Genomic DNA, 1,151,163 nt, shown 5'->3' on the forward strand with positions numbered 1-1,151,163 from the left:
TGGAGGAAATGGCCGAAATGTTTGTATTTTTTTTGAAAAAGATAAAACCCCGATGGGAAAAAGAAATGAATAGTTAAGAATCAAGATGGCTGACACTCACCTCAGTTCAGAATGATTAGGCCCGCCCACACACGCACCGATTGGTCAACCATCAGGTCACTGAAGTGTAGGATTGGTCAATCGTCACGTCACTCAACTCTAGGATGGCCCGCCCGCACTCGCAATGAACCCGCCCCCGTGACGCAGCGATTGGTCGACCGTCGGGTCGCTCGACTGTACGATTGGTCAACCTTCACGTCACTCGATGCTAATGAGCGGATAATGAGCGGAATTTTGAACGTTTTTTGTATACCGTCAGCACAATTTTTGTCCGACCAAAAAGTAAATATGCCTATGAGAGTCCCCTAATGATAAGTTTTCTTTTGATATAACATATGTGTAGGTACGCTCTATAACTTTTGATTGTATAGCCGGACAGACAGACAGACAGAGAGACAAACAGAGAGACAGACAGAGAGACATACCGGTTTATATACATAGATACCAGGTATTATTTATTTGTATTTATTACTAAAACTTGTTTGAATTCCTTAATAGTAGGGCTTTTTTTTAAAATTTAGGCATAGAAACTGGATAAGGCCCAAAAATGGGCGGGGGCACTGCCCAGCACTATTTGCCTGTGCCCGTTCTAACTGATGCAGGCAGCACACAAAATCCGTGCTACCTGCTCATTATAATGATTGCAACGCTGATCTCAGCACTAAACGTGCTGCTGATTGGCTAAGCACTCAACAGGGGGTCCAATATAGGGTGCAGTCTACTGGCCAATAAAGTTTGGCTTAGGCGCTCTCCACTACTTAAAGGGTAGGTGCTTTTTAGCAGCAGCACCTCATTGTCAGATGAAAACAAGGCATGGCATAACACCCTAGTAAAAGGGAAAAACATTTTTCAGATGCGGCTCTGGAGGCCGTGGTCCTGGGGGTCCAACGACGACGAGATATCCGATACCCACATGGGGGCAAGAGGACTTCTAGGTTAAACAGCAGAAGGATCTGGGAGGAGATAGCTCAATTTGTCACTGTTCTCCCCGGGACCGAGATCCAGTGCCACAAAACGTTTAATGACCTCACATGGCTGGTCAGGGTGAGTGAAGGCTTCGTCAAAAGCCATATCCCACCATCTGCACCACAAGCCTTGATGTGCCTCAATAATTCCGAGACTCGAAGGTAGCAGAACAAAACAAGGTTTTTATTAACTTAGAGCGAAACACGTAAGCGAGAGAGATGTCGTCCTTCTGGAGATTGGGGCTAGACTGAAGCTAGCTTACAAATGGGGCCAGGTATGGGCGGAGCCCTACACACAGCACATTCCAGCACATTCCAGTATACAATACAGCACATTCCAGTACACAATACAATGAGGTCTGGGGGAAGGGAAATGACACTGAAACCGATCTCAGTCACAGGCAGTGATGAATGGAAATATTTCATCACATTCACCCCTTCTATAGATTTAGTCTGTTCGGGGGTTTGATAGTCCTCTGCGACCGACGTGGCTGTTGCGGTGCCGCGGGTGTCGGCTGGGTGTCCCCGGTAGCCTCCTGGGTCTCTGCCGGGGGTGCCGCCAGGGTTGTTGAAGGGGTAGTTGGTGGGGGTGCCGTTGGTCGGTGTTCTTCCGGGGGTGATGAAAGAGTAGTGGGTGGGTAAGAGTTGCTGTGATCGTCGTTGCCGCTATTGCCATGGTTGTTGTCGATGCCGGCTGGGGCGACGTCTTTTATGGACACGGTGTCCTCCCTTCCGTCGGCGTGCCGGACATATGCGTATTGGGGGTTGGCGTGGAGTAGGTGTACTGGCTCCACGAGAGGGTCCGTCTTGTGGCCCCTCACATGCCTTCGCACGAGTACCGGACCTGGGGTGGAGAGCCATGACGGCATGGATACGCCTGAGGTGGATTTCCGGGGAAAGACAAACATTCGTTCATGAGGCGTGGTATTAGTGGCCGTACACAATAGCGACCGTATCGAATGGAGCACATCCGAGAGGACTTCCTGCCAGCGGGAGATAGGGAGGCCCTTGGTCCTTAGAGCTAGAGTGACTGCTTTCCATACTGTCCCGTTCTCCCGCTCCACTTGGCCGTTACCCCGGGGGTTGTAGCTGGTGGTATGGCTCGTGGCGATCCCACCGGACAGCATGTACTGGCGTAGCTCTTCACTCATGAAGGACGCCCCCCTATCCGTATGGATGTAGTTCGGCATACCGAACAGGCAGAACAGGCTGTTGAGGCATTTAATGACCGTGGCGCTGGTCATGTCTGGGCAGGGGAAGGCGAATGGGAACCGGGAGTATTCGTCCACAATGTTCAGGAAGTAAACATTGCGGTCGACGGACGGGAGGGGGCCCTTGAAATCTAAGCTGAGCCGCTCAAAGGGCCGTGTAGCTTTGATTAAGTGGGCTCTATCTGGGCGGTAGAACCGAGGCTTGCACTCAGCGCAAGTGCGGCAGTTCCTGGTCAGGGACCGAACTTCCTCAATCGAGTAGGGTAAGTTATGGGACTTTATGAAGTGGAACAGCCGCGTGACCCCTGGGTGGCAGAGGTCGTTGTGGAGGGTCTGTAGCCGATCCCCGGTGGCGCTGGCACACATCCCTCGTGAGAGGGCGTCAGGGGATTCATTAAGGGCCCCTGGCCGGTAAATGATGTCGTACTCGAAGGTGGAGAGCTCGATCCGCCACCTAAGAATCTTATCATTTTTAATCTTCCCCCTCTGTTTATTATTGAACATAAACGCTACCGACCGCTGGTCGGTAAGTAGGGTGAAGCATTTGCTGGCTAGGTAGTGGCGCCAGTGGCGCACTGCCTCCATGATGGCTTGGGCCTCCTTTTCCACGGAGGAGTGTCTGATCTCGGGCCCTTGGAGGGTCCTCGAGAAGAAAGCTACGGGCCGCCTCGCCTGGTTGAGGGTGGCCGCCAAGGCGAAGTCAGACGCATCACTTTCCACTTGAAATGGAGTGTTCTCGTCCACTGCCTGTAGCGTGGCCCGCTCAATATCCTGCTTAATGCTTTTGAAGGCGGCGTGGGCCTCAGCAGAGAGCGGGAAAGAGGATGCTTTCAAGAGGGGGCGGGCTTTGTCGGAGTAGTTGGGGACCCATTGGGAATAATAAGAAAATAACCCCAGGCATCTTTTCAGGGCTTTGGGAGTGTTGGGCAGGGGCAGCTCCCGTAGGGGGCGCAATCGGTCGGGGTCTGGTCCGATTTCCCCATTCTCCACCACGCTGCCTAGTATGCAGAGGCGCGTGGTGTTGTAAACGCACTTGTCCTCGTTGTAGGTGAGGTTGAGTTTTTGTGCGGTTTTCAGGAACCTCTCGAGGTTCGAGTCGTGATCCTGCTGGTTGTGACCGCAGATGGTGACGTTGTCGAGGTAGGGGAAGGTTGCCTGCAAGTGGTGGTCATCGACCATGCGGTCCATCTCCCTCTGGAAGACCGAGACCCCATTCGTCACCCCAAAGGGGACTCTGAGGAATTGGTAGAGGCGTCCGTTCGCCTCGAAGGCGGTGTACGGGCGGTCCTCTGGTCTGATAGGGAGCTGGTGGTACGCTGACTTGAGGTCGATGGTGGAGAACACCCGGTATTGGGCGATTTGGTTCACCATTTCTGATATGCGGGGTAGCGGGTAGGCGTCTAGTAGGGTGTACCTGTTGATCGTTTGACTATAGTCGATCACCATCCGTTTCTTCTCGCTACCCCTTACCACTACCACTTGGGCGCGCCACGGGCTGTTGCTGCGTTCAATAATGCGCTCTTTCAGGAGCCTGTCTACCTTGGTCGCGATAAACCGCCTGTCCTCCCAGCTGTACCTCCTGCTTTTGGTCGCTATTGGCCGGCAGTTAGGGGTAAGGTTCGCGAATAGCGAAGGCGGCTTTACCTTCAGGGTAGCCAGACCGCACACTGTGAGGGGCGGCTGGGACCCACCGTACTTGAGCGTGATGCTTTGGTGGTTGCACTGGAAATCCAGGCCCAAGATCACGCTCGCACATAGGTTCTTCATGATTAATACTTTAAAATTATCATATACAGTTCCGTTAACGCACAATTGTACCATGCAGTAACCCAGAATGGTCGATGTCTGGGTTTTGTCAGCCATAGAGATGGTACCCTGAGTAGGGACCACCTTTAGGGAGAGTTGTTGTGCCAGTTCTGGGTGGATAAAGCTCTCCGTGCTTCCACTGTCAATTAAGCATTTAACCCGGCACCCGTTTACCTCGATGTCCACCATTGATCTGGATAGCGGGTGCGGCCTGGTCTGGTCCACTGTGACCGATGCCACTGTAGGGCCCTGATCGATACAAGATGGCGTCCACGCTGTCTGATCACAAGATGGCGGACCCCACGAGGTCGGGCAAGATGGCGTCCAAGATGGCCGCTCCCACGGCGCACACGCGGCGGTGGCAGGTTTTCCGGCGTTTGGTTTTCCGGCGGGGTTCCCTCTGCACACCTTCCCGAAGTGCCCCTTTTACCGCACTTAAAGCAGGTGGTGCCTTTCGCCGGGCACAGGTTTCTGGTGTGCTTTGGCTGCCCGCAGAAGTAGCAGTTGGGTCCCTGACGCGTCGCGGCTGTCGTAGGGCTTCTGGGGGGAGAGCGGGGCCCAGCCGGTGTCGGGCTGTCGGGCGGGGAAGATGCCTTCCAAGATGGCGGCGCCCTCGGTGCACACGTGGCGGCGTGGACGGCGCGGGCTGAAGAGTAGGCGTCCGAGTTTCTCTGGGCCACATCCAGGGATCGCGCAGTGTCCGCAGCCTGTTTCAGGTCCAACCCCGTTTTTTCCAGCAGTCTTTGCCGGATGTAAGTGGAGCTGAGGCCTGTGATGAAGGCATCGCGAACAAGCTCGTCAGTGTACACCGCGGCTTTTACATCTCGGCACTTGCAGTCTTTGCCAAGCATTTTCAGGGTGCTTAGGAACTCCTCCACCGATTCCCCAGGTCGCTGTGCGCGGGTGGCGAGCAGGTGCCTAGCATACACCTCATTCGTAGGCTGCTGGTAATGCGCCTTTAAGATGTCGCAGGCGGCCAGGTACATCTCGGCGTCTTGGATGAGGGGGTAAACCCGGTGGCTTACCCAATTCCGCAGAATTCCGAGTCTCATCCTTGCAGCGTCCGTAGCGTCTTTGACGGCTGCGGAATTGTCCAGGAAGAATTCCATACACTCAAACCAGTGTCCGAAGCATGCTGATGCGTCCGGAGCATGTTGATCCAAATCCAAACGTTCGGGTTTCAGGAGTTGATCCATAGTGTTGAAAAAATAAGTTAATAAAATTGATGTGCCTCAATAATTCCGAGACTCGAAGGTAGCAGAACAAAACAAGGTTTTTATTAACTTAGAACGAAACACGTAAGCGAGAGAGATGTCGTCCTTCTGGAGATTGGGGCTAGACTGAAGCTAGCTTACAAACGGGGCCAGGTATGGGCGGAGCCCTACACACAGCACATTCCAGCACATTCCAGTATACAATACAGCACATTCCAGTACACAATACAATGAGGTCTGGGGGAAGGGAAATGACACTGAAACCGATCTCAGTCACAGGCAGTGATGAATGGAAATATTTCATCACAAGCCTCACACACTGCTCAATGCACCACACCCCCATCACTCACCTACCAACAATCTGTAGCTATCACCTTGTGCCCTTCTGCTTTCAGATACGCAACAATTGCAACCTGGCCAGCCTATCCCTCAAAATGAGAAAGAGACTGATTGAGGAGAAGAAGAAGACACATCGACACTGCATCTGAAACATGCAGACAGCAGCTCAGAAAATGGCACTGCGTGAACTTTAGAGGGTAGTATAGAGGCGGGATCTGCACGTGGTGAGTCATCGGACACGAGTGGGCTGTAGCCAGGCCAGAGGGAAAGGGAAGCACTGGTGCCAGCTCCCCGGAGGGTGAGTTTGCACACATGTTCTGCTCCACAGGACTTAGATAATGACCTCAATGGGGGCAGCCTTCAGAAGAAGGGTGATGGGCATGCACACAAAATTGCTAAGTGCAATGGCAAGCCTGTCAGAGAGCCTCTTGTCAGTGTCAAGGAGCATGAAGGAGTCCAGCTCCAACATTACACGGGGTTTTGCGCAGAACTTGGAGCCCATGATTTCCGGGATGGAAATGATGGGCAACTCCATGAGAGATCTTGTGGACCCAAACATGATGCTGGGTGTGATGGGCAATCTCGCAGCTTCCATTGCAGCACAGGCAGAAACAACCCAACATCTCACTGCTGCAGTGGAAGCTCACACTGCTGCCATCGTCGCTGGGTTTACGAGTGTCAAAAGGGGCTTGCAGGGTGTCGCAGCAGGCCAGTAATCTGTCCTCCAACACCTCCCCGGGAGAGTGACAGTAGCTCTGTGGAACAAGAACCTGCTGTCCTCTCTCAGGATGACAGCATTCCTACTCCCACCACTGTCACTCTACCAATGCCCTTGCTGCTGCCTGTCAGCCAGCCAGCCCAGACTGCTGTTACACATGCAGAGGTGGTACAGCCTACAGCCAGGCCTTCTAAGACCTGAGCTACTTGAGGTCATCTTGCAAGGCCATCTGTAGTCTCCCACTGAAAGTCAGCAGCCTTCCACCAGCCATGCTGCAGACACTGGGGGTGCACTAGAGTAGGAAAAGGCACACGAAAGACAGACACTAAGGGAATGTACAAAGGTGATTAGTTGACTTTGTTCTTTTCATTTGAATTTGATAACTTATGAATTTTGTTTGGAATGTGTGTTTTGTGGTGGCTCTCATTTCATCTTTGTGCTCAGGAGGATGCTGTGATGTTCTGTGTCAGAGGGATGGTATGATGGGGAAGTGGTGAGCAACGGGGAATCTAAGGTTTCATTCACTGGAATCAGAGTCTGATGAGGCGCTCATGACAGCCTGTCCAGAATAGGGATTTTCTGCCTGCCTCCTCCCTTCCTCCTCCTCCTCCTCCTCTTCCTCTTCCTCCTCCTGAGGTGGTCCCATAACTCGTGGTGGAAAGGGTTGCACCCTCATTGTGGAGCATGCAGCAGACCACCACCAAATGGAACACCCGTTCCGGCGAGTACTGGAGGGCTTCTCCAGAACGGTCAAGGCAGTGGAACCATTGCTTGAGCACCCTGATGGTCTGCTCGATGACATTCCTCATGGCAGCATGGCTCATATTATATGAGTGCTGGCCATGAGTGGTGGTGTTGCGGAGGGGAGTCATCAGCCAGGTGCAGAGCGGATAGGCCTTGGTTCCGAGCAGCCACCCTTGGGTTTGACGTGGTGGTTGGAAGCTTGCTGGCGCAGAATGAAGGCATCATGACTGCTGCCAGGATAGCGGGCATTCACCATCATGATGCGCTGGTCATGGTCATACAACAACTGCACAAATTAACTGAGTGGTAGCCTTTGTGGTTACGGTACATCTCAGGATTAGTATACGGTGCCTACAAAGCCACATGTGTGCAGTCGATGGCACCCTGCACCATGGGGAAGCCCACGATCCTGACAAAGCTACATGCGCGATCGTCCTGCTTCTTTCTGTTCAGAGAGAAGGCAATGAAGTCCTTTCTCCTGGAGTAGAGAGTTCCCGGATGCAGTGATGGATGGCAAACTGGGAGATGTTAGCTATGCCACCTGCTGCAGATGGGAAGGATCCGGTGGTGAAAAAATTCAGGGCCATGGTGACCTTGACAGCCACTGGCAGTGCCGTCGTCACCCTACTCGGAGGCTACAGGTCTGATTCCAAGAGGTGGCAGTGTTTTATGACCACCTCCTTGGTGAAGTGAAACCTCCGAATAGACTGCTGCTGGCTTAAGTTCAGGTAGGAGAAATGCTCTCAGAAGACCCTAGGTGGGTAAGGCCTCCTGCTGAGAGCCCTCCACCTCCTCCCTCTGCGAGCATCTTGTCCTCTTCTTCGCTGCCTCCACTCCATCTCCCTATCATACTCGAGCGCAAGGGGTTCTGCAAGTAGAACCCCCATGACTGTGAGAAAGTGATATGAGCAGAACCCTTTAAATGAGAACCAAGGCGCTCTCCACTTGCAGCAACACTCCCTGTCACCTCGGCAACTTTAAACTCTAGAAAGCTCCAAACAGTTGCACAAACTTAGACAGAGCCAGTAGAACTGAAAAAGCAAGTCAGCTGCAAGTTGTTGATGATCCCTTTAAATAGCGGAGCTGGGGACTCCTTCCTGTTGCTGAATGCGTGGTCAGCTGGTTACGATTAGGAGAGGTCGTTAAGTGGAGTGGCACTGTCCAAAATGGCAGATCGTGTGTCAAATCAGCGCTGCACACTCATTGATGTAACGACCTGTTTCATCTAAATATCTGGAGTGAGCGCTGGCAACAGCAGCGCTGCCGACCTCACCAAAATGGCGGCCATCTAGGGACATGCAGGGAGTGAGTCAGCCATTGTTTTTCAGTCACGGGAAAATGAAATATACAAATGATGTACGAAGGTAATACTGGTAAGAGTTACATCAGACCTGAATGTATAGAAAATTGGGTAACTGTGCTACCAGTACGTGTGCATTGGCAGAATACAGGAAATTGCCAGAGTATATACAGGCTGTTTTCAAAGGCTGCTTTCCCACACGATAGCAGTGAAAGACGATTTTTATTAAACTGGAGGGTGAGTCACCTTGGGTTGGCCTTGCACATTTTACATTTAATAGTTTCTAGCAGATGCCTGGCACTAGGATTCCTACCCTTTTAATAAGGAAATGAAAACAAGCATGAAGTAAAACAATTTAGGATATTGCATTTGGTCAATGCAGGAAGTTGCTACCTGTGGGATTTGGATTAGCAGTTGGACTTTTCAATTTCCTACACAATCGAGTCTTTATCAACACCTAGAAACGGTGTGTTGCATTTCCACTGTGAGCATGTGAAAGCAATAGAAAATATTTTGGAGCACAATCCTTTGTGTTTTTCAAATAGTGAGAGTGAGCAAGAAAATATTAAGTACGCACACAAAATAAGCCACCATAATGACACGAAACAAGCCACCTTTGTGAGAGAATCAACAAACAAATGAAAATGTTTCCAGCCTAAAAGAATTAGCTTAAACACAGAAGAAAACTAAAATGAAACATTTATTCACTCCGTTGCTGTTCTCGGGAAATCAAGGGAATGCCTCCCTGCATCCAATTTTTATAATGTTCTTAATACACCCTCCATTACCAAATTATTTTGGTTAATAACCTGTTCATTTGGATCCAGCCAGTGTGGTTTAAATGCAGATTCCTGCTTCCATTCGACTAAAAAAAGTGAATAAAGTACCCACACTGGCTACCACCACTACCACTTGATGTGAGCCTAAGCATTATTATGTCTTAAGGAAAAAAAAACATTATTTTTAAACCACATACAAATTAAGTAAAATATGCTAGGAAATTACTTAGCCTAGAAATTCATCTCGGGCTTTGATGCAAAACGGGTGGTACCGGATCGGCCTCCCGTTATACACAGCGACTGATAGTCAGTTGCATTGACTGCAATAGAATGGAGTATCAGGCGCTGCGTATAACAGGTGGCCGATCTGATACTGCCCGCTTTGCGCCACCGCCCGAGAGACATTTCTAGACCTTAGTGTTTTGGGACCCTCACAATGGCCCAGAAATTCAGGTCGGGGGCTTTTCGCGGGTGCAAGCCCCCGACCTGCACTTACCTAGCGCGCCGATCGTTGAGCTGTCGGCCTGCGTGGGATTCTGATCCTGGGACTCCTCCAACTGCCGGCGCGCAGTGCTTGCGTATCCCAGGGGCGCAGTTAATTCGAAGCGTCCCCTGGGCCATGGAGAGCCAATGGTAGCAGGGAATGCCCATTCATAAGTTTGACAGGAAGAGCTGTCAAACCTATAAATACTATAAGCCCCAAAACATCACTAAAACTTCAAATAATTTTTTTTTTTAATTACATTTTTAAAATAACTATGAATTACATGAAATAACTATTTTAAACAATAATTTAAATTTTTGAAAAAATTAATTACATTTTCTAACGGGGCTAAAAATAAACTTACCTTTCTTTAAAGTATTTAAAAATAATAAACCTGTGGAAAAAATGTTTTAATTTTAATTAATTCACCACTTACCTTGTTAAAAGCAGGCCTTGTGCCTGCTTTTTAAAAGTGTAACTGCTGGAGGCTTACCCTCCCGGAAAAACCTGGAAAAAAAACCGTAAGTTCGATGTGCACGCGCTGCCTCTCCAGCACACGCGTTGCACCTGTCAACCCCTTCTTTCAGGGGAAGGGAAGTGCCGGTTTCCCGCGCATGCGCAGTGCATGCACGAAACCGGCACTTTCGTTGGGCCTACGCGTGAGTACCCAGTGTGTACTCATGTGTTGGGACCCGAATTTCTGGGCCATGATGTTAAACCTGTAATCTGACTTCAGTCTGAAAACACAGCACAGTGCTGTAAACTATTATTCTCAACTGAAACATAATTTTGAATTTAGTCCAGAATTGGAAATGATGGGCTTAATGGGAAGGATTGAAACTGTTGCTTTGAAAAGTCACTATGGAACTCTGGAATCAAACATTCTATTAAACTATATTAGTAACTCAATTAGCATGATTATCAGAATTGTAACACAGAAAATTAATGGATACCTTGGAGTGAGTTTTAAAAGGCTGTTGTCTAATTGAGAAATTCAAACAGCCTCACACTGTGACAATTAAGCTGCAGCTAAGGGGTGAAATCTTCCCTATTAAGATTACTTGTTCAGTAGAATTATCAAGAGATGTTTTGTAGTCATGCCAAGTCTTTTGACAAAATTATTGATTGGAGGAAATCCACTCCCTCAGTAACTTGTAACTCATTTGAACTCTAAGATTAGATTACAACATATAAATGGGCTCTCACTCCCTTTATCAAAAAGTGTTTGTAAGGAATCTACAAAGGTTTGACAAATGCACAAAGTCATAACAGAAACCCCATTGACATGCATCATCCTGTAATGGGCATCATATTTCTTTCACGTCTCTCTTTCCCTCAGACAAAAATGATTTGCCTTATACTTTTTCTGGAAGACGTTATGAGGATGAAATTCAACTTCAATCGAAAGGAAAATTGCCCGGGGTGTATAATGGGTGGCCGTTCCGCTGCAGCCCATTTTGCGTCCCAGCCTCAGTTGAATTTCACCCCCTACAGGCCGAATTTTAACCCGGATTGGAAACCTTGTGTGGGGGGCAAGGCGAGTACCAACCCCCCCGTGACTTTGGGAGCATGAGACCTGGGTGATTTTAACTTCTGCATGACCCAGGTCAGTTACCCAACCAGAATGGGTAGGAAACGACAGCTGGCCAGCGGGTGGGAGTGAAATATCTCGCGGCGGGAGGCCGAAGGATCGGTCACTGGCACTCAGGTACATCACAGAGAGGGTATTTTTGGGCCTAAACTTTCCTTGTGAAGCCTGGAGGAGCTTCCCCGGGCCCCACAATGAAGGTTTAAAAAAGGTTTTTAGAAACTTGGCTGTATGGGCCTCTTCTGGCCCCAATTCTCTCTCTGCTGCCTTCACCTGTTGGGATATCCAGAGTGACTTCCCCATGCTGACCTCCAGTTAAAATTACAGTTGGGGCCTGATGACGTTGCCGGACTCCAATCTTCATATTTAAAGAAGGACCCCATGGCTTCAGGTGGGCACCCCTTGCCACCCACTCAGAAGAGCAGATTAAAGTAGAAGACAATATGAGACGTCAGCAGATTAGTCTCCTGGCCGATTATTTTTCCATCGAGCAGGCAGGGTTAAAATCATCTTTAACTCACTCCCGGGCAGCAGTTTAGTTCAAGTATATGGCATTTCACTTCATTTGTTTATAGCACAATTTGTGCCAACTGTCAACATGTTCGATGAGATCTTCAGTGTGTAATGACATTAATAAAAATGTTTGAGATTTATTACATCAGAGTGCATTGGGATTGAAATGTTAATATAGCTATTATAAATCTGTAACTGGCCGGTTATCTTTGTAAATAAGTTTATTCACAACGTGCTTATTAGGATTTTGGCATAAAATTAATTTTGCTTTCAAATAAATAAATCACAGATTCCAGTTTGCAGCTGGAGATAGCAATCAATTTAGATTTTATTATAACCTTTAAAGATCACGTAGAACACTGGTCCCAGAGCTATCTACAGATGACCAATCTCAGTATTATCCAGCCATTCCTCTAGAATACTGTGTTTGGAAGCCATGTTCCTATTGTTCCCAATGGGAAAGTGAACACTGAAATCTTAATCCTGTCTCATGCCTCTGGAATTCAGCAGAAAACTTAACTCGAGAGTTTCTCACATGTACGATTATTGCTACTTTCATCTTGCATTCAGTATTTAAAAGTTCACAATAGCACAAACATTCTGTACAAGGGTCTAACCAATTAAATTTGAGTTAATCCTTCATATTCCATAATTCTACTAGGCAACAGATGCCAGACAATGTACTTGTTTTCTTTTTCACCGGAGTCAAATGTTTTGTTGAAGGTAAATGAAACAGAAGGCAGGCAAGAATCAAGCTTAGACTAAGGTATTGTAAACTGAAGTGGAATGTAACCACGTCCTGTAATTTTCAATATATCTCACTTTTGAAAAGCCGACAAGTTTAGAAACCCCCAGTTAGAAAAGCTTATGCATTGATTTCTTTTACTCATCAAAGCATTGGGAAGGGGGTCATTTTAAGAGCGATACTGTCAACATGTTTCTTACCACACAAGCTGGTATACATACATGCCAACCTAGCGAACTAGAAAAGTTGACCAACAGCTTCAAAAAATACTCGCACAGCCTCAAAAAAGCTGACACCTTAAGAATGACCCTGATTTATTAGCCTATGATGTGTGCAAACACATAGTTACATGGGCTTTGTAACTTTAGTTGTAAGTATACACTGTCCTTTACTTGCATTGGAGGTAAAAAAAAACATGAAACCTTAACAGGAGAAATCCAGATGTTGAACAAAGTTATTGTTGTTTTCCTAGGGGACTCTGCAGGCATGTTCCTATGAGATTTTGAATTTTTACATTAAAAATAATGCATTCTGCTTAATTTTTAATATTTTTGCACTTCACAATTAATAGATTTATTATCTTAAAAAAGAATAACAAAAGTGACATTGGATTTTTAACAGATGAATGGAACCATTACATTCCCAAAAGTTACTTCAGTAACCACACTTCCACACTCAACCTCCTCTCTTACTCTAGTTCACAGAAGCAGTCGACCCCTTCACGACCCAGTTCACAGAGACACTGCACCCTATCCAACTCCCCATCCTTTCATTTAGACAATAGGGTAGATTTTCAACTTAGCGTGCGCGCATAAAATTGTCATTGCGGCTCAGCCGTTTGGTATAGAAACCGCCCGATTTTAATTTCCTTTGAAATAAAAATTGGATGGTTGATCCACAATGCCAATTTTACACCCAGGTAGCAAGTTGACGATCAACCCCACTGTCTTCTCCTTGAAATCCCCCAATTCATACTAGCACTGTTCTCCCTCTCCCCATTCAACTTAACCTGGCACTCTTCTCACCCACCAACATACTTCAAGCGGGCACTGCTCTCATCCTTTCCTCTGTTCAAGCTGGCATTCTTCTTCCCCCAGTTTAAGGTGGCACTCTTTTCCCCTCTTTAATTTCCCTCTTCAATCCTCCTCTGCTATTCAATCCCCTCTCCCTCTTCAATCCCCCTCCCTCTCCCTCTTCAACCCCCCGCCCTCTCCCCTTCAATCTCCCTCCTCCTCCCTTTCCCCCTTCTTTCCTTCCCTCCCCTCCATTGCCTCTCCCCCGTTGCTTTCCATGATGACTCATTTGCTGCTCCCCCTCCTCTCTGCTGCCGCCCATTCCCCTCTTGCATCAGTTTCAATCCTGGGTCCAGCTGCTACTGTACTGGACCCCAGCCCCTCTTTGCTTAATGCTGCCCCTACGGTTAATGACAGCGATTTCAGCTTCTGTATACTGTAGGTGGGAACTTCAGTTCTCGGTGAGAATGCCCGCTTACAATATACAGAGGCCAACATCTCTTTCAGTTAAGCACTAGATGTGGCTTTGAAGAGTGAGGGGTCTGGGACTGATCCAGATCCATTAACAGCTGGGCTCGGGTAAGCATGGGAGCGGCAGCGGGACTGCTCCACTCTGATTTTTGTGAGCAAATGTTAACATGATGCCCGGGCCCCAAAATGCTTACTGAGAGCAGTAAACACTAATGGTTAGCAGGTACAGGGAGAAGTAGGGTGATTATTAGTTTGCAAAATCTTCACATACTCGTGTACCGTTTAATCTCCACTAATACTGCAGATCTTTATTTGTAACTGTGGAGGTGATCACATGGGTATCACAGGCATTATAAATGATAAACACTGCAACTTTTCATCCCCCGCTGCCCATAATCAAGATCGAATTACACAGTGCTGTCTTAGAAGGCGTAGGAAACTGTGCGAAGTTATGCAAGTTCCGGTTATCCTTAAAAAAAATCTGAATTTACAAGTTTGAAATCACTTTGCACCATTTGCCATAGCAAAAAAAAGTCCAGAGATTCCACGTCCCCCTTTGCATCCAACACCATAAATTGAGACATCTAGCGTTTGGAAATTGTAACTGATCACACAACACAAACCAAAGCAAATGTTTTAATTGATCGATCGACCACCGAAGGTAAGTATTGTGTGCAAATTTAGTGGCTCAAGTACCCTTTTGCAACAGTTGCATTGTTTTGGGTGGAGGGGAAGCGAGGCGTTTGCTCGCAGTCTGCCCCAGTTGTATAATGAATACGGTAGGCGGTCCTAAGGCACCCTTTTCAAGGAAGTCTCAGAGGATGAGGCTCGCCAGTGAAGAGCCAGCAGTCGGGCTTCTCGCGGGCTGCCAATGAGTGACGATAAGGAGTGCTGAAGGTTGTGCGCTGCGCCTCTGGCAAACTTTTTAACTCATTAGTGTTGGCGGGGGAGGGTGGGGGGCGGTTTTAAAACAATGGGATTCGACCTGGAGCGCTTCAGCGAGGACGTGGACCCCGACTTCAAATGCAGCTTGTGCAATAAAGTGCTGGAAGACCCTCTCGCAACCCCTTGCGGACACGTTTTCTGCGCCGGCTGCCTCTTGCCCTGGATCGTCCAGCGAGGCAACTGCCCGCTCCAGTGCCGGAGGATCGCTACCAAGGAGCTGAACCACGTTCTCCCGCTCAAGAACCTGATCCTGAAGCTGGAGATCCGATGTGACAACCATGAGCGAGGGTGCGAGAGGGTGGTGAAGCTGCAGCACTTGGCCGAGCACAAGGAGATGTGCGATTTCTCGCCGGCCAAGTGCAGGAATAAGGGATGCAGCGAGGCGCTCAACCTGAGGGACATGGATGCGCACATGAGGGAAAGTTGCGAGCACCGGCCGGTCGGCATCTGCCAGAAGGGCTGCGGGCTGATGCTGGTCCACCGCGAGCAGAAACTCGGCGGCCACTGCTGCCTGAAGGCTCTCAAGTCGCACGGCAACGCGTTGCAGAGCAAGATCGCCAGCCTCGACCGCGACTTGAAGAAGCAGGGTGCGCGGTCCGGCAAACGCGAGAAGTCGCTGCTCTCTCAGCTGTCAGCCCTGCAGAGCGAGGTACAAATGACAGCTCTTAAATACCAGAAGAAATTCACCGAGTACAGCGCCAGGATCGATTCTCTGACCAAAAGCCTTCCTGCTCAGTGCACGGTGAGTTATTTTTTTCTCTTTTAAATTCTTTGCTCCCTCTCCTGTTTTAGTCAGGATTTCAGCGGGAGCGCGCGCTCTGGGCTGGAGCCGGCTCGTGCCCCGGGAGGCTGTCTGGCCGCGGGGGGCGGGAGAATTGGGCAGCTGGGAGAGGGGCAACATGGAGGGTCAGTCAACAGAGAGAGAAACACAGTGACAGAGACACACACACAGTGACAGAGAGACACACAGATACACAGTGACACACAGAGAGAGAGACACACACAGTGACAGAGAGAGACACACAGTGACACAGAGAGACACACAGTGACAGAGAGACACACAGTGACACAGAGAGAGAGACACACAGACAGACACACACAGTGACAGAGAGAGACACACAGACAGTGACAGAGAGAGAGAGATGCACACAGTGACACAGTGACACACACAGACACAGATACACACACATACACAGGGAGAGAGAGACACAGACAGACACACACACAGTGACAGAGAGATGCACACAGTGACACAGAGACACACAGTGTCACACACACAGACACACACATACACAGGGAGAGAGAGAGACACACACACATATACATACAGTAACACAGAGAGAGACACAGACACACAGATACATACACATACAGAAACACACACACACATAGCCAGGGAGAGAGACACACACAAATTGACACAGAGAGCAAGACACAGAGAGATTGAGACACACACAGACACAGAGAGTGAGACACACACAGATACAGAGAGCAAGACACAGAGAGAGTGACACACACAGACACAGAGAGAGTGTGACACACACAGACACAGAGAGCGAGACACACACAGACACAGAGTGAGACACACAGACAGTGACACAGAGAGAGAGAGACGCACACTGACACAGAGAGACACAGTGACACACACACACACACAGGGAGAGAGAGACACAGACAGACACACACACAGTGACAGAGAGATGCACACAGTGACACAGAGACACACAGTGACACAGACACAGACACACACACATAAACAGGGAGAGAGAGAGACACACACATACACACACAGTGACACAGAGAGAGACACAGATACACACACATACAGAAACACACACACACATAGCCAGGGAGAGAGACACACACAAATTGACACAGAGAGCAAGACACAGAGAGAGTGAGACACACACAGACACAGAGAGCAAGACACAGAGAGAGTGACACACACAGACACAGATAGCAAGACACAGAGAGAGTGAGACACACACAGACACAGTGAGCAAGACACAGAGTGACACACACAGACACAGAGAGTGAGACACACACAGACACAGAGAGTGAGACACACACAGACACAGAGCAAGATACAGAGAGAGTGAGACACATAGACACATGCACACAGACACAGAGAGACACACACAGAGCCACATAGACACACACATTTACACACGTACACATGCACACACATACACATGCACACACATACACACACACTGACATACATACACACACACTGACACACTGACATACACACACTGACATACACACACACACACTGACATACACACACACACACTGACATACACACACATACAAACACACTGACATACATACACACACACACACTGACATACACTGACATACACACACATACACTGACACACACACACACACACACTGACATACACACACATACAAACACACTGACATACATACACACACACACACTGACACACACACACTGACATACACACACACTGACATACACACACACTGATATACACACACACTGACATACACACACTGACACATATGTGCTCACGCACACATACACATACATAGATAGACAATCTCCTGCATTCCAAGGCGCCCACCTAATGAGCAACTATATTTACATATAAACATCTTTCCAAAGGGGGAACTGTTAATCTCATTCTGCCAAAACGGTCAATGACACAACTTTCCCTCCGACATTCTTCATTGCAGATTTGTATGTTTTGGGCTGGGATGTTGGGTCGGGGTGAGGTTGGAGGAGGACTGCATGTTAAAGTGGTGTCACTACCCGTGCCATCAGACACTGCAAGATCAGTCCAGCTAATCCACTTCCATCAAGTGTTTTCAACCTTAAGCAGATGCCGCAGTTTGCTTCCGTATCTTGTGCAAGGCTCCAGTGATTTTTTTGTTCTTGTTGTTAAACTGGTTTAAACATTTTTAAAAATCCAAACGGCATTTTCTATTTCTGACCCGTCGCGTGCAGTTGCCAGCTGGTCTTTAACAGTTGTTTATAGCCCTGCCATCCAACACCTGTCATTTTATCTGTTTTTAGGGTGGAGAGGCACTGACCATCGTTATGCAGCGGGACTCGGGTTCCCTGGGATTTAATATTATCGGCGGCAGACCTTGTGCGGTATGTTTATTGCAACAGCCCCATTATAACCAGGACGATTTACCAGCGTATTCAAAATGTGTTTCCCTCGAGGAATGTGTAATGTTGGCTGTGCTCGGGGTCTGCGATAAGATTTACAGCATCCGACCTCTTTAATGCCCTTTTATAGAAGAACTGAGCATGTTCCGTTAGCAACTCCAAAGTACTTTCCACAGCATGGGTTTTTCCTTAATATCCTTACCTAAAAGAAAAAGCTATCTACTGTATCTCAGTTTTGCATTTTTCAATTGACCTAGCCTCAGCAGCTTCATGTGGCAAAAAATTCCAGTTACCCTCATTGTGTTCCAACGGTATATACACTGTGCAAAGTGACTGCATTCATGATACGAATGAAAGTACCTCTGGAACCTCCTTCTCATTTCACGTTGGGGCGGTAGGTTAGAATATTTGTAATGTGCTGGCTCCCAGCAGCGAGGTGACTGTCTGTCAGCTGTGGCCACCACTTCTCCAGTCTAGCTATTGCTTACTGCCACCACAGACAGTTACCTTCAGGTTGTTGTGTGTCACATTGGATCTCATTAGTCATTTGAAGTTAGCACCTCCCCCTCTTCAGATTTATTTGATTCCGTTTTCTGTTGTGCATTTCAAATACTAAATTAGCCTTTTTTTTGTTTTTGGCACCTTTTTTAAAGGAAAATCAAGAGGGCGCAGCATGTGAGGGGATTTTTGTGTCAAAAATAGTGGAGACTGGGCCAGCAGACAAAGAAGGGGGATTACAGATCCACGACAGGATTCTAGAGGTATGTGGAACACTTACCCTCTCAAGTGTTGCTTAAAGAGTTGATTCATTTATAAGGTAAAGTAGCTTGGAGAAGATTCAACGTAATATAATCCCTCCCCTTAATATATTGCTTGTTAAGGGGCAGGATGGTGGTACTGTTAGTTTTATTTTCTCTCCAGCTGTTATGTGGCAGTAAGCTGGGTTAAGGTGTTTTCAGGATACAGTTCCCCTTGCACTCCCCTAACTATATGCTTTAACCCAAACCTCAGGCTAAGGTTCTTTACCACAACATTTGCATTTCCTAAAGTGTCATTGTTGTGGTCTTTCCACGTGCACCTGCCTTCTATTGCTGTATGTCAATTTTTTTGTCTTAAAATACTCCTGTGCAGCGCCTTGGGATGTTTTACTACGTTAAAGGCGCTATATAAATACAAGTTGTTGTTCTATGCACTTCTGATGTGCTGTGGTCTTGCATTTGGGTTGAAGCTGAACAAATTAATTTCATTTTAAGCCCTTGCAGCCGGCAGAGAGGCAGATCAGAAAAAAGCAACAGGATTTCATTGCAGATCCGAGAGGTGAAAAGGCAGTGCTCTAAATCATTGCCTAACACATGCCACTGGACTTGGTACACTTGATTTCATGCTTGTGGAAGTTTGCTCATTAATGTTTTCTGCTGTGAATTACAGTTGCAGAGTTGCCATGTTTAAGTGTGTTATAATTCATGCAAGACGGCTTCAGTTCATCACAGTAGGATGTAATTGAATCCCTGCTGGCCTTATAAATGGAGTAATCGTGGGTGCTTTGCAGCAGACTTGTCTGTCACTGATTCCAGATTTAAAGTTTTTAAGCTTTTTGTGAAGGAGCTGGTTGTTCATAATTCCTAAATTGTAGATATAATTTCTTCTTTTTTCAATCTCCTTCTGCACTTCCCTTCCCCAGCCCATAAGCACCTGTTCTATCTGCCATTATTGCTTTTATTATTCTCTCCAGAATGAAAATGTCTTTGAATTGATTTTGGTCCGTTTTTCACTATTAAGGAACAAGGTCGCACAATATTTTGCTCGTAAAATTAAGTATTTGTCATAGAAATTATACTTCGTTGTGTTTTGTTCCGATTCACAGATTTTCACCCATTTGCAATTGTTTATGTCGGACTGTTATAACCTTTGATTAATGCTTAAAATGTGAAAACAGAAGGTGGTGGTAGCAGCCAAAAGTAATAAGTGCAACTAAATGGTACCAGTGTGTTTTGTAAAGGGCGACACCACAAGCTACTCAGCAGATCTAGCAAAGTTTCCATTCAATTTTATTGCTTATTGTGTGTGTATATAGAGGATACATGTCAGTTTACCAGTGGTTTACTGAAAATAAACCACAGTGTTAGCAGCCGTGTAACATGAGTGAGTCAGCTGCAGCTCAGTTTGGCTCACATTCCCTAAACCACCAATTCCCAAATGTGTTTCGATCACTCTCAACTTATTTTTCATTTCTGGCCATGTTTTGAGCAGTTTCACTTTTCACGTATGAAGTGAAATGTGTGTGATTTGACATCGGGGTTGAGGTGGTTGGCTCTTTTCAATTATCCCCCTTACCACCACCACCTTATTATCCATATGGCAAATCATGCTGCGGTCCAGTTCCACGGGTGGTATCTCCCTAAAGTGGGCAATTTCACCAATTTCAGCCTTTGCAGCTGAGTTTCATTAACTGATGTATTATCCAGTCGCGGTTGCTAGATAGCAGTTTGGAGCAGGAACTCTGCCCATGTTTCCTTTCCATGCCTGAGGACAGTCATAATGGCTCACTGCTGCCCGATCAATGTAGTGTGAGAAGGTCCAGCAGTTTGTACGATGTAGAAAACATTGAGTGTAAGCCACTGGGTTACAGGTCACGTGCATTGTAGACTTGCTTGTTCAATCCTTACAACAGGCTAGAAAATAATACTACTTGTATGTTAAACTGCTATGATCTATATAGGAAATGGCCAAAGAACTGAGCACCTTTTTACATAGGCCGTAAGAATTTATTTTTGACTATTGGAATAAGATATCCCAAACATAACTTAGAACCTTTGCAGCTGAGGCAAGGGGGAGAAAGACATAAAGGAAAAAAGAACAGAAAACATTGGAGAGCTTTTCATTCCACCACTCCAGCAGGAATTATATGCAGATGCCAGTAACCGTACTAATCATGCAGCTTTTGAAATATTTTAATGCCAATTAAGAAAAGATGTTTTGCCCTGGACACACACAGCCTACTTATGCAATCAGCTTATCACAGTGTGTTGCAACAGCAAGTTGGTTAACAGGAGATAAGTTAAAATGTTTTCTTGCATTGTTCTACTTAATTCACACCTAGACTACAAGTTCAGGCAACAGCCTTGCTCTTTACAATCACCTGAATGTCAGTTTTATCTGTTTTATATTTCTCTTCAGATACAGCTTTCTGATATCTTAAGTGTGATTTTAGGATCTTCAACTTTTTATAGATTTTACTTTCCAGTAGCATTTTAAACAGAAATGAATAATCCATGAATTCAACTAAAAATACAAATGATCAGGTTTAAAAATAAGTTTTCATTAAATTGATAGTGTGCTTTTTCCTTAAAGGAGTGCTTTGTAACAATATTTAACTTTTTAAAAATTAACCATCCAATTGACTTGCACCAAAAGCTCCACACCTTGGCTCTCGACTCAATCCCCTTCCTGGCTGCTTTTGTAGGCTGAATCTAGTGGTGCGCAACCTCAGTGTCCTTTTTGACGCTGAGTTTCAAATCCCACTTCCCACCCACGACTAAAACAGTGTATTTCAACTTCAATTCCACTGCCACTGAAACTCTCATCCCTGCCTTTGCCACCTCCATTCTTGACTACCGCCACGCTCTCCTTGTCAGCCTCTATGTTCTGTTGTTTAAAATTGCAGCTTGTCCAAATTGGATGACTTAAGGCTGGTCTCCTAGTTGGAATCACCATTGTCCACCAATTTCTTGTTCCTAGAGAGATTCAGGCAGAACATCTGAGTGACACCTACAAGTGTTTTTTTAATAACTGTCTTTTTACTGATCTAAGTACTGTATCATGACAGTTGTCAATGTACAATTCTAAACAGAGCTGTCAAATAGTCCAGATGTGTAGCTTTTAATTGCTATTGCTTTACTGTTTGTGTGTGTGTGTTTGTGGGTGGGGGCGGTGAAGGACAAATAGTTGCTGAGAATCACTTCTCCAGGTGACCATTTTGAATAGTGATCTAAACCGATCACCAAGAACATTGATTTACAGTTTTCATGGGGGTGGGTGGGGTGAGGGGAAATGGATGAAACTGAATCCTCCAAAATACTGGCTAAAAATCCAGCAACTCGTGCAATATAAGCATAATTTGATTCATCATCGTAACGCAGATAATCAATCTACATAAAACCAAACATCCTGGCATATATTTAAAAAGCTGGGTTGATTTTTGAGGCTGTGACCTTATTTCAGGGTGCAGTTGTTTTATTGGTTGATGTAATTGTTTGAGCCTCTTAATGAGATAACTGCCCTTCAATCAGTCCCAGGTGACTGTTCTGAGTCTTCACTTTAAACATGGGCGATTACAGAAATTGTTTGCTGAGTTTTCTCAATACTTTAAGATAATGGACTTCTGCAGATAACTGACTTAGTCGTAATTTGCAAGTGAGAGTGAAGTGCCTCGTCAAAGATAATGTTGACCAAAGTCCTATTCATGTTCAAGGCTGTAGCTGCAGTTGTAGCATAAACGGTGCAGCATTAATTACTTAACTCTTATTTTGAGCAAAGTTCCCACATCTACCTAATTAGATTTCAGTAGATATTGAGCTAGTGTTAATACCCTAATGTGAATCTTCATTCTTTTCAGCCATATCAAAATATAAAATGTAGCTACTACTTTAGGTGGGTCATTTATTCCTCCAGGAAAGGGCTTTGAGAACATAAGAAACAGGATCAGGAATAGGCCACTTGGCCCCTCGAGCCTGCTCCGCAGAGGACAGGGCTCATTCAGTGCACCAGCTTGCAGTTAATTTGGATTGTAGCACTGATGTGTAGTAGTGGAAAACATTTTGAAATGTTTTAAAAATGCTTTGTGTATCAGCAGTGGTATAAGCCAGATACACCTTTTTGGAAGTCTTCTTTCCATCTAGTTTGCCCTGTCCTCACCACACTTCAATTGATGGTCACTAATACTGGCGATGTGGTCTCACAGGCAATGGTAGCTGTCTGATATTTCACTAAAATGACCATTCTTCATGCATAGCCAGGCTAACGAGTGTCAGGTATTTGGAGACCATCACAGCTGCACCCTCGTGTTCACACCTGAAGCCACTTGCGCATTGTTTTAACAGGAGTCACTGGACAGTGATGAGCAGCAGGGATCTATTTGACCATACCGACTCCCTCTCCCCCACCCCTTATTACCTGGGCTTTGGAGTTCAATTGAGCACCCCTTTGTAAACTTGCTGAGATTGGATAGCTTAGCACAGATATGTAATTGAATGATTGCAGTAAACAGGGGGATGGATGCTGAATTCATTCAACTTCTTCACACTAATGTAATATTAGTTGTCACTTGTTTAAATTTTTTTTTAATGTTCTTTACCTCCTTCAAATCAAATTTTAAGTTTGTTTAGTTTCAAAAACACTCTTTCAGCTCTTACATGTGAATTATAAATCTAATGTACACGAAACTTTGTGATATCCGGCACCGACGGGACCGAGCTGTTGCCGTCCCATCAAAACTGCCGGACAAACCAGCGCTAATGTTGAAACATACGGAGATTTTGAGCTCTGTATCTGGCAACAAACCCTGTTGCTTGCTTCTAAACAGTCGGCCGTACCTTGCAAGCGTCTCTGTAACATCTCTGTAGCTTAGCAACAGCTTCAGCGAGACCTTGCAGAGCTTGACTGTTGAGAAAAAAGCAACGAAAAGAAAAAAAACCTAACGAAACGGCTCCTGATTTTTGCCGGTGGCTCGAGCATTCTGGACAGTTAACCTCCGGATAACACACAGTTTCCTGTAGATGTGGTGAAGACTTAAATTGAATAGTATATTATGGATACAACAGGTATTGAAATACTTTCTCTCAATAGTAATGACATTAGCAGATTCTGGCAGTATTGACCTTTTTCGGAGTATTTTTGTTTTTGGAGGTTTATAGTGTGGTTCATGTTGCATTTTATAAGTAGCTTCAGCTGTTGCCGGGCACAAGGACACATGCAGCATGTCACAGAAATCACAGAAACCCCACAGTGCAGATAGAGGCCACTTCGGCCCATCGAGCCTGCACCGACACATATCCCACCCGATCCCCGTAACCCCTACACCAACACATATCCCACCCTATCCCCGTAACCCCACGTATTTAATCCCCCTAACACTAAGGGTCAATTTATCATAGCCAATCAACCTAACCCGCACATCTTTGGACTGTGGGAGGAAACCGGAGCACCCGGAGGAAACCCACGCAAACACGGGGAGAATGTGCAAACTCCACACAGACAGTCACCCGAGGCCGGATTCGAACCCGGGTCCCTGGCGCTGTGAGGCAACAGTGCTAACCACTATGCCACCGTGCTTGGAATGCTTGGTAAAATAGGAGTTTTGACATATAAGCAGACCTTACAAACTGACTTAAAATTTCATATAAGGTTTTGCATGCTTGTATTAGAAAATAATTGTTTGAACGCTACTTCTAATTCAGTTTTTCTGGTGTCCTGTTTAGTTGAATTATTAAAGGTATATGTATGGAAAGGCTACAATGACAAAGAGCTCTCAATACCCTATTCATGTGCTGTGAGTTTCAGAGGAACTCGTGTGCGGGCGGGCGGTGGAATAGTTCAGGATAAGGGCCTGTATTTATTTAAAAGATACAGTGTGAATATTTTTGGTTTAGGAGCTATTGCAATTTTTTATGTGTTTGTCTAAAATATTTCTGGTGGCTGACCTCCAGATTGAGGGGGAGTCAAGAGACTGCCACAGACATGCTCCTTTTTTATATGTTTTAAAACATTACCAGAAGTAAACAAATACTTCAAGTTCTATAGAGAAGCACCTTGAAGAACCAAATCCATGACCAATACTGATCTGAATTGAAAGAAGAAAGTTGCATTTATATAACACTTTCACATACTTGGGATGTTCCAAACCTTTTCAAGGCAATGAATTGCTTTTGAAATGCATTCTCTGTTCTGTTGATCAACACAATAGCCAAGTTGCATACAAGGTCCCGCAAATGAGAGAAATGATTAGTTAATCTGTTTTGGGTGATGCTGGTTGTGGGATGAAAACTCGCTGCTCTTTTTCGAATAGCACCATGGGATTCTTTCCATTGAAACAGTTTAATGTTTCATCTCTCTTACAATGTAGCAGTCTCTATATTGCACTGAAGTAAAAGCATAGATTATGTGCTCAAATCCTTGAACCTGGGGCCTTCTGACTCGAGAGGTGAGAGTGCTACCAGTTTGAGTTAAATTTACACTCAAATTGACAGATGATGATGTTTTGCTATCTTTACTACTGTGTTTTTTCTTGTAAAACATTGGATTTACCAAATCAAAGCACATATAATTAAAAATAATGCTGGATTAATAGGAATATATATCTTTTTTAAAAATAAAGGAATTATTGGCCATTTTGTCAGTGATGATTACAAACACACAAAATTGGTAGAACTGACTTTTTTTGAAAATAAGGGTAGTAGAGAGAATGAGTTTGATCTCCAGAGGTGCTAAGAGATACGCACAGCTCTTTGGTCTCTACCTAACATTGGAGCTGGGGGGAAGGAGTAAGAAGACAGCCATTTGAAGATTGTATATTGCACGTTATCCACCGCCCAAAGACAAACTAGCTTAAACCTCCTGCCTGCCTGCACATTTGATAAGGCTACGGTATGGGTTGGAGAAAAGAAACGTTTTTCTTTCCATTCAAATTAAAACAGTGGTTTCTATAACAGGCAGCCAATCTGCAATGTCACTTTTGTGCCTGGGCAGCAAGTTGAAAATATACCCCATTGCCTTATCTGTTCCATTTCTAAGGTTGATTTATTCCACGGAGGGGCAGGTAGAATGCACAAGTGCAGTACTTTACTGCCCTGTTCATGACACCCTGAATATATACAAACTGATGGTCTCATTTCTCTCAGTGAAATTTTCCATTGTGGTGGCTCCTTGCGATACATTTCTGCCGTCACAGGCACTGCTCTTATTTCAATGCCAATTAAGAAGATTAAGTGGACCTAATATCTGCTGAAATTCAGCTTACAGCTCATCATGGATACAGTACAAGTTCTAATTATGAGTTCGTTTTTTTTAAATGGCATTAGCTGTAGGGAGTAGGTTTCATTCTAGAATGACTTAACAAAGTCACATCTGAATTTACTGCCAAAGTAACACCTCAGTCTCTGCGTTTTAATGGATTAATAGCAAAGCATACACCATTATTTGGGGCACCTTTTGAATGCAATTTTGTGAGTTTCTGTGCTGATTTAAGCCAGGGGAGTATGTTTTTGGACTGGTGGACAATAGTTTAAACTGGAACACCACCACACAAAGATTGAAGACCATCCAGCTACAAAAGGCCATCAAGAAATTTGCTGATGGAGAAAATAGTTTCACAAATACCTCCAAACTGAGCTGCAGCATGAGACAACTTTTCTCTTTTGAGACTGCTGTTGAATCTGGTAAGTGATTAGAATAATTTCAGATGTAAACTACAATGAGTGTGTATTTACAATATGAGTCGACAAAGTCTCCTGTTTTGTGCATGCCAGCAATATGCAGAAAACTGTTTTTAGTCCGCCTATCTCTTGTGTTTGTGCTCCCAAGTAAATCATTTAAATAGGTGTTCTCTGGTTTGTGGAATAGTATGTAGATTAGAAGTCCAAATAAGGTTTGAAATCTGATGTAATGTGTTTCTTCTGTCTTTCCAGATGAGTCCACTGAGTTAAATGGACACCATCAGAGTTTCAGAAGGCTAACATTGCATTTATAGATGTCCTGTCTCCCGCCAGGAAGAAGGACAGCAAAAGTATCTGTTGTCTAGACACATCATTGCACTGCCAAGTGCTGGGAGGGCATTATACTGGTGACTGGATCCTTCACGGTGCCTTTTTAAGGCTCCACAATGCAAACAGGAGGATCCCATGTAATACCAGGCAGCAAATCAATGTGAATGGCCAAGTGCTGGCCTTTTTATACTCACACCTCTAATCATTTATGGATGTCATTCACCTGTTGATTGAAGCAGTGCGATATGTGCAATTTGCACACAATTAGCCCAACTCCAGTGAGGTGGAGCTGGTTAGTGTTGTCCTCAATGTGCCTGCTGCACTGTTGAGAATAAACAAGATCTTCCATCGAGCTCTTGTATGTTCCCAGTGAGACCTTTTTGAGTCCGGTTGGGAATAGTGAATTTCAGTGTCTGGTTCTCAGGCTTGTTGTCCTGGATCCAGATTGCTAGCCTGTGGAAGATTCAACAAGAGATGGGTCTTGCCAACGTTTGGCAGTCAATCTGTTGAAATAGCTTCATGTGGTTTTAATATAATAATGCAAAAACAATTTGCTTTTGCACTATTTTGTTTGTTTCATATTGAGAATGATTTCACATTTTTGTAATCCAAGGAAAGTACATATTGAATGAAACTTTGTTTACATAAACCATGTGTAGTGAAGTCAACAGCATATTATTTGCTAAATATCTATTTGTAACAAATGTCTAGTTGTAACATACAGATTTAAACACCTCATTGTGTGTAAATGTTTGGCTATTCCACTTAAATAAATAGAAGTTTACAATGTCATGTGCGAGTCGTGTACCCATGTACTCTGGGCTGTTTAAATTTGGACTGAATGCTTTGGATCTTTTAGCATGGAGCCACAATCATGAACCCAAATGAATGGAGCCAAATACAGATAAAATCCCAGCCATTGTACTGCAAGTACAGTTGATACATGCATTGCTCCACCTACATGCAGTGACCAGCGACCAACCGCAGCACAACTCCCAGGTGCAACACTCTCCAAGTATAGTACTCAACCTGGAGTAAGTGGCAGTGTATTTGACCATTTGAATTTTGTTATTAATACAATGACCTCATCAAACAGAAATAATAAAAAAAGGTAGATTTAAAGAAGTAATATCCTGTGCATTTCTTGTACCTGCATGATAAATACTATATCTGTTCAGCTTAGCTCAGCTCTACAAAGTCAACACAGCACTGGACATGTGCCTGTTTACAACTATATTTTTTAGTGTAGCAAATAGACATTTGTTATAGATGAGTTTGAGCATGCACTGTAAAGCACTTTGGAATGTCCTGGGGTTGTGAAATGTGCTATATAAATGCAAGTTCTTTTTTTTTCTTTTATCATTCAATTGGGCAAAGCAGCTTAGCTATGTCACACTGTCCAGTGTCCCATTTTCTTCTTGCTGGTTCTTGCAAACTCCATGAACAAATTCACACTGTGGTGGTTTATTGTTTTTAACATGGAAGTTACAAGATTAAGGAATGTAAATAAAACCTGAGCTGGTCATACAAAGCCAGGGACTGACTACCTTTTGCAAGAGGGTTACCAATAGCTTGCAAGATAAATTGAGGGAGAGGTGAGTTGATAATTGCCATTCTCTACTGGGTCCTTGCCTTTTTAGAGAATGACTGTAATAAAGGTCAGTCTGGGAGAGTTTCCAAGTTCTGTGTCTGAACTTTGTATACAAATTGAGACTTTGATTTTAAAATCAAAAAGTGACTTTTAAATTTATATAAAGCATATGTGAATAAAAATACAATAGATGCAAATGCATCAAAAAAGCAAATACAACATGAGTACTGAAGCCCATCTTAAAAATATATAGACTTGACAGTAAAGGCTGTGGGCCCCGACAACATTCTGGCTGTCGTGTTGAAGACTTGTGCTCCAGAACTAGCCGCGCCTCTAGCCAAGCTGTTCCAGTACAACTATAACACTGGCATTTATCCGACAATGTGGAAAACTGCCCAGGTATGTCCTGTCCACAAAAAGCAGGACAAATCCAATCCGGCCAACTACCGCCCCATCAGTCTACTCTCAATCATCAGCAAAGTGATGGAAGGTGTTGTCAACAGTGCTATCAAGTGGCACTTATTCACCAATAACCTGCTCACTAATGTCCAATTTGGGTTCCGCCAGGACCACTCGGCTCCAGACCCCATTACAGCCTTGGTCCAAACATGGACAAAGGAGCTGAATTCCAGAGGTGCGGTGAGAGTGACTGCCCTTGACATCAAGGCAGCATTTGACCGAGTGTGGCATCAAGGAGCCCTAGTAAAACTGAAGTCAATGGGAATCCAGGGGAAAACTCTCCACTGGCTGGAGTCATACCTAGCACAAAGAAAGATGGTTGTGGTGGTTGGAGGTCAATCATCACAACCCCAGGATATCGCTGCAGGAGTTCCTCAGAGCAGTGTCCTAGGCCCAACCATTTTCAGCTGCTTCATCAATGATCTTCCCTCCATCATAAGGTCAGAAGTGGGGATGTTTGCTGATGACTGCACATTGTTCAGTACCATTCGCAACTCCTCAGATAATGAAGCAGTCCATGCCTGCATGCAGCAAGACCTGGACAACATTCAGGTTTGGGATGAAAAGTGGCAGGTAACAATCGCGCCACACAAGTGACAGGCAATGACTATCTCCAACAAACGAGCATCTAACCACTGCCCCGTGACATTCAATGGCATTACCTGGGGGCCACTATTGACCAGAAACTTAGCTGGACCAGCCACATAAATACTGTGGCAACAAGAGCAGGTCAGAGGCTAGGTATTCTGTGGCGAGTGTCTCACCTCCTGACTCCCCAAAGCCTTTCCACCATCTACAAGGCACAAGTAAGGAGTGTGATAGAATACTCTCCACTTGCCTGGATGAATGCAGCTCCAACAACACTCAAGAAGCTCGACCATCCAAGACAAAGCAGCCCGCTTGATTGGCACCCCATCCACCACCTTAAACATTCACTCCCTCCACCACCGGCGTACCATGGCTGCAGTGTGTACCATTTACAAGATGCACTGCAGCAACTCGCCAAGGCTTCTTCATCCGCAACCTCCCAAACCCGTGACCTCTACCACCTAGAAGGACAAGGGTAGCAGGTGCATAGGAACACCACCACCTCCAAGTTCCCCTCCAAGTCACACACCATCCTGACTTGGAAGTATATCACGCTCCTTCATCGTCACTGGGTCAAAATCCTGCAACTAACAGCACTGTAGAAATACCTTCACCACACGGACTGCAGCAGTTCAAGAAGGCGGCTCAGCACCACATTCTCAAGGGCGACTAGGGATGGGCAATAACTGCTGGCCTTGCCAGCGACGCCCAGATCCCATGAACAAATAAAAAAAAACAGTGGTATGTTGTAAATAAACAGAGGCAAAAGGAGGATGGGACGAGATATACTTAATGAATTAGCCTGGAAAAATAGGCAACTCTGATTTCTGAAGTCTGCTTCGAGACAACACAGTCTGCATGAACTGCAAACTCTGTTGTACAGAATGAATGTCTTCTTCCTTTGTGTGTGGCTGTGCTATCCCAAAGGTATTAATGGGTGACTTTTGCTTCCCTGTTTAGTACTGAAATTGCAAGCACAGACCTCAAAGTTGCACAACCATATGAAAAAGAGATGAACTGCAGCGCCTCAACCACTAGTCCCACTGGAAGCAAAGCATTGTTGATAGTATTCCATTAATGGACAGCGCAATCAAAGCTGAAGATGTGGAAGAAATGGCTATTTTCTTCACAGCCTCTCTAGCACTGATTTGAGGTAGACTGGTTCCATCAATGAAATTATTACATATGATGTATTTGGTGCAAGATCTTGAATTGGCCTGAATTCAGGTAGTTGTTGTTGCTGTTGGTGGCATTAGATAGGGCGTAACAGTGTTGTACTGTTCCTGTGTTGTCTGTGCTCCATGCTTTTATCACTGGGTGTGCTCCGAGTTCATGGATATAAACATGCAATAATAGAGTTCTTCATAAAGTAAATCCTCCAGTGTCATCAAAGGTTGTATGGTCCTCATCACAATTACTTAGAAAGTGATGTATTTAGAGGTGCTGAAAAAATATTTTAAAGGATTTTTAAAATTCCAGCAGCGAACACATCCTTCCCTGGAGTTTCTCAAATGGGAGTGCACTTATAGCATTTTTGATCTCTTTGAATTTTGTTCACCAAAGGAGAAGTACTGTACTGTGTTTTATAATCTGGGTAAACTGGCCTCTGAGAGGAGCTCCTCCATTTGACACATAGAATGTAATATCCTAAACTAACCTGAAGTTAGAATAGAGACCAGCAATTCAAATCAAATTAATTTGGTTTAGTTGGTAGATCACCCCAGGGTTGGCAGTTGTGGCAATCACTGATCTCCTCTTCTTTGCCTCAGTTGAAAGCTTGCTCATGGCTTGCAGCCAGAAGTTTGAACAGAAAGAAGTCTAAATGATCAACAAATTGAGGGTCTGCCACTTAAAATTCAAAGCAGAATATCTGGCAAGATAATTTTGAGTTACTTTAACTCGCATTCCAGTTTGGAGATTTACAGCTGTACCTGATTATATTTGATACATGCTGTACAAATCATATACCTGCTTAAGTGAACTCATACAGATTAAATGACCACTGATTCATTAAAATTTCATATTTTGAAGGCATCTGTATAATTTTGATGAATTGCTGCTTGTGAAGCAAAGATTGACAACATCCATTTGGAAGGTCAAAGTGCTGGATAATAAGCATCCATACTACATAAAGCCACATGTATTCTATCAATTTTACCTGCAGAGAGACCTTTTGAGACCATTACTATCTGTTTCTGTGTTGATGCAAATACTGATGGAGAATAAAATGGTTACTTCTAGCAGGAAACTGGCCATGCATCAAGGGTCAGTGAAGCCCACCCCCATCACTGTTGCTAATGCAGAAAAATGCCTGTGTCTCGAGAGATCCAGATGTGAGCAGTCTGCATATCTACCTAGATTGTTTGTTTCTATCAAATGAGAAATATGTCCTCTACTTGTGCCAAATGCAAAGCTAGCCTTCTCCCAAAAAACACAGAAGAGTTAGGTGTGTATACATGCACTGGCAGTAATAAAGAGTTAAGGTCAATTTTCTGCCTTGGGCTAGTGGGAGGTGTTTCTAATTACATAGATTTATGATCTTGTCACTGTTACAACTATAGGAAACTGACTATATCCATAAATACTGTGAATGGAGTAAATATAAACAAAAATGGGGTCTGCAGAATTTGAAAGGGGATTAAAGTCAAATTCCTACAGTGCCTGCACCACAAAATCCCAGGTCAGCAGTGTCGTGAAAAAAACCCAATGTTATATTCCTCATTTTGTTTTGCATCTTAATTTAAAAAAAATAAAGCACCTGCTTGCTTATCTAAAATAGGACGACATTTGTGACACTTTCTGCAAATTCTAAATGTTTCGTCCTTTGCTTTAAGCTGAATAGAAAACATTTCCAAAAGTAAGTTTGGTAAAAAAGAGAAGCTAACCCATAGAGGTTAGCCTCCATTAGGCACACACTGGTCTGTTTTGAGTACAGTGCTGATTTTTATTCTATTGCTGCTGAACAACCGTGAGTGCTTGAAGATGTATACTGCAAGAGTGTGGCACGCAATGTCTCCTGCTTTCTTCCCATCTCCTAATAAATAACACTCATCTTATTTGCTTTGGAAGGTTGAGAGACTGAATGCACTTTGCTGGGTCTAGCACTCAACTGACTAAGCTAAGCAACTGAAGATGTCTTCAATTCCATTGCCAGAAAAGGTGATAAGGTGAATGGACACAGGCAGTTTATTGCAAACTAGTCCAGCTGTTAGTCCAAGATATATTGAAATATGAGTCTTGTTTGTCACCTTGTAAATATACAGAGTCCAACTTTCTAAGCTTGGCGATAGTACACTCATAAGCAGCAAACCCAACAGATGAAGACCAAGCACACAATCATTTAATTAGTCTGTTACTTATTAGGTCAAGGATCTCTGAAGATACACAAGATAGTTGCTGGTATTAGAAAAAATATTACTTCAAAGTAAGAAATTGCAATTGTAATATCACTTCATAGAAGGATTTTTGAGAAAGTGTCCTGTTTCTGGAGTCTTTGCAAACTTGCAACATGGCATTTATTAAGTTTTTTGCTTATTTTTATTAAGTTTTTTGCTTATTTTTGTGTCAATTCACCAGCCATATTTAATGCTAAATAGCAGCTTCCTCAAATCTAAAGGTGTCAATTAGTTTTGATAGAAATGTGCAGTGAATTATAGAAAAGGGGTCTTGTGTGCACATTAGATGAGTGTTAATTCCTTTGAACTTTCAATATTAAAATTCCTGTTTGGCAGGAAAGGGTAAAGAGGTGTTGGATGGAAAAATCTTAGTAAGCATTTGTCAGTCATCATATAAAAATGTGAATTTATGTTCTATTGTGAAAAATGTAATCTAGGAACACTTTAAAAGCTGGTATTGTGAGACCTTATTCTTAATCACATGACCTTCCCCACTCTACACAGGATTACACAGGATCACAGGATATACGGCACAGAAACAGGCCATTCGGCCCAACCAGTCCATGCCGGCGTTTATGCTCCACTCGAGCCTCCTCCCGTCTTTCCTCATCTAACTCTATCAGCATAACCCTCTATTCCCTTCTCCCTCAGATGCTTATCTAGCCTCCCCTAAAATGCATCTCTGCTATTCGCTTCAACCACTCCCTGTGGTAGCAAGTTCCACATTCTCACCACTCTCTGGGGAAAGAAGTTTCTTCTGAATTCCCTATTGGATTTCTTGGTGACTATCTTATATTGATGGCTTCTAGTTATGCTCTTCCCCACAAGTGGAAAGAGGGATAAATATTGGCCAGGACAATTATTGAGGGTGGAGGAGTTTAAGGAGACGGTTGGTAGTGGAGAATTGATGCCTGGGCTTATCAGCATGATCCTGGATTAGTGGCAGTTTTGGTACAGGAGAGTGAGGTTGGGGAGCTCGATATGACCCAGCCAGATTTGGTGATGGATGGCTAAACCAATTGTGAGGCAAATCCATTTGTTTGCACCCCATTAGAGAGGAAAGAAGAGAACCATCCCAGGGAGAAAGACTGGGATGGGAGACAGTGACAGTTCTGCTGGGGACAAGCACATCAAGAGTGGAGGTGAGGGAGGGGCTGTCAACAGCTGCAGAGGTGTTTGGAGAATAGAGGACCACACGCTAGGCTGTTGCAGTTTGAAAGTGCAGTTCTGAGTGACTTGGAGGAGAGACTTTTCCAGGAGTGGATGCAGAAAGAATTGGGGTTGGAAGGATGTAGGTGGGTGTGGATGGTGACGGATACAAGGAAGTGGATGGAGATTGACTTGGGAGATATGGCTGGGTTGGAGTTCCTGGGCACCAGGCGGTTGAGTTGGAGGCACACTTGCCTTTCTTGCTTTGGTCTGAAATCCTCTTCCTCCTCCAAACCCAAGAGAGTCATTGTCAGGCCCAGCGGAACACCCAGACTGAGCCGTGCGATTAGAGCTGGAGCCGGCAACAGTGCTGTATCTGACATCTCTGTAAACTGTGTACCAGGATAAGAGCGATAAGGCAGTGAGTGGGAAAAATTCTGGAAAGGGAGGGAAAGCAACCAGAAAATCTGAGTTGTCCTGGGCTCCTCATGGAATGCTGCTCTCTCTTGTATAACGTTTCAGTCATGACTCTGTTTTCAGTTCTTTCTCTCCAATCATTGCAAATAGTTCAGTCTGCTGTATCCCACATTCTCCAACCTCAAGTCAGATGTGGAATTAAGCATTTCAAGAAGGAATGCATTGGGTTAGTAGTGTTCTGTGGCAGCTTGTAATCCTGGGGAGAAGATATTGGGTCTCAAACTCTCCTTGCACCAGTCACAAATCTGTTTTCCAATTCATACTTGGCAACGGATCTAGTTCTACCCAATGCCGGACCTGATGACTGACCAGAGTCTCTGACGGATTCTCAGCTGATTTTATTGGTTCAGTCTTTTGTATCACCTGAAGCAATGGGCTAAAACTCAGTTGTGGTATCAATTCAAGTCAATGTGGATAGGAAGACCCATTGGAGGAAACATCACTAACTGTTAAGTCATTCTATTAATACCAATGCTCACCTCACATAGATACATACATAGATACATAGAAGATAGGAGCAGGAGTAGGCCATTCGGCCCTTCGTGCCTGCTCCGCCATTTAATGAGATCATGGCTGATCCTTTAATTCAGTATCCCGTCCCCGCCTTCTCTCCGTAACCCTTAACCCCTTTTGCCCGTAGAAATATATCTAATTCCCTCTTAAATATATTCAATGAGCTGGCGTACACTGCCCTCTGTGGCAATGAGTTCCACAGGTTCACCACTCTCTGAGTGAAGAAATTCCCCCTCATCTCTGTCCTAAATGGTTTAGCCCTTATCCTTAAATTATGTCCTCTAGTTCTGTTCTCACCCGCCAAGGGAAACATTCCTTCTGCATCCAGTCTGTCTAGACCTGTCAGAATTTTATACACTTCTATGAGGTCCCCTCTCAATCTTCTAAACTCCAGTGTGTACATCCCTAAACTACATAGTCTCTCCTCATAGGTCATTCCCGCCATTCCTGGTATCAGCCTGGTGAATCGCCGCTGCACCCCCTCCATGGCAAGAACATCCTTCCTCAGATGAGGCGACCAAAACTGTACACAGTACTCGAGGTGTGGTCTCACCAGTGCCCTGTACAGCTGCAGCAAGGTATCCCTGTTCCTGTATTCTAACCCTTTTGCTATGAAGGCCAGCATACCGTTTGCCTTCTTGACCGCCTGTTGCACCTGCATGCTCGCCTTCAGTGACTGGTGTACAAGAACACCCAGGTCTCTCTGTACTTCCCCCTCTCCCAATCTATTGCCATTTAAATAATAATTTGCCCTCCCGTTCCTGCACCCAAGGTGGATAACTTCGCACTTGTCCACATTATAGTGCATCTGCCATTTATCCGCCCAATCGCCCAGTCTGTCCAAATCGCTCTGGAGCTTCCTGGTCTCTTCCTCTGAGCCCACCCCACCTCCTAGTTTAGTGTCGTCTGCAAATTTGGAAATGCTGCATCCGACTCCCTGATCCAGGTCATTAATGTAAATTGTGAACAGCTGGGGGCCCAGGACAGATCCCTGTGGTACCCCACTTGTTACTGCCTGCCATTCAGAAAATGAGCCGTTTATTCCAACTCTCTGTTTTCTATCTGACAGCCAGTTCCCTATCCACGCCAAAACTTTCCCCTTTATCCCATGAGCCTCAATTTTCCATGCTAATCTTTTATGTGGGACCTTATCGAAGGCCTTTTGGAAGTCCAGGTACACCACATCCACCGGCTCTCCCCCATCTATTCTACCAGTTACTCCCTCAAAAAATTCCAATAGATTAGTCAAGCACGATTTACCCTTTGTAAATCCATGTTGACTCTGTCCTATCCTGTCCCCATTTGCTAAGTGCTCCGCTATTTCATCCTTAATGATGGACTCCAGCATTTTGCCCACAACTGATGTAAGGCTTACAGGTCTGTAATTACCTGCTTTTTCCCTACCCCCCTTTTTGAATAGTGGGGTAACGTTAGCTACCCTCCAATCCATCGGCACTGTTCCCGAGTCTAATGAATTCTGAAAAATCATCCTTAGTGCATCCGCTATCTCTAGGGCCACCTCCTTCAGTACCCTAGGATGCATGTTATCAGGCCCTGGGGATTTGTCCACCTTCAATCCCTTTAGCTTCCTTAACACCATATCCTTAGAGATATTGATTTGCGTCAGTTCCTCCTTTGCCAATGTCCCTATTTTTCCCGATATCCCAGGGAGGTTTTTTGTGTCTTCCTTCGTAAAGACTGACCCAAAGTATGCATTTAGTTGATCTGCCATTTCCTTATTTCCCATTATATATTCCCCCGTATCTGACTGCAATGGACCAACTTTGGTTTTCACCAGTCTTTTCCTTTTGATATATTTATAAAAGCTTTTGGAGTTAGTTTTTATATTTTCCGCCAGCTTGTTTTCGTAAGCTATTTTGCCCCTCTTGATCATGCCCTTTGCCCTCCTTTGCTCTATCTTAAACTGTTCCCAATCTTCCGCTCTGGCGCTTTTTTTGGCTATTTTATACGCCCTATCTTTGGATTTTATGCTGTCTCTAATTTCCCCTGTTATCCACGGTTGAGTCACCTTTTTAGATTTCCTTTTATGCCAGATTGGTATAAACAATTTTTGCAATTTTGTCATTCTATCTTTAAATGTTTGCCATTGTTTATCTACCTCCAGTCCTCTCAGGAACGTTGTCCAATCAGACCTACTCAGTTCCCGTCTCATGGCATCATAATTCCCCTTGTTTAAATTCAGGACCTTAGTCTCTGAGTCAATTTCTTCGCTCTCCATTTCGAGTGAGAAATCGATCATGTTATGATCGCTCTGACCCAAGGGTCCCCGTACAACAAGATTACTGATTAGTCCCTTCTCATTGCACAGTACCCAGTCCAATATAGCCTGTTCCCGAGTTGGTTCCTCGACATATTGATCCAGATAACCATCCCTTAAACACTCAAGGAATTCCTCCTCCTCATTATTTTTACTGATTAGGCTAGTCCAATCTATATGTAAGTTAAAGTCACCTATGATGACAGCTGTGCTCTTATTGCACGCTTCTCTAATTTCCCTCGTGATGCCCTCCCTAACCTCTATTTTACTATTTGGAGGCCTATATACCACTCCTATTAATGTTTTTCGCCCCTCGCTATTTCTTAGCTCCACCCATATAGATTCTGTATTAACTGAGTTAATATCCTTCCTTTCAATTGCATTTATCCCCTCTTTTACTAGCAATGCTACCCCTCCTCCCTTTCTTTTTTGTCGATCCTTCCTAAATACTGAATACCCCTGTATGTTAAGCTCCCAGCCCTGCTCACCCTGCAACCATGTTTCCGTAATCCCAATTAGATCATAATTATTAACCTCTATTTCCACAGCTAATTCATCTACCTTGTTCCTGATGCTTCTCGCATTAAGGTATAAAACCCTCAGGCTTTTTTTATGCTCACATTTTTTATGAGCAAAGGTGAAAAATATTTTTTATGAGCAAAGGTGAAAAATATTTTTTTTTGACCCAGATTTCCTTAAGGACTTCTTCACTGCTATGTTTTGTTTATTGAGAGCCTATCTCAGCATTAGTTGTTCAGGTTTGATGTTTTGCATGCTCGCATGGTATCAATTCACAAAATGCTGTTCCCAGCTTTCGCAAAAGTTCAGTGGTTTTGACATTGTTTGGCCATTAAACTCTTAACTGAGTTGCTCAAGGCCAGTAGCTATTGTCCTGATTTCCAAGAGGACTTCACAGAAAAAGAGGAGCAGGAGGAAGGTGATAAGGAAAGGGTTTTCCTCTTAACTACTTCCTCAGGCAAATGCCACTAAGCCAAAGCATTCCTTTGCTGTTAACTCAGCACATATTTCTTTTGATGAATACAGTGCTCAAAATGATTCCCAGTTGAGAGTTGAGTAAGAATCCTGTTATAGACCTAAATAGATGTGTCTGTAGGCCAAGTTATTGCAGGTTTCAATTGCCTCCATCAAAGTGGACTGTTCATTTCGTACAATCTCTGTCACACTGGCCATATTTTATTGTATGTGGTTTTAGCACCTCTGTTAAAATATAAGAGAGATGAATTTGATATGATCGAGTTACACATTTGTAAGATAACATCGCAGGACCAATTTCTACCCTTATGCCCTTTCCAGAATATAGGAGATCTCATTTACCTAGGCAACAGCTTCTTCACCTGAGTTCCAAGAGCAAACAAGATCTTGGAACTCTCCTATTTAGGGAAAGGCTTCTGTTCTACCAGAGAAAGAATAAAAGCAGCTGATGGAGTTAACCATTTACTATTCTGAAGAGCTTTAAAAAGCATCAGCATTTATGAGCCAGCCCCTATTTGACCCTTAAGAATCTAGTTAACAGGTGCAATGCTGGAAGGTTCCAGAGCAAAATTTTAAACAATGTTTCCAAAGCAGCTGCATATGCTCAGGTCATTGCTGATTGCGCACATGCAGTTGATTTCACATTTTTTCTTGAACTATTTTTGTTCACTATAATATTCCCCAGTTTTTTTCAAACACAGGGTGGGTCTATCAATATTTTGAGTCAGTGTGGCTACAGTTTGCAAAATGTTTGATTGTCAGGTCACTGATCCTTTTTTCAATTAAGGATAAGCAGTTAATCTATTGCCAAGTCTCTGCTGAGACTGGCATGTCCCATTTGCTTAAGGGTGACAGAAGAAGACTTGATCGGCCATTTATTTTTCCCTTTCCCCTAATTAACAAAGAGCTCATCTTCCAGAGGGCACAAACTACTCTTCTTGTATTCCATGCTTCTTACTAATCTTCTTTGACTTTATTACTATAACAATATACAGTTGTCTTCAGGGAAACTCTAAAAACAATATGGAATAATGTTATACACTTAGTATAGCGTGCACTTCCTGCCTTTTAATGCACTATAGGTTATTGACCAAAGCATACACACATGAAAAAATTAGTGGCTACATCATTGTAATCTTTTGAGTACTTCTTTTGCAGCTACAAAATGAGCCTGTTTTCTTGCAGAAAAATGAATTTCTCAGTTTTATAATGATGCGTATTATAGCAAAATTATAAATTAAATGAATACTTTTTTCTTGAGTGTATTTAAAATGAATCCTTTTAGCACAGAAACTAAGCAACAGTTTTCAAAGTTAAGTAACTGTGATATTTGAAATACTGTAGTTATGTAGTTTCATCTAGTGATACAGATGATTTTGTTGTTGACTCTCAAGAAAACTTATTTTGTTATTAATTGTCATATCTGACTAGATAGGAAATGTTCTGTGTAATGAAGGACGTGCAATTTTAAAACAAAAACTAAAATGATTAAACAGTCAACAACTACATTAGTCTAACATATATAGTGGTGCTTAGTCTCATTGTGTAAGCTTGATTGAATTCTGGAGAAATGATAATCAGCATGTGAGTTAATTATGAAAATTTCTTCTTACCCATTTACTGAACTATTTTTTACCACTTTCACCTTTTGTAATTCTTTCTAATCCATCCTTCGTATGCATTGATACATTATTTAGTTTATTACGTAATATTGTCACAGTAGATGAATTGCTGAGAGATGATATTGTTCATCTTCTTTGACTTGGTCTTTGCCATTGTCATCATAATTCAGATTGAAGGGTAACTTTCATCTAACAGTTCTTATGGAGCATAACAACGGAGTGGAGGTTTTCTTTTATTTCTTAGGCTATAGCTATACCAATGTAGTTTCTGAGAATGTGACATAGTGCTGCGGAAAGCACTTCCAACAAATGTGAAGCAGAAAATACATTTCCATATTTTGACTATGCATTGTGTATTCTGAAACTCATGCCTTCACATGTTCCCACTTGGGAACTCTGTAACTCTGCAACATTTTGCACTTCAAACTTAGCTGAAATAATTGAGTTCTGTTTTAAACTAGTAAGTGATGGTTACATTAAGAAACCTATCTCTGTAGCAGAATAGAAGGCACGCCACTTCATTTCTCAGAGTTCCCTTTGGAGCAGTTAGATTTAACTTCTTAACTCTTGTACAAATTTAAGACTACGGATGCAGAAGTATGATTATTTAGAAGTTTGGAAAATTAAACTTAAAGTAGTGTTGTCTACAGTGTCTGAGTTTGCCAGGATTGGAAGTCATAATTCCTGGGCTGTTCAATAATAAAATATCCACTGGCAACAGGAAGTGATAACCTGCCTATGTTTGCTTGATTAAACTAAGCTTTCAATGAAGCGATAAAGCATTGTAGCATTTGCTTAAGCTGCCATCTGGGCAATATGCAAAGGACTTCTTGGAAATTAAATCTGTAGTGAAGGTCTTGGGAAAGGTCTTGACTGGTTTGTATATTTGGGCCAATAATCAAACCTGGTCATTAGAATTTAGCGAGAATGTTTTCTGAATTTAATCATTGGTCAAACTTTCTAAAAGATCGTTGTGCTTGATACCCATTCATATGGTCGGACAAAGCTCTGACGTTTAAAAGGAAAACCAGGTGGCATTCTCATTGGTAAATATTTACTGCATTTTTTGATGAACTTTACAAAAAATTGATGCAGTATACATGTATACTTTCCTACATTTGCTTTAAGAAACTATTAAGATTACTATAATTTTGTTTCAACAAAAATCTCAGTAAAATCCTTGTAAACATTTGATACCTGGTAGTAGTTTTCAAGTGTCCTGAGGATTCTCATCAGGTTTTAACAAATCATTTTAACATGCAAAGTAAATGAACAATAGTTTTTTTTTACACTACTGTATTTTTTTTACTAAATCTAGTTGGATTTGATTTCAACAGCTTTTGAATCCACATTGCCTCATAACTTATGTTTTTCAATAAAGTAAGTTATTTATTACAAACTAGCAGGGGGGGCATAGAGGGCCGCGCGGTTGACGGCCGGCCACTGCTGCTCCCCCGCTCTGTGTCTGGGGCCGCGCGGTTGACGGCCGCCCGCTGCTGCTCTCCCGCTCTGTGTCTCAGGCCGAGCGGTTGTGAGGCCCGGCCCGAGTGACCCCAACTCACCTCCCGCTCCGGCGGGCTGACGCAGCTGCCCCGCTTGCTGTTGAGGAAAAGCAGGGGAAAAAATGGCGGCGAGGTTTCGGGATGCACCGATTGGTCAACCATCAGGTCACTGAACTGTAGGATTGGTCAACCATCACGTCACTCAACGCTAATGAGCGGTAGGATTGGTCAACCGCTAATGAGCAGATTTTTGAATGTTTTTTGTATACTGTCCGAACAATCTTTGTCTGACCAAAAAGTAAATATGCCTATGGCACTCCCCTGATCATAAGCTTTCTTTTGATATAACATATGTGTAGGTATGCTCTATAACTTTTGAGTGTATAGCGGACACACAGACAGACAGACAGACAGACAGACAAACCAACTGCTTTATTATATAAGCTGGGGGGGCCCGGCATTTAGAGGGCCGCGCGGTTGACAGACTGGGGGGAGAAGAGAGAGAGAGAGACTGAGGGGAGAAGAGAAAGAGAGAGAGATTGGGGGGGAGAAGAGAAAGAGATGGGGCAGAGAGAGACTGGGGGGGCAGAGAGAGACTGGGGGGCAGAGAGAGACTTTGGGAGAGAGAGAGACTGGGGGAGAGAGAGACTGGGGGAGAGAGAGAGACTGGGAGGGGGAGAGAGAGAGACTGGGAGTGAGGGAGAGAGAGAGACTGGGGGAGAGAGAGAGAGAGAGACTGGGGGAGAGAGAGAGAGAGGGAAGTAGAGAGGGAAGGAGAGAGAGACAGAGAGAGAGGGAAGGAGAGAGTGACAGAGAGAGAGAGGGAAGGAGAGAGAAGGGAAGGAGAGAGAAGGAGAGAGAGGGAAGGAGAGAGAGGGAAGGAGAGAGAAGGAGAGAGAGAGAGAGGGAAGGAGAGAGAGAGAGGGAAGGAGAGAGTGAGGGAAGGAGAGAGAGACTGGGGGGAGAAGAGAGAGACTAGGGGGAGAGAGCGACTGGGGGAAGAGAGAGAAAGAGAGAGAGAGAGACTGGGGGAGAGAGAGAGAGACTGGGAGTGTGAGAGAGAGAGAGGGAAGGAGAGCGGGAAGGAGAGAGAGACAGAGAGAGAGGGAAGGAGTGAGAGAGGGAAGGAGAGAGAAGGAGAGAGAGAGGGAAGGAGAGAGAGAGGGAAGGAGAGAGAGAGAGCGAAAGAGAGAGAGGGAAAGAGAGAGGGGAAGGAGAGAGAGAGAGAGGGGGAAGGAGAGAGAGAGGGGGAAGGAGAGAGAGAGGTGGAAGGAGGAGAGAGAGGTGGAAGGAGAGAGAGGGGGAAGGAGAGAGAGAGAGAGACTGGGAGAGAGAGAGAGAGACTGGGGGAGAGAGAGAGCGAGACTGGGGGAGAGAGAGAGAGAGACTGGGGGAGAGAGAGAGAGACTGGGGGAGAGAGAGAGAGAGACTGGGGGAGAGAGAGACTGGGGAGGGAGAGAGAGAGACTGGGGGAGAGAGAGAGAGACTGGGGGGGAGAGAGAGGCTGGGGGGAGAGAAAGAGAGACTGGGGGAGAGAGAGAGAGACTGCGGGGGGAGAGAGAGAGACGGGGGAGTGAGAGAGAGAGAGACTGGGGGGAGAGAGAGACGGGGGAGCGAGAGAGTGAGAGACGGGGGAGCGAGAGAGAGAGAGACTGGGAGGAGAGAGAGAGAGACTGGGGGAGAAGAGAGAGAGACTGGGGGAGAAGAGAGAGAGAGAGACTGGGGGGGAGAGAGAGAGACTGGGGGGAGAGAGAGAGACGGGGGAGCGAGAGAGAGAGAGACTGGGGGGAGAGAGAGAGACTGGGGGGAGAAGAGAGAGAGAGACTGGGGGAGAAGAGAGAGAGAGACTGGGGGAGAAGAGAGAGAGAGAGACTGGGGGGGAGAGAGAGAGAGACTGGGGGGAGAAGAGAGAGACAGGGGCAGAGAGAGACTGGGGGGAGAAGAGAGAGAGACTGGGGGGAGAAGAGAGAAAGAGACTGGGGGGAGAAGAGAGAGAGAGACCGGGGGAGAAGAGAGAGAGAGACTGGGGGGAGAAGAGAGAGAGAGAGAGAGAGACGGGGGGGAGACGGCATACTAAGCGAGATGATTAAACACACAGACGATAAAATGAAACTGGCTATCCTAAAACTCTTCAAGTTGGTTCTGAGTGTCGGTTACTTCCCTGATATCTGGAACAAAGGACTCATAACACCCATATACAAAAGTGGGGACAAAGTCGACCCAAATAACTATCGAGGCATCTGTGTAAACAGTAACCTGGGGAAGGTATTCTGTAGTATCATAAACAAAAGACTTATAAACTTCCTTGAGGAGCACAATGTCTTGAGTAAAAGCCAAATTGGATTCCTGCTAAACTATAGAACATCAGATCATATCTTCACCCTACAGACCCTAATTGACAAACACGTTCATCAAAACAAAAGCAAAATCTACGCATGCTTTATAGAGTTCCAGAAGGCTTTCGATTCCATCTGGCACGACGGTTTATTCCTGAAACTTAGCGAAAGCGGGGTAGGGGGAAAAACATATGATGTAATTAAATCAATGTATACAAACAACAAATGTGCAGTTAAAATTGGAGACAAACAAACAAAATACTTCCCACAGGGGCGGGGGGTGACGCAGGGCTCACCCATCTCACCGGCACTCTTTAATATTTACATAAATGAATTGGCAAAACTACTTGAACAATCTACAGCACCCGGCCTCACCCTATATGAATCCAAGGTTAAATTCCTCCTCTATGCAGATGACCTGGTTCTGCTGTCACCAACTAAGGAGGGTCTACAGCAGAACCTGGATCTGCTGGAGTCGTTCTGCCAGACCTGGGCCCTGACAATAAATCCCCAAAAAACCAAAGTCCTTGTGTTCCAGCAAAGATCCAGACATCAGGGACCCAAAATAAATTTCACACTAGGAACAACCAAAATTGAACAAACCACTAACTACACATACTTGGGCTTAAAAATCAGTTCTACGGGAATTTTTCATCTGGCTGTGAATGAACTGAAAGAGAAAGCAAGAAGGGCTTTCTATGCCATTAAAAAATCAATCCGAATAGAAATCCCAATTAGCATTTGGCTCAAAATTTTCAAATCAGTAATTAAACCAATTGCACTCTATGGCAGTGAGGTGTGGGGACCACTAACACAACAAGAATTTGCAAAATGGGACAAACATCCAATTGAGATCCTACATGCAGAATTCTGTAAAAGTATCCTCCGGACTCAAAGGAAAACCGTAAACAATGCATGCAGGGCAGAACTAGGCCAATATCCATTAATAATCACTATCCAAAAAAGAGCCACCAAATTTTGGAAACAGCTAGAAATGAGCAACCCCCAATGCTATCATTACGAAGCCCTGAAATGCCAAGAGAGGACCATAAAGAAGAATACCCTCAGTCAACTAGCCCTGGGACTCAGTGAAGTAACTACTAACACTACTAACAATAACCAGCCCCAGGACAGTGACAGCGTAACACAAAGGATTCGACCTAACACAATCGTCGCTAAGCAAAAGGAAAAATATCTGTCATATTGGGCAGAAACAACAAAAACCCAAAGCAAACTCAATTGCTACTTGGCCCTAAACAGACAATACAACATGGCTGATTACCTGACCAGGGTAAAGGATAGCAAAATGAGAAAAACCTTGACAATGTACAGACTTAGTGAACATAGCCTGGCGATCGAAAAAGGTAGACACAGGCAGACCCGGCTACCAAGAGAGGACAGGATATGCTCTCACTGCAGTCAGGGAGTGGTGGAGACAGAGATGCACTTCCTCACAACGTGTAGAAAATATCAGGGCATAAGGGAGAATTTCTACCCAAAATTCACAAAAATATGCCCGGAATTCAGAAATTTGAATGACGACCAAAAACTCCCATACCTACTAGGGGAAGAGAGAAATTGTGTAACCTTAGCGGCACACTATGTTACAGCTTGCCATAAACAGAGGGACAACCACTAAATATAAGAAAAGAGTATATACAAATTATATGAATGTATATTTATACACTCAGGGATATATCTGTTTATACACTGTATGGATAGATCTGTATTTTTGTGTACAACCATGAATGTTTTTCGATGCTTTGGCAACATAAGATGTACCTTGTCATGCCAATAAAGTGATTTGAATTGAATTGAATTGAATTGAGAGAGAGAGAGACTGGGGGGGAGAAGAGAGAGAGAGAGACTGGGGGGGAGAGAGAGAGAGACTGGGGGAGAGAGAGAGAGAGAGAGCGACTGCGGGGGGAGAGAGAGAGACGGGGGAGCGAGAGAGAGAGACCGGGGGGGAGAGAGAGAGAGAGACGGGGGAGCGAGAGAGAGAGAGACTGGGAGGAGAGAGAGAGAGAGACTGGGGGGAGAAGAGAGAGAGAGACTGGGGGGAGAAGAGAGAGAGAGAGACTGGGGGGAGAAGAGAGAGACGGGGCAGAGAGAGACTGGGGGGAAGAGAGAGAGACTGGGGGGAGAAGAGAGAGAGAGACTGGGGTGAGAAGAGAGAGAGAGACTGGGGGGGAGAGAGAGAGAGACTGGGGGGGAGAAGAGAGAGAGAGAGACTGGGGGGAGAGAGAGAGAGACTGGGGGGAAGAGAGAGAGAGAGACTGGGGGGGAGAAGAGAGAGAGAGAGACTGGGGGGAGAGAGAGAGAGACTGGGGGAGAAGAGGGAGAGAGAGACTGGGGGGGGGAGAGAGAGGCTGGGGGGAGAGAGAGAGAGAGAGACTGGGGGGGGAGAGAGAGAGAGACTGGGGGGAGAAGAGAGCGAGAGACCGGGGGGAGAAGAGAGAGAGAGACTGGGGGGAGAAGAGGGAGAGAGACTGGGGGGAGAAGAGAGAGACGGGGCAGAGAGAGACTGGGGGGAAGAGAGAGAGACTGGGGGGAGAAGAGAGAGACTGGGGGAGAGAGAGAGAGAGAGACTGGGGGGAGAAGAGAGAGAGAGACCGGGGGGAGAAGAGAGAGAGAGACTGGGGGGAGAAGAGGGAGAGAGACTGGGGGGAGAAGAGAGAGACGGGGCAGAGAGAGACTGGGGGGAAGAGAGAGAGACTGGGGGGAGAAGAGAGAGACTGGGGGGGAGAGAGAGAGAGAGACTGGGGGAGAGAGAGAGAGAGAGACTGGGGGGAGAAGAGAGAGAGAGACCAGGGGGAGAAGAGAGAGAGAGACTGGGGGGAGAAGAGGGAGAGATACTGGGGGGAGAAGAGAGAGAGAGACTGGGGGGAGAAGAGAGAGAGAGACTGGGGGGAGAAGAGAGAGAGAGACTGGGGGAGAAGAGAGAGAGAGACTGGGGGGAGAAGAGAGAGAGAGACTGGGGGGAGAAGAGAGAGAGAGACTGGGGGGAGAAGAGGGAGAGAGACTGGGGGGAGAAGAGAGAGAGAGACTGGGGGGGAGAGAGAGAGAGAGACTGGGGGGAGAAGAGAGAGAGAGACCGGGGGGAGAAGAGAGAGAGAGAGACTGGGGGGGAGAAGAGAGAGAGAGAGACTGGGGGGGAGAAGAGAGAGAGAGAGACTGGGGGGGAGAAGAGAGAGAGAGACTGGGGGGAGAAGAGAGAGAGAGAGACTGGGGGGGAGAGAGAGAGAGAGACTGGGGGGAGAAGAGCGAGAGAGACTGGGGGGGAGAAGAGAGAGAGAGACTGGGGGGGAAGAGAGAGAGAGACTGGGGGGAGAAGAGAGAGAGAGAGACTGGGGGGAGAGAGAGACGCCGCCGCTCACCTGCTCGCTTCCCTCTTCCCCCGGGCTTTCGGGCTGCACGGGGAAGAGAGAGAGAGAGACTGGGGGGGAAGAGTGAAGCGCCGCCGCTCACCTGCTCGCTTCCCTCTCCCCCGGGCTTTCGGGCCGCGCGGGGAAGAGAGAGAGAGAGATTGGGGGAGAGAGTGAGATGCCGTCGCTCACCTGAGCGCTTCCCTCTCCCCCGGGCTTTCGGGCCGCGCGGGGAAGAGAGAGCTTGGAGGCGGGCAGCAGGCGCCGCAGAATGTGAGAGAGGCCCGGGCCCGGTTGCCGGGGTAACCCTCCTCCCCCGCCCTCCTGAGCGGCTACAGAATGTGAGAGAGGCCCGAGCCCGATTGCCGGGGTAAGCCTCCTCCCCGCCCGCGCCTTCCTGAGCGGCTACAGGCTGTGAGAGAGGCCTGGGCCCGGTTGCCGGGGTAACCCTCATCCCCCCCTCTCTGCCCTCCTGAGCGGCCACAGGCTGTGAGAGAGGCCCGTGCCCAGTTGCCGGGGAAAACCTTCTTCCCCCCCACCCCCGCCCTCCTGAGGGGCTACAGGCTGTGAGAGAGGCCCGGTTGCCGGGGAAACCCTTCCCCACCTCAACTCGCTCCCAAAATCCCCTCCACACACACACAAAGTGGGAAAAATAAATCAATAGTTAGGAATCAAGATGGCCACCACTCACCTCAGCTCAGAAGGATTAGGCCCACCCACACACGCAATGAAACGCCCCCGTGACGCACCGATTGGTCAACCATCAGGTCACTCAACTGTAGGATTGGTCAACCATCACGTCACTCAATGCTAATGAGCGGAGTTGTCCGTTTTTTGAACGTTTTTTGTATACTTTCCGAACAATTTTTGTCTGACCAAAAAGTAAATACGCCTATGACACTCCCATAATCATAAGCTTTCTTTTGATATAACATATGTGTAGGGACGCTCTATAACTTTTGAGTGTATAGAGGACATACAGACAGACAGACAGACAGATCGATCCTTTTATCTATATATAGATAGATAGATAGTATGTGTAATCCATTCAATTAAGAATTTTATATATTTTTTAGTGGGAATTGGGCTACAACAAATCCACATTCTGAAGAGGATCTTAATTGAGCTCTAGATTTTTAAGTACCTTGCATGCTAACTCTTTGAACAGTACTTTCCAGTAATGGGGATATGTCTGACACCCAAGGATTGGCTGAAATCATTTTAATTATAGTTGGAGCTAGGGGATGCCCTTGGTGTGAAAATTAACTTGACGAGGACTAGTATTGGATCTATACTAAATTAAAACACTGGTATCTCTGCAGGCTATTTTCAGATCTGTAAAACAAAACCATTTACAAAAGTCAGATTGATGAATACAACAACTTGCATTTATATAGCACCTTTAACATAGTAAAATGCCCCCAGGAACTTCAAAAATTCACACCAAGCCAAAGGAAGAGACATTAGAGGTAGGTTTAAGCAGTCTCTTAAAGGAGGAGGGAGAGATGAGGAGGCAGAGAGGTGTGGGGAGGGAATTCCAAAGCTTAGCATCTAGCCGGCTAAAGGCACGGCTGTCAATGGCGGGGCAAAGGAAGTGGGGGATACACAAGAGGCCAGAGTTGGAGGAACGCAGAGTTCTTGGAGAGTTGTAGGGCTGGAGGATGTTACAGAGACAGGGAGGGGATAGACCATGAAGGGATTTGAACACAAGGATGAGAATTTTAAAATTGAGGCATTGGTGGACCGGGGGCGAATGTAGGTCAGCGAGCACAGAGATGAATGGCAGAAGAGTTTTAGATGAGCTCAAGTTCATGGAGTGTTTATCATAATAGTGTTTAATCTGGGGATCTTGAAAGTCTCTTGAAGTTGTTGGGTTTTTGGAGCAGGACGTAAAATTAGCCTTCTTGAGATTGAAAAAGTAAGGCCAATGAAATCCATTGTGCTCCATTATCTCTTGAGTCAGTGGCCCGGAATTTGTGGTTAGCAGTGAAGCAAAGGCATTTGCCACTGGCCCCAAAGAAAGCTGCCCACAGAGATTTCGCAATCTCTCTGGCAAGAAGTTTGCATTTTTCGACGTGTAAGTGATTTCAGTGTAATGTAATGGGGATTCCCTACTGTAACGTCAACAAACTGTCTAAGCAGCCAATCAAATTGCAGAATTCTCACAGACAGGGAAGCAGGAAATGAGAAGTTGTTTTTATCTTGACTTTTTAAAATGTTACAGAGGGCAAAACAAAAATTGGGGCTCTCACATGGAGATAAGGTAGAACCTGAAATATCATGAACTCTTTATTTAAAAAAAATTCTTAAAAATTATGGCCTAGAAATTCAGTTTGGGCCCGCCAGCTGGTTTGCGCCCAAAAGTTAGCGCTGGGCGGGGAGCCATTAGCGACCGTCAGATATTCGGCTTCTGCGCCCCAAGTCGGAACCGGGCGCTATTCCAGGGTGTGGCCACCCCCGCTTGGGGCGCTGAAACTGAATTTCAGCGCTGTAGGCGCCGCTGCGCCACCCGATGCGGTGCGGCAGGCTGCGGTACTGCAGGCCTCCTCCTTCTCTTAAGGTGGAGGTGCCTGCAACGGGGAGATCGCCGCTGGATTGTGCCGGCAAATGAGCCCGGCACCATGGAGAAGTGCCGGGCTCGCGGAAAGCAGCCGGCAATGCTGCGGGGGGGGGGTGGTGGAGGAGGCCGGGGAAGGAGGTGCGGGCAGGCGGCCGCCGAAAAAGCGGCCGGCCTCACCTCCACCTTTATGCGCCCCACTAAGGCTGCAGTAAGGCCCTGGTCTCCGGATGTAAGTAGCGGCCGCCACGGAGGAGGCGGCGGCAACTGAATATGGGATTCGGGCCGACATCGGGGCGGAACCGGGGCACTGCGCACACCGATGACGTCATCGGTGCCGGCGCAGCGCTACCGGCTACCGCCGCCATTACCGCAGCGCTGAATATCAGCGCGAACTCCTCTATTGGCGCAAAAGCCCTCTTTGGGCGAAAACTGGGCGCAAAGCCAACCGAATTTCTAGGCCTATAATTTTTATCATAATTGCAAAATTTGACACTCCACAAAATTAAAATGAGTTATTCAGGGCCATAACTTTTGTTTAGCAATCAATATGCTGTTAAAACCCAAGTTACACCAAATCCAACAAGGTCTAACATTTAATGGGGTATTTAACAGCGATATCACCACGGAAAAGTCCAAGTTTGTCAGTTTCACTGATTGCCGGCTATGGACGGGGGCCGGGGGCCGGCACTACGCAGCCAGTGTCAGAGCAGTGAATGACTGACCTCAACTTCAGGATTTCCACGTTTAGATGCGCATGTGCTATATCCTGTGGTCAGTTTCAAAGGGGTAATCATGGCGAACACTGTTAGTTCGCCGTTATTACCCATTGCAAATTCCGGCCTAATTGCCCAATAGTAATGCATCTTAAGGATGAACAAAAATTGACCAGGGGGTTTGTGCGTTTATACATCTGTCTTCTATTTTATGACAAGGTTTTGAATTGCTTTCTGCATGAATTCCCCCCAAAAATTGCTCACAGGAGATTTGTGCACTCTGCTGTCTACTAATTTTGATTTAATGATTAATACTTGTCAAATGCCATGTGAAAGTTTTGTAGGAATAAAATTCAAAACTGAATATGATCTGGTTATTGCTTTTTTCCATAAACCGACACAGTACTTGAAAGGGTTCCAAGCTTTCTTAGGTGGCTCATTAATAATTAAACGGGATTTCATTGGTGGAATACAGTATTAGCTCCTGGGTGTTAATAGCGCAAAAAAATTGGGTTATCCATTTTCACTTTGAAAATCTGTTATTGAACTTGAAAAATACTAACATTTTATGTACTTGAGTTGTCAGTTCTCATCTCTGCTGGTGATTGGTATAACATGTGTTCTGGGCCAACGCCACAATGATTAGCGCAGGAGTTCTGTTTTCCTGAATTTTCACGCTGCACAAACGATATGAATCTCCCAAGTCAAACTTCCAGATGTCAGTTATTTTCATTCACACCTGCCAGTGTGCACCTTGTTTGTGCTGGGATCTCGGGGCTTTGTTTCTTCACCCTTGCTCCTGGGGAATGCCCAGTTCTCTTCACACGCCAAGGTCAGGGAAAACCACCTCTTGTATTTCTGGGGCTTTCTTGCTGTGTGGTGGGGAGGGAGGTGGGTGCACACAGCTTGGCATGGGCTTGTCGTAGAATCGAGCCTGTTAGAAGCTTCCAATTGAGGGAGTAGGGCTGTTCCTGGCCTCCGATTTTCCGCTGTGAATGCCTGCTGGGATCCCCAGCAAAGGGGTGTTCAGGAAATGGTGCTGTGGCCTACCCCTCCCCTTGATCGACCACCAATCAGAGTGTCTCTGTGGGTTGCAGGGACAGGCTGACGGGAAGGTGGGACAATTAAAAAAAATAAAACCCTCTCCAGAGACCCCAGATGTCCCGATCTAATTGGGCTCTCCATTAGCAGCTAGGAAGTCCCAGTCTCCAGGGTCCAACCCGTGGCTGCAGTCCTGAGATGGTGGGCCTGTGCCAGGGATGTGCCTGTGTCAGGGATGTCCCTGTGCCATTTAAATGATCTGGGAAAGGTGGTTTTGGCACTCCTGGACCGAGACAGGAGCAGCCCACTTGGGGCGCACTAATCCTGTCTAACTGGCCAGCAAAGTATGCCCTTTTACGATATAATCTTGGCTGAGTAATTAATACCACGTAATGATTCCATCAAAAAACAAAGGTTGAATCAGAAATAAAATGGCTCAGCCTGATGCTTTGTTAAGCACAGGAGTTATCCTATCGCAACTTTGATTTGTCAGCTTTCTCTCAGTTGGCGAAAATCCATTGATTCTGGACCCTCAACTGAACTATTAAATTAGTCATATTCTGTATAGGCAAAAATAAATTCCAGTCTGTTATTACAGTCTGTCTAATGATAACATAATCCTTGTGTAACTGCAGCAAATTATATTTCACTATACAGTAATATATATAGTTCTGTGAGATTTCACTAATGTGCATGTCTGAAAAATATCCAGGATTGTTGGCTGTGCTTCAATTTCTGTTACAATGTATATTTTGTAAGGTGTCCAGACAGTAAAACTGCTAGTGTTGTTCATTTTGAATAGCTAGAAATCTGTACATTACATCTCTAAAAGTGTGCCATCCATTACTACTCAAAATTAATTTAGTGATGTGTTGCAGATTTTGAAAAAGTGGTTTACAGGTTATGAGGAGAGAGCAAGAGGGAGATACAGGCCCCAAATTTAAGAGGAGACGGGATGGTGGTGAGACAGCTGGTTTCTGGGCTCCCAGCTGCAGCCGCTCTGTAAACGGGATTTTCCCTTGATTGGCCTTGTTAAGCCCGCCCTGCGGTCTTCCCGCCCAATTGAAGGACGCGGGTCTGATGACGCGTCATCAGCCAGTTTCCTTAAAGGGACCACGTCCACATGGAGTTTGATAGTTGTGTCATCAGTGTTCTGCAGCATTGAGGTGCTGCAAACACTGACAAGCACTGCACAAAGGTGGATGCTTGCACCCAGGCTCTCCAAAGACTCCCTCCATATGTTTATGGAGGGAGTTACAGCATGCAGGGAGGTTCTCTTCCCTTCCAAGGGTGGAACAGACCTCCCCAGGACACCAACGCAGCCTGGTTGCACATTGCACAGGAGGGCAAAAGCAGGGATGTCGTCAGGAGGACCAGGCTGCAGTGGCGCCAACCTTTCAGTGATCTCGGTGGATCACGAAACTTTACTGCAAAGCCACACTCAAACTCACCCTGCCACTCATCACATCTCCATCACTCTGCCTTCCCTACCCTTCTCCTGCACATCCTTACTCACGCCAACTTACCTTGAACCTCCACCCAACCCTCTCTATCTACTTTATCACTTCCCCATCTCACTAGCCACCCCTCACACTCACCCTCATCCTACTGCAAGCATACCAACTAACAACACACAAGGGTAGGCACTTGAGAGGTTTAGCCAATTATCACGTGAAATTTCTGGTAATGTGTTGTCATACAGTGAAATCTATATTTTCAACACTGCCCCTCATTGGACAGATCTGTGCGTACCTTGAGAAGTGTCTTACTGAGTTCCAGTGAATGTTGAGACATAACTTTCCCCCCGCCCCCCCGGTATAGTGATGAGTGTGCATGGAATGGCTTGGACATTAAAGGGATGCTTCACGGTGCTGGTGTGGGATGGTGTTAACCTGGCGCATCATGTGGCAGCCAGGGTTTACAGCGTGAAGTGAAGTAAATCTGACCATGGTGATGCCATCGCTGGCCTCCCGGGCAGCAATGTTGTCAGGGGTTGATACCCTGTGTCCAGTGTAGCATCGGGTGATGGCGAAGAAGGTTGGTGATGTTGTTGGTGATGTTGGTGTGCCTGGTGATGTTGGTGTTGGGGCTGATCGTGGAAGGATTCGGAGGACCAAGGTCTGACTTTTTCAAGGGCACCGATGTTGCTGCAATAGATGTCAGCTGGGGGTGCGATGACAGAAGTGATCTGTCAATGGTGAGAGTGGCTCTCCCAATGAGGTGGCACTGGACATACAGTTGGATCTAAAAACATGTAAGCTACAGAAAAATCTATATATGTATAAAAAAATGCAGTAACCAACATTTTCTGTGCTCTGAAACATACCACCTGTTAACAAGCTGAATTGTCTCACCCGCCGCTTGGTGTCGGGTCAGTTCTCCGCTGACAGACCCGACTCGCGTTGAGGTGGGTTGACAGCGGGTTTCCTACCCACTGTCAATCTTTGCTATTTTGACAGTGGACCCGCCTCCAAACCCGCCCTCTGAGTGCTATTAAATTCGTGGCCTGAGGGTAAATAAGCTATTTACTTTAGACTGAAGCGCTCACCAAGAAATAAAATCTGGGTCAAAAGATCCTGGCAGAAATGTGGATAAAAAGAAAAGGTTTAGATTTGGCGGAACATTCCTTTACAGAAGCAAATGGAGTTTAGGGAATTAAAAGAAAGGGCTCAACCCAGGATCAAAATGACCAAAAGCAAAGTTTCAGTTTTCGCACTCCTCTTGACTTGACTGAAGTGGGTAGCTATTTCTGATACAGTTCACACAATGAAGTAAATGTTAGGTAAAATAATGCTGTACTTGCAGAGTACTACTTGTGCAACTGGAATGTAAGCTGCGTGTAACAGACTGCTTTGTGCTAAGTATTTTGTCTGTCATAAGGACCTGTCTGATTTATCCCTCGAGGCATAATTTAGAAACTTAAACTTAAGCACTGGGATCAGTTGGTGCTGTTGTATGGCTGCTTGGCACATTACAGCTTCAGCTGACACTGGCTTCTGTGTTAATTTTCTTCTGATGCTCCTAATTACTGTGTCTGCTGTAACATACTGGATCAGTTAGACACTCCATTGTTGCTGTGTGGGATGCAACTAGCAGAGTTCAGTGTGGTTGTATCAAGTAATTCCACTACCATGTCTGAACTGCTCTATATCTTTCAAAGTTAATGGCATCATTAAAAATGGTACAGACAGTGGTAATGATCCCGACTGGATTTCTGCTTGTTCTGATGACTGTTCATTACATGATTTGGCATCACCGTATTTTTATGCACAAACTATCAACATGTTAGCACCGTTATTTGTGACAGTTATCCGTACTCACAAGACTTTGTGATGAATACAGCCATCTAACAATACTTTAACCAATTCTAGATATTACACTAGACTTCTCAATTTCTCTGTCTCCATTTCTGGGGATAGGCTATCGACAAACATCCACTATAAGCCCAATGACTCCCACAGGTACCTGGACTACACTTCCTCCCACCCCACTTCCTCCAAGGACCCTCTTCCATTCTCCCAGTTTCACCGTTACATCTGTTCTGATGATGCCACCATCCATACTAGTGCTACCGCTATGTCTTCCTATTTCCTCAACCGAGGATTCCCCTCTACCATGGTTGACAGGGCCCTTGACTGTGTCCATTCTATTTCCCGCACTTCTACTCTCACCCCTTCCCCTCCCTCCCAGAACCACGATATGGTTCCCTTTGTCCTCACCTTTCAGCCCACCGGTCTCCACATTCAACGGATCATCCTCCACCATTTCCACCACCTCCAGTGTGATCCCACCATCAAACACATCTTCCCCTCCCCTTTCAGCATTCCGAAGGGACCACTCCCTCCGCGACACCCTGGCCCACTCCCCAACACCTCTTCCCCTTCCCACGACACATTCCCGTGCATGCGCAGGAGATGCAACACCTGCCCTTTTAACTCCTCCCTTCCCACCGTCCAAGGTCCCAAACATTCCTTCCAGGTGAAACAGTGATTTATTTGTACTTCTTGCAATTGAGTATACTGTATTCGCTGCTCACGATGCGGTCTCCTCTATATTGGGAGACCAAACGCAGATTGGGTGACACCGACGTACAGTCTGCAAGCGTGACCCCAAGCTTCCGGTCACCTGTCACTTTAATTCTCCGCTTCACTCCCACTCTAACATCTTGGTCCTCGGCCTCTTACACTGTTCCAACAAAACTCAACATAAGCTCGAGGAACAGCACCTCATCCTTCTATTAGGCACTTTACAGCCTTCTGGACTCAACATAGAGTTCAACAATTTCATACCATAACCTCTGCCCCTATTTTTTCAACAAAGTGATTATCTGCACGAACATTTTTGTGTCCTGCACATTTGCACAGTTGGCCCTGCCCCTTTTTGCGCATGCGCACCCGATCCCCTTCTGTGCATGCGCAGTGCCCCCACAGTTGCGGCTGCAGTGCAGCGTGGGCCACGCTTTGTTCAGCTCCGTGGGACAAGGCCCGTCACTGGATCCGTGCTGGCCGGGGGGTGAAGTGAGGATCGGAGGGAGAGAGAGAGAGAGGAAATCGGGGTGGGGGGCTGGGGGGAACAGAGGGAATCGGAGGGAGAGAGAGAGAGGTAATCGGGGGGAGGTGGGGGACAGAGGGAATCCGAGGGGGAGAGAGGAATTCTGAGGGGGGGGGGTGGAGATGACAGGGAATCGGAGGGAGAGAGAGAGAGAGAGAGAGAGGAAATCGGGGGGGACAGAGGGAATCGGAGGGAGAGAGGGAATCGGAGGGAGGAAGAGAGGGAATTGGATGGAGGGGGAGAGAGAGGGAATCGGAGGGAGGGAGAGAGGGAATCGGAGGGAGGGAGAGAGGGAATCGGAGGGAGGGAATCGGTGGGAGGGGGAGAGAGGGAATTGGAGGGAGGGGGATGAGAGACTGGGAATCGGAGGGAGGGGGAGAGGGAAAGAGTGGGAATCGGAGGGAGGGTGAGAGGGAAAGAGTGGGAATCGGAGGGAGGGTGAGAGGGAAAGAGTGGGAATCGGAGGGAGGGTGAGAGGGAAAGAGTGGGAATCGGAGGGAGGGGAGAGGGAAAGAGTGGGAATCGAAGGGAGGGGAGAGGGAAAGAGTGGGAATTGGAGGGGGGAGAGGGAAAGAGTGGGAATCGGAGGGAGGGGAGAGGGAAAGAGTGGGAATCGGAGGGAGGGTGAGAGGGAAAGAGTGGGAATCGGAGGGAGGGGAGAGGGAAAGAGTGGGAATCGGAGGGAGGGGGAGAGGGCAAGAGTGGGAATCGGAGGGAGGGGAGAGGGAAAGAGTGGGAATCGGAGGGAGGGGGAGAGGGAAAGAGTGGGAATCGGAGGGAGGGGAGAGGGAAAGAGTGGGAATCGGAAGGAGGGTGAGAGGGAAAGAGTGGGAATCAGGGAGGGGAGAGGGAAAGAGTGGGAATCGGAGGGAGGGGGAGAGGGAAAGAGTGGGAATTGGAGGGAGGGGGAAAGGGAAAGAGTGGGAATCGGAAGGAGGGTGAGAGGGAAAGAGTGGGAATCAGGGAGGGGGAGAGGGAAAGAGTGGGAATCGGAGGGAGGGGAGAGGGAAAGAGTGGGAATCGGAAGGAGGGTGAGAGGGAAAGAGTGGGAATCAGGGAGGGGAGAGGGAAAGAGTGGGAATCGGAGGGAGGGGGAGAGGGAAAGAGTGGGAATTGGAGGGAGGGGGAAAGGGAAAGAGTGGGAATCGGAGGGAGGGGGATGGGGTGAAGAGTATGGCGAGCACAATGGGGATTGGGGCAGAACGTGACATGACACTGTTACTGTAATAGCAAAATACTGCGGATGCTGGAAATCTGAAATAACAACAGAAAATGCTGCAAATACTCAGCAGGCCAGGCAGCATCCGTGGAGAGAGAAACAGAGTTAACGTTAATCAGAACTGGAAAAAGCTGGAGATGTAACAGATATTAAGCAGGTGCAGAGACGGGGGTGGGGGGGGGCGGTTAGGAGGGGAGGAAGGAATTGAAAGAACACCCTGTGCTTTTGTAAGAGGCAGGAAAGATAAAATGTTGCAAATGGGAATGGCAAAAATCATCTGCATGAAAAATGGGGGCAGGGATAATTATCTGAAATTGTTAAACTCAATGTTGAGTCCGGCAGGCTGCAAAGTGCCCAATCGAAAGATGAGGTGCTGTTCCTTGAGCTTACGTTGAGCTTCATTGCAGCAATGCAATAGCCCGAGGACAGAGAGATCAGAGTGGGAGTGAAGCGGTGAATTAAAGTGACAGGCGACCGGAAGCTCAGGGTCACCCTTACGGACTGAACGGAGGTGTTCCGCAAAGCGGTCACCCAATCTGCGTTTGGTCTTCCCAATGTAGAGGAGACCGCATCGTGAGCAGCGAATACAGTATATTAAATTGCAAGAAGTACACGTAATTCGCTGTTTCACCTGGAAGGGGTGTTTGGGGCCCTGGACAGTGGGAAGGGAGGAGGTAAAAGGGCATGTGTTGCATCTCCTGCGCTTGCACAGGAAGGTGCCAGGTGAAGGAGAAGGGCTGTTGGGGGTGATTGAGGAGTGGACCAGGGTGTCGCGGAGGGAGCGGTCCCTTCGGAATGCTGAAAGGGGAGGCGAGGGGAAGATGTGTTTGGTGTGGGATCACGTTGGAGGTGGCGGAAATGGCGGAGGATGATCCGTTGAATGTGGAGGCTGGTGGGGTGAAAGGTGAGGACAAGGGGAACTCTATCGTGGTTCTGGGAGGGAGGGGCAGGGGTGAGGGCTGAAGTGCGGGAAATAGAACGGACACGGTCAAGGGCCGTGTCAACCACGGTAGAGGGGAATCCTCGGTTGAGGAAAAAGGAAGACATGTCGGAAGCACTAGTATGGAAGGTGGCATCGTCAGAACAGAAACGGCGGAGACGGAGAAACTGGGAGAATGGAATAGAGTCCTTACAGGAAGCGGGGTGGGAGGAAGTGTAGTCCAGGTAGCTGTGGGAGTCGGTGGGCTTGTAGTGGATGTTTGTTGAAAGCCGATCGCCAGAAATGGAGACGGAGAAGTCAAGGAAGGGAAGGGAAGAGTCGGAGATGGACCATGTGAAGGTGAGGGAAGGGTGGAAATTGGAAGTAAAGTGAATGAACTTATCTAGTTCAGGGCGAGAGCAGGAAACGGCACCAATACAGTCATCGATGTACCGGAAAAAGAGGTGAGGGAGGGGACCTGAGTAGGACTGGAACAAAGAATGTTCCACATATCCCATGAACAGGCAGGCATAGCTAGTGCCCATGCGGGTTCCCATAGCAACACCTTTAATTTGGAGGAAGTGAGTGGAGTCAAAGGAGAAGTTGTTCAATGTGAGAACAAGTTCAGCCAGGCGGAGGAGGGCGGTGGTGGATGGGGACTGGTTGGGCCTCTGTTCAAGGAAGAAACGGAGCGCCCGAAGGCCGTCCTGGTGGGGGATGGAGGTGTAGAGGGACTGGATGTCCATGGTGAAAACGAGACGGTTGGGGCCAGGAAACTGGAAACTGTTAAAGTGACGGAGGGCATCGGAAGAGTCGCGAATGTAGGTGGGAAGAGACTGGACAAGGGGAGAAAAAATAGAGTCGAGATAGGAAGAGATAAGTTGCATGGGGCAAGAACAGGCTGAAACAATGGGTCTACCAGGGCAGTCCTGTTTGTGGATCTTGGGAAGGAGGTAGAAGCGGGCTGTGCGGGGTTGGGGGACTATGAGGTTGACGGCCATGGAAGGAAGATCTCCAGAGGAGATGAGGTCAGTGACACACTTGGAAACAATGGCTTGATGTTTGCTAGTGGGGTCATGGTCCAGGCGGAGGTAGGAGGAGGTGTTGAAGAGTTGGCGTTCAGCTTCCGCACGGTAGAGATTGGTTCGCCAAACAACAACAGCACCGCCCTTATCAGCAGGTTTAATGATAATGTTAGGGTTGGATCGGAGAAAACGGAGTGCTGCAAGTTCAGAGGGAGGTAGGTTGGAGTGAGTGAGGGGAGCAGAGAAATGGAGACGGCCGATGTCACGTCGGCAGTTGGCAATGAAAAGATCTAGCGAGGGTAAGAGGCCAGAGGGAGGGGTCCAAGTAGAACGAGAATTTAGAAAGCGGGAGAAAGGATCAGCTGTGCGGGGGGAAGACTCCTGGCCAGAGAAGTGGGCACGGAGACGAAGGCGACGGAAGAAGAGCTCAGCATCGTGCCGAGCTCGAAATTCATTAAGATGGGGGCGTAAGGGGATGAAGCTCAGGCCTTTGCTGAGGACTGATCGTTCGGGGTCAGAGAGGGGAAGATCAGAGGGGATAGTGAAAACATGGCAGGGGATGAGATTGGAAGAAGGGATGGGATCAGAGGAATGTAACAGGGAAGAAGGTTCTGGGGGGGCGTTGGTGTCCACGAGTTGATGAAGCTTGCGATCCTTGACATCAGAAAGGAAGAAAAAAAGTTTTTTGTTGAAGCGTCAGATGAGCCGAAGGATGAAATGGAACTGTGGACCCGGACAGCATTGAAATAGAGTGCATCGGTGCTGCTGAAGAGAGAGGTCGAGGTTGTTCATGTGGCGGCGCATGGCGTTGAGCATGGACCTCAAGATGCGGCGAGAGCAGTAGTTCGAAGAACGATGAATATCGAGGAGATATTTGTAATCCTGGGTGGTACCGAAACATGAATGGTGGAAGTTTAGTTGGAATCCACGTGGAATAACTCTGAACCGGAGACACTTACTGAGGAAAGAGATGTGGCTGTGAAACCGAGTCTTGGCAGATACCTGATCAAACAGGAGAAGGGAAACTGAAAGCAATGAAGATGAACAAGGTTCATTTCATACTCAATAAACCTGTTAACAATCCGTGACCCACACACAATGCCCCATCTATGGACGGGGTGGGGGTAGGTTAGGAACTTGTTGGGGGAGAAGGCCATGAAACCGCGGGGGAGGAACTTGGGCAGGGAGAGTAGTTCAAGAATCCAGCGGGGTGGGGAGTGCGGAGAAGGTCAGGAACTTGGGTGTTACGTCCGTGTATAATGAGACACAGACTGTGGAGAACGGTACAATAGGTGTTTACTCAACGTGGCTCAGACTGCAACTGATCTGTACAGATTACTACTCAGCGTTATATACAGGTGTGGTCACTGCCGGTACTACAGTATACATGAGCTGTAAAAAGTAGTTCCCCCCCTTAAAGGTACATACATTACAATTCTTCCCCTTTTAGATTAACAGTACCATAACACTCATTTAACAATTAAATATCAAACTAATTACAATTAACTCTTTTAACATGCAACATTAGCTGAAAATAGTCTATTTATAAATTCAGTCTTTGGGGAGGCTTCCTGATCCTTTCTGGATAGCGCCTTTCCCGAGCGTCTTGCTCTTGGTGCGGAGGCGATTCTGGCCCCCTGTCGTCGGTTGGTTCATCAGCTTCCGATGCTACTGTTTCTGGGGTAGATGCTACCTGTACGTCGGGTTCATCACCAGGTACGTATGGGCGAGGCATGGGGTTGACTTGTTCCTGTGACTCTAGGATCTGGTCAGCATGGCGTCTCACGATGCTCTCCCCAACGTCCACTGTGTACATTAGTGGGCCCTGCCGTGTGCATATCGTTCCTGGCTGCCATTTTTCTGTTCGGTAGTCGCGGGCCAAGACTGGTTGCCCTACATTGAAGCTCCTTGTTGGCTTCTCATGGATGTGCTGGAATTGCTTACTCTCAACATCTCTTCGTACGTTTGGTCTGAGCAAATCTAGGCGAGATCTTAACCTTCGGTTAAAGAACATCATGGCTGGGGCCTGGTTGGTGACTGCATGTGTCGCATTCCGGTAGGCGAACAGGAAATTGTCCACCTTGTGCTGCAGCGGAATGTTGTCATTGTACATAGCCTTTATTGCCTTCTTAAAGGTTTGTACGAACCTCTCAGCCAATCCATTTGTGGCTGGATGATACGGGGTGGATGTGTAATGCCTTACCCCATTCTTTTTCAAGAACCTCCGGAACTCTTCGGACACAAACTGTGGTCCGTTGTCGGAGCAAATCTGTTCTGGCAAGCCATTCCTGGCAAAAATGGTCCGTAGGACTGCAATAGTTTTCTCCGTGGTGGTGGAGGACATTTTGATGACCTCAGGCCATTTCGAGTGCGCATCCACGGCTATTAAAAACATTGAGTCCATGAACGGACCAGCAAAATCAATATGCACCCGTTGCCATGGAGATGAGGGCCACTCCCATGGGTGTAGAGGGGCCTGTGGTGGTGCATTTTGGACTTTCTGGCATCCTGAGCAGCTCCTGGTCAGGTCCTCGATTTGTTTATCGATTCCCGGCCACCACACATAAGCCCTGGCTAGGCTTTTCATTTTTACCCCTCCCAGATGACCCTCATGAAGCTCATTGAGCACTCTATCCCTTAACTTGGGTGGAATTACCACTCGGGATCCACACATCAAGGTCCCCCGGCACACTGACAGCTGTTCTCTCCTTGTCGAGAATGCTGGCAACAGTGAGTCGCCATGTGCTGGCCATCCCTTCACCATCAAATCATATACCCGAGACAGTGTCGGGTCATTTCGGGTTTCCTTTTCGGTACAAGCGTTAGTTACCGGTAGGCATTCAACTATAGTCGAATGGAATATTTCGACAGGATCCACTGCTGGTGCTTCCTCCGCAGTAGGCAGTGGCAGGCGTGATAGCCCATCAGCATTTCCATGTTGTTTCGTGCCCTTATATTCAATCTCATAGTGGTGCGCCCCTAGAAAAAGTGACCATCTTTGTAGTCGTTGCGCAGTCATCACCGGAACGCCCTTCTTCGGATTAAAAATGGAGACAAGAGGCTGGTGATCAGTCAGCAAGGTGAATTTCTGCCCGTGCAGATAGTGATTGAACTTTTTCACTCCCCACACTAGGCTGAGGGCCTCCCTGTCTATCTGGGCGTAGTTACGCTCGGCTGAGGTTAGTGATTGTGACGCAAAGGCTATTGGCCTCTCTGAGCCGTCCGAGAATTTGTGCGACAGCACCGCTCCAATGCTGTAGGGTGACGCATCACATGCCAACCGCATTGGTAATGCCGGGTTGTAATGGGCCAATACCTCTTTTGATGTGATTAGTGTTTTGCTCTTCTGGAAAGCTCGTCTACATTCGTCACTCCACTTCCATGGCACCCCAGTTTGCAGTAGGGTGTTCAGTGGGTGTAGTATTGTAGACAAATTTGGCAAGAACTTATGGTAGTAGTTTACCAGCCTGAGGAACGACCTCAGTTGTGACACATTTTCCAGTGCTGGAGCCTTGACTACTGCCTCAATCTTCTCTGGGGACTTATGTAACCCCTCTTTATGGATAACGTGGCCACAATACGAGATTTGTTTTCTAAAAAACTCGCATTTGGGGCGGTTAGCTCGGAGCCCATATTCCTGCAATCTGGTGAGCACCTGCTCCAGGTTGGCAAGGTGATCACTGTCATTTTCGCCCACGACCAGGATGTTGTCCAAATAACACTGGGTCCCTGGGATCCCTTGCAGGACTTGTTCCATTGCCCTCTGCCAAATAGCCGGAGCTGATGCTACCCCGAATACCAGCTGGTTGTATTGGTAGAGACCTTTATGGGTGTTGATTGTGAGGTATTTTTTTGATGCTTCTTCTACCTCCATTTGCAGATACGCCTGGGCCAGATCAATCTTAGTGAAGCGTTTCCCTCCAGATAGCGAGGCGAAAATATCTTCATTTCGCGGAAGTGGATATTGTACGGTGTGAAGGACCGGGTTCACTGTTACCTTAAAGTCCCCACAGATGCGAACCTTCTTTGGTTCCCCAGGCATGCTGCTCAATGACTTTTTCATCACAGGGACGATGGGTGTAGCCCACTCGCTCCAGTCTACCTTGGACAGTACACCTGAACGTTCCAGACTCTCCAGCTCTGCTTCGACGGCTGGGCGGATCGCATAAGGTACCGGCCTGGCCTTAAACAATTTTGGGCTTGCGTTTTCTTCAATTTTAATCGTCGCTGTCATGACTTTTAGTGTTCCGAGTCCTTGCTGGAACACTTCTTTTGCGTCAGTTAGGATCTTTGTCAGTCGCCCAGGTGTGACGTCGTCATCCTTTTTGTCAGCCACAGTCAGTGCCTGTGTGGAATGCCAATCCAGTTGTATTTTCCGGATCCATTCACGTCCCAGTAATGGTGGTCCTCCATCTTGCAATACATACAGGTCTAGTTTTGGTGTTTCCTTACCGTTATATATAACGGTCACCCTTATTTTTCCTTTGGGGTAGACTTTTTGCCCCGTGTACGTCTTCAAAATAATTTTTGTTTCTCTCAAGGGTATGTGTGAGAATAGCCGCTCGTAGTCCCGTCGGTTTATGACTGTTAGGGCTGATCCTGTGTCCAATTCCATCTTCACCTGGACTCCTGCTATCTTGAGAATGACCCAAATGGTTCGGTGATCCTCTGTTGTGATCACATTATGTAGTTTCAGACAACTCAGTTCCCTGCTTTCGGAGTCGTTATCACTCTTTTGTTCATCTGAACTATTCTCCGTCATCTTATGTACCTTCTGGTACTTTCCTTTGGTAGGTTTCTTATTGCTGGTTTTCTTTCCCGACCTGCAGACTCGTGCTATGTGTCCTACTTTTCCACACTGTCTGCACACTTTGCCTTTGAACCAGCAATCATTCTGGTCGTGTGTTGTTCTGCCGCAGCGATAGCACTTCTCTGTTCCATATGACATTTCATTTGTGCCATATTCTTGCAGTCTCTGTTGTATCTCTGCAGCGCCCCGTGCTGCTGCTTCATATGATACCGCAATGCTGAAAGCCTTTTCCAGCGTAAGGTCCTTTTCAGATAAAAGCCGTTTCTGGGTTCCTTCACTTTGAAGCCCACACACAAACTTGTCCCTTAAGGTATCTGCCAGTCCCGCTCCAAACTGGCAGTGTTTCGATAGTTTGCGCAGTTCTGTTAAATAATCAGCATTGCTTTCATCCTTATGCTGGTTCCGTTTGTGAAACTTGAATCTTTCTGCTATCAGCAGCGGTGTGGGGTTTAAATGTTCCTTTAGTATCGTTACTATGTCTTCAAAACTCTTTTCCATTGGCTTCGTTGGGGTTACTAGATTTCGCAATAAACCATACGTCTTTGCACCCATTAAATTCAACAATACCGACGCTTTCTTGTCATCTGACACCTCATTTGCCTTGCAGTACACCTCTATTCGTTCGACATATGTAGTCCAATCTTCGACTTCATTGTCAAATGCGGTGATACTGCCACTCTTCGGCATTTTGGGTGTGGTTTAAAATGGCGTCTCCCGCGCTTTCCTTCCTCCCCCGCTGCTGCCGACGCCGCTCCCGGCAATGGCGGCGCCCTGTAGGTTTTGCGCGCTTCTCCTGCGCTGCTGCCAACGCCGCTCTCGGCGGTCCTCGTGGCAATGGCGGCGCCTCGCGGGTTTCTGTGCGTCTCTCTCCCCCGTCGACGCTGCTCGGCCCTTTGCTGTGCCGCTCGTTCGGGCTCTAGCCCGCCGCTGTCCGGGAAGTGTCTGTGCACTACCTGTTGCCAGCCCATTTCGCTGGACCACCTCGACTGGAAAGCCAAGCCTGGCTCTCGACAACCTCCCCCACAATTCTCGAGTCTCTGCTGGATGACTGGGCGGTTGCCCGTGGTCGACGCCCGAGTCTCTGGCCTTGACCTCCAATCCACTGATCTCCAGGAACGAATCCCCGGGAGGTGATGCAGTGTTGCAGGTAGGTTCGAACCTGCCTCGTCGCCAATGTTACGTCCGTGTATAATGAGACACAGACTGCGGAGAACGGTACAATAGGTGTTTACTCAACGTGGCTCAGACTGCAACTGATCTGTACAGATTATTACTCAGCGTTATATACAGGTGTGGTCACTGCCGGTACTACAGTATACATGAGCTGTTAAAAGTAGTTCCCCCCCTTAAAGGTACATACATTACATTGGGCAGGGGGAGAAGGCCAGGAAATCGGGGCGGGAGGGAGTAGGTCAGGAACTTGGGCGGGTGGCGGGGGTGGAGGGAGGTGGGAGGAGGTCAGGAACTTGGGCAGCGGGGGGAGGAACTTGTTTGGGGGATGGGAGAAGGTCTTAACACTTAACATTAGCCATGCAAATTTTTTTCCTTCAGGTACTTATCCAACTCCCTTTTGAAAGCCGTGATTGAATCTGCCTCAACCTTCTTCTTAGGCAGTCCCTCGAAACCAAGGATGACTTGCTTCCACGTTAAAAATGAGTTCTCAGGTGACTGATGAGTCCAATGCAGGACCTACAGTCTCTGTCACAGGTGGGGCAGACGGTGGTTGAAGGGGTGGGTGGGTGGAGTGCTTGGGTTGACATGCGCTGCTTGCACTTGGCTTCCGCTTGCTCCCGGTGAAGAGACTCGAGGTGTTCGGCGCCTTCCCGGATGCTTCTCCTCCACTTTGTGCAGCCTTGGGCCAGGGATTCCCAGGTGTCGGTGGGGATGTTACACTTTTTCAAGGAGGCTTTGAGGGTGTCCTTGAAGCGTTTCCTCCACCCACCTGGGGCTCTCTTGCCGTGCTGGAGCTCTGAGTAGAGCACTTGTTTTGGGAGTCTCGTATCGGGCATGCGGACAATGTGACCCGTCCATCGGAGCTGATTGAGCGTAGTCAAAGCTTCGATGCTGGGGATGTTGGCCTGAGCAAGAACACTGACGTTGGTGCGCCTATCCTGCCAATGGATTTGCAGAATCTTGCAGAGGCAGCGTTGGTGGTACCTCTCCAGTGCTTTGAGTTGCCTGCTGTACATGTTCCATGTCTCTCAGGCATACAGCAGGGCGGGTATCACTGCTGCTCTGTAGACTATGAGCTTAGTGCCGGGTTTGAGGTCCTGGCCTTCAAACACTCCCTTCCTCAAGCGACCGAAGGCTGCACTGGCACACTGAAGGCGGTGTTGGACTTCGTCGTCGACATCTGCCCTTGTTGACAGTAGGCTCCCGAGGTATGGAAAGTGGTCCACGTTGTCCAAGGCCTTGTCGTGGATTTTGATAATCGGGGGCAGTACTGTGTGGCGGGGGCAGGTTGGTAGAGGACCTTTGTCTTACGGATGTTTTGTGTAAGGCCCATGCTCTCATACGCTTCGGTGAAGGTGTTGATGATGGTTTGGAGTTCGACCTCCGAGTGAGAGCAGACGCAAGCGTCATCTGCATACTGTAATTCGACGACAGAGGATGGGACGACCTTGGATCTGGACTGGAGGCGACTGAGGTTGAACAGTTTCCCGTTTGTTCTGTAAATTAGCTCCACTCCAGTGGGGAGCTTACTGAGGGTGAGATGGAGCATTGCAGCAAGGAAGATCGAGAAGAGCGTTGGTGCGATGACACAGCCTTGCTTGACCCCGGTTCGTACGTGAATTGGGTCTGTGGTGGAACCATTGGTCAGGATCATGGCTTGCATGTCGTCGTGCCGGCGGGGATTCCATCTGCTCCTGAGGCCTTGTTGTTCTTCAGTTGTCGGATACCCTTTCAGTATACCCTTTCAGGCAGTGCATTCCAGATATTAACCACTCGCTGCGTAAAAAAGTTATTTCTTACGTCGCCTTTGGTTCTTCTGCCAATCACCTTAAATCTGTGTCCTCTGGTTCGCAACCCTTCCGCCAATCAGAACAGTTTCTCTCAATCTACTCTGTCTAGGCCCCTCATGATTTTGAATACCTCTATCAAATCTCCTCTCAACCTTTTCTGCTCTAAGGAGAGCAAGCCCAGCTTCTCCAGAATATCCATGTAACTGAAGTCCCTCATCCCTGGAACCATTCTTGTAAATCTTTTCTGCACCCTCTCTAAGGCCTTCACATCCTTCCTAAAGTGTGGTGCCCAGAATTGGACACAATACTCCAGTTGTGGCCGAACCAGTGTTTTATAAAGATTCATCATAACTTCCTTGCTTTTGTACTCTATGCCTCTATTTATAAAGCCCAGGATCCCATTTTGTTTCTTCACTTGTCCCATTACCATCTCCTTTTGCTTTGTTTGTACAATCATACCTTTTGTCATGTCTCCTGCCTTCCATCCTATCGCAGACCTTCCCTTATGTTCTTTCCTCCCCTCCCATTTCCCTGCCCCTAAACTTGCTTAAAACCTGTTACATCTCTAGCTTTTTCCAGTTCTGATGAAAGGTCATCGATCTGAACATTTCTCTCTCCACCGATGCTGCCTGACCTGCTGAGTATTTCTAGCATTATCTGTTTTAATTCCAAATTTCCAGCATCTGCAGTACTGTATTTTGCTTTTGTACTAGATATTATACCATCGTGTTCATTTTTGTAAACACTGATGTAAAAATATATATATTTTCAGGAAATAGTTTCAGATTTTTGCAAGTTATGTGAAGCCAGCATAGTCCTCCTTGACCCAGAAACTCCCAGTCCTCCCTCTGGAGGAGTACATCGCCTCTTCCTTTAAGGAGGACTGGCAGTATATCAGATTTCCCAAGACAAGTACCTAAGCTTTCTAAAACATAACACACAAACTTTGAAAGAAAATAGTGCATCAGGTATGAATGGAGATTCTTGTGCCTGAAACAGAGATCATGAGCAGGTGATCCCAGATCTTGATTGCTGCATCGCCCTGTTCACAACCTCTAAAATCAACAGTGTTTGATTTGCATCATGCGTGTAGTTTCCAGCAATGCTATTACTTTCTTGAAGAAAGACACATTTCTGGTTCTGTGTAGAAACTTCTTTGAGCACTTCTCATGATACCAAGCGGGAGAAATTCGGTAAAGCCCGGTGCAAATTATCGCCACCTACTGCGAAATTGGCCTGTTTCGCCCCTGGAGCTGATTGCAGCACTAAATCAGGCGCTGCACTACTCTCTTAAGGCGCTAAGCCGGAGGAGCGAGGCGCTAACTCAGAGGGCGGGCGCAGCGCAGGTGCTGACAGTTAGCGATTGCACACAGACACACTGGCGCCGGTCAGCTCTTAAAGGGGAGGGTCGATCTTGATTTGCAGCCGCACCCTGCGCATCGGAGCCCTGAACCTCAACCTGGACAGACCTGTTGCCAAATCCTGCAGCCAAGGACCATGGAGGGGGCCAGGGAGCGAGCGCAGCATTTCAGCGAGGGGGCCTTGGAGGCTCTGATTAGCGCGGTGGAGCGCAGGCGATCTCTCCTGTACCCGGAGAGTGGCAGGAGGCCTCTGCCCAGCAAGTACCGAAAAGCTTGGAGGGAGGTGGCTCACAGAGTGACCTCCAGCAGCATGGTGCCTAGGACCCCTGTGCAATGCAGGAAGAAGTTCAACGACCTCACTCGGGCCGTCAGGGTGAGTGCCTTTTCCAGAAACCTCTTCATCCCTCCATCTTGACTTCGCTTTATGGCCAAAGGGTCTTGAAAGCCCCAATGCCCAGCACTCCTCCAACACCTTTGGCCCTTTCAGGAAACTCACATGCACATTCAGCACTTTGCACACAGTAAGGGCTATTCCAACATGGGAGGCATTTCAGCCAAGATCATGGTTGCACACAGTAAGGGCTATTCGACCATGGGAGGCATTTCAGCCAAGATCATGGCTGCATCTTTACTCAGACCCCGTCCTTTTTCTTGCAGGGCAAGCTGGCGCATAATAGGAGACAGAGCAACGGACCGGGGGAGGCCGGCCTCACCTTCAAGCCCTGACCGATCTGGAGCAGCGAGTCCACTGGATTGTGGCAAGCCGGATGCTTGGCCCCGTTGCCACTGGAGACGCCGACCCCGTTCTGGACAGCAATGGTAAGGTCATCACCTTTTTGACCTCTCTTCTTCCACTTGTTCCTCACAACAGCATCCTTTGACACTCTCGATCCAAATCAGTACATCGCTGCACTCATGCCTCCCTTGCTGCCACCCTGTCCTCACGCTAAAGCCACTCTTGTACCTTCCTGCTTTCAGATGGTGATTCACCAGGTGAGGAGATGGGCCCTCAAGCTGCCACTGGGAGTGAATCTGAAGGCGAGGAAGAAGAGGAAGCCGGACTATCAGTGCAACCCTCTGCCGAGGCAGCCCATGGCCATACTGGGGACACGCCTTCCCTGGAGGGGAGCGGGGGGGAATGGTCTGATGAGGGTGAAGCTCCAGGACCCAGCGGGCTGCAGCAACGCGAGGGGGGTAGGGAAGCTCGGGGGGCCTTCTCCCTGGAGGGAGAGTATGGCCTCGAGTCCTGCTACAGTGAGCGCAGAAGAGGTGTGGCTCCTCGCTGAAATGAGCGCCCAGGCAGAGCAAAGGCACACTGAGCTCATGGCTGCAGTGGCAAGGATGCCCGAATCCATTGAGTCACTGGCAAGGAGTGTCCAGGACTTCGGTGCAGCACAGGCGTCTGCCACGTAAATGCTAAGTGCTGCAATGCAGTCAGTGGCTGGTCTCATGCAGACGCAGATTGAGGCCATGCGAGCACTAACTGATGCCACCCTCGCTGGATCGGGCAGGTTTCCCCGGGGCCCTCCCCGCGCCGCAGCAGGCCAGCAATCTGTGCTCCCGCAGATTGCTCCGCATGCTGACGTGCTACCCCGTGGGTCTGCCAGTGTGTCGGTCGAGCGGGGAGTTGCTGTCCTCTCTCAGGATGACGGCATTCCTGCTGCCAGCACTGTCACTTCTCCACCACAGTTGCCACCACCTGTAGGACAGACTGCTGCTGCCCATGCAGAGTTGGAGCAGTCAGCAGCTGGTCCAGGCCGTCCCTCAAGGGCATCTGCAGTCTCAGTTTCTGACACTCAGCAGCCTTCCCCCAGCCTTGCTGCAGCCACTTGGGTCCCAGTGTGGAGGAGCTGCAGGGTGGGAAGGGGGCAATTTCGCAAGGGAAGCAGATCACCCTCGAAGGGCAAAAGTAGAAGGTGTGGCAAAACGTGGTTCATTGTTTTTTTGAAGGCCGAGGATCGTGGTCATATTTTTGTTACTGTTTTGGACATTGTCTCCAGTTTGTGAGAGCCAGTTATGTGATTGACTGTTTCTTTGTGTGTTTCTTTCTATTACTTTGTCATGCGGGAAGGATACACAGTTCTGTTAATAAAGAAGTGTCTTTATTCAAAATGTGCATGTTTGCTCTTTGCACTCATTGTTGCCTTGACCGGCTTAGGGGTTGCGGCATGGTTCCATTCAGGTTCTTTGAATGGCAGAAGCCATTCCCTCAGAGGGGGCCTAGAAGCGACTTGCTATAAGCCTTTGACGGACAGCCCTTGCACTTTGTGCCTCCCTCCCGTCTTGGTGCTGCTGATCCTCCTCCTCCTCCTCCTCTTCCTCCTCCTCTGCTGGCGCTCCAAGGCCCACTGTCATTGGCTGTGTCCTGAGGATTGCCAGGTTATGCAGCATGCAGCAGACAACAACGAAGTGGGAGACTCGCTCAGGCGAGTACTGCAGGGCTCCTCCAGCGTGGTCCAGACAGCGGAACCGTTGCTTGAGCACGCCGATTGTGTGCTCAACAATGTTCCTGGTGGCTTGATGGCTCTCGCTTATCGTTCTTCTGCAGGGGTACTGGGCGAACGGAGCGGGGTCATCAGCCAGGTGCACAGAGGATAGCCCTTGTCCCCGAGAAGCCAGCCTCCTGGGTGAAGCGGGGCCTCAAAAAGGTCTGCCACAGAAGTCTGGCGCAGGATGAAGGCATCGTGGCTGCTGCCTGGAAAGTGGGCATTGACAGCGAGTATCAGCTGTCTGTGGTCACAGACCAACTGGACGTTCAAGGAATGGAAGCCCTTTTGGTTGCGGAAATCCTCGGCATTCTCTTGCGGCGCCCGCAAAGCCACATGGGTGCAGTCAATGGCGCCCTGCACCATGGGGAAGCCCACTATTCTTGCAAAGCCCGCTGCGCCCTCTTGCTGCTTGTCCGGGGTCATCGGGAAAGAGATGTACTCTCATCTCCTTTTAAAGAGGGCATTTGTGAATTGACAGATGCAGCAATGCACCGCGAACTGGGAGATATTGGCAATGTTCCCAGTAGCAGATTGAAAGGAGCCGGTGGCATAAAAGTTGAGAGCCACTGTTACCTTCACTGCCACCGACAGAGACGTCCTGCTCCTCAGTTGAGGTTGCAGATCTGGCTGGAGGAGGTGGCAGAGCTCAGTAACCACCTCCTTGCTGAATCGCAGCCTTCGCAAACACTGCTCATCAGACATATTGATGTATGAGAACTGTTGTCGAAAAACCCTGGGACGGTAAGGTCTCCTGTACCAACGCCTGTTGGCCCTCTGGCCATGATTGCCACTCTCTCTCTGCGTCTCTGTGCCCTCTCAATGTGATGGAGAAGCACGGCGTTCCCATCCATTGCAGCCCCCATAATATGTGGGCAATCAAAGTTAGGCCGGTGAAAAAGGAAAGCAACTACAAAGTTATGGGCAGAAGCCAAAACTACCTCAGACAGCGTTGACTCAATGCAGAAGTCTCTCTTTCTCCCTTTGTCTCTCTGCAAATCTCTCTCTCTCAGAACGAGTGGTCCAAAAATGGCTACCACAGAGAAGACAGGAAGAGGCCCCTTTAAATAGCACCCCCCCAGCCCCACAGCGACTGGGAAGCGTTCCAGTCAACCTGTCGTTGGTAGCGACAGGCGGAAAGGAGGAGGGCGCCACTGAATTTCTGGTCCGGGGCGCCCCATGTGCGTTGCACTCTGGAATGACGTCAAGATCTTCGTGCGCAGGAGAACGGGCGGTATGGTTTAGCGCCGCCGCTAAATGTCCGCTCAATTTCGCGAGAGGCGCAGGTATCGCCGCGCCCGGGCGCTAGTTGGTTAGCGCGCCACTTATCGCCCTCTTAAGGCGCTAACGGGTGGCGCTCACAACTGAATTTCTCCCCCCAAGTCTGTGAATCACAATGTACACTAGAGTATTTCTTTTATTAGTGACATGTGGGTGCTGCTGGCAAGGCCACACTTATTGCCCATTCCTACTTGTCTGCAGGAGGTGGTGGTGGACCACCTTGCACTGCTGCAGTCCTTGTGGTGATGGTGCTCTTACGATGGTTCTAGGAAGCCAATTCCAGGATTTGTACCCAGTGATAGAAACATAGAAACATAGAAGATAGGAGCAGGAGTAGGCCATTCGGCCCTTCGAGCCTGCTCCGCCATTCAATGAGATCATGGCTGATCATCACCCTGCCTTCTCCCCATATCCCTTGATCCCTTTAGCCTCAAGAAATATATCCAACTCTTTCTTGAATATATTTAATGAACTGGCCTCCACCGCCCTCTGTGGCAGAGAATTCCACAGGTTCACCACTCTCTGGGTGAAGAAATTCCTCCTCATTTCAGTCCTAAATGGCTTACCCCTTATCCTTAGACTATGACCCCTGGTTCTGGACTCCCCGGCCATCAGAAACATCCTTCCTGCATCTAGTCTGTCCAGACCTGACAGAATTTGATAGGTTTCGATGAGATCCCCTCTCAATCTTCTAAACTCCAGTAAGTATAAGCCCAATCGACCCAATCTCCCCTCGTACGTTATTCCTGCCATCCCAGGTATCAGCCTGGTGAATCTTCGCTGTACTTCCTCCATGGCAAGAACGTCCTTCCTCAGGTAAGGTGACCAAAACTGCACACAATACTCAAGGTGCGGTCTCACCAAGGCCCTGTACAACTGCAGCAAGACATCCTTGTTCCTGTACTCGAACCCTCTCGCTACGAAGGCCAACATACCATTTGCCTTCTTAACCGCCTGCTGCACCTGCATGCCTACCTTCAGCGACTGGCGCACAAGAACACCCAGGTCTCTTTGCACTTCCCCTTCTCCCAATCTATTGCCATTCAAATAATAATCTGCCTTCCTGTTTTTGCCATCAAAGTGGATAACCTCACATTTATCCACATTATAGTGCATTTGCCATGTTTCTGCCCAATCACCCAACCTGTCCAAATCGTACTGGAGTTTCATGACATCCTCCTCACAGCATACCCTCCCACCCAGCTTTGTGTCATCTGCAAATTTGGAGATATTACATCCAATTCCCTCGTCCAGATCATTAATATATATTGTGAACAGCTGGGGTCCAAGAACCGATCCTTGCGGTACCCCACTAGTCACTGCCTGCCACTCGGAAAACGACCCGTTTATTCCAACTCTTTGCTTTCTGTCCGCCAACCAGTTCTCTATCCAAGTCAATACCTTGCCCCCAATCCCATGTGCCTTAATTTTGCACGCTAACCTCTTATGCGGGACCTTATCGAAAGCCTTCTGAAAGTCCAAATAATGTAGGAATGGCGACAATGAAAGATCAGCAGTACATGCCAGTCAGGATGGCGTGTTACTTGGAGGGTAACTTGAAGATGCTGGTGTTCCCATGATATTGCTGCTCTTGTCCTTCTCGGCTATGGAGATCGTGGGGCTTGGAGGCGCTGTTAAAGCAGGCTTGGTGAGTTGCTGCAGTACATCTTGTGCTTAGTACGTAGTGCAGCCATAGTGCGCCAGTGATGGAGAGGGCTACCGACAGTGTTCCCAATAAGGTGCGTGGCCACGCACTGCTCCAGGGAACCCACACAGCCGGCACGGTATTTTGAATGGCCCACGCATCCCCTTAAAGAGGCTGTGCAGGGCCCCAAAAAAATTACAAGGAACATAGGTTACCGAGTGTGGTGGGAGGGCTGCGAATTAGGCCAGGACATGGATATGCTGGCTCTCCACCTTCCTTGGCAATTTCCATGGGGTCTTATTGGGGTGGGGTCAACACCAGCGGTTAATCACAGATGGATCCTGGCATGTACACTGGGACCAAAGGCTTAAAGATTTTCAGGATTGTGATTATTGAGCTAAATGTTAAATTAGATTCCTTCCGGTTTTAGACTCAGTTAATGAACTAGTTTCCCTGAGATCCGGCTTTCAATGGGCTGGAATTTGCTGAAAAAATAACGGTGTTTGAATGACGCATGCTCTTATCCTCCCCCGTGAGTTTCATGAAGTTGTTGCATTTGCACACTAATTGCCCATTAAACGCATCAAAGAAAGTTATGTCTAGCTCAGCTGTACAGCGGGGGAGGAAGAGTGGGAAAGCAATAGTGGTAGGGGATTCGATAGTTAGGGGAGTAGGCAGGTGTTTCTGCGGCTGCAGACGTGACTCCAGGATGGTATGTTGCCTCCCTGGTGCCAGGGTTAAGGATGTCACCGAGTGGCTTTAGAATATTCTGAGGCGGGAGGGTGAACAGCCAGAGGTCGTGGTCCATACCGGTACCAACGACATAGGTAGAAAGAGGGATGAGGTCCTGCAGGCAGATTTCAGGGAGCTAGGAAAGAGATTAAAAGGCAGGACTTCAAAGGTAGTAATCTCCAGATTACTCCCGGTGCCACGTGCTAATGAGTATAGAAATAGGAGGATAGCGCAGATAAATGCGTGGCTGGAGAAATGGTGCAGAAGGGAGGGTTTTAGATTCCTGGGGTATTGGGACTGGTTCTGGGGGAGGTGAGACCTGTACAGGCCGGACGGGTTGCACCTCAACAGGGCCAGAACCAATGTCCTCGCGGGGAGGTTTGCTAGTGCTGTTGGGGAGGGTTTAAACTAATTTGGCAGGGGGATGGACACCAGGATGTAACATTAGAAAGGGGAAATAAAGTGCTCAAAGGATTGGGAGAGGCAGAGAGCGCTAAAGTAAGAAATAGTAAGGTATTAGGGGGATCAAACTAAGAGAGAATACAGGATGGTCTAAGATGGGTTTACAGTGTAGGTTTGTGAATGCAGGAAGTGTAAGTGAGCTGCAGGCACAAAGTAGCCAGATGGGAATATGATGTTGTGGCAATAACTGAGACCTGGCTCAAAAAAGGACAGGATTGGGTATTAAATATTCCTGGTTATAAAGTGTTCAGACAAGATAGGAGGTGGTGTGGCAGTATTGGTCGAGAAGAATGTTACAGTGCTGGAGAGGGAGGATGTCCTGGAGGGGTCAAGGACAGAATCTATATGGCTAGAGTTAAGAATTAATAGAGCTGCCATTACAGTACTAGGTGTATTCTACAGACCACCAAAGAGTGGGAAAGATATGGAGGAGCAAATTTGCAGAGAAATTACAGAGCGGGACAAGAACTAGAGTAGTAATAATGGGGGACTTCAACTATCCTAATATAGACTGGGATCATAATAGTGTTAAGGGCAGAGAAGGGGAAGAATTTCTGAAGTGTGTTCAGGAGAACGTTCTTGATCAGTATGCTTCCGGCCCAACGAGGGAGGAGGCATTGCTGGATCTGGTTCTGGGGAATGAGGTAGGTCAAGTAGAGCAAGTGTCAGTAGGTGAACATTTAGGGAACAGTGATCATAGTATCATAAGGTTTAGATTAGCTCTGGAAAAGGACAGGGAGCAATCTAGAGTAAAAATGTTTAACTGGAAGAAGGCCAATTTCAGTGGGAAGAGAACGGATCTGGCCCGGGTAAACTGGAACAATGGGCTGCCTTTAAAGATGAAATTGTTCAGGTACAATTGAGGTACGTTCCCAATAGGGGGAAAGGCAGGACAACTAAAGTCAGGGCTCCCTGGATGACGAAAGAGCATGTATGACAGATGTCAGGTTGCAAATACATCTGAGAATCAGGCTATAAATAGAAAGGTCAGAGGAGAAGTGAAAAGGAAAATAAGAGGGGCAAAGAGAAGGTATGAGAATAGAATGGCAGCCAACATAGAAGGTAATCCAAAAGTTTTCTATAGGCATATAAATAGTAAAAGGGTAGTAAGAGGAGGGGTGGGACCGATTAGGGACCAAAAAGGAGACCTATGCATGGAGGCAGAGGGTATGGCTGAGGTACTAAATGAGTACTTTGCATCTGTCTTCACCAAGGAAGCGGAAGCTGCCATAGGCATAGTAATGGAGGAGGTAGTGGAGATACTTGATCGGATAAAATTTGATAAAGAGGAGGTATTAGAAAGGCTGGCTGTACTTAAAGTAGATAAGCTACCAGGAGCGGATGGGATGCATCCTAGGATGCTGAGGGAATTGAGGGAGGAAATCGCGGAGTTACTGGCCATACTATTCCAATCCTCCCTAGAGACGGGGGCGCTGCCAGAGTACTGGAGAATTGCAAATGTTACACCATTGTTCAAAAAAAGGTGTAAAGATAAACCCAGCAACTACAGGCCAGTCAGTTTGACCTCAATAGTGGGGAAGCTTTTAGAAACAGTAATCAGGGACAAAATTAACAGTCACTTTAGACAAGTGTGGATTAATTAAGGAAAGCCAGCAGGGATTTTTTAAAGGAAAATCATGTTTAACTAATTTGATTTAGTTCTTTGATGAACTAACGGATAGGGTTGATGAGGGTAATGCGGTTGACGTAGTGAACATGGATTTACAAAAGATGTTCGACAAAGTGCCACATAATAGGCTTGTCAGCAAAGTTGAAGCTCATGGAATAAAAGGGACAGTGGCAGCGTGGATACGGAATTGGCCAAGTGACAGGAAACAGAGAGTAATGGTGAATGTTTGTTTTTCGGACTGGAGGAAGGTATATACAGTGGTGTTCCCCAGGGGTCGGTTCTAGGACCACTGCTTTTCTTGATATATATTAATGACTTGGACGTGGGTGTACAGGGCACAATTTCAAAATGTGTAGATGACACAAGATTTGGAAGTACAGTATAGTGAACAGTGAGGAGGAGAGCGATAGACTTCAGGAAGACATGGACAGACTGGTGAAATGGGCAGACATGTGACAGATGAAATTTAATGCCGAAAAGTGTGAAGTGATACATTTTGGTAGAAAGAATGAGGAGAGGACATATAAACTAAATGGTACAATCCTAAAGGTGGTATATGAACAGAGAGACCTGGGGGTATGTGTGCACAAATTGTTGAAGGTGGCAGGGCAGGTTGAGAAAGCAGTTAAAAAGGCTTACGGGATCCTGGGCTTCATGAATAGAGGTATAAAGTACAAAAGTGTGGAAATTATGATGAACCTGTATAAAATACTGGTTCGGCCCCAACTGGAGTACTCTGTCCAGTTCTGGGCACCACACTTTAGGAAGGATGTGAAGGCCTTAGAGAGGGTGCAGAAAAGATTTACAAGAATGATTCCAGGAATGAGGGACTTCAGTTACATTGATAGACTGGAGAAGCTGTAACATTTGCATATTGAATTATCATTGGCCCGCAGATAGGAATACCTATTATATTCACATGTGATCACATGCTGAGTTGTCATTGGCCTGCAGGCATCTGTAAGGACTTCTATTGTTTTGAAGACCCAGGCTAGGGGTCCTAATGCCAGGCTTCCCCCAATGGTGCTGCTATGAGTAAGATCACAGACCTAATGCTTAAAAAAAGAGTTAAACTGTAATACTCCGTTGTCCTGCAATTTATTAGTTTTATACAAAGTGTGTAAAACAAGACATGGTGTCAGAAGTGGGATTGTAAATGGACATCGCTGGAGCTCCCTTGCCTCGAATGAATTGGGAATCTTTGAACTTACCTGGAGAATGTCGCAAGTTCAAGCAACATGTGGAGTTGATGTTCTTATGTTCTTATGTTCTCGGGTCCACTGAAAAGCAAAGGGGAGGAAGAAAGATGCAGCTACCTACTCCTGTGGATCGGAGAAAAAGTTAGAGACATTTTTAACACATGGTCTCTCACCGCGGATGAAGCAAAGGTACTGAAAAGTTATTTTGACCGTTTTGAATCATATGTGATGCCCAAGACAAATACGATATTCGCTAGGTACAAGTTTCAGGAGAAAGTACAAGGAGCTAGTGAGTCGTTTGAACAGTTCATGACTGAGTTAAAACTGCTGGTAAAAGACTGTGAATATGCAGATAAAGATGAGATGGTCAGAGACCGCATCGTGTTTGGAATACATTCAGCTAAAGTGAGAGAGAAACTTTTGAATGTTGGGTCCGGGCTAACGCTGGACAAAGCTATGGATATAGCTAGATCACACGAGATAGCCCAAGCACAGTTGAAAACCATAACCAGCGCCACGAGCAGCTCGCGTGAACAGACAGTGCACGCAGTTAACAGACACACACCAAAGAACACCACCCAGAGAGCATGTTTCAGAACAGAAAGAACAGAGAGAGTTCTAAAATTGAGTGACACAGACATAAAACGCTTCAAAAACTGTGGATATTGTGGAAACAAGATGCATGGAGAAAAGGAGCACTGCCCTGCCAAAGGAAGGCAATGTGCTAAATGTGGTAAACGGAACCACTTTGCTAAAGTTTGCAGGACTGTTTTTGTAAGAGCAGTACACACAGTGAGTGACAGCCAAATGCCAGATAGCGAGCCAAATGCAGAGGAACTGTTTATTGATTCTGTGTCACAGAAAAAACAGATTTCAGAGACTGAGCAAGCCTTTGCAGATATTGAGATAGGAAAACAGGGCACAGAGCTTAGGTTTAAACTAGACACTGGAGATCAGGTTAATGTTATTCCACTGAGTGAGTATCACAGCTTGAAGGATGAGTGTGAGCTACAGCCCACCTCACGCAGACTGACCAGCTATGGGGGTGAGCAGCTCATTGTAAAAGGCACATGCGTGATGAAATGCAAGTACAAAGAAAGCGACATGATGTTGGACTTTTACATTGTTGACACTCGAGCACCTCCAGTGCTAGGTCTAAAGGCATGTTTAGACATGGACCTCGTCAAGCTTGCTATCATTGACAGCACCAGTTGAGAAGCAGACAGTCATGGAGGAGTTTGCTGACGTTTTCAAAGGAATCGGACTATTCCCAGGTGAATGCACTATTCACCTTGACCCAGCAGCAACCCCTGTGGTTTGCCCACCGAGAAGGATACCCCTTGCTCTACATAGTCGTCTGAAGGAGGAGCTGCAGAGCATGGAGAATACAGAAATCATCGTCCGGGAAACAGAACTGACAGAGTGGGTCAACACGTTAGTAATGGTTGAGAAACCACGTACAGGCAAGCTCAGAGTCTGTCTCGACCCCAGAGATTTGAACAAGGCTATCAAACGCCTTCACTACCCTCTACCAACGCTAGATGACATCACACCCAAGCTAGTGGGAGCACGTTACTTCAGTGTAATGGACGCACGATCAGGATACTGGACTATCAAGCTCACGGAAGAGTCATCTAAGCTAACAACGTTCAACACACCATTTGGACGCTACCGACTTCTGTGTTTACCATTTGGTCTTATCTCAGCTCAGGATGAATTCCAGCAGAAGATCAACGAAACCTATGAAGGCCTCGACGGAGTAGTCGCAATCGTAGACGACATCCTCATCTATGGCAGGAATAGAGAGGAACATGACAGGAACGTCCGTGCGATGCTACAAAGATCACGGGAGAAAGGTAACTGGCTCAACCCCGAGAAAAGCATAATCGGATCCACCGAGATCAGTTATTTTGGGCATCGCCTCTCAACTGATGGCATTAAGCCGGATCCAGAGAAAATCTCCGCCATCAAGAAGATGGAGCCGCCGAAGAACCGCGCAGAGCTAGAGACAGTACTTGGCATGGTTAACTACTTAGCCAAGTTTGCCCCGAGCCTCTCCGAAATCAACGCACCCATGCGTCAGTTGCTTAAACAATCCAATGAGTTCCTGCGGGACAAACAACATGACACAGCATTTCAGAAAATGAAAGACCTAATCACCAGAGAACCAGGACCAGTTCTTACCTACTTTGACCCCAACAAAGAGCTCCGACATCAAGTGGACGCGTCAAAGTACGGACTAGGCGTAGTATTACTGCAAGAAGGAAAGCCCATCGGCTACGCTTCCAGATCTCTCACAGACAGTGAAATCAACTATGCTCAAATCGAGAAAGAGCTATATGCAATTCTGTTTGGATGTAAGCGTTTCCACCAGTACTCCTATGGCCGACAAGTCATTGTGGAATCCGACCACAAGCCCCTCGAGTCAATCATGAGGAAACCACTAGCCGCAGCCCCACCAAGGCTACAGAGAATGATCCTTCAGCTACAGAAGTACGACTTCACAATCATTCACCGTCCAGGCAAAGACATTCCTGTCACAGACACGCTCTCCAGAAAGTCTCTTAGCTACCAGGACAGCAGCCTCAGTGAAGGCATGGATGTGCTGGTGCACATGGTGTACAACAGCTTACCTGTGAGTGACTCAAAACTGAAGGAGATCCGAGCAGGAACAGAGAAAGATGCACAACTCACACTGCTGAGCAAAGTCATAAATGAAGGATGGCCTGAGGAAAGGAGGAAATGCCCTCAGAGCATATCTGAATTCTGGAACCACAGAGACGAACTGTCACAAATCAACAGAATTGTCTTCAAAGGGGAGAAAATTATCATTCCTACCAGTCTCAGAGAAGAGATGTTGACAAAAATTCATGCTGGACATATGGGCATGGAAAAATGCAAACAAAGAGCACGTGACATTATGTTTTGGCCCGGAATGTGCAAACACATTGAGGACATTGTCGGAAAATGTTCCATTTGCCTAGAACGCTGCCCATCAAATGTCAAAGAGCCCATAATACCTCACCGTATCCCAGACAGGCCCTGGCAGGTTGCGGCAACGGATCTGTTTACATGGAACAACGAGGACTATATAGTGACTGTTGATTACTACAGCAGATTTTTTGAACTGGACAAGCTTCACAGCACCACATCTGCAGCTGTGATCCACAAGCTAAAGGCAGCCTTTGCCAGGCATGGCATGGTAGAGACTTTAGTCTCAGACAATGGCCCCCAATACAAATCAAAAGAGTTCGAGTCGTTTGCCAAGGCATGGGATTGCACACATGTCACATCAAGCCCACATTACCCTCAAGTAATGGCCTTGCTGAAAAAACTGTCCAGATTGCAAAAACACTCATGGACAAAGCCAAAGCGGACAAAAGAGACCCCTACATCAGTCTCCTTGCGTACCGCAACACTCCGGTTGACAACTTCAAGTCACCAGCACAGCTGTTGATGAGCCGCAGACTTCGCTCAATCCTTCCAAGCACCAACCAGCAGCTGCAGCCAGAGGTTGTCAGCTGCAAGCAAGTGCATGCAAAACGTGTACAGAGACAGCAACACCAAAAGAGATACTATGACAGTTCAGCTAGACTACTGCTGCCGCTGCACAATGGAGAATCCGTCAGAATCCAGGAGCATGACTACTGGAAGCCAGTAGTCATCATCCAGCCAGCTGACACTGAGTGATCGTATCACGTCCGCACCCCAGAAGGACAGGTGTACCGCCGCAATCGCAGGCACCTCCTGAACACCAAGGAACAACACTGCCATTCCGACGAGAGGATCAGTTCAACAGAGTGTGATGAACAGAGCAATACACAAAACACATCATACTTACCTGAACCTAAACCTGAACCTGAATTGTTGACCGATTCAGGAGCATGCTCAGTTTCATACCACACAAGGTTGGGATGAGAGATCAAGCCTAGAGTTATCCTTGACTTGTGAACTGTCAAAGGGTGTAAGCGGATCACTGCCCTAAAAAAAACCTGTACATTGTTATTGAAACGTTGAGATGTTTTCAGTGCTAGTTAAATGCTGAGTTTACTTATATGTTTATGCTACCGAGAACATTATGTAGAAGAAAGGTTTAAAAGTAATGCATAACATTTTTCTTTTAAAAGAAAGGGGATGTAACATTTGCATATTGAATTATCATTGGCCCGCAGGCATCTGTAAGGAATACCTATTATATTCACATGTGATCACATGCTGAGTTGTCATTGGCCTGCAGGCATCTGTAAGGACTTCTATTGTTTTGAAGACCCAGGCTAGGGGTCCTAATGCCAGGCTTCCCCCAATGGTGCTGCTATGAGTAAGATCACAGACCTAATGCTTAATAAAAGAGTTAAACTGTAATACTCCGTTGTCCTGCAATTTATTAGTTTTATACAAAGTGTGTAAAACAAGACAGAAGCTGGGGTTGTTCTCCTTGTAGCAGAGAAGATTGAGAGGAGATTTGATAGAGGTGCTCAAAATCATGAGGGTTCTGGACAGAGTAGATAGAGAGAAACTCTTCTCATTGGCAGAAGGGTCAAGAACCAGAGGACACAGATTTAAGGTGTTTGGCAAAAGAACCAAAGGCGACATAAGAAAAAGCTTTTTTACACAGCGAGTGGTTAAGATCTTAAATGCACTGCCTAAAAGGGTGGTGGAGGCAGATTCAATCACGGCTTTCAAAAGGGGGTTGGATAACTATCTGAAGGAAAGAAATTTGCAGGGCTACGGGAAAAGGGCGGTGAAGTGGGACTAGCTGAAGTGTGCTTGCTGATGGGCCGAATGGCCTTCTTCCTTGCTGTAACCATTCTATGATTCTAGTAATTAATAGTCTAAGTACAGGAAACTTTCTGGTATCCGGCACGGACGGGACCGACGTGTTGCCGGTTCATCAACAATTCCGGATAACCGAACGCTATAGTAAAAGATACGGAGCTCAGAGCTCCGTATAAAGCAACAAACCCTGTTACTTAGCAACAGCTTCAAAACAATCGGCACAAGTTGCAAGCGTCTCTGTAGCTTAGCAACAGCTTCAGCTACATCCTTGCACAGCAACAAACGGAGTAAAAAAAGTAATAAAAGTTACCTGAACCGACTCCTGAATTTTGCCGGTGGATAGAGCGTTCCGGTTATTTAGGGGCCGGTTAATCGAAAGTTTCCTGTACCCTTTTAACAATGTGATAATTGTAAATGACTGCCAATCAACCTCTCTGGCCCAGAAAGTGAACAGTCAAAAGTTTGGAGTCTCATTTCCTTCAGCAAGTGAATTGTTGGAGCTTTTAAAAATGTCACATTTAAAAATTTTAAATGTATTTCTTTTCATTTCTGTCTCTCTTTTTTCTCTCTCGTAATCCAATCTTTCTTTCCCTCTCTTTATTTCTCTTTCTATACCTGATTTGACATTGCATTCACCGACTCAAATTCACCCTCGTTCTCAGTCTTTCCTCTGTTTATTTCTCAAACCTAAATCTCATTGGTTACGGAGGTACACTGTTGGCCTCAGCATTCACCAAGGTCCCAGATGCCCTCTTGCGCGCGCCATGCTGTTATCAGCTTGCACTTCCAGCAACTTACAGGGCAAAACATTTTTGAGTTAAGGATGCAGGAAAAAGTCTAACTAACCAGGCACGCCACGAGACGTCTCGCTCCAGCAAATTCTAGACCAGTATTCTGAAGGGTATAGATGATATGGAGGTTAGCAATCAATTTGACTGTAGATTAGAAGATAATATTTCTCCCTAAGGAGTGAATCAAGTATGGAATAAAATGAGAAAATACTGGAAATACACAGCAGGTTCGTCAGCATCTGTGAAGAGAAAAGTTAATGTTTGGGCAGAGATCCTGAATCCGAGTTTTCTGTTTATAATTCACATTTGCAGTATTTGAAATGTTTCCTTTTTATCTCTGCTACATGGTATCTTAAAATATCATACATCCAGCACTCCCAAACAGATTAATTTATTCTATTAAGCTATGCCTTACACCCCGCAGAGTCAAACTAAGGTTAACCTATTGCAGACTGTGATAATCCTGGCTTTTGACATTAAGCTTGAAGAACAGAGTCAGGCTAAGACCAAGCAAGCATTTTTTTGTTTACAAATGGTGCAAGTTTTTCTTTTTCACTGCTAGGCTGAAGCTAATGTGAAGAAAATTTAGCATACCTATACATTAATTTGTCTGAAAGAGTACTATTGTATAAAAATATTTTCTTCTTCCTCCCCTCCATTCCAAAAATAAATTCCTTTTACTTTCCCTCAGGTACTGTGCCAATATGAAATGAAATGGATGGCCCTTTGTTGACATGTATTGAAATCCAATTCCAATTTTTTTTTTCCAATTAAAATGCTTTATTGGCATGAAAGTTTACAGAGAACCATATTGCCAAAGCTTACATAGCAAAAAGGTACAGTTTTCCAACATTCTGTAGGTGTCAATCGATTTGACATTTGTTGGGTATATACAATATTACTTTTAAACAATATTAATTTTAAACAGTCTTTGTACTTCATTTGGTACGTTCAATATTAATTTTAAACAGTCTTAATTTTAAACAGTCCTCAGGTTGTGACATGTTCTCTCACAATAGCAAGTGCAGAGAACAGCAGATACAATGCTTTGTGTCAGGGCATAATTTCAACAAACAAATCGCCCAAGCACACACGCGATGCCACATATCAGCAAATTGAATTTCAAATTGAATTGAAATATTGCAACTATTTCAGCAAAATACATTATACCAATTTACACTCACAATAAGGGACTGGTTTTAGCCAAACCAAAATGTTTTCAAACCAATTATATGGTTTCAGACTTGACAAAAGTGAATCTGTGTGCCGTCCTATGCTTAAATATATTCTCCTGTATTCAGTCCCTGTTAACAGGGTTCTGCTACTGTCAGATACATGCAATGGTAAAGCTATATAGTAGGTATAAAACTATATAGTAGCATGGGATATATGTATAGTGCTTTTTAGAACCTTTCTAAAGCTAATGGGATGAGTGAAGTTAATGTAAACTGTACTGGTCTGTTCCCACAATGCTGCTCCACGCACTATGTTGTAATCTGTTGAAGGCTCAGTGATGATTAGCACTTAAAAACGGTACAATTAGTGAAATGGCAGTTGGAGGATCGCCGTGCTGTGATGTAGTGTGGTGAGAAGCAGGTTTATGACCCTGATTCTCCATGTGCTGAGTTTTGGAACTTGGCCAAACTATCAGGAGTAAGTGCAGAGACAGTAGTTCACCTATTGGGACTGTAAAATTGGAGAATGGCTCAGTCCAGGCCACTATTGTGCACTAATGCTTTGCAGAACTATATTCAAAGGCTTGGATTTCTGCCTGATATTCGGCAGAACAGCAGAGGAAAAGGTTGGAAAATTGAGCAGTGAGGAGAATCCAGGCCAACATGTGTAAGGATTAATACACATGGGTTGGAGTTTCTCTTGATGGAGATGTCCTTTATTGAAGTACAGGTGCACTATCCCTTATCCGAAACCCTTGGGACCAGATGTTTTTCGGAATTTTTCGGATTTCAGAATGGTATTCAGAATCAGTATGTAACACCCTAGCGGGGGTCTGGGCAGCACCCCGTAAGCAAACACATTAATATTTCTGCAGCGAACCTTATGAATATTCACACTGAGTGGGATAAATAAAGACTATAAATAGTATTACAGTTTATTTGTACAGTAATAATTTGGTAAATTAAATAGTGGGATAAATATAGACCATAAATACTCTAGTACAGTTTATTTGTAAGGAAAACATTCAGTAAAACTTCAAACATATACAGGTACAAACTAAGCTAAATACCTGTACATATACATGCAGTAAAGGTACATTAGATCTGGCTTGAGGATCTTGGAGAAGAGGGTACATCAGTGTTGTCATCGTCGTCATCAGGTTGGAGTCGGACATCTCAAGATGGGCCAGGAACAGGATTCTCAAGTGATGAAGCAGCACGACGACAGACGGCCTTTTTAAAGACTTCTTCCAGTGTCATCTGTCTCATTAACATTGGTTTATGTCTAAGCAGTCTCTCTTTAATTGAGTAAACTTCCATAATCTCTTGCTCACTGATAAATGCACGTTGTTCAGGGCCAGCAATTAACTGATCACACATTTTCACCATATCGTCTATGGGGATTTTTTCACCTGTGCTCATGCTTGTCTTTATTTAACACCATTTCAGCAATTTCCCTATCATTCAACGAATGCACAACAGGTGCATCATTGTCAATGTTCAGCACTTCTTCGATGTCAGCTTCCTCTAACTTATTTACACTTTCGGATGATAAACCTTTAGAGTAAGTTCATCTTCGCCTTAGTGACAGGAAATCCTTCAAAATCTTCATCTGCAGGTCCATCTTCATCAAACATCTTTGTAGGCCAAAGTCTGTGCCAAGCATTTGTTAATGTTGGTTTATCAACATCGTTCCAAGCATTAGCAACTGCGTAAGTGGCATCCTTAACATTGAACTCTTTCAGGAAGCTTTGGATTCCTATGCCTCTGTTGACTGCATCAAGCATACAGTTCAAAAAAACGTCTTTATACTTGCTCTTCATGGAGCATAAAATCCTTGGTCACAAGGCTGTATTAAAGATGTCATATTAGGGGGAAAGTTAATGCCGAAAACATTGGCCCAGAACTTGGTGTTGGGGGCTTGCCGCGCGTGCAAGCCCCCGATGTGCACTTACCCAGCGCGCCGACATCTGAAACCTGGCCCGCAGTGGATTTCCTGTCAGTGGCCCGGTTCTGATGTCGGCGCGCTGTGCTAACCTGACCCAGCGGCGTAGTTAGTGCGATGTGCCGGCTGGGATCAGGTGAGCACTGTTCAGCCAATCAGGGGAGGGGAAACTTCATTCATAAGTTTGAGAGTAAGGACTGTCAAACTCATGAAAAGTACTGCACCCCAAAACACTACTTAAACTTTAAATAAAATTTTAAAAAACATCCCAATCATTAAATTAAGTATAATTAAGTTAAAAAAAACTAATTTAAACAATAATTTTCTTTTTTGAATAAAATAATTTTTTAATAAAAAGGGTCTAAAACTAAATTTACCTTATTGTAGATTCTTTAAAATAATAAACCTGTGGAAAAAAAATTCTAAATTGCACTAAAACACCACTTACCTGTAAAAATAAATACTTACGTGTGCTTTTTACAAGCGTAAAGACCGGAGGCCTTTACACATGCGCAAATCCCCCAAAACAGAGGAAATCCAAGACGCACGCGCTGCCCCCTACAGCGCACGCGCTAGCCTCTTCACCTCTTGGGTTAGAGGAGAGGAAATGCCGGTTTTCAGCGAATGCGCTGTGCATGCTGAAAACCGGCATTTCCTCCGGCCAGACGCGTGAGTACCCCTTCTGTACTCACGCGTTTGGGGAGGAATTACTGCCCCATTACTTTTCACAAGAAGTTCAGGAGGGGGATGTGCAGAGCAGTTGCCCAGGAACAATAAAATTTTGCAGTTTTCTTCCAGTCCAACTTGCCTGCAATGAGTGGTACGAAATGGTTATTGAACCAGTCAGAAAATATTCCTCTGGTTACCCATGCTTTCTTGCTCGCATAATAATGCACAGGTAAATTGCATACACCTTTCAAACATCTCGGATGTTGGCTTTTTCCAATCACTACCAACTTTAACTTGTGTGTGCCTGCAGCATTGGCACACCCAAGAACAGTCAACCTGTCCTTAGCATCCTTAAAACCTGCTGGTGCACTCTCATCAGCCGTTGTTAATGTTTTTCTAGGAACGTAGCGCCAGTACAGAGCTGTTTCATCGGCATTGTAAATTTGTTCAGGACCGAGGTTTTCATCAGATATTATTTTGGCAAATTCGTCAATGTAATTTTCAGCTGCTTCATGATCAGCAGAAGCTTTTTCACCACAGATTTTCAGATATTTTATACCATGACGCTTCTTAAATTTATGCAGCCAACCTTCTGAATATTCACACTCAACTTCAATGTTCAGTTCTTCATGGTATATTCTAGCTTGTTTCATGACCATCAAACCAGTCAGTGGCACACGTTCACTTCTTCGTTGTCGAATCCACTCAATCAGCACACGGTCAAGATCTTCATTTTTTGCCCTATGCAATGCTTTCCTACTTTTCATTAGTTTATGGTCATCACTGTCAGTGTAAAACTTCAACAGCTTGTCTTTCTGTTTCTTTAAGTCATATACGGTGGTAGTTCCCACACCATATTCTTCAGTAAGACGCCGCACAGACACACCACGATCAAGCTTCTGCAATAACTCCACCTTCTGCGATATCGATAATGAGAGATGCTTCCTTTTCTGCTTCTCACTGTTACCCATAGGAGTATCTGCAGCTCTTTTTAACATTTTCACAAATCACAAAAAAACAACAAATATCAAAGAGAGCAGGAGACGCACGTGTGACGGCGCTGAGACACAACTGACGCCTCACACCTGCGTGGGTCAAGCATCGGCCGCGTCGGGTCATGTTTGGTGCCACTCGGGTCATGTCGTGCGCACGACTTACGCTCCACGAAAAAACTTTTGGTTTTCAGAGGTTTTCGAATTTCGGAATTGCGGATAAGGGATAGTCTACTTGTATATTTCTATAATGAAGATAAGAGAGTTTCATTACACTTTAGCCAAATAGATTGTGGAACTGCAAACATTGAAATATCGGTATTGACAGAGTTTGGGAATATAATAATGTTTGTTTCTTAAGATAATACTGGCTTGTATATGTTTCCACTTTTGCCACAAGATGCAACTTGATACTTGATTGTATAAGAATCTGTTAGCTGAGCAGGATTTTGCTTTTCAGTTTTGTTTGGCTAGATCTGAAGATGTATGACAAGCCAGCTGCATTTCAGAAGGCCTGATGTTTGCTTATGCAAAAGATCACTAGTTTTAGTCACAGGACATGAAAAGAATTAGTTCTCAAAGGAGATCTCTTTTTCAACTATGAAAACGGATGTAAACTTGATGTTAAATAGCTGGAAAAGGTTTATTGGGATGTATTTGCTCTGTGTGTAAAATTTCTAAATAAACTTTCATAAAACTCAGGAGATTTATTATAGTTTAGAAAGGATTTTTTAAACAGAGAGGAAAACATACCCACTGAGTTTTCAAATGGGCAAGCAAGACCTCTGCTCTGTAAAGCTTATAACAGACTCATAGTACTGTAGTTCTTCAAAGTGAAGTTATCTTGAAATTATATTTCAAAGTCTGAAAAAGTTATTCTGGGTTGGATTTAAGCAAGTATTCTTGTTGTTGGTATATAAACTGAAATAAAGAAGTCCAAATTTAGTATTTCTGGTAGACATAGCATTTTGAGGTAGTGGAAATGTTTGTCAGGATGCCACATGGTATACCAACTAAACCACTATTAAAAGAGAACTTTCAATAATTTCTGTTGATTCACTGGAATTCAGAACTATTTTTGCTGCTCAGGGGTGGGACAGTTAGTATACTGTACTTTGTTTTGTACAGAGTGGCAGCATGCCACAAAATTCCATTACTGTTATTAAAAAGAAATGATTGGAAACATGCTCCAGTCTGGTTAACAAAAAATATTCTCTTCATATAGAAGGATGTCCATTTCAATACTTTTGCTTAATAGCTGACAGAAAATTGCCTAATAGTGCACCTGGGGTGGAGGTGATGTATGTTACAAGCTTTTTTCTGCTGAAGACATGAAGGCCTAAAAATTCGGTTTCTTTGTGCCTCCCGTTAGCGCCCTAAGAGGGTGTTAACGGGGCGCAAAGCAGCTAGCGCCCAGGCGTGGCACTGCCAACGGCTCCCGTGAAATTCAGCGGGAGGTTAGCTGCGGCGGTAACGGTTAGCGCCCCGCGGTGCTGCGCCACCGGCGATGACGTCATCGCCATGTGCAGCGCCTTGCTCGCGCCCCGGTCACGATCTTCAGTAGCACCCCCTGACGTACCGCCGGACGCTATGTCCGACGGGGTCAGGGGGGCCTACCTGCGGCCGGGGCGGCGCTAATTAAAGGGAAGGTATCGGGCGGCCATTTTTGTTGCTGGCCGTCTGCTAGCACCTGCTCCCTCTGCCGTCCCCGGCCTCAACTGAAGCCCCCCCACGGAGTGTCAGCTGTGTTCTGTGAGCCCAGCACTTCTCTTGAATGCCGAGCTCTTTTGCCAGCACGCCGATCCCTGGTGGCCCAGTTGGGCCCTGAATCGTGCTGCGCTACGCCCCTCCCTTTTAAGAAGGGGAGGAAGGCCTGCAGTACTGCGGCACATAGCACCGCGATATTCCCTCGCAGCACCCCAAGAGGAAGTCGGGGTGCTTCTAGTAGCACCCCGCTCCCGTCTTGGGGCGCTACCGATGAATTTCGGCCACGGGGGTGCTAATTTTTTTGGGACACAAGATAATGGCCCCAATTTTATAGGGCCTACACTGTCGTAAGTGCCCCACAAGATCCGGGTTTCTGCATGTGCGAAAACCCGATCGCAAGTTTCTCCTTGACAGATCGTACCCATCCGCTACAAATTCACTTTTGCTGGTGGAGAGTTGCACTATTTGCCCAGTGAATACCCACCAAACCCTTACGCCTGGTAAAAACTCTATTTTGATTTTCCTGGGAGTGCTTGTGTTTGGCCAATAGCGCCCACCAAAATAACAGCTGCTGCATGCAAACTATTTTTCAGATAGTGCTGTTTTTCAGACTGGAGGATGGTAGACAGTGGTGTTCCCCAAGGGTCAGTGCTGGGGCCACTGCTTTTCTTGATATATATAAATGACCTGGATATTGGAATACAAAGTAGAATTTCTAAATTTGCCGATGACACCAAACCTGGGGGTGTGGCAAACAGTGAGGATGATACCAATCGCCTGCAACAGGATATAGAAAGGCTAGCAGAATGGGCAGACAAGTGGCAGATGCAATTTAATACAGAGAAGTGTGAGGTGATGCATTTTGGCAGAAGGAACAGAGAGAGGCAATATACACTTAATGGCACAGTTTTAAAGAGTGTGCAGTGATAGAGGGACCTGGGAGATAATGTGCATAGGCTCCTGAAGATGGCAGGACATATCGAGAGGATGGTTAGCAAAGCATATGGGATCTTGGGTTTCATAAACAGAGGTATTGGGGGGAAAATTCAATTGGTTGCGCCTCCCGTTGGTGCCTTAAGAGGGTGCTAATGGGGCGCAAAGCAACTAGCGCCCGGGCGCGGCGATTTTTGCGCCGCTTGCGAAATTAACCAGACATTTTGCGGCAGCGCTAAACAATACCGGCCGATCTCCTGCGCACGCAGATCTTGATGTCATTCGAGAGTGCAACGCCCTTGTGACGCCCCGCAACGGAAATTGAGTGGCGCCCCCCTTCTTGCCGCCTGGCGCAAGCAAGGACAGGTAGACTGGAACGCTTCCCAGTCGCTGTGGGGCTGGGGGGGCGTTATTTAAAGGGGGCCTCTTCCTGGCTTTTGTGTGGTAGCCATTTTTGCACCACTCGTTCTGAGAGAGAGAGAAAGAGATTTTGAGAGAGACAAAGAGAGAAAGAGACTTCTGCATTGAGTCAACGCTGTCTGAGGTAGTTTTGGCTTCTGACCGTAACTTTGCAGGTACTTTGCTTTTTGACCTTCATAACTTTGATTGCCTAGATACTATGGGGGCTGCAATGGATGGGGGCGTCGTCCTTCTCCATCACATTCGGAGGGCACAGAGACGCAGAGAGAGAGTGGCAATCATGGCCAGATGGAGGAGGGCCAACAGGCCTCTTTACAGGAGACCTTACCCTCCCGGGGTATTTCGCCAACAGTTCTCCTACATTAATATGTCTGAGGAGCAGTGCTTGCGAAGGCTGTGATTCAGCAAGGAGGTGGTCACTGAGCTCTGCCACCTGCTTCAGCCAGATCTGCAGCCTCAACTGAGGATCAGGACGTCTCTGTCGGTGGCAGTGAAGATAACAGTGGCTCTCAACTTTTATGCCACCGGCTCATTTCAATCAGCTACTGGGGACATCGCCAATATCTCCCAGTTGGCGGTGCATTGCTGCATCCGTCAGGTCACAAATGCCCTCTTTAAAAGGAGACGAGAGTACATCTCTTTCCCCATGACCCTGGACAAGCAGCAAGAACGCACAATGGGCTTTGTGATGACAGCGGGCTTCCCCATGGTGCAGGGTGCCATTGACTGCACGCATGTGGCTTTGCGTGCGCCGCATGAGAATGCCGAGGATTTCCGCATCCGAAAGGGCTTCCATTCCTTAAACGTTCAGTTGGTCTGTGACCACAGACAGCTGATACTCGCTGTCAATGCCCACTTTCCTGGCAGCAGCCACGATGCCTTCATCCTGCGTCAAGACTTCTGTGGCAGACCTTTTCCAGTCACTGCATCACCCAGGTGGTTGGCTTCTCGGGGACAAGGGATATCCTCTGTGCACCTGGCTGATGACACCGCTCCGTACGCCCAACACCCCTGCTGAGCTGTGATAGAGCAAGAGCCATCAAGCTACCAGGGACATCGTTGAGCACACAATCGGCATGCTCAAGCAACGGTTCCGCTGTCTGGACCATTCTGGTGGAGTCTTCAGTACTTGCCTGAGCGAGTCTCCCACTTCGTTGTTGTGTGCTGCATGCTGCATAACCTTGCAATCCTCAGGACCCAGCCAATGCCACCAGGCATTGGAGCACCACCAGAAGAGGAGGAGGAAGATGAGGAGGATGATCATCAGTAGCACCAAGGTGGGAGGGAGGCACACAATGTACAAAGTGAAAGGGCCATCCGTCAAAAGCTCATAGCAAGTCGCTTCTAGGCCCCTTCTGAGGAAATGGCTTCTGCCATTCAAACAATGAATGAAACCATCCCACAACCCCTAAGCCGGTCAAGGCAACAATGATTGCAAAGACCAAACATGCACATTTTGAATACAGAAACTTATTTATTTTACAAACTCTGTGTGTCTCATTTCCGCATGACAAACTAATAGAAAGAAACACAAAAAAAAACAGTCATTAACATAACAGGCTCTCACAATCTGGAGACAATGTCCAAAACAGTTTTTAAAAATTTGACGACGAACCTCGATCTTTAATAAAACAGTGAACAACATTTTGTCACACCTCCTACTTTTTGCTCTTCGAGGGTGATCTCCTTCCCTTGTGAAGTTCCCCCCTTCCCACCCTGTAGCTCCTCTGCAATGGGACCCCAGTGGCTGCAGCAAGGCTGGGGGAAGGCTGCTGATTGTCACAACCTGAGACTGCAGATGCCCTTGAAGGACGGCCTTGACCAGCTCTGGGCCTGGAGGGCCCGGCTGCAGACTACACCAACTCTGCATGGGTGGCAGCAGTCTGTCCTACAGGCGGTGGCAAGTGCAGTGGAGAAGTGACAGTGGTGGCAGCAGGAATGCCGTCATCTTGAGAGAGGACAGCAACTCCCTGCTCAACCGACACACTGGCGCTCCCACGGGGCAGCACTTCAGCATCCGGAGCAATCTGCTGGAGCACAGATTGCTGGCCTGCTGCGGCGCGGTGAGAGCCCCGGGGAAATGTGTCCGAACCAGCGAGGATGGCAGCAGTCAGTGCTCGCGTGGCCTCAATCTGAGTCTGCATGACAGCAGCCAGTGACTGCATTGCAGCACTAAGCATTTGCGTGGCAGCCGCCTGTGCTAGAGCGAAGTGCTCCACACTCCTTGCCAGTGATTCAATGCATTCGGGCACCCTTGCCACTGCAGCCATGAGCTCAGTGTGCCTGTGCTCCGCCTGGGCGCTCATTTCAGCGAGGACCCGCTCCTCCTCTGCATCCAGTGCAATAGGACTCAATGGCATCCTCTCCCTCCGGGGAGAAGGCCCCCGAGCTTCCCTACCCCTATTGCGTTGCTGCAGCCTGCTGGGTCCTGGAGCTTCACCCTCATCAGACCATTCCCCCTGCATCCCTCCAGGGAAGGCGTGTTCCCAGTGTGGGCATGGGCTTCCTCGGGAGAGGGTGGCGCTGATGCTCCGGCTTCCTCTTCCTCCTCGCCTTCAGCTTCGCTCCCACTGGCAGCTTGAGGGCCCGTCTCCTCACCTGGTGAATCACCATCTGAAAGCAGGGAGGTACAAGAGTGGCTTTAGTGTGAGGACAGGGTGGCAGCAAGGGAGGAATGAGTGCAGGGATTTAGTAATTTGGATTGAAAGTGTCAAAGGCTGGTGTTGTGAGGAACAAGTGGAAGGAGAGAGGACAAAAAGGTGATGACCTTACCATTGCTGTCCAGAACGGGGTCGGCGTCTCCAGTGGCGATGGGACCAATCACCCGGCTTGCCACAATCCTCTGGACGCGCACCTCAAGATCGCTGAGGGGTTGCAGCTGAGGCCGCCCTCCACCCGTCCGTTGCTGGTGTCTCCTATTATGAGATAGCTTGGCCTGCAAGATAAAGGACGGTGTCTGAGTAAATATGCAGCCATGGTCTTGCCTGAAATGCCTCCCATAGTTGAATAGCCCTTACTGTATGCAAAGTGTGGAATGTGCGTGTGTGTTTGATGAAAGGGCCATAGGTGTTGGATGAGTGTTGGGCTTTGGGGCTTTTAAGACCCTCTGGCCATAAAGTGAGGTTGAGATGGAGGGATGGAGAGATTTTGAATAAAAGGCACTCACCCTGACGACCCGAGTGAGGTCGTTGAACTTTTTCCTACATTGGATATGGGTCCTAGGCACCATGCTGCTTGAGGAGACTCTCTGAGCCACCTCCCTCCACACTCTTCTGTACTCGCGTGGCAAAGGCCTCCTGCCACTCTCTGGGTACAGTATAGATCTTCTGCGCTCCACTGCGCCAACCAGAGCCTCCAAGGCCCGCTCGCTGAAGCGCTGTGCTCGCTCCCTGGCCCTCTCCATAGTCCTTGGCTGTAAGATTTAGCCACAGGTCTGCCCAGGCCGAGATTCAAGGCTCCAATGAGCAGGGTGTGGCTGCAGAGCAAGATCGACCCTCCCCTTTAAGAACTGACCAGTGCCAGTGTGTCTGTGTTCGGTCGCTAACTGACAGCACCTGTGCTGCGCCCACCCTCTGAGGTAGCGCCTGGCTCCTCGGCCATAGCGCCTTAAGACAGGTGTGTAGCGCCTGATTTAGTGCTTCAATCACCTCCAGGGGCGATAAAAGCCAAGTTTGCAGTCGAAGGTGATAATTAGCGGCAGGTGCTAAATTTTGCGCACGGCTGAAAGCGGCGCCCCAAACAGGGCTATACCGAATTTCTCCCCCATTGAGTACAAAAGTAGAGAAGTTCTGCTGAATCTTTATAAAGCGCTGGTTAGGCCACAACTGGAGTATTGCGTCCAGTTCTGGTCACCACACTTTAAGAAGGATGTGAAGGCACTTGAGAGGGTGCAGAGGAGATTTACGAGAATGGTTCTGGGGATGGGGGATCTTAGCTATAAGGACAGGTTAGAGAAGGTGGATTTGTTTTCATTAGAGCAAAGGAGGTTGAGGGGTGATTTCATAGAGGTGTACAAGATTATGATGGGTTTGGATAGGCTAGATGGGGAAAGGCTGTTCCCACTAGTTGATGGTACAAGGACAAACAATTAATGTTTTGGGCAAAAGATTCAGGGGGGATGTGAGGGGAAACTTTTTTACGCATTGGGTGGTGATGACCTGGAATTTGCTGCCGATGGAAGTGGTGGAAGCGGACACACTCAATATTTTCAAGGGGAGACTGGATAGGCCCTTGAGGGAAATAAACTTGCAGGGCTACGGGGCTAGAGCGGGGGTATGGGACTGACTGGATTGCTCTGCAGAGAGCCGGCACGGACTTGATGGGCCGAATGGCCTCCTTCTGTGCCGTTATGACTCTATGGGGGAAAAATTCGGTATCGTCCCATCTGGGGCGCCGTTGTCGGCCGTGCGCAAAGTTCAGCGCCTGGCGCTAATTGTCGCCTCCGACAGCAAACTTGGCTTTTATCACCCCTGGAGGTGACTGGAGTGCTAAATCAGGCGCTTCACACATGTCTTAAGGCGCAAACGCTGAGGAGTGAGGTGCTACCTCAGAGTGCTGGCGAAGCAAGGAAGGGCAAATCAAAATAAACCTGCAAAGTGCTGCTCAGTACTCAAAACTCCTTCACACAGCGTTGAATCTCTCCAGAAGTCTCTCTCTCACTCTCTCAGAATGTGTGGTGCAAAAATGTCACCGACAAAAAAAGGCAGGAAGCGGTCACCTTTAAATAGCGCTGCCCCAGTCCCTTTCTGACAGCATAACGCTCCCGTCAACCTGTCGTTGCTAGCGGCAGGCGGTAAGGCAGGGGGCGCCACTCAATGTCCGGGACGCTAACGGGGCGTTGCGCACTCGAATGACGTCACAATCTGCCGGCGCAGGAGATCGTGGTGGAAGTGTTTAGCGCCGCCGCAAAATGTCTAGTTAATTTCGCGAGCGGCACAAACATCGCCATGCCCGGCCTCTAGTTGCTTTGCGCCCCAATTGGCGCCCTCTTAAGGCGCTAACGGGAGGCGCAAACAACTGAATTTTTCCCCCTATGACTTTATATTTAAGCAGAGTTCCAAGGTGCGACATTCTGTTTTCCTCAGTGCTGCCTATGGCCTGCAACCCACAATTAATGTTGTTTGTCAGCCGTGATTCGCTCTCGCCTCTGAGTCAGAAGGTTGTGGGTTCAAGTCCCACTCCAGTGACTTGAGCACAAAAATCTAGGCTGACACTCCAGTGCAGTACTGTCAGATGTGTCGTCTTTCGGATGAGATGTTAAACCAAGGCCCCGTGTGCTCTCTCAGCTGGATGTTAAAGATCCCATGGCACTATTTCAAAGAAAGGCAGGGAAGTTATCCCCAGTGTCCTGGCCAATATTTACCCCTCAATCAACATCACAAAAACAGATTGGCCCAGAAATTCGGGTCGGGGGCTTCCCGCGGGTGCAAGCCCCCGACCTACACTTACCTAGCGCGCCGGCAGTTGACCTCTTGGCCTGCGTGGAATTCCTCTCCGAGGCCTGTCCCAGAGGCCGGCGCGCTATGCTGGCGTGTCCCAGGGGCGTAGTTAGTGCGAAGCCTCCCCTGGGATCACGTGAGCAACAGGCAGCCAATCGGAGCAGGGAATGCTCCATTCATAAATCTTGACAGATAGACCTGTCAAAACGTATAAATGCTGAGGCTGTAAAACTGTACTTTACCTTCAAATACATTTTTAAAAACATCACACTTTGTAAATAAACTATAAATGACATTAAATAACTATTTTAAACAAAAATTTAAATTTTTGAAAAAAATAATTTTATAAAAAAACGGGGCTAAAAATAAACTTACCTTGCTTTAAAGTACTTAAAAGTAAAAAACCTGTGGAAAAAATGTTTTAATTTTAAATAATTGACCACTTACCTTTGAAAATGAAGTCCTTACGGCTGCTTTTTACATTTCTAAAATGTACAGACTTACCCGCACGTTAAAACCTGAAAAAAAAGGAAGTTCAACGCGCACGCGCAGACTCCCGCGCGCACGCGTTCGACCTCTGAACCCCTTGGTTCAGAGGATCAGAAGTGCCGGTTTCCCATGCATGCGTAGTGCATGCAAGATTCCGGCACTTCCATCGGGTTCACGCGTGAGTACTCCGTCCGTACTCACGCGTTGGGACCCGAATTTCTGGGCCAGTATCTGATCATTATCACATTGCTGTTTGTGGGATCTTGCTGTGTGCAAATTGGCTCCTGCGTTTCCTACATTACCACAGTGACTACACTTCAAAAGTACTTCATTGGCTGTAAAGTCTTTCTTTTTCTTTTTAAAAGTGCTTTTCGATCCCGCAATGAACACTGTATAAAAGTGCTTTTTGAGGTTGCAAAATGGCTGCTGACAGGTGGAAGTGGAGTTAAAGACCACCTTCTGAAGTTACTTCCTTGTTTGCTGCTGAAGACTTTATTTTATTTTCCTGTTTCTGATAGGTTCAGCTTTGCTCTTGTTGCCTTTTCTTCCCTAATGACTTTTTGATCTTGGGAAACAAAGGTTTCCTGTTAGCCTGTTCCTCTCCTTTCCTATGGACTTTACACATCAATGGGAGAGGCTGTCAATTTTTACAGAACGGCTAAACTTCCCCAGGTGCAAGGTCCAATCAACTGTATTCGCATTGCCATATGTACCTCTTTTGAGAATGCTATATACGTTTTCAATATGCAACTGGGCTGCAATCAGATTCATCTCATTATGGAAGTGAATGATTGATGTCCAAAAATCTGCCATAGTTCTTTTATTTGACGGTAGTCCACAATCCCATAACCTTTCACAGTTGAAAGGCAGATATCTGGATGGCCTATCAGTGATCATGGCTACCCTCTACAGCAGTGGCTGGTGACACTGGTTTGAATTTCATGGACTCCCAAGGTGCACTAATACAATAAGGCTTATGGTGCCACCTGGATTGTCATTGAGAACATTGTCACTACGATTCTGAAGGTATGTTTTAGATGTTTGGATAGATCTGGAGGAGTAGTCCAATACAATCCAACCAGAATCTCTTCTATCATTGGGGTTTGCTATATGCTATACAATTTTGCCATCTGGTTCACAAATGTCCTTTAGGGAAGGAAACCTTCTGTCTTTACTGGGTCTGCCCTATATGTGATTCTAGCCCTCACCAACTTGGTTGACTTTTAACTTCCCTCTAAATTGGTCTAGCAAGCCACTCAGTTGTAGCAATCTTGAGGGCAACTTGAGATGGGCACTAAATCCTGGCCTTGCCAGCAGTGCCAACATCCCAAGAATGAGTAAATAAAATGGACCTCCTGTAGCCTGTGGTCTGCACCGCTGCTGCAAGGGCAGCCTGGCCCCACTTACCTTCTGCCACATGTGAGGAGGCTGATGGAAGGACACATGCAGGATACTGTCCTGAGAGACAGCATCGTCATTCGATGTATATACTTAACAGGCCACGAGTATATGCTCTGGCACGGCTTGGGCACTAGCCTGCTGAAAATCGGAACAAATGGTACTATTCAGATCATCAAGGAACCCTCTCCACCCTGACACAAAAGGTGTCTATGGCAGCAGTCACAGCTTCTATGCCAGAAGTTATGACTATTCATAGGTCTTCTGCTGCAGATTGTGCTGGAGCATCTATGTGCGGCAAGAAATTATTACACGGCTGTAAACATCCATCATGGCGATACCAATACCAACACAGTTAGTGGACTCCTGAAACTGAGCGGCCATTTACAACCTATTCTGTGACACCTTTCCAAAGTAACTGAATATAAGTTTGATGCTGTGCAAGCATTCTTTTAAATGCCAGACCCCTGAAATCTAGGTTCTGAGGACTCTCTGTTTAGGGTTTATGTTTCCTAGCAGTGACACCTTCCTCCTCTTCTACCTCCTTCCACCCAGACACTCGTGCTCAGTGTGTCACCTTGTGCACGTCCCTCAGTCTCGCTAACCATTCCCTCAGGGTGGCTTTTTCTGGGCTGGAGCTTGGTAAGTAATTTGTGAATGGCAGCATTCACCGAGAGGGGCTGAGTGGCTTAAAATCTGAGAGGCAGGATTCCTTGGCCTGGTGCTGCGCCATATGTGGGAGGGCAAGCAAAAAAAGAGGGGTTAGGATAGATGGATGAGCTGCACAATGGTCGTAGCACATCCAGAACAAAGTATGAGCTTAAGCATTCACAATGTATTGTTCTGTCATGCATTTGTGCAGCAGGAATTGAGGAAATGTGGTAAGAGGCATTTCAGATCAACCTGCAGCTGGCACCTCACCTCCGTTTTCCCCGTCTACCACTGCTTCTCCCCATATACCTACTCAAGAGTTTCAGGGCTTCCTTCTAGCAACTGCAAAAGGCTGGAGGCTTTGCGTTCCACCACCTGTGACAGATCGCTGCCTTTGATTATGGGCCACTTTGTACTTTAAGAAAAATGTTAGGTGTGTGAAGGCCCTCTGCTTCCCATCATATGGGATGCAATCCAGGTGTGAGTCAGGATCCTTTAAATGAGGGTGATAATTAGTGCAAGAAATGAGCAAATACGTATGCAAGGCTTTCACTGCTTCCCTTCATATTGGGTGATGGAATATCTGCAGAGGAAGGATGGGAGCGTGAAGACTCTCGTGGTACCTCATGGATATTTCAGATGATTAGTACCTGTACATGGTTTTTATAAAATGGAGAGGACACCATTCCTTTGATTGGCCTCCTTCCCTTGGAGTCAAAAATTACCTGCGTCTTTTGCCTTATTTTGGCCAACAAAGCCTCAACGAAGAAGGGGACATGTGCCCTGATATTGCATCCTCACACAACTCCAATTTCTGTCACCCATGTAAGAGCTAACCTGCTGTTTGAAGCTGCTGCGGCCATTTAAAATTACAGAAGGAGGAGTGAGGGAGAATGTAAAGGAAACAAGTTAGAGGGCATGTGATTTGGGGCACACACTGTAAGAGAGTTTGAAGATGGGATCGGGCTGCATTTGCAGGGCTGGTGGTGAGCCGCCTTGCTTAATATCTTACTAGCCAGTGGAAACAGCCTGTCACTATTTACCCTTTTAGAACCTTTCAAAATCTTGAAAGCCATATTAGGTCACCCTTAACCTTTACAGCTCTAGAAAGTTTTTACAAGTCATGTTTCATAACTGTAACCCCTCATCCCTGGTAACATTCTAGTAAATCTATAACAACTTGCATTTATATAACGCCTTTAGCATAGGAAAACATCCCAAGGCACTTCACAAGAATGAAATCAGACAAAAATAGACACCGAGTCAAAGAAGGAACTATTAGGAGGGTTGGCTAAAAGCTTGACCAAACAGATAGGTTTTAAGGAGTGTCTTAATGGAAGAGAGAGAGGTTTAGGGAGGGATTTCCAGAGCTTAAGGCCCAGATGTCTGAAGGCATGGCTGCCAATGCTGGGGCGAAGGGAGTCGGGGATGCACAAGAGGTCAGAGTTGGAGGAATGCAGAGTTCTCAGAGGGTTGTGAGCCTGGTGGAGGTTACAGAGATAGGGTGAGTTTGTGGAGGGATTTAAACACAAGGATGAGAATTTTTAATTTGAATCTACGTTGTATCTTTTCCATTCCTTTTATATCACTCTTGCAACGAGATACCCAAAACTGCACAATACTCCCAACTGCAGCTGAACTAAGTGACACAGAAAGAGGGAGAGTAAGTTAAAACAGTTGGAGGCAAATACAGAGATGAAATTGTGAGAAAATGTGTGAGGGTGCAAAGCGATAGTGGAAGTCAGAAAGAACACAGAAAGGAAGAAAAACAGAAAATGTACAGGATGAGGCAGGATGAGTTTTGCTGATAACAGAGTAACCAGTAGATTTAAATGAATATATTGGTCACTATTGATTTAAGAAAACAACCTCAGACTTCTCCAAATAGAATATAGAAATGAGCTTTATGCTGAATTCATTTGTTCGCTGCAGACTCCCTGTTGGAACCCAACCACAGCAAAAACTATCCAGATTCACTTAATGCTAGTCTGCCTATGGCTACAGACTAGCCATTCTGCATAAGATTATTCTTTATGGTCAGCAGCTGGTTTAAGTAAACTGAGGCTATGGGAGATCTAAGTGGGTGGCATAAGTACATAGTCATCTTACTTTGTTTTCCTCTCTTCTTTTCCGCCCTCCCCCATAGTGAAGTTTCCCTTTAATGAACAGCTGTCAAAATCTCATTCACACAGGTAATTGGTAAGAAGCTCATACACTATCCCATTACGACCACTAAATGAAGAATGCAAATTGGAGACTATTGGATACAATATTTATCTAACAGCAGACCTCAGTAAATGATGTGTGCGCGGCACAGTCACAAGTGTGTTATGTCATTGGATCTAGTCAGTGAATAAGTATCATGCCCTTTAGGATCCCAGCGTGTCTTTCAGAAGATTAGTTTCTTGATGGTACATGTATAAAATAAATAATTGTGCAACACTTCACAATTTAGTATTGAAATTACTGACCTGAATATTAGAAATTTGAAGAGATTGAACAGGTGACCGTTTTTGAAGTTGGATGTTGTTGTGTATGTACCTTTAAGAGAGAACTGTTTTACAGCTCCTGTGTACTGTAGTACCGGCAGTGACCACACCTGTATATAAAGCTGGAGCAGGCTTCTGTACTTCAGTCTTGAGACTACTCTACTCTAGTAAACACCTGTTGATTGTTAAGTTACAGCCTCCGTGTAGTTCTTGGGGAAACATCCTATTTAAAGAATCACGGATCTAACAGTGGCGACGAGGTTGATTCGAATCTGCCTGCAACTCTGCATTTCCCGTCAAGGAGTCGCTCCGGGAGGACGGTGGAAGAAAGTCGAGGCCAGAAGCACGGGCGTCAACCACGAGCAACCACCCAGTCATCCGGCAGCAAGTGAACATCGCAGGAGTGGCTGTTGAGAGCTACGACGACCCAGCAACAGACTGGCAACAGGTGCAGCACACACCCTTTCTGGACAGCGGCGGTGGGAGCCGACCGACGGCGTAGAAAAGGCGAGCAGCGTCGACGGGGTAAGAGAGACGGTGAAGCGCACAGGGCGCGGCCGGGGGTTAAAGAACCGAGCGGCGTCGAGGAAAAACAAGCAGAGAGAGAGAGAGAGGGTAAAGCAGCAGCCGGGTTCAGGACCGAGCGACGGTAGCAGGAAAGGCGCACAGGAGAACGCGCAGAGCACAGCCAGGGCTCAAGAGCTGAACCGCGTCAGCGGGGAGAAGAAGGGAGAGCGCGGGAGACGCCATTGAGCCGTGGAGAAGAAGGGAGAGCGCGGGAGACACCATTTTTTTTGAAGTCGTAGCGGAGAAGAAGGGCGAGCGCGGGAAGGAAGGAAAGCGCGGGAGACACCATTTTGTTCCAGTGGAGAAGAAGGGAGAGCGCGGGAGACACCATTTAGACAGTTAAATTACACCCAGGGATGGCGAAGAATGGCAGTATCACGGCGTTCGACAATAAAGTCGAAGATTGGGTGACATATGTGGAACGCATTGAGGTGTACTGCAGGGCGAATGAAGTGCCAGATGCTAGGAAAGCACTGGTTTTGTTAAATTCCATGGGTGCAAAAACTTATGGCTTACTGCGAAACCTAATAACCCCAGAGAAGCCCGTGGAGAAGAATTTCGAAAGCATAGTAGAAATCCTACAGGACCACTTAAGCCCCACACCGCTGCTGATAGCAGAAAGATTTAAGTTCCACAAAAGGAACCAGCATAAAGACGAAAGTAATGCTGAGTACTTAACGGAACTGCGCAAGTTATCGAAACACTGCCAGTTTGGAGCGGGACTATCAGATACGTTAAGGGACAAGTTTGTGTGTGGGCTTCAAAGTGAAGGAACCCAGAAACGGCTTTTATCAGAAAAGGATCTTACGCTGGACAAGGCTTTCAGCATGGCAGTATCACACGAAGCAGCTGCACGGGGCGCTGCAGAGATACAACGGAGACCGCAAGAATACGGCACCAATGAAATGTCATATGGAGCAGGGAAGTGTTATCGCTGCGGCAGAACAACACACGATCAGAAGGATTGTTGGTTCAAGGACCAAGTGTGCAGACAGTGTGGAAAAACAGAACACATAGCAAGAGTCTGCAGGTCAGGGAAGAAAACCAACAGCAAGAAATCTCCACAGGAGAAATACAAAAAGGTACATAAGGTGATGGACAGTAGTTCAGACGAACAGGGAAATGATACAGACTCTGGAAGCAAGGGGCTGGGTTGTCTGAAACTACATAAGATAACCAAAATGGAGGATCACCAGACTATCTGAGTCACACTCAAGATAGACGGAGTTCAAGTGAAAATGGAATTGGACACTGGATCGGTCCTAACAGTCATAAACCAAAGGAACTACAAGCGGCTATTTCCACATATACCCTTGAAAGCTACAGAGATTGTCTTGAAGACATACACGGGGCAAAAAGTCTACCCCAAAGGAAAAATAAGGGTAAAAGTGATATACAAAGGCCAGGAAATACCTAAAATGGACCTATATGTATTGCCAGATGGAGGACCACCACTACTAGGACGTGAATGGATCCGGAAGATACAATTAGATTGGCATTCCATACAGGCACTGAAGGTTGTGGCCAAAAAGGATGACGACGCCACACCTGGACGACTGTCAAAAATGCTAACTGACGCACAAGAAGTGTTCCAGGACGGACTCGGAACACTAAAAGGCATAACAGCAACGATTAAAATAGAGGAAAATGCAAGTCCAAAGTTTTTAAGGCCAGACCGGTGCCTTAGGCGATCCGACCAGCCGTTGAAGCAGAGCTGGAAGGGTTGGAACGTTCAGGAGTACTGTCCAAAGTAGACTGGAGCGAGTGGGCTACACTCATCGTCCCTGTAATGAAGAGGTCGTTGAGTAATACGCCTGGGGAACCAAAGAAGGTCCGCATCTGTGGGGATTTTAAGGTGACAGTGAACCCAGTCCTTCACATGGTACAATATCCGCTTCCACGGATTGAGGATATTTTCGCCTCGCTATCTGGAGGTAAATGCTTCACCAAAATTGATCTGGCCCAGGTGTACTTGCAAATGGAGGTAGAAGAAGCCTCGAAACAATACCTCACGATCAACACTCATAAAGGTCTCTATCAATACAACCGACTGGTGTTCGGGGTAGCATCGGCTCCGGCTATTTGGCAAAGGGCGATGGATCAAGTCCTGCAAGGGATTCCAGGGACCCAGTGTTATTTGGACAACATCCTGGTCACGGGCGAAAATGACAGTGATCACCTCGCCAACCTGGAGAAGGTGCTCACTAGATTAAAGGAATATGGGCTACGAGCTAATCGCCACAAGTGCGAGTTTTTCCAGAAGCAGATCTCGTATTGTGGCCACATTATTGATGAAGAAGTGTTACATAAGTCTCCTGAAAAGATTGAGGCAGTAGTCAAGGCTCCAGCACCGGAAAATGTGTCACAACTGAGGTCGTTCCTCGGGCTGGTAAACTACTACCATAAGTTCTTACCAAATTTGTCTACAGTAGTACACCCACTGAATACCCTACTGCAAACGGGGGTACCATGGAAGTGGAATGACGAATGTAAACGAGCTTTCCAGAAGTGCAAAGAATTGATCACATCAAAAGAGGTGTTGCCCATTTCAACCCAGCACTACCAATTCGGTTGGCATGTGATGCATCACCCTATGGTATTGGAGCGCTGCTGTCGCACAAATTCCCAGACGGGTTGGAGAGGCCAGTAGCCTTTGCGTCTCGGTCACTAACCTCAGACGAGCGCAACTACGCCCAGATTGACAGGGAGGCCCTCAGCCTAGTATGGGGAGTAAAAAAATTCAACCACTATCTGCATGGGCAGAAGTTCACCTTGCTGACTGACCACCAACCACTTGTCTCCATCTTTAATCCAAAGAAGGGCGTTCCGGTGATGACTGCACAACGGTTACAAAGATGGTCCCTTTTTCTAGGGGCGAACCAATATGAAATAGAATATAAAGGCACGAAACAGCATGGAAACGCTGATGGGCTATCACGCTTGCCACTGCCTACTGTGGAGGAAGCACCAGCAGTGGACCCTATCGAGATATTTTATTCGTCAATAATTGAACGATTGCCAGTAACTAACGCGGATATAGAGAAGGAGACCCGCAATGATCCGACACTGCCTCGGGTATATGATTTGACGGTGAGGGGATGGCGAACACATGGCGACTCACTGTTGCCAGCATTCTCATCCAGAAGAGAACAGCTGTCAATATGCCAGGAGACAGTGATGTGTGGATCCTGAGTGGTAATTCCACCCAAGTTAAGGGAGAGAGTGCTCAATGAGCTTCACGAAGGTCATCTGGGAGGGGTAAAAATGAAATGCCTTGCTAGGGCTTATGTGTGGTGGCTGGGGATTGATCAACAAATCGAGGACCTAACCAAGAGCTGCTCAGGATGCGAGAAGGTCCAAAATGCAGCACCACATGCCCCTCTACACCCATGGGAGTGGCCCTCCTCTCCATGGCAACGGGTGCATATTGATTTTGCTGGTCCATTCATGGACTCAATGTTCTTAATAGCAGTGGATGCACACTCGAAATGGCCTGAGGTGATAAAAATGTCCTCAACCACTACAGAGAAAACAATTGCAGTCCTACGGACCATATTTGCCAGGAACGGCTTGCCAGAGCAGATTTGCTCTGATAATGGACCACAGTTTGTGTCCGAAGAGTTTCGGAAATTTATGAGAAGGAATGGGGTAAGGCATTGCACATCCGCCCCGTATTATCCAGCCACAAATGGATTGGCTGAGAGGTTCGTACAAACCTTTAAAAAGGCGATAAAGGCCATGTACGATGATGAAATTCCACTACAGCATCAGGTGGACAATTTCCTGTTAGCCTACAGAAATGCGACACATGCAGTTACCAACCAGACCCCGGCCATGATGTTCTTTAACCGAAGGTTGAGATCTCGTCTGGATTTGCTCAGACCAAATGTGCGAAGAAATGTTGAGGATAAACAATTCCAGCACATCAATGAGAAGCCGACAAGGAGCTTCAATGTAGGACAACCAGTCTTGGCATGTGACTACCGAACAGAGAAATGGCAACCCGGAACGATATGCACACGGCAGGGGCCATTAATGTACACAGTGGATGTCGGGGAGAACATTGTGAGACGCCACGTCGACCAGATCTTAGCGTCACAGGAACGAGTCAACCCCATGTCTCGCGTACCTGGGGATGAACCCGACATACCGGTAACATCTACCTCAGAAACAGTAGCAGTGGAAACCGATGAACTAACCGACGAAAGGGGGCCAGAATCGCCTCCGCACCAAGAACAAGAACCTCAGGGAAGGCGCTATCCAGAAAGGATCAGGAAGCCGTCCCAAAGACTGAATTTATAAATGGACTATTTTCAGTTAATGTTGCATGTTAAAAATGTTAATTGTTAAATGAATGTTATGGTACTGTTAATCTAAAAGGGGAGGAATTGTTGTGTATGTACCTTTAAGAGAGAACTGTTTTACAGCTCCTGTATACTATAGTACCGGCAGTGACCACACCTGTATATAAAGCCGGAGCAGGCTTCTGTACTTCAGTCTTGAGACTACTCTACTCTAGTAAACATCTGTTGATTGTTAAGTTACAGCCTCCGTGTAGTTCTTGGGGAAACATCCTATTTAAAGAATCACGGATGTAACAGATGTCACAGCTGCTTGGCTGTTAAAACAATAAGTTGCAGTGACAGTCAACTTCTGCAACTCGCAGAACGGTGCTTTCAATTTGAAAATAATGGGAAAAAGAACCCAGAGCTAAGTCTATCGGAAAAAAATGATTGATATGATGACTGTGCCCACAATTGTTCAGACAGTGTGTTGAGTAGTCGTCTTTTGTACTGTAGGTTTCCTGAGTACATTCCTCTTAATAACTTTTTGAGAAAGCTACATAATGTTTTGGAGAGGAGACAGAGGAGATCGGGGATGAGGGGCTTCAGTTATGTGGAAAGACTAGAGAAACTGGGATTGTTCTTTTTAGAGCAGAGAAGGTTAAGGGGAGGTTTAATAGAGGTGTTCAAAATTACGAAGGGTTTTGACAGAGTAGATAAGGAGAAACTGTTTCCATTGGCAGGAGGGCTGGTAACCAGAGGATACTGATTTAAGATAATTGGCAAAAGGACCAGGAGGGAGATGAGGAAACATTTTTTTACACAGCGTGCCATGATGATCTGAAATGCACTGCCTGAAAGAGTGATGGAAGCAGATTCAATAGTAACTTTAAAAAAGGATTTTAATTATATCTTGAAAAGGAAAAATTTACAGAGCTATGGGGAAAGAGCAGCGAAGTGGAACTAATTGGATTGTTCTTTCCAAGAGCTGGCACAGGCACCATGGGCCAAAGGACCTCCTTCTGTGCTGTATGTTTCTATGATGTTCCCCAGATCTGGGTAACATGTGTCCATCTCTAGTGTAAAGATCTCTGTTGGAAGCGCCACCTTATGATCGGCATCTCTAATCCTACAAGTATTGGATTGATCCTTGAGCGAAGGTCTTTAAGCTATACAGACATGTTTCAGACCAGTAAGTGCCTCGTATAACAAGAAACAAAAGGTGAGTTTTATCCCCCTGCCCCCAAATTCTCGATCCTGTTATGAAGGTGCTGCTGTTTGGATATGGTTCCATGGGCATGAGCAACCCTTACAGACCTCACCCATGTAACTATTCTTCATGAATGAACAAATGATTAAATATGTACATTCACTTTTAATATCATTAAACATACTTTACCAAGCTTATTGATAGAACCTCCCAGCCCCTTGACCTTTACCGCCAAGGACAACAGCAACAATGTCCCCAGAACATGATTACCTTCAAGTTCTCCTCCTCCAAGTCACACACTATCCTGACTTGAGGATATATTGCCATTCCTTCATCATTGCTGGGTTAGGAATTGCTACCAAGCACCATCAGGGGAGGGCCTTCTCCATAAAGACTACAGTGGTTCAAGAATGAAGCCCATCGCCATCTTCTTGGGGCAACTAGTGATGGGCAATAAATGCGACCTTGCCAGCCAGCTTCTCCTACATCCCGTGAATAACTTTTAAAGACATTTAGAAAAATATGGCACATGTATATAAGTTCTACAGAGTTATTGCTATTAGGTACCTAATGGCTCACTGAGTGATTATTTCTCCATCTCATTGATAGACAGGTGCCTGCAGGGATTGTGATTTGGTCATCATTCAGAAAAACCTATCTGAAAGGAGCAGCTACTGTTGGTTTGATCCATACATGCTGTAATTTAAACTGATTTCAGTGGTATTAAGAGAAAAATATACTTGGAGGATATAATAAACTTATTTTAAAGAATGTTCTAATTTATAAGCAGTCTTGAGCATTATTTAAAGATGGCGGCGTGTGAAATATAGTTTAGTCTTCGACACATTTTGCTAATGGAAGTTATATTTTTTCATATGTTGCATGGGTTTTAAACATAAATTTCTGGGGGTTTCTCCTCTGGCTGATCAATCATACATGGAGATTAATTAATGTCACTGCAATGTCCTGGGAATTGAATTTTATGCCTGGAAAATGTAGATTTAAGTGGATAAAAAGAAGAGAATATTGTGCTTAAAGTAGGAATTCTGATATGTTTGGATTATAGCACTTTCTAACAGACGGACTGAGAATTGTAACGTGCAGTATAAATCATATATGCCAGTTGAAATGTGGACAATATGTTTTTTTCAGCTTATTATACAAAGGATAAAGCAGCAAATAACCTTTTAAAAATATTATTACAAGAGCTATAAAGATGGATTGAAAAATAATGCAACACAAAGGCTTCTTGTATTTAAGTTTTTTTTATGTTCTTGTTCTCTTTTGCTCTCCCTGTGCGATGCACCATTTGCTAAGCAGGAGGGTAGGTAGCAACCTGCTAACTGGCCTGTAGCAGTGCCACTGTTGAGTTGGCCAAATGGGTGACTTTACCTTCCTGTTGCACCACTCCTGTTTGAGGGAGGCAGTTAAATAATTTTACCCTGTTCTCTGGTCGGCTAGTTTATGCGACAGCACAGCTGAGATAGGGAAATGACCAACACAATTCTTCTGTGAGTAGAGACTTTCTAGAATTATTTCATGAATATCAGTAGGTTTACCATCTTCTAATCGTCCAGGTATTTCTTGTACAGTACTGTATATAGAAATTATTAAACTGTTCTGCAGTGCTCAGAAAGTAGCACACAGCAAGGAGGACTGTGAAAGACTTCAGGAAGACATACAGAAAGTGGTTAGGAAATGGAATGCCTTGTCAGACTGACCTCCAACAAGCACGACTATCTTCCTTTGCATCAGGTATGACTCCAGACATTGGAGGGTTTTTTCTTTCACCCCTTTTGACTTCAGTTTGGTGCCATACTCAGTTGAATGCTGCCTTGATGTCGAGAGAAGCTATTCTCACCTCTCCTCTGGCATTTAGCTTTTGCGTCCATGTCTGGATCAAGGCTCTGATGAGGTCTGGAGCTAAATGGTTCTGGCAGAACCCAAACTGAGCATCGGTGAGCAGGTTTTTGATGTACAGGTATTGCTTGATGGTACTATTGATCACCCTTTCCATAACTTTACTGATGATTGAGGGGAGGCTGATAGGACAGTAATTGGCTGGGTTAAATTCATGTGGAGAAGACATACCTGGGCAATCTTCCACATTGTCGGTAGATGCCAGTGCCATAGCTGTACTGAAACAGTTCAGCTAGGGAAGTAACTGGCTCTGATATACAGGTCTTCAGCACTACTGCCAGGGCTGTGGTTGTGATGAAAAACTAATCTTGTATAGGCATGTATTTTAAAGATTTAAGAATTGAGCTGGTGGGCTTTTAACACTATTTTCCCCTCTGTCTGCTTGGCTGGAGGCTTAGATAAACAACATGATCAGGCTGTGCCTGGCTAAGGTAACTATATATGATAATATATGACAGAACTAACTAGGGCAGTCTAGCTATTGACCTTTATAACAGAGTGTGTCTGGTTGTTGCAGTTTTCACTTAAATTGATTAATTTTTAAGGCAGCCCAGTGGATTGGAATCTGGAGTTAAGCATGAATTTTATAGAAAGCTCATAGACGTGGATCGAGCTCTTTCAGTGACTTTAAACGAAGAAGCCGTCAGTCATAAATAACTGTGTATAGTACAGTAGCTATAGGGGGCCAGACTTTAGTCTCCAATCAGTAAACACTGTCATCTGAAAAAAGCTTATGGTTTCCAGACTAGTTACTCTGCAATTAAGTTACTATTACTAGGAGCCAACCATTCTACATCTTGCTTATCAGCTACTTGGCTGGAATCTCCATAGAGTGCGCAAATGTGAATTAATGTGGCACTTGAGTGTGAATAAATGGTGTTCACTCAACATGCTGATAATTGGAGACATGATTTTGGCTCCGGCAAATTACATTACTTTTTTATTACTGTACTGGCAAATTATCATTTCCAGCCGCTTCAAAATAAGTACGCTTAAATAAGAAAAACCTTGTGAATAAAAAGCCTTTTACTCATAGGGCAGGACAGGGTGGGTAAATTTGAATAACACCTTTTTTAAATGATCGAATATTATTATATATTCCGATTGGTGTTGCCGGAGAATTCTGTTATCTTGTACCATCTGGATTTTCAGCCCTGGGGCTTAATGAAGGTCAGCTGTTACCTCATTCTGAAGCTTTAAGTGGCTAACCTGCTAAACAATGTAATCATTAAATCTTATTTCTTAATTTGTACTATAATTTGCTAACTTTATGGGTCATCACAGTGCCAGACAATTCTAACAGGGCAGTTTGACCATCTTATTGACACAGATCTGTGCTTTGCTACCTAAGCATCAACGTCAAACAGCAATGCCTTGGAATGACCTTTGCCTCAGAGTACAGTAATGGCTGAAAAACAGACTTTAGATTAAGATAGTGTTATATCAGCAGCATTGCATAAAACGATGTGTGCAGCTTACATTAACAGCAGCAAAATGTTTTTTTAGCCCACATTGTATCAAAGTGTTTGATTTATTCTTTTTTGTAACATTCTTGCACATTGTTAAGAAAGGCTGTAAAATACAAATATGCCAGCATCTTATAACATCTGTATTTTGAAGCTGGGCCAGATCCTTCTAGGGCTGTTTTGGATAGGAATGTCACTGTAATTAGTCCCTGATGTTAGCTTAGGTTTACTGAACAGAATGGTGTGAATTTCTGCTGCAAACACATGTAATAAGTTACCAGTTGTGTGTGTATAGTGGGGTGGGAGGAGTAGGTGGAGAGTTGCGAGAATAGCAACATGAAATAACCCATTTTGTACCAAAGAATGGGAGATTAATGCATGACAGTTGGGATTTTGATGTGTACAGAACTAATGTAATTTACATTTGTTAAAAACATTTGTTTTAAAAAGACGTCAAAAGCCACTCCTGCTTTAAAGCTTTATAAATTGGAATTTCGGGGGTTTAATTTCCAGATGCTGTATGGAACAGACATGCCTTTTTGACGCTGTGAAACCGTGATATCGTTTAAGGACAAATATGTTTTTAATTATTTCATGTTCCCAAAATTTATCCCATTGACATTTTTATTTTCATTTTAATTAGATTTGAATGTTTGATATAAATTGATTTATGATCACAAAATCTTATTACATAGGTTGAAATAGCCTGAAAGTAAATTTTCAAAACTGAAATAATTGTGGAGAACAATATTATTTCTAAACTAGAGGTTTGGCGTGGACGTACAAAGTGACTCGTTATAAGAGAGCAGTGTTAACCCATTACTTGAAGGGATAATTACAAGTCCTAGCCCTTTCGGGCTACCCCAGATCAGGCGTATTTGTCAGACATTCACCTTCAACTAAAGTTAGAGATAGCCGAATTCTACAAGACGCTTAAATGGGTCTAAAGGTTCAGGCTCTCTCTCCCTAAAGAAAAGGAATGACTGAAGATGTTACCGTCCTCCAGATAGCATTTTTAATAAGTTTAACTAGATTGTAACCTTCCGGATATTATAAGGGTCCGGAATAACCCCCAGAACTCTGCAACTCTTCACCAAAGAATGTACAAAGATTTGAGTTTGCGAGTTTTATACAGAAATATTAATTTGAGACAATTCTAAAAATATATACATTTTTTAAAGAACCGACATGTAGTTAACAGCTGGTGAGTCCATTGCAACATTCCAGTCCAAAAACAAATAGCTTACATTTCTTCTTTCTCAGAGACCCTTATTTTCAAGTCTTAACTTTGTTCCATTTCTACTTTTCTTACTTATTTCTAAATCCAGAACATCCACCAAAATCAAATAATAGTACCTCTTTGATCACCCGAGACTCAAAGTTAAAGACTTACAGAGATGTCTCTGAAGAGTTGAGAAATGCTTGGCCCGTTCAGCGACTTCTGCCTTTCTGTTGAAAAGGTCTATGTTTTATACTCTGTTTGCAGTGGTTTATTCTTTGAAGTTTCTGCTGATGTAAGCTAACTGTCTTTATTGATATCTCTGTTGAATGCTTTCTATCTTACTGTCAATTCAACTATTGCATGCATAATTATGTCTCTACCTTTAGGTGTTTCAAAAACCATCATAAAAACAATGACTGCAATGATTTCTGTTTGATGCCATTCTTATCGAAGATTTTCCATTTAATTCTTAATATTGGCTTTACTGGTTTTAGCAGACGTTGTGACTCTGGTGATCCAAGTTTAATACAAACACAATGTAATTGCTTGGTGTCATCTATTGAAGTCATATCTTCAAAGTCTTCTTGTTATGGTTTTTACTATATATAAATCAAAATCACTTTAACTGAATGTTTCATGCATTTCTAGCTATCTCAATTGGTTGCATATTTAATCTTATGTTTCCTGTCATCCAAGTTTAACATAAAAACTATTTGATGAGCAGGTGTTTCTTTTACTTGATGTCATCTTTTCAAAGGCACATGGTTCTTTTAATGTTTGTGTTTCTGTTCCAACGTGCTAGTTTATAACACCTCACTTGGGTCTTTTCATTGTGTTGGTTGCAAACCGTAGACCTTTCGGAAGCACCAATGGTTTGCTTCAATCTTTCATTGTTTTAGTATTTTTAACTAATTCCCATTTCAAAGCTTTTGGTTTTTTACAACTTTGTTTCACAACTGATCTTATCTCAGAAGCCTGTATTTCTGTTTACAGCTTAGGGGGGAAAAATTCAGTTGGTTGCGCCTCCCGTTAGCGCCTTAAGAGGATGCTAATGGGGCGCCAAGCAACTAGCACCCGGGCGCGGTGATTTTTGCGCCGCTTGCGAAATTAACCAGACATTTTGCGGCGGCACTAAACAATACCGGCCGATCTCCTGCGCACGCAGATCTTGACGTCATTCGAGAGTGCAACGCCCTTGTGATGCCCCGGAACGGAAATTGAGTGGCGCCCCCCCTCCTTTCTGCCTCGCGCAATCAAGGACAGGTAGACTGGAATGCTTCCCAGTGGCTGTGGGGCTGGGGGGGCGCTATTTAAAGGGGGCCTCTTCCTGGCTTTTGTGATAGCCATTTTTGCACCACTCATTCAGAGAGAGAGGGAGATTTTGAGAGAGACAAAGAGAGAAAGAGAGACTTCTGTATTGAGTCAACGCTGTCTGAGGTAGTTTTGGCTTCTGAGCATAACTTTGTAGGTACTTTGCTCTTTTTGACCTTCATAACTTTGATTGCCTAGATACTATGGGGGCTGCAATGGATGGGGACGTCGGCCTTCTCCATCACATTCGGAGGGCACAGAGACGCAGAGAGAGAGTGGCAATCATGGCCAGATGGAGGAGGGCCAACAGGCCTCTGTACAGGTGACCTTACCCTCCCAGGGTATTTCGCCAACAGTTCTCCTACATAAATATGTCTGAGGAGCAGTGTTTGTGAAGGCTGCGCTTCAGCAAGGAGGTGGTCACTGAGCTCTGCCACCTGCATCAGCCAGATCTGCAGCCTCAACTGAGGAGCAGGGCGTCTCTGTCGGTGACAGTGAAGATAACAGTGGCTCTCAACTTTTATGCCACCGGCTCATTTCAATCAGCTACTGGGGACATCGCCAATAGCTCCCTGTTGGCGGTGCATTGCTGCATCTGTCAGGTCACAAATGCCCTCTTTAAAAGGAGACGAGAGTACATCTCTTTCCCCATGACCCCGGACAAGCAGCAAGAACGCGCAATGGGCTTTGCGATGATAGCGGGCTTCCCCATGGTGCAGGGTGCCATTGACTGCACGCATGTGGCTTTGCGTGCGCCGCATGAGAATGCCGAGGATTTCTGCAACCGAAAGGGCTTCCATTCCTTAAACGTTCAGTTGGCCTGTGACCACAGACAGCTGATACTCGCTGTCAATGTCCACTTCCCTGGCAGCAGCCACGATGCCTTTATCCTGCGCCAGACTTCTGTGGCAGACCTTTTCCAGGCACCGCATCACCCAGGTGGTTGGCTTCTCGGGGACAAGGGATATCCTCTGTGCACCTGGCTGATGACACCGCTCCGTATGCCCAACACCCCTGCTGAGCTGCGATACAACGAGAGCCATCAAGCTACCAGGAACATCGCTGAGCACACAATCGGCGTGCTCAAGCAACGGTTCTGCTGTCTGGACCATTCTGGCGGAGCCCTTCAGTACTCGCCTGAGCGAGTCTCCCACTTCGTTGTTGTGTGCTGCATAACCTTGCAATCCTCAGGACCCAGCCAATGCCACCAGGCATTGGAGCACCACCAGAGGAGGAGGAGGAAGATGAGGAGGATGATCATCAGCAGCACCAAGATGGAAGGGAGGCACACAATGTACAAAGTGGAAGGGCCGTCCGTCAATGGCTCATAGCAAGCCACTTCTAGGCCCCTTCTGAGGAAATGGCTTCTGCCATTCAAACAACCTGAATGAAACCATCCCGCAACCCCTAAGCCGGTCAAGGCAACAATGATTGCAAAGACCAAACATTTACATTTTGAATACAGAAACTTATTTATTTTACAAACTCTGTGTGTATTATTTCTGCATGACAAATTAATAGAAAGAAACACCAAAAGAAACAGTCATTAACATAACAGGCTCTCACAACCTGGAGACAATGTCCAAAACAGTTAAAAAAATTTGACCACGAACCTCGGCCTTTAATAAAACAGTGAACAACATTTTGTCACACCTCCTACTTTTTGCCCTTTGAGGGTGATCTCCTTCCATTGCGAAATTCCCCCCTTCCCACCCTGCAGCTCCTCCGTAATGGGACCCCAGTGGCTGGAGCAAGGCTGGTGGAAGGCTGCTGATTGTCACAACCTGAGACTGCAGATGCCCTTGAAGGACGGCCTCGACCAGCTCTGGGCCTGGAGGGCCCAGCTGCAGACTGCACCAACTCTGCATGGGCGGCAGCAGTCTGTCCTACAGGCGGTGGCAAGTGCAGTGGAGAAGTGACAGTGGTGGCAGCAGGAATGCTGTAATCTTGAGAGAGGACAGCAACTCCCTGCTCGACCGACACACTGGCACTCCCACGGGGCAGCACTTCAGCATCCGGAGCAATCTGCTGGAGCACAGATTGCTGGCCTGCTGCGGCACGGTGAGAGCCCCGGGGAAATGTGTCCGAACCAGCGAGGATGGCAGCAGTCAGTGCTCGCATGGCCTCAATCTGAGTCTGCGTGAGAGCAGCCAGTGACTGCATTGCAGCACTAAGCATTTGCGTGGCATCCGCCTGTGCTACAGCGACGTGCTCCACACTCCTTGCCAGTGATTCAATGGATTCGGGCACCCTTGCCACTGCAGCCATGAGCTCAGTGTGTCTGTGCTCCGCCTGGGCGCTCATTTCAGCGAGGACCCGCTCCTCCTCTGCATCCAGTGCAGTAGGACTCGATGGCATACTCTCCCTCTGGGGAGAAGGCCCCCGAGCTTCCCTACCCCCATCGCATTGCTGCAGCCCACTGGGTCCTGGAGCTTCACCCTCATCAGACCATTCCCCCTGCATCCCTCCAGGGAAGGCGTGTTCCCAGTGTGGGCACGGGCTTCCTCGAGAGAGGGTGGTGCTGATGCTCCAGCTTCCTCTTCCTCTTCGCCTTCAGCTCACTCCCACTGGCAGCTTGAGGGCCCGTCTCCTCACCTGGTGAATCACCATCTGAAAGCAGGGAGGTACAAGAGTGACTTTAGTGTGAGGACAGGGTGGCAGCAAGGGAGGAATGAGTGCAGCGATTTAGTAATTTGGATTGAAAGTGTCAAAGGCTGGTGTTGTGAGGAACAAGTGGAAGGAGAGTGGACAAAAAGGTGATGACCTTACCATTCCTGTCCAGAATGGGGTCGGCGTCTCCAGTGGCGATGGGACCAATCACCCGGCTTGCCACAATCCTCTGGACACGCACCTCAAGATCGCTGAGGGGTTGCAGCTGAGGCTGCCTTCCACCCGTCCGTTGCTGCTGTCTCCTATTATGAGATAGCTTGGCCTGCAAGAAAAAGGACTGCGTCTGAATAAATATACAGCCATGGTCTTGCCTGAAATGCCTCCCATAGTTGAATAGCCCTTACTGTATGCAGCCATGGTCTTGCCTGAAATGCCTCCCATGGTTGAATAGCCCTTACTGTATGCAAAGTGTGGAATGTACGTGTGTGTTTGATGAAAGGGCCATAGGTGTTGGATGAGTGTTGGGCATTGGGGCTTTTAAGACCCTCTGGCCATAAAGTGAGGTTGAGATGGAGGGATGGAGAGGTTTTGAAAAAAAGGTACTCACCCTGACGACCCGAGTGAGGTCGTTTAACTTTTTCCTACATTGGATCTGGGTCCTAGGCACCATGCTGCTTGAGGAGACTCTCTGAGCCACCTCCCTCCACACTCTTCTGTACTCGCGTGGCAAAGGCCTCCTGCCACTCGCTGGGTACAGTATAGATCTTCTGCGCTCCACCGCGCCAACCAGAGCCTCCAAGGCCCACTCACTGAAGCGCTGTGCTCGCTCCCTGGCCCTCTCCATTGTCCTTGGCTGCAAGATTTAGCCACAGGTCTGCCCAGGCCGAGATTCAAGGCTCCAATGAGCAGGGTGTGGCTGCAGAGCAAGATCGACCCTCCCCTTTAAGAACTGACCGGCGCCAGTGTGTCTGTGTTCAATCGCTAACTGACAGCACCTGCGCTGCGCCCGCCCTCTGAGGTAGCGCCTCGCTCCTCGGCCTTACCGCCTTAAGAGAGCTGTGTAGCACCTGATTTAGCGCTCCAATCACCTCCAGGGGCGATAAAAGCCAAGTTTGCTGTCGGAGGGGATAATTAGTGCTAGGCGCTAAATTTTGCGCATGGCCGATATTGGCGCCCCAAACAGGGCTATACTGAATTTTTTCCCCTATGTCTCTGAGGTTTTTTAGATTTTTAAACCCAGTTTCTCATGTATTAATATCTTAATATTGGCTTATTCCTTCACATACTATCTTACTGTTTCTGTCCTTTGGAGCCAGCTATTCAGTTCTTGTAGCACTTAGTATTTGTTTTGCATGTAGAGTAGCCTTTTGATGAAGTTTTGTCCTTTTCTGTCATAAACTGTTTAAGTAACCCTGGAGTACTTTAGTGCTGTTTAAGTATAAGCAATTCATCGAGGCTAAAGACTAAAGTTCTTCTCTCTGCCATTTTTTAACAGGTGCTACCAGCTGTGGGTTTCTTGGATTTAAAAAGTGTGTATTGATATTATGAAGCTGATTTATTCTGTTAAAGGTGTTACATTAGTGGATGTTTTTGATTTGAAGCCGTGCAACCCAACAACATAATTCTATGAGGCATTGGGTTTTCTTTAAGGTGACTTTAAGGTGAGACTCCATTTTGATAGAAATTGCGGCCGGAAGCGTACCTCCGGAGTACACCTCCGACCCACAAAACAATTAGGCAAGCACCTGTTGGCAGCCAGGGTGCGAAAACTTGTGGTCTCCAGCCTTGAGGTGGAGGGCAGCGTAATGACCCACGGGATCCCAGGGACGCAGGCGGTGCGGAAGCATAGCTGAGAGCATGTGGGCCTGGTCTTCCAATCAATAAACAGAATTCCATTTCAATCATTTACGAAGGGAATCCCATAATGGAATGCAATGGAATCCCGAAATGCAATAATTATACAATTAACAGAATTGGAATTTTATTCATAATTACCTTCATTCCACCAACCTCACTAAATGTTTAATTTTTTGATAATTTTATACATCATTAAAACTGTAATCTGGGCCAATATTTGCATAAACTCATTTAATACAGTATATGTGCATAATTTAGGATATGAAAATGTTTAATTAAAGCCTTGGATACCCCCTTACACTGATGCAAACAGGCCCTGCGTCTGCTTGCATCAACCGTAAGACTTCCATGCTCAATTGCTGGCCAGTCGCTGGGCAAATAGCCCAACTCTGTGCCAGTGATTGCTTTTTTGTGACCCCCGTGGATGGTCTGTCAACTTGTACGTTGACAGGCTGCAAGTTCCAGCAGAAATCCAGAATTTGCAGGGCATTTCAAAGGCGTACCGTCATACACACCACAATTTCAGGGCCATTATATTTTCCCCCTCCCTATGGGTGACTCTGCGCTACACACCACCTGCGCTGACCGTCTATTCCTCCACCAATGCTTCCTGTTGGAAGGTGGATGAGAGCGAAGTGATGCAACACATCACTCTTTTTGTTATTTTTCTCCTTTTCCTGTTGATAATTGCCTGTTGTCCACTCAATGACTCTCCTCGGGTATGATTAAGATTAACTTGGGATGGTGGTTGCAAAATTGTTTGTTGACGGAGATTACAAAAGTGAATTTAGTCATAACTCTCATCCCTTATTACCCTGATAGTACTGATCCAGTTTTTGAAGATAATTATTGGAATACATCTGCTCGGCTCACTTGGTCATATTAAAAATATTGACTTCTTAAACAAGATAATATGTAAAAGTTTAGCAGTAAAGGGATTGCTGGAGTTTTTGATAGAAGCTACTTTCTGACTCCATTCTCGTTTAAAATAATCCAGTGTCCTGTTTGGGAGAGACCGTTGCAGTCCTTTGTGCTGTCCATTTATCTGTAATAAAAATTAACAACTTGATCTCTTCCCCGCTTTATGCAAATACAAGTCTTTGCTTTTAATGCCACTGTATGTATTGGGAGCAACAAGCAAATCAGTTACCTGAGCAATGCAGGAACTATATTATCCAATAGTGAATCTTTCTAAAAAGCTGGAGATCTATAGCTATTATCTCTCAAATTGCTCAGTGACGTAGATTGAATTCCCTCCACATTGATGAGTTGTTGAAAATGAACACATTGCGGTGAGGGAACACTGTGCAGAGGACAGGCAGATTCCCACAGAGAGCAGGAGAAAATCACAGCTCTTAGTTTGCTCCAGAGTGATGAAGACAGAGTCCAGGGAGTGGGTCACTTGCCTCCTGTGTGAGCTGTGGCTCAGTTGGTAGCACCCTCGCCTCTGAGTGAGAAGGTTGTGGGTTCAAGTCCCACCCCAGCGACTTGAACACAAAATCTAGGCTGACACTCCAGTGCAGTGCTGAGGGAGTGCTGTACTGTCGGAGGTGCCGCCTTTCAGATGAGACATTAAACCGAGGCCCCGTCTACCCACTCAGGTGGACATAAAAGATCCCATGGCACTATTTCTAAGAAGAGCAGGGAAGTTATCCCCGGTGTCCTGGCCAATATTTATCTCTCAACCAACATCATTAAAAATAGAGATTATCTGGTTATTATCACATTGCTGTTTGTGAGAGCTTGCTGTGCGCAAATTGGCTGTCGCCTTTCCTACATTACAATATAGTGACTACACTTCAAAAGTACTTCATTGGCTGTAAAGCACTTTGGGACAGCCGGTGGTCGTGAAAGGCACTATATAAAGTAGCAAAAGTAAGCGTTGGTCCCTTAGAGGCTGAGACAGGAGAAATTATACTGGGGAACAAGGAAATGGCAGAGGCTTTAAATGAATATTTTGTATACCGAGGGGCTAATGAGAGCAAGGTACTTAAAGTAATTAATATCAGTGGAGAAAAAGCACTGGAGAAACTAATGGGACTAAAAGCTGACAAATCCCCTGGACCTGATGGCCTACGTCCTAAGGTTCTAAAAGAGGTGGCTGAAGAGATAGTGGATGCAAGGGTTGTGATCTTCCAAAATTCCCTAGATTCAGGAAAGGTAGCAAATGTAACCCCACTATTCAAGAAAAGAGGGAGAGAGAAAACCGAGAACTACAAGCCAGTTAGCCTGACATCAGTCGTCGGGAAAATGTTGGAATCCATTATTAAGAAAGTGATAACAGGGTACTTAGAAAATCATAATATGATTAGGCAGAGTCAATATGGTTTTATGAAAGGTAAATTGTGTTTGACAAATTTATCAGTGTTTTTTTTGAGGATGTAGCTAACAGGGTAGATAAAGGGGAACCAGTGGATGTAGTATATCTGGATTTCCAAAAGGCTTTTGATAAGGTGCCACATAAAAGGTTGTTAAGCATGATAAGGGAACAGGGGGTTGGGGGTAAGGTATTAGCATGGATAACGGATTGGTTAACAGACAGAAAACAGGGTAGGGATAAACAGGTCATTTTCAGATTGGCAGGCTGTAACTAGTGGGGTGCCGCAAGGATCAATGCTTGGGCCTCAGCTATTTACAATCTATCATGACTTAGATGAAGGGACCGAGTGCAATGTATCCAAGTTTGCTGACGATACAAAGTTAGGTAGGAAAGTAAACTGTGAGGAGGACGCAAAGAGCCTGCAAAGGGATATAAACAGGTTAGGTGAGTGGCAATAAGGTGGCAGATGGTGTATAATGTGGGGAAATGTGAGGTTATTCACTTTGGTAGGAAGAATAGAAAAACAGAATATTTTTTAAATGGGGAGAAACTATTAAATGTTGGTATTTAGAGTGATTTAGGTGTCCTAGTACAAGAAACGCAGAGTTAGCATGCAGGGACAGCAAGCAATTAGGAAGGCAAATGGCATGTTGGCCTTTATTGCTAGAGGGTTGGAGTACAAGAGTAAGGAGGTCTTGCTACAATTGTACAGGGCTCTGGTGAGACCACACCTCGAGTACTGTGCACAGTTTTGGTCTCCTTTTTTAAGGAAGGATATACTTGGCTTAGAGGCGGTGCGACGAAGGTTCACTAGATTGATTCTAGGGATGAGAGGGTTGACCTTTGAGGCGAGATTAAGTAGATTGGGCCTATGCTCTCTGGAGTTTAGAAGAATAAGAGGTGATCTCATTGAAACATATAAGATTCTAAAGGGGATTGACAGGGTAGATGCTGAGAGATTGTTTCCCCTGGCTGGAGAGTCTAGAACTAGGAGCATAGTCTCAGGATAAGGGGTCGGCCATTTAAGGCTGAGATGAAGAGGAATTTCTTCACTCAGAGGGTTGTGAATACTTGGAATTCTCTGTCCCAGAGGGCTGTGGATGCTCAGTCATTGAGTATATTCAAGGCTGAGATAGATAGATTTTTGGACTCAAAGGGCAGCACGGTGGCATAGTGGTTAGCACTGTTGCCTCACAGCGCCAGGGACCCGGGTTCGAATCTGGCCTCGGGCGACTGTCTGTGTGGAGTTTGCACATTCTCCCCGTGTTTGCGTGGGTTTCCTCCGGGTGCTCCGGTTTCCTCCCACAGTCCAAAGATGTGCGAGTTAGGTTGATTGGCTATGATAAATTGACCCTTAGTGTTAGGGGGATTAAATACGTGGGGTTACGGGGATAGGGTGGGATATGTGTTGGTGTAGGGGTTACGGGGATCGGGTGGGATATGTGTCGGTGCAGGCTCGATGGGCCGAAATGGCCTTTATCTGCACTGTGGGGTTTCTGTGATTTCTGTGATCTGTGAAGGGGAATTAAGGGATATAGGGATAGGCCAGGAAAATGGAGTTGATGTCAAAGATCAGCCATGATCTTATTGAATGGTGCAGCAGGCTCGAGGGGCCATATGGCCTACTACTGCACCTAATTTTTATGTTCTTATATATGCAAGTCTTTCTTTTCTTTTTCCTCATCCGCAGTTGGCACATTGGGATGAAAGATAGAAATGAACCATCAAATCATTTATTAAACTCCTCGTCTCCCCACTCTTCTCCAGCCAAGATCATGTAACCCATCCACAAGCAAGGGCAAAAGAACAAGTTAGAGCAATTCACTTATTTATTTATTTTTTTAAACAAAAATTCCTCTTCCCGGTCTCTCCATGTCAATATAGTGTAAACTTTAATAATTTCTAGTTTTGTGAAAAGGTCAGTCTGAAACAAACTAAACAGGAGAGTAGATGGTAACTGATTAATATTTATGCAGTGGTTGTGCCACTTTCGTACACCACAGCATTTAGAGTAGGTTCATGTCCCGAGCAAAGCGAAACCGTCAAGGTATGCAAAAGTTTCCGTTGCTAAATCTAACTATGTTTTTCTAGAGTACAGCTTTTGTGGATTTATAAGGAATGTATTTCATGCATTAGAAAGGGTGACATTCATGAAAATACACTAGGTTTTGTAACACTTTATTCTGAAGATATGGTAGACGATCTTGTGGGGAGGGAAAAATGTGCCTTCTCTTCCGTGATAATGAAAACATTCCAACAGAAACCATTTTGAATGCTTTTTCATTATTTCTGGTGCCTAATTACGACAGTCTGGAACTGATGCAAATTGTCAAAGATTAAGGGCTAGATTTTCAGTATAGACAGTTTTGGGGCGCTAAGCTTAGCGCCCGCCCGAAGTTATCGCCCGCCCCAAAGTAGCGCCCCGTTGCCGGAAATTCAGTGGCTTCGCCCTAAGAGGTTGGTGGAGCGCTAAAACAGGCGTTCCACTAGTATCTTTAGGCGCTAAGCCGGCGGTGGAGAGCGCAACACCCGAGCTCGGGCGCAGCGCACGGCAGACACTCTGGTGCCAGTGAGCTCTTAAAGGGGAAGGGTGCATGTGTTTTTTTCAAATGCAAAGTCTGGGATGATGATGATGATGATGGAGGAGGAGGAGGAGGAGGAGGAGGAGGAGGAGGAGGAGGAGGAGGAGGAGGAGGAGGAGGAGGAAGAGGAAGAAGAAGAAGAAGAAGAAGAAGAAGAAGAAGAAGAAGAAGAATAATAATAATAATAATAATAATAATAATGTATGTATGTATGTATGGCCGGAAACATAAATACACCGTTCACAACAACACACTGGTTACTTCCACACAACGGGAGGAGGAATAGGAATGTATGTATGTATGGCCGGAAACATAAATACACCGTTCACAACAACACACTGGTTACTTCCACACAACACATGCAGAGTGCCTTTTATACGAGTGCCCTTTAATTTGCGCTCCCCAGGGTGTGTTGCGTTCCATTTTACAAACGCTCTGGACGCCAGCCGCACAATGGGGCGGTCCGACTGAAGTTTGGATTCGGGGCGGCCAAAGGGCGTTGCACGAGGATGTGACGTCATTTTCTGCGCGCGCATCCGGGCGGGCGCTAAACTTTGCGCCGGCGCTAACGGGCAACTTAATTTGGGGCGGGGCGCAAACTGCGCTGCGCCCAGGCGCTACACGCATAGCGCCCGAAAATCACTTCTCTTAAGGCGCTAACTGCTGGCGCAAGCAACTGAAAATCTAGCCCAAAGTGTCAGAAATACAAAAAGTAATTTGCAGGAGAGGCAGCTGGTTGAGTAAGATTAGTAAACCCCTGTTGGGTTCTCAAACCTGTTGACAGATGATACAAAGCAAGCATTAAGACCACTGATTTGTACAATACTCTGAATTGTTGATGAAGCTGCTCGAACTTGATTTGTTGGTGAAAAGTCCTTTTCAATACTGACTGTGACATTTTGCAGTTGTGAAAGTACATATGTCAATGGATTGTGTCTGTGTGGGGAAACCAAACCATTTTGCCCCCCCAAAAAATTGGAATTGAGATTATAACCCTTTGTTAAATTTAATTGAAAATCCAATTAAAAGTCAATTAGGCACAAATATTAAATAAGTTGAAAGCTCCTGTGCCACTGCAGGAAAATGCATTAAAAAAATGTCTATATGAACCTGCAGTCTCTGTAACATCTGTAGGTGTTGCCCTGAACTGTTAAATCCCAAAGCATTGGATCTTCCCGGCTGTGTGAGGCAGCGTGACGTTTCACGCTGAAGGCACTAGGCTGTTTTGCAGCATTGTCTGAGATGTAATAATGAGATGTAATAATGGCCTGGAATTTCCACCAAAATAAAGTGTAAAAAAATTTGCATAATGCCAATTTCCAGCGCAAAAGATCAAGGAAATTCAGGTGTAAGTCTTATACCTGTATTTACACTACTCCTGAACGAAAGTGGGCACCAACATTCTTTGCAGAGCCAGGAGCAGCAACAACAACATGGAGTGGGAGCAGCATAGAGAGTAAACCACAAGCCACTAAAATTGAAGAAGCAAGGTGGAAGGGCAGAGGAAGATTCCTAAACAGAGGGCTATAAGACCATGGGATCCTTCACCACATGTGGCTATTGAGGTAGTGACTAATATTCAGTATGAAAGGGAAGGGGATAAATATCTGAAAAGGAGAAATATAAAAGGATCTAGGGTTTACAGGAGAGAGCGCCAGCACCAGGCCTCCTTCTGTGCTGTAATTTCTCAGATTCTCCTCTTCGCCTGCTCACGAGAGGCCTGCTGGTTCCTGGAACTTCTCAGACAACAGCTTCTGATGCGAAACCACAAGCAAAAATAGCCAAGTACAGGGGACCAATGTTCCCTCTAAGCTGCGCTGCTACTCAGCTTTATGCTGGCCACGCGCAGCCCAGGACTGGCTTTTCCAATGTTAAATTTTGCACATGCGTGAAACTGTGAATGGGCCGGGCACCCAAAAAAAATAAGGGGGAACATTGCAAGGGGGTGGGGAAGACCCAACCTTTATAAGGTAACTGCAATAACATTTGTAATAATCATGCGATCAGATGTCACATGATCAGGGATCACCTGGTCAGATGTTATGTGGTCAGAACATAAAGGGCCAACATTTGCAATTGGAGGCTTCCTGCGGGCGGACACTGCCGACCTGCAAAAATTCTATGAATGTACCTGGTGGCCCGGGAGGTATGGAGGCTTGCAATCCTGGGCCTCTCCGGGTCTGCACAGGCAGAGGTCCCCATATCCCAGGGATGCAGGCAGTTCATAGGTGCCCCTAGGATCATGTGGGCTGGCCCAACCAATAAAAGAAGGGAATCCCCATCCATACTTATTGGCGTTCCATATGTATGGAACGCCAATAAGTATGAATGGGGATCACTTTAAAAAATACACCAACACATGAAATAATTTTTTTAAATTACATATTTAAAATGAATTAAAATGCCATTTAATTAAATATTTTAAACAAAAATATGTTTTTACAGGGCTAAAAATAAACCTTATAGAAAAGTATTTTTTAATTTATAAATGAGTGATAAAATTTTATTTTTCTATTTTTTACAACTCTTATGCTGGTAAAAGCAGGACTTGCGCCGGCAATTACCAGGTGTAAGAATTTGACAGGCATTCAGCAGGCGGAAGTTGTGCAAATAGTGCAACCCTCCACCTGCAGGGGCCCATCTCCCGGGGATGCAGAGGATCTGTCATTGGCAGATCGCAAGTGCTGGGTTTTAGCCCATGCGCTTTGCATGCCTAAACCCGGAACTTGCGCGGTCCCTACAGGCACATACACACCTCATACGCACCCGTAGGAGTCGCAAAATACGGCCCAATGTGATCAAACCTTCAGGAATGCCTCCAGCCAGACATGGCAACCCTAACCAGGCAGTCCTTCAAACTTCAGTCTGTCGAGCACTGCGCTATCAGACTTCAGGTGGTGGAATCCATTTTTTTTTCATTCCTGTCAAATATCAGGTATTTCTAATTTAAAAGGGTATTAAGTGCAGAGCAGAGGATCATGGGTGCAGAGTGTGAAAGCAGCCGTGCAGGAGGAAAGCTCCAGTCAGACTGCGAGCAATGGGTGCGACGCATGAGTCGCGCAGTCAAAACCCAACCCCCACCGCAAAACGCACGAGTGGCTGGAGCGAGCAGTAAAAAGTAAAGCTGCGATTGGAGGATCACATCTCACTCCACCAGTACGCCAAGTACTGATGAGCTGCTAACAGCCCCCTCCCCGCCCCCAGCACCTCAAACATTAGCAGGTGGAGCACACAGTGGAGTGGGTCCTGAACAGAGGTCTGCAGGACATTAATTCCCCCCCCCCAATTTGGCTGGGATCTCCCAGTCACTCCGGCCCTACAGCAGCTACTTTGCCCTGTGGAAGCTGCCAGATCATGACGTCCATCCCTCGATGGAAAAGGACCCCAGGACGGCAATGAACTGGGAAACCCAACAAACGAAAAATAGAACTGAAATCGCATCCCGCTGGCAGGGCTTCAGAACTAGGCACAATCCCAGGTGAGAGCAAGAAAAAAAGAAGGAACGCTGCAGGAGATGCAGCCAATCCCAAGATTTTTGGCTGATCTGGTTTACTGTACATACAATGACCATTTTGAAAATAAGGACACCTGCAAATAAAGGACGCCTGATGCAAGTCGCTTAGGTGTGTTTTCCTCTGATTGTTGTTTGAAAACAAAAGCATAAAATAGCGGTGACTGTGGCGGGGAATGGGGTTTGTGACAGGATACGATGTTTGTGGTGGGGGCCAAAATGTCAGCTGTAGTTTTCCCAAAAGAATCAAAATTTGAAATATAAAGTGAAGTTATTGAATGATTTTTTTTTGACAGATTAGGCTTTCTGTTTAGAATTTAAGCACACATTAGGAGCTGGACAACAACTTTTGGTTAATAAATTAACTAACCTGTAATCTAAAGTTAATGCCGACAATGCCATTTCAGACACTACTCACTTTGAATTCAGTCAAAAGTTGGCCAGTGTTAAACATCTATCCAAACAATACAACAAATCCTGCAAAGTTCCAAAGGATGTGGTTATAAAAGAAAATGAATACTTGTAAAGTCATACTGAGATACTAGCACTGAATTTGTATAAATGGATAAAATACAGGGCAAAGGAACATACAAACACATTGACGTTTTAGTTCTGCTATTGACTGACTTGAAAAAAAATTCTTTGCAGTTATTTTTATTGCATTCTCAAAAAAGTACATTCACAATTTATGAAGCTATTATACTTGTAGGTGCCTACTTATGTATATTTTATGCAGACAAATTTGCTTATGTTTGAGGCTGGTAATTGATCTGTTTTAGTGCATTGATACGCTGTGGAATGCTAAGAGATAGGTTATTCCAATGCAGTCCGCTACGTGGTATGTTTTGATCCCAGCTAGACCATTTGGAAAGTTGTTTTCCTGGAAAGGGAAGAAAAGCAAATCATAGAGAAAGTAGTCAATCTGCACTGCCCCCTCCCTGTATATGTCTTTGGAACAGGTTCAGAAGTGGCTTTGTTAGAAGCCAAGTCATTTGTCTTCCCTGTTAGTTGAGGAATGAGGCACATCATTAAAGTGAGAGTGGGAAGAATAAAGTAAGTCACAGATCAATGAAGATAGTTTAAATAAACACTTCTTCTCGTCTGACCTGCACTTTGCTGCTGAACCATATGATCTTCCCTGCCTTTACACCAGGGACGTTGTTTTAAAATTTATAAAGTAAAATATCGCCAGAAAAATATTTTTAAGTAAGTAAAATGAGAGCTGACTAGTATTCAAAAATACCTCTCGTGGTTACTGTAACTTCCCTTACCTCTACCTATAACCTCTACTATCTTGCCTCATCTATCATGTGTACAATAGGGAACTCATTTGAATTATTCCTTAAATGTGTTCTGAGTCTATAGTAAGAGTAATGGTAAACCACACAAAAAGCAATACCAAGTACTGATGGCTTCAGTGGCAGTTTTGAGACAGCTGAGTCAAAGATGTGTAGTCCAATCAACCTTAAGTGCTTGCAAATTGTCACCACATGCCTGCTGTTGATGCAAGAGTTAGACACAGGAAATTTGCTTCAGGAAACGAAATCCAACAGAGTTTCATAGAAATATTTTTCAGCTCTTAAAGTTGATGCGAGACCATGCAAAATTATTGGATTTATTTTATTATCCCAAAGATAGCGATTTCATTTTGAAGAAATCTTAATTACTTCTTTGGCTGGTGAGAAACGATGGAGAAACAAAGTTCTAATATTTAGAAGATTGTGATGTTCCTTTCTGACCATCTCGTACAGATCAATTATTGCTAATTTTACAATGTTTCTTTTCCAAGAAGCCTGATAATAAAGCTGTAAAAATGTTTCTAATGTTACAATCCACAGATGTTATATTTTTCTTTTGCAAACTAATTCATTTTTTTAATTTAAAATTTACAATTAAAAGTTGCAATGTTCCAAAGTTTGATTCCTTTCCAGTTTGTAGGTATAAGCTGAAGAATCTGTTAGTTTAAGGCTGAATGTATACTGTGCTCTTTGGGAACTTGTACGAGTGTGAAATGGCATCCTGGAGGGAGTCTTGTACCTTTGGGCTGAAGTGTACTCAGACTATTCATTGGTGTAAAGTTGGCAGTATAAATACAAGGGGGAAAATTCAGTATCGCCCCGTTTGGGGCGCCATTATCGGCTGTGCGCAAAGCTTAGCGCCCGGCGCTAATTATCGCCTCCAACTGCAAACTTGGCTTTTATCGCCCCTGGAGGTGATTGGAGTGCTAAATCAGGCGCTACACACTTCTCTTAAGGTGCAAAGGCCGAGGAGCGAGGCGCTACCTCAGAGCGCTGGCGAAGCTCATGTGATGTCAGTCAGCAATGGAACACAGACACAATGGCGCCGGCCAGTTCTTAAAGGGGAGGGTTGATCTTGCTCTCCATCCACATCCTGCTCATTGTAACCTTGAATCTCGGCCTGGATAGACCTGTACATCAAATCTGCTGGAAAGAACAACGGTGAGGCCCAGGGAAAGAGCTCAGAGTGCAGCCCCCACAGTCTCTTCTAAATCGATACAAGGAAGGGCAAATCAAATGAACCTGCAAAGTGCTGCTCAGTATCCAAAACTCCTTCACACAGCATTGAATCTCTCCAGAAGTCTCTCTCTCTCTGAATGCGTGGTGCAAAAATGTCACCAACAAAAAAAGGCAGGAAGCGGTCGCCTTTAAATAGCGCTCCCCCAGTCCCTTCCTGACTGCAAAACGCTCCCCTCAACCTGTCGTTGCTAGCGGCAGGCGGTAAGGCAGGGGGCGCCACTCAATATCCGGTCCGGGGCGTTGCACACTCGACTGACGTAACGATCTGCCGGCGCAGGAGATCGTGGCGGTAGTGTTTAGTGCCGCTGCAAAATGTCTAGTTAATTTCGTGAGCGGTGCAAACATCGCTACGCACGGGCGCTAGTTGCTTTGCGCCCCATTAGTGCCCTCTTAAGGCGCTAACGGGAGGCGCAAACCAACTGAAATTTTTCCCCCATAGTCTTTAAAAAAATGACAGTACCATCAGTTATCAAGGTATTCAAGTTTTCACCAAGCACATCTATTTAAGGAAAGCATGGTTTGTTCACTTGCACATCTCTGAGCTCGACTCTTCCTCACTGAGATTTTGGTTTTGTGATTTAGTAGAATCCAGTCAATACAAACAGCATGTTTTGGAAATTGTCCTTCTCACTGCAAAAATACAGATAAATCTTTCTTAAAAATGGTGCTGGAAAGATTTTTTTCCAGCAACATTTAAAGAGATTAATTTAATTCACACCTGTACCTCAGAAAGGTGTGATTGATTATAGAGCAGTTGTTACATGTTAAATAAAATATCTGATGGTCACAAATGTGTGTGAAGTCTTTCAGAGGAAACAGGTTTATCAAAGAGTGGCAACTTGACTTTTTGCAAATAATCAGTCTCTGACCTTGAGTGTTAAAGTGACAAATATAACCGTACACATGCTATTTTAAACATGATTAAGCACATGGCTTGAAGTTTAGATGCTCTGTTCTTGACCAAAGAATAAATCAAAACCATGCAGGAAATACGGGTCAGAGTTGATTTGACTTGGCACATAATGGCAAAGTTAAAGTTGAAGGCTCTATTTTTTCATCATAAATAATCACCTAGTTTTCCTTGAAAGCTCCTTTGAAGTGATTTTCTGTTTCAAATTACAGTTGAAATTCACAATGGGAAAGTCTGATAGGTTTATATTTAAAATAGACATGATGTGTGTACATTAAAATCAGACACATTTAATCCTTGTGTACTGTACATTGTGCTTTACAGTTATTTAAAATAGAAGGTAGAAGTTGACAACTAGTGGTTTACACTGAACAAGCCACCAGGTGGTGATACCTCATGATTGTGGTTTTTTTAATTTAAGTAGTGGTTCCAAGATGTATTCTGTTTGTGTAGTACATAGGGTGAGATTTTTGTGTATCATGCATTAAATTTTAGCCTTAGATGCTTTTGGTAGGATATGCTGGTACAACTCTAGCTCGGGTGCAGTGTGGCATCAATTGCAATGCCACTTGGCACAGTCTTGTAATTTTGATGCTGGGGCATTCACTGAATGAGTTTGAAAGGAAAATCTCAAAACTTTTTGTAAGTAATTTTTTTTGTTAAGTATAAATCCAATACTGTAACAAAATAAATAATTGAATATTTGTGCATGCAATATTTTCTATGTAGGGAGAATACCATACACATGATGGTATTGACTTAAACAATGTCCCACCAGTCATTCAGTGGCAGCATGAGCCCTACTATAAATTCAGTGTGTTGTATAAATACAGGATTAACTAGTCTTCGCTAGAGGTAATGGTTGTAGTGGGGAAATGTATTGCAACATCTGGCTCGGCTTTACCTGGTGTAAGAGTCATGAAAGTTTAAGAAAGTGTAAAGAAGAAAGAAAATACCTTAAAATATTGGTTAAATATTATGGTACAGTATGTATGTACATTTGTTTATTATTGATGCATATTCTAGTATAATATAGTTAATTTACCTGACTGACTTATTGTATTGAGAAACCCCCTCTTTTCTTGTTCCAATAGTATAGTCTGAGAGACCCCCTTTATGATATATCCAGCCATTTTTACAGTTCAAGCACCACGAGGCTAGGAAAGGTAGAAGCTTTGATGGCTGTGGAGCAATACAGTTTTTGACCGTGTTTAAACGTGTTTTACTTTGAAATCCTGTTTGAAATGTATTACAGTAAACAGTTAAAAGACAAAGTTACGTTTTGGAACGTTTTATTTCGACACGCGTCTACTCGTTGCTAAAAGCCTCAAAGCTAAAGCTCAGTGGCTGCATATTGAAAACTACGGAGCGCCACTACATTAGTCAAAAACTAGCTCCCTATGAAGGAAAGGACGGAATTGTCGGCGAACGTATATACAGGAATGGTCACGGAGCCAGATGGCAATATAAGAAAGTGAAGGTACAGTGACTGTTACTTGCCTTGTTCATTCTATTCAGAAGCTAGATAAGAGCTGCGGGTAAAATGGCCGCCGCCTCATGGAGCTGTGAGGGGCTTCCCCCGGCTGTACAAAGGATTGTTGACCAAAAGAGGGAAGTAAAGCTCACCCCAAAGGCAATGGAAGAGAAGTTACATAGAAACATAGGTGCAAGGAGGGCTAAATTAGCTCAGATAACTGGAAAAATGAAGGTAATTGATTGTCTTATGGAAGATAATGCTAATATTGAGAAAGTTGAAGACATAATGCATTATGATTTCTCCAAGTTGTATGAAGAATTTACTGTACTCAATGAAGATGTATTAGCACTTTTGTCTGAAGATGAGGGAAACGCTGATCAGCACAACTGGTTTGATCTTAAATCATCTAACATTAAGGACTATGTCAAGGCCACAGAACAGTGGATGTTGAAGATTCGTCAAGATGCTGATACAGCAGAGAAAGATAAAGATGACGATGAAGTCGGACCAGATGACAGCATTACAGGGATTTCAGCCAGACTGAGCAAAAATCGAAAAGAAGGTAGCTCTGTTACTGGACACAGGTCAGTCGCTTCTACCACATGCTCATCGCAGCGCATGAGAGAAGAGGTTGAACGGGCAGCGTTGATGGCGCGCGCAGCATCTTTAGTGGAGAAGCAAGCTCTTGAACAGGTAGAGGCCAAACTGCAGGCCCAACAGGCCCAACTGCAGGCCCAACTGAAGGCTAAGAAAGAACAGCTGGAGCTAAAAACAGCTATTGTGGTCTCAAATGCCAAGTTGAGAGTGTTTGAAGATTATGAAGGCTCACAGGATGGCATGAACGACTACTGCCAGTCAATGGTGTCACACAGAGTTGGATCCAGGGCACCTTCAAGAGTTAAAAGAGAGTCTGAAGACCATCTCCTGGCATTACAGCGTGGAAGAGAGGCCTCTCCACTAACAGGAGCACGTGCTGCTGCCCCAGACATCAGACGGTCTAGACTAGACCCTGCTGATGACCACCAGAGGCCTGAAGACACAGAGAAAAGCCTATACCGAGTGATGCAGCATCAGAACGAAATTACAGAGATGCTTGTAAAACAACAAAATCTGTTTTGACTCCCTCAAAGAGACATACCAGTGTTCCAAGGCGACCCACTCAAGTATAAACCCTTCATCAGATCCTTCGAACAAGCCATTGACTCCAAAACAGAGAGCAGCAGTGATAAGTTGTACTACCTGGAACAGTACACCAGTGGTAAACCACAAGACCTGGTCAGAAGCTGTGAACACATGAGACCGGACCGGGGATACATAGAAGCCAGAAGTTGCTTCAGGAGCACTATGGTAACGAGCTGAAGATAGCCACTGCATATATTGAAAAGGCTATTAAGTGGCCACAGATCAGATCGGAGGATGGGGAGGCATTGAACACATATGTTCTTTTTCTCATAGGATGTCACAGCACCATGGAGGACGTTGAATTCATGGAAGAGATGGACAATCCTACGACTATGAGAATCATCATCTCTAAGTCTAAGCTTCCTTACAGGATGAGAGAACAATGGAGAGGAACAGCCTTTGAGATAATGGAGAGATGGAAAGGTAGAGCCAGGTTTGCAGACTTAGTGAATTTCATAGACAAACAGGCTAAAGTTGCTATGGACCCATTGTTCGGAAACATCCAGGATGTCAGCCCAACTACTGATGGAAGAGTGAAAGCCAAGCCTGCTGAATCAAAGACTCTCAGGAAAGGTGGTTCCAAGGGAAGCAGCTTTGTAACTATCGTCACTCAAGCTGGAGAAGAAAAGTCTCAGAACTCATCTCCTAAAAAGAGCAGCACAGTGACGCCTGCTAATGCCTTTCAGAAGCCATGTTTATTCTGCCAGAAGAATCACACATTGGATTTCTGCAGTGACATCAAAGCACAGCCACATAAAGACAGAATTGAATTTCTGAAGTACAATGGCCTATGTTTTGGATGTCTTTCTCAGGGGCACCTGAGTAGAAACTGCAAGCAAAGAACAACATGCAGAGAGTGCACTCGGAAACATCCCAGTCTGCTGCATATCCATAAAGAAGAACAAGTCTCTAAGAAGAGTGAAGAAAACAACAAAGACGAGAAGGTTGTTTCAAGTGCTCTGGTGTCGCTAGAACCAGAGACTTGTGGATTCACTGGGGCCGGTGACAGTGATTGTATTCTTGCCATCGTACCTGTAAAGATCAAGTCTAAGAGGAGTGAGAAGTTTGTGGAGACTTACGCCTTCATGGATCCAGGTAGTTCAGCAATGTTCTGCACAGAAACACTCATGCGACAGCTGAACGTTAGAGGCAGAAGAACAGAAATCCTATTACGCACCATGGGTCATGAGAAGTCAGTGCAAAGTTACATCCTGTCAGACTTAGAAGTGTGTGGACTTGAAGAGAAGGACTTCATAGACCTGCCTAATGTTTTCACACAGAGGGAGATTCCTGTTAAAATAGGGAACTTAGCCCTGCAGAAGGATGTGGAGAGATGGCCTTACCTGGGAAAGGTGCGTCTCCCATACATTGAAGCAGAAATTGGCCTATTAATTAGAACCAATGCCTACAAAACTATGGAGCCATGGCAGGTGATAAACAGCAAGGATGACAGGCCCTACGCCGTCAGGACAGCCCTTGGATGGGTAGTCAATGGACCGGTAAGGAGAGATGATGGCAACAAGTCGAACAAGGAGGAACGACAAAATGTCACAGTTAATCGCATCTCTATCGCAAGCATTGAAGAGCTGTTGATACAGCAGTTCAACGCAGACTTCTCAGAACGCAGCTGTGAGGAAAAGACAGAGATGTCACAAGAAGACAATCAGTTCATGGATTTGATGACAAGGTCTACACAGTTCATTGATGGCCACTATCACATTGGTTTGCCGCTGAGAAGACAGACTGCGAAGATGCCGAACAATCGCTGCATAGCAGAGCAGCGCGCCATCAGTCTAAAGGGAAAGCTGAACAAGAACCCCGACTTTCACGAAGACTACAAAGGCTTCATGAGAAACATCATAGTGAAAGGATATGCTGTAAAAGTGCCCAAGGAACAGCTGAACAGAGAAGATGGAAGGGCCTGGTACATTCCTCATCACGGCGTGTATCACCCAAAGAAGAAAAAGATCCGTGTAGTGTTTGACTGCACCGCTTCATTCAGAGGAACTTCACTGAACGACCAGCTGCTTCAAGGTCCTGATCTTACTAATACCCTCATTGGCGTCTTGACGAGGTTTAGACAAGAGCTCGTTGCCATGATGTCAGATATAGAATCAATGTTCTACCAAGTCAGAGTCCCTGATGAAGATGCTGATCTTCTGCATTTCCTTTGGTGGCCAGATGGCGACGTTAGTCAAGCTATGGTGGAATGTAGAATGGCCGTACACTTGTTCGGAGCCACATCCTCTCCCAGCTGTGCAAGCTACGCTCTCAGAAAGACTGCAGAAGATGGCAAAGGCAAGGCACCATCAGAGGCTGTGGAGACAATTTTCAGAAAATTTTACGTCGATGACTGTCTGAAGTCCGTGTCAACAGAAGACGATGCCATTGCACTGTCAAGAGACCTTAGAACTCTGTGTTCGAATGGAGGATTCCATCTGACTAAGTGGATAAGCAACAGCAGAGCAGTTCTAGCTTCTATCCCAGAAAAGGAAAGAGCCACTGAAGTCAAAGATCTGGAGCTGAGCCACGATGTCCTTCCTATGGAGAGAGCTCTTGGTGTACAATGGTGCATCGAGTCAGACACGTTCAACGTCAGAATAACGGTGAACGAAAGACCATCCACAAGACGAGGGATTCTCTCCGTGGTCAGTTCCATCTACGACCCTCTTGGATTCCTGGCACCACTCATTCTGCCGGTGAAGCTGATCCTACGAGAGCTGTGTAGAGACAAGAGAGGCTGGGATGAAGATATCCCAGAAGGTCAAGCTCAGAGATGGCTCAGATGGTTGACAGATTTGCAACAACTTTCTAGCTTCAACGTCAGCAGATGCATCAAGCCTGTGAGTTTTGGAGTTACAAAGACGGCTCAACTACATAATTTCTCGGACGCCAGCGAGGACGGCTATGGCACGGCTACTTACCTCTTGTTGACAAATCAACAGAGCCAGAAGCATTGTTCCTTCCTCATGGGGAAATCCAGGGTGGCTCCGCTGAAGCAGGTCACCATCCCGAGACTAGAGTTGACGGCAGCAGTTGTTGCAGTTAAAGTTGACAAGGTGATGCGGAAAGAGTTAGAGTTCCCACTAGAAGAATCTGTCTTCTGGACGGATAGCACGACGGTGCTGAAGTATATAGAGAATGAGAAGATACGCTTCAAGACCTTCGTAGCAAACAGAATCTCATCCATTAGAGAAGCTACACAACCACCTCAGTGGAGGTATGTAAACACCTCATTAAACCCAGCAGATCAAGCCTCACGGGGATTGAAGGCTGAAAACTTCGTGAGGAGCGAAACTTGGATACAAGGCCCAAGTTATCTGCTGGAAACAAAGAGATCATGGCCAGAAAGACCAGATATGCCAAGTCAGATTGCTGAAGACGACGTCGAAGTCAAGAGATCAGTCACAGCAAATCTCATAACTATGAAAGAGAACTTTGACACAGTGAACAAGCTTGTTAACCATTTCTCAGGATGGCACCAGTTGAGGGAAGCAGTTGCATGGTTTCTAAAGCTGAAAGAGTTGCTGCTACACCTGAGCGGTAAGAGAAAAAGTTTCGAGCCACTATCAGTCAGTCTGAAAGTAACCCTGATAAGCAGAGAATGCTTCTACAGCAGTATATGCACCAGCACAAGACCACATTGGGTAAGAATTCACTGACCGTGGAGGATTTGGCCAAGGCTGAGATGGAGATAGCTTGCTTCAGTCAGAGACAAAGATATCCAGAAGAAATCGAAGCTTTACAGCAAAATACTCCAATCAAGAAAGGTAGTCATATCTACAAGCTGGACCCTACACTCCAAGATGGAGTACTGAGGGTGGGAGGGCGACTAAACAAATCTGCTATGCCAGAGGAGGCCAAGCATCCTGCTATCCTTTCTAAGGACCTCCGGGTTGCTCATTCTTCAGCATATACACCAGAGTATTGGACACAGTGGGAGGAACCACGTGCTTGCGAAGCTAAGACAAAGATACTGGATTCCAGGAGCTAATTCTGTAATAAGAAAAATACTCTCTGAATGCATTGTTTGCAGACGGTTACACGCTAAAGCTGGGGAGCAGAAAATGGCAGACCTGCCTGAAGACCGTTTGTTACCAGACAAGCCCCCATTTACAAACGTAGGGGTGGACTATTTCGGGCCTTTCGAGGTAAAGCGAGGACGGAGCCTTGTCAAGAGATATGGGCCTAGAAATTCAGTAGCGTGCGCCAGCCGTTAGCGCCTTAGGAGGAGTAGATCTCAAGCGCTAGGCGCTTAGCGCCCGGGTGCAGCGCGATCTGCGCCTCGCCCCAACTTCAGTAGACATTTAGCGCCGGCGCAAAGTCTTTGCGCGTGCCCTGCTGCGCGCGCAGATTATGACGTCATTTCCTCGTGCAACGCCCTTTGTGCGCCCCAAACCGGAACTTCAGTCGCGCCGGCCCATTGTGCGCCGGGCGGCCCGAACGACTGTGGAGTGGAACGGTACACAGCCGAAGCGGGCCGCGGGGTGCGCAAATTAAAGGGCACTTACCCTGCACTATAAAGGGCTGCCATTTTGCAGCAATCACTCCTGTGCAACGGATTTTTTGAAAAAAACCAAGGAAGGGAGCTTACTGCTTTGGGCCAACACTAGGACAGGTATTTTTGGCTTCAGGCCAGAGCTTGGCAATTCGTCTTCACTGATATCTCATTGTTTGCCAGCATATTATGGGGGCTGCATGGGGTGCCAATGCTGAGTTTCAGGATTATGTCGGAAGGGCTCGCAGACGCTGGGTTAGAGGGGCAGCCCTGGCTAGACGCAGAGGGGGCAACAGGCGTCGGCAACGTGGGCCTTACCCACTCAGGCAATACCGCCAGCAGGTCTCATATCTCAACATGACTGGCGCGCGATGTGTTAGGAGGCTGCGATTCAGAAGGGAGGTGGTTGCAGAGATCTGCCATCTGCTTCACAGAGATCTGCGTCCACAGCTGAGTTGCAGGACGTCTCTGTCGGTGGAAGTGAAGGTGACGGTGGCTCTGAACTTCTATGCCACCGGCTCCTTCCAATCAGCTGCTGGGGACATTGCTAACATATCCCAGTTCGCCGTCCATTGCTGCATCCACCAGGTCACCAATGCCCTTTTCAGAGGGAGACGCCAATTCATCTCCTTCCCCATGACCCTGGAGAGGCAGCAGCAGCGTGCAGTGGGATTTGCAAGAATCGCGGACTTCCCCATGGTGCAGGGCGCCATTGACTGCACGCATGTGGCTTTGCGGGCACCTCTGGACCATCCCGAGGATTACCGCAACCGGAAGGGCTACCATTCCCTCAACGTACAGCTGGTGTGTGACCACAGGCAGCGAATCCTAGCTGTCAATGCCCGCTTTCCAGGCAGCAGCCACGATGCCTTTATCCTGCGACAGACTACTGTGGCTGACATCTTCCAGGCACAGCCTCACCCAAGAGGATGGCTTATCGGGGACAAAGGCTATCCTTTGTGTACCTGGCTCATGACCCCGCTCCGCGCGCCCAAGACCCCTGCTGAAGAGGCATACAACGAGAGCCATCAAGCGACTAGGAACATCATAGAACAAACAATTGGCGTCCTCAAGCAACGGTTCCGCTGCCTGGATCGTTCCGGCGGATCTCTGCAGTATTCGCCGGAGCGAGTCTCCCAGTTCGTGGTCGTTTGCTGCATGCTGCACAACCTGGTTATCCGCAGGACTCAGGCACTGCCACCTCACGCTGGAGCACCACCTCAGGAGGAGGAGCAGGAGGAGCATGAGGAGGAGGAGGAGGAGTACCAGGCCAGGAGGGAGGCACAAGGTCCAAGGGCCGCCCGTCGGCGGCTTATTGAATGTCACTTCTAGGCCCCCTGTCAGGGCATGGCTTGTGCCAATGAAAGAACATGAATGCAGCCGCTCCGCAAGCCCTCAGCCGCTTAAGGCAACAAACACTTCAAAGATCAGACATGGACAATATGAATAAATAAAATGCTTTATTGAACAAACTCAGGGCCCTTCCCACATGAAACCCAAAAACAGACAAGAGACAAGACCCCCCAAAAAACAGTCACACACATGACTCACTCCCACAACCTGGGGAGGAATAACAAAACATTTGAACAAAAATGGCCTTCATCCTCGGCCTTAACAGAACAACCATCCCCAGAAACAAAACAACCATCCCCAGAAACAAGACAACCATCCCCAGAAACAAAACAACCATCCCAATATAAACAAACATTTGTCCACACCCTCTACTTTGTGGCCCGCGAGGGCGATTCCTTGTCCAGCCTTTGGCGGCCCCTGGCCGCCCTGCTGCTCCTCCTCAAACCGTGGCCAGTGGCTGCAGGAAGGCTGGGGGAAGGCTCCTGAGGGGCACATGTCGTCACGGCAGATGCCCTTGGGGGTTGGCCTAGACGAGGTCTGGGCCTCGAGGGGCCGGCTAGTGAATGCTGCAGCTGTGGCTGGCCAGCATCAGTCGGACCAGCATCTCGTGGCAGCTCCACTGGGGGAGTGACAGTGGCGGATGGAGGAATGGGGGCAAGCTGGCGTATGGCAGGCCGCCGCTGGTCAAGTGACACACTGGCACTCGCCCGGGCCTGCACTGCAGCATGCGCTGCCATGTGCCGAACGACAGACCGCTGTGCTGCTACAGCGCGGCGGGTGTCCTGGCGATGCCTGGCTGACGCAGCGAGTGTGGCAGCAGTGAGTGCCCGTGCTGCCCTGGTCTGTGACCGCATCAGACCAGCCAGTGACTGCACGGCACCACTGATCAGCTGCCCACTCGCTGCCTGTGCTGCCACGAATTCGGCACGACTCGCGTCCTGTGCTGCCCCGAATAGCTCCAAACTCCTGGCCTGTGAGGCCCCGAACTCGGCCACACTATGAGCCAGGGACTCGATGGCCTCAGGCATCCGTGCCACAACCCCCATGAGCTCGGTGTGCCGGCGCTCCGAGTCCACGGACATTTGATCGAGGAGGCGCAGCTCCTCGGAGTTGACCGTCGGCGGACCGGAGGCCGGACTCTCCCTCTGGGGAGAAGGCCGCCGAGCTGGCCGACCCTTCCCGCGTTGCTGGGTGCCACTGGGCCCAGCAACTACACCCCTCTGGGAAGAAGGCCGCTGAGCAACCGCACACCCCCTGCGTTGCTGCACGCCACTGGTCCCAGGAGCGACACTCCCCTCCGACACTTCCCCCACGCTCTCCTCCAGGGAAGACGTGTCCCCTACATTGGCATCCCCTGGCGCGGGTGAGGGTTCCCCTGATGGGCCGCCTTCCTCTTCCTCCTCCTCCTCCTCCTCCTCTTCCGAGGGGCTGTCAGTGGCAGCTTCAGGGACCTCCTCCTCACCATCTGAAAGCAGGAAGGGACAAGAGTAGCTTTAGATTGAGGAGAGGGCGTCAGCGAGGGAGGCATGAGTGGTGGCATTCAGCGCATTGGTCGGACAGTGGCAAAGGATGTAGATCTGATGCGCAAGTGGGACGAGAGAGGTCCAAAAGGTGATGTCCTTACCATTGGTTCCCAAAACAGGGTCAGCATCTCCACTGGCAATGGGGCCAATCACCTGGGCTCCCATGAGGCGACCCACGCGCTCTTCCAGGTCAGTGAGCTGCTGGACCTGGGGACCGCCTCCCCCGGTCTCAGTCCGGCTCTTCTGATTGTGGGCCAGCTTGGCCTGCAAGAGAAAGGATGGCCTCTAAGTACAGTGTGTAGCCCTCATCTGGTGTGCACTGCCTCCCATGGTCGAATAGCTTGGCCAGTGTGGAGCCCTGATCTGGTGTGCACTGCCTCCCATGGTCGAATAGCTTGGCCAGTGTGTCAAGTGCAGAATGTGCAATTGATGTTCATGCCAGTCCCATAGCTGCTGGATGAGGGCTGGCCATTAGGGCTTTCAGGTCCCTTTGCCCATAATGTGAGGTGCACATGCAAGGATGAGGAGGACACTGGAAAGGCTACTCACCCTGACAATCCTCGTGAGGTCATTGAACTTTTTTCTGCATTGGATAGAGTTCCTGGGGACCTCGCTGTTGGCTGTCACCCTGATGGCGACCTCCCTCCAGGCTTTCCTGTAGACGCTGGTCGCAGACTTCTTCCCACTGTCCGGGAACAGGTGTTTGTGTCTCCTCTCCAAAGCCCTAACCAGCACCCTCAAATCATGGCCAGTGAAGCGCTGCGCTCGTTCACGGGCCTTCTGCATCTTTCCCGGCGCTATTTCTGTTCACCAGCAGTGTTTGGGCCTAGCTGGAGGGCTGCAGTGTCCAGGGCGTGGCAGCAGACGAACTCGACCCTTCCCCCTTTAAGAGCTGGCCGGTGCCAGGGTGTCTGCTCTCAATCAAGAAATGACCGCACCTGCGCTGCGCCCGGCCTCGGCGGTTTAGCTCAGCACCGCCGGCTTTGCGCCTAAAGATAGTTGTGGAACGCCAGTTTTAGCGCTCGAGCAAACTCTTAGGGCGAAGCTACTGAATATCGGCGAAGTGGCCTCGACTTTGCGCCGGGCGCAAACTTTAGCGGCCGCCCGACTTTTCCGCCCCAAAAGTGGCTATACTGAATTTCTAGGCCATGGTGTGCTTTTCACTTGTTTGACCATCAGAGCAGTTCATATTGAGGTGGCACACACGCTTGACACTGATTCCTGTGTTAACGCCCTGCGGCGCTTTGTCTGTAGAAGAGGACAGGTGTCCATTATGCGTTCTGATAATGGCACTAATTTTGTCGGAGCAGAGAGAGAACTATGGGAAGCTATTGAAGGTTGGAATCAGCTCAAAATACAGGAAACCATGATGCAAACAGGAATTAAGTGGATCTTCAATCCACCGGCTGCGTCCCACCACGGAGGTGTCTGGGAAAGACAGATACGCACCGTAAGAAAACTACTCAGTTCTGTACTGAAGCTGCAAATGCTTGACGACGAGGGACTTCAAACCGTTCTGTGTGAGGTTGAAGCCATCATTAATGACCGACCGATAACTAAGACATTTGATGATCCCAATGACCTTGAAGCCCTGACCCCGAGCCACCTGTTGTTGTTGAAAACACAGCCAGTCATGCCCCCGGGAGTCTTCAAAAAGGAAGATCTGTATGCACGTCGGAAGTGGAGGCAAGTTCAGTATATGTCAGATCTTTTCTGGACCAGATGGACAAGAGAATACTTACCTCTGCTACAGGAGCGTCAAAAATGGTCCAAAGTAAAGAGGAACTTCATTGTCGGAGACATCGTCTTAATCGTGGATGATTCAGCCCCCAGAAATTCTTGGTTGATGGGAAAAATAATTAAGACCATGCCACACTCCAGAGGCGTTGTTCGTCGCGTTTGTCTGCAAACCAAGACCAGTACCCTGGAAAGACCGATCACAAAGCTCTGCCTGCTACAAGAAGCAGCGTGAAAGGTTCCCGAACAAAAAAAAAGGGGACATTTATATTGTAAATATGTTGAACTCATTAGTTTATGACTCTTAAGAATGTTTGAGTAATTGCTATGCTTCATGTGCCTAGTCAATTAGGGGCCGGAATTTAAGAGTCATGAAAGTTTAAGAAAGTGTAAAGAAGAAAGAAAATACCTTAAAATATTGGTTAAATATTATGGTACAGTATGTATGTACATTTGTTTATTATTGATGCATATTCTAGTATAATATAGTTAATTTACCTGACTGACTTATTGTATTGAGAAACCCCCTCTTTTCTTGTTCCAATAGTATAGTCTGAGAGACCCCCTTTATGATATATCCAGCCATTTTTACAGTTCAAGCACCACGAGGCTAGGAAAGGTAGAAGCTTTGATGGCTGTGGAGCAATACAGTTTTTGACCGTGTTTAAACGTGTTTTACTTTGAAATCCTGTTTGAAATGTATTACAGTAAACAGTTAAAAGACAAAGTTACGTTTTGGAACATTTTATTTCGACACGCGTCTACTCGTTGCTAAAAGCCTCAAAGCTAAAGCTCAGTGGCTGCATATTGAAAACTACGGAGCGCCACTACACCTGGTGTTAACCAAAACGTGCATGCAGCTGGCTTCACATCTGTAGCAGCTGCACAGAATAATGATACGAGACCTCTAGATGTAATGAAACAAAAACACATTTGCATATTGTTTGATTACAAAAAAAATCAATTCTATTCAGTACGTAGGAATTTACTGAAGAAATCCATACCCAGACTAATACTGGGCTCCAGCCACTGAGAAGTAACATCGAACTTTGGGGGAAAAAAATCTGTATTTCACTTGGTCTGGTTTCATTCCCATGGTTTCTCTCCACCCTCACATTGTTGCGTATGTCTTTCTTAGGTGTTTCCTGACATGTCAATGCATTGACACAAGACTCCAGGATTGTTCTAGCCCTTGTTTAACTTGGTAGTGGAGACACTCAGACCCTCAAAGAAAGGTGCAACTCTGCTGACGTATATATTTTAAAGTATTCTGGGAGCTTTCCAATATTTTTACTTTTTGTGTGATTAAAAAAAATGTGTGACTTCGATTCTACTTTAAAAAATATTTGTAGATTTTGATTTTCTTTTGTGTAATGCGTGGATGCTCCCTTAGCATGTAATAAAATCATTTGGAGAAAAACTCCATAGCCAGCACAATGGCATCTGGTGCAATGGCTATTTTTGGCAAAAACATGAGACCCAGCAGATAATAAAAGCATATTTTAATAACATTTAAACATTTCCAGATGTAATTAAAACTAACATAGAGCGCTGCCAAAGCCCTCGGTGGTAAAAAAACCTGATTAAATTAAATTATAAATATCAGTAGTGGGGTCATGGTAATTTATAGAGCAATTGTTGCTGTTGTCTTTCACCCTTGTACTCTAAAAACCACATTTCATTTTAACTTAAAAACTGAATTCTGTTGTTTTAATTCTAAAAGTGAATGCTTTGAAGAAGATCCAGAATGACTTTCCATTTTCAGTTAGTCTTTTCACAATAAATCTTTGAGAAAAATTGCTACTTCACCAGGTCCAACATTTTTGTTGCAGGAATAAAAGAGTTCTTTACTTTTTCTGTTACTTTTCCTTCTTCCTTCTCTTGAAGCTATTGCTGGGTTACGATTCCACAGCAGCCAGGATCCCACGCTTTGCCCAAGTGCCCTTTCTTCCTATATGAGCCTCGATAGCATCACAGCTGAAACCAATCTGGTCCACACCCACAATGCACTTTCCAACAGGAGTCATTGGATAGTCATCATTTAGGGAGAATCCTGGCTGATTTTCTGTTTCCATACCTAGGATGCCATGATCAACTGTTAATTCTACTGTCATCCTATTTCAGATCAGCAAACTCAGCACAGACAGAGGTTGGGCTAGGGATTGAATTTACAACCTTGCTGGTCTGTATCAGCTGAGCCTTCAGGGGAGCTGATTATGCAATTCTTAAAATAAAACTGTTATTTTTCTTTGTTCCTCGCACCATCCCTTCCTGGGAGGACAGTGGGAGTTGTGCTCTCTGTTAGCCAGCCACGAGGTGGTATGTGGCTAGCTGTTCCTCTGATTTCCTTATCCCTGTCTTTCCTGTCGAAAGGTACCATAGCTTCTGTCTTGTGCCTCTCCACAGTGGCACATTTGAGATCCCGAATTCACCAGGAGGGGAATCACAAGGAAGATTCGGCCCTGTGATGTCATTGTGCCACCTTATTTTTAAAAAAATGGAAATTAGTAGCATCCAATTACAGATTGCTTCAAGACTGGAATCATGAGCTCATGAATATTGACGGATTTGAGGTGTATTGTGCTAAATGCAATTTTATTTTAAAATTCTTAAAAAACATAACGCCAGCTCTATGCACCATGGTCTCGCCCCCTCCATATCTTTGTAGCTTCCTCAAGCCCTACAACCCTCCGAGTATCTGCAATTCTCCAATTCTGGCCTCCTGCGCATCCCTGATTTTCATCACTCCACCATTGGCAGCCATGCCTTCAGGTGCCGAGGCCCTAAGCTCTGGAATTTCCCCCCTAAACCTCTTCATCTCTCTCTCTCCTTTAAGACGCTCCTAAAAACCTACCTCTTTGACCAAGCTGTCCTAATAGCTCCTTAGGTGGCGTAGTGTCACATTTTGTTTGATAACACTCCTGTGAAGCACCTTGGGACGTTTTACTATGGTAAAGGTGCTGTATAAATGCATGTTGTTGCTGCTGTTTTGATCAGGTAAAATATTCCTTTTTTGTGTGTGTGAGAAATAGAAACAATTGTATTGAAGATTATATATTTTCCTCTCCTTTCAATAACAGTTTCTGTCTCTTCCAACTATCGGAACACTGTTTTAACAATAAATGGGTGAGCACTCCTAAAATAACAAAGAGAAACTTTAGACAAACACATCAGCATTTATATGATGTCCCATAATGCAATTTCATGCCTAAATAAATAAGAACACTCAGATACAAATGCATAACATTTAATTTGCTGAATTTAGTTATTATGTCCAGATATAACAACCAGTTTTAATAAGACAACTCTCTCAATCCCCATGGGGCATTTAGGGCACTGAAATGATCCATTTCACCCTAAATGAATCTTTTATTATTGCTTTGTCTCCTATCGATATGCGAATCAGAAATACATGTATAAGGAGCATATACTTCCCTTCTCCTTTTGTGCTGTGCATCAGATTTCATGTAGAATATTAATCTAAAAAATATTTTGTGGCATTAAGTGGATTTGTTTTTTTAATGGTTTTGTTTGATATGATAACTGGTGTCCAGTATGAGAATGGGAATATTGAGAAGTTTTGAATCCTGCTGACCAACAATTGTCCCGTGTTCTTTGCTGCAGTGATATTAATATCTGGCAATAAAAGAACCGGTAAATCTTTGAGCGGGATTAGGATACTGGAATAATTTAGACCTGGAATTTTACATATCTTAAAATGCTGGACTAGATGTTGAGTTAGTGCTTCTGGCACACAACTTCATGGAATGGAAGTACAGTTTGGGAATTCAGGTGTATAAGTTTTAATGGACAGAAAATGTGTGCAGCATGCTGACCTCCAGCCCGACTTCCCAATATGTGTTCTCATTGCAGGAAGCTCTGTGCTGGGCGTGCTATTTTGTAAAATCCCCCCACCACAGAGTTTCTAGTGCATCATGATGATCTCACTGTTTTTCTTAATTTTCGTTTGTTCCCTTTTTTCCCCCTTTCCAAGTTTCCTATATTCCTTGATCTTTTCTTTGTGTGTTTTCTCCCATTGTCATTCTTACACATTACTTTTCCCTTTTTCTACGCATTTGCCTTTTTGTATTTTTTTTGCTTTTGTATATGTATGATAAGATATTTTCATCAGTTTACTCAGTCACCACTCTCTCTCATGCGTTCCTGCAGTTCCACTCATTCCTTTCTCTCAGTGTTACATGTGAAAGATGGAACTATTCTGCTTGACTCAAAAATATCAGCAATACAGCAGGACTCTGCCAGGTCCTGGTTACCTATTTGAGGTGCGTTGTACCAGTATAACATTACAGCATGGCATTTATCTAGTATTTGAGGCAGGAGTATCATTTAGCTTCTGAGAGGATCTGTAAAAAGTAGTTAAGGAGCAGATGAGAGCACATATTTCTCAATAAGGATTTGTTGCAAGCTCTATAATAGCTGCATTATGTAACAGATACAATCCCTTTTGCTGGGGCTGCTAATGTCTAAAGTGCAGGCAGACAATGTGCTGTGTGATAATAGCAAATAGTCAGTAGGCCCCGCTTGTGATCTGTGAAGTAATTTAGAGTTACCATGGAAAGGCCCTGCTCAGTCTATTTGGGCACATTAAAGTCAATGTTGTGAGTCGTCTGACTTCTTATTGTCATCTAAAAAGCAAATCGATCATGTAAGTTTAACTGTCTTTCAGTCACCATCATTTGGTGTTATAATGAGGTGCTGACTAACTCCCAAAAATAGCACCTCAGAACATTCACAAAATTAATAAAGATAGTAATTGCAGTTTCATATACTTTCACCAAAATTGGGAAGTGGATTCAAACTAACCCAGTATTGGGGTTCAAGCAGCATCTGAGTTGTTCAAGCTTTACTGGCATAATGTTTGACAATCTTAACTCCTCAGTCAATTTAGAGCCTTGTAATTAACATCTGTTCAGTATATAAAAAAACTAGCTGGAGTGCCCGGCGGTGCCAAGGCTTTTTTGAGGGCATGTTGTTGTTGGAAGAGAGAGAGAGAGCGGCTGGGGGGAAGAGAGAGAGCGGCTAGGGGGAAGAGAGAGAGTGGCTGGGGGGAAGAGAGAGAGCAACTGGGGGGAAGAGAGCGAGCGACTGGGGGGAAGAGAGAGAGCGACTGGGGGAAGAGAGAGAGCGACTGGGGGGAAGAGAGAGAGCGACTGGGGGGAAGAGAGAGAGCGACTGGGGGGAAGAGAGAGAGCGACTGGGGGAAGAGAGAGAGCGACTGGGGGGAAGAGAGAGAGCAACTGGGGGGAAGAGAGAGCGACTGGGGGGAAGAGAGAGAGCGACTGGGGGGAAGAGAGAGAGCAACTGGGGGGAAGAGAGAGCGACTGGGGGGAAGAGAGAGAGCGACTGGGGGGAAGAGAGAGAGCGACTGGGGGGAAGAGAGAGAGCGACTGGGGGGAAGGGGGTAGGGGAGGGGGGAGGGGGAGGGGGGAAGGGAGGGAGAGGAAGGGGGAGGGGGGGTGGAGGGGAAGGGGAGGGGGGTGGAGGGGGAGGGGGAGAAGGGGGGAGGGGGTGGAGTGGGAGGGGAGGGAGGGGGTGTGTGGGGGTGGGAAGGGTGTGGGTGGGAAGGGTGTGGGTGGGGGAATGAGGGAAGGGAGAAAGGGAGGGGGGGAGAAAGGGAGGGGGGGAGCCAGCAGACCCTCTCCCCTCTGCCGGCGATGGCTCCGCGGAGCTCCGTGCCACCCCACGCACTGACATGGCCCAGCCGAGCGCAGCGCCACGGTCAGCCCGAGCCCCGCACCCCGCCCTCCCGAGCCCCACCCCCCCGCCCTCCCGAGCCCCGGCTTCAAGACCGCCGATTGCGGCTGTGCCTGCGCTGGAGCCAAACCCCGGGAACGGGCGTGAGCCGGCTTGAGGCTGTGAGAGAGGGCCGGGCCTGGTTGCCGGGGTAACCCTTCCCCCCCGTCCGCTCTCCCGAGCACCGGCCTCCCGAGCCCCGCCCTCCCGAGCACCGGCCCCCCGCCCGTGCCGCGGGGGGGGGAGGAAAGAGAGAGCCTCCGGTCCATGTGTTGCGGGCCGACCCCTGATGAGCACCCGATCAGCTGAGCCTGAGCCCCGCGGTGACTGCAACTCACCTCCCGCTAGGCTCCCTCCCGCCCCGCCAGCCTTTACCAAAATGGCGGCGATGGCTACGCTCGGCCCAGTCCCGCGCCGCCAGCCTTTACAAAGATGGCGGCGATCGTGGGGCGGGCCCAGCGGGAGGGGTGGTGCCTAGCTCGGGCATGGCTGGGCAACAGAGGCCCAGGCTTCCAGGCCTGCAAAAACGGTGAAAGGTAGGAAAATTATAGAGGTTAGAGAAAAGATTTACAAATTAATTAACTTTTTTTAAAAACAATTTGTGTTTTAAAAGCAACTTTATTTTTGCTGGAAACCTAGATTTGAAAAGAAACACGCAGAAAGTGGGAAAAAAAAATAAACTTACGAATCAAGATGGCTGATACTCACCTCAGTTCAGAATGATAAGGCCCGCCCACACACGCACCGATTGGTCAACCGTCAGGTCACTGAACTGTAGGATTGGTCAATTGTCACGTCACTCAACTCTAGGATGGCCCGCCCGCACACGCAATGAACCCGCCCCCACTCGATGCTAATGAGCGGATAATGAGCAGAATTTTGAAAGTTTTTTGGATACCATCGGCACAATTTTTGTCCGACCAAAAAGTAAATATGCCTATGAGAATCCCCTAATGATAAGCTTTCGTTTGATATAACATATGTGTAGTTACGCTCTATAACTTTTGATTGTATAGCCGGACAGACAGACAGAAAGACAGACAGACAGAGAGACAGACAGACAGAGAGACAGACAGACAGACATACTGTTTTATATATATAGATATGCTACATTATTCTGTTCATTCTTATTTAAAATTTCTTATTTGATTTCCAAATTGCCTAGATTCTTTATTGTGTTGTATCTTTGAATGATAATATTGGAATGAAGTTTAAGATTTTAATCCACTATCACTTTGAAGGCAGATTTAGACAGGAGGGTTTGAAATGGCAGTTTTGTGTAAAATTCTGGTGTGACCTCTCTGGCAGGAAACTTCAATTTCTCTTCAGCTTGGGAAAAGAAGAGTCGAAGTGACCTAACTGAAGCTTTCTAGATGCTGTAAAGTGAGTGACAAAGCTGAGCCAAGCAAGTTCTTCACTGGTGAAGGGTTTAAATGGAGGGAAACATATGGAAAATTAGCAGCTTGGAATAAGAGAAGTCAGACTTAATTATTTCAGCCAAAGGGGATTATCTAATGAGGGAAGGTTACTGAAGCAGACAAGATAAATGTGCTTGAGGAAATAAGATCCATTTCTGGAGCTAGAAAAGATTATGGGATGTGGTGAGAAGATGGGTAGTTGTGGTTGATCTACAAAAAAAATGTACTGGGTGTAGTGTATGTGCTTTAAGTCAGAACTACTTTTTACAGCTCCTGTATACTGTAGTACCGGCAGTAACCACACCGGTATATAAGCTGTGCGCATGCCTCTGTACTCCAGTCTAGAGATGACCCTCCTCCAGTAAAGACCTGTTGTTTGTTAAGTACAGCATCCGTGTAATTCTTTATCCACTGAACCACAGATCTAACAGTGGCGACGAGTGTTGATGCGAATCTACCTGCAACATTAAACAAAAAAAAACAAAAAAATAGTCGAGTCCAGGAACACGGGCGTCGACCGCGAGCAACCGCCCAGCAGTCAGGCAGAGATCCAACTTTGCTGGGGAGGCTGTGGAGAGCCGGGCTTGGTTCCCCATCCACAACGAGCAGTAAGAGACCGACGACAGGTCCTGAGAAGACCCTTCCCGAGCAGCGGTGGCTGGAGCCGACCGACGGCAGAGAGAGAGAGCCGGGCAGCGTCGACGGGGTAAGAAAAAGGGTGAAGAGAGCAGGGCGCAGCCGGGGGTTGATCACCGAGCGGCGTCGTGGAAAAATACAGCAAAACCGGAGAGAGAGAGGGTAAGAAACAGCCGGGTTCTAGACCAAGCGGCGTCGACAAATATCAAGAGAAGAACGCGCAGAGCACAGCCAGGGATCACGGGCTGATCAGGGTCCGCGGGGCGAAGCAAGGGGAGACGCTATTGAGCCGCGGAGAAGCAGGGAGAGCACGGGAGACGCCATTCAGCCGCGGAGAAGCAGGGAGAGCGCGGGAGGCGCCATTGAGCCGCGGAGAAGAAGGAAGAGCGCGGGAGACGCCATTTTGCGAAGCCGCAGCGGAGAAGACGGGCGAGCGCGGGAAGGAAGGAAAGCGCGGGAGACGCCATTTTGTGCCAGCGGAGAAGAAGGGGAAGCGCGGGAGGCGCCATTGGTGATAGTTAACGCACAACCAAGGATGCCGAAGAGTGGCAGTATCTCTACGTTCGACAATGAAGTCGAAGATTGGGCGACATATGTGGAACGTATTGAGGTGTACTGCTGGGCGAATGAAGTGCCAGATGCTAATAAAGCACTGGTTCTGTTAAATTCCATGGGTGCAAAAACTTATGGGTTACTGTGAAATCTAATAACCCCAGAGAAGCCGGTAAACAAGAATTTTGAAAGCATAGTAGAAATCCTACAGGACCACTTAAACCCCACACCGCTGCTGATAGCAGAACGATTTAAGTTCCATAAAAGGAACCAACACAAAGATGAAAGCAATGCTGAGTACCTAACGGAACTGCGCAAGCTATCGAAATACTGCCAGTTTGGAGCGGGACTAGCAGACACGTTAAGGGACAAGTTTGTGTGTGGGCTACAAAGTGAAGGAACCCAGAAACCTATGGAACAGGGAAGTGCTATCGCTGCGGCAGAACAACACATGACCAGAAAGATTGTTGGTTCAAGGACCAAGTGTGCAGACAGTGTGGGAAAGCAGGACACATAGCAAGGGTCTGCAGATGTGGGAAGATAACCAACAGTAAGAAATCTCCACAGGAGAAGTACAAAAAGGTACACCAGGTGATGGACAGTGGTTCAGACGAACAGAAAAGTGACACAGACTCCGGAAGCAAGGAGCTGGGTTGCCTGAAACTACATAATGTAACCGAAATAGAGGATCACCAGACTATCTGGATTACACTCAAGATACACGGAGTCCAAGTGGAAATGGAATTGGACACAGGGTCAGCTCTAACAGTCATAAATCAAAGAGACTACAAGCGGCTATTTTCACACATACCCTTGAAAGCTACAGAGATTGTCTTGAAGACGTATACAGGGCAAAAAGTCTACCCCAAAGGAAAAATAAGGGTGAAAGTGACATATAAAGGTCAGGAAATACCTAAAATGGATATATATGTATTGCCAAATGGAGGACCACCACTGCTAGGACGTGAATGGATCCGGAAGATACAATTAGATTGGCATTCCATACAGGCACTGAAGGTGGAGGCCAAAAAGGATGACGACGTCACACCTGGACGACTGTCAAAAATGCTAACTGACGCAAAAGAAGTGTTCCAGGAGGGACTAGGAACACTAAAAGGAATAACAGCAACAATTAAAATAGAGGATAATGCAAGCCCAAAGTTTCTGAAGGCCAGACCAGTGCCTTATGCGATCAGACCAGCGGTTGAAGCAGAGCTGGAAGGGTTGGAACGTTCAGGAGTACTGTCCAAAGTGGACTGGAGCGAGCGGGCTACACCCATCGTCCCTGTAATGAAGAGGTCGTTGAGTAATATGCCTGGGGAACCAAAGAAGATCCGCATCTGTGGGGATTTTAAGGTGACAGTGAACCCAGTCCTTCACACGGTGCAATATCCGCTTCCACGAATTGAGGATATTTTCGCCTCGCTATCTGGTGGTAAACGCTTCACCAAAATTGATCTAGCCCAGGCGTACTTGCAGATGGAGGTAGAAGAAGCTTCGAAACATTACCTTACGATCAACACCCATAAATGTCTCTATCAATACAACCGGCTGGTGTTTGGAGTAGCCTCGGCTCCGGCTATCTGGCAAAGGGCGATGGATCAGGTCCTGCAAGGGATTCCAGGGACCCAGTGTTATTTGGACGACACCTTGGTCACGGGCGAAAATGATGGTGATCACCTCACTAACTTGGAGAAGGTGCTCGCCAGATTAAAGGAATATGGGCTACGAGCTAATCGCCACAAGTGCGAGTTTTTCCAAAAACAGATCTCGTATTGCGGCCACGTCATCAATGAAGAGGGGTTACATAAGTCCCCTGACAAGATAGAGGCAGTAGTCAAGGCTCCAGCACCGGAAAATGTGTCACAACTGAGGTCGTTCCTCGGGCTGGTAAACTATTACCACAAGTTCTTACCAAATTTGTCTACGGTATTACACCCGCTGAACACCCTACTGCAAACAGGGGTACCATAGAAGTGGGATGACGAACGTAGACGAGCTTTCCAGAAGTGTAAAGAATTGATCACATCAAAAGAGGTGTTGGCCCATTTCAACCCAGCACTACCAATTCGTTTGGCATGTGATGCATCACCCTACAGCATTGGAGCGGTGCTGTCGCACAAATTCCCGGACGGTTTGGAGAGGCCAGTAGCCTTTGCGTCTTGGTCACTAACCTCAGCCGAGCGCAACTACGCCCAGATTGACAGGGAGGCCCTCAGCCTAGTATGGGGAGTAAAAAAATTCAACCACTATCTGCATGGACAGAAGTTCACCTTGCTGACTGACCACCAACCACTTGTCTCCATCTTTAATCCTAAGAAGGGCGTGCCAGTAATGACTGCACAGCAGTTACAAAGATGGTCCCTGTTTCTACGGCCAAATCAATATGAAATAGAATATAAAGGCACGAAACAGCATGGGAACGCTGATGGGCTATCGCGCCTGCCACTGCCTATGGTGGAGGAAGCACCAGCAGTGGACCCTATCGAGATATTTTATTCATCGATAATTGAACGATTGCCAGTAACAAACGCGGATATAGAGAAGGAGATCCGCAATGATCCGACGCTGTCATGGGTATATGAATTGACGGTGAGGGGATGGCCAACACACGGCGACTCACTGTTGCCAGCATTCTCATCCAGAAGAGAACAGCTGTCAGTATGCCAGGGGACAGTGATGTGTGGATCCAGAGTGGTGATTCCACCCAAGTTAAGGGAGAGAGTGCTAAATGAACTACATGAAGGTCATCTGGGGGGAGTGAAAATGAAAAGCCTTGCTAGGGCTTATGTGTGGTGGCCGGGAATCGATCAACAAATCGAAGACCTAACTAAGAGCTGCTTAGGATGCCAGAAGGTCCAAAATGCACCACCACATGCCCCTCTACACCCATGGGAGTGGCCCTCCTCTCCATGGCAACGGGTGCACATTGATTTCGCTGGTCCATTCATGGACTCAATGTTCTTAATAGCCGTGGATGCTCATTCAAAGTGGCCTGAGGTGATAAAGATGTCTTCAACCACTAAAGAGAAAACGATTGCAGTCCTACGGACCATATTTGCCAGAAACGGTTTGCCAGAGCAGATCTGCTCTGATAATGGACCACAGTTTGTGTCCGACGAGTTCCAAAAATTCATGAAAAGGAATGGGGTAAGGCATTACACATCTGCCCCGTATCATCCAGCCACCAATGGATTGGTTGAGAGGTTCGTACAAACCTTTAAGAAGGCGATAAAGGCCATGTGCGACGAGGAAATTCCACTACAGCATAAGATGGACAATTTCTTATTAGCCTACCGAAACGCGACACATGCAGTTACCAACCAGACCCCGGCCATGATGTTCTTTAACAGAAGGTTGAGATCTCGTCTGGATTTGCTCAGACCAAATGTGCGAAGAAATGTTGAGGACAAACAATTCCAGCACATCAACGAGAAGCCGACAAGGAGCTTCAATGTAGGGCAACCAGTCTTGGCCCGTGACTATCAAACAGAGAAGTGGCAACCCGGAACGATATGTACAAGACAGGGGCCATTAATGTACACAGTGGATGTCGGGGAGAACATTGTGAGACGCCACGTCGATCAGATCTTAGCGTCACAGGAAGGCGTCAACCCCATGTCTCGAGTACCTGGGGATGAACCCGACATACCGGTAGCATCTACTTCAGACCCAGTAGCAGTGGAACCTGATGAACTACCCGATGAAAAGGGGTCAGAATCGCCTCTGCACCAAGAACAAGAACCTCCAGAAAGGCGCTATCCCAAAAGGGTCAGGAAGCCGTCCCAAAGATTGAATCTATAAATGGACTTTTTGTTATTGAATGTAAATGTAAAAATGTAATTGTTATTTGACTATTAAGGGGGTATTATTAATCTAAAAAGGGAGGAATTGTAGTGTATATGCTTTAAGTCAGAACTACTTTTTACAGCTCCTGTATACTGTAGTACCGGCAGTAACCACAGCGGTATATAAGCTGTGCGCATGCCTCTGTACTCCAGTCTAGAGATGACCCTCCTCCAGTAAAGACCTGTTGTTTGTTAAGTACAGCATCCGTGTAATTCTTTATCCACTGAACCACGGATCTAACACTGGGCTTGTGGAGAAAAATATCTTTTCTTGTTCTTAAACGTTCAGGCCTGGGAGCAGGTCTGAAATGAAAAATTGCACCAGCATTGGGAAGCCAGTGAGCAGAGTTGCTTGTGTGCATTTAAGTTCAGGTTTAATAGCATGCATAGAGCTCTGCTTTCCCCAGCGTGAAAACAGCGAGTTGGCACAACAACCTGTGACTGCCCCCTCACATAGCGTTCTCAACCCTCTTGATATCGACGATTCGTATCCCGAGTACTGCCACTGGCAAATCAGGAGAAATGCTTCTTTGGAGATGACCTACCTTTCGCTGCGCGTTATTTTATTTAGATGGAGAATGGGGCTGACATTTTAAAATGGCGCAGCATCCAATCGGCTGTTCACCACTGCCGTGCTGCTTGCCACACTTCCGGAATTCCGGAAGCTTGTATTTTGGGTTAAGTCGGAGCTGCTGCCTGGGTGGGCCGAAGAATCCATATTGAGAGCGGATTTTTGCAAGGACCTGAGCCAGGAGTGTCTGCAACTTCTTGAAGGTAAAGAAAACACCTCTCTGCGATGACAATACAGTGCAGAGCAATTACTCTCTGCTTTTATCTGGTTGCATTCATTTTTTGCATGTTGGTAACCCACAAAGTTAAGATTGATCTCCTGGACACTGCTGCGAGCAAAAACCCAGGAGAAAAATCATCGAGGCATGAACGCTGTCTATAATCATACTATGCTTGGTATGCGTTTGATTCACATTTACCTGAATTTAATTAACTTTTTTTTATCTACGGTGTTCATATTTGAAGATGGTAGTTGTGGAGAATTTCACGAGCAACCTCTGTAAATTTAGAGTAATCCATTACACATTTATGTTCAGGAATTTGTATCCAGTAACCTTTTTTTGCAGGAGAGAATGTACGTAAAAAATGTTATGGTCATGTAAACACAGAATGATGCATTGCATCTCAATAGAGTTAAAAGATGGTTGTCTTTCATTCAGATTTGTCTAAACTGATATCACACCTGTTTGAAATGTTGCATTTATACCAGTTTCCTACATCTTGAGTTGATTACACTGTCAAATCCTGAATGTTTAGTTTTTTCAAGCTTGTGGATTGCATACTGGCCTTTCACCTCTGGGACCTGACTTCAAATGTAGCCCAGACTGATGGGATGCAAGTCTCCTCTGCCTACTAGCTGTAAAGGTCCTATATGAAATGAGTAGGACAGTCTCAATCTAATTCTAAGTGATTGTGGGCCGACAGCACAAAACTGTCCCTAACCCGGCACTTACTGGCAATCTCATTCAGTGAAGTTATAAGATGGTTGGTGTGGAAAATGGAAGAAGTGTCACATAGGAGCAGTAAGGGGTGCTCTTTTGACATTGGAGCAGAGGCACAAAGTTTCGTTTTGGGTCTTGAACAGTAAGAGATTAGTGAAGTTAAGTTTCTGTGGGAATGATTGGGGCAAAAGTACTTATTTAATTTATTATATTCGGCGTTCATTATTAGGAACTTGTGTATTTTGTACGTTACTTCTGGGCCATTTTTGAGCTGCTAATAGGTTAATTGCTTTGTTGTTCTCTGTTTTTTCTTGCAACATTTGAACTATTGTGTAAATTATTAAGACAGTATGGGGGAGAAATTCAGTTGTTAGCGCCACCCGTTAGCGCCTTAAGAGGGCGATAAGTGGAGCACGATGCGGCTAGCGCCCGGGCGCGGCGAGAGCTGCGCCTCTGGCGAAATTGAGCGGACATTTAGCGGCAGCGCAAAACCGCAACGCACGCTCAGCTGCGCGCGCAGATCCTGACATCATTTCATGGTGCAACGCCCTTGGGGCGCCCCGAACCGGAACTTCAGTGGCGCCCCCCTCCTTTCCGCCTGGCGCTCCCAGCGACTGGTTGACTGGAACGGTTCCCAGTCGCTGTGGGGCTGGGGGGGGCGCTATTTAAAGGGGGCTCTTCCTGGCTTCTTTGTGGTAGCCATTTTTGGACCACTCCTTCTGTGAGAGAGAGAGAGATTTGCAGAGAGACAAAGGGAGAGAGCTTTCTGCATTGAGTCAGTGCTCGCACAGGTACTTCTGGCTTTGGCCCAGAACTTTTTAGTTGGTTTGATTTTTCACTGGCATAACCTTGAATGGCCACATACTATGGGGGCTGCAATGGGTGGAAACGTTGGGTTCTCCATTGCATTGAGAGGGCTCAGAGATGCCAAGAGAGAGAGTGCCAATCATGGCCAGACAGAGGAGGGCCAACAGGCGTCGGACAAGGAGGCCTTACCCTCCCACGGTATTCCGCCAACAGTTCGCATACCTCAACATGTCTGAGGAGCAGTGTTTTCGGAGGCTTCGATTCAGCAGGGAGGTGGTCACTGAGCTCTGCCACCTGCTTCAGACAGATCTGCAGCCTCAGCTGAGGAGCAGGACGTCTCTGTCGGTGGCAGTGAAGTTGACAGTGGCTCTCAACTTCTATGCCACCGGCTCCTTCCAATCCGCTACTGGGGACATTGCCAATGTCTCCCAGTTCGCGGTGCATTGCTGCATCCGCCAAGTCACGAATTTAAAAGGAGACGTCAGTACATTTCCTTCCCCATGACCCTGGACAAGCAGCAAGAGCACGCAATGGGATTTGCAAGAATAGCGGCCTTCCCCATGGTCCAGGGCGCCATTGACTGCACGCATGTGGCTTTGCGGGCGCCGCAAGAAAATGCAGAGGATTACTGCAACCGGAAAGGGTTCCATTTGTTGAACGTCCAGTTGGTGTGTGACCACAGACAGCTGATACTAGCTGTCAATGCCCGCTTTCCAGGCAGCAGCCATGACGCCTTCATCCTGCGCCAGACTTCTGTGGCAGACCTTTTCGAAGCCCCGGCTCACCCAGGAGGCTGGCTTCTTGGGGACAAGGGCTATCCTCTGTGCACCTGGCTGATGACCCCGCTCCGTGCGCCCAGCACCCCTGCTGAAGAACGATACAATGAGAGCCATCAAGCGACCAGGAACATCATTGAGCACACAATCGGCGTGCTCAAGCAACGGTTCCGCTGTCTGGACCATTCCGGGGGAGCCCTTCAGTACTCACCTGAGCGAGTCTCCCATTTCGTTGTAGTGTGCTGCATGCTGCATAACCTGGCAATCCTTAGGACTCAGCCACTGCCACCAGACATTGGAGCACCAGCAGAGGAGGAGGAGGAGGAGGAGGAGGAGGAGCACCAAGACGGGAGGGAGGCACAAAGTGCAAGGGCCGTCCGTCAGCAGCTTATTGCAAGTCGGTTCTAGGCCCCCTCTGAGGGAGTGGCTTGTGCCATTGAAAGAACATGAATGGAACCGTTCCGCAACCCCTGAGCCGGTCAAGGCAACAAATAGTTCAAAGAGCAAATATGCACAATCTGAATAAAGACACTTCTTTATTTAACAAACTGTGTGCCCTTCCCGCATGACAAAGTAATAGAGAGAAACCCCCAAAAAAGCAGTCAGACACATAACTGGCTCTCACAACCTGGAGACAATGAACAAAAGAGTAAACAAAAAATGACCACGATTCTCGGCCTTCAGTAAAACATTTAACAGCATTTTGCCACACCTCCTACTTTTTGCCCTTCGAGGGTGATCTGCTTTGCTTGCGAGATTGGCCCCTTCCCACCCTACAGCTCCTCCGCAATGAGACCCCAGTGGCTGCAGCAAGGCTGGGGGAAGGCTGCTGAGTGCCAGAAATTAAGTCGGCAGATGCCCTTGAGGGACGGCCTGGACCAGCTCTGGGCCTGGAGGGCCCGGCTGCTGACTGCTCCAACTCTGCATGGGTGGCAGCAGTCTGTCCATCGGGTGGTGGCAGCTGCAGTGGAGAAGTGACAGTGTTGACAGCAGGAATGCTGCCATCCTGACAGAGGACAGCCACTCCCTGGTCGGACGACACACTGGCACTCCCATGGGGCAGCACTGCAGCATGCGGAGCAATCTGCTGAAGCACAGACTGCTGGCCTGCTGCGGCACGGCGCGGGCCCCGGCGATTCGTGCCCGATCCAGTGAGGGTGGCAGCAGTCAGTGCTCATGTGGCCCTAATCTGTGTCTGCATCAGACCAGCCACTGACTGCATTGCACCACTATGCAGTTACGTGGAAGCCGCCTGTGCTGCCTGTGCTGCACCGAAGTCCTGCAGACTCCTTGCCAGTGCTGCACCGAAGTCTTGCAGACTCCTTGCCTGTGCTGCACCGAAGTCCTGCAGACTCCTTGCCTGTGCTGCACCGAAGTCCTGGATACTCCTTGCCAGTGACTCAATGGATTCGGGCATCCTTGCCACTGCAGCCATGAGCTCAGTGTGCCTCTGCTCCGCCTGGGCGCCCATTTCAGCGAGGAGCCGCACCTCTTCTGCGCTCACTGTAGCAGGACTGGAGGCCAGACTCTCCCTCCGGGGAGAAGGCTGCCAAGCATCCCTACCCCCCCTGCGTTGCTGCAGCCCGCTGGGCCCCGGAGCTTCACCCTCCTCAGACCCTTCCCCCCTGCTCCCCTGCAGGGAAGACGTGTCCCGATTATGGCCATGGGCTGCCTCGGCTGAGGGTGGCACTGATGGTCCGGCTTCCTCTTCATCCTCGCCTTCAGAATCACTCACGGTGGCAGCTTGAGGGCCTGCCTCCTCACCTGGTGAATCAGCATCTGAAAGCAGGGAGGTACAAGAGTTGCTTTAGCGTGAGGACAGGGCGGCAGCGAGGGAGGCATGAGTGCTGCAATGCACTGTATTGGTTCGATAGTGGCAAAGGATGCTGGTGTGAGGCACAAGTGGAAGGAGAGAGGTCAAAAAGGTGATGACCTTACCACTGCTGTCCAGAACGGGGTCGGCATCTCCAGTGGCGACGTGGCCAATCATCCGGCCTGCCATAATGCGCTGGACTCGCTGCTCCAGATCGCTGAGGTCTTGAAGGTGAGGCCGGCCTCCCCCGGTCCGTTGCTGCTGCCTGCTGTTATGGGCCAGCTTGCCCTGCAAGAGAAAGGACGGGCTCTGAGTACAGTGTGAAGCCATGATCTTGGCTGCACTGCCTCCCATGGTGGAATAGCCCTTACAGTGTGAAGCCCTGATCTTGGCTGCACTGCCTCCCATGGTGGAATAGCCCTTACAGTGTGAAGCCCTGATCTTGGCTGCACTGCCTCCCATGGTTGAATAGCCCTTACAGTGTAAAGCCCTTATCTTGGCTGCACTGCTTCCCATGGTCGAATAGCCCTTACAGTGTGTAAAGTGCTGAATTTGCATGTGAGTTTCATGAAAGGCCCATAGGTGTTGGATGAGGGCGGGGCATTGGGGCTTTCAGGACCCTTTGGCCATAAAGTGAGGTGCACATGCAGGGATGAAGAGGATTCTGAAAAGGGTACTCACCCTGACGACCTGAGTGAGGTTGTTGAACTTCTTCCTGCATTGCACAGGGGTCCTAGGCACCATGCTGCTGGAGGTCATTCTGTGAGCCACCTCCCTCCAAGCTTTGCGATAGTCGTTGGGCAGCGGCCTCCTGCCACTGTCCGGAAACAGGATAGATCACCTGCGCTCCACTGCGCCAACCAGAACTTGCAGGGCCCCCTCACTGAACCGCTGCACTCGCTCTCTGGCCCTCTCCATGGTCCTAGGCGTTAGAATGTGGCAGCAGGTCTGTCCAGGCCGAGAATCAGTGCTCCGATGTGCAGGATGTGGCTGCAATCCACGATCGAACCTCCCCTTTAAGAGCTTACCGGCGCCAGCGTGTCTGCGTGCAATCGCTAACTGGCCGCACCTGTGCTGCGCCCGCCCTCGGTGGTAGCGCCTCGCTTCTCCGGCTTAACGCCTTAGGACAGTCGTGCAGCGCCTGTTTTAGCGCTCCAAGCACCTCCTGGGGCGAAGCAGGTCAATTTAGCTGTAGGTGGCGATAATTTGCGCCGGGCGCTAAGTTTCACGCCCGCTCGAGTATAAAGCCCCAAATGTGGCGATACTGAATTTCTCCCCCTATGAATTTAAGTTTGAGTGAGAGATTAGCCTTGAGCAGTGAGAGACCAGTAGAGTGCAAAAGGCCAAGAGAATGTGGAGTTAACCTCATTGGGAGCTTGACCTTGAGGCATATTTGGCCTACAGTTTATATTTGAGGGGTAAAAGCACTGAGTAATTGTATTTGAGTTTCTTAAACATTTAAGAGAAAACAGTTTGGTTTATAATGGAGGGACAGCTGAACTCTTTGATATGCAGTACCTAAGTGACTTGAGAGATGACAGATGCAGTAATGCCAACCCCACCATCTCATAAATCAAGAGACACACACTTAAAAATCAAGAGATTTGGTACAGAAATCAGGAGTTGCTTTTTTGTCAAACATAAACCAATAGATAAAACAATTAATACCATGTTTTAAGATTTGATCCACTTCTTCTTTCATGTTTTCCTCTTCAGCCATTCAACCTCTGCAACTTTTGCTGTAGAATCTACTCTCACATGAGAACCAAATATATTGACAGTTATTAAATCCTCATTAGTGGCTTATTTAATCTCTTAACGAGTCAGAGCACTTTACAAAAACGATATTACTGCCTCTGAAAATGATTTACAAGAGCAGGCAGGTCATTCCAATGTTCCAATGACTCGGGAGTTTACAAAGCGCCAGTCCTCAAGCGCTGCCAGGTTTGCAGCTCAGCTAAGACCCCTCAGCTCATTCCCACCAGCCCATCGCCCCCCCCCCCACCCAATCTCTCCATGAGCACGTGATCTGCACCCACACAGCCTTGGGCTGTACCTCCAGCTCCATCGCACCAGCCCGAACCCCTGCCCATGGAAGCAAATCTTACTCCAATTTCACTAGTAAGAATATTATTGTGAAATGGAACTGCACATTGTGCAGTGGATAAATCCCCTCCCACAAAGGGGCAAAGCCCCTCTCCCGTATTGGAGACCCATGGGGGCAAATCCCCTTCCCAGTGCTGCGCTCCTAGACCCCTGGCGGCCCCACCCCGAGCTCCGCCGACATCTGTTGCTGCTGCCGCCAACAGCTCTGGCCGTCGGTGCTGGGTGGGAAGGGCCTACCTCTGGCTCTGCTCGTTGCCTGGCCCCAGCTCCAGCTGTAAACTCCAGGTCCAGCTCCTCACTCTCGGGCTATTCTCACACCGAGCGGATAGGCCCGGGTACCAAATATGACTCTGAGATTGCCAGGCAAACTGGCACAGTGCATTGCGGGTAGCAGCCGTGAGCCAATCAGGACACGGGACACTGCAGTAAATCATCTGCATCAGAACAGCAACGAATCAGTGATGGGGAAATAGCAACCAACCAGTGACGGGGAAATAGCAACCAATCAGCATCGGCTAAATAGGTCCTCAGACTCCCACATAGGACTGATATGCCTTGCTAGCAATCACTCCCAAAAAAATCCCGAGATTTCGGAGTTCCATCGCTATAGCAACATCACTGTAACAGATTATTTGGTCATTATCACATTGCCATTTGTGGGACCTTGGTGTTCGCAAATTGGCTGCTGCGTTTCCTACATTACAACAGTGACTACACTTCAAAAGTACTTGGCTGTAAAATGCTTTGGGATGTCCTGAAATGTCTGTGAAAGGCGCTACGAAAAATTCAAGAATGGTTTTAGAATGCATGTACGTAAACGCACAAAGTGTGGTGAATAAGGTTGGTGTGCTACAAGCATAATTAGCCGTGTGGCAATATGATGTTGTGGCAATAACGGAAATGTGGCTTAAAAACGGTGAGGACTGGGCACTTATTATTCAAGGGTACAAGGTGTTCAGAAAAGATAGGGAAGGAAAAAGGGGGTTGGGGTGACAGTGCTGATTAAGGAAGCCATTGTAGTGTTGGAAAGGGAGGATGTTCTTGAGGGGACAAAGACAGAATCCATTTGGTTAGAGTTGAGGAGCAAAAAGGGTATGATCACGCTATAGGGGGTATTCTACAGGCCTTCAAATAGTAAGAGGGACTTGAGAGGGTGCAGAGGAGATTTAACAGAATGGTTCCAGGGATGGGAATCTTAGCTACAAGGACAGGTTGGAGAAGCTGGATTTGTTTTCATTAGAGCAAAGGAGGTGAAGGGGTGATTTGATAGAGGTGTACAAGATTATGACGGGTTTGGATAGGCTAGACAGGGAAAGGCTGTTCCCACTAGTTGATGGTACAAGGACTAGGGGTCACAGATTTAAGGTTTTGGGCAAGAGATACAGGGGGGGATGTGAGGAAAAACTTTTTCATGCAGCGAGTGGTGAGGACCTGGAACTCGCTGCTGATGGAAGTGGTGGAAGCAGAGATGCTCAATGTTTTTAAGGGGAGACTGGATAGGCACTTGAGGGAAATAAACTTGCAGGGCTACGGGGATAGAGCGGGAAATGGGACTGACTGGATTGCTCTTTTGAAAGCCTTCACAGACTCAACGGGCCGAATGGCGGCCTCCTGTGCCATTATGACTCTATGACTATGTGATGAAATAAGTCTTATAAGTATATACCTTATTCTACCTGTGTATAGTTTCCTATTGTAATCTATTGTAACCCTGCTGTTTTCTTGGTTGGCCAGGAATGCTGATGTTGTTGAGATACCGCGGCAAACGTGGGAGTTGAGACCAGAGTTGATGTAACACAACTGCTTTAATTTACATCATGGCAAAAAGAGAGCTTGAAAAGCCCGCGCAACCACTTAAATACTCCCAGGACAGGAAGTGCTCCCGGCAGCCTGTCCCTGTGGGAAACAAGTTGCCGGAGGAAAGGGCTCCCGGCTGGAGGCGGCTGCTGCCGGCAGTGCGCCTGCGTAAACTGTCCGTGCCGCCGTGAGCGGATTATGTCCAATGGTGGCGTGTCGCCACAGAGCTCCCCCCAGAATCCGCTTAGGAGGAGTGGACGAGTCGTGACGGTGATCTAATGGTTCTGCCGGAGCGGCTCTGAGTGGCCGCCGGTCTAGTTGGTGGAGCCGGGCGGTTCGCCGCCGGCTGTGCTGGCTTGCTGGCGGGACGGCCTCTAGTTGGAGGTCGGGCCACGGGGACCTGTTCCCCTGGTTCTGTGTGTGCTTGTTTGAGTCGGTCGATGGAGACTGTTTCGACCCTGTCGCCGAGTCGCAGCTTGAAGACCTTGTCCCCGGTTTGTAGTACCTCGTACGGTCCGTCGTACGGGGGTCGCAGGGGTCCGTGGTGCGCGTCGTGTCGCACGAAGACGAAGCGTGCCTGCTGTAAGTTTGGCGGGATGTAAGGTGCGAGTTCGCCGTGTCGGTTGACCGGAAGTGGGGCGAACTGTTGAGCGGAAGAGAAAGAGTTGAGCCGCTGCTGTTCGGCCGACCAAGGCGTGGTAGCCTCCGGGAGGAATTCGCCTGGTACGCGCAGCGGTTGTCCGTAGACTAACTCCACTGCTGAGGACTGGAGGTCTTCCTTGACCGCGGTGCGTAGGCCTAGTAGCACCCACGGTAGGCGGTCAGTCCAGGTACTGTCCTGCAGGCTGGCGCGGAGTGAGGCCTTGAGTGACCTGTGGAAGCGTTCACACAGCCCGTTGGCCTGCGGGTGGTACGCCGTGGTTCGGTGGAGCGTCACCCCGAGGTTGCGTGCTGTGGCCGTCCAGAGTTCGGAGGTGAACTGGGTGCCTCTGTCGGAGGTTATGTCGGCCGGTACGCCGGACCTCGCGACCCAGGTGTTAACGAACGCCCTGGCAATGTCGGCTGTGGTGGTGGAGGTCAGCGGCACTGCCTCAGGCCAGCGTGTGTAGTGGTCGACCATCGTGAGGAGATAAGTTTGGCCTTGCGATGGCGGCAGAGGACCGACGATGTCGACGTGTACGTGGTCGAAGCGGCGGCTGGGTACCTCGAAGTCTCCCAGGGGTGCTTTTGTGTGCAGGTGTACCTTAGCCCGTTGGCAGGAGGTGGCCCAAGTCCGAACATCTTTGCTGAGGCCGCGCCAGACGAAGCGTTGGGAGAGGAGTTTGACGGATGCGCGGGAACCCGGATGGGAGAGCCCGTGGAGCGCGTCGAAGATGCGGCGGCGCCAGGTTGCAGGGACGACCGGCCTGGGTTGGCCGAGTGAGACGTCGCAAGTGACTGCCGTGGCTTCGGGCCCGTGCGCGACCTTGGCTAGGCGTAGCCCTGGCAGGCTGGTAGCCGCCGAGAGGAGGTCTGGGTCTGTGAGCTGGGCCGCTGCTAGTTGCGCGTAGTCGACCGCGAGGTGATTCACGCAGATGGCGGGACGGGAAAGGCAGTCGGCGACAAACTTGTCTCTACCGGAGATGTGCTGGATGTCCGTGGTGAACTCGGACACGGCCGCGAGCTGGCGTTGCTGCCTAGCGGACCAGGGTTCGGTGTTCTTGGCCATCGCGTATGTGAGCGGCTTGTGGTCCACGTACGCGGTAAAGGGGCAGCCCTCCAGGAGGAACCTGAAATGGCGGACCGACAGGTGGAGCGCGAGGAGCTCGCGGTCGAAAGTAGAGTATTTGACCTCCGGGGGGCGCAGTTGGCGGCTGTAGAAGGCAAGTGGCTGCCACGCGCCACTGACCCACTGCTCGAACACGGCTCCGACCGCATGGCCGGAGGCGTCGGTGGTGAGTGCGACCCGGGCATCGGCCCTCGGGTGCGCGAGCAGGGTGGCGTCGGCGAGCGTGTTTTTGGTGGCGTCGAAGGCGGCTGACGTGTCAGCGGTCCAGGCTACGGCCATCTTGCCGGATTTACCTCGGAGGGAGTCATATAGGGGCTTCATGAGGGCTGCAGCTCTGGGGATGAACCTGTTGTAGAAGTTCACCATCCCGAGGAACTCCTGGAGGCCCTTGATGGTTTTGGGGCGGGGGGATTGCTGGACGGCCTGCACCTTGTTGGGCAGGGGGACGGCCCCAGCAGGGGTGATGTGGTGGCCGAGAAAATCGATCTCGGCTAGGCCGAATTGGCACTTCGCCGGGCTGAGGATGAGCCCGTGTTGGGCTAGGTGCCCGAACAGGATGCGAAGGTGTTCGAGGTGTTCCTGTTTGGAGGAGCTGGCCACGAGAATGTCGTCTAGATAGACGAATAGGAAGTTCAGGTCCCGGAGGACTGAGTCCATAAGGCGCTGGAAAGCCTGGGCTGCATTCTTGAGGCCGAAGGGCATCCTCAGGAACTCGAACAGGCCGAATGGGGTGATGACGGCCGTTTTGGGGATGTCCGCGGGGTGTACGGGGACTTGGTGGTAACCGCGCACCAGGTCGACCTTGGAGAAGACGGTTCGTCCGGCCAGTCGGGCCGAGAAGTCCTGGATGTGCGGCACCGGGTATCGGTCGGGGGTGGTGGCATCGTTGAGGCGGCGGTAGTCCCCGCAGGGGCGCCAGCCTCCGCCGGGCTTGGGGGCGATGTGGAGGGGCGAGGCCCAAGGGCTGCTTGAGCGGCAGATGATGCCGAGTTGCTCCATGGTGGTGAACTCGGTCCGCGCGATTTCCAGCTTGGCCGGGTTGAGTCTGCAGGCGTGGGCAGAGACCGGGGGGCCGGTGGTGGGGGTATAGTGCTCCACACCGTGTTTGGCGGCTTTGGCCGAAAAGGTCGGGTTAGTGAGGGCGGGAAACTCGGCTAGTAGTGCCGAGTAGTCGTCCGTGGCTCTGGCGAGGCAGTAGGTCGTCAGGCCGGCCGAACGGGCCGGGGTGAATGCGCCAGGGATGGGGGCCATAGTGTTGATGTCGACGAGGCGGTGCCTCGGAATGTCGACAAGGAGGCCATGGGCGCGTAGGAAGTCGGCGCCGATGAGTGGGCAGAGGACCTTGGCTGTGAGGAACTCCCAGCGGTAGCGGCGGCCTGCGAGGTCGAGCGTGACCATGTGGGTGCCGTATGTGCGGATGTCAGAGCCATTGGCTGCGGCCAGCGTGATAACCCGTGCGCCGCGTTGGATTTCGAGGGCGGAGGCGGGGGTGATGCTGTGCAGGGCTCCTGTGTCACACAGGAATCGGCGGTTGGTGCTGTCGTCAGTGACGTACAGTATGGGCCCCTTTTGCCCCGCGGCCATCGTGGGGGCCGGTGCGGGGGGGGGGGTTTGAAAGTGCACGGTGGCGTGCAGCGTTGGGCCCTAGTGCCAAAACGGGTGTGGTAGTAGCAGTGACCCGGAGTGGAAGGGCGGTCGGGCCTAGTGGGCCGGGGGACCGCGTGGTCGTTGCCGTGAGGTCGGGCGCGACGTCGCGGGCGGTCTGCGCGGAGAGCAGCCGGTCGGCCTTTTCGGCTATCTCATTCAGGTCCATGGAGCCAGACTCCACCATGAGCGGGCGGATGCTGGCGGGGAGCTGCCGAATGAAAAGCGTGCGAAAGAGGGCGCCGGGGTTTTTGTCGTCCGAGAGGGACAGCATGTGGGAAAGCAGGTCTGATGGTGAAGCGTCACCAAGGCCTGGGAGGTCGAGGAGTTGGCAGTTGCGCTGGTAAGAGGACGCCTGAAATTTTTTAAGAAGCGCAGCCTTCAGATGTTCGTACTTGCCTTCCTCTGGTGGATCCTGCAGCGCTGCCCAAACCTTGGGGACTGTGGCGCAGGTGAGAGAGGCGACGAGGTAGTCGTACTTCGTGGCGTTGACTGTAATGCTTCTCAGCCGGAATCTGGACTCGGCTTGAACGAACCAGGCCTCGGCCAGATTCTCCCAAAAGTCCGGTAGTTTAACCGTGACTGCGTTTGTATCCGCCATGCTAGCTTAGGATTCGTCCTGAGCGTCGGGGTCACCAGTGTTGAGATACCGCGGCAAACGTGGGAGTCGAGACCAGAGTTGATGTAACACAACTGCTTTAATTTACATCATGGCAAAAAGAGAGCTTGAAAAGCCCGCACAACCACTTAAATACTCCCAGGACAGGAAGTGCTCCTGGCAGCCTGTCCCTGCGGGAAACAAGTTGCCGGAGGAAAGGGCCCCCGGCTGGGGGCGGCTGCTGCCGGCAGTGCACCTGCGTAAACTGTCCGTGCCGCCGTGAGCGGATTATGTCCAATGGTGGCGTGTCGCCACAATGTACTGTATACCACTCTGCTGTGCCATTGATTGTCCTGATCTGTTACTTCGCCCCTGGCTCCGCCTCCTAGTTCACTTCTGAGAAGCTGATCAGAAGGCTAACATGTGTGTTCTGTTCTGTCCAGTTCTAAGCAATTAAAAGCCAACTGAGTTATAACTACCAGTCTCTGTAGCTATTTAAGGTATATCAATTTTAATAGCTTATTACTTCCAGGGATGGACAGACTCCTGAAGCCGGAGCGTCTAGACAGTGATCCACATTCGGCGGACGCATCGAAGAAATTCGCACATTGGCTCCGGTGTTTCGAACATTTCATTGCATCGCTCGATGATGGGGCCAACAAACTGGGCCTACTGACTAACCTAGTAAATCATCGGACTTACTCGCTAATCGAGGACACTTCTACATACGAGGATGCACTCGCGACTCTCAAGGCCCAATACCTGAAGCCTGTTAACGAGGTGTATGCCAGGCATCTCTTGGCTACCCGCAGGCAACTACCGGAAGAATCGCTGGATGATTTTCTACAGAATCTAAAGGCCCTGGCGAAGGACTGCAACTACAAGGCCGTGACGGCCATTTGGTACCAGGAAGAAGCGGTTCGCGATTTGTTTATATCGGGCCTTCGATCGAATTACATTAGGCAGAGGTTGCTTGAAAGGGACACTCTGGATCTAAAGACGGCCGTGGCTACAGCTCGATCGCTGGATGTGGCGCAGAAGAACTCCGAGACCTATGCGTCAGGCCATGCGGCCCTCTCAGCCTCGTGCGCGCCGAGCGAGGAGGCGCCATCCTCTCCGCCTGGGCCTCGGACCAGCCCTACACCACGGGAGTCTCCACCCAGCCCCACCACTGCAGCGATGTCCCGCGGACAAAGATGCTTCTTCTGCGGCCAGCTCAAGCACCCCAGACACCGATGTCCTGTGAGAGACGCCACATGTTTCAAGTGCAAGAAACGGGGACATTTCAGCAAGGTATGTAAGGGGAATCCCGTACCTGACACAGTCTCCGCGGCCCTACACGTGGTCCCAGAATTTGATACCGTCTCAGCGGCCGCCTACGGATCTACGATAGCCTCAGTCACGGTTGACCAGTCCAGACTGCATCCACTATCAAAGTCTATGATGGACGTTAAGGTAAACGGACACCCGACGAAGTGTTTAATCGATTGCGGGAGTACTGAGAGTTTTATTCACCCTAGCCTCATCAAACCGTACTCACTAAAGGTGTACCCTACCCGGAGCAAAATCGCGATGGCATCTAAGTCCCTCACTTTGGAGGTAATCGGTGATGTGCCTCAATAATTCCGAGACTCGAAGTTAGCAGAACAAAAACAAGGCTTTTATTAACTTAGAAAGTAACACGTAAGAGAGAGAGATGTCTTCCTTCTGGAGACTGAGGCCAGACTGAAGCTAGCTTACAAACGGGGCCAGGTATGGGCGGAGCCCTACACACAGCACATTCCAGTATACAATACAGCACATTCCAGTACACAATACAATGAGGTCTGGGGGAAGGGAAATGACACTGAAACCGATCTCAGTCACAGGCAGTGGTGAATGGAATATTTCATCACAATCGGTTTCTGCAAAGTAACACTGACTGTTAAGGGCACAGAGTATAAAGATTTTAAACTCCTTGTGTTGCCGCAGCTCTGCGTGAAACTAATTCTAGGCCTAGATTTCCAGTGCCACCACGAGAGCGTCACACTTGCATATGGTGGATCCCAGCCCCCGCTCACAGTTTGCGGCCTCTCCACTTTAAAGATAAGCCTGCCATCCCTGTTTGCGAACCTCGCCCCAAACTGTAGACCTATCGCGACCAAAAGTCGACGGTACAGTTTGGAAGATAAAAAATTTATAAAAGAAGAAGTAGGAAGGCTACAGCGGGAGGGTATCATCGAAAATAGTAATAGCCCGTGGCGTGCTCAGGTAGTGGTGGTTAAACTAACGAAAAGAAACGGCTCGTGGTCGACTACAGCCAGACCATCAACATATATACGCAACTAGACGCTTATCCCTTGCCTCGCATCTCCGAGATGGTGAACCAGATTGCCCAGTATCGTGTGTTTTCCACTATTGACTTAAAGTCTGCCTATCACCAGCTCCCCATAAAAGTAGATGACCGTCCTTATACGGCTTTTGAAGCAAATGGGCGCCTGTACCAGTTCCTTAGGGTATCCTTCGGGTTCACGAATGGAGTTTCCGTTTTCCAACGGGAAATGGACCGTATGGTAGATGAGAATGCGTTGGAGGCAACATTTCCGTACCTGGACAATGTTACTATCTGTGGACGCGACCAACAGGAGCATGACCGGAATCTCGCTAAATTTCTAGAGACTGCCCAAAAGCTAAACCTGACCTATAACGAGCACAAATGTACTTTCAACACTACTCGTCTGTGTATTCTCGGCTGTGTGGTAGAGAATGGGGTAATCAGGCCAGACCCTGAACGATTACGCCCGCTTAAAGAACTACCACTGCCACATAACCCTAAGGCCTTAAGAAGGTGTCTGGGATTCTTCTCTTATTATGCTCAGTGGGTGGCCAACTATTCGGACAAAGCCCGAACCCTTATCAAGTCGACGTCCTTCCCTCTATCAGTAGAAGCGCAGGAGGCATTCACCAACATCAAACGGGACATTGAAAAGGCCGTGGTATGTGCTGTAGATGAGAGGATACCCTTCCAGGTAGAGAGCGATGCTTCTGATTTCGCGTTGGCTCCAACCCTCAACCAGGCCGGGAGACCGGTAGCCTTCTTTTCCCGTACACTACAGGGTCCTGAAGTCAGGCATTCTTCCGTTGAGAAGGAAGCACAAGCAATTATCGAGGCGGTCAGACATTGGAGACATTATCTCGCCGGCAAACGTTTCACACTCCTCACTGACCAGCGGTCTGTGGCCTTCATGTTTAACACGAAGCAGAGAGGCAAGATAAAAAATGACAAGATCCTAAGATGGCGGATAGAACTGTCCACTTACGACTACGATATTATGTACAGGCCAGGAGCACTCAACGAGCCACCCGATGCCCTATCTCGAGGGGTATGTGCCAGCCTTAGTACTGACAAGCTCCAAAGTCTTCACGACGCACTCTGCCACCCAGGAATCACCCGATTGAATCACTTCATCAAGTCTCGCAACTTACCCTACTCCATTGAGGAGGTCCGAACGATGACCAGAGCCTGCTGCGTTTGTGCGGAATGCAAACCCCGCTTCTACAGGCCCGAACAAGCTCACCTCATCAAGGCAACTCGGCCATTCGAGCGTCTAAGCCTTGATTTCAAAGGTCCTCTCCCATCGGTTGATCGTAATGTCTATTTCCTCAACGTTATAGACGAATACTCTCATTTCCCCTTTGCCATTCCCTGCCCGGACATGACCAGTGCTGCGGTAATCAAAAGCCTCTGCAACTTATTCTGTCTGTTCGGTATGCCCAACTATATCCATAGCGACAGAGGGACGTCGTTTATGAGTGATGAGTTACGCCGGTTCTTACTATCAAAAGGGATTGCTACTAGTAGAACCACTAGCTACAACCCCCGGGGCAATGGGCAGGTTGAGAGGGAGAATGCGACAGTGTGGAAGGCAGTCGTTCTGTCTTTAAAATCGAAAGGCCTACCGACCTCTCGCTGGCAGGAAGTTCTTCCCGATGTACTGCATTCCATAAGGCCTCTGCTGTGCACCGCAACAAATGCTACTCCTCATGAGAGGATGTTCGGTTTCCCCAGGAAATCTTCCTCAGGTATTTCACTACCCGGGTGGTTGATGTCCCCGGGCACTGTACTGCTATGAAAACATGTGAGAGGTCATAAGACTGATCCCCTAGTGGAGGAAGTACAGCTCCTCCACGCCAATCCTCAGTACGCATATATCCAATACCCTGATGGACGTGAGGATACTGTTTCAATAAAGGACCTGGCTCCGGCAGGAGAAGAGAGAGAGAGCGATGCTGCTAGCGAAGATGCGGGTGTGGAGCACCGTGATGCGCCGCCTGTGGGGGTGGGATGCCCGGAGGTACAAGACGTACAAAACGTCATTTTGGAAAACCCAGCAGACGCCGGGATGGCGGCGGAACCTGAGCAAGTCCCCCAAGAGGTTCCTCGGCCGACGCTACGTCGCTCACTACGAACTGTAAAACCCCCGGTCAGACTTAACTTATAGGAGGGGTGAATGTGGTGAAATAAGCCTTATAAGTATATACCTTATTCTACCTGTGTATAGTTTCCTATTGTAATCTATTGTAACCCTGCTGTTTTTTTGATTGGCCAGGAATGCTGATGTACTGTATACCACTCTGCTGTGCCATTGATTGTCCTGATACTGTTACTTCGCCCCTGGCTCCGCCTCCTAGTTCACTTCTGAGAAGCTGATCAGAAGGCTAACATGTGTGTTCTGTTCTGTCCAGTTCTAAGCAATTAAAAGCCAACTGTTTGAGTTATAACTACCAGTCTCTGTAGCTATTTAAGGTATATCAATCTATATAAATGCAAGTCTTTCTTTCTGTTCTTTATAACGGAGGCTTGGATTTTGAGTATATGAGAATTTAATATTCGTGACTACAAGATTTTTAGGAGCGATAGAGAGGAATAAAAGGGATTGGGTGGCAGCAAACAGTGGCGCTAAGTTCGAGAGGAGAAATTTTGTAGACAGTTCAGAGAGATGTGCAAGAACAATGAGGCATTAATATTGAGTGATTTTATCTATCCCAAAGTAGATAGGAATAAAGGTAATAAATGTGGTCAGAGTGGGGAATGCTTTTTCAAATTAATCCAGGACAACTTCCTAGATCAGTATGTTTCTTGTCCTTTAACGATTTAGTTTTGGGAATTGAAGTGGGACAAGTAACTGTTCCAAGACTAGGAAAACAACTAAGATCTAGCGACTGCAACACAGGTTTAATATAAAAATAGAAAAGGATATAGAAGACTCAAATATAATGGTGCTGGAATGCAAAAAGGAAAAGTTCAGTGAGATAAGGGATCTGGTTCAAATTAGCAGCAGAAAGCTGAGCAAATCAGGAGTAGGGAATCTTCAAATATAAGATGGAAAGAGGGTGTATCTAAGTATAGAGTTCTGTGGATAAATAGAGAGATCAAAACTAAACATGAACTAGGTTAAAGAAAATTTTAGGAATATGAAAATGTTAAAGGGAATATGATGGGCTATAAGAGAATATGAAAAAGACTGGCTGATAATAAAGAATGAAATAGTAAGGCCTTTTATAAGCATATTAAAAGTATTTGAAGTGAGGGCAAGACTGCTGAGGAATGCAGAGGGAATCTAGTTGTGGAGATAAAGGTATAACTGTATAGCGACTTTCAGAGCAATTGATAGAGTGTCTTGCAGGACACTTGTTCCAGAAATTCCTGCTTATGGCATAGGAGGAAATGTAGCATGAATAAAAAGTTGGTTAATGATCTGGAGGCAGTGTTAGGGTAAATGGGTGTTGCTTGGACTTGAGAGAAGGATTGGAAGTGCTGTACCCTGGGTCAATGCTGGGTCCACATTTGTTCTAAATATCTGCAGATGATTTGGGCACAGTCAGCATTAAAATATAAAAGTAAATTGTTTGGCAAGCAGCAAAAAAAGACTACAATACTTAATCAGCAGACAAGTGGCAGATGCAGTTTAATGCAGAGAAGTGTGGGGTAATGCATATTGGAGATGACATGGAGTGGGAGTAGAAACACAACGTGAAAATGCTGCAAGTGGTAGAGGAAAGGAGAGACATGAGGTGCAAATATATAGGCCTAGAAATTCCAATATGCCGAAAACCTGCTGGTGCCACTGCGGGCTGCAGTTAATGGCTGCCCGAATTCATAGCACCGTTATTTTGGTGCTGCCTGCTAATTTAAGTTAGCGCAGCGCTGAACTTGCCTCTTTTTCCGGCAGTACTCTCAGCAGGTGGCCCAATGTAGCATAGCCGGAGCATCCCTGGAGCAAGAACAGCATTATCTTAAAGCAAGGCTGTCATTTTAGAAAGCAGTGTCAGTCTCTTAAAGGGGAACTGCCTTCTAAAATATAAATTAAAAACATGTAGTTTTTAGCCATTAGAGCTTGTGGTAAACCACTGTTGTTAGTATTGTTGTTCACTGTTAGTACTGTTGTTCACTCTTGCATATTGTTGTACTTGTCTGTGCATGCCTCAGCTGACTCCGCCCCTGGCTCCACCCTCATGGCTGGGTATAAAGGTCGCTGCTCAGAAGCCTCCAGCCCTTTTGGATACCAGGCAACCACAAGAGGCATGCTCTGTTCTTTGGTAATAAAAGCCTGTTTATTACTTTCTCAATCTCCAGTCTTTTGTAGCAATTGATAGTGCATCAATTTTATTACCAAAGTTAAATGTTGGCTGCGGATGCTGATCAACCGATGGCGCAAAACGCTGAGCAGCAGGCGCTGCTGCGAGCCCTCAGACCAACATGCCTGGACCTAGACCCCCAAGAAGCGGGTTCGTCGACTAAATTCGCACAATGGCTGCGTTGCTTTGAGGCGTATCTGGAAGCCTCGACCGTGACTCTTGATGAAAATAAACTGAAAATCCTGGCCTCGAAGGTGAGCCACCAAGTCTATACTTTAATCCAAGATGCGACGACCTACGCGGCAGCTATCGACCTACTGAAAGGGCAGTATGCACGCCCGGTTAACACGGGTCTATGCCAGGCACCTTTTAAGATCTCGCAGACAGCAGCCCGGGGAATCGGTGGAAGCCTTCCTACGGGCACTGCGGGTACTCGGACGCGGCTGCGACTGCAAGGAAGTATCGGCCGCGGCACATGCGGAGGGATTGATACGAGACGCTTTCGTTGCGGGTCTAAGGTCCGACTACTCCCGGCAGAGGCTGCTGGAGAAGGGTGAAATAGACCTGACAAAGGCAGTGTCCCTCGCGCTCTCGCTCGACGCGGCCCACAGAAATATGGACGCTTTCTCCCCTCATCGCCCCGCGCCGTGGACGCCGCAATCTTGGGCCATGGGACCGCCACCTCCGACTGCTGCAGCGATGTCCAAGGCACAAAAATGCTATTTTTGTGGCCAAGCTAAACACCCTAGAGCACGCTGCCCCGCGAAGAATGCTACCTGCTCCGGCTGCGGGAAGAAAGGTCACTACGTTAGCGCCTGCAAAGGGAAGACCGCTAACGCCAGCAGCGCTGCGTGCGAACCGTGGGCGCAGCCATCTTGTCCGCCATCTTGGGCTCCCCCAGCCGCGTGGGGATCGGGACCGTGGGCGCCGCCATTTTGTCCGCCATCTTGGACGCCTCCGACTTCAACCACGGGGGAGCCGGACTCAACCACCGCCTCATCTGACGACCACATCGACTCGCTCGACCATACGCTGGCCTCCGTGACGCTGGACCAATCTCTCCCTCATCAACTGTCCAGGTCCATGATGGATATTACGGTAAACGGCCGCGCCACTACCTGCCTTTTTGACAGCGGGAGCACGGAGAGCTTTATCCACCCCGACACGGTGCGCAGTTACTCTCTCCCGGTCCTGCCGACGTGCCATCGGATCTCTTTGGCTTCCAAAGCCCAGTCAGCGGACGTCGGTGGCTACTGTGTAGTGACCCTTTCAGTAAGGGGCACAGAATACAAAAATTTTAAACTTCTGGTCCTGCCCCATCTCTGCGCTGCCGTTCTACTGGGGTTGGATTTTCAGTGCCACCTTAAGAGTGTCACATTAGCGTATGACGGACCCCTCCCCCCACTCACAGTCTGCAGCCAGCAGCTTTTAAATCGCCCGCCGTGCACCATTTGCAGCCTCTCCACCCTTAAAGTTCCCCCCCCCTCCTTGTTCGCTAACCTCACCCGCGACTGTAAGCCCATCGCTACCAAAAGCAGGCGTTACAGTGTTGGGGATAGGAGCTTCATTAAATCCGAGGTAGCGAGACTCCTGAAGGAAGGGATTATTGAAAGTAGCACCAGCCCATGGCGAGCACAAGTGGTGGTAGTGAAGACTGGCGAAAAACAGCGCCTAGTTATTGACTACAGCCAGACGATCAATCGCTACACCCAACTAGATGCATACCCACTCCCCCGCATATCTGACATGGTCAATCAGATAGCACAATACCGGGTGTTCTCGACGATTGATCTGAAGTCGGCATACCACCAGCTCCCCATCAGGGCTGAGGACCGCCAGTACACAGCTTTTGAAGCTGACGGTCGGCTCTATCACTTTCTCAGAGTTCCCTTCGGCGTCACCAACGGAGTTTCTGTCTTCCAACGGGAGATGGACCGGATGGTTGACCTGAACGCGCTCCAGGCCACTTTCCCATATCTAGACAACGTCACCATCTGCGGCCACGACCAGCAGGACCACGACGTTAATCTAGAGAAATTCCTCCGGACGGCCCAGCGGCTGAATCTCACATACAACAAAGACAAATGTATGTTTCGTACTACGCGCCTCGCTATTCTTGGCTGCGTAGTGGAGAACGGAGTCATCGGCCCAGACCCCGATAGAATGCGCCCCCTTATGGAGCTCCCCCTCCCCCACTGCCAGAAAGCACTGAAGAGATGCCTGGGGTTTTTCTCTTACTATGCTCAGTGGGTGCCCAACTATGCGGATAAAGCCCGACCCCTCATCAAGTCCGCCTCCTTCCCCCTGACAGCAGAGGCCTGTGCAGCCTTCACTCTCATAAAAGGAGACATTGCGAAGGCCACAATGCACGCTGTGGATGAGTCCCTTCCTTTTCAAGTGGAGAGCGACGCATCCGACTTTGCCCTAGCTGCAACCCTTAACCAGGCGGGGAGACCCGTGGCCTTTTTCTCAAGGACCCTCCAGGGCCCCGAGATTCGACACTCCTCTGTCGAAAAGGAGGCCCAGGCCATTGTGGAAGCCGTGCGACATTGGCGGCATTACCTGGCCGGAAAACGATTTACCCTGCTCACTGACCAGCGTTCAGTGGCTTTTATGTTTCATAATAAGCAGCGGGGCAAAATCAAGAATGACAAGATCTTAAGGTGGAGAATCGAACTCTCCACCTACAATTACGATATCTTGTACCGGCCCGGGAAACTCAATGAGCCCCCAGATGCCCTATCACGTGGTACGTGCGCCAACGCGCAGGTTGATAGGCTACAGACCCTCCACAATGACCTCTGCCACCCGGGGGTCACCAGGTTCTTCCATTTTATCAAATCCCGTAACCTGCCCTACTCCATCGAGGAGGTCAGGACCATGACCAGGAACTGCCAGATCTGTGCCGAGTGCAAGCCGCATTTTTATAGGCCAGACAGAGCGAGCCTGATCAAAGCCACGCGCCCCTTCGAGCGGCTGAGCATCGATTTTAAAGGGCCCCTCCCCTCCTCTGACCGCAATGTGTACTTCCTCAATATAATTGATGAGTACTCCCGTTTCCCGTTTGCCATCCCTTGCTCGGACATGACCAGTACCACGGTCATTAAATGTCTGAATGACCTCTTCGCCTTGTTCGGTTTCCCTAGCTATATCCATAGCGACAGGGGCTCATCTTTTATGAGCGACGAACTTCGGCAGTACCTGCTCGCGAGAGGCATTGCTACAAGCAGGACCACCAGCTACAACCCCCGGGGTAACGGCCAGGTGGAAAGGGAGAATGCGACAGTCTGGAAGGCAGTCCTTTTAAACTTAAAATCTAAGGGCCTTCCGACCTCCCGCTGGCAGGAGGTCCTCCCTGCGGCGCTCCATTCCATTCGGTCGCTGCTCTGTACACCCACCAATGCCACTCCTCACGAGAGAATGTTCTCCTTCCCCAGGAAGTCCACGTCGGGGATTTCGCTACCAACATGGCTGACTTCTCCAGGTCCCGTCCTACTGCGGAAGCACGTGAGGACCCATAAGGCGGACCCCCTGGTCGAGAGGGTGAGCCTCCTCCACGCCAACCCGCAGTATGCTTACGTGGTGTACCCGGACGGGCGGGAGGACACAGTCTCCATTCGAGACCTCGCACCTGCAGGTGCTCCTGAAACACCCTCTTCGCCACCCACCGCTACTCCTGCCTACCCCCAGGACACAGTCCCCGCACGAGACCTCGCACCTTCGGGTGCCTCTGAGAGACCACCATTGCTACCTCCCATTACCCATGCTCTGACCCCTGTAGACGGCATGCAGCAGCCCCAGGGTCCGCCACCTGCTACACCTCCTCTGAACGAGACACCGGGTTCACCATTGGATGCTGCACCATCACCGCCGCTGCTGCGACGCTCAGGACGGCTTACAAGGCCTCCTGATAGACTTCAGTACACGAATTTTTAGTGCACTTCACCCCGCCGGACTCAATTCTAAACAAGGGGTGAATGTGGTAAACCACTGTTGTTAGTATTGTTGTTCACTGTTAGTACTGTTGTTCACTCTTGCATATTGTTGTACTTGTCTGTGCATGCCTCAGCTGACTCCGCCCCTGGCTCCACCCTCATGGCTGGGTATAAAGGTCGCTGCTCAGAAGCCTCCAGCCCTTTTGGATACCAGGCAACCACAAGAGGCATGCTCTGTTCTTTGGTAATAAAAGCCTGTTTATTACTTTCTCAATCTCCAGTCTTTTGTAGCAATTGATAGTGCATCAGAGCTCAACTGCCTTCTGAAAAAAATAAACATTAAAAATAATTTCCAAATAGCAGTCTTCAGCTCTTAAAGCCAAATTGCCTTCCGCACCTAAGAAAATGGTAAAAGTGCTTCAGCACTAACACAAATGGCTCAACAAGCCAGGAAAGAAGCACCCACGGTCTCGCACTCTGCATTCCAGCTTTGTGCAGGGGGTCAACACTGCAAGAGAATTCCTCTACCCACAAGCGCCAGGAGGCCCTCCAGAAAGAAGGATGTGGGAACAGATCACCGAGGCTGTCACTGCCAGCAGTGTCACCCCCACCACTTGGCTCCAGTGCCCAAAGAAGCTTCATGACCTCAGACCAGTGGTAAACTCACCATTAACAGCCAGACACCCTCAGCACATTTTTCACGTGCAAGGAGCTTATTCAAATGGGGAGAGGCATTCTTTGCAGAATTCAGTGAGACTCGCCCTGTTTGTTACTAGTGTGGGTATAAACCTAATTTTGCAAAACTTGCACATATTTGGGGCTTTATTGTTTGCTTAAAGAATTTTACTTATTCCTTCAAAAACTGATTTGCTGAAAACATATTTTATATTGGTTCCCTCAAGTTTTAAATCTGTTTTTCTTGATTGCAAGCATTTTGGTTAATTTTTGATCCTAAGAAGCAAGTATTAGCAATTTCATCTATCTTTTGATCCAAATTCAGGAAATCGTAAAATCTTAAAGTCAGAAGGCTTATGCCGGAATTTTCTGGGGGGTCAACAGGTGGGATTGGTGGCAGGTTGGATGGGAAATTTGATATTTTTGACAGTGGGTCGGGAATCTGCTGTCAAACAGCCGCCACGCGCATTTCAGATGTCGGGTCTGTCAGCGCTGAGCAGACCCGACACGCAGCGGCAGGCGACCCAATTCAGGTAATTATTGGCCTGTTTAGAGCCACTTAAGAATGAATTTCAGCTCACCTTTTGCATTTGACAGTTTGGCCACAGGGTCCACGCTGGTTGTGGACCACGTCTGTCAAGCTGAGGCGGGAGTTCAGTGGCCATTGAATTAGCTGATGAGTTAACAGCTTCAAATGTACAGTAAAAGCTCCCACCTTACAGAGATATCTTCCCTCAGCCACAAGCTCTTCCTCACTGCATTTCCACAACAGATTTACCATGCTGCAAGTCTTTACACAAGTCTCTATCCAGTCTGACCTCATTACCTCTCTCACCATTGACAGATTGCTTCTGTCATCTGTACTTCACCTGCCATCTATTTCATCAACATGGGTGCCCTTTATACTCTCTTGCCTTGGTCCTCAGAATCCTACCACGATCAGCACCAACAACACCAACCTTCTCCGCAATCAACTGATGCTGCACAGGACACAGGGCATCAGCACCAGAGCACATTGCTGCCCAGGAGGCCTCACCATGGCCAGATTTGCTTTACTTGATGCTGTACACCCTGGCTGCCACATGATGTGCCAGGTTGGCACCACCCCACACCAACACCATAAAGCATCCCAATATCCAACAATGTCCAAGCCATTCCTTTCACACTCATCACCATTGAAGGGGGTACCGTTATGTCTCACCGTTCACTGCAACTCACTAAGCCACTTCCAAAGGTGCACACAAATCTGTCCAAGAACGTAAAGTGTTGAAAATAAAGGTTTCAATGTTTGACACCACATTAACAGAAACTTTACATGGACATTGCATAAAACATCAAAGTGCCTACCCTTGTGTGTTGTTAGTTGGTATGATTGCACTAGGATGAGGGTGAGTGTGAGGGGTGGCTAGTGAGATGGGGATGTGATAATAAAGATAGAGAAGGATAGGTGGAGGTGCAAGGTAAGTTGGTGTGAGTAAGGATGTGCAGGAGTAGGGTTGGGAAGGCAGAGTGATGGGGATGTGATGAGAGGTTGAGTGTGGCTTTGTACTAACGTTTCGTGATCTACTGAGATCATTGAAAGGTTTGTGCCACTGCAGCCAGGTCCTCTTGACCACATCCCTGTGCAATGTGCAACCAGGCTGCCTTGGTCTCCTGGGAAGGTCTTTTCCACCTATGAGAAGGGACGAGGATCTCCCTGCGTGCTGTGACTCCCTCCATAAGCATATGGAGGGAGTCATGGGAGAGCCTGGGTGCAGCCCTGTGCATTTGTGCTGTCATTGTCAGTGTTTGCAGCACCTCAATGCTCTCGAACACTGACAGCACAAATGTCAAAATAAAGTTGGCCATGGTCCCTTTAAGGAAACCGTGATGCACTATCAAATGATGTCACCAGACCTGCTTCTTCTAATTGGCCGGGAAATGAGCTGGGCAGGCTTAACGAGCCCAATCAAGGAAAATTCATTTCACAGAATGTGATGGAGCCAGCAGTGGGATCGGGACCCGCCAAGGCCAGCAGAATCGCGGCCTTAGTTTTAGAGTGGGATAAAAAAGTATTGAAGCTAGCATTTTTTTGCTTTCAAATAATTTTGGAAGCCTAACTTCGAATTAATAGCACATATTCATTCTAGCCAATGTAACTCAGTGCATGATCACAAATTAACTGGGAAATTCAAGTACCTTTGTTTACAAAACAGTTTATTCCCAAGGTTATTATAAAGTCAATTCTTAGTAGCTGTGAACAGAAATAACTTTGTAAACCTCTTGACTGTTATGTTTATTTTATTTTGCAGGTGAGAATCTAAACCTTTGCTTTGGTCAATCACCCTTTGTAAGTATTTTGTCTCTCATTCCACAGTATAGGCAAGAAAAAGATGGCTGGATATGTTGTTGCATTAATGAGACTCGTAAAGGTTCAGTTTTCCATAGCAATTTCATGTGTGAAAGAGCGCAATATTAATTCATGGTTATTAGCCCTCAGTTTTCTTGATTTTGTTCACTTGACCCTGTTAATTTACATAAGTTGAAGCTGTAGAGAACAAAGTCATTTCAACCTATTTGTTTTTCTGTACAAGGTATTAATCCATTTGTAATGGAGTTTCAAGGAAAATTGACCTATTTTTTGGTATAATCCTGTCCTAAGGATAAGGGGTAAGCCATTTAGGACTGAAATGAGGAGGAATTTCTTCACCCAGAGAGTGGTGAACCTGTGGAATTCTCTGCCACAGAGGGCGGTGGAGGCCAATTCATTAAATATATTCAAGAGAAAGAATTGGATATATTTCTTGAGGCTAAAGGGATCAAGGGATATGGGGAGAAGGCAGGGACAGGGTACTGAATTTGGATGATCAGCCATGATCTCATTGAATGGCGGAGCAGGCTCGAAGGGCCGAATGGCCTACTCCTGCTCCTATCTTCTATGTTTCTATGTTTAAACATTTGGAGCTTGTCTTGAAACAATGTAACTAGTATCTGAAATATAAAATACCTTTAGCACACATTTTAATCTTGTGTCAGTCTTAAGGGCTTCAGTTCTGCTGCAGGTCTGTTCAAGACATGAAAGAGAATGTCAGATAGAATCAGTTGATCTTCCTTGTGTTTTGGGTGAAAGCAGTAGCTGAACTGTTCAAAAGGTAAACTGACCAGAAGATTGGAGGGAAGCAGAGTCAACTACTTATGTGAGCTGGTTTTCAGAATGATGTTCAATTCAAGCACAGACTAAACGTGTTTCAGAAGTACTCCTGCTTCCATTATATTGAAGAGCTGAGATTATGATCTTGACTTCAAAAACCTGATTGTCAGGGCTAGGATCATTTGTAAATGACAGCACTTAAGGTTCTTGTGCACCTAATTATTTTGACTGCAGTTCTAAGGATTGTCCAATATTAAGTGTTAAATCTGTATTTTAATTTGCTGTCACACTACTGCTGAATTCCATGTAATGCAGGAATATGTCCATCATCATTGTAGTTTTATGCAAGCCAGATATTGTTTTCGCAAAGTAATCAGCAAGAGTTGAGCCAAAAATTGTTTGCATTTTTAATATCAAAGATGTGTATCTTTCTTTGATATGTACTCCATCTAATAAAATAAAAACTTGAGCTCTTGATAGCAAAGGTTTATTATAGTTTATGATGCTCCTTACAGACTAGTAATAAGAGGAAAAGAGAACAATTCTCAGAGCAGCAGTTGCTTTTTGTCCGACCAAGAACAAGTAGTTTAGTTTGGGACCGTTTCACTGAATTAAGTAACATTAGAGCAAAGGAATCCAATCCTTTTATTCAAGTCTCCATATTTCTCTTCAATACTAATTATTTCCCATTGCAATTTCCACTTTCACCTTGGACAACAAATATGAGGAACTCGTGGACGCCTGCATGTGTAAAATTGAGGGCATCTGCTCACCTGCATTTAGGCCTGCATGCTCCTCAGTACAATCCTTGCCCAACTTCACTGATGTATGTGTCCAGGAGAATAGCTTTAAGATCCTCAGCCTTGCTTTTAAATCCATCTGTGATTTTGCCCCTCCATGATTTTCTCCAACTATATATCTCTCCACTCTTCCAACACTGGCCTACTGGTGTTGCTCCTTCAATTACTACCCTATGAAACTCCCTCCCTTTGTACCTCTGCCTGGTCACCTCTCTCTCCCTGCTTTCAAAAGCCTACCGAAAATCCTTCTTTTCTCACCTGACTCTTGTCTCCGCTTTCTTCCTTCTGCTTGGTATCCACTACCCTGTAAAGTGCATTGAGACATCTCTCTATGCAAAGAATGCTATAGAAATGTAAATAGCTGCTGTTTAAGTCACCTTCATCCTATCTTTAGACTTTACTGTTTACTGATCATGACTCCTTTCTTCCTTTGTAAAATAAAGTGTCATCACTTGGCTTGTTTTTATCGAAGTAATGAAGCCCTTTCAGTCAATGCATTCCTTTCTCCCCCCCACCACCCCCCCCCCGACAATTTGGTGAGTTTCAATTAGTAAAATTGTACTTTTTGAGTTGATTGTGCTAGATAAAGGCGTGTGATGTATGCAGATGTGCGAATACAGATTCATATGCTGACGTTGGATGAACGCCACTGTATGTACAGCATGGCATTTTATTTTGAGTGTGTTTTACTGTACCACAGATAATTTTACAGTCAGCCTTGACTCAGTAGTAGCTCTCTGAGCCCCACTCAAGAGACTTGAGCATATAATCCAGGATGACACTTCAGTGCAGTACCGAGGGAGTGCTGTATTATCAAGAGACGCCATCTTCTAGATCCGAGACCACATCTGCCCTCTCGGGTGGATATTAAAGATCCCATTACACTATTCGAAGAAGAGCAGAGGAGTTCTTCCAGTGTCCTGGCCAATACTTATCCCTCAGCCATCATCATAAAAACAGATTAGTTATCTCATTGTTGTTTGTGGGACCTTGCTGTGTGCAAATTGATTGTTTCCTTCCTTTCTCTTTCTTTCTTTGCTTCTCGCATTCTTTCTCTCCTCACTTTCTCTCTCCCTCTTTCTGTCACACTTTAAGTGACATCGTAAATGTCAGTAAATAAATAAATAAGATTATGCAGTAATCAGACAGTTCAGATATATATTTTATAGATTATGACAATAAGGTCAGTTAGATTCTAAATGTTGGCCACCAATTTGAAGAAATGTTGGTTAGTGAAAATAGTGACGTCCACCTTTTTTTTTAAAAGCACATCATAGATGGTAAGGTTAAAAGAATCACAACTTCAAATTGTGATTCAATCTGAGTAATTAAAAAGATGCTAACTATTCCAGATTAAAGAAGCAGAAGTATAACCCATCTTATTGTTTATGAACTACAAAAAATAAACTTCTGCTTCAGAAGGTTTTTAACAGGTCTGTGTAACTGTTTACCGTGCCCAAGTCTGTTCAGTCTTTGAAATCTTATACAATGCATTCAGTGGTAAATAGAGGTAAACGATTATGATTTGATTGGGATTGCGGAAACGTGGCTCCAGGGTGGCCAAGGCTGGGAACTCAACATCCAGGGTCCTTGTGCACCAGTCGCTGAAGGTAAGCATGCAGGTGCAGCAGGCGGTTAAGAGGCAAATGGTATGTTGGCCTTCGTAGCAAGAGGGTTTGAGTACAGGAACAAGGATGTCTTGCCACAGTTGTACAGGGCCTTGGTGAGACCGCACCTTGAGTATTGTGTGCAGTTTTGGTCACCTTACCTGAGGAAGGACGTTCTTGCCATGGAAGGAGTGCAGCGAAGATTCACCAGGCTGATACCTGGGATGGCAGGAATGACGTATGAGGAGAGATTGTGTCGATTGGGCTTATACTCACTGGAGTTTAGAAGATTGAGAGGGGATCTCATCGAAACCTATAAAATTCTGTCAGGCCTGGACAGACTAGATGCAGGAAGGATGTTTATGATGGCCGGGGAGTCCAGAACCAGGGGTCATAGTCTAAGGATAAGGGGTAAGCCATTTAGGACTGAAATGAGGAGGAATTTCTTCACCTAGAGAGTGGTGACCCTATGGAATTCTCTGCCACAGAGGGCGGTGGAGGCCAGTTCATTAAATATATTCAAAAAAGAGTTGGATATATTTCTTGAGGCTAAAGGGATCAAGGGATATGGAGAGAAGGCAGGGACAGGGTACTGAATTTGGATGATCAGCCATGATCGCATTGAATGGCGGAGCAGGCTCGAAGGGCCGAATGGCCTACTCCTGCTCCTATCTTCTATGTTTCTATGAAACCTACATGTCCTGTGGGATTTGTTAAGGCTACACAGACACTGATGTGCTTAAAAAAAAATGATTGCGATTTTTTTTTTTTAACCATTCTGTATAGATGGGTACAATGCTTGATAATGAACACTACCTTTGTATGTGAGCCTGTTTTTAATTTCTGCTGAGTATTTGTTCTAAAGTTCTGAAACGTGCATGTCAACACTCTGGCAGATCTCAGTATACACTGCAGTTAAGTGTGTACTTTCACTTAGTCACTTTTCTTTCATTGGGTGCTCAAAATTTATAATTGAATAAAAGTTATGATCTTAATCTATTGAACTGTTGTACTTTCAGAACCTTGATTTATGCAGATTTTCATAAACCAACCCCAGTATAGGTCTTGTCAACGTGAGTTTTGTATATTTGCTGTGATTGATATGGGCTGCCTGCAATAGGACATCTTAGAATCTCAATTCAAATTGACTTTGCACACACGCAGTTTAACAGTGCCATGTCATTGGAATGTGGTGCATTGTAGCAAAATCCAGTTTTGGGCTAATGTATCAATGATGGGTTGTTAAATTTAATTAAGTGGCAGCGAAAGTGGGCGATAACGAATCGGCAGCAAATTTTACGCCCCGCCCATTTTGCACTATCACCGAAGTTTAATTTCGCCCACATGGAGTCGTATGTACTCTGCCTTCAATCCCATTTAAGTTGATGCTAGTCTCCAACAGTTCCCCCTCACCCAACACACACTTCCTGGTTCAAGGTAATACTCTTTCTCTCCCCACCGCCTGTTCATGTTGGCACTCTTGCTCTGCACTTCCTCTCAGTAAATGCTAGCACTCTCCTTCCCACACAATAAAGTGCTGCTCTTAACCTCTCCACTCTTCCCCTCAAAAGCACTGCTTAGTGTCTACCCTCTTCTCCTTTATTTCCCCCTTCCCTCTTCCTTCAAGACTACTTGTACATGAGTGCTGTTGCTAATGCAAGGCATTTCAGCTGCTGCATAGTGTAGATGGGAATTCCTGTTCTTGGGAAAATTCTTGCCCACAGTATGTAGCAGCAAGAATGCCTTGCAGTAGTAACAGGATTTGAGAATAGCAGCAGTGAGGGAGCAGGGCTGATTTTTTTTTAGCAAGCACTGACACATGGACCAGTCCTTTAACTAAGTAAAATGTCCCAGGGCACTTCACAGGAGTGTTATAAAACAAAATTTAACACCGAGCCACATAAGGAGAAATTAGGACAGATGACCAAAGGTTTGGTCAAAGAGGGTGGAACATAGAAGGTTTTAAGGAGCGTCTTAAAGGAAGAAAGACTTGCATTTATATAGCGTCTTTCACGACCATCGGACGTCCTAAAGCGCTTTACAGCCAATGAAGTACTTTTGAAGTGTAGTCACTGTTGTAAAGGAGGAAAGAGAGGCAGAGAAGTTTAGGGAGGGAATTCCAGAGCTTAGGGCCTCTGCAGCTGAGTTACGGCCACCAATGGTGGAGTGATGAAAATTGGGGATGCGCAAGAGGCTAGAATTGGAGGAGCGCAGATATCTCGGAGCATTGTAGGGCTGGAGGAGGTTACAGAGATTGGGAGGGGCGAGGCCATGGAGGGATTTGAAAACAAGGATGAAATTTTTTAAATCGAGGCATTGCTCAACCGGGAGCCAGTGTAGGTCAGCGAGCACAGGGGTGATGGGTGAAAGGGACTTGGTATGAGTTAGGATATGGGTAGCAGAGTTTATGGAGGGTGCAACATAGGAACAGGAGCAGGCCATTAAGCCCCTCGAGCCTGTTCCACCATTCAATGAGATCATGGCTGATCTGCGACCTAATTCCATATACCCTCCTTTGGCCCTTAATACATTTGGTTAACAAAAAGCTATCAATCAATGATTTAAAATTAACAATTGATCTAGCATCAGTTGCCATTTGGAGAAGAGAGTTCCAAACTTCTACCACCCTTTGTGTGTAGAAGTGTTTCCTAATTTCACTCCTGAAAGCTCTGGCTTTAATTTTTAGACTATTCCCCTTAGTTCTAGAATCCCCAACCAGCGGAAATAGTTTCTCTCTATCTACCCTATCAGTTCCCCTTAATATCTTGAAAACTTCGATCCGATCACCTCTTAACCTTCTAAATTCTAGGTAATACAACCCTAATTTGTGTAATCTCTCCTCGTAACTTAACCATTGAAGTCCGGGTATCATTCAGGCAAACCTACGCTGCACTTCCTCTGAGGCCAATATATCCTTCCTAAGGTGTGGTGCCCAGAACTGCTCACAGTACTCCAGGTGTGGTCTAACCAGGGTTTTGTATAGCTGCAGCATAACTTCTACCCCCTTGTATTCTAGTTCTCTAGATATAAAGGCCAGCATTCCATTAACCTTTTTAATTATTTTCTGTATCTGTTCATTACCTTTTAATGATCTATGTACCTGGACCCCCAAGTCTCTTTGGACATCCACTGTTTTTAGCATTTCACCATTTAGAATGTACCCTGTTCTATCCTTTTTAGGTCCAAAGTGGATGACCTCACATTTGCCAACATTGAAATCCATTTGCCACAGTTTTGCCCATTCACTTAATCTGTCAATATCCCTTTAAATGTTATGCTGTCATCCACACTGCCTACAATGCTGCCTATCTTTGTGTTATCAGCAAATTTGGATATATGACTTTCTGTGCCATCATCTAAGTCATTAATAAATACTGTTGAGGCCCTAACACCAATCCCTGCGGGACACCACTGGTCACATCCTGCCAATTTGAGCACCTGCCCATTATTCCTGCTATCTATCTCCTGCCACTCAGCCAATTTCCTAACCAGGTCAATAATTTGCCCTCAATTCCATGGGATTCTACCTTAGTTAACAATCTCTTACGTGGGACTTTATCAAATGCCTTCTGGAAGTCCATATGAATAACATCCATAGACATTCCCCTGTCCACTACTTTAGTCACTGCCTCAAAAAATTCAATCAGGTTTGTCAGGCATGACCTACCTTTCACAAATCCATGCTAGCTCTCTCTGATCAACTGAAAATTTTCGAGGTGTTCGCTCACTTTATCCTTAGTTATAGACTCTAGCAGTTTCCCGACAACAGATGTTAGGCTATAATTCCCTGGTTTCCCTCTCTCGCCATGCTTAAGTAGCAGTGTGACATGCGCAATTTTCCAAGCTAAAGGAACGGTTTCTGAATCGAGAGAACTTTGGAAGATTGTAGTTTGGGCATCTGCAATGTGCTCACCTACTTCCTTTAAAATCCTGGGATGGAAACCATCTGGTCCTGGGGATTTGTCACTCTTTAGTGTCATTATTTTCTTCATTGCTGCTATTTTACTTACGTTAATTTGATTGAGTCCCTGTCCCTGATTTAATAGTAGTTTCCTTGGGATTTCTGACATGCTATCCTCTTCCTCTACTGTAAGTACTGACACAAAGTAATTATTCACTTGATAGTGCACGGTGGCATAGTGGTTAGCACTGTTGCCTCACAGTGCCAGGGACCCGGGTTCGAATCCGGCCTCGGGTGACTGTGTGGAGTTTGCACATTCTCCCCGTGTTTGCGTGGGTTTCCTCCGGGTGCTCCGGTTTCCTCCCACAGTCCAAAAATGTGCGGGTTAGGTTGATTGGCTATGATAAATTGACCCTTAGTGTTAGGGGGATTAAATACGTGGGGTTACGAGGATAGGGTGGGATATGTGTTGGTGTTGGTGTAGGGGTTACGGGGATCGGGTGGGATATGTGTCGGTGCAGGCTCGATGGGCCGAAATGGCCTCTGTCTGCACTGTGGAGGTTTCTGTGATTCTGTGATCTGTGAAATGCAGGAGGCTGGCCAGGATTGCATTGGAATAGTCAAGTCTAGAGGTAACAAAGGCATGGATGAGGGTTTTAGCAGCGGATGAGCTGTGGCGAGGGTGGATTTGGGCAATGATATGGGGGTGGAAGTAGGCGCTATTAATGACGGTGCGGATATGTGGTCGGAAGCTCATCTCGGGGTCAAATACAACACCAAGGTTGCGAACAGTCTGGTTCAGCCGCAGACAGTTGCCTGGGTGAGCAATGGAGTCGGTGGCTAGGGAACAGAGTTAGTGGCGGGACCCGAAGACACTGGCTTCAGTCGCCCCAATATTTAGTTAGAGGAAATTTCAGCTCATCCAGTACTGGATGGCGGACAAGCAGTCTGACAATTTAGGGAGCGCGGAGGGGTCAAGAGAGGTGATGGTGGGGTAGAGCTGTGTGTCTTCAGCGTACATGTGGAAGCTGAACATTAAGTGGCGATGTTTGGTGTGCATGCTTCTACTACAATGTCATTCAATGTATATGGAAGGACACTGTGGCACTCTGGGCACAAGTGCTCAGTGGCTTGTTTGCTTTTTATTGTAAAGTGGGCAGTGCATCAAATTGAGCTTTCTTTACAACCTCGTCAATTTTGGCTAAACAGGAATGCAAATATAACAGCTGTTGCTTGCTGCCGACTTCATTTCAAATTGTGAATCATCTGAAAAGCTCGGTGTAACTGACATTGCACGAGAATGCTCGGCACTTTACAATGAGGGTGAACTGTATTTCCCTGCAGGCTGCGCTGTTATTCAGAATGGGGGAAAGGCCATGTTCTGTCAAAACTACTTGAATTTATTCAAAGAAATGAATGAAGCAAAGCCTCTGAGTCTGCATTCTCAAGCTTTAACACTCAGTGGGCCAGAATTTGTTATAAAATTGTAGTCCATTAAATCAGAAAATCATCTTAAGAAAACTACTTTAACTGGTCAGAGCTGAGAAGCTGCTATTCCCTCCCGCTGCCATGCTTTTGGGTTCCTCCTTGGAAGTCTCTCTTAGAGCGACTGATCCTACATCAAAGAGCGCAATGAAGATGAAGTCTTTCAATTTTTACAAGTAGATTTTCTAATTTATTAACCTGACATTATTTTATCCAGAGCAAGTGCTGTGAAATAATGGTGGATAGAGCTTTCATCCTCTCAGGGGTCAGTGGCTACTGACTGCTCCTGATCTACTTAGAATCAGCGAATTTGTTAATCAGAGAAATGTCTTAATGCTGGTACTGATAGCCCCAGGGCTACTGTGTGCACATTCAAACAGGCCTTGAATGAGTTTTGTATGTACATAGCCCACTGTAATTCTATGTTTACATCTATGTTTTTGCACTATTACTAAAGATACTGGGTGAAAAATTCGGCTGCTTTGCGCCTTCCGTTAGCGCTAACGGGGTGCAAAGCAACTGGCGCCTGGGCGTGGGGCTGCCAACGCCTCCCGTGAAATTCACCGGGAGGTTAGCGGCGCGCTAACCGTTAACGCCCCGCGGCGCTGCGCCGCCGGCAATTACGTCATCGCCGTGCGCAGTGCTCTGCTCGCACCCTGGCCACGATCTTTGGTAGCGCCCCCTGACTTACCACCGGACGCTATGTCCGACGGGGTCAGGGGGGTTTAGATGCGGCCGGGGAGGCGCTATTTAAAGGCGAGGTGCCGGGTGGCCATTTTTGTTGCTGGCCGCCTGCCAGCACCTGCCTCCGCTGCCGTCTCCAGCCTCCTGACCACCCCCCCCCCCCCCCACGGAGTGCCGTCTGTGCTCTATGAGCACGTCACTTCTCTGGAGTGCTGGGCTCTTTTGCCGGCACTCCCGATCCCCGGGGGCCCAGCTGGGCAGCGCGGCCCCTCCCCTTTAAGAAGGGGCGGAAGGCCTGCAATACCGCGGCGCTACGTGCCGCAGCACGTGGTGCTGCAGCACATAGCGCCGCGATATTCCCTCGCAGCGCCCCAAGAGGGAGGCGGGGTGCTTCCAGTAGTGCCCCGCCTCCCTCTTGGGGCGCTACCACTCAATTTCGGTCGCGGGGGTGCTATAAGTAGCGCCCCAGTGAAGTTTGTGCCCCAAAGGGGGTGCGACTCAATTTTTCACCCAATATATATTAACTAATTTTCAGTATATTGTAGTGAATTATTAAGCATTGATTTAAAATGACCCTAAATAAAGAGAGAAGCTGAATTTCCTTCTAAGAAAATAGGACACAATAGAAGATGAGTTTCCACGATTCTATATGGAGATTTATTTTTAATGCTTTCACGAAGTGGAATCTGGGCCTATCATTTCAAAATACAATTATTAGTCCAGATTTGCTGGAGCGGGGCATCTCATGGCATGCTTGGTTAGTTACACTTTTTCCCTCACCCTTCAGCTTGAAATTTTTTTACTATTTATTTGTAAGTTGCTGCAAGAGCGAACTGATAACGGTGCGTCGAGGACAACAGGGCATCTCAGACCTTGGTAAATGACGGGACCAACAGTTTATTTCCTTACTCCAATGAGATTTAAGGATTGAGAAAGAAACAGAGGAAAGGCGGAGAAGGAGGGTGAATTTGGAATGCCTGCCCAGATTCTCACCAACTTCTACCAGTGCACCATCGAGAGTATCCTGTCCGGCTGCATCACTACCTGGTATGGCAACTGCACCGCCACAGACCGCAAGGCTCTACAGATGGTGGTGAAAGCTGCACAACATACTATAGGAATTAAACTACCTGCTGTCCAGGATATCTACCCCGAGAGGTGCCGGGGGAAGGCCCTGAGAATCATTAAAGACGAGAGCCACCCCAGCCACAACCTCTTCGCCCTGCTCCCGCCCGGTAAGAGATACCGAAGCATCCGACTCGTACCAGCAGGTTTCGAAACAGCTTCTACCCCCAGGCCATAAGACTCATGAACGTATAATTTATTATTATTTATTACTGTTGTTTTATTTATTATTACTGTATTTCTATTAGTATTTTATCATTGTTATTCCATATTTATTCCAATGTTGGGAGAACTTGTAAAAATCAACATTTCATTGTGCAGTACACACGTCTGCTGCATATATGACAAATAAAAAAAAAATTTAATTGAATTGAATTAGAATCAAATACTAGCCCTGAGTTTAATGGGCAGTTAATGTGAAAATGCAGCAAATTCATGAAACTCACTGGGAGGTTGAGGGCGAGATGCTAATTTTGCGAGGCTAATGGCAGAGCCATTAGTCCAGCAACTTGTGACGATTCACAATTCATGGAGTATATCTTCCTTGTCACAAGTTACTGGGCGATTAACACATTAACAACGGTGAGCACCATTAAACTTGCTGCTATTTTGGCAAAACATTCTGGACCATTATTCGGAACTTTAGTTACTTTGGACCAGGTCAACATGGAATAGGCAACACTTACTATGATTGTTTCATGGTATCTCTGCTGTAGAAAATGACAAGATTATGAGCATGATTTGAGGAACTACTTGAAAGCATTTTCACTGTCTTGTGCCCCCTCCCATCCCAGACACAAGCCATTTGATCCATTTCATCCTATTAGTATTTAAATGTTGCAAAATCTCATTTATGGCTCCATTTTGGCCTCTGCGGCACTGCAATTGCAATTCCTCTGGTCTTGACTCTAGATTTATATAAAATAATATTTTCTACTCCAATTTTTAATCCAGTTTACGAAGCTGCCAAGTAGTTATTTGCACGATCAGCAAACTGGGATTTTTCATGCACAGAAAACAGTGGAATGTTATTGTTCCTTTCCTGTGGCTGTTGGCTGCATCTCAGATCGATTAACTTTTTGATGGCTGTGCACTAAAACCAAGATTTCAATTTTCTTTATTTAAATACATCAGTTAATCAATATTATTCGATTCTGTCTGTTTATCTAATTCTGCTTTTACTATCATTAGAAAGGCTCCAAAATGATTGGTGGTTGAAAAAAGGACTTTGCATTTCAAAGCTGAAAATATCTTTCCAAGCTCAAAAGAAAATAAATCCCCAGTGCATATCCTAGAAATGTATCCTCTTCCAACTACAGTATTCATATGCTATTACCAGTACCTGCAGGGAAAATTTACTTGTGCTCACTCATTGGTAGACTTGTAAGCAGGATTTCAGAATAGTTATTTTTACATGCGTTAAGACATTGTTTTTGAAACTATCCTAAAAACCCAACTGGTTAAGTTAGAGAGCAGCTGATCTGTTCATGCTTGGTCCCCGATCTTTGCTGAGTTAGCTGACCTCAGCTCAGGAATTTGTAGGAAAACTACATTTGATCTCCGCACCCTTGCGTTAGGGGAAGAAAATTCAGGTAGAGTTCCTACCCCTGATGCAGTGACCTCCTACTGAATGTGCCTATGTGTAGGCATGATTGGATATGGCTCTGATGTACCTCTCCTGTGGTGAAATAGCCTGCTTGACACTTCCTGCCTAGGCTCATGCATAAAGTGCGGTCCCTTGCAGAAAGTACTGGAGGGTGTCCAGTGTCTGTGGAATTGTACCTAACAAGAGTCAGAACCTTCAGGACGGTTGGGGAGAAAATCAGAGGGGAAGAAAAAAATTCAAGCACTACTCGCACACTGTTCACTGCAACCTTGTTGTGCTTATGCTTGATCCTGGCCATACTTGAATATTAGTTTGTATACAGAGTAATTTACACATACAGCTTTCACCTGTGATAGTCATGCCTCAGAAGCACCTATAAACTTGACTTTTCCTTAATAAACTAGGGATCAAGTGCAACAAGCTGAAGCTTACTCCGGAAGCCATAAATGTTTTGTATTACCAAAGTAAGTAATTAGTAGTTTGTGAAAGGCAAGATCAGAAACTTGGGCTATGGCTAACATTCCAATAACTACTTTGGGGCAATAGGTTTCAGATCAAGTAATTGGCTGCTTAGTAGTATATGCTGAAAATTATATGTTATCCAGTTTAAAAATAATAGTTGCTTTTGTATGACTTATCACAAAGACAATTTGTGCTAAAATTACTAAATTTTTAAAAGAACCTACTGTGTGTATTGAGGATGCTATGCTTTTTAACAGTTGAGAGAACTTTTTAATTCTCATCACTTGCATTGAGTGGATTTGTCTTACATTTTTGAGCTTGTTAGATAGCCTCTGATTCTTATGTTCTTAATTCCTGACTGAGCATATTCAATTTGTGTAAGAAAAGTACCTATTATCTCCTTCTGAAGCATTTGCTTGCTCTCTCAGTAATTATAATAGATACTCAGTGGGCTAGAAATTCAGGGCGCTAACTTTTGAAAAGTAGCACCAGGCGCTAATGATTCTCTCCTGCCGGGAAATTCAGCTTTAGCGCTCCAAGAGGGAAGTGGAGCGATAAATCAAGCGCGAACCACTTCTCTTAGGGCACTAAAGTCCGAGAGCGGGGCGATAGCGGCAGAGCGCTGAACAATTTGGAGCACATTGCTAACGGCATCAGAGGCTGCTTCCCTCGCTTAAAGGAATGGGTCAATGATGGTGCACAACCTAGTTGTCGGCATTTCTGCGTTGCAAGGCGACCTGCGCGACTGCCATTACAGCCCCAAACACTCTCACAAAGTGGAGGGCTTGGACATCTTGCAGCAATGAAACATCAAAAACTTTAAGCAGGCACCAGACTGCTGCAAATAATAAAGGTTGGCCTACCCGAAAACCATTCCTTTTAATTAGCGCTTCCCAAGTGGCCAGCTGAGTTGACAACACCTCCTCTTCCTGCTGTTGTTCACCCCCAGCGATGCAGCAGGGGGCGATAATGGGGCACTGCACACTTTATGACGTCACGATCTGCGAGGCGCTAGAGGCCCAGGCGGTAAGAGTTAGCGTCAGCGATAAAGGTTAGCGCCACCGGCTCTGAAGTTTGCGGGCGTCGCTGCATTCGCCGTGCCCGGTCGCTAACCCCTTAGCGCCTCCCAGGCGCTAACAGGAGGCGCTAACCAGACAAATTTCCCCCCCACTGAATATGCTGAGGAAAGCTTTTCTGTTTTTGATAATGAGAAGGATAATGTCTTTCATTTTCACTGTACTGTGTTTTCTTGTTTATATGGTATAAATTGGATTGTGTTCACAATTAGAATCCTTATGCACAATAGGTATTCCTTCACTAGATGTTCACTGTAGATTCCAAGCCTCCTATTTCATTTTTGTCATGTTTGAAGGACTAGCCCATTACTGACTTACTGCAGCTAGTCAAATATTTATTAGCTGTAAAAATGATATTTTCTGCTGTAAGCATTGGTAGCACTCCATTTACATCTCCGGTGCCCCAGGTGTTTCCTGTCTAAATCTGGGAATTGCAGAATTAGCATATGATGTGTTTATAGAAGAAAAGCATTTCATGTCATCAAAAAAGGCACCAAGGAACCTGTGTAAACATTTTTCGGAGTTGAAGTTGGGACTGCAAGAGAAACCAAGCAAATTGTACTCTGCTGCTCGTATCCTAACTCACACCCAATCCCGTTCACCCATCACTCCTGTTCTCACTGACCTACATTGGTTCCTGCTCCAGCAATGCCTAGATCCTTGTTTTCAAATCCCTCCATGGCCTTGCCCCTCTCAATCTCTGTAACCTCCTCCAGCCCTACAACCCTCTGAGATCTCTGCATGCTTCCAATTCAAATAAACTTGACAGACACAAAAAATGTTGTTACAAAGATTTTCATCGCTTCACCATTGGCTTCAGCTGCCTAGGCCCAAAGCTCTGGAATTCCCTTCCTAAACCTCTCTACCTCTCTGTCCTTTAAGGCGCGCCTTAAAACCTACCTCTTTGACCAAACTTTTGGTCATCTGTCCTAATTTCTCCTTGTATGGCTCGGTGTCAAATTTTGTTTGCTAACAGTATTGTGACACACCATGGGGCATTTCAGTGTGTTAAAGGTGCTATATAAATGTAAGTTGTTGTACGTACTGCTGATGATATTACAGTATATCTTAATGTGAGCACCTGTTCTTGTTGCATTCTATCTGCAGGATGGTTAGAATTAAAATTAATGTGTTTATTTAAAAAAGTGAGTTTCAATGTAACTGTGATAGAATTCCAATTAATTACTTTATAGATTTACAAAATTGAAAATGAAACTGAAATTATTATGTGTAGTTTTACAAATGTATTGCTTTCAATTATGTGTGCATTCCATTTTGTTAAAGTAATAATCTAAAACTTTGCATTTAAATTATTTCATATTTTACTGCAATACAAGGTGTAATGGAGTTATAGTATTTAAAATGAAGCAGTAGTTCAGCAGTGAATTGCTGTGATTAGGGAGGGAAGATGAAGACACCTAGTGGCAGCCTTTATGTATGTATTTAAAGGTCATCTAAATTAGGCTTCTGTACAGTAATGAAATAGCAATGGTGTATTGAAATAGGTGGCGATGCTAATTTTAAACATTATCCTGAGTATTTTTAGAATAATGTTGCAAAAATTGGTACCAGAATCATCATCACAGTCTAAACTACAATAATCGGGAGCACCTGCAAGAAAGGAAGTGACATCTGTTCCGTCTCACTTTTGATATGAACAGGAAACAACCTCAGCTTTTGTATGCATAAGAGCTGTGTTAAGCGAATGATTTGTTTTCTAATTACTCTGTGGGAAATTGTTATAAATTGATGTTTCTTCCTCTTGGTATAGTCTTATCTCAAAAGGGAACTTCGTATTCGGCATTTTCTGATTGTTCTAGCTAGCTAAGCACTGAATTTCCTTTTAGTTTAAAAATATATTGTTATTGGCATCTAAGCGTGATCTAAATGATTTCATCTTAGGAACATCAGGATCATCAAGAATGTTTTCACGAACATATTTTTCCAAATTCCAATTTTTGAAAAATCATTCTCTCTGCCCTCTTCATTTCTTTGAAAAACCTTTGTTCCTAAGCAGTCGTATTTAGCTAAAAATGTGGGCCATTCTGAGCTGCAGATGTATGCATGCTTGTGGGTTCAAGTCCCACTCCAGCGACTTGAACACAAAATCTAGGCTGACACTCCAGTGCAGTGCTGAGGGAGTGCTGCACTGTCAGAGGTGCTGCCTTTCGGGTGAGATGTTAAACCGAGGCCCCGTCTGCTCTCTCAGGTGGACGTAAAAGACCCCATGGCACTATTTCGAAGAACAGCAGGGGAGTTATCCCCGGTGTCCTGGCCAATATTTATCCCTAACAAAACAGACTCATTATCACATTGCTGTTTGTTGGAGCTTGCTGTGTGCAAATTGGCTGCCGTGTTTCCCACATTACAACAGTGACTACACTCCAAAAAGTACTTCATTGGCTGTAAAGCACTTTGAGATGTCCGGTGGTCGTGAAAGGCGCTATATAAATGCAAGTCTTTCTTTCTTTCTTTATGTCACATGGTACATCAGTGTCACTCTGATTAGTTAGTCTGAAAGTCCATTCAAATTGAATGGATTGCTTGCACTCCTCATAAATAAATGAGATAATTTGGTCTGGTACAGTGTTGTATCTGTTGACCTGGATGACAAAAGAGTAAATGTGCCCCAGTAAGGCAAGCAAGTTTGAGTGCCATGTATCTCAGAGTAAAAGTTGAATGCCATTTCAACTAATTACTCTTGTTACATTTTTGATTTGTGCAAAATGCAGCTTTAATTCTTCGTGGTTTCATTTTGCTCAGAATAAGATCTGTTATTGAAGTCTGTTGAAGTGCTCTATTCTTGTCTTTATATGCTAGTGTGCCGTTCGTGTCGCTAAACATAATTCTGCTTTGTTTGACTTCCAGGTTTTATAACCAGTGATCTTTTGTTCAAGTAACGAAATAAAAGATTTCAGTTGCTTATTTGATCTATTTTTAACAGTGGCAAATATCACGCAAGAAAAGAAAAGCCTTTACTTTAAATGGAATTAAATCTCCATTGCAATTCCTTAAACATTTTTGTTCTTACAAGTTTTGTTAAAATAAGTGGGCCAGCATCTCCATTAAATTAGCAAACAAAGGAGCGCTATATGCGTTGTTTTTGTACACTAATATTGTAAAAAGTAATTTCTAGGCTCAAGTGATGCCTATCTGGTCCCTATTTGTCTAAGCCACATAATTGCAAACGCAGTTGGTGTTTTCTTTAAAGATGGAAAGAGAATGGGGGAGAAATTCAGTATCGCCCCGTTTGGGGCGTAAGTATCGAGCGGGCGCGAAAATTTGCGCCCGACGCAAATTATCGCCACCTACTGCTAAATTGACCTGCTTCGCCCCAGGAGGTGCTTGGAGCGCTAAAACAGGCGCTGCACGACTGTCTTAAGGCGCTAAGCCTGAGAAGCGAGGCGCTACCACCAAGGTCAGACGCAGCGCAGGTGCGGCCAGTTAGTGATTGCACGCAGACACGCTGGTGCTGGTCAGCTCTTAAAGGAGAGGCTCGATCTTGGATTGCAGCCACACCCTGCGCATCGGAGCCCTGATTCTCGGCCTGGACAGACCTGCTGCCACATTCTTACGCCTAGGACCATGGATTGGGCCAGGGAGCGAGCGCAGCGGTTCAGCGAGGGGGCCTTGCAGGTTCTGGTTGGCGCAGTGGAGCGCAGGTGATCTATCCTGTTCCCGGACAGTGGCAGGAGGCCGCTGCCCAACGACTATCGCAAAGCTTGGAGGGAGGTGGCTCACAGAGTGACTTCCAGCAGCATGGTGCCTAGGACCCCTGTGCAATGCAGGAAGAAGTTCAATGACCTCACTCAGGTCGTCAGGGTGAGTACCCTTTTCAGAATCCTCTTCATCCCTGCATGTCCACCTCACTTTATGGCCAAAGGGTCCTGAAAGCCCCAATGCCCAGCCCTCATCCAACACCTATGGGCCTTTCATGAAACTCACACACACATTCAGCACTTTACACACTGTAAGGGCTAATCGACCATGGGAGGCAGTGCAGCCCAGATCAGGGCTTCACACTGTACTCAGAGCCCATCCTTTCTCTTGCAGGGCAAGCTGGCCCATAACAGGAGGCAGCAGCAACGGACCAGGGGAGGCCGGCCTCACCTTCAAGCCCTCACCGATCTGGAGCAGCGAGTCCAGCGGATTATGGCAGGCCGGATGATTGGCCCCGTCGCCACTGGAGATGCCAACCCCGTTCTGGACAGCAATGGTAAGGTCATCACCTTTTTGACCTCTCTCCTTCCACTTGTGCCTCACACCAGCATCCTTTGCCACTATCGAACCAATACAGTGCATTGCAGCACTCATGCCTCCCTCGCTGCCACCCTGTCCTCACGCTAAAGCCACTCTTGTACCTCCCTGCTTTCAGATGCTGATTCGCCAGGTGAGGAGGCGGGCCCTCAAGCTGCCACTGTGAGTAACTCTGAAGGCGACGACGAGGAGGAAGCCGGACCATCAGTGCCACCCTCAGCCGAGGCAGCCCATGGCCATAATGGGGACACGTCTTCCCTGGAGGGGAGCAGGGGGGAATGGTCTGAGGAGGGTGAAGCTCTGGGGCCCAGCAGGCTGCAGCAACGCGGGTGGGGTAGGGAAGCTCGGCGGCCTTCTCCCCGGAGGGAGAGTCTGGCCTCCAGTCCTGCTACAGTGAGCGCAGAAGAGGTGCGGCTCCTCGCTGAAATAGGCACCCAGGCAGAGCACAGGCACACTGAGCTCATGGCTGCAGTGGCAAGGATGCCCGAATCCATTGAGTCACTGGCCAGGAGTGTCCAGGACTTCGGCGCAGCACAAGCAAGGAGTCTCCAGGATTTCGGCGCAGCACAGGCGGCTGCCACGCAAGTGCTTAGTAGTGCAATGCAGTCAGTGGCTGGTCTGATGCAGACGCAGATTGAGGCCACACGAGCACTGACTGCTGCCACCCTCGCTGAATTGGGCACGAATCGCCGGGCCCTCGCCGCGCCGCAGCAGGCCAGCAGTCTGTGCTTCAGCAGATTGCTGCGCATGCTGCAGTGCTGCCCCCTGGGAGTGCCAGTGTGTCGTCCGACCAGGGAGTTGCTGTCCTCTGTCAGGATGGCAGCATTCCTGTTGCCAACACTGTCACTTCTCCACTGCAGCTGCCGCCACCTGTAGGACAGACTGCTGCCGCCATGCAGAGTTGGAACAGTTAGCAACCGGGCCCTCCAGGCCCAGAGCTGGTCCAGGCCGTCCCTCAAGGGCATCTGCAGTCTCAGTTTCTGACACTCAGCAGCCTTCCCCCAAATTTGCTGCAGCCACTGGGGTCCCATTGCGGAGGAGCTGCAGGGTGGGAAGGGGCGAATCTCGCAAGCGAAGCAGATCACCCTCGAAGGGCAAAAAGTAGGAGGTGTGGCAAAATGCTGTTAAATGTTTTATTGAATGCCGAGAATCGTGGTCATTTTTTGGTTACTGTTTTGTTCATTGTCTCCAGGTTGTGAGAGCCAGTTATGTGTCTGACTGCTTTTTTGGGGGTTTCTCTCTATTACTTTGTCATGCGGGAAGGGCACACAGTTTGTTAAATAAAGAAGTGTCTTTATTCAGAATGTGCATGTCTGCTCTTTGAACTATTTGTTGCCTTGACCGGCTCAGGGGTTGCGGAACGGTTCCATTCATGTTCTTTCAATGGCACAAGCCATTCCCTCAGAGGGGGCCTAGAACCGACTTGCTATAAGCCGCTAACGGACAGCCCTTGCACTTTGTGCCTCCCTCCCGTCTTGGTGCTCCTCCTCCTCCTCCTCTGCTGGTGCTCCAATGTCTGGTGGCAGTGACTGAGTCCTGAGGATTGCCAGGTTATGCAGCATGCAGCACACAACAACGAAATGGGAGACTCGCTCAAGTGAGTACTGAAGGGCTCCCCCGGAATGGTCCAGACAGCGGAACCATTGCCTGAGCACGCCGATTGTGTGCTCAGTGATGTTCCTGGTCGCTTGATGGCTCTCATTGTATCGTTCTTCAGTAGAGGTGCTGGGCGTACGGAGCGGGGTCATCAGCCAGGTGCACAGAGGATAGCCATTATCCTCCAGAAGCCAGCCTCCTGGGTGAGCCGAGGCCTCGAAAAGATCTGCCACAGAAGTCTGGCGCAGGATGAAGGCGTCGTGGCTGCTGCCTGGAAAGCGGGCATTGACAGCGCCTATCAGCTGTCTGTGGTCACAGACCAACTGGACATTCAACGAATGGAACCCCTTCCAGTTGCGGTAATCCTTGGCATTCTCTTGCGGCACCTGCAAAGCCACATGCGTGCAGTCAGTGGCACCCTGGACCATGGGGAAGCTCGCTATTCTTGCAAATCCCATTGCACGCTCTTGCTGCTTGTCCGGGGTCATGGGGAAGGAAATGTACTGACGTCTCCTTTTAAAGAGGGCTTTCGTGACTTGACGGATGCAGCAATGCACCGCGAACTGGGAGATATTGGCAATGTCCCCAGTAGCGGATTGGAAGGAGCCGGTGGCATAGAAGTTGAGAGCCACTGTGACCTTCACTGCCACTGACAGAGACGTCCTGCTCCTCAGTTGAGGCTGCAGATCTGGCTGAAGCAGGTGGCAGAGCTCAGTGACCACCTCCCTGCTGAATCGCAGCCTCCGAAAACACTGCTCCTCAGACATGTTGAGGTATGGGAACTGTTGGCGGAAAACCCTGGGACGGTAAGGCCTCCTTGTCCAACACCTGTTGGCCCTCCTCCATCTGGCCATGATTGGCACTTTCTCTCGGCGTCTCTGAGCCCTCTCAATGTAATGAGAAGCCCAACATTCCCACCCATTGCAGCCCCCATGGTATGTGGCCACTCAAGGTTATGCCAGTGAAAAAGCAAACCAACTGCAAAGCTCTGGTCAGAAGCCAGAAGTACCACTGCGAGCGCTGACTCAATGCAGAAAGTGCTCTCCCTTTGTCTCTCTGCAAATCTCTCTCTCTCTCTCTCTCTCTCTCTCACAGAAGGAGTGGTCCAAAAATGGCTACCACAAAGAAGCCAGGAAGAGCCCCCTTTAAATAGCGCCCCCCCAGCCCCACAGCGACTGGGAACTGTTCCAGTCAACCAGTCGCTGGGAGCGACAGGCGGAAAGGAGGGGGGCGCCACTGAATTTCCGGTTCGGGGTGCCCCAAGCGCGTTGCACCATGAAATGACGTCAGGATCTGCGCGCGCAGCTGAGCGGGCATTGCGGTTTAGCGCAGCCGCTAAATGTCCGCTCAATTTCACGAGAGGCGCAGGTTTCGCCGTGCCCGGGCGCTAGCCGCATCGTGCCCCACTTATCGCCCTCTTAAGGCGCTAACGGGTGGCGCTACCAACTGAATTTCTCCCCCAATGTCTTTTAAGATGAGATTGAAATAATAAAACAAAGTTATAAAGAGATCAGCGAGCGCAGGAACCTGCTGCTTTTTTGTGTGATACCACTTTAATAAGGCTTTAATATCCTAACACCAATTTATAATTCAAAGAATGGTCATTTTATATGTATATCTGAAAAGAGACTATAGTGCAACTCCTCATGTTGAAATCATAAAATAGGGCCCTTTGGAAAACAAGGTAAATGTTTTAAAGTTAACATAACCTGGCCGCACAAAAATAAAATTAAAAACATTTTTGGTCCATATTTGGAGCACCTGCAGTGGCCCCTTCAAGAACTGTTGGCGATACTGCTGCATGCCCTGCCCACTGGGACACGAAGGGTGTCGGACCCTGATTTAAATGTTAAAATCAGCCACCAGCTGACCAGCCTGTCCCTCAGCCTCCTAGTGGCAGCGATGCGGGAGAGGAGGAGGAACAACAAGCCAGAGCCTCACTGCCTGTGTCTCACGAGGGCGAGAAGGCCAATAATGGGGCCACATGGTCGCTGGAGGGGAGCCTAGGAAATGGGTCCGATGTGGGTGAAGCTCCGGGACCCAGCGGGCTGCAGCAGCGCCACAGGGAGAGGGAAGCTCTGGGGCCATCTCCCCGGAGTGCGAGTTCGCGCACGCAAGTTCTGCTGCACAGGACTCAGATGAGGACCTCGATGTGGAGGCGTTGACCACACAGGCGATGAGCATGCATACTGAGCTCATGGGTGCAATGACAATGGTGCTCGAGAGCATGGATGCACTGGCTAGGAGTGTGGAGGAGTCCGCCTCCAGCATTGCACTCATCTCTGTGCAAACCATCAAGCCCATCCTTGGCAGTTTGCAAAGGATGGTTGCCTCGCAGAGAGACCGTGGGGACCCAGACCTCATGCCGCGTGTCATGGGTGAGGTGACAGCAGCTATTGCAGCACAGGCCGAGGCAACGCAGCGGCTTAGTGCTGTAATGGAGTCAGTGGTTGGTGGCATCCAATCTCAGACTGCTCTCATACAGTCTCAGGTTGATGCCATGCAAGCGCTGACTGCTGCCATCGTCGCTGGGTCACCTCCAGTCCACTGGGGATCTCACAGTGCCACAGCAGGCCAACAATCTGTGCTCAAGCAGATTGCTCCGGATGCTGAGGTTCTGCCCCAGGGGAGTGCCAGTGTGTCGGTCGAGCAGGGAGGTGCTGTCCTCTCTCAAGATGACAGCATTCCTGCTCCCAGCACGGCCACTCCACCATTGCACTTGCCACAGCCTGTAACCCAGCCAGCCCAGACTGCTGCCACCCATACAGAGTTGGTGCAGTCTGCAGCCGGGCCTTCCAGCCCCAGAGCTGGTCGAGGATGTCCTGCAAGGCCATCTGCAGTCTCTGGCTCCCAGACTCAGCAGCTTTCCGCCAGCCTTGCTGCAGCCACTGGGGCCACATTATGGAGGAGCAGTAGGGTTGGGAGGGGAGAATTGCAAAGGGGAGGGAAATCATTGAGGAAGGGTGAGTAAATAATACGTTGTCAGCAAATGGGGGGAGTGTGTGTATATAATTTGATGTGTTTGTAAATATATTGTTGAGTTTGGTAACAAATAGTTCCATTTGATAAGAAAGCGTTGTGTTTGTTGATGAATTGTTGTGTTTGTTTATTATTGGTTGCGTTTGATAAGAGAGAGTTGTGCACAATAAATTTTTAATTCGACGTAGCACATTTTGTGATGTTTCTCATTTGACCTTTGCCTGGTGATAGGGGCTGCGAGCTGGATGTAATTATATGGTTGTTCTGCGCAAAGGCCATGTGTCATCTCATTTATTGGAAGCGCTGTCTAATGAGACGATCATGAACGGCTCTTGCAGAAGCTAGATTGCTGCTCCTCCTCCTCTTCATCCTCCTCCGCCTTCTCCACCTCCTGTCCCCCCTCCTCCTCCCTGCAATCCCTGGTGGCAATGGCTGGGCCCTCAGAATGGCCAGGTTGTGCAGCATGCAGCACACAACAGTGAAAAGGGAGACTCGATCAGGGGAGTACTGCAGGGCCCCTCCACAGCGGTCAAGGCAGCAGAACTGTTGCTTTAGCACCTCGATCATCTGTTCGATCAGGATCCTGGTGGTGCTATGGCTCTCATTGTATGTGTGCTGAGCAGGAGTGTTGTGGTTGCGGAGAGGTGTCATCAGCCAGGTGGTGAGTGGATATCCCCTGTCTTCGAGCAGCCATCTGCGAGCTTCATGTGGTGGGTGGAACAGTGCAGGGACATCGGTCTGTCGCAGGATGAATGCATTGTGGCTGCTGCCAGGATAGCGGGCATTGACGGCGAGGATGCGCTGTTTGTTGTCGCACACCAACTGAACGTTTAGAGAGTGGGAACACCTCTGCATTGTGATGAGGTGCCCGCAGTGCCACGTAGGTGCAGTCAATGGCGCCCTGAACCATGGGAAAGCCCGCTATCCTTGCAAAGCCACATCAGCGTCATCCTGTTTCTCCCTGGTCATGAGGAATGAGATGTACTCCCTTCTCCTTCTGTACAGTGTGTCTGTCACCTCCCAGATGCAGCAGTGGATGGCGAACTGCGAAATGTTTGCAATATCCCCTGTTGAAGCCTGGAAGGAGCCGCTGGCGTAGCAATTGAGAGCAACTGTGACCTTCACTGCCACTGAGAGAGACGTCCTGATCTGAGGCTGGAGGTCTGGCTGCAGGAGGTGGCAAAGCTCTGTGACCACTTCCTTGCTGCTCCTCTGAGAGATGAATGTAGGAGAACTGCTCCCAGAATACCCTGAGAGGGTAAGGTCTCCTGTTGAGAGCCCTGCTAGCCCTCCTCCCTCTGGCCACTTTTTCCAATCTTTCTCTCTGCCTCCGACGGTGCTGCTGGACTGCGAGGTCCAGTGCCAGTATAGCCCCCATTAAGTGTTGGAAATGTTGCACTATCAAATGTAACCCAAATGAAAGTGATAAATTTTTCTCAGGAGCAAAACTCCTTCAAGCAGAAAAATCTCAAATGGGTCAAAACGCCTGTCTGCTTCTGTCAAACTGACAAGGCAGCATTGTTTGCCAACTAAAAAAACCCGTAAGTTCACACCTTTAAATAGCACTCCTCCAGCTCTCAGCTGACTGCAAACCGCCTCCTCTACCTGTCGTTCCTAATGGCAGGCGCTGAGGCGGGGGCGAGAATGAATTTCTGGTCTGGGGCGATGCGTGGCCAAATGACGTCACGATCTCTGGCCGCAGGCTGGCGTGGCGATGGTGGTTATTGCCACCACAGACTGCCAGGTGAATTTCGCCGGCAGCGCTAACATCGCCATGCCTGGGCGGTAAGTCGTTAGTGTCCAAGTGGGAGGTCAGGCCCAGGGCTCCGCTCTACCCGCCGCCCTCCTCCTTACCTGACCTCGAAGCGCCGCGCCATCAGACGGCCGGCTGCAAACGTGCTGCGAGTAGTTGGCGGCGGTGGTGAGTCTCCCCCCAGTCTCTCTCTCTCTTCTCCCCTAGTCTCTCTCTCTCTCTCTCTCTCTCTCTCTCCCCCAGTCTCTCTCTCTCTCTCCCCCCCAGTCGCTCTCTCTCTCTCTCTCTCTCTCTCTCTCTCTCTCCCCAGTCTCTCACTCTCTCTCTCTCTCTCTCCCCCAGTCTCTCTCTCTCTCCCCCAGTCTCTCTCTTTCTCTCCCCCAGTCTCTCTCGCTCTCTCTCCCCCTCCCCCAGTCTCTTGCTCTCTCTCTCCCCCAGTCTCTCGCGCTCTCTCTCCCCCAGTCTCTCTCGCTCTCTCTCCCCCAGTCTCTCTCTCTCTCTCTCTCTCTCTCTCTCTCTCTCCCCCAGTCTCTCTCTCTCTCTCTCTCTCTCTCCCCCCCAGTCTCTCTCTCCCCCCCAGTCTCTCTCTCTCCCCCCGTCTCTCTCTCTCTCTCCCCAGTCTCTCTCTCTCTCTCTCTCTCTCTCTCTCTCTCTCTCTCTCCCGCAGTCTCTCTCTCTCTCTCTCTCCCCCAGTCTCTTGCTCTCTCCCCCAGTCTCTCTCTTTCTCTCCCCCAGTCTCTCGCTCTCTCTCCCCCTCCCCCAGTCTCTTGCTCTCTCTCTCCCCCAGTCTCTCGCTCTCTCTCCCCCGGTCTCTCGCTCTCTCTCCCCCGGTCTCTCGCTCTCGCTCCTCCGGTCTCTCGCTCTCGCTCCCCCGGTCTCTCGCTCTCGCTCCCCCGGTCTCTCGCTCTCGCTCCCCCGGTCTCTCGCTCTCGCTCCCCCGGTCTCTCGCTCCCCCGGTCTCTCGCTCTCGCTCCCCCGGTCTCTCGCTCTCTCTCCCCCGGTCTCTCGCTCTCTCTCCCCCGGTCTCTCGCTCTCTCTCCCCCCAGTCTCTCTCTCTCTCCCCCCCCAGTCTCTCTCTCTTTCTCTCCCCCAGTCTCTCGCCCTCTCTCTCTCTCTCTCCCCCAGTCTCTCTCTCTTTCTCTCCCCCAGTCTCTCTCTCTCTCTCTCTCTCTCTCTCCCCAGTCTCTCTCTCTCTCTCTCTCTCCCCCAGTCTCTTGCTCTCTCCCCCAGTCTCTCTCTCTCTCTCCCCCCAGTCTCTCTCTCTCTCCCCCAGTCTCTTGCTCTCTCCCCCAGTCTCTCTCTCTCTCTCCCCCCAGTCTCTCTCTCTCTCCCCCCCCAGTCTCTCTCTCTTTCTCTCCCCCAGTCTCTCTCTCTCTCTCTCTCTCTCTCCCCCAGTCTCTCTCTCTCTCTCTCTCTCCCCCAGTCTCTTGCTCTCTCCCCCAGTCTCTCTCTTTCTCTCCCCCGGTCTCTCGCTCTCGCTCCCCCGGTCTCTCGCTCTCTCTCCCCCGGTCTCTCGCTCTCTCTCCCCCGGTCTCTCGCGCTCTCTCTCCCCCGGTCTCTCGCGCTCTCTCTCCCCCGGTCTCTCGCGCTCTCTCTCCCCCGGTCGCTCTCTCTCTTCCCCCCCGGTCGCTCTCTCTCTTCCCCCCCGGTCGCTCTCTCTCTTCCCCCCCGGTTGCTCTCTCTCTTTCCCCCCGGTCGCTCTCTCTCTTTCCCCCCGGTCGCTCTCTCTCTTTCCCCCCGGTCGCTCTCTTTCCCCCCGGTCGCTCTCTTTCCCCCCGGTCGCTCTCTCTCTTCCCCCCCGGTCGCTCTCTCTCTTCCCCCCCGGTCGCTCTCTCTCTTCCCCCCGGTCGCTCTCTCTCTTCCCCCCGGTCGCTCTCTCTCTTCCCCCCGGTCTCTCTCTCTCTCTCTCTCTCCCCCAGTCTCTTGCTCTCTCCCCCAGTCTCTCTCTTTCTCTCCCCCGGTCTCTCGCTCTCGCTCCCCCGGTCTCTCGCTCTCGCTCCCCCGGTCTCTCGCTCTCTCTCCCCCGGTCTCTCGCTCTCTCTCCCCCGGTCTCTCGCTCTCTCTCCCCCGGTCTCTCGCGCTCTCTCTCTCTCTCCCCCAGTCTCTCTCTCTTTCTCTCCCCCAGTCTCTCGCTCTCTCTCCCCCAGTCTCTCTCTCTCTCCCCCCCAGTCTCTCTCTCTCTCTCCCCCCAGTCTCTCTCTCTCCCCCCCGTCTCTCTCTCTCTCTCCCCCCCAGTCTCTCTCTCTCTCTCTCTCTCTCTCTCTCCAGTCTCTCTCTCTCTCTCTCTCTCTCTCTCTCTCTCCCCCAGTCTCTCTCTCTCTCTCTCTCTCCCCCAGTCTCTTGCTCTCTCCCCCAGTCTCTCTCTCTCGCTCCCCCGGTCTCTCTCTCTCTCTCTCCCCCAGTCTCTCTCTCTCTCTCTCTCTCTCCCCCAGTCTCTTGCTCTCTCCCCCAGTCTCTCTCTTTCTCTCCCCCGGTCTCTCGCTCTCGCTCCCCCGGTCTCTCGCTCTCTCTCCCCCGGTCTCTCGCGCTCTCTCTCCCCCGGTCTCTCGCGCTCTCTCTCCCCCGGTCGCTCTCTCTCTTCCCCCCCGGTCGCTCTCTCTCTTCCCCCCCGGTCGCTCTCTCTCTTTCCCCCCGGTCGCTCTCTCTCTTCCCCCCGGTCGCTCTCTCTCTTCCCCCCGGTCGCTCTCTCTCTTCCCCCCGGTCGCTCTCTCTCTTCCCCCCGGTCGCTCTCTCTTCCCCCCAGTCTCTCTCTCTCTCTCTCTCTCTCCCCCAGTCTCTTGCTCTCTCCCCCAGTCTCTCTCTTTCTCTCCCCCGGTCTCTCGCTCTCGCTCCCCCGGTCTCTCGCTCTCTCTCCCCCGGTCTCTCGTGCTCTCTCTCCCCCGGTCTCTCGCGCTCTCTCTCCCCCGGTCGCTCTCTCTCTTCCCCCCCGGTCGCTCTCTCTCTTTCCCCCCGGTCGCTCTCTCTCTTCCCCCCGGTCGCTCTCTCTCTTCCCCCCGGTCGCTCTCTCTCTTCCCCCCGGTCGCTCTCTCTCTTCCCCCCGGTCGCTCTCTCTCTTCCCCCCGGTCGCTCTCTCTTCCCCCCGGTCGCTCTCTCTTCCCCCCGGTCGCGCTCTCTTCCCCCCAAGTCGCTCTCTTCCCCCCGGTCTCTCTCTCTCTCTCTTCCAACAACAACATGCTTTCAAAAAACCCTCGGCACCGCCGGGCACTCCAGCTTTATTATATATATAAAAGAGCTCTTCTGTCTCTGTCTGTCCTTCCGTCTGTCTGTCTGTCTGTATGTCCTCTATACACTCAAAAGTTATAGAGCGTACCTACACGTGTTATATCAAAAGAAAGCTTATGATTCTGGAATGGTCATAAGCGTATTTACTTTTTGGTCAGACAAATATTGTTCAGACGGTATCCAAAAAACGTTCAAAATTCCGCTCATTATCCACTCATTAGCATTGAGTGACGTGAAGGTTGACCAATCGTACAGTCGAGCGACGTGACGGTTGACCAATCGCTGCATCACCGGGGCGGCTTCATTGCGTGTGCGGGCGGGCCATCCTAGAGTTGAGTGACGTGATGATTGACCAATCCTGCAGTTCAGTGACCTGATGGTTGACCAATCGGTGCGTGTGTGGGCGGGCCTAATCCTGCTGAGCTGAGGTGAGTGGCCGCCATCTTGATTCCGAACACTTCATTTCTTTTTCCCACTTTCTGCGTGTTTATTTTCAAATCTACATTTCCAGCAAAAAAAAAGTTGCTTTTAAAACACAATTAAATTGTTTTTAAAAAAAGTTAATTAATTTGTAAATATTTCCTCTAACCTCATTAATTTTCCTACCTTTCACCGTTTTTGCAGGCCTCGAAGCCTCGGCCTCTGTTCCCCAGCCACGCCCGAGCTAGGCACCGCCCGTCCCGCTCAAAAAGTGGACCGCGATCGCCGCCATCTTTCTAAAGGCTGGCCGGGCGGGTCTGAGCCGAGCGTAGCCACCGCCGCCATCTTTCTAAAGGCTGGTGGGGCGGCACGGAGCTCCGCGGAGCCATCGTTGGCACTGGGTTCGGGTGCTTTGTGGGCCGGGTGGGTCTGAGCCGAGCATAGCCATTGCCGCCATCTTTCTAAAGGCTGGTGGGGCGGCACGGAGCTCCACGGAGCCATCGCCAGCGCTGGGCTCGGGTGCTTTGTGGCCTGTGGCCGAATGGCGGCTGCGGAGCTCGGGCTGACCGGGGCGCTGCGCTCGGCTGGGCCATGTCAGTGCGGGTGCCCGAGGCCCCGGGGCCTAGCCTTCTCCAACCGCCGCCGGCAGCGCAACTCTCAACACTGGCAGAGGGGAGAGGGTCTGCTGGCTCCCCCCCTCCCTTTCTCCCCCCACTTCCCCCACCCTTCCCCCTTCCCACCCCCCCCTTTCCCCCCTCCCACACACACCCTTTCCCTCCCCCTTGCCCCCTCCCCTCCCCCCCTTTCCCCCCCACCCCTTTCCCCTTTCTCTCCTTCCCTTTCTCTCTCCTTCCCTCTGTCTGTCTCTCTCTCCCTCTCTCTGTCTCCCTCTCTCTCTCTTCCCCCCAGTCCCTCTCTCTCTCTCTCTCTCTCCCCCCAGCCCTCTCTCTCTCTCTCTCTCTCTCTCTCTCTCTCTCTGCCACCCAGTCTCTCTCTCTCTCTCTCTCTCTTCCCCCCAGTCGCTCTCTCTCTTCCCCCCAGTCGCTCTCTCTCTTCCCCCCCAGTCGCTCTCTCTCTTCCCCCCCAGTCGCTCTCTCTCTTCCCCCCGTCGCTCTCTCTCTTCCCCCCCAGTCGCTCTCTCTCTTCCCCCCCAGTCGCTCTCTCTCTTCTCCCCCAGTCGCTCTCTCTCTTCTCCCCCAGTCGCTCGCTCTCTTCCCCCCAGTCGCTCTCTCTCTTCCCCCCAGTCGCTCTCTCTCTTCCCCCCCAGTCGCTCTCTCTCTTCCCCCCAGTCGCTCTCTCTCTTCCCCCCCAGTCGCTCTCTCTCTTCCCCCCCAGTCGCTCTCTCTCTTCCCCCCCAGTCCTCTCTCTCTTCCCCCCCAGTCGCTCTCTCTCTCTCTTCCAACAACAACATGCCCTCAAAAAACCCTCGGCACCGCCGGGCACTTCAGCTAGTCTATATATATAAATAAAAGAGTTGGTTTGTCTGTTTGTCTGTATCTCCGCTATACACTCAAAAGTTATAGAGCGTACCTACACACTTGTTACATCAAAAGAAAGCTGATGATCAGGGGAGTGTCATAGGCATATTTGCTTTTTGGTCAGACAAAAATTGTTCTGACAGTAGACAAAAAACTTTCAAAAAAGTTCAAAAATCCGCTCATTAGCGGTTGACCAATCCTACCGCTCATTAGTGTTGAGTGACGTGATGGTTGACCAATCCTACGGGGCGGGCGGGGCCTAATCATTCAAACTGCCGTTAGTGCGGGAGCGGGAGCTGAGCGGCGGCCATTAAACACCTGCCGGGCCTCAAGCTAAAAAAATGGTAATGGGGATTAAATGATATGAAATATAGATTTCCAGCAAAAAAAAAAGTTGGTTTTAAAAGAAAAAAAAAATCCATTTGCAAAGGGGACTCGGGCTTTCCCCCCCTCGGCGGTGGATGAGCTGCCTGCAGGCCTCAGGCCTCGAAGTCTCGGCCTCTCCTCGCCAGCCATGCCCGAGCTAGGCACCGCTCGTCCCGCTGGGCCCGATTCCAAAGCAGCGGCCCGCGATCGTCGCCATCTTGGTAAAGGCTGGCGGGGCGGAGCTGAGCGTAGCCATCACCGCCATCTTGGTAAAGGCTGGCGGGGCAGGAGATAGCGAGCGCGCGAACGTTGGCAGCGGCCCGGAGTGGGACCTGAGCTAAGGCGAGTCGGGCCGGGCCTCACGCACTAGGCCGTGCACAGGCCGGCCCTGAGGCGTTGATCCGCACATGGGGGCTTCGGGTCACCGCGTCCGGGCTCTGAGGAAAGGGAGAGAGAGAGGGGGAGGGAGAGAGAGGAAATCAGGGAGACACAGGGGGAGGGAGAGGAGAGATGGGGAGAGGGAGAGGAGAGGGGGGCAGAGAGGAGGGGGGAGGGAGAGGAGAGGGGGGAGAACATAAGAACATAAGAAATAGGAGCAGGAGTAGGCCAATCGGCCCCTTGAGCCTGCTCCACCATTCAATAAGATCATGGCTGATCTGATCCTAACCTCAAATCTTCTATCACTCTGCATCCACCCGTACCCATGTGATCTCCCGGGAGAGGCGCAAAACCAGATAAAGACCCAATGGCCAATTTGGGAGAAAAAAATCTTGGAAATTCCTCTCCGACCCATCTAGGCGATCGAAATTCTTCCAGGAGATCACTCTGTCCCTATATTTTCTACAGTACTTACCTTCTGTAAAGGCGATCTCCACCCCAGCCAGGAACAGGAATAAAACCATCTCCTGAAATCTAACACAGAATTAGAACACAGTCGGAGCAGAACCAGGCTGCACGGCCCCTGGGCCCACTCCACTACCCACAGGGCCATGCCCATTCCGAACCTAGACTCATGTCCAATTTCCTGCCCGCTCCCCGTAACCCTTAATTCCCTTTACTTCTAGGAAACTATCTATTTCTGTTTTAAATTTATTTAATGATGCAGCTTCCACAGCTTTCTGGGGCAGCAAATTCCACAAACCTACCACCCTCTGAGTGAAGAAGTTTTTCCTCATCTCAGTTTTGAAAGAGCAGCCCCTTATTTTAAGATTATGCCCCCTAGTTCTAGTTTCACCCATCATTGGGAACATCCTCACCGCATCCACCCGATCAAGCCCCTTCACAATCTTATATGTTTCAATAAGATCGCCTCTCATTCTTCTGAACTCCAATGAGTAGAGTCCCAATCTACTCAACCTCTCCTCATATGACCACCCCCTCATCCCCGGGATTAACCGAGTGAACCTTCTTTGTACTGACTCGAGAGCAAGTATGTCTTTTCTAAGTATGGACACCAAAACTGTATGCAGTATTCCAGGTGCGGTCTCACCAATACCTTGTACAACTGCAGCAATACCTCCCTGTTTTTATATTCCATCCCCCTAGCAATAAAAGCCAACATTCCATTGGCCTTCTTGATCACTTGCTGCACCTGCATACTAAGTTTTTGAGTTTCGTGCACCAGGACCCCCAGATCCCTTTCTACTACAGTACTTTCCAGTTTCTTGCCATTAAGATAATAACTTGCTCTATGATTTTTCCTGCCAAAGTGCATAACCTCACACTTTCCAGTATTGTATTCCATCTGCCAAATCTCTGCCCACTTACTTAGCCTGTCTATGTCCCTTTGCAGGTTTTTTATGTCCTCCTCACTCACTACTTTCCGTCCCATCTTTGTATCATCTGCAAACTTTGATATGTTACACTCGGTCCCCTCCTCCAAATCGTTAATATAGATTGTAAAGAGTTGGGGACCCAGCACTGACCCCTGCGGAACACCACTAGTTACTGGTTGTCAATCTGAGAACGAACCATTTATCCCAACTCTCTGCTTTCTGTTAGAGAGCCAATCCTCCACCCACGCCAGAATATTACCCCCAATCCCATGATTTTTTATCTTGAGCAATAATCTTTTGTGTGGCACCTTGTCAAATGCCTTTTGGAAGTCTAAATACACTACGTCCACTGGTTCCCCTTTATCCACCCTGTATGTTACATCCTCAAAAAACTCAAGCAAATTTGTCAAACATGACTTCCCCTTCATGAAACCATGCTGAGTTTGTCCTATTAAATTATGTTTATCCAATTGTCCCATTACTGTCTCCTTAATAATGGACTCTAACATTTTACCAACCACAGATGTTAGGCTAACAGGTCTATAGTTTCCAGCCTTCTGCCTACTACCCTTTTTAAATAAGGGTGTTACATTAGCAGTTTTCCAATCTGCCGGGACCTTTGCTGAGTCCAGTGAGTTTTGGAAAATTATTACCAATGCATCCACAATCCCGACCGCCACTTCCCTCAAGACCCTAGGATGCAAGCCATCAGGTCCAGGGGATTTATCCGCCTTGAGTCCCATTATTTTACCAAGTACCACTTCCTTAGTGATTTTAATCGTATTTAGTTCCTCCCCCCCTAGAGCCCCCTGTTTGTCCAGTGTTGGGATATTCTTAGTGTCCTCTACTATAAAGACTGATACAAAATAATTGTTCAGTGTTTTTGCCATTTCCATGTTTCCCACCATTAATTTCCCGGTCTCATCCTCTAAGGGACCAACATTTACTTTAGCCACCCTTTTTCTTTTTATATAACTATAGAAACTTTTGCTGTCTGTTTTTATATTTTTTGCTAATTTACTTTCATAATCTATCTTCCCTTTCTTAATCAATCTTTTAGTTATTTTTTGCTGTCTTTTAAAGACTTCCCAATCTTCCATCCTCCCACTAGATTTGGCTACCTTATATGCCCTTGTTTTTAGTCGGATACTATCCTTAATTACTTTACTTAGCCACGGATGGCTATCTTTTCTTTTACACCCTTTTTTCCTCAGTGGAATATTTTTTTTTTGGAAGTTGTAAAATAACTCCTTAAATGTACACCACTGATCATGTACCGTCTTACCCTTTAATCTTTTTTCCCAGTCCACTCTAATCAATTCCGCTCTCATACCTTCATAGTCACCTTTATTCAAGCTCAGCACGCTTGTTTGAGATCCAACCTTCTCACCCTCTAATTGAATATGGAATTCAACCATGTTATGGTCACTCATTCCAAAGGGATCCTTTACTAGGACATTTTTAATTAATCCTGTCTCATTACACAGGACCAAATCTAAGGTTGCTTGCCCCCTGGTCGGTTCAGTTACATACTGTTCAAGAAACCCATCCCTAATACACTCAATGAACTCATCCTCAAGGCTGCTCTGCCCAATTTGATTTGTCCAGTTAATATGATAATTAAAATCCCCCATAATTATAGATGTTCCCTTATTACAAGCCTCAACTATGTCCTGATTAATACTCCGTCCAACAGAGTTGCAACTGTTCGGAGGCCTATAGACTACACCCACTAGTGTTTTTTCCCCCTTATTATTCCTTATCTCCACCCAAACTGTTTCACTATCCTGCTCCTTTGACCCAATATCATTTCTCTGTATTATAGTGATTCGTTCCTTTATTAACGTAGCCACCCCAGCTCCTCTCCCTTCCTGCCTGTCCTTCCTGATTGTTAAATAACCTGGTATGTTTAATTCCCAGTCATGGTCACCCTGCAGCCATGTTTCTGTAATGGCCACAAGATCATACCCATATGTCGTTATTTGTGCCGTTAACTCATTCATTTTGTTACGAATGCTACGTGCATTCAGATAAAGAACTTTCAAATATGTTTTGTAACACTTAGTTCCTGTTTTTTCCCTTTTTAGTACTTTACTTTTTACTCCATACCTTCTGTCCCTTCCTGACACGTTCTGTTTTTTAATTCCCCCACTGCTACCTAAGTCTATGACCTTCTCTGTTGTCATTTCTATTATTTGCTCTCTGGAAACCTCCCCCCCACTAATTAGTTTAAAGCCCTCTCTACAGCCCTAGTTATATGATTCGCCAGGACTCTAGTCCCAGCACTGGCCAAGTGGAGTCCGTCCCAACGGAACAGCTCCCTCCTGTCCCAGTACTGGTGCCAGTGTCCCAAGAAGCAAAACCCATTTCTCCCACACCAGCCTTTGAGCCACGCATTTAACTCTTTAATTTTATTTATCCTAGCCAAATTCGCTCGTGGCTCAGGTAATAACCCAGAGATTGTTACCCTTGAGGTTCAGTTTTTTAATTTGATCCCTAGCTGCTCATACTCCTTTAACAGAACCGTCTTCCTTGTCCTATCTACGTCGTTTGTACCAACATGGACCACGACAACTGGATCCTCCCCCTCCCACTCTAAGTTTCTTTCCAGCCCAGAAGAGATGTCCTTAACCCTGGCACCGGGCAGGCAACACAGCCTTCGGGACTCCCACTCTTGACTGCAGAGAACTCTATCTATCCCCCTAATGATACTATCCCCTACCACGACAACATTTCTTTTTACTCCCTCCACTTGAATGGCCCCCTGTACCACGGTGCTGTGGCCAGGTTGCTCATCCTCCCTGCAGTCCCCGCTCCCGCCCTCACAGGGAGTAAGAACCTCGATCCTGCTGGACAAGAGCAAGGGCTGCGTCTCCTTCAACACTACACCCTGGATCCCTGCACCTTCCTCACTCGTAGTCACACCGTCCTGTCCCTGACCACGGACTACATCTGCAGTAATTAACTTCATAGGTGTGACCATCTCCTGAAACATAGAGTCCAGGAACTTCTCCCCCTCCCTGATGTGTCGCAGTGTCTGAAGCTCGGTCTCAAGCTCCATAACATGGAACTTGAGTTCCTCTAGCAGCAAACACTTGTCGCAGATGTAATCACCGTGAGCCTCAGTGGGGTCCACCGGCTCCCACATCTCGCAACAGTAGCACATCACCTGCTCCATTCTATATAATTAATTAAATTTCTTATTATTAGTTATGAAGACCCTGCCTGGATATAGATGATAATATCACACCACTATTCAATAGGACTTACCAACTTAAAGGTATAAAAGAGAAGAGAAGAAAGAAAACCAACCAACCAGCTGATCACCAACCTCCTCCTTGAAAACTGTCTGTGGGGCCTGTTTGGTTGACTCGTCTCGCTGCTCCGCCTCCGCAGTGCTGTCTAAGCCTGGGAGTGGGGGGAAAAACAGAGCAAAAAACACACCCTCACCTCCCACTTGCCCGAACTCTCCCACTTACCAAAACTCCAGCAGCACTCAATGCACAAAGTACTCCGTGCACAGCACTAGCCCCTCCCCTTTTATACCCGGATTCTACTTCTAGTTTAAACTGCCCAATAGTTTAATATACCCTTAAAAAATTAAACTTACTTCAAATAATTGACTTCTTAACACACTAAAATTCACAAAATACACTTAAATGATTTTTCTCCCACTTACCAAAACTCCAGCAGCACTCACTGCACAAAGCACTCCGAGGGAGGGAGAGGAGAGGGGGGGGAGGGAGAGGAGAGGGGGGAGGGAGATGGGAGGGAGGGTGAGGAGAGGGGGAGGGAGGGAGAGGAGGGAGGGAGGGAGAGGAGAGGGGGAGAGGGGAGGGTGGGAGAGAGAGTAAAGCAGGGACAGGGGGAGGGAGAGAGTGGGGAGGGAGAGAGGGGGAGGGAGGGAGAGGAGAGGGGGAGGGAGAGAGGGGGAGGGAGAGGAGAGGGGGAGGGAGAGAGAGTAAAGCAGGGAGAGACAGGCGGAGGGAGAGACAGAGGGTGAGGGAGGAAAAGAGTGAGGGGGTGGGAGAGGAAGGGAGAGCTCGCCTTCTTCCTTCTTTCCTTCGCAGGGGTCCATCGGGCCAGGCCTGAGGCGCTCCTTCCCCCCCTCTCTCTCCAGGCTAATCCCGAACTAAATCCAGCAGTCTCTCTCTCTCTCTCTCTTCTCCCCCGTCTCTCTCTTCTCCCCCCAGTCTCTCTCTCTCTCTCTCTCTCTCTCTCCCCCTCAGTCTCTCTCTCTCTCTCTTTCCCTCTCTCTCTCCCCCCCAGTCTCTCTCTCTCTCTCTTTCCCTCTCTCTCTCTCTCCTTCCCACACAGACAGACAAACTCTTTTATATATATAAAAATTATTTCTACTTTTTTCATAACAACGTGCCCTCAAAAAACCCTCGGCACCGCCGGGCACTCCAGCTAGTAAGTAATATAAGTAGTGTATTACTGCACCAGTAGCTTGTAGCATGGACATACATGGCATTGATGATTCTTTACGGTTCCTTGCATGACAAGTTCCCAATCAACCGAAGCTGTTGAGTGGATGTGAAGCATCTCCATTGAAAGATGAAAAAGTTTTAAAGGGAAAAAGGTAACCACACAACTTCTAGTAACTTGTTTCAAGTAACTAAGCAGAAGATAAGCAACAGTTCATCTACCCATAATTTTAGTTGCATGGCCTTTGTAGCATGGAGTGAGGCCTATGAAGGAGTGTAGGGAGGAAAGGACAGGAATGGGTTAATTGATGAGTTTGGTGGGGGGTGGGGTAAATTGAGCTTGTTTATGTAATTGTAACTGTAGACCTCTATCCTACCTCCACTCCACATGTAAACATAATGCATGTTAGTTTGTTTCATTCAACTTATTAACCAACCAAAGGGACAAACAGTTATATATCCTAACAAAAATTAATAGTAATTCAAACTATAAAGGAACGCATGATACACAGTTTCCCTTTTGGATTTCCTGACTGAGTTCTGGAATAGTTGAAAGGATTATATTACTTATTGCTAAGAAGAAATGGAAAGACAGATAGCTATGAAAAGTCCAGCCAGTTTTTCAAAGCACTAAGATGAAAATTTTCTTTAAAAATTAAGAATATCAAAAGAAAAGAATAAATAGTGCTGGCACATTTTATATTTTGATGGATAGGGTAGAATGAAAATAGAGCTTAGCCTTTCATTCTAGTAATTCAACATAGGAAGGAAGTAAAACTCCAAATCTGGTAAGTTGCCATGGAAATGCCAATTAGGAACAGGAAGATATACATTCTGTCGGACTTGAAGTATTTATTTGCACAGGTGGTGCATGTAACAGATGACTGCCTAACATAGCAAAAGCATTTGGATTGGAGAAAGACGTTTATTGCCTGTTAGCATGACAATATGTTTCACTTGATTTTCAATTTATGTCCTACTATTGGATTATTAATATCCTGTTCTACTTAACACAGGACAAGCACCTACTAATCCTTGTTTTGTAATAAGGTACTACTTCGTTTTTAAAATGTTTTTTTCTCTCCAGTTTTGAAGGCATTGGTTCTTTCTCTGAATCACAAGTTCTATAGATGTTGCTGGCAAAGCGCCTTACATGTTTATGTAAATGTTTATTAATGAAAGTATTCTAATTTAATAACGAGCGAGGTCTTTCTAGATGAACAAATGTAGTGTAGTTACTTACAGTCAAAAGTAATTACGTTGTTAATCCAGAGTTTGTGGGCTAGAAATGCGACTCAGGCGGTGGTGCAAAATGGGAGGTATGGGATCGGCTTCCTGTTATACGCAGCACCTGATACAGGAAACTTTGTGCTATCCGGCACCGACGGGACTGAGCTGCTGCCGTTCCCTCAAAACTGCCGGACACTCCAGAGTTAATGTTGAAACGGAGATGAAAATCTCCGTATGAATCAACAAACCCTGTTGCTTAGCCTCTAAACAGTCGGCAAGCGTCTCTGTAGCGTCTCTAGCTGAAGCTGTTGCTTAGCTACAGACCTTGCAAAGCTTGACTGTTCAAAAAAAGCAAAGAAAAGAAACGAGAAGAATTTTGCCGGTGGCTCGAGCTTGCCGGAGGGTTTGCCTCCGGATAACTCAAAGTTTCCTGTACTCAGTTCCAATGCAGTCAATAGAACGGAATATCAGGCGCTGCTAGGGTTGCAAAATTCTGGGAATTTCTAAAAGAGGAAACTTTCCATGGGAATTTTGGGAATTTATGGGAATTTAGAGTTTTTTTGCACACTGACGGTTTTTGTCTCTGACCCTTATATTATCTTTGTCATCAACATAGACATACTGTTCAAAACTTTATTTAGGTTATAATTTTGAACTTTATTGAACCCCCACAAAAAAGACCCATCTAAAATAAAATAAGCCAAGTAAGAAGATAAACATATATTGATTAAGAAATTCCTTAATAATTAAGATTCCATGGCCTAGAAATTCAGTTGTTTGCGCCAGCCGCTAGCGCCTTAGGAGGAGGAGATGTGGGGCGCTAGGCGGCTAGCGGCCGGGCGCAGCGTGATCTGCGCCTCTCCCCAACTTCAGTAAAGATTTAGCGGCGGCGCAAAGCCTTTGCGCGCGCTCAGCTGCGCGCGCAGATCCTGACGTCATTTCATCGTGCAACGCCCTTTGTGCGCCCCAAACCGGAAATTCAGTGGCGCCGGCCTATTGTGCGCCTGGCGCCCCTAGCGACTGGTAGAGGGGAACGGTTCCCAGTCGCTGCGGGGCGCGGGGGGCGCAAATTAAAGGGCACTCCTCCTGCAGTACAAATGGCAGCCATTTTGCAACACTCCTTCTTTGTGAGAGACGGATCTTTGCAGAGAGACAAAGGTAGAGAGCTTTCTGGTTTGGCTCAACACTCGCACAGGTACTTGTGGCTTCAGGCCACAGCTTTGCACTTGCCTTTAACTTCAGTGTCATAGCATTGATTGGAAACATATAATGGGGGCTGCAATGGGTGCAAACGTTGGCCTTCTCCATTGCATTCAAAGTGCTCAGAGACGCCATGAGAGAGTGGCAGTCATGGCCAGACGGAGAAGGGGCAACAGCGTCGGCTAAGGAGGCCTTACCCACCCAGGGTATACCGCCAGCAGTTCTCATATCTGAACATGTCTGACGAGCAGTGTGTTCGGAGGCTGCGATTCCGAAGGGCAGTGGTCACTGAGATCTGCCACCTGCTTCGCGGAGATCTGCAGCCACAGCTGAGGAGCAGGACGTCTCTGTCGGTGGCAGTGAAGGTGACTGTGTCTCTCAACTTCTATGCCACCGGCTCCTTCCAATCCGCTGCTGGGGACATTTCCAACATCTCCCAGTTTGCCGTACATTGCTGCATCCGCCAGGTGACCAATGCCCTTTTCAGAAGGAGACGTCAGTTCATCTCCTTCTCCATGGCCGTTGTCAAGCAGCAACAGCGTGCAATGGGCTTTGCAGCATTAGCGGGCTTCCCCATGGTGCAGGGCGCCATTGACTGCACGCATGTGGCTTTGCGGGCACCTCTAGAGAATGCCGAGGATTACCGCAACCGGAAGGGCTACCATTCGCTCAACGTGCAGTTGGTGTGTGACCACAGGCAGATCATCCTAGCTGTCAAAGCCCGCTTTCCAGGCAGCAGCCACGATGCCTTCATCCTGTGCCAGACTTCTGTGGCAGACATGTTCCAGGCCCAGCCTCACCCACGAGGATGGCTTCTCGGGGACAAAGGCTATCCTTTGTGCACCTGGCTGATGACCCCGCTCCGTGCGCCCAGCACCCCTGCTGAAGAGGGACACAATGACAGCCATCAAGCAACCAGGAACATCATTGAGCAAACAATCGGCATCCTGAAGCAACGGTTCCGCTGTCTGGATCATTCCGGAGGAGCCCTACAGTACTCGCCTGAGCGAGTCTCCCATTTCGTGGTCATGTGCTGCATGCTGCACAACCTGGCTATCCGCAGGACTCAGCCACTGCCACCAGACATTGGAGGACCACCAGAGGAGCAGGAGGAGGAGGAGGAGGACCAGCACAGGAGGGAGGCAGAAAGTGCAAGGGCCGCCCGTCGGCGGCTTATTGCACGTCGGTTTTAGGCCCCCTCTCAGGGAATGGCTGGCACAAGATGAATGTAGCCGCTCCACAAGCCCTCAGCCGAGCAGGGCAACCAGGACTTCCAAAAGAAAGCATGGACAGTGCGATTTAAGAACATTTATTACTTTGATACCTCTGTGCCCTTCCCACATAACAAACTAATGGAGAGAAGCCCCCCCCAAAAACACAAGTCGAACAGTCTCGGCCTTTCAAAAAACACAAATCGAACAGTCTCGGCCTTTCAAAAAAAACAAATACACCAGTCTCGGCCTTTACAAGTGAAACAAAACATTTGGCCACACCTTATACTTTTTGCCCTGCGAGGGTGATGCCTTTCGCATCCGTGACTGGCCCCTGCCCGCCCTGCAGCTCCTCCTCAATGGGACCCCAGTGGCTGCAGCAAGGCTGGGGGAAGGCTGCTGAGGGTCAGATGGCGAGACGGCAGATGCCCTTGGGGGTCGGCCTGGACCAGCTCTGGCCCTGGAGGGGCCGGCTGCTGACTGCTCCAACTCTGCTTGGGCGGCAGCAGTCTGTCCAGCGGCTGGTGGCAGCTGCAATGGAGGAGTGGCAGTGTCGGCTGCAGGAATGCTGCCAACCTGACAGATCACAGGTACTCCCTGGTCGCCTGAGACATTGGCACTCGCACGGGCCAGCACTGCAGCATGCGCAGCAAACTGCTGAAGCACAGACTGCTGGGCTGCTGCGGCGCGGTGAGTGCCCTGGCGATGCCTGGCCGATCCAGCGAAGGTGGCAGCAGTTAGTGCCCTTGTGGCCCTGGTCTGTGTCCGCATGACACCAGCCAGTGAATGGATGGCACGACTGAGCACTTGGCTAGAAGCCGCCTGTGCTGCCGCGAAGTCCTGCAGACTCCTGGCCTGTGCTGCCCCGAATTCCTGCACACTCCTTGACAGTGACTCTATGGAGTCAGGCATCCTTGCCACTGCAGCCATGAGCTCAGTGTGCCTGCGCTCAGCCTGGGCGGCCATTTCCTCGAGGAACCGCACCTCCTCTGCGCTCACCATAGCAGGACTGGAGGCCGCACTCACCCTCCGGGGAGAAGGCCGCCGAGCTTCCCCACCCCTCCCGCGTTGCTGCAGGCTGCTGGGCCCCGGAGCTTCACTCTCCTCCGACCCTTCCCCCCGGCTCCCCTCCAGGGAAGACATGTCCCCATCATCGCCATGGGCTGCCTCGGCTGAGGGTGGCACTGATGGTCCGGCTTCCTCTTCCTCTTCCTCCTCCTCGCCCTCCGATTCACTCACAGTGCCAGGTTGAGGGCCCGCCTCCTCACCTGGCGATTCACCATCTGAAAGCAGGGAGGCACAAGAGTTGCTTTAGAGTGAGGACAGGGCGGCAGCGAGGGAGGCATGAGTGCTGCTATGCACTGCATTGGGCCGACAGTGGCAAAGGATGCTGTTCTGAGGCGCAAGTGGAAAGAGCGAGGTCAAAAAGGTGATGCCCTTACCATTGGGGCCCACAACAGGGTCGGCATCTCCACTGGCGACGGGGCCAATCAGCCGGCCTGACATAATGCGCTCCACACGCTGGTCCAGGTCGGAGAGCTCTTTGAGGTCAGGATGGCCTCCCCCGGTCTCACGCTGCTGCATTCGGTTGTGCGCCACCTTGCCCTGCAAGAGAAAGGACGGCCTCTAAGTACAGTGTGAAGCCCTGATCTTGTCTGCACTGCCTCCCATGGTGGACTAGCCCTGACAGTGTGAAGCCCTGATCTGGGCTGTACTGCCTCCCATGGTAGAATAGCTTTTACAGTGTGTAAAGTGCTGAATGTGCAAGTGATTTTCATGACAGTCCCATAGCTGCTGGATGAGGGCTGGGCATTAGGGCTTTTAGGTCCCTTAGCCCATAAACTGAGGTGCACATGCAGGGATGAGGAGGACACTGGAAAGGGTACTCACCCTGACAACCCGAGTGAGGTCGTTGAACTTTTTTCGGCATGCACAGGGGTCCTGGCAACCACGCTGTTGGAGGTCACCCTGTTTGACACCTCCCTCCAGGCTTTCCGATAGGCGCTGGGCAGCGGCCTCCTGCCACCTTCAGGGAACAGAACATCGCGCCTGCGCTCCACTGCGCCAACCAGCACCCTCAGGTCACCGTCGCTGAAGCGCTGCGCTCTCTCCCTGGCCTTCTCCATAGTCCTGGGCGTTGTACAGATCAAGCAGCAGTGGTCAGGCCTTGCTTCAGGGCTGCAGTGTGCAGGGCGTGGCAGGCAAACAAATCCACCCTCCCCCTTTAAGAGCTCACCGGCGCCAGAGTGTCTGCCGTCAATCAGCAACTCGCCGCACCTGCGCTGCGCCCGCCCTCGGGGGTTTCGCCCCGGGCCGCCGGCTTAGCGCCTAATGATAGTCGTGCATCGCCTGTTTTAGCGCAGCAGCAACCTCTTGGGGCGATGCCACTGAATATCGGCGAAGGTGGCGCGAAGTTGCGCCGGGCGCAAACTTTAGCGGCCGCCTGGCTGTAGCGCCCCAAACGTGGCTATACTGAATTTCTAGGCCCATCTCTGTTAGTAATTTTAAGAGAGGAGCTGTGGGGAAAAAAATGAAAGAAATACAAAAAAAAACAATATTATGCTAGCATGTGCTTTTTTGGGCAAAATTCCCCAAATTCTCAAGCTAAACTTCCTGTGGAAAATTTCCGGAAACTTTCCACCCCTTCGCAACCCTAGGCACTGCGTATAACTGGTGGCCGATCCCATACCGCCCGCTTTGTGCCACCGCCCAAGATGAATTTCTAGGCCTGTGAGTGTTGTGTCAGAACCAAAGCCCCCAAGGGTTATGAAAAAGAACAAGCTTTGTGTTTTAATGCTAATAGTAATTTATTTAACTTCTGTGACTTAAGAGGCTATGCTTTCTTTATAGGCCCAAGATATTCTTATGATCACAGATAGTCACTGACTAACAGCTGCTGTATGCTTGTGTTAATTAGTACACAATAGTATTGTCTGTTTTCTTGCATGTGACTGCCCTTTCGTTCGAATGCAACACTTTGCTGGTGGTCATGTGATCTGCTGCCCTATAAGGGCTTTTTTTTCTCTCTTTTGCAAAATAAAGATGGGAATAAACAAATGAGCAAGACTGTTTCTATCACTACTTTGTATTCCCTCATGATAAAATGTGCTAAAGAACTACGTAGTGAAAACAAATGTTGCTTGCTAAGATCTGCTGAAGGCCAAGCAAGAGAGAAACTCAAGCAGATTTTCCAAAGAAAGGTGGGGAGATTGAGAGAACAAAAACAAAAAGCCTTGAGCTTCAGGTCAAACCCTGGAATTAATCTAGTTGACAAATGGCAAGATTTCCAAGTTTCACTTGAGGTGGTTATAGCAGAATTTTCATCCCCATAGCGCAGATTAGTGACCATTGTTGGTTATCTCTGACAGCTGTGATATCCAAGAAGGTAACTGAGGACCCGTTTACTACGAACCTACCAACCTAAATATACTTTAGCTACAGTTTTGCCGTCGGTTTAACATCTCATCCGAAAGACGGCACCTCTGACAGTGCAGCATTCCCTCAGCACTGCACTGGAGTGTCAGCCTAGCTTTATGTGCACAGGTCCCTGGAGTGAGACTTGAACCCACAACCTTCTGACTCAGAGGCGAGAGTGTTACCAACTGAGCCACAGCTGACACCATGCGGTAGATTTTCATAAAGCTGTCGGGAAGGAGGCGGGACTACAACTTTCGGGTTTTAGTCCCACCTACATTGACGTTCGGTCAATCCACGCGGTTTTCTCTTGATTGACCTTGTTAAGCCCACCCAGCGGGCTCAGCAGGCCAATTAAGGGCCACCTGGCAACAGGTGACATCACAGGCTGAAATTTCATATGTCAAGAGGTCTTGGCAGATGAAATATCAGTGTTTCACAGCTGTTTGAAGCTGTCAAACATACTGACAGTCTTACTTCTAACATGAGTCTTTCTCCACAGACTCAGTTAGAAATCTCTCCTGCACAGAAAGCTGCAGGCTATCACTTTTGACAGTTTGCAGCCATTCTGCTTTCTGTGCCGGTGAGATGAGGGACTCCCGAGACCTAAAGGAAGGAAGGCTGAAAAGGTAAGAAAATGTATGTAAAACTTATTTAATCACTTTAGACACACCAAACACACTTACCTTTGCACTCATGCACACATCACTCACCTGAACACCGACATCTCGACCCCTCCAAGCCCTTCAACCCGACAGCCCGACTCCTCTAACTTGGCGTGGTTTGGAGCCGTCGGGAATCCCACAGTTCAAGAATAAAAATAGGGATTAGGCTAAAAACTGCCTGTTAACTACCTGTTAACAGGCAGTTAATTGGCACTAATCCCCTTCCCGCCTCGGGTAGGCGGATCCCAGTGCGGGGCGGGTACCCGCCTCCTTTGAAACTGGCATGGAGGCGGGTTGGGGGCGGAATGGGGTTGGGACCCCTGATTTCGGGATTTTAACCCCCTGCACGCCTCCAATCCCGACTCCATGGCCCAATGAAAATCCTGCCCCTTGTGTCTGGGCTGGTACTTGATGCAAATATGTGTGATGGTACTTGGTGCTGTGGTGGCACTTGTTGCCGTGGTTACTTTGAAGCTGTGCTCATGACACTCCATGCTTTATGAAGAGAGCAGATGGCCAATATCAGTACCTGAGTAGACTTATTCACTTGTGCATTGTACTTTTATTGCATGCAGTTGTGTGCATGGACGTGTTAATGTAATGTGGAGATCTGGAATTCTCGAGGTTTTTCCATCGGAAGATTAGCGGAATCCTTGAAAAAATTTCATTAATGGCTAAAAACGGTAGGGGTTCTGCTGATCTTCGGATGAAGTTACGGCAGAAGATCAAGAAATCACAATGGAACTTCAGGGCCATAGTGATATGAACCATGTAAATTCCTTCCAACAGTCAATGCTCTTTTCCACCATGGTATGTGCAATGTAATTTGCATCAGCCTGCAATTTTAAGCTGTCCTACATTTCTTGCTACATCTTTCTTAACACTTTTCTATGTGAGTACAGTGTTTCTTCCATACGTGTACGAGAACTCCCAGTTTGTCTTCTAAAGCCCATAGATGTACTTCAACACTATATTAACAGAGGGTGATATTCTTGCCTTTCCTTGGTTTGCTTTTACAAGTTGTGATGTTTCTTCCAGACATCCTCCCAGGACTTTGTAAAGGTTGACCCCAGCCTGCAATTCTGCAATGTAATGCCATACTCTATGCAACTTAGTGACCTCCTACCAACCTAAAATGGTAACCTACCTCCTGTCCCAATCAATGAATTAGACTTTTTTAACATTTCACCCAGGCATATCTCTGCCCCACGATAATGTTTCATAGCTGGTTGAATAAAATATTGGTCATTTATACCTGTTAAACGGCCCATTAGTTGTTTGAGAATAGGAACAGTTCATCATACAGGTGTGTCCTTATTGGCTAACTTTTGTTTCTGCTGTCAAATTTCTATTGGAGAACATCATCTGCAGCACAATCGTCCACATCTGCCATTTTGATCAGGTGTGATTTAAATAAAGATATTGCACCCATTCTTCAAAAAAGGAAAATATGGCCCTCGCTGACCTCCTAGAAGATGTTTTGAAGACCTTCAATTGTTTGTTCTTTCCTTTTAAGGAATCTTCGCAGATATTTGAAGTGGGAAATTTGCTCTGAGGAATCTATGTCCAAACACATAGTCAGTTGGAGAAGTGCAAAATCTGTTTCTGCCCATACAGAGTAACCCAATATAAATAACTTTGATGCTTGAGTGGAAAAACTTCTTGGAAAATTCTTAGTGTATATAAAAGAAGTCAATTACTTTTATCTCTTCAGACATCAGATTGGCAGTTAGCTTAAATATGTGGGAAAGTTGCATACTTAATTTCAGAAAATTGTCCAAACAGAAGAACCTGGAAACTACTTTTACTTTTGCAAATAACAGGACTGACATTATTTTTCGCATTACTGTATTTCTACCTACTGTGTTTTACAGATTTTAAACAGCAGGCTGACAATATACACCAGCTATTTAAATTCATTTCTGCCAAGGCTTAAAAACTAGTGACTCAAGGAACTGCCAAATTAACGTTTGCTGTCCCAGTTGGTCATGCTATTTGTAATCATGAGAGGTCTTGTCAGATTTGTGACTATTCGAGAATTTGACGAGCAAATAGCAGACTCACGCATTTGTTTAAAGATGTGGCACCCGAAACACATCACTTGTTTGAACTGATTAGTGATAGTCTCAATTTAGCTAAAAACTCTGCAACCAAGTACAATATGTGAAAGAGAATCTCTGTATTACATGTGCTTTTTGTTGAAGAATGTTTACAGTTTAGCTTTGCACATAATGAAACCACTCCATTGAAAGTACAACAACAACTTGTATTTATATAGTGCTTTTTAATGTAGTAAAACGTCCCAAGGTGCTTCACAGGGGCGTTATAAAATAAAATCTGACACCAAGCCACATAAGGAGATATTAGGGCAGGTGACCGAAAGCTTGGTCAAAGAGATAGGTTTTAAGGAGCATCTTAAAGGAGGAAAGAGAAAAGAGGTTTCGTGAAGGAATTCCAGAGCTTAGGGCCTTGGCAGCTGAAGGCATGGCCGCCAATGGTGAAGCGATTAAAATCAGGGATGTTCAAGAGGCCAGAATTATAGGGGTGCAGATGTATTTGGTTTAAAAAGATGAAGCTTGCTTCTCTAAATGCAACACTAGCCCACTCAATATTAAAAAAAGGATCCTGACCCTATCCCATGTTTCAATGCAGTGTAAAATTTATTTTAAATGGAAAATATGCAAGGACATAACTAAAAGAAGTACTCGGATGAATCTTGAAGGAATTTAACTAAAGTTGAAACAAGTTATTCCAGCCTTGTATAGACTATTAGGCTAGAACTTATTGTCCATGGTGTTATTATGGTCGGGATGGACATTCAGTCTGCAGTTTTGCTTGCTCATTTGGAGGTCAAAACATATTTATGTGGTGGTTTCCCTTGGGAGATGTAGGCCGAGATTTTCCGGGAGGTCAGCGGGCATGATCGGTGGGAAAGTGTTTTTTTCCCCAGCGCGTTGGGACCCTGCTGTGAACCCGCCGCCACGAGCCTTTACCAAATGTCGGGCCTGTCAGCGCTGAGCAGACTCGACATGCAGCAGCGGGGGATCCAATTTAAATGATTAGTGGCTTGTTTACAGCCACTTAACACTGGTTTTAAACTGACCTTTTGAATTGGACAGCTCGCCCACGGGTTTCACGCTGCTGTTAGACCATGTGCTGGATTTTTCCTGCTGAGGCGTGATGGCAGCGGGAGAGCTGGTTGGTGGGTTCCGGTCCCGCTCTCGTCTGCAGCCGCTCTCTGAAAATGATTTTCCATAGATTGCCCTGCAGGATTCCCGGCCAATTAACAGGAAGCGGGTCTGGTGACGTCATTTGATCAGCCGGTTTCCTTAAAGGGATCACGGCCGCATTGATTTTGTCAGTTGTGCTGTCAATGTTCTACAGCATTGAGGTTCTGTAAACACTAACAAGCTCTGCACAAAGGTGCACTTCTGCACCCAGACTCACGCATGACTCCCTCCATATGCTTATGGAGGGAGTCACAGCAGGCAGGGAGATTCTCTTCCCTTCCCATGGGCGGATGAGGCCTCCCCAGGATATCAACGCAGCCTAGTTGCACATTGCACAGGAGGGCAAAAGCAGGGATGCCATCAGGGTCCCTGGCTGCAGTGGCGCCAACCTTTCAATGATCTCAGTAGATCACGAAACGTTACTGCAAAGCCACACTCAAACTCACCCTGCTGTGCCACTCATCACATCCCCATCACTTTGCCTTCCATGCCCTAATCCTGCACATCCTTACTCACACCAACTTACCTTGCACCTCCGCCCATCCCTCTCTATCTACATTATCACATCCCCATCTCACTAGTCACCTCTCACACTCACCCTCATCCTACTGCAAGCATACCAACTAACAACACACAAGGGTAGGCACTTGAGAGGTTTAGCCAATGTTCATGTGAAGTTTCTGTTGATGTGTTGCCATACATTGAAATCTATAATTTCAACACCACCCCCCCCCCCCCCCTGCTATAGTGATGAGTGTGCACGGAATGGTGTGGACATTATAGGGATGCTTTATGGTGCTGGTGTGGAATGGTGTCAACCTGGCGCATCATGTGGCAGCCAGGGTGTACACCGTCAAGTGAAGTAAATCTGGCCATGGTGATGCCATCGCTGGCCTCCCAGGCAGCAATGTTGTCAGGAGCTGATGCCTTGTGTCCAGTGCAGCTTGAGGTGATGGCGCAGAAGGTTGGTGATGTTGTTGGTGCTGCTGGTGTGCCTGGTGATGTTGGTGTTAGGGCTGAGTGTGGAAGGAATCAGAGGAGCAAGGTGAGATAGTTTCTAGGGCACTGATGTTGCTGGAATAAATGGCAGCTGCAGTTGAGATGACAGAAGCGATCTGTCAATGGTGAGAGAGGTTGTTCCAATGAGGTGCCACTGGATATACAGTTGGCTCTAAACACTTGCAAGCTAAAGAAATCTCGATATGTCTTACAAATGCAGTAACCAACAGTTTCTGAGCTCTGAACCCAAACAGCTGCAACATGGTATCCTTTATACCACTTCTGCAGCTGTCAGGTTATCAGATAAATCAGAGCAGACTCAACTCACGCCAGGGTGAGCTGGCGTGTTCCCCGAGCAGCAGGTAACCCATGGGGAAGCACGTAAAATTACAAGGTAGGCTCAAAATAGCATTACATTGGCTGTTAACAAGCCATGTAATGATCTAAATTGTCTCCCCCACCGCTTGGTGTCGGGTCAGTTCTGCGCAGACAGACCCGACACCTGGGAGACTCGAGTGGAGGTGGGTTGACAGTGGGTTTCCGACTTGCTGTCAATCTTTGTTATTTTAACAGCGGACCCGCCTCCAAACCTGCACTCTGGTCGCCAGAAAAATTCAGCCCCACATCTGTCAAGCTGGGAGGGTAGTGGCCATTGAATCAGCTGATGAGTTGGGACAGCTTCAAATATAAAGTAATAGCTTCCACCTTACAGAGATATCTTCCCTCGGCCACAAGCTCTTCCTCACTGCATTTCCACAACAGATTCACCACGCTGCAAGTCTTTACACAAGTTTCCATCCAGTCTGACCTCATTACCTCTCTCACCATTGACAGATCGCTTCTGTCATCTGTACTTCACCTGCCATCTATTCCATCAGCATGGGTGCCCTTTATACTCTCTCACCTTGGTCCACAGAATCTGCCACGATCAGCCCCAACACCAGCAGCACCAGGCACACCAGCAGCACCAACAACAACACCAACCTTCTCCGCAATCAACTGATGTTGCACAGGACATCAACAACCGACCACATTGCTGCCCAGGAGGCCAGGGGTGGCCTCAGCATGGCCAGATTTACTTTACTTCACTTGATGCTGTAGACCCTGGCTAACACATGATGCACCAGAATGGCACCACCCCACACCAACACCATAAAGCATTCCTACAATGCTCAAACCATTCCTTTCACACTCATCACCATTGCGGGGGGTACCATTATGTCTCACTATTCACTGCAACTCACTAAGCCACTTCCAAAGGTGCACACAAATCTGTCCAGGAACACAAAGTGTTGAAAATAAAGGTTTCAATGTTTGACACCACATTAACAGAAACTTTACATGGACATTGCATAAAACACCCAAGTGCCTACCCTTGTGTGTTGTTAGTTGGTATGATTGCACTAGGATGAGAGTGCGTGTGAGAGGTGGCTAGTGAGATGGGGAAGTGATATTATAGACCGAGAAAGGGATGGGTTGGGTGGAGGTCCAAGGTAAGTTGGTGTGAGTAAGGATGTGCAGGAGTAGGGTAGGGAAGGCAGAGTGATGGGGATGTGATGAGAGGCACAGCAGGATGAGGTTGAGTGTGGCTTGTACTAACGTTTCCTGATCTACTGAGATCATTGAAACGTTTGTGGCACTGCACCCAGGTCCTCCTGACCACATCCCTGCTTGTGCCCTCCTGTGCAATGTGCAACCAGGCTGTATTAATCTCTTGGAGAGGTCTCTTCCGCTCATGGGAAGGAAAAAGGACCTACCTGCATGCTGTGACTTTCTCCATAAGCATATTGGGGGAGTCATGGGAGAGCCTGGGTACAGCCCTGTGCCTTTGTGCAGTGCTGTCTGTGTTTGCAGTACCTCAATGCTGTAGAACACTGGCAGCACAAATGTCAAAATAAATTTGGACATGGTCCCTTTAAGGAAACCGGCTGATGACGCGTCATCAAATTATGTCACCAGACCCGCTTCCTTCAATTGGCCGGCAAACGCCCTGGGCGGGCTTAACAAGCCCAATGAACATAAAATCATTTTGGACAGCGGGCTGGAGCCAGCAGCGGGGTCGGGACCCGCCGCCGATGTTGCCCGCCACGGACCCGCCGAGGTCAGCAAAATCGCGACCGTAATTGTTGCAGTATAATCTACATGTGACAAAAATGTTCTTTGTATCTGTATCTATATTACATTTCTGATTTGGATTCTGTATAGCTAGAATCAACATGTTACAGATTAAAATCCCACAAAAATGCAGAATATTTATCAACAGGAAAGCTATTAGCTCAAAGCCCGACAGGATAGATATAAAAGGAGTGGGGGGGGGTGGGGGTGCAGCAGGAATTCACAAGATGCTAGTTTATAAAGCAAGCACAATGGGATGTCTAAGTTGTTAATGGATTTAATTGGCCAGAGCCATCAACATTCAATCACAGAATTCTTTGCTATTGTCAAAGATTGGCTATACATTCAATATTGATGGGTAGCTGTTGATCTAATGTAATTATGAGAGGTGTGGTAATCTATTACCTTTTGGTTTCTGCATAATTTCAAAGAGGTTTACATCATATTTCCCAGGGTAAGGTGCCTGAGAAAGTAGTCTACAGTGAGTATCAGTTTCTCAACCAGCAGCCAAAGTGCTGTGCGTTTTGTGCCAGCCAGATTGAAGCTACAGCGAGTAAACTTCGATTAAAATATATGTTTAGAGAGAAAATGAGTGGCCTTCTCTTCACGATTTGAGGTAAGTAGAGAGATATGTGATTTATTGTTTATGCGGTTCACTTTTCTTTCACCTGTCTTGTGTAAGTAAAACCAGTTGTTGATTCAGAGCCCGAGTCTTGGTCTAGAAAGGTGTATATTCAGTCCACTCTCCCAAGAGTAGAGAGTCAGATGGAAGCACATGATGCATTGCATGTGAATCCTGGATGTCTCTATCACTGGGCTAAAAATGTGCACTGTAGGGGACATGAAATCTACTTAAGGGAGTGGTCGATGATTCTGAAGCCGAGAAAGTATGTAGAATAAAAGCCCAAAGATGTGACGCCATGACGGGGTAAATTTCACTTGGTGGTAACGGTGAGTTTGATGGACTGAATGATTACTTAGAATTCCACGTTTTCATATATTTTAATGGTACCATGCAAAGCATGCTGCCTGTCAAATAATAAGGAGTGGCACATAGAGAAAAATGTGTGTCCCACTCTGTCCTGTCTTTCTGAATGCAGGGAGTGGCAAGGAGGAATGAAAACACAGAATGGGGCTTGTACATGGGACATTTACCAAAGTCTAACAACAAAAAAGTTATTCAAATCCGCCATATGTTTGGCAATGCTTTTTGGAACAGGCGTAACTTATTTATGGTTTTCTTAATACAATAATTGCTTTTTAGGGTCTTAAGTTTTTTGAAACTGAAGCTTTTATTCTTTCAAGCTGCAGTATTTGGTTTGGTCAGCTTCCATGTGATTATGCCAGAAGGGAAACTTCTATAGTCAACCCCATTTTTATATACTTTAAATGTGAAGTGTGTTTTCTTTGAATGGTTGAAGTCTTAACAGAGGGATTTGTTTCTGATAATAATATCATCAGGCTGTTAAGTCTATTTAATGACAAAAAATAATTTCAAAATTAACCCTTTAACTACTTTACAGCAATTTTCCCCTAGTAACTAATTGAAAGAAAAATTTTAAAATGGTAGAATAAATGCTACTTTTTGAATGATATAACCGGTCTTGTACTCGTCAGTTGTAGCCCTGAATTGGTTAAATTAGACAGCACAGCGCACCAGAGATTAGGTTAGTACCTACTGCTAGTTTCTGATAATGAGTTCACTTTACAATAAAATGGAACCACATGTTGAAATGGAGCTCCAAATGTTAACTGGTCTGTGCTGCCTGTCAGTTGGCATGTTTATCTTTTGATTCATTACATGGTCCAGAAAGGTTTAAGAATGTGAAGCTGACCTGTATTTAGAAAAGCTGTGGTTCAAGAAGCAGTCATTATATGAATATCAATTAAGTTGTGTTGTGTTCATATGTTAAGTGACAGAAACGTGGAACGACTGTTCAAACCTATTTTTAACCGTTTATCTAATGCCTTCAATCCCTCTATGGGGCAAGTAAGGTTTAGGACAAAATGCTCTCAAGTTAAGTTGTGGTTAGTAGTGGTTATTGTTTGTGCTGATGAATCCTGGAATTACTTTTTTCCTCACTTCTATCTACCCATCAAAATTTGACTCGTAAATTGTGCTAAGTAATGATCTATATAGATTTGTGTACTACCTAAGTAATAACCTATTGCCAACTTCACATACATGAATTTTAAAAATAAACTTAAATTGATAAATTATGCTGCTTAAAATCCTACATGGCAACCTGGGACGCATCACTGAAAATAAAAGGGCACAGAGGAAGCATACAATAGACCAATGGAATCCTACTTAAACCCACTTGGGAATCTTAGGTGCCAATTTAGATACATTACAAAATGTGTTTGACTAAAACTGGATTTACGAGGTCAACTGGGCACGAGACTGCTTAATGAATTGAAAAGCCAGGTCTTCATATTTCCACTGTGACTCAAGATTTAAAAATTAACACAAGGAGATAAATTTTGGCTACCGTTTGAGTACTAAAATTTTTGAGTCTTCCCAGAAATTCAATGAACCGAGCTCTGAAGCCTTTATTTTAATACATTTGTTCAGCTATTTTTCAAATCAGCTGTAATTTGATCCATTGAAATGAATGCTAACATAAAAATGATAGCAATCAAGTTTTACTGGGATTTAAATATAGACTGAGATGATGATTACTAGAATTTCTGAGGCCTGGGGGCTGCATGTGGTCCTCGGGCTCCAAATTGGACATCCTTATACTAGCAGAGTGGTAGAAGTAGATTGGTGTCCATAGACCTTTATGATGACTGCTTCTGTATTTTCATCAGTGTCTTGGCAAAATTTTATCCCTCAACCAACATCACTAAAACAGATTGTTTGGTTATTATCACATTGCTGTTTGTGGGACCTTGCTGTGTGCATATTGGCTGCCTCGTTTCCTACACTACAACAGTGATTGCACTTCAAAAGTACTTCATTAGCTGTAAAGTGCTTTGGGATATCCTGAAGTCGTGAAAGGCGCTATATAAATGCAAGTTCTTTCTTCTATCAGAGAGTGATGAGATTCCTAAAGATAATAGTGAACTGTGAGCCCTGTCAATATTCCCCTTTCAGACTGAGAATGGCACTTCAAACCTTTTAAATAATGCCTGTGTGTTTTCACCTACCACCTGTTCATGTCTATTCTTATCTGTGAGCCCCATTTCCAGACCTGCTAAATCTGTCTTTGGAAAAGTCTTTGAGCCTCTGATAGAAGATAATGTTGCCTTTCTCAAATCTCATTTATCTCCCATCTATAGAGATTATTTCTATTTGAAGCTGGAAATTGCCCCCATACCTTTGGAAAGCTATCAGGTCATCATTACTAGCATTAGTCTTTTCAGAAGGAGCAATAGTTCCAAGTACATCCTTTCTCCACATGCTATGTCTGTAAATAACCTTGACTTCTGTAATTCAAAATGCCTATTTCAGCTTACAATTTCTCTCGTCATGTTGGTGTTCATATTGGCATCTGAACAACAGGAGGATTCCGAGAGTACTGTGTACAGTTCTGGTCACCACATTACAGGAAAGATGTGATTGCACTAGAGAGAGTACAGAGGCGATTGATGAGGAGGTTGCCAGGACTGGAGAATTTTAGCTATGAGGAAAGATTGGATAGGCTGGGGTTGTTTTCTTTGGAACAGAGGAGGCTGAGGGGAGACTTGAGGTGTATAAAATGATGAGGGGCCTAGATAGAGTGGATAGGAAGGACCTATTTTCCTTAGCAGTGAGGTCAATAACCAGGGGACATAGATTTAAAGTAATTGGTAGAAAGATTAGAGGGGAGTTGAGGAGAACATTTTTCACCCAGAGGGTGGTGGGGTCGGGAACTCACTGCTTGAAAGGGTGGCAGAGGCAGAAACCCTCGACGCATTTAAAAAGTACTTGGATATGCCGTAACCTGCAAGGCTACGGACCAAGAGCTGGAAAGTGGGATTAGGCTGGATAGCTCTTTTTCGGCCGGCACAGACACGATGGACCGAATGGCCTCCTTCTGTGCTGTAAATTTCTATGATTCTAGCAAATCAAATGGAATGTTTCTCCATTGTCTATGAATTGTAGAAAATTCCATCTTTAGTTTTTGTAGGAGCAGTTGGAATAGCAATCAGTTCCACAGATGTGTTTCTTAAGATCCCACTTTGCTATGTGGCCCCTGTAAATAACATAAATGAAAAAGAGAAATGCATCTGGGATCAAGTGTTTGTTCAGAATTGCAGGAAAAAAGGTAACACTTTATTGTTTGCAATGTCACACTGTCATAAGATGCTCATGACCGTCAAACAGCATTCTACAAGAACAAACATGAAGAAAAATAATCTTTGCAATTGACAAATTTGGAAGTCAGGTTGGCCCATCACAAGCAATAACTCTCTAAATGGATTTTAAAATGTAATTCCCAGCACAGTAAATCTTGTTCTTTGGAAATTAAAAATGACTATCAGAATATGGTGTCAACTTTTTTGATTATAAGTTCCTATGTCTATATTTATAGTAGAAACTGCCTATGTAAACTTGTCATGCTGTAATTACATCCTCCCATCAGTGGTGCCACTATAACACCTCAGTTTTGCACCTCACAGCTCGTGCTGCAAAGAAATTCCTATACTCTAACCAACTCTACTTCTCTGCTTTCTGAATCACCATCAGTTCTGTTATTTAACTATAAGTAATAAATCCAAGTAAAAATAAGGATACAGTAGAATGATTGACTTTAAAATAGGAACTGAATTATGTCTGCACGTCCTGGTCCAATTATCTCCCATCCTCCAACTCTGCTTCATCTGAAAACCACAGTCGTGACTCTCCACGTGCAATGCCACAGGGGGTCAACTGTGTGTCAAAAAAATCTATTGGTTTAAGAAAAATATGATCACAATCAAAATACACAGCAATCCAAATTTACTTTGTAACAAATTTAATTAGTTTTAGCACAGTATAATTTTTTTGTGTTCCTGTTCACTATTTTTCATCTTTCTCTGGTTTTCTTAATATATGTATATGGACATCCACAAAGGACCATTTTGTCCTGACGTGATTTAGATCTCTCGTCTGTGTAAAAAAAAACACTTCTCAAAACTAGCACAATTTTGGGCGCAGTTTACACCCTGATTGGCAATTGCGCAGAAAGCGGAAACTCTACCCCTAGGACTCTTAACAATGAGCCAAACCTCACATTCCACTCCACAGTTAAGCCAAACCACAGCTTTCACCTCCATGGTGATGCCAGACCAAAGGATTCCCTTGTGCTGCTAAACCCCAGCAATCTCACTGCAGCACCTCTTACCCCTAGTTCTGTCAAAGTACAATGCCATTATCTGGTGCTCTCAATGACCATCCCCAATGTTACCGAAGCCCAGGACTGTCCCAGTACTTCCAAACTGGTGCAGCTAAACCACCAGCTCTCCCTATTCAGTAGTCTTTAATATCAAATATCTTAACTCCATCTGGTACATCTTGCATACCATTTTGCTAAGTATTCTCAGCTTTAAAACTGACGAGGGATTAAAAAAATACATAGGTAAAGTAATAAATGTATAAAATAAAAGGCTACTTATTTACAATTTTCACAGAATAATGGACAGTCATGGAATTGAATCACCAAACCCCCAATAAAAATCCCAGAATACCATTTAATAAAAATAGAATTTGGCTTATTCAGCCACTCTAAACCAGTTGCTCTGATGTTACCCATCCCAAAGGCATAAGCAGCCCTATTGTTATAAAACATTATATACTCTGACTCACTGAGAGTAATGCTATGGGCGATCTTGTTTTGACATGGTTGAAAATCCTCCATACGAAAATTCACTAATATCTTGTATATACTGGAAATTGGCTTTGAACTGTTCTAGATTCCATTTAGAACTACTCAGTGTTTTTTGACCATTGAGGGTCAGTCTTAATCTGCTGGAATTTAGTGTCTATGCTATGGCATTTTCACTATGATTAAGGGTCAATACAGTATTTATTCCCCCCATAATGGATTTGTTCACTTCCATGGCACCCTCTATTTGGCAGCCCATCTTCCCAAATATGATGAGAAAGTTTTAATTCAGGATACATGGTACTCAAATATATAAGCATATATATGTTTGTGGTACTCTTCCAAAGTTAACCATTTTCTACTTGGCACTCCTAATATAAATGTCAAGCACTCCTGTGAGAGAGACACAGCACACCCAGGTGCAGAATAATGTTGTCTCTTCTCCACTAATGTGTCTTAACTCCAAACTTTGAGGAGCACGTTGCACTGGTGTTTTTTTTAAATGTTTTTGCTTTCCAAACTAGCCATCCTTCTGAGTGAAATTGCCAATTAATATGGAGGCCTGAGCAGTTTTCTGCTGTCCAAAACAGGGTGGCCATGCGTTCCTGTTTTCCGAGGGGTTATAGGGATAGGGTGGGATATGTGTTGGTGTAGGCGTTACGGGGATCGGGTGGGATATGTGTCGGTGCAGGCTCGATGGGCTGAAATGGCCTCTATCTGCACTGTGGGGTTTCTGTGATTCTATGATTCTGTGACAGATCCCAGATGAGGTACTGGAAGAGTTGCCGGTTCACAAAACTCGTCCCCGAAGTGTACACCACCCCCCCATTGCTGTCAGTTTGCAGCTCTAAGGCTAAATTAAACAACAACTTGTACAATGGCCAAAGTAACTCGCCGCGCAGGTGCAACCGGGCGATCTTTCTGCACATGTGCCAGTTGTTGTTTCTGAGTTTCTGGCTGATCTGGATCGTCGGCGCTGGAAGTGCCTGTGAGCACGGCAGTCGGAGTGGGCGTGGGGGAGGGCCCGGGGTGGGGGGGTGTGGGGGGGGGGGGGGGTTGGTCGAACGTGACCTCAGTCATGGGGAGTGGGGTCAGGGTCAGGTGTCATCTCAAACACTGCGGGGGGTGGGTGGGGCGGAGGGGGAGGAGGTTGGTCGGGGTCAGGTGTGACCTCAGTCACTGGGCGGGGGGTCAGGTGTCTGAATGTGCTTCAATAGTGTGACGTCACATCTGCGGTAATTCTATGCACCTTTGCTTTGCATTTGTAGTGTATATGTGCAACTGTTTAAATATAGGCTGCAAAAAAATGTTGCCTCGCTACGCTGCGCAACCTAATTTTCCGTCCTGGCTACTGTAGATCCCCAGATTCGGTTTAGAAAATATGGTCACCTTAGTCCAAAAACCATTAGAAACTCAGTTGAGACATAGAACTTACCGTTGACAGAGAAGATTTTCATACTACCAGTCTTGGCGGAGTGCAAAGCCCAGCTTGTCACCTCATTTCCAGGCTGTTTTTTGGAACTAGTCCAGAGTTTCTATATGTGCAGTAAAACCATTAAATTGTGTCCTATGAGATGAACATAATACAGTTGCAGGACCTTTGTACTACCATTTGTCACAAATGTGTGATTACTAATTTATTTGTGTGGTGGTCCACTTGAAGCTTTTTCTAATTTTGTATAGCTCTTTTATAGAGTGGGCACAGGTGTGAATGACCATCTTTTGTGTTCACAAGTCTACAAACCAGAAAATTCCTGGAGTCCTATTCCCCCTGGGTGATGTGCGCAGAGCAGAACCTCCACCCGCCCCTGCCCAAGGTTTGAGAGCTCCATCCAAGTCCTGGGGATGGAGTCATTTGCATAACTGTGACAGGCTGCCGGTGCCTGTAAGGGGTCCACCGCAGCCCAATCTGATGCACTCTTCAAGGTGGAGCAGTGTCTTGCTGCTCTGCCTGAGGACCCAGAGGTCCAAATGAGCCGAACAAGAATAATTTTGAAACTCTACAAGTACTATGGAATCACTGTGCTGGTGCTTCTGGGATCGATTAGCTTAGTATTTTTTTAATTCATTATCGGGATGTGGATGTCACTGGCGGTTATTGCCCATCCCTAGTTGCCCTTGAGGATGGTGGTAGGTCACCTGCTTGAACCACTGCAGTCTGTGTGGTGAAGATGCTTCCACAATGCTGTTAGGGAGTTCCAGGATTTTGACCGCTTGACAATGAAAGAACGGTGGTATATGTCCAAGTTTGGATGGTGTATAACTTGGAGGGAAGCTTGGCGGTGATGGTGTTCTGATGCACCTACTGTCCTTGTCCTTCTAAGTGGTGCAGGTCGCGGGTTTGGGAGGTGTTGCTGAAGAAGCCTTGGCGCGTTGCTGCAGTGCATCCTGTAGATAGTACATACCATGCCAATGGTAGATATCTAGTAAAGGTTTGTGGCCTTCAGAAAGTTTAATAGGGACTCCTGTCAGGCCCCAACTGGCGTGAGTTCCTTGGCCATTCAAGTGCTTAAAGGGAGGAATTTTGACATGGGTTGGGTTGGTGGGGCAGACAGCAGATCCACTTATGGTTCCTCAACTGGAATTTAATGGTTAGGTCTAAATGGAGTAGAATCCCAACAGAGCTGAATCCTGGCTGATATTCTAGGCTTCCCCAGGTGAAAGTGGGACTGCTGCCCTCTCCCAGCCCAAGACTTTTCAGGGCCTATAATTCTATGAAAACAACAATGCAATGCATATATGGACACAATAGATATTAAACTGGGAAGATTAATGAACTTAAGAAAATTTTATACATAATATCTCGACAGTGCAAATACTAGAATTCTGAGAGTACCTTATAGTGTACAGCTAATAACTTGCAGCAGTTGGTCGTATTGATGTTCACTTTTTACTTAAAACCAGTAGGTGGCAATAATGTACCACTAACAACAGTCAAGGCAGCTCTTCAGAATGGGTTTACAAAATTATTTGTTGGGAAATGAAAATGCTTTGTTTTCTTTTTGTTACATTGTACAATGAATTTCATAATAGTATAATAGTTTCATATATTATCAATTTATTAGAAACACAAGATTTAACCTGAAAGCTGTAATAACTTTTTCATAAACATACTTTTGTAGCGGTACCACCGAGTGTCCCTTACTCACCGGGCATAATTCTCTTTAACGCGATGATGCGGGCGAACGCGATGACGCGGGTAAACGCGATGACATCATCACGCAAGTCACGTGACTACCCAAACGCGGGAAGAACGCGATGACGTCATCACGCAATCCCCGGGACTGCCTACTCAGTCCTCGTGGCGTCCCCACTGGGGAAAGACCTGTTCCACGGCTCTCCTGCATCGATCTACGTTGTTTGCTGTATTTCATCTAATCCAACATTAAAGTCCTGTTTGTTGTTCTTCCGAGTCAAGCTCCGTTATTTGTTAGGAATACGCTTCTTCCTACACTTTGACTATTGCACTGAAATTGTAGTCCTTTTTTCTGGCACCAACATGGCAGTTACATCAGTAAGAACTTACAGATATCGTTTATATCCAGTAAGCATGTATTATGAATATTGTAGTTTAGCTGCCTATTATAATATATTAGATACACTAAATCCTATCAAAGCTGCAGTATCTTCATATACATTACACATACACATAATAAATCAGGCAAGAGTCATATTGTTAGCAGACTGGTGACTTCAATATTGGAGTGGTGACGATGACAGCAGAGTTTTAACATCGACTTGTGATTAATGTTGTTCGGTTGCCACTCCAGAGGACACAATTTCTCTTCTTGATATGGGCATCTGTAGAACGAACAGAAGCGCCGGGTGGGTCCCTCTTGCACTGTTCAAGTGATCCTTTTCAAATTTTTATCCACCTCAGCTTATCTACCTTTCTAGGAAATTGTGTGTTCTTCCAAATGGACAAAATATTTCCAACTATCTGTAAAGCAGCAGAAGAGCCATTCTGGCTTTGAGGGCAGAGCCACATATCATGGGCTGCTGCATCATAATACAGTTGACAGGATTGATGTGTCTCTTCAAAAATTTAACCAGAAAAGAAATAACTACTATCCAGAAATATTGTACCTTGGGTCATTTCCTGAAGAGATACAGTAGTTGCCTTTGGATTCTCCACATTACCACAAATCATTACACAGCCCTCCCATATTACCTTATCTGTTGAGGGCAGGGGATATTGCAACCTACTTAGTATCTTGAGCTCTTTTAACTATGTTCTAGTATTACCTGCAACAGTGAGTCCTTTATTTGCATTTTCTAAGATCTATTTCACTGTTTTAGTTCAGCACCCATATTTCAGTGCTTTTGGAAAAGCCTTTCTACAGCTTTTCAAATAATTGTAGAGAAGGGAGATTGCACTCTACATGTTTACAGCATCTAGGAGCTGTTCTCAGTGGGGCCTGATAAATCAGTCAGTGGGCTTAACCATCGCAGCATGAAACTGCAAAATTCATGAAAGATTAATGAAAACCAAAGTTTTCCATATTTAAACCTTTTATTGGCCAGTCATGATACTGCAGAAGCTTTAAATGTGTGAGAGAAGCTGGGAAGTGTCATCTGTTGCTGTTACTTGTTCATTTGAAGAATTTTTAAATTGTGCTAAAGTTGGTATTGAGCTGCCTGTAATTGGCATTTTTTTAATTCACTGAATGTGAAGCCGATATCAAATGTTATTGCAAACTGGTGAGCTAGATTTATTTGGACATTTCTTTAGTCGGAGCATAGTATTCAGCTTATTTTCTGAATGTCTTGTGTGAGTAATGCCATTTTGCCATAGATCTAAATCATTTTATGTTTTGCTTTGGTAAATGGTTTTGGGCTACAAAATTCATTTTAACATCTATATATATAAAGCGGCTCTTCTGTCTGTCCCGATGTCTGTCTGTCCGTTCTCTATACGTTTGAAAGTTACAGAGCGTACCGACGCGCGCGTCGCCTCAAAAGAAAGCTTGCGATTCTGGACCAGTCATAGGCATATTTACGTTTCGGCCGGACAAAAATCCCGCCCGCGGTATCCCAAAAACGTTCAGCGTTCCGCTCATTAGCATCTCATTAGCGACCGTGTGACGTCGAGGTCCACCAATCGGACGGCGGGTTCCTTCCTACAGTTGAGTGTCGAGTGACTCGACGATTGACCAATCCAACGCTTCGGTGACCTGACCGGTCGACCAATCGGTGCGTGTGTGGGCGGGCCTTCTCCTTCTGAACCGAGGTGAGTGGCCGCCATCTTGATTTTTCACAATTTTTTTCCCCCCACACTTTCTGTGTGTTAGGGAACTAAGGTAAATATTTTAATGATGTGTTAGGGAATTAAATAACAATTTAATAGTGGGGGGGAGAGCCTCGGGAAATCACGGGGGGGGGAGAACCTCGGGAAATCGCGGGGGGGGGGAGAGCCTCGGGAAATCGCGGGGGGGGGGGGGAGAGCCTCGGGAAATCGCGGGGGGGGGGGGAGAGCCTCAGGAAATCGCGGGGGGGAGAGCCTTGGGAAATCGCAGGGGGAGAGCCTCGGGAAATCGCGGGGGGGGGGGGCGAGCCTCGGGAAATCGCGGGGGGCTCGCGCTGACCGCGCATGCGCCGCCCGCACTGACCGCGCATGCGCCGCCCGCCCGCCCACAGCGGCCGTCCATCAGCCGCGCGATACGCGGGGGACCTTGGCTCCGGACCTCAGGCACTAGGCAGGGGGAGGGGCCGGAGAGAGGGACAGAGGGGAGTGGGGGGGTGGGTAGGGGGAGAGGGGGAGGGAGGGAGGGAGACAGGGGGAGGGAGACAGGGGGGAGGGAGGGAGGGAGGGAGACAGGGGGGAGGGAGGGAGGGAGACGGGGGAGGGAGGGAGACAGGGGAAGGGAGGGAGGGAGACAGGGGAGGGAGAGGAGGGGAGGGGGAGGGGAGGGAGAGGAGGGGAGGGGAGGGAGAGGAGGGGAGGGGAGGGAGGGATAGGACAGGGAGAGGACATGACAGGGAGAGGGGGGACACACAGGGGCAGGGAAACCAAGCGCCCCAAAATTGCCCTCGCAACGCGGGGCTCCCCAGCTAGTATAGAATAATTCATTAGTTTTAATTGATATCAATCAGAAATATATTGAAGATTTTGATATAAATGCTGCTATTAAATTTTGGGAAAATTCTGATTCATTAATGGGTTGGTTGGTAGCCTTGTATGACTTCCGTACAAAAAGCTGGTATCAGTAAAAGTGACCATGAAGCTGTCGGATTATTGTAAAAGCACAACTGCTTCACCAATGCCCATTTAGGGAAGGAAACTTGTTGTCCTTACCTGGTCTGGCCTATATATGACTCAAGTCCTACACCAACGTAGTTGATCCCTAAGTGCCCTCTGAAATGGCTTAACAAGTTACTGTATCACCACCTTCTCAGGGCAACTAGGGATGGGCAATAAATGCCAGCCTTGCCAGCAATGCCCACATCCTGAGATTGAATATTTTTTTTTAATCTCCTAATGGTAAATTTGAACTGTATAATATGTGTATAGGTTTGGTTTTGACAAAGTTGGACTTCCCAGTGACAGTGCATGATAAGATGCAATCAAATAAATTTGAACTAAACAAATTTGAAAACATCACAACAAATTTAAAATTGCTCACTTTGAATTTGGAGTTAGATTATCTTTCTCTCGTTCCCTTGAGATTACAGATGCTTTTGAACTTGCATTTATTCAATGATCTTTCATTTGCCTGATTATGCAGTTGTGAAAATCAGGACTACTTTTCTATTCTATTCTCCACCCAGTCCTCAGCTTTAAACTCAAGAGAGCTAGAAATTCACCTCCTTTGTGCCTCCCGTTAGCACCTCCGGGGGGGCGATAACAGGGCGCTACCGGCTTTGCGACCGGGCGCGGCGAGAGTACCGATGTCTGCGAAATTCCCATCGAGGTTTGCAGCGGCGGTAACACCTAGTGCCACGATCTCCTGCGCCCGGAGATCGTGACGTCATTGTGCTGGTAGCGTCCCAGACCCGAAATTCGGTTCCGCCCCTGCAGCATCGCTGGGTAACAACACCGACAGCTGCAGGAGGCGTTTTCAGGGAGACCGGCCGCTGGGGGAATGGTACTTAAAGGTGATGATGGTTGTGTGAAAAAAAAAATTCTTAATGCCGTGCATCCGTTTTTCAGCATTTTCTTTGGCCGTGATCGATCAGCCCTACACTCTGCTAGAGTGCTTGGGGCTGATGGTCTCAGATCGCAGCTGCCATCGGCGATGAGGGACCTCCTTTCAATGCAGAGCCTGAAGTGATGGCCCTTTCCTTTAAGTGGGGGGAGGAGCCTCCGTTCCCGGCAGTGCTGCCCTCGACATTAGGCAGCGCTGCACCGCTATCACCCCTCCTGCCGTCTTTAGCTCCCCAAGGGAAGTGGTAGCACTTGATTTATGGCTAACAGCCAATTTACTGGAAGCTCACAATCATTAGCGTCTGCTGCTAATTTTTCAAAATTTCAAAAGCCAAATTGCTCTCCCAATGTATTTTAACTTGGGATGGGCCTCATTGAGACTTGATGTACTAGAACTCATTGGTAATCTAAATACCACACTACTATGAACCCATCTGGTTCACTAATGTCCTTTTAGGGAAGGAAATCTGCTGTCTTTACCCAGTCTGGCCTATATGTGACTCCAGACCCACAGCAATGTGGTTGACTCTTAACTGCCCTCTGAAATGGCCTAGTAAGCCACTCAGTTGTATAAGGTGGCTTACAACCACCTTCTCAAGGGCAATTAGGGATGGGCAATAAATGCTGGCCTTGTCTGTGATGCCCACATCCTGTGAATGAATAAAAAAAAACATTCTAACTTCCAGTAGGAGAAGAAATTTACTTAGGAACATGGGTAAGGTTGCTGTCACATTTCAGAATTTTTTGGCCATTCTTCTACTGAAACAATTTGGATATGATTCTTGTTAAAATTGTTGCTTTTAAATTATATTGAGGTCACAAAAGCTTCAAACCCACCTTCCAGCCACATGCTGAAGCTGCTGGGATAAAGTGGGGTTTTAATGAGCTCATCTGAGAATCAATGAGCAACCAATGAAACTGTTAGCTGTGCCAACCAATCATCATCTTGTCTCGCGTGCTCCCAGAAAACACTTGCACCTTAGGTGGGGTTGAATGTCCCTTCCTGTCGAGTTTTATCTGAAGCTAGTTTGAAAGGGGGTTGTGTGCCTGATTAGCAGCTCTAGTGGTCAATCCCCAGACAGGGTGAAGGATGTGGAATCAAGCCTCTACCTCCTGTGGGACAGGGAACAAGAGAAAGAAGATCCTTCCACTGGAGGTCAGTTGGTGAGGTCTGCCGAGAGAGAGGCAAGTAAGGCTCAGGCAGATTACCAAATAAAGCCAAGCAGGCCCAGCATATAAGCCTTGCTCTTGATTTAATCCTAAAATTGAACAAGAGCAAGTATATTTAGCTCAATAACCAGGGCAGTGTGGTATGGTTTACATTTTCATATGTTCATATTGTTCTTATTTATAAGGAGGGATTGAGGTTAAATTGAAGTAAGTGAGATTTGCTGTAACTTTCACTGAGTACATTCACTTATTAACTGGAAAATAAAGCATCTTAATGATTTGTACTTCGCCACATCTCATAAAAATATAATCATTCTGCCTTTCGCAAGATTGGTGAAGCACACATGAGAGCAGCTGCAAGGATCATGAGATCCAGTTAATACATTTAAGAAAGAGCATTAGAGTAAGGCAACAATATAACTAAAATAAAAACAGAAAATGCTGGAAATACTCAGCAGGTCAGGCAGCATCTGTAGAGAGAGAAACAGAGTTAATGTTTCAGGTCGATGACCCTTCATCAGAACTGTATAACCCTATAGTAGAATATAACTCTAAAATAGCCGTGCCGAATAGATCAGGTGCTGAAGGGAAGTTCTAGTTGTTACAGATGTGTGTATAAAATAGCATAGTCTCACAGGGAGATAGTAAGAGGGATGTGCCAATGCCAGACTTAGTCACCAGAAAACCAACTATCATCACACACATTTGCGTTAAACAGGATACAGGGACTTGGTAATAATCTGGGTGAGGGTGAAGCACAGGAAACCGTAATTAAGAGGTAAAAGATGTGCGGCTAGCAGGTACAGAGGAGAGATCTGGTGTGCTGCCTCCCATCCTGAGTTATCTGATAATACAGACACGTTACCATGCATGGTCTGTATTGAGCAATACCTTGCCTTTATGCATTTGGCAGTGGAAGTTAGTATGGCTAATTTGGACAAATGGTTGTCTGTATTATCGCCTGCCAGTGAGCAGAGAGCTATTGCAGTGATATCAGCAACATAGGCCAAGGACACAGTAGCAGGAGAATCTCTTGAGATTGCTCCTGTTAAGTCTGTGAATTATTTAGTTAATTAAAACAGACTAATGAGTAACAATAAAAACAGGTCTTTACTGGTTGGAGGTAGGGACTATACTGAATACAAGATTACTGCACAGTGCTTATATACCGGTGTGTTCACCCCCGGTATTACGTCTACAGCAGCCTGAGAAAGTAGTACATCTCTTAAGGTGGAACAGGCTTAAGCTCTCTTAAGGTGGAACAGGTTACATACACAACACTCCTCCCTTCTTAGCTTTATAGTCATCCCCCCCATTTAACATAACGTAATAACATATATACATATATAACTTCATGTTTAACGTAACATATCACAGATTCAGTCTCTGCGGAAAACAGTTCACAGATTCAATCTCTGTGGTGTAGTCGGTTCACGTTACTCATTCAATAGTCCTTTCATGGATTTAACAGCTTGAACTTCCGAACTGATTTGGCCCCGTTCGGAGGGACCACGTGTGTGATCTGGTAGAGGTGATAATGGTTCAGATGGGTCATCTTCTGTTTTTACTTTTCCTTTTCTGCTTCTTGGAGACTCTCTGGGCTCCATTGTCAGCTGCCACAGCTGCCAGCTGCATGCGCAGTTCCTCCTTCTCTTCCTCCTGTTTCCGTCGTAGAGCCAGCTTCTCCCGATGTTCCGTAGACTTTTGGTGCTCCTCCATGATTTCTGCACTTTGGGAGTCGAAGTTACAAGCTGGGCAGGACAGGACATCGTAATATTCGGTGTCGTCCACCAGGTCATAGTAATATTCGGTGTCGTCCTGAGCTAGACCAGTGAGAGGGTCGTCTATTTCCTCCATACCCAGCTGGACGTTAGCCAGCTCTTGTTCCAAATCCAGACATCTTTCCTGAAGAGACTTCTTCATGTGTACCTCTGCATCCAGCTTTTTCTGGGCTTTCAGCAAGTCGTTTACTAGTGACCTCATTTGTGATTTTAATACTTCAACTTCCTTTGGAGATTGATTGATCGGACTATGCAATCCCTCTACCGGAGCAGCTGTTTCAGCGGTCTGTTGTTCTACGTTGACGTGAGTCAGCGTACTTTTGGCATCCAAGGGCTGCTCTGTTGCAGTCATCTCAGTCTGTGTTGCCACCTCAGCTCTTCCAATAACCTTTGAGAGCTCCGAACCCCTTTCGTTTGAATATTGAAGTTCATGTTCAAGTTTTTCCCATTTCAGAGTCCTGTCCTTCAGCATATGCAGGAGTTGGCTGACCGTTAACTCCTCTGACATCAGACGTTTTGTGTGCTCCTGCTCCATTTTCTCCATCAGCTGCTTCTGTTGCCTTTCCAGATTCTCCAACTCTATATCAAAGAACTCTTTCGTTGCATTCAACTCTTGCTCAAAACGGCGAAGCATTTGTTCTAATTGCTGTTGTAGTTTGAAATGGAGTTGAGTTCGAGCCCGGTGTCCCTCAGAAATGGGCACATCAGTAGACTTGCCAGACTCAGAATCCACAGTTAAACTATGTTGTTGTTGCTCAGTGGAATTCTGTGCTGAAACTTTGTCTTTTGCACCTGAGTTGGGCTTACCATCATCCGTTCCAGAGTCTGGGCCGACTATCTTCACCGAGTTCTCACTCGTTATTGTTTGTAGGAAATGCCAGTCCATATTCATTTTCCTAATCCACTCCCGTCCTAGTAGTGGAGGACCTCCTTCAGATATCACATATAAGTCCATTATTTGACTGTCTTCGCCCTTGTGGACCACTGCAACCTCTATTTTCCCGATGGGGTACACTCTTTGCCCCGTGTATGTTTCCAATATAATCCCCGTATCCTGTAGGGGAATATGTTGGAATAACTTTCCGTAATCTTTCTTATTTATGACCGTCAATGCCGATCCAGTGTCCAATTCCAGTTTTACTTGGACTCCTTCTATCTGAAGAGTGACCCAAATTGTCTGGAGGTCTGCACCCTTACCAGCGTTGAGTACTCTTAAGCTAGCCAGTTCATTACTGCTAGCGTCTGAATCGGACTCCTGTTCGGTCACCTTGTGTACCTTTGCGTATTTTCCTTGCGGTGACTTCTTGTTGCTGGTCTTCTTCGCTGACCTGCATACTCTAGCTATATGTCCAAGCCTACCACAAGTTCTACATTCTTGGTTTTTAAACCAACACTGGTTCTGATCATGCGTTGTCTTTCCACAACGATAACATTTGCCAGAACTCACACCCAATTTGTGTGCACTGAGCTCCGGTGACCGTAGCTGCATTACTGCCGTGCCTCTCGCTGCGGCTTCGTGTGCTGCTGCCATAGTGACCGCCTTCTCAAGCGTCAGCTCATTCTCCTCGAGCAGTCGCTTTTGTGTATCCTGTTTAAATAAACCACACACAAATTTGTCTCGAAGTGCCTCTGTCAGTCCCGTTCCAAACTGGCAATATTTCGCTAATTTACGCAATTCCAGCAAATATTCAGCATTGCTTTCATGCTGTAGCTGCCTTCTGTCGTAAAATTTAAATCGTTCCGCTAGCATCAGCGGCGTGGGGTTTAGATGATCTTTCAGGACAGTAACAATCTCATCGAACGTCTTATCCGCCGGTTCATCTGGTGATAACAGGTGTTTCAATTGCCCGTATGTCTTCGCACCCATTAAATTTAATAATGTTAGAGCTTTATCTTGGTCACGAATTTTATTGGCCTTACAATAATTTTTTACTCTTTCAACATATATGGCCCAATCTTCGAGGTCACTATCAAAGGTGCTAATATTCCCGTGTTTAGGCATTGTAGATTTGCAATTTCTCAGATTTTATTTTCTTTACTTGTTATCAAAGATGGCGGCTTCCTGCTCTTGCCGTCGTCCTCCGCCCACAAAATGGCGGTTTTCCCGCGCTTGGCGGTCTTCACCCGTCCCCCGACGCCGTCTCCCTTCAGCCCCCGAGTGCGGCCCTTATCAGTGGATGCGATCGATGGCCCGGCTGCGCCTCGCACTTGAAAGCGGCCCGGCCCTTATCTGCCGATCGCTATCGCCCTATACCTCTCTCTTCCCCAGTCCTGTCTTCTACTCCGGTTCACAAGCTGATGGAGGCTTCAGGGTCCTAATGCCTGTCACTTCCAGTGGGGTGGTGAGTGGTGAGGTTTGAAACCTCTCTTAAACCGCCGTGGAATAACTGCCGCAGGGTAAGAACCTGACTCGTCGCCAGTGTTAAGTCTGTGAATTATTTAGTTAATTAAAACAGACTAATGAGTAACAATAAAAACAGGTCTTTACTGGTTGGAGGTAGGGACTATACTGAATACAAGATTACTGCACAGTGCTTATATACCGGTGTGTTCACCCCCGGTATTACGTCTACAGCAGCCTGAGAAAGTAGTACATCTCTTAAGGTGGAACAGGCTTAAGCTCTCTTAAGGTGGAACAGGTTACATACACAACAGCTCCCACTTCTGACAGGGATGGTTTGGGTGCAAACCCCGAGGAATAGCCATGTCTGTCTTCAACTTGCTTAGAAAATGGTTACAGACAAATGTGAGGGAGAGATTCAGAGAATGCACAGATGCACTGTGCTTAAGCAAAGCAGTGGGAATTGTGAGAAGGTAGGCTCCATCAGTGCTACGTGAGGTGAAGCACAGGAGCAGCGGTTGCCACCTCTGACAACAGCAGTTCTGTACCATCACCAGTCCTGCACAGGTAACTGCAGGTGCTGTCTCTGAAAGCAGCGAGCCCATATGGTTGGGCTAGCAAATGGGACCACTAGTTCTGATACAAGTAATTAGGGTTAGTTGCAAATACAGGTAGTAGGTTTCTGTATCCCATGCAGCTTGTCAGTTTGCTGAGCAGCACCTACACTGCTACGCTCTAAACACTTACAAGTTAGATGTGTACGCAAGGCTTACACAGAGGTTCATAACTCTCAAAGGGTAACCACAACACAGAGATACATTGAGCACATCTACCATATGCACACAAAAAGCATTTGAACTGAAACACCATATGCACTCAAACAATGAATAATTATTATTATTTTACTTTTAATAGTCTGTCGTCCTTTTATTGTTAGAAGAAAGTGGCAGTTGTCCAGAAGTAAAGTCAATAAAACATACACAAAAGCTGAACAGGTAAAATCATTAGCAGATCAATGATTGGAATGATATCAAATAGAAAATAATAGTGGCCAATTGCAGAGCTAACTGTGTACTCCCAGGAAGCATGCATTGATGCACCTTATTTTCATGTGGCAGTAACATACCATTTGACTATTGAGTGAATCATAGCACCTCCTATTAGGTACAGCATAGGGTTGTTGGTGGGCAAACAGTGGTGGTGTGTGTACAGTCAGTGATGTCCTATACCTTAGGGAAGTCACCAGTTTGAGCTTCCTCTGCTGCTGGTACTGTTTTTTGCTGCAGTGCATGTGGGTGGGCAGGTGGGTGCATGATGAAATGGGACTTGGGTTGCATTCTTAAACAAGTAATGCACAGAAAGGCATCTGACTCCTTATGTCCCCTGTGAATGACTGGAATAATTTTGTCTCATAAAGTTGTGGGCATTTGTGACCTTCACTGCTGCCGAGTAATGAAGTGTGGCTGGTTGACGAATCCTGAAAGTCTTCGTGGGCCAGGTGGCACATCTCAGTCATGGACTCCTTGTTACATGTGAGATGGATGTATTAGCCCCGGGTAGCTGATTCTATTCTGTTATATCTACTCTCTGAGCTGATTTCTTCCTATGCCCTGTGCAGTCCTGGGCTACCTGCTCCTCCTGCTCTTGCACCAGGAAATAGGCAACGGTTGCAATGACACCCATGCTGTGCGGGGGAAAGCGCCTTTGACGAGACATATGCCAGGCTTTTGTTGAATTCCCCTCTCCCTGCCGCATAACCTGCACAAGTTCTTCATGGCTGCTGCTTAATGAGACCTTAATTAGAAAAGTGTTTTATTTTTGTTTTTGCTAATTTTTGTGGACACATTTTAGGTTGGGAGTGCTATTTGGAGTACAGTTGTAAATGATGAACAGTCTATTATTGCGTTAAACCAAGTTTACACTCCACTTAATGCATCTCTTTTATTTTAAAAAAATGTGCGAGGGGAAATATGGTACAGGTAGTGAGTTGTGGTATGGATTTATTTTTTCAATTTCAACTGTTGATTATTCTATAATAAACTTGCAGAGATTATGCCACGATCATTAATCCATCAATATAGACGTTACACATCAATGACAATTGGTGTAGAGGTCATTACCTTTTGTGTTGACAGCAGCTGTCAGCAAAAAGAGAATTAAATTACCTAATACAGATCACAGTATATATTATACAAAAAAGATAAATAGGAGAGATTCCAAGTGTTAGAAACAAGAGAAGGTAATCATTTTCTAAGTTACCTTCTTTTCTACCTTTACACAGTATTTAGATTCTGCAAACCCATTTCAGAATCACAGCATTTTCACTTTTCAGTGGTATTTATGATGAAAAAGGATTATTTTACGTCTATTCTTTATTTTCTATAATCTGAAATTTATTTCAGACATTTTGTTTAATTGTGCACAAGTTATTGATTATAGGCAAAAAAATTGTGGATAATGAGCCAATCATAATTCACTGATACATTTAGTATTGCGAACTCTTTAGGAATCAAAATTGTGTTTGATGGGCTAGAATAATCCTGTTATGTACCCTTCATTGGATGGGCTTTATTATAATTTAATTCATTTAATCGGTCATTTTCGCAAGCATCCTTCTGGCCTTGCTTATCAAAGAAAATTGCTTCCTGTCTAATCTACAAACTAGCTGGCATTATCTCCTGGTTCACAGTTCTAGCCATTATTGTTCATGCAGATTTGATGCAAAATGTTTTTTGCGATGCGATGTTGAATCGAGGCCCTGTCTACCTGTTCAGCTGGACATAACAGGTTCTATGGCGTTCAGAAAAGAGCAGGGCAGTTCTCCCATGTTATGGCCATCGTATGTCCCACAACCAATACTGCCATAAACAAATTAACTGGTCATTTGTCTCATTGCTGTTTGTGGGACCTTGCTGTATGCAGGTTGGCTGCCACGTTTACCTACTTAACAATGATTACACTTCACAAATAATTCATTGGATGTGAAGCATTTGGGGATTAGTGAACTAATTTCAAAATTCTTGTCCTTGATGTCAAATGATTTCTATAGTCTTATCCTACTCTACCTTGGTGATCTCCATAATTACATCCTCCACTAACATTGGGCTTCTCCTTGTCCCCCACTCTACTCTTGATGGCCACTCACTCAGCTCTGGAACTGCCTGCCTGGTTCCTTGCACCTTACCACCTTGCCACCTCTTTCCCTGCTTCCAGAAAACCTTCAACACCCACCCAGTCCCTTTTAATTACTCTCCTTCCCCCTTGTGCTCAACATCCACATTTTAATCTTCAAGGTTAAGCACTTTGATACATCTATCCGCATGTGAGGAGTGGTATAAAATGCAAGATTTGAATTTCCTGGGGTTACCGAGTCCGCCAGCACAAATAAGGTGGAGCAAACCCCCACCCCCCCCCCCGCCCCATCTTCTCTAACCCCCAGGCAAAGACCCCGTCTCAAATTCCAGGGTCATTTCTGTGACCAGGGCAGTGTGCATTGGACCTGCATGGGTGCTTCACTGGCACCTGCCCCGATCGGTCCCATTGTCGGGTGGAGTGGCCCAAATCTGTTCCACTTAGGGGCCTTGATCCTTCAAGAGGCCAAAAGGAAAATATGATAAAATGGTTTGAAATGAACTATGCACCACTTAAAAAAACAAGTAATCAATTGCTTTTGGTATGGATCACCTTTCTCTTTTGGGCTTCTGTGGCATTCTTTGGGCGGAGTATCTCAGGGAAGACCTGGGAACTTCCCCAGATACGCTCCCTTGACATAGCAGGGGCCGCGGGCGGAAGATCCACCCACCGCCACTGGAATTTAAAGGGCTACCGCAAATGGTGCAGAGTCCCAGTGCAACCTGGCCCTCCCCAAGCAATGTCAACCCCAGGAATTTCATTGCCACAGGTTTTGTTATTATCTGCTCCTAATAATTGAAAGTTGTTTTTTGCACTAAACAAAAATGTTAGTTATCCAGTAATTCAAATTAAACAATGTAAATAACACAGTAAAGTGAAAATTTAATGCTCAACAATAAATTTGCTCATGTAATTCTCATTAAGTGACTTTGAATTAAAAATTGTCAGTATTGTTATGTATTCAAGTACTTGCACTAGTCGCCGACTCTGACTGTCAGAGAAATTTTGAATGATGGAAAAGAGCTGTTGGAAATTAAGCTATTTTCACTCACTGGACTTGTAAAGGCAGTAGAAGGAGCACTTAAACTTGAGGTTGGGAGAACAAAAAGGGAGAGCACTGATCTTCTCTCTGCCATGTCTGTTGGATTGTAACTGGACCAGCAGAGGGAACCAGAGTTGTGCATTCTCCTGCTCACAGCACAATATTGCTTCTCTCATTGCAAGTAGTGTTGGAAATGCACATTTGGCCTGGAAAGATTTGACGTAACTAGGGTATAAAAACATCATTGTGCATTTCATTACCCACAGAAAATTTGTTCATAACTGATTTATGCCTGTTTTACACAGAAACATCACTACACGTGAATTGCCCCGCCCGTTTGCGCCACTTGCAAGATACATCCACCAAAACCCGCTGCTACTCATTTACATTGCTCTGCTCCCACGCAAAAGACCTCGTGCGGGTTTCGTGGATTTATGTGACTGAGGCGCTGGCATAGATTTACGCTCATAGTCACCTGATATCGGCATAACTGAGATTTCTGGAGTTTGATTGTGATTATCCACGATTTTAAAAATAATTGACCAAAGTGCTGTCAGTCTCAGAGCACCCAAAATTTTCCACACCCCCACACTCCCCCGACTCATTCAGAAGAAGTAAGCAGCTGGAATGGCCTTTCCAATGAGCATCCCCATGTTTTGCATAATATAATCTGTAAATCAAGGAGATCAGATAACTGTCTTTCTCAGTAATGAAATAAATTCTGTATTCTGAGTTGGGCCTTGAATATACTGTTTGTCTCATTAAACACGAAAGTGAAATATTGAATAAATTATGATGCAAATACTCGAATGTGTGAAACTTTTGCAAGTGATTTCCTCTCTTCACACATTTACTTATTTAAAAATCAGCATGGCGGGAACTTTCTTCTTGTAAGCTGACAGAATATTTAGCACCACTGGGAAATTATATGAATGTTTTCAAAAATAAGGAGCAACTTCCAGATGTTTTTTTCTGTTCTGCGGTTTAAAAAATGAGAACATTTTAATTTAACTGGCACAGGTATGTACCCGCTACTCATGAGACTTTGACTCCTTGAAAGCTCGCCATCGTCACGCCATCAAAACTTTTTGCAAAGATAGGGTAGTGATCATTGCGCATATTTCTAGTCATATGGACGTAAAACTGAATACAGTACATTGGAATTGGAGGAAGATGGTGTGTGTTGTACCCGTGTGTTAATGGAGACACGGAATGCAGGAGTTGGTTTAACAGGTGTTTACTGGACAAAGTCTGGAGGTGCACTAAAAGATACAAGACACTATACAGGCTTATATAGCCCGAGTGGCCACTACCGGCATTACAGTACACAGGGGCTCTTAAAGGCACATACACCACAATTCCTCCCCTTTTAGACAACCAGTACATAACATTTTAAGTAATTGTTATTAACATGTGTACAAGAACAATAATCTACACATTTGCTGCAGTTAATCAATTATAAGTCAGTCTCTCTGGAGGCTTCCTGACTCGGTCCGGATAACGCCTCGGTGGTGTAGTAGTTTGTGGTGGTGTAGTAGGTTCTTTTGGCAAGGTCGATTCGGCTTGAATGCCAGTGTCGGGTTCATCTGGTTCTAGTATCACCGGATCGGAGGTAGATACTATGGGTATCTCTGCTTCATCATTAGGCGTATAGAGTGGTGGTGTAGGTTGTCCCTTTTCGGATGACTCTATGATCTGGTCAGCATGGCGCCTTATTATGCTTTCTCCAATGTCCACGGTATACATCAGCGGTCCTAGTCGTGTGCAAATAGTTCCAGGCTGCCATTTCTCGGTACGGTAGTCCCGGGCCAAAACTTGTTGACCTATCTGGAAGGTTCTAGTTGGCCTTGCATTCATGCCTTGAAATTGCTGGTTCTCTATGTCCCTTCTGATGTTTGGCTTGATCAAATCCAGCCGGCATCTTAGTCTTCTATTGAAAAACATCATGGCGGGAGTTTGGTTTGTAACCACATGTGTTGCATTCCTGTAGGCAAACAAGAAGTTATCTACCTTATGCTGTAGATTAATGTCTTCATTACCCATAGCCTTTATGGCCTTCTTGAAGGTCTGGACAAACCTTTCAGCCAATCCATTGGTGGCGGGATGGTATGGGGCGGACGTGTAGTGCTGAACCCCATTGTTTTTTAAGAACTTCCTGAATTCTTCGGACACAAATTGTGGTCCATTATCAGAACAGATCTGTTCAGGCAGCCCATTCCTGGCAAATATGGTCCTTAATACTGTGATGGTTTTTTCCGTGGTGGTGGAGGACATCTTTATTACCTCCGGCCACTTGGAGTGTGCATCAACCGCGATTAAGAACATTGAGTCCATAAATGGACCAGCAAAGTCGATGTGTACCCTTTGCCATGGAGATGAGGGCCACTCCCATGGATGTAGAGGGGCTTGTGGTGGGGCGTTTTGGACCTTCTGGCATCCTAGACAGCCCTTGGTCATTTCTTCGATGTCTCCATCGATACCTGGCCACCACACAAACGCTCTGGCTAGGTTCTTCATTTTCACTCCACCCAGATGCCCCTCGTGAAGCTCCTTTAGCACTTTATCCTGGAGTTTGGGTGGAATCACCACTCTGGATCCACACATCAAGGTTCCTCGGCACACTGACAGCTGTTCTCTTCTTTGCGAGAATGCTGGCAACAGTGGTTCGCCATGTGCTGGCCATCCCTTCACCGTTAAATCGTAGACTCGTGAGAGAGTCTGGTCATTTCTCGTTTCTTTTTCAATGGTAGAATTTGTTACTGGTAGACATTCCACTATGGTTGAGTGGAACATTTCCACTGGGTCTACTGTAGGTGCCTCTTCTACCGTTGGCAACGGTAGACGCGATAAACCGTCAGCATTTCCATGCTGTTTTGATCCTTTGTATTCTATGTCATATTGATGTGCCCCTAGGAAAAGGGACCATCTCTGTAGCCTTTGCGCTGTCATAATGGGAACGCCCTTTTTAGGGTTGAATATGGAGACGAGGGGTTGATGGTCAGTCAACAAGGTAAATTTTTGTCCGTGTAGGTAATGGTTGAATTTCTTCACTCCCCATACCAGGCTGAGTGCTTCCCTGTCGATCTGGGCATAGTTACGCTCAGCTGAGTTCAATGAGCGTGACGCAAAAGCTATCGGCCGCTCTGAGCCATCAGGGAATCTATGCGATAATACCGATCCTACGCCGCAAGGGGATGCATCGCACGCCAGTCTGATTGGCAGTGATGGGTTGTAATGAGCCAAAACTTCCTTGGACGTGATCAAGCCTTTACATTTATGGAAGGCACGTTTACAGTCTTCGCTCCATTTCCAAATTACTCCCATTTGTAGCAGTTCGTTAAGAGGGTGCAGAACAGTTGACAAGTTCGGTAAAAATTTATGATAGTAATTTATCAATCCCAGGAACGACCTTAATTGTGAGACATTTTCAGGTGCTGGGGCTTTTATGACCGCTTCAATTTTTTCAGGTGACTTATGCAACCCTTCTTCGTTAATTATGTGGCCACAATATGATATTTGTGTCTGAAAAAATTCGCACTTGGGGTGATTTGCTCGTAGGCCCCGTTCTCTCAGCCTAGTGAGCACCTGTTCCAAATTGGCAAGGTGCTCGTTGTCGTTTTCTCCTGTTAAAAGGATGTCGTCTAGGTAGCATTGAGTCCTCGGAATCCCTTGCAGGACTTGCTCCATAGCTTTTTGCCAGATAGCTGGAGCTGATGCTACTCCGAAAACCAGTCGATTGTACTGGTACAGGCCTTTGTGTGTGTTTATCGTGAGATACTTTTTAGAGGCCTCCTCAACCTCCATTTGTAGATATGCCTGTGCCAAGTCAATTTTGGTGAAACGTTTCCCTCCGGATAGTGAGGCGAAAATATCTTCTATCCTCAGAAGAGGATACTGTACTGTGTGAAGGACCGGGTTTACAGTCACCTTGAAGTCCCCACAGATGCGAATTTTTCTCTGTTCTTCAGATTTATCATTGTGCAACGTTTTCTTCATGACCGGGACGATGGGTGTTGCCCACTCGCTCCAATCTATCTTGGATAACATGCCTGTCTTTTCTAAATTCTCCAGCTCTGCCTCGACTGCTGGACGAATTGCGTATGGCAGCGGCCTTGCCTTAAAAAACTTGGGAATTGCCGCATCTTCCACTTTTATTGAGGCGGTGATGCCTTTCAAGGTTCCTAGTTCCTGTTGGAACACTTCTTTGGCGTTGGCCAAGATGTCTCTTAATCGTTCAGGTATGACGTCATCATCATTTTTTTTCTTACTGGTCACCGTCAGTGCCTGAATGGAGTGCCAGTCTAAACGTATCTTCCTGATCCATTCACGTCCCAACAGCGGTGGACCACCATCTTGCAGAATGTATAAATACAACTTCTGTATTTCCTTGCCGTTGTATACAACAGGCACCCTTATTTTCCCTCTGGGGTATACTTTCTGCCCCGTATATGTCTTCAAGATAATGGATGTGTCTTTCAAAGGTATATGCGGAAATAGCCGCTCGTAATCCCGTCGACTTATGACGGTCAGAGCTGATCCTGTATCTAGCTCCATTTTAACTGGGGACCCCGCAATCGTGAGGGTAACCCAAATGGTCTGGTAATCTTCTTTGGCAATTACATTATGTAATTTGAGACAGCTTAGTCTCTTGTTTCCGGAGTCGCTATCGCTCTTCTGGTCTTCGGAGCTACTGTCCGTCATCATTTGTACCTTTCTGTACTTTTCCTTATTGATTTTTTTTCTGTCAGTGGATTTTTTGTTTCCAGATCGGCATACACGTGCAATGTGTCCCATCTTTCCGCATTGCCTGCATGCTTTGTCCTTGAACCAGCAGTTCCTCTGGTCATGGGTGGATCTGCCACAGCGATAGCATCTCTCAAAACCCTGTGTCATTTCATGGGTGCCGAAGTCCTGTGGCTTTTGCTGTATTTCTGCAGCTCCTCTTGCTGCTGTTTCATATGATACAGCCACACTGAAAGCCTTGTCCAGTGTTAAATCTTTCTCAGAAAGTAGCCTTTTCTGTGTTCCTTCACTTAGGAGACTGCAGACGAATTTGTCTCGAAGAGAATCTGCCAGTCCTGCTCCGAATTGGCAGTGCTTTGAAAGCTTCCTTAATTTGGTGAGGTAATCAGCGTTACTTTCATTCTTGTGCTGATTCCTCCTGAAGAATTTGAATCGTTCCGCTATCAGCAGCGGTGTTGGGTTTAAGTGCTCCTGTAGGGCATCAACAATCTCCTTAAAAGTCTTGTCCATCGGTTTGGCTGGAGTGATTAAGTTTCGTAACAGCCCGTATGTCTTTGCGCCCATTAGATTTAGAAGTATCGATGCCTTTTTATCATCCTCTATTTCATTCGCTGTGCAATATACCTCCACTCTTTCCACATATGTGGTCCAATCCTCTACATCATTATCGAAAGCAGTACAGGTAGACTATCTTTTATCCGAACTTCCAAAAACCGAAACCCTCTAAAAACCGAAGGTTTTTTCGTTCAGCGTAAGTCGTGCGCACGACATGACCAGAGTGGCGCACGACCCCGACCCCCCCGCCGACCCCGACCCCCGCCGACCCCCACCCCCGACCCCCCGCCGACCCACCCCCGACAAATTTCCCAGTCTTATAAAATACCTTCCGAAATCCGAAATTTTCCGAAAACCGAAACACGGCTGGTCCCGAGGTTTTCGGATAAAGGATAGTCTACTTGTAATATTGCCAGTCTTAGGCATCCTGAAAAAAAAATGGCGCCTCCCGCGCTTTCCTTTCTTCCCTGCCGAGAAAAAAAAATGCCTGGGTGCGGCAGCATGTAGGCTCAGCTGATTTTTAACAGCCGGGCCTTGTTGACATGGCACTTGCCAGCAGAGTGGTCCCCAGCACAAGGTAACTCTCCGGGAGGAAAATTCCACTGGTGGGAGTGGGAGGGGCGGGTGTGGTGGTGCAAGGTTTCCTTGCGGAGCCTGGAGGTTTACTCCTGCTCCTCCTGGCCCAAAAAGAAATCTGTAATTAAATAAAACTCACCTTACTGGGCCTTTTCTATCCCTGGCTGTTGTTCACGGCAGGTTTTGCCTGACGGGGAAACCACCACTGCTCCCCTACTCAGATCGATCTGCAAATTTTAACAGGACCCTGCTGGTTTGGGGTGGGTGTCCTTGCCATCTGCTATTTAAAATTGCACTTGGTGAGATCGGGACAGGAAAGAATGAGCAATAGATGGTCACATCGAGCATCTCACAACGATTGATGGTCACATCGAGCATCTCGCAGCGATAGATGGTCACATCGAGCATCTCACAACGATAGATGGTCACATTGAGCATCTCACAACGATTGATGGTCACATCGAGCATCTCGCAGCGATAGATGGTCACATCGAGCATCTCACAGCAATAGATGGTCACATCGAGCATCTCGCAGCGATAGATGGTCACATCGAGCATCTCGCAGCGATAGATGGTCACATCGAGCATCTCGCAGCGATAGATGGTCACATCGAGCATCTCGCAGCGATAGATGGTCACATCGAGCATCTCGCAGCGATAGATGGTCACATCGAGCATCTCGCAGCGATAGATGGTCACATCGAGCATCTCGCAGCGATAGATGGTCACATCGAGCATCTCGCAGCGATAGATGGTCACATCTCGCAGCGATAGATGGTCACATCGAGCATCTCGCAGCGATAGATGGTCACATCGAGCATCTCGCAGCGATAGATGGTCACATCGAGCATCTCGCAGCGATAGATGGTCACATCGAGCATCTCGCAGCGATAGATGGTCACATCTCGCAGCGATAGATGGTCACATCTCGCAGCGATAGATGGTCGCATCTCGCAGCGATAGATGGTCGCATCTCGCAGCGATAGATGGTCACATCTCGCAGCGATAGATGGTCACATCGAGCATCTCGCAGCGATAGATGGTCACATCGAGCATCTTACAGCGATAGATGGTCACATCGAGCATCTCACAGCGATAGATGGTCACATCGAGCATCTCACAGCGATAGATGGTCTCATCGAGCATGTCGCAGTGATAGAAACATAGAAACATAGAAGATAGGAGCAGGAGTACGCCATTCAGCCCTTCGAGCCTGCTCCGCCATTCAATGAGATCATAGCTGATCATCCAAATTCAGTACCCTGTCCCTGCCTTCTCCCCATATCCCTTGATCCCTTTAGCCTTAAGAAATATATCCAACTCTTTCTTGAATGTATTTAATGAACTGGCCTCCGCCGCCCTCTGTGGCAGAGAATTCCACAGTTTCACCACTCTCTGGGTGAAGAAATTCCTCCTCATTTCAGTCCTAAATGGCTTACCCCTTATCCTTAGACTATGACCCCTGGTTCTGGACTCCCCGGCCATCATAAACATCCTTCCTGCATCTAGTCTGTCCAGGCCTGACAGAATTTTATAGGTTTCGATGAGATCCCCTCTCAATCTTCTAAACTCCAGTGAGTATAAGCCCAATCGACACAATCTCTCCTCCTACGTCATTCCTGCCATCCCAGGTATCAGCCTGGTGAATCTTCGTTGCACTCCTTCCATGGCAAGAACGTCCTTCCTCAGGTAAGGCGACCAAAACTGCACACAATACTCAAGGTGCGGTCTCACCAAGGCCCTGTACAACTGTAGCAATACATCCTTGTTCCTGTACTTGAACCCTCTTGCTACGAAGGCCAACATACCATTTGCCTTCTTAACCGCCTGCTGCACCTGCATGCTTACCTTCAGCGACTGGTGCACAAGAACACCCAGGTCTCTTTGCACTTCCCCTTCTCCCAATCTATTGCCATTCAAATAATAATCTGCTCTCCTGTTTTTGCCACCAAAGTGGATAACCTCACATTTATCCACATTATAGTGCATTTGCCATGTTTCTGCCTAATCACCCAACCTGTCCAAATCGTACTGGAGTTTCACGACATCCTCCTCACAACTTACCCTCCCACCCAGCTTTGTGTCGTCTGTAAATTTGGAGATATTACATCCAATTCCCTCGTCCAGATCATTAATATATATTGTGAACAGCTGGGGTCCTAGGACCGATCCTTGCGGTACCCCACTAGTCACTGCCTGCCACTCGGAAAACGACCCGTTTATTCCAACTCTTTGCTTTCTGTCCGCCAACCAGTTCTCTATCCAAGTCAATACCTTGCCCCCAATCCCATGTGCCTTAATTTTGCACGCTAATCTCTTATGTGGGACCTATCGAAAGCCTTCTGAAAGTCCAAATACACCACATCCACTGATCCTCCCTTATCTATTTTACCAGTTACATCCTCAAAAAATTCCAGTAGATTAGTCAAGCATGATTTACCTTTTGTAAATCCATGTTGACTTTGTCCGATCCTGTCACTGCTTTCCAAGTGCTCTGCTATTACATCTTTTATAATAGACTCTAGCATTTTCCCCACTACCGATGTCAGGCTTACCGGTCTATAATTCCCTGCTTTTTCTCTACCACCTTTTTTGAATAGTGGGGTAACATTAGCTACCCTCCAATCCATGGGTACTGTTCCAGAGTCTATTGAGTTCTGGAAGATGACCAGCAATGCATCTACTATTTCTAGGGCCACTTCCTTAAGTACCCTGGGATGTAGATTATCAGGCCCTGGGGATTTATCGGCCTTCAGTCCCATCAATTTTCCTAACACCATTTCCCTACAAATACTGATTTCTTTCAGTTCCACCCTTTCATCAGACCCTATGTTCCCCAGCATCTCTGGGAGGTTATTTATGTCCTCCTTTGTGAAGACAGAACCAAAGTATGAATTTAGTTGGTCTGCCATTTCTTTGTTTCCCATTATAAATTCCCTTGATTCCGACTGCAAGGGACCTACGCTTGACTTCACCAATCTTTTTCTCTTCACATATCTATAAAAGCTTTTACAGTCAGTTTTTATGTTCCCTACTAGCTTACTCTCATATTCTATTTTCCCTTTCTTAATTAATCCCTTTGTCCTCCTTTCTTGAATCCTAAACTGCTCCCAATCCTCAGGATTATTGCTTTTTCTGGCCAATTTATATGTCGTCACATCGAGCATCTCACAGTGATAGATGGTCACATCGAGCATCTCACAGTGATAGATGGTCACGTCGAGCATCTCACAGCGATAGATGGTCACATCGAGCATCTCACAGCAATAGATGGTCACATCGAGCATCTCACAGCGATAGATGGTCACATCAAGCATCTCACAGCGATAGATGGTCACATCGAGCATCTCACAGCGATAGATGGTCACATCGAGCATCTCACAGCGATAGACGGTCACCGAGCATCTCACAGCGATAGATGGTCACATCGAGCATCTCGCAGCGATAGATGGTCACATCGAGCATCTCACAACGATAGATGGTCACATCGAGCATCTCGCAGCGATAGATGGTCACAGAAGTGTACCTCAACAGTGGTGATCTCAAGGTATACACCCACCCCAAAGTGTAGCTTTCGCAGTGATAAGCTGTTTGGCTTGATTCCGAGAATGGATGATAGCACAGATTTGAAGTTGCAGGGTTGCAGTCTTTTTTTTTCAGAAATTATCAATGGATTTAGCAATATTGTGAGTATATTTTGGCTAAAGAAAATTATGAACACAGACTTCTTGGTGAAACTGATGCATCAAAAAATCATTGTTCATTGCAGACAACATGCAAACTTAAAAGAGAAGGCACATTTTGTTTTAATAGTATTTATGTTGAAAGGAATGATTTTAACTGATTTTCCGTGGGTAAAGAATGGGGCAGGAAATTTTGTGCAAATCTTTTTAATAAGAAAATATGTTTACTAGAAATATATTTTCCAGCATTTGTTTGGATAGGTTTTTCATTATCGAATATCATTTTTTTTCAAGGTGTACGTAGACAGAATGAAGCCTTTGCAAATAATTGATACTGATCTCAAAACTGTTCCACTCTGAAGCAACACTAAACATGTTCAGAATGAAACACCATAGTAACAGACAATAACAAATCTATAGTTTCTATGGCAACAACAATTGACCATATTCTGAGGAATTGAAGCTACCTGTTTTCCATTGCACACCTCATTAAAGAGATGTTCACTCAGTACCTCCACTGCAGTGATAGCAGCCTTCCAGCCATGTGGCTGTAGTAATGAGCAGCAATCATTTCTGCTTCTCACAATTATAGAAAATTCAAAGACAGCTGCAGATGGGGCTCTTAATAGTGCCCTGTAGTGATGCACCAGTCATACCTATCCATGTTTAACTTTCCTCTAGTAGATCACAAGTCACTTTGACAGGTCTCTTGTTCTTTCACTGTGAAGGGAGCACAGATGTCTCCCAACATGTTAGGCTTCAGCTTGAGTACCTTCAAATATTCATTACATATCTTGCTTTTTTCCAGTATTGTTCCATTTGAAAATTACCAGCATATACAAGCGGTATTTTTGTGCACAAGTCAAGATTTTTATTCTCAAATTTACAGGCACATTGTATTGTATTGCTATTTTGTTGAGTCTTTTTTTGTAATTTAAAATTTTTTATAGGTGCCTCACTGCCGCCAATTGCTAAAGAATAATTCACCAAAGACTGTTGACTAAAGTAGGTCGTTGATGATTATGAAAGTCACAGATGTCGAGTCGTATGAGATCTGTAGACAACCAAGTCAAATTAAATAACTGCTGTATTGGTGAACATGGTTGACTTCTGTTTGAGTTTTATGTTTTTAATTTCATTAATGATTGCTAATTGTTAAATATAGAGGGACATTTTACAATGTGACTGCAGTAATGGTTTTCAAGCACTGTAACTAAGTTTTTTTTAAACTTATTTTCTATCCTCCTATACTACAACAACTTAAATTTATATCGCGCCTTTAAATTAGAAAAATGTCCCAAGGCACTTTACAGATCAAAAACAAAACGAGTTTGAGAGACGACATTACGTTCAAGGACCTTGGAGAGGAAAGGTAAGTTGGAGAGTGGCAGTAGTTTGCAAGGACAGAAGAGCTGGGGGTGTTTTTTTTGAGGAGGAAGGTGATGACAGCAGTTTTGAAAGGGAGGGGGACAACACCTTAGGAGCAGGAACCATTTATAATGGCCCAGAATTTGCAGTCCTGATGATGGCAAACTGGCAGCGATCACCGTCATTTCGCCTTTGAAACGGACCGCAACTTCAGGATTTAGTGCGTGAGCAGCCTAACGCGGAAATCCTGAAGTTGCGGTCTGTCATTCACTGCTCCTGCACATGCCGTGCTGTGCACAGACCCAGCAATCAGTGAAATCACTCAAATCATGGAAACTGACCAAAACTTTGGCTCTTCCACAGTGATTACCTTGTTAAATACCTCATTAAAAGTTAGACTCTTTTGGATTAGGTATAACCGGGGTTTTAACAGCGCATTGACTGCTAAACAAAGGTTATAGCCCTGAAAAACTAATTTAAATTTTGTGGAGTGTCAAATTTATCCATTTTAATAAAAATGTAAAATTTTTAAGGAACTTTTAAATTTCTTCATCTTTATTTCAGGTTTGCCTTTTCCACATTTGAGAGCCCCAATCTTTGTTTTGCTCTCTCTAACATTTAAAAAAAGTTAAAATCAAAGGAGTTCACCCACTTCCTGGTTCACTGTGAGAATTCTGCATTTTGATTGGCTGCTTAGACAACTTGTTGATGTCACAGCACCTCTTCTCTGGGAATCCCCATTAACTTCCGTTAATTTCAATTACGCTTCAGAAAACCTGAAATTCTCGACACAGAGAATGCAAAATCTTTGTGTGAAGCTTACTTCAGGGCCAGCGGCGAACGCCTTTGCTTCGCCACTGACCGCAAATTCCGGGTCATTGTTCGTATTATGAATGCCAGGAAGGGATGTTGGGTGGTGAGCAGTATAGTGGGAATGGGGTTAAGAGAGCCGGAAGTGGGTCTCGTGGACAAGATGAGATTGGAGAAGAGCAATGGGAGATAAACGAGAGGAGTGTGGCTTCAGGGCAAGAGGAGGGGGGAGCCTGGGGAGAGGTTTCGACATGGTGAGCAAGGTGAAGTGAGACATACAGCAGGGACAGCCAAACGGATGCTCTCATAGTGACAAAGAAGTCCATGCTCTCCTCACACTTGATGTTGGTGAGGGTGGAGAAAGCAAAGGAAAGGGGTTGAAGTAGACAGTAGTGGAGAAAAGAAACCAGGGGTTATCTTCGATTTCCAGGAGGACCTTGGAACTGTGGGCAGTTTTTCTTGACAGTTATTCCTATTTACAATGTAGTTCCACAGGATCTCGACCACCTATAGTATCTCACCCAAATTGCCATTTTGGGGGTGGGGCTAGATAGTAATTGGGAGTAGTCTGTACAACCATAGAACGCATGTGAGCCATGCCCAATCCTCATTGTTCTCTGCCACTTTTCCTTTAGTTATGGTGTTTATCTGCATTTCCACATTTTTACTGTTCAATAACTCTAATTTGTTGGAAGATTAATGAATAGTTCACTGGGAATCTTTAATTTCTTTTCCCAGTCTCATCCCTGTGGAAAACACTTGCACCAGGAATTTCTTCACAGGATCTCCTGATCAGCCACTAACTTTGACGGAAGAAAGTTGGAAACCCCATTTAAGCGATACAGCCGGCGTTTCTGCCGCTCTTCCGCCAAATTTATGGCAGATGATCAGGAGATCCCGTGAGGAAGTTCCTGACACTGCTGTAGATCACAGTTCCTGCATTTGTGCATTTACTGTTGCTAGCGATGGTACAAAAAATAATCAGCACGCAAAAGCTTTGACATTTACTTCAGTAATACGCAGATCAATGTTCCTGCTAAGCTGCACGGCCGCGCAGCGGACTGGAGGTACCGCACAGGCCGCTCATCGGCTTTTAAATGGGGGAAACTGCGCATGCACGAAAATTTGAATGGGCCGGGCAACCATTTAAAGGGACCGCGCACAAAAATAATTAGGGGGAACATTGGTGCAGACACATGATCAGGAATAGAACATTTATGTTAGAAAAGCATGCTTTCAATGTGCCAAAGTAGATGTTGATTTTTTTTTAAAGTGACCACTCTTTTTAGCTCTCTAAAACCTGCCAATCCATGAAATTGTTTATTACCTTAACACTATTGGAGACAGCCAGAGAAGATTTTTAGATATACATCTGCATTTTTAAAAATTGGTCCATTCAGAAAGCCAAAATCTTATTTCCCTCCGCATGTGACTTGAACTTTTCTCGTGGATTCTGTATGTAGAAGTGAAGATAAATATATTCTTTATCGACGTGGAATGTAACTCGATGAGACGATGGATGTTTCTGTAGTGGCTGACCTATATCAAGCTGATGACGTGTTCTGTGGAATTCCTTATGGACAAAATTGCTAATGAAGATCCATTTAAGCCGCTTGAGCAATCAGTAACTAAAATTAACCTTAAAATGTCTGCTGAACCAATGTCTACTTATTAGCAAAGTTTTAAATTTTGCACCCTGCCTAATTATACAGCGGGACAATTTTGCAGAAGTAAGAATTTGAGTCTTTCTGAATTGAGTGGAATCTTCATTCTGTACCATTTTGAAATATCTATATATAATCGAAAGCAATCATTTATACTGGATGTAGTTATCTTGTAATCAACTGATAATTTATTGTTCAACTTCAAGTGTCATCGAGACAGTGTGCTGCAGTGCATTGCTGCTACAGTGAGGCTGGCAGTGTGGTACATTGTAGCTTAGGGCCTTTGATTTTATACATCGTGAATCTCTAATTACAACCATGCCATTAGGTGCTTTCCCATAGGAAGGGAAAATGGATGGGCTAGTCATTGTGGCACCTCCCTTGCCCCTGCTAATAGCCAGGAGTGATGTGGCACTGGCAGAGGGGAGGAACAATCAAGACGGAGACTTCTGAGTTGTGCATCTCCTCCTGGCTGAAGAGGGGAATTGGCAGAGGTATGGGTTGCCTACCTGCTATGGTGACTGTGGGAGGCACATGGATTGGTGAGACCTAGAGAAAGAAAAACAAGGGAAAGGTGAGGTTTTTCATACCTTGAAGAGAAAAAAAATATATAAAATAATATAAAGGAACAATTGAAGGCTGCAAACCTACTTGACCTCGTCCTCAACAATCTACCTGATGCAGATACATCTGTCCATGACAGTATTGGTAGCAGTGACCACCGCACAGTCATTGTGCAGACGAAGTCCCGTCTTCACACTGAGGACACCCTCCATCATAACAACAGAAAATGCTGGAAAAACTCAGCAGGGCAGGCAACATCCGTGGAGAGAAATTAGTGTTGACGTTTCAAAACTGGAAAGGAAATAAAATAGATCGAAGGCAGGGCTGCGATCGAACAAAAGAAGTAAAAGAGACATTAAGAGGTATTCAAAACCAGACGAGATGGTAATAGGACAGTGGAGACAAAAGACGGCTCAGATTAGGTGTGAAGTGTACTGGCAGGATGAGAGACAGCTGCCATGTGGGAGAGAGAAAAAAAAGGAAAGGGGGGAAAAGGGAATACCCAAAACAAAGGGGTGGAAAAAAATATAAGTAAAAATGTAATAGGGGCCGAGGTAATGATCTGAAATTGTTGAAATTGTTGCGTGACCGCTTTGCGGAACACCTCCGTTCAGTCCATAAGGGTGACACCACCACCTCCAAGTTCCCCTCTAAGTCATACACCATCCTGACTTAGAAGTATATCGCCGATCCTTCATCGTCACTGCGTCAAAATCCTGCAACTCCCTACCTAACAACACTGTGGGAGTACCTTCACCACACGGACTGCAGCAGTTCAAGAAGGCGGCTCACCACCACCTTCTCAAGGGCAGTTAGGGATGGGCAATAAATGTTGGCTTTGCCAGCGATGCCCACATCCCATAAACAAATAAAAAATAAAGTTTAATTTTGATTACAAACTGCTAAATATTCATTCTCGTGACTTATGAAATGATCTGGGCTTCTTGATGACATTATTGTCATGTAGTATCTATTCTCTAAACTGTATTTTTACTGTCACACAAGCTCTCTACATAGAACCTCCATATACTTGTACCGCACAAATGTGTGGAATGCTTCTCTTGACCAATAAATAATGGACGCTGCTTTGTTGGAGTTAGTCTTGAAATAATAAATCCTCTTAGATCTAAAATGGTGTCGCAGCATCTATTCTACATCTGTGATCTCCAAGTAGCGCAATGCTGGTTAGGACTAGAATCTCTGCAGTGCAAATAATTTGGTTCAATCTCCCTGAATATAATGCTCTTGACATGCTGAATGGTACACTTTCAAACTCAGTTCAGTACAATTGTTGCTGATTTGAGTGTACCTTAACAGGATGCTGCTGCTTGTGATGTGATACTAGCCAGCCAGCTCCATCAATGTTTCATCAGTGCTGATGAAGTGGTTCATGCTGGCCAGGCAACTTCCTGAAAGCCTTCTCAGCACAGCCTTGGTGCAGTACACAGATGCTTTCTGAATCACTTAATACCAGCACAGTCAGTTATGTACTAAGTCATTGGCACGACTATCACTTCCTGTTAATTATGATAGCTGGCTATAGTGTTTAAAACTGGTGCCGTAAAAGTCCAGTTATGTCACATTACTCATATTAGAACTTCACATTTGTTGGTATATTATTGTATGGCTTGACAGCTGGACAGCCTATTTTATCTTGGCGGGCAGGCGGGACGGTAGATGTTCCCTTTAGAATTGCTTAATAATGTGGAGACTGATATCGTACTCTTGTCTTCATGTCTTTCTTTTGCTAGGTTATTAAGCAACATGAACAGACCTCAGACGACTGACTTATTGGGCTTTGCTGTTAATATGCTTTCTGATACTGAAGTGGAGCACAAGTTTCACAACCTCAGCATGTCACAAAGCACTTCACAGCCAATAAATTATTTTTTGAAATGTGGTTAGTGTTGTAATGCAGGGAAATTTAGCAGCCAATTTACACACAGCAAGATCTCACAAACAGCAATGAAATAAATGACCAATTAAACCGTTTTTAGTGGTATTGGTTGAGGGATAAACGTTGGCCTGGACACTGGGAAAACTCTCCTTCTGTTCTTTGAATAGTGGAAACTTTTATGGAATCTTGATTTAATGTCTCATTCGAAAGCCGTCACCTCTGACGTGCAGCATTCCCCTCAGTACGGCACTTGGTGTCAGCCAAGATTATTTGCTGAAGTCCTGTAGTGAAGCTTGAATCCACGGCTTTCTGACTCTGTGCTACGACCTAACATTGTTCTGATAAAGCTAGTCAAAGTAGAAGGCAGCATTCATGCTGCTACATATGGACCTGTTCAGTAACTGCCTGTAATTTGCAGATTGCTTTTGTAAAGATTAATTTTATTACCATCAGTTTAAAGGGCTGAGAAGGAAAGAGTATCTGATCAGATTTTCTACAGCTCGCGTGATAACACTAATTTAGAAGAACACACAGCAGTGGTTAAGGATTTAACCAAAATACAATCCTGTGGGATTAGGCTATATTCTTTAATTAGAAAATCAGTTTTATATTGCTTTTCTTGTGTGTCTTTTCTTCTTGGACCTCATTTTGTAGAGATGATACAAATGTCTCATTATAAACATCAAATTGTTTCATTACTGCCCTACCCCAGGGCCAATTATTCCAGCACTGTCCACTTGACTGATGTGCATCATATTAATGACAATCCTTTGTCCTAGATAACCTTTTACACATGCACTAAATCTTATTACGGATGTATAGTTTAGCGTCTTTTACTGATCAAATACACCAAGTACAGTATTTATTATGAAAGCTTCACTTACGGAAAATATTTGATACATAAAGAGAATTGCTGAAGTTTTGTGATTTTAAGATTGCAGTCTTTTTCTTCCCATAGCTGTGTCTTTGGAATGACCAGTGTAGATGAAAAGATACTCTTTTACATCTTGGAGTTGGCACTGTGGAACACGTTAAAGGTTACGTGTACATTAATTGGCATTAAGAAAAGAAAAAAAAATCTTATACGCTGAGGAAAAAAATGAAGCCTCAGTCTTTGTGTGGAACTCCAGTATCACTCTTTTTGATTGCTCAATCTCAAATCAAAAAACCTTATCTTTCTTAAGTTGTGCTAAATTGCTCTTGAGTGTGGCTTCCCATAAATTTCACTGATACCAACACAAAGGCCCTATGTATTCTGAGCTTCTACGGCTGCTTTTGTGATCCATTCAGACCTGTGGATACTTTATTTTAATTAGCGGGATGCGTGTAGAGACGGTGCACTGCGCTGGTCTAATGCGGAGTTCATATCACAGCATGGTTCCTTTATTGCACCTGAAGCTTCATCTATTTTGTCAGCTGGCAAAAGTTGCTTCCATTTTTATTTTTTGATTTTTTTTTTAGGGGGCTGAGGATAAATGGGCCGCATGCTGTTCTCTTTTTGTTCTAGCTCCTGTCCTCTTTTCTCAGAAGAGCATTGTGTCACCATAATAACAGTATTTTCTGAATACACTTGCAATAAATGAAGTTTGGAGTGGAAGAAAATGATATGCCTAGGTTTTTATGTCGGAAGGTGTACTTTTTTACAAGGTTCAATTTTAAAATGATGATGGAAGTTGTTGGCTCTGTCAACATCAAACAAATTCTGTCGTTATGTCTGCCTGTTTGGGTTGAGTCAAAACAATTTATATTGCATCTTTTTAACAATTAAAAAGATGTTTCTGCTATTTCAAGCAAGCACAAATTCTAGAAATATTATGACATAATTTTCAGCTTTAGTTACTAATTTGAAATCACACTCTATATATTAAATTATTCTTGTTTTTATTTACAAAACAATTGTATAAGATTTGAATTTTATTCACATGGCAGTAAGGAATAGTAAACATTAAAAGCTTCAGTTTGAACACAGACAGTATTAAAGGATGCTTCTGAGCCAATACAAGAGAAACTACAACTTAAAACAAACCTTTTAAATGTATTTTTTACACAGTCTCCTCAATCTCTCTTCAATAGATTTGTAGAATTCATTTAAATGACAGAATAACTTTTGGATTGCTGAATAAAGATTGAGTACTCAATAATGCCAAGTGTTACAGATTCTTTTTTAATCATTGTTAATTTGATTATGCACTCACCTAAAAGCCTTTGGTATTTAAATATGTAAAGAGAACAGATACACTGTAGTGCTGAAAGCATGATAAATTTTTCTTTGATGCAGTGTAATTGGATTATTGAATTTTCTCATCTTCTAAATGTGGTTTGTATTGTTTTACCCATGTGTTTGAGATAGGGAGAAGGTCATTAGTGGCCATTGTAGCTTATATGCAAAGGGCACATTTGGGCTAAAGTGATTTTGAATGACCATTGAGGTATGAGTCAATTAAAAGAAACAGCAAGTAAGATGCTATACACAGGACGTGTGTGCTGACTGGTCAGTGTTAAGGTCCCAGTGGCCCACTTGGTACATCTATAGCTCATGCTTTAGTAAATGTCTGCATCTGCCTGGGGCATCTTGGCTAATGACAAATTGCTCTTGTAATATGTAGTTTCTCAGTGTGAGAATGACCAGTAACAGATCGTAAGCATGTAGTAAAGAATAAATGTGAGAAAGCATTAACTTGTGACCTTGGACAGAGGTTCAGCTAAACATGGCTGTGTTCAATTCACAAGATTCCCTGAACTGCCTTGTGTATTGAAAGCATTCATTATCTGTCCTAATCTGAGTCAAGCAAAGAATAAAATGAAGGAATCTAAGATTTTTTTTTAACTTTTCTGTTAGAAATTGAGGAAATCAAACCATAAAGTTTTAAGTTGCAATCAACTCCAAAAAACATAAAAATTGATTGATCAAGCCTACAGCAATTTACCAGATAAATGTCTACAAGATTTTTGACCATTTGGTTGCTGCACCCCTTTTTGACTGACTGTCAATTATTGGGCCTCCATTTGGCTGTACAGTGATTATCTGTTCTATATATTGTTTCAATAGTACGTGCTTGGGGCAAATGGATAGATGACAGCGGGTAGCTCATGCACCCACTCTTCGTTTAGGTTACTATTTTAAGATCCTCAGTCCTTGTCTTAGTCTTGTTGTGAATTTACGGCAGAAGCATAGTAAACCTACAAATGTGAATAGTTAAGTTAGTTTTACTACACATTTTGCGTAGATAAAAAGTGGTTTTAGTTTTGCATGGAAGGAAAATTGCTGTATAATTTGGAAGTGAAGTTCCTAAACTGACGGTGCTTTGTACTTTAGCAAGTAGAGTGAGACCACTTTGAGGAAGTAGTCTCAGAGCCAACCGTAGGTGTAGTGTATGTGCCTTTAAGACAGAACTACTTTTACAGCTCCTGTATACTGTAGTACCGGCAGTGACCACACCTGTATATAAGCTTTGCGCATGCCTCTGTACACCCAGTCTTGAGACTACCCTCCTCCAGTAAATACCTGTTTATCGTTAAGTTACAGCATCCGTGTGGTTATTGAAAAACAGCATACCCTCAGAATCACGGATCTAACAGTGGCAACGAGTGTCGATTCGAATCTACCTGCAACAAAAAAAAGTCGAGGCCAGGAACACGGGCGTCGACCACGAGCAACCGCCCAGTCGTCAGGCAGAGAGTGAACATCGCAGGGGAGGCTGTGGAGAGCCGGGCTCGGTTTCCCAGCCACGACGATCAGCAAGAGACCGACGACAGGTCCAGCGCAGACCCTTCCCGGGCAGCGGCGGCTGGAGCCGACCGACGGCGGAGAGAAAGCCGAGCAGCGTCGACGGGGTAAGACAGAGGGTGAAGCGCACAGGGCGCAGCCGGGGGTTGAAAACCGAGCGGCGTCGAGAAAAAAAAAAATACCGGAGAGAGAGAGAGAGAGAGAGAGAGAGAGAGAGTAAAGAAACAGCCGGGTTCAAGACCGAGCGGCGTCGAGAAAAAAAATAAAAAAATAAAAAGAAGAATGCGCAGAGCACAGCCAGGGCTCACGGGCTGAACAGAGTCCGCGGGGAGAAGAAGGGAGAGCGCGGGAGACGCCATTGAGCCGCGGAGAAGAAGGAAGAGCACAGGAGATGCCATTTTTAGAAGCTGCAGCGGAGAAGAAGGGCGAGCGCGGGAAGGTAGGAAAGCGCGGGAGACGCCATTTTGTGCCAGCGGAGAAGAAGGGGAAGGGTGGGAGACGCCATTTTTGACAGTTAAATCACACCCAGGGATGCCGAAGAGTGGCAGTATCTCTACGTTCGACAATGAAGTCGAAGATTGGGCGACATATGTGGAACGTATTGAGGTGTACTGCAGGGCGAATGAAGTGCCAGATGCTAATAAAGCACTGCTTTTGTTAAATTCCATGGGGGCAAAAACTTATGGGTTACTGCGAAATCTAATAACCCCAGAGAAGCCGGTGAACAAGAATTTCGCAAGCATAGTAGAAATCCTACAGGACCACTTAAATCCCACACCGTTGCTGATAGCAGAACGATTTAAGTTCCATAAAAGGAACCAACACAAAGACGAAAGCAACGCTGAGTACCTGACGGAACTGCGCAAGCTATCGAAACACTGCCAGTTTGGAGCGGGACTAGCAGATACGTTAAGGGACAAGTTTGTGTGTGGGCTACAAAGTGAAGGAACCCAGAAACGGCTTCAATCAGAAAAGGATCTTACGCTGGACAAGGCTTTCAGTATGGCAGTATCACACGAAGCAGCCGCAAGGGGCGCTGCAGAGATACAACGGAGACCGCAAGAATATGGCACCAATGAAATGTCCTATGGAACAGGGAAGTGCTATCGCTACGGCAGAACAACACATGACCAGAAGGATTGTTGGTTCAAGGACCAAGTGTGCAGACAGTGTGGGAAAGCAGGACACATAGCAAGAGCCTGCAGGCCTGGGAAGAAAACCAACAGTAAGAAATCTCCACAGGAGAAGTACAAAAAGGTACACCAGGTGATGGACAGTGGTTCAGATGAACAGAAAAGTGACACAGACTCCGGAAGCAAGGAGCTGGGCTGTCTGAAACTACATAAGGTAACCGAAATGGAGGATCACCAGACTATCTGGGTTACACTCAAGATAGATGGAGTCCAAGTGAAAATGGAATTGGACACAGGATCAGCCCTAACACTCATCAACCAAAGGGACTACAAGCGGCTATTTTCACATATACCCTTGAAAAGGAAAAATAAGGGTGAAAGTGATATATAAAGGCCAGGAAATACCTAAAATGGATATATGTGTATTGCCAGATGGAGGACCACCACTGCTAGGACGTGAATGGATCCGGAAGATACAATTAGATTGGCATTCCATACAGGCAGTGAAGGTTGAGGCCAAAAAGGATGACGACATCACACCTGGACGACTGTCAAAAATGCTAACTGACGCAAAAGAAGTGTTCCAGGAGGGACTAGGAACACTAAAAGGCATAACAGCAATGATTAAAATAGAGGAAAATGCAAGCCCAAAGTTTCTGAAGGCCAGACCAGTGCCTTATGCGATCAGACCAGCTGTTGAAGCAGAGCTGGAAGGGTTGGAACGTTCAGGAGTACTGTCCAAAGTGGACTGGAGCGAGTGGGCTACACCCATCGTTCCTGTAATGAAGAGGTCGTTGAGTAATACGCCTGGGGAACCAAAGAAGGTCCGCATCTGTGGGGATTTTAAGGTGACAGTGAACCCAGTCCTTCACACGGTACAATATCCGCTTCCACGAATTGAGGATATTTTCGCCTCGCTATCTGGAGGTAAACACTTCACCAAAATTGATCTAGCCCAGGCGTACTTGCAAATGGAGGTAGAAGAAGCTTCGAAACAATACCTCACGATTAACACTCATAAAGGTCTCTATCAATACAACCGGCTAGTGTTCGGAGTAGCCTCGGCTCCGGCTATCTGGCAAAGGGCAATGGATCAGGTCCTGCAAGGGATTCCAGGGACCCAGTGTTATTTGGACGACATCTTGGTCACGGGCGAAAGTGACAGTGATCACCTCGCCAACTTGGAGAAGGTGCTCACCAGATTAAAGGAGTATGGGCTATGAGCTAATCGCCACAAGTGCGAGTTTTTCCAGAAACAGATCTCGTATTGTGGCCACGTCATCGATGAAGAGGGGTTACATAAGTCCCCTGAAAAGATTGAGGCAGTAGTCAAGGCTCCAGCACTGGAAAATGTGTCACAACTGAGGTCGTTCCTCGGGCTGGTAAACTACTACCACAAGTTCTTACCAAATTTGTCCACGGTATTACACCCACTGAACACCCTACTGCAAACAGGGGTAGCATGGAAGTGGGATGACGAACGTAGACGAGCTTTCCAGAAGTGTAAAGAATTGATCACATCGAAAGAGGTGTTGGCCCATTTCAACCCAGCACTACCAATTCGGTTGGCGTGTGATGCATCACCCTATGGTATTGGAGCGGTGCTGTCGCACAAATTCCCAGACGGGTTGGAGAGGCCAGTAGCCTTTGCGTCTCGGTCACTAACCTCAGCCGAGCGCAACGACGCCCAGATTGACAGGGAGGCCCTCAGCCTAGTATGGGGAGTAAAAAAATTCAACCACTATCTGCATGGGCAGAAGTTCACCTTGCTGACTGACCACCAACCACTTGTCTCCATCTTTAATCCTAAGAAGGGCGTTCCAGTGATGGCTGCACAACGGTTACAAAGATGGTCCCTGTTTCTAGGGGCGAATCAATATGAAATAGAATATAAAAGCACAAAACAGCATGGGAACGCTGATGGGCTATTGCGCCTGCCACTGCCTACTGTGGAGGAAGCACCAGCAGTGGACCCTATCGAGATATTTTATTCGTCAATAATTGAACGATTGCCAGTAACGAACGCGGATATAGAGAAGGAGACCCGAAATGATCCGACGCTGTCTCAGGTATATGATTTGACGGTGAGGAGATGGCCAACACATGGCGACTCACTGTTGCCAGCATTCTCATCCAGAAGAGAACAGCTGTCAGTATGCCAGGGGACAGTGATGTGTGGATCCAGAGGGGTGATTCCACCCAAGTTAAGGGAGAGAGTGCTAAATGAGCTACATGAATGTCATCTGGCAGGGAGTGAAAATGAAAAGCCTTGCTAGGGCTTATGTGTGGTGGCCAGGAATCGATCAACAAATCGAAGACCTAACTAAGAGCTGCTTAGGATGCCAGAAGGTCCAAAATGCACCACCACATGCCCCTCTACACCCATGGGAGTGGCCCTCCTCTCCATGGCAACGGGTGCATATTGATTTCGCTGGTCCATTCATGGACTCAATGTTCTTAATAGCAGTGGATGCTCATTCAAAGTGGCCTGAGGTGATAAAAATGTCTTCAACCACTACAGAGAAAACGATTGCAGTCCTACGGACCATATTTGCCAGAAACGGTTTGCCAGAGCAGATTTGCTCTGATAATGGACCACAGTTTGTGTCCGAAGAGTTTCAAAAATTTATGAGAAGGAATGGGGTAAGGCATTACACATCCGCCCCGTATCATCCAGCCACAAATGGATTGGCTGAAAGGTTCGTACAAACCTTTAAGAAGGCGATAAAAGCCATGTGATACGATGAAATTCCACTACAGCATAAGATGGACAATTTCTTATTAGCCTACCGAAACGCGACACATGCAGTTGCCAACCAGACCCCGGCCATGATGTTCTTTAACCGAAGGTTGAGATCTCGTCTGGACTTGCTCAGACCAAATGTGCGAAGAAATGTTGAGGACAAACAATTTCAGCACATCAATGAGTAGCCGACAAGGAGCTTCAATGTAGGACAACCAGTCTTGGCCCGTGACTATCGAACAGAGAAATGGCAACCCGGAACGATATGCACAAGGCAGGGGCCATTAATGTTCACAGTGGATGTCGGGGAGAACATTGTGAGATGCCACGTCGATCAGATCTTAGCGTCACAGGAACGCGTCAACCCCATGTCTCGAGTACCTGGGGATGAACCCGACATACCGGTAGCATCTACCTCAGAACCAGTAGCAGTGGAACCCGATGAACTACCCGATGAAAAGGGGTCAGAATCGCCTCTGCACCAAGAACAAGAACCTCAGGAAAGGCGCTATCCCGAAAGGGTCAGGAAGCCGCCCCAAAGACTGAATCTATAAATGGACTATTGTTGTTTAATGTACATGTTAAAGTGTTAATTGTTATTTGAATATTAGGGGTACCACTAATCTAAAAGGGGAGGAATCGTAGTGTATGTGCCTTTAAGACAGAACTACTTTTACAGCTCCTGTATACTGTAGTACCGGAAGTGACCACACCTGTATATAAGCTTTGCGCATGCCTCTGTACCCCCAGTCTTGAGACTACCCTCCTCCAGTAAATACCTGTTTATCGTTAAGTTGCAGCATCCGTGTGGTTGTTGAAAAACAGCATACCCTCAGAATCACGGATCTAACAGTAGGATTTTAGGCTTACCTGCCCCTTTCCACTCAATTATTTGGGTTTTCTACCTTAGCCAACTCGAGTCATAAACAATGGCCTAGAAATTCAGTTGCCTTTGCCAGCCGTTAGCGCCATAAGAGGGGTAGATTTCGAGCGCTAGGCACTTAGCGCCCGGGCGCAGACCGATCTCCGCCTACGCCCAACTTCAGTTGACAGTTAGCGCCGGCGCAAAGTGTTTGCGCGCGCTCAGCTGCGCGTGCAGCTTATGACGTCATTTCGTCGTGCAACGCTGTTTGTGCGCCCCAAACCGGAACTTCAGTGGTGCCCGCCCAATGTGGGCGTGGCGCTGTTAAGAACTGTGAAGTGGAACGCAGCAGAGGCCCTGCGGGCCTCGGGGAGCGCTAATTAAAGGGCACTTACACTGAACTATAAAGGCCAGCCATTTTGCTGCAATGACTTTAGTGCTTTGGATTTCTGGACAGAGACCAAGGAACAGACCTTACTGATTTGGGACAACATAGGAGAGGTATTTTTGGCTTCTGGCCAGAGCTTGGAAATTTGACTCATTGTGATTTCACTGTTTGCAAGTATATTATGGGGGCTGCATGGGGTTGCAACCCTCAGTTCTAGCATTATGTGCGAAGAGCTCGCAGACGCTGTGTGAGAGGGGCAGCCATGCCTAGACGCAGAGGGGCCATCAGGCGTCGGCAACGTAGGCCTTACCCACTCAGGGAATACCGGCAGCAGGTGTCCTATCTCACCATGACTGCCGCGCATTGTGTTAAGAGGCTGCGCTTCAGAAGGGAGGTGGTTGCAGAGATCTGCCAGCTGCTTCACAGAGATCTGCGTCCACAGCTGATGTGCAGGACGTCTCTGTCGGTGGAAGTGAAGGTCACGGTGGCTCTGAACTTTTATGCAAGCTGCTCCTTCCAAGCCGCTGCTGGGGACATAGCGAACATCTCCCAGTTCGCCGTGCATCGCTGCATCTGGCAGGTCACCGATGCCCTTTTCGCAAGGAGACACCAATTCATCTCCTTCCCCATGACCCTAGAGAGGCAGGAGCAGCGTGCAGTCGGATTTGCGAGGATCGCCGACTTCCCCATGGTGCAGGGCGCCATTGACTGCACGCATGTGGCTATGCGGGCAGCTATCGACAATGCCGAGGATTACCGCAACCGGGTGGGCTACCATTCCCTCAATGTACAGCTGGTGTGTGACCACAGGCAGCGCATCCTAGCTGTCAATGCCCGCTTTCCAGGCAGCAGCCACGATGCATTTATCCTGCGCCAGACTACTGTGGCTGACATGTTCCAGGCACAGCCTCCCCCAAGAGGATGGCTTATCGGGGACAAAGGCTATCCTTTGTGTACATGGCTCATGACCCCGCTCCGCGCGCCCAGGACCCCTGCTGAGGAGGCATACAACGAAAGCCATCAAGCCACAAGGAACATCATAGAGCAAACGATTGGCGTCCTCAAGCAACGGTTCCGCTGCCTGGATCATTCCGGCGGCTCTCTACAGTATTCGCCGCATAGAGTCTCCCAGTTCGTCGTCGTTTGCTGCATGCTGCACAACCTGGCTATCCGCAGGACTCAGGCACTGCCACCTCACGTTGGACCACCACCTCAGGAGGACGAGCAGGAGGACCATGAGGAGGAGGAGTACCAGCCCGGGAGGGAGCCACAAGATCCAAGGGCCGTCCGTCGGCGGCTTATTGAACGACACTTCTAGGCCCCCTGTCAGGGAATGGCTTGTGGCAATGAACGCACCTGAATGCAGCCGCTCCGCAAGCCCTCATCCGGTTAACGCATCAACCACTTGAAACATCACATATGGACAAGCTGAATAAATAAAAAGCTTTATTTAACAAACTCAGGGCCCTTCCCACATGAAACACAAAAACAGACAAGACCCCCAAAAAACAGTCAAAAACATATCTCACTCCCACAACCTGGGGAGGAATAACAAAACTTGTCCATCCAATTGGCCTTCATCTTCGGCCTTACCAAAATAAACCCCCCCCATAGAGAACACAAACACCCCCATATAAAAAAACATTTGGCAACACACTCTACTTTGTGTGCCGAGAGGGCGAGTCCTTGTGCAGGCTTCTCCGGCCCCTGGCCGACCTGCTGCTCCGCCTCAACCTGGGCCCTGTGGGTGTTGCAAGGCTGGGGGAAGGCTCCTGAGGGGCACAATGCGTGACGGCAGATGCCCTTGGGGGTCGGCCTAGACGAGGTCCGGCCCTGGAGGGGCCGGCTGCTGACTGCTGCAGCTGTGGCTGGCCAGCATCAGCCTTTCCAGCAGCTCGTCGCAGCTTTGCTGGTGGAGTGGCAGTGGCGGCTGGAGCAATGGGGGCAAGCTGGCTGATGCCAGGCGCTCGCTGGTCGCCGGAGACACTGGCAGTCGGCCGGGCTGGCACTGCAGCAAGCGCAGCAATCTGGTGAAGGCCAGACCGCTGTGCTGCAGCAGCGCGGCGGGTGCCCTGGCGATGCGTCCGTGACACAGCGAGTGTGGCAGAAGTGAGTGCCCGTACTGCCCTGGTCTGTGCCCGTATCAGACCAGCCAGTGTCTGCACGGCACCACTCATGAACTCTCGACTCGCGTCCTGTGATGCCTTGAATTCTGCCCGACTCGCGTCCTGTGATGCCCCGAATTGTTCAACACCCCTGGCCTGTGCTGCCGCGAGTTGTTCGAAACCCCTGGCCTGTGAGTCCCCGAAATTGGCCACACTATGAGCCAGGGACTCAGTGGCCTGAGGCAACTGTGCCACAACCCCCATGAACTCGGTGTGGCGACGCTCCGAGTCCGCGGACATTTGATCAAGGAGGCGCACCTCCTGGGCGAGGACCGTCTCCGGACTGGAGGCCGGACTCTCCCTCTGGGGAGAAGGCCGCCGAGCTGGCCGACCCTTCCCGCGTGGCTGGACGCCACTGGGCCCAGCAACTGCCCTCCTCTGCAACACTTCCCCCCTCTGGGGAGAAGGCAGCCGTGCTGGCTGACCCTTCCCGCGTGGCTGGACGCCACTGGGCACAGGAGCTACACCCCCCTGCAACACTTCCCCCTGGCTCTCCTCCAGGCAAGACGTGTCCCCTCCATTGCCATCCCCTGGCGCGGATGAGGGTTCCCCCGATGTGCCGCCTTCCTCTTGCTCCTCATCGTCCTCCTCTTCCGAGGGACTGACACTCGCCGCTTCAGGGACCTCCTCCTCACCAGCTGAAAGCAGGAAGGCATAAGAGTAGCTTTAGAGTGAGGACAGGGCGTCAGCGAGGGAGGCATGAGTGGTGGCATTATGCGCATTGGTGGGACAGTGGCAAAGGATGTAGATCTGAAGCGCAAGGGGACCGAGAGAGGTCCAAACGGTCATGTCCTTACCATTGGGGCCCAGCACAGGGTCGGCATCTCCAATAGCAACGGGGCCAATCACCCGGGCACGCATGAGTCGAGCCACGCGCTCCTCCAGGTCACTGAGCTCCTGGAACTGGGAACGGCCTCCCCCGGTGACAGTCCGGCTCTTCAGATTCTGCGCCAGCTTGGCCTGCAAGAGAAAGGACGGCCTCTAAGTACAGTGTGGTGCCCTGTTGGTGTGTGCACTGCCTCCCATGGTGGAATAGCTTGGCCAGTGTGTTGCCCTGTTGGTGTGTGCACTGCCTCCCATGGTCGAATAGCTTGGCCAGTGTGTAAAGTGCAGAAAGTGCTATTGATGAGCATGCCAGTGCCATAGCTGCTGGAGGAGGGCTGGCCATTAGGCCTTTGAGGTCCCTTTGCCCATAATGTGAGGTGCACATGCAAGGATGAGGAGGACACTGGAAAGGGTACTCACCCTGACAATCCGAGTGAGGTCGTTAAACTTCTTCCGGCATTGGTCAGCAGTCCTGGGGACATCGCTGTTGGCTGTGACCCTCTGGGCGATTTCCCTCCAGGCTCTCCTGTACAGCCTCTTGGGAGCCTTCTTGCCACTGTCCGGGCACAAGATATCTCTTCTCTTCTCCAAACCCCTAAGCATCACCCTCAAATCATGGGCAGAGAAGCGCTGCGCTCGCTCACGGGCCTTCTGCATCGTTGCTGGCGCTATTTCTCTCCAGCAGCAGTGTTTAGGCCTAGCTGGAGGGCTGCAGTATCCAGGGCGTGGCAGCAGACCAAGTCGACCCTTCCCCCTTTAAGAGCTGGCCGGCGTCAGGGTGTCTGCTGTCAATCAAAACATGACCGCACCTGCGCTGCGCCCGGCCTCGGCGGTATCACTCTGCACTGCCGGCTTAGCGCCTAAAGAGAGGGGTGCAACGCCAGTTTTAGCGCTCGCCCAAACTCCTTGGCCAAAGCTACTGAATATTGGCGAAGTGGCCTCCACTTTCTGGCGGGCGCAAACTTTAGCGCCCGCCCGACTTTACCGCCCCAGAAGTGGCTATACTGAATTTCTAGGCCAATATGTTTAAAAATGCATTACCTTTATTTCAGTTTAAAAATAAATTTATTTCATATCAGTTTGATAAGTAATTCAGTGATATCTTTTGGACATTTCCTAATGCGCCCTTCAGTGATCCTGGTGTGCTGAAGCTTGTTCATGTTCAAAGGAAACCAGAGCTAGCCTTTTCCTGGCTCAATGTAGACCTTAAAATAGGTTTTGGTTTTTAAAAGAAGTATTTTTGTGATGACTACAGTTGCCACCACAGTAACAAAAATGCTGTAGGTATTGAACAGTCTTTAACCAGTGTTCAATTGAAGATGTTCTACTTGGATCATTTCAGCAAGATGGCTCAGTTCACGTTCCATCTTAAAGGAATCAGAGAGCTGCTTGCCTTGTCTGTTACCTTTTCTTTCAATGTTCCCTGTTGTCCTCACAGTTCATCTAATGAAGCTTTAGCAAGAGCTTTGATGTTTTTCCTCCATTGTCATTAGCTGAAGGAAACATGTAACCATTACTAACATCGGTGCAGTCACATGCACAGAAGCCGATCATTTTGCTTCTAACATGGGCAATGTGATCTGCAGTAAAGAAACTTGAGATTAGAAAGTCAACCGTTTCACATTAGATTTTACATTTACCAGCAGGCTGGGAAATACTGAGACCCATGGATTTTGTGAGTGTATAACTGCCTGCTCTGAGTAGTCTGATATCAGTCACTTTGCAGTATAATTGCAACTGGTGTAAAGCAAAGTTTTTAAAAATAGTTTTTGACCGTCTGAGAGTGCTTTAAATTTGAGTTTTCACCTTTTTAATGTTAGTGGAGAATTTACTGTCCTGTCGCTCCCTCCCTATCTTCAAATATAATCATCGTTTTTGGACACCGATCAGCTCTATTTTCCTTGAGCAGAGACCATAATTCAGCTGACAGTATATTTGAATTCAGCAAGTAACTGCCTCAAATTGGTTTAATCAGGAAACCGTCTCAAACCAGCAGTATACCTGTGCCTTTAATTTATTTAGTTTGGGGTAAGATCTTCTACATAGGAAGTCAAATATAGGATCTGCAGTGCCACAGGAGATTCACTTCATGGACTTGTCATTTAATGTTTTCCACTGTATAAAATACATGCACGGTGGACCATGGAAATACTACAGGAGTGTATTCCCAAGTGTCTGTAGATTTGAACTGAACTCAGTCTTAATAATGTAAAAATAGCATTTCATCCAATATTATTGGTTGTGGAATGGATTGTGGTCGACACAAAGACCCTCATTTATCAGAACTGCTGTAGTCTGTTAATGCAAATTTCTGCAGCTATTGGTTGTTGAGTTTCTATCGACAATTTCATTATATTTACATCAATTTGTTGCGTGTTTTAACAGATACACTAAGGCTTTGTGACTCAGATCTTAAAACTATGTTACTTGTTGAATTTCTTTTATGGAAAGCATTTGCTTTTAGTTAAATTGGTAAGGTGTTTGGGCTGAGCCAGCGCCTGGTAACTTTAAATCTCCAGATATAAATCCAGATCCTGATAATATCTACTCTTTTTCCCTGCTCAATATGTGTGTCCTGACTAATGTTGCAGATAACAGTACACCATTAATTTTCAGTGCAGAGTTTTTATTATAATATTTGTGTTGTCATCTGCTCTGTTTTAAGAACATAAGAAATAAGAGCAGGAGTAGGCCAAACGGCCCCTCGAGCCTGCTCCGCCATTCAATAAGATCATGGCTGATCATCGTCCTCAACTCCACTTTCCCGCCTGATCTCCATATCCCTTGATCTATCTCAGGATTTTACCAGCCCTGAGGAGGCGGGTTTGGAGGCGGGACTGCTGGGAAAGTGAAAAAGAATGGGAGCAGGTCCCGAACCCACTCCCAACCAATCTTCCCGGGAGTCGGGTCCCCAATTTGCTCAGGGACCCGACTCCTAGCGGCTTGAAGAGGATTATAGCCACTTAACTGCTTGTTAATAGGTAGTTAACAGGCAATTAAGAGGCTTTTTTGCATTTTTAGACTTCTGCTGCAGGCTTCCCGATGTCAGGGAACCTCGCCAGGGTAAGTGAGGCGGCTGTGTGTCTGTTGTTATGTTGATGTATAGATGACAGCTGCAGAAGTGGTGCGAAGGATGCAATGGGACACTGGTTAGTATCAGAGGTAAGGAAATGTTAGGAAAGTCATTTTTAATGTATTTAGATTTTTCTGTAGGTGACAAGCTTTGAAGTGCTTGTGTGGCCTCACCTCAATGGGAGAAGTGACAGTTCGCTTCTGTACCCTACCCGGCAGCTGCCATCTGTTTCATCCTAAGGAGAGAGTCACTGGAGAGCCTGGGTACAAGGGCTCATCTGTGTACAGTGATTGTCAGTGTTTGACAGCACCTCAATGCTGTCAAACACTGTCAAATCATTTGTCAAAAATTTATGGTTCATGTGCCTTTAACAAAACTGGCAGATGAAGCGTCATCAACTGACGTCATCTGACACTGGCTTTCTCTTAATTGGCCAGCAAGTCCGCAATGAGGGCTTAACAAAGGCTAATCTGGGGAAAATAGCGTCTGTGCGTCGGACGTTGCTGGAGGCGGGACTCTAACCCGGGAGGCAGCAGTCCCGCCCCCAACGCATCTTGGTGAGTAAAATCCAGTCCAAAGACTCAGCATTCACAGCCCTCTGGGGCAGAGAATTCCAAAAATTCACAACCCTCTGAGTGAAGAAATTCCTCCTCACCTTAGTCTTAAATGGCCTACCCGTTATCCTGAGACTATGCCCCCTAGTTCTAGACACTCTGCCAGGAGAAACAACCTCTCCGCATCTACCCTGTCAATCCCCTTCAGAATCTTGTATGTTTCAATGAGATCACCTCTCATTCTTCTAAACTCCAGAGAGTATCGGCCCATTCTACACAATCTCTCATCATAGGACAGCCCTCTCATCCCAGGAATCAATCTAGTGAACCTTCGTTGCACCGCCTCCAAGGCAAGTATATCCTTCCTTAAATAAGGAGACCAAAACTGTGCTCAGTACTCCAGGTGTGGTCTCACCAAAGCCCTGTACAGTTGTAGCAAGACTTCCTTACTCTTATACTCCAACCCCCTTGCAATAAAGGCCAACATGCCATTTGCCTTCCTTATTGCTTGCTGTACCTGCATGCTAGCTTTGTGTTTCTTGCACAAGGACACCCAAATCTCTCTGAACACCAACATTCAAAAGTTTCTCACCATTTAAAAAATATTCTGTTTTTCTATTCTTCCTACCAAAGTGAATAATCTCACATTTCCCTACATTATACTCCAACTGCCACCTTACCTTTGGCTGCATGATTCTATATTCAAATTATTAGAGATGAATCCAATGTAATTGGAGTAATTGTGACTTTCTGCCCTATCTACTGACTTGAGTCACGTATAGAATTTAGACGAATCAAAGCGAGTACAAAAGCTGCATTGAATGTCTGCATTCGAAGATACCAAGATGTCTGATTCAGAAGAGCTATTTATCCGTGTGGGATGAATTCCAGTAAAAGGATGCCTTGGTCCATTTGAAAAGTAGTGCATGCAAAAGTTCAGTTGAGCAGCCAGGTTGTCAAAGCAGTCTGTTAATTGATTCCTCCAGATTTGGACACAGTCAATTCTCGCTAATCTGCCTGTGATGGTGAAAAGTGAAAGTTGCGTGACTTTTTTTTGATTTAGCCACAGGATCTTTCCAAGTTGCGGGGGGGAGATTGATATTGTACAATGTCCAGTTGGAATGCAATTCAGTTTTAGTGATCATCACTTTTCATGATCATTCAGCTGGACTGATCAGTCTGGCCTTTCCAGAAACATCACTCAGTTGCCACTATGTAGTCACATTTGTTTCTAATAATTAGTGGAGTTTGGTTGTATTGATCAGATTAGTGATACTGTACCTCCAGTCATTGTATATTGTTAACAAAAAGAATTTCACTGACTGTTCTGTTTGTGACATAAAGGCTGATCTGCTTGTGCTGTGATCTCTGTGGCTAAGTAATTGTTACAGAAACTTTACTCCAAAACTGAAACACTGTTTGAAACGAAGGGCTGGATTTTACTCACCGAGATGTGTTGGGGGTGGGACTGCTGCCTTCCAGGCTCTAGTCCCGCCCCCAGCGACATCCGACGCACAGATGCTATTTTCCCCTGATTGGCCTTGTTAGGCCCGCCCTGCGTGCTTGATGGCCAATTAAGGGAAAGCAAGTGTCAGATGGCGCCAGTTGATGACGCTTCATCTGCCGGTTTTCTTAAAGGCACATGAACCATAAATATTTTGACAGATGATTTGACAGTGCTTGACAGCATTGCGGTGCTGTCAAACACTGACAATCACTGTACACAGATGAGCCCTTGTACCCAGGCTCTCCAGTGACTCTTAGGATCCTTAGGATGAAACAGATGGCAGCTGCCGGTGAGGGTACAGAAGCGATCTGTCACTTCTCCCATTGAGGTGAGGCCACACAAACACTTCAAAGCTTGTCTCTTACAGAAAAATCTAAACACATTAAAAATGACTTTCCCAACATTTCCTTACCTCTGATACTCACCAGTGTCCCATTGCATCCTTCACACCACTTCTGCAGCTGTCATCTATACACCAACAGTACAACAGACCCACAGCTGCCTCACTTACCCTGGCGGAGATCCCCGACATCGGGAAGCCCGCAGCAGAAGTCTAAAAATTGGAAAAAGCCTCTAACTGCCAAGTGGCTATAATCACTTCACGCCGCTAGGAGTCGGGTCCCTGCGCAAATTAGGGACTCGACTCCGGGAAGTTTGGTTGGAGGCGGGTTGGGAGCGAGCTCGGGACCCACTCCCATTCTTTTTGACTTTCCCAGCAGTCCCGCCTCCTCAGGGCTGGTAAAATCCAGCCCAAGGGTTTTTAGATTTTAAAAGGGTGTGTGTTTGACGTGCTGGTGAGTGGAGTGTGCAGTTTAATTAATACCAAAGGATTGCAACACATTCAAAAATACGCACTCCACTCATTAACACTCCTGTGCAAAATAAAATTCTAATGTTTGATCTGTTGGACACAAAGAATTTTCATACTCTTAAATAGATTTGCATAAATGCATGCTGCTAGTTATGTACCAGTATTGAAATACCTTTGTTCGATCTTTAATGAAATCAGAGGAACTTTGATATGACATCCTCAAATATAGTGATCAGTCAGTTATAATGAACAAGGTGAACTTGCTCAAACCAGTCATTATAACTGAAGTCTACTGTTTATCCATGGGTGATTGAGGCATTTATTTGTTCTTCATGCTTCTGTCATTTTTCAGAAAAAATAAGTTATTAAGGCAACAAAAATTCCTGCTATTGCAGGATTTCCAAAAGTTGTGTGTGCTTAAAAGCACGTACATTAATAATTGGATATCCTTTGAAAATTCCATGCTCTTTAGCAATAGTTCAACTTACTCAAATTCACTGTATATTAAATACACGAGTTCTCAGCTCAATAGATTACTTTGTTAATAATTTGGACTTAATCTTGTGAGATTTTTATTTCCTAAAATGAAAGAATTAACCTGATTGTTGATCTTGTTAAACTCTAAGCTTCATCTCAGAAATGGTTAGCTATATTTGGTACTTCGCAAAGTAGAATTCTTATGGTTGCTAGCTATAAGTATTGCAAGTTTCTAATCTTGTTAAAAACTTCAGAGCGAACTCTCTGAGACTTGCTGCTAAATTGTCTATTTTGGCTCTATATAATTTGATTGTGAAGGCAAGTAAGCTAGCTAGCAAATCTCTGCTCGACTGAGTTTTGGGGATGCAGGCAATTATATGAAAAACACTACTGACATCATTTAATGAGATAATATCAAGTAAGATTTAGTCCCTTGCAGCAATTTTCATGATCATAGAATGATAAAGCACAGAAGGAGGCCATTCAGCCCATCATGCCTTTGTTGTCTCTTTGGTAGAGCTATCCAATTAATCCCACTCCCTTGCCATTCCCTGTATAACCCTGTCATTTTTTTTTCCCTTCAAGTGTTTATCCGATTCTCTTTTGAATGTTTCTATTGAACATTCTTCCACCACCTTTCCAGGCAGCGCATTCCAGATCACAACAACTCGCTGTGTGAAAAAATGTTTCCTCATGTCGCCTCTGGTTCTTTTGCCAATCACCTTAAATCTTGTGTCATCTGGTTACCGACCCTTCTGCCACTGGAAACAGTTTCTCTTTATTTACTGTATCAAAACCCTTCATGATTTTGAATACCTCCTATTAAATCTTCCACTTTGAGGACTGCCAACCTTTTATGTACATCCTCTTTATTTTTATCCTATCCAATATCGCTGCTGCCTCCTGCTTTACTGCTACATTGACAGCATCCTCTTCTCTAGCAAAGACTGATGCAAAGAAAGAAAGACTTGCATTTATATAGTGCCTTTCACGACCACCTGACATCTCAAAGCGCTTTACAGCCAATGAAGTACTTTTGAAGTGGCGTCACTGTTGTAATGTGGGAAAAGTACTTATTTACCATGCCCTCTGCCTCCACAAGAAGATCTCCTTTTTGGTCCATAATTGGCCCCAACCCTTCCTTTGACTACCCTTTTACTATTTATGTGTTTTTAGAAAGAACTTTTGGGTTCCCTTTTATGCTAGCTGGTATTCTATTCTCATACTCTCTCTCTTTACCCCTCTTATTCCCTTTTTTAGATCTCCTCTGTACTTTCTACATTCAGTTTGGTTCTCCACTACTATTAACTTAAAATTGTCATAAGCCTCCTTTTTCTCTCATTTTAATCTCTATATCTTTAGTCATCCAGGGAACTCTAGCTTTGGATGCCTTCCTTTCCCCCTCATGGGAATGTGTCTACTCTGTACCCAAACCATCTCCTAAAGAAAAAAGACTTGCATTTATATAGCGCCTTTCACTACCACCAGATGTTTCAAAGCACTTTACAGCCAATGAAGTGCCTTTGGAGTGTAGTCACTGTTGTAATGTGGGAAACATCCTCTTTGAAGGCCTCCCATTGTTCATTTACTGTTTTGCCTACCAGTTTTTGATTCCAATCCACCTGAGCCAGATCCCTTTTCAACTCACTGAAGTACTTTGTGATGTTCTATAAGAAACCAAAAATGTTGGTTCTGGCAAAGGCAGACTGAGCCAATGACATTTGGGTGAAATTGATTTAGACTGGTTTTCATATCATGTGTAATACAGACACCAGGGTGTCTGGCCCACTGGTAACACTCTTGCCTCTGAGTCAGAAAGGCATGCATTCAAATCCCACTCCTGAGATTTGAGTGCATAATCCAAGCTGTTCTGCACTTTCAGGGGCGCTGTCCTTTGGGTAAGAAGTTAAACTGATGCCTCGCCTCGCCTCCCCTCGCAGGTGGACATAAAAGATCCCAAGTCACTATTTGAAAAAGACATGGGGACTTCTCTTGGTTTCCTGACCAACTCTTATGCCTCAACTAAAATCACTAAAACAGATTATCTGATCATTTACCTCACTGCAGTTTGTGGGACCTTGTTGTGCGCAAATTGGTTGTTGCATTACCCTACATTACAACAGTGACTGCACTTCAATAATAATTAATAGGTTGTGAAGCACTTTGGGACATCTTGATTTCGTTTCAAAGGCAAACGCTAGCAGTTCGCATCCAGACCACAAATTCCGGGCCTATAAATCTCCTGACAAAGTTCTATTAGGAGTAACTGAAACCTACACCCTCACACATATACCTATGCATGGTCACTGGCTAACATGAATAATTATTTTTTTAACCTGTTTAAACTGAATCTCTACCCTAGCATCCAAATGCAGCCTTTGAGACTCCAGTAAGACATCCTTAAAAATAGCCAAAATATACAACTAATTTGTCATGTGGGTGGGGGGCGGGGGCGGAATGCAATCTAATTTCAGCTTTTATGACAGTTCCCTATTCCCCTTCCATTAATACTCCCTCTTAGCATTTTACTGACTCCTATACTCCTGAGAATAGGCCTTGGCATTGTTTCTGTTCTGTTTCCAGGACCACATGCTATTTTCGGCATTCCCTCTTGGTCATTCTCTGAACATCCCAAACATACATGTATCACCTCCAGAATATTCCCTTTTGGTCCACAATTTGAATCTGGATTCTACCTTTCTGTTTCCTCCTGACCCCAGATGCTGCTGCCCTTGCACTCTGATTTACAGATCCTCTAATAGCACTGGTTGCTGCTTGATGCTTTAGTGAAGCTTCCTAACCCTTGACCAAATTCTGATAATGAGCAAGAAGCCAGGGCCAGGCCTACACTGGAGTCAGAATGAGGGAGTTAAGCAGACGCGATTAGAATGGGCACCAAGAAAAAGCAGTATTACAGGAGCTGTAAATTGGAACCAGAAGATAAATAGGAATGAAGCAGCTCAAACTAACACAACTTTGTAAAAATAATTATTTAACGTACAAAAAAACCATGTTTATTAACAAATCAATGTCATCTAGTGTTGAGAAAGTGCATGTACTGGTCAAATTACTATTATTTGAATATTTCTAATACATTTCATAAGCTCCAAATTTAAATTAATCAATAGAAAATCAATTTAGTATCCATCTTACAGCTGTCCTCATTATTGCTACATGAAGCCACCGTGATTTTATCAATTCCTCATAAATTTGGTTGAAGTGTTGAAATAACTAAAATTCCATCAGGCATCTCCCTATCTCCTCACAAATATATTTAATCATCCCAACATAATCATTGTGTTTCACATCAGAAGGCTGGGAAGCATAATGAAGATGCTCCAACTGTTTCAAATATTCCACATTTCTAATTTAATTATATCTGCCTTTTAGATGATTGTAGATTTGTAATAAGTAGCACATTTCCATAAAAAATGCCTTCTCTTCAGAACTAGCATGCATGTTAAAAGTTATTTTTTTATATAAGTAACTGTGGGTATAATATAGAACTGAATTCCCTCCCTCCTATCCATGGCCTCAGTCCTTGCTTTCCTCTTGCTCCCAAAACTAGGCCTTGGCCTCTCACTCCAGGCCCTGGCTCTCCTGGTCCCTTTCCACGATGGTGGTTGGAAAAATCTCCTGGTCAGTAATTTGATGAAAATGTTTTTGGGGTGGTTGGATTTTTATAAAGTAAGTTTCAGGATCAGCCAAAAATCCGAGAGGAGAGATGAAATGATTACTGTCATTAGCTAAGGTTAGGGGCCCAAGTTTGGCTTCAGGTCTGTATGGGTGGTGAAATGAAAAGGAAGCAGTGAGAGACATACAGAAAGAAAGACATAGACACAGAAACAGTGGCAGACATAGAGGAAAAAGTATGTGAGTGGCATATGGAGTGGCAGGTTTGCAGAATAAAAGAGACATACAAAATAGAGAAAGAGTAAAAAAAAGTTGCGAGACAAAGATACAGAGCTGACAGTGAAAGAGTATGAGAGGCATAGAGAGAGGGATATATAAAGAGTATGAGAGACATAGAGAGAGGGATATATATAGAGTATGAGAGGCATAGAGAGAGGGATATATAAAGAGTATGAGAGACGTAGAGAGAGGGATATATAAAGAGTATGAGAGACATAGAGAGAGGGATATATAAAGAGTATGAGAGGCATAGAGAGAGGGATATATAAAGAGTATGAGAGACATAGAGAGAGGGATATATAAAGAGTATGAGAGACATAGAGAGAGGGATATATAAAGAGTATGAGAGACATAGAGAGAGGGATATATAAAGAGTATGAGAGACATAGAGAGAGGGATATATAAAGAGTGGAAGACAGAGAGTAGGCAGCAAGCAGAGAAACAGTTAAAGGAAGAAAGATGCACATTTTTTATTTTTTTACCTGTGAACAATATCATGGCACAAGTAGTTTGTTCCCTGGATATTTGAAATATATTCTAACTTACAACATAGTTTGTTAATTAAAAATCAATATTAAATTAATTTGTTCTCCCCGACTTCCCAATCAATTTCAGCTGATCTTAACATTGAGGATATATTGAAGCAGGCTGAAAACAGCAACAAAATGCCATGTAATTAAAACATGTGAATAGCTGAGCTGCTGGTGGGAAACGTCAGGTCAGGTCTGGAATTGTAACAGGAGAAGCTGGAGGGTTCCAGCAGCCAAAGAGGAAGAAAAAGCAGGCCGATGCTGAGGGCACAGACTCCACCACCAGCAGTGTGTTCCCACAGTGAGTTCCCATCCACACCCACATATCTCATGTCACCAAGCCTTCTCTGCTGTAAGTGGCAACTATAGTTTTTGGCAGAACTTATTAAAATCACTGTTAAGGCCAGAGGTCTGTAGAGCGCTTAAGAGAAAGGTAAGGTGATGTTCCTCAAGATTGTGTCAAGCTTCACTGGAACAGTATAGAAGGTGGAGAGATCAAATGGGAACAAGGATGGGACCGGGAATTGAAGTGGCAGGTGACAGGAGGTTGGGGCTGCACATGCAGACAGAAGGGAGCTGTTTGATAAAGCGGTCACCTAATCTTTGTTTGGTGTCCCCAGCGTAGCAGATTATTCAGTAATGTTTGGCCACTGTGGTGAGACAAAACTTTGTGAATGTAAAGTTATCCATTCACATTAAAAAAAAAACTCAACTTAAAAGACTGCGAAGGTTTTTAAGGATCAGGCGGGCTTTGTAAAGGACATGCAGTCCTCTTTGTCCAACTTTCCTCTTTGTCCTCCGCCCAGACGATGCTTAATACCCAGGTGGTAAAGATGAAAATCTGCCGCATGTCGTCTCAGCATGGTAGTTTTCTGCCTATTGAGGTGATCAAGAGTATGCTGTGAGTGGAGATCCCAAACTGTTTGGGTATAACTAAGTAATTACTAGCCCTGTGGTATGTTACATCCCATTCACTGCACACATAAAGTTAAGTTTTGGTTCATAAGAGGCATGGGCAGGTTTATGCTACGTCTACAGCATTGGAAGGTAGTCCAAACTGCAACACTCCCGATGTTGTCATCAGTGCTCAGCGTTTAAACAAAAATATTGAAAAATATAAACAGAAAGGCAGAAATAGACAAAAAAATGTTACTGACGGTTCTTTGTAACATTTTAATTTCTAAGTGGTGCTGATGGTGACAACAGCACTTTTAGACAGTTGATAAATGATTGGAGGAAGCATCTGCTGGTTTGACAGTTGATGAGCAAAAAAAAATAACAGTAGCTATGGACTTTGAGCCTGCGTTATAGTTTTTTTTTCTGTATGGTGAAGCATCATCTGCTGCTTTCCATCTGCAGTTTTAATGAATAAAAAGTAAATACAGTAAATGGATGAGAGCATTTCAAGCCCTCCATAGACACTTAATGTTCTGGCTATCTATCTTTTTTTATTCTGTTACTCTGCATTACTTTCACCGCATTGTCAACCAAGAGTGCCTTAGAGACAACAATCAGGCAATTAAAGCCAAATGTGTCAGGGTTGTGCCCCTGCCAAACTGAATCACACATTTTCAGTTGGCAGCTGCTTGAATAAGGTCTTCTCTTGAGGGATTTCAGCACAGTGGTTTACCTGCTGGTTGACATGAAGTGCACTGCAATTTGAAAGAATGGTAGTAACACATGATGAGAAAATGATTTGAAATACTTGCCATGAGACTGAAATCTGGCGCTTGCTGAGTATACATTGTTCATAATGCAGTTAAAGCTTTTACAGTTATATGAAATGTCAGTGTCACAAAGCAAATGTCGCCCAGGTTTCCTGATACCATGCACCATAACTGAGTCTGATTCCATAGTTGGAAGGTTGTTAATAAAAATATTTAATGTCTGTAAAAAGTAGGATTAATTCCTTTAATCACCTCGGAGAAAACTGACTGAGTTGTGAATAGAGGGTATAGTTCATGTAAACTTCACTTGCACTGTTATGTATCATATAAATTTATATCATAAGTTAATCACAAAATGACTTATTTAATGTAAAATAAAACATTAATAGAAGGATGATATCATGCAGAGACCTCTGAGCATGTGGCACACTTTAGCATCTAAGACGCTTTATGCCTCCAGTCGTTTCCCTCCTGTGCATCGCTGTCCCTTTTTACTGCTGGATGTCGATGTGGAATGTGGAGACCCAGTGAAAATATGGATGGGTTCTGTGCGATTCCTTCACTGTTCATGGTTTTATGATACTGCCAAGTTCCCCGAGTGTAGGGTGTTTATGGCATGGAGTGCCACTGATGGAGGGAAATCATACGCCTTCGTTTGGCTGCATTCCAATAATGTGAAAGCATCTTTATGGAGTTAAGAGTGCTTCAAATCAGCTGGTTTTGGTTTGTGGCCACACTTCTCAATAGATGTTATCACTTAGAAATGTACAAGAAAAACCTACAGAAAATGTAGACACAAACCATAGGTAAAGCCCATTGTTATATAGTGTACAATTTACTGATTGTAGTAGAAATTGTGTTTACTGATACTCACTTACCTGGTGTTTTCACTGAAATACAAATCTATTAGCAGAAAGACAGTCTGTTAATGCAGGGAAACTGTGATTTTATAGATTCTGATAATCTGCCAGTAATCCTATGGGACTCATAATGAATGCTTTTAGTCAACTGAGTGACTTAAAACCAGAATGTGTTTTTTTTAATTTTTTGTTACAGAATTACTGTATCAACATTGTGATTCTACTAACACCAAAGTGGAAATGAAAATGTTTTTAAAGTATAATGGTCTACTAGTAGCTGTTCCTATTACACTACCAAGGATGTGATTTATCAGATAGGTGGGTATAGCAGACCACAGTTGTGTATTCCCATTCCTCTGGCTTCATTCCCCAGATAGTGAATAATACAGTGACAGAGATCTTGTCACTACAACTAACCTGGAGAGAGATGGAATGGCTGTGTTAGGAAATTGATTACCTATTTGCCATTTTAATGAAATTCCTTGCAAGGAAGGAAGACTCAAAAATTACTTTGCAATTTTTGGTTAGGAAAGTTGGTGCTTTGGAATGGAATGCTGAGCATCCAGTGTTAACATCAAACACATCTTGGTAGGTACAGTAAAGATCAGATGCAGAGCAAAGCGCCCTCTACAGACTACCCCAACAATGTGCTTTCATCTCATTCTCAGAAGTGCGTTTAATACTTGAATCAGTGTTCCATTTCTATTACTTACATCAACCATCCATGTATCTTGAGTGGAAGGAAAGAAAAACAGAGATATTTTGAAATACATTTTGATAGTGTAACTTTATTTGAATATATATCTATTTAAGATGAGCAGCCTTGAAATTGGTGGTATTGATGGACAGATGCTTAAATATGTTTGTATAACGTTCCTCCAACCATTATTTTGAAGCAGGCATTAATCCATTTAAAATAAGCGGGTTACTACCTCAGCTAAAATAATAGAGGAAAGTCTTACTGATCCATGAAGGGCTTCAGCAGCCATCAGTCATTTCTAGGCTCAGAAGATTACCTCATAATTCCTAATTATACTGGTTGGAAGTGTTAGCCCACTGACTTTTACTGTTTCTTGAATTATCTGTGAAACTCCCTGATAAACATATCCCGTGTTGTATGTTGTGCTATCTGTTACTACATGCCTGGAACTGGGAGAACTAGTCAGCCGGTAATTAATTTCATCAATGTATGCATGAAACAAAGACCTTTTGTGATGTAGAATCAGAAACCTCCAAATGGGGATTTGTCACTATTGTAACCTCTGGGAAGCTATTTGCTCGCTGTGCTACTTGTCAGTCCACAGGCGCCCTGACCCAAGGCTCTGCCTGTGCCACTTGGTAAATAGCTACCAGTAGTAGTGGTTAAGTCATTGTTTAACTACTACTGATAGTCTCTGGAGTCTTGCAAAATAGTGAAAATAATGTTACAGAAGAGCTTTCCTGTGTACCTATCAATGCTGCAACTTGCATTTGTACAGCACAATTTATGTAATAAAACATCCCAAGGTGCTTCATATCGGAGATAGAGACCAAGAGGTAGAGGATTTAGGAGAGATGCCTGAAGTTGCCGTCAATAAGGCAGGTTTTTAATGGTGGGAGGGAAGTAGCTAAGTGTCTTAAGGGGATATTTCTAGAGGGTGAGGCCAAGGTGACTGAAAGCTCCTTCACCAAGTGAGAAACCCTAGGATAGGGATATGCACAGGACTCCAGAGTTTATGGACCATAGGGATTGGGCTGCAGGAGGTTGCAGAGGTAAATTGGGATGAAGCCATGGAGGCATATATAAAGTAGAACAACGATTTTGAATTCAGTGCATAGGGAGTCAAGGAATCGGTGGGCAAGACAGGATACAGATTTTTTTATTATTCGTTCATGGGTTCTGGTCATTGCTGGCAAGGCCAGCATTTATTGCCCATCATTAATTACTCTTGAGAAGGTGGTGGTGAGCAGCCTTCTTGAACCGCTGCAGTCCGTGTGGTGAAGGTACTCCCAAAGTGCTGTTAGGGAGGGAGTTCTAGGATTTTGACCCAGCGACAATGACAGAATGGCAATATCCTTCCAAGTCAGGATGGTGTGTGACTTGGAGGGGAACTTGGAGGTGGTGGTGTTCCCATGCGCCTGCTGCCTTTGTCCTTCTAGGTGGTAGAGGTTGCGGGTTTGGAAGGTGCTGCCAAAGAAGCCTTGGTGAGGCTGCAGTGCATCTTGTAGGTGGTATACACTGCAGCCACGGTGCGCTGGTGGTGGAGGGAGTGAATGTTTAAGGTGGTGGATGGGGTGCCAATCAAGCGTGCTGCTTTGTCCTGGATGGTGTCGAGCTTCTTGAGTGCTTTTGGAGCTGCACTCATCCAGGCAAGTGGAGAGTATTCCATCACACTCCTTACTTGTGCCTTGTAGATGGTGGAAAGGCTTTGGGGAGTCGGAAGGTGAGACACTTGCCACAGAATACCCAGCCGCTGACCTGCTCTTGTTGCCACAGTATTTATTGGCTGGTCCAGTTAAGTTTCTGGTCAATGGTGACCCCCAGGATGTTGATGGTGGGGGATTCGGCGATGGTAATGCCATTGAATGTCAAGGGGTGGTGGTTAGACTCTCACTTGTTGGAGCTGGTCATTGCCTGGCACTTGTGTGACACAAATGTTACTTGCCACTTATTAGCCCAAACCTGAATGTCATCCAGGTTTGTATGCGGGCATGGACTGCTTTATTATCTGAGGAGTTACGAATGGCACTGAACACTGTGCAGTCATCAGCAAACATCCCCACTTCTGACCTTATGATGGAGGGAAGGTCATTGATGAAGCAGCTGAAGATGGTTGGGCCTAGAACACTGCCCTGAGGAACTCCTGCAGCGATGTCCTGGGGCTGTGATGATTGACCTCCAACAACCACAACCATCTTCCTTTGTGCTCGGTATGACTCGAGCCAGTGGAGAGTTTCCCCCCCGATTTCCATTGACTTCAATTTTACTCGGTCTCATGGATGCCACACTTGGTCACATGCTGCCTTGATGTCAAGGGCAGTCACTCTCACCTGACCTCTGGAATTCAGCTCTTTTGTCCATGTTTGGACCAAGGCTATAATGAGGTCTGGAGCCGAGTGGCCCTAGCGGACCCCAAACTGAGCATCGTTGAGCAGGTTATTGGTGAGTAAGTGCTGCTTGATAGCACTGTTGACTACACCATCCATCACTTCGCTGATGATTGAGAGTAGACTGATGGGGCGGTAATTGGCTGGATTGGATTTGTCCTGCTTTTTGTGGACAGGACATACCTGGGCAGTTTTCCACATTGTCGGATAGATGCCAGTGTCGTAGCTGTACTGGAACAGCTTGGCTAGAGACGCGGCTAGTTCTGGAGCACAAGTCTTCTGCGCGATAGCCGGGATGGTGTCGGGGCCCATAGCCTTTGCTGTATCCAGTACGCTCAGCTGTTTCTTGATATCACGTGGAGTGAATCGAATTGGCTGAAAACTGGTTCTGTGATGGTGGGGACCTCAGGAGTAGGCTGATATGGATCATTCACTCAGCACTTCTGGCTGAAGATGGTTGCAAACGCTTCAGCCTTGTCTTTTGCTCTCATGGGCTCTGCCATCATTAAGGATGAGGATATTCATGGAGCCTCCTCCTTCTCTTAGTTGTTTAATGGTCCACTACCATTCAAGACTGGATGTGGCAGGACTGCAGAGCTTTGATCTGATGCATTGATTGTGGAATCGCTTAGCTCTGTCTATAGCATGCTGCGTCCGCTTTTTAGCATGCATGTAGTCCTGTGTTGTAGCTTCCCTAGGTAAGCCTGGTGCTGCTCCTGGCAGTCTTTCGCACTCCTTATTGAACCAGGGTTGGTCCCATGGCTTGATGGTAATGGTAGAGTGAGGGATATATGCCGGGCCATGAGGCTACAGATTGTGGTGGAATACAATTCTGCTGCAACTGATAGCCCACAGCACCTCATGGATGCCCAGTTTTCAGCTGCTAGATCTGTTCTGAATCAATCCCATTTAGCACAGTGATAGTGCCACACAAGGGCAGCACGGTGGCATAGTGGTTAGCACTGTTGCCTCACAGCGCCAGGGACCCGGGTTCGAATCCGGCCTCGGGTGACTGTCTGCGTGGAGTTTGCACATTCTCCCCGTGTTTGCGTGGGTTTCCTCCGGGTGCTCCGGTTTCCTCCCACAGTCCAAAGATGTGCAGGTTAGGTTGATTGGCTATGATAAATTGACCCTTAGTGTTAGGGGGATTAAATACGTGGGGTTACGGGGATAGGGTGGGATATGTGTTGGTGTAGGGGTTATGGGGATCGGGTGGGATATGTGTCGGTGCAGGCTCGATGGGCTGAAATGGCCTCTATCTGCACTGTGGGGTTTCTGTGATTTCTGTGTGAACATGATGGAAGGTGTCCTCAGTGTGAAGACGGGACTTCGTCTCCACAATGACTGTGCGGTGGTCACTGCAACCAATGCTGTCATGGACAGATGCGACAGGTAGATTGGTGAAGACAGTGTGAAGTAGGTTCTTCCCTCATGTTGGTTCCCTCGCCACCTGTCACAGGCCCAGACTGGCAGCTATGTCCTTCAGGACGTGGCCAGCTCGGTCAGTAGTGGTGCTACCGAGCCACTCTTGGTGATGGACATTGAAGTCCCCCACCCAGAATACATTCTAGGCTCACTCAGTACTTCTTCCAAGTGCAGTTCAACATGGAGTACTGCTTCATCAGCTGAGGGAGGGCTGTAAGTGGTAATCCACAGGAGGTTTCCTTGCCCGTGCTTGACCTGAAGCCATGAGACTTCGTGGGGTCCGGAGTCAATGTTGAGGACTCCCAGGGCCACTCCTTCCCGACTGTATGCTACTGTGCCACTACCTCTGGTGGGTCTGTCCTGCCAGTGGGACAGGACATACCCAGGGATGGTGATGGAGGAGTCTGGGACATTGGCTGAAAGGTATGATTCTGTGAGTAGGACTATGTCAGGCTGTTGCTTTACTAGTCTGTTTGTGAGGAGGACTTTGCAAGGTCGATGGGCTGGGAGTGCTGTTGTCGTGTCCGTAGCCGGTGCCGCGGTCGATGCCGGGTGGTCCATCTGGTTTTATCCTTATTATTGTTTTTCGTTGAGGTTTGTTACAACTGAGTAGCTTGCTAAGCCATTTCAGAGGGCAGTTAAGAGTCAACCACATTGCTGTGGGCCTGGAGTCACACATAGGCCAGACCAGGTAAGGATGGCAGATTTCTTCCCTAAAGGACATTAGTGAACCAGATTAGTTTTTACTACAATCCGATAGTTTCATGGTCACCATTACTGATACTAGCTTTTTATTCCAGATTTATTTAATAAACTAAATTCCCCAGCTGCTGTGGCAAAAGCAAAATACTGCGGATGTTGGAAATCTGAAATAAAAACAGAAAATGCTGGAAATACTCAGCAGGTCAGGCAGCATCTGTAGAGAGAGAAACAGAGTTAACGTTTCAGGTCGATGGCGTTTCAGGTTCTGACGAAGGGTCATCGACCTGAAACATTGGGCTCGATTTTCCGTGTGCCGTGGAGTCGGGTTTGGAGGTGTGCGGGGGGTTAAATTCCCGAAATCGGGGGTCCCGCCCCAACCCGCCTCCATGCCAGTTTCAAAGGAGGCGGGTACCCGCCCCGCACTGGGACCCGCCTCCCTGAGGCGGGAAGGGATTAGTGCCAATTAACTGCCTGTTAACAGGCAGTTTTTAGCCTAATTCCTATTTTTAAGCTTGAACTGTGGGATTCCCGATGGCTCCAAACCACGCCAAGTTGGAGGAGTCGGCAGTCAGGTTGAAGAGCTTGGAGGGGTCGAGATGTCAGTATTCGGGTGACTGATGGGTGCATGAGTGCAAAGGTAAGCGTGTTTGGTGTGTCTAATGTGATTAAATAAGTTTTTCATACATTTTCTTACCTTTTCAGCCTTCCTTCCTTTAGGTTCGGGGAGTCCCTCATCTCACCAGCACAGAAAGCAGAATGGCTGCGAACTGTCAAAAGCGACAGCCTTCAGCTTTCTGTGCAGGAGAGATTTCTAACTGAGTCTGTGGAGAAGGACTCATGTTAGAAGTAAGACTGTCGGTGTTTGACAGCTTCAAACAGCTGTGAAACACTGATATTTCATCTGTCAAAACGTCTTGACAGATGAAATTTCAGTCTGTGACGTCACCTGTTGCTGGGTGACCCTTAATTGGCCTGCTGAGCCTGCTGGGCGGGCTCAACAAGGTCAATCAAGTTAAAATCGCGCGGATTGGCCGCATCTCGATGGAGGCGGGACTGCAACCCCAAAAGTTGTAGTCCCGCCTCCAACCCGACTCCTGAATGAAAATCCAGCCCGTTATTTCTGTTTCTCTCTCTACAGATGCTGCCTGACCTGCTGAGTATTTCCAGCATTTTCTGTTTTAATGTCTGGATTACTAGTCCAGTGACATAACCACTATGCTATTGTTCCCAGCATAACTTTGAACAAGGTGGAGCTATTAAGGTAGGAACCAAGGGAGATGGCAAAGAGGATATTGGAGAAGTCAATCTTGAGATTGCAAAAGCTTGGATAAGGGTTTCAGTGGCAGATGTGAGAGATTTGGGCAGAGTAGGCAATCTTGCATTTTGGATGAGGCACTGCCTGCCCTCTCAGGTGGACATACAAGATCCCATGGTACTATTTAAAGAAGATTATGGGAGTTCACCTGGCCAACATTTGTCCCTCGACCAACTCCTAAAAACAAATGATCTGTTCATTTATTTCATTGCTGTTTGTGGTACCTTGAGTGTGCAAATTGGTTGTCATGTTTCCTACATTACAACAGTAAATACACTTTAGAAATACTTAATTGGTTGTAAAGCGCTTTGGAATATCCTCAGGCCGTGAAAAGCGCTACGTAAATGCTCTTTCTTTCGTTCTTTTTTTTCTTTTTCTCTTTTTCTTTTTCTTTTTCTCTCTTTCATTTTCTTTCTCTGTTTCCTTCTTTCTTTCTCAAAAGGAAAATTATGTGAAACTTTATCTTGGATCAATGTAAAACATGCTTTTCAGAAGCTCTGGAAAAAATTCTGAAATGTTTGAGATTCTTTCATAGAATGGTCGAACGGAATTTTTGCAAACTCGATGGCCGCGATTTTATCGATCGATGCGGCTTGGGAGCAGGTCAGCTGCCTTCCGGGTTCCAGTCCCGCCCCCAACTACATCCAGCCCACAGATGTAATTTTATGTCAATTGGCCTTGTTAAGCCTGCCCTGCGGGCTTGCCGGCCAATTAAGAGGAAGCCAGTGTTAGATGACATCATTTGATGACGTGTCATCTGCCGGTTTTCTTAAAGGGACCATGCACAATTTTTTTTGACAGGTGATTTTTCAGTGTTTGCTAGCATTGAGGTGCTGCAAACACTGACAATCACTGTACAAAAGTGAGCTCTTGCACCCAGGCTCTCCAGTGACCCCTTCCTTAAGCTAGAACAGATGTCAGCTGCAGGTGAGGTTACAGAAGCGATCTGTCACTGGTGACAGAGGTTCTCTCAATGAGGTGGGACTACACATACAATTCAAAACTTGTTACCTACAGAAAAGTCTAAATGCATTCAAAATGAATTTCCCAACATTTTATTACCTCTGAAACTCACCAGTGCACCGTTGGATCCTTCACACCACTTCTGCAGCTGTCATCAATGCATAAACATTACAGCAGACTCACAACACCCCACACTTACCTGGCGTGGTGTCCGGACATCGGGAAACCCGCAGTAGAAGTGTCAAAATTGGAAAAAGCCTATTAAGTACCGGTTAACAAGCAGTTAAGTGGTTATAATACTCTTCCCGCCGCTAGGTGTCGGGTCCATGCGCAAATCGGGGACTGGACACTTGGGAATATTGATTGGAGGTAGATTGACAGCAGGTGTCTGACCCGCTGTTAATCTTTGCAATTTTGCCGGCTGTCCCGCCTCCAACCCCACCCCCTGAGCGCCGGCAAAATTCCGGCCAATGTGACTGCAGAAATGAACCTTTTTAAGTTCTTGTATTTATTGAAATTAATATTTGATGGTTGACTTCAGATTAGCTTCTGGCAAAGGCAGAAGAGGCAACCTGAGCTAGTTGTATTAAAATTTGACTGCAGAACCCTCACCGAATTCAAAGATGGGCATTTATGAAAAAGATAAAATGAGATGTTTTTTCAGCTTTCAATCAGAGCAGTTGCATACCAGTACTGTTAAATCACTGAAGCTACAGCGTGTAGTATTAAAACTTCCTCATGCACTCTAAAACTGAGGCATTAGGAACTATGCACTCGAGAGAGTGAATTCCTACTATAATAATTAAGAAGCTTTAGAATCCTTGTAGCACCCAGTCTTTTTCCCTACACCTCCCATTGCAGGACAGTTTTTAAAATGTCCTTTTGTTAATTGTAGCTGAATATACGCTTCTTGTCAAGGAGCCTCATTGCAATGTTTTTCCTTTTTTAATTGCGTTTTTAACACAGCTTTCAGCTACTTAAGATCCATATTTTGCTCTGACCAGTATTGTTTCTGATCTGTCAGGATTAAAAATAATTTACAACATAAAATAATATGTTAGTGCTTGACAGAGATGTTCCCTAGCTGGCTAAAAAAAGTATAATGGCCCAGATTTTGCAGTAAGAATAACGATGAGGCTATCAGTCCTCACTGTTGTTAAGGAGTAAATCGGACAGCAACTTCTAACGTCCGCACATGCACAGTTAAGCGCGGAAATTAGGAAGTTGCTGTCCAAGTTGCCTTGCTCCTCCAGAAACTGCACAATAACGGTATCTCGCCGAGAGACTCGCCATTGAAATACGTGCAACGGCGTGAAGTTGAGGTACTTAACCACTAACCACGGCAGAAAAAGTTAGGGCTTATCCATTCCAGTGTAAGTGAATTTTTAACGGTGTGATTACTGCCAAAGAGCCTCCCTGGTACTGAAAATTTTCTTTTAAAAGTGTGGAGTCTCATTCCTTCAGATTTTAATTATTGTTGGAGATTTTAAAAATTAGCTTTCTGTACATGATTTGGCATTGAATTAAATGTTCTAACCTACACTTCCTAGTTTAGACTTTGTGGGGGGAAGTTTTCGGGGGGACAGTGGGCGCATTTGGTGGCGGGTCGGGGGAAAAAAATGTTTTGACGACGAGCAGGGAACTCGCTGTCAACCCGTTGCCACGCTAGTTTCCGAGATGTCGGGTCTGTCATCGCTGAACAGGCCTGACACCAAGCGGTGGGGGAGGCAATTTAGATGATTATGAGCTTGTTAACAGGCTCACCTATTTTGAACTCACCTTTAAATTTTACGAGGTCTCCCACAGGTTCCCCGCTGCTCGGGGATCACGTCAAGTAAGCAAGATAGGAGTTGTGTCACCATGATATAATTTCTTTACTTGACAGCTGCACATGTGCTGTAAAAGCTTCCATCTCATAGCTGTTCACTTTCCAAGGTCAGAAGCTGTTGCTTACTGCATTTGGAAGACAGATTGAGCTTTATGCAGGTTGCAAGTGTTTGGAGTAAACTCTCTATCCAGTGCCACCTCATTGGAACAACCCCTCTCACCATTGACAGATTGCTTCTGTCATCTCAACTTCACCTGCCATCTACTATATCAGCATCGGTATCCTTGAAATTATCTCAGCTTAGTACTCAGAATCCCAGCACGATCAGCCCCAACACCAGCAACACCAACAACCTTCTCCGCAATCAACTGATGCTGCACAGGACATAGGGCATTCGGGTCGCCAGGGATGGCCTCGCCATGGCCAGATTTACTTCACTTGAAGCTGTACACCCTGGCTGCCACATGATGCACCAGGTTGGCACCACCCTACAACAATACCATAAAGCATTTCTACTATGCCCAAGCCATCCCTTCTACACTCATCGCCATTGCGGGGGGGGGAGGGGGGGTGGTAGCGTTATGTCTCACCATTCACTGCAACTCACTAAGCCACTTCCAAAGGTGCACACAAACCTGTCCAAGAACGCAAGTGCTGAAAATGAAGATTTCAATGTTTGACAGCACATTAACAAAAACTTCACATGAACATTGGCTAAAACACCCAAGTGCCGACCCTTGTTTGTTGTTACTTGGTATGATTGGACTAGGATGAGGGTGAGTGTGAGGGGTGGCTAGTGAGCTGGGGAAGTGATAATGTAGATAGAGAGGGATGGGTGGAGGCGCAAGGTAAGTTGATGTGAGTAAGGATGCGCAGGAGAAGGTTAGGGAAGGCAGAGTGATAGGGATGTGATGAGTGGCACAGCAGGATGAGGTTGAGTGTGGCTTTGCAGTAACATTTCGTGATCTACTGACATCATTGAAACGTTTGCGCCACTGCAGCCTGGTCCTCCTAACGACATCCCTGCTTGTGTCCTCCTGTGCAATGTGCAACCAGGCTGTGTTGATCTCCTGGGGAGGTCTCTTCAGCCCATGGGAAGGGAAGAGAACCACCCTTTTTGCTGTGACTCCCTCCATAAGCATATGGAGGGAGTCATGGGAGAGCCTGGGTACAGCTGTGCATCTCTGTGCAGTGCTTGTCAGTGTTTGCAGCACCTCAATGCTGTAGAACACCAACAGCACGACTGTCAAAGTAAATTTGTGCATGGTCCCTTTAAGGAAACCGGCAAGTGACGTCATCAGACCCGCTTCCTTCAATTGGCCAGGAAACGCGCTGGGCAGGCTTAACAAGCCCAATCAAGGTAATATCACTTTGGACAGCAGGCTGGAGCCAGCAGCAGGGTTGCAAACCACCACCGACCCCGGTCGCCCCGGATCCACCAAGGCAGGGGAAATGTGTGTCTCAGTAAGGATTCTTCAATCTGATTGGTTAAGGAGGCACACCATTGCTTGAGCTGCTCACATGGGTCCCAGATCCCATGTTTTGACTCGTTAATTACCGTAAATCGCAGTGCAAAAGCCCATAAGCAAGTGTAAGTGTCATGAATGGCTGGTGTCATTCATTCGCCAATGACCGCAGAATCCAGGCCAATAATTATTTATTTGAGTCAAAAATACAATAGGCACATTCAAAACAATCTCTTACTTGTGTTGAAAGGGAGTGTTTCAAAGCCATATTTCTAAGATGGTTCTTAGATTTTTTTCCTTTTGCAGAAGTTGTTACTCTGGAAAACACTTCAAGATTCTCACCTTTCTCCACACAGGATTTTCTTCTTTCTCTTTCTTAGGCAGTTCCTCAGAACCAAGAATGACTTGCTTCTACACTAAAAATGAGTTCTCAGGTGACTGATGAGTCCAATGCGGAACTTACAGGGCTTGATTTTCATTGAGCCGTAGAGTCGAGCTTGGAGGCGTGCGGGGTGTTAAAATCACAAAAACTGACGGGCTGGACCTGTTATGTATTATGTGTTCTATTGTGTGTTCTCCTCCCACCTGTGGTGGCGCTATCACAGGAGTTAAATGGTTGGGTGTTCTCTGTTAAGTTTAGCTCTCTTTGTTCAGAACTTTCCAGAACTTCCTTTCCTTCCAATAAAGCACTTCATGTTTGAATCTCTGAGTTCTGAGTCCTAAATTGTGTCTAGGTAGAAAGGTACCGACACAACAAGCGGCAACGAGGAGCAGATGAATCTGCGTACGTTACGGGTGCAGTGAGTAAACAGAAATTTTAATTTGAAACGTGAGATGGCTACTATATTAGGAAACATCGGTGATTTTGATGAAAATGTGGAGCAATGGAGCGCATATACGGAACGTTTTGACTATTTTGTATTGGCGAATGTGGTGGCAAATGAAAAGGTTGTGCCTACCTTTTTGAGTGTAATCGGGCCGAAGACATTCAATTTACTTCGCAGCCTCGTGCAACCAGATAAGCCAGGAACTAAAACATATAAGCAACTAGTGGAAATTCTTGGAGCACATTTTTCACCAAAACCTCTGGTTATTGCTGAGAGATTTAGATTTCACAAACGGAATCAAGAGGAGGGGGAATCAGTGACCATGTTTATTGCTGCTTTAAAAAGGTTGTCGGAACACTGCCAGTTCAAGGAGGTGCTGAATGACACCATTAGAGACAGACTTGTGTGTGGTCTGCAAAATGCAGCCACACAGAAGCGCCTTCTTACTGAGGACTCTTGAAAAGGCCATTGAAGTTAGTGTCTCCATGGAGATGGCGGAAAAGGAGGCTCACCAGTTCAGTTCAACAGGGAGAGTTCACAAGGTGTCGTCTGAGCCTAAAGGTGTGCGGAACGGCACATGTTACCGTTGTGGGAAAACAGGCCATCACGCTAATGACTGCTGGTGTACGGAGCTGGAATGCCGAAATTGTGGCAAAAGGGGTCACATTGAACGCGCCTGTAGAGGTAAAAAAAGAACAGACAGAGCTGGGAAGCATGGAAGCAAAATGTCTGTATTTGGACAAGGGAGGAAAAAGAGTTCATTCAGTGCAGTATGATGGAACAAGCAAAACAGAGGGGAGCGACACCTCTGAGGAGGAAGAGGTGCACATACTGACGGTTGCAGGTGATTCAAATGGCTACTGGGTGTCACCACTGGTGGAGGGACAATCAGTGCGGATGGAGGTGGACACAGGCGCGGCTGTGTCCCTTGTTTCAGACACTGTCTACAACAAAATGATAAAGCATCTTACCCTTCAGCCAACAAACATTGTGCTAAAGACGTATACCGGCGAACCTGTGGCCATGAGAGGCGTCATTGAGGTGACAGTTAAATTGAACGGACAGACTGCAAAACTGCCACTATATGTGGTAAAGGGAAATTACCCATCGCTACTGGAACGTGCGTGGCTGGAGAAAATCACGCTGGACTGGCCTGCAGTCCGCATGATGTCAAAAGGGGAGTCAGGTCTGACTGCAGTGTTAAACAAACATGCAGAACTCTTCAATGGGGAACTTGGGAGCATGAAAAAGATCAGCGTGAGACTGGACATTGTGATGAAATATTCCATTCATCACTGCCTGTGACTGTGGTTGGTTTCAGTTTTATTTCCCTTACCTCTGTTCCGTTTCCTCACCATTGTATTGTACTATGTGTAGGGCTCCGCCCATACCTGGCCCATTGTATTGTACTATGTGTAGGGCTCCGCCCATACCTGGCCCCTATGTAAGCTGGCCCAGCCTGCAGCACATCCAGTACGGCAGAGCTCTGGATGGAAGATACCTCTCTCCTGTGTGTTACCTTCTAAGTCAATAAAAGCCTTGTTTTGTTTCGCTAACATCGAGTCTCGGATTTATTGAGGCACATCAATTTTATTGACTTAATTTTCAACACAATGGATCAACTCTTGAAACCCGAACGTTTGGATTTGGACCAGCATGCTTCGGACGCATCGGCACGCTTCGGACACTGGTTTATGTGTATGGAATTCTTCCTGGACAATTCCGCAGCCGTCAAAGGCGCTACGGACGCTGCGAGTATGAAACTCGGAATTCTGCGGAATTGGGTAAGCCACCGGGTTTACCCCCTCATCCAAGACGCCGACACGTACCCGGCCGCCTGCGACATCTTAAAGGCGCATTACCAGCAGCCTACGAATGAGGTGTATGCTAAGCATCTGCTCGCTACTCGCGCACAGCGACCTGGGGAATCGGTGGAGGAGTTCCTAGGCACCCTGAAAACGCTTGGCAAAGACTGCAAGTGCCAAGATGTAAAAGCCGCAGTGTACACTGACGAGCTTGTTCGCGATGCCTTTTATCACAGGCCTCAGCTCCACTTACATCCGGCAGAGACTGCTGGAAAAAACGGGATTGGACCTGAAACAGGCTGCGGACACAGCGCGATCCCTGGATGTGGCCCAGAGAAACTCAAGACGCCTACTCTTCAGTCCACGCCGCCACGTGCGCACCAAGGGCGCCGCCATCTTGGAAGGCATCTTCCCCGCCCGGCAGCCCGACACTGTCGGGGCCCCGCTCTCCCCCCAGAAGCCCTACGACAGCCGCGACGCGTCGGGGACCCAACTGCTACTTCTGCGGGCAGCCGAAGCACACCAGAAACCTGTGCCCGGCGAAAGGCACCACCTGCTTTAAGTGCGGTAAGAAGGGGCACTTCGGGAAGGTGTGCAGAGGGAACCCCGCCGGAAAACCCGCCACCGCCGCGTGTGCGCCGTGGGAGCGGCCATCTTGGACGCCATCTTGCCCGACCTCGTGGGGTCCGCCATCTTATGAGCAGACAGCGTGGACGCCATCTTGTCTCGATCAGGGCCCTACAGTGGCATCGGTCACAGTGGACCAGACCAGGCCGCACCCGCTATCCAAATCAATGGTGCACATCGAGGTAAACGGGTGCGGGGTTAAATGTTTAATTGACAGTGGAAGCACGGAGAGTTTTATCCACCCTGAACTGGCACAACAACTCTCCCTAAAGGTGGTCCCTACTCGGGGTACCATCTCTATGGCTGATAAAACCCAGACATCGACCATTCTGGGTTACTGCACGGTACAATTGTCCGTTAACGGGACTGTATACGATAATTTTAAAGTATTAATCATGAAGAATCTATGCGCGAGCGTGATCTTGGGCCTAGATTTCCAGTGCAACCACCAAAGCATCACGCTCAAGTACGGTGGGTCCCAGCCGCCCCTCACAGTGTGCGGTCTGGCTACCCTGAAGGTAAAGCCGCCTTCGCTATTCGCGAACCTTACCCCTAACTGCCGGCCAATAGTGACCAAAAGCAGGAGGTACAGCTGGGAGGACAGGCGGTTTATCGCGACCGAGGTAGACAGGCTCCTGAGAGCGCATTATTGAACGCAGCAACAGCCCGTGGCGCGCCCAAGTGGTAGTGGTAAGGGGTAGCGAGAAGAAACGGATGGTGATCGACTATAGCCAAACGATCAACAGGTACACCCAACTAGACGCCTACCCGCTACCCCGCATATCAGAAATGGTGAACCAAATCGCCCAATACCGGGTGTTCTCCACCATCGACCTCAAGTCAGCGTACCACCAGCTCCCTATCAGACCAGAGGACCGCCCGTACACCGCCTTCGAGGTGAACGGACGCCTCTACCAATTCCTCAGAGTCCCCTTTGGGGTGACGAATGGGGTCTCGGTCTTCCAGAGGGAGATGGCCCGCATGGTCGATGACCACCACTTGCAGGCAACCTTCCCCTACCTCGACAATGTCACCATCTGCGGCCACAACCAGCAGGATCACGACTCGAACCTCGAGAGGTTCCTGAAAACCGCACAAAAACTCAACCTCACCTACAATGAGGACAAGTGCGTTTTCAACACCACGCGCCTCTGCATACTAGGCAGCGTGGTGGAGAATGGGGAAATCGGACCAGACCCCGACCGATTGCGCCCCCTATGGGAGCTGCCCCTGCCCAACACTCCCAAAGCCCTGAAAAGGTGCCTGGGGTTATTTTCTTATTATTCCCAATGGGTCCCCAACTACTCCGACAAAGCCCGCCCCCTCTTGAAAGCATCCTCTTTTCCGCTCTCTGCTGAGGCCCACGCCGCCTTCAAAAGCATTAAGCAGGATATTGAGCGGGCCACGCTACAGGCAGTGGACGAGAACACTCCATTTCAAGTGGAAAGTGATGCGTCTGACTTTGCCTTGGCGGCCACCCTCAACCAGGCGGGGCGGCCCGTAGCTTTCTTCTCGAGGACCCTCCAAGGGCCCGAGATCAGACACTCCTCCGTGGAAAAGGAGGCCCAAGCCATCGTGGAGGCAGTGCGCCACTGGCGCCACTACCTAGCCGGCAAACGCTTCACCCTACTTACCGACCAGCGGTCGGTAGCGTTTATGTTCAATAATAAACAGAGGGGGAAGATCAAAAATGATAAGATTCTTAGGTGGCGGATCGAGCTCTCCACCTTCGAGTATGACATCATTTACCGGCCAGGGGCCCTTAACGAATCCCCTGACGCCCTCTCACGAGGGATGTGTGCCAGCGCCACCGGGGATCGGCTACAGACCCTCCACAATGACCTCTGCCACCCAGGGGTCACGCGGCTGTTCCACTTCATAAAGTCCCGCAACTTACCCTACTTGATTGAGGAAGTTCGGTCTCTGACCAGGAACTGCCGCACTTGCGCTGAGTGCAAGCCTCGGTTCTACCGCCCAGATAGAGCCCACTTAATCAAAGCTACACGGCCCTTTGAGCGGCTCAGCTTAGATTTCAAGGGCCCCCTCCCGTCCGTCGACCGCAATGTTTACTTCCTGAACATTGTGGACGAATACTCCCGGTTCCCATTCGCCTTCCCCTGCCCAGACATGACCAGCGCCACGGTCATTAAATGCCTCAACAGCCTGTTCTGCCTGTTCGGTATGCCGAGCTACATCCATACGGATAGGGGGGCGTCCTTCATGAGTGAAGAGCTACGCCAGTACATGCTGTCCAGGGGGATCGCCACGAGCCGTACCACCAGCTACAACCCCCGGGGTAACGGTCAAGTGGAGCGAGAGAACGGGACAGTATGGAAAGCAGTCACTCTAGCTCTAAGGACCAAGGGCCTCCCTATCTCCCGCTGGCAGAAAGTCCTCCCAGATGTGCTCCATTCGATACGGTCGCTATTGTGTACTGCCACTAATGCCACGCCTCATGAACGAATGTTTGTCTTTCCCCGGAAATCCACCTCAGGCGTATCCATGCCGTCATGGCTCTCCACCCCAGGTCCGGTATTCGTGCGAAGGCATGTGAGGGGCCACAAGACGGACCCTCTCGTGGAGCAGCCAGTGCACCTACTCCATGCCAACCTCCAATACGCGTATGTCCGGCACGCCGACGGAAGGGAGGACACCGTGTCCATAAAAGACGTCGCCCCAGCCGGTAACGACAACAACCACGACAATAGCAGCAACAACGATCACAGCAACTCTTACCCACCCACTACTCTTTCATCACCCCCGGAAGAACATCGACCAATGGCACCCCCACCAACTACCCCTTCAACAACCCTGGCGGCACCCCCGGCAGAGACCCAGGAGGCCACCGGGGACACCCAGCCGACACCCGCGGCACCACAACAGCCACGTCGGTCGCAGAGGACTATCAAACCCCCGAACAGACTAAATTTATAGAAGGGGTGAATGTGATGAAATATTCCATTCATCACTGCCTGTGACTGTGGTTGGTTTCAGTTTCATTTCCCTTACCTCTGTTCCGTTTCCTCACCATTGTATTGTACTATGTGTAGGGCTCCGCCCATACCTGGCCCATTGTATTGTACTATGTGTAGGGCTCCGCCCATACCTGGCCCCTATGTAAGCTGGCCCAGCCTGCAGCACATCCAGTACGGCAGAGCTCTGGATGGAAGATACCTCTCTCCTGTGTGTTACCTTCTAAGTCAATAAAAGCCTTGTTTTGTTTCGCTAACATCGAGTCTCGGATTTATTGAGGCACATCAGACATTATACCTGACAGCAAGCCGAAGTTTCACAAAGCCCGACCTGTACCCTATGCAATTAGGCCTAAAGTTGAGGCTAACTTGGAGGCCTTAGTCGAGAATGGAGTCCTGGAGCCTGTGAGCGTGAGCAAATGGGCCACACCCATTGTTTCTGTCCTGAAAAAGGATGGATCTGTTCGAATCTGCGAGGATTTTAAAGTGACTATTAAGCCGGTGCTGTCTGCGGAACAGTACCCTCTTCCCCTCATTGATGATCTTTTTACGGGCCTGGCCGGAGGGCAAAAGTTCAGCAAAATAGACTTATGCCAGGCTTATCTACAAATGCATGTCGATGACAAATCAAAGGAGCTGCTGACAATTGTGACGCACAAGGGGCTATACAGGTACTGCTGCCTTCCGTTTGGAATTACGTCGGCCCCTGCTCTATTCCAAAGGGCAATGGATCAGATTTTGAGTGGACTGCCAGGAGTCCAGTGCTACCTGGACGACATCCTTGTCACTGGGACAAATGAGGAGGATCAACTTCTGAACTTGGATGCGACACTACAACGACTGAAAGAGTACGGACTCAGAGTTCGTAAAGACAAATGTGAATTCTCTCAGTCTTCAGTTGAGCACCTGGGGCATGTGATTGACGCTACTGGCCTGCATAAGGCGCCGTCAAAGGTCAAGGCGATCGTGGAGGCCCCAGCACCCTAGAATGTGAGCCAGTTACGTTCATTTCTGGGGCTACTTAACTACTATGGGAAGTTTATTCCAGACTTAGCAACATTGCTGAAGCCATTACATCAGTTGCTATGTCAAGGCAAAACATGGAAATGGACTGAACTGTGCAACGAAGCTTTCGCCCAAGCAAAGAAAGCATTGCTGAAATCGGAGGTCCTGACACACTTCGACCCAAAGCTACCCATGCAGCTCGCATGTGATGCATCACCATATGGTGTAGGAGCAGTCATATCCCACATCATGCCTTCGGGTGAAGAGAAACCTATCGCCTTCACATCACGCACCTTGAACAAGGCCGAGAGTAACTATGCGCAGATCGAGCGCGAGGCCTTGGGAACCGTTTTTGGAATTCGAAAATTTCATCAGTACCTGTTTGGGAGAATGTTCACACTCCTGATGGACCACCGTCCATTGACTTCAATCTTCAGGCCCCACACCAGAATTCCGTCTCTCGCTGCAAGCAGGATGCAAAGGTGGGCTTTACTGTTGTCAGGACACACATACGACATCAAATATCGCAAATCACACTTGCACGGCAATGCAGACGGTCTCTCGAGGCTACCCTTGCCTGTTACTCCCCCAGAGCCTCGTCAGATAGACATCTTCTACTTTAGACAAGTGGAGGGAGCACCTGTCACTGCAGTTCAGGTGCGAAGGTACACCCGCAACGATCCAGTCCTGTCTGAGGTAATGGACGATGTCATTCGAGGGAGAGCTATACGAGATTCTCCTAGTTTGAAACCTTACGTTTCAAAAAGAAATGAGCTCTCCGTCCAGGCAGGTTGTCTTCTTTGGGGATGCCGTGTCATCATTCCGCCACCTCTGAGGGAACCTATACTGCAACAACTTCATACAGGCCACAGTGGGATGGTTCGGATGAAGGAAATGGCAAGAAGCTACTTCTGGTGGCCAGGTCTCGATGGGAATATTGAGGAGAAAGCCAAAACATGATCCCCATGTCAAAGGGTCCGGAATGTTCCACAGCTGGCAACCCTACACCCCTGGGATTGGCCTGCAGAAGTGTGGCAGCGAGTACATGTGGACTTCGCCGGTCCTTTCGAAGAGAAGATGTCTATGGTGGTTGTGGACGCTCATAGCAAGTGGCCGGAGGTCGCTGTGATGAGGTCTACCACGGCAGAGAAAACAATTGAGAAACTTGGTGAGATGTTCAGCCGTTATGGCTCACCGGAACAACTCGTAAGTGACAATGGTCCACAATTTGTATCACAGGAGTTTGCAACCTTCCTGCATGTGAATGGTGTCCAACACATCAGGTCTGCGCCCTATGATCCCTCTACTAACGGCCAGGCAGAAAGGTTTGTGCAAACTTTGAAGCACGCCTTGAAGGCATCGCAAGATCAGGGCTCAATCCACCAACGTCTGAACAGCTTCCTGTTGTCCTACAGGAACGAGCCGCATGCCACAACCAAAACTTCCCCCGCTTCGCTCATGATGAAGAGGCAGTTGCGGACAAGTTTTGACTTACTCAAACCTCCAAGGGCAGAACAGGTTGTCCATTGTCAACAACAAGCTCAAGTTGAAAAGAGAGAGAAAAGAGCCAAGGAGAGACGGTTTCACCCTGGAGAGCACGTCCTAGCTCGAAACTACAACACTGGACCGAAATGGGTTCCTGCTACGGTGATCGCGCAGACGGGCCTTACATGGTTGAGACTGCTGAGGACGTCGTCTGGAGAAGACACACAGATCAACTGTTGCTAGGAGCAGAGACAGCCACAGAGGCTCCAACGGCTGGTTGGCCTGAACTGTTTCCGGATGATACCGCAAAGCAGCATCCTTTGCCACAGTGCTCTTCTGCCAACTCAGAAAGTCAAAGAGACTGTTCCACCTGTGCAAACTCCTGACTTTCGACTGACACAGGCACCTTCTCCATCCAGGCCTGTGTCAATGCCTACTGCTGTGGAAGCCAGCGATGACCGCCGGTATCCTGTCAGAGAGCGGTGGCCTCCAAGACGCTTGGATCTGTAGGCTTAGTGACTTACCCACAAGACTGAGGCAGAATAAACCCCAGGGTAAAGTCAGGGTTTGAGGCAGTCTACCTCTACCCTAGGTTCGTTGAGTGCATTGAAAGTAACTTACCTGTTGAGGAATAATGTGGACCTTCCATTTAAGAGGGGAGGAAATGTTATGTATTGTGTGTTCTATTGTGTGTTCTCCTCCCACCTGTGGTGGCGCTGTCACAGGAGATAAATGGTTGGGTATTCTCGCGGTTAAGTTTAGCTCTCTTTGTTCGGAACTTTCCAGAACTTCCTTTCCTTCCAATAAAGCACTTCATGTTTGAATCTCTGAGTTCTGAGTCCTAAATTGTGTCTAGGTAGAAAGGTACCGACACAACAGGACCCCCCCCCACCCTCGGTGCCTGGTTCCCGACTCTGAGCAATTTTAACTCAGGCGTATCTGATGGTCCCGACTCTGTCCCGCATCCAACAGGCGGGACTGGTCTTTAAGGCCCTTAATAACCACTAAATGGCCTCTATAATCCTATTTTAAAAGGCCCTTGCAAATTTAACCCTTTTCCCACATAAAACACACCTGGTGGGAAACACGAATGTGAAACCTGGCGGGAGCACTATTGGATTGCTGACTATCAACTGCAGGTCAACCATTAAAGAGGAGATTTGATCAGCCACCATTTGCAGGTGGCAGGACTTAGTGGTCTCAGGTCTGGGGCAACTTTTAGAAGGCTTAACCACACCTCTGGAAGGTTGGAGCCTCACACCCATCTCCAGTGTGGCCTCCTGGGAAACCCCTCTCGCCACCTTCACTCAGCACTTCCTCAACGGAGGCATATACCAGAAGCATGGGAGCCATTTATTTCCTTCCCATCTGGGCATTAAAGGAGCTCGAGCACCAGCTGCGACAGCAGCAGAACCAGGAACAACAGCAGCACCAGCGACAGCAGCAGCAGCAGGAGCGCCAGGCTGCTGCTTACCCACCTGAGGCTGCACAGGCCAGAAGGGGCAGGAGATACCCCCCAAACAGGGTCACCTATCTCAACATGTCTCAGCAGCAGTGCCAAAGGCGGCTCTGACTTTCGCGAGAGGTAGTGACTGACATCTGCGCAATGCTACAGCAAGACTTGCTGCCCAGAGGACCAGGTGGACAAGCATTACCAGTGGCCATCAAAGTCAACACCACACTCAACTTTTTTGCCTCAGGCTCATTCCAGGGATCAGCAGCAGACATCAGCGGCATCTCACAGGCGGCCGCACACACTTGCATCACGCAGGTAACCAATGCCCTCTTTGCCCTCGCACACAAGCTCGATCCTTGGTGAAATGGATGTGAAAGTGTCACGGCGCGAGTGGTTGGATTAGCTCATCTGGCAGGCTTTGCAAGGGTGCAGGGCATCGTTGACTGCACACATGTGGCCCTTACGGCACCCCATCACAATCCAGGTATATTTGTCAACCGCAAGGGCTTCCACTCCCTTAACGTTCAGCTGGTGTGTAACCACAAGAAGGAAATTTTGCATGTTTGTGCCATGTACCCTGGCAGTTGCCATGACTCCTTCATACTGCGCCAGTCTAGTGTGCCTCCGCTATTCAGTCCGCCAGACCAACCGTTGAGGAGACCATCCAACAAAGCTGAGGAGAGCTACAACTCCAGCCACATGTCCACCAGAGCCATAATCGAGCAAACCATTGGTTTGCTGAGGATGCTCTTCAGGTGCCTGGATAGATCAGGTGGAGCCCTGCAGTACTCAGCAGCCAGGGTCTCCAGAATCATTGTGGTTTGCTGTGCACTTCACAACATGGCACAGCGTCGTGGCTTGCAGATTCCTGAGGACCAAGTGGCTCCTCACATGAAAACGAACATCCTGCAGAGGCCCATCAACCAGCGGCAGCATTACGCGAGAACATTGCTGCCCGGGATGCAAGGAACGCACTCATCCTGGCCAGATTTGCTTAGCCTAGTCAATCAAACACTTTTGCCTCACAGCTTCTTACCAGAGCATTGACAATGGCCAAGAACCAGAGGATTCCTAGCACTCTGACCACCATACTGACAGTTGCAAGTATTCCTAAGGCCTCAATGTGGAAGGCCCAATAGCGAAATGACAAATGCCACAACTGCAACATTTGCCATCAGAATTTTTATGTGCAATTACGACGTGATGGCATTTTTACACTAAACACAAAATTCCACCCAAGTGACTACCCTTGTGACTACTAGTGCTTTATCTTCCTCTTACGCGTGCTCCTACGTAGTGCTTCCCTTGTGGCTTCAGCAGATGTGGAGGCCCCTTGCTCACTTTCCTGCTGCTCCTGTCTCGACACCTTCGGCAGGCGTCCTCTGGGGTTGCGAGCCTGTGAGGGCTCGTCAACAGTCTGCTGCTCCTGCGGCTGTGCAGGGGTTGAGACGTCTATCTCACTTGGGTGTGGACTCTGGTGGGGCTCTGACCGAGGGCTCTGCAGTGGCATGGAAGTGTGAGCGCTTGGAAAGGAACCCCCACTTCCTTGAGGTATGCCACCAACCTCCCTCTCATGGGTCAAGTCCCCCTCAGCGCCTGCAAGTGGCTGGAGAGCACCTTGCTGCACATCAGGGGGGCCATGGGGACCCGTATCTGCAATGGCAGTCCTACTCAGAAGGACTTCCATGAAGGTCTGGTTTCTCTGTTCAATAGATGCCCATCGCTCCTCAAGAGATGTCATTCTATTCTGAACAATGACCATGTTTTCCATACCCTGGTGACTAAGCTCCTCCATGCCCACCTCTCCTCTACCGTAGCCATCCTCTCTTGTACGGTAGCCAACCTTACCATGGAGGTAGCAATCATTTCCACGGAGATAGCCATCCTTTCCGTGGTGATGCGTTCATGTGCCAATGACTCCACAAAGGCTCTGTTCATGTTCGCTATGGACTCCTCCATTCACTCCACACTCAGGAGTGGGCCTTTGGCGTAGCGGTAAGCATCCCCGCCGCTGGGCCAGAAGGTGTAGGGTTTCGAACCCCGCTGCAGACAGTCCCGGCAAGTGGAGTCGGAGCTCCGGCTCTAAATTTTGGGTTGACATCCAGCGGGATACTTGCGTTCGTGGGTGCGGGTGGCCCCCCCCCCCTCGTATGGGTTGTGGGAGCCCGTAAAACCCTCCCGCCATAGGACTAACCACCCTAATGGCTGGTATGAAGATGGTTACGGTCACGGAAGGAGCGTTAACGTGGCCAGAAATCCTTCCACCACTTCATACAGTTCCCCAAAGGGAACAGTGTGAAGACACGTAAGACGACGACTGCACACTCGCAGCGACCCTAGAGACAAAACCTGCCAGAGACTGCTGCATCTGTGCCTGGAGTTCCATCACCTCTGATCTTATGGATGGACCCAGAGGCAGAGGGTCGACATGCTGCTGAGTTGAGCTGGCAGAGTCCTGCGCCCTCCGACTAGGACTCTCCACTGCTGTCCCTGTCTCCACAATCTGCTGATGCTCACTTGTGAGCTGTGATACACCAGGTGACAACACTACTCTGTCCTGAAGGTCCCACCGAGGTGTGAGTGTCTGCGCTGGTGCTGGGTGCGCTGAATTCTGGTGACGCTGCGCCCTCAGAGGTTGCAGTTTCCTCTGAGGAGTCTGGCTGCTCAGCCTCTTCTTCCTGGCTAGCGGGGACGGATGCTTGTGATGGTCCTGTGGGGGAGTAAAGGAAAGAGTCAGAGATGTGATGCAAAGGCTACATGCACATAGCTTTTTGCAGATGCTCATAAGTCCATCTGTTACAGCTTCACAATGATTATCAGTGACTCATGCAATGTCAAAGAGAGAGATGGGAAACTTTTCTGTCACCAGCTTGCTGTGTTGCACCCGTCTGTCCGCCCCCCACGTGCGAATCATCCTCAATGCCCATGATTTCCAGGACGGCCTCCTCCCAGGGGTCAGGTGGGCTAATGAGGCTGTCCCTCTTCCTGTCCTGGCTCGCTCTCTTTTGTTGTGAGCTCTCTTTTCCTACAATGAGGGAGACAAGTGGCGGTTGAGTGAGAATGAAGGAGTGAGTGTAGAGATTGCATAGCATAGATATTTAGAAGGAGACAAAGATGGAGTGAGGTTGCAAGACCAAGGGCCCTCCCTGTGTGTTGTCAGTTGTGTTCAAAGTATCAGCATGATAGGGAGTGTGAGGGCTGCATGGTGGAATAGTTATGTGAATGTGAGCATAGAGAGAGAGGGAATGGGTAACGGTGCATGGATGTCAGTGTCAAGTGGGATGTGGAGGAAGAGATTGCTAAAGCTGAGTGCTGGTGAGGAAAGGCAATGGGGATCAGATTGAGGGTGATGGGAAATTCATACTCACTTTTCCAGTACGCTGAAGGTCATGAAATCTTTTCCTGCACTGTATCCAGGTTCTGCGGGTGACTCCCAAGGAGTTGACCTCCTCAGCCACCTGCATCCACACTGCCTGGGTCTGAGTGGGTGGCCTCTTCCTCCCTGATGAAGGGAACAGCAGCTCCCTGTTGGCCCTAGCCCCATCGACTAATGCCTGCAGTGCCACCTCGTCAAAGCGAGGAGCTGATCTTGCCCTCCCGCTTGTCATTTTTGCTGCAGCTCCCTCACACTGCACAGTCAAAAAGCTTGGCAGTCTGCAGAAGAAGCAAGGCTTGCTGTGGACCTTAAATGCAGCAACAATGATGATGTCATCGGAGGGGACTTTGTCATGAAAAACCCATTTGCAAAGGCTTCCCACACATTGGAAATCAATTGGCCAATTGAGTTAAAATTGCATCAATCTCCCACATCCATTTCGATTTGTTTGGGAAACACGAAATTCGGATAACACGACAACAGCCCGCACCTGAGTTAAAATCCAGCCCACAGTCTCTGTCATAGGTGGGGCAGACGGTGGTTGAAGGAGCGGGTGGGTGGGGTGCTTGGGTTGATGTGCGCTCCTTGCGCTGCCTGCGTTTGGCTTCCGCTTGCTCCCGGCGAAGAGACTCGAGGTGTTCGGCGCTTTCCCGGATGCGTGTCCTCCACTTTGTGCGGTCCTGGGCCAGGGATTCCCAGGTGTTGGTGGGGATGTTGCACTTTTTCAAGGAGACTTTGAGGGTGTCCTTGAAGCGTTTCCTCTGCCCACCTGAGGCTCTCTTGCCGTGTCGGAGCTCAGAGTAGAGCGCTTGTTTTGGGAGTCTCGTATCGGGCATGCAGACGATGTGGCCCGTCCATCGGAGCTGATCGAGTGTGGTCAAAGCTTCGATGCTGGGGATTTTGGCCTGAGCGAGAACACTTGTGTTGGTGCGCCTATCCTGCCAATGGATTTGCAGGATCTTGCGGAGGCAGCGTTGGTGGTACCTCTCCAGTGCTTTGAGGTGCCTGCTGTATGTAGTCCATGTCTCTGAAGCATACAGGAGAGCGGGTATCACTACTGCTCTGTAAACCATGAGCTTGGTGCTGGGTTTGAGGTCCTGGTTTTCAAACACTCTCTTCTTCAGGCGACCGAAAGCTGCACTGGCACACTGAAGGCGGTGTTGGACTTCGTCATCGACGTCTGCCCTTGTTGACAGTAGGCTCCTGAGGTATGGAAAGTGGTCCACGTTGTCTAAGGCCTCCTCGTGGATTTCCCATGCTCTCGTACGCTTTGGTGAAGGTGTTGACGATGGTTTGGAGTTCGGCCTCAGAGTGTGCGCAGACGCAAACGTCATCTGCATACTGTAATTCGATGACAGAGGATGGGACGACCTTGGATCTGGATTGGAGGCGATGGAGGTTGAACAGTTTCCCGTTTGTTCTGTAGATTAGCTCCACTCCAGCGGGGAGCTTACTGAGGGTGAGATGGAGAATTGCAGCCAGGAAGAACGAGAAGAGCGTTGGTGCGATGACACAGCCTTGCTTGACCCCGGTCCGTACGTGATTTGGGTCTGTGGTGGATCCGTTGGTCAGGATCACGGCTTGCATATTGTCGTGAAGCAGGCGGAGGATGGTGACAAACTTTTGAGGGCAGCCGAATTTGAGGAGGACAGTCCATAATCCCTCACGGTTGACGGTGTCGAAGGCCTTTTTGCGGTCAAAAAAGGCCATGTTCCCTGCATTTCTCTTGTAGTTGACGCGCGGTGAAGATAATGTCCATTGTGCCCCTTAGTAGGCGGAATCCGCATTGCGACTCTGGGAGGAGCTCTTCAGCTGATGGGAGGTGGTGATTGAGGAGGATTCTTGCGTTGACTTTCCCTGTGGCAGACAGCAGGGAGACTCCTCTGTAATTATCGCAATCGGACTTGTCACCTTTCTTGAAGATGGTCACGTTTACGGCATCTCTGAGATCCCCTGGCATGCTCTCCTCCTCCCAAATAAGAGAAATGAGTTCAAGTATTCGCACCAATAGTGCTTCTCCGCCATGTTTTAGCACCTCGGCAGGGATTTCATCTGCTCCTGAGGCCTTGTTGTTATTCAGTTGTCGGATGGCCTTTTCACCCTCATGCCGGGCTGGGGTTGTGCTGAGGTGGTGGCGGGTAGCATGCTGCGGGATGGAGTTGAGGACACTCGCGTCAAAGACAGAGTCTCGGTTTAGGAGATCTTTGAAGTGCTCCTTCCAGTGGGCACTGACTGCCTCTCTGTCCTTGATGAGTACCTCTCCGTTCTTGGCTGATAGTGGGATCAGCGACCCTTGCCGAGCTTTCGAAATAACCACTTCCAACGTTCTGTGCATCTGTGCCCTTTTGGGATAATGTGTTCTTACCACTGATGAAATCATAATTAGACATAGCTTAGAATTCAACAAACTGACAGAACTTTGGCCCAATAGATTCAGTAAAGTGTTTTGGAGTCTGCTTATGTGATTTGCTTCTCAACTGTCTTGTGGCATTCTATTTGCAGTATTTGGTTTTATTAACTATAAACTTACAGATTTTGTTTTTGCTGAATCTTCTGTGTTAATGGATTTCAGCATTACATCACTGGCGCTGCGTCTGATAACAACAACATGGAAGGCAAGGAAAGATAAAAATGGTATTAACATGTCAGTGTTTGATTAATAACAGGCACATTTTCACTTGGACATACCTCAGCAGTTTGGCAGTAGGTGCAAGTATACAAACTGAAATAGGATGAAATAAATGTGACTTGAGGAGTTTCATTTAGAAGTAGTAGGGCTGAAATTCCTGACTTTGTTCATTTTCACAAAGAAAGCTATGAATAACATTGGAACAGGAGTAGGCCATCCAGTCCCTCGAGCCTGTTCTGCCATTCAATGAGATCAAGGCTGCTCTGTGACCTAACTCCATATATCCACCTTTGTCCCATTTCGCTTAATAACTTTGGTTAACAAAAATCTATCAATCTCAGATTTAAAATTAACAATTGACCTAGCATCAACTCCCATTTGCAGAAGAGAGTTCCAAGCTTCTACCACCCTTTGCATGTAGAAGTGTTTCCTAACTTCACTCCTGAAAGACCTGGCTCTGACCTTTAGGCCAAGTCCCCTACTCCTAGACTCCCCAACCAACAGAAATAGATTCTCTCTATCTACTCTATCAGTTCCCCTTAATATCTTGAAAACTTCGATCAAATCACCTCTTAACCTTCTAAATTCTAGGGAATACAATGCTAGTTTGTGTAATCTCTCCTCGTAATTTAACCCTTAGAGTCCAGGTATCATTCTGGTAAATCTACGCTGTATTTCATCCACGGCTAATATATCTTTCCTAAGGTGTGGTGTCCAGAACTGCTCACACTACTCCAGGTGTGGTCTAACTAGGACTTTGTATAGCTGCAGCATAACTCCTATCCCCTTGTATTCTCGTCCTCTAGATATAAAGGCCAGCATTCCATTAGCCTTTTTGATTATTTTCTGTATCTGTCTGTGACATTTTAATGATCTGTGTACATGGACCCCTTAGTCTCTTTGGACCTCCACTGTTTCTAGCTTATCGCCATTCTGTAAGCATTCTGTTCTATCCTTTTTAGGTCCAAAGTGGATGACCTCACACTTGGCTATATTGAAATCCATTTGTCACAGTTTAGCCCATTCACTTAATCTATTAACATCTCTTTGTATTTTGCGCTTCCATTTACACTGTTTACAATGCCACCTATCATTGTGTCATCAGCAAAACTTGGATATGTGGCTCTCTATCCCATGTCAAGTGTTGAAATGTAGATCAAAAGTGGTATTATACATCCAAATTCAGTGCTGCCTTGTCCCGTGCGTCAATCTAAAAATGGATCAACAATTACGAGAGGTTAATAAAATGGCTGATTCTTGATTGTTAAAGCCTTATTAAGGTCATTCATGGGGAAAGTCCTACACTGATGTGCAACAATCCAGTCAAATCACAATTAATAGCTGTTCTACTATAAAAGCAACTGGGCAGCATTGGTGGATTCCAATAGTTCTGAACAGCAATATGATTACTGAAGGTGTGTGGTATATTTTATGGGGGAGTGGGAAGTGTCTGGAGCATTCTCCCTATTACACGAAACTTTCGATTTACCAGCACCTAAATAACCGGAAATCTCGGTTAACCGGCAAAATTCAGGAGTAGGTTCAGGTAAGTTTTATTTCATATTGTACTTGCCTTCCTCGATCTGTTGCTGTGCAAGGGTGTGGCTGCAGCTGTTGCTAAGCTACAGAGACGCTTGGAACTTGTGGCCATTGTTCTGCACCTGTTGCTAAGCAACAGGGTTTGTTGCTTTATACGGAGCTCTCAGCTCTCCGTATCTTTTACTATAGCTTTCGGTTATCCGGAATTTTTGATGAACCGGCACCATGTTGGTCCTGTCGGTGCCGGATAAAAAAAAGTTTCCTGTACCAGAAAATGTTGATTTTTGAAACTTGAGTTAGTACAATTTCCAGCCTTTTGAAAAGCAAAGCAAGTACATGTTCCCATGTGCCATTCTGAGCGGTTCCCTTCCAACTGCACAGGAACTCCTATTATTGCTCCCTATTGGACATATTTATAATCAGTGAACTTCTGTTTGCTTTACCTGTTTATTTTTTGCAAAGAACTGGTTATGTTCTGTCTGTAATGGAGCCCTCGGTTCTACGGATCTTAGGCACACAATAGGAATATCTCTCACGAATGCTCCCGAAGCAGCTGTAAAAGACTTGGGGGTAAAAATTGGGTAGCGCCCCCTTTGGGGTGCTACCTTCGCCGGGGCACTAATTTTAGCGCCCCCCAAAAAGTAGTGCCCCCGCGGCCGATTTTCCCAGGTAGCACCCAAGAGGGAGGAGGGGCGCTACTGGAAGCGCCCCGTGTCCCTCTTGGGCGCTGCAAGCCAATATCGCGGCACTATTAAAGGGGAGGGGCCTGGCAGAGAGCCTCCCAGCGCACAGCTGGTCCACCAGGGATCGGGAGTGCCGGCAAACGAGCCCGAGGAGTGCCGGGCTTATGGAGAGTAGCCGGCACCCCGCGGGGGGGCTTCACGGGGGCCAGGGACTGCAATGAGGGCAGGTGCTGGCAGGCGGCCAGCAACAAAAATGGCCGCCTGCCCCCTCCCCTTTAACTAGCGCTGCCCCAGCCACAGGTTGGCCCCCCCTGACCCCGGCGGACATAGCGCCCGGCAGTAAGTCAGGGGGCACCACCCAATATTATAGCTGGGGCGTTGCGCACGGCGATGACGTCATCGCCAGCGGCGCTAACAGTTGGCGCCGCCGCTAACCTCCCGCTGAATTTTGCAGGAGGCATTAGCCGCGCCCAGGCACTAGTTCATTTGTGCCCCGTTAGCGCCCATCAACTGAATTCAGCCCCCTTGGTTTCCAAATCCCAAAAACAGTTTTAACCAGCTTCAACGTTCATGGAGAATTGTTACAATCATGCAGCTATCACTAGCACTGCAATGCAGTTAACTGTTGTTCCATCCATACCATTGCATATCCAGCTGTTTGACTTCTCTACACAGATCACCATCCACTGCATCTAAGAAGACGAGTGGTTTTCAGTCAGATTGTTTTACTATTGATGGAAAAAAGTCGATCTGAACTTTTGTATCATTGGCCAGAATTTTCCTTACCTTGGTGGGTCTGGTGCGGCCGCTGCTGTCTCCATCCCGCTGCAGAAAATGAACTTACCTTAATCGGGCCTATTACGCCCACCCAGCGCATTACACAGCCTAGTTAGATAGAGTGGGTCTGGTGATGTCACTCATGACGTGTTTTAAGCTGGGATCTTTAAAGGGACCATGGCCACATTAAATTTTAAGTTTAATCTAACATAGTGGCTGTTGAATCTTTACTGTACAATAATATAATAAAAGTTATGTATGATTGAGAAAGAAATAATGATATTTAAATAAGTAACATGACTCCATCTACAAATACGATCAAGAACATAATTAAAAAACTACATTAATTGGGAATGTATTGATGCTTTAGTCACAAATTTATAGACTTTTGTACCAGTAACTGGTACAAATAAAAGATGTGTGTGTATAGGTAGTATATAAAATTAAGCAGATTTTAAATGTAATTGTAAAGGGGCAGATTTACAATCTTATGCAAGTTCAGCGGAAGAGCTGCAGAATCCCTGACAAATAGTGTAAGTGGTGCTTACAATGTGTTTCTGAGATTTCTGCAGCTCTTCTGTTGACCCTAACAATGGACAAGTGAGAGAACGTCTGCAGAAATTCACCCTAAAGTCTCAGACTGAAAATTTTAATTAGTTATATTCAGGGACTGAAAGCAAATTGAACCAGTGATGAGAATGAAATTGTTATGGTTGATGACTTGATTTAATGTGTAACTGGACAATCACAGTATACTGTGAGAAAAACCTGACCAGAAACAACACAAACATGCATTTAAAAGGTATATGTCATTTTTTATAGTGCAGATCAATTCACTGCAATTACTGTTGAGTTGGAAGGCAACAGCCGAGAATGGCCAGTTGAAAATGTATTTCCCTCACCATCCAGGGTAGCACTTACTTACCCTTCAGGAATTTCTGAATTAACATTTACGAGTAGCTTTTCAAGTAGTACAGAATCTCCATCAATCTGTTAGCTGATGTAATCAACATGGTTTTATTTTGGTTTGTTTTCCATGCTGTCAAGTCATCAGCTGGAGCAATGGCCACGGAACTCACGCCTCAGGTTGACAAACGTGGTTTCTGAGCTGCGTGAATCCTGTGGCCATGCAGTGAAATTAAAAAAGTAGGGGGGAGGGGGGAAGGCTCTTGGAAGTGCCTGTAAAGTACCTCATAATAATTTCAATTGGGTCCACCACCACTGCAGGCCGGGTCGGCTCCACGATGACAGACGCCCCTTGGGAAAGGTGAAAGGTGCGTGGGAGCGAGACGACAGCGGGTTCCAATTTCCCCACCAGACCCGCCATCGATCGAGCCCGCTACCACCAGCGAAAATCCAGCCCATTGTCTTAACTTACAAAGCTTTCAGTAAGATTTGCAATGACAGCTGAAAAGTCCTATTATAAATCCTGGAAAACAACAATGGATAAGACTAGATTTCAATTTTGGAGCTTAGATACCATGCAGACTTTTCTCAAACTTTAATTTTGTGGTTTAGAATGAGGTGAGGGTCACCCCACTCTGCTGACTAAGCGACCTATGCGAAAATAAATTGGGCAGTTTCATTCCATTTCCAAATGGATTGGCAGTTCACGTTATTAAAAGGCTTTTAATTCCATGCTAATTCTTGTCCTCAACTATAAATAAATAACTCCCATGGCATTTCCCACTTCTCTCTCTGCAATTTCCTTCAGTGCTATATCTCCTTGCAAACATTGTGTTCTTCTGACTTCAACCTTTTGTCCATCACCCCTCCCCTTTCTTCCCACCATTGGTGGCAGAGCCTTCAACCGCTTCAGTCACACTCTTTGGAACTCCTTCCCTGAACCTCTCCAGCTCTCTATCTTTAAAAACCTCCCCAAAACCCTCAACCTTCCAATAACCCCTCATCTATTTGTAAAGCACCTTGGGACATTCTTTTACATTAAAGGTGCTATACAAATGCAAACTATTGTAATTTTCATCAAGTGAGCAATCTTAGACTGGCCACCTCCCAAGTGGTGTGTCCTTTGGATGATCAGAAATCTAACTGCAACACTAAATTCTACGTTTAGTAATTCTGTTTGGTGTATAGCATTTGCAAATTATGACACAATGGTACATTACTTGCAAAAATGCTTTGTATCATGTTTTATTAATTGAAATTCCAGATAGCAATTTTGATTGATATTCTTTATTAGTGGAGGAAGTAAACAATGTCCATTCTATTAAAAAAATATTATTTCTTTAAATAGTTCTAAATCAGTTGTTCGTGGTGCAGAGTTTAGAAAAGAGAAAGTGCCAGCTCACGTTTGACAGCTGTCTGATAAATTATGCAGAAGAACACATAATCGACAAGTGTAACAGACTGCAAGGAATGGTAACATTATGCTAAAGCTCATTAAGTTATTTGCCAATTATACATGCTGTGGCACCTCTCTTAAACCCCCATTACAACATAAAATGAAAATTAGCTCAGTGGGTCATGCTACAGCAAACAAGAACTGTCAATTTTCCATCCCTAATTCTTCATATCCTACGTAAATTAGCATGAAGTAGTCACAGTCTGTTAACATTTTAGTCAGTGCAAGATAACATTAATTATTTAAGAAAACAAAGATACTGTAGTTGCAGTGAAAACAGGTAACAAAATGTTCTAAAGGCCATCAACCTTTGGACTCGGAGTTTAACAGAATACAAGCAAGCATTGGAAAGTTTTAACACATTGTTAATGATGTAGACAAAATTATTCATATTATTCCCAGTAGGGTCAACAGTTTGTTCAAGTGACATATCAGTGGAACCCATATTGATGATATAGCTAATGAATATTGGTTGCTACAATTTGAAGACCTTTATTGCCAAAATAGAAAACAAATAAATGGTGGATATGCTTTGTATTGAATTGCGCATGTTGATTTAATTAGTGTACATGTTTACATCTTCATGTTGTGTGGCCATTTCAGACACTAACTTTTGTTATTTTCAATTTATTTTATCTGATATGTCTACTTGTTTCGGTATTGGAATGGCTACATTTTCTAGTTAATTTTTTTCCTGTTTTTACTGAAGTTTGACTCGAGAATGATGGCAGCAGTGTGAAACTTGTGTGACAAAAGTGAAGCACTTTTGTCTAAGATTTAACATGGTGTTAGCCTCTTTCATGGTACAGAAGAGGATAAAAACTAGCTTCATTCACATAATTCATATCCCAGTAAAATGTGATACAATGGTTGAAGTTTTTAGCTGGTTTGCCTCTGCCTGATGTTGGCCCCTCTCTTTCCAAGCCTCAATTTAAATTCAAACGTTTTGTGGGATTTGTTCAAGCATGTGTTTGATTGCAAGCTATTTTGAATATTAACAGACTGTTATTTAAATCTGCTGGATCACAGTCGTTTTTATGAAGGTATTTGTCAGCCGGCCTTTCAAAGTAAGGACACCATCTGTATCTGTTGTACAGAGATGGCGAGAAAAGTAGAAGAACTGTTATGTAAGAGTATTACTGTATTTATATCATAGCTTAGCACAACAGTTGCAAACTATTCCCCACTACACAAGTTGCCAGCTAAATTTACCTACTGTAAAAATGTTGCATTACAGCTAATATTAGCTTGTATTTTTACTATCTAATACATTTGTATAGCAGGTGAAGTCTAAGCCACGGTTCAGTGTGCTGCTACTCTGCTGCCTTTCGCTGATGAGCAGGATCACATGAAAGCTCAGGAAAAGACCAATAGCTGAAATAAACTGAAGAGTTCTCTGTTCACTCCATAGGCACACTACTTTATTTACTTAGATATATGGGCAAGTTAAAATAATTGCTCTGAGACACCGAAAGTTAGAGCTCACCTGCAAGAGCAGTCTGAAACATGGAAGCCAATAGATAGAGTGAAGAAGTGTAGCAACCTGGTCGCAGGATGCAGCTCGTGATATCACACTGGTGTTACTGGACTTCTCTAGAAGCTACAACCAATTTAGAAACGTTTTGCATCATTCTTGATACAGCAAAGGCTATGGGCCCCGACAACATCCCAGCTATCGTGCTGAAGACTTGTATTCCAGAACTAGCCGCGCCACTAGCCAAGCTGTTCCAGTACAGCTACAACACTGGCATCTATCCGACAATGTGGAAAACTGCCCAGGTATGTCCTGTCCACAAAATGCAGGACAAATCCAATCCGGCCAATTACCGCCCCATCAGTCTACTCTCAATCATCAGCAAAGTGATGGAAGGTGTCATTGACAGTGCTATCAAGCAGCACTTACTCACCAATAATCTGCTGACTGATGCCCAGTTTGGGTTCCGCCAACACCACTCGGCTCCCGACCACATTACAGCCTTGGTCCAAACATGGACAAAGGAGCTGAATTCCAGAGGTGAGGTGAGAGTGACTGCCCTTGACATCAAGGCAGCATTTGACTGAGACTGGCATCAAGGAGCCCTAGTAAAATTGAAGTCAATGGGAATCGGGGGGGAACACACTCTACTGGCTGGAGTCATACCTAGCACAAAGGAAGATGGTTGTGGTGATTGAAGGTCAATCATCACAGCCCCAGGACATCACTGCAGGAGTTCCTCAGGGCAGTGTCCTAAGGCCCAACCATCTTCAGCTGCTTCATCAATGACCTCTCCAACATAAGGTCAGAAATGGGGATGTTTGCTGATGACTGCACAATGTTCAGCGCCATTCGCAACTCCTCAGATAATGAAGCAGTCCATGCCCGCATGCAACAAGACCTGGACAACGTTCAGGCTTGGGCTGATAAGTGGCAGGTAACATTCGCGCCACAGAAGTGCCAGGCAATGACTCTCTCTAACAAGTGAGAGTCTAACCATCTCCCCATGACAATCAACGTCATTACCATCGCCAAATCCCCCACCATCAACATCCTGGGGGTCACCATTGACCAGAAACTTAACTGGACCAGCCACACAAATACTGTGGCAACAAGAGCAGGTCAGAGGCTAGGTATTCTGTGGCGAGTGTCTCACCTTCTGACTCCCCAAAGCCTTTCCACCATCTACAAGGCACAAGTAAGGAGTGTGATGGAATACTCTCCATTTGCCTGGATGAGTGCAGCGCCAACAACGCTCAAGAAGCTCGACACCATCCAGGTCAAAGCAGCCCACTTGATTGGCACCCCATCCACCACCTTAAAGATTAACTCCCTCCACCACCGGCATACCGTGGCTGCAGTGTGTACCATCTACAAGATGCAGCAACTCGCCAAGGCTTCTTCGGCAGCACCTCCCAAACCCGCGACCTCTTCCATCTAGAAGGACAAGGGCAGCAAGAGCATGGGAACACCACCGCCTCCAAGTTCCCCTCCAAGTCACACACCATCCTGACTTAGAAGTTTATTGTCGATCCTTCATCGTCACTGGGTCAAAGTCCTGGAACTCTCTACCAAACAGCATTGTGGGAGTACCCTCACCACACGGACTGCAGTGGTTCAAGAAGGCGGCTCGCCACGACCTTCTCAAGGGCAGTTAAGGATGGGCAATAAATGTTGGCCTTGCCAGCGACACCCAGATCCCATGAACGAATAATTTATAAAAAGTTCCTGGTTCCAATGAGATGCAAGATGGAATTCCTACAGTTGTAAAGAGTAGATACATATAACAGTCCATATAACTGTTACCTTCTTCTTAGATTGAAGATTGAAGAGTTTGCTTTGCTAGACCAAAGCCAGACTGATTACCTCACTAGAAACTTGAATACAAAATGCATACGTATACAATCTTCCCCCACTGTTACCTGTATACACAGAAGTTTAACATGTCCAAATATGTTTAAACTATATATCCATAAAAATATTCCAGTCTTACATTGATAGAATAACATTGTAATAACTGCACAAGTAAGTATATAGAATTTACATTTATTGCACCAAACATGTGGTTATTTCAGATGGAAAAACAAGCCATGGCAGTAACTGTTGTGGCCTTGCTGGGAAATTGCTTAGGGGAGAGGTGATGGGATTGTTTTGTAAATATCAAAGGAGATGACCTATTTTAGTTAGTTGTAAGAGGCCTAATGGGAAACTGACTGTGCTGTAGGCAACAACAGTGATGTCAGCAAAGGAGTTGTAAAGGATGTTAGTAACAGACTATTGTTCCACTGGGAATTAAATTGAAGTGTTAATTCAATAAATGAAATTATGCAATCCAAGTACTGCTGCAGAACACTTAAGGTGGTATATTTGTTTTAGTTGTATTCAGGTTATTGGCAATTAAGTTTTTTTTCCTGCAGAATACTGATATGTGTTTCTGTTCATGTACCTTGATATTGTTCATTTCTAATTCGGTACAGATAAAACCTATTCTATTGCAGTTCTACAGCTGTTCACATATTGTACTCCTTTTGCAAAGCAAAGCAATGAGGATCTATTGACTTCCTGAGGAAATTAATTCACAGAAACATTCAACGAGTAATTTTGCTCCAGGAGTAAGGGTGATGGCAGCTTACCTACAGATCATGCATACGTACCAAACAAAACCCGACCCACCTGGCGGAAACGGGACGGGTGGGCAGTTAAAAACAGTGGGGGTGGGGGGCAGCGGGTGGTTGCTGAACCTGCATGTAATGCGATCCTTTCCTGATGCTGCTGATTTTAACCCACAGGAATCTGAAGACGGATGAGGTGCCCGCCTAAAGCAGGCAGGGGCCTTAGGAATTTTGCAAATCAGGGTCCTATTAAGTCAAGAACATCCTGATTTCATTTTAATTGGGGCCTAAGTGAGAAAGCCAGGCTAAAACTGGTCTGCAGACAGAAGAGGCACTTCAAAGTAAGCGTGAAACTTTCCTCCAGGCCCACAAGGAAAGTCACAGCCCTCCCTCTCCCTCTCCCCCCCCTCCCCTCCCCTCTCCCTCTCGCCCCCTCCCTCCCTCTCCCCCCCTCTCCCGACGGCTCCAACTGCCCGAGCTTCCTCTCCTACCCGCCAGCCAGTTGTCGCTTTCCGCCCATCTCGGGCGGGCAGCAGACCAATGGCTGTGTGACCTAAGAGTTAAAATACCCAGCGTTTCAAACCTAGGCCAGCGAGGTCATTTCCCAGTCACCTCGCCTCCCGCCTGAAACCCGCTCGGGGTTAAATCGTACCTCGTTGTGGAAACTTACCTCATAAAACTATTTGCTCTAGATTTGATTAGTATCAAATTACAATACTGATAATTTAGTTACGAACATAGCATCTCTTTTATGGTAAATATAATGAATTTCCAAATTTTATTACATATTAAACATATTTTGTATGATAATCACAACAAAATAAACTAGTTAGTTGTTTATAACGTTGAATGTTTGCAGCAGTAAAATACTTAAATGGTATATTTTTCTCCAGTAATGTTTTCAAAAAAATTGGTGTGAATATAAGGCAGATTTCCCTTCTTTATACTGACTTTTTTTGTGAACATTGGTAAACAGAGAAAAATCTGCCTTTAAAAGCTTAAATTGCTTAAATTTTGTAATTCGGATTTGTATGGATAGAGATTTTGATTTAAAAAAATGAATATTTATTTCTATTTCTTTATCCTTGTCTGATCAATGTCAGTTTGCTAACGCTTCAGTAGACAACCCCCAACCTGACAGACTTCTGTCACAGTTGTGTCATTTGATGCAGAACATATGCTCCCTATGGACAATACACACAAAACCATTATTTTAAACAGTATTAGACCCTAGATCTTCCACCAAGGATCAAACGATGGCACACAACGTCGGCTCAGACATCCACGGGGATGTCACAATATGTTAATATTTGTACTGTAATTATCATGACTTCATACATCATAGCATCTATTTTATTTCTGTTGTGATACTTGTATGAGAACTGAATCTATAATCAAAAAAGAGAGAGCAAATGTTATCAGAGGAAATTAATGCTATTGTTACATTTTGAGATGGTTAATTAGTACAATTTAAATCACAGTATTAGACAAAAATAGCTCATCATCTCATTATCAAGGCAAATAGTCAGGTGGTATTGGAAGGTTAATGCAGATTCACCGCTACCCATTCTTTATTTACTGTTCTACAGAGGATTGAAAACAGGAACACAAATAATATTAAAATATATTTTCAGCCTCTGGATTATTAGTTAGAAAGCTGACATCTATTAGCTGAAGAATGTATGGTTTAAGAAATGACTTAGTGTGACATCAAGCTGTTATAATGGCAGATGCTGAAGCTACATTTAACTCCGTATTGGTTAAAAGATACTTCTTGCAACAGCACTAAACTTAGCAATATTAAAAGCGACATTGGAATAGCCCAGTTGGGAAATTTGTGTCTGAAGAACAACAGCTTGAAAGCATTTGTAGTCACACCTTCACACTGCAGGATTTTGGTGACATTAAAACAGTTTATCAAACAACGCTGCATCTTGGTTACTGTCTCTACTTTGTAGATACTTATAGTGCAGTTGAAGGCTCATGACAAAAAAGTTGCAAGTAATCTTTTTTCAATACGTCCTTGTAAGTAATTAATGCAAAATCAATTGATGTCCCTGAAGACTTTTCTACAACAGTGGATTATCAAAAACAGAGGTGGGTCTGACTTAATTTCCCTATGAATACTAATCCTGCTGAGGACCCAGGGTAAGCCCCGTTGAAACAACAAAATGTTTTACCAGAACCAATGGTGCTAAAAGCGCAGAGCATCATATGTTAAGAAATAAATATTCATAAGAGACCACACCATGTAGTTTTCACTCGGATCCATGTGGATTGTGACAGTTGAAAAATTCAGTTAGTTAATTAGGAGAAGATGGGTCCCAGAATGTCCCATGGTACTGCCTTACCACAATTTCCATTTTTAAGTCCCTGCTTTGACAGCTAGATTATATCATTACATTGAGTTTCACTTGTCAGTAACTGCATGAAAAATCGAGTTTAAAAAACTCTGGATCTGTGTCCCTATCTGAGTTGTAATTTGAGCACCAATAGATGTGCATCTGAATTGTAAAAGAATATACCCATGAAATCACAAATGACTAATATTTAAATCAATACATTTTAGTTCTCCTGTGGATGGAGGACTATAAAATCCCTTAGTAAAGAGGGTTCAGCCTTATTTGTCTAAAATTTTGAAGTACTAACGGGTCTGTTTTTCTACCTAGTTGTCACAGTATACTCAGGATATTGTAGCTCCACAGGAGCAGAGTGAAAACTATAACTCCCATAACTCCCATACTACCTCCCTTTCCTCTCCAAAATCCTTGAACGTGTGTCGCCTCCCAAATCCGTGCCCATCTTTCCTGCAAACCATTCTTTGAACCCCTCAATCAGGTTTCCGCACCTGCCACAGCACTGAAATGGCCCTTTTCAAAGTCACAAATGACATCCTATGTGACTGTGTCCATGGTAAACTATCCCTCCTCACCCTTCTCGACCTGTCTGCAGCTTTTGCCATGGTTGACCACACAATGCTCCTCCAACACCTCTCCTCCGTCATCCAGCTGGGAGGGACTGCATTCGCCTAATTCCATTCTTATCTATCCAGTCGTAGCCAGAGAATCACTTACAATGGCTTCTCTTCCCGTTCCCGCAAAATTACTTCTGGAGTCTCCAAAGGATCTCTCCTTGGTGCCCCCTCCTATTTCTCATCTACATGCTACCCTTTGGCAACATCATCCCAAAACACAAAGTCAGGTTCCATGTGTACGCTAACAACACCCAGCCCTACCTCACCACCACCTCTCTCAACCCCTCTACTGTCTCCAGTTTGCCACGCTACTTGTCTGACATACAGTCCTCCAACTAAATATTGGGAAGACCGAAGCCACAAACACCATTCCCTAACCACTGACTCCATCCCTCTCCCTGGTCACTGTCTGAGGCTGAATCAGACTGTTCGCAACCCTGGCGTCCTATTTGACCGAGATTAGCTTCCGACCACATATCCATCACCAAGACAACCGACTTCCACCTCCGTATCATCGCCTTTCTCCGCCCCTGCCTCAGCTCATCTGCTGTTGAAACCCTCATCGATGCCTTTGTTGCCTTTAGACTTGACTATTCTAATGCTCTCCTGGCCAGCCTCCCATCTTTCATCCTCCAAAACTCTGCTGCCTTATCTCACACCAAGCCCTGTTCACTCATCACCACTGTGCTCGCTGATCTACATTGATTCCCGGTCCGGCAACGCCTCAGTTTTAAAATTTCCGCCCTTGTTTTCAAACCCCTCCCTGGCCTTCCCCCTCCCCTATCTCTATAACCTCCTCCAGCGCTACAACCCTCTGAGATCTCTGCACTCCTCCAATTCTGGCCTCTTGCAAAACCCCGATTTTAGTCGCTCTACCATTGGCAGCTGTGCCTTCAGCTGCCTGGGTCCTAAGCTCTGGAATTCCCTCCCTAAACCTCTCCGCCTTAATACCTCTATTTCATTCTTTAAGACGCTCTTTAAAACCTACCTCTTCTGTCCTAATATCTCCTTCGTGGTTCGGTGTCAAATTTTGTTTGATAACACTCCTGTGAAGCACCATGGGATGTTTTACTACGTTAAAGGTGCTATATAAATACACGTTGTTGTAATACATCTCCAATGCACATGTAAAGTTTGTCATCCGCAGCTAGAAATCCCAAGGCCCAGCTGAGCTTTCAGACAGAAGGGCAAACAGAGGTGCGGGAAACTTCTTGCTGGCATTTCTAACATTCAAATGCACTTTCATCAAATTTAGTTAATTATTCCTAAGCCTATAACTTTTTGTGTTTATCCTAAATATTGGGGCAGGTTTGACCCAGGTTCTGCTGACTCCTTGGTGTAATTTCAGTGGGCGGGAGAAGAATATCAGACTCCCCACTACCTGCTGCCACTTCCAGGATTTTCCATTGGAATTGATATTGGGTATACAATACGCCTACCCAAAAAGGATGGGTATATTGAAATTAATTACAAATGATGGGAATATTGTCATAAGACATATTTCCTGTCATTTGTGCCATAACGATGATAAAAATACTCTCTAAACGAACTGCATAACCAACAAGCAGCAACGTCATGAGGACAACTCAATCCTAACATTCCAGAAAATTTTCTCTGCTCACCACGTTACAAAAATCTTCAAAAGACTATGACATTCAATATATATATATAAATATATATTAGACTAGTGCAAGGTATAAAAACATTACTAACCTTAATGGTCATTTCCATACATTGAGATGGTACATTGCTTCTCCTGTGCTCTCATAGAATCTTAAAGGAATATGTGCAATGGGAAATCTCTCATTCTAATGTTAAACCCACAAAAAGATGGAAAATAATTTTAAATATTTTTATTTTTGGTGAGATTTGTGTTCAATCATCTACTGTGCAAAATTGTGTTTTTTAAAACATTGTAGATGTTCTTTTTATGCAGGTTTTCCTGCTGCTCCCGATAGTTGTTGCTTGCACAGCAGGTGAAGGATCAAAGCCCAGAACTTACTTAGGATCTATTATGGATGTATGTGGTAGATGAGGCACAGTGCTGCTAGCTGCAATGTTGGCAATCCATTCAGTTCAGTTGTCTAACATTTTGGAGGAAGTCTGACTGACAGCAATCATGAACTTGGGTAGATAAAGATGTTGGTTTTGACAGACACTTAGTTGAGGAGGCTGGCCACTAAGCCAACCTCCGTGATGTTTCCCAGACTATGCTGCCCAGTTGTATACAGCATCTCTGTTTCTGACAAGCTGATCCACATAGCATCCCGAGTTTGAACATGCTGGTAAAATTATATTCCTGACACTCACCCATGCGAGTCCAGAAAGTATCATGCAAGCTAGTGCAGCCTGTATTGTGCTTATTGCGTCTATATTGCAACGCACCGCTCCGTAACTTCATGGGAGCCTATTTAAGCCTGTCTATTTGTGTTTTACTTTTCTGCTATAGCACAATGAATGTCAGCTAAGTACAAAATCATGCAGCTTTAACACTCTGGTCAAGTATATTAAAGAAAACAGCTCTTGTATCATGTGATTATTTCATCCACATGCAGCTGGGGTCACTTCTGTTTAATGCTCCGATGCTCCTCGGCCTGGTATCTCCTTTGGCTGTGCAATACCTGATGCTGTAAATGTTGTGGCCTGAGAACTTTCCTTGTATAGTGTTGGGAGTCTGAGATCCAACTTTATCCTTAGTGGTAGCATCCAAAATTATACATCCTCCAGCTGTCTTTCATACACCTGGTTACCCAACAACATCTGTATGAAAAAAGATATGAAGCAGTTTACAAGATAGAGCTGTTGTTCTTCATATCCTTTGAAAGAATGAATGACAATTACAGCATGGAAGTGGTAGGAATGTGAAGACACACGATACATAAGAGACCGGTTTACACAAGAAACAATAACATGATATACGGTTCAAAAGTTGGCTTTGCAGTGCATCGAAATGTAATAGTCCAGATTTTCATTTGAAACTTGCGCCGTTATATTGGTCCTGAATTTGCAGTCGATGGCGTAGCTAAGGAGTACGCCGCCGAGCTCAGAACGGAATCCACACTTGCCTGCTGTGAACCCCCCTCGAGAAGTTGCTTTCCAACGCTGTAGAGTTGTGCGCAGCGTAGTGGCCCACGATCCAAGGGACGCACCGTTGTGCGTATACGAACCTGGGATCACGTGGGGCGGTGCTCCTTTCACTTCCTGACTCTTAGCTGATCAGGAAACAGAGGAGATTGCTCTTGTAAATATATGTCAATAGGAGGCAGAAGTCTTCTACTGGCATATATTTACAATCTACATAGCGTTTAATAGTCACTCTTAATTGGAAATGTTGGTTGAAGGGATTTAAAAAGGTAGGTATATATATATTTTAGTTATGCCAGATATACATTTGATCAAACATCTTTCATAACGATGTGTAAATAATAATACTGCTTTTGTTAGATATACGGCTTGTCTGCTTGATATCTTTTTTTCAGACAGATGTTGTTGGGTAACCAGGTGTATGAAAGACAGCTGGAGGATGTATAATTTGGATGCTACCACTGAGGACAAAGTTGGGTCTCAGGCTGCGATTTTGTAAATAGATGTGGGTTGGGAGCAGGTCAGGTGGTTTCCGGCTTCCAGTCCCGCCCCCAACTACATTGGGGCCCATGGACGTAATTTTACACTGATTGACCTTGTTAAGCCTGCCCTGCGGGCTTGCCGGCCAATTACGAGGAAGCCAGTCAGATGACGTCATTTGATGACGCGTCATCTGCTGGTTTTCTTAAAGGGACCAAGCACAATTTTTCTTTGACAGCTTATTTCTCAGTATTTGACAGCATTGAGGTGCTGTAAACACTGACAATCACTGTACAAAGGTGAGCTCTTGCACCTAGGCTCTCCAGTGACTCCTTCCATAGGCTAGAACAGATGGCAGCTGCAGGTGAGGTTACAGAAGTGATCTGTCACTGGTGAGAGAGAGTCTCCCAATGAGGTGGCACTAGACATCGATTTCAAAACTTGTAACCTACAGAAAAGTATAAATACATTAAAAATGATTTTCCCAACATTTTCTTATCTCTGCAACTCACCAGTGCACCATTGGATCCTTCACACCACTTCTGCAGCTGTCATCAATGCAGAAACACTACAACAGACTCACAACATGCCACACTTACCTGGCGTGGTGTCCAGACGTCGGGAACCCCGAGACAGAAGCGGCAAAAGAGCCTATTAACAACTATCAAGTACCTGTTAACAGGCAGGTAAGTGGCTTTAATCCTCTTCCCGCCGCTAGGTGTCGGGTCCATGCACAAATCGGGGACCCGACACTTGGGAAAATTGTTTGGAGGTGGGTTGGCGGCAGGATCGGAACCCGCCATCAATCAAAATGATTTTAACCCTTGACCCGCCTCCAAACCCACCCTCTCAGTGCTGATAAAATTGCGGCCTCAGACCCCAACACTATACAAGGAAAGTTCTCAGGCCACAACATTTACAGCATCAGTTATTGCACAGCCAAAGGAGATACCCGGCCAAGGAGCATCTGAACATTAAACAAAAGTGACCCCTACTCTTACCTACTCAGTGTTAGATTAGATGCTCCATTATTTGAATTGCGCCCATAAAGTAGCAAACTCCAATACAAAATATTTCTATAAATCAGTAGGTTTTTTCTATCGTAATATGTTGAGAAATAATCGGCACACAAACACTTTGCCCTTAAACCAATATATCCAATCTATAGAGTGCCTATTGCTGGTGTTTACTGTGCTTAATTTCTAGGTTCAAAAGCTCATCGTGAAAGATTACATGAAAAGAGCTTTGTGTCTGGCCAGTAGATTTTTTATCAGAAAATGTTCAATAGGTCAGTCAGCAGCCACCAACTAATAACATTTTCTCATCCGCGCCCGCCCCCGCCTTATACTGTGCAACAGGCTCCTGCACCTGTTTGCACCAGCCATAAAAAATTTCAGTGTAATTAATGCACAGTAGGTGGACTATTAGCCCAGCTTTTCGCCAGCACATTGATTTCAATGGGTAGGTGAAACTAAGCACAGTCGAAACTTGACAGATCGCAGGTTCGGGATTTAGCGCATGCAGAAATCCCAAACTTGTGGTCAATTTCAAAGGTGGTATGACGGGGCACTCTGAGAGTACGCCATCATACCGACCACGAATTCAGGGCCAATATTGCATTTACATTATCAGGACCCTGGAATGGCACAAAAGAAAGAGAAAACTATGGAGTAAGTGACTTAGCCATCACTTACGACGCTCTATGTTTTCATGTGACTTTTACACGGCTCTGCCATTAGCCTGCATCAGTAACAGTTGGAAACTAATTTTCATAGCTCCATCCCCCGCCAATGAAAACAATGGTGATGGCGATTTTCCTGGATTCTCACCATTTTGCACGCCGCTGCCACTTAAGACTTAAAAATAATGGTCCTGGCAACAGCATGTTTTATAGCTAATAGATCTTTTTTATTAAATCACTAACGATTAAACATGGGTCGGATTGAGGCTAGATGAACGGGCTCAGCACACCTCCGTTCTCAAATTCATGACATGCTTTAAACGGAAACTAGCCAACTGATTCCACCGAGAAGAGATTGCCTTCCCGCTCTTTCTGTAGGTGACTATTGAGTCTGGAAATCACTGTTGGCTATATTAGCAGGCAAATGCTTAATGCATTCCTGTGACATTTTTTTGAACATTATTTTAGAAGATGCATTAACCTATCTATATATATAAATCGGTCGATCTGTCATTCTGTCTATCTTTCATTCTGTCTTTCTGTCTGTCATCGCCTGTGCGTCTGGCAGGCTATGCGCTCAAAAGTTACAGGGCGTACCTACGCGCGCGTTACCTCCAAAGAAAGCTTACGCTTCCGAGACGGTTTTAAGCGTATTTACATTTCGGCCGGGCTAAAATCGCGCCCGCGGTATCCCAAAAACCTTCAACATTCCGCTCATTAGCATCTCATTATCCGCTCATTAGCGACAGAGTGACCTCGAGGTCGACCAATCGTACGGCGGCTTGCTGCCGTGGGCGGCCGGGCCCTCCTACGGTCGAGTGACGGGACGATTGACCAATCCTACGCTTTGGTGACCTGACGGTCGACCAATCGGTGCGTGTGTGGGCGGGCCTTATCGTTCTGAACCGAGGTGAGTAGCCGCCATCTTGCTTCCATTCTTTTTCCTGCTTTCTGCGTCTTTCTTTTCAAATATACATTTCCAGCAAAATAAAATTCAATTTATTAAATTCTTTTAAAATAAATCACTCATTTGTAAATATTTTATCTAACCTGAACATTCTTTTTCCTACCTTTGACCGTTTTTTTCTTAGGCCTGAAAGCCTGGGCCTTTCTTGCCCAGCCAGGCCCGAGCTAGGTAACTGGGCTGCTGCTAAGCTCCTCACCCCCCCACCCCCCCCCAGCCGTGTCACGTTACCCAGGGCAACGGTGTCAGCCACGAGGGTCAGGGTGCGCGCGCAGCAGGAGCAGGTGAGACGCGGCGTCTCTGTTCCGCGCTCGGCGGGGGGGGCGGGGCTCGGCCACCGGCCGTCTCTCAGAGCCGCAATCGGGCTCGGCGGGGGGGGGGGGGGCGGGGCTCGGCCGCCGGCCGTCTCTCAGAGCCGCAATCGGCCTCGGCCGGGGGGGGCGTGGCTCGGCCGCCGGCCGCGTCTCAGAGCCGCAATCGGGCTCGGCCGGGGCTCGGCCGCCGGCCGTCTCTCAGAGCCGCAATCGGGCACGGCCGGGGGGGGGGCGGGGCTCGGAGAGCGGGGCTCTCAGCCGGCGGGGGCGGGGCTCGGAGAGCGGGGCTCTCGGCCTGGGCCCCCGCCCCCCCTTCCCCTTCCCGCCGCCCCCCCTTCTCCCCCCCGCCCCTTCCCCCCTCCCTTCCCCCCGCCCCTTTCCCCCCTCCCTTCCCCCCCGCCCTGCCTTCCCCCCCGCTCTCTTCCCCCCCGCTCTCTTCCCCCCACCCGCTCTCTCTCTTCCCCCCCAGTCGCTCTCTCTCTTCCCCCCAGTCGCTCTCTCTCTACCCCCCAGTCGCTCTCTCTCTTCCCCCCCCAGTCGCGCTCTCTCTCTCTCTTCTTCCCCCCCCCCCCCCAGTCGCTCTCTCTCTCTCTCTCTCTCTCTCTTCCAACAACAACATGCCCTCGAAAAAGCCTCGGCACCGCCGGGCATTTCAACTAGTCTATCTATCTATATATATAAATCGGTCGAGCCTTCTGTCTGTCATTCTGTCTGTCATCGCCTGTGCGTCTGGCGGGCTATGCGCTCGAAAGTTACAGGGCGTACCTACGCGCGCGTTCCCTCCAAAGAAAGCTTACGCTTCCGAGACGGTTTTAAGCGTATTTACGTTTCAGCCGGGCTAAAATCGCGCCCGCGGTATCCCAAAAACCTTCAACATTCCGCTCATTAGCATCTCATTATCCGCTCATTAGCGACAGAGTGACCTCGAGGTCGACCAATCGTACGGCGGCTTGCTGCCGCGTGCGGCCGGGCCAATCGGTGCGTGTGTGGGCGGGCCTTATCGTTCTGAACCGAGGTGAGTCGCCGCCATCTTGATTCCAAACTTTTCCTTTCTTTTTCCCGCTTTCTGCGTCTTTAAAAAAAACGTTGCTTTTGAAACACATATTGTTTAAAAAAAAAAATGATTTAGAAACGAATTAACTTATCTAATCTCATTAATTTTCCTACCTTTCCCCGTTTTTCCAGGTAGGCCTTGAAGCCTCGGCTTCTCCTCCGCACCGACGCCCGAGCTAGGCACCTCCCGGCCCCATTCGAAGGCTGCAGGGGCTGGCCTCAGCCCAGCGCCGCTACCTTACTAAAGGGTGCGCGCGCAGCAGGAGCTGAGACGCGGCGTCTCTCTCTGGCTCGGCCGTGGGGCGGGGCTTGCTGAGCGTCAACGGTTACCCTGGCAACCGGGCCCGCCGGCCGTCTCGCACAGCCGCGATCGGCGGTCTTCAACTCGGGGGGGGGGGGGCGCGACCCTCGGGGGGGGCCGCGACCCTCGGGGGGGGCCGCGACCCTCGGGGGGGGGCCCCCGCCCTCCCCTCCCCCTCCCCGCCCCCCCTTCCCCCTGCCCTCCCCCCCTCCCTTCCCCCCGCCCTCCCTCCCCCCCTTCCGCCCCTCCCTTCCCCTCCCCCCCGCCCTCCCCTCCCCTCCGCCCTCCCCTCCCCCTCCCCCCTCTCTTCCCCCCAGTCGCTCTCTCTCTTCCCCCCCAGTCGCTCTCTCTCTCTCTTCCAACAACAACATGCCCTCGAAAAAGCCTCGGCACCGCCGGGCACTTCAGCTAGTCTATATATATATAAATCGGTCGATCTGCCATTCTTTCATTCTGTCATTCTGTCTGTCATCGCGTGTGCGTCTGCCGGGCTATGCGCTCAAAAGTTACAGGGCGTACCTACGCGCGCGTTACCTCCAAAGAAAGCTTACGCTTCCGAGACGGTTTTAAGCGTATTTACGTTTCGGCCGGGCTAAAATCGCGCCCGCGGTATCCCAAAAACCTTCAACATTCCGCTCATTAGCATCTCATTATCCGCTCATTAGCGACAGAGTGACCTCGAGGTCGACCAATCGTACGGCGGCTTGCTGCCGCGTGCGGCCGGGCCCTCCTACGGTCGAGTGATGGGACGATTGACCAATCCTACGCTTTGGTGACCTGACGGTCGACCAATCGGTGCGTGTGTGGGCGGGCCTTATCGTTCTGAACCGAGGTGAGTCGCCGCCATCTTGCTTCCATTCTTTTTCCTGCTTTCTGCGTCTTTCTTTTCAAATATACATTTCCACCAAAATAAAATTGAATTTATTAAATTGTTTTTAAAAAAATCACTCATTTGTAAACCTAACCTGAACATTCTTTTTCCTACCTTTCCCCGTTTTTTTCTTAGGCCTCAAAGCCTGCGCCTTTCTTGCCCAGCCAGGCCCGAGCTAGGTGATTGCGCTTCTGCTAAGCTCCTCACCACCCCCCCCGCCCCCCCGCCATGTCACGTTACCCAGGGCAACGGCGTCAGCCACGAGGGTCAGGGTGCGCGCGCAGCAGGAGCAGGTGAGACGCGGCGTCTCTGTTCCGCGCTCGGCGGGGGGGTGGCGGGGCTCGGCCGCCGGCCGTCTCTCAGAGCCGCAGTCAGGCTCGGCGGGGGGGGACGGGGCTCGGCCGCCAGCCGTCTCTCGGAGCCGCAATCGGCCTCGGCCGGGGGGGGCGTGGCTCGGCCGCCGGCCGTCTCTCAGAGCCGCAATCGGGCTCGGCGGGGGAGGGCGGGGCTCGGCCGCCAGCCGTCTCTCAGAGCCGCAATCGGCCTCGGCCGGGGGGGGGGGCGTGGCTCGGCCGCCAGCCGTCTCTCAGAGCCGCAATCGGGCTCGGCCGGGGGGGGCGGGGCTCGGCCGCCGGCCGTCTCTCAGAGCCGCAATCGGGCTCGGCCGGGGGGGGGCGGGGCTCGGAGAGCGGGGCTCTCGGCCTGGGCCCCCCCCCGCCCCCCCCCTTCCGCCCCCCCTTCCCCTTCCCGCCCCCCTTCTCCCCCCGCCCCTTCCCCCCGCCCCCCTTCCCCCCTCCCTTCCCCCCTCCCTTCCCCCCCGCCCCTTTCCCCCCTCCCTTCCCCCCCACCCTCCCTTCCCCCCCCGCTCTCTTCCCCCCACCCGCTCTCTCTCTTCCCCCCAGTTGCTCTCTCTCTTCCCCCCAGTTGCTCTCTCTCTACCCCCCAGTCGCTCTCTCTCTTCCCCCCCCAGTCGCGCTCTCTCTCTCTCTTCTCCCCCCCACCCCAGTCGCTCTCTCTCTCTCTCTCTTCCAACAACAACATGCCTTCGAAAAAGCCTCGGCACCGCCGGGCACTTCAGCTAGTTTCAAATAAATGGGTTCGCGGACAAAAAAGTAACATAAAAGTGTGTTTATGTAGTGTTAAGTATCTCGAGGAACAGCACCTCATCTTTCGATTAGGCACTTTACAGCCTTCTGGACTCAACATCGAGTTCAACAATTTCAGACCATAACCTCTGCCCCTATCATATTTTTTTTCTCTCTCACATGGCAGCTTTTGATCATCCTGCCATTGCCATTTACATTTCATCTAGAGTCATCTTTTGTTTCTTAACTTGTCCCATTACCATCTCCTTTTGCCTTGCACCATCATCCCTTTTGTCTCTTAATCTCTCCTGCCTTCCATCCTATCACAGACCTTCCCTTTTGTTCTTTCCTCCCCTCCCCCCTCTCCCTACCCCTACATATGCTTAAAAACCTGTTCTGATGAAGGGTCATCAACCTGAAACGTTAACTCTGTTTCTCTCTCTACAGATGATGCCTGACCTGCTGAGCATTTCCAGCATTTTCTGTTTTAATTTTATATAAAAGTGTGTTTATTGTTCATCCATTTATAGCACCAACTGTAATTTCTAAACTGGTCTTCAGCATTAGTCAAAATTAAGTGTGAGCTAATGAAAGAGCTAAAGAAAAGCTACAGCCACTTGACACTTCATGGTTTGGTCCAATAGCAAGTTGAACTGGTTTGAACTAGGAATTACAAGTTGAAGTAAGACCGAGAAAATAGTAATGCGAGAGGATTTTCAGCAATGCAAGTAATGGGGAGTAGTGCAGTCCATTGTAACTATAGGTTCATGCCAATGCTTGCTGTGTCACAGAGCAGTAGGTCTGGGTGCACATCCACAATTGTCCACTTGTTTAGTTCTTGATGTCAACCATACTGTAATGAGAATGCAAGCACAGTCCAGGCACTTAATAATAGGCCTGATATTGGAGGGGGGAGTTGGGAGGTGATAGAACAAGTCATCCCAGATTTGAACCTCTAGCTCAAGAACAAGATTGCCACAGGCCTTTGAAGCATGTCATTCACCTCTTGGGCAAGCAATAGCAGTTGGTATAAAAACTGAAAAAGAGGTCATGGGCTCGGTATTAACACTTCAGTATTTTAACATTCCCCTTCATTTTCTCCTTTCCCATGCTGAATATTGTGTTTTATGGTTCATCTAATATGAATACTCCCCTGTTACCTTGCCAAAGAGGCATTTCTTAGTGTGTGAGCCCAACAGCTAGTGTCAGCAGACTATTCAACTGTGGAGGCAGCACAGTGGAGCTCAAAAGGTTAAATATAATAACTGTGTCAAGTATAAAGCACAGAAAACTTCTGCCTCCGGTGCTAAATGACAAGAAATGTACACTTGCAAATTAAAAGCATTGTACAATCAGAAACAGTAGATTTTTTTTTTGGAGGGGGGGAAGTAAGCTGTACAGCAGAGTACATGTTAAAATACACACGACTTAGGCAAGTGAGAGGCTATGATTAATATTAGCAGTAGACTGGTCACAAATGTAGTGATTAGACAGCCTGAAGTAAAAGGCTTAAAAGAAAATGGGAACTAACAAAATTGGTCTATATTTATCATTACAAATAACCTACAAAAGGTTGTGAACTTTGCTTTTTTAACACTACAATCAGCATGGGTTCAGGCACCGTTTAGCACACAGACATTTTTGTAATTTGATTCCTCCCTCATTTGGTCTTGGACTGCTTGCTGATCTCCAATCAAGAACACAGACATGTGACCTGCTTCCAGGTCTTTGCGAGTGCTGCTCTTGAGCTAGCTTCAAGTATGTGTGCGCTTGCACTGCACACATTGACTCACCTCTTTCACTGTGAGGGCTGCATCTTACCTCTAATGTCCTGTGTGGACAGGCACAAACCCATATCCTGCTGCAAAGTGTGTAGCACATCCCTTCCTCTACAAGCTGTGCCACTTGATTTCCCAGCTGCAGGTTTAAAATGTAAGAAATAACAACAGAAAATGCTGGAAAAACTCCGCAGGTCAGGCAACATCCGTGGAGAGAAATTTGAGTTGACGTTTCGGGTCGAACCCTCCTTCAAAACTGGAAAGAAAAGAAATTAGATCGAAGGCAGGGCTGCGATCGGACAAAAGAAGTGAAAGAAACAAAAGAGCTAGACGAGATGGTAATTGTAGTAACCTGGGAGGTTATGAGTAACCTGATCCACCAGGTGGTGCTGTGGCAATTGCTCTCCTGAGTTAAGTCTGATCTGTACTGTTGTACTCTTTGTTTTTGCTGCCTCATGGCAGAAGCTTTTATGTGCAAGGGTTGATTAAACCATGTTAAGGAGTTAACCGGTGTCCGTCTCCATCTATGGCCACCTCAAGATACCACATATGGCGACGAGAATAAAGGACGGAAAAGTTTTGGTGGATCAGTCATAGTTAGGGAGTATTCGGAAGAGGTGCTCGGGTTGGTTAGCAAACTAGTCGGAAAAGCACGAGGCTAGGCCGCGGGAGTCGAAACGGAGTTTGATTTTTTGGCTGAAGTGACCGGACTCCAAGGATGGCAGGAACGGTAGGCTCCGTGGCACCTTTTGACAGCAAGTCGCAGTCTTGGGAGGAGTATATTGAAATACTGAGCCATTTCTTTATGGCAAACGAGGTGGACAGTGCTGGAAAGAAAAGGGCCATTTTACTGAGTTGTGTGGGAGCGCAAACCTATACACGGATGAGGAATCTGCTGAGCCCGGAGCGGCCAGGAGAAAAATCTTTTGACGAGTTGGTGAGTCTACTAAAGAATCATTTCAATCCGAAACCTAGTGAAATAGTACAGAGATGGAAATTCAATTCGAGGATTAGGAGGCCGGAAGAAAGCGTTACCGAGTATGTGGAGGAGCTTCGGAAGCTCACACAGGACTGTAATTTTGGAAATGCGCTCACAGTCATGTTAAGGGACAGACTAGTATGCGGAGTTAACGACGACAGTATACAGCAAAGGTTGCTGTCAGAAGAAGGATTAACGTTTGAGACGGCACTTAAAAAAGCACAAGCCATGGAGACGGCTAACAAGGACATTAAGGACTTAAATAGTATGAGCAAGGAGAAATGGAGTAAACCAGGGGGAGGAGCTGTTTTCAAGATGGAAGCTGGCGCGAAAAGTCCACCAGTCGGGGTTGGGGATTGCTACCGATGTGGCGGGACGAGCCATTATGCAAAGGACTGCAGGTTTGCAAAGGCAAAGTGCCACAATTGTGGAATAATAGGGCACTTAAATAAAGTCTGTAAAAAGGCAGTGAGTGAGAGAAGCAGTGCTAAAGGGGCAAAGCATGCAAAAGGGGGGAGGGAGAAGTACACAAAACGGGCAAATTACATACAAGAGGAGGAAGAGTCTAGTGAGTCGGTTTTCACGGTATACAGTGTAGACACTTCAAGGCCCAACGTACCCCCTCTCACTCAGTATTTGATAGTGAACGGAGGTCAAGTAAAGTTTGAGATTGACACCGGATGTAGTGTAACCATAATGTCGCAGACTGAGTACGCCAAGCTATGGGGGGAAGCAAAAGTACCAGAGCTAGGTACATGCCCCATTAGTCTCAAAACCTACACAGGACAGAAGGTGGACATTTTGGGGGCGGCCGAAGTACAAGTGGAACACAAAGGAGTCACCAAAGAGCTTACGGTGGTAGTGGTAGCAGGGTCAGGGCCAAACCTGTTAGGGCGAGGGTGGATCAGTGAGTTGAGTGTGTGCTGGCAGGCAATGAATAAAATGGAGGACAGTACAGAGGCACTGCAAGAAGTGCTGATGAAGCATGAGTTAGTGTTCAAGGACAAACTGGGCACCTTAAGGGGAGCCACAGCCAAGATTCATGTAGCCAGTGATGCCACGCCTCGTTTCTTTAAACCAAGGTCGGTACCTTTTGCAACGAAAACCAAGGTTGAGGCGGAACTAGATCGCCTGCTAAGGGACAAAGTAATAGAACCAGTGAAATTTTCAGACTGGGCGGCACCAATAGTCCCGGTATTGAAGCCCGACGGTAACGTAAGGGTGTGTGGTGACTATAAGTTAACAGTGAACAGAGTATCATCACTGGAACAGTACCCCATTCCGAGAATGGAGGACATGTTAACATCGCTTGCTGGGGGAGAAAGATTCAGCAAACTGGACATGAGTCATGCGTATCAGCAGATATTGCTAGATGAAGAATCAAAAAAGTTTGTCACAGTGAACACGCACAAGGGGCTGTTCACGTATGCCAGGTTACCATTTGGTGTCAGTTCTAGCCCAGCAATATTCCAACGGACTATGGAGGGCATTCTGCAGGGCATTCCAAAGGTGGCCGTGTACTTAGATGATATTCTGCTAACAGGAAGTGACGATCAGGATCACTTAAAAACACTGGACAAAGTGCTACAGCGGCTGGAAGAGGCGGGGCTACGCCTGAAACGGAGTAAATGTAGTTTCATGGAGAAGGAAGTTACATTCCTGGGACATCGGGTGGATGCCACAGGCCTCCATCCATTACCAGGGAAAGTGCGGGCAGTGCAGGATGCACCTGCACCCACCTCAGTGACTGAACTGAAAGCCTATCTAGGGCTCCTGAATTAGTATAACCGGTTTCTTCCAAACTTATCGATGCTGCTGGCACCCCTGCACAAACTGCTGAGAAAGGAGGAGCCATGGCGTTGGGGGCCAGAGCAAGCGAAAGCGTTTCAGCAGTCAAAGGAGCTACTTCAGTCCAGCAGGGTGTTGGTGCATTATGACGAGAAGAAGGAGCTGATAATGTCCTGCGACGCATCACCCTATGGAGTGGGGGCAGCGTTGGCCCACCGCATGCCAGATGGAGCAGAAAGGCCCATCGGGTTTGTTTCACGCACGCACACAGCTGCGGAAAAGAACTATTCACAGCTTGATAAAGAGGGGTTGGCCATTATATTTGGAGTAAAGAAATTCCATAAGTACATATATGGGAGGAAGTTTATAATCAGTACTGACCACAAGCCTCTTATTAGCTTACTGAATGAGATGAAAGCGGTGCCTCAAATGGCATCACAGAGAATAATGAGATGGGCAGTAATACTAAGAGCCTATGAATATGTGATCACGTACAGAGCCGGCAAGGAAAACGGGAACGCGGATGCTCTCAGCCGCCTGCCCCTCTCAAAATCTCCTCGCAGTACTTCCCCTGAGGAGCACGTCCTGATGCTGGATCAGGAGATCAGTCCCCTGATGACTTCAGCACAAATCCAGGGCTGGACAGCCAAGGACCCCGTTCTGTCAAGGGTCCGTGAGTATGTGTTGAAAGGCTGGCCAGATCACCGTGAGGGACTGGAGTTCACACCGTACAGACAGAGACAGCACGAGCTCAGTGTCCAAGATGGATGTGTGCTATGGGGAGCACGCATCATAGTCCCAGAGCGGGGACGCTCTACTTTGATGGAACAGTTGCATCAATCGCACCCAGGAATGACTAGAATGAAAGGACTGGCTAGGAGCTACCTGTGGTGGCCTAACTTGGATGCTGAAATTGAGTCAAAGGTAAAGTCATGCACTATATGTCAGGAACAGAGGAAAGCACCTGCCGGGGCACCACTCCATCCCTGGGAGTGGCCCAGCAAACCCTGGAGGAGAATTCACATAGACTATGCGGGACCTTTTATGGTCAAAATGTTTTTGGTGCTGGTGGACGCACACTCAAAATGGATCGACGTTTATCCAGTGAGCTCTGCAACGACTGATGCCACACTGAATTGTCTCAGGAACAGCTTCAGCACGCATGGTATTCCAGAAATGATTGTATCCGACAATGCACAGTGTTTTGTTAGTGAAGGGAGCAAATAATTCATGGTAAGGAATGGAATCACACATGTCACCTCGGCTCCATATCACCCAGCCTCAAATGGGTTAGCCGAGCGAGCCGTGCAGACTTTTAAGGAGCTCATGAGGAAGAGCTCAGGTGACACCCTGGAGACCAAGCTCAATAGAGCCTTGTTTAGTTATCGTATAACACCCCAAGCTACCACGGGGCTTTCTCCAGCTGAGTTGATGATGGGGAGAAAGTTGCGGTGCACGTTAGACCTGATACACCCAGATCTCAAAAGCAAGGTTGAGACAAAACAAACAAACCAAAAAGCGTACCATGACAAACATACTAAAGCTCGCCATTTCACCATAGGGGACTCTGTGTACACCCGGAACTTCGGCTATGGACCTAAATGGGTACCAGGACTAATCCAGGACATTATAGGACCTGTGTCATACTCCGTGTTACTAGGGGATGGTCGAGGGGTTTGTCGGCATGTGGATCAGCTTTTCAGCCGGCAGCAGAGGGAACTGCCTCAGATGGAACAAAGGGCAGTGGAGGAGGCTGTTCCAGGACCCAGCACAGCTTATAAGCTGCCAGTGGACACTGGTACTGCCAGGCCACAGCGGGACAGAGTAAAACCAACATCAGAGACTACTCCAATCTCAAGTGCGAATGAATCTGAGAATCCACCACAAGTGGAATTAAGACGTTCACAAAGGATTCGCAAGCAACCAGAAAGACTTATACAAACCTGTTAAATTAGTCAGGGGTTAACCATGGTTAGAGCATACTGGTTAATTAAAACGTAGTACCTAGTAAGGGTTATTGTTTAAGAATTGCATATGGCAATCTTAAGGGGGGAGGAGTGTAGTAACCTGGGAGGTTATGAGTAACCTGATCCACCAGGTGGTGCTGTGGCAATTGCTCTCCTGAGTTAAGTCTGATCTGTACTGTTGTACTCTTTGTTTTTGCTGCCTCATGGCAGAAGCTTTTATGTGCAAGGGTTGATTAAACCATGTTAAGGAGTTAACCGGTGTCCGTCTCCATCTATGGCACCTCAAGATACCACAGTAATAGGCTGAGATTAGGTGTAAAGTGTACTGGCAGGGCAAGAGATAGCTGCCAGGTGTGAGAGAGAAACAAAAGGAAAGGGGGGGGAGGGAAAGGAGTGGAAAAATTAGAAGAAAAAATGTGTAATGGGGGCCGAGGTTATGATCTGAAATTGTTGAACTCGATATTGAGTCCGGAAGGCTGCAGAGTGCCTAATCGGAAGATGAGGTGCTGTTCCTCGAATTTACGTTGAGCTTCCGTGGAACAATGCAAGAGCCCGAGTACGGTGAGGTCTGAGTGGGAATGGAACGGTGAATTGAAATGACAGGCGACCGGAAGCTCGGGGTCACCCTTACGGACTGAATGGAGGTGTTCCGCAAAACAGTCACCCAATCTGCGTTTGGTCTCCCCAATGTAGAGGAGACTGCATCGTGAGCAGCGAATACAGTATACTAGATTGCAAGAAGGACAAGTAAATCGCTGTTTCACCTGGAAGGGGTGTTTGGGGCCCTGGACAGTGGGAAGGGGGAGGTATAGGGGCAGGTGTTACATCTCCTCCGCTTGCACGGGAAGGTGCCAGGTGAAGGGGAAGGGCTATTTGGGGTGATAGAGGAGTGGACTAGGGTGTCTCGGAGGGAGCGGTCCCTATGGAATGCTGAAAGGGGAGGGGAGGGGTAAAATGTAAGAGTTGTGTTTTTAGTGTTTGATCATAGTAATGCAGTAGGCACATGGCACAAACAAAGAAAGGGTTGCAGAATATTTTGACCTTGTTTGAAGTACTGCTCAGTTGAACCCTATGGGCAGTTTTAGGTTCTGCAAATACTGTATTTACCTCAAAGAAATAAAGAATGGACAGTGGCTGATAAGGATTTAAAGTGCTTTTTTGTCTCTCTAATTCCTGTTTTTGCTTCGGTAGGTCTGCTATGTATATCCAAGCGCTGTCCATTCTAAATCACTTCAATTTAGCCTGTCCCAAGGCTATGGTCATAAGGCTAGGTTGTAATCTTTGTATGGCTACATTTGATTAACCTCATGGCAGAATTACAAGACCTAACCACCTCTACTATAGAAATGAATTTTATTAGGCTGTTAGCCAGAGAAAGAAAAGTTAATACTGGAAGCATCAAAGCCCATAGCTGCTAAATTCTGAAAATCATTGTGTTCCCATGGGGAAGAACTACCAGGTGCGGCATTCATTCTCCAGACCTGTCTGTATTTATTTAGAAGTAATGATAATAAATAAACCAAAGAAAATTGGCTTCTCAGCACCGTTTTATTACAGAGAACAGGTATAGTGCCACAAGCTATTGTTTATCATCATTTACATTTTGCTTGCAATGGTGATTTGTTTCTCTTAAATGGAAATAGAAAATTGCGAGTGTTTATATTTACTGGTCCCAGTGTTGGTACAATTTCATACCAGCAAACTACAGGGTGTCTCCAACAACATTTAGCAAATAAAACCACAGATAACTGGACATGTTTAATCACTGCTGATCTGCTTCAATAAAAATTTCAGAAAATAAACATTTTCTGTTGCCTCACAGCGCCAGGGACCCGGGTTCGAATCCAGCCTCGGGTGACTGTCTGTGTGGAGTTTGCACATTCTCCCCGTGTTTGCGTGGGTTTCCTCCGGGTGCTCCGGTTTCCTCCCACAGTCCAAAGATGTGCGGGTTAGGTTGATTGGCTATGACAAATTGACCCTTAGTGTTAGGGGGATTAAATACGTGGGGTTACGGGGATAGGGTGGGAAATGTGTTGGTGTAGGGGTTACGGGGATCGGGTGGGATATGTGTTGGTGTAGGGGTTACCGGGATCGGGTGGGATATGTGTCGGTGCAGGCTCGATGGGCCGAAATGGCCTCTATCTGCACTGTGGGGTTTCTGTGATTTCTGTGATTCTGTGAAAAGATTTCATTGTTTAAAATTTAAAGGAAAGGTTTTATTTCGGCACCAGCAACCACCTTTATACAGTTAATCACTACTGGATACCCTTTGTAATAATCATAGTTTGTTAGTGACCAGCATCTTTTACCCGAGATATATTTTAATTTTAGAAACCATTTTATAAGAACATAAGAAACAGGAGCAGGAGTAGGCCAATCGGCCCCTCGAGCCTGCCCCACCATTCAATAAGCTCATGGCTGATCCAATCTTGGCCTTAACACCACTTTCCCGCTCTCTCCCCATACCCCTTGACTCACTTGTAGTTCAAATGTCTGTCAATCTCCACCTTGAATATATTCAATGACTCCGCCTCCACAGCTCTCCGGGGTAGAGAATTCCAAAAATTCACGACCTTCTGAGAGAAGAAATCCCTCCTCATCTCCGTCTTAAATGGGCGACTCCTTATTCTGAAACTATGCCCCCTAGTTCTAGATACCCCCACGAGGGGAAACATCCTCTCAGCATCCACCCTGTCAAGCCCTCTCTGAATCTTATATGTTTCATTAAGATCACCTCCCATTCTTCTAAATTCCAATGAGTATAGGCCCAACCTGCTCAACCTTTCGTCATACGCCAACCCCTTCAGCGGGGCCTCAGGATGGAACATGATGGCAGAGTGTTACATCTTGAGGAGGGGAGGAGGAACAGAAGAGTTCAGTACCATACAGTGTGATCCATTTGGGTGCAAATGAAGCAGTATTAATGATAACTTTTTTTTTCCTGCTTTTTTCCAGTTCTGACGAAAGGTCATCGACCTGAAACGTTAACTCTGTTTCTCTCTTCACAGATGCTGCCTGACCTGCTGAGTTTCTCCAGCATTTTCTGTTTTTATTTATTATTAATTAATGATAACTGTGATGGGCTTCTGTTCAAAATGCTCTATCACTTCAATTACAGCACAGCATAGTCACAAATGAGATAAAAACGGAAATGTAACGGTGAGAAGAAGAGAGATATCTAAACTTTGGGTATGTCAACTATTAGATTTTTTCTGGCTACCAGACGAATATTATTAGAAGAAAAATAGGTGATGCAACTGTGTGCTAACTCAAAGCTGAGTCATAGTTATAAAGGAATTTGTAGTTCTATTTGTTTGATCTTCTAGTTAGAAGTCTTTGATTGAAGTTAGTAGGACTTAATGGGGGAAAAATTGGTGATCGGCAGCAAAGCAGTCAGTCTCACCGTTAACGGCCGCCCGAAATGGCCGCAGCGCTAACTGACCTAAATTGTTGTGGGGGGGCATGGAGGTAGGTGGCACAGCGCTAACCTTAGGTGCAACGCCATCCTGGTGGCGTTGCACGAGGGATCCGAGACCAATTTGTAGTCCTGGTGCGGCATTGCTGCTTCCCCGAGCGTCTGTGTGCGAGGCTGTGAAGCTCGCAATGCATTGTGGGCAGTGAGAAGCTCTGAAATTTAAAGGGGCCATGCACATTGAAGCAAGGGAAAATAAAATGCACTGATTCAATACATTTTTCAGCCCTTTCTGTCTTTTTACAAATATTCAAAATTTAAAAGTTGTTCCAAATGTGACTATTCAGCTCTTAAAGCTGAATTACCTTCCTAAACTGAACAAATGGGAAAAAAGCCTCAGCACTAACACAAATGGCTAGGCAAGCCAGGGAAGGATCACCCAGGGTCTCGCACGCAACACTCCAACTTTGTGCAGGGGTCAACACTGCAAGAGTGGCCCTCTAACCACAGGGGCCAGGAGGCCCTCCAGAAAGAACAATGTGGGAGTAAATTACCAAGGCCGTCACTGCCAGCATGTCGCCCCCACCACCTGGCTCCAGTGCCCAAAGAAGTTTCTTGACCTCAGACCAGTGGTCAAGGTCAGTGAATGCATCTTCAAAAGCTGTCACCTACCAACTGCACCACTAGCCTCACACACTGCTCAAAGCACAACCCCCAATCACTCACCTACCAACAATCTGCACCAATGACGAGGCACATTTCCCATTCCTAGCATCACCTCACAACCTTGGAGGAGACGGTGCTGGCCATTCTTGACAGGGGCATGGCTGAGCCCTTGACCAGCAGCGGGGCTGAAAGGATACAAGATGCGGGTATCATCGTACATTATCCTCCTTCTGGCATGCAACTCCAGATTTCCCGCCCTCCTGTCAGCACAACTCCACCCTTGTGTCTTTCTCATTTCACACACCAAAGAAATGCAGCCTGCCCAGCCAGTGGGTCAGCAAGAGGTCGCCTGCCCAGCCAGTGGGTCAGCAAGAGGTCACCTGCCCAGCCAGTGGGTCAACAAGAGGTCGCCTGCCCAGCCAGTGGGTCAACAAGAGGTCGCCTGCCCAGCCAGTGGGTCAACAAGAGGTCGCCTGCCCAGCCAGTGGGTCAGCAAGAGGTCGCCTGCCCAGCCAGTGGGTCAACAAGAGGTCGCCTGCCCAGCCAGTGGGTCAACAAGAGGTTGCCTGCCCAGCCAGTGGGTCAGCAAGAGGTCGCCTGCCCAGCCAGTGGGTCAACAAGAGGTCGCCTGCCCAGCCAGTGGGACCGCAGGCGGATGATTCCATCCCGGATATCGCGGCCACAAAGGGGCTGTCTGGGATGCATCCTTCTGTCTTTATTCCTCCTCTTCGGCTTCCTCCTCTTCTGCATCTTGCTCTTCTGCATCTTCCTCTTCCCTCTGCAGGCAGATGCTGTAAATATGAAATGACAGCATAAGATGCTGCAAATACTCAGTTGGTCAGGCAGCATGTCGACCTGAGACGTGATGTAGCGTGACCTGTTGAGTATTTGCAGCATGTTCTGTTTTGTCAAAGGTGTTCACTTACCATACGAGCCCTTGCAAGCGTCCAGCAGCACTCCCAAAACACTTAAAAGACTTTTCACATATATTGCAGCAAGCCACCACTTCAATAAAATCCAAAAAACCAAGGCCAAACCCTTCCATTCAAACTTACCTGATTGTTATGTGTGTCCCTTTAACCGCTGCAGATATCGACCCTGTCAGCATCTGTCAGCCTGCTTGCACGCCGGGTTAACCTGGCGTGCTTAGGACCCAGCGCTGAATTGAGCGCTGTGGTTGAAGTTCGTGTAGGTAATGTTAAGTCGCCGTTGCACGCCGACTGATGCCAACATGCCTCCTTTTTCTTTACAGGGTGCTGCCGGTAACCAGCAGCGCAAAGGTGCCCACGAATATGGCGGCCACTGCTGGGACCCCTCCAGCTGGCGCAAGAGCGGTGGCCGCCATTTTTTCGAGACTCGCTGGCACGAACAGGTGGCAGTAAGCATATGAATTTCTCGCCCATAAAACTCTAAAATGCCAGAGTGTCACCCTATGACCATTTAAGATTATATTCATAGTAAAATCAAACCCATAAAATATCTAATAAAACTGCTAATGAAACCTCCTGACACGGTAATGTTATAGGAAATGCTCTGCATGCAATGTGTAGTGAAATCATTTCACTGACTGGATTTCACTTGTTGTATTTGATTGTGACAAATAAAATTGAAATTGAATTGAAACTGAAATCATAATTGCATAAATGCGTTTATGATTTTGCAGTATATAGTACACAGGGAATCCGCCCCAACAACTCAAGAGTTTGGTTTGATTAAACGTATTCAGTTTATGGATGTATTCTAATCTGTTGCATTTTACTGTATATCAGGATTCCTCTATACATTGATCATGGAAAGGATGACAGGAATGTTTTCCTGAGGTTGTAAAGTAATCATTTTTTAATACCTAAAAGTTTAATTATTGTGTTGGGTTTCTCCTCCTCTGCAGACGTGATGTTGTTTGATAATCTGGTGCTTAGAATTGTTAATGACATTGAAATGTTAAGAAATTAGATTTATGATAAGTAAGAGTGAGACAGATCAAAAACCCTTTGGGCCACATGGAGTTCTGTTTATTTTTAAAGTACACCAGAATGGGTAACATTTTCAAGCTAAAATAAGTGAGACCTAACAGTTCTGAGTGATTGAAATTAAGCAATTTGCTTAGCAAATGCAGCTTTGCATGGAATACATTTAATTAGCCTTGCTCTTTGAGATAGGTTGCCTTACAAAACTAATTATATTTATATAAACTGTCGTGTCAATTTTATAAAATTGCTGCGCGATGTCTTCCAAAACAGAAGAGTTTTTTTTTACAAAGCTATCTGAAATCAAACAGATAAATAACCAATATCCTTAAAATAGAGAATCACCACATTAACATTCTGTAAATTACATTTCGGTATGTTAACTTGCAACAAATAAAATGAAGGACTAGCAGAAATGCTTTAACATTAGCAGTGCTGTGAGACACCTGCCTTCCTGGGTCACCGATCGTATGTTGTGCTAGGCTGATTTGTGTGGCCAGGATTCAAGTAGCTCAGCAGCGGGTAGTATTTGATATGCAACCATAAAGATAGCAGTATTGTTATCACTTTTGTCAGTAGGGCAACCATTGATAAATATAAACAGTGGCTGTAGGTTCATGATCTTCAATATCATTATATAATTTTGTAAATCTATGTATATAATGCCTGTCAGTGTAAAATTTGGAAAACTATAAAATAATAGTACAGAGCTTTTTACCATACATGAAAAAAAATCAATTGCTCTGTTTGTCAGATTCACATCTTTTTGTTACAGTATTTCATAGACATGACCTATTTATTTGTGATTAGCATTTGATACTGTACTTTTGATGTGAGGAGGCTTAAAACATCTAAAAACAATACCAACTGACCTAATACAACTATCTTCAGCAATAGAGATCACAGTAATAGAATATTAAAAATAACACTTTGCTTGTTTTTGTCTTTTTTTGAGAAATGGCAAGTTTAACAAGCATGCCCATAAGTAAGGTTCCTGAGTGACAACTGTAGGGTAAATTCAGCACTTCCAGTGCAGTCCTATCTCTGAATTGTACTCCATGCAAACGCGGCTTCTGCCACTGGGGGCATGGGATTGCTCAATTTACCCTTGTAATCCATATTGCCATTACCCTGTTTCTGTAGACCTTTGTCCCATCTCTCTCTAGGTCTGTCTTGCATGTGTGCTGGCTCTCTCGTTGTGTTTGTATGTCTCTCTTGTACATGCACACCTTGTTTCTGTGGAATATATTTTGCTTTTTTCTAGAATTAAAGACTGATTGATTGCCCTTTTCTTTTGTAGAAAACAATGAAAATCAAGGTAGTGGTTGCAGACCATTTGCTTCAGTTTCTTTTGTGCCATTGTTAATGTTTGGCCAATTGGGGCACACCTGTAATTACACCTTCTCCGGCACCTCAATTGCTAGTTAAATAGTAGAAGTTCTGATTTACTTGTGCATCCAGCTGTGAAGTGCGCAAATCTTAGTGAAAATAGAAGCAAAAGAACGCTTGAAGTGTATTTTATGATTCATGATGTAGAGATTCTCATCAATAGCCTTTTGGTTCAGGGCAGTCGCCTAGGAACTTTCTGCAAACTCTTAAAGCCTGGTTACCAACCAGGTCAACTTGGGATAGACTACCAACTGGACATAGGAAGAGGTGTGAAATACATTTTATGAATTGAGGAAAAGCACAAGGGAAGACAAGAATGTCACCGTGTCTCAATACGGATATGAGGCACTAAAGGTGATGCTTTTAGTTGTGGAAAAAAAATGCTCACACAGTAACATTGATGAATATAAAGCTGTCTGATTATGCATATGAGGGACATAATATGTGTGATGCTTTTACCATTAATTTTTTTAAAGCCAAGAATGAAAAATCTAAATGCTCACACAGCCACATAAATGAATTTAATGACTGGTGGGACATGAGACACCTTAGTGATTCACATTGCTTCCATGTGTAATGGCCAAAGTTTTAATGAACTAAAGGGCAAGGACTGGGACGGATGGGCCATCCAAGCAATAGGTTTTGACAATGCATGAACAGCACATCTGGCAATTCATAGAGAGAAGTCTTGCAAGGGGTTAGTCTTACGGAGATCGGAACACTGTATGGACCAGAGGTGTGTGCCATATGCATCATGTATTGTACCATCAGTGTTTTCAACACGCTGCACACTGCTTCACGCTTCATGTAATGAAAACACAATAGTCAAAATGGAGAAGTGTACTTATTTGCTAATTCTCTGCTGACTTCGCAGAGCATGGAGAAGGCAGAGGTCCTGCTAGAGCAGGCAAACAGGAGTATTCACCACGGCACCAAGCAGTGTCACTTTCACTTAAATCCATGAGAAGCCGAGATACATAGCTTTGTAACCATTTAGTGATGAAAAGAAAGCAGCAAAAAAGTACAGGTAATGAAGTAACCGCAGGGAAGGTGGCGATTGAGAGGACAGGAGATGCAGGGCTGAAGCCACATGTGTTGAATGCCCCTCTTTTGTCATCTGATGATGTACACCTTAGGAGGCCTGCTTGTCAACAGAGATTGTTACAATACATGCACCATGTTGAGCAAGCACTTGACACTGTACCCACAGCAGTGGAACAGATGGAAAAACAGTTGTCTGCGCTGCTGTCTGCAAAACCAGTGACAACTGTATTGGCAATTGCAGTTATGTAGGCCACAGACGCAGCAGTAGGAAAATCTCGCAAATCCTCATATTTCTGCTACGAGTGCTTTGGGTTCAAAGAAAGAAGAACAAATTTGCATTTATATAGCACCTAATCATGTCCACAGACTTTACAATGAATCAATTACTTTTGAAGTAGAGTCACTGATTTTATTTTGGCAAACACAGCAGCCTATTTGTGCATAGCAAGGTCCCACTCAGGCAAATGTGTGAATGATCAGGGAACTGTTTTTCGTGGTGTTGGTTGAGGGGAGAATGCTGCCCAGGACACCATGAGAACTCACTGCTCTTCTTTGTATAGTGTCATGCAACTTCTTTACTTCCACTTGAGCAGGCAGATGGGGCCTCAGTTTAATGTCTCAGCTGAAAGATAGCACCCCTGAGAATGCAGCACTCCCTCAACACTGAGGTGTCAGTCTAGATTATGTGCTGTTTTAGTCTCATTACCAAGCTCACGCATTTAGCACAAGATCAAGTTCCAAGAAGTAGTTATGGCTGGCTTTAACTCACTTAGATAATGCTAGAGAGACTCTTAGATCTCATAGTAGTCCACTGCTCAGATAGATCATTGAGCTTTGTGAGAAGATGGCCTCCAGCGGTGGTATGCATGCAGAAGCACTGGCATTGTTGAGTAGTTAGCAGCTCTATGCCAAGACATAGCCTTGCACAAGTGGCTGCAGGAACTGTCTCACCAAGCAATGAGCCCCACCAGCTACATTATGAAGCACATCTGGTACTGTTGCACATGTTAAGTCCGTGAATGATTTAGACACGGACTAGCAGGAGTGAAACAAACAGATGTTTACTGGTGGAAGTCCATAACGAATCTAAACAACAGAGGCTCTCTAGCGCCTTTTATACAGGGGTGGTCACTGCCGGTACTGCAGTCTGAGACCAGTTATTCTCTTAAAGGTACATACACAACAATTCCTCCCCTTTTAGATAAACAGTACATAACATTCATTTAACAACTAATGATAACGAATTACAATCACAATTACTGTTGCTAGATACATTGGTTAAGTTTAAGCAATTATAAGTTCAGTCTTTGAGGAGGCTTCCTAATTCTGTCTGGATAACGCCTCTTTGGAGTATCAGGTTCTTCTGGCAATGTTGAGTCAGAATCAATGTCGTTGTTTGGTTCATCTGCTTCCAATATTACCGGTTCTGCGGTAGCTACAATTGGAACGTCGATTTCATTACCAGCTGTATCAGATCGTGGTGTGGAGTTGACGTTTTCCAGTGACTCTAGAATCTGGTCAGCATGGCGTCTTACAATGCTCTCCCCAATGTCCACGGTATACATGAGAGGTCCTTGTCATGTACAAATCGTTCCTGGCTACCATTTCTCAGTGCGGTAGTCCCGGGCCAAAACTGGTTGACCTATCTTAAAACTCCTGGTCGGCCTTTCATATTCTGAAACTGCCTGTTCTCCACATCTCTTCGGACGTTTGGCTTAACCAAATCCAAGCGGCATCGTAGTCTTTGATTGAAGAACATCATGGCTGGAGTTTGGTTGGTAACCGCATGTGTCGCATTCCGGTAGGCAAACAAGAAGTTGTCCACCTTGTGTTGTAGGGGTATATCTTCATTACACATTGCCTTGATAGCCTTCTTGAATGTTTGGACAAACCTCTCGGCCAATCCATTAGTGGCTGGATGATATGGGGCAGATGTGTAATGCTTAACACCATTGTTCTTTAAGAACCTCCAGAACTCTTCAGACACAAACTGTGGTCCATTATCAGAGCAAATCTGTTCAGGCAGCCCATTCCTGGCGAATATGGTTCGTAAAACTGCGATAGTTTTTTCCGTGGTGGTTGAGGACATTTTTATTACCTCTGGCCACTTTGTGCATCCACTGCAATTAAAAACATCGAGTCCATGAAGGGACCAGCAAAATCAATGTGCACCCTTTGCCATGGAGATGAGGGCCACTCCCATGGATGCAGAGGAGCTTGTGGTGGGGCGTTTTGGACCTTCTGGCATCCTGCACAGCTCTTGGTCATCTCTTCGATTTCTCTATCGATCCCCGGCCACCACACAAACGCTCTGGCTAAGCTCTTCATTTTTACCCCACCCAGATGACCCTCATGCAGCTCATTGAGCACTCTATCCGTCAACTTAGGTGGAATTACTACTCTGGATCCACACATCAAGGTTCCTCTGCACACTGACAGCTGTTCTCTTCTTGACGAAAATGCTGGCAGCAGTGGTTCGCCATGTGCTGGCCATCCCTTCACCGTTAAATCATAGACCCGTGATAGTGTCGGGTCATTCCGTGTTTCCTTTTCTATGTTTGCATTCGTCACAGGGAAACATTCGACTATGGTCGAGTGGAATAACTCCATTGGATCCACTGCAAGGTCTTCTTCTTCCACCGTCGGCAACGGTAGACATGACAATCCATCAGCATTTCCATGCTGTTTAGTTCCCCTGTACTCGATGTCATATTGGTGTGCCCCTAGGAAAAGGGACCATCTCTGCAGCCGTTGTGCTGTCATTATCGGTACGCCCTTCTGAGGGTTGAAAATGGAGACAAGAGGTTGATGATCGGTTAGTAGAGTAAATTTTTGACCGTGCAGATAGTGATTAAACTTCTTCACCCCCCACACTAGGCTGAGGGCCTCTCTGTCAATCTGGGCATAGTTACGCTCGGCAGAAGTTAACGAGCGTGACGCAAAAGCTATCGGCCTCTCCAAACCATCAAGGAGTTTATGTGACAGTACCGCCCCAATGCCGTAGGGAGATGCATCACACGCCAGCCTGATTGGCAGTGCTGGGTTGTAGTGAGCCAATACTTCCTTCGAAGTGATTAAGTCCTTACTCTTCTGAAAAGCACGTTTACAATCATCGCTCCATTTCCATGCTACCCCCGTTCGTAGCAGGGCATTCAGTGGATGCAGAATTGTCGACAAATTCGGCAAAAACTTATGATAGTAATTCACCAACCCGAGGAATGGCTTCAGTTGCGACACATTTTCAGGCGCTGGGGCCTTAACAACCGCTTCAATTTTGTCAGGGGACTTATGTAACCCCTCTTCATCAATCACGTGGCCACAATACGATATCTGTTTCTTTAAAAATTCGCACTTGAGGCGGTTGGCTCGCAGCCCATGTTCCCGTAGTCTAGTGAGCACCTGTTCTAGGTTGTTAAGGTGTTCACTGTCATCTTCACCTGTCACAAGGATGTCGTCCAAGTAACACTGAGTCCCCGGAATCCCTTGCAGGACTTGTTCCATCGCTCTTTGCCATATCGCCGGAGCCGATGCTACTCCGAATACCAATCGATGATACTGGTAAAGACCTTTGTGAGTGTTTATCGTGAGATACTTCCTAGAGGACTCTTCAACCTCCTTCTGCAAATATGCTTGTGCTAGGTCAATTTTTGTAAAACGCTTCCCTCCAGACAGTGAGGCGAAGATGTCTTCTATCCTTGGAAGAGGATATTGTACTGTGTGAAGGACAGGGTTCACCGTCACCTTGAAATCCCCACAGATGCGAATCTTCCTTGGCTCTCCGGACTTATTGCTTAACGTTTTCTTCATGACAGGAACGATGGGTGTCGCCCACTCGCTCCAGTCGACCTTAGACAACACGCCTGCCTTCTCCAGATTCTCCAGCTCTGCCTCGACAGCTGGACGAATTGCATATGGTACCGGTCTCGCTTTGAAAAACTTGGGAACTGCATTCTCTTCTATTTTTAACGAGGCAGTTACGCCTTTAAGCGTGCCCAGTTCTTGTTGAAATACCTCTTTGGCGTTAGCTAAGATTGTTGACAATCGTCCAGGAGTGACGTCTTCATCTTTTTTACCGTCCACCATCATTGCATGAATGGAATGCCAATCTAAGTTTATCTTCCTGATCCATTCCCGTCCCAATAACGGTGGTCCACCATTTGGCAGTATGTAGAGATACAATTTCCATATTTTCTTACCATTGTATTCGACAGGCACCCTTATTTTTCCTCTGGGGTATACTTTTTGCCCCGTATACGTCGTCAAGACGATGGATGTCTCTCTCAAGGGTATGTGTGAAAATAGCCGCTCATAGTCTCGTCGATTCATGACGGTTAGCGCTGATCCTGTATCCAGTTCCATTTTAACTTGGGACCCTGCTATCATGAGGGTGACCCAAATGGTTCAGTGATCCTCTTTTGCGATTACATTGTGAAGTTTGAGACAGCTTAATCTCCTGTTCTCAGATTCACTATCGCTCATCTGGTCTTCGGAACTACTGTCCGTCATCTTTTGTACTTTCTTGTACGGTTCCTTAGTAGCCTTTTTGTTGTCGCTGGCCTTCTTCCCAGACCTACAAACTCGTGCAATGTGTCCAATCTTCCCGCATTGTCTGCATATTTTGTCTTTGGACCAGCAGTCCTTCTGGTCATGGTTAGTTCTGCCGCAGCGATAACATTTTGCAAATCCCCGTATCATTTCGTGGGTGCCGTATTCCTGTGGTTTTTGTTGAATTTCTGCAGCTCCCCTGGCTGCTGCTTCATACGATACTGCCACGCTGAAAGCCTTATCTAGCGTCAGCTCTTTTTCTGCGAGTAACTTCTTCTGTGTTCCTTCACTCAGGAGTCCACAGACAAATTTGTCCCGTAGGGTATCTGCCAGTCCTGCTCCGAACTGGCAGTGCTTTGATAGCTTGCGTAGTTCCGTAAGATACTCAGCATTGCTCTCATCTTTGTGCTGAGTTCTCCTGTGGAATTTAAATCTTTCTGCTATCAACAGCGGTGCAGGGTTTAAGTGCTCCTGTGGAACAGCAACAATTTCATTAAAACTCTTCGCCTTCGGTTTGGCTGGAGTAATCAGATCCCGCAATAGGCCGTACGTTCTAGCGCCCATTACGTTTAGCAATATTGATGCCTTTTTCCCCTCCGCTATTTCATTTGCCTCGAAATATACCTCGACTCTTTCCACATACGTGGTCCAGTCCTCTAATGTATTATCAAAAGCAGTGATACAGCCAGTCTTCGGCATCTTGCAAATCTAAAATGGCGTCTCCCGCGCTTTGCCTTCTTCCCCGATTTTAACAAAATGGCGCCTCCCGCGCTTTGTCTTCTTCCCCACTGTTGCTAGCACTGCTTTCCACGGTTTCCTGCACATTAAATATTAATTTGTTTTCTTTTATTATCTTCCCGTCGTGGAGCGGACCCTCTGGGACACTTCCCTCCCTCTTCTGAGGTCCGAACGCTGCCCAGCTTCAAAACACCGGCCGCGCCCTGTGTGCTCCACCCTCTCTCTCTCTCCTTGCTTCCCGACTCGCTGCCCGGCCCCGTTGAAAGGCCACCCGATCGAGCTTCAGTCCGCCGCAGCCCAGGAAGGATCAGAGCACTCCCTGCCACCAGCCCGATTAGCTGGGAAACCACGGACCGAGGAACCCAGCCTGGCTCTGGAAAGTCGCTCCTGCAAAGCCTTGAACCCGATGATTGACGGTCGACGCCCGTTTCTCGAGTTTCAATGGCCTCTATTATTTTTTTTCTGGCTCCGACCTTCAACAACGTCGTCGGAGCTGCTGCTGAGTTGCAGGTAAGTTCGTTTCTTTACTCGTCGCCAGTGTTAAGTCCGTGAATGATTTAGACACGGACTAGCAGGAGTGAAACAAACAGATGTTTACTGGTGGAAGTCCATAACGAATCTAAACAACAGAGGCTCTCTAGCGCCTTTTATACAGGGGTGGTCACTGCCGGTACTGCAGTCTGAGACCAGTTATTCTCTTAAAGGTACATACACAACAGCACACATGCCAGACAATGTTCCCCCTCATTTTCTTTTAGGTGCGTGGCCCCCTTCAGGGGCAGCGTGGCCCATTCACAGGTTCGAACATGTCGCGAAACTTAATATTGGAAAAGCTGGTCCTGGGCTGCGCAGCTTCGAGCGAACGTTGGTGTCAGAGTTGTTCACACATCTACATCGGTGGACTTCTGAATCCATATCACCTTGCCAGCTGGCTGAGCAGTCAATCACCACTGCTATTTCCTCAGCTGGCAAAGTACGACTGAATAGAGGACCTGAGTATGTAGCAAAGGAAGAACTTGCATTTATGCAGTGCCTTTCATGACCTCCGGATGCTCCAAAGTGTTTCACAGCCAATTAGGTATTTTGAAATGAAGTTACTGTTGTAATGTAGGGAAAGGCAGTGGCCAATTTGTGCACAGCAAGGTCCCATGAACACCCATGAGATAAATGACCAAATAATTTGTTTTGCTGGTGTTGGTTGAGGGATCGTTGTTGGCCAGGACACCAGGATAAAATCCCCAGCTCCTCTTCAGATCTTCAGGATATGGGATCTTTTACAGTCTACCCGAGAGGGCAGACGGGACCTCGGTTTAACGTCTCATCCGAGTGATGGCACCTCTTGACAGTTCAGCCTTCCTCAGTACTGCAGTGGAATGTCAGCCTCTGCTCAAGTCTCTGGACTGGGGCGTAAACCATTACCTTCTGATTCAGAGGCAAGAGTGTTATTACCGAGCCAAGACTGACACCTAGGAACCTCGTATCCCGTAACTAGAAATTCATGACTCATAAAGGGTCATTTAGAATGCCATGAAGGTTCACACCACATGCACTTGTTCACTAAATAATGTAATCATTTGATAAACATCTTGTTATTCTTTTGTTGTGCAGAAGAGGAGACATCATATTTTAAAAACTAAGTCTAAGTAAACATTATGCCATTCTGGTGCATAACTCTAAAGGCAAAACAAATAGCAGGTTCTTAATTGTAAATATGTCCAGTAGAACGTTATTATGGATAAATATATACCTCACTTGAAGCTCTGGTCAATAATTCCCTTGGCGACCTGTCTCCCTGGTTGCATTATCTCATCTCCTTTTGCTGGCACCTGCACATTATTGTACCTAATAACAGAATTGACTGTACAGAAGGAGGCCATTCAGCACATCAAGGCCCTGATTTTCCCGGAGCCGTCGGGCAGGGTTTCAGGCGGACGGGGGCTGAAAAAAATCGCAGAAATAGGGGGTCGCGACCCCCCCCCCACCCGATTCCCCGCCCCGCCCGACTTTCGCCCCCGTCTTTCAGCGCGACCCGAATCAGTCCCGCCCGCCGCAGGCAGGAATGGTCGGCGGGAGCCTAATGACCAATAATTGGCATGTTTAATCCTATTTTCAGGGGCCCTTGGAATTTTCAGCATTTCCCCACGTAAAACACGCCAGGTGGGAACACCGCTGATGAAACCTGGCGTGAACAATGTCGGCTTGCTTGCTTTCAGCTGCAGGTCAATCAGGACCGAAGAGATCTAATCAGCCAGCATTTGTAGGCTGCAGGACCTTGTTGCTGAAGGCTTGGGGCAACTTGTTGAAGGCTTAGGCACAGCTGTGGAAGGTTGGAGCCTCACACACTTCTCCAGTGTGAGCTCCTGGGAAGCCCCTCTCAGCACCCTGACTAAGCGCCTCCTCAATGGAGGCATCTGCCAGAAGCATGGGAGGCCTTTTGTTCCTTCCCTTCTTGGCATTAGAGGATCTCCAACAGCACAGGAGGCTGCAGCAGATCCAGCAGCAACAGCAGATCCAGCAGCAACAGCAGATCCAGCAACAACAGCAGCACCAGCAACAACAGCAGCAGCAGCAGGAGCGACAGGCTGCGGCTCACCCACCTGAGGAAGCACAGGCCAGAAGGGGCCAGCGCATGGAAGGCCGTCGGTGCAGGAGATACCCCCCAAACAGGGTCATAGAGTCATAGGGGGGAGAAATTGGGTGAGTAGCGCCACCTGTTAGTGCCTAAAGAGGCAGTCAGTGGCTGTAGCGCCACTGGCTGCGCCTCCCGCGATATTCAGCAGGGGCGCTAATGGTGGCGTTAGCCTGTTGCGCTGTGCCGCCACCGATGACGTCATCGGTGTGCGCAGCACCCCAATCGCGCCCCGATCGCGATATTTGGTAGCGAACGCCGCTGTTGCGCCGTTCGCTACCCGTGCCCAGTTCATGGGGCCTTACTGCGCCGGCAGAGGCGCAAGTTAAGGTGGAGGTGCGGGGCGGCCGTTTTTTTTGGCGGCCGCCTGCCAGCACCTCCGTCCCTGGCCTCCAGATCCCGCCCGCACCCCCCCCCCCCCCCGCGGCTTTGCCGGCTGTTTCCCGAGAGTTCGGCACTTCTCCACGGTGCTGGGCTCTTTTGCCGGCACTCGCGATCGGGGTTCGCGCTGCTGCAGACCCCTCCCCCTTAACAATGGGAGGAAGGCCTGCAGTACCGCAGCGTGCCGTGCCGCAGCGTGTGGCGCTGCGGCACGTTGCGCTGCGAAATTCACTTTCAGCGCCCTAAGAGGGACACGGAGGGCCTCGAGCCGCGCCCTGTCTCTCTCTAGGGGCACTGAGGCTGAATATCTGATGATCGCTACTGCTCCGAACGCTGCGCAAAAATCTGCGCCCAGTCGAACTTGGCGCCAGTTTGGCGCCTCACCCCAATTTCTAGGCCATAGAGTTATACAGCACAGAAAGAGGCCCTTCGGCCCATCGCGTCTGCGCCGGCCATCAGGCCCTATCTAATCTAATCCCATTTTCCAGCATTTGGTCCATAGCCTTGTATGCTATGGCATGTGAAGTGCTCATCCAAATGCTTCTTGAATGTTGTGAGGGTTCCTGCCTCTACCACCCTTTCAGGCAGTGAGTTCCAGATTCCAACCACCCTCTGGGTGAAAAAGTTTTTCCTCAAATCCCCTCTAAACCCCCTGCCCCTTACCTTGAATCTATGCCCCCTTGTTATTGACCCCTCTACTAAGGGAAAAAGTTCCTTTCTATCTACCCTATCTATGCCCCTCATAATTTTGTACACCTCAATCAGGTCCCCCCTCAGCCTTCTCTGCTCCAAGGAAAACAACCCCAGCCTGTCCAGTCTTCCTTCATAGCTGAAGCGCTCCAGCCCAGGTAACATCCTGGTGAATCTCCTCTGCACCCTCTCCAAAGCAATCACATCCTTCCTATAGTGTGGCGACCAGAACTGCACACAGTATTCCAGCTGTGGCCTAACCAGCGTTTTGTACAGCTCCATCATTACCTCCTTGCTCTTATATTCTATGCCTCAGCTAATGAAGGCAAGTATCCCATATGTCTTTTTAACCACCTTATCCACCTGTTCTGCTGCCTTCAGGGATCTATGTACATGCACACCAAGGCCCCTCTGATCCTCGTACGATAGCAAAATACTGCAGATGTTGGAAATCCGAAATAACAACAGAAAATGCTGGAAAAACTCAGCAGGTCAGGGAACATCCGTGGAGAGAAATTTGAGTTACGTTTCGGGTCGAACCCTTCTTCAAAACTGGAAAGAAAAGAAAATAGATCGAAGGCAGGGCTGCGATCGGACAAAAGAAGTAAAAGAAACAAAAGCAGTAAAAGAGACAATAAAAGGTATACGAAGCTAGACGAGATGGTAATAGGCTGAGATTAGGTGTGAAGTGTACTGGCAGGGCAAGAGATAGCTGCCAGGTGTGAGAGAGAAACAAAAGGAAAGGGGCGGGGGGGGGAAAAGGAGTGGAAAAATTACAAGTGAAAATGTAATAGGGGCCGAGGTTATGATCTGAAATTGTTGAACTCAATATTGAGTCCGGAATTGTGTATTCCCTTGCCTTGTTAGTCCCTCCAAAATGCATCACCTCACACTTTTCAGGGTTAAATTCCATTTGCCACTGTTCCGCCCATCTAACCAACCCATCTATATCGTCCTGCAGACTGAGGCTACCCTCCTCGCTATTTACTACCCCACCAATTTTTGTGTCATCTGCGAACTTACTGATCATACCTTTTACATTCACATCCAAATAATTAATGTAGACCACAAACAGCAAGGGACCCAGCACCGATCCCTGCGGTACCCCACTCGACACAGGCGTCCAGTCACAAAAACAACCTTCGACCATCACCCTCTGCCTTCTGCCACTAAGCCAGTTTTGGATCCAATGTGCCAAGGCACCCTGGATCCCATGGGCTCTTACCTTCTTGACCAGTCTCCTATGCGGGACTTTATCGAAAGCTTTACTGAAATCCATGTATACCACATCCACTGCACTACCCTCATCCACACACCTAGTCACCCCCTCTCAAAGTTCAATCAAATTAGTCAGACATGATCTTCCCTTGACAAAGCCATGCTGACTATCCCTGATTAATCCTTGCCTCTCCAAGTGGAGACTAATTCTGTCCCTCAGAAATTTTTCCAATAATTTCCCTACCACTGATGTTAGGCTAACTGGCCTGTAATTCCCTGGTTTATCCCTACTACCCTTCTTGAATAATGGTACTACGTTAGCTGTTCTCCAGTTCTCTGGCACATCCCCTGTGGCCAGAGAGGTTCTGAAAATTTGTGTCAGAGCCCCTGCAATCTCCTCCTTTGCCTCACACAGCAGCCTGGGATACATCTTGTCCGGGCCTGGGGATTTATCCACTTTTAAGCCTGCTAAAACCGCTAGTACCGCCTCCCTCTCGATGCTAATATGTTCAAGTATATCACAGTCCCCCTGCCCAATTTCTATGTCTACATCGTCCTTCTCCATAGTGAACACAGATGCAAAAAATTCATTTAAAACCCCACCTACATCTTCTGGCTCCACACACAGATTGCCACTTTGGTCCCTAATGGGCCCTACTCTTTCCCTAATTATCCTCTTGCCCTTAATATACTTATAAAACACCTTAGGATTTTCCTTTATTTTGCTCGCCAGTGTTATTTCATGTCCCCTCCTCGCTCTCCTAATTTCTTTTTTAAGTATCCCCCTGCACTTTTTATACTCCTCTAGGGCTTCCTCTGTCTTTAGTCCTTTGTATCTGCCAAAAGCCCCCCTTTTTTTCCTAATCCATTCTCGTATATTCCTTGACATCCAAGGTTCCCTGGGCTTGTTGGTCCACCCTTGACCTTTACGGTAACATGTTGCCATTGTACTCTCTCAATTTCCTTTCTGAAAGACTCCCATTGCTCCGATGTGGATTTTCCTACAAGTAGCTGATCCCAGTCCACTTTGGCCAGATCCTGCCTTATCATATTAAAATCGGCCTTCCCCCAATTTAGAACCTTTATTTCCGGTCCATCTCTGTCCTTTTTCATGACTACCTTAAACCTCACCGAATTATGGTCACTGTCACCAAAGTGCTCACCTACTAACACTTCTACCACTTGCCTGGCCACATTCCCTAGAATTAGGTCCCGTACTGCCCCCTCTCTTGTAGGATTTTCTACATGCTGGCTCAAAAAGCTCTCCTGGATGCACTTTAAGAATTCTGCACCCTCTAAGCCTTTCACACTCTGACTATCCCAGTTAATATTGGGGACATTGAAATCCCCCACTATTACCCTATTATTTGCACATTTCTCTGAGAATTGCCTATATATCTGTTCCTCTATCTCCCCCCTGACTGTTTGGGGGCCTATAATACACTCCCAGCAAAGTGCTTGCCCCCTTTTTGTTTTTAAGTTCTACCCATATGGCCTCATTAGAGGAGCCTGTTAATATATCATCCCTCCTTACAGCAGTAATTGACTCCTTAATTAATATTGCGACACCCCCTCCTCTTTTACCCCCCACCTCTGTCTTGCCTGAAGATTCTATACCCCGGAATATTGAGCTGCCAGTCTTGCCCCTCCCTCAACCATGTCTCTGTGATGGCAACAATATCATACTCCCATGTGTTCATCAACACCTTCAGTTCATCCACCTTATTCGCAAGACTCCTTGCATTAAAATAAATGCCATCCAGCCTTGCCCTACTCCCTTGTGCCGTTACATATTTGCTCTGCCTTCCAAGCTGACTTGTTTTTTCCTCTATATTTGGCTGTACATCACCCCCTATTACAGCTCCACTCTGTATCCCATCCCCCTGCCAAGTTAGTTTAAACCCCCCCCCAACAGGGCTAGCAAACCTCCCCGCAAGGATATTTGTCCCGTTCTGGTTCAGGTGCAACCCGTCCGACTTGTACAAGTCCCACCTTCTCCAGAAGCAGACCCAGTGATCCAGGAAACTAAAGCCCTCCCTCCTGCACCAACTCTTTAGCCACGCATTCATCTGCTCTATCCTCCTATTCCTATACTCACTAGCACGTGGCACCGGGAATAATCCAGAGATTACAACCTTTGAGGTCCTGCTCTTTAATCTGCTACCTAGCTCCCTAAATTCTTGCTGCAGGACCTCATCCCTCTTCCTACCCATGTTGTTGGTCCCAATGTGAACCACGACCTCTGACTGTTCACCCTCCCCCTTCAGAATGCCCTGCAGCCGTTCAGTGACATCCTTGACCCTGGCACCAGGGAGGCAACAAACCATCCTGGAGTCACGTCTACGGCCACAGAAACGCCTATCTGTTCCCCTTACGATAGAATCCCCTACCACTATTGCTCTCCCACTCTTTTTCCTCTCTTCCTGAGCAGCAGAAGCACCCCTGGTGCCAGGAAGTTGGCTGCTGCTGCCTTCCCCTGGTAAGTCATCCCCCTCAACAGTATCCAAATCGGTATACCTGTTTGAGAGGGGGATGGCCACAGGGGTCCCCTGCACTACCTGCCTGCTTCTACTGCTCCGCCTGATGGTCACCCATTTCCCTTCTGCCTGTGCAGCCCTTACCTGCGGTGTGACCAACTCACTAAACGTGGTATCCATGACCCTCTCAGCATCGTGAATGCTCCAAAACTCATCCATCCGCAGCTCCAGCGCCTCAATGCACTCTACTAGTAGCTGCAGCTGGATACATTTCCGGCACACATGGTCGTCAGGGACACCGGCAGCATCCCTGATTTCCCACATAGCGCAGGTGGAGCATAACACGGGGCTGGGCTGTCCTGACATGACTTACCCTTTAATTAATTAAAATTAATTCAATACCACCAATTAAAGATATACTCTAGGGCGCTTGTATGGCAGAAGTCCCCGCGACACCAGAGAGACCCTAGTAAATATAAACCGCAGAATTGAAGTTACCTTACAGCTAAATGATATATTTAAGGGCTCTGGTTTACAAACAAACTATAAACCACCGAGTTTAATTTTAAAAAGAGAGAAATACTTACCACCCAATCACTTACCTGCTATTCTGGTGACGTCACACTGTAAGAAAGCCCGCGAAAGTGAGGTTTTATACTCTCCCGGGCCTCGGCTCACTGGTCCCTCCGCTCCCGACTCCAAGCACTGTAAGAAAGCCCGCGAGAGTGAGGTTTTATACTCGCCCAGGCCTCGGCTCACTGGTCCCTCCGCTCCCGACTCCAAGCACTGTAAGACAGACACAGGGTGAGCTACCTCAACATGACTGAGCAGCAGTGCCAGAGGCGACTGCGACTTTCGCGAGAGGTAGTGACTGACATCTGTGCAATGCTGCAACAAGACCTGGAGCCCAGAGCACCAGGTCGACACACCTTACCAATGGCCATCAAAGTCACCACCGCACTCAACTTTTATTCCTCAGGCTCCTTCCAGGGATCAGCAGCAGACATGAGCGGCATCTCCCAGGCAGCCGCACACACTTGCATCAAACAGGTCACTGATGCCCTCTTTGCCCTCGCGCACAATCACATCCATTTCACCAGGGATCGTGCAAGTGTGAGGGCGCGAGCGATTGGATTAGCTCAGCTGGCAGACTTTCCAAGGGTGCAGGGCGTCATTGACTGCACACATGTGGCCCTTAGGGCACCCCACCGCAATCCAGGAGTTTTTGTCAACCGCAAGGGCTTCCTCTCCCTTAACGTTCAGTTGGTGTGTGACCACAAGAAGGTGATTTTGCATGTTTGTGCCAAGTACCCTGGCAGCTGCCATGACTCCTTCATACTGCGCCAGTCTACTGTGCCTCCGCTATTCAGTCTGCCAAATGAACTTCAGGGATGGCTACTTGGAGACAAGGGCTATCCCCTGAGGACTTGGCTAATGATGCCGTTGAGGAGACCAGCCAGCGAAGCTGAGGAGCACTACAACTCCAGCCACATTTCCACCAGATGCATTATCGAGCAAGCCATCAGATTGCTGAAGATGCGCTTCAGATGTCTCGATAGATCAGGGGGAGCCCTGCAGTACTCATCAGCCAGGGTCTCCAAAATCGTTGTGGTATGCTGTGTGCTTCACAACATGGCACAGCGTCGTGGCTTGCCGATTCCGCAGGACCGAGAGGCTCCTCACAGAGCCTTCTCGTATGAGGATGATCCTGAGGATGATGCTGAGGAGGAGGAGGAGGGGAACGAGCATCCTGCAGTGGGCCGCCAACCAGCGGCACCAGTGCGCGAGAACATTGCTGGGCGAAATGCAAGGCAGATTTGCCTAGCCTGGTACATCAAACACTGCAGCCTCACTGCTTCTTAACTGACCATGGACAGTGGCCCATGCCTGCGCATTTCTACCTATTTGACCAGCTTGCTTACATCTGTAAGTTATCCTAAGGCCTCAATGTGATATCCCCATTCGCCAAATGACAGACGCCATAACTGCTGCAGCTGCCACCAGATTTTTTATGTCCAAGAAAGTGACGGCATTAAAAATATTTACAAGACTTTTCACCCAAGTGACGACCCTTGTGATTAGTGGTGCTTCATTTTTCTCTTACGTGTGCTCCTACGTAGTGCTACCCCTGTGGCTTCAGCAGATGTGGAGGCCCCTTGCTCACTTTCCTGCTGCGCCTGTCTCGACGCCTTTGGCGGGTGTCCTCTGGGGTGGCGAGCCTGTGAGGGCTCGCCAGCAGTCTGCTGCTCCTGCGGCTGTGCAGGGCTTGAGACTCCTATCTCACTGGGGTGTGGACTCCGGCGGGGCTCTGACTGAGGGCTCTGAAGTGGCATGGATGTGCGAGCGTGTGGAGGGGAGCCCCCACTTCCTTGAGGTGTGCCAACAACCTCCCTCTCATGGGTCAGCTCCCCCTCAGCCCCTGCAAGTGGCTGGAGAGCACCTTGCTGCACATCAGGGGGGCCATGGGGACCCGTCTCTGTACTGGAAGTCCTAATCAGAGGGACTTTCATGAAGATCTGGACTCGGTGCTCAATAAATGCCCATCGCTCCTCAAGAGATGTCATTCTATTCAGAGCACTCACCATGTTTCCGATACCCCGGCGACTAAACTCCTCCATGGCTGCAGCCGTCCTCCCCTCGGCTGCAGCCCTCCTCTCCTCGGCTGCAGCCAGCATTGCCACGGAGGTAGCCATCCTTTCTGTGGTGATGCTTTGACGCGCCAATGACTCCAATAAGGCTCTGCTCATGCTCGCCATGGACTCCTCCATTCGCTCCACACTCGCAGCGACCCTGGAGACAAAACCTGCTAGAGACTCCTGCATCTGTGCATGGAGATCCATCACCTCCTCTCTTGCGGATGGACCCAGAGGCATAGGGTCGACATGCAGCTGAGCTGAGCTGGCAGAGCCCTGCGCCCTCCGACGAGGACTCTCCACTGCTGTCCCTGTCTCCACAATCTGCTGATGCTCACTTGTGAGCTATGATACACCAGGTGACAACTCTACTCTATGTCCCGAAGGTCCCCCCGAGGTGTGAGTGTCTGCGCTGGTGCTGGGTGCGCTTACTTCTGCTGATAATGCGCCCTCAGAGGCTGGAGCTTCCTCTGAGGAGTCTGGCTGCAAAGCCTCTTCCTCCTGGGCAGTGGCGGCGGGCGCTCTGGATGGTCCTGTGGGGGAGTAAAGGAAAGAGTTAGAGATGTCATGCCAAGGCTACTTGCACATTGGATTTGGCAGATGCTCATAAGTCCAAATGATGTGGCTTCAGAATTATATCAGCAACTCATGCTATGTCAATGAGAGAGATGGGAAACTTTTCTGTCACCAGCTTGCGGGCTTGCTCCTGTCTCTCCTGCCCCAGCTTCCGCAGGCACATCAGCCCCAGCAATCTCCATCACTGCTTCCTCCCAGGGGGTCAGGTGGGCGAGTGAAGGTGGTCCTCCTCCAGTCTTCGCTCGTTCTCTCCTATTTTGAGCTCTCTTTTCCTGCAATGAGGGAGACAAGTGGAGTTTGAGTGAGAATGAAGGAGTGAGTGTGGAGATTGCATAGCAAAGATACTTAGAAGGAGACAAAGATGGTGTGCGGCTGCAAGACCAAGGGCCCTCCCTGTGTGCTGGCAGTTGCGTTACAAGCATCAGAGTGAGAGGCAGTGTGAGGGCTGCATGGTGGAAGAGTTATGTGAATGTGAGCATAGATAGAGAGAGAATGGGTAAGGGTGCATGGATATGACTGTGAAGTTGGATGTGGAGGAGGTGATAGCTGAAGCTGAGTGCTGTTGGGGAAAGGCAATGGGGAGCAGACTGAGGGTGATGGGAACTTCATACTTACTTTTCCTATGCGGTGTAGGTCATGGACGCACTTCCTGCACTGCATCCTCATACGATGGGTCACTCCCACAGAGTTCACCTCTTTAGCCACCTGCATCCAGGCAGCCCTGGTCTCTTTGGGAGGCCTCTTCCTCCCTGAGATAGGGAAGAGGACCTCCCTACGGGCCCTAACCCCATCTACCAATGTCTGCAATGATGTTTCGTCGAATTTTGCGGCAGCGCGGCCTCTGCCGCTGGCAGCAGCTGGTGCAGGCTTCTCTGCCATTCTGATAGACTGGATGGGAAACCGGCAGAGGTTGAAAAGCTTGCTGGACACTTTAAAAGCACCACGAATGATGACATCATACTGTGAGGCTTTCTGACTGGAAATGGACAGTTAGCAAGGGTGCCCACATGCTGGAACTTAATTGGCCACTTGAGGGAAAATTGCGTGCAGCAGGCTGACCCATTTATATTCGGGTCGGAACCTGACATTCGGGGAACCCAAAAATTTCCCGCGCGATCGGGAAATTCGGGGCCCAAGTCTTTGCCAGTGTTAGCTCTATTTTTCCTTTTCAGTTCCTTTTGTACTTCCATGCCTTACTGCTACACCTCATTCAGGTTCATGATGAGGCCCATTGTCATGCAGTATTCTGCAGCATGCATTATACCGTTACAATTTCCTGTACCCTCATTGGGGAATATTGTAAGATCCCCACGTCACACCCCCACCCCCGCCCCCATGACCAGTCCAAGCATCTGAAATATTGCTGTAGCACCCCAAATGTTTTGCTTCCCTGAACTAGACAATTTCATTCACTTTGCCTCCAATTTCCACCCTTCCCTCACCTTCACATGGTCAATCTCTGACTCTTCCCTTCCCTTCCTCGACTTCTCTGTCTCCATCTCTGGGGATAGGTTGTTGACCAATATTCACTACAAGCCCACTGACTCCCACAGCTACCTGGACTACACTTCCTCCCACCCCGCCTCCTGTAAGGACTCTATTCCATTCTCCCAGTTTCTCCGTCTCCGCCGCATCTGCTCCGACGATGCCACCTTCCACACCAGTGCTTCCGACATGTCTTCCTTTTTCCTCAACCGAGGATTCCCCTCTACCGTGGTTGACACGGCCCTCGACCATGTCCGTTCTATCTGCCCCTCCCTCCCGGAACCACGATAGGGTTCCCCTTGTCCTCACCTTTCACCCCACCAGCCTCCACATTCAACAGATCATCCTCCGCCATTTCCGCCACCTCCAAAGTGATCCCACCACCAAACGCATCTTCCCCTCCCCTTTCAGCATTCCGTAGGGACCGCTCCCTCCAAGTCACCCTAGTCCACTCCTCCATCACCCCCAGCACCCCTTCCCCTTCGCCTGGCACCTTCCTGTGCAAGCGCAGGAGATGTAACACCTGCCCTTATACCTCCCCCTTCCCACTGTCCAAGGCCCCAAACACCCCTTCCAGGTGAAACAGCGATTTACTTGTACTTCTTGCAATCTGGTATACTGTATTCGCTGCTCACGATGCGGTCTCCTCTACATTGGGGAGACCAAACGCAGATTGGGTGACCGCTTTGCGGAACACCTCCGTTCAGTCCGTAAGGGTGACCCCGAGCTTCCGGTCGCCTGTCATTTTAATTCACCGCTCCATTCCCACTCGGGCCTCACCGTCCTTGGCCTCTTGCATTGTTCCACAGAAGCTCAACGTAAACTCGAGAAACAGCACCTCATCTTCCGATTAGGCACTTTACAGCCTTCTGGACTCAATATCGAGTTCAACAATTTCAGATCATAACCTCGGCCCCTATTATTTTTACTTATATTTTTTATCCACACCTTTGTTTTGGCCTTTCCCCCCCCTTTCCTTTTTCTCTCTCTCCCACATGTTAGCTGTCTCCCATTCTGCCAGTACACTTCACACCTAATCTCGAGCCGTCTTTTGTCTCCACTAGTCCTATCACCATCTCGTCTCGTTTTGAATACCTCTTAATGTCTCTTCTCTTTTGTTCTCTCCCAGCCTGGCCTCTTAATCTATTTCATTCCCTGTGCCTCTTTAGTCTTGATAAAGGGTTTTGACCTGAAACGTTGACTCTAATTTCTCTCCACGGATGTTGCCTGGCCTGCTGAGTTTTTCCAGCATTTTCTGTTGTTATTTGCTATATGAGGAGCCTGGTTCAAGAATGCGCACTTTTGTATCTGATCCTCGCTGGGCTATGGGTGTTGTGCAGGGTTGTCAACGGCCATGGCTGCACCGTGTAGCCTGTATTTGAGATGCTGGCTTTCCACCTTTTCTTTCAAGTGCTGTGTAAAATGTGATTACTTCAGAATTAAAGCATTGTACATACTCCCTGGCAAGTGGGAATTGACTGGTGTAATTTCCTGGCAGTGGGTGCATACAATTTGCATGCTGATGGAATAATGTCCTTGCCTATTTACAGATGCCAAAGGATTTTTGGTAGGCTCACAAATGGCTGCGAGTATACAGTCAATAATGCCTAGTGCCTTGGTGAAAAAAAGCAATGTGGTTAAACTATAACTGCTTCTCTTGCCGCTGCTTGTAATCCTTACTGAGGAGTATGTAAATGGTTGCAGGACAACACAAGCCTTCAATTGTGTCCTTTCTGCAGCAGTGGTTGGCAAAGTGGCTGATTCCTGTGACATCCACTGCGGGTGTCTGGAAGGACGTTATGGCATGAAAGTTTAGGGGATTGGCAGCCTTCACTGCCACTGGTTGTGCAGTGCAAATGATTGACTCTCCTTTGCAGAATATCATAAACAAAATGGCACACAAAAGGGCCAGCTTCCTGCTGAACCTGAGCCTCGCAATACACTGCAGCTCTGTGAGGTCTGGACAGCTGCTGCTGTTTTGGGTGATCTGTTCCCTGGAGGAGTTTGTTCTGTGAGTGATGCACTTCCACAGTCTCAGTGTTCCAAGGACTCCCTCTCCTCAAGCGCCTGCTATACTTTGTGGTAACCAACGCCTGTGTCTGCGATGTGGGGATGAAAACTGCGCAGCATTAATCACTTCTGACAGTGTTCTGGTGAACCTTTTGAAATTGTTCCCTTCATTCATAAAATGAACTCACAAGTATGACTGAGAGTAATGAACCATATTGTTGTATTTAACTCACCATGAGCAAAACTACACAAATTTGTCCTGATTGACCTTTAACTAGAATGTAACAGTACAGTACATAAGAAACAATTTTATATAGGCTAACTTTCGTAAATACAAGTTAACATGAGAGCAGAGAAAGAAATGGAAGAAAAATACAGGAATGTTAACTGTCAGTCTTGCTCATTTGTTTACTTGTGTCTACTTTTTTGTTCAACTTTACTTTTCAGAATAAAATATAAGGTATGGAATTCTGGGGTGGCGGGAGAACAGCATAATCCCAAATGAAGCGGAAGGCTGCAATTTGGGGCAGTGCCATGAACCGCTAGGTTGCCACCCTTACAACTTCCGCACTACATTGAGATAGTCGGGGGCGGGTGGCGCGTGGTGGGGAGGTTGGGGCGATCTTCTCAGCCCTGCTCCCATTATGTCAGCAGCCAGCTTTGGTTACATGATTGGGGCATTTCCAGGCCATCCTGGTAACTGCACCCAGATTGCTCCTAAAAGGCCCAGTGGATCCTATGCATTATGAGAGATGGCATGGGTTCCGATCTGGGTTTCCTGAAGACTGAAGAAGAGCGCAATAGTCAATCCCTGTGGTACTAGGGGAAAATTTTGTAGGATTTTATATCTTGCCTTCCCTTTGGAGTGATTCAAACCTTGGGTGCCCCTTTTCAGAGCGGCATCTTGCTGCTCCAAACTCTGCCTCTATCAGGATAGGTATCTGTTCCAGAACTGGCACAAGCCCCTGCTCTGAGTATTGAAATATCTCTATCCCTGGGATTTGAGACAGGTTCAATGGCAGAAGATGGTGGCAACCAGATATCCTGCCTCACTTTATTTATGCCCCATCAAGGCTTTTTGCTTGTAAGACCACTTAGGAGAGTCATTTTCAACTTTCACTGCCTGGGCAGTAACCTGGAAGAATGGTTTGCCTACCCAAATATCATCCCATTGAAACCAATGGGTACTACAACGGGCAGGCAATCCGCTCCCCAGGTTACTGCCCAGGTGGCAAAGTTGAAAATTACCCGTAATGTTCCTTAATTGGCACAAACAGGCTTAGATGCAATGTCCACACTTTTATTTGATGATGACAATAAATGAATAACTACTTTGGAGGATGTTACATAAGGCAAGCCTAATCTTGACAGTCAATGATTCAGTACCTCTTAATTAAATTTGAAATGTCAATATTTAAATTATGCTATATTAATGAAAAATGAACAAGCACGTTTTCATGCAGTATATAACCTATCAATTTTACTAATGGATCTTAATGACAAGATACTTGCAAAAATATTCTTTGCTTCATTATTTTAAACTTATAAATTCATGATGAAAATGTGCCTGCCATTAAAAGCCCTTGAATGATTTGCAATGACGCTTAATGCATAATTTTAAACTAATCTGAGAAATACTTAGGAAGTATATTGTCTTTTGCTACATTACGTCAAATGGTGGCAAATAGTTGGTTCACACGTATTTTTGTTGTCACTGACTAGAAAGCATTGGTATCTGATGCGAAAATAACATGCAAATTCCAGTGACTGTGAGTACAATACAGATATTTCTGAAAGAGTCGCCAGTAATTGTGTTAGATGGTTGACCAAACATTCTGGCTGGTCCAAAGGAAATTACAGCGGGTGTTTTCCATAGATGGTGTTTCTATTATGTGACGTAAAAGGCTGAAAAATCTGTGCAAGTGCTGTACTAATTAGTTGTGGTTGTTAATTGGTATTTCTGTTGGTTACATTTATTAGTAGCAAGTGCTTCCGTCAGCAGTGACGTGGGTTTACAGGATGGAAACTCGAAACTTTCGTGACTCCCTGTAACTCAAGGATTATGAGTATATTATGACACCCTAATCTTGAGCAGTCTTCCTACGTTTCTACTGTGTGGCGTTTTGCTAAATAAATATCTTTGTTCGACAATCAATGAGGAATGCTGACGGGGAAACGACATTCTTTTCTCTGTATCCTTTTGGTTTGGCTTAAGTCCAGGTAATTACGTAAAATTAAAGGGAAGAAATCAGATTATTAGGTCCCCTGAGTGAGTACTAATGAGCATCCTCAACACCCGCCTCCTTTTATGCAAAGCAATAGTCTGTTATAGGATTTACAATGCAGACCTGACAATAGAACAGCATGTATGTTGCTGCTCATCAACTGACACACTTCCACTTTGACATACAGACATAGTACATCATGAAGCCCAGATAATGGTATCATTGTGTTTTAACAAAAAAAGGCAGAGGCAGACTACGCAAAGCATGTTTGTTATGCTCGCAGAGAGGAGGAATATATTTTTAAGCAGTGCTACAATAATTTTAGAGAGTTTCTTTTAGCGAAACAATTTAGAAGATACTGGTTTCTGAAAGTTTAGTGAGAATGAATGACACCTTCAATTCTTGAACAAGTATTGTCTTCATGACTATGTGATCAGGAAACATTTTTATTTATCTTTACAAACACGTGGCATGAATCAAATTAAAGTATTTAATATCACAACAATTGCATGGTTTTCTGGCTACTTCCTTCCTCAGGCAATAAAATGTTTGGAAGCATGTTATCTGCCCTACACCCCCCCCCCCCCAAAAAAAAAACCTCTGTGGTCCTCTGTCTCCGACTTTATGCATCCCCTCTGCCCCCCTCCCTTCACCGACAGTTGACAGCTGTGCCTTCAGTTGCCTATGTCCCACTCTCTGGATATTCCCTTCCTAAGTCCCACTTTCCCTCCTTTCTAGACCCTCCTTAAAACCTACCTCTTTGACCAAGCTTTTGGTCACTCTTCCTAATCTTTTCTTTGGCTTGACATCTGATTTACACCTTATACCTTGGCACGTTTTCCTACATGAAATGCGCTATATATGTATGCAAGTTGTTAATGTAAGCAGTGACCCTTTATTTAATCTGACTTAAGTGGGTATGTAAAGTTTGTCGCTATTCATTGCAATTAAACTGCTCAGATTGTGTCTGTTGCATTCAAGTGGTAGGAATACACAGTTATGAACCAAAGTGTTTGGGGTGCAACATAATTGAAAACACAAATTATGAAAAGGTTAACTGGTCTCAGCCACAGTGGTAGTAGAGGTGCTAGCACTGGCCTCAACATCCTTAGGCTAAGGAGGGGAAAGTCCGCCAGCATTCCTGCCCTGATCACTGTCTAATATCCCTGCAGGAAAGTGTATGTGCATGAATGTGAAGTGAGGACAGATTGTCCTTGGATGTGATGCTTCCCAAGATGGAATAGCCTACTGACTGTCTTGGCTCGCTCATGAAGAATGGTACTGGAGGGTGCCTTTGGAACTGACTCCCACATGAGTCAGTGCCTTAATGAAAGGAGGGATAAAACAGGAGGTGGGGGACGACTGTATTTTCTAATTCCATGCTGAATCTTTTGGGGACCTCATGAGATGATAGTGGCACTGATGAAAAGGACTGCAATATCACTTCTGTAGGGAAATCATTTTCTACATTCCATTCCTGTTTGCCATTATGTTGTGTAAAAGCAGCATTCCTCCCCAGTTGAAAAGTAACAGGAATTTCTTCTTCCTTCCAAAAATTATTTTTTAATTTTTGGTGATGACTGTCCTGGAGCCCCACCACCTCTGCATGGTACAGCACCATGTCCCTACCCCTAGCAACCTGGCACAGTTTCCCCTAAGGTGGCACAGAAGCTGATGGGACTGGATGTGCTCCACTTAAAAAAAATAAAACACCATCAGAATGAATTGGATAAGTAATGGTTTGTTTATATTTAATCCTTTTTCTAGTGTTGATGTGTATACGTCATGGAGAAATCCATTGAGCTTTGAACAAAAGAGTTAAATAGGACTGCTGCGTTAAGTAGCATAATTCTGCTGAGTTAGTCGGTGCATAGACAAATGTAATGGTATTTCCTAGCATGCACATGTCCAGTGAAGGTCTCCTCGTTGTGATGAATCAACAACAGATTCACTTGGTGTGGGGACCCTGCCGTACCCCAGGATGGTGAGTCTGAGTGAGCAGACATTAACTTGTAAGCAGGAATTGCTGTGGTAAAAAAAGTACGTGTAATATTTCATAAATAGAAATTATTTATAGTAAACTGAAATTGCATAATAATGTGCCTAATAAATTGAAATATATCATTTTTATAATGTAGTATTCAAGTCAGCCTTGTAATTAACCTCTGACCACAAATCTGCTTTTAGATAAATTGCTTTACTTAATTTTACACAGTTAAAGCATAATGAAGCCAGCAAAGAACGCAAGTGAGGAAACTGCCATTTCTTTCTAACAGTCAGGCGAAGCTAGACTTTAGAAATAAAAGGTGTTAATATTTGTCACAATGTTTTGCCATAATAGAGCAGTTGATTCTTAATTAGGGAAATTTCATCTATCATAGTCAACAATTATGACCTCCTGTATCATGGCTTGTCATGAATAATCAATGAGGGCTGATTAATATGCATGAGCAGCAGTCTATATAGTGTGCGCTGAAGCACGATACAGCAGCTTGACTAAAGCAGAGCAGGAAGCGTGTTTCAGAGTGAGCAACTGAGAGAGAGAGGGGAAGGGCCAGTTGCTGTCTGTGACCTGGGCTGTCGCTGCTACCAGTGTGATTTGTCTCAGCTGAAGTGATTCACCTAGGTTACTTCAAGTGACATCCACATGAATGACAGTTAACTGAGGCGTTTTAAGAAAAAGAACTGGACAAGGAAGGCTTTCTATCCATACTTTTCCAACATGGGGTGCAACTTGTGTTCTCTGCAGAAAAAGGAAGAGCAGTACAAACTGCTGTATGAAGTTTGCCAGGTAATCATGGATTATCAGATTTTTCTTTGCATATGTAGTAGGACATTAAACTAGAAAAGTCTATTCATTGCCTGTTCATGCACACTTTAAACTGGTAAGTAGATGGACAGTTGTTGATGCAAGCAAGATTTTCAGACAGTCATAACCTTATTTTTATAGTCTTTATTATTCAGTAGTAGCTATTGTCTTCCTTTTTTTCATTTTTATCTGTGAGCATTTAGAGCAATGCTAGCATTTGCTAATCTTAAAATTATGTAATAAGGTACCATTTAATTGGGATTTTATTGATGTGTAGCTATGTTGACAATCATTGTAGGGGATGATGTATAGGTAGAGTGCAAGTATATATGTCTGCCTGTGTATTTTGTAGATTTAACATATTGCGGAAGTCAGTGATTCAGTTTTTTGTTTTGGTGGAGTCCATGAAGTTTGGCATATACAAGTGCATTAAGCAATTGAGCAGCATGTCCTATAATAGTTATTAATGTACCGGGGATAAAAATGGCAATGCCAGGTGAATAGTAAAATCTGGATTATTTCTCTCACTGTGCTGTTCAGTTTTCGAGTTTGTGTCTTAATTTTCTTTAGCAGATTAACTCTATAACAGTTCCTGGGTCTAATATGGAGAGAAAAATGGTTGGTGTACAGTTACAGCTCTTAAGATACTTGTACATCAGTTCAGACCAAGTTTATTCTGCCCCTTATCTACTGCAGTGTCTATATAGCAACAGTGGGGGGCACTGTAGCTCAGGCTGGCAAATAAGACTGACACTTGTGTTTAAAGTCTGCTTTACATTGTCTGAGTAAAAGCTTCCCACCTATTGAAAATGTTACAATGCTGATGCATTAATAATGGAAATTTACATGTGTTCTCTTCTGAATGTCCCAGTCATTCAGAAATCAGATTTTATGTTTTGGCTGCAAGTTTAGTTAATGATGAACATATTTGAATTAATCTTTTACTCAGACTAAAAGTTGCCATATACACCTATAGTATAGAAGGCACAGGAGGCAGCACAGTCTCTTCCACTCCATCCTGTTTTTGGTTAGCTGCTGCACCTCTTCACAGCTGATACCAGCTTCTTGGAGATCCCTTTCTGCATTGCCTTGCTAGAATATCCCTGAGCCCAAGATTAAGTCAATTGAGGAACTTTTGCTTCAAAAGTTGACTTACTGGCAGGCCAGTTCCTTTGTTCTTTCTTTGACCAAACTCAGATAATCGCAAGTGACTATCTTGCTCATATTTGATGTAAAAATATGAAGCTTCTCCCTGGAGCTTTGTCATTGGCCAGGTTTCAGTGACAAACAGTAAGGTGGATAAGATTTTGCCATTGTCTGATATAGTATGATCTTTATTTTGAAGGATAATTTAGTATTTGTGCTGATGTTATCCAGTTTGTTTACAGCACTAACTGTTTTGCCAGCCTGAGCTGATAGTCCCAACTCATTGCCCAATGTTATTGGTTTGTCAATAATACTTTATCATCCATATAATCTCAGTGTTTACTGTCCCTACCTGAGCGCACTATGCTCTTTGCTTCTGTACATTAACACATCTGACACATCCCAAGTTTTATTCCAAATCACCATCTTCTATTTTTAACACAACATTCCATTCCATCATATAGCTCCTCTGTGATGTGTATAATCTAAGGAAACACATAATAATGTCAAATTTTGCCAAAGTATAAGTCTGTCTAGGGAATCAAAAGCTTTTTCAAAATCAACAAAATTAATGATGAAGCTGACATTTGTTCAAGGCTTCTCCACGATACTGTGGAGTACAAAAAGTTAATCATGACTTAATCTTCTGTTTCTAAATTAATCCTGTTCTTCGTACGGTCTCTTATCTGCACTCTTGCTAATCCTATTCAGCAGCATGATGTTAAATACCTTTCTTGAGACTAATAGTAAAGTTGCCCCCACCATGCAGTATGATATGTCTCCCTTTTTGGTAGCTTTGTTATGAGACCGTTCCTCCAGTCCATGAGATTCCTTTGTTGTAATCGTGTTTGATTGGTTAATTGTTCCTTTTACAATTATAACTACCAAGTTGACAATTTCTGCTGATTTTTTTTGCCAGCTGCCACTATTTTTCCAGTCTGCTGCTTGTTTATCATTTCCTTGACTTTTTCAAGTTCAAATGGCCCTAATTTTAGCTCGGGTTCTATCATTGTTATATCTAGAATCTTCACTTTGCTTATGGGTCAGATTATTCAGAACTTCCTGAAAGTATTCCTCCACCAGTAATCGTATAATTCTTCTGTATTCAAAGTCAAATCTGCTGATGTCTTTTATCGAGAGCAACCTTTGTCCTTCTCTGCCTGATAGAATCTTTGTTATCTTGTATAGTCTCAACACTGTGTTAGGGCTAGAAAACGTCCCCCTTGCCTGCTGCTTGCTGTGCTTCTGTAGTTTGACTATCCATCCAGTTCCTCTTGTCATTTCTTGCATTTTCTTTTGAAATCCTTATCCTCATACACTTTCCCCATTTCCTTTCTTTCTGGGTTCTGGCAACTTTCAGCTTCCATCTTCAGTCTTCTCTTCTGTGTTCTGTCAGTAATCAATTTTTGTCTTTTGCGACTTTCTTGGTCTGTATGTCGAAGGTTACCCAGAGGTCTTCAATATTCTAAAGTTCTGTATTTCTGCTACAAAACTACTGCTCAATTTCGAGTCCTTTATTCTCTCCCAGGTGAATTATCTGTTTGTTCATTTTGTTTGCATGCACTGACTTTGAAAGTACTAGTTAGTGGTTACTTCTTAAGTATGAACCTCTGTACATCCATAAGTTCATCATGAATTAATGCCTGGCATAGATGAGAAGTACATATGTACAAATGTTCACAAATATGACTCCAGGTAACGTCTCCCTTTATTTCCCAGTATTTTATATAGACTGTGTTACTGTGTAAAACTGTTGCACTGTGTTAAATAACCCTTCAAGTAAACCTTAAACCTGAGTTAGCAATGACAACAATTTAAAATTCTGAAATGTATATATTTTTGTTTTCCTTTTTATTCCTACCTGTAGCGATTGTGATTGCAACAATGCTAATGCTGGTGAAAAAACCTGTGCTATCCTGCTTATTATCTCCCTGTGGAATTGCTATTGTTATAATTTAAATACTCAAAATGTCTAACTATTGGCCATGAATACAGTGTGTTTGTGGAGTTATCAGACATGTACCTGAAAGATACCTATCCCATCTTCTACTTTCTAAGTAATTATTTTATTAGGTGCAACTTGCATGTAGTGTGTCTTGCATCTGTCAGCCTGCATGACTTGTTTTTTTCTTGCTGAGGACTCCACTATAATGGAGACTACATGAGGTACCTATGTTACTCAAAGAAAGGTCTATGGTTAGATTAATACCACTTTGGAACTAGCACTAAAAACCTATTGGGGAAAATCAGAAAGACGCTCATTAGAACAACTGACCTGACTTTTCAAATGAGCTCCCTGCTGATTCTGGTTGTCAGACAATGTGGAAAATTAAATAGCTGGCATTGGTGCCATTTCACATTATGGGCAGATAGCAAATTGGGCTACTGCCAGCAGGAACATCACTCCGGATGACCACAAGTGGGGGAAAAAACTCAATGGGCAGGATTTTCATTGGGCCGGGAGATGGGATTGGAGGCGTGTGGGGGGTTAAAATCCTGAAATCGGGGGGCACGAACCCATCCCGCCCCCAACCCGCCTCCATGCCAGTTTCAAAGGAGGCGGGTACCCGACCCGCCTCTCTGAGGCGGGAAGGGGATTAGTGCCAATTAACTGCCTGTTAACAGGTAGTTAACAGGCAGTTTTTAGCCAAATCCCCATTTTCATTGTTGAAATGTGGGATTCCCAATGGCTGCAAACCACGCCAAGTTAGCGAGGCGGGCTGTCGGGATGAAGGGCTTGGAGGGGTCGAGATGTCCATTGTTCAGGTGAGTGATGGGTGCATGAGTGCAGAGGTAAGTGTGTTTGGTCTGTGTAAAGTGTTTAAAGAAGTTCTACTAACCTTTACTTACCTTTACAGCCTTCCTTCCTTCAGGTCTCGGGGGTCCCTCATCTCACCGGCACAGAAAGCAGAATAGCCGCGATCTGTCAAAATCTGCAGCATTCAGCTTTCTGTTCCGGGGAGATCTCTAAATCATCCTGAGAGGAAGGAATTAACCTGGAGTACAGATTGTCAGTGTTTGACAGCTTCAAACAACTGTGAAACGCTGATATTTCATCTGTCAAAAGGTCTTGACAGATGAAATGTCAATCTGTGATGTCATCTGTTGCCGGCTGGCCCTTAGTTGGCCTGCTGAGCCCACTGGGTGGGCTCAAGAAGATCAATCAAGTCAAAATCACGTGGGTTGGCTAGAACTCAATGGAGGCGGGACTGCAACCCCGAAAGTTGTGGTCCCGCCTCCTCAATGAAAATCCAGCCCAATATGTTCAAAGATTTGAATGTGGAATAGTTGACTTCACTGTTCAGTTGACATAGTTTTCAATTCCTTTGGTAATGTCATTGATTGAATCTCAGCCTTGCATTCAGTCCATGACATCAAATGTTTATGCAAAAAGAGAACATGATTTTGACAAAGTTTGAAGATGTGTATTCAGGATTTTGTACATCAGGTTTCAATAACAGAATGATAAGCTGTCATTGTTTTAAATGGATATGCTGTTTGGGTATCTGGATGGAGCAGTGCATTAGAATTTCTGAAGCCTGACTTCAAATCCAGCATAGCCTGATGGTTGCAAGGATCCTACATCAAATGAGTTTGAACAGTCTCAGCCTAGTTCCTTAAGAATGTAGGGCCACAGCACAAAGCAGCCCCTAATGTGGTATTAGTTTGAGTAAATGTCACACTGGTGCAGTAGGGGTAGTCTGAGTTTGGAATTAAGGCATGTTGTTGGGGCAGAGCAGAAAAAGCTTTACTCATCACCGTGGCTAAAGGAAACAGCTGTGCTAATACAGGGCTAAGGAGCAAAAGAAGCATGAAACATCTTATTTAGCAAAGCCAAATAGCTGCTTTGCAATTATTAAAGTTTCCAAATGAAGCAAGCATTAATCAATCCTATTTCTTACCCTTTTTTAATTATATTTCTCAGATGCAGTTATTATAAGCTTCACCAAATGTATTCATCTATCAACTGCCCAAACTTCACTTTGAAACAGATGCCTACAATTGCTGGCAGTTACTTTCAGTCAAAATACACTTTCTGGACCACATAAAGAAAAATACATTTTACTCACTGGTAGAACTAAGTGTTTTCAATTCACTTAATCAACACTTACAATTCCCCAAGTGGAAATTCTTTGAAAATGATAACACTGATGGTCTGCATGCAGAATGAGTTTATTTTCAATAACTTAAGAGATACCTTCCTGTTTTTATGAACCTGGGTTATAAGAGTGATATCTATTTAACTGGAAAAATATGACTCTTTCTGGAATGTGCAGCAGCACTTGGAGCTTCCTCTGTCTGATCGAGATACCACACACAGGCTCACAATATTGATTGATCTTGTAATGAAAGGAAAATTACTTTTGCGTGGAAATTAGTGAACCCAGCTTTTAGGTGCAATTTGAAATGTGAAGCCCTCAAAAGTAAAACGTGCTGAACTGCACTTAATCTGAAGCATGTTTGTAATAATCCATTAATTACATCAATCACCACAAATGATGTACTGAATGTAAAGTAAAATTCTGAATAGTGGAATGCTGAATAAGTTGTTACTCTATAGACTTGGACACCTTAATGGCCCTCATTTGCTAGAGTGGTATGCCAATCCACACTCCACATCACTGAACCAGACTGAACAGGTTTGGTTGTACGATATACAGAATATAATGTTTAGTCCCAACTCATTATTTTTTCAACAATTTGAATTGTTATAGCCCAAAAGTGTTGCAAACAGAAAGATTAGCTAAGATAACAATACTTAATAAAGTTTGAGATACATTTCCTAAATAGGAAGCTTGGTTATTTTCAGTGAAGTCAACTTGTATAAATCAATATTGCAGCATCTTGTATATTTATTTTAAATAACTGAACCACCCTTTTTTTTTAAACCACACATATGGGCTCTCCTGATGGTCCATTACCATGGTTACTGATCCATACAAACCACAAAGATTCCACGTTTGAAGCTTGATCGAGTGAATGGCCTGATTTCTGTCAGGCAGCAGTGATAGCGCTAGAGTGTGCCTTGGTGTCCCTCAGCAAGGGAGTGGAACAAAATCAGCCAGGGTTCCCACTTCTGATGCTATCCTTTGATCCCTGCCGGAATGTGAGTACGTGTGGACATTGGGCGAGGGCAGAGTCTGGATTGGCTCTAGTGCTCCACATGGCCGATACTCATCGCCTAGGCTCACAAAGGAAGAGCGGTCAGTTTGATGATGTACTGTTGGGTGGCAGGCACCTGTGGAACCATATATCAGCGTGGGTCATCAGAGGAGGGAGAAAAGATGGGGGAAATGACTAACAGACCTGATTGAAAATAACATTACAGTTCTGTTTGCCATGTGCTAAAGTTCTTTTGCTGCTCGTTAATTTTTGTGTCATATATTTCACTCAATTATACCACAAATAATTTGTAGTACAGAGAATGTGGGCACTTCTTGGACATCATTCATGGCACAGAAATTGGTCTGTAATGACACTCAAGACTGTAGACTTGGTATTCATGTTAATTGTGATGGTTCTTTTGTTAGTTTCAATCAGTGTAATAGCTCAAAGTTTTCATCAATAACATAAAGTTACAAAACACAAATTATACGTTTTTGTATGGATTTAGACAGCTATTTTAAATGGAGTGTTATTGTATGGTTAAAAGTATAACATATAATATACACAAGAGAGAAAAACCATAGTTCTGCACCATTAACTTCACATAGCCCTGAAAATAAATTAGAGGCAACTTGCCAAACGCCTTAATGAAGAGAATCTCTGCAGTATCTGTGGATGAGGCAGGGATAAAGCCTGATGATCTGTATATTTGATCCTCTTTGTGTAGCCTATTCTAAAGACTTACGGATTTAGACTCACTGGACCTGCTGGAATTGTAATTTATCGAGGCGTTCGTTTCACAGGAAAATAAAAGCTTAGTGTTTTGTCGTAAGTGCTGTCATGGCCAGTTCATTTTGCCCCAGTTGATATTGATCAGCAAGATCTTTAATAAATTCTGAACTATTTCAGTTTGTAGCTATGCATTTCAGAGTGGTTTTGGAACCTTGTAGTTTGAAATAACTTAAATGTACAATGTTGAAATGAATGTTAACCTTCAGCCATGGTTGATCCCAGTGTCAGCTATTTGGATTGAATGCTTCTGCTGCATAGCGTAATCTCCTACATGTAAACAGAATCAGAACTCTGATCATATTCATTTTTCTTTTAACATGACATGTTGTTAAGGGTTGTTAACCATCTTGTAGAAATGTTTACATTCAGTGATACAGTTGATTTAGAGAAATAATTGCTCAGTGCTTTCCCAATGCATTGTACACCTTAACATATTCAAAGAACCTTTTGTACTTTGAAACTCCAGTGGTTGCTTTAGTCCATTGTTCTGAGCTTTCATGCTGAATTATGTACTAAGTTCGCTTGTTCATTGATTTTGTGAGGTCCATTAACCCAATTCTGTAAAGCAGCAGAATGTAATGTACAATAATTGTTTTTATATCAATAGTTTGTTAGCACAAAAAAGCACGTGCACATACATTCAGGATTTGATGTACAAGATATGGCAATGTCAATCATATACTTAATGTAACAATGGATATGTTTGAATGTAAAACAGTTTACAGTATTAGGATTCTCGTTTTTATGCCTGATGGGCTCACACAACGTTTGATGTGTGAAATTGTGAATCTTTCTTAGAGTGCACACATCAACAAGCAGGTCGTCTGGCTTATGCTATTACCACCTGTCCCTAATTGGTGGGCACATGGCCAGGTGCACTTCTGCTTCAGTAGGTTCTTAACTTTACAGATGGTTATTGTAACAGATTTGTCAGATCATCTTTGTTTTTCTTCTGTTTTCTGGAGCTGGCTTTGTCAACTCCACCTGGCACTAGTCGGCTCCAATCCTTGCGATAAATCGAAGGAATTTTACTGGTTGTCCCTATTCAGCGGCTTTTGTGAGCTAATACATTGAGCACAGTCAATTAAGTGAAAATTTTCAACTCCTCCCATTACCACCACTACTACTTTGAACACAGCACAATTACCTGAAAGTAGGCAGGTATTTGTTGAAACAAGGTGATGGTTCACAAGGGCTTTCTTTCTACACAGGGTATTTAATTTCAGCTTTACAGCCACTGATTTACTTTAGCTACAGAAAAGACTCTGTTTGACAGGCAGGAGACCTGTAATCTTCAGAAACTGCCCTTTAATGATGGTGGCGCCTGTCTGTAGCTCAGAAGTCCCTTTCTTAATTGGACATTTGCGAGAAACTGGCAATTGAAATTTTCCACCTGAGTTGACCATGAATAATTTATGTGATCCAGTGACACATAAAAAATAAAATGCTTAGTTTTGATTATTAACTTAATTTAGGGATTCTAAATGTATTCCAACTTCCTGTTCAGTGTTTTTATTTGCTGAGTTGAGTTTTATTATTTTTAGTAGCTATAAAGATAGATTAGCGACACCCAGGGGATTGAAATTCATATGTTTGCTAAAATTGTCAAATAAAGTAATTTTCTCTACCCCCTCTCTACGTTCTTGCAATCCAATATAGTTCTATGTGGAAAAAGTTTAAATGGTACATTTGAAGTATAATAACTAGCAATTGACAGATTCAATCACAGAATTATTTTTTATTTATGTTGAAACATAATAGCTCTGTAGAAAATCAGATGGTAGAAGCAGTTGCATTAAAAGTTGTTTGATTTTGTGTCGTAACATTTTGCATAATATGTAGAAAGAGTCCTCCGTTTTCTGCACATTTCATTGACACTTAAAAGAGCTAATTGTTTTCATCATTAGCAAAAAAACAAGCTGAAGGATGTTTTGAAACAACACTCTAATATCGTCACAGGAGGAGGATAAAGTTCTATGTTTCTTAACATTGCATGTACACTAATATTATTGTACACTTTAATGGTACAACTTAAAATATCTTAAATTTCCTGAGGATATAATGATTTTGTGAACAGTGTGAAAGGTTAAACAAAGAGATACAAGATGCCAAGGCCTCATCGCCCCAGTAACACCGTCTGTCTGAATTTAAACCTTCGAAAGTAAAAATGTAGGCTGACTGAAATAGTGCCCGAGATAGACATTAAATTGCCTCATGATTTTTTAAAATATAGTAATTATGATCATTGATAGAGTTTTTATTAATTCCACCTTTAATCAATCTTCATTTTTTTTTCATAGGCAGGCTCATATTTCAGTTGCTTGTAAATGGCACTGGTACATCTACACATCTGTCCAATGTGCTGAAGCAGGTGGTAGAGGTCACAGGGGAGGGAAAATTGGAGTCTGTCACTCACCGCCACTCAGATATTAGACATCGCCAGAAAAAGAAATCAACTGAGAACAGAAGAAAACTACGTCTCTGAAATTTCTTGGGGGCTCCACCAATCTCCTGCCATAACTCCAGCTGTTCATGTCATTTCCCTGGAGGGTCTGTCAATCTCCCACCAGAGTTACAGCTGGTGACCAGCAGAACCCTCATAAAATTTCAGGACCAAGTTGTGTCTCACTTTACTAATAGTGTACAGCTAGGTCAGTTTTAGCACACAGGAAATCGCTGAGGTTAAGGCAATTATTGCAATTTGTTTCAGCAGAAATCTTCATATATTCAATTGATTATTTTCCCCTCCCAAACTTGACATGTTACAGTGCTTTAAGAAATACACCAGGGTTCACAAAATACACCTTTGTGATCCTTACCCAGGTACTTGTTAGTTTTTTGTAAGAAAAAATAAATTTAATCTGCACCAGATATTGAGTTTGAGCACTCCATATATGGGTGGGGAGTCAGTGGTTGCCAGTCATCCCGATACTGTGGACAGTTGTTGTAGGTTGCAGATATCTAATGAAGGTAAGATTTTTTCCCCCCCTTAAGGAACCATGGAGTAAATTTCCAGGGCATTCTTTCACTCATCCGACATAACTTTGGTGGAAGAACAGCAGAAATCCCGGGGAAACGGCATAAATACCATTTAGGCCCTTTTTCCAGCGTTTCCGCGACTCGTCTGCCAAAGTTACAGCGAATAAGCAGGACAACCTCCGTGGAAATTCCCCCTCATGTTTTCCACTTTTTTGTGACATTCCTTTGGAATCTTCATTATAATGCAGAGATTCCAAACACCTTTTTAGACTCTTTATTTGAACTTTAAAGTCAGTGGGGGTAATTTTGACTTTGACTTCAATGGAAAAGAAAATCGAGAGAGATGTATAATGGAGGGCTGAATCGAGATCACCCGTTTTACACTTTCACCCAAAGTGAAAATTACCCCGAATGAGTCGAGCTCCCATGATATGGTTCACTCATTGCTGTAATACAACAACATTTACTGATACTGAAAGAATCTGGACTAATGGGCTATCAGATCATTTAATAATTTGAAGATACATTCACAGGATAACCTTTCTTTAAGAAAGAAGTAACTGAAACTTCATTGCAGTTACTGAGAATTAATATTTATATTATTTTCTACCATTTTACAAAACTTGCCTAAGATACAAGTAACTTTGTGGTTTCCTCCCCAAAACCTCTTGTTTCCAGTTATTTACATTTTAAAATAATTTTTGCTATGCTAAGGTTGGACAGGCTAGGCTTGTATCCGCTGGAGCTTAGACGAGTAAGAGGTGACTTGATTGAAACATATAGGGGGAAAAATTCAGTTGGTTGCGCCTCCCGTTAGCGCCTTAAGAGGGCGCTAACGGGACGCAAACCAACTAGCGCCCGGGCGCGGCACTGCCCACGCCTCCCACAAAATTCAGCGGGAGGTTAGTGGTGGCGTTAACCGGTAGTGCCCTGCGCTGCTGGCGATGACGTCATTGGTGTGCGCAGCGCTCCGCTCACGCCCTGGCCACGATCTTTGGGAGCGCCCCCTGACTTACCGCCGGACGCTATGTCCAACGGGGTCAGGGGGGCGTACCTGCGGCCGGGGAGGCGCAATTTAAGTGCGAGGTGCGGGGCGGCCATTTTTGTTGCTGGCCGCCTGCCAGCACCTGCCTGCGCTCCCATCCCAGACCTCCTGAAACGCACCGCCCCCCCGTGGACTGCTGGCTACACTCCAAGAGCCTGGCACTTCTCTTGAGTGCCGGGCTCTTTTGCCTGCACTCCCGATCCCCGGGGGCCCAGCTGGGCCCCAGGTCACGCTGCACAAGGCCACTCCCCTTTAAGAAGGGGAGGAAGGCCTGCAATACCGCGGCGCGACGTGCCGCAGCGTGTGGCGCTGCGGCACATAACGCCACAATATTGACTCACAGCGCCCCAAGAGGGATGCGGGGCGCCTCCAGCAGCGCCCCGCTTCCCTCTTGGGGCGCAACCACTCAATTTCTGGCGCGGGGACGCTAATTTTTCCAGGGTGCTACTTTTAGCGCCCCGGCGAAGTCGGGCGCTACTCAATTTTTAGCCCATAAGATCCTGAGCAGTCTTGACAGGGTGGATGTGGAGAGGATGTTTCCTCTTGTGGGAGAATCTAGAACTAGGGGTCACTGTTTAAAAATAAGGGGTCGCCCATTTAGGACAGAGATGAGGAGAAATCTTTTCTCACAGAGGGTCGTGAGTCTTTGGAACTCTCTTCCTCAGAGGGCGGTGGAAGCAGTCTTTGAATATTTTTAAGGCAGAGGTAGATAGATTCTTGATAAGCAAGGGGGTGAAAGGTTATCAGGGGTAGGCAGGAATGTGGAGTAATCAGGTCAGCCATGATCTTATTGAATGGCGGAGCAGGCTCGAGGGGCCGAGTGGCCTACTTCTGCTCCTAATTCATATGTTTGTATGTTCCCACAATAGATGTTCAGTATTTTCTTAAGCTGCAACTACTTTAGTTTTATCAACTTTTCATTCATTCCTCCTTCTCCCCAAACCTTTTTTCATTGTCGTTTACACAATTTAAAAATTCCTCCTTACTTCACGTGGGGGATTTGTAGTTCTTGATGAAGCTATCAGCAAAGTTACTTTACTTAGTTGAGTCTTGAATAACCAGCAGCTGAACAGGTGGTTGGTCACTAAGGTAAAGGGAAATAAATCACCATTCATGAGCCAGTTTCCATCAAGACCAGATTCTGAGTAGGGCCTTGTTTACATGAAGCGAATGTCTTGAAAGGCAACACAGATGGAGCCAAACGTTAAGGCCTACTGTGGGAGCTGGACGTGGAGCAAGTAGAGCATGGTGAGAAGGTTAGAGAGATTGATACCTGATAGATAAGTTCCGTGAGATGTTAACCAGGAAAGGGAGGAAGAAGAGGATGAAGTTAATGTTGAAGTAGAGATAGGAAGATAGGGGGGAGTAGAGATATTGGATAGGATTAAAATAGATAGAAAGGAGATGCTAAATGGTTGGCATCATGCAAAGTTAACAAGTCACCCGGTCCAGATAGGATGCATCCTAGGTTGCTGAGAGAAGCTAGGGTGGAGATAGAAGAAGCTCTGACCACAATCTTTCAATCCTCCTTGGATATGGGAATGGTGCCAGAGGACTGGAGCACTGCAAATGTTACACCCCTGTTCAAAAAAGGGGAGAGGGATAAACCTGGTAACTACAGGCCAATCAGTCTAACGTCAGTGGTGGGAAAACTACTGGAGAACCATTGTCAAGGACAAAATTAATTCTCACTTGGAGAAGCATGGGTTAATAAGGGACAGCCAGCACAGATTTGTTAAAGGCAAATCATGTCTGTCTAACCTGATTGAATTCTTTGTTGAAGTAACAGAAAGGGTTGGTGCAGGTAGTGCAGCAGATGTTGTATATATGGACTTTCAAAAGGCACTTGATAAAGTACCACATAACAGACTTAATCAAAAAATCAAAGCACATGATATTAAAGGTACGGTGGTAACTTTGGAACATAATTGCCTAAGGAATAGGAGGCAGGGTCTAATGGTGAACGGATGTTTTTCTGACTGGAGCGAAGAATGCAGTGGGGTCCTCCAGGGGTCAGTATTAGGACCACAGTTTTTCTTGTTCTATATAAATAACCTGGTATAGAGAGTACAATTTCAAAGTTTGCGGCCGATATAAAACTTGGCAACATAGTAAATAGTAAGCAGGATAGTAGCAGACTTCAGGAGGACATAGACAGACTGGTGAAATGAGCAGACACATGGCAGATGCAATTTAATGTGGTTAAGTGTGAAGTGATGCACTTTGAGAGAAACAACAAGGAGAGGCAGTAAATTCTAAATGGTACTACTTTTAGGGACTGCAAGAACAGAGGGGCCTGCGGGTGCGTATTCACAAATCTTTGATGGTGGCAGAGCAAGTTGAGAAGGGGATTAAGAAAGTGTATTGGATAATTGCCTTTGTTAATAGGGGCATTGAATACAAAAACAAGAAAGTCCTGCTAAACCTTCACAAATCACTGGTTAGGCCTCAGCTGGAGTATTGTGCACAGTTCTGGGCACCACACTTTAGGAAGGATGTGAAGGCCTTGGAGAGAGTAGAGAGGAGGTTTACCAGGATGGTGCCAGTGATGAAGGACTTCAGTTATGTGGAGAGTTTGGAGAAACTGGGATTGCTCTCCTTAGAGCAGAGAAGGTTAAGGTGGAACCAAATAGAGGTATTCAGAATTATGGCAGAAACTGTTTCCTCTGGCAAGTGGGTCAATAACCAGAGGTCATAGAGTTAAAATAACTGGCAAAAGAACTAAAGGGGAAATGAGGAGAAATTATTTCACACAAAGGGTTGTTGTAATCTGGTACGCACTACCTGAAAGGTTGGTGGAATGAGATTCAATAGGAACTTTCAAAACACAATTGGACATGTATTTGAAAATAACTAATTTGTAGGGTTATTGGGAGAGAGCATGGGTGTGGGATTAAATTGGACAGCTCTTTCAAAGAGCCGGCACAGGCACTGCAGGCCGAATGCCATCCTTCTGTGCTATAAGATACTATGGCCATGATTTCGCCTACCGAGACAGGTCCAGTGTGGTCGGTGACGGGTCCTGACCCCGCTGCTGGCTTCAGCCCGTTCTGTAGAATGATGTTACATTGATTGGACATTTGCCGGCCAATTGAAGGAAGCAGGTCTGATGACGTAATTTGATGACACGTCATCAGCTGGTTTCCTTAAAGAGACCATGTGCAAATTGATTTTGACAGTTCTGCTGTCAGTGTTCTACAGCATTGAGGTGCTGCAAATACTCACAAGCACTGCACCGAGGTGCACGGCTGCACCCAGGCTCTCCCATGACTCCCTCCATATGCTTATGGAGGGAGTTACAGCACATAGGGAGGTACTCTTCCCTTCCCATGGTCGGAAGAGACCTCCCCAGGAGATCAACGCAGCCTGGTTGCACATTGCACAGGAGGACACAAGCAGGGATGTCGTCAGGAGGACCAGGCTGCAGTGGCGCAAACCTTTCAATGATCCCATTAGATCACGAAATGTTACTGCAAAACCACACACTCTGTCTTTCCAATCCTACTCCTGCACATCCTTACACCAATTTACCTTGCACTTCCACCCATTGCTCTCTATCAACATTATCACTTCCCCATCTCACTAGCCACCCCTCACATTCACCCTGATCCTAATCCAATCATACCAACTAGCAATACACCAGTGTAGGCACTTGAGTGTTTTAGCCAATGTTCATGTGAAGTTTTTGTTAATGTGCTGTCAAATATTGAAATCTTTATTTTCAACTCTTTGCGTTCTTGGACAGATTTGTGTGCAACTTTGGAAGTGGCTTAATGAGTTGCAGTGAATGGTGAGACATAACGGTACCCCCCGCAATGGCGATGTGTGTGAAAGGAATGGCTTGGGCATTGTAGGGAAGCTTTATGGCACTGGTGTGGGTTGGTGCCAACCTGGCGCATCATGTGGCAGCCAAGGTAAAGAGCATCAAGTCAAGTAAAGCTGGCTATGGTGAGGCCATCCCCAGTGTCCCAGGCAGCAATGTGGTTGGGTACTGCTGCCCTGTGTCCCATGCAGCATCAGTTGATTGCAGAGAAGGTTGGTGTTGTTGGTACTGCTGGTGTGCCCGGTGATGCTGGTGTTGGGGCTGATTATGGTGGGATTCTGAGCACCAAGGTGAGAGAGTGTAAACCGTAGGTGAAGTTGAGATGACAGAAGCAAATCTGTCAATGCTGAGAGAGGTTGTTCCAATGAGGTGACACTGGATAGAGATTTGGCTCCAAACATTTGCAAGCTGCACAAAGCTAGGATTGTCTTCCAAATGCAGTAAGCAACAGTTTATGAGCTTGGAAAGTGAACAGCTGTGAGATGGTAACTTTTATACAACTTTTGCAGCTGTCAAGTAATCAAATAATTCAGTGCTGAATCCACTCACGACATGCTGAGCTGACCTGATCCTGAGCAGCGTGTAACCCGTTGGGGAACATGTAAAATTGAAAGGTAAGCTTAAAATACTATTTAAGTGCCTTTTAACAATCTGTCTAATGATCTAAATTGCCTCCCCCGCCGGTTGGTGTCGGGTCTGTTCAGGGATGACAGGCCCGACATCTGGGCGACTAGCGTGGTTCCTTACCCGCTGTCAATAAAAAAATTTCCCACACTACCCGCCACCAAACGCACCTGCTAACCCCCCAAAAAATTTCTCCCCTATGTTTCTATAAAGCAATTACTGTTCTGGAAGAGGCAGTGATAGGTGTCATGGTAACATTGTTAGCTCAGAGCTTTTAATGACAAACTGTAAGAAATTAGAAACTTTTTTTCCATCTCTCACATTTGTTCTTGTAAATGTTCTGCCTGTTTTAGCAGTGCTTGTTTTAGCAGTTCCAAGTGTTATAGTTCCGCTGATGGAAGGTGAAATCTACAACTTCCGTGATGCATCCGTCGCACAGAATTCCTCTAAAATATTTTGAGCACCAAAACCCAGGTAAAATATCCAACTCCAAAACCAGGCAGAAAGCAAATCCTGCACAGCAGAAATATTTTGCAGGCATTTCTAACATTAAATACTCATTTTATAGAGAGTGATTTTTTTAGAATTGTATAATTTTTATGTTATGTTGCAGGAATTGACGAATTCCTAACTAATAACTAAGGTCGACTCAGGAGATCCATCAAACAGGTCTTTAATGTAAGACTAAACGAGTTCAAACAGTTTGTTGAGATCGATACAGGAGAACCACGAAAACAGGTCTTAACAAGATGGAGATTCCACGAGGACTGCTAGGGCAGTCACGTGGTTTGCGACGTGACGTCATTGCGTTTACCCGCGTTTTCCCGCGCTCTTAAAGGGGCCACACCCCGTACTTACAAAACACTATATACAAAACAAAGTAGGCCTAGAAATTGAGTGGGCTTAGCGCCCAATTAGTGGCGCTAGAGGGCCTTGCGCCGGACTTATAGCCGTTTTGCAAATTGACTTGGGCCTTACCATCGGCGTTAGCCGGTAGCGCTGCGCCGGCACCGATGACGTCATCGGTGTGCACAGCGTCCCGGTTGCCGTGGTAACCCGGCCCCAAGCCCAAATTCAGTTGCGCCCGCCTCGCCCGTGGCAGGCGCAACTAACGAATGTGAAAAGTGTTCTTACACGCCTTTGCGCCGGCGCATAAAGGTGGAGCGGCGGCCGGCCGCGTTCCCGGCGGCCGCCTGCCCGCACCTCCCTTCCCGGACTCCTGCATCACCCCCCCCCGCGGCCCTGATGAGTGTGTGCTGCGAGCCCGGCACTTCCCCGAGGTGCCGGGCTCAGATGTCAGGGGAATCCGCCGGACAGTTGTCGGCTGCAGGCAGCTCCTCCTTAACAGAAGGAGGAGGCCTGCAGTTCCCCAGCCTGCCGCACCGCATCGGGTGCCGCAGCGGGGGATTAGCGCCGGGAAACCCAATTCAACGCCCGTTTTCAGGTGCTAAAACCCTCCTTTAGCGGCCGCCGCCGTCTGGGGCCGGCGCAACCGAATTTTCGGCGGGCGCTGCCGCATTAACGCTGGCGCAAAATTTCTGGCGCTACAGCCCTGGCGAGCCTACAACCCAATTTCTAGGCCGTAATGTCTAACACCATGGTACAGGCTTAGGTTGGTGTTAGAACATCGTTAAAGGGAATTATATACAGTTGCCCAGAGTCATTCAGTGGCTCCGCCACATGCGCCCCCCCAGAATTCGCTTTAACGGACAAAGTCAAACGGTGAGGGGGTCTGAGGAGCCTGTCAGAACGACTCCTGTACTCCTGAGGTGGAGGCTGTTGGGCGGCTGGCAGTCTGGTGGGCGGTTGCGCTTGGTCTGCCGTAACTGCGATGGGTGGCCGACCTCGTCTCGACGGGGCGGTCGAGGTCCAGATGTGCTGGCTTTAAGCGATCGACTGAAATGTGGTCTGGTTTACCACCGACATCTACCGTGAAGGTTTTGTCCCCTGCCTCCAACACGCGGAAGGGACCAGTGTATGGGGCCTTGAGTGGATCCCTATGTGCATCGTGGCGAATAAAGACGTATTCCGCCTTGTGAAGCTCCGTGGGAACGTGCGAACTCTGCAGCCGGTGGTGCGAAGTGGGCACTGGCGCGAAACATCTGGCCACCTCCTGGTGACTAGTAAGCTGGTCAGACGTGGACCAAGGCTTCGTTGATGCTGGTAGGAAATCCCCTAGGACTCGCAGCGGTTGACCGTACACCAGCTCCGCTGATGAAGAGTGAAGGTCTTCTTTGGGGGCTGTGCGAAGGCCCAATAGAACCCACGGTAGCTTGTCTGCCCATCCAGCGTCCTGGAGGCTGGCCCTCAGGGCGGCTTTCAGTGACTGGTGGAAACGTTCACAGAGACCATTCACCTGTGGGTGGTAGGCTGTGGTGCGGTGTAATTTGACACCGAGTCCTTGGGCCACTGCATTCCAGAGTTCGGAGGAAAACTGCGGTCCCCTGTCTGAAGAAATATCTGCGGGCACTCCGAAACGGCGACCCAGGTGGAAATGAACGCCCTGGCCACGTCCGCCGAAGTAGTGGATGATAGGGGAACCACCTCCGGCCATCTGGTGGTGCGGTCAACCATGGTCAGGATGTGTGAAAAACCATGGGAGGGTGGGAGTGGACCCATCAGGTCCACATTGACATGGTCAAAACGTCACTCCGGAACTGTGAAGGTGGCCAACGGAGCTTTGATGTGTCGCTGTACTTTGGCCTTTTGGCAGACCACGCAGGTGTTGGTCCAGTCGCGGACATCCTTGTGCATGCCGTGCCATACGAATTTCGCTGACATCAGCTTCTGAGAGGCCTTCATTCCTGGGTGTGACAACCCATGTATGGCGTCGAACACTTTGCGGCGCCAGATGACCGGTACGACAGGGCGAGGGTCCCGCACGGAGACGTCACACAAGAGCGTGGTACCTGCCGAATGGAACTTGACGTCGGCCAACTGGAGGCCAGTGACGGTCGTTCTGTAGGCTTGGACTTCTGGGTCTGAGGCTTGATCCGCTGCCATGAGGGCGTAATCGATGCCTAAATGAACCATATTGACGGTCGCGCGGGAGAGGCAGTCGGCCACCAGGTTGTCCTTACCGGCCATGTGCTGGATATCCGTGGTGAATTCGGATATGTAGGTCAGTTGACGTTGCTGTCGGGATGACCACGATTTGGCGGTCTTGGCCATGGCGAAGGTGAGTGGCTTATGGTCCACAAAAGCGGTGAAGGGACGTCCTTCCAGGAGGAAGCGTAAATGGCGGATGGCCAGAAAAAGGGCGAGCAACTCCCGGTCGAACATGTTATATGCTCTCTTGTTCCGCCGTAGTTGACGGCTGAAGAATGCCAACGGCTGCCACGTCCCATTCACCCACTGCTCTTGCACGGCGCCGATTGCGTAGTCTGACGCGTCGGTGGTGAGGGCGATGATGGCTCCTGGCAGCGGGTGCGCCAGCATAGTCGCGTTGGCCAAGACGCTTTTGGTGTCGGCAAACACCCGGGCCATGTCATCCGTCCAGTCTACCGTATTCTTGCCAGTCTTGCCCTTGAGGGCCTCGTACATGGGCTGCATGAGTAGTGCTGCCTTAGGCACGAAACGGTGGTAAAAGTTTACCATGCCTAGGAATTCCTGCAGGGCCTTAATGTTTTGCGGGCGTGGAAAGGATGTCACCGCCTCTACCTTCGCTTGTAAAGGAACCGCTCCCTCTGAAGTGATGCGGTGCCCCAGGAAATCAATTTGGTGCAGACCAAACTGACACTTGGCCGGGTTGATAATCAGGCCGTGTTGGCTGAGACGTCGAAAAAGGGTGCGTAGGTGACAGATATGTTCTTCTTTAGTGGGACTGGCAATGAGAATATCGTCCAGGTAGACGAAGAGGAACTTGAGGTCCCGCAGCACAGAGTCCATCAGGCGTTTAAAAGCCTGGGCGGCGTTCTTTAACCCAAACGGCATTCGTAAAAACTCGAAAAGGCTGAATGGGGTGATGACAGCGGTCTTCTGGACGTCTTGGGGATGAACTGGGACCTGGTGGTAGCCCCGGACGAGGTCGACTTTCGAGAAGACAGTGTTCCCTGCCAAATGGGCGGAGAAATCCTGGATGTGGGGGATCGGGTACCGATCAGGAGTGGTGGCGTCGTTTAGGCGTCGATAGTCGCCGCATGGCCGCCATCCGCCGCCAGGCTTCGGGACGATCTGGAGGGGTGAAGACCAGGGTCTATTCGACCAGCGAATAATCCCTAACCGTTCCATGGTCGCGAACTCCGCTTTTGCGACCGCCAGCTTGCCAGGTTCCAGGCGCCGGGCCCGCGCGTAGACAGGGGGGCCGTTGGTGGTGATGTGGTGTCCCACACCATGTTTCGTGGCCATGGAGGAGAACGTGGGCCTTGTCAGGTCGGGGAATTCACCGAGCAGGCGAGCGAACTCATCCGGAGTCGGAAAAGCACAGGCGACGGTGCGCGACGCAGTGTTACTGCGGTAACAAGGGATAGAATGAAAAGTTGCCGCGTTGATCAACTGCCGGTTCCGCACGTCGACCAGGAGGCTGTTGGCGCACAGGAAATCCGCGCCGAGAATGGTTTGCGAAACCTTAGCCGTAACAAACTCCCAGTGAAAACTTTGGCCCCCGAAACACACCTGCACTCGCCGTCTGCCGAAGGTCCGAATTGCTCCGCCATTGGCCGCTTCAAGGGCGAGGCCGTGAATCCCGGTCTGCACATCGAGGGCGGGCGTGGGTAAAATGCTGCACTACGCTCCAGTGTCGCACAGAAAACGACGACCAGAGAGAGTATCGGTGATAAACAGCAACTTGCCCGCGTAGCCGATCGCCATCGTGGCCACGGGGCGCCCGTTAGACCCGTTCCTCGGTGGTCGTAGTTGTTTTTCTTTTTGGGGAAAGCTGCAGGGAGGGCGGCAACGTCTCGCTTTCACGCCGAACTGCACGTGGTAGAAACACAGCCCAGCAGGCTGACGAGCTGGGGCGGCATCTGTGGGGGATGGGCGCCTCATGGCGGCGCAGTACTGCTGAGTAACCGCGAAAATTTTTCCGCCTCTGCCGCGAGTGCTGCGCAGTCCTCAACTTCGGATCTGACCAGGGCAGCTTGCACCTGTTCCGGCAGCTGGCTGAGGAAAAGTTCACAGAATAGGAAGTATTCCGGTTCTGAGCCAAGGAGTGTGAGCATTTGGCTCATTAACTCCGAAGGCTTGGAGTCCCCAAGCCCAGGCATAGCGAGTAATCGACGGGCGCGCTCCGATTTTGTGAGCCCGAAAACTTGCAGCAACCGCGCCTTGAGGGTTTCATACTTGCGCTCCGTCGGAGGGTTCTTGAGGAGGCTGATGATCCACGAGGCGGTAGAGCTGTCAAGTGCGAAGACCACAGAGATATTTGGTCTGATCCACAACGATGTCCCTCAGGGCAAACTGGGCCTCGACCTGAATGAACCACGAGGTCGCTTGCTGCTCCCAGAACTGCGGTAGCTTCAGCGAAACGGCGTTGGCCTCCATGTTGTGTCCTTTTTGCGAAAAACGTTCACAAAAAAAATGGGGTCACCAATGTAAGAATTGACGAATTCCTAACTAATAACTGAGGTCGACTCAGGAGATCTATCAAACAGGTCTTTAATGTAAGACTAAACGAGCTCAAACAGTTTGTTGAGCTCGATACAGGAGAACCACGAAAACAGGTCTTAACAAGATGGAGATTCCACGAGGACTGCTAGGGCAGTCACGTGGTTTGCGACGTGACATCATCGCGTTTACCCGCGTTTTCCCGCGCTCTTAAAGGGCCACGCCCCGTACATACAAAACACTATATACAAAACAAAGTAATGTCTAACACCATGGTACAGGCTGAGGCTGGTGTTAGAACATCGTTAAAAGGAATTATATACAGTTGCCCAGAGTTATTCAGTGGCTCCGCCACAATGTTATAAATGTTACTTTTAGTACAGAGTAGCACCTGAGAAGGGAAATGATGGATGAAAGTAGAGTGAAGAAATTATTTGATCCATTTAGTTGGTCAGTTTTATGGTAATTGCTAGATCATGAATGGTAGCTTGGAAAAAATGATGGCTTTGATTTGCTCTTTTTCTGCTTGTTACTCATTCCTCATTGGTACTTTATGAAATTTTCGCATTTAGTTGATGAGTTAATTGAATCAATTACAAATTTTTGTCCTACAGATGGTTGGATGATGTTAGCCCCCTAATTTTCCATTTAGTTTTCTGGTTCACTATCAGCTCTGTATTCTATGTCCTTCCCTGTTGTGTGACATCAAGTAATTCCCACAATAAATTGCTCTACACAGTTTTGAAAGTGAATAGATTTTTAACTGTGGAATTATACTTCAGTTTGGAAATCTAACTGCACTTCTGTCAAAACTCTATACACTGTAGGATCAATTTTCCGAATGTGTTTCTCACACAGAACGTCGGCGAGCAGGCAACTCCCAATAATTTTCCATATAGGCGTGCATATTTGGAAAATTATCCTTTTAGTAAATAAATGTGCCCCAATATCTAGTTCTGAGCTTTACAGTCCAGGCAAGTCCCAGATTTGACCCTGAACTATTAGTTGATCTCAGCCAGCAGCAGCGCTGTTCATGGGTTAGGGAGAGAAAAAATAGCCAGAGTTCTTGTTCTTCGTTGCTATCCAATGGCCCAGAATAGAAAAGGTACATGTGTGGATATTGAATGAGAATAGGATTGGATATCACGTTTAATCAGTTGATCACACCGCAGGTAAAGGCTGCACAGACAGGAAGGGAATGGGTGACCGCCAGGCAGAGTAGTAGGCGCAGGCAGGTAGTGCAGGGGTCCCCTGTGGCCATCCCCCTCTCAAACAGATATACCGCTTTGGATATTGTTGAGGGGGATGGCTTATCGGAGGAAGGCAGCAACAGCCAATTTCCTGGCACCATGGGTGGTTCTGCTGCACATGACGGGAGGAAAATGAGTGGGAGAGCTATAGTGATAGGGGATTCTACTATAAGGGGAATAGATGGGCGTTGCTGCGGCTGCAAATGAGACTCCAGGATGGTATGTTGCCTCCCTGGTGCAAGGGTCAAGGATGTCTCGGAGCGGCTGCAGGGCATTCACAGGGGGGGAGGGTGAACAGCCAGTTGTCGTGGTGCATATAGGTACCAACGATATAGGTAAAAACCGGGATGAGGTCCTAAAAGCTGAATTTAGGGAGTTAGGAGGTAAATTTAAAAAATTGGACCTCAAAGATAGTAATCTCAGGATTGCTACCAGTGCCACGTGCTAGTCAGAGTAGAAATAGAAGGATATTTCAGATGAATACGTGGCTAGAGGAATGGTGCAAGGGGGAGGGATTCATATTCCTGGGACATTGGAACCGGTCCTGGGGGAGGTGGGACCAGTACAAACTGGACGGTTTGCACCTGGGCAGGACCGGGACTGATGTCCTTGGGGGACTAGTGCTGTTGGGGAGGGTTTAAACTAAAATGGCAGGGGGTTGGGAACCTGTGCAGGGAGACAGAGGAAAGGGAAACAAGGATAGAAGCAAAAGACAGGAAGGAGAAAAGCAGAAGTAGCAGTCAGAGAAATCAAGGGTTTAAATCAAACATGGCCACAGTAAATAATAATTCTAAAAGGTCTAAGCTTGTTAAAAAAACAAGCCTGAAGGCTTTGTGTCTTAATGCGAGGAGCATTCGTAATAAGGTGGATGAATTAGCTGCGCAAATAGATGTAAACGGATATGATATGATTGGGATTACGGAAACATGGCTCCAGGGTGACCAAGGCTGGGAACTCAACATCCAGGGGTATTCAATATTCAGGAAAGACAGGCAAAAAGGAAAAGGAGGTGGGGTAGCATTGCTGGTTAAAGAGGAGATTAACACAATAGTAAGGAAGGATATTAGCTCTGATGATGTGGAATCTGTATGGGTAGAGCTGAGAAATACCAAGGGGCAGAAAACGTTAGTGGGAGTTGTATACAGACCCACAAACAGTAATGCTCAAGTTCGGGATGGCATTAAATGGGAAATTAGAGACGCATGTAATAAGGGCACAGGAGTTATCATGGGTGACTTTAATCTATATATAGATTGGGCTAACCAAATTAGTAATAATAATATGGAGGAGGAATTCCTGGAGTGTATACAGGATGGTTTCCTAGACCAATATGTCGAGGAACCAACTAGAGATCAGGCCATCTTAGACTGGGGTATTATGTAATGAGAAAGGATTAATTAGCAATCTTGTTGTGCGAGGCCCCTTGGGGGCGGAGCAATCATAATATGATAGCATTCTTCATTAATATGAAGAGTGAAGTATTTGACTCAGAGACTAGGGTCCTGAATTTAAATAAAGGAAACTACGATGGTATGAGGCGCGAGTTGGGTAGGATGGATTGGGGAACGTTACTTAAAGGGTTGATGGTGGATAGGCAATGGTAAACATTTAAAGATCGCATGGATCAACTACAGAATTTGTTCATCCCTGCTTGGCATAAAAATAAAACAAAAAAGGTGACTCAACAATGGCTAACAAGGGAAATTAGGGATAGCATAAGATCCAAGGAGAAGACATATAAATTGGCCAGAAAAAGCAGCAAACCTGAGGATTGGGAGCAGTTTAGGATTCAGCAAAGGAGGATAAAGGGATTAATTAAGAGGGGGGAAATAGAGTATGAGAGTAAGCTTTCAGGGAACATAAAAACTGACTGTAAAAGCTTCTATAGATATGTGACGAGAAAAAGATTGAAGTCAAGCGTAGGTCCCTTGCAGTCAGAATCAGGGGAATTTATAATGGGGAACAAAGAAATGGCAGACCAATTAAATACATACTTTGGTTCTGTCTTCATAAAGGAGGACATAAATAACCTCCCAGAGATGTCGGGGAACATAGGCCTAGAAATTCACTAGCCTTAGCGCCGCTTTTGAGGCGCTAGAGGGACTAGCGCCAGAGTTATGGCCAGTTGAAAAATTCCCTGGGGCCCTAAAGCAGCGTTGCACCGGTAGCGCTGCGCCGGCACCGATGACGTCATCGGTGTGCGCAGCGTCCCGGTTGCCATGCCGACGGGCCCCAGCGCCGAAATTCAGTTGCGGCCGCCTCGCCCGTGGCAGCCGCAACTAAGACTCTGGCAACAGAGTCCAACATGTGTTTGCGCCGGCGCATTAAAGGCCCCGCGGCGGCCGGCCGCTTTCCCGCCGGCCGCCTGCCCGCAGCTCCCTCCCCGGACTTCCTCCCCCCCCCCCCCCCCCGGAACAGATGCAAGCCCGGCACTTGTCCGAGGTGCCGGGCTCATTTTTAAACAGATTTGCGCGGGCCGCGGCCGGGTGCAGGCAGCTCCTCCTTAACGGAAGGAGGAGGCCTGCACTTCCCCAGCCTGCCGCACCGCATCGGGTGCCGCAGCGCCGGAATTGCAGCGCTAAACGGCAGTTAGCGCCCTTTTCCAGGCGCTAAGACCCTTCAGTAGCGCCGGCAGCCATTTGGGCGCGGCGCTACTGAATTTTTGGCGCGCGCAGGGGGACTTAGCGCCGGCACTAACTTCCGGCGCTAAAGCCCTGGCTAAGCCAAAACCCAATTTCTAGGCCATAGGGTCTAATGACTGAGGAACTGAATGAAATCAGTATTTGTAGGGAAATGGTGTTAGGGAAATTGACAGGATTGAAGGCCGATAAATCCCCAGGGCCTGATAATCTACATCCTAGGGTACTTAAGGAAGTGGCCCTAGAAATAGTAGATGCATTGCTGGTCATTTTCCAAAATTCTATAGACTCTGGAACAGTTCCCATGGATTGGAGGGTAGCTAATGTTACCCCACTATTCAGAAAAGGTGGTAGAGAGAAAACGGGGAATTATAGACCGGTAAGCGTGACATCGGTAGTGGGGAAAATGCTAGAGTCCATTATAAAAGATGTAATAGCAGAGCACTTGGAAAACAGTGACAGGATTGGACAAAGTCAACATGGATTTACAAAAGGTAAATCGTGCTTGACTAATCTACTGGAATTTTTTGAGGATATAACTGGTAGAATAGATAAGGGAGAACCAGTGGATGTGGTGTATTTGGACTTTCAGAAGGCTTTCGATAAGTTCCCGCATAAGAGATTAGCGTGTAAAGTTAAACAGAAGGGTTTGGGGGCAAGGTACTGACTTGGATAGAGAACTGGTTGGCAGACAGGAAGCAAAGAGTTGGAATAAATGGGTCTTTTTCCGAGTGGCAGGCAGTGACTAGTGGGGTACCGCAGGGATCGGTGCTAGGACCCCAGCTATTCACAATATATATTAATGATCTAGACGAGGGAACTAGATGTGATATCTCCAAGTTTACAGACGACTCAAAGCTGGGTGGGCGTGTGTGCTGTCAGGAGGCTGCCAAGAAACTCCAGTATGATTTGGACAGGTTGGGCAATTGGGCAGATGCATGGCAGATGCAGTATAATGTGGATAAATGCGATGTTATCCACTTTGGTGGCAAAAACAGGAAGGCAGATTATTTTCTGAACAGCAATAGATTGGGAGAAGGGGAAGTGCAATGAGACCTGGGTGTCCTTGTGCACCAGTCGCTGAAGGTAACCATGCAGGTGCAGCAGGCTGTTAAGAAGGCAAATGGTATGTTGGCCTTCGTAGTGAGAGGATTCGAGTGCAGGAACAAAGATGTCTTGCTGCAATTGTACAGGGCCTTGGTGAGACCACACCTTGAGTATTGTGTGCAGTTTTGGTCGCCTTTTCTGAGGAAGGATGTTCTTGCCATGGAGGGAGTGCAGCGAAGATTCACCAGACTAATACCTGGGATGGCAGGAATGACGTATGAGGAGAGATCGGGTCGATTGGGCTTATACTCGCTGGAGTTTAGAAGAATGAGAGGGGATCTCATTGAAACATAAAATTCTAACAGGACTGGACAGACTAGATGCAGGAAGGATGTTCCCAATGGCGGGGGAGTCCTGAACCAGGGGTCACAGTCTAAAGATAAGGGGTAAGCTATTTAGGACAGAGATGAGGAGGAATTTCTTCACCCAGAGAGTGGTGCACCTGTGGAATTCCCTACCACAGAAGGCAGTTGAGGCCAATTCATTAAATATATTCAAGAAGGAGTTAGATATGTTTCTTAACGCTAAAGGCATCAAGGGATATGGGGAGAAGGCAGGGACAGGGTACTGAGTTTGGATGACCAGCCATGATCCCATTGAATGGCGGAGCAGGCTCGAGGGGCCAAATGGCCTACTCCTGCTCCTATCTTCTATGTTTCTATGGGTTCAGCTGTGATGCCCTCCTGATAGAATAGCCCCCAGGCACTCATTGGCTAGGTTTACCCACGAAGAACAGCTACTTAGGTCATTGATAGTGAGCTGCTAGTGCCCTGGATCTGTCAACTAGCATAAGTCACCACTTTCAAGAGAGAAAATAGATTGGCAAGAGGTTAGCTCCAGTAATAACCACGTTGATTACAGCTCTGATGGATGTTTATCACATTAGAGGTGCAATTGGGATCTGGAAGTTTATTCTTGGAGTTTTTTGCTCTATGAAGAGGTTTATGAAGCATGATCATGCTGTATAAGTCAAGTGACTGCAGCATTTGTCAGCTTTATTTTTTTAAGTGTCCTTTTTCCGTTCCATTGCTTTCCAATTCACATACATCGGTTTAAAATCACTCCAGTTTACAAGATTCTGGATGCAATTGCCAAATTCTCTCCACCCGCTATGTCAAAAATTGAAAATAAATTATCTGGAAAAAACATGTTTGCAGGGTAGAAACAAATATTTGTTCCTTGGATGACATTGCATAATTGTCTGTTTTAAATGTCTTCCTTAAGATCTTTATTAAGACTTGATTTTTTTTTTACCTTTTATGATGGGGATGATCATTAATGAGTTTGTCATGTCTTCCCTATAACACATCCAGGCTAGTGTTGATAGGAACAGGAGGCAACACAACATTCTCTTACAAAGCCCTGACTGTCATAAATCGCAACTTCAACAAGAAGTAACTCAGGAAGTACTACTGAACGGCCAGCTGAGGGCGCCATCTGAGGAGTATAAATACTCGGGCGTGGGCCCACCTTGGCCAGAGACAATCTGGAAACAGGAAGCTAGTGACTACTAACTAGACCTCCATGTTTTGTTACAAGTCGATTAAAACCTTGCTTTATGTACAACCAAGTGCGTAGTGAGTCTTTATTACATCACTGACCATTTACCCTGAATTCAGCAACCTTTGTTCCATTTTCATTCCATTTAAAAATGTTCAGGAGTTGGGACTTCTGAATCAGATGCAAAATTTAACAAGCTTTTACTTTACCTTGAGGGGTTATGCATGTAAACACTTGACAGACCACTTACCTTAATACACTCTTAGTTACACTTTTGCAGTGTAGAAAGTATTCATAATCCAGATAATACCAGATAGCTAAGACTATATTGCATAGCTGGGACATACTTTATCACATTGTTCTACCATGATTTTCTGCCAAGCTGCTTTGTCTTATGTGATACAAAAGCAGGGGTCAATATAAACAATTTCCACACTCTGCCTGGGTACTGTTTGACTAAACAATTACTGGACTAATAATGGTTCTGGACAGAGAGTAATGTTAAATGGAGGAAATTTTTTTAAATGTTGCCTTAAAGAGTTCATATTGTTTGTTACATACTTAAATGTTGCAACATTGTTCTTTGTCAGGATCCTATTAATGCTATTTTGCTATAGTGTAATCGTATTGTTGCTAAATGCTTGTTTAAGTCCCCTGTATCAATAGGAATGGTACGGTTATTATCCAGGAATTGCTAGATACATAATGGAATTGTGTAATGATGCTGCTGACAAAATAATCAGTTCAGTGAGCCACACAGAAGTGCAAATAATACATTGAGCATATTATGAATAATTGAAAGGAGTGTCTGGAAGAATTAACATTTTTTAGTGGTGATACTGGTACTTCAGATATCTTTGACCACAACAGTTGAAAAGTCACCTGTGCAGTCATTCAGCAAAGTTCAATTTGGAACCCTTCTCAAACTGTTTCATAAATCTGCAGTACACCCTTCATCTCTGGGTCACCTTCATCTCTGAGTATTGATCCCACCTGGTTTTTAATAGCTGTAGGAAAATGGGCCTTCAGATTTATTTTGAGCCCTTTTATTTTAAAATAATTTTATTTACAAGTTTATATTCACGTTCGTTCTTTCAACAGTCTCCAATCTGAACTGAACAATTACCCGCATATCACAAAGATGCCAATGGCTAAATTAAAATCTCTAGCTCGTCTTGGTATTAGACTTTCTCACTGAATTTATTCAGTGGTGTCATCTCTGGGACATCAGCTCTCCAGTACACTAACCGTATAATATTCCTAAATACACTGCAGATTCTCATTTAAAGCTCCCAGGAAGTTTGGCAAGATTCACAATCATTTTTTTCTCTTAAAGATTGCTGTTCAAATTGTCACCGTCACTAAATATTACATTTGAAGTATTTGGTTTGATTGAATTTCTTATATATTGCTAAAACTCACTTTTTTGGGGGGGGGGGGCGTACATCTTTACCCTACTTGCCTGACGGGAACCACACGGATGGGCAGTTCAAAATGGAGCAGATGAATTATCCGATCAGCTTCCAACTATTTCCCATATTAATCTGCAGGGTTTGGAGACAGAAAAGCATCGCCCAAAGCAGGAGGAAGCTTCATAAATTTATGGAAATCAGAGCCCTATTACATCAAGAGGACCCAGACGCAGTTTTAACTGGGGGCTGAGCGAGAAAGCCACTGCAATAAAAATACTCCAGCTAGGCCCCACAACGAAAGTGATGAGCAAATCACATTGTGCCAATACAGGCAATCACATTCTACAAAAAAAAGCAGCCAATACCTACCCAGCTAACTCTCAGGTCCAGCCTCACATGTGGAAAATAGATGCAGTTGCAATGGCACCAGCTCAGTTCCAGCAATGCATTTGCTCACGTAGCTACAGTAAGATCCCAATCCATACAACTTTCTTGAGCAATGGTAAGGGAGGATCCCTGGCTATATGATTCCATGACTTGTGTCAATGCATGTCTTTCAAAGGTATCACACATGAAAGTGTGGCTTCAGAGGCATCACAGCTCAAAAATGTCACTCCTGCACTTCGCTGGCAGCTTATGGCAGTACTGGTTGGTTGAGGACAACTGGCTAAAAAATTTTAACTGGTAAAACAGAAGTCATTGCACTAATGTTGTAAAGTTTCAAGATGTGCTCAGCCGCTTTCAACAACAGACTGATCCAACTATTGTTTTACCCTATATTAAGATGTGATAGAATTAATCATTCATTTTCCTGCATTGCCAGTTTCGCCAGATGGAGTAAACTGAGTAGGGAAGTAAGACACTACCAAACAAACCTTATCCCATCATGTAATATGCAACTTAAGGGCACATTTTTTAAAGATAGAATTACTCAAGGTATTAATCGACTTCACTCTTCTAAGTAAAGATTTGCATATAATAGGAATGACTATAATAGTACATTCTGAGATGGATTGAAAATTGCTTCCACAGTTAAATCAGTTAAATCAGTTCATTAGAATGTCCTGGTAGAACATAAATTGTCCCATTTATCAGATTGCTCCCCATTAAGGAAACTTATCAGTGCAATTCCAAATAGATTGTGCTTATCAAGGAGAGAGTTGCTGCCGATCCCTAGTGTCTCAGTAAAGACTCTTCTAAGTCAGGCATATTTCAATGAATTGGAACTCAAGTCCCTGTAAACTGTCAACCCTAGCGAGCCTCAGAAGATTGTTCCCTGCTGGATTGTCCCATTAACCACACCAACAATCATTATGGCATTGATGAATGAGGTTGTCAGTATTGTGCCAAATTGTAAGCCCTGGCACACAGTGAACTGGGTTGAATCTGGCTATGCTATTTTTTATAAGAAGCCTCATTGCTAGAAGAAATTCATTGCAGAAGTCCAGTTTGAGCCCTGATCCCAGAAATGAATGAATTGTTTTAACTGTGGCACTCACTTGTTTCCAAAATTTCGGTCTCTTAATCCAAAATACTTACTGGGCAGTAATTTGCAGCCCCTACAGGTGCATAAGAGGTGCGACAGATCCTCTGCATCGCCGGGAAAAGGGCATCCGCGGGCTCTGCCCAGCGAATGCCCATGATATTCTTACGCCTGATAAAAGCAGGCGTGAGGCCTGCTTTTACCAGCTGAAGTGTTTTAAACAACAGAAAAATAAAATGTTACCAGTAATTTATACATTTAAAAACTTGTTAAATAAGGTAAGTTTATTTTATCCCCTTTAAAACATGTAAATTTATTTTTCAAAAAATTAAATTTTTGTTTTAAATATTTAATTAAATGCCATTTTAATTAATTTTAAATATGTGATTTAAAAAAAAAATTATTTGATGTATTTGAAACAATCCGCGTTCATACTTATGGGGTTTCTGTACGTAAGAAATCCCGATAAAAATGAATGGGGATCCCCTTCTGCCTGTTGGGCCAGCCCACGTGATCCCAGGGGCACTTGCGAACTGCATGCGCCCCTGGGATACGTGGGCCTCTGCCCGTGGGTAACCGGAGAGGACCAGGACCACGAGTGTCTGTACCTCCCAGACCACCAGGTAGGCACGGATTTTATTTGCGGATCAGAGGCATTTCCCCGCGGGAAGCCTCCGACCGCAAATTCAGGGCCCATATCTTGTAAAGCATCATCCTCACTTTCTGCTTTGTTTGCTCATTTGTATGGTGTAGTTCTTTAAATTATTATTTTATTTGCTTCCGGTAGTGTGTTTTTTGTTCTTTTTCCTCTTTAGTACATAAATGTGAGTGGGAAAGTGGTCGGGTGAGTCAACATGTTGGAACGACATCCTGCAGTGCCACTAGCTGGTGGAACATGCATGCCATCATATAATCCCCCATAGAGTCATATTACCAATTAACACCACAACACAGGGATGAGGCGACAGGGAAATCACCGAACAGAGATCAGGAAAAGCAAGAGGGTAATACAGTTCCAGTCAGCAACCTAGCACCTCCTAGCAGGCATTCAGAGCAGCGTTGGCTGAGGCCTTCACCTAGGTTGTGTGCATGTTAGGAGTCTTGCTGTCAAGTTAAAAGGTTAGTTCTAATATGTTTATGCAGTCTGTGTTGTTTTTTTTTAAAGTGGAGTTCTGTTTTGCTACTGTACAGTTACATAAGTTGCACTGTAGTTGAAATAATACCAAAAGATTCACGTTGGAGAAAGTTGAAAAAAATTCTAGTTACACCTTAAAGACCAGAACTCGAATAATTTTTGTGGTTTCTGTTGATAGTAATTTTAATCTTGCGTTCATATAATTTCAACACGCATGATGTCCTTCCAGAGCCTTTGGGGTTGATTTTCCTGGAGCCGTCAGGCGGGGTTTCAGGCATGTGGGGGGGGAAAATCCCGAAATCGGGGGTCCCGACACCATCCCACCCAAAACCCGCCTCCACGTAAGTTTCAGAGGAGGCGGGTATCCGCCCCGCACTGGGACCCGCCGACCCGAGGCGGGAAGGGATTAGTACCAATTAACTGCCTGTTAACAGGTAGTTAACAGGCAGTTTTTAGCCTAATTCCTATTTTGAGGGGTGTCGTGTGGGATTCCCGACGGCTCCAAACCACGCCAGGTTAGAGGAGTCGGGCCGTTGGGTTGAAGGACTTGGAGGGGTTGCGATGTCGGTGTTCAGGTGAGTGATGGGTGCATAAGTGCAACGGTAAGTGTGTTTGGTGTGTCTAAAGTGTGTAAAGAAGTTTAAATTACCTGTACTTACCTTAACAGCCTTTCTTCCTCTAGGTTTCGGGAGTCCATCACTCAGCCGGCAATGAAAGCAAAATGGCTGCGATCTGTCAAAAGTGATAGCCTTCAGCTTTCATTGCCGGTGACAGTTCTAACTGAGTCTGTGTAGAAGGACTCAGGTTAGAAGTCAGACTGTCAGTGTTTGACAGCTTCAAACAGCTGTGAAACGCTGATATTTCATCTGTCAAGACCTCTTGACAGATGAAATTTCAGTCTGTGACGTCACCTGTTGCCGGGTGGCCCTTAATTGGCCTGCTGAGCCCGCTGGGCGAGCTGAACAAGGTCAATCAAGGGAAAATCGCATGGATTGGCCGGACGTCGATGTAGGCGGGACTAAAACCCGAAAGTTGTAGTCCCGCCTCCTTCCCGACAGCTTCAGGAAAATCTACCCCTTTGTGTGGAATCATATATATTCAGAAGCTGTGGTACATTATCTCTACATTAATGTCATAACATTAAATTTAGCATCAGTCGATGTTTGATTTCTTTAAACAGCTATTTCTGCAATAACTGCATGGAGGTGCTTGAAAATAAAATGTTATAATATGGAGGATAAATTGTTTCAAACTGCTGGCTCGTCCAGTGCAGCAATCCAACTTCAACCCGTCAAATGCACTGAATTATTGGGAATGAACTTCCAACAAGTCATATATGGCGACAATATTTCACACAACCTCACACAATTTGTATGCTCCACAAAATAGTCTTGTCTTTTTGAAATATATTTCTATGGTATGCAAATGAACTCCTAACAATAGATTTGCATATAATAGGAATGACTATAGTATTGTCTGAGGCAGGTTGAATATTGTTTCTACAGTTGAATCAGTTAATTAGAATGTCCGATTAGAAAATAAATTGTCCTATTTATCAGATTGATCCCCATTAAGGGAAACTTATTAGTGCAGTTCTAAATACATTGGAAATCAGTTGGTACCTCAGAAACTCCATCCTGTGTAAAGGATCACCACATTAAAGGTATAAAGGTCCCGCATAAGAGATTAGAGTGTAAAGTTAAGGTACATGGGATTGGGGGCAAGGTATTGACTTGGATAGAGAACTGGTCGGCAGACAGAAAGCAAAGAGTTGGAATAAACGGGTCTTTTTCCGAGTGGCAGGCAGTGACTAGTGGGGTACCGCAGGGATCGGTCCTTGGATCCCAGCTATTCACAATATATATTAATGATCTAGGCAAGGGAACTAGATGTAATATCTCCAAATTTGCAGACGACACAAAGCTGGGTGGGCGTGTGTGCTGTGAGGAGAATGCTGAGAAACTCCAGGATGATTTGGATAGGTTGGGTGATTGGGCAAAAGCATGGCAGATGCAATATAACGTGGATAAATGTGAGGTTATCCACTTTGGTGGCAAAAACAGGAAGGCAGATTATTATCTGAATGGCAATAGATTGGGAGAAGGGGAAGTGCAACGAGACCTGGGTGTCCTTGTGCACCAGTCGCTGAAGGTAAGCATGCAGGTGCCGCAGGCGGTTAAGAAGGCAAATGGTATGTTGGCCTTCATAGCGAGAGGGTTTGAGTACAGGAACAAGGATGTCTTGCTGCAGTTGTACAGGGCCTTGGTGAGACCACATCTTGAGTATTGTATGCAGTTTTGGTCGCCTTATCTGAGGAAGGATGTTCTTGCCATGGAAGGAGTTCAGCGAAGATTCACCAGGCTGATACCTGGGATGGCAGGAATGACGTATGAGGAGAGATTGGGACGATTGGGCTTGTACTCGCCGGAGTTTAGAAGAATGAGAGGGGATCTTATTGAAACTTATAAAATTCTGACAGGACTGGACAGACTAGATGCAGGAAGGATGTTCCCAATGGCGGCGGAGTCCAGACCCAGGGGTCACAGTCTAAGGATAAGGGGTAGGCCATTTAGGACAGAAATGAGGAGGAATTTATTCACCCAGAGAGTGGTGAACCTGTGGAATTCTCCACCACAGAAGGCAGTAGAGGCCAATTCATTAAATATATTCAAGAAGGAGTTGGATACATTTCTTAAGGCTAAAGGGATCAAGGGGTATGGGGAGAAAGCAGGGACAGGGTACTGAAATTGGATGATCAGCCATGATCGCGTTGAATGGCGGAGCAGGCTCAAGGGGCCGAATGGCCTACTCCTGCTCCTATCTTCTGTGTTTCTATGTTTCTATTAACCATATTACAGTATATGGTACCAAATGTAGCAGGCATTTCCTAATAATCCATTTGTGGGCCTGAATGTAGCTGTTACATTTTTTTAGAAGGTGGGCATTATCATTCAATTCAATTCAACACACTGATTGTTTCACTACTGTTTAAATTGAGCTCTTGAAATTGGCAAAAATGTACTCCATAAGCCAGTGGTGTCCAGCCATTTGAACAGTGAGCCGGACCCATGTGTCACATGATTGAATTGCTTCTGTGACAGACACAATCATGATTAAATGCCCAAGGTGTTTTGTGTTTCTTGGAATTCTTGGACTACATAATTTCACTTCACTTCTCCCTCTTCTGCATTCTCTTTCTTTTTCACTTCTGCTCACTCTCTCCATTTCCCTCTCTCCCTCGCTTGCTCCCCTTTCATCATCAGTTCTGTCTCACTCTCTCCTTAATTTCTGTATTTTTCTGTCTCTTACTGCTCATTTTCTCTCTTCACTTCTACTTTTCTCTTGCCGCATTTGCATTCTTCTGATTTTACCTTTTCCTTCTGTTTGTCTCAGCAATTACAGGCAATTAAAAAATATATAATTTTTGGGATGTAGTCTTGCATTTATTGTTCATTCCTAGTTGCCCCTGAGAACGTGGTGGTGAGCCACCTTCTTGAACCACTGCAGTCCATGTGGTGAAGGTACTCCCATGATGCTGTTAGGGAGGCAGTTCCAGGAGTTTGACCCAGCGACGATGAAGGAGGATATATGTCCAAGTCAGGATGGTGAGTGACTTGGAGGAGACGTTAAACCGAGGCCCCGGTTTAACGTCTCCTCCAAAAGACGGCACCTCCAACAGTGCAGCGCTACCTCAGAACTGCAATGGAGTGTCAGCCTAGCTTTTTGTGCTCAAGTCTCTGGACCCACAACCTTCTGACTCAGGGGTGAGGGTGCTACCCACTGAACCACTGGCTGACACTGAAGCAGCACTGATTTAGAAGCAGACGCGCTGGTGGGAGTAGATTTTCATCTTTACTGCCTGTGCGTCCAGGATCATCTGGACAGAGTGCAGAGGAACATCATGCAGGGAGGATTGATATTAGGAACAGAGCCTGCTGGATTCTCCTATTCATTTAAATGGACAGAAAATCAGGCAGGTTTTGTTACCTGCATACAATCCTCTCAGCCATATTTTCCATTCTGCACTCCGCCCAGGCAACACTTAACACACATTCTCACCACTCTCTGGGTAAAGAAGTTCCTTCTGAATTCCCTATTGGATTTCTTGGTGATTATCTTATATTGATGGCCTCTAGTTATGCTCTTCCCCACAAGTGGAAACATTCTCTCTGTATCCACTCTATCAAAACCTTTCATAATTTTAAGACCTCTATTAGGTCCCCCCTCAGCCTTCTCTTTTCAAGAGAAAAGAGACCCAGCCTGTTCATCCTTTCCTGATGGGTATAACCTCGCAGTTCTGGTATCATTCTTGTAAATCTTTTTTGCACCCTCTCCAGTGCCTCTGTATCCTTTTTATTATATGGCGACCAGAATTGTACACAGTACTTCCAAGTGTGATCTAACCAAGGTTCGATACAAGTTTAGCATAACTTCCCTACTTTTCAATTCTATCCCTCCAGCAATAAACCCCAGTGCTTGGTTTGCTTTTTTATGGCCTTATTAACCTGTGTCGCTACTTTAATGATTTGTGTATTTGTACTCCCAGATCCCTTCGCTCCTCTACCTCATTTATTTTCCAAAGTAATATGTGACCTCCTTATTTTTCTTACCAAAATGTAATACCTCACTTTATGTTGAAATTCATTTGCCAATTAAATTAAAAATAAAAGAGCAATGGGTAAACTTAAAAGTACAGCTATGCTAATTAGAAACAACATATAACTTTGATGAGCCTGTGTGCAGACAATAAAAAAGTACTGGAAAGAGTTGGCAAGTGCTAGATGATGCACTATTCAATCGGGCCCCCTGAAAAGGTGTTAGACAAAAATTGGTCAGAAAAGCTCCAGAGTGCAAGTGACTGGAGCGTAATGTGAATAGAGGAATCTGGAAGGCGAAATCAGAGAGACAGTTCAGTTTTGAAATTGGTAAAGGTGCTGAAGCTGCAGAATGCCTAGGAGGAACGTTCGAGACTTGTGTAATGCTGGGGTTTTGTTCAGAAATACGTCTTGAAATGTATCACACAACATAAACTGGTTAGTGATATCTAAAATTTAGAAAATCTACCTCATTTCATCTTCATTGCAATTATCTATTAAATCTCAGTAAAAAAATTAATTTAACCGGGTAGAATTTCTACAGGGTTTCTCCTGATCCCCCTTCAGCGGAAGAATGGCAGTAATTGCCTGAATGGAGATGTGATACTGATGAAGCTGCTACTTTTATCATCCCTATCCTGCCATCACTAGCGGCCCACTTATGAAGGGTTTTGCTGCCACATAGTGCTCTATCTGGTGACCCCAGAAAAAAACGTATCCAATCGGGCAATTCACTGGGCCAAATTTCCTCAGATATATTCTCGTTTAACCTCAAGTGCCAATCAGCTCAGCCATACAACATCCTGAAGAACACATTAAAAAGTTTTAAGAAGCTTATTTAACTTGCTACTTCTGCATGACCTTTGATGTAATTTGCATATGTCCTTCTTCAATACTTACAATTTGGATTATATATATAATAAGGTACATTAAATCTTTTTTTGTAATTAAAGCAGGTTTCATGAATAAGTAGGTTTAATTAAACAGATTGGCATCAGGAGAACACCATTCAGCGAATCCATTTCATTGCCATAAAAAATATATTCCGTACAAGATACATTTAAAACTGCTAGCTATCAATTGCTAATGAACTAGAGAAAGCAGAAAGTTCAATTACATTTACAGTAAATATTCCATTAAAGGATCATTTTTTGATGAACTGTTCAGTTTCACATGAGGATTCTAACATGAAACAATTATGTAATGTTTCATCAAAAGATGATATGTTCCTGAGACATTATTTCCTGTGGTAGAAATAGGCTGAATATTTTTTTAAGTATAATTAGAAGATACAAACTGAGATGATTGTTTTTCTGAGTGTTACAATTTCATTGTTCTTTAAGGCCTTTAATAATGAAAGACTAGTTCTCATGTACTTTGCTGTCATAGTTTGACATCTGAAATCGTCAGTATGGGTTATCCCATGTAACTTATTAAATGTACAATGCTGGTTATTATAATTTTGTATTTTTTTTTAAAGAAGCTGAAATGTCACTTGTTCCTTTGTGGTGAAGCTAGTTTTGTTCAGCACATAATATGATTTATGTTTAGATCTGTATTTTTGTGGTTTCCAGAAACAGTGGCAAATTTACAGCTGTTTAGTGTCCGCACACTTTGATAATGCTAGCCTATTGCACTTTCCCCTGAGTAATCAGATTAACATACCATTAAATCCCCATTAACGTGTCCTTTTCAGCACTTTGCTAAGTTTGTACTACCGTGGTTTGGTATTGTCCCTTCAGTGTTGATTTTTATTGAATATGAAAATTTAAGAAAACTTTCCCCCAAACAAGAAGTTGCCAATATCGTCTGGTTCAGAAAAGGCAGCAACTGCTTGCATTTAAATAGTACATTAACATAGTAAATGTCCCAAGGCACTTCACGGAAGAGTTAGGGAACATGATGATGGCTGAAGAGAGAGATTTTGAGGAGGTTTTTGGAGGTGGGGACAGAAAGAAAAATAAGTTCCATTTATGTAGCACCTGATCACAACCTCAGAACATTCCTAGGCACTTCAAAACCAATGAGTTACTTTTGGAGTGTTGTTATGTATGCAAATGCGGCAGTTAATTTGCACACAATTAGTTCCCAAAAGAGCAAGAGATGAATAATCATCTGTTTTTGATGGTGTTGGTTGCAAATATTGACAACAATATTGGTAGAACTAACACAAATGGCCTTGCTTTAAAGTCCCATCTGAAAGACAGCACCTCTAACAATACAGTACTCCATAAGTACTGTCCTGAAGCGTCAGCGTAAATTATGTGTTCAATCCTGGAGTAGGACTTGAACTCATAACCTTCTGACTCGGGCAAAAATGCTACCAATGAGCCACACTGAAACCTGAGGAATGAGATAGTCAGGTGAAGGGGTTTATGGAAAGAGTTCCAGAAAGTAGGACCAAGATGGATCACGGTTGTACTACCAATGGCGGAATGGAGAGATCGGGGAGACAAACAGGCGGCTGAAGTTGGAAGAGTGAAGGGTATAAGCAGATGTAAGGCTGCAAGAGATTACAGACATAAGCTGGGGTAAGACAGTGTAGTGATCTATCAGTGAAGACTTGGATTTTGCATTCAATTAGGGAACGGCAGGTCAATGGGATTGGCAAAGACAATGATGATGGACAAGCAAAACCTAGTGCAGAAAAGGACATGAGTGGCAGTGTTTTGGATGATGCTCAGGAGGCCAGTGAGGAGGGCATTAGATAAGTTAAAGGTAACAATAGCGTGGATAAAGATTTCAGAAAGAATGGGGCTGAGGTATGTGCAAAGGTGGAAGTAAGCAGTCTTAGTGATGAATAGCATATGTCATGTGAAGTGCAACTCAGGTTAGAACAGAGCACTGATCTGATTTATCCATGACTTGATATCAGTAAAGTCATCTAACAGATATTTACAAGGTGACTGGTGGTTGGAGGAGAAACTAACGGTAGAGATGTGCTGGCTATGTTGGGACAAGTATGATGGAACCAAGAGATGGTGATCCCATAGATGAGAGGCAGTAAAGGGGATAGCATGGTGGACAATGCGGATTGTAGATGAACAAGAAGAATTGCTTGCAACAATCCCAATCATAAAATAGAGTTTTATAGCCATTTGGTCCATCATGCGTCTGCTGCCTTTCTGAAAGAGCTAACCACTTCGCCCCATTCCTCTGCCCATTCCCCCAGGCCTTTTTCAATGTTTTCTGTTTCAAATATATACATTTCCCTTTTAAAATGCATTATGGTTTCTGATATGGCATCCCAAGTCCTAATGAACTCTTTTTCATAAATGATTCTAACTTCTCCCTTTGTTCTTTTGGCAATCACAGAGGATGTCATTGGTGCCTAAACATATTTAAAAACTTAAAAGGAACAATTAGTTGTACACAGACAAAGGGAAAACTGTATCTGTAGGGAAGCATCATTTGACCTTTGTCAGTATGTTATTCTTTCAAAGAATGCCATGCCTTTTATTAAAGAACTGGGTAAAGTTAAAAGAGAATAAATGAGAATTGTAATGGCAAAGAGGATTTTTCATCTGACGTACAGAAAATGTAATTGCTGTTCATTGTGTGGTTTTCTTTTGAAGTCGTTTCCATTTAAATTCTGTCTAATGCTCATATTCTAGAAGAGATTGCTTTTGGACAGTTATTATCACTGTTCAAATACAATTAATTGCATTTTTGATTTAAAGGCAGTCAAGGGATCAGTTAAAATTCTCAATCCTAATCTTTGTTAAAATTAGATTAAGTATGACTGGCAAATTAGCATACATTTTTAAAAAGCAAAAGTCCAACCATAATGAATCAAAATTAAAAAGGACCTCATATGGTGGTAGGAACACATTTTTGATCAAGTATGACTTCTGACCAGTTCTTAGATTCTCACAGTCTAACCCAGAACAGGTTTTATCTCTCTAGCTTTAGTAGAAACCAGCAGTAATTTATTTCATTACAAACATTTCCGATTGTGTTTTGTCTTAACTTTTTATGTTCCATCCTAATTACATAGAAATATAGAAGATAGGATCAGGAGTAGGCCATTTGGCCCCTCGAATCTGTTCTGTCGTTTAATGAGATCATTGCTGATCATCCAAATTCAGTACCCTGTCCCTGGTTTCTCCCCATATCCCTTGATCCCTTTAGCCTTAAGAAATATATCTAACTCCTTCTTGAATATATTTAATGAATTGGCCTCAACTGCCTTCTGTGGTAGAGAATTCTACAGGTTCACCACTCTCTGGGTGAAGAAATTCCTCCTCACCTCAGTCCTAAATATCTTAGCCCTTATCCTTAGACTGTGACCCCTGGGTCTGGACTCCGTCGCCATTGGGAACATCCTTCCTGCATCTAGTCTGTCTAGTCCTGTTAGAATTTTATAAGTTTCAATGAGATCCCCTCTCATTCTTCTAAACTCTAGCAAATATAAGCCTAATCGACCCAATCTCTCCTCATACATCATTCCTGCCATCCCAGGTATCAGTCTGGTGAATCTTCGCTGCACTCTCTCCATGGCAAGAACATCCTTCCTCAGATAAGGCGACCAAAAATGCACACAATACTCAAGGTGTGGTCTTACCAAGGCCCTGTACAACTGCAGCAAAACATCCTTGCTCCTGTACTCAAATCCTCTCACTATGAAGGCCAACATACCATTTGCCTTCTTAACCGCCTGCTGCACCTGCATGCTTACCTTTAGCGACTGGTGCACAAGGACACCCAGGTCTCGTTGCACTTCCCCTTTTTCCAATCTATTGCGATTCAGATAATAATCTGTCTTCCTGTTTTTGCCACTGAAGTGGATAACCTTGCATTTATCCACATTATACTGCATTTGCCATGCATCTGCCCAATCACCCAACCTGTCCAAATCATACTGGAGTTTCTCTGCATCCTCCTCACAGCACACACGCCCACCCAGCTTTGTGTTGTCTGCAAACTTGGAGATATTACATCTAGTTCCCTCGTCTAGATCATTTATACATATTGTGAATAGCTGGGATCCTAGCACCGATCCCTGCGGTACCCCACTAGTCACTGCCTGCCACTCGGAAAAAGACCCGTTTATTCCAACTCTTTGCTTCCTGTCTGCCAACCAGTTCTCTATCCAAGACAGTACCTTACCCCCAGTCCCGTGTGCTTTAACTTTGCATGCTAATCTCTTATGCGGGACCTTCTGGAAAGCCTTCTGAAAGTCCAAATACACCACATCCACTGGTTCTCCCTTATCTATTCTACCAGTTACATCCTCAAAAATTTCCAGTAGATTAGTCAAGCATGATTTACCTTTTGTAAATCCATGTTAACTTTGTCCGATCCTGTCACTGTTTTCAAAGTGCTCTGCTATTACATCTTTTATAATGGACTCTAGCATTTTCCCCACTGCCGATGTCAGACTTACTGGTCTATAATTCCCCGTTTTCTCTCTACCACCTTTTTTAAATAGTAGGTTTACATTATCCTCCAATCCATGGGAACTGTTCGAGAGTCTATAGAATTTTGGAAGATGACCAGCAATGCATCTACTATTTCTAGGGCCACTTCCTTAAGTACCCTAGGATGTAGATTATCAGGCCCTGGGGATTTATCGGCCTTCAATCCCGTCAATTTCCCTAGCACCATTTCCCTACAAATACTGATTTCATTCAATTCCTCCCTCTCATTAGACCCTATGGCCTAGAAATTCAGTATAGCCATGTTTGGGGCGCTACAGCCGGGCGGCCGCTAAAGTTTGCGCCCGGCGCAACTTCGCGCCACCTTCGCCGATATTCAGTGGCATCGCCCCAAGAGGTTGCTGCTGCGCTAAAACAGGCGATGCACGACTATCATTAGGCGCTAAGCCGGCGGCCCGGGGTGATACCCCCGAGGGCGGGCGCAGCACAGGTGCGGCGAGTTGCTGATTGACGGCAGACACTCTGGCGCCAGTGAGCTCTTAAAGGGGGAGGGTGGATTTGTTTGCCTGCCACGCCCTGCACACTGCAGCCCTGAAGCAAGGCCTGACCACTGCTGCTTGATCTGTACAACGCCCAGGACTATGGAGAAGGCCAGGGAGACCACCCATTGCAGCCCCCATTATATGTTTCCAATCAATGCTATGGCTCTGAAGTTAAAGACAAGTGCAAAGCTGTGGCCTGAAGCCACAAGTACCTGTGCGAGTGTTGAGCCAAACCAGAAAGCTCTCTACCTTTGTCTCTCTGCAAAGATCCGTCTCTCACAAAGAAGGAGTGTTGCAAAATGGCTGCCATTTCTACTGCAGGAGGAGTGCCCTTTAATTTGCGCCCCCCGCACCCCGCAGCGACTGGGAACCGTCCCCCTCTACCAGTCGCTAGGGGCGCCAGGCGCACAATAGGCCGGCGCCACTGAATTTCCGGTTTGGGGCGCACAAAGGGCGTTGCACGATGAAATGATGTCAGGATCTGCGCGCGCAGCTGAGCGCGCGCAAAGGCTTTGCGCCGCCGCTAAATCTTTACTGAAGTTGGGGAGAGGCGCAGATCGTGCTGCGCCCGGCCGCTAGCCGCCTAGTGCCCCACATCTCCTCCTCCTAAGGCGCTAGCGGCTGGCGCAAACAACTGAATTTCTAGGCCTATGTTCCCCGACATCTCTGGGAGGTTATTTGTGTCCTCCTTTGTGAAGACAGAACTAAAGTATGTATTTAATTGCTCTGCCATTTCTTTGTTCCTAATTATAAATTCCCCTGATTCTGACTGCAAGGGACCTACGCTTGACTTCACCAATCTTTTTCCCTTCACATATCTATAGAAGCTTTTACAGTCAGTTTTTATGTTCCCTGAAAGCTTACTCTCATAATCTATTTCCCCCCTCTTAATTAATCCCTTTGTCCTCCTTTGCTGAATCCTAATCTGCTCCCCCTCCTCAGGTTTGCTGCTTTTTCTGGCCAAATTATATGTCCTCTCCTTGGATCTTATGCTATCCCTAATTTCCCTTGTTAGCCACGGTTGAGTCACCTTTTTTGTTTTATTTTTATGCCAAACAGGGATGAACAAATTCTGTAGTTCATCCGTGCGATCTTTAAATGTTTGCCATTGCCTATCCACCGTCAACCCTTTAAGTAACGTTCCCCAATCCATCCTAGCCAACTCGTGCCTCATACCATCGTAGTTTCCTTTATTTAAATTCAGGACCCTAGTCTCTGAGTCAACTACTTCACTCTCCATTTTAATGAAGAATTCTATCATATTATGGTCGCTCCTTCCCAAGGGGCCTCGCACAACAAGATTGCTAATTAATCCTTTCTCATTGCCTAATACCCAGTCTAAGATGGCCTGATCTCTAGTTGGTTCCTCAACATATTGGTCCAGGAAACTATCCCATATACACTCTAGAAATTCCTCCTCCACAGTATTGTTACTAATTTGGTTAGCCCAATCTATATGTAGATTAAAGTCACCCATGATAACTGCTGTGCCCTTATTGCATGCATCTCTAACTTCCCGTTTAATGCCATCCCCAAACTCAGCATTACTGTTTGGGGGTCTGTATGCAACTCCCACTAACGTTTTCTGCCCCTTGGTATTTCTCAGCTCTGCCCATAGAGATTCCACATCATCAGAGCTAATATCCTTCCGTACTATTGTGTTGATCTCCTCTTTAACCAGCAATGCTATCCCACCTCCTTTTCCTTTTTTCCTGTCCTCCCTGAATATCGAATACCCCTGGATGTTGAATTCCCAATCTTGTTCACCCTGGAGCCATGTCTCTGTAATCCCAATTACATCATATCCATTTACATCTATCTGTACAGCTAATTCATCCACCTTATTACGAATGCTCCTTGCATTAAGACACAAAGCATCCAGCCTTGATTTTTTAACACTCTTAGTCCTTTTAGAATTATTATTTACTGTGGCCCTGTTTGATTTACACCCTTGATTTCTCTGCCTTCCACTTTTGCTTTTCTCCCTCTTGTCTTTTGTTTCTATCCTTGCTTCCCTTTCCTCTGTCTCCCTGCATTGGAAATTGTTATAAGTATGAAGTTTTACTTCAAGCAGGATTACAGAATAATGCAGAGAAGGGAAGAAAGATTATGATTGCGTTCTGGTTTAGTACATATTTAGATTTTCCATAGATATCTTTTGATCAAACTGATTTAAACATTTTCAAAGCTATGCCCATTGAATTAAAGGTTAATGCTTAGACACAAAATTAGGTTTATATGATGAAAAACAGATAGCTGTTCTGGTTGATAGATCTGTTTCAGTTATTCTTTCCTGTGGAAATTAAACTACATTCCCACGCGCTGAATGCCATCACAAAACTGTGCTTCAAAACTTCAGAATTTGTTTTGTGTCTGGTCACTTGTTAGCCTCTTTCCTTGATATTGCTTATCAATCTCTGATAATAGCACATTCATGAACTAGAAAGGATTCTATGTTCTTCTCTCGGCTAAAGAAATTAGTTCTAACTGGATAACTTGTGTATATGAATAGCTAAGACACAGAAAAGAAGAAATGTATGTACATTGACAGCTTATTACTAAGCATGCAGAAAGTCTTATTGCTTTTTGAGCAAGTGGGTCAGACAGATAAAATAAAAGGGGGATTAGCTAGTGTAGCAGCCAGAATTAACCCATATTCTGAGAGTTCTTCACTGGAATTGCTTGCAGTGAAGTTGGAAGATAAGCTTTATGCATTTGCATCTTCTGTGCAGTCTTTGAACAGTTTTCTGGCTCCTTTTTTGCTTTAAATGCCGATGTAATAGGAAGTTGCTAAAGTAGTTAATCAGACCATAAGAAGTGACTTAAAAAATGATGAGACAGTGTGACCTATTGGTACTAACATTTTATACTTTGTTTCCCAAGGATTTGCATAGCTTTCCAAAGACATAAAGGCTTTTGATGCTCGTCCATACAGTTTTATTTGGTTGATAAAACTGTCAATGCAAAATGGTTTATCGTTATATTTACTGTTGCAGGAATGCTGTCTGCACTCATTACATTTTACACTTACCCGTATTTCTATGCTAAACACTTGAAAGTTAAAACAAAACCGTGTAAAGGGTACAAAACATTTAGCTGAATCAAGAAAACCTCTCAAAAGTTTTTTTAACTCAAGTATTTGAAATGCATTGATACCAATTTTGCTGCTGTGGACTTTAACTCTGTAATTGAGACATAAATGTGAATACAATCTAAGCATGCCTTATTTCACCTCCATTCATTAAAATGAATTTACCCAAATTGGTTTATCTCAACATACTTCGGGGGAGAAATTGGGTATGTAGCGCCACCTATTAGCGCCTAAAGAGGGCAGTTAGTGGCTGTAGCACCACTGGCCGCGCCTCCCGCAATATTCAGCGGGGGCGCTAATGGTGGCGTTAGCCTGTTGCACTGCGTCGCCACCGATGACATCATCGGTGTGCGCAGCGCCCCGATCGCGATATTTGGTAACGAACGCCGCTGTAGCGCCGTTCGCTACCCGCGCCCGGTTCACGGGGCCTTGCTGTGCTGGCAGTGGCGCAAGTTAAGGTGGAGGTGCGGGGCGGCCGCCTTTTTCGGCGGCCGCCTGCCAGCACCTCCGTCCCCGGCCTCCTGAGCCCCCCCCCACCCCGCGGTATTGCCGGCTGTTTCCCGAGAGCCCGGCACTTCTCGGTGCCGGGCTTTTTTGCCGGCTCTCGCGATCGGGGATCGCGCTGTTGCAGGCCCCTCCCCCTTAACAATGGGAGGAAGGCCTGCAGTACCGCAGCGTGCCGTGCCGCAGCGTGTGGCGCTGCGGCACGTTGCGCTGCGATATTCAGTTTCAGCACCCTAAGAGGGACGCGGAGTGCCTCGAGCCTCGCCCCGTCTCCCTCTTGGGGCGCTGAAACTGAATTTCTGACGTTCGTTACTGCTCCGAACGCTGCGCAAAAATCAGCGCCCAGGCGAACTTGGCGCCACTTTGGTGCCTCAACCCAATTTCTCCCCCTTCATATTTAGCGGGGAGAATGTGGAACTCGCTACCACGTGGAGTGGTTGAGACGAATATCATAGATGCATTTAAGGGGAAGCTAGCTAAGTGCATGAGGGAGAAGAGAATAGAAGGATATGTTGATATTGTGAGCTGAAGTAAATGGAGTGAGAGGAGGCTCCTGTGGAGCATAAACACGGCATAGCCTGTTTCTGTGCTGTAAATTCTGTGCAATATCTTTCTCTATACTTACAATTTTGTTTTTACTTAATTTAAAGAAAATATGGAACAGTGACAAATTGTTGCAAATATTTTTTCATCAAATTTCCAGAATATGCTTAGCTAACTTAGCATGTAGCTAACAGTTAGACTGTCACTGTAATAAGTGTATTTGTCATATAGCTAAACTATACAGCCACAACATTTAATTTTGCTCGTGTGACTTCAGAGAGTTTTCTACTGTTTGCCTGCACTGATTTTACAAAGGTTGTGGTTAATGGTTTGACATTTCACAGAATCACAGAATCACAGAAACCCCACAGTGCAGATAGAGGCCATTTCGGCCCATCGAGCCTGCACCGACACATATCCCACCCGATCCCTGTAACCCCCACATATCCCACCCTATCCCCGTAACCCCACGTATTTAATCCCCCTAACACTAAGAAACATACCTATTTTATATGTTGCTATATTCATCATTCACTTTCAATGTCAAGTACTCCTGCATGTGGCTCAAAGCAAATTAAATAAAATTAGCTTACATAAAATACGCAACACAAATGAATGTGACTCATGAAGAATTTTACAGTTTGAACCTTTTGACACTTGACACAAGCTGATAGACAACCAAAATCTAAGGCTAGAAATTATTGTTGGTAATATTAGCGGACAAACACTGGTGTGATATTCCTGTCTGTCATTTTAATGGTGGCATGCACCTGTGTATTTTAAACAATTTAGCAACTTTGTTAAAATATCAAATAGAAGAATGTCATTTGTCTACTAATATTGCCAGCAGTAATTTCTAGCCTATAACTGTAACTCAACGATGATGAACAAACTTGTAACATAAAACTATTGATTGGCAACCAAGATACTGGTGCCTGATTTCTTGCTAAAAAAAAGTGTTGATCACAAGCTGCTTAGAACAACGATTAGTGCAAAATTTAGTCCAAGAAAAAGTCAATTCTGTCATTATTATCAGAGTCTCTTGCAGCAACAATTTTACTGATGGAATAAGAAATTTATTTTCAAATATTAGATAAATCAAAAAATTTGTCGTCTTCTATTTCATAAAGAGTAGTATTTTTCCAGATGAATGTTTTCAAATTCATACAGAACTTGTTTAAGACCAGTTCACTTCTTCCTTGAAGTGTTGCTAGTGCTGGTTTCTTAAAAGCCTAATACACTCTTTTATCTTCTAATCTGCCACATTAAGATCCATTAACAATGTATAGTTGCATATCAAAAGCTTGGAATTGTAAAGGGGTGTATCAAAAGGTTCTACCTCTAAGCATACAGAGAATTGGTTAGATTAGGTTGTGGCTGGTGCAATGCTCATTCATTTGAGGATTGTATATGATAAGGGTCTCTAAGTATGCACAGTAGCTCTAAGTATGCACAGTGGCTCTTATTATGCATAGTAGAGTTTTGGAAGAAACTGAAGAGCCGAATGTGTGTGCCCATTTCAGCTGGTGGAAAACACGTGAAACTATTTACTGGCGCAAATCTAACAGCCCTGGGGTCAGACTTGTATCATTACTAAAGTCAGTTAAGTAGATTGACTTCCATGCAAAAGCAAACTACTGCGGATGCTGGGAATCTGAAATAAAAACAAAATGCTGGAAATAGTCAGGAGGTCAGGCAGCATCTGTGGAGAGAGAAACAGAGTTAATGGCCCCAATTTCCCCCCAGCCATCAGGCGGGGTTTCAGGCGTGTCGAGGGGGGGGGGGGGCGGGGGGCGGAATCCCGAATTTGGGGGTCCCGCCACCATCCCGCCCAAAACCCTGCCCCACGTAAGTTTCAGGGGCGGCGGGTACCCACCCCGCACTGGGACCCGCCGAAACCAGGCGGGAAGGAATTAGTGCCAATTAACTGCCTGTTAACAGGTAGTTAACAGGCAGTATTTAGCCTAATCCCTATTTTGAGGGGTTTCGTATGGGTTTCCCGACGGCTCCAAACCACGCCAGGTAGAGCAGGCAGGCCGTCGGGAAACCCATATGAAACCCCTCAAAATAGGGATTAGGCTAAATACTGCCTGTTAACTACCTGTTAACAGGCAGTTATTTGGCACTAATTCCTTCCCGCCTGGTTTCGGCGGGTCCCAGTGCGGGGTGGGTACCCGCCGCCCCTGAAACTTACGTGGGGCAGGGTTTTGGGCGGGATGGTGGCGGGACCCCCAAATTCGGGATTCCGCCCCCCGCCCCCCCCCCCCCTCGACACGCCTGAAACCCCGCCTGATGGCTGGGGGGAAATTGGGGCCATTAACTCTGTTTCTCTCTCCACAGATGCTGCCTGACCTCCTGACTATTTCCAGCATTTTGTTTTTATTTCAGATTCCCAGCATCCGCAGTAGTTTGCTTTTGCATGGAAGTCAATCTACTTAACTGACTTTAGTAATGATACAAGTCTGACCCCAGGGCTGTTAGATTTGCGCCAGTAAATAGTTTCACGTGTTTTCCACCAGCTGAAATGGGCACACACATTCGGCTCTTCAGTTTCTTCCAAAACTCTACTATGCATAATAAGAGCCACTGTGCATACTTAGAGCTACTGTGCATACTTAGAGACCCTTATCATATACAATCCTCAAATGAATGAGCATTGCACCAGCCACAACCTAATCTAACCAATTCTCTGTATGCTTAGAGGTAGAACCTTTTGATACACCCCTTTACAATTCCAAGCTTTTGATATGCAACTATACATCGTTAATGGATCTTAATGTGGCAGATTAGAGGATAAAAGAGTGTATTAGGCTTTTAAGAAACCAGCACTAGCAACACTTCAAGGAAGAAGTGAACTGGTCTTAAACAAGTTCTGTATGAATTTGAAAACATTCATCTGGAAAAATACTACTCTTTATGAAATAGAAGACGACAAATTTTTTGATTTATCTAATATTTGAAAATAAATTTCTTATTCCATCAGTAAAATTGTTGCTGCAAGAGACTCTGATAATAATGACAGAATTGACTTTTTCTTGGACTAAATTTTGCACTAATCGTTGTTCTAAGCAGCTTGTGACGACTCCAAACCACGCCAGGTAGAGCAGGCAGGCCGTCGGGTTGAAGGAGTTGGAGGGGTCGCGATGTCGGCGCTCAGGTGAGTGGTGGGTGCATGAGTGCAAAGGTAAGTGTGTTTGGTGTGTCTAAAGTGTGTAAAGAACTTTTACTTACCTGTACTTAGCAGCCTTTCTTCCTGTAGCCGTCGGAAGTGCATCACTCAGCCGGAACTGAAAGCTGAACGGCTGCGATCTGTCAAAAGTGACAGCCTTCAGCTTTGAGTGCCGGTGAGAGTTCTAACTGAGTCTGTGCAGAATGACTCAGCTTAGAACTCAGAGTGTCAGTGTTTCACAGCTTCAAACAGCTGTGAGACACTGATATTTCATCTGTCAAGAACTCTTGACAGATGAAATTTCAGTCTGTGACGTCACCTGTTGCCGGGCGGCCCTTAATTGGCCTGCTGAGCCCGCTGGGCGGGCTCAACAAGGTCAATCAAGGGAAAATCGCGCGGATTGGCCGGACGTCGAAGTAGGCGGGTCAATAACCCGAAAGGGGAAGTCCCGCCTTCTTCCCGACAGGTTCGGCAAAATCTACCCCAATGTTTCAGGTCGATGACCTTTGATGAACCGTCATCGACCTGAAACGTTAAAACTGTTTCTCTCTCCACAGATGCTGCCTGAGCTGCTGAGTATTTCCAGCATTGTCTGTTTTGGCTTCCGTGCAGTCATTTATGTTGTTGCATCAGCACATGCATCAGTTCCTGTGGCATTGAATCAGAATCTGACCACTTTTTCAGGACTTGACTAGAAGTTATCAAAAAGAGCATTATAGAAACATAGAAGATAGGAGCAGGAATAGGCCATTCGGCCCCTCAAGCCTGCTCCACCATTCAATTCGATCATGGCTGATCATCCAAATTCAGTACCCGGTCCCTGCTTTCTCCCCATATCCCTTGATCCCTTTACACATTAAACATATTCAAGAAGGAGTTGGATATATTTTTTATGAACTGGCCTCCACCGCCTTCTATGGTAGCGAGTTCCACAGGTTCACCACTCTCTGGGTGAAGAAATTCCTCCTCATTTCTGTCTTAAATGGCCTACCCTTTATCCTTAGACTGTGTCCCCTGGTTCTGGACTCCCCGACCATCGGGAACATCCTTCCTGCATCTAGTCTGTCCAGTCCTGTCAGAATTTTATAAGTTTCAATGAGATCCCCGCTCATTCTTCTAAATTCCAGCGAGTACAAGCCCAATCAACCCAATCTCTCCTCATACGTCATTCCTGCCCTCCCAGGTATCAGCCTGGTGAATCTTCGCTGAACTCCTTCCATGGCAAGAACATCCTTCCTCAGATAAGGCGATCAAAACTGCACACAATACTCAAGATGTGGTCTCACCAAGGCCCTGTACAACTGCAGCAAGATATCCTTGTTCCTGTACTCAAACCCTCTCGCTACAAAGGCCAACATACCATTTGCCTTCTTAACTGCCTGCTGCACCTGCATGCTTACCTTCAGCGACTGGTGCACAAGGACACCCAGGTCTCGTTGCACTTCCCCTTCTCCCAATCTATTGCCATTTCGATAATAATCTGCCTTCCTGTTTTTGCCACCAAAGTGGACAACCTCACATTTATCCACGTTATATTGCATCTGCCATGTTTCTGCCCAATCACCCAACATGTCCAAATCATCCTGGAGTTTCTTGACATCCTCCTCACAGCACACATGCCCACCCAGCTTTGTGTCGTCTGCAAATTTGGAGATATTACATCTAGTTCCCTTGTCTAGATCATTAATATATATTGTGAATAGTTGGGGTCCAAGGACCGATCCCTGCGGCACCCCACTAGTCACTGCCTGCCACTCGGAAAAAGACCCGTTTATTCCAACTCTTTGCTTTCTGTCTGCCAACCAGTTCTCTATCCAAGTCAATACCTTGCCCCCAATCCCGTCTTAACTTTACACGCTAATCTCTTATGCGGGACCTTATCGAAGGCCTTCTCAAAGTCCAAATACACCACATCCACTGGTTCTCCCTTATCTATTTTACCAGTTACATCCTCAAAAAATTCCAGTAGATTAGTCAAGCACGATTTACCTTTTGTGAATCCATGTTGACTTTGTCCGATCCTGTCACTGTTTTCCAAGTGCTCTGCTATTACATCTTTTATAATGGACTCTAGCATTTTCCCCACTACCGATGTCAGGCTTACCGGTCTGAAATTCCCCGTTTTCTCTCTACCACCTTTTTTGATTAGTGGGGTAACATTAGCTACCCTCCAATCCATGGGTACTCTTCCAGATTCCATCGAATGTTGGAAGATGATCAGCAATGCATCTACTATTTCTAGGGCCACTTCCTTAAGTACCCTAGGATGTAGATTATCAGGCCCAGGGGATTTATCGGCCTTCAATCCCATCAATTTCCCTAACACCACTTCCCTACAAATACTGATTTCTTTCAGTTCCTCCCTTTTCTCAGACCCTATGTTCCCCGGCATCTCTGGGAGGTTATTTGTGTCCTCCTTTGTGAAGATAGAACCAAAATATGTATTTAGTTGGTCTGCCATTTCTTTTTTCCCCATTATAAATTCCCCTGATTCTGACTGCAAGGGACCTACGTTTGACTTCACCAATCTTTTTCTCTTCACATATCTATAAAAGCTTTTACAGTCAGTTTTTATGTTCACTGCAAGCTTACTCTCATAGTCTATTTTCCCCATCTTAATTAATCCCTTTGTCCTCCTTTGTAAAAGGTGACAGTGAGATTTTTAGTTTCTTTTTAGCGCTCATCAAAAACCATGGTTAGGTGTAGAGTGAAGTCCTTCTAAAAGAAAGACTTGCATGTCTATAGCGCCTTTCACGACTACCGGACGTGCCAAAGTGCATTACAGCCAATTAAGTACTTTTGAAGTGTAGTCACTGTTGTAATGTAGGAAACGCGGCAGCCAATTTGCACACAGTAAGCTCCCACAAACAACAATGTGGTAATGACCAGTTAATCTGTTTTAGTGATGTTGATTGAGGGATAAATATTGGCCAGGACACCGGGGAGAACTCACCTGTTCTTCGAAATAATGCCACAGGATCTTTTACATCCACCTGAGTGAGCAGACAGGGCCTCGCTTTAACGTCTCAGCACTCCCTTAACACTACACTGGAGTGTCAGCCTAGATTTTTGTGCTCAAGCCTCTGGAGTGGGACTTGAACCCACAACCTTCTGACTCAGAGGCGCGGGTCACTACCGACTGAGCTACGGCTAACACAATTCAATTCAACAATGTCCAGCATCAGAAGAGCACCCCCTACTGCGCCAAAGTAATATTTTTCTATTTTCCACATGAATCATCCTGCAGGTCTCTGAGTAAGTTTGCCAAATTTAGTGGCAATTCGTGCAAAATTATGGGGAGTTTGTGCTCTGGAATTATGCCCACTAGCAGCTGGTTAGAGGCTGCCCAAATTTATTTAACATAGGACTCTTGCATCTGGCAGATAAATAAATCTTATCAGTTTGGGCTGGGGCCCAAATATAAAATGTACTGCAACCCTCAGTACTCTAAAAGATGACTATTTTGTTTCAGATTTTGTGATCAGCAGTGAAGGAACTGCGCTTGCCGTTCACCTCGCTGACAACTGCCCACAAAGTTTTTGCGGGTTTCTGAGCGGCTCTAACCCGGCGTCTGATCCAGTGTAGCTCCCTCTACAAGGCATCTGTGGTATCTGTGAGCAGGACAAGGAACAGCGTGACTCTTCAACCAATCAGATTGAAGAATCCTCACTGAGCGATGCAGGGCTGGATTTTGATACTGGAGGCGTGTAGGAGGCGGGACTACAACTTTTGGGGTTGTTGTCCCGCCTCCATCGAGTTGTGGCCAACCCACTCGATTTTGACTTGATTGACCTTGTTGAGCCCGCCCAGCGTTTCTGGATTTCGGACATCAGAAACACGTTCCGAAGTCCGGAAAACCTGAAAACTGGCTCGGCCTCTTTCCTGAGCTTGCCGGATTCGGGACGTTCTACCTGTATTATAATTTACTGGTTACTGGAATTAAAAGCAAGGGACTTAATAGTCAATTATCTCTGACCAATTTTGCTTTAACTTATGAGTTAAAACAGAATTTGTGGAAAAACAAGTTTTTTATAAAAACAATTCCAATGCTATGATTACAAAATGTTGTCTTGCTGACTAGCAGAGGGAACTCTCAGTGAGTCAACAGAATTGTAGTGAAAGATGATGGTAAAACAATGCTCATCTATATCATTCCATAATGGTAGAAAAAGGCTTTGATGTTGGATGAAAGAATATTAAGTTAATTGTTGAAACCATTACCCAGATTTAAGTGTACAAATGTTTACCAATTTCAGGGCTGAACTGAATCCTATTTTACAAAAATAGCACAATGGGATGTTGGAAAAATATTGGTATCAGATGTGCTAGCCCTGCGTACATATCTAGTTGAGGAACTCCGCCTGTAGCATTGCCTCCAGCTGAGTGTAACTGGCTGTCTCTCTCAAAATAACAAGGGGATTACTTGAGGAAATATTGTTTTCCACCACTATGGTACAAGTGAGATCTTTAATTAAATGTGGTTATGTTAGGAGGTGAGCAGAACAATAGGCACCATCTGAAAAGTGTCCCTTGATACATCACCTAAAATTGTAAAATTTCATGAGTGCATAAATGAACTATTGTTGGCTTATTCCAGACCTCATTATTATTCTTTTAAGCAGGAGAATACACAGGCACAAAGTCCATCAAAGCCAAATGTCAGCAGTTTAATAAAACAATGTTTACTCACAGGTGTAATTTCTATGTGCAGCCTGTCAGTCAAAATGTTTACATGATGAGCTGCTTTGATTGCTGGGTCACATATTTATTGTTGTATTTGAGAAGTATTTCAGTTTACCTATAATTTTTTTTAAATGACTAACAAAATACAGGGGTTCTAAATAAATTCAAGCATTTCATTGCTCACCTTCAAACATTAATCGGTTTTTGATCTAGATCGATTCATGATACAACAATGTTGTGATTTACTTAAGTCCAGTATTTTGAAAAGCTTGTGATACTTACAAGAAAGTAAATGATCTGTCTGAAATACACAGAAATATCTCAGTTCACCCCATTGATTAATTCTTCAAATAAATCTTTGGCTATGCAAGGAATCATTTTGTTGGAAAGGCAGTTCTGCAGAAGAAACCTCCACATTGTGGTAGAAGGATTTCTGAAATATGCTATGTAGTAATTTATCAGAGGTAAATATTTTCACAGCAGAGTGAGATTAGTCCTCCCATATGATGCTGAGAGAGGGAAATTAAAGTGGATTTCCCTGAGGGGAATATCTTGCTTCAATATCCAGAGGGTCAGAAAAGCACCAAAGAAGTTTTGTACTCCTATCTGGAGACCCCATAGCGCTCATAATTTAGATACAAATTATTGATTGTCCTAATTTTGATTTTAACTGCTAGTGACCTCATTCTAAATTGGGATATTCTCTCAAAAATATTCAATTTTTCTACTCCCAGTTCTGTAGTAATAACATATTCTTGCTATAAAGATTATTCATGCCCCAGCATACCAGATTTATACAAGGTGTGGATTTCTGTCCCAAGACTGTGAGTCAAATTAAATTTAACATCATATTATTATATATATAAAAGGATACTTCGGTCTGTCTGTCATTCCGTCTGTCTGTCTGTATTGAATAAACTCGAAAGTTATAGAGCGTACCTACACGTGTGTTACATCGAAAGAAAGCTGACGATTCCAGAACCATCCTAAGCGTATTTACATTTCGGCCGGACAAAAATTGCGCCCGCGGTACCCAAAAAACGTTCAACATTCCGCTCATTATCCGCTCATTAGCATCGAGTGACGTCGAGGTCGACCAATCGTACGGCGGGTTCCTGGCGCGTGCAGGCGGGCCCTCCTACAGTCGAGTGACGGACGATTGACCAATCCTACGCTTTGGTGACCTGACGGTCCACCAATCGGTGCGTGTGTGGGCGGGCCTTATCGTTCTGAACCGAGGTGAGTCGCCGCCATCTTGATTCCAAACTTTTCATTTCTTTTTCCCGCTTTCTGCGTCTTTAAAAAAAAGTTCCTTTTAAAACAGAAATTCTTTTTAAAAAAAAGTTAATTACTTTCAGAAATTGTTTTTAAAAAAAGTTAATTACTTTCTAAATCTTTTATCTAATCTCATTAATTTTCCTACCTTTCCCCGTTTTTGCAGGTAGGCCTCTAAGCCTGGGCGTCTGTTGCCAGCCATGCTGGACCCTAGGCAATTGTTTTGTGGCAAGCTCCTCCCACCCCTCACCCCCCCCCCCTTTGGTCTGCCCCATCACGTGATGGTTGACCAATCCTATGGCGTGTGTGGGCGGGGCCTGATGCTTAATAAGACAGAATAAATAAAAGTTACTTTAGTCTTCGCGAGCACTGGAGTGACTGCAGCAACTATTGCAATGTAAGTGAAGAGATAGAGAATAAATAATTCAGTTTTTATATCTTCTAACTTTATATCTTCTTTCCTTAAAAAACTTTCGGTTTTCAAAAGGCAAAAGTTTTTTAAGGAAAGAAGATATAAAGTTAGAAGATTTCCGATTTTGTACTTTGCAGCTACTTTTTTTAAAAGTAAAGAAATTTTGCAGTTTTTATTAAGAAATTTTTTTTTTCCGTGCTTCCAACCGACATGAGAAAATGGCCGCCGGCTTCTTCACGCACCTTCAAGGCTGGCCGCACCCGCCCTGAAGGCTGGCAGACAGCTTTTTTTTCTTTCTGCCCCCGCCCCCTATCCCCTCTCCTCGGTCCCCCCCCCCTCTCAAGGGTTAACCCGGCTCTGGAGATCGGGAGGGGAGGAGGGTTACCCCGGCAACTGGGCCCGGCCATCTTTCATCCTGGCAGCAGTTCAATGCAGCGACACCACAGCGCCATATTTGATCCTGGCGGCACAATTTCCTCGTGACGCCATCTTTGATCATGGCGGAACTTCAATGTGGGCCCGAACAGTGCCATCTTTAGTCTGGGCTGCCCGGTTTCTTCCTCCTTCCCTCTCTCCTTCCCCCTCGCTCCCTCTCTCCCCTCCCTCTCTCTCCCCTCCCTCTCTCTCTCCCCTCCCTCTCTCTCCCCTCCCTCTCTCTCCCCTCCCTCTCCCTCCCCCCTCTCCCTCCCCTCCTCTCTCTCTCTCCCCCCTCTCTCCCTCCCCCCCTTCCTTCCCCCCCTTTCCCCCCTCCCCTTCCTCCCCCCCTCCCCTCCCCTTTCCCCCCTCCCCTTTCCCCCCTTCCCTTTCCCCCCTTCCCTGTCCCCCCTCCCCTGTCCCCCCTCTCCTTTCCCCCCGTTCCCCCCAGTCGCTCTCTCTCTTCCCCCCAGTCGCGCTCTCTCTTCCCCCCAGTCGCGCTCTCTCTCTCTCTTCCAACAACAACATGCCCTCGAAAAAGCCTCGGCACCACCGGGCACTCCAGCTAGTATAAGAATAAATGAGTTTACTAATTGTGTGTCCATAGATGACTATTTCCCAAGTCTCCACAGTCTTAATGGTGAGATACCAGGAGCTGTGGAGGAGCAAAGGGATTTAGGTATCCAGGTACACAAATCACCAAAAGCTAGTGCACTGGATTGCTGTTCGAAAGAGCCGGCACAGACTCAGTGGGCCGAATGGCCTCCTTCTGTGCTGTACTATTCTCTGATTCTAAAATACAAGGCTTGAAGGAAATGATGTGAGAGAGCTGAGAGGAAATGCATCTGGAGTTGGATCAGTGTTGCAAAGTTAGGAAATGATGGCAACTCTTTGGAGAAACCTCCCCGGAGTCTTACAACAGAGTTTTTGCGCCAAATATTCTTTATAATAATAATAATAATAATCAACTTTATTGTCATTGTTAGTGCACAAGTGCAGTACAACGAAATGTAAGCTTGCGGCTCCCGAGAGTGTACATTATGATTAAGACATTTAACATACATTTGGTCAGTGGAAGGGCACCTTATTAGTATCGGTGCATGCCTGGCACTTACACACCCATGGGGTAGGGGGTTGCACAGGTCTCCCAACCCTAGAAATCAGGATTAAGGGGGCAAAGAAAAGAGTGGAAGCATGTGGCTATATGCTGCTTCACAGAGATGCCATGGTAACAGTGTTAGTGTACATTTACTAACCAAGCACTGGCAATAAGCTTTCTCTCACAGCTAGATCAATGTGTCTCCCCGTGAGCTCTATGGTCTTGTCCTCATACAGTGTGAGATATTTAAAGTTCGGGTTGCCAGCCTCTGCAAGAAGATGAAGTAAATGAGGGGAAGGCTAGTGGTTGAGGAGTGTGTGCCAAATGATTTTGAGAGGTGAATTAAGAGATGCACTGGTATTAGTCTGTTAAAGGGGAGGAAGGAGCTTTAGGGTTGTGCAGGTATGTAATTGCTGTTAGGAGAAGTGGGTATTCATATTGTAAGATGTCGAGTCAGTGCCCCCCCTTAATCAAAGTACAATGTGAAGGGTAGTTGTACAGCTGTTATTTTTAGAAGACGAAGTGTGTGCTAATGCCCAGGGTACATAAGAATATACGAAATAAGAGCAGGAGTAGGCCATTTGGCCCCTCGAGCTTGCTCAGCCATTCAATAAGATCATGGCTGATCCTCTACCTCAGCTCCACTTTCCTGCACTATCCCCATATCCCTTGATTCCCTTAATATTCAAAAATCAATCGATCTCTGTCTTGAATATACTCAACAACTGAGCCTCCACAGCCCTCTGGGGTAGAGAATTTCAAAGATTCACCACCCTCTGAGTGAAGAAATTTCTCCTCATCTCAGTCCTAAATGGCCGACCCCTTATTCTAAGACTGTGACCCCTGGTCCTAGACTCCCCAGTCAGGGGAAACATCCTCCCAGCATCTACCCTGTCAAGCCCTGTAAGAAATTTGTATGTTTCAATGAGCTCACCTCTCATTCTTCTAAACTCCAGAGAATAAAGGCCTAGTCTACTCAATCTCTCCTCATAGGACAAACCCCCCATTCCAGGAATCAGACTGGTGAACCTTCGTTGCACTCCCTCTATGGCAAGTATATCCTTCCTTAGGCAAGGAGACCAAAACTGTATACAATACTCCAGGTGTGGTCTCACCAGGGCCCTATAGAATTGCAGTAAGACATCTTGGGGTGAAAATTCGGTTGCTTTGCGCCTCCCGTTAGCACCCTAAGAGAGCGCTAATGGGGCGCAAAGCAACTAGAGCCCGGGCGCGACGATGTGTGCGCCACTCGCGAAATTGACCAGACATTTTGTGGTGGCGCTAAACACTACTGCCATGATCTCCTGCGCCCGCAGATCGTGCCGTCAGTCGAGCGTGCAACGCCCCGGTAATGCCCCGGTCCGGATATTGAGTGGCGCCCCCGCCTTACTGCCTGCTGCTAGCAACGACAGGTTGAGGGGAGCGTTTTGCAGTCAGGAAGGGACTGGGGGAGCGCTATTTAAAGGCCACCGCTTCCTGCCTTTTTTTGTCAGCGACATTTTTGCACCACGCATTCTGAGAGAGAGAGAGAGACTTCTGGAGAGATTCAACGCTGTGTGAAGGAGTTTTGGGTACTGAGCAGCACTTTGCAGATTCATTTTGATTTGATCTTCCTTGCATCGATTTAGAAGAGACTATGTGGGCTGCACTCTGAGCTCTTTCCCTGGGCCTCTCCATTGTTCTTTCCAGCAGATTTGATGTACAGGTCTCTCCAGGCCGAGATTCAAAGCTGCAATGAGCAGGGTGTGGATGGAGAGCAAGATCGATTCTCCCCTTTAAGAACTGGCCGGTGCCAGTGTGTCTGTGTTCCATTGCTGACTGACATCACATGAGCTTCGCCAGCGCTCTGAGGTAGCGCCTTGCTCCTCGGCGTTAGCGCCTTAAGAGAGGTTTGTAGCGCCTGATTTAGTGCTCCAATCACCTCCAGGGGCGATAGAAGCCAAGTTTGCAGTCGGAGGCGATAATTAGCACCAGGCGCTAAACTTTGCGCCCGGCTGATAATTGCGCCCCAAACGGGGCGATACCGAATTTCTCCCCCCTTTACTCTTATACTCAAATCCTCTTGTAATAAAGGCCAACATACCATTTGCTTTCTTAATTGCTTGCTGTACCTATATTTTAACTTTCAGTGATTCATGTACAAGAACACCCAGGTCCTCTGAACACCCAACATTTTCCCAATCTCTCACCATTTAAAAAATACTCTGCTTTTCTATTTTTCCTACCAAAGTGGATAACTTCACATTTCTCCACATTATATTCCATTTGCCATGTTCTTGCCCACTCATTTAGCCTGTCTATATCCCTTTGAGGCCTCTTTGCATCCTCCTCACAACTTACATTCCCAGCTAGCTTTGTATTATCAGCAAACTTGGATATATTACATTTGGTCCCCTCATCCAAATTATTGATATAGATTGTAAATAGCTGAGGCCCAAGCACTGATTCTTGCGATACCCCACTAGTTACAGCCTGCCAAACCGAAAATGACCTATTTATTCCTACACTCTGTTTTCTGTCTGTTAACCAATCCTCAATCAATGCTGGCATTTTACCCCCAATCCCATGAGCCCTAATTTTGTTTAATAACCTCTTGTGTGGCACCTTATCGCATGCCTTCTGAAAATCCAAATACGCCACATCCACTGGTTTCCCCTTATCTATTCTGCTAGTTACATACAACCTCAAAAAACTTGAACAGATTTGTCAAACATGATTTCCCTTCCATAAGTCCGTGTTGACTCTGCCCAATCCTATTATTATTTTCTAAGTGCCCTGTTACCACGTCCTTAATAATAGGTTCTAGCATTTTCCCTACTACTGATATCAGGCTAACTGGTCTGTAATTTTCCGTTTTCTCTCTCCCTCCTTAAGGAAGAAAAAGAAGAGTGGCCAGTATATGATCTTGCCTGTTCTGATTAGGTCCTTGAACCTCTTGCAGCCATGGTTTGTAGTCTTAGAGGTGAGAATTGACTCTCAGTGCCAGTGTCATCTCTCCATGGCATGTGACATTTCTGGCAGGTTTTTGCCACATACATCCAGCAATCTGTGTTTCCTGACCTCCGTTTCCTTGAGGAGGGCTTGCAAGTCATCTGTGGCATCTTCTCCAAATGTATGCCATGCCTTCATGCCTTCCTTAGCTGCATATACCAGCTGCCCCTCTAGTTGGCATTCTAGGCTCCCGCAGTCATCAGCCAGAACTAGGGTTTTAAAGGGTGCCTTATAATTTCCATACACTCATTTTATATGGAATTTATGACAATCACTACTCCAATTAATATTGCAAATGAGCAGCATCAGGAAACTCTCATGTAAATACCTATCCAGACCATTGGCAGGCGCAAATGTATTTCCATTAGTGTATAAGCGGTGTGCTAAGTCAGGATTTCGCAAATGTTCTCTGCGTTATGACTTAATAAATTTACTGAATACCTCAGTAAATCACAATTTATTGATTAGAAAAATGTATGTCTTGTACCTTTTTTAGATTTGCCCTGCCATTTAAGGAAAATAAATGGAATGGACAATTTGTTTAAAACAGTTCTTCACTGTGTCCTGCTGTATCTCTGCTATCATGCAACTCCAACTTGGCTTTGGTTCAGTCTGCTCTTGTTCAAGCGGTGACCTTACTGGGAGTGGCTATGCTTTGTTTGGGTTGCTGTCTTTGTGTTACAAAGGAAAGCTTGAGCAATGATGATAGCTATCTGGAGATGCAGAAACCAGGCTAGTGAATGGTCGAAAAATTTCACTACACAAGACATTTGTCTTTCACAGCTGATAGGTACTGCAGTAACTGCTCCCCTGAGGACTGCGGAGTGACTACAATTGGCACATTCATCGAGTAAGGGAACAAACAGTGAAGTATTTGTGCCATATTTCCCAATAGGACTGAGCAATTACACCATATAAAACCAATTGATATCTTTGCTGTGAGGAACGTACACAGCATTTAAAACGATGGTAAACTGATTGTTATACTAGTTTATTATATGTCAGAATGATCAAGCCTGCAAAGCGCAATAGTTAAATCACTAAATATGGAAAATCCTATGGAACTTTAAAATATATTTGACGAGTAGCAAATAAGTTTCCAACGCTAAGCATCACAAAGCAGAATTGGAGAAAAATGCAGGAACCATATCCTAATTCATACGATCTGCAAAATGGATTTCAAGAACTTTTTAATGCACAGAACATTAATCGCAGCCATTGCTTTTGACAGATTCCGAATTCAAAAGTTAACCACCGTTGAAAATACATTACTGTATATACACTTGGGTATGAAGGCTAAGTTTCTCAATTCCTACACTGTTTATATATAAGTCATTTCCCAATAGCCCATGATGAATTATTACTTTAAACTTTCAATATACACAAACCACATAAATCACATTTAAACAGCCATAATTGTGCACCATAACCCCCACTAATAATTTAAAAGGATTCAAAATAAAATAATTTCAGGAGTCATAACAGCACAGAAGGAGGTCATTCGGCCCATCGAGTCCATGCCAGCTCTCCTTCCTAAAGTATGGTGACCAGGACTGGACGCAATACTCCAGTTGTGGCCTAACCAGTGCTTTATAAAGGTTCAGCATAACTTCTCTACTTTTATACTCAATACCTCTATTTATGAAGCTCAAGATCCCATATGCTTTGCTAACCACTCTCTCAATATGTCCTGCTACCTTCAGGGACCTGTACACATTAACTCCCAGGTCCCTCTGCCCCTGCACACTCTTTAAAACTGTGCCATTAAGTGCAAAACTTAAACTTAACTCACATTTTATATTAACTTCTGAATGCCTCAATGAGATTGCTTTCTTGGAATTATTCATGACTATCTCATATCATCTTTGTACATTAGTACTGTGAAACTGTGGGCCATTAGTGCCCAATCTCATTGTATAGATCTGGTCCCTTCTTTTGGTGTAACATGCATTGAATGGCATTTTCTATAAAAACATAATGGGCCGGATTTTACTCTCAGCGGCGAATGAACGGCGCCAGTCATTCATTACACTTGCACTTGCCCACAGACTATCTCTGGGATTCTGCACTGGAACTTACTGTAATTAGAGCGCCATTTCAGCACAATGCTCTCTGGGACCTGCGAACAGGGCAAGTAACTGTGTATCTGTTTAACCAATCAGATTGAAGGATCGTTAATGAGGAGCACAGAGTCTGAACAGGAAGTGTAAATTAGAATATTTAATTCAATGTCAAATCAGGTACAGAAAGCAAAATAAAGAGTGGGAAAGATAGATAGTATTAAGAAAGAGAGAGATAAAAAGAGGCAGAAAGAAGAAGTAAAAAATGTTTTTTAATGCTTTCTTTTTAAATCAGTAATTAAAATCTGAAGGAATGAGATTCCACACTTGTTAAAGTTAATTTTCAGTGCCAGAGTGGTTGTTTGGCAGTAATTAAGACTTATCATGCCGTTATAAAAATTGGTGACACTGGAATGGACACACCCTAACTTTTTCTGGCGTGTTTAGTGGGTATCTATCGCATAAGTACAGCAACTTCACACCATTCCATGTATTTCAATGCCGGGTCTCTCGGTGAGATACTGTTATAGCGAAGCTTCTGGAGGAGCAGGGAAACTCAGAGAACCTTTTGATTTCTGCGTTTAACTGCGCATGTGCAGACGCTTTCCAATTTACTCTTTAATAATGGTGAGCGCTGTTACAAAATTGTCACGGGGGAGGGGGGGGATGGTCGGGGGGAGATTTGAACTGGGAGTGGGTTTTTGGTGGGTAGAGAATGGGGAGCGCATCAAACCCACCCACTATCATCTGTTTGAGGCCTGGGCTAGTTTAACTCTCGAGCCTCAATTACATGCCTCCGGCCAGCTGTCCGCCTAAATCAGTCAAAAAGAGGCAGCTGGCTGCCTTTATGCAGGTCAAAATCATGTGGGCCGAGGGCTGCTTGCCGGCACCAAGGTAAGTCGTGGGGCAGGGAAATTGAGGCCGTTTTGCAGGTGGTATGCTAATTTAACTGCACGCCCACCCTGTTCTCAAAAACCTGGTGGGCATGTGGGTTAAAATTACACCCATTGTCTTATGGTTAGGACTGCTTGATTATCCTTTTATTTTATTCAATAGTGGACAAGCATTAAGTTGCATGCCAGCTATTTGGTAAGTTATTAAGCTCCAAGGAAACTCATTCATCAACTGTAGCAAAAATAGGCCTTTTGTATCAGCATTTTTTGTGATCTCAGTACAGTCGTAAACCGACAAGGGTAAAAATCCCATCCTATTATGCCATCCCCATTCTTTGTTGAGCGAGCGAAAGGTACTTCTATTGCCTTTCAGATAACGGTTTACAATAACTACAACTAACACCTTTCTCTCTTTGTTGCACTTCTACAACTTTGAAGTTTACTAAACACGTTTTTCCTGTTGAACTTTGTCTATCTAGTAAGACTCTCAGTTATTTGTCAGAATTTACAAATGTGTAGATGCTGCTGTGCTCCAATTCAGTCAGAATTCTTAAAAGACCCACCATTGGTGTCAATGGGGGAATGTTTTCTGCTTTTGGTTAATGGTCGGGTCTGCAAATATGAACATTACAAATTGGTGGAAAAACAGAGGAGGTAAACTGAAACCTCCCTTTTCTGTGCTACTCCATGTTTTCTGCCCAGAAAAAAGAGGGAGTGAAATTTGTAGCAATTTTCTTTTGGAATAATTTACAGTTGCCTGTTGAAGCCTTGTTAACATTCTTTCACAAAGATGCAACAATTTTCTGTTGAGAAAATTCAAACAACCAGGTAGGAATGAGCTCACCCACTGAACTAGAGCTGATTTAACATTGGAACAGCTAAACCCTTCGGCAGAGCATCTGTTCGACATGGATTGAGCTGAAACTATTACATTAATTGGTTTAGTACTTCTGTGGTGGGAGAAAGCTGCTGTGGAGCACAGACTACACCAGAGACTAAGTACACACCCTGCAATCCACCATCAGACTTAAGTCACCTTAAATAGATGAGCAGTAAACTATTTCAAAGCTGTATATTTCATTCTTGCTCCTGGGAAATTGAAAATCTTATGGTTTCGTTGTTTAAATTAAATATTAAAATTACAAGGAAGGCCAGAATTAACAAAGGAATTAAATACGCTTTTCACTACCAACTACTCAAGCAGACAAAGCACACAATTTGTAAAATATGAATTGTATTTTACTCTTTATTTCTGATTTCAAAACTCAGACATTGATTAAACACACGGGCAATTACTTCACTTCTAATATTATGAATCTAAAAACTAGTCTTTTTAAATGTGGAAATGGCCAAGTCAGTGAATTACAATGTACAAATTCACTAATCTACTTAATTTGCTGAGGTAGCCCTCTCTCCGGAGCAAATTAACTAGTTAAAAAATAAGAGTTGTGAAAGAGCATTATCGCAGGCAAGTTGCTATTGGCCAGGTTTCATATGGGAAGGCCAGCAAAATCCTATGCAAGTAACTCACCCAGCAGAGGACCTGCTGAAGTAATTAGCATTTATATTTGTTGAAATAAGCAAATAAAGTGAGATTAACACTGCAGTTTCTAATGCTGCTTTTAAATATTGCTAAGACCCACTTTAGTGGTGGCAGCTCCCAGTGTCTAGGTCTCATGCAGTTGGCTGCAATCCAACAGTAAACTTGCTGGGATTCGCTGAGGTGTGCAGCTGGGAAGACAAGTTTTTCCTGTTAGTAGCCTTAAACTAAAAGCAGAAAACACCTCCCAGTAATGTCAGTCACTGAACCTCACTTTGGATGACTTCTGAATGCAGAGGGAATTGCAAGATGGAAACTGGTTGTTTAGTGATAGGTATTAAATACTGCTTTAAATAAAGTAAAACAAAGATTGGTTTGGGAATTACAGCTCTTTTGAAGGTCAGCAAGCTTTTTAAAATAAGTGCGTGTGTTTTTAAAAAAATGTGTATTTTGTTACTGATCAAGATAATGGATGCCAGGTTTCAGTCATTCAGCCTTCACATACATTTAGGATTTTTGTCATGTACTGTGAAGGAATCACAGAAGGGCAGTGTCCTTTAAGAACTTTACAGTCACATATATAGGGCCTGATTTTGGATTGTACCATAGCTCTTTACTTTGATAACAACAGCAGGTTTGACTATTTATGCTGGAGCGTTTTAATTTTATAATTTTTGGCAGTATCCAATTCTTATAATTGTGTAAAGTTTTTTGAAATTTTCAATTTATTTGAAAGTTGCCTTCTTGCAAGCCATCATTTTGGCCACACATGCTTTATTTTTGTGGTTCAGAATCAGCCTACCAATGTCTATTGCTCTAATGGGAGCAGTTCCGAGGCAGGTGTAGTAGTGGTTATGTTACTGGAATAGTAATCCAGAGGGTTAGACTAATAATCTAATAGACTGAGAGTTTAAATGCTACCATGACCTCTTGAGAATTCAAATTCAGTCAAAATAATCTGGTCAATAAAAAGCTGGCACCAGTAAAACTGGCCATGAAGCTGTTGGATTTGTCATAAAAACCCAACTGGTTCATTATGCATTTCAAAAGGGAAAGTCTTGCTTGACCAACCTCATTAAATTTTTTGAAGAGGTAACAGAGAGAGTAGACAAAGGCAATGCAGTAGATGTAATTTATCTAGATTTTCAAAAGACCTTCGATAAAGTACCACATAATAGATTAATGAATAAGGTCAAAGAATACAGAATCAGGGGACAAGTAGCAGAATGGATAGATAGCTGACTTCAAGACAGAAAGCAGAGAGTAGGGGTAAAGGGTAGTTCATCAGAGTGGCAGAAGATGGGAAGTGGTGTTTCACAAGGATCAGTGCTGGGACCACTGTTGTTCACAATTTAGACTTTGGAATCAAAAACACAATTTCTAAATTTGCGGATGACACAGAATTGTTGGGGCGATAGTCAATACTGAGAAGGACTGCAACAAATTACAGGAAGACATTACTAAACTTGCAGAATGGGCATATAATTGGCAAATGAATTTCAACACATAAATGTTAGGTATTACATTTGGTAGGAAGAATAGGGAGGTCACCTACTGCTTGGCGGGTGCGAGTCTAGGTGGGGTAGATGAGCAAAGGGACCTCGGAGTACAAATACACAAATCACTAAAAGTAGCGACACAGGTTAACAAGGCCATTAAAAAAAGCAAACCAAGCATTAAGGTTTATTTCTAGAGGGATAGAATAGAAAAGTAGAGAAGTTATGCTAAACTTGTATCGAACCTGCACACAATTCTGGTTGCTATGTTATAAAAAGGATACAGAGGTGCTGGAGAGGGTGTAGAGAATATTTACATGGATAATACCAGAAATGCGAGCGTATACCTATCAGGAAAGGATGAACAGGCTGGGTCTCTTTTCTCTTAAAAAGAGAAGGCTGAGGGGTGACCTAATAGAGGTCTTTAAAATTATGAAAGGTTTTAATACAGTAGATACAGAGAGAGTGTTTCCACTTGTGGGTAAGAGCATAACTAGAGGCCATCAATATAAGATAATCACCAAGAAATCCAATAGGGAATTCAGAAGAATCTTCTTTACCCAAAGAGTGGTGAGAATGTGGAACTCGATACCACAGGGAGTGGTTGAAGCGAATAGTATGGATACATTTAAGAGGAGATTAGATAAGCATATGAGGGAGAAGGGAATAGAGGGTTATGCTGATAGAGTTAGATGAAGGAAAGACGGGAGGAGGCTCAAGTGGAGCATAAACACCAGCATGGGCTGGTTGTTTCTCTGCTGTATATCCTAATGTAGTTGATCTTTAGCTTCTGATTGACGCCAGCTCCAAGCCTCTAGATTTACATCACATATTACAATATCTGTGAAATCAACTCTAGATTCAACAATGGAGCAGTTAATGGACTATCCCTATCATTTTTGCCAAAGGCTTTTTCTTTGGATGAAAAATTGGTCCCCATCGCACCTGTTATTTGGGCACAAAATTCACATTGGGTGGACCAATTTTTGGGTATGGAAGTAGGGAGAGTACCCACTTTAAACAAACAGTAGGCTCCTTAAATATGCTAATCAGGGGCTGGATTCCTGTTTTAGGACCCTGCTGCAAATTCAGAAACTGGGCAGAGCATGAGCCACACATTTGTCCAGGTCTACAGCCTAACCAGCGGTCCTTAAAGGGACCACTGGAGGCTGTCGAAGAACAGGTAAGTTCCTTTGTTTTTTAATGACCTCAATGTGTTGCCAAGAGGAGCATGAAGGCTCACTGAACACTCACCCCTCCTGTTTACCTCCCAGGACTTGCGAGCTGATCGAATTTGCGAAGGCCCCGACCAGTTAGCTGCACCAGAATGCCAGATTGCCATCTGCAGCTTGCCGGTTTTATGGAAATGAGGCCCAAGACCTGTTTGGAGTGGGCCTCAGACCTCCATCTTCGGGTGCTGCTCACTGCTGCAAAACCAATTTCTCAGCCTTTTTCTCACAGTGCTGAAACTGATTAACTATTCACTTTCTTTTTGCTGTCACCTGGATTGATCTCCTTTTTCTATGGCTCTATTATTTTGTTTCTCAAATGAGTAACAAAGGGTCAAAGAATAAAAGAAGTCAAACTCTTCCTTATGGGGTATGGACCCCCTGCAAATATAATGACTTTCAAAGACTGTCCTAATTTCCAAAGATAGCTTTCATTGACCAATGTATTTGTAGAAAATGCTTTTACTGCTATACAGCACAGAATGTGCTAATAAGTTAGCAAGTACAGAAAAAAATACACTGCACTTGCACTGTGACAAATACCCAGCCCCAGACAGACAGAAATCTGATATCCTTGTAGTCATAGAAACATAGAAAAATAGGAGTAGGAGTAGGCCATTCGGCTCTTCGAGCCTGCTCCGCCATTCAATATGATCATGGCTGATTATCTCAATACCATATTCCCGCTCTCTCCCCATACCCCTTGATGCCTTTTGTGGTAGAGAATTCCACAGGTTCACCGCCCTCTGAGTGAAGAAATTTCTCCTCATCTCAGTCCTAAATGTCCTACCTCGTATCCTGAGACTGTGATCCCTCGTTCTAGACCCCCCAGCCAGGTAAAACATCCTCCCTGCATCCAGTCTGACTAACCCTGTCAGAATTTTATACGTTTCAATGAGATCCCCTTCTCATTCTTCTAAACTCTAGTGAATACAAGCCTAGTCAACCCAATCTCTCCTCATAGACCATCCTGCCATCCCAGGAATCAGTCTGGTGAACCTTTGTTGCACTCCTTCTATGGCAAGTATATCGTTTCTTAGGTAAGGAGACCAAAACTGCACACAGTACTCCCTCCAGGTGTGGCCTCACCAAGGCCCTGTATAACTGTAGTAAAGACATCCTTGCTCCTGTACTCAAATCCTCTTGCAATGAAGGCCAGCATACCATTTGACTTCCTAACTGCTTGCTGCACCTGCATGTTTGCTTTCAGTGACTGGTATACAAGGACACCCAGGTCCCTTTGTACATCAACATTTCCCAATCTATCAACATTTAAATGATCATAATCATAATCATAATCAACTTTATTGTCATTGTTAGTGCACAAGTGCAGTACAACGAAATGTAGGCTTGCGGCTCCCGAGAGTGTACATTTAGATTAAGACATTTAAACATTCAACATACATTTGGCTTGTAATACATTAACATAAACATAACCATAATAAAGTGCATTGGCAGATGTGCAGGCTTTAGAGTTTATTTGTGGAGTTCAGTAGGATGACAGCCCTGGGAAAGAAGCTGTTCCTAAATCTGGTCGTTCGGGTGCGAATGCATCTGTAGCGTCTCCCAGATGGCAGGAGGGCGAACAGACTGTGGCTGGGGTGGGTAGGGTCTTTGATGATGGTCCGTGACCTCCGTAAACGGCGTTTCTGGTATATGTGTTCTATGGTCGGTAGCCGGGTGCCGGTAATGCGTTGGGCAGTTTTGACTACCCGCTGCAGGGCTTTCCGGTCATAGTAGCTACAGCTGCCATACCATACTGTGATACAGTTCGTCAGGATGCTCTCGACTTTCAAATAATACTCTACTTTCTGTTTTTCCTACTGAAGTGGATAACTTCACATTTATCCACGTTATACTGCATCTGCCATGTATTTGCCCACTCACTCAACTTGTCTAAATTGTCTTGAAGTCTTTGCATCCTCCTCACAACTCACAATCCCACCTAGTTTTGTGTCATCAGCAAACTTGAAAATATTACATTCGGTTCCCTCATCCAAATCATTGACATATATTGTGAATAGCTGGGGCCCAAGCACTGATCCCTAGGTACCCAACCAGTCGCCGCCTGCCACCCCGAAAAAGGCATAGAAACATAGAAGATAGGAGCAGGAGTAGGCCATTCGGCCCCTCGAGCCTGCTCCGCCATTCAATGCGATCATGCCTGATCATCTAAATTCAGTACCCTGTCCCTGCTTTATCCACCTATCCCTAGATCCCCTTAGCCTTAAGAAATATATCTAACTCCTTCTTGAATATATTTAATGAATTGGCCTCAACTGTCTTCTGTGGTAGAGAATTCCACAGGTTCACCACTCGCTGGGTGAAGAAATTCCTCCTCATCTCAGTCCTAAATGGCTTACCCCTTATCCTTAGACTCTGACCCCTGGTTCTGGACTCCCCCGCCATCGGGAACAGCCTTCCTGCATCTAGTCTGTCTACTCCTGTTAGAATTTTATAAGTTTCAATGCGATCCCCTCTCATTCTTCTAAACTCTGGCGACTATAAGCCTAATCGACCCAATCTCTCTTCATACGTCATTCCTGCCATCACAGGTATCAGTCTGGTGAACCTTCGCTGCACTCCCTCCATGGCAAGAACATCCTTCCTCAGATAAGGCAAACAAAACTCCACTCAATACTCAAGGTGTGATCTCACCAAGGCCCTGTACAACTGCAGCAAGACATCCTTGCTCCTGTACTCGAATCCTCTCACTATGAAAGCCAGCATACCATTTGCCTTCTTAACTGCCTGCTGCACCTGCATGCTTACCTTCAGCGACTGGTGCACAAGGACACCCAGGTCTCGTTGCACTTCCCCTTTTCCCAATCTATTGCCATTCAGATAATAATCTGCCTTCCTGTTTTTACCACCAAAGTGGATAACCTCACATTTATCCACATTATACTGCATCTGCCCAATTGCCCAACCTGTCCAAATTGTACTGGAGTTTCTCGGCATCCTCCTCACAGCACACACGCCTACCCAGCTTTGTGTTGTCTGCAAACTTGGAGATATTACATCTAGTTCCCTCGTCTACATCATTAATATATACTGTGAATAACTGGGGTCCTAGCACCGATCCCTGCGGTACCCCACTAGTCACTGCCTTCCGCTCGGAAAAAGACCCGTTTATTCCAACTCTTTGCTTCCTGTCTGCCAACCAGTTTTCTATCCAAGTCAGTACCTTACCCCCAATCCCATGTGCTTTAACTTTGCATGCTAGTCTCTTATGCGGGACCTTATCGAAAGCCTTCTGAAAATCCAAATACACCACATCCACTGGTTCTCCCTTATCTATTCTACCAGTTACATCCTCAAAAAATTCCAGTAGATTAGTCAAGCATGATTTACCTTTTGTAAATCCATATTAACTTTGTCCGATCCTGTCACTGTTTTCCAAGTGCTCTGCTATTACATCTTTTATAATGGACTCTAGCATTTTCCCCAGTACCTATGTCAGGCTTACCAGTCTATAATTGCCTGTTTTTTCTCTACCACCTTTTTTAAATAGTGGGGTTACATTAGCTACCCTCCAATCCATGGGAACTGTTCCAGAGTCTATAGAATTTTGGAAGATGACCAGCAATGCATCTACTATTTTTAGGGCCACTTCCTTAAGTACCCGAGGATGTAGATTATCAGGCCCTGGGGATTTATCGGCCTTCAATCCTGTCAATTTCCCTAACACCATTTCCCCACAAATACTGATTTCACTCAGTTCCTCCCTCTCATTAGAACCTATGTTCCCTGACATCTCTGGGAGTTTATTTGTGTCCTCCTTTGTGAAGACAGAACCAAACTATCTATTTAATTGGATGGCCATGTCTTTGTTCCCCATTATAAATTCCCCTGATTCTGACTGCAAAGGACCTACGCTTGACTTAACCAATCTTTTTCTCTTCACATATCTATAGAAGATTTTACAGTCAGTTTTTATGTTCCCTGCAAGCTTGCTCTCATACTCTATGTTCCCCCTCTTAATTAATCCTTTTGTCCTCCTTTGCTGAATCCTAAACTGCTCCCAATCCTCAGGTTTGCTGCTTTTTCTGGCCAATTTATATGTCCTCTCCTTGGATCTTATGCTATCCCTAATTTCCCTTGTTAGCCAAGGGTGAGTCACCGTTTTTGTTTTATTTTTATGCCAAACGGATGAACAAATTCTGTAGATCATCCATGCGATCTTTAAATGTTTGCCATTGACTATTCACCTTCAACCCTTTAAGTAACATTCCCCAATCCATCCTAGCTAACTTGCACCTCATACTATCACAGTTTTCTTTATTTAAATTCAGTACCCATGTCTCTGAATCAACTACTTCACTCTCCATCTTAATGAAGAATTCTATCATATTATGATCGCTCCTCCCCAAGGGGCCTCGCACAACAAGATTGCTAATTAATCCTTTCTCATTACATAATACCCAGTCTAAGATGGCCTGATCTTTAGTTGGTTCCTCGACATATTGGTCCAGGAAACCATTCCGTATACACTCTAGGAATTCCTCTTCCACAGTATTGTTCCTAATTTGGTTAGACCAATCTATATGTAGATTAAAGTCACCCATGGTAACTGCTGTGCCCTTATTGCACGCATCTCTAATTTCTAATTTCCCATTTAATGCCATCCCCAACCTCAGCATTACTGTTTGGGGGTCTGTATACAACTCCCACAAATGTTTTCTGCCCTTTGGTATTTCTCAGCTCTACCCATACAGATTCCACATCATCAGCGCTAATATCCTTCCTTACTATTGTGTTAATCTCCTCTTTAACCAGCAATGCTGCCCCACCACCTTTTCCTTTTTGCCTGTCCTTCCTGAATATTGAACACCACTGGATGTTGAATTCCCAGCCTTGGTCACCCTGGAGCCATGTCTCCGTAATCCCAATTATATCATATCCGTTTATGTCTATTTGCGCAGCTAATTCATCCACCTTATTACGAATGCTCCTCGCATTAAGACACAAAGCCTTCAGGCTTGTTTTTTTAACACTCTTAGACCTTTTAGAATTATTGTTTTCTGTGGCCATGTTTGATTTACACCCTTGATTTCTCTGACTGCCTCTTTTGCTTTTCTCCTTCCTGTCTTTTGTTTCTATCCTTGCTTCCCTTTCCTCTGTCTCCCTGCACAGGTTCCCAACCCCTGTCATTTTAGTTTAAACCCTCCCCAACAGCACTAGCAAACACTCCCCATAGGACATCGGTCCCGGTCCTGCCCAGGTGCAAACTGTCCAGTTTGTACTGGTCCCACCTCCCCCAGAACCGGTTCCAATGTCCCAGGAATTTGAATCCCTCCCCCTTGCACCATTCTTCTAGCCACGTATTCATCTGAAATATCCTTCTATTTCTACTCTGACTAGCACGTGGCACTGGTAGACCCATTTATTCCTGTTTAAATTGTGCATATTTGCCTGAACCCAAATCCCAATATCTCTAAATTACCTTGATAGTGTCAGAGCTGCACAAAACATTACAGTATTTAGAACATAAACATTCAGCTAGGCCTTAATGAGATCTTTTTTCCTAATAGAGACATAGGCCCCGATTTTCTGCCAGCCGTTGGCCGGGTTTTCAGGCGGGCGGTGGCCAAAAATCGCAGAAATAGGGGGTCGCGACCCCCCCCCCCCCACCTGATTCCCCGCCCCGTCTGACTTTCGGACCGCCGTTTCTCTGCGACCCGAATCAGTCCCGCCCGCTGCTGGCGGGACTGGCCGTTAGGACCCTAATCACCAATTATTCGCATGTTTAATGCCATTTTAAGGGGCCCTTGCGATTTTCAAGGGTTCCCCATGCTAAACACGCCTGCGGAGAACCCCGCTGATGAAACCTGGCGTGAAGCTTGCCGGCTTGCTTGCTCTCAGCTGCAGGTCATTCGGGAAAGCTGCGATTTAATCGGATTTGTATGTTGAAGGACCTTGTTGTTGCAGGCTTGGGGCTACTTCTTCAAGGCTTAGGCACAGCTGTGGAAGGTTGGAGCCTCACACACTTCTGTAATGTGATCTCCTGTGAAGCCCCTCTCACCACCCTCACTCAGCACTTCCTCAGCGGAAGCATCTACCAGAAGCATGGGACGCCTTTTTTTCCTTCCCTTCTTGCCATTAGAGGATCTCCAGCAGCAGAGGCGGCAGCAGCAGAACCAGGAACAGCAGGATGAGTACCAGGAGCACCAGGCTGCTGCTCACTCACCTGAAGCATGCACAGGCCAGAAGGGGCCAGCGCTTGGAAGTGGCTTGAGAGCATCTTGCTGCGCTTTAGGGGGCCATGGGGACCCGTATCTGCACTGGCAGTCCTACTCAGCAGGACTTCCATGAAGGTCTGGTTTCTCTGTTCAATAGATGGCCAACGCTCCTCAAGAGATGTCATTCTCTTATGAGCACTCACCATGTTTTCCGTACCCTGGTGAGTTATCTCTTCCATGGAGGTTGCCAACCTTTCCATGGTGATGCGTTCATGCGCCAGTGACTCCACAAAGGCTCTGCTCATGGTCGCTATGGACTCCTCCATTCGCTCCACACTCGCAGCGACCCTGGAGACAAAACCTGCCAGAGACTCCTGCATCTGTGCATGGAGATCCATCACCTCTTCTCTTGTGGATGGACCCAGAGGCAGAGGGTCGACATGCAGCGCAGCTGAGCTGAGCTGGCAGAGTCCTGCGCCCTCCAACGAGGACTCTCCACTGCTGTCCCTGTCTCCAGAATCTGCTGAGGCTCACTTGTGAGCTGTGAAACACCAGGTGACAACACTACTCTATGTCCCGAAGGTCCCCCTGAGGTGTGAGTGTCTGCGCTGGTGCTGGGTGCGCTTACTTCTGCTGACGCTGCGCCCTCAGAGGTTGGAGCTTCCTCTGAGGAGTCTGGCTGCACAGCCTCTTCCTCCTTCACAGTGGGGACGGGGGCTCTGGATGGTCCTGTGGGGGAGTAGAGGAAGGAGTTAGAGGTGTGATGCCAAGGTTATATGCACATTCGAGTTGACATCTGCTGACACCTGCATCCATGCAGCCTTGGTCTCAGTGGGAGGCCTCTTCCTGCCTGACCTAGGGAAGAGGACCTCCCTGTGGGCCCTAACCCCATCCAATAATGCCTGCAGTGAAGATTCGTCAAATTTGGAGGCAGCTCGGGGTCTGGCACTGGCCACAGCTGCTGCAGGCTCCTCTGCCATCCTGTATGGTTCGTTTGGAAGCCAACAGAGGAAGCAATGTTTGCTGTGGCCCTTGAAAGTACCACGAATGATGACATCATATTGTGGGGCTTTCTGACTAGAAATGGACAATTAGCAAGGCTGTCCACACGCTGGAAATTAATTGGCCACTTGAGGGAAAATTGCGTGCAGCTGGCTGACCCATTTTTTTGTGTCAGAACCCCACATTCGGGGAATCCAACCATTTCCCACACAATCCACAAAATCGAGCCCATAGTTTAATTCAGATTCAGAAGCTGGTGTTTTGTTTTTGGTGTGATTTGGAAAGTTCCCACCCACTCAATGCTTAATACAAGAAATACAACCATGATATTATTGCAGTACTGTGCTCTTCTAAGATTATAAATGCATATTGTTTGGGCAGTGTAAAAGGATCTTTCGTCAGTATCTTAATCTAACCAGCTGACTGTTGGTGTTTGGTACTAATACTTGCCATCACTGGCCCATACTATGACAAAACTGCCACCCAATTTCAAGAAAATGCTTTTTAAAACAAAGCTTAAAAAAGAGATGCTTTTCAATTTACAGGAAACTTTGGTTTACCCGGAGGTTATATGTCCGGAATACTCGATCTAACGGCAAAAGTCAGGAGCCGTTTTCTATAAGTTTTTTTAGTTCTCATTGCTTTTTTTTCCCAGTCAGGCACTGCAAGGTCTGTAGTTATAGCAACAGCTTCAGCTAGAGACGCTTGCAGCTGCAGCCGACTGTTTTGAAGCTGTTGCTAAGCAACAGGGTTTGTTGATTCACACGGAGCTTTTCAGTTCCGTATGTTTCAACATTAACGCTGGTGTGTCCGGCACTTTTGATGGTACGGCACCAGCTCGGTCCCGTCAGTGCCGGATATCAGAAAGTTTCCTGTAGTAAGTAACATGTGCATTTGCTCATTGTTAAATTATCTATGATGAAGAATGCACAAATATACAAGCATGTAACAATGAATCAGGAATACAAGTCCAAGGGTACTTCTGTGCTACTGTTGCCTGTGTAGCAAATTAAGAACCGCTGTTATCCAACGATTTTCTAAAGTAAGAATTAAGCAGAGGCCAAGGATAGGAAAAGGTGAAGCATCACTAAAACCGATTATCTGGTCATTATTGCATTGCCATTTGTGGGACCTTGCGGTGTGCAAATTGGCTGCCACATTTTCTACATGATAACCGTGACTACACTTCAAAACTACTTAATAGGCTGTAAAGTGTTTTGGGATGTCCCGAGGTCGTGAAAAAGCACTATATAAATGCAAGTTCATTCTTTCTTTCATTATCATATACAAAAATATACATTGCAATGTTTCTGAAGCCAAATTCAATAAAAATGTTTGAATTAAATTGGCAAAGTGGCACTTTGGGATCTCAATGGATGGTGCGACAGAACGTTAGTTTGTCACTTTGATTCTTCTCCTCACCCCCATTCAGTTGGACTGTGTATCAGACGCCAAGCAAACAATAGGTGCTTTCTCTTTTTTTAGAACAAAATGAGAATCAGAGGAAGCATTGCTGCTGTATCAGTCTCACACACCCCTATCAGTAAGCCTCAGAGTGGCAAAGCATGGGACCAGGTTACCTGCTTGCCTTCTTTGGGTGCAAGAGTTGTGTAGCTGAGGGATACAACAATAGAGAAAAATTGGTGAACATGGGGAATTGAAAGCTAACATCCCCGCAGAAATTGCAAATAATAGTCTTTTTCAATCACAATCTCAAATTAATTTCTGGCGCAACATAATGTTATTGATATAATTAATTACTAATGCTTTAGGCAACATAATTTATTTAAATTATTTAATTTAAAGTCTTGGTGTCTTTAATCAGACATTTCCAGAAAAGGTGATCATTATATTAATACATGTACAAATTCCTATCAGATTATGAAGTTAAAAGAAATAATTATTATACTGGACTTATAATAGGTAGTGTAGATTAAAATGCATCAGACTAACTGGAAATTTTAATTAAAAACAAAATTAATGTGATTAAATCTTTCTGCACACTGTCTGTAAAATAGGAAATGTAACTATCTGTAAGACTAAAACCTTGTTTATCGATGACAACTTCTGAATTACAAGTTTTCAATTTTACTGTTAAAATATTTTTAACTAAGTTTACTTTAATAATAAAGATTTCCAATCAATTACTCCTTGCTTTCTAAACCTAAGTTACTCAGTACTTGATTTAAATACATTTGCTACTTTAAAAATATCAGTTTAAGTATAGTGATTTGTTCTTTTGTGAGTGTGCTTTGACAGTATTTTAATACAGAAAGGTTGGGTTTATTGGAGAAGTATTCAGACATACTTGAAAAGGCAGATTTTTTCCCTCTCTTTCAGCTGTTCCATTTGGAATTCTGACAGTTACATCTGTGAAGAACAACATAATTGGCCCCTTCAATAATTACTACGTACTGTCACAATTAGTGAAGGCATCTATTCACAGTGATCACAAGAAAGTAACTTTTGCTTTCAACTCAGGTGATAAGTACATAATTTGAATGTAAAATTCAACAAGCAACCTACCAAATTTGAATCAAGTGCTCTTGACATCTGAAAACAAAGCTGTTTTATCTTACATAGTAGCTACATATTATATGTATTGCAAACAATGTTATTACCATCATGAAAATAATCCATAACATACTCCACTTATTTAAATCCAATTTTTTGCAATATCCAGCTTACCATTTTAGTTTTGCCTCTCATAAGTGTAGTGCTGCATTCATGCAAGTATATTATGTGTCTATTTGATGTGCATAGTGTAGTTTCTCATTCCTTTATCATTTAAAGGATGTGTATTGGTAGGGTTGGGGGGAATTGTTCCACAGAAGGGGATTGAAACTGATTATTAAATTTAAAAATTGTCACTAGACTATTCAATAATTCTAAAATTGATTATTATTTTTAATGCATGCAGAATAATTTGTGCTTAATATATATGTTCACCAGTATGAAGGAGCGACCATAAAAATTGAGAGCACAAGAAAGCATGAAGCAATAGCATTTGGCCTATTATGCCCATGCTTTTGATGATATACTCTATTGTGGACTCTATCCCACCTATTTAACCTCAAGAGAAAGTTCTGCATAAATATTCCCTTGATGCTATAACAGCAGTGAAGCAAAATTAGAGCATATTTATCTATGCACATATCTCTATTAAACCATATGTGACTGCTCTCCACAGAGAAAAACCCAACCTTTGTCCACATCCCCAACGCCAGCTGCATATGAGCCATGGTGTCCCAGGAAGTGCTAATCAGTTTGGTCTCCACCTTGAGTATTGTGTACATTGCTGGGAACCATACCACTGGGAGAGGGGTGGCATCTTTGCCTTGGAGGGGGTACAAAGAAGGTCAACCAAAGTTGGTAGTACAGGTGAACAATCCTATTTATGAGAAAAGCATATGAATAATTGGCATGTTTGCACTGCAAAAGAGACAGCTTAGAGATGATCTTATTTAAAGTTTTAAGATCTTTAAAGAAATAGATTCGTTAAATTCCAGAACAATGTTTAATATTAACACAAGCAAGGGAACATGCATTTACGCTTAGATGACAGAGATGAATATTAAGATACAGGGAGTAAAGTTTAACAACAGTTGGACCGCAAAATGAAGGGGAGTAAATTGGCCGCCTGTTATGCACCTCACCCGATTTTTCCTTTCAATTGTCTTTCAATTGAGCACCGATGGGCTCAATGATATTTTATGAATATGTTTGTGAATACTCTTCCCTTTCCTGAACCAATACTCTTAATTGATCAGATTTTTTGAATGTTTATCTCCCTTTCCTTCACCTAAGAACAAAACATGGTAACAACAAATTGTATACTACAGGAAGTATTCTCCTCCAAATTGTTTTATTAAGAGTGAATAACAGGAACCCCTCCCACCTGAGGCCTTAACTAGTCCCAGACACAAACAGGAACTTGTTTCATTTATCATCACTTCTTTCTCATTTTCAATTCAATTAGCTAGTTGCATTCATTCCAGCAACATGTGGAACTTTATCAAATGTCTTCTGAAAATCTAGGCACATTGTAACCACAGGGTAACCCACATCCACTAGTTAAATTATGACCTCAAAGAATTGCAGCAGATGAAAAGCAGAGTGTGCGCATGTCTTTTGGTCGTTGTGAGTGCTTTACTTCCTTGGTTACTAAATGGCAGTAGACTTTGTTAAGTATAAATATATAGTTTTGTGGTTATTGAAGGCCCATCAATTTTAATCACTAAGATCAGAGCTAACATCTCAACACGCCGACTGGTTCACAGGAATGAGTCATACAGATCCTGGGATCTTTATGTAAGAGAAGTCAGGGGCGGAGCCAAGAGCCAAGACCTGGAACCTCCCAGGTTAGTCGGGAAAGAGGAAGTGAAACTATACACAGTGGGGGAGGGTAATATACATGAGTGCAAAACGAATACAGGATCAAGACAAACAGATTTCATTACACATGTGAAGTGCATTTGCCTGTATTGGGCCAGTAATTCCTGTCCCAACGCATGAGTACGGACGGGGTACTCACGCGTGGGCCCGGAGGAATTGCCGGTTTTCAGCATGCACAGCGCATGCGGGGAAAACCGGCATTTCCTCTCCTCTGACCCAAGGGGTTAAGAGGCGGAACGCGTGCAAGGTTTCAGGTAGCGCGTGCGCGCTGAACTTCCCTTTTTTTTGAAGAGTTGCCCGTGGGGAAAAGACTCCGGTTTTTACGCGTGAAAAAAGCAGCCGTAAGTACTTACTTTTAACAGATAAGTGGTCTATTAAGTAAAATTAGAAAAAATTTCCACAGATTCATTATTTTTGAAGACTTTACAGTAAGGTAAGTGTATTTTTAGCCCCGATTTTTTATATAATAATTTTTTTCAAAATTTAAAATTATTGTTTAAAATCGTTTTTTACAGTTATTTATAGTTCATTTAAGTAGTGCGATTTTTTTTTAAATTTTCTTTCAAGTTTAAGCAGTGTTTTGGGGCCAGGAGTTTTCATGAGTTTGACAGTTCTTACTATCAAACTCATGAATGAACTTATGCAACCTCCCATTGGTTGCCCAGTGCTCACGTGATCCCAGCCGGCTCATCGCACTAAGTATGCCGCTGGGTCACACACGCACAGCGCGGCAGGACCTGAAGCGGGCCAGTGACAGGAAATGCAATGCGGGCCAGGATTGAAATGTCAGCGCGCCGGGTAAGTGCACATCGGGGGCTTGCACGCGCGGCAAGCCCCCGAACCTAATTTCTGGGCCATTGTGTGTGTGTGTGCGCAAGTTACTTTCTACTAAAACAGGTGCACGTGGCTAAAACCATGTCATTGTAGCCACACCTTTGGCTAGTCAGTAATTTTTATTGGAAAACACTGACGCGTGGCCTCTTTGTTCTTTAGCTAAACATCAGTAGCATCCAATATAATGCTGCTCAGCATTTTATCCACGACAGATATTGGACTAACTTGGCTAGAATTTCCAGCTCATGTCTTTTTGAATATCGGATAACATTTGTTGCCCTCCAGCTCAGATATGGCTCTTGTGTTTATTGAGCTCTTAAAAATGTAAATCAGTGTCTCACCTAATTCACTCCTCTTCTGTAAGGAATTCTAAAGTCTATCCCGTCTGATCCAGGTACCTTGTAAGCATTTAATTCTTTGAATTTCTTCAGGACACAAGTTGGCGTGAAAGCAGGAAACTTGTGTGAGCTGGACTTCTACATGGAAGTGGGGCTATGTACTATGTAAATGAGCTGCAGAGGATTTCAGCGGATGTATCTCAGAAGTGGTGCCAACAATCGAAGAAATCTGTGCTAGCGAGTTTTCAGCATAAATCAGTTACGCGTGAATTTCCTCGAAAGTAAACGGTGCAATGCCACTCACGCATGGTAGCTGCACCAAAAGGTTCCAGGAAATCCCGAGTTCCAGTATCCTACTGCAATGTGGTGTTAAGAAGCAGCCACTGGTTACCTCTAGGAAATTGCTTCTCTCTTTATCACTTATCAGACCACTTTACCTCTGGGATATTGAAATCCCCTGTGATTATCACATTATGATTTCCTGCAGCCTGTCTTACTTGCCTGAACAGCTGGCTATCTACCCGCTCAGCTTGAGCTGGTGGCTGATAGCAGTTCCCAATTGCTATTTGTTCCCCTTATCATTACCAATTTCTATTCGGATTGCTTCTGCCATCTCCCGATTCTGTGATATCCACCTTCTTGACAACTTGTAACGTCTCGAACCAATATAACCTAGCTTCACGGGTCTATCTTGATCAAACATTCTGTCCTCTATAACTTCTTCACATGCGATATTCCACTCACAGCCTTTGATATGTGATGTCAATAATGGTAATTCCTAATGGAAATTAAGGTGAAATATGTAGGAACACTAGGGCCTAGAAATTCAGTTGGCTGCGCCAGCCGTTAGCGCCTTAGGAGGAGTAGATCTCGAGCGCTAGGCGCTTAGCGCCCGGGCACAGCGCGATCTGCGCCTCGCCCCAACTTCAGTAGACATTTTGCGCCGGCGCAAAGTCATTGCGCGCGCTCATCTGCGCGCGCAGATCATGACGTCATTTCGTCGTGCAACGCCCTTTGTGCGCCCGGGACCGGAACTTCACTCGCGCCGCCCCATTGTGCGCCTGGCGGCCCGAACGACTGTGAAGTGGAATGGTTCACAGCCGAAGCGGGCCGCGGGGAGCGCAAATTAAAGGGCACTTACCCTGCACTATAAAGGGCAGCCATTTTGCAGCACTCACTCTTGTGCAACGGATTTTTGGAGAGAGACCAAGGAAGAGAGCTTACTGCTTTGGCCCAACACTAGGACAGGTATTTTTAGCTTAAGGCCAGAGCTTTGCAATTCTCTTTGCCTTCATTGAGATCTCAGTGTTTGCCAGCATATTATGGGGGCTGCATTGGGTGCCAACGCTGAGTTTCAGCATTATGTCCGAAGGGCTCACAGACGCCGTGAGAGAGTGGCAGCCCTGGCTAGACGCAGAGGGGGCAACAGGCGTCGGCAACGGAGGCCTTACCCACTCAGGGAATACCGCCAGCAGTTCTCCTATCTCAACATGTCTGCCGCGCAGTGTGTTAGGAGGCTGCGATTCAGAAGGTTGCAGAGATCTGCCAGCTGCTTCACAGAGATCTGCGTCCACAGCTGAGGCGCAGGACGTCTCTGTCGGTGGCAGTGAAGGTGACGGTGGCTCTGAACTTCTATGCCACCGGCTCCTTCCAATCCGCTGCTGGGGACATCGCTAACATCTCCCAGTTCGCCGTGCATTGCTGCATCCGCCAGGTGACCAATGCCCTTTTCAGAAGGAGACGTCAATTCATCTCCTTCCCCATGACCCTGGACAAGCAGCAGCAGCGTGCAGTGGGATTTGCAAGAATAGCGGGCTTCCCCATGGTGCAGGGCGCCATTGACTGCACGCATGTGGCTTTGCGGGCACCTCTGGAGCATGCCGAGGATTACCGCAACCGGAAGGGCTACCATTCCCTCAACGTACAGCTGGTGTGTGACCACAGGCAGCGCATCCTAGCTGTCAATGCCCGCTTTCCAGGCAGCAGCCACGATGCCTTTATCCTGCGACAGACAACTGTGGCTGACATGTTCCAGGCACAGCCTCACCCAAGAGGATGGCTTATCGGGGACAAAGGCTATCCTTTGTGTACCTGGCTCATGACCCCGCTCCGCGCGCCCAGGACCCCTGCTGAAGAGGCATACAACGAGAGCCATCAAGCGACCAGGAACATCATCGAACAAACAATCGGCGTCCTGAAGCAACGGTTCCGCTGTCTGGATCGCTCAGGTGGAGCCCTCCAGTATTCGCAGGAGCGAGTCTCCCAATTCGTCGTCGTTTGCTGCATGCTGCACAACCTGGCTATCCGCAGGACTCCGGCACTGCCACCTCACGTTGGACCACCACCTCAGGAGGAGGAGCCTGAGGAGGAGGAGGAGGAGTACCAGCCCAGGAGGGAGGCAGAAGGTCCAAGGGCCGCCCGTCGGCGGCTTATTGAACGTCACTTCTAGGCCCCCTGTCAGGGAATGGCTTGTGGCAATGAAAGAACATGATTGCAGCCGCTCCGCAAGCCCTCAGCCGGTTAAGGCAACAAACACTTCAAAGATCAAACATGGACAATCTGAATAAAGAAAATGGTTTATTGTACAAACTCAGGGCCCTTCCCACATGAAAACCAAATACAGATGAAACCCCCAAAAAACACACACACACATGACTCACTCCCACAACCTGGGGAGGATTAACAAAAGATGTAAACAAAAATGGCCTTCATCCTCGGCCTTCACAAAACACCCATTCCAAAAAACAAAACATTTGGGCACACCCTCTACTTTGTGGCCCGCGAGGGCGATGCCTTCTGCAAACTTTTGCGGCCCCTGCACGCCCTGCTGCTCCTCAAAGTGAGCCCAGTGGCTGCTGCAAGGCTGGGCGAAGGCTCCTGAGGGGCACATGTCGTGACGGCAGATGCCCTTGGGGGTCGGCCTAGACGAGGTCTGGCCCTCGAGGGGCCGGCTGGTGAATGCTGCAGCTGTGGCTGGGCAGCATCAGTCGCTGCAGCAGCTCGTGGCAGCTCCACTGGGGGAGTGGCAGTGGCGGCTGGAGGAATGGGGGCAAGCTGGCGGATGGCAGGCGCTCGCTGGTCGCCTGAGACACTGGCACTCGCCCGGGCCAGCACTGCAGCATGCGCAGCAATCTGCCGAGGGACAGACCGCTGTGCTGCTGCAGCACGGCGGGTGCCCTGGCGATGCCTGGCTGACGCAGCGAGTGTGGCAGCAGTGAGTGCCCGTGTTGCCCTGTTCTGTGACCGCATCAGAGCAGCCAGTGACTGCACGGCACCACTGATCACCTGGCCACTCGCTGCCTGAGCTGCCCCGAATTCCGCCCGACTCGCTGCCTAATCTGCCCCGAATTCCGCCAAACTCGTGGCCTGTGAGGCCCCGAATTCGGTCACACTCCGAGACAGGGACTCGATGGCCTCAGGCATCCGTGCCACTACCCCCATGAGCTCCGTGTGCCGGCGCTCCGAGTCCGCGGACATGTCCTCGAGGAGGGGCAGCTCCTCGGCGGTGACCGTCTCCGGACTGGAGGCCGGACTCTCCCTCTGGGGAGAAGGCCGCCGAGCTGCCCGACCCTTCCTGCGTTGCTGGACGCCGCTGGGCCCAGCAATTGGACTCCCCTCCGACCCTTCCCCCCTCTGGGGAGAAGGCCGCTGAGCTTCCACCCCCCTCCCGCGTTGCTGCAGGCCGCTGGTCCCAGGAGCTACACTCCCCTCCGACACTTCCCCCAGGCTCCCCTCCAGGGAAGACGTGTCCCCTACATTGGCATGGCTTGCCGCGGCTGAGGGTTCCCCTGATGGGCCGCCTTCCTCTTCCTCCTCCTCCTCCTCCTCTTCTGAGGGGCTGTCACTGGCAGCTTCAGGGACCTCCTCCTCACCATCTGAAAGCAGGAAGGCACAAGAGTAGCTTTAGAGTGAGGAGAGGGCGTCAGCGAGGGATGCATGAGTGGTGGCATTCAGCGCATTGGTCGGACAGTGGCAAAGGATGTAGATCTGATGCGCAAGTGGGACGAGAGAGGTCCAAAAGGTGATGTCCTTACCATTGGTGCCCAGAACAGGGTCGGCATCTCCAGATGCAACGGGGCCAATCACCCGGGCACCCATGATGCGCTCCACGCGCTGTTGCAGCTCGGTGAGCTGCTGGATCTGGGGTCCGCCTCCCCCGGTCTCAGTCCGGCTCCTCTTATTATTGGCCAGCTTGGCCTGCAAGAGAAAGGACGGCCTCTAAGTACAGTGTGTAGCCCTGATCTTGTGTGCACTGCCTCCCATGGTGGAATAGCCTGGCCAGTGTGTAGCCCTGATCTTGTGTGCACTGCCTCCCATGGTGGAATAGCCTGGCCAGTGTGTAGCCCTGATCTTGTGTGCAATGCCTCCCATGGTCGAATAGCCTGGCCAGTGTGTTAAGTGCAGAATGTGCAATTGATGTTCATGACTGTCCCATAGCTGCTGCATGAGGGCTGGCCATTAGGGCTTTCAGGTCCCTTTGCCCATAATGTGAGGTGCACATGCAAGGATGAGGAGGACACTGGAAAGGGTACTCACCCTGACAATCCTGGTGAGGTCATTTAGCTTGTTGCGGCATTGTACAGAGCTCCTGGGGACCTCACTGTTGGATGTCACCCTGGTGGCGACATCCCTCCAGGCTTTCCGGTAGACGCGGGCCGCCGGCTTCTTCCCATTGTCCGGAAACAAGATATGGCGTCTCTTCTCCACAGCGCCAACCAGCACCCTCAGATCATGCTCTGAGAAGCGTTGCGCTCGTTCACGGGCCTTCTCCATCCTTTCAGGCACTATTTGGGTCCAGCAGCAGTGTTCAGGCCTAGCTGGAGGGCTGCAGTGTCCAGGGTGTGGCAGCAGACCAACTCGACCCTTCCCCCTTAAGAGCTGGCCGGCGCCAGGGTGTCTGCTGTCAATCAAGAAATGACCGCACCTGCGCTGCGCCCGGCCTCGGCGGTATCGCTCAGCGCCGCCGGCTTAGCGCCTAAAGATAGTCGTGCATCGCCAGTTTTAGCGCTCGAGCAAACTCTTAGGGCGAAGCTACTGAATATCGGCGAAGTGGCCTCAACTTTGCGCCGGGCGCAAACTTTAGCGGCCGCCCGACTTTACCGCCCCAAAAGTGGCTATACTGAATTTCTAGGCCTAGTTTTCTCCAAATACTACGAGAAAATTGAAAATGCTAGGGTATGGTAATCTTCACCATAAAAGATACATTTGTGTTCATTTCCGTTACCCCATTCTCCATGTTGTATAATGTGCAACTGGAGTAGATCAAGAAATCCAAAAAGGCAGTTGTGCTGTTAAGTTGATTCTGAGCTCCATCCTATGATGATGTCTTGGTGTAACATCTCAAAACCGATTAATGAATCAGCCCTGATAGTGGCATTCTCACATGTGAACAATCACAACTTCAGTTACTCTCACTTCAAATACCAAATTGTTTTTATTTTAAAATCTGGACAGTAGTGAAATTAACAACTTGTCTTATTACGAGCAGTTTAGATTGCGAAGTAACACAAAAATCTTCTGAATATAGACTTGCTAAGCAATAGATGAAATAGCATTGTGCATTCGTCATTGTGACCCTCCATAAAACACTACAGCTCAAGATAACATTGATTTTGTCATCCTTATGTATTTTGAAATTCTTGATAGTTGTCTTTTAAGAGGTTTCAACTAAATTTCCCAAAACACATGGAAGGTATTTGGGAATTTGTAGTGGAACCCAGTGAGTTAGAACCATTTTTACAAGTATCTTTCAAAAAGGTAAGATTGACTTTTGAAAATTGCACTGAGTGTTCATTTCATGTATTTCAAATTATCTTTAAAGAGCAACTGCACTCTAATTAATTAACTGTGGATTAGTTGAAAGGTCATGCACTATGGTAATGTTGTACACATTCAACTAAACAAAGCTACTGGTATCAAAACCTCCATAAAGATCATTCTGGTTCATTAAGAATGATTATATTTTCTCTCTTTTTTTTCTATTGAATGACCTATCATGGTGCAGAGGACTAATGTCTCATGAATTTGTCTCTGAGAATTGTTACAAGCACAGAAGCACTTGTAAAAGTCGTACTGAGATTCTCAATGGGAAGCCGGAGGTTTACCATAGCCTACTGTGTGTTTTAATGACCATGTTCAAGGCTGCACTTAAACATTATATAATGGACAGAGTATCAGATTACAACTGAAAGGCAAATTGAATGGTTGTTAATGACAAATTCAGGACAGATGTCAGGTTCTATTTCATTACACGGAGGATAATCAACAGCTGGAACGGTGATGCGCTATCATTTACTCATAAAAGACTGAGAGTTAAGAGAGTAACTAAAGGCTTTTATTAACAAAAGAATGAAGGTCTGCCTCGAGTGGTCGACCGGTCCAGAATACAAAGGGGCTGGGGAGCAGTCACCTTTATACTAGGACTTGTGGGAGGAGTCAGCCGAGGCATGTCCAGGCATGTACACAGTGGAATACAAACAGTGGTTTACCACATTCACCCCTTGTTTAAAATTGAGTCCGGTGGGGTGAAGTGTATTAAAAGTTAGTGTATTGGAGTCTCTCCGGAGGTCTTGTCTGCCGCTGTGATCGGCGTGGCGACGGCAGGGGTAGTGGAGCTTCCGGCGTCGAGTCCCGCGTAGGCTGTGGCACAGGCGTGTCGTCCTCGTAGGTGTCGAGCGGGTCGCTGGGCCCAGGCCTGCCGTCTGCTGGGGCTGGATATCGGATCATGGGGGGGGGTGGTAGTGAGTAGTGGGTTACTGCGGCCCCCGAGGGTGCAAGGTCTCTTATGGAGACTGTGTCCTCCCGCCCGTCCAGGTATGCAATGTAAGCATACTGCGGGTTGGCGTGGAGGAGGTCGACCCTCTCGACCAGGGGGTCCGTTTTATGGGTCCTCACGTGCCTTCTCAGTAGGACCGGCCCTGGGGACGTCAGCCATGGCGGTAGCGATGTCCCCGATGTGGACTTCCTTGGGAAGACAAACATTTTCTCATGAGGGGTGGCGTTAGTGGCAGTGCAGAGCAGTGACCGAATAGAGTGGAGCGCATCGGGGAGCACATCCTGCCAGTGGGAGGTTGGAAGGCCCCTGAACTTTAAGGCTAGCAGGGCGGCCTTCCAAACTGTCGCATTTTCTTTTTCCACCTGTCCGTTCCCCCGGGGGTTGTAACTGGTGGTCCTGCTTGTGGCAATACCCCTAGTTAGCAGGTACTGACGGAGTTCGTCGCTCATAAACGATGAGCCCCGGTCGCTATGGATATAGCTGGGGAAACCGAACAGGGTGAAGAGGTCGTTCAGACATTTAATGACCGTGGCACTGGTCATGTCCGGGCAGGGGATGGCGAACGGGAAACGGGAGTACTCATCAATAATATTGAGGAAGTACACATTGCGGTCGGAGGAGGGGAGAGGCCCTTTAAAATCAACGCTCAGGCGCTCGAAGGGGCGAGTGGCTTTTATCAGGTGGGCCCTGTCTGGTCTATAAAAGTGCGGTTTGCACTCAGCGCAGACTTGGAAGTTCCTGGTCATGGTCCTGACCTCCTCAATAGAGTAAGGCAGGTTGCGGGCCTTGATGAAGTGGAAGAACCTGGTGACCCCCGGGTGGCAGAGGTCATTGTGGAGGGCCCGCAGTCTATCGATTTGCGCGCTGGCGCAGGTGCCACGCGATAGCGCATCCGGGGGTTCATTGAGCTTCCCGGGCCGGTACAAGATCTCGTAATTGTAGGTGGAAAGTTCGATTCTCCACCTCAAGATCTTGTCATTTTTGATTTTGCCCCTCTGCTTGTTGTTAAACATGAAAGCAACTGAACGTTGGTCAGTGAGCAGGGTAAATCGTTTTCCGGCCAGGTAGTGCCTCCAATGACGCACAGCCTCCACAATCGCCTGGGCCTCCTTCTCAACAGCGGAGTGTCTGGTCTCCGGGCCTTGGAGGGTTCGTGAAAAGAAGGCCACGGGTCTCCCCGCCTAATTGAGGGTAGCGGCCAGGGCAAAGTCGGACGCGTCGCTTTCCACCTGGAAGGGGATGGATTCGTCCACTGCGTGCCTGGTGGCTTTGGCAATGTCTTCCTTGATACGGTGGAAGGCTAAGTGGGCCTCTGCCGTCAAGGGAAAAGAGGTGGACTTGATCAGCGGATGGGCCTTGTCCGCATAGTAGGGGACCCACTGGGCATAATAGGAGAAAAACCCTAGGCACCTCTTCAGGGCCTTGAGGCAGTGGGGCAGTGGGAGTTCCATAAGGGGACGCATCCGGTCGGGGTCAGGGCCGATGACTCCGTGTTCCACAACACAGCCAAGGATGGCGAGGCGGTTTGTGCGGAATATGCACTTCTCCTTGTTATATGTCAGGTTCAGGAGTTGGGCGGTGCGGAGGAATTTTTCGAGGTTTGCTTCATGGTCCTGCAAGTCACGGCCGCAGATGGTCACATTGTCCAGATATGGGAAAGTGGCCTGCAACGCATTTTGATCTACCATCCGGTCCATCTCCCTTTGGAAGACGGAGACCCCGTTGGTGACGCCAAAGGGAACCCTAAGGAAGTGATAGAGGCGGCCGTTTGCCTCAAAGGCAGTATACTGGCGGTCCTCAGGGCAGATAGGGAGCTGGTGGTACGCTGATTTCAGGTCAATGGTCGAGAAGACGCGGTACTGCGCGATCTGGTTGACCATATCAGCTATGCGGGGGAGTGGGTAGGCGTCCAGCAGGGTGTAGCGATTTATTGTCTGGCTGTAGTCGATGACCAGGCGCTGCTTCTCGCCGGTCTTAACGACCACAACCTGGGCTCGCCAGGGGCTGGTGCTGCCCTCAATAATCCCTTCCTTCAGGAGCCGCTCCACTTCGGTTTTAATGAAAACCCTGTCCCCGGCACTGTATCGCCTGCTCTTTGTGGCGATGGGCTTACAGTCGGGGGTGAGGTTAGCAAACAGTTGGGGGGGGGTGACTCTGAGTGTGGAGAGGTTGCACCTGGTGCGCGGCGGGCAATTTGGGAGCTGCTGGCTGCGGACTGTGAGTGGGGGTAGGGGTCCACCGTACGCCATCGTAACACTTTTAAGGTGGCACTGAAAATCTAACCCCAGCAGGACGGCAGCGCAGAGGTCGGGCAGGACCAGAAGTTTAAAGTGATCGTACACGGTCCCGTCTACTACGAGTGTCACTACGCAGTAGCCACCGATGTCCGCCGACTGGGACTCGGAGGCCATAGAAATCCGCTGGTGCGCAGGCAGGACTGGGAGAGAGCAACGCCGCACCGTGTCGGGGTGGATGAAGCTCTCCGTGCTCCCAGAGTCAAAAAGGCAGATTGTATCGTGGCCATTTACCTTAATGTCCATTGTGGAGCTGGCCAGCTGGTGCGGTCTCGCTTGGTCCAGTGTAACGGATGCCAGCGTAGGGGTCGGTGTGTCGCTGCGGGTATCAGATGAGGCGGTGTTGGGGGCCTGCTGCGTTCCGGCTGTCGTCCAAGATGGCGGCGTCCATGATCCCCATGTGGCTGGAGGCGTCCAAAATGGCTGCTGTACCGGTGGTTCGCACATGGCCGGGGAGGCCCAAGATGGCGGCCCGCATGGCCCACACGCGGTGCTGCTGGGGTTCGGGGTGGCTTTGGCCCTGCAGACGTTAGCGTAGTGTCCCTTCTTCCCGCAGCCCGAGCAGATCGCGTTTTTCGCCGGGCAGCGCGCTCTGGGGTGTTTTGCCTGGCCACAGAAGTAGCATTTCTGGCCTTGGGGCACTGCTGTCTGGCCTTGGGACACTGCTGCGGTAGTTGGGCCGTTGCTGGGGTGTGGCTGGGGTGGCACGGCGCTATGAGGCGGTCCTACCGTGTCCCAGGCTGTCATTCCCCGCGGCGTCCACGGTGCAGAGGAGTAGGCATCCATGCCCCGGTAGGCTGCATCCAGTGATAGTGCGAGTTCAGAGGCCTTGTTGAGGTCGAGGTCACTCTGCTCCAACAGTCGCTGTCGGGTGTAATTGGATCTGTGGCCCGCAACAAAAGCGTCCCGGATAAGTTCCTCTGTGTACACGGCGGCCTTTACATCCTTACAACCACAGGCCCGGCCAAGCACAGACAGTGCCTGAAGGTATTCCATGGTCGATTCCCCAGGTTGTTGTTTACGACTCCCCAGAAGGTGCCTGGCGTACACTTCGTTCACTGGGCGCGTGTACTGGTCCTTGAGGAGCTTGATAGCGTCCGCGTACGAGGTCGCGTCTTGGATGACCGAGTACACTCGGTGGTTCACTTTGGAGGTCAGGACATCCAGTTTGTCCTCGTCCGATTTGATTGCTGCGGAGGTGGTCAGGAATTTTTCGAAACACTTAAGCCAGTGAGTAAACTTGGTGGATGAGTCCGCCTCCCGATGATCTAAGTCCAGGCATGCTGGTGTGAGGATCTTCTCCATTATAAAAATTTTGTTAATAAAATTGATGCGCTATCAATTACTCATAAAAGACTGAGAGTTAAGAGAGTAACTAAAGGCTTTTATTAACAAAAGAATGAAGGTCTGCCTCGAGTGGTCGACCGGTCCAGAATACAAAGGGGCTGGGGAGCAGTCACCTTTATACTAGGACTTGTGGGAGGAGTCAGCCGAGGCATGTCCAGGCATGTACACAGTGGAATACAAACAGTGGTTTACCACATTAATTGAATGGTTGTTAATGACAAATTCAGGACCGATGTCAGGTTCTATTTCATTACACGGAGGATAATCAACAGCTGGAACGGGTTATCAGAAAAGTTTGTTCAGGCCAAGAAACTGAACTTTTTTTTTAAACACACACCTGGTAAACACACACCTGGAACAGGTTATCATGAAAGTTGGTTAAGGCCAAGAATCTAGACTCATTGAAAGAAACAGCTAGATGCTGTAATGGAGTTATATTCTGGAAGGATGAGGTAAATGGGATGAAGGGCCTTCATTCAACCCTATCTTGTGGCAACACTGACTTAGAGTGGCTGAGATGCAATACAGACTTTATGGATGGAAAGGGGATCTTGGGAGAGAAATGTGTTTAGGAGAGAGTTTATGATTTCATTAACGGATTTGTTAAAGGCAAATTGTGTTTGACTAACTTGATCGAGTTCTTTGATGAAGTAACGGAGAGGGTTGATGAGGGTAGTGTGGTTGATGTGTATATGGACTTTCAAAAGGCATTTGACAAAGTACCACATAGACTTGTTAGCAAAATTAAAGCCCATAGGATTAAAGGGACAGTGGCTAATGGACAGAGAGCAGACAGTAGTGGTGAGCAGTTGTTTTTCAGTTGGGAGGAGTTGGTATTAGGACCACTGCTCTTTTTGATAATGACCTGGACTTGGGTACACAGGGCATAATTTCAAAGGTTGCAGATGACACGAAACTCAGAAATGTAGTAAACAGTGAGGATGATAATAACATACTTCAGAAGGACATAGACAGACTGGTGAATTGGGCAGACACGTAGCAGATGAAATTTTACGCTGAGAAGTGTGAAGTGATGCATTTTGGTAGGAAGAACAAAGGGGAGGCAATATTAACTAAATGGTACAATATTAAAGGGTGTGCAGGAACAGAGAGACCGAGGGGTGTATGTACACAAATCTGTGAAGGTGGCAGGACAAGTTGAGAAGGCTATTAAAAATGTATATGGGATCCTTGGCTTTAGTAATAGAGGCATAGGGAAGGATTTTCATTGGGCCGTGGAGGCGGGATTGGAGGCATGTGGGGGGGTTAAAATCCCGAAATCGGGGGGTCCCGAACCCATCCCGCACCCAACCCGTCTCCATGCCAGTTTCAAAGGAGGCGGGTACCCAACCCGCACTGGGACCCGCCTCCCCGAGGCAGGAAGGGGATTAGTGCCAATTAACTGCCTGTTAACAGGTAGTTACCAGGCAGTTTTTAGCCTAATCCCAATTTTTAATGTAGAAGTGTGGGATTCCTGACGGCTCCAAACCACGCCAAGTTAGAGGAGGCGGACCGTCAGGATGAAGGGCTTGGAGGGGTCGAGATGTCCGGTGTTCAGGTGAGTGATGGGTGCATGAGTGCAAAGGTAAGTGTGTTTGGTGTGTGTAAAGTGTTTAAACAAGTTTTACATACCTTTACAGCCTTCCTTCCTTCAGGTCTCGGGAGTCCCTCATCTCACCGCCACAGAAAGCAGAATGGCCGCCGATGTCAAAAATTGCAGCATTCAGCTTTCTGTTCCGGGGAGATCTCTAAATCATCCTGAGAGGAAGGAATTAACTTGGAGTACAGATTGTCAGTGTTTGACAGCTTCAAACAGCTGTGAAACGCTGATATTTCATCTGTCAAAAGGTCTTGACAGATGAAATATCAATCTGTGATGTCATCTGTTGCCGGGTGGCCGTTAATTGGCCTGCTGAGCCCGCTGGGCGGGCTCAACAAGGTCAATCTAGTCAAAATCGCATGGGTTGGCTCGAACCCGATGGAGGCGGGACTACAACCCCGAAAGTTGTGGTCCCGACTCCTCAATGAAAATCCAGCCCATAGAGTACAAAAGCAAGGAAGTTATGTTAAACCTTTATAAAACACTGGTTAGACCTCAGCTGGAGTATTGTATCCAATTCTGGGTACCATACTTTAGGAAGGATGTCAAGGCCTTGGAGAAGGTGTAGAAGAGATTTACTAGAATGCTACCTGGGATGAGGGACTTCAGTTATGTGGAGAGACTGGAGAAGTTGGGGTTGTTCTCCTTAAAGCAGAGAAGGTTAAGGTGAGATTTGATAGAGGTGTTCAAAATCATGAATGGATTTGATAGAGTAAATAAGAAAAAACTGTTTCCAGTTTCAGAAGGGTTGATAACCAGAGGACACAGATTTACGGTAATTGGCAAAAGAACCAGAGGCGACATGAGGAAACATTTTTTCGCACAGCGAGTTGTTGTGATCTGGAATGCGCTGCCTGACAGGGTGATGGAAGCAGATTCAATAGTAACATTCAAAAGTGAATTGGATAAATACTTGAAGGGAAAAAATACAGGGCTATGGAGAAAGAGTAGGGGAGCAGGATTAATTGGATAGCTCTCCCAAAAAGCCAGCAGAGGCACAATGGGCTGAATGACCTCCTTCTGTGCCTTATCATTCTACGATTATATTATTACGCTGAAGCTTCCTCAACACAGCTTTGAAAAAATAAATAAACCGAGTACGCTCACATTACTTCAGTTGCTTTGATGCATTGGATTTAAAAAATCTCAATTTACAATCTGAAATGACCCTTTAGGTCCATCGTTATAATTGTTAATTTGTAAGTCCACTGTTATTATGGTTCATTTGCCTTCTAAATATAAAGTGCAGCTTGCCCTGATTTACCACATGCATTGAATGTTCTACATAAAGTTATTGATTATTCTTGTGTTCAATTTCTTGGCATGGTTAGAAGGCACTTCGCTGCAATGTGTAAAATCAAAATATTGACGACAATTTGTTTTTGCCAGTAACATGTTGCATTATTGTACTTGCCCAAGTATAGTACAGATGCTTGCCACTTATGCATTGTGAAAATATATAATTTATATGAAAAGAATACACAATGTGAATGCCCCTATTTGTAATAGTATTTGTCTGGCTAGTATCATGCATGTGTGTTCTTATTACAGACAGGATTTTATTGCAACTTCATGATTTTCAAATTGTATTTGACAGGTTAATGGTAAGGACTTATCCAGAGCCACCCATGAGCAGGCAGTAGAAGCATTTAGAACAGCCAAAGAACCCATTGTAGTACAAGTGTTGCGAAGAACTCCACGCACAAAAATTCTTAACCCATCTCAGGAGTGTCAACTGGTAGATATGGGCACGCAGACAGACATCACCTTTGAACACATCATGGCACTGGCTAAAATAAGACCACCTACTCCACCTGTTGTGGTACTGGAACAATACCTTTTGCCTGAAGAGTAAGTGTATGTTTATTATTATAATCATATATGAATAAGTAGCAACAGAATAATTTTTATTTTTCAATGATGTGCAAAATTAAGTCTAATTGTAAAGAAAGTGCCCATTTAGTTTATGTATAATTATGGACAAAAGAGCACAAATCAGACAGTCAGTTTGCTGGTCTGGAGGCAGTACTGTTTTAATTGCTATCTCTTTAACTCATTTAAATCAGGTAAAAACCACCATCAGTATGAGTTAGTTGGAAAACTGTCAATTACTTTTGAATCCCCTGAAGGTATTCCACAGTATTAAATGTTATTACACTTGGTCAGCAATTTATGGTGTAATCTTCTCAGCTTTATTTTTACAGCTATTGCTTGAAACCCCAGTACATATGTCCTTCGAAAAATTAGTTTCACTTTTTCGGGCTTTTTACTAATCATACTGTTTAATTTACATTAAAAGACCACAAGTTGATGATTGTAATGGAGAACAAAACTTCAACAACAACAAAATCGTAAAACATTTAAAATAATGCAGATCTTCGAAACAAACAGGATTTTGTTGTAATGTTTTGGTGTCGCACAAGATCAGTTTTCATTCATTCCCATTTCTTTTCATGGGAGCGCTAATTCGAAACAAAAAATCAAAGCAGTATTCCAAAAGTTACATGCCGAGAAATTCCACTTGTGCCCAAAACAAGTGCAACCAGGGTGGTGCAAGCAGATTCAACAGTAACTTTCAAAAGAGAAATAAATAAATTTTTGAAGAGAAAAAAATTACAGGCCTATGGGGAAAGAGCAGGAGAGTGGGATTAATTGGAGAGCTCTACCAAAGAGCCAGCACAGGCACGATGCGCCAAATCACCTCCTTCTGTGTTGTATGATTGTATAAAATCAGCGGAGCGATAGCTCCATGCACCAATCCGTGCCAGCCTGAGACCCAAGCCAAAATCAGCTTTGGGCCTCATTTAAATGCCAGTAGCACCAAATAGGCGCACCACCCCCCCCGCCTGCTGCAGTTTACTGGTCGTTGAGCCGGTCAGTAGGTTGGGTCTGGGGGAGGAGGAGATCCCAGGAGTAGAGGGTTGGAATATTTTGGGAGGCCCAGGAAGAGCACACCTGCTTCTAGAGTCCACAAAAATATAAACTGAAAATTTGAAACTCCCTCACCAGTAACAAATACCCAATCACAAAAGTCATTATTCTGTCTTTTATATATAATCTCAGCATGTACATTGTTGGCTGTGAAATGCTTTGGAACATCCTGAGGTCCTGAAAGGTGCTATGTAAATGGAAGTTCTTTAGAAAGAAAGCTATACATATATCAAGATCCTAACTTGAAGGCTGAAGAGCAATTAAACTTTAATTTATCACATCCTGCACAGTTCCCTTATCAAACAATTAAACTCTGCCTTAGAATTTGTTTATTTAACAAATACACCTTCTAACCTTAAAGAGACACAGCTTGGCCTTAGTAGTGGAATAATATATTGTGTATTCCTAAAGAACAGTGGCCTAGAAATTCATTGGCCTGCGCCACCCGTTAGCACCCTAAGAGGGCACTTAGTGGGTTTTGCGCCACTGGCCTCGCCTCCCGCTAAATTTAGCGGGGTGCTAATGGCAGCGCTAGCCATTAGTGCTGCGCCGCTACCGATGACGTCATCGGTGTGCGCAGCACCCCACTACCACCCTGATCGCGAAATTTAGTAGCGCCCCCTGCTTTAACCGACCGGTTCAGGGGGGCCTACCTGCGGCGGTAGAGGCACTGAGGTGCGGGGCGGCCATTTTTTTTGCTGGCCGCTTGCCAGCACCTCTCCGCGCCGCCGTCCCCGGCCCCCTGAGCACCCCCCCCATGCAAATGTAAAAGAAGACAACTCTTCTGAGCTGGAAATTTTACAATCACGTATAGACCAGGTACACTAGATTGGACACTCCGTACTCCTTATCTATTTCCCTGGTGTTGATTATCACTTTTAGTAGCAGTCTGGGACTCAAAGGGGCTTGAAGCCAGGTCTGTGCAAGCATGCATACACACCCCTGCATGGCTGATGGCAATCAGAAGTGAAGGCCCAATTCTGCACATCTACAGGTGGAAATTAAAACGAGGCCAAATAATTGGTGATAAAGCCTCTGAGGGGAATTTTAATTCTCCTCATTGGGCGGGAATGGAACAGGTAAACAGTTAAAATGGAGTAGCTCTATTTTCAGCTTTGTTCCCACCGATCTCCGATTATAGCGATGTTGGCTTTGGTAGTGGATGAGGTGCCCACCAGACTCGGGCAGGAGCCTCATGAATAAATGCTAACCGTGGTCCTATGAAGTCAGTCGGACCCCAGTGGCAGTTTAACGGGGGCCTTTGTAGGGATTCCCACCACGCTGAAACAGGTCGGCAATACTGGGAAGGAAGAAGGGGCCCTGCAGGTAAGAGGAAAAAGTTTCCTTTGTAGGGCCAGGAGGAGCAGAAGTGCTCCTGCAGAATTCACCACAATGATGTTGGACACCGCCACCTCAGGCTCTCACCCCGGACCTACCTTTGCCCAGCCGGGTTGGCATCTCATATTGCATTGGCCTGGAGCCGCCCAACTGCATTATGATGCACATTTGGCACCCGCAGCCCACCACATATATGTTAATGTGAACCGGCCCTCGAAATGGATCGGGTCACATTAACATATGTCGGCTAACCAGGTGCACTATGCTAGTCAGCTGTCCAACAGTTATAATCTACCCTAATCTCTTTCAGCCAGAATGGCAGGGCTATCTTTTCCCATGACTTCTTTGTGTATCACCTGGATTTTATCTTGAAGGGTGCAGAATGAAGGCATCCCAAGGATAAGTGGTTTACTTTCACCCAGTCTTTCAACTTAGCCAGGCTGGGGAACTGACTCAATTCGTAAAACTGAAGGGTCAGCTTTTACTGTTTTGTTGCATTACAGAAGTATTATGAGTTTATGAGATGAAGATTGAAATCAAGTTTTCGCTAGTTATCAGCTGGGTTGGAATTGTTCTATGGAAATGAGGGGTTTTATCTTGGAGTTTGGGCAAAATTGTTATTATCTCCATTCCTGCTTCCTGATGACACCATCATTCGTGATTGTGGACATCTGGGGCCCAGACTGTGCTGTTTCAGCTGGAAAAGGAGGTCTATAGCAGCACATAACCTGCAAAGGAGCATTAAAAATGAAGATTAGTTATTACACTTCAAAGAAACATTTTAGTGTTTTGATTAGTTATTTTGTACAACTGCATATCAGTTGGCAAAATGGTCCCACTTGGTGTTTTGCACCAGGTTGATGCATATGCTCAATACAGTTACCAGCATTTACTATTATACTCATCATTATTAAACTAAATGCAGTATGAAAATATCAAACTGGCTGAAGATATGTGGATATTCTAACAATTTAAGACCATTCTAATGAATACTTCAAGTTTACAATCTTTATTATAGTTATATTAACAGTAAACTATTCCAAAGAAGTGCTGTCCAATCTCATGTGCAGTGCACAGAGAATCTCTTCTTCTCCAGATTAAACCTTACGCCAGACTGCTAAACAGCTTTTGTGTAATACCTACATTATTATTACAAAAAAACACATAAAATAGAATTTCCAATTATTAGTTGCATGATTCATGCGAGAGTCCCACAGATTACTTGACATACTGCCACACTGGAAATTTTTATAAGTCCAAACGAGTAGTCTTCAAGAAAAAAAAATGTGTTGATTAATGGCAGGGCATTCTGTAGAAGCTTAGAAGCATCTTTTACAATGGCCTGTGACTTAAATTAATTTAGCTTTTGTTATTTTTTTGTAAAATGCATTACACCATGGAGCTGGAAATCTAAACTGCACAACAAATAATCAAATATATTGTTTGAGGTGCTGAGCATGTCCTCTGATTTTGAATTTTGTAGGCTGTCAATTATTAAGGGTGAGATGATTGCCTCCTGACATTAAGTCCTGAGGAGTATTGTACTGGCTTTTGGAATCAGTAAGATTAAAAAATAAACCTTAACATTTATTTTTCACAGACAAAATTTTGAGTACTAAATGGAGAAAGGGGAGTGGAATATGCTAACATTTCCACTTTTGCTACTAATAACTCAATCAATATATTAGCTTAGCAACCACCAGCTCGTGAAAGCATTTACTATATTGCACTACATCCCCAATTACAATCCCTAATTGTGTGTTACAAAGGTTCAGTATGAAAACTGCTCAAGTCTGTTATTTGTTGGTAATGGGTAGTTCTTTTTCTCTGGTGTAGTTTTGACAATGAGAATTTCAACCAATTGTGTGGGCAAGAAACCAACTGTTAAGAAAATCCTTAGGTGGGTGTGAATGGTTTGCCAGTGTACCATGTATGAACAAATATTTATTGGTGACAAGATATATGGTTACTTCAATTGTTAAGCTCTACTATAAGACCCAGTCACAGATGACTACATAGAATATCAATATTTCATTAATTTCAAAGCAGCTTTAGAGAGAAACTTAACAGTATATTTATGTTTCATCGTTTATCTTTTCAACATTTCAATAATACAAAGATTATGTGAATGGCATAAAAAATATCTCATAGGACTTTATACAGTGAAGTGCAGCAACTTCTCGTGTAGCCATAGGCTGTATAATAAACTTTGAATATAGTTGTGCAAAGAATACTTATTTATTTACCCAGTATCCATTCTTACAAACTTTGAAAATTGGATAGAAAAGCATGAATCACCATAACTGTTTTATAGGTTTATATTGCAGCATTACATCATTTGTGTTATATTCCCTCCCAAATGTATACTGAAAAATGATAAAAATTGATCATTTAGCTTTCAGTGTTAATAGTATAAATGTTCAAAAATATATGATGGGCATATGTGCTCATCATTTCTGAACTGATTTTACTGAGGAAATTGCAAAATTTATAAGTGTCATTGATCATCTCAACACCAAAATATGTTGAGTCCTCAAAATGTTACATTTTTATGTGTTAAATACTTACAGCATTTTCAATTTCTTTTCATGTAACTGGAGACCCATAATGTGAGAAAAGGCTGGATGAGATTACTAAAAGTTGTATTCACTGGAACTGGCATGGAGAGAGGATTTTAAAAAAATCTATGCTTTTCTTATTTGCAAATTTGGAAATACTCCCAATTAATGAATGGAATTTATTTCAAGTGTGTATTTTTGTTTTCTTTAATTAACAATTTCTCATCAAACTGTTTAATGATACAATTAAACAGTCTTTTGTGGTTGAGAGTGGCTTGTTCATTTAATGTTACTTCAGTTTTTAACAAAAAATGAGTTAAATTTTGACACCAACTAATTATCTCCATCAGTGTCAATGACAATCACTTACAATCTGTGAGACAATTATTCTAACTTTTAACACCTATGATACAGACAGGGGAGAGGCAGAGCAAAAGACATAGAGAGGAAAAGCAGCAGTTTCTTTCCTCATTCTAATCTGATTTTATTTACAAAAGAACAAGTTGAATTTTGAAAGATAACAAAGCCTCTTTGGGGAAGGGAGAAACAGTTGCCCAAACAAACCTATTCACCCATGTATTGATTTGATTAACAATTTACTGTGTAATGGGAAGATGCAAAGTCATTTATGCTAAATGGCCATTCACTAAAATTGAAAGTTTAGTTTGAAGCAAGATCTGATGTTGAAGAATGAAATTGGTGAGTAATATGTCTTAAAATTCAGTTACAAAAATTTCCTTCTTTATATATTTTTGTTCACTCAGAGCTGATGAGCAGGGGGTGGAGAAAGCAAGTTGACTGAAAGGAGTTAGTTAGTGGAACAGTGAGGGGGATTGAAATAATTGAAGTAGATCCATTTATTAATGAGGAATTCTTCAGTGTTCCTGTCATGATAATTGTGTATGTTCATTCAAAGTCTTCACACTGATGGGATCAGCAATCCTACCAAGCCAGGACCAGCAATGTAATTAGCATTCAGAGTTTAAAATACACACAAACAAATGTACAAGATTGGAATAAATAAGGGACATTCACGTTGACCACAATTTTTTATCATTTATAAATGATTTCTGATGGGAACTCTCAAAGGAATGGATATTATTAAGTGATTGTACCCATTTAGAACACTTTTAAAAATTAAACTGTTGAAAAGAATGTGGATCAACATCCTTTTGTTTGATAAATATTTTTGTTTAAACAATTGCTGAAGTCATTACTGGGCCACTGATTTGGAAAAGCTACTGAGCCTGGCAGTGTACAGGAGCTAAATTAACACCACATTTGATGGCAGCAACACTCTGACGTTAAGTCTATTGACGTGAATTCAGCTCTCTCACACTAACAGTCCCAGTATGTTATCAGCATTTGTTTAAGCCGAAAAATCAACAAAATTGCACCAAATAAAAAAAGCTGTTTTTATGAATCATAATTCTTTGTCACTATTTAATGTCTCTCTTAGATTTCCTAATCATACTAACTTATAACTATTTTAAAAGTCTTTCAAGGCAAGCGTGAGCAAATGTTTTTACAAAAATAAACCTGAGAGGTATTTTCATATATGTGGCGAAGGTTTCCATTTTTTGCTATAAAGAACAGAAAACTTGACCATTAATATGCACTGATATTGTGGTATCTCTGCAGGATATACCAAGTCCTTCAGTGTAATGCACTGTGAGGAAAGGTAGAGACCTGTGAAGAGGACCTCGCAACAGCTCGCACAGTGCAGGTCACAGAGCTGGAAGCATTGTACTTCATATTTGATTTAAATTACATTGACGCAAAGCAGAAGCTTTAAGGTAATACTAAAAGGGTAAAGGGGAACGGAGCAGCAGGATCGGAGTTCCACACATACAAATCCAGCAAGATGTGGTTAAAGAGGACAAAGACCTCAAATGCTATTTCACAGCCTGTGTGGTGCAAATGGAAATTAAACTGAATTAGAAACGCAGCTACAGCATGGGTTTTCATGACAAAAATTGTGGGAAAAATGGGAGTGCATGCTGCATACTAAGGTGCTATAGGCAGTATGTTTTACAGAGGACAGTGGTGTGCTTTATATGCATGTGTCCTAATGCAATATGCATTGTATCAAAAAAAAGTGATTGATTACTGCAACTCCTGCTAGGCCATTTAATCCTGGAAGTACGCAGACTTCAACTGTGACTAATTCAATCCCCCTTTATTAGGAGCTATCTCAATAAAATAAATGCATACGGTTCTTTTGTGTGTTGAAATCCACATTAGTGTTATTTGTACCTTTTGCAAATTATTTTGTTTGGATATCAAATTATAATTGAATTTAAAATGTGAATCAACTTATGAACTTTTGTTTTTTTTACGTTAGACACCCATCAGGACAGGATTATTATGATCCAAATGACTACTTAGGAGGAATGCAAACTGAAATGGACAGAGAAGAATTAGAATATGAGGTGAGCTCATTTTGTGGAGGTCAGTTAGACTGAAAATCTATTAAATACTGTATATTTTAAAACTTTGAAGATTTTCTTCATTATCTGTTTTGCTGTGAAGTATTTATATGGCATACTTGACCTTTCACACTTAGTCCTGCACTTGATAGATTAAGAACATTCTTCTTGTATATACATAATAATTGTTAAGTACAAATCTTGAATTATCGTTGATGGTGCAATTGGCAGCAAAATCTCTCATTTATTTCACAAAGCACAAAGACTGCTGTGAGATAGAAATACTTCAAACGACCTACCTCCAATTTATTCTGTTTTTCTTAGTCTGTTTTGACATAGATCTTTATTGTGCGGTCCATAATGTTTAATCAATACTATCTTTAATTATGTCATCACAGAGAATATATTTGGAGACTAGATGGGAGTTGATCTAATGCTGAAGTACATAGCTTCTGCAGAGGACCAATGCGAATACATTCAGGAATTGATACCTGTTAATAACTCTCCACCTTCTTCTCTGAGGCTTTTGGTGGTAACATACTCTCTTCCATAAGATTCGGCTTTGGCTCCTGACTCTTTGTTACATTTTATACTACTGTATGTTGTGAAGCATTCACTGTAGTGTACACCTCATAATAAATTGCTAAATTTTTGGCTGCTATTAACTTTACAACAAGTTGGAATGTATCTATTTTCAGGTCAATTAATTTTTTTAATGAATGTTTTGTTATTATAAATCAGCAATAAATCAAAGCACCAGTTGAAATTAGCACAGAAATTGTGATAATTAATAATTAAATATATGAAAAGATATATCAAAAGAAAAAGATCAGGCTTGACATGGTGAAGCTTCTTGCTGTTCATTCCTTTGTGATGATGTGAGCCAAACCATTAATAATGGTGACTTTGATATACTGTGTGGTGGCAAAAGGTGAGCAGTGCAATGACACAGGCAGCTGAGCATTGGGAAACCCTTAATGGCCTGATGGTATGTCTTGAGCCACTAAAGAAGCTTGTTCAAATCTTGAAGACTAAGATCAATGGAGAGGTCAAAGTACTAACAAAGCAGAGCTTCAGTATCTTTCTCAGTTACTTTTTGTTGTCCGTTGATAAATGCTTTTGAACAGACCACAGAGACACTTGTTCCATTTACTGTAATGGAAATGTCGAACTGTGCAAGAAAAATATCAAGTCAGCCTTATGGGGCTTCTCTCCAATGGACGTGCCTGGAATTTAATTGTGTTAGCAATGTAAAGATCAGCTATTGTTTTCTGTGCAATGACTGTATCAAGTCAACAGTTTAGTGCAAGGCAGCAGGATAGGCAAAAGATCTTAGTTGTAATTTGAGGACTTTTAAAAAAAATGTAGTTCTAAAGAGCAAATATGTATCTCCTTAATGCATCAATGATGTCAATTTTGTTGCCAAAGGCAACAGTTCTTTATATCTCTCTTATATTGTGTCATTATAAGTTCTGTATCTTCTGGTTAGCGTTTAGGACAGAAAATGTTCATTTATGTCACCTCAAGCCCTCCTGGCCTAAGCCTTTAAAAACACAGTGAAATGTTAATGTGAAGTTTTTTGTTTTCTATATTAAACCAATTCCCACGTCCGCTTAAAAAAAAAACCATGCAACTGTTAAAATACTGAAATCTATATATTTTCAAAATTCTCTTTAATTTATTTAAGATGTGCAGACACACATAATTATTGTACGTAATAAATTAGTACATGGATAATTGATAGGTCATAAAACATACACAGTTAAATGTGATTCCAGCAAAAGACTAAGGGACACTGCATGCAAGTGTTGGTAGACATGTAGGATAACAAAGAATTGAATTAGAAAATGTCACCACCAACCTTTAGTTAATTCCACCTGAACTGCATTCTCCAAGGAAAATGCTGTGAAATGAAACTTTGTTTAAAAGTGTAATGTACACTTTGCCTGAAGCATAGCAAGTGCAATAAAAAAGATAGCCACGAATGAAATTCCAAATAGGGGTACTAACATTTGTTTATTGGCTTTATAGTTATTGTGCAAAATATTGATTGTGTGGCAGAACCACCAAGAGACACTGAACAACCTGTAATAATTCCTTTAAACACTCTGGCCTAGAAATTCGGTTTTGACGCAGCGAGGGCTTTAGCGCCGGAAGTTAGTGCCGGCGCTAAGTCCCCCTGCGCGCGCCAAAAATTCAGTAGCGCCGCGCCCAAACGGCTGCCGGCGCTACTGAGGGGTCTCAGCGCCTCAAAACTCGCGCCGCATTGCGGCGCTATTCCGGCGCTGCAGCGCCCGCTGCGGTGCGGCAGGCTCGGGAAGTGCAGGCCTCCTCCTTCCGTTAAGGAGGAGCTGCCTGCACCCGGCCGCGGCCCGCGATAATCTTTTTAAAAATGAGCCCGGCACCTCGGACAAGTGCCGGACTTGCTTCTGTTCCGGGGGGGGGGGGGAAGTCCGGGAGGGAGCTGCGGCCAGGCAGCCGGCGGGAAAGCGGCCGGCCGCCGCGGGGCCTTTAATGCGCCGGCGCAAAGTTCTGTAAGGCACCTCTGCCAGAACGTTGCTTGCGGCTGCCACGGGCGAGGCGGCCGCAACTCAATTTCCGAGTTCGGGCGGGTTACCATGGCAACCGGGACGCTGCGCACACCGATGACGTCATCGGTGCCGGCGCAGCGCTACCGGCCTAACGCCGATTTAGGGCCCCTGTCAATTTCTAAACTGGCCATAACTTCGGCACTAGGCCCTCTAGCGCCTCAAAAGCGGCGCTAAGGCCAGTGAATTTCTAGGCCTCTGTAGTGCAGTTGTGGACTGCACCTTTAAGCTGTATGCAGCTTCTTGTATTTTCACGTGATGACGTCATGACGCCGATCACGTGACCCCCAGTTGGCGCGGAAAATGTGATGACGTCATGACGTCAGGTTCCAGTATTTAAAGGCAGTCTGAGAAAGGCTGGAGACCTGAACAGACCTGCTGACCTTTGCTCCTGTAGTTTAAAAGTTAAAGTTTTGAGTTTATTAAAAGTTGATTACTTCGTTTATCTGCGTTGGAATTCGTTATTTGGATAGGAACTTCCGTTCCTACATTGGTGACCCCGAGCTCGTTGGACAACTTTCTTCGAGATATTCATGATGAATACGAATGCCGTTGCCCTTAAATTGCCGCAGTTCTGGGAACAGCAACCAGAAGCATGGTTTTTTCAAGCAGAAGCCCAGTTTGCTATCCGGGACATTACAGCGGATTCAACCCGCTATTATTACGTGGTTTCCGCTCTGGACAGCGCCACGGCTTCACGCGTCGTCAGCATCCTGGGGAATCCACCGGCAGAGGGCAAGTACTCAGCTTTAAAAGAGCGTTTACTACAAGTGTATGCTTTAACTAAATCGGAACGTGCACGCAAGCTTATTGCAATGCCGGGTCTTGGGGACTCAAAACCATCAGAATTGATGAGCCAAATGCTCACGCTTTTGGGTTCAGAGCCCCAATGTTTTTTATTTCGAGAGCTCTTCCTCTGCCAGCTACCCGAGCCAGTTCAGGCAGTCTTGGCCAGTTCTACGATTATGGACTGTGCCAAGCTGGCTGCAGAGGCAGATAAGTCTTTTATGGTCATACAGCAGAGTTGTGCAGCTACGAGGCGTCTTTCTCCTACGCGAGCAAAATCCAGCCCTCCTTCGTCAGGCTTGTGTATGTACCACGCCCGTTTTGGCGTCAGGGCTCGACGCTGCCGTCCACCCTGCAGTTGGGTAGAGAAAAAGTCTCCAGCAGACTCACAAGCTTCGAAGAAGACAGAAACTGACAAACACATCCAGTTCACCATGGCAATCGGTTCAGCAGGAAAACTCCTCTATGTTACTGATTCTGGAACAGGGCGACGATTTTTATGTGATACTGGTTCTCAGTGTAGTATATTGCCAGTTTCAAAGCTGGACCTACAATCCGGCAGTCACGGCCCTTCCCTTGAGGCAGCCAATGGTGCGGCTATTCGCACATTCGGTAAACGGACAGTTAATTTAACTCTTGGAGGTCAACGTTTTGTATGGGAATTTATAACGGCTAAAGTATCACAGGCCATTCTGGGGGCTGATTTTTTTTGTGCCTATGGTTTACTGGTCGACGTCCAACATTGTCGACTTATTAATGCGTCTACCTTCCATGCAGTGCCTTGTCACCGCAGTACTGCTGTCTCCTGGTCGGTTGCCTGTGCGGTTCCATCGCAAGACGGGTTTAAGCGCCTACTTGGCGAATTCCCAGAGCTCACCAGGCCTACATTCTCAGCAGCAGTTGCGAAGCACGGGGTGGTGCATTATATTACCACAACGGGATCGCCCGTGTACGCTCGTGCACGAAGGTTGGAACCCGGAAAGTTTATAGCCGCAAAGGCAGAGTTTCGTATTATGGAGCGCCTTGGGATTGTCCGATGCTCCAACAGTCCTTGGTCTTCCCCATTACACATTGTACCCAAACCAGGTGGCGGATGGAGGCCTTGTGGGGATTACAGACACCTTAACGAAGCCACTAGGCCAGATAGGTATCCAATACCACATATACAGGATTTTTCTGCTCATTTGGCCGGCAAATCGATATTTTCTAAAGTGGATCTCGTTCGTGGATACCATCAAGTTCCTGTACACCCTCAAGACATCCCCAAAACGGCGGTCATCACACCGTTTGGCCTGTTTGAGTTCCTTCGTATGCCGTTTGGATTAAAAAATGCAGCTCAGGCTTTTCAGCGGCTTATGGACTCTGTGTTACGGGACCTTTCTTTCATTTTCATTTACTTGGATGATATACTCATTGCTAGTAAAGATAAGGAAGAGCACATGGCTCATTTACGTACACTCTTTGCCCGTCTCAGCCAACATGGCCTCATTATAAATCTAGCCAAATGCCAGTTTGGGTTAACCAGCATTGACTTTCTAGGGCACAGGATCACCTCAGAAGGCGCTGTCCCACTGGCCACTAAGGTAGAAGCAGTTATGGCATTCCCGCAGCCTCAAACGATTAAATCTCTTCAGGAGTTCCTGGGAATGGTGAATTTTTATCACCGTTTTGTCCCCAAGGCAGCTCAATTAATGCAGCCGCTGTATGAAGCACTTAAAGGGAAGTCGGGTAAAGCTGTTATCATTTGGACACCACAGATGGACCAAGCATTCTTGGACACCAAGGCGGCATTGGCAGATGCAACTATGCTTGCACACCCACTTCCGGGCGCAACCATCGCCCTCACTACCGACGCCTCCGATTACGCCATCGGGGCAGTGCAGGAACAATGGGTGGATGGTACGTGGCAGCCATTGGCCTTTTTTAGCCGCCAATTACGTAAAAATGAATGAAAATATAGTACTTTTGATAGAGAGTTGCTGGCCTTGTTTTTGGCCATCCGGCATTTTCGTTTTCTGTTAGAAGGACGTCCTTTTACAGCATTTGTGGACCATAAACCACTTACTTTTGCAATGGCCAAAACGGCGGAGCCGTGGTCAGCCCGACAACAGCGTCATCTCACATTCATATCTGAATTTACAACGGATTTGCGACACGTGTCTGGCAAAGATAATCTTGTGGCTGATTGCCTGTCACGTGCCCCAGTCCAGACAATTCACCTGGGAATTGATTACGTCGGGTTGGCGAAAGAACAACAGACGGACCCTGAAGTTCAGGCGTATCGGACCATGCCTTCTAACTTGCAGGTAGCCGATGTTATGTTCCAATCAGCAGGAACCACGCTGTTGTGTGACATATCCATGGGAGTGCCCCGACCAATTGTGCCAGGCGAATGGCGTAAGAAGATATTTAATATTATACATGGCTTATCACACCCGGGGATGCGAGCTTCACAACGACTTATGTCCCGTAAGTTTGTTTGGAAGGGGGTACATTTAGATGTTCGTGACTGGACAAACAATTGCGTGGACTGTCAAAAGTCAAAGGTTCATCGTCATGTGAAGGCTCCAAGGGCCATCTTTCCAGTGCCTGAACGCCGTTTCGACCATGTACATGTGGACTTGGTGGGCCCCCTCCCCATTTCGCGGGGTTTTATGCATCTCCTGACAATAGTAGACCGTACTACCAGGTGGCCAGAGGCGATTCCCTTAGTTGCTACTACCACAGCAGACGTATCCAGGGCATTTATTTCAGCGTGGGTGGCCCGGTTTGGTGTGCCATCTGGTATCTCCTCTGACCGTGGTCCTCAATTTACGTCAGAATTATGGAATGCAGTTGCACAGGGCTTGGGTACCAAGCTGCATCGTACCACCGCTTACCATCCGCAAGCAAATGGCTTATGTGAAAGATTTCATCGTTCTTTAAAGGCGTCCCTCCGTGCCAGTTTGCGTTGTTCCAACTGGGTGGATAGACTCCCTTGGGTGATGCTAGGCCTCCGTACAGCCCCTAAAGAAGACCTCCAGGTTTCATCGGCTGAATTAGTATACGGTCAGGTGCTTCGAGTACCCGGGGATTTCCTCCCTCCACATACAGAATCATGGTCGCCTGCGCAGCAGCTTCTTCTGCATCAAGAGGCGGCAAAGAATTTTCTGCCTATTCCAACTTCACATCACGATCTACATCAGCCTCATGCACCGGCAGAACTTATGAGTTCCGATTATGTTTTTATTCGGCGGGATGCTCATGGAGATACACTCAGACCACCTTATGAGGGACCGTTTCGGGTTATTGCAACGGGAGAGAAATATTTTACGATCGAAATAGGAGGTAAATCGGATACCATCTCCATCGACCGACTTAAACCAGCCCATCTGGATCGGAGTGAACCGGTGGTTGTTGCTCAGCCGCCTCGCCGTGGACGACCGCCATTGGCTACTAGACCAATCCTGAAGCGGCCTACTATTAAATTGCCTGCTTCGGCTTCATCCTCATCTACACCTTCTGCTACGGTTTCCTCCACCCCAGATGTACCTCTTCAGACACAGCCAAATGTTGGCCCATCTGCTATCGATCCAGCGTCTGAAGTTCGCAGTCGTTCGGGCAGAATAATTAAACCTCCTGCACGTTTGATGCTGTCTGTTAAAGAGAATTCTCGGGGGGCGCCTGTGGCAGAACAACCAAGAGACACTGAACAACCTGTAATAATTCCTTTAAACACTCTGTAGTGCAGTTGTGGACTGCACCTTTAAGCTGTATGCAGCTTCTTGTACTTTCACGTGATGATGTCATGACGCCGATCACGCGACCCCCAGTTGGCGCGGAAAACGTGATGACGTCAGGTTCCAGTATTTAAAGGCAGTCTGAGAAAGGCTGGAGACCTGAACAGACCTGTTGACCTTTGCTCCTGTAGTTTAAAAGTTAAAGTTTTGAGTTTATTAAAAGTTGATTACTTCGTTTATCTGCGTTGGAATTCGTTATTTGGATAGGAACTTCCGTTCCTACAATTGGTTACTTTTTTTAAATATCTCAAAATGGAGCTCAAAGCTGCTAGTATAATAGAAACCTGCGTTTTTGTAAACCATTTCCAGTGCATTGTAGAGAGTTGGATGGCACTATGACCCTGCCTAACATTGATTAATGACTAAATCACAACTCGACAGCCCCGAGCAGTGGGTAATATTTACCATTTTATTACCAGAAATGGAATAACTTCTATCCCATCTAATAGGCTTGTAACTGTCTTTCCTTTCTACAGTTGATATCATAGCTAATTATCTGGATTTTGAATTTCATGTTGTATTTCTTTGCCATTTTTCAAATGATTTATGTAAAAAAATGAACACTTATCAAATTGATTGAGGTTACATAAAAGGCAGCAGAAATGTCAGTGAAATGTGCTAACATGTTGTTGAGCAAATTACAAATGTTGGCAAATCTAGAACAAAGATTGCTGGTTTGTCTGCCTCTGCCTGACAGCTGTCCTGCATAGCTGTCAATAAATAATGTATTTTTCAATTTCCTTAATAGCTCTCCAACATTTTGATATACATACCTCTCAGTCAACTGCAATTAGAATATACAGCAATACTGATGTCTGATGCTATGTGCTTCAGACTGCTGAAATGGTTTTGATGCATCATACAACCAGTGGCATTAACTACAAATCCTTGCATTGCCTCTCAGTTATGATATTGTATTGTTGTAGAATGCAGTTCCAGTAATGCATATTGTATTCTAAAGCCCAATTTGTGATTTCATCTAAAGTCAAATACCCCAGACCTCGCACCATTTTTGTAGAGGCAATTTTTTTTCTCTCTGCTGGGAAACTGACACTGTAGGAAAAGATTGGTGATAAATGGTAGTCCATCTATATTGATTCAGGGATTTATGTGCAAAATTGACCCAGAATTGAAATGACATACAGTTATTAGTGAAAAGATATCCCCATTGTGATCTGCAATAATGGGCAGTAAAATAAGACTGTATAATATCACAGGGCATTTTTGATCTCTCACTGAACTTTAAGTTTTTAGATGTAAAAGAATTACAAAGGTTCACCTTTCATAAAGATTCAGTATTTTAAACACAAAATAGAATGTTGATTTAAAGAAAAGTCCTCAATAGGAATGAAATTCGCCTTCAACGTAGTACAAATTGGGGGCTAGCGAATCAGCAGCCTGTTTACACCTGCCCGTTTTGTGTCCTGCTAAAGTCAAATTTCACTCCAATTGAACATTGAAAAAAACCCACAATTTTTTCATGAAAAAGGGTAGAATTCTAATAGATTGCCTAAAGTTAAATTCCATTTTAAGGTTAATGTGTTTGGAAGCCTGAGGTGTATTGTATGATAAACTGGTTAAGCAAATGAAATCCATTCCATTTCAAAGAGACTTATTCCACACTCCAACCACTTTTTAAAAATGTGAAGTCGCAACAACATTTACGATATACTTATCTTTTAATAGAGACTGAAAAGCCACTGAAGAAAAATTAATGCATTATGATGCTACAAAATATTAGATTTCTCCTCTTCTTCTTAGGCAGTCCCTCGGAACCGAGGATGACTTGCTTCCACATTAAAAATGAGTTCGCAGGTGACTGATGAGTCCAGTGCGGGACCTACAGTCTCTGTCACAGGTGGGGCAGACGGTGGTTGAAGGGGCGGGTGGGTGGGGTGCTTGACGTGCGCTCCTTGCGCTGCCTGCGCTTGGCTTCTGCGTGCTCCCGGCGAAGAGACTCGAGGTGTTTGGCGCCTTCCTGAATGCTTCTCCTCCACTTTGTGCGGTCTTGGGCCAGGGATTCCCAGGTGTCGATGGGGATGTTACACTTTTTCAAGGAAGCTTTGAGGGTGTCCTTGAAGCATTTCCTCTTCCCACCTGGGGCTCTCTTGCCGTGCCAGAGCTCCGAGTAGAGCGCTTGTTTTGGGAGTCTCGTATCGGGCATGTGGACAATGTGACCCGTCCATCGGAGCTGATTGAGCGTGTTCAAAACTTCGATGCTGGGGATGTTGGCCTGAGCAAGAACACTGACGTTGGTGCGCCTATCCTGCCAATGGATTTGCAGGATCTTGCGGAGGCAGCGTTGGTGGTACCTCTCCAGTGCTTTGAGGTGCCTGCTGTACATGGTCGATGTCTCTGAGGCATACAGCAGGGCGAGTATCAGTGCTGCTCTGTAGACCATGAGCTTAGTGCCAGGTTTGAGGTCCTGGTCTTCAAACACTCTCTTCCTCAGGCGACCGACGGCTGCACTGGCACACTGAAGGCGGTGTTGGACTTTGTCGTCAACGTCTGCCCTTGTTGACAGTAGGCTCCCGAGGTATGGAAAGTGGTCCACGTTGTCCAAAGCCTTGTCGTGGATTTTGATAATCGGGGGGCAGTACTGTGTGGCGGGGGCAGGTTGGTAGAGGACCTTTGTGTTGTGGATGTTTAGTGTAAGGCCCATGCTCTCGTACGCTTCGGTGAAGGTGTTAACGCTCACTTCGATTTCTAGTCAAGTAATGGTAGGCAACTAGAACTGATAAAAAATATAGATTTTCTTCCGTGGACTTTTGACAGCTCTGTTATGGAATACCATCCCAAAAAATGGGCCTGTGCGTTATCTTCTTATTAATTCAGTGGAAGATGTTTTTTCTGTATGAATCTGTCATACTAGAATGAAATGATTGAAACTCTACTATCAAGGTCTTTGGTGCAGGGTGCATAGTGTTCCTGCTGAGTGCTTGCCATGTCACTATAGTGAGAAACTCAACTTAAAGAAAATGTAATCTGAAGCATTTTAACCGAAACTGATCATCTGATCATAATGTGAGTGTCAAGTCTCACTGAAAATAACTACATTTTAGAAAAAATATATTTTTTAAAAACACTGCTGAATTCTTTCTATCAATGTGTCTTCTGTCTGATTAGGAAGTAGACTTGTACAGATTGCACAGCCAGGACAAGCTTGGTCTCACAGTATGCTACAGGACAGATGATGAAGATGACATGGGAATATATGTAAGCGAGGTAAGAAGCACATATTCTACTACTTTTGAAAGAGAAACATACTTTTCTTGGCTACAGTAAAAGTGTACAACTGGAATGACAAGGTCCTAATTACTCAGTATAGGAGCGTAAATTGCCATCACTGTCGTGTCTAAGGCTTTGTCCTTTTTCAGCATGTCCAGAAAATGGTTTCTACCAAAGAAAACAATATCATGTAGCTCTCTTACACACTCATCCATCTAATTTAATGTTGTCTCCTTGGCAACAGATAATAAAAATATTTTTACACTACTTCGTACATGTAATTGCCTGTCAGATTTTCAGACTTTGGAAAGGGGGACTTGAAGTGAGCTGTCAAAGAGTAGTCAAAATCAACAGTGCAGGTTTTCGAGTAGTTGCATAACTAGAGGGGTGTCACAATTGCTGTTACTTAGCATATTGTTGGTGCTGCTGATTTTCATGAGTACGTTTGTGTGTATTTTCAATAAATACCATGTACGTAGAGTTTAACCAATGCAATAAAACCTCACTAAATGCAAAATTTTGAAGTAGGTGCTCAATTTGGGAAAAATAAAATTATATAAAAATTAACATCATATTAACATAGTAAATTAATATTGTCACCAGTCACTCTCCAGAAGCCCATGAATCAGATTTTTAAAATGCCACCCACATGATAGAGCCAGGATAATCGTGACTGAGATATTTATCATGTTCACATTCCCATTTCTAACTTTTTAAACCTGATTTTGTGCAGATTTCAACTTTTTTGACAGAAAAAGTGAAAAAAAGTACAAAGTTAGATGAAACTGGAAAATCAATACATAGAAACATAGAAGATAGGAGCAGGAATAGGCCATTCGGCCCCTCGAGCCTGCTCCGCCAGTCAATGTGATCATGGCTGATCATCCAAATTCAGTACCCGGTCCCTGCTTTCTCCCATACCCCTTGATCCCTTTAGCCTTCAGAAATATATCCAACTCCTTCTTGAATATATTTAATGAATTGGCCTCTACTGCCCTCTGGTAGAGAATTCCATAGGTTCACCACTCTCTGGGTGAAGAAATTCCTCCTCACCTCTGTCCCAAATGGCATACCCTTTATTCTTAGACTGTGACCCCTGGTTCTGGACTCCCCGACCATCGGGAACATCCTTCCTGCATCTAGTCTGTCCAGTTCTGTCAGAATTTTATAAGTTTCAATGAGATCCCCTCTCATTCTTCTAAACTCCAGCGAGTACAAGCCCAATCGACCCAATCTCTCCTCATACGTCATACCTGCCATCCCAGGTATCAGCCTGGTGAATCTTCGCTGAACTCCTTCCATGGCAAGAACATCCTTCCTCAGATAAGGCGACCAAAACTGCACACAATATTCAAGATGTGGTCTCACCAAGGCCCTGTACAACTGCAGCAAGACATCTTTGTTCCTGTACTCAAAGCCTCTCGCTACGAAGGCCAACATACCATTTGCCTTCTTAACCGCCTGCTGCACCTGCATGCTTACCTTCAGCAACTGGTGCACAAGGACACCCAGGTCTTGTTGCACTTCCCCTTCACCCAATCTATTGCCATTCAGATAATAATCTGCCTTCCTGTTTTTGCCACCAAAGTGGAAAACCTCACATTTATCCACGGTATATATTGCATCTGCCATGCTTCTGCCCAATCACCCAACCTGTCCAAATCATCCTGGAGTTTCTCGGCATCCTCCTCACAGCACACACGCCCACCCAGCTTTGTGTCGTCTGCAAATTTGGAGATATTACATCTAGTTCCCTCGTCTAGATCATTAATAAATATTGTGAATAGCTGGGGTCCAAGGACCGATCCCTGCGGCACCCCACTAGTCACTGCCTGCCACTCGGAAAAAGACCCGTTTATTCCAACTCTTTGCTTTCTGTCTGCCAACCAGTTTTCTATCCAAGTCAATACCTTGCCCCCAATCCCATGTGCCTTAACTTTACACGCTAACCTCTTATGCGGGACCTTATCGAAAGCCTTCTGAAAGTCCAAATATACCACATCCACTGGTTCTCCCTTATCTATTTTACCAGTTACATCCTCAAAAAATTCCAGTAGATTAGTCAAGCACGATTTACCTTTTGTAAATCCATGTTGACTTTGTCCAATCCTGTCACTGTTTTCCAAGTGCTCAGCTATTACATCCTTTATAATGGACTCTAGCATTTTCCCCACTACCGATGTCAGGCTTACCGGTCTGTAATTCCTCGTTTTCTCCCTACCACCTTTTTTGAATAGTGGGGTAACATTAGCTACCCTCCAATCTATGGGTACTGTTCCAGATTCCATCGAATGTTGGAAGATGATCAGCAATGCATCTACTATTTCTAGGGCCACTTCCTTAAGGACCCTAGGATTTAGATTATCAGGCCCTGGGGATTTATCGGCCTTCGGTCCCATCAATTTCCTTAACACCATTTCCTTACAAATACTGATTTCTTTCAGTTCCTCCCCTTCATCAGACCCTATGTTCCCCGACATCTCTGGGAGGTTATTTGTGTCCTCCTTTGTGAAGACAGAACCAAAATATGTATTTAATTGGTCTGCCATTTCTTTGTTACCCATTATAAATTCCCCTGATTCTGACTGCAAGGGACCTACGTTTGACTTCACCAATCTTTTTCTCTTCACATATCTATAAAAGCTTTTACAGTCAGTTTTTATGTTCCCTGAAAGCTTACTCTCCTATTCTATTTTCCCCTTCTTAATTAATCCCTTTGTCCTCCTTTGTTGAATCCTAAACTGCTCCCAATCCTCAGGTTTACTGCTTTTTCTGGCCAATTTATATGTCCTCTCCTTGGATCTTATGCTATCCCTAATTTCCCTTGTTAGCCACGGTTGAGTCACCTTTTTTGTTTTATTTTTATGCCAAACTGGGATGAACAATTTCTGTAGTTCATCCATGCAGTCTTTGAATGCTTGCCATTGTCTATCCACCGTCAACCCTTTGAGTGACATTCCCCAATCAATCCTACCCAACTCGCACCTCAGACCATCATAGTTTCCTTTATTTAAATTCAGGACCCTAGTCTCTGAGTCAACTACTTCATTCTCCATCTTAATGAAGAATTCGATCATATTATGATCGCTCTGACCCAAGGGGCCTCGTACAACAAGATTGCTATACAAATATATACTGAACTACAAAAAAGCAATAATTGAAAAGTCACAAGAGTAAACATACAAGGATGCCTTAAATAGATAAACAAATCAATTGGAAATGAATTAAAAAGGAAATATGAATTGTACAAATCCTGCACAGAGTAAGGAGAGACAAATAAAGGAACATGTTAAAAGGGGAATTGGGGGGCAAAGGGAATCTGGAAATGAGAATACCTCCAAAGATAAAACATTACACATAACCTAGTAAGTAACAATCATCAAGGATTCAAAAGAGCAGTTCCTGTCTGCCAAACCTCCTGGACTTTTTTGAGGAAGCGCACTGCGGCAAGCCATTTGAGATACTGGGCCGCAATTTCCTCGATCTAACTTAACGTAGAAATTTAAGCCAGCACACATGCATATTCAGTAGAACCCTGAAAAATAATTTCTCGCCTCCACCTCCCATCTTTCCCCTCAGGATCCTTGGATGTGTCATGTCAGGCCCTGGCACTTTGTTTGAAAAAACAGTGGCAGGTGTAATTTAAGACACATAGTGGGTGACTGGGCAGGACACTTACCTGATTGGGCCTCTTCTGGCCCTGGCTCCACTTCCTGCTGTCTTTACCTGGAGTGAAAGCCATAGCGACTGCCTTGTTCAGGCCACCATTTGAAGTTGCAGTTGGGTCTCGATAATGCATATGTAAAGAAGGTCCCCGCTGTCTTTGGGTGGGTGTCCTTGTGGTCTGTTCCAGAGCAGGTTAAAATTGGGAGTGGTGGATTCCTAACAACTTTCCAGCAGATAAATAACTTGGCGGACTTTAACTGTCCAAACACCCGGTTTCTGCCAGTGAGATAGAGTTAAAATTGCCCATGTGGAATACCTCCAGGTATGGTAGTGGAGGCAACACACCTGGAATTATATAAGAAACATTTAGATGTTGTGAGGGAGAGATAATAGGTTGTTTCTGGATAGATGCAGCAAATGATTTTTCTCATCTGTATCTGACTTCTGATGTACAAAATAAACAAAAACTGGCTTTATTTTAAGAGGCATCAGAAACTTGTAGGGTGTGGATTTGCATCCATAATTACCTCTATATTGACTTCCCAATCTCAATTGTGAGGAGATACAGAGCAGATGCATTTTTTTCCTCTCAAAAAATGAGAAAATCTGAATAATAACTGGTAAACTGTCGCCAGTCACAGAGCAGCATGGCAGAGACTTGTGAACAATACACCTACCCTCTAGAAAAAAATACTGTTTATTTTCAGATCGATCCCAACAGTATTGCAGCAAAAGACGGCCGCATAAGGGAAGGGGACCGAATAATTCAGGTAAAGCTATGCTCGCTCTACTAACGTGGGTATGTGAATGTATTTTTATGTGGGTGTGTATATTTATGTATATTTTATATTTTCCGGAAATTTATCTTAACATGGTTCGAGCATCTCACCTTGTTCCATCCCTCACATTTCTCTTTTAAAATCCTTATTCTGTATCGCCCACACTAATTTTCTCAATGAGATATCTTCTCTGCTTTCCTCCCTCCGCCTCTGCACCGAGCAACTTCTCAACGAAGGGTCATCAACGTGAAACGTTAATTCTGTTTCTCTCTCCACAGATGCTGCCTGACTTGCTGAGTATTTCCAGCATTTCCTGTTTTTATTTCAGATTTCCAGCAACTGCAGTATTTTGCTTTTGACTTCTCAACCTCCATCTCAACTCTTCTTGCTCCCTCTCCTCTGAGTTCACTGCCCTCCTTTCCTCCCTTAATCTCTCCCTTCATGTCAACTCCCCCACCCATATACACGGACACTCCCTCAATCTTATCATCTCACATGGCCTCGCTATCCCCTCCGTAACCATCACCAATAAGGCAATCTCCAACCATTTCCTTACATCAATCTCTACCCATATTCCCCTTCCCCCTCCTAAATCCACTTTTTTCATATCCGCCCCTGGAAAAAACTCTCCCTCAAGTCCCTTACCACTGCACTTTTTAATTCAAACTACCTAGCCTTTGGCCGACAATTCTTCATGACATCTCTGCAGCTACTGACTTACTAAATCAGACCCTCTGCACCACCTTTGATGCCCTTGCCCCAACTAAAATCATTACACTCTCACCCTAGTTGTTCCCCCTGGTACACCCCTCATCTCTGCTCCCTTAAGTCCAAGGCACACAGACTTGAACGTCTTTGGCAGACAACTGGCCTAATCATCCATCACCAGATTTGGCTAGATCATATAAAGCACTACCGGGTTCTGCTCAATCAGTAAAACTGCCCACTATTCTAAGATCACCCAGGACTTGAAAAGTAGCACCAGGCTTCTCTGCACCACTAATCGTCTTCTCAAACCACCCTCCCCTGCCTCCTCGTCCATCACCTCCAGCAATACATGCGAGGAGCTCATGGACTTCTTTGTTAAAAAGATCGACAATATCCGTTCAACTGCTTCTGCTTTCAATTCCCTCCCTTCCCCTAGCCCACCGGACCTTACTTCCACTCCATTTTCCCCCCTGCCCTAACCCTAAATTTGCATATTTCTATAATTTCTCTCCTCTTGCCCTTTCAAAGCACATCTTGGCAATAAGACCGACCTCCTGCTATCTCAACACTATTCCTGCTACTGGAAACTCTTTTTTATCCAACACCGACGGGACCGGCCTGTTGCCGGTTTATCAAAATTTCCGGATGACGGAGAGGGTTATCTACCGAGGCTATTTTTAAACAAAGAAAAATAAAAAAATCAAGAAATGTGCAGTATACAGTAATTGGGTACTCACCTACAGAATGTTGTGTTAAATGGATGGTGGAAGATGCTTGATTAAGTACAGTACTGCCAGTTGAGGATAATGCAATGCCAAGACTACCAGCAACGTGGGAGACACACAGTACCCCTGTAAAATGGCGGATCAGAAGAGACTACTGGCAGCACGGGAGAGTCAGACTCCTGTTACAGGAGTTTTGAGGTGTTCCGACTCCCGACAGCGCCAAGAAGCCGAGTAGTGGCAGTTTGGAGAACTACTCCCACTGACTAACTCGGCCACCGCGGGAGACTCGGACTCGGCAACGTTGCCGTTATTGAGGTGTTGTTTTCGGAACGAGAATTTTGCCGGTTAATAGAGAATTCCGGATATTTAGGTGCCGTTTAAACGAGAGTTTCCTGTAAATTACTGACAACCCGACTTTCATTCCTGGCTCCCATGTTGGCTGACATTGTTAGCGGTTCTCTCTCCTCCGGTATTGTCCCCCTTTCCTTCAAATCTGCCGTCATCACCCTTCTCATCAAAAAACCAACACTTGACCCCTCCATCCTTGCAAACTATCACCCCATCTCCAACCTCCCTTTCCTCGCCAAAGCTCTTGAACGTGTTGTCGCCTCCCAAATCCGTGCCTGTCTTTCCCAGAACTCCTTGTTTGAATCACTCCAAACAGACTTTTGCCCCGCCACCATACTGAAACTGCTCTTATCAAGGTTACAAATTACATCCTAATTGACTGTGACAAAGATAATCTATTCCTTCTCATCCTTCAGGACCTATCTGCAGCCTTTGACATGGTTGACCACAAAATTCTGCTCCAACGCCGCTCCACTGTCGTCCAGCTGGATGGGACTGCACACGCCTGATTTCATTCTGATCTATCCAGCCGTAACCATAGACTCACCTGTAATGGCTTCTCTTCCCGATCCCGCACTGTCACCTCTGGTGTTCTCCAAGGATCTATCCTTGGACTCCTCCTATTTCTCATCTACATGTTGCCCCTCGGTGACATAATTCGGCCACACAACATGAGTTTTCACATGTATGCTGATGATACCCAGCTCTACCTCTCCTCCACCTCTCTCAATCCCTCCACTGTCTATGCTGTCAGACTGCTTGTCCGACATCCAGCACTGGATGAGTAGAAATTTTCTCCAATTAAATATCGGGAAGACCGAAGCCATTGTCTTCGGTTCACGCCACATACTCTGTTTCCTTTCTACTGATTCGATCTCTCTCCCCGGCAACTGTCTAAGGCTGACCAACTCTGTTTGCCACCTTGGTGTCATATTTGATCACGAATTGAGCTTCCTACCTCGTATCCATTTTATCACTAAAACTGCCCATTTCCACCTTTGTAGTATCGCCCGTCTCCGCCCTTACCTCAACTTATGAAACCCTCAACCATGCCTTTTTCACCTCTAGACTTGACAATTCCAATACACTCCTTGCCAGCCTCCCTAGTTCTACTCTCCAAAAACTTGAGGTCATCCAAAACTCTGCCGCCCGTGTGCTAACTCCCACCCAGTCCAGCTCACCCACCTCCCCTGTGCTTGCTGACCTACATTGGCTCCCAGTTAGGCAATGCCTTGATTTTAAAATTCTCATCCGTGTTTACAAATCACTCCATGGCTCACCTCTCCTTATCTCTGTAATCACCTCCAGCCCTATAATCCCCCCAGACCTCTGCCCTATGCCTATTCTGGCCTTTTCAACATCCCCGATTTTAAATGCTGCACCATTGGTGGCCGTGCCTTCAGCTGCATAGGTCCTAAGCTCTGGAATCCCCTCCCTAAATCTCTCTGCCTCTCCACTTGTCTCTCCTCCTTTAAGACGCTCCTTAAAACCTACCTCTTCGACCAAGCTTTTGGTCATCTGCCCTAACATCATCTTATATGGCTTGGTGTCAAAAACATGTTTTTTGATAACACTCCTGTGAAGCACCTGGGAACGTTTTTATTATGTTAAAGGTGCTGTATAAATATAAGTTGTTGTATAGTTTAATAGTAACACATTTAGAGATAATGAAGACTGTTCTAATGTTGACCAGATGTATGCTACATTCAGTTAAAGTTGTAGAAATGCAGTTAGGCAGTTTCACAAGTATGATGACCAAATTATTGTGATCTTTTTAACACAATTACTGCTGTCTTTAAAATGTAATTTCCTGCTATTTTAATACCACACTAAACTCCACTGCAATGCTAGCACCTATGCTTTTCTTTCTGAGGGAAAATCAGAGTGTGAATCACCGGGGGCTGACTCGTCCATCCTAGTAGCTCGTTATAGAGTAGTACTGAGGAGGGGCCTGATATCAGATCCCATATACTTTGTGTGCTATCATTTTGGTTTTTAATTTTTGTGTACATCAACTGCTGCTAAGGATTTACTGCTGAATTTCTGAGGCTGAGCTCTTGAATGAATGTTTGTTTTAAATCTGAAAAGACGAGCTTGTGTTCCTTTTTATTTAATTAAGCCATTATGTAATTGCTCCATTTGAAATAAACTAATTAATGGTATTTGCCAAGGAAGCATGCAGTTTGATGGCTAATCACTACCTTTCACCACTTTAATCAGCAAGGTCCATTATATTTTAGTAAATTACATTGCGTTTACGTATCTTCTGTAGATAAATGGTATTGAGATCCAAAACCGAGAGGAAGCTGTGGCCCTGCTTACCAGTGAAGAAAGCAAAAACATTTCCCTGCTTTTGGCACGGCCTGAGATGCAGGTAAGAGAATTTCATGGATCATTCACTATTAAATTACAAAGTCCTCACGTGAGCCCCGGCTTCCCCCATGTGTGCGTTCACACACTTGCTCGCACGGCCATATGATGACTGCAGTATGTTCAGCATTTTGGTTTTTAATTTTTGTGTACATCAACTGCTGCTAAGAATTTGTTGCTGAATTTCTGAGGTTGAGCTCTAGAATGAATAAATTAATTCATTTATTAATGAATATTTGATAACTCAAGAATTAAGGAGGAAATTATGTATTTTATCTTTTATATATATATTTTTAAGTGCTTTCAAGGAATGCATTCAAAAGAAATCTACTTTTTATTTATTAGTATAGTTAAGGGTTTTCATCATTCCTGAATTAAAAAGTAACATACTCTTGAACAAAGTGAAAATTGTTGAAGGTAAAATTGTCCTGTGTTGAAGTCCCCTTTCAAAAATAAATGTAATAAACACAGGCACTCCAGGAATTTCCTTCGGGCTTCTCTCACTCCGTCACCATAACTTTGCCAAAGGTATCGCAGCAGGAGAAACCCCAAGGAAATTCCTGGTGGTAATTTTGAAATTATGCATTTTGCAGTAAAATAAAAATCACTGTCTCTTTCATTAATAATATGAAGAGCCCATCATTTCCGTCTTGTTGCCTCGCTTTCCTTTCACCTCATACGTATCTGTAGCACTTTAGCACGTTTTTGAGAAATGTTTCAACCCACTTTAGACAAATTATTTTTGAAGTGTAGTCCCTGATAAATGACCACATCACAAATGCAAAATCTGAAATAAAAACACAAACTGCTGGAAATACTCAGCAGATCAGGTAGCATCTGTGGAGAGAGTAACAGAGTTAATCGACCTGAAACGTTAACTCTGTTTCTCTCGACACAGATGTTGCCTGACCTGCTGAGTATTTCCAGCATTTTCTGAGCTAAATCACCAGTTAACCTGATTTTTTTTTTTTGGTGATCATGTTGTTGAGGGAGGAATGTTTGCCAGGACTGAAGGAGAACTCCTTGCTCTTCCTCCAATAGTGCCATGAGATCTTTAACCTGAACTGGCAGATGGGGTCTCAGTTTAAAACTTCATTTGAAGGATGGCACATTCTGAGAGTGCAGCACTCCCTCAGTACTGTACTGAAGTGTCAGCTTAAATTATATCCTTAAATTCTAGAATGGGATGTAACTATGAAAGTCGGATTCTCATTACAGAGATAAGATTTTAACAATTCATAACTGAGTTAACGGAGTTAAATCATTCTCTAATTCAAAACAGGAAGTGGTAGTTCATAGAATCATAGACTGATGCAGCACAGAAGGAGGCCATTTGGCCCACCTATGCCGGTTCTTTGGGAGAGCTATCCAATTAGTCCCACTCCCCCGCTCTTTCCCCACATCCCTGCACATTTTTCCTCTTCAAGTATTTATCCAATTCCCTTTTGAAAGTTATTATTGAATCTGCTTCCACCACCCTGTCAGGCAGTGCATTCCAGATCACAACAACTCGCTGTGTTAAAAAAAATTGTTTCCTCATGTCGTCTCTGGTTCTTTTGCCAATCACCTTAAATTTGTGTCCTCTGGTTACCGACCCCTCTGCCACTAGAAACTGTTTCTCCTTATTTACTCTAAAACCATTCATAATTTTGAACACCTCTATCAAATCTCCCCTTAACCTTCTCTGCTCTAAGGAGAACAACTCCAGCTTCTCCAGCCACTCCATGAAGTCCACCATTCCTGGTACCATTCTAGTAAATCTCCTCTGCACCCTCTCCAAGCACTTGACATCCTTCCAAAGTGTGGTGCCCAGAATTGCACACAATACTCTAGTTGGGACCTAACCAGTGATTTATCAAAGTTTTGCATAATTTCCTTGCTTTTGTACTCTATGCCTCTGTTTATAAAGCCAAGGATCCTATATGCTTTTTTAACAGCCTTCTCAACCTGTCCTGCCACCATCAAAGATTTGTGTAAGTACACCCCCACGTGTCTCTGTTCCTGCACCCCTTTAAAATTGTACCATTTCATTTATATTGCCTCTCCTCATTCTTCCTACCAAAATGCATCACTTCACATTTCTCTGCGTAAAATTTCATCTGCCATCTGTCTGTCCATTTCACCAGTCTATGTGCTCCTGAAGTCTGTTACTATGATCCTTACTGTTAACTACATTTCTGAGTTTTGTGTCATCTGCAAACTTTGAAATTATACCCTGTATACCTAAGTCCAAATCATTAATATTATCAAAAAGTGCAGTGATCCTAATACCAACTCTTCCCGTCTGAAAAACAACCGCTCACCACTACTCTCTGCCTTCTGTCCCTTAGCCAATTTTGTATCCACACTGCCACTGCCCCTTTAATCCCATAGGCTTCAATGTTGCTAACAAGTCTTACGTGGTATTTTGTCAAACGCCTTTTGAAAGTCCATATACTCAACATCAACCGCACTACCCTCATCAAAGAACTCAATCAAGTTAGTCAAACACGATTTGCCTTTAACAAATCTGTGCTGGCTATCATTTATTAACCCATATTTTTCCAAGTGACATTTAATTTAATCCCTCCCCTATTTTGAACAGGGGTAAACAATAGCAATCCTCAAGTCATCTTACACAGTTCCCATATCTAAGGATAATTGAAAGATTGTGGCCAGAGCCTTCGCTATCTCCACCCTTATTTCCCTCGGCAACGTAGGATGCATCCCATCCAGATCGGGTGACTTTTCTACTTTGAGCGCTGCCAACCTTTTAAGTACCTCTTTATCTATTTTTTTCCTAACCAATTTCTCTACTACCTCCTCCTTTACTGTGACATGAGCAGCATCCTCTTCTTTAGTGAAGACAAATGCAAAGCGACGTAAGAAAACTACTAGGCACTTGGTCTGAGTATTAAACAAGGCTTTAATCAACTGTTTTTCAACATGGAGATCTAGTTGTGTCCTTCACTAGTTCCTGTTAAAGAATGTCCTGAGCAAGCTGGGCCCATGCCCGAGTATTTATACTCTCCCTGGACAGCACCACCAGCAGGCCGCCCAGTATTAATTCATAAGTCATTTCCACATGAATGACAAGATTCATGTCACAAAGTACTCGTAAGAATTATCTACCCTGCTAGTTACATCCTCAAAAAATTCTAATACATTTGTTAAACATGATTTCCCTTTCATAAAACCATGTTGACTCTGCCTAAATATATTGGCCCAGAAATTCGGGTCGGAGGCTTCCCGCGGGTGCAAGCCCCCGACCTGCACTTACCTAGCGCGCCGGCCGTTGAGCTGTGGGCCCGCGTGGGATTCCGATCATAAGAACATAAGAAGTAGGAGCAGGAGTAGGCCATACGGCCCCTCGGGCCTGCTCCGCCATTCAATAGGATCATGGCTGATCCGAACCTAGACTCACGTCCACTTCCCTGCCCGCTCCCCATAACCCTTAATTCCCTTATCAGCTAGAAAACTGTCTATCTCCGTTTTAAATTTATTTAATGTCGCAGCTTCCACAGCTCTCTGAGGTAGCAAATTCCATAGATTACTACCCTCTGAGTGAAGAAGTTTCTCCTCATCTCAGTTTTGAAATGGCAGCCCCTTATTATAAGATTATGCCCCCTAGTTCTAGTCTCACCCATCAGTGGAAACATCCTCATCGCATCCACCCGATCAAGCCCCCTCACAATCTTATATGTTTCGATAAGATCGCCTCTCATTCTTCTGAATTCCAATGAGTAGAGGCCCAACCTACTCAACCTTTCCTCATAAGTCAACCCCCTCATCTCCGGAATCAACCAAGTGAACCTTCTCTGAACTGCCTCGAGAACAAGTATGTCTTTTCTTAAATATGGAAACCAAAACTGTACGCAGTATTCCAGGTGTGGCCTGTATAACTGAAGCAAGACTTCCCTGCTTTTATACTCCATCCCCCTTGCAATAAAAGCCAAGATTCCATTGGCCTTCCTGATCACCTGCTGTACCTGCATACTAACCTTCTGTGTTTCATGCATCAGGACCCCCAGATCCCTTTGTACTGTAGCACTTTGCAGTTTCTTTCCATTTAGATAATAACTTGCTCTTTGATTTTTTCTGCCAAAGTGCATAACCTCACACTTTCCAACATTATATTCCACCTGCCAAATTTCTGCCCACTCACTTAGCTTGTCTATGTCTTTGTGCAGGTTTTTTATGTCCTCCTCACTCACTGCTTTCCCTCCCATCTTTGTATCGTCGGCAAACTTGGACACGTTGCACTTGGTCCCCTCCTCCAAATCGTTCATATAGATTGTAAAGAGTTGGGGTCCCAGCACTTACCCCTGCGGTACACCACTAGTTACTGATTGCCAACCCGAGAATGAACCATTTATCCCAACTCTCTGTTTTCTGTTAGATAGCCAATCTTCCACCCATGCCAGTATATTACCCCCAATCCCGTGATTTTTTATCTTGTGCAGTAATCTTTTGTGTGGCACCTTGTCAAATGCCTTTTGGATCCTGGGCCTCCTCCAACTGCCGGCGTGCAGTGCTTGCGTATCCCGGGGCGCAGTTAGTTCGATGCACCCCCTGGGATCACGTGGGCAGTGGTAGCAGGGAAATGCCCATTCATAAAATTCACAGGAAGAGCTGTCAAACCTATAAATACTATAAGCCCCAAAACATCACTAAAACTTCAAATAAATTTTTTTTTTAAATCACATTTTTAAAATAACTATAAATTACATGAAATATCTATTTTAAACAATAATTTAAATTTTTGAAAAAATGAATTACATTTTCTAACGGGGCTAAAAATAAACTTACCTTTCTTTAAAGTATTTAAAATAATAAACCTGTGGAAAAAATGTTTTAATTTTAATTAATTCACCACTTACCTTGTTAAAAGCAGGCCTTGTTCCTGCTTTTTAAAAGTGTAACTGCTGGAGACTTACCCTCTCGGAAAAACCTGGGAAAAAAACGTAAGTTTGATGTGCACGCGCTGCCTCTCCGGCACACGTATTCCACTTGTCAACCCCTTCTTTCAGGTGAATGGAAGTGCCGGTTTCCCGCGCATGCGCAGTGCATGCACGAAACCGGCACTTTCATTGGGCCTACGTGTGAGTACCCAGTGTGTACTCATGCGTTGGGACCCAAATTTCTGGGCCATAATATGATTTTTTAAGTGCCCTGTTACCACTTCCTTGATAATGGATTCCAGCATTTTTCCAATGACTGATGTCAGGCTAACTGGCCTGTAGTTCCCTGTTTTCTCTCTCCCTCCTTTAATAGCGGGGTTACATTTGCTATCTTCCAATCCTTTGCTGGTTTCTAAATGTCTCCCAATCCTCAGGCTTACTACTATTCTTCGCAACATATTAAGCCTCTTCATTTAATCTAATACTATCCTTAACTTCATTAGCCAGCCACGGATGGATCACTTTTCCCATGGAGTTTTTATTTCTCAATGGAATGTATATTCATTGAGAATTTTGGAATATTTCTTTAAATGTCTGCCACTGCTTATCTACTGTCATACCTTTTAATCTAATGTCCCAATCCACCTTAGCCAACTCGCCCATCATACCTATGTAATTAACTTTATTTAAGTTTAAGACTCTCGTTTTGGATTTAAGTATTTCACTCTCAAACTCAATGTGAAATTCATCATATTATGATATCACTTCCCCAGAGGATCCTTTACTATGAGATTGCTAATTAACCCTCTTTCATTACACAATAGAAGATCTAACATAGCCTGTTCCTTGGTTGGTTCCATGATGTATTGTTCTAGGAAACTGTCTCGAATGCATTCCATGAATTCATCCTCCAGACTACCTTTGCCAATTTGATTTGCCCAGTCTATATGAAGATTAAAGTCCCCCATGATTATTGTATTACCTTTGTTACAAACTCCTATTATTTGTTGATTAATACCCTGTCTAACGGTATAGCTACCATTTGGGGGCCTATAAATTACTCCCACCAGTGGTTTCTGCCCCTTGTTATTTCTTATCTCCACCCACACTGATTCTACTTCCTGATCTTCCGAGCCAAGATCCTTTCTCACTACTGTCCTTATGTCATCCTTAATTATCAGGGCTACCCTGCACTCCTTTTCCATTCTGCTTGTCTTTTCAAAACATCAAGTACCCTGGAATATTTAGTTCCCAACCTTGGTCACCTTGCAACCATGTCCCTGTAATGGCTATTAAATCAAAGCCATTTACCTCTATTTATGCCACTAATTCGTCTATCTTGTTACGAATGCTTCATGCATTCAAATAAAGAGCTGTTAATTTAAATTTTTTACCATTATTCCCTGCTTTCACCTTATTCGTTGATGCACTATTACCGTTAATCTGTCCTTTTCAGACTCTGCTTATTTTTACCCAAATCGCTACACTGCTCCATTGCCTTGACTTTTTTCTCTTTAGATTTTTAAATTTTCCCTCAGCTGACCCCCCCCCCCCACTTTTTAGTTTAAAGCCCTATCTACAGCCCTAGTTACTCAATTCGCCAGGACACCAGTCCCAGCCCGGTTTAAGTGGAGCCCATCCCAACGGAACAGCTACCTCTTTCCCCAGTACTGGTGCCAGTGCCCCATGAATCGAAACCCCTTCCTCCCACACCACTCTTTGAACCACACATTTAACTCGCTGATCTGTTGTCCCTATGCCAATTTGCACGTAGCTCAGGTAACAATCCAGATATTATTACCTTTTGAGGTTCTGCGTTTTAATTTGGGCCCTAGTTCCTCAAACTCTCTCTGCAAAACCTCATTCCTAGTTCTACCTATGTCATTGTTTCCTACGTGGACACGACAACTGGATCCTCCCACTCCCACTCCAAGTTCTTCTCCACACTGGCAGGCAATACAACCTTCGGAACTCCTGGTCGCAGCTGCAGAGAACAATATCTATCCCCTTGACTATACTGTACTCTACCACTACAACAGTCCTTTTCACTCCTTCCACTTGAATGGCCTCCCGTACCACGGTGCCGTGGTCAGTTTGCTCATCCACCCTGCAGACTTTTCCCTCATCCACACAGGCAGCAAGAACCTCATACCTGTAGTACCTCAGCCATGTCCTCTGCCACAAGAAGATCTCCTTTTTTGTCCCTAATTGGCCCCACCCTTCCTTTGACTACCCTTTTACTATTTATGGCCCAGAAATTCGGGTCGGGGGCTTCCCGCGGGTGCAAGCCCCCGACCTGCACTTACCTTGTGCGCCGGCCGTTGAGCTGTAGGGCACCGTGGAATTCCGATCCGGGGCCTGGTCCAGCTGCCGGCGCGCAGTGCTTGCGTATCCCAGGGGCGCAGTTAGTTCGATGCGTCCCCTGGGATCACGTGGGCCATGGGCAGCCAATCGGAGCAGGGAATGCTCCATTCATAAGTCTGACAGGAAGTGCTGTCAAGACTTATAAATACTACGGCCCAAAAATAGCACTAAACCTTCAAATAAATTTTCTTAAATCACATTTTAAAATAAACTATAAATTACATGAAATAACTATTTTAAACAATAATTTAAATTTTTGAAAAAATAATTTTATATTCTAACGGAGCTAAAAATAAACTTACCTTGCTTTAAAATATTTAAAAATAATAAACCTGTGGAAAAGATGTTTTAATTTTAATTAATTCACCACTTACCTTGTAAAAAGCAGGCCTTACGCCTGTTTTTTATATTTCTAAATTCTGCAGACTTACCCTCACGGAAAAACCTGTAAAAAAAAACTAAGTTTGATGCGCACGCGCAGCCTCTCCCGCGCACGTGTTCGACCTCTGAACCTCTTGGTTCAGAGGAACGGAAGTGCCAGTTTCCCACGCATGCGCAGTGCATGCAGGAAACCAGCACTTCCATCGGGCCTACGGGTGAGTACCCCGTGCGTACTCACCCGTGGAGACCCGAAGTTCTGGGGAATATGTTTATAAAAGACTTTTGGGTTCCCTTTTATGTTACCCGCTAATCTATTCTCATAGTCCTCTTACTTCCTTTATCAATTCTCCTTTGTACTTTCTGTATTCAGCTTGATTCTCTACTGTATTATGAGCCTGACCTGTATCATAAGCCTCCTTTTTCTCTTTCATTTTAATCTCGATATCTTTAGCCATGTCGGAGTACTAACTCTGGATGCCCTGCCTTTCCCCCTCGTGAGAATGTGTCTAGTCTGTCTCTGAACTATCTCCTCTTTGAAGGCCTCCCATTGCTCATTTACTGTTTTACCTGCCAATCTTTAATTCCATTCCACCTGGGCCAGATCCCCTTTCAACTCACTGATATTAGCCGCCCTCCAGTTGAATATTTTTAAGTTTGATTGTTCCTTGTCCTTTCCATAACTGTTCTGCTTCTACCATACTTTTTTCTTTTCCGATTTCCCACGCCTCCTTTTCTGCTCTCTTCTCCTGAAGATTGTGACTGATGCTATGTGCCCTGACAGCCCTCTGAAGCCACTCCCAAATGCTCATGCTTCATACGTGAGCATAGAATGTAATTCCCAACCTATAATAGTTGGAAAGTCATACGCAATACACTTCCGAATTTCTGATTTGTGCTGTTGGCAGGCAAGGCTTCCCCAACAGCACAGACATGTAAGATTACCCATTAAGTCTCTTCAGGCTGTTGGACCATTGGGGCAATAGCACCAAGCCCAGACTTGTCCCTACCAAATGTCCACACATGCAGCTTACCTGGAGGGAAGTCACCAATACCAGGTCTGGAATAATCACTTTTCTATTTGCCTCTGAGGCAACCTACATGAATTCCTCATTAATTACCATACCAAGCAAAAATCAACAATTTTTGCCACTTTTCACAAATGTTCAGTAACTGATTTTTGAAGAAGTGTGGAACCTCGGATCAGGGTTCCTGCTTTCTACCGGCATGCCATAGATCACCTGGGTACTTTTAAACTACAGCATCACATTGAGTTGGAGTTATACTAACTCCAACAAGTAGTGTGAGACTATTTACTGGAGCATGTCTCACTGCTCGTGCTGTAGTGCATTCAGGAGGCAGACTGAAATCTGACTCCTAAGTTATAGTGCTACTTTTGTGTTGATGCGCTTTCAAAACCACTTCACATGAACGCAAAATGGTATAACTACAACCTAAGCTATTTCAATTGATAAGCTAAAATGAAAAGAAAAATCTAAATTAGAGGGTAATAACAAGGACATATTTTAGAGACGGTTGTATCTTAATTACAGTTATTGTCATAGTAAAACTGATCCTGACCCATTGCTATTCATTCTGAAAGTTATCCCAGCTCTGTTAATCTGATAATGATGTCAGACATCATTCCATTAGAGATATTTCCTAAAAAGATAAAGTTCAGCAGGTAAAATTTCTAATGAATTGCTGCTGCCTGAGAGAAAAAGATGTTGATGACTTTTTAACACCAAAAAATCCATTTAATACCAGAAAATTCCTGCTTAAAAATTCCTCTAGGCACATGACATTTGTAAGAAATACCTAGGAGTGTGCTTGATCCTCAGTTGCGCAGGTTTGTTAAGCTGTCCATTTTTATGTTTCTTTTGTGGACGATCATGTCTATATCTGTGCACCATCAGCTCTGTTGCGTGGGCTTGGAAGAAGGTTAATCGGCTTCCTTTAATGTTAAATCACCCTCTTCGAGTGCACCTTTGATATAAGTCTTGTTGAATCAGATCATTTATAACAACACTGCTCTGAACTGTTCCCCATGCCAGGTTTTTAGAGGAAAGGTTTGTTGTCCCTTTTCTGGCCCATAAGAGGACAATGCCTGTGGAAGTCCGTGAATTTTGGAAAAAATGGCCTGGATTTTGCAGTAAAGATAATGGTGAGGCTAACGGCGCTCACTGTTACTAACGTATAAATCAGACAACAACTTCCGGTGACCACACATGTGCAGTTAAACGCGTAAATCCAGAAGTTGCTGACCGATATGTCCTGTTCCTCCAAAAGCTGCACGATAACGGTATCTCGCCGCGAGACTCACCATTAAAATACATGGAACAGGGTGAAGTTACTGTACTCACCTGATAAGTACGAACTATACTTGCCAGAAAAGGTTAGGGCTTGTTCATTCCAGTGTACGTACCCTTTTAACAGCGTAATACGTCTTAATTACTGCCAAACAACCTCTCTGGCACTGACAATTAACTTTTACAAGTGTGGAGTCTCGTTTCTTCAGATTTTAATTATTGTTAAAGATTTATAAAAACAAAAACATTTAAATATTTTTCTTAACTTTTTCTTTCCATCCCTTTTATCTCTCTCTCTTAATACCATCTTCCTTTCCCTCTCTATTTTGCTTTCTGTACCTGATTTGACATAGTATTAAATATTGTAACTGACACTTTCTGGTTCAGACTCTGTACTGCTCATCAACAATTCTTCAGTCTGATTGGTTAAGCAGATACAGAGTTGCTTGCCCTGTTCACACAGGTGCCAGATGCCCTGTAGCTGCACTTTTTCAGTAGTGGCTGGCAGGAACTTCCATTGCAAAAGCCCATAAAAAGTCTATGGGCAAGTTCATTCGCCGCTGACTGCAAAATCCCACCCAATATTTTGCAAGAAGACTTAATAACAACAAAGGATGCTCAAGTGAAAATTAGGAATGTTAAATCTCTCCCCAAAATAGTGATCATGAATTTGTTTACTTAATTTTTTTGAAGTGAGGATCCACAGGTAATTATCACGTTACACATAGCGGCAGCTATTAAAGTAAAATTGCATTAACTCATGATCTCATCTGGTAGGACTGCTCTGTGGACCTTCAGTTCTCACCAAGATTCTGGTAATTCAGGGGGTTTTCTCTCCACTTAGCGCAGGTCTTTACTCTTACGTTTGCTTCAACCTTGTGACTTCTGTCAGTTCCTACATCTGCTTTTCTTCTGTTGTGAGCCTCTTCAGCTCAACTTTTTAATTTATGTATTTGCTACAGAATTTCCTCAATCCCGCTTTTTACAGTATATCTTCCTTGGTAGTTGGGTGGGGGGTGGTGGGGGGGGGGGCGCGGTCTCAGTATTGGTTAATGGCTCCAAGTTCATGGAGTAGAGGTCCAGTAAGTTATCATGTTGCAGTTGGTTTTCAATGAAGCAGAATGATGAAAGAATATCTGCTTATTTTAATTTTGTTGCTTCATTACCATATTTTTCCTGATTTTTGAGGTTAGAGCCTCAGTACATAGGTAATCCTTCCACCTAATAATCAGTTATTTTGGACGAGTTGAGGTTGAGAAAAGACACTTAGATGGTAATGAAAAAAGATAACCCATGAAGAAGCTCAGCCCTCACTCCAGCATGTCATGGCAATTTGTCATTCTGCAAAATCACAACATCATTGGTCACAAAAAGAGAAATTGCTCAAGCTCCTCAGTTTTACAACCAAGCCCCGCTTCTACCAAAAATATAGAAGCAGAGTGTCCAATCAACAAAGACTTAAAGAACAGCAACAAATGAAAGCTGGGAACTTTAATTCCATCCCCAAAATAAGGCTAGATGTGATGATGGTGAGTTTGTGTTGTTTTATTTTTTTAAAGTGAAGATCCAGAGGTCTTTGCTCAGTAATTGCTGTGTTACACATCGCACAGCCATAAAAGTAAAATTGCAATAACTCATGATGTCATCTGATAGGACTGAATTTTTTCAATCTTCAGAGGTTATGATACCAATAACATTCCTGTCACAATTGGCATCAATTGTTTTATTGCAGCACCACGCAATGGGACTGTTGGGACATAGAGGGAAAATCAAAATATTGAGTTCTACATTTCCTTTTTACAACTTTCATCCATGATATTGATAACGTAATTTCAAAATTTTTGAGAGCTTCTGCTTTTGTCATGTTTTTTGGAGGGTAGGGGAGAAGAGGAAGAACAACAGACTTGAAATTGGCCACCACTGAGTGCTAAAATTCCCAGGTTTTAACTTTACAGTTTTTGTTTTCTATTTCCAAGATCTGTAAAGCAGTTTGTGTTGTAAGTCTATCGGCTGTAAAATAGACCAATCTCTGTTTAGACCAAACAAAACTTTGTTATTGTATTTAAACTTGACATTGCAAAAGGAAACAGTTGTTCACTCAAAGTAATTTCAGATAGTTAATTGCAAGGTTACTTTTCCAACACATCAATGCTTTTAGACTCTGATTACTTACACTGTGTTTGAATTAGCTGCAAAACATGGTAGCATATCCCAATAGCTCATCTGGCTAAGACACAGAGGGCGCAAAATTTGGTTACGCCCCGTTTAACCGAGTTAAGGCGGACATTTAACGGCAGGCACGGAAGTACCGCCCTGCACAGGAAGTGGCGGAGCGCAATCATGGGCACGCCACTTTCTGGTGGGGCAGTAACCGAGGTGATGCCGCATTTCAACACCCCACCCCTTCAGTTAAAGGGGAGGGCCGCTGCGCACTCTGCAGGGCCTCCAATGGCCCACACTAGTCGCGGTGAAGGCTGTGCGATGGCGGCCAGGACCACGCCATGGCCTGCCACGGAGGGCCGACCTGGAGGTCGTCCAAAAAAATTAAATGGTGGCGCGGGTCGCGGCCGCACCTCCCCTTTAAATATTGCCTCGCGTGCGGAGGTCGCCAGGTTCGCGACCTGCAAGACTGGCACTAACATCGCCCGCAGGGTGCAGCTGAATTTCTGCCACGGGCCGCTAAGGGGTTGCAGCATACAGCAATGACATCATCGCCGGTGGCGCATCGGCCAGGGCACTACCAGTGGAGGCACGCCGCTATCGGGTAGCGTCTCAGCAGCGCCCCGCCGAATTTCTCGGGATCCCCCCAACCTGGGCGATAAGTCCTTTGCGCCCCATTAGCGATCCCCATAGGCGCTAATGGCAGGTGCAAAGGAGACGAATTTTGCAGCCAGAGTGTCTCTGCGTAGCCCTGTTCTATGCCAAGTTACCAGATCTCAGGAGCACAGCAGTAGAGGAGCTACTGTTAGTACCCCTTGGCTAGTGAGCGCAAAATGGCAAAAATTTCCACCACTTATTGATATCCAGTGAGCCTTGCAGGAAATGTGAATAGTGAGGACAGAAGTGGCCTTGACACTCGCTAACCAGGATCATGCATCAAGATTGGGAAGGAAGGAAGCAACTGTCAACCCATACCATGGCAAGAAACCAGTGCCTTCATGAGGGAAGAATATTGGCAAAAAGGAGTGGAATTTTTTTTTTAACTTACAGAAACACAAAGATAGCCAAGTGTTTCCAAAATATCCTAAAGCAGCAACACCATGTTCCAAGAAAGGTTTATCAGGTGGTTTTCAAGACTCCATACCCTTGCTACCCATTACATCCCACTCGCTGACTACTGTCTCAGGCTGAACCAGACTGTTCACAACCTCGGAATCCTGTTCAACCACGAGATGAGTTTCTGACACCATATCATCTCTGTCCCAAAGACCGCCTACTTCTGTCTCTGTAACATGGCTCGCCTCCACCCCTGCCTAAGCCCATCTGCTGCAGAAACATTCATCCATGCCTTTGTAAACCTCCAGATTCAACTATTCCATTGCTCTCCTGGACGACCTTCCACCCTCGGTAAACTTCAGCTCATTTAAACTCTGCTGCCCATATCCTATCCCTGCTCACCCGTCAGCTCTCACCTCGCTGTCCTACATTGGCTCCTGGTAGTGCATCAAATTGAAAATTCTAATCCCTGTATTAAAATCCCTGCACGGCCTCGACACCCTGCCCCCCTACCCTGCTTATCTCCAACCTGCTCCAGCCCTACAAGCCCCCAACTCTCCGTTTCTCTGACTTAGAACATAAGAAATAGGAGCAGGAGTAGGCCAATCGGCCCCTCGAGCCTGCTCCGCCATTCAATAAGATCATGGCTGATCTGATCCTAACCGCCAATCTACTACAGGTAGACTACCCTTTATCCGGACTTCCGAAAACCGAAACCCTCTAAAAACCGAAGGTTTTTTCGTTCAGCGTAAGTCATGCGTACGACTTACGCTGAACGAAAAAACCTTCGGTTTTTAGAGGGTTCCGGTTGCGGAAGTTCGGATAAAGGGTAAGTCGTGCGCACGACCCCCCGCCGACCCACCTTCCGAAATCCGAAATTCTCCTTTATCCGAAACTCGGCTGGTCCCGAGGTTTTCGGATAAAGGATAGTCTACCTGTATCACAGAACCATCTCCTGAATCTAACAGAATTAGACACACGAAATAGGAGCAGGATCAGGCTACACGGCCACTGGGCCCGCTCCGCTACCCACAGGGCCATGTCCGATCCGAACCTAGACTCATGTCCAAATTCCTGCCCGCTCCCCGTAACTCTTAATTCCCTTTACTTCTAGGAAACTGTCTATTTCTGTTTTAAATTTATGTAATGATGTAGCTTCTACAGCTTTTTGGGGCAGCATATTCCATGGACCTACCACCCTCTGAGTGCAGTAGTTCCTCCTCATCTCAGTTTTGAAAGAGCAGCCCCTTATTCTAAGACTATGCCCCCTAGTTCTAGTTTCACCCATCATCGGGAACATCTTCCCCGCATCCACCCGACCCAACCCCTTCACAATCTTATATGTTTCAATAAGATCGCCTCTCATTCTTCTGAACTCCAATGAGTAGAGTCCCAATCTACTCAACCTCTCCTCATATGTCCATCCCCTCATCCCCGGGATTAACCGAGTGAACCTTCTTTGTACTGACTCGAGAGCAAGTATGTCTTTTCTTAAGTATGGACACCAAAACTGTATGCAGTATTCCAGGTGCGGTTTCACCAATACCTTGTACAACTGAAGCAATACCTCCCTATTTTTATATTCTATTCCCCTAGCAATGAAAGTCAACATTCCATTGGCCTTCTTAATCACTTGCTGCACCTGCATACTAACCTTTTGAGTTTCGTGCACCAGGACCCCCAGATCCCTTTGTACTTCAGTACTTTCCAGTTTCTTGCCATTAAGATAATAACTTGCTCTGCGATTTTTCCTGCCAAAGTGCATAACCTCACACTTTCCAGTATTGTATTCCATCTGCCAAATCTCTGCCCACTTACTTAGCCTGTCTATGTCCCCTTGCAGGTTTTTTATGTCCTCCTCACTCACTACTTTCCCTCCCATCTTAGTATCATCTGCAAACTTTGATATGTTACACTCGGTCCCCTCCTCCAAATCGTTAATATAGATTGTAAAGAGTTGGGGACCCAGCACTGACCCCTGCGGAACACCACTAGTTACTGATTGCCAGTCTGAGAATGAACCATTTATCCCAACTCTCTGCCTTCTGTTAGATAGCCAATCCTCTATCCATGCCAGAATATTACCCCCAATCCCGTGATTTTTTATCTTAAGCAATAATCTTTTGTGTGGCACCTTGTCAAATGCCTTTTGGAAGTCTAAATACACTACGTCCACTGGTTCCCCTTTATCCACCCTATATGTTACTTCCTCAAAGAACTCCAGCAAATTTGTCAAACATGACTTCCCCTTCATAAAACCATGCTGACTTTGTCCTATTAAATGATGATTATCCAAATGTCCTGTTACTGTCTCCTTAATAATGGACTCCAAAATTTTACCTACCACAGATGTTAGGCTAACCGGTTTATAGTTTCCAGCCTTCTGTCTACTACCCTTTTTAAATAAGGGTGTTACATTAGCAGTTTTCCAGTCTGCCGGGACCTTTGCTAGTCCAGGGAGTTTTGGAAAATTATTACCAATGCACCCACAATCCCTACCACCACTTCCCTCAAGACCCTAGGATGTAAGCCACCAGGTCCAGGTGATTTATCCGCCTTGAGTCCCATTATTTTACCGAGTACCACTTCCTTCGTGATTTTGATCGTGTTTAGCTCCTCCCCCCCCCCATAGCCCCCTGTTTGTCCAGTGTTGGGATATTCTTAGTGTCCTCTACTGTAAAGACTGATACAAAATATTCATTCAGTGTTTTTGCCATCTCCATATTTCCCACCATTAATTTCCCGGTCTCATCATCTAAGGGACCAACATTTACTTTAGCCACCCTTTTTCTTTTTATATAACTATAAAAACTCTTACTATCTGTTTTTATATTTTTTGCTAATTTACTTTCATAATCTATCTTCCCTTTCTTAATCTTTTTGTTATTTTTTGTTGTCTTTTAAAGTTTTCCCAAACCTCTATCCTCCCCCTAGATTTGGCTACCTTATATGCCCTTGTTTTTAGTCGAATACTATCCTTAATTTCTTTACTTAGCCACGGATGGCTGTCTTCTTTTACACCATTTTTTTCTCAGTGGAATATATATTTTTTGGAAGTTGTAAAATAACTCCTTAAATGTACACCACTGATCATGTATCGTCTTACCCTTTAATCTATTTTCCCAATCCACTCTACTCAATTCCGCTCTCATACCTTCATAGTCTCCTTTATTCAAGCTTAGCACGCTTGTTTGAGATCCAACCTTCTCACCTTCTTAGGCAAACCCCCACCCCCGCCCCCAGCTGTGCCTTCAGCTGCGTCAGCCCCACGTTCTGGAATTCCCTTCCTGAACCTCTCAGTTTCCCGGTTCACCTTTAAGAGCCCTCCTGAAAAACCCACCTCTTTGGTCAAGCCTTTTGCCCAATATCGCCTCCTTTGGCTCAGCATTCATTTTGCTGATTATACTCCTGAGAAGCGTTTTGGGAAAATTTCCCTCCATTAAAGGCTCTACGTAAATGCAAGTTGTTATTGTTTCACATGATACTATTAATTGCTGCTGGAATCCAGATATGTTATATGTTATGTTGCTTTTTCTGATGAAATGCAGTTGGACGAAGGCTGGATGGATGACGACCGAAATGATTTCCTGGATGATTTGCATATGGACATGCTGGAAGAACAGCATCATCAGGCGATGCAGTTTACAGCCAACATGCTTCAACAGGTAATGAGACTATAACTTGAGTAACTTTTTCTAAAGCAACAATGTGGGATAGAAATGAGTCAGACGCAACGCTGCTTGCTGGCCACGCCGCCATAGGCAGCTTGCCTGAGGGAAGACTTCAATTTTGGGCCATCTGCCTCGCCTAAGCCCTGGGAGGTGGGTTGGAGTGAGCTACAGGGGCGATCGCGATGCCTGCGGAGTCGGGGGCACATTCTTGCTCTTCCTGGTGCAACAGGAAGGCATTTTCATCACTGAAGAATGCTGAGTGGGGCAGACCCAACTCCTGTCCTGCTCTTCGCTGACTAATCTCACCAAGAGGTTCTTCAACAGACGTTAGGCCCCTAATTAACATATTCTAGGAGTCTAACACCTGATTTTGGCACCCGGGCCACACAAAAAATGGGCCCAACAAATTTAGTTATGGGACCAACTTCTATGCTCATTGGGCACAGGGCGTTCCGCTGCTAAATTAGTATGGATACACATTTCTACTCCTGTGTTTTTAACAGTAGATGTCATACTTTTGCTCAATTAGTTTAAGCTAGCTCCCTGTAGTTTTTAATAAATACTCATTCTTAGGTCAGAGCATAAAGATTTATTTTCAAGGAGGTTTTAAACATTCAAGCTGATTGCTGAGTTGCACTTCTGACATTATGCGGCCAATCTTTCTCATTATCAGTGCCTTGTGTCCTGGGAAAATGTGATATTCTTTATCTAGAATTGCCATGAATGAGTAATGAGAACAGAATGCATGTGATTTTCATGTTTTTAACAAACTATGTAAAAATCCTCTTTGCTCTTTGCAGTTACTATACCTGAGTGGCTTCACACATTAGCTGAAGTAAACTCCAGGCATTACCTGTATGTAATTCACCCAGCTCATCCATTATCCTGTTGTTGCATCCCACAAGTCATCTGAAATCATTTGGAACTACTTTCAAGACTCACACTGCAAAAATACACTTGCGCTTTTATCTCACACTTTTAACACCATTTTCCATGTCCCTCTTTTCCATCCAACAATCGCCTTCATTTTGTCTTCCAGCATTCATCATTGTTTCTCCTGTCATTTTCCATTTCCTTACTGGACTCCACAGATTTCCAGTCTCTCACTGTTTCTCTTTGTCTTTTATTACCTCTTCTCAATAGTGAAATTAAAACTATGGAGTGATGATGGTATAGAAAGTCATATATCCAGATTTGCCGATGACATAAAGATAGGTGACATTGTGGGCAGTGTAGATGGAAGCATAACATTACAAAGGGATATTGACAGATTAAGTGATGGGCAAAATTGTGGCAAATGGATTTCAATGTAGGCAAATGTGAGGTCATCCACTTTGGACCAAAAAAGGATAGAACGGGATACTTTCTAAATGGTAAAAAGCTAAGAACAGTGGATGTCCAAAGAGACTTGGGGGTCCAGGTACATAGATCATTAAAATATCATTGACAGGTACAGAAAATAATCAAAAAGGCTAATGGAATGCCGGCCTTTATATCTAGAGGACTAGAATACAAGGCGGCAGAAGTTATGCTGCAGCTATACAAAGCCCTGGTTAGACCACACCTGGAGTACTGTGAGCAGTTCTGGGCACCACACCTTAGGAAGGATATATTGGCCTTGGAGGGAGTGCAGCGTAGGTTTACCAGAATGATACCTGGGCTCCAAGGGTTAAATTACGAGGAGAGATTACACAAACTGGGCTTATATTCCCTAGAATTTAGAAGGTTAAGGAGTGATTTGATCGAAGTTTTCAGGATATTAAGGGGAACAGATAGGGTAGATAGAGAGAAACTATTTTCGCTGGTTGGGGATTCTAGAACTAGGGGGCATAGTCTAAAAATTAGAGCCAGACCTTTCAGGAGTGAAATTAGGAAACACTTCTACACACAAAGGGTGGTAGAAGTTTGGAAAACTCTTCCACAAACTGCAATTGATGCTGGGTCAATTGTTAATTTTAAATCGAGAGATTGATAGCTTTCTGTTAACCAAAGGTATTAGGGGATATGGAGCTAGATCGCAGATCAGCCATGATCTCATTGAATGGCGGAACAGGCTCGAGGGGCTTAATGGCCTACTCCTGTTCCTATGTTCCTGAGTGAGTCATGCCTACTCTATTCATCTTCTCAAACTGTTTCTACCCTATAAAACTTGAAATTACCTGTACAAATATGTGTATTCTTCTTGAGTATTGACCTTTAAAACATACAGCATATGCTATAAATCACTGAGTGAATTACTGAGTGGTGATACAGAAAATTAAACTATATCGTCAGTCTCTGGCTCGTCTCCCTGGACAGAACTAGCTTCTTATGCTTTTTGACTAAACGTGCTACATTAAATTTAATGACCAACTAGTGAGGTTGGGGTTGTTAATGCGTCTAACGGTTGTATAACTGTTGGTACATTTACATGAAAGTTTCGTACAATACATTGCCAGTGGAGGAAAGACTGCAGCCAGAAAATATTGCAAATTGTGACTTAACAACAGCTGAACCTGCTGACCCATTACTTCTGTGAAGTTCCTGCCATGTTAACCATCAGAAATGTCTTTTTTCCTGCTGTACCAGCCAGTTTCCTGATGTTGCGTTAGTTTGAAAGTAATAGTTTGCTTTGGTGCATGACTCTACACTAAGCTAATTTCCTCCCATTACAATTTTTAAAAATAACTAGTGCATCTGACATAGTGTAGTTGGAATTATAACATACTGTGTTTATTGCACATTCACAGCAAATCTGCATTTGGAACATCTCACTTTCATAGGTTTGTTGCCAGTGTAACAGAAGCTATTAAACAATGACAGAGTACATCTCATTAACTCAATTAATTAATATCAATATACGTATCACGCTTCAGAAAACAAATGCTGTTTTGTGATTTTTCCAGGGAGTAGATTGCTCCTCACAAAAATATTTATTGTAATCCACTATGTCCACAATTATGGCTGAAGTAATATTTTACATTTCTGAAACAATAACAATTATTACAGCTTGATCAGTTGATGGCACAAGACAAGAAACAGCTGATAGGCACCTCCGTTACTTTTCATGTTCAGTTGATGCTGTCCTTATTTCATAGTTTGGTGTGCACAATTAGGCTGTGTTTATTATTTCCCACACAATGAATCGCTGAACTAGGCTGGGTTGTCTGGGGGAGATGCCAAGTAGAAACAAGGGAAGTTAGAAAGCATGTCAACCCACAGGTGCTCCTGTACATCTTCTAGAGAATTGGCAGAAGCATGAACATAGGTTATCTGCCTGCCCTGCCAAAGGGATAACAGTGGAGCGATGAGAGAAGTAACTGGTGAAATTGCAGACTATTTTATTGTTATTGCACCAGTTACATGCTCAGTAACAATAAGACCGCACAGTTCTTTCTGCAACATGAACCTACTTTCTTATTCCATAAATAATTAGCGCCATGAAGCATACTGTTCTAATATGAAAGACTATTGTCAGGTTTGGATCAACAGGTCCTGATTTTAACACTCCCCACCTGGCAGAAACTAGGTGGGTGGACAGTTAAAATGAGGGCAGTGAATTACCCCCTCTCATCCCGCTGCCTTTCCAATGTATCCTGATGTTAACCTGCTCTTTTAAACAGGCGAGTAGAACACCTGTCCCAAGCTGGCGAGATCTTGTTTAAATATGCAGATCGGAGTCCGATGACTTCATTGGGACCCGATCTGCTATTTTAGTTGGAGGCTTGAGTGGGGCAGCAGTGATGGCTTGCCTGTCGGGTCAAACCTGTCGGGAGCTGGATCGTGGGCCAGAAGAGGCCCAGGCAGGTAAGTTTTTAATTAAATTATATTTGGGATGTCATTGTGGCCCAGGCTCCCCTGGGCCCCACAAGGTAGCCTTGGGCATCCCTTGCCCCAGGCCCTCCCCAATCGCATCCAGAGCCCAACCACTTACCTGATAGCCGGGGATCGATCCCGCAGGTCCTTGGCTGCATCCTCCTATTGTCTGAATTCCTGCTTCTGCCCGCCAGCCAGGTACTGGATCTGGCTGGTTTGAGTGGGAGTCAGAGAAAATTAATGGAAATGATTAACATTAAAATTATTCAGGTTGGCTGGGTCTCCACATCCCCAGACCCGACCACATGTGCCACCCACTTTGGGGCTCGCACTCTCTGTGCCCGCCCGTCCCCCCTCCCCCTTTAAAATCAAGACTGCAATGTTTAATGACTTTTTTTAAACACTGAAAATACACAGCAATTCATTCAGTTTCTGACAGGTTAACGGTCCAAGTTTAATCCTTCATTAGGATTCTGAAATAACAAACTGCTTCCATCATCTGCCTTTGTTTCGCGTTTCTATTATTTGTAATGGGGGAGAAATTCGGTATTGACCATTTTGGGGCGCCAACTTTAGCACCGGCGACTGCGAAATTGAGTTTTAGTGCCCCAAGAGGGAAGTGGATCAAGCGCTCCACTTCCTTTTTAGGGCGCTAACGTCGGAGAGCGGGGCGGAGACTTCAGCAGCGCTGCACACTGGGCCGTGTAGTGTTGCCGTGTTCAAAGGCCCCTTCCTTCCCATCAAGGGAAGGGCCATCGCTGCAGGCTCTGCAATATAAAAATTACCTACCTGGAGCACCAAAGCAGCTGTGATCCCGCACAATCAGCCCGGCACTCGAGCAGAGCGCCGGGCTGATCGATCGCGGGCAGGAACCTGCGAAAAAAACTAGAACAGGAAAGGTAAGGTTTTTTCCACCTACCTCGGCCACCTCACCTTTAATCATTTCGACCGGCGCTGCTGCAGGGGGCGGCAGCCAATTTCAGGTCCGGGGCGATGCGCACGGCGATGACATCATGACCTCCGGGCAAAGGAGAACGGGGCGCAATGCCGTAGTGCCGCTGCAAAACTCCCACCCAATATGGCGGGAGTCGATGTCAGCGCCGCGCCCAGTCGCAAATCAATTTGCGCCCTGTTAACGCCAAGGGATCCAATGTCACCCCGAATGTGTAGTAACAATAAACCAGTAGCATAGAGTACATGATGTAGAGGGCTTATTAGAAACTGTACACGTGAAAATAGTTAGTTTTTTAATTTTCCTGCACAATAATCCTAGCTTTTCATCCTGCAATGTTCTGTTGATACGACAAACTTCGAATCATCTATGTTTCAGGCTGTGTGAAACTTTTTTGACATTTTTGCCTGGTCGATTCCATTCTTTTGTGTTACAGAAAAAGCAAGAAGATGATGAGGGAACAACAGATACGGCCACTATTTTGTCTAATCAGCACGAGAAAGATAGTGGCGTTGGACGTACGGATGAGAGCACTCGAAATGATGAAAGCTCTGAGCAAGAGAACCTCGGAGATGAACACACCACCTCTAACACCTTGAGTAGTCACATGAAGCTCGTGTACAGCCATGACACTCTTGGAAGTGGTGACATGCAGTTCAGTAATGAATCATTCATTTCTGGAGACTACACAGATGCAGATTTTCTTGGCATTCCAGCTGATGAGTGCGAGAGGTTCCGTGAACTGCTGGAGCTCAAATGTCAGATGCAGAGTGCCAATCAGTATAGTCTGTACTACCACAGCAGCACCATGGATATGAGCAAAACTGACCAGGAAATCGTTGACCGAGAACTTGAAATGTTGAATGAAGAATTGCGCAACATTGAGCTCGAGTGTCTGAACATTGTGCGAGCCCATAAGATGCAACAACTGAAAGAGCAATACAGGGAGTCGTGGATGTTACACAACAGCGGTTTCCACAATTACAACACCAGCATCGATAGTCGCAGGCACGAGCTCTCTGACATTACAGAGCTGCCTGAAAAGTCAGATAAGGATAGCTCCAGTGCGTACAATACTGGTGAGAGTTGTCGAAGCACACCGCTGACATTAGAACTGTCTCCCGACAACTCCTTGCGCAGAACAGCTGAGAATATCAACAGTCAAAGTAATGAGGGGGCAGCCAGCAATTCTGTCTCCAACAACTCACCCCAAAAGCCACTACTGTCCCACACAAGGAGCCGAGAGTATAGCCCCGCAAAATCTAACTCTGCTACTAAGGAATCTGACCATAGCCAGCAGTCTGATGAGAAGGAGGAGAAAAAACTTGCAGAGAGCAACAAAGGCAATACTTTCTCACAGAACTCAGACTCCCAGCACATCCCCTGCCCAACCTCATACCACCATTCCCCATATAAACATGCTCATATCCCAGCACATGCTCAGCACTATCAAAGTTACATGCAGTTGATACAACAAAAATCTGCTGTGGAATATGCACAGAGCCAAATGAGTCTTGTAAGTATGTGCAAAGAGCCTTCTTCTCATGAATCCTCAAGTCAGATAGAACCCAAAATGGAGTGGAAGGTAAAAATCAGAAGTGATGGAACCAGATACATTACTAAGCGTCCTATCAGAGATAGACTTCTTAAGGAACGTGCATTGAAGATTAAAGAAGAACGTTGCGGTATGACAACTGATGATGATGCAATAAGTGAGATGAAAATGGGCCGTTATTGGAGCAAGGAAGAACGTAAGCAGCATCTGGTACGTGCGAAAGAGCAGAGAAGGCGACGTGAATTCATGATGCAGAGTAGATTGGAATGTTTAAAAGAACAGCAGACTACTGACGAGAAGAAGGAAGTGAACATAATTGAACTGAGCCACAAAAAAATGATGAAGAAAAGGAGCAAGAAAATTTTTGATAACTGGATGACAATCCAGGAACTGTTGACTCATGGCACTAAATCACCTGATGGAACAAGAATATATAATTCCCTGTTGTCAGTAACTACTGTATAAGTAAGCTTTTCCATGATGTAAATTAAATACTACCAATTGAGGTAGAAAAGATCTTGCCTCGTTAAAAGTGGCATATTTTGTAAATATATAAAATACGTCAGTAGTCCATATGTGAATGGAATTGCTACATATACATCAGTGGGTGACAAAATGAATTCAAAAACAGACAAATTGATCCAATTGTGCCTTTTTAAAGGCAGAAATAAAAACCAATATACTTTTTTAAGCAACCATCTAGAGCCTGATATCTTGCTTTTCACATTGCTTAGAATCTACAAGTTACTAACTTTGGAAATTCACATATGCCAATAGACTTTAGTCATTGTTAATATTTTGTATGAAATGAAGACTCCTGCTGTTTTAGATATAAAATGCTATTTGCGTAGATCATACAGAAATCTGCAGTCCTGTATCTATTTATACTGACAAAGATCTTGTATTTTATAATTTCTTGCTGTTCTACTTGTAACTTGCTTAAATTTTAATCAGTTTTCAGCTGGAAGATCGTATAAAAACTGCAGGAATGTGCTTACATTTAAGCAGTTCTGCTGACAAACAAGTTGCAGGAAAGTAGAACTGTTTCCTTTGCATGTATATAAATATCATTTGTTTATATGAAACAGATTGTGTAATTGTGAAAACTCATTGTAGTTAATTGTGTGCTTTGTAGGCTTGGATGTATTGAACTAATACAGTTTAATGAACATCTAGTTAGTTACACACTTTTGATGTCTTGTAAAAGATGAAAATAAATTATTGTTTTATATTTGATGAGCTTTTCAGTTGGGTGTTGTTGTATTACTTCAAATAAATAAGATCGACAACTCCATCAATGTCAACACTGTCCCTTTACAACAGTTAGGTCTGAAATTTTGCACTAAATTAACAGTTCATATTTACATCACAGGAAATGTCTCACAGGTTACTTGACAAGGAAGTTAACATGCCTGAATTTGTCCTTTTCCAATCACACTCCAATAGCTATTTTAGAAAATCAAATCTAGGTCTAAATTTCATTCTTACTGGTAACCAGTGAAAATTATTTTGTCAACTTCACTACATCCTCAAAGGCTGATTTATAATACCAGCTAATTTTTGAAGGCAGCTGGCCCTTGGTCCCATCACTTTCATGCATCCATTTAATGCTACATTATGGAACATTCACTACAGCACGCACCTCATTATAATGTAAAAAGCACTTAAACTCCTGAGAGGTGCTATAATGAAAGTAGAGTGCACTCTGAACTATTGTGATCATCCACTTACTTAGGCCTAGTCCATCATTAGAGTGTTTCTACATTTCTACAGCCTCCTCTGTACCAGCATTGGTATCCACAATCTTTTGCCGATCAGCAGTTTAGGTTTGTACAGTCCAGTAGCTGTCTTCTTTTGTTTCCTTTAAACTGCACACAAGTACAGAAAAGCTTTGTGTATTGGTGCCAGCACAATTCCTTCTGCTTATTATACACTCAATAAGCTTTCTTAAATTACTAATCCGCGAGGATCAGTGCTTGGGGCCTCAGCTATTTACAATCTATATCAAAGAATTAGATGAGGGGACCGAGTATAATGATTCCAAGTTAGCTGATGATACAAAGCTAGGTGCGAAAGTAAGCTGTGAGGAGGACGCAAAGAGGCTGCAAAGAGGTATAGACCGGTTAAGTGACTGGGCAAGAAGGTAGCAGATGGAGTATAATGTGGGGAAATGTGAAACTATCCACTTTGGTTGGAAGAGAGGAAAAGCAGAATATTTTTTAGTTGAGAGACCAGTAAATGTTGGTATTCAGAGGGATTTGGGTGTTCTTGTACATGAACCACAAAGTTAACATGCATGTACAACAAGCAATTACAAAAGCAAATAGTATGTTAGCCTTTATTGCAAGGGGGTTGGAGTAAGGAAGTCTTGCAGCAATTATATAGAGCTTTGGTGAGACCACACCTGGAGTGCTGTGCACAGATTTGATCTCCTTACCTAAGGAAGGATATACTTGTCTTAGAGGGGGTGCAACAAAGGTTCACTAGATTGATTCCTGGGATGAGAGGGTTGTCCTATGAGGAGAGATCGAGTAGAATGGGCCTATACTCTGGAGTTCAGAAGAATGAGAGGTGATCTCATTGAAACATGTAACATTCTTAGAGGGCTTGACAGGGTAGATGCTAAGAGGCTGTTTCCCATGATTGGAGAGTCTAGAACCAGGGTTCATAGTCTCAGGATAAGGGGTCGACCATTTAGAACTGAGTTTCAAGGTAAGGAGCAGGAGGTTTAGAGGGGATTTGAGGAAAATCTTTTTCACCCAGAGGGTGGTTGGAACCTGGAACTCACTGCCTGAAAGGGTGGTAGAGGCATGAACCCTCACAACATTCAAGAAGCATTTAGATGAGCACTTGAAATGCCATAGCGTACAAGGCTACGGACCAAGTGCTGGAAAATGGGATTAGAATAGATAGGGCTTGATGGCCGGCGCCGACACGATGGGCCGAAGGACCTCTTTCTGTGCTGTATAAATCTATGAGGAGAAACTTCTTCACTCAGGGTGGTGAATCTTTGGAATTCTCCATCCCAGAGAGCTGTGGCTGCTCAGTCGTTGAGTATATTCAAGACTGAGATTGATTTTTCGGCACACAAATCTTGGAATCAAGATATGGGGATAGGACGGGAAAGTGGAGTTGATGTAGATGTTCAGCCATGATCTGATTGAGTGACAGAGCAGGCTCGATGGGCTGTTTGGCCTACTCCTGCTCCTATTAGGTTCTTGAGGCAAAAATGTTGAAATTATGAACTTGCTAGTTTAATCTTTGCAGCGTCAAAAGGCAACGAGGAATACTGATCACTTGGTGCAAAAGTTATCTCAGAACACAGCTCCTAACTATATGTCCTTTTTTTTTGTTATTAAGCTATACGTGCCAGTACCTAATATGTTTCCAGCATATTAATGAATCAGGTGATAAGTCCTCCAAAGTAGCATATGGAAATGCACACAACATTCAGGAGAATTTCCTAAAGAAATAATTGTTCCATTATCTTTCCCGCTGCCAGGGTGATTAATGTCTGTATTTTAGTTATTTGAATATTTGTAAAGTAGCTTGATGCTCCATTTTCACCCACACACTTAGCCTAGAATCAGCTGTTGGTGATATCAGCGGACAAATGCTCAACATATTCACATGGCATTCCTCTGTTTGCAACTTAGTGGAGTGTTATTTTAAATGATCTAACAGGCCAGATTTTGCTGCTGAAATAAGTGAGGCGACTGCACATGTGCAGTTAAACGGGATGCCGAGCTCCACCCGAGGATGCTCTGTACGGGTATCTTACTGACACACTCGGCATTGAAACACATGGAACGGCATGAGGTTACTGCCCTTGTGTGATACCTAAACTCACCAGAAACAGTTAGGACTTGGTCATTCCAGTGTAAGTAAATGTTTAATACTGTGATAAGTCTTAATTACAACAAACGTCCTCTCTGGCACTGAAAATTAACTTTCACAAGTGTAGAGTCTCATTTGTTCAGCTTTTAATTACTGTTGTAGAATTTTAAAAATTAAAAAAAATATATAATTTTTGTAACTTTCTTTCATTTATCTCTAATCTCATCTTTCGCACTTTATTTCACTTTCTGTACATAATTTGGCATTGAATTAAATATTCTAACTGACACTCCCTGGTTCAGACTGCGCTGCTCAATAACAATTCTTCAATTTGATTGGTTAAGGAGACACACAGTTGCTTGTCCTATTTTTTTTTAATTCATTTTATGGGATTGGGCGTTGCTGACAAGGCCAGCATTTATTGCCCATCCCTAATTGCCCTTGAGAAGGTGGTGTTGAGCCGCCTTCTTAAACTGCTGCAGTCCGTGTGGTGAAGGTAGTCCCACAGTGCTGTTAGGTAGGTAGTTCAAGGATTTTAACCCAGCGACGATGAAGGATCGGCGATATACTTCTAAGTCAGGAGGGTGTGTGACTTGGAGGGGAACTTGGAGGTGGTGGTGTTCCCATGCGCCTGCTGCCCTTGACCTTCTAGGTGAAAGAGGTTGCGGGTTTGGGAGGTGCTGCCGAAGAAGCCTTGGCGAGTTGCTGCAGTGCATCTTGTAGATGGTACACACTGCTGCCACAGTACGCCTGTGGTGGAGGGAGTGAATGTTTAAGGTGGTGGATGGGGTGCCAATCAAGCAGGTTGCTTTGTCCTGGATGGTGTTGAGCTTCTTGAGTGTTGTTGGAGCTGCACTCATCCAGGCAAGTGGAGAGTATTCCATCACAATCCTTACTTGTGCCTTGTAGATGGTGAAAAGGCTTTGGGGAGTCAGGAGGTGAGACACTCGCTGCAGAATACCTGGCCTCTGACCTGCTCTTGTTGCCACAGTGTTTATGTGGCTGGTCCAGTTAAGTTTCTGGTCAATGGTGACCCCCAGGATGTTGATGGCGGGGGATTCAGCGATGGAATGTCAAGGGTTTTTAGGCTCTTGTTGGAGATAGTCATTGCCTGGAACTTGCGTGGTGCAAATGTTACCTGCCACTTATCAGTCCAAGCCTGAACGTCATCCAGGTCTTGTTGCATGTGGGCATGGACTGCTTCATTATCTGAGGAGTTGCGAATGACACTGAACACTGTGCAGTCATCAGCGAACATCCCCATTTCTGACCTTATGTTGGAGGGAAGGTCATTGATGAAGCAGCTGAAGGTGGTTGGGCTCAGGACACTGCCCTGTGGAACTCCTGCAGCGATGTCCTCGGGCTGTGATGATTGACCATCAACCACCACAACCATCTTCCTTTGTGCTAGATATGACTCCAGCCTGTGGAGAGTTTCCCCCCCGCCCGATTCCCACTGACTTCAGTTTTATTCGGGCTCCTTGATGCCACACTCGATCAAATGCTGCCTTGAAGTCAAGGACAGTCACTCTCACCTCACCTCTGGAATTCAGCTCCTTTGCTCATGTTTGGACCAAGGCGGTAATGAGGTCGGGAGCCGAGTGGTCTTAGCGGAACCCAAGCTGGGCATCAGTAAGTAGGTTATTGGTGAGTAAGTGCCGCTTGATAGCACTGTTGATGACACCTTCCATCACTTTGCTGATGATTGAGAGTAGACTGATGGGGTGGTAATTGGCCGGATTTGATTTGTCCTGCTTTTTGTGGACAGGACATACCTGAGCAGTTTTTCACATTGTTGGATAGATGCCAGTGTTGTAGTTGTACTGGAACAGTGTATTAGAGGCGCAAATCTTCAGCACGACAGCCGGGATGTTGTCAGGACCTGCCTGTAGTTTTTGCTGTATCCAGTGCCCTCAGACGTTTTTTGATATCACGTGTAGTGAATCGAATTGGCTGAAGACTGGCTTCTGTGATGGCGGGGCCCTAAGGAGTAGGCTGATATGGATCATCCACTCGGCACTTCTGACTGAAGATGGTTGCAAACGCTTCAGCCTTGTCTATTGCACCCACGTGCTGGGCTTCACCATCATTGAGGATGGGGATATTCATGGAGCCTCCTGCTCCCGTTAGTTGTTCAATGGTCCACCACCATTCACGACTGGATGTGGCAGGACTGCAGAGCTTTGATCTGATCCGTTGATTGTGGGATCGCTTAGCCCTGTCTATAGCATGCTGCTTCCGCTTTTTAGCATGCATCTAGTCCTGTGTTGCAGCTTCCCCAGGTTGGCACCTCATTTTTAGGTACGCCTGGTGCTGCTCCTGGCATGCTCTTCTACACTCCTTATTGAACCAGGGTTGGTTCCCTGGCCTGATGGTAATGGTAGAGTGAGGGATCTGCCAGGCCATGAGGTTACATATTGTAGTGTAATACAATTCTGCTGCTGCTGATGGCCCACAGCACCTCATGGATGCCCTGTTTTGAGCTGCTAGATCTGTTCTGAATCTATCCCATTTAGCACGGTGGTAGTGCCACACAACACGATGGAGTGTGTCCTCAGAGTGAAGACGGGACTTCATCTCCACAATGACTGTGCGGTGGTCACTGCTACCAATGCTGTCATGCGACAGGTAGATTGATGAGGATGAGGTTAAGTAGGTTTTTCCCTCATGTAGGTTCTCTCACCACCTGTCGCAGGCCCAGACAGGCAGTTATGTCCTTCAGAACTCAGCCAGCTCGGTTAGTAGTGGTGCTACCGAGCCAGTTGGTGATGGACAATGAAGTCCCCCACCCAGAGTACATTCTGTGCCCTTGCTACTCTCAGTGCCTCTCCCAAGTGGTGTTCAACATGGCGGAGCACTGATTCATCAGCTGAGGGAAGGTGGTAGGTGGTAATCAGCAGGAGGTTTCCTTGCCCATGCTTAACCTGAAGCCATGAGATTTCATTGGGTCTGGAGTCAATGTTGAGGACTCCCAGGGCCACTCCTTCCTGACAGTATACCACTGTGCCACCAGCCCTGGTGGATCTGTCCTGCTGGTGGGACAGGACATACCCAGGGATGGTGATGGAGGAGTTTGGGACATTGGCTGAAAGGTATGACTCTGTGAGTATGACTGTGTCAGGCTGTTGCTTGATTAGTCTGTGTGACAGCTCTCCCAATTTTGGCACAAGCCCCAAATGTTGGTGAGGAGGACTTTGCAGGGTCGACTGGGCTGGGTGTGCCGTCCAGTTTTATTCTTATTATTATTGAGTTTCGTAGTGGTTTCTTAAAACTGAGTGGCTTGCTAGGCCATTTCAGAGGGCAGTTAAGAGTCAACCACATTGCTGAGGGTCTGAAGTCACATATAGGCCAGACCAGGTAAGGACGGCAGATTTCCTTTACAGGTCCCAGATCCCCTGTAGAGGGTGCCGCGCTGAAATGGTTCTCCAATTACAGTAAGTTCCAGTGCAGAATCCCATAGTCTGTGGGCAAGTATAAGTGTAGTGAATGGCTGGCGCTGTTCGTTCGCCGCCAGGACCAAAATCCGTCCCAATATCTCCACTAAAATACTGCAGGAAGAAATGTCACAGAGGCATTCAACACCCATTCGCTGATATCGCCAACAGTAATTTCCAGTCTACGTCATTAAATCATGCATACATTGTAGGTTTGTTATGTTACATCATTTTAAATGAGAAATGATGTTTCAATAGGGCGCAACAACAGCAAGCTATCTAGAATAGTGAAGGTCATTTCCTAGTTCAAAGCACAATCATGTTTCAGCATCTATTTTTTTCCTTACACCTCTGTGAACTGCCTCGGGACTATTTTCTACATTAAATACACTATAAATATAAGTTCTTGTATTCTACATTCTAAAAGGGTACCTCTATGACTCAAGGGGGGAGAAATTGAGTATAGCCCCGTTTGGGGCGCCAGCTAAAAGTAGCACCCTGGAAACATTTGCACCCCCGCACCGGAAATTGAGTTGTTGCGCCCCAAAGGGAAGCACGGCGCTACTGGAGGCGCCCCGCATCCCTCTTGAGGTGCTGCGAGTGAATATCGTGGCGCTACGTGCCGCAGCGCCACACGCTGCGGCACGTCATGCTGCAGTATTGCAGGCCTTCCTCCCCTTCTTAAAGGGGAGGGGGCCTTGTGCAGCGCGATCTGGGGCCCAGCTGGGCCCCCGAGGATTGAGAGTGCAGGCAAAAGAGCCCAGCACCGAGGAGAAGTGCCGGGCTCTTGGAGCGCAGCCGGCACGCCGCGGGAGAGTTGGGGTTCAGGAGGCTGGGGACGGGAGCGCAGGCAAGTGCTGGCAGGCGGCCAACAACAAAAATGGCCGCCCCGCACCTCGCCTTTAATTTGTGCCTCCCCGGCCGCAGGTAGACCCCCCTGAACTGGTCGGACATAGCGTCCGGCGGTAAATCGGGGGCGCTGCCAAATATCGCGGCCGGGGTGTCAGCGGGGCGCTGCGCACACCGATGACATCATCGGCAGCGGCACAGCGCTAACGGTTAGCGCCACCACTAACGTCCTGTGGAATTTAGCGGGAGGCGTGGGCAGAGCCGTGCCCGGGCGCCAGTTGGTTTGCGACCCACTTAGCACCCTCTTAAGGCGCTAATGGGTGGCGCAACCTACTGACTTTCTCCCCCAAGGTCTTCTGCTGCTTTTTCCACCCTTTCTGGGTTCAGATAATGCTGAGAGGTTAAAGCTGCTGTCCTTAAGAAAGAATTGATCCTCCTTCTGAAATACCTCTCAAAAAATAAAGCTTTTGTAATAGCCTATTTGCCTATTTACTGGTGACACTAACAATGAAATTTCTCCCAAAGCATCCCCAGATGGAACTGAGTCTCAGATCCCTGCACCCATTCATTACAAACTCATGCATTCCCACATTCACTACATCCCCCATTCCCAACGCCCTATCCTCTGAATACATTAGGTTCTGAGTTAGCGGGTGAGAAATTCAACTGTGTCTTGTCCATGTTTTGGGTGTTAAATGAACATTAGGGGGATGGATTTCAGGTAGAGATCGCCGGCGACCCAATCTCCCCCAGCAGTGCACCTGCTGTCACATTGGATCAGGATACTTTCAGTCATCCCAGGCAGCAGTCTGAAAGCAGCGGGGGCCTCATTAAAATACCAAAATAAAGGTCCTTCACCTGTTGAAAGATCCCGAGCACAGCTGCTGAGGAGCGCTACAATGACAGCCATGTCTCACACAGAGATCCGATTGAGCAAACAATTGTCCTTCTAAAGCAGAGTTTCCACTGCCTGGATAGGTCTGGTGGCATCCTTCAGTACAGCCACGAGAAAGTCTCCAAATTCATGGCAGAATGCTGCATGCTCCATAACTTTGCGCTGCAAAGAAGCAACCCTTGGAGCCACCTCATGAGCAAGAGGATGCCAGGAGGCTGTTGAAGAGCAAGAGCCAGCAATGATGTCACCGATCAGAGCTCTATAGCAGCAAATAATAAGCAAATGGCTGTGTTGAATTATCCCTTCAACCAATGCACCATCAGAGCCACTCCTTACACACACCAGGATAATGCCCTTATATTGTACACCAAAAGCAATGCATAGAAAGTGCTACGCAGCAAGAAAGTGGTGCGTAACCATTCATTTCATGATTTATTACAGTGAAGTTTGAAAACCAAAAATCACCCAAGTGCAAATTCCTAGTGTCTGTCTTCAGCTCGTTCGTCTAATCTGGTGCTCCTACGAGGTGCTTTCCCAGTGGCCACAGCATGGGAGGTGGAAGGCTGCTGAACTTCCACTGAGGGCACTCGAGGAGCTCTGGCCTTAGAGGGCCCGGCTGAAGACTGCAGCATCTTGATTATGGCCGGGGCAGTCTGGCACCAACACGGGCACTGGTTGAAGGGCTGGCAGGGAAGCAGGCATGCGGTCTTCATGAGTGAGGACAGCATGAACCTCTCACATGGCAGCACTGCCACTCACATGGGGCTGCGCCTCAGCACTCTCACTGCGCTGTGCGGGAACAGCATGCAGGTGAGCTGCGAGGCTCTCTAACCCCTATCCACACTCTCCTTACTTTGAAAGTCAGAGAAGATGCTGGAACACAGAGCCAAGATGGCAGTAATGATTCCTACAGTAACAGTTCATCCAAAGAATATGATTTTGGTTACCAGGTATATACCAAAGTCCAGGGCACATTCATATGTGTTAGATATGAAAAATGCATTGCACCATATCATGCATTTCAGAAGAATCTGTAGAAAATTCACGAGAGTTTTCTCTTATAAACCATTGGTCTCAGATGACCCAGATTCTTATTGCTTCAGTGTACTTGTAAGGTCTTGACTACAATTCTCATTGCTAGCTCTGAAACTAATTCAAAGACACAATGAAGGTGCTTCTGTGGTAGAAGGGATGAAATTAAACATTTCTACCTCCAGCGTGAATATAAATGTAATGGGATGCAATGTTTCTGTACAAAACATCCCTAAAAGTTCTGCATCTAACACACATCACTGACACTCCAGATACCACACTTTGTTCAAATGCGAGATAACTTTTTTAAATGAACCAATCATAAACACACACCTTCTGATTTGCAATTAAACTCTGAAGCATTTTCGGGTCCTACTCTTGTTGCCAAAACTGCTCAATACAGGAAACTTTCGATTTACCGGCACCTAAATAACCGGAAATCTCTGTTAAACGGCAAAATTCAGGAGTAGATTCAGGTAAGTTTTAATTCATATTAGTGGCCATTCCTGGATCTTGTGGCCGGGTTCCTGCACCTGTTGCTAAGCAACAGGGACGCTTGGATCTTGTGGTTGGGTTCCTGCACCTGTTGCTAAGCAACAGCGACGCTTGGATCTTGTGGCCGGTTCCTGCACCTGTTGCTAAGCAACAGAGACGCTTGGATCTTGTGGCCAGAGTTCCTGCACCTGTTGCTAAGCAACAGGGAAGCCTGGATTTGTTGCTGTGTACGGAGCTCTCGTGCCTTTTACTATACCTCTCTGTAATTCAGACTTTTTGATAAACTGGCACCACGTCGGTCCCGTTGGTGCCGGATAAAAAAGAGTTTCCTGTATTCCAGGATCATTCTGTAATGCAAAGATAACCCCAGGCTACTATTTTCTACTGCTAACCGTCTTCTTAAACCCCTCTCCCCTGTCACCTCCACCCTCACCTCCAACAACAAGTGTGAGGAGCTCATGGACTTCTATGACTCTAAGATTCCTTCCCCTAGCTCATCGGGTCACACTTCCTCTAAGGTTCCTCCCTGCCCTAGCCCTGAACTCACATATTTCTCCAGTTTCTCTGATCTCCCCTCATGACCTCTCCATGCTCATCTTGTCCATGAGACCCACTTCCTGCTCCCTCAACCCTACTCCCACTAAACTGCTGACCACCAAACATCCTTTTCTGGCTCCCATGTTAGCTGACAGTGTTAACGGTTCTCTCTCCTCAAGTACTGTCCCCCTCTCCTTCAAATTGGCCATCATCACCCCTCTCCTCAAAAAAACAACCCTTGACCTGTCCTTGCAAACTACTACCCCATCTCCAACCTCTCTTTCCTTTCCAAAGTCCTTGAACATGTTGCTGCCTCCCAAATCCGTGCCCATCATTCCCAGAATGCCATGTTTGAATCCCTCCAATCCGGTTTCTGCCCCTGCCACAGAAACGGCTCTCATCAAAGTCACAAAAGACATCCTTTGTGACTGTGACAAAAGTAAACTATCCCTCCTTGTTGTTCTTGACCTGTCTGCAGCCTTTGACACAGTTGACCACTCCATCCTCCTCCAGTGCCTCTCCACTGTCGTCCAGCTGGGTGGGACTGCACTCGCCTGGTTCCATTCTTATCCATCTAATCATAGCCAGAAAATCACCTGCAATGGCTTATCTTTCCACTCCCACATTGTTACCTCTGGGGTCCCCCAAGGATCTATCCTTGGGCCCCCTCCTATTTCTCATCTATATGCTGCCCCTTGGCGACATCATCCGAAAACACAGCATCAGTTTCTACATGTATGCTGACGACACCCAGCTCTACCTCACCACCACTTCTCTCGACCCCTCCACGGTCTCTAAATTGTCAGACTGCTTGTCCGACATCCAGCACTAGATGAGCAGAAATTTTCTCCAATTAAATATTGGGAAGACCGAAGCCATTGATTTCGGTCCCCGCCACAAACTCTGTGCCCTAGCCACTGACTCCATCCCTCTCCCTAACATCTGTCTGAGGCTGAACCAGACTGTTCGCAACCTTGGTGTCATATTTGACCTTGAAATCAGCTTCAGACCACATATCCATGGCATAACTGAGACCACCTATTTCCACTTCCGTAACATTGCCCACCTGCTCCCCTGCCTCAGCTCATCTACTGCTGAAACCCTCATCCATAACTTTGTTACCTCTAGGCTTGACTATTCCACCACACTCCTGGCTAGCCTGCCACATTCTACCCTACGTAAACTTGAGGTCATCCAAAACTCGGCTGCCTGTGTCTTAACTCGCACCAAGTCCCGTTCACCCATCACTCCTGTGCTCGCTGACCTACGTTGGCTCCCGGTTAAGCAATGCCTCAATTTCAAAATCCTCATCCTTGTTTTCAAATCGCTCCCTCACCCCTGCCTTCTCTGTAATCTCCTTCAGTCCCACAACCCCCTGAGGTATGTGCTCCTCTAATTCTGCCCTCTTGAGCATCCTTGATTATAATCGCTCAACCATTGGCGGCTGTGCCTTCAGCTGCCTATGCCCTAAGCTCTGGAACTCCCTCCCTGAACCTCTCCACCTCTCTACCTCGCTTTCCTCCTTTAAGACAATCCTTAAAACCTACCTCTTTGACCAAGCTTTTGGTCATCTGCCCTAATTTCTCCTTATGTGGCTCGATGTCAGAAAATGTTGTCTTATAATACTCCTGTGAAGCGTCTTGGGATGTTTTACTATGTTAAAGGTGCTATATAAATACAAGTTGTTGTTGTTATAGTCCCAGGATAAGGTGTTGGCCATTTAGGACTGAGATGAGGAGAAATTTATTCACTCAAATTGTGGTGAATCTTTAGAATTCTCTTGGCCAGAGGGCTCTTGATGCTCAGTCGATGACTATATTCAAGACTGAGATCGATAGATTTTTGGGCACTAAGGGAATCAAGGGATATGGGGATATGGGCAGAAAATTGGAATTTATGCAGAAGATCAGCCATGGTCTTACTGAATGATGGAGCAGGCTCAAGGGGCCAAATGTCCTACTCCTGCTCCTATTTCATAGTTACATAGTTACATAGAGATAGGAACAGGAGTAGGCCATTCGGCCCTTCGAGCCTGCTCCGCCATTTAATGAGATCATAGCTGATCTTACCAGTTCAGTACCCCGTCCCCGCCTTTTCTCCGTAACCCTTAATCCCCTTAGCCTTCAGAAATATATCCAATTCTCTCTTGAAAATATTTATTGAATTAGCCTTCACAGCCCTCTGTGGCAGGGAATTCCACAGGCTCACCACTCTTTGAGTGAAGAAATTCTTCCTCATCTCTGTTTTAAATGATTTGCCCGCTATTTTTAGACTGTGGCCCCTGGTTCTGTGCTCCCCGGCCATTGGAAACATTCTCTCTGAATTCAGCCTGTCCAGGCCTGCCATAATTTTATATGTTTCGATGAGATCCCCTCTCAATCTTCTAAACTCCAGTGAGTACAAGCCCAAACTATTTAATCTCTCTTCGTAGGTCATTCCCGCCATTCCAGGTATCAGCCTGGTGAATCGCCGTTGCACTCTTTCCATGGCAAGAACATCCTTCCGCAGATGGGGCGACCAAAACTGTACACAATACTCCAGATGCGGTCTCACCAGCACCTTGTACAGCTGTAGTAAGGTATCCCTATTCCTATACTCGAACCCCCTTGATATGAAGGCCAACATACCATTTGCCTTCTTAATCGCCTGTTGCACCTGCATGCTCTCCTTCAGTGACTGGTGCACAAGAACACCCAGGTCCCTCTGCACTTCCCCATCTCCCAATCTATTGCCATTTAGATAATAATCTACCCTCCTGTTTTTACCCCCAAAGTGGATAACCTCGCATTTATCCACATTATAGTGCATCTGCCACGTATCCGCCCATTCCCCCAACCTGTCCAAATCGCACTGTAGCCTCCTGACATCCTCATCAGAGCCCACCCCTCCTCCTAGTTTAGTGTCGTCAGCGAATTTGGAAATATTGCATCCAATTCCCTGATCCAGATCATTTATATATATTGTGAACAGCTGGGGTCCCAGGACAGATCCTATGTTCTTATGTTACAGTTGGATTGATTTCCAATATGACTATTCATAAAAGTGGTTTAATTTGATGCAAAGAGGTATGTTGCACATGGGCCAGAATTTCGGGTCTCCACGGGTGAGTACGCGCTGTGTACTCACGCGTAGGGCCAACGACAGTGCCGGTTTCGTGCATGCACTGCGCATGCGCTGGAAACTGGAACTTCCGTTCCCTTGAAGGAAGGGATTCACAGGTCAAACGCGTGCACCAGAGAGGCAGTGCATACGCCTGGAACTTCTGATTTTTTTTACAGATTTCTCCGTGCAGGTAAGTCCCTAGCAGCTGCGAATGAAAAAAGCAGTCGCGAGGCCTGCTTTTAACAAGGTAAGAGGTTAATTAAGTAAAATTTAAAACATTTTTCCACAGGTTTATCATTTTAAAATACTTTAAAGAAACATAAGTTTATTTTTAGCCCTGTTAAAAACTTTAATTAATTTTTTCAAAAATTTAAATTTTTGTTTAAAATAGTTAATTTATGTAATTTATAGTTACTTTAAAAATGTGATTTAAAAAAAAAATGTATTTGAAGTTTTACTTAGGTTTTGGGGCCGATCTCTATTCATAGATTTGACAGGTCTTGTGGCTCCCCATGGCCCACGTGATCCCAGGGGACGCTGCGAACTAACTTCGCCGCTGGGAGACACAAGCACTGTACAGCGGCAGCTGGAGGAGGCCCAGGATCAGAATCCCACGCAGCCCCACAGCACAACGGCAGGTGCGCTATGTAAGTGCAGGTCAGGGGCTTGCGCCCGCGGGAAGCCTCCAACCCGAATGTCTGGCCCATTATATCCTTTACCTCGATGCTGTTTGTGGGACCTTACTGTGCACAAATTGGCTGCTGCTTTTGTCAACAAAAGTACTTCATTGGCTGCGAAGTGCTTTGGGGCATCCTGAGGGTATGAAAGGCCCTATATAAGTTCTTTCTTTCTTTCTATCTTTCTTTCCATCTATCTTGTATCTATTGAGTGTCACAATCTACGTACTAAGCTATTCTTTTGTAGCTAACTTTTATATAAAGGGTGTTTCTTTTCTCCTTGTATTCTTATCACTGCAGGAGCAAGCCTAAACTTTATAATTTGGAAATTACAAACTTATTCTCAGATTCGAATGGCTGTTCTCTTTAAATAGTCCCCAAAGTCACTTACCGAGACTTCCAGGATTTGAAGAGCTGTTGACCATATTGGAAAATAACTGGCTGTCATAACTGTACAAATCACAGTTTGTGTTTGTTTGAAAATAGCTTGGATTTTCCTTTGAGCTTTGCAGACAATTTGATGAAACTTGTAGCATTTGTGTTGAGTTAAGCTTGAGACAAGATTTTGACTAACTAGTGGAGTGGGCCTTTGGCGTAGCGATAAGCATCCCCGCCGCTGGGCCAGAAGGTGTAGGGTTTCAAACCCCGCTCCAGACAGTCCCAGCAAGTAGAGTCGGAGCTCCGGCTCTAAATTCTGGGTTGACATCCAGCGGGATACTTGCGTCCGTGGGTGTGGGTGGCCCCCCCCCCCTTCGTATGGGTTGTGGGAGCCCGTAAAACCCTCCCGCCGTAGGACTAACCACCCTAATGGCTGGTATGAAGATGGTTACAGTCACAGAAGGAGCGTTTAACGCGGCCAGAAATCCTTCCACTACTTCATACTGTTCCCCAAAGGGAACAGTGTGTAGACACGATAAGAAGAAGACTAACTAGTTTTTTTTAAACTCCTGATTGAATTAAAGGAACTTCTGCAATCTAAAACAAGACAGAAGTGCTTCATTTTCATCATAGTGGGTTCTTCCTTACAATTACTTCTTTGAATTCATGATCTCTTTCAGGTGGCTTATTGGGTAGCACTCTCGCCTCTGAGTCAGAAGGTTTGTGGGTTCAAGTCCCTCTCTCAGAGAATTGAGCACAAAAATCTAGGCTGACACTCCAGTGCAGTGCTGAGGGAGTGTTGCACTGTCGGAGGTGCCGTCTTTTGGATGAGATGTCCATCTGGGGGACGTAAAAGATCCCAGGGCACTATTTCGAAGAAGAGCAGGGGAGTTATCCCCAGTGTCCTGGACAATAATTATCTCTCAACCAACATTAATATAACAGATTATCTGGTCATTATCATATTACTGTTTATGGGAGCTTGCTGTGTGCAAAGTGACTCCACTTCAAAATATTACTTCACTGGCTGTGAAGCACTTTGGGATGTCCTAAGGTTGTGAAAGATGCTATAGAAATGCAAGTTTTTCTTTCTTCCTTCTTCAGTGGCGTCAAGTCAAAATGAACCCCTTACTCTGAGAATAGGAAGGGCAGGAGTATTGTAAAATGAATCTTGTTTAGTTGATTGAAGAGTGACTTTGGCAGAGACCAGGGTACATATCCTTTCCGTGCACTCTCTGGTCACAGATTACTGCATAGCACTGGAGGAACCTATAGGGAAGATGGGACAGGGAAATGTTTTAGAAAAATAGTTGCCTCCGATATCTTTTCCCTTTTATCTCTGCTGATTTAATATAATTTATGCAAATAACTATTTTTCACAAGAACAGAATTTCCTCCTCCCCCTTCTGATTTGTGATCTCATCAGAGGAACCTGCTGGGAGTCAGCATCAGTTTGTGGGAAATAGACTAGATAAAACAGAGAATATTTAAATATTATTAAAATAATCTCCAGCATTTCAGCTACTTAAAATTCAGTACTAAAACAGAAGTCAGCAGTGGTCTTAAATTGTTCAATCCAATCTAAGACCTGTCATTTTCCACATAAATTCTTTATTTACGAAGCAGTAAAGTTCCATAGCAGGGTTTTATCTTATCAGCAATACCATTCCCTTATCGGCAGCAGCGATCGAAGTGCAGTGTTGAGAGTAGTTTTTTTCATTTCTTTGTACTTAAATTAGATGATTACAAAAGTTACCTCTTGAGAAGGAAATAAAAGGCACATTCCAGATTTTGAGGCTTTCTTCGATTAGTGCTGAAGCAGTACAAACTGAGAAAAAGACTAGGGCCTAGAAATTCATTGTAGCCACTTTTGGGGCGGTAAAGTCGGGCGGCCGCTAAAGTTTGCGCCCGGCGCAAAATCGAGGCCACTTCTCCGATATTCATTAGCTTTGCCCTAAGAGTTTGCTCGAGCGCTAAAACTGGCGCTGCACGCCTCTCTTTAGGCGCTAAGCCGGAGGTGCTGAGCGAGAGCGTCGAGGCCGGGCGCAGCGCAGGTGCGGCCATCTCGTGATTGACAGCAGACACCCTGGCGCCGGCCAGCTCTTAAGGGGGAAGGGTCGACTTGGTCTGCTGCCACGCCCTGGATAGTGGAGCCCTCCAGCTAGGCCTGAACACTGCTGCTGGACCCAAATAGCGCCTGAAGCCATGCAGAAGGCCCGTGAACGAGCGCAGCGCTTCTCAGAGCATGATCTGAGTGTGCTGGTTGGTGGTGTGGAGAAGAGGCGCCATATTTTGTACCCGGACAATGGCAGGAAGGCGCCGGTCCGCGTCTACCGGAGAGCCTGGAGGCATGTCGCCAGCAAGGTGTCAGCCAACAGCGAGGTCCCCAGGACCGGTGTCCAATGCCACAAAAAGTTTAATGACCTCACTCGGATTGTCAGGGTGAGTACCCTTTCCAGTGACCTCCTCATCCTTGCATGTGCACCTCACATTATGGGCAAAGGGACCTGAAAGCCCTAATGGCCAGCCCTCATCCAGCAGCTATGGGACAGGCATGAACATCAATTGCACATTCTGCACTTAACACACTGGCCAAGCTATTCCACCATGGGAGGCAGTGCACACAAGATCAGGGCGACACACTGGCCAGGCTATTCCACCATGGGAGGCAGTGCACACAAGATCAGGGCGACACACTGGCCAGGCTATTCCACCATGGGAGGCAGTGCACACAAGATCAGGGCGACACACTGGCCAGGCTATTCCACCATGGGAGGCAGTGCACACAAGATCAGGGCGACACACTGGCCAGGCTATCCCACCATGGGAGGCAGTGCACACAAGATCAGGGCTACACACTGTACTTAGAGGCCGTCCTTTCTCTTGCAGGCCAAGCTGGCCAATAATAAGAAGAGCCGGACTGTGACCGGGGGAGGTCGACCCCAGATCCAGCCGCTGACCGAGCTGCAACATCGCGTGGAGCGCATCATGGGTGGCCGGGTGATTGGCCCCGTTGCATGTGGAGATGCCGACCCTGTTCTGGGCACCAATGGTAAGGACATCACCTTTTGGACCTCTCTCGTCCCACTTGCGCATCAGATCTACATCCTTTGCCACTGTCCGACCAATGCGCTGAATGCCACCACTCATGCATCCCTCGCTGACGCCCTCTCCTCACTCTAAAGCTACTCTTGTGCCTCCTGCTTTCAGATGGTGAGGAGGAGGTCCCTGAATTTGCCAGTGACAGCCCCTCAGAAGAGGAGCAGGAGGAGGAGCAAGAGGAAGGCGGCCCATCAGGGGAACCCTCAGCCGCGGCAACCCATGCGAATGTAGGGGACACGTCTTCCCTGGAGGGGAGCGTGGCGGAAGTGTCGGAGGGGAGGGGAGCTCATGGGACCTGCGGCCTGCAGAAACGCGGGAGGGGGGTGGAAGCTCAGCGGCCTTCTCCCCAGAGGGGGGAAGGGTCGGAGGGGAGTCCAATTGCTGGGCCCAGCGGTGTTCAGCAACGCAGGAAGGGTCGGCGGAAGGGTCGGCCAGCTCGGCAGCCTTCTCCCCAGAGGGACAGTCCGGCCTCCAGTCCGGAGATGGTCTTCGCCGAGGAGATGGAACGCCTCGAGGACTTGTCCGCGGACTCGGAGCGCCGGCACACGGAGCTCATGGGGGTAGTGGCACGGTTGCCTGAGGCCATCGAGTCCCTCTCTCGGAGTGTGACCGACGTCGGGGCCTCACAGGCCATCAGTTTGGCGGAATTCGGGGCAGAGCAGGCAGCGAGTCGGGCGGCATTCGGGGCAGCTCAGGCAGCGAGTGGGCAGCTGATCAGTGGTGCCGTGCAGTCACTGGGTGCTCTGATGAGGTCACTGAACAGGTCAACACGGGCACTCACTGCTGCCACACTCGCTGTGTCAGCCAGGCATCGCCAGGGCACCCGGCGCGCTGCAGCAGCACAGCGGTCTGTCCCTCGGCAGATTGGTGCGCATGCTGCAGTGCTGGCCCGGGAGAGTGCCAGTGTCTCAGGCGACCAGCGAGCGCCTGCCATCCGCCAGCTTGCCCCCATTCCTCCAGCCGCCACTGCCACTCCCCCAGTGGAGCTGCCAGGAGCTGCTGCAGCGACTGATGCTGGCCAGCCACAGCTGCAGCATTCAACAGCCGCCCGCTCGACGGCCAGACCTCGACTAGGCCGACCCCCAAGGGCATCTGCCATCACAACATGTGCCCCTCTGGAGCCTGCCCCCAGCCTTGCAGCAGCCAATGGCCTTACTTTGAGGAGGAGCAGCAGGGCGGGCAGAGGCCACACAAAGATGGCCAAGGCATCGCCCTCGCGGGCCAAAAAGTCGAATGTGTGGCCAGTTGTGTTTGTTTTTTGAGACCGAGAATTGGATGTTTGTTTTTTGAGGCCGAGAATTGGATGTTTGTTTTTTGAAGGCCGAGAATTGGATGTTTGTTTTTTGAAGGCCGAGAATTGGATGTTTGTTTTTTGAAGGCCGACAATTGGATGTTTGTTTTTTGAAGGCCGAGGATGTGATGTTTGTTTTTTACGAAGGCCGAGGATGACGGCCATTTTAGTTGCACTGTTTTGTTAATCCTCTCCAGGTTGTGGGAGCGAGTAATGTGTTTGAGTGTTTTTTGGGGGTTTCGTCTGTTTTTGGTTTTCATGTGGGAAGGGCCCTGAGTTTGTACAATAAAGCATTTTATTTATTAACATTGTCCATGTTTGATCTTTGAAGTGTTTGTTGCCTTAACCGGCTGAGGGCTTGCGGAGCGGCTGCAATCATGTTCTTTCATTGGCACAAGCCATTCCCTGACAGGGGGCCTAGAAGTGACGTTCAATAAGCCGCCGACGGGCGGCCCTTGGACCTTGTGCCTCCCTCCTGGGCTGGTACTCCTCATCCTCCTCCTCATCATGCTCCTCCTGCTCCTCCTCCTGAGGTGGTGGTCCAACGTGAGGTGGCAGTGCCTGAGTCCTGCGGATAGCCAGGTTGTGCAGCATGCAGCAAACGATGACGAATTGGGAGACTCGCTCCTGCGAATACTGGAGGGCTCCCCCAGAGCGATCGAGACAGCGGAACCGTTGCTTGAGGACGCCGATTGTTTGTTCTATGATGTTCCTAGTCGCTTGATGGCTCTCGTTGTATGCCTCTTCAGCAGGGGTCATGGGCGCGCGGAGCGGGGTCATGAGCCAGGTACACAAAGGATAGCCTTTGTCTCCGATAAGCCATCCTCTTGGGTGAGGCTGTGCCTGGAACATGTCAGCCACAGTTGTCTGTCGCAGGATAAAGGCATCGTGGCTGCTGCCTGGAAAGCGGGCATTGACAGCTAGGATGCGCTGCCTGTGGTCACACACCAGCTGTACGTTGAGGGAATGGTAGCCCTTCCGGTTGCGGTAATCCTCGGCATGCTCCAGAGGTGACCGCAAAGCCACATGCGTGCAGTCAATGGCGCCCTGCACCATGGGGAAGCCCGCTATTCTTGCAAATCCCACTGCACGCTGCTGCTGCTTGTCCAGGGTCATGGGGAAGGAGATGAATTGATGTCTCCTTCTGAAAAGGGCTTCGGTCACCTGGTGGATGCAGCAATGCACGGCGAACTGGGAGATGTTAGCGATGTCCCCAGCAGCGGATTGGAAGGAGCCGGTGGCATAGAAGTTGAGAGCCACCGTCACCTTCACTGCCACCGACAGAGACGTCCTGTGCATCAGCTGTGGCTGCAGATCTCTGTGAAGCAGCTGGCAGATGTCTGCAACCACCTCCCTTCTGAATCGCAGCCTCCTAACACACATCGCGGCAGACATGGTCAGATAGGAGGACTGCTGGCGGTATACCCTTTGTGGGTAAGGCCTCAGTTGGCGACGCCTGTTGCCCCCTCTGCGTCTAGCCAGGGCTGCCACTCTCTCACGGCGTCTGTAAGCCCTTCTGGCATAAGGCTGAAAGTCAGCGTTGGCACCCAATGCAGCCCCCATTATATGCTGGCAAACACTGAGCTCTCAATGAAGGCAAAGATAATTGCTAAGCTCTGGCCTGAGCCAAAAATACCTGTCCTAGTGTTGGTCCAAACCAGTAAGCTCTCCTCCTTGGTCTCGCTCCAAAAAACCGTTGCACAAGAGTGAATGCTGCAAAATGGCTGGCCTTTATAGTGCAGGGTAAGTGCCCTTTAATTAGCACTCCCCGCGGCCCGCCTCGGCTGTGTACCGTTCCACTTCACAGTCGTTAGGGCCGCCCGGCGCACAATGGCCCGGCGCGAGTGAAGTTCCGGTTCGGGGCGCACAAAGGGCGTTGCACGACGAAATGACGTCATGATCTGCGCGTGCAGCAGGGCGCGCGCTAAGGCTTTGCGCCGGCGCTAAATGTGTACTGAAGTTGGGGCGAGGCGCAGATCGCGCTGCGCCCGGGCGCTAAGCGCCTAGCGCTCGAGATCTACTCCTCCTAAGGCGCTAACGGCTGGCGCGCCCAACTGAATTTCTAGGCCTAGATCTGGAGCTAGCACAGGCACAGTGGACTGAATGGTCACCTTTTTTGCTGAAACTCTATGATAAAGCGTCTTACTTACAAATAATTTGTACTGCAAATAAAAGGGGACATTTTCCAATCTTTAATTGCATGTTAAGTTGCTTGGACTAAGTCCCTGCAGTGGTACTTTAAGACAGACATTGGATTGACGCTTGCCTTAAAATAACACTTGCAGGAATTTGGTGCCTTATGTACTCACACCAATTGATCCCATCAGAAGGTTCTGCTTATAATTTCCAGATTATCAACTTAAGTTTACTTCTTGATAGACTCAGGCCTTCAGAGAGCATTTAGTTTTGAATGGAATGCAGAACGTACAAGGCCAAGTATGCGATCTTTGGTGTGTTGGGTCCCCATATTTAGGGGGATTGATGCCTTCTCAGTGTCTGAAACACAGTTAAAGAAGTAGAATAGCAACCATTTTCAGAGGATGACCCCCAGTAAGAGCCAGAAGTCTGCCCATGCAAGTGGCTAATCAGCCTTATCAGTCTATCATAGAGGACACCTTCAGTTAAATGTTTGAATACCAAATCACAACAGTCATTTCTACATGTGCCCAATAACCAAAGCAAATGATGCCTCACTCTTATTACCCTGAGCCTATTTTAGAACCTCTGACTAAAACAGTATTTCTCACTAGCTACTGCTCACTGGGATCATCCTGAAGAACAAAGATAATCCCTGGCTTATTTTCTCCACTAGCAGCCATCTCTTTAAATTACTCTTGCCTGTCCTCTCTACCCACATCTCCAGCAAAAAGTGTGAAGAGTTCATGGACTGCTTTGTCATTAAGATTGAGATCATCTATTCAGGGATGCCTTCATTGCTTCCCACCTTCTTGTAGTGTATGTAACCTGTACCACCTTAAGAGGATACCTTAAGGTGATGGACTACTTTTTGATGGCTCCTGTACATTGTAGTACCGGTGGTGACCACACCGGTATATAAACCCTGCGGAGCAAAGTGTATCCCAGTTCAGCCCTGACCCTCAATCACTAAAGACCTGTTTACTTACTTCTGTAGTCTGTGTCCTGTTATTCAGTATAACTGCAATTGAAACCACAGACTCAACAGTGGCGACGAGTCTGATCTTACCTTGCGGCAGTTTTGCATCAAAGGAAGCTTCGTCCTCAGGAACGGGCGTCGAAAAAGGGCATCCACCCTCAACATCCTGCATCGCACGGGAGGCCATCGGAAACCCGGGTTGGTTTGCTGACCACGAAGTCAAGCATCAGTGAGCATCCCTTCTACGACAGCGGCGGGTAAGCCCGATCGAGCGGCACGGGGGGGGAAGTCGGCCGAGTTGTCAGTGGGAGAAGGGGAGGGAAAACGACGAAAAGGGCGGAGAACACGACCGCAGCCGGTGTCAGGGGCCGGACTGCAATCGGGCAGAGACGCGCAGCAGCCAGAAAAGCGTTTATGGCCACAAGGACCGCGGGAGCGGCGGGGGAACAAGAGCAGCAACGCAGGGGAAAATAAAGGACCGCTGGGAGGCGTGGACGGCAACAGCGCGGGAATCGCCATTTTGAGTCGGCGGGGGAAGAAGACAAGCGCGGGAAAAGCCGCCAAGCGCGGGAAAAGCCGCCATTTTGAAAAAAAAAAATAATAATAATAATATCCAAAGGGGAAGGAGAAACTCAGCAAGGATGCCAAAAACAGGTAACATCACTGCTTTTGATAATGATGTGGAAGATTGGGCCACTTATGTGGAACGCATCGAAGTTTACTGTACAACGAATGAGGTACCGGAGGATAAGAAAGCACTAACCCTATTAAACTCAATGGGTGTGAAGACGTACGGGTTATTAAGGAACCTTGTAACACCAGACAAACCGGTAGGGAAGAGTTTCGCGGATATTGTTACTATCCTGCAGGAGCATTTAAACCCCACGCTGCTGCTGATAGCGGAACGATTTAAATTCTACAAAAGAATTCAACTTAAAGAAGAAAGCAACGCTGAATTCCTAACAGAACTGCGCAAGTTATCAAAGTACTGCCAGTTCGGAACAGGACTAGCAGACGCACTGAGAGATAAGTTTGTGTGTGGGCTCCTAAGGGAAGGAACCCAGAAGCGACTGCTAGAGGAAAAGGACCTTACGCTGGACAAAGCTTTCAGCATTGCAGCATCCCACGAGGCAGCAGCACGGGGTGCTGCAGAGATACAGCAAAGGCCATTGGAATTCAGCACCAATGAAATGGCATTGGGCACAGTAAAGTGCTATCGTTGTGGAAGGACAACGCATGACCAGAACCAGTGCTGGTTCAAAGAAAAAGAATGGGGTGAAACACTATACATCTGCCCCATATCATCCGGCTACAAATGGGTTGGCCGAGAGATTTGAACAAACGTTCAAAAAGGCGATAAAGGCCATGAGTGAAGACCATATTCCACTACAACACAAGGTGGACAATTTCCTGATGACGTAGTTCTGAATTCTTCGGACACAAATTGCAGTCCATTATCAGAACATATCTGTTCCGGCAGCCCATTCCTGGCAAATATGGTCCTTAATACTGTGATGGTTTTTTCCGTGGTGGTGGAGGACATCTTTATTACCTCCGGCCACTTGGAGTGTGCATCAACCGTGATTAAGAACATTGAGTCCATAAATGGACCAGCAAAGTCGATGTGCACCCTTTGCCAGGGAGATGAGGGCCACTCCCATGGATGTAGAGGGGCTTGTGGTGGAGCGTTTTGGACCTTCTGGCATCCTAGGCAGCTCTTGGTCATTTCTTCGATGTCTCCATCGATACCTGGCCACCATACAAATGCCCTAGCTAGGTTCTTCATTTTCACTCCACCCAGATGCCCCTCGTGAAGCTCCTTTAGCACTTTATCCTGGAGTTTGGGTGGAATCACCACTCTGGATCCACACATCAAGGTTCCTCGGCACACTGACAGCTGTTCTCTTCTTTGCAAGAATGCTGGCAACAGTGGTTCGCCATGTGCTGGCCATCCCTTCACTGTTAAATCGTAGACCCGTGAGAGAGTCGGGTCATTTCTCGTCTCCCTTTCAATGGCAGAATTTGTTACTGGTAGACATTCCACTATGGTAGAGTGGAACATCTCTACTGGGTCTACTGTAGGTGCCTCTTCTACCGTTGGCAACGGTAGGCGCGATAAACCGTCAGCATTCCCATGCTGTTTTGATCCTTTGTATTCTATGTTGTATTGGTGTGCCCCTAGAAAAAGGGACCACCTCTGTAGCCTTTGCGCTGTCATAATGGGAACACCCTTTTTAGGGTTGAATATGGAGATGAGGGGTTGATGGTCAGTCAACAAGGTAAATTTTTGTCCATGTAGGTAATGGTTGAATTTCTTCACTCCCCATACCAGGCTGAGTGCTTCCCTGTCGATTTGGGCATAGTTACGCTCAGCTGAGTTTAATGAGCGTGACGCAAAAGGTATCGGCCGTTCTGAGCCATCAGGGAATTTATGGGATAATACTGCTCCTATGCCGTAAGGGGATGCATTGCACGCCAGTCTGATTGGCAGTGATGGGTTGTAATGAGCCAAAACTTCTTCGGATGTGATTAAGTCTTTGCATTTATGGAAGGCACGTTTACAGTCTTCGTTCCATTTCCAAATCACTCCTGTTTGTAGAAGTTCATTAAGAGGGTGTAGAAGAGTTGATAAGTTCGGTAAAAATTTATGATAGTAATTTATTAATCCCAGGAACGACCTTAATTGTGAAACATTTTCAGGTGCTGGGGCTTTTATGACCGCTTCAATTTTTTCAGGTGACTTATGCAACCCTTCCTTATTAATTATGTGGCCACAATATGATATCTGATTTTGGAAAAATTCGCACTTGGGGCGATTTGCTCATAGGCCCCGTTCTCTCAGCCTAGTGAGCACCTGCTCCAAATTGGCAAGGTGCTCGTTGTCATTTTCTCCTGTTACAAGGATGTCGTCTAGGTAGCATTGAGTCCCCGGAATCCCTTGCAGGACTTGCTCCATAGCTCTTTGCCAGATAGCTGGAGCTGATGCTACTCCAAAAACCAGTTGATTGTACTGGTACAGGCCTTTGTGTGTGTTTATCGTGAGATACTTTTTAGAGTCCTCCTCAACCTCCATCTGTAGATATGCCTGTGCCAAGTCAATTTTGGTGAAACGTTTCCCTCCGGATAGTGAGGCGAAAATATCTTCTATCCTCGGAAGAGGATACTGTACCGTGTGAAGGACCGGGTTTACAGTCACCTTGAAGTCTCCACAGATGCGAATTTTTCTCTGTTCTTCGGATTTATCATTCTTCAATGCTTTCTTCATGACTGGGACGATGGGTGTTGCCCACTCGCTCCAATCTATTTTAGATAATACGCCTGCCTTTTCCAAATTCTCCAGCTCTGCCTCGACTGCTGGACGAATTGCGTATGGCACCGGTCTTGCCTTAAAAAACTTGGGAATTGCTGCATCTTCCACTTTTATTGAGGCGGTGATGCCTTTCAAGGTTCCTAGTTTCTCTTGAAACACTTCCTTGGCGTTGGCCAAGATGTCTTTTAATCGTTCAGGTATGACGTCATCATCATTTTTTTTCCTTACTGGTCACCGTCAGTGCCTGAATGGAGTGCCAGTCTAAACATATTTTCCTGATCCATTCACGTCCCAACAGCGGTGGACCACCATCTTGTAGAACATATAAATACAACTTCTGTATTTCCTTGCCGTTGTATACAACAGGCACCCTTATTTTTCCTTTGGGGTATACTTTCTGCCCCGTATATGTTTTCAAGATAATGGATGTGTCTTTTAAAGGTATATGCGGAAATAGCCGCTCGTAATCCCTTCGATTTATGACGGTCAGAGCTGATCCTGTATCTAGCTCCATTTTAACTGGGGACCCTGCTATTGTGAGGCTAACCCAAATGGTCTGGTAATCTTCTTTGGCAATTACATTATGTAATTTGAGAGAGCTTAGTCTCTTGTTCCCGGAGTCGCTATCGCTCTTCTGGTCTTCGGAGCTACTGCCCGTCATCATTTGTACCTTTCTGTGCTTTTCCTTATTGATTTTTTTTCTGTTAGTGGATTTTTTGTTTCCAGATCGGCATACACGTGCAATGTGTCCCATCTTTCCGCATTGCCTGCATGCTTTGTCCTTGAACCAGCAGTCCCTCTGGTCATGGGTGGATCTGCCGCAGCGATAACATCTCTCGAAACCCCGTGTCATTTCATGGGTGCCGAAGTCCTGTGGCTTTTGCTGTATCTCTGCAGCTCCTCTTGCACTGAAAGCCTTGTCCAGTGTTAAATCTTTCTCAGAAAGTAGAGAATCTGCAAGTCCTTTTCATCTTCTATTCCATTTGCAGTGCAATATACCTCTACTCTTTCCACGTATGTGGTCCAATCCTCTATTTCGCTATCAAAAGCATCAATATTGCCAGACTTAGGCATTTCAGAAAAGATATGGCGCTTCCCGCGCTTTTCTTTCTTTTCTGCAGCAAAGATATGGCACTTCCCGCGCTTTCCCGCCGCTGCTGCCGATGACAACGCTGTTTCCCGCGGTTTCCGTTTTTTTTTATTTTAATTTTTTATTTATTTACAGTTGGAGACTCGTTCCCGGCGGACTTTCTCTCCAGGTCTGAACGCTGACCTGCTTGCCGCGCTGGCCGTCTCCCGAGTGCTCCCTCCCAGTCCGTTATTGCTAGCCTCCGATTTCGCTGCCTGTTTCAGCTGTAGAGCCAGCCGCTGGAGCCCCAGCCTGATGCCCAGGAAGGATTAGCGCAGTACCTGCCACCAGCTTGGCCAGCTGGTGAAACCACAGCTTCTCTCACTTTCTTGAGTCTTCTGGACGCCCGAGGAATCGATGTCCTTGAGGTGCTGCCGAATTGCAGGTAAGTCCGTTTCCACTTCGTCGCCACTGTTGTGTCCGTGTGTTGATAAAGACACTGAAGACAGGAGTTGGTTCATAGGTGTTTACTAAGCAAAGTCTGGCGGGGGTTCTAACGGATATACACAATATACAGGCTTATATAGCCCGAGTGGCCATTACCGGCATTACAGCACACCTGGGGCTCTTAAAGGCACATACACTACAAAATCCACCAAGCCAAAACTCCCTCAAGGCTCCCCCTTGTTTTATACTGACCCTACATCATTCGCTAGTTTCTTTTCTATCTCCCCTTATGCTGTTTCTGATCTCATCTTGTTGATGAGATCTATCTTTTCTCCCTCCGCACTACCCCACTAAACTGCTGACCATTCTGCTTCCCTTTCTGGCCCCCGTGCTAATTGACCTTGTAAATGGTACTGTTCCTCCTCTTTCAAAACCACAGTCTTCACCCCTTCCTCAAAAAACCCACCCTCAACCCCTTGCAAACTATTGTCCCATCTCCAACAGCATTTCCTCTCCAAAGTCCTTGAATGTGTTATCACCACCCAAATAACATAAGAATTAAGAGCAGGAGTAGGCCATTCAGCCCTTCAAGCCTGCTCCGCCATTCAATAAGATCATGGTTAATCTTCGACCTCAACTCCACTTTCCCGCCCGATCCCCATATTCCTTGATTCCCCAAGAGTCCAAAAATCTATCTATCTCAGCCTTGAATATACTCAAATCTGTGCCCATCTTTCCTGAAACTCCATGTCTGAACCTCTCCAATCCCTACCATGGGACCTGTGGATCTGTAACCGCCCTAACCAAAGACACAAATGGCATCCGCTGTTACTGTGACCATGGTGAACTTTCCGTCCTTGTCTTCCTTGAACTCTCCGCAGACTTTAACACAGTCAATTATATCATCCCTATTCCCATCCCAACCTTCCCTTTTTTTATTGAAGTGCCTGTAAAATATTTTACTATTTTGTTTTATGATCCTTTATAATTTAATTGCATAGTTCCTCTTTGCCTTCCTAATTGTTTTTTTTGACTTCTCTCCTAATCTCTTCATATTCTCCCTTATCGTGCACTCCCCTACTGTCTATGTACTTAATGTATGCCTCTTTCCTTACCCTCAGTTGTTCCCTTATGGCTTTATTCATCCATGGAGTCTCGTTGGTGTTTAGTTTGTTCTTTATATGTTGTTCCTGCACTCTGTTGAACACCATTTTAAATGTTTCCCATTGCTGTTCTACATCGTGTTTGCCAATATTGTTGCCCATTTTATTTTCTTCAAGTTCTATTCTCAGCTCCTCAAAATCAGTTTACACTGCACTGATCTCAATTGCATGTCGAGAAAGGCAAACTTCTCGCCATAGAGATCATGCGATCCTTGTGGGAAGCTTTCTTCAGGGCCAAAGGCAAACACCTTTGCTTGTTAGAAATACTTAAAGCAAACACATGAAATCTATACTTAAGCTATTCCTTAAGATTAAAAATAATCTAATCTGTACATGTGGCATTGACCTTATCCAGAATGACTTCCAAGAATTGAAAGAAATTGTGATTTTATGGAGAATAACCTGTGGAGTACATTATGATATCTTCTATGTTCATAACTGAATAATCACACATTTTCACCACACAAGTGAAAATTACATTTTATTCTTGAAGGCAGATTAGTTATGGTGCATGATTTACAATTTTAGTTCAATAAAACCTTGCATATATATATATTCATTTTAGTAAGCTACCATTAACAGTATAATTTTTAGAACGTAATTCAATGTGCTATGAAAAGGCACATTGGAATTCAAGGTAAAATTATACCAATCATTTTGGGTACATTTAAGTTGTAACTTAAACACTGCTGTGAAGCATACCACTTCACAACAACACTATCATTGCAGTATAACTTCACACTCCTGCCCCCACTCTTAAAACATGTCATGGCTGGGAGGAGAACCCCATTCATTCCTGTAAGCACACATACATAGAATTAGTTCTCCCCTAGCTGGGAGAATTGCAACAAAGACAGAAATTAGAAAAAAAAGTTACATTTAAGGGTCAGAAACAGCCAACTGGTTCACTAATATCAGGGAGGGTCCAACCACCACTACCCTGTCTGGCTTATATTTGACTCCAGTCCCACACTACGGCTGAGATTTTCCTTACCTCGGCGGGTCTGGTGTGGCCGGGGTCGGTGGCGGTTCGCGGCCCTGCTGCTGACTCCATCCCGCTCTGGAAAATGAATTTCCATTGATGGGGCTTGTTAAACCCACCCAGCGAATTTCCCGTTCCAATTAGAAGAAGTGGGTCCATCAGCCAGTTTCTTTAAAAGGACCATGGCCAATTTTTTTTTGACATTTGTGCTGTCAGTGTTCTACAGCAGTGAAGTGCTGCAAACACTGAAAATCACTGCACAGAGGTGCACGGCTGCACCCAGGTTCTCCCATGATGCCCTCCATATGCTTTTGGAGGGAGTCAGAGCATGCAGGGAGGTTCTTTTCCCTTCCGATGGGCAGAAGAGACCTCCCCAGGAGACCAACACGCCTGGTTGCACATTGCAGAGGAAGTCACAAGCAGGGGTGTCATCAGGAGGACTTGGGTGCAGTGGTGCAAACCTTTCAATGATCTCATTAGATCACAAAATGTTAGTACAAAGCCACACTCACCTTCATCCTGCTGTGCCTCTCATCACATCCCCTCACTCTGCCTTCCCTACCCGACTTCTGCACATCCTTACTCACACTAACTTACCTTGGACCTCCACCCATCCCTCTCACTCTATCTACATTATCACATCCCCATCTCACTAGCCACCCTCACACCTACCCTCATCCTAGTGCAATCATACCAACTAACAACACACAAGGGTGGCCACTTGGGTGTTTTATCCATTGTTCATGTAAAGTTTCTGTTAATGTGCATTGAAACATTGAAGCCTTTATTTTCAACACTTTCCGTTCTTGGACAGGTTTGTGTGCACCTTTGGAAATGGCAATGGAAAAGTGAGTTACAGTGAATGGTGAGACATAACGGTATTCCCTGTAATGGTGGTGCATGTGAAAGGAATGGCTTGGGCATTGTAGGGATGCTTTATGGTGTTGGTGTGGGGTGGTGCCAACCTGGTGCATCATGTGGCAGTTATGGGTGTATTGTGTCAAGTGCAGTAAATCTGGCCATAGTGAGGCCATCCCTGGCCTCCTGGGCAGCAATGTGCTCGGGTGCTGAGGCCCTCTGTCCTGTGCAGCATCAGTTGATTGCGGAGACGGTTGGTGTTGTTGTTGGTGATGCTGGTGTGCCTGGTGCTGCTGGTGTTGGGGCTGATCGTGGTTGGATTCTGAGGACCAAGGTGAGAGAGTATAAAGGGCACCCATGTTGATGGAATAGAGGTAGGACTTTCTCCTACTACTGTTCGAACCTCGAGAATTACAAATAAGCGTAACAATGACAGATACGTTTGTGATCAATAAAAGTGGTCTTTATTCACACTAGTTTAAAAATTCAAGCTTACATAGAAGCACCCTAAGCAATGCATACACCCACAGTTTATTAATTCACCCCGGCAATTCATATATGTCGTACAGTTTAATAAGTCAGTACATAGAAGTACTCCCAGCAATTCATATGCTTAAATAAAAACAGAAAATGCTGGAGAAACTCAACAGGTCAGGCAGCATCTGTGAAGAGAGAAACAGAGTTAACATTTCAGGTCGATGGCCTTTCATCAGAACTGGAAAAAAGCAGGAATTGGAACAGACTTTTAAGCAAGTGAAGATGCTGGGAAAGGGGGGAGGGAATGAAAGAACAAAAGGGAAGGTCTGTGATAGGATGGAAAGCGGGAGAGATTAAGGGTCATTAAGAGATATTCAAGGCAAAAGGAGATGGTAATGGAACAGGTTAGGATCGTATATAAAAGTATCCCCACAATATCTATGCCTACAGTTTACTGTACATAAAAGTATCACCGCAATATCTATGCTAATCCCAGGAAATATATATATTCCATGTCTGACTTTCATACATACATACATACATACATACATACATACATACATACATACATACATACACTCCTCCACGGGTGATCAGTCCAGAAGAAATGGTAGGCTGCAAACATCGACTGCCATTTCAAAAAGCCCCCTTTGTCCTTCTGACTTTCCTGCTTCTGTGTCTCTCCTTTATAGTGCCTTCCTGCCTGGGCCCCCTCATATATCTTCATCTGCCTCCCTCTGATAGGTCAGTTTCACTCCCAACCATCCCAGATTGGAGGTCCTTCTACATGACACATTTGTGTTCCTGTGATGTGTGTGGAGGGCGGTACTTCCTCTTCATCTGGTGTTTCTCTTTCCTGTTCATGTGGTCTCACAAACAAAGGACTATATGCTGACCACAACCATTTTGAATCCTTACAGACAAAGGACCCCATGCTGAATTCCTCCATTTTGAATCCATCCGTTATCTTTTCACAGTTTATTCGCAATCTCGATCTCCACACGGTAGCAGCGGTTTTATTACGTGTATAGCAACGTGTATAGAATCTTACATAGATGGCAGGTGCAGTAGAGATGACAGAAGCATTCTGTCAATGGTGAGAGAGTTCTTCCAATGAGGTAAGAGTGAATGGAGAGTGGAAAGTAGAAAGCCTGCAGAATCTGTGCTGGAAATGGACTGAGAAACAGCTTGTGGCTGAGGAAAGTGATGATCTGTGAGGTGGGAGCTTTTACTGTACATTTGAAGCTGTCCAGTAATCAGCTGGAGCAATGGCCATTCAACACCCGCCTCAGGTTATGTGGACCCCGTGGGCAAGCAGTTAAAGTTTAATTGGGTCACCTGCCTCTGCGGGTCAGATCGGAGATCACACACGTGCCATTGGGAAAGGTGCATTGAGGCGGCTTAACAGCAGGGTCCTGACCCGCTGTCAAAAAAAATCCAATTTCCCACCTGACCCGCCACCGATCCCACTGACCCCCCGCACCCCCCCCCGGAAAATTCCGGCCTATGTAGTTCACTCTTGTTGCCCTTAGGATAAGCAATAATGCTTATCTTTGGGGCTTATGACTTAATGCCTGACTTGCACAGGCAAAACTTTAAGAATCTAAGGAAGAACCTAATTCAAACAAGATTGTCCAGAAACAGCCAACATTTAGAGAAACAGTAAATCCATGGATTTCTTCTGCTATTGATACAGGTTCACTGGTAATCTGCTGACGAGTTGGATTTAAAAGACTGGACTTTGGTAGCTTGAGCATGTTAAATTAGGCTGCATATCATTCAAATGCTAATGCTAGAGGCTTTAAGTTGTAAAAGACTAATTAATATTTGTGATATTGGAAAATCTTCTGGGCTTATTTTTGCAGAATATAGCTTTTTTTCAAGGTCACTTTCTTGTGGTGTAGATTTATATTTGTTGTCATTCTGGGGTCAGATGTCATTCAGCAACAGTCTGTGAGGGATTTACAATACTGACAAAACCCAGCACCAGATTTGGCAAGGAAATGATATTGTATTTACTAAAATGGGAAAAAAAATAAAAAAATGTTGCAGATACAAAGTAATTATAGAATTCATGTGCAAGTGAGTTGTGCTGTATTTCATCAGCCAGTGTCGAATCATTTGCTTCCTGAAGCTGTTATTTAATAAATTGTGCAGCACAATATCTGTTTCAGACCATTTGTCTCTGGAATTAAAGATCAAAAGTTGTAGTAACATAGAAGGCTGCATTATTCATAGATGATGTCTAATGTTGCCTCAGTTATCAAAGTTATGAAACTGGGATCTATCACTACCTCTGCTGTAATACACAGTAAAGAATTGACCTTCTTTAACCTCTATTATGACTACTACCACTAATTGGACAGAGGGGCTTATTCCAAGTTGCATTCAGAAAGAGTCAGTGGCATTGTAAAGTGTTTTGTCTTTCCTGATGATTGTTGGCTTCTGCTGAGCGTCTCTCCAGAGTATAGTCGACTATGCAAACTAGGAGATTGGGCAGAAAGCCAGTTTGTGTTGAACAGATGGCTGTTGAACCTTGTTGAAGGCAGCATTTACAAACTGCTTTGCAGAATTTTCACTATGCAGGTTTACATTTATGTTGCATGATATGTTATCAAGGCAATTGAGGCCTTCATTGATACTGGACCAAAATTATACTGAATGGAATAAAGTTGCCATTAAATACCTTTAAGGTACTTTTTTCATATTCAATATAGTTTAATGCTTTTATACAGCTTTATTTTTCATACAAACAAAATCCTGACTATTATAGATGTACTTCTTAATCTTGTCAGTTATCTATCATAAATATTAAATAGAGAATAATGGATGGGTTGAGTGATTACAAGACAATATCTTATTGAGGGGTTCAGATGATGATGTAAACACAAGCAATATATTGTCACATGAATCCAGATATTAGATTATTTCCATTGTAATTACTTCCTTACGTTGTCATTGCATATAGAGCGATGTGATTTTGAACAATATTCAGGTTGTTTTGGTGAGTGCTATAGCCAACTTTGCTCCCAGGACAATCCATTCAGTTGATTTACTGTGGGGTAAAATTGTAATTTAGTCACTGCTTCATTATAGAATTTTATTTGAAATGGATGTCTGGGAAATAACATTGATATTCAATGATGTTATGTTTTTCATACATTGGCAAGCTGCTCATCTACAAGCTGCTCACCTGTAATTCAATCAAATCAGAATGTGCTGGTACACATAACTTTGACACATTGATATTCTCAGTTTTATTATGGGAATTATTTGAAGAAATCATTGCGGGGTCATTTTAAAATGAGGGTTAAGTTCCATTTTTACATGCAAAGTCCAGACAGAAGGAAACCACTCACACACCCAACTAAATTAAACTTCACATTGTAGGAGTCTACGTACTCCGAGCAAAAAATACTGAACTTGGAGAGGTTCAACAGAAAAGGTTTAATTGTTGAGGGTGCATGCTGAACACAAAATGGAGTCAGAGACTACACAAAGTACGACTGCCTTTCATCAGTGCACAGCTTTGACTGCCCCTCCCCCGCTCTGGGCTTAACTATGTTGCAGATCGAGTTTCTTAAAGGTGTGATCCTTCTTAAAGGCATGACGCCTGATTTATAGTCTACGGGCCGGAAAGCGGATTGTGTCCTTTCTGTGATCGATACGCCACAACATCTTTGGAATATGAATGAGAACTTGAGTGACTTGTTTAACACACTTCAATTTAGTTTAATTGCTCAACTGGTATGAGGTTGGTTCATACTGCATCTAAACAGTACCATAAAATTCCTCCTGTAAAAATAAACCTTGTATTGTCTGAAGTGCTATTTCAAATAAGGATGTAGCAATGTTTCTCAAACCATCACTTGCCATTTATCAGTCATTGTGGAAGTTCTGGTTCACTTTTGCTGCTTATTTAAAGGGGAACTCGACCTCAGCTACTGAATTATTCTTATAAATTACAAATGCTCTCATCGTTTAGAGTTAGCTTGGCTCAGGACTTTTATTCAGTTTAATCAGCATTTTTGCCTTTGAGTCAGACGGTTGTATATTGAAGCCCCACTGCAGGAATTGAGCATGTAATCTAGGCTGTCGCTCCAGTGCAGTACTGAGTGCTGCATTGTTGCAGATGCTGCCCTTCAGAGGAGATGCAAACTGAAGCCAATTCTGCCTGTTCAGGTGGATGTATTATTTGAAGCGGGGGCAGGGGGCGGGTAGCGGGGCAGGGGAAGTTCTCCTGGTACCTTGGTCCGCATTTATCCCTCAAACGGCATCAAAACATGACTTTGATTGAACTTTTATCTCAATGCTGTTTGTGGGATTTTGCTGTGCACAGACTAGCTTCCATGTTTGACTGCACAACAACCCTTGAAAAGGAATTAATTGGCTGTGAAGCATCTTGGGATGTCCTGAGGAGATGAAGGGCACTATATAAATGGAACTTTATTCATTGTTTTCCTTTCTGTTATTTTAATTTTGTAACCATTTCTCACCTGATTCTTTTAACATTGGTGTAAACAATTCATTAGGCCACCTGGGTAATTGTCACAAACTCCTGTTATTAATATCTACTTGCACCCTTTATTGTAGCAGTTGATGGTCCAAATATTTGCCTGAAAACCTGATCTCTTGTCTCTAGGAGATAATATTAATAGCAATGTTTGGAGAACTATTGAAGTAAGTTCAGATACTGTATTTCATTCAGATACTTAAGATTTATGCTGTACACTCAGTCTATCACTATGAAAACAGGATGGGGCCAATTTTCATCCCCAATTTTGGATGGGAATGGCAGTAGCATGAGGAAAATTGGAACACAGAACTTAATGCTCCATTGCTGCTGATGCTTGGGCTGCTGCCATGTTGGTGGGGTCCTTGGAATGTGTAGGATTCGCAAAATTGAACATTGTCCTATAAGGGTCTATTGGCAGAAAAGGCCTTAATTTTAAAGACTGTTTTAAAAGAAGCCCAGAAAAAGGGGCACACAAAATGGCTGCCAGACCCCGTGACCAGCTTTTGGGACATTTTAAAATGGTTCCTGCAGTCCACAGACAGCTTTTGTGGATTCAGCCCACAGTAAGTTCTGGAACACAGTTTCGGAGAAAACGAAACCAGACAGTACCCCATACATATGGATTGGATGCAGATCCAATCAGATCGGCCTGTAGATAAAGGCCATCTAAATGTTTACCCAGACAAAGGGGAAACAGTTTCAAATTCAAAGGGAGACAATACAAGGTCATTCCAGACCAGAGATGGCAGTTACCGGCCATCCCGAAGGTACTTTAAACACAAAGACTACCCCGCTGTGCTACAAACCCGCCAAAAGTTAAACAAAGACTAACCTTGATATGGCGGGAGATAAGGGCCTCCATGAAAAGTATAACTGGGGTCCTGGGGTAGGGTTGAGGGGGGAAGAATTCGGATCGGAGATCATCGGGTTTCGGTAGCCATTGAGGAGCATCAGCATCGGGAGAGACCAGTGCAGATCATTTTCGAGAGATTGCTCGGGGGTCTGAAGAAGGCCTTTTCGGACTCGCAAGAAGAAGACGAGGCCCGGGGTAGTTATCGGGAGATCATCGACAAAAACCCCGGGCCGTTGACAAGACGAGAAGACAGTTGATGGAGAGGAAGAAAACGAAACGCCTTACAGAACGGGTAGCCACCAGCGTCGTGTACAGGAGCACAGAGAAATCGAGACTGTGACCACCATCATTGTATGCAGGGGCACCGAGAAGACAGCCGGTGGGTGAAACGATGGACGGCGAATCCTGCTGAATTAAGGTGGCCAAGACGCCATTAGCTTGGGCAGCCCGCTGCGCCAACAGCCCAACGACCACGTGACGATGGCAGGCCCGAGAGAGAGCACCAAGTAAAGAACCCCAACCCAACCGCAGTTTTGGATTGGTGAGCATGTTTCTGGCCCTTCATAATCTAATCTAGCTAGGTTTAGGGGGTGGGCATTTTAGGGAATAATTAACAATGAGTTGTTGTCCCTCGATGTTCTGTGTGTTTCCTTATTTCATGGTGACCATTGTAAAGTATAATATGCCTGTATATATATTGGTTAGTACTGTATTATGATTTGTTTTTCCCTCCCATGTACCTTGTTGGCTTACATTCAATCTTTCCTTTATGCAATAAAATTTCATTTTGTTTCATTAAACTTGGTCTATAGAGTATTCTCTGCATTGTAGTTCCTGCCTCAAAGTCCAGTGTATAGAACCTAAGGGGTGAGTGGGTCGAACCACTCAGTAAAATACTGTGCAAGAGAGAGAGACCTCGGTGATCGAAACCCCTTACAAATGGGCGGCACAAGCATCCATGGAAAACATGCAGGCACCTCAGTAGCCCAGGCAATATGGGGTCCTATGACATCAACAGGAGGTCAATGCAATTTTCAGGTACCAATGGATCAAGAATGTGCTGGACATACTCCATCAATTGGTACTTGTGTTGAGCAGCCTAATCAGCGGTCCTTAAAGGGACCGCTGCAGGCTGCTTTTAAACAGGTGTTAAAATGTAAAAATTATCACCGGCCACCCCTTCAGCTAACCTGCATTGGCTGGGCTCCTCGCAGGATGTGCAAACAGCTCACTGCTGGTATGAAAATGAGGCCTGACAATAAAAATTGGTAAGGTGAACCGGCATGAAAATTCCATTCCATTCAATACACCACTATAAAATAATGAACCAATTACATTTAATGTAATAAAACCAACAAAACTTTTTATATGATCATTTATTATGATGTTTGTGGCCTCTATGGAAAATTAAAACATTACTTAGCTATTAGTGATGGAATAATAATCATATTCTCTACATTTTTTGAGTAATAACATAATTTACAGCTTTTAAATGGATAATAAAGTCAATGCTCTTTATTGTCAATAAAGCTGTCAGTAATTCAGAAGGCATAGATTATAGAGGATGCTTAACATTTTACTGTTGCTATGATCTATTGAAATGTGGGGACAAATAAATCAAGTTATGCAGATCCTCTTCAAGTAGCATAGTAGTAATCATGGCTAAATATTGAGCTTCAGATTAAGTGTATGCTTAATTTCAGTATCATGGAGACTGAATTTGCAATGTTGTACTTTGATTATGCATGTACAAATAATGGAATACCATGTATATTTGATATTACTAGTTGATCACCCATGGTGTTGCTCATGATAGTGGGACAAGAATATTATACCATGTAATGCATAATGTATTATTCTGCTACTATCCCTATAAGCTTATGTAATCTAATTGCTATTATATAAACACAGGGTGAAACAACAACAACAACACTGTGTACTTATATAGCACCTTTAACATAGTAAAACGTCCCAAGGCGCTTCACAGGAGTATTATAAGATAAAAAATTGACATCGTGTCGCAGAAGCAATTAAGGCAAATGACCAAAAGCTTGGTCAAAGAGGTAGGTTTTAAAGAGCGTCTTAAAGGAGGAAAGAGAGGTAGCGAGGCAGAGAGACTCAGGGAGGGAGTTCGAGAGCTTGGGGCCTTGGCAGCTGAAGGCACGGCCACCAATGGTTGAGCGATTATAATCAGGGATGCTCAAGAGGGCAGAATTAGAGGAGCGCAGATTATCTCGGGAGGTTGTGGGGCTGAAGGAGATTACAGAGAGAGGGAGGGGCAAGGACATGGAGGGATTTGAAAACAAGGATCAGAATTTTGAAATTGAGGCATTGCTTAACCGGGAGCCAATGTAGGTCAGTGAGCACAGGGGTGATGGGTGAACGGAACTTGGTGCGAGTTAGGACACAGGCAGCCGAGTTTTGGATGACCTCATGTTTACCTAGGGTAGAATGTGGGAGGGCAGCCAGGAGTGTGCTGCAATGCTCCATCTCACCCTCAGTAAGCTCCCCACTGGAGTGGAGCTTATTTACAGAAGAAACGGGAAACTGTTCAACCTCCGTCGCCTCCAGTCCAGATCCAAGGTCGTCCCATTCTCTCGTCGAATTACATTATGCAGACGACGCGTGCGTCTGCGCTCACCCGGAGGTCGAACGCCAAACCATCGTCAACACTTTCACCGAAGCGTACGAGAGCATAGCCTTACACTAAACATCCGTAAGACAAAGGTCCTCTACCAACCTGCCCCCGCCACACAGTACTGCCCCCCAATTATCAAAATCCACGATAAGGCCTTGGACAACGTGGACCACTTTCCATACCTCGGGAGCCTACTGTCAACAAGGGCAGACGTCGACGACGAAGTCCAATACTGCCTTCAGTGTGCCAGTGCAGCCTTCAGTTGCCTGAGGAAGAGAGTGTTTGAAGACCAGGACCTCAAACCCGGCACTAAGCTCATGCTGTATGCCTCAGAGACATGGACCATGTACAGCAGGCACCTCAAAGCACTGGAGAGGCACCACCAACGCTGCCTCCGCAAGATCCTGCAAATCCACTGGCAGGATAGGTGCACCAATGTCAGTGTTCTTGCTCAGGCCAACATCCCCAGCATCGAAGCTTTGACCACGCTCATCAGCACTGAGCGCGAGTCATCAAAGAGTGCTGTGAGTTTGGGTAAGTGTGAGAATTCTTTAATTGTTATTTCTCTTTAAATCATTCTTGATAAGATTACTTAAGCAGTTTAAGTAAAGGGGAAAAGTTAAATATTTGGGATTCTGTTGGTTTAAGAAGAGTAAAACAATGTTACACTGCAGTAGGAGTAAATTGGCACAGCAGGCAGTGGAAACCAGTTTTCTAACCAATCAGCAGGGGTGACTCATTTGGCTGTAAACAAATAAACAGTATAAAAAGACCAGTCCTAGTGTGAGTCATCGCAGAGTGCTGTGAGTTTGGATAAGTGTGAGTTAGGGTAAGTGGGGTGTTAGGTGCTCTTTTCAAACTTTAACTCTGTGGGTTGTAGTTAATAAGGCCTATCTGGTGCAGAGTGACTGTTGGTAAACCATTTAACTGGTGTAACTAGAGGGATTGATTTAATTTAAATCCAATTAATTAAAGGGGATACTAGCATCTAAAATCGGGCAGAGGGTGTCCATAACTAACAATAAAAAATTTAATTAATTACATAGAATGGAGCAGGTGATGTGTTACTGTTGCGAGATGTGGGAGCCGGTGAACCCCATTGAGGCTCACGGTGATTACATCTGTGACAAGTGTCTGCTGCTACAGGAACTCCAGCTCCGTGTTGATGAGCTGGAGTCTGAGCTTCAGACACTGCGACACATCAGGGAGGGGGAGAAGTACCTGGACTCTGTGTATCAGGAGGTGGTCACACCTATGAAGTTAATTAATTCAGATGTAGCCCATGGTCAGGGACAGGATGGTGTGACTACGAGTGAGGCAGGTATGGGGATCCAGGACGTAGAGCTGGAGGAGCCGCAGCCCTTGCTCTTGTCCAACAGGTTCGAGGTTCTTACTCCCTGTGGGGACAGGAGCAGGGACTGCAGGGAGGATGAGCAACCTGGCCACAGCACCGTGGAACAGGGGGCCATTCAAGAGGGGGGAGTAAATAGAAATGTTGTAGTGGTAGGGGATAGTATTATTAGGGGGATAGATAGAGTTCTCTGCAGCCAAGAGCGAGAGTCCCGAAGGCTGTGTTGCCTACCCGGTGCCAGGGTTAAGGACATCTCCTCTGGGCTGGAAAGAAACTTGCAGTGGGAGGGGGTGGATCCAGTTGTCGTGGTCCATGTTGGTGTAAACGACGTAGATAGGACTAGGAAGCCGGTTCTGTTAAAGGAGTATGAGCAGCTAGGGGTCAAATTAAAAAACAGAACCTCAAGGGTAATAATCTCTGGATTATTACCTGAGCCACGAGCGAATTTGGCTAGGACAAATAAAATTAGAGAGTTAAATGCGTGGCTCAAAGACTGGTGTGGGAGAAATGGGTTTTGCTTCCTGGGACACTGGCACCAGTACTGGGGCAGGAGGGAGCTGTTCTGTTGGGACAGGCTTCACTTGGCCAGTGCTGGGACTAGAGTCCTGGTGGATCATATACCTAGGGCTGTAGAGAGGGCTTTAAACTAACTAGTGGGGGGAGGTTCCTAGAGAGCAAATAATAGAAATGACAACAGAGAAGGTCATAGACTTAGGTAGCAGTGGGGAAATTAAAAACCAGAGCGTGTCAGGAAGGGGCAGAAGGTATGGAGTAAAAGGTAAAGTAATAAAAAGGGCAAAAGCAGGAACTAAGTGTCACAAAACATATTTGAAAGTTCTCTATCTGAATGCACGTAGCATTCGTAACAAAATAGACGAGTTAATGGCACAAATAACTACATATGGGTATGATCTTGTGGCCATTACAGAAACATAGCTGCAGGGTGACAATGCCTGGGAATTAAACATACCAGGTTATTTAACGATCAGGAAGGACAGGCAGGAAGGAAGGGGAGGTGGGGTGGCTATATTAATAAAGGAAGGAATCACTGTAATACAGAGAAATGATATTGGGTCAAAAGATCAGGATAATGAAACAGTTTGGGTGGAGGTAAGGAATAATAAGGGGGAAAAAACACTAGTGGGCGTAGTCTATAGGCCTCCGAACAGTTGCAACTCTGTTGGACGGAGTATCAATCAGGAAATAGTTGAGGCTTGTAATAAGGGAACATCTATAATTATGGGGGATTTTAACTATCATATTAATTGGACAAATCAAATTGGGCAGGGCTGCCTTGATGATGAGTTCATTGAGTGTATTAGGGATGGGTTTCTTGAGCAGTACCAGGGGGCAAGCAACCTTAGATCTGGTCCTGTGTAACGAGACAGGATTAATTAAAAATGTCCTAGTAAAGGATCCCCTTGGAATGAGTGACCATAACATGGTTGAGTTCCATATTCAATTAGAGGGTGACAAGGTTGGATCTCAAACAAGCGTGCTAAGCTTGAATAAAGGGGACTATGAATGTCTGAGAGCGGAATTGAGTAGAGTGGATTGGGAAAATAGATTAAAGGGTAAGACGATACATGATCAGTGGTGTACATTTAAGGAGTTATTTTACAACATCCAAAAAAATATATTCCACTGAGAAGAAAAGGGTGTAAAAGAAAAGACAGCCATCCGTGGCTAAGTAAAGAAATTAAGGATAGTATTCGACTAAAAACAAGGGCATATTAGGTAGCCAAATCTAATGGGAGGATAGAGGATTGGGAAAACTTTAAAAGACAGCAAAAAATAACAAAAAGATTGATTAAGAAAGGGAAGATAGATTATGAAAGTAAATTAGCAAAAAATATAAAAACAGATAGTAAGAGTTTTTATAGTTATATAAAAAGAAAAAGGGTGGCTAAAGTAAATGTTGGCCCCGTAGAGGATGAGACCGGGAAATTAATGGTGGGAACTATGGAGATGGCAAAAACACTGAATGAATATTTTGTATCAGTCTTTACAGTAGAGGACACTAAGAATATCCCAACACTGGACAAACAGGGGGCTATAGGGGGGGAGGAGCTAAACACGATCAAAATCACTAAGGAAGTGGTACTCGGTAAAATAATGGGACTCAAGGCGGATAAATCACCTGGACCTGATGGTTTACATCCTAGGGTCTTGAGGGGAGTGGCGGTCGGGATTGTGGATGCATTGGTAATAATTTTCCAAAACTCCCTGGACTCAGCAAAGGTCCCGGCAGACTGGAAAACTGCTAATGTAACACCCTTATTTAAAAAGGGCAGTGGACAGAAGGCTGGAAACTATAGACCGGTTAGCCTAACATCTGTGGTAGGTAAAATTTTGGAGTCCATTATTAAGGAGACAGTAACAGGACATTTGGATAATCATAATTTAATAGGACAAAGTCAGCATGGTTTTATGAAGGGGAAGTCATGTTTGACAAATTTGCTGGAGTTCTTTGAGGAAGTAACATATAGGGTGGATAAAGGGGAACCAGTGGACGTAGTGTATTTAGACTTCCAAAAGGCATTTGACAAGGTGCCACACAAAAGATTATTGCTTAAGATAAAAAATCACGGGATTGGGGGTAATATTCTGGCATGGATAGAGGATTGGCTATCTAACAGAAGGCAGAGAGTTGGGATAAATGGTTCATTCTCAGACTGGCAATCATTAACTAGTGGTGTTCATCAGGGGTCAGTGCTGGGTCCCCAACTCTTTACAATCTATATTAACGATTTGGAGGAGGGGACCGAGTGTAACATATCAAAGTTTGCAGATGATACTAAGGTGGGAGGGAAAGTACTGAGTGAGGAGGACATAAAAAACCTGCAAGGGGACATAGACAGGCTAGTAAGTGGGCAGAGATTTGGCAGATGGAATACAATACTGGAAAGTGTGAGGTTATGCACTTTGGCAGGAAAAATCGTAGAGCAAGTTATTATCTTAATGGCAAGAAACTGGAAAGTACTGAAGTACAAAGGGATCTGGGGGTCCTGGTGCACGAAACTCAAAAGGTTAGTATGCAGGTGCAGCAAGTGATTAAGAAAGCCAATGGACTGTTGGCTTTCATTGCTAGGGGGATAGAATATAAAAATAGGGAGGTATTGCTGCAGTTGTACAAGGTATTGGTGAGACCGCACCTGGAATACTGCATACAGTTTTGGTGTCCATACTTAAGAAAAGACATACTTGCTCTCGAGTCAGCACAAAGAAGGTTCACTTAGTTAATCCCGGGGAGGAGGGGATGGACATATGAGGAGAGGTTGAGTAGATTGGGACACTACTCATTGGAGTTCAGAAGAATGAGAGGCGATCTTATTGAAACATATAAGATTGTGAAGGGGTTGGATCGGGTGGATGCGGGGAGGATGTTCCCGATGATGGGTGAAACTAGAACTAGGGGGCATAGTCTTAGAATAAGGGGCTGCTCTTTCAAAACTGAGATGAGGAGGAACTACTTCACTCAGAGGGTGGTAGGTCCATGGAATATGCTGCCCCAAAAAGCTGTAGAAGCTACATCATTACATAAATTTAAAACAGAAATAGACAGTTTCCTAGAAGTAAAGGGAATTAAGGGTTACGGGGAGCGGGCAGGAATTTGGACCTGAGTTTAGGTTCGGATCGGACATGGCCCTGTGGGTAGCAAAGCGGGCCCAGGGGCCGTGTAGCCTGATCCTGCTCCTATTTTGTGTGTCTAATTCTGTTAGATTCAGGAGATGGTTCTGTGATAGTAGATTGGCGGTTAGGATCAGATCAGCCATGATCTTATTGAATGGCAGAGCAGGCTCGAGGGGCCGATTGGCCTACTCCTGCTCCTATTTCTTATGTTCTTATGATGGACGGTTCACATTGTCTGCATGCCCGATACGAGACTCCCAAAACAAGCGCTCTACTCGGAGCTCTGGCACGACAAGAGAGCCCCAGGTGGGCAAAGGAAACGCTTCAAGGACACCCTCAAAGCCTCCTTGAAAAAGTGTAACATCCCCACCGACACCTGGGAATCCCTGGCCCAAGTCCGCAAAAATGGAGGAGAAGCATCCGGGAAGGCGCTGAACACCTCGAGTCTCTTCGCCGGGAGCAAGCAGAAGCCAAGCGCAGGCAGCGCAAGGAGCACACGTCAACCCAAGCACCCCACCCACCTGCCCCTTCAACCACCATCTGCCCCATTGGACTCATCAGTCACCTGAGAACTCATTTTTAATGGGGAAGCAAGTCATCCTCGGTTCCGAGGGACTGCCTAAGAGAAGAAGGAATTGTCAAGCCTAGAGGTAACAAAGGCATGGATGAGGGTTTCAGCAGCGGCTGAGCTGAGGCAAAGGTGGAGACAGGCGATGTTATGGAGGTGGACAAGGCGGTCTTAGTTATGCCACGGATATGTGGTTGGAAGCTGATTTCTGGGTCAAATATAACACCAAGGTTATGAACAGTGTGGTTTAGCCTCAGACAGATGTTAGGGAGAGAGATGGAGTTGGTGGCTAGGGAATGGAGTTTGTGGCAGGGCCCGAAGACAATGGGATAAAACTTGAGTAGCGCCCCCTTTGGTACCCTTGCGATGGAAATTGAGTGGTAGCGCCCTAAGAGGGAATTCTTGAAGAGGAGGGGCCTTGTGCAGTGCGACCCGGGGCCCAGCTGAGCCCCTGGGGATTGTGAGTGCCGGCAAAAGAGCCCGGCACTCAAGAGAAGTGCCGGGCTCATGGAGCACAGCCGGCACTCCACGGAGAGGGCGGGGGGTTGGGGGGTGGGTAAGGAGGCTGGGGAGGGGAGCAGAGGCAGGTGCTGGTAGGCAGCCAGCAACAAAAATGGCCACCCCGCACCTCGCGTTTAAATAGCGCCTCCCCGGCTGCAGGTAGACCCCCCTGACCCCGTCAGACATAGCGTTCGGTGGTAAGTCAGGGGGCGCTCCCAAAGATCACGGCCGGGGCGCGAGTGGGACACTGCGCACGGCGATGACGTCATCGCCGGTGGCACAGCGCCGCAGGGTGCTACAGTTTACCGCCGCCGCTAACCTCCTGCTGAATTTCGCAGGAGGCGTTGGTGGCATCGCGCCTGGGCGCTAGTTGCTTTGCGCCCCATTAGCGCCCTCAACAGGAGGCACAAAGCAACCAAATTTTTCCCCCAATGGCTTCGGGTTTCCCAATATTTAATTGAAGAAAATTTCTGCTCATCCAGTACTGGATGTCGGACGAGCAGTGTGTCAATTTAGAGACCATGGAGGGGTCGAGAGAAGTGGTGGTGAGGTAGAGCTGGGTGTCGTCAGCATACATGTGGAAACTGACGCTGTGTTTTCGGATGATGTCGCCACGGGGCAGCATGTAGATGAGAAATACGAGGGAGTCAAGGATAGACCCTTGGGGGACCCCAGAGGTAACGATATGGGAGTGGGAAGAGAAGCCATTGCAGGTGATTTTCTGGCTACAATTAGATAGATAAGAATGGAGCCAGGCGAGTGCAGTCCCACCCAGCTGGATGATGGTGGAGAGGCGTTGGAGGAGGATGGAGTGGTCAACTGTGTCAAAGGCTGCAGACAGGTTGAGAAGGATAAGGAGGATGTCATTTGTGACTTTGATGAGAGCCGTTTCGGTACTGTGGCAAGGGCGGAAACCTAATTGGAGGGATTCAAACATGGCGTTCTGGGAAAGATGGGCATGGATTTGGGAGGTGACAACATGTTCAAGGACTTTGGAAAGGAAAGGGAGGTTAGAGGTGAGGTGGTAGTTTGCAAGGACGGAGAGGTCAAGGGTTGTTTTTTTGAGGAGAGGGGTGATGACAGCAGATTTGAAGGAGAGGGGGACAGTACCTGAGGAGAGAGAACCATTAACAATGTCAGCTAACGTGGTAGCCAGAAAAGGATGTTTGGTGGTCAGCAGTTTTGTGGGAGTAGGTTCGAGGGAACAGGAAGTGGGTCTCCTGGGCAAGATGAGCATGGCAAGGTCATGAGGGGAGATCAGAGAGAAACTGGAGAAAGATATGAGTTAAGGGCTAGGGCGGGGGTAACCTTAGAGGAAGTTTGGCCCGATGGGCTAGGAGAAGGAATCTTAGAGACAATGAAGTCCATGAGCTCCTCGCACTTGTTGTCGGAGGTGAGGGTGGAGGTGACGGAAGAGGGGTTTAAGAAGACGGTTAGAAGTAGAGAATAGTAGCCGGGGGTTATCTTTGCATTCCAGAATGATCCTGGTGTGGCAGAGCCACCAAGGGACTCTTATATCGATGTGCATAATTATCTGTAACAGAATGAATCTGTACCTGTATTCGTTTTACTACATGTAAATAGCGCGGTCCCTAGAGGGTTAAGACCAAACGCGATGACGTCACCACGTGGGTCACGTGACGTTTCCAACGGCGGGAAACGTGATGACGTCGTGACGTCAGAGGGAGGAGCTCTCTCTCTCAGTCCTCGTGGAGCCAGCATTGAGCATAGACCTGTTTGTTAGTTCTCCTGCGTTTGATTGTTACTTCTGCAAAACAGTATTAAACTTCGTTTGGTTAACAGACTGACTTGATCTCAGTCTTTTGATTAGGAATCTGACAATTCCTACAGTGGTGACCCCGAACTTTCGCGAACGATCTTCGCGGAGGAAGCGACGTGCAACGAGATGATGGAAGCGAACGTGGTGGCTTTGAAGCTCCCTCAGTTCTGGGAACAACAGGCAGCCTCCTGGTTCGTGCAAGCGGAAGCTCAGTTTGAACTGCGAAACATCGTGGCGGATCAGACCCGTTGCCTTTACGTGGTCTCCGCACTCGACGGCTCCACAGCTTCAAGCATCATCAACCTGCTTGAAAACCCCCCGGTCGACGGCAAGTACGAAATGCTAAAAGCGCTGTTAATTCAGGTTTTCGGCCTCACGAAGGCGGAACGCGCACGCCGTTTACTTACGCTGCCCGGGTTAGGCGACTCCAAGCCATCGGAGTTAATGTGCCAGATGCTCACACTCCTTGGCTCCGAACTGCGATGCTTCCTCTTTCGAGAGTTGTTTTTGAGCCAATTGTCCGAGCAGGTACAGGCAGCCCGCGCAAGATCGGATGCTACGGATTGCGTTGCACTTGCCGCTGAGGCAGACACCATTTATGCGGTCACGCAGCAACACTGCGCCGCTACGAGGCGACCCCCCCTTCGCGGATTCCGCCCTGACGCCTCCATCGCCCGGCTTGTGCTTTTACCACGCCCGTTTTGGCGCGAGAGCCAGATGCTGCCGGCCTCCCTGCAGTTTCACGCCTCAACCAAAGAAAAAACACCAGCGCCAAGTCCGGGAAAGGAAGCCCGAGCCTGAGGGATGTCCCACGGCCGCGATGGCGATCGGCGATTCCGGGAAGCTCCTTTATATTACTGATTCCATCTCCGGCCGACGGTTTTTATGCGACACAGGAGCGCAGTGTAGCATCCTGCCCGCCTCCGTCCTCGACATCCGGCCTGGGAGGTGTGGTTTTCCCCTCCAGGCCGCCAACGGCGGTGCTATCCGTACTTTCGGTAAACGGCGAGCCCAGGTGTGTTTCGGCAGACAGCGTTTTCAATGGGACTTCATCACCGCCAAAATCTCGCAATCCATCCTCGGCGCAGATTTTCTATGCGCCAACAGCCTTTTGGTGGACGTGAGAAATCACTGTCTGATTAACGCGGCCACTTTCAACTCCATCCCTTGTTTCCGGAGCACAGTTGTGTCGCACACGGTTTCCTGTGCTATGCCCGCGCCTAATGAATTCACTCGCCTGCTCGGGGAATTTCCGGAGCTAACCAAGCCTACTTTCTCCTCATCCATCGCCAAACACGGCATGGAGCACCACATCACAACGACCGGCTCTCCGGTTTACGCACGAGCTCGGCGCCTGGAACCCACCAAACTCGCGGCCACTAAGGCAGAATTCGCCGCAATGGAGCGGTTGGGGATTATTCACCGGTCGAATAGTCCCTGGTCCTCGCCACTCCATATCATCCCGAAACCCGGTGGTGGATGGCGGCCATGCGGTGACTACCTACGCCTTAATGATGTTACAACTCCCGATCGGTATTCAATACTGCATATACAGGATTTCTCCACGCATTTGGCGGGAAAGTCAATATTCTCGAAGGTCGACCTCGTACGGGGATACCATCAAGTGCCTGTACACCCCCAAGACATCCAAAAGACGGCAGTCATTACTCCTTTTGGCCTCTTCGAGTTCCTCCGGATGCCGTTTGTGTTAGATCCGTGTGTTAATGGAGACACGGAATGCAGGAGTTGATTTAACAAGTGTTTACTGAACAAAGTCTGGAGGTGAACTAACTACACAAGACGCTATACAGGCTTATATACCCGAGTGGTCACTACTGGTACTACAGTATACAGGGGCTTCAAAAACATAGTTCCTCTTAAAGGTACATACACTACAATTCCTCCCCTTTTAGATAAATAGTACATAACATTTTAAGTAATCATTAAATAACATTTTTACAAGAACAATAATATACACATTTGCTGAAGTTAATCAATTACAAATTCAGTCTCTCTGGAGGCTTCCTGACTCAGTCCGGATAATGCCTTGGTGGTGCAGTAGGTTCTTTTGGCAAGGTCGATTCGGCTTCAATGCCAGTGTCGGGTTCATCTGGTTCCAGTATCACCGGATCGGAGGTAGATACTATGGGTATCTCTGCTTCATCACTAGGCATATAGAGTTGTGGTGTAGGTTGTCCTTTTTCGGATGACTCTATGATCTGGTCAGCATGGCGCCTTATTATGCTTTCTCCAATGTCCACGGTATACATCAGCGGTCCTAGTCGTGTGCAAATAGTTCCAGGCTGCCATTTCTCGGTACGGTAGTCCCGGGCCAAAACTGGTTGACCTATCTGGAAGGTTCTAGTTGGCCTTTCATTCATGTTTTGAAATTGCCGGTTCTCTACGTCCCTTCTGATGTTTGGCTTGACCAAATCCAGCCGGCATCTTAGGCTTCTGTTGGAAAACATCATGGCGGGGGTTTGGTTTGTAACCACATGTGTTGCATTCCTGTACGCAAACAAGAAGTTATCAACCTTATGCTGTAGATTTATGTCTTCATTACCCATGGCCTTTATGGCCTTCTTGAAGGTCTGGACAAACCTTTCAGCCAATCCATTGGTGGCGGGATGGTATGGGGTGGACGTGTAGTGCTTAACCCCATTGTTTTTTAAGAACTTCCTGAATTCTTCGGATACAAATTGCGGTCCATTATCAGAACAGATCTGTTCAGGCAGCCCATTCCTGGCGAATATGGTCCTTAATACTGTGATGGTTTTTTCCGTGGTGGTGGAGGACATCTTTATTACCTCTGGCCACTTGGAGTGTGCATCTACCGCGATTAAGAACATTGAGTCCATAAATGGACCAGCAAAGTCGATATGTACCCTTTGCCATGGAGATGAGGGCCACTCCCATGGATGTAGAGGGGCTTGTGGTGGGGCGTTTTGGACCTTCTGGCATCCTAGACAGCTCTTGGTCATTTCTTCGATGTCTCCATTGATACCTGGCCACCACACAAAAGCTCTGGCTAAGTTCTTCATTTTCACTCCACCCAGATGCCCCTCGTGAAGCTCCTTTAGCACTCTATCCTTGAGTTTGGGTGGAATCACCACTCTGGATCCACACATCAAGGTTCCTCGGCACACTGACAGCTGTTCTCTTCTTTGCGAGAATGCTGGCAACAGTGGTTCGCCATGTGCTGGCCATCCCTTCACCGTTAAATCGTAGACTCGTGAGAGAGTCGGGTCATTTCGCGTTTCCTTTTCAATGGTAGAATTTGTCACCGGTAGACATTCCACTATGGTCGAGTGGAACATCTCCACTGGGTCCACTGTAGGCGCCTCTTCCACCGTTGGCAACGGTAGGCGCGATAACCCGTCAGCATTCCCATGCTGTTTTGTTCCTTTGTATTCTATGTCATATTGGTGTGCCCCTAGGAAAAGGGACCACCTCTGTAGCCTTTGCGCTGTCATAATGGGAACGCCCTTTTTAGGGTTGAATATGGAGACGAGGGGTTGATGGTCAGTCAACAAGGTAAATTTTTGTCCGTGTAGGTAATGGTTGAATTTCTTCACCCCCCACACCAGGCTGAGTGCCTCCCTGTCGATCTGGGCATAGTTATGCTCAGCTGAGTTCAATGAGCGTGACGCAAAAGCTATCGGCCTCTCCGAGCCATCAGGGAATCTGTGCGATAATACCGCTCCCATGCCGTAAAGGGATGCATCGCACGCCAGTCTGATTGGCAGTGATGGGTTGTAATGAGCCAACACTTCCCTGGACGTGATCAAGCCTTTGCATTTATGGAAGGCATGTTTACAGTCTTCGCTCCATTTCCAAACTACTCCCGTTTGTAGCAGTGCGTTAAGAGGGTGCAGAACCGTCGAAAAGTTTGGTAAAAATTTATGATAGTAATTTGCTAATCCCAGGAACGACCTTAATTGTGAGACATTTTCAGGCGCTGGGGCCTTTACGACCGCTTCAATTTTTTCAGGTGACTTATGCAACCCTTCTTCGTTAATGACATGGCCACAATATGATATTTGTTTCTGGAAAAATTCGCACTTGGGACGATTTGCTCGTAGGCCCCGTTCTCTCAGCCTCGTGAGCACCTGCTCCAAGTTGGCAAGGTGCTCGTTGTCGTTTTCTCCTGTTACAAGGATGTTGTCTAGGTAGCATTGAGTCCCCGGAATCCCTTGCAGGACTTGCTCCATAGCTCTTTGCCAGATAGCCGGAGCTGATGCCATTCCGAAAACCAGTCGATTGTACTGGTACAGGCCTTTGTGTGTGTTTATCGTGAGATACTTTTTAGAGGCCTCCTCAACCTCCATCTGTAGCTATGCCTGTGCTAAGTCAATTTTGGTGAAACGTTTCCCTCTGGATAGTGAGGCGAAAATATCTTCTATCCTCAGAAGAGGATACTGTACCGTGTGAAGAACCGGGTTTACAGTCACCTTGAAGTCCCCACAGATGCAAACTTTTCTCTGTTCTTCAGATTTATCATTATTCAACGTTTTTTTCATGACCGGGACGATGGGTGTTGCCCACTCGCTCCAATCTACCTTGGATAACACGCCTGCTTTTTCCAAATTCTCCAGCTCTGCCTCGACGGCTGGACGAATTGCGTATGGCACCGGCCTTGCCTTAAATAACTTGGGAATTGCCGCATCTTCCACTTTTATTGAGGCGGTGGCGCCTTTCAGGGTTCCTAGCTCCTGTTGAAACACTTCTTTGGCGTTAGCCAAGATTTCTTTTAATCGTCCAGATATGACGTCATCATCGTTTTTTTTCTTACTGGTCACCGTCAGTGCCTGAATGGAGTGTCAGTCTAAACGTATCTTTCTGATCCATTCACGTCCCAACAACGGTGGACCACCATCTTGCAGAACGTATAAATACAACTTCTGTATTTCCTTGCCGTTGTATACAACAGGCACCCTTATTTTCCCTCTGGGGTATACTTTCTGCCCCGTATATGTCTTCAAGATAATGGATGTGTCTTTCAAAGGTATATGCGGAAATAGCCGCTTGTAATCCCGTCGACTCATGACGGTCAGAGCTGATCCTGTATCTAGCTCCATTTTGACTGGGGACCCCGCTATCGTGAGGGTAACCCAAATGGTCTGGTAATCTTCTTTGGCAATTACATTATGTAATTTGAGACAGCTTAGTCTCTTGTTTCCGGAGTTGCTATCGCTCTTCTGGTCTTCGGAGCTACTGTCCGTCATCATTTGTACCTTTCTGTACTTTTCCTTATTGACCTTTTTACTGTCAGCGGATTTCTTTCCAGATCTGCATACACGTGCAATGTGTCCCATCTTTCCGCATTGCCTGCATGCTTTGTCCTTGAACCGCAGCGATAACATCTCTCAAAACCCCGTGTCATTTCATGGGTGCCGAAGTCCTGTGGCTTTTGCTGTATCTCTGCAGCTCCTCTTGCTGCTGCTTCGTATGATACAGCCACACTGAAAGCCTTGTCCAGTGTCAAATCTTTCTCAGAAAGTAGTCTTTTCTGTGTTCCTTCACTTAGGAGACCACAGACGAATTTGTCTTGTAGAGAATCTGCCAGTCCTGCCCCGAATTGGCAGTGCTTTGACAGCTTTCGTAATTCGGTGAGGTAATCAGCGTTACTTTCATTCTTGTGCTGATTCCTCCTGAAGAATTTGAATCGTTCTGCTATCAGCAGCGGTGTTGGGTTTAAGTGCTCCTGTAAGGTATCAACAATCTCCTTAAAATTCTTGTCCATCGGTTTGGCTGGAGGGATCAAGTTTCGTAACAGCCCGTATGTCCTTGCGCCCATCAGATTTAGAAGTACCGATGCCTTTTTATCATCCGCTACTTCATTCGCCTTGCAATAAACCTCCACTCTTTCCCCATATGTGGTCCAATCTTCTATATCCCTATCAAAAGCAGTAATATTACCAGTCTTCAGCATCTTGAAAATCTAAAATGGCGCTTCCCGCGCTTTTCCTCCGTCCCCGATGGATCAAAATGGCGCCTCCCGTGCTTTTCTTTCTTCCCCGCCGAGTTAAGATGGCACCTCCCGCGCTTTCCCGCCGTTGCCGTTGCCGCTGCTGCCAACGCTGTTCTCCGCAGTTCCCGTTGCGACCTGCAGCTTTTCGCGGTATTTCTATTAAAAAAATTTTTTTTTAATATATCGCTTCAATAGTTTCTCTGTTACTTGGAGAACCGTTCCCATCGTGGAGCGGACCCTCTGGGACTTTCCCCTCCCTCTGCTCGGTCCGAACGCCGACCTGCTTTGCAGCACCGGCCGCGCCCTGAGTGCTCCACCCTCTCTCTTTGCTTCTGCTTCCCGACTCGCTGCCCGGCCCTGTTGCAGAGCCACCCGATCGAGCTCTAGCCCACCGTAGCCCAGGAAGGATCAGTGCACTACCTGCCACCAGCCCGTTTAGCTGGTGAAACCACAGTTTTTTTTTCTTGCTTCTGGCTTCGACCTTCGTTTGAGGAATCGATCTCCTTGAGGTGCTGCCGAATTGCAGGTAAGTTCATTTCTAACTCGTCGCCACTGTTAGATCCGTGTGATAATGGAGACACGGAATGCAGGAGTTGATTTAACAAGTGTTTACTGAACAAAGTCTGGAGGTGAACTAACTACACAAGACGCTATACAGGCTTATATACCCGAGTGGTCACTACTGGTACTACAGTATACAGGGGCTTCAAAAACATAGTTCCTCTTAAAGGTACATACACTACAGTTTGGGCTTAAGAATGCGGTGCAGGCGTTTCAGCTTCTGATGGATTCGGTGCTGCAGGACCTTCCCTTTTTATTCGTCTACCTTGACAATATTCTGATCGCCAGCTCCACCAAAGAGGAACATATCTGCCAGTTGCGCACCCTCTTTCACCGCCTCCATCAACATGGTTTGATAATCAACCCGGCCAAATGTCAGTTTGGCCTACCACATATCGACTTCTTGGGCCACCGCATCACTTCGGAGGTTGCTATGCCGCTTCAGTCGAAGGTAGAGGCGATTACAGCGTTCCCACGGCCACAGTCCATCAAGGCCCTCCAGGAGTTCCTGGATATGGTAAATTTTTAACACCGTTTCGTTCCCAGGGCTGCTCAACTTATGCAACCACTCTACGAGGCTCTCAGGGGAATGCCGGGTAAAGGGCCCGTGGTTTGGACGCCCGAGATGGACTGTACCTTCAGCGACATGAAGACCGCACTTGCAAACGCAACTATGTTGGCACACCCACTGCCGGGTGCCACTATCGCTCTCTCGACCGACGCTTCAGACTATGCCATAGGCGCCGTGCAAGAACAGTGGGTCGGCGGCACGTGGCAGCCACTGGCGTTTTTTAGTCGCCAACTACGACTTAATGAGCGCAAATACAGCATGTTTGACAGGGAGTTGTTGGCGCTGTTTCTGGCTATCCGCCATTTTCGATTTTTATTAGAGGGACGCCACTTCACCGCGTTCGTGGATCACAAGCCACTGACGTTTGCTATGGCCAAGACTGCCGAACCATGGTCGGCTCGACAGCAGCGACAACTTACCTTTATTTCGGAAAGGACAACGTGGTGGCTGATTGTCTTTCGCGTGCGACCGTCCAAGCCGTTCAGCTGGGGATCGACTATTCCCAACTGGCTGCCGACCAAGCCACCGATCCGGAAGCACAGGCATTCCGTTCCGACTCCTCCTGCCTCCAGCCAGCAGATGTGCAGTTCCACTCAGCAGGCACCTCCGTGCTCTGCGACGTCCCCTTGGGGGAACCCCATACACTGACTTTTGCATCCTGGCGTGAAGGCATCTCAAAGATTACTGGCATCTAAATTCGTCTGGAGAGGGATGCGTAAAGATGTTCGCGACTGGGCTAACACCTGCGTTGTGTGTCAAAAATCTAAGGTTCAACGACATGTAAAAGCCCCCTTGGCCACTTTCGAAGTGCCAGAACGCCGTTTCGACCATGTCCACGTAGACCTCGTTGGGCCGCTTCCACCGTCACAAGGGTTCACACACCTCCTGACCATGGTCGACCGCACTACAAGATGGCCAGAGGCGGTTCCTTTGGCGTCTACTACCTCCGCTGATGTCGCCAGCGCTTTTATCTCCTCGTGGGTCACACGTTTTGGTGTCCCGTCAGATATTTCGTCCGACCGCGGTCCACAGTTTTCGTCTGAACTTTGGAACGCTGTAGCCTCAGGTTTGGGTACCAAGCTCCATCGCACCACGGCCTACCACCCGCAGGCGAACGGGTTGTGTGAGCGTTTCCATCGGTCGCTAAAAGCGTCGCTAAGGGCCACCCTTCAGGGCACTGCATGGGTAGATCGACTCCTGTGGGTTCTGCTTGGTTTGCGCACGGCGCCTAAAGAAGACCTGCAGTCATCTTCTGCGGAACTGGTGTACAGCCAGCCACTCCGGGTGCCGGGCGATTTCTTGCCATCGCCAACTAAGCCATGGTCCGCGGCTGATCAACTCAGCACCCACCGAGAAACGACCGAGTCCTTTAAGCCGATTCCGACGTCGCACCACGGCCTTCCTTCCTCTCATATTCCAACGGTGTTAAGGCAGGCCGAGTTTGTCTTCGTTCGCCATGATGCCCATCGCGGTCCACTCCAGCCTCCTTATACGAGCCCCTTCCAGGTGCGGGAGGCAGGCGACAAGAGTTTTTTGGTTGACAGCGGGGGCAAACCCGACTACATTTCGATTGACCGCCTCAAGCCCGCGCACCTGGACCTCGACCGGCTGGTCGAAACTGCACAGCCACCACGCCGTGGTCGACCGCCCGCTGCTACCACGTCCGAACGGATCGTTCCACCTGTCAGCCCATCTACCGCTCAACAAATTCCTCTCCAGGAATATAGGAGTCGTTCGAACAGACTTGTCCGACTTCCTCTTCGATTGACTTTCACTGTTAAAGACAATTCTGGGGGGGCGCATGTGGCAGAGCCACCAAGGGCCTTTTATATCGATGTACATAATTATCTGTAACAGAATGAATCTGTACCTGTATTCGTTTTACTGCATGTAAATAGCGCTCCCTCGAGGGTTAAGACCAAACGCGATGACATCACCACGTGGGTCACGTGACATTCCCAACGGCAGGAAACGTGATGACGTCATGATGTCAGAGGGAGGAGTTCTCTCTCTCAGTCCTCGTGGAGCCAGCATTGAGCATAGACCTGTTTGTTAGTTCTCCTGCGTTTGATTGTTACTTCTGCAAAACATTATTAAACTTCGTTTGGTTAACAGGCTGACTCGATCTCAGTCTTTTGACTAGGAATCTGACAATTCCTACACTGGAATATTGAGCAGTTTTGGCGACAAAAGTAGGACCCAATAATGCTTCAGAGTTTAATTACAAATCAGAAGGTGTGTGTTTATGATTGGTTCATTTAAAAAACAGTTATCTCGCATTTGAACAAAGTGTGGTATCTGGAGTGTCAGTGATGTTTGTTAGATGCAGAACTTTTAGGAATGTTTTTTACAGAAACATTGCATCCCATTACATTTATATTCACGCTGGAGGTAGAAATGTTTAATTTTTTCCCTACTACCACAGAAGCACCTTCATTGGGTCTTTGAATTAGAATCAGAGCTAGCAATGAGAATTGTAGTCAAGACTTTAAAAGTACACTGAAGCAGTAAGAATCTGGGTCATCTGAGACCAGTGGTTTATAAGAGAAAACTCTCGTGAATTTTCTACAGATTCTTCTGAAATGCATGATATGGTGCAATGCAATTCTCATATCTAACACATAAGAATGTGTCCTGGACTTTGGTATATACCTGGTAACCAAAATCATATTCTTTGGATGAACTGTTACTGTAGGAATCATTACTGCCATTTTGGCTCTGTGTTCCAGCATCTTCTCTGACTTTCAAAGTATGAAGGAGAGTGTGGATAGGGGTTAGAGAGCCTCGCAGCTCGCCTGCATGCTGTTCCCGCACAGCGCAGTGAGAGTGCTGAGGTGCAGCCCCATGCAAGTGGCAGTGCTGCCATGTGAGAGGCCCATGCTGTCCTCACTCATGAAGACCACATGCCTGCTTCCCTGCCAGCCCTTCAACCAGTGCCCGTGTTGGTGCCAGACTGCCCTGGCCATAATCAAGATGCTGCAGTCTTCAGCCGGGCCCTCTAAGGCCAGAGCTCCTCGAGATCGCCCACCACGGTCCCCTCAAGTGCCCTCAGTGGAAGTTCAGCAGCCTTCCACCTCCCATGCTGTGACCACTGGGAAAGCACCTCGTAGGAGCACCAGATTAGACGAACAAGCCGAAGACAGACACTCAGAGGGCGGGTTTGGAGGCGGGTCAGAGGTTAAAATCTTTTTGCTTGATGGCGGGTTGCGATCCCACCATCAACCTGCCTCCACGCTACTTTACCAAGTGCTGGCTCTGGGCGTTCCGATCGATCCTGCCACCAAGCGGCCAGAGAGGCGTTTAAGGCAGTTAACAGCTTGTTATCAGCTTGTTAACTGCCTGGATAAGCCGATTTTAACAGGGTATTTCAATTTTATAACATTTTCTGCATGTTACACGCCATTCCCAAACCACGCCAGCTGATTGTGCTGGGTTCACCAAGTGCCTGACTTCTTGACAGCTGCAGCTCCAGCAGAAAAACTGAGCTCGAACATGGCTCACTTACAGATGACAGAACTTTGTTTTTTCAGGTTTTGGAAAACTTTTTGCAGGTTTACTGTGCTTGTATGTGGTGAAGCTGAGAGCCATCTCCACTGTGACCTCCTGGGAAAACCCTCTCCCCACATTGACTGAGCGCTTATAACTTCTAGTCCTCAACTAAGATATCTACCAGCAGCATGGGAACCATTTATACCCTCTCATCCTGGTCCTCCGAGTTGGAGGAAGAGCAGCCGCGGCAGCAGCAGAATGAGGCACACCAGCAGCACCAACAACAGGAGCGCCAACCTCCTCCTCACCCACCTGATGCTTCACAGGGCAGAGGGCATCAGCACAGGCCTGCACGACACCGCAGGAGATAGCCCCAACACAGGGTTTACAGGCCGATGATGAGCTTCCTCAACATGACTGAGCAGCAGTGCCAAAGGAGGCTGAGACTTTTGCGAGAGGTAGACGCTCACATCTGCGCAATGCTGCACCAAGACCTGGAAACCAGAGGAACGGGTGGACACCCCTTACCAGTAGCTGTCAAGGGATTTGTCCATCCAGGGATTATCAGCAGACATCAGCGGAATCTCCCAGTCGGCTGCACACACTTGCAAAACGCAGGTTACCGATGGCTTCTTTGCAAAGGTGCACAATTACATTCACTTCCCCACGGATGAGGCAAGTGTAACCGCGCGTGTGGTTGGCTTTGCAAAGATGGCAGGCTTGCCAAGGGTGCAGGGCATCATAGACTGCACACATGTGGCATTAGGGCACCCCATCACAATCCAGCTGTATTTGTCAACCGCAAGGGCTTCCACTCCCTTATCGTCCAGCTGGTGCGCATGTTTGCGTAAAGTACCCTGGCAGTTGCCAGGACTCGTTCATTCTGTGGCAGTCGACTGTGCCTCAGCTCTTCAATCCATCAACCCAACTTTCCGATGGCTACTTGGAGACATGGGCTATCCCCTGAAGACAGTGCTAATGACGTCATTGAGGAGGCCATCAAATGAAGCTGAGGAGCGCTACAATGCCAGCCACATTTCCACCACAGCCATCATCGAGCAAACCATCGGCTTGCTCAAAATGGGATTTAGATGCCTAGACAGATCAGGTGGAGCCCTACAGTACTCACCATCCAGGGTCTCCAGAATCATCGTGGTCTGCTGTGCCCTGCACAACGTCGCACTGCAGCGTGGCTTACCGCTGCCTGAGGAACAAATGGCTCAGCGTACAGCCTCCTCGGAAGAGGAGGAGGAGAAGGAAGACCTTGTGGAGGCGAGCACATTGCTGCCCGTGATGCAAGGGATGCATTAATCTATGCCAGATTCGCTTAAGTTTACGAAGCAAACACATATGGCTGCCACCTTCTTAACACACCATACATAATGTACAATAAAGTGTGGGTTCCTATCACTCTCACCACCATCAATACAGATGAAAGGCGCCCTGGCACCTCACTGTGACACTTCCATTTCTGGGCACACATGGCCAACTCTTTGAAAGTTTGCCATCGTATTTCTTTATTAAAATTGAAATGGCGATAATTATATTAAACATGTATTACATCAAAACACTCAAGTGACTATCCTTGTGACTATAGGTGCTTCATCTTTCTCTTACGCGTGCTTCTACATGGTGCTTCCCCTGTGGCTTCAGCAGATGTGGAGGCACCTTGCTCACTTTCATGCTACTCCTGCTTCGACACCTTTGGTGGGCGTCCTCTGGGTTTCCGAGCCTGGGAGAGCTCGGCAACAGTCTGCTCCTCCTGTGGCTGTGCAGGGGCTGAGACAGCCATCTCAGTTGGGTGAGGACTCTGGTGGGGCTCTGACCGAGGGCTCTGCAGTGGCATGGTCATGTGAGCACTTGGAAAGGAGCCCACACTTCCTTGCTGCCTGCCACCAACAACCCTCTCATGGGTCAGCCACACTTCAGTGCTAGCAAGTGGCTGGACAGCACCTTGCTGCACATCAGGGGAGCCATGAGGACCCGTATCTGCACTGGCAGTCCTCCTCAAAAGGACGTCCATGAAGCTTTGGTCTCTCTGCTCAATAGCTGCCCATCGCTCCTCCATAGATGTCATTCTATTCTGAACATTCACCATGTTTTCCTGACTCTGGCGACTTATTTCCTCCATGACCGTAGCCATCCTTTCCTCTACCATAGCCATCCTTTCCATGGAGGCAGCCATACTTTCCACGGAGGTTGCCATCCTATCCATGGTGGTGCATTCATGTGCCATTGCCTCCACAAAGGCAGTGCTCATGTTAGAGATGGACTCCTCCATTCTCTCCACACTCGTAGTCACCCTGGATGCAAAACCTGCCAGAGACTCCTGCACTTGTTCCTGGAGTTCCAGCACCGCTCTCTTTCTGGATAGCCCCAGAGGCACAGGGTCGACATGCAGCTGAGCAGAGCTGGAAGCGCCCTGCAGCCTAGATGAGGACTCTCCACTGCTGTCCTTGTCTCCACCATATGCTGATGCTCACTTGTGAGCTCTGATACACCAGGTGACAACACGACTCTATCTCGCGAAGGACCCACCGCAGTGTGCGTATCTGCGTTGATGCTGGGTGCACTTAATTCTGCTGACGCTGTGCCCTCAGAGGTTGCAGCTTCCTCTGAGGAGTCTTCCAGCTCTTCCTCCTGGACAGTGGGGAGGGGGCTATCGATGGTTCTGTGGGGGAGTAAAGGCATGAGTTAGACATGTGATATTAACGTATCATGCACATCGAATTGTGCAGATGATGATAACACAATCTGCATGAGCATCAGACGCCATATCAGTCACTCATGCAATGTAACTGAGAGGGCTGCAAATCTATTCTGTCACCAGCTTGCTCTACTACGCCCATCTGACTGTCCCCCACGTCCAGATCCTCAGCACCTCCTATGATCGCCAAAGCAGCCTCCTCAGCGGTGGTCAGCTGGGCAATGGAAGAAGGCCCTCCTCCTGTCCTGGCCCTCTCCCTCTTATTGTGGACAGCAACAACAAAAGAGATACTATGACAGGTCAGCTAGACTACTGCCGCTGCTGCACAATGGAGAATCCATCAGAATCCAGGAGCATGACTACTGGAAGCCAGCAGTCGTCATCCAGCCAGCTGACACTGAGCGATCATATCACGTCCGCACCCCAGAAGGACAGGTGTACCGCCACAATCGCAGGCACCTCCTGAACACCAAGGAACAACACCATCATTCCGACGAGAGGATCAGTTCAACAGAGTGTGATGAACAGAGCAATACACAAAACACATCACACTTACCTGAACCTAAACCTGAACCTGAATTTTTGACCGATTCAGGAGCATGCTCAGTTTCATACCACACAAGGTTGGGACGAGAGGTCAAGCCTAGAGTTATCCTTGACTTGTGAACTGTCAAAAGGTGTAGGCGGATCACTGCCCTAAAAAAACTGTACATCGTTATTGAAACGTTGAGATGTTTTCAGTGCTAGTTAAATGCTGAGTTTACTTATATGTTTATGCTACCGAGAACATTATGTAGAAGAAAAGTTTAAAAGTAATGCCTAACATTTTTCTTTTAAAAGAAAGGGGATGTAACATTTGCATATTGAATTATCATTGGCCCACAGGCATCTGTAAGGAATACCTATTATATTCACATGTGATCACATGCTGAGTTGTCATTGGCCTGCAGGCATCTGCAAGGACTACTATTGTTTTGAAGACCCAGGCTAGGGGTCCTAATGCCAGGCTTTTCTCCACTGGTACTGCTATGAGTAAGACCACAGACCTAATCTATCTATCTATCTATATCTATAAAAGACCTCTTCTGTCTGTCTGTCTGTTCTCTATACGCGCAAAAGATTTAAGGTGGTCATGGAAAAAGACAAAGACAGCCCGGAAATAAGGGTTCTAAATTGGGGGAAGGCCGATTTTAATATGATAAGGCAGGATCTGGCCAAAGTGGACTGGGAGCAGCTGCTTATAGGAAAATCCACATCAAAACAGTGGGAGACTTTCAGAAGGGAAATAGAGAGAGTACAACGCCAACATGTTCCTGTAAAGGTCAAGGGTGGGACCAACAAGCAAAGGGAACCTTGGATGACAAGGGATATACAAAAATGCATTAGAAATAAAAGGGGGGCTTTTGGCAGTTACAAAAGACTAAAGACAGAAGAAGCCCTAGAGGAGTATAAAAAGTGCAGGGGCATACTTAAAAAAGAAATTAGGAGGGCGAGGAGGGGCCATGAAATAACACTGGCGAGCAAAATAAAGGAAAATCCTAAGATGTTTTATAAGTATATTAAGGGCAAGAGGATAACCAGGGAAAGGGTAGGGCCCATTAGGGACCAAAGTGGCAATCTGTGTGTAGAGCCAGAGGATGTAGGCGGGGTTTTAAATGAATTTTTTGCATCTGTGTTCACTATGGAGAAAGACGATGCAGACATAGAAATCGGGCAAGGGGACTGTGACATACTTGAACATATTAGCATCGAGAGGGAGGAGGTGCTAGCGGTTTTAGCGGGCCAAAAAGTGGATAAATCCCCAGGCCCGGACGAGATGTATCCCAGGCTGCTGTGGGAGGCAAGGGAGGAGATTGCAGGGGCTCTGACACTAATTTTCAGAACCTCTCTGGCCACAGGGGATGTACCAGAGGACTGGAGAACAGCTAACGTAGTACCATTATTCAAGAAGGGTAGCAGGGATAAACCAGGGAATTACAGGCCAGTGAGTCTAACATCTATGGTGGGGAAATTATTGGAAAAAATTCTGAGGGACAAAATTAATCTCCACTTGGAGAGGCAAGGATTAATCGGGGATAGTCAGCATGGCTTTGTCAAGGGTAAATCATGTCTAACAAATCTGATCGAATTTTTCGAGGGGGTGACTAGTGGGGTGGATGAGGGAAATGCTGTGGATGTGGTTTACATGGACTTCAGTAAAGCTTTTGACAAAGTCCCGCATAGGAGACTGGTCAAGAAGGTAAGAGCCCATGGGATCCAGGGTGCCTTGGCGCATTGGATCCTAAACTGGCTGAGTGGCAGGAGGCAGAGGGTGATGGTCGAAGGTTGCTTTTGTGACTGGAAGCCTGTGTCCAGTGGGGTACCTCAGGGATCGGTGCTGGGTCCCTTATTGTTTGTGATCTACATAAATGATTTGGATGAGAATGTAAAAGGTATGATCAGTAAGTTCGCAGATGACACGAAAATTGGTGGGGTGGTAAATTGCGAGGAGGAAAGCCTCCGGCTACAGGACGATATAAACGGGTTGGTCAGATGGGCGGAAAAGTAGCAAATGGAATTTAACCCTGAAAAGTGCGAGGTGATGCATTTTGGACGGACAAATAAGGCAAGGGAATACACAATGAGTGGTAGGACCCTAGGAAGTACAAAGGGTCAGAGGGACCTTGGTGTACATGTACATAGATCCCTGAAGGCAGCGGAGCAGGTAGATAAGGTGGTTAAAAAGACATATGGGATACTTGCCTTCATTAGCCGAGGCATAGAATATAAGAGCAGGGAGGTTATGATGGAGCTGTACAAAACGCTGGTGAGGCCACAGCTGGAGTACTGTGTGCAGTTCTGGTCGCCTCACTATAGGAAGGATGTGATTGCTTTGGAGAGGGTGCAGAGAAGATTCACCAGGATGTTACCTGGGATGGAGCGCCTCAGCTATGAAGAGAGGCTGGACAGGCTGGAGTTGTTTTCCTTGGAGCAGAGAAGGCTGAGGGGGGACCTGATTGAGGTGTACAAAATATTGAGGGGCATAGATAGGGTAGATAAAGAGGAACTTTTCCCCTTAGTGGGGGGGTCAATAACAAGGGGGCATAGATTCAGGGTAAGGGGTAGGAGATTTAGAGGGGATTTGAGGAGGAACTTTTTCACCCAGAGGGTGGTTGGAATGTGGAACTCAATGCCTGAAAGGGTGGTGGAGGCAGGAACCCTCACAACATTCAAGAAGCATTTGGATGAGCACTTGCAATGCCATTGCATACAAGGCTATGGACCAAATGCTGGAAAATGGGATTAGACTGGACAGGGATGGATGGGCGGCGCAGACACGATGGGCCGAAGGGCCTCTTTCTGTGCTGTAAAACTCTATGACTCTATGACTCTAAAAGTTATAGAGCGTACCTACACGTGTGTTACATCAAAAGAAAGCTTACGATTCCGGACCGGTCATAGGCGTATTTACGTTTCGGTGAGACAAAATTTGTGCCCACGGTATCCCAAAAACGTTCAAAATTCCGCTCATTATCCCCTCATTAGCATTGAGTGACTGTGATGTCGAAGAGCTGCTATGATGTCAGAGCAGTTTTTGTGCTGTCATAAAGAAATCAATGCTTTCACTGTGCCCAGCCTACTCAGCTGGGGTGACTCGGGCCGGGCATCTTCCTCTCTTCTCTCTCTCTCCCCGTCTCTCTCTCTCGCCCCCCTCAGTCTCTCTCTCTCCCTCTCTCCCTCTCTCTATCTCCCAGTCTCTCTCTCTCCCCCAGTCTCCCAGTCTCTCTCTCTCCTCCAGACTCTCCCTCCTCCAGTCTCGCTCTCTCTCCCCATCTCCCCAGTCCCTCTCTCTCTCTCTCTCTCCCCATCTCTCTCTTCCCCCTTAGTCGCTCTCTCTCTCTCCCAGTCTCTCTCTCTCTCTCTCCCAGTCTCTCTCTCTCGCTCTCCCAGTCTCTCTCTCTCTCTCCCAGTCTCTCTCTCTCTCCCCCAGTCTCTCTCTCTCTCCCCCAGTCTCTCTCTCTCTCCCCCCAGTCTCTCTCTCTCTCCTCCAGTCTCTCTCTCCCCCAGACTCTCTCTCCCCCCAGTCTCTCTCTCTCCCCTCCAGTCTCTCTCTCCCCCAGTCTCTCCCCCAGTCTCTCTCTCTCTCTCCCCCACTCTCTCCCTCTCTCCCCCACTCTCTCCCTCTCCCCCCAGTCTGTCTCTCTACCCCACTCTCTCCCTCTCCCTCCACTCTCTCCCTCTCCCCCCAAGTCTCTCTCTCTCTTTCTCTCCCCATCTCTCTCTCCCCTCAGTCTCTCTCTCTCTCTCTCTCTATCTCCCCAGTCTCTCTCTCTCTCCCTTCCCCCGTCTCTCTCTCTCTCTCTCTCTCTCTCTCCCCCTCAGTCTCTCTCTCTCTATCTATCTCCCCATTCTCTCTCTCTCCCCAGTCTCCTCTCTCTCCCCTCAGTCTCTCTACTCTCTCTCTCCCCCGTCTCTCTCTCTCCCCCAGTCTCTCTCTCTCTCTCCCCCTCAGTCGCGCTCTCTCTCCCCCCTCAGTCTCTCTCTCTCTCTATCTCCCCAGTCTCTCTCTCTCCCCCAGTCTCTCCCTCTCTCTCTCTCCCCGTCTCTCTCTCTCTCCCCCCTCAGTCGCTCTCTCTCTCCATCTCCCCATTCTCTCTCTCTCCCCAGTCTCTCTCTTCTCTCTCCCCGTCTCTCTACTCTCTCTCTCTCTCTCTTGCCCATGTCTCTCTCTCTCTACCCCAGTCTCTCTCTCTCTCCCCATCAGTCGCTCTCTCTCTCCCCCCCTCAGTCTCTCTCTCTGTCTCCCCAGTCTCTCTCTCTCTCCCCAGTCTCTCTCTCTCTCTATCTTCCCGTCTCTCTCTATCTCTCCCTCTCTCCCCCCAGTCTCTCTACTCTTTCTCTCTCCCCGTCTCTCTCTCTCTCCCCCCAGTCTCTCTCTCTCCTTCCCTCTCTGTCTCTGTCTGTCTCTCTCTCCTTCCCTCTCTCTCTCTCTGTCTCTCTCTCCTTTCCTCTCTCTGTCTCTCTCTCCTTCCCTCTCTCTCTCTCCTTCCCTCTCTCTCTCTCTCTCTCCTTCCCTTTCTCTCCTTCCCTCTCTCTCTCATCTCCCCCCAGTCTTTCTCTCTCTCTTGCATCACGGGGGGCGTTTCATTCCATGTGTGGGCGGGCCTAATACTGCAGCCTCCCGAAACGTCGCGGCCATTTTTTTAATACCGACAGCGACAGCACCAGCACAACAAACCCCCACAGTGCGGCTCCTGCACAATATCCCGATCCCGGCCCGCCAGAGCGGGAGGTGAGTTGGGGTCACTCGGGCCGGGCCTCACAACCGCTCGGCCCGAGACACAGAGCGGGGGAGCGGCAGCGGCCGGCCGTAAACCGCGCGGCCCTGTAAACTGCCGTGTTACAAAAAAGCCTTGGCAACACCGGGCCCCCCCCCCCAGCTAGTATCTATATATATATTTTTTATTATATATATAAAAGAGCTCTTCTGTCTGTCTGTCTGTCCTTCCGTCTGTCTGTATGTCCTCTATACACTCAAAGGTTATAGAGCGTACCTACACATGTGTTCTCTCTCTATCTCCCCATTCTCTCTCTCTCTCCCCAGTCTCTCTCCTCTCTCTCCCCTCAGTCTCTCTACTCTCTCTCTCTCCCCCGTCTCTCTCTCTCTCTCTCCCTCAGTCTCTCTCTCCCGCTCAGTCGCTCTCTCTCCCCCCTCAGTCGCTTTCTCCCCCTCAGTCTCTCTCTCTCTCTCACTCTATCTCCCCATTCTATCTCTCTCTCCCCCCGTCTCTCTCTTCTCTATCTCCTTCCCTCACTCTCTCCTTCTCTCTCTCTCTCTCTCCATCCCTCTCTCTCTCTCTCTCCTTCCCTCTCTCTCTCTCCTTCCCTCTCTCTCTCTCTGTCTCTCTCCTTCCCTCTCTGTCTCTCTCTCCTTCCCTCTCTGTCTCTCTCTCCTTCCCTCTCTCTCTCCTTCCCTCTCTGTCTCTCCTTCCCTCCCTCTCTCTCTCTCTCCTTCCCTCCCTCTCTCTCTCTCTCTCCTTCCCTCCCTCTCTCTCGCTCCTTCGTTCTCTCTCTTCCCCCCAGTCTCTCACTCTCTCTCTTCCCCCCGTCGCTCTCTCTCTTCCCCCCAGTCTCTCGCGCTCTCTCTCTACCCCCAGTCTCGCGCTCTCTTTCTTCCCCCAGTCTCTCGCTCTCTCTCTTCCCCCCAGTCGCTCGCTCTCTTCCCCCAGTCGCTCTCTCTCTTCCCCCCAGTCGCTCTCTCTTCCCCCCAGTCGCTCTCTCTCTTCCCCCCGTCGCTCTCTCTCTTCCCCCCCAGTCGCTCTCTCTCTTCCCCCCCAGTCGCTCTCTCTCTCTCTTCCAACAACAGGTCCTCAAAAAAGCCTCGGCACCGCCGGGCACCCCCAGCTAGTCTATATATATAAAAGAGCTCTTCTGTCTGTCTGTCTGTTCTCTATACGTTCGAAAGTTATAGAGCGTACCTACATGCACGTCACGTCAAAAGAAAGCTTACGATTACGGACCGGTCATAGGCGTATTTACGTTTCGGCCGGACAAAAATTGCGCCTGCGGTATCCAAAAAACGTTCAAAATTCCGCTCATTAAATGGGAAAAGTTCCGCTCATTTGCTCATTAGCATTGAGTGACGTGAAGGTTGACCAATCATGCGGTCGAGCGACCTGACAGTTGACGGACGGTTGACCAATCGCTGCGTCGCGGGGGTGGGTTCATTGCGCGTGCGGGCGGGCCATCCTACAGTTGAGTGTTGAGTGACTTGACGATTGACCAATCCTACGCTTAGGTGACCTGACAGTCGACCAATCGGTGCGTGTGTGGGCGGGCCTTATCATTCTGAACCGAGGTGAGTGGCCGCCATCTTGATTCTTCATGATTTTTTTTCCATACTTTCTGTGTGTTAAATATTTATTTGAATTATGTGTTAGGGAATTAAATAACAATTTATTTGAGTTTTAAATTGTATTTAGCAACAGTAGGAAATGAAGTGATCCCCTGCCCTTCGCCCAGAGGCTCGCCTACTTTGACGGCCATTTCGAGCGGCTGTGCCGGCGCCGGGCGCGGCCTAGCAGTCCGGGAAGCCTGGGCCTTGAGTTGCGGGCCGTGCCAGGAGCCGCCGCGCACAAAACCTCCCCGCAGCGACAACAGCCCCGCCCCAGAGCCCGACCCAAAGCCACCAGGTCACCGGCCGCGGCGGGCCGTGCCGGGAGCTGCCTCACACAAAACCTCCCCGCGGCGTCAACAGCCCAGCCCCAGAGCCCGACCCAAAGCCACCAGGTCACCGGCCGCGGCGGGCCGTGTTGGGAGCTGCCGCGCAAAAAACCTCCCCGCGGCGTCAACAGCCCCGCCCCAGAGCCGGACCCATAGCCACCAGGTCACCGGCCGCGGCAGGCCGTGCGGGAGCTGCCGTGCACAAAACCTCCCCGCGGCGTCAACAGCACCGCCCCAGAGCCCGACCCAAAGCCATCAGGTGGGCGGCCGCGGCGGCCCAGTCTCTCTCTCTCACACTCCCAATCTCTCTCTCTCTCACACTCCCAATCTCTCTCTCTCACACTCCCAATCTCTCTCTCTCACACTCCCAATCCCTCACACTCCCAATCTCTCTCTCACACTCCCAATCTCTCTCTCTCACACTCCCAATCGCTCTCTCTCTCACACTCCCAATCTCTCTCTCTCACACTCCCAATCTCTCTCTCTCTCACACTCCCAATCTCTCTCTCACACTCCCAATCTCTCTCTCTCACACTCCCAATCTCTCTCTCTCTCACACTCCCAATCTCTCTCTCTCTCACACTCCCAATCTCTCTCTCTCTCACACTCACAATCTCTCTCTCTCTCTCTCACATTCCCAATCTCTCTCTCTCTCACACTCCCAATCTCTCTCTCTCTCTCTCACACTCCCAATCTCTCTCTCTCTCACACTCCCAATCTCTCTCTCTCTCACACTCCCAATCTCTCTCTCTCACACTCCCAATCTCTCTCTCTCACACTCCCAATCTCTCTCTCTCTCACACTCCCAATCTCTCTCTCTCACACTCCCAATCTCTCTCTCTCTCACACTCCCAATCTCTCTCTCTCTCACACTCCCAATCTCTCTCTCTCTCTCACACTACCAATCTCTCTCTCTCACACTCCCAATCTCTCTCTCTCACACTCCCAATCTCTCTCTCTCACACTCCCAATCTCTCTCTCTCACACACTCCCAATCTCTCTCTCTCTCTCACACTCCCAATCTCTCTCTCTCTCACACTCCCAATCTCTCTCTCACACTCCCAGTCTCTCTCTCTCTCTCTCACTCACAATCTCTCTCTCTCTCACACTCCCAATCTCTCTCTCTCTCACACTCCCAATCTCTCTCTCTCTCTCTCCTTCCCTCTCTCTCTCTCTCCTTCCCTCTCTCTCTCTCTGTCTCTCTCTCCTTCCCTCTCTCACTCTCTCTCTCCTTCCCTCTGCCTCCCCTCTCTCCCTCCCCTCTCTCCCCCTCTCCTCCCTCCCCCACTTTCTCCCCCCCTCCCTTCCCTACCCTTTCTTCCCTCCCCCCTCCCCTCTCCCCCCTCCTGCTCCCTCTCCCCCTCCCCCTTCCCTTCCTCCCCCTTCCCTTCCTCCCCCTTCCCCCCGTCGCTCTCTCTCTTCCCCCCCAGTCTCTCGCTCTCCCTCTCTTCCCCCCAGTCTCTCGCTCTCTCTCTTCCCCCAGTCTCTCGCTCTCTCTTCCCCCAGTCTCTCGCTCTCTCTCTTCCCCCCCGTCTCTTGCTCTCTCTCTTCCCCCCAGTCTCTCGCTCTCTTCCCCCCTGTCGCTCTCTCTCTTCCCCCCCAGTCGCGCTCACTCCCCCGTCTCTCGCTCTCTCTCTTCCCCCAGTCGCTCTCTCGCTTCCCCCCAGTCGCTCTCTCTCTTCACCCCAGTCGCTCTCTCTCTTCCCCCCAGTCGCTCTCTCTCTTCCTCCCAGTCGCGCACTCTCTTCCCCCCAGTCGCTCTCTCTCTTCCCCCCAACTCGCTCTCTCTCTTCCCGCCAACTCGCTCTCTCTCTCTTCCAACAACAACATGCCCTCAAAAAAGCCTCAGCACAGCCGGGCACCCCCAGCTAGTGCTTAATAAAAGAGTTAAACTGTAATACTCCATTGTCCTGCAATTTATTATTTTTATACAAAGTGTGTAAAACAAGACATGGTGTCAGAAGTGGGATTGTAAATGGACATCGTTGGAGCTCCCTTGCCTCGAATGGATTGGGAATCTTTGAACTTACCTAGAGAATGGCGCAAGTTCAAGCAACACGTGGAGTTGATGTTCTCAGGTCCGCTGAAAAGCAAAGGGGAGGAAGAAATATGCAGCTACCTACTCCTGTGGATCGGAGAAAAAGGGAGAGACATTTTTAACACATGGTCCTGCAATTTATTATTTTTATACAAAGTGTAAAACAAGACAAGGGACACAAGTGGAGTTGGAGTGAGAGTGAGTGTAGAGAATTCATAGCATAGATGCTTAGAGGGAGACAAAGATGGAGTGAGATGCCAGTACCAAGGGCCCTCCCTGTGCATTGTTAGTTGTTGGCATTGCATAACAGTGATAGCGAGTGTGTGGGGTGCATAGTAGAATAGTGAAGTGATTCTGTACATAGAGAAGGATGGTTAAAGGTGAAAGGGATGTAATGGTAAAGTGGGATGTGTAGGAGTAGGTTGATAATGCAGAGTGCTGGTGATGAGAGGAGATGGGAAGCAGATTGAGGGTAAGTGTGATGTTATACTCACTTTTGCTGAGCGTACCAGGTCATTAAACCTTTTCCTGCACTGGACCCAGGTGCGAGCACACAAAGTCCTGGTGCTCACCTCCTCAGCAATTTGCAGCCAGGCTGCTTTGCTTTGCTGAGGAGGCTTCCTCCGTCCAGATCAGGGGAACAGTACCTCCTGGCGCTCTCTCACTCCCTCCACAAGAGCATGGAGGGAGACATCATCAAAGTGGGGAGAGGCCTTAGCTCTTGCAGCAGTCATGGGAACAAGATCAAAAGGAGAAGCAGCAGGAAAGAATGGATTTGTAACAATTCTGCATGGGCCCCTTAAATACAGCTGGCTGACAGACGTCAGCAGAGGTGAGCAGCAGACCTGAACCCACTAATTGGGCTGGGCAGCACGCACGGACACATTAAGTAGGCCACTTAAGGCAAAATCGCATTTTCTGGATGGCTGAAAGCCGAGGCGGGACTGGAACCCACCAAACCTCAAACCCGCACCCAACCCGCCTCCATTGATAAAATCACGGCCTAGGAATTTGCACTTGGGTGATTTTTAGTTTTCAAACTTCACTGTAATAAATCATGAAATGAATGGTTACGCATCACTTTGTTGCTGTGTAGCAATTTCTATGCATTGCTTTTGGTGTACAATATAAGGGCATTATCCTGGTGGGTGTAAGGAGTGGGTCAGATGGTGGGACGGACTTTTGGTGCATTGGTTGAAGGGATAATTCAACACAACCATTTGTTTATTATTTGCTGCTATAGAGCTCTGGTCGGTGACATCATTGCTGGCTCTTGCTCTTCAACAGCATCCTGGCATCCTCTTGCTCATGAGGTGGCTCCAAGGGTTGCATCTTTGCAGCGCAAAGTTATGGAGCATGCAGCATTCTGCCATGAATTGGGAGACTCTCTCGTGGCTGTACTGAAGGATGCCACCAGATCTATCCAGGCAGTGGAAACTCTGCTTTAGAAGGCCAATTCTTTGCTCAGTCAGAGCTTTGGGTGAGACATGGCTTTCATTGCAGCGCTCCTCGGCATCTGGGCTCAGGTTCAGGGCTAGGGCAGGGGGGAACCTTAGGGAAAGTTTGGTCTGGTGGGTTAGGGGAAGTGTTGTGTATGTACCTTTAAGGGAATAACTGGTCTTAGACTGCAGTACCGGCAGTGACCACCCCTGTATAAATGGCCCTAGCAGGTTTCTGTAGTTTCAGTTTCAAGCTGCCTCTTGTTCAGTAAAGTACCTGTTAAACTGTTCTCCCAAAGTCCGTGTATTATTGAGGCACGGACTTTACAGTGGCGACGAGTAAGTTCGAACTCACCTGCAGTGTGGCATCATCTCACGGGGATCTCGCCTGATAGGAAGGTCCTGGAAGGTCGTAGTCTGAGCAACGGGCGTCGACCGAGGGCAACCACCCAAAGAATCCATCGGTGTTTGGAGAATTGCGGGAGAGACTGTGGTTCCAGCGAATCGTGCTGGTAGCAGGTAGCGCGCTGACCCTTCCGGACTGCGGCGGGCTCAAGCTCGATCGAGCGGCTCTACAAATCGGGCCGCACAGCGTTGCCGGGAAAAGAAAACAAGAGAGAGAGGGTGGAGCACACAGGGCGCGGTCGGTGCTCGAGAACAGGACAGCGGAGAGAAACTAAACGGGGGGGAAGGAAAGCGAGATGCGCCGAAGCTGCGGGTCACCGCCATTACCCCGTAGAACGCTAGGAGCAGCGTGGCAGTAAGGGGAAGAAGCAAAAGCGCGGGAGGCGCCATTTTATCCCGTTGGGGAATAAGCAAAAGCGCGGGAGACGCCATTTTATTCCATTGGGGAAGAAGCAGAAGCGCGGGAGGCGCCATTTTAAATCGCCCAAGATGCCGAAAAGTGGCAGTATCACTGCTTTCGACAACGAGGTAGAGGACTGGACCACGTATGTGGAAAGAATTGAAGTGTACTGCAAGGCAAATGAGGTGGCTGATGGAAAGAGGGCGTCGGTATTATAAAATCTGATGGGTGTGAGTACGTACGGCCTATTGCAGAATTTAATTACCCCAGCTAAACCAATGGAGAAAAGTTTTGAGGAGATTGTTCATATCTTACAGGAACACCTAAGCCCTACACCACTGCTGATAGCAGAAAGATTCAAGTTCCATAAAAGAAACCAGCACAAAGATGAGAGCAATGCTGACTATCTTACGGAACTACGCAAGTTATCGAAGCACTGCCAGTTCGGAGCAGGACTGGCAGATACCTTACGGGATAAGTTTGTCTGCGGGCTCCAGAGTGAAGGAACCCAGAAATGACTACTTTCAAAAAAGGACCTGACGCTAGAACAGGCTTTCAGCGTGGCAGTATCCTACGAAGCAGCAGCATGGGGAGCTGTGGAAATACAACAGAAACCACAAGAATACAGCACTAACGAAATGGCGTATGGAGCCGAAAAGTGCTATCGCTGCGGCAGAACAACCCATGAACAGAAGGACTGCTGGTTTAAAGACAAAATATGCAGGCAATGCGGGAAAATGGGACATATAGCAAGAGTCTGCAGGTCGGGAAAGAAGGCCAACATGACAAGAACTACTAAGGAACAGTACAGGAAAGTAAAGAAACTGACAGATAGTAGTTCAGAAGATCAGGAGAGAGATAAGGACTCTGGGAGCAGGCGACTAAGTTGTTTAAAGTTACACAACATGATCGCAAAAGAAGATCACCGAACCATTTGGGTCACCCTCATGATAGCAGGGTCCCCAGTGAAGATGGAATTGGACACAGGATCAGCCCTAACTGTCATGAATCGGCGAGACTATGAGCGGCTATTCTTACACATACCCTTAAAGGACACGTCCATTGTATTGAAGACATACACGGGGCAAAAGGTCTATCCCAGAGGAAAAATAAGGGTGCCAGTTGAATATAACGGAAAGGAAACACAGAAACTATACATGTAAATACTACGAGATGGAGGACCACCATTATTGGGATGTGAATGGATCCAAAGACTACAATTGGATTGGCATTCCATTCTGGCACTAACTGTGACTGACAAAAAAGATGATGACGTCGCACCTGAACGTCTGTCACAAATTCTATCTGACGCGGAACAGGTGTTCCAACAAGGACTTGGGACTCTAAAAGGAGTAAAGGCAACCATAAAGATTGAGGATAATGCAACCCCAAAATTTTTCAAGGCCAGACCGCTGCCATACGCGATACGCCCAGCTGTGGAAGCTGAACTGGAGAGTCTGGAGCGTTCAGGGGTGCTGTCTAAGGTGGACTGGAGTGAGTGGGCCACACCCATCGTTCCTGTAATGAAGAAAGCATTGAGCAACACGCCTGGGGAGCCAAGGAAGGTTTGCATCTGTGGGGACTTCAAGGCGACTATGAACCCAGTCCTGCACACAGTAGATATTTTCGCTTCACTATCTGGAGGGAAACGTTTTACAAAGATTGACCTGGCTCAAGCGTATCTACAAATGGAGGTGGAAGAAGCATCTAGGAAATACCTCACGATAAACACTCACAAAGGCCTTTACCAGTACAATCGACTGGTATTTGGGGTAGCATCGGCCCCGGCTATGTGGCAGAGGGCAATGGAACAAGTCCTGCAAGGGATCCCGGGGACCCAGTGTTATTTGGACAACATCCTGGTTACGGGCGAAAATGACAATGAACACCTTGCCAACCTGGAACAGGTGCTCACGAGATTGCAGGAATATGGGCTACGAGCCAACCGTCCCAAATGCGAGTTCTTCAGGAGACAAATCTCGTATTGTGGCCACATGATTGATGAGGAAGGGTTGCATAAGTCGCCGGACAAGATTGAGGCTGTAGTCAAGGCTCCAGCACCAGAAAATGTGTCGCAACTGAGGTCGTTCCTCGGGTTGGTGAACTACTACCGTAAGTTCTTGCCGAATTTATCTACAATTCTGCACCCACTGAACGCCCTCCTTCAAACTGGTGTAACATGGAAATGGAGTGATGAGTGTAAGCGTGCCTTTCAGGAATGTAAATGCCAAATCACTTCAAAGAAGTATTGGCCCACTACAACCCAACACTACCGATTCGGTTGGCATGTGATGCGTCACCTTAAGGCATTGGAGCGGTGCTGTCACACAAATTCCGTGACGGTTCAGAGAGGCCAAAAGCCTTTGCATCGCGCTCGCTAACCTCAGCCGAGCGTAACTACGCCCAGATTGACAGGGAGGTCCTCAGCCTGGTGTGGGGGGTAAAGAAGTTCAATCGCTATCTGCACGGGCAGAAATTCACCCTACTGACTGATCATCAACCCCTGGTCTCAATTTTTAACCCAAAGAAGGGCGTTCCGGTGATGATGGCGCAACGGCTGCAAAGATGGTCACTTTTTCTAGGGGCACATCAGTATGACATAGAGTACAAAGGTACGAAACAACATGGAAACGCTGATGGGCTGTCGCGCCTACCGTTGCCTACGGTGGAAGAAGCACCTGCAGTGGACCCGGTGGAGACATTCCATGCGACCATAGTCGAATGTTTGCCTGTTACAAACGCAAGTATTGAGAAGGAAACCCGAAATGACCCGACACTCTCTCGGGTCTATGATTTGACGGTGAAGGGATGGCCAGCATATGGCGACTCACTGTTGCCAGCATTCTCGCCAAGGAGGGAACAGCTGTCAGTGTGCCGGGGAACCTTGATGTGTGGATCCCGAGTGGTAATTCCACCCAAGTTGAGAGATAGAGTACTCAATGAGCTTCATGAGGGTCATCTGGGAGGGGTACAAATGAAGAGCCTAGCCAGGGCGTTTGTGTGGTGGCCGGGAATCGATAAAGAAATCGAGGATATGGTGGTGGAGGGAGTGAATGTTGAAGGTGGTGGATGGAGTGCCAATCAAGCGGGCTGCTTTATCCTGAATGGTGCCGAGCTTCTTGAGTGTTGTTGGAGCTGCACTCATCCAGGCAAGTGGAAAGTATTCCATCACACTCCTGACTTGTGCCTTGTAGATGGTGGAAAGGCTTTGGGGAGTCAGGAGGTGAGACACTTGCCACAGAATTCCCAGCCTCTGGCCTGCTCTTGTAGCCACAGTATTTATATGGCTGGTCCAGTTCAGTTTCTGATCAATGGTAACCCCCAGGATGTTGATAGTGGGGGATTCAGCGATGGTAATGCCATTGAATGTCAAGGGGAGATGGTTAGAATCTTGCTTGTTGGCGATGGTTATTGCCTGGCACTTGTGTGGTGCGAATGTTACTTGCCACTTGTCAGCCCAAGTCTGAATGTTGTCCCTGTCTTGCTGCATATGGACACGGACTGCGTCAGTATCTGATGAGTCTCGAATGGTGCTAAACAGTGTGCAATCATCAGCGAACATCCCCACTTCTGACCTTATGATGGAGGGAAGGTCATTGATGAAACAGCTGAAGATGGTTGGGCCTAGGACACTGCCCTGAGGAACTCCTGCAGTGATGTCATGTGATTGAGATGAATGACCTCCAACAACCACAGCCAACTTCCTTTGTGCTAGGTATGATTCAAACCAATGCAGAGTTTTCCCCTTGATTCCCATTGACTTCAGTTTTGCTAGGGCTCCTTGATGCCACACTCGATCAAATGCTGCCTTGATGTCAAGGGCAGTCACTCTCACCTCACCTCTTGAGTTCAGCTCTTTTGTCCATGTTTTGACCAAGGCTGTAATGAGGTCAGGAGCTGAGTGGCCCTGGCGGAACCCAAACTGGGCATCAGTTAGCAGGTTATTGGTGAGTAAGTGCCGCTTGATAGCACTGTCGATGACATCTTCCATTACTTTGCTGATGATTGAGAGTAGACTGATGGGACGGTAATTGGCCATGTCGGATTTGTCCTGCTTTTTGTAGACAGGACATACTTGGGCAATTTTCCACATTGCCAGGTAGATGCCAGTGTTGTAGCTGTACTGGAACAGCTTGGCTAGGGGCGCAGCTAGGTCTGGAGCACAAGTCTTCAGTACTATTGCCGGAATGTTGTCAGGGCCCATCGCCTTTGCAGTATCCAGTGTCTGTAATGATCAATAACATGTATAGTGGACACTAGGTGGAGCCGTAGAGCTGTGTAGAGCTGTATATAGCTGTATGTATAAGACTACACTACCCAGCTGTATGTGTATTAAGACTACATTACCCATGAGGCACTAGGCTACCCAGAAGGCAACAGTCAAGATGGAAGCCTCTACAGATACTGTACCTAGTCCACATGTGCTCAATAAAAGTGTCTAGCAAAAGCTAGCTGTGTTCATAATAAGAATGTCTATTTATTAATGAACATAAGATGGTACCAGGATGGTGAAGATCTGCTGAAAATTGTGAAAAGCGAAATGGAGAATTTGAAGCCACCAGAGCATTTGAAACTCACAGAAAAAATCGACTACAATTGGCAGACTTTTAAACAGCAATTCGAACTCTACATTGCAGCCATCGGATTCGGTATGAAGCCAGACGCAAGGAAGATAGCGTTGCTGCTTATGGTTGCAGGCCCACAGGTGATAGAGGTATTTAATACATTTGTATTTAATCCAGTGGAGAACAGAGAAAAATTAGAAGATGTGCTAAAAAAATTTGATGCACATTGCTCTCCCAAAAAGAATGAGACCTATGAAAGATACATCTTCCGTTCTCGGACACAGCAACAAAATGAGACTTTTGATAGCTTTATTACTGATCTGAAACTGAAAGCACAGACATGTAATTTCTCTGAGCTCAAAGCATCCATGATTCGTGACCAGATTGTGTTTGGTATTCATGATAAAAAAGTCAGGGAACGTCTGTTGAGAGAAACCGAACTAAATTTGGAAAATGCGGTGAAAATATGCCAAGCCAGCGAGCTAGCTCGAAAGCACACGAAGACTTTCAGTGAAATCAATAATGATGCGATTGTAATGAGTGATAATGCTGCTGTCGGTGCTGTGTCCTATAAGGGGAAGAAACGTGGGCAGAACAGAAATGAAAAGCAATCGGAGGATGACATTTTTAATTGTAAACGCTGTGGTTACAAACACCAGTTTAGACAATGCCCAGCATTTGGAAAAATGTGCACAAAGTGTAATGGAAAGAATCACTTTGCCAAACAATGCTTTTCAAAAGTAAAAACTAAGAAAGGGCAACGAGTTAATGTAATTGAGGACACTGATTTAAGTGAGACATTTTTTGTAGGAATGGTGTCATGTGACAATATCAAAAAGGATACAGAAAATGTGCAGCCCTCAGAAATGGACAATGCTGAACATAAAGTTACTGCAGTAAAAGAGGACAAATGGATGATCCCACTGCCGGTAAATGGAGCATTAGTTACCTTGAAACTAGACACTGGGGCAAAAGCAAACATAATCAGTATGAGTGACATTAGCAATATGAATGAAAAGCCCAAAATACAGAAAAAGTCAGTACTACTGAAGGACTATAATGGACAGAAAATAGATAGCTTAGGTGTATGCAGACTTAAAGTGACAGTCAAAGACAAAGTGCATCATCTCATGTTTTCTGTTGTGGCTGAAAGACTTGATTCGATACTAGGTGACAAAGCTTGTGAAGACTTAGAACTGGTCAAGAGAGTCTACCGTATAAACTGTGCCATAAGCAGACCAGATGACTCAGGTGATGAAGCAGAGAGCCCATCAAGGATGAAAAGGCCAAAGGGTATCCATGTCTTCAAAAAGCCTAGTTTCTCCAAGAAGAAAGAAAAAGACTTTAAGGTCAAAGAGAAGCCAAAGGAAGAAAAGCACAAAGAGGAAAAACACAAGGAGAAAAAGTCCAAAGATATAACCGCAGCAGATGTTGTTAAGCAGTGGAAAGAGAAAAAGAAAAAGAAGAAGCCTGCACCAGAGCAGGAAGCAGTTCCGGTGGATACTCCTTCTTTCCTCAGGCCAATCTTTGTTGTTCCATTAGCCGAGGCTGCTGAGAGGACTATGCTGTATGATGGGATCCAGCTGCCAGCAGTTTTTTGAGAGTGCATTGACTACATTGAGAGTTATGGCATGAAGAGTGAAGGAAACACTGAAACCCTCTCCAAGCAAACATCGCAAGGAGACCTCGATCTATACAAGAGCAGATCGATGACAATGCCGCAACTGCATCTTGTCATTCACCGTCAGAACAATCTCATGAAGACACATCAGACTTACCCGTGTTGAGAAGATCCACACGTGAAGTAAAAAAGCCTGATAGACTTAATCTTTGAGTACAATGTAAAGCTTTGAAAATGTGTTGACAGTTTTGAAAATGTTTATGTTTATTAAGCAGTAACAAAAGTGTTACTGATATTATCTTTATTGTTTACTTGAAAGTTGATTGATATTGATTTTGTTAAACCTCAAAGAAAGGGGGATGTAATGATCAACAACATGTCATTCTATAGTGGACACTAGGTGGAGCCTTAGAGCTGTGTAGAGCTGTATATAGCTGTATGTATAAGACTACACTACCCAGCTGTATGTGTATTAAGACTAGATTACCCATGAGGCACTAGGCTACCCAGAAGGCAACAGTCAAGATGGAAGCCTCTACAGATACTGTACCTAGTCCACATGTGCTCAATAAAAGTGTCTAGCAAAAGCTAGCTGTGTTCATAATAAGAATGTCTATTTATTAATGAACATAAGAGTGTCCTCAGCCATTTCTTGACATCACGTGGAGTGAATTGAATATGCTGAAGACTGGCATCTGTGATGCTGGGGACCTCAGGAGGAGGCTGAGATGGATCATCCACTCGGCACTTCTGGCTGAAGATAGTTGCAAATGCTTCAGCCTTGTCTTTTGCACTCACATGCTGGGCTCCACCATCATTGAGGTTGGGGATATTTTTGGAGCCTCCTCCTCCTGTTAACTGTTTAATTGTCCACCACCACTCACGACTGGATGTGGCAGGACTGCAGAGCTTTGATTTGATCCGATGGTTGTGAGATCGCTTAGCTCTGTCTATCGCATGTTGCTTCCGTTGTTTGACATGCAAGTAGTCCTGTGTTGTAGCCTCACCAGGTTGACACCTCATTTTTCGGTATGCTCTCCTGCACTCTTCGTTAAACCAGGATTGATCTCCTGGCTTGATGGTTGTAGTGTATGTACTTTGCAGAAGGAACTATATTCTGCAGCCCCTGTAGTGACCACCCCTGTATATAAGCCTGTGTAATAACTTTGCATAGTAGTTCCAGTTTTGTCTCCACTCAGTAAACACCTGTTGTAACCAACTCCTGCAGTCCATGTCTCAATTACACATGGACATAATACTGGCGACTTACCTACAGTTCTGCACCACCTCATGGGGATCCATCCCTGAAGCGAAGTTGTTAGAGGTCGAGGCCAGAAGGAAGAAAGAAAAAAAAACAAACGGAAGAAACGGGCATCGACCGTGGGCAACCGCCTCTGATTCATCGGAGTTGAAGATTTGCAGGAGAGGCTGTCGAGAGCGGGGCTTGGTTATCCTGTCTATGGTGTTCTAGCTAATCGGGCTGGTGGCAGGTAGTACACTGATCCTTCCTGGGCTGCGGCGGGCTAGAGCTCAATCGGGTGGCTTTTCAACGGGGCCGAGCAGCGTTGTCGGGAAGAGGAGAGAGAGAGAGAGGGTGGAGCACACAGGGCGCGGCCGGTGCTATGAAGCCGGGCAGCGTACAGACCCGAGAAGAGGGAGGAAAGTGTCCAGTAGGGTTTGCTCTGACAACGGGAAAATAAAAGAAATTAGAAGCACAGAAAGTCGCGAGGAGCTGCAGTTTGCCACGGGGACCACGGAGAGCGACGTTAGCAGCAGTGCGGGGGGGAAGTGCGCGAAGACCACAGGGCGTCGCCATCAAGGCATAAAAACGGCAGCAACAGCGCTAGCAGCAGCGGAGAAGACAGAAAGCGTGGGAGGCGCCATCTTAATCCAGCGGGGAAGAAGGCAACGCGCGGGAGGCGCCATTTTGTTCAATCGGGGAAGAAGGCAAAGCGCGGGAGGCGCCATCTTAGATTTCCAAGATGCCGAAGACTGGCAATATCACTGCCTTCGATAATGCAATAGAAGACTGGACCACGTATGTGGAAAGAGTCGAAGTATATTGCAAGGCAAACGAAGTAGCCGATGAGAAAAAGGCATCGGTGCTACTAAACTTAATGGGCGCAAGAACGTACGGCCTATTGCGGAACCTGATCACTCCAGCCAAACCGATGGTGAAGAGTTTTAACGAAATTGTTGATATCCTACAGGAACACCTAAATCCTACACCGCTGCTGATAGCAGAAAGATTTAAATTCCACAAGAGAAATCAGCATAAAGATGAGAGCAATGCTGATTACCTTACGGAACTACGCAAGCTATCAAAGCACTGCCAGTTCGGAGCAGGACTGGCAGATACCCTACGGGACAAATTTGTCTGTGGACTCCTGAGTGAAGGAACCCAGAAGAGGTTACTCTCAGAGAATGAGCTGATGCTAGATAAGGCTTTCAGCGTGGCAGTATCGTACGAAGCAGCAGCAAAGGGAGCTGCGTAAATACAGCAAAAGCCAAAGGAATACGGCACCCATGAAATGACACGGGGATTTGAAAAATGTTATCGCTGTGGCAGAATAACCCATGACCAGAAGGACTGCTGGTCCAAGGACAAAATATGCAGGCAATGCGGAAAGATGGGACACATTGCACGAGTTTGCAGGTCTGGGAAGAAGACTAACGACAACAAAAAGGCTACTAAGGAGCAGTACAGGAAAGTACAAAAGATGACGGACAGTAGTTCCGAAGACCAGAAGAGCAAGAGTGAATCCGGGATCAAGAGACTAAGCTGTCTCAAACTTCACAACGTAATCGCAAAAGAGGATCACCGAACCATTTGGGTCACCCTCATGATAGCAGGGTCCCAAGTCAAAATGGAATTGGATACAGGATCAGCCCTGACCGTCATGAATCGATGAGACTATGAGCGGCTATTCTCACACATACCCTTGAAAGAGACATCGATTGTCTTGAAGACGTATACGGGGCAGAAAGTGTACCCCAGAGGGAAAATAAGGGTGCCTGTCGAATACAACGGCAAGGAAATACAGAAATTGTATCTGTACATACTGCAAGATGGTGGACCACCGTTATTGGGACGTGAATGGATCAGAAAGATAAGTTTAGACTGGCACTCCATTCAGGCACTGACTGTGGCTGGTAAAAAGGATGGCGACGTCACACCTGGAAGATTGTCAAAAATCTTAGCTAACGCTAAAGAGGTATTTCAACAAGAACTGGGAATTCTTAAAGGCGTAACCGTCTCGATAAAAATAGAAGAGAATGCAATTCACAAGTTTTTCAAAGGAAGACCGGTACCGTATGCAATTCGCCCAGCCGCCGAGGCAGAGCTGGTGGATCTGGAGAATGCAAGCGTGTTATCTAAGGTAGACTGGAGCGAGTGGGCGACACCCATCGTTCCTGTCATGAAAAAAACGTTAAACAATAAGTCTGAGGAGCCAAGGAAGGTTCGCATCTGTGGGGACTTCAAGGTGACGGTGAACCCAATCCTTCACACAGTACAGTATCCCCTCCCGAGGACAGAAGATATTTTCACCTCACTATCTGGAGGGAAGCGTTTTACAAAAATTGACCTAGCACAAGCATATTTGCAGATGGAGGTTGAAGAATCCTCTAGGAAGTATCTCACAATAAACACTCACAAAGGTCTTTACCAGTATAATCGACTGGTATTCGGAGTAGCATCAGCTCTGGCGATATGGCAAAGAGCGATGGAACAAGTCCTGCAAGGGATTCCGGGACTCAGTGTTACTTGGACGACATCCTAGTGACAGGTGAAAATGACAGTGAACACCTTGCCAACCTAGAGCAGGTGCTCACTAGACTAAGAGAACATGGGCTACGAGCCAATCGCCCCAAGTGCGAGTTTTTTAAGAAACAGATATCGTATTGTGGCCACGTGATTGATGAAGAGGGGTTACATAAGTCCCCTGACAAAATTGAAGCGGTAGTTAAGGCTCCAGCGCCTGAAAATGTGTCGCAACTGAGGTCATTCCTCGGATTGGTGAATTACTACCATAAGTTTTTGCCGAATTTGTCCACAATTCTGCACCCACTGAACGCCCTACTACAAACGGGAGTAGCATGGAAATGGAGCGATGAATGTAAGTGGGCCTTTCAGAAGGGTAAAGACCTAATCACTTCAAGAGAAGTATTGGCTCACTACAACCCATCACTACTGGCGTGTGATGCGTCTCCCTATGGCATTGGAGCGGTACTGTCACATAAATTCCTTGATGGTTCAGAGAGGCCGATAGCTTTTGCGTCACGCTCGTTAACTTCAGTCGAGCGTAACTACGCCCAGATTGACAGAGAGGCCCTCGGCCTGGTGTGGGGGGGGGTGAAGAAGTTCAATCACTGCCTGCACTTTCAGAAATTTACTCCACTAACAGATCATCAACCTCTTGTCTCCATTTTCAACCCTCAAAAGGGCGTCCCGATAATGACAGCACAATGGCTACAGAGGTGGTCCCTTTTCCTAGGGGCACACCAATATGACATCGAGTACAAAGGAACTAAACAGCATGGGAATGCTGATGGATTGTCGCGCCTACCGTTGCCGACGGTGGAAGAAGCACCTGCAGTGGATCCTGTGGAGATATTCCACTTGACCATAGTCAAATGTCTACCTGTGACGAATGCAAACATAGAAAAGGAAACACGAAATGGCCCGACACTCTCCAGGGTCTATGATTTAACGGTGAAGGGATGGCCAGCACATGGCGAACCACTGTTGCCAGCATTCTCGCCGAGAAGAGAACAGCTGTCAGTGTGCAGAGGAACCTTGATGTGTGGATCCAGAGTAGTAATTCCACCCAAATTGAAGGATAGAGTGCTCAATGAGCTTCATGAGGGTCATCTGGGAGGGGTTTGTGTGGTGGCTGGGAATCAATAGAGAAATCGAAGAGATGACCAAGAGCTGTACAGGATGCCAGAAGGTCCAAAACGCCCCACCACAAGCCCCTCTACATCCATGGGAGTAGCCCTCATCTCCATGGCAAAGGTTACACATTGATTTTGCTGGTCCATTTATGGACTCGATGTTTTTAATTGCGGTGGATGCACATTCAAAGTGGCCAGAGGTAATAAAAATGTCCTCAACCACCACAGAAAAAACTATCACAGTCTTACGAACCATATTCGCCAGAAATGGGCTGCCTGAACAGATTTGCTCCGACAATGGACCACAGTTTGTGTCTGAAGAGTTCCGGAGGTTCTTAAAGAACAATGGTGTTAAGCATTACACATCCGCACCATATCATCCAGCCACCAATGGATTGGCTGAGAGGTTCATTCAAACATTCAAGAAGGCTATCAAGGCAATGTGTAATGAAGACATACCCCTACAACACAAGGTGGATAACTTCTTGTTTGCCTACCGGAATGCGACACATGTGGTTACCAACCAAACTCCAGCCATGATGTTCTTCAATCGAAGACTACGATGCCACTTGGATTTGGTTAAGCCAAATATCAGAAGAGATGTGGAGAACAGGCAGTTTCAGAATATGAATGAAAGGCCGACCAGGAGTTTTAAGATAGGTCAACCAGTTTTGGCCCGGGACTACCGCACAGAGAAATGGCAGCCAGGAACGATCTGCACACGGCAAGGACCTCTAATGTATACCGTGGACGTTGGAGAGAGCATTGTAAGACGCCATGCTGACCAGATTCTAGAGTCACTGGAAAACGTCAAATCTACACCACGATCCGATACACCTGGTGATGAAACTGAAGTGCCAATTGCATCTACCTCAGAATCGGTGATATTGGAAGCGGACGAACCAAACAACGACGTTGATCCCGAATCAACTTTGCCAGAAGAATTTGATACCCCAAAGAGGCGTTATCCAGACAGAATCAGGAAGCCTCCTCAAAGACTGAACTTATAATTGCTTAACTTCAGCTAATGTATATAGCAACTGTAATTGTAAATATGTTATTTAATTATTAATCGAATGTCATGTACTGTTTAGCTAAAAGGGGAGGAATTGTAGTGTATGTACTTTGCAGAAGGAACTATATTCTGCAGCCCCTGTATACTGCAATACCAGTAGTGACCACCCCTGTATATAAGCCTGTGTAGTAACTTTGCATAGTAGTTCCAGTTTTGTCTCCACTCAGTAAACACCTGTTGTAACCAACTCCTGCAGTCCGTGTCTCAATTACACACGGACATAATAATGGTAATGGTAGAGTGAGGGATATGCCGGGCCATGAGGTTACAGATTGTGGTTGAATACAATTCTGCTGCTGCTGATGGCCCACAGCGCCTCATGGATGCCCAGTTTTGAGTTGCCAGATCTGTTCGAAATCTGTCCCATTTAGCACGGTGGTAGTGCCACACAACACGGTGGAGGGTATCCTCAACATGAAGACGGGACTTCGTCTCCACAAGGACTGTGCGGTGGTCACTTCCACCAATGCTGTCATGGACAGATGCATCTGCAACAGGTAGATTGGTGAGGACGAGATCAAGTAGGTTTTTCCCTCTTGTTGGTTCCCTCACCACCTGTCGCAGACCCAGTCTGGCAGCTATGTGCTTTAGGACTCGGCCAGCTCGGTCAGTTGTGGTGCTACCGAGCCACTCTTGGTGATGGACATTGAAGTCCCCCACCCAGAGGACATTTTGTGCCCTTGCTACTCTCAGTGCTTCTTCCAATTGGTGTTCAACATGAAGGAGTATTGATTCATCAGCTGAGGGAGGGCGGTAGGTCGTAATCAGCAGGAGGTTTCCTTGCCCATGTTTGACTTGATACCATGAGACCTCATGGGGTCCTGAGTCAATGTTGAGGACTCCCAGGGCTACTCCCTCCCGACTGTATACCACGGTGCCACCACCTCTGGTGGGTCTGTCCTGCCGGTGGGACAGGACATACCCAGGGATGGTGATGGTGGTGTCTGGGACATTGGTTGCAAGGTATGATTCGGTAATTATGACTATGTCAGGCTGTTGCTTGACTAGTCTGTGGGACAGCTCTTCCAATTTTGGCACAAGCCCCCAGATGTTGGTAAGGAGGACTTTGCAGGGTCGACAGGGCTGGGTTTGCCGTTGTCGTTGCCGAGTGGTCCGTCTGGTTTTATTCTTATTGTTTTTCGTAGCGGTTGTTTACAACTGAGTGGCTTGCTAGGCCATTAAGAGTCAACCACATTGCTGTGGGTCTGGAGTCACATGTAGGCCAGACCAGGTAAGGACGGCAGATTTCCTTCCTTAAAGGACATTAGTGAACCAGATGGGTTTTTGCAACAATCGAATCATGGTCGCCATTACTAAGACTAACATTTAATTCCACCAGCTGCCGTGGTGGGATTTGAATCCATATCCTCAGAGCATTTGACTAAGCCTCTGGCTTACTAGTCTAGTGACATAACCACTACGCCACCGTCGGAGGTGAGGTGGAGGAGACAGAGGGAAGTGTTTAAGAAGACGGTTAGCAGTAGAGAAAAGAAGCTGGGTATATCTGTGCATTCCAGAATGATTCTGGAATAGTGAGCAATTTTGGCAGACGAGAGCAGGACCCGATAATGCTTTATGTGGTCCAGCCAGATCTGGCGGTGAATGGCTAAACCAGTTGTCCGCCATATCCGTTCAAGTCTGTGTCCCTTGGACTTGAGGGAGTGAAGATGTGGGCCGTACCGGGGGCTGTACTATGACCCCTCATTCTAAACTCTCCAGCCAGGGGAAACAGCCTCTTAGCAACTACCCTTTCAAGCCCTCTAAGAATTTTATACATTTCAATGAGATCACCTCTCATTCTTCTAAACTCCAGAGAATATAGGCCCATTCTACTCAATCTCAGAGTCATAGATTCATAGAGTCATAATGGCACAGAAGAAAGCCATTTGGCCCATCGAGTCTGTGCCGGCTCTCTGTAGAGCAGTCCAGTTAGTCCCATTCCCCCGCTCTATCCCTGTAGCCCTGCAAGTTTATTTCCCTCAAGTGCCTATCCAGCCTCCTCTTGAAATCATTGAGTGTCTCCGCTTCCACCACTTCCGTTAGCAGCGAGTTCCAGGTCCTCATCACTTGTTACGTTAAAAAGTTTTTCCTTACATCCCCCCTGTATCTCTTGCCCAATACCTTAAATCTGTGTCCCCTAGTCCTTGTACCATCAACTAGTGGTAACAGCCTTTCCCCGTTTAGCCTATCCAAACCCGCCATAATCTTGTATACCTCTGTCAAATCACCCCACAATCTTCTTTGTTCTAATGAAAACAAATCCAGCTTCTCCAAGCTGTCCTTGTACCTAAGGTCCCCCATCCCCGGAACCATTCTGGTAAATCTCCTCTGCACCCTCTCAAGGGCCTTCACATCCTTCCTAAAGTGTGGTGACCAGAACTGGATGCAATACTCCAGTTGTGGCCTAACCAGCGCTCTATAAAGGTTCAGCATAACTTCTCTACTTTTGTACTCAATACCTCTATTTATGAAGCCCAAGATCCCATATGCTTTGCTAACCATTCTCTCAATATGTCCTGCCACCTTCAGGGAACTATGCACATTAACTCCCAGGTCCCTCTGGCCCTGCACACTCTTTAAAACTGTGCCATTAAGTGTATATTGCCTCTCCCTGTTCCTTCTGCCAAAATGCATCACCTCACACTTCTCTGTATTAAATTTCATCTGCCACTTGTCTGCCCATTCTGCTAGCCTTTCTATGTCCTGTTGCAGTCCATTGGTGTCATACTCACTGTTTGCCACACCCCCAAGTTTGGTGTCATCGGCAAATTTTGAAATTCTACTCTGTATTCCAATATCCAGGTCATATATATAAAAAAAAGCAGTGGCCCCAGCACTGAACCTTGGGGAACATCACTGTCTACCATCCTCCAGTCTGAAAAACAGCCATTTACCACAACTCACTGTTTTCTGTCCTTAAGCCAATTCTTTATCCAAGCTGCCACTGACCCACCTATTCCATGAGCCTCAATTTTGTTAACCAACCTTCTATGTGATACTTTGTCAAACGCCTTCCTAAAATCCATGCAGACAACATCCATTGCATTCCCTTCATCAATCCTCTCTGTTACTTCATCAAAAAATTCAATTAGATTAGTCAAACACGATCTACCTTTTACAAATCCATGTTGGCTCTCCTTAATTGGCTTAACCCTCTCCAAATGCCTGTTAATTTTTTCCTTGATTTTTGTTTCTAAAACTTTACCCACCACTGATGTTAAACTGATCAGCCTGTAGTTACTAGGATTGTCCTTACACCCTTTCTTGAACAATGGGGTCACATTTGCCACTTTCCAATCCTCAGGCACCTCCCCCGCATCTAGGGAAGATTGGAAAATTATGGCAAGGCCTTCTGCTATCTCCTCCCCCAATTCCCTTAGCAACCTGGGATGCAAGCCATCTGGACCAGGCAACTTATCCACTCGAAGCATACCCAGCCTTTCTAGTACATCGGTCAATCAATTTTCACCCCTTCCATTGCTTCTACCTTTTCCACTTCTACCGATATTTTGTCAGCATCCACCTCCTTAGTAAATACCGATACAAAGTACTCACTGAGTATTCTAGCCTTGCCCTGTGCCTCTAAGCATATATCACCTTCTTTGTCCCTAATAGGCCCCACCCCACCTCTTACTACCCGCTTAATGTTTACATGCCGGTAGAAGATTTTTGGGTTCCCTTTTATGTTAACCACCATTCTACTCTCATATTCTCTCTTTGCCAATCTTATTTTCATCTTCACTTCCCCTCTCAACTTATTGTATTTGGTCTGGTTCTCCCTTGAAGAATTCACCTGACATACATCATACACCCTCTTTTTTTGTTTTATCATCTTCTCTATCTCCCTCGTCATCCAAGGAGCCCTTGCTTTGGTTCCCTTACCCTTCTCTTTTGTTGGAATGTACCTAGCCTGTAATTGGAGATCACCCATTGTTCCGTTACAGTTTTTCCTGTCAGTCTTTGGTTCCATTTTATCCTGGCTAGATCCTTTCGCATCCCATTGAGGTTAGCCCTATTCCAGTTTAGAAGTTCCACTTTAGATTGTTCCTTGCACCTCTCCATTGCTAATCTCTCCTCATAGGACAGCCTTCTCATCCCAGGAATCAATTCAGTGAACCTTTGTTGCACACTCCCTAAGGCAAGTATATCCTTCCTTAGGTAGAGACCAAACCTGTGCACAGTACTCCAGGTGTGGTCTCACCAAAGCCCTATATAATTGCAGCAAGACTTGCTTACTCTTATACTCCAACCCTCTTGCAATAATGGCTGACATACTGATGTAAGAAAAAGGAGTCTCACACATCAAGTAACTTTAAAGTAAGCTTTAAGCAATTTATAATCACGCTATATACAAGAGAGGTCTTCACCATGCCTCTGGTAGAAGCCCTTTACAATACTGAGCAGTTCAGTATTTATACCAGTCCAACAGGAAGTGACGTATGACAGGAAGTGATGTATGTACAAAGTTCACAGTTCACAGGAAGTGATGTGTGCATAACTTCCCGGAAGTTATTATTATTATCACACATACCATTTGCCTTCTTAATTGCTTGCTGTACCTGCATGTTAACTTTCTGTGATTCATGTACAAGACACCCAAATCCCTCTAAACACCAACATTTACTAGTCTCTCAACTAAAAAATATTCTGCTTTTCTATTTTTCCTACTAAAGAGGATTATTTCACATTTCCCCACATTATACTCCATCTACCACCTTCTTGCCGAATCACTTAGGTGGTCTATATCCCTTTGCAAATTCTTTGCATCCTCCTCACAGCTTACTTTCCCACCTAGCTTTGTACCGTCAGCAAACTTGGACCGATATTACACTCGGTTCACTCATCTAAGTCATTTCTGAATGGGAAACTTTTGGAGGCGGGACTCCCACTTGTTGGGTTTCAGTCCCACCTCCATCAGCTTCTGGCCAACCAGTGGGATTTTCCCCTGATTGACCTTGTTAAGCCCACCCGGCGGGCTTAGCAGGCCAATTAGGGTAAAGGCAGTTGCAGAGTACGTCAACGTATGACGTGTCATCTGTCAAGAATTTTTGAAAGAAGAAATGTTGCGAATGGAACTGAACACTGTGCAATCATCAGTGAACACCCCCCTCTTCTAATCTTATGATGAAGGAAAGGTCATTGATGAAGCAGCTGAAGATGGTTGGACCTAGGACACTGCTCTGAGGAACTCCTGCAGCGATGTCCTGGTGCTGAGATGATTGACCTCCAACAACCACAACCATCTTCCTTTGTGCTAGGTATGACTCCAGCCAGTGAAGAGTTTTCCCCCCGATTCCCATTGACTTCAGTTTTACTAGGGCTCCTTGAAGCCACACTCGGTCAAATGCTGCCTTGATGTCAAGGGCAGTCACTCTCACCTCACCTCTGGAATTCAGCTCTTTTGTCCATGTTTGGACCAAGGCTGTAATGAGGTCTGGAGCCAAGTGGTCCTGGCGGAACCCAAACTGAGCATCAATGAGTAGGTTATTGGTGAGTAAGTGTCACTTGATAGCACTGTCGACGACACCTTCTATCACTTTGCTGATGATTGAGAGTAGACTGATGGGGCGGTAATTGGCTGGATTGGATTTGTCCTGCTTTTTGCGGACAGGACATACCTGGGCAGTTTTCCACATTGTCGGATAGATGCCAGTTTTGTAGCTGTACTGGAACAGCTTGGCTAGAGTCTTCAGCACGACTGCCAGAATGTTGTCAGGGCCCATAACCTTTGCTGTATCCAGTGTGTTCAGCCGTTTATTGATATCACATGGAGTGAATCGAATTGGCTGAAGACTGGCTTCTGTGATGGTGGGGACCTCAGGAGGAGGCCGATATGGATCATCCACTCGGCACTTCTGGCTGAAGATGGCTGCAAACGCTTCAGCCTTGTCTATTGCACTCGCATGCTGGGCTCCGCCATCATTGAGGATGGGGATATTCATGGAGCCTCCTCCTCCAGTTAGTTGTTTAATGGTCCACCACCATTCACGACTGGATGTAGCAGGACTGCAGAGCTTTGATCTGATCTGTTGGTTATGGGATCGCTTAGCTCTGTCTATAGCATGCTGTTTATGCTGTTTAGCATGCAGGTAGTCCTGTGTTGCAGCTTCACCAGGTTGGCACCTCATTTTTAGATACACCTGGTGCTGCTCCTGGCATGCTCTTCTGCGCTCCTCATTACACCAGGGTTGGTCCCCCTGGTTTGATGTTAATGGTAGAGTGAGAGATATGCCAGGCCATGAGGTTGCAGATTGTGGTGGAATACATTTCTGCTGCTGCTGATGGCCCACAGCGCCTCATGGATGCCCAATTTTGAGCTGCCAGATCTGTTCTGAATCTATCCCATTTCACACGGTGGTAGTGCCACACAACATGATGAAGGGTGTCCTCAGTGTGAAGACGGGACTTCGTCTCCACAATGACTGTGTGATGGTCACTGCTACCAATACTGTCATGGACAGATGTATCTGCGACAGGTAGACTGGTGAGGGCGAGGTCAAGTAGGTTTTTCCCTCGTGTTGGTTCTCTCACCACCTGTCGCAGGTCCTGACTGGCAGTTATGTCCTTCAGAACTCGGCCAGCTCGGTCAGTAGTGTTGCTACCGAGCCACTCTTGGTGTTCAATTCCTGAGGAAGCCCTACCTGCCACCCCCATGTCTGGAAGCAATTTTTTTCAGTACCTTATTTTAACTGACACGAAAAGTACTGCAAGACCAGCCAGACCATTCCCTGTAGAGTACTTATTTAAAGTTTAGCCAAGTGTAGGAAACCTCCAAAAATACATATAATTGCAACAGCCGCCAGAAGAAATAATCCAGTACCTAACCTGTAAGTACTTCATGATCTCTTTAAATAGCGCTGGTCGGGGGTCCTTCATTCTGTTTAATATCGTGTTCAGCTGTGTGAGGTTAAGACAGGGTGTTGGCTAGAGTGTGGAGTTGCAAAACTGCAGCGGTGGCTTCAAATCACTGTTGCACAGTGATTGGCATCACAATCTCCCTGCTCTGCTTGCTGCCAGCGGTCGTTAGTCATGCGCGCAAACCCCTTTACCAAGATGGTGTCCTGCGCGTTTCCAGCATTTCGGACCCCATTTTCAAGTCTTAGTTGGCTGCATAGCACCTAAACACAGTTGCTAAATGGTCCAATTTAACCCCCATGAAGTTTTAAAATAAATAAGGAGTTATATAAAATACAAATATTGTGATTTTACTTCATAAGAATATCTGAAACTCTCTTCAGCTATAGCACAAATAGCTGCTACAAGAAACTGAAAGTGAAGACACATGCAAAGTGGAGAGATGGCATCCCTAGTCTTGCTGGGCTATTTTTTGTATATGGAGCCTAATAGACACAAAATTCATGCGATCACTCACAGCATTTCTATATCTAAAACCAGCTCCAACTGCAGAATCATCGAACCTCATTTTTTTAGGTCTATATTCCGTTAAATGGGCCAGACTAGTTTACATTTTGGAGTGTAGCTGATTGTGCACATACAGGTACTGTATATCGTGCAAAGGTACGTTAAGTTAACACACAAACATTGAGTAAAGATTGCAAACCAGCAAATATCTGGACTCTGTGGTGTTTCTTTATTACTATTTTACAATAAAAATGATACCCCAATGTTACCATTTTGCTACAGCATGCAGGCAGGCAAGTTCTTTGTGAATGATGAGCATACTATTGTGGATGATTTTCAAATAGGCAAAATGTGTTATGCAGACCAGAGCACTGTCTAGAAGAACACTAGTGATTTAAAGTCAGGTGACAGCACTGAGCAAACCGCCGCTGATGCAATCCCATTTGCGAGGTTATCAAACACATGGTGATAAAAATGTATCAAACGCATTATTCGATAACAATATGTTATGTGGACACTTGCTGTATTTTCTACAAAATAGGTGTCAAATAGCCATAAAAATGCTGGTCATCAATAACACTTTCATGTACTATTTCTACATGGATGAAACTATATTCTTACATTCTGTTTTACTGTATGAACCTCTTAAGTTTGTAGTATACATTTCTGCCAACAAATACATTTCCAAAAAGCACAGGCTTAAAGCCTTCACTTGATGATTCAAACTGGGTTCACAAATAGGGATTACCACACACCTACTAATACAGTTATAAATTAGTTTATTACAGAGCTGGAGTCTGCACCAATGCCTCTAGGTTAGATGAGAAAGATGAAAGCTGTATATCTTGTGCTTCCAGATTGATTAACACATGTTAATACAAATAATGTAGAAGAAAATGTCATTCTTGATCTCTTCATGTGTTGACAGAGTAATTGAGCCAGATGTAAGAAGCTTTATCAAATAATCATTAATCTCCCTGCTGCAGTTGTGAGCACAATATTGATTTCAGGTCCTATACTGAATTATCCAAACAAATTCTCCACATTTGCCACAGCTGGCTAGTCATTAATTCTGACAATTATTCAGGGCAAGTTCAGAAACAAGCAAAACCACTCTTTTATTCCCCTCTTGAAAATAAATCCTAATTTCTTGTGGCAATGACACATGTCCCTTAAGGGAAGAAAAATGTATTGCAGTACTCTGGGAGAAGTAATGAGATGTATTAACATATACTGTGAAAGTGATATGCAAACATACAGTTAGCACTTATTGCTGAGGTCCATTTTGACTTCAGACAGCATTGATACTTTTACCAATTAATGAGCCGTGAACATGCTATTGCTAACCCCCAACTGATGGTGTGTCTTCCTTTGAGAATTATTTAAACAGCAAAAATAGCAAATACATTTATGAGAAGTTATTATTAATTATGAAATTATCATTTAGTTGTCTGAATTTTCCAAGCATTACACTAAACTCCATTTGGAGAGAAGTCCTCATTTTAGAATCAATTAGAGTTTAGCGTAAAACTTGAAGGATTCAGGCAAATGGCGGACAGTTTTACAACGAAGGCACAGCAAATAAGTCTCAGCCATCGGTTAATGAAAAAATACCTTGCATGCCAGCAATATGGTTTATGAAACAGCAATCATAACATGAATATGTTAAAATGGAATAAACATCCACAAAGAAGTATAATTTAGTGTGTCGACACGAAAAGGACGATGAGGCCTTGGATCCTCTAGTATGCAGCTGCTGCTGCTGTAAATGTAGAATATAGTTAGAGTACTCATCTGAGTCACGGCAGGCTAGAAATTCATGTACTTACCGCCACTCCATAACGCCATGAAATGGTGCTAAAATGGTGGCCGCCGCTCTTTCACTAGCTGGTGGTGGATCCCGTGACGGCTGCCATATTCCTCTTTCCCTTTGTGCTGCCGGTAACTGGCAGCACCCTGGAAAAAAAATGGAGGTATGGTGACGTCAATCGCCGTGCAACGCCAACTTAACGTAACCAACACGAACTTCGATCCTAGTGCTAAATTCAGCGCGGGGTCCTAAGCACGCCAGGTTAACCTGGCATGCAAGGAGCCGGACAGTGGTGATGTCTGCAGCTCTTAAAGGGACACACACATCATTCAGGTGTTTGGACTGGTTGTTTTTGATTTTATTGAAGTGGTGGCTTGCTGCAATAGATGTGAAAAGTTTTTTAAGTGTGTAGGGAGTGCTGCTGGATGCTTGCAAGGGCTCAGATGCTAAATGAAGGCCTTTGAGAAGACAGAACTTGATGCGAATACTCAGCAGGTCAGGTAACATTCATGGAGAGTGTTGAGTCTGTGGTTTCAATTGCAGTTATACTGAATAACAGGACACAGACTACAGAAGTAAGTAAACAGGTCTTTAGTGATTGAGGGTCAGGGCTGAACTGGGATACACTTTGCTCTGCAGGGTTTATATACCGGTGTGGTCACCACCGGTACTACAATGTACAGGAGCCATCAAAAAGTAGTCCATCACCTTAAGGTATCCTCTTAAGGTGGTACAGGTTACATACACTACAATTCCTCCCCTTTTAGCTTAACAGTGTACACCCCAAATTAAACATTACATGGATAACATATATACAATTTACACACAACTGTTCAAAGATTCAGTCTCTGAGGAGGCCTCCTGATCCGGCCCGGATAACGCCTTTCAGGGGTCTCTGGTTCTCGTTGCTGGGGTGACTCATCCACTTGATCTCCTATGGATTGAACATCATCAGGTACGTTCGAGTCTGAGGTAGATGCTACAGGCTCAATAAGTTCTTCAACTGGTGTCTCTGCCGTAGACCTGGGGTCAACCCTTGTTCTCGATTCCACAAGTTGGTCAGCATGATGTCGTATTACGTTCTCTCCAACATCTACCGTGTACATCAAGGGTCCTTGTCGTGCACGAATTGTTCCAGGTTGCCATTTATCATCCCTATAGTCCCTGGCCAACACTGGTTGTCCTATTTCGAAACTACGAGTGGCCTTGTTATTTACATGCTGGAATTGCTTGTTTTCGACTTCCCTTTGCACATTGGGTTTTAACAAATCCAACCGGGACCGCAACCTTCTGTTATAGAACATTATGGCAGGGCTTTGATTTGTCACTGAATGCGTGGCATTTCGATACGCCATCAGGAAATTGTCCACCTTGTGTTGTAGTGGAATATGGTCTTCACTCATGGCCTTTATCGCCTTTTTGAATGTTTGAACAAATCTCTCAGCCAACCCATTTGTAGCCGGATGATATGGGGCAGATGTATAGTGTTTCACCCCATTCTTTTTCATGAATTTCTGGAATTCTTCTGACACGAACTGTGGTCCGTTGTCTGAACATATTTGCTCTGGCAACCCATTCCTTGCAAATATGGTTCTTAGAACTGCGATCGTCTTCTCAGAGGTAGTGGTCGACATCTTAATCACTTCTGGCCATTTAGAATGTGCGTCTACTGCTATCAAAAACATGGAATCCATGAATGGACCTGCAAAGTCGATATGCACACATTGCCATGGGGCTGAAGGCCATTCCCACGGATGCAGCGGTGCAATTGGAGGTGCATTTTGAACTTTTTGACACCCTGAGCAGCTTTTAGTCAGATCCTCTATTTGTTTGTCGATACTTGGCCACCACACATAAGCCCAAGCAAGGCTTTTCATCTTGACTCCCCCCAGATGACCTTCGTGCAATTCTTTCAGAACTCTCTCTCTTAATTTTGGAGGAATAATCACCCTTGTTCCATACATCAATGTTCATTGACATACGGACAGCTGTTCTCGTCTGGCTGAGAATGCTGGTAACAGTGGTTCGCCATGTGCTGGCCATCCCTTCACTGTCAAGTTGTAGACCTGAGACAGTGTCGGGTCATTTCGGGTCTCTCTCTCAATACCCGCATTGGTGACTGGTAAGCATTCGATGATGGTCGAGTGAAATATCTCTACAGGGTCAACTGCCGGTGCCTCTTCCGCTGTAGGTAGTGGCAGGCGCAACAGCCCATCAGCATTACCATGTTGTTTTGTACCTTTGAATTCAATATCATATTGATGTGCCCCTAGGAAAAGGGACCATCTCTGAAGCCTCTGCGCCGTCATTACCGGAACACCCTTCTTAGGGTTGAAAATGGAAACCAACGGCTGGTGATCTGTCAGCAGCGTAAACTTTTGGCCTTGCAGGTAATGGTTAAATTTCTTAACTCCTCACATGAGGCTGAGAGCCTCCCTATCTATCTGAGCATAGTTGCGCTCAGCGGAGGTCAATGATCTGGATGCGAAAGCGACTGGCCTTTCCGAGCCACCTGGAAACTTATGTGAGAGCACTGCCCCAATACCATATGGAGAAGCATCACAAGCTAAGCGAATAGGCAGCGTTGGGTTAAAGTGAGCCAACACTTCCTTAGAGGTGATCAGTGCTTTGCTCTTTTGAAAAGCCCGCTTACAATCATCACTCCACTTCCATGGTATTCCCATTTGCAAAAGAGTGTTTAGCGGGTGTAACACCGTGGATAAATTTGGAAGAACTTATGGTAATAGTTAACCAACCCGGGGAACGACCTCAACTGGGATACATTCTCCGGTGCAGGAGCTTTTACAACAGCGTCGATCTTGTCAGGTGACTTATGGAGCCCCTCCCGGTCAATGACGTGGCCGCAGTACGAGATTCGCTTTTGAAAGAACTCGCATTTCTGGCGATTAACTCTGAGCCCATATTCTTTCAATCTGATGACCACCTGCTCCAAATTCGCGAGGTGATCGTTATCGTTATCTCCTGTAATCAGGATGTCATCCAGGTAGCATTGTGTGCCTGGAATTCCCTGCAATACCTGCTCCATGGCCCTTTGCCAAATCGCTGGAGCCGATGCCACTCCAAAAACCAGTCTATTATACCGATATAAGCCCTTATGCGTGTTGATCATGAGATACTGACGTGACGCTTCATCAACTTCCATCTGTAGGTACGCCTGCGCCAGGTCTATCTTAGTGAAGTGTTTCCCGCCAGACAGCGAAGCGAAGATATCTTCAATCCGCGGAAGCGGATATTGCACCATGTGAAGAACTGGATTAACAGTGATCTTGAAATCGCCACAGATGCGAACCTTCCCAGGTTCCCCCGGCTTGTTGCTCAACAAACGCTTCATGACAGGAACAATGGGTGTAGCCCATTCGCTCCAGTCCACCTTGGACAGTACCCCTGAACGTTCTAACCCTTCCAGCTCTGCTTCCACAGCAGGTCGTATCGCATAAGGCACCGGTCTGGATATGAAAAATTTTGGGTTTGCATGTTCTTCAACCTTGATAGTTGCCGTAATTCCTTTCAGTGTTCCAAGTCCTTGTTGGAACACCTCCTTAGCATCGTCTAAGATTTTGGACAGTCGTTTAGGTTTGACGTCGTCCTCCTTACAGGCATCTACAGTCAGTGCTTGTATGGAATGCCAGTCCACATTTATTCTCCGGATCCATTCCCGTCCCAGTAGTGGCAGACCTCCATCAGGTAACACATACAAGTCCATTTTCTGAAATTCTTTACCATTGTAGACCACGTTTACTTTTATCTTTCGTTTGGGGTATACTATTTTCCCCGTGTATGTTTTCAATACAATCTCCGTATCCCTCAGGGGAATGTGCGATAATAACCTTTTGTAATCTTGCTTATTCATGACCGTTAATGCCGACCCAGTGTCCAATTCCATCTTCACTTGGACTCCTGCTATCCGAAGCGTGACCCAGATAGTTTGGTGGTCTGCTGTGTTACCCACATTATGTATTTTCAGACAACCCAGTTGCTTACTGCTGGAGTCTGAATCCGTCTTCTGTTCATCCGAACTGTTCTCTGTCACCTTGTGTACTTTTTTGTACTTCTCCTGCGGTGACTTTTTGCTGCTGGTCTTCTTTCCTGACCGGCATACTCTCGCTATGTGACCAAGTTTGCCACATTGCCTGCATTCTTTATCTTTGAACCAGCACTGGTTCTGGTCATGCGTTGTCCTTCCACAACAATAGCACTTTACTGTGCCCAATGCCATTTCATTGGTGCTGAATTCCAATGGCCTTTGCTGTATCTCTGCAGCACCTCGTGCTGCTGCCTCGTGGGATGCTGCAATGCTGAAAGCTTTGTCCAGCGTAAGATCCTTTTCCTCCAGCAGTCGCTTCTGGGTTCCTTCCCTTAGGAGCCCACACACAAACTTATCTCTCAATGCGTCTGCTGGTCCTGTTCCGAACTGGCAGTACTTTGATAACTTGTGCAGTTCTGTTAGGAATTCAGCGTTGCTTTCTTCTTTAAGTTGAATTCTTTTGTAGAATTTAAATCGTTCCGCTATCAGCAGTGGCGTGGGGTTTAAATGCTCCTGCAGGATAGTAACAATATCCGCGAAACTCTTCCCTACCAGTTTGTCTGGTGTTACAAGGTTCCTTAATAACCCGTACATCTTCGCACCCATTGAGTTTAATAGGGTTAGTGCTTTCTTATCCTCCGGTACCTCATTCATTGTACAGTACACATAAGTGGCCCAATCGTCCACATCGTTATCAAAAGCAGTGATGTTACCCGTTTTTGGCATCCTTGCTGAGTTTCTCCTTCCCCTTTGAATATTATTATTATTATTATTTATTTATTTATTTTCAAAATGGCGGCTTTTCCCGCGCTTGGCGGCTTTTCCCGCGCTTGTATTCTTCCCCCGCCGACTCAAAATGGCGATTCCCGCGCTGTTGCCATCCACGCCTCCCAGCGGTCCTTTATTTTCCCCTGTGTTGCTGCTCTTGTTCCCCCGCCGCTCCCGCGGTCCCTGTGGCCATAAACGCTTTTCTGGCTGCTGCGCGTCTCTGCCCGATTGCAGTCCGGCCCCTGACACCGGCTGCGGTCGTGTTCTCCGCCCTTTTCGTTGTTTTCCCTCCCCTTCTCCCACTGACAACTCGGCCGACTTCCCCCCATGCTGCTCGATCGGGCTTACCCGCCGCTGTCGTAGAAGGGATGCTCACTGATGCTTGACTTCGTGGTCAGCAAACCAACCCGGGTTTCCGATGGCCTCCCGTGCGATGCAGGATCTGGAGGGCGGATGCCCTTTTTCGACGCCCGTTCCTGAGGACGAAGCTTCCTTTGATGCAAAACTGCCGCAAGGTAAGATCAGACTCGTCGCCACTGTTGAGTCTGTGGTTTCAATTGCAGTTATACTGAATAACAGGACACAGACTACAGAAGTAAGTAAACAGGTCTTTAGTGATTGAGGGTCAGGGCTGAACTGGGATACACTTTGCTCTGCAGGGTTTATATACCGGTGTGGTCACCACCGGTACTACAATGTACAGGAGCCATCAAAAAGTAGTCCATCACCTTAAGGTATCCTCTTAAGGTGGTACAGGTTACATACACTACAGAGAGAAAAACAGGGTTCATATCTCAGGTCGACATGCTGCCTGACCAACTGAGTATTTCCAGCATTTTATGCTGTAATTTCACATTTACAGCATCCGCTTGTGGAGGGAAGAGGAGGAAGCCGAAGAGGAGGGAATTAGATGGAAGGATGCATCCCTGACAGCCCCCTTGTGGCTGGGATATCTGGGATGGACACAGCTGCCTGCGGTCCCAATGGTTGGGCAGGCTGCCTCTTCTTGTTGACCCACTGGCTGGGCAGGCTGCATTTCTTGGGTGTGTGAAATGAGGAAGGCGCAAGGGTGGAGTTGTGCTGATGTAAGGGCGGGAAAACAAGAGGCGCATGCCAGAAGGAGGATAACATACGAGGATACCCGCATCTTGTATCCTTTCAGCCCCACCGCTGGCCTAGGGCTCAACCATGTCCCTGCCAAGAATGGCCTGCACTGTCTCCTCCAAGGGGGTGAGGTGAGGCCAGGAATGGGAGATGTGCCTCATTGGTGCAGATTGTTGGTAGGTGAGTGATTGGGGGTTGTGCATTGAGAGTGTGAGGCTAGTGGTGCAGTTGGTAGGAGACAGCTTTTAAAGATGCATTCACTGACCTTGACCAGTGGTCTGAGGTCATGAAGCTTCTTTGGGCACTGGAGCCAGGTGCTGGTGGCTACACTGCTGGCAGTGATGGCCTTAGTGATGAACGCCCACATCATTCTTTCTGGAGGGCCTCCTGGCCCCTGTGGGGAGAGGGCCACTCTTGCAGTGTTGGCTACCTGCACAAATCTGGAGTGCTGCGTGTAAGACCCTTGGTGCCCCTTCCCTGGCTTGCTGAGCCATTTGTGTTAGTGCTGAGGCAGTTTTCCCATTTGTTTAGTCAGGAACGTAATTCAGCTTTAACAGCTGAATAATCACATTTGGAACTTCTTTTAAATATTGAATATTTCTGAAAAAGGCAGAAAGGGCTGAAAAATGTATTGATTCACTGCATTTTATTTTGTATTGCTTCAATGTGCATGGCCCCTTTAAATCTCAGACCTCTTCATTGCCCACAATTCCTTGCGAGCTCCACAGCTTCGCTCAGAGGCTGTGGAAGCTGCAATGCCGGACCTGGACAGAAACTTTGTCCCGGATCCCTCCAGCAACGCCACCAGGACGGCGTTGCACGGAAGGTGAGCGCTGCGCCACCAATCTCCATTCCCCCAGGCCAATTTCACTCAGTTAGCGTTGCGGCCATTTCCAGCAGCCGTTAACTACAGTTGCCAGTGACACCATCAACTTTGCTGGCGAACACGAATTTCGCCCCCCCCATGTTTTAAATTGAGGCATCCTCTATATAGCAGTGGTAGGTCACCTGTCTACATAGGAAAAGCATTAAAAAACTGACTATTCTGTTTATAGACTATTCCCGCATCATTAAGGGGCATTGCTTGGACAATTACTTCTTCTAACTCATCATAAATACTAGGATGAATCAGCAAGCGGTCCAAAAAAATGCTTTCATAATCAACGGTTGGGGGAAAAGGATGGGAACCTTTGAGAAATTAGGGCCTAGAAATTCACTAGCCTTAGCGCCGCTTTTGAGGCGCTAGAGGGACTAGCGCCAGAGTTATGGCCAGTTCAAAAATTCCCTGGGGCCCTAAAGCGGCGTTGCACCGGTAGCGCTGCGCCGGCACCGATGACGTCATCGGTGTGCGCAGCCTCCCGGTTGCCATGCCGACGGGCCCCAGCGCCGAAATTCAGTTGCGGCCGCCTCGCCCGTGGCAGCCGCAACTAAGACTCTGGCAACAGAGTCCAACATGTGTTTGCACCGGCGCATTAAAGGCCCCGCGGCGGCCGGCCGCTTTCCCGCCGGCCGCCTGCCCGCAGCTCCCTCCCCGGACTTCTCCCCCCCCCCCCCCGGAACAGATGCAAGCCCGGCACTTGTCCGAGGTGCCGGGCTCATTTTTGAAGAGATTTGCGCGGGCCGCGGCCGGGTGCAGGCAGCTCCTCCTTAACGGAAGGAGGAGGCCTGCACTTCCCGAGCCTGCCGCACCGCAGCGGGCGCCGCAGCGCCGGAATAGCGCCGCAATGCGGCGCGTTGCGCCAGTTTTCAGGCGCTAAAACCCTTCAGTAGCGCCGGCAGCCGTTTGGGCGCGGCGCTACTGAATTTTTGGCGCGCGCAAAGGGACTTAGCGCCGGCGCTAACTTCCGGCACTAAAGCCCTGGCGCAGCGCAAACTCAATTTCTAGGCCTAGGTGTTTAAAATAGAAACCAACAAGAGGCCAGAATTGGAGGAGCACAGAGACTATGGAGGGTTGTGGGGCTGGAGGAGGTTACAGCGATAGGGAGGGACGAGACCATGGACGTATTTGAAAACAAGGATGCAAATTTTAAAATCGAGGTGTTGCTGAACTGGGAGCCAATGTAGGTCAGCGAATACAGGGGTGATGGGTGAACAGGACTTGGTGCGAGTTAGGATATGAGCAGCAGAGTTTTGGATGAGTTCACGTTTATGGAGGTTTATGCAGATATAAAGCATGCAAGGTAGATAACTTCTCTACAACCTTCAGCAAGATAGTTATATCACTGTAATGTTTGACTTACAGAATTGCAATATGGTACAATTTCAATGCAGGCTGAATCAGGTAATACATTCAAAGATACATACTGTTGTGAAAAGGACTGCTCATCTTTACTAAAGATTTTTATAAACCAATAATTACTTTGGTATATGTTAAATATTACACCACATACATGTGTTTTCATCACCTGAACCCCAAAATGAGTCGAGTACAGGCTGAGATTCTGGGGACATCCAACTCAGAGATGAGTTTTTTCATCTCTCAGATGAATGCCCACATGTTGGACATCACCACTTCTGTTGATGTAAACAGAAAAGAGCTTGGTGAGAATAAACATCCAGAAAGTATGGACCAATGATGGCTGCAGTGGTAACTTCATTGGCCCTGGGACTGAGTAACATTGGGGCACTACTCCAGCATCTCTGACTGCTGCTAAGTGTGACGTGGTATCCAAAGAGGCTGCACTTAGGACTAGGGAGTCTCAATAGAAAGAATACATCATAATGGAGGATTGCATCTGCCTTTCAGATGTACGTTGTTTTATCTTCAGAAATATTGATAGTGGCCATGAAGTGCCAAAATGGATCACTTCAGAAGTACGGCATTGGAACTTACAACAGCATTCTGACTCTGATGTCACATTTCGTCTACTGCAAGACAAGAAATCCTCCATGGTAACTGTTTGAGGCAATCCTTGCTCCACAATCAGAGAGTTCCCATGATCCTTCCACCATTCCCTATGAACAGTCACTTCCCACCAGTTGCACCTCCACCAGAAGGGCAACACAGAGGGCAGCACTACAGATACATAGGTGAGAGGCACATACTTTGCACAGGAGGAAGCCGTGCAATACACACAGTAGGCATATATTTCACTCATGCCAAATATGCAGTGGATTTGCTAAAATCACAATTTTTGCTTGTATCTTTGCTGTGACATGTATTTCTGAACAGTCACAAGGAAATAGTAAGTTTAAGGTTTTTTTTATTCATTTACGGGATGTGGGCATCGCTGGCAAGGCCAGCATTTAATGCCCATCTCTAAAATGTAATAATGGTTGATGCTGGCTCAAAAGGATAATGTCTAGCTTAGCTATGTCTGGTGATTTCGTGTATCCTGTAACTATATTTTCCTGTGGGTGCAAGGTTGTGTATTTGTGGCCAGGTATTACAGAGACATTTTTAACCAGGATACAGGAGATTCTCTTCACAGAAATGCAGTCTTACCAAATCTTCCATCTATCTTATTCCTCGTCTAAAGATCATGGAGACAATTTGCACCTTCACTGTTTGGGCGGTAAACGGACAGTATTTTGCTTTTGTAAGAGTGGATTGCCCACCTGTTATAGAACTCACACTATTTTCATTCCCATTGAAATCAAACACATCTGCTCCGCCAGTTTACTGCCCAAGCAGTGAAGGTGAAAATTACCTGCCATAGGACAAACCTCAACACTGCTGTTTCTTTGCTGGGTTTAGCAAAGACTTTGTTCCCTTAACACCAGCTCTACGCTGGACTCATGGGGTACAATCCACAGGTCTCCTAAGCATGCAGGAACTGTAAGAAGGTTACCTCTGAATTAATTCAATCAACACCCCTCCCAAATTGGTAGATTATCAACAGTTTCAGCAATCACCTTCCAACCTCAGAAACAGTTGTTGGAAATTTGTAACTTCCATCTTCAATCGATAAACAGGTCAACCAATTGCATGACAGCTATTTTAAGGAACCATATTTATGATGGCCACAACTGACCACATTGATAGGAGCTAACAGGCTTATCTTGTTTGTTCTTGTTTTCCATTTTTTGTTTACATCAATAATTTATTTTTTTATTTTAATACACTTGAAAAAGTCAAGTGTGATTTTCCTGGGAAGATTTACTAGCAACAGTCGATTAATTTTGCATTTAGTGGAAATGGTAAAATCCAACAGAAATGGAGTTTAATGTTTTTCTAGTAGCAACGGTATCAGATGTGGAGCTATTGCTACAGTTTTGCAGAAGAGAAGGATAGTCCACAAGGATCAATAAGTCAATAAGTCATTATTTGATTTTTCCCTCTCAGGACCCATGCTGCACTATCAATTTGATATTCTCAGATCAGCTGAGACAGGCAGTAGTGAAGAGTTTTTGAGTCTGAAGATGGCTCAAAGTCTGAGTGATGATTACAGAGGTTGGAAATTGCAAATCAAATGCAAGGGTGCTACAGTTAAAAGCAAGAAAACCTTCATATGTTTTGGAAAGAAGTCATGGAAAGCATAGATGGATTAAGTTAATAACTGAGTGCTACAATTTTACTGCGGAAGCAGCCAGTGTAATAGACCCCAACATTTCATGCCAGTTTCAGCATTCCTGGGACCTAAAATCAGGGCACCTCACTTTACTGGCCAACAAATTAGGACTATTTCCACCAGTTTCCACCCCAAACACAACACATCTGAATTTCCAAATGCGCTTTGGCCATCCTGTGAATTGTCTCCCTGCAGCTGATTTAAATATATTTAAATGAAGGCCAATGGCACTACAGCCCCAAATTTCCTGTATTTACACTCACAGTAGAGTAGGGGTAAGTTAGAATGACAAATATAAGATGCAGATGTTGCAAATCCGCTGAGACAAGGGGGAAGTAAGGAATGTTTGAGCCTGAAGACTAGAGATTACAGAGGTCGGAACAACTTTTGGGAGCGTCTCTTTCTGCTTTGAGCCTGGGCAGCTTTAGCCTGCTGGTGAGACTGCGAGACCACGGGGAGATTTTGACCCCACCCCCACAAGATTGATAATATCAAAATTCATTCTAATTTCAATTTATAATGTAAATATTAGGCTAAATACAGACATGAACTTTGGCAGAAATAATTCAAAATTAACATGAACTTTGATTGTGCAAGTAGTATTGCTGTATTTAAATTGATACATTCGCCTTATTTTGCTCAGATTAGGAGGACATGAATTAATTTACCAATCATGCACTTCATGTGAGCCACATGTGTGAAAGCAATTGAGGTAGAGTAGTGGTGTTTGTGATTACTGTGGACTGCCTGGAAAATGTAAACAATGTTATAAAAAAGGATGGCGGAAGAGGTGGTCCTGCTTGTGAAGGAGGTTCTCAGACTCTTCCTCTGTCTACGCTGCTCTTTTGTACCATTGTTTACATTGTCTAATCAGCTGCGTTAGCATAACTCCTATTTGTTGACTTTATTGGGTCAAGTGCCTGGTTTCCTGCCTATTTAGTTGCTTAATTCTGATTATTGTAACAGTGTAATGGCTGGGCATCTTAATACCAGTAGTAAGTGTAGATGCTGTTGATCAATAATTGTTTGGGTGGTATTTGTAGGGGGTGGTGTCTGGGGTCAGCGTCACCTCTGACTTATGAATGGTTTGAATCGCTCCCACTCCCTTGGTTCTAGACCTTGGACTTATTTAGGGGTTGTGATAAAAGTGCAGCAGACAACTGGTTTTGGTGCAAGAACTTTGAATTTTATTTGAGAAAAGAAAATACAACACAATAATAACACTCTAATAAAATGGGGAAACACTTTGACATACACGAGGGAAAATTACAGTAGACAAATATCTCACCCCTCCCAATCCCACCTTACTAGCTAAGTTAGGCTCTAAAAGGACCAGGGATAATGCTCACCAAACGACTCCTTGATGGTTGAGCTGGTTCACGATTTCGGGGTTCGCTAGATGTGTTGGTTGGGGCCTGCCATACCCCGGACGCGGTAGAGGACATCACCTGCACATCTGGTCAGTCTTCGCGAGTCCACAGATGTGGTAGGATGCGTATTGGATCTATCAGGTGAGTACCCAATTTTCTTTGGTTAGAATTAGGGCTCAAGAGTCTTTTCGAATGAAAACTTACCCAGGGGTAAGTCAGAATAGTTTGTAGAGTGGAAAAAAACTTGTGGATCTTCGGTTTCTTCCGAGTTGGTTTTCCGTTGGTCGCGGTGGCCCAATATTACCCGGTTGGCTGAGGGTAATATTTGGTTGGTTGTTTTGTGGGGCCCTTGGTGCCACGAGGTGTCCGATGGTGTGTTACTTCTTCTTCTTCGAGAGAGAACTGTTTCGAGATGTTTGCTTCTTGATCTTGATGTTATTCGATGATGGCTCTTCTTGAACTCCTTTTTTCAACTTGTACTTGGAACTGTTTTTCACTTCTTGAACTGGCCTCCAATTATACTAATCGAGGCCTGCTAATCTGCGTGCCAAATCAGTCTCGGTTCATCGTTAGATTTTGGTGGGCTCGATTTAACATTGAGTTGTGTAATTTGTTTAAGCGGTTTCGGGATGGTTTCCTGAGCTGTTGAGCTCTTATTTAATTGTAGTGAAATGTCCTCAGTGTTTGAGTTTCCTGTGGGGTCTGAGATTCTTTGTAGGTTTCGAAGCGATTTGTTTTATGCATGTTTTTGGATGGGTCCTGCAATTTGGATGGCGACTGCTCGTCCGTGGGTCTATTGTTATAATGTAAATTGTCTGATAGGGGCTGAGTGACGTTTACAGTTCCCCCAGACAGTTTGATTAACTGATTAACTCCAATACTCAAACTGTCTATTACAGAGGTTGATCCCAAATCTTTGTTGCAGCCTTTTTCTTCCATTGCAGGCTCAAACATGCCCCCTTTTAAAATGCCAAGTCTGTTTTTGACCTTGAATCTCCCTGTTAGGCCCAACATGCTTTTTATCCTCCTGAAGTTTTTAGCAAGGGTCCAAAGTCATTTTTAATAGGGTTTTCTTCCCGTTTTGGGGATCTGTTAATTTTGAGAATCTTACAGTCCCCCCTGTGATACTTTACTTGCTAGAGTATCATACTGGGTGAGCAAAATTCTTGATCCTCGAGAGCCAACCTTCCCCTGTAGTTTGCCTATCTAAAACCCCAAAACATACATTCACTTTTAGGTGTAGTGTTCAGATGCATACACAGGTAAAAAAAATTGGTTACATTCATATCCAAGCGCGGAGGGGGTCCAACACCCTGCACCACTTGGAAAAAAAATATGCTACATACATACAAAAGAAAAATACATGCACACAATCTTTATTTTTAATAACGATTAAGGCTAGTCTCATACCTGGTCATAGACTTTATTGTAATGCTCATCCCATGCTCTCTCATGTTGGGATCGGAGCATTGTGTCCCTCCCCTTGCACTTTGTGCATAGTAAATAGAAAACTATACCGAGCTGGCAGACCACTAAAATGTGGGAAGCCATTCTGATCCAAGAAGGGATTTCTATATTTTCAAAAATATCCCACCAGGGTGGAACTACGATATCCAAGATCTTGGCTCCTATCTCGACTGTCTTCTGTTCTAGTGTGTAGAAATGTTTTTGTGATATAACAACTGCTTTTAGTAGGGCGGTAAGATGTTCGGGTAGAGGGGGTATTTCATAGCCGAAATGTGTGACATAGTTTTGCAGGTTGGTGATGTTTTCAGTTACAATGAGGTGAACAGTGGAGGGTTCAGGAATGGGGACAATCCATTCCTGGGCCACTTGAACTTCTGCCTCGGGTTTAAAGCAGAAACTGCTGTCACTTACCGAACACCAGATGTGCTGTCCATGCTGGTAGTGGGCCGCACTTGTGGTGACACAATATGTCCCACCTCCTATGAATGCTACCTGTGGGGGAACATGGTCTTGTGCCATTACCTCCATGGTACAGTTGATAGGTCGTGCACCAGCAGTTTTAAACCCGCACTGTGGTCTAGAATAGGCATTCAAGTGCTGGGGACACAGTATTATGTGTGCACCCCGGCTCCGGCACCCAGAGAGGTCTAGGTCTGTACCTGTCATAGCGTGCTCCCACTTTATGACATAAGGTGGGATCTGTAGGGGGGCATCTTTTTCCTGGTTTACGGTAATTTACCTGGTCAAGCAGCTTTTTGCTGCTGCACTCTAACCAATCCCAAACAGCGGTTTCGAATCGCTAAACCCACCCTTCCAGTTCTGGCTGGAGGAACTTATAATTAATGATATATTAAAACGTACAAAATGGTCTGGATGCGAGAAAATCAACTTTATTAACTAAAGAAAACGACACCACATGATCAAAGCAATAAAGAGACTACACCACACGATCAATGTAAAATTGCTTTAACAGGGGGAGGCAGATGGCAAAAATGAGGGATAAATGGCTACAATGTAGGTCTTACAATCTTAGCAATTTCCCTTAAATTACCACCCCTCTAACTCCTTACTAGATTGCCTTGCTGAGGAGTCAGAAACCTGCTCACCTGTGGTCCAAACAGAGAGAAGAGCTCACCTGCAGTCCAAGGAAAATAAGAGAGAGATATGCTTCTGAGAAGCTATCTTTATATCCTGGGAGCTCCTGCTGTTTTGGCGCTGAAAAGGTCTGTGTGCAAATTCGCGCCAAAAAGTTCGAATACACAAGAGAAAGGCCATGAACTTCCTCCATTCATACATGAGACATCATGTAGTAGAGTCAATTTCAGTGAATGGATGTGTGTAATCAACCCAATTGTGCTTGCTGTCCGATGATTGGCTGATTCAAACGGGCTAGTTCCCAGTGGCCAAACTGCTCCCATTGTCTGGCATGGGTTTGGATGGATTACCCATTCTTTTAAACTGTTCCCCCCTTGTCTGTGCATGGCTTTGAATGGAGTTGAATTACTGTGTAAACAGCTTGGGAGGCTATAGTAAACAAAGCCATTTCCTGTGGACAGCTTTAAGTGGTTTGATCAGTTTCTGTAAACACATCGATTGTATTGGCAGGGCGGGGGAACTCCCCCCCCCCGACCGGACCCGCCCATGCTACGGGGTGACTGACAGCCCGGCTCCATTCAAATGCTAACAGAAACCCCCCTTTGATTGGCAGGTCTTTCTCACAGACACACTTACAAGCTGCTATTGTCTCCTGCCATGCGGTCCGACAGCCATTTTAAGCCCTGGAATATTAAAACAGTCCAAAACTCCATCTTTTAATAAAATGATTTTCCTCTCAAAGTGTGCGATTTTCACACAGTTCTTTGATTCCACTGTCCAAGTGCCGCTCTGCCTACGAGCTTTTCAATGCAGCCTTTTTGCAGTTCTGGGTATGTTTTAAAGCATTGTCCAACCCAGAGACAATTTAAATCACACAATTCTTCGTATTAATTTTTCCCGATCTTCGGGGCTGAGGGGATTTTTGCGAACACCTACAGATCGCGGCGAAACTGACGTGTGCACCCCCTTGAATGATTCCAATGTTCTCCACCCTGTATACCAGTGCGGGTCGGGCTGTCCCACTCATGACCAGCATCCTCACTACTATCCCCATGATAGTGTGATTGGAATGACGACAATCTACTGGGACAGGGTAGGCTTCAGAGGCTAGACAGAGCTGACACGGGCTCAGCGAATTACTAAATGGGTGGAGGTCTGCAAGGTGCTTGTTGCTGACCCAGGAGGGGATTAAACCTTTCTTTAAATTCTCCAGGTTGCTATGGCCCTCGCCCAGCAACCATGCCCCGTATAGCACACACACCTCATTCTGTGCAGCCTGATCTGAAGCATTCCTGTCCTCCCGTATGAGTGCATTTTTTGTTTTAGCATGTCTCTCCAGCTCAGCAATGATTTCTTTTAAATGGACCATCATAGCTTGGTCCTTGTGTAGCTCTGAGCCTAGCACAGTGTTCTCCTCTGTTAGGATCTTTCGTAATTGGGTTTTTAGACCATCTATCTGTGTTTGCAGTTCTATATCATCCAGGCTATTTATGACAGAGGATCCTGTGTTATGTGGTGAAAATATCGTTCCAGGTTCCCCTTCTTTGTCTCCCTGCGCCCATAGTGTACTCAGCGTGTAATGTGTACAGCTCTGCTTTGTCTATGTTGGCAAAGTCAAATTCGTAAAATTTCCTAAACATTTCCTTTAGTAGGGCCTGGTATAACCGTTCTGTCTCCTTAGGGCACCATTCAGTTAAGTGTACTTCAGTAAGGTTTAGGATCACTGAAGCTACTGCATAGTGTACCCCCTGGTTTAGTACTTTTTCAGTCGGCACTAGCACTAACCCATTCCCTGTTCCCTTGGTGGTGGTAGGACCCCTCTCTATTACTGTCCATGATGTCGGGGTCGTGGGCAGGGGCTTTCGGGTGCGTGCTATGAGTTCAGTGGCGTTGACTGGGATCGGGGAGTGTGGGAGCACGTACGCATGCAGGCTAGAATCCCACCCCATCCCCTTCCCGGTATCTTGCCATTGTCTGGAGAAGATGATGGATATGCCTGTGGGGCAGGCTCTCTCTGATCCCCACATGCAAATGTAGATTCCCTGTTCTGACTCCCACCACTTATCCCAACACACACTCACTCCCCCTTGGGTCCCTGTGATCGTCCGATGGGTGTTGTTCCCCAGTCGTTCCCAGTCGGCTGTACGGTCCCCATGTCCCTGCTCAGTTTCCTGAGCCACCACCACCTATCCAGGGGAACCCGTCCCCTGCATGTAAGACACACACATTTCCCCTCAGTAACACTGACCCTTGTAGCAATGACCTGTACCCTGGGCCACGGGATGGAGTCCTCCCCGTAGGTAAACCTGGTCTGGCGGGAGTATTGTGTCAAGTTAGACCCCAGCCACCCTGGCCACCTTCCATCATGGAAGTAAATGGCGAGATCCTCCACACTCGGTTCACCACCCCCAGTGGTAACGATCAGTGCTCTCTCTCCCGAGCACCCATAAATGTGGGAGTCCTCCACGTCACCTCGGTCACCGATGCTCATCCCTACCAGGGCGAGCAGGAGCAGAACCCTCCTCATGCCGATTTCCTCTCTGTAGGGACACATAAAACAGATAGCCATGTCCTGAGAAGGTTCTCTGGCTTGACAAGTGATCAAGTCTCGAAATTTAAACTTACTTATTGTAAAATAATTAAATAATAATAAACCTAAAACTACCAAAACTGTAAAAAAAAAACAACTAACATTCATCAGAAAGCTATGTACATCCGCCGCCCGTCTCCGGACGGCCAGACTAATTCCTGTTTGCCCTCTGTCTTTTGTGGCCTCTGGGCAGCTTGTACGCCTGGGCTTAAGGTGACCTGTGCCACCGGACCCCGAGAGTCCTTCTTAAAACAACTGGGAGTTTTCCTGAATCCCAGATGATCGGGGGAGTATCCCCTCTTATACTGCAGCACACTACCCCCTTCTGTGTAGCTGCCGAGTCCCTGTCCTGTCCTGTGGGTTCCCCGCAGCCTGAGGCTGCAGGCTGGGGATTCCTCTTGCTTTCCTTGCCCAACGCTACCTCTCCTGTGAGCCCCTCACCGTTGGAGGCTGCAGGCAGGGGATCCCTGTCCTTAGATTGATCTCTGACCTTGGGCATTCCTTTTCGGGTTGCGACCCCTCCAGGGCTGAACCGTTTAAACTGGTACACTGGTGACCATGGTGGCTTAGGCTGTGGTATGCGAGGAGACCTTCTTAGGGCTCCGGTTACTGGGGGTGTGTCCCAAATAATTGGTGGGATGGCCCCTCCAGTGACACAAGCCACTGCCCCACCGGTGCGGTCTGTGAGTCTGCCACAGCTGCTGGCTGAGGATCTCTATCTTTAGTGCGGTTCACCCTTGCTGGCCGTTCCCCTTTCTTGGGTTTAAACAGTTTACATTGATTAATGTGGAACAACTTTGTGCGGCGGGGCATCTTTATGGCATAGACCATGGGGCTGGCCTTGTCTACAATGCTGTATGGCCCCATGTACAATGGTTCAGAACTCCCTAACCGGGCAAAGTTCCTCACCATGACCTGATCCCCTATTTCCCACTCGTGGTGCCTGCGGGGTTCTAGCAGCAGTCGGTTACTCTGGTGCTGTTTTCCCATGTTGCTAGCAGCCTGCCAGTGAATCTGTTTAAGGTGTACAAACAGATTCCTGATGAAGCTGTCCCGGTTCACCTCTCTGAGCTGACCTTCCGTGAGCACTGGGGCTAGCACATGGGTGGGGGTCCACATAACCCTACCAGTCATGAGCTCGTGTGGGGAATACCCCGTGCTTTTTGACTGGCTGGCTCGGATCCCCATTAGGACCAACGGTAAGACTTCTACCCACTTCTTGGGTGAGTCTCCCGTCTCCTTATGCAGCCTTTCTTTGATGGTACGGTTTAAACACTCCACAGGACCCGATGACTGCGGGTTGTAGGTGACGTGCCATTTCCCCTCGATGCCGAGTACCATGAGGGTCTCTTGCATGACCTGCCCGGTAAAATGACTCCCTTGGTCGGGCTCCACATACTGCGATAGTCCCCATCGTGAGAACACTTCCCTGACCAGGATCTTAGCTGTACCCAATGCGGTAGCTGTTCGGCAGGGAAAAGTTTCCACCCACTTTGAAAACACATCCACCAGGACTAGGCAGAATTTGTAGCCTCCTTTGGCGGTGGGTAGGGGCCCGATGTAATCGATCTGGATCGACTGCCATGGTCCCTCTACCCTCCTGATGTGTCCCAAAGATACCTTCCTTTTCTGGGGGTCAGGGTTATTGGCAGCACACACCAGACAGCCGGCACAAAACTTGCGGACGTGTTCCCTCAGTCCTGGCCACCATCCTGCCTGTTCCACCCGTTGCCAGGTGGTCTCAGGCCCGGGATGCCCCGCTCCTGGACCCTCATGGGCCAGTTGGAGGAATTCCCTTTGGTGCTGCTGCGGCACTACCCACTGCTCCCCCCTGCCGCGCTAGCATCCAGAACAGCATGCCTTCCTTAACGGTGATGGCTGCTGTGCCGTACGGTCCCTCTAACTTTTCCCCTTTTGTGCGCGCGTTCAGGATGGTTCTGAGGATGGGATCCTGGGCTTAGGCCTGCTTTAAGTCCGGGACCAAAGCTACCCACTGTGTGCCTCCCTTGTCCCAGATTGCAGCTACCGAACCTGTTTGGTAGGGATCCCAGAACTCTCCTTCCCTGCTTGGCCAATTTGTCTGCCTTTTGGTTGCCCTCCCGCATGGGCTCTGTCTTTGAATGGGCTTTAACTTTATGGATATAGACCTTTCCTTCCTCCCCCATGGCTGCCATGATTTTCTCCAGCAGAGGCTTGATTGCCAGGGGTCTCCCGTCAGCGGAGGTATATCTGCGACGGGACCAGATGGCCAGGTATTCCGTACACGAATTGCATGTGAACATGCTGTCCGAGCAAATCGTGAACGGGGTAGGGAATTTCTCGGGGTGTGTAACCATGTACACTACCGCAGACAGTTCAGCTTGCTGGGCGCTCATGGTGCTGGGGAGTTTAATTGCCAGGGCAATGTCCGCCCCGGGTCATAAACTCCACACTCTGTAAGTCACTCACCAGCAGATACTGTGCTCGAACCGTCCACATAGATTTCGCAGCCTGTGGGGTGTATCCCGGCCCGAAAACCTATGTTGACTTCCCATACCCCTTCAATGGAACACCGGTGGGCCGTCCCTGGATAAATCATGTTGGCCGCGAGCTTCGGCTCGCAGAGACATTTCACCTTTAGTTCCATCTGGGAGAGAAGGAGGGTCCAGTGAGCAATGCGGGCACTGCTTACTGTCCCATCTTTAATTCTCCCATCTAGGAGCCTCCGGGTGGGCGTGTGATGGGTGAGGAGGGTGATGGGCGAAGTACCTGTGAAGATCAATGATCTTTTCACAGCCCAGTGAGTGGCAAGGAGGTGCCACTCACAGTTGGAATAGCCCTTCTCCACATCTGTGAGTATCCTGGAGGAGTAAACCACCAGTCTCAGCTGGCCGTGCTGCTCTTGGAGCAGCACTGCACTCAGGCTGTCCCCGCTGGCTGCTACCTCCAGGAAAAACTCTTTTCCCCCATCAATAGCCCCTAGAGCTGGCGCGGTCTGCAGATCTTGTTTGAGTTTTACGAATGCTGCCTCGCAACCCTCATCCCAAACCCACTCCACTCCCTTGTGTAGGAGTCGGAGCAGAGGGGCTACTGTGGCTGCGTAATCCTCAATAAAACCTCTGCAGTACCCAGTTAGCCCCAGAAAAGATCTCACTCCTGTGACTGTGTTGGGGGCTGGTAACTCCTGCACTGCTTCCCTTCTAGCTTTGTCGATGGCCCTTTCCCCTGCGCACAGCCAGCCCTAGGAATTTTACTTCCTGTTGGCCAATCTGTACCTTCTTCGGGTTTATTTAAAACCTTCTTGCCTGAGCAGCTCCAGCAGTTCAGCCAGTAGTGGACCATGTTCCTCTCCCTCATCGGTGAATAGGAGCAGGTCACCCACTGTGGTAAACCACTTTATCGTTACACTATAGTTATCACTGTTGTATTGTTATCACCGTTGTATCACGATACGAGGTCGCCTCTTGTCGCGCTGTTATACCTGGGCTGACCACCTCCGACTCCGCCCATGGCTCCACCTACCTGCCCAGGTATAAAGGTAGTCGACTGGCTGGTATTCCTCCTTGTTGGACCCGATCACCCACGAGGGTGGGCTCTGTTATTTAGTCAATAAAAACCTTTAGTTACGTTCCTAACTCGTCGCCTTTTATTGGACGAATTGATAGGTATATCAATTTTATTGACTAAATTTTAAAGATGTCTACTACTGGCCAGCCAGAAGCCCTCCCAGAAGCACAGCCACACCAGCCGGCTTGGCTGCAAGCCCTCAAACCACCGTACCTGGATCTAAACCCACAGGCAGCAAACGCAGCCCTCAACTTCAAACACTGGCTGGACTGCTTCGAATCCTACCTGGAAGAATCCGGCGCCCCGCAGAGATCCAAACTAAGACTTCTGAACGCCCAAGCGAGCCCGAGAGTATACGCACTCATACAGGACACGACTACGTACGAGGCCGCTATCAACCTACTGAAACAGCAGTACCGCAGCCCGGTAAATTACATGTACACCAGGCACCTCCTAAGATCCCGCCCGCAACAGCCAGGAGAGTCTGTAGCTGAATTTTTACGGGCGCTAAGAGCACTCGGCAGGAACTGTGACTTTAAAGCGGTGACGGCTGTTGAAAATACGGAAGATAATATCCGCGATGCCTTTGTGAAAGGCCTACGGTCCGACTACTCACGGCAAAGACTGCTTGAAGCTAAAGACCTCGACCTGGACAAAGCTGAAGCCCTCGCTCTCTCCCTGGAGGTGGCCCATCAGGACCAGGAGGCGTTTTCCAGGTACTGCTCACGACCCTGGGACTCGGGCCCGACCCCTACCGCAATACCCTTCGCAGCGCCGCCCCCGGGACCTACCTCAGCGTCGGCGTCCCGGACCCGACCGGGCCCGCCACCCCCGGTACCGGCTCCGACATCGGGCACCCGCGATCGGGCCGCCGGCTGCTTCTTTTGCGGCCAGGAGAAGCACCCGAGGTCGCGCTGCCCAGCCAGGAACTCTACCTGCACAACCTGCAGGAAGAAAGGCCATTTCTCTAAGGCCTGCAGGAGCGGATCTTCAGAGGCCAGCAGTGCCTCATGCGAACTGTGGGGGCGGCCATCTTCTTTCACGGCAACTGAGGCCAGTATCCCCACACGTGAGTCATGGGGGCGGCCATCTTTGATCAAGGCAACCGACCCCAATAGTGCCTCATGTGAGTTATGGGGGCAGCCATCTTCTCCGCCATTTTGTCCTACCTCGTGGGAGACGCCATTTTACCCACCACGCCCGACTGCCACCGGGCCCCCGGACCCGACGACCGCCTCGCCCGCAGACGACAACGACTCGCTTACCTACACGCTAGCCTCCGTCACTCTGGATCAAGCCCGCCCACACCACCTGTCCAAGTCGATGATGGACATCAAAGTAAACGGCCACGCCACGACCTGCCTGTTCGACAGCGGAAGCACGGAGAGCTTCATCCACCCAGACACGGTGAGCCACTACTCCCTCCCTGTCCTGCCAACGCGCAACCGAATCTCGATGGCATCGAGGTCCCACGCCACGGACATTAGCGGCTACTGTGCTGTGACCTTGTCGGTTAAGGGTACAGAGTATAAAAACTTTAAACTCCTCGTCCTCCCCCAGCTCTGCGCTGCCGTCCTACTAGGGCTGGACTTCCAATCCCACCTCCAAAGTGTAACCCTAGCATACGGTGGACCCCTCCCCCCACTCACAGTCGACAACCAGCGAAGGTTAAACCGCCCACCGCGTAACACCTGCAGCCTATCCACCCTCAAGGTGCCGCCACCTTCCCTGTTCGCTAACCTCACCCCCGACTGCAAACCCGTCGCTACCAAGAGCAGGCGGTACAGCGCTGGGGACAGAGCTTTCATTTGCTCTGAGGTGCAGCGTCTCCTGAAGGAGGGCATCATCGAGGGGAGCAACAGCCCCTGGCGTGCCCAGGTCGTGGTCGTTAAGACCGGCGATAAAAATCGCCTGGTCATCGACTACAGCCAGACCATAAACAGATACACCCAGCTGGACGCATACCCCCTTCCCCGCATATCTGACATGGTCAATCAGATTGCACAATACCGCATATTCTCGACCATCGACCTTAAGTCGGCCTACCACCAACTCCCTATCCACCCCGAGGACCGCCAGTACACCGCCTTCGAGGCGAATGGGCGCCTATACCACTTCCTTAGGGTCCCCTTCGGTGTCACCAACGGGGTCTCGGTCTTCCAAAGGGAGATGGACCGGATGGTTGACCAGAACGGACTGCAGGCCACATTCCCCTACCTAGATAACGTCACCATCTGCGGCCGCGACCGGCAGGACCACGACGTGAATCTGGAGAAATTCCTCCGTACAGCCCAACGGCTGAACCTCACCTACAATAAGGAGAAATGTGTGTTTAACACCTCGCGCCTTGCCATCCTTGGCTGTGTAGTAGAGAACGGACTCATCGGCCCCGACCCCGAAAGAATGCGCCCCCTCATGGAGCTACCCCTCCCCCACTGCCCTAAGGCACTTAAGAGAACCCTGGGGCTCTTCGCCTACTATGCCCAATGGGTGCCCAATTATGCGGACAAAGTCAGACCCCTCATGAAGTCCACATCCTTCCCCCTTACGGAGGAAGCGTGCGCAGCCTTCTCCCTCATTAAGGGAGACATTGCCAAGGCCACTATGCACGCAGTGGATGAGTCCATCCCCTTCCAAGTCGAGAGCGATGCATCCGACTTCGCCCTAGCCGCCACCCTTAACCAGGAGGGGAGACCGGTGGCCTTCTTCTCAAGGACCCTACAGGGCCCTGAGATCCGACACTCGTCGGTCGAGAAGGAGGCCCAGGCGATTGTGGAGGCGGTACGACGCTGGAGGCACTACCTGGCAGGCAAACGATTTACCCTCCTTACCGACCAACGTTCGGTCGCTTTTATGTTTAATAACAAGCTGAGGGGCAAAATCAAGAATGACAAGATCTTGAGGTGGAGAATCGAGCTCTCCACCTACGATTATGATATCTTGTACCGGCCAGGTAAGCTGAACGAACCCCCCGATGCTCTGTCACGAATTACATGCGCCAGCGCGCAAAGTGATAGACTTCAGACCCTCCACAACGACCTCTGCCACCCCGGGGTCACCAGACTTTACCACTTCATTAAGGCCCGCAACCTGCCCTACTCCATCGAGGAGGTCAGGACCATAACCAGGAACTGCCAGACCTGCGCCGAGTGCAAACCGCACTTCTTTAGGCCGGACAGAGCAAGCCTGATCAAGGCCACCCGCCCCTTCGAGCGCCTGAGCATCGACTTTAAGGGGCCCCTCCCGTCCTCTGACCGTAATGTGTACTTCCTCAACATTGTTGATGAGTACTCCCGTTTCCCCTTTGCCTTCCCCTGCCCAGACATGACCAGTACCACGGTCATTAAATGCCTGAACGACCTCTTCGCCTTGTTCGGGTTCCCAAACTATATACATAGTGACCGGGGCTCCTCTTTCATGAGCGAGGAACTCCGTCAGTTCCTACTAGCGAGAGGTATTGCAGCAAGTAGGACCACCAGCTACAACCCCCAAGGGAACGGCCAGGTGGAAAGAGAGAACGCGACGGTATGGAAGGCCGTCCTCTTAGCCTTAAAGTCTAAGGGCCTCCCAACCTCCCGCTGGCAGGAAGTCCTCCCGACAGCGCTGCACTCCATCCGGTCACTACTTTGCACTGCCGTTAACGCCACCCCCCATGAACGAATGTTTGTTTTCCCCAGGAAGTCGACTACGGGAACCACTCTACCAACCTGGCTGACCTCTCCGGGGCCCGTCTTGCTGCGAAAGCACGTGAGGGCCCATAAAACAGACCCCCTGGTCGAAAGGGTGAACCTCCTGCACGCCAACCCCCAGTACGCCTACGTGGCTTACCCAGACGGGCGGGAGGACACTGTCTCCTTACGAGACCTCGCACCCTCGGGCACTCCGGAGACACCACCTTTACCCCCCCCCACCACCCCCCCAATTCCAGCCCAGGTAGACGGCATGCCGGAACCCCACGAGCCTTCGCCGACCACGCAGACACCAGCACTAACACCGGATAATGCAGCACCGCCGCTGCGACGATCGGAGAGGCTTACGAGGCCTCCGGACAGACTGACATACCAGAACTGGTAGTACACTTCACCCCGCCGGACTCAAATCTAAACAAGGGGTGAATGTGGTAAACCACTTTATCGTTACACTATAGTTATCACTGTTGTATTGTTATCACCGTTGTATCACGATACGAGGTCGCCTCTTGTCGCGCTGTTATACCTGGGCTGACCACCTCCGACTCCGCCCATGGCTCCACCTACCTGCCCAGGTATAAAGGTAGTCGACTGGCTGGTATTCCTCCTTGTTGGACCCGATCACCCACGAGGGTGGGCTCTGTTATTTAGTCAATAAAAACCTTTAGTTACGTTCCTAACTCGTCGCCTTTTATTGGACGAATTGATAGGTATATCACCCACATACTGTACTAACTGCCGGGGCCGGCTGAAGCCCTTCAAACAATTAGCCATGCATTGGTGAAAAATGCTAGGGCTGTTGTGGAAGCCCTGAGGTAGACAGTTCCAGGTGTATTGTTGGCCTTTAAAAGTGAAGGCGAACTTGTACTGGTCCTCTCTCTGTAAAGGGATGGACCAAAACCCCTTGGAAAGATCCAGCACTGTGAAGGTGGTCGCAGATGCTAGGATACTTCCAATGAGGTCGGCGACGGCTGTGACTGTGGGTGCACAGGCGGGGATGTTACGGCTGAGTACCCGATAGTCCACTGTGGCCCTCCAGGAGTTGTCTGGTTTTCTAACTGGCCACAGTGGAGAGTTTACGTGGGTGGCTATCGGTCTCAATACCCCTTGTTTTACTAAAGAAGCCATGGCCATTTCCATGTCTGCCTCCGCCTCCTTGGGGAAACTGTATTGCTTTTGTGGTCGGGTCATGGGGTCCCCGCTCACACTAAGCTCAACCCCGTTTACCCTCCCACAATCATGTTTATGAGTGACAAATGCGGCGAGGTGTGCTCGCACAAATGCCTGGTACTCCATCGGAGTGTTACTGACCATTAGTTCGAGGTCATAACCCTCCTTTGGTTTTACGGTGCACAAGGTCCCCTTGCCCTGTTTCTCTGGGATGACTGCCACTTCATTTTCCTTGCTGGTGCATGCTCCCCATAGACAGTGGTTCCTAAGAGCCACTAGAATCCTGTGGCCTATGATAAAATCAGCCCCCAGGATCCCCTTCCCTTCCTGCTCCCATTTCATTAAAACACAGGTCCACTTGGTGTGGAGTGCTCCTAAATGAATGGACAGCGGGATGGAGAATAAGCCAGCCTGCTCGTTACCTGTAAACCCCACTAAGCTGTACAGGACCCCGTTAGACAGAGGTGAGGCGGCGGGGTCATCTGAATAGACTATGGTGCTCGATGCTCCCGTGTCTAACAGATAGGTCCCTTTCACCTTTTCCACCTCAATCTTAACATGCGGCTTCTTCCCTGCATCATACTCAAGGGGACACAGGTAGACAAGCTGCGCTGGTTCCAGTCATACGTCTGGGTTGGTGGGGCAGATGGGGTTAAAGCACCAGTGACGGTGGCTAGCTTCCCTTGGCCAGTTAATATAACTCGGAGTGCAGCTACTATTGAATCAAGCGTGGGGGGAGAGGTCGGTATTTCTGTTTTTGGGACAGGAGCTGGGGAGTTCTTTCCTACGTTATTCTTCCACGGATTTCTACAGTCCCTTCTCCAATGCCCATTCTTCCCGCACCCGAAGCAGTTATGCTTCGTATCGGAAGGGTTACCCCCTTCCTGGTGCCATTCTTTCTTATTCTGGCTAGGTTTCATTTCATCTACCTTTCCTTTTGGTGGGTGTTCTTCTATCCCTCTGTCTGACCACTGTCTCCTCGGTGACCTGGGGACCTTTCGGGTCAAACCAAAGCTCAGCCTTGGCTCTGATCCGTGGCAAGCTGTTTGCCACCAGGCTTCGGAGCCAGTGGGCCAGCTCGTCCTGGTTCAGGTGAGCCCGGTTGAGATCCCCATTACAGGCACTCCTGTACACAGGCCACAGTCAGTCTGCGAAAGCCTGTGGGGTTGCCCCTGCTAGCTGTGTTGTCCTCTCCACCCGGGAGAAAGGACTACCATCATTCATACCCATGGCCTCCAGAACTTCCTCCCGGATAGCAGCGTACCTGCCCTGCCCTTTCTTGCTCTCCGCAGAGAGGGACTGGCACAATTTGCCATCCAGGGAGAAGAGGAGTATTTTTGCCATCTCGGAGTCATCGCACTCGTTGATGCCTGCTGCCTGTTCCACTTCCATGAAGTGGACCGAGGGGTCCCCCTTTTGGGTGAGTTTATTCAGGTGGCTTATCATAGCCCTAAGCTGTTGGGTACCATGGGGAACCACGAATTGGCTTTCAAGGGGTCCCTGACCCCCACCACCACCGGGCGGGCCAAAGTTTTGCTGCCGGGCCGGGCACATCGGCCCCGGCCTTGACCTTTCCTGCTTTGGCTCGCCCACCTCTCCCTGCTGCCAAACCGAGTTAAAACCCGGCGCCACAGGTGGTGGTGGTGTGCTCTCCCTGCCAGCCTCACAAATCGCACATCCCTCCTGCTGCCCAACCGGGTTGGTCCCCGGCGCCACAGGTGATGTCTGAACAGTTTCCCCTTCTACTTCCAGGTCCACCCAGGCCACACCCGGGCTCACTAGGCATACCATGCCTTTTGCTCTGGACAGAGCAAGGTTTAAACTATCGATCTGCTTCTGCCAGGGGCCGTGATCTCTCGCTTCAAACCCCCTAGTGCTTGCTATCTTATAAGCTGCCTGTACATAGATACATAGATACATAGAAGATAGGAGCAGGAGTAGGCCATTCGGCCCTTCGTGCCTGCTCCGCCATTCGATGAGATCATGGCTGATCCTTTAATTCAGTATCCCGTCCCCGCCTTCTCTCCGTAACCCTTAACCCCTTTTGCCCGTAGAAATATATCTAATTCCCTCTTAAATATATTTAATGAGCTGGCGTACACTGCCCTCTGTGGCAATGAGTTCCACAGGTTCACCACTCTCTGAGTGAAGAAATTCCCCCTCATCTCTGTCCTAAATGGTTTAGCCCTTATCCTTAAATTATGTCCTCTAGTTCTGTTCTCACCCGCCAAGGGAAACATTCCTTCTGCATCCAGTCTGTCTAGACCTGTCAGAATTTTATACACTTCTATGAGGTCCCCTCTCAATCTTCTAAACTCCAGTGTGTACATCCCTAAACTACATAGTCTCTCCTCATAGGTCATTCCCGCCATTCCTGGTATCAGCCTGGTGAATCGCCGCTGCACCCCCTCCATGGCAAGAACATCCTTCCTCAGATGAGGCGACCAAAACTGTACACAGTACTCGAGGTGTGGTCTCACCAGTGCCCTGTACAGCTGCAGCAAGGTATCCCTGTTCCTGTATTCTAACCCTTTTGCTATGAAGGCCAGCATACCGTTTGCCTTCTTGACCGCCTGTTGCACCTGCATGCTCGCCTTCAGTGACTGGTGTACAAGAACACCCAGGTCTCTCTGTACTTCCCCCTCTCCCAATCTATTGCCATTTAAATAATAATTTGCCCTCCCGTTCCTGCACCCAAGGTGGATAACTTCGCACTTGTCCACATTATAGTGCATCTGCCATTTATCCGCCCAATCGCCCAGTCTGTCCAAATCGCTCTGGAGCTTCCTGGTCTCTTCCTCTGAGCCCACCCCCCCTCCTAGTTTAGTGTCGTCTGCAAATTTGGAAATGCTGCATCCGACTCCCTGATCCAGGTCATTAATGTAAATTGTGAACAGCTGGGGGCCCAGGACAGATCCCTGTGGTACCCCACTTGTTACTGCCTGCCATTCAGAAAATGAGCCGTTTATTCCAACTCTCTGTTTTCTATCTGACAGCCAGTTCCCTATCCACGCCAAAACTTTCCCCTTTATCCCATGAGCCTCAATTTTCCATGCTAATCTTTTATGTGGGACCTTATCGAAGGCCTTTTGGAAGTCCAGGTACACCACATCTACTGGCTCTCCCCCATCTATTCTACCAGTTACTCCCTCAAAAAATTCCAATAGATTAGTCAAGCACGATTTACCCTTTGTAAATCCATGTTGACTCTGTCCTATCCTGTCCCCATTTGCTAAGTGCTCCGCTATTTCATCCTTAATGATGGACTCCAGCATTTTGCCCACAACTGATGTAAGGCTTACAGGTCTGTAATTACCTGCTTTTTCCCTACCCCCCTTTTTGAATAGTGGGGTAACGTTAGCTACCCTCCAATCCATCGGCACTGTTCCCGAGTCTAATGAATTCTGAAAAATCATCCTTAGTGCATCCGCTATCTCTAGGGCCACCTCCTTCAGTACCCTAGGATGCATGTTATCAGGCCCTGGGGATTTGTCCACCTTCAATCCCTTTAGCTTCCTTAACACCATATCCTTAGAGATATTGATTTGCGTCAGTTCCTCCTTTGCCAATGTCCCTATTTTTCCCGATATCCCAGGGAGGTTTTTTGTGTCTTCCTTCGTAAAGACTGACCCAAAGTATGCATTTAGTTGATCTGCCATTTCCTTATTTCCCATTATATATTCCCCCGTATCTGACTGCAATGGACCAACTTTGGTTTTCACCAGTCTTTTCCTTTTGATATATTTATAAAAGCTTTTGGAGTTAGTTTTTATATTTTCCGCCAGCTTGTTTTCGTAAGCTATTTTGCCCCTCTTGATCATGCCCTTTGCCCTCCTCTCTCAACCTCTCCTCCTGTTCTTTTATTTGCCTGGCAAGGCAGGCGTTCTCTTCTCGTAACATTAGTGTTGTGTCTCCTTGTGTTCTTTATACTATAAATAATACAGACACTTTTAGCTCATTTTAGTTACTGCTTTTACTAGCTGTATTCTTGCCTTGTTTCTGTGCTGCCGCATGGTGCGGAGTGATACAAGATGTCCGACCTGCACTGTGCACTGCCCGTGCACAGTGTGCCACATAGCAATATAACTACACCATACCAAAGTAGTTCCATTTAACGATGTGATACTATAACAATGTAACATCCCTCTTTCTCAAAAAACTAAAACATGAAATTTAACAATTTAAATTAACAAATATTATATCTAAACTATTATTATCAACTACAAAGAATCGTGAGTTATTTATTTTATTCACGATATCGCTCAGGTGGTTGGATGTTGTCCCTCCATCTTGTGGATTTGGTTGTGACCATTCCTCTCTGCGGTGTTTTGGTGTGTTCCACTCTTGTTGTTGTTGTTGCTGTCGCCTTTGGAGTTGGAGTGTGCATGCTTGTGGTTGTTTGATTTGTAGCGCTTGTTTCTGGTGTTGTACTGCTTGTGGTAGCTGGTGTTGTCAATGTTGCTGATGTTGTCTGCTGCTTATCCAGTTCAGGTGAAGGTCTGATGTGGAGTCTGTTCCATCTGTACTGGTTACCAGGTTCAGTCTCTACGAAGTAGGATCTTGGAGTATCAGCTTTTCCAATGACCTTGGCTGGATTCCAGGCTTTCAACACCGGGTCTTGCACATGCACTGATTGTCCATTCAGCAATTCTGGTAGTGTCTTTGCATGTTTATCGTAATGTTTGCTTCCTACGATTTGTGCTTCTGCCAGCTTTTGTCTGAAGTCCGCCTGGTCCTGGGGAGGATGTATTTTTGCTGGTAGTGTAGTCTTAAACTTCCTCCCATTCAGCAATTCCGCAGGTGATTTCATGTCTGCTTTCAGTGGTGTTGATCTGAGTGATAGGAGGGCAAGGTCTTGGTCTTCCCCCATCTCACTACTTTTGATGAGAGTTCTCTTGACAGTCTGGATCTGTCTTTCGATGAACCCATGTCCCCTTGGGAAATGTGGGGATGAGGTTACTATTTTGAACCCATACTTTTCTGCCAGAGCTCTGAATTCACTCGATGTGAACTGGGTTCCATTGTCACAGATTACCTTTTCCGGGATTCCTTGTTCAGCAAACAAGCTCTTTGCAATTCTGGTGGTAGTTGTGGCTCTCAAGTCTTTCATCCTTTTCACAAAAGGAAACTTGGAATAGTAATCTGCCACTATGAGATACCATTCTTGATTGCACATGAAGAGGTCTGCCCCAACAGTGTGCCATGGTCTTGACGGTATTTCACTAGGTATCATCTCCTCTTTCTGTTGTGTATTTCTGTATTTCTGGCATATACACATGCAGAGACCATCTGTTCGATATTTTTGAACATGCCTATCCAGTATACAGCTGATCTGGCTCTCAGCTTGCATTTCTCCATTCCCATGTGGCCTTCATGTATGAGATGGAGAAGTTGTGTCTGCATCGTCTTTGGCACGATGATCCTCGATCCAGCAAGGAGAATACCGTCTTCCACTGCAATATCGTCTTTAATTGTCCAGTATTGACGAATTGCCGCCTGTACCTGCTGGATTCTCTCCGGCCACCCCTGTATTACTTGTTGTGTGAGTAGTTGCAACTCCTCATCTTTGCTAGTCTCATCTCTGATTTGACTGAGCTTTGTAGGGGTAACATTCACTAGGTGGTGGATTTTTACTGTTCGGCCCTCCACCTCGTGTTTCTCATATGGTGACAATCGAGACAACGCATCTGCTAGCACCATTTCCCTTCCTGGCTTATATTTAAGCGTGAAGTCATAGCTTTGGATCCTTAGAAGTAGTCTTTGCAGTCTTGCGGGCGCTTTGCACAGATTCTTCTTATAGATCTGTTCTCGTGGACGATGGTCACTCTCTATTGTAAATCGCCTGCCATATAGGTATGTATGGAATTTCTCGCATCCGTACACTACTGCTAGTAGTTCTCTTTCTATGTTGGCGTATCTCGTCTCGGCTGACATCAAGGCCTTTGATGCGAAAGCTATCGGCTTTCCTTCCTGCACCAGAGCTGCCCCTAGTCCTCTGGTAGAAGCGTCTACTTGCAAAATGACTGGTTTTTTTCTGTCATAATATGACAGACTTGTTTCTTTGCACAACAGTTGTTTAAGTTGTTTGCAATTCCTTTCGTGTGATTCAGACCACTGGTATTCGGCGTCTTCTTTCAATAGCTGTCTGAGATTTGTTGTATGTTCCGACATGTGTGGGATGAAAGAACTCATGTATCGGACCAAGCCGACGTAACTCCTTAGCTCTTTCTTGTCTTTGGGTGGTTTCATTTCAGCAATCACTGCAACCTTCTCTGGATTTGGCTTGACTCCCTCTGGTGTATAAATCATACTGAAGAATTGGCATTCCTTGACTTTGACTATGCACTTATCTGCATTTAACTTGATGCCAGCCTTCCTGGTACTCTCCATGGCCTCATGTAGGTGCATGTCATGGTCTCTTTCATCTGCTCCATAGATCTGAATATCATCAGCTATTCCTATAGCTCCTTCACAGCCTCTGTATGTCTCGTCTATTTTCTGTTGAAAGATATCTTGACTGATCTTTAGCCCGAATGGTAGCCACAGGAATTTGTAACACCCAAATGGTGTGTTGAATGTTGTCAGTGTTGTTGATTCCTCATCCAACTTCACGTTCCAATATCCATTTCTGGCATCTAGTTTTGAGAAAACCTTGGCTCCTGCCAGTGATGACGTAATCTCCACTAGCGTTGGGGTGGGATAGTGGTCCCTCTTTATCGCCTGGTTTAGATCTTTGGGGTCCAAACATATTCTGAGACGCCCGTTTGGCTTTTCTCGTACCACAATTGAGTTTACCCAGCCTTTACGATCACTCCCTTTTCTTCCATCTCCTTTAGCTCTCTTTCAAGCTTTGTCTTCAGCTCGATGGGTACTTTTCATGGAGCATGGATAACGGGCTTTACCTCTGGATCGATGGTGATGTGGTATTGGAAATCTCGAAACATCCCACTCTATCATCGAAACATCCCACTCTATCATCGAAACATTCCGGATACATGTCTATCAAGTCTTTTTTACTCTTGATTTGTGGACGGTTCTCCAGTGGAGTGTTGCTGTCTATCTTCAGTGGCGTTTCTGTCAGCTCGTGATGCACTGAGATCAATCTCAACTTCTCGCAGCTGTTTAATCCCAGGATCGCTGGCCCCTCAGTGTCGGTGACATAGAACATGCAGTTGATGTTCTTTCTTTTATGTGTCCCTTTGATAAAGGTTATTCCGAGTTGTTTAATCTCACTCCCCCCCCGTATGCTGTCAGCGTGACATTACTTGCCTTTAAACAACCATTTTTCGGGTAGCCATCTTCTCTCAGGTTTTCGGGAAAGATCTGCTGGCACAGTCTCAATGGGAGAATGTTGCTCTGAGCCCCTGTGTCCAGCTTCAACTTTAAGTTGATGGTTTTGGGCCGACCTTTGACCTTTTTTTTGATTTGGATGATGGTGTGCAATTCTCTCCTCGGAGTATTTTCCGCTCTGGACATCTCGTGAAGCTGTATCTTTATGGTTTCGATGTTTAGTGCATTGTCGTGATCATGATCATCATCCTGCTCATCCATGGCATGGATATTGTGTTTCTTTCTCTGGTTCTGCTGTCTGCCTTTGTTTTTGATGTATGTTCCTTCTTTCCTCGTTCTGCACCTCTTTTCCCAATGGTTTAGTTTGCCACATGCATTGCAGCTTGTTCCATATGCTGGACATTTCCTCTTGTCTGTGTAATTGTGCGGTCTTCCACAATTTCTGCACATGTTTCCCCTGTTGTCATGTGCATGTCTTTGTGTGTTGTACTTTTCTCTCACTGCATCCATTCTGTTGTCCGTCTCAGAAGCCGTCCGCATGTCAGCCGTTTGAGAAATCAGCATTTTCATTTGCTGCTTCATGGCTTCATGAGCTCTCACAGTATCTACAGCCTCTGTTATTCTGAGCTTTTCTTTTCCTATCAGGGCTTTTTGTACCTCTACATGCGCTGACCCCCATATTAGCTGGTCAACAAGCCTTTCTTCCATTTCCTTAAATTTACACTTGCTGGCTTCATTTCTCAGCCTTGTCAGGAAATTGTCAGCTGTTTCACCGTGTTCCTGTCTTAGACTTTGGAATTTGTATCTGTGTATACGGTGATTGGATTTAGGCTCTAGATGGTTGCTGAATTTATCAAAAATTGTCGCAGGGTTTTCCTTTTCCTCTTCAGTCAAACTCCAGCTATTATACTAATCTAGACCTTTTTCTCCTGTCCACAACAGAATGTAACTAACCTTTTCCTCATTGGTAGCGCCCTTCAGGAAGTTTTTGAATGTAAGCTCACATTTCTGTTTGAACTTGCGGAATGCTTCTACTATATCGTTGGCTTCCCAGTTCATGAGGGGTTGCATTTGCACGGTCGTCATTTTAGTTTCCCATATGATTCACTCTCAAATCACCGCAGACATCGGCACTCACAATCAGCTCATAAAATCACTTTTCGTCTTATTCGTAGTTCGTATAGCACAATTTTGTACTCACTTATACCGCTGCCACCATGTTGTGTCTCCTTGTGTTCTTATACTATAAATAATACAGACACTTTTAGCTCATTTTAGTTACTGCTTTTACTAGCTGTATTCTTGCCTTGTTTCTGTGCTGCCGCATGGTGCGGAGTGATACAAGATGTCCGACCTGCACTGTGCACTGCCCGTGCACAGTGTGCCACATAGCAATATAACTACACCATACCAAAGTAGTTACATATCAAAGTAGTTCCATTTAACGATGTGATACTATAACAATGTAACAATTAGTTCATTACTTTTTGCCTCGGTGACCTGACACCGAAAGTATTCCTGTCTGTTCCTATGCTTTTCCACTATCTGCATCTTTTCCTGGTTTTGGGCATTTAATTCTTCCAATAATCCTTCCCCTGCTAGAGCCCTTGCTTGAGACAGCTGAGCTGATTCCCGCAGCTCTTCTGTTAGTGCCTCAATGCGCTTATCTAAAAGCTGGATCTGTCGCTGGGAGCAGACCAACCAGATGGCTTTCTCCGCAGACTTTTTATGATCCTTGCTCTCAGTCCATTTGGCTGCAGCGTCCATGGGACGCTCAGTGCGCAACAGACTGAGCACCCATTTCTTGGTGATATTTACCTTCTCAAATACATAAGAGGAAATCCTCTCTTCCATCTTCGTTCTCTCCTCAAAAACAGTGTTTACTGCATCACATCCCCTTTGCCAAGGTCCTGCCGTGGTCGTCATTATGTAGGGGGTGGTGTCTGGGGTCAGCTTCACCTCTGACTTATGAACAGTTCAAATCGCTCCCACTCCCTTGGTTCTAGACCTTGGACTTATTTGGGGGTTGTGATAAAAGTGCAGCAGACAACTGGTTTTGGTGCAAGAACTTAGAATTTTATTTGAGAGAAGAAAATACAACACAATAATAACACTCTAATAAAATGGGGAAACACTTCGACATACACGAGGGAAAATTACAGTAGACAAATATCTCACCCCTCCCAATCCCACCTTACTAGCTAAGTTAGGCTCTAAAAGGACCAGGGATAATGCTCACCAAACGACTCCTTGACGGTTGAGCTGGTTCGCGATTTCGGGGTTCACTAGATGTGTCGGTTGGGGTCTGCCATACCCCGGACGCAGTAGAGCACTTTACCTGCGTATCTGGTCAGTCTTCGTGAGTCCACAGATGTGGTAGGATACGTATTGGATCTATCAGGTGAGTACCCAATTTTCTTTGGTTAGAAATAGGGCTTAGAGTCTTTTCAAATGAAAACTTACCCAGGGGTAAGTCAGAATAGTTTGTAGAGTGGAAAAAAACTTGTGGATCTTCGGTTTCTTCCGAGTTGGTTTTCCGTTGGTCGCGGTGGCCCAATATTACCTGGTTGGCTGAGGGTAATATTTGGTTGGTTGTTTCGTGGGGCCCTTGGTGCCGCGAGGTGTCCGATGTTGTGTTACTTCTTCTTCTTCGAGAGAGAACTGTTTCGAGATGTTTGCTTCTTGATCTTGATGTTATTCGATGATGGCTCTTCTTGAACTCCTTTTTTCAACTTGTACTTGGAACTGTTTTTCACTTCTTGAACAGGCCTCCAATTATACTAATCGAGGCCTGCTAATCTGCGTGCCAAATCAGTCTCAGTTCATCGTTAGATTTTGGCGGGCTCGATTTAACATTGAGTTGTGTATTTGTTTAAGCGGTTTCGGGATGGCTCCCTGAGCTGTTGAAGTTGTTTAAGAATGTGAGAAGTGGTTTTGGGATGGTTTCCTGAACTGTTGAGCTCTTATTTAATTGTAGTGAAATGTCCTCAGTGTTTGAGTTTCCTGTGGGGCCTGAGATTCTTTGTAGGTTTCGAAGCGATTTGTTTTATGCATGTTTTTGGATGGGTCCTGCAATTTGGATGGCGACTGCTCGTCCGTGGGTCTATTGTTATAATGTAAATTGTCTGATAGGGGCTGAGTAACGTTTACAGTTCCCCCAGACAGTTTGATTAACTGATTAACTCCAATACTCAAACTGTCTATTACAGAGGTTGATCCCAAATCTTTGTTGCAGCCTTTTTCTTCAATTGCAGGCTCAAACATGCCCCCTTTTAAAATGCCAAGTCTGTTTTTGACCTTGAATCTCCCTGTTAGGCCCAACATGCTTTTTATCCTCCTGACGTTTTTAGCAAGGGTCCAAAGTCATTTTTAATAGGGCTTTCTTCCCATTTTGGGGGATCTGTTAATTTTGAGAATCTTACAGTAATATATTACACTGTAGGAGTCTAAATGTAGGAGTCTACGTACTCCTTGCAAAAAATACTGAACTCGGAGAGGTTCAACAGAAAAGGTTTAATTGTTGAGGCTGCATGCTGAACACAAAATGGAGTCAGAGACTACACCAAGTACAACTCTCTTTCGTCAGTGCACAGCTTTGACTGCTCCTCCCCCGCTCTGGGCTTAACTATGTTGCAGATCGAGTTTCTTAAAGGTGTGATCCTTCTTAAAGGCATGACGCCTGATTTATAGTCTACGGACCGGAAAGCATATTGTGTCAATTCTGTGATCGGTACGCCACACAGCTCCCCCCAGAATCCGCTAGTAGGGAGTGTACGAACTGGCGTGGTGGCTTGATGGCACGGCCGGAACGACTCTTGGCGGTTGGTGTTGGGAGCGGGGCGGTCGGACGCGTCGGGCTCCTAGGCGGTCTGCCCCGCGTTGGGGGTTGGCCCACTTGAACGGGTTCATCGGGCTCTAGGTGCGCCAGCTTGAGCCGGTCAACCGACACCTTGTCAGTTCTGCCGCCCACTTCGAGGAGGAAGAACTTGTTCCCCATCTGGAGTACCTTGTAGGGTCCGTCGTATGGGGGCCGTAGAGGTCCTCGGTGGCTGTCATGGTGCACGAAAACAAATTTGCCCATGTGCAGGCTAGGTGGTACGCGGGTTGCTGGTTCGCCGTGCCGGCCGGTGGGTACCGGAGCGAACTGTTGTGCTCGGTTGGCGAAAGCACGGCGTTGCTGGTCAGCTGACCAGGGGGTCGTGGCGGTGGGCAGGAACTCTCCGGGTACGCGCAGTGGCTGGCCGTACACGATTTCCGCCGTCGAGGCTTGCAGGTCTCCCTTGACCGCGGAGCGTAGGCCGAGTAGCACCCACGGGAGGCGGTCGATCCAAGCCTCATCCTCGAGGCTGGCGTGGAGGGACGCCTTCATGGACCTGTAGAATCGCTCGCACAGTCCGTTGGCTCTGGGGTGGTAAGCCGTGGTGCAGTGAACGGCCACCCCGAGGTTTTGGGTGATGGCGGCCCACAGATCAGAGGTGAACTGCGGGCCTCTATCCGACGTCATGTCGGAGGGGACGCCGAACCGAGCGACCCAGGTACCGATGAATGCCCTCGCGATGTCGGCGGTGGTGGTGGACGTCAGTGGAATGGCCTTGGGCCAGCGGGTGGTATGGTCCACGATTGTCAGCAGGTGCGTGTGACCTTGTGATGGCGGCAGGGGGCCGACGAGGTCGATGTGGACGTGGTCGAACCTTCTTTCTGGCACGGTGAACTCCTCGAGTGGGGCTTTGACGTGTTGGTGGATTTTGGCACGCTGGCAAGCTATGCAGGATCTGGCCCAGACGCGCACATCTTTGCGCAGGCCGCGCCAGACAAATCGGTTGGCCACCAGTCTAATGGACGCGCGGGTGCCGTGGACGATGTCGAACACCCGTTTTCACCAGGACGCCGGGGCTACGGGGCGGGGTTGCGCCAAGGAGGTGTTGCATTTGACTGTGACGGCGGACGGGCCGCAGGCGACGTCGGTCAGTCGCAGCCCTGGGAGGGTTGTGGGCACGGAGAGCAGATCGGGGTCGGTGCGTTGCTCCGCTGCCAGTTGAGCATAGTCCACTGCCAGGTGGGCACCGTGGACGGCGGGGCGGGATAGGCAGTCGGCCACCACGTTGTCTCGACCGGAGACGTGCCGGATGTCCGTGGTGAATTCGGACACCGCGGCGAGCTGGCGTTGTTGCCTGGCTGACCACGGGTCCGCAGATTTCGCCATTGCGAATGTCAGGGGTTTGTGGTCGACAAACGCGGTGAAGGGGCCGCCCTCCAGAAGAAATCTGAAATGGCGGACTGCCAGGTACAGTGCGAGGAGCTCACGGCCAAAGGTGCTGTATTTGGCCTCCGGGGGGCACAGTTGGCGGCTGAAAAAAGCCAGCGGTTGCCAGGCCCCATCGACCCACTATTCGTACACGGCGCCGACCACGTGGTCGGAGGCGTCCGTGGTGAGGGCCACCCTGGCGTTGGGCTGTGGGTGAGTGAGCATGGTGGCGTCGGCGAGCGCCTTTTTGGTCGAGTCGAAAGCGGTCAACATGTCCGCCGACCACTCGATCGCCATCCTGTCTTTCTTACCTCGGAGGGCTTCGTATAGGGGCCGCATGAGGGAGGCCGCTCCGGGAATGAAGCGGTTGTAAAAGTTGATCATCCCCAAGAACTCCTGGAGGCCTTTGATGGTGGTAGGCCGGGGGAACTGCTGGACGGCTTGCACCTTGGCGGGCAGGGGAATGGCTCTGTCCTGCGTGATGTGGTGGCCGAGGAATTCGATCCTGCTGAGACCGAATTGGCACTTGGCTGGGCTGATGATGAGCCCGTGCTCACTGAGCCGCTGGAACAGGGTGCGGAGGTGCTCGATGTGTTCCTGCTTGGAGGAACTAGCTACCAGGATGTCATCCAGGTAGACAAAGAGGAACTTCAGGTCCCGGAGGACCGAGTCCATGAGCCGCTGGAAGGCCTGGGCAGCGTTTTTGAGGCCGAAGGGCATTCGGAGGAACTCGAATAGCCCAAAAGGGGTGACTATGGCCGTCTTGGGAACGTCCGTGGGGTGGACTGGCACCTGATGGTAACCGCGCACCAGGTCGACTTTGGAGAAGACTGAGTGGCCGGCCAGTCTAGCCGAGAAGTCTTGAATGTGCGGTATGGGGTACCGATCCGGCATGGTGGCGTTGTTTAGGTGCCGGTAGTCCCCGCAGGGGCGCCATCCCCCGTTGGGTTTGGTGACGATGTGGAGTCCCAGGGGCTGCTGGAGCGGCGGCTAATGCCGAGCTGTTCCATTGTGGCGAACTCGGCCCGCACGATCTCCAGCTTGGCCGGGTCCAGCCTGCGGGCGTGGGCATACACCGGTGGGCCAGTGGTGGGGATGAAGTGTTCTACCCCATGCTTAGCAACCTTCGCGGAGAAGGTCGGGTTGGTGAGGGCTGGGAACTCTGCCAGGAGTGCTGAGTCGTCGTCCGTTGAGCGGGCGCGGCACTGCCACGCCATTTTGGCGGGTTGGGGGGGGCCATGGCGCCCGGGACAGGTGACATGGTGTTCATGTCCACGAGGCGGCGCCGAGGCATGTCGACCAACAGGCCATGGGCGCACAGGAAATCCGCACCGAGGTGCGGGGAGAGCACCTTGGCGGTGATAAACTCCCAGTGGTAGCGGCGGCCTGCGAGGTCGATGGTGACGGTGCGGGTGCCGTACGTCCGGATGTCGGTGCCATTGGCAGCAGCCAGCGCAGGGCCGCGGCCGCCTCGCTAGATCTCGAGGGCAGACGCGGGGATGATGCTGCGCTGCGCGCCCGTGTCGCATAGGGAACGGCGTCCGGAGGCGCTGTCCGTAACGTACAGCAGCGTGCCTGCTTGCCCCACGGCCATCGTGTAGGCTGGTGTGGGGGCGTTTGGAAACATGCAGGGATGGCTGCAGCGGCGTGCCTGTGCGCCGAACCAGGTATGGAAGTAGCAGTAGCCCTGGGTCGGAGGGCTTGGGGGATGTAGGGGCCTGGGGGGCCTCGTGGCCGAGCTGTGTGGCCGCGCAATAGAGGGTGGAGCGCGCGCCGACGCTGCGGAGGCCAGGTCGGGGGTGACAGTGTGGTTGGAGCTGGCGGACAGGAGCTTATCGGCTTCGTCGGCCAGGGCCTCGAGGTCCGTGAGGCTGGACGCCACGATCGCCGGGCGGATGCTGGGAGGTAGTTGGCGGATAAAGAGCATGCGGAAGAGGAAGCCGGGTGGTTTCTCGTCGGTCAGAGCAAGCATGTGTGAGAGTAAGTCTGATGGCGTGGAGTCACCGAGGCCCGGGAGGCCAAGAAGGTGGCAGTTGCGCAAGAATTGGGAGGCTGTGAATTTTTTAATGAGCGCGGCCTTGAGATGTGCGTACTTGCCTTCCTCCGGAGGGTTTTGTAGTGTTGTCCAGACTTTCGTGATTGTGGAGCTGCCCAGGGAGGCGAGGAGGTAGTCGTACATCGTTACGTCGGCGGTGATGCCGCGGAATCGGAATTGCGATTCGGCTTGAAGGAACCAGGCGGTGGCCAGGTTCTCCCAGAACTCCGGCAGCTTCACAGAAACTGCGTTTGTGTCAGCCATGGTTACGCTTAGGAGTCGTCCTGAGCGTCGGGGTCACCAATGTAGGAGTCTACGTACTCCTAGCAAAAAATACTGAACTCGGAGAGGTTCAACAGAAAAGGTTAATTGTTGAGGCTGCATGCTGAACACAAAATGGAGTCAGAGACTACACCAAGTACAACTCTCTTTCATCAGTGCACAGCTTCGACTGCTCTTCCCCCGCTCTGGGCTTAACTATGTTGCAGATCGAGTTTCTTAAAGGTGTGATCCTTCTTAAAGGCATGACGCCTGATTTATAGTCTACGGACCGGAAAGCGGATTGTGTCCGTTCTGTGATCGGTACGCCACAACACTTTCCATTGAATAATTGTCTGAGTGCCTTAATGTTGGAAAATTATAACATTGTTCCCAATCTTTTATCATATCAGTCAGTGGAAACAAATTCAATCAATTACCTTGGTATATATATTTATACACCTAATACTACTTTTTCCCACTATAGTTATATAAGATTATTACGGCAAATTAACACTCAAAGAAACATGAATATTAAGCAACCAGAAGGTCTTGCTCACTAAAGTTTGGGATAATTGTTGCTGTTCCTAAAATTTCTTATATTCTTATTACAGCCTTTGGTTCTTAACCAGTACAAGAAGGAACTAAAGCAGAAGTTTGCAGTCATTATTTGGCACAAAGACGTAAAATGTAATAATAAAGATCAATATAAGTTAAAAAAATTAATACATTAGGGCAGTTTGTGAGTTTAGGTAACAACAAGAAGAACCTGTATTTATATAGTGCCTGTAACATAGGAAAATGTTCAACAGCGCTTCTTTGACACTGAGCCAACGGAGGAGATATTAGGACTATAAGCTTGATCAGACAGGTAGGTTTTAAGGAGGGTCTTAGAGCAGGAGAGAGGTGGAGATGCAGAGAGGTTTAGGGAGGGAATTCCAGAGCTTGGGGCCTATATGGCAGAAGGCGCGGATGTCAATAGAGGGGGCAAAGGGAGTGGAGGATGCACAGCAGGCCAGAGTTGGAGGAATGCAGTTCTTGGAGGCTTGTAGGGGTCAACAGTGAGAGGGATGGGAAGGAGTTTGGAAAAATTGCCCCCAGCAGGTATGCTGGGTGGAAATGTCAGTGAGAGAGGAGGATGCGGCAGTTGGGGTTTCTGTTCATAAGGAGGCAGTGACGAGTGCCTTGATGGGCTTTTCAGAGAATGTCGATAGAAGCACAGAGGGAAGATATGGACTTATCCAAAAGGGATTCAAGCCTGGGATGGCGGCAGAAAAGTAGGAAGGTAGATGAATATTGAAGGGCTGGGGTAGGAATTTGGAGGTAATGAAAGTAAGCATGACTGGGTAACAGAAAGAGGAAGAGAAAGGAGAGAAGGGCCCAAGAGGGAAAAAGAGACAAAGAAAAAGGAAGATAGTAGTAGTGGGCATGGGTCTGGAGTGACAGAGGAAATACAGGTTACATAGGCATGGCAAAGATTAGGAGAGATAAGTTCTGGTTGCAAACGGAAGAGAAAGTGGAGACAATTAGAGAGTTCAAAGTCAGAGGTCTTACGGTGGGATGAAGTTGGCTTGTAGATAGGGTGGAGTCAGCTTGGAGCACCAACAAACTAATGTCCAGGTTCAGAGACAGGTGTGAAGGGTGAGTGAATCCAGGAACTATTTGTGGGCAGAGTGTCAGTGGGAACATTGCAAAAGGTTTTTGGAAAGCCAAAGAAACATGGAGAATTGGCCATGAGCCAGTATAGGTTGATCCAGGGGTCCAGCGGAGGTGACTGGCAGTCTCGGTGATTAATCGTGCACACCAGCGGATCCAGTATAGAAACATAGAAGATAGGAGCAGGAGTAGGCCATTCGGCCCCTCGAGCCTGCTCCGCCATTTAATGAGATCATGGCTGATCATCCAAATTCAGTACCCTGTCCCTGCTTTCTCCCCATAGCCCTTGTTCCCTTTAGCCTTAAGAAATATATCCAGCTCTTTCTTGAATATATTTAATGAATTGGCCTCAACTGCCTTTTGTGGTAGAGAATTCCATAGGCTCACCACTCTCTGGGTGAAGAAATTCCTCCTCATCTCTGTCCTAAATGGCTTACCCCTTATCTTTAGACCGTGGCCCCTGGTTCTGGACTCCCCCGCCACTGGGAACATTCTTCCTGCATCTAGTCTGTCCAGTCCTGTAGGAATTTTATAAGTTTCAATGAGATTCCTTCTCATTCTTCTAAACTCTAGCGAATATAAGCCCAATTGACCCAACCTCTCCTCATACGTCATTCCTGCTATCCCAGGTATCAGTCTGGTGAATCTTCGCTGCAATCCCTCCATGGCAAGAACATCCTTCCTCAGATAAGGTGACCAAAACTGCACACAATACTCAAGGTGTGGTCTTACCAAGGCCGTGTACAACTGCAGCAAGACATCCTTGCTCCTGTAATCAAATCCTCTCGCTATGAAGGCCAACATACCATTTGCCTTCTTAACCGCCTGCTGCACCTGCATGCTTACCTTCAGCAACTGGTGCATAAGGACACTCAGGTCTCGATGCACTTCCCCTTCTCCCAATCTATTGCCGTTCAGATAATAATCTGCCTTCCTGTTTTTGACACCAAAGTGGATAACCTCACATTTATCCACATTATACTGCATCTGCCATGCATCTGCCCAATCACCCAACCTGTCCAAATCATACTGAAGTTTCTCCGCATTCTCCTCACAGCACACACGCCCACCTAGCTTTGTGTCGTCTGCAAACTTGGAGATATTACATCTAGTTCCCTGGTCTAGATCATTAATATATATTGTGAATAGCTGGGGTCCTAGCACCGATCCCTGCGGTACCCCACTCATCACTGCCTGCCACTCGGAAAAAGACCAGTTTATTCCAACTCTTTGCTTCCTGTCTGCCACCAGTTCTCTCTCCAAGTCAGTACCTTACCCCCAAGTTTACACGCTAATCTCTTATGCGGGACCTTATCGAAAGCCTCCTGAAAGTCCAAATACACCACATCCACTGGTTCTCCCTGATGCGCTATCAATGGTGGATGAGTCCGCCTCCCGATGATCTAAGTCCAGGCATGCTGGTGTGAGGATCTTCTCCATTATAAAAATGTTGTTAATAAAATTGATGCGCTATCAATTACTCATAAAAGACTGAGAGTTAAGAGAGTAACTAAAGGCTTTTATTAACAAAAGAATGAAGGTCTGCCTCGAGTGGTCGACCGGTCCAGAAATACAAAGGGCTGGGGAGCAGTCACCTTTATACTAGGACTTGTGGGAGGAGTCAGCCAAGGCATGTCCAGGCATGTACACAGTGGAATACAAACAGTGGTTTACCACACTCCCTTATCTATTCTACCAGTTACATCCTCAAAAAATTCCAGTAGATTAGTCAAGCATGATTTACCTTTTGTAAATCCATGTTGATTTTGTCCAATCCTGTCACTGTTTTCCAAGTGCTCTGCTATTACATCTTTTATAATGGACTGTAGCATTTTTCCCACTACCGATGTCAGGTTTACCGGCCTATAATTCCCCATTTTCTCTCTACCACCTTTTTTAAATAGTGGGGTTACATTAGCTACCCTCCAATCCATGGGAACTGTGCCAGAATCTATAGAATTTTGGAAGATGATCAGCAATACATCTACTATTTCTAGGGCCACTTCCTTAAGTACCCTAGGATGTAGATTATCAGGCCCTGGGGATTTATCAGCCTTCAATCCCATCAATTTCCCTAACACCATTTCCCTACAAATACTGATTTCATTCAGTTCTTCTCTCTCATTAGACCCTATGTTCCCCGACATCTCGGGGAGGTTATTTTTGTCCTCCTTTGTGAAGACAGAACCAAAGTATGTATTTAATTGGTCTTCCATTTCTTTGTTCCTCATTATAAATTCCCCTGATTCAAACTGCAAGGGACCTACACTTGACTTCACCAATCTTTTTCTCTTCACATATCTATAGAAGCTTTTACAGTCAGTTTTTATTTTCCCTGAAAGCTTACTCTCATACTCTATTTTCCCCCTCTTAATTAATCCTTTTGTCCTCCTTTGCTGAATCCTAAACTGCTCCCAATCCTCAGGTTTGCTGCTTTTTCTGGCCAATTTATATGTCCTCTCCTTGGATCTTATGCTATCCCTAATTTCCCTTGTTAGCCACGGTTGCGCCTCCTTTTTTGTTTTATTTTTATGCCAGACAGGGATGAACAAATTCTGTAGTTCATCCATGCGATCTTTAAATGTTTGCCATTGCCTATCCACCGTCAACCCTTTGAGTAACGTTCCCCAATCCATCCTAGCCATCTCGCGCCTTATACCATCATAATTTCCTTTAATTAAATTCAGGACCCTAGTCTCTGAGTCAACTACTTCACTCTACATCTTAATGAAGAATTCTATCATATTATGATTCCTCCTCCCCAAGGGGCCTCGCACAAGATTGCTAATCAATCCTTTCTCATTACCGAATACCCAGTCTAAGATGGCCTGATTTCTAGTTGGTTCCTCGACATATTGGTCCAGGAAACCATCCCGTATACACTCTAGGAATTCCTCCTCCACAGTATTATTACTAATTTGGTTAGCCCAATCTATATGTAGATTAAAGTCACCCATGATAACTGCCAGTGGAGGGATGAATGGCAGCGACAAAGAAAAGCAGGCAGAAAGCGGCACAGAAAATTTCATTCAGCAGCAGTGGAGCAGAATTCCGAGCAGGAAGGGAACCAGCAGGGACGGATCAGAGCTAGCTCAGTGAAAAGTTCCCAGCCAAAAAATCAATACAAGCATATTCTGAGAGTAAAAACAGAAAATGCTAGAAAATAAAGCAGGTCTGGTAACATCTGTGGGGAAAGAAACATAGGGTTAGCATTTCAGGTTGATGACCTCAAATCAAATCAAATCAAATCAACTTTTATTGTCATTGTTAGTGCACAAGTGCAGTACAACGAAATGTAGGCTTGCGGCTCCCGAGAGTGTACAATTTGGATTAGGACACTTAAACATTTCAACATACATTTGTACATATATATTAGCATAAATATGACCATAATAAAGTGAATAAAGTGCATCGGCAGATGTGCAGGCTTTAGTGTTTATTTGTGGAGTTCAGTAGGATGACAGCCCTGGGAAAGAAGCTGTTCCTAAATCTGGTCGTACGGGTGCGAATGCATCTGTAGCGTCTTCCAGATGGTAGGAGGGCGAACAGACTGTGGCTGGGGTGGGTAGGGTCTTTGATGATGGTCCGTGCCCTCCGTAGGCAGCGTTTCTGATATATATGTTCTATGGTCGGTAGCCGGGTGCCGGTAATGCGTTGGGCAGTTTTGACTACCCGCTGCAGGGCTTTCCGGTCATGGGAGCTACAGCCGCCGTACCATACCGTGATACAGTTTGTCAGGATGCTCTCTATAGTGCAGCGGTAGAAGTTGCATCACAATTGACAAAAGGTCATCAAGCTGAAACGTTAACCCTATGTTTTTTCTACACAAATGCTGCTTGGCCTGTGGAATGATTGCAACATTTTCTGTTTTTATTTCATATTTCTAGCAGCTGCAGTAATTTGCTTTTTATTTTAATGTTCTAAGAGTACTTGGATTAAAAACATAAAAGACATAGCTACAATTATAACCAATACTTGGGTTTTATTTTGATTAGCGATATTGATACTAGTGAAGGTCTAGAGGCCTAATTTTCAAGTTTTGATCTTCAAACTCTAACATTAATTAGGATCTGGGTTATTGATGATGCCGGGTATTACAAACAGTTTCAGACATTTATCTTCCTTTGAACAGCTCAATAGTAATTCCAGTCGACAGATATGTTAGTCTGGATTGCAATGCCCTATGTGTAAAAGGGATGTTAATGCCAAATGGCAGGTAGTTAACAGAATACAGTAGTGTAGTGGTTTATGTTACTACACTCATAATCTAGATGCCTACCCTAATAATGCAGAGAAAGTGAGTTCAATTCTCACCATGTCAGTATCAGAAGTTGAATTCAGTTTTTTTAAGAAAAAGCTGGTAACAGTAGTGAAGCAGTTTGGTGGTCACTTTTAATGTCCTTTAGGGAAGGAAAGCTGCTGTCCTTACCCTGGCCTATAGTTGACTCCAGTTCCACACCAACATAGTTGACTCTGAACTGTACTCTGAAGTGGCCTGGCAAGTCACTCAGTTGTAATAAACCTCTACAAATGGCCCACCATCAGCAGCTCAGGACAACTAGGGTTGAGCAATAAATGCCAGCCTTGCACGAACAGCCCACATTCCAAGAATGAATACAAATAAGTACAGGAATTTAGAAATTAATTTTACACTGAGAAACACAAAGAATGGTACAGTTAATACATGTAGGATTAGAGTAACATGATGGATATTATATATAGATAGTATATGTACATGTAAGAGTTTAGGAACACTGATATAAGGAATTACATGGGAGTTTTGAACGTGCTTGTATTGCCACTGTTTCATTCAGAGTCCACGTGAGCACATTGTAAATAATAGTTTTATTTGTAGAAATGTATTTTTATTTGACTAATAGTTATAAAACCTGGACTATTTCCATGAATGACTATTATGAGGGCCGCTAAAGGAAGACTTGGATCAACAGAGCTAAATAACAAAGACCCCAACAATTCACAGGACACAACTCCAGCAGTTATGTTGGCATTGCACCCACCAGTACTGAACCCACGTGAGCATGCACGGCACCTAATCTGTATAGGGCAGGCAGGTTGCCTCATGCAGCGAGAAAATCTGGCACCTGCCTGCTATTGGGGGTGTGTTGCCCAGGCCCCTTCACCCTTGTTCCTGGCCACCTTCCCCCCTGGCTCCTTTTCACAGCAGGCTGATCAAGAATTTTTTTTCAAATAGTTCACCAGTCCTGGGGTCCAGGCCATTTATGGACCAGCCTGCTGGTGTGGCCCACTTCCACAAATCTGGAGACCAGGACACCTCATCTCACTGAACACATGAGCCTTTGTACTCCACCAGATCCCGCATGAGCCAGCAAAGTGAAAGCTCCCAAAAGAAAAGAAAGACTTGCATTTATATAGCACCTTTCACAATCTCAGGACGTCCCAAAGCACTTTACAGCCAATGAAGTACTTTTGAAGTGTAGTCATTGTTAGTGTAAGGAGAGCCCACCACCTACTCTACCGTCTGCTGACACCCGTCTTCTAAGGGGCGGGCAGAGGTTCCATTACTTACAAGGCAGGCCAGAAAATCCTAGTAACAGCAGAGACCTGGCACAACCAGATCCTTGCCATTTTCTGCTGGGTTCTGTTTGTTTCCCGCCAGAGTTATGTTGGGAGAGCAATGGAAGCTCCAGATTTTCAGGGCTGCAGATCCAAAAACATGGAGGGAAACAAGTGAAAATGAGAAACAGCAATAAATCAGAAAAGTAACAGCTGAAAATATAAATAAAGTAAGAAAACCAGAGGAAATATTTTTAAAAAAAAATCAAATAAATAAGGAATGAGCACAATTCAAACGCAAAACCTTTACGTTGATACAAAGAAAGAGCAATGAAAAGAAAGGCAGGACAAATTTTGGAAAGCTTATTATGATACAAAAAAAGATTGGTAAATGAACTTTATGCAAGATACATACAGTATTTGATTTGGGTATTGGTAATACTGACAAAATTGTGGTTATTTGGTCTCACAGTTCTTTAGAAGAAAATGCTTTTTAAGGAACTGCTGCTACATCATATCTTTTCCTAGGTCATGAATTCTCTTATTTCTTGTTTCAACCAACACTACCAAAACAGATTCACTTGTCCTTCATCTCATTGCCTTTTGTAGAAGCTTGCTTTGTGCAATTCACATTGACCTACATAGCAACACTTCACTTCAAGGAGTCATTCATTGCATGTGAAGCACTTTAAGACATGTGTGCGAGAGATGATAAGGTGCTATATGAAACGAAGTCTTTATTTTTCTTTATTTCTACAATACAAATATTTTCCATTTCTGGTGGACTTTAAGTAATGAGGCATTTTACTTTGTGCAGCTGGAGGTATAAAAGGAATATTTGTCCAAATCATCAGGATTTTCCTCAGTTTTAATCTCTTCAATCATTTATCTACGTCTGGTGAAGATGGATAGTTGAATATAAGTAAATCTACTAAATCACACAGACATAATATGAAGTAACCACAGTATAGGACCACTTATAATTTACTTTGTGCGAGAGACTCCTCCAGTAGCAGACACAAACGAGTCCCATGTGTGTTATATAATAATATCAGCTTAAACATATGAATTTCATCATTTAACATTTTCCAGATCAAAAGACTTGTAACATTGCTGTAAAAGTAGTAAATCCGAACAGTTTGGCACATGCACAGATCCGAAAAATAATTAGCCATCAGGGAAATTACATAAAGCACTTTAAAGCAGAACTTGCAGAAGCAACATGCCATCATTATGACTCGATACATTATACATTTGTATTGCACCTTCCATTATTTGGTGGCTGACTTGTACACATTTAAATCTCTTCAACTCCCAAAAGAGATGAAGACATTTTTTTTTAAACCATCGGCCAGGAAATTCCTCGGAGTTGCTCCCGCTCCGCCTCCGTAACTTCGCCAGAAGTGTGGCGTAAAGCCCGTTTACACTCCGAGTTTGTCGCCATTGTTCAATGTAAATTAATAACTTAATTAATAATTTCTTGCAATAAACTAATAACAAGGAAATGCTGGATGGTTTGAAGTTTTATCATTTGGGAAGAACATTGCTATACCGATCTTTGTGTACTGGTACAAGTCAGTTCTAAATAGTTAAGAACTGGTGTAAATCTTGCCAGAATGGTAATGTGCTAATAGCACTCAATTTTCATGGGTCAGATTTTGAAAAGGTTCAAAAGAAAGACTTGCATTTATATAGCACCTTTCATGACCACAGGATGTCTCAAAGTGCTTTACAGCCAATGAAGTACTTTTGAAGTGTAGTCACTGTTGTAATGTGGGAAGCGAGGCCGCCAATCTGTGCACAGCAAGCTCCCACAAACAGCAATGTGATAATGACCAGATAATCAGTTTTTGTTATGTGGATTGAGGGATAAGTATTGGCCAGGACACCGGGGATAACTCCCCTGCTCTTCTTCGAAATAGTGCCATGGGATCTTTTAAGTCCACCTGAGAAAGCAGACAGGGTCTCGGTTTAACGTCACTTCAAAAGGCACTTCAAGCCATTTCCCCAAGACTGAAAGGAGAGAGGTTGAAGAGACAACAAGCAAAAATGAAATGAAAGAAAACCAAATGTGCAGGCAGATTCTGCAGACAAGTGATGGAGTAGCCCAGCACCCTGTTTGATGGCTGCTGAAATGGAGGTGCTCCCGTGAGGAGGAAGGGCTGGGTTGATACTCCATGGGATGGCATCATTCACACAAGTCAGCAGTGCAGCATGCCTGAAAGGAGATGGAACCAGACTAGAGAGTGTCACTGTCTGTGCCAGCCCTATGTGCATTTTAGCAGAATATTCCCTGACAGCAGATGGTACAGATCTGAATCTGGCTCTTGGCTGACATGGAGCCTGTGAAGACAGCTCCCTACAGTCATTGCCAGGCAGATGTGACAGTGCCTGCAAATATGGTTGGCGGCATCTTGGTGGGTGCAGCCAATCTGGCTTTGCCTGCTAATGATCATGTCTTCTTTCATGCAGCAGCACTGAAGGCCTGACATATTGTGATTGTGGTGCTTCTGAAGAACCATCCAGCAAAATGGTTAGTTTGGTTTATAGCATCATAGAATCATAGAAATTTACAGCACAGAAGGAGGCCATTTCGGCCCATCATGTCCATGCTGGCCAACAAAGAGCTATCTAGCCTAATCCCACTTCCCAGCTCTTGGTCCGTAGCCCATGTATGTTATCAGACCTGCTGTTGCAGCCTATCTGGAGCTTCCATGTGCAATAACGCTCTGCCAAAGTGAGATATGTGCCCCTCTATCCACAGATGTTGATGTGAGGGTATCGGCTGGACATCGCTGGCACAGCCTGACCTGTCCGGCATCTCTCTGCTCCTCGTCCTCTTCCAAAAAGTTCAGATATATTGGCATTCCCACCGGGAAATCCATTGGTGGCACTAACAGAACTGGAAGAAAAAATAATAAGCGGCAAAGAAAATACTGCAAAATCTCATGGGAGAACTCTTTGTGGCAGCAGTAAAAAGAAACAAACAAAAAAAAAACCAAGAAAATCAGTGCAGAAACAGCCTTAAAGTTGTTCATTTTGTCTTCTTGCATAGCTTAACCTGCAGCAGATCCCCTAGAAACCCTGGATGCCCATTATGCCTGGGCATGATTTGGAAGTGGTGTCCCAGTGTAAAGGCAGGAAAAAGACATTACTTCTAAATCATTTGACGATTATGATGAAACCCCTGTCCTAACACCGAGCAGAATTGCATGTTGTATGATAGAGACGAAGGGGGCGATTTTGCCAATGGGGGAGCGTTGGAGGCGGGACTGCTGCTTGTCGGGTTTCAGTCCCGCCCCCAACTACGTCCGGCCAACCCACGCTATTTTCCCTTGATTGACCTTGTTAAGCCCGCCCAGCTTAAGGGGAAGCCAGTTACAGAGAACGTCAGCGTATGACGTTTCATCTGTCAAATTGTCATCGTTTGACAGCTCTGTGAAGCTGTCAAACACTGACATTCTCTGTTGTGTGGTGAGTTCTTGTACTCAAGGCTCACCAAACCACTTTTGTGAGCAGAAAGCAGATGACTGTTGCATCGGAGAATGCAGCAGCCATTCTGTCATCTCTGCCATTGAGATACTGGAGCCTCCACATCCCCAAGGATTGAAGCCAGCAAGGTAAGGAAACTTTTTCTATCATTTTTAACTCACCTCACATACTTACCTCTCCACACTTGCACCCATCACTCACCTCCACAGCACACTTTTGGACCCCTCTGACCCCCGCAGACCCACTGCTCGCCTCGGTGACCCTGGCAGGGTTTCCCGACGTCAGGAAGCCCGCACCTCTGCTGGAAAATGGGGATAATCCTCTTAACTGCCTGTTAACTACCTGTCGTGTAGCCACCTCCTGGGAAGATGACACGGAGGCAGGTTCAGGGCGGGATGGGTACCCGCCCCCAGATTCTGCCATTTTCCTGGCAGTCCCGCCTCCAAACCCGCCTCCCCAGGGCTGGCAAAATCATCCCCTTAGTGTTACGAGTCCACACCCTCTTTGCTAGTTTGTTACATCCTGTGAACTGACGTGAATGGGGCATAACTAACATAACAATTGGCCCCATAATATCCACGTTTGAATAAAATGCAATGGGAGGCTTTTTGAAGTTAATAAAATGTTTTATTTTGCTTTTATTAATGAGTGTTAACATTTATTAACAAATGTATTTATTTACATTACATTTTTTCTTCTGTGCTTTCTATTTTTATACATGCACAGGAACGGTTTCTAATGTGGGATTTCTGCATGCAACAGTTCTCTGTTATGATGAAATCTGAATTGCTAATGAAGGCAGAAAATGAAATATGAATATGACAAGTCCAGCATTCTCACGCCACAAATACAGTACTGTACAGGTATGTCACCATCTGGCTGCATTGCTGCTCTTACTGCACTACAGTATTAAACCACTAACGTTTCTCATCTTCTATTGACAAAGGTCATAAATAGAGTTATGCAGATTCAACATCAAATCAGTTTGAATTGAATAGAATACCTAGCACAAAAGAAGATGGTTGTGGTGGTTGAAGGTTAATCATCACAGCTCCAGGACATCGCTGCAGGAGTTCCCCACGGCAGTGTCCTAGGCCCAACCTACTTCAGCTGCTTCATCAGTGACCTTCCCTCCAACATAAGGTCAGAAATGGGGATGTTCGCTGATGACTGCACAGTGTTCAGCGCCATTCGCAACTCCTCAGATAATGAAGCAGTCCATGCCCGCATGCAACAAGACCTGGAAGACGTTCAGGCTTGGGCTGATAAGTGGCAAGTAACATTTGCGCCACACAAGTGCCAGGCAATGACTGTCTCCAACAAGCGATAGTCTAACCACCTCCCCTTGACATTCAACGGCATTACCATCGCTGAATCCCCCACCATCAACGTCCTGGGGGTCACCATTGACCAGAAACTTAACTGAACCAGCCACATAAATACTGTGGCAACAAGAGCAGGTCAGAGTCTAGGTATTCTGCAGCGAGTGTCTCACCTCCTGACTCGCCAAAGCCTTTCCACCATCTACAAGGCACAAGTAAGGAGTGTGATGGAATACTCTCCACTTGCCTGGACGAGTGCAGCTCCAACAACACTCAAGAAGCTTGACATCATCCAAGTCAAAGCAGCCCGCTTGATTGGCACCCCATCCACCACCTGAAACATTCACTCCCTCCACCACCGGCGTACCGTGGTTGCAGTGTGTACCATCTACAAGATGCACTGCAGCAACTCACCAAGGCTTCTTCGGCAGCACCTCCCAAACACGCGACCTCTTCCACCTAGAAGGCCAAGGGCAGCAGGCACATGGGAACACCAAGTTCCCCTCCAAGTCACACGCCATCCTGACTTGGAAATATATCGCCGATCCTTCATCGTTGCTGGGTCAAAATCCTGGAACTCCCTCCCCAACAACACTGTGGGAGTACCTGTACCACACGGACTGCAGCGGTTCAAGGAGGCGGCTCACCACCACCTTCTCAAAGGCAATTAGGGATGGGCAATAAATGCTGGCCTTGCCAGCGATGCCCACATCCCATAAATGAATTTAAAAAAAAGTTTACATGGTTGTAGTGTTATAGTCATGGGCTAGTACTAATCATAGTTGTATATTAATCCACAGAGAATTTGAAACACGTGAAAATAAATAATGATTAAGAAGTATGGTATGCAATAGAATCAAAGGGAACATAAACCAGAAGTACAGTGAGATTTAAACAATATTTCTATATGTCGATGTACTGTCCTGGAATTGAGGGTTGGACAGCCAAACAAACAAAGGGCAAGTCTTTAATAAACTGAATTATCATCAATTTCTCGCCACAGTACACAAACAAGTGCACCACCATTATTCAATCCAAATGGGTCCTTTAAAAATTTAAATGAGTGATTTTTTGGGCATTTAGGCTTGAAACAGCCTGAAATGGAATACAGCCGGTTATGTGAAAATACCCTTAATGGCGTTAAATTATCCTCAAATGCGTTTCAAAGGATGGTCATCAGCGGCCAATCAAAACAGAGGACAAGGATAACTGAATAGGTTAGATATCGTATAATTAAATGCAATAAGGCCCTTTCATTTAAAAAAATCAAGAACTAATATATCTTGAAAAATCATATGCAACAGTAGCTGCTAAGCTAAAAAAAACAGTTCACTTCCATTTTTTAGAAGTCATTCAACATCAGCAGAAAATAAACTTCTCTATAACAGATGGAAGCATTATCCTCATTATTCAGCTGTACAAGTGCTTGCCTACCTCTGCCAAACATTGACTGCAGCCATAAAAAGAACAAATTCTTCTTTAGTCTCTCTTGACACACACACTGATACCTCATATGCTCCCACCACCATCTGGCACCTTAATATGTAAATCATTATCCCTGAGAAACACAACTCAACTTTGGCTTAATTGTTTATCTCCTGCCTATTCAATAGCAATGTACCATCACCAAGATAAACTCAGAACAATTTCTATCTTTGTGCAACAAGGGTGCATTTCAAAATATTTGTTCTGTATTACAACAGTTTATTAAAAAATATCAACAACACTAAATAGTCCCATAGCAGAGCACCATATAATAATTCCAATTATCACGCGACGTGCACAGCCTAGAACAATTGACTCAGATTTAAGTGAACAGAAATTGTGTAAATCAATTTGTTTGTATAGTTTAAATGGTGCTGCTTAGGTGGGAACAAAGCTCTCCCTATAGGGGAAGATTTCCCCTGTGTCCTGTGTGTATCAAAATTATAAAAGCATATATAAAAAACACATCTGCAATATTGCTACACCTGGTGCCCTGAGGAAATATTTCCCTTACATGCACTGAACATTTGTTTTCTAATAGTTGGCAACATTCCAGTCAACACTCAGATGCACCCAATGGCCAGAATTTTCCCATTGGAGAGCGTGTGGATTTGGGGGCGGGGCTTAAAAGTGCAGAAATTGACAGCGCATCGGGAACCAGCGCCATCCCGCTGACTTCCACATTTAACTCGGATGCGTTTTGAGGCTCACCATGGACCCGCTCAGGAGAGGCGGGTGACCTCATTGAAGTACTTAACTGCTCACTTACAGACCCTTACCTGCCTTTTAACCTCAGGTTTGGGCTTTAACTTGTTGCACACGGGGTTCATGCACCTCGGGAACCTTGCCTGTGAAGGGGAGGCAGAAGCTCCGTGGCCATTGTGTGAGTTCATAAAGTGACAGCTGGAAGAAAAAAATACTCACCCCTCATACCTGCTTCCTTGCCTAATCGAGAGGCTCTTGCTGACACCATTTTGTGCAGAGATTTAGCTTTTAGGAGTTTGCAGGTCATTTCTGCAACCTCGGAGTTCACTCTCACCACATTGCTAGTCACTCTCACTACATTGTAGGATTGTGCCTCTGATCGCTACTTTACCTGGCATCTGTCAGATCAGCATGGGATGCTGTCTCACCTTGGACCTCAGAATCGGACCAAGATGAGCCCCCGCACCAACAACACCAGCAGCAGTAGCAACAGCCACAACAGCAGCCTTCTCCTCAATAACCTGATGCTCCACAGGGGAGAGGGGATCAGCACAGGGATGCACCTCGCCGGAGGCGATACCCCCAACACAGAGTATACAGGCAGAGGATGAGCTTCCTGGACATGACTGAGTAGCAGTGCTTCAGGAGGCTGAGACTATTGCGCCAGGTCATCGCAGACATTTGTAGCTTGCTGGAACAAGGCCTGCTGCCCAGAGGACCTGGTGGACATGCCTTACCAGTGGCTGTCAAAGTCACCACCGCCCTCAACTTCTTCGCCTCAGGCTCCTTCCAGGGATCTGCAGCAGACATTTGCAGGATCTTGCAGTCGGCCACCCACAGATGCATCACCCAGGTGACTGATGCCATGTTTCACAAGTCAGCCAATTACATATGCTTTGTCACTGATGAAGCCAGCATTACTGAGCGAACACTCTGCTTTGCAGCTCAGGCTGGCTTCCCACATGTGCAGGGCATTATCGACTGCACACATGTGGCTATCAAGGCACCAGGCACCAGGGGTGGCTCTGCTGCACAGGACGGGAGGAAAAAGAGGGGTAGAGCTATAGTAATAGGGGATTCTATTGCAAGGGGAATAGATAGGCATTTCTGCAGCCACAAACGAGACTCCAGGCTGGTGTGTTGCCTCCCTGGTGCAAGGGTCAAGGGTGTCTCAGAGCGGCTGCAGAACATCTTGGAAGGGGAGGGTGAACAGTCAGTTGTCGTGGTGCATATAGGTACCAACGATATAGGTAAAAAATGGGATGAGGTCCTAAAAGCTGAATATAGGGAGTTAGGAGGTAAATTAAAAAATAGGACCTCAAAGGTAGTAATCTCAGGATTGCTACCAGTGCTACATGCTAGTCAGAGTAGAAATAGAAGAATATTTCAGATGAATACGTGGCTAGAGGAATGGTGCCAGGGGGAGGGATTCAAATTCCTGGGACATTGGAACCGGTTCTGGGGGAGGTGGGACCAGTTCAAACCGGACGGTTTGCACCTGGGCAGGGCCGGGACCGATGTCCTAGGCGGAGTGTTTGCCAGTGCTGTGGGGGAGGGTTTAAACTAAAATGGCAGCGGGTTGGGAACCTGAACAGGGGGACAGAGGAAAGGGAAACAAGGATAAAAGCAAAAGATAGGAAGAAGAAAAACAAAAGTGGCAGTCAGAGAAATCAACGGTTCAAATCAAACATGGCCACAGTAAATAATAATTCTAATAGGTCTAAAAGCGTTAAAAAAACAAGCCTGAAGGCTTTGTGTCTTAATGCGAGGAGCATTCGTAAAAAGGTGGATGAATTAGCTGCGCAAATAGAGGTAAACGAATATGATTTGATTGGGATTACGGAAACATGGCTCCAGGGTGGCCAAGGCTGGGAACTCAACATCCAGGGGTATTCAATATTCAGGAAAGATAGACAAAAAGGAAAGGGAGGTGGGGTAGCATTACTGGCTAAAGAAGGGACTAACACAATTGTAAGGAAGAATATTAGCTCTGATGATGTGGAATCTGTATGGGTAGAACTGAGAAATACCAAGGGGCAGAAAATGTTAGTGGGAGTGGTATATAGACCTCCAAACAGTAACGTGGAGGGTGGGGATGGCATTAAAAGGGAAATTAGAGAAGCATGCAAAAAGGGCACAGCAGTCATCATGGGTGACTTTAATCTACATATAGATTGGGCTAACCAAATTAGTAACAATACTGTGGAGGGGGAATTCCTGGAGTGTTTACGGGATGGTTTCCTAGACCAATATGTCGAGGAACTAACCAGAGATCAGGCCATCTTAGACTGGGTATTATGTAACAAAAAAGGATTAATGATCAATCTTGTTGTACGAGGCCCCTTGGGTCGGAGCGATCATAATATGATCGAATTCTTAATTAAGATAGAGAATGAAGTAGTTGACTCAGAGACTAGGGTCCTGAATTTAAATAAAGGAAACTATGATGGTCTGAGGCGTGAATTGGGTAGGATTGATTGGGGAATTTCACTCAAAGGGTTAACGGTGGATAGGCAATGGTAAACATTCAAAGACTGTATGGACGAACTACAGAATTTGTTCATCCCAGTTTGGCATAAAAATAAAACAAAAAAGGTGACTCAACCGTAGCTAACGAGGGAAATTAGGGATAGCATAAGATAGATCCAAGGAGAGACGTATAAATTGGCCAAAAAAAGCAGTAATCCAGAGGATTGGGAGCAGTTTAAGATTCAACAAAGGAGGACAAAGGGATTAATTAAGAAAGGAAAAATAGAATATGAGAGTAAGCTTTCAGGGAACATAAAAACTGACTGTAAAAGCTTTTATAGATATGTGAAGAGAAAAAGATTGGTGAAGTCCCTTGCAGTCAGAATCAGGGGAATTTATAATGGGGAACAAAGAAATGGCAGCCCAACTAAATACATATTTTGGTTTTGTCTTCACAAAGGAGGACACAAATAACCTCCCAGAAATGTCGGGGAACATAGGGTCTGATGAAAGGGAGGAACTGAAAGAAATCAGTATTTGTAGGGAAATGGTGTTAGGGAAATTGATGGGATTGAAGGCTGATAAATCCCCAGGGCCTGATAATCTACATCCTAGGGTACTTAAGGAAGTGGCCCTAGAAATAGTAGATGCATTGCTGATCATCTTCCAACATTCGATGGAATCTGGAACAGTACCCATGGATTGGAGGGTAGCTAATGTTACCCCACTCTTCGAAAAAGGTGGTAGAGAGAAAACGGGGAATTACAGACCAGTAAGCCTGACATCGGTCTGGGGAAAATGCTAGAGTCCATTATAAAAGATGTAATAGCAGAGCACTTGGTAAACAGTGACAGGATCGGACAAAGTCAACATGGATTTACAAAAGGTAAATCGTGCTTGACTAATCTACTGGAATTTTTTGAGGATGTAACTAGTAAAATAGATAAGGGAGAACCAGTGGATGTGGTGTACTTGGACTTTCAGAAGGCTTTCGATAAAGTCCCACATAAGAGATTAGCGTGTGAAGTTAAGGCACATGGGATTGGGGGCAAGGTATTGACTTGGATAGAGAACTGGTTGGCAGATAGAAAACAAAGAGTTGGAATAAACGGGTCTTTTTCCGAGCGGCAGGCAGTGACTAGTGGGGTACCGCAGGGATCGGTCCTTGGACCCCAGCTATTCATAATATATATTAATGATCTAGACAAGGTTAACTAGATGTAATATCTCCAAATTTGCAGACGACACAAAGCTGGGTGGGCGTGTGTGCTGTGAGGAGGATTCCAAGAAACTGCAGGATGATTTGGACAGGTTGGGTGATTGGGCAGAAGCATGGCAGATGCAATATAACGTGGATAAATGTGAGGTTATCCACTTTGGTGGCAAAAACAGGAAGGCAGATTATTATCTGAATGGCAATAGATTGGGAGAAGGGGAAGTGCAACGAGACCTGGGTGTCCTTGTGCACCAGTCACTGAAGGTAAGCATGCAGGTGCAGCAGGCGGTTAAGAAGGCAAATGGTATGTTGGCCTTCATAGCGAGAGGGTTTGAGTACAAGAACAAGGATGTCTTGCTGCAGTTGTACAGGGCCTTGGTGAGACCACATCTTGAGTATTTTGTGCAGTTTTGGTCGCCTTATCTGAGGAAGGATAATCTTGCCATGGAAGGAGTTCAGCGAAGATTCACCAGGCTGATACCTGGGATGGCAGGAATGACGTATGAGGAGAGATTGGGTCGATTGGGCTTGTACTCACTGGAGTTTAGAAGAATGAGAGGGGATCTCATTGAAACTTTTAAAATTCTGGCAGGACTGGACAGACTAGATGCAGGGAGGATGTTCCCGATGATTGGGGAATCCAGAATCACGGGCCACAGTCTAAGGATAAGGGGTAGGCCTTTTAGGACAGAAATAAGGATGAATTTCTTCACCCAGAGAGTGGCGAACCTGTGGAATTCTCTACCACAGAAGGCAGTAGAGGCCAATTCATTAAATATATTCAAGAAGGAGTTGGATATATTTCTTATGGCTAAAGGGATATGGGGAGAAAGCAGGGACCGGGTACTGAATTTGGATGATCAGCCATGATCGCATTGAATGGCAGAGCAGGCTAGTGGGGCCGGATGGCCAATCCTGCTCCTACCTTCTATGTTTCTATACACTGTTAAATCCGGGTATCTTTAGGTAGAGTGTCCTTCAATAAATCGACAGAGACTGCAGAGGAACAATCAACAGGTGTTTACTGGATGAGGGTTGCTCTAAAACTAACAGTACAGATCCCTACTCAGGGTTTATAGACAGGTGTGGTCACTGCCGGTACTACAGTATACAGGAGCTGCAAAAAGTAGTTCTCCCCTTAAAGGTACATACACTACAATTCCTCCCCTTTTAGATTAACAGTACCATAACATTCATTTAACAATGAACACTTTTAACATGCAACATTAACTGAAAATAGTCCATTTATAAATTCAGTCTTTGGGGCGGCTTCCTGATCCTTTCTGAATAGCGCCTTTCCTGAGTGTCTTGCTCTTGGTGCGGAGGCGATTCTGTCCCCCTGTCGTCGGTTGGTTCATCAGCTTCTGATGCTACTGTTTCTGGGGTAGATGCTACCTGTATGTCGGGTTCATCACCAGGTACGCGAGACATGGGGTTGACTCGTTCCTGTGACGCTAGGATCTGGTCGACATGGCGTCTCACAATGTTCTCCCCAACATCCACTGTGTACATTAGTGGCCCCTGCCGTGTGCATATCGTTCCTGGTTGCCATTTCTCTGTTCGGTAGTCGCGGGCCAAGACTGGTTGCCCTACATTGAAGCTCCTTGTCGGCTTCTCATTGATGTGCTGGAATTGCTTATTCTCAACATTTCTTCGTACATTTGGTCTGAGCAAATCCAGACGAGATCTCAACCTTCGGTTAAAGAACATCATGGCCGGGTTCAGGTTGGTAACTGCATGTGTCGCATTTCTGTAGGCTAACAGGAAATTGTCCACCTTATGCTGCAGTGGAATGTCGTCATCGCACATGGCCCTTACTGCCTTTTTAAAGGTTTGTATGAACCTCTCAGCCAATCCATTTGTGGCTGGATGATACGGGGCGGATGTGTAATGCCTTACCCCATTCCTTCTCATAAATTTCCGAAACTCTTCGGACACAAACTGTGGTCCGTTATCAGAGCAAATCTGCTCTGGCAAGCCGTTCCTGGCAAATATGGTCCGTAGGACTGCAATCGTTTTCTCCATGGTGGTGGAGGACATTTTGATCACCTCAGGCCATTTCGAGTGCGCATCCACGGCTATTAAGAACATTGAGTCCATGAATGGACCAGCAAAATCAATATGCACCCATTGCCATGGAGAGGAGGGCCACTCCCATGGGTGTAGAGGGGCATGTGGTGGTGCATTTTGGACCTTCTGGCATCCTGAGCAGCTCTTTGTCAGGTCCTCGATTTGCTGATCGATCCCCGGCCACCACACATAAGCCCTAGCAAGGCTTTTCATTTTCACCCCTCCCAGATGGCCTTCGTGAAACTCATTGAGCACTCTCTCCCTTAACTTGGGTGGAATTACCACTCGGGATCCACACATCAAAGTCCCCTGGCATACTGACAGCTGTTCTCTTCTGGATGAGAATGCTGGCAACAGCGAGTCGCCATGTGTTGGCCATCCCTTCACCGTCAAATCATATACCCGAGACAGTGTCGGGTCATTTCGGGTCTCCTTCTCTATATCCGCGTTAGTTACTGGCAAGCGTTCAATTATAGTCGAATAAAATATTTCGACAGGGTCCACTGCTGGTGCTTCCTCCACAGTAGGCAGTGGCAGGCGTGATAGCCCATCAGCGTTTCCATGCTGTGTCGTGCCCTTATACTCTATTTCATATTGGTTCACCCCTAGAAAAAGGGACCATCTTTGTAGCCGTTGCGCAGTCATCACCGGAACGCCCTTCTTTGGATTAAAGATGGAGACAAGTGGTTGGTGGTCAGTCAGCAAGGTGAACTTCTGCCCGTGCAGATAGTGGTTGAACTTTTTCACTCCCCACACTAGGCTGAGGGCCTCCCTGTCAATCTGGGCGTAGTTACGCTCGGCTGAGGTTAGTGACCGAGACGCAAAGGCTACTGGCCTCTCCAAGCCGTCCGGGAATTTGTGCGACAGCACCGCTCAATACCATAGGGTGATGCATCACACGCCAACCGAATTGGTAGTGCTGGGTTGAAATGAGCCAACACCTCTTTTGATGTGGTCAATTCTTTGCACTTCTGGAAAGCTCGTTTACATTCGTCATTCCACTTCCATGGCACCCCCGTTTGCAGTAGGGTGTTCAGTGGGTGTAGTACTGTAGACAAATTTGGCAAGAACTTATGGTAGTAGTTCACCAGCCCGAGGAACGACCTCAGTTGTGACACATTTTCCGGTGCTGGAGCCTTGACTACTGCCTCAATCTTTTCAGGGGACTTATGTAACCCCTCTTCATCAATAACGTGGCCACAATACGAGATCTGCTTCTGGAAAAACTCGCATTTGTGGCGATTAGCTCGGAGCCCATATTCCTTCAATCTAGTGAGCACCTGCTCCAGGTTGGCGAGGTGCTCACTGTCATTTTCGCCCGTGACCAGGATGTCGTCCAAATAACACTGGGTCCCTGGAATCCCTTGCAGGACTTGATCCATTGCCCTTTGCCAAATAGCTGGAGCTGATGCTACCCCGAACACCAGCCGGTTGTATTGGTAGAGCCCTTTGTGAGTGTTGATCGTGAGGTACTGTTTCGAGGCTTCTTCTACCTCCATTTGCAGGTACGCCTGGGCCAGATCAATCTTAGTGAAGCGTTTTCCTCCAGGTAGCGAGGCAAAAATATCTTCAACCCGCGGAAGCGGATATTGTACCGTGTGAAGGACTGGTTTCACTGTCACCTTAAAGTCCCCACAGATGCGAACCTTCTTTGGTTCCCCAGGCGTATTACTCAACGACCTCTTCATTACAGGAACGATGGGTGTAGCCCACTCGCTCCAGTCCACTTTGGACAGTACTCCAGAACGTTCCAAACCTTCCAGCTCTGCTTCGACGGCTGGTCGGATCGCATAAGGCATCGGTCTGTCCTTAAAAAACTTTGGGCTTGCATTTTCCTCTATTTTGATCATCGCTGTTATGCCTTTTAGTGTTCCGAGTCCCTCCTGGAACACTTCTTGTGCGTCAGTTAGCATTTTTGACAGTCGTCCAGGTGTGACGTCGTCATCCTTTTTGGCATCTACCGTCAGTGCTTGTATGGCATGCCAATCTAACTGTATCTTCCGGATCCATTCACGTCCTAGTAGTGGTGGTCCTCCATCTGGCAATACATATAGGTCCATTTTTGGTGTTTCCTTGCCGTTGTATATCACGTTTGCCCTTATTTTTCCTTTGGGGTAGACTTTTTGCCCCATGTACGTCTTCAAGACAATCTCTGTATCTCTCAAGGGTATATGTGAGAATAGCCGCTTGTCATCCCTTCGGTTTATGACTGCTAGGGCTGATCCTGTGTCCAATTCCATTTTCACTTGGACTCTGTCTATCTTGAGCGTGACCCAGATAGTTTGGTGATCCTCCATTTTGATTACATTATGTAGTTTCAGACAACCCAGCTCCTTGCTTCCGGAGTCTGTATCACTTTTCTGTTCGTCTGAACTACTCTCCGTCGCCTTATGTACCTTTTTGTACTTCTCCTGTGGAGATTTCTTGCTGCTGGTTTTCTTTCCCGACCTGCAGACTCTTGCTATGTGTCCTACTTTTCCACACTGTCTGCACACTTGGTCCTTGAACCAACAATCCTTATGGTCGTGTGTTGTTCTGCCGCAGCAATAACACTTCACTGCTCCATATGACATTTCATTTGTGCCATAATCTTGCGGTCTCCATTGTATCTCTGCAGCGCCCCGTGCAGCTGCTTCGTGTGATACTGCCATGCTGAAAGCCTTGTCCAGCGTAAGATCCTTTTCTGATAGAAGCCGTTTCTGGGTTCCTTCACTTTGAAGCCCACACACAAACTTGTCCCTTAAAGTATCTGCTAGTCCCGTTCCAAACTGGCAGTGTTTCGATAGCTTGCGCAGTTCCGTTAAATACTCAGCATTACTTTCGTCTTTATGCTGGTTCCTTTTGTGAAACTTAAATCTTTCTGCTATCAGCAGCGGTGTGGGGTTTAAGTGGTCCTGTAGGATTGCCACTATGCTTTCAAAATCCTTTTCCACTGGCTTCTCTGGGGTTACTAGGTTTCGCAGTAAGCCATACGTTTTTGCACCCATGGAATTCAACAATACCAGTGCTTTCCTGGCATCTGGCACTTCATTCGCCTTGCAGTACACTTCTATGCGTTCTACATATGTCGCCCAATCTTCGACTTCATTGTCGAACGCTGTGACACTGCCACTCTTCGGCATCCCTGGGTGTGGTTAACTGGCTAAAAATGGTGTCTCCCGCGCTCTCCCTTCTTCTCCGCTGGCTCAAAATGGCGTCTCCCGCGCTTTCCTTTGTTCCCGCGCTCTCCCTTCTTCTCCACTGTGGCTAAAAATGGCGTCTCCCGCGCTCTCCCTTCTTCTCTGCTGCGGCCCAAATGGCGTCTCCCGCGCTTTCCTTTTTTCCCCCGCAGACGCTGCTCAGCCCTTGAACACCGGCCGCGCTCTGCGCATTTTCCTGCGCGCCTCTCTCATTGACGCTGCTCGGTCCAGAACGCCGGCTGCGCCCTGTGTGCTTTACCCTCTCCCTCTTTTTTTTTTTTCCGTCGACACCGCTTGGTCTTCAACCCCGGCTGCGCCCTGTGCGCTTTACCCTCTCTCGTTGACGCCGCTCGGTCTTCAACCCCAGCTGCACCCTGTGCACTTTACCCTCTCTCTTACCCATCGACGCTGCTCGGCCTTTTTCTGTGCTGTCGGTCAGCTCCCGCCACCGCTGTCCGGGAAGGGTCTGCGCTGTACCTGCTGCCAGCCCGCTGCGCTGGATCATCGCGACTGGAGAACCAAGCCCAGCTCTCCACAGCCTCCTCTGCGATGAGTTGCAGGTAGGTTTGAATCCACTCATCGCCACTGTTAAATCCGGGTATCTTTAGGTAGAGTGTCCTTCAATAAATCGACAGAGACTGCAGAGGAACAATCAACAGGTGTTTACTGGATGAGGGTTGCTCTAAAACTAACAGTACAGATCCCTACTCAGGGTTTATATACAGGTGTGGTCACTGCCGGTACTACAGTATACAGGAGCTGTAAAAAGTCGTTCTCCCCTTAAAGGTACATACACTACATACACCCACATCACCCAGGAGTGTTTGTGAATCGCAAGGGCTTCCACTCCCTCAATGTGCAGCTCGTCTGCAACCATAAAAAGGTCATCTTGCATGTGTGCGGCAGATTCCCCAGCAGCTGTCATGATTCTTTCGTGCTGCATCAGTCTATCCCTCTCAGCTCTTCGCACCTCCAAACAGACTTACCAGCTGGCTGCTTGAGACGAGGGATATCCACTGAACATGTGGCTGATGACACCATTGAGACGGCCTAGCAATGAGGTCAAGGAGCGTTATAATGACAGTCACATGTCCACCACAAGTATCATAGAGCAAGCAATCAGCATGATGAAGATGCACTTCTGGTGCCTTGACAGATCTGGAGGAGTCCTTCAGTACGCACCAGGCAGGGTCTCCAGAATCATTATTGTATGCTGTGCACTGCACAACATAGCGCAGCAGTGAGGATTGGAGCTGCAGGAGGAGCAAGGTGCAGAGTGCACAGCCTCTTTGGAGGAGGAGGAGAAACCTGAGGTGGAGATAGCACCAGCAGCAGTGCATATTGCTGCCTGGGAGGGGCTCATAATGGCCCGATTTACTTAACTTGCACCAGTGCACCCATATGGCTCCCAGAGGTTGGCTGTATCAACTCCCTCCCCACACCCCCACCCCACAACACCACAAAGCAGTCCTACAATGACCAAGCCATTCCTGTCACCCAAACCCCCATTGCTCGAGGTTAAGTAATGTCTCACCATTCACTCCAAGTGACAAAGCCATTTCCCAGGTAGCAGGCAAAAATGGACAAGACGGGAAAGTAGTGCAAAGAAATACATTTATGTACGTTATAAATATAACTGAAACTATACATTAACATTTTGTCATACACCCGTGTGCATAACCTTGTGCATCAAGGATTGTGTCTTTTTTCGTTTCCATGTGCAACTCCTATGGCTTCAGCAGAGGTAGAGGCAGGCTGCTCACTTCCCTGCTGCAACTGCTTTGACACTTTTGGTGGATGTCCTCTGGGTTTTGGAGTCAGTGAGGGCCCCACCAAAGACTGCTCCTCCTGCAACTGTGCAGGGGCAGACTCGGCCATCAGGATCCGAGGCAGCATGTGGGGCTCTGACTGAGGGGGAGGCAATGAGGGAGAAGTGGGAGCGCTTTGAGCCGAGCCCCCACTTCCATGTCCCTTCTCACCATCATCCCTCTCATGGGCCACCCGCGCCTCCCTGCTAGCAAGGTGCTGGAGAGCACTTTGCTGCACATCAGTGGGGCGATGAAGGCCCAAGTCTATGTTAATATCCCTCCCCGAGATGAGGTCAATGAGTGTCTGCAATCTGTTGTTCACAGCAAACATGTTCTTGTGTGACTGGCGCATTTGTTGCTCCATGCAGGTGGCTATCCTTTCCATGGAACAGCACATCATCGCCATCACCTGCGAGATGGTGGTGTTCGTGTTGGAGATGGACTCTTCCATTCTCTGTGCAGTCGCAGCTGCAAAAACTGCCAGAGCCTCGCGCAATTGCTGCTGCTCCTCCAAGATCACCATCTTTCTCAATGGCCCCCAAGGTTCAGCATCTGCATTCAGCTTAGCAGAGCTTGAAGTGTCCTGCACCCTCCAGTGAGGACTCTCCACTGCTATCCCTGTCTCCACCATCTGCTCTTGCTCACTTGTGATCGGTGAGACAACAGGTGACAACACTACGCTCTCTCACAGGACCCACCGAGGTGCACTTATCTGCGCTGGTGCTGGGTGCACTAGGGTCTGCTGACGGTGCACCCTCAGAAGTTGGTGCTTCCTCTGAGAAGTCATCTTCCTCCTCCGGCTGGACAGTGGGTTGGAGCGGGGGCACTTGATAGACCTGTAGGAGAGTAAAGAGATGAATTAGAAGTCTGATGATAAGAATGTGTAACGTTGCCATTAAGCACATGATGACATTTCACTGGCTGCTGACATCAAGTCACCATGAGTGCCATGTGGCTGTATGAGATTTATGTCTGTCACCAGGTTGCTGGGAGGTCCCCCTTGCTCCATCTCCCACCACCAGCAGCTCTGCAAGATTTCAAGCGCCTCCTCCTCTGCTGGAGTCAAATTGGTGAATATTGGAGGGCCACCTCTGGTTCCCTGCCTCTCCCTATTGTTTTGGGCTCTCTCGTCCTGCAAGGAGGGAAAGAAGAGAACTTTGAGTGAGAGTGATGGAATGAGTGTAAGGAATGGATAGGCTACATCTGTAAAGGGTAATTATGAGGGCGAGGCATGACATTGCCAAATGGCCTCCTTCAGTGGCGTTACTTCCTATGATTGCATTAGGATGAGTGAGAGTGTCAGTGGTGGTTAGTCATCAGACCCACTCCATTTAATTGGACCGGGAAACCCACATGACTGTTTCAATTGATGCAATTGAGTTAAGCGCGCAGTGCAGAACGTGCTGTTGAAAAGTTCGGGATGGTGACCCGCTATGCGGCCCACACCCACCCAACTGCCCCGATGTTCAGGTAAGGATTCCAGTCAATAAGTCTGCTTTAAGAAACAGCAGTTATGATGGATTATCTTTTTCAAATTAGTGCGCAATTTATTTAGTTTTAAGTCAGTATTTTTTCTTGTCAATTTATCTCGGACTTCTAAACAGAGTGGGTAGAAATTGGTCATTGTTGCACCTATTTTCTGGGCAGAAAACAGGGCCAAAAATACCCAATCTCGCAGAGTTATGCCCTGCACCCCAAGGATGCCTGGAATACATCTGATGCCATAGTGGCTTTGGACGATTTTCCAGTGTCCTGAACAGGTGCCTTAAACAGGCGTTATACCCCTTGCATATACAAATGAGGGGCCTAACGCCTATTTAAGAACCTCTCGCAGAATTTGTCAGCATAGAGCAGAGCAGGAGCCAGGCCTGCTTTGCACGGGTTTTGGTGGGGTTGCTGCAGCCTAACAAAAATCCACCACTGAGTACTTAAAAAAAAAATTACCTTCATGTGAAGCCGGGAAAAGCAGGCACACTCCTTCCGGCTCCATCAGCATTCCTGAGGGCCATTGTTGACCTGTGACCGATCCCCACCCCCCCTCCCCCCCCCCGCCACCCTCCTGGTCTTCTATCCCCTCCCCCCCTTCTTCTATCCCCTTCCCCCACCCACTTCCAGGACTTTCCTTAGGGCTGCTACCAGCAAAGGGAACACCCCAAATTGGATCAGGCCACAGGGGTAAGCTGCCTCTCGAGGCACAACAGGCACCGACAGCTCAACCCCTATTATTTAAAATGAGGCCCAAGGCCCAGTTTCAGGTAGTCTCTGGCCTCCTGGTTCAGGCGCGCACTGGAAGCGCGTCATCATTTATGCACTCGAAAACGGGTCACGACGAATTTCTACCCCAGCGGTTGTCTTTCTTTAATAAATCACAAAAATAATCTAGAGAGGAAAACACTTTTGATTGTCACCCTGGAACATAATTCTTAAAGCTAGATTGAATGAATAAAATGTAACATTTTTATTTTGCTGTTTCATTTGGAGATTTGCATTTTATAAACCATTGCAAATGCAACAGATTTCTCATCAATGTTTGACATGTGAGGTTACAGCACATATCAACAGCCTGCCTAAAGAGCGTGGCTAACTTTAATATGGAATGCAGTGAAAAGCAATTTCATTAAATTTGAAGACAAGCCAGCCATTTCAAGCCTAATTAAGTCCATCACATTGCATAACTTCAGTAAGACAGTATCATAAGGTGTCAAGCCACAGCATATGCTGGCAATGCATCACATACTATTGTGATATCAACTTAAGACACATACCTAGTGGGAGTGTATTTATCACAGTGCCTTTAAGGGCTTCAGATAGGAATTTGTTGAATCTGATAGAAAAAAGGGTAATTAAATAACAACATAAAAAATTAAAAAAACCTCAAACTAACAAACTGTAATTTATTAATTGCCATTAAAGCTCCAAGTGTAAATCTGACAATAAGTTTCCTGTGTATAATATACAGAAGAGCTTTCCATCAGTTACTTAGGTGAGTAAACAAAGCTATCCGTTGGAAGTGGGGGAAGAAACGAGAGATAGCACGAGGTTAGCTGTTCCTCTGAAGGAAAGACCTTGGAACACATGTCATCATGATCCAGCTGGGATGCTGGCTCACCAAACCGGGGAACTTATAGTAAAATTATTTTTAAAGAGGGTAGAATTTCCTCTATGTAAAACACTAAGGCCAGAATTTTGCCGGCACTCAGGGGACGGGTTTGGAGGTGGGACATCCGGCAAAATCGCAAAGATTGACAGCGGGTCGAAAACCCGCTGTCAACCCACCTCCAATCAATCTTCCCAAGTGTTGGGTCCCGATTTGCGCATGGACCTAGCGGCGGGAAGAGGATTATAGCATCTTAACTGCTTGTTAAAGGTTGTTAACAGGCAGTTAACAAGCTTTTTCCAATTTTGACACTTCTACTGTGGGTTCCCCGATGTCCGGACACCACGCCAGGCATGTTGTGAATCTGCTGTAGTGTTTTTGCATTGATGACAGCTGCAGAAGTGGGGTGAAGGATCCAATAGTGCACTGGTGAGTTTCAGAGGTAAGAAAATGTTGGGAAGTTCATTTTTAATGCAGTTAGACTTTTCTGTAGGTAACAAATTTTGAATTATATGTATAGTCCCAACTCATTGGGAGAACCTCTCTCACCGGTGACAGATCGCTTCTGTAACCTCATCTACAGCTGCCATCTGTTCTAGCCTAAGGAGGGAGTCACTGGAGAGCCTGGGTGCAAAAGCTCACCTGTGAACAGTGATTGTCAGTGCTTGCAGCACCTCAATGCTGTCAAACACTGAAAAATCAACTGTCAAAAAAAATTGTGCGTGGTCCCTTTAAGAAAACCGGCAGATGACGTGTCATCAAATGACGTCATCTGACACCGGCTTCCTCTTAATTGGCCGGCAAGCCTGCAGGGTGGGCTCAACAAGGCCAATTGACGTAAAATTACGTCTGTGGGCCGGATGTAGTTGGGTGCGGGACTGGAACCTGGAAGGCAGCTGACCCATTCCCAAGCCGCCTCGAAGCATAAAATCGCGGCCTAAGAATTTTTGTTAAATGGTGTCCAACAGAGGATGGAATATCCCATTCATTTACTCCATGTTATCTCTGTTTTGTTGATGCCTATGTGTATGCTGTTGAGTCCTTTAATGCAAGACTGCCCAAAATGTGACCCATGAGCTCTGGCAATCTAACCTTCGAATCTCAGGCAACTCAATCTTATTTCATACTTAGATTTCCAATTCACTGTTTTCATGAACCTGGAGGTTTGGAAAGAGTTACTCTTAGTGCTATTGGTGGATAAGTCCTAAAACAGAACAGCAAGATCTATTAGCACCACTAATTTGAGATATATGTGAATTAATGGGTATGTAAACTTTATCCATGACCCCCTTGCCCCACGCAGCCACAAGGATTAAAAGCTTGGACAATTCTACCTTAATGGATGCACAGCTTCCCCCCTTGCATAGCAAGACTCATTGGGCGTAACTTTATCTTTTATTGTGAGGGAATAAGCCATATTTCAGAAAGATACACCATAATATGAATAGAATTCTGATATTTATTAATACATGACATACTGGGTTTAAAAATCTAAAGCCTCAGAGACACAAGCTGTAAACAGAAAAACAGGCTTCTGAGATAAAGATCAGTTGTTACACAAAAGTTGTAAAACACCACAAGCTTTGAAATGGGAATTAGTTAAATATGCTAAAACAATGCCCCTATTGAAGCAAACCATTGATGCTTCCGAAAGGTCTATGGTTTGCAACCAACACAATGAAAATGCCCAGTTTAAGGTGTTATAAGGTAACACGTTGAACAAAAACACAAACATTAAGAGGCACGTGCCTTTGAAAAGGTGATATCAAGTAAAAGAAACACCTGCTGGTCAAATAGTTTTTATGTTAAACTTGGAAGACAGGAAACACGATTAAATATGCAACCAATTGAGATAGCTAGAAATGCATGAAACATTCAGTTAAAGTGGTTTTGATTTATATATAGTAAAAACCATACCAACAAGAAGACTTTGAAGATATGACTTCAATAGCTGACACCAAGCAATTACATTGTGTTTGTATTAAACTTGGAACACCACGGAGTCACAATGTCTGCTAAAAACCAGTTAAGCCAATATTAAGAATTGAATGAAAGATTTGTAAGAATGGCATCAAACAGAAACTATAGCTGTCATATTATTTTTATGATGGTTTTTGGAACACCTAAAGGTAGAGACATAATTATGCATGCAATAGTTGAATTGACAGTAAGATAGAAAGCATTCAAAAGAGAGAATCAATAAAGACAATTAGCTGACATCAGCAGAGAACTTCAAAGAATCCAACCACTGCAAAAAGAGTATAAAAAGACCTTTTCAACAGAAAGGCAGAAGTCGCTGAATGGACAAAGTGTTTCTCAACTCTTCAGAGGCATCTCTGTAAGTCTTCAACTTTGAGTCTTGGGTGATCAAAGAGGTACTATTATTTGATTTTGGTGGATGTTCTGGATTTAGAGATAAGTAAGAAAAGTAGAAATGTAACGAAGTTAAGACTTGAAAATAAGGATCTCTGAGAAAGAAGGAATGTAAGTTATTTGTTTTTGGACTGTAATGTTGCGATGGACTGTTAACAGCTGTTAACTACATGTCGGTTCTTTAATAAATTTATATATTTTTAGAATTGCCTCAAATGAATATTTCTGTATAAAACTCGCAAACTCAAATCTCTACATTCTTTGGGTTATTCTGGACCCTTATAATATCCAGAAGGCTACAATCTAGTTAAACTTATTAAAAAATGCTATCTGGAGGACGGTAACATCTTCAGTCGTTCCTTTCCTTTAGGGAGAGATAGCCTGAACCTTTAGACTCATTTAAGCATCTTGTAGAATTCAGCTATCTCTAACTTTAGTTGAAGGTGAACGTCTGGGGAATACGCCTGATCTGGGGTAGTCCGAAAGGGCTAGGACTTGTAATTATCCCTTCATTATCACCAGGTGATAACGAATCGGTAGCCTGCTTTACAACTCACCTGATGGAAACGAAAACTGTGTGACGTGTAAAATGGGCTACTGATTTGCTAGCACCAGTTTTTTGTGCAGTGATAAAAATTAAAATTACCTCCCCGTTGAGAGAGATCCCAGGGTCTGTTGCCTACTAAATGTTCAAATCATCTGAGCCTGATCCAAACTCATAAATGTATGTTTCCGTTCAGAGTCTACCACATTATCATTATCAGTTATGATGTTGAATTTGAAAAAATCTAAAAATTAATTTTCTTTTTAAAAAGGTGTAGTTTACAATGCACAACATTTTTTTACTGGCTTTAGAGCAGCAAAGTTTTCATTTCCAGCTTCTCAAGCTAGCCCTGCCCCCCACGCCAGCAAGTTATTGCCAGTGTAAAATGAGAAGGACAATAGTCACTGAATAATTTGTCAACTAAAATAAAGTTTCAACTCAATTTCTTACAAGGACAAAACTAAAATAAGATTGAAGTTCAAGATAAAATGATGGCACTAAAATTAAAACTAAAAATTGATCTCCAGGGTCAAAACAATATGGGGCCATTTTCATCTCTCTACCGCCCCATTTCTCACTGTGAACAGGGCAGAGTGAGAGGAATATTGTAAAAATAAACGCACCACCCACTTCCTGCCCTATGCAATTTGAGCAGGCTTCAATTTAGGCTGGGAACAGGCAGGAGTCTTATTAATCCATGCAAATTGGGGTCCTATGACACCTTTAGGACCTTAATGTCATTTTCGTTGTCACCAGTGATGGTAAATGCATCCATTATTCATGGGCAGTACAGGGTGGGAAACGGCCAGGGATCACTGGAAGCAGGTCATGGAATATTATTAACTTATTAACTCGCCGGTTTTGAACCTCCAGAATTATAGGTTACTAGTGGTGTCCCCCAGGGATCGGTCCTAGGCCACTACTCTTCACGGTCTTTATTAATGACTTGGACTGTGGTGTTGGAAGTATGATAACTAAGGTTGTAGATGACACCAAAATCTGTGCAAGGATTAAGATGGTAGAGGAGTGCAATCAAGTCCAAAAAGATTTATATGTGCTAGGGGAGTGAGCCACACAATGGCAAATGGCATTTAATTTAGATAAATGTAGTGTCATGTATGTTGGTAGGACAAACACAGAATACATGTATCATTTGCAGGGAACAATACTAAAAGAGTTCGAGAGAAAAAACAGATCTTGATGTTATTGTGCACAGATCACTAAAGGTTCATGATCAATGTAGAGAAACTGTAGCTAAAGTTAACAGGGTGCTGGGTTGTATTAATAGAACCATTCAGTATAAATCAAAGGACACCATTTTGTCACTACACTGGTCACTGGTCAGACTGCATCTAGAGTACTGTGCCCAGTTTTGGTCCCCCCACACGGTGGGTAATATAATGGCCTTGGAGAAGGTCCAGAGGAGAGCTACAAGAATGATTCCTAGCTTAATGAACCTCAGCTATTCAGATAGGCTTAAGGACCTTGGTCTATTTACTTTAGTAAGAAGTCACACAACACCAGGTTATAGTCCAACAGTTTTATTTGAAATCACAAGCTTTTGGAGCGCTGCTCCTTCATCAGGTGAAGTGGAGAGATGCATAAAGACACAGCTTATCTAGTCAGAGAATAATGCCAGATGATTACAGGTAATCTTTCTAACTGCCATTTATCACACCTCGGCAGAGAGATAATCACAGCAATCAAAGGTGTGAATGGTATCCAAACAGGTTAGTCAGGAAAACATTACATCAAAGAACAATGAGGTGGGGTCACAAGGGGTCAAATGTTGCAGATGCTGGGGTCTGTATGAAAAACAAAAAACAGACAAAAAAACATTTAGAGCAGCGAAGACTTAGAGGTGACCTGACAGAGGTCTAGAAAATAATGAAAAGGCTGGATAGTGTCTGTATTGATAGAGTATTCCAGTTTAACAGTTTCGGGTGGACCAGGGGGCACAATTTTAAACTATGTAGAAGTAGGAATAGACTGGATGTTAGGCGGTTCTTCTTTTCCCAGAGAATTGAGAGCCTCTGGAATACATTGCTGCCGGGTGTGGTGGGTGCTGACTCTCTATATGCCTTTAAGAGGGAGCTGGACTAGTTCCTGACTGAGGCAGAGATTGCATCATATAGAAGGTAAGTGTCTTTCTAGATGACATTTGGTCCATGTGATCTCCTGGGCTGGTTTTGATCACCTGAGGGAGTCGGAGAGGAGTTTTCCAGAGTATATTTCCCTGTTTTCATTTGCTCTCCCAAGAGATTACATGACTGCGGGGGGTAGGTGGGTGGTGGTGGGGAGAGTATGTGTGTGTGGTGGGGTGAGGTGTGGGGTGGTGAGGGACAAATGAAGGGCTCGATTTTGATTCCCAAGGCGGGTTGGAATTGGGTTGCATGGTGGGCAGGTTCCGGAGCCGCTTCCGGCGGGATCAGCTGCTGATGTCCAATTTTAATGAAATCAGCTTGTTGAGTTCATTGGGGCGCGCTGGCCGGTCCAATGAGTGCGATCGGATCGGCTGGCCACCTCTGATGGTTTTAAATCTCCCAGTCAGCCTAAGCCTTTCTCTTCTGCATTCTGAAACTCAGTGATATTGCTCCAACCACAATGACTTCTTCCAGAGGCAAGGCATCTCCTCGATTTAATGATGAGTTCCTCCAAGTTCTTATCGAAGCTGTAAGAGAGCGCAGGGAGATTCTCTTCCTTCCGGATGGCCGGAGGAAGCCTCTTCAGCAGACCAAGGCAGCCTGGCTGTGTATTGCTGAGGAGGTCAGCGCAAGGTCTGTTTGTTCACGCTCCTGGATCCAGTACAGGAAATGCTTTAATGATCTTGTGCAAACATCAAAAGTGAGTATCCCATCACACTTACCTTCAACCTGCTTCCCTTCTCTTCTCATCACAAGCACTCTGCGTTGTAAGCCTCCTCCTTCACATACCACCTTACCCTTACTTCCCTTGCACCCTTACCTATCCATCCCTGTCTCTGTACTGAATCACTTCACCATCCTTCCTATGCACCCTTTAGACACGCTCTCACTGTTATGCATTGACAACAACTAACAACGCACAGAGAGCTAGCTTCCTCTTGGCACCTTACCCCATCTTCGTCTCCCTCAAAGCTTATATGGTAGGGATTCTTCACACTCACTCCATCACTGTGGTTGAAACTCTGCTTGTGTCCCTCCTTGCAGGAAAAGACAGCCCACAATAAGAGGGAGAGAGCATTGACTGGAGGAGGTACACCTACCCTAGCACATTGACAAGTGCTGAGGAGGCTGCACACATAATTGTTGGAGGTGGTGAGGATCTAGAAGTGGGTGATGGAGAGACAGGCACACGAGAGGAAGCTAGTGACATAATAAAGTTTCATCCCTCTCATTGACATTTAGTGATTGACTGCAATGACATATGATGTTCAGAGAGAATCGCATTGTATCATCTGCTCGAAAGGATGTGTTTACTACATCAATATCAGATGTCTAAATTATGCCTTTACTCTCCCACAGGACTATCAAGCGCCCCCTCCCCACGATCCAGGATGAAGATCCAGACGACTCCTCAGAGGAACCTGAAGCCTCTGAGAGAGCAGCATCACCAGGACTCAGCGCACCCAGCACCAGCGCAGCAACGCATACCTCGGAGGGGCCCTCGTGAGTTAGAGTAGTGTTACCACCTGGTCTATCACAGCTCACAAGTGAGCATCAGCAGATGGTGGAGACAGCGACAGCAGTGGAGAGTCCTAGTCGGAGGTCGCAGCAATCTCCTAGCTCTGCTGAGCTGCATGCAGATGCTGTGCCTCTGGGGCCATCCAGAAAAAGAGTGTCTCGGGAAATACAGGAACCAGTGCAGGAGTCTCTGGAAGGATTTGCCTCCAGGGTTGGTGTGAGTGTGGATAGAATGGAGGACTCCATCTCTAACATCAGTACTGTCGTGGTGGAGGCAATGGCGCATGAACGCACCTCCATGGATAGGATGGCAACCTCCATGGATAGGATGCCAATCTCCATGGAAAGGCTGGCTACCTCCGTGGATAGGATGGCTGCCGCCATGGAGGAAATAAGTCACCAGAGTCAGGAAAACATGGTGACTGTTCAAAATAGAATGTCATCTCTGGAGGAGAGGTGGGCAGCTATTGAGCAGAGAGACCAGAGCTTCATGTATGTCCTTTTGAGGAGGACTGCCAGTGCAGATACGGGTCCTCATGGTCCCCGATGTGCAGCAAGGTGGTCTCCAGCCACTTGCCAGCACTGAGTTGCGGCTGACCCATGAGAGGGATGTTGTTGGCAGGACACAAGGAAGCGTGGGCTCCTCTCAAAGTGCTCACACGACCATGCCACTGCGGAGCCCTCGGTCAGAGACCCGCTTTGCGGACACAACTGAGATGGCTGTCTCAGCCCCTGAATAGCCGCAGGAAGCGCAGACTGTTGAAGAGCCCTCCCAGGCTACCAAACCCAGAGAACACCTGCCAAAGGTATCTAAACAGGCGCAGCATTCTAGTCAGCAAGGTGCCTCCACATCTGCTGAAGCCACAGGGGAAGCCCCACGTAGAAGCACGCGTAAGAGAAAGATTAAGCACATATAGTCACAAGGGGATTCATGTGGGTGTTTTGTCTTTTTTTTCTGACTGTTCTTGGTTTATGATCCTTTTGTCATGTGTAAAAGAAAAATGATGGCAAACAGTTGATTGTGTGGCCTATGTGTTCTGGGAAATGGCAAAAGCACATTGAGGCCTCAGGGCGACTTGCTTTTGTAATGCTGATGGTGAAAGTGATAGGAAATAACCGGGTATAGCAGAGATGATGTATGACCTTGGACAAATGTCACCTGCAATTACAGAGCCATATGGTAGCCACCTATGGTTGAAGAGTAAGCTTATGCAAATGTGGCATGGCAGTGTGCATACCCTGCTTGACGGGTAGCAGTGTACTGGAGGGATGCTACATTGGTCACAACAGGGCATGTAAGGCACCCTTCATCCTCCTCCTACTCCTCATCCTAGGAAGGTCTGCGCTGAGCCACGTGGCTGCTGCTCCTCTGATTTTGAGGACCAGGATGAGAGGACATAATTTTTCCCATCCCGTTGCTATAGATTTCATTTGAGGCAACAAGCTTGCAAGCACACAGTTAAGGTGGCCTGAAATTATTCCATTCCGGTCACACTGCAAATGGATGTCAGTTTGAACAGTCACAAGGTCAGGAGATGTGCAAAATCTTATCCCATACCTACAACAGCAAAGTTGTTGCATTTGAATGTCAGCCATGTTTCAGGGGTGCTTTTAAAGCGCTCCACCAATGCATACAAATCATGTCCTCCAGCAACTCGTCTCCTTGAAGCTGGCTTGTTTCTGACAAGACAGGAAACAGGAGCCAGAAGCACGAAAATGGGAAACCACTATCAAAATAGGATTAGCAAGGCAGTTAACAGGCTCTTAACTACCTTAACTACCTGTCCCACCGGTTCCCGTCGGGTCAGTTTGGGAGCAGCTGACCCGGCACTCACGAAAATCACGTGGGGGCGGGTTGGGTGTCTAAAGCCATTTCTTCCGATTTTTGCTACAGACCTGCCTCCAAACCCGCCTACTCGGGGCTATTAAAATCGAGGCCCAAATGTTTAGCCATCACGGTGTGGGGCAGGCTTGATGGGCCAGCTGGTCTTTTCTTGCCCGTCAATTTGGTATGCTCGTATGACAATTTTTCAAATTCCTGAAAGATTGAAACAAAAATATGGAAAGCAAAACACACATTTTTGCCTAACTTGCCCCCCCCCCCCCCCACTACCCACCTGACTAAAATATGACTGAAACTGTGACTAAGTGTATTCTGAAGACTATAAATAAGATTAAAACTTGAGGTTAAGGGGCAAGACTGAAATTAAGGAAAAATTGACACTGATTACAATTCTATTGTTAAACCAAAGGTGCAGACTTCACAGAAGCCCTCTATATACTAGAGTTAAAAACTAATGTATAAATAATATATATTCTCATATTTGGAGCTACTATGAATGCAGTTCAGAAACAGGGTGTCTAGAGGAAATCATTGTGATTTCAAAGCATAGCAAAGCTTCTCACTTCCTCCACTATCCTTTGATCGTTTAATCCCCAGCAGCTCAAACAGGTTTGGTGCACAGGGATTAAAGTAGATGAGGGTTGGTTTTCCACAGATCTCAAAAACCTGAATTTGCTACTCAAGCATAAATAGGCGATAGATTCTTAAGAACAAAAGATGAAAAGTAAGTTACAGAGGTTGTGGCAGGAAGCAATCCAAGTTCTGAAAAACTCAAGACTCCATAGACTTGAGGGGGAATTTTATCCCCCTCCGCCCGGGGGAACGGGGCGAGTGCACTGTTGGAATTGTGGAAAGAATTACCGCACCATTCACGCTCGATATCCGCCAGCCGCAATATTAACTGCTCACCTGAAGTAGGCTGGAGCCTCATGAATGCTATCCCTTTCAGATTACAAAATCACCATAAATATATGCAAATTGGGTTCCTCTGATGCCATAATGAATCCCATGTTAACACATCAGATCATAAGTCCCGCCCAGCGATTATCCCCCCCACTCAATAAAACCTAGTGGGATTTGTTTCACAGGACCATTGGAAGCAGCATTTAAAGGGGCACTCACCTGCAAGCACTCAGATTACGTGACTTCTCCGAATGTTATCCTATGTACCTTATAAAGGTTGGATCCCTGTAGATGAGTACAGCCACCCACCCCATTTCCCAGTCCCCCTTTCACCCCCGTCTGCCTCCCATTCTCCCAACTCCCAGTCCTACTCTTACTCCCTCTCCACCCAAAACCATCCTCCAGTCATCCTCTCCTCTCCCCAAGCCTTGCTTCCCTCTCTCCTCAATGAGCCCCGATCTCACTCTCACGCCAAGCCCATACCCCCATTCCCTCAACCCACCAACCTCCCACCCCGAGTCTCCCTTTTTCTTCTATTCCCTCTCTCCTGAGCCTCTTCTATCACTGATCATAAAGACCATATTTCCAATCCCTTCCCCCTCCGAGCCCCCTTTCCCGTCTCCCCCTCTCACACCACTCCTATCCCCTGATCCCCATCCCCCCAGTTGGCCTCCCTCCCCAAGTCCCCTTCCCAGTTTCTCTCTCTCCCAGACTCCCTCTCCCTGAGCCCCCATCCCCCAGTCTCCCTGTCTCCCCGAGCCCCCATCCCCCAGTCTCCCTGAGCCCCCATTCCCCAGTCTCCCTCTCTCCCCGAGCACCCATCTCCCAGTCTCCCCGAGCCCCCATCCCCAAGGCTCCCTGTCTCCCCGAGCCCCCATCCCCCAGTCTCCCTCTCTCCCCGAGCCCTCATCCCCATCAATCCCTCTCCCCGAGCCCCCATCCCCCAGTCTCCCACTCTCCCTGAGCTCCCAGCCCCCAGTCTCCCTCTCTCCCCAAGCCCCATTCCCCAGTCTCCCACTCTCCCCAAGCCCCCATCCCCGGGTCTCCCTCTCTCTCCCCGAGCCCTCATCCCCCAGTCACCCTCTCTCCCTGAGCCTCCATCCCCCAGTCTCTCTCCTGGAGCCCCCATCCCCCAGCTTCCCTCTCCCGAGCTCCCATCCCCCAGTCTCCCTCTCTCCCCGAGCCCTCATCCCCATCAATCCCTCTCCCCGAGCCCCCATCCCCCAGTCTCCCACTCTCCCTGAGCTCCCAGCCCCCAGTCTCCCTCTCTCCCCCAGCCCCATCCCCCAGTCTCCCTCTCTCCCCAACCCCCCCATTCCCTAGTCTCTCTCCCTGCCTGAGCCCCATCCCCCAGTCTCCCTCTCCCCAATCCCCCATCCCTCAGTCTCTCTCTCTCCCCGAGCCCCCATCCCCCAGTCACCCTCTCTCCCTGAGCCTCCATCCCCCAGTCTCTCTCCTGGAGCCCCCATCCCCCAGCTTCCCTCTCCCGAGCTCCCATCCCCCAGTCTCCCTCTCTCCCCGAGCCCCCATCCCCCCTGTCTCCCCAAGCCCCAGCCTCTCTCTCTGCCTGAGCCCCTATTCTCCAGTCTCCCTCTTCCCCAGCCCCCATCTCCGTCACCCTCTCTCCCCCAGCCCCATCTCCCAGTCTCCCTCTCTCCCCCATCCCCCAGTCTCCATCTTCCCGAGCCCCCCATACCCCAGTCTCCCTCTCTCCCCATCCCCCAGTCTCCCTCTCTCCCCCAGCCCCATCCCCCAGTCTCCCTCTCTCCCCAACCCCCCCATTCCCTAGTCTCTCTCCCTGCCTGAGCCCCATCCCCCAGTCTCCCTCTCCCCAATCCCCCATCCCTCAGTCTCTCTCTCTCCCCGAGCCCCCACCCCCCAGTCTCCCTCTCTCACCAAGCCTCCATCCCCACAGTCTCCCTCTCTCCCCAAGCCCCCATCCCCCAGTCGCCCTCTCTCCCCATCCCCCCAGTCGCCCTCTCTCCACATCCTCCAGTCTCCCTCTCCCCGAGCCCCCATCCCCCGGTCTCACTCACGCCCCCATGTCCCTCATCCCCCTTCTCCCACTCTCACTATTCATTCTCCCTCTTCCCCAGTCCACTGCCACTCTCTCGTTTCCCCCAGAGCTCCATTCCCAGAGTCCCAGTCCCTGCTCACTATAGCACCAGACCTCTCTCTCCCCTTGCCCCCTCTCTCTCCCTCCCTTTCCCTTCTCTCTCTCCCCTCCCCGTCTCCCCCCTCCTCTCTTTCCCTTCGCTCTCTCGCCCCCTCTCGCTTTCTCCTTCACAAGCTCTCTCCCCCTCTCTCTCCCCTTCCCTTCGCTCTCTCTATCCCTCCTTCCCTTCACAATCTCTCTCTTTGCCCTCTCTCCCCTTCGCAATCTCTCTCTTTGCCCTCTCTCCCCTTCCCCCTCTCTCCCTTTTCCCCTCTCTCTCCCTTTTCCCCTCTCCCTCTCCCCCTTCCCCCTCTCTCTCCTTCCCATCTCTTTTCTCTCTCCTCCTCACTTTCACCCCTTCCCTCTCTCTCCCGCCCCCTCCCGCTCTCTCTCCCCCTCCCTCCTCTCTTTTTCCCCCCTCTCCCTCTCTTCCCCCTCCTCCCCTCTCTCTCCTCTCTCTCCCCTTCCCCTCCCACTCCCCTCTCTCTCTCTTTTGTCTTCTCGCTCTCTCTTGCCCCCCTCCTCCCCTTCCCTCTCCCCTCCCTCTCCCCCCTCCCCTTTCCCCCTCTTTCACATCCTCCCTCCCTCTCCCTCGCTCTCGCTCCATCCCTCCCTCCCCTCCTCCTGTCTCAGCCCCTCCCCCTCCTCTTCCCTCTCTCTCTCTCTCCTTCCCCCTCTCTCTCTTCCCCCTCTCTCTCTCTTCCCCCTACCCTTCCCCCTCTTGCCCCCTCCCTCCCTCCCTCGCTCTCTCTCACTCTTTCTCTCTCTCTCTCTTTCCCTCTCTTTCTCTCACCCTCCCTCCCTCCCCCCTCTCTCTCTCTCTCCCCCTCCCTTCCCCTCTCTCTTTCAGATGTCACATAGCAAGCTCTACCTTTAAGTCCACATGTATTGAGCTCTGCTTTCCCCTGGTACCAGTACCGGATAGAATCTGCTGTATAATGTTTCTCCGCTCCAAAATCGAAGAAATGTTTTATGCTTTTGGAAATGACAGTGTTAATCCCGTCAATTTTATTTTATCTTAATAGCAATGAATAAAAATGCTAAATACTTCAGGGAGACTGTGTTTGTTGTACTGGATTTCATTAACATTACTTAGCTGGTCAGGTAATTTCCAATGCCGCTCTGGAGAGTGGGAAACTATAGGAAATTAAGCAGAACACTAAATTCCCAAGGCCCAATTCGCCAACACCGATTTTGAGAGACTGTTTTACACATCTATGGCATTAGAAAGTTAGAACAGATTTGCGCAAGTTTGTGTGAGTGTGTGCATGTGTGTGTACATGTATGTGTACGTAAGAAAATTATAATTAAATTAATTTCTTGGTTACCTCTGGCCTTCTCTGTACTTGTAATAATTTTTTTAAGCAACCAAATTTTGAGATTTTTGATATCCCATAAGAGAGAATAAACAGTACAGCAAGGCAGTTCATAGGACTTTTCAACACTTTACTTTTAAGAAGCCCAGTAGACTGAAAAAGTGTGATGGTAAGTGGAGGACAGATGTCCTCCACTTACCATCAGTGAAGTCAATAGAAATAAAAATCAGGAGAGATGTAAAACAGGCTGGCGATTCACTATCATCTGTTTTACACTATCACACAAAGTCAAAATGACCCCCATTATCTCACCAAAATATTTTCATGGTTTTTCACTCAGTGTATGTGTGTACATGTGTCTGTGTATATACATGTGTTTGGTTGTTCTCCTCACCAAAATTGGGAAAATGGATTTCACAATGTCATTCAGGATGGAACACAAAATATGAACAATTTCAAACTTCTGTGATTTGCTATCACAAAAACAAATAACTATTGAAAAACATTCTCATCAATATATTTCAAAGAAATGTGCCTTGTATTGATAAAACTACAAATAGTTTACCTGAATATTTGCTGACCCCGTATGTAAATACTGAAGGCAGATTTCCTCCAGATATACAAAGCAAGTATTTCCCTTTCCCTACCTCTGTACTTGCTTAAAACCTGTTACATCCCTAACTTTTTCCAGTTCTGATGAAAAGTCATCGACCTGAAATTGTTTTTCTCCCCACAAATGCTGCCTGACCTGCTGAGTATTTCCAGCATTTTCTGTTTTTATTTAAGTATGTAGGACCTTTTATTGAACCAACATAGGCATAATAATACATAATCTTTCAGTATTATATAGATTCCTTCTTTCCTTTTCCCGGTAAAAGCACCTATTGTACATATGTTTGAATGTTGTGTATTTTGCCTCTGTTGAACCAACGAAGGGTATCAGATTAATGTTTTCTGATCTGATTTCTGTGGAGTAATGCATTTGTACTACTTCTTTCATACATCTGAAGGGATGAAATTACCATAAACAGAAACACCTACATAATTGCATCGAAGCAGCACAGATTCTTAAGAAATTTTTGTTAAAGACAAACTCCTTTTGTTCAAATTAAAACCCGTTACTACCAGTGCAAATGGTGATGTTAATAAAAGTAGTTTCTAATTTTTTAAAAATTAATCTTGAAGGATTCAAAGTACCATTGTGGGAGTACTATCACCATAAGGACCGCAGAAGTTTAAGAAGACAACCCACCATGACCTTCTCAGGGAAACTAGGAATGGGCAATAAACACAGCCTTGCCAACTTCATCCACATCCTGAGAGCAAATAATAAAAGAGGAATTACAGCACAGTGACTTACATATTAAAACAGCTCAAGTAATTATTGCAGTCATGATAAAAAAAAAAGGAAAACATGGACAATGTTCCAACCAATGCTAAAAGCATGTCAACATAAAGGAATCCTTTAATTAACTGGTACAATGGGTGGAGAAAGAATGAGGGGAGGGGAAAGGGGAGAATGGGAAGAATACTTATCCTTTTATAAAAAAAAAAGAACCTCTCCATTTCATTTTCAAAGAATCAGGATTTTCAAGTTTGTGAAACAAAGTCTCATATCATCCTTTATAATCTTTGTTACTTCAACTCTGGGCATAAAGGACGACTCTCTCTAGAGAGGTAATGTCTAGTAACTTTCTTCCACTCTTTCAAAATAATATTGATTAAGTACTTCCACTATTTCAGTCAGCATCAAGGGGAAGAGGAGTGGAAGGGATAAAACCAAGATCTTCTACTATAACTAGGACAGGAATCTAGGATTTCATAGGAAACAAAATGCTATCAAGACACAGCTTATCTTACTGTACTTCCCCCCCCCCCCAATAATGCACACAATGGGTTAAATTTTCACTTCTATCGCCTGGTGTTAATGGGCCAGTACTGGCTTCAAAATGGAGTCAGCAGCCTTACCGCCCCAGTAACACAGATGAAAAGGACGGCAACATTTTGAAAGGGGCCTAACTCTGGGTGCCTGAATCACCAGCTTATCTTAGGTGGTGGGACAAAGAGAAATGCATGCTAAAATGGCTGCAAAACACCCCTTGGCAAATTGTGACAAGTTTAGGGTCTGCCTTACATATTCCCTTAGCTACTGTGGTGCTGGTCACGCCCATAAGGAATCCAAACATATTACATTTGGTTGTGTGGTCATACTGCCTAATATTTAATTATACAATAGCGTTAAACCAGGGTTTAACAATAGGACCCCTCATGACTTGAACTAGCTATTACATCTTTTGCACATGCATTTATGTGCAATTCCCGGGGGTGAAAAACAGCCAACAGTGAAACAGCAGCCCATTTTACATGCTGACTGATTTTTTTTTCAATTGAAGTTAATGTGAAAGAAAATTGGGTGGTATCTAAAACAGACCACCATTCATTATCGCCCTTTTTGTGCTACCGCTCAAGACTAATTTCACCCCCTCCCTGTCTTTTTGAAGTCGGACTTAGTAACACTTGGTAAGAAAAGTCCAAATACGAATCATTAGGCTGCTTCATTACTTAGACAGCAAGTAAACATACAGAGTAATAATCAAATTAAAATCCACTTACTTAGCTCAATCTCACTTCTATCCTGAAAAACAGGAAACAAAATAATACAACAACAACAACTTGTATTTATATAGCGCCTTTAACATACTAAAACATCCCAAGGCGCTGCACAGGAGTATTTTAAGACAAAAAATTTGACGTCAAGCCACATAAGGATAAATTAGGGCAGGTAACCAAAAGCTTGGTCAAAGAGATAGGTTTTAAGGAGCGTCTTAAAGGAGGAAAGAGAGGTAGTGAGGCGGAGAGGTTTAGGCAGGGAATTTCAGAGCTTAGGGCCTAGGCAACAGAAGGCACAGTCACCAAAGATTGAGCGATTATAATCATGAGGGCAGAATTAGAGGAGTGCAGCTATCTCGGGGGTTTGTGGGGTTGAAGATTACAGAGCTAGGAAGGGGCGAGGCCATGGAGGGATTTGAAAACAAGGATGAGAATTTTGAAGGCTGCAGACAAGTCAAGAAGGATGAGGAGGGATAGTTTACCTTTGTCACAGTCACAAAGGATGTCATTTGTGACTTTGATGAGAGCCGTTTCGGTACTATGGTAAGGGCGGAAATCTGATTGGAGGGATTCAAACATAGAATTGCGGGAAAGATGGGCACGGATTTGGGAGGCAACAACACGTTCAAGGGCTTTGGAGAGGAAAGGGAGGTTGGAGATGGGGGGGGTGATTTTCTGAATGGGAAGCTAATGGAGGCGGGACTCCCACTTGTTGGGTTTCAGTCCCGCCTCCATCAACTTCTGGCCAACCAGCGGGATTTTCCCCTGATTAACGTTGTTAAGCTCGCCCGGCGGGCTCAGCAGGCCAATTAGGGGGAAGTCAGTGACAGAGCACGTCAACGTATGAAGCTGTCAAACACTGACATTCTGTTTAGTTTGATGAGTTCTTGTGTTCAGGACTCATCAAACCTTTCTACTTTGCAGAAATCAGCTGGCTGTTGTATCGGTGGATGCAACAGCCTGTCTGTGATCTCTACAATGGAGATGTCGGGGACTTTGGCTCCACAGCGACTGAAGGGGGAAACAAAGGTAAGTTAACATTTTCTAACACTTTACACTCACCTCACAAACTTACCACTCTACACTTGCACCCATCACTCACCTCTACATCGTACTTTCAGACCCCTCCGACCCCCGCAGGCCTCCTACTCCCCGGTAGGGTTCCCCCAGGTCAGAAAGCCCGCACTTCAGGACGTAAAATGAAGATACAGGAAACTTTGGTTTATACGGAGGTTGTATGGCCGGAAACCTTGCTCTAACGGCAGAAATCAGCAGCCGTTTTGGTTGGTTTTTTTTTCTTCTCCTAGCATTCTTTTAACAGGCAGGCTCTGGAAAGCATCTTTGTAGCTTAGCAACAGCTTCAGAGATGCTTTGAAGGTACGGGCCGAGTGTTTACAAGCTGTTGCTGAGCAACAGTGTTTGTTGTCAAATACGGAGATTTTCATCTCCGTATGCTTCAACATTAACTTTGCATGTCCGGCAGTTTTGATATATCGGCAACACGCCGGTCCCGTCGGTGCCGGATATCAGAACTTTTCCTGTAATCCTATTTTCTGCCTGTTAACTATCTGTTAACAGGCAGTTAATAGGCTTTAATCCCGTCCCGCCTCCAAGGAGACGGGACCCGGGGCGGGACGGCTTCCCACCTCCTGGCAAGAGGGCACGGAGGTGGGTTGGGGGCAGGTTTGCCACTTTCCCGGCAGTCCCGCCTTCATACCCGCCTCCTCGGGGCTGAGAAAATCACCCCGGGGTGGTAGTTTCCAAGGATGGAGGGATCAAAGACTTGGGACCATCTAATGGGCCTGAGGTGAGATGATTGACCCTTGTTGCATCAGTTTGAAGTAGAATGTGAGCGTTTCGCAAACTGGTTTCAATACAGAGCTTCAATGCCTGCAGTCTGCGGCCTCCACCCCTCTAAACCTGTGTAAATTCACAACAAAACAATTAAACACAATTCATGTGTAAGATCCTTTACGCAGAAAAGAATAATCAGAAATCCTAAAATATGACAGATGTCAATGTGTGTTATGCTGTTGGGTGTGAAAAAGAGAGAGAGAGAGAGAGAATGAATAAGTAGGGGGGAATAAATATCGGGGAAAAGATGGTGCTAGCTCTAAACTTGGGGGAAAACCCCAGCTTCACTCTCCCCCACTGTCTCTATACTCTTATTTGCCAAGATTTCGACAGTGGTTTCTTCAAATGGTCTTAAGGGCAGAAAGTTTCTGGGCCTTCCTCCCACATGAGCTTGCTCCCTCCAATTGTGTGCTACATTGTCCTCTATGCAGAGTAGTATTGAGATATTCATAGTTTAAAGTGGGCGTACAAGGATACCAAGTGGGCGTACAAAGATACAACCCAATGTGCAAGTAAATGAACTTGCATCATGCAATTAGATTTTGTTGGAAGCTTTCTTTATGGGCACACCTTTACAGCTGTAAATATGACAGTAGTCCCAGTTTTAAGTTGAAGCTAGAATGCTTGACCTGTTGTAGTAAGAACATAAGAAATAGGAGCAGGAATAGGCCCCTTGGCCCCTCGAGCCTGCTCCACCATTCAATAAGATCACGGCTGATCTTGGGCTCAAAGCCCCTTCCCCGCCCGCTCCCCATAACCCTTCATTTCCTTATCTTGCAAATATCTGTCAATCTCCACCTTAAATGTATTTAATGACCCAGCCTCCACGGCTCTCTGCGGCAAAGAATTCCACAGATTTACGACCCTCTGAGAGAAGAAATTCCTCCTCATCTCAGTTCTAAAAGGCCGACCCTTTATTCTGAAACTGTGCCCCCGCGTTCTAGATTTCCCCACAAGCATACATGTGAAGCTCAGACAGAGACGTAAGGTTATCTGGGTGCTTTGCATGCAGCCTCAGTGAAACTGTAACATTCAGAGGATATTCTTTGTGCAATGCATACTTTGCCATCTACTTTGCATGGGAAAATGCTGTGCAGTATTATCACGGCAGATTTTCCAAGGCTGGCAATTGTCTCTCTCATCTGCTCCTGGATCCTCCATATGTTGAACCTTTCTGCCACCTTCTCCTACATAGTCCATACAGCATCACTGTTGGCGCCCATCAGTTCCAAACAGGAGAACCTTCCGTTTGCCCACTTCATGAAGGGACAGCTTCACAGCTGAAAAAAATCGGCGGCAGCAGAGGATAAAGAGCACGGGGCCGCCGAATTCCAAAAGAACAGCAAAAGCAAGGAGTGACGTCACAGGACTGCAGGTAGATGGTTGGTGGGTGAGCATTGGGGGGGGGGGGGGGGGGGAAATTCGGTTGGTTAGCACCTTCCATTAGCGCCTCTGGGGGGGGGCGCTAACAAAGTGCTAGGAACTTAGCGCCGCTCGCGAAATTGACCAGTCGTTTTGCAGCGACGCTAAAAACTACCGCCACGATCTCCTGCGCCCGCAGATCATGACATCAGTCGAGCGTGCAATGCCCCGGTAGCGCCCCAGACTGGATATTGAGTCGCGCCCCTGCCTTAGCGCCTGCCACTAGGAACGACGGGTAGAGGGGAACATTTTCAAGTCGGGAAGGGCCTGTGAAGCGCTATTTAAAGGCAGGTGCTTCCTGCCTTTTCTTGTCAGCAAAATTTTTGGTACACACAGATTGAGAGGGAGAGAAATGTCTGGAGAGACTTAACGCTGTCCTAAGGAGTTTCGGCCCTCAGCACCACTTTTAAGGTTCCTAAGCGCCGAGCTCTTTCCCTGGGCCTATCCATTAGTGCTTCCAACACAATTGCTTTTGAGGTCTCTCCAGGCCGAGATTCAAGGCTGCAATGAGCAGGGAGTGGCTGGCCAGCAAAATGGCCCCTCCCCTTTAAGAACTGGACGGCGCCAGTCTGCCTGGCTTCCATGGTAACTGACCGCCTGAGTTTCGGTAGCACTCTGAGGTGCTGCCTCGCTCCCTGATGTTTGCACCTTCAGAGAGGTGTATAGCACTTGATTTAGCACTCAAATCACCTCCAGGGACGATAGAGGCAAATTTTGCAGTCAGAGGCGATAATTAGCGCCCCAGAATAGGCGATACCCAATTTTTCCCCTTTAGTCTTCAGTTTATTTCTGTAAGTTAGTTAATAGTCTATTAAATAGAGGCATGGCAGGACAGCTCAGTCACACGGAATGCACATCCTGTGCCATGTGGGAAATCCAGGACGCTTCCCATGTCCTGGACAACCACATGTGCAGGAAGTGTCGGAGCTTGAGCAGCAGCTGGCATCACAGCAGTGCATCCATGAGGTTGAGTGTTATGTGGATAGCACGTTTCAGGAGGTGGTCATCCCATAGATAAGGAGTGTGCAGGCAGAGAGGGAATGGGTGACAACCAGATAGAAGAGGAGGACCAGGCAGCTAATGCAGGAGTCCCCTGAGTGCATCTTGCTCTCCAACCAGTATTGGGTTCTGAGTACTGGTGAGGGCAATAGTTCCTCTGGGGCGTACAGCCAGAGCCAAGTCCGTGGCACCAGGGGTGGCTCAGCTGTACAGAGGTGGAGAAAGAAGAGTGGGAGAGCAATAGTGGTGGGGGATTCAACAGTTAGGGGAACAGACAGGCGTTCCTGCGGCCGCGGACGTGACTCCACAATCGTATGTTTTCTCCCTGGTGCCAGGGTTAAGGATGTCTCTGAGCAGCTGCAGAACGTTATGAGGGGGGACTGTGAACAGCCAGGGGTCGTGGTCCATATTGGTACCAACAACATAGGTAGAAAGAGGGATGAGGTCCTGCAGGCAGATTTTTGGGAGCTAGGAAAGACATTAATAAACAGGACCTCAAAGGTAGTATTCTCCGGTTTACTCCCGGTGCCACACACAAGTGAGTATAGAAATAGGAGGATAGAGCAGATGAATGCGTGGCTGATGTAGGAGGGAGGGCTTCAGATTCCTGGGGCATTGGGACCGGTTCTGGGGGAGGTGGGACCTGTACAGGCCAGATGGGTTGCACCTCAACAGGGCCGGAACCAATATTCTCGCAGAGAGGTTTGCTAGTGCTGTTGGGGAGGGTTTAAACTAATTTGGCAGGGGGCTAGGCACCAGGATGCAACATTAGAAAGGGGAAATAAAGTGCTCAAAGGATTGAGAGAGGCAGAGAGCACTAAAGTAAGAAATGGTAAGTTATTAGGTGGGGTCAAACTAAGAGAGAATACAGGATGGTCTAAGATGGGTTTACAGTGTATGTATGTGAACGCATGAAGCGTAGTAAACAAGGTAAGTGAGCTGCAGGTACAAATAGCCACATAGGAATATGATGTTGTGGCAATAACGGAGACCTGGCTCAAAAAAGGGCAGGATTGGGTATTAAATATTCCTGGTTATAAGGTGTTCAGGAAAGATAGGAGGTGGTGTGGCAGTATTGGTTAAGAAGAATGTTACAGTGATGGAGAGGGAGGATATCCTGGAGGGGTCAAGGACAGAATCTATATGGCTAGAGTTAAGAAATAATAGAGGTGCCATTAAACTACTAGGTGTATTCTGTAGACCACCAAATAGTGGGAAAGATATGGAGGAGCAAATTTGCAGAGAAATTACAGAGAGGTGCAAGAACTATAGAGTAGTAATAGTGGGCAACTTCAACTATCCTAATATAGACTGGGATCATAATAGTGCAAAGGGCAGAAAAGGGGAAGAATTTCTGAAGTGTGTTCAGGAGAACTTTCTTGATCAGTATGTTTCCGGCCCGACGAGGGAGGAGGCATTGCTGGATCTGGTTCTGGGGAATGAGGTAGGTCAAGTGGAGCAAGTGTCAGTAGGTGAACATTTAGGGAACAGTGATCATACTACCATAAGGTTTAGATTAGCTATGGTAAAGGACAGGGAGCAATCTAGAGTAAATATGTTTAACTGGGGGAAGGCCAATTTCAATGGGATGAGAATGGATCTGGCCCAGGTAAATTGGAATCAAAGATTGGCAGGCAAAACTGTAATGGCTGCCTTTAAAGAGGAAATAGTTCAGATACAGTTGAGGTACATTCCCACTAGGGGGAAAGGCGGGACAACTAAAGTCAGGGCTCCCTTGATGATGAAAGAGATAGAGAATATGATGAAGTAGAAAAAGAGCGCGTATGACAAATGTCAGGTTATATATAGAAAGGTCAGAGGAGAAGTGTAAAATAAAATAAGAGGGGCAAAGAGAGGGTATGAGAATAGAATGGCAGCCAACATAAAAGGTAATCCAAAAGTCTTCTAAAGGCATATAAATAGTAAAAGGGTCGTAAGAGGCGGGGTGGGGCCGAATAGGGACCAAAAAGGAGACAGAGGGTATGACGGAGGTACTAAATGAGTACTTTGCTTCTGTCTTCACCAAGGAAGAGGATGCTGCCATAGACATAGTAATGGAGGAGGTAGTGGGATAAAAATTGATAGTATAAAAATTGATTAAGAAGTGGTATTAGAAAGGCTGGCTGTACTTAAAGTAGATAGATCACCAAGAGCAGATGGGGTGCATCCTAGGATGCTGAGGGAATTGAGGGTGGAAATCGCGGAGGTACTGGCCATAATATTCCAATCCTCCATAGATACGGGGGTGGTGCCGGAGGACTGAGATTTGCAAATGTTACACCCTTGTTCAAAAAAGGGTGTAAAGATAAACCCAGCAACTACAGGACAGTCAGTTTAACCTCGATAATGGGGAAGCTTTTAGAAACAGTAATCAGGGACAAAATTAACAGTCACTTGGATAGGTGTGGATTAATTAAGGAAAGCCAGCACAGATTTGTTAAAGGCAAATCGTGTTTAACCAACTTGATTGAGTTTTTTGATGAGGTAACAGAGAGGGTTGATTAGGGTAATGCGGTTGACGTAGTGTACATGGATTTCCAAAAGGCATTCGACAAAGTGCCACATAATAGGCTTAGCAGCAAAGTTGAAGCCTATGGAATAAAAGGGACAGTGGCAGCATGGATATGAAATTGGCTAAGTGACAGGAAACAGAATGTAGTGGTGAACGGTTGTTTTTCGGACTGGAGGAAGGTATAGAGTGGTGTTACCCAGTGGTCGGTTCTAGGACCACTGCTTTTCTTGATATATATTAATGACTTGGGTGTGGGTGTACAGGCCACAATTTCAAAATTTGCAGATGACACAAAACTTGGAAGTATAGTGAACAGTGAGGAGGAGAGTGATAGTCTTCAGGAAGACATAGACAGGCTGGTAAAATGGGCAGACACATGGCAGATGAAATGTAACGTAGAAAAGTGTGAAGTGATACATTTTGGTAGAAAGAATGGGGAGAGGACATATAAACTAAATGGTACAATCCTGAAGGGGGTGCACGAACAGAGAGACCTGGGGGTATGTGTGCACAAATTGTTGACAGTGGCAGGGTAGGTTGAGAAAGCAGTTAAAAGGCTTACAGGATCCTGGGCTTCATAAATAGAGGTATAGAGTACAAAAGTGTGGACATTATGATGAACCTGTATAAAACACTGGTCGGGCCCCAACTGGACCACTGTATCCAATTCTGGACACCACACTTTAGGAAGGATGTGAAGGCTGAGAATGATTCCAGGAATGAGGGACTTCAGTTACGTCGACAGACTGGAGAAGCTGGGGTTGTTCTCCTTGGAGTGGAGAAGATTGAGAGGAGATTTGATAGAGGTGTTCAAAATCATGAGGGGCCTGGACAGAGTAGGTAGAGAGAAGCTGTTCGCATTGGCAGAAGGGTCAAAAACCAGAGGACACAGATTTAAGGTGATTGGCAAAAGAACCAAAGGCAACGTAAGAAAAAACTTTTTTACGCAGTGTGTGGTTAAGATCTGGAATGCACTTCCTGAAAGGGTGGTGGAAACAAACTCAATCTTATCTTTCAAAAGGGAGTTGGATAAGCATTTCAAGGAATTTGCAGGGCTACGGGAAAGGGCGGGGGAGTGGGACTAGCTGAGAATTGGCATGGGCTCGACGGGCCAAATGGCCTTCTTCATTGCTGTAACTATTCTATGATTCTATGATTGAATAGGGTTTTTTTGTTGGCATGGTGCCATTTGTAATGATTGCTGCTTTATATCTTGTTGCACAAAAAAATCTCCCCTTTAAATGACAGCGGCAGTCCTTTCAGAATTGCAATAGTTATTCTGCCCCATTCCCTATGATGAGCTCCTGTGAGGAGGCACAATCCAAGTTGGCAGCTAACTCTGCATATTTATTTACGACCCACCCTGGAAGATTCCGCAAGTTCAGCCTTTTCTACTTTGGGTGAGTGGAAAGCTCTCAGTGTACTGGTCCCATAACTTGAATGCTGAGAAAATCTACCCCTATATACCTTGAAAATGATGCCTCTATCCCTTCCATTGCAACCTCAATGGGATTGTAGAAGCAATAAACTTTTAAACTTATTCTTGGAAGCTGCCAAACACATCAACCAATTTTAGTAGACAGGTATCTCTAGCAGAGCATTCCACAAGGAGTACTTATCCATGTGCCATCTTTAGCTGCTTCATCAATGACCTTCCCTCCAACATAAGGTCAGAAATGGGGATGTTCGCTGATGACTGCACAGTGTTCAGTGCCATTCACAACTCCTCAGATAATGAAGCAATCCATGCCCGCATGCAACAAGAAACAACATCTGGACAACGTTCAGGCTTGGGCTGATAAGTGGCAGGTAACATTCACGCCACAGAAGTGCCAGGCAATGACTATCTCCAACAAGCGAAGAGTCTAACCACCGCCCCTTGACATTCAATGACATTACCATCACCAAATCCCCTACCATCAACATCCTGGGGTTCACCATTGACCAGAAACTTAACAGGACCAGCCACATAAATACTGTGGCAACAAGAGCAGGTCAGAGCTAGGTATTCTGCGACGAGTGTCTCACCTCCTGACTCCCCAAAGCCATTCCTACCATCTACAAGGCATCATGGGTGACTTTAATCTACATATAGATTGGGCTAACCAAATTAGTAACAATACTGTGGAGGAGGAATTCCTGGAGTGTTTATGGGATGGTTTCCTGGACCAATGTCGAGGAACCAACCAGAGATCAGGCCATCTTAGACTGGGTATTATGTAACGAGAAAGGATTAATTAGCAATCTTGTTGTACGAGGCCCCTTGGGTCGGAGCGATCATAATATGATCATATTCTTCATTAAGGTGGAGAATGAAGTAGTTGACTCAGAGACTAGGGTCCTAAATTTAAATAAAGGAAACTACGATAGTCTGAGGCGCGAGTTGGGTAGGATTGATTGGGGAATGTCACTCAAAGGGTTGACGGTGGATAGGCAATGGCAAACATTCAAAGACCGCATGGATGAACTACAGAATTTGTTCATCCCAGTTTGGCATAAAAATAAAACAAAAAAGGTGACTCAACCGTGGCTAACAAGGGAAATTAGGGATAGCATAAGATGCAAGGAGAGGACATATAAATTGGCCAGAAAAAGCAATAATGCTGAGGATTGGGAGCAGTTTAGGATTCAACAAAGGAGGACAAAGGGATTAATTAAGAAGGGGAAAACAGAATATGAGAGTGAGCTTGCAGGGAACATAAAAACTGACTGTAAAAGCTTTTATAGATATGTGAAGAGAAAAAGATTGGTGAAGTCAAGCGTAGGTCCCTTGCAGTCAGAATCAGGGGAATTTATAATGGGGAACAAAGAAATGGCAGACCAACTAAATACATATTTTGGTTCTGTCTTCATAAGGGAGGACACAAATAACCTCCCAGAGATGCCGGGGAACATAGGATCTGATGAAAGGGAGGAATTGAAAGAAATCAGTATTTGTAGGGAAATGGTGTTAGGGAAATTGATGGGATTGAAGGCCGATAAATCCCCAGGGCCTGATAATCTACATCCTAGGGTACTTAAGGAAGTGGCCCGAGAAATAGTAGATACATTGCTGATCATCTTCCAGCATTTATTGCCCATTCCTAATTGCCCTTGAGAAGGTGGCGGTGAGCCACCTTGAACCGCTGCAGTCCGTGTAGTGAAGGTACTCCCACAGTGCTGTTGGGTAGGGAGCTCCAGGATTTTGACTCAGCGACGATGAAGGATCGGCGATATACTTCTAAGTCAGGATGGTGTGTGACTTGGAGGGGAATTTGGAGGTGGTGGTGTTCCCATGCACCTGCTGCCCTTGTCCTTCTAGATGGAAGAGGTTGCGGGTTTGGGAGATACTGCTGAAGAAGCCTTGGCGAGTTGCTGCAGTGCATCTTGTAGATGGTACACACTGCAGCCACGGTGCGCCAATGGTGAAGGGAATGAATGTTTAAGGTGGCAGATGGGGTGCCAATCAATCAGGCTGCTTTGTCCTGGATGGTGTCGAGCTTCTTGAATATTGTTGGAGCTGCACTCATCCAGGCAAGTGGAGAGTATTCCATCACACTCCTTACTTACATAGAAATATCAAAGATAGGAGCAGGAGTAGGCCATTCGGCCCCTCGAGCCTGCTCCGCCATTCAATGCGATCATGGCTGATCATCCAAATTCAGTACCCGGTCCCTGCTTTCTCCCCATACCGCTTGATCCCTTTAGCCTTAAGAAATATATCCAACTACTTTTTGAATATATTTAATGAACTGGCCTCCACCGCCTTCTGTGGTAGAGAGTTCCACAGGTTCACCACTCTCTGGGTGAAGAAATTCCTCCTTATTTCTGTCCTAAATGGCCTACCCTTTATCCTTAGACTGTGTCTCCTGGTTCTGGACTCCCCGACCATCGGGAACATCCTCCCTGCATCTAGTCTGTCCAGTCCTGTTAGAATTTTATAAGTTTCAATGAGATAATCTCTCATTCTTCTAAACTCCAGCGAGTACAAGCCCAATCGACCCAATCTCTCCTCATACATCATTCCTGCCATCCCAGGTATCACCCTGGTGAATCTTCGCTGAACTCCTTCCATGGCAAGAACATCCTTCCTCAGATAAGGCGACCGAAACTGCACACAATACTCAAGATGTGGTCTCACCAAGGCCCTGTACAACTGCAGCAAGACATCCTTGTTCCTGTACTCAAACCCTCTCGCTACTTCTTAACCGCCTGCTTCACCTGCATGCTTACCTTCAGCGACTGGTGCACAAGGACACCCAGGTCTCATTGCACTTCCCCTACTCCCAATCTATTGCCATTCAAATAATAATCTGCCTTCCTGTTTTTGCCACAAAGTGGATAACCTCACATTTATCCACATTATAGTGCATTTGCCATGTTTCTGCCCAATCACCCAACCTGTCCAAATCGTACTGGAGTTTCACAACATCCACCTCACAGCATACCCTCCCACCCAGCTTTGTGTCATCTGCAAATTTGGAGATACTACATCCAATTCCCTCGTCCAGATCATTAATATATATTGTGAACAGCTGGGGTCCTAGGACCGATCCTTGCGGTACCCTACTAGTCACTGCCTGCCACTCGGAAAACGACCCGTTTATTCCAACTCTTTGCTTTCTATCTGCCAACCAGTTCTCTATCCAAGTCAATACCTTGCCCCAATCCCATGTGCCTCAATTTTACAAGCTAATCTCTTATGTGGGACCTTATCGAAAGCCTTCTGAAAGTCCAAATACACCACATCCACCGGTTCTCCCTTATCCACTCCACCAGTCACATCCTCAAAAAATTCCAGTAGATTTGTCAAGCACGATTTACCTTTCGTAAATCCATGTTGACTTTGTCCGATCCTGTCACTGATTTCCAAGTGCTCTGCTATTACATCTTTTATAATGGACTCTAGCATTTTCCCCACTACCGATGTCAGGCTTACCGGTCTATAATTCCCCGCTTTTTCTCTACCACCTTTTTTGAATAGTGGGGTAACATTAGCTACCCTCCAATCCATGGGTACTGTCCCAGAGTCTATCGAGTTCTGGAAGATGACCAGCAATGCATCTGCTATCTCCAGGGCCACTTCCTTAAGTATCCTAGGATGTAGATTATCAGGCCCTGGGGATTTATCAGCCTTCAATCCCGTCAACTTCCCAACACCATTTCCCTACAAACACTGATTTCTTTCAGTTCCTCCCCCTCATTAGTCAAATGGATTCTGTGCCATAAATTTCTATGATTCTATGGTGCAAATTAATAATTTTCTGTGAGTTAATAAGAAAAGGAACTTTATAATAACATTTTTGAATACCCTTGGTGTACTACAAAGCTTTTCTTTTCCACCTGGACCTGTGTAGGGGCAGATGCAGCCATCGGAAGAGGAGGCAGCATGTCGGATACTAACTAAGGGGGGAGCAATGGGTGGGAAGTGGGAGCGCTTTGAGTGGACTTCCCATTCTATGTCCCCTTTCGCAATCATCCCTCTCCTGCACCAGTGGGACATCACTCCTACTTCTCAAATTGAAATTCAAGCTCCTGCCCCTCCCAAGCTGATAATTACCTTTTATGTATCTTGGTATTATAATTTTTTGCCTTTGATCTTGCAATTCAGTAATATAACGAGGGCCTCTACACTGTATCCCATTCCCACAGGAACATTTTTTTTCAGCTGCAAGAACACTTTGCATATGATACTTAACTAGTTTAACAGTTGTCACAACTTCCAGATATTTATTCCATACACATTATTCAGAATTCGACCAGAGCAATATGAAAGCATAGAACAAGGCCTATTTGGCCCACTAAACCCATTCTTTTTACAGACCTTATACAATATGCTTTATCAAAGACTCTACCCAACCAACTTTGGAAAAGTTCTATTTACGATGCCAAAGGTAAATCAAGCAAAATTCTAAAATACACTCGTAACATTACATCCTATATTTACCATGGAAAGGATTGTGTCAGCTTCCCTCAGCTGGTATCACTCTCGCCTCTGAGTCAGAAGGTTGTGAGTTTAAGTTCCTCTACAGCCTTAAGCACATAATCTATGCTGGCACTTCAATGTGAGGGAGAACTGGATATGGTTTCACTTGCGTTTTTGAAAAAAAAATGCAAAGTAGTTTTCTTTCATAGGCTAAGCACCCTTGACTCCAGCTGAACAACCTTGGAATCTCTGTTGCTTCTGCCAATGCCCTTAGTGAGCCAATCGAAGGTACTGAAGTGTAACCAAATGGAAACCTGCCAAGATTGCCTCGCTCCTATTGGTAGGAACCTTCCCTTGTGTTGATACTGTATCTGATGACCTAGCCAAGTGCAGCAACTTGCCATCCGGGGGAAGCTTGAGTATGAATTTCAGCCAAGATACCTATTCAACCTGTGACATTTCCCCCTTAAGTGCCTACCTCATTTCACTTTGGCATGTTATCCTATAAGCAGATAAAAGGCAGTCTCAGCATAAAAGTAAACATATGTTGACCACTCCATCCTTCTCCAACACCTCTCCACCGTTGTCCAGCTGGGTGGTTCTGCACTCGCCTGGTTCCATTTTTATCTATTTAATCGTAACCAGAGAATAAACTGCAATGGCTTCTCTTCCTGCTCCCGTATTTACCTCTGGTGTCCCCCAAGGATTTATCCTTGACCCCCCTCCTATTTCTCATCTACATGTTACCCCTTGGCAACATCATCCGAAAACACAGCGTCAGTTTCCACATGTACGCTGACGACACCCAGCTCTACCTCACTACTTCTTCTTCTTCTCTCGACTCCTCCATGGTATCTAAACTGTCAGACTGCTTGTCCGACATACAGTTCTGGATGAGCAAGAATTTTCTCCAATTAAATATTGGGAAAACCAAAGCCATTGTTTTCGGTCCCCGCCACAAACTCCATTCCCTAGCCACTGACTCCATCCCTCTCCCTAACATCTGTCTGAGGCTGAACCACACTGTCCGCAACCTTGGTGTCATAATTGACCCTGAAGTGAGCTTCCGACCACATATCCGCAGCATAACAAAGACCGCCTACTTCCACCTCCGTAACATCGCCCGTCTCCGTCCTTGCCTCAGCTCATCCACTGCTGAAACCCTCATCCATGCCTTTGTTACCTCTAGACTTGACTATTCCAATGCACTCCTGGCTGGCCTCCCACATTCCACCCTACGTAAACTTGAGATGATCCAAAACTCGGCTGCTTGTGTCCTAACTCGCACCAAGTCCCGTTCGCCCATCAGCCCTGTGCTCACTGACCTACATTGGCTCCCGGTTAAGCAATGCCTCAATTTCAAAATTCTCATCCTTGTTTTCAAATCCCTCTATGGCCTCGCCCCTCCCTATCTCAAATCTCCTTCAGCCCCACAACCTCCTCCAAGATATCTGCGCTCCTCTAATTCTGCCCTCTTGAGGATCCCTGATTATAATCGCTCAACCTTTGATGGCCGTGCCTTTTGTTGCCTAGGCCCTAAGCTCTAGAATTCCCTGCCTAAACCTGTCCACCTCGCTACCTCTCTTTCCTCCTTTAAGATGCTCCTTAAAACCTACCTCTTTGACCAAGCCTTTGGTCATCTGCCCTAATTTCACATTATGTGGATTGGTGTCAATTTTTTTGTCTTTTAATACTCCTGTGCAGTGCCTTGGGATGTTTTACTACGTTAAAGGCGCTTTATAAATACAAGTTGTTGTTGTTGTAACTCTACATTGTGGCTTCAGGATTACTGACACTGAATCTGCTACAGAAGATATTCAGGAAGAGAATGGAGATCTAAACTGCAGGATGAATTAATTGCCTCAAGGTGAGAGTTCTTCAACTTACTAAGGTACGAGTTTTACGTCCTTATCATCCATGAAAACACTTAATTGGAGGATCGAGAGAGCTACATAGCCAACAGTTGTGGTTATCCTGCAGACATCAAGATCACTATATTCTGGCCTTCAGACATCAAGACCTTCAAAGCATCCTACATGCTCTCATCCCACGTACTCCCCGCGTGGGAGACTTCTACTGCCTCCCAAAGATACACAAAGCCAACACACCTGGACGTCCTATCGCACTGAAAGACGCCCTTGTAAGAACGGGATATGACGCTCGACTCGTCGATCGACAGTTCCGACGGGCCACAGCGAAAAATCGCATAGACCTCCTCAGAAGACAAACACGGGACACAACCAACAGAGTACCCTTCGTCGTCCAGTACTTCCCCGGAGCGGAGAAACTACGCCATGTTCTTCGCAGCCTTCAACATGTCATCGATGACGACGAACACCTCGCTAAGGCCATCCCCACGCCTCCACTACTCGCTTTCAAACAGCCGCCTAACCTCAAACAGACCATCGTTCGCAGCAAATTACCCAGCTTTCAGGAGAACAGCGACCACGACACCACACAACCCTGCCACAGCAACCTCTGCAAGACATGCCAGATCATCAACACAGATACCATCATCACACGTGAGGACACCACCCACCAGGTACACGGTACATACTCATGTGACTCGGCCAACGTTGTCTACCTCATACGTTGCAGGAAAGGATGCCCCGGAGCATGGTACATCGGCGAGACCATGCAGACACTGCGACAACGGATGAACGGACACCGCGCAACAATCACCAGGCAGGAGTGTTCCCTCCCAGTCGGGGAACACTTCAGCAGTCAAGGACATTCAGCCTCCGATCTTCGGGTAAGCATTCTCCAAGGTGGCCTTCGAGACACACAACGTAAAATCGTCGAGCAGAAACTGATAGCCAAGTTCCGCACTCATGAGGACGGCCTCAACCGAGATCTTGGGTTCATGTCACGCTACATGTAACCCCACCTGATGCAGGGTCATCCAGACTCGAGTCGACATTGGCTTGTTCTCTCTACACAGATGCGGCCGGACCTGCTGTGATTTCCAGCCAAAAAAATGTTTTTTGTCTGTTTTTTTGTTTTTCATACAGACCCCAGCATCTGCAATATTTGACCCCTTGTGACCCCACCTCATTGTTCTTTGATGTAATGTTTCCCTGACTGACCTGTTTGGACACCATTCACACCTTTGACTGCTGTGATTATCTCTCTGCCGAGGTGTGATAAATGGCAGTTGGAAAGGTTACCTGTAAACATCTGACATGATTCTCTGACTATATAAGCTGTGTCTTTATGCATTTCTCCACTTCACCTGAAGAAGGAGCAGCGCTCCGAAAGCTTGTGATTTCAAATAAAGCTGTTGGACTATAACCTGGTGTTGTGTGACTTCTTACATTTGTCCACCCCAGTCCAACTCCGGCATCTCCACACCACCACTATATTCTGTGCCACTGAAACTTTTCAAGCCCCGATGACATCACGAACATTAATCAGGCTGTTATTTCGGAGTTGGTTAATCAGCCAGCATCTCCTTGGGAATGGACAATAGTTCAGTTACTCTTTTCATATCATCTCATAGAACAGTACAGCACAGAAGGAGGCCATTCAGCACATCGGGTCAGTGCCGGCTCTTTGAAGAGCAATCCAGTTAGTCCCACTCCCCTGCTCTTTCCCCATATCCCTGCAATTTTTTTCTCCTTCAAGTATTTATCCAATTCCCTTTTGAAGGCTACTGTTGAATCTGTATCCACCGCCCTATCAGGTATTGCATTCCAAATCCTAACCACTTGTTGCGTAAAAGTTTTTCCTTATGTCGCCTCTGGTTCTTTTGCCAATCACCTTAAATCTGTGCCCTCTGGTTATTGACCCTTCAGCCAATGGAAACAGTTTCTCTTTATTTACTCTATCTAAACCCTTCATGATTTTAAACACTTCTATCAAATCCCCTCTTAATCTTCTCTGCTCTAAGGAGACCAAACCCAGCTTCTCCAGTCTATCCACATAATTGTAATCCCTCATCCCAGGAACCATTCTAGTAAATCTTTTCTATACCCTCTCAAAAGCCTTCACATCCTTTCTAAAGTGTGGTGCCCAGAATTGGATACAATACTCCAACTGGGGCTGAACTAGTATTTTATATAGCTTCAGCATAACTTCCTGGCTTTTGTACTCTATGCCTCTATTTATAAAGCCCAGGGTCCCATATGCTTTATTAACTGCTTTGTTAACCTGTTCTGCCACCTTCAAAGATTTATGCAGAAGCACCCCCAGGTCTCTCTCGTCTTGCTCTCCCTTTAAAATTGCACCATTTAGCTTGTATTGTATCTCCTCATTCTTCCTCCTAAAATGTATTGCCTCACACTTTTCTGTGTTGAATTTCATCTGCCATATGTCCATAAGAACATAATAAATAGGAGCAGGAGTAGGCAATTCGTCCCTTCGAGCCTGCTAACTCGGCCCCCGAACCCCTGATTCCCAGGCCGAGTTAAGATGGGCCCTGTGATTTCAAGTGTTCTAAACCTTTTCTGTCCAGTGTGCAGGAAATATGCAGAAGAAAGAACTCCCTCTGAGGAAGTTATTCAGCACATTATGGGGAGTAATTTTAAGCTAACCACCCATGTTTTGGGATAATGAAATGAGCCCATTTTGCCTGACTTATACACTTGAAAATATGGACACATTTCAAAAGTAGACATCAAAATGTTTTTATATACACACCACTTGTTAGAGAATTAATTAAGAAAGGGAAATAAAAAGCAAAAAATACTTGACAGATTGTTTGTTAGCTGTAAAAATCAGAAAATACTATACAGTACATAAAAACATATGAACCATAAGAAACCATAATTTCTCAGAAAAAGAAAATGAAATATCAGTAAAAAGCACAATCATCCTAAAGCAGAGAAAAATATTGAATAATTATTATTCCCATCAGCTAATAATGAAAAAGAAAGGCAGCTAATTATCAACCTCCATCCCACCCTAGAGAAATCACAAAGACAAACTATGCATTCATGTGGTCTCCTCCGCCAGTCATAGGGATCCTCATCTTCTCCATTTCTCTTAACGCCAAACAAAAAATGTCCTTGGACATTTTTAACAGGTTAATTAATTACCACAGTTTCTGTAAGAAATAGTATTTGTAAAACATGATTATTACTGTAGTGGCGCTTCTTAGTTTCCAAACAGGCAGCCACTGAGCTGTGGGGCTTTTAACAACGAGTAGACGCGTGTCGAAATAAAACGTTCCCAAACGTAGCTTTGTCTTTTAAACTGTTTACTATAACACTTAACAAACGGAATTACAAAGCAAACACGTATAAACGAACACGGTCAAAAACTGTATTGCTCCAAACCTCACAACTTCTGCCTCCTTCAGCCACGTGCAGTTTAAACTGTAAAATGGCTGCACACCATGTGTGGCTTAGGGACTGTACCATTGTGGCAAGAATGAAGGGGGTGTCTCGGACTATACTACTGGAGCAAGAAAATAGGGGGTTTCTTAGTACAATAAGTCGGTCAGGTAAATTAACTATTATGCCATTTAACCACTATTTTAAAGTATTTTCTTAAGCTTTCATGGCTCTTACAATTACAGTTGACCATAAGGCTTCTTTAAGGGCAGTGATTAGTAATGCTTGCATAATATCTCCAAATGCACATCCATTAAGCGACCCACATAATATGTCACATTCTAATATTCGTCAAGAGTCCATAACTTATGGAGATAAGGAGACATTCTCTACCGAACTCTTTGTGGAATAAGCAACTCCCAAAATGTGTTCCTTTCCCTACCCCATGCTTGAACAGCCTGGCATGGGTATAAGACGTTGCTTGTAAAGAAAAAAAAATGTACTGAAGAATTAGCATCATTCAATCTCCTTCTATGTCCCATCAAGTATTTGAAGGATAAAGATGGTAGATGGCAGAAGTAAAGAACTATCAGTGTCAGATTCTCATGAAATTATCATGATTCATAATATTTAACTAATTCCCCATCAGTCAAGAGATTTAATAATGAAGAAATCACTAGGTGACACGAGTTTGGAATACCAAGACACAGCACTGTATTGGAAGATGCAGGTCTGAAAACTCATCTTGTGTCTTTTGTGCCTCCAAGTGACTATCCCAGAGCAGCACTGGCACAGACTGAGAAGCAATTCACTCACCCACCCACTAAAGGAGGTGCACGGCTTAGAAAGGAAATAACAAGTGATTGCATGCCCTCAGAAAAACAAAAGGGAGAAATCATCAAATGATGGCCAAGTGAAATACAGATTGCTTCTTTGTAAATAATTCTGCAATGGGAACATAAGCTGTCCTTACTTCTCTAAAAGCGCATGTGATTTTTCCCCCACAGAGCACCAGACACAGACTGAAGACTTGGATGAATGATCGGTCCAAAGCTATTGAATATGAATATGATATAATGAACATCATTATACTCAATCTGCGACTAAGAAGTCATTTGGCTTTTGGAAGATGAATTAAAGATGCTTTAACCAAAGAGTATATTAGAATGCAACTCAGACAAAGTTAACTGGATGTTTGCAGTGTCTAGTATTTTTCATAACACTGAGAATAATCCTTGCAGAAAATAACCAATGAAGACAATTTTTAGTAAATCAACTATGCATCACCTCTACAATTAAATAATTCCTGATTTACCAGTAATAGTTTTGATGAAACTGTTTTATAGTGCATTTTTGTGGCCCTTCTTTCCCAAAATTTACAAAACACTTTGGGAGAGAAATTGGCCTGTTTTTTGGGTGAAAATTAAGGTTGGAGAGATTAATTTCAAGTTGCAACCTCTCACACCCAAGCTCCCCTGGAAGTGTGCCGGCTGCCAAACTGGAAGCTGCCGACTTCCAAGTGTACAGGGTGCCCGCCTGAAAGCGGGCACGCACGTCCATCCCGTTGTCCTGGGTCTTTGGTGGCCTAACAAACGGTCCCTAAAGGGACCACAGGAGGCCGCCGACAAAATCACAAGTAAATATTTCAATTTCATTTCTGTGAAGCCAGATGGAGCCTGGGCCGGCCCGCTCTGGTTCATCTCCCTCCCACCAAGGACCTACCTGCGGGTCAGGTCATTGTCTGAGCTGGCCGAAAAAAGAGCCCATCTATTACTTTTAAATAAAAGATTATACATTTAAAATTAAAACCTAACTGCATAGAACAGTGTTGCAGGGTAAATAAAACTTGCATTATCACCTATGGCAGAGTGAATTCTTTCAATAATATATTGCCATATTTGTAATCTTCTTTGACTATTGGGGGGGTGGGGGAAAGAGTGTCTCTCCCTGGAAAATGCCCTTTATGTGGTTCATTCCGAAGCACGTCAGCACTCACAGCTCTTTGTTTTTAAACTTTTTTTTTGCAGTTTCCATACAGCCATTTTCACTACAAATTGCACACTCTGCAACTGGACTAACGAACTTTGACATTTATTCTGTTTGAGTGGTTCATTAACTGCTTGAGCAGTGTTAAAAGCATCATTATTGTAGGTGCACTATGATTGGCTTCTATTTTTCATTGCATTACAAAATCACATTTTCAGAAAGTGCACGTTTCAAAACTGCGCATTCCTGTAATTGCATCAACGGTTCACTCATTCAGGCAATAACCATCATTTCCCCCCCCACTTTTAGGACTGTTGGGCTCATTTAGTTTAAGGTCACACCCAAAATTTAATGAGGCAACCTCAGGCAAACAGATGGTTCCAAATAGGGATAAGCATCAAAGTAGCCCAGAGAACCAAATGCATCTGAATTTGCCCAATTCAATCAATTCAGTTCTAATTTGACACTAAGCTGAATGCAAAACAAGGCAACAAATTAGACAATTGGGAATTAATCACTCAACAGATGCTAGAGTTTTTTCCTTCAAGTTAAGACGATGTAACTGCTCATTGACCAATCTCAGTGCATGTGGGGTTGAGATGTTTTGCTTACCAGATCTTCAGCTCAGGCTGGGGTAAATCCCAAATGGTTTTTTTTCAATTATCTCTATTCCCAAATTGTAAACACAGTCTAAGAATGTGGAATGCTTTTTTAAAAAAAAGTCAGATCTTTTCTATTCAAGCAGAATGAATTTAAAATATATGGTAGCATTTTGTAATAACCACAAATAAGTTACAAATTATAAAGTTAAAACACGTTTCAAACTTTAATAGATATTAAAATAAATAGTCTAATTAATAGTCACATGCTTTTTACATTCTAATAAGTGACAGATGTTTTGTTAAAATCATAATGTTCAAAATCCTGAACATATACCTTCATTTATATTCTCCCCAGGCAAACTTATATTTCACCCTTCGCATTATTCACATTACTGAACAGTCAAGGCTATTGCGTTGTTTAATCAAATCATTACATCATACAATAGAACAAGCCATTAAAAAGGGGCCAACATAATTTTAACAACACAACTGAAGTTATATATCAAACAGTAATATATATTATTTTGTGATTTGAATGCAATTAATTTCCCTAATCCAAAATTATATGCAAGTAGCATTCTTACGATCCCACTAGGACTGCCATTTTTTATTAGGAGTTAGGTGCATTTTCTGCCTAGCAGGGGATAGCACCATTTCCAAAGCAACGTATAACACAGCAGCAGGTGAGTCAGGCTTTCTATTTTGTTTCTTACTACTGCTGACATGCATAAGGGAAGCAGAGGGCAAATTCAATTTGGGATCAATTCCCCCAATTATTTATGCATAATAATGTTAAATAAAAATATACCTTGTTTTAAAGCTTTATTCAAACTCATGTTTGATTTTAATAGGGCTGTACACTATTGGGGACACTCAGATTTTTAAACTTTGTGTACTATAGATTATATATGTTAAGACTGTAAGAATTAAAGCATTTAAAATAGCAATGAAGCATTTAGGGTATAATTTTTGAAAAAAGGTGCCAATTAGTCTAATTATCAATGGAAATGAGCCAGGTATTCGGTAGGCCATTAAGTAGGGTGTAGAGACAAATCTGAAATCTTGCATTCCATAATGGTGATGGAGAAGCCAATTGTGATCAATTGTTGGTGACCTTTTAATGACCAAAAACTGTTAATTGATTTACTTCTCTCTGCTCCATAACTATAGTGATGGAAGTAGAGTGAACTATTGTAATGGGTGTCCTGGTAGAGTTTGATTGATAATCTATGGCACAAGTTGCTGGAAGATACCAGAATATAACTGCAAATGGAATTTCAAGCTTATCCCAACTTTCCATATCTGTGACTACAGCCAGAACATTGTGAGCTTGGCGGTGAGGAAGAGGACGACAGGACATGATCTGAGCTGACAACTACAGGAAATAGTAGCGAGGAGGCGAGGGGGAAAAAAAGTGTACAATTTTTCAGTTCAGTTGTAAAGCGACCTAAAGCCACTTGCAATGTACTTTAGACTTTTGTTTTCACTTCTGATAGTTCGACTATAGCGTTACTGAAGTGTGTAAACTGTACAAATCATTTAGTGAATTTGACCATTCATGTGGAGAACAGACCATTTAATTTCTGTTTCCCAAAGCAATTAGTTATTAATTTGGACCAAAGCTTTGTTCAGCAGTTTACGAGGAGACAGCACACATTACACAATGCCACAGGAAACTTTACTCATCAATTATAGTTTTTTTTAAATATTCGTTCATGGGATGTGGGCGTCACTGCAAGGCCAGCATTTATTGCCCATCCCCAGTTGCCCTTGAGAAGGTGGTGGTGAGCTGCCTTCTTGAACTGTTGCAGTCCGTGTGGTGAATGTACTCCCACAGTGCTGTTAGGTAGGGAGTTCCAGGATTTTCACCCAGCAATGATGAAGGATCGGCGATCTACTTCCAAGTCAGGATGGTGTGTGACTTGGAGGGGAACTTGGAGTTGGTGGTGTTCCCATGCGCCTGCTGCCCTTGTCCTTTTAGGTGGAAGAGGTCGCGGGTTTGGGAGGTGCTGCCAAAGAAGCCTTGGTGAGTTGCTGCAGTGCATCTTGTAGATGGTACACACTGCAGCCACGGTACGCCGGTGGTGGTGGGAGTGAATGTTTCAGGTGGTGGATGGGGTGCCAATCAAGCGGGCTGCTTTGTCTTGGATGGTGTCGAGCTTCTTGAGTGTTGTTGGAGCTGCACTCATCCAGGCAAGTGGAGAGTATTCCATCACACTCCTGACTTGTGCCTTGTAGATGGTGGAAAGCCACAGAATACATAGCCTCTGACCTGCTCTTGTTGCTACAGTATTTATGTGGCTGGTCCAGTTAAGTTTCTGGTCAATGGTGACCCCCAGGATGTTGATGGCAGAAGATTTGGCGATGGTAATGCCGTTGAATGTCAAGGGGCGGTGGTTAGACGCTGGCCTGTTGGAGATAGTCATTGCCTGGCACTTGTGTGGCACAAATGTTACCTGCTACTTATCAGCCCAAGCCTGAATGTCGTCCAGGTCTTGCTGCATGCGGGCATGGATTGCTTCATTATCTGAGGAGTTGCGACTGGCACTGAACACTGTGCAGTCAACAGCAAACAACCCCACTTCTAACCTTATGATGGAGGGACGGTCATTGATGAAGCAGCTGAAGATGGTTGAGCCTAGGACATTGCCCTGAGGAACTCCTACAGCGATGTCCTGGGGCTGTGATGATTGACCTCCAACAACCACAACCATCTTCCTTTGTGCTAAGTATGACTCCAGCCAGTGGAGAGTTTTCCCCCCAATTCCCATTGACTTCAGTTTTACTAGGGCTCCTTCACCATCTGTCGCAGGGCCAGACTGGCCGCTATATCCTTCAGGACTTGGCCAGCTGGGTCAGTAGTGGTGCTACCGAGCCACTCTTGGTGATGGACATTGAAGTCCCCCACTCAGAGTACATTCTGTGCCCTTGCTACTCTCAGTGCTTCTTCCAAGTGGTGTTCAACATGGAGGAGTACTGATTTATCAGCTGAGGGAGGGTGGTAGGTGGTAATCAGCAGGAGATTTCCTTGCCCATGCTTGATCTGAAACCATGAGACTTCATGGGGTCTGGAGTCTATGTTGAGGACTCCCAGGGCCACTCCTTCCTGACTGTATACAACTGTGCCACCACCCCTGGTGGGTCTGTCCTGCCAGTGGGACAGGACATACCCAGGGATGGTGATGGAGGAGTTTGGGACATTGGCTGAAAGGTATGATTCTGTGAGAATGTCAGGCTGTTGCTTGACTAGTCTGTGGGACAGCTCCCCAATTTTGGCACAATTCCCCAGATGTTGGTAAGAAGGACTTTGCAGGGTCGACTGTGCTGGGCGTGCCATTGCCATATCCGTAGCCGGTGCCAGGTGGTCCACCTGGTTTTATTCTTATTGTTTTTTTTCACAGCGGCTTTTTACAACTGAGTGGCTTGCTAGGCCATTTCAGTGGGCAGTTAAGAGTCAACCACATTGCTGTGGGGGTCTGGAGTCACATATAGGCCAGACCAGGTAAGGATGGCAGATTGCCTTCCCTAAAGGACATTAGTGATGGGTTTTTACAACAATCCAATAGTTTCATGGTCACCATTACTGATAGTAGCTTTTTATTCCAGATTTATCTAATTAACTGAATTTAAATTCCCCAGCTGCCAATGCTGGTGGAATTTGAACTCTTGGGGGTGCTTTTGCCAATGGGGGCACGTTGGAGGCAGGACTGCTGCTTGTTGGGTTTTAGTCCTGCCTCCATCGACTTGTGGCCAACCCACGCTATTTTCCCATGATTGACCTTGTTAAACCCACCCAGCGGGCTTAGCAGGTCAATTAAGGGGAAGCCGGTTACAGAGAATGTCGGCGTATGACGTTTCATCTGTCAAAAATTTTTGACGGATGAATTGTCATTGTTTGACAGCTTTGAGAAGCTGTCAAACACTGACATTCTCTGTTGTTTGGTGAGTTCTTGTACTCAAGGCTCATCAAATCTATTTTGTGAGCAGAATGCAGATGACTGTTGCATCGGAAAATGCAGCAGCCATTCTGTCATCTCTGCCATTGAGATGCCAGAGCCTCCAGATCGCCAACGATTGAAGCTTGCAGGAAGAAACAAAGGTAAGGAAACTTTTTCTATCACTTTTCACTCATCTTACATACTTACCTCTCCACACTTGCACCCGTCACTCACCTCCACAGCGCACTTTTGGACCCCTCCGACCCCCGCAGGCCCGCTGCTCACCTCGCTGACCCTGGCGAGGTTTCCCCGATGGTCGGGAAGCCCGCACCTCTGCTGGAAAAATGGGGATAATCCTCTTAACTGCCTGTTAACTGCCTGTAATCCCCTTCCCGCCTCCAGGAGACGGGACCTGGCGCGGGTCAGGTACCCGCCTCCTGGAAAGATGGCACGGAGGCGGGTTGGGGCGGGATGGGTACCCACCCGCAGATTCTGCCATTTTCCCGGCAGTCCCGCCTCCAAACCCGCCTTCCCAGGGCTGGCAAAATCGCCACCCACGTCTCCGGATCATTAGTTCAGGCCTCTGGATTACTAGTCCAGTAACATAACCACTATGCTACTGTTATAGTGAGAAATTTAAATTAGCAGCACAGGATGAGTCACTCATTTTATAAACCTGAACACTGGGTAAACCCAAGATTCATGATGACATTAAATTCATGGCAATTTGGTTAATTTATTTTATCATATTTAGCCTATGTATATTCTCAAGGAAATAAAGAAATGATTCAATATGAAAATATAGGTAAACAGGAGATTCAAACCCATCAGCAGCAAATACATAGAAAGATAATTTTAAAACTAGTACATTGGCTTAATACAGTTGCATAAAAATCATTAATTTAGATGGCCTTACAATTGGTGACAGGATTGACTCTAGGTTACAATGACAACTGAGGGACTATTCAGTCTGTGGGTGATTTTCTGACTGTTACTTGAATGCCTTATTGAATATAGTCCGTATATAAACCTCGCTCCCTTACATATATTCCTAAATCTAAAACTGAAGTCTGATTTAGTTGGAGAGTAAACATATTTTTAAAGTAGGCTTTAAAACACAAAGTTGAAAAATGGCATATTGTCTTTAAAAATTGTTGTACTGGAAAGCGAATACTGCTACCCGAACCTTATTCAGAACATGTTGTTAAACTACACAATTACTTTAACTTAGAATTTGTACTATAGCTGAAAAATGTTGTTAACTCAAATATTCTCATCTTACCTTTAATCAAAAGCACCATCGAATACTAATAAAATCTATGCAAAATTATTTAAGTGGATTTTAGTGCTCAGCTCAGCAGCTTGTTGTACCATCATACTGTGCACATGGAGACAAACCAATATTTTATCATTTATTTCTCTAAACAGAATCAAGATAGGTTTAAAAATGCACCAATATATTAATTTTTAATGCTTTGTTCAACTTTTCAAAGAAATCCATTACTGACATCTGACGGCTACACTTTAAATGAAGAAATCAGGAATTTGATTTTTTTTTAAATAATGCAAGAAATGCAGAGAAGGATTTGGAAAGAATGAGGTTATTTCTGTCATAAAATATCACCTTGGTCCAGTTTATATCTGAATCCATTAAGAGCATATATTGGACTGTTATTAAAGCTAATAGTGCCATTTTGAGGGGAGGTCTGCCATTATAGGTATTTCAATGGCTGAGCTTTTAAGCAGCCTTTCATTATTTTCGAAGTACTCTCTCTGAGGTGGTTTTAGGAAAGGGCTGTGTACTAGTACAGTTAAAGCAATTTCTTAGAAATAATACCTCAATGGATTAGTCGTTTCACTGTGAGTGAACATCCACTGAGTAAGGTATGATTTGTTGCATTTTCTTTTTGTTGCAAAGAAGGATTATACAATATTTTTATTCAGTATAATTCTTTCAGATATAGTCTGAATTTAATGTATCTGCAAATGTTGTATTTTATTGAAATAATCTATATTTCTAATGAAAAAGAATGGATACATTTATTACACTGTTGTACAAGGACATCTTTCTTAATAGCTTTCACAACATTCTATTATTCTTGTCTTAAGATGGAATGCTTTAACCTTTTTAATAGTTGTTTATTAACTCACACACCTGTGACTCAACCTAATTTCATTATCTCAACCGTAATCAAATAAAGAAGGGAGAAGTAAACAAACATAAAAACCTAATACAGAAAAAAATGACTCTCTTCAGATAGAAAACATAGTGTAAGAAAATTTATTAGCAGTAAGGAAATTACCTGATTATGGTTAATGAAACTATCATTAGGAATATTACAAAAGTGTCAGTATTGAAGCACTGGGATAGAAATGTCACATTCGTGTCATTTCCCTGGGATTGATGGATGGTATACTTGATTTTTTTTTAAATGATTCAAAACAAAATCTGCTCACTATGAAGCAGGTGCAATAACGAAAGAGTTGGCAATTAAGGACAGAGATCACTAAAAGCTATGACCTTTTCAGTAATTTTCCTCCAGACAATTACAATTCTGTCAACACATGTTCCCGTTAAGTTTGCCAACAGTTTTAAACTTGAAGAGGTTAAAAAAGAGCCTTCATAGCTGGGAGAGTTTGTATTGCAGCAGATTCTGGCCTAGAGATTGCATCACACTCGAATTGGGGTGTGAAGCTGGTGCAGCGCAAGCTACACACACCTAACAAGGCCAGCAGTGGGACCACAATAAATTGGAGCGCCAGCCTCATTAGTATAGTATCTGTGGGTGCCAGTCGCAGCCCTATAGGCAGCTCGCTGGTCACAGGCGGGGGGTGGGGAGCAAGATCGGCCACATCAGATGCCAGCCAAGGGCCTCAGGATATGCTGGTGGCGGGGGAAGCAATGGGCGATGGGGAAAGAGAGCGGTGGCGGCAGTGGCCCGCAGTTTTATCATTGTGGTGGAAGAAGCATTCCTGGCTCCACAATAAAGTAAGTAAAAAACATTGAACTTACCTTTTGGGTGGCAACTTCAGTCGGTCCATTTAAGGACCACCGGCTCGGCTGCTGAGTGCCTGAAGAAACTGACCGTAGCATGCACCGGGGCCATTGTTCAGACATTCCAGGCTTATGTGAGCAGGCGGTTTCAATGTTGGTAGCAAAATACACAATAAACAGTGGCATGAATTACATATACAACAACATTTGCATTTATATAGCATCATTAAATGTGGAAAAATGTTCCATGGCACTAAACAGGGCCAAAGAAGGAGTTATCAGGAGGGGTGACTAAAGATTTGGTAAAAGAGGTGGATTTTAATGAGGATCTTAAGTGAGGTGGAGAGGCAGAGAGGTTTAGCAAGTGAATTCCAGAGCATGGTGCCTAGGCAGCTAAAGACATGGCCGCCAGTGGTGGAATGAAGGGAGAGGGCGATGCACAAGAGGTCAGAGTCAGAGAAAATGAGCGTTCGGGTGGCAGTGGGAGGGGGGCGCGATTGCAGGGCTGAAAGAGGTTACAGAGATTGGGAGGGCCAATGCCTTGAAGGTATTTAAACCCAAGGTTTAACATTTTAAATTTGATGCATTGGGAGAGTAAACGCCAATATAAGTCAGCGAGGACAGGGGTGAGGAGGGAGTGGGACTTGGTTTGGGACGTAGAATACAGGCAGCAGAATTGCTGAGGATATGAGGCCGGCCAAGAGGCATTGGAGTAACCGAGGCTGGAAATGACAAAGATATGGAAGAGCGTTTCAGCTGAAGATGGGTTGAGGTAAGGGCAAAGGCGGGCGATGTTACAGAGGTGGAAGTAGTTAATCTATGTGACGGAGAAGATATGTTGGGGGGGGGGGGGGGGGAGGGGGGCGGGTGTGGAATATTAACCTGGAGCAACGTGTGCGTTTAGGTGTGGCTGGGAGGTTAAAGTGGCCGAAAAATTTTGCGTCCAGAAGCCCGCTCCAATGCACCGACCTCACAACCCCCTCTGGAGACATAGGTTAACAATGTAAATATGCTAAACGATCAATTCCAGCAATATTTTAACCCTACATTCAAATTTAATGGCGCATCCGCGGGTTTCCTGGGCTATCTGAAACTCGCCATTGAAACCAAGGTGAGAACAGAATGGTAATTCATGGGGCCCATTAAAAGTCAGGCAAATACAGCAATAAATACTCAGTGCTCACAGCTACTTTCTTACCTACCACTGGGAAAGGTTTTGTTTAGAGTACTTGTGGTGAGAGGCTCATCTCCCTTAGATTGGACCTCGGACAAAGAGCAAGGTGACCATCAACTGAAACAACAGCCTGCAGCAGAGAGCTGCAGGTATTGAGCAGCAGAGAGGTTGAGGTTATAGGAGGCACTGCCCACGTAACAGGGTGTACAGGCAGAGGTTCAGCTTCCTAGACCTCTCGGAAGAGCAGTGCTTCCAGAGGCTGAGTTGGTCACGTCAGGTGGTGGCAGACATCTGCAGCCTCCTAGAAGAAGCATTACCAGTGGCTGTGAAATTGACCACTGTCCTCAACTTTTTTGCCTCCGAATCTTTCCAGGGTGCTATCAGAGACCTTTCCCGAATCTCCCAATTAGCTGCACACAAATGCATAAGGCAGGTGACTGATGGGTTGTTTGCCAGTTCTGGCAATTATGTCAACTTCACCTGTGATGATGCAAGCCAGAAAGAGCGGGTGCTCAGATTTGTGTCTCTGGCTGGCTTCACACTGATGCAGGGCATCATTGACTGCACACGTGTACCAATCCACACACCCCTAGATCAACTAGGAGTATTTCTGAACTGCAAGGGGCTCCACTCCATCGTTCTGCAGCTTGTGTGCAACCACAAAAAAAGGTTTATGCTGGTGTGCGCCAGATTCCCCAGGAAGCTGCCATGATGTTTTCATCCTGCAGCAGTCCAAGCTCCCCAACCTCTTTGGACATGCAAGGATGGCTGCTAGGAGACAAAGGATACCCCTTCAAACTTGGCTAGGAGACAAAGGAAATCCTTTCAAACCCATGAGAAACCCAACCAATGACGCCCAAGAGCGGTACAACGAAAGGCAAATGAAAACCAGATGTGTCATTGAACAAGTGATTGGCATGCTCAAGATGTGCTTCAGGTGCCTGGAAGGTTCTGAAGGTGTCTTTCAGTACTTGCCAGCTAGGGTCACCAAAATGATCGTGGTGTGCTGCATCCTGTCATGTATTGATTGCGAGTTTGACACCAGTCAATACGGTAATGAAATGTGCGAGTTTAACACCAGTTAATACGGTAATGTAATGTGCATTGCATTATGGGAATTACCTGGGAAAGCTGCAGTCAGCCATTTTACCAATAAAGTAAAGATCACAGTTAGAAGCCTGTCTGCCTGACTCTGATTTAATTCGATGTATCTACATGCTTGATTGAACGCATTAAAGCATAGATACAACATTGGCGATGAGGATAACGAAAGGAATCATTTTAAATAGGTAGTTGCCCAGGTTTTAGTTAGCTAGGATGGAGAAGACCGGCATTCAAAATTTTGCATGTTTCGCCAAGCCAGCCACGTTGGGTCCAAGATGGACGAGGTGGTTAACGTCTTTTGAGCTTTATGCCGACGGCAAAGGACTCATTATCGATGATAACTCTACAGCTGCCACAAAGCAGAGGAGAAGAGCTCTACTTCAACACCTAGCAGGACCAGATGTCCAGGATATCTTTTCGACTCTACCGGACACAGGAGAGCCAGCAGACTACACAGCAGCGGTTAGTGCTTTGAATCACTACTTCGTGCCCCAGGTCAATGCAGCATTTGCTAGACAGTCTTTTCATAAGTTGTCCCAGAAGGCAGGTGAGACTGTGCAACAATTTGCTACTCGCTTGCGGCAGGCTGCTAAAGACTGTGCTTTTGGGGGGGATGCGGATAATCAAATAAGAGACGCTATCCTGAGTAGGTGCACGTCAGCCTATGTGCGGGGGAAATTGCTAGAGGAAGGGCAAGGTCTAACGCTCGCCCGCATGTTACAATTGGCCTCACTATGTGAAAACGTCAAGGAGCAGATGTCAGCCATGTCATGTACAGAGAAGGTGGAGACAGATACTGTTCGTCATGTTACACGGAAAAGAGGGTATTATACGAAAAGCTCGACAGAGAGACCAAAAGGAAATGGCGATAGGAATCAAAGGAAATGTTACAGATGTGGACACACAGACCACATGGGCAGAGATCCGAAATGCCCAGCATGCGGACAAACGTGTCATAAGTGCAAGGGAAAGGATCATTTCTCCAAAGTATGCCGCACAAAGGGTACAAAGAAACACAGTGTGAACAATGTAGAGGAACAAAATAACTGTGCATTTGCTGTTACTGGAAATAACGTGACAGAGAGACTTACCTTTTGTGTGGGGGGAGTAAACCTGAGAATGTTAATCGATTCGGGTGCAACTAATAATGTGATAGATGAGAATACATGGGAAGCATTAAAGTCAGAACACATTACGTGTCAGTCACATGTCCCTAAGACAGAGAGAAAGTTATTCTCTTATGCTTCTAGCCGACCACTGTCAGTTAAAGGTGTATTCACATGTGGGATTACAATAGGTAAGAGAACTGAGCAGGCGGAGTTCATTGTGGTTAAAGGCCATGGAGAGCTGTTGCTAGCAAGGGAGACAGCCATGAAACTGGGAGTTTTAAAAATCGGCGCAGATGTCTCAGCTGGTAGATGTAAGACAGCTACTAGAACAGCGGTATTCAAAGGTGTTCCAGTGAGTAGGAAGGCTGAACACAAAACAGATCAGTTTATATATCGACCCACAAGTGAAGCCTGTGGCCCAGCCACTCAGGCGTATACCATTCAACTTAAGGGGGGCAGTAGAGGCCAAAATAAAACAATTGAGGGACATGGACATTATCGAACCTGTAACTGGTCCCACCCCATGGGTAAATCCTGTGGTTATTGTACCAAAAGCGGATAAGGATGTAAAGTTATGCCTAGACATGAGATGAGCAAACCAGGCAATAGTGAGGGAACGATATCCAATCCCCACCGTTGATGAGATACTCCAAGGTATGAATGGCTCGACAGTGTTTAGTAAGCTAGACCTGAAATGGGGTTATCACCAGCTAGAACTGACCCCTGAGTCACGAGAAATCACAACGTTTGCAGTACATAACGGAGTATACAGGTACAAGAGGCTGATATTCGGTGTATCTTCAGCTAGTGAGCAATATCAGCACGAGATAGCTAATGCCTTAGCTGGAATAGAGGGTGTTGAAAACATCTCAGACGACATTATTGTGCATGCACACGACCAGGAAACGCACGACAGACGCCTGCACGCTGTCATGACCAGACTAATGGAAAGTGGACTGACACTAAACTCAGAGAAGTGCCAATTCAACATGGACCGATTGATTTTCATGGGAATCCTGTTGTCTGAAAAGGGCATCGGACCAACAGCAGAGAGAGTGCAAGCGGTGGCAGAAGCTCGGGAACCAGAGAATGCTACAGAGGTGAGGAGTTTCTTGGGACTCGTTGGGTACAGTAGCAGATTCATCCCGCAGTTTGCAACGCTATCAGAGCCACTGCGACGCCTGACAAGAAAAGACACACCATTTAAATTTGGATCACAACAGAGACAGTCATTCAGTGCACTCAAGGAAGAGTTGGCCAGAGCCGGCACTTTAGCATATTTTGATAAGGACGCACCAACCAAGGTGATAGCAGATGCCAGTCCTGTAGGTTTAGGCGCAGTACTAGTTCAGGACCAACAGGGACAAGAGGTGCCAATATGCTATGTAAGTCGTAGTTAAACAGACTGTGAGAGGAAATACTCTCAAACAGAAAGAGAGGCCTTAGCTCTTGTATGGGCTTGTGAGAGGCTGCATCCATATGTGTATGACCGAAAATTTAACTTGGTAACTGATCATAAGCCATTACAAGTGATATACGGCCCACACTCTAAACCCTGTGCCCGTATAGAGAGATGGGTACTTAGATTACAGCCGTACGATTTTAAGGTGATACACATTCCAGGCAAGCAAAACATTGCAGACCCACTGTCACGATTGCTGGGGGAGACAGCAAAACAGGAGAGACATTCTCATGGCTCAGATGAATATGTGAGATTTGTAGCTGTGAGTGCGACACCAAAAGCACTCACTACTAGAGGTGGAGGAAGCCTCTGCTACTGACCCAGAGCTGATTGAGGTACGGAAGGCAATCACAAACAGACGTTTTGAGAACTGTAAAGCTTATGCAGCAATTGCAAACGAGCTGTGCGTAGTGGGGTACCTAGTTCTTCGGGGAACACGCATCGTGCTACCCACAGTGTTACACGCACGAGCCCTGGTGCTAGCACATGAAGGACACTTGGGAATAGTTGGAACAAAGCAACATCTCGGAACCAAGGTTTGGTGGCCTGGCATGGACAAGGCAGCTGAAAAACACTGTAAAGCGTGCCACGGCTGTCAGATAGTAGCCAGACCCGACCCACCTGAACCGTTGAGACCAACACCATTACCGGAGCACCCCTGGCAGGATGTAGCTATAGACTTACTGGGACCCTTGCCATCCAACCACTCCATTCTTGAGGTAGTTGATTATTATAGTCGCTACTATGAATACGACATCATGACCGCCACAATAACAGAGAAGGTTATTGATAGTTTAGAGTCAATCTTCAGCCGTCATGGTTTGCCAATCACCTGCAAATCTGATAATGGTCCCCAATTCAGATCTGAATTATTCAAAGAATATTGTGAAAACAACGGGATCAAACACCTGAAAACGACAGCAAAATGGGCTCAGGCTAACGGAAAAGTCAAGCGCGGTGGCATAGTGGTTAGCACTGTTGCCTCACAGCGCCAGGGACCCGGGTTCGAATCCGGCCTCGGGTGACTGTCTGTGTGGAGTTTGCACATTCTCCCTGTGTTTGCGTGGGTTTCCTCCGGGTGCTCCGGTTTCCTCCCACAGTCCAAAGATGTGCAGGTTAGGTTGATTGGCTATGATAAAAAAAAAATGACCCTTAGTGCTAGGGGGATTAAATACGTGGGGTTACTGAGATATGTGTTGGGGTAGGGATTACGGGGATCGGGTGGGATATGTGTTGGTGCAGGCTCGATGGGCCGAAATGGCCTCTATCTGCACTGTGGGGTTTCTGTGAATTCTGTGAAAATGCATCGCTGATGAAGAGAATCAGAATTGCTCAGTCAGAAGGACTAGATTGGAAACGTGAACTTAGAAAATATGTGACTGTGTACAGGAGCATTGACCATGCCACGACAGGAAAGAGCCCGGCAGAGCTGCTCTTTAAATGGAAAATGAGGGGAAAGCTGCCAGACATCACAGAGTCGCGCGCAGACACGGAAGTACGTGACCGGGACGCAGAACAAAAAGGCAAGTCCAAACTGTACGCAGATGAACAGCGGAGAACACAATACTTAGAGGTGGAAGTTGCCGACACGGTGCTGGTACGGCAGGACAAAGTGGACAAGTTCACCACTCCTTTTAATGCCACACCGCACAAAGTTTTGAGTAAAACAGGGAGTCACGTAGTAGTGGAATCTCCAGAAGGAGCACGCTACTCAAGAAACACAACATTTGTGAAGAAATACAGAACCAATGGACCAAAGGAGAGACTCCATGAGCAGGAGGAAACACAAGGGACTGAGGACAGTATAGTAGACCCTGAGACACATACCACTGTGGCACAGGCAATACCCACTGACACCAACATGTCAGACATACCCAATACAGCCAGACCTCAAAGGGTTAAAAGAAAACCCCAAAGATTGTCTGATTATGTCACAACATAAACTGTGCGAGAACTGCATGGGTGATGTTAAATGTTTAAACCTGGGAATTATTTAGTTGTGTGGTAAGACACAAGTTTGTAAAAAGTTTATAAACCAAATAAGTTATGCAGTGTTATTGTAAGCAACTGTTTGTAAACTGCAAGTTTGTTTCCAAGGAAAAGGGGGATGTCGTGTATTGATTGCGAGTTTGACACCAGTCAATACGGTAATGTAATGTGCGAGTTTAACACCAGTTAATACGGTAATGTAATGTGCATTGCATTATGGGAATTACCCGGGAAAGCTGCAGTCAGCCATTTTACCAATGAAGTAAAGATCACAGTTAGAAGCCTGTCTGCCTGACTCTGATTTAATTTGACGTATCTACATGCTTGATTGAACGCATTAAAGCATAGATACAACACATCCTGCACAATATTGGGGAACAGGGAGGATTGGAGTTGCAGGAAGAACAAGGTGCTGTGCATACGTCTTCTGCAGACGAATCCAAGGAGGAGCAGGAAGAAGTGATAGGGGAGCATTGGCAACCCCACGCAGCACCAACCACTCACATTGCTGCCCGGAATGCCAGGGATTCCCTTATAGCTGTAAGGTTCAGAGGTTCAGTTAGTTCCCACCATTGGGCCCCTGTAACAACCACATCCAACGGCCACTCTCCCTGTGCCCACCAACCCCCAATTTCACTGGCACAAAATAGTCCTGCAACCAACCAACTACCCATTGCACATCCCCCATTGGTCGCTGTCAATTCATGTCTTCACATTCATCAACAAGTAACTTAAAAGGCGAGTTGCCACCCAACATCCAAGAATGAGCAACACAAGGAAGTGGCGCAAAGCAATATATTTTATACGATTGTACTGAACAACGGAAACTTAACAATATAACGTTTTGTCAAACACCCATGTGCATACTCTTGCGCAACTACAAAGCTTTATTCTTCCTTTTTCTGCCACTCTTAGGAGGTGCAACCCCTGTGGCTTCCGCAGAGGTAGAGGCAGGCTGCTCCGATGCCTACTCTGATAGCTGAGATGCTCTTGGTCGACGACCTCTAAATGTTGGAGCCCATGAGAACCCGGCAATGACTGCTCCACCTGCATCGGGAGAGGAGGCAGCATGTCGGGTACTGGCTGAGGGTGGAAAGGCAACTGGTGAGGTGGGAGCACTTTGAGTGGAGTCCCCATTTCCATGTCCCCTTTCACCATCATCCCTCTCATGGGCCAGCCACACTTCACTCCTACCATTCTGCGAGGGAGCAGCTTAGTGCTGATCAGTGACGCACTGTAAGGCCAAGGCTAGCGTGTCTGTCATCCTATTTAAGGTGCGAGACCTTTTGGCATCCAGTCTGCACGGCCGTGGTCAAGGCGTGCACATACTCATTTGATTGCTGCAATTGATGGACCACGGAGGAGGCCAATCTATCCAAGGAAGAAGGCATCCTCGCAATGCCCTGCAACATCAACCCACTCATGCTTGAACTGGTCTCCTCTATTCTCTCTGCAATCATGGTCAGTGTGCATGCAAGGCCTGCTGCTTTATCGCAGATTTTCTGCTGCCCTCAATGATTATCCTTTTCATCAACGGCCCTCGGGGTGTAGCATCTTTGCACCACTGAGCAGAGCTTGGAGAGGGCAGCGCCCTCTGACACAGACTCTCCACAGCTGTCCCTGCCACCACTGTCTCTCTTGCTCACTTATGAATTGTGAGTCACCAGGTGAAAACCCAATTACAGTATCTGTCGAACTGGACCCACCGAAGTGTGAATATCTGAGCTGGTGCATGGTAAGGATGAGTCCTGTGATGGTGCACCCTCAGAAGGAATCAGCTCCTCTGGGGATTCGTCGTCCGGGAGGTCCACCGACTGCTGCTGGACACGTGAAGGCCCTGGCAGAGAGAAAAGATATGAACCAGTACTGGCAAAGTAAGAATGTTGCAACTTAGCATTATGAAGATGATCATATTTCACTCGCTGCTGAAATTAAGTCAACATGACTGAGTGTTGTATAACACGTGCGTCAATGATATATAATTCTGTCACTAGGTAACTGTGAGGTTTCCGTCTCCCCATCTCCAATGGCCAGGGACACCGAGATGCCACTGATCACCAGCGCTTCCTCCTCTGCAGTTGTCAGCTGTGAGATCTGTAGAAAACCAACTCCAGTTCTCTCCCTCTGCTTAGTGTTCTGTGCTCCCTTCTCCTGCAACAGGGGAAAGGACAGACCTATGAGTGACTGTAATGGCATGTGTTCACCCGATCGATACAGTGCATTTGGTGAGGGTGACTGTCAAGGAGAGGCATCAATTTGCCTAAGGATCAGGGTAAGTGGCAGTGGTCGATGGATAGATGGGGATGTGAGGAAGTGTATAGAAAGAGAATGAAGGGTGCGCTTGCAAGGTAAATGGGTGTGAGGAGTGATAAAATGGAATAGGCTTGACAAGGCAGAGTGAGGGGGTGGTGATGCACACAACAGGATGTAGGTGAATGTGCAATTGTACTCACCTTTCCTGACCTGGTTAGGTCATTAAAGCACTTCCTGCACTGAAGCCAGGAGCATGGCACAATGTTGCTGCTGCTGACTTCCTTGGCCACATCTTCTTTGTGGCAGCAGCTGGGGAAGAGTATCTCTCTCAGGCTCCTCACAGCCTCCAGCAGTACATCAAGCGAGACATCATTAAAGTGGGGTGCAGCCTTTGAGCATCGCAAGTCCATCTTCTGCAATTGCTGTCTCTGTGCAAGTCCTCCCAACTTCTCCAAATTTCAACTTGGGATTGGCCCTTTAAATACTTAAGTTAAGATCGCGCCATGCAGGTCCGCACCATGTCTGCTGCCGCGCATTCGATGCCAAACCCAGAAGTAAATTTATAATGATTTGGCTGCATTAAAATGCCACAGACAGACGCACTAAAAGTTCTTCCGATTTCCCACCTGATATTGGACTCCCCCTGCTCCGAACGTGCCTCGGAGTTAATATCAGGGCCATGATGTCACGTGCTCAACCCAGGGTCAAACAGCCTGGTTCAGTCCAAGACAGTAAGCAAGTTAAATAAGCATGGAAATAAGTGAAGGCAGCCTCACCATCCTAGACAATGTAAGAAAGGTGTTGGAGGATAATTATATGATCAAATGTGCTGAAGACTGCAGATAGGTAAGGAGGACGAAGAGGGAGAATGGATCATGGTCACAGTCACAAAGCATGTCATTCGTGACTTTGATCAGGTCCAGTTCAGTGTTGTAGGAGAGGCAGAAACCTGATTGTAGGGATTTAAATGGGGAGTTGCGTGAGAGATGTGCATCGACAACGCATTCAAGAAATTTGGAGAGGAAAGGAAGGTTGGAGATGGGGCAGTGGCTGGTGTGGACAGAGGGTTGAGCAGGGTTTTTTTGAGGAGCGGGTTGATGGCTGTCTTGAAAAGGAGGAGTCAATGCCTGAAGAGGAGGAGTCAGGAAGGAAAGTTGGATAGTAAAGAGTTTACTGGGAAGGGGGTCGAGGAAGCAGAAGGTAGCTCTCATGGACAATGAGCTTGGAAAGGTCATGGGAGAGATGGAAGAGAAAGTAGATGAACAGGGTTTCAGGGATAAAGCAGAGAGGACTCACAGACACATAGATCTGCATTAATTCTGGTTGCTATTTTGGAAGGGGTATGAAAAGTAGACTCAGAAAAAAAGGAAAAGCTCTGCAAGTATGTATAAGATTATTGCTATTAATTTCCGCAGGGATTCCCTGATTGTCCACCATAACTTCAGCGGAATCCTCAGAGGAATGGTATAAACTGCTATTTATGCCGATTCTCCAGGGTTTCTGCCGCAGGGACGACAGGGGATCAGAGAGCCCCTGTGGAAATTCTACCCCGATGATGTTATTCTTGCAAATTACCATACAATGTATGTAACTGTCCAACTTCTGGTTTCCCACCCGATATCGGACACACCCCACCCCCCCTCCCCTTGGTCGAGGAAGCAGGCTCGAGGGGCTGAATGACCTATTCCTGTTTCTATGTTCCTATATCTACCATAGTCATACTATACCTTTCACATTCAGCTGACCTCAATGATTAAAAATAAGGAGGAATATTAATGTATTATAAAAAAGCTTTAAACCTAACATTGCTTCATTGTACTATAATTATAACACAGAAACATAGAAACATAGTAGATAGGAGCAGGAGTAGGCCATTCGGCCCTTCGAGCCTGCTCCGCCATTCAATGAGATCATGGCTGATCATCCAAATTCAGTACCCTGTCCCTGCCTTCTCCCCATATCCCTTGATCACTTTAGCCTTAAGAAATATATCCAACTCTTTCTTGAATATATTTAATGAACTGGCCTCCACTGCCCTCTGTGGCAGAGAATTCCACAGGTTCACCAATCTCTGGGTGAAGAAATTCCTCCTCATTTCAGTCCTAAACGGCTTACCCCTTATCCTTAGACTATGACCCCTGGTTCTGGACTCCCCAGCCATCAGAAACATCCTTCCTGCATCTAGTCTGTCCAGGCCTGACAGAATTTTATAGGTTTCGATGAGATCCCCTCTCAATCTTCGATGAGATGAGATCCCCTCTCAATCTTCTAAACTCCAGTGTAAGCCCAATCGACACAATCTCTCCTCATATGTCATTCCTGCCATCCCAGGTATCAGCCTGGTGAATCTTCGCTGCACTCCTTCCATGGCAAAAACGTCCTTCCTCAGGTAAGGCGACCAAAACTGCACACAATACTCAAGGTGCGGTCTCACCAAGGCCCTGTACAACTGTAGCAAGACATCCTTGTTCCTGTACTCGAACCCTCTCGCTACAAAGGCCAACATACCATTTGCCTTCTTAACCGCCTGCTGCACCTGCATGCTTACCTTCAGCGACTGGTGCACAAGAACACCCAGGTCTCTTTGCACTTCCCCTTCTCCCAATCTATTGCCATTCAAATAATAATCTGCCTTCCTGTTTTTGCCACCAAAGTGGATAACCTCACATTTATCCACATTATAGTGCATTTGCCATGTTTCTGCCCAATCACCCAACCTGTCCAAATCGTATTGGAGTTTCACGACATCCTCCTCACAGCATACCCTCCCACCCAGCTTTGTGTCGTCTGCAAATTTGGAGATATTACATCCAATTCCCTCGTCCAGATCATTAATATATATTGTGAACAGCTGGGGTCCTAGGACCGATCCTTGCGGTACCCCACTAGTCACTGCCTGCCACTCGGAAAACGACCCATTTATTCCAACTCTTTGCTTTCTGTCCGCCAACCAGTTCTCTTTCCAAGTCAATAGCTTGCCCCCAATCCCATGTGCCTTAATTTTGCACGCTAATCTCTTATGCGGGACCTTATCGAAAGCCTTCTGAAAGTCCAAATACACCACATCCACTGATTCTCCCTTATCTATTTTACCAGTTACATCCTCAAAAAATTCCAGTAGATTAGTCGAGCATGATTTACCTTTTGTAAATCCATGTTGACTTTGTCCGATCCTGTCACTGCTTTCCAAGTGCTCTGCTATTACATCTTTTATAATGGACTCTAGCATTTTCCCCACTACCGATGTCAGGCTTACATAAGAACATAAGAAGTAGGAGCAGGAGTAGGCCATACGGCCCCTCGGGCCTGCTCCGCCATTCAATAGGATCATGGCTGATCCGAATCTAGACTCACGTCCACTTCCCTGCCCTCTCCCCGTAACCCCTAATTCCCTTATCTGCTAGGAAACTGTCTATCTCCATTTTAAATTTATTTAATGTTGCAGCTTCCACAGCTCTCTGGGGTAGCAAATTCCATAGATTTACTACCTTCTGAGTGAAGAAGTTTCTCCTCATCTCAGTTTTGAAAATGCAGCCCCTTATTCTTAGATTATGCCCCCTAGTTCTAGTCACACCCATCAGTGGAAACATCCTCCCCGCATCCACCCGATCAAGCCCTCTCACAATCTTATATGTTTCGATAAGATCGCCTCTCATTCTTCTGAACTCCAATGAGTAGAGTCCCAACCTACTCAACCTTTCCTCATACGTTAACCCCCTCATCTCCGGAATCAACCGAGTGAACATTCTCTGAACCGCCTCGAGAGCAAGTATATCTTTTCTTAAATATGGAAACCAAAACTGCACGCAGTATTCCAGCCTCACCAATACCCTGTATAACTGCAGCAAGACTTCCCTGTTTTTATACTCCATCCCCCTTGCAATAAAAGCCAAGATTCCATTGGCCTTCCTGATCACCTGCACACTAACTTTTTGTGTTTCATGCACCAGGACCCCCAGATCCCTTTGTACTGTAGCACTTTGCAGTTTCTCTCCATTTAAATAATAACTTGCTCTTTGATTTTTTCTGCCAAAGTGCATAACCTCACACTTTCCAACATTATATTGCATCTGCCAAATCTCTGCCCACTCACTTAGCCTGTCTATGTCCTTTTGCAGGTTTTTTATGTCCTCCTCACTCACTGCTTTCCCTCCCATCTTTGTATCGTCGGCAAACTTGGATATGTTGCACTCGGTCCCTTCCTCCAAATCGTTAATATAGATTGTAAAGAGTTGGGGTCCCAGCACTGACCCCTGCGGAACACCACTAGTTACTGATTGCCAGCCCAAGAATGAACCATTTATCCCAACTCTTTGTTTTCTGTTAGATAGCCAATCTTCCACCCATGCCAGTATATTACCCCCAATCCCGTGATTTCTTATCTTGATCAGTAATCTTTTGTGTGGAACCTTGTCAAATGCCTTTTGGAAGTCCAAATACACTACATCCACTGGTTCCCCTTTATCCACCCTGTATGTTACATCCTCAAAGAATTCGAGCAAATTTGTCAAACATGACTTCCCCTTCATAAAACCATGCTGACTCTGTCCTATTAAATTATGTTTATCCAAATGCTCTGTTACTGTTTCCTTAATAATGGACTCCAACATTTTGCCAACCACAGATATTAGGCTAACTGGTCTATAGTTTCCAGCTTTTTGTCTACTTCCCTTCTTAAATAAGGGTGTTACATTAGCAGTTTTCCAATCTGCCGGGACCTTTCCTGAGTCCAGGGAGTTCTGGAAAATAATCACCAATGCATCCACAATCCCTACCGCCACTTCTCTCAAGACCCTAGGATGTAGGCCATCAGGTCCGGGGGATTTATCCGCTTTAAGTCCCATTATTTTACTGAGTACCATCTCCTTAGTGATTTTAATCGTCTTTAGCTCCTCCCCCCCCATTGCCCCCTGTTTGTCCAGTGTTGGGATATTTTTAGTGTCCTCTACTGTAAAGACTGATACAAAATATTTGTTCAGCGTCTTTGCCATCTCCATGTTCCCCACCACTAGTTTCCCGGTCCCATCCTCTAAGGGACCAACGTTCACTTTAGCCACCCTTTTTCTTTTTATATAGCTGTAGAAACTCTTGCTATCTGTTTTTATATTTTTTGCTAGTTTACTTTCATAATCTATCTTCCCTTTCTTAATTAATCTTTTAGTTATTGTTTGCTGGCTTTTAAATGCTTCCCAATCTTCTATCCTCCCACTAGATTTGGCTACTTTATATGCCCTTGTTACCGGTCTATAATTCCCAGCTTTTTCTCTACCACCTTTTTTGAATAGTGGGGTAACATTAGCTACCCTCCAATCCATGGGTACTGTTCCAGAGTCGATCGAGTTCTGGAAGATGACCAGCAATGCATCTATTATTTCTAGGGCCACTTCCTTAAGTACCCTGGGATGTAGATTATCAGGCCCTGGGGATTTATCGGCTTTCAGTCCCATCAATTTTCCTAACACCATTTCCCTACAAATACGGATTTCTTTCAGTTCCACCCTTTCATCAGACCCTATGTTCCCCGGCATCTCTGGGAGGTTATTTGTGTCCTCCTTTGTGAAGACAGAACCAAAATATGTATTTAGTTGGTTCACCATTTCTTTGTTCCCCTGATTCTGACTGCAAGGGACCTATACTTGACTTCACCAATCTTTTTCTCATCACATATCTATAAAAGCTTTTACAGTCAGTTTTTATGTTCCCTGAAAGCTTACTCTCATATTCTATTTTCCCTTTCTTAATTAATCCCTTTGTCCTCCTTTGTTGAATCCTAAACTGCTCCCAATTCTCAGGATTATTGCTTTTTCTGGCCAATTTATATGTCCTCTCCTTGGATCTTATGCTATCCCTAATTTCCCTTGTTAGCCACGGTTGAGTCACCTTTTTTGTTTTATTTTTATGCCAAACTGGGATGAACAAATTCTGTAGTTCATCCATTTGGTCTTTGAATGTTTGCCATTGCCTATCCACCGTCAACCCTTTGAGTGCCATTCCCCAATTAATCCTACCCAGCTCGCTCCTCAGACCATCGTAGTTTCCTTTATTTAAATTGAGGACCCTAGTCTCTGAGTCAACTACTTCATTCTCCATCTTAATGAAGAATTCGATCATATTATGATCGCTCCGATCCAAGGGGCCTCGTACAACAAGATTGCTAATTAATCCTTTCTCGTTACATAATACCCAGTCTAAGATGGCCTGATCTCTGGTTGGTTCCTCGACATATTGGTCCAGGAAACCATCCCGTAAACACTCCAGGAATTCCTCCTCCACAGTATTGTTACTAATTTGGTTGGCCCAATCTATATGTAGATTAAAGTCACCCATGATGACTGATGTGCCCTTATTGCACGCTTCTTTAATTTCCCTTTTAATGCCATCCCCAACTTCCGCCTTACTGTTTGGTGGTCTATATACCACTCCCACTAACGTTTTTTTCCCCTTAGTATTTCTCAATTCTACCCATACAGATTCCACATCATCAGAGCTAATATCCTTCATTACAATTGTGTTCATCCCTTCTTTAACCAGTAATGCTACCCCACCTCCCTTTCCTTTTTGCCTATCATTTGTCAATGAAGGATGCACGATTTTACCACCACAATAAGCTTGCTGCTTTGAAGGAAGAGTACTAAGAGATTTAAAATATCAGATTTTTTTTGTCAATCATTTAATTCACATGCTTTTTGAATAAAAAAAAAATGTTGTGAAATAAATCTGAAAATTATATGCCCCCAAAATTTTCTATTACTATGAACTGAAATCTCGTTTCACCAAAGGTGAACAGCATAGTTATATTCTCTGAAATAAATAATTTTTAGCTGTCATTGAACACCAGACTGAATAGAAATCATGGCCTGTAAACATGAACATTATGTTGTGTAGCCGTTCAGTGTCATTATTTGTTGAAAAGGCTGACAGGCAGACTATTTTAAAGAGCCACCCAGCCTTTACTTTACAAGCAGTACTGGAATCAAACCTCATTAACCTTTCTGATGCAATTTAATGTACAGCGCAACACTGATCAATATCTGTCAAATTTTTGATCAAAGACAACCATGATTTTTAAATTAGACAAATAGTAACACTGTAAAATCCTGGTAAAATTAGTACAATGGAAGAAGGGCACACAGTCAGGCTATTAACTCTTCCGGTATCTATTTCAAAGAATATTAAAGTGATCTTTTGTGGGAAGGTCGTCCTATTTCTGTATTGTTAAAGCAGCCGTGTCTACAAGGGACTGAACAATTGTGATGTGAATGACATTATCATATCAGCAGCCCTGCTACTCACAGACTCAGTACTTCCAATTTGATATTGTCAAAGATGATAGTGAAAAATGGAGCATCGCCATTGTTTAGGGTTTTTGCAGCAATATTTTCAAAAGTGCAAGTTTCACAGAAATATTTTTTATAAGAAGATTGTATTTTTGAAAATGGTGAAGAAAGCTATACTATTACAAAAATGGCAGAGTCTCACCTCCATTCTTGATTTTAATGAGCAGTTTGCGTTTAGCTCAGGATGATGCTGTGGAGCTGCTGTCTACAGTAATTACTTAGTATTTCCAAAGCTTTTACCATAGTGCTGCTGTCTTCCTTCTCCTGTGGAACAACACAGTAAAAGCAAGTTTCTCAGTATTTCCCATTAGAGCTCTCAGTGACATAATGTATTATACGAGCCAGATCATTTGTGAACAAGTGGGAATACAGCTTTTTCCAGTCAGTAACAGCATGATATCTGTCTGGCAGGAAATTAAGAACAGCCAATCAGAACTCTGCTGTGATTATCACAGTTTTGCACTTTAACACCTCTCTCCCCTGTCCCTCCCCCTCCTCATTCCCCACTCAGTGAATGGCAATGTTTAAATATCCAAAGCCAGATTGGTGAGCCAGTGGGTGGCTTCAGAACTGGCTAGGTATAATTCTGAGATTAGCAATTGAAGTGGGCGCTGATTTGCAATGTGGTCCATAGTTTGCAACTGGCCCCCGCAATCACATTGTGCACTGTGGCAGGAATTAAGACATAGTACCTGACAAAGGCTTTCCTTCAACTATCAGGGCAAGAACACCACTGATAGGGGTTCAGTTAAAGTTCTAGTGGATCTAAAAAGAGCTGTGGCAGCACTCTTTGACCTTCAGAATCCAGCGGACATGGCAGGCTGAAATGAGCTTATCTTCCAGTGAATCCAGGAAGTGTCTTACTTCCCTTCTATATATTGGTCAGAGCCACCAACCAGATATCCAGTGTCATGGCCATTGTTTGCTTAATGATGAAAAGGATGAGAGATTCACCTAACACCATTGTGAGACCATCAACACAAGAACTGCAGCAGTTGAAAAGAAGACCCGCCATTACCTTCTCCATTAGCCGCACTATGAAGTAAAGGAGTTGGTGCTGCTTCCTCCAAAGGTGCTGTGAAGCATTTCTGATGGTTTTCCCAGGTACCTCCTGGAGGCAGTACGCATTTGGTAGCAAATTTAAGCACTTCTGCCATGCTTTCTGTCAACAGGGGGCTGAGTGTTCAGAGAGGGTCTGGCAAGGAAAGTCAAACAACTATTAGTGACAAATCTTGCATGTGCATGGTTCTTTGTTATCGTCGCTGGTACCTTGGAGGCCTGTAATGTAAATGATATGTATTCTACATCAGCAAGAGCTCCAAGATATTACAGAAACATTTTTACTTAAAGGACTCTGCAATACAAAGAGGGCATGAGACTGCCCAAGCTGATTTCATTTAGGACATTAGAGCTACCCACAGTCACTGGACTGGATTTAAACCCAGCTCCCAGAGGTGAAGCATAGGGCTCTCCCCTGTTAAATCCTTTTCTTTAATTGTTCTAATCCATGAACTAATTATTCATCCATCAATAGTTTAGCTTCTTTAAGGTTATTTGGCAAATATGAGCTGCCCTTAAGAGTTCAATGTACCTCATTTAATCTGGAAAATGCCCTTAAATCACATGGATCAAAGGGCAAATTACTGAAGTACACGCTGATGAATTACAACAAAAGATGTATTTGGAATGTGCATAAGTAAATTGCATCGGGTCATCCACTTTCAATACATAAAGTGTCATTCTGAAATGTTGGCAATCCTGTAAAATTGCTTTTTTTCCACAAGTATTATTACTAATTTCATTTGTGAGATTGCTTGTGCTAGTGGGGTATTCTATAACAGTGATTTACGGCAAAACTGAAGACCTGTAAAACCCCTTACAATATTGTGTGTCATTTGGGGGAGTGGGTTTTCTGGTTCACTCAGCCTTTGGGTTGTATAATTGGTAATATTTAAGAGTCTAGAGGATTAAAACACAACGAATAGTTATATGTGACTTTCCACTGCCCCAATGCCTGCCAAACACTCCTTCATGAATAAATCACCCATTTTTTTACGTCTTTTTTATTTTCTCAAAAAGAAACCACAGAAATCTTTCAGTTTAAAAAAAAATAAAATTCAGGAAAAATTTAGGCAAAAAGAATGAGTTACATTTTCTGAGTAAAAACCCGAGGGAAAGTCAATGCTACACACATTTAACTGCTTTTGTTGTGTCAGTGCACTGTTTTTAACATACAGTTTTGACAAATAGGCCTAGAAATTGCTTCGCATGGCAAACTGTGCACAGGGAATGACCCCTGCACTTGAACAGGTAGGCCCGAGGCGCACCCGATATTGGGCCTCAGTCCTCATTAAATGAGACCGGCGAGCTGTGGACACCTGCTGGATGTCTCCAGCCAGCTTGCTGACAAAGAGGCATCAAATTTTCGGCCACTGCATCGCTGGCAGCGGCCCTCAGGTAAGTAGGGGCCAACCAGGAGAAGGAAGGTGACCTAGACATTGGGACAGGGTGCAATCAAAACATCGGGACTCGGGGGGGGGGGGGGGGGGGGGGTGGCGGTCCAAGCCGGCTGTAAGGATGTTGGGTTTGGGGGGGGGGGGGGGGGGGTGTGATCAGTGACTGGCAGTGGCCTATGGTTTTAATATTGGGTCGTAAGAGGTACTATTGGACCTGATGGCTCCACATTCAGGTAAGCATTTCTTATGCCTGGTTTTCCATCACTGGCTACATTCAGGACAAGCCAAATTTGCACAGGGGGCCTCAAACGGGCGATCAGCACCTTATTTGCATATGTAAAGGTGACAATGAAGGAACGGCGATATATCTCCAATTCAGGATGTTGTGTGACTTGGAGGGGAACTTGGAGGTGATGGTGTTCCCATGCCCCTGCTGTCTCTTTGCAAAGCAAGAAGTCAGTGGTCCAACAGGCATTCCCACTGAGCACCAGCTTCCACCACTCCCAGAGCACAGATACACTCACCATGGGAAAAATGCATTGTGATATTGAGGAGGAAGCACTGGTGAGGCACCAAGCATGGATGAGGAAGGGATAGCAGCGGTTGATGAGGGGGCCAGCTGGTACAGTGAAACCTGCATGCTGAGGTTCAGTATGCTGAGTGCCCCTCCTCAGTTGGATGTGGATACAGACCTTACTGGGCTTGCTTTCAAATGGAGGCTGTTGGAGCAGTAGCATCATATTGCAGTTGCTTGTCCCCGTGTATATTATAATGGAGGTGGTCCGAATAGTTTGGGGAAGTCCAACACCAGGTATTCACTTTACTCTCCTACATGAGTGATGTCACAGAGCATAGGCTATCTGTACTGCAGTCTGCCATTGAATACATGACACCAGTGGCATCTGCAGTGGAGATCTTAATTATGCTGGCCATTGTAAGACAGTTCTGCAGACGTTCCTCCTGCGAACATTTCCAATGTTCAATCTAGGCAGTTGCTTTCCACAGATAACATTTCACTAGTCCCAAGAGCACAGAAACCATTGTCTTCAATGGAGTATTTGATCATGTCTAAACTTATCTTTATAACCTTCAATCCAATCCCACCGGAAATCCATTTATCTTTTTTTAAAGGAGTCACTGAATGCAGCATCAACTGCTTTCTCTGGGAGTTTGTTTTCGCTCTGTGGCAAAAACAAAATTCACTCTAATCTCATTTGCGGTTTGTTTAATTTTGTACTTTATTCTCCAGTTCCATAGCCACATTTGAAGGGCCATGGATATCTAGTGTTCTGTCCTCACCCAGATTACTGGAACATGCAAGCAGATGCACACCATGAAAGACTCAAGATTAAGGCACCATAGGAAGGAAGGTAGATTTAAAATCAGCAACCAGTGATTGTAGTTTTAGCATCAAGGTCAACAATCTGCAACAGACTCACTTGATAAAGGTGAAGCCTTCCGGAACAAGTGACGCCAAACTAAGGGTTAGATTTGGGGGCATGATACAGATGCGTTAGTTGAACCGCTGATCATTGATGGGCGATTTTTTTTTCCATGAAAATTTGCGGAAAATATTCCTTATAGCATTCTGACAAGGGATGGAACATTGGACATCCACAAGCTATGGCTGTAAAAAAAATGGCTTGCAAAATATATATAGGGGGGAGAACTTGGATAAGACCTGAAAACAGGCACAAGAATCGCCCTGCACGATTAACCCGTGCCCGTTCAGTGCTGCAGGCAGTAAGTTAAATTCGTGCTGCCTGATCTTTTAAATGATTTCTGCATGTAGCCAGCAATACCCGCACTGTTTATTGTTTGCACGCATCAGCAGGGGGCCCGATATTGCGAGTGTCTAGTGCTACTTAAAGGCAGCCTGCACCTCTTAAAGAGGAGGGGCATTGTGGCTGCAACAAGTCATAGAGTCATAGAGTTTTACAGCACAGAAAGAGGCCCTTCGGCCCATCGTGTCTGCGCCGCCCATCCATCCCTGTCCAGTCTAATCCCATTTTCCAGCATTTGGTCCATAGCCTTGTATGCAATGGCATTTCAAGTGCTCATCCAAATGCTTCTTGAATGTTGTGAGGGTTCCTGCCTCCACCACCCTTTCAGGCATTGAGTTCCACATTCCAACCACCCTCTGGGTGAAAAAGTTCCTCCTCAAATCCCCTCTAAATCTCCTGCCCCTTACCCTGAATCTATGCCCCCTTGTTATTGACCCCCCCACTAAGGGGAAAAGTTCCTCTTTATCTACCCTATCTATGCCCCTCATTATTTTGTACACCTCAATCAGGTCCCCCCTCAGCCTTCTCTGCTCCAAGGAAAACAACTCCAGCCTGTCCAGCCTCTCTTCATAGCTGAGGCGCTCCATCCCAGGTAACATCCTGGTGAATCTTCTCTGCACCCTCTCCAAAGCAATCACATCCTTCCTATAGTGAGGCGACCAGAACTGCACACAGTACTCCAGCTGTGGCCTCACCAGCGTTTTGTACAGCTCCATCATAACCTCCCTGCTCTTATATTCTATGCCTCGGCTAATGAAGGCAAGTATCCCATATGCCTTTTTAACCACCTTATCTACCTGCTCCGCTGCCTTCAGGGATCTATGTACATGTACACCAAGGTCCCTCTGACCCTCTGTACTTCCTAGGGTCCTACCACTCATTGTGTATTCCCTTGCCTTATTTGTCCGTCCAAAATGCATCACCTCGCACTTTTCAGGGTTAAATTCCATTTGCCACTTTTCCGCCCATCTGACCAACCCGTTTATATCGTCCTGTAGCCGGAGGCTTTCCTCCTCGCAATTTACCACCCCACCAATTTTCGTGTCATCTGCGAACTTACTGATCATACCTTTTACATTTTCATCCAAATCATTTATGTAGATCACAAACAATAAGGGACCCAGCACCGATCCCTGAGGTACCCCACTGGACACAGGCTTCCAGTCGCAAAAGCAACCTTCGACCATCACCCTCTGCCTCCTGCCACTCAGCCAGTTTAGGATCCAACGCGCCAAGGCACCCTGGATCCCATGGGCTCTTACCTTCTTGACCAGTCTCCTATGCGGGACTTTGTCAAAAGCTTTACTGAAGTCCATGTACACCACATCCACAGCATTTCCCTCATCCACCCCACTAGTCACCCCCTCGAAAAATTCGATCAGATTTGTTAGACATGATTTACCCTTGACAAAGCCATGCTGACTATCCCCGATTAATCCTTGCCTCTCCAAGTGGAGATTAATTTTGTCCCTCAGAATTTTTTCCAATAATTTCCCCACCACAGATGTTAGACTCACTGGCCTGTAATTCCCTGGTTTATCCCTGCTACCCTTCTTGAATAATGGTACTACGTTAGCTGTTCTCCAGTCCTCTGGTACATCCCCTGTGGCCAGAGAGGTTCTGAAAATTAGTGTCAGAGCCCCTGCAATCTCCTCCCTTGCCTCCCACAGCAGCCTGGGATACATCTCGTCCGGGCCTGGGGATTTATCCACTTTTTGGCCCGCTAAAACCGCTAGCACCTCCTCCCTCTCGATGCTAATATGTTCAAGTATGTCACAGTCCCCTTGCCCGATTTCTATGTCTGCATCATCTTTCTCCATAGTGAACACAGATGCAAAAAATTCATTTAAAACCCCGCCTACATCCTCTGGCTCTACACACAGATTGCCACTTTGGTCCCTAATGGGCCCTACCCTTTCCCTGGTTATCCTCTTGCCCTTAATATACTTATAAAACATCTTAGGATTTTCCTTTATTTTGCTCGCCAGTGTTATTTCATGGCCCCTCCTCGCCCTCCTAATTTCTTTTTTAAGTATGCCCCTGCACGTTTTATACTCCTCTAGGGCTTCTTCTGTCTTTAGTCTTCTGTAACTGCCAAAAGCCCCCCTCTTATTTCTAATGCATTTTTGTATATCCCTTGTCATCCAAGGTTCCCTTTGCTTGTTGGTCCCACCCTTGACCTTTACAGGAACATGTTGGCGTTGTACTCTCTCTATTTCCCTTCTGAAAGTCTCCCACTGTTTTGATGTGGATTTTCCTATAAGCAGCTGCTCCCAGTCCACTTTGGCCAGATCCTGCCTTATCATATTAAAATCAGCCTTCCCCCAATTTAGAACCCTTATTTCCGGGCCGTCTTTGTCTTTTTCCATGACCACCTTAAATCTCACCGAATTATGGTCACTGTCGCCAAAATGCTCTCCTACTGACACTTCCACCACTTGCCCGGCTACATTCCCCAGAATTAGGTCCAGTACCGCCCCCTCTCTTGTAGGACTTTCTACATGTTGGCTCAAAAAGCTCTCCTGGATGCACTTTAAGAATTCTGCACCCTCTAAGCCTTTCACACTCTGACTGTCCCAATTTATATTGGGGAAGTTGAAATCCCCCACTATTATTACCCTATTATTTTCGCACTTCTCGGAGATTTGCCTACATATCTGTTCCCCTATCTCCCCCTGACTGTTTGGGGGCCTATAGTACACTCCCAGCAAAGTGCTTGCCCCCTTTTTGTTTTTAAGTTCTACCCATATGGCCTCATTAGAGGAACCCGCTAATATATCATCCCTCCTTACAGCAGTAATTGACTCCTTAATTAATATTGCAACACCCCCTCCCCTTTTACACCCCCCTCTGTCTCTCCTGAAGATTCTATACCCCGGAATATTGAGCTGCCAGTCCTGACCCTCCCTCAACCATGTCTCCGTGATAGCAACAATATCGTACTCCCATGTGTTCAACAACAACTTCAGTTCATCCACCTTATTTGCAAGACTCCTTGCATTAAAATAAATGCCTTCCAGCCCTGCCATATTCTCTTTTGCCTTCACATATTTGCTCTGCCTTCCCAGCTGACTTGTTTTTCCCTCTGTATTTGGCCGTAAATCACCCCCTACTATAGCTCCACTCTGTACCCCAACCCCCTGCCAAGTTAGTTTAAACCCTCCCCAGCAGTGCTAGCAAACCTCCCCGCAAGGATATTGGTTCCCCCCTGGTTCAGGTGTAAACCGTCCGACTTGTACAAGTCCCACCTTTCCCAGAAGCAGACCCAGTGATCCAGGAAACTAAAGCCCTCCCCCTTGCACCATCCCTTTAGCCACGCATTCATCTGTTCTATCTTCCTATTCCTATACTTACTAGCACGTGGCACCGGGAGTAATCCAGAGATTACAACCTTTGAGGTCCTGCTCCTTAATCCTTCACCTAGCTCCCTAAATTCTTGCTGCAGGACCTCATCCCTCTTTTTACCTATGTCGTTGGTACCAATGTGGACCACGACCACTGGCTGTTCTCCCTCCCCCTCCAGAATGCCCTGCAGCCGCTCAGTGACATCCTTGACCCTGGCACCAGGGAGGCAACAAACCATCCTGGATTCACGTCTACGGCCACAGAAACGCCTATCTGTTCCCCTTACTATAGAATCCCCTACCACTATTGCTCTCCCACTCTTTTTTCCCCCTTCCTGGGCAGCAGGAGCACCCCCAGTGCCAGGAAGTTGGCCGCTGCTGCCTTCCCCTGGTGAGTCATCCCCCTCAACAGTATCCAAAGCGGTATACTTATTTGAAAGGGGGATGTCCGCAGGGGTTCCCTGCACTACCTGCCTGCCTTTGTTGCTCCGCCTGATGGTCACCCCCTGTGCTGCCCTACCCTGAGGCGTGCACAACTCGCTAAACGTGTTATCCACGAGCCTTTCAGCATCGCGCATGCTCCAAAATTCATCCACCCGCAGCTCGAGCGCCGCAATGCGGTCTACAAGTAGCTGCAGCTGGATGCATTTCCTGCACACATGGTCATCAGGGACACTGGCAGCATCCCTGACTTCCCACATAGAGCAGGAGGAGCAGAGCACGGGTCTGAACTCTCCTGCCATGACTTACCCCTTTAATTTCTTTAAAAATGTATTCAATACCCCAGTTACAGGTATGCTCTAGGGCGCTTTATTTACCAACTATCCCCACTACACCACAGAAATTTAACACCACAGAATTCAAGCTTGTATTGAAAAAAGAGAAATACTCACCAACCAATCACCTACCTGCTCCCTGGTGACGTCACACACTGATTACTTTTTACCTCTCTCCCCGCTGCTGAGTTGGTAAGCCTCGCCTCTCTCCGGTTTTTATACCGGTCTCACCACACTGCTCCCGACTGGTCTCGGGCCTCGCTGGTCGCCGGGTTTTCTCCCGAGCTCCTCCTCGCTGGTGGGAGTTTTTTCAAAACTGAATCAGTGCTGTGATATTTTGAGCAATGGCTGAGCATGCAAGAGAGCGATCACCAATGAATTCAGACAATGCACTGGAAGTCTTGATGGAAGAGGTGGAAAGGAGGAGAGATGTCCTATATCCGCATGGGAAGGCAGGAGGCCTTCCAGACACATGCTCAGGAGGAAGTGGAATGTCAACGCCAGGAGTGTTGCTCATTGAGCATGGATGCAGTGCAGAAAGAAGTTTAATGATCTCACCAAGTCAGACCACTCCCTGTGGACTATTGAAACTTTAGACAAATATAGGAAAGCTCCAAAAATACATTGAATTGCAACAGCAACCAGAAAAATAATCCCACAACTAACCTGTAAGTATTTATGATCCCTTTAAATAGCACTGGTGGGGGTCTTTCATGCCATTGAAAGCGTGTTCAGCTATAGGAGGCTAAGAGAGGGCATTGACTGGAGCCTGCCATTCGAAAATGGCAGCACTGGCGTCAAATCAGCATTACAGGCTGACTGATGTCATAATCTACTTGCTCTGCATGCTGCTGGCGGTCGTTAGCTGTTCACGCGCAAACTACCGTACCAAGATGGCATCTGGCGCAATTCCCATTGGAAGTGTGTGCCCGCATCTAGTACCCCATTTTCAACCTTTTAGGAGGCCGATATGCACCTAAAAAAAGGCGCTACAGAGCCAAATTTCCCCCCATAGTTCTTCTTGGCTGCATTCACTTTCAGAAATTCCAGCTGCACACATGTAATATTCACATATTTCAGACAGTCTCAAATTCTCACCCAAAAGTGCTTGTTCACTAATGCAGACATTCATGGCTGTCTATGATTTTATAAATGAAGTACTCATGGGCATTATAGCAATGGTAAGCAGCTATTTCAAGTTACTTACCTTGCCTCCCAACAATTCAAAGGGGTTATGTAACCTTGGAGATTAGTTTTACAGACTCACTTCCTGGAAAAGTCTTTACCTTAAAACCATACTATTTCCTACTTCAGAAATGTTCATGCTACAGCAGAGGAAAAAAAAGAAATTTACTATGACATTGTGTACGGAAGATATGAAGCCAGCCCTGTTGGTGGTGGGTCAGACATGACACACAAGAGACATCGGCCCCGATATTTATGGGGAGGCGGGGAGGCCGCAAACAGCCGAGGAACCCAGCAGGACTATATTATTATTATTTTCTTCTGTTTTCCAGCCAGCCAAATGAACGGCCTGACCAGCTGCCTGGCGGGAAAACCAACGGCAGGAGGCCACAATCGGAGACCCTTGGACACAGTGGCCAGAAATCGGGGAGGGGGAGATCGGCCATTGTTGCAGCATGGAGAGAGGGGCTATCCGGGCTTAAGCGGAAGGAAAGCGCGGGGGGAGGCTGAGATTGGCAGAGGGGAGGTCAAAGGCTTCCTTGAGATGCCTGGAGAGGAAAGGGCGGGTTAGAGGATTGCTGAAAAAGGCACTTCGTTTGTGGAGCCGGCAACTCCCGCCTGGCTTTCACTGCCGGGTTGGGAAACTCATGCTGTATCTGTAAAATTGAAATCGGGCTGCCAATTACACTGTGTGAGCCCAAGCCCAATTTAAATATGTTAATGAAGTGTCCCGCCTCGCCACGGACACCACGAAACCCATCACCATAAAAATGGCAGTGGGCACGTGCGTGGCGGGTTGGTGTCCCGTTCCCCGTTTTTTTCATTTTTGACCCATCCTTCCCTGCCCATCGTGGGGAGGTTAATATGGAGGCCATCGTTTCCAGGAGAATCGGTGTAAGCTGGTATGGTACCAGACACATAAGGCCAGATTTCAGCCATTAAATCTAGCACAAAATCATAGCAGTATAACAGCATCAAATTCAAACTTTTTTCTCAAAAAGAAATTGCTGCATTTTTTTTAAATTATTACCTGCTTTTTTAATTATAAAGAATCTCTTCCTGCAGTAATATAAAGAGACAAAATCCAATGTTAATTAGAATGATATTCAATAAAAAAAAATGAACTGTCAAATACAAAAACATTAATCTCTGCAGAGAGAGAAAGTAATTGCAAAAGGAAAGCGATTGACATTAAAAAAAAATCATTTCATCCATTTCCCCCACATCTCATTTCTGCAGTCTTTCAGCTGGCATCTCCACCAATGTTGCTCCATAGAAGCTGACAGAAGCAATACTTTGCTTGGTGGATGCTGAGGTTTTCTGTTACCAAGTGTTGCCCCATTGAGTGGTCAAAGAGAGAACCAAATTCAAATGACAGAGGTTACATTTCAAAGTCCAGGTCGCCTGCACAGCAGTCCAAAGTACCATTGCTAGATCTACTAATCATTCCATGATCAGTTTTAAAACATAATTTAGCGATGCTTGCTATCAATTTGAAATGTACCTTTTACTAGTTTGAAACAATGTCCCTTTGATCTACCCTTGAAATTTAATATGAAGTAATATTCTGGATTTACCTTCCACACCCTTAACTAATTTGTACACCTCTATCAGATCACATCCCAGGGATTAATTAAGAGGGGGAAAATAGAGTATGAGAGTAAGCTTGCAAGGAACATAAAACTGACTGTAAAAGCTTCTATAGATATGTGAAGAGAAAAAGATTGGTAAAGTCAAGCATAGCTCCCTTGCAGTCAGAATCAGGGGAATTTATAATGCGGAAAAAAGAAATGGCAGACCAATTAAATACATACTTTGGTTCTGTCTTCACAAAGGAGGACACAAATAAACTCCCAGAGATGTCAGGGAACATAGGGTCTAATGAGAGGGAGGAATTGAATGAAATCAGTATTTGTAGGGAAATGGTGTTAGGGAAATTGACGGGATTGAAGGCCGATAAATCCCCAGGGCCTGATAATCTACATCCTAGGTGTAAAGTCTGTGGGTTGTGCAGTTAATAAATACACAGACTTCAGAAATAACAACAAACAGGTCTTTACTATTCGAAGGTCCGGGCGAATCTGCCCCAGTTATCCTGTCACAACACTTATATACTGGTGTGGTCACTGTCGGTATTACAGTATACAGAAGCCAAACAAGTAGTGCCACACTTAAAGTAGTTCCCTTAAAGGTGAACGGTTACATACAATAATTTCCTTAAGGGTAGACGGGTACATACACTACAATCCTCCCTTTTTAGCTTTCAACATACTGAGTCCATAGTGGACATACATTATCACATATATATATACAGATTTATTTAAGACAGTTCATAGATTCAGTCTTTCGGGAGGTTTCCGGATTCTGTCCGGGTAACGCCGCAGTGGTGTCGTCATTCCAAGCGGGCTAGTAGGTGTTTCTGGTAAAGTTGAATCGGCTCGAAGCACAGTGTCAGGTTCCTCTGACTCCAGAACTACCAGATAGGACGTAGGTGTTCTGGGTAACTCAGTCTCAACCTTATCCGGGTAAGGTGGTGAAGTCGGGGGCCCATTTGTGGCGGACCCTATGATCTGGTCAACATGGCGCCTTATTATATTGTCTCCAATGTCCACAGTGTACATCAACGGGCCTAGCCTTTTTCCAATCGTTCCAGGCTGCCATTTCTCAGTACGATAGTCCCGGGCCAAAACTCGTTGACCGGTCTGGAAGGACCTAGTGGCCCTTTCATTCATGCCCTGGAATTGCCGGTTCTCTACGTCCCTTCTGACGTTTGGTTTGAGTAAATCCAGCCGACATCGTAGGCGTCTATTACAAAACATCATCGCGGGAGTTTGATTTGTGACCGCATGGGTTGCATTTCGGTATGCCAACAAAAAACTATCCACCTTATGCTGTAAACTTATGTCTTCATTACTCATGGCCTTTACGGCCTTCTTGAAGGTCTGGACAAACCTTTCAGCCAATCCATTGGAGGCGGGATGGTATGGGGCTGACGTGTAATGTTTAACCCCATTGCTCTTTAAGAATTTCTTAAATTCCTCAGATACAAATTGCGGTCCATTGTCAGAACAGATCTGTTCTGACAGGCCATTCCGAGCAAACATAGTCCTTAACACCGTGATGGTTTTTTCCGTCGTGGTGGTGGTCATCTTAATTACTTCTGGCCACTTGGAGTGGGCATCTACCGCTATTAGGAACATCGAGTCCATAAATGGACCAGCAAAGTCGATGTGTACTCTTTGCCAGGGAGATGAGGGCCACTCCCATGGGTGCAGAGGAGCCTGTGGTGGCGCATTCTGAACCCTCTGACATCCTAGGCAATTCTTCGTGATCTCCTCTATGTCCCCATCGATGCCTGGCCACCACACAAACGCCCTTGCTAGATTCTTCATCTTTACGCCACCCAGGTGTCCTTCGTGCAGCTCCTTGAGTACCTTCTTTTGGAGTTTGGGTGGAATCACCACTCTAGACCCACACATCAGGGTTCCTCGACACACTGACAGTTGTTCTTTCCTCTGTGAGAATGCTTGCAGTGTTGGTTCGCACTGTGCTGGCCATCCCTCCACCGTTAAATCATAGACTCGTGAAAGAGTCGGGTCATTCCTTGTCTCATTCTCAATCATTGAGTTTGTTATCGGCAGACACTCCACTATTGATGAGTGGAACAACTCTACTGGGTCCACTGTCCTCGCTTCTTCTACCATCGGCAATGGCAAGCGTGATAGCCCATCAGCGTTTCCATGCTGTTTGGACCGTTTGTATTCAATATCATACTGGTGTGCCCCAAGTAAAACTGACCATCTTTGTAACCTTTGTGCCGTCATGGTAGAAACGGCCTTGTTTGGGTTGAATATGGACACCAACGGCTGGTGGTCCGTCAGCAATGTGAACCTCTTACACTGCAGGTAATGGTTGAATTTCTTCACGCCCCACACAAGACTGAGGGCCTCCCTATCTATCTGGGCGTAATTTCGTTCCGCTGGTGTCAATGATCGGGACGCGAATGCCACCGGCCTTTCCGAGCCATTTGGTAGTCTGTGCGAAAGTACTGCCCCAATTCCGTACGGGGAAGCATCACAAGCTAGCCGAAGGGGTAATGCTGGGTTGAAATGAGCCAACACTTCTTCAGAGGTAATCAACTCCTTGCTCCTGCGAAAAGCCTTTTTGCATTCTTCACTCCACCTCCATGGTGTTTCTTTCCGCAACAGCTCATTTAGCGGATGCAGCACCGTAGATAAATTTGGCAGAAACTTGTGATAGTAATTAATCAACCCCAAGAATGACCTTAGCTGTGACACGTTTCCTGGAGCGGGGGCCTTCACGACCGCTTCTATCTTTTCCGGTGACTTATGTAGTCCCTCTCGGTCAATGACATGACCGCAGTATGAGATCCGTTTTTGGAAGAACTCACACTTCTTGCGATTAACCCGAAGGCCATACTCCTTCAACCTGGTGAGTGCCAGTTTCAAATTCGTGAGGTGTTCTTCCTCATCTTTTCCCGTGATTAGAATATCATCTAAGTAGCACTGCGTGCTTGGAATTCCTTGTAACACCTGTTCCATGGCCCTCTGCCAAATTGCTGGCGCCGAAGCTACTCCAAAGACCAGTCTATTATAGCGATACAAGCCTCTGTGAGTGTTGATGGTGAGGTATTGGCGTGACTCTTCCTCAACCTCCATCTGTAAATATGCCTGAGCCAAGTCTATCTTCGTGAAGTGCTTCCCTCCAGCCAATGAAGCAAAAATATCTTCAATCCGCGGAAGCGGGTATTGTACCGTGTGAAGTACCGGATTCACTGTGATCTTGAAATCTCCGCAGATACGGACCTTCCCCAGTCCCCCTGGCTTATTACTTGGTGAGGATTTCATGACGGGAACAATGGGCGTGGCCCACTCCAGTCTACTTTTGACAGAACCCCTGATCGTTCAAGTTCTTCTAGTTCTGCCTCTACTGCTGGTCGTATTGCGTACGGTACCGATCTGGCCTTAAAAAACTTTGGGCTTGCATGTTCTGCAATCTTGACCTTTGCTTTAATACCTCGCAGTGTTCCCAGTCCTTGCTGGAATACCTCTTTAGCTTCGTCTAATATTCTGGACAACCGTTCAGGTTTGACATCCTCTTTTTCGGACTCCACCGTCATGGTGTTTAGTGCATGCCAGTCCATCTTTATTTTTCGGATCCACTCTCGTCCCAGAAGTGGTGGACCTCCCTCAGGCAACACATACAGATCTAACCGGTGGTGAACTTTATCCTGGTATCTCACCTTAACCTCTAGTTTTCCGATGGGGAATACTTTGTGCCCCGTGTATGTCTGCAGCACTAGATCCGTATTCCGTAGTGGAATATGCTTGAAAAACTTTTTATAGTCATACTTATTCATGACAGTCAACACCGATCCGGTGTCTACTTCCATTTTTACTTGGACCTTCTCAATCTGTAACGTTATCCAAATAGTTTGTCGGTCGGCTTCATTGCTCACGTTGTGGATTCTCAGACTGTCCAGTCCTTTGTGTTTGGAGTGTGAGTCCGACTTCTGTTCCTTCAGACTCTTCCTAGTCGCCTCTTGTACCTTTCTGTACCATTTTTGTGAGGACTCGTTATTGTTGTACGTCGTTCCTGACCGGCACACTTTAGCTATGTGCCCGATCTTGCCACATTTCCGGCATTCTTGGTTTTTACCCCAGCAACGCTTCTGGTCGTGTGTTGTCTTCCCACAACGATAGCATTTCGTAGTCCTCGAGGTGATGTGGTCCACCCCTAGTGCCACCGCCTTCCGCTGCATTACCGCCGTTCCTTTTGCTGCGGCTTCGTATGATGCGGCTATAAGGACAGCCCTGTCAAGTGTGAGGTTGTTCTCTTCCAGTAGTCGCTTTTGCGTCCCTTCTTTGGACAATCCACATATGAACTTGTCTCGCAGTGCCTCTGTCAGATTCCCTCCGAACTGGCAGTGTTTCGCTAGCCTCCGCAGTTCGACCAAGTATTCCGCGTTGCTTTCGTCTTTCTTCTGCGTTCTCGCATAGAATCTGAATCGTTCAGCCAGCTTCAACGGTGTGGGGTTCAAGTGATCCTTCAGCACCGCTACTATATCCTCGAAAGTCTGATCCGCCGGTTTAACTGGAGAGAGAAGATGTTTCAACAACCCGAATGTTTTCGCACCCATCATGTTAAGTAAGGTTACAGCTTTTTCCTCCTTAGCTATTTTGTTAGCCTTACAATGTATCTCAATACGTTCCACGTACGTGGGCCAGTCTTCTATTTCGGAGTTAAAATCGTTGCTGTCCCCACGCTTAGGCATCTTCCTTTCTTTGGGTACAACACAAATATTTCTTTAAATTCTTATGTATTTTTTTTTTTCTAAGATGTCGGCTTTTCCCGCGAATTTGGCGGTTTCCCGCTCTTCCTTTCTCTCCCCGCCCACTTCAATGGCGGTTTCCCGCTTCTGTCGGCTCCTCCGCCTAATGGCGGCTTCCCGCGTTTCTTCCTGGTGGAAGGGGTACGCTTTCCCCGCAGCGGACAGGTTCAGCCGCTGGGCTGGCTCTCGCACAGCTCCCCCTACTCGGCTCCGTCTTCTCCTCCCGCCCGCACGGCTCTACCGGCGCTGGGTACACCCCGTTAACGGAGGACAGTTCAGCCGCTGGACTGGCTCTCGCGCAGTCTCTCACCCCGTTTTCGGCTGTGTCTCTCTCCCACTCCCGCACGTTCGGTTTTGCCGGCTCTGAGTACCCCGTTGGTGGAGAACAGCTCAGCCGCTGGACTGGCTCCTCGCAGTCTCTCTCTCCGCACCCGGCTCTCACCCGCACGGTTCCCGTTCGCCTCCCCAGCCCTCTCGCAGACCGGTGTTTCCCTCCCCGGCTGCGGCTGGGTTTCTCTTCCCGCGCCTACTCGCAGGCTCAGCGCTTCGTGGCTGCGGTCGCTGCCCGGATTTTTCCCGCCGATCGCGGTCCGGCTGTCACCCGACGCCGTTGGACCCGACTTTTGACCGGCTCAGCTCCCCCTCGACCGAGGTCGAGTGCTTTGCCCTTATCCTCCGGATATTCTCTACACCTTCCCCTACTCACAGTCTCTTCGGCCGCCTTGTTCCCTGCTGATCGGCTCACTCTGTACCGTGGTAGAAGGGTAGTCAGTGCCTGTTGCAGACGGAAGCTTTTGTTGCTAAAGTCTTCCACCTTTCTCCTGCTGCAGCCTCGTGTTTTCTTCCAGCAGCACGACGAGGGCGGTTGCCACTCTTCGACGCTCTTCTTGCTTTGGTAATCTTGCCGCAGGGTACGATCGGACTCGTCGCCACTGTAAAGTCTGTGGGTTGTGCAGTTAATAAATACACAGACTTCAGAAATAACAACAAACAGGTCTTTACTATTCGAAGGTCCGGGCGAATCTGCCCCAGTTATCCTGTCACAACACTTATATACTGGTGTGGTCACTGTCGGTATTACAGTATACAGAAGCCAAACAAGTAGTGCCACACTTAAAGTAGTTCCCTTAAAGGTGAACGGTTACATACAATAATTTCCTTAAGGGTAGACGGGTACATACACTACACTAGGGTACTTAAGGAAGTGGCCCTAGAAATAGTAGATGCATTGCTGGTCAACTTCCAAAATTCTATAAACTCTGGAACAGTTCCCATGGATTGGAGGGTAGCTAATGTAACTCCACTATTTAAAAAAGGTGGTAGAGAAAAAACAGGGACTTATAGACCGGTAAGCCTGACATTGGTAGTGGGGAAAATGCTAGAGTCCATTATAAAAGATGTAATGGCAGAGCACTTGGAAAACAGTGAAAGGATCGGACAAAGTCAACATGGATTTACAAAAGGTAAATCATGCTTGACTAATCTACTGGAATTTTTTGAGGATGTAACTGGTAGAATAGATAAGGGAGAACCAGTGGATGTGGTGTATTTGGACTTTCAGAAGGCTTTCGATAAGGTCCCGCATAAGAGACTCTTACTCTAGCGTGCAAAGTTAAAGCACATGGGATTGGGGGTAAGGTATTGACTTGGATAGAAAACTGGTTGGCAGACAGGAAGCAAAGAGTTGGAATAAACGGGTCTTTTTCCGAGTGGAAGACAGTGACTAGTGGGGTACCGCAGGGATCGGTGCCAGGACCCCAGTTAGTCACAATATATATTAATGATCTGGACGAGGGAACTAGATGTAATATCTCCAAGTTTGCAGATGACACAAAGCTGGGTGGGCGTGTGTGCTGTGAGGAGGATGCAGAGAAACGCCAGTACGATTTGGACAGGTTGGGTGATTGGGCAGATGCATGGCAAATGCACTATAATGTGGATAAATATGAGGTTATCTACTTTGGTGGCAAAAACAGGAAGGCAGATTATTATTTGAATGGCAATAGAGTGGGAGAAGGGAAAGTGCAAAGAGACCTGGGTGTTCTTGTGCATCAGTCGCTGAAGGTAAACATGCAGGTGCAGCAGGCGGTTAAGAAGTCAAATGGTATGTTGGCCTTCGTAGCAAGAGGGTTCGAGTACAGGAACAAGGATGTCTTGCTGCAGTTGTACAGGGCCTTGGTGAGACCACACCTTGAGTATTGTGTGCAATTTTCGTCCTCTTATCTGAGGAAGGATGCTCTTGCCATGGAGTGAGTGCAGCGAAGATTCACCAGACTGATACCTGAGATGGCAGGAATGACGTATGAAGAGAGATTGGGTCGATTAGGCTTATATTCGCTGGAGTTTAGAAGAATGAGAGGGTGTCTCATTGAAACTTATAAAATTCTAACAGGACTAGACAGACTAGATGCAGGAAGGATGTTCCCGATGGTGGGGGAGTCCAGAACTAGGGGTCAGAGTCTAAGGATAAGGGGTTAGCCATTTAGGACTGTGATGAGGAGGAATTTCTTCACCCAGAGAGTGGTGAACCTGTGGAATTCTCTACCACAGAAGACAGTTGAGGCCAATTCATTAAATATATTCAAGAAGGAGTTAGATATATTTCTTAAGGCTAAGGGGATCAAGGGATATGGGGAGAAAGCAGGGACGGCGTACTGAATTTGGATGATCAGCCATGATCGCATTGAATGGCAGAGCAGGTTTGAGGGGCCGAATGGCCTACTCCTGCTCCTATCTTCTATGTTTCTATGTCTCCTTTCTAGGCTGAAAAACACAAGTTTCTCCGGTCTTTCCTCAGAGCTTAGACCCCTGACACTACAGATCAGTCTCATGGATCTTCTATGCACTGCCTCCAGCATCTGAATACATGTTCCTTCTATCCTGCTCCACTCACTTCCCCCTTTCCCCTCCCAACCCCACTTTCTTCTGTGTCCTCCTTTGGAAAAACTCTCGCCCAAGTCACTTACAATGGCACTTTCATATTCCCAATTGTCTAGCCTTTAGCCCTCCATTCACCGTGACATTTCTGCAGCTACTGATCTGCTCAATCACATCCTTGTAAAGTCCGCGCCTCAATAATACACTGACTTCGGGAGAACAGTTTAACAGGTACTTTACTGAACAAGAGGCAGCTTGAAACTGAAACTACAGAAGCCTGCTAGGGCCTTTTATACAGGGGTGGTCACTGCCGGTACTGCAGTCTAAGACCAGTTATTCCCTTAAAGGGACATACACAACAATTCCTCTCCTTTTAGATAAACAGTACATAACATTCATTTAACAACTAAATAATAACTAATTGCAATTACAATTTCCTCAGTAATATATACATCAACTGGAATAGTCATTTATAAGTTCAGTCTTTGAGGAGGCTTCCTGATCCGGACTGGATAGCGCCTTTCTCGAGTATCCTGTTCTGGTGGTGGAGTCAATTCTGGCTCATTGTCATTGGTTGGTTCGTCAGCTTCCAATACCCCTGCTTCTGAGGTAGACGCAATCTGTACTTCGGGCTCATTACCAGGTGCACATGCTTGTGGTACAGGTTTGGCTTGTTCCTGTGACTCTAGAATCTGGTCAGCATGGCGTCTCACGATGCTCTCTCCAACGTCCCCTGTGTACATTAGTGGTCCCTGCTGTGTGCCTATCGTGCCTGGCTGCCATTTTCCTGTTCGGTAGTCGCGGGCCAAGACTGTTGCCCTATCTTGAAGCTCCTGGTTGGCTTCTCATTTATGTGCTGGAACTGCTTATCCTCAACATCTCGTCTTATGTTTGGTTTGAGCAAATCCAAGCGACATCTTAGTCTCCGGTTGAAAAACAGTACGGCTGGAGTTTGGTTGGTTACTGCATGTGTCGCATTCCGGTAAGCAAACAGGAAGTTATCCACCTTGTGTTGCAGTGGTATGTCGTCATTATACATTGCCTTTATGGCCTTTTTAAAGGTCTGAACAAACCTCTCAGCCAATCCATTTGTGGCTGGATGATATGGGGCAGATGTGTAATGTTGCACCCCATTATTCTTCAGGAACCTCCAGAAATCCTCAGACACAAACTGTGGGCCATTGTCGGAACAGATCTGTTCTGGCAACCCATTCCTGGCGAAGATGGTCCTTAGGACTGCAATAGTTTTCTCCGTGGTGGTGGAGGACATTTTAATGACCTCTGGCCATTTCGAATGGGCGTCCACAGTGATTAGAAACATTGAGTCCATAAATGGACCAGCGAAATCAATGTGTACCCGTTGCCATGGAGATGAGGGCCACTCCCATGGATGTAGCGGGGCCTGTGGTGGAGCGTTTTGGACCTTCTGGCATCCTGTGCATCTCTTGGTCATATCCTCGATTTCTTTATCGATTCCCAGCCACCACACAAACGCCCTGGCTAGGCTCTTCATTTTTACCCCTCCCAGATGACCCTCATGAAGCTCATTGAGCACTCTATCTCTCAACTTGGGTGGGATTACCACTCGGGATCCACACATCAAGGTCCCCCGGCACACTGACAGTTGTTCTCTCCTTGGCGAGAATGCTGGCAACAGTGAGTCACCATATGCTGGCCATCCCTTCACCGTCAAATCATAGACCCGAGAGAGTGTCGGGTCATTTCGGGTTTCCTTCTCAATACTTGCGTTTGTAACAGGCAAACATTCGACTATGGTCGCACGGAATATTTCCACCAGGTCCACTGCAGGTGCTTCTTCCGCCGTAGGCAACGGTAGGCGCGACAACCCATCAGCGTTTCCATGTTGTTTCGTACCTTTGTACTCTGTCATACTGATGTGCCCCTAGAAAAAGTGACCATCTTTGCAGCCGTTGCGCCGTCATCACCGGAACGCCCTTCTTTGGGTTAAAAATTGAGACCAGGGGTTGATGATCAGTCAGTAGGGTGAATTTCTGCCCGTGCAGATAGCGATTGAACTTCTTCACCCCCCACACCAGGCTGAGGGCCTCCCTGTCAATCTGGGCGTAGTTACGCTCGGCTGAGGTTAGCGAGCGCGATGCAAAGGCTATTGGCCTCTCTGAACCGTCACGGAATTTGTGTGACAGCACCGCTCCAATGCCGTAAGGTGACGCATCACATGCCAACCGAATCGGTAGTGTTGGGTTGTAGTGGGCCAACACTTCTTTTGAAGTGATTTGGCATTTACAATCCTGAAAGGCACGCTTACACTCATCACTCCATTTCCATGTTACACCAGTTTGAAGGAGGGCATTCAGTGGGTGCAGAATTGTAGATAAATTCGGCAGTTCACCAACCCGAGGAGAGACGTCAGTTGCGACACATTTTCTGGTGCTGGAGCCTTGACTACAGCCTCAATCTTGTCCAGCGACTTATGCAACCCTTCCTCATCAATCATGTGGCCACAATACGAGATTTGTCTCCTGAAGAACTCGCATTTGGGACGGTTGGCTCATAGCCCATATTCCTGCAATCTCGTGAGCACCTGTTCCAGGTTGGCAAGGTGTTCATTGTCATTTTCGCCCGTAACCAGGATGTCGTCCAAATAACACTGGGTCCCCGGGATCCCTTGCAGGACTTGTTCCATTGCCCTCTGCCACATAGCCGGGGCCGATGCTACCCCAAATACCAGTCGATTGTACTGGTAAAGGCCTTTGTGAGTGTTTATCGTGAGGTATTGCCTAGATGCTTCTTCCACCTCCATTTGTAGATACGCTTGAGCCAGGTCAATCTTTGTAAAACGTTTCCCTCCAGATAGTGAGGCGAAAATATCTTCTGTCCGCGGAAGTGGATACTGTACTGTGTGCAGGACTGGGTTCACAGTCACCTTGAAGTCCCCACAGATGCGAACCTTCCTTGGCTCCACAGGCGTGCTGCTCAATGCTTTCTTCATTACAGGAACGATGGGTGTGGCCCACTCGCTCCAGTCCACCTTAGACAGCACCCCCGAACGCTCCAGACTCTCCAGTTCAGCTTCCACAGCTGGGCGTATCGCGTATGGCAGCGGTCTGGCCTTGAAAAATGTTGGGGTTGCGTTATCCTCAATCTTTATGGTTGCCTTTACTCCTTTTAGAGTCCCAAGTCCTTGTTGGAACACCTGTTCCACGTCAGATAGAATTTGTGACAGGCGTCCAGGTGCGACGTCATCATCTTTTTTGTCAGTCACAGTTAGTGCCAGAATGGAATGCCAATCCAATTGTAGTCTTCGGATCCATTCACGTCCCAATAATGGTGGTCCTCCATCCTGTAGTATATACATGTATAGTTTCTGTGTTTCCTTTCCGTTATATTCAACTGGCACCCTTATTTTTCCTCTGGGGTAGACCTTTTGCCCCGTGTATGTCTTCAATACAATGGATGTGTCCTTTAAAGGTATGTGTGAGAATAGCCGCTCATAGTCTCGTCGATTCATGACAGTTAGGGCTGATCCTGTGTCCAATTCCATCTTCACTGGGGACCCTGCTATCATGAGGGTGACCCAAATGGTTCGGTGATCTTCTTTTGCGATCACGTTGTGTAACTTTAAACAACTTAGTCGCCTGCTCCCGGAGTCCTTATCACTCTCCTGATCTTCTGAACTACTATCTGTCAGTGTCTTTACTTTCCTGTACTGTTCCTTAGTAGTTCTTGTCGTGTTGGTCTTCTTTCCCGACCTGCAGACTCTTGCTATATGTCCCATTTTCCCGCATTGCCTGCATATTTTGTCTTTAAACCAGCAGTCCTTCTGCTCATGGGTTGTTCTGCCGCAGCGATAGCACTTTTCGGCTCCATACGCCATTTCGTTAGCGCTGTATTCTTGTGGTTTCTGTTGTATTTCCACAGCTCCCCGTGTTGCTGCTTCGTAGGATACTGCCACGCTGAAAGCCTGTTCTAGCGTCAGGTCCTTTTTTGAAAGTAGTCGTTTCTGGGTTCCTTCACTCTGGAGCCCACAGACAAACTTATCCCGTAAGGTGTCTGCCAGTCCTGCTCCGAACTGGCAGTGCTTCGATAACTTGCGTAGTTCCATAAGATAGTCAGCATTGCTCTCATCTTTGTGCTGGTTTCTTTTATGGAACTTGAATCTTTCTGCTATCAGCAGTGGTGTAGGGCTTAGATGTTCCTGTAAGATATGAACAATCTCCTCAAAACTTTTCTCCATTGGTTTAGCTGGGGTAATTAAATTCCGCAATAGGCCGTACGTACTCGCACCCATCAGATTTAATAATACCGATGTCCTCTTTCCATCAGCCACCTCATTTGCCTTGCAGTACACTTCAATTCTTTCCACATACGTGGTCCAGTCTTCTACCTCATTGTCGAAAGCAGTGATACTGCCACTTTTCGGCATCTTGGGCGATTTAAAATGGCGCCTCCCGCGCTTTTGCTTCTTCCCCAATGGAATAAAATGGTGCCTCCCGTGCTTTTGCTTCTTCCCCAACGGGATAAAATGGTGCCTCCCGCGCTTTTGCTTCTTCCCCTTACTGCCACGCTGCTCCTAGCATTCTACGGGGTAATGGCGGCGACCCACAGCTTCGGCGCGTCTCGCTTTCCTTCCCCCCCCGTTTAGTTTCTCTCCGCTGTCCTGTTCTTGAGTACCGACAGCGCCCTGTGCGCTCCACCCTCTCTCTCTTGTTTTCTTTTCCCGGCGACGCTGTGCGGCCCGATTTGTAGAGCCGCTCGATCGAGCTTGAGCCCGCCGCAGTCCGGAAGGGTCAGCGCGCTACCTGCTACCAGCACGATTCGCTGGAACCACAGTCTCTCCCGCAATTCTCCAAACACCGATGGATTCTTTGGGCGGTTGCCCTCGGTCGACGCCCATTGCTCAGACTACGACCTTCCAGGACCTTCCTTTCAGGCGAGATCCCCGTGAGATGATGCCACACTGCAGGTGAGTTCGAACTTACTCATCGCCACTGTAAAGTCCGCGCCTCAATAATACACGGACTTCGGGAGAACAGTTTAACAGGCACTTTACTGAACAAGAGGCAGCTTGAAACTGAAACTACAGAAGCCTGCTAGGGCCTTTTATACAGGGGTGGTCACTGCCGGTACTGCAGTCTAAGACCAGTTATTCCCTTAGAGGGACATACACAACAATCCTCACCTCCACCTTTGATGCCCTTGGCCCCATTAATTACTCTCTCTTAACCTGGTCATTGTCCCTGGTACGGCGTCATCTGTGCTCCCTTATGTCCAAGTGACGCAAACTTAAAAGTTTATGGCAGACAACTAGTTGAGCCATTCATCACCAGATCTGGCTAGACCATATAAGTACTATCAGATCCTGCTCTCCTCTGCCAATACTGCTCACTTTTCCAGGATTATCCTGGAATGCAAAGTTAGCCCCCTGGCTTCGCTTCTCCACTACAAACCGTCTTCTTAAACCCCTCTCACATGCCCCTCCACCCTCACCTCTAACAAGTGCGAGGAGCTCATGGACTTCTTTGTCACCAGGATTGAGACCATCCGTTCAGCTGCTTCTGCCACTTCCCTCCCTTCCCCAAGCCCACCAAGCCAAACTTCCTCTAATGTTCCTCCCTGTCCTAGCTCTGAACTCGAATCTTTCTCTAGTTTCTCTCCTATCTTCTCTTATGCCTTCTCCAAGCTTGACTTGTCCATGAGACCCACCTCCTGCTCCCTTGTCCCTATTCCCACCAAACTGCTGATCACCCAACTTCCCTTCATGACCCCCATGTTAGCTGACATTGTTAACAGTTCCCTCTCCTCAGGTATTGTCCCCCATCCCTTCAAAACTGCCTTCATCAGCCCCCTGCTCAAAAAACCCACCCTTGACCACTCTAGCCATGAAAACTACTGCTCCATCTCCAACATCCCTTTCCTCTCTGAAGTTGTTGAACATGTTGTTGCCTTCCAAATCCATGCCCATCTTTCCTGCAACTCCATGTTTGAACCCCTCCAATCAGGTTTCCGTCCCTGCCATAACACTAAAATGACCGTTATCAAAGTCACAAATTACATCCTATGTGATTGTGATTGTGGTAAACTATCCCTCCTCATCCTTCTCAATCTATCTGCAGCCTTTGACATGGTTGACCACACCATCCTCCTCCAATGTCTGTCCTCCATCGTCCAAGTTGTGTGCGATTTCCCTCGCCTAGTTCCATTTCTATCTATCCAGTTGTAGCCAGAGAATCACCTGCAATGGCTTCTTTTCCTGCTCCCCCACAGTTACCTCTGGAGTCCTCCAAGAACCTATCCATGGCCGCTCCTATTTCTCATCTACATGCTGCCCCTTGGCATCATCATCTGAAAACATGATGTCAGGTTCCACGTGTATACTGACGACACCCAGCTCTACCTCACCACCACATCTCTCAACCCCTCCAATGTCTCTGATTTGTCACGCTGCTTGTCTGATGAGCAGAAATTTCCTCCTACTAAATATTGGGAAGACCGAAGCCATTATCTTCAATCCCCGCCACAAACTCCGTTCCCTAAGCACTTACTCCATCCCTCTCTCTGGTCACTGTTTGAGTCTGAATCAGACTGTTCGCAACCTTGTGTCCTACTTGAACCGGAGCTGAGCTTCTGACCCCATATGCTCTCCATCACCAAGACCGCCTACTTCCACCTCTAACATTATCTGACTCCGCCCCTGCCTCAGCTCATCTGTTGCTGAAACCCTTTATTACCTCTAGACTTGACTATTTCAACGCCTCCTGGCTGGCCTTCCACCTTGCGCCCTCCGTAAAATTGAGCTCATCCAAAACTCGGCTGCCCATGTCCTAACTCGCACCAAGTCCCGTTCATCCATCACCCCTGTGCTTGCTGACCTACATTGGCTCCGGGTTTGGCAACGCCTCGATTTTAAAATTCTCACCCTTGTTTTCAAATCCCCCCATGGCCTCACCTGTCCCTACCACTGTAACCTCCACCAGCCCTACAATCTTCCAAGATCTCCACTCTACTACAATTCTGGCCTTTTGCACAACCCCGATTTTCAGTGCTCCACCATTGGCGGCCATGCCTTCAGCTGCCTGGGCCCTAAACCTCTCTCTAACTCTACCTCGGTCCCTCCCTTAAGATGCTCCTTAAAACCTACTTCTTTCGCCAAGCTTTTGATCACCTGTCCTAACATCTCGGTGTCAAATTTTGTTTGATAATCGCTCCTATTACATGCCATGGGATGTTTTACTACGTTAAAGGCGCTATATAAATGCAAATTGTTGTTCTCCTTCTTCTTTGTTTCATGTCAACCACAGCTGGAGGTAGTACTCATGGCAGTGTATAGTTTGATCATGAAAGTGGCTAGTCGTGATGCTTTAGCCATCTTGAGTGCGGGGCAAGCCTGAAGGACCAGCTGGTGTTTTCCTGCCCATCATTTTCATATGTTCAGATCATCTATATTATACTACACAGTCCGAAAATTGCAGTCGTGGTGCCTGATATCTATACTTATGAGGAGAAATTGGAGCTCTTCTCACTAAAACAGGGAAGGTTAACAGGAGATTTGATGGGGAGGTCCAAAATTATGAGGGGTTTCAATTAAGAAAATAGGGATAAGCTATTGCCACTGGTTGGTGAGTTAGTAACTAGAAGGCATAAAATCTAAAATCTTTGCTGAAAGACGAAAGTGTGGGGTTATGAGGATTTTGTTTTACACACCGAGGGCTGTTAGGACATGGAAAAGTAAGGGGAATGAGCCTAAGTACTGCAAGCACAATAGGCCTTCTTCCATGCAGGGAAAAAATCTACTAGCTAGTAATTTGCAGTTTTGAAAATGCTCTCTCCTGTTTCCTTTCCCAAATCTCTGCCTATTTAAAAAAAATGAATGAAACTTCTCATATACCAGAAAACTGGTGCTTGGCCAGTAACAGTTGTATCATAAGAACATAAGATATAGGAGCAGGAGGAGGCCATTCGGCCCCTCGAGCCTGCTCCACCATTCAATAAGATCATGGCTGATCTATCTTGGCCTCAACTCCACTTTCCTGCCCGCTTCCCATAACCCTTGACTGCCCTGTAGCTCAAATATCTGTCTATCTCTGCCTTGAATATATTCACTGACTCAGCCTCTACAGCTCTCTGTGGTAGAGAATTCCAAAGATTCACGACCCTCTGAAAGAAGAAATTCCTCCCCATCTCCGTCTTAAATGGGCGACCCCTTATCCTGAAACTATGCCCCCTAGTTCTAGATTTCTCCCACGAGGGGAAACATCGGCCCCGATTTTCAGCTTGTGTGGGAAATGGTCGGATTTCCCCGAATGTGGGGTTTCTGACACACATAAAAAAGTGTCAGCCAGCCCCACGCAATTTTCCCTCAATTGGCCAATTAATTCCCAGCATGTGGGAAGCCTTGCTAATTGTCTAAATCGAGTCAGAAATCCCCACAGTATGATGTCATCATTCGTGGTGCTTTCAAGGTCCATAGCAAGCACTGCATCCTCTGAAGGCTTCCAAACAAACCATACAGGATGGCACAGGAGCCTGCAGTAGCTGTGGCCAGTGCCAGACCCCGAGCTGCCTTCAAATTCGACGAAGCTTCACTGCAGGCATTATTAGATGGGGTTAGGGCCCACAGGGAGGTCCTCTTCCCTAGGTGAGGCAGGAAGAGGCCTCCCACTGAGACCAAGGCTGCATGGATGCAGGTGTCAGCAGATGCCAACTCGCTGGGAGTCACCAGAAGAACCTTGGCATTACATCTCTATCTCCTTCCTTTACTCCCCCACAGTACCATCCAGAGCCCCCGTCCTCACTGTGGAGGAGGAAGAGGCTGTGCAGCCAGACTCCTCAGAGGAAGCTCCAACCTCTGAGGGCACAGTGTCAGCAGAAGTAAGCGCACCCAGCACCAGCGCAGACACTCACACCTCGGGGGGACCTTTGGGGCATAGAGTAGTGTTGTCACCTGGTGTTTCACAGCTGACAAGTGAGCCTCAGCAGATTCTGGAGACAGGGACAGCAGTGGAGAGTCCTCGTCGGAGGGCGCAGGGCTCTGCCAGCTCAGCTCAGCTGCGCTGCATCTCGACCCTCTGCCTCTGGGTCCATCCGCAAGAGAAGAGGTGATGGATCTCCATGCACAGATGCAGGAGTCTCTGGCAGGTTTTGTCTCCAGGGTCGCTGCGAGTGTGGAGCGAATGGAGGAGTCCATAGCGACCATGAGCAGAGCCTTTGTGGAGTCATTGGTGCATGAACGCAGCACCATGGAAAGGTTGGCAACCTCCATGGAGGAGATAACTCGCCAGCATACGGAAAACATGGTGAGTGCTCATAAGAGAATGACATCTCTTGAGGAGCGTTGGCCATCTGTTGAACAGAGAAACCAGATCTTCATGGAAGTCCGTCTGAGTAGGACTGCCAGTGCAGAAACGGGTCCCACTGGCCCCCTAAAGCGCAGCAAGGTGCTCTCAAGCCACTTCCAAGCGCTGGCCCCTTCTGGCTTGTGCAGCTTCAGGTGAGTGAGCAGCAGCCTGGTGCTCCTAGTAATCATCCTGCTGTTCCTGGTTCTGCTGCTGCCACCTCTGCTGTTGGAGATCCTCTAATGCCAGGAAGGGAAGGTGCCAAAGGCCTCCCATGCTTCTAGCAGATGCCTCGGTTGAGGAGGTCCTGAGTTAGGGTGGTGAGAGGGGCTTCCCAGGAGCTCACACTGAAGAAGTGTGTGAGGCTCCAACTTTCTGCAGCTGCTCCTAAGGCTTCAAAAAGTTCCCCCAAGCCTTGATCAACAAGGTCCTGCAGCCTGCAAATGCTGCCTCTTTAAATATCTACAGCCCTCAGCGACCTGCTGCTGCAAGCAAGCAAGCCAGCTGTTTTCACGCCAGCTCTCATTGGCGGGGTTCTCCGCAGGCGGGTTTCAGGTGGGAAAAGCCCCAAAGTCGCAACGGCACGGGAAAATCCACTTCAACAAGCAGATAATTGCTTGTTAGTGCTCCGACGACCAGTCCCGCCAGCGGCGGGCGGGACTGAAGCGGGGCGCGTGAAAACGGCAGTCCGAAAGTCGGACGGGGCAGGGAATCAGGCGGGGGGGTCCCGACCCACCTTTTCCGCGATTTTCGGACCACGGCCGCATGAAAAGCCGCCCGGCGGCTGCCCAAAAATCGGGGCCATCCTCTCAGCATCTACCCTGTCCAAACCCCTCAGAATGTTATATGATTCAATAAGATCACCTCTCATTCTTCTAAACTCCAATGAGTATAGGCCCAACCTTTCCTCATAAGACAACCCTTTCATCTCAGGAATCAGCCTAGTGAACCTTCCCTGAACTGCCTCCAATGCAATTATATCCCTCCTTAAATAAGGTGACCAAAACTGTACGCAGTACTCCAGGTGTGGTCTCACCAACGCCCTGTACAGTTGTAGCAAAACTTCCCTACTTTTATACTCCATCCCCTTAGTAATAAAGGCCACAATTCCATTAGCCTTCCTAATGACTTGCTGTATATCTGCATGCTAACCTTTTGTGTTTCATGTACGAGGACACCCAGATCCTTCTGTACTGCAGCATTCTGTAGTCTCTCTCCATTTAAATAATATTTTGCTTATTTGTTCTTCCTACCAAAGTGGATAACCTCATATTTTCCCGCATTATACTCCATCTGCCAAATTTTTGCCCACTCATTTAACCTATCTATATCCCTTTGCAGACTCTGTATCCTCACTACGTGCTTTCCCACCTATCTTTGTATCGTCAACAAATTTGGCTACAGTACACTCGGCCCTTCATCCATGTCATTAATATAGATTGTAAATAGTTGAGGCCCAGTTACATTGTACTGAATATCAGGATGTGAGAGATGAAGCCTCCCCACCACCTACAAGGTACACATCAGGATGTGAAGGAATAGCCATGATTCAGAGAAATATATGATACCATGAACATTTCTAATATTATTAATACACGATAAACTGGGTTTAAAAATTTAAAGCCTCAGAGACACAAGCTGTAAAACCTCAGAGACATAGGCCCCGATTTTCTGGCAGCCGTCGGGCGGCTTTTAATGCGGCCGGGGTCCGAAAATCGCAGAAAAAGCGGGTCGGGACCCCCCCTCCGCCTGATTCCCCGCCCCATCCGACTTTCGGACTGCCGTTTTTCCGTCACCCGCTTCAGTCCCGGCCGCCGCTGGCGGGACTGCTCGTCGGAGCACTAATCACCAATGATCACCTTGTTCAGGAAGATTTTCCAGGGCCGTTGCGACTTTGGGGCTTTCCCCACATGAAACATGCCTGCGGGGAACCCCGCCGATGAGAGCTGGCGTGAAAACAGCTGGCTTGCTTGCTTGCAGCAGCAGGTCGCTGAGGGCTGAAGAAATTTAAATAGGCAGCATTTGCAGGCTGCAGGACCTTGTTGATCAAGGCTTGGGGGAATTTTTTGAAGGTTTAGGAACAGCTGTAGAAAGTTGGAGCCTCACACACTTCTCCAGTGTGAGCTCCTGGGAAGCCCCTCTCACCACCCTAACTCAGCGCCTCCTCAACGGAGGCATCTGCCAGAAGCATGGGAGGCCTTTGGTACCTTCCCTTCCTGGCATTAGAGGATCTCCAACAGCAGAGGCGGCAGCAGCAGAACCAGGAACAGCAGGATGAGCACCAGGAGCACCAGGCTGCTGCTCACTCACCTGAAGCTGCACAGGCCAGAAGGGGCCAGCGCTTGGAAGTGGCTTGAGAGCACCTTGCTGCGCTTAAGGGGGCCATGGGGACCCGCTTCTGCACTGGGAGTCCTACTCAGAAGGGCTTCCATGAAGATCTGGTTTCTCTGTTCAACAGATGGCCAACGCTCCTCAGGAGATGTCATTCTCTTATGAGCAATCACCATGTTTTCCGTACCCTGGCGAGTTATCTCCTGCATGGAGGTTGCCAACCTTTCCATAGTGATGCGTTCATGCGCCAATGACTCCACAAAGGCTCTGCTCATGGTCGCTATGGACTCCTCCATTCGCTCCACACTCGCAGCGACCCTGGAGACAAAACCTGCCAGAGAATCCTGCATCTCTGCATGGAGATCCCTCACTTCTTCTCTTGCGGATGGACCCAGAGGCAGAGGGTCGACATACAGCGCAGCTGAGCTGAGCTGGCAGAGTCCTGCGCCCTCCGATGACGACTCTCCACTGCTGTCCCTGTCTCCAGAATCTGCTGAGGCTCACTTGTGAGCTGTGAAACACCGGGTGACAACACTACTCTATGTCCTGAAGGTCCCCCCGAGGTGTGAGTGTCTGCGCTGGTGCTGGGTGCGCTTACTTCTGCTGACGCTGTGCCCTCAGAGGTTGGAGCTTCCTCTGAGGAGTCTGGCTGCACAGCCTCTTCCTCCTCCACAGTGAGGACGGGGGCTCTGGATGGTACTGTGGGGGAGTAAAGGAAGGAGATAGAGATGTAATAATGCCAAGGTTCTTCTGGTGACTCCCAGCGAGTTGGCATCTGTTGACACCTGCATCCATGCAGCATTGGTCTCAGTGGGAGGCCTCTTCCTCTCTGACCTAGGGAAGAGGACCTCCCTGTGGGCCCTAGCCCCATCCAATAATGCCTGCAGTGAAGCCTCGTCAAATTTGGAGGCAGCTCGGGGTCTGGCACTGCCCACAGCTGCTGCAGGCTCCTCTGCCATCCTGTATGGTTCGTTTGGGAGCCTTCAGAGGATGCAATGCTTGCTCTGGACCTTGAAAGCACCACGAATGATGACATCATATTGTGGGGATTTCTGACTCGAATTGGACAATTAGCAAGGCTTCCCACATGCTGGGAATTAATTGGCCACTTGAGGGAAAATTGCGTGGAGCTGGCTGACACTTTTTTATGTGTGTCAGAAACCCCACATTCGGGGAAATCCGACCATTCCCCACACAAACCGAAAATTGGGGCCATAGGCTGTAAACAGAGAACAGGCTTCTGAGATAAAGATCAGTTGATAACAAAGTTGTAAACAAGCTTTGAAATGGGAATTAGTTAAATATACTAAAACAATGAAAGATTGAAGCAAACCATTGGCGCTTCTGAAAGGTCTACGGTTTGCAACGAACATAATGAGAAGACCCAGTTTAAAGTGTTAAGAAATAACACATTGAACAGAAACACAAACATTAAAAGAACCATGTGCCTTTGAAACATGACATCAAGTAAAAGAAACACCTGCTGGTCAAATAGTTTTTATGTTTGGATGACAGGAAACATGCAACCAATTGAGATAACTAGAAATGCATGAAACATTCAGTTGAAGTGTCTTTAATTTATATACATAGTAAATATGATACCAACAAGTACACTTTGAAGATATAATTTCAATAGAGACACCAAGCAATTACATTGTGTTTGTATAAAACTTGGAGCAGCACAGAGTCACAACGTCTGCTAAAAACCAGTAAAGCCAATATTAAGAATTGAATGAAGAATCTTCGATAAGAATGGCATCAAACAGAAACCATTGGAGTCATTGTTTTTATGATGGTTTTTAGAACACCTAAAGGTAGAGAAATAATTATGCATGCAATAGTTGAATTCTTCTTATCGTGTCCACGGACAGTCTATACATAGCCCAGCCAGAACTGGACACATTTTTGCACCTTGTTGTTGAATTCAGCAAGATCTGCAACAGTGCAGGGTTCCTCTAATGATGGGCATTGCAGGAGATGTTGCATAGTCTGTGCCTCAGTTCCACATTCACAAGTTGTCGGGCTGGTTGAATACCCCCATTTGCTTAGTGACACCTTTGAGCAACCTACACCAGTCCTAAGTCTGTTAAGGCACTTCCAGGTTGCCCAGTTGCAATTAGCTCCTGGGGGAAGGCTTTCATCAAGTAAAATTTCCATCGCTGGGGGTTGTTCAAGACTGGCGAGCCGGTCTTTCCACAAGGCGATGCGGGCTTCAGATGAGGTTGATTGTAATGGAACAACACTGTTCATGAAGCTCTTTCTTGACTTTAGGCGGCTGGGTGTAGGTGTATGACAATGCAGAGGGTGTCTCTCATCTGATGTTTGACGGAGTTGCTCTTTCTTGCTGGCTACCATTCTTCTTATATCAGGGGGAGCGATACCCGCCAGGATATATAGGCTGTTGGTGTTTGTTGGTTTTAAGCAACCTGTGATAAGTCGGCAGCTTGCATTCAGAACGGCATCCATCTTCTTGGCATGAGTAGACCTTTCCCATGCAGGGCAGGCGTATTCGGCAGTGGAATAACAAAGAGCAAGTGCACTGGTTCGCAATGTTTTCGGGCTTGTTCCCCATCTTGTGTTAGTGAGCTTATTCAGGATGTTGTTTCATATGCTCACTTTTGCCTTTGTCTTCTCGATGTGGTTCTTGAAGGTGAGGCATCGGTCAAGGGTGACTCCTAAGTAGATAGGGTGCTCGCAATGCGTCAGTGTTACTCCACACCAGGTTACTTTCAGCTGGTGTTTGGCTTCACGGTTTCTGAGGTGGAATGCACAAACTTGCGTCTTTGATGGGTTTGCGCGAAGGTGGTTTCCTTCATAGTAGGATTTTAGTCCCTCCAAGGCCTCAGAAAGCATTTTCTCCACGGTGTTAAAATCAGTGCTTTGGGCAGTGACACATAAGTGTTGTGTCTCAAGGGGTTTTATATTGTGTCTCAAGGGGTTTTATACCCTTATATCTATATCACAATTAAGAAGGACTCCGGGGTGGAGAGTTTAGTTAATGGCCATTTTATTTACAATGTGCTTCTTCAGTCAATGCACTACATTTCCCATAGTGCATTGCAAATCACAACTATGGTATCCCCTGTGGACAATTCTAATACACATTCAAAATACACAACATATTTCCTCCCCCTTAAAATAGAATGTCCACAAAACAGAATAACTGAAAATGACTATAACTTTGGAAGAGAGGGTAGACAGCCTCTACATTCCGCTAACCCTGGGGATTATTCTGCCCCATGCACACAGGTTAGCACTAACTGTAACTAAGGTGCTCCGGAGGCTGCCTTTCTCTTTGGGGGTAACGCCCAGTCTCAGGAGCAGGCTCTGGCTGGCTCTCCCGTGACCCTGCAGGCGTGGCTTCCTCCCTCGATGGCACAAGAGTGGATGGTGCCACCGTCTCCGGGTCGGACGACCAGTCCCTGCTGGAGCCCCCAGCAGGTCCTTGATCCTCTGTTTCTTGGGTTACCTGTGGCAACTGTCTTGGCAGTAACTGGTCTACATGCCGTCTCCATGTTCGGTCGTCTCCGGTGCGGACTCCGTATGAAATGGGGCCCGTCTTTTGAATGACCGTAGCCAGGACCCACTGCTCCAGGGTGTCCCCCACCACAAAGTGTCGTTCTTTGGACCTCTGAGCTCGTCTGCTGACTTGATCCTGCTGATTGGCGTGCACCACTGCTTCTGTGGACGTTGGCCTCAGCAGGTCAAGGCGTGTCCGTAGCTGCCTTCCCATGAGTAGGTAAGCAGGAGATGCTCCTGTCGTAGCATGAGGCGTGTTTCGGTATTTCAGCAAGAAAGCATTCAGGCGCTGCTTTAGAGGAGCATCACTTCTTGCAGCTTTCAACGCGCGTTTCAGCGTTCTGACAAATCTCTCCGCCAATCCATTCGTGGATGGATGATAAGGCGCAGAGAACATGTGCTGGATTCCATTGCTCTTGAGGAACTCCTCCATCTCCTGGGATGTGAACTATGTTCCATTGTCGGTTACGATCTGCTCCGGCAGACCAAATCGCCCGAACATCTCTCTCAGAGTCTCGATGGTTTTCTCCGTAGTGGTAGTGGACATTACTGCAACGTCCGGCCATTTGGAATGGGAGTCCACCGCGACCAGGAACATTGCTCCTTCCACTGGTCCCGCGAAGTCCAGATGGATCCGTTGCCACGGTGTCGCCGGCCATTCCCATGGATGCAGTGGCGCTGCTCTTGGCATATCCCTGGTTGTCTCGCATGATGGGCATGATTTCGCTTCAACTTCAATTTCATGATCCAGACCGGGCCACCAGAAGTAGCTTCGTGCCAGCTCCTTCATCCGGACAATACCACAATGTCCCGAGTGCAGCTCGTTGAGGACATGTTTCCGCAGCTTTGGTGGTATGATCACTCGCATGCCCCAAAGGAGGCATCCTGACATGACAGACGACTCCTTCCCTCTTGACAGGTAAGGTAGGAGCTCAGGTGGTGTGTCTGACACCCGTGATCCGTCTCCTCGCATCACCCGATCCAGCACCTTGGATAGCGTAGGGTCCACTCTGGTCTCTTTCTTGACCTGCCGGGCCGTGACAGGGGCATTGCTCACCATGTCAAAGTAGAAAATCTTCTGCTCACAGCCTTCAGAGGGCACAGGCAGCGCTGTTGACCTCCGGTATTTGATGTTGTAATTGTGAGAGCTTAACATCAGCGCCCAGCGCTGCATCCTGCACGCTGCCAGGGAGGGTATTCCTGTGTGTGGACCAAAGATCGATGTCAGAGGACGATGATCCATCAGCAAGGTGAATTTCCTTCCGAACAAGTAGTGATGGAACCTTTTGATTCCAAAGATGATGCCCAAAGCCTCTTTTTCGATCTGCAGGTATTTCACCTCCGCCTTGCTCAGGGACCTTGACGCGAATGCAATCGGCTTCTCTTCGCCTGAGGGAACGATGTGGGACACGACCGCGCCGACGCCACAAGGCGACGTGTCACAGGCCAGCTGAATCTGCAACGACGGGTCAAAGTGCGTCAACACTCTGGGGTCAGTCAAAGCTGCTTTGGCTTTCTTGAATGCAGCTTCGCACTCCTTCGTCCACGCCCAGGCCTTGCCCTGACACAACAACTCATGTAATGGCTTCAACAGTGATGCCAGCTGTGGAATAAACTTTCCGTAATAGTTCAGGAGACCTAAGAATGACCGCAGCTGGCCGACATTTGTAGGTGCAGGGGCGTCGGCAATGGCTTTCACTTTTGACGGTGCTGTGTGTAGGCCGTCCGCGTCGATGACATGGCCTAGGTACTCCACTGATGGCTTGAAAAATTCGCATTTGTCCTTGCGAACGCGTAAGCCATATTCTTCAAGTCTTCCCAGTGTCTTCGCCAGGTTCTGCAGATGCTCGTTGTCGTCCTTTCCTGTGACAAGGATATCGTCAAGATAACATTGTACCCCTGGAATGCCGCTTAAAATCTGGTCCATAGCCCGCTGAAACAAAGCTGGTGCTGACGTTATACCAAAGGGTAGGCGGCAGTACCTGTAGAGGCCCTTGTGGGTGGTGATGGTGAGGTACTTCTGTGAGTCCTCTTCTACATGCATCTGCAAGTAGGCTTGGCATAGATCAATCTTGCTAAACTTCTGACCGCCTGCTAGACCCGCGAAAAGATCTTCAATGATGGGGAGGGGGTACTGTTCAGCTGAGAGCACAGGATTCACTGTTACTTTGAAACCTCCACATAAGCGAACCGTGCCGTCACTCTTCATCATTGGTACCACGGGCGTGGCCCACTCACTGTGCGAACCCGGCACCAGAACCCCTAACTTGACCAGACGCTCCAGGTCAGCCTCCACCTTTGGTCTGAGGGCGTAGGGAATGTTCCTGGCCTTCAGGAATCGTGGCTGGCTGTCAGGCTTCACCTTGAGTTTGACCGTAATCCCCTTCATACTCCCCAATTCTCCGTCAAAGACAGCCGTATGCTTTGTCAACACTGCCGCTAGCCCCGCCTCTTCGACTGACACCGCATTCACTTTTTCCCAATCCAGATGGATTTTCTCCAACCATGGCCTGCCCATCAGGGATGGATAGTCACCCTTGACCACGTAAACTGGCAGCATCACGGTTTGTCCATTAAGCTCCACCTTGACCTCCGTCTTACCCAGCATTGGGACTGTTTCCCCAGTGTAGGTCTTTAAGATGAGCTTGGCCGGCGTCAGTGATAGGTGGTTCAGTTTTTCTTTGAATAGCTTCTCTGAGATCAAGGAGACAGCGGCCCCCGTATCCAGCTCCATTTTGACCGGTATTCCCTCTAGTAGTGGAGTGACTCCATAGCCTGATGAGCCTCCATTCACCGTTAACACATGGAGATTCAACTTCCCATCAGAGTCTGTGTCACTGTCTTCCTGTTCTTGTTTCACCATGTGTAGGTTTTTCTTTTTAGAACGCCAGTTGGATGTGTTTCCTTGTTTGTTTTTGTGTGCCTCTGTGTAGGATTGTTTGCTTTGCCATTTACACACACGTTCAATGTGTCCTTGCTTTTCGCATTTCCGACAGGTCAGGTCTTTACACCAGCAGTCAGATGGCTGATGACCTGACCTCCCACATCTATAACACTCTCTGGCGCCCCTTGCATGCTTATCCGGTGTAGCTGCTACCCTGTGCACTCTCATAGCAGCCCCCAACAGCTGTGCATCTTTAGCTGCTAACTCCATAGACACAGCGAGCTCCACTGCTGATTTAAGTGTCAGTTTGTCAGTTGTGAGCAAGCGCTTCTGTGTTGCTTCACATCTTAATCCACACACAAACCTATCACGGACAGTGTCATTTAGAGTTGCACCAAACTCACAATGCTCAGTTAGCTTCTTTAACACTGCAACATATTCGGCTATGGATTCACACTCCCTTTGGTTTCGTTTGTGAAACCTGAACCTCTCGGCAATCAGCAGCAGCTTGGGTGCGAGATGTGTTTCCAAAACTTCCACAATCTGATCATATGTCTTAGCGCCGGGCTTATCCGGGCGCATCAAACTCCGTAACAAGCCAAATGTTTTTGCTCCGATCACACTGAGGAACGTCGCCACTTTCACGTCATCTTTAATGCTATTTGCAGTCACGAAAAATCCAAAACGTTCTGTATAAGCCCTCCATTGCTCCGCCGTTTCATCAAATGGTCCAAATGCTCCGGTTAGCATAGCCATTTTTTTTTTTTTAACAGTCCTTTTTCCTCCACTTTGATTGTTTTTCACAGTCCTTTTTCTCCCCTTCGTTTCACTGTATCATTACTCTCCCCCTTCTGATTTGTGTAACACCCGAACCGCCACCTTTACGAGGCAATTGCATCAGCCCTAAACTGCCATTAAGAAAAGACAGGAACTTCTTACTTTAAACATCGCCGATTCCAGTGCAAAGTGATGCGCAAGTCTGTCATCCTCATCGCCAATTCTTTGTTGTGTCTCAAGGGGTTTTATATTGTGTCTCAAGGGGTTTTATACCCTTATCTATATCACAATTAAGGAGGACTCCGGGGTGGAGAGTTTAGTTAACGGCCATTTTATTTACAATGTGCTTCTTCAGTCAATGCACTACATTTCCCATAGTGCACTGCAAATCACAACTATGGTGTCCCCTGTGGACAATTCTAATACACATTCAAAATACACAACAATAAGTCATCAGCATATATAAAACGGCGTGTAACACCGTTTATAGGTTGGTCATTTGTGTAGATGTTGTACAGCAGCGGTGCAAGCACGTTTCCCTGAGGAAGACCATTCTTCTGAATACGCCACCTGCTGCGCTTCCCACCTAGTTCAACATAGAACCGGCAATTCTGAAGCATGCTTTCTAACAGCTCTGTTAAGTGAATCTCTTTTGTCATCTCTAGAATCGTGCAGAGGAGATGTCTATGGTTCACTGTATCGTATGCTGTTGACAGGTCTACAAAAACAGCACCTGTTACCATCCCTTGCTCAAAACCATCTTCGATGTGTTGTGTGAGGTTGAACAGTTGGCTTGTTGTTGATTTGCCGGGGCAGAAACCTGCTTGCTCTGGAATGATCTTCTCATCTACAGTTGGTGCTATCCTATTGAGTGTCAGGCGTTCAAACAGCTTATAGGTGTGGCAAAGCAGTGAAATTGGCCGAAAACTCTTAGGATCTGAGGGATCTTTTCCAGGCTTTAATAGTGCTATTACATGTGCCTTCTGCCAGATATTAGGTAGCTTGTGTGTTGCCAGACAGTGGTTGAACAATTGTAGGAGCCATTTCTTTGCTTTCTGTCTAAAATGCTTTATCTGCTCCATTGCTATGTTGTCAAGACCAATTGCTTTCCCATGTTTTAGACTAGATATACCAGTTTCCAGCTCTTCCATGGTGAACTAACAGTAAGATAGAAAGCATTCAAAAGAGGTATCAATAAAGACAATTAGCTGACATCAGCAGAGAACATCAAAGAAGAAACTACTGCCAAAAGAGTATAAAAATAAGACCTTTTCAACAGAAAGGCAGTACTCGATGAATGGGCAAAGTGTTTCTCAACTCTTCAGACGCATCTCTGTAAATCTTTAACTATGAGTCTCGGGAAGTCAAAGTAATTGATTTTGGTGGATGTTCTGGATTTAGAAATAAGTAAGAAATAAGAAATGTAACGAAGTAAAGATTTGAGAATAAGGATCTCTGAGAAATAAGAAATGTAAGCTAATTGTATTTTGAATTGTTAATGCTCCGACTGATTCAACAGCTGTTAACTGAATGTCAGCTCTTAAATAAAACGATATATTTTTAGAATTGTCTCAAAGAGTAATTCTATATAAACTCGCAAACCCAAATTCTGTACACTCTTTTGTAAGGAGTTGCAGAATTCTGGGGGGTATTCCGGACCCTCATAATATCCAAAAGGTTACAGTCTATTTCAACTTATTAAAAGTACTATCCAGAGGATGGTAATATCTTCAGGTCATTCCTTTCCTTTAGGGAGAGATAGCCTGAACCTTTAGACCCATTTAAGCATCTTATGGAATTCGGCTATCTCTAACTTAAGTTGAGGGTGAACGTCTGGGGAATACGCCTGATCTGGGATAGCCCAAAAGGGCTAGGACTGTAAATATCCCTTCAGATGGCACCCAATGAGTGTGTTAATGAGTTGATACAGAACCTATACTTATATTTATAGCTATATCCATGTTGTAGATTGTTAAGTATAGAAGGAGTGTTTACTGCCAATGGTTCTAAGACCCAGATTTAAGTCTCTAGAGACGACAAGACCCTGATCAGGCCTTGTATAAATTAAATCCAAACTCCCTCAAAATACCATTGAGGTCTAGAAGCTTCTTATAAAGTTCATATTAAATCCTAACCGAGGTTAGGTCCTGACGAAATATTAAATCCTAACTGAGGTTAGGTCCTGACGAAATATTAAACACTAACCGAGGTTAGGTCTTGAAGAAATGGCAAATCCTTTCGGAATTGGCCAAGTTTTTTTATTAGAAAATTTAAACGATTGCTTTATTAGGGGAAATAATCCTATTCCTGTACCTCCACAAAACCAAGTGATAATTTTTGAAATAGAAGGCTTTGATGCTGAAGGAGCCATTAGAACTCATGGCACGATTAATGTTGATCCCCAGAACCAGGGGATACAGAATATCCTGTGGGATAACCAAATGAATACTTCAAATCCAATAAATTCCTTAATGATAAGGTGCACACCTGCACAATTGGGAGGCCTAATGAATGGTGCCCAACAAGGTGGTGACAACCATGGCCGAATAGCAGGACCCAGAGCAGCCTATGCTACTGGGGGCCATGGATTCTGGTTAAGGTGGCAAAGTCATGATGAAATAAATGACAACAATCTTCAAGAAAACTATAGACAGCTTAGAATCCATTATAATCAATGCCGACAGGCACTAGCTCACTCTTATCTAAATGCTGGAGGTGCAATGCTTAATGGTCCAGTAAACCAACCCCAGCAACCACAAATTGCACCCCTAGGTCAAGTAAACCTGAGCTCTATCTACACAATGTGTGGTAAACCAGGAAACACCAGCCAGGAAAAAACCTGCTGGATTCTAACTAACCTTGATAAATTGGAAACCTGTTGCCAAAATTGGAATGCTCAAAACCTGAGACAACTACTGCAAATGATATTAAGTTCAGACTTAATTCCCCCATTAAACCAGTGCAATAACTGGGTTCAAATATACGCTTATGTTCTCACGGCAACTCAGGGCGGGCATGTAATGGGTTCAATCAAGGAAATACTCACTAATACAGCCACAACTAAAGGGCTGGTAGCTGCCTACAGATTAGGTAAAGTACTTACACAATATAATTGGGACATTGTTCATGGTTGGCCAATTAATATCAAAATACAGCCCTCAAACTTGCCTGTGAGGGTGCTCTAAATGATTATCAAGATAACCAACAAAGATGGGATAATGTCAATCACATTATCCAACTAAATCATGACCTCTTAGGTCTACCCCAAACGAAACCTATAATGAGATCAGAGACTAGGGATTTAAAAAAATGGAGAAGGTACCTTTGCTACTCAGAAAGAAGGATTGTATAGACCCAAGTCTCAAGTCCACCCTTCCCAAACACAAACTCATGGCTCAGGACCCCCAAGAGGGTATTCCAAAAGGTTTATACCCCCAACCCGCCCACAATATGAGACAAATTTCTCCCCAGAAAGATGGGATAGGCGAAAGGCTAGACCTCGAAAGGAAAGCGAAGGACAGTGGACTCCCTATGGGGACAGCTTTTACACTGGCCAAAGTTATCAAAGAGCCATGGGAGGGTACCGAGAAAACTGAAATTGGGATCAAAAAGATTTCCAGCCGAACCAACGTCCACCTCAACATCAAGAGGATCATCAAGAAAGTAAACGGTCCGATAAACCCCATCAGGGATCTGGAAAACATGAAATCCCCAAGAGGGAGGAACAAAAATCAGTTAAAATAATTAAAGATAAAGCAGTAAATGAACCTCAGCATCTTGAGGATGATAAATCCCAGCCTGGCACCCAGCCAGGACCTTTTGAATTCTCCTATGCCTTGGCAACCTTGCCCACAAACGAACACAGCTTGATTAAACTTGACCAGAAGGGGGAGGTAAAGACCTCGAGCAACTCATTAATAAATGCTATCATTAACTACAAAGCCATCCAAAATTAATGTGGAAAGATAGAGCATCTCTCCATCATGGAGGATGATAATACGGAAGAGAGAATCAGACAAATACTTATGAGACCGCTTACAGAATACCGTCAAGTTATTTACTGTGATGGATCGTCACTGACGATTAAGAAAGAGACACCCCAACAATCCTCATCTAGGATGGGGATATTAGTAGGGACTTTGAGATTCCTAATTCTTTAAATCCAAAAGAATTACTGTCTATACCCCTTGGCCATAAGACAGCGCAATATGCTGAAGCCGCAGCATTATGGTATGTTTTAAAGAAAGCAGACTTTATTAAACCCACACTGTGGGAAGATATTCTCCATTCGAGAATGGAGAAAAATAATAGTCAGGTGATTCATATAAATGGGCATACCACTGGAACAGTACACTCAAAAGGAAACAGCCTTACAGATGAACAAGTGAAACATTCGGTCTGTATGATACCCCCTCGAGAGGGGCCTGCCAATGTTAGTGTAATCACTAGGGCAGAACGGGCAGCTAATCAGGATGAGGAACTGATTCAGCTATTAGACCCAATAACAGAAAATCCACCAGAATGTCCACCAAGGTACTTTTACTCGGAAACCCCTATGGGTATTGTACTAGTTAAGTTGCCCAAAGGAAACCGAAAAGTACCCCCGAGCCACAAACGAGAACAGCTTGTAAAAGAAGCTCACAAGGGCATAAGTCCACATTGTAGTGCCAGAATAATATTCTGCAAATTGATCCTCTTATATTGGTGGCCAGGCATGCTTAAAGCCTGTAAAACATACGTGGCAAATTGTGAGCCATGCTATTCGACTAATAATTCATTACTAAATTAAGCCACCACCATTGGCTCCTGTGAAAGCTGATGAGCAAATGGGAAAATTCTTTATTGACTTTATTTGACCACTTTCCCCATTTTTGGGTTATAGACATGTTCTCGTTTGTGTGGATGGATGCACTTCCTTTTGCTGGCTGGTCCCCACAAACTGTTTCAGAAAACTGTAAGGGGCTGTGTGTGTTGTGCCCAGTCAGCTTCGCCTCTGACTGTCCTTTGAGCGGTTCGAATCACTCCCACACCCCTGGGTTCTAGACACCGGACTTAGGTACAGGCGGTGATACAGAAAATCGAGTAGACAAGTGGTTTGGTGTAAGAAAACCAAATTTTATTAAAAGCAGAATGAAACAATCTTATGAAAATTACTGGTATGAAAATTACAGGCATAAACAATTACACTCATATGGGAATGGGGAACACATGGCACATCGAGGGAAAACAATGACATCAAACAATCCCCTTATCCTTATCCCACCCCCTATACCTAACTAGATTAAGCTATGAGGGGCCAGGAATTCATGCTCACTGATCCAAAACCTGTTGCTTAAACGGTTGTGAGTTTTTGAGGTCCGCTCCCACTGTCCTTTTGGGTACCCCGTCGCCACGTGGTCTCAGGGCGCGGCGCTGAAATTGTTGATGCGAAGCACCCTCCTCTTTCCTCAGCTACCATCATCGTCTCGTTGCGATGGGTTTTCTTCCTCTTCTCCCTCGGGCGGTCGTCGGCGGTAATGTTACGGTCCGGGGTTGATTGGCGATCTTTATCGTCTAAAAGATTTTGCTACCCATGCTTCGAACGCTAGTTTATTCGTCACGGGCGCTGCCACCCACTCTTCGAACGCCAGCTTATTCGCACTGTTCATGCATGCAACACCAACTTATTCACCAAACGCCAGCTTATAACCAGGCGTTTGGTTTTCCCAAATGCGTCTTTCGCTGCCCTTCTCTGCTTTTATCGGTTTACCTTCTTCTTCGTCTCGTCTCGTCTGCCCGTTTGTGGCCTGTGTGTCCTGTGTGGTTTTGAACTCGGGTCTCGTTCTCCTCCCACGTTTGGCCCCGGTGTAATGGACGTCCTTGGTTGTTGAGCGGCGCGGGGAGCAAGAAGAGAGCCCGCCACGAGGCCAGGGTGCGAGTACGAGCGGCAGCAGGCCAAGGCCACAAGCAAGAGATCAGAGAGCTAAGCGCCGGTTACCACTGATGGGCCTCCAATTATACCCGTTCTTCAACTCCTTATCTGCGCGCCAAATCAGGTCAGTCCCTTTGTCTAACTTTTGGCGGGCTTGTTTAAATTATTACAACCATTTACTTTAACAACTTTTGGAGTGGTTGTCTCTGGGTCTAATGGCCCCGATGTCCTGGTTGTTTGTCATGGATAAGACTTAATTGTCCCCATCCTGACTTGATGGCTACTGTGAGCTGTTACCGATTAAATATGCAGAAACCTAATGGCCTCGATTCTAGGCCCATTCTAGCTTGACCTATTTCAAGTCGAATGAATGCGTATTCTGTGTTTACTTTGTCTGGCTGGCTCCAGAGAGTCCTTTTTCACAGATTCCTGCATTTTAAGCTTCATCTCTGGGCCTGCCTGTCTGCAGAGCCCTGTTTTAAAAATCCTGTCGGTTTGGTCACGAGGCTGCAGAAGCCATTTTGGGTACCCTGTTTTTAATAACTTGTCCAAACAGGATCCCTTGATCCATAATTTGGGGAGTGTGGGAATTTTGAGAACCCTGCACTTACAAAACGCACTTGCCAGGGCTATTTCTGATATAATTACTGTAGCTGGTGCACCCAAGATCTTACACACCGATTAAGGCGGAGCCTTTGTCTCTAAGGTCTTCAAAGACTATTGCAAACAAAGGAGGATTGGGTTAGAGCACAGCACGCCACGTCATCCACAATCAGCGGGGCGGGTGGAATGTAAAAAATCGGGAAGTAATAAAGTTATTGGTCAAACTGTTGAGGATCAGGGAAATAAGTGGACCACCAGCATTCCGGAAGTACAGCTATCACTCAATAATGTGCCCACATCTGCATCAGGGACAGTGTCCCCTAAGAAACTTCATATTATCTGATGTATGGAATTGAGATGCATACACTGCTTACCCATAGTTCTTTTATTGCCTCTATACACTCTGAGTTCTTGACTCGACAGCGACAGTTAGAAAAAAAAAGTAAGAAAGCAGATTCATCAAAATGATCAGAGGATAAGGGAAGCAAATAGGCAGAAAACATTGACAAATAAAGTATGGCAACCCATAGTAAGAGAATGGGTACAGGAAAAGAAGTTCGAGCAGAAACCTGGTTTAAGACTGAAGTGGAAAAATCCTGTTCAAATACAGTCTGTTATTAATGAAAGAACAGTTCAAATACATATTAACCAGCCGAATGGCAAATATATTGTTAAAAATGTCTCCATAGACAATATCAAAAGATGTTCTGAAGGATACCGAAAAGGATGCAGTCTTACACTTGTCTTTAAAGACCCAGCTTGGAGCACAACACAGGAAATGGATGTGATCGAATTACTGATGATGGGAAGTCAGAAGGTGTCGCTGACACTTCTACACGTTGCTTGGCAGCGCATCAGGAATTGGATTTGCGAAAAGCAACAACCGAAACAAAGAAAGATCAACGAGTTACTTCAGCAAAGGAGGAAGACACCGCGGATAAAGAAGGAATCAACTAAGTGCATGGCAAGGCCTTTACCTCAACACATACCTCTACACACGCCAGATCAAAGGAACAGCGTGTCAAGCTTCAACTAGTTTCAACTGACGTCTCCTTGACTCGTATGAATAACTCACCTCTACGGAACGTACATCTGCCGATTGGACTTTCTCAGGGCATTGTTGTTTCGCTCATTGCATGACTATGTACTTATCATCCTTTTAAATTGTGTACAATTTAAAATAAGACAAAACATTGTCCTAGGATGACTTAAATGGAATTTTCATGTAGCACATGATCGTGCATCTTGTAAAATTAATATGCTATTGTAACCGCATGAGCAATATTGACCAAACTCTGCCCTGAAGTTTTAAGCTCATCTTTTGGTCAAGGTGGGGCTGTGAAGGAATAGCCATGATTCAGAGAAATATATCATACCATGAACAGATTTCTAATATTATTAATACATGATATACTGGGTTTAAAATTTTAAAGCCTCAGAGACACAAGCTGTAACACCTCAGAGACATAGGCTGTAAACAGAGAACAGGCTTCTGAGATAAAGATCAGTTGATATCAAAGTAATAAACAAGCTTTGAAATGGGAAATAGTTAAATATACTAAAACAATGAAAGATTGAAGCAAACCATTGGTGCTTCCAAAAGGTCTAGAGTTTGGAGGTAACACAATGAGAAGACCCAGTTTAAAGTGTTAAGAAATAACACATTGAACAGAAACACAAACATTAAAAGAACCATGTGCTTTTGAAACATGACATCAAGTAAAAGAAACACCTGCTGGTCAAATAGTTTTTATGTTAAACTTCGATGACAGGAAACACGATTAAATATGCAACCAATTGAGATAACTAGAAATGCATGAAACATTCAGTTGAAGTGTCTTTAATTTATATACATAGTAAATATGATACCAACAAGGACACTTTGAAGATATAACTTCAATAGAGGCACCAAGCAATTACATTGTGTTTGTATTAAACTTGGAGCAGCACGGAGTCACAACATCTGCTAAAAACCAGTAAAGCCAATATTAAGAATTGAATGAAGGATCTTCGATAAGAATGGCATCAAACAGAAGCCATTGCTGTCATTGTTTTTATGATGGTTTTTGGAATACCTAAAGGTAGAGAAATAATTATGCATGCAATAGTTGAATTGACAGTAAGATAGAAAGCATTCAAAAGAGGTATCAATAAAGACAATTAGCTGACATCAACAGAGAACATCAAAGAAGAAACCACTGCCAAAAGAGTATAAAAATAAGACCTTTTCAACAGAAAGGCAGAACTCGCTGAACGGGCAAAGCGTTTCTCAACTCTTCAGCGGCATCTCTGTAAGTCTTTAACTATGAGTCTCGGGAAGTCAAAATAATTGATTTTGGTGGATGTTCTGGATTTAGAAATAAGTAAGAAATAAGAAATGCAACAAAGTAAAGATTTGAGAATAAGGATCGCTGAGAAATAAGAAATGTAAGCTAATTGTATTTTGAATTGTTAATGTTGCGACTGATTCAACAGCTGTTAACTGATTGTCGGCTCTTAAATAAAACGATATATTTTTAGAATTGTCTCAAAGAGTAATTCTGTATAAACTCGCGAACCCAAATTCTGTACACTTTTATAAGGAGTTGCAGAATTCTGGGGGGTATTCTGGACCCTCATAATATCTGGAAGGTTACAGTCTAGTTCAACTTATTAAAAGTACTATCCAGAGGACAGTAATATCTTCAGGTCGTTCCTTTCCTTTAGGGAGAGATAGCCTGAATCTTTAGACCTATTTAAGCATCATATGGAATTCAGCTATCTCTAACTTAAGTTGAGGGTGAATGTCTGGGGAAAATGCCTGATCTGGGATAGCCCAAAAGGGCTAGGACTGTAATTATCCCTTCAAGGAGTGTAATGGAATATTGTCCACTTGGATGGATGCAGCTGCAACAACTCTCATGAAGCTCGATACCATCCAGGACAAAGCAGCCCGCTTGATCAGCAGCCCATCCACCACAATAAACATCCGCTCCCTCCACTACCTATGCACTGTGGCTACAGTGTGTACCATTTACAATTAAACTGTAGAAACTTGCCAACTTCTACGACAGCACCTCCCAAACCGGCAACCTCCAGCATCTAGAAGGACAAGGGCAGCAGGCGCATGGGAACACCATCACCTCCAAGTTTCCCTTACAGTCACACACCATCCCAACTTGGACATATATCGGTGTACCTTCATTGTTGCTGGGTCAAAATCCTGGAACACCCTCCCTAACAGCACTGTGGGAGTACCTTCACCACACAGACTGCAGCAGTTCAAGGTGAAGGCAGCTCACCACCACCTTCTCAAGGGCAAATAGTGATGGGCAATAAATGCCGGCCTTGCTAGCAATGCCCACATGCCGAGAATGAACATATTTAAAAAAGAGTGAAGTCCATTTTCAATTTAGGCTGTATGTGCGAGTTAACATTTTAGAAGTTAATAAAACCGATGTTTTGTCAGCTACATTTCGATATTTTGGTGACTATAGCCCACATAACAGCTCAATTCAGAATCAGTACAAAAGCACACTAGTACGAGAAGATTTGAATACCTGACTACAAGTAGATAAGCAACACTGTCAGCTGAACTAAGCAACTGTCACAATAAACCCCAGAAACAGGCCTGCAGCTTACAGCAACTTCTCTTGCGTGCATGTTATGGCGACATACATTTCAGCTAATTATCACTTTTTTTCCCCAAAGTAACATCCATCTGAAAATCATATGTAATTAAAGACATGACAAGAATCATCAAAACCGAGCATATAAAAAATATAAATACCCTTTTAAAAGGAAAAATCTTCAGGAAAATAATATAAGCTTTTGGGGGAATAAATTATAATACTTGGATGGTGGCAGATTGAAAGCACGTCTAAGATGTTGATTTAGGAAGTATTCTGTGACATGATTTAATATAGGAATTATGACAACATGGTAGGAATGGCGATAAAAAAACTCATTACATAAATCATCAATGAGGTTTAGAATAAGATAAATCTACTCAAAACAGATTTTGATATTAAAAACAATAACTATGTTTATTCACGTGATTGGTTAACGCATAATTTTTCTAAGGATTCAAAGCACTTCTATTAATAATTTATCTAAAATAAAAGGTATTACATTTCCTGGCCAGCTAGGTGGTTAGAAAGTTTTGCAGCTACATTGCGAGAAGATAAATAAGCAATGTTCTTCTTCTTCTTAGGCAGTCCCTCGGAACCGAGGATGACTAGCTTCCACACTAAAAATGAGTTCTCAGGTGACTGATGAGTCCAATGCGGGACCTACAGTTTCTGTCACAGGTGGGGCAGATGGTGGTTGAAGGGGCGGGTGAGTTGGGTGCTTGGGTTGACGTGCGCTCCTTCTGCTGTTTGCGCTTGGCTTCCGCTTGCGCCCGGCGAAGTGACTCGAGGTGTTCGGTGCCTTCCCGTATGCTTCTCCACCACTTTGTGCGGTCTTGGGCCAGGGATTCCCAGGTGTCGGTGAGGATGTTGCACTTTTTCCAAGGAGGCTTTGACTGTGTCCTTGAAGCGTTTCCTCTGTCCACCAGGGGCTCTCTTGCCGTGTCGGAGCTCCGAGTAGAGCGCTTGTTTTGGGAGTCTCGTATCGGACATGCGGACAATGTGACCCATCCATCGGAGCTGATCGAGCGTGGTCAAAGCCTCGATGCTGGGGATGTTGGCCTGAGTGAGAACACTGACGTTGGTGCGCCTATCCTGCCAATGGATTTGCAGGATCTTGCGGAGGCAGCGTTGGTGGTACCTCTCCAGTGATTTGAGGTGCCTGCTGTACATGGTCCATGTCTCTGAAGCATACAAGAGGGCGGGTATCACTACTGCTCTGTAGACCATGAGCTTGGTGCTGGGTTTGACAGTAGGCTTCCGAGGTATAGAAAGTGGTCCATGTTGTACAACAGCAGCAATATATTTGTTGTAATCAAAATGGTTTTAGATAAAGTGAAATGTATTCCTTTGGTAAGATACCAATTTAGACACTTCAGGCTAAACCTTTAAATTAAAAATACATAGAGCACAAAGGGCAAGAAATTCATTATATCCCAGGAATGGGCACTAACTTTGGAACAGTTTGAGATTTAGCGCCAGGCGCTAATGAATCTCGCTGCATGCAAAATTCAGTGTCATCGCTCAAAGAAAGGATGGGAACGCTAAATCAAGCGCTAATGGCCTAACTCAGTGGTGTTACACTCAAAACGCTAACCAATATCAGGTGCAGTCTAATCGCAAGTCATCATTGCTAGAGGCTCTTTCCAGTTCTTAAAGGGGAGGTTAATTCATGCTGCAGAACCTCATTCTCAGCATTGCTGCCTGTGATCCTGTGTCAGCAAGTAGGAGCAGGCCAAGTCCAAGGAGTCGGACAACTCAACCAGCTGTACTCATGGCAGATCCACGCCCCAGGGAGAGAGCCTGCAGATTTTCGGACCAAGCATTAGAGGAGTTTGTAACGTCCAGGTGTAATTGAGACACAGACTGCAGGAGTTGGTTATAACAGGTGTTTACTGAATGGAGACAAAACTGGAACTACTATACAAAGTTACTACACAGGCTTATATACCGGGGTGGTCACTACAGGTACTGCAGTATACAGGGGCTGCAGAATATAGTTCCTTCTGCAAAGTACATACACTACAATTCCTCCCCTTTTAGCTAAACAGTACATAACATTCGATTAATAATTAAATAACATATTTACAATTACAGTTGCTATATACATTAGCTGAAGTTAAGCAATTATAAATTCAGTCTTTGAGGAGGCTTCCTGATTCTGTCCGGATAACGCCTCTTTGGGGTATCAGGTTCTTCTGGCAAAGTTGATTCGGGATCAACGTCGTTGTTTGGTTCGTCTGCTTCCAATATCACCGATTCTGAGGTAGATGCAATTGGTACTTCGGTTTCATCACCAGGTGTATCGGATCGTGGTGTGGATTTGACGTTTTCCAGTGACTCTAGAATCTGGTCAGCATGGTGTCTTACAATGCTCTCTCCAACGTCCACGGTATACATTAGAGGTCCTTGCCGTGTGCAGATCGTTCCTGGCTGCCATTTCTCTGTGCGGTAGTCCCGGGCCAAACTGGTTGACCTATCTTAAAACTCCTGGTCGGCCTTTCATTCATATTCTGAAACTGCCTGTTCTCCACATCTCTTCGGACGTTTAGCTTAACCAAATCCAAGCGGCATCGTAGTCTTCGATTGAAGAACATCATGGCTGGAGTTTGGTTGGTAACCGCATGTGTCGCATTCCGGTAGGCAAACAAGAAGTTATCCACCTTGTGTTGTAGGAGTATATCTTCATTACACATTGCCTTGATAGCCTTCTTGAATGTTTGAACAAACCTCTCGGCCAATCCATTAGTGGCTGGATGATATGGGGCGGATGTGTAATGCTTAACACCATTGTTCTTTAAGAACCTCCGGAAATCTTCAGACAAAAACTGTGGCCCATTGTCAGAGCAAATCTGTTCAGGCAGCCCATTCCTGGCGAATATGGTTCGTAAGACTGTGATAGTTTTTTCTGTGGTGGTTGAGGACATTTTTATTACCTCTGGCCACTTTGAATGTGCATCCACCGCAATTAAAAACATCGAGTCCATAAAGGGACCAGCAAAATCAATGTGCACCCTTTGCCATGGAGATGAGGGCCACTCCCATGGATGTAGAGGGGCTTGTGGTGGGGCGTTTTGGACCTTCTGGCATCCTGTACAGCTCTTGGTCATCTCTTCGATTTCTCTATCGATTCCCGGCCACCACACAAACGCTCTGGCTAAGTTCTTCATTTTTACCCCACCCAGATGACCCTCATGAAGCTCATTGAGCACTCTATCTGTTAATTTGGGTGGAATTACTACTCTGGATCCACACATCAAGGTCCCTCTGCACACTGACAGCTGTTCTCTTCTCGGTGAGAATGCTGGCAGCAGTGGTTCGCCATGTGCTGGCCATCCCTTCATCGTTAAATCATAGACCCAGGAGAGTGTCGGGTCATTTCGTGTTTCCTTTTCTATGTTTGCATTCGTCACAGGGAGACATTCGACTATAGTCGAGTGGAATAACTCCACTGGATCCACTGCCAGTTCTTCTTCCAACGTCGGCAACGGTAGGCGCGACAATCCATCAGCATTCCCATGCTGTTTAGTTCCCTTGTACTCGATGTCATATTGGTGTGCCCCTAGGAAAAGGGACCACCTCTGCAGCCGTTGTGCCGTCATTATCGGTACGCCCTTCTGAGGGTTGAAAATGGAGACGAGAGGTTGATGATCAGTTAGTAGAGTAAATTTCTGTCCGTGCAGGTAGTGATTGAACTTCTTCACCCCCCACACCAGGCTGAGGGCCTCTCTGTCAATCTGGGCGTAGTTACGCTCGGCTGAAGTTAACGAGCGTGACGCAAAAGCTATCGGCCTCTCTGAACCATCAAGGAATTTATGTGACAGTACCGCCCCAATGCCGTAGGGAGACGCATCACATGCCAGTCTTATCGGTAGTGATGGGTTGTAGTGAGCCAATACTTCTCTTGAAGTGATTAGGTCCTTACTCTTCTGAAAGGCCCGCTTACATTCATCGCTCCATTTCCATGCTACTCCCGTTCGTAGTAGGGCGTTCAGTGGATGCAGAATTGTGGACAAATTCGGCAAAAACATATGGTAGTAATTCACCAATCCGTGGAATGACCTCAGTTGCGACACATTTTCAGGCGCCGGAGCCATAACTACCGCTTCAATTTTGTCAGGGGACTTATGCAACCCCTGTTCATCAATCACGTGGCCACAATACGATACCTGTTTCTTAAAAAACTCGCACTTGGGGCGATTGGCTCGTAGCCCATGTTCACGTAGTCTAGTGAGCACCTGCTCTAGGTTGGCAAGGTGTTCACTGTCATCTTCCCCTTTCACTAGGATGTCGTCTAAGTAACACTGAGTCCCCGGAATCCCTTGCAGGACTTGTTCCATCGCTCTTTGCCATATCGCCGGAGCTGATGCTACTCCGAATACCAGTCGATTATACTGGTAAAGAACTTTGTGAGTGTTTATCGTGAGATACTTCCTAGAGGATTCTTCAACCTCCATCTGCAAATATGCTTGTGCTAGGTCAATTTTTGTAAAACGCTTCCCTCCAGATAGTGAGGCGAAGATATCTTCTATCCTTGGAAGAGGATATTGTACTGTGTGAAGGACTGGGTTCACCGTCACCTTGAAGTCCCCACAGATGCAAACCTTCCTTGGCTCCTCAGACTTATTGTTTAACGTTTTCCTCATGACAGGAATGATGGGTGTCGCCCACTCGCTCCAGTCTACCTTAGATAACACGCCTGCATTCTCCAGATTCTCCAGCTCTGCCTCGACGGCTGGGCGAATTGCATATGGTACCGGTCTTGCTTTGAAAAACTTGGGAATTGCATTCTCCTCTATTTTTATCGAGGCGGTTACGCCTTTAAGAGTGCCCAGTTCTTGTTGAAATACCTCTTTGGCATCAGCTAAGATTGTTGACAATCGTCCAGGAGTGATGTCGTCATCCTTTTTACCAGCCACCGTCAGTGCCTTAATGGAGTGCCAGTCTAAACTTATCTTTCTGATCCATTCACGTCCCAATAACGGTGGTCCACCATCTTGCAGAATGTAGAGATACAATTTCCGTATTTTCTTGCCGTTGTATTCAACAGGGACCCTTATTTTTCCTCTGGGGTATACTTTTTGCCCCGTATATGTCCTCAAGACAATGGATGTCTCTCTCAAGGGTATGTGTGAGAATAGCCGCTCGTAGTCTCGTCGATTCATGACGGTTAGAGCGGATCCTGTATCCAATTCCATTTTGACTTGGGACCCTGCTATCGTGAGGGTGACCCAAATGGTTCGGTGATCCTCTTTTGCGATTACGTTGTGAAGTTTGAGACAGCTTAGTCTCTTGTTCCCGGATTCACTATCGCTCATCTGGTCTTCGGAACTACTGTCCGTCATCTTTTGTACTTTCCTGTACGGTTCCTTAGTAGCCTTTTTGTTGTCATTGGTCTTCTTCCCAGACCTGCAAACTCCTGCAATGTGTCCCATCTTTCCGCATTGCCTGCATATTTTGTCCTTGGACCAGCAGTCCTTCTGGTCATGGTTTGTTCTGCCGCAGCGATAACATTTTGCAAATGCACGTGTCATTTCGTGGGTGCCGTATTCCTGTGGCTTTTGTTGTATTTCCGCAGCTCCCCTGGCTGCTGCTTCGTACGATACTGCCACGCTGAAAGCCTTATCTAGCGTCAGCTCTTTCTCTGGGTTCCTTCACTCAGGAGTCCACAGACAAATTTGTCCCGTAGGGTATCTGCCAGTCCTGCTCCGAACTGGCAGTGCTTTGATAGCTTGCATAGTTCCGTAAGGTACTCAGCATTTCTCTCATCTTTATGTTGAGTTCTCCTGTGGAATTTAAATCTTTCTGCTATCAGCAGCGGTGCAGCGTTTAGGTGTTCCTGTAGGATAGCAACAATTTTGTTAAAACTCTTCGCCTTCGGTTTGGCTGGAGTAATCAGGTCCCGCAATAGGCCGTATGTTCTAGCGCCCATTAAGTTTAGCAATACCGATGCCTTTTTCTCATCGGCTATTTCGTTTGCCTCGCAATATACCTCGACTCTTTCCACATACGTTGTCCAGTCTTCTATTGCATTATCAAAGGCAGTGATACAGCCAGTCTTCGGCATCTTGGAAATCTAAAATGGCGTCTCCCGCGCTTTGCCTTCTTCCCCGATTTAACAAAATGGCGCCTCCCGCATTTTGCCTTCTTCCCCGCTAGATTAAGATGGCGCCTCCCACGCTTTGCCTTCTTCCCCGCTGTTGCTAGCGCTGCTTTCCACGGTTACCGTTGTAACTGCTGCTCCTCGCGGCTTTCTGCGAGTTTAATTTTTTTATTTTATTATTTTCCCGTTGTCGGAACAACCCTGCGGGACTCTTGCCTCCCTCTTCTCGGGTCTGTACGCTGCCCGGCTTCGTAGCACCGGCCGCGCCCTGTGTGCTCCACTCTCTCTCTCCTCTTCCCGGCAATGCTGCTCGGCCCCGTTGCAAGCCACCTGCTCGAGTTCTAGACCGCCGCAGCCCAGGAAGGATCAGTGTACTACCTGCCACCAGCCCGATTAGCTGAAGCACCGTCGACAGGAACCAAGCCCCACTCTCGACAGCCTCTCCTGCAAATCTTCAACTCCACTGACTCAGAGGCGGATGCCTACGGTCGACGCCCGTTTCTACTGTTTCTTTCTTCTTTCTGGCCTTGACCTCTGCTCACTTCGCTTCAGGGATGGATCCCATGAGGTGCTGCAGACTGTAGGTAAGTTCGTATCTGCTCGTCGCCAATATTATGTCCGTGTATAATTGAGACACGGACGGCAGGAGTTGATTATAACAAGTCTTTACTGAATGGAGACAACCTGGAACTGAAACTACAGAAGGCTGCTAGTGCCTTTTATACAGGGGTGGTCACTGCCGGTACTGCAGTCTGAGACCAGTTATTCCCTTAAAGGTACATACACAACATCACTGACGTCACAATCTGCCTGGCGCTGAAGTCCCTGGCGCTAACTCGTAGCGACAACACTATGGGGGGGAGGTGAATTTGGCGTGCGACCCGGGATTTGCCTCACCGTAGCACTACTGTCTCAGCGCCCCGTTAGCGTCCCTACCAGGCGCTAACTGGAGACGCTAAGGTACCGAATTTCTCCCCCAAAGTGTCTTTATTTCAGGCTAACAAAAAGTATATATCATTAAAACTGTCTAAAATAATTGCATTTGAAGAACTATTTGGCAAGCAAAAGTTTCACAATCATCTCATCCTAAGGTGTTATATTGCTGCAATACTTAAATATTATTATTTATACCGACAATAGAATTCTTTTGTGTTCAGATCTCCTGTTAAATAACATTTAGTGTTACTGCAATTTTTAAACAACATAGACAATAAATCTGAAATATGTTTCACTGGGGCCTTGAAATTACATTGTGTGATACAAGCATACAAGAGTTTAATATGTTCATTTGAAATGTCTCTGTTATTTTAGCAGTGGTGTTAATCCATTTATTTTAAATAGTTTAGAGTTTCCATTAAAACAATGGAGTGGCAAGTTCAAATAATTGTGTTAGGTGTTGGTATGGTAGTATCCTAAAGTGCAATTTCAAATCTAAATATGTCAATTATAAATATTTGATATGCCAACCAGATGTGCCATTAAGCAATTGGACCATTTTCAGCATTAGAATTTGAAAATGCAGCTATATGCCAAGTAAATGAGAGCCCATTGTTAAAAACAAATCCGCATTTCAAAGAATTCACATTAACTTTAATATCCTTTTGTTCAATTCTGTCTTTTTGAAACTATTTTTATTTAAGCAGTGAGTATGAATGACATTATTATGTACAAAATGGCTTGGATGAGTTAATTGAGACTGACAGAGCAAGAAAGATAAATTAACATACACAGTTCAAATGATAAAAATTGCAGTTCTATCCTGAGTAAATCATTCTATCAACTGATATTAATTTAATGCCTTTACACTACCAATCTCAAAAACTCCTCCACGCCAGTTCCCTGTTGATCTCATTTGGAGATTTCTGCTTTGAAGCATATTAAAATGTTGCTCATCTCAGAACATACATTCGTCCACATTGTAATGAGTAGAATTGTTTGATGTTCACTTTCTCTAGATTTGCTTTTTGTGGTATATTTCGCCCAAACAAGGAGTCACTTGCATTTTTAAAAATATGTTATTAAACTTAATCTTACAAGATTAAATGATTATATTTAATTTAAGATTCAGTTCAGTTTAATCATAACAGTCAGGTTTTTGAAGAAATGCTGCGACACAAGAATATGTGCAATTCTGTAGGAAAAGTTAACATTTTCTAAATTTTAACAAACTCTGCTATAAAATAATGTATGTCCCACAACATTCTAGGTTGCTGAAGGAGATAAGGGTAGAAATTGCAGAGGCACTGGCCACAATCTTCCAATCCTCCTTAGATACAGTGGTGGTGTGGTGCCAGAGGTCTGGAGGATTGCAAATGTAACACCCTTGTTCAAAAAAGGGGAGAAGGATAAATCTGGCAATTACAGACCAGTCAGTTTAACCTCGGTGATGGGGAAGCTTTTAGAAACAATAATCCGGGAGAAAATTAACAGCCAGTTGGACAAGCATGGACTAATAAAGGAGAGCCAGCATGGATTTGTTATGGGCAAATCATGTTTGACTAACTTGATTGAGTTTTTGATGAGGTAACAGAGAGGGTGGATGAGGGCAATGCAGTTGATATTGTGTATATGAACTTTCAAAAGGCGTTTGATAAAGTACCATATATTAGGCTTATTAGCAAAATTGAAGCCCATGGGATAAAATGGATACAAAATTGGCTAAGGGATAGAAAACAGAGAGTTGTGGTGAATGGCTGTTTTTCAGAATGGAGGGAAGTGTACAGTGGCATTTCCGAAGGTTCAGCACTAGGACCACTGCTGTTTTTGATATACATTAATGACTTGGACTTGGGGGTACAGGCACAATTTCAATATTTGCAGATGACACAAAACTTGGAAGTGTAATGAACAGTGAGGAAGATAGTAATCGATTTCAAGAAGCCATCAACAGGCTGGTGGAATGGGCAGATACCTGACAGATGAAATTCAACGCAGAGAAGTGTGAGGTGATACATTTTGATAGGAAGAATGAGGAGAGACCATACATACTAAATGGTACAACTCTAAAGGGGGTGCTTCTGCATAAATCTTTGAAGGTGGCAGGACAGGTTAACAAAGCAGTTAATAAAGCATATGGAATCCTGGGCTTTATAAATAGAGGCAGAGAGTACAAAAGCCAGGAAGTTGTGCTAAACCTTTATAAAACACTAGTTCAGCCCCAGCTGGAGTATTGTGTCCAATTCTGGGCATCACACTGTAGGAAGGATGTGAGGGCTTTGAAGAGGGTACAGTAGAGATTTACTAGAATGGTTCCAGGGATGAAAGATTACATTTACGTGGATAGACTAGAGCAGGGTTCTCACCCGAGGGCCCGCGAGGAGGTTTTCAGTGGTCCGCCAACAACAAGTGCTGAACAATAGTTTCCCCGGTGGAGTTGAATCTGAGTAATTGATAATTAGTAACACACTCATATGAGATGCATACGGAAACGGGAATAGTTCACACGAGCAACGTTTGGATTGAACTTTGAAAGGATAGGATCAGCAAAAAGTTTGGGACATAATGGTTCTTCTGGATGGCTGAGAGAGCCGGCTTTTTTCGGGTGAAGTTGTAGCACATCGGATCCATGAGTCATCCAGGCTCCTAGCAGCAAAGCAGAGGGAAGAGATGGAAAACCGGTTGGGAGTGAGGTACGGACAAATTTGATTAATTTTTATGCGTGTTAAGGAGAGGGATATTAATACTGGAGAAATGAACTATTGGACACTCCCTAGTCAGACATAGTATACCAATAAGCCCACTTGTCTTCCCCAGCCTCAGGAGAAAACCTCCTACTCGGTAATACTTATTTTCCAGAGCTCAGGCTGGAACAATTTGTTGCACACCTGTGGGCTACAAACCCCTTTAGTGAGAATATTGAAGCTAAACTGCCACCCTCTGTCCCATCACAAAACAAAAAACATAATAAATATATACGTTTAATTGTATAACTAAATTTTAAACAAAAAAAAATACTTGTGTTGTGTTATGGGGGGTCCGCAGAATTTTTAGAACACGGGAGGGGCGCCTCAGAAGCAAAAAGGTTGCGAACCCTTGGCCTAGAGAAGCTGGGGTTGTTCTCCTTTGAGCAGAGAAGGCTAAGAGGAGATTTGATAGAGGTGTTCAAAATCATGAAGGATTTAGATAGAGTTAAATAAAGAGGAACTGTTTCCAAAGGCTGCTGGGTCGATAACGAGAGATTTAAGGTGATTGGTGAAAGAGCCAGAGGCGACATGAGGAAAACCATTTTTATGCAATGAATGGTTAGGATTTGGAATGCACTGCCTGATCAGGTGGTGGCTACAGATTCAAGAGTAGCCTTCAAAAAGGAATTGGATAAATACTTGAAGGAGAAAACATTGAAGGGATATGGGGAAAGAGCGGGGGAGTGAGACTAACTGGATTGCTCTTCGAAAGAGCCAGCGCAGATTCGATGGGCCGAATGACCTCCTTCTGTGCTGTACGATTCTATGATTCTATGCTGGAAGGATTAAAGCATTGTGAGAGGTAACTGTGGTAATTTATTGTGCACATAAGTCTGTCTCAGAAAACAATACTCTATGAAGTATGAAAGTGTATCTCATCCACAAATAACTATGAAATTTGAATAACTGGCAACAAAGCTGATATACAGCAGGTCTAGTTGCAGTTATAAGAATTCAGACTGAAAAAAACAACAACTATTTTATTATGGATTTTCAATCTCTTATCCTTTTATTTTCTTGAAGGAGACTCTTGCTGCCATACAGCCTGAAGGACAGAAATGATTGGGCAGCAGAATACTTCAATACCACCATCAATATTTCTCTATGATCATTCAACGGGAGATGCATTTAAAAGCTGGAGAGAGCCAATTAGGTCACTTTTTTTCCTTTTCCTTTAAGGGTGTAGTCATACTCCCTCTTTTGCATGCTTGTGAAGTGGGTTCCACTTTGCAGCAACAAAAAGGAACCGTCAACCTCTAGAGCCAAGTCCCAACTGGAATCTAGAATACAGCAGTGGGACCTCCCTCCCAGCCTGTACCCCCCACCCCTGTTTTAAGAAGACTATCTTGCTCTGTTTGGGTTTGATATCACATGGAGTCAAACCCCTGTCTGTCAGTGTCAAGCTGCGTTTTCAAAAACACTCAGGTGCTCAGTTTGACCTCCAAGGCACTTTCTCATCTTAAGCAGGATTTAAAAAAAGAATGATTTCAGAAAATGAGCACTCCTGCCCAGAATCAGAGAAACCTCTCCTGGCATGCTTCAAAGACCACAGCATAACTCAAAAGTGTCAGTTGGGAATTGCACACTGCAGCTACTGCTCTCAGTCTGGTAGCCCACCCTAATGGCAGTGTCCTAGTGTAGGAATGGGTCCTCTCTAGCAACCTAACCAGCAATTTATAAGAAATTGCCGGAAGACCTGAATGCCAGAAAGTGCCATTGAGATTCGTATCCATAGTATCCTATAGGGAAATAGGAAACAGGTGCCAATATGGCGGGCAGCACACGCGAGCCCATTCCACACAGGATGCGCTGCCCACGATATTGGATCATGCTCCTCCAAAAGCGTCCATGGTGCATGCTGGAATTATTCAGGAAGCTCATTATATTAAAATAAGGGTTCTTCGCTGGTCGTAGGACCCTTTGTGAAGTTGGCCTACGCCACGCCTGATTTACCACTTGATAAACTCACGCAGAAAATCATGGCACGGACAGTCAGGAAAAACCCTGCAAGGGCGCTATTTAAAGGGATCATCAACTACATACAGGTTAGTTGCCGCTTTGTCCTCTTAGGCTGCGAGTTAATTTCTAGGCCTTTTTTTGGCTATTTTCTGAATTCCAGTGACTTCTACAAACAATTTTCTGCTGGTGCTGGGCTGTTTTTGTCTGCTTTTCAAAGAGTCATGGGTGGTCTGGTAGGTCTGCCTTTGGGGCTGGAGGACAAGCGGGAGAAGCGAAGAAGACAGGAGAGAGCAGGAGCATCTGGGATAAGAGGGAGGAGGAGGAGGAGGGCACTGTGCAGCAGGGCATACCCACAGCAGGTATTCAGGGAGCATGTCTCATACCTCAACTTCACTGAGGAGCAATGTATGAGTAGCCTTCGCTTCACAAAGGAAGCGATCACTGAGCTGTGAGATTTGCAGTGCAAGATTCGCAAAATTCCCACATTCCCCCAAGGTTATTAATAAAAGGGACCCTGCATGGACATTTTAAAAAGGGTACCCAAAAGATGGCGTCCGCACCTCGTGACCAAAAGCCTGTAAGATTTTAAAAGCTTGGGGCTAGATTTTCAGTATAGGCAGTTTTGGGGCGCTAGCTTTAGCGCCCGCCCGAAGTTAGCGCCCGCCCCAAAGTAGCGCCCCGTTGCCGGGAATTCAGTGGCTTCGCCCTAAGAGGTTGGTGGAGCGCTAAAAGAGGCGTTCCACTACTCTCTTTAGGCGCTAAGCCGGCGGTCCAGAGGGATAGCGCCCAGGCGGGGCGCAGCACGGGTGCGGTCATTTTTGCACTGACAGCAGACCCCGTGGTGCCGACCAGCTCTTAAAGGGGGAAGGGACGAATTGGTCTGCTGCCACGCCCTGCACACTGCAGCCTTGCAAAGAGGCCTCAACACTACTGCTCAGCCCCAGGGAGTCATGGCAACGCCAGAGAAGGCCCGTCAGCGTGCCCTGCGCTTCTCAGAGGGTGATCTGGACATAATGGTCACAGCTCTGGAGGTGAGGCGCAAGATCTTGTTTCCAGAGAGTGGGAGGAATCCAACCCACCACGACTACACCAAAGCCTGGAAGCAGATCGCCCAGAGGGTGACGTTCACCGGCGAGGCCCCCAGGACCCACAAACAATGCCGTAAGAAATACAACGATCTGACCAGGATTGTGAGGGTGAGTAGCCTTTCCAGTCTCCTCCTCATTCTTGCATGTACACCTGACATGATGGGCAAAGGGACCTGAAAGTCCTTTTGGCCAGCCCTCAGCCAGCAGCATTGGGACAGTCATGAGCATCAAATGGCCATTCGGCACTCTACACTTTGGCCAAGCTATTCCACCATGGGAGGCAGTGGACAGTACATCAGGGCTTCACTCTGTCCAAGCTATTCCACCATGGGAGGCAGTGCACACTACATCAGGGCTTCACTCTGTCCAAGCTATTCCACCATGGGAGGCAGTGCACACTACATCAGGGCTTCACTCTGTCCAAGCTATTCCACCATGGGAGGCAGTGCACACTACATCAGGGCTTCACTCTGTCCAAGCTATTCCACCATGGGAGGCAGTGCACACTACATCAGGGCTTCACTGCGCACTTACAGCCCGTCCTTTCTCTTGCAGGCTAAAGTAGCGTTTAATCGCCAGGCCCGTGCCAGGGGTGGCCGCGCCAAGCTGCAGAAGCTCACTCGGCTGGAGGAGCGCGTGTGTGTGCTCATGGGAGCCCGTGTGATTGTCCCCACAGCGTGCGGTGTATCCGACCCTCCACTGCCCGGCAATGGTAAGGACCTCGCCTTTTGGCCCTCTCGCGTCGCACTGGCCCATCCGAGCTACCTCCTTTGCCACTGTCCCACCAATGCGCTGAATCCCACCAGTCCTAACTCCCTCGCTGACGCCGTCTCCTCACTCTGAAGCTACTCTTGTGCATTCCTGCTTTCAGCTGGTGACGACCAGGACCCTGAGGCTGCCAGTGACAGCACCTCCAACCAGGAGGAGGAGGAGGAGCAAGCCGGACCTTCGGGGGAACAGTCACGTCCCGCAGGAGAGGAGGAAATGCTTGACACCTCCTCACTGGACGAGTGCCTGGAGGAACTGTCGCAGGGCAATGCAGCTTCTGGGACCAGTGGCGTCCAGCCACCCAGCAGCCGTGCGCGTGGCCCGCGGCCTTCCCCCCAAAGGGGGGAAGGATCAGAGGGGAGTGCTGCTGCTCGGCACACTCGCCGTCACCAACGCGGCAAGGGTCCCCTAGTTCGGCCCCCTCCTCCCCAGCGGGAGAGTCGCGACTCCAGTCCGGACACCTTCACTTCGGAGGAGGTGCGGAAGCTCGATCAGATGGCCGACGACTCGGACCGGCGCCACACGGAGCTCATGAGCGTGGTGGGGCGCATGCCTGAGGCCATCGAGTCGCTGGCGACCAGTGTGCGCGAGTTCGGGGCAGCAACTGCCGCGACTGGCCGCATGCTAACTGATGCCGTCAAGACCCTGGCGGATGTGATGCGCGCGCACACCAGGACCACAGGGCCACTCACTGCTGCCACACGCGCTGTCTCAGGCAGGCATCGCCAGGGCAGGCGCCGCGCTGGACCATCCCAGCAAGCCGGCCGTCGGCTGATTGCTGCGGATCCTGCAGTGCGGGCCCGGCCGAGTGCCACCGCGCCACAGCACCAGCCAGCGCATCCCAGACGCCAGCTGGCCCACATTGCGCCATCCGTCGCTGCCATTCCCCCTCTGGGGCGTCGACGGCAAGCGGCTGCAGCTGATGGTGGCCAGGCTCAGGTGCGCCACTCAGCAGACGGCCCCTCGAGGCCCAAACGCCGTGTAGGCCGCCCCCCAGCGGCATCTGGCGGAAGGGCATCTGAGCCTCAGGCGCCTTCCCCCAGCCTCGCAGCAGCCACTGGGCAGAGCTTGCGAAGGAGCAGCAGGCAGGGCAGGGGAGGCAAAATGCTGGCCAAGGTCTCGCCCTCGCGGGCCACTCAGTAGAGGGTGTGGCCAGCTTTCCTTTAATATGGCGGTGGCCATCTTTATTTTGCCCATGGTTGTGCTTTTGGAGGGCTTTTTTTTTGCGTTAGGCCGACGTTGAGGCCCGGTTTCAATAAAGGTGGAGTGGCTCCTCCCCAGTTTGTGGGAGTGAGTCGTTTGTTGGGCTTTTTGTGGGGCCCGTTTATTGTTTTTGGGGATTCATGTGGGAAGGGCTTTTCATTTTTGTGTAATAAAAAATTATCTTTATTCATGCAGTCTCCATGGTTGTTCTTCTTAGTGTTTGTTGGCTTCGCCGGCTGAGGGCTTGCGGAGCGGCTGCATTCATCTTCCCTCATGGCCCCTGGCCATTCCCTGACAGGGGGCTTAGAAGTACCGTGTAATAAGGTGGCGTCGTGCGGCCCTTGGCCCTGGTCGCTCCCTCCTGGGAACGTACTCCTGCTCCTCCTCCTCCTCCTCCTCCTCCTCCTCATGCTCCTCCTGCTCCTCCTCCTGAGGTGCTGGTCCAACGTCAGGTGGCAGTGCCTGAGTCCTGCGGATAGCCAGGTTGTGTAGCATGCAGCAAACCACCACAAATTGGGAGACCCGGTCCGGCGAATACTGGAGAGCTCCTCCGGAGCGATCAAGGCAGCGGAACCGCTGCTTGAGGACCCCAATAGTTAGCTCGATGATGTTGCGGGTGGTTTGATGGCTCTCGTTGTAGGCCTCTTCAGCAGCGGTCCTGGGCGCGCGGAGCGGGGTCATGAGCCAGGTGCACAAAGGATAGCCTTTGTCCCCGAGTAGCCATCCTCTTGGGGGAGGCTGTGCCTGGAACATGTCATGCACAGTACTCTGCCGCAGGATAAAGGCATCGTGGCTGCTGCCTGGGAAGCTGGCATTGACTGCCATGATGCGCTGCTTGTGGTCACAGACCAGCTGCACATTCAGAGAATGGTAGCCCTTCCTGTTGCGATACTGCTCGCCATGCTCCAGAGGGGCCCGCAAAGCCACATGCGTACAGTCAATGGCGCCCTGCACCAAGGGGAATTCCCCGAGTCTGGAAAATCCCAATGCGCGCTAATGCTGGCTCTCCAGGGCCATGGGGAAGGAGATGAATTGGCTTCTCCTTCTGAACAGTGCTTCGGTCACCTGGCGGATGCAGCGATGCGCGCCGTACTGGGAGATGTTTGCTATGTCCCCAGCAGCGTATTGGAAGGAGCCGGTGGCATAGAAGTTCAATGCCACTGTCACCTTCACTTCCACCGACAGAGACGTCCTGCACCTGAGCTTTGGCCGCAGATCTCGGCGAAGCAGGTGGCAGATCTCTGCAATCACCCCCTTTCGGAATCGGAGCCTTTTAACACATCGCGCGGCACTCATGTTTAGGTAGGAGCGCTGCTGGCGGTATAGCCTGACTGGGTAAGGCCTACGTGGCCGACGCCTGTAGCCCCCTCTGCCTCTAGCCAGGGCTGCCCCTCTCACAATGCGTCTGCGAGCCCTACGGACATGGAGCTGCAGCTCCGCGTTGGCACCCCATGCAACCCCCATCAAATCCTGGCAAACACTCTAATTTCCAAATGGCCACTTGCAGCGCTGTTGCCTGAGTCCAAAAATACCTGGCTCTTGCTGCTTGAAACCAGTTAGCTATCCTCCTTGTTGTGTCCCCAGAAATGCGTTGCACAAGACTGTTTTCTGAAAAAAGGATGGCCTTTATACTGGAGAGGACGTTCCCTTTAATTAGCGCCCCCCGGGGCCCGCGCTGGTTGTGTTGCGTTCCTTTTTCCAAACGCTCCGGCCGCCCGCCGCACAATGGGGCGGTCCGACTGAAGTTTGCAATCGGGGCGGCCAAAGGGCGTTGCACGAGGATGTGACGTCATTTTCTGCGCGCGCATCCGGGCGGGCGCTAAACTTTGCGCCGGCGCTAACGGGCAACTTAATTTGGGGCGGAGCGCAAACTGCGCTGCGCCCGGGCGCTACACGCATAGCACCCGGAAATCACTTCTCTTAAGGCGCTAACTGCTGGCGCAAGCTACTGAAAATCTAGCCCTTGGACTCTGCAGCACAGAACAGGCAGTTTCGGGAAATTGAAACTTAAAATGCATTTCTGTAAAAAGGACTTTGTGTTTGAAAAATCCCAGACAGTTAAGTAAACACTGAATACGCATTTTGTTAGATTGGAACAGATCAACCCAGTTAGGCCTAAGCGCAAGGCCATTAGTTTGTCCGCATAAATAATCGGAAACAGCTTAAGGAAGCCACCAAGGCTGGACAGGCCGATTAGAATGCATTAATGACAATACAGCTCGGACATCAGGCCATCAGGTGCGATAAATGGCCATCTAAAGCCAGTTAGTTTAGATTGGTGTAATCATTTAAAACAGCCCGCCAAAAGTTAAACAATGAACTGACCTGATTTGGCGCACAGATTAGGGCCTTCCGAAGGAGTATAATTGTAGGCCCATCAGTACCAATCGCTCTCTTACTTGTGACTCTTGTCTCTTGCTCTGCTCTGACCTCTTGGGCTGCTGCCGCCCATACTCGTGCCCTGGCCTCATGGCGGGTTCTCTTCTCGCTCCCCGCATTGGGTTTTCAGCAGTCAAGGACATCCATACCAATCGCAGGAGAGGGGAACGAGACCCGAGTCCAAAGTCACCCAGGACACCCAGGCCATGAAAGAGGGCAGAGGAAACAAGGTGAAACGAAATGAGACAAAGAACAAGGTAGAAACCCGACAAGAGCAGAGAAGGTCAGCAGAAGACGCACTAATAAAAAAACGAGCGCCTAGTTATAAGCTGGCGTTTGGAAGAAGAAATTATATGGACAGTGAGAATAAGTTGGCCATTGACCACTGCAAATTAAGCAGGCGTTAAACACAGGTGTCCACGCCATAACGAATATACTAGCGTTTGATGCTTGGGTAGTAAAATCAAACCAGCAGTGAAGACTGCCAACCGCCCCGCTGATGCAACGTTACCGCCGACGACTGCCCGAGGGAGAAGAAGAAGAGGGAGTTTGAGCAGCTAGGGGCCAAATTAAAAAGCAGAACCACAAGGGTAATAATCTTGAGCCACGAGCGAATTTGGCTAGGACAAATAAAATTAGAGAGTTAAATGCATGGCTCAAAGACTGGTGTGGGAGAAATGGGTTTTGCTTCCTGGGACACTGGCACCAGTACTGGGGCAGGAGGGAGCTGTTCCGTTGGGACGGGCTTCACTTGGCCAGTGCTGGGACTAGAGTCCTGGCGGATCATATAACTAGGGCTGTAGAGAGGGCTTTAAACTAACTAGTGGGGGGGAGGTTCCTAGAGAGCAAATAATACAAATGACAACAGAGAAGGTCATAGACTTAGGTAGCAGTGGGGAAATTAAAAACCAGAGCATGTCAGGAAGGGGCAGAAGGTATGGAGTAAAAGGTAAAGTAATAAAAAGGGCAAAAGCAGGAACTAAGTGTCACAAAACATCTTTGAAAGTTCTCTATCTGAATGCACGTAGCATTCGTAACAAAATAGATGAGTTAATGGCACAAATAACTACATATGGGTATGATCTTGTGGCCATTACAGAACCATGGCTGTAGGGTGACAATGCCTGGGAATTAAACATACCAGGTTATTTAACGATCAGGAAGGACAGGCAGGAAGGAAGGGGAGGTGGGGTGGCTATGTTAATGAAGGAAGGAATCACTGTAATACAGAGAAATGATATTGGGTCAAAAGATCAGGACAATGAAACAGTTTGGGTGGAGGTAAGGAATAATAAGGGGAAAAAAACACTAGTGGGCGTAGTCTATAGGCCTCCGAACTGTGGCAACTCTGTTGGATGGAGTAACAATCAGGAAATAGTTCAGGCTTGTAATAAGGGAACATCTATAATTATGGGGGATTTTAACTATCATATTAATTGGACAAATCAAATTGGGCAGGGCTGCCTTGAGGATGAGTTCATTGAGTGTATTAGGGATGCATTTCTTGAGCAGTATGTAACTGAACCGACCAGGGGGCAGGCAACCTTAGATCTGGTCCTGTGTAACGAGACAGGATTAATTAAAAATGTCCTAGTAAAAGATCCCCTTGGAATGAGTGACCATAACATGGTTGAATTCCATATTCAATTAGAGGGTGAGAAGGTTGGATCTCAAACAAGCGTGCTAAGCTTGAATAAAGGAGACTATGAAGGTATGAGAGCAGAATTGAGTAGAGTGGATTGGGAAAATAGATTAAAGGGTAAGATGATACATGATCAGTGGTGTACATTTAAGGAGTTATTTTACAACTTCCAAAAAATATATATTCCACTGAGAAGAAAAGGGTGTAAAAGAAAAGACAGCCATCCGTGGCTAAGTAAAGAAATTAAGGATAGTATTCGACTAAAAACAAGGGCATATAAGGTAGCCAAATCTAGTGGGAGGATAGAGGATTGGGAAAACTTTAAAAGACAGCAAAAAATAACAAAAAGATTGATTAAGAAAGGGAAGATAGATTATGAAAGTAAATTAGCAAAAAATATAAAAACAGATAGTAAGAGTTTTTATAGTTATATAAAAAGAAAAAGGGTGGCTAAAGTAAATGTTGGTCCCTTAGAGGATGAGACCGGGAAATTAATGGTGGGAAATATGGAGATGGCAAAAACACTGAATGAATATTTTACATCAGTCTTTACAGTAGAAGACACTAAGAATATCCCAACACTGGACAAACAGGGGGCTAAAGGGGGGGAGGAGCTAAACACGATCAAAATCACTAAGGAAGTGGTACTCGGTAAAATAATGGGACTCAAAGTGGATAAATCACTTGGACCTGATGGCTTACATCCTAGGGTCTTGAGGGAAGTGGCGGTAGGGATTGTGGATGCATTGGTAATAATTTTCCAAAACTCCCTGGACTCGGCAATGGTCCCGGCAGACTGGAAAACTGCTAATGTAACACCCTTATTTAAAAAGGGCAGTGGTCAGAAGGCTGGAAACTATAGACCGGTTAGCCTAACATCTGTGGTAGGTAAAATTTTGGAGTCCATTATTAAGGAGACAGTAACAGGACATTTGGATAATCATAATTTAATAGGACAAAGTCAGCATGGTTTTATGAAGGGGAAGTCATGTTTGACAAATTTGCTGGAGTTCTTTGAGGAAGTAACATATAGGGTGGATAAAGGGGAACCAGTGGACGTAGTGTATTTAGACTTCCAAAAGGCATTTGACAAGGTGCCACACAAAAGATTATTGCTTAAGATAAAAAATCACGGGATTGGGGGTAATATTCTGGCATGGATAGAGGATTGGCTATCTAACAGAAGGCAGAGAGTTGGGATAAATGGTTCATTCTCAGACTGGCAATCTGTAACTAGTGGTGTTCCGCAGGGGTCAGTGCTGGGTCCCCAACTCTTTACAATCTATATTAATGATTTGGAGGAGGGGACCGAGTGTAACATATCAAAGTTTGCAGATGATACTAAGATGGGGGGGAAAGTAGTGAGTGAGGAGGACATAAAAAACCTTCAAGGGGACATAGACAGGCTAAGTAAGTGGGCAGAGATTTGGCAGATGGAATACAATACTGGAAAGTGTGAGGTTATGCACTTTGGCAGGAAAAATCGTAGAGCAAGTTATTATCTTAATGGCAAGAAACTGGAAAGTACTGAAGTACAAAGGGATCTGGGGGTCCTGGTGCACGAAACTCAAAAGGTTAGTATGCAGGTGCAGCAAGTGATTAAGAAGGCCAATGGAATGTTGGCTTTCATTGCTAGGGGGATAGAATATAAAAATAGGGAGGTATTGCTTCAGTTGTACAAGGTATTGGTGAGACCGCACCTGGAATACTGCGTACAGTTTTGGTGTCCATACTTAAGAAAGGACATACTTGCTCTCGAGTCAGTACAAAGAAGGTTCACTCGGTTAATCCCGGGGATGAGGGGATGGACATATGGGACTCTACTCATTGGAGTTCAGAAGAATGAGAGGCGACCTTATTGAAACATATAAGATTGTGAAGGGGTTGGATTGGGTGGATGCAGGGAAGATGTTCCCGATGATGGGTGAAACTAGAACTAGGGGGCATAGTCTTAGAATAAGGGGCTGCTCTTTCAAAACTGAGATGAGGAGGAACTACTTCACTCAGAGGGTGGTAGGTCCATGGAATATGCTGCCCCAAAAAGCTGTAGAAGCTACATCATTACATAAATTTAAAACAGAAATAGACAGTTTCCTAGAAGTAAAGGGAATTAAGGGTTACGGGGAGCGGGCAGGAATTTGGACATGAGTCTAGGTTCGGATCGGTCATGGCCCTGTGGGTAGCGGAGCGGGCCCAGGGGCCGTGTAGCCTGATCCTGCTCCTATTTCGTGTGTCTAATTCTGTTAGATGCAGGAGATGGCTCTGTGATAGTGGATTGGCAGTTAGGATCAGATCAGCCATGATCTTATTGAATGGCGGAGCAGGCTCGAGGGGCCGATTGGCCTACTCCTGCTCCTATTTCTTATGTTCTTATGTTCTTAGAACCCATCGCGACGAGTCAACGACGGTAGCTGAGGAGAGGAAAGGTGTGTTGCAGCAACAGCTCCAGCACCGCGCCTTGAGACCACGTGGCGACGGAGTACCCCAAAGGACAGGAGACCAAACCTCAGTACAATCAAAACTCGCAACGGTTAAGGCAACAAGCCTTGGATTGGTGAGCATGAATTCCTGGCCCCTCATAGCTTAATCTAGTTAGGTATAGGGGGTGGGATAAGGATAAGGGGATTGTTAAAGTAGTTGTTTTTCCCTCGATGTGTCGTGTGCTCCCCATTCCCTTTATAAGTATATAGTTATTTTGTTTATGCCTGTAATTGTTTACCAGTAATTTCTCTAAGACTGTGTTTTTATTTCTGTTTTAATAAAATCTTGGTTTTCTTACACCAAACCACTTGTCTACTCGATTTTCTGTATCGCCGCCTGCACCTAAGTCCGGTGTCTAGAACCCAGGGGCGTGGGAGCGATTCAAACCGCTCACCAACAGTCAGGGGCATAACTGACTGGGCGCACGCGCCAACCCACCACCCCCTACAGCAGCCACAACTAGAGTCTCAAACCAGGGCGTGGACAACACTGCCTGTGCCTGTCAAGGTCACCGTGGCTTTTACCTTTTATGCTGTGGAGTTATTCCAGGCTGCAGCAGGTGACCTGAGTGATGTGTCATTGTTTGCTCTGTCAGGGAGCTGACCCAGACCAGACCAGACCATCGGCGTGGTGGCACCTGTGGCATCCTAACCCCCACCCTATTTCCTGCCCATTTGTTGTTGATGATTTGCCAGGTGAAGACGTCTCCTCTAGCCTACCTTTTAAAATACACCAGTGCCTGGTCTGAGCTGGTGCTTACTAAGATCAGAGCGAGTGATGCTGCATCTGTAAGCAGCCTGCCCTCCTCTTCCTGCACTGCCCTAGATGTTGTCAGCACCAGAAATGAAAGAGAGTGACAAGGGTTAGCTTCTAGTGGGAAGAGAGAGCAGAGAGAGGTGACTGGCTGCTGAAAGCAGCTGCAGCTTGTCATGTGTTGGGTGAGATAGAAGTGAGAAGGGTAAAAGAGGGTAAGGTGTGAAAAGACCCTGTGTGGCATCTCCTTCAGTGTTGCGACTCGCCATGTCCATGACTCGTCCATGGGAGGAGGTGGCTAAGATGTCCTGCACATCCTCCTCGAGTGGGGAGAGGGTGTGCAGGCGGCCTGTGTTTCTCAGGTCGGCGTCTGCTGCCTCGCATTGTACACGACCTTCTCCGGCAAGAAAGAAGGGAGTGTGATAGTGACAGCCTTCTGAGCTGTTTTGAGGATCTGCTCAGCATGATAGAATAGTGCAGGTGTGTGTAAGATGTGAGGCGTGGGGAAGTTGTGATGAAATATTCCATTCATCACTCATCAGTATTTCTCTGCCTGTGACTGTGGTTGGTTTCAGTTTCATTTCCATTGTATTGTACTGTGTGTAGGGCTCCGCCCATACCTGGCTCCTATGTAAGCTGGCCCAGCCTGCAGCACACCCAGTACGGCAGACCTCTGGATGGAAGATACATTCTCCTCTGTGTGTTACCTTCTAAGTCAATAAAAGCCTTGTTTTGTTTCGCTAACATCGAGTCTCGGATTTATTGAGGCACATCAGAAGTGAAGGTTGCAATAGTGGTGAGAGTGGGAAGTGCAGAGTGTGTGAGCAGGAGCAGAAGGAGGTGGAGTGAAGTGTGGTGCAGTGATTGTAGGAACTTGAAGGGAAGCGGGAGAGGGGAGCGTTGAGTGATGATGCTGCAGGTGGTGCACGTGTGAGGAGAAAGTAATTGAGGTGAGAGATGGGAGTCTTAACTTGAAAACTTTGCTGAGGTAATGAAACTTTTTTCAACATTGGAGCCCTGTCTTGGGAGTTACATCCTTGCATTGACCTCCTCAGCCATCTATTCCCAGTGGCAACAGAGGTGTTGCCTGGAGGGTTTTCTGCTCTCTGGGGGATACAGGATCTCCCATGTCCTGTCCACCACCTGTATTAGGGCCTCCAAAGCAGGATTAGAGAACCCGGGGGCCCGATCTACAGCTTTCCTCCTGTCTGTACGGATAACCGTAGCTGTCGTAAAGACAGCGAGGTTTGATTGACAGCTGGTTGACAGCTTACGTCATATCCGGGGGCGGGATCCGACGCCATCTTGGCCATGCTTGAGGTATTGTACTAGGAGACACAGAGTCAGGACTGAATAAATGGCACTCCACTACAACTGCTTGGGAGACTCGTATTAAGATAACATTGCACTGTCTGCAGCAGGAATCCACCTCCCCTTTAAGAGATGCAAACTGCCTTAAAGTGGCATCAGAGACTCACGATTATCTACCCCCCCCAAATAGGTGCACAGCAAACAAACAGTGTGTGCAGTGCTGGCTGCACGCTTGACCCATTATATTGAGTTCCTAGTACCAATTTCAAATGGTCTCTATGCTCACGTGAACAAGTGCATGCAGCTTCCATCCCTTTTTGGCACAATCAAATTCTAGGCCAGAGATTCTATTGCATCACTTCTAGAGCGAGAAAGGAAGTTTTTTTTAATGCAATTTTCTTTTGAAATAACTTTAAACTAAATACAGTATTAACACATTTTTTTGTAATCATTTCTATTCACTGTGTATCCAATTTGGATTGTAATAAACGTTGCTGTTGAATTGCATTATTTCATTTTCTTCTCTGACTTTATTTATTCTCTTCATCTACTTGCATTGTGCACCAGGACATTAGGCAGATGAAATATTCCAAGTCCCCTGCGATGTGACTCTTCAGCCAACCACTAGGAGGTTCTCAAAGTGTTGCCTCCTTTCTGTGGGGACACGCTCCTCCCAGCCCTGATAGCATTGCTGATCAGCAATTCACCCTGCAGAAAGTAACTGGTGCTCCAACATATTGCTCCACAAAACGTTAACCTTCCTTCTCCTTTCCCAAATGTTTACAGACCATCTGTCTCTTTCCAATTTTTAATGTTTAACATGAATAGTTAACATTTCTTTGAAGTGTGAACATTCTACTCAAACTATGGAATTAATTTTAAATTAAATGCAGTATTATAATTTTATATTAATTTCTAGTAAGAGTTTTGCATGTCTGATCTGAATTATGACAATATGTTCTGCTGTTTAAATGTATTATTTAATTTCTCCCCCACTAAGTCTATTTATTCTCTTCATTAGCTGTTAATGTTCCATAAACAAGAATGCATTCAGCCGATACTTAAAAAAAGATATAATGAGCAAAACCCTCAATATACAATCTGTCTGTAAACATTTGAGTAAATGTCAATCCATTTCCTGCAAAGAAGCTGACAGCATTATCACTTTGTAATCCTTTGTATTTCACGCTAACATAATTCTTCGCCACTCCGAAAACTGTTTTAGTTTTGATGAAGAATATTAACTACACATAAAAAGGTCATCATACGGAGCTAATGAATTATGGTTGAAACTGATGCAATATTTTGTACAATACATCACGTGAGCTTATACATTTTCACTTTGCTCCCCAGAAAATGCTGTTAAATACACGACTGCATAAAATACCTTCCACAAAATCTAATTACAACTTCATCTTGCTACTGTATAGCCAGGGTATCATGATGTGACAGTCACTGTATAGATCTCCATTTGACACATGCCAAGAGAGCCTCCTCCGAAAGAATGATGAGTATGATTTGACAATTCTAATGGGATAGACAGGTGTCTGATTACATATAATGCTACCAGCAATTTTTTCAGCCACATGAGCTTTTCACAGCAGACAACTTAGAAAAAGAACAAAGACTCAGGTAATAGACAGCCACATTAAACACAAATCCTCTCCATGCTCAGAGAGAGGGACACATCAAAGACATTCTCCCATTCTCTTTCTGATGTAATGTGCAACCTTAATACATTTCTACAATCAATGTGAGTACATGTAGAGTCATGAAGAGAACAAAAAGTATATTTACAAGATAACCTACTTGAAACACACCCTATTATTATTTATGTACTTGTTGGCTGTATATAATCCAATATACATTTCACCTGGGTTTATATTCCAAGTGATGAAACTTCCATAGTTTGAATAACATGTCTGGCTTTCAAAAAGATATTAATTGTTAATAAAAACAAAAAATGTTGGAAAGATACGGTAGGTCCATAAACAGCTGAAAAGAGAAAAGGCAGCTTGTGTAGTGCATACAGAACAGTCATAGAACAACATTAAGTGTTATTATTCCATATACATGAATGCATTTGACTAACACTTTGTCAGATGTAACGAGCAAAACCCTCAACATATGTACTGTCTGCTCAAAATGTTCTAAAATTAACTTGAGACTCTACTGGGACATGAACAGACCGAGCAGCTTCCAAGTCCTATCGGGATTAAAATATGTGATAAATGACATTACCATAAATGAAGCACACCTGGCACATAATATACCACGTGGCAAACATGAGACGTTTCAAGTACCAACCATGTTAACTAAACCCTTCATTAACCAATGTTGCAATGCTATCCCTCAGGGGACACAAGTTGCAGCATCTTACCTTCTGTGTCTTTCTTTAAAAAGATTTCAGTTTGAAACTGTATAAATCCCAAGTGGCTTGCAAATCTCACACAGCTCGAGAATGCTTATAAAGGTGGACAAGCTGCTGCAATTAAAGGCTGACATAACGGTCAAATTCATAGTGATTTAGAATCATATAACATGGGAAAACTTTTGCTCTCTGCTGACACCAATGGGAGAAATAATAATGGTGTGACAACAAGCTGCAACAAATATCTGAGTAATTCCAATTAGTTATTGATTGCAGAGGCTCTGGTAAAAAGATAGTTTGTTGGTAAAATGTAAAATTGATTAAGATTAATTTAAGTAAGTTTCCCTGCAATCATTATAGACTAAAGAATATCTAAGAATCGAAGCCTATAGTTGATGGGCAAGATGTCCACAGGGAACTAAAAATATTTATGTATTAAGTTAACCCTGTAATTACCCTAAAAATGTTAAATCCCAACAGTGTTATTTCAGTATATAAAATACTGTATATTAAACATAGTTTAAACATTGAAAATGTGCTTTCTAACTAGCCACATTATCATATGTGTCACGTACTTTGATATGAAAAATTCTAATAACGCATATTAGATATTAGTTATCATGTAATTCTATCTTATGCAAAGGCTGTGTCCTACAGAGCTGTGCAATATCACTGTGATTAGTTTTAACAATTATGAGCTGCAAAATGTAATGAGCTTTCAAACTGGTGCAATTACTTTACCCCATTCAATTTTCAGTTAACAAAAAGTTAAAGAAAAAAAATCAATTAAACTGAATTTAAAAAACTCACACACAGTTACAAAGAAACATTTCAATAAACTTATCAATGTGAAAAGACTATAAAAGAACCTCAGAAATGACAATACTCCACAGCTTCTGTAGTGTCCCAAACTGCCAGTGAATCACTATACACAATGTCACTATTCACCCTTGATGCCACAAAAATGCCAATCTGTCCTTTATTTTCCTTCATTCAAAGTTATTTAAGTTTTCTATGTTGCTGTATAAATGAAATGGTACATGGATCACTGAGTGTGTTTTTTCACAGCAATGTGAAGGAAAAGACGCAGTGTGTGTAAGCCCTGTGTGTGCATACACCAATGCATTGAGAGAGCAATGATGGCTGGATTTCAACTACCCTCAAAATATTGCCATAGCCAATTATTTTCGATCTTAAGTAATTGGGCGAGAGTACAGCAGAACGTTCTTCAATTTTTACAAAGCATGATGGGGACTGCCTGTGGTTGTACTACAACCAAAGGGCAGTGCAAGGTCACTTGTTTCATGTGGTCTCAGCACCAAGGCCAGTGATATTGCTACACAAATGTGCAAAAGATTCAAAACGTGTGTGCTGTTCTGTAATGCATTAAACAGCCGCAATGACCTATGCAGCTATAGCCTTAAAATGTGCCCAATTAAAGGAAGTGTCCAAAGCCTCCATTTCAATGGACATTCACTCTGAGAATGTCCCCTCTTTATTGCCCATTCCTGGGTGCCATGTGAATGTGGCAGCAGCCTTTAACTGAGAGGCTTGCTCGGCCATTCAAAGTCAACCACTTTGGTGTGGGACCAGGTATGGATGGTAGGTTTCCTTCCCTAAAGGACATTAGTGATCCAGTTGGGATTTTATGACAATCTGACAGCTTCACGGTCAATTTTATGATACCAGATTTTTTTAATCTCCAGATTTTTTAAACTGAATTCATGGTGAGATTTGGAACTCACATTTTCTGAATTATTAGTCCAGGCCTCTGGATTAACTAGTCTAATAACATAACCACTACACTACCATATCCCAGGCAACACATCATTGACCAGTAGGAATAAATAAAGCGTGAACTGAACTGGAGTAAAATAAGACATGGTGCAAGTGTGTAAAAAGAAAATGCAAGTTCATTTTCTAGAAGATTGCCAAGTAAGATAATGGGCTGGATCTTGCTGGAAAAACACGCCGTTATTAATGCACAAATTGGCCAGCAAATCCAGGAGATTACAAGATACACCATGAGTTGCAAATCTCCAGAATTTGCTGGTCATTTACGGCGCTCTGCCATGTTCTTCACACAAACAGCATCTTGCCCTTAGCCTCCCCATTATTTTTAACAACTTTCTGGATTTGAATATAAATTTCCCATTAAGCTCGTCGCAGAAAGTTAGGGCTAGAACTTAACAGCGTAAGTGCCTTTTTAATTATGGGATCATTATTAATACAACATCAATCAACCATTCTGACCCAGAAAGTGAACAATTTAAACTGTCGTATTGCATTCCTGCAATATTAAAAATGTAAAATTTTTCTTTTTCTTTTTTTTTGTACTTTTCCTTTCTGTCGTTTTTTCTCTCTCTCTCTCTTAATCCAATCTTTCACTTTCTTTCTTTCTCTTTCTGTACCTGATTTGACTCTAATCCACCCTTTTTCTCTGTTCCTTTCTCAATCCTTAAATCTCATTGGTTAAGGAGATACGCTGTTGGTCCCATCATTCCAGCTGCCCTCGTCATGCCCTTATTAGCTCGCACTTCCAGCAAGTTATGGTGCAAAAAACATTTGAGCTGAAGGGTGCAGGAAAAAGTCTAACTAACTGTGTACACCGCGAAATGCCCTGCTCCAGCAAGATCCAGTCCAATGTATATGAAGGCCTAGTGAAGCATTGCAAGTAAACAAATACTAAATACAAAGTTTTAATCTTGCAGTCGTTGCTGGTGAAAGAGTATTTTTTATAATTTTATTGTCAATGATCAAACCATGAACAACAGAAAGCAAATCTCATTAGGAACAATAAGTGAAAGGTCCTCAGGGACAGTTGCTTTTTTCTGGGCTGGGGGTGGGGGAGGAAATCATTCTCCATCTAGACTTAAAAACTCTGGCCACCTTATCATTTGTGCAATCTCAGGTCACATCGCCTTTTCTGGTGTCGTCCACTGATCTCCTCAGCTCTGAAATTGCATTCGCTCTATCAGCAATTTCTCATCATATCTTTTGCCTCAGGACAATGTTGACTGCACTCGGTCAAGTTCTGGTAAAGAGGATTCGCTTTTTTGTCTTAGGTTCTCCCTGTTCAACAACCTTTGCTATTTTGCAGTGTTTAATGGTCATACATTTAGCATTTGTGTTACTAGCATAAAATTTGTACAGATCTTCTAACTGGTTCATGCAATTTTAGCATTTGCATGCAACAAAATGGTAAAAGCAGCTCATTTACACTTCAGTGTGAAATAAATGAGTAGTCATACATCCATAAATGTCAAAACTGCCAAAAAAAAAGCTTACAAATCAGGCCTATAGTCATTACTTGACCATCATAATTCACTTTAGTCCATATTCCTTGCAATGCACGGGACAAATAAGCAGTAACTTGACAGCAGGCTGCATATGAATTCAAAGAGCACAAACAAGGTCAAAGGTCTCGAACAGGAGAACATGACCTTCTGATGGCCATTGGTTCCTTACCACCAACTCAAACTAAATCATTCTTCAAGGTACATTTTTTGTGATACATAAAGTATAAAACTGACTCATTGAATGCTATCAAAAGGAATATTGTAGGTAATTTAATATATTGTGGCTTTGCCAGAGGATCGTGGGCCAAGAGTCAAAAAAGTATTGCCTAAGGTGTCAACATTAATTCTCCTCGCCTGAGCCTCCACTGTTACATAAGTAAATGTGATGAAAATAAATTTTACCTAGAAACAAAGTGAAAGGTTCCAAACCTTTCTAGCTTTTTACCTCAAGTAACAAAAAAAGAGCTTCTGACTACCTGGGACAAATGAATTGTGTGTGCAAGCACAAGTGATAACCTAGAAATTGTGTTCAACTTGGTTGCACCTCCCTGTGCACACCATGATAAGGCCTGGAACACCTCGGGCTTGTTTTTTTAAGCGTATTCATTTTTATTTTAACTTTCAAACGACACTGACATGGAAGCAAATAGCAGATGCAGAAAAAGACAAAATGTATATACTGTGCACTCATATCTTAAGGCCAGAAACTACTGTTGGTGATAGCATTTTAAATTGGTTAACACCTTTGCTAAAATAACAAACAGAAGACTGTCACATGAGTGTGTTAAGCATTTGTCTGCTAATATCAGCAACAGTAATTTTTAGCATTCAGTGTTTAATTTTCTAAAAAAAAATAAAACAATGCCTATTCTTGTTCAGAAATCTTACCAGTTAAATGGGTTGATGAACACCATGAATTAATCAAAGGATGGGCTTTCAGGTATTTCCTCAAATACCTTTATGTATAAATACTGTACACACTTTTAAAATAAATTATAAAAAGCACTTGCAATTCAAAAATGATGAGTTTATGTAAATAATAAATTCTATCTGATGAGGAACAATTACGAAACTGCCATAAATCTTTATCTGAAAGACTTGCGCTTTTAAAAAAAAATTCTTAAACTGTCATTCCTAGACTTTTATATAATTGTTGGCAATAATGCCGTTTAATTGGGGAACCAAAGCTGAATGAGATATTTTATTCCTCACGGTAGGAAATGTTTGACGAATTATGGAATAATCAAACTTCAAAGGGTTCAGATAATGTATTACTTATATTCACAATGTTGATCTGAAACTGGGCAATTTTATAACTTCATGATTACAAATAAAAGATTTAATAATCAATTAAAAGAAAGAAAAGAAATCAATTTTTAAAAATCTGATCATTCGAGAAGTTGACTAAGTAGAAATGAGCACATGTAAAAACAGCACTATTGGCAAGCTGGAAATTAAGTTCAGTCAAGAGACTTATTTATTCATGTTATTTTTGCTTAATATGTTCCCAAATTGATCATTTGGAATTACAATATTTGGAAGAAACATGAATAAGAAAGCATTATACTGTTGTTATGCTTTTCCCTGTGGTGCGACATAGGTCAATTGTTGCTAATTTTATTAAATGTCCAGTGGGAGCACGAGTTCTAATATATGAATCTCAGTATTCTCTGGAGAGAATCAATCATTAAGGTGAATGTATAAATAACAAACCACTTGATGTATCATTTTATCAATAAACATCCATTAAAAAAGACTGGGGATTCCAGTACCAAAAATAATTCCCATTCGTTGAGCCCTTGAATGAACTGTGAAAATCCTTGCTTCTGCGGCTTCTCAAGTTAGCCCAAAATTTCAGACAGACAGACAGATTTGTGGCAAATAAGGTAATTGCAACTGTTAAATCTTTCCAACCAAGAGAAATACTCAAATTCTAAGGGAGGAATTTTTACTTTCCGACATGCCGGGAGCAAGGGGGGCCCGGTAGCGCGCAGGAACCTGGAAGTCTGGGTTTCCCTGTGTGTTGTGGAGATTTAACTCCACAGTGCGCAACTCTTGGCTCTGACAGGTTCCCCGCCCAGATGTCAGCCTGATTGACAGGCTTGACTTCCAGTCAGGCAGGGCCAGGTAGGTCCGATTCCCGACCCTGAGGTTCAGATTCCCAACGCTGTGGGGGTGGGGGGCTGCAGTAAAACCTGCAAAGCAGGTTAAATCCGAGGCATCCAGCCTCATTAACATATTTAAAATGACAACCCACCTCCTGGGAGAGGGTTGGTTGCCCGCTCCTTATCTCGCCTCAGTAAAGGGTTGGAGCCGGCTTCCCGACACGCTTGTAATTTTTTCCCATTTAACCACCATCCGCATGCATTCCCACCCTCTTGCCTATGTAAAAATTCCCCCCTAAGAGTCCATTTACACAGCAGCCACTGGTCTGAGACCAATAGCTGCAGTTTAAGGTCCATCCAGGTAGAACTCTGTAGCATTGCTTGCCTTCTGCCTCTCTGGAATTTTAACCAGTGGTATGACCAGTTTATATTTTATGACAGAGCTCTGTGGATGCCTGGATACATGGGCCTAGAAATTTGTTGGTGCCATGCTCATTTTTCAGGTGCAGAATGGGCACCTAAGCACTCAATATGCCAGGCCTACCCACCATGTTGGGTTCGGCTGCCCCATAGGCATCCAGAGCGTGTGCCGGAAGTATGTAAAACGATGAGTAACATAGTTAAGTAAGGGTCCAACGCTTATAGTAGGACACTTTTGTGATAGTGGGCTGCCTCAGTGCCTGACCTGCCATGTACTAAGCCCACTCAATAACTCGTGGCACTAACAGGCAGGAAGGACCCTTCAGCAGTGCAATTTAAAGGGCTCATCCACTGCATGGACGTTAGTTGCTGGTTTATTCTTTTAGGCTGGTGGTTAACTTCTGTGCATTATTTAGCCTGATTCTGACTGTGAAAACTTGATTCTGACTTCTGAGAAGAAGCTTTTGTTGATGCTGAACTGTTTTTGGCTGCCTTCAAAGCAGTTTTACTGCAGTCATGGGTGGTTTGGTAGGTCTGCCATTGGGGCTGGAGGACAAGGGGAAAACAGCAAAGAAGAAAGGAGAGAGCAGGAGCAACTGAGAGAAGAGGGAGGAGGAGGGCACTGCACACTAGACCATATCCACAGGGGGTCTTCAGGGAACACGTCTCCTACCCGAACTTCTCTGAGAAGAAATGCATCGGGCACTTTTGCTTCACAGGGAAGGCTATCACTGAGCTACATCACCTGCTACAGCCACAACTGAACCCTCAAACCAGGACATCGACAGCACTGCCTGTGGCTGTCAGGGTCATTATGGGCCTTAACTTTTATGCAACAGGCTTCTTCCAGGCTGCTGCAGGTGACATCAGCGGCATCTCCCAGTTTGCTGTCCACCTTTGTATCAGGGAGGACACCGAGGCTATCTATGCCAGGAGGAACACCTATATCTCTTTCCCCATGGACAGAGCGAACAAGGACAAGCGAGCACTAGGTTTCATCCACAATGCAGGCTTCCCTAGGGTCCAAGATGCCATAGACTGCAACCACATTGCCTTGCCTGTTCCCCATCGCCATGCTGGCATCTTTCTGAATAGAAAGGGATTGCACTCACTCAATGTCCAGCTTACTCATGACCACAGGCTGCGCAACATGCAGGTCTGTGCTTGGTTTCCTGGCAGCAATCATGATTCATTCATCCTGCATCAGTCCTCTGTGCCGCCTTTATACAAAGCAGGCTGTCAGGTTACAGTCTGGCTACTGGGCGGCAAGGGCTATCCTCTTCAGACTACCTGTCAGAAACCCAAGCACAGCTGCAGAGGCCGACAACGATAGCCATACTGCCACCAGAAATGTCACTGAGCAGGCAATCGGCATGCGCGAGCAACGATTCCATTGCCTGGACCATTTGGGAGCAGCTTTGCATTACACCCCTGAGCAGATATCCAGATTTGTGCTTGTCTGCTGCATGCTGAACAACTTTGCCATAATGAGTGGCCAGCCCTTACCACCGCCTGGGCAGCAAGAAGTGCAGGAATGCAGGTGCAGGAGATGAAGGAAAAGGAGAAGGAGGAGGACCAGCATGAAGAGGAGGAAAACCAGGAACAGGAAGGAGCTCATCGAAGAGTGCTTCACATGAACCATTCCTCCCATCCCTAATACACCAACAGTCCCAATGTCCTTACTACCACCATCCGATTGCCTTGTTTCACTCCAGCCTTAAATGCATCTGTATCCAATGCTGCAGTGGAGAACTTGGGTGCCTTGTCTGGACCTCTTGCAATTGTTTGAGAATGATTCTTGCTGTCTGCATCCAGAGTGCACCTCCCCTTTAAGAGATGCTAACTTCCTTTGCTGAATGTCTACTTTCCTGGCCCTCTCAAACAGGCGTGCAACCAATGAATAGTGCCAGAATCATGTCGTTGAGGTCCCAGCATGCGTTTAATGTGGTGCCTGGGACCACATGAAGAGGTGTGTGCGGCACTCGCCCTGCCCCCTGAATGAGCCTCTTCAGTTGCAATTGAATTTCTAGCCAATGGAGTGCTGCCTCCCAAAAGTTAGAAATTTCAATGTTTAAAGAGTGGAGTCGGGAGAATCCCTGCTGTCTAAACATTTAAAATGTCAGGGCGGTTTAAAAAATATCCAGAGATTCCAAGTGATTCCCTGAACACTTTGTAAAACTGCTGTGACACCATATTGGATTTATACTCAATGCAACGTCAAACTATCCCCTCCCAGATTCTCTCACTACATTACTCTGGAGTCAGGTTGGGCTCTAACTCTAGGTTTACGCTACTAGTTTAGCATTAGTGCAAAGCTGAAATCAAATTGCACCAACATTATGTGTGCAGTGTAAATGCACCCAAAGGCTGAAGTTAAACTGCAGTTAACATCCTGAGCAGTATCTGCTGGCTGTGATGCACACTCTTGTTATACTGCAGACTAGCACATGCGCAGAGGTCTGCTCTCCCAGCAGCTCATTTTTCATGTTAGATGAGTGTGGTGGGAGTGTCCACTTTGTCCGAACATTAAAAACATTTCATAAACCGTTTTCAGAATTCCCATAGACCCCCCTGAGGCACTTGTAAAATGTGACTTCACACTGGAGTGGAGTTATATGCTGACCATTGCAAACTCGAGCAGTGCAAGATGGTGTTTTAGAGGGGTCACACTATTTGGCTTTAGTGCGCTTGAATCGCAGATCAGGACCAGATACCTAAGTTATACTGCCACTTGTCCTGCCAATACACATCCAAGACCATTTCACACTAATGTATAACTGCAGTATAACTGCAACATAAAACTACCTGAACCAAAAGACCTAAATTACAAACTGGTCATTCCACTTGTTGAAAACAGAAAAGGGGATATCAAAACAGCTGTTCTATGCTGTTCCCAACAATTTATTTCTATAAGGTTTGTTCCTTTATAAAAGAAAGCAAAACATGTTCTTCCAAGATATTGTACATATAAAAAGAAAATACTGCAGATGCTGGAAATCTGAAATAAAAACGTAAAATGCTGGAGATACTCAGCGGGTCAGGCAGCATCTGTAAAGAGAGAAACAGAGTTAACGTTTCAGGTCGATGACCTTTCGTAAGAACTGGAATAAAGCAGGAAATGGAACAGATTTTTAAGCAAGTGTAGTGGCTGGGAAATGGGGGAGGGGATGAAAGAACAAAAGGGAAGGCCTGTGATAGGCTGGAAGGCAGGAGAGATTAAGAGACATTGAGAGACATTAAGAGATATTCAAAGCAAAAGGGGATGGTAATGGGACAGGTTAAGAAACAAAGGATGGTTCTAGATGAAGTGTAAATTGCACTGGCAGAATGGAAGACAGCTACCCTGTGGGAGAGAAGAACAAACAAAAGTGTGGATAAAAATATATATATATGTTATGATCTGAAATTGTTGAATTCTATGTTGAGTCCAGAAGACCGTAAAGTGCCTAATCTAAAGATGAGGTGCTTTTCCTCGAGCTTACGCTGAGCTTCCGTGGAACAATGCAAGAGGCCGAGGACGGTGAGGTCTGAGTGGGAGTGGAGCAGTGAATTAAAGTGACAGGTGACCGGAAGCTTGGGGCCCCCCTTATGGACTGAACGGAGGTGTTCCGCAAAGCGGTTACCCAATCTGCGTTTGGTCTCCCCAATGTAGAGGAGACCACATCGTGAGCAGCGAATACAGTATACTAAATTGCAAGAAGTACAAGTAAATCACTGTTTCACCTGGACGGGATGTTTGGGGCCCTGGACAGTGGGAAGTGGGGAGGTATAAGGGCATGTGTTGCATCTTCTGTGCTTGCACGGGAAGGTGCCGGGCGAAGGGGAAGGGGTGCTGGGGGTGGTAGAGGTGTGGACTAGGGTGTCGCAGAGGGAGCGGTCCCTACGGAATGCTGAAAGGGGAGGTGAGGGGAAGATGTGCTTAGTGGTGGAATCACGCTGGAGGTGGCGGAAATGGCGGAGGATGATCTGTTGAATGTGGAGGCTGGTGGGGTGAAAGGTGAGGACAAGGGGAACTCTATCGTGGTTCCAGGAGGGAGGGGCAGGGGTGAGGGCAGAAGTGCAGGAGATAGAACCGACACGGTTAAGGGCTGTGTCAACCACTGTAGAGGGGAATCCTCGGTTGAGGAAAAAGGAAGACATGTCGGAAGCACTGGTATGGAAGGTGGCATCGTCAGAGCAGATGCGGTGGAGACAGAGAAACTGGGAGAATGGAATAGAGTCCTTACAGGAGGCAGGGTGGGAGGAAGTGTAGTCCAGGTAGCTGTGGGAGTCAGTGGGCTTGTAGTGAATGTTGGTCAATAACCTATCCCCAGAGATGGAGACGGAGAAGTCGAGGAAGGGAAGGGAAGAATCGGAGATGAAGCATGTGAAGGTGAGGGAAGGGTGGAAATTGGAAGCAAAGTGAATTAAATTATCTAGTTCAGGGCGAGAGCATGAAACTGCACCGATACAGTCGTCAATGTACCAGAAAAAGAGGTGAGGGAGGAGACCTGTGTAGGACTGGAACAAAGAGTGTTCCACATATCCCACGAAAAGGCAGGCATAGCTAAGACCCATGCGGGTTCCCATAGCCACACCTTTGACTTGGAGGAAGTGAGTGGAGTCAAAGGAGAAGTTGTTCAATGTGAGAACAAGTTCAGCCAGGCGGAGGAGGGTGGTGGTGGATGGGGACTGGTTGGGCCTCTGTTCAAGGAAGAAGCGGAGCGGCCTCAGGCCATCCTGGTGGGGGATGGAGGTGTAGAGGGATTGTACATCCATAGTCAAAAGGAGGCGGTTGGGGCCAGGAAACTGGAAACTGTTAAAGTGGCGGAGGGCGACGGAAGAGTCGCAGATGTAGGTGGGAAGAGACTGGACAAGGGGAGTCTTGTAGATAGGAAGAGATAAGTTCCATGGGGCAAGAACAGGCTGAAACGATGGGTCTACCAAGGCAGTCCTGTTTGTGGATCTTGGGAAGGAGGTAAAAGCGGGCTGTGCGGGGTTGGGGAACTATGAGCTCGAAATTCATTGAGGTGGGGGCGTAAGGGGATGAAGCTCAGGCCTTTGCTAAGGACTGATCATTTGGGGTCAGAGAGGGGAAGGTCAGAGGGGATAGTGAAAATGCGGCAGGGGGTGAGACTGGGAGAAGGGATGGGGTCAGAGGAAAGTGAAGAGGAAGAAGGTTCCCCCATAAAATTATGTACAATAAGCTATTGTACATAGTTATATTATTTAAAAAGCATAATCCGCGTTCACTGCAACTGTGTGGCCTCAGGAAACAACAGTAGTAATATGGCTATGCTCTTGTCAAAGTAACGAACTCCTGTACAACTGGTGTTCTGAATCCAGTAAATGCCTTTTAAATACAAAATGCAAAAAGTAAAGTCCAAGTGGGCTTGGGTGGCCAGCACATGGCTAGGTGTGTACAGAACTAGGGTTACATGTACACAGAGCTAGGAGTTGTGTATGCACTGAACTATGGTTAAATGTGTACAGAGTTAGGTTCTTAACGTGAGCACAGAGCTATGAGTTATGTTTGCCCAGAGCTGGGATTACATGTGTACAGAGTTAGGTTCTTAATGTGAACACAGAGCTAGAAATAACATGTGCATAGAGTTACATTTTATGTATGCAGAGCCATAATTTAAGTGTGTGCAGTGTTAGGCTGCACCCTATAATTTTCTAAGATGCTCTCCCTGATATGATGCATTTATCCAAAGTGTCATCAGCAGCATGATAAATGGCCCCTCTAATATCAGAAGCCTGCATAATGGAGACTTTACATTATGAGAGAATCTCAGTTAATAGCAGTTAAGGAAAGTTATGATTATAATCTTCTCAGTTTCTAATACTTTCGGTCACTGTTTTGTTCATTGTTAATTGGCTGTGTTTGAGCAAGTCTTCAACTAAATGCATCAGCGTTGGCTCAGTGGTAGTACACTTGCCTCTTAGTCAAATGGTCATGGGTTCAAGTCCCACTCCAACGACTGCACACATAACTCCAGACTGACACTTCAGGGTAGTACTGAGGTAGAGTTGCACTGTCAGTGGTGCTGACTTTCAGACATAATGGCCCAGAACTTTGGGTCCCCACGGGTGAGTACACACAGGGTACTCACCCGTAGGCCCAATGGAAGTGCCAGTTTCCTGCATGCGCGGGAAACCGTCACTTCCGTTCCCCTGTAAGAAGGGGTTCAGAGTTCGAATGCGTGTGCAGGAGAGGCTGTGTGTGCGCATCGAACTTGCAGGTTTTCCCGAGAGGGTAAGTCTCCAGAAGTTACACATTTAGAAAGCAGTCGTAAGGCCTGCTTTTTACAAGGTAAGTGGTGAATTAATTAAAATTAAAACATTTTTTCCACAGGTTTGTTATTTTTAAATACTTTAAAGAAAGGTAAGTTTATTTTTAACCCTGTTAGAAAATAAAATTATTTTTTTCAAAAATTTAAATTATTGTTTAAAATAGTTATTTCATGTAATTTATAGTTTATTTAAAAAATGTGATTTAAAAAAAAAATTATTTGAAGATTTAGTGATATTTTGGGGCCCGTAGTATTTATAAATTTTGATAGCTCTTCCTGTCAAACTTATGAATGGGCATTTCCCTGCTCCGATTGGCTCCCCATGGCCCACATGATCCCAGGGGATGCATCGAACTAACTGCGCCCCTGGGATACGCAAGCACTGCGCGCCGGCAGTTGGAGCAGGCCCAGGATCGGAATTCCACGGGGGCCCACAGCTCAACGGCCAGCGTGCAAGGTAAGTGCAGGTCGGGGGCTTACACCCGCGGGAAGCCCCCAACCCAAATTTCTGGGCCAATGTTAAGCCAAGGCCCTCTCTGCCCTCTCAGGATGTAAAAGATCCCATGGCACTATTTGGTGAAGAGCAGCGGAGTTGTCCTAGCCAACTAAAGCAGATTATCTGGTCATTTATTTCATTACTGTTCATGGGACCTTGCTGTGTACAAATTAGCTGCTGTGTTTCCTTACATTATAACAGTGATTGCACTTCAAGACTACAGTTTCAGGCAGGAGAAGGCCTTTGGTCCATCTATCCCACCTCTCCATAATATTCTTTTGGTATATTTCTAATAAATCTGACAAGAACCTATCTTGAAACCCACTAGGTTTCTTGTTCCACCACCTGTACCAGTAATCTCTTCCACATACCTACCACCTTTTAGTAAAAAGGTTCTTCCTGCATTTCCTATTTTCTTTTGTCTTTAAATGATAAATATGACCCATTGTGCTTAAATTCTGTACATGGCAGAAAAGGTTACTTGGATGCAACTTGTCCAAACCCCCTTTCATAATTTTAAACACTTCTATCATTGGCTGTAAAGCACTTTGGGACTGTAAAAAAATGCTCTCTATAAATGCAAGCTCTTTCTTTCTTGAAAATAATTACCATACGGCATGTTTTTAAAGAATTAGATGATCTTAGCCAGGGCAGCACTTGACCACTACAATTGGCCTCAGCACAACAGTACGGAAGAAAAAAAAAAGCCAGGGTTCCTGTTGCTGATGACCATCTAGATCGTCCTGGAAAGTGCGCATATATGGATGGGGTGAGGACAGAACCAAATTTGACTATAATATCATCTACAACAAAATATTCCAGCAACATTCACTGTCTAACATAGAAACATAGAAGATAGGAGCAGGAGTAGGCCGTTCGGCCCCTCGAGCCTGCTCTGCCATTTAATGAGATCATGGCTGATCATCCAAATTCAGTACCCTGTCCCTGATTTCTCCCCATATCCCTTGATCCCTTTAGCCTTAAGAAATATATCTAACTCCGTCTTGAATATATTTAATGGATTGGCCTCAACTGCCTTTTGTGGTAGAGAATTCCACAGGTTCACCACTCTCTGGGTGAAGAAATTCCTCCTCATCTCAATCCTAAATGGCCTACCCTTATCCTTAGACTGTGACCCCTTGTTCTGGACTCCCCCGCCATCGGGAACATCCTTCCTGCATCTAGTCTGTCTAGTCCTGTTAGAATTTTATGGCCTAGAAATTCATTGTAGCCACTTTTGGGGCGGTAAAGTCAGGCGGCCACTAAAGTTTGTGCCCGGCGCAAAATCGAGGCCACTTCTCCGATATTCATTAGCTTCACCCTAAGAGTTTGTTCGAGCGCTAAAACTGGCGCTGCACGCCTCTCTTTAGGCGCTAAGCCGGAGGTGCTGAGCGAGAGCGCCGAGGCCGGGCGCAGCGCAGGTGCGGCCATCTCGTGATTGACAGCAGACACCCTGGCGCCGGCCAGCTCTTAAGGGGGAAGGGTCGACTTGGTCTGCTGCCACGCCCTGGATAGTGGAGCCCTCCAGCTAGGCCTGAACACTGCTGCTGGACCCAAATAGCGCCTGAAGCCATGCAGAAGGCCCGTGAACGAGCGCAGCGCTTCTCAGAGCTTGATCTGAGTGTGCTGGTTGGTGCTGTGGAGAAGAGGCGCCATATTTTGTACCCGGACAATGGCAGGAAGGCGCCGGGCCGCGTCTACCGGAGAGCCTGGAGGCATGTCGCCAGCAAGGTGTCAGCCAACAGCGAGGTCCCCAGGAGCGGTGTCCAATGCCGCAAAAAGTTTAATGACCTCACTCAGATTGTCAGGGTGAGTACCCTTTCCAGTGTCCTCCTCATACTTGCATGTACACCTCACATTATGGGCAAAGGGACCTGAAAGCCCTAATGGCCAGCCCTCATGCAGCAGCTATGGGACAGGCATGAACATCAATTGCACATTCTGCACTTAACACACTGGCCAGGCTATTCCACCATGGGAGGCAGTGCACACAAGATCAGGGCGACACACTGGCCAGGCTATTCCACCATGGGAGGCAGTGCACACAAGATCAGGGCTACACACTGTACTTAGAGGCCGTCCTTTCTCTTGCAGGCCAAGCTGGCCAATAATAAGAAGAGCCGGACTGCGACCGGGGGAGGCCGACCCCAGAGCCAGCCGCTCACCGAGCTGCAACATCGCGTGGAGCGCATCATGGGTGGCCGGGTGATTGGCCCCACTGCATGTGGAGATACCGACCCTGTTCTGGGCACCAATGGTAAGGACATCACCTTTTGGACCTCTCTCGTCCCACTTGCGCATCAGATCTACATCCTTTGCCACTGTCCGACCAATGCGCTGAATGCCACCACTCATGCATCCCTCGCTGACGCCCTCTCCTCACTCTAAAGCTACTCTTGTGCCTTCCTGCTTTCAGATGGTGAGGAGGAGGTCCCTGAACTTGCCAGTGACAGCCCCTCAGAAGAGGAGGAGGAGGAGGAGCAAGAGGAAGGCGGCCCATCAGGGGAACCCTCAGCCGCGGCAACCCATGCGAATGTAGGGGACACGTCTTCCCTGGAGGGGAGCGTGGCGGACGTGTCGGAGGGGAGGGGAGCTCATGGGACCTGCGGCCTGCAGAAACGCGGGAGGGGGGTGGAAGCTCAGCGGCCTTCTCCCCAGAGGGGGGAAGGGTCGGAGGGGAGTCCAATTGCTGGGCCCAGCGGCGTCCAGCAACGCAGGAAGGGTCGGCCAGCTCGGCGGCCTTCTCCCCAGAGGGAGAGTCCAGCCTCCAGTCCGGAGATGGTCTTCGCCGAGGAGATGGAACGCCTCGAGGACTTGTCCGCGGACTCGGAGCGCCGGCACACGGAGCTCATGGGGGTAGTGGCACGGTTGCCTGAGGCCATCGAGTCCCTCTCTTGGAGTGTGACCGACGTCGGGGCCTCACAGGCCATCAGTTTGGTGGAATTCGGGGCAGAGCAGGCAGCGAGTCGGGCGGCATTCGGGGCAGATCAGGCAGCGAGTCGGGCGGCATTCGGGGCAGCTCAGGCAGCGAGTGGGCAGCTGATCAGTGGTGCCGTGCAGTCACTGGATGCTCTGATGAGGTCACTGAACAGGGCAACACGGGCACTCACTGCTGCCACACTCGCTGTGTCAGCCAGGCATCGCCAGGGCACCCGGCGCGCTGCAGCAGCACAGCGGTCTGTCCCTCGGCAGATTGGTGCGCATGCTGCAGTGCTGGCCCGGGCGAGTGCCAGTGTCTCAGGTGACCAGCGAGCGCCTGCCATCCGCCAGCTTGCCCCCATTCCTCCAGCCGCCACTGCCACTCCCCCAGTGGAGCTGCCAGGAGCTGCTGCAGCGACTGATGCTGGCCAGCCACAGCTGCAGCATTCAACAGCCACCCGCTCGACGGCCAGACCTCGACTAGGCCGACCCCCAAGGGCATCTGCCGTCACGACATGTGCCCCTCAGGAGCCTGCCCCCAGCCTTGCAGCAGCCAATGGCCTTACTTTGAGGAGGAGCAGCAAGGCGGGCAGGGGCCACACAAAGATGGCCAAGGCATCGTCCTAGCGGGCCAAAAAGTCGAATGTGTGGCCAGTTGTGTTTGTTTTTTGAGGCCGAGAATTGGATGTTTGTTTTTTGAGGCCGAGAATTGGATGTTTGTTTTTTGAGGCCGAGAATTGGATGTTTGTTTTTTGAAGGCCGAGAATTGGATGTTCTAAACTCCAGCAAATATAAGCCCAATCGACCCAATCTCTCCTCAGATGTCATTCCTGCCATCCCAGGTATCAGCCTGGTGAATCTTCGCTGCACTTCCTCCATGGCAAGAACATCCTTCCTCAGATAAGGTGACCAAAACTGCACACAATACTCAAGGTGTGGTCTCACCAAGAACCTGTACAACTGCAGCAAGACATCCTTGCTCCTGTACTCAAATCCTCTCGCTATGAAGGCCAACATACCATTTGCCTTCTTAACCGCCTGCTGCACCTGCATGCTTACCTTCAGTGACTGGTGCACAAGGACACCCAGGTCTTGTTGCACTTCCCCTTCTCCCAATCTATTGCCGTTCAGATAATAATCTACCTTCCTGTTTTTGCCACCAAAGTGGATAACCTCGCATTTATCCACATTATACTGCATCTGCCATGCATCTTCCCAATCACCCAACCTGTCCAAATCATACTGGAGTTTCTCGGCATCCTCCTCACAGCACACACGCCCACCCAGCTTTGTGTCGTCTGCAAACTTGGAGATATTACATCTAGTTCCCTCGTCTAGGTCACACATAAAGAAGGTCCACTTGAGCAAGATACCAGGACCTATGGAATTGTACCCTAGCATGAGACAACTGCATTTGCAGAGGAGGGAAGAACATTAAGGGGGAGAAATTGGGTGGAGCTGCAAATGGGGCGCCAAGCTCGCCTGGGCGCCAGATTTTGCGCTGCGATCGGAGCAGCAGCGATCGCCGGAAATTCAGCTTGAGCGCCCCAAGAGGGACACAGGGCGAGGCTCGAGGCGCTCCGCGTCCCTCTTAGGGCGCTGAAACTGAATATCGCAGCGCAACGTGCCACAGCGCCACACGCTGCGGCACGGCGCGCTGCGGTACTGCAGACCTTCATCCCATTCTTAAGGGGGTGGGGCCTGCACCAGCGCGATGAGCGATCGCGAGTGCCGGCAAAAGAGCCCGGCACCGAGGAGAAGTGCCGGGCTCTCGGAAAGCAGCCGGCAATGCTGCGGGGGGAGAACAGGAGGCCGGGGACGGAGGTGCTGGCAGGCGGCCGCCGAAAAAAATGGCCACCCCGCACCTCCACCTTAATTTGCGCCACTGCCGCCACAGGTAGGCCCCGTGAACCGGGCGCGATTAGCGAGCGGCGCTACAGAGGCGGTCGCTACCAAATATCGCGATCGGGGCGGTAGCGGGGCGCTGCGCACACCGATGACGTCATCGGTGGCGGCGCAGTGCAACAGGCTAACGCCGCCATTAGCGCCCCAGCTAAATATCGCGGGAGGCATGGCCAGTGGCGCTAAAGCCACTGAGTGCCCTCTTTAGGTGCTAACTGGTAGTGCAGCCCACAGAATTTCTCCCCCTAAGATTTTTTTAAAAATACAATCATTTGATGATTTCAAAAACTTGATCCTAAACCAAGCTACTCATTCTTAAGGACCATGGCCGTGAAATTCGGCTCCTTTGTGCCTGTTGTTAGTGCCTCTGGGGGGCGCTAACGGGGCGCAAAAGGCTTATCACCTGGGTGGGGGCAGCGCCTCCTGAGAAATTCGGCGCTAGCTGATAGCGCTGCACCCTGCCGGTAGCACCAGTAGCGCCTCAGGCCACTGCGCCACCGGCGATGACATCATTGCCACGTGCCACACCCCATGCCCCACCGCGACCCCTTAATGCCCCGTGGCAGAAATTCAGCTGCGCCCCGTGAGGCTGCCGTGGGCGATGTCTGCGCTAGCCTCGTGGATCGCGAGCCGGGCCGACCTCCGCTCGCGGGGCACTAATTAAAGGGAGGTGTGGCCGTTGGCCCTCCATGGTGGCCCTTGGTGTGGTCCGTGGCTGCCATCATGCAGCCCGGCACTGCGTCTCGGTGGAGATGGAAGGGGAGGGCCGCTGAAACGCATCAGTGCTACATTGAGCGGCCGCATAACGCTCCAACGTTACCGTGCTTTGCGCCCCGACGCTGCCCCGAAAGGAAGTGGAGTGCCCGAGATAGCGCTCCGCTTCCTCGCCGGTGCAGTAAGCTGAATTTAGCGGCTGGGGCAGTACTTTCACGCCGGGCACTATATCTCCGGCAATAATTCGGTTACTGCCCCCAAATGATGCGTAACCGAATTTCGCCCCCCTAATGACTCATCTTTTATACTCAGTAAATAAATTGCAATAGCTTTTCTTAAAAATTGATTATAGGGCACACTCCCTCTACCTTTCTCCCCAGCCAAACACAAAACAAGGCTGAGGATAGGCATCCTTAGGCCTTCACAAACACTATCACTGTGAACTGCAGTTACTAAACATGTGAGAATAGCCCAGGGACAAATCTCCCTCCAATTTCCCTTCTGTTTCTTTGGCAAAATGTGAGGCTACCGCAGTGATGTGGCTAAGATTGCGTGTTGGCGAAAAGGCCTGCATTTCAGCACCTCCCTCTTGCTGTAGCTTTTCTGTTCCACTGTGCCATTTTCAATACAATTGCTTATTAAATCTGATAAAAAACAGTGATCCAAAATTTGTTATACATTGTGTTAACATCCCAACCAGAATTTACCTCTTCCTTCCAGGATAAAACTTGTCAATCTGTTAGAAATAAATATCATGTTTGGGGCTGCCTACATGGGGTATTTATTTCCATAAAATGGTTCACAGGATTTGGCAGCATAATCCAATGTTTGTTCTTGGTATGGCGCTCTGAGGAGAAATATTCACTGTACAGTACCTCAGTGACTCCCCCATAAAAGAAGCAAGGCTTGGAATTAAAACCATACAATGAATTTATTACTTTGTCTGTGGTCAGGGGATTTTTCAAGATGTCAGACAGTTGATCCTGGTGAAAATCAACACATGGGACAAAATGGAGAATATTATGATGCATCCTACGTCTGTAATAATTTCCACGTTAAAAAATGTGTATAGTTTTATCTTAAAGGAATTTATGCTCGCACCTGCTGTGCAAGTAAAATACACAGTGGGGATCACTAGTCTGACTTCTTTATCTCACTCATATGGTAGACTTCTGTGACTGAAATCATTTGCAAGTCCACATTTCCTTCTTTCTGCAATAAATTGAATGCACTCTTCGCTGCTGCGTGCCTGCCATTTCCCAGCTGTCACACCGAGTTATCCATTTAAGTAAATATAGAAATTAGTAATTTTATTTTGCCTCATTGGGCTAATTTAAGATGTCTATAAAATATAACTATCTAAATTACATCACGCAGCATGTGGTATGGTAGCAGATGCAAGAGGTCCACTGTCACGTCTGCCACTTCACCTGACCCAAAGGGAGGAGGGAAATGAAACCAGCCGGATTGGATGTTCTTAACTCATAATGTATATTAAAAAAATTAGAAACAAAATATCCTTATGAGGAATGAGTCTGTTTAAATTTGCATTAAATTTTACAAACGTTTCAGAAATTATGAAACTGCGCGCGGCCCCTTGAACGACGTGAAGTTTAAAATCATTAATTAGAAGCATTTTCCTAAATCACAGTAAACAACGACAACTTGTTTCATTTGGTATCCTCTCTTGTAAAAAAGATGAATTACCCGATAAACCATCACAATATCTATCTGGAAAGCATAAGATGTAAAAGATCTTTCCAAGCCAAGTGTTTTATACCTGTTCTCTATTATAAATTTTCAAAAGCCTGCAATAAAGCTTTACATTTTAAATGTTAACTGCCTCAAATTAGGACTAATTTAAATAATTAATGGTTCTTAGTTCAGGGGGTGGAAGAATGTATAATTGTGTTGACAAGAAAGTTGTTCCCAGCATGACATTTACAGCTAATTGAGTACCCACTGTCATTCTGCACACTAGTTCTTTCTGATTAGTACATTTTCACATATGGTCAACTGTGTTTCAGTTGAACAAATTGTATTATACTGAGCGAATTAGTTCAAAATGTAAATAATTATTGCATTTACTGCATAATCTTACACTGAATAATTTTATATACTGATGGATAGATTGGACTTGCAATTGAACTTTGATCTTGTTTTAAAATTCTGATAAAATGTGCTGCTCTTAGCGAGCCTTCATTAAAGAAGTTGCGTTTATATAATTATAAAGTTAATTATAATATGTGCGTCTGAAATTATATAATCAAGAAAAGATGAATTCGCCAATTCTTGTTAAATTATGTGAAAACTAATGGGTCAGAACATTTTAGTACCCGAGCAGTTGTGAATAACATTTGGTCCAATTCAAGTAAAAAGTTTTTTTTTAAATATTTGTTCCCCATTTCGCCCCCTTCCCCAACAATACATTTTTCACCAATTTGCTACTTGTAAAAACAAAGTAGTTCACTTGAATTAAGTAGTGCCCAGTTGTTTGCTACTGCTTCATTGTACACATGTCCCCTGAGTGAGGAGGACTGCAGCTGAACCCCAAATAATTGGCACAAAGCAGCAAGAGAGAGACACAAATACAAAGAAAGAAAAGCACACAGAGAAAGGAAGAGATAGGCACATCCATAGTGAAAGTGAGACAGGTATACAAAAGAACACATACCCACAGGCCCACACACACACACACACACACACACAGACACAAACACACAGACACACACACACACACAGACACACACACACAGGTACACACACACACACACGCACAGACACAAACACACAGACACACACACACACAGACACAAACACACAGACACATACACACACACAGACACACACACACAGGTACACACACACACACACGCACAGACACAAATACACAGACACACACACACACACAGACACAAACACACAGACACAAACACATACACACACACAGACACACACACACAGGTACACACACACACACACACACAGACACAAACACATACACACACACAGACACACACACACAGGTACACACACACACACACCCACACACGCAGACACACACCCACATGTAAGGGGGGGGCATCTTTTAACTGGTTTCTGGTAATTTACCTGGCCAGCAGCCTTTGCCTCTGAGCTCTGACCAATTCCAACCTTTTACCTGGTTTACGGTAATTCACCTGGTCAGCAGCATTTTTGCTGCTGCACTCTAAACCAATTTACAAACAGCGGTTTTGAATCGCTACCCCACCTTCAGTTCTGAGTGGAGGAACTTATAATTAATGATATTAAAATGGACAAGTGGTTTGGATGAGAGAAAAATCAAGTTTTATTACCTAAATAAACTACAATCAAATGATAAACTATACCACACGAACACAGTAATTACAGTAAAACTATATAACAGGGGGTTGCAGACGGCGAAAACAAGGGATAAAATGGCTCCAATGTTACTTAAACAATCTTAGCAATTACCCTTAAATCACCACCCCTTAACTCCTGCTAGGTTGCCTTGCCGAGGAGTCAGAACACCCCGCTCACCTCTGGTCCCAGGAAGCAAAGAGAGAGAGATAGCTTCTCAGCAGCTATCTTATATACCTGGTGAGCCCCCTGCTGTTCTGCCTTGCAAGGGCTGTCTGCAAAATTCCCACCCAAAGGGTCCAATACACAAGAGAAAGCTGTGATTGGCTACCTCAGAGTGGTTGGACTGGGTTAATGTGTCTTCCGGAGCTCCCTGGGCTGAAACAAAAGGGAAATATAACTGCTCTATTGTCCAGGATGCTAGGTGATTTAAGCCCATTCAGTTCTTAAACGGTTCCCATTCAAGATCCAAAAGTCCCTTCTGCAGTTTAGATGTATCCACTCGATATACAAACAAATGCTAATAGCATTCAATTGCTTTGTAAACAAAGCATTGTCCTGTGGTCATCTGGAACCACAATTGATTGACAGTCTTGAGTGCTTAGCAAGCAAAGTTCCTTTGTTCATGCTGGCAGTTTCAAGCACTCGATCTTAGAGTCAACATTGTAGAACGTTTTGTAAACAGGCATCGATTGTCCTGCTGCGGGGGGGGGGGGGGGGGGCTCCCCTTTGATTGGCAGCTCGGGGGGGGGTGGGGGCTCCCCTTTGATTGGCAGCTCCATTGAATCTTACTTCCAGACACAGAAAGCTGCTTTCCAAGTCCTTTGTCTTTGGCCATGTGGTGACAGCCATTTTTATCCCTGGAAATTTAAAAGCACAACGCCCAGGGATTCTTTAATCAAAATAATTAATCTTCAGAACTGTAAATTATTGTGAATCCTTACACACACACCCACAGGTACACACACACAAACCCACAGACACACACACACACAGACACATACCCACAGGCACACACACATACACACACACACACAGGCCCCCACACACACACCCACAGACACACACCCACACACCCACAGGTATACACACAGACAGACACACACACACAGACACAGACACACACCCACACACCCACAGGTATACACACAGACAGACACACACACACACCCACACACACATACCCACACACACAGGCCCACACACACAAACCCACAGACACACACACACAGACACATACCCACAGGCACACACACATACCCACACACGCACAGGCCCCCACACCCACAGACACACACCCACAGGTATACACACAGACAGACACACACACACACAGACACACACACATACCCACACACACAGGCCCACACACACACACCCACACATACAGACACACACACACAAAGACACCCACACACAGACACCCACACACAGACACACACACACAGACACCGACACACACACAGACACACACACACACACACACCCACAGACACACACACCCACCCACACACAAACCCACACACCCACAGGTACACACCCACACCCACAGACACACACACAGACACATACACATACCCACACACACATAGGCCCAGACACACACACCCACACACCCACACACAGACACACACACACACCCACACACAGACACACCCACACACAGACACACACACACACCCACACACAGACACACACACAGACACACACACACACCCACACACCCACAGGTACACACACACACCCACAGACACACACACATACCCACACACCCACATACATGTACCCACATACACGTACCCACAGACACATACCCACAGACACACACCCAGAAAAACGCACATACATCAAGAATAAAGAAAAAGAGATAGACATAGAAAGAGATGTACAAAGAGAATAAGACACAAAGAGAAAGGCATGAATTACAAGAGTAGGGCCCACATACACACACAGACAAGTGTTAGACCCAGGCAAAGTGATACACATGGAAAGTTAGAGAGATTGAAATATATAGTGAAAGACACAAACAAGTAATTTGAGATGCACAGACATAAGAGTAACGCAAAAACTGTGAGGCACACAAAGAACAGAGACAGTGCATCATTTATACAGAGACAAATATCTACATCTGGATGAGGCATCAAGCTGCACACAACTCAGCAAGAAATACCCATGCACCGTGCAGTGATTATGTTACTGGACTAGTAATCCGGAGGCCTAAACTAATTAATCCAGAGAAGCGGGGGGTAATTTTAACTTTGGCCGATAGTGTAAAACGGGCGATATCGAATCAACCTCCCATTATACATCTCTCGTGATTAGATGTATAACAAGCACTGAGCCAATATTACCCATTTTACACTAAAGGACAAAGTTAAAATTACCCCAACAAGTTCAAATTCCATCATGGCAGTTTAAGAATTTGAATTCAGTTTTTAAAAATTTGGGGAAAAGTAGCTGATATCAGTAAAAGTGACCATGAAGTTGGCAGATTGTCGTCAAAACCCAATTGGATCAGTAATGCTTTGTAGGGAAAGATACCTGCTGTCCTTAACCAGTCTGGCCTATATGTGACTCCAGACCCACATCAATGTGGTTGACTCTTAACTGCCCTCTGAAGTGGCCTGGCAAGGTAACTATATCAAGCCAAGGCAACTAAAGATGAGCAATAAATTCTGGCCCTGCCAACGATGCCCACATCCAACAATTTTTTTTTAAACTTCACTATTTTCTTCAGAATACTGAAAACAACAAAGGCACCTTTCCTGCGTTAACCCTCAAGATAAAACTGAACTTCAAAAAATGGTCCCTGATTAGTCCCATAGTCCCATGTGGTGGTTCATTGCAACAGCATCTCGAGCTTGTCCCTATCTCTGATGGCTTCTGATTTACTGCTGACTAGGAGAAAGTAGGCCCCTTCGAAGATATATTATCACCACAACAAATACAACTTGCATTAATATAGCGCCTTTAATGTAGTAAAACATCCCAAGGCACTTCACAGGAGCGATTATCAAACAAAATTTGACACCAGGCTGCATAAGGAGATGTTAGGGCAGGTGATGCAGCAGGTTTTAAGGAACATGTTAAAGGAGGAGAGAGCGCTAGAGAGGTGGAGAGGTTTAGCGAGGGAATTCCAGAGCTTAGGGCTCAGGCAGCTGAAGGCACTGCTGCCAATGGTGGAGCGAAGAAAATCGGGGGGTGCACGAGAGGCCAGAAATGGAGGAGCGCAGAGATCTCGGTGGGTTGTAGGGCTGGAGGGGGTTACAGAGATAGGGAGGGGCGAGGCCATGGAGGGATTTGTAAACACGGATGAGAATTTTTAAATCATACATTTAGAAAAAGGATATTAAAGAATGAATTTCTCATAATTACATTATGTGGTCAGCTATTCACAAGCTACAAAGCAGCGTTTACCCACACAAACACAACGGTCAATTAATGCATGTCTTCAAAAAGCCCCATAGGTATTTGAGCTGAACGCCTTGACACCATAACTGAGATTAAATTATCCTGTTCATCTGATTGCTGTTGTAACAATCAAATTGTTACCACCTTGCAACAGCATTTGAAACACAATGGCCCACACAATCAGCCATAGAATTATCAATTACATACGCATTGATGCGCATTTGGATAACCCATCTATGTTCTGAGCTGTTGTGTAGCAAACAGGCTGTTCATTTTCCGTATGTGAACCTAGGTTTTTAACCATGACCAGCAAGGCAGAAGCTAAGAACAATACCAAAAATGCTTCATTTAGTCACAGCACAATGATTCAAATCTCTCAGTTTTGGACATGTGCTGAGCACACCCGGGATAATTTGATTGACTGTATTCTTTTTATTTGTTCTACAGAGGTAACCTTTTTATTATCATGTGCACAAAGTCACATGGATAAATTTAGTCATATGATTTATCAATCGCCAGCCAATTGTAACATGTACAACTTTAGAGTTAATATAAGGGTGAACATTTAAGGGATCATTCATTCTTATAGAACAAAATAAATAGGCCCGGAATTTGCTGTCAGCAGTGAAGCGAAGGCGTTTGCTGCTGGCCCCAAAGTACGCTCCACACAAGGATCTCGTAATCACTGAGTCGAGGGCTTCAGGTTTTCTGCCCTTCAATTCAATTCAACAGAACTTAATGGGAATCTCCTTGTTCGAACTGTTGTGACATCAACAGGCTGTCTGAGCAGCAAATCAAAAGACAGAATTCTCACAGACAGCAGATAAGAAAGTGAGTAAGCTCTTAAAATTCTAGTTTTTTAAAAATAGTTAGAGAGAGCAAAAGAAAGATTGGGGCGTTTACATTGGGGGAAAGGCAAACCTGAAATAAAGATGCTCAAACTTAAAAAAAAACATTTTTGAAAAGTTTCTTAAAAATTAAAATTTTTAATAAAATGGACAAATTTCACACAGCACAACATTAAAATGGGTTTCCCAGGCCCTTAACATTTGTTTAGCAGTAATAACACTGTTAAAACCCCAGTTGCACCCAATCCCTTTGGGTCTAACTTTTAATGGGGAATTTAACAGCGTAATTACTGCGGAAGAGCCAAAGTTTTCGTCAGTTTCAATGATTTACTAGATTTCACAGATTGCCGGCTCTGTGGGGTGTAGGGGGGGGGGTGGGCACGGTGCAGCCAGTTTCGGAGCTGTCATTGACAGACCGCAACTTCGGGATTTCTGCTTGCACAGGCGCCAAATCCCGAAGTTGGGTCAGTTTTAAAGGCGGAATGATAGCGTACTTTCACAGTTTGCCATCATTCCGACCGCAAATTCAGGGCCATAAGCGTAAAAAATGTATGAGAAGCTTACACAAACTAAAAATTGAATATATAACAGATACATTTCTAACGTCACTATATAGCTCAAAAGTGGCTCTTGTGCATTATGACACTAATGACACAAAGTGATCTATTTTATACAAATCACCAGTCTCCGACATGTATCTTTTATTTAGTCAGTTTAAAAACTCCTTAGTTATTTCCTTCCATTAGGGAGTATTCCAGTTAATTATAATGCCAAGCTTTGCAGTCCAGTTAAACAATTAAGAATCTCCTGAGGGACCTTCCAAGTAGAATTATTTATAATACTCATGTTTTACATGTGACTTAAATTCTACAAGGTCCCCAACCGAGACAAGTTCACCACAGGGACCATACATTTCTCACACTACTGTATTCCTCATTTTACAACTGGTATGTTCCTTATCCTGCCACTGCTGGATCCCTCTTGAAATCAGGGGCAGTGTTACCCCTGTCTATTTCTCATCAGCTCCCAATGCATTCCTCTCCAAGACTACCATCACTACCTTGAACCTTGCCACTGCCCCAATCACCACATACTTCATTTAATTCCCCACTCTCTCCAAGGAGTAGGTAATTCAATTTGTTTCTACTGTTTTTGTCCTCATTATGGAATCATGGATTATGTGCTAGACATTAGTTTATTTACTTCATTCATTAAGTCACTTGCCATGGCATTAAAGCCATGTATTGGCCCTTTTATTTGGGATGATATTAAAGATGTGCCATTTTATCTGCTGAACAAGGCTACTGATAGAATCAGGTCACATTAATTTTACTAACAAGATAATGTTTATTATATTATACTACTGATTGATATGAGATAACCTTACACATGTCTCTAATTATTCAGCATAATATGCTTATGTGGTTTGAATGATACTTTTTGGAAGGCTTTGAATATACTCCCATAGTTTGCCATTCAGAACCTTTTGAAAGGTTCTGAATGGGAAACTATGGGAGTATATTCAAAGCAGTTTATACAAGCTTGTGCTGCAGCCTTGTAATTTACTATCATGTTTCTGTTATTTAATATCACTCAATATTCAGTTTTTATAAGGTGAACTAAATATAGGTTTGTGTGAACATCGGGTCACATTTTCTGCTGTGTTGTTGTTGTTGTTGTTGTTGTTGTAGTACACGTGTGCCTCCCAGCGTTTTTTTTGCCTTTCATTTCTGTTTCATGGTTTAAGGTTGGTAAGAGGAGCCTCATCAAATTTGGCCAAAGTAAGTTTCAAATGCACTAATGTAGAAGAGCAATGCAGATTTTTTTTCTCTCCAAATGTGAGAATGGTAAAAGAAACTGTTGAAAATTGAGTGCTGAATGCATTATAAAGTGAAGTACTATCAACTGGCAGGTAACATTACTTTTTTCCACCCTTCCCTCACCTTCACATGGTCCATCTCCGACTCTTCCCTTCCTTTCCTTGACTTCTCCGTCTCCATCTCTGGGGATAGGTTATTGACCAACATTCACTACAAGCCCACTGATTCCCACAGCTACCTGGACTACACTTCCTCCCACCCTTCCTCCTGTAAGGACTCTATTCCATTCTCCCAGTTTCTCCGTCTCTGCCGCATCTGCTCCGACGATGCCACCTTCCACACCAGTGCTTCCGACATGTCTTCCTTTTTCCTCAACCAAGGATCCCCTCTACTGGGAGGACTCGTAAAAATCAACATTTCATTGTGCAGTACACACGTCTGCTGCATATATGACAAATAAAATTGAATTTATTTAATTTATTTATTTACTGTGGTTGGCACGGCCCTCGACCAGGTCCGTTCTATCTCCCACACTTCTGCCCTCACCCCTGCCCCTCCCTGCCGGAACCACGATAGGGTTCCCCTTGTCCTCACCTTTCACCCCACCAGCCTCCACATTCAACGGATCATCCTCCACCATTTCCGCCACCTCCAACGTGATCCCACCACCAAACGCATCTTCCCCTCACCTCCCCTTTCAGCATTCCATAGGGATTGCTCCCTCCGAGACACCCTAGCCCACTCCTCTATCACCCCCAGCACTCCTTCCCCTTCGCCCGGCACCTTCCCGTGCAAGCGCAGGAGATGCAACACCTGCCCATATACCTCCCCCCTTCCCACTGTCCAGGGCCCCAAACACCCCTTCCAGGTGAAACAGCGATTTACTTGTACTTCTTGCAATCTAGTATACTGTATTCGCTGCTCACGATGTGGTCTCCTCTACATTGGGGAGACCAAACGCAGATTGGGTGACCGCTTTGCAGAACACCTCCATTCAGTCCGTAAGGGTGACCCCGAGCTTCTGGTTGCCTGTCATTTCAATTCACCGTTCCATTCCCACTCAGACCTCACCGTCTGCGGCCTCTTGCATTGTTCCATGGAAGCTCAGTGTAAGCTCGAGGAACAGCACTTCATCTTCCGATTAGGCACTTCACAGCCTTCCGGACTCAATATCAAGTTCTACAATTTCAGATCATAACCTCGGCCCCTATTGTATTTTTTATCCACACTTTTGGTTTGTGCCTTTTCCCTTTTTTTTCTCTCTCCCACATGGCAGCTGTCTTTCACTCTGCCAGCGCATTTCACACTTCATCTAGAGCCATAGTTTGTTTCTTTACCTATCCTATTCCTTGAATATCTCTTAATGTCTCTTCTTTCATCCCTGTACGGATAACCGTAGCTGTCGTAAAGACAGCGGGGTTTGATTGACAGCTGGTTGATGGCTGACGTCATATCCGGGGGCGGGATCTGACGCCATCTTGGCCATGCTTGAGGTACTGTACTAGGAGACACAGAGTCAGGACTGAATAAATGGCACTCCACTACAACTGCTTGGGAGACTCGTAATTACGTTATTAAGATAACATTACAATCTCCTCCCCCATTTCCCAGCCCCCAAACTGCCTTTTAATCTGTTTCATTTCCTGCTTTTTATTCTCAGTTCTGAAGAAGGGTTTCGACCTGAAACGTTAACTCTGTTTCTCTCCATGGATGTTGCCTGGCCTGCTGAGTTTTTCCAGCGTTTTCTGTTGTTATTTCGGATTTCCAGCATCCGCAGTATTTTGCTATCGTATTACTTTTTATAGTGTCGGACAAAGACTTTTACTTTGTTGCATGTTATAACATTTTGTTTGCTTCACTTTTAAGAACATAAGAAATATGAGCAGGTGCAGACCATTTGGCCCCTCGAGTCTGCTTCCAAATTTAATGAGATCATGGCTGATCCGATTTCGACCTCAACTTCACTTTCCTGCCTGTTCCCTATAAACCTTGACTTCCCTGTTGCTCAAAAATCTGTCTATCTCAGCCTTGATAATATTCAATGACTCAGCTTCCACAGCTCTCTGGGGAAAAGAATTCCAAAGATTCATAGCCCTCTGAGTGAAGAAATTCCTCCTCATCTCCGTCTTAAATGGGCGACCCCTTATTCTGAGACTATGCTCCCTTGTTCTAGCTTCCCCCACGAGGGGAAACATCCTCTCAGCATCTACCCTGTCCAACCCCCTCAGAATCTTATGTTTCAATAAGATCACCTCTCATTCTTCTAAACTCCAATGTGTATAGGCCCAACCTGCTCAACCTTTTCTCATAAGACAACCCTTCTATCCCAGGAATCAACCTAGTGAACCTTCCCTGAACTGCCTCCAATGTCCCTCCTTAAATAAGGGGACCAAAACTGTACACAGTACTCTAGGTGTGGTCTCACCAGCGCCCTGTACAATTGTAGCAAGACTTCCCTATTTTTATACTCTATCCCCCTTTTGACAGAACAGTTCTGTTATTTGCTATTTCTGCCAGGCAATTATCATTACCATAATTAATTCTAACTACAAAAAAACCTTAGTTTTAAATTGACATCTCCCATGGAAAAGTGTGTTCATTTATATGCTACATGATGGTATAATTTGGAACATCCTATAAAACTACGGCCCCAATTTTGTACAGTGCATATGTACTTGTGCTGACTATGGGGAGGGTTAGCCCCCTGCATTTCCACTTTCAAATGCTCTCTATGTATGGAAAACATGTGCAGGGAGACTGGATGTTAGTGAGATTGGCGGGGAGGGGGGATGCATGAAAGGGAAGGGAACTCCACATTAACATGGCTGCAGAAAGAGAACAATCATTGTTATGAGGACAGTGTGTGCTAAATTTGTCTGACAGAAATGGGTGTACTGAGGAAGGTGGGGAATATTCAATCCTTTTCAGAGGACTCACTGGAGGTCCTACTGCAGGAGGTGCCGCAAAGGAATGTGACCCTCTTTGGAGAAGGCCACCCTTCCATTAAAGCACAGTTGCAAGCTACATAGTTGCAGGTAGCTGTATCCCAGATCTGTTGGAAGCGAATTTGAAAGAAGGCCCGTGTTGGGCATAGCAACAACAATGATAATTTGCATTATTATAGCACCTTTAACATAGAAAAACACCCCAAAGTACTTCACAGAAGCGTGATCAAAAAATGGAAACTTAGTCAAAAAGAAGATATTAAGAAGGGTGACCGAAAACTTGGTTAGATGTAGATTTTATGGAGGGTCTTAAATGAAGAGAGCAGTTTATGGAGGGAATTCTAGAGTGTGCGACCTAGGTGCCTGAAGGCACGGCCACCAATAGTGGGGGAAAGGGGAGTGTGAGATGTACAAGAAGCCAGAGTCAGAGGAACAGACAGTTCAGTTGGGGGGGTGGAGAGGGTGTTGGGCTGGAGGAAGTTGCAGCAATATGGAAGGGCGAGGCCATGAACGGTTTTAAACATGAGGATGAGAATTCTAAATTTTAGGCGTTGAGAGACCAACGTCAGTGTAGGCCAACAAGAATGGGGGCGATTGGTGATCAAGACTTGGTGCAGGATAGGATATGGGAGTTTTTGATAAGCTAAAGTTTATGGATGCTGGAGGATGGGAAGCCAGCCAAAAGACCATTGGAATAGTTGAGCTTAGAGGTGACAAAGCCATGGAGGAGGTTTTCAGCAGCAGATTGGCTGAGGTAGGAGCAGAGGTAAGTGGTGTTAAAGGTGAAAGTAGCTGGTCTTTGTGATGGAGAGGATATGGGGTTGAAAACTAAGTTAACAGTTGAATAGGATGCCAAGATTGTGAACAATCAGGTTTGGGCAGAGACAGTGGCCTAGGAGGAAGAATGGAATCTGTATATGGAGTCTGTTGCAAGAGCCAATGATGATGGCTTTGGTCTTCCCAATGTTTAGCTAGAGAAAATAATGGCTCATCTAAGACTGGATGTCAGACAACCAATCTGACAACACAGAGCAGTGACAGGGTTGAGAAAGATGGTGGAGAGGTAGAGCTGCATGTCATCAATGTACACTGGGCATAGGGGTGATGCTTAGAATGCTCCGACAGTTTCTAGCATCTTCATAAATGATTTGAACTTCCAGGTGAAGACTGCTCACTATCATAGAGAGGATCAGGGTAGACAGTGAGCTTGCTTGATTAAAACTACTGTCACAGTTTGAGGAAATTGGCCAAGCTCTTTTTGGGACAAGAATCTGTGGAGGATGTAGACCAGGGCAAATTTGCCAGGGTAAAGGCCAGCCCCTATTACCATCCGTCTTATCCTTAATTACTTTCTCAATCATCGACACAGGCTCAAACTTTGCTCAACAGGAGCATGACACATAACATGTATTGAAACCTTGAAGGTATCATATCGGGGTTCCATTGTAATTGTTCTTCCTTTCCTTTCCATGTAGGTTTTTCCACAAATAATGATGGAAGTCCAAGTTGCACCATTGAACCAGGCACTTCACAGCAACTTGTGTTAAACATCTCACCTGCCTGTGGAATCTATAGAGCAAGTCTGAGGAAGGAGCGCCAATGATGAAACACTCTCAGGTGATCAGAAGCATGTGGAGCTGCTGGAGAGCAACAGGAGCGAGCAGGCCAGGCTAGCAGCTTGAGGCATTTGTCTGCCTAAGGGATTTGTACCCTACTGGGCCTGACTTGAGACAGAGGTTAACAGAGGAGCCAAAGAGCTTCATGATATCTTTAGAGTTACCATGAACAGCCTGCAGCGGCCAGCAGAGAATTTGTAGCATTGCTCCTCTGACATCACTGCAGTTATGCGTGAATGATTTACTCAAATGCAGAGCAAGTGCCACCTTCATGCGTATCTGGGATGGAGCTCCAAAGCACAGAGCGATCAACTGCAGACCCAGTTTCTCTCACCAGGGCAGCAACTGAAACCTTGGATCCCTGTTTACAAGAGTCTGTCACAGTGGCAGCTGTGACTCAGTGGGTAGCACCCTCGCCCCTTAATCAGGAGGTTGTGGGTTCAAGTCCCACTCCAGTGACTTGAGCACATATATCTAGGCTGACACTCTAGTGCAGTGCTGAGGAAGTGCTGCACTGTCAGAGGTGCTGCCTTTCGGATGAAATGTTAAACCGAGGCCCCGTCTGTTCTCTCAGGTGGATGTAAAAGATCACATGGCACTATTTCGATGAAGAGCAGGGGAGTTATCCCTGGTGTCCTGGCCAATATTTATCCCTCAATCAACATAACAAAAACAGATTATCTGGTTATTATCACATTGCTGTTTGTGGGAGCTTGCTGTGTGCAAATTGGTTGCCTCGTTTCCCACATTACAACAGTGACTACACTCCAAAAGTACTTCATTGGCTGTAAAGCGCTTTGAGACATCCAATGGTTGTGAAAGGCGCCATACAAATGCAAGTCTTTTCTTTTACTAGATTTGATATGCTGGGGGATCATCTGGGAACAGCTATAATGACGGGCTTTAGATACATCAGAGACACCATATGATTTGCTCTCATATAGATCACTGGTCATCCAGCTGGGGTCCAGCCCCTGAAGCTTGATAGAATGGGCAGATGGGGTTGTTTCCTTCCTTTCAGGATTTCAACACATTCCCCCACAGTGCAGGCAGGCGCTGGCAGCCACTGTGTTGTCACACATAGCTCCAGCTGTTACAAGGCCCTCTCATTACCCTGCACCCAGAGGTTTAATGCCACAACCATCCTTGAGGGCCACAATACCAAACAGCAGCCTTCTGGAACAGTTGCTTGTCCCACTCGGGGAGCAATTAGACATAGGACTAGATTGCGCAGTCGGAGAAGCACGCCTAATAAGGTCTCCATCTTTAAGTTCCTAATATTAGAAAAGAGACGACTGTCCCATCAGCTCTTTGCTAACATTAAAATTTCATACTAGTCAAAGATTGCCTTGATCGAGTACTGCAATCAGGGCAGTATAAATCCAAACTCTATCTTTTCCACAGCAATGCAATTCAAAAGAGGCATGAAATCAGCCTCTAGTGGTACAAACTAATTGAATAGCTAAACAATACTTTCTACCCACTTGTTTTTATTAATCTGTTGCAAACGTTACACTGTTGCTAATGTTATATATGCTGGAAGGCTGTTTTCCTTTGGTTTTTGTTTCGGTTTTGGTGCAAAATAAAATGACTTTGCCATGGGTTTGCTGCTAGGATAAATGCTGCCAGAGCCTACCCTGGACCCCCTTCACAAAGAATGTGTAAAATCACTACATTCGCCAAAATTCAATTTCTAATGTTGCAAAAAATGTTGACAGATGTCACAGCAGCAACATTGGTCCCATTTTATTTTTATTATTAATGGAGAGTATTTCACTGGGGAGCTTGTTATGGTAGATGAAGGTTTAGATTATTATTGTGCTTGTTACAGGCCAGGGACTTCGATGCAAAAGAGATTTTACAAACTAATTGATCAAACTGGAAAGAAATTGGTCTGAATAAGCAAAATGTCATAATTTCTAGTTTGCAGTTTGCTTCTCGGTAAACTAGATTCTCTTTCTCCCCATATGACACACCATTCACCAAGAGATGTGGTAGGCAGCCTGCTCCCAAGACTCCACCAATGTTGCTCAAAGTGTGCTAGAGAGGTCGTGGGCAACTCACTCCCTGATTTTCACTACCTCCCTGTGGGAACAGCAGATGTCTCTCGCCAGCATTTCCACCCAATAGCACAAATAAAATCAGAAAGCCCTTGTAACAGTGCCTTGTTCTTAACCTGAAAGGGGGGTAATTTTCTACTCCACTACTTGGGCAGTAAACTGGCAGAGCGGATTGCCCGCCCCGTTATAGAATCTGTCCAATTTTCAAATCCATTCATTTCATGGAACAGGTGGATGATCTGCTCCACCAGTTTACCGCCCAGGCAATGAAGTAGAAAATTACCCCAAAAGGTTTTATTTTCATGCAGTCAAATATCTGCGAAGAATTGTTTTGTGCGGCAAGATCACTTCAACCCAGAAAATGCTATAACATTGCATTTTTGTATTTTTCTCTCTCTCTCTCTCTCACTGCCTATCTATCTGTAAATATACATTCATATTTATATAGCTAATCGATCTCCTGTGGTGTTGCTGCCGGTAAGCTGGAGGATGAAAGAAACTATTGTAGCACTGGAGAGGATGACGTAATTGAGGGGTCAAAGGCAGAGTCCATTTAGTTAGAAATAAGGAACAATAGAGGAACTATTACGCTACTGGGTGTATACTATAGGTCACCAAATAGTGGGAAGGAGATAAAGGAGCAAATTTGCAGGCAAAAAAGTTTGCAGATGATATAAAAATTGGCCATGTGGTTGATAGTGAGGAAGAAAGCTGTAGCCTGCAGGAAGATAGCAAACGACTGGTCAGGTGGGCAGAAAAATAGCAAATGGAATTCAATCCAGAGAAGTGTGAGGTAATGCATTTGGGGAGGGCAAACAAGGCAAGGGAATACACAATAAATGGTAGGATACTGAGAAGTGTAGAGAAACAGAGGGACCTTGGAGTGCATGTCCACAGATCCCTGAAGGTTGCAGGACAGGTAGATAGTGTGGTCAAGAAGGCATACGGGATACTTTCCTTTATTAGCTGGGGCTTAGAATACAAGATAGGGAAGTTATGCTTGAACTGTATAAAACATTAGTTAGACCACAACTACAGTACTGCATACAGTTCTGGTCACCACATTACAGGAAAGATCTGATTGCACTAGAGAGGGTACAGAGGAAACTTACGAGGATGTTTCCAGGATTGGAGAATTTTAGCTTTGAGGAAAGATTGGATGGGCTGGGTTTTTTTTTGTAGAACAGAGGAGGCTGAAGGGAGACTTGATTGAGGTGTATAAAATGATGAGGGGCCTAGGTAGAGTGGACAGGAAGGACCTATTTCTCTTAGCAGAGAGGTCAATAACCAGGGGGCATAGATTTAAAGTAATTGGTAGAAGGATTAGAGAGGAGTTGAGGAGAACTTTTTTCATCCAGAGGGTGGTGAGGGTCTGGAGCTCACTGCCTGCAAGCGTGTTAGAGGCAGGAACCCTCAATGCATTTAAAAAGTACTTGGATATGCACCTACAGGGCTATGGACCAAGCGCTGGAAAGTGGGATTAGGCTGGATAGCTCTTTTTCAACCAGCACAGACATAATGGGCCGAATGGCCTCCTTCTGTGCCGGAAATTTCTATGATTCTGTTCTATGAAATTACAAGAGAAAGGTGCAAGAACTACGGCATAGTGATAATGGGGGACTTCAATTATCCAAATATAGACTGGGATAGTAACGGTGTAAAGAACAAAGAGGGGGAGGAATTCCTGAAATGTGTACAAGAGAACTTGCTTGACCAGCGTGTTTCCAGCCCAACAAGGAAGGAAGCAGTGCTGGATTTAGTACTGGGGAATGAAGGGGGGCAAGTGGAGCATGTTTCAGTGGGAGAGCATTTGGGGAACATTGATTATAATATCATCAGGTTTAGGATAGTTATGGAAAAGGACAAGGTACAATCAAGCATAAAAATACTTAACTGGAGGAGGGCTAACTTCAGGGAGTTAAATAGGAATCTGGCCCATGAGGATAGGAATCAAAAATTGGTAGGCAAAACAGTAATTGAACAATGGGAGGCCTTCAAAGAGGAGATGGTTCGGGTACAGAATGGGCACATTCCTATGAGGGGGAAAGGAAAGGCATCCAAATCTAGAGCTCCTTTGATGACTAAAGCTATAGAGGTTAAGATGAGACAGAAAAAGGAGGTTTATGACAATTGTAAGGTTCATAATACAGTTGAGAAACAAGCTGAATATAGAAAGTACAGAGGAGATCTAAAAAAGGGAATAAGAGGGGCAAAAAGAGAATATGAGAATAGATTAGTGGGTAACATAGAAGGAAACACAAAAGTCTTTTATAAACACATAAATAGTAAAAGAGTAGTCAAAGGAAGGGTGGGGTTGATTAGGGACTAAAAAGATCTTCTTGTGGAGGCAAAGGGCATGGCTGAGGTATTAAATGAATACTTTGCATCGATCTTCACTAGAGAAGAGGATGCTGCCAATGTAGCAGTAAAGGAGGAGGTAGTAGCAATATTGGATAGGATAAAAATAAAGAAGATGTACTTAAAAGGTTGGCAATCCTCAAAGTAGAAAAGTCACTCGGAGTTAATGGAATGCATCCTAGGTTACTGAAGGAAGTAAAGGTGGAAGTCATGGAGACTCTGGCCACAATCTTCTAATCCTCCTTGGATATGGGGGTGGTCTGAAAGGACTGGAGGATTATAAATGTTACAACACTGTTTAAAAAATGGGAGAGGGATAAACCCAGCAACTACAGGCCAGTCAGCCTGACATTGGTGGTGGGGAAACTTTTAGAGACAATAATCTGGGACAAAATTAATCAGCACTTGGAAAAGTATGGGCTAATAAATGAACGTCAGCACGGATTTGTTAAAGGCAAATCATGTTTGACTAAGTTGATCGAGTTCTTTGATGAAGTAACAGAGAGGTTTGATGAGGGTAGTGCGGTTGATGTTGCGTATATCGACTTTCAAAAGGCATTTGACAAAGTACCACATAATAGACTTGTTAGCAACATTAAAGCCCATAGGATTAAAGGCACAGTGGCAGCATGGATACAAAATTGGCTAAGGGACAGAAAGCAGAGAGCAATGGTGAACGATTGTTTTTCAGACTAGAGGGAAGTATACAGTGGTGTTCCCCAGGGGTCGGTATTCGGACCACTGCTCTTTTTGATATATATTGATGACTTGGACTTGGGTATACAGGGCATAATTTCAAAGTTTTCAAATGATACGAAACTTAGAAATGTAGTGAACAATGATGTGGATAGTAACAGACTTCAGGAGAACCTAAACAGACTGGTGAAATGGGCAGACACATGACAGATGAAATTTAGCGCAGAGAAGTGTGAAGTGATACATTTTGGTAGGAAGAATGAGGAGAGGCAATATGAACTAAATGGTATAATTTTAAAAGGGGTGCAGGAACAGAAAGACCTGGAGTGTATGTACACAAATCTTTGAAGGTGGCAGGACAAGTTGAGAAGGCTGTTAAAAAAGCTTTATTAATAGAGGAATAGAGTACAAAAGCAAGGAGGTTATGCTTGATAAATCACTAGTTAGGCCTCAACTAGAGTATTGTGTTCAATTCTGGGCACCACACTTTAGGAAGGATGTCAAGGCCTTGGAGAGGGTGTAGAAGAGATTTACTAGACTAGTACCAGGGATAAGAGACTTCAATTATGTGGAGAAACTGGAGAAGCTTGTGTTGTTCTCCTTAGAGCAAAGAAGGTTAAGAGGGGATTTGACAAAGTTGTTCAAAATCATGAATGGCTTTGATAGAGTAAATCAGGAGAAACTGTTTCCAGTGGCTGAAGGGTCGGTAACCCGAGGACACAGATTTAAGGTGATTGGCAGAGAACCAGAGGTGACATGAGGAAACATTTTTTCATGCAGCGAGTTGTTGTGATCTGGAATGCACTGCCTGACAGGGCGGTGGAAGCAGATTCAATAATAACTTTCAAAAGAGATTTGGATAAATACTTGAAGGGAAAGTATTTACAGGGCTATGGGCAAAGATCAGCGGAGTGGGACTAATTGGACAGCTCTACCAAAGAGCAGGCACAGGCACAGGCACAATAAGGCAAATGACCTCCTTCTGTGCTGTATCATTCTATGATTCTAATGTGGTCTCTCTCTCTTACCTGTTTCTGATGTGTTTGTGTCACAGTTTTATTTCTGTATTTTATTCCTATACCCTCCACTTCATCTCATCATCATCACAGCCTAATGGGTAAGCACCAGCTGTGCTATTTTCTATCTAAAGAACTATAAGCACTTAAAATAACAAAATGCCAGTTTCCCAGGGTGACAAAAAAAAGGAACTAATCACTGGCTAAGAAGGTGGGGAAGCACAGGCACCATTGCTATGCTGCAGGCGGTGGCTGGAGCATGAGATTGGCCCATTGAGTTATTGTGTAATTTTCTCTCCCTCCTTGTGTGGACATGCCAAGCCTCTGCTGTGTGATTTCCCTGCTGTTACCAATGAAGTTGTGAGCTTACCATGTGAGGGTATCACAGACACGAATCATTCCTACTACTCTAACATAACACAGTGGAGTTCCAATGTAATACACCACCACAAATAAAGTACATGAAGTCAGCATATTAATTACAGTGCTGATATGACAGATGTTTGATCTCAATGATCATGAAAAAGAACATTACTCTCATTCATTTCCATTCATACCCTTGTAGTTCATTAAAAAATACAACACTGTGACTACTGTCCTATCTGTCTGTGTTTCAATTAGATTTATTTTGGTTTAATACCTTTTTAAAATGGATGGCCAGGGTGAATTCTAGGTACATGTGAAAACTTTCATTAGATCCTTATATGTTTGAGACCAACAATCCCACGGCCAACTGACCTCTGTGTACATCACATCAATCATCTTATTATATATTATTATTTTATGCAAAACCTGAGGTTTAAGCGCCTTTTTTAACCTTATCTTTGTTCTTACAAAATGGCTATTATCACATCAAAGTAATGCACTGCGGAATATGCCATTACTCCTGACGAAAAATGAAAGTATGATAACTGAGAACCGGCAACACACTGGACACAAGTACAAAATTATAGCAAATCTTTGAACACACTCTGATGTCAGCATGTTTGCATAACATGATTTGTTTCTCCAAAAATACAAAGGCAGAAACTAACCTGTTCATGTTAAACTACATCATGAATAAAATGCTGATCAGATATGGTGTTTCATGTCACTTATTCTTGATCTCATACATTGGAGGGAGAGAAAGCTTACTGATCAAAAAGCATTGCGGTATATGTGACAGTAAAAGAAGGGCAGCTTTGATATTTTAACTGGTTTTAATCTAGCATTGAACAAAAGAGCTAACAAGTAATGTAGCTTTGAAATTAGATATTTGTTCCACAGCAATGGAGGCAGACATGCAATTTAAGAAACTTAACTTAAGAAATTACAGCTGGGGAAATTTAATCCCAAGGGAACTATAGTTAAGCTGAATTTTAATGCAATTCAGTTCATTAATTTCATTTATTTAAGGAAAATTTGATGCAGCAAAGCATCACACAAATCCATTCAAGCATCTCCAGGGATGGTAGCAACTAACGAGTAAGCCAGAGGCAGTCGGCCTTGCATGCCAGCAACATGGGAAGCTTTTGTATACTGCTGAAATGTTAACATTGGAAGACACTTGATTGATTTTTTGATTAACCATTTTTGTCTGATGACAACCTTAGGTTATATTTGGTGCACCTCAATGCACCCATTAGATATGTGTTCTATTAATACAAATATAATTGGTGAGTAGCAATTGTTTCCCTGTCCTCTTGATCTCGTGGCAACATTCTGAACTTTCTTCTACATTGTGTTGCCTTTCCTGTGGACGCACTTAGCCTATACAGCTACACACAAGACAAAAAGTCGGTGCCACTGTTTGTGGGTTTAAGTCGGGGGGAAGTGGGGCAGGGATGGGAGGTGTCATCTTATATGCAAATATAAAACCCAAGGATTGCAAGTGGGGGAGTATTTATAAAGAAAGCGCTCCTCCAAGTACCCAACCATGCTCCTTTTGAGTTATACGTGCTTCAAAACAAAAGGGAATGTGCATGAAGAAAGATTAGAAATTATCATCTTAGTGCAGTATTTGCTGACTACTCATGCTGTGGTGGGGACTCGGGCTATGTTCAGCTCCAGCTCTCTGTGCTGCGGTTGTAGATACTGCACTTGCAATGCTGTGGCTGGGCTCTGTGTTTGGTCACAGCATAGTAAATACAGTCAGAAACCTGTACCCAGAGTGTAGTAAGTGGGAGCTGAGCATAAAGTGAGTCACAAGTACAGCATGAGCACATTTAACAAGTAGCGCTAAAAAGATCATTTCTAATCTTCCTTCTTACACGTTTATTTTAATTTTAAAGCAAGCAAAAAACAGAGAAGGGAAGGTAACCTTTCTGTATGAAGTACTCCCCCATCTGCAAGTACAGATCCACATTTCATACTGCTCTCCCATTCTACTTCCACAATCCTGGTTTCCTGCTCTACTCTTTAAATCAAATTTCCCGTGCTAAGGGAGCCGGGTGACTGATGGGCTGGCTCCCCAGAGTGCACATAATTTGAATGTCCTGCTGCTTAAAGGTACCTGCACCTGCCATTGAAAGCTGTACAATAAAAAAATCACTGTCAACTTGGCTGGAAAATTGGGGGATCTTCTTATGTACAAGTCACCTTATATGTGAGTATTAACGGTAACTATGACAATACCAATGGAATGACTGAGCAACCCCACTTCAATGTGGCGTCACAGCTGTTGCCACAGCTGTGCATTTCACTTGTCTTTCTACAAATGCACAATTGAGCACAGGTTTTCAAACCTGGGACCCCAGATGCTATGGAGTTACAAGCTCATCAGATTTCTTTATTTTCCTGTAATTGTTATTAGTAAATTATTTATGTTGCTGCATACCTATAAAAACATTTTCTGCAGTGTTAGCACTGTTTTCCTTTGCGTAATTAAAGATTTATTTTGGAGGTTAGGAAAGGAGTCCCCAAGAGCAGGTCAATATTGGCAGAAGATCCTAGCAATGTGTCAATATTTGCAGAGGTCCACCAATGAGAAAAGTTTGGAAAATGACTGCGACAGAGGAGTTCTTCACACACTGATTTTTTTATTCATTCTCAGGATGTGGGCACCACTGGTAAGATCAGCATTTATTGCCTGTCCTTGGATACCTTGAGAAGGTGGTGATTGGCCTTCTTCTTTAACCACTGCAGTCTGCGTGATGTAGGTGCTCCCACAATTCGGTTTTAATATCACAGAAATCAGGTGCTCGGGAACATTCACCCAATCTGCAAAGGCACGTTCCCCAAATGCAATGGTCTGCTCTATCAATGCACCATTGCATAATTAGCCCTAATTTCTCTTCACCGTTGAAAATTGCTGTATAATCAACAATGTAGCTTACAATAACAACTTGTATTTATCTTCGCATTGTTAAAAAGGGGCGATCACACTGCTGGGAGTGTACTACCCCCAAACAGTGAGAGGGAGATAGAAGAACAAATATGTAGACAAATTTCTGAGAAGTGCAAAAACTATAGGGCAGTAATAGTAGGGGATTTCAACTACCCCAATATAAACTGGGATAAAATTAGTGTGAAGGGTATAGAGGGTGCGGAATTCCTAAAATGCATCCAGGAGAACTTTTTTAGCCAGTATGTAGCAAGCCCAACAAGGGAGGGGGCGGTTCTGGACTTAGTTTTAGGGAATGAAGCTGGACAGGTAGAAGGCGTATCAGTGGGGGAACATTTTGGTGCTAGTGACCATAATTTTGTTAGATTTAATGAAATTATGGAAAAGGACAAGGATAGACCAGGAATAAAAATTCTAAATTGGTGAAAAGCAAATTTTGCTAAGCTCAGAGGGGTTTAGCCATAGTGGACTGGAAACAGCTACTGAAGGTAAATCAGTGTCAGAGCAGTGGGAGGCATTCAAGGAGGAGATCCTGAGGGTTCAGACCAAATAAGTGCCCTTAAAGAAAAAAGGTGGGACTAACAAATCTAGAGCCCCCTGGATGTCAAGGGACATACAGGGTAGGATAAAGAAAAAAAGGGAGGCGTATGACAGGTACTGAGGGCTAAATACACCAGAATCTTTAGAGGAGTACAGAAAGTGCAGGGGAGCAATTAAAAATGATATTAGGAAAGCAAAGAGAGAGCATGAAAAATTCTTGGCAAGTAAAATCAAGGAAAACCCAAAGATGTTTTATAAATAGAGTAAGAGTAAGAGGATAACTAAAGAAAGGGTAGGGTCTATTAGAGATCATGAGGGTAATCTGTGTATGGAGGTGGGAGATGTCTGTAGGGTTCTTAATGACTACTTTGCGTCTGTTTTCACAAAGGAGAGGGGCGAAGCAGACATTGCTATCAGGGGGGAGGAGTATATTAGATGAAATATTAGATGAAATAAACTTATTGAGAGAGGAAGTATTAAGCGGTTTAGCAGCTTTAAAAGTGGATAAATCCCCAGACCCGGATGAAATGTATCCCAGACTGTTAAGCGAAGCAAAAGAGGAAATAGCAGAGGCCCTGACCATCATTTTTCAATCCTCTCTGGCTTCAGGTGTGGTGCCGGAGGACTGGAGGACTGCGAATGTGGTACCCTTGTTTAAAAAGGGAGAAAAGGATAGACCGAGTAATTACAAGCCAGTCAGCCTAACCTCGGTGTAAGGAAAATTATTGGAAAGAATTCTGAAGGGCAGGATAAATCTTCATTTAGAAAGACACAGATTAGTCAAGGATAGTCAGCACGGATTTGTTAAGGGAAGGTCATGTCTGACAAACTTGATTGAATTTTTTGAGGAGGTAACAAGGAGGGTAGATGAGGGTAGTGCGTTTGATGTAGTGTATATGGACTTTAGCAAGGCTTTTGACATGGAAGACTGGTCACGAAGTTAAAAGCCCATGGGATCCAGGGCAAAGTGTCAAGTTGGATTCTAAACTGGCTCGGAGACGGGAAGCAGAGGGTAATGGTTGATGAGTGTTTTTGTGACTGGAAGCCTGTTTCCAGTGGGGTTCCGCAGGGCGCAGTAGTAGGTCCCTTGCTTTTTGTGGTATATATCAATGATCTAGGCTTGAATATAGGGGGTATGATTAAGAAGTTTGCAGATGATACTAAAATCGGCTGTGTGGTTGATACTGAAGAAGGAAGCTGTAGACTGCAGGAAGATATCAATAAATTGGTCAGGTGGGCAAATAGAATTCAATGTGTGAGGTAATACATTTGGGGAGGGCTAACAAGGAAAGGGAATACACATTAAATGGTAGGACACTGAGTAGTGTAGAGTAACAAAGGGACCTTGGAGTGCATGTCCACAGATCCCTGAAGGTAGCAGGCCAAGTAGATAAGGTGGTTAAGAAGGCATACGGAATGCTTGCCTTTATTAGCCGTGGCATAGAATATAAGAGATGGGGGGTTATGCTTCAACTGTATAAAACACTAGTTAGGCCTCAGCTAGAGTACTGCGTGCAGTTCTGGTCACCACATTACAGGAAAGATGTGATTGCACTAGAGAGGGTACAGAGGAGATTTACAAGGGTGTTACCGGGAGTAGAGAATCTTAGCTATGAGGAAAGACTGGATAGGCTGGGTCTGTTTTCCATGGAACAGAGGAGGCTGAGGGGAGACCTTATTGAGGTGTATAAAATTATGAGGGGCATAGATAAAGTGGATAGAAAGGACCTATTTCCCTTAGCAGAAGGGTCAAAAACCAGGGGGCGCAGATTTAAAGTAATTGGGGGAAGGTTTAGAGGGGATCTGAGGGGAAATTTTTCACCCAGGGGGTTGTGGAGGTCTGGAACTCATTGCCTGAAAGGGTGGTAGAGGCAGGAACCCTAACCACATTTAAAAAGTACTTGGATGTGCACTTGGGATGCTCTAACCTGCAGGGCTATGGACCAAGAGCTGGGAAGTGGGATTAGGCTGGATAGTTCTTTGTTGGCCGGCGCGGACACGATGGGCCAAAATGGCCTCCTTCCACGCTGTAACTTTCTATGATTCTATGATGTCCCAGATCATTTTACGGTTCCTGGCACAAGGTAAGTACTCTGGGAGGAGAAAGCCGGTCGGAGCAGCGGTCGAAGCCTGGGACAGGGGAGGCCCAAGGTTTCTTTGTAGGGCCCGGAGATGCGCTCCTGCTCCTCCTGGCCCACAAGGAAACTGAACAGTTTTTAATAATCTTACCATGCTGAGCCTTTTCTGGCCCGGGCTGCTGTTTCCGGCAGGATTTGCCTGGCAGGGAATCCACCACTGCTTCCCCCACTCAAGCCTCAGTTTAAAATAGCCAATTACATCATTGAAGTCTGATCTGCGTATTTAACTTGGGGCAGGGTTCAAAGATCAGAGTGGGTAAGTCCCCAGCTCCATTTTAACTGCCCCCCCCCCCCCGCACCTGGTTGCCACCAGGTGGGGGGGGGGGTAAAATTGACCCCCAACTACATTTAATTGTAAAGGTGAATTGTTGGAGACTTGAAAGCTGGAAAAAAAACTGATTCTGGAAAGATTTTAAGTTTGGCTTTTAAAAGCACATTGTCCACCAATTGAATGGACATCTGTTTCTATTTTACAAAAAAATAAATGTGATTGCACTAAGCTATTTAAGTGATGGTTTTGCTTTGAAATTAGCCTGAGTGCACAAAGATCACCGAATGGTTGGTTTTAAGCACGACAAAGCGACACAAAATTGACAACTTTGACAACCACATCATTGGAAAAAGGAGGATGAAGCCACGAATGAATTAACCAGATACTCATCTGTGAGAGAATGAACAGCCAGCTTGTTCTCAAGGAATAAGCATTAGCCCTATCATATTTTGCAGGTTGATTTCTAAAACAAAGTTATATCAATCACCATATTCAAATTAACAGAGCATAGCATCATCTAAATTAAAATTGTTAATGCACAAAATGTTCTTTATATATAAAACTGTAAAAGTATAGCAAGATTTACACATTTACAAAACAACTAGGATGCATTCACCCTAATTTATATCTCTTCAGGCTTTCCAGACCAGGCATATTTCTAGTGCCAATTAGGAATTGTGTCATAGCTACTAGTGTGATTAAATATTTATACAACTTTATAGTGACTAACCACATAATAAATATAAAAATAAATTGAAGGGCCCAATACATAATAAACATGCTGCGGATTGCAGCACTCACATTTCTGTTGATACATCATTTTTAAATTTTTGCATTTTAATGCAATAATTAATTTGGCAGGGATAAGAACATAAGAACATAAGAAATAGGAGCAGGAGTAGGCCATATGGCCCCTCGTGCCTGCTCCGCCATTCAATGAGATTATGGCTGATCATCGACCTCAACTCCACTTTCCCACCCAATCTTCATATCCCTTGATTCCCCTAGGCCCCGATTTTCTGCCAGCCGTCGGGCGGGTTTTCATGCGGGCGGGGGCCGAAAATCCCCGAAATAGGGGGTCGCGACCCACCCTCCCGCCTGATTCCCCGCCCCGTCCGACTTTCGGACCGCCGTTTCTCCGCGACCTGAATCAGTCCCGCCCGCCGCTGGCGGGACTGGCCGTCAGGACCCTGATCACCAATTATTGGCATGTTTAATGTCATTTTAGGGTGCCCTTGCGATTTTCAGGGGTTCCCCACGCTAAACACGCCTGCGGGGAACCCCACTGATGAAACCTGGCGTGAAGCTTGCCGGCTTGCTTGCTCTCAGCTGCAGGTCATTTGGGAAAGCTGCGATTTAAAGGGACAGCATTTGTATGTTGAAGGACCTTGTTGTTGTAGGCTTGGGGCTACTTCTTCAAGGCTTAGGCACAGCTGTGGAAGGTTGGAGCCTAATCCCACTTCCCAGCTCTTGGTCCATAGCCCTGCAGGTTAGAGCCTCTCCAATGTGATCTCCTGGGAAGCACCGCTCGGCACCCTCACTCAGCGCTTCCTCAGCGGAGGCATCTACCAGAAGCATGGGACGCCTTTTTTTCCTTCCCTTCTTGACATTAGAGGATCTCCAGTAGCAGAGGCGGCAGCAGCAGAACCAGGAACAGCAGGATGAGCACCAGGAGCACCAGGCTGCTGCTCACTCACCTGAAGCTGCACAGGCCAGAAGGGGCCAGCGCTTGGAAGTGGCTTGAGGGCACCTTGCTGTGCTTTAGGGGGCCATGGGGACCTGTATCTGCACTGGCAGTTGTTGTGTATGTACCTTTAAGGGAATAACTGGTCTCAGACTGCAGTACCGGCAGTGACCACCCCTGTATAAAAGGCCGTGGCAGGCTTCTGTAGTTTCAGTTTCCAGGTTGTCTCCATTCAGTAAAGACTTGTTATAATCAACTCCTGCAGTCCGTGTCTCAATTATACACGGACATAATACTGGCGACGAGCAGATACGAACTTACCTACAATCTGCACCACCTCATGGGGATCCATCCCTGAAGCGAAGTTATCAGAGGTCGAGGCCAGAAGGAAGAAGGAAACAGTAGAAATGGGCGTCGACCGTGGGCATCCGCCTCTGAGTCAGCGGAGTTGAAGATTTGCAGGAGAGGCTGTCGAGAGCGGGGTTTGGTTATCCTGTCGATGGTGCTTCAGCTAATCGGGCTGGTGGCAGGTAGTACACTGATCCTTCCTGGGCTGCGGCGGTCTAGAGTTCGAGTGGGTGGCTTGCAACGGGGCCGAGCAGCGTTGTCGGGAAGAGGAGAGAGAGAGGGTGGAGCACACTGGGCGCGGCCGGTGCTACGAAGCCGGGCAGCGTACAGACCCGAGAAGAGGGAGGCAAGAGTCTCGCAGGGTTGTTCCGACGATGGGGAAATAAAAAAAATTAAAATTAAACGCGCAGAAAGCCGCGAGGAGCTGCAGTTTGCCACGGAAACCGCGGAGAGCGGCGTTAGCAGCAGCGCGGGGGGAAGTGCGCGAAGACCATAGGACGTCGCCATCAAGGCATAAAATGCCAGCAACAGCGCTAACAACAGCGGAGAAGACAAAAGCGCGGGAGGCGCCATTTTGTTAAATCGGGGAAGAAGGCAAAGCGCGGGAGGCGCCATCTTAGATTTTCAAGATGCCAAAGACTGGCGATATTACTGCCTTCGATAATGCAATACAAGACTGGACCACGTATGTGGAAAGAGTTGAGGTATATTGCGAGGCAAACAAAATAGCCGATGAGAAAAAGGCATCGGTATTGCTAAATTTAATGGGCGCAAGAACGTACGGCCTATTGCGGGACCTGATTACTCCAGCCAAACCGAAGGCGAAGAGTTTTAACGAAATTGTTGCTATCCTACAGGAACACCTAAATCCTACACCACTGCTGATAGCAGAAAGATTTAAATTCCACAGCAGAAATCAGCATAAAAATGAGAGCAATGCTGATTACCTTACGGAACTACGCAAGCTATCAAAGCACTGCTAGTTCGGAGCAGGACTGGCAGATACCTTACGGGACAAATTTGTCTGTGGACTCCTGAGTGAAGGAACCCAGAAGAGGTTACTCTCAGAGAAAGAGCTGACGCTAGATAAGGCTTTCAGCGTGGCAGTATCGTATGAAGCAGCAGCAAGGGGAGCTGCGGAAATACAACAAAAGCCACAGGAATGCGGCACCCATGAAATGACACGGGGATTTGCAAAATGTTATCGCTGCGGCAGAACAAACCATGACCAGAAGGACTGCTGGTCCAAGGACAAAATATGCAGGCAATGCGGAAAGATGGGGCACATTGCACGAGTTTGCAGGTCTGGGAAGAAGACCAATGACAACAAAAAGGCTACTAAGGAACCGTACAGGAAAGTACAAAAGATGACGGACAGTAGTTCCGAAGACCAGATGAGCGATAGTGAATCCGGGAACAAGAGACTAAGCTGTCTCAAACTTCACAACATAATCGCAAAAGAGGATCACCGAAGCATTTGGTTCACCCTCACGATAGCAGGGTCCCAAGTCAAAATGGAATTGGATACAGGATCAGCTCTAACCGTCATGAATTGACGAGACTACGAGTGGCTATTCTCACACATGCCCTTGAGAGAGACATCCATTGTCTTGAGGACGTATACGGGGCAAAAAGTATACCCCAGAGGAAAAATAAGGGTGCCTGTCGAATACAACGGCAAGAAAATACGGAAATTGTATCTCTACATTCTGCAAGATGGTGGACCACCGTTATTGGGATGTGAATGGATCAGAAAGATAAGTTTAGACTGGCACTCCATTCAGGCACTGACGGTGGCTGGTAAAAAGGATGACGACACCACTCCTGGACGATTGTCAACAATCTTAGCTGACGCCAAAGAGGTATTTCAACAAGAACTGGGCACTCTTAAAGGCGTAACCGCCTCAATAAAAATAGAGGAGAATGCAATTCCCAAGTTTTTCAAAGCAAGACCGGTACCATATGCAATTCGCCCAGCCGTCGAGGCAGAGCTGGAGAATCTGGAGAATGCAGGCGTGTTATCTAAGGTAGACTGGAGCGAGTGGGCGACACCATCGTTCCTGTCATGAAGAAAACGTTAAACAATAAGTCTGAGGAGCCAAGGAAGGTTCGCATCTGTGGGGACTTCAAGATGACGGTGAACCCAGTCCTTCACACATTACAATATCCTCTTCCAAGGATAGAAGATATCTTCGCCTCACTATCTGGAGGGAAGCGTTTTACAAAAATTGACCTAGCACAAGCATATTTGCAGATGAAGGTTGAAGAATCCTCGAGGAAGTATCTCACGATAAACACTCACAAAGGTCTTTACCAGTATAATCGACTGGTATTCGGAGTAGCATCAGCTCCGGCGATATGGCAAAGAGCGATGGAACAAGTCCTGCAAGGGATTCCGGGGACTCAGTGTTACTTGGACGACATCCTAGTGACAGGTGAAGATGACAGTGAACACCTTGCCAACCTAGAGCAGGTGCTCACTAGACTACGTGAACATGGGCTACGAGCCAATCGCCCCAAGTGCGAGTTTTTTAAGAAACAGATATCGTATTGTGGCCATGTGATTGATGAAGAGGGGTTGCATAAGTCCCCTGACAAAATTGAAGCGGTAGTTAAGGCTCCAGCGCCTGAAAATGTGTCGCATCTGAGGTCATTCCTCAGATTGGTGAATTACTACCATAAGTTTTTGCCGAATTTGTCCACAATTCTGCATCCACTGAACGCCCTACTACGAACGGGAGTAGCATGGAAATGGAGCGATGAATGTAAGCGGGCCTTTCGGAAGAGTAAGGACCTAATCACTTCAAGAGAAGTATTGGCTCACGACAACCCATCACTACCGATAAGACTGGTGTGTGATGCGTCTCCCTACGGCATTGGGGCGGTACTGTCACATAAATTCCTTGATGGTTCAGAGAGGCCGATAGCTTTTGCGTCACGCTCGTTAACTTCAGCCGAGCGTAACTATGCCCAGATTGACAGAGTGGCCCTCAGCCTGGTGTGGGGGGTGAAGAAGTTCAATCACTACCTGCACGGTCAGAAATTTACTCTACTAACTGATCATCAACCTCTCGTCTCCATTTTCAACCCTCAGAAGGGCGTACCGATAATGACGGCACAACAGCTACAGAGGTGGTCCCTTTTCCTAGGGGCACACCAATATGACATCGAGTACAAAGGAACTAATCAGCATGGGAATGCTGATGGATTGTCGCGCCTACCGTTGCCGATGGTGGAAGAAGAACTGGTAGTGGATCCAGTGGAGTTATTCCACTTGACTATAGTCGAATGTCTCCCTGTGACGAATGCAAACATAGAAAAGGAAACACGAAATGACCCGACACTCTCCTGGGTCTATGATTTAACGGTGAAGGGATGGCCAGCACATGGCGAACCACTGCTGCCAGCATTCTCGCCGAGAAGAGAACAGCTGTCAGTGTGCAGAGGAACCTTGATGTGTGGATCCAGAGTAGTAATTCCACCCAAATTGAAGGATAGAGTGCTCAATGAGCTTCATGAGGGTCATCTGGGAGGGGTAAAAATGAAGAACTTAGCCAGAGCGTTTGTGTGGTGGCCGGGAATCGATAGAGAAATCGAAGAGATGACCAAGAGCTGTACAGGATGCCAGAAGGTCCAAAACGCCCCACCACAAGCCCCTCTACATCCATGGGAGTGGCCCTCATCTCCATGGCAAAGGGTGCACATTGATTTTGCTGGTCCCTTTATGAACTCGATGTTTTTAATTGCGGTGGATGCACATTCAAAGTGGCCAGAGGTAATAAAAATGTCCTCAACCACCACAGAAAAAACTATCACAGTCTTACGAACCATATTCACCAGGAATGGGCTGCCTGAACAGGTTTGCTCTGACAATGGACCACAGTTTGTGTCTGAAGAGTTCCGGAGGTTCTTAAAGAACAATGGTGTTAAGCATTACACATCCGCCCCATATCATCCAGCCACTAATGGATTGGCCGAGAGGTTTATTCAAACATTCAAGAAGGCTATCAAGGCAATGTGTAATGAAGATATACCCCTACAACACAAGGTGGATAACTTGTTGTTTGCCTACCGGAATGCGACACATGCGGTTACCAACCAAACTCCAGCCATGATGTTCTTCAATCGAAGACTACGATGCCGCTTGGATTTGGTTAAGCCAAACGTCAGAATAGATGTGGAGAACAGGCAGTTTCAGAATATGAATGAAAGGCCGACCAGGAGTTTTAAGATAGGTCAACCAGTTTTGGCCCGGGACTACCGCACAGAGAAATGGCAGCCAGGAACGATCTGTACACGGCAAGGACCTCTAATGTATACCGTGGACGTTGGAGAGAGCATTGTAAGATGCCATGCTGACCAGATTCTAGAGTCACTGGAAACCGTCAACTCCACACCACGATCTGATACACCTGGCAATGAAACCGAAGTACCAATGGCATCTACCGCAGAATCGGTGATATTGGAAGCAGACGAACCAAACAACGACATTGATTGCGACTCAACCTTGCCAGAAGAACCTGATACCCCAAAGAGGCGTTATCCAGACAGAATCAGGAAGCCTCCTCAAAGACTGAACTTATAATTGCTTAACTTCAACCAATGTATCTAGCAACCGTAGTTGTAATTGTAATTAGTTATTATTTAGTTGTTAAATGAATGTTATGTACTGTTTATCTAAAAGGGGAAGAATTGTTGTGTATGTACCTTTAAGGGAATACCTGGTCTCAGACTGCAGTACCGGCAGTGACCACCCCTGTATAATAGGCCCTAGCAGGCTTCTGTAGTTTCAGTTTCCAGGTTGTCTCCATTCAGTAAAGACTTGTTATAATCAACTCCTGCAGTCCATGTCTCAATTATACACAGGCATAATAGCAGTCCTACTCAGAAGGACTTCCATGAAGGTCTGGTTTCTCTGTTCAATAGATGGCCAACGCTCCTCAAGAGATGTCATTCTCTTATGAGCACTCACCATGTTTTCCGTACCCTGGCGAGTTATCTCCTCCATGGAGGTTGCCAACCTTTCCAAGGTGATGCGTTCCTGCGCCAATCACTCCACAAAGGCTCTGCTCATGGTCGCTACGGACTCCTCCATTCGCTCCACACTCGCAGCGACCCTGGAGACAAAACCTGCCAGAGACTCCTGCATCTGTGCATGGAGATCCATCACCTCTTCTCTTGCGGATGGACCCAGAGGCAGAGGGTCGACATGCAGCGCAGCTGAGCTGAGCTGGCAGAGTCCTGCGCCCTCCGACGAGGACTCTCCACTGCTGTCCCTGTCTCCAGAATCTGCTGAAGCTCAGTTGTGAGCTGTGAAACACCAGGTGACAACATTACTCTATGTCCCGAAGGTCCCCCCGAAGTGTGAGTATCTGTGCTGGTGCTGGGTGCGCTTACTTCTTGCTGACGCTGCGCCCTCAGAGGTTGGAGCTTCCTCTGAGAAGTCTGGCTGCACAGCCTCTTCCTCCTCCACAGTGAGGACGGGGGCTCTGGATGGTACTGTGGGGGAGTAGAGGAAGGAGTTAGAGATGTGATGCCAAGGTTACATGCACATTCGGGTTGACATCTGCTGACACCTGCATCCATGCAGCCTTGGTCTCAGTGGGAGGCCTCTTCCTGCCTGACCTAGGGAAGAGGACCTCCCTGTGGGCCCTAACCCCATCCAATAATGCCTGCAGTGAAGCTTCGTCGAATTTGGAGGCAGCTCGGGGTCTGGTACTGGCCACAGCTGCTGCAGGCTCCTCTGCCATCCTGTATGGTTCGCTTGGAAGCCAACAGAGGAAGCAATGCTTGCTGTGGACCTTGAAAGCACCACGAATGATTACAGCATACTGTGGGGCTTCCTGACTGGAAATGGACAATTAGCAAGGCTGCCAACATGCTGGAAATTAATTGTCCACTTGAGGGAAAATTGCGTGCAGCTGGCTGACCCATTTTTTTGTGTGTTAGAACCCCACATTCGGGGGAATCCGACCATTTCCCACACAATCCACAAAATCGGGCCCTAGAGTCCAAAAATCGATCTATCTCAGCCTTGAATATACTCAAAGGGCTCGATTTTGCCAGGTCCGAGGAGGCGGGAATGGAGGCGCGTGGGGTGTTAAAATGGCAAAAAATGGCAGGCGGGCCGACCCCGCCTCCATCCCGCTTCCGAGCAATTTTGCCAAATGTGTGGTTCCTGATCCCGCCTCCGTCCCGCCTCCAAGAGACGGGATAGGCCGTTAAGGTCCTTAACAACCAGTTAAGTGCCTCCAAAATCCTATTTTGAGAGGCCTTTCTGATATTAACACTTTTCCCACATGATGCACGCCTCCTCTGAAACACGACGGTGAAACCTGGCGGTAGCACAATTGGATTGCTGACTATCAGCTGCAGCTCAACTATTAAATAGGATATTTGATCAGCCATCATTTGCAGGTGAAAGAACTTTGTTGTCTCAGGTCTGGGGAAACTTTTAGCAGGCATAACCATTGCTGTGGAAGTTTGGAGTCTGACACCCATCTCCAGTGTGACCTCCTTGGAAACCCCTCTCGCCACCTTGACTGAGGGCTTCCTCAACTGAGGCATATACCAGAAGCATGGGAACCATTTATTTCCATTCCTCCTGGACATCAGGTGAGAACGAAGACCAGCCGCGGCAACAGCAGAACCCTGAACAACAGCAGCACAAACTGCAGAAGTAACAGCAGCAGCTCCAAGCTGCTGCTCACCCACCTGAAGCTGCACAGGCCAGAGGGCGCCAGCGCATGGAAGCACGTCGGCGCAGGAGATACCCCCCAAACAGGGTCTACAGACAAAGGATGAGCTACCTCAACATGACTGAGCGGCAGTGCCAAAGGCGGCTCCGACTTTCGCGACAGGTAGTGGGTGACATCTGCGCAATGGTGCAGCAAGACCTGAAGCCCAGAGGAGCAGGTGGACACACCTCACCAGTGGCTGTCAAAGTCACCACCGCACTCAACTTTTTTGCCTCAGGCTCATTCCAGGGATCAGCAGCAGACATCAGCAGCATCTCCCAGGCGGCCGCACACACTTGCATCATGCAGGTAACCGATGCCCTCTTTGCCATCACGCACAATCACATCCATTTCTCCAAGGATCAAGCAAGTGTCACAGTGCGTGCAGTTGGATTTGCTAATCTGGCAGGCTTTCCAAGGGTGCAGGTGTCGTTTACTGCACACATGTGGCTCTTAAGGCACCCCATCGCAATCCAGGTATTTTTGTCAACCGCAAGGGCTTCCACTCCCTCAACGTGCAGCTGGTGTGTGACCACAAGAAGGAAATTTTGCATGTTTGTGCCAAGTACCCTGGCAGTTGCCATGACTCCTTCACACTGCACCAGTCTAGTGTGCCTCCGCTCTTCAATCCGCCAGCCCAACTTTTTGGATGGCTACTTGGAAACAATGGCTATCCCCTGAAGACGTGGCTAATGATGCCATTGAGGAGCCCATCCAATGAACCTGCGGAGTGCTACAACTACAGCCACATTTCCACCAGATCCATAATCGAGCAAACCATCGGCTTGCTGAAGATGCGCTTCAGATGCCTGGATAGATCAGGTGGAGCCCTGCAGTACTCAGCAGCCAGGGTCTCCAGAATCATCGTGATTTGCTGTGCACTTCACAACATGGCACAGCGTCGTGGCTTGCAGATTTCTGAGGACCAAGTGGCTCCTCACATATCCTCCTCAGATGAGGAGGAGGAGGAGGAGGAGGAGGAGGAGAGTGAAAATGAACATCTTGCAGAGGCCCTTCAACCAGCAGCAGTAGTACGCGAGGACTTTGCTGCCCGGGATGCAAGGAATGCACTCATCTCGGACAGATTTACTTAGCCTAGCCTAGCACTTTTGCCTCGCAGCTTCTTACCAGAACATCGACAATGGCCAAGAACCACTGGATTCCTAGCACTCTGACCACCATACTGACAATTGCAAGTAATCCTAAGCCCTCAAGGTGGAAGTGTCATTCGCAAAATGACACACGCCACAACTGCAACAGTTGCCATCAGAATTTTTATTTACAATAACCAACCGATGGCTTTTCAACATTAAACATCACATTTCACCCAAGTGACTACCCTTGTGACTATTTGTGCAGTATCTTTCTCTTACGCGTGCTCCTACGTGGTGGCTCCCCCTTGGCATCAGCAGATGTGGAGGCCCCTTGCACACTTTCTTGCTGCTCGTGTCTCGACACCTTTGGTGGGCGTCCTCTGGGGTTGCGAACCTGTGAGGGCTCGGCAACAGTCTGCTGCTCCTACGGCTGTGCAGGGGTTGAGACGCCGATCTCAGTTGGGTGGGGACTCTGGTGGGGCTCTGACCGAGGACTTGCCAGTGGCATGGTCATGTGAGCGTTTGGAGAGAAGCCCCCACTTTCTTGTTCTCTGCCACCAACATCCCTCTCATGGGTCAGGTCCACCTCAGCACTTGCAAGTGGCTTGAGAGCACCTTGCTGCACATCAGGGGGGCCATGGGAACCCGTATCTGCACTGGCAGTCCTACTCAGAAGGACTTCCATGAAGCTCTGGTTTCTCTGTTCAATAGTTGACCATCGGTCCTCCAGAGATGTCAGTCTATTCTGAACACTCACCATGTTTTCCTCACTCCGGCGACTTACTGCCTCCATGGCCATAGCCACCCTTTCCACGGAGGTTGTCATCCTTTCCGTGGTGCTGTGTTCATGCGCCAACGTCTTCACAAAGGCTCTGCTCATGTTAGCGAGGGACTCCTCCATTCGCTCCACACTCGCAGCTACCCTGGAGGCAATACCTGCCAGAGACTCCTGCACCTGTTCCTGGCGTTCCAGCACCGCTGTTCTTCTGGATGGACCCAGAGGCAGAGGGTCGACATGCAGCTGAGCCAAGCTGGGAGAGTCCTGTGCCCTCCGACTAGGGCTCTCCACTGCTGTCCCTGTCTCCACCATCTGCTGATGCTCACTTGTGAGCTGAGATACACCAGGTGACAACACTACTCTATCTCGAGATGGTCCCGCCGAGGTGTGAGTGTCTGCGCTGGTGCTGGGTTGGCTGAATTCTGCTGACACTGTGCCCTCAGAGGTTGCAGCTTCCTCTGAGGAGTCTGGAGGCTCAGGCTGTTCCTCCTGGATAGTGGGGACAGGTGCTTGCGATGGTCCTGTGGGGGAGTAAAGGAAAGAGTCAGAGATGTGAGGCCAAGGTTACATGCACATTGCATATTGCAGATGATCATAAGACCATCTGTTAGAGCTTCCGAATCATTATCAGTGACTCATGCAATGTCAATGAGAGAGATGAAAACTATTCTGTCACCAGCTTGCTGTGATGCACCCGTCTGTCCGTCCCCCACTTGCACATCGTCCTCCACTCCCACGATCTCCAGGGCTGCCTCCTCCCAAGGGGTGAGGTGGGCTACTGAGGGTGGCCCTCCTCCCGTCCTCGCTCTTTCCCTCTTATTGTGAGCTCTCTTTTTCTGCAATGAGGTAGACAAGTGGAGTTTGAGTGAGAATGAAGGAGTGAGTGTAGAGAATCCATAGCATAGATGCTTAGGAGACAAAGATGGAGTGAGGTGGCAAGACCAAGGGCTCTGTGTTTTGTAAGTTGTTTTCATAGCATCACAGTGATAGGGAGTGTGAGGGCTGCATAGTCGAATAGTTAGGTGAATGTGAACATAGAGAGAGAGGAATGGGTAAGGGTGCAGGGATGTCAGTGTCAAGTGGGATGTGGAGGAAGAGGTTGCTAAAGCTGAGTGCTGGTGAGGAGAGGCAATGGGGATCAGATTGAGGGTGATGGGAAATTCATACTCACTTTTCCAGAAGGTCATGAAACCTCTTCCTGCACTGAAGCCAGGTTCTGCGGATCAGCGACAACGAGTTGACCTCCTGGGCCACCTGGATCCACACAGCCTTGGTCTGCTGGGGAGGCTTCATCCTCCCTGAAGAAGGGAAGAGCGCCTCCTTATTAGCTCTTGCTCCCTCCACCAAAGCTTGCAGGGCGATGTCGTCAAATCTGGGAGCAAACTTAGGTCTCCCGCTGTTCATTTTGCCTCCAGGTCCCTCTCACAGCAAAGGCCAAAAGGTTGGCAGTCTGCAGAAGAAGCAAGGCTTCTTGCAGATCTTAAAGACAGCAGCAATGATGACATCATCGGAGGCGAGTTTCAAACTGAAAAAACTACATGGGCCATGGGTTCCCACATGCTGGAACTCAATTGCCCAATTAGGTGAAAATTGCATAATTCTCCCACATCGATTTGGATTCGGGTGGCTAACATGAAAAGCGGATGACACGACCCCAGCCCACCCCAATGACAAAATCGAATCCAAAGACTCAGCATCCACAACCCTCTGGGGCAGAGAGTTCCAGAGAGTCACAACCATCTGAGTGAAGAAATTCCTCTTTATCTCAGTCTTAAATGGCCTACCCCTTATCCTGAGACTATGCCCCCTAGTTCTAGACACTCCAGTCAGGGGAAACAACCTCTCCGCATCTACCCTGTCAATCCCCTTCAGAATCTTGTATGTTTCAGTGAGATCACCTCTCATTCTTCTAAACTCCAGAGAGTATAGGCCCATTCTACACAATCTCTCATCACAGGACAGCCCTCTCATCCCAGGAATCAATCTGGTGAACCTTCGTTGCACCGCCTCCAAGACAAGTATATCCTTCTTTAGATAAGGAGTCCAAAACTGTGCACAATACTCCAGGTGTGGCCTCACCAAGGCCCTGTACAATTGTAGCAAGACTTCCTTACCCTTATACTCCAACCCCCTTGCAATAAATGCCAACATGCCATTTGCCTTCCGTATTACTTGCTGTACTTGCATGCTAGCTTTCTGTGTTTCTTGCACAAGGACACCCAAATCTCTCTGAACGCCAACATTTAAAAGTTTCTCACCATTTAAAAAATATTCTGTTTTTCTATTCTTCCTACCAAAGTGAATAACCTCACATTTCCCTCCATTATACTCCATCTGCCACCTTACTGCTCACTCACTTAGCCTATCTATATCCCTTTGCAGACTCTATGGGGGGAATTTTATCAATGGGGGCGCGTTGGGGGTGGGCATGCTGCTTGTCGGGTTTCAGTCCCGCCCCCAATGACGTCCGACCAACCCACACTATTTTCCCTTGATTGACCTTGTTAAGCCCGCCCTGTGGGTTTAGCAGGCCAATTAAGGGAAAGCCGGTGACAGAGAACGTCGGTGTATGAAGTTTGACAGCTGTGAGAAGCTGTCAAACACTGACATTCTCTGTTGTTTGGTGAGTCCTTTTACTCAAGACCCACCAAACCTCTTTCCTGAGCAGAAATCAGATGGCTGTTGCATTGGAGAATGCAGTAGCCATTCTGTCATCTCTGCCATGGAGATGAGGAGCCTCCAGATCCCCAACGGTTGAAGCCTGCAGGAAGAAACAAAGGTAAGAAAACTTTTTCTAACACTTTTCACTCACCTCCCATAATTACCTCTCCACACTTGCACCCATCACTCCCCTCCACAGCTGACATTTTGACCCCTCTCACCCCCACAGAACCGCTGCTCGCCTCGCTGACCCTGGCGGGGTTTCCCGACGTCGGGAAGCCTGCACTTCTGTTGGTGAAATGGGGATAAGCCTCTTAACTGTCTGTTAACTACCTGTTAACAGGCAGTTAAGTGGCTGTAATCCCCTTCCCACCTCAAGGAGATGGGTCCCCTGGGAAGATGGCAGAGAGGTGGGTTGGGGGTGGGTTCGGTACCTGCTCCCAGTTTCTGCAATTTTCCCGGCAGTCCCGCCTCCAAACCCGCCTCCCCAGGGCTGACAAAATTCCCCCGTTTTGTTCTCCTCACAGCTTACTTTCCCACCTAGTTTTGTATTTTCAGCAAACTTGGATGCATTACACTTGGTCTCTTCATCTAGATCATTAATATAGATTGTAAATAGCTGAGGCTCCAGCACTGATCCTTGTGGCACCCCACTCGTTACAGCCTGCCAAGCTGAAAAAGATTTGTTTATCCCTACTCCCTGTTTTCTGTCCATTAACCAATCCTCTATCCGCGCTATTATATTACCTCCAACCCCATGAAACCTTATCTTGTGTAATAACCTTTTATGTCACACCTTATCGAATGTCTTTTGGAAATCCAAATATACTACATCCACAGGTTCCCCTTTATCTACCCTGTTAGTTACATCCTCAAAAAACTCTAATAAATTTGTTAAACACGATTTCCCTTTTATAAAACCATGTTGACTCTGCCTAATCATGTTATGATTTTCTAAGTGCCCTGATACTACTTCCATAATAATGGATTCCAGCATTTTCCCGATGACTGATGTCAGGCTAACTGGCCTGTAGTTCTCTGTTTTCTCTCTCCCTCATTTCTTGAATAGCAGTGTTACATTTGCTACCTTCCAATCTGCTGGGACCATTCTAGAATCTAGGGAATTTTGGAAGATCAAATCCAATGCATCCACTATTTCTGCAGCCACCTCTTTTAGAAGCCTAGGATGTAGGTCATCAGGCCCACGGGATTTGTTGGCTTTTAGTCCCATTAATTTCTCTAGTATTTTTTCTCTACTTATATTAATTACGTTAAGTTCCTCACCCTCATTAGACCCTTGATTCCCCACTATTTTTGTTGTGCTTTTTGTGTCTTCTACTGTGAAGACAGATACAAAATATTTGTTTAACGTTTCTGCCATTTCCTTATTCCCCATAATAATTTCTCCTGTCTCAGCCTCTAAGGGACCAATGTTTACTTTTGCTACTCTCTTCCTTTTTACATACTTGTAGAAGCTCTTACAATCTGTTTTTATATTTTTTGATAGTTATCTCTCATTCTATTTTTTCCCTTTTTATCAATTTTTTAGTCATCATTTGTTGGTTTCTGAAACTCTCCCAGTCCTCAGGCTATTCTTCACAACTAGGGAATTTTGGAAAATCAAAACCAATGCATATCTGACATAGTTCAGTGATTCAGTCCAACTACTGCCACCCTGTTAATGTTTGTTGCAATGTTTTTTTATTGTCATCTAACTCTCTGTTCCTCCAACTCTGACTTCTTGTGCATTTCCCCGCCTTTCACCTCATCATTGGCAGCTGTGCCCCACACTCTGGAATTCCCTCTGCCTCTCCACCTCTTTTAAGATCTTCCTTAATACCTACCTCTTTTAGTCACCTCTCCTAATTTCTCCTTCTTTGGCTCAGCGACCATTTCTTTGTCTAATTAAGCCTCTGTGAAGTGCCTTTGGACGTCTTTCTATGTTAAAGGAGAAATGTAAATTGTTACAAAAGTTACCTTTCTGATGAAAGTTCATCGATCTGAAACATTAACTTTGTTTCCCTCTCCACAGATGCTGCCTGACCTGCAGTGTGTTTCCAGCATTTTCTGTTTTTAATGTAAATTGTTATTTTCTTTTAATTCGTTTAAGGGATATGGGCGTCACTGACAAGGCCAGCATTTATTGCCTGTCCCTAGTTGCCCTCGAGAAGGTGGTGGTGAGTCACCTTCTTGAACCGCTGCAGTCCGTGTGGTGAAGGTACTCCCACAGTGCTGTTAGGTAGAGAGTTCCAGGATTTTGACCCAGCGACGATAAAGGATCAGCGATATACTTCCAAGTCAGGATGGTGTGTGACTTGGAGGGGAACTTGCAGGTGGTGGTGTTCTCATGCACCTGCTGCCTTTGTCCTTCTAGGTGGAAGAGGTCGCGGGTTTGGGAGGTGCTGCTGAAGAAGTCTTGGCGAGTTGCTGCATCTTGTAGATGGTACACACTGTAGCCACAGTACGCCGGTGGTGGAGGGAGTGAATGTTTCAGGTGGTCTATGGGGTGCCAATTAAGCCGGCTGCTTTGTCCTGGATGGTGTTGAGCTTCTTGAGTGTTGTTGGAGCTGCACTCATCCAGGCAAGTGGAGAGTATTCCATTAAACTCCTTACTTGTGCCTTGTAGATGGTGGAAAGGCTTTGGGGAGTCAGGAGGTGAGACACTCGCCATAGAATACCTAGCCTCTGACCCGCTCTTGTTGCCACAGTATTTATTGGCCGGTCCAGTTAAGTTTCTGGTCAATGGTGACTCCCAGGATGTTGATGGTGGGGGATTCGGCGATGGTAATGCCGTTGAATGTCAAGGGGTGGTGGTTAGACTCTCGCTTGTTGGAGATAGTCATTGTCTGGCACTTATCATCTTGTTCTTGGTATCAGCCACATAAAGGGCCACTTTCTCCATAAATGCTGCTTGCAGTACTGCTGATGACTAACAAGTAGGAAGCTTTAATGCCGATATTAAAATCACTGATGTTGATAGTTTTTAGAGTTTTCAATGCAATTCAAATTTAAAACTACTATTTAATTTCAATTAAAGGTCATTTTTGTTTCCTTTGGACATTAATTTTAATGATATTTGAGGGCAGAAGTGCTCTGGTCACCGCATGCAGCAAAATCATAAATGTTTTTGAATGAATTTACAATGTTGCTACTTATTGCAAATAGGGAGTGCTTCCCCATTTGTTCAAACATTTGTTGAGCTGTATCAGTTTGACATGGTTTCCAGTCATGTAGTACCATCCACATATTCATCGCACATAAAAGAAAATACAGTTGTGAAAACCAAAATAAAGACCTGGAACTGCTGCGGTAGGATTTATATACACAAAATATATGCCAGCAAAAAGATTATTGGGGAATCATTAGAGTTTAGAAGAATGAGAGGTGATCTTATTGAAACATATAAAATTCTGAGGGGGCTTGGCAGGGTAGATGCTGAGAGGATGTTTCCCCTCATGGGGGAATCTAGAACTAGGGGGCATAGTTTCAGGATAAGGGGTCCCCATTTAAGATGGAGATGAGGAGGAATTTCTTCTCTCAGAGGGTCATGAATCTTTGGAATTCCCTACCCCAGAGAGCTGTAGAGGCTGAGTCAGTGAATGTATTCAAGGCGGAGATAGACAGATATTTGAGCTACAGTGGAGTCAAGGGTTATGGGAAGCGGGCAGGAAAGTGGAGTTGAGGCCAAGATCAGATCAGCCATGATCTTATTGAATGGTGGAGCAGGTTCGAGGGGCCGAATGGCCTCCTCCTGCTCCTATTTCTTATGTTCTTATGAAATTTTCCTCTTTGGTGCTTTCAACACTCGGCGGGAGCATTTATTTAAAAAAGTGTGCGTACCATTTCTTCCAATTAACATTAGTAAGTGAAAAATCACGGGCTTGAGGTGCGCAATTTTCTGACACTTGCTCCAGCCACATATCAGGGGCCTCAAAGTGAAAAATCTCCTCTTGATCTATCATGCCATTGCACACGGGAGTGAAGACCAAGTGCAGTATTCAGGTTAAATGGGGTTATAAGTGTCAGAGACAGCTCAGTTAATAGCACTCTCTCCTCTGAGTCAGAAGGTTGTGGATTCCACTCCAGAGACTTGAGAAAAATCCAGGCTGACACCCCAGTACAGTGCTGAGGGAGTGCTACACAGTTGCTGCTGTCTTTCGGATGAGATATTAAACCGAGGCCCCGTCTGCTCTCTCAGGTGGATGTAAAAGATCCCATGGCATTATTTCGAAGGAAAGCAGGGGAGTTCTCCCCGTGTCCTAGCCAATATTTATCTCTTAACCAACATCACTAAAAAAACAGATTATCTGGTCATTATCACATTGCTGTTTGTGGGAGCTTGCTGTGCACTAATTGGCTACCACGTTTCCTACATTACAACAGTGACTAGATTTCAAAAGTACTTCATTGATTGTAAAGCGCTTTGGGATGTCCTGAGGTTGTGAAAGCCGCTATATAAATGCAAGTCTTTCTTTCTTTAAAGGAATAACTCAACCAAGAGATTAATGGCTAAAAGATTATTGAAAAAGAGGATCGTGGATAACTGTGGTAGCAATGGGGAAAGCTTTTTCAGCTATGTGAAGAGTCAGAGGACCATCAAAGACTGTATTGGCCCATTGAAAGATGCTCAAGGGTAGGTTAGAAAGGATCTCTGTGTATGGCAGAGATACTAAATGAGTACTTTGCATCAGTCTTCACTCTTGAAGATGATGCTCAACTGACAGCATTATGTGGTGCTGTTATCAATAAAATTGTTAATATTAAAATAGATAACAATATTGTTTTAGAAGGAATAAGGAATCATAAAAGGAATCTGCCGGCCCAGGTGATATCTACTCAAAGGTCTTTAAGGAGATGGGAAAGGTGCGATGCAAATCCCTTGCTTGTGTTTCAATAGTGCGCTGGAGTCAGGAACTGTTCCCTTATATTGAAAGGAAGCTAACAAAGTTCCAATTTTTAAAAAGGGGGATAAGGCAGGTAACTATAGATCCATTAGCTTAGCATCAGTAATCGGTAGAATGCTCGCGAGAATCATGAGGGATATGATCACTTAGACAGATAAGACCATATCAGGGACACCAAGCACGACTTCCGTAAAAGGTCGTGCCTTACCAATTTGATTAAGTCACCAGGTTAGTGAATGAGGGAAACCCAGTAGACATTATATACTTTGAGTTTCAGGAAACTTTTGATAAGGTATTGCATAAGAAGCTTCTCCACAAGATAGAATCCTATGGAAGTAGTGGTAATCTGTTGCAGTGGATTGAGAATTTTCTGAATGCCCGTAGGCAGAAACTGGTTTTCAATTGATTTGGATCTGCTTGGAGACCAATTACCAGTAGTGACCCATAGGAATTAGTGCTAGCACCTTTGCTATTTTAACTAATGATCTAATGTAGATGTTGGGGGGAATGATCTGCAAGTTTGTGGACGATACGAAGATATGTGCCAGTTAGGACTGTAGGGGATGTTTAACTACTTGTAAGCAACTCTAGATGTGCTGTGGGATTGGGCTCATGTTTAACTTAAAAAAGTGCAGTGTTATGCACGTGTGCAGGTCAAATTCGGGAACGGTAGCATAGTGGTTATGTTACTGGACTAGTAATCCAGAGGCCTAGATTAATGATCCAAAGACGTGAGTTCAAATCCCACCACGACAGCTGGTGAATTTAAATAAATCTGGAATAAAAAGCTAGTATCAGTAATGGTGACCATGAAACTATCAAGTTGTTGTAAAAACCCATCTGGTTCACTAATGTCCTTTAGGGAAGGAGATCTGCATTCCTTACCTGGTCTGGCCTATATGTGTCTCCAGACCCACAGCAATGTGGTTGACTCTTAACTGCCCTCTGAAATGGCCTAGCAAGACACTCAGTTGTAACAAACTGCTATGGAAAACAATAAGAAGAATAAAACCGGACGGATCACCCGGCATCAATCTTGGCACCGGCTTCGGACACAACAACAGCACACCCAGCCCAGTCGACCCTGTAAGAAAATCTGGGGACTTGTGCCAAAATTAGGAGAGCTGTCCAACAGACTAGTCAAGCAACAGCTTGACATATCATACTCACAGAATCACACCTTTCAGCCAATGTCCCAGATTCCTCCATCACCATCCCTGGGTATGTCCTGTCCCACCAGCAGCACAGACCCACCAGAGGTGGCGGTACAGTAGTATACAGTGGGGAGGGCATGGCCCTGGGAGTCCTCAACATTGACTCCAGGCCGCATGAAGTCTCATGGCTTCAGGTCAAGCATGGACAAGGAAACCTCCTGCTGATTACTACCTACCGCCCTCCCTCAGCTAGTGAATCAGTACTTCTCCATGTTGAACACCACTTGGAAGAAGCACTGAGAGTAGCAAGGGCACAGAATGTACTCTCGGGGGGGGGGGGTGACTTCAAAGTCCATCACCAAGAGTGGCTCGGTAGCACCACTACTGACCGAGCTGGCCGAGTCCTGAAGGTCATACCTGCCAGTCTGGGTCTGCGGCAGGTGGTGAGAGAACCAACATGAGGGAAAAACCTACTTAACCTCGTCCTCAACAATCTACCTGTCGCAAATGCATCTGTCCATGACAGCATTGGTAGCAGTGACCACCGCACAGTCATTGTGGAGATGAAGTCCTGTCTTCACACTGAGGACACCCTCCATTTTGTTGTGTGGCACTACCACCGTGCTAAATGGGATAGATTCAGAACAGATCTAGCAGCTCAATACTGGTCATCCATGAGGCATGGTGGGCCATTAACAGTAGAATTGTATTCCACCACAATCTGTAACCTCATGGCCCAGCATATCCCTCAGTCTACCATTACCATCAATCCAGGGGACCAACCCTGGTTCAATAAGGATTGTAGAAGAGCATGCCAGGAGCAACACCAGGTGTACCTAAAAATGAGGTGCCAACCTGGGGAAACTGCAACACAGGACTACATGCATGCTAAACAGCGGAAGCAGCATGCTATAGACAGGGCTAAGCAATCCCACAATCAGCAGATCAGATCAAAGCGCTTCAGTCCCGTCACATCCAGTCATGAATGCTGGTGGACCAGTAAACAACTAACGGGAGGAGGAGGCTCCATGAATATCCCCATCATCAATGATAGCGTAGCCCAGCACATGTGTGCAAAAGACAAGGCTGAAGCGTTTGCAACCATCTTCAGCCAGAAGTGCCAAGTGGATGATCCATATCAGCCTCCTCCTGAGGTCCCCACCATCAAAAAAGCGAGCTTTCAGCCAATTCGATTCACTCCAAGTGATAGCAAGAAATGGCTGAACGCATTGGATACAGCAAAGGCTATGGGCCCCGACAACATCCCGGCTGTCGTGCTGAAGACTTGTGTTCCAGAACTAGCCGCGCCTCTAACCAAGCTGTTTCAGTACAGCTATTACAGTGGCATCTATCCGACAATGTGGAAAGCTAACCAGGTATGTCCTGTCCACAAAAAGCAGGACAAATTCAATCGGGCCAATTAACGCCCCATCAGTCTACTCTCAATCATCAGCAAAGTAATGGAAGGTGTCATCGACAGTGCTATCAAGTTGCACTTACTCACCAATAACCTGCTCACCAATGCTCAGTTTGGGTTCCGCCAGGACCACTTGGCTCCAGACTTCATTACAGCATTGGTCCAAACATGGAAAAAGCTGAATTCCAGAGGTGAGGTGAGAGTGACTGCCCTTGACATCAAGGCAGCAATTGACCATGTGTGGCATCAAGGAGCCCTAGTAAAACTGAAGTCAATGGGAATCAGGGGAAAAACTGTCCACTGGCTGGAGTCATACCTAGCACAAAGGAAGATGGTTATGGTTGTTGGAGGTCAATCAACACAGCCCCAGGACATCACTGCAGGAGTTCCTCAGGGCAGTGTCCTAAGCCGAACCATCTTCAGCTGCTTCATCAATGACCTTCCCTCCATCATAAGGTCAGAAGTGGGGATGTTCGCTGAGGACTGCACAGTGTTCAGTGCCATTCGCAACTCCTCAGATAACGAAGCAGTCCATGCCCACATGCAGCAAGACCTGGACAACATTCAGGCAAGGGCTGGCAAGTGGCAAGTAACATTCACGCCACACAAGTGCCAGGCAATGACTCTCTCCAACAAGCGAGTCTAACCACCTCCCCTTGACATTCTATGGCATTACCATCGCTGAATCCCCCACCATCAACATTCTGGGGTCACCATTGACCAGAAACTTAACTGGACAAGCCACATAAATACTGTGTCAATAAGAGCAGGTCAGAGGCTAAGTATTCTGGGGCGAGTGTGTCACCTCCGGACTCCCCAAAGCTTTTCCACCATCTACAAGGCACAAGTCAGGAGTGTGATGGAACACTCTCCACTTACCTGGATCACTGCAGCTCTAACAACACTCAAGAAGCTTGACACCATCCAGGACAAAGCAGCCCACTTGATTGGCACCACATCCACCACCTTAAACAGTCCCTCCAACACCGGCGCACCGTGGCTGCAGTGTGTACCATCTACAAGATGCACTGCAGCATAGAGTCATAGAATCATAGAGTCATTACTGTTGTGTATGTAACCGTTTACCTTTATCACAGAAATCACAGAAACCCCACAGTGCAGATAGAGGCCATTTCGGCCCATCGAGCCTGCACCGACACATATCCCACCCGATCCCCATAACCCCTACACATCCCACCCTATCCCCGTAACCCCACGTATTTAATCCCCCTAACACTAAGGGTCAATTTATCATAGCCAATCAACCTAACCCGCACATCTTTGGACTGTGGGAGGAAACCGGAGCACCCAGAGGAAACCCACGCAAACACGGGGAGAATGTGCAAACTCCACACAGACAGTCGCCAGATTCGAACCCGGGTCCCTGGCGCTGTGAGGCAACAGTGCTAACCACTATGCCACCGTGCTTTAAGGGAACTATAGAATGTAACCGTTCGCCTTTAAGAGCACTACTTTCGGTGTGGCACTATTTGTTGGCTCATGTATACTGTAATACCGATAGTGACCACACCAGTATATAAGGGTTGTGATACGTTAACTAGGGCAGAATCGCCCGAACCTCTGAATAGTAAAGACCTGTTTTATTTTGTTAATCGTGGAGTCTGTGTATTATTTACAATACAACCCACAGACTTAACACTGGCGACGAGTCGGATTCGAACCCTGCGGCAGTTATTCCACGGCGGCTTCGTCCAAAGACAGGACGTTGAAGAGAGGTTTCAATCCTCACCACCCCACTGGAAGCGACAGGCATTAGGACCCTGCAGCCTCCATCAGCGACTGAAAACTGGAGTGCAGAAGAAACAGGGCTGGGAAGACAGAGGTACAGGCGCTCGCGATCGGCAGATAAGGGCCGGGCCGCTTTGAAGTGAGGGTGCAGCCGGGCCATCGATCGCAACCACCGATAAGGGCCGCACTCGGGCTGAAAAGGGCAGCGGCTGCAGAAATTGAAGGCGCCAGAGCCGCGGTGCACAGCGCGGGCCATCGATCGCGATCGGGAGATAAGGGCTTTGGAGTGCGAGGCGCAGCCGGGCCATCGATCGCAAGCACTGATAAGGGCCGGGCCGCTTTCAAGTGCGAGGTGCAGCCGGGCCATCGATCGCATCCGCTGATAAGGGCCGCACTCGGGCTGAAAGACAGCGTCGGGGGGGACGGGTGAAGACCGTCAAGCGCGGGAAAACCGCCATTGAAGTAGGCGGGGAGAGCGAGAAGCGCGGGAAAGCCGCCATTTTTCACGGGAAAACCGCTGGGGAAGAAGACAGAAGCGGGAAACCGCCATCTTAGAAAATTAATTAGAATTTTCAGAAAGGCTGGTGTGTTCTCAAGAAGAGAGGAAAAATAAGAATAAGTAAAGCAGTACTTGTGTTGTTCTCAAGAAGAGAAGAAAATTAATAATAAGTAAAGAAATACTTGTGCTGTTCTCGGAAAGAGAAGAAGATGCCTAAGCGAGGAAATATTAATGATTTTAATGCTGAAATAGAAGACTGGGCCACGTATGTGAAACGCATAGGAATATATTGCGTAGCCATATACGACAAGGCAATAACTTTGTTAAATTCGATGGGAGCAAAAACATACGGGCTCTTGAAACATCTAATAGCACCAGTTAAACCAGTGGACCAGACCTTCGAAGAGATCGTAGCAGTGCTGAAGGATCAAATTACTGCAAGCACTTCCAAATGCTACCGTTGTGGAAAGACAACACACGACCAGAATCAGTGCTGGTTTAAGAACCAAGAATGTGGCAGGATCGGGCACATAGCAAAAGTATGCCGGTCAAGAATGACGGACAACAAGAGGGAGTCCGCAAAAAAAGGGTACAAGAAGAGTCCAAGGGAACAAAAGTCCGACTCACACTCCAAATACAAGGGACTGGACAGTCTAAAAATTCACAACGTGAACAACGAAGCTGACAGACAAACCATTTGGGTGACGCTGCGGATTGAAAAGGCCAAAGTCAAAATGGAAGTAGACACGGGATCGGCATTGACGGTCATGAATAAGCATGACTATAAAAAGTTTTTCAAACATATTCCACTACGGAATACAGAATTAGTACTACAGACATACACGGGACACAAAGTATTCCCTATTGGGAAGGCAGGAGTTAATGTGCGATACAAAGACAAAAATTACCACCGTCTGGATCTGTATGTACTGCCTGAGGGAGGTCCACCACTTCTAGGACGGGAGTGGATCCGAAAAATAAAGATGGATTGGCATGAGCTAAACGCCATGTCGGTGGAGCCCGAGAAAGAGGACGTCAAATCTGAACGGTTGTCCCGTATATTAGATGAAGCGAAAGAAGTATTCCAACAAGGGCTGGGTAAGCTGCGAGGTATTAAAGCAAGGGTTAAGATTGCAGAACATGCAAGCCCAAAGTTTTGTAAGGCCAGGTCGGTACCATATGCAATACGACCAGCAGTGGAGGCAGAACTAGAAGAACTTGAACGATCAGGGGTTCTGTCAAAAGTAGACTACAGTGAGTGGGCCACGCCCATTGTACCCGTCATGAAATCCTCACCAAGTAGTAAGCCAGGGGGACCGGGGAAGGTCTGTATCTGCGGGGATTTCAAGATCACAGTGAACCCAGTGCTTCATTCGGTACAATACCCGCTGCCAAGGATTGAAGATATTTTCGCTTCGTTGGCTGGAGGAAAACACTTCACGAAGATAGACCTAGCTCAGGCATATTTGCAGATGGAGGTTGAGGAAGAGTCACACCATTACCTAACTATCAATACCCACAGAGGTTTGTACCGTTATAACAGACTGGTCTTTGGAGTGGCTTCGGCACCAGCAATTTGGCAGAGGGCCATGGAACAGGTGTTACAAGGAATTCCAAGCACGCAGTGCTATTTGGATGATATCCTAATCACGGGAATGGATGAAGAGGAACACCTCACGAATTTGAAACTGGTACTCACCAGGTTAAAGGAGTATGGCCTTAGGGTTAACCGCAATAAGTGTGAGTTTTTCCAAAAACGAATCTCATACTGCGGTCATATCACATTGACCGCGAGGGACTACATAAATCACCGGAGAAGATAGAAGCGGTCGTGAAGGCTCCCGCTCCAGGGAACGTGTCACAGTTAAGATCATTCTTGGGGTTGATCAATTACTACCACAAGTTCCTACCAAATTTGTCCACGGTGCTGCATCCACTGAATGAGCTGTTGCGAAAGGAGACACCATGGAAGTGGAGTGAGGAGTGCAAAAAGGCTTTTCGCAGAAGCAAGGAGTTGATTACCTCTGAAGAAGTGTTGGCTCATTTCAACCCAGCATTACCCCTTCGGCTGGCGTGTGATGCTTCACCGTACGGAATTGGAGCAGTACTTTCGCACAGGCTACCAAATGGCTCGGAAAGGCCAGTGGCTTTCGCGTCCCGATCTTTGACAACCGCGGAGCGAAATTACGCCCAGATAGACAGGGAGGCCCTCAGTCTTGTGTGGGGTGTGAAGAAATTCAACCATTACTTGCAATGTAAGAGGTTCACATTGCTGACAGACCACCAGCCGTTGGTGTCCATATTTAACCCGAACAAGGCCGTGTCCAACATGACAGCACAAAGGCTACAAAGATGGTCAGTCTTACTTGGGGCACACCAGTATGACATTGAGTACAAAAGGTCAACAAAACACGGAAATGCCGATGGTTATCACGCTTGCCATTGCCGACAGTAGAAGAAGCGAGTACAGGGGACCCAGTGGAGTTGTTCCACTCGTCCATTGTGGAATGTCTGCCGATAACAAACTCAATGATTGAGAAGGAGACAAGGAATGACCCGACTCTTTCACGAGTCTATGACTTAACGGTGAAGGGATGGCCAGCACAGAGCGAACCAACACTGCAGGCATTCTCACAGAGGAAAGAACAACTGTCGGTGTGCCGAGGAACCCTAATGTGTGGGTCGAGAGTGGTGATTCCGCCCAAACTCCAAAAGAAAGTACTCAAGGAGCTGCACGAAGGACATCTGGGTGGAGTAAAGATGAAGAATTTAGCGAGAGCATTTGTGTGGTGGCCAGGCATCGACGGGAACATAGAGGAGATCACCAAGAATTGCCTAGGATGTCAGAGGGTTCAGAACGCACCACCACCGGCTCCTCTGCACCCATGGGAGTGGCCCTCATCTCCTTGGCAAAGAGTGCACATCGACTTTGCTGGTCCATTTATGGACTCGATGTTCCTGATAGCGGTAGATGCCCACTCCAAGTGGCCGGAAGTAATTAAAATGACCACCACCACGACGGAGAAAACCATCACGGTGTTAAGAACCATGTTTGCTCGGAATGGCCTGCCGGAACAGATCTGTTCCGATAACGGACCACAATTTGTGTCCGAGGAATTCAAGAAATTCCTGAAGAGCAATGGGGTTAAACATTACACATCAGCCCCATACCATCCCGCCTCCAATGGGTTGGCTGAAAGGTTCGTCCAGACCTTCAAGAAGGCCGTAAAGGCCATGAGTAATGAAGACATAAGTCTACAACATAAGGTAGACAGTTTTTTGTTGGCATACCGAAATGCAACACATGCGGTCACAAATCAAACTCCCGCAATGATGTTTTTTAACAGACGCTTAAGATGCCGGCTGGATTTACTTAAACCCAATGTCAGAAGGGACGTGGAGAACCGGCAATTCCAGAACATCAATGACAGGGCAACTAGGTCTTTCAAGATGGGGCAACAAGTTTTGGCCCGGGACTATCGTACAGAAAAATGGCAGCCTGGAACTATTAAAAAAAGGCTAGGCCCGTTGATGTACACGGTGAACATTGGGGACAATGTAATAAGGTGCCATGTTGACCAGCTCATAGAGTCCGCCACAAATGAGCACTCGACTTCACCACCTGACCCGAGTAATGTTGAAACTGAAATACCTAGAACACCTGCTGATCTAGTAACATTGGAATCAGATGAACCTGGCACTGTTGTTCTAGCTGAATCGATTTTGCCAGGCACCCCTACTGGGCCGCTAGGAATGACGACACCACTTCGGCGTTATCCAGAGAGGATCCGGAAACCTCCACAGAGACTGAACTTGTAAACTGTTAGATGACGTTGACTCCATCGAGAGTATATCTGTAAACTGTTATATGAAGTTGAAGATTGTATGTTTAAAGGGGATTCTGTAAGTAATAAGCTAAAAAGGGAGGAGTGTTGTGTATGTAACCGTTTACCTTTAAGGGAACTATAGAATGTAACCGTTCGCCTTTAAGAGCACTACTTTCGGTGTGGCACTATTTGTTGGCTCATGTATACTGTAATACCGATAGTGACCACACCAGTATATAAGGGTTGTGATACGTTAACTAGGGCAGAATCGCCCGAACCTCTGAATAGTAAAGACCTGTTTTATTTTGTTAATCGTGGAGTCTGTGTATTATTTACAATACAACTCACAGACTTAACAATTACGGCACAGAAGGAAGCTATTCGGTCCAGCAAGTCCGTGCCAGCTCTCTGCAGAGCAATCCAGTCAGTTCCATTCCCCCACTCTATCCCCGTAGCCCTGGAAGTTTATTTCCCTCAAGTGCCTATCCAGTTTCCTTTTGAAATCATTGATCGTCTCCGCATCCACCACCCTCGCGAGTTCCAGGTCATTACCACTCGCAGTGTAAAAAAGTTCTTCCTCACATCCCCCCTATATCTCTTGCCCAAAACCTTAAATCTGTGTCCCTTAGTCCTTGTACCATCAGCTAATGGGAACAGCCTTTCTCTGTCTACCTTATCCAACCTGTCAGAATCTTGTACACCTCTATCAAATCTCCCCTCAACCTCCTTTGCTCCAAGAAGATCAACCCCAGCTTCTCCAACCTAACCTTGTAGCTAAAATCCCTCATCCCTGGAACCATTCTGGTAAATCTCCATCATATCCTTCCTAAAGTGTGGTGACATGAACTGGATACAATACTCTAGTTGTGGCCTAACCAGAGCTTTATAAAGGTTCAGCATAACTACTCTGCTTTTGTACTCAATACATCTATTTATGAAGCCCAAAATCCCATCTGCTTTGCTAACTACTCTCTCAATATGTCCTGCCACCTTCAAAGATCTATTCACATGAACCGCCAGGTCCCTCTGTCCTTGCACACTCTTTAAAACTGTGCCATTAAGTCTATATTACCTCTCTCTATCCCTTCTGCCAAAATGCACCACCTCACACTTCTCTGTATTAAATTCCATCTGCCACTTGTCTGCCCATTCTGCTAGCCTATCTATGTCCTGTTGCAGTCGATTGGTATCCTCCTCACTGTTTGCCACACCCCCAAGTTTGGTGTCATCGGCAAATTTTGAAATTTTACTATGTATTCCAATATCCAAGTCATATATATATATCAAAAAAAGCAGTGGTCCTAGCACTGACCCTTGGGGAACACCACTGTTTCCCATCCTCCAGTCTGAAAAACAACCATTTACCATGACTCACTGTTTTCTGTCCTTAAGCCAATTTCTTATCCAAGTTGACACTGACACTCCTATTCCATGAGCCTCAATTTTGTTAACCAGCCTTCTATGTGGTACTTTGTCAAATGCTTTCTTAAAATCCATGTAGACAACATCCACTGCATTCCCTTCATCAGCCTTCTCTGTTACTTCATCAAAAATTTCAATTAAATTAATCAAACACGATCTGCCTTTTACAAATCCATGCTGGCCTCCTTAATTAACTTAAGCCTCTTCAAGTGCCTGTTAATTTTTTCCCTGATTATTGTTTCTAAAACTTTACCCACCACTGATGTTAAACTGTATTTACTAGGATTGTCCTTACACCCTTTCTTTTCATCAAGGGTGTCACATTTGCCACTTTCCAATCCTCTGGCACCTCCCCCATATCTAGGGAAGATTGAAAGATTATGACAAACCCTTCCGCTATCCTTAGCAACCTGGGATGCAAGCCATCCACAGGCGACTTATCCACTCTAAGCCTATCCAGCCTTTCCACTACATCCTGCCTATCAATTTTCAACCCATCCATTACCTCTACCATCTCCACTTCTACCAATATTTTGTTAGCATCCTCCTCCTTAGTAAACACCAATACAAAGTACTCATTAAGTATTCTAGCCCTGCCCTGCGCCTCTAAGCATATATCACCTTATTTGTCCTTAATAGGCCCCACCCCACCTCTTGCTACCCGTTTACTATTTACATGCCAGTAGAAGATTTTTGGGTTCCCTTTTATGTTAACTGTCATTCTATTCTCATATTCTCTCTTTGTCAGTCTTATTTTCTTCTTCAATTCCCCTCTCAACTTATTGCATTTGGCCTGGTTCTCACTTGAAGAATTCACCTGACATGCATCATGCAAACTCTTTTTTTGTTTCATCATATTCTCTATCTCCCTCGTCATCCAAGGAGCCCTGGCTTTGTTTCCCCTACCTTTCTCTCTTGTTGGAATGTACCTAGCCTGTACCTGAAACATTGTAAGGTTTCGCAAGAATTTCCAAAATTTCTCTCTCTCTCTCTGCCGCCTCGCCTTCGTGCTCTGCCTACAGAAGAACAGCTCATCAAGCCCGCCCAAAAGAAGTGGAATACCAGCAGTTACTTTTAAATACTGGGGTATCCCTACTTCGGGGCGGTGAAGAATACAGACCGCAGGGGCACGGAGCAGGCGTTTCACTGGTGAGCATAGATTTTCTGGCCCATTACAAGGCAACTTAGATAGGTATTAGGGGTGGGAATTAAGGGGCATTTTGTTAAAATTGTAATTTTAGTCAATTTTCCCTCGATGTGTCCGTTTCCTCTCCCCTATTAAGTAATAGAGTGTTGTACTAAGCAAAAGAGTGCTGTAGTAAGCAAAAGTTTACTGTATTAAGTAAAAGTGTGCCGCACTAGGTAAAAGTGCTGTATTAAGTAAAAGAGTGTTGTATTAAGCATAGGTGTGCTGTATTGATTATTTTCAATTTATTTCCTTTTATTTCAATAAATACTGGTCTTCTTTGCACCCAACCACGAGTCTTGTTTTGTCTACATCGCTACTGAATAAGTCTGGCAGTCAGAACCAGAAAAGGGGAGCGATTCGAAACTGCACGGGGCTCTGGAGCAGCTCAGATAATTCTGACTGGCCAGAGACTATAACCCCAGTTATATACCCCCCCTTTTAATTTCTACTAAATAGCAACTGTGGCAGGACCATCGGCAACAGTGTGCGATGTAGCAGACAGTGGTTTGGGTCTGGAGAGAGCAACAGTTATTGGGTTTCTTTTTATCCCACTGGTCTGTTTGTGGTTAGGTGCCCGCAGGCTTGGGGAAGTTACCCGCAGGCTTAGGGAATCTAGAGCAGAGAGTTGGGATAGGGAAAGGGAGGTTGAAGAATACCAGGCCAAGATAGAGCGCCTGGTGGTCCAGTTTAGTGAGGGCAAAAGCCACACGAGGCACGAGTCAGAGTACCTGAAGTGCCTAGTGGCAGAGGCCAAGAGCAATGAGATGAGGGTGTGGGAGAGAACGCCCGCCTCATACAAGAAGTAAAAGCGCAGGAGGAAAAGGTTAGGGAGGTAAAGGCAGCATATAAGCTGACCTGCGAGCAAGGGTTTGAGGAAGCAGATCATGGTCCCTGTAGGGAAGAGATAGAAAGCTTGAATATGGCTTTAAAGAGGGCAAAGGGGATGTTATGTCTGATCAGCCCGAAGGCAGGTCAGCCGGATTTTACCAGCAACCCAAATAAAACCGTCCCACAGGCAACACCCAGGAAAAGGTTGGTCAGGGAATTGGAGGTCCCACGACCACCACCCACGGTTCCGAGCTTTCAGGAGCTCTGGCAGCAAAGGGGGGTGGAGGATGAGGTGGTAGAGGAAGCACAGCAGGCCCCGCTAGATAGGCTGGGACCAGGACCAGTGTACCCCCTCCGACAATGGAGGTACGGTCCGCCCATTGATGAAGATGACCCAGGGGCCATCCAGAATCAGTTTGCACCCACCAGCTCAGGGACATGGTTATCCACATCCCCAAGCTCACTAAAAAGGGAGACCCCTCTCTACACTTCAGGGAGATAGAGCAGGCAGCTTGTGTAAATGACTGCGATGACGCAGAGCAAGCAAAAATGCTGCTGTTTTCCCTGGCAGGTGATCTCCAGGCCCTATCTGCCGAGTGCAAGAGGGGGCAGAGGGGTTATGAGGGTCTCAAGAATGAGATATTGGAGGCCATGGGACTCAATGATGGTAGTCCATTCGCCCGGGTAGAAAGAACGGTGCAGCTCCCAGGGGAGTCCCCGCAGGCTTTCGCAGACAGGCTGTGGCCAGCCTACCGGAGCGCATGCCCAGGAATGCCAGGGCGGGCAGCACTGGACCCAGTCCAATTGACCCACTGGCTCCGTTGTCTTATGACAAACAGCCTACCCCAGATCCAAGCCCAGGTCGCGGCTTGGTTTGACCCCCGAAACCCCCAGACCACCGAAGAAGCGGTGATCCGCCAGCTCACAGTAGCCTTTAGAAACCTAAGGTGTATCGAGACGCCCCAACCCAAGGGAAAGGTCCATGAGGTTAAACCTGGGAGCCAGAGTAAGAAAGAGTGGCACCAGGAGGGGAACCGTCCCTCCCAGGCTAGGTTAAATTGTTATGGGTGCGGGAAAGACGGTCACTGGAGAAAAGACTGTAAGAATCCCTGGAAGGATAACCAGGGAAAGGATCCCACAGCCCCAGCCCAAAAGGCAGGGCCAGATATCCCTCCCGCTGCGATCAAGTCATTTTTACAATCCCTACAGTCTCTTCTGACTGGCCAGGGGAGAGTAGCAGCCACCACCGGTGCTTTGACCCCATCTGCCCCATCCCACTCCCAGCAATGACTAGAGCCAGCGCAGCCTGTTGACCTGTGTCCCTGCGAAAATGCTGAGGGGAGCAGGCCCTATGTTAAGATGGGGGTGAAGACGGAGCAGGGGAGATATTTGGTGGACATTGGAGCCCCCAGTATGGTGGTCCACTCGGAAGACCTGACCAATTGACCCCGGTCTAACAAGGTCCCATTTAGCTTAATGGGACCCACAGGGAAACGGGCAGCTGGGAGTGAACCTGAGGACAGAAATCCTCAGCCCGCAGTGGGTACAAGCTCACAGGCTGCACAGGCAGGCGCTGTGGCTTGTGTTAGGGGAGGAGCCATTCATGACCAGTGTAAGCTGTTTAAGCAGGGGGGCAGGGAAGGAGAGTTCTGGGACCCCTGTAGAGCAGGCCCGGTAGCAACAATCTGGGACAGGGGAGGCACACAGGGGATAGCTTTGGCCCCGGACCAAAAGCAGGTCCAAGCCCAAGATTCTGCCTTTAAGGCCGCCCTGGTAAGGGAAAAGGAGTTAGAACAGAGTTACTGGCAGGCTGCCAGTTATATTAAACAATGCAGGTTGTTTGAGCCGAGGGCAGGGAAACAGGCAGCTGGGATTGTACCTGAGACCAGAAATCCTCAGCCTGCAGTGCGTACACACACACAGACTGCACATGCAGGTGCAGTCGCGTGCGTGAGAGGAGAAGTTCCCCAGCACTTGGCCCGAGCGATTCCCCCTCTCTTGTGGGACTCCGGGGAGGAGCCTGAACCAGGTCTCAGACCTGAAGGGGAAGGCTCTCAGCCACCAGCAGCCAGTGGCAAGGGATTGCCTGTCCCCAGCCCAGGTTTGGGTAGGGAGGGACCCAAAGGAGGAGGTCCCCAGCCAGCAAGGAGAGTGACCTGAGCTAAGGGTCCGCTTGCCGGGGTAGCTCCACCAGCGACACTCCCTAGGAGGTCTCTTTGGGTACCCCATCCCAAGAAAGTATGGTCACCAGCTTTCCAGTGGAATAGGGCGGGCTCCCAAGTCAGGGAGAAGCCAAAAGACAGAAGCCCCCAACCAGCAGCCATAAGCTGCGAGGGACTAGAAGTTGGGAACAATCCAGCCACGCCGCAGGGAGCAGCCTGTGGCAGCCCAAACAGGGATTAGGCTGGACACCCAGAGACAGGCGGCGCTTGTATATAGCTTTGTTCAAGTAATGTGTATAAAGGATTAAGGTAGAACGTGTTAATTTTAAATTTTATATTGCATATTGGCAGTGTTAATTATTAGAGTATAAGTTTTAAGTATGATACCATTCCAGAAGTTGTATTATGTGAGCCTAGGTTGCGGGACCTGATCACACTCCCCCAAGCCAGGGGACCTGGCTAGATGTTTTCTTTTTCAATTATTTTTCAGAGTTCCGGAAGGTACAGAGGGCCATCGTGTCTTTGGATGCTCGAGGAAAGGAGCACCCCTAGCCCACGACGAGAGGGGTCTGCAGGAGGCAGATGCCCACAGCATTTTAACTGTTATTGGAGATCCCGATTAAGATTAAGAGTTTACAAAAAGCTTGTTAATTATTTTATATTTTGTATTATGTATTGGTCTCAACTCCAAAGGAAATAATGTGTGAATGTAGTTCCTAACTGTAAGATTGTACTATTTGTTTAGAGTTAATTGAACAAATTGCATATGCCTACGGATTGTCGTGTTTGCAGATTGTAAAATTTGAAATACATTTATGGCTGTAGAATGGTGCCATTTATTAAAGTGTCAGGCTATTGCAGTATATAAAAAAGGGAAAAGGGAAGCTCATTTTCTTCCATTTGTTTTTTTAACAGATATGTTTTGGCTTGGTGGTAATCCCATTAAAGATGTTGTATCGTGTTAAAACTATGTCACAAGTGGTGCAGGGGCATTGGAACCCCTCCATGCTTGAATTATTGTAAAGACTCAGTGATGCAGGGGCATTGGACCCCCTCCATGTTTGAATTATTGTACTAATCATGTTTTTCTGTTGATAGATGCCTACCATGTACTGCGATTCTCTCTGGGTAGGGGAGATGGAGGTGTCGGGGGATCAAAGATAGATATAGATAAGTATAAGGGAAGGTTGTTTGGGGGGGTCAGAAATTATTGCTCACCTTTGGACAGGATACTACAAGCAAGTTTTAGTATCCGATGGGGGACTGTAAGGTTTCGCAAGAATTTCCAAAATTTCTCTCTCTCTCTCTGCCGCCTCACCTCCGTGCTCTGCCTATAGAAGAACAGCTCAGCAAGCCCGCCCAAAAGAAGTGGAATACCAGCAGTTACTTTAAAATACTGGGGTATCTCTACTTCGGGGCGGTGAAGAATACAGACCGCAGGGGCACGGAGTAGGCGTTACACTGGTGAGCATAGATTTTCTGGCCCATTACAAGGCAACTTAGATAGGTATTAGGGGTGGGAATTTTGTTAAAATTGTAATTTTAGTCAATTTTCCCTCGATGTGTCCGTTTCCTCTCCCCTATTAAGTAATAGAGTGTTGTACTAAGCAAAAGAGTGCTGTAGTAAGCAAAAGTGTACTGTATTAAGTAAAAGTGTGCCGCACTAGGTAAAAGTGCTGTATTAAGTAAAAGAGTGTTGTATTAAGCATAGGTGTGCTGTATTGATTATTTTCAATTTATTTCCTTTTATTTCAATAAATACTGGTCTTCTTTGCACCCAACCACGAGTCTCATTTTGTCTACATCGCTACTGAATAAGTCCGGCGGTCAGAACCAGAAAAGGGGAGCAATTCAAAACCGCACGGGACTCTGGAGCAGCTCAGATAATTCTGACTGGCCAGAGACTATAACCCCAGTTATATACCCCCCCTTTTAATTTCTACAACATCTCCTCCTTAAAGATCACTCATTGTTCCATTACAGTTTTTCCTGTCAATCTTTGGTTCCATTTTACCCTGACTAGATCCCCTCTCATCCCATTGAAGTTAGCCCTCTTCCAATTTAGATGTTCTACTTTAGATTGTTCCTTGCTCTTCTCCATTACTAATCTAAACCTTATGATAAGATGATCACTCTTACCCAAGTGTTCTCCCACAGACACTTGGTCCACTTGGCCCACCTCATTCCCAGCACCAGATCCAGCAATGCCTCCTTCCTAGTTGAGCCGAGAACATACTGGTCAAGGAAGTTTTCCTGAACATTTCAGAAATTCCTCCCCCTCCTTTCCCTTTACTCCAACATTATCCCAATCGATATTTAGGTAATTAAAGTCCCCCAATATCACCACTCTATAGTTCTTGCACATCTCTGTGATTTCCCTGTAGATTTGCTCCTCTATCTCTCTCTCACTATTTGGAGGCCTGTAGAATACCCCCAATAGTGTGATCATACCCTATTTGCATCACAGCTCTAACCAAATGGATTCTGTCCTTACCCTCTCAAGGACATCCTCTCTTTCCAACAGTACAATTTCTTCCCTAATCAGTACTGCAACCCCACCTCCCTTTTTACCTTCCCTGGGGGAGAAATTCAGTTGGTTGCGCCACTCGTTAGCGCCTTAAGAGGGCGCTAAGTGGGTCGCAAGCCAATTGGCACCCGGGCGCGGCACTGCCCATGCCTCCCGCTAAATTCCGTAGGACGTTAGTGGTGGCGCTAACCGTTAGCGCTGCGCCACTGCCGATGACGTCACCGGTGTGCGCAGCGCCCCGCTGATGCTTCGGCCGCGATATTCGGCAGTGCCCCCTGATTTACCGCCAGACGCAAATTAAAGGCGAGGTGCGGGGCGGCCATTTTTGTTGTTGGCCACCTGCCAGCACCTGGCTGCGCTCCCCTCCCCAGCCTCCTGAACCACCACCCCCTGCCACGGAGTGCCGGTTGCGCTCTTAGCCCGGCACTTCTCTTCGGTGCCGGGCTCTTTTGCCTGCACTCCCGATCCTCGGGGGCCCAGCTGGGCCCCAGATCACGCTGCACAAGGCCCCTCCCCTTTAAGAAGGGGAGGAAGGCCTGCAATACCGCAGCGCGACGTGCCGCAGTGTGTGGCGCTGCAGCACGTTGCGCCACGATATTCACTCGCAGCGCCCCAAGAGGGATGCGGGGCGCCTCCAGTAGCGCCGCGCTTCCATTTGGGGCGCAACCACTCAATTTCCGGTGCGGGGGCGTGAATGTTTCTGGGGCGCTACTTTTAGCGCCCTGGCGAGGCTGGCGCCCCAAACGGTGCTATACTCAATTTCTCCCCCCCTATCTTTTCTGTATCCGGGAATATTAAGCACCCAGTCCTCACCATTTTTAAGCCACGTTTCTGTTATTGCCACTACATCATGTTCCCACACAGCTAATTGTGCTTGCAGTTCACCAACCTTATTCACCACACTTTGTGCATTTACATACAGGTATTCCGAACCTGTCTTTGTATTCCTCATAGTCCTTCTTAGTCTGCTCCTATCTAAAATGATGCTACTTCCTTCTCTAGTACTATCCAACACTCTCCCTCCTTTATGCACCTTATTCCTTTTTTCTACCTCTATATGCTGGTGCCCACCCCCCTGCCAATTTAGTTTAAACTCGCCAAGGCTTCTTTGGCAGCACCTCCCAAACCCACGACTTCGACCACCTAGAAGGACAAGGGCAGCAGGCGCATGGGAACACCAACACATGCAAGTTCCCCTCGAAGTTACACACCATCCTGACTTGGAAGTATATCGTCGTTCCTTCATCGTCGCTGGGCCAAAATCCTGGAACTCCCTCCCTAGCAGCACTGTGGGAGTACCTTCACCACACGGACGGCAGCAGTTCAAGAAGACGGCTCACCATCACCTTCTCAAGGGAAACTAAGGATGGGCAATAAATGCTGGCCTTGCCAGTGATGCCCACATCCCATGAACAAATTTAAAAAAAACATATGTAAACCCTACAGGGAAAAGAATTAAAGTCAGTGGTCAAAGAGAGCGATCTGGGTGTTTTAGTGCATCACTCTCTAAAGGTTTTGTAAACAATCCTGTGAAGTTATATCCAAATCAACCAGGGTTCTAGCGTATATTCACATGACAATTCAATATTAAACAAAGCAACAACAACTTGCATTTATATAGCAGCTTTAATGTAGTAAAACATCCCAAGCCTCTTCACAGGAGCATGTTCATACTAAACAAAAAGGATAGCATTTTGTCCTTGTACAAGACCTTGGGTTAGGCCTCAGTTAAAATACAGTGTTCTGTTTTGATATCCTCATATGGTGTTTGATATTGAGACTTTGGAAAGTATGCAGAGGAGGGCCATAAGATTAATTATCAGTTTAAAACACCTTAGTTACCCAGATAGGCTCAATAAACTAGGTCTACATACTTTAGAGAATCATAGACTTAGGGATGATTTGATCAAGGTTTATAATATAATGAAGGAGCTGGATTGTGTTCATATCAACCATTATTTCAACTGAATATGATAGGAAGTTTTGTAAGGGTAGGACTAGGCTGGATGTTAGGCCGTTCTTCTTTTCCCAGAGAAGAGTGGACCTGTGGAACAGGTTGCTGGCTCTTGTGGTGAACGTTGATTTGCTGTATTCCTTCAAGTGAGAGCTGGACCTGTTTCTGGCTGGGCAGAAGATCACCTCGTACAAGAAGTAAATATCCTGTAACGTAAATCAGGGCTAATATGATCTCCTGAACTTGTTTCAATCACCTAAAGGGGTCAGAGAAGAATTTTTCATTTTTTTCCCCTAATTGGCCTGAGATTTTATCTGTTTTTTTGCAACTTACAGTAGATTACATGGCTCTGTGTTGATGGGGAGTGAATGTTTTGTGATGCACAAGGCATCAAAATTGTGTGGGACCAGCTGGATGAACCAGTAGGTCTTTTGCTGTCCATCGTTTTCATATGTTCATATGTAAGAAGGCAGATAGAAATTTGAAGGAGGGATGGGAAGGCCACAGAGGAAATGAGAAGAAGAGGAGAAGGGGAATACAGAAAGGGGAAAGGGGAATGGGGAGAGGAGGGGGAAAAGGCAAATGGGAGAATGAGGAAGGAGGATGGGGGGAAGAGAAGAGGGAATGAAGATGGGGAGGAGGATAGGAGAGGGAAAGAGGAAGAGGACAAAGGTAAGGAGAGGAATGGGGATGAGAAAGGGGGAGCAAAGGCTGGGAAACAATCTCGACTTGGGTGGGAGGGGGCAAGCAAGGCTAGCAAAAATCTTGGGTGGCGAGCGGCCATTGTCTGTCACTGGAGCTACAACAAGCACATTGCTAAAAGCCTATTTGTGGCTAGGGTGTGCACAGAGACTGAAATTAATTTCACCTGTATCCCAATAATCACTTGAATTTAAAGACTATTTTAATTTGAGAACCACAGTCAAGTCTTGTTATCTGCAATTGGTCAGGGCAAAGAAAAAGAAATGAACATAACAGGAATAGCTCCGTCAAAACTAAATAAGCAGTCAACTAAAGCATGTTGTTAGCTGATGTGAAGAGTGTTGTTCTACTGTATAAGATTATTCCCACATTTAATTTTATTACAGTGGAATTCAATTATAACAATCAATTTGAGCAGGTCCCCAAATGATTACTATAACCAAATGATCACTATGTCTGTAGGAGCCAGCTGAGTGGTTTCAATGATAATTTGAGGAGAGGATCTAGGTTTTGGACAGCTGTCCTGCTGCTAAACTGTCGCTATATTGTCTAAAATGCTTTCCCGTGAAACAGATCACATTATCTGAAAGAATGTTAATTTCAAAGAATGGCTAAAAATACCATTCTAACACAAAGGGAGTGCCTGCCCTCAGCGTTGTTTAAAGTACATGCAAGAATCGCAGAAACTAGGCAATCCTATTGCATTTGGATCAAATTTCAAAGCTTTTTTCCTTATTCCCCTTAACAAGATTCTTCCTGCTTCCCAGCACAAATTCAGTACTGTAGGGGGTGGCCTGTGGTGGTAGCGCGTGCGCCCAGTCAGTTATGCCCCTGACTGTTTTGTGAGCGGTTCGAATCGCTCCCACGCCCCTGGGTTCTAGACACCGGACTTAGGTACAAGGCGGCGGTACAGAGAAGATTCGAGTAGACAGGTGGTTGGATGTAAACAAAAACCAAGATTTTATTGAAGAGGAAAAATTGATACAGTCTTATGGAAAATTACTAGTGTACACTTCTACAGGCAAAAATACAAAAGAATAACTGTATTTATACAGGGAATGGGGAACACACGGCACATCGAGGGAAAACAACTATCTTAACAATCCCCTTATCCTTATCCCACCCCATATACCTAACTAGATTAAGCTATGAGGAGCCAGAATTTATGCTCGCCAATCAAAAGGGTTTGTTGGACTCAAAACAGCGGCGGGGTTCGGGGTTCGTTCTTGGTGCTCTCTGGAGCCTGCCATCGCCATGTGGTCTCCGGGCGCTGCAAGGGGGTTGTCCAGGTTCGAGTACCCCACGGGTGGGGCTTTCTTGGCCGATGGGCCTTTTACCCGAACCGCTGCTCCCCCAGGCTTGACCCCTCCCGAACCTGGGCTGGGGGCAGGTAACTTTTCGCAGCCTGCTGCTGCGAGTCTCCACCCCCAGGTCCCATGGCTGGGTCCGGGGCGGGGTTTTCGACCTCAGGTCCCTCCCTCTCTACACCTGGGTTAGGGGCGGGTTTTTTGCCCTCAGGTCCCTCCCCCTCATCTGGATCCCAGAAGAGTGGGGGAGCGTCCCACTCGATGGGCGGGATGGCCCCTCCATTTAAGCAAGCCACAGCGCCTGCCTGTGCAGTCTGTGAACTCGCTCCTGCTGCAGGCTGAGGATCTTTATCCTCAGACCTTTTTCCAACTGGCCGTTTTCCCCTTTCGGGTGTAAACAGCTTACACTGGTTGATATAACCAGCGGCCTGTTTTAAAACCTGTGCTGAAGGTTAGTCCGCTGCCCCGAACGGACCTTCTAGGGGCTCCCCTTTCTCTTCCCTTACCGGGACGGCCTTACAGACAGGATCCTGGGCCTGGACCTGCTCTAGGTCCAGGGCCAAAGCTATCCCCTGTGTGCCTCCCTTATCCTGGACTGCGGCTACTGGGCCTGACCGATAGGGGTCCCGGGACACTCCTTCCCCAGCCTTATCTATGGCCCTTTCTCCAGCGCGCACGGTCAGACCGAGGAATTTCACCTCCTGCTGGCCGATCTGCGCTTTCCTGGGATTTACTTTGAAACCCTTCTGTCCTAACAGCTCCAGCAGTTCGGCTAATAGTGGGCCATGTTCCTCTTTCGAATCAGTGAACAGGAGCAGGTCATCCACATATTGAACCAACTGTCTGGGCTGGCTAAAATCCTTTAAACTGTCAGCCATGCATTGATAGAAAATGCTGGGGCTGTTGTGGAAGCCCTGTGGCAAACAGTTCCACGTGTACTGTTGCCCTTTAAACGTAAAGGCAAACTTGTACTGATTCTCCCTCCTTAAAGGGATGGACCAAAACCCATTTGAAATATCCAGCACCGTGAAAGTGGTCGCGGATGCTGGAATACTCCCGATGAGGTCGGCAACTGCTGCTACTGTGGGTGCGCAGGCTGGGATGTTGCTATTGAGCACCTGCTAGTCCACCGTGGCCCTCCAGGAATTGTCCAGCTTTCTGACCGGCCATAACGGAGAATTCACGTGGGTAGCTATCGGTCTCAGAACGCACTGCTGCACTAACGAGGACATGGCTGCTTCCATCTCCGGCTCTGCTTCCCTGGGGAAATTATACTGTTTCTGTGGTCGGCCATGGGATCCCCGTCTACGCTGACCTGAAACCCTGTGACCCCCCCGCAGTCGTGTTTGTGGGTGGCAAATGTGGCCAGGTGGGCCTGGAACTCTGGTAGGGTGTTGCTGACCATGAGCCCGAGGTTATAATCCTCTTTGGGCTTCATGGTGCAGAGGGTCCCCTACCCTTCTTTTCCCGGGATTACTACGATCTCACCGTTCTTTACTCTACCTGCCCCCCAAAGGCAGTGATTCCTCAAATCCACTAGGATCCTGTGGCCTACAATAAAGTTGGCCCCCAGGACCCCTCTTCCACCCTCCACGTCCCATTTCATCAGGACACAGGTCCACTTGGAGCGGAGCGGTCCTACCCGAATGGCGAGCGGGATGGAAAACGAGCCGGCCTGTACTCTACCCGTGAACCCCAATAGGCTGTATGGGACCCCGCTGGAGAGAGGTGAGGCGATGGGGTTAGCTGAGTAGACCACGGTGCATGATGCCCCTGTGTCTAACAGGTAAGTCCTTGTCACCTTCTCCACCTCCATCTCCAAAAGGGGTCTTTTCCACTACTCATCATATCGGAGCGAACACAGATAAACAGGCTGCGCTGGCTCTAGTCACGGCTGTGGGTTGGATGGGGCTGACAGGGTGAGAGCACCGGTGGTGGCTGCTACTCTCCCCTGGCCAGTCAGTAAGGACCTCATGGCGTCCAAAAGTGACTCGACCTCTGCGGAAGGGGTCCCTAACCCCGCCTTTTGGGCTGGGGCTGTGGGCTGCTTTCCCTTGTTATCCTTCCAAGGGTTTTTGCACTCCTTCCGCCAGTGACCATCCTTCCCACACCCATAACAATTGGTCTTTGTGTTGGGGGGGTTACTCCCTTCCTGGTGCCACTCTTTCCTACCCGGTCTGGGTTTTACCTCATGCACCTTTCCCTTGGGTGGGTGTGCATCAGCTCCCCTACCGTTTTTGTAAGCCAGAGTGAGCTGCCTAATTACCGTGAGTTCTGTGGTCTGGGGATCTTTGGGGTCGAACCAGGCTTCTGCCTTGGCCCTGACCTGTGGCAAGCTGTTCGCCACCAGGCAACGGAACCAATGCGTCAGGGAATCCCCGTTCAGGAACGCCCAGCCCGGCGTCCCCGGGCAAACCTTCCGGTACACCGGCCACAGCCAGTCCGCAAAAGCCTGTGGGGTTTCCCCAGAAAGCTGGATCGTCTTCTCTACGCGGGAGAAGAGACTTCCCTCATCCATCCCCAAGCTCCTTGTACCCGTTCTGTCCCCTCTTACACTCTTCAAAGAGGGATTGGAGGAGATTACTCTCCAAGGAGAATAGCAGCATCTTGGCCTTCTCAGCGTCATCGCAGTCGTTGACGCTGGCGGTCTGCTCTATTTCCCTGAAGTGGATCGAGGGGTCTCCCTTTGCGGAAAGCTTCGGGATATGGTTGACCATAACCCTCAGCTGCTGGGTGTTAAAGGGTAATACGAACTGGTTTTGGAGGGGGTCCCTCAATGTCGCCATTAGCGGGTGGGCCGAACCTCCGATGCCGTGCTGGGCACATCGGTCCCGGCTCCTGCCTCTCGGGCGGGGTTTGCTCTACCTCTGCCTCCACCTCTGGCTCCACTTCAGGTTCCACCCCCGGTTCCACCCCCCCTTGCTGCCAAACCTCGCTGAAATTTGGCGCCACGGGTGGTGGTTGTGAGGTCTCCTCTCTCTCAACCGGGTCGTCCCTGGGCACCACCGGTGACATTGGAACTGTCTTCCCCTCGTTCCCCATAAAATCTGCCTGGCCTGCCTTTGGGCTTATAAGGTATACCATGCCTTTTGCCTTCCGGAGAGCCCGGCTCAGATTTTCTATCCTCTCTCTACAGGAGCCGTGGTCTGCCTCCTCAAACCCCTGTTCAGTTGCTAGCTTGTAAGCGGCTTTTAACTCCTGTACTTTCTCTTCCTGTTCCCTGATCTGCCTTGCCAAGTGGGCGTTCTTCTCCCGCAACCTGAACTCATTTCCCTTGGCCTCGGTGACTTGGCACAATAAATATTCCAACTGGGCCTTGTGTTCTCCCATTAAATGTACTCTTTCTTGGTTCAAAGCCTGCAAAGCTACTAATAACTTCTCCCCTGCGAGAGCCTTATCCTGGATCTCCAGGGCTGACTCCCTTAACTCGGCTGCCTGTGCTGCAACAAGCCCATCCAAGAGCTGGACCTGCTTTTTAAAGCACATCAGCCAAACTGCCTTCTCTAAGGACTTCTTGTGTTCCTTTCCCTCTGTCCACTTAGCTGCTGCATCTATCGGATGCCCAGCCCTTAACAGAGTGGTGATCCACTTAGTGATATTCACCTTGCTAAACACATAATCAGAAATCCTTTCCTCCATCATGGTTCGCTCATCCGAATCACTGTCTACTGCATCGCAACCTTGTTGTCGGTGTCCTGCCGCGGTCGCCATTTCTGTAGGGGGTGGCCTGTGGTGGTGGCGCGTGCGCCCAGTCAGTAATGCCTCTGACTGTTTATGAGCGGTTCGAATCGCTCCCACGTCCCTGGGTTCTAGACACCGGACTTAGGTACAAGGCGGCGGTACAGAGAAGACTCGAGTAGACAGGTGGTTGGATGTAAACAAAAACCAAGATTTTATTGTAGAGGAAAAATTGATACAATCTTATGGAAAATTACTAGTGTACACTTCTACAGGCAAAAATACAAAAGAATAACTATACTTATACAGGGAATGGGGAACATACGGCACATCGAGGGAAAACAACTATCTTATCCTTATCCCACCCCCTATACCTAACTAGATTAAGCTATGAGGGGCCAGAATTTATGCTCACCAATCAAAAGGGTTTGTTGGACTCAAAACAGCGGCGGGATTCGGGTTCGCAAGGGTGTTGCCCAGGTTCGAGTACCCCAAAGATAAAAATCGGAGATCCGGGGGTCCCGACCCCATCCCGCCTCCAACCCGCCTCCATGTCAATTTCATAGGAGTCGGGTTGCCGACAAGTGCTGGAACCCGACTCCCAGAGGCGGGAAGGGATTAAAGTCAATTAAACTGCCTGTTAACAGATAGTTAACAGGTAGTTTTTTGCCTATTCGCGATTTTTATTGCTGGTTTGTGGGCTTCCCGACAGCTCCAAACCACGAAAAGTTTTCGAGGCGGGACGTGGGTCTGAGGTCTTGGAGGGGTCGAGATGCCCAGTGTTCAGGTGAGTGAGGGGTGCAGGAGTGCAAAGGTAAGTGTTTTGCAAGTGTTTAAATAAGTTTAACTTACTTTTACTTACCTTTACAGGAGTCCTGCATTCCGGTGTCGGGAGTCGGCTGCAAGAACCACAGAAGCTTCGATTTTTAAAAAAAAATCAGCTTCTTTGTTTCTCCAGCAAAATGATTTTAAAGTTATCCTGAGAAAGGACTGAGGCTGAATTAGCAGTTTTTCAGTGCTTGACAGCTTCAAACAGCTGTTAAACACTGATATTTCATGTGCCAAAAGCTTTTGACAGATGAAATGTCAATCTCTGACGTCACCTGTTGCCGGGTGGCCCTTAATTGGCCTGCTGAGCCCACAGGGCGGGCTCAACAAGGTCAATCAGAGGAAAATCCAGTGGGTTGGCCACATCTCCATGGCGGCGGGACAACAAGCCCGAATGTGGGTTTCCCACCTCCAACCCGCCCCCGTAGCAAAATCCAGCCCAAAGTCTCTGTTTGGGTATTTTACCTTGCAGGGATGATTCTTCGTCGTCGGCCGACAGCTTGAGTTGGTGTGCTGATATTCGCAGGTTGGCTGAGGCTGAAGGCCCGATGATTCGAAGCCTACCCTCAGTTCGTCTCCTCAGTTGGTCTTCTTCAGTCGGTCTTCCTCAGTTGGTCTTCCTCAGGTGGTCTTTATTAGGTCCGTGTGTTAATGGAGACACGGAATGCAGGAGTTGGTTTAACAAGTCTTTACTGAATGGAGACAACCTGGAAACTGAAACTGCAGAAGCCTGCTAGGGCCTTTTATACAGGGGTGGTCACTGCCGGTACTGCAGTTTGAGACCAGTTATTCCCTTAAAGGGACATACACAACAGTCTTCCCTCCTCCCCTCATCGCGTCCTGCCTCGCCTGGCCTGAATTGTCCGTGTCCGCCCGATGCAGTGCCGGGGCGGTTTCCAGATGGAGTGGCAAAAAGGCACGGGCAAAGGCCAGGGGGTAAGCGCAGGACGGGGAAAGAGCGACAGCCACGAGGGCGAGGGGCCGAAGAGCAGAGAGAGCGCGGCGATTGCTACCCGGGGGCCTTCAATTATACTCTTTTCGAAAACCCTTATCTGCGCGCCAAATCAGGTTCGTTCTTTGTCTCAATCTTGGCGGGCTATTTTAAATAATGGTAGCAATCCATACTAACTGTTTTTAGATGGCCGGTAATCGCATCTAGCGTCCCGATAATTGACTTGTATTGTCATGAATGTTCCTTGATGGGCCTGTCCAACCTCGATGGCTCTCTTAATCTGTTTCCAATTATATATGTAGACTGCTTGATGGCCTTAACTATGGGCCTAACCTGAATTTAGATTTGTCTCCAATTCGGTCTAATACATAATTCAGAGTCCTGTCTGGCTTCAAAACACAAAGTCTCTCTTCACAGAAAACTGCAGCTTGGGTTGCGATCCACAAGCTGTCTGCATTGCAGAGTCCATTTTAAAGTCCCACAGGCTTTCTGCCACGAGGCTCAGATGCCATCTTGGGTACCCTTTCTAATTTAAAATGTCCACGCAGGGTCCCGTTTATTAATAACAGCCTTCGGGGAAATGCAGAAATTTTGCCAATCTTACAGTACAACTGACCTAGACTGATCAGCATAATGAAAAAAAAACATGCTAAACATGAATGGGTTTTGACCAGTGGGATTTGATCCATATAAGCTGACTAATGTGAAGTGGTGATCGTTAAGTGAATTGCAATGTATATCAGTGCTGCAATATGCTACTGCATAAAGCACAGAGTGTTGACATAAGAGCTGTACTAGTTATACAGTAGTTAGTGGTGTGGTATTCATACCTGTTTTCGGAGTGGTGTGGTCAAATAGTGCATAGTTATAATCTCTGCTTAAGCTACTAGGGGCTTATAGATAATAGGCATAGGAACCCTGCACATGTGCATTTGAGCACATACACTGTGCTAACATGACATCAACATGTGTGCGCGATACATTTTCGGGGTAAATTTTAACTTTCAGCAATGGTGTAAAACGAACAATATAGGCTCGGCCGGTTATATACCATGCCCAATTTTCTGTTCCATTGAAGGAAAATCGAACGGGGTGTGCAATAGGAAACCAATCAGATTATCACCCATTTTACATCATCACCGAAAGTTAAAATGACCCCCTTTGGATGATCTTTTGCCAGTCAGCTAGACTGCATTGTGCGGCACTGTCCATGCGACTGCAAGTGGGCTCACTACTGTTGCACTGTAGGAAACACGGCAGCCAACATTAGCACAGCACGGTCCCACAAACAATAATGAGATAATGAGCAGATAATCTGTTTTAGTGATGCTGATTGAGGAATAAATGTTGGCCAGGACACCAGGGAGAACTCTGCTCTTCTTCAAATAAAGCCATGGGATCTTTTACCTGAGAGGACAGATGGGACTTCGGTTTAACATCTCATCCAAAAGACGGTGGAGTTGTACAGTGGGGATAACTTTCAATTTCATCAGCCGAGCAGCAACTCGGTGGAGCAGATCGCCCGCCCATTGTAGGACCCAAGAATTTTATCCCACTTATTTTAATGGGATGAAAATCAGACGGGTTCTACAATGGCCGTGCAATCCCTCCATCAGGTTGCCACCCAGGTGATGAAGTTGAAACTACCCCCAGTATTTGCAGGAGCACACAATTAGGTCAGTTCTGTTGGAATAGTTGTACATACAAGAAAGACTTGCATTTATATAACGCCTTTCATGACCTCAGGACATTCCAAACACTTTACTGCCAATGAAGTATTTTGAATTATAGTCACTGGTGTAATGTAGGAAACACAGCAGCCAATTTGCACACAGCAAGCTCCCACAAACAGCAATGTGATAATGACCAGGGCATCTATTTTTTAGTGATGTTGATTGAGGGGTAAATATTGGCCAGTGATTTCTCAGCTGTTGGCAATGACCCCAAGGGATAATTTAGGATTTTTCATTGTTTATGAGGTGGTATTTGGCTGGGTTGCTGTTCTTCACAGCAGCTTTATTAGGATCTTGTTCCTCTGTCTTCCCACTCAATTAGCCCAGCTCCCCTTTCATGGAGTTGTGTTATTTATGGGGGGGATTTTACCATGTAAATAACTTCACAGGGAAATTAAATTGAGGGCCGTCAGTGGTTAACATTGATTCAAGACTATTTATTGCTTGGTGCGTATTCATGAAATCTCACATGTTGATGAAGCTTTTATGGTACCGTTAATCATAATATTCAGTACAGTTAGATATAGCCTATGCATGTTAATAAGTATCAGTATAATTTCATTCAAATTTAGTCAAATTAAAAGCAATCTAAAGACAAAATTAAATTACCTTTATCTTATGCAGTGCAGAAGAACTAAGAAGTGCCCAGAATGCTTTGCCCCTCTCTTTACTGTGGTACATGTACAGCTGATGGCTGGTTGTGGGGGAATTGCAGTGAAGGAGGATGAACAGCATCTGGTTATTACATGGTGGGGAAACTTGTATTATATGATTTAATTGTGGTTCAGTCAATGGCAGGAGGGATCTATTTTATGCTCTAATTGGTGAAGAAGGGACTGGAAAAGTGATAGAGTTTGTGTAGTCATCAAATAGATGTCTGTTTATTCAGTTATTTATGGGGAAAGAAGAGAAACAGTTAGAGTGTACGCTGTTATGGTAATTGCTAATGCTCGCTCGCACTGAGGATAGGTGCGAAGCTGTTCGATTCCTTTCTCCTGTACTGCAAGTAACACACAGGAAACCAGTCTAGTCCTAGTTGTTATCGTACCTACATGAACCCAGAAATGTGAGGCAGTACATTTATCACATGGTGTTACTGGATACGGCGTTATTTGGCCGTATAGTCAGTATTCAATTTTCTCTATCTACAAAGAATTACATGGCATTCTTGATGGCATAGATAAGGAATTGTCATATGGAGAATCAGAGAATCGCACTCGCATGTCTTTTCCTTGTGCCATCACATTGCATCACAAATCTACCCGACAAAGTCAGCCAGCTGCCTCCAATATTTAAATGATGATCTCAAGTCCAGAAGATCAGCTGAGGTCCAGGGCACATCTTTGTGGCAGGCTCCACAACTCCTTGGAAGCGGATAGCCTCAGCCAATATATCTGATTTGAACAACAATGTTTAGGGCTGAAATATCACATCCCTAGTTTTTCAAACAAATAAATGGCAGGAAAGTACACTAAACAGTTGAAAATTGCTGAAAGATCTTCAAAATGGAAGAAATGGCCACATTAACTGTTAACTTATAAAACATATTTGCTATGAAAATAGAAAGCAGCCAGGGTAACTGATGAATGGAGAATCACGCCAATGGTCATGATAAGGCTTTAAACATGTTACTGTACTTTGTAAAGGAAAAGGGAAAATTTACAAAATAGGAATAAAGAACGCCACTCTTTAGGTAATCTGTGCCATGTAATATTCTCTGGCAAGATGGCAGTGAAACAACCTGCTCTGAGCCTTCTGCCAGTACCAGTTCTAACTCTCTCTGAAGAGAATGAAAGTGAGCCATGTCCTCCGGCCACTGATTTTCCCTTTGTGATGAAAATTGAATTTTAACTTTGGACTGATTTTAAAAATGTTTTAAATCTTATGTAACTAAAGATAAATTAGATCCTTTTCTAATTTTTTTTAAACAAAGATTAAATGGAAAAAAATACATCTTCTAGGCTATTGATAGCCAGCTGTGCAAACTATTCATTTAACAAAGTGGTCAGTTTTAGATAAGCAATGGAAACCTTAAGGACATAAGCACAATAACTGATTCATTATGAAACATTTACCAACTCATCATTTTCAAGGATCTGATTCTCTATCAGATTTATAAATGTTAATGAAACTGGATTTTACTGGGATCAAATAACAGGTGGAATATTTGATTTGTTAAAGTTATGGAAATCTAAATATCCTCATGGCTCGCTTTCATGTCAATGCAGTTTTCTGCTCAAAGAAAATATGTGAACAATTCTTTACAGCTGTAAGAGCTCCCCCAAAGACTCAACCTGTTAAGACAGCGCTTGGCTGAGCCATATAGATAGGTAGGTCCCAGATTTGGTTTTTGGCCTGCTGACTGATTTCAACCAGGGTAGCACTACAGTTTGCAACCCTAAATAAGAAGAAACTAGCATCAACAAAAAATGGTCAGGTTTCCTGCTCCTGATCACTATCCAGCGGCTCTTGGCTAAATGTATGGATATCAGGTGAGGGCAGGGTCAGGTTCAGTTGGACTGTTTTCCTCTTTTGGTCAAATGATCTGCAAAAGCTCACTATCTAGCCTCACAGATGAGGAATGGCTATGTGGGTGAGGAAGCACTGATGCCCACGAACTGTATCCCAGCAAGGAGTCAACATCTTCATTGTCTCATTTCTGTTTGTGAAACTTTGCTGTGCTCAAATTGAATACAATGGCTGTGATGTGGTTTGAGACATCCTGAAGACATATAGGGGTTTAAATTGGATAACCCCCAAAAACGGGTACAGGGATCGCGATGCGTGATTAACCCGCACCCATTTGTTGCACTGTAGGCAGAATGCCAACTTCGTGCTGCCTGTTCATTTCCATGATTTTTTAAAAATTTCTTTATGGGATCTGGGCGTCGCTGGCAAGGCCAGCATTTATTGCCCATCCCTAGTTGCCCTTGAGAAGGTTTTGGTGAGCCACCTTCTTGAACCGCTGCAGTCCGTATGGTGAAGGTACTCCCGCAGTGCTGTTAGGTAGGGAGTTCCAGGATTTTGACCCAGCGACAATGAAGGATCGGCGATATACTTCTAAGTCAGGATGGTGTATGACTTGGAGGGGAACTTGGAGGTGGTGGTGTTCCCATGCGCCTGCTGCCATTGTCCTTCTTGGTGGAAGAGGTCGTGGGTTTGGGAGGTGTTGCCGAAGAAGCCTTGGCGAGTTGCTGCAGTGCATCTTGTAGATGGTACACACTGCAGCCACAGTACGCCGGTGGTGGAGGGAGTGAATGTTTAAGGTGGTGGATGGGGTGCCAATCAAGCAGGCTGCTTTGTCCTGGATGGTGTCGAGCTTCTTGAGTGTTGTTGGAGCTGCACTCATCCAGGCAAGTGGAGAGTATTCCATCACACTCCTGACTTGTGCCTTGTAGATGGTGGAAAGGCTTTGGGGGAGTCAGGAGGTGAGACACTCGCCACAGAATACCTAGCCTCTGACCTGCTCTTGTTGCCACAGTATTTATGTGGCTGGTCCAATTAAGTTTCTGGTTAATGGTGACCCCCCAGGATGTTGATAGTGTGGGATTCGGCAATGGTAATGCCGTTGAATGTCAAGGGGAGGTGGTTAGACTCTCACTTGTTGGAGATAGTCATTGCCTGGCACATCTGTGGCGTGAATGTTACTTGCCACTTATCAGCCCAAGCCTGAATGTCGTCCAGTTCTTGTTGCATGCGGGCATGGACTGCTTCATTATCTGAGGAGTTGTGAACGGCACTGAACACTGTGCAGTCATCAGCGAATATCCCCACTTCTGACCTTATGATGGAGGGAAGGTCATTGATGAAGCAGCTGAAGATGATTGGGCCTAGGACACTGCCCTGAGGAACTCCTGCAGTGATATCCTGGGGCTGTGATGATTGACCTTCAACCACCACAACCATCTTCCTTTGTGCTAGGTATGACTCCAGCCAGTGGAGCGTTTTCCCCGATTTCCATTGACTTCAGTTTTACTAGGGCTCCTTGATGCCAGGCTCGGTCAAATGCTGCCTTGATGTCAAGGGCAATCACTCTCACCTTACCTCTGGAATTCAGCTCCTTTGTCCATGTTTGGACCAAGACTGTAATGTGGTTGGGAGCCGAGTGGTCTTGGCAGAACCCAAACTGGGCAGGTTATTGGTGAGTAAGTGCTACGTGCAGCCAGTGCTCCCCGTGCTGTTGATTGGCTGGACGCAGCTGCATGGGGCCCAATATCGTGAGTGCCTAGCACTACATAAAGCTAGCCTGCACTACTTAAAACAGGTCTGTACCTCTTAAAGGGGAGGTGCATTGTGACTGGTGGTGGTGCTAAGATCAGTCTGAATATTGTGCTGCAGAAGATTCAACAATGGCTGAGCATGGGAGACAGTGTGCACCAAGGTTTTCGCACGCTGCACTGGAGGTCTTGGTTGAACAGGTGGAAAGAAGGAGAGAAGTCCTGAAACCTCAGGAGGGCTGGAGACCATCCAGACACATGCTCAAAAGGTAGTGACAAGAGATAGCAGTGGAGGTCAATGCCAGGGTAGCCCCAAGGACCTGAATGCAGTGCAGGAAGGTGTTTAATGATCTCATACAATTTGGCATGGTCAGGAGCGCATTCAAATGCCATATCCTACCAAATGCACCACTAGCCTCATCCACTGCTCAATGCATTACACCCCCATCACTCACCTACTAACAACCTCCATCAATCAGAACTGATACCTACCAACATGGAGCACCATGGGAGAGGCCTGAGGAGTTTAAACAGAGCGGCAGTGGCAGAATCAGCAGGGATAAAAGCAGCGGCGGAGAGAGAGAGTGCAAAAAAAATCAAGGAGTTACATAACAGGACAGCAGATAGGTGATTAATTGGTGAGTATTACAACATATTTTTTCCTCTAAGCTAGGCAGTGGTTTAAACTAAGAGCTGGGGAACTATTATTTTATTAAATTAGTAACTTAACTAGATAAACTAACTAATTAATATAACTATAAATAATTGTTTGAATAAAATCTTTAACTAATTAAATGAATTCAGGCTATCAATAATCAAATAAATAAAAAAGACTAGAGATGGCAGGGCAGGCTATGTGGCGGGACTGTCGTATGTGGGAGTTTGAGGACAGCGAGACTTTCCGGATTCCCACATCTGCAGAAAATGTCTCTGCCTTCAGTCACTCTGACTCAGGCTCATTGAGCTGAAGTGTGAGTTAGAGGTACTCTGACACATAAGGGAGGGTGAGGAATTTCTGGATAGTTTTATCCAGAAAATAGTCACACCCCAGAGGAAAGCACAGGTTCAGGAAAGGGAGGGTGTGACTGTTAGGGAGCCAGGTAGCGAGGACTTAAGAGAGGTTGAGAAGGAGGTCCCACAGACAGGTACAATGTACTCACTGCCTGTGAGGATATGGAGAAAGACTGCGGGGAAAACAGCTATAACACAGACCAAGGCACTGTGGCTCAGAAGGCTGTCCAAGGGGGGAAAGAGCAGAATAGAAGTGTGGTAGTGATAGGGGATTCTATAATTAGGGGGTTAAATAGCATCCTCTGCAGCCATGAACGAGAATCCCGAAGGGTGTGTTGCCTACCCAGTGCCAGGGTAAGGGATATCTCATGGCGGCTGGAGAGGAATTTGGAAAGAACATAAGAACATAAAAAATAAGAGCAGGAGTAGGCCATATGGCCCCTCGAGCCTGCTCCGCCATTCAATAAGATCATGGCTGATCATCGACCTCAACTCCATTTTCCCGCCCGATCTCCATATCCCTCGATTCCCCTAAAGACCAAAAATGTATCTATCTCAGCCTTGAATATACTCAAGGACTCAGCATTCATAGCCCACTGAGGCAGAGAATTCCAAAGATTCACAACCCTCTGAGTAAAGAAATGCCTCCTCATCTCAGTCTTAAATGGCCTACCCCTTATCCTGATATTATGCCCCCTAGTTCTAGACACTCCAGCTAGGGGAAACAACCTCTCAACATCTACCCTGTCAATCCCCTTCAGAATCTTGTATGTTTCAATGAGATCACCTCTCATTCTTCTAAACTCCAGAGAGTATAGGCCCATTCTACACAAACTCTCATCATAGGACAGCCCTCTCATCCCAGGAATCAATCTAGTGACCCTTCGTTGCACCGCCTCCAAGGCAAGTATATCCTTCCTTAGATAAGGAGACCAAAACTGTGCACAGTACTCCAGGTGTGGTCTCACCAAGGCCCTGTACAATTGCAGCAAGACTTCCTTACTCTTATACTCCAACCCCCTTGCAATAAAGGCCAACATGCCATTTGCCTTCCTTATTGCTTGCTGTACCTGCATGCTAGCTTTCTGTGTTTCTTGCACGAGGACACCCAAATCTCACTGAACGCCAACATTTGAAAGTTTCTCACCATTTAAAAAATATTCTGTTTTTCTATTCTTCCTACCAAAGTGAATAACCTCACATTTCCCTCCATTATACTCCATCTGCCACCTTACTGCCCACTCATTTAGTCTATCTATATCCCTTTGCTAACTCTTTGTGTTCTCCTCACAGCTTACTGTCCCAGCTAGCTTTGTATAATCAGCAAACTTGGATACATTACACTCGGTCCCTTCAGCTAGGTCATTAATATAGATTGTAAATAGCTGAGGCCCCAACCGTGATCGTTGCGGCACCCCACTAGTTACAGCCTGCCAACCTGAAAAAGATCAGTTTATCCCTACTCTCTGTTTTCTGTCCGTTAACCAATTCTCTATCCATGCTACTATTATTACCCCCAACCTCATGAGCCCTAATCTTGTGCAATAACCTTTTATGTGGCACCTTATCGAAAGGGAGGGGAGTAAATCCAGTTGTCGTGGTCAATGTCGGAACAAACAACATAAGTAGGAACAGGGAGGAGGTCCTGCTGAGGGAGTATCAGGAGTTAGGAGTGAAATTAAAATGCAGGACCTCGAGGGTAATAATCTCTGGATTATTGCCCCCCGTCTAAGGGAAATATATACTTCCTTCGGTAAGGAGAAAGGCATGCTAAGCTGTCCGGCCTCAGGCACAATTATTGGGCAACATTATAAGAAATCAACACCTAAAATAGGGCAGTCCTGCAAAACTTTGGCGGGAAAGCAAATGTCACTTTCCTATCCCTCCTACACACACTGTTTGTCACAAACCAATAAGACCCTAGTCACACCCTATGCTATTACTAACATTATCAGTCTGGAGAGAGATCTATAGCTCAGCTGAAGATAGTCCCAGGCAGGTTCGCCCTGTAGCACAACTGCAACCACCCAGAGGCATGTGCTCTGTCAGAACACAAAAAGGGCATCACAGAGTTGGATGAGCATTACACAGAAGCTAGTGATTGTATCATAAGAAAAGTCTACCTGCCAGCAGTTCTTAAAGTGCCCTCATATATATTCTGTAAGCAGAACACACAAGGCAGAGCAGGTGTGCTCCATGAGAACCTGCAAGGATAACTTGCCTCCTCCCCACCCCCGGGCATTACGCCCCGCCCCCGCAACCCCAACAGCACATGTTCCCAATCTCCCTTCTTCTTCACTTAACTTGCCGGGGACTGTTTCTATGGGTCCCCACCGGGTGATGGCCTGACCCTCCACGACTTTCCACTTACACCCGCCGACATTGACGTCATTCCTACCATCTTCGGCGGGAGTCAGTTTCAGGTTATTCAAATGTGACCCGGGCCTCAATTTCATCCAACCCCCAGCTACTCTGTGTTTCATAGAAACAGGAGTAGGCCATTCAGCCCCTCGAGCCTCTTCCACCATTCAATTAGATCATGGCTGATCTGTAACTCAACTCCATTTACCCGCCTTTGTTCCTTATCCCCGATACCCTTATTTAACAAAATTCTATTGATCTCAGTCTTGAAAATTTCAATTGACCCAGCATCCATAGCCATTTTAGAGATCCTCCAACCAATTTACATCTTAGAGATTGCTCTTGCCCTACAATTACTGTCTGCCCACTCCACATCTTAGAGATCTCATGCAGACCACCATGTCTACAATTGCCTCCTAATCTCTGAAATACCCAGTTTTACTATTTTCATAACTCTACTGTACTTTCTCCATAAGTATTTACCCACTTGATGTTTTCATAATTGACTTCTCTCCTGGGACATCTCCACTTCAGACTACCTGTCCAGCCAATGACCATCTCAAACTCTTACCCCTCCCCCCCTTTCCCCCCAGTTCTGCCCTACTCCATACTTTTCTCCTCAGTTGCACTCTCTGTAATTTATTTTTGCAGAGACACAAAGGGTGTCTAGAAGAGGCAAAAGTATTCCAATATTTCAATTAATAGCAATCAATTCTATTCATTGGTGCTAAGGATATTGGGTTAGTCCTGTTTCTAGATGCTGTGAAAGCTTGGGGGAGGGGGAGAGAAGAGGAAGGACTCCCTCTATGCATTGTGCAGCAAAAGCATGAGGCTGAAAGGGTGAGTGAGTGGCAATGGCAACAGAATTACTGCTATCAGTACCATGGAGGGGCCTGTGATGGGGGCATGCAGGGGCAGTCTGAGATGTAAAAATGCAAGAAGCAGACCCAGATGCTAAAATGCAGGGGTGGTCTGAGATGTAAATGAGTTTGTTCTGAAAATCTCATCAATGGTCTTTTCATAATAACACCTATATATGCTAATCTTCCTACGCTACTGTGATAATTAAATATCAAAAACAAACTCAGCTGTAATACAACAGTAAACTAGTAAAATAAACCAACTAGACATACCAGAAATTTCACAGTATAAAGCAGGGTAGATTCATGAAAGAGCAGAGAAATTCATTAACTCTGTTTACAAGATAATGGCACAATCACTTCGTCAATATCAGCCTGGGGATATGTACTCAGCCATACCCTCCCCCATAGGTTCGAAGAGGCATATGTCACAAAGATGAGCAACTCGAAGGAGTCCTATATCTGAATCAAACAGAAGTCTAAATCACATGCGCCCACAAATTCAAAAGGCCCTGCCCTAGAAATTAAGATTACATTAAGATTAATTTTCCCCAGTATTTGGGTAAAGTCTGGCAATGTTAGGAGTGAAGTCATAGAAAGCATGATTCACATCCTGATGAGGTAGGTCCACCAGAAAGGGTATAGGTTTTTTTACTTCAAACTTAATACCTTTTGATATTTAAGCCAAAAAATTGAATGAAATAATTTATCATTTAACCTATAAAAAAATTAAATCTTAAAAGACCAGAACATTTTATAAACCTGAAAAGGGAAATAACTGAAAAGCAGAGAAGTTATGTTAAAGTTGTTTAGAACCTTGGCTGGACCATACTTGGAGTATTGTAAACAGTTCTGATCTCCATATTAATAAAAGGATATAGAGGCACTGGAGAAAATGCAAAAAAAGATTTACAATGATGATACCAGAACTGAGAGGTTATACCTATCAGGAAAGTTTGAACAGACCTGGCCTCTTTTCTCTAGAAAGGAGAAGGCTGAGGGGTGGCCTGATAGGTGTTTAAGATTATGAAGGGGTTTGATAGGGTAGATGTAAAGACGATGTTTCCACCTGCAGGGAGACCAGAACTTGGGGCCATAAATATAAGATAGTCACTAATAAATCCAATCGGAATTCAGGAGTGGTGAGAATGTGGAACTCGCTACTGCAAGGAGTAATTGAGGTGACTAGCATAGATCCAATTTAAGGGGAAACTATATAAACACAGGAGGGAGAAAGGAATAGAAGGATCTGCTGATAGGGTGAGATGAAGAAGGGTGGGAGGAGGCTCATGTGGAGCAGAAACACCGGCATAGACCTGTTGGGCCGAATGGCTGGTTTCTGCGCTGTAAATTCTATGTAGGTCTCTATGTAGAATAGGTTGTAAATTCGATACTAAGGGGGTGATTTTGCCAATGGGGGCGCGTTGGAGGCGGGACTGCTGCTTGTCAGGTTTTAGTCCCACCTCCATCGACTTGTGGCCAACCCACGTTATTTTCCCTTGATTGACCTTGTTAAGCCCGCCCAGCCTCCTGGGAAGATGGCACAGAGGCGGGTTGGGGGCAGGATGGGTACCCGCCCCCAGATTCTGCCATTTTCCCGGCAGTCCCGCCTCCAAACCCGCCTCCCCAGGGCTGGCAAAATCGCCCCCATCGCTTTCATAGAAGTTAGAGGAGGGAAACTTTGTGGTTTGCAGTAGCGCTCACATCGTATTCCAGAAGCACAGAAGATCTCTGTACAAGCTCATTACTAGCAAAGAATATAACTTGAAAGAATAATAATACAAGTTACTGGAGAAATGATCACCACAAAAAAACCACACTCACACAATATGGATAAGAAATTTTATAAGACTGCGAAAGAGGAGTGATTTTCCAGTTCAGCCAGTTAAGCTTCTTATATATTTGACAAGTCTGCTAAAATGCTGTTAAGTTGACATCCAACTGTATAAAGACTGCGACAAGAATGCATCATTAAGACGTATGCCATTTTATGTTGGATTCAGGCCAGTATTTGCATGTGTAGCAAGCTCAAAATCAGCAAGTCTGGATCTGACTTGGTAATTAATCTTTTGACCATCCTTAGCTTGCTGATAAAAATGCAATATGATTTTTGTTCTCTTCCTACTAAATAAATAAACATTTAAATTTAAAAAATAATTTATTGAATGAAGGGAGGTGCAATATCCAGATCATTATTAGCTACAAAGAGGACCAAGTTGTTTGTAACAGAACAATAGATACAAGAGGTTTATATAAAAAAATAGAAAAATGTCACTGCGTGTTCTGGTATCAAAATACAGTAAGCAATTCTTTATACAGAAAATACAAGAGAATTGTTGTATCCTTTACAAAAGAATTGTGAATTTAAAAATCAAGATATGCAAAAGATTCCTGCATAATGTATCTGCAGTCAAATGTAGTGAAGGATGCTTCTGAAAACTGAATTAAAATATTTTGTACTCAACAGAATTCAATTTCATCACAATAAGTATGATTTGAATCATCTGGCTGCAAATAAAATAGTGGATCTCGTGCAATCTACTCTCTGCCCCTTTCTGCTGGCTCATTCTATTTAATTGTGAATTTGCTTTGATTCACTCAGTCTTCTACAGACATAATTTTCCTATAGACCTCCAAAGACTTTTTATTAGCAATCACACCACAGGATTTTAACAGATACGGTGCCAATCTGAGAATATCCGAGTCAGTTTTGATGGATGTTTCTGCTATCTGCATGTGTTATTAGTGTTCTGCTGCAGCGACAGTGGCAACAGAGACAATAGCCCCCCATGCTGTGCCTGCTTTACTGCCCTACAGCTACACGACAGTTTTTTTTTAAATGTTGTCTTTTCCAGAGCTGTGTGGCAAGTAAATACACAACCACAGTAACAAACAGCGCACGGTTAGTATTTTTTGGAGACAGTACAAAGCAGTCATACCCTATATCAGGAATAAAGTTGAACATGCACTTCTGAGTTTTGAAATAAAGGTACAAATATATTCCATGTAAATTTTAGCATGCCAACAGCATGAGTTAATAAAATACATAGAAGACCAAAAAGGATTTCAATGAATTCTACAATAATATCAATTTGCTGATTTTCTCCTCCGCAAGTCAAAGGCCGTTACAAACAGTTATAAGTAGAACTCATGCATAAAGCAGCTATTTGGCAGTCAGTAATTCCACATTCTAAAAGGAGGATAATCATATTGATGTGCAAAAACATGTCACAACACCCACTTAGGGAGAAGATTTCCATTGTTTGCCATTTTTCATAAACACATTCTTTACCCACATATGACTGGCGAACAGGATAAATCTTCTTCCCTCACAACTGGAAGGAATGGGCACCTTCCATAGTAAGTAGCTTTTCTAAATGTTTTGGTTAAGAGCTTAAGGCTGTAGGCCTATTCCTTACTGGACTCCTGTCTCAACGTTACCAGGAATCTTCAACTCTATTTTCAATTACTCAAAAAAGTAAACCAAAGGTCACAAACAAAAACAACCATAGAGGAACAGGGGGGTGGATTTTAACCTCCAACGGGTTTCATGGGGTAACCGTGCTGGCGAGTTAGTTTCCCACCTGTCTGGTGGCAGCATGAAGCCACAGCGGCTTTATCCATCGGGACTCTTACAATGTCGCCCTGTCACCCCTGATCCTCTCTAACTTTTACCGCTGCACAATAGAGAGCATCCTGACAAACTGTATCACAGTATGGTATGGCAGCTGTAGCTACTATGACCGGAAAGCCCTGCAGCGGGTAGTCAAAACTGCCCAACGCATTACCGGCACCCGACTACCGACCATAGAGCACATATACCAGAAACGCTGTCTACGGAGGTCACGGTCCATCATCAAAGACCCTACCCACCCCAGCCACAGTCTGTTCGCCCTCCTGCCATCTGGGAGACGCTACAGATGCATTCGCACCCGTACAACCAGATTTAGGAACAGCTTCTTTCCCAGGGCTGTCATCCTACTGAACTCCACAAATAAACTCTAAAGCCTGCATATCTGCCAATGCACTTTATTATGGTTATGTTTATGTTAATATACTGCAAGCCAAATGTATGTTGAATGTTTAAATGTCTTAATCTAAATGTACACTCTCGGGAGCCGCAAGCCTACATTTCGTTGTACTGCACTTGTGCACTAACAATGACAATAAAAGTTGATTTGATTTGATTTCAGGTGGGAAGCAGCTGTTGGCCTGCAAAAAGTTGGGCACTACAAGGCCACTCACCAGCACACAGGTAGGAGTGGAGAAGGGTCTCCAGGATGGCTCGCAGGAGTCCAGAGCAGGATAGACCTAAACTTTCCTAGTGAGCCAGGAGGAGCACTCCTGAGCCTCCCGGCCCCACAAAGAAAAGTTAAAAAAAAGTATCTTTCTGTGCCTCTTCACATCCCGATCCTCTTCTGACCAACTTCAGCCTGGTGAAAACCCACAGCAGCTTCCCTGCTCAAGCCCAAGTTAAAATTGGTGGCAGGGCTGGATGACATCATCAGACCATGATCTGCACATTTAAAGAAGGACACTGCCAGCTTCAGACGGGTGCCTTAGCAGTCTGCTCAGGAGAGCAGGTTAAAATCAGGACTGGCATGAAACAGGAGGGAAATCGGCGGCCAAGTTATGCAGAGCATTCTAACTGCCCACTCACCCGGTTTCCGCCAGGTGGGTAGGGTTATAATCTCCCCAGGGTCATTTCTGTAAATTAGCAACAGTAGTGGCTCCAGGGCTGAGCCCTGAGACACCCCTTAACAATTCGACATCCTTAATTCCATCTTTTGCTAAATATCTGCATTTAATTCTCTTCTTATCTATGGTCCCTTTTAATAAGAGTTTTTTCCCTCCTCTTTTGCAATTTTTCTCCCCTTCCTCCTCTCTTAAAGGTATTCAGGATGAGGCACTGTGCTATGGGCACTCCCCATTACCCCACCCAATTAGGTGTTTTCATTTGTAACCCTTTCCCTCAAATATTGTCAGGCTCTTTGGTCATCCGGAGTATCACAGCCAAGCCTGAATTTGGTCTCGTCCATGTCCGCAAACATGCACCTCTAGCAGGAGTCACTAGACAGTAATCATGAATGGCGAGCCAGGCAGATTTTCTGTTCCCAAACCCAGAGGCTCCGAGGCCACATGTAGTAGCCCTAACACCACTTCAACTGAGATCAACTAAAGCAACACAGAACAGGGAACAAACTTTGGACCTTCCCCATTTATATCACTCAACTATTCAATTCTTCAATCAACTGAGCCTTTGGAGGTGGCCAGCTAAAGGGCTTTTAACCTCTTCCTTTTAGCCATTCAATTGTATTTCTCTGGGCTGTAAATATGAACAAAATAGTTCCCAAATTTTATGGAAATAGTCTTTTTGACCTTGCTGATAAGCTGAGATGTTTTCCCTCCCCCTTGATACACTGGACCCTGCTATTACCAGTCCTTTTGGGTGTAGTCTTGATCCTGGTTTGTAATAAGCTTATAGCCAATTATAGTCCTTGACCAATAAAATTGACTTTACATAAACCTGCGGTCAGCATTTATTAACCAGCCATTGTCATGTTAAGGTTGTTGTGTGTTTTAGTAAACTCTTAACTACTTGTGATCTGGACTACAAAATTATGTAAATTTACAGTATTCTGATATGATTGATTTTTAGTCACAAGTACTGAAAAGTTAAATTAGAACCACAAAGATTAACAGATCCAAAGATGTATAAGCAGTACATTCTCCAATCTCAGTGCTTTCTTTACAAAATTATAGTTTAATTTACATATCAACTGGTCTTGCCTAACAGACCACAATTAGATCTTGTTCAGAAATGTAATTGTATTATATGTAATAATTATAATTTATGTATTAGAGCTGCAGAAATATGTAATTATGTGAGCACAGGGTAAAATAATTTTAAATGCATGATGATTGATTGATTTGGAAATCATATTATTGATTTAATTAGATAGTTATTACTAATTACATACTAATTGATAAGCAGTTCTATCTGATCAAATGCTTCACGTTCAGCTGGAAACCTATTGTGATGGAGAAGAGATTACACAACTAATTGTCATTGTATAGTGTCTCTAAAGCACTGAATTAAGCGAGAAGACAACAAAATTCAACTAAAATCAGTTTTTTCCCGATATTGGAGTTGTTCAGTTTTAAAGTTATAACTGATAGGCTTCAAAACCTTTTATGAATGGCTAGAAAAGAATCACACACCAATTAAATTCTTCCCCAGAACATACACGGTATATTTTTTTATTCTAGAGAGCAGCCTACTTAAAGGATTACACAAACATTGTGGACACAATACTTCACTTATAAAATTGAGAAAGGTGATGTCCAGGCCATACCTACATCAGGTTTGACGCCCCCCTCACTCATCTACAAAGCAGATGGCTCGATACAAGTACGTTCTATACACCCTGCACCTCCTTAAGATCTGAATCATAAAGTATTCTAGTATTTGTGACATTATTGTGAAAGGATTAGATTTTCCCTCCAGGTGGTCGGCTAATTGCCCAATAGTGCCAATGGGAGGCCCAGTCCATTTAGAGGGCCGGCTCTCCATTTGACATCGGGCTGTTGTGCTGAGGGCAGTAAATGGGCACCCTTGGGTGTCCCGACTGGGCTCCAGGCCTGAAAATAGATCGGTCGGAGGGAGCATTTTCAGGAAGGAGCACCTGCTGTGGCAGCGGCTCGGGTTATTTTTGTGGAGCCCAGAGGAGAACTCCTGCTCCTTCTGGTCCCACAAAGATAACCAAGTACTTACCTGTGGGCTCTTCTCCGGCTGGACTGCCAGCTGATACTGGGTGGAGCGAGCATGGCACAAACACCGACCAGTTGAGTTCTTAAATGGCATCGAGATGTTAGTGACATCATAGGACCCTAGTTGAAATCAGCTGTGTGCTTGCTTTGGGCAGCTGCCCGAGCCACTGATTCCAAGACCCTTGACAAAATGGCAAGATCGGAAATGGAGCAGTAAGCTCTTCCCCAAAGTTTTCAGGGAGCCAGTACCCCAATTCCCGCCAGATGGGAAGCCTCAAAATCACCCTCAAGATGTGCCAAAAATAGAGTGTGTCAAACTGAATACTACTTTTTGGTGCACAAGATAAGGAGTTGGTTTCCCACTCACAATGCAATAGTGTACTTTGTTTCATTTTTGTAAAAAATTTGTCTCTTTCATGAAACAGTTTTTTTTTTTTTTTTTAAATCGGTCTCTTTGGTCAGGCTCTTTGGGCAGGATTTTCCCTGCGGAGGCGGGAGAGCTGGTTGGGGGGTTCCAGTCCCGCTCCCCTCTGCAGCCGCTCTCTGAAAATGATTTTCTGTGGATTGGCCTTGTTAAGCCCGCCCTGCGGGGTTCTCGGCCAATTAACAGGAAGCGGGTCTGATGACATCATTTGATGACGTGTCATCAGCCGGTTTCCTTAAAGGGACCATGGCCGCATTGATATTGACAGTCATGCTGTCAGTGTTCTACAGCATTGAGGTGCTGTAAACACTGACAAGCACTGCACAAAGGTGCACGGCTGCACTCAGGCTTTCCCATGACTCCCTCCATATGCTTATGGAGGGAGTCACAGCACGCAGGGAGGTTCTCTGCAGGGCGGAAGAGACCTCCCTAGGAGATCAACGCAGCCTGGTTGCACATTGCACAGGCAGGCAAAAGCAGGGATGTAGTCAGGAGAACCAGGCTGCAGTGACGCAAACCTTTCAATTATCTCAGTAGATCACGAAATGTTACTGCAAAGCCACCCTCAACCTCATCCTGCTGTGCCGCTCATCACATCCCCATCACTCTGCCTTCCCTACCCTACTGCTGCACATCCTTACTCACACCAACTTACCTTCCACCTCCACCCATCCCTCTATATCTACATTATCACTTCCCCATCTCACTAGCCACCCCTCACACTCACCCTCATCCTAGTCCAATCATACCAACTAACAACACACAAGGGTAGACACTTGGATGTGTTATGCAATGTTCATGTAAATTTTCTGGTAATGTGTTGTCAAACATTGAAATCTTTATTTTCAACACTTTGATTTATTGTACAGATCTGTGCTCACCTTTGGAAGTGGCTTATTGAGTTGCAGTGAATGGTGAGACATAATGGTACACCCGCAATGTTGATGAGTGTGAAAGGAATGGCTTATGGTGCAGGTATGGGGTGGTGGTAACCTGGCGCATCATGTGGCAGCCAGGGTGTACAGCGTCAAGTGAAGTAAATCTGGCCATGGTGATGCCATCGCTGGCGTCCCGGGCAGCAATGTGGTCGGGTGCTGATGCCCTGCATCCTGTGCAGCATCAGGTGTTTGTGCAGAAGGTAGATGTTGTTGGTATGCCTGGTGATGTTGATGTTGGGGCTGATTGTGGAGGGATCAAGGATCAGAGGACCAAGGTGAGAATTTTTCAAGGGCACCGATGTTGCTGGAATAATTGGCAGCTGAAGTTGAGATGGTGAGAGAGCTTGTTCCAAGGAGGTGACAATGCACATAGAATTAACACCACACACTGACAGCCTCCAGACAGATCAAATGTGTCATCCAAATGCTGAAATCAGACATTTGACATTTGAAAGAGAACAGATGTGAGAGTTCAGCTTTTATACTGCGGTTGCAACTGTGAACTATGCAGCTCGCTGCTACTCTCGACATACTTACCTGACGTGATCTCCGAACATCGTGAAACCTGTTTAAAATGTGGGAAAATATGAAAAGGCTGTCCAAATAGCAATTAACAAGCACTTAACTAGGAGTTAAGTGTCTTAAATTCCTCGCGCACCACTTGGTGTCAGGTCTGTTCTGAGATCTCAGACTTGACACTCTGGAAGCTCACACGGAGGCGGGTTCACAGCGGGTTGACAACCCGCCATCAATCATTTTGAATTTAACAGCTGACCCACCTCTGATCCTGCCCTCTGAGCGCTGGCAAAATCGTGGACTTTGTTTCTCTACACTGTTCCTATCTACTGAGTGAAGTAAACTGCACAGAAAGATCCTCATCACATGAAAATAATGTTTTGAAAAACAACAACAACAACAACTTGTATTTATGCAGCACCTTTAACATAGTAAAGCGTCGCAAGGTGCTTCACATGAGTGTTATAAGACAAAAAATTTGATACCGTGCCACATAAGGATAAATTAGGGCAGATGACCAAAAGCTTGGTCAATGAGGTAGGTTTTAAGGAGCGTCTTAAAGGAGGAAAGAGTGGTAGTGAGGTGGACAGGTTTAGGCAGGGAATTCCAGAGCTTAGTGCCTAGGCAACAGAAGGCACGGCCACCAAAGGTTGAGCGATTATAATCAAGGATGCTCAAGAGGGTAGAATTAGAGGAGCACAGATATCTCAGGGGGTTGTGGGGCTGAAGGAGATTACAGAGATAGGGAGGGGCGAGGCCATGGAGGGGTTTGAAAACAAGGATGAGACTTTTGAAATCGATGCATTGCTTAACCAGGAGCCAATGTAGGTCAGCGAGCACAGAGGCGATGGGCGAGCAGGACTTGGTGCGAGTTAGGACACAATAGGGTAGAATGTGGGAGGCCAGCCTGGAGTGCATTGGAATAGTTAAATCTAGAGGTAACAAAGGCATGGATGAGGGTTTCAGCAGTGGATGAGCTGAGGCAAGGGCAGAGATGGGCGATGTTACGGAGGTGGAAATAGGCGATCTTTGTTATGCTGCGGATATGTGGTCGGAAGCTCATTTCAGGGTCAAATATGACACCAAGATTGTGAACAGTGTGGTTCAGCCTCAGACAAATGTTAGGGAGAGGGATGGAGTCAGTGGCTAGGGAATGGAGTTTGTGGTGGGGACCGAAAACAATGGCTTCGGTCTTCCCAATATTTAATTGGAGAAAATTTTTGCTCATCCAGAACTATGTCGGACAAGCAGTGGTGAAGCTGGGATATACTTTTTAAAGCATGAACACTTAAGTCTGGAGGTAACAAAGGCATGGATATGTCGGAAGAAGCCGGTGAGTACTTATACTCAGTTTCGCGGGTTTTTTCAGAGGCCCAGTGTCGGGGGATGCCGGTGAGTATTTATATTCAGTTTCGCGGGTTTCTTCAGAGGCCCAGTGTCGGGGGATGCCGGTGAGTATTTATACTCACTTTCGCGGGTTTTTTCAGAGGCCCAGTGTCGGGAGAAGCCGGTGAGTATTTATACTCACTTTTGCGAGCTTTTTTCAGAGGCTTACCAATCTCACAGACCGGTGGCGGTGTTCCAGAGCTACGTCACGATTCAAAAAGTGATGCAGGCAAGAGGAAGCAGCTGATTGGGTGAGTACGGCCAGGTGAGTATTTATACTACTCTATAGTTTGACAGTTATTGTTAATAGTTTAGAAAGTTTAGAAGATCATAATTTTTGTGGTTACAGTTTCTAAGGTCTCTGTTGTGTAGCGGGGAGTGCTAGTAAACAAGGGCCCTTGAGTATATCATTTAATTGTAGTGTAATTGGTGGTATTGATTTGATTTAATTTAATTTGAATTAATTAAAGGGTAAGTCATGACAGCACAGCTTGGCCCCGTGGCATGCTCCTCCTGCACTATGTGGGAAATCAGGGACACTTCCTGTGTCCCTGACGACCACAAGTGCAGGAAGTGTATCCAGATGCAGCTACTGGCAGACTGCATTGCGGCGCTGGAGCTGCGAATGGATATATACTGGAGCATTCACGATGCTGAGGACATCATGGATAGCACGTTTAATGAGTTGGTCACAACGCAGGTAAAGGCTGCACAGGCAGGAAGGGAATGCGTGACCGCCAGGCAGAGTAGTAGGTGCAGGCAGGTAGTGCAGGGGTCCCCTGTGGCCATCCCCCTCTCAAACAGATATACCACTTTGGATATTGTTGAGGGAGATGGCGTATCGGGGGAAGGCAGCAGCAGCCAACTTCCTGGCACCATGGGTGGTCCTGCTGTACAGGACGGGAGGAAAAAGAGTAGGAGAGCTATAGTGATAGGGGATTCTATTGTAAGGGATATAAATAGGCGTTTCTGTGGCAGCCAATGAGACTCCAGGATGGTATGTCACCTCCCTGGTGCAAGGGTCAAGTAACCACACTGAAAGACAGTAATTTTGTTGCAAAAAGTGTCACACTAGAGAGACTTAAATAGGAAGGTTTCTGGAGAATGCCGGCACTTGTGTAGGGATTTCGCAATAATTTCGAGATTTCCTACAGTTCCGAAGATTGAATCTTGATTAAAGAATACCTGGGTACTATACCTTTAAAAATCCAGGGATCAAAATGGCCACCAGACCGTGTGGCAGAAGACAAAAAGGACTTGAAAAAGCAGCCTGCTGTGTCTGTGAAAAAGGTTCAATGGTGCAGTCAAACTGCCAATCAACGGCAGTTCAGGGAGTTCCCCTCCCTGCAGCAGACAATCGATGCATTTACAGAAACTGCTACAATGTTTACACAAAGGATTACTGCGGTTTCAGTCTGACAACAAGGACAATGACTTTAGTTTACACTACTCAAGCAATCAAGGAAATAGACATGCTTTTTTTCAAACCACGGCAGCTTTATTCAAAGACCATCACAGACAATGAGGACACATTTTTTTAAAAACAGTTTCAACGAATGGGTAATTCATCCAAACCCATTACAGACAATGGGGACAGTTTGGATCCCTTTTGTTTAGCCCAGATACATCCGGATTTGGGCGGGGAGGGTTCGGCCCCAAATGGGGTATAAAAGATAGCTTCTCAGAAGCCATCTCGCTCTCTGTGGCCTCGCCTCCGTGCCCTCTACAACGTGGGAGCCTGCCTAAAGGAGTGGAACACCAGTAGTTTACTTTTAAAATACTGGGGTGTTTTTACTTTGGGGAGGTGAAGATCAAAGATCGCAGGGCATGGAGCAGGTGTTTTTCATTGGTGAGCATATATTTTTCTGGCCCATTACAAGGCAACTTAGAATAGGTATAGGGGTGGGAATTAAGTGGGAATTTTGTTAGAACTGTGATTTTAGTCGATTTTCCCTCGTTGTGTCCATTTTCTCCTCCCCTATCTAAGTAACAGTGTTGCACTAGCAGATAAGTGCTGTAGTGAATGCTAAGCGTTCTATATTGAAAGTGCTATTAAAAGGGTGTTGCACTAAGCAAAAGGGTGCTTCAGTGGACACTAAGTAGCTGTATTAAAGTGCTGGTTTTAAGTAAAAGCCACTAAGCAAAGGTGCTGTAGTGAGCAAGGTGTTTCTATATTAAAAGTGCTATTAAAAGGGTGTTGCACTAAGCAGCGAAGTGCTTCAGTGGACACTAAGGGTTCTGTATTAAAGTGCTGTTTTTAAGTAAAAGCCACTAAGCAAAGGTGCTGTAGTGAGCAAGGTGTTTCTATATTAAAAGTGCTATTAAAAAGGGTGTTGCACTAAGCAGAGAAGTGCTTCAGTGGACACTAAGGGTTCTGTATTAAAGTGCTGTTTTTAAGTAAAAGCCACAAAGCAAAGGTGCTGTAGTGAGCAAGGTGTTTCTATATTGAAAGTGCTATTAAAAGGGTGTTGCACTAAGCAGAGAGGTGCTTCAGTGGACACTAAGTAGCTGTATTTAAAAGTGCTGTATTTAAATAAAGGAGTGTTGCACTGAGCAAAGAGCGCTCTAGTGGAAACTAAGTGTACTGCATTAAGCAAAAGTGCTGTACCAGGCACAGCTGTGCTGTATCGATTATTTTAAGTTGTTTCTTTCTTTCGTTTCAATAAATGCTGGTCTGTTTTGCACCCAAACCACGAGTCACGTTTTCTGTCTACATCGCTACCGAATAAGTCCAGCGGTCACATCCAGGAATAGGGGAGCGCTTCGAAACCGCACGGGGGTCCCTGGAGCAGCTTAGAGGCTTCTGACTGGCCAGAGACAATAATCCCTACCCCGCTAGCGTGTGTGCTAATTCCTACACTTGCTCCCTGGGTACTGCAAGTTGCACAACATTTGAGCATCTTAACCTTCATAATTCACAAAATTGGTATGGTATTATCTTTGGATTTTCCATTCTTGGGCTTAAAACAAAGATTGGAAGATACAGAACACTGTAACCCATCATATGCTCAACATAACGTCACCTTAAGGATAACTATGACCTAATTCTTGACCCTTTTTGAAAGGTGATCTCTGGTTAAAGAAGATGGGGGAGGGGGTGATGAGACAAGTATGTAGTATATTGCCATGAGAACAGAAAGAGTTAGTGCTGGCAAGTGGGAATCGATACTATGTAACAATTGGGAATTCTCCCAAAGAATTCCACATGTATCGGCATGTGACTGGCAAGAAAGATCTGTGGAAATTAATTAGGTCAGTAGTTACAAATTAGAACAGAGACCTCAGCAACCACATACGCAGAGATTGCTTAAAGACAGAAATGCCTCTATGCTGGTGTGTAGTGTTTTCCTTGCTTTTGAAAAAAACAGCTATACAAGAGCTTATTTGCTTATACGTCAATAATAAGCTAAATAAAAAAAATTAATCTCAACATCAGACAATCATCATCCTTGGTCTAATTATTATGCAAAATATAATCAGTTGCACCAAGCTCATAACTAAAATATTGAACCAAATATTCCTGGAAAAAATAACTACGAGTTCACGATGCAGGCCATTATTAATGCACAAATTGGCCAGAAAATTCAGGGGATTAACAGATACACCATGAGTAGCAAATCTCCAGAACTTGCTGGTCAATTTATGCAGCTCCACCGTCTGCCTTGCACAAATGGCATCTCGACCTTAGCCTCCCTTTAATTTTTTTTTTCAGAGGCTTACCAATCTCACAGACTGGCAGCGGCGTTCCAGAGCTACATCACAATTCATAAAGTGATGCGGGCAAGAGGAAGCAGCTGATTGGGCGAGTACAGCCAGGTGAGTATTTATACTACTCTATAGTTTGACAGTTAAAGTTAATAGTTTATAAAGTTTAGAAGGTCTTAATTTTTGTGGTTACAGTTTCTAAGGTCTCTGTTGTGTAGTGGGGAGTGCTAGTAAACAGGGGCCCTTGAGTATATCATTTAATTGTAGTGAAACATAGAAACATAGAAGATAGGAGCAGAAGTAGGCCATTCGGCCCCTCGAGCCTGCTCCACCATTCAATGCGATCATGGCTGATCATCCAAATTCAGTACCCGGTCCCTGCTTTCTCCCCATACCCCTTGATCCCTTTAGCCTTAACAAATATATCCAACTCCTTCTTGAATATATTTAATGTATTGGCCTCTACTGCCTTCTGTGGTAGAGAATTCCACAGGTTCACCACTCTCTGGGTGAAGAAATTCCTCCTCATTTCTGTCCTAAATGGCCTACCCCTTATCCTTAGACTGTGACTCGGGGTTCTGGACTCCCCGACCATCGGGAACATCCTTCCTGCATCTAGCCTGTCAAGTCCTGTCAGAATTTTATAGGTTTCAATGAGATCCCCTCTCATTCTTCTAAACTCCAGCGAGTACAAGTCCAATCGACACAATCTCTCCTCATACGTCATTCCTGCCATCCCAGGTATCAGCCTGGTGAATCTTTGCTGAACTCCTTCCATGGCAAGAACATCCTTCCTCAGATAAGGCGACCAAAACTGCACACAATACTCAAGATGTGGTCTCACCAAGGCTCTGTATAACTGCAGCAAGACATCCTTGTTCCTGTACTCAAACCCTCTCGCTACAAAGGCCAACATACCATTTGCCTTCTTAACCACCTGCTGCACCTGCATGCTTACCTTCAGCGACTGGTGCACAAGGACACCCAGGTCTCGCTGCACTTCCCCTTCCCCCAAACTATTGCCATTCAGATAATAATCTGCCTTCCTGTTTTTGCCACCAAAGTGGATAACCTCACATTTATCCACATTTTAATGCCATCCCCAACCTCCGCATTACTGTTTGGAGGTCTATATACCACTCCCACTAACGTTTTCTGCCCCTTGGTATTTTTCAGTTCTACCCATACAGATTCCACATCATCAGAGCTAATATCCTTCCTTACAATTGTGTTAATCCCTTCTTTAACCAGCAATGCTACCCCACCTCCCTTTCCTTTTTGCCTATCTTTCCTGAATATTGAATACCCCTGGATATTGAGTTCCCAGCCTTGGCCACCCTGGAGCCATGTTTCTGTAATCCCAATCAAATCATATTCATTTACCTCTATTTGCGCAGCTAATTCATCCACCTTATTACGAATGCTCCTCGCATTAAGACACAAAGCCTTCAGGCTTGTGTTTTAATGCTCTTAGACCTATTAGAATTATTATTTACTGTGGCCATGTTTGATTTAAACTGTTGATTTCTCTGACTGCCACTTTTGTTTTTCTCCTTCCTATCTTTTGCTTTTATCCTTGTTTCCCTTTCCTCTGTCCCCTTGCTCAGATTCCCAACCCCCTGCCATTTTAGTTTAAACCCTCCCCCAGAGCACTAGCAAACACTCCCCCTAGGACATCGGTCCCAGCCCTGCCCAGGTGCAAACCATCAGGTTTGAACTGATCCCACCTCCCCCAGAACCAGTTCCAATGTCCCAGGAATTTGAATCCCTCCCCCTTGCACCATTCCTCTAGCCACGTATTCATCTGAAATATCCTTCTATTTCTACTCTGACTAGCACGTGCCACTGGTAGCAATCCTGAGATTACTACCTTTGCGGTCCTATTTTTTAATTTACCTAACTCCCTATATTCGGCTTTTAGGACCTCATCCCGCTTTTTACCTATATCGTTGGTACCTATATGCACCACGACAACTGGCTGTTCACCCTCCCCTTCCAAGATGTTCTGCAGCCGCTCTGAGACATCCTTGACCCTTGCACCAGGGAGGCAACACACCATCCTGGTGTCTCGTTTGCAGCCGCAGAAACACCTATCTATTCCCCTTACAATAGAATCCCCTATTACTATAGCTCTACCCCTCTTTTTCCTCCCGTCCTGTGCAGCAGAGCCACCCCTGGTGCCAGGAAGTTGGCTGCTGCTGCCTTCCTCTGATAAGCCATCCCCTGCAACAGTACTCAAAGTGGTGTATCTGTTTGAGAGGGGGATGTCCACAGGGGACCCCTGCACTACCTGCCTGTGCCTAGTACTCTGTCAGTTGGTCACCCATTCCCTTTCTGCCTGTCCAACCTTTGCCTGCTGTGTGACCAACTGATCAAACGTGATATCCACGACGTCCTCAGCCTCGCAAATCGTCCAGTATGTACCCAATCGCAGCTCTAGCACCGCAATGCGGTCTGCCAGTAGCTGCAGTTGGATACACTTCCTGCACACATAGTTGTCAGGGACACAGGAAGTGTCCCTGAGTTCCCACATAGCGCAGGAGGAGCATACCACGGCATCAGGCTGTCCTGCCATGACTTACCCTTTAATTAATTGCAATTAAATTAAATCAAATCAATCCCACCAATTACACTACAGTTAAATGGTATATTTAAGGGCCCTGGTTTATAAACAGTCCCCGCTACACCACAGAGACCTTAAAAACTATAAACCACAGAGTTAAAGTTTATAAAGAGAGAAATACTCACCAACCAATCATTTTTCTGCTTTCTGGTGACGTCACACTTCCATTACTTTTTACTTCTCTCCCTCTCTGAGATTGGAGATTAGTACGTTCCGAGGCCTACCTGGTTTCTTGGAGCCTCTTTTATACTCGCCGTGATTCCCGTCTAGATTTCTCCCACCACCGCCGCTGATGTTCCGAGGCCTACCTGGTCTCTTGGAGCCTCTTTTATACGTGCCGCGATTCCCGCAGAGATTTCTCCCGCCGCCGCCGCTGACGCTCCACGGCCTGCCTGGTCTCTTGGAGCCTCTTTTATACTCGCCGCAATTCCCGCCGAGATTTCTCCTGCCGCCGCCACTCTGAGGCCTACTTGGTCTCTTGGAGCCTCTTTTATAGTGTAATTGGTGGTATTGATTTGATTTAATTTAATTTGAATTAATTAAAGGGTAAGTCATGACAGCACAGCTCGGCCCCGTGGCATGCTCCTCCTGCACTATGTGGGAAATCAGGGACACTTCCTGTGTCCCTGACAACCATGTGTGTGGGAAGTGTATCCAGTTGCAGCTACTGGCAGACTGCATTGCAGCACTGGAGCTGCGAATGGGTACATACTGGAGCATTTGCGATGCTGAGGACATCGTGCATAGCATGTTTAATGAGTTGGTTACACTGCAGGTAAAGGCTGCACAGGCAGGAAGGGAATGGGTGACCAGCAGGCAGAGTAATTGGTGCAGGCAGGTAGTTCAGGGGTCCCCTGTGGCCATCCCCCTCTCAAACAGATATACCACTTTGGATGTCATTGCGGGAGGTGGCTTATCAAGGGAAGGCAGCAGCAGCTAACTTCCTGGCACCATGGGTGGTCCTGCTGCACAGGACGGGAGGAAAAAGAGCGGGAGAACTATAGTGATAGGGGATTCTATTGTAAGGGGAATAGATAGGCATTTCTGTGGCTGCAAACGAGACACCAGGATGATATGTTGCCTCCCTGGTGCAAGGGTCAAGGATGTATTGGGGCGGCTGCAGGGCATTCTGGAGGGGGAGGGTGAACAGCCAGTTGTCGTGGTATATATAGGTACCAACGATATAGGTAAAAAACGGGATGAGGTCCTAAAAGCTGAATATAGGGAGTTAGGAGGTAAATTAAAATATAGGACCTCAAAGGTAGTAATCTCAGGACTGCTACCAGTGCCACATGCTAGTCAGAGTAGAAATAGAAGGATATTTCAGATGAATACATGGCTAGAGGAATGGTACAAGGGGGAGGGATTCAAATTCCTGGGACATTGGAACCGGTTCTGGGGGAGGTGGGACCAGTACAAACTGGACGGTTTGCACCTGGGTGGGACTGGGATCGATATCATAGGGGGAATGTTTGCTAGTGCTGTTGGGGAGGGTTTAAACTAAAATAGCAGCGGGTTGGGAACCTGTGCAGGGAGACAGAGGAAAGGGAAGCAAGGATAGAAACAAAAGACAGGAAGGAGAAAAGCAAAAGTGGAAGGCAGAGAAATCAAGGGTGTAAATCAAACAGGGCCACAGTAAATAATAATTCTAAAAGGACTAAGAGTGTTAAAAAAACAAGCCTGAAAGCTTTGTATCTTAATGCGAGGAGCATTTGTAATAAGGTGGATGAATTAGCTGCACAAATAGCTGTAAACGGATCTGATATCATTGGGATTTCGGAGACATGACTCCAGGGTGACCAAGGCTGGGAATTCAACATCCAGGGGTATTCAATATTCAGGAAGGACAGGCAAAAAGTAAAATGAGGTGGGGTAGCATTGCTGGTTAAAGAGGAGGTTAACACAATAGTAAGGAAGGATATTAGCTCTGATGATGTGGAATCTGTATGGGCAAAGCTGAGAAATACCAAGGGGCAGAAAACATAAGTGAGAGTTGTATACAGACCCCCAAACAGTAATGCTGAGGTTGGGGATGGCATTAAATGGGAAATTAGAGATGCATGCAATAAGGGCACAACAGTTATCATGGGTGACTTTAATCTACATATAGATTGGGCTAACCAAATTAGTAACAATACTGTGGAGGAGGAATTCCTAGTATGTATATGGGATGTTTCCTGGACCAATATGTCGAGGAACCAACTAGAGATCAGGCCATCTTAGACTGGGTATTATGTAATGAGAAAGGATTAATTAACAATCTTGTTGTCCGAGGTCCCTTGGGTCGGAGTGACCATAATATGATAGAATTCTTCATTAAGATGGAGAGTGAAGTAGTTGACTCAGAGACTAGGGTCCTAAATTTAAATAAAGGAAACTACGATGGTATGAGGCACGAGTTGGCTAGGATGGATTGGGGAACGTTACTTAAAGGGTTGATGGTGGATAGGCAATGGCAAACATTTAATGATCGCATGGATGAACTGCAGAATTTGCTCATCCCTGTTTGGCATAAAAATAAACCAGAAAAGGTGACTCGACCATGGCTAACAAGGGAAATTAGTGATAGCATAAGATCCAAGGAGAGGACATATAATTTGGCCAGAAAAAGCAGCAAACCTGAAGATTGGGAGCAGTTTAGGATTCAGCAAAGGAGGACAAAGGGATTAATTAAGAGGGGGAAAATAGAGTATGAGAGTAAGCTTTCAGGGAACATAAAAACTGACTGTAAAAGCTTCTATAGATATGTGAAGAGAAAAAGATTGGTGAAGTCAAGCGTAGATCCCTTGCAGTCAGAATCAGGGGAATTTATAATGGGGAAAAAAGACATGGCAGACCAATTAAATACATATTTGGTTCTGTCTTCACAAAGGAGGACACAAATAACCTCCCAGAGATGTCAGGGAACATAGGGTCTAATCAGAGGGAGGAATTGAATGAAATCAGTATTTGTAGGGAAATGGTATTAGGGAAATTGACCAGTTTGAAGGCCGATAAATCCCCAGAGCCTGATAATCTACATCCTAGGGGACTTAAGGAAGTGGCCCTAGAAATAGACTGTGGAACAGTTCCCATGGATTGGAGGATAGCTAATGTAACCCCACTATTTAAAAAAGGTGGTAGAGAGAAAACAGGGAATTATAGACCGGTAAGCTTGACATCGGTAGTGGGGAAATTATTAGAGTCCATTATAAAAGATGTAATAGTAGAGCACTTGGAAAACAGTGACAGGATCAGACAAAGTCAACATGGATTTACAAAAGGTAAATCATGCTTGACTAATCTAATGGAATTTTTTGAGGATGTAACTGGTAGAATAGATAAGGGAGAACCAGTGGATGTGGTATATTTGAACTTTCAGAAGGCTTTCGATAAGGTCCCGCATAAGAGATTGGCGTGCAAATTTAAAGCACATGGGATTGGGGGTAAGGTACTGACTTGGATAGAGAACTGGTTGGCAGACAGGAAGCAAAGAGTTGGAATAAACGGGTCTTTTTCCGAGTGGCAGGCAGTGACTAGTGGGGTACCGCAGGGATCGGTGCGAGGACCCCAGCTATTCACAATATATATTAATGATCTAGACGAGGGAACTAGATGTAATATCTCCAAGTTTGCAGATGACACAAAGCTGGGTGGGCATGTGTGCTGTGAGGAGGATGCAGAGAAACTCCAGGATGATTTGGACAGGTTGGGTGATTGGGCAAATGCATGGCAGATGCAGTATAATGTGGATAAATGTGAGGTTATCCACTTTGGTGGCAAAAACAGGAAGACAGATTATTATCTGAACGGCAATAGATTGGGAGGAGGGAAAGTGCAACAAGACCAGGGTGTCCTTGTGCACCAGTCGCTGAAGGTAAGCATGCAGGTGCAGCAGGTGGTTAAGAAGGCAAATGGTATGTTGGCCTTCATAGCGAGAGGATTCGAGTACAGGAGCAAGGATGTCTTGCTACAGTTGTACAGGGCCTTGGTGCGACCACACCTTGAGTAGTGTGTGCAGTTTTGGTCACCTTATCTGAGGAAGGATGTTCTTGCCATGGAGGGAGTGCAGCGAAGATTCACCACATTGATACCTGGGATGGCAGGAATGACGTATGAGGAGAGATTGGGTCGATTAGGCTTATATTCGCTAGAGTTTAGAAGAATGAGAGGGGATCTCATTGAAACTTATAAAATTCTAACAGGACTGGACAGACTAGATGCAGGAAGGATGTTCCCGATGGCAGGGGAGGCCAGAACCAGGGGTCACAGTCTAAGGATAAGGGGTAAGCAATTTAGGACTGAGATGAGGAAGAATTTCCTCACCCAGAGAGTGGTGAACCTGTGGAATTCTCTACCGCAGAAGGCAGTTGAGGCCAATTCATTAAATATATTCAAGAAGGAGTTGGATATATTTGTTAAGGCTAAAGGGATCAAGGGGTATGGGGAGAAAGCAGGGACCGGGTACTGAATTTGGATGATCAGCCATGATCTCATTAAATGGCAGAACAGGCTCGAGGGGCCGAATGGCCTACTCCTGCTCCTATCTTCTATGTTTCTATGTAAGAACTTGTTAGATTTGCACATTCATTTCCCATTGAATTAGCTGCAGAAAGTTAGGGCTCATTATTAACAGCATACGTACCCTGATAATGACGCGATAATTATTAATTCAATGCCAATCAATCTATCCAGCCTAGAAAGGGATGTACTGGCCGCGCTAGACATGTTCCTATCTAGTTATCCAGCAAGCTAAACACTTATTCAAAAATAATTCTTTGTGAAGCCGTTTGCTGTTTTGAAGCTTTACTTGAACAAATTTGTGAAACTGTAAACAAAGACAAAGTATGTTTTGTACATAACTGAGTACTATACATTCGATATTACATAAGATATAAACATATTTACAACAGTATAGACTAATTGTATAACTAACTAACATTTGGACTAACTTCTGTAACTATCAAATATTAACCTTTTATAAACATAGTGTTATCAAAATACTACTCTGACAACGTTGCTATTATGCTAAGAAACAAAGATACTCACAGATATTGCGCTTGGCCTAACATATGAAATCAGATTACATTGGATTGTGAAACCCTTATGGAATCCTCCATTACTGCCAGGTTCTTCCTGGAATTCTACTTCCTGTGTTACACAGGAAGAAAGGAACAAAGGTCAAATGACCTCTCACAGGAAGAAAGGTAGAAAGATCAGATGACCTTTCCAGCATACAAACTGCTAACACAATAACCACCACCAGAGGGTGCTATCTGCATATAAAATGTTCACTGCATGTAAAAAGTCCATTGGTCCAGAACAAGGGAACAATGTAAACTGTTGAGTCTCATTCCTGCATGTAGCAAATTCTTTAGAGAGTTAAAAAGTAACCATTTTTTTCCTTACATTTCCTTTTTCTCTTTACTCTCTCTCTCTCTTAATCCAAATGTTCCTTCCCTCTCTGTACCTGATTCGACTCTAATCCACCCTCCCTCTTCGTCGTTCCTCAATCCTTGAATCTCATTTGTTAAGGAGATACACTGTTGGTCCTGTCGTTCATTAAGATCCCAGATGCCCCGTTGTTTTTGCCGTTATCAGCTCGCAAATCCAGAAAGTTATGGCACAAATATATTCGAGAGAGAAAGTCTAATTAACGACACATGCCATGGGATGCCCCACTCCGGCAAGACTTAGCACATTTATTTAAGCAGGATTGTGTTATATCACGTTACAACTGTTTTTGAAATAAGCTGAACAGTAAATAAAAGTCAAAAATAAATTGCAAAGTATCTTCACAATAGATAGAAAAAAATCAGATTATTCTTTTTGTTATGAGTCAAATTCATATTAAACCGAATCCAAGAAGGTATTTTGCATTCAGCTTGACTCAGTGGGTGGCACTCTTGTGCCTCACTCCAGGACTTGGGCACAAAGTCTAGGCCAACACTTTGGCTGCAATTTCGCCAGCGAAAGCGGGATTGCGGCGGGAGAGGTGGCAGTCAGTTTCCAGTGCCGCTCCTGGCTGCAGGCGCTCTGTGAAAAGGATTTTCTGTTAATAGGGATTCCCAGCCAATTAAAAGGAAGCAGGTCTGATGACATCATTTGATGATGCGTCATCAGCCAGTTTCCTTAAAGGGACCATGGCCGCATTCATTTTGACAGTTGTGCTGTCAGTGTTCTGCAGCATTGAGGTGCTGCAAACACTAACAAGCACTGCACAGAGGTGCACGGCTGCACCCAGGCTCTTGCATGACTCCCTCCATATGCTTATGGAGGGAGTCACAGCATGCAGGGAGGTTCTCTTCCAAGGGCGGAAGAGACCTCCCCAGGAGACCAACGCAGCCTGGTTGTACATTACACAGGAGGGCACAAGCCGGGATGTCGTCAGGAGGACCAGGCTGCAGTGGCGCAAACCTTTCAATGATCTCAGTAGATCACGAAACGTTACTGCAAAGCCACACTCAACCTCATCCTGCTGTGCCACTCATCACATCCCCATCACTCTGCCTTCCCTACCCTACTCCTGCATATCTTTACTCACAGCAACTTACTTTGCACCTCCACCCATCCCTCTCTATCTACATTATCACTTCCCCATCTCACTAGCCACCCCTCACACTCACCCTCATCCTAGTCCAATCATACCAACTAACAACACACAAGGGTAGGCACTAGGGTGTTTTATACTATGTTCATGTAAATTTTCTGTTAATGTGTTGTCAAACATTGAAATCTTTATTTTCAACACTTTGCCTTATTGTACAGATCTGTGCTCACCTTTGGAAGTGGCTTAGTGAGTTGCAGTGAATGGTGAGACGTAACGGTATCCCCCGCAATGATGAATGTGAAAAGAATGGTTTGGTCATTGTAGGAATGGTTTATGGTGCTGGTGTGGGTTGGTGTTAACCTGGCGCATCATGTGGCAGCTAGGGTGTACATAGATACATAGATACATAGAAGATAGGAGCAGGAGTAGGCCATTCGGCCCTTCGTGCCTGCTCCGCCATTTAATGAGATCATGGCTGATCCTTTAATTCAGTATCCCGTCCCCGCCTTCTCTCCGTAACCCTTAACCCCTTTTGCCCGTAGAAATATATCTAATTCCCTCTTAAATATATTTAATGAGCTGGCATACACTGCCCTCTGTGGCAATGAGTTCCACAGGTTCACCACTCTCTGAGTGAAGAAATTCCCCCTCATCTCTGTCCTAAATGGTTTAGCCCTTATCCTTAAATTATGTCCTCTAGTTCTGTTCTCACCCGCCAAGGGAAACATTCCTTCTGCATCCAGTCTGTCTAGACCTGTCAGAATTTTATACACTTCTATGAGGTCCCCTCTCAATCTTCTAAACTCCAGTGTGTACATCCCTAAACTACATAGTCTCTCCTCATAGGTCATTCCCGCCATTCCTGGTATCAGCCTGGTGAATCGCCGCTGCACCCCCTCCATGGCAAGAACATCCTTCCTCAGATGAGGCGACCAAAACTGTACACAGTACTCGAGGTGTGGTCTCACCAGTGCCCTGTACAGCTGCAGCAAGGTATCCCTGTTCCTGTATTCTAACCCTTTTGCTATGAAGGCCAGCATACCGTTTGCCTTCTTGACCGCCTGTTGCACCTGCATGCTCGCCTTCAGTGACTGGTGTACAAGAACACCCAGGTCTCTCTGTACTTCCCCCTCTCCCAATCTATTGCCATTTAAATAATAATTTGCCCTCCCGTTCCTGCACCCAAGGTGGATAACTTCGCACTTGTCCACATTATAGTGCATCTGCCATTTATCCGCCCAATCGCCCAGTCTGTCCAAATCGCTCTGGAGCTTCCTGGTCTCTTCCTCTGAGCCCACCCCCCCTCCTAGTTTAGTGTCGTCTGCAAATTTGGAAATGCTGCATCCGACTCCCTGATCCAGGTCATTAATGTAAATTGTGAACAGCTGGGGGCCCAGGACAGATCCCTGTGGTACCCCACTTGTTACTGCCTGCCATTCAGAAAATGAGCCGTTTATTCCAACTCTCTGTTTTCTATCTGACAGCCAGTTCCCTATCCACGCCAAAACTTTCCCCTTTATCCCATGAGCCTCAATTTTCCATGCTAATCTTTTATGTGGGACCTTATCGAAGGCCTTTTGGAAGTCCAGGTACACCACATCTACTGGCTCTCCCCCATCTATTCTACCAGTTACTCCCTCAAAAAATTCCAATAGATTAGTCAAGCACGATTTACCCTTTGTAAATCCAGTGTACAGTGTCAAGTAAAGTAAATCTGGCCATGGTGAGGCCATTGCTGGCCTCCCAGGCAGCAATGTTGTCAGGTGCTGATGCCCTGTGTCCTGTGCAGCTTCAGGTGATGGCAGAGAAGTTTGGTATTGTTGTTGGTACACCTGGTGATGTTGGTGCTGGGGCTGGTCATGGAGGGATTCAGAGGACCTGAAGGGATAATTACAGTCCTAGCCCTTTTGGGCCATCCCAGATCAGACGTATTCCCCGGACATTCACCCTCAACTTAAGTTAGAGATAGCTGAATTCCATAAGACGCTTAAATGGGTCTAAAGGTTCAGGCTATCTCTCCCTAAAGGAAAGGAATGACTAAAGATGTTACCATCCTCCAGATAGTACTTTTAATAAGTTGAACTAGACTGTAACCTTCCGGATATTAAAAAGGTCCGGAATACCCCCCAGGATTCTGCAACTCCTTACAAAAGAGTGTACAGAATTTGTGGGTCCACGAATCTATACAGAATTACTATTTGAGACAATTCTAATAATATATCGTTTTATTTAAGAGCCGACATTCAGTTAACATCTGTTGAATCAGTCGCAACATTAACAATTCAAAATACAATTAGCTTACATTTCTTATTTCTCAGAGATCCTTATTCTCAAATCTTTACTTCGTTACATTTCTTATTTCTTACTTATTTCTAAATCCAGAACATCCACCAAAATCAATCTGACTTCCGGAGACTCATAGTTAAAGACTTACAGAGATCCTCTGGAAAGTTGAGAAACGCCCTGCCCGTTCAGCGTGTTCTGACTTCTATTAAAAAAGGTCTCATTTTTATACCCTTTTGGCAGTGGTTTCTCCTTTGATGTTCTCTGCTGATGTCAACTAATTGTCTTTATTGATACCTCTTTCGAATGCTTTCTATTCTTACTATCAATTCTACTATTGCATGCATAATTATTTCTCTACCTTTAGGTGTTCCAAAAACCATCATAAAAACAATGACAGCTATGGTTTCTGTTTGATGTCATTCATATCGAAGATTCTTAATATTGGCTTTACTGGTTTTTAGCAGACATTTTGACTCCGTGGTGTTCCAAGTTTAATACAAACACAATGGAATTGCTTGGTGTCTCTATTGAAGTCATATTTTCAAAGCCTTCTTGTTGGTATTGTTTTTACTATGTATATATTAAAGACACTTTGACCTGGGTGGTTCATGCATTTCTAGCTATCTCAATTGGTTGCATATTTAATCTTATGGTTCCTGTTTTCCAAGTTTAACATAAAACTATTTGACCAACAGTTGTTTCTTTTACTTGATGTCATGTTTTCAAAGGCACATGCCTCTTTTAATGTTTATGTTTCTGTTCCAACGTGTTAGCTCTTAACACTTAAATTGGGCATTCTCATTGTGTTCGTTCCAAACTCTAGACTCTTCGGAAGCAAGTCTTTGTTTTTCAATAGGGTCTTAGTTTCTTGGTAAATATCCCTTTCCCATTTCAAAGCCTGTTTACAACTTTGTTATTAACTGATCTTTATCTCAGAAGCCTGTATTTCTGTTTACAGCCTTGTCTGCTGAGACTTGTGTCTTTTAGGCTTTAGATTTTTAAACCCAGTATATGCTGTATTAATAATATCAGAATTCTGTTCATAGTATCATGTATTTCTCTGAATCATGGCTATTCCTTCACAGACCAAGGTGAGATTTTTTCAAGGGCACTGATGTTACTGGAATAGTGATGACAGAAGCGATCTATCAATGGTGAGAGAGCTTGCTCCAAGGAAATGACGGTGGATGAGAGTTTACTCCAAACACTTCCAAACTGCATACAGCTCAAAAGTGTCTTCCAAGTCCTGAAGGCTCAAGCTTCTGACATTGGAAAGTAACCAACTGTGAAATGGTAGCTTTCATACCACTTTTGCAGCTGTCACCTATTCACAGCAATGGGGAGACAGAGAATCCGACCTACTTACCTGATGTGATCGCCAAATGATGTGAACCCTGTTAAAAATGCGAAAAAATAGAAAAAGGCTGGCAAAATAGTAGTTATCTTAAATGCCTCCCTGGCCGCTTGGTGTCAGGTCTGTTCTGGCCAGACACTTTGGAAACTTACATGAAGGCAGCATCTATTCCTGACCCCGTGTCAGAGCTCGCATCGTAAATTCCGTTGCCCGTACCATCAGTGCCGTTACATGGCTCGGTTTGGTTGCAGGGTATGCATCCAAATGTTTCACATATATTCTGTTTGTTACAGGTGACTTTTTTATTTAGCCACACGATCTCGATGAGGGTAAAAGCGAGGATCCACCTCATTCTTTTATCTTAAAGTTCCTGCAAAATATAAAGGGGCTGGTCGTCACCAGTCTTATTAAAGTCATCCCATTCTTACTAATTCCACCACAAGGTGTGGTGGCATTTCTTCCGTCTGACATCTACGATGGCGCTTCCACATGTACCAAAAGAGGTATACTATCCCTATTATTATTAATATTATGAGTACCCCTCCTAGGCAAGCGAGCCACAGCTCTCGTTCCCATGCCTGATAACACATCCGCCAATCCTCACTTTCCTCATATGGCGTCATTTCGGGGTGACCCATTTTTATTGTGTTACTACGGGTTCCTTTTTTCTTCCCATTGCCGCATCGCTGTAATTGTAACCAGTGTTTCCATCGCCCTGCTCCATTCATATCCACACATGCACACATGTCACCACTGATCAGTATTTCGTATAGTCCTGACCACCGCGGCGCGAACCCGGTCTGCCCCGGTAATCCTTTAACCATTACCTTTTCCCCCACTTGGGGAAGATCTGCCGGGAACTCTACTTCCTCTTGCCCATCTCTACCTGCCTGTCGTTCTCTTACTTCCTGGCTCATATCCTTAAGTTGTCTACTTAATTCCATTACATATCTTTTTATTTGATCCCGTAGTGGGCCCACATCGCACCCCCCTGTGATTATACCTTTGGGCAGTCGCATCGCCTGACCGGTTATAAGTTCATACGGAGTTAATCCTGTCGTCCGGTTAGGGGTTGCCCTTTGCCTCATCAGGATAGCAGGTAATAGTTCAGCCCCAGCCTGTCCAGTTTCTTGCCTGGCTTTTGACAGGGCTGTCTTTATTATCCGATTCATCCGTTCTACCATTCCCGAACTCTGTGGGTGGTAGGGGATGTGAAATTTATGTTTAATGCCCAATATAGTGCATAGTACTTTCATCACCTGCCCAGTGAAGTGGGTTCCCTGATCGGAGTCTATTTGAGTGGGGATGCCCCATCGGGGAATCACCTTCAGCTAAAATTCGGGCTACTGTGTTTGCAGTGCAGTTTCGGGTGGCGAATGCTTCCACCCACCGGGTGAACAAATCTATTATCACTAAACAATATTTTCTTCCTCGAGAGCTTGGTAGTGCCCCCGTGAAATCAATTTGGATATTCTCCCACGGCCCGTACATCTCTGTGCAGTTTTACTATATTAATGTCCTCCTTAGTTATTATACTACTTACTGCTTCTTCCCTGGCTTCTGTTTTATCAACATAATTAATCCCCAATTGGGCTGAGAGAATCCTAGTGCATCTTGTATCTGCGTTTTAAATTGGTCATACGCAATTTGTCGGGCATCCCGATCTGCATTATTGACGGGACACCATGTCCCATCTGGCAGGGTATTCCACTTGTCTCGGGGACATTTAGCCCATACCAGTTGGTGGACATCTTTTTAATGCATATCGTGGATATCATACATTTCCTGTAAATTTTCCAAAATTCAATATTTTTATTCCGGGTCTTCAGGGTGCCCAGAGATTTCAAGATGTCTTGTTTTTCTAGGGGCCTGAATGCTTTATATCTATGTTTATTACTCCCTACCTGTGCTCCTTGTGTCACTGTCAAAGGTGCAGCGGTGAGGACTTCTTCCTCTTCACTATCATTATCATAATCTCCTTCCTCTGTTTTATCATACGGAGGAGGTAGTGCAGCGGTAGCTATACATGATCGGGGGCCAAAGAGTCCCCCTTCACTCTTACTCTCCTGAATCTCTATCAGTTTTTTTATTTCTGCTCTGGCGGTTTTTAATTCTTCTATTTTTGGTTTCAGTTTGAGGGTACACTGTAAAAGCTGTTGTACTATTATTACACCCGATTTTTGGGTACGTTTATTTTCTCTTTTTGCCACCAAGTCTTTTGGACGTGGGGTCCTGATTGGGATCCCATCCGTCTTTTAACATTTTGTCGATTAAGCCCTTCCGGTCGTCTGCATAGAATCTAGTAAGGGTCCCTTCCTCACCCCAGTCTAATTCTTTCCCTGACGCCATTTTGTGGTGTGACCTTCCCCGGCTTTACATACAACTTCTACTTGAGTTTATGTCCGTTCGGCCTCTCCACAACACTTAAATATCCCAATCCCGGGTTCACGATCCTGTGATTAACGTATGTTCTCTGTGTCCTTGCTTTCTGGCCTTGACGTGGGACTTACATCCTCTTAATTCCGGCTCAGTCCGCTAGGTGTTTGAGATAATTAATCACCCTTGTCCGTGTCGATCACCTGGTATTTACCTAACAAAGACTCAATGTCAAAATTTGCACAATTAAACTCTTAGTCTGACCGTCTTTTATCGCAACAGCAGTGTCCCTTCCAATACTAATGTTTACGCGTATTATTACATTAAGATCATACTCATTACATGTCCAAACGCATCCGTCCTTTTACCGTTTCACAGACTTGTCACGATTCGGATACTCATTCCACAGACAGACGAGGGACTGCCTGGATCATGTAATTTCCTGGTAGTGTCCCAAAATCTACTCACCCCCTTGTGTCCTCTTGGCCGTCGTCTCTCTACGTTCCGACGTATCCTGCCGACTACGCCAAATGTTGTGACGAAATAAAATTAATTAAATCCGCACACTAGTCTGTAAATGGTAAAATAGCCAAGCAGTTTATTTAAAACACAAAATTGTTCAACAGTACAATACAAACAGACCACGGAGGTTACATACAGTCCGCAAAGGTACCTAGACGCTGGTCAGGGAGACAGCTTAGAGTTCCCGCAACTCGTTCCTGGCTGACTCCCCAAACGCTTACAGCTTTCTGTATTTATGTCTTAAAACCACAATGATTCATACTTTCGCGTGGCATCACATGTTTTCGCGTCACTTGTTATTCAAGTTATTTCTTGCCACATTCTCCTAACAGTCTAGGTGGCGGTTGAACCGTCAGTTGCCCACCTGGTGACTTCCCTAATCTCCCAACAGCTAGTTTCAGTCCGCGAGTCCTTTTGACCTATTATTGTCAAGTCGCTACCTCTTTTCTGTGTCTCAGCACGTCTCCTTCTGCTTTTCCTATCTTTGTCCCTTTTTGTGGTTACGTGCTGAGCTGTGTGCAAAGCCTATATGCTTTTAACTTGCTGTTGTCAGGCAGAAATGCCTTGACTACTTATTCTTACCCATAATGCTATGCTTCTACTAAGTGTGATTTCTAAAAATCCACTTCACCAGATAATTTGGTTTTTTGTTGCATTGATTGAGGAATAACTATTGCCAGGACACCGAAGATAACTCCCCTGCTCTTCTTCGAGATAGTGCCATGGGATCTTTTACGTCCACCTGAGAGAGCAGACGGGGCCTTGGTTTAACGTCTCATCCAAAAGACAGAACCTCCGACAGTGTAGCACTTCCCTCAGCACTGCACTGGAATATCAGCCTAGATTTTTGTGCTCAAGTCTCTGAAGTGGGACTTGAACCCACAATGAAAGCCCTTTTATTCTTTACATTTATTCTCTTGTAGAGCAACTATGGGGGTGAAATGTCTCTTTTAAGTGCCTGTTTGCTCCATAATCACCAACCCACTAACAGAATTGCATTCTGAAAAATCGCACATTTTAAAGCCATACGATTGTTCAATTTCATTCCACGAAACATTCTCGCTAGTCACATGTTAACACATATGGGCTATTACTAAGAGAAAAACAAGGCAATCTCCCATTTTTTAGGGCCTGCTTCTAGTGCGATGCTTTTTAAACTAGCGCAAAAGATCGTGGAAGCTGGATTTGCACTGAACGTAATTTGCGCTTAAAATTCCACAATTTTTTGTGCTGGTTACACCGATTTCAGCTGAATTACGCCGAAAAAACCCAGCATAACCGAGCAGAAACTCATTTTATTATATCTATCTACCAATTTAGTGCCACTGAAACAGCACAAGTTTTCTCTTCTTGAGATCTTAACTCATTTGCTGATTACAAACAAGACTAAAGCCAATGAGGACATAAATTATTGAAATAACAACAGAAAATGCTGGAAATACTCAGCAGGCCAGGCAGCATCCGTGGAGAGAGAAACAGAGTTAACATTTCAGGTCTGGGACCCTTCATCAGACCCTTCAATAAATTATTGAAAGTTTGGCTCCTTTCGATATGAAAGATTTAAGAGTCTTGAATTCTTGTTCTGTTTTTGTATTTTTTAAAGAGAAGCTTGCTGTCTTAATTCTTTTAAAGTATTCTATATATTAATTTTTGCATAATATAGATATACTTTTTTATCCATTCTTGAAATATGGGCATCACTAGCAAGGCCAGAATTTATTGCCCAACCCCAGTTGCCCTTAGAGAAGGTGGTGGGTGAGCTGCCTTCTTGAACTGCTGCAGTCCATATGGTGAAGGTGTAGAGATTCATGTATCTCTGGTAAACAGGATCAAGTGCAAACCAATATGGTGGGTATACTGTGTTTAATCGGAGTTTAGGACGGAATATAACACACTAGTAATACAGCAAAAACATACGATCGTGACAAACAATTGGTACTGGACCCGATCGGACAGACGGCTGGCGTCCGTGAACAGTTCTCTGACTTCTGGCCTCTCTCTCTCTCTCTCTGATGGGGAGCATGGGATCACTCTCAAAAGAGTGTTCAACCAGCCCAACCTCTCTTTGCAACTTCTGTTCGGCTCTCCCCTCCACCATCTGTGTGGGCAAGCCCTTGGGGTGTCACTTTTATTCTCTTTTTAGGGGTGGGCCTGATGCCAAGTTATTGACAAGACCATTTAAACTATAGAGGCTCCTCATAAACCGCATTACCCAATGGGTCGTCGAGTTCTTTGTCTCAATTCTTGGATGAAAGCCCTCCCCAAAAGGTAGTCACATTATCTCATCCAATTTATCTTTCTTGTTTTTACATTTTGAAAGTTCCTCCATTGGAATTCGTCTTATCTCTCTTGACTCTATCCTCCTTGACCCAGCAAGTACAAGGCCCAGCCCTGTCCGTCTTAATCATGGCCCCAGCCAGAGCTGTCGCACGTTAGCCAGTCGCTATCTCACCTTCATCTAGCAAATGGCCCATTCTAAGATGGATACCTTAGCCTCCGCAAATTCCTTTCATTCTATGTCTTTTCCTAATTAACTTTTAATTATCTTCACAAGCAGTTCTGCTAAACAAACTCCAAATTCTATCTGTAGAGATTATAATATGGTTATTAATAATAATGGAAGAAACATAGGTTGGGCCTTCACTGACCATATTAAAGGTATATTAACAAAGTCAAAACCCTAACTTACAAACAATGTTGGTCCCTTAGAGGATGAGACTGGGAAATTAATGGTGGGAAACATGGAGATGGCAAAAACGCTGAACAAATATTTTGTATCAGTCTTTACGGTAGAGGACACTAAGAATATCCCAACACTGGACAAACAGGGGGCTCTAGGGGGAGAGGAGCTAAATACAATTAAAATCACTAAGGAAGTGGTACTTGGTAAAATAATGGGACTTAAGCCGGATAAATCCCCTGGACCTGATGGCTTACATCCTAGGGTCTTGAGGGAAGTGGCGGTAGGGATTGTGGATGCATTGGTAATAATTTTGCAGAACTCCCTGGACTCAGCAAAGGTCCCGGCAGATTGGAAAACTGCTAATGTAACACCCTTATTTAAAAAGGGTAGTAGGCAGAAGGCTGGAAACTATAGACCTGTTAGCCTAACATCTGTGGTTGGTAAAATGTTAGAGTCCATTATTAAGGAGACAGTAACGGGACATTCGGATAAACATAATTTAATAGGACAAACTCAGCATGGTTTCATGAAGGGGAAGTCATGTTTGACAAATTTGCTTGAGTTCTTTGAGGAAGTAACATACAGGGTGGATAAAGGAGAACCAGTGGACGTAGTGTATTTAGACTTCCAAAAGGCATTTGACAAGGTGCCACACAAAAGATTATTGCTCAAGATAAAAAATCACGGTATTGGGGGTAATATTCTGGCGTGGGTGGACAATTGGCTCTCTAACAGAAAGCAGAGAGTTGGGATAAATGGTTCATTCTCAGACTGGCAATCAGTAACTAGTGGTGTTCCGCAAGGGTCAGTGCTGGGTCCCCAACTCTTTACAATCTATATTAATGATTTGGAGGAGGGGACCGAGTGTAACATATCAAAGTTTGCAGATGATACAAAGATGGGACGGAAAGTAGTGAGTGAGGAGGACATAAAAAACCTGCAAAGTGACATAGACAGGCTAAGTAAGTGGGCAGAGATTTGGCAGATGGAATACAATGCTGGAAAGTGTGAGGTTATGCACTTTGGCAGGAAAAATCATAGAGCAAGTTATTATCTTAATGGCAAGAAACTGGAAAGTACTGTAGTACAAAGGGATCTGGGGGTCCTGGTGCATGAAACTCAAAAAGTTAGTATGCAGGTGCAGCAAGTGATCAAGAAGGCCAATGGAATGTTGGCTTTTATTGCTAGGGGGATAGAATATAAAAACAGGGAGGTATTGCTGCAGTTATACAAGGTATTGGTGAGACTGCACCTGGAATACTGCATACAGTTTTGGTGTCCATACTTAAGAAAAGACATACTTGCTCTCGAGTCAGTACAAAGAAGGTTCACTTGGTTAATCCCGGGGATGAGGGGGTGGTCATATGAGGAGAGGTTGAGTAGATTGGGACTCTACTTATTGGAGTTCAGAAGACTGAGAGGCGATCTTATTGAAACATATAAGATTGTGAAGGGGCTTGATCGGGTGGATGCGGTGAGGATGTTCCCAATGATGGGTGAAACTAGAACTAGGGGGCATAATCTTAAAATAAGGGGCTGCTCTTTCAAAACTGAGATGAGGAGAAACTTCTTCACTCAGAGGGTGGTAGGTTTGTGGAATTTGCTGCCCCAGAAAGCTGTGGAAGCTACATCATTAAATACATTTAAAACAGAAATAGATGGTTTCCTAGAAGTAAAGGGAATTAAGGGTTACGGGGAGCGGGCAGGAAATTGGACATGAGTCTAGGTTCGAAATGGTCATGGCCCTGTGGGTAGTGGAGCGGGCCCAGGGGCCGTGTAGCCTGGTTCTGTTCCTACTTCTTGTGTTCTAATTCTGTGTTAGATTTCAGGAGATGGTTTTATTCCTGTTCCTGTCTGGGGTGGAGATCGCCTTTACAGAAGGTAAGTACTGTAGAAAATATAGGGACAGAGTGATCTCCTGGAAGAGTTTCGATCGCCTAGATGGGTCGGTGAGGAATTTCCCAGATTTTTTCTCCCAAATTGGCCATTGGGTTTTTTATCTGGTTTTTCGCCTCTCCTGGGAGATCACATGGGTTCGGGTGGGATGGAGAGTGATAGAAGATTTGAGGTTAGAATCAGATCAGCCATGATCTTATTGAATGGTGGAGCAGGCTCGAGGGGCCGTTTGGCCTACTCCTGCTCCTATTTCTTATGTTCTTATGTTCTTAATAGATAACTAGCCTGGCAGGGCCATTTTATGGGCCCCCGTGTGGAATATTTATGTTTCACCTAATCTAACTGATTAAAAAGACTGTCTCAAATTCTAATGCAAGCTTTCCAGGAAAATGAAACTTATCATTTAAACACAGTATTATTTGTGTAGCCATATACATTTTTAGGCACCCCTAGTTTCTAACAAAGATACTCCCACAGTGCTGAGTGACAAGCAGGCCTGAAATTCAAACCTGGAACCACCTTTATGGAAAGCCAATATTGCAACTATAAGCCCACCTTGTATTTAATAAATTAGGAAAATGCAAAAGGCTTGGACATATGAATTCATCTATCAAATGTGAATTACTGAACATTATGCCAGCAACCTACTCTTAGCAAGAAAAATTAGAATTGCTGTACAACTAGTAACCATTGTACACAAATGTACTAACACTGCTAACACAGTCTTTGAGGGTATCAACAAATAAAACAGTACTGTTGCACTATCACGTTGGAAGAGAGAAAGGATACATTATGAAAACCCATGGGATGTGAATTATATGTCACAAGTTGGCTGATCTGGTAACTCATGAGCAACAAATTGAATATAAATAATTATCTCAGGTCTTCATGATGTGTTTTTTTTATAATTATGGTGTAACTGAATTGGGCAAATGAATGGTCAAAGTTAATTTGAAGAGCTATATAAAAAGGTTTAATGTATATTTTATTCCTTTGAGGTCATCCAAAATGCAGCTGCCTGTGTCCTGACTCATACCAAGTCCTGTTCACCCATCACTCCTGTACTCATTGACCTATATTGGCTCCCGGTTAAGCAACACCTTGATTTCAAAATTCCCATCCCTGTTTTCAAATCTCTCCATGGCCTTGCCCCTCCCTATCTCTGTAATTTTTACCAGCCCCACAACCCTCCAAGATATCTGCACTCCTCTCATTTTGCCCTCTTGAGCATCCTTGGTTATAATTGCTCAACCATTGGTGGCTGTGCCTTCAGTTGCCTAGGCCATAAGCTCTGGAACTCCCTCCCTAAACCTCACCGTCTCTCTACCTTTCTTTCCTCCTTTAAGACGCTCCTTAAAACCTACCTCTTTGACCAAGCTTTTGGTCATCTGCTCTAACTTCTCCTTATGTGGCTCGGTGTCAGATTTTTGTCTTGTAATACTCCTGTGCAACGCCTTGGGATGTTTGGTGAGACAAGACAGAACAATATTGGATAAACAGTAGAAAAAAACACCTGTCACTGTTTTTGTGTCACTGTTAAAGATGAACTATGAGAAAAATCATACTGGTAAACAATGTTCTGTTACGTTAAATGTAAGAAATCACACAACACCAGGTTATAGTCCAACAGCTTTATTTGAAATCACAAGCTTTCGGAGCGCTGCTCCTTCGTCAGGTGAAATGGAGAGATGTTTCAAAACACAGCTTATATAGTCAGAGAATAATGTCAGATGTTTACAGGTAATCTTTCTAACTGCCATTTATCACACCTCGGCAGAGAGATAATCACAGCAATCAAAGGTGTAAATGGTGTCCAAACAGGTCAGTCAGGAAAACATTACATCAAAGAACAATGAGGTGAGGTATATCGGCGAGACCATGCAGACACTGCGACAACGGATGAACGGACACCGTGCAACAATCGCCAGGCAGGAGTGTTCCCTCCCAGTCGGGGAACACTTCAGCAGTCAAGGACATTCAGCCTCCGATCTTCGGGTAAGCATTCTCCAAGGCGGCCTTCGAGACACACGACAACGCAAAATCGTCGAGCAGAAACTGATAGCCAAGTTCCGCACCAATGAGGACGGCCTCAACCGGGATCTTGGGTTCATGTCACGCTACATGTAACCCCACCTGACATAGGGTCATCCAGACTCGAGTCGTCATTGGCTTGTTCTCTCCACACAGATGCGGCCGGACCTGCTGTGATTTCCAGCAAAAAAAAATGTTGTCTCTTTTTTTGTTTTTCATACAGACCCCAGCATCTGCAACATTTGACCCCTTGTGACCCCACCTCATTGTTCTTTGATGTAATGTTTTCCTGACTGACCTGTTTGGACACCATTTACACCTTTGATTGCTGTGATTATCTCTCTGCCGAGGTGTGATAAATGGCAGTTAGAAAGATTACCTGTAAACATCTGACATTATTCTCTGACTATATAAGCTGTGTTTTTATGCATCTCTCCACTTCACCTGACGAAGGAGCAGTGCTCCGAAAGCTTGTGATTTCAAATAAAGCTGTTGGACTGTAATCTGGTGTTGTGTGATTTCTTACATTTGTCCACCCCAGTCCAACACCGGCATCTCCACACCATGGCTGTTAAGTTAATATAACATCACAGAATACTTCTCACATATCATCTAGAGTGTCCTGACATTAATTCTCTTTTGCTTTCCTGTACTCATGATCGGAGGTTTTAACTTTTGATGATTTTGTGGTATGCAATAACATTTCTGGAGGAAATTTAAAAAAAAATCATATTCCATGATAATGATGATCATTTTGAAATGATCCAATTTACCTTCTGCTTTCTCCCTTCCCCTCCCAGCTTACAGGGTAGATGCGCTTGACGGGTCAGTAACAGAGGTCAACATATTTAATATGTTTATATTTTTACTACGTAAAAGCTTAAATCTAAACATTTAATTTTCCTCCGTATTATATATTTGTATTAACAGGTTAATCAAACTAAATGTGCTTTTGCCTTAAAGTGAGTGCCACTGACAAATGATATACAGCTCTCCCCAAGGCAGCAGCACTCCTCAAAGTAAACTGACCAAGCTCCTTTCAGCTGACAGCAAAAAAGACCCACATTTCATGTTCCCCTCAGAACTATTACTATAGCCAACTAAATGCACTGAAACAGGCCAGTGTCAGAATGCTTGCACAAAATAGCATCATGGTACAAGAGTTCTGATGTACAGCACTGGCTCAGTATCAATTCCTGGGCCTGTTGAATCCCAATTATTTTTCCCTACATCTGCCACATTTTAAATCCAAGAAATTAAAATTCAAGAAGATATAAAAAAAAATTATATTGTCTGTGTCTCTGTTCTCTGTTCAGAGGCTGATGTGAAAAACTGAGAACTAGAGTTCTACAAAATGGCCTCTAACATGACTACAGGAGAGCAGAGCCACACGATGATATAAATGTGAGTGAGTAGCACAGGGGCCTGTTTGGCATTCCTCTTCCGAATCCTGGATTTAGCATAAAAGCGCTTTCAGTTATGTGGTGGGAAAATGATTTTACAAGGCAATAGATCAGGAACCCAAAGCAATTTACAACTGAATACAGCATTCTGAAAGGACAAAAAGACAACTTAACTTTTCTCAAATTGTGCACGGGTAACAAGAAGCTTTCAGTATCATTTACAGTGTTCTTACGAGAAGCTTGAATTCATCAGTGAGATTGTTTCATATGTACACTGCTGCGTCCATTTCACAACTCAAAGTTACTGGAGCACATTTAACACAACAGTGTCATGTCTAAATGCTGTATTCAAATGTAAATAGCTTCGGGTATCCTGATTATTTACTATGCAAAATTGCTTCTCGCTGAAATAGCCTCGTTTACTTAGCCTTACAAACACAACATACTGCATAATAAAAATTGAATAACAAGTTTAATTCAACTATATACAATTTAAATAATAGTTTCATATGAAACATTCTTTAGTATAACAAAGTGTATTGTTTAACATTAAATTTAGTATTTTTAAATATTTTATAAACATTTTTCCACTTGCTTTTACTGCCTGCCCTTTTCCACCTCTTGCAACAAAGTAAAAAAAAATCATTTAAAAAAAACACTTTTGTTTAGCTTAAACTTTAAACAGAGACATTGAGAAGGAGGAGGAGCAAACTGTACCAACCTGTCCAAGTGAGGGTACGTCATGGAGCACCACAAAGTAGGTGAAGATTGGGTAAAGAAAAAAACTTGTTACTGCTTCAGCAATGGAAGGTAGAATAATTATCACAAAAAAAAGGTAGACATTACCCTTTCAATATAAGTATGTATACACACATATATATATATATACATATATATATATAATACCTTATCTACACACATGCATACACATACCACACACATATATATATATATATATATATATAAATATACATGCACACATAGATAAATATACTATATATATATATATATATATATATATATTAACTGCAAAGTAATTTATATAACTGCAAAAGTCCAAATTATATATAAATACTCATATACTGGACTGCCAGAGCTGAAACTCATCTTTCTCTTTCTCCCCACCCCATTAATGAAATAAAAATGAACACATCGCCAGCAGCAAGACGATTTGTGGGCATCATAGGTATCGGCATGTTTACAGACAGAATCTTGAGCAGAATATATGAATAGTTGGTCTGTAATCTTTATAAACAAGAATGTTGAATGCAAATTACATTCATACGACTGCATCTACAAACTTTACTACAGTCACATGGGAGTCTTATAATTTAAGTAATAAATAATGGTCAATATAAATATATAAATGAATGAATAAAAATTAATGCAGATTATCTTCAGCCTCTAGGGACATCTATCTTTGAGTTACATGGCTAAAAGCAGTTCAGCGATGCCCTCACATATAAATGTTTGGCAATTTATCATTTAAATAGATGTTACTCCATTATCTAAAATGGAATCCTAAAATTAGATTTTCTGGAGGTTAATATTTTCTGCACTGATATTTGGCGTTTCTCACCTATATATTTAAAAACAGGGCTATGATTTGAAGATTGTATAGCTACAGTGATCTGTGAAGCTGCACGCATATTGTGCTCTTTAACCGCTAAAGGGCTGATTAGTTTATAGCCTCTCCTTTCAAAAGCACAGCCTTTCCTCAAACTGTGGACAACGGTTTCCATTTAACTGAACAGTCAGTTACTATTCTTCAGTTTTGCACCACGTACCATAATTAATTGATACATCCAGTCACAATGGTGCAGTTTGTGTCAGCTGACCATCTACGCTGCTTAACACCATGTAAAATAACTGAAATAGGACCACAAATATTTCATGCTTTTAAATTTAACAAACGTTAATGTATATAGACATCATCCAATGTAGAACACACAAATGTTAGAAGGGCAATACAAACTGTCAAAGACATAAATCAATGTTACTACCTAGATGGCCTTTGAACTTAGCAAAACCTTGTTAGGTTCACAGATAATGTTATAGTAACCATTTATTCCTTTATAGAACCATCAGTCAATGCTGTTCATTTTCACACAACCTTAAGGTTAGCTAGAGCACAAAAATTCCCATGGAAAAACATGTAAATCAACATTTACAGAAAAGCCTTTACCATGGAAAGGACTGCTCACAGCACTGTGTAAAATGCACAGTACCCTGTGCAGCTTGCTGATTCATTCGTATGGGTTTATGGCACTGCAGCTCGCCACAACTAAATATTCACATTCCCATGGTTATGAGACAAACAATAACAAAAAGTGCAAAGGTCATATGGTCTTCCAAATTCTTTCAACGGTATTTGATGTTTGATCTTCTTCAAAGAATTCTAATAGCGTCTTTCCAACTTTTGCTTATTTTGTAACAAAACTAGATATTCCAGAAACAAGATAGAAAGGGAGTTGCTCAAACTTTAGCTTCAAGATACTGTATTGGGCTAAATTTTGCGATGAGCAGCGAACGAACACTTGCACTTGCTCCTAGACTTTCTATGGGCTTTTGCACTGGAAGTTCCTGTCAGCCAACTATCAAAAAGCGCAGCGCCCTCTACAGAGCACCTGGGACTTGTGTGAACAGGACAACCACTGTGTATCTCCTTAACCAATTAGATTGAAGAATCATTAATGAGCAACACAGAGTCCGAATGAGGACGTGTCAGTAAGAATATTTAATTCAATGCCAAATCAGAAAGCGAAAGAAAGATGGGATTAAGAGAGAGAGAGATAAGAGACAGAAAGATAAAGTTTAAAACAATTATTTACTTTTCTTATTTTTTTAAATCACCAACAATAATTAAATCTGAAGGATTCCACATTTTCTAAAGTTAATTTCCAGTGCCAGAGAGGTTGTTGAGCAGTAATTAAGACTTACCACACCATTAAAGGGGTACTTACACTGGAATGGACAAGCCCTAACTTTTTCTGGCGAGTTTAGTGTGTACCAACACGCAAGTACATCAACTTCACCCTGTTCTATGTATTTCAATGGTGGGTCTCTCGGCGAGATACCGTTATCGTGCAGCTTCTGGAGGAGCAGGGCATCTCAGACAGCAACTTCCTGATTTACGCATTTAACTGTGCATGTGCGGTTGCTGGAAGTTGCTGTCAGATTTATAGGTGAATAATGGTGAGCGCTGGTTAGCCTCATCATATATTTTTACCGCAAAATCCGGCCTGTTGTATTTGTTCTTCCATTATTTATTTAAAATTGTGAGATTATGAAATGTATTAAGATTTGAGAACTTTGCTTTTTGCAAGATTATAAAATGTACCGTGCTTTATGAGTATTCCTTTTTGTTGGTTGCCAGCCTGTGCACGTTGTTGTCAGCTACACTTTTGCATAATTGTGCATGAGATGAAATCAGGTTGTGCAGAGGTAAAAGCGTTAAAGCTATCTGCTAAACCAGCAGCTTTTGCAAGAGCAAAACCACAGCTACATCCTATTATTGATAAAGTCGTTGCAAAGTTTATGTCATATACGAGGCCGAGAAGGAACAGCAGCAGACATTGGAGATGAAGGTGCCAGACAAGATAGGAGAAGTGTCAATAAGTGCTACGTGCCGTCTTGCTCGTTAAGAGCACCTGGCATGGACAGACACGATTGGACTTTGTTAGTCAAATGATCAGAACTTTGAAGGATATAAGGCAACTGTTCGACCTGAGATGTACAGATGCAGAGAGAAGGACCATGGTAACTGGAGAGGTGGATTCATGCTAGTCAAATGCGCTTAACGCTTCTCTGGTATGCTGGTATTGAGGAGCGGGGTCTATGCTGGTGAAAGTCTAATGCTCTTCTCTGCTCGTAAGTCAACCGCTGGACCGGGTAAAGAAACAACAGAGACATCACACGCTACGCTGTCCTGTTACCGAAATTGGTAATATCCTTCAGAACTGTAAATTACTGTCGATTAATAGTAGTCTTGATTTTCCACTGTATACCAATAAAATATCTACCGTACCAATATGGAATCACGTCCGAATCATTAAATTTGAGGTGTAAAACCTCTTACAAAATATTTTTAAGTAAATATTTCTGGAACACCCTGTTCCTCCACACAAACACTTCACGAAATAAATGTATAGAATCATAGAAAGTTACAGCACGCAAGGAGGCCATTTCGGCACATTGGGCTGGATTTTCAGCGGGCTCAGCAGGCCAATTAAGGGTCACCAGGCAACAGGTGACGTCACAGATTGAAATTTCATCTGTCAAGACCTTTTGACAGATGAAATATCAGCATTTCACAGCTGTTTGAAGCTGTCAAACACTGACAATCTGTACTCCAAGTTAATTCCTTCCTCTCAGGATGATTTAGCAATCTCCCCGGAACAGAACGCTGAATGCTGCAATTTTTGACAGCTCACAGCCATTCTGCTTTCTGTGCCGGTGAGATGAGGGACTCCCGAGACCTGAAGGAAAGAAGGCTGTAAAAGTAAGTAAAGGCATGTAAAACTTCTTTAAACACTTTACACACACCAAACACACTTACCTTTGCACTCATGCACCCATCACTCACCTGAACACCGGACATCTCGTTCCCCTCCAAGCCCTTCATCCCGACGGTCCGCCTCCTCTAACTTGACGTGGTTTGGAGCCGTCGCGAATCCCACACTTCAACATTAAAAATAGGGATTAGGCTAAAAACTGCCTGTTAACTACCTGTTAACAGGTAGTTAATTGGCACTAATCCCCTTCCCGCCACGGGGAGACGGGTCCCAGTGCGGGGCGGGTACCTGCCTCCTTTGAAACTGGCATGGAGGCGGGTTGGGGATGGGATGGTGTCGAGACCCCCAATTTCGGGATTTTAACCCCCCACACGCCTCCAATCCCGCCTCCACGACCCAATGAAAATCCTACCCATCGTGTCCGCGCTGGCCAACAAAGAGCTACCCAGCCTAATCCCACTTCCCAGCTCTTGGTCCGTAGCCCTGCAGGTTAGAACATCCCAAGTGTACATCCAAGTACTTTTTAAATGTGGTTAGGGTTCCTGCCTCTACCACCCTTTCAGGCAGTGAGTTCCAGACCCCCACAACCCTCTGGGTGAAGAAATTTCCTCTCAAATCCCCTCTAAACCTTCCACCAGTTACTTTAAATCGGTGCCCTCTGGTTTTTGACCCCTCTGCTAAGGGAAATAGGGCCTTTCTATCCATTTTATCTATGCCCCTCATAATTTTATAAACCTCAGCCTCCTCTGTTCCAAGGAAAACAGATCCAGCCTATCCAATCTTTCCTTATAGCTGTGGCAGAGCCACTAAAGGACTCAGACCGTTTGTATATAATTCCCTTTAACAACATGTTAGCGACAGCCTGAGCCTGTATTGATACTGTTTACTTGTATAGAGCGTGATTACTTTAACAGTGCGGGTAAACGCAATGATGTCACGCCGTACATCATGTGATCACCCACTGGCGGGAAGAACGTCATGACGTCAACCACGGGACCAGCCAGCAGTCCTCGTGGAGCCTCCGAACTGAATAGACCTACACTCGATGTTCTCCTGCAGTTACTTGTTTAAACCTGTTAGTTTCCATTAAACTTAATTTTGTTTAAGCGCCTGAGTGGACCTCAGTCTTTGGATAGGAACTAGACATTCCTACATTGGTGACCCCGACTTTTGCGAATGGTTTTCGCAGACGATAATCAACATGGAAATGAACGCCGTTTCCTTAAAGCTGTCGCAGTTCTGGGAGCAACAACCAGCCGCATGGTTCATCCAGGCTGAAGCCCAGTTCGCCATCAGGGACATCGTTGCGGTTCAGACCCGTTATTATTAAGTGGTCTCCGCCCTCGACAGCGCCACAGCCTCGCAGATCGTCAGCCTACTCGGTAGTCCGCCTACTGATCGCAAGTATGACACCTTAAAGACGCGGTTGCTGCAGGTCTTCGGGCTCACGAAGTCGGAGCGCGCCCGCCGGCTGCTCGCTATGCCCGGCCTCGGGGACTCCAAGCCGTCCGAGCTCATGAGCCAGATGCTCACGCTCCTCGGGTCTGAGCCGGAATGCTTCCTCTTCAGGGAGCTATCCCTCAGCCTACTCCCGGAGCAGGTTCAGACTGCCCTAGCCAGGTCTGAACATTCCTACATAGCTAAGATTCTCTACTCCCGGCAACATCCTTGTAAATCTCCTCTGTACCCTCGCTAATGCAATCACATCTTTCCTGTAATGTGATGACCAGAACTACATGCAGTACTCTAGATGAGGCCTAACTAGTGTTTTATACAGTTGAAGCATAACCCCCCTGCTCTTGTATTCTATGCCACGGCTATTAAAGGCAAGTATTCCGTATGCCTTCTTAACCACCTTATCTACCTGGCCTGCTACCTTCAGGGATCTGTCGACATGCACTCCAAGGTCCCTCTGTTCCTCTACTCAGTGTCCTACCATTTAATGTGTATTCCCTTTCCTTGTTAGCCCTCCCCAAATGCATTACCTCACACTTCTCCAGATTGAATTCTATTTGTCACTGTCCTGCCCACCTGACCAATTTATTGATATCTTCCTGCAGTCTATAGCTTCCTTCTTCAGTATCAACCACACAGCCGATTTTAGTATCATCTGCAAACTTCTTAATCATACCCCCTATATTCAAGTCTAGATCATTGATATATACCACAAAAAGCAAGGGACCTAGTACTGAGCCCTGCGGAACCCCACTGGAAACAGCCTTCCAGTCACAAAAACACCCATCAACCATTACCCTCTGCTTCCTGTCCCCGAGCCAGTTTTGAATCCAACTTGACACTACCCTGGATCCCATGGGCTTTTAACTTCATGACCAGTCTGCCATGTGGAACCTTATCAAAAGTCTTGCTAAAGTCCATATACACTACATCAAATGCACTACCCTCATCTACCCTCCTTGTTACCTCCTCAAAAAATTCAATCAAGTTTGTCAGACACGACCTTCCCTTAACCAAACCGTGCTGACTATCCTTGATTAATCTGTGTCTTTCTAAATGAAGATTTATCCTGTCCTTCAGAATTCTTTCCAATAATTTTCCCATCACCGAGGTTAGGCTGACTGGCCTGTAATTACTCAGTCTATCCTTTTCTCCCTTTTTAAACAAGGGTACCACATTAGCAGTCCTCCAGTGCTCCGTCACCACACCTGAAGCCAGAGAGGATTGAAAAGTGATGGTCAGGGCCTCTGCTATTTCCTCTTTTGCTTCACTTAACAGCCTGGGATACATTTCAATTGGGCCTGGTGATTTATCCACTTTTAAAGCTGCTAAACCCCTTAATACTTCCTCTCTCACTATGTTTATTTCATCTAATATTTCACACTCCTCCCCCCCGATAGCAATACAGACCAAGAAGGATCCAAGTTCAGTTTGTTGTCTGTGCTGAGTTCACTGACTTTATCCAGAGCAGCAGAGTTCAAACTCCAAGTGGCCTCAAAACCCTGAATTAAAGAAAGCATAAAAAAAGTCAGAATTCCTGCTCCTGTTTATGCAGCAGTGAAAGTGTACATATCTGGGCTTGAACTGAGAACTGGATCGAGCCTACAAGTGAGGCGCCCCATTGTAGAATAGTTTACCAACACTTACACCTCGGGCTGACATGTAAAAAAAGGCCACTTTGATGATCGCTTGGAGTCCTACGAATGGAACCATACTCAGCTTGAGTCAGGTCCTTCAGGAGAGGAGGAGAGTACATTGGTTGTGATTATTAACTATTGACCAGAAGTATCCAGTCAACATGAAGCTGTTTTCAACAAGACTAATCATGTACAAAGAACATCTCAAGGTTGAAACAACTTATTCTAACCTTGCAAAGATCATTTGAATTTTGGAATATCACAATATCTTATAAAGGATGTTTTTATGTCGGAGAAGGTTTAGAGAAGAACGACAAGGATGATTCTGGGAATCAAAGCTCTAAGTTATGAGGGAAAAGATGTAGAGGGCTAAACTTGCTACCAGTTACAAAAAAAATTTTTGGGGGGGGAACATGGTTAAGATTTCTGAATTGCTGAGTAGAATGAACAATTTAGATGAAAATTGGCTAATCAACATAGACTGAGTGCTGAATAAGAGGGCAAACATAAAAGTAACAAGCGATAAGAAATACTTAGAAAACATTCAGCACCCAATACTCTCACCTTTGAACCAGAGGATCATGAGTTCAAGACCTACTCCAAGAGTTGAGCATATAATCTGGGCTGACACTTCAAAGTAGTATCAAGAAGGGGTCATTTTAACTGTTAATGATAGTATAAAACTAGCGATCTCAGATCAGCCACCTGTTTTACTGAAGTCAATGGAAAGGAAACTCAGGACAGGATTGAAAACCCCCATTTTAAACAATTGGCAAAAATTAAATTTACCCCCAGAGAGTGCTGCATTGTTTGAAGGTACCATCTTTTGAACTAAAGGTTAAACTAAGAGCTTATCAAGCTTAGGAGGCCTAAAAAAATCAAGTTGCCCTTGCTTAGCACCGAGCTACAACGATGTCTGTACTCTCCTCCACTCATATCATGTGACTGATTAGGATAGGACACAAAACAGAGGAAATCTGCTTGTTTTTTCCCTCTCTGTTATATGCAGTCTTTTGCTATGAGTAGCAGATTTGAAAAGCTGAAATTGTGAGGAATGCATACAGTAATACTCATGTGTTACCATGCAGCCTATTATAGTGTACCTACATGTACAAGCATCATATAGTTAAATTAAATTGGTGGGGATAGTCAATACTGAGGAGGACTGCAACAAATTACAGGAGGACACTAATAAACTTGCAGAATGGGCATAAAATTGGCAAATGAAGTCCAACACAGATAAATGTGAGGTATTACATTTTGGTAGGAAGAATAGGGAGGTCACTTATTACTTGGAGGGTGCGAGTCTAGGTGGGATAGAGGAACAAAGGGATCTCGGAGTACAAACATAGAAACATAGATGATAGGAGCAGGAGTAGGCCATTCGGTCCCTCGAGCCTGCTCCGCCATTCGATGAGATCATGGCTGATCATCCAAACTCAGTACCCCGTACCTGCCTTCTCCCCATATCCCTTGATACCTTTAGCTCCAAGAAATATATCTAACTCCTTCTTGAATATATTTAAAGACTTGGCCTCAACCGCCTTCTGTGGTAGAGAATTCCACAGGTTCACCACTCTCTGGGTGAAGAAATTCTTCCTCATCTCTGTCCTAAATGGCTTACCCCTTATCCTTAGACTGTGACCCCTGGTTCTGGACTCTCTGACCATTGGGAACATTCTACCTGCATCTAGTCTGTCCAGACCTGTCAGAATTTTATAAGTTTCGATGAGATCCCCTCTCATTCTTCTAAACTCCAGCGAGTATAAGCCTAATCGACCCAATCTCTCCTCATACATCATTCCTGCCATCCCAGGGATCAGCCTTGTGAATCTTCGCTGAACTCCTTCCATGGCAAGAACATCCTTCCTCAGATAAGGTGACCAAAACTGCACACAGTACTCAAGGTGTGGTCTCACCAAGGCCCTATACAACTGCAGCAGGACATCCTTGCTCCTGTACTCAAACCCTTTTGCTATGAAGGCCAACATACCATTTGCCTTCTTCACCGCCTGCTGCACCTGCATGCTTACCTTCAGCGACTGGTGCACAAGGACACCCAGGTCTCGTTGCACTTCCCCTTCTCCCAATCTATTGCCATTCAGATAATAGTCTGCCTTTCTGTTTTTGACACCAAAGTGGATAACCTCGCATTTATCCACGTTATATTGCATCTGCCACGCTTCTGCCCAATCACCCAACCTGTCCAAATCATCCTGGAGTTTCTCGGTATCCTCCTCGCAGCACACACGCCCACCCAGCTTTGTGTCGTCTGCAAACTTGGAGATATTACATCTAGTTCCCTTATCTAGATTATTAATGTATATTGTGAATAGCTGGGGTCCAAGGACCGATCCCTGCGGCACCCCACTAGTCACTGCCTGCCACTCAGAAAAAGACCCATTAATTCCTACTCTCTGCTTTCTGTCCGCCAACCAGTTCTCTATCCAAGTCAATACCTTGCCCCCAATCCCATGTGCCTTAACTTTACACGCTAATCTCTTATACGGGACCTTATCGAAAGCCTTTTGAAAGTCCAAATACACCACATCTACTGGTTCTCCCTTATCTATTTTCCCAGTTACATCCTCAAAAATTCCAGTAGATTAGTCAAGCACGATTTACCTTTTGTAAATCCATGTTGACTTTGTCCGATCCTGTCACTGTTTTCCAAGTGCTCAGCTATTACATCCTTTATAATGGACTCTAGCATTTTCCCCACTACTGATGTCAGGCTTACCGGTCTGTAATTCCCTGCTTTCTCTCTACCACCCTTTTTGAATAGTGGGGTAACATTAGCTACCCTCCAATCCATGGGTACAGTTCCAGATTCCAGCGAATTTTGGAAGATGATCACTAAAAGTTGCGACACAGGTTAGCAAGGCCATAAAAAAGGCAAACCAAGCACTAAGGTTTATTTCTAGAGGTATAGAATTGAAAAGTAGGAAAGTTATGCTAAACCTGTATCGAACCTTGGTTAGACCACACATAGAGTACTGTGTACAGTTCTGATCACCATATTATAAAAGGGATATAGAGGCACTGGAGAAGGTGCAGAGAAGATTTACAAGGATGATACCAGAAATGCGAGGGTATACATATCAGGAAAGGATGAACAAGCTGGGTCTCTTTTCCCTTGAAAAAAGGCTGAGGGGTGACCTAATAGAAGCCTTTAAAATTATGAAAGGTTTTGATAGAGTGGATAGAGAGAGAATGTTTCCACTTGTGGGGAAGTGCACAACTAGAGGCCATCAATATAAGATAGTCACCAAGAAATCCAATAGGAAATTCAGAAGAAACTTCTTTACCCAAAGAGTGGTGAGAATGTGGAACTCGCTACCACAGGGAGTGGTTAAAGCAAAAAGTATAGATATATTTAAGGGGAGGCTAGACAAGCATATGAGGGAGAAGGGAATAGAGGGTTATGCTGATAGATTTAGATGAGGAAAGACGGGAGGAGGCTCGAGTGGAGCATAAACACCAGCATGGACTGGTTGAGCCGAATGGCCTGTTTCTGTGCCGTATATGCTATGTAATCCTAGGTAATCCTATGTAAAGGGAAAAGTGTGTTTTGGGTGAATGCATTTAAGGATTTGATTGAAAGGAATACTAAGTTGCTTGAGCAAAGTGTATTGCTACATAATGCGTGTTACATTTTTGGGTCTTTTCTAATCCTCTTACTCTAGATTATTTCAGGTATTTTAGATCACTCCCATGGACAAATCTAACTTCCCATATCTTCAAGAGCTTTTATCCTTACCTTGAGATCTAGGAAAATTTACAGTAATGTACCTGAGAAGCAAACAGAAAATCCTATCTAATAATTCCTTTTAGTAATTTGACTTATCATATGCCTTTATAAAATCTCAGTCTAGACATTGACAGTGGTAGAGTATCACATCAGACTTCATTTTAAAAGGTTGAAATATCAAGCAAATTTACTTTACAAAAAATGAACACATAAATAACAGCCATATAATATAGTTATGTATTCACAGTAGTCATCCTTCCACCTAACTTCTTGAACGGACAAAATAATTTAGAAAAAATGATTGCAATTCTGAGTCCTAAGCTAACCCTTTCCAAATAAATGACTCACCTCCTGACTCCCCAAAGCCTTTCCACCATCTACAAGACACAAGTAAGGAGTGTGATGGAATACTCTCCACTTGCCTGGACGAGTACAGGTCCAACAACACTGAAGAAGCTCAACACCATCCAGGATAAAGCAGCCCACTTGATTGGCACCCCATCCACTACCTTAAACATTTATTCCCTCCACCACCGGCGCACCATAGTTGCAGTGTGTACCATCTACAATACACAACTCGCCAAGGCTTCTTCGACAGCACCTTCCAAACCTGCGACCTCTTCCACCTAGAAGGACAAGGGCAGCAGGCGCATGGGAACACCACCTCCTCCAAGTTCCCCTCCAAGTCACAGGCTATCCTGACTTAGAAATATATCGCCGATCCTTCATCGTCGCTGGGTCAAAATCCTGGAACTCCCTCCCTAACAGCACTGGGGGAGTACCTTCACCACACAGACTGCAGAAGTTCAAGGCGGCGGCTCACTACCACCTTCTCAAGAGCAATTAGGGATGGGCAATAAATGCTGGTCTTGCCAGCGACGCCCACATTCTGTGAATGAATTTTAAAAAAATAACGTTCAGCAATCGTTTTACTTTTCCTTGAACTTCTCACCACTATGGAAGCCTATACTAATTTAAACTTGGAAATTCACAGAATCACAGAATCACAGAAACCCCACAGTGCAGATAGAGGCCATTTCGGCCCATCGAGCCTGCACCGACACATATCCCACCCGATCCCCGTAACCCCTACACCAACACATATCCCACCCTATCCCTGTAACCCCACGTATTTAATCCCCCTAACACTAAGGGTCAATTTTTTATCATAGCCAATCAACCTAACCCGCACATCTTTGGACTGTGGGAGGAAACCGGAGCACCCGGAGGAAACCCACGCAAACACGGGGAGAATGTGCAAACTCCACACAGTCACCCGAGGCCGGATTCGAACCCGGGTCCCTGGCGCTGTGAGGCAACAGTGCTAACCACTATGTCACCGTCAAGTTGATTTTTCTCTCTTGACCTGTTCCTTCTCCAAGAGATTTTCAAACTGACTCCCCTAATTCAGCTAGAAGTTTTTTTTTATATCCCAGATGTAAAGTCCGTGCCTCAATAATACATGGACTTCGGGAGAACAGTTTAACAGGTACTTTACTGAACAGGAGGCAACGTCAGACTGAAATACAGAAGCCTGCTAGGGCGTTTTATACAGGGGTGGTCACTGCCAGTACTGCAGTCTAAAACCAGTTATTCCCTTAAAGGTACATACACAACAATTCCTCCCCTTTTAGATAAACAGTACATAACATTCATTTAACAACTAAATAATAACTAATTACAATTACAATTTTCTCGGTACTATATACATCAACTGAAATAATCATTTATAAGTTCAGTCTTTGAGGAGGCTTCCTGATCCTGACTGGATAGCGCCTTTCTCGAGTATCCTGTTCTGGCGGTGGAGTCAATTCTGGCTCACTGTCATTGGTTGGTTCGTCAGCTTCCAATACCACTGCTTCTGAGGTAGACGCAATCTGTACTTCGGGCTCATTACCAGGTGCACATGCTTGTGGTATAGGTTTGGCTTGTTCCTGTGACTCTAGAATCTGGTCAGCATGGCGTCTCACGATGCTCTCTCCAAAGTCCACTGTGTACATTAGTGGTCCCTGCTGTGTGCATATCGTTCCTGGCTGCCATTTTTCTGTTCGGTAGTCGTGGGCCAAGACTGGTTGCCCTATCTTGAAGCTCCTGGTTGGCTTCTCATTTATGTGCTGGAACTGCTTATCCTCAACATCTCGTCTTATGTTTGGTTTGAGCAAATCCAAGCGACATCTTAGCCTTCGGTTGAAAAACAGTACGGCTGGAGTTTGGTTGGTTACTGCATGTGTCGCATTCCGGTAAGCAAACAAGAAATTATCCACCTTGTGTTGTAGTGGTATGTCGTCATTATACATTGCCTTTATGGCCTTTTTAAAGGTCTGAACAAACCTCTCAGCCAATCCATTTGTGGCTGGATGATATGGGGCAGATGTGTAATGTTTCACCCCATTATTCTTCAGGAACCTCCGGAAATCCTCAGACACAAACTGTGGCCCATTGTCAGAGCAAATCTGTTCTGGCAACCCATTCCTGGCGAAGATGGTCCTTAGGACTGCAATGGTTTTCTCCGTGGTGGTGGAGGACATTTTAATGACCTCTGGCCATTTCGAATGGGCGTCCACAGCGATTAGAAACATTGAGTCCATAAATGGACCAGCAAAATCAATGTGTACCCATTGCCATGGAGATGAGGGCCACTCCCATGGATGTAGCAGGGCCTGTGGTGGAGCGTTTTGGAGCTTCTGGCATCCTGTGCATCTCTTGGTCATATCCTCGATTTCTTTTTCGATTCCCGGCCACCACACAAACGCCCTGGCTAGGCTCTTCATTTTTACCCCTCCCAGATGACCCTCATGAAGCTCATTGAGCACTCTATCTCTCAACTTGGGTGGGATTACCACTCGGGATCCACACATCAATGTCCCCCGGCACACTGACAGTTGTTCTCTCCTTGGCGAGAATGCTGGCAACAGTGAGTCGCCATATGCTGGCCATCCCTTCACTGTCAAATCATAGACCCGAGAGAGTGTCGGGTCATTTCGGGTTTCCTTCTCAATACTTGCGTTTGTAATAGGCAAACATTCGACTATGGTCGCATGGAATATCTCCACAGGGTCCACTGCAGGTGCTTCTTCCACCGTAGGCAACGGTAGGCGCGACAACCCATCAGCGTTTCCATGCTGTTTCGTACCCTTGTACTCTATGTCGTACTGATGTGCCCCTAGAAAAAGTGACCATCTTTGCAGCCGTTGCGCCGTCATCACCAGAACGCCCTTCTTTGGGTTAAAAATTGAGACCGGGGGCTGATGATCAGTCAGTAGGGTGAATTTCTGCCCGTGCAGATAGTGATTGAACTTCTTCACCCCACACACCAGGCTGAGGGCCTCCCTGTCAATCTGGGCGTAGTTACGCTCAGCTGAGGTCAGCGAGCGCGATGCAAAGGCTATTGGCCTCTCTGAACCGTCACAGAATTTTTGTGATAGCACCGCTCCAATGCCGTAAGGTGACGCATCACATGCCAACCGAATCGGTAGTGTTGGGTTGTAGTGGGCCAATACTTCTTTTGAAGTGATTTGGCATTTACATTCCTGAAAGGCACGCTTACACTCATCGCTCCATTTCCATGTTACTCCAGTTTGTAGCAGGGCGTTCAGTGGGTGCAGAATTGTAGATAAATTTGGCAAGAACTTATGGTAGTAGTTCACCAACCCGAGGAACGACCTTAGTTGCGACACATTTCCCGGTGCTGGAGCCTTGACTACAGCCTCAATCTTGTCCGGCGACTTATGCAACCCTTCCTCATCAATCATGTGGCCACAATACGAGATTTGTCTCCTGAAGAACTCGCATTTGGGGCGGTTGGCTCGTAGCCCATATTCCTGTAATCTCGTGAGCACCTGCTCCAGGTTGGCAAGGTGTTCACTGTCATTTTCGCCCGTAACTAAGATGTCGTCTAAATAACACTGGGTCCCCGGAATCCCTTGCAGGACTTGTTCCATCGCCCTCTGCCAAATAGCCAGGGCTGATGCTACCCCGAATACCAGTCGATTGTACTGGTAAAGGCTTTTGTGAGTGTTTATCGTGAGGTATTTTCTAGATGCTTCTTCCACCTCCATTTGTAGATACGCTTGGGCCAGATCAATCTTTGTAAAACGTTTCCCTCCAGATAGTGAGGCGAAAATATCTTCTATCCACGGAAGTGGATATTGTACTGTGTGCAGGACTGGGTTCACAGTCACCTTGAAGTCCCCACAGATGCGAACTTTCTTCGGCTCCCCAGGCGTGCTGCTCAATGCTTTCTTCATTACAGGAACGATGGGTGTGGCCCACTCACTCCAGTCCACCTTGGACAGCACACCTGAACGTTCCAGACTCTCCAGTTCAGCTTCAACGGCTGGGCGGATCGCGTATGGCACCGGTCTGGCCTTAAAAAATTTTGGGTTTGCATTATCTTCAATCTTTATGGTTGCCTTTACTCCTTTTAGAGTCCCAAGTCCTTGTTGGAACACCTCTTCCGCGTCAGATAGAATTTGTGACAGATGTCCAGGTGCGACGTCATCATCCTTTTTGTCAGTCACAGTTAGCGCCTGAATGGAATGCCAATCCAATTGTATTTTTCGGATCCATTCACGTCCCAATAATGGTGGTCCACCATCTCGTAGTATATACATATATAGTTTCTGCATTTCCTTGCCGTTATATTTAACTGGCACCCTTATTTTTCCTCTGGGGTAAACCTTTTGCCCCGTGTATGTCTTCAATACAATGGACGTGTCCTTTAAGGGTATGTGTGAGAATAGCCGCTCATAGTCTCATCGATTCATGACAGTTAGGGCTGATCCTGTGTCCAATTCCATCTTTACTGGGGACCCTGCTATCGTGAGGGTGACCCAAATGGTTCGGTGATCCTCCTTTGCGATCACATTGTGTAACTTTAGACAACTTAGTCTCCTGCTCCCGGAGTCCTTATCACTCTCCTGATCTTCCGAACTACTGTCTGTCAGTTTCTTTACTTTCCTGTACTGTTCTTTAGTAGTTCTTGTCGTGTTGGTTTTCTTTCCCGACCTGCAGACTCTTGCTATATGTCCCATTTTTCCGCATTGCCTGCATACTTTGTCCTTAAACCAGCAGTCCTTCTGCTCATGGGTTGTTCTGCCGCAGCGATAGCACTTTTCTGCTCCATACGCCATTTCATTAGCGCTGTATTCTTGTGGTTTCTGTTGTATTTCCGCAGCTCCCCATGCTGCTGCTTCGTAGGATACTGCCACGCTGAAAGCCTGTTCTAGCGTCAGGTCCTTTTTCGAAAGTAGTCGTTTCTGGGTTCCTTCACTCTGGAGCCCGCAGACAAACTTATCCCGTAAGGTGTCTGCCAGTCCTGCTCCGAACTAGCAGTGCTTCGATAACTTACGTAGTTCCGTAAGATAGTCAGCATTGCTCTCATCTTTGTGCTGGTTTCTTTTATGGAACTTGAATCTTTCTGCTATCAGCAGTGGTGTAGGGCTTAGGTGTTCCTGTAAGATATGAACAATCTCCTCAAAACTTTTCTCCATTGGTTTAGCTGGGGTAATTAAATTCCGCAATAGGCCGCACGTACTCGCGCCCATCAGATTTAATAATACCGATGCCCTCTTTCCATGGGCCACCTCATTTGCATTGCAGTACACTTCAATTCTTTCCACATACGTGTTCCAGTCTTCTACCTCGTTGTCGAAAGCAGTGATACTGCCACTTTTCGGCATCTTGGGTGATTTAAAATGGCGCCTCCCGCGCTTTTGCTTCTTCCCCAATGGAATAAAATGGCGCCTCCCGCGCTTTTGCTTCTTCCCCAACGGGATAAAATGGCGCCTCCCGCGCTTTTGCTTCTTCCCCTTGCTGCCACGCTGCTCCTAGCATTCTACAGGGTAATGGCGGCGACCCGCGGCTTCGGCGCGTCTCGCTTTCCTTCCCCGTTTATTTTCTCTCCGCTGCCCTGTTCTTGAGCACCGACCGCGCCCTGTGCGCTCCACCCTCTCTCTCTCTTGTTTTCTTTTCCCGGCGACGCTGCGCGGCCCGTTTTGCAGAGCCGCTCGATCGAGCTTGAGCCCGCCGCAATCCGGAAGGGTCAGCGCGCTACCTGCTACCAGCACGATTTGCTGGAACACCTTAACCGGGGAGCCAAGCACAGCTCTCCACAGTCTCTCCCGCAATTCTCCGAACACCGATGAATTCTTTGGGCGGTTGCCCGCGGTCGACGCCCATTGCTTAGACTACGACCTCCAAGAACCCTCCTCTCAGGGCGAGATCCCCGTGAGATGATGCCACACTGCAGGTGAGTTCGAACTTCCTCGTCACCACTGTAAAGTCTGCGCCTCAATAATACACGGACTTCGGGAAGGACAGTTTAACAGGTACTTTACTGAACAGGAGGCAACGTCAGACTGAAATACAGAAGCCTGCTAGGGCCTTTTATACAGGGGTGGTCACTGCCGGTACTGCAGTCTAAAACCAGTTATTCCCTTAAAGGTACATACACAACACCAGAAAAGAGTAACGGGGACTTCTTGGATTTTGAAAATCCACCATCATTACACAGATTGAACCAACAGATACAGCCTTGTTTAAATTTAAACTATTGTTCTCTCCAGCCTGCAAGAAATTAAATTTGCTTCATGAAGGCGATTTCCATACATTAACATCAAATCGGGGTGCTATGATTTACAGTGGCTTAATCAGCTGTCCTTAAAGGGACCTCTTTTTTTAAAAGTTTTTAAACAATTTTTGTCATGCCAGGAGGAATGCTAAACCTTCCTAACCCAGGAGGAATCAACCCTTTCCCTCCCCTGGTGCCAGATCCTCCTCCTGGAACACCTACCCCTCCCCACAACCTATCTGGCCAGCTGAGCTCTGTGAGGGAGCTGGCAGAGTTCCAGCCTCCCACCCGATGGAAGCAAACAAGCCAAAATCAACCCCACTGTATCAAAATAATCTTGGACCAGGACCCGGAACTTCAGACTTTAAAAAAAAACTGCTTATGCAGTGGGACTGGATTTAAAGGAACAACTGCTAAACCAAAACACTTCATTTTTGTTACAGGACATTTGTGCTAAGCATTTAAAGTACTGCGAAATAGTACAAGGTGAGGGAGTGCAGGGGTAGAATTTTTTTTTTACAGGACACAAAAAAAGTCTTGCCTTTGAACTGCTGTCAACTTTATATCCTGCAGTTGTAAAGCCTTTCCTACTCCAAAATAGAAATCTTCAAATGACAGGCATTATTCATACTGGGAGTTCACTGATGCCAGATGTTCTAGCAGCATCAACCCACCTATGTTGTGATGTGTACCACTACCACACAACTTCGATCCCACCTGGTTCATGGCCCAGAAAGGAAAATATAGGTAACTGTATCTGTACTGTGATTTGTCAACATTTAATTTCCAAGTTGAGAAAACCATTACAAATTCACAAGTAAAAAAGAAAGACTTGCATTTATATAGCGCCTTTCATGACCACCGGACATCTCAATGTGCTTTACAGCCAATTAAGTTACTTTTGGAGCGTAGTCACTAGTGTAATGTGGGAAACACGGCAGCCAATTTGCGCACAGCAAGCTCCCACAAACAGCAATGTGATAATAACCAGATCATTTTTTTGTTATGTTGATTGAGGGATAAATATTGGCCAGGACACCAGGATAACTCACCTGCTCTTCTTCGAAATAGTGCCATGGGATCTTTTACATCCACCTGAGAGAGCAGACGGGGCCTCGATTTAACATCTCACCCGAAAGATGGTACCTCCAACAGTGCAGCATTCCCTCAGTACTGCACTGGAGTTTCAGCCCAGATTTTTGTGCTCAAGTCTCTGGAGGGGGATTTGAACCCACAATCTTCTGACTCAGAGGCAAGGGTGCTACCAACTTTTTTTTTTTAATATACTTTATTGAACATTAGGAACATTTACAACATCGTGATCATTTCATTGTATCATACAAATCAATTCCGCCACTCTGCACAGCCATTCCGCCACCATATTTTAACATCAAAACCTGAAGTTTAATTTGTCTCCTGTAACATATATTAATCGATTGTACTTTAAAAATTGATTGTAAAATACTATCTTTAAATTCCTTTCTGAATAAAACATCCACAGAGCCTTATAATGATCTTTTAGCTTATATTTAAAATACACTTTTAGATTGATTCTCCTCCCCTTAAAAAAGAGCACAAACACGAATCTAGCCAAACTGAACATTAAATTAATTGCCGCTCCGCTAGACTCTGGCAGACTCTCTTGCAATCCCCATCTCAAAATTGAGTCCCACGGGATTCCCATTCTCGCTCTTCGGTCCCCACCCAGCAAAAAAAATTCACACAACTGTTGAACATAGTGCTTAAAATCATTTAACTGTGGACATAACACCAGTAAATGGGACAGAGTCTCATCCCGTGTCCCACACACTGGGCAAGTTGGCCCCTCCACTTGTCCAATCTTGCACAAGACCGTCATGGTAAAAATCCGGTTATGAGCCAATTTGAAATCCAGTTCAATCCACTCTGGACATTTAAAATTTGCTCACACTCCCTTCCAAATCCTGTTGAAGCCCAGCTGTGGGTATATACTCTGCCAAAACTCCTGACCAGCAGGTGTCTTGAACCTCCATTCTCTAAATATCTCATAGAAATCTCGAGTATTACAGTTGTCAAATCGGACCAACTCTCCCCCTTTCTCCAGCAGAAAGCTTGGAAAAGCGGGATGCATTTTACTTCCTTTGGAGATTTCCGCATTTATTTCTTCCATCCAATCCTGTGGCATTGTCCTCACAATCTTCTCATACATGATCCCTATTGCTTTTTCCTCTACCTCCTGACCCTCCTCCCACACCATGTCCCTCACAATCGCTTCCGGCAACCAACCTGGAATTACCTCGTATAATACATCTTTCACACATATAATACCAGCTTTTATAAAAGCTTGGTTAAATAAAACCTCTCCTTCGATGTTGACCCACCTGTTCAAAAATAAGGGCTGTTCTAACATTTCCTCAGCCCCCTTGGGCATAAACTGCACACTTTTTAAAAATTGGGCCCAAGTCTCTACAACCCCCTTATAATACCTAGGGAGAAGTTTAATCGATTTCAAAAACATATTATTGTATTCCATATCCCCTGCCCTCCTATCCCACTTCATTTAAAAAAATGCTCAAAACAACTCTTCCAAAAACTTGTATTTGACTTCTGAAGAAATCTCTTCACCCATTTGATTCTAAAGGACCTTTCTTCAAATCCAATGATGGTATTGTAAGCCACCAAGGCTGGTTTCTGTTCCCATAAAAACCTCACACAAGCCTCTCGGATGGACTTTTCTGCCTGCTCAGGAATATCCTCCACCGTCAATAAGTACCATAGCTTAGATAGCAGGAGAGCGAACACCACTGTCGCTCTTCCTTGCACTTTCAACCACCTTATTTCCCATCTTCCCAAAATCTTTCTAATTTTCATAACCTTCGGTTCCCAATTTAATTGATCCACTTCATCCCTGTCTTTCTTGTACCCCATGTGCACCCCCAGAACTTCCAAAACCTCCACCACCTTAAAGGGACTTTCCTCCAACCATTCCCCCCTATCCCTTCCAGCAACCAGGCATTGGGACTTACTATAATTCACTCTGGCTCCTGAAGCTCTACAATATTCCTCCACTACCTCCATAGCTTTCCTCACTGACTCCCCATTTCTCAATGTTAAGGTGGTGTCATCTGCATATTGGTGTATCACCGACACCAGCCCGGAACTGGGAACCACAATCCCAATTACACCTTGTTTCTACCGCATCATGTAACCTAATGATTCTGCTACCAATGTGTACAACAATGGGGACAGGGGACAACCCTGTCTCACTGATCTCTGTATTGAAAATACTTGGATAAAAAACCATTACATTTGACACAGCTAAATATGTTTGAATAAAAAATCCTTATCCACTCAATGAAATTTTCCCCGAAACCAAATGCTTCCAAAACCTTCAATAAAAACTCATGAGAGACCCTATCAAAGGCTTTCTCTTGATCTATCTTTATTACTGTAGTGGATGTGCCTTTAAGTCAGAACTACTTTTTACAGCTCCTGTACACTGTAGTACCGGCAGTGACAACACCGGTATATAAGCTGTGCGCATGCCTCTGTACCCCAGTCTAGAGATTACCCTCCTCCAGTAAAGACCTGTTATTTGTTAATGTACAGCATCCGTGTGATTATTTATCCACTGAACCACGGATCTAACAGTGACGACGAGTGTCGATCCGAATCTACCTGCAACATTAAAAAAAATAAAAAAATAGTTGAGTCCAGGAACACGGGCGGCGACCGTGAGCAACCGCCCAGCAGTCAGGCAGAGATCCAACTTCGCTGGGGAGGCTGTGGAGAGCCGGGCTTGGTTCCCCAGCCACAACGAGCAGTAAGAGGCCGACGACAGGTCCAGAGCAGACCCTTCCCGAGCAGCGGCGGCTGGAGCCGACAGACGGCAGAGAGAGAGAGCCGAGCAGCGTCGACAGGGTAAGAAAGAGGGTGAAGAGAGAAGGGCGTAGCCGGGGGTTGATCACCGAGCGGCGTCGAGGAAAAATACTGTAAACCGGAGAGAGAGAGGGTAAGAAACAGCCGGGTTCTAGACTGAGCGGCGTCGACAAATATCAAGAGAAGAACGCTCAAAGCACAGCCAGGGATCACGGGCTGATCAGGGTCCGCGGGGCGAAGTAAGGGTAGACGCCATTGAGCCGCGGAGAAGAAGGAAGAGCGCGGGAGACGCCATTTTGCGAAGCCGCAGCGGAGAAGACGGGCTAGCGCAGGAAGGAAGAAAAGTGCGGGAGACGCCATTTTGTGCCAGCGGAGAAGAAGGGGAAGCGCGGGAGGCGCCATTGGTGATAGTTAACGCACAACCAAGGAAGCCGAAGAGTGGCAGTATCTCTACGTTCGACAATGAAGTCGAAGACTGGGCGACATATGTGGAACGTATTGAGGTGTACTGCAGGGCGAATGAAGTGCCAGATGCTAATAAAGCACTGGTTCTGTTAAATTCCATGGGTGCAAAAACTTATGGGTTACTGCGAAATCTAATAACCCCAGAGAAGCCGGTAAACAAGAATTTTGAAAGCATAGTAGAAATCCTACAGGACCACTTAAACCCCACACCGCTGCTGATAGCAGAAAGATTTAAGTTCCATAAAAGGAACCAACACAAAGACGAAAGCAATGCCGAGTACCTAACGGAACTGCGCAAGCTATCGAAATACTGCCAGTTTGGAGCGGGACTAGCAGACACATTAAGGGGCAAGTTTGTGTGTGGGCTACAAAGTGAAGGAACCCAGAAACGGCTTCTATCAGAAAAGGACCTTACGCTGGACAAAGCTTTCAGTATGGCAGTATCACACGAAGCAGCCGCAAGGGGCGCTGCAGAAATACAATGGAAACAGCAAGAATATGGCACCAACGAAATGACCTATGGAACAGGGAAGTGCTATCGCTGCGGCAGAACAACACATGACCAGAAAGATTGTTGGTTCAAGGACCAAGTGTGCAGACAGTGTGGGAAAGCAGGACACATAGCAAGAGTCTGCAGGTCTGGGAAGAAAACCAACAGTAAGAAATCTCCACAGGAGAAGTACAAAAAGGTACACCAGGTGATGAACAGTGGTTCAGATGAACAAAAAAGTGACACAGACTCCGGAAGCAAGGAGCTGGGTTGTCTGAAACTACATAATGTAACCGAAATGGAGGATCACCAGACTATCTGGGTTACACTCAAGATAGACGGAGTCCAAGTGGAAATGGAATTGGACACAGGGTCAGCTCTAACAGTCATAAATCAAAGAGACTACAAGCAGCTAATTTCACACATACCCTTGAAAGCTACAGAGATTGCCTTGAAGACGTATACGGGGCAAAAAGTCTACCCCAAAGGGAAAATAAGGGTGAAAGTGACATATAAAGGTCAGGAAATACCTAAAATGGATATATATGTATTGCCAAATGGAGGACCACCACTGCTAGGACGTGAATGGATCCGAAAGATACAATTAGATTGGCATTCCATACAGGCACTGAAGGTTGAGGCCAAAGAGGATGACGACGTCACACCTGGACGACTGTCAAAAATGCTAACTGACGCAAAAGAAGTGTTCCAGGAGGGACTAGGAACACTAAAAGGAATAACAGCAACAATTAAAATAGAGGAAAATGCAAGCCCAAAGTTTCTGAAGGCCAGACCAGTGCCTTATGCGATCAGACCAGCGGTTGAGGCAGAGCTGGAAGGGTTGGAACGTTCAGGAGTACTGTCCAAAGTGGACTGGAGCGAGTGGGCTACACCCATTGTTCCTGTAATGAAGAGGTCATTGAGTAATACGCCTGGGGAACCAAAGAAGGTCCGCATCTGTGGGGATTTTAAGGTGACAGTGAACCCAGTCCTACACACGGTGCAATATCCGCTTCCACGAATTGAGGATATTTTCACCTCACTATCTGGTGGTAAACGCTTCACCAAAATTGATCTAGCCCAGGCGTACTTGCAAATGGAGGTAGAAGAAGCTTCGAAACATTACCTTACGATCAACACCCATAAAGGTCTCTATCAATACAACCGGCTGGTGTTTGGAGTAGCCTCGGCTCCGGCTATCTGGCAAAGGGCGATGGATCAGGTCCTGCAAGGGATTCCAGGGACCCAGTGTTATTTGGATGACATCTTGGTCACGGGCGAAAATGACGGTGATCACCTCGCTAACTTGGAGAAGGTGCTCGCCAGATTAAAGGAATATGGGCTACGAGCTAATCGCCACAAGTGCTAGTTTTTCCAGAAACAGATCTCGTATTGCGGCCACGGCATCGATGAAGAGGGGTTACATAAGTTCCCTGACAAGATTGAGGCAGTAGTCAAGGCTCCAGCACCGGAAAATGTGTCACAACTGAGGTCGTTCCTCGGGCTGGTAAACTATTACCACAAGTTCTTACCAAATTTATCTACGGTATTACACCCGCTGAACACCCTACTGCAAACAGGGGTACCATGGAAGTGGGATGACGAACGTAGACGAGCTTTCCAGAAGTGTAAAGAATTGATCACATCAAAAGAGGTGTTGGCCCATTTCAACCCAGCACTACCAATTCGGTTGGCATGTGATGCATCACCCTACAGCATTGGAGCGGTGCTGTCGCACAAATTCCCAGACGGGTTGGAGAGGCCAGTAGCCTTTGCGTCTCGGTCACTAACCTCAGCCGAGCGCAACTACGCCCAGATTGACAGGGAGGCCCTCAGCCTAGTATGGGGAGTAAAAAAATTCAACCACTATCTGCATGGGCAGAAGTTCACCTTGCTGACTGACCACCAACCACTTGTCTCCATCTTTAATCCTAAGAAGGGCGTGCCAGTAATGACTGCACAGCGGTTACAAAGATGGTCCCTGTTTCTAGGGGCGAACCAATATGAAATAGAATATAAAGGCACGAAACAGCGTGGGAACGCTGATGGGCTATCGCACCTGCCACTGCCTACGGTGGAGGAAGCACCAGCAGTGGACCCTATCGAGATATTTTATTCGTCGATAATTGAACGATTGCCAGTAACAAATGCGGATATAGAGAAGGAGACCCGCAAAGATCCGACGCTGTCACGGGTATATGAATTGACGGTGAGGGGATGGCCAACACATGGCGACTCACTGTTGCCAGCATTCTCATCCAGAAGAGAACAGCTGTCAGTATGCCAGGGGACAGTGATGTGTGGATCCAAAGTGGTGATTCCACCCAAGTTAAGGGAGAGAGTGTTAAATGAGCTACATGAAGGTCATCTGGGGGGAGTGAAAATGAAAAGCCTTGCTAGGGCTTATGTGTGGTGGCCGGGAATCGATCAACAAATCGAAGACCTAACGAAGAGCTGCTTAGGATGCCAGAAGGTCCAAAATGCACCACCACATGCCCCTCTACACCCATGGGAGTGGCCCTCCTCTCCATAGCAACGGGTGCACATTGATTTCACTGGTCCATTCATGGACTCAATGTTCTTAATAGCAGTGGATGCTCATTCAAAGTGGCCTGAGGTGATAAAGATGTCTTCAACCACTACAGAGAAAACGATTGCAGTCCTACGGACCATATTTGCCAGAAACGGTTTGCCAGAGCAGATCTGCTCTGATAATGGACCACAGTTTGTGTCCGACGAGTTCCAAAAATTCATGAAAAGGAATGGGGTAAGGCATTACACATCTGCCCCGTATCATCCAGCCACCAATGGATTGGCTGAGAGGTTCGTACAAACCTTTAAGAAGGCGATAAAGGCCATGTGCGACGAGGAAATTCCACTACAGCATAAGCTGGACAATTTCTTATTAGCCTACCGAAACGCGACACATGCAGTTACCAACCAGACCCCGGCCATGATGTTCTTTAACCGAAGGTTGAGATCTCGTCTGGACTTGCTCAGACCAAATGTGCGAAGAAATGTTGAGGACAAACAATTCCAGCACATCAACGAGAAGCCGACAAGGAGCTTCAATGTAGGGCAACCAGTCTTGGCCCGGGACTATCGAACAGAGAAGTGGCAACCCGGAACGTTATGTACAAGGCAGGGGCCATTAATGTACACCGTGGATGTCGGGGAGAACATTGTGAGATGCCACGTCGATCAGATCTTAGCATCACAGGAATGCGTCAACCCCATAAGAACATAAGAAATAGGAGCAGGAGTAGGCCAATCGGCCCCTCGAGCCTGCTCCGCCATTCAATAAGATCATGTCTGATCTGATCCTAACTGCCAATCCACTATCTCGAGTACCTGGGGATGAACCCGACATACCGGTAGCATCTACTTCAGACCCAGTAGCAGTGGAACCCGATGAAAAGGGGTCAGAATCGCCTCTGCACCAAGAACAAGAACCTCTGGAAAGGCACTGTCCCGAAAGGGTCAGGAAGCCACCCCAAAGACTGAATCTATAAATGGACTTTTGTTATTGAATGTACATGTAAAAATGTAATTGTTATTTGAATATTAAGGGGGTATTATTAATCTAAAAAGGAATTGTAGTGTATGTGCCTTTAAGTTAGAACTACTTTTTACAGCTCCTGTATACTGTAGTACCGGCAGTGACCACACCGGTATATAAGCTGTGCGCATGCCTCTGTACCCCAGTCTAGAGATTACCCTCCTCCAGTAAAGACCTGTTATTTGTTAATGTACAGCATCCGTGTGATTATTTATCCACTGAACCACGGATCTAACAATTACATAAGCCTCCCTCCCACTCTCTTCCATGAGCTCTATCGGATCTCAGATTGAAACCACAGAATCTGCGATGTCCAGGCCTATGATTCCATAGGACTGAGAGGACAAAACTATCTGCGGCAACACCTCCTTCATACGATTTGCCATAACCCTCACCAAGATCTTATAATCCACATTTAATAATGTGAAGGGCATCCAATTCTTCAGATCCCTTCTATCCCCTTTATTTTTATAAGCTAAACTTATGACACCTCTCCTTATAGATGGGGCCAGGCTTCCCTCAATTTTAATTTCCTTAAAAACTTCTAAGGGCAATGGACTTAAAATCTCGAAAAATTCTTTATAAAATTCTGCACTTAGTCCATCGGACCCTGGGCCCCCCCACCCTTCATTCCACTTATTGCTACTTTTATTTCCGCTAATCCTACTTCTTTGTCACACATGCTTCTCTCATCCTCCTTTAAACCCTCTTCAATAAAAGCACTAACCTTCTCCATTGCCAAATTGGAAATGTCTTCTTTTGTATATAACTCTTGATAAAAGCTGCTAGCCGCCTCTAAAATCTCCCCACTTTCATGAATGATCTTCTCCCCAACCTTCAACTCTCCAATGAATGATATTCTCTGTCGCAGCTTCTCTTGCTCTCGAAAATATCTGGTGCATCTTTCGCCCTCCAATGCATCTCTAGCCTTTGCACGGAGAATGGCCCCCTTGCATTTTTCAGCTTGTAATAATTCCCACCCTTCCTTTAGCACCCGGAACTTAGTCTCAGCTCCCTTATCCCCTCCGTCAACTGCTTTACAGACATCCGTAAACCTTTTGTTTATATTATCTTCTTAACGCCGGTTAGCTGCTGCTCTCTTTTTCCCATAATGTACCGAAAAAACTTTTAGCTCATATTTGAAACTGTCCCACCAAACTCTTCTTTCTTTCAAGAACAAAGGTTCCTTCTGAGCATTCTTTATTATATTTTAAATCCCTTCTTTATAAGCAATTTCTTTCAGGTATTGATTGTTTAAAATCCACAGCCCTGAACCACTCTTAACTCAGCTGTTCCTAATTCAAGAACCAAAGCCAAGTGGTCACTAAAAAATACTTTTTTATAATAAATCTCCATCACCTCAGAATTTAACCCTTCCCGCATTAACACAAAATCTATTTGGCTCTGTTTTAAAACATCACCCACCCAACCTGTTCTGGAGAATTCCTTTTTTATGGGGTTCCGGTCCCTCCATAATCTCTCAAATTTAAATTTGCCTTCATTTTTACAATCATCCCTCTGGAGTTATCATCCTTAAAGGTCATCTGGGCTGAAATGTCCATCTGACATAAAAATACATTAAATTCCCCCACTACACAAGGATTTTCCACCTCTGCCACTTCAGTGAGTAACCCCCGAAAAAACTCGCAACTTTTGCAATGGTCGTTCGGTGCATAGATATTAAAGAGATCGCAATTAAATTCCTCCATTTTTACCCTTAGCCGCAAAAATCTCCCCTCAGTGTCCTTGTCCACCAAGGCAACGTACTCTTTTATGGATGGACTCACCAAAACAGCCACTCCTCTACGGTTATTGTTTGCACAACTTGCAAACACCTCTCCCTTCCAAACCTTCTGAACTCTTTCCAGGATATCCTCATCCCAAAAGGTTTCTTGCAGACACAAAAAGTCCGTGTCTTTAAAACCCTGCAACAACTGTTGCAATTTCTTCTCACCCCTCAGTCCGTTCACATTAATCGAGACCAATGTAATCATGGCTCCGAAGAAGGGAAGTATGCCTGATAATCTCCCCATCATTTAATCTCTAGTCCCTTCCCTCCTCTCATGCTCCTTCCCAACTTTTCGGCCAGCTGTTGCTTTTTCCTGCAGCCTCCGACTCTTTTTCACCTCCTGTTTAAACCTTCATAAGAAAATAAGAAATAGGAGCAGGAGTAGGCCAATCAGCCCCTCGAGCCTGCACCACCATTCAATAAGACCATGGCTGATCTGATCCTAACCTCAAATCTTCTATCACTCTCCATCCACCCGAACCCATGTGATCTCCCGGGAGAGGCGAAAAAACAGATATGGCCAATTTGGGAGAAAAAAATCTGGGAAATTCCTCTCCGACCCATCTAGGCGATCAAAATTCTTCCAGGAGATCACTCTGTCCCTATATTTTCTACAGTACTTACCTTCTGTAAAGGCGATCTCCACCCCAGCCAGCAACAGGAATAAAACCATCTCCTGAAATCTAACACAGAATTAGAACACAAGAAGTAGGAGCAGAACCAGGCTACACAGCCCCTGGGCCCGCTCCACTACCCACAGGGCCATGACCATTCCAAACCTAGACTCATGTCCAATTTCCTGCCCGCTCCCCGTAACCCTTAATTCCCTTTACTTCTAGGAAACTATCTATTTCTGTTTTAAATTTATTTAATGATATAGCTTCCACAGCTTTCTGGGGCAGCAAATTCCACAAACCTAGCACCCTCTGAGTGAAGAAGTTTCTCCTCATCTCAGTTTTGAAAGAGCAGCCCCTTATTCTAAGATTATGCCCCCTAGTTCTAGTTTCACCCATCATTGGGAACATCCTCACCGCATCCACCCGATCAAGCCCCTTCACAATCTTATATGTTTCAATAAGATCGCCTCTCATTCTTCTGAACTCCAATGAGTAGAGTCCCAATCTACTCAACCTCTCCTCATATGACCACTCCCTCATCCCCGGGATTGACTGAGTGAACCTTCTTTGGACTGACTCGAGAGCAAGTATGTCTTTTCTTAAGTATGGACACCAAAACTGTATGCAGTATTCCAGGTGCGGTCTCACCAATACCTTGTACAACTGCAGCAATACGTCCCTGCTTTTATATTCCATCCCCCTAGCAATAAAAGCCAACATTCCATTGGCCTTCTTGATCACTTGCTGCACCTGCATCTTTTTGAGTTTCGTGCACCAGGACCCCCAGATCCCTTTGTACTACAGTACTTTCCAGTTTCTTACCATTAAGATAATAACTTGCTCTATGATTTTTCCTGCCAAAGTGCATAACCTCACACTTTCCAGTATTGTATTCCATCTGCCAAATCTCTGCCCACTTACTTAGCCTGTCTATGTCTCTTTGCAGGTTTTTTATGTCCTCCTCACTCACTAATTTCCGTCCCATCTTTGTATCATCTGCAAACTTTGATATGTTACACTCGGTCCCCTCCTCCAAATCGTTAATATAGATTGTAAAGAGTCGGGGACCCAGCACTGACCCCTGCGGAACACCACTACTTACTGGTTGCCAATCTGAGAATGAACCATTTATCCCAACTCTCTGCCTTCTGTTAGAGAGCCAATCCTCCACCCACGCCAGAATATTACCCCCAATCCCGTGATTTTTTATCTTGAGCAATAATCTTGTGTGGCACCTTGTCAAATGCCTTTTGGAAATCTAAATACACTACGTCCATTGGTTCCCCTTCATCCACCCTGTATGTTATTTCCTCAAAAAACTCAAGCAAATTTGTCAAACATGACTTCCCCTTCATGAAACCATGCTGAGTTTGTCCTATTAAATTATGTTTATCCAAATGTCCCGTTACTGTCTCCTTAATAATAGACTCTAACATTTTACCAACCACAGATGTTAGGCTAACAGGTCTATAGTTTCCAGCCTTCTGCCTACTACCCTTTTTAAATAAGGGTGTTACATTAGCAGTTTTCCAATCTGCCGGGACCTTTGCTGAGTCCAGGGAGTTTTGGAAAATTATTACCAATGCATCCACAATCCCTACCGCCACTTCCCTCAAGACCCTAGGATGCAAGCCATCAGGTCATGGGGATTTATCCGCCTTGAGTCCCATTATTTTACCAAGTACCACTTCCTTAGTGATTTTAATCGTATTTAGTTCCTCCCCACCTAGAGCCCCCTGTTTGTCCAGTGTTGGGATATTCTTAGTGTCCTCTACTGTAAAGATTGATACAAAATAATTGTTCAGCATTTTTGCCATCTCCATGTTTCCCACCATTAATTTCCCGGTCTCATCCTCTAAGGGACCAACATTTACTTTAGCCACCCTTTTTCTTTTTATATAACTATCGAAACTTTTGCTGTCTGTTTTTATATTTTTTGCTAATTTACTTTCATAATCTATATTCCCTTTCTTAATCAATCTTTTATTAATTTTTTGCTGTCTTTTAAAGACTTCCCAATCTTCCATCCTCCCACTAGATTTGGCTACCTTATATGCCCTTGTTTTTAGTCTGATGCTATCCTTAATTACTTTACTTAGCCACGGATGGCTATCTTTTCTTTTACACCCTTTTTTCCTCAGTGGAATATTTTTTTTTTGGAAGTTGTAAAATAACTCCTTAAATGTACACCACTGATCATGTACCGTCTTACCCTTTAACCTATTTTCCCAGTCCACTCTAATCAATTCCGCTCTCATACCTTCATAGTCTCCTTTATTCAAGCTCAGCACGCTTGTTTGAGATCCAACCTTGTCACCCTCTAATTGAATATGGAATTCAACCATGTTATGGTCACTCATTCCAAGGGGATCCTTTACTAGGACATTTTAAATTAATCCTGTCTCATTACACAGGACCAAATCTAAGGTTGCTTGCCCCCTGGTCGGTTCAGTTACATACTGCTCAAGAAACCCATCCCTAATACACTCAATGAACTCATCCTCAAGGCTGCTCTGCCTAATTTGATTTGTCCAGTTAATATGATAATTAAAATCCCCCATAATTATAGCTGTTCCCTTATTACAAGCCTCAACTATTTCCTGATTAATACTCCGTCCAACAGAGTTGCAACTGTTCGGAGGCCTATAGACTACACCCACTAGTGTTTTTTTCCCCTTATTATTCCTTATCTCCACCCAAATTGTTTCACTATCCTACTCCTTTGACCCAATATCATTTCTCTGTATTATAGTGATTCCTTCCTTTATTAACATTGCCACCCCACCTCCTCTCCCTTCCTGCCTGTCCTTCCTGATTGTTAAATAACCTGGTATGTTTAATTCCCAGTCATGGTCACCCTGCAGCCATGTTTCTGTAATGGCCACAAGATCATACCCATATGTCGTTATTTGTGCCGTTAACTCATTCATTTTGTTACGAATGCTACGTGCATTCAGATAAAGAACTTTCAAATATGTTTTGTAACACTTAGTTCCTGTTTTTTCCCTTTTTAGTACTTTACTTTTTACTCCATGCCTTCTGTCCCTTCCTGACACATTCTGTTTTTTAATTCCCCCACTGCTACCTAAGTCTATGACCTTCTCTGTTGTCATTTCTATTATTTGCTCTCTAGAAACCACCCCCCCCCCACTAATTAGTTTAGTTTAAAGCCCCCTCTACAGCCCTAGTTATATGATTCGCCAGGACTCTAGTCCCAGCACTGGCCAAGTGGAGTCCGTCCCAACAGAACAGCTCCCTCCTGTCCCAGTACTGGTGCCAGTGTCCCAAGAAGCAAAACCCATTTCTCCCACACCAGTCTTTGAGCCACGCATTTAACTCTTTAATTTTATTTATCCTAGCCAAATTCGCTCGTGGCTCAGGTAATAACCCAGAGATTATTACCCTTGAGGTTCTGTTTTTTAATTTGACCCCTAGCTGCTCATACTCCTTTAACAGAACCGTCTTCCTTGTCCTATCTACGTCGTTTGTACTAACATGGACCACGACAACTGGATCCTCCCCCTTCCACTCCAAGTTTCTTTCCAGCCCAGAAGAGATGTCCTTAACCCTGGCACCGGGCAGGCAACACAGCCTTCGGGACTCCCGCTCTTGACTGCAGAGAACCCTATCTATCCCCCTAATGATACTATCCCCTACCACTACAACATTTCTTTTTACTCCCTCCACTTGAATGGCCCCCTGTACCACGGTGCTGTGGCCAGGTTGATCATCCTCCCTGCAGTCCCCGCTCCCGCCCTCACAGGGAGTAAGAACCTCGATCCTGCTTGACAAGAGCAAGGGCTGCATCTCCTTCAACACTACATCCTGGATCCCTGTACCTTCCTCACTCGTAGTCACAACGTCCTGTCCCTGACCACGGACTACATCTGCAGTAATTAACTTCATAGGTGTGACCATCTCCTGAAACATAGAGTCCAGCAACTTCTCCCCCTCCCTGATGTGGCGCAGTGTCTGAAGCTCGGTCTCACGCTCTTTAACTTGGAGCTTGAGTTCCTCTAGCAGCAAACACTTAGCGCAAATGTAATCACCATGAGCCTCAATGGGGTCCACCAGCTCCCACATTTCACAACAGTGACACATCACCTGTTCACCCATATCGATGTAATTAATTAAATTTATTATTATTAGTTATGAAGGCCCTCTGCCCCGATATAGATGATACTATTACACCACTATTCAATAGGACTTACCAACTTAAAGGAGTAAAAGAGAAGGAAGAAAACCAACCAACCAGCTGATCACCAACCTTCTCCTTGAACACTGTCTGTGGGGCCTGTTTGGTTGACTCGTCTCGCTGCTCCACCTCCGCAGTGCTGTCTAAGCCTGGGAGTGGGGAAAACAGAACAGAAAACACACCCTCACCTCCCACTTGCCTGAACTCTCCCTCTTACCAAACTGTAGCAGAACTCAATGCACAGCACTCCGTGCACAAGCACTAGTCCCTCCCCTTTTATACCCGGATTCTACTTCCGGTTTAAACTCCCCAACAGTTTAATATACACTTAAAAATTAAACACACTTCAAATAATTAACTTTTTAACACACTAAAATTCACAAAATATACTCAAATGACTTTTCTCCCTCTTACCAAACTCTAGCAGCACTCAATGCACAGCATTCCCTGCTGTTTCAGTCTCTTCCTTGCATTAAGTTTGGGCCCGGGAGCTGCCCCTTCTCCCTCCTTCTGCCCCTCACTAACCTTTCACTTTCCACATGATGACACCCCACCCCCCATTTCCATGTTTCTGTCCCCCTCTAATTCCTCACTCTCAAGCTCTTCTGTAACCCTCTGTGCCTGCTCCCCGTCAGATACATAATCCTGCTTCCCGTCAGATACATCGGGCTCGAATTTCCCAGGGCCGTGGAGGCGGGAATGGAGGCATGTGGGGTGTTAATATTGCAAAAAGTGGCAGGCGGGCCCAACCCTGCCTCCATCCCGCCTCCAAGCAATTTTCAAGAAATCATGTTTACTGCTCCCGTCTCCATCCCGCCTCCAAGAGGCGGGATAGGCCCTTAAGGCCCTTAACAAGCAATAAATTGCCTCTATTAGCCCATTTTGAAAGGCCTTTGTGATTTTAAACCGTTTTCCCATGTGAAGCATGCCTGCTCTGAAACACGACGGTGAAACCTGGTGGGAGCACAATTGGATTGCTGACTATTAGCTGCAGCTCCACCATTAAATAGGAGATTTGATCAGCCATCATTTGCAAGTGGCAGGACTTTGTTGTCTCAGGTCTAGGGGAACTTTTAGAAGGCATAACCCCAGCTGTGGAAATTTGGAGCCTGACACCCATCTCCAGTGTGACCTCCTGGGAAACCCCTCTCGTCACACTCACTGAGCACTTCCTCAACTGAGGCATATACCAGAAGCATGGGAGCCATTTATTTCCTTCCCTTCTGGACATCAGATGAGGACAAAGACCAGCCGCAGCACCAGCAGAACCAGGAACAACAGCAGCACCAACATCAGCAGCAACAACAGGAGCGCCAAGCTGCTGCTCACCCACCTGAAGCTGCACAGGCCAGAAGGGGCCAGCGCATGGAAGCCCGTCAGCGCAGGAGATACCCCCCAAACAGGGTCTACAGACACAGGGTCAGCTACCTCAACATGTCTGAGCAGCAGTGCCAAAGGTGGCTCCTACGTTCGCGAGAGGTAGTGATTGACATCTGCGCAATGCTGCAACAAGACCTGGAGCCCAGAGGACCAGGTGGACACCCCTTACCAGTGGCCGTCAAAGTCACCACCGCACTCAACTTTTTTGCTTCCGGCTCATTCCAGGGATCAGCAGCAGACATCAGCGGCATCTCCCAGGCGGCCGCACACACTTGCATCACGCATGTAACCGATGCCCTCTTCGCCATCGTGCACAATCGCATCCATTTCACCAAGGATCAAGCAAGTATCATGGCGCGTGCAGTTGGATTAGCTAATCTGGCAGGCTTTCCAAGGGTGCAGGGCGTCGTTGACTGCACACATGTGGCCCTTAAGGCACCCCATCGCAATCCAGGTATTTTTGTCAACCGCAAGGGCTTCCACTCCCTCAACATTCAGCTGGTGTGTGACCACAAGAAGGAAATTTTGCATGTTTGTGCCAAGTACCCTGGCAGTTGCCATGACTCCTTCATACTGCACCAGTCTAGTGTGCCTCCGCTGTTCAGTCCGCCAGACCAACTTAACGGATGGCTACTTGGAGACAAGGGCTATCCCCTGAAGACGTGGCAAATGACGCCGTTGAGGAGCCCATCCAACGAAGCTGAGGAGAGCTACAACTCCAGCCACATTTCCACCAGATCCATAATCGAGCAAACCATTGGTTTGCTGAAGATGCGTTTCAGATGCCTGGATAGATCAGGTGGAGCCCTGCAATACTCAGCAGAAAGGGTCTCCAGAATCGTCGTGGTTTGCTGTGCACGTCACAACATGGCACAGCATCGTGGCTTGCAGATTCCTGAGGATCAAGTGACTCCTCACATATCCTCCTCAGATGAGGAGGAGGAGGAGGTGGAGGTGGAGGTGGAGGTGGAGGAGGAGGTGGAAGAGGAGAGCAAAAACAAACATCTTGCAGAGGCCCATCAACCACGGCAGCAGTACACGAGAACATTGCTGCCCGGGATGCAAGGAACGCACTCATCTTGGCCAGATTTGCTTAGCCTAGCCAATCAAGCACTTTTGCCTCGCAGCTTCTTACCAGAGCTTCGACAATGGCCAATGTTTCTTCTGCTCCTGTCTCGACACCTTTGGCGGGCGTCCTCTGGGGTTGCGAACCTGTGAGACCTCGCCAACAGTCTGCTGCTCCTACGGCTGTGCAGGTGTTGAGACGCCGATCTCAGTTGGGTGGGGACTCTGGTGGGGCTCTGACCGAGGGCTCTGCAGTGGCATGGAAGTGTGAGGACTTGGAGAGCAGCCCCCACTTCCTTGATGTCTGCCACCAACTTCCCTCTCATGGGTCAGGTCCCCCTCAGCGCTTGCAAGTGGCTTGAGAGCACCTTGCTGCACAGCAGGAGAGCCATGGGGACCCGTATCTGCACTGGCAGTCCTACGCAGAAGGACTTCCATGAAGGTCTGGTTTCTCTGTTCAATAGATGACCATCGCTCCTCCAGAGATATCATTCTATTCAGAACACTCACTGACATGAATCTTGTCATTCATGTGGAAATGACTTATGAAATGATACTGGGCGGCCTGCTGGTGGCGCTGTCCAAGGAGAGTATAAATACTCGGGCATGGGCCCAGCTTGCTCAGGACATTCTTTAACAGGAGCTAGTGAAGGATACAACTGGATCTCCATGTTGAAAAACAGTTGATTAAAGCCTTGTTTAATATTCAGACCATGTGTCAAGTAGTTTTCTTACGTCACCATGTTTTCTGCACTCTGCAACTTATCACCTCCATGGAGGTTGCCATCCTTTCCATGGTGATGCGTTCATGCACCAATGACTACACAAAGGCTCTGCTCATGTTCGCGATGGACTCCTCCATTCGCTCCACACTCGCAGCGACCCTGGAGACAAAACCTGCCAGAGACTCCTGCATCTGTTCCTGGAGTTCCGGCACCGCTGACCTTGTGGATGGACCCAGAGGCAGAGGGTCGACATGCAGCTGAGCCGAGCTGGCAGAGTACTGCGCCCTCCGACTAGGACTCTCCACTGCTGCCCCTGTCTGCACAATCTGCTGATGCTCACTTGTGAGCTGTGATACACCAGGTGACAACACTGCACTATCTCGCGAAGGTACCACCGAGGTGTGAGTGTCTGCGCTGGTGCTGGGTGCGCTAAATTCTGCTGACGCTGCGTCCTCAGAGGTTGCAGCTTCCTCTGAGGAGTCTGGATGCTCAGGCTCTTCCTCCTGGCTAGTGGGGACGGGTGCTTGCAATGGTCCTGTGGGGGAGTAAAGGAAAGTCAGAGATGTGATGCCAAGGTTACATGGACATTGCATATTGCAGATGATCATAAATCCATCTGTTAGAGCTTCAGAATCATTATCAGCGACTCATACAATGTCAATGAGAGAGATGAAAAACTATTCTGTCACCAGCTTGCTGTGATGCACCCATCTGTCCGTCCTCCACTTGCGCATCGTCCTCCGCTCCCATGATCTCCAGGACCGCATCCTCCAGGGGGTGATGTGGGCTACTGAGGCTGGCCCTCCTCCTGTCCTCACTCTTTCCCTCTTATTGTGAGCTCTCTTTCCTGCAATGTGGGAGACAAGTGGAGTTTGAGTGAGAATGAAGGAGTGAGTGTAGAGATTCCATAGCATAGATGCTTAGAAGGAGGCAAAGATGGAGTGAGGTGGCAAGACCAAGGGCCCTCCCTGTGTTGTAAGTTGTTTTCATAGCATCACAGTGATAGGGAGTGTGAGAGCTGCATAGTCGAATAGTTAGGTGAATGTGACCATAGAGAGAGAGGGAATGGGTAAGGGTGCATGGATGTCAGTGTCAAGTAGGATGTGGAGGAAGAGATTGCTAAAGCTAAGTGCTGGTGAGGAGAGGCAATGGGGATCAGATTGAGGGTGATGGGAAAGTCATACTCACTTCTCCAGTGCGCAGAAGGTCATAAAACCTCTTCCTGCACTGAAGCCAGGTTCTGCGGGTTATCGACAAAGAGTTGGCCTCCTGGGCCACCTGGATCCACACAGCCTTGATCTGCTGGGGAGGCTTCTTCCTCCCTGAAGAAGGGAAGAGCACCTCTTTATTGGCTCTTGCTCCCTCCACTAAAGCTTGCAGGGCAACGTCATCAAACCTGAGAGCTCCGAGAGCAGGAGTGGCGGACCTGCGAGAGGAGAGGCGGGAGAGGCTGATTTAAACTGAGCTCAGAGAGCGGGAGAGGCGGACCTGTGAGAGGAGAGGCTGATTTAAACCGAACTCCGAGAGCGGGAGAGGCGGATCTGCGAGAAGAGAGGTGGGAGAGGTTGATTTAAACTGAGCTGCAAGAGCGGGAGAGGCGGAGCTGCGAGAGGAGAGGCGGGAGAGGCTGATTTAAACCAAGCTCCAAGAGCGGGAGAGGCGGACCTGCCAGAGGAGAGGCGGGAGAGGTTGATTTAAACCGAGCTCCGAGAGCGGGAGAGGCGGACCTGCGAGAGGAGAGGCGGGAGAGGCTGATTTAAACCGAGCTCCAAGAGCGGGAGAGGTGGACCTGCGGGAGGAGAGGCGGGAGAGGCCGATTTAAACCGAGCTAGAGAGTGGGAGAGGTGGGCCTGCGAGAGGAGAGAGAGAAGTAAAAAGTAATCGAAGTGTGACGTCACCAGAAAGCAGGTAAGTGATTGGTTGGTGAGTATTTCTCTCTTTCTCGCTTTTTTACAAACTTAAATTTTGTGGTTTATAGTTTCTACGGTCTCTGTTGTGTAGCGGGGACTGCTTGTAAACAAGGGCCCTTGAGTATATCATTTAATTATAGTGTAATTCGTGGGATTGATTTGATTTAATTTAATTTGAATGAATTAAAGGGTAAATCATGGCAGTACAGCTCGGCGCTGTGGTTTGCTCCTCCTGCACTATGTGGGAAATCAGGGACACTTCCTGTGTCCCTGATGACCATGTGTGCGGGAAGTGTATCCAGCTGCAGCTACTGGCAGAACGCATTGCGGTGCTGGAGCTGCGAATGGATACATACTGGAGCATTCGCAATGCTGAGGACATCGTGGAAAGCACGTTTAATGAGTTGGTCACACCGCAGGTAAAGGCTGCACAGGCAGGAAGGGAACCCTTTCTGGTGTAAACAGCTTACACTGATATGAAACCATTTTGTACGCCGGGGCATCTTAACGGCGTATACCATGGGTGTAATGTATATACCTTTTGATGTGCCTTCGCAGCATAGCAGGTCTTCCCACATCGGGTTCATCTGGTAGTGAATGACTCATACAGCTCCTGAGACCTTTATATGGCAAAAGACAGGGGCGTAGCCAATACACACAATAGGAACAAAAGGGTGTGGTTCACACAATACAAGCAGGTAAAATACAAGCAGGTTTGATGAAGGCATATTTCATCACACCTTTAAGGGGGGAACTATGTTTTACAGCTCATGTATACTGCAGTACCGGCAGTGACCACACCTGTATATAGCACTGAGTAGTAATCTCTACAGATCAGTTGCAGTGTGAGCCACGTTGAGTAAACACCTGTTGTACCGTTCTCCGCAGTCTGTGTCTTATCATACACGGACGCAACAATGGGGCTGGCTTTATTTACAATGCTGTAGGGCCCCGTGTACAATGGTTCCAAACTTCCTACTCGGGCACAGTTTCTCACCATGACCTGATCTCCCACCTCCCACTCGTCGTGCTTTCTCAGTTCGAGCAGCAATCGGTTACTCCGGTGCTCAAAGAGGTTTTGGGCGAACCTGTCCTGGTTTACCTCCCTGAGCTGACCCTCCATGAGCACCGGGGCTAGTACATGGGTGGGGGTCTCCATAACCCTGCCGGTCATTAGCTCGTACGGGGAGTACCCCGTGCTTTTAGACTGGCTGGCCCGGATCCCCATCAAAACCAACGGTAGGACTTCGGCCCATTTACGGGGCAAGTCCACCGTCTCCTTCCTTAACCTTTCCTTTAAGGTCCTGTTCATACATTCCACAATCCCAGATGAGTGCGGGTTGTGGGCCACGTGCCATTTCCCCTCGATGCCTAACAGCATGATGGTGTTCTGCATCAACTGTCCGGTGAAGTGACTCCCTTGTTCGGACTCCACATACTGTGGTAGTCCCCACCTCAAGAACACTTCCCAAACCAGGATCCTGGCAGTGCCCAGAGCTGCAGGGAAAGGCCTCTACCCATTTGGTAAACACGTCCACCAGGACTAGGCAGTACTTATAGCCTCTCTGGGCGGTGGGCAGGGGCCCGATGTAGTTGACTTGTATCGACTGCCATGGTCTCTCTACCCTCCTGACATGTCCCATAGGTACCTTCCTTTTGTGGGGGTCGGGGATATTCACAGCGCACACAAGACAGCCTGCACAGAACTCGCAGACATCGTCCCTGAGTCCCGGCCACCATCCCGCCTGTTCCACCCGTTGCCAGGTGGTCTCAGGCCTGGGGTGTCCCGCTCCTGGACCCTCATGGGCCAGTTGAAGGAATTCTCTCCGGTGCTGCTGCGGCACAACCCACTGTTCCCCCCAGAACAGCATGCCCTCTTTAACAGAGAGGGTCGCTGTGCCGTACGGACCCTCTACTCCCTTTCCCTCAGCTACTGCGCTGAGGACTGCTTTGAGGACGGGGTCTTGGGCTTGGACCGTCTCAAGGTCCGGGGCTAACGCTACCCCTACACTCCCTTGGGTCCCGTCCCTACCTCTGACCGCCACCATGGGTCTGGACCCAAATGGGTCCCAGAAAGTGCCTGTGCGGGCACCCTCCTTGGCGAGCAAGTCAGCCTGCTGGTTGCCTTGGCCGCAGGGTTCTGTGGAGGAATGGGCTTTCACCTTGTGGATGAAAACCTCCCCTTCCTCCCCCACTGCTGCCAGGATCTTTTCCAGCAGGGGCTTTACTGTGAGGGGTCTCCCGTCAGCGGAGGTGTATCCGCGGTGGGACCAGATGGCCAGGTACTCCGTACACGAGTTGCACGTGAACATGCTATCCGAGCAAATTGTGTAGGGGGTGGGAAAGATTTCGGGGTGTGTAACGACGTACACCACCGCGGACAGTTCAGCCTGCTGGGCGCTAATGGTGCTAGGGAGCTTAATTGCCAGGGCAATGTTTGCCGCTGGGTTGTAAACTCCGCACCCCGTGAGACGCTCGCCAGCAGATACCGTGCTGGAACCGTCTACATAGATCTCGCGGCCTGTGGGATGTACCCCGGCCCGTAAACCTATGTTTATTTCCCAAACCCCTTCAATGGAGCACCGGTGGGCTGTTCCAGGATATACCAGGTTGGCTGCGAGCTTTGGCTCACAGAGACCCTTCACCTTCAGATCCATCTGTGAGAGGAGCAAGGTCCAGCGGGCAATGCGGGCACTGCTCACTGTTCCATCCTTGATCCTCCCGTCCAGAAGCATCTGGGTGGGTGTTTGATGGGTGAGGAGGGTGATGGGAGAGGTGCCTGTGAAGATCAATGATCTTTTCACAGCCCAATGTGTGGCCAAAAGGTGCCGCTCACAGTTGGAGTAGCTCCTCTCCACATCCGTGATTATCCTGGAGGAGTAGACCACCGGCCGCAGCCAGCCGTGCCGCTCTTGGAGCAGCACAGCACTCAGGCTGTCCGCGCTGGCTGCTACCTCCAGGAAAAACTCTTTTTTCCCGTCTATGGCCCCGAGAGCCGGCGCGGTCTGTAAGTCTTTCTTGAGCCTGACAAATGCTGCCTGGCAACCCTCATCCCAAAGCCACTCCACTCCCTTGTGTAGGAGTCGGAGCAGAGGGGCTGCGGTGGCTGCATAGTCCTCAATAAAGTCTCTACAGTACCCGGTTAGCCCCAGAAACAACCTCACACCCGTTACTGTGTTGGGGACCGGTAGTTCTTGTACCGTTTCTCTCCTAGCCTTATCTATGGCCCTTTCTCCAGCGCGCAGGGTCAGGCCGAGGAATTTCACCTCCTGCTGGCCGATCTGCGCTTTCTTGGGGTTTACTTTGAAACCCTTCTGCCCTAGCAGCTCCAGCAGTTCGGCCAATAGTGGGCCATGCTCCTCTTTCGAATCCGTGAACAGCAGCAGGTCATCCACATATTGGACCAACTGTCTGGGCTGGCTAAAATCCTTCAAACTGTTTGCCATGCACTGTTGGAAAATATTGGGGCTGTTGTGGAAGCCCTGCGGCAAACAGTTCCACGTGTACTGTTGCCCTTTAAACGTAAAGGCAAACTTGTACTGATCCTCCCTCCTTAAAGGGATGGACCAAAACCCATTGGAAATATCCAGCACTTTGATAGTGGTCGCGGATGCTGGAATACTTCCTATCAGGTCGGCAACTGCTGCTACTTCCTATCAGGTCGGCAACTGCTGCTGTTACTATTGAGCACCCGGTAGTCCACTGTGGCCCTCCAGGAATTGTCCGGCTTTCTGACCAGCCATAATGGAGAATTCACATGGGTAGCTATTGGTCTCAGAACTCCCTGCTGCACTAACGAGGACATGGCTGCTTCCATGTCTGGCTCTGCTTCCCTGGGGAAGTTATACTGTTTCTGTGGTCGGGCCATGGGATCCCCGTCTATGCTGACCTCAAATCCTGTGACCCTCCCGCAGTCGTGTTTGTGAGCGGCAAATGTGGCCAGGTGGGCCTGCAGAAATGCCTGGAACTCTGGAGGGGTGTTGCTGACCATGAACCCGAGGTTATAATCCTCTTTGGGCTTCATGGTGCAGAGGGTCTCCTTCCCTTCCTTTCCTGGGATTACTACGATCTCACCATTCTTAACTTTACCTGCCCCCCAAAGGCAATGATTCCTCAAATCTACTAGGATCCCATGGCCCACAATAAAGTCGGCCCCCAGGACCCCTCTTCCACCCTCCACTTCCCATTTCATCAGGACACAGGTCCACTTGGAGCGGAGCGGTCCTAACCGAATGGCGAGCGGGATGGAAAACGAGCCAGCCTGTACTCTACCCGTGAACCCCGATAGACTGTATGGGACCCCGTTAGAGAGAGGCGAGGTGGTGGGGTTAGCTGAGTAGACCACGGTGCATGATGCCCCCGTGTCCAACAGATAGGTCCCCATCACCTTTTCTACCTCCATCTCCAAAAGGGGTCTTTTCCACTCATCATACCGGAGAGAACACAGGTAAACAGGCTGCGCTGGCTCTAGTCACGGCTGTGGGTTGAATGGGGCTGACGGGGTCAGAGCACCGGTGGCGGCTGCTATTCTCCCCTGGCCAGTCAATAAGGACCTCATGGTGTCCAAAAGTGACTCGACCTCTGCGGAAGGGATCCCTGCCCCCGCCTTTTGGGCTGGGGCTGTGGAATGCTTTCCCTTGTTATCTTTCCAAGGGTTTTTGCAGTCCTTCCGCCAGTGACCATCCTTCCCACACCCGTAACAATTGGTCTTTGTGTTGGGGGGGGGGGGCTACTCCCTTCCTGGTGCCACTCTTTCCTACCCGGTCCGGGTTTTACCTCATGCACCTTTCCCTTGGGTGGGTGTGCATCGCCTCCCCTACCGTTTTTATAGGCCAGAGTGAGCAGCCTAATTACCGTAAATTCGGTGGTCTGGGGATTTTTGGGGTCAAACCAGGCTTCTGCCTTGGCCCGGACCTGTGGCAAGCTGTTCGCCACCAGGCAATGGAGCCAATGGGCCAGGAGATCCCCGTTCAGGAACACTCGGTCCGGCGTCCCCGAACAGGCCCTCCGGTACACCGGTCACAGCCGGTCCGCAAAAGCCTGCGGGGTTTCCCCAGGGAGCTGGATCGTCTTCTCCACATGGGAGAAAGAACTTCCCTCATTCATCCCCATGGCCTCCAGAACCGCATCTCTAAGCTCCTCATACCCGCTCTGCCCCCTTTTACACTCGTCAGAGAGGGATTGGAGGAGACTACTCTCCGGGGAGAATAGCAGCATTTTGGCCTTCTCAGCGTCATCGCAGTCATTGACGCTGGCTGCCTGCTCTACTTCCCTGAAGTGGATCGAGGGGTCTCCCTTTTCGGAGAGCCTCGGGATATGGTTGACCATAGCCTTAAGCTGTTGGGTGTTAAAGGGTAATACGAACTGGTTTTGGAGGGGTCCCTCATTGTCGCCATTGGCGGGTGGGCCGAACCTCCGATGCCGTGCTGGGCACATTGGTCCCGGCTCTGACCTCTCTGGCGGGGGTTGCTCCACCTCCACCTCCACCTCTGGCTCCACCCCCCCTTGCTGCCAAACCTCGCTGAAACTTGGCGCTACGGGTGGTGGTCGTGAGATCTCCTCTCCCTCAACCGGGTCGTCCCTCGGCACTACCGGTGATGTTGGAACTGTCCTCCCCTCGTTCCCCATAAAATCTGCCTGGCCTGCCTTTGGGCTTCACACAGAATCACACAGAAACCCCACAGTGCAGATAGAGGCCATTTCAGCCCGTCGAGCCTGCACCGACACATATCCCACCCGATCCCCGTAACCCCTACACCAACACATATCCCACCCTATCCCCGTAACCCCACATATTTTAATCCCCCTAACACTAAGGGTCAATTTATCATAGCCAATCAACCTAACCCGCACATCTTTGGACTTATGAGGCATACCATGCCTTTTGCCTTCCGGAGGGCCCGGCTCAGATTTTCTATCCTCTCTTTAAAGGGGCCGTGGTCTGCCTCCTCAAACCCCTGTTCGCTCGCTAGCTTGTATGCTGCCTTTACCTCCTGTACTTTCTGTTCCTGTTCCCTAATCTGCCTTGCCAAGTGGGCGTTCTTCTCCCGCAAACTTAACTAATTTCCCTTGGCCTCGGTGACTTGGCACCGTAGGTATTGCAACTGGGCCTTGTGTTCTCACATTAAATGCACTCTCTCCTGATTCAGGGCCTGCAAAGCTACTAATAACTTCGCCCCTGCCAGAGCCTTATCCTGGATCTCCAGGGCTGACTCCCTTAACTCGACTGCCTGTGCTGCAACGAGCCTGTCCAAAAGCTGGACCTGCTTCTTGAAACACATCAGCCAAACTGCCTTCTCTAAGGACTTCTTGTGTTCCTTTCCCTCTGTCCACTTAGCTGCTGCATCTACCAGATGCCCAGCCTTTAACAGAGTGGTGATCCACTTCTTAGTGATATTCACCTTGCTAAACACATAATCAGAAATCCTTTCCTCCATCATGGTTTGCTCATCCGAACCATTGTCTACTGTATCGCAACCATGTTGCCGGTGTCCTGCTGCAGTCGCCATTTCTGTTGGGGGTGGTGTGGTTGGCGCGTGCGCCCAGTCAGTTATGTCCCTGACTGCTGGTGAGCAGTTCGAATCGCTCCCACGCCCCTGGGTTCTAGACACCAGACTTAGGTACAGGCAGCGATACAGAGAAGACTCGAGTAGGCAGGTAGTTTGGATGCAAGAAAACCAAGATTTTATTGAAATAGAAATTAACACAATCTTACGAGAAGTTACTAGTATAGAGTTACAGGCAGATACAAAATAACTATACTTATACAGGGAATGGGGAACACACGGCACATCGAGGGAAAACAAACTATATTAACAATCCCCTTATCCTTATCCCACCCCCTTATGCCTAACTAGATTAAGCTATGAGGGGCCATAATTCATGCTCACCAATCCAAAATCTGCAGAGTTCAAACAGCGGTGGGGCTTGGGGTTCGCTCTTTGTGCTCTCTGGGGCCTGCCGTCGTCACGTGGTCTCGGGGCGCTGCAAGGGCGTCGGCCAGGTACAAGTACCCCAAGGTTAAAGTCTTTGCTTGGGCAATTACCTCACAGGGATGATGGTTCCTCTTCCTCGGACGGCAGTTGGAGTTTGCATGAAGATAGTCGAACGTCGGCTGGATTGAAGGCCCAATTATTCGAAGCGTTCTTCAATCGTCTCCCAATTCGTCTCGTCTCACCTCATCTCGTCTCGTCTCGTCTAATCTCATCTCACCTCGTCTCGTCCTGCCTCGCCTGGCCTGGTTTGCCCGTGTTCGCCTGGTGCAATGCCGGGCGTTCCTGATGGGATGGGGAAAGACACGGGCAGTGGCCAGGCGGCAAGCGCGGGAGGGGGAAAAGAGCAGCAGCCGCGAGCGCGAGGAGCAGGAGCAAGCGAGCAAGAGAGCGTCGGTTGTCGGTGGGCCTACAATTATACTCCTTCGGATGGCCCTTATCTGCGTGCCAAATCAGGTTAGTTCATTGTCCCAATCTTGGCGGGCCAGTTTAAATAATTGTAGCAATCTAAACTAACTGTTTTTAGATGGCCGTTGATCGCACCTACTGGCCTGATGTCTGAGCTGTATTGTTATTAATGCATCTTAATCGGCCTGTCCAGCCTCGATGGCTTCCTTAAGCTGTTTCCAATTATTTATGCAAACAACTTGATGGCCTCAAGTATAGGCCTAACTGGTTTTGGTCTGTCTATGATTTGGCTTAATGCATATTCAGAGCTCTGTCTGCTTTTCAAAATACAAAAGTCCTTTTCACAGAAACTGCATTAGGTTTCGATTTCCCCAAAAGCTGCTTGTGTCAAAGAGTCCAAGCTTTTAAAATCTTGCAGGCTTTCGGCCACGAGGTGCGGACGCCATCTTTGGGTACCCTTATTTTTAAAAATGTCCATGCAGGGTCCCTCTTATTAATAATAACCTTTGGGGAAATGTGGAAATTTTGCGAATCTTACAATATAGATTGGGCTAACCAAATTAGTAACAATACTGTGGAGGAGGAATTCCTGGAGTGTATACGGGATGGTTTCCTGGACCAATAAGTCAAGGAACAAACTGGAGACCAGGCCATCTTAGACTGGGTATTATGTAATGAGAAAGGGTTAATTAGCAATCTTGTTATTCGAGGCCCCTTGAGGCGGAGCGATCATAACATGATCGAATTCTTCATTAAGATAGAGAGTGAAGTACTTGACTCAGAGACTAGGGTCCTCCATTTAAATAAAGGAAACTACGATGGTATGAGGCGCGAGTTGGGTAGGATTGATTTGGGAATGTTACTCAAAGGCTTGACTGTGGATAGGCAATGGTAAACATTTAAAGATCGCATGGATGAACTACAGAATTTGTTCATCCCTGTTTGGCATAAAAATAAAACAAAAATGTGACTCAGCCATGGCTAACAAGTGAAATTAGGGATAGCATAAGATCCAAGGAGAGGACATATAAATTGGTCAGAAAAAGCAGTAAACCTGAGGATTGGGAACAGTTTAGGATTCAGCAAAGGAGGACAAAGGGATTAATGAAGAGGGGAAAATAGAGTATGAGAGTAACTTAGTGAACATAAAAACTGACTGTAAAAGCTTCTATAGATATGTGAAGAGAAAAAGATTGGTGAAGTCCAGCATAGGTCCCTTGCAGTCAGAATCAGGGGAATTTATAATGGGGAACAAAGAAATGGCAGACCAATTAAATACATACTTTGTGTCATAAATCTCATCATCGAGAAACTACCTATGAAATAACACTGGACGGCCAGCTGGTGGTGCCGTCTGATGCACTATCAATTGCTACAAAAGACTGGAGATTGAGTAAGTAATAAACAGGCTTTTATTACCAAAGAACAGAGCATGCCTCTTGGGGTTGCCTGGTATCCAAAAGGGCCGGAGGCTTCTGAGCAGCGACCTTTATACCCAGCCATGAGGGTGGAGCCAGGGGCGGAGTCAGCTGAGGCATGCACAGACAAGTACAACAATACTAACAACAGTGGTTTACCACATTCACCCCTTGTTTAGAATTGAGTCCGGCGGGGTGAAGTGCACTAAAAATTCGTGTACTGAAGTCTATCAGGAGGCCTTGTAAGCCGTCCTGAGCGTCGCAGCAGCGGCGGTGATGGTGCAGCATCCAACGGTGAACCCGGTGTCTCGTTCAGAGGAGGTGTAGCAGGTGGCGGACCCTGGGGCTGCTGCATGCCGTCTACAGGGGTCAGAGCATGGGTAATGGGAGGTAGCGATGGTGGTCTCTCAGAGGCACCCGAAGGTGCGAGGTCTCGTGCGGGGACTGTGTCCTGGGGGTAGGCAGGAGTAGCGGTGGGTGGCGAAGAGGGTGTTTCAGGAGCACCTGCAGGTGCGAGGTCTCGAATGGAGACTGTGTCCTCCCGCCCGTCCGGGTACACCACGTAAGCATACTGCGGGTTAGCGTGGAGGAGGCTCACCCTCTCGACCAGGGGGTCCGCCTTATGGGTCCTCACGTGCTTCCGCAGTAGGACGGGACCTGGAGAAGTCAGCCATGTTGGTAGCGAAATCCCCGACGTGGACTTCCTGGGGAAGGAGAACATTCTCTCGTGAGGAGTGGCATTGGTGGGTGTACAGAGCAGCGACCGAATGGAATGGAGCGCCGCAGGGAGGACCTCCTGCCAGCGGGAGGTCGGAAGGCCCTTAGATTTTAAGTTTAAAAGGACTGCCTTCCAGACTGTCGCATTCTCCCTTTCCACCTGGCCGTTACCCCGGGGGTTGTAGCTGGTGGTCCTGCTTGTAGCAATGCCTCTCGCGAGCAGGTACTGCCGAAGTTCGTCGCTCATAAAAGATGAGCCCCTGTCGCTATGGATATAGCTAGGGAAACCGAACAAGGCGAAGAGGTCATTCAGACATTTAATGACCGTGGTACTGGTCATGTCCGAGCAAGGGATGGCAAACGGGAAACGGGAGTACTCATCAATTATATTGAGGAAGTACACATTGCGGTCAGAGGAGGGGAGGGGCCCTTTAAAATCGATGCTCAGCCGCTCGAAGGGGCGCGTGGCTTTGATCAGGCTCGCTCTGTCTGGCCTATAAAAATGCGGCTTGCACTCGGCACAGATCTGGCAGTTCCTGGTCATGGTCCTGACCTCCTCGATGGAGTAGGGCAGGTTACGGGATTTGATAAAATGGAAGAACCTGGTGACCCCCGGGTGGCAGAGGTCATTGTGGAGGGTCTGTAGCCTATCAACCTGCGCGTTGGCGCACGTACCACGTGATAGGGCATCTGGGGGCTCATTGAGTTTCCCGGGCCGGTACAAGATATCGTAATTGTAGGTGGAGAGTTCGATTCTCCACCTTAAGATCTTGTCATTCTTGATTTTGCCCCGCTGCTTATTATGAAACATAAAAGCCACTGAACGCTGGTCAGTGAGCAGGGTAAATCGTTTTCCGGCCAGGTAATGCCGCCAATGTCGCACGGCTTCCACAATGGCCTGGGCCTCCTTTTCGACAGAGGAGTGTCGAATCTCGGGGCCCTGGAGGGTCCTTGAGAAAAAGGCCACGGGTCTCCCCGCCTGGTTAAGGGTTGCAGCTAGGGCAAAGTCGGATGCGTCGCTCTCCACTTGAAAAGGAAGGGACTCATCCACAGCGTGCATTGTGGCCTTCGCAATGTCTCCTTTTATGAGAGTGAAGGCTGCACAGGCCTCTGCTGTCAGGGGGAAGGAGGCGGACTTGATGAGGGGTCGGGCTTTATCCGCATAGTTGGGCACCCACTGCGCATAGTAAGAGAAAAACCCCAGGCATCTCTTCAGTGCTTTCTGGCAGTGGGGGAGGGGGAGCTCCATAAGGGGGCGCATTCTATCGGGGTCTGGGCCAATGACTCCGTTCTCCACTACGCAGCCAAGAATAGCAAGGCGCGTAGTACGAAACATACATTTGTCTTTGTTGTATGTGAGATTCAGCCGCTGGGCCGTCCGGAGGAATTTCTCTAGATTAACGTCGTGGTCCTGCTGGTCGTGGCCGCAGATGGTGACGTTGTCTAGATATGGGAAAGTGGCCTGGAGCGCGTTCTGGTCAACCATCCGGTCCATCTCCCGTTGGAAGACAGAAACTCCGTTGGTGACGCCGAAGGGAACTCTGAGAAAGTGATAGAGCCGACCGTCAGCTTCAAAAGCTGTGTACTGGCGGTCCTCAGCCCTGATGGGGAGCTGGTGGTATGCCGACTTCAGATCAATCGTCGAGAACACCCGGTATTGTGCTATCTGATTGACCATGTCAGATATGCGGGGGAGTGGATATGCATCCAGCTGGGTGTAGCGGTTGATCGTCTGGCTGTAGTCAATAACTAGGCGCTGTTTGCCGCCAGCCTTCACCACCACCACTTGTGCTCGCCATGGGCTATTGCTGCTCTCGATAATCCCTTCCTTCAGGAGTCTCGCTACCTCGGATTTAATGAAACCCCTATCCCCGGCACTGTAACGCCTACTTTTGGTAGCGATGGGCTTACAGTCGCGGGTGAGGTTAGCGAACAAGGAGGGGGGGGAGACTTTAAGGGTGGAGAGGCTGCAAATGGCGCGCGGCGGGCGATTTAAAAACTGCTGGCTGCAGACTGTGAGAGGGGGGAGGGGTCCACCATACGCTAAAGTGACACTCTTAAGGTGGCACTGAAAATCCAACCCCAGTAGGACGGCAGCGCAGAGATGGGGCAGGACCAGAAGTTTAAAATTTTTGTATTCAGTACCCCGCACTGAAAGAGTCACCATACAGTAGCCACCGACGTCCGCTGACTGGGCTTTGGAAGCCATAGAGATGCGATGACGCGTCGGCAGGACCGGGAGAGAGTAACTGCGCACCGTGTCGGGGTGTATAAAACTCTCCGTGCTCCCGCTGTCAAAAAGGCAGGTAGTGGCGCAGCCGTTTACCGTAATGTCCATCATGGACCTGGACAGTTGATGCGGGAGAGATTGATCCAGCGTCACGGAAGCCAGCGTATGTTCAAGCGTGTCGATGCGGTCGTCCGATGAGGCGGTGGTGGAGTCCGGGTCCCCCGTAACCAAAGTCGGAGGCGTCCAAGATGGCGGACAAAATGGCGGCGCCCACGGTCCCCACGCGGCTGGGGGAGCCCAAGATGGCGGACAAGATGGCTGCGCCCACGGTTCGCACGCAGCGCTGCTGGCGTTAGCGGTCTTCCCTTTGCAGGTGCTAACGTAGTGACCTTTCTTCCCGCAGCCGGAGCAGGTAGCATTCTTCGCGGGGCAGCGTGCTCTAGGGTGTTTAGCTTGGCCACAAAAATAGCATTTTTGTGCGTTGGACATCGCTGCAGCAGTTGGAGGTGGCGGTCCCATGGCCCAAGATTGCGGCGTCCACGGCGCGGGGTGATGAGGGGAGAAAGCGTCCATATTTCTGTGGGCCGCGTCGAGCGAGAGCGCGAGGGACACTGCCTTTGTCAGGTCTATTTCACCCTTCTCCAGCAGCCTCTGCCGGGAGTAGTCGGACCTTAGACCCGCAACGAAAGCGTCTCGTATCAGTCCCTCCGCATGTGCCGCGGCCGATACTTCCTTGCAGTCGCAGCCGCGTCCGAGTACCCGCAGTGCCCGTAGGAAGGCTTCCACCGATTCCCCGGGCTGCTGTCTGCGAGATCTTAAAAGGTGCCTGGCATAGACCGTGTTAACCGGGCGTGCATACTGCCCTTTCAGTAGGTCGATAGCCGCCGCGTAGGTCGTCGCATCTTGGATTAAAGTATAGACTTGGTGGCTCACCTTCGAGGCCAGGATTTTCAGTTTATTTTCATCAAGAGTCACGGTCGAGGCTTCCAGATACGCCTCAAAGCAACGCAGCCATTGTGCGAATTTAGTCGACGAACCCGCTTCTTGGGGGTCTAGGTCCAGGCATGTTGGTCTGAGGGCTCGCAGCAGCGCCTGCTGCTCAGCGTTTTGCGCCATCGGTTGATCAGCATCCGCAGCCAACATTTAACTTTGGTAATAAAATTGATGCACTATCAATTGCTACAAAAGACTGGAGATTGAGTAAGTAATAAACAGGCTTTTATTACCAAAGAACAGAGCATGCCTCTTGGGGTTGCCTGGTATCCAAAAGGGCCGGAGGCTTCTGAGCAGCGACCTTTATACCCAGCCATGAGGGTGGAGCCAGGGGCGGAGTCAGCTGAGGCATGCACAGACAAGTACAACAATACTAACAACAGTGGTTTACCACACCGTCCAAGGAGTATAAATACTCGGGCATTGGCCCCAGCTTTCCAGGGACATTTTGTAAAGACAAGGAGCTAGTGGATACAACTAGACTTCCATGTTCTGAAACAAGTTGATTAAAGCCTTGCTTTATGCTCAAACCAAGTGCGTAGTGGGTTTTATTACGTCAATTTGGTTCTGTCTTCACAAAGTAGGACACAAATAACCTCCCAGAGATGTCGGGGAACATAGGGTCTAATGAGAGGGAGGAACTGAATGAAATCAGTATTTGTAGGGAAATAGTGTTAGGGAAATTGACAGGATTGAAGGCCGATAAATCCCCAGGGCCTGATAATCCACATCCTAGGGTATTAAGGTGCATTGCTGGTCATCTTCCAAAATTCTATAGACTATGGAACAGTTCCCATGGATTGGAGGGTAGCTAATGTTACCCCACTGTTCAAAAAAGGTGGTAGAGAGAAAACTGGGAATTATAGACCGGTAAGCCTGACATCGGTAGTGGGGAAAATGCTAGATAGAGTCCATTATAAAAGATGTAATAGCAGAGCACTTGGAAAACAGTGACAGGATCGGACAAAGTCAACATGGATTTACAAAAGGTATATCGTGCTTGACTAATCTACTGGAATTTTTTGAGGATGTAACTGGTAGAATAGATAAGGGAGAGCCATTGGATGTGCTGTATTTGGACTTTCAGAAGGCTTTCGATAAGGTCCCGCTTAAGAGATTAGCGTGTAAAGTTAAGGCACATGGGATTGGGGGCAAGGTACTGACTTGGATAGAGAACTGGTTGGCAGACATGAAGCAAAGAGTTGGAATAAACAGGTCTTTTTCCGAGTGGCAGGCAGTGACTAGTGGGGTACCGCAGGGATCGGTGCTAGGATCCCAGCTATTCACAATATATATTAATGATCTGGACGAGGGAACTAGATGTAATGGCCCAGAAATTCAGGTCGGGGGCTTCCCGCGGGTGTAAGCCCCCGATCTGCACTTATCTTGCGCGCCGGCCGTTGAGCTGTGGGCCCCCGTGGAATTCCGATCCAGGGCCTGCTCCAGCTGCCGGCGCGCAGTGCTTGCGTATCCCAGGGGCACAGTTAGTTTGATGCGTCCCCTGGGATCACGTGGGCCATGGGCAGCCAATCGGAGCAGGGAATGATCCATTCTGACAGGAAGTGCTGTCAAGACTTATAAATACTACAGCCCCAAAATAGCACTAAACCTTCAAATAAATTTTTTTTTAAATCACATTTTTTAAATAATCTATAAATTACATGAAATAACTATTTTAAACAATAATTTAAATTTTTGAAAAAAGTAATTTTATATTCTAACGGGGCTAAAAATAAACTTACCTTGCTTTAAAGTATTTAAAAATAATAAACCTGTGGAAAATATGTTTTAATTTTAATTAATTCAACACTTACCTTGTAAAAAGCAGGCCTTATGCCTGCTTTTTATATTTCTAAATTCTGCAGGCTTACGTTCCCGGAAAAACCTGTAAAAAAAACCTAAGTTTGATGCGCACGCGCAGCCTCCCCTGCGCACGCATTCGACCTCTGAACCTCTTCGTTCAGAGGAACAGAAGTGCCGGTTTCCCGCGCATGCAGGAAACCGGCACTTCCATCGGGCCTACGGGTGAGTACCCCATGCGTACTCCCCCGTGGAGACCCGAATTTCTGGGCCAATATCTCCAAGTTTGCAGACGACACAAAGCTGGGTGGGTGTGTGTGCTGTGAGGAGGATGCCAAGGAACTCCAGTATGATTTGGACAGGTTGGGTGATTGGGCAGATGCATGGCAGATGCAGTATAATGTGGATAGATGTGAGCTTATCCACTTTGGTGGCAAAAACAGGAAGACAGATTATTATCTGAACGGCAATAGATTGGGAGAAGGGGAAGTGCAACGAGACCTGGGTGCCCTTGTGCACCAGTCGCTGAAGGTAAGCATGTAGGTGCAGTAGGCAGTTAAGAAGGCAAATGGTATGTTGGCCTTCATAGCGAGAGGGTTTGAGTACAGGAACAAGGATGTCTTGCTGCAGTTGTACAGGGGTTTGAGTACAGGAACAAGGATGTCTTGCTGCAGTTGTACAGGGCCTTGGTGATACCACACCTTGAGTATTGTGTGCAGTTTTGGTCGCCTTATCTGAGGAAGAATGTTCTTGCCATGGAGGGAGTGCAGCAAAGATTCACCAGACTGATACCTGGGATGGCAGGAATGACGTACGAGGAGTGATTGGGTTGATTGGGCTTATACTCGCTGGAGTTTAGAAGAATGAGAGGGGATCTCATTGAAACTTATAAAATTCTAACAGGACTAGACAGACTAGATGCAGGAAGGATGTTCCTGATGGCGGGGGAGTCCAGAACCAGGGGTCACAGCCTAAAGATAAGAGGTAAGCCATTTAGGACAGAGATGAGGAGGAATTTCTTCACCCAGAGAGTGGTGAACCTGTGGAATTCTCTACCACAGAAGGCAGTTGAGGCCAATTCATTAAATATATTCAAGAAGGAGTTAGATATATTTCTTAAGGCTAAAGAGATCAAGGGATATGGGGAGAAGGCAGGGACAGGGTACTGAGTTTGGATGATCAGCCATGATCTCATTGAATGGCGGAGCAGGCTCGAGGGGCCGAATGGCCTATTCCTGCTCCTATCTTTCTATGTTTCTATGTTTCTATGTAGACCTAGCTCTCTCGCTGGTCATTCTGCCTCCAGGTCCCTCTAACATGAAAGGCCAAAAGGTTGGCAGTCTGCAGGAGAAGCAAGGCTTGTTGCAGATCTTAAATGCAGCAGCAATGATGATGTCATCGGAGGCGAGTTTCAGACTGAAAAAACTAATTGGGCCATGGGTTCCCACACGCTGGCACTCAATTGCCCACTTAAGTTAAAATTGCATCATTCTCCCACATCGATTTAGAATCGGGTGGCTAACACAAAAAGCAGATTACATGACCCCAGCCCGCCCCAGTGACAAAATCCAGCCCATCATCTCCCATAGAGTGTTTTCCTGCTATCACGGTTTCTCCAACAGTGCCACTCCCTTCAACCTCATCTCCACCTCTGACCCTTGCTCCCTGATCCTTCTCTCTCTGGGAAAATAGCGCACCTATATTGCTCCTTTCTGCCGTCTTTGTCTCGACCCTCCCGTCCTGCTGCTCCTTTAAGGCTCCTGCCTCTTGCACCCTCTCCTTGTCTTGCCCCCTCTTGCTCACCGAGATGTCTGACTCCCCGTCTTTCTTTGGAGTACTTACATTTACCACGCACCCTGCTCCCGCCTTGACCCTTGCTACCCTCTGCTGTCTTTGTTCTTTTCCACTGTACTTGGTGTGTTTTCCACCATCTCCATCCTGTTCTCTGCTCCGCAATTTTCTGCCTCTTCCTGTGCTCTTTTCTCCTTCAATTTACCAGCTGTGCCCTCCGACTGCTCCGCTCCTCCGGCCGTTCCACTCATACCTCCTGCTCCTTCTCCCACCTCCTTGTCACTCATAAAGCTTCCTTCTGCCTCACACTCACAGCGGGTGGGGCCTTCGTGACACACCCCACAGCTCTCCGCCTTGCAGCTCCGAGCTATTTGTCCAGACTCGGCACAATTATAACAGCACAAGTCTGGACAGTTTCTTCCAAGATGGTTGTGTCCAAGACAATAATAACAAACCCTCACTTGGTTATCATGCAGTACTCGGAAGTACTGCACTCCTTCCATTGTCTCGAAGTTCATGCTGTACGGTAATTACTTCACCCCCTCTGGGAACCGCACCTTTATGTAACGGGTTCCATCTGCTACCCATGTTCCTGGATAGTACCTCCTCTTTATTGCTAAGCAAATTTTAATGTCCCACGACTCCAACTTTTTGATTAGCACATCATCCTCAATATAAACTGGCAAGTTTAAGAATGAGACCACCACCTCTTCCGAAAATAGCAGAGATACCTCCAAGAATTTATTGCGAACTTTCAAACTGAGTAAAAGTCTTTCCACCTCCTCTCGGCCACTGACCGTCACTCGAACTCAACATTCGGCTTTGGTCGGCAGGCAAAGCAGCTTCCCTCACCACAGTCCTCATGTACCACTTGGATAATATCCCAAGCTCGTATCTCCTTATCCTCGCAATGAACCACCACCGTGTTTTCTTTTCCAAACCTCCTGGGGTCCCGGCCCAAATCTTTGGGCCTTTTTCTTTCCCTTCCAACCATAGTTTCTCCCCTAATTAAATTCATCTTGGGAACACTGTCCTCTAAGGGGCCCGGCACTCCAGACCCCTCAGCAGCCATCTTGCTGTTGTTTATGGGCCAAAAAGGCCCTAAAACCTGAAAAAAAATCCACCACCAACTTTTTACAAACTCACTCCAACTCCCTGCAGAAATCAGGCAACCAGTAACATCTGCTCACTCCTAGCCCCTCCCACCTAGAGAGTGCTACCCACTGAGCCACAGCTGACACTACTACAAGTATATGGTGATCTACGTGACAATGTACATGAATAAAGTTAAACTAAATGATGATTAGTCTTAGTTCTTCAAATCAAGCAAAAAACAACTTCAATAGGAATGTAGTAATCAGAACACAGCAGTCTTGTGTTATTTAATACGACTGACTATTGAAGCTGTTACCGCTCCAGTTTCCAAAAGGCACCTTTTTAAACTCATTAATATATGTTCTTTAAAAGCAGAGCTTTGAACAAGCAACTTGAGTTAAGCAAGACACACATTTAACAGTATTACTGTTTATGCAGTTCAATGTTTTATTTTAATTAAATAAATCATTGAATTCCAGTAATAGTTTCACTTAACTATATAAATGCAATGCATTTGTTATGACATGACCTAAAATGTCAAATGCTTAATACATAACTAGGATTGTTCATTCCTAAATTTCATCTTAGTTCAACCAGCATTTCACTATTGAAGAGGGATTAAGTGTGCAGTGTACATTCAAAATTATAGGGATTTTAAACTTCTCAGGGTGGCAGCGTACATCATGCCATTCAATGGCTAATCCTTTTCTTACCTAATCCATTAATCATTTCTTTGTGACTATTTGATATGTGTTTTTTGAACCAGGTGTATGCTATCAAGTGTAGGCATTTATTGTAAGCTAGCAGTTTGGATTTAAAAGAATCAAACATCACTTGCTTTTTTCAAATAAGAGGATGAAATTTGAACTGTTTAAAAAAAGATGCCAGACTTCCACTGTTTATTAAAGCAGGTGTACGTTTATGTTGCACTCTGAATTTTAATGAATGAATGCAACGAAAATGGATATGCGACTTTAGCGTAAACAATAATTTCCTGAATACGCCCAAGAATGGTTTAAATTATAGATGTTGAGTTTCACTGAGAAGTATTTATCACAACTATTAAAACAGAACAAAGCCTTATTTATTTGAATTACTGGAATTTTAAATCACGAGCAAAATCACTGTGTACAAATAAAAAGATTTACAAATGGAATCCTACCATATTTTTTTTTCCATTTTGCACTGTAGATTTAAGATTGATCAGAAACGTAAAACCTTTGTCTTAAAAATGAACTTTTTAGGCCTAGTTTGAGAAATGTAAGAGGTAAGGCAGAAAAATGAAAATCACTGCATGAATGTACCAGTTTTCACAGGAAAACAGTAAGTGCCCTGATCTGTATTGGTAATCCTTGGTAGTTGCATTAATCAGTTGCTTTCTGATCTTTATAAATGTGGTTCCATTAGCCTCTGAAGTATTTCCTGTCAGTTTCATGAAATAAAAGGAAACACAATTTTGTTATTTTTTTTAGTTCTTCATGGTGTTGGGGAATGATACATATTGTACACTACACTTTGTGACCATACTACAGACTTACTGTAGTGCTGATGTATTGCAAATCTGAATTACCCATACATTTTTCTGGCAGTACTGGTGCAATCAACCCTCCCCACTACCCCTCCCCAAAAAAAGGGAGTTTAAATCTATCTTCTCCATGCTCGCAATCAGGCAATAGAACTTGATACTTTGAGTACGTCACCACTAGCCCATTTCCTCTGGAACATCGTGTATGCATTTCCAGTAATTATTTTAGTGGAAGCTCCTTCAATGTAAAATAAAGCCTGTCTTCTCTGTATTAAATTGTGTTCTGCAGATTGACAGAAAGGACACATTGTGAAGGATGCTAAAATATTAGACTGGAGAGAAATGGTATACAATATCAACTTATTTTATCAACTTAGATAAGGCTATGAAATTAAATATGTTGAGATATACAAGATGTTACAGAATGTCAGCAGAAAGAACAAGTGTGTTCTAAATAAGCCTTAAAAATTGTGAATGTTACTCAAGAAAGAGATGTTTGTAATTATATCAAATGTGGACTCAAACCATGATATAGCAGATTTTTATGAATTCATAGCACATTCCAAAGTATTAAGGTCACTAGAGACATAGAACAAGGTAGTTCTCAATAAACACTGCTGTTCTCAACCGCCTTTGATGTATAAGGCTTGTCGAATACAAAGCAGCACTATGAGTTGAGAACTTGTCTATTACACCCCTAATGGGAATAATGGTGTATTGCTTTCACATAAGTTTGATCTGCAATTTTTGTAAATGTCCCGACTCTCAGTTTCAGTCCTCCCTTTGATCAAAAAAAGTAAATTAATTTCGTCTCCTACACCTCTGCTCAATCTTCGCTGCAGGTCTGGAAAGAATGATGGTTTGGATTGAAGATAAATATTACTTCTGCATTATTAACCATGAAAAGAAAGACTTGCATTTATATAGCACCTTTCACATCATCAGGATGTCTCAAAGTGCTTTACAGCCAATGAAGTACTTTTGGAGGGCTGTCAATGTTGTACTGTGGCAATTTGCGCACAACAAACTCCCACAAACAACAACGTGATAATGACCAGATAATCTGTTTTAGTGATGTTGGTTGAGGGATAAATATTGGCCAGGTGAACTCCCCTACTCTTCTGAGAAATAGTGCCATGGGATCTATTACGTCCACATGAGAGGGCAAATGGGGCCTCAGTCTAACGTCTCATCTGAAAGACAGCACCTCCAGCATTGCAGATCTCCCTCAGTACTGCACTGAAGTATCAGCCTAGATTTTATGCTCAAATTTTTGGAGTGGGCCCTGAACCCACAACCTTCTGAGTCAGAGGGGACAGTGTTACCACTGAGCAATGGCACATGCACAAGACAAAGGCAGTGTAAATGGTAAAGGACAGCCAATCTGCCCAATGTTTCAGCTTATCGATTTGCCACAGAACTTCCTGGAGAGTGGTGTCAAGTGCACTCTCATTGCCAGATGTACTTCTCTATTTTTTCTTCTCTTTGCCCACCCAACACAAAATTATACTAATGATGAAGAAAGCATCCAAAGTGATGGACTAAGCGATGGTTGCTGTAATCTAAAGGGAAGCTTGGATTAATACTACATGCATCCTCACTAAATGTACCAGGGTAACCAGTGAGCTGTAACATTCAGCTGAAGAGTCTAGCAATCTTGATGAAAAATAACTGCCATCAGGCCAATACCACTCAGGTATGATTTTCTATGATACGGTTCCCAGTGAAGAAAAACAGCTGTTTCTAGCCGCAAAATACTGTTATTTCTCTGTATTTATCGGTAACTGCATGAGCACAAGAACCGCACTCTCTTCAGTCATTCTTCGAAACAGTGATAGAACACAAGATCCATGAACGTCTTAGTGGAGCCAGTTGACAAACCCATGTATTGAAGCTACCAAATGGAAGTACTGTGCTATTAACAGGAACTGAGCACCCAAGACTTGAGAAATTTCTAAAAGTGTTCACTGAGTGCACTTGACACCACTCTCCAGGAAGCTCTGTGGCAAATTGATAAGCTGAAACATTGGGTAGATTGGCTGTCCTTTACCATTTACACTGCCTTTGTCTTGTACATGAATATATGCATCGCAAATCTATGGATCACAGTAAAGTTCTTTTGGACAATATAACGTGAGAAATCAGGAAAGTGGGATTAGACTACAACAATAACTTGCATTTATATAGTGCCTTTAACAGACAGCAGAACTAATTTATAAGTTTCTATGAGATCTCGGCAAACATCAATTTCAGTGTTGTGTGACTGTATCCTGCACATGCCTGTGTGCCTGTTTATCTATCTCTCTCTCCCTCTCTCTCTCTTAAAACTTTCACGAATTAAAAAGTTCATATTTTCTATTAACGAAGCACGGGTGATACTAATTACAACCTGTTTACCCCAGAGGCTTTGAAAATTCAACTCAAATTAAGATGAAGGCAGATACTGTGGCCAATCGTAACTGAGGCGGCCTGGTGTAAATGGAGCAGTAGCGTCTTGGTAGGGGGTCTTTAGATGTATGCCTGTCCGTTTCAAGCAGGAGGCCACTTTTAATGTTGAAATATTGAGCTACAGATGCACAGGCCATGTGCCGTGCACGCTCAGTATATTTGTACTGGCATTGAGATGCTTAACCAGAGGTCTTTAATGAGCTGAAACCATTTTCATCTTGTATTCTTGTGGGGCCAGGAGGAGCAGCAATACTTTATACATATCTGAACTCACTAAAAAAAAATCACAGATCTTTAGCCAGAGAAAATCAATCCTCAAATAGAATTAAATTTATTCGTGACTTATGCACCATACTAGTCAGTGGGACAGGGAATCATCAAATAGTACAGCACAGAAGGAGGCCATTTGGCCCATCAATTCAAAGAACTACAATAGATAATGAATGAACAGATATAGCAGGAAGACATATGGAAGATTTCAGATGAAAATATAAACACACTGATACTATTTTTTAAATGTCTGTGTGTTTGCTTGCCAAATCTAGAAAGGAGCATTCTTGGTTTGTTGGAAAATAAAAGTTTCCCATCCTTAGCATCAAGAAACACACTGGTAAAAAAAAAATTAGAGGACACAAAGCATGAAAATGTCGTAAACAGTGAGGATAGTAATAGACTTCAGGAGGACATAGACAGACTGGTAAAATGGGCAGACACATGGCAGATGAAATTTAACGCAGAGAAGTGTAAAGTCATTCCTTTTGGTAGGAAGAATGAAGAGAGGCAATATAAACTAAAGGGTACAATTTTTAAGGGGGTGCAGGAACAGAGAAACCTGGGGGTTTATATACACAAGCCTTTGAAGGTGGCAAGATAAGTTGCCAAGGCTGTTAAAAAGGCATACAGGATCCTTGGCTTTACAAACAGAGGCATAGAGTACAAAAGGAAGGAAATTATACTAAACCTTTATAAAACACTGGTTAGGCCCCAACTGGAGTATTGTGGACAATTCTGGGCACCGCACTTTAAGAAGGATGTCATGGCCTTAGAGAGGGTGCAGAGGAGATTACTAGCATGGTACCAGGGATGATAGACTTCAGTTACATGGAGAGACTGGAGAAACTGGGGTGTTCTCCTTCGAGCAGAGAAGGTTAAGGGGAAATCTGTTAGAGGTGTTCAAAATCATGAAGTGTTTTGATAGGGTAAATAAGAAGAAACGGTTTCCAGTGGCAGAAGGGTTGATAACCAGAGGACACAGACTTACGGTGATTGGCAAAAGAACCCGAAGTGATATGAAGAAAAAAAAAATTGTCGCAGCGAGTTGCTATGATCTGGAATGCACTGCCTGAAAGGGTTCAATAATAACTTTCAAAAGGAAATTGGACAAATACATGAAGGGGAACAATTTGCAGGGCTATGGGGAAAGAGCAGGGGAGTGGGACTGATTGGACAGCTCCTTCCCAGAGCCGGCACAGGCACGATGGGTCGAATGGCCTCCTTCTGTGCTGTATCATTCTATGATGCTATAATTAAATGCTTAAAGTTGACTAGGTATCAATTTGAGCAAAGGAAAAAATAATTCAGCTTTGAAAATATATTTTATCAAACATTAATAATCATGGATCTCATAGATGGGCATTGATTGTTTTATTGCAGGCTCTAGCTCATTATTGCTCAGTTGCGACAGATTGTGTAGTTCAGTTCCAGATCTGTCTTCTGAACGAAACCTTGGGAGGTTCAATGTTTATCCATTGGTCTTGAATTTATTCACTGCATGAAATGGATATTAAGCATCCTGCTAGGCTGATGCTATACTTTAAAAAAAAAGCAAAAATCCTTTTATCTGTGTTTTACTGATTGAAGTCTTAATTGCTTCATAGTTGCACCTCATTAGTTACTCCCCAAGATTAAATGATTTACCACATGAAACTGGTTAATTTAGTCAGATGCTAATGGATTTATGAACTACTCAACTGTAATTTTAATTGTGTCATTACTATCTCTAAAAAAAACACCATTTATATTTCTCCTGAAATGAGGGAATAGATGTAAATCCTGAGGTTTTACTGTAACTAAATCATCAAACCAAATTTATGAGTGTAGTATCCAATGGAAAGGCGGAGGAAGGGAAAGAATCATCTATGAAAATTGGAAAACAAAATGATTGGGGGGTCATTTATTACCCAGGTATGCAAACCACCTTAGTAGTGCACTGCTGCGGTGGAAACATTAATATAATTTTGAGTGGTCTATTAAGGAATCAGGACTGCAAGTCAAATTAGATATTGCTAGATTTGTACAATACTTCATAGACCACAGAAGCAAGAGTGCTGCCACTTTGTCAAGGCTAACACATGTCAAAGAGGAGCAACATTTAGAACAAGAAAAGGAAAGGATCAAAGATCAGATCTTGAGGTGCTCCTATGTGACTCTGCAGGGGTGAGTGGAGAAGCTCATCTTGGAGATGCACTGGCATTTAATAAGGTAAATCCTGAATATTACTTCAAAATAAGGCAGCATAAGGTTATATCTAGAATTTAGTGAAGAATAAATTTAGAACATAACCCAGAAGGAAATTCTTCACACAATGGGTGATCTGGAATAATCTGCCAAGCAGAGCAGTGCTATGGGAATACAAGAAAGGTAAGATTCGGAGGGTCATTCAGGGAGCTTTTTTCATCCGTACGTTTTGATGCCATGTTATGTTCGTACATGCCATAAGCAGAAAATATCATTCTTCTCACTGAAGTTTACCAATATTTCCTTCTGCATTCAACACTGATATTCCTAAGCAATGATCTACGCTACTCTCATTAAAACAACTCTGATATATCACACTTCTAATATCACACACACATTACCTATGACTTCACCTAGAGAAGAAAAATAATTTTAAAATAATCTCTCAAACTTCTAAAGACTTGCGCTTCTTTTAACACACTAGAGAAAATGAGGCATATGCAGTTTTATACAAAGGCAGCCAACATGAATCGCTAAATCACGAATTTAAACAGAAATTAATATATTCCTTTTTATTAGCCGTCTTTATGTCCTGTTACAGATATGGAAAAGACGCAAAAAAATGAAGATAGCCAATTATCTCCAAATATGGCATTTTAGTTATAAAACATCAACCGCCAATTCAAAGCCTAAACATATATTAGTGGGAAATTCGCATTTTTTGTCCAATTAAGAAAAAAGTCACACAACAATGCACTGTTAAAACAGAAAATGCTGGAAATACTCAGCAGGTCAGACAGCATCTGTAGAGAGAGAAAGAGAGTTAACGGCCATGATTTTATCTGCACTGAGGGGGCGGATTTGGAGGCGGGTCAAAGGTTAAAATTGTTTTGATTGACGGCGAGTTGCGATCCCACCATCAACCTGCCTCCAAATAATTTTCCCAAGTATTGGGTCCCCGATTTGCGCATGGGCCCGACACCTAGCAGCAGGAAGAGGATTAAAGCCAATTTCCTGCCTATTAATAGGTAGTTGATAGTAGCTGACAGGCTATTTTTTCATTTTGCCACTTCTGCCTCGGGTTTCCCGACGTCCGGACACCATGCCAGGTATGTGTGGCATGTTGTGAGTCTGGTGTAATGTTTCTGTATTGATGACAGCTGCCGAAGTGGGAGTGGAACGGAAAATTAAAGTGACAGGCGACCGGGAGCTCAAGGTCACTCCCACTCTGACCTCTCCATCCTCGGCCTCTTACACTGTTCCAATGAAGCTCCACGTAAGCTCGAGGAGCAGCACCTCATCTTTCGATTAGGCACTTTACAGCCTTCTAGACTCAACATCGAGTTCCACAATTTCAGACCATAACCTCTGCCCCTATCATTTTCTTTTCTCTCTCTCACGTGGCAGCTGTTGATCATCCTGCCATTGCCATTTACACTTCATCTAGTGTCATCTTTTGTTTCTTAACTTGTCCCATTACCATCTCCTTTTGCCTTGCACCATCATCCATTTTGTCTCTTCATCTCTCCTGTCTTCCATCCTATCACAGACCTTCCCTTTTGTTCTTTCCTCCCCTCCCCCCTCTCCCTACACTTGCTTAAAAACCTGTTACATCTCCAACTTTTTCCAGTTCTGATGAAGGGTCATCGACCTGAAACGTTAACTCTGTTTCTCTCTCCACAGATGCTGACTGACCTGCTGAGTATTTCCAGCATTTTCTGTTTTTAATTCAGATTTCCAGCATCCGCAGTATTTTGCTACTGCACTGTTAAAGTTTGGATTGATTCAAGAAAGGAATTATATCACTTAGTATTGCAATTTTCTGTGTCTTCATTTTTTAAATCCAATAATCTTGAAACCAAGTTCAAATACATAGTTTATAAAAAAAAGTTCAACGGAAATATTGAAACTGCATAAAAACTTAATTAACAGAATTCTTAGCTGTTTTGGATAAGGCATCACGACTGCCTGCGACAGGTTAGATAGACCAGTTGGTCTTTTCCGGTCTGACATTTTGGTATGTTAGTATGTCTGCATTTTCACTTTGCAATTTAAAAAAAACAAGGAGTTGATCATACAATAAATAATTTGTGATACACTAAACCAAAAGGGCAAAATGTTTTAACCTGAGATAGGTACACCATTGTTTCAAAATTTCTGACCATTTCATAAGGAGTGTAATTTCCCAGAATTACTGCAGCAAAATGTGTAGAACAGAATTTGAGGTTAAATACTAAAGAACTTGTGTCCTAAAACATGCTGTACCTCCTTATCTTCTTTCATGATAGAGCTCTCACCAGCTTCAGGAAATCGTCATTGCAAGTGTTTCTTGAAAATAGCAGACTCCACAGCACTGCTTAGAATTATAATAAATAAATAATACATAATATTGACTTTATTATTCTGAAATGCATTTACTGAAAACCAGATTGTTGTACTATACCATATCATAGGAACAGGAATAGGTCATTCAGCCCCTCGAGTCTGTTGCACCATTCAGTGAGGTCATGGCTGATCTGTATCCTAACTCCATTCACACACCTTGGCTCCATATCCCTTAATACCCTTGGCTGGCAAAAATCTATCGATCTCAGGTTTAAAGTTATTATTTGAGCTAGCATCTACTGCTTTTTGTGGGAGCGAGTGCCACACTTCTACTACCCTTTGAGTGAAGAAGTATTTCCTGACTTCTCTCCTGAATAGCCTGGCTCTGATTTTAAGGTTGTATCCTCTTGTCCACCAGCAGTAAAAGATATTCTCTATCTACCTCATCAAGTCCTTTCAAAATCCTAAAAACCTCAATCAAATCACACCTTAACCTTCTATATTCTGGGGAACACAAGCCTAGTTTATGTAATCTCTCCTCATAATTTAACCCTTGGAGCCCTGGTAGCATTCTGAATAATATTATATTATTCTTCAGGTCAAATGTTATTGTGGTACCTACTATAATATGCATATGCTAATATGATTTTTAGACAGTATACATCTTCTGCAGTGTAAGTATTAAAGTTTACTCATCAAAAGAAGGGACTTTAAGAACAGTGATAATATATATTTCTTAAAATACCTTTTACCAATATAAATATTTTTCTTGTAGAAACCAGTTCTAATCACTAACATATATAGGCTTCAAGTTGCCACAGGAATAAAGTGATCTTTCACACAGATACCAATTGCAGTGCATCCCCATTCTGCACCAAGCTCACTTTGACAGCGACTCCTTGCCCCACAAACTCAGCCACCAATGGAGATAACAGCAGCAATATCCATGGAAAACACCATTACCTTCAAGCTCCACTCCCAAGTCACACACCATCCCGAGTTGGACACAGACTGCCCATTCCTTCATCATTTTTGGGTCAATATCCTGGGATTCCTGGCTTAACATCATTGAGCATGGGAGCACAATCACCACAAGGATTGCAGCAGTTCAAGGACATGGTCCACTGCCACCATCTAAGGACAACTAGAGATGGGCAATAACGGTAGCTTTTCTAGCATTACCCACATTACAAGAACAAGTTATAGAAAAATATGATAGTTCCTTTGGCAGAAGACGAACATGCAGGTTTATATGATTTGAAACAAAAATCATGGATTGAGTTAAAGGCAATAATCCCATCTCAGGGTTCACAATATTGGGCTGGAATTTGCAGTCGGAGGCATACCACCAGGGTACGCCACCGACCTGATAAAAAAATCCGCACCTCCCGGGCTTCAGGTCCTGGGCCTGCAGGCGTACTTACACCTGTGTAAAGGCCCACGGATCCCAGGGACACAGGCAGTTCGGAAAATCTGGGCCATTATCTTTATAAACAGCTCAGATTTTGCTATTGTGTCTTATAAGGTTATCTAAAATCCTCAATGGATTTTCACTTACTCAACATTTATTATGTATAACAGTTGAGTGGAGTGAGCTATGGACTATAATACAACCTTGAGGTGCTGATTACAAGTTCAGAAATGATACAAGCTTCATACATATGGTTCGGGGCACACTTCAGGTCCAACCATATATTTTATATGTGCAGCATAAGCTGTAGTGTATGAAGCATGTGTATTAAACAAAAACTGATGAGTTAAAAAGGAAAAAAGAACTTTCAAAGCAGGAAATCTGAAATAGATATAAAAACAACATTGAAATATGCAGCAGCTCTGTTGGGAACTGAAAAGAGAAAAATTGATTGGATTAGTTTTGGGTATAGATCCTTCCCCACAATCTGAGCTTCTTATTTTAGATATTAATGGGTATTTTCAGCTGTTTTGTTAGTACTGTTGAGCTGGTTTCTAATATTGTAGTCACCTCCTAAATCTAGTTCGACAAAAAAATAAGTGTTTACTTATATTGTGCATTACCTACTCGAATGATCAGCTAAGCACAAAATTACTGTTGTGTGGAAGACATTGTAAAAATTGACTGAAAGCCTCTTTTCACAATAAAACAATAAAAACACACCTGGCATGATTAAAGTGCACAGCATGAAACTGTCAGCAACAGTAAACTGCAGCATAATTGCTCAAATTATTTAAAATAATGGTGGCATTCTACAGTTCCCAGCGGAACTAAAATTGCTGAAAGTGGTAGCCGTGACACGTAAGAAAACATAAGTACTGTGCAGATTTTGAAAATTTGTGTTTCTTTCTCCAAAGGGATTTGCTTCCTCCTGTGATAATGTTAACATAAAACACATTTAGCCAGAGTCTTTTCAAGAGAAAATGATGCTGGGACACAGAAAACTGCCTCCAATAAACAAACCCAGAACATCTGCTGTACAAATTAAAGTACAGATTTAAATCCCAGAAGGGCAAAGTGCACATATGATTCTGTGAAGTTACATGATTCAATTCTATAGCACCTAAACTTAAAGTAAAAACCAAATCAGATGTAGAGACAGCTAGGCTTCTTGTCTGACAGAAGAAATCTTTAGAAGCACATTCATTTGGGCTATGACAACATGTAGGTTAGGTTTTCACATTGCGATTCAAGCTGTGTAGACAGCTGTTCCTGCATTGTAACTGTCTAATCTCTTCATGGACACACAAGATGTGGCATTTAGCAATAGAGCCAGTGACCTGCATCATGCCTGCGAGTGTACGTTAGAGTGACCACATCTTCTAAACCGAATCTGGGGACACACAGGGTGGGAGCACAGCAAAGTAGCCAGGGCGCGGTTCAAGAAAACCGGCATGACGATTTTATTGCTTCTGCTAGTGGAATATGCATAGAGACAACATTATTTTCACTTTATACTGAATCTCGAATCTTGCGTGTGTTCTTGCAATAGTGCTGTACCATCTATACTCGTCCCCGAATACATTGGGCCGGATATTCCGATCCCTACGGGTAGGTACGCGCTGTGTACCCACCCGTAGGGACATCGGAAATGCCCGTTTCAGGCATGCACTGCGCATGCGCTGGAAACCGGCATTTCCGATCTGTCAAGAAAGCTCTTGTCAGATCCTCCGGCTGCACTGGAGAAGGGCCTCTGCGGGCAGATAGTTCCGCTTTTTGGAGACCCTCAACCCGCGGAAAATCCTTACAATTCATGCGCCTGGTAAAAGCAGACGCAAGGCCTGCTTTTACCAGGATAAGAGCTGAAAAAAAGTAAAAGAAATTTTTTTTTTCACTGATTTATCATTTAAAAATACTTTAAAAAAAGGTAAGTTTATTTTTAGCCCCGTTAAAAACTTTAATTACTTTTTTCAAAAATTTAAATTTTTGTTTAAAATACTTAATTTATGTAATTTCAAGTCATTTTAAAAATTTGATTTTTTTTTAATTTATTTGAAGTTTTACTATGTTCTGGGGGTGATCTCCATTCATATATTTGACAGCTACGCCCCTGGGACACGCAAGCACAGCGCGCCGGGAGTTGGAGCAGGCCCCGGAGCGGAATTCCACGGGCGCCCAGAGCTCAACTGCCGGCGTGCAAGGTAAGTGCAGGTCGGGGGCTTGCACCCGCGGGAAGCCCACGACCTGAATTTCTGGGCCATTGTATGGAATTTGGTGTACATGGCTAAACAAAAGCTACCTGCTATTCCCTTTGTTGCAATTCAACAGAAACAGGAACAGCTTGACTTTTCAATTAACAAATCTTAAGTATCTGAAATTCAAATAAAATGCTTTTAACCTTGTCCTACTCATTTCAAAACCACTGAGAGAAGGTAAGTAAAAATGCATTACACTTATCCAATAGGTCACTAAACATTATTGAATATTCCACCAGTATGAGCGAAGAAGCAGAAGCAAGTCAGGGACCCACAAAATATTTCAAAAGCAAAAATGATTAAGTAAATTGTCTACTGCCTACAGTATCATGGGGTAATCAAATAATGCAGTCATGACAGTTTAAATACATAGTGTAATTTTAATATTGATTTTACATTTACCAACTCCAGCCTCAATATTCTGCATACACATTATCTTGCTGCCATTAGTGGCAAGTTTATTGACACTCTTTTTTGTTTTATTGTGACATACAAAATGAGTTAATAGAGTTGCAATGTGTTGCACAATTTTGAAAAATAACTATTTTCTGATCAATTGACATCTTGTGACCTTCAAAATATTTTTCATTGGCTTCTGTAGTAACAGCCTATCTGACGAGCCTTCCCTACTTACCTCAGGGGGTTCCTGTCCAGTAGGAGCAATAATGGATTGTGACCCCCTAATATCACATATATACGAGAATAAAATCAATAGTTTTAATTTTCACATTTAAACCTGCCATTTTCAATCGCTGAGCTCAGCAGGTTTTAATAGGCACAACCAATTCCTTTTTATTGTTTTAATTGTTTTAAGCTTAAAGTCAATCATCTTGTGTCCCAGCTTCCTGACAGCACTAGGAGAGTATGCATTAAATGATTTGTATAAAAGGGCAGCGAGATCAAAAACCACATTGTATATTCAATACTGGAGGAGCTTGATAGATCTGTGTTTCTGGTTACATTCTAATTGTCTCCCACAAGGTCAAACGATAACTTAAAAATTCTTGAACCTGTTTTACAGAGGAGCAAACCTTGTGTTGTTAAAAAGCACACTGTTCATTTGTTTGCCAAGTGAAGGATAGTTTCAGAGCACCTGCCGAGCTGTAATTATGCTGTGTGTAATGAAAATATACTAAAAGATTAACACTATTAATTTAGTGTCATTGTTGCTAATGTGACTGTGTGTGCTACACTCCAAAAGACTTAAGAAATGAAGCACTACAACCAAAAGGACGGCGATCTGCGTATGTAAATTTTGATCTGCATGCATTCACAGAAACCCAGAAACCCCACAGTGCAGATAGAGGCCATTTCAGCCCATCGAGCCTGCACTGACACATATCCCACCCGGTCCCCGTAACCCCTACACCAACACATATCCCACCCTATCCCCGTAACCCCACGTATTTAATCCCCCTAACACTAAGGGTCAATTTATCATAGCCAATCATCCTAACCCGCACATCTTTGGACTGTGGGAGGAAACCAAAGCACCCGGAGGAAACCCATGCAAACACGGGGAGAATGTGTAAACTCCACACAGACAGTCACCCGAGGCTGGATTTGAACCCGGGTCCCTGGCGCTGTGAGGCAACAGTGCTAACCACTATGCCACCTGGCAGACTCACTCGAAAGTGTGATGATTACATGTACAAGTGGGCAAGGTGCTGTAGCTATGGAGAACAAAGAAATGTGGAACGAGTAAAGATATTTGTCTCCTCGGTTGTACAGTTTGCATTCACATGAGGACATAATCTCCTGAGGGAGGTGACTAATCATTTTAACCTTTGGCTCATCTTGAATTCTGCATTTAAAAAAGAAATCTTCCAGATAAAATCCAAGGAAATTTTTGCCGGAGCGCTAAAAGTCCAGGGTATCAACTGAACGTTGTAACTCCTGGGCAGAATGCCAGTAGGCCATCCCACCTAGGTACTGCCAACCCGCCTAGGAACTGCCGTGGGAGGCCCAGTCCATTTTAACAACTAGGCTTTGTTAACATTTAGCTGACCGCCTGAAATGGACTTCCAGAAGAAAGATAACATGGCTGTCGGAAAAAGATCAGTGAATCCACCACTTGGATTTTAACTTCCATTAGCCAGTTTCCTTTGGGCGGAGGGAGTTAAAATTCCCCCTTACACTTTTCAACCTAACCAAATGGTTTCCACGGATGACATTCCACTACCCAATATGACTGAAATTATCTTGCCTCTTGATCATTTATGTCTATATTTATAATCTTCAATTAAATTGAACATCCAGCTGAAGATTGCCTAGCCAGGCAAAGGGTTCTGGGTCCTCTCCCGGAAACAAGTTATATGTGCCCCCCTTGGCCCCTTTGTAAGGGGTCATAGAAACATAGAAACATAGAAGATAGGAGCAGGAGTAGGCCATTCGGCCCTTCGAGCCTGCTCCGCCATTCAACGAGATCATGGCTGATCCTCCAAACCCTAGCACCAGGTCCCTACACCGACAACCATCCCACCCAAGCCCTATCCCCATAACCCCACGTATTTAATCCCCCCTAACACGAAGGGGCAATTTTTTTTTTCATGGCCAATCAACCTAACCCGCACATCTTTGGACTGTGGGAGGAAACCGGAGCACCCGGAGGAAACCCACGCAAACACGGGGAGAATGTGCAAACTCCACACAGACAGTCACCTGAGGCCGGATTTGAAAAGGTTAAAAAAGAAATCCTTCCAAATCTTTGAAGATCCAAACCATGATCTCAGCCTAGCCCCCAGGTGGACACACAATTGCTGGTGGTCGGGAGGTTCACCTGGTTCTCTAACCATACACCAGGTCACAGTTAAAGCCCTTGATGTGGGAACTATTAATGTGGGGAATCACTGCTCATACCCCAACCTCCCACACAACAAAGTTTGAGGTGGGTGGAGGTTGACCACACCATCCTCCTCCAATGCCTCTCCTCCGTTGTCCAGTTGAGTGGGACTGACCTCGCCTGTTCCATTCTTACCTGTCCAGTCGTAGCCAGTGAATCTCCTGCAATTGCTTCTCTTCCCGCTCCTGCACCATTACCTCTGGAGTCACACAAGGACTTATCCTTTACCCCCTTCTACATTTCTCTTCTGCATGCTACCCCTCGGTGACATAATCTGAAAACATAATGCAAAGTCCACGTGTATGCTGACGACACCCTGCTCTACCTTACCACCAACTCTCTCGATCCCTCCACTGCCTGTGTTGTCAGGCTGCTTGTCCGACATCCAGTACTGGATGAGCTGAAATTTTCTCCAATTAAACGTTGGAAAGACCAAAGCCATTGTCTTTGGTCCCCATCACAAACTCCATTTCCCAGCTACTGATTCCATCCCCCTCCATGGCCACTCTCTCAGGATGAACCAGACTGTTCGCAACCTCGGCATTCTATTTGACCCTAAGCTGAGCATCCGACCCCATATGCTCTCCATCACCAAGACCATTTACTTCCACCTACATAATATTGCCCATCTGCTGTTGAAACCTTCATCCATGCTTTTGTCACCTCCAGACTCAACTATTCCAATGCTCTCCTGGCATGCCTCCCATTTTCCATCCTCCATAACCTTGCGCTCATCCAAAACTCTGCTGCCCGTATCCTAATTCTCACTAAGTCCCACTCACCCATCACTCCTGTTCTCGCTGACCTACATTACTCCTGGTCCACCAATGCCTCACATTTAAAATTCTTAGTTGAAAGTAAATATGGTGGCCAATCATATATTTATTTGTTGAACATTTCAGGAATTTTTCCATGTTTATTATTCTTGTTATTTTAGTATATTCCCTTTGAAGATATATTTTGTTAACAATCATTTGTTTATGTGGTATATGCCAGTAAATGGAACACAAAAATGTATGCAACTAAAAAACATCTGGCTGGCCCAAAGTTCAAAAATACATGGCAATTCCTACCTACTCTGATTTTTTTCACCAACCCCCTCTTAAAATCATTGTCGTTATCAGCCTAGTTCGCCTCCATGGAAGGTCAATTCCAAGCATTCACCATCCTCTGTGAAGCAGTTAGATCTGATCTGTCCATTCAGCTTATCATGGCCCATTATTGTTTTGGGGGGTCATGATAAACAGGTTCTCAGGGTTCCACTTAAACAATACCCTTAAGGTTCTTGAATACTTAAAAAGGTCCCCTCTCTGTCTTCTCTAATGTAGCCCAAGCCCGGCCTCTATCATCTCTCCTGACATCTCAAGCATATGATGCCAGTAATCAGACAGGTAACCTTTAAGCTGCACCTTTTTCAGCACCATGTAACATGGCGACCAGAACTGCACACAATTTTTCAGCTGCCAATGCTCAGTATAAACTTAGAATTGCAAGTTGTGATTTGTTTTCTACTCCATGTGCTACACAGCCTAAGATTTTATTTGCTTTATTTACAACCACCTAACACCATGCAGATCGTTTAAATGACCTGCCCACTAATACCCCCAAATCCTTTTCCTGTGCTGTATTCTGCAGACTTTATGGTTTATAGTTCCAACATTTATTCGTCTTCACTTTGCACTTGCCGATACTGAATATTAAATTGCCATTTTACATCCCAACTTCCCAATCTATTTGGATCCCTCTGCATCTGATCAGCTTGCTTTTGATTGCATGCAACTTCCCCCTCCCCTCTCCTCCCCACCTATTTCAAGCTTTTCTAATTTACTGACCAATACCCTATGTGGTACTGTATCAAAAGCTTACGGAAATCTTGATAAACAATGTCCGTGGAGTTTCTTTTATCCACAAGCTCGAATACCAACTCAAAGACCGCGATTTTCCCAGCGGTGGCGGGTTGGAGTTGAGTTGACTGGTTGGCGGCTTCCGGTCCCGCTGCCGGCTCCAGCTGCTCCGAAATAACGATTTTAATTTAACTGGGCTTATTAAGCCTGCCGTGTGCCCTACACGGCCCAATCAGTGGGTTCGGGTGTGCTGCTCACCTCTGCTGACGTCTTCCTTTCAGGAGCTTTTAAGGGGCCCATGCAGCCTTTGGATTTCATGACCTTTATGCTGCTCCTGAAAATGGGTCTTTTGAACATGACTGCTGAAAGGTCTAAGGCTGCTTCTCGATTTGATGATAACTCCCTCCATTCTCTTGGGGCGGGAGTAAGAGGGCGCAGGGAGGTTCTGTTCCCTCCCGATGGCCGGAGGAAGCCTCCTCAGCAGACAAAAGGCAGCCTGGCTGCAGATTGCTGAGGAGGTAAGCGCAAGGTCATTGTGTTCACGCATCTGGGTGCAGTGCCGAAAAAGGTTCAATGATCTGCTACGCTCAGCAAAAGTGAGTATCACATCACACTTACCTTCAATCTGCTTCCCATCACCAGCACTCTGCATTGTCAACCTACTCCTCCACATCCCAACTTACCCTTACTTCCCTTGCACCCTTAACCATCCTTCTCTCTATATGTACAGAATCATTTCACCATCCTACTATGCACCCCTCACACTCGCCCTCACTGTTATGCAATAACAACTAACAACGCACAAGGAGGCACCTTGGTTTTGGCACCTCACTCCGTCTTTGTCTCCCTCTAAGCTTCTATGTTATGGATTCTTTACACTCACTCCATCAATCTCTCAAACTGCACTTGTGTCCCTCATTGCAGGAAAAGAGAGTCCACAATAAGAGGGAGAGAGGGAGGACAGGAGGAGGCCCACCATCCCTGGCAACTTTAACAAACGCTGAGGAGGCTGCTCTCGACATCATCGAAGGTGCAGAGGAGCTGGAAGTGGGGGATGGAGAGATGGGTGCAGTCGAACAAGCTGGTGACAGAATAGATTTGCAACCCTCTCATTTCAATATCATGATTGACTGATATGGCTTCTGATGTTCATACAGATTGAGTTATGATCATCAGGATGTATCTGCTACCTAAATAGAACATGCCTAACTCATGCCTTTACTCCCCCACAGGACCATCGAGTGCCCCTCTCCCCACTGTCCAGCAGGAAGAGCCGGAGGACTCCTCAGAGGAACCTGCAGCCTCTGAGGGAGCAGCGTCACCAGAAATCAGTGCACCCAGCTCTAGCGCAGATACGCACACCTCGGTGGGTCCTTCGTGTCGTCACCTGATGTATCACAGCTCACAAGTGAGCATCAGCAGATGCTGGAGACAGGGACAGCAGAGGAGAGTCCTCGTCAGAGGGCGCAGGACGCTCCTAGCTCTGCTCTGCTGCATGTGGATGCTGTGCCTCTGGGGCCATCCAGAAAGAGAGCAGTGCTGGAACACCAGGATCAAGTGCAGGAGCCTCTGACAGGGTTTGCATCCACGGTAACTGCCAGTGTGCAGAGAATGGAGGCGTCCATGTCAAACATGAGCAATGCGGTGGTGCACGCAATGGTGAATGTAGGTGCTGCCATGGAAAGGATGGCAACCTCCATGGAGGACATAAATCGCTAGACTCAAATGAGCATGGTGACTCTTCTAACTAGATGGTCTGCTATGGAGGATAGATGGGCATCTATTGAGGAGAGACACCAGATGTACGTGGATGTCCCCATTAGGAGGACTGTCAGTCCAGAGATGGGTCCTCATGGCCCCACTGATTTGCAGCAAGGTGTTCTCCAGCCACTTGGTAGCAGTGAAGTGCAGGTGACCCATGAGAGGGATCTTGGTGGTCGACAACAAGGAAGTGTGGGCTCCTCTCCAAGCGCTCACACTACCATGCCACAGCAGAGCCCTCGGTCAGAGCCCCAGATTCCTCACCCAACTTAGATGGCTGTCTCAGCCACTGCACAGCCGCAGGAGGAACAGAGTGTTGCGGAGCCCTCCCAGGCTCCCAAACCCAGAGAACACCTGCCAAAGGCATCTAAGCAGGCACAGCATAGAAGTGAGCAAGGTGCCTCTACATCTGCTGAAGCCACAGGGGAAGCACCACGTAGAAGCACACGTAAGAGAAAGTTAACACACTAATAGTCACAAGAGTAGACACTTGTGTGTTTTCATCTGATTAATACAAACATTTGTCATCGTGATGATAAATGTAAGAAAAGCGATGGCAAAGATTCAAAGAGTTGGCCTCTATGTGCTCAGAAATGGAAGTTGCACAGTGAGGGGTCAGGGCACCTTTCATCTGTAATGATGGTGGTGAGATTGACAGGAAACCACAATTTATTGTACAGATGCTGTACGGTGTTAAGAAAGTCGGCAAGACGTTAATTTCCATGTGCCAGTTATATGTGGTTGATGCGTAAAATTACGCTAATCTGGCATGGATGAGTGCATCCCTTGCCTCACAGCCAGCAATGTGCTCGCATGCTGGTGGATTTGGCACATCCACCCGCGCAAGGCGTCCCTCATCTGCCGCCTCCTCCTCTTCCAAGGAGGCTGTACGCTGAGCCACTTGTTCCTCAGGCAGCGCTAAGCCACGCTGCTGTGCGATGTTGTGCAGGGCACAGCAGACCACGTTGATTCTGGAGACCCTGTCTGATGTGTACTGTAGGGCTCCACAAGATCTGTCGAGGCATCTGAATCACATTTTGAGCAAGCTGTTGGTTTGCTCTATGATGCATCTGGTGGAAATGTGGCTCACATTGTAGCACTCCTCAGCTTTATTTGATGGCCTCCACATTGGTGTCATTAGCCACTTTTTCAGGGGATAGCCCTTGTCGCCAAGTAGCCATCCAGAAAGTTGGTGGATTGAACAGCTGAGGCACAGTAGGCTGCTACAGGATGAACGAGTCATGGCAACTGCCAGGGAACTTGGCGCAAACATGCATAATGTTTTTCCTGTGGTTACACACCAGCTGGATGTTAAGGGAGTGGAAGCCCTTGCAGTTGACAAATACAGCTGGGTTGTGATGGGGTGCCCTAATGGCCACATGTGTGCAGTCTACGATGCCCTGCACCCTTGGGAAGCCTGCCATATTTGCAAAGCCAATCGCACGCGCAGTTACACTTGATTCATCCGTGGAGAAGTGGATGTAATTGTGCAACTTCGCAAAGAGGGCATCGGTAACCTGCGTGGTGATGCAAGTGTGTGCGGCTGACTGGGAGATGCCGCTGATGTCGGCTGATGATCCCTGGAAGTTCAGTGTGGTGACTTTTACAACCACTGGTAAGGAGTGGCCACCCACTCCTCTGGGCTCCAGGTGCTGGTGCAGCATTGTGCAGATGTCAGCGACTACCTCTCGCGAAAGTCTCAGCCTCCTTTGGCACTGCTTCTCACTCATGTTGAGGAAGCTCATCCTCTGCCTGTAAACCCTGTGTTGGGGGTATCACAGCGAGGTGCAGCCCTGCACCGACACCCTCTGTCCTGTGCATCACCAGGTGGCTGAGGAGAAGGTTGGTGCTCCTGTTGTTGGTGCTGCTGTTGTGCCCGGTTCTGCTGCTGCCGCGGCTGCTCTTCAGGATGAGAAGGTATAAATGGTTCCCATTGTGCTGGTATATATCTCAGTTGAGGAAGAGATCTTATAAGCGTCAGTCAATGTGGCCAGAGGGTATTCCAAGGAGGTCACAGTGCATATGGATCTCATCTTAAACACTAACGAGCTCAATAGACCTGCAAAATGTGTTCCAAAACCTCAAAGCACAAAGTTCTGGCATCTGAAAGTGAGCAATGCTACAGGTCCGCTTTTATGCTGCAGGAGCAGCTGTCAACAATTCAGCTACTTGCTGAACCCGCCACAATCAGCTGGCATGTTTGTCGCACGCTGGGCAACCCACTGAAAATGTTGTAAATAGGAAGAGCCAGTAAAAAAAGGATTATCTAGGCAGTTAACAAGCTGTTAACTGCCTTAAGTGCCTCTCCCGCCATTTGGTGCCGGGTCTGATTGGGACTCGCAGACCCGACAATTTGCAAAGTTGCGTGGAGGCGGGATGACGGCGGGTTCGCAACCCGCTTTCAATCATTTGGATTTTAACTCCCGACCCGCCTCCAAACCCGCCCTCTGAGCGCCGGCAAAATCGTGGCCAAAAAATTCTAACAGGTCTGTCAAGTGTGATTGTCGACCCCCAAATTAAGCCATGCTGACTTGCTGTGATAACTACATACTCCTCTACGTGTTTCACAATAATGTTCTTCAGGAAAGTCTCGAGCATTTTACCCACAACAGGTGTCCGACTCACTTCCCTATAAATTCCAGAAGAATCCTTTTTCCCTTCTCTCCAATCCTTTGGTTTAATTCCCAAGTCTAATAACTCCCTAAAGATCCCATGTGACATGACCCTGCTATGCAGGTTATCCACTCCCAGGGTCTTATCCTCTTTTAGTGCCTTCAAAACTTCCAGCACAAATTTAGTCATAAGAATTTTATAAAGCCATTAAAAAGGCATTTGTTTTAAACCTAGATTAACACTAAAATAAAGGATTACCTATTTCTATGTTTCATTCTCTCTATGATTATACTTACACTCCCGTCAGCCTAATGTTGAGTTGAGTTATATGGCTAAATTTTAAAAAAATCACAAATGCTGGATTTCAAATAATACACAATACATAAATGGTACATTTAACACTTCAATCTCATTCCTCTCACAATAAACTCTTCTAATCAATTCAGTAATCTTAGCTTAGGAATGTTTTAGTTATTTTGAATCTATTACTAATTTATACCTTCTTTAAGCAGAATGCAACAGGGGTGCTTAAAGCTAGGAGAGCTCATCGAGGTAGGAGGCTGAGGCTAGAGCCACATTAGGTTGGGAAAGAGGGCTGTGGTCAGAACTGTGCCAGGCCAAGAGACAGCAGATAGGCTGGAGACTGAGTCAAGAGAGAGGGTTGAAGCCAGAGCCACAACAGGATGGGAGAGAGTACTGATGTGGTGTTGCAGCAACATAATCTGTTTGTCATGGGCTGGACAATACAAAAGTAGCTGGAACACCAATTTGCTATCTCATTATAAGGAAGTGGGTTTAACAGTTCATTACATAGTGAACTCATTGCTATGAACTTATGTCCTACTACTCCATATAGAGTGTAGGGGTACTTATGTCATTGTGCTGTGCTGCTTACTTATAAACTATAATATCTTAATTCCCCTGAGCCCACCACCACCATGTGACTTAGTCATTTGCCTTCCTCTACAATGTGCCCTGTAGCCGTGCCTTAATCTTTCTTCAGGAGAATGTGAAAGTCCATTCCACAAGTTCACCAATACCACCAAAATCACTCCTTGGTCAACACACAAGTAAACATGCTACAGCAAGGGGGGAGGGGTGGTAAGAGCCACATCTAGGGTAGTTTTCTCTGCTTTTCTAGGTGATTCAGTCAAGACTGGAAAACTCACCACTTACAGATAGCTAATAGCCAAGATTGCTATTTATGATGCTTAAGAATCAATATCTCATTTGGAAGGACTCCCACTTGGTTGCCATAGACTAGCTGAGAAATTTTAGCCCAAAAACATAACTATAATAAATACATTAAAATTATTTTAAAATTGTTCTTCATGGCACCATTTTGAATTATTATTTCAATAAGTAGTTTCTTTTGAAAAATGGTACCAGAGCAAGCAGGTTCCTCTTTATCAGCATTTAAAGATATATGGTTAAAGTAATTTCCACTGTGATGCTCCAGTTCATTGAAATTGTCTCTGTAGATTGTAAGCTTTTTATTTCGACTGACATTAAATTGACAGCAAGACCAATTCTTTTGAAACAATTTGGAATAAGTTTATTAAACACACACACATGCACATAGCCTATTGGACAAAACAATCAGTCTACTGGTATCCTATGGACTCTACTTGATTACAACAGGTAAGGTAATGGGTTACAGATTTAAACAGACTTATACTTCCCTCTGAGTCAAGCAATGCATGCAGCCTTCTTCCTTGCTTCTTGGTCTGGTCTGTAGAGGGGGGCTTCCTGTTTTTCCGCATGGTCATCAAGAGAGAGAGAGCAAGAGAGCCTTTGGGTTCCTTCTTTTATATCTTTTAAAGTCCATTGTCTCTAGTATAAATTGCTAAAACCCCAGGATTGGGTCTTAGTTTCATGGCAGTTCTTGATTGGCTTTCCTTACTCATGTGTCTGTCTGCAGCAGCTGGTGCCATTTCTTGATTAAGTTAATCATTTTGTTAACACATTTTAATGGCTCTGGGGGAGAAATTCGGTATCGCCCCGTTTGGGGTGCTAGCATTGGCGATGCGCAAAGTTTAGCGCCAGGCGCAATTTATCGCCACCTCGAGCGATATTGGGTTGCTGCGCCCCTGAAGGTGATTGCAGCGCTAAATCAGGCGTTGCACGGTACTCCTAAGGCGCTAACCCGGCGGCGCAACTCAATTTCTCGGCGGCGGGGCGCAGCGCAGGTGCTGTCAATAAACAATTTCCCCCAGACACACTGGCGCCGGCCAGCTCTTAAAGGGGCGGGTCAATTAACAGCAGCAGGCACACTCAGCGCCTTGTAGGCCTCAAAATCGGTGGGGACCTACTTGTGGCAAACAAAACTTTCAAAATATGGAGAGGGTCAGGCAGAGAGCGGAGCGCTTTAGTGATGAGGCATTGGATGCTCTGGTTGGCGCAGTGGAGCGCCGGCGAGATGTGCTCTACCCCGAAAATGGCAGGAGGCCTCATCAGAGCGACTACCGCAGAGCTTGGAGGGAGGTTGCCCAAAGAGTCACCTCCATCAGCATGGTGCCCAGGGCTCCTGTGCAATGTACGAAGAAGTTCAACAACCTCACTCGGGTCGTTAGGGTGAGTGCCTTTTTCACAATCATCTTCATCCCTCCATCTGCACCTCACTTTATGGCCAGAGGGTGCGCGAAGCCCCAATGGCCAGCTGTCATCCAGCACCCATGGCCCTTTCTGGAAACACACACACACACACTCAGCTCAGGGCATAATGTAAGGGCTACTCTACCATGGGGGGCATGTAATGTCAGCTCACGGCATCATGTAAAGGCTATTCTACCATGGGGGGCATGTAATGTCAGCTCAGGGCATAATGTTAGGGCTATTCTACCATGGGGGGCATGTAATGTCAGCTCAGGGCAGAATGTTTCATCACTTCCCGTCCTTTCTCCTGCAGTCCAAGCTGGCGAGGAACCGTCGTGAACAGCTTCGTACCGGAGGAGGCCGGCCTCACCTGCAGACCCTCACACACCTGGAGGAGCGAGTGCACCAGATTGTTGGAAGCCGGATGAGTGGTCCTGTCGCCTCTGGAGCTGCTGACCCCATTGTGCACAGCGATGGTAAGGTCACCATCTTTTTGAACTCTCTCCTTCCACTTGTTCCCCCCACCAGCATGCTTTTTCACTTTGGACCCAAGTCAGAGCATTGCAGCACTCATAAATCCCTTACTGCCACCCTGTCCTTTCGCTAAAGCCACTCTTCAACCTCCCTGCTTTCAGATGCTGCATCACCAGCTCGGGACCCGGGCCCTCAAGCTGCCAGTGCGAGTGACTCTGGAGGCGACGAGGAGGAGGAAGCCGGACCATCCGTGCCACCCTCAGGCGAGCCAGCCCATGTCCAGACTGGGGAGACGCCTTCCCTGGAGGGGAGCGGGGGGGAATCCTCTGAGGAGGATGCAGCTCCAGGACCCAGCGGGCTGCAGCAACGCGAGGGGGGTAGGGACGCTCGGGGGCCGTCTCCCCGGAGGGTGAGTCAGGCCACGAGTGCTGCTGCACAGAGCGCAGAAGAGGTGCGTGCCCTTGCAGAAATGAGCGCCCAGGTTGGGCTGGGGCACACTGAGCTCATGGCTGCAGTGGCAAGGATGCCTGAATCCATCAAGACATTGGCAAGGAGTGTCCAAGACTTCGGCGCAGCACAGGCAAGGAGTGTGCAGGACTTCGGGACAGAACTGGAAAGGATTGTCCAGGGCTTCACCGAAGCACTGGCACCTGCCACGCAAGTGCTGAGTTCTGCCACGCAGTCACTCGCTGGTCTCATGCAGACGCAGATTGAGGCCACGCGAGCACTGACTGCAGCCACCCTCGCTGGATCAGGCAGGATTACCCGGGGCCCTTGGAGCACCACAGCAGGCCAGCAATCTGTGGACCATCCGATTGCTGCGCATGCTGCAGTGCTGCCCCGTCAGAGTGCCAGTGTGTCGGCCGACCAGGGAGCTGCTGTCCGCTCTCAGGACGACAGCATTCCTGATGCCACCGCTGGCACGTCTCCACTGCAGCTGCCACCAACTGCAGGACAGACTGCTTCCACCCATGGACAGTTGGAGCAGTCAGCAGCCGGGCCCTCCAGGCCCAGAGGTCGTCCAGGCCGTCCCTCAGGGGCATCTGCGCTCTCGGACAGTCAGCAGGCCTCCCCCAGCCTTGCTGCAGCCACTGGGGTCCCATTACAGAGGAGCTGCAGGGAGGGAAGGGGCCAATCTCGGAAGAGAGCCAGATCACCATCAAGGGGAAAAGAGTAGAAGGTGCTGCTGAAATGTCTGATTTGTAGAAATCAAGGCCGAGGATGCTGGTCTGAATTTTAGTTATGTTTTGGACAGTCTCCCGGGTGTGCGAGGCACTTGCATGTCAGTGTGTTCGTTTTGCTTTCTGTTGCCATTGCTTTCTCATGTTGGAAGGACGAACTTTTTGTTAAATAAACAACTTCCTTTATTTACACTGGCCATGTCTGCTATTTACATGCATTTTGCCCTTCACAGGCTTTGGGGTGTCAGAGCGGTTCCATTCCTGTTCTTGGAATGGCAGCAAGCATTCAGTGAGAGGGGCCGAGAAGCGACTTCTGATCAGCCTCTGATGGACAGCCCTTCCAGTTTGTGCCTCCCTCCCATCTTGGTCCTCCTCCTCCTCCTCCTCTGCTGGTGCTTCAATGTCTGGTGGCACTGGCTGGGTACGTAGGATAGCGAGGTTATGCAGCATGCAACATACAACCACGAAATGGGAGACTCGCTCAGGCGAGTACTGCAGGGCTCCTCCGGAATGGTCCAGACAGCGGAACCGCTGCTTCAGCACGCCGATTGTGTGCTCCACAATGTTCCTCGTCGCCTGATGGCTCGCATTGCAGCGTTCTTCAGCGGGGGTGCTGGGCGAACGGAGCGGGGTCATCAGCCATGGGCACAGAGGATAGCCCTCGTCCCCGAGAAGCCAGCCTCCTGGGTGAGCCGGGCCCTCGAAAAGGTCTGCAACAGAAGTCTGGCGCAGGATGAAGGCGTCATGGTTGCTGCCTGGGAACTGTGCATTCACTGTGAGGATCAGCTGTTGGTGGTCACAGACCAGCTGGACATTCAAGGAATGGAACCCCTTGCGGTTGCGGAACTCCTCCGGATTCTCTAGGCGCCCGCAAAGCCACGTGCGTGCAGTCAATGGCACCCTGCACCATGTGGAAGTCCGCTATTGCTGCGAAGCCCTCTGCGCGCTCCCACTGCTTGTCGGGGTCATTGGGAAGGAGATGTACTGCCGCCTCCTTTCAAAGAGGGCATCAGTCACTTGACAGATGCAGCAATGCACCGCAAACTGCGAGATGTCGGCTATGTCCCCAGTTGCGGCCTGAAAGGAGCCGCTTGCGTAGAAGTTTAGGGCAACAGTCATCCTCACAGCCACCGACAGAGATGTCCTGCACCTTATCTGAGGCTGCAGATCTGGCTGAAGCAGGTGGCACAGCTCAGTCACCACCTCCTTTCTAAAGCGCAGCCTTCTGATACACTGCTCCTCCGACATGTTCATGTAGGAAAACTGCTGTCGGAAAACCCTGGCAGCGTAAGGTCTGGTGTGGCAACGTCTGTTGGCCCTCCTCCGTCTGGCCATAGCCGCCCCTCTTTCCCTGCATCTCTGTGCCCTTTCCAGATGATTCAGCAGCAGGACGTTCCCCTCCAATGTAGCCCCCATAATAATTGCGCCAAGAAAGTTTTGCCATTGGAAATGCTCACCAACAGCAAGGTGATGGTCAGAAGGCTGAAGTTCCTCTGCCAGCGCTGGCTCAGTGGTCAAATGGCTATCAGTGTGCAACTCTCAGTAACTCTCGAGGAAGTTGTGCTCCAAAAATGGCTGCCGCTTTTAAACCACAGCAGTCCCCTTTAAAGAACGCCCACCCAGCCCGAGAGCGACTGGGGAACGTTCCAGGTAAGCTGTCCTTATTAGCGCCAGGCGCAACGGAGGGGGCGCCACTGAATTTCCGGTCCGGGGCGCCCAAAAGGCGTCGCACACTCAAATGACGTCATGATCTGCCTGCGCCCGTGAGTGGGCGCTAAGATTTAGCGCCGGCGCTAAATGTCTGCTCAATATGGGAAGAGGCGCTGGGTTCGCTGCGCCCGGGCACTAGTTGGTTAGCGCCCCACTTCCCGGCCTCTTTCGGCACTAATCGGTGGCGCTACCAACCGAATTTCTCCCCCTCTGAGTTTCGATGGGTTTTCGATGGGTTTGTTTACCCTGAAAGTTATGCCGTCTCTGTGGGGGTTACCTTGTTATGCAGGTTTCTTTTGTTAAGTTTTGCGCCATTGCCTTGAGCCCAGCCCACCCAGGGGAGATCCATACACATTAAATTCATATTTATTACATACATCTTATATTAATAGTCTCGAGCCCATCACACATCATAATTTTGACAAAACATACAATTTTATTCTTACAAGATGCACCACAGCAGACGTCTTTATATAGGTAGACTATCCTTTATCCGAAAACCTTGGGACCAGCTGTGTTTCGGTTTTCGGAATTTTTCGGATTTCAGAAGGTTTTTATCTCCGTATCTGACAACAAACACTGTTGCTTAGCAACAGCTTGTAAACACTCGGGCCCTGCCTTGGAAGCGTCTCTGAAGCTGTTGCTAAGCTACAGAGACTCTTTCCACAGCCTGACTGTTTAAAAAAATGCTAGGGGAAGGAAAAAAAACTAACAAAACGGCTGCTGATTTCTGCCGTTAGATTGAGGTTTCCGGCTCCCCCTGCTCCGTATCTGAATTCCTTAACTTAGCGGGGGTCTGGGGCTCGACTGCCGCCACCAGTTGTGGGAAAGCCGGATATCGTCTGACTCCTACACTAAGCTGGCCCGCAAATCAGGTCGGGGGGGGGGAGAAAAGACTATCGGACGGGCCGCTGTATTGTTGGGTTCACTCTCCCAGTACCTCCTTCACACTGCCCAGCTCGGCCTGCAATCTCCTACCCAGGAGGGAACTCTGTGACCCTCTGCCCTGCTCACAGGGAAAGGCAGAGCTCCCGGACCACTCCTATCATGTTTGGCGCCACTCGGGTCATGTCGTGCGCACGACTTATGCTCCACGAAAAAACTTTCGGTTTTTAGAGGCTTTCGGAAGTGCAGATAAAGGATAGTCTACCTGTATTACCTTTAGAAATGTCATCAACATTGGTAAGTAGAGCCCAGTGCTTGAGTTTTTAGCATGCAGAGTTCTGTCTTCCCTACAAATGCACTTGGTGTAGCAAAACAGGGACATATCACTAGCATAGGTAGAAAACAAAGAATTGACTGCAGAATTAACCTCCAATACAGCTTCTGCATTAATTCAAAATAGCTGCAGAAGAATAACTGCACTAATAAGACCAAGATTACAGGGAAAATCTAGCCTGTGCTTCGAACCGTAGAAAAAAACATTGTTCAATCTTTACAGACTGACCATTTGATCCACCATTTTCCTGCTCACTGCCCGTGGGACATAAGTTAAGACTGAGAAGGAGCTGAGAGATAAGCATGAAAATGAAGAAAGGAAGAAAACAAAGAAAATAAAATCGAGTAAGAATGAATTGCATTGGAAAAATAATAAAGGTAAAAAGAAACCCTAACATATTGATTTGAGTAGTCTTATTACTGGTTCTGATAGAAATAGAATTAATACAAAAATACATCAAAATATGTAAACACATTTCAACCTCTCTCACATATGAAACAATATTGCCCTGTGTTGTGTATGACTGTGGTTTTAAGTTAAGTGAATTCTTGAGATACATTGCGTGCTGTAGATTGTTGAGTCAAGGGCATGAATTACCAGCTACGATGAGAACTTCTATTTGGATGAAAAATTCCTGAAGCTAACAATATCTTTAAAAGCTTTTAAAGTTTGTTATTAAAGTTTCAATTTGTAATTCCAGCCAGGAGCAGCTCAATTGAAGAATTAAAATCAATTTCAGCAAAAAAAGAAAAGCAATGATATGTCATTGTCTTAAAGAGGTACTGCTGTCTGTTGAAGAATCTTAAAAATCATAAATTTAGGAGTACACAATCAGGTGATTATTAATACTGCCAATCAGTTACCAATCGCTTTGGCGGCCACATTCTTTTTTTGAAAACTGCAAAACCTCACATTGGAGTGAAAACTTATTCCAGTGGCCAACACTGCAAACTTTTCAGACCTGATTTTAACCTAAGCTGCCCAGCGGGAATGGGGCATGTTCGGATCAGATGCCCATTTCATACCCCCATCCGATTTTACTCACCACTAAAGTCGATGGAGAGTAAAATTGGGCAGGGTGTAAAACCTGGCCTTCAACCCAACTCCGTCCAGTTCCGACAGGGTGGGTTAGGTTAAAATCAGGACTGAAACAGATTGCTCCAATAACAACCTTGCTCCAACAGCAATCGAACTGAAAACCCCCCAGTTTAATAACAATGATTCGTTAATTAATAGTTTCTACAGAAAATAGGATAAACCACTTTTACATAACATTAAAACCAAAATTTAGTTACTGATTCTTGTTCAAAGATTTATTTGTAAAATCTAAGTTTGTGAAGGGTTCTTATTTCCTGAAAGACACCACATTTTTGCAGCCAACCAATAGATCATGATGTTACTGTGACTATTCAGTCCATACCGCTCGCCAGCATTCTCACACAAAATCCTGCATTTGTCAATATCCTTTCAGTGCAGTAGCTACAATTATTTACCAAGGAGCATAGCCAGAGAAGATTACTTTACTGCTGTTTACAACGTCCATCACTCGTACTGACAGAAACTGTGAAGCCAACAAGAGCATCCTCAACTATGGAATGGCCTTTCACACAGGACAGTGGCCTCTTCACATCTTTCTGTAGTGCGTAATGGACATGAAAATTCACAGCACAGCAATCCACGTAGCACTTATAAATATTACCTTTGGCGCAATACTCATTTTCACTGGTCAAAATGAAACCTTGTAAATTACATTTTTATTAGTGCCCTTTTCAGGATTTACTGCTGGATGCAAAGAGCCATTTTCAACACAAAAAAGATTCAGAAAAGCCTCGATGCAGTAATAAACCAAACCTTTCAAAGGATTAATAGATTCAGTACAAATGTGCAAAAGGCTGTTTATGGCATTCTCTTGCTCAGCTCCACTCAGGTTTATTCCTTTTCCTATCCACTAAGTAAAAATCTTCAATGTTGCAGCTAATAAAGACACCCAGATTGAACCATTTTAGGCTGACACATGATTTGCAAATATAATTCAAATAATTACAGTGAAGAGATAATCTTTCTTTTCCTGATGCAAAGAACGAATTGTACCTATACCAAATACAATTGTCTTTTCGACAGACATGCAGGAGCTGCTATTAAGGCAAATCCAAATTAAAATTGCATTTTCTTTCATACTTCTGACAGTGAATGAGACAGTTTCAAAGCTAATTTTCTATAAAATCTAATTGATTATATTCACTCAACAGACTTCCAGACACTTCGTCAGGGGCAATGAAATGTGGCTATTCTGTCACTGCATAATTTAATACGATATCTCAGTAACAGTCCACAGTAAACACAGATTGAAGCAAGGCATGAGACTCCATTTGTTTGTAAATAGCCTCAAGACTATCTCTACATGAAGATGGAAGACACATGAAAACATCATTACCAGCATATTTTATAACCTCTGGGTACCTGCTGCTATGCTGCAGTAGAAAGTGTAATGAAATGGTTTTTACCAAATTTTTATCGAGTTATTTTCTGTCTGAATTTGTTTCATCCACTAAAGTGCAAAGCTTTAATCCCACAAATAAGCAGAAATAGCTGCTTATTACAAAGATTTAATACCATATTTGGTGCTATTGAGTGCCATATTCAGGAAAGGTATACATAGTTATTGAACCAGAATTAAAGAAAAATATTGATTGCTTAATGATATGTGCTTTGTATAAATCCAGCACTATTGGAAAATTTAGACTTCTCAGAGCTACAAAAATCTATTTTTTCCACTTCCATTCCTACCTTCAAGTCGACATGCATTTTGGCATATTACCAGAATTTCCCAGGTTTGATTCATGGGAGGCACAAAAGGGGGGCGAAATATCCAAATTCACATTACAGGGCTATAAAAAAGAAAGGCAACAGTATGACTTTATTATATAAATACTAGTTCCAATCTATGGTCTCTACAGCTTCATGGCTTTCAGGGATTCTCTTTGCTGTTGTTTTTATCTGGTTATTAAGCTTTGTACAGATTGTATATAACCTCGTCACAATTACAGAACATCAATGTCACATTTTCAATTATATGAAGGAAACCTTTTTCATTGATCTTTTGAACAACAACTTCAATTTTAATTTGAAAAAGACATGCTTAATAACAGTGTAATTAGAAATTTGCACCTTGTGTTTAAAGAAATAGTGTTCTGTTATCAACACATGAAAGATGTAATACCATTCTTTGGCACGTTGAATATGGAGAATCATACTGAATGCTTTTACAAAGATAAACATTTCAGCAGCTTAAATTTAAAAATGCTCAGTTGCCAGTTGAGTTTTACTTACACATTTTGTCCGTGTCAGTACCAGTGCTGCACCATTATTATCGGCTCCACTTTCAATCGCCAGACCAGCTATGACAATTGATTACAGCACAGTTAACAACCCACATGCACAAGACAACCACATTGCAACAGCAAAAAGTATTAGGGGGAGAAATTCGGTATCGCCCATTTTGGGGCACCAATATCGGCCGGGCGCAAAGTTTAGCGCATGACGCTAATTATCGCCTCCGACTGCAAAATTCGCTTCTGTCGCCCCTGGAGGTGATTTGAGTGTTAAATCAGGCGCTACACACCTCTCTTAAGGTGCAAATATCAGGGAGCGAGGCACTACCTCAGAACACTACCGAAGCTCAGGTAATGCCAATTACCATGGAAGCCAGACACACTGGCGCCATCCAGTTCTTAAAGGGGAGGGGCCATCTTGCTGGCTAGCCACACCCTGCTCATTGCAGCCTTGACTCTTGGCCTGGAGTGACCTCAAAAGCAATTGTGTGGAAGCACTAATGGATAGGCCCAGGGAAAGAGCTCGGCACTTAGGAACCTCAGAAGTGGTGCTGAGGGCCAAAACTCCTTAGGACAGCGTTAAAACCAAAAATTTTGCCGACAAGAAAAGGCAGGAGCGCCCGCCTTTAAATAGCACTCCCCCAGCCCCTTCCCGACTTGAAAACGTTCCCCCCTACCTGTCATTCCTAGCGATAGGCGCTAAGGCAGGGGGCGCGACTTAATATCCGGTCCGGGGCGCTACCGGGGCGTTGCACGCTTGACTGACGTCACAATCTGCTGGCGCAGGAGATCGTGGCGGTAGTGTTTAACGCCGCCACAAAATGTCTGGTCAATTTCGCGAGCAGCGCAAACATCGCCGCGCTCAGGCGCTAGTTGCTTTGCGCCCCATTAGCGTCCTCTTAGGGCGCTAACAGGAGGCGCTAATCAACCAAATTTTCCCCCCTTAATGCTTTAAATAAAAGCACAACACAATTACCATAATATTGCAGAGAAATCTCTTTAGGAACTAGACTACAATTGGTATTTAATAAAAGTCAATGGAGTTCCATGACTGAAACAGTTCATGGTATTTGGTACTTGTACCATAAGTGAACTTGACTGCCAGAACCAGCTCAGGATCTCTTGTGCATCCCCTCTCCCTTTACCCCACCACTGGCAGCCATGTTTTCAGCTACCTAGTTCCCACTCTCTAGAATTCTCACCCTAAACCTCTCCACCTCCCTCTCCTCAAAGACCCTTCTTAAAACACAACACTTCGACCAAACTTTCGGTCATCCCTCTTAAATTTTCCTTCTTTCATGCAGCATACATTTTCGTCATGCCACTGTGAAGCACCTTGGAACATTTTTTTTACGTCAAAGGTGCTATAGAAATGCAAGTTATCGTTGCTGATTTCATTAGTCATCTAGTCCACCTGTGGTACAAGCATCATAAGCCAACTTCAAGAGTTACACTTGCTCATTTACTTACTCACTTACATAGTCACTTACTCCCAGATAGAGAAGACTTCAGAGCCTTGGTAAACTATTCAAACATAAAATTTGAAATATCACCTGCAGATATACAAAACATGCATGTATCTGCTATTTATTTTGAAATAACTGGATTTGAGTGAGCTACTGGCAAGTACAATCTCGGAATTCTGATTACTGCATAAATCACTTGAGCTTTGACTTCACACATTTCAAGTAACCAAATAAGGGATTCTGTTAAACATTGCAACATACTCCAATCAATCACCTATTATAGCTATATATCTACGTACATCATAAAACTTTCTGTATGTTTAGGAATGTAGTGTTCTAACTTTCTTTTTGATTGATCCCACTGGTGACATGACCGATAATACCATGTGGTTAGCAGAGATGAATCACAAGCTAAACATAGATTAGTTGCTGGGTCAAAATCCTGGAACTCCCTACCTAACAGCACTGTGGGAGCACCTTCACCAGATGGGCTGCAGCGGTTCAAGAAGGCGGCTCACCACCACCTTCTCGAGGGCAATTAGGGATGGGCAATGAATGCTGGCCTTGCCAGCGACGCCCACATCCCACAAATGAATAAAAAAAAAGTTCATCCACCAGAAAGACTACAGCCCCCCCTCATTGCAGCAACCAGTTGTGTATTAAAGAATTCCAGAATTTTCATGTCCACTACAATACCCATAGGTCCATTGTAAATGTTGATCACTCTTTGCATGAAAAAGAACTTCCTGACATCAGTCCTGAATCTGTCTTTCACGAGTCTGAACCTGTGTCCCCATGTCGCAATTTTGTTTTTAAGTAATTTTCCAGATCTAACTTTTTGACACTGTGTATTATCTTATACATCTCTATAAGATCACCTCTCAGTCACCTCCTATCAAGACTCATACGTCATACAGAAACTCTGGACACTACTGTATTTGCAACATGTATATTTCTGAATACAATTCCATAAAAATTCAGCCTAATATTTTGACTCTTTCATTGGGGATAATGTGTTAAATGAAGACTACATGATCGGTCACTACAATGGTGGTAACTTCCAACTTCGGTAGGGACGTAAAACTGGCAGTATCAGATCGGCCCACTCGATTTTCCTTTCCATTCAATGGGGTGCATATCAGACAACCAATTCGATATTGCCCATTTTATGCTCCCACCAAAGTTGAAGAAGAGTACCTCCCATTGTTCATACAACTGCTACAATTGTACAGGGCTCTGGTGAAAGAAAAGGCTTGCATTTATATAGTGCCTTTCACGACCACCGGACGTCTCAAAGTGCTTTACAGCCAATGAAGTGCTACTCGAAGTGTAGCCACTATTGTAATGTGGGAAACGCGACAGCCAATTTGTGCACAGCAAGCTCCCACAAACAGCAAAGTGATAATGACCAGATAATCTGTTTTTGCTATGTTGGTTGAGGGATAAATATTCACCAGGAGACCGGGGATAACTCCCCTGCTCTTCTTCGAAATAGTCATAGAGTCATAGAGTCATACAGCATGGATAGAGGCCCTTCGGCCCATCGTGTCCGCGCCGGCCATCAAGCCCTGTCTAATCTAATCCCATATTCCAGCATTTGGTCCGTAGCCTTGTATGCTGTGGCATTTCAAGTGCTCATCCAAATGCTTCTTAAATGTTGTGAGGGTTCCTGCCTCCACAACCCTTTCAGGCAGTGAGTTCCAGACTCCAACCACCCTCTGGGTGAAAAAGTTCTTTCTCAAATCCCCTCTAAACCTCCCGCCCTTTACCTTGAATCTATGCCCCCTAGTTATTGACCCCTCTACTAAGGGAAAAAGCTCCTCAGCATCCATCCTATCTATGCCCCTCATAATTTTGTACACCTCAATCATGTCCCCCCTCAGCCTCCTCTGCTCCAAGGAAAACAAACCCAATCTGCCCAGTCTCTCTTCATAGCTGAAGCGCTCCAGCCCTGGTAACATCCTGGTGAACCTCCTCTGCACCCTCTCCAACGCGATCACATCCTTCCTGTAGTGTGGCGACCAGAACTGCACACAGTATTCCAGCTGTGGCCTAACCAGTGTTTTATACAGCTCCATCATAACCTCCTTGCTCTTATATTCAATGCCTCGGCTAATGAAGGCAAGTATCCCATATGCCTTTTTTACCACCTTATCCACCTGTTCCGCCGCCTTCAGGGATCTGTGTACTTGCACACCCAGATCCCTCTGACCCTCCGTCTTGCCTAGGGTCTTACCATTCATTGTGTATTCCCTTGCCTTGTTAGTCCCCCCAAAGTGCATCACCTCGCACTTTTCCGGGTTAAATTCCATTTGCCACTGTTCCGCCCATCTGACCAACCCATCTATATCGTCCTGCAGACTGAGGCTACCCTCCTCGCTATTTACCACCCTACCAATTTTTGTATCATCCGCGAACTTACTGATCATACCTTTTACATTCATATCCAAGTCATTAATGTAGACCACAAACAGCAAGGGACCCAGCACCGATCCCTGTGGTACCCCACTGGCCACAGGCTTCCAGTCACAAAAACAACCTTCAACCATCACCCTCTGCCTTCTGCCACTAAGCCAGTTTTGTATCCAATGTGCCAAGGCACCCTGGATTCCATGGGCTCTTACCTTCTTGACCAGTCTCCTGTGCGGGACTTTATCGAAGGCCCTACTGAAATCCATGTATACCACATCCACTGCGTTACCCTCATCCACACACCTAGTCACCCCCTCAAAAAATTCAATCAAATTAGTCAGACATGATCTTCCCTTGACAAAGCCATGTTGACTATCCCTGATTAATCCTTGCCTCTCCAAGTGGAGACAAATTTTGTCCCTCAGAATTTTTTCCAATAATTTTCCTACCACTGATGTTAGGCTCACTGGCCTGTAGTTCCCCGGTTTTTCCCTACTTCCCTTCTTGAATAATGGTACTACATTAGCGGTTCTCCAGTCCTCTGGCACATCCCCTGTGGCCAGAGAGGTCCTGAATATATGTGTTAGAGCCCCCACAATCTCTTCCTTTGCCTCACACAGCAGCCTGGGATACATTTCATCCGGGCCTGGGGATTTATCCATTTTTAGGCCAGCTAAAACCGCCAATACCTCCCCCCTCTCGATGTTAATATGTTCGAGCATATCACAGTCCCCCCGCCCTATTTCTATGTCTACATCGTCCTTCTCCATAGTGAAAACAGATGCAAAAAATTCATTTAGAACCCCTCCTACATCTTCCGGCTCCACACACAGATTGCCACTTTTGTCCCTAATGGGCCCTATTTTTTCCCTAGTTATCCTCTTACCCTTAATATACTTATAAAACATCTTAGGATTTTCCTTTATTTTGCTCGCCAGTGTTATTTCATGGCCCCTCCTTGATCTCCTAATTTCTTTTTTAAGTATCCCCCTGCACTTTTTGTACTCCTCTAGGGCTTCCTCCGTCTTTAGCCTTTTGTATCTGCCAAAAGCCCTCCTTTTTTTCCTAATCCATTCTCGTATATCCCCTGACATCCAAGGTTCCCTGTGGTTTTTGGAACCACCCTTGACCTTTACGGGAACATGTTGCCATTGTATGATCTCAATCTCCCTTCTGAAAGCCTCCCATTGCTCCGATGCGGATTTTCCTACAAGTAGCTGATCCCAGTCCATTTTGGCCAGATCCTGCCTTATCCTATTAAAATCGGCCATCCCCCAATTTAGAACCTTTATTTCCGGCCCATCCATGTCCTTTTCCATGACCACCTTAAATCTTACCATATTATGGTCACTGTCACCAAAGTGCTCACCTACTAGCACTTTTTCCACTTGGCCAGCCACATTCCCTAGAATTAGGTCCAGTACCGCCCCCTCTCTTGTAGGACTTTCTAAATGCTGGCTCAAAAAGCTCTCCTGGATGCACTTTAAGAATTCTACACCCTCTGAGCCTTTCACACTCTGACTATCCCAGTTAATATTGGGGAAGTTGAAATCCCCCATTATTATTACCCTATTATTTGCACATTTCTCTGAGATTTGCCTACATATCTGTTCCTCTATCTCCCCCTGACTGTTTGGAGGCCTATAGTACACTCCCAGCAAAGTGCTTGCCCCCTTTTTGTTTTTAAGCTCCACCCATATGGCCTCATTAGAGGAACCTGCTAATATATCATCCCTCCTTGCTGCAGTAATTGACTCCTTAATTAATATTGCGACACCCCCTCCTCTTATACCTCCCCCTCTGTCTCGCCTGAAGATTCTGTACCTCGGAATATTGAGCTGCCAGTCTTGCCCCCCCCTCAACCATGTCTCCGTGATAGCAACAATATCATACTCCCATGTGTTTATCAACACCTTCAGTTCATCCACCTTATTTGCAAGACTCCTTGCATTAAAATAGATGCCATCCAGCCTTGCCCTTATATGTTTGCCCTGTCTACCAAACTGACTTGTTTTTTTCTCTATAATTGGCAGCACATCACCCCCTATTTCAGCTCCCCTCTGTATCCCATCCCCCTGCCAGTGTCATGGGATCTTTTACATGCACCTGAGAGAGCAGTCAGGGCCTTGGTTTAATGTCTCATCTGAAAGACGGCACCTCCAACAGTGCAGCATTCCCTCAGCACTGCACTGGAATGTCAGCCTAGCTTTAGGTGTTCAAGTCCCTGGAGTGGGACTTGAACCCACAACCTTCTGACTCAAAGGCGAGTGTGCTACCAACTCAGCCACAGCTGACATGCACCTGGAGTACTGTGCACAGTTTTGGTCTCCTTATCAAAGGAAGGATAAGCTTGCCTTAGAGGCGTTTCAACAAAGGTTCACTAGATTGATACCTGGGATGAGAAAGTTGTCCTATGAGGAGAGATTGGGTAGATTTGGCCTATACTCTCTGGAGTTTAGAAAAATGAGAGGTGATCTCATTGAAACATATAAAATTCTGAGGGGGACGGATAGGGTAGATGCTGAGAGATTGTTACACAGAAACATAGAAGATAGGAGCAAGAGTAGGCCATTCGGACCCTCGAGCCTGTTCCGCCATTCAATGCGATCATGGCTGATCATCCAAATTCAGTACCCGGTCCCTGCTTTCTCCCCATACCCCTTGATCCCTTTAGCATTAAGAAATATATCCAACTCCTTCTTGAATATATTTAATGTATTGGCTTCTACTGCCTTCTGTGGTAGAGAATTCCACAGGTTCACCACTCTCTGGGTGAAGAAATTCCTCCTCATTTCTGTCCTAAATGGCCTACCCCTTATCCTTAGAATGTGGCCCCTGGTTCTGGATTCCCCGACCATCGGGAACATCCTTCCTGCATCTAGTCTGTCCAGTCCTGTCAGAATTTTATAAGTTTCAATGAGATCCCCTCTCATTCTTCTAAACTCCAGCGAGGACAAGCCCAATCGACCCAATCTCTCCTCATACGTCATTCCTGCCATCCCAGGTATCAGCCTGGTGAATCTTCGCTGAACTCCTTCCATGGCAAGAACATCCTTCCTCAGATAAGGCGACCAAAACTGCACACAATACTCAAGATGTGGTCTCACCAAGGCCCTGTATAACTGCATTTTACCAGTTACATCCTCAAAAAATTCCAGTAGATTAGTCAAGCACGATTTACCTTTTGTAAATCCATGTTGACTTTGTCCGATCCTGTCACTGTTTTCCAAGTGCTCTGCTATTACATCTTTTATAATGGACTCTAGCATTTTCCCCACTACCGATGTCAGGCTTACCGGTCTGTAATTCCCCGTTTTCTCTCTACCACCTTTTTTGAATAGTGGGGTAACATTAGCTACCGTCCAATCCATGGGTACTGTTCCAGATTCCATCGAATGTTGGAAGATGATCAGCAATGCATCTACTATTTCTAGGGCCACTTCCTTAAGTACCCTAGGTTGTAGATTATCAGGCCCTGGGGATTTATCGGCCTTCAAACCCATCAATTTCCCTAACACCATTTCCCTACAAATACTGATTTCTTTCAGTTCTTCCCTTTCATCAGACCCTATGTTGCCCGACATCTCTGGGAGGTTATTTGTGTTCTCCTTTGTGAAGACAGAACCAAAATATGTATTTAATTGGCCTGCCATTTCTTTGTTCCCCATTATAAATTCCCCTGATTCTGACCTACGCTTGACTTCACCAATCTTTTTCTCTTCACATATCTATAAAAGCTTTTACAGTCAGTTTTTATGTTCCCTGCAAGCTTACTCTCATATTCTATTTCCCTTTCTTAATTAATCCCTTTGTCCTCCTTTGTTGAATCCTAAGCTGCTCCCAATCCTCAGGTTTACTGCTTTTTCTGGCCAATTTATATGTCCTCTCATTGGATCTTATGCTATCCCTAATTTCCCTTGTTAGCCACGGTTGAGTCACCTTTTTTGTTTTATTTTTATGCCAAACTGGGATGAACAAATTCTGTAGTTCATCCATGCGGTCTTTGAATGTTTGCCATTGCCTATCCACCGTCAACCCTTTGAGTGACATTCCCCAATCAATCCTACTCAACTCACGCCTCAGACCATCATAGTTTCCTTTATTTAAATTTAGGACCCTAGTCTCTGAGTCGACTACTTCATTCTCCATCTTAATGAAGAATTCGATCATATTATGGTCGCTCCTTCCCAAGGGGCCTCGCACAACAAGATTGCTAATTAATCCTTTCTCGTTACATAATACCCAGTCTAAGGTGGTCTGATCTCTGGTTGGTTCCTCGACATATTGGTCCAGGAAACCATCCCGTAAACACTCCAGGAATTCCTCCTCCACAGTATTGTTACTAATTTGGTTAGCCCAATCTATATGTAGATTAAAGTCACCCATGATGACTGCTGTGCCCTTTTTGCACGCTTCTCTAATTTCCCTTTTAATGCCATCCCCAACCTCGCATTACTGTTTGGAGGTCTATATACCACTCCCACTAATGTTTTCTGCCCCTTGGTATTTCTCAGTTCTACCCATACAGATTCCACATCATCAGAGCTAATATCCTTCCTTACAATTGTGTTAATCTCTTCTTTAACCAGCAATGCTACCCCACCTCCCTTTCCTTTTTGCCTATCTTTCCTGAATATTGAATACCCCTGGATGTTGAGTTCCCAGCCTTGGCCACCCTGGAGCCATGTTTCCGTAATCCCAATCAAATCATATTAGTTTACCTCTATTTGCACAGCTAATTCATCCACCTTATTACGAATGCTCCTCGCATTAAGACACAAAGCCTTCAGGCTTGTTTTTTTAACGCTCTTAGACCTATTAGAATTATTATTTACTGTGGCCATGTTTGATTTAAACCGTTGATTTCTCTGACTGCCACTTTTGTTTTTCTCCTTCCTATCTTTTGCTTTTATCCTTGTTTCCCTTTCCTCTGTCCCCCTGCTCAGGTTCCCAACCCCCTGCCATTTTAGTTTAAACCCTCTCCCAGAGCACTAGCAAACACTCCCCCTAGGACATCGGTCCCAGCCCTGCCCAGGTGCAAACCGTCCGGTTTGAACTGGTCCCACCTCCCCCAGAACCGGTTCCATTGTCCCAGGAATTTGAATCCCTCCCCCTTGCACCATTCCTCCAGCCACGTATTCATCTGAAATATCCTTCTATTTCTACTCTGACTAGCACATGGTTCTGGTCGCAATCCTGAGATTACTACCTTTGAGGTCCTATTTTTTAATTTACCTCCTAACTCCCTATATTCAGCTTTTAGGACCTCATCCTGCTTTTTACCTATATCATTGGTACCTATATGCACCACAACAACTGGCTGTTCACCCTCCCCTTCCAAGATGTTCTGCAGCCGCTCTGAGACATCCTCGACCCTTGCACCAAGGAGGCAATATACCATCCTGGAGTCACGTTTGCGGCCGCAGAAACGCCTATCTATTCCCCTTACAATAGAATCCCCTATTACTATAGCTCTACCCCTCTTTTTCCTCCCGTCCTGTGCAGCAGAGCCACCCCTGGTGCCAGGAAGATGGCTGCTGCTGCCTTCCTCTGATAAGCCATCCCCCCCAACAGTACTCAAAGTGGTGTATCTGTTTGAGAGGGGGATGTCCACAGGGGACCCCTGCACTACCTGGCTGTGCCTAGTACTCTGTCTGTTGGTCACCCATTCCTTTTCTGCCTGTCCAACCTTTGCCTGTGGTGTGACCAACTGATCAAACGTGATATCGACGACGTCCTCAGCCTCGCGAATGGTCCAGTATGTATCCAATCGCAGCTCCAGCACCGCAATGCGGTCTGCCAGTAGCTGCAGCTGGATACACTTCCTGCACACATAGTTGTCAGGGACACAGGAAGTGTCCCTGAGTTTCCACATAGCGCAGGAGGAGCATACCACGGCACCGGGCTGTCCTGCCATGACTTACCCTTTAATTAATTGCAATTAAATTAAATCAAATCAATCCCACCAATTACACTACAGTTAAATGGTATATTTAAGGGCCCTGGTTTATAAACAGTCCCCGCTACACCACAGAGACTTTAGAAACTATAAACCACAGAGTTAAAGTTTATAAAGAGAGAAATACTCACCAACCAATCACTTACCTGCTTTCTGGTGATGTCACACTTGGATTACTTTTTACTTCTCTCCCTCTCTGAGATTGGAGATTGGTACACTCTGAGGCCTACCTAAGCCTCTCGGGCCTTTTTATAGTCGCTCCTCCGTCGAGATTTCTCCCGCCACCGCCGCTCTGAGGCCTACCTGAGCCTCTGGGGCCTTTTTATAGTCGCTCCGCCGCCGAGATTTCTCCTGCCGCTGCCGCTCTGAGGCCTACCTGAGCCTCTGGGGCCTTTTTATAGTCGCTCCGCTGCCGAGATTTCTCCCGCCGCCGCCGCTTTGAGGCCTACCTAAGCCTCTGGGGCCTTTTTAAAGTCGCTCCGCCGCCGAGATTTCTCCTGCCGCTGCCGCTCTGAGGCCTACCTGAGCCTCTGGGGCCTTTTTATAGTCGCTCCGCTGCCGAGATTTCTCCCGCCGCCGCCGCTTTGAGGCCTACCTAAGCCTCTGGGGCCTTTTTAAAGTCGCTCCGCCACCGAGATTTCTCCCGCCGCCGCCGCTCTGAGGCCTACCTGAGTCTTTTGGGCCTTTTTATACTCGCTCCGCCGCCGAGATTTCTCCCGCCGCCGCCGCTCTCCTGAGAGTCTAGAACTAGGGGGCATAGTCTCAGGATAAGGGGCCAGGCTTTTAAGACTGAGATGGGAGGAATTTCTTCACTCAAAGGGTTGTGAATCTTTGGAATTCTCTACCCCAGAGGGCTGTGGATGCTCAGTTGGTGAGTATATTCAAGGCTGAGATAGATAGATTTTTGGGCTCCAGAGGAATCAAGGGATATGGGGATAGGTCAGGCAAGTGGAGTTGAGATCGAAGATCAGCCATAATCTTATTGAATGGCGGAGCAGGCTCGAGGGGCCATATGGCCAACTCCTGCTCCTAATTCTTATATTCTTATGTTCTTATCCTAGAATATGTAAGGAGACAAATTCCCCCATACTTAAATGTTAAAACAATTTCTAAGTGAATTAATGTTTTCTTTAAATTTGTCATATGGTGGCTGGACACTTAATCTTGGCCACAACATTTATAAGACTAATTTTTGGTTTCCTTCCACTGCTCTACCAAAAGTAGTAAGTTGAGCAAAGAATTACTGCATTTCAGTGTCTTGGCAAAAAGCATGCTAAGTTGATTTTTAAAATTTACTTTGAGATAATCACTTTAAAAAAACATAATACAAGTTATTTTCATCGATGAATACTCACACATTGGTGCAATTTGTCAAACTAAACAAATATTCCAGGATAGGTTAATCGCTCTTTCACTGTGAGAAGCTTCACAATCAGGTTGAACACTGGCAATTCTAAAATTATACACGTCGATACATTCTTACACAGATTCAGTGATGGATTATTAAGGAATCACAAGGCAGAAACACAATCAAGAGATGCAACCAACCATGAGATGCTCTTGAGGTTTTTAGATATTTGAACCCCATTATCTTTAAATTTATTATTTAGCTTATTCCTGTCCACCATCCCCAAATGAGGAGGATGTTATCCTGATCTAGTTGTTTGTTTTGGCTTCGCATTGTGCTGGTGAGAAAGGTTTTACTGAAAATATTAACTCCACCACAGAACTTTTTAAAAATGGCATACAGACTATAAACTACTTGACTGAGATTTAGGTTTCAGTGGAAAATTCAAGTCTCAAAAAATGTCTGCGCAATGTGAATTTACCTTTTATAGAGATCTGAGTTTAACTCCTGGGGGGGGGGGGAGGAAACCCGCTGGGGAGCAACAGGAGGCCCGGCTGATTTTAACGGCCAGGTGCATTTACATCCCGCCGGCCAACTGCCTGCCCGAAACACAGAAAGGGGCAGCTGGCCAGTTCCCAGCAGAAGATGGGATGGCCCGGAGACCACCTGTTGGCACTCAAGTCTGTAGCAGAACTCCAGCTCCTCCAGCCTCACAAAGGGAAGTTTAACACTTATCTTACACGGCCTCTTCTTCCTGCAGACTAGGTTTCACTGAGCATTACGGCCTCAGGTCGGTGGTTAAAATTTTATCAGAGTCCTATGTGCCACATAGGAACCCAATTTGCATAAACGTTTGAGGCTCCCGCTTGAATCAAGTGGATACCTTGGCCGCTCGAAAATTCAGCGGCGTGGAAATCATCGCAGGGTGGGAATGGAGCAGTAAATTGACCCGCCTCATTTTAACTCCTGCTCCACCCAATGTCTGCCAGGTTTGGTGGGGGGGGGGGGGGCGGAGGGGGGAGAGAGAGGGGGAGTGGAGTCAATAATTTCCTATTTGTCATGGATGAAGTTTATAGTATAACCAGTGTACAATTTAATTTTAAAACTTCTACCGAACCAGCAGCTCCATCTAGTGATAACTTTAAATATTACTGCAGCTTCATAACTGTTACAAATAATCTCATCCATCCAGTATTTTACAAATGTCGTATCATCCACAATAATGTACAGTTTTTATCCAACTATATTTAAGAGTTCAAGTGAAATAATCTAATCTTGGAACTCTGTATATCTTGCAGAACATACCATGATCATAAGTATTAAAACAATAGACTCAATTCCCAGTCTGTGCGGAGTCGTCTGATCTCAGCTAGGGAACAGTTTCAGTGCTCCTGATCTAGGGAGGCAAAGTTAGCCAGGGCTCTGCCTCTGATCACTATCCAATGGTCCCCTGCTGGAAAGTTCCCATGTCAGGGCTTGGCTATGGTGCCCCCCTGCCAACACTCACTGTCTAGGCTCACATGCAAATAATGATTCGTTGGACGAGGTATTGGAGGACATCTTATGTCAGTGAAAAATTATGGAAATTTCAGTTGTGAAAACTATGAACTGAAATGTTAAGTGAGCCTTATTTTGGACAGTCATTGCAATATATTTAGATGCAATGCTCACTGAAATATTTCTACATTTCCATAGCTTTGAAAAGAAGGAAAGAATTTGCATTTCTATAGTGCCTTTCACATCATCCCAAAGTTATTCACAGCCAATTAATTACTTTTGTGAAGTGTAGCCACTGTTGTAATGTACAGGGATGTGGCAGCCAATTTGTACACAAAGTCCTACAAACAGCATTGAGATAAATGATAAATGACCAAAAAAAAAATTTCTATGATGTTGCTTGGGGGATAAAAGTTGGCCAGGACATCAGGCGAACTCCCTTGCTCATCTTCAAATACTGCCATGGTATTTTTCACATCCACCAGAGAGGGCGGACTGGGCCTCAATTTACATCTTATTGAAAGAATGCCTTTAACAATGTAGCATTCCATCGGTATTGCACCGAAGTGTCCATATAGATTATATGCTCAAGTCTCTGGTGTGGGGCTTGAACCCACAACCTCTGACACAAAGGCAAGCTTTATGCTGCCACTGAACCAAGGTTGACACTTTACAGCACGCAGGTATACTTATTTAAAAAAATACAGAATTGCCAAAATGAACTGAACTGCAAAATATCTCAGAAGTCACAATATCCTCGCAACAAACTTTGGTGCAGAAATGCTTCTGCAATCTTCAGTATATTTAAAACAGAGTAAAATATCACAAAGTGAGTTACCAGGCATTCACTTCAAAAGGTGTTCAAATGAAAAAGTATGTGAGCAGAATTTAGACCTTGGCAAGCAGTAGCTCTAAACAGAACAGGATAATGTTTGATCTTCAGTGCGCAAAGACCAAACCAATAATTCTATCTTTTTCCCTGTCACCCTTTACCCTAGCAGGAGACAGAATTTTCTTCAGTTAGTCAGTCAGCTCCATGGGTTAATCACTTCCAAGCTTTGGTGAGGCAAGCATGACAAGAAAAATGAGAAGGGTGAGAATACAAGAAAACTCGCCCATTTGTCCTCGTCAGCAACTTCGCTGATTAACAAAATTGATATTTTACCCATAGATGGAATAATGCAGTCAAGTGTCAGCTTGGCTCAGTTGGTTGCACTCTTATCTTTGACTCAGAAGTTTAAGCCCTACTCCAGGATTTGACCAAATAAGCTCGATTGACACCAGGGCCTAGAAATTCAGTTGTTTGCGCCAGCGGTTAGCGCCTAAAGAGACCAAGAATTGGGGCATTACCTAATGTTGGGGCGGGCGCAATGAAGATAGCGACAACTCCCATATTGACTATACATTTAACGCCTGCGCTAAGTGTTTGCGCGCGCCCGCGAGCGCAAGCACATAATGACGTCATTTCATGGTGCAACGCCTTTTAGGGGCGCCTGAGCGGATATTGGGTGGCGCCCGGAGCCTTAACGCCTAGCGCTATTAGTGACAGTTCGAAGGAGCGTTAGCAGGCCCTTCTCAGAGTCGGGGGGCGCTATTTAAAGGGGACAGCTCTAGTATAGAAGCTTCAGCCACTTGGCCTGTTCATTGCGATCGTTGGTGGAGAGTTGGGGAGCTACTGTGGAGCAGAGTTTTGGGATTTTAGCTTTAGAGTACTTGGGACCCTCAAACCTGTCCGGAGCAGTTGGAGCACTAGACCTAACAGCCTTTTGACCAGCTGGCATCGGAATGGGAGATGCTTTGGAGGGCGACGGGCTCCTGGCCGAACACTATGAAGGGGCAGAAAGACAGCGGGAGAGAGGGCCAGGATTGGCCAGAAGGAGGAAGGGCAATGGAGGTTGCCCAATCCGAGGGTATGCTGCGAGGGTCTTTAGGGGTCATACCTTGACATGTCGGAGGAGCAGTGTGTGCGAAGGCTCCGAATCGGGATGGACGTTGTTACTGAGCTGTGCCACCTGCTTACTGAGGATCTGCAGCCGCGTCAACGGTGCATGACCTCTCTGTCGGTGGCCGCTAAACTGACTGTTGGCCTCAATTTTTATGGCAACGGATCCTTTCAGTGAGCCATTGGGGACATCGCGAATATCTCTCAGGTTGCAGTCCACTGCTGCATCCGGCAAGTTACAGCTGCCCTTTATAGGCGAAGGCGTCAATTCATCACCTTCCCTCTGACCCTGGAGAAGCAGGCGGAGGAGGAGGAGGAGCATGCGGACGAGGAGGAGGAGGAGCAGGGGGAGGAAGATGGAAGGGCTCCTGAAAGTGGAAGGGCCATCCGTCACTGGCTCATGAGGAGTCGTCTCGAGGCCCCTCTGGCAGAATGATGAGTGTCTTAATTGCTGCGCACTTTGGATGTTTGAAAGCATCTGAAGGCCAGCATCACTGTAATTATTCACGTACACCATAGCACATTTAAACTTCTCTTTATTGTCACAAAAGTCTTTCATTACAGCAAAACAACATCATGTCAACAGAAACCATAACAAACAAAATAACAGTAAACTCTTCGGCAAAGCCGCCAAACTGAACAAACTATTTCCAACAATTCCAACAGGTGAGGGTCTCCTTGATTTTGGCCAAAGAAACATCTCAGGACCTCCCTCTACTGCTGGCCCCTTGATGGGGAATGACTTCTCTTTCGCGCTTGGCCCCTTCCCTCCCTGCTGCTCCTACGTAATTGAACCCCAGTGGCGGGGTGAAGGCTGGGGGACGCCTGCTGACTGTCTGGAAGCGCAGAAGCCACTGAGGGACGGCCTGGCCGACCTCTGGGCTTGGAGGGTGCGGACGCAGGATGCTTGATCTGAGCATGGCTGGAAGCAGTGTGCACTGCAGGTGGTGGCAGCTGCACTGCAGATGTGCCAGCGCTGGCATGTGGAATGGTCACCTGCCGAGAGAGGACACCTGCACCATTGTTGGACGACACACTGGCTCTCTGAGGGGACCGGCTCGGCTCATCCGCCACAATCGCATGCTCCACTGATTCCTGGCCTTGTATGGGACTGGAAGGGCCCGGGGTGATCCTAGCTGATGCAGATAGGGTGGCTGCAGTGAGAGTTCGCGTTGCCTCAATCTGGGTGTGGACGAGGCCGGCAAGTGACTGCGTGGCAGCAGTGAGGACCTGTGAGCCAGGTGCCAGTGCTTCGGAGAAGCCCTGGACAGTTCTTTCCATTGCTTCGGACAAGGCCGGTGCTGACCGCTCCACTGCCTCGGACAAGCCCTGGACAGACCTTTCCAGGGACTGTCCGAAGCCCTGAACAGTCCTTTCCATAGTGGCCTCGAAGCCCTGGACAGTCCTCTCCATTGTTGGTCCAAAGCCCTCGACAGACCTCTCCATTGTTGCCCCGAAGCCCTGGAGAGTCCTGTCCATTGTTGCCCCGAAGCCCTGGAGAGTCCTGTCCATTGTTGCCCCGAAGCCCTGGAGAGTCCCCTCCATTGTTGCCCCGAAGTCCAACACACTCTTTGCCAGTGTATCTATTGACTGAGGCATCCTCCCCACTGCAGCCATCAGCTCAGTGTGCCTGAGCCGGGCCTGGGTGCTCATTTCAGCCAGGTGACACACCTCCTCTGCATTCTGTGCAGCAGTCATCACTACCTGCCTTGCCCTCCGGGGAGACAGTGGCCGAACTTGCCTACCCCCCTTGCGTTGCTGCATGCCGCTTGGTCCGGCAACTGCCTGATCAGCAGAGCCTCCTCCCCTCCCCTCCAGGGAACTACTATCCCCAGCCTGTACATGTGTATGCTGCTCTGAGATTGGAGCGGATGGTCCGGCTTCCTCCTGATCCTCACCTCCGGAGGCACTGGCACTGGCAGCTTCAGGGCGTGGAGCCCCAGTTGGTGATGCATCATCTGAAAGCAGGGAGGTGGAAGAGTGGCTTTAGCAAAAGGACAGGTTGGCGGAAAGGCATGGCAGATTGCGGCACACTGAGGAAGCATGCTGGCGGGGGGACCAAGTGGAAGGAGACAGTTGCAAAAGGTGAGAGCCTTACCCTCGCTGTCGAGAATGGGGTCGGCAGCTGCAGTGGTAACAGGACCAGGCAGACGTCCTCCAAGAATCTGGTGCACTCTCTCCTCGAGATCCGTGAGAGTGACCACTTGTGGAGGTCCGCCACCGGTTCGACGCTGCTCCTTTCGCATCGTCGCCAGCTTGGACTGCAGGGGAAAGAAGGGGAAGTTCTGTAACATGATGCCTTGAGAGATCATCTCATGCCCCCCATGGTGCAAGAGCCCTTACATGATGCCTTGAGAGATCATCTCATGCCCCCCATGGTGCAAGAGCCCTTACATGATGCCTTGAGAGATCATCTCATGCCCCCCATGGTGCAAGAGCCCTTACATGATGCCTTGAGAGATCATCTCATGCCCCCCATGGTGCAAGAGCCCTTACATGATGCCTTGAGAGATCATCTCATGCCCCCCATGGTGCAAGAGCCCTTACATGATGCCTTGAGAGATCATCTCATGCCCCCCATGGTGCAAGGGTCCTTACATGTGGCCTTGAGAGAAGTGTCCATGTGTGTGCCCAGAAAGGGCCATGGGTGCTTGCTGACAGATGGCCATTGGGGCATCATGGCAACAGGGTCCTCGAAGTTAGGTGCAGATGGAGGGAATCAGAAGTTTGCATAACCAACACTCACCCTAACGACCCGAGTGAGGTCGTTGAATTTCTTCCTGCACTGAACAGGGGTCCTGGTCGCCAAGCTGTTGGAGTTGACCCTCTGAGAAACCTCCCTCCAAGATCGCCGGTAAGCCTTTTGATTCGGCCTCTTGCCATTGTCAGGATACAGAACATCTCGACGGCACTCAACTGCAGACACCAAGTGGTCCAGGGCCTCAGTGCTGAAGCGCTCTGCTCTCTGTCTAACCTTCTCCATGCTGAACAAGTTTCTTGCGCCAGAGAAGGGCGAGCGCCGATCCTGAGGCCTACAGGGCATTGAGTGTAGCAGCTCAGGCTGACTGACCCACCCCTTTAAGAGCCGGCCGGCGCCTGGAAGCCTTGTGGTTTCCGGTAATTGAGATCACCTGCGCTGCGCCCGTCCGCGACGATATTGGGTAGCGCCTGAACTTTTGCGCCTTAGGAGCCCTGTGCAACGTCTGTGTTAGCGCCTCAATCCCCTTTGGGGGCGATGCAACCCAGTATCTCGCCAGGCAGCGATAAGTTTCGTCTGGCTATAAACTTTGCGCAGCGCCAGTTCTAACGCCTCAAGCGGGGTTATACCCAATTTCTAGGCCCAGGTGTAATGCTGAGGGAGTGCTGTTTTGTCTTTCGGATGCCTGCAGAACAGAGACTGCACTTCAAAGTAATTAATTGGTTGTGAAGCAATTTGGAATATCATGAGGACGTGCAAGCAGGTCAAAGTCATGCAGACCAATGGACTGGACGGGGATGCCTACTGCACAAGGGTTCATCCTGTATAACATCATACAAATCACACGGTGGCATAGTGGTTAGCACTGTTGCCTCACAGCGCCAGGAACCCGGGTTCAAATCTGGCCTCGGGTGACTGTCTGTGTGGAGTTTGCACATTCTCCCCGTGTTTGCGTGGGTTTCCTCCGGGTGCTCCGGTTTCCTCCTACAGTCCAAAGATGTGCGGGTTAGGTTGATTGGCTATGATAAATTGACTCTTAGTGTTAGGGTGATTAAATACATGGGGTTACGGGGATAGAGTGGGATATGTGTTGGTGTAGGGGTTACGGGGATCGGGTGGGATATGTGTCGGTGCAGGCTCGATGGGCCGAATGGCCTCTATCTGCACTGTGGGGTTTCTGTGATTCTGTGAACTATGGCAGGACTGTCCATCCTCTACGATCACAAGATTTGCAAGTGCTTAAGTTAGACTTCAATGTTTATTCCAGGTACATGAGGGCTGCTTTAGCTGCATCTTAATATTCTTTGTCAATCCAAAAAGCTGCATGAAATAACAGGTTCACCCACTTCCTGCCCTGCAACAGAATAGCCACCTGAAACTCTGTCCTCCACACAATGAAGTACAAAAGCAAAGCTAACCACCATTTGCCACACTGAGATTATTGGTGTATGCATTAGGCTACAAGGAAGCTCTGGCTTTACAATGGCACGTCAGTTCAAACTCTCTTCGTCTTTCTGTGCTCTCAACAATTATGGTCAATTTGCAAACCATCTGTCCTCATTATGGTTGCATCTAGCTGGACCCTGCTGTTACACCATTTATCATGCAAAAAACATTGTATTTGAACCTCCACAGTTGAGTTACAGGTTTTTAAAATATAGTACTGATCAGTTTTATTGTGAATAGCATGCATTTAACCAAGTTCATTTCTCACAAGGAAGTGGAAGCTCCCGAGGGGAAATTAGCAAATTAACTTAGTGAATGAATGTTTTTGTGGCTACCAATGGAAACAGATTTTTACCACAAAATATTTATTGAATTCAGTGAGTTGAATGGACTTTGGGGAAGATTTTCTCTGTGGGGAGTGAATCAACAATGTGGTTAAAAAGAGAGACAAAGATTGGAAATAGTTTTCTTTGCTACCAACTCCAAGCACAGAATAGTTTACACAAAATAAAATGATATCTGGTTTTACACCAGCAAATGTTCCATATGTTCTCCATGGAGTTGTCTCTGTAGGCGCAATCAGGAAATTGCACTCAAATGCGCCCGAAGGTGTGCCCGCCTGGTAAAAGTGAAGTTGTGCACAAGTTTCCATGCAAACTAATTAACATAAGCCCGAACGTAAAATCACCCATAAATCAGCGCAATCAAAACGCAATTGGAACAGAGCCGATGCTTCCTGGGGAATGTTTACACTCTTGTTCATGGTAAAGTTTAATACAGATTTTGCACATTTTTTTTAAAAGTTGGGGATTACAAATCGTCAAATTAAATGTTTGCACTTGTAAAAAGAAAGACTTGCATTTATATAGCGCCTTTCATGACCACCGGATGTCCCAAAGCGTTTTACAGCCAATGAAGTACCCTTGAAGTGTAGTCACTGTTGTAATGTAGGAAACATAATGTACATAGTTATATTTTGAGAACTGCAAAAGAAGTTAAATTTTTTATATGTTATCTATGTAACATTGACAGTTGGAGATTTAAATTTTGTGTAATAAATCTCTTTTGAATTTGAACAGATCTGTGTCCGAGTCCTCTTTTGCTCGCTGGCTCCTGGGGGTGGGCGACAGGAAGGGGAAGTTAATGAATGAGGGGGGGCTCGTTGTGCCGCAAGCCGTGCTGACAGCCCTGTCGGACGCTTGCCCCCTGCGCAAGTGCCACGTTCCTCTGCTCTGGGTCTTGCAGCCCTGCATCTTCCGTCTGTATCGGCTCCACTCCTGGGATGTCGAGGTCCAGATCTTCTGCCAATGCCAATGCAGGGCACAGCAAACCACCACAATTTTATCCACTCTCTTTGGGGAATACTGAAATACACCCCCAGACCTGTCCAGGCAGCAGAAGCGGCTCTTCAGCACCCAGATTGTTCGCTCCTTAAGCTGCCTGGTGGACACATGCGCCTCATTGTAGCTGAACCTCATTCTCGCTCTGTGGCGCCCAAAACAGTGTACTAAGGTGCCTAACACCTCGAGCCTCTTCGCTGGGAGAAAGCAGAAGCCAAGCGCAGGCAGCGCAAGGAGCGCATGTCAACCCAAGCACCCCACCCACCCGCCCCTTCAACCACCGTCTGCCCCGCCTGTGACAGGTTCGGTGATTGGGCAGATGTATGGCAAATGCAGTATAATGTGGATAAATGCAAGGGTATCCACTTCAGTGGCAAAAACAGGAAGACAGATTATCTGAACAGCAATAGATTGGGAAAAGGGGAAGTGCAACAAGACCTGGGTGTCCTTGTGCACCAGTCGCTGAAGGTAAGCATGCAGGTGCAGCAGGCGGTTAAGAAGGCAAATGGTATGTTGGCCTTCATAGCGAGAGGATTCGAGTACAGGAGCAAGGATGTCTTGCTGCAGTTGTACAGGGCCTTGGTGAGACCACACCTTGAGTATTGTGTGCAGTTTTGGTCACCTTATCTGAGGAAGGATGTTCTTGCCATGGAGAGAGTGCAGCAAAGATTCACCAGACTGATACCTGGGATGGCAGGAATGACATATGAGGAGAGATTGGGTCGATTAGGCTTATATTCACTGGAGTTTAGAAGAATGAGAAGGGATCTCATTGAAACTTATAAAATTCTAACAGAACTAGACAGACTAGATGCAGGATGTTCCCGATGGCGGGGGAGTCCAGAACCAGGGATCACAGTCCAAGGATAAGGGGTAAGCCATTTAGGACTGAGATGTGGAGGAATTTCTTCACCCAGAGAGTGGTGAACCTGTGGAATTCTCTGCCACACAGGGCAGTTGAGGCCAATTCATTAAATATATTCAAGAAGGAGTTGGATATATTTCTTAAGGCTAAAGGGATCAAGGGATATGGGGAGAAAGCAGGGACAGGGTTCTGAATTTGGATGATCTCATTAAATGGCGGAGCGGGCTCGAGGGGTCAAATGGTCTACTCCTGCTCCTATCTTCTATGTTTCTATGAACGCTGTCCCTCACTGTCCTTTGACTGATCCGGTACAGGATCCCGAGGATACCTGAAATGATCCACACCCATAGAAGTTTATGGCAGTGGTGACTTTCATCTCCGCTATAATGGCTCTGCAGCTTGTGGACCAAGGCTTGAGATCATTTCTCATCAATTCACACAGTCGGCCAATAGCACCCTTACTGAATCGTAAGTGGCAAACAGCCAGCTCCTCAGACATCCCCCCCTATCACATTCGAGGCCTGTATGCTCTGTGGGCAGGTCACCTGCGAGTGGGGTGCAGTCTATTCCTGTGATGCTTTAATACTTTGGGCCTCAAGTCTCTGCGCCTCAAGTCTCCGGAACTCTCGCTCTACTCTCTTCTCCTCCTTCTTCTCCTCCTCCCCCTCCTCCTCCTCCTCCTCCAGCATTAAACAGCGCAGTGGTACAGCTAGAAAATTAGTCACCCGACAGGTTTTTTCAAAACAGTATGATTTCTGCAACAGCAGGACTGGCTGGAAGTTTCAATTCACTTCTGGTCAGCTAATTTGTGCTGGATTCATGTGACCATGTATGCCTGTGCACCTGGGCGTAATGTAAGGACCCTCCCAACACCCCCCCGAACAAGCGTAATTGGAAGAAGCTCGCATTTTGGTGCTGGGGGCGTGGTCAGTTCTGTGGGCAGGGACACACAAGACTCAGTGGACACACTTAAAAGATCGTGGATACTTTGGCGTATTGTAGTTATGAGCATAACTCATTTACGTCCAAATTTCCGCAATCTTTTAAGCCTCTTAACATGTTTGTGCCAGATTACACGTCTATCTGGGCTGAAATCAGAAAGACACTGTGGGCCCTTGTCTTTATCAAAATGCTGTTTACTGCTTTAGCTACAATGGCCCAGAAATTCGGGTCGAGGGCTTCCCGCGGGTGTAAGCCCCCGACCTGCACTTACCTTGCGCGCCGGCCATTGAGCTGTGGGCCCCCGTGGAATTGCGATCCTGGGCCTCCTACAACTGCCGGCGCGCAGTGCTTGTGTATCCCAGGGGCGCAGTTAGTTCGATGCATCCCCTATCACGTGGGCCATGGGGAGCCAATCGGAGCAGGGAATGCTTCATTCATAAGTTTGACAGGAAGTGCTGTCAAACTTATAAATACTACAAGCCCCAAAACATCACTAAATCCTCAAATAAATTTGAAAAAAACATCACATTTTTTAAATAAACTATAAATTACATGAAATAACTATTTTAAACAATAATTTAAATTTTTGAAAAAAATAATTTTATTTTCTAAAGGGGCTAAAAATAAACTTACCTTTCTTTAAAGTATTTTAAAATAATAAACCTGTGGAAAAAATGTTTTAATTTTAATTAATTCACCACTTACCTTGTAAAAAGCAGGCCTTGCGACTGCTTTTTACATGTCTAACTTCTGGAGACTTACCCTCCCGGGAAAACCTGCAAAATAAATGTAAGTTCGATGCGCACGCGCTGCCTCTCCTGCGCACGCATTCGACCTCTGAACCCCTTCTTTCAGGGGAACGGAAGTGCCGGTTTCCCACGTATACGCAGTGCATGCAGGAAACCGGCACTTCCATTGGGCTTACGGGTGAGTACCCCATGCGTACTCACCTGTGGAGACCCGAATTTCTGGGCCACTATTTTTAAACTATTTACCAACTTAATTTATTGCTATTTACATGCAAGGTTTTATTATCATGAATTGTTCATTAAAGTCTGATTGACCTGTATTTTTATACATTGCAACATTTCAATGTGAAGCTTCATTATTCAAGTCAATAGCAACCACTAATCTCCAGTCCCTGGTGAAGTGGATAAATCACAAAATAATTTCTATTCTAGACCTCTCAAACATATTCCTCTTTTTCAATCTTGATTTATATGCAAATATGCTCTGACTATCCTTAACATTTAAATATGGGCATACAAAAGCAACATAGACAATTTGTTCGAAGCACTGTTCATACCAGCAAGCTGCTGCTGAGCATCTTGTACAGGCAATTGCCAACATAAGGCTGTTCTTTCCTAGAAACTTAGACACATCTGTTTTTCTTGTGCTAATGTGAATTTATTTTGTGAGTTTCTTGGGTACAATAAATAGATGCTTTGTGGAGACTTAACATATGCTGTCACAGTTGTAAACAGCTTGAAATTTCACACTGTAACTTTTATCTATCCTCAGCATACCAAGATTTTTTTTAAATGCAAACAGTTGCTTTTTCAATTTTTTGCTCAGCACCAACTTGATGATATTATGGATAAATTTTTTACCAGATCATCCTAGTAAACCTTAATGCACAAATCAAGGTAGTGAAAAAGATGGCATCCTTTAGTTTAAATACCACTTTAGCAAATATTATGACAACACCTTTGTACTGAAGCACAATGTTTACTGTTCAACAAAGCCGACTTCAATATTCAGATCTTCCTGGATCTGTGAGCAAATCACAGATAAACTTCAAGAATCTTACACAAATTAAATTCAGTTGTCTTTATTTACAGAAACAAAACAGAAAATTGTGACTGCGCCAATTCAAAACAAAATGTTAAAATGTTTACAGCTTTTATGCACCACTCGCTGTAAACATTTACAGCCAAGTAAATCTAAAAAGGAAGCATGAATAAGTTAATGATGAATTTCTCCCCTGCAATTTCGTATAAAAAAGCTTTGCACTTATCTAGCGTCTTTCACACCCCCAGGAGGTCCCAAAGTGCTTTACAGCCAATGAAGTGCTTTTGAAGTGTAGTCATTGTTGTAATGTGGGAAGTTTCATGTATGATAGTCAAAAGAAAGGTGGGGCCGATAAAGGACCAAAAATGAAATCTTCTTGAGGAGGCAGAGGACATGGCTGAGGTACTAACAGTATTTTGCATCTGTCTTCACTAAAGAAGAGGATGCTGCTAATGTGACAGTAAAGGAGGAGGGGATAGAGAAATTGGATAGGATAAAAGTAGATAAACAGTAGGTGCTAAATGGTTGGCAGTGATCAAAGTAGAAAAGTCACCCGGTCTGGATGGGATGCATCCTAGGTTGCTGAAGGAAGCAAGGGTGGAAATAGCAGAGGCTCTGGCACAATCTTTCAATTCTCCTTGGGTATGGGAGTGGTGCCAGAGGACTGGAATGTTGCAAATGTTACACCCATGTTCAAAAAAGGGTGAGAGATAAACCACTACCAGCCAATCAGTGATGGGGAAACTTCCAGAGACACTAATCTGAGACAAAATGAATTGTCACTTGGAAGAACATGGGTTAATAAACGATAGCCAGCACAGATTTGTTAAAAGCAAATCATGTCTGACTAACTTGATCAAGCGCTTCGATTAAATATCGAGGGGATTGATGAAGGTGTTGCGGCTGATGTTGTGTACATGGACTTTCAAAAGGCATTTGATAAAAGTACCACATAATAGGCTCTTCAGCAAAATTGAAGCCCATGGGATTAAAGGGGCAATGGCAGCGATGATACGAAATTGGCTGAGAGACAGAAAGCAGAGAGTAATAGTGAACAGTTGTTTTTCCGACTGGAGGGAGGCAGTAGTGCCCCCGAGGGGTCGGTATTGGGACCACTGCTCTTTTTGATATACATTGATGACCTGGACTTGGGCATAGGGGACATAATTTCAAAGTTTGTGGATGACACAAAGCTTGGAAATGTTGTAAACAGTGAGGGGGATATTAGCAGACCTCAGACTGGTGAAATGGGCAGTCACATGGTAGATAACATTTATTACACAGAAGTGTGAAGTGATGCAATTTGGAAGGAAAAATGAAGAGAGGCAGTATGAACTAAATGGTAACATTTTAAAGGGGTGCAATATTGCCAGCCCTGGGGAGGCGGGTATGGAGGCGGGACTGCTGGGAAAATGGCAGAATTTGGGGACGGGTCCCCAACCCGCCTCCGTGCCATCTTCCCAGGAGGCGGGTCCCCGACCTGCGCCGGGTCCCATCTCCTCGAGGCGGGAAGGAGATTAGTGCCAATTAACTGCCTGTTAACAGGTAGTTAACAGGCAGTTTTTTTGCTAATCCCTATTTTGAGCCCTGAAGTGTGGGCTTCCCGACGGCTCCGAACCTCGCCAGGGTCAGCAAGGCGGGCCGTCGGTCTGCGGGGGTTGGAGGGGCCGAGATGTCCGGTGGGCAGGTGAGTGATGAGTGCATGTGTGCAGAGGTAAGTGTGTGAGGTGTGTGTAAAGTGTTTTAAGTTTTACTTACCTTTACTTCTTCCTGCAGGCTTCCTCCCTTCAGGTACACGGGAGCCCTCATCTCACCGGCACAGAAAGCAGAATGGCCGCTGAACTGCCAAAGCTGCAGCCTTCTGCTTTCTGCTCAGGAAGGCTTTCTAATTGAGTCTTGAGTAAAGACTCAACTTAGAAGAGATTGTCAGTGCTTGACAGCTTCACAGAGCCGTCAAACGCTGACATTTCATCTGGCAAAATCTCTTGACAGATGAAACATCACTTGCTGACATCATCTGTAACTGGCTTTCCCTTAATTGGCCTGCTAAGCCCGCTGGGCAGGCTTAACAAGGTCAATCAAGGGAAAATAGCACGGGTTGGCCAAAAGTCGATGGAGGCGGAACTAAAACCCGACAAGTGGGAGTCCCGCCTCCAAAAGCTCCCTATTGACAAAATCCAACCCAAAATCTACTACTATAAGGAGGTAATTAGTTGTAAAAATGGAGATGCAAAGATAGAGATTTATATATGAAGAGTTAAGACTGGATCCATGAGTTTGAAAATGTGTAGACACTATAGTTAGATAATATGCAATGTAACAGAGAGGTGTATGTAACATTGGGCTGAGGTGTAGACAATTAATTTATTTTTCCACAAGTTGGAGGCAGTTGTTATAGGTGCATGGGCTGTTTTCATTGAGTTATGGTACAGTAGTACCCACAAAATACAAGAAAATCCATGTACAGAACAATTTAAATTCACCGCAATTTATAATATCTAAACTCTAGGGACATTTCAATTGTAGCAAGGACCATTATAAGGAGTTGAAAAATAATCACATTTCAGCAGTAACAACTGATTCAATTCAATTACACATGCAAAACTTCTTTGCCAGATCCACCATTTTCAACTTGATCAGGTCAAGCAAAGCCAATTCTATCAAGGCTAATTATATCATTCTGATATACAATTTATAGCTCTTCCATTTTGAGCTGGGGCAGGTACTCAAGTCAAGTCCTGATTATTACTTAAGGGTTTTACTACATTGAATATTTTTGGGAATCATTTAAAATCAGTACTTGCTCTCAACTCACATGTTTTCAGAGAAATAGCCAAGCAGAGACTTAAAAAATAAAAAATATCATTGATAAATTTCAATAAATACAAGATTATTATATGAATAAAATTATGTTCATTATGGTGATGGGTGTTGCTGCTAAGTAACAATACGAGGGTGAAAGTCGTCGCTGGCGGCAGCGTAAAACGGGCGATAGCACATCGGCATCCCCTTTTACACTCCACGTGGAAAAGAAAATCGAATGGAGTGTAAAACAGGGTGAATATTCGATGTTCCCTTCACAAAAGCAGCCTATTTGTAAATCAGAATTAAGTTGATCAAGACCAGGCTTCTTTATATAAATATTAAATATAGATTTAGATTAAATCTCAACATTCTGAAGTCTCTTAATATATAGCTTCCTTCCATCACCATCTAATCCAAACAAATATAAACTATAGACTATTAACTGCCATTACCTTAAGCGATTTGATCTTGAAAATCTCTCAAGTTTCTTTGATAGTAATTTAAAAAAATCAGAAATAGAAGGATATTTCAGATGAATACGTGGCTAGAGGAATGGTGCAAGGGGGAGGGATTCAAATTCCTGGGACACTGGAACCGGCTCTGGTGGAGGTGGGACCAGTACAAGCTGGACAGTTTGCACTTGGGTGGGAACGGAACCAATGTCCTAGGGGGAGTGTTTGCTAGTGCTGTTGGGGAGGGTTTAAACTAAAATGGCAGTGTGTTGGGAACCTGTGCAGGGAGACAGAGGAAACAGAAGCAAGGATAGAAACAAAAGACAGGAAGGAGAAAAGCAAAACTGGAAGGCAGAGAAATCAAGGGTGTAAATCAAACAGGGCCACAGTAAATAATAATTCTAAAAGGACTAAGAGTGTTAAAAAATCAAGCCTGAAGGCTTTGTGTCTTAATGCGAGGAGCATTCGTAATAAGGTGGATGAATTAGCTGCGCAAATAGATGTAAACGGATATGATATAATTGGGATTACGGAGACATGGCTCCAGGGTGACCAAGACAGGGAATTCAACATCCAGGGGTATTCAATATTCAGGAAGGACAGGAAAAAAGGAAAAGGGGGTGGGGTAGCATTGCTGGTTAAAGAGGAGATTAACACAATAGTAAGGAAGGATATTAGCTCTGATGATGTGGAACCTGTATGGGCAGAGCTGAGAAATAGCAAGGGGCAGAAAACATTAGTGGGATTTGTATACAGACCCCCAAACAGTAATGCTGAGGTTGGAGATGGCATTAAACAGGAAATTGGAGACGTGTGCAATAAGGGCACAGCAGTTATCATGGGTGACTTCAATCTACATTTAGATTGGGCTAACCAAATTAGTAACAATACTGTGGAGGAGGAATTCCTAGAGTGTATACGGGATGGTTTCCTGGACCAATATGTTGAGGAACCAACTAGAGATCAGGCCATCTTAGACTGGGTATTATGTAATGAGAAAGGATTAATTAGCAATCTTGTTGTGCGAGGCCCCTTGGGGAGGAGAGATCATAATATGATAAAATTCTTCATTAAGATGGAGAGTGAAGTAGTTGACTCAGAGACTAGGGTCCTGAATTTAAATAAAGAAAACTACGATGGTATGAGGCACGAGTTGGGTAGGATGGATTGGGGAATGTTACTTAAAGGGTTGACGGTGGATAGGCAATGGGAAACATTTAAAGATCGCATGGATGAACTGCAGAATTTGTTCATCCTTGTTTGGCATAAAAATAAAAATAAAAAGGTGACTCAAATGTGGCTAACAAGTGAAATTAGGGATAGCATAAGAGCCAAGGAGAGGACATATAATTTGGCCAGAAAAAGCAGCAAACCTAAGGATTGGGAACAGTTTAGGATTCAGCACAGGAGGACAAAGGGATTAATTAAGAGGGGGAAAATAGATTATGAGAGTAAGCTTGCAGGGAACATAAAAACTGACTGTAAAAGCTTCTATAGATATGTGAAGAGAAAAAGATTGGTGAATCAAGCGTAGGTCCCTTGCAGTCAGAATCAGGGGAATTTATAATGGGGAACAAAGAAATGGCTGACCAATTAAATACATACTTTGGTCCTGTCTTCACAAAGGAGGACACAAATAACCTCCCAGAGATGTCGGGGAACATAGGCCTAGAAATTCAGTTGGGCGCGCCAGCCGTTAGCGCCTTAGGAGGAGTAGATCTCGAGCGCTAGGCGCTTATCGCCCGGGCGCAGCGCGATCTGCGCCTTTCCCCAACTTCAAGACACATTTAGCGCCGGCGCAAAGTCTTAGTGCGCGCCCTGCTGCGCGCGCAGGTCATGACGTCATTTAATAGTGCAATGCCCTTTGTGCGCCCCAAACCGGAACTTCACTCGCGCCGGCCCATTGTGCGCCGGGCGGCCCGAGCGACTGTGAAGTGGAACGGTACACAGGCCAGCTGGGCCGCGGGGAGCGCAAATTAAAGGGCACTTACCCAGCAGTATAAAGGCCAGCCATTTTGCAGCATTCACTCTTGTGCAACGGTTTTTTGGACAGAGACCAAGGAGGAGAGTTTACTGGTTTGGACCAACACTTGGACAGGTATTTTTGGCTCAGGCCAGAGCTTACCAATTATCTTTGCCTTCATTCAGAGCTCAGTGTTTGCCAACATATAATGGGGGCTGCATTGGGTGGCAACGCTGAATTTCAGCCTTATGCCAGAAGGGCTTACAGACGCCGTGAGAGAGTGGCAGCCCTGGCTAGACGCAGAGGGGCAACAGGCGTCGTCAACTGAGGCCTTACCCACGCAGGGTATACCGCCAGCAGACCTCCTATCTGACCATGTCTGCCGCGATGTGTGTTAGGAGGCTGCGATTCCGAAGGGAGGTGGTTGCAGACATCTGCCGGCTGCTTCAGAGAGATCTGCAGCCACAGCTGATGCGCAGGACGTCTCTGTCAGTGGCAGTGAAGGTGACGGTGGCTCTCAACTTCTATGCCTCCGGCTCCTTCCAATCCACTACTGGGGACATCGCTAACATCTCCCAGTTCGCCGTGCATTGCTGCATCCGCCAGGTGACCGAAGCCCTTTTCACAAGGAGACATCAGTTCATCTCCTTCCCCATGACCCTGGACAAGCAGCAGCAGCGTGCAGTGGGCTTTGCAAGAATAGCGAGCTTCCCCGTGGTGCAGGGCGCCATTGACTGCACGCATGTGGCTTTGCGGGCACCTCTTGAGCATGCCGAGGAGTACCGCAACCGGAAGGGCTACCATTCCCTCAATGTACAGCTGGTGTGTGACCACAGGCAGCGCATCCTAGCTGTCAATGCCCGCTTTCCAGGCAGCAGCCACGATGCCTTTATCCTGCGACAGACAACTGTGGCTGACATGTTCCAGGCACAGCCTCCCCCAAGAGGATGGCTTATCGGGGACAAAGGCTATCCTTTGTGTACCTGGCTCATGACCCCGCTCTGCGCGCCCACGACCCCTGCTGAAGAGGCATACAACGAGAGCCATCAAGTGACGAGGAACCTCATAGAACAAACAATCGGCGTGCTCAAGCAACGGTTCTGCTGTCTCGATCGCTCCGGGGGAGCCCTCCAGTATTCGCAGGATCGAGTCTCCCAATTCGTCGTCATTTGCTGCATGCTGCACAACCTGGCTATCCGCAGGACTCAGGCACTGCCACCTCACGTTGGACCACCACCTCAGGAGGAGGAGCATGAGGACGACGAGGACGAGGAGTACCAGCCCAGGAGGGACGCACAAGGTCCAAGGGCCGCCCGTCGGCGGCTTATTGAACGTCACTTCTAGGCCCCCTGTCAGGGAATGGCTTGTGCCAATGATAGAACATGATTGCAGCCGCTCCGCAAGCCCTCAGCCGGTTAAGGCAACAAACACTTCAAAGATCAAACATGGACAATGTGAATAAATAAAATGCTTTATTGTACAAACTCTGGGCCCTTCCCACATGAAAACCAAAAACAGACGAAACCCCCAAAAAACACTCAAACACATTACTCGCTCCCACAACCTGGAGAGGATTAACAAAATAGGGCAACTAAAATGGCCGTCATTCTCGGCCTTCGTCAAAAACAAACATCACATCATCGGCCTTCAAAAAACAAACATCCAATTCTTGGCTTCAAGAAACAAACACAAATGGCCACACATTCGACTATTTGGCCCGCTAGGGCGATGCCTTGGCCATCTTTGGGTGGCCCCTGCCCGCCCTGCTGCTCCGCCTCAAAGTAAGGCCATTGGCTGCTGCAAGGCTGGGGGCAGGCTCCTGAGGGGCACATGTCGTGACGGCAGATGCCCTTGGGGGTCGGCCTAGTCGAGGTCTGGCCGTCGAGCGGGCGGCTGTTGATTGCTGCAGCTGTGGCTGGCCAGCATCAGTCGCTGCAGCAGCTCCTGGCAGCTCCACTGGGGGAGTGGCAGTGGCGGCTGGAGGAATGGCGGCAAGCTGGCGGAAGGCAGGCGCTCGCTGGTCGCCTGAGACACTGGCACTCGCCCGGGCCAGCACTGCAGCATGCGCACCAATCTGCCGAGGGACAGACCGCTGTGCTGCTGCAGCGCGCCGGGTGCCCTGGCGATGCCTGGCTGACACAGCGAGTGTGGCAGCAGTGAGTGCCCGTGTTGACCTGTTCACTGACCGCAGCAGAGCAGCCAGTGACTGGACGGCACCACTGATCACCTGGCCAGTCGCTGACAGAGCTGCCCGGTATTCTGCCCGACTGGTGGCCTCTAAGGGCCCGAACTCGGCCACACTCCGAGAGAGGGAATCGATGGACTCAGGCAACCGTGCCACTGCCGCCATGAGCTCCGTGTGCCGGCGCTCCGAGTCCGCGGACAAGTCTTCGAGGCGTTCCATCTCCTCGGCGAAGAGCATCTCCTGACTGGAGGCCGGACTCTCCCTCTGGGGAGAAGGCCGCCGAGCTGGCCGCCCCTTCCTGCGTTGCTGGAGGCCGCTGGGACCAGCAATTGGACTCCCCTCCGACGCATCCCCCCTCTGGGGAGAAGGCCGCCGAGCTTCCACCCCCCTCCCGCCTTTCTGCAGCACGCAGGTCCCAGGAGCTCCCCTCCCCTTCGACACTTCCGCCACGCTGCCCTCCAGGGAAGACGTGTCCCCTACATTGGCCTGGGTGGCCGCGGCTGAGGGTTCCCCTGATGGGCCGCCTTCCTCTTGCTCCTCCTCCTGCTCCTCCTCGGAGGGTCTGTCACTGGCAAGTTGAGGGACCTCCTCTTGACCATCTGAAAGCAGGAAGGCACAAGAGTAGCTTTAGAGTGAGGAGAGGGCGTCAGTGCGGGATGCATGAGTGGTGGCATTCAGCGCATTGGTCGGACAGTGGCAAAGGATGTAGATCTGATGCGCAAGTGGGACGAGAGAGGTGCAAAAGGTGATGTCCTTACCATTGCTGCCCAGAACAGGGTCGGCATCTCCACATGCAACGGGCCCAATCACCCGGCCACCCATGAGGCGCTCCACGCGATGTTGCAGGTCGGTGAGTGGCTGGATATGGGGTCGGCCTCCCCCGGTCGCAGTCCGGCTCTTGCGATTATTCGCCAGCTTGGCCTGCAAGAGAAAGGACGGCCTCTAAGTACAGTGTGTCGCCGTGATCTTGTGTGCACTGCCTCCCATGGTGGAATAGCCTGGCCAGTGTGTCGCCATGATCTGGTGTGCACTGCCTCCCATGGTGGAATAGCCTGGCCAGTGTGTCGCCATGATCTGGTGTGCACTGCCTCCCATGGTGGAATAGCCTGGCCAGTGTGTCGCCATGATCTGGTGTGCACTGCCTCCCATGGTGGAATAGCCTGGCCAGTGTGTCGCCATGATCTGGTGTGCAATGCCTCCCATGGTGGAATAGCTTGGCCAGTGTGTTAAGTGCAGAATGTGCAATTGATGCTCATGCCTGTCCCATAGCTGCTGGATGAAGGCTGGCCATTAGAGCTTTCAGGTCCCTTTGCCCATAATGTGAGGTGCACATGCAAGGATGAGGAGGTCATTGGAAAGGGTACTCACCCTGACAATGCGTGTGAGGTCATTTAACTTTTTGCGGCATTGGGCACCGGTCCTGGGGACGTCGCTGTTGGCTGACAGCTTGCTGGCGACATGCCTCCAGGCTCTCCTGTAGACGCGGACCGTCGCCTTCTTGCCATTGTCCGGGTACAAAACATGGCGCCTCTTCTCCACAGCAGTAAGCAGCACACTCAGATCACGCTCTGAGAAGCGCTGCGCACGTTCACGGGCCTTCTCCATGTCTTCAGGCACTATTTGGGTCCAGCAGCAGTGTTCAGGCCTAGCTGGAGGGCTCCACTATCCAGGGCGTGGCAGCAGACACAGTCGACCCTTCCCCCTTAAGAGCTGGCCGGCGCCAGGGTGTCTGCTGTCAATCACGAGATGGCCGCACCTGCGCTGCGCCCGGCCTCGGCGCTATCGATCACCACCTCCGGCTTAGCGCCCAAAGAGAGGCGTCCAGCAGCAGTTTTAGTGCTCGCCCGAACTAGTAGGGTGAAGCTAATGAATATCGGAGAAGTGGCATAGATTTGGTGGCGGCCGCAAACTTTAGCGGACGCCCCACTTTAGCGCCCCAAAAGTGGCGTCAATGAATTTCTAGGCCATAGAGTCTAAAGAGTGGGAGGAATTGAATGAAATCAGTATTTGTAGGGAAATGGTGTTAGGGTAATTGATGGGATTGAAGGCCGATAAATCCCCAGGGCTTGATAATCTACATCCTAGGGTACTTAAGGAAGTGGCCCAAGAAATAGTAGATGCATTGCTGGTCATCTGCCAAAATTCTATAGACTCTGGAGCAGTTCCCATGGATTGGAGGGTAGCTAATGGAACCCCACTATTCAAAAAAGGTGGTAGAGAGAAAAGGGGAATTATAGACCGGTAAGTCTGACATCGGTAGTGGGGAAAATGCTAGATTCCATTATAAAATATGTAACAGCAGAGCACTTGGAAAACAGTGACAGGGTCGGACAAAGTCAACATGGATTTACAAAAGGTAAATCATGCTTGACTAATCTACTGGAATTTTTTGAGGATGTAACTGGTAGAATAGATAAGGGAGAACCAGTGGATGTGGTGTATTTGGACTTTCAGAAGGCTTTCGATAAGGTCCTGCATAAGAGATTAGCGTGCAAAGTTAAAGCACACGGGATTGGGGATAAGGTACTGTCTTGGATAGAGAACTGGTTGGCAGACAGGAAACAAAGAGTTGGAATAAATGGGTCTTTTTCCGAGTGGCAGGCAGAGACTAGTGGGGTACCGCAGAGATCGGTGCTAGGACCCCCGCTATTCACAATATATATTAATGATCTAGACAAGGGAACTAGATGTAATATCTCCAAGTTTGCAGATGACACAAAGCTGGGTGGGCGTGTGTGCTGTGAGGAGGATGCAGAGAAACTCCAGTATGATTTGGACAGGTTGGGCGATTGGGCAGATGCATGGCAAATGCAGTATAATGTGGATAAATGCGAGGTTATCCGCTTCGGTGGCAAAAACAGGAAGACAGATTATTATCTGAATGGCATTAGATTGGGAAAAGGGGAAGTGCAACGAGACCTGGGTGTCCTTGTGCACCAGTCGCTGAAGGTAGACATGCAGGTGCAGCAGGCGGTTAAGAAGGCAAATGGTATGTTGGCCTTCATAGCAAGAGGATTCAAGTACAGGAGCAAGGATGTCTTGCTGCAGTTGTACAGGGCCTTGGTGAGACCACACCTTGAGTATTGTGTGCAGTTTTGGTCACTTTATCTGAGGAAGAATGTTCTTGCCATGGAGAGAGTGCAGCGAAGATTCACCAGACAGATACCTGGGATGGCAGGAATGACATATGAGGAGAGATTGGGTCGATTAGGCTTATATTCGCTAGAGTTTAGAAGAATGAGAGGGGGTCTCATTGAAACTTATAAAATTCTAACAGGACTAGACAGACTAGATGCAAGAAGGATGTTCCCTATTGCAGGAGAGTCCAGAACCAGGGGTCACAATCTAAGGATAAGGAGTAAGCCATTTAGGACAGAGATAAGGAGGAATTTCTTCACCCAGCGAGTGGTGAACCTGTGGAATTCTGTACCACACAAGGCAGTTGAGGCCAATTCATTAAATATATTCAAGAAGGAGTTAGATATATTTCTTAAGGCTAAAGGGATCAAGGAATATGGGGAGAAATCAGGGACAGGGTACTGAATTTGGATGATCAGCCATGATCTCATTAAATGGCGGAACAGGCTTGAGGGGCCGAATGGCCTACGCCTGCTCCTATCTTCTGTTTCTAAATTAAGATCTAACAGAAGTCTTCAAATAAGTTACATTGGAGACTTTCGGATTGTCATGAATTGAGAGTCTTGTATGGTTCTGTACACTTTGGTAGCCATTATGCAGTGTAATGAAAGGGTGGATGTAATTCCTGAGTAAGACAGATAAAGGCTGAACAAAGGAATTATATTCTATAAAATGGAACAAAAATTGCACACAGGCACTATTCTTGACACCAACAACACAAGTCCAGCGTCTTAATTTCAGATAATCTTTTTATGTCATGCAGTTTCAAAAAAACCTGCAAGCAAGGAAAGCATGGAAAGAAAATTGAAAGATAAGAAGAATTGACAGATAAACAAAGGCATGATTGTGCAGTGCACTGCAGTGCCACTTTCCTGCAGTTGTAATGGTAGGATGTCGGTTGATATCTGTAGTCCCAATGTCATTTCCCCACCTCAGCCATCCGATGTGAGAAATTGTAATGCAGAGGCCAGGTGCTTCTCTGCAAAAAAAAAACTACTGAATTACTTCGTATCATGTCATTTCAAAAGTAGCTTCAAAGCTGATGTTAAAAAGAAATTTAAAAATCTATGGCCGCGATTTTATCGGATCTGAGGGGGCAGGTTTGGAGGCGGGTCAAAGGTTAAAATCATTTTGATTGACAGCGGAGTCCGATCCCGCCGTCAACCCGCCTCCAAACAATTTTCCCAAGTGTCGGGTCCTCGATTTGCACGTGGACCCGACGTCTAGCGGCGGGAAGAGGATTAAAGCCACTTACCTTCCTGTTAACAGGTAGTTGAGAGTAGTTAACAGGCTATTTTTCAATTTTGCCGCTTCTGCCTCGGGCTTCCTGATGTCCGGACACTACACCAGGGAAGTGCGGCGTGTTGTGAATCCGGTGTAATGTTACTGCATTGATGACTGCTGCAGAAGTGGTGTGAAGGATCCAATGGTGCAATGGTGAGTTTCAGAGGTAAGAAAATGTTAGGAAAATCATTTTTAATGCATTTACACTTTTCTGTAGGTAACCAGTTTTGAAATTGATGTCTAGTCCCACCTCATTGGGAGAACCTCTCTCACCAGTGACAGATCGCTTCTGTCACCTCACCTGCAGCTGCCATCTGTTCTAGCCTATGGAGGGAGTCATTGGAGAGCCTGGGTGCAAGAGCTCACCTTTGTACAGTCATTATCAGTGTTTGCAGCACCTCAATGCTGTCAAACACGGAGAAATGAGCTGTCAAAAAAAATTGTGCATGGTCCCTTGAAGAAAACTTGCAGATGACGCATCATCAAATGACATCATCTGACTGGCTTCCTCTTAACTGTCCAGCAAACCCACAGGGCGGGCTTAACAAGGTCAATCGACGTAAAATCATGTCCATGGGCTGGATGCAATTGGGGGTGGGACTGAAAGCTGGAAACCACCAGACCCGCTCCCAACCCACATCCAATGATAAAATCGCGGCCTATATCTTTCCTAGGGCTGCTCTCGCACACTTCCCAGTACCTAGATTCAGGTTTCCTAAACTTCATGTTTTCAAATGAAATAATTCAGTCTGATATCCATTAGTACCACATGCATGTGTACTTGGACAGAAGTGAATTTCTCAGTGCAGTGAAATCTGATTTGTGTCCCTATAGGACATTCATTAACCAGTTTCTAGAATGGTTTCAGCTTCAAAAAATTCATTTGGGTTTTGTAGATCCCGATAATTATTAAGTTAAATCATACTCAAAATTAATTTACTACTTCAAGTCTGAAAATTAAACAAATCCACTTTACAAATGTTTTGAAAAAGACATTTTATTCGATGCATTCTAGAATAGTTATCCATGTTCTATATAGACTATGACAAGCAAATGCAGGGAAATAAAGTAATTTGATGTTCTAATTATTCTATTATTTTACCTCTTTCTACATTGAAAAATGCCAGAGGCTATGTTCAATTACAAAGTACAATTTTGTGAAGTTATGTGGAAGAAAACATATTACTGTGCTGCAAGCTACAAAAGCAATTCAGCACTTAGTAGATTAAACAAGATGTTATCTTCACTAACAGCAGTTACGCTTACCCAGAGGTTTATCCCCTACAGATAGCCTTAGCATAATTCTACGGATGGGAAACTTGTCTAATGTGGAAATTATGAAAAAATGCAAATTGATGACTAGTCTCTCATAAATTCATTTACAAAGTTATTTATATTAAATAGGTTGAACCACATAAAAGTCTAATGAATCCCCAAAGAATCCTTTCAACCATTGCATTTCAAAATGGAAAAAAGCCAACAAAGGTAGTCAGGTCAAACAAAATGGCTTTGAAAATGAATGCTCAATATTTCAATACAAATGTGTCAAACCACGTTTTAATACAAGTGAGTTAAAGATACCAGCATTTCTATGGCTAAAATTTATTTTCTTTTAATTCAGCGGTTAATAAACTCGGTTCATGACATATGCAACATTGCAATTTGAGTTAAATATTAAAAATGATATATCCAAACTTATGTATCTCCGCTCTGCTGGCATAAATACTTAGGTTCTGAACCCCCAGGAACGAGGAACTAGCTATTCAAAGTACATTTTAAACAGAGTAAGTTTTAACTTTGGCTTATTTTGATCTAGTGCAATGTTATAATGACCTCCTGTAACATTGCTTACAAGCAAAGAGTAAAGAATTTAGTAGTGAGGGGTTAAATAACATCTTGTACATTTGTCATGAAGGTACACAGCTTCAAGATCATACTGCAAGCAAATATGCTAGCAAGGAGGAGACTACTCCAATCAACATCCTGGTCAGCATCGGTACATTGCAGACCACAGCCCTGACTTTAACTCGGTTTATGAATGCAGCGTGCGAGGGGTAGGGGAGGGCCCATGACGATGCGAGTGTAAGGCCCGGGTCATTTTAACTCCCAGGCCTCATTACCATGTTGCAGAATGGGCTCCCATCCGAATCCAGGGGGAAAATCTCTCGGTGGCCAATGGGCAGGAGCAAGATTTTGTATGGCAGGAGGCCGCCGCCATTGACTTGAGGGAACGGACCCAGTAAAAAAAGTAACTGGTGAGAGGGGGTCTGGAGGCAATCGCGGTTAGGGATGGGGGGAGGTAAACCTGGTAAGGTGAGGGCCAAGGTTTCCTTGTGGGGCCCAGAGGAGCACTGCCACCTGGGCCTCAAGGAAATCTACTTGGGCCTCTTGTGGCCCCGATTCTGCATGCTGCCGGGTTTCACTGACAGGTCTGGCATTGGGCGCAACTTGCATGATCACGTTGGGGTCCGAATAAGTCATCAGACAATGTCGAAAACTCAACAGTTAAAATGTCGGTGGGCGCAAACACGTCAAGTAAACAGTGGGAAGTGCCCATCCCCCATTTTAACCACCAGCCCCCGCCTTGTTCTTGCTGGGTGGGTAGGGTAAAAATTGGCCCTCAGGTGTTTGGTAGAGTGTGGGAGTGAGCAGGTTAACAGGCCAGAAATTGGGAGGCAGTGGAAGAGTTGGGCTGAAAGACAATGGATGAGCTGAGATTGGGAGGAAGTGGACAGTGTGTGAGCAGGGCAGGTGAACCTAGGCATTATTTGTGGGATGGCTTAAGGCAAGAGAGCAAGAAAGGAAAAAGAGACTGGGATGTGGGAGCACTTCAAGGAGAAGGGCATGCCTGGGAATACATTTTTGAATGCTGAGGGAAGTCCTTTTGTCAGGACCGGAAGATATTGCAGATTATCAGTTTATACGGAGCAACAGAGCCAGGGAAAGGGGGACAGGTGGGGGGTTGGGGGGGAAAGGATCAAGAGACAATAATGAGATAAATTAGAGAAACAATATATGTATAGACTCAGAGGATGTGTAAATGGTTACAGCAGAATAGCAGAGGGAGAGGGAAGCATGGAAAATCTGGCAAAACAGAGAAGTGGCCCAGGAGTTTGACATAACATAAAAGCAGGTAGACACCAGAGGTGCAGACCGTCATGCCAGCCAGGTACATCCCAAGCACCAGCCCACAACCTCCCCAATTCCCAGAAGCGCTGGTGCACCCATCCTACAGTATAAGCATCTACTGTCAGAAAATAGGATCTCTGGTTAAGGCTGAAGTTGTTAAAATCAATGTTAAGACCAGAGGGCTGTAAAGTGCCTAGTAGAAAGATTAGGTGCTGTTCCTCAAGCTGGCATTGAGCTTCATTGGAACAGTGCAGAAGGCCAAGAATAGACAAATCAGAGTGTGTAAGATGCAGGGTTCTCAAAATTCCCGCACTCCCCAAGTTACGGATCAAGGGACCCTGTTTTTGGACAAGTTATTGAAAAATAGGGTACCCAAAATGGCTTCTGTAAACCTCGTGACCAACAGCAACAGGTTTTTAAAAGCAAGGCTCTGCCAGCAAGCAGGCCTGGAGACGAAACATTAAAATGCAGGAATCTGTGATCAGAGACTCTTTGGAGCCCAGCCAGACAAAGTAAACACAGAATACGCATTTATTTGACTCGAATCGAATCAAGCTAGATGGGCCCATAATTGTGGCCATTAGCTTTCTGCATGTTTAATCAATAACAGCTCACAGTAACCATCAAGGTAGGATGAGGACAATCAAGTCTTATCCATGACAAAGGAACCAGGACATCTGGGCCATTAGACCCGGAGATAACCACTCCTAAGGTAGTTAAAACAAATGGTTGTAATCATTTAAAACAGCCCGCCAAAAATTAAACAATGGACTGACCTGATTTGGCATGCAGATAAGGAGTGGAAGAACGCATATAACTGTAGGCCCATCAGTAGCAATCGCTCTCTTCCCCTGACTCTTGTCCGTGGTCTTGGGCTGCTGCCACTCGTACTCGTGCCCTGGCCTCGTGGCGGGTTCTCTTCTCACTCCCCGCACCGCTCAACAACCAAGGACGCCCATTACACTGGGACCAAATGCGGGAGGAGAACGAGACCCGAGTTCAAAGTCATACAGGAGACACAGGCCACAAAAAGGGCAGACGAAACGAGACGAAGCAAGACGAGACGAATAAGAAGGTAAAACCCGACAAGAACAGAGAAGGGCAGCAGAAGACGCACTGGTAAAAACCAAACGCCTAGTTATAAGCTGGCGTTTGGGGAAGAAATTAGCAGTGTATGTATGGACAGTGAGAATAAGTTGGCATTTGAACACTGCAAATAGGCTGGCATTAGACGCGGGTGTCCACGCCACAACGAATATATTGGCGTTTAAAGGATGGGTAGTAAAATCGAATAAGCAGTAAAGACCGCCAACCGCCCCGTTACCGCCGACGACCACCCAAGGGAGAAGAAGAGAACCCATCGCGACGAGACGACGATGGTAGCTGAGGAGAGGGAAGGTGTGTCACAGCAACAACTCCAGCGCCCTGAGAGCACGTGGCAACGGGGTACCCCAAAGAACAAGAGCCAAACCTCAAAACTCGCAACTGTTAAAGCAACAGGTTTTGGATTGGTGAGCATGAATTCCTGGCCCCTCATAGCTTAATCTAGTTAGGTATAGGGGGTGGGATAAGGATAAGGGGATTGTTAATGTAGTTGTTTTTCCCTCGATGTGCCATGTGTTCCCCATTCTCATATAAGTATAATTATTGTATTTGCCTGTATTTCATACCAGTAATTTTTCATAAGATTGTTATATTCTGCTTTTAATAAAATCTTGGTTTTCTTATACTAAACCACTTGTCTACTCGATTTTCTGCATCGCCGCCTGTACCTAAGTCCGGTGTCTAGAACCCAAGGGTGTGGGAGCGATTCGAACCGCTCAAGGGACAGTCAGAGGTGAAGCTGACTGGGCGCATGCGGCATCCCCTACAAGTGAGAGTGGGACAGAGAATTAAAGTGGTAAACGACCGGAAGCTCAAGGTCGCACTTGCGGACAGAACGAAGGTATTCAGCAAAGAGATCATCAAATCGGCGTTTGGTCTCCCGATGTAGAGGAGGCCGCATCATGAGCAGCGAATACAGTATACTAAGTTAGAAGTACAACAAATAAATCACTCTCACCTGGAAGGAGTGTTTTGAGCTTGGCTGGTGTTATGTGAGGAGGTGAAAGGATAGGTGTTGCATCTTTTGTGCTTGCAAAAAATGGGAAGGAGCCAGGGGAAGGAGAGCAGGTGTTAGGGGTGATGGAAGAGTGGACCAGGCTGTCACAGATAGAATGGTCCCTTTGGAATGCTGAAAGGGGAGGGGAAGATGTGTTTGTTGATAGGATCGTGCTGGAGGTGTCGGAGGATGATCTGTCAAATGTAGAGGCCAGTGGAGTGGAAGGTGAGGATAAGGAGGGCCCTATCATGATTTTGGAATGTAGGAGGAGAAGGGGTGAAGGCTGAAGTACAAGAAATGGGATGGACACTGTCGAGGGCCCTGTCTACCACAATGGAGTGTAATTCTTGGCTGAGGAAAAATCGGAAGCGCTGGTGTGGAAGGTGGCATTTCTTTTACAATATATTGTTTTATACTTACCCACAAATACAATGCTATCAAGATTGCTTTGGGTGTAGAATTTGTAATTGTCTGCGAAGGTGGTCCTCTAAAGCTGTTACAAGACAATATGTAGTAGCAGTTATAACAGAAATTCTCAGTTGTACCACATCGTTTGCAAAGAATAGTGAATAATACAAGAATATTTTCACTGTTATGCTATGCATAGTGTTATTAGAAGGATAAACAGAATTTAATGTTTATCAGGAGTTTCAGTTTCTTTCTGGGAGAGCGACAGCTTCCAGCCTGTGGAAATAGTGTTATCGGGGGTTTTTTTCTAATATGAAGAATTTGAAACACACCAGCCTCATTATAATATGACAACATGACCTAAACTGTTGTGGAGAAATCCAGCTTGTAATAGTGATTGGATGGCGGACAGGGCAGGGGCTGGGAGAACAACACAATTATAGTCCTTCTTTCCCCAATGTGTTCTGAGCAGTAGCTCTGAGTGACATGGCTTGTGGCATTCTAGTTTCAGAATTTCCCACAGAAATTTAGTTCATTAAAAGGACATTTAATTTTAATATAATGGACACAATTTATGCAATACTATTATTTGACATTTTAAAGTACTTTGACTCTATTTTTGACCTTAACCACAGTTAGTACATCTCTCTGATTTTCAGTTTGGCCTTCGCCAACTAGCCTGGTTTGAGGAATACCGTAGGGGAGGCTTACAGAAAGCATATTTGTGATCCTGAACCCAATCAAATTAGATTCCTTATATTAAATACAACAGTAAGACTACTTATAATTAGTTTCCTTTCCCTGTTGACTACCTTGCATTTTGGGATCTCTGCAGTCAATGAAACCTTGCAGTATTGATTTTTAGAATACTATAATGGTTGAATGTGATATGGGAGTGTTTGATGTTGAGTGTATTCCTGAGTTGGGTACTGAATTAAAATAAAATACAACTGCTGGTTGCAGGGTAGGTTTTAATTCAACAGCAGGGTCAGTATTCAAGTTAGAAAAACTCCAATGACTATGCACATGCCAATATACAGGGCAAAATAATGAGAAAAGAAAAGGGTTATTGGGAAGGAGTTTAAAAAAATAGATGAAACTGGCTAACTAATGACCATATTAGTCACAAGTTTGGGTTGTATCCCAGGTTTCTTTTCCATCTGCCTGACTAGGGGGGATAAAAAAAAGCACACTCCAGATCAAAGTTGCCTTAAGATTTGTTGTTATCAAAAGGTGCTAATCTGCCTAACTGAAAAGTGCAAAAATACAAATTAAGTACATTCCAGACTTATTTTATCCTTCAATTTGTTTCAATTTAGGGATTTTGCTCAACTCTTATTTTTGTGGCAATATTTATTTTGAATATGTAATGGCGGTACTTTAAGGTACCTAAAGTTTCCTCCCCTTTCAAGTAACCAAACCAGACCAGGGATCTGACAGAGATTTAAAGGGTTAAATCTGATAAATGTCACAATAAATCAAATATAAAATTGAAAAAACACTTTCATTTATGTTCTTTGCACTCAACACAGACCAAGAGCTTCACAGCCAAGAAAATACTTTTGAAGTGCAGTTCCTGTTGTTTTGAAGGCAAATAGCATCCAATTTTTGCACAGCAAGGTCCCACATATAGGAATGAGAGCTAATCTGTTTTTGTTAATGTTTGAAACAGGAATGTTGGTGACTGCACTGGGATGACTCCCTGCTGTCCTTCAAATAGTGCCTTGCGATCTTTTACATCCACTTGAATAGGCAGATGGGGTCCTCAGATTAACATCTCATCCAAAAGATGGTGCCTCCAACAATGCAACCCTCCCTCAGTACCACACTGAAGCAGCTGCCTCAATTAGGTGCTTAAGTCCTGCAGTGGGGCTTGAGCCTACAACTTTCTGACTGCTTCCACTGAGCCAAAGCTGACACTAAAACAGACAACACGTAAACCATGATGTCACCATTGCCTATTATCTAGAATGTACCTAAAAAAAGGCATTAATACTATTCTTACCAGGTTTAATGTTACAACCTGGATTGTTACACAGGGCAACACTTCATTCTGAACATTTGACAAAACACCTTGGCCTAGAAATTCAGTGGGCTGCGCCATCAGTTAGCGCCCAAAGAGGGCACTTAGTGGGTTTAGCGCCACTGGCCACGCCTCCCGCAAAATTTAGCAGGGCGCTAATGGCGGCGTTAGCCTGTAGCGCTGCACCGCCACCGATGATGTCATCGGTGTGCGCAGCGCCCCGATCGCGAAATTTGCGACCATTTCAGGGGGGCCTACCTGCGGCGGTACAGGCGCTAATTAAAGGAGAGGTGCGGGGCGGCCATTGTTTTAGCTGGCCGCCTGCCAGCACCTCTTCGAGCCGCCATCCCCGGCCTCCTGAGCTCCCCCACTGCGTTGTGCCGGCTGTGTCCCAAGAGCCCGGCACTTCTCCTCGGTGCCGGGCTCTTTTGCCGGCACTCGCGATCTCCGATCGCGCTGCAGCAGGCCCCTCCCCTTTAAGAAGGGGAGGAAGGCCTGCAGTAACGCAGCGCGCCGTGCCGCAGCATGTGGCGCTGCGGCACATTGCGCTGCGATTTTCAGTTGCAGCGCCCCAAGAGGGATGCGGGGCGCCTCGAGCAGCGCCCCACTTCTGTTTGGGGTGCTGAAACTGAATTTCCAGCTGGCGCTCGCGGCTCCTTCCGGGGGCAGTACTTCCAGCGCCCAGGCGAGACTGGCGCCCCAAGCGGGGCGCCACCGAATTTCTAGGCCCTTGTTTTCAAATAAACACATCTAAAATGGTTGAAAATAAACACTGATTTCTCCTTCAAAGGTTGTAAGTCGATGTCAATAACAGGCTCAAGTAATATTGTCAAATAAATGATATACAATTAGTTCCTTATATCCTTGTTAATCCAATAACTTTGGTTTAAAATAATATTCCCAATCAATAGATGTATTAATCCCTTAATCGCTTCTATTACTTTATGTACTTTGATTCTAAATTTGTATTCTGTACCCATTGGAGGCACAAAGGTTCTATAGCCCACTGTTTAAAAGTAGGAATCTGTCTAATTTACAATCTCAATATCTTTGGATTAGTATTGCTAGTTGTCATTTGGAGCATTCAGTATGCAGACAGATAGATAACAAATGAAATTAAACTAAGTGGCAAAATGAAAATAGCCAGCCTGAAAATAGAATCTGAGAGACAACTGCACAGGGAGAAAGCACATGGCCACAGCAGGCACCTATAATGTTAGCAGTTCATTTTTAAATTACATTATGGTAAAAGCCAGTAAGGATACAGATTTACAAACTTAAAAATTCAGACAGATATCGGACAAGCAGAGCCATGGAATTATGAGTGATATTTACAGTCCTATGCTGATTTAAGTAATTTTGTTTTTTACAGAAATTTCCTGCTGCTATGACTTAAAACATTTGCTCTCATCTTTGATCAAAATCAAAATAAATGTTTCCTGTTTTTAAATTTTTCGCTCATAACTTCAATAGGTTTTGTGGAGGTGAAGGAAAGTGTGTGGGTCTTCAGTAATAACTTAAAAACCCCAAAGCCGTCTTTTACCAAGTTTGAAAAGTAATAATTAGTTGAGATCAAAGATAAGTTGGAGCATTTATAATTTCTTTTATGTCATAGGCTTCGTTGAAGCCCATGGAATAAAAGGGACAGTGGCAGCATGGATACGAAATTGGCTAAGTGACAGGAAACAGAGAGTAGTGGTGAACGGTTGTTTTTCGCACTGGAGGAAGGTAGACAGTGGTGTTCCCCAGGGATCGGTACTAGGACCACTGCTTTTCTTGATATATATTAATGACTTAGACTTGGGTGTACAGGGCACAATTTCAAAATCTGCAAATGACACAAAACTTGGAAGTATAATGAACAGTGAGGAGGATAGTGATAGACTTCAAGAAGACATAGACAGGCTGGTGGAATGGGCGGACATGTGGCAGATGAAATTTAATGCAGAAAAGTGAGAAGTGATACATTTTGGTAGGAAGAACGAGGAGAGGCAATATAAACTAAAGGGTACAATTCTAAAGTGGGTGCATGAAGAGAGAGACCTGGGGGTATAAGTGAACAAATCGTTGAAGATGGCAGGGCAGGTTGAGAAAGCGGTTAAAAAACATACAGGATCCTGGGTTTTATAAATAGAGGCATAGGGCTGGATTTTGCCAGGCCCGAGGAGGCAGGAATGGAGGTGTGTGGGGTGTTAAAATTGCAAAAAGTGGTGGGCGGGCCTGACCCCGCCTCCAAGCAATTTTCCCAAATGCGTGGTTTCTGATCCCGTCTCCGTCCCGCCTCCAAGAGGCGGGATAGGCCCTTAAGGCCCTTAACAACCACTAAATTGCCTCTATAATCCCATTTTGAGAGGCCTTTCCGATTTTAACACGTTTCCCACGTGATTCACGTTCCCTCTGAAATACGACGGTGAAACCTGGCGGGAGCACAATTGGATTGCTGACTATCAGCTGCAGCTCCACCATTAAATAGGAGATTTGATCAGTCATCATTTGCAGGTGGCAGGACTTTGTTGTCTCAGGTCTGGGGGAACTTTTAGCAGGTATAACCATAGCTGTGGAAGTTTGGAGCCTGACACCCATTTCCAGTGTGACCTCCTGGGAAACCCCTCTCGCCACCTTGACTGAGCGCTTCCTCAACTGAGGCATCTACCAGAAGCATGGGAACCATTTATTTCCTTCCCTTCTGGACATCAGATTTGGACGAAGACCAGCCGCGGCAGCAGCAGAACCATAAACAACAGCAGCACCAACAGCAGCGGCAGCAACAGGAGCGCCAGGCTGCTGCTCACCCTCCTGAAGCTACACAGGCCAGAAGGGGCCAGCCCATGGAAGCCCGTCGGTGCAGGAGATAACCCCCAAACAGGGTCTACAGACAGATGATCAGCTACCTCAGCATGAGTGAGCAGCAGTGCCAAAGGCAGCTCCGACTTTCGCAAGAGGTAGTGGGTGACATCTGCGCAATGGTGCAGCAAGACCTGGAGCCCAGAGGAGCAGGTGGACACCCCTTACCAGTGGCCGTCAAAGTCACCACCGCACTCAAATTTTTTGCCTCCGGCTCATTCCAGGGATCAGCAGCAGACATCAGCGGCATCTCCCAGGCGGCCACACACACTTGCATAATGCAGGTAACCGATGCTCTCTTTGCCATCGCGCACAATCACATCTATTTCTCCAAGGATCAAGCCAATTTCACGGCGCGTGCTGTTGGATTAGCTAATCTGGCAGGCTTTCCAAGGGTGCAGGGCGTCATTGACTGCACACGTGGCCCTTAAGGCACCCTATCGCAATCCAGGTATTTTTGTCAACCGCAAGGGCTTCCACTCTCACAACGTGCAGCTGGTGTATTACCACAAGAAGGACATTTTGCATGTTTGTGCCAAGTACCCTGGCAGTTGCCATGACTCCTTCATACTGCGCCAGTCTAGTGTGCCTCCGCTTTTCAGTCCGCCAGACCAACTTAACAGATGGCTACTTGGAGACAAGGGCTATCCCCCGTTGAGGAGCCCATCCAACGAAGCTGAGGAGCGCTACAACTACAGCCATATTTCCACCAGATCCATAATCGAGCAAACCATCGGCATGCTGAAGATGCACTTCAGATGCCTGGATAGATCAGGTGGAGCCCTGCAGTATTCACCAACCAGGGTCTCCAGAATTGTCGTGGTTTGCTGTGCACTTCACAACATGGCACAGTGTCGTGGCTTGCAGATTCCTGAGGACCAACTGGCTCATCACGTATCCTCCGCAGATGAGGAGGAGGAGGAGAGCGAAAATGAACATCTTGCAGAGGCCCATCAACCAGTGGCAGCAGTACGTGAGAACATTGCTGCCCGGGATGCATGGAACGCACTCATCTTGGCCAGATTTGCTTAGCCTAGCCAATCAAGCACTTTTGCCTCGCAGCTTCTTACCAGAGCATCGATAATGGCCAAGAACTAACGGATTCCTAGCACTCTGACCATCATACTGACAATTGCAAGTAATCCTAAGCCCTCAATGTGGAAAATCCCATTTACGAAATGACACATGCTACAACTGCAACAGTTGCCATCAGAATTTTTATTTACAGTAACCAATTGATGGCATTTTCACATTTCACCCAAGTGACTACCCTTGTGACTATTTGTGCAGTATCTTTCTCTTACGCGTGCTCCTACGTGGTGCTTCCCCTGTGGCTTCATCAGATGTGGAGGCCCCTTGCTCACTTTCTTGCTGCTCGTGTCTCGACACCTTTGGCGGGTGTCCTCTGGGGTTGCGAACCTGTGAGGGCTCAGCAACAGTCTGCTGCTCCTGCGGCTGTGCAGGGGTTGAGATGCCGATCTTAGTTGGGTGGGGACTCTGGCGGGGCTCTGTCCGAGGACTTGGCAGTGGCATGGAAGTGTGAGCGCTTGGAGAGGAGCCCCCACTTCCTTGTTCTCTGCCACCAACATCCCTCTCATGGGTCAGGTCCACCTCAGCGCTTACAAGTGGCTTGAGAGCACCTTGCTGCACATCAGGGGGGCCATGGGGACCCGTATCTGTACTGGCAGTCCTATTCAGAAGGACTTCCATGAAGGTCTGGTTTCTCTGTTCAATAGCTGACCATCGCTCCCCCAGAGATGTCAGTCTATTCTGAACACACACCATGTTTTCTACACTCTGGCGACTTAGCTCCTCCATGGCCATAGCCATCCTCTCATCTACTGTAGCCACCCTTTCCACGGAGGTTGCCATCCCTTCCGTGGTGCTGCGTTCATGCGCCAATGACTCCACAAAGGCTCTGCTCATGTTCGCGATGGACTCCTCCATTCGCTCCACACTCGCAGCGACCCTGGAGACAAAACCTGCCAGAGACTCTTGCACCTGTTCCTGGAGTTCCAGCACCGCTGTTCTTCTGGATGGACCCAGAGGCAGAGGGTCGACATGCAGCTGAGCCGAGCTGGGAGAGTCCTGCACCCTCCAACTAAGACTCTCCACTGCTGTCCCTGTCTCCACAATCTGCTGATGCTAACTTGTGAGCTGTGATACACCAGGTGACAACACTACGCTATCTCGCGATGGTCCCACTGAGGTGCGAGTTTCTGCGCTGGTGCTGGGTTGGCTGAATTCTGCTGACGCTGTGCCCTCAGAGGTTGCAGCTTTCTCTGAGGACTCAGGCTGTTCCTCCTGGATAGTGGGGACGGGTGCTTGCGATGGTCCTGTGGGGGAGTAAAGGAAAGAGTCAAAGATGTGAGGCCAAGGTTACATGCACATTGCATCTTGCAGATGATCATAAGTCCATCTGTTAGAGCTTCAGAATCATTATCAGCGACTCATGCAATGTCACTGAGAGATGAAAAACTATTCTGTCACCAGCTTTCTCTGATGCACCCGTCTGTCCGTCCCCCACTTGCGTATTGTCCTCGAGTCCCACGATCTCTAGGGCCGCCTCCTCCCAGGGGGTGAGCTGGGCTACTTAGGGTGGCCCTCCTCCTGTCCTCGCTCTTTCCCTCTTATTGTGAGCTCACTTTTCCTGCAATGAGGGAGACAAGTGGAGTTTGAGTGAGAATGAAGGAGTGAGTGTAGAGAATCCATAGCATAGATGCTTAGAAGGAGACAAAGATGGAGTGAGTTGGCAAGACCAAGGGCCCTCCCTGTGTTTTGTAAGTTGTTTCCATAGCATCACAGACAGTGATAGGGAGTGTGAGGGCTGCATAGTCGAATAGTTAGGTGAATGTGACCATAGAGAGAGAGGGAATGGGTAAGGGTGCAGGGATGTCAGTGTCAAGTGAGATGTGGAGGAAGAGGTTGCTAAAGCTGAGTGCTGGTGAGGAGAGGCAATGGGGATCAGATTGAGGGTGATGGCAAAGTCATACTCACTTTTCCAGTGCGCAGGTCATGAAACCTCTTCCTGCACTAAAGCCAGGTTCTGCGAATCATCGACAACAAGTTGATCTCCTGGGCCACCTGGATCCACACAGCCTTCGTTTGCTGGGGAGGCTTCTTCCTCCCTGAAGAAGGGAAGAGCACCTCCTTACTGGCTCTTGCTCCCTCCACCAAAGCTTGCAGGGCGACGTCATCAAATCTGGGGGCAGACTTCGGTCTCCCACTGCTCATTCTGCCTCCAGGTCCCTCTCACTGCAAAGGCCAAAAGGTTGGCAGTCTGCAGAAGAAGCAAGGCTTCTTGCAGACCTTAAATGCAGCAGCAATGATGACATCATCAGAGGCGAGTTTCAGACTGAAAAAACGAATTGGGCCATGGGTTCCCACACGCTGGAACTCAATTGCCCAATTATGTGAAAATCGCATCAATCTCCCACATCGATTTGGAATCGGGTGGATAACACGAAAAGCGGATGACATGACCCCAGCCTGCCCCAATGACAAAATCCAGCCCATAGAGTACAAAAGCAAGGAAGTTATGATGAACCTTTATAAAACACTGGTTCGGCATCAACTGGAGTATTGTGTCCAATTTTGGGCACCGCACTTTAGGAAGGATGTGAAGGCCTTGGAGAGGGTGCAGAAAAGATTTGCAAGAATGGTTCCAGGGATGAGGGACTTCAGTTATGTGGATAGACTGGAGAAGCTGGGGTTGTTCTCCTTAGAGCAGAGAAGGTTGAGAGGAGATTTGATAGAGGTGTTCAAAATCAAGAGGGGTCTAGACAGAGTAGATAGAGAGAAACTGTTCCCATTGGCAAAAGGGTTGAGAATCAGAGGACACAGATTTAAGGTGATTGGTAGAAAACCCAAAGGCGACATGAGGAAAAACTTTTTTACACAGCGAGTGGTTAGAATCTGGAACACACTGCCATGAAAGTGTGGTGGATGCAGACTCAATCGTGGTTTTCAAAAGGGAATTGTATAAGTACCTGAAAGAAAAAATTTTGCAGGGCTACGGGGAAAGGACAAGGGTGTGGGACTAGCTGAAGTGCTCTTGCAGAGAGCCGGCAGGGGCTCGACAGGCCAAATGGTCTCCTTCTGTGCTGTAACCATTCTATGATTCTATGATTCCACAATACATGTACACACCAAATCCGCAAAGGTGTTTTGAAACAAATTATACAAGTAGCATACACAAATGATTTTGATCAGAACCTGATCTTCATGCTTTCTCTCTGGTGAGAGATACTACATCAAGATCACACACAGCAGTTTGAGCAGCAGGAAGCAGGGAGCATTCCGCTAGGCGCCAAGATGTCACACGTCAGAAGTAAGAATCACTCAAAAAATGACGGTTCCCACCAGAACAGCCGCCACAGGGCAGGAGAATATTAAAAGTAATTTTATGAAGATACAGTCTAAAACATTGTGCAAGCAGTTCTGATATGGGGCTATATAAATAATAATGCATCTCTCAATTCAGGTCATTCAAAGACCTTATATTGGATTATACAACAGATCAACAATTTATCCCTTACAGGTATAAAGTGACGTTGACGCGAAGTAACACATCACTAAACCAAGTTTATATAGAAAATACTTTCATATTTATATTGGCTACCAACAGAAGTGAGTTTCCTCTGCTTATATATATCTTATGCATCCCCAGGTTAGTGCCTGACATTTTCATTGTTGAACTAAGAACTAAACTTGACTTTTGATGATGTTCATCAACTACTTTCATAACCTGACATTTTAGACATTGAACAAAATACACATGACAGTCAAGAAAATTATGAAAATCACTTCTGTTTACCACCTAGTTTGGTCACATAAAAAAGACAATGAGGAGAAATAAATGTATTTCAGAGGATTTTATGTAAATATTTTATTAGGAATAAAGAACGGGTTGTAAAATAATTTAGAGATGTATTTCATAGTGTTCTTATTTATTATCTAGGGAGAACATCATGTAACTTTTATAGTGGGTGAATTAGATTTTTGTCAAGTTGAAAAAGCCAATTTAAGGGGCATAATATTTTATTGTGATTCTATGCATTTCATGTCTGCAGTCTGCCTGCTACTTCAAATCTTAACAGTTCATTTTTCAAGGTTTTTGGGTGGAGAGATATTCCTTCTTTGAAAGATATCCATCCACTATGGAAAATAGCTTTATATGGGGAAAATAAAAGTCGTATGCTCACTGAGGCTAAACCAGACATAGTGCTCCGTACTGCTTGCTTCATATGCAACACGTCACATCTGCACACATAGCAGTTTTCCAAGATCATGCAGCACGAGATATCCAGTGTGATAAATTAAAAGATCGGGTTTCTGGAGGTGTTTGATTAGAATCTCCCCAGCTAGGTGGTCCCAATGTTTCGGGTAGTTACCAGGCTGTGAAATGCATTCTTCTCATTGTTAAGTATAGACAAGGACACAACCATCTCCAAGAGAAAGCTAGTAATTAAATAGTTACGACTATAGTTTCCTGACCTTTGCTAGTTTGTATGTTGATCCTAGAACGATATCTTTTGGCGGATGGTGCCCAGCTGATTCATGTTTCTTGCGGGTGCACTCATATCTGTTTCCCTGACCCCTCAGTTCAGGTCATCATAAAATTCACCAATATTACCCATGATCCCCCAGGGCGATGATATTAGACCACAGTTGATGGTACAATTTCTCAGCTTCTACTTTATGCATTCAGTAGCTTCCTTGGGTCCAATTAAGTCACACGTGCACATAATATTACCAATCTTGCCATTTCATCTCGGTCATGAGCTCTGGAGGAACTAAACCAGACAATAGTTATGTACAGTATTTTTCATATGGTTATTTATTACATTTCCCATTAAGCACAAATCATTTCTTTCACAGCCTGGTCCAATGCATCATTAGTACTTATTAAACCCTTTTTGGAACTCTTTAAAATACCAAGGCCTAGAAATTCAGTATCGCCACGTTTGGGGCGCTACAGCCGGGCGTTAGCTAAATTTAGCGCCCGGCGCAACTTAGCGCCACCTTCGCCGAAATTGAGTTGCATCGCCCCAAGAGGTTGCTGCTGCGCTAAAGCAGGCGATGCACAACTATCATAAGGCGCTAAGCCAGCGAGCCGAGGCACTAACACCAAGGGCGGGCGCAACGCAGGTGCGGCGAGTTGCTGATTGAAGGCAGACACGCTAGTGCCGGTCAGCTCTTAAAGGGGGAGGGTCGATTTGTTTGGCTGCCACGCCCTGCACACTGCAGCCCTGAAGCAAGGCCTGACCATTGCTGGTTCAACAGTTCAACGCCCAGGACAATGGAGAAGGCTAGGGAGCGAGCGGAGCGCTTCAGCGAGGGTGCCCTGAGGCTACTGGTTGGCGCAGTGGAGCGCAGGTGTCCTGTCCTCTTCCCTGACAATGGAAGGAGGCCGCTTCCCAGCGAGTACCGAAAGCCTGGAGGAAGGTGGCAAACAGGGTGACCACCAACAGCATGGTTGCCAGGACTCCAGTTCAATGCAGAAAAAAGTTCAACGACCTCACTCGGGTTGTCAGGGTGAGTACCCTTTCCACTATCATCTTCATCCCTGCATGTGCACCTAAGTTTCTGGCCAAAGGGACCCGAAAGCCCCAATGCCCAGCCCTCATCCAAGAGCTATGGGACTCTCATGAAAACCACTTGCACATTCAGCACTTTACACACTGTCAGGGATATTCCACCATGGGAGGCAGTGCAGGCAAGATGAGGGCTTGACACTGTCAGGGCTATTCCACCATGGGAGGCAGTGCAGGCAAGATGAGGCCTCGACACTGTCAGGGCTATTCCACCATGGGAGGCAGTGCAAGCAAGATCAGGGCTTGACACTGTACTTAGAGGCCGTCCTTTCTCTCGCAGGGCAAGCTGGCCCACAATCGCAGGCAGCAGCTACGGACCAGGGGAGGCCGTCCTGACCTGAAAGATCTCAGCGACCTGGAGCAGCATGTGGAGCGCATTATGGCAGGCCGGCTGATTGACCCCGTCGCCAGTGGAGATGCCGACCCTGTTCTGGACAGCAATGGTAAGGTCATCACCTTTTTGACCTCTCTCTTTCCACTTGTGCCTCACACCAGCATCCTTTGCCACTATCGAACCAATGCAGTGTATAGCAGCACCCATGCCTCCCTCACTGCCGCCCTGTCCTCACTCTAAAGCAACTCTTGTGCCTCCCTGCTTTCAGATGCTGATTCGCCAGGTGAGGAGGCGGGCCCTCAAGCTGCCACTGTCAGTGATTCGGAATTCGAGGAGGAGGAAGAGGAAGCCGGCCCATCAGTGCCACCCTCAGCCGAGGCAGCCCATGGCCATGATGGGGACACGTCTTCCCTGGAGGGGAGCAGGGGGGAAGGGTCTGAGGAGAGTGAAGCTCTGGGGCCCAGCGGGCTGCAGCAACACGGGAGGGGTGGGAAAGCTCGGCGGCCTTCTCCCCGGAGGGTGAGTGCGGCCTCCAGTCCTGCTACGGTGAGCGCAGAGGAGGTGCGGCTCCTTGGTGAAATGGGCGCCCAGGCTGAGTGTAGGCACATTGAGCTCATGGCTGCAGTGGCAAGGATGCCTGACTCCATAGAGTCACTGGCAAGGAGTGTTCAGGAATTCGGGGTAGCACAGGCAAGGAGTCAGCAGGACTTCGGTGCAGCACAGGCAAGGAGTCTGCAGGACTTTGCTGCATCACAGGCGGCTTCCAGCCAAGTGCTCAGTCATGCCGTGCATTCACTGGCTGGTCTGATGCAGACACAGATCAGGGCACACGGGGGCACTAACTGTTGCCACCCTCGCTGGATCGGCCAGGCATCGCCGGGGCCCTCGCCGCGCTGCAGCAGCCCAGCAGTCTGTGCTTTAGCAGATTGCTGCACATGCTGCAGTGCTGGCCCGTGCGAGTGCTTGTGTATCAGCCGACCAGGGAGTGCCTGTGCTCTGTCAGGTTGGCAGCATTCCTGCTGCCAACACTGTCACTCCTCCACTGCAGCTGCCACCACCCGTAGGACAGACTGCTGCCGCCCAAGCAGAGTTGGAGCAGTCAGCAGCCGGGCCCTCCAGGCCCAGAGCTGGTCCAGGCCGTCCCCCAAGGGCATCTGCCGACTCACCATCTGACCCTCAGCAGCCTTCCCCCAGCCTTGCTGCAGCCACTGGGGTCCCATTGAGGAGGAGCTGCAGGGCGGGAAGGGGCCACTCGCGTAAGCGAGGCAGATCACCCTCGCAGGGGAAAAAGTAGAAGGTGTGGCCAAATGTTGTGTTTATATATGAAGGCCGAGAATGTTTTTTTTATATAAGGCCGAGACTATTGTGTTTGTTTTTTATATGAAGGCGGAGAGTGTTGTGTTTGTTTTTTATATAAGGGCCGGGAATGTTGTGTTTGTTTTTTATATGAAGGCCGAGGATCATGGTCATTTTTGTTTAACTGTTTTTTTCATTTTCTGAAGGCTGTGAGAGCCAGTTATGTCTCTGACTGTTTTTTGGGGGGTTTATCTGAATTAGTTTGTGATGCGGGAAGGGCACAGAGTTTGCACAATAAAAAAATTTCTTTATTCACATTGTCCATGTTTGCACTTTGAACTATTTGTTGCCTTGACCGGCTGAGGGTTTGCGGAGCGGCTCCATTCATGTTCTTTCATTGGCACAAGCCATTCCCTGAGAGGGGGCCTAGAACAGAGTTGCAATAAGCCGCTGATGGACAGCCCTTGCACTTTGTGCCTCCCTGCCGTCTTGGTGCTCCTCCTCCTCCGGTGGTCCTCCAATGTCTGCTGGCAGTGGCTGAGTCCTGAGAATAGCACTGCACACTACAACGAAATGGGAGACTCGCTTAGGCAAGTACTGTAGGGCTCCTCTGGAACGGTCCAGACAGCGGAACCGTTGCTTGAGCATGCCGATTGTGTGCTCAATGATGTTCCTGGTAGCTTGATGGCTGCCATTGTATCGCTTTTCAGCAGGGGTGCTGGGCGCACGGACTGGGGTCATCAGCCAGGTGCACAAAGGATAGCCCTTGTCCCCGAGAAGCCATCCACGTGGGTGAGCCTGGGCTTCGAAAATGTCTGCCACAGAAGTCTGGCGCAGGATGAAGGCATCGTGGCTGCTGCCTGGAAAGCGGGCACTGACAGCTAGTATGAGCTGCCTGTGGTCACACACCAACTGGACGTTGAGCGAATGGTAGCCCTTCCAGTTGCGGTAATCCTCGGCTTTCTGTAGAGGTGCCCGCAAAGCCACATGCGTGCAGTCAATGGCGCCCTGGACCATGGGGAAGCCCGCTATTCTTCCAAATCCCATTGCACACTCTTGCTGCTTGTCCAGGGTCATGGGGAAGGAGATGTACTGACGTCTCCTTCTGAAAAGGGCATTGGTCACCTGGTGGATGCAGCAATGTACCGCGAACTGGGAGGTGTTGGCAATGTCCCCAGTAGCGGATTGGAAGGAGCCGGTGGCATAGAAGTTGAGAGCCACCATCACCTTCACTGCCATCGACAGAGACGTCCTGCTCCTCAGCTGTGGCTGCAGATCTCTGCGAAGCAGGTGGCAGATCTCAGTGACCACCTCCCTTCTGAATCGCAGCCTCCGAACACACTGCTCCTCAGACATGTTCAGATATGAGAACTGCTGGCGGTATAGCCTGGGTGGGTAAGGCCTCCTGTGCCGACGCCTGTTGGCCCTTCTCCATCTGGCCATGATTGGCACTCTCTCACGGCGTCTCTGAGCCCTTTGAATGCAATGCAGAAAGCCAACGTTTCCACCCATTGCAGCCCCCATTATATGTGGTGACTCAAGGCTATGGCACTGAAAGTGAAATCCAAGTGCAAAGCTCTGGCCTGAAGCCAGAAGTACCTGTGCGAGCGCTGGGTCAAAGCAGAAAGCTCTCTCCCTTTGTCTCTCTCCAAATATCTGTCTCTCACACAGAAGGATTGGCACAAAATGGCTGCCACTTATAATGCAGGAGGAGTCCCCTTTAAATAGCGCCCCCCGCAGCGACTGGGAACCGTTCCCCTCTACCAGTCGCTGGGGGCGCCAGGCGCACAGAAGGGGGCGCTACTGAAGTTTTGGATCGGGGCGCACCAAGGGCGTTGCACCATGAAATGACGTCAGGATCTGCGCGCACATCTGAGCGGGCGCTGCGGTTTTGCGCCACCGCTAAATTTTGACTGAAGTTCGCGAGAGGCGCAGATCGCGCCGCGCCCGGGCGCTAGCCGCTTCGCGCCCCACTTCTCCTCCTCCTAAGGCGCTAGCGGCTGACACTAACAACTGAATTTCTAGGCCCAAGTATATTGTCCATGCGTACCAGGAATGACATCATTTTTCATGATTACTGCAAATTTGACAGGAAACAGCTTTAAGTATTTTAATTGAAAACCTTTAAGAGCAGAGTGCTGTGTGTCATGCCAAAATGTCATTATTGACTGACAGATTCAGCATGAACGTCCAACAGTTTAATTTAAAAAAGGAAACCGTGCAAATTACAGTACTGAAACTCATCACATATTACATCTGTTTACATTTTTTTTTAAATGCTGCAGAGACTTCAATAAAGTCACTTGCAGATTGGGAGCTTGACCGGCCATTGACTATATTCTTCATAATACCATCTGATTGGGGGCTGACTCCTGTGGAAGAACTGAAACAAAAAATTTTAAACTAAGAGATTCAATCAATGGGCATATTAAGATTAAATGCTTCATAATTGGAGCCATTGTTTTCAATTGATCAGTAATGTGCATTCATTGCTTCTTGTGTGGGAAAACAAAAAAAGATTTAATACCTGTATGTTCATTCTTGGCAGATTGAAAGTTCATGAGAATGGGTGCATTAATCCTTTCAGCTACATCATAAACAAATGGCAGCACTGGGACATTTTCCACAATAAATGTACGCACCACTCAATATGCAGCACAATTTAATTCTTTCCACCTAATAAATTTAAGATTTCAAAAATGTCATACTTTCAATGGGAATTTACTGAGGGGAAAAAAGTGAAGAACGCTAACTTCTAAGCAAGAAAAAAACACAACATTAGGAAGCAGACATGCTCGAAGGAAATCTCATTGGCTTTCGTTAACCGAAGTGCATCTGCGACAAGTAGCTGCTGATGAAGAGCAGTCTGTGCATGGGATTTTTTTTTAAATAAAGAAAGCTGGTTAAAAAGAAACATTATTTAATAACCAGACACTGCTCGGGTAATTTTCACCACTGCAGTTGTCTTCCTCTTGAACTAAAGCTACAGGCCCCGACGGATTGCTAGGCCACAAACCCAGCAGATCTATTGGGGCGGGTTGTTGGAATTTGGGGAGGAGAGAAGACCTGCCAGTTTTATACTCAATTTAGGTTTTGCCCTAAATTCTGCCTGAATTGAAGGAGGGTGTAAAATGTGCCCACCCTAGCAAGAGTGCAGCCAGGATGTCCTAAAATCTGTAATTTCCACTCTAAGAGCTGCCCATCTAACCAATGCCATGATAAAGCCAGTGCATTTTAGAACGGCAGCTATGGAAGGCTGATGCTGCAATTTTAAAGTTGAATTTCATTGTGCTCTTATATAGAGACTAACAACTTTGCCTTGGATTGGTCTTTTGGCAACATTTTTGGTTTTTTTTTATTTGGAAGCTGCTAACTTCATTTGGAAATTTCCAACATTTTGTTTGGGAAATTTCCTTAAAGCTGCGTGTAGTAACCTGGGAGGTTATGAGTAACCTGATCCACCAGGTGGTGCTGTGGCAATTGGTCTCCTGAGTTAAGTCTGATCTGTACTGGTTGTACTCTTTGTTTTTGCTGCCTCATGGCAGTAGCTTTTATGTGCAAGTGTTGATTAAACCATGTTACGGAGTTAACCTGTGTCCGTCTCCATCTATGGCCACCTCAAGATACCACATATGGCGATGAGAATAAAGGACGGAAAAGTTTTGGTGGATCAGTCATAGTTAGGGAGTATTCGGAAGAGGTGCTCAGGTTGGTTAGCAACCTAGTCGGAAAAGCACGAGGCTAGGTCGCGGGAGTCGAAACGGAGTTTGATTTTTTGGCTGAAGTGACCGGACTCCAAGGATGGCAGGAACGGTAGGCCCCGTGGCACCTTTTGACAGCAAGTCGCAGTCTTGGGAGGAGTATTGTGAAATACTGAGCCATTTCTTTATGGCAAACGAGGTGGACAGTGCTGAAAAGAAAAGGGCCATTTTACTGAGTTGTGTGGGAGCGCAAACCTATACACGGATGAGGAATCTGCTGAGCCCGGAGCGGCCAGGAGAAAAATCTTTTGACGAGTTGGTGGGTCTACTAAAGAATCATTTCAATCCGAAACCTAGTGAAATAGTACAGAGATGGAAATTCAATTCGAGGATTAGGAGGCCGGAAGAAAGCGTTACTGAGTATGTGGAGGAGCTTCGGAAGCTCGCACAGGACTGTAATTTTGGAAATGCGCTCACAGTCATGTTAAGGGACAGGCTAGTATGCGGAGTTAACGATGACAGTATACAGCAAAGGTTGCTGTCAGAAGAAGGATTAACATTTGAGACAGCACTTAAAAAAGCACAAGCCATGGAGACGGCTAACAAGGACATTAAGGACTTAAACAGTATGAGCAAGGAGAAATGGAGTAAACCAGTGGGAGGAGCTGTTTTCAAGATGGAAGCTGGCGCGAAAAGTCCACCAGTCGGGGTTGGGGATTGCTACCGATGTGGCGGGACGAGCCATTATGCAAAAGACTGCAGGTTTGCAAAGGCAAAGTGCCACAATTGTGGAAAAATAGGGCACTTAAAGAAAGCCTGTAAAAGGGCAGTGACTGAGAGAAGCCGTGCTAAAGGGGCAAAGCATGCTAAAGGGGGGAGGGAGAAGTACACAAAGCGGGCAAATTACATACAAGAGGAGGAAGAGTCTAGTGAGTCGGTTTTCACTATATACAGTATAGACACTTCAAGGCCCAACGTACCCCCTCTCACTCAGTATTTGATCGTGAACGGAGGTCAAGTAAAGTTTGAGATTGACACCGGATGTAGTGTAACCATAATGCCGCAGACTGAGTACGCCAAGCTATGGGGGGAAGCCAAAGTACCAGAGCTAGGTACATGCCCCATTAGTCTCAAAACCTACACAGGACAGAAGGTGGACATTTTGGGGGCGGCCGAAGTACAAGTGGAACACAAAGGAGTCACCAAAGAGCTTACGGTGGTAGTGGTAGCAGGGTCAGGGCCAAAACTGTTAGGGCGAGGGTGGATCAATGAGTTGAGTGTGGACTGGCAGGCAATGAATAAAATGGAGGACAGTACAGAGGCACTGCAAGAAGTGCTGATGAAGCATGAGTTAGTGTTCAAGGACGAACTGGGCACCTTAAGGGGAGCCACAGCCAAGATTCATGTAGCCAGTGATGCCACGCCTCGTTTCTTTAAACCAAGGTCGGTACCTTTTGCAACGAAAACCAAGGTTGAGGCGGAACTAGATTGCCTGCTAAAGGACAAAGTAATAGAACCAGTGAAATTTTCAGACTGGGCGGCACCAATAGTCCCGGTATTGAAGCCCGACGGTAACGTAAGGGTGTGTGGTGACTATAAGTTAACAGTGAACAGAGTATCATCACTGGAACAGTACCCCCATTCTGAGAATGGAGGACATGTTAACATCGCTCGCTGGGGGAGAAAGATTCAGCAAACTGGACATGAGTCATGCGTATCAGCAGATATTGCTAGATGAAGAATCAAAAAAGTTTGTCACGGTGAACACGCACAAGGGGCTGTTCACGTATGCCAGGTTACCATTTGGTGTCAGTTCTAGCCCAGCAATATTCCAACGGACTATGGAGGGCATTCTGCAGGGCATTCCAAAGGTGGCCGTGTACTTAGATGATATTCTGCTAACAGGAAGTGACGATCAGGATCACTTAAAAACACTGGACAAAGTGCTACAGCGGCTGGAAGAGGCGGGGCTACGCCTGAAACGGAGTAAGTGTAGTTTCATGGAGAAGGAAGTTACATTCCTGGGACATCGGGTGGATGCCACAGGCCTCCTTCCTTTACCAGGGAAAGTGCGGGCAGTGCAGGATGCACCTGCACCCACCTCAGTGACTGAACTGAAAGCCTATCTAGGGCTCCTGAATTAGTATAACCGGTTTCTTCCAAACTTATCGATGCTGCTGGCACCCCTGCACAAACTGCTGAGAAAGGAGGAGCCATGGCGTTGGGGGCCAGAGCAAGCGAAAGTGTTTCAGCAGTCAAAGGAGCTACTTCAGTCCAGCAGGGTGTTAGTGCATTACGACGAGAAGAAGGAGCTGATAATGTCCTGCGACGCATCACCCAATGGAGTGGGGGCAGTGTTGGCCCACCGCATGCCAGATGGAGCGGAAAGCCCCATCGGGTTTGTTTCATGCACGCTCACAGCTGCGGAAAAGAACTATTCACAGCTTGATAAAGAGGGGTTAGCCATTATATTTGGAGTAAAGAAATTCCATAAGTACATATATGGGAGGAAGTTTGTAATCAGTACTGACCACAAGCCTCTTATTAGCTTACTGAATGAGATGAAAGTGGTGCCTCAAATGGCATCACAGAGAATAATGAGATGGGCAGTAATACTAAGAGCCTATGAATATGTGATCACATACAGAGCCGGCAAGGAAAACAGGAACGCGGCTGCTCTCAGCCGCCTGCCCCTCTCAAAATCTCCTCGCAGTACTTCCCCTGAGCAGCAAGTCCTGATGCTGGATCAGGAGATCAGTCCCCTGATGACTTCAGCGCAAATCCAGGGCTGGACAGCCAAGGACCCCGTTCTGTCTAGGGTCCGTGAGTATGTGTTGAAAGGCTGGCCAGATCACCGTGAGGGACCGGAGTTCACGCCATACAGACAGAGACAGCACGAGCTCAGTGTCCAAGATGGATGTGTGCTATGGGGAGCATGCATCATAGTCCCAGAGCGGGGACGCTCTACTTTGATGGAACAGTTGCATCAATCGCACCCAGGAATGACTAGAATGAAAGGACTGGCTAGGAGCTACCTGTGGTGGCCTAACTTGGATGCTGAAATTGAGTCAAAGATAAAGTCATGCACTATATGTCAGGAACAGAGGAAAGCACCTGCCGGGGCACCACTCCATCCCTGGGAGTGGCCCAGCAAACCCTGGAGGAGAATTCACATAGACTATGCGGGACCTTTTAGGGGCAAAATGTTTTTGGTGCTGGTAGACGCTCACTCAAAGTGGATCGACGTTTATCCAGTGAGCTCTGCAACGACTGATGCCACACTGAATTGTCTCAGGAACAGCTTCAGCACGCATGGTATTCCAGAAATGATTGTATCCGACAATGCACAGTGTTTTGTTAGTGAAGGGAGCAAAGAATTCATGGTAAGGAATGGAATCACACATGTCACTTCGGCTCCATATCACCCAGCCTCAAATGGGTTAGCCGAGCGAGCCGTGCAGACTTTTAAGGAGCTCATGAGGAAGAGCTCAGGTGACACCCTGGAGACCAAGCTCAATAGAGCCTTGTTTAGTTATCGTATAACACCCCAAGCTACCACGGGGCTTTCTCCGGCTGAGTTGATGATGGGGAGAAAGTTGCGGTGCACGTTAGACCTGATACACCCAGATCTCAAAAGCAAGGTTGAGACAAAACAAACAAACCAAAAAGCATACCATGACAAACATACTAAAGCTTGCCATTTCACCATAGGGGACTCTGTGTACACCCGGAACTTCGGCTACGGACCTAAATGGATATCAGGACTAATCCAGGACATTACAGGACCTGTGTTGTACTCCGTGTTACTAGGGGATGGTCGAGGGGTTTGTCGGCATGTGGATCAGCTTTTCAGCTGGCAGCAGGGGGAACTGCCTCAGATGGAACAAAGGGCAGTAGAGGAGGCTGTTCCAGGACCCAGCACGGCTTATAAGGTGCCAGTGGACACTGGTACTGCCAGGCCACAGCGGGACAGAGTAAAACCAACATCAGAGACTACTCCAATCTCAAGTGCGAGTGAATCCGAGAATCCACCACAAGTGGAATTAAGACGTTCACAAAGGATTCGCAAGCAACCAGAAAGACTTATACAAACCTGTTAAATTAGTCAGGGGTTAACCATGGTTAGAGCATACTGGTTAATTAAAACGTAGTACCTAGTAAGGGTTATTGTTTAAGAATTGCATACGGCAATCTTAAGGGGGGGAGGAGTGTAGTAACCTGGGAGGTTGTGAGTAACCTGATCCACCAGGTGGTGCTGTGACAATTGGTCTCCTGAGTTAAGTCTGATCTGTACTGGTTGTACTCTTTGTTTTTACTGCCTCATGGCAGAAGCTTTTATGTGCAAGTGTTGATTAAACCATGTTACGGAGTTAACCTGTGTCCGTCTCCATCTATGGCCACCTCAAGATACCACACTGCGTTTGGCTGCAGTGTGGGATTCCCAATGGTGAATCCTCTCTTTATGATATACATGTTGGAGAAGAGAGAAGAAGAGGAACAGCAAAGAAGACAGCACCGGAGATCCAGGCCAGGGCTGCCAACCCTCCTGCATTGTCCAGGAGGTTCCTAGAATTATGGGTTGCTCTCCCATGCACTGCTGCTAGCAACCTGGAAGAAAACCCAGGAAATATCTCCACAAAAGGTGGTAAAATCCAGCTGATAACCGGGAGGGCAGGAAAGCCAATAACCCTAAATGGGGGTGTGGGGGGTATAAATTTAATGCTGAAATATTAACATCCAGCCCTGCAGCATTCCAATTTTCCCCTTAATTTGAACTGTACATACAAAGTCCTAAAAAGGGATTTGGTCAGATGGTCACATAGAGACAATTAATTTCTTCCACCTGTGAAAGCTATTGATAGGACTGAGAGAGAACTCTCTGGTGCTACTGTCCTAAGGGAAGGCAGAATCTTCATAGCCTTGCAAGCCCTCCAAAATGATGCTCCGGAGAACTGGGAATCTGGTAGATATTGCTCTTTCCATTATCTCTAATCAGTCAACAGTCAAAATCTACATATTGGAAGTAATAATTTTACTCCAGCCTCTGTGTTTGTGGGACTTAAGCAGAGGTTCCTGCAGCTACCACTCGCACTAGGTTGGTCTATGTTGTCGAGAAGCCTTCTCTCGCACTATCACAAAGGAGCATATTGGATTTTACTGCTAGCCCTGCCACCTCCTGTACATTTTTAGAGAGGCTTTGCAGTGCCTTTGTATGAGTTTCATGCTTTGCTAGAGTGCTTCTTTTCATGGCAGGGTCCTTGAGATCATCCAAATGCTCCTTTACCAGGGGCTATCTTTTCCTTAGCCTCTGCTCAAGAACATACTTTTGTATTTCCATTACCTCTTCCTCTGGCTTCCTTATGTATCTTACAGCACCCAGTGTCCATTCCTCATCTATACAATCTGTATCCCTCAAGTGACTCTCTGGGCTAGTGAATGAGAGGGTAAAGGACAGTGCGGGTGAATTTCTACTGGCTGTCCTTGCCATTGAGGGTCCCACTACTAGCTCATTTTTTTCTCTGCCTCTTCTTTCTTGCTTCCATCTCACAGAGCGAGCAAAAGACAGAAATGTAATGAGTTTGCTGTTATCCATTTTTCCTTCCTGTTCTTCTCATGAGTGGCAGGAAACTGATTTTTTTAAATCTTTGAACATTAGCACATAAACCAATTGTGGGTATCGAACCTCACACTTCCTCTTCCCCTATCGTCTCAGCTGAGTGGGATCCCTGCCTTTCAAATGCCCCTTTCTGCTGCTGGGCTAATGGAGGAATGTCAGCGGTTCCTCCTGTAGCTTCTTGTTCCCAAATATCATGTGCCATTTATTCCTACACGAGAACAGAATGTTACTTTCCGGCACAGAGTGGTTTATTTGACAACTATTGGAGAACCTGCATCACTTTTCTTATGGAACTTGCACAGAGAAACTAATTCTTCAAAGGGCATACATGCATTGCAGATTTTTCTAGTAATAATATTGTAATTGTTCCATGTGAAGGAGTCTACATAGTTAAATTAGTTAAGTTTGTTATTGCACTTATAAGGTTAATATCAGTCTGTAGTCCAAGTTCAAAATATCAATGAATGGCAGTTTCTGAATCCAAGTCATTGATGGGAATTAGAATCAGTAGTGGTCCCAAGATTGAGCCTTGGGACACCCCACTTTGTAATTCCTCTACCCGGATATAACTCTCCGAACAAGTATCTTTTGTTTTCTACCTTTCAGCCAATTTCTTATCCATACCCAAGAATGCCCACATCTTTGAGCATAACTGAAGACTTTTATGTGGAATTTTGTCAAATGCCTCCTGAAGTCTAGGTGCAACACATCATATGACTTACCACAGTCCACTTGGGATGTCAATTCCTCAAAGAAGGCGATTGGTCTGGAGGATGCTCCCTTTCTGAATCCATGTTGACCATACTGATCCCCATTGGAATGATTTGAATCAGGGAGCAAAACCCAATGCAGATAGAGAGAGATATTAGAAGGGCTTAAACAGAACATACATACACACAGACACCAATATTCTACCATTGAATCCTGGTTACCCCACTGCTGCTTTCAGTAAAAAGCTGGGACTCGTATAAGCTGCTGAATATCATTTTGTAATATTTGTAGCCCAGATCATTTAATCACTTGAGCTACATCTGAATCTTATGAGACATGTCATTATACACAGTGTGATCAAGCAGTTAATATGTGAAAGTCTGCTGAATCGAGCCGGCAGTGTACAGGAGTGAATGGAAATGGATTTGTTTCAATGTAATGAGAAGGGTTTAAGCAGAATTGACCAGTTAGCTGTAATCCACGGCATGCAGCAGGACAATTCTATAAGGAAAACCAGACCACAGTTGCATCTCCTGTAGGCCACTTCATCATGGTCCTGCAATGTAATTTTATCTCAATAACTCTTTGAAAAATAAAATTTCATTCAATGCAAGAGTTTAAAGTTAATTTTTTTTATTACCATACTAATACTGCACTTTTGCACTATAAAGTAATTAGGAATGAGAGTAAATGAACTTGAAATCGTTTAAAGGTCAGTTTCTAAGTAGGTTAAACTCTCAATTTAATGAGCACATATAATCTGTAGAAAAACACAATTTGCATAATTCTTTCAATAATCCCTTTTAAATGTTACATGGTCATTATTAGCTAAACCATAGCCAGAAACTTTCCTGCATGGTATTTATGAGGAGAAGGTGAAGAGCATAACTCATACAACTTGTAATTGCATTAGACAGCCAGAATGTATATAAATCAATGGGAACAATCATAAAATCCAGAATTTCTTGTACAAGGCCCAACCATCCCCACAGAATTAAGATAATGCTTCTGCTGTTCTTTACTAGGTCAAACAAAGAATGAATGAGGTAGTCAATTGCGTGCCATTAACAGAGAGTATTTATGACTTAGTGAAGAAAGAGAATTCTACTAAAAGGCTTTATCAGCAGAGTTCCAAGAAATGGTTCATGAACTCGATGGGCCGAAATGGCCTCTATCTGCACTGTGGGGTTTCTGTGAACACAGACCTTAAGCCTTAAAATATATCAATGTTGATCGATAGACGTTTGTTGAGTAAGGGTATCAAGGGATATGGAACAAAGGCAGGTAAATGGAGTTATGGTACAGATCAGCCATGATCTCATTGAATGGTGAAAGAGGTTCGAGGGGCCTACTCCTGCCCCTATGTTAATTTACTGAGTTATTGGAAAAAGCAACAGTCTAGGTTTTATGTTTTACCAAAAATAAACAATAAGGCCAATAATGGATTCAGAGGCATGCATTGTTCACAAGGCTCTGTAAGGCCCGGTTTCAATGAGTAGGCTCCCAAAATACGACTGTTGCGTTTGAACAGTGCCCAGTCGACTAAGTGCTCATGTAGAATGGGCACTGCAACTTTCAGTTTGGATCTCAAAGCTTAAAGCTACCACAAACTGTAGAACCAGGACTATGGGATGGAGCTCAGAACAGGGAAAGTGTGAAGACAGTTTAAATTTAACTACTTTACGCAGAGGCTGGTAAACAAGTGGAATGGGAGACCGGGGAAATAGAGAGTGTGGATTTCCATTCTCCCCTGCTGGCCAGCTACCAGCATTCAAATGAGTCCCAACAGTTAAAATCCGTCAGGCCTCTGACTCACATTTCTGCGGGGGATTGCTGTCTGGTCCCACCAGGAGTTAAAATGGTCCCTTTATTTTATGATACAGGTGTGGTTGGCTCCAATGCTGCTAATGAAAGTGTGCATTGTGTGTCTTCTCCTTCCTTCGAAGTGTTTCACCCAGTGGGAGGAGGAAGTGAAGTGAATGGCTGCTGGATGCTGTTGTATGCCTTTTAGGGATGGAGGTGACCCAGTAACTCCTTGTGCTCAGCACCAAGGAAAATTGGTCAATCCCAGACGATCAGTTTTTGGTACCAGCATTCCATATTTTCCAGATTAGCGGTTTCAAAAGTAAAAAATTGGAGGATAGGAAAAAAGGACACGGATACCCGAGGATGGGCATAACTTTACAGATTAGGGTAGTTTGGCACACAATGTAAACAGAGAATTTGTTGGGGTTGCAGGAAGGGACGGACAAATCTGCTCAGTAAGAATTAGAGTCTGGCTACAGTCCAGCCACTTTAGTTCCAATTACTTCAAAATTCCTTCAAAAATGCAACACTGAATTGGTGCTCATAGTTCATTCACATACGGTCTCAAACTATCAGCAATTAATTTTTACCTTTCCATTAGTTGTATTTTAAGAATATTGTGAAACAGCAGTATCGTTTGGAAACTGCCAGAATATCTTTCCCAGTATTGCTCAGTGAAATTAAACATTTCATTTGTTAGGGTGAACCATATTAGTTCCAAACAATACATCATTTTAAAAACAATATTACTATCTGCTCTGTACATGAAGCTAAACACATTTATTAGACTTTATAGTTCACTTGTGATACATCATTTAATCCCTACAACAGATAAATGATGTATTACAGCTGTGTTTCTACTGGAATAGATTGCAAATACAACATAGAGGTGACAACAAATGTTTTCATAGAGAAATTGGTTTATCTATTATCATAAATGAGTAATTGTCTTCAAATAATTATGCAGCATCTTCTGGTGAATACACAATGTAACAAAGATTAAAGTTTAAAGGAAGGGAGAAGTAATATGCCTGCTACAGTTTTGTGATTTGCAACCATTTGAGTATGAATCCCAACATTTCATGCATCATAATTGTCGGGTCTGTACATTTCAGAAAATCATCAATTACTCTTCAGGTACCAAAAACTTTTGATGCCAACCTTTAAGTTAAAGGAAATATGCAGCCTTGCGTATCAGGACTTCAAATGGACGGAGAAGCAACATCTGAAATGAACACGATATGAATCATTGTCCTTCGGCAGCAACGGAAAGAACCCGAGTTCTGCAGCCTTTTGACCGAGGCCACTTGGAAGGACGCTTCTACAATAGCCAGCAATCATTAAGACAGACCATTAGATTCACCTCAACTCAGTAATCAACCTCTCCCAATAAATCTGAGCATTTTATAGTCAGATATATGCTATTTACTTAAGGTAAAAACTCATTGATAAATGGTTTATTAAACTTGCATTCAAAGTATGAATGTAATCCACTCACAAAGAATGGATTCATCCTCCATCTGCTTGGGCCATGGGCTCTTTGTAAATGTTAATAACACAGATGCTACCTGGTAATTTTGATAGGAGCAACTATCTAGGCTTTTTAGCAGCTTTTCTGCTGCTTGAAATCATTCCCAACTGGTTGAGAGACATATTGATTTACAATGTACATTACTGTTTCAATACATCTCCTGGGCTCCTTACAGAACTGGCTGCCAGGACATTTCCTGAGTGACTGAAATCTTGTACATTATCAAAGAACAGACTTATTTCAGAGAAACAAACCTATTTCTCAAATTTACAAGTAGATTTGTAGAACCTGTATATGTTCACAAAGCTGTAGATACCCTTTCTAAAAAAAAATTTGCAAAATTATGCTACAGCCCTGGAAGTATTCATTTTAAACACCTCGATGTACTGCATTTTCAATACTGATCCAGGATATCATTAAAATAAGTATTACCACAAAAATTATTTAAAAGTTAATGCAATTTAGCTTGGTAATAACATTCTATGAAGTTACTAGATGATGTGATGTTCAAGGCATTTTGTGCTAAATTTTCTGTTTAAACCAAATGTTACAGTTAATGGTAATTGGAATCTGTGCTGTACCATTAGTGTCAGCGGTGGCTCAGTGGGTAGCACCATTGTCTCAAAGTCAGAAAGGTTGTGGGTTCAAGTCCCACTCCAGGAGAATTGAGCAGGTGCACACTGCACTGTCGGAGGTACTGTCTTTTGGATGAGACATTAACTCTCTCCGGTGGATGGAAAAGAGCCTATGGCACTATTTTGAAGAAGAGCAGGGCATTGGCAGTGTCCTGGCCAATTTATCTCTCAGTCAACATCACTAAAAACAGATTATCTGGTCATTATCACATTGCTGTTTGTGGGAGCTTGCTGTGCGCAAACTGGCTGCCGCATTTCCTACGTTACAAAAATATTTAATTGGCTGTAAAGCATTTTGGGACATGAAAGGCGCTATATAAATGCAAGTCTTTCTTTCCTTGATCAACCAGTACGGTGAAAGTTTTTGATTTTTCGATCATTTTCTGAACGTAACCAAGTGTTGGTAAACCTCATGTTTCTAAGAGGATGCAAAATTTAAATGATGTTCTTATATTTGATATCTTCATGTTCCACCCAGAACTAGGTTCTTCTCATAAACCTTGATTTTGAAATGGGGCAGCCATTGTTGTTTGAACACTACTTTCTAACTCTCAAGAAGAAATTAACTAACTAACATTATCCAAACTGGCCTATATAAGAAATGCCTCTCCGAAGCTGAAACAGATGCACGTTATGCACAAAGGCGACGATAAAATTAATTTTTCAAGGGGGTGCTATGTTGATTTTAATTCTTGTAAGTAACTGACGACAGTTATAATGTAATACAGCTTTAGCGATTACATAAGCAATATTTTCCATCAAATATTCAGAACTGCATCTTATGTACAAAAGCAGGCTGAGATAAGATTTTGTCGGTGAGCTAAATGCAATTAAAACGTTATTGAAAAATGAGATCATTTTACATTCCAAACCTTTTGCAATATAATAATGACTAGCAGAGCAGGTTTTCACTACAACACCTGAGACCTTGTGTTGGAGTCCCAGAGGCAGCCAACACACAAAGTCAGCTTCATCGTATGTAATAAATTTAAGTCAGTTCTCGGCTGCATAGCTAGCAAGGGTATCCTCACTGAACAAAACCTATATCCTGACCATCAAACACTGACAGTTTGCCTCATCCATGGTGCGGGGCTGACCATGTTTTTTAGGCTATTCAACAACCTTGCCAATCCAATTTTACAAGTTATAACTCAAGCCTAAAGAGAACACTTTGCTAGAGAAATTAAATGATGAGAGAAATGACAGATTACACTCAAACAGCAGATTTTTATTACCAAGTTTTTCCACAAAAGTCAAGTATATTATGAAGTGGTACTACTATTGACCAAACTTACCTTGGTCGGTTTCCAAAAAACATTTAGTGACCATCCATTTACTCTGCTAAAATGAGCCAAAACTTCACTTTCACCTTCTCACATTTGCAGCTTGATTATAATTGAAAACCCCAGTTTAAAAGCTAAACTATTGCACTTAACATCTGTACTACATCAGTTAGATCAGCAGCCTTGCAATTTACCATTAACTGTTCTTGTATGTATAATCATCTGCTCACAAATTCGAAAACAACTGTCTATCCCTGGTCCTCACCCCACCACACACAAAGGGCTGGATTTTCCGGCCGGTGGCGGGTTCGGTCTTCAGCGGGTTGTTGCAGCCGCCCTCCATTAAGGATTTTCCCTAGATTGGCCTCATTAAGGCCGACTGGGCCGGCTAGCCAGCCCGATCGGTGGGTGCGGGTCGGCTGCGCTGCCCGCGCTTGATGACGCGCTAGGAACCTGGATATTTAAGGGGGCCATGTCCCCTTTGCTTTTCACTTTCTTTCTTCTGCTTTTGAATGCTGGTTGCTGCAGGAATGGCCACACAATGCTCCAAGGCTGCTCCCCATTTCAATGATGACTCCCTCAATGCTCTTGTGGAAGGAGTAAGAGGACGAAAGGAGGTCCTCTTCCCTTCCGATGGACGGAGGAAGCCTCCTCAGCACACAAAGGCAGCCTGGCTGCAAATTGCTGAGGAGGTAAGTGCATGGTCTTTGTGTACACGCACCTGGGTGCAGTGTAGGAATAGGTTCAATGACCTGATGCACTCAGCAAAAGTGAGTTTATCATCACACTTACCTTCAATCTGCTTCCCATCTCTTCTCATCCCCATTACTCTGCATTGGCAACCTACTCCTGCACATCCCAACTGACCCTAACATCCCTTGTACCCTTAACCATCCCTCTCTCTCCATGTACAGAATCACTTCACCATCCTACTATGCAGCCCTCACACTCTCTCTCACTGTTATGCAATGACAACTATCAATGCACAGGGAGGGACCTTGGTATTGGCACCTCACTCCATCTTTGTCTCCCTCTAAACATCTGTGTTATCCATTCTTAACACTGACTCCATCAATCTCGCTGAAACTCCACTTGTGTCCCTCATTGCAGGAAAAGAGAGCCCATAATAAGAGGGAGAGGGGGAGGACAGGAGGAGGCCCACCATCCCTGGCGTATATAACGACCGCGGACCAGTCAGCTCTGGAGATCGTTGGAGATGCAGAGGAGCTGGAAGTGGGGGACGGAGAGACAGGCACAGTGCAGCAAGCTGGTGACAGAATTGACTTGCAACCCTATCATTTTGTTTTCATGAGTGACTGATATGGCATCTGAGGCTCATAGAAATATAGTTATGATCATCTGCACAATGGGATGTGTCTGCTACGTTAATATCACATGTCTAACTCATGCCTTTACTCCCCCACAGGACCATCGAGATCCCCCCTCCCCACTGTCCATGAGGAAGAGCCAGAGGACTCCTCAGAGGAACCTGCAGCCTCTGAGGGAGCAGCGTCAGCAGAAATTAGCGCACCCAGCACCAGCGCAAAGACGCCCACCTTGGTGGGTAGTTTGCGAGATAGAGTAGTGTTGTCACCTGGTGTATCACAGCTCACAAGTGAGCATGAGCAGATGGTGGAGACAGGGACAGCAGTGGAGAGTCCTCGTCGGAGGCCGAAGGGCACTCCTATCTGCCCAGCTGCATGTAGACGCTGTGCCTCTGGGGCCACCCAGAAAGAGAGCGATGCTGGAGCTTCAGGAACAAGTGCAGGAGGCTCTAATTGGGTTTGCATCCACGGTAACTGCAAGTGTGCAGAGAATGGAGGAGTCCATATCAAACATGAGCAATGCTGTGGTACATGCATTGGCGAATGTAGGTACCGCCATGGAAAGGATGGCCACCTCCATGGAGGATATAAATCGCCAGACTCAGGAGAACATGGTAACACTTCTAAATAGATGGTCATCTATGGAGGATAGATGGGCTTCTATTGAGGAGCAAAACCAAATGTTCATGGACATCCGTGTTATGAGGAATATCAGCACAGAAATGGGTCCTCATGACCCCACTGATGTGCAGCAAAGTGCTCTCCAGCTACTTGCTAGCAGTGAAGTGCAGGTGACCCATGAGAGGGATGGTGGTGGTCGACAACAAGGCAGTGTGGGCTCCTCACCAAGGGCACACACTCCCATGCCACTACGGAGCCCTCGGTCAGAGCCCCAAATGCCTCACCCAACTGATATGACCGTCTCTGCCCCTGCATATACGCAGGAGGAGCAGAGTGTTACGGAGCTCTCCAAGGCGTCCAAACCCAGAGGTCACCCACCAAAGGTGTCTAAGCAGGCACAGCAGGGAAGTGAGCAGGGTGCCTCTACATCTGCTGAAGCCATAGGGGAAGCACCACGTAGAAGCATGCGTAAGAGAACGCTAAAGCACAAATAGTCACAAGGGTACTCACTTGGCTGATTTCATAGTATACCATTTTACTTTTGTCATGTTTATTTCTAGTGTATAGAAATATAGAAAAATAGGAGCAGGAGTAGGCCATTTGGCCCTCCGAGCCTGCTCTGCCATTCAATATGATCATGGCTAATCCTCTATCTCAATACCATATTCCCGCTCTCTCCCCATACAACTTGATGCCTTTTGTGTCTAGAAATCTATCTATCTCCTTCTTAAATATATTCAGTGACTTGGCCTCCACAGCCTTCTGTGGTAAAGAATTCCACAGGTTCACCACCCTCTGAGTGAAGAAATGTCTCCTCATCTCAGTCCTAAATGTCCTACCCCGTATCCTGAGACTGTGACCCCTCGTTCTAGACCTCCCAGCCAGGGGAAACATCCTCCCTGCTTCCAGTCTGTCTAATCCTGTCAGAATTTTATACGTTTCAATGAGATCCCCTCTCATTCTTCTAAACTCTAGTGAATACAGGCCTAGTCGACCCAATCTCTCCTCATACGACAATCCTGCCATCCCACAAATCAGTCTGGTAGAACCTTCGCTGCACTCCCTCTATGGCAAGTATATCCTTTCTTAGGTAAGGAGACCAAAATTGCACACAGTACTCCAGGTGTGGTCTCGTCAAGGCCCTGTACAACTGTAGTAAAACATCCTTGCTCCTATACGCAAATCCTCTTGCAATGAAGGTCAACATACCATTTGCCTTCCTAACTGCTTGCTGCACCTGCATGTTTGCTTTCAGTGACTGGTGTACAAGGACACCCAGGTCCCTTTGTACATCAGCATTTCCCAATCTATCACCATTTAAATAATACTCTACCTTTCTGTTTTTCCTACCGAAGTGGATAACTTCACATTGATCCATGTTATACTGCATCTGCCATGTATTTGCCCACTCACTCAACTTATCTAAATCGCCTTGAAGATTCGGTTCATCCGCCAGCGTCGGCGGGAATCCTGAGCGGCAGAGCGGGGCTATAAAAGGCCCCAGAGACCAGGTAAGGCCTCACAGCGTCGGCGGGAATCCTGAGCGGCAGAGCGGGGCTATAAAAGGCCCCAGAGACCAGGTAAGGCCTCACAGCGTCGGCGGGAATCCTGAGCGGCAGAGCGGGGCTATAAAAGTCCCAGAGACCAGGTAAGGCCTCACAGCGTCGGCGGGAATCTCGAGCGGCAGAGCGGGGCTATACAAGTCCCAGAGACCAGGTAAGGCCTCACAGCGTCGGCGGGAATCCTGAGCGGCAGAGCGGGGCTATAAAAGTCCCAGACACCAGGTAAGGCCTCACAGCGTCGGCGGGAATCCTGAGCGGCAGAGCGGGGCTATAAAAGGCCCCAGAGACCAGGTAAGGCCTCACAGCGTCGGCGGGAATCCTGAGCGGCAGAGCGGGGCTATAAAAGTCCCAGAGACCAGGTAAGGCCTCACAGCGTCGGCGGGAATCTCGAGCGGCAGAGCGGGGCTATAAAAGTCCCAGAGACCAGGTAAGGCCTCACAGCGTCGGCAGGAATCCTGAGCGGCAGAGCGGGGCTATAAAAGTCCCAGAGACCAGGTAAGGCCTCACAGCGTCGGCAGGAATCCTGAGCGGCAGAGTGGGGCTATAAAAGGCCTCAGAGACCAGGTAAGGCCGACCAATCTCCAGTCTGGGAACTCGGAGGGAAGGAGAGAGGTAAAAAGTAATCCAAGTGTGACGTCACCAGAAAGCGGGTAAGTGATTGGTTGGTGAGTATTTCTCCCTTTTTAAGCTTAAATCTCTTTGGTTTATAGTTTCTAAGGTGTGATATTCACCATCTAGAATCGGGGCAGAGGATATTTAAGAATAATATTAATAAATTTAATTAATTACATAGAATGGGAGATCAGGTGATGTGTTGCTGCTGCAATATGTGGGAGCTGGTGAACACCATTGATGCTCACGGTGATCACATTTGCAGTAAGTGTTGGCTGCTCGAGGAACTCCTGCTCCGTGTTGAAGAGCTGGAGTCCGAGCTTCAAACACTGAGACACATCAGGGAGGGGGAGAGTTACCTGGACTCTGTGTATCACGAGGTATTCACACCAATTACATTAATTAATTCAGATGTAGTCCGTGGCCAGGGTCAGGATGGTGTGACTAGAAGTGAGGCAGGTACGGGGATCCAGGAGGTAGTGTTGGAGGAGCCGCAGCCCTTGCACTTGTCCAACAGGTTCGAGGCTCTTACTCCCTGTGAGGATGGGAACAGGGACTGCGGGGAGGATGAGCAACCTGACCACAGCACCGTGGAGCAGGGGGCCATTCAAGTGGGGGGAGTTAAAAGAAATGTTGTAGTGGTAGGGGATAGTATCGTTAGGGGGATAGATAGAGTTCTTTGCAGCCGAGAGCGAGAGTCCCGAAGGCTGTGTTGCCTGCCCGGTGCCAGGGTTAAGGACATCTCCTCTGGACTGGAGAGAAACTTGGAGTGGGAGGGGGAGGATCCAGTTGTCGTGGTCCATGTTGGTACCAACGACATAGATAGGACAAGGAAGGAGGTTCTGCTGAGGGAGTTTGAGCAGCTAGGGGCCAAATTAAAAAGCAGAACAACAAGGGTAATAATCTCTGGATTATTACCTGAGCCATGAGCGAATTTGGCTACGACAAATAAAATTAGAGAGTTAAATGCGTGGCTCAAAGACTGGTGTGGGAGAAATGGGTTTTGCTTCCTGGGACACTGGCACCAGTGCTGGGGCAGGAGGGAGCTGTTCCGTTGGGACGGGCTTCACTTGGCCAGTGCTGGGACTAGAGTCCTGGCGGATCATATAACTAGGGCTGTAGAGAGGGCTTTAAACTAACTAGTGGGGGGGAGGTTCCTAGAGAGCAAATAATAAAAATGACAACAGAGAAGGTCATAGACTTTGGTAGCAGTGGGGAAATTAAAAACCAGAGCGTGCCAGGAAGGGGCAGAAGGTATGGAGTAAAAGGGCAAGTAATAAAAAGGGCAAAAGCAGGAACTAAGTGTCACAAAACATATTTGAAAGTTCTCTATCTGAATGCACATAGCATTCGTAACAAAATAGATGAGTTAATGGCACAAATAACTACATATGGGTATGATCTTGTGGCCATTACAGAAACATGGCTGCAGGGTGACAATGCCTGGGAATTAAACATACCAGGTTATTTAACGATCAGGAAGGACAGGCAGGAAGGAAGGGGAGGTGGGGTGGCTATGTTAATAAAGGAAGGAATCACTGTAATACAGAGAAATGATATTGGGTCAAAAGATCAGGTTAATGAAACAGTTTGGGTGGAGGTAAGGAATAATAAGGGGAAAAAAACACTAGTGGGCGTAGTCTACAGGCCTCCGAACAGTGGCAACTCTGTTGGACGGAGTATCAATCAGGAAATAGTTGAGGCTTGTAATAAGGGAACATCTATAATTATGGGGGATTTTAACTATCATATTAATTGGACAAATCAAATTGGGCAGGGCTGCCTTGAGGATGAGTTCATTGAGTGTATTAGGGATGGGTTTCTTGAACAGTATGTAACTAAACCGACCAGGGGGAAAGCAACCTTAGATCTGGTCCTGTGTAACGAGACAGGATTCATTAAAAATGTCCTAGTAAAGGATCCACTTGGAATGAGTGACCATAACATGGTTGAATTCCATATTCAATTAGAGGGTGAGAAGGTTGGATCTCAAACAAGCGTGCTAAGCTTGAATAAAGGAGACTATGAAGGTATGAGAGCAGAATTGAGTAGAGTGGATTGGGAAAATAGATTAAAGTGTAAGACGATACATGATCAGTGGTGTACATTTAAGGAGTTATTTTATAACTTCCAAAAAATATATATTCCACTGAGAAGAAAAGGGTGTAAAAGAAAAGACAGCCATCCGTGGCTAAGTAAAGAAATTAAGGATAGTATTCGACTAAAAACAAGGGCATATAAGGTAGCCAAATCTAGTGGGAGGATAGAGGATTGGGAAAACTTTAAAAGACAGCAAAAAATAACAAAAAGATTGATTAAGAAAGGGAAGATAGATTATGAAAGTAAATTAGCAAAAAATATAAAAACAGATAGTAAGAGTTTTTATAGTTATATAAAAAGAAAAAGGGTGGCTAAAGTAAATGATGGTCCCTTAGAGGATGAGACCGGGAAATTAATGGTGGGAAATATGGAGATGGCAAAAACACTGAATGAATATTTTACATCAGTCTTTACAGTAGAAGACACTAAGAATATCCCAACACTGGACAAACAGGGGGCTAAAGGGGGGGGAGGAGCTAAACACGATCAAAATCACTGAGGAAGTGGTACTCGGTAAAATAATGGGACTCAAGGCAGATAAATCACCTGGACCTGATGGCTTACATCCTAGGGTCTTGAGGGAAGTGGCGGTAGGGATTGTGGATGCATTGGTAATAATTTTCCAAAACTCCCTGGACTCGGCAAAGGTCCCGGCAGACTGGAAAACTGCTAATGTAACACCCTTATTTAAAAAGGGCAGTAGACAGAAGGCTGGAAACTATAGACCTAACATCTGTGGTAGGTAAAATTTTGGAGTCCATTATTAAGGAGACAGTAACAGGACATTTGGATAATCATAATTTAATAGGACAAAGTCAGCATGGTTTTATGAAGGGGAAGTCATGTTTGACAAATTTGCTGGAGTTCTTTGAGGAAGTAACATATAGGGTGGATAAAGGGGAACCAGTGGACGTAGTGTATTTAGACTTCCAAAAGGCATTTGACAAGGTGCCACACAAAAGATTATTGCTTAAGATAAAAAATCACGGGATTGGGGGTAATATTCTGGCATGGATAGAGGATTGGCTATCTAACAGAAGGCAGAGAGTTGGGATAAATGGTTCATTCTCGGACTGGCAATCAGTAACTAGTGGTGTTCCGCAGGGGTCAGTGCTGGGTCCCCAACTCTTTACAATCTATATTAACGATTTGGAGGAGGGGACCGAGTGTAACAGATCAAAGTTTGCAGATGATACTAAGATGGGAGGGAAAGTAGTGAGTGAGGAGGACATAAAAAACCTGCAAGGGGACATCGACAGGCTAAGTAAGTGGGCAGAGATTTGGCAGATGGAATACAATACTGGAAAGTGTGAGGTTATGCACTTTGGCAGGAAAAATCGTAGAGCAAGTTATTATCTTAATGGCAAGAAACTGGAAAGTACTGATGTACAAAGGGATCTGGGGGTCCTGGTGCACAAAACTCAAAAGGTTAATATGCAGGTGCAGCAAGTGATTAAGAAGGCCAATGGAATGTTGGCTTTCATTGCTAGGGGGATAGAATATAAAAATAGGGAGGTATTGCTTCAGTTGTACAAGGTATTGGTGAGACCGCACCTGGAATACTGCGTACAGTTTTGGTGTCCATACTTAAGAAAGGACATACTTGCTCTCGAGTCAGTACAAAGAAGGTTCACTCGGTTAATCCCGGGGATGAGGGGATGGACATATGAGGAGAGGTTGAGTAGATTGGGACTCTACTCATTGGAGTTCAGAAGAATGAGAGGCGATCTTATTGAAACATATAAGATTGTGAAGGGGTTGGATCGGGTGGATGCGGGGAAGATGTTCCCGATGATGGGTGAAACTAGAACTAGGGGGCATAGTCTTAGAATAAGGGGCTGCTCTTTCAAAACTGAGATGAGGAGGAACTACTGCACTCAGAGGGTGGTAGGTCCATGGAATATGCTGCCCCAAAAAGCTGTAGAAGCTACATTACATAAATTTAAAACAGAAATAGACAGTTTCCTAGAAGTAAAGGGAATTAAGGGTTACGGGGAGCGGGCAGGAATTTGGACATGAGTCTAGGTTCGGATCGGTCATGGCCCTGTGGGTAGCGGAGCGGGCCCAGGGGCCGTGTAGCCTGATCCTGCTCCTATTTCGTGTGTCTAATTCTGTTAGATTCAGGAGATGGTTCTGTGATAGTGGATTGGCGGTTAGGATCAGATCAGCCATGATCTTATTGAATGGCGGAGCAGGCTCGAGGGGCCGATTGGCCTACTCCTGCTCCTATTTCTTATGTTCTTATGTTCCTCACAACCCCACCTAGTTTTGTGTCATCAGCAAACTTGGAAATGTTACATTTGGTTCCCTCATCCAAATCATTGATATATATTGTGAATAGCTGGGGCCCAAGCACTGATCCCTGCGGTGCCCACTAGTCACCACCTGCCACCCCGAAAAAGACCCATTTATTCCTACTCTCTGTTTCCTGTCTGTTAACCAATTTTCAATCCATGCTAGTATATTACCTCCAATCCCATGTGCTTTAATTTTGCACACTAACCTCTTATGTGGGACTTTATCAAAGGCCTACTGAAAATCCAAATACACCACATCCACTGGTATTAAAGTTATGCGATGTGAATGATTCAAGGCGTTGACCTATGTGTTTTCAGAATTGTAAGTGGCACAGTGAGGGGAGGGCCTTTCATCTGCAGTGATGGTGGGGAGAGTGATAGGAATGCACAGTTCATTGTAAAGATGCTGTATTGAGTGGAATGGAGGTCCTGCCAACCCTCGTGCATGTGCCAGCCACATGTCTGTACAACATAAAGTTATGCGAATCTGGCATGGATTAGTCCATCCCTTGCCTGACGGCCAGCAATGAGGTCGCGTGCTGGTAGCACTGGGACAGCCGCCTCTGCCAGGTGTTCCTCATCTGCAGCTTCATTCGACTCTTCCTCCTCCTCCTCCTCCTCTTCAGGCAGCGGTAAGCCACGCTACAGTGCGATGTTGTGCAGGGCACAGCAGACCACGATGATTCTGGACACCCTGACTGCTGCATACTGTAGGGCTCCACCAAATCTGTCCAGACATCTGAAGCACATTTTGAGCAATCCTATGGTTTGCTCTATGATGTTTTTGGTGGAAATGTGGCTCTCATTGTAATGCTCCTCAACTTCGTTTGATGGCCTCTTCATCGGTGTCATTAGCCACGTCTTCAGGCGATAGCCCTTGTCTCCAAGTAGCCATCTGGAAAGTTGGGTTGGCAGATTGAAGAGCTGAGGCACAGTGGACTGCCGCAGCATGTATGAGTCATAGCAGCTGCCAGGGAACTTTGCGCACACCAGCTTGATGTTAACCGAGTGGAAGCCCTTGTCGTTCACAAATACAGCTGGGTTGTGATGGGGTGCCCTAATGGCCACATGTGTGCAGTCGATGACGCCCTGCACACTTGGGAAGCCTGCCATACTGGCAAACCCAACCGCCCGTGCAGTTACACTTGCTTCATCCATTGAGAAGTGGATGTAATTGGCCGACTTGCCAAACAAGGCATCGGTAACCTGCGTTATGCATCTGTGTGCGGCTGACTGGAAGATGCCGCTGATGTCTGCAGATGATCCCTCGAAGGACCCTGAAGCAAAGAAGTTGAGTGCGGTGGTGACTTTGACAGCACTGGTAAGGAGTGTCCGCCCGCTCCTCTGGGCTGCAGGTCTTGGTACAGCATTGTGCAGATGTCTGCGACCACCTCTCGCGAAAGTCTCAGCCTCCTTTGGCACTGCTGCTCAGTCATGTTGAGGAAGCTCATCCTCTGCCTGTAAACCCTGTGTTGGGGGTATCTCCTGCGGCGAGGTGCAGCCCTGCGCTGATGGCCTCTGTCCTGTGCAGCATTAGGTGGCCCAGGAGAAGGTTGGCGCTCTTGTTGTCGGTTCTGCTACTGCGCGTCCTCCGAATCCGAGGACCAGGATGAGAGTGTATAAATGGTTCCCATTCTGCTGGTGAAAATGTCACTTGAGGATGAAATGTTACACGCGCTCAAAGTGGAGAGAGGTTATTCCAAGGAGGTCACAGTGTATACAGATCTCACAACACACACTTCCAACCTCAATACACCTGAACAATGTCTTCAATATCCTGAAATCAAAGTTCTGGCTTTTGAAATTCAACTGATGTGGCAGGTTAGCTTTAATGCTGCACTTGCAGCTGTGAAGTATTCAGCTTGTTGGAACACCCGACACAATCAGCTGGCGTGTTCCTGGAACGCCGTGGATACACACTGAAAATGTTGCAAAATTGAAAAGCCCTCTCAAAATAGGAGCAAACAGGTACTACCATAACTGCCTACCCCGCCGTTTGGTGTTGAGTCTGATCAGGAGTCGCAGACCCGACACCTCGGAAAGTCACATGGAGGCGGGTCCGCGGCAGTTTCACAACCCGCCGTCAATCATCTTGGGGATTTATCTCCGGACCAGCCTCCAAACCTGTCCTCTGAGCGCCGGCAAAATCGTGGCCAAAGCTTTTACTTTAATTCCTAATTTCCAAATATTTTCAACTGAAGACCCTACCTATATAGTCGGATTATTATATTTATAATAATGACTATCAGAACTTGCAACTTCCATTTTGTTATGTCCACCAATTAAAAGAAAGTTGAGTATCTGTAAACCATGAATGTTTATGACATAATCTGAGGTACTTTAACCAAATTAAGGTGCAGAGTCTTAACTGAAATGTTGTCAATTCACCTCCTAACAGTTTGCCAAGACCAGCACCATTGGCACTGGTTTGGAAATAGGCTGGCTCTCCACCAACAAGGAAAAAGTAAACAGGTCCTCAGAAAATAAACAAAGCCATGAGATAAAAGTGAGAGGATTTTGATATTTATTCAAAATGCAATCCAAGTGTATCAACCTTATCCACATACACCTGTTTTTAACCTAACACTGTAGTTTACAAATAGTTTTTAAAAATATACTGTAAAAACTTTCCGGAACCATAAAAATAAAAAAAGTGACAGGTCTGAAAACTAAACTTATATTTTAAAAAATCACTTTTTTAAAGTAAGATCATTTAAATAAGCAATTCCAACTGTTCTGGGTCAGGCCAGGGAGGACCGTGTAGAACAGAAAGCGCACTGGCCTGCCTGAAAAGGAGGTATTTATTTGTTCACTCAGAATTGGCGCGTACTGTAATTCCCTATTTGTTTGCCACAAAATGCTTACCCGTTGTACAAATGACGAGCTGAAGGTTATAACCGCCTGCATACCCTTGACATCTCTGCTGCCGAGTTCTTATCCCACGAATGTTTCATTCGGCAGGTGAAGTCCGGGGAGAGTGGCCACCCGAACCAATCACACCTGTTTGTGAATGTGAATCGCTGCGCACGACCAGCTTCCCTCCAAAACTTGACGGGAGGTACCTGAATGCTCTCGGTGCAACATTTATTTATGTAAACACAATACTCAAACAGCACAGCCATTGCTGAACTGACCGAGTTACAGAAATCTGTCGGGAAGTTTTGCTACATAAAACACTTCGTATAAAAGTGATGCAAAAATGCATTTGAAGACTGGTTACAAATAATGCTGTAGAAATGATAAATAGGTCTTTTTCTTTGCAAAACTACTTAAAACGTGCTTATCACAAAGTAGGGATCTGAGCTGAAAACAAATATTCTTAAATCAATTTTTATGCTCAGATTTATTTCCAGTCAGATTGCAATAAAAATAGACAGCTCGGCTGCAGTGCCGTCTTTGGTTTTCATTGTCATCCTGTGGTTGTATTTGAATCTCATTGGTATGTAAAGTGCAGACCTTTAATAACTTTGGACATTTATTTATACATATTAAATTACTACTTACCATATAACACATAGCAGATGATCACCAGTGGCCACACTTTATTTCCTTGGAGACTAATGTTCAAAGTCTGTAGTTAAATGGTTAGCAATGGCACACCGCATTATACATAATACCTGTAACTTTGATTTATTTCCTCGGAGACCCTAAGCAAATTCCAAAATAAATTAAAGAAATAATGCTAATCTCCCTGATCGTCTGTACAATGCAATAAGACTAAATCCAAACACCAGTTCTCACTCTTATTGTATCAATAACGCTCAAATGGTATATTACTTAGACCCTTAATTATTTACAAGTTCCTCTCCAGTGATTTGCTCATGAAATATGCAAGCATGGCAACTCACACAAACTACAGTATCCTGTACAGATGTAGATTAAAACAATAAAACAGAACATTAAAGCTTATGGTCCAAGTGGGTTCCTGCTTATGTCTTCTGGTCAATACCAAAAACTGTTGGAAACCCAAGTTAATTATTTCATGTGCAAACTGGCTTAATTATTTCTATCTGAACTTTCATTATGTTTATAAATGTTAAAGTATTTATTAACCTAGAGTAACATCGCAATCCATGATTTATATTTTTTTGGTCAGTCAGGGTTGTCTAACATGCATAGAAACCCACCAACCACCATGCTCAAAACTTTCCAAGATCAGTGCATCAGGCTATTGTAAAAGCACAGAGAGTGCTGGGATGCACTACCAGGACTACTAAATACAATACAAAAAAATACTGTGTTTGTATAAGACCTTGATTAGACCTGATTTAGAATTGTGTCCAGGTTTGGTCCCATCACATGGTGGCTGATATGGAGGCCCTGGAAAAGGTTCAGAGGAGAGCCAATAGATTGATACCTAGTTTCAAGGCTCATAGTTATCACAATAGGCTGAAAGTGTTTTATGTTACTCTAGAAAAGAGTAGACTTCAAACAGATTTGATCTTTTTTTTAAATGATGCAGGGATTAGATTCAATCCATGTGAATATGGTATTTGAGTTAGATAGGTTACATAAGCATAGAACTAGTTTAGATGGTAGGAGGTATTTCTTTTCACAGAGTCATTGCCCTTTGCAGTGAATGAGGATTTGCTGCAAACATTCAAAAGTGAGCTGGGTGAGTCCCTGGCTGTGGCCGACCCCTATATATAGAATGTCTCCAAGGCACTGTGGTCTCCTGGAACTTGTTTGATCGCCTTCCAGGGTCAGCGAGGAATTTCAGTTTTGTTTTCCCTAAATTGGTCTAGGGATTTTCCTTTTTTGTTGTTGCTCACAGGAGATTGTGTGGCTGACTGAGTGGGGAGGATGGATGGGACATGCATAAGTTACACCACAAGAGCATGGGATAAGCATGATGGGCCAGCTGTCTTTTTCCTGTCAGTAGTTTTCATATGTTTGTAAAACAAACTACTAAGAAATAAACATAAGCAGAGTTTCCAGTTACCTGGAACAGGGTGCACACACTCTCTCTCTCTCCCTCTGGAAGAACCCCAAGTATACACAATGATACTGCTGGTGTTTAACCATAACGTTTACCAGATTGGCTTGGCTGCAACCTCCCATTGCCAGGCAGCCCCTGTGGAGCCAAATGGACTTGAAAGAACGACCTTCACAAACTGTTCTTCCGACTCTGGCCTTTTGTGCAGCCATCCTCCCTCCCTTCGTGCCACTTGCGGCCATGCCTTCATCCGCCTACATCACATTTAGATCTTAAAAGAGTAATTGTATAAGTTACATTGCTAAAATCAAAATGGAAATATTCAAAACAAAAGCATATTTAAACAATCCACCTATATTCTCTAAGCTCCTGCACCTCTTCACCTCCCTATCCTCCTTTGTGACCCTCCCCAAAACTCACCCCTGACCAAGCTTCTGGTCACAGCTCCAACTATTGGCTTCTTTAGCTCAATGTCCATTTATTTCTGATCATGCCTCTGAAGTGTCTTGGGACACTTTTCTACGTTAAAGGCGTTATATAAATGCAAGTTGTTTTATATTGAAAGTGGAATTTATTTTGGCATTTTTATTCAATACATTATGATTTTTATGGTAGAATATTTTAAGCAATGCGAGGCCCAACCAAATATTAATCACATGCCTTTTTGTCCTGTTCTGTCAGGTTTAATAGAGGTGATCTATCATACTCGCACTCAAGGGATACCTTCTATAGCAGGCGTGTGGTGTGTGTCCTGGAAACAATTTATAGTTAGCCTGCCTACTCATTTGTTTTGAATATTTCCATTTTGATTTTAGCAATGTAAATTATATGATTACACTTTTAAGATCCGAATTTATTTCTGCAACCCTGGCGTGACCAATTGCCAGATTTATATTCGCCACTTCTGAGGAGTTGCCGAGGCACTTCCTTACAGACAAGGATGGAGAACCACACTACGTCTGCTCTCATTTACTTAGTAGCTGGTCCAGAATTAGAAAAAAAGTTATCAGATCTTTTGTCTGTAGATGTATTTTAAAGTACAGGTGAACACTTCAGTGCAGTAGAATGCTGCATTTTTGGAGGTGCTGTCTTTTGGGTAAGATATTAAACCGAGGCCCTGTGTGCCTGCTCAGGTGGATGTAAAAGATCCAGTAGCACTATTTAAAGAGGAGCAGGGGAGTGCACCTGGTGTTTTGGCCAACATTAATTCCTCAATCGCCACAACCAAAACACATGGGGACAGAATTTGCGGTAGGTAATAACGACGAACTACCAGCGTTTGCTGTTATTATGCCTTTGAAACTAACCACAACTTCTGGCTGTAGCGCATGCGTATCTAAACATGGAAATCCTGAAGTTGCAGTCAGTCACTACTCCGACACTGGCTGGGCTGCGCTGTGCCACCCCCACCCCCCCCCTTCCCCAGCAATCAATGCAATCCGTGAAATCAGTGAAACTGATGAAAACTTGGGCTTTTCTGTGGTAACATCACTGAGAAATACCCCATTGAACGTTAGGCCTTGTTGGATTAGATGTAACTGAGGTTTTAACAGTGTATTGACTGCTAAACAAATGCTATGGCCCTGCAAAACTATTTTTAATTTTGTGGAGTGTCAAATTTCTCCATGATAAAAATTACAATTTTTAAGAAACTTTAAAAAAGTGTTCACATTTATTTCAGATTCTACCTTATCCCCATGAGAGCCCCAATCTTTGTTTGGCTCTCCAACTTTTTTTTTAAAAAAGTCAGGATAAAAGCAGGTTCTCCTTTCCCGCTTCCCTTTCAGAGAATTATGCTTGACTGGTTAGACGGCTTGTTGACGTCACAGATCAAGTTAGGGAATCCCCATAATACTGCACTGAAATCACCTACGCGTCGAAAAAGGTAAACGTCTCATCACAGATCTCTGGGGGGCCGCTTTCTTCGGGGCCAGCGGCGAAGGCCTTTGCTTTGCCGCTGACGGCAAATTCCGGAGTTTTATGTGGTCCACTTATCTCAGTGCTATGCCCAAATTAACTGCTGTGTTGGTCTACATTAGAACAGTGATTACATTGCAGAAATTACTTCATTAGCTATGACGCACTGTGACATAGAGGATGTGAAAGATGCTTCAAGTGCTTAGCTGTTTCGATTGATACATTACTGAAGGGTCCCAGAGCTAACGTATGTTTCTCTAACCTTCATTATAAAAGCAATCGTGCAGCTACAGGATCAAGACAGTGTGTCATCAACCTTTCTAGCAGCTTTCAGGGTGCAGTGACAGTTGAAAATATTTCATTTATAAAATGCATTAAAACCTAGCAACCAAGCAAATTTCCATTTCTTTAAATATCATAAGTAAATTAAATCTAAATGGCAAGAGCAGTTCTAAACCCAGAATCAATGCTTTGTGCAAAGCCACAAAACACATTTACCCCAGTCAAATCCGTGTTTATCATAACATTAATCCCGACTTTGATGAACTTGCTAATGTGTTGACAACTTATATGAAAAATCACATTGTTTAGTTAAGTTATTTGAAATGCGATACTTAAGAGCACAAGTGTTTCAAAATTATTTGTACCCAGTAATTCTTTCACAGCATACCATACCCACATGCTCCTGTGTGTTAGATTCAAACAGAATTAATTAATTATTGGTATTACAAGGCTGTACATAATTTAATCAAGGAATTTTGATAATTTCCATAAACTTAAGCTCATCCAAAACTCTGCTGCCCATATCCTAACTCGCACCAAGTCCCATTCCCCCAATCACCTATGCTCGCTGACCTACGTTGGCCCTCAGCTAAGCAACACCTCAATTTTAATATTCTCATCCGTGTTTTCAAATCCCTCCATGACTTCGCCCCTCCCTATCTCTAACCTCCTCCAGCCCTACAACCCTCCGAGATGTGCACTCCTCCAATTCTGAAATCTTGCGCCACCCGATTTTAATTGCTCCACAATTGGCCGCCATGCCTTCAGCTGGTGAGGCCTTAAGCTCCTGAATTCCCTTTCTAAGCGTCTCTGCCCCTTTCCTCCTTTAAGATGCTCCTTAAAACCTCTCTGACCAAGCTTTTGTTCATCTGGCCTAATATCTCCTTATGTGGCTGTCAAATTTTATTTGATAACGCTTTGAAGCACCTTGGGATGTATTACGACATTAAAAGTGCTATATAAATGCAAGTTGCTGTTATTAATGCCAAGGCAACTGTTGGTGTGTTTGGTACTCTCATGCAGAAAAACATGACACCATTACTGAAATTTCCAAGTCATTTGTGTTTCAGTACCACAAAATGCCAGTCAATATGTAGATGATTATTTTATATCATCAGGAGTTCTCCCATGATATGGCTCACGGGTATTGAGTCCTGGCGTGTGGTCTCATGTTTACTATGATCCTGCTTGACCGTGCTCCACACAAAAGTCTGTTAGTTAAGCTCACAGTCTTGGGTATGGAACAAAAATAGCTCAAGGGTACAAAACAGGTACTTGTAATAGGTGTTACATCAGTTGGGGGAGCGGTGAGGGAGGGGATTGGTGTGCCCCCGGATGCAACATTAGGTCCATGAATGTTTTGAATTTGTGTCAATGACTTGGATTCAGAAATTCAATGCAAATTGGTCAAATTTTCAGATAAAACCAAACAAGGAGGGGCAGTGGAATCAAAGGAGGCAGCTCAGAAATTACAAAACGAGCCAAAGTAAGTGGGCAGAACAACAGCAGATACAATTTAGTACATATTAATGCAAAGGACTGCATATAGGAAGAAAAAGTGATCAATAGATGTGGCCATGAATAGTGTTGAAGTAACAAAGGATGAAGTTGAAAGACTGAAAGACAGACGTCTCAGTATACTCGGCCCTCACACTGTCCAACCACTGCAGTGCAGCAAACAAAGCCAACTGAAAGTAAACTACACAACCAGAACAGTAGAACACCAAATCAGTGTAAGTCATGATTAAACCAGAGTTCTGGTTAAATCACAGGTTGGCTACTGGTTCTGGTCACCATGGCACAAGGGAGACATTCAAGCCCTGGAGGTGATGCAAAGAACCACAAGGATGATTCCCAGTCTCTCACATTTTAGCTCTGAGGAAAGACTGGAGAAGCCTGGACTCTTCGGCATTGAAAGGAGAATCTGAATAAGTTAGAGAGGTATTCAAGATTGTAAACGGTATAGAAAAGGTAAATCCAGAAATTTAATTTGGATTAGGACAAGCTGTCACAGGTTTAAAGTAGTAAAATGTAAATTTAGGATTGATGAGGAAGTTTTTGATAGTGATCGATACGTGGAATGCACTCCCACATAAAGATGTGGAGGCAAAAAACCTGGAATCATTTAAGAACCAATTGCATGCTGCAATGGAGGGGCCTTAGGGTTATTCTAGATGGATGGATCAAATGACTTCTCTCAACTGTAATTACCTTGTTACACTGCTTTGCCTATCATTAACACAGCAAATTTACTGAAGCAATATACTGCACAGGTAACTGGCACAAAAATATTACATACCTTACTGATAAGTAAATAATATTACAAATATATCTTTTACTACATTGTTACAAAAGCTGCTTAAGGATCATAGAAATTACAGCATTTGAAGGAGTCTGGTCAGCCCATTGTACTTGTGCTGCCGCTGGCTCTTCAACTGGAACAAAGAAAGACTTGCATTTCTATGGCGCCTTTCACGACCACCAGACATCTCAAAGCGCTTTACAGTACTTTTTGAAGTGTAGTCACCGTTGTAATGTGGGAAACGCGGCAGCCAATTTGCACACTGCAAGCTCCCACAAACAGCAATGTGATAACGACCAGATAATCTGTCTTAACTGATGTTGATTGAGGGATAAATATTGGCCAGGACACTGGGGATAACTCCCCTGTTCTTACTGACTTGGGATCTTTTACGCCCACCGGAGGGGGCAGACAGGGCCTCGGTTTAACGTCTCATTTACTGTATTCCTATTTCCTTGTCCTTTTATATCCTTCCTATTCAAACACTTATTCAATTCCCTTGTAGATATGGTTTCTGCCCCAGTAGCCATTTGTAAAGTATGCCCAATTATAATGATAAAAATCCTTCTAATTTCCCCTACATACTTGTAAATCTTGAGTTTATGCCCCTTTGTATGTCACCAACCAGTAGCAACTATCTTAAATTATTTTATCAACACAAAATCTTCCATAATGTTGAAAGCTTTTCATAACTTTCTGTTCCAGTGGGGGAAAAAATCAATCTTTCAAGACTTTCTCCAAGTATAACCTCACATTCCTGGTAGAAGTCCAGTGCAAATTGTTATTCATCCCTTCTCCCTACCCAAACCGCTCATCTTTTCTATTCATGTCAATAACTGGGGAAAAAATCCCCCCCCCCCCCGCCCCCTTTACTTCCCATGATGGGAGTTGTGGTCCTTGCTTAAGGTAGTGCAGCATTCCCCAGGAATATTTTTCCATTTAAGTCAACAGCAACCAGCACCAGCACTGAACAGATGGGCATTTGCCAGATCAGGGCCTGACTACCTCACACTGGCTGTAATGCCAGAACTCTATCAAAACTCTTCAAACATCCCTGTCCTCCCCCCGGCATAAAATTCCTCTCAATGCATAAAAACCCCTCATACCAAACAGCGTTTTTATTTAATGGTTTAAATGTTATAAATGCAAACAAAAGATTTTAAAATTTGAAGTTTCTCCACCCCGATTTCCTGAATGCGACACAGATAGTTGAAGGTATCGCAAGTATGGAACTCCAAGTATGCATGTGTTTCAAACAGAATCCTGTTGTCCCAGGCTTAGAAGGGCAACTCCAAAGCAAGTTAGCAGTTCTTGGCATTATCGCTATCCAATTCCAATTCCAATTCAAATGCTTATCCCTTCTCGCCTACAGCAGCTATTAGGAATTTGGATGAATATGCCATATCTGCCACCCTAACATTAGCTAGGCAACACCAGAACCCAGTTCTCCTCCCCGCACCCCCAAACTGGTTCATTGACAAAAGGTAAATTACAGCTGCTGGAAATCAAAAACCAAAGTACTGGAACACTCATCAAGCCAGGCAGCATCTGTGGAGAAAACACACAACTCAGCATTTTAGGCATGCACACTTTGTCTGTTCTCCCCGCAGATGGTGCGGTGTGTTTTCACCATTTTCTGGCCTTCCATTGCTGTAGCACACTGCTATTTTCCAGCCTCTATGAAGTTGGGATTCTACAGCAACCCATTGGGTCACTCACCCACTGTTTAATCCAGACAATTATAGCTCTACAAGAAGTCATGTTACAAACCTCAGCCTTTTTGCCTGTTCCCCAGCCTCAGGCAAACTGCATTTCTAGTACTGTACTGCCCAGCTGAGATCAAAATATCAATACAGTGAGGGAATGACATCAAAAGATCTAAAAAAAAATTTTTTAAGTAAAGATGACTTGGAGGACCAGTGCTGTAACATAAGCACTTACCGATACTAATGGAACACGCAGAAGTCAATGTCATTCAGCTTAACTTAATTTTCAGCAATTAAAATAGAAATGAAGTCAATACAACAAATCACTTGCCTGGTGGAGAGAATTTTTAAAAAGGCAAAAATAAGGAACTTTTGCTCCAGCTGATAACTATAGGAGATGCAACCTAGGTATAATTTTAATAGCAATAAAAATATAAAAGATTAAGCAGAACCAAAACTGTTTAATTTAAAGGAGTTAGAAAAATCATTTTATAAAACCTCTTGGGAGAATAAACAAACTTATTTAACCATCAGATTTAGCGTGGTAGATTGGCATTTCAACCCACGCTCCCACAAGTTTCTGGTCAATAGAAAACTCTGGCACAAGGTAGAAATGGTTTAGGAAAGTATAAGGAAAGCATCTCATGCAAATGCATAATGGAGGGCTCGAGGCAAAGACTCCAAATTCAGTTAGAATTTTTTAATTAAAAAACTATATAATTGTTAAGTTGAAGATATGGAAGGAATATTCAACATAAGGATTTTTGCTTGGAAATCTCTAACTAAATGCAACTCTAGTCAAAGTTTTCTGTTAAAACAACTGAATTGGGTAGAGAACTCCCTTTGTGGTGGATTTACAAAGTATTTAACCACTTGGTAGAAAAATAGCTCATTTTAAACTACTTACTCCATTTACCCAGTCCTCTACTTGAGGGAAATCTGATCTGGGGCACATGAGTGAACAAATGAAAGATTCCCAATCTCTCCAATTTTGTAATTGACAGGCAAAAGGTGCACAAAACCAACCCATCTACCTCACATCTCCAAAGTTAGGAACTCATTATGCCTGATCTCTGGATCATCTTAATAGTTTCACAATCTGCTTCAGTGATGTCCTCAAGACATACTTTCCCGTTTGCTGGGCCCATCCCCATGTATGCAGACTGGCACAATTTGCGACTAAATGGTGAGAAGGTTCAATCCCCATTATGCTGAAATTAAATCCTACCCCCACCCTTCAGAGTGGATTAAGTACCTGGGAGATGTCTGCTAGTATTATGTACAGCCTCTGCTGGAGTGCCAAGCAGTTGACTTCCAAGCAGAGGGTCACACAACTCCACTATCACAATACACAACTTAACAGGGAGATGTGGTTGGGGTGGGGGGAAAACAGCTGGCAGAAGTGAGAGACAGACAGAAGTTAATGGCAGGCTGTAAATAGAAGAACCCCACCCCATTATTCCAGGTACACAAGAGTAGGATAAGCCCGTTCATTGATGAATTCCTTGCTCTACTGGCAAGTGTTACACTATGTGAGGCAGATGATCATGCCTATTCTTTCTTTGCATAGGTCAAATGAGAGCTTGTGCTACATGAAGGAACCCGTGCGAGCTTCACCTACTATTATACAGACAAATATGAAGCCAGAGCTGGAGCTCAACTTTAAACAAGAGCCAGGAAATAAGAATTTTGTTGCGCTATCCATTATTCTTCATTACCCAACCTCAAAATAAATAGACTAAATACATGAATTCAAGTGAACAACACCCTCACCCAAATTTCATGTTTTCACATTCACCAATACTTCAAATACACTAAGGCTCAGATTTTGCTGTGGTAATGACGGCAAAATATCAGCATTCGCCATCATTACTCCTCAGAAACTGTCCGTAAGTTCAGGATTTAACACATGCGTAGCTAACCGAGGAAATCCTGAAGTTGCGGTCAGTCATTCACTGCTCCGACACAGGCTGCGCTGTGGACCCCACCCCCCCACCTCATAGCCGGCAATCAGTAAAATTGATTAAAAACGTAAGCTTTTCCACACTAATATTGCTGTTAAACACCCCATTAAATGTTAAGCCTGGTTGGAATAGGTGTAACTGGGGCTTTTGACAGATTATAATCGCTCAACCTTTGGTGGCCGTGCCTTCTGTTGCCAAGGCCCTAAGCTCTGGGATTCCCTGCCTAAATCTGTCCGCCTCGCTACCTCTCTTTCCTCCTTTAAGACGCTCCTTAAAACCTACCTCTTTGACCAAGCTTTTGGTCACCTGCCCTAATTTATCCTTGTGGATTGGTGTCAAATTTTGTGTCTAAAAATACTCCTGTGCAGCGCCTTGGGATGTTTTACTATGTTAAAGGCGCTATATAAATACTTGTTGTTATTGACTGCTAAACCACCATTCTGTCCCAGAAAAACTAATTTTATATTTGTGGAATGTTGAGTTTCTCTGATTAAAAATTACTAGATTTTTTAAATATATTTTTAAGTTTGTTGATATTTCAGCTTCTACCTTAACCCCATGTGTATGTCCCAATCTTAATTTCACTAACATTTTTAAAAAGTGCAGATAATCAGTGCCTTTTATTTTCTGGTTTGCTGTCTGAGAATTCTTCGGTGTGATTGGCTGCCAACAGCTTGATGACGCCACTGCTGCATTGCGCTGGGGATACCAGTGCTACAATCAATTTCATGTTGAGAAAGCTAACGTTTTCGCCACAAAGATCACAAGATCTGTGGGCAGCTTTCTTCAGCAAATTACAGGCCAATATTGAAAGCAAGATAAATTTGGTCTGATCTGATCACATAACTAGCCTCAGAATTAAACAAGTGGCCTTTTTTGAGAGTCTGAATATCTTATCCCCATGTCCATCAGGTGTAAGCAAAAACAGGAAAAGGATCTATGAAATTGAAATTAACATAAATTTGACTGCAGGCAAGTCATGAAAATTTATTCTTGCAAACATGAAAAAAAAAGCTAGAAGTTGGGTAGCTGCAGACTAGCCAGCCCAACAATGGTAGCGGGTAAGCTTCGGAGGCTAAGCTACAAAATAAACCAATAGTCACGCAAAGACCACTGGGTAAATTAAGCCAGCACAGATGGAAGCAGAATCTAACAGTTTTTAAAAAGGGCAGTTGACATATATTTGAAAAGAAAAATGTAAAAGTGGATTGGGTAGAGGTAGGGAAATGAGACTAAGTGGACTGCTCTGAGAGCCAGCACAGGCATAATTGGCTGAATTACCACCATATGTACTATAAAATTCTAAGATAGAATTAGCATTATACATTTGAGTTACTAATTAAAAGCTTCTCGAAGGTGAGAGAAATTCTCATTTAGAATCTTTTCCAATAATAATGTTGGGCAACATTACTGTCCGTACAAATTGAATTTCTTCCTTCAAAGCAAAAAATGGACAAACTTTCTGGTGGGAAGGAGGAGGTGGGGGTGGGAAACGTTAATTTCAACCTTCATCCACCTTTCTTCTGCCATCTTCCATAGTTTGTTTTGTCACATTTACAATTTAAGAACACAACCAATTCCTCAACCCGGGTTTTCTGCTCAACTGGATCACAAGTACTCAGCTGACTGAAAACCAGGCTGTGGAATAAGCAGTTCAAATGTTACACAGATGAAGAGCTAGGTTGTAAGTCACGCTGGTGCAGTAAAGATTTCAAGAAATTTGCCCTTCTTCCCCACACCCAAGTACATGAAACATGAACTTGGCTTTTACAAGCCGAATTAGTGGGTACTCTAGAAAGAGGAGGAAATTCAAGTCCCCTATACTGCTAAAGTTCAGCCAGTGATATTGACAACAAGATTAAGATTCAAAAACATTTTTGCTGATCAGATTGGTAAAAACTTGTGAAAACTATTGTTTAATTAGCAACTTAAGATGCATATTCTTCCCAACCACAGCACTGAAGAGAAACAATGTTACAGCGCTTATGCATCCTGAAAAACTTTACATACTGGTTAGGATGTAGACTGTTAATTCTCTCATAAGAAAGTGAATTTAAGATCCCACAAAACTATATCTTTAGAACATTCACTTTAACAAGTGCAAAATACTACATTCACAGGAAAGACAAAACTGTCAATCTTGCAGATTGTCAGTTACGTGCAGTCATTATGGCCTCTGGTAAACCTGTGCAAATTTTATCAACGGGAACTGGAGTGTATCTCCAGACTCTGTGTCCAGATATAACATTTATTGCTTTATATGAATACTGTATTGAAAGCCAAAGCATTCAGTTTACACACAAATTATACAATTATATAACGTTTCACAAAGGCAGTGAACAATTACAATCTACAAAATCTACTTACAGAAATTTAAAAATTCTAAATATCAAAAAGTACAGTTGCCAGAAACAAGTACAAACTTGACAGCCAGTAATTGTGACTGAAAGTTAGTTAAAGGATTTTGAATTTACAAGCTGGAAATCAGAAAACATCAGAAGTACAGATTAAGATTTGTGCTTTGAGTTCTCATCTCCAAAAATGTACAACCACTGGCTGTCAAAATGTAGTAGCATGTTCAAAAATATCTCATTCACTTCAAAATTTTGTACAAATCATGGTGGTTCAATGCACCCCCTAAAATTGCATTACCAGTACATAAGATCTGGCACAAGACTAAATTAACAGGTTAATTGCAGTAGCTCATCAATGCAGTCAGTGGTGTAAGTGTAACAATGCTGTCCGCATGCTACAAAAAATGTAACTGAAAGGAACCTACTCAAATATTCACAATGTTCGAACCACTGAGCATAAATTGAGTGACTGCCTCCCACCTTTTCCTGCTTGAACAGTGAATCAAAAAAAGCATTTATTCTGCAACCAAAACAAACTGATCTTGAAACAAGTCCTAAACTTTGCTGTTTCACATTAATGTGAAACACACACTCCCTTTTGATTAATGAATCCCATCAATGCAGGAACATCAGAAGTAAATGAAAGTGATGTATTGTTTTGAGTTTTTTCCTGGAATGTGTCTTAACCTGTTGTTTAAAGTATATGTATTAAATAAATGTTGAAACAATGACCATGTAGGAAATTAAATTTTGAGGTTTAAAAACTAGACAAAAAAAACTATGGTAAATGGCCTAGTCCAATGAATTGCAAAATAACTTGACAATTATAGTTTTACTTTCCAGTTTAAAAACGTTCTCTAAATAAAAATCTATACACAAACCACTGATTTGACCAAACAAAAAAAAATGGGAGCAGTAGATGAGACCTGAAGGAGCTGGTTTCACAGTTCTCATCTAGTACAGCTCTTCCAGGTATTTCTTGGAGAAGGTTTGTCCCTCCTTCTCCTGAAAAACAAAGGTCCACTTTATTACATAAAATTTTATACAGTGTAAAATCAACACCTCATGGAAAATACTGCACAGAGTATCTCAATATTTAGTCCTGTTCCATTGGTTCTTCTGTGGCATCTGCACTGTTCTCCATTGGACTCTCAGAAGGCATCTCTGGAGTTTCGGGAGGTGTATCTGGTTTTTCTGTATCACTGCAGTCCACACTGTTACTAACAGCGTCAGTGTTTTCACTGATTTCACTTGCTTCAGAAGTTAATGTCTTGGTTGGCTCCGATTGGTCCATTTGGTTTTCATCTGAAGTTTTGACATTTTCAGATGAAACATCAACTTTCTCTTGCTCAGATTCAAACATGGCTTTCACTTGTATGCTTGAGGACTCTGTAAATAAACAAAATGCCATCAGGCGCCACTTTTTCTCCAATGCTGCGCAACTGCCAGTTTTCAATTAAAGGAAAAGATAAATTGAAGCCACTGCAATTAGGTGGACATAACCATTGAAAAACAAATTGGTATGGAAGAGATTTCATGCATTACTGTTCAAAAATTAATTTCAGCACTTCCAAGAGATTAGTATATATATTTGTGACACGACATCAAAAGAATCTATTCACAAGATTCACGTTTTGATACGCAAAAATAGATTACACGTCAGAATAGGTGTGGACAGCTGGCGAACAAGCAGTTATTGGTAGCTCAGAAGAACGTAAAATTCCTAAGATGTTTGTGAATTCAGGCCCAAGAACCCATAACAATTTGATAATGCAATATTAGATGGGAACATATACATTACCAAAAAAAGGGGGCTTTAAAAGCCAGGTTAGTCAGTCCATGTCTTTTTTTTTAAATGGTACTTTCACCTCCAAAATGGTAGGCAACAGCCAGTAGAATCACGCAAGAACTGCACTAATTTATTTGTTTCATCTTTACAATGCATGAATTGAAAGTTTACACACTGGTCAACCCTGGGAGCTAGTCAATTCCTTGGATCTATCAGTGGCTTAAGCATTAAAAGCCTTGGAGAAGTCAGATGTCATCAATGAAGTTCTGAATATTAATGTATACTAACTAGAATTTTAAGCAGAAAACAGTTGAATTTAGTGGATCTTAAGGTTAGTGAACACAAAGGCAATTTATACCTCAATATTTAACTGCATTAAAAAAACATACAATGGAATCCACTGCCTGAATGGGTGGTGGAAATAGATTCACTAATAACTTTCAAAAGGGAATTGGATATGTACTTGAAAAGAAAAGAAAATGCAGGACTATGGGGGAAGAGCAGGGGAATGAGATAATGGATAGCTCTTTCAAAGAGCTGGCACAGGCATGGTGGGCCGAATGGCCTCCCTCTGCGTTGTAAGAATCTATGATGCTATGAATCCCTGCCATTTATTGCACACATCACAAGGGAACAAATGTGGATGCTTAAATCACTAAGAAACCATCAATGCTACACTAAACAAAAAATTCAAAAGGTTTCAAAACTCAGTTTATTTCCTGTACTTAAACAAAAGCAGAGCAGCATTGCTAGAATATTACTGTGCTGATTTTACAAGAACATTCATGAGCTTCATGGATGAACTACGAAGTAAATGCTATTAAGGTTGTGTCTTGTGTATTCACTATCGAGAAAGTTGGAGATGATATAGGAAGACAAAGGAATCCAGAGAGCTGGATTAAATGTAACTGACTGAATGGGCTAAGTGCACCAATTTTGTGTTCAAGACCATTATACTACAAGTACTGCTCTTAGACCAACACTTGTCGAGTGCACTGCATGGCCACGCCTGATTGATGACCAGAGGGAAAAAGAACTCCCTAATTTGTTTTTCTCTCTCCCAGGATATTACATGGCTGCAGGGGTGGGAAGAAGTGTTCTGCCATGATGGTCCGGCCATCATGGTGTTGGACAGGCTAAATGGACCAGCTGGTCTTTTTCTGCCCGTCAATTTTGTATGTTTGTATTGTGTGCAAGCTAACATGCAGAGAGCTTTGCTTGCTAGCCTGTTACATTTTAATGTTAGAAGAGAATGAGAACACATGGGTTTTCAAAATAAAAATTAATTAAATACAAGTTTAATATTTTTATCTTGGCTTCTCACTAGGCTGTAGTTGTACTGATTCTAATGTAAAGCCAAAGTGGTGCAAGATTACTTCCTGAAGTCTGGCCTGTACTTTCAAGGTGTAATCCTAGTTCTACATTTCTCACTTGACTTTAGCGTACTGAAGACTGAAATTGCTGAGATGCCCATCAAGCTGCACTGTCACTTTCCTATCAGTAGAATGACACAGCAAATTTGCTTCTGAAAGGTGATTCTAGCTGACTATAGTCCTACTGTATATATTCAGGAAGGTACCTTGTTTATCTACATTAGCCGGATCAGTCCATTCACTCTCGTCTTTGGCTTCTTCCTGCTTTCCTGTGTTCTCAATTTCTTCAGGCATTTCTGAAGAACTTTCGGAATGTACAGGCTCATCTGCCTCCTCATTATCTTTCTCAAATTTCAGTCGTTTTACCTCAGGTGCCTCAGCTTCCATTGTGTCCTCTAAATGTTTATTTTTCGAACAGCTACTCTGAATGTCTTCTCCATGGGATGTGGGTGAATCACTTTAAAAATAAAAAGATTAAAATGTGCAGCCACTGTAACAATTCCTACACAAGTTAAAACAGAACTTGAACATGCCAATAGGCTTAGGAACGCAACCAACTTTACTAGCATAGATCTTCCTCATTAATCTCGCAAAAAAAATTCAAAGTTAATGCAGAAAGATGCTTTTTGCGACTAGATATCACTTTTATTAAATAATAGAAGACTGCCAGAGTATAATAAAGAGCCCAACACCCACTTTGAGCAAGTTGGTAGATTGTGAATAATTACAAAATCCTCAGGAGGTTTAAAGTAAGCATTCATAAAATACAACATATAATTTCAAAGTACAAGTGAATGGCTTCATATGCTCCATAAAGATTATATCCACACAATAAATTAAGACTATTGTTATGGGAAAGGAAAATGACAGATGAAAGTTTTTTTTTTTTTTAAAATGAGCGAGATTTAATCTAGAAATTAGCTAACATATGTTTTATACTGAACTAGCTTGAGTGCCCGGCGGTGCCGAGGCTTTTTCGAGGGCATGTTGTTGTTGGAAGAGAGGGAGAGCGAGCGACTGGGGGGGGGGGCCGAAAGAGAGCGAGCGACTGGGGGGGGGGGGGGGGGCGGAAAGAGAGCGAGCGACTGGGGGGGGGGCGAAGAGAGCGAGCGACTGGGGGGGGGGCGAAGAGAGCGAGCGACTGGGGGGGGGGGGGGCGAAGAGAGCGAGCGACTGGGGGGGGGGGGGCGAAGAGAGCGAGCGACTGGGGGGGGGCGAAGAGAGCGAGCGACTGGGGGGGCGAAGAGAGCGAGCGACTGGGGGGGCGAAGAGAGCGAGCGACTGGGGGGGCGAAGAGAGCGAGCGACTGGGGGGGCGAAGAGAGCGAGCGACTGGGGGGGCGAAGAGAGCGAGCGACTGGGGGGGCGAAGAGAGCGAGCGACTGGGGGGGCGAAGAGAGCGAGCGACTGGGGGGGCGAAGAGAGCGAGCGACTGGGGGGGCGAAGAGAGCGAGCGACTGGGGGGGCGAAGAGAGCGAGCGACTGGGGGGGCGAAGAGAGCGAGCGACTGGGGGGGCGAAGAGAGCGAGCGACTGGGGGGGGCGAAGAGAGCGAGCGACTGGGGGGGCGAAGAGAGCGAGCGACTGGGGGGGCGAAGAGAGCGAGCGACTGGGGGGGCGAAGAGAGCGAGCGACTGGGGGGGCGAAGAGAGCGAGCGACTGGGGGGGCGAAGAGAGCGAGCGACTGGGGGGGCGAAGAGAGCGAGCGACTGGGGGGGCGAAGAGAGCGAGCGACTGGGGGGGCGAAGAGAGCGAGCGACTGGGGGGGCGAAGAGAGCGAGCGACTGGGGGGGGCGAAGAGAGCGAGCGACTGGGGGGGGCGAAGAGAGCGAGCGACTGGGGGGGGCGAAGAGAGCGAGCGACTGGGGGGGGCGAAGAGAGCGAGCGACTGGGGGGGGCGAAGAGAGCGAGCGACTGGGGGGGGCGAAGAGAGCGAGCGACTGGGGGGGGCGAAGAGAGCGAGCGACTGGGGGGGGCGAAGAGAGCGAGCGACTGGGGGGGGCGAAGAGAGCGAGCGACTGGGGGGGCGAAGAGAGCGAGCGACTGGGGGGGGGCGAAGAGAGCGAGCGACTGGGGGGGGGCGAAGAGAGCGAGCGACTGGGGGGGGCGAAGAGAGCGAGCGACTGGGGGGGGCGAAGAGAGCGAGCGACTGGGGGGGCGAAGAGAGCGAGCGACTGGGGGGGGCGAAGAGAGCGAGCGACTGGGGGGGGCGAAGAGAGCGAGCGACTGGGGGGGCGAAGAGAGCGAGCGACTGGGGGGGGCGAAGAGAGCGAGCGACTGGGGGGGGCGAAGAGAGCGAGCGACTGGGGGGGCGAAGAGAGCGAGCGACTGGGGGGGCGAAGAGAGCGAGCGACTGGGGGGGCGAAGAGAGCGAGCGACTGGGGGGGCGAAGAGAGCGAGCGACTGGGGGGGCGAAGAGAGCGAGCGACTGGGGGGGCGAAGAGAGCGAGCGACTGGGGGGGCGAAGAGAGCGAGCGACTGGGGGGGCGAAGAGAGCGAGCGACTGGGGGGCGAAGAGAGCGAGCGACTGGGGGGGCGAAGAGAGCGAGCGACTGGGGGGGCGAAGAGAGCGAGCGACTGGGGGGGCGAAGAGAGCGAGCGACTGGGGGGGCGAAGAGAGCGAGCGACTGGGGGGGCGAAGAGAGCGAGCGACTGGGGGGGCGAAGAGAGCGAGCGACTGGGGGGGCGAAGAGAGCGAGCGACTGGGGGGGCGAAGAGAGCGAGCGACTGGGGGGGCGAAGAGAGCGAGCGACTGGGGGGGCGAAGAGAGCGAGCGACTGGGGGGGCGAAGAGAGCGAGCGACTGGGGGGGCGAAGAGAGCGAGCGACTGGGGGGGCGAAGAGAGCGAGCGACTGGGGGGGCGAAGAGAGCGAGCGACTGGGGGGGCGAAGAGAGCGAGCGACTGGGGGGGCGAAGAGAGCGAGCGACTGGGGGGGCGAAGAGAGCGAGCGACTGGGGGGGCGAAGAGAGCGAGCGACTGGGGGGGCGAAGAGAGCGAGCGACTGGGGGGGCGAAGAGAGCGAGCGACTGGGGGGGCGAAGAGAGCGAGCGACTGGGGGGGCGAAGAGAGCGAGCGACTGGGGGGGCGAAGAGAGCGAGCGACTGGGGGGGCGAAGAGAGCGAGCGACTGGGGGGCGAAGAGAGCGAGCGACTGGGGGGGCGAAGAGAGCGAGCGACTGGGGGGGGCGAAGAGAGCGAGCGACTGGGGGGGCGAAGAGAGCGAGCGACTGGGGGGGGAAGAGAGCGAGCGACTGGGGGGGAAGAGAGCGAGCGACTGGGGGGGGAAGAGAGCGAGCGACTGGGGGGGAAGAGAGCGAGCGACTGGGGGGGAAGAGAGCGAGCGACTGGGGGGGAAGAGAGCGAGCGACTGGGGGGGAAGAGAGCGAGCGACTGGGGAGAGCGACTGGGGGGAAGAGAGCGAGCGACTGGGGGGGAAGAGAGCGAGCGACTGGGGGGAAGAGAGCGAGCGACTGGGGGGGAAGAGAGCGAGCGACTGGGGGGGAAGAGAGCGAGCGACTGGGGGGGAAGAGAGCGAGCGACTGGGGGGGAAGAGAGCGAGCGACTGGGGGGGAAGAGAGCGAGCGACTGGGGGGGAAGAGAGCGAGCGACTGGGGGGGGAAGAGAGCGAGCGACTGGGGGGGGAAGAGAGCGAGCGACTGGGGGGGGAAGAGAGCGAGCGACTGGGGGGGGAAGAGAGCGAGCGACTGGGGGGGGAAGAGAGCGAGCGACTGGGGGGGGGAAGAGAGCGAGCGACTGGGGGGGGAAGAGAGCGAGCGACTGGGGGGGGGAAGAGAGCGAGCGACTGGGGGGGGGAAGAGAGCGAGCGACTGGGGGGGGAAGAGAGCGAGCGACTGGGGGGGGAAGAGAGCGAGCGACTGGGGGGGGAAGAGAGCGAGCGACTGGGGGGGGAAGAGAGCGAGCGACTGGGGGGGGAAGAGAGCGAGCGACTGGGGGGGGAAGAGAGCGAGCGACTGGGGGGGGAAGAGAGCGAGCGACTGGGGGGGGAAGAGAGCGAGCGACTGGGGGGGAAGAGAGCGAGCGACTGGGGGGGAAGAGAGCGAGCGACTGGGGGGGAAGAGAGCGAGCGACTGGGGGGGGAAGAGAGCGAGCGACTGGGGGGGGAAGAGAGCGAGCGACTGGGGGGGGAAGAGAGCGAGCGACTGGGGGGGGAAGAGAGCGAGCGACTGGGGGGGAAGAGAGCGAGCGACTGGGGGGGGAAGAGAGCGAGCGACTGGGGGGGGAAGAGAGCGAGCGACTGGGGGGGGAAGAGAGCGAGCGACTGGGGGGGGAAGAGAGCGAGCGACTGGGGGGGAAGAGAGCGAGCGACTGGGGGGGGAAGAGAGCGAGCGACTGGGGGGGGAAGAGAGCGAGCGACTGGGGGGGAAGAGAGCGAGCGACTGGGGGGGGAAGAGAGCGAGCGACTGGGGGGGGAAGAGAGCGAGCGACTGGGGGGGAAGAGAGCGAGCGACTGGGGGGGGAAGAGAGCGAGCGACTGGGGGGGGAAGAGAGCGAGCGACTGGGGGGGGAAGAGAGCGAGCGACTGGGGGGGGAAGAGAGCGAGCGACTGGGGGGGGAAGAGAGCGAGCGACTGGGGGGGGAAGAGAGCGAGCGACTGGGGGGGGAAGAGAGCGAGCGACTGGGGGGGGAAGAGAGCGAGCGACTGGGGGGGGAAGAGAGCGAGCGACTGGGGGGGGAAGAGAGCGAGCGACTGGGGGGGGAAGAGAGCGAGCGACTGGGGGGGGAAGAGAGCGAGCGACTGGGGGGGGAAGAGAGCGAGCGACTGGGGGGGGAAGAGAGCGAGCGACTGGGGGGGGAAGAGAGCGAGCGACTGGGGGGGGGAAGAGAGCGAGCGACTGGGGGGGGAAGAGAGCGAGCGACTGGGGGGGGAAGAGAGCGAGCGACTGGGGGGGAAGAGAGCGAGCGACTGGGGGGGGAAGAGAGCGAGCGACTGGGGGGGGAAGAGAGCGAGCGACTGGGGGGGAAGAGAGCGAGCGACTGGGGGGGAAGAGAGCGAGCGACTGGGGGGGGAAGAGAGCGAGCGACTGGGGGGGGAAGAGAGCGAGCGACTGGGGGGGGGAAGAGAGCGAGCGACTGGGGGGGGAAGAGAGCGAGCGACTGGGGGGGGAAGAGAGCGAGCGACTGGGGGGGGAAGAGAGCGAGCGACTGGGGGGGGAAGAGAGCGAGCGACTGGGGGGGGGAAGAGAGCGAGCGACTGGGGGGGGAAGAGAGCGAGCGACTGGGGGGGGGGAAGAGAGCGAGCGACTGGGGGGGGAAGAGAGCGAGCGACTGGGGGGGGAAGAGAGCGAGCGACTGGGGGGGGAAGAGAGCGAGCGACTGGGGGGGGAAGAGAGCGAGCGACTGGGGGGGAAGAGAGCGAGCGACTGGGGGGGGAAGAGAGCGAGCTACTGGGGGGGGGGAAGAGAGCGAGCGACTGGGGGGGGAAGAGAGCGAGCGACTGGGGGGGGGGAAGAGAGCGAGCGACTGGGGGGGAAGAGAGCGAGCGACTGGGGGGGGAAGAGAGCGAGCGACTGGGGGGGGAAGAGAGCGAGCGACTGGGGGGGGGGGAAGAGAGCGAGCGACGGGGGGGGGGGGGAAGAGAGCGAGCGACTGGGGGGAAAGAGAGCGAGCGACTGGGGGGGAAGAGAGCGAGCGACTGGGGGGGAAGAGAGCGAGCGACTGGGGGGGAAGAGAGCGAGCGACTGGGGGGGAAGAGAGCGAGCGACTGGGGGGGAAGAGAGCGAGCGACTGGGGGGGAAGAGAGCGAGCGACTGGGGGGGAAGAGAGCGAGCGACTGGGGGGGAAGAGAGCGAGCGACTGGGGGGGAAGAGAGCGAGCGACTGGGGGGGAAGAGAGCGAGCGACTGGGGGGGGAAGAGAGCGAGCGACTGGGGGGGAAGAGAGCGAGCGACTGGGGGGGAAGAGAGCGAGCGACTGGGGGGGGAAGAGAGCGAGCGACTGGGGGGGAAGAGAGCGAGCGACTGGGGGGGAAGAGAGCGAGCGACTGGGGGGGAAGAGAGCGAGCGACTGGGGGGGAAGAGAGCGAGCGACTGGGGGGGAAGAGAGCGAGCGACTGGGGGGGAAGAGAGCGAGCGACTGGGGGGGAAGAGAGCGAGCGACTGGGGGGGAAGAGAGCGAGCGACTGGGGGGGAAGAGAGCGAGCGACTGGGGGGGAAGAGAGCGAGCGACTGGGGGGGAAGAGAGCGAGCGACTGGGGGGGAAGAGAGCGAGCGACTGGGGGGGAAGAGAGCGAGCGACTGGGGGGGAAGAGAGCGAGCGACTGGGGGGGAAGAGAGCGAGCGACTGGGGGGGAAGAGAGCGAGCGACTGGGGGGGAAGAGAGCGAGCGACTGGGGGGGAAGAGAGCGAGCGACTGGGGGGGAAGAGAGCGAGCGACTGGGGGGGGAAGAGAGCGAGCGACTGGGGGGGAAGAGAGCGAGCGACTGGGGGGAAGAGAGCGAGCGACTGGGGGGGAAGAGAGCGAGCGACTGGGGGGGAAGAGAGCGAGCGACTGGGGGGAAGAGAGCGAGCGACTGGGGGGAAGAGAGCGAGCGACTGGGGGGGAAGAGAGCGAGCGACTGGGGGGGAAGAGAGCGAGCGACTGGGGGGGAAGAGAGCGAGCGACTGGGGGGGAAGAGAGCGAGCGACTGGGGGGGAAGAGAGCGAGCGACTGGGGGGGAAGAGAGCGAGCGACTGAGGGGGAAGAGAGCGAGCGACTGGGGGGGGAAGAGAGCGAGCGACTGGGGGGGGGGAAGAGAGCGAGCGACTGGGGGGGGGGAAGAGAGCGAGCGACTGGGGGGGGGGGAAAGAGAGCGAGCGACTGGGGGGGAAGAGAGCGAGCGACTGGGGGGGGAAGAGAGCGAGCGACTGGGGGGGGAAGAGAGCGAGCGACTGGGGGGGGAAGAGAGCGAGCGACTGGGGGGGGAAGAGAGCGAGCGACTGGGGGGGAAGAGAGCGAGCGACTGGGGGGGGAAGAGAGCGAGCGACTGGGGGGGGAAGAGAGCGAGCGACTGGGGGGGGAAGAGAGCGAGCGACTGGGGGGGGAAGAGAGCGAGCGACTGGGGGGGGAAGAGAGCGAGCGACTGGGGGGGGAAGAGAGCGAGCGACTGGGGGGGGAAGAGAGCGAGCGACTGGGGGGGGAAGAGAGCGAGCGACTGGGGGGAAGAGAGCGAGCGACTGGGGGGGAAGAGAGCGAGCGACTGGGGGGGGAAGAGAGCGAGCGACTGGGGGGGGAAGAGAGCGAGCGACTGGGGGGGGAAGAGAGCGAGCGACTGGGGGGGGAAGAGAGCGAGCGACTGGGGGGGGAAGAGAGCGAGCGACTGGGGGGGGAAGAGAGCGAGCGACTGGGGGGGGGAAGAGAGCGAGCGACTGGGGGGGGGAAGAGAGCGAGCGACTGGGGGGGGAAGAGAGCGAGCGACTGGGGGGGGAAGAGAGCGAGCGACTGGGGGGGGAAGAGAGCGAGCGACTGGGGGGGGGGAAGAGAGCGAGGACTGGGGGGGGGAAGAGAGCGAGCGGCTGGGGGGGAAGAGAGCGAGCGGCTGGGGGGAAGAGAGCGAGCGGCTGGGGGGGGGAAGAGAGCGAGCGGCTGGGGGGGGGGAAGAGAGCGAGCGACTGGGGGGGAAGAGAGCGAGCGACTGGGGGGGGGGGAAGAGAGCGAGCGACTGGGGGGGGGGGAAGAGAGCGAGCGACTGGGGGGGGCGGGGGAAGAGAGAGAGCGACGGGGGGGGGGGGGAAGAGAGCGAGCGACTGGGGGGGGGGAAGAAGAGAGCGAGCGATTGGGGGGGGGGGGGGAAGAGAGCGAGTGATGCGCCATCAATTACTCAAAAGACTGAGGTTGAGCGAGTAACAATCAGGCTTTTATTAACTAAAGAATGAAGGTCTAGTCTCGAGTGGTCGACCCGTCCAGAATACTAAGGGACTGGGAGGTAGTCACTTATATACCTGGAATAGTGGGACGAGTCAGCCGAGGCATGTCCAGACCTGTACCTAGTGGAATACACGTACCTCTACAGACAGGTATAACAGTGGTTTACCACATTCACCCCTTGTTTAAAAATGAGTCCGGCGGGGTGAAGTGTATTTAAAAGTTCGTGTATTGGAGTCTCTCCAGAGGTCTTGTCTGCCGCTGTGATCGACGGGCGACGGCAGGGGTGGTGGAGCTTCCGGCGTCGCGTCCCGTGTAGGCTGGGGCCCTGGAGTGTAGTCCTCGTGGGTGGCGGTCCAAGGCGAGCCGGCTGCTGGGGTTGGATATCGGCTCGTGGGGGGGGGGGGGGGGGGTGGTAATGGGTAGTGGGTTACAGCGGTCCCCGAGGGTGCGAGGTCTCGTATGGAGACTGTGTCCTCCCGCCCGTCCGGGTACGCAATGTAAGCATACTGGGGATTGGCGTGGAGGAGGTCGACCCTCTCGACCAGGGGGTCCGTTTTATTGGCCCTCACGTGTCTTCTCAGTAGTACCGGCCCTGGGGACGTCAGCCATGGCGGTAACGATGTCCCCGATGTGGACTTCCTTGGGAAGACAAACATTTTCTCGTGAGGGGTGGCATTGCAGAGCAGTGACCGAATCGAGTGGAGCGCATCGGGGAGCACCTCCTGCCAGCGGGAGGTCGGAAGGCCCCTAGACTTTAAGGCTAGTAGGGCGGCCTTCCAAACTGTCGCATTCTCTCTTTCCACCTGTCCGTTCCCCCGGGGGTTGTAACTGGTGGTCCTGCTTGTGGCTATACCCCTAGCGAGCAGGTACTGGCGGAGTTCGTCACTCATAAACGATGAGCCCCGGGTGGCAGAGGTCATTGTGGAGGGCCCTCAGCCTATCGATCTGCGCGCTGGCGCAGGTGCCACGCGATAGGGCATCTGGGGGTTCATTGAGCTTCCCAGGCCGGTACAAGATCTCGTAGTTGTAGGTGGAAAGTTCGATTCTCCACCTCAAGATCTTATTCTCCACCTCAAGATCTTGTCATTTTTGATTTTGCCCCTCTGCTTGTTGTTGAATATAAAAGCAACTGAACGCTGGTCAGTGAGCAGGGTAAATCGTTTTTCCGGCCAGGTAGTGCCTCCAATGACGCACAGCCTCCACAATAGCCTGGGCCTCCTTCTCGACCGCGGAGCGTCTGGTCTCCGGGCCCTGGAGGGTTCGTGAGAAGAATGCCACAGGTCTCCCCGCCTGATTAAGGGTGGCGGCCAGAGCGAAGTCGGACGCATCGCTTTCCACCTGGAAGGGGATGGATTCGTCCACTGCGTGCATGGTGGCTTTGGCAATGTCCTCCTTGATGTGGTGGAAGGCCGAGCGGGCCTCTGCCATCAGGGGAAAAGAGGTGGATTTGATCAGCGGACGGGCTTTGTCTGCATAGTAGGGGACCCACTGAGCGCAGTAGGAAAAAAACCCTAGGCACCTCTTCAGGGCTTTTAGGCAGTGGGAGTTCCATAAGGGGACGCATCCGGTCCGGGTCGGGACCGATGACCCAGTGTTCCACAACACAGCCAAGGATGGCGAGGCGGTCTGTGCGGAATATGCACTTCTCCTTGTTATATGTCAGGTTCAGGAGTTGGGCGGTGCGGAGGAATTTCTCGAGGTTTGCGTCATGGTCCTGCAAGTCATGGCCGCAGATGGTCACATTGTCCAGCTAAGGGAAGGTGGCCTGCAGCGCGTTTTGATTGACCATCCGGTCCATCTCCCTTTGGAAGACGGAGACCCCGTTGGTAACGCCGAAGGGAACCCTAAGGAAGTGATAGAGGCGGCCGTTTGCCTCAAAAGCAGTATACTGGCGGTCTTCAGGGCGGATGGGAGCTGGTGGTACGCTGATTTCAGGTCAATGTTCGAAAAGACGCGGTACTGCGCGATCTGGTTGACCATGTCAGCTATGCGGGGAGTGGGTAGGCGTCCAGCAGGGGTGTAGCGGTTTATTGTTTGGCTGTAGTCGATGGCCAGGCGTTGTTTTCGCCGGTCTTAACGACCACAACCTGGGCTCGCCAGGGGCTGGAGCTGCCCTCAATAATCCCCTCCTTCAGGAGTCGCTCCACTTCGGTTTTGATGAAAACCCTGTCCCCGGCACTGTATCGCCTGCTCTTTGTGGCGATGGCTTACAGTCGGGGGTGAGGTTAGCAAACAGTGGGGGGGGTGGGACTCTGAGTGTGGAGAGGTTGCATCTGGTGCGCGGCGGGCAATTTGGAGGCTGCTGGCTGTGGACTGTGAGTGGGGGGAGGGGGCCACCGTACGCCATCGTAACACTTTTGAGGTGGCACTGGAAATCCAACCCCAGTAGGACGGCAGCGCAGAGGTCGGGGCATGACCAGGAGTTTAAAATTATTGAATACAGTCCCGTCTACTACTAGTGTCACCACGCAGTAGCCGCCAATGTCCACTGACTGGGACTCGGAGGCCACAGAAATCCGCTGGTGCGCAGGCAGGACTGGGAGAGAGCAACGCCGCACCGTGTCGGGGTGGATGAAGCTCTCTGTGCTCCCGGAGTCAAAAAGGCAGTTTATTGCATAGCTGTTTACCTTAACGTCCATTTTGGACCGAGCTAGTTGGTGCGGTCTCGTTTGGTCCAGCGTAACAGAGGCCAGCGTAGGGGTCGGTGTGTCGCTGCGGGTGTCAGATGGGGGGGGGGGGGTTGGCGGTCTGCTGCGTCCCGGCTGGTGTCCAAGA

At 46.2% G+C, this 1,151,163-nt stretch overlaps 2 protein-coding genes and 1 long non-coding RNA gene across 8 annotated transcripts in view; 1 reads left to right on the forward strand and 2 right to left on the reverse strand.

Annotated features, from left to right (window-relative positions):
* The first annotated feature begins 14,786 nt into the window (after window positions 1–14,786).
* pdzrn3b (PDZ domain containing RING finger 3b) lies at window positions 14,787–527,100 on the forward strand. 3 transcript variants are annotated; one of them, XM_086001419.1, is made up of 11 exons: window positions 14,787–15,676; window positions 17,981–18,061; window positions 18,733–18,840; window positions 476,109–476,362; window positions 483,683–483,770; window positions 494,047–494,145; window positions 498,522–498,584; window positions 502,647–502,748; window positions 504,682–504,717; window positions 519,440–519,556; window positions 524,746–527,100. In XM_086001419.1, exons 1-11 carry the CDS (start codon window positions 14,963–14,965, stop codon window positions 526,327–526,329), a joined length of 3,246 nt encoding a protein of 1,081 aa, XP_085857545.1. In that variant the 5' UTR covers window positions 14,787–14,962; the 3' UTR covers window positions 526,330–527,100. The 3 variants fall into 3 exon arrangements, with proteins under 3 accessions (XP_085857545.1, XP_085857546.1, XP_085857547.1); XM_086001420.1 differs by lacking the exon at window positions 504,682–504,717 and having other exon boundaries at window positions 14,788–15,676; XM_086001421.1 differs by lacking the exons at window positions 14,787–15,676; window positions 17,981–18,061; window positions 18,733–18,840; window positions 504,682–504,717 and adding an exon at window positions 381,970–382,227.
* Window positions 527,101–1,099,954: 572,854 nt separating this feature from the next.
* Window positions 1,099,955–1,111,890, reverse strand: LOC147110981 (uncharacterized). Its single transcript, XR_015080111.1, has 3 exons — window positions 1,111,101–1,111,890; window positions 1,108,145–1,108,226; window positions 1,099,955–1,100,487 (listed from the first exon to the last, which is right to left on the reverse strand). It is a non-coding gene; the product is annotated as an uncharacterized LOC147110981 (long non-coding RNA).
* A 25,019-nt stretch (window positions 1,111,891–1,136,909) lies between these two features.
* ppp4r2b (protein phosphatase 4, regulatory subunit 2b) overlaps window positions 1,136,910–1,151,163 on the reverse strand; it is an 88,220-nt gene continuing 73,966 nt past the window's right edge. For all 4 annotated transcript variants that reach the window (XM_086001425.1, XM_086001423.1, XM_086001426.1 and 1 more), the window contains 2 exons: window positions 1,140,735–1,140,985; window positions 1,136,910–1,138,755 (listed from right to left, as the gene is read on the reverse strand). In XM_086001425.1, coding sequence (XP_085857551.1) covers window positions 1,138,463–1,138,755; window positions 1,140,735–1,140,985 — 544 coding nt within the window. In that variant the 3' untranslated portion in view covers window positions 1,136,910–1,138,462. The remainder of the gene's footprint in view (window positions 1,138,756–1,140,734; window positions 1,140,986–1,151,163) is intronic.

The sequence above is a fragment of the Somniosus microcephalus genome, chromosome 11 (assembly GCF_052327205.1).
Source record: "Somniosus microcephalus isolate GS21.2 chromosome 11, FLI_Smic_1.0, whole genome shotgun sequence".
Taxonomy (NCBI): Eukaryota; Metazoa; Chordata; class Chondrichthyes; order Squaliformes; family Somniosidae; genus Somniosus; species Somniosus microcephalus.

Excerpts from the sequence above, each read along its gene's own strand:
- pdzrn3b (XM_086001419.1), top strand. The coding sequence starts at position 14,963 with ATGGGATTCGACCTGGAGCGCTTCAGCGAGGACGTGGACCCCGACTTC. Across the intron at positions 18,062-18,732 it reads TCGGCGGCAGACCTTGTGCG|GAAAATCAAGAGGGCGCAGC; the intron begins GTATGTTTATTG and ends CCTTTTTTAAAG. Across the intron at positions 519,557-524,745 it reads CAGCCAACATGCTTCAACAG|AAAAAGCAAGAAGATGATGA; the intron begins GTAATGAGACTA and ends TTTGTGTTACAG.